Source organism: Diabrotica undecimpunctata, chromosome 7 (genome assembly GCF_040954645.1).
Source record: "Diabrotica undecimpunctata isolate CICGRU chromosome 7, icDiaUnde3, whole genome shotgun sequence".
Classification (NCBI taxonomy): domain Eukaryota; kingdom Metazoa; phylum Arthropoda; class Insecta; order Coleoptera; family Chrysomelidae; genus Diabrotica; species Diabrotica undecimpunctata.
Window position 1 is genome coordinate 142,825,832 of NC_092809.1, and position 901,356 is coordinate 143,727,187.

The window sequence follows — 901,356 nt, forward strand, 5'->3', positions numbered from 1 at the left end:
ATTTACCCATATATTTCTAAATTCTTTTTTGATTTTTTATTAAAGTTAAATTTAAATTGTCTGGATTAAAATAAGTTGCTACTATAGTATGCGGTCTACCTCGAGGGTGCGATCTACCTGAAGGATTTGCACAAAACAATGAAATGCAAGAAAACTTTTGTAGAAAAAATATTTGTTCGCAAGTAATAAACATTTGGAGCCAAATAAAGACTTAATTAATAAATAAATAAAAACTTTTGTAAATCTACCTCTTCTTCTTAAAGTGCCTATCCGTTCCGGACGTTGGCGATCATCACGGCTATCTTCACTTTGCTTATTGCAGCGCGGAACAGTTCAGTGGTAGTCGTGTTATACCACTTTCGCAAATTTTGAAGCCAGGAAATGCGTCTTCTTCCCGGTCCTCTCTTACCATTTACTTTCCCTTGGAGAATCAGCTGGAGAAGGCCGTAGAAGGCCGTAACGTTCTTGATTTCTCATTACATGTCCTAGATATTCCAACTTTTTAGTTTTGACGGTCATGAGAATTTCACATTCTTTCCCCATTCTACGCAGGACCTCCACATTAGTAATTCTGTCAACCCAGGATATACGTAAGATGCGCCTATAACACCACATTTCGAAAGCTTCGAGCCGATTCATAGATGCAACAGTCAGTGTCCATGCTTCCATTCCGTAGAGCGGAACTGTGAAAATGTAGCAGTTCAATAGGCGGCATTTTGTTTTTAATGATATGTCTCGACTGTTGAAAATAGTTCTCATTCTAACGAATGCTGCTTTTGCTTTTATTATTCGCTGTTTAATTTCTGTTGAGTGGTCCCATTGGCTATTTAAATTGGTGCCTAGATATGTATAATGCTCGACTCTTTCGATATTCTGTTGGTTGATTGTAAGTTGAGCGTTTAGTATTGGTTTTTTACTAATTGTCATAAATTTGGTTTTCTTTATGTTAAGAGCTAGTCCGTATCTGTTGCTGACTTCCAGGCCATTTTATTTGAAAAGAGGGGTTGATGTTTACGCATACCTACCCTAGAAAAAGATTACGGTGTTGTTGCCTTTCATTATTTTGTGAAAACACTTCTGAGAAATGATTATGGTAATTAGCAGCTCATGTACAAAGTACCGACAAAACAAAATGAATAAAACGCATAAGTCAGAAAAATATTATTATTTTACGTGTACAAATTAATATTTTGTCATATCAATTTACCATTTTAGTTAGGACTAAGCCACAAGATTAGCTTATTCCCAACTAGAATAGCAAATTAATATGACAAATTAATATTATTAAGTATTAGGTTAAAAAAACAATAAAAATAAAAAAAAAACCATAGATTAGTCATTTATTTTTCTTTATTGCAATACTTAATACGTAATTATACAGTGATCGTTACACACATTCCTACTGCATATTTCACAAATTTGTTTTTGTTTCCTACCCTTTTTTGTTCGGCACATGCGATACCTTTTCCTTGTTAAAACTGAAGGTTTTTCTAGTTTTTGCTTTTTATTGTGTGGTTCAACTTCCTGTAAGCATTTTTTTAATACACTGTTATGTCTCCCATTGTAGTATCCTTGATTTTCTTCTTAAAATTTGAGGCAATACTAGTTGTTCAGCTGTCGTTGTAAGAAAAAATCTTCGCTTTTTATTTTTGTTTTCGTTTCATTTTGGATGTAAATTTGTCCAAGTAATAAATGAGGCTACCCCAGCCACGAAAATATTCATAAATAATGCAAAGGGCCAATGGTTAGTTCGTCTTTTGCACATATATTTATGAACCATTTCATAGGAACCATCATATCTGGTTTTTTGTCAACATCATCTGCATAGTATGCATTGTGATGCATGGTAGACAGGACTAGGACAATTCTTTGTTTTTCAGATCGTAAGAAACAAAATATGCTTTTGGAGTTGCTTTACAACTTGAGATGCAAGACCTTTGGCTACTGTATTTCCGTTTTGTCCTATATATAATATTTCACCTAAAGGGTAATATGTTTCCGAGTCACAGGCCTACCATATTTTCATGCCATACTTATCTGGCTTTGAAGGCATATACTGCTTGAAAGCACACCTTCCTCGATACGGAACAAGTTGCTCATCTACCGTTATGTTTTTTCCTGGTAAATAGTATTTTTGAAAGTTTTGGTTGACTTGATTCCACACATCGCGTATTGCTGCTAATTTGTCGTTCCTTCTTCGTTCAGACCTCGTGTTCTTATCGTCAAATCGAAGAAATCTTAGCAAATTTTTGAATCGTTTAACCCCATGAGATGATGGAAGAGGAGATAAATAGAGTGAGAAGGAGGTCTTTAAGACAAATAGAAATGTAGATAGAATGTCAATAAAGGGAAGCGGAGTCGAAATAAAAGACGAGATGATGGAGATACTAAAACAGTTGTCCTTTGACGTGAGGGATAATAAAAGAAAGGTAAGAGTTTATTCAAAAGAGTTAAAAGAATTAATAGCAGAAAATCAAAACCTGAAGGAAGGAAATGAAGCTATTAGAAAGGAAAGTAAACGTTACGGTAGTACCAAACAAACAAGTATCAGACTTGAGTACCTAGAGAAAGAGAAGAAAAAGGATAACGTGATCGTAACAGGTTTGGCCACGGGAAAAATTATAGGGGAAACCTTACAGATACAGGTAGGGATTGAATCAGATCTAATATATGAGAGAGAACATGTCTGCTGCAGCTAGAAAACCAAGAAGAAAAAAAGCAGCTAATGTGAAATAAAAAAGAAAATTAAAGGACTTTAAAGAAGAAAAAATTTACATAAACGATGACTTGACAATAACTGAGAAAAGAATGCAAGACAAAATAAATAAAAAAAGCACAAGAGGTCCGAATTCAAGGTAAAACACCAAGCCATTTAGCAGGTAATTTTGACAATGGTGTTCTATCCATTTCTCAGGAGAATTACACTTCTCTTAATTTTTGTATTTCGCTTTTAATACTATCAATGGATTTTTGAAAAGTCTCTTAGAATACTTTAATTCTATCCAAAAGGTGATTACTTTTGGGATTAAATGCAGAACCCTCATCCGTATTTTGATCATCAATAAGTGATTTGAGTTCCTCAATGTCACCTTTCATGTCGGTTGCTAGCCTGACTTTAAAGATGTTCCTGATCCGACGTATTCGGCTTCTGTTGTCGACGGGGTTTTCTTAAATTATCATTCCCTGTGACCTAATGAAGAATAAATACCATGAATTTTAACTATTAATAAACAATTATCATATCACTATTTTTAACAACTATATAATTATAGGAGTCATTAGCACAACATATACTTAAAGCGCCATCTTTGACCTTATTAAGTAGGAAGGCTTATTCCAAGGCCTGCTCTAATTACAATTTTTCAATTTTTTTCAATGGCTCTGTATAGCTTTAAGCGAAAATGCTATTGTCAATATTTGGTGGCGAGATATAAACACTAAAGGAAAAAGAACACTAGTAAAAGAAATCTTTTTATTTTTATTTATATTTAAATCACAGTTCAGTATGAGGATGGGCTACTCGGACAGTGTACGGTGCGTTCAGATCATCCGGTAAAGTTACATTCGGGTTATATTCTTTAGCTAGCCCCCAATATCTTCGCCTTAAATGGAATGCGCTCGATTTTGGTTGTCGATTTCTAGTAAAAATTCCTTTTTTGTTGCCTCCAACTCTCGTGTAAGCTGGAAAATAAAAAAAAATTAGTAAGTAAAAAATCTGCATGGTTAGTGCGTAGATTTGATCGATGGAAGAATTCTTTTGCAAATGTTTGAGAGTTCAACCACTGAAAATTTAGTTTTCCTTTGGCGGGAGTTTATAATATTTAATGCAGTAGGACTAGCTGAGATGGATATATATATATATATATATATATATATATATATATATATATATATATATATATATATATATATATATATATATATATTCATCTCATGATATATATAATCTCGTGACCAAAATTCTGGAAATTACAAAAATTTACTTTTGTTAACACCATTCCTCTTTTTTCACGACTTTTGTTATTTACAAGATTATGTAATAATATTGCATCATTTTACTCTTCGACTTAATATTTACCGTCTTCCCCCGATCGGCAGGGAACAAACTTCACTCCATCACTTCCAAAGATTAAGATTCTGGTTTCATCACTCCTCACCTTACTCCGCGGTACTTCTGTCCACTGTCTGTGTGCCAAGACCCAATTTTTTTGGGTTTTGCCTCCGTTTTTTGTTCAGGAACGGCTTTTTTCTAGGCGTTCTTGCTCGCAATCCATTTTTACACAACTTTATTTGGATGATGCTGTCCGATATTTGTAAGCCAGTTGATTTGACAATAGCATTAAAGTTTTTTGCGGATATGCGATGATTTTCTAAAGACAGGCGGCATATTCTGCGCTCATTGACTAACTTTCGGTTTTTTGCCTATCCTTTCTGCTGATTTTATCATTCCAATGCTATGATAATGTTTACAAACTTTCATAACATCCGATTTGTGGCGCCACCAGCAAATTTGTTTGCTAGTTCTTGATATGTGTAACCTTCTTCACGAGAAGAAATTGCTTTGGCTCTCTTTCCTGGCGACCAGTCATCACGTTTTGGATTTCTGGGAGCCATTTTCGTTGAATAGCCACTGATGTGTTCCTCTCCGACCATTAAAAAAATATTACCTTAGTAACAACTACCTGAAATTACTAATGAACAATGGAAGTCGGACAAAATAAACTACTACTAAACGCTTCCAATTGGACAACTAAATCACGTCACTGTTGCCATTCACAAATCTCGAATTTTCAAAGATTTGCTTGAATCATTTTCCATATTTCATTAAATAATTATGTAAATATACATAGAGTGAGAAATACATAAACTATTAAGCAAAAATATAAAACAATAAAATACAAATGTAATTGTATTGATAAACTATATAAATCACAATCATGAGACGATTGTTGCTGGGAAAACAATAATTTTTGTAAAGTTTCCAGAATTTACATATTAAATTATTATTAAATAAATATATATTAAATTTATATATTTATATATTAAATAACCTAACAAAGAGTATTTCCTAATTCGTTGAAAAAATTGCCGGAGGCATCTCGTATTTGGTAAAAGCAATATTATATACCAAAATAAATACATTTCATACTAATAAAATTTAAAATGCTGAAATGTATTATTTTTCTTGTTATTCCGTCTATTTGTATCTACTCCTGGATAAAGGCCTTCGCATAAGTTTTCCACTCTTCTTCTCTGTTTTGTTATATTTGATCCCAGTTTCTCTCCACTTTTGCTTTGATGTGGTCGCCAGTGTACAATGTTTCTCGTCCATCTTTCGCTGTCTTGTCGTGCCACGTGTCCTACCCTGCTCCATTTCATTTGCGCAATTCGTTCAATTACATCTTACACCTTCGTCCTGCTTCGCACGTCTTCATTTCGTATATGATATCTCAGAGAAACGCCTAACATAGCTCCTTCGATGGCCTTCTGTGTTGTTTTTAATCTATTGGCTGATAACTCTGTACGTCACACGGTCTCCATTCCGTAGGTCTTAACTGGTAGGATACAACTGTTGAATAACCTTTTATTTAGATTTATTTGACCATGTTAGACCTCATCGCGGATCGTTAAAGAAAAAAACTTGACTAAAAGAAGAAGATTGTCACCTCTGTAGTATTTTTCTATAAGCACATTGACAGTAAATGGGCAAATTTATGGGCAATAGTCAGAAGAAATGAAGATCTGTAGAGGAGTTAGGCAGAAATGCGTTTTATCGCCACTTTTGTTTAACATATATTCTGAAGAAATTTTCAAAAACACGCTCATAAACATCAAAGCGTGAGTTACTGTTAAAGGAAAATTAATTAACAACTTACGATATGCGGATAACACTGTGATCTTTGCAACGAAGATAGAAGATCTACAACATATAATCGAAGCCTTAAGTATGAATAGTGCTGAGATGGGAATTAGGTACTATAAACGCTAATAAAACGAAATGCTAATTAAAAGAAGACCACAAAAATGCACCAGATATTGACAATAAATGGTAACGTGATAGAACAAATAGAAAAATATCAGTACTTTGATCAATTAAACCAATGATCATACTGCAGAAATAAACAGGAGAATAGAGATCAGCATTTATACGAATGAAGCCAATATTAACGTGCAGAAATCTTAATTTTAAAATCGGAATACGTACCATTCGATGTTATATATTTTCAATATAGTTATATGTAGCTGAGATTTGGATATTAAAAAAATGCACTTTAAAAAGAATCGAGGCTTTTGAACTCTGGTTATACCGCAGAGTATTAAAAATATGGACTGATAGAATTGAAAATAAAGAATACTGCAGGTGTTTGGTAAAGAAACAGAACTAATCACCACTATACAAACCAAAAAACTGGAATACCTAGGCCTAGTGATGAAGAAACCAAAATATGAAATTTTGAGACTCATAATAAAGGGAAAGTCCCTTCTCCCCTTTTAAATGACGTCTTATTGAACTGACATCCTCTCATCCATTTATAACATTATTTAACTTACATTCCTTATATCCTTATATTATTTATAATGTGGATTAAAAATAGATAATTATAGACATTGACGACTTCTTCTTCTTCTTGTGCCACTCCTATCGGAGATTAGAAATCATCAAGGCTATCCTGACCTTGTTTACAGCTGACCTAAAGAGTTCATTAGTGGTACAGCCAAACCACTCTCTTAAATTACGCAACCATGACATTCTTCTACGTCCTGGATTCCGTTTTCCTTCTACTTTTCTATTTCTATTTTTATTTGAGTGACGACTAGTGGATAATAGTTGAACTACAAAAATAATTTGTAAATAAATTCGGATCAAAAATGGCCAATTACTGGCGATAACGACTAGCGATTAATACCAGAGCTACAAAAATGGCTTGGCGGGCAGGGCGTGTCGGCATGACCGGCAGTACCATATAAGCAACAAAGCAGCGAAGGAGCGGCGTGATGTTAGAAGTAGCTACCTATCTACTATTTGAAGACCGTATGGAGATTTCTTGATTTAATAAAAAAATGAAGTCATTTATCAAACGATTGAATTTTGAAAAAAATATTACTCCACGCCATTCAATCCCTGGTTAATATAAATTTGTGGATAATATAATTTTTTCACATATAGTGAACTCTTGAAGGAAACGTTAAAGAAATATTACTGTACTTACTTTGAGCAGTCTTAAAATCAGCGAAATTCCATATAAATTCTCCTATGAAGAAACCCTGGCTTCTTAAATGATCGAATGCCTTAAAGTGTTCTGACATTACGTTCATTTGGTATTCTTCAGACCAAATATACGCAGGCAACTGGAATAATAATAATGTTAATTTACTTTTCATTATACAATATAAAATGTTAGAATATGCAAGAAGTAGAAACAATAGTTTTTAGCATATATATATATATATATATATATATATATATATATATATATATATATATATATATATATATATATATATATATATATATCTCTTAGTTGATTTACTACGTGATAGTCCATTAGAGTAGACTTTTGGAACGAGAATAATTAACTAAAAATAACATATACTTACGAAATGAAGACCTTCCATGGTGTCAGCCCCATATTCCTGCATAATAACAGGCTTTTTAAACCTATCATGCCAAGCTGCTGCCTCTTTTATGACGTAGTACGAAATAACGTCAATATCTCCTTCATATTGGTACCAACCGTTGTATCTATTGAAGCTGATTATATCAACAAAGCTGGACTAAAATTGAAAATATAATTAGTGTAACAAAAATAGTTATAACATCAGTAAAAAAGATTTGAAAAGTGTGGTTAACGCATATTTGTTCTTCCATTTCTGAATATGAAAATGGGAAGTGTTCTTAACATCTTTAATATATAATCTAGAGACTGATACAGAATTAAACATAATGCTTTTGAGGAAACTTAGTATGACATGGGAGTGGAAACAACTCTTTATTATCAAGACTTTCGGCAAAAATTCCTGGTGGAATTATTGCCGCAGCCTTCTAAGAGCTCTTTTGATTCGTTTATCTCAGAAGACCTTTTTCAGAAGGCATTTTCCTTTTTTGCAGGTTGTCATGTTACTTAAATATTTTTCAGTCCTTTTCAGCTTATTGATCGCTTTAATTATTTTAATAGTCCTAATAACCTTTTCCTCCTATATTTCTTAGGCCTACCTCTCCCTCTGTTTCTGTTTCCATCTTCAATCTGGTCTTCTTCTTTTTTTTCTTAAAGCATTTCGACTTTGTTAATTTGAGAGGTCAAGAGATCTTAATCTTAGTCGTAATCTTTCAATTGGTCGTAGCTAATATTTCTTTAATTTTTAATTCTGTAATCTTCTATCGTAACAGAATATGTTGTCTTTTTTCTTTTTTATTCTGTATCTTCTTTCGCTATTGACGCTTTTGATAAGTTCATCCATGATTCAAGTGATGAGCATAGGGCTTAATGAGTCTCCTTGTCGTATTTCGTTGCTCATGTTTATAGGTCCCGTAAATTGTTCATCTGTTTTGACTTCCATTTATCTTGTTGTTTTGGTAGATGGCACAACAAATTGAATTCAAACTGCTCAGAACAGAAAAGAATGTATACTTCTGAAGGAAAGTCCCGATTGAGAAGGTTGGATAATAATTACGAATACGACGCAGAGAGCGGGAGAACATAATGAAAAATTTAAAAAGAGGGTCCAAGAATAAAAGTAACACTCAGTTGAATTTAACAAAGGCATTGTTAATAATTAGAAATATTATCTAATTAAACAATTCATTACTTACCGACTCGACTACTGCAAAATTCTGGGCCTCCACGATAGTAGTCGGTCTAGATTTGTCCAAGGATTTTATGTGTTGAATAATTTCCCTAAAATTATACCAAATTAATTAAATTTGCAAATGTGTGTATGCTATTAGATAGGAAAGAAATTTATGCGTTTTGGCTTTCTATAAAATGAATTACAAAAATTTGTTTCTGGAAGATAGAGGCATTTTCAAATATTTCAGCGGGCTCTAAATATTTCAGAAATCTCTATTTTCTGTTATCTAAAACAGATGGCACTTAGAAGGAACACCATTAGATAATCGATTCTATATTCAATACAATAATCAACTCGGTAATCAATTCGATAATCGATTTGATATTTGATTCGATTCGATTCGATATTTGATTCAATTCGATAATCTATTCAATTCGATTCCATAATAGATTCGATTCGATAATCGGTTCGATTTGATATTTGATTCGATTCGATTATATTGGATTCGATCCGATTCGATTGTATTTTATTTTTTTTTTGTTTTAATTTATTTTAATGTATTTTAATTTATTTTATTTTATTAATAAACACACATGGGACTGAGTTTAGTACTCCAAGTATTGTGTTTTATGTGTCGGTTTTATTTTTTTCACATCTCTGTGTGATCTACCGCGGTGAACAGCTCCGAAATTTTCAGAACAATGAAAGACGAGTGGTTTAAACCTATTTTATTAAACTACTATTAGAGTTGCTATCAACAAGTCCTCACAGACACTTTGTCTAAGGACTAGCAACCACAGTAGAGAGCGTGTGACTAATTCCGTTTATAACCTAAACATCCTAGTTTTTTAATATCAAAGATGTAATTAAAAGTTAATCTAACTCCATTAAGTGGCTTCAAACATGTAAATCCAAATAGCACTGATGATAGAATAGTTATTCCGAAAAAGTTCTGTCATTTAGCCCGATAGGGTTTTTATATTAATGCACCTTTTATAAAGGAATTTTTTAAATAAAAATTTTTTAATAAAAATACCCTTTGATAAAGTTGAATGTAGAGTACGAATCCAGGGAGAACTACATGAACCTTTTACAACAAATAACAGGCTCCACTAGGGTGACATTCTCTCTTGTACACTGTTTAATCTGATTCTAGAAAAAGTATTACATATCACACAAATGACGACCACCGTCGGTTTAGTATTTAGCAAATCAGTGCAAATTTCTCCCTAAATATTGTTAGGAAAACGGAAAATGCAGTGCGAGAGGCGTATGTAGCATTAAAAGAAGCAGATTCAAAACTGGTCTTACTAATAAACACCAACAAAACGAAATACATGAAAATAAGCACGCAAGAACAAATTCTACGGCCACTTTTATAGAAAACGACGCCATCGAAGCAGTGAACGAATTTTTACTTCTGGAAGCGCTCGTCAACACTTAAAATAACTCTACCAAATGATTTGCACAGCCGCAAGGTGCTATTGTGGGCACAATCTCCTTTTGAAACCATTCATTATATCCAGAAATACTTCCAGTCCTAACATATGTTTAAGAGACCTGGACTCTAGTAAAAAGTAATGAGAACATGTTAGGATGTTTCGAAAGAGAAGTACTAAGGCTAATCTATGGGGCGGTGAATGACAATGAAGTGTGGAAAAGAGATTACAACTTCGAACTTTATAGAATATACCAGAAACCAGACATCTTAAAATACATTAGAATATAACGTCTAAGGCAGGTAGGACATGTAATGCGGATAAAACAAACTAACCCGGCTAGAACAACACTCCTTTGGTCAGAGAAGAAGAGAATGTCTCAAAACAAGGTTCTATGACAACATTGATGAAGACATCAAAATATATGGGACTAGCTGCTTGGCGAAGGAAGGCAATGGATAAAAACGACTGGACAGAAATTCATAAGGAGGGGTTGTAAAGCTAAAATAATGATGATGATTGAAGAGAAATTTATAAGATTAGATAACGGTAGGGGATGTAGAAAGCAGATGAGAAAAATTAGAAGAAGAAATACAATAAGCAATCATTTTAGTCGTAACAAGATATGGACAAAAAAGACAAACAGACATGTATGTAAGTTGTGCTTAGGTTAAAATTAATAGACTGGTTGAAAATGGTTGTGCTTGTCAATAGTGAAACAACATTAATAGTGGTTAAATTAACTGTACCCTAAAACTCTTAAATGTATTCTTATTTTTATAACTTCAATCTTCTGCTTCTTCTCTTTTTCTTTCACTTCTTCCTCGTCAGCTTTGTCTTTTTCAGGGGTCTTCAGAGTCGCTGTTTTTTCTTCGCCACTCATTTCTCTCCATCATGTCTTTTTCATCTAAACCTTTCTCTCTTAAGTCACCTGCCACAAAGTCCTTCCATCTTCTCCTCGGTTTTCTGCTGGCTCTCTTTCTATAAACTTCTAACAGCTCTAACCTTCATCCCACACAGTTTTCATGTCTACGTCTGACGTGACCAAACCATTACAGTCTTTAGGTCACCACGGCTATTTTCCTAATCAAATCGTTCCTGATCCTGTCCCTTCTAACATCCACCGTAACATTTTCATTTTAGCTACTCTATCTTCTTTTCCTGAATATTCTTTTAAGGCCAAACTTCACCGTCGTTCAATGCGGATCTCACCACTCACCATATGCTACAAGTTCTTAACATATTACTTATGAATACTAATTCATAAAAAAGGGAAACAATTATGATTTGGAAAATGTAATTTGATAGTATGGTACTGGTGACATTACTAGTGATATGAAATACAAAAAACGATCCCAATTTACTAAAAAATCTAACATTGTTTGAAGGCATGTATATCTGCATGAACCCAGAAATTAAATTATGTTTCCCTAAATTTTTCTCCACAGTGTTCCACAAAATTAGGAAGAAAACATCAACCGCATTATATCAGAGACCAAACATTTTTCTTCTTTGAGTACCGTGCCCAAATTAGGCGTAGGTTCCATGACTATTTGGCGATATTGTTTTCGATCCTGCGCGGCATGTAACAATGCATCTGCTAATAAGCCAGTCCATTGACGACCGTTTCGGAGCCATGAATATTTCTTCCTATCAATTTCTCTTTTTCTCTCGACCTTTCCGTTAAGTATTAACTAGAGCATCCACTATATGTTACCTCTCATTATATGTCCCAGACATTCAAGTTGTCCCTTTCTTATCATCTTCGTCAAGTCACCTTCGCCTTGACTTATTCTGTTTAAGACGTTTATATTTCATATGTGTTGACCCATGATATTTTGAGCATTCGACGATATGACCATATCTCGAAGACTTCTAATTTGTTCACCATATTAACCTTTATTATCCAGGTTTCACATCCATATGTCACAGAAGACACATAACATTTTAGGAACTTGATTCTTAGTTGTAAGTTCAGTTGAAAATTGCACAGTGTAGATCTTAGTTTCATAAATGCCCCTCTTGCAATTTCTATGTGAGTTTTAATTTCTTTACTTACATTAGAACCAAACATTAGAACATTATTACTTATTACCAACCATTAGAAAAAAATTAGATATTGTATTTTGTGAAAACTGACAAAATTGATCGCCAGTGTTATTTATGCCTGTCCAGTTCAGCTCTGCAGCATAAATAACACTGGCGATCTTTTGCATGCCGCAAAAGACAGACCTTTGGTCTTAAGATAATTCGCCAACGCACTATAGGTGCACGGCACTATAAAAAGAAGACAAAATTGATTACTTACTTGAAATAGTTTTTAGCTGCTGGTGCACCAGTTCTAGGTTCATTGGCGGCGCTCCACAAAATCACAGCTGGCCGATTTTTGTCTCTTTTTATCAATTCTGTCAACGAAATTTTATGTTTTGCCAACAATGAATTTGTAAAAAAGCTAAAAAATAGTAAAGTATATGTTAGAACTATTAAGTTGAGGACAGTAGAAATCTCAGTATAGTAAGAGATTCAGATAAACAAGGGCTTGAAATAAGAATACTATATCTCCTCGATACTATTGAATCAAATTCTGATAGAAAGGAAGATAAACAATAACATCACAAACAATAATATCACAAATTAGTTTTAAGTAATAGCATATATGTAGATGATGTGGCTATCATAGCCAAGACAAAAATGACACAAAGAGGAATTGTAAAAATAGACAAAGAAGCAAAGACAATAGGACTAGAAATAAACCAACCCAAATCAAAAGTACATGATAAAGAAAGGCGACATAGCAACACAGTCATACCTAATTACACAAAACTATAAATTTGAAGCAGTATCTACCTTCAGCTACCTGGTAGTGATGATAGAAAAATTCAAAAATACAGAGAATAATGAAAAATTTTGAAAGACAAGAAAGGATATGGAACGAATACGTATCTGCTGAAAAGCAGCATTTTAAATAAGAACACAAAAATAAACTTATAAAAGAACTGTTATTACATATGGAGTAAATAACAAATAGAAAGGAAAATAATGAGAACAATACTAGATCTGAATTTAATAAAACAATAAAAAAGAAGAATGAAAATACACGCCGAAAAAGAAGAATTCAAGGTGATAAAATTAGGAAGACAAAGTTTCTTTGCTTAAAATGGATTGGATAAGTACTGAGACGACTACATAGAGATAGGCAAAGAACACTGGACTAGATAGCTGAGCAACTTTGAAGAAGATCAAAGAATATCAAGGACATAAAAGCTCAATGCAAAGACATGAAGAAATAAAATGAGAGTAACGCCAGCAACACATAAACAAAGCAAGTTAAAAATAATAAAGAGGAATAATTCGTCTCACGCCAGACTAGAATTTTCAAAATGTGTTGGTGTTAGCCACAATTTCTACAGAGTGCAAGGCTTTGACGATGATGATACTGAGAATAGTTATAAAAATATTAGATGGTTCTATCCATAATACCTATACACACTAATACTTACTCTGTGTTAACACTTGGACATTCATCAATAATCATTATTCCAATTTCATCGGCGATGTCCATAATTTCCTCAGCGTAGGGATAATGTGACGTTCTGTAAGCATTTGCACCGATCCATTTTATTAAATTGTGATCTTTGATCACCAGTGGAAGATCCAAACCTTTACCCCTAATATCTGAATCTTCGTGTCTTCCGAATCCATGTAAATACAACGGTTTGTTATTCATCAAGAAGGAACTATTTGTCCAAGTTAGAGTTCTTATACCTACCGGTAGAAAATACTGGTCTACTGGACTGTGATCCTTGTCTAATAAATCCACCTAAAAATAAAGTGAAAGTTGAAGTTGAAAGTGACAATTTGAATGTGTGCTTGACAAACACAAACATTCCAATTTAAACATTTAGCAATAATTTGCGGAAGAGGTTGGACCAGGCTTAGTGTAGAGCAACTTGTCCTTACAGAAAACGATCAAAAGTGGTTTAATGATATTGTCATGGGTCTAGTCTACCCTGAAGAAGACAGACACGACACTGAAAGAAGAAGTGTTAAATGTACATGACGCTCTAGTACATGAACACACCTCTAGTAGTATTCGAAGTTTAGTTTCTAAGTGTTAAACAATGATCGGAGTTGGAGATGACGAGTATAGACAAGTATTGAAGAAAAGTATGATCATCATCATTCTAGCTTTAGGACACTGTGTGGGTCCTAGCCTATACAATACTTTCTCTCCGGTCGTTTCTATCCATCGCTTTCCTCCACCAAGCATATATTGCCATATTTCTTATGTCTTTATCGATGTTATCAACAAACCTTTTTCTGGTATTCTTCTTCTCCGACCAATGGGTCTATTAAGACGTCCAACCACCTCAGACGTCCTACTTAAATCTATTTTGCGATATCTGGTTCCTGGTATATTCTATCAAGTTCGCAGTATATCGTCTTCTCCATACTTCATTGTCATTCGCCATAGTACTTTTCTTTCGAAACATCCTTTCATTACCTTTTGTTTCAGGTTTCAGGCTTTTATTTTTGAGTCTAGGTTTTTTAATGATATATTAGGACTAGACATATTGGTGTTTTATAGAGTTTTACCTTTGTATTCGTCAATATAATCGAGCGTTTAAGGAGACTGAGCATATATAGCACGTTTTGGCCGTGCAAATTCTGCGATTTATCTCTGCAGTAGTGTTATTTTCGGGTATACAAGTTCTATGAAGTGCGTGCTTATTTTCATTTACTTAGTTTTGTTGGTGTTAATTATTAAACCAATTTTTGTAGCCACGTCTTTAAGTGTTACATATATCTCTCGTACAGGTCTACGTTCTCCCAATAATATTGATATCGTCAGCATACGCAAGGATTTTTGCACTGATTTGTTATAATATATTGAACCGGTGGTTTTGATTTGTGATATTTATAAAAGACGCTGTAAACAGTTGGAAGAGTCCATTTGCGCGACAAGGGAAGTCCGTTATACAACATGTAAACTTTTTATAGAGAACAGAGTCGTAGACTGTCTTGTAGTCTAGAAATATGTGATAAGTATCTATGCCATATTCCAGTGTTTTTTCTGTTTATCCTAGGTTTGAAAAAAAGTATAGCCTTTTGAAAAAACGAGAGCAAGAAACACAGAAAACGTCAGTCGGAAGAAAACCCTAGTAAAGAGATGTTATTTTAAAAAAATTATTTCGAATAAAAGTGCATGAATTATATTTTCAAAATTAAATACCTACTATGATAAAACTTTTAGTAGATATTTTTAGTGACAAAATTTTGCCAAATATAACACAAGACAAATTGTGGAAAATTTTGCACGAATTAGACTCCGTTTGGGCTGAGCACCATAGAAAATAAAATATGTTCTTAGAGGTAAAGAAAAAATAATTTGTTTGAGAAAGCGATATTTAGCAGATATTCGAAAACTGAAGGAAGCGGCACAAAATTGTTTATCTAGATCAAACATAGATTAATTTTATATGAAAAGTTGCGCAAGATAAACAGGTTACAAATGTTTGCCAGATGTTTACTAAAGGTCGTCGTTTGAATTTGGTCAAATGATATATTTCCTCCCAATCCATTATGTCGCACAATTCTTGTTACCATTCAAGATGAAAGGAACCATTATCTGACTTACTGGCATTAGCCATACATAAAAATACGTACATACTAACCTGAAAACTGTATAAATATCCAGGTTCATCATGCATAAGATAAGGCCACCATAGATTAGGATTCTCGATCTTCATAACTCCATAAAATCCACAAGTATCTTGACTGGAAAAGGCAACTGCACGGGTTTTGTCTATAAGACTCACGCGACAAATTTTAGATGACAAACTGTTGTCTCCAATGACCGTAATATTGTATTCCAGTAACGCTACAAAACATTTTACAATTAACAAAGGGCGATAATTTGAAAAATTCCCTCTTAAGGCGTTTAATTTTCTATCCACGATATTCTACCCTAATTTAATATTTTTTACTCAACCGTAAAAATAATTTGAATTTTTTAATCGACATGTCTCGTTCAAGTAACTACACAAAGATGATTAAGTTAACTAAATAAAGATCGGGTCAAAATCACCTAAACATAGTTTACGTGCCTTAATTGAAATAAAATAAAAAACTGGTCTTCTCTTTAGTATTGTCACCAGGAGAGGGTGCAGTGATCGTCGTGATATCATGTATGGTTTGTCTCCATAGATTTCTGTCACTTGTTATTTCTATTACATCATGCATAGGTCTTTTGCAACTTCCTGTGATCTGATCAATCTACCTCTTTAGAAATCTTCCTCGTGGTCTTCGGCCTTCTATCTTTCCTTGACTGATGAGTCTCTCCATCTTGTCTACGTCTGACGGCATGTCAAAATTATTTCAATTGTTGTTATTGGATTTTTCCTGAGAGTCTCTCACAGATCTTTAGTTCTTTTAGAATAGAATTATTTGTTCTACGGTTGGTCCATGGAATTTACAACATTCTTCTCCAGCAGAACATTTCAGTAGCGTCCATCTTCCTCCTTTATGAATTATGATTGCATTATTAATCAAGATTTGCATCCATATGTCAGTTCTGGAAATATTAATGGACCAAACTCATTTTTAGGGTTTTTAAAATATTGGGGTTTTTAAATATTTTGGTGATGTTTTCCATAGCGATCTTGGCTGTTATATGTAGAGGAATGTTGTGGTGCCTAATTACAAGGCCTAAGGTCTTTGTTATATTTAATTCCAGACTAAACCTTTTACTCTCATTGTTAACCAGCCAAATGAGACCAATCAGGTATTTTTGGTTGTTGGCAAGGAGGGCTATCGTCGGCAAAGCGTAGATTGTTTATGTTTCGGTCATTCATTGATATGACTTTTTCCCATCCGATTTTCTCATAATACGTTCTTCGTAGATACAACAGTTGTAGAGATATATACATTCTTGTCTGACACTTTGTTCAGGTGGAATTTTTATTTGAAAGTATGTCAAACACTTTTACTGATCCTGTAGTATGCTTGTACAACAAAGTCAAATGGCATTATTTATGGCTGATATTAAAAGAAGTGTGCATGCCCACTTGATTAGAAGGGAAATCAGGTGCTTTGGCATGCCCACTTCTTTTAATATCAGCCATAAATAATGCCATTTGACTTTGTCGAACAACTTGCAATAATCTATGGATCAGATGTATAACGGGATATTTAATTTTCTTGACTTCTCCATTATCTTATATACTAAAACGCTAAGCCCTTTTCTTGTCCACCACTTTACTCAAAAACCATATTAGATAATTAAAATATTTTTTCGGAATATTATTAGTATTACGTATGAGATTGTCAAGATATACTTTTGGTACAAAAATTCACTTCCGGTTTTGAGATGACCGGAAGTTAAAATTTACTTTAAGTTTTAGACCCCACAATGTATATATGAATCGAAAGGTCTCGTCGAGACGAATCTAAATATGTACTTCCAGTTGCGATCCGACACCGGAAGTCACCCGAAACGCGCATAAAACGTCAAGATAGAGCAAATCTGACACCGGATTCGTGATCAGCATGCAAAATTAACTGCTAAATGATATCCATGTCGACATTTGATGAACTAAAAATTGCATTCCGGTTTTGAGGTCGACTTCCGGTTTCGTTTTTATTGGTCAAATCAATAGAGAATTCAACGTAGAGTTCAAAAATGTAAGTTCACGAAATTATCATTTATAGTTTTTGAGTTATTGATAAAAATATTTTTACTTCCGGTCATTGTATATATTGTATATTTTTCTCGCAAAATAAAACTTTCATTTAAAAAACTCGATGTCGAGTTGGTCCGCTAGTTTGTCTTATTTTCAAAAGGTGCTCTCGTATACCTCTTACCTACCTAGGATATCCGAAATTGGTATGAGAAGTTTCCCCAGTGCTGTTACCGGAGTAGTATAAAACGGAGATGAGAATACTGACAACAAGTACAGATTGGAGTACAGGTACTTAGAGATATCATGTCGCTAATGAACAATCAAAATTGCTTATACAGAGGAAAAAGAAGAACACGTTTGTTTTAGAATCCCCAAAGTAAACCTCACATAATTAACGCTATAATTAAGTAACTTCAATCACTTACCAACGTTTTCTTTAACATCTACTGTAGCTATGGAAATGTCATCGATGTAAGTTTTGGGGGTTGTGTATAAAAAGACCGGTCGATCGATACCTGCATAGTTGAAAAAGTCAAAAGTGTAGGTTTGATCCAGTCTTCCGCTGAAAATTAAAGATGTTTATGTTGATTTTAAATAGATGGAGAAATAAAGGCACAAACAGCATTTAAAAAATATTAAATTCATAATAATAGACCAATCAAGTAAAAAATAAGCCGTTTTTCGTCACAACTGTACAGACGGGTTTGACAGTTGAAATTGTAGTATGACATAGTACAAAAATACTCTTATTTAGGGATTAATAAAAATTTCTATTGAAATTATTTTTAAATAATGGAAGGATATGAAAGATATGACTCATATCCACTGTAACGATATATTTTTTGCCTACCACACGGGGCATTAATACAAGGGGTAGAAAATTGGGGGAAGAAACTATGGGGGTGGAGATAGGGCAAGCAAAATAATCGCAACTTGTGCGAACGGCACTCAGGTTTTGGTAGGAGAGCTGGGGTCGTGGATAAGTAAAAGACAAGGGGGTTGGATTGGGGCAACTACAAAAAAATGAAATAAACGGTCATCAATCTCTTGGGACAAAATAAAAAGAAACAGGAAACACCTCTAGTAATTTATAAAGAGCGCCACTTCAAGGTGCCTAATTATAACTATTACAACAACTAGTTGTAACTTGAGATATAATTATTAAACATAAAAAACATATCTTTTCCAAATGGAAACTCAAAAAAAAGGGTTAGTTAAAAAAATAATAAACAAAATGTTAAGAAACAAAATTTAACATTTATTTTTGTGTCACCACAAACAGTTACAAAATAGACAGTGAAAAAATAATACAACAATAGTCGCAAAATACAAAAATACAAAAAAGACTTACATGTTTCATCTGTTTACAAATTCCAGGAGTTGGAGATACTAATATAAACTGACAAAATTTACATGTAAGTTAACCTTTCTTTTAAAGAAAACAAAACAAATCAATATCAAAAATAATAAAGCTAGCTGTCATATGTTAACATTAAATAAAAAAAATTAAAATGACAGCTAAGTTAAACCATACAATTTACAACTTATTAATTATTACAAATACTTTTTAACGTAAGACGAAGATTTTCCTGAAAAGGGACAAAAACAGAAAACTACAAATTTGACGTGAATTTGGACATGACGCTGGAGATCACCGCTCTTCACCGCGGCTCCAACGAAAAGTGACGAAATTTCGAAATTATCTTGAAAATTTGATCGCACAAGTTGGAATAAACAAAACACTTTGGGTTTAAGACACATAAACAAGACACAACGGAAATTAAGACGTAAATTCTTAATTTGTAAACGCAATATCGGGCGGTTTGAACAAAGAAATATCGAAGAAATTTGCGCCTGTGACATAAACAAACAATAAAATGATTTATTATTGACGGCGGCGACCTAAAAAGAACGAAAGATTATTTGGGTTTTAAATTGAACGATACGAACTAAGAATCATTGAAAAAATTCTTCGTTATTATAATGCATATATAAGTGGATTTCAATTAACACATATACAAGGGGATTCCAATAAATTTCAAATGCTACACCACTATACACAAAAAAGGCAGAAGGGATGAATGTGACAATTACAGAGGCATTGCCGTGACAAACTCGGTCAGTAGAATATACGGAAAAGTAATTAAAAACAGAATAGAAAGCGAATATAAAGACTTAGGGGCTGAGGAACAGGCAGGATTTAGTGCAGGTAGATCTACTGTTGCCCATTTGTTTTGTATTACACAGATTATTGAAAAGAAAATAGCTGTTAATCAAGAAGTACATTTACTGAATGTAGACCTACAAAAGGCTTATGATAGCGTACCACATTATAAATTATGGGAAGCGTTAGAGAAAACAAACATAAGCATGAATTTAATAAATGCGACGAAGGAACTGTACGCTAATGCTAACTCAAAGGTAAAGGTTGGAAATATTCTGTCAAGTGTATTCCAAATGAATAAAGGGCTTAAGCAGGGCTGCTGTCTCTCCCCGACATTATTTAAAATTTATCTAGAACATGCTCTAAAACTGTGGAAGTGCAAATGTAGAAATATGGAATGCCGATTAACAACAAGACCATATACACTTTGTCATTTGCAGATGGTCAACTAGTGATAGCACAATATCCAAAAAAACCGAGTATATGTGTATCGGCGGGAAACAACAGGACCTCATATTAACCAATTAACCTCAAGTTTTCAAACATTGCAAGACATATAAATATTTAGGTATGATCATCACAAAAGAAGGCAACGTAGACGACACAATTGAATAGAAAAACAACCAAGCAAGAAGAGCAATTTCCCTTCTCAATAGTATACTTTGGGATCAATCAAACTCTAATAATAACAAGCACAAGATATATAATACAATCACTAAAAGTATAACTACCTAAAGTAGTGAAGTATGGCAAATAAAGGAAAGATACAAGAGAAAACTGGAGGCAACGGAAATGGATTTCTGGAGACGTTCAGGTGGAAAATGTAGAAAAGAAAGAGTAACGAACAACAGAATAAGAGAAATTATAAAAGTAAAACAATAGTAGACGATATTGGTACCCAAAAACTCAGATGGTACAACCAATATTTTATGAAAAAAGTCATTTTTTGACTTTCAAGTCAAAAAAGTCACAGTCTTTAATAAAACTTTTATCAAATAAAATGTTGTAAACAAAGAGCCCTTTGCGTTGCGACTAAAGTAAAAGAAGTGAGGGTAGCCGACTGAAGGACTAGCTGCGATCTTCCAAAAACCCACACAGTTTCAAAATAGAAAACTCAGAAAAAAATGACATATCTCAGGATATGTCACTTTCTTAAGACACCTTTTTATTGTTATTTAGTTATTTATTTATTTAAAATATAATTATTATAATTCAATGTTATTTATAAACAATTTTTCCATATACTCTTATTAAATTTGAACAAATCAGTTTTTAATATTAAAAAAATTATTGTTTTTAAAACAAAAAATGGTATATATAATATAAGAAATTATAACTTCTTAAATATATTATATGTGGTTTCGACACCGTATTTATTTATATATAGCAGTTGCGGAACACGGAACTTGGCGCGAAATTTACAATTAAAACACAATGGGTCACTAAACAGTTATTGTTAAGTTTTAGGTTTAATTTGATGATTGCTAAACTTAAAAATATTTTTTTCACTGATTTATCGAGCCTTGAAAATCCGCAACTCTATCCACCAACTCTATACTGCAGCTCTGTGGTATAGAGTTGGAGGAAGATCGGTGATAAAAGAACTAAAGCAGGCCACAGAATAACTAGGCCTGAACATACAACTTTCAAAAAACAAAATACATGATTAATTTAACTCCAAATGATGTTAGAGAGTGTAGCAACGAAGTATCAGGTGTTTAGCTGTATTTACTTAAAACATAAAATTAGAATAGTAAAAGACAATCAAAACTGTGATATTTATCGCCGTATAGGTTTGGGATGGTAGCATGTTGTTAAAATGCGACATATTCTAAAAGTATAACCAATGTATAGTATCAGTAATACCATATGGTTCCAAAACATTAACACTGACTAACAAATCTACCATTAAATTAAGAGTAACCCAAAGAACAATGAAAAGAGTGGTGATCACAAGAAGAGATATGATAGCAAAGAGCATAGTAAGAGCGAGGACTAAAACAATATATCTCATATATAAGATTGCATAAGCACTTGTTTCTAAACATGTAAAAATAAACTTGTCTATTGTATGTAGTCTAGTCACCCTGCTGAATGAAATAACAATGGTACTTTGACTTTGAATGATCGTTTTTATGAATTAAAGCAATACTGACAAATAAGTCTTATATTTATTCTACAAAAGCAAACTAAAGATTTTTAACGTATTTTAGACTAGCAGAAAGACGTTTGAGATTTAATTTCAATGCAGAGCTACTACTGCCATCCGCTTATATGTATTTCGACCTTATTAGATCTCCTCAGAGCGACATATATGTGGAAGCTCTGTGTACTTTGACGAAACTTTAATTTGGGACAGAGGTGAGAAATAAAAGAAAGCGCAACCCTTAATTTGAACTCCCATGCTTTGTGTACCGATAAGAATTGGGGTATAGTTTCTAAAGGTATTATTACATATTCTAGTATTGATTTATATGTGAGACATGCTGGATCAAATGACCCAATAAAAATGTCCCGTGGGCTTAAAGTTTATAAGATGTTATTATATCCAAAAGGTGTTTAGCGGCTTTCGTTTTCCAATATAGAAGAGTCTCCCCAGAGCTCAAGATCTTTGATACTATAGGTACGTGGAATGAGTTAATTTCCCCTTAGAGGGAATATTGCTTAAATCTGAATCTAGAAGATTTTCTAATATCAAACTCGTGGGCAGTATTGAACTTGTTTATAACATGACATGTTTATAACATGATGAAAAAAGCGGCTGATTACTTAGGCTCGATAACATGAAAATAGCCCACCAGAGCCTCCCTTTTGATACTGTAATTATCTGGTATAAGTGAATGTCCTCCTTAACAGTAGTTAGATTATTTAAACCTGGATAGTTAAATAACAAAATTATTTACCTTACTAATTCTTCAACCTTTCCTTGTGGTATGGTGTCAGGTAATAACGTATTATCGCATGCTACCGTAACCAAATTCTCCTTTCCAAATTTAACAAAACTTGTAATTTCTGCAGCAAATGGCAAGTGGCCTATTTCGTGACTCATTACTAGTTCGCCATTTATCCACTGCAATAAAAAAAAGTATTTAAAAATATATTTGCGATGGAGAAAAATAAAAAGTTCAAAGAAAAGTTTCAGATGATAGCAAATCTCGAAACGTGTCTATACAAACAGTTGATCTTAAATATGTTTTGAAATTGTGGTCAAATTTTACCAGGTAAATTGTTAAGAATACAAATATCATCATTATATTTGACTTTGCTACCCTACTTATATTTCTTAATAAATTTTATCTTGGGTCATACCTATATTAGTTATCTTAACAGGCATGTTGTCGTTGTTAAGATCCCGTGGACTGACCGAGTCACAAATGAGGAGGTCCTCAGAAGAATGAATAAGAACCGAGAGGTACTGACCACCATCAAATCTCGAAAGGTACAGTTCTTCGGACATATTATGCGAAATGAATCCAGATATGCTCTCCTTCAAGCCATGCTGCAAAGAAAAATATTTGGAAAACGAGGTCCAGGAAGAAGAAGAACCTCTTGGTTAAAGAACCTCAGAATCTGGTTCAATACAACATCTGTGCAGCTTTTCTGCGTTGCTGCAGATAAGATAAAGATTGCCATGATGATGGCCAACATTCGTAACGGATATGCACATCAAGAAAAAGTCCTCTACCACACAAGCCTCAATACCAAAAACAGTAACAAAGGGGTTATAAAATGTTGTTGCATATCACTAATTCGCTTCAATTTGTATATCGATGACTTAATTGGAAAATAGGTAAAACGACTCTCCACGTGGATTTTATCTAGAGCACAATAAATCCTTAAACAGAATCCTCTATGCCGATGACACTGCTATAGTAGCGACGACTGAAGACATACTGATGACCCTACATAAACCACAGATAGCAAACCAAAACAAAAACAAAAACCAAAACCAAACAATATACTTACAAAATTTCTAAACATTGTGACATGTCGAAACGCTTTTATTGTGGGAGTGAAGGAACGAAAGGTCCGTAAAGGCTGATGATGATGATAATGATGATGATATAATAATATTAAATATACTTACTACTTGGGCTGCATAGGAAACGGATCCAAATCTTAACCACACTCTTTCCGTTTGCTCCCAACTTTTGGGAACAAAGAAATATCTGTCATACCAGACTAATCCTACGTGGTCTCTTATTCTCGAATCAGTCGTAATGTCATTATAACTAGCAGGTACTGGCATCAATTGTACATCAAAGTTGAGAACCTAAAAATTAAATGGTAAAAATTAAACTGCTTGATTTCTATAGAAAAGAAAATTAAGTCCTACTGAAGAGTACATCAAAATGTCACTGGGTTAGGTCGATAAAGTAGATGTATTAACATAATGTAACAAAACGATATGATTAATTAGGTGTTACAAACCTTGACTTTAGAGTTTTTGATTAGTTTTTTCTACTTTTTTTGGCATTCAACTGATCATTTCGGTTGTACTATTCTTATGTTATCGATGTCTTACAGATCTAGTCTTCTTCTTTGAAGTCCTTGTCCGGTCTGCCGGACGTTGGCAATCACTATAGCAAAAATTTTTTTATTTTGTGCAATACGGAAAAGCTGTTCAGCACTTCTTATGTCTATCTATTTTCGAGTGTTTCTTAGCCGTGGCCGTTGGTTTTTTTCAATTCCACCTTCGGCGTTCGATTTTACCCATAAGTATCAGCTGTAGTAAGTGGTATTTTTGTCCTCTCATCACGTGCCCCAAATATGCTATTTTCATTATTTCTTTTGTTTTCTGTCTCTAAGTAAAAACTTCTTTAGCGACATTGTACACTATTTGGATGGGGAAAAAGCATTGAATACGTGATATATTTTTGCGCCCGTCACCGCAAATTGGTCGCAAAGTCGCACAGCTCAGAAGCGGCTCGACGGATCGTGACGTATCTCGTTGTCGAGTTCTCGTTGGAAAGAGAACAGGATAAGTATTACAATAATGGAAAAAAAGCAGGACGGCATTGCCAAAAGAGTATTAAATCATATCTCCGTTATTATTAGTCCGATTCGAGCGTATGGTGCGTTAAATGAAAGGGAAGGGGATAACGATTTATTAAGATATAATATGAAACTATATCATAGGGCACTGAGGATGAAAATAGATTTACCATATGCAATATCTGACAATTTTTTTGGTACTGAAGACAAATTTTGATTTATTAACTTAAAGAAGATTTCTGGCTGAGTACAAAATAAATAACTGATCGAAAACTCACATGCGACATAGCAAATGAAAGGAGAGAATATACCGAATATACTAAGATAAAAAAAACAAACAAGGCGACTACCAAAAAGACACTACACAGTATATTCGTTATTCTTCTTCTTGTTCCTCTTTATAAGCAATTCTGCTTGTTCATTGGCGCTTTAATACCTCTGTGGAAATTTGTCACTCCATCTTTTGCGCGGTCGTCTGATACTTCTGCCGATTGGTGACTTATCTCTTGCTATTTTGACAACACGGGTCTCTTCATTCGGCTTACGTAGTAATTCCATTCTTTTTTCTATTTTGTGTCCATTTATTTATACACTGTACGTTACATTTTCTTCTGTCTTCACTTCTCTTTTGATCTCTCAGCGTATTTCCTGTAATTCTTCTCAGTACTCTCATCTCTGCCGTTTCCAGTAGCCTTTGTGTTGTGGCTGTGGCGATGTGTCTGACGAATATGTGATTATTGGTATTACACTGGCTTTATAGATCCATCTAGTGTTATTAAGGCATCCTGACAGTCTATTTGCTTTTTGTACTTGATCAAGATGAAGATCTCCAACACGATGGACAGAAAAAATGAAAACTCTGGTGGGAAAATCCCTACATAAAGCCGTCCATATGGTCCAGGATCGCAGCCAATGGGAACAGCAAGCCAATAATATTTAGAGTGTCACCACACCCTGATAAGGACTCAAGGAATGAGGAGGACGAGGTTCCTATTTTTCTTCGCCACTTATTTCTGTATATTGTGTCTTCTTTTTTTAAACCCTTCTCTCTCAAGTCCTTTGCCACATAAGCATCACGTCAAAAACAGTAACAAAGGGGTTAGGAAATGTTGTTGCCTTTCACTAATTCGTTTCAAATTGTATATTGATGACTTAATTGAAACATGGAGGCGTATGTCATTATTGGTATTACACTGGCTTTATAAATTCTTGACTTCATCTCAGTGTTAATGTGTCTGTTTCGCTATATAGTGTTATTAAGGCATCCTGCCAGTCTATTTGCTTTTTGTACTTGATCTTTCACTTTTTTGTCCAGATCTCCATAGCTGGACAGTGTAATTCCAAGGTATTTTATTTCCATTAGCTACTTATTCAATACTGATGCCATCAATTTCTATTTTGCGTCTCTCGGGTTCTTTGCTAATTACTATTGTTTTAGTTTTCTAAGATCAGATTGTCGTATTAAATTCTTTTGATCTTATGTTAAATCTGTGGACCAGTCTTTACAGACTATCTTCATCTTGGACTATCAGTATTGCTGTCAATATATTCGTTATTAATGAAGATATAGTTACATACGAAATAATAAGGATGACAACAGATTTACTATAAGACAAATTCTGATTTTGATTTGAAGAAGGCCTCTGACTGAGTACAAAATAAATAACTGATCGAGTCCTCGTATGTGACATAGCAAATGAAAGAACAACGGTTTTAATGTAAAAAGACTGATATTAATTTTATATAATCACATTTGAAATAATAAATATTTACATCTAATTAATATTTATAAACAATTATTAATTTTATTTATCTTAACTTAATACTTATAATTTCAACGAAATTTGAGATGTTTTCATTCCTGTCGGCACTCCCAAGTGTAATACCTTCTTGTTTTAGTTTTTTTTTTTCAATTACATGTTTTACTTTTGTTCCCATCTTATTCTACTTTTTAGCATTATCCCAACTAACTGAATCTTTACTTTTTAGTGAAACTAACATTTTTCGCAGGATTTTCCTTCCCCAATTTCCATCATGGTTAGACAAATAAATAAAAAAATTTATTGTTTCTTACCTCTTTAAGACTCCTTCTATACCAATGGTTCTCAAAACCGACAAAAGGGTTGGTCACATTCGGAACTAAGAAATTCCAAAGTCCATCTAATGAGATCACTTGACGAGTCTCTGTATTTCTGGGGTACAAAATACCACCCCTGTGTATTTCGGACGAGCAGAGTTGAACGAATATGGAAAATATCACAGCAATTAGCATCATTTGCACGTTATTTCAACTGAAAAGAAAGATACTGGTTAATATTGATATTCAGAAAGTACTTATTTAAAATTATTAATAATAAGTTATTTATGCTTATCCGGTGAGATTTGCACAGATATATATTTGTCCATTTATGCAAAATTTAGCTCTTATCTGTTTATAAGAGAGACTCTGATATCTAATCTTTATTTATTTAATTTTTTTATGATTTTTAAGATACATTTCCTATTTTCTTAAGTCTAGTAAACAGATTGTAGGATGCGTAGAGACAGACTTTTGCTGTGTACTTTAGACATGATAAACGATATACCATTTTCATTCCATGTTCACTTTAATTTGACACACACTTTTTAAAAGTCTTGCTGAAATAACCTCTTGGGAAACTGAAACAACTAAAAATTTTCGGTATGTGGCTTTCCCCCTATATGTGGTTTCTCGACACAGCCAGACTCGATACAGCCAGAGCACAGAGAGTACTGGAAACAGCAGAAATGAGAATGCTCAGACGAATTACAGTAAATATACTGGGAGTTCCAATAAGAAGTGACGAGTTAACAACAAAATGAAGTGTATAGGATATAAAAAAATGGATACTAAATAAAAAAAGAATGGCAGACAAAAGGGTCGAAAATATCAGCTACATTTAAACCGCCGACAAAATACATAGATCTTAATACTGCAGCGATTAAAAACTCATCAGTCTTATGCCCTGATGAATGAGCTCCTAATGAATGATATATGACCAAATTGACGAAATACGAAGAAAGCCTCGATTATACACAGTTTGGTTAATACAACGCTTTAGGAACACGAGAAATTCTATTTGAACTTAACCTACTTCTCAATCTAAATATGCATCAACAAAGAAATGCCTACCTAAATGTGTCAGTATCAGTGATCATAAGAGCGTTTGTTTTTTTTATTGCCTTGTATTTTTCTACCTGTCAATAATTGAAAATCGATATAGTTTCTATCTTTTTACATTTTAAAATATAAGACTAAACAAACTTCAAGAGTCTGTTTATATTAGTGAAGTGCCGCTTCCAGGATGTTTTAATTACTGTCGCTCTTCAATTCGTTTTCTACCTGTTCCGCCTAAGGGAGGGGGTCTGAAATCTTCAAAAGACATCTTAGTCCAGGACGCCGCCTGACTGACCTTAGTGCAAGATTCGTTCTTCGTACTTCTGGCGATAGTTCTCGAAGTACTTAAAAACGGTCTATGGTCGCCGAGTCTACGCTGAACGCCTACCTGATAAACCAGACCCTCCTCGACGATCGTGTCCTTCTGCGCCATAATCCTTCCCTCGAACAGATACTCCGCCACCAAATTTATCAGGGGTAAAAAAGGACATTTTCTTTCCTCCATTACCTCTATTATGTCGTTCCACTGCAGCGTATTGAATGCATTCCTAACATCGAACATTAGCAGGGTCGCCCAGCGGTGTTCATCCCTTCTGTTGCGCAGTGCCTCGAGTACACTCACTATTGCATCAATCGTGCTTTTCCCTTTACAAAAACCAAATTTGATGGACAGATGGAGCTAATTCTAGTTCTAGAAACCACGCAGGTTCCGTTCGTCCTAGACCCAGATGGTATCTGATCCAGTCCGGGGGACCTGCAGGTCTTGAGTGAGCCCAATGTCTCGACGACAAATTCATCCATAGTCAAGGGTACGGTCCGCTCAGCTCCCTCGTCCTTCCATACCCCTTACCATCTGCCGTCCGGAAAGATCTCTCGTGTTAACTCGAGTTTCTTATCCATAGGCAGGATAAGGAGAATACGCATGAAACTTCTTCATGGCGATCCTGTATCCCTGACCCCAGATGTGCTCATCCAGCTTTTCACATAGCTCTTTCCATAGCCTCCATTTTTCTGTACGGATTTTCCTGTAAAGTTCCCTTTTCCTTGCGCGGTACTCTTCCTCGATGACCTCAGGGTTGATCCCCGCTCTGCCCCTTGGCCTCGTTAAACGCCTTTTTATTGCTATACATTCATTTCACAGTGCCTCGATGTCCGCATTCCACCAGTATGGCATCCTCTTGACATCACGGTGAGCTATCTTGCTTCCTTCCAACGCTTCTTTATTGACTCTCTTCAAGTTTTCCACCGTCGGTGCCACAATCCTCATAACTGCATATCATGATATAATAATGACCAAGGTAATTTTGAAGTGAATACTTATTATTTAGTTCCAAGACTAAACATCCCCGTGTGTCAATTTTTACGTTACCCAAAGTTATATCCAACTTCTGGGCACCCTCACTGTCCACCCATGTCAAAAGTTTGTTACAAGACCAAACATGTTGCATAAAAGTAAACAGGAAACAATAATATCAGATATGCAGATAATAGTGTATGTAATAATCTGCAAGACATCAAGTATATGTTCAACTACATCAAAAAAGAAAATGGAAAAAATTTGGACGTGATCGAGAAAAATTTGCCATAGTAGGAAGGAAGGAAGAATATTTGATTGCAGCCACATTTAACTAATTAGTGCAGCTGTGTGCACAGTTCAAATTGCTGTGATCACTGATGACAGCCAAACTCTACTTCAAAAGGGAAAAGGAACTTGAAGGAGAAGAAATATGATATTAAATGTTAGGCTTTTCCTTAAGTTATAGATAAAAAAGATGCATAGGAGTCTTTCTAAGAATTTTGGGAAATTATAGAGATTTGTATTTAAGAAACAGGACTATTTTATGAGTTGGTTTACCAATTTTTCGATTACTGCCAAGTAAGTAGGTGAATAAGATTCAATTCTGTTTATCCACTGTTCATTCTACTATCGTGACAAGTTTCATAACGTATTTATCATTACAGAATTATTTTAAAAACAATCTAATGTGCGTTTCTTATCGAACATAGGTCATCAACATTTAAATAGTGAATGAGGTATTAATATTTCAGAAAATTTCCTTTCGATTAAAAGTAATCATTTTTGAAGAAAATTTTATGATATATTAATTAAGTTTTTAATCAACGTTAACGTGCGTCAACAAAAAGATTTGGGAAGCATAATTTTAATGGTTCTGAAACTATTTTCTTTTAGTATGCCTATATTATGTACAATATTTAATGGGTATAAACTACAATTATTTTAATTCAAAATGGCGTTTAGTAATTAACGTTTAGATTTAAACTTAGGATAAAAACGCCAAATACACATCTTTTCAAATAAAATTATGGTTTATTTCCATTAAATATAGTAGTATATACTTATATTCATATACAGTGATGAGTGTCTTACCACCCGGCAAAATAGCGGAAAGGATAGAAGACCCATTAAGTTGTGAGATAGTACGAGATAAGGCTAGTTATTAGACGTGTCTATTTGACTTCAGTCATAACTATACGGATGACCTCGAAAATATTTTATTTTAATAATTTCTGATGTTAGAATAAATGATTAAATATATTAAGATATATTATAGTAAAAAACATTAATTAGTAGCGATTTTAAATTATAAATCTTTAAGTTTATTTAATAACAAAAATAACTCAACTGAAATATTTGACTAAACTAAATAGGTATGTTCAGTCCGAAAACAATTGTTGTATGTTTAGTTGGCGTAATAGTTAGAGACGTTGTCTATTGATAAGAAGACTGGGGTTCAATTCTCGCAGAAGGGTAAAATTTTTGTTTTCGAGGAAATCCTCGTCAGATTTATGTCGCTCGTACCCAGCGTCTTCGAAAAGTAAATGTTTGGGGAGGCATAATAGGGAATCATGTCATTGGTCCATTTTTTATAAACGGTATGTTGACTGAGCGGAAATACTTGGAACTTCTGCAAAATGAAATTGTCTCAGCCCTTTGTAAATTTACCAATACCTTTCGATTCCATATGGTTTCAACACGATGGTTGTCCTGCACATAATTCTCGCATCGTCAGTGAATATCTCAGTACGACTTTTCCTAATCGATTGATTAGTGGCCACGGATATTTTTTTATTTTTGTAAAATTAGTTTTTTAGTGATTCAAAACGATCTTTGCATAAATTTAATAATTATTAAAAAAAAAAAAAAAAAAAAAAAAAAAAAAAAAAAAAAAAAAAAAAAAAAAAAAAAAACATGTGGGTTTTAAACTCTAATCGTCTGCGATGTCTGTATCGCAATGTCGAATTCTTACCACTAATCCACGAAGGATTTATAATTATTTCGTGACAAGAGTGTATGAAACTCTTCAAATCATAGTAGAAATTATTCTTGGTTAATAATTTAAAACTTTAGATTAAATAATCACTATTAATTAAATTATTTTATTCACATTTTTGCTTTATTGTGGTCAATCAGTTTTTACTTTATGCGAAATTAAAAAATGGAAATACGTCACACATTCGACGTTACTCATAATAATTATGACCGAGGTGATTTAGCTCGAATCTAACGTCTAAAGGTGTGAGACTGTCGATAGTGGTAATGTAATGTAATATAAATTATAGGTTTTTCCGATTATTTCTCACCTCTACGAGTTTCATCTCTTTTTATTTCACAAGGTAACTGTGTTTTCTATCTCTTACGTTAAAAAGCCGGGTGGTAAGACACTCATCACTGTATATATATATATATATATATATATATATATATATATATATATATATATATATATATATATATATATACATATATATATGTATATATATATATATATATATATATATATATATATATATATATATATATATATATATACATATTTATATTCTTTGTGTTAAATAAAACTGCACTTTATATAAATAATATGCATGATCATTGGTATAAAAAATTGCATATTATTAGCGTTTTTAACAATACCATTAAAACCCCAATCGTGATATCCGTAAGTCTTTTATTATGTTAATAATGTCATTTAGAATTGTGTTATTTATGTATAAATGCACAACAAAACAGATAATTAGGAAGATAGTGGTGTTTTATAAACATAATCCAAGGGATTTTAATTTATTTTAATGTTTTTTTGATAAAGTGTCTAAATAACGAGTTCCAAATACATAGGTAATTATTGTCAACTACCACAGATGCATACAAAACCATCATAAACAACATTTGAGGTACATTTTATATGGCTATAAACTTTGAATAACGTGACGAGAATAACAACTAGGAGATAAAATAAACAAGAGAAAGTGAACGCGTGATTTTATGGAAAAAACGCCAGATTTTTAATTAGTTTGTAAATAGTAAAGTCAAATCGGGAGATAATTTAATCTGTGCGGTTTTATGTAATAATATTTAGCACTATACTTAATATAGAAATTCATGATGATGATATTATAAGGGTCTTTTACAGGAATGTCTTTACAGCAGTAAAATTATAAATATAAAAATGTATAAAAATAATATGACTACACCGACAAATCTCGCGTATAATACAACATAAAATGCAAATGAGCAAGCCTCTATGGAGACCTAAACGCAAAAGTTCGTAGAGAATAGCAATTTCGACCCACAATAGGTGAGCAGAGTCTCCACTAGCAACCAAATAACAATAGCATAATAGCAATAAATAGTACTCGCATAAATAAAGTTCTTTGATAAAAAAAAATTAAGGTTTTTCACATACATATTTTCATACATTTCATTTATTGAAGTAAAAAATTTAAAACAACTAAATATTCACTTATAACTAGACTTCGGCAAATATGCATATTGCATATTTTGCATATTGTGCATATTTTATGTAAATATTTCATATTTTGGCATATTTGTATAAAAGTTTGCATAAAGTGCATAAAAGTTCAGATTTTTATACTGTATTTGAAAATTTTTAAACATACCAATTTATTTCAATTCTTGTATAAAATTTTGTAGTCATTTTAATCAAGAAATAATCTAAGTACGTAATCTCTACAGGTACAAAACATTTACAATTTCAAAGAAGATCAATTTAAGTAGCCCTCAACATTCTTAGAAAGTCTCGGTCACTGAGGCATTCAGTTATTGGATAATCGCTAAGGGTTCGCTCATTTGCATTTTATGATCTAATCCCCAAATCTATCTACAATTTATTGTATCTTAACAGCAGGTAAACGGCTAATAGTTTTGTTCCTAATTTAGGGATTTTCCAAAATCTCCCAGTTTATTGAATTAGGTACCTAAACATTTCTAATTTGATGCTCAGATTTGTAAATCATTTTTGTTTTGATATTCAAAGCGTAAACACTCGTTGTGCGTAACAAAAAGGAAGATTGTGATTTTATAATGCCTAAAACAACCAGTGCTTCAACTTGGATTAAACCTTATAAAGAGCTGTCTATGGATATGGGAAAAATCTACTGTTCAGTCTGTGGCAAAATTGTAAGTATCTAATATTTTCTATTAAATATCTAATATTTCATACATACAGAGTGTTTCCAAATGACACTTACAACGTTTGACTGTAGATACTTCTCGAAAAATTGAACAAAACGATATAGTTAATGAGGGGTCAAACTTATTTACTTTTCGAGATACAGGGTGTTAAAATTAAAAAAAATTAAATTCTTTTAGTTAATAACAACAATAACTTTAAAACCAATAAACGTATTTACTTGAAATTTAGTACTCGTAGGTTGTTTTTAAATGAAAAATAGCTTCCTTTAGTGAGAAAAAATTGTCCATGGTACAATACAATGGTGTGTACCTATTTAGAAAAAATTTTCACCTTTACTTTTTTTATGAAGTCAGCTATTCTAAAACACAATTATTTTTATTGTAATTGAATTAACAAAAAAAAAACTTTTGTTGAATTTTAAAATAATTTATATGATGTACTAATGGTTAGTAACAAAAACTAATTTGTGGATTAATACTGCATTTAAAACACTTAGCGAGTGTTTTTTTTTTCCAAACCAGTTATTTGATTAACCAAAAACACATTGTATATTTTTATATTTTAAAGGTTGGGTTAAAATAAAGGTTTTTATTTTTATTTATAGATAGCATGTGAGAAGAAATTTCAGATAGACCAACATGTGAGAACTGCTTCACACATTGCAAAAAAAGGAAAAATAGGAGGAAAACATCAAACTTCAATGGCTAAATGTTTCCAATCTACTTCAAAAAAATTAGATGATCAAGAAACTTTTAATGAAGACTTGTGTCGCGCATTAGTGTCTGCAAACATACCGCTTTCAAAATTAGCAAATGTAAATTTTAGTTCGTTTCTAAAAAAATATTGCAAACTTAATGTTCCAAGTGATCGGTTTCTAAGAAGAAATAATGTGAACGGGCTATACTCGTCGGTGTTAATTAATATTAAGGAAGAAATTGCAGATAATTATTTTTACATATCTGTAGACGAAACCACTGATTCCTCAGGAAAGTATATTGCTGATTTATTGATTGGTGTTCTTAAAGAAGATACCTTACCAAAATCTCATCTTATTTCATGCCAGCAACTTAAGAAAACAAATGCTTTAACAATTTCGCGTTTTATACAAGAAACATTAGCAATTTTTTTTCTTCCGACAACTATTCCTTCTAATAAATTACTGCTTATTTTATCGGATGCTGCTCCTTATATGGTGAAAGCAGGACAAAATTTAAAAATATTTTTCCCAGATTTAATATATGTTACTTGTGTAGCGCATGGATTAAACAGAGTTGCAGAGGAAATACGAAAAAAGTTTCCTCTTGTAAATACCATGATATCCAGTGTCAAAAAAGTATTTCTTAAATCTCCTATAAGAATTCAACTTTATAAAGAAATGCTACCTAACATTCCTCTTCCACCACAACCTATTTTAACGCGATGGGGAACATGGTTAGAAGCAGCTAATTTTTATGCAGATCATTTTGTTAAAATAAAGAACATAATTGATACGTTAACAGATGAAAGTTCCCAATCTCTTTTGGATTCTAAACAAACTTTTCAGAGTAACTTGCTTCAACAAGAACTTTTATTTATAAAATCAAATTTTAGTTTTGTTCAAAAAACAATTACTCAGTTAGAATAACCAAAACTGTCATTGTTCGAAAGTACAGCATTAATAAAAGAATTTGCGTCATGTTGTCGGAACGTTAGAGGTAATATTGGAAAAGATATTTTAAAAAAATTTGAAGCTACTATGGAAAAAAATAAAGGTTACCATATTCTTTCTGAAGTAGTCAGTGTTCTAGCTGGAAATATTTCGGAAACAATTAATTTAGAACCAAATGTTTTGGTTAGTTTGAAAAATGCTCCCGTTACATCAGTTGATGTTGAACGAAGTTTTTCCATATATAAATATATGTACTCAGACAGAAGCCACAAGTTTTTGTTAGAAAATTTTGAACACCACTTGGTCATTTATTGTTACCATAATTCTAAATAAGTTTATTCATACTTAAAAATGATGTAGTTACTTAAAATAAATGTAAATCTTAATGAATAGTAGGAAATATTTAGTTATGTACACTTTTTTTTTTAAATAAAATTGTTACTATTTTACGATTTTTTTATTTATTTGTATGCATATTTTGTAAAATATTTGCATATTTTCGGGTAAACACGTGCATATTTATGCGCATATTTTCTACATTTTTATTTGCATATTTGCCGAAGTCTACAGTTATAACACTAACTTGCACTTCAATAACAAACAGTTGAGCAAATAATCTCAATGGGAGCGTTGGCTTTGCATAGTTTTAGAAAGTTTGGATAAATCTGGCTCATAACTTGTTGTTTTAAGTTTCAAACACGACTCTAAATTTTCATTTGTTAGTTGGCTTCCTAGTTTACTTTTAATTATATTCATGCAAGAGAACGCTTGCTCGCAAGAATATGTAGTACTCCAAATGCCAACTTCTTCACCTCACTGTAGCAATCTGGAAGACTATTCCATGCGTCGAAGTCCCTCAATTCGCGGCATTTTTTTCAAAGCTGTCCACTTTTTTGCGTTACGTACATACATTTCTGGACTTCCAACTCTTCCAACTTTCTTTTCAATTCTGTAAATTTTCCACTCCATAAAGCTTAACTTTTTAAATCGATCAATTGCATTTCTAAAGATCCAGTATGAATTCCAAATGGCTCAACGTGAATTTCGTTACTATTTGTGTTGAGAGGATTTACTATGAATGTAAAATCGAATGAAAATCGAATTCGAATTCGAATGCTAAAGTAGTTTTGTTGGTTTTGAATTGTTCAAATCTGCCAGGAAATTCATCTTTAATTTTTTTGGTAACTCTGCTGAAGTAATTCGTGTCAACAGTTGCACTGGTTTTATTGCGATATTGCTTTAGAAATTGAAAATGAAGTAACTTGCCGCTCTGAATATCTTCTGCAAAAAGAATTAATTTGTCTTCAAAACAAACCAATTCTTCCACCAAAACATAGGCTGGGTTTCCCTTTCCTTGCAGTTTTAGATTCAGCTTATTTAATTTCGCTGTTTTAATATCCACCATAAGGTAAAATTTTTGCAACCATTTGTCGTTCCTTAATTCTAGGTGAATGATGCCTTTTTCATTTAGGAATGTATTTATTTCATTCAATCACAAAGCAAAACGTTTTAACACCTTACCTTTGGAAAGTCATCGCACTTTATTATGAAGAATACCATTTCGTTTAAGAATTCTTTAAACTGGTGATGGTAGAGTGCTTTTAACTAGATGCTATTAACAATCTTGATCACCAAATTCATGATCTCAACTATTTCGGCTGGAAATGTTTGGGCACAAAGCGATTCTTGGTGTATTATGCAGAGAAACGTAAGAGTTTCGTGATTTAATTTGCTTTGAAGAATTGCTATAGCCCCTTTATTTTTTCCTGTCATACTTCTGGCTCCATCAGTTGCTACTGAAACGATTTTATTTAAATCGATCTCATTGTCTTCAAGGCATTTTTGCACGGCATGCGCTATATCTTCCCGGACTTGTTAGAACGTGGTTATCATTACGCAGTCTGTACTTTTTGACGACAGTGACGTCGCGTGTCACGGTGGAGGGGTGCGGTGGGAAGCGAGTGTAAGTGACTGAGAGGATCGGTGTTTAATCATCGTTGATCGATTTAGAAGCCTTTTTAAAACTTTTTTTTGGTAAAATAAATAATATTTGCGTGTGGAACTAAAGAGCCGCAGCTTCACATCAAAAGAGCAGCATGAGAAGCAGGTTGCTGACCCCTGACCTAGCAAGATCACTTGTGATTGGTGATTGCCAGCACATACTTCGCCCTAACAGATATACATAAAGGCCTTGGAAATTACCAGACGCTTTTAAAATAAAATTGATCATAATAATGTTATTGCAGACTCAAGACACCAAAATCGAATATAATAAAAGCCCGCACCAGGAAAGGAGCAAATGCGGATTCGGATCATTAGATTGTCGAAAGCTGGGTAAGAGCCATAATTTTAAACATAAAAAGGAGAGAGGTTCTAAACATGAACACTACCAACGTAGAAGGACTCAAAGATGCGAACAAAAATGGAGTACATAAAGAAAATATAAACATCAAACTAGAAAATACACTAAAACATGAAAAAATAAATAAGGAGTGGGAAGAGTGCAGAAATATAAAAAAAAGCAGCTGAAGAAGTTCTAGGCATGGAAAGTCAACAAGAGAGAACAATAAGGAATGACTGGTTTGACGAAAAATTGCAGATTATATTAGAAAGAAAAAAAGTAGTACAGTAGCCGGTACTGTAGACTAGCGCGAAACTTCATACTATATTTTCTGTATTTTTAAAATTTAAATAAAAATAAATTAAAGTAATTATTATTTTATAGATATTGAAAAAAGGAAAAAGACAGATTTGATTTCACGTATAGTGCGTCTGTATATCCGCTTATTCGTATTTCACCCTAAAAGAGATCATCAGAACGGCTATTCATAGACGCTCTGAACGTAAAAATAAATCTTTCCTGTCTTGAGAAGCAACTCTAACATGGCTTCGTATGGACGCAAATAGCGAATTCTGATAATAAATCCGTAAACTAATTTTTCGAAACCAAATTCAGATTTCTGCTTTAATCTGTGCCTTCTAAGAATTGCAAGGCAAAACAGACTTTGATAAAGATGTTATTAGAGACATGGGGAATCTAAAATTGCCTTCCACAACATATCTCCTCAACTAAGCAAAAATCCTTAGCGAATTGGTTTCTAGTACTCATAAAAAGTATACCGGAATAAAAAAAAAGACAGTTAAGATTTGATTTTACGTATAGTGCGTCTGTATATCCGCTTATACGTATTTCACCCTAAAAGGGATCATCAGAACGGCTAGACAGGAAAGATTTATTTTCTGTGAATAGTCGTTCTGATGATCCCTTTTAGGGTGAAATATGTATAAACGGATATATAGACGCACTATACGTGAAATCAAATCTTAACTGTCTTTTTCCTCTTATTCCGGAATGCACTTTATGAGTACTAGAAACCAATTCGCTAAGGATTTTTGCTTAGTTGAGGAGATATGGTGTGGAATGCAATAATTTTAGATTCCCCATGTCTCTAATAACATCTTTATCAACGTCTGTTTTGCCTTGCAATTCTTAGAAAGCACAGATTAAAGCAAAAATCTGAATTTGGTTTCGAAAAATTAGTTTACCGATTTAAAATTGAAAAAGTTTACATGTTGTATAACAATTACCCCTCGTCACGTAAATGAACTGTTCCAATTGTTTACTGCGCCTACTATTTGGTAAAAAGCTATATTTAATATGTACTGATTTAGAAATCTCTTCCAAAGTATAAATATAGAAGTTCAACTTAAAATGTTTTACTAATAACTCTTTTTTTCACAGTTTAAGAGAATTTTTGAACTGATAATTGTAAAACTCCGACATTATATTTATACGAAATTATTAAACTAAACCTTAATTGATGTTCATTTTAGACCAAAGTATACTTTAGAGTCACAACCAGTTTCATAATATCTTAAGAAGATGAAGAAAGAAGAAGAAGAAGATGTTAGAAAAACACTTTCCAGAAGTAATATGTACGTCGTTAATGGCTAAGCATCCCAACATATATTCATCTTTTAAAGTTTCAATTTTTGAACAAAATTTCGGTAAAGCGATGGACCCAAAACTATGGCCAGTAGGCTCCTATGTAAGTAGGTTTTTTATGAAGCGTCCAACACATACGCAAATAAAGTGAATTATAAACAAATGACTTTTAAACAGGAAAAAGGAACGGATGAGTACGATCTCCTACTGTCAAATATTCAGGGACTAAATCAATTTAAAATGGATTGTTTATTTGCTGATTATAAGGAGTCTGACTTAAAATTTCTTTGTATGACTGAGACGTGGTCAGCTGATGGCGAGGTGATTCATTATAGTTTTCCAAATTTTAATATTGTAAATTCTTTTAGTAGATCCCAATATAAATGTGGTGGCGTTGCAATTTGGGCAAGGAATGATATGAAGGTTAGTTCCATTTTACTCGATCAGTACTGTGTTGAAAAAGACATTGAGGGATTTGGGCTGAAGTGGCATTATAATTTAAATCAACACACAATTTTAGTTTGCTACAGATCTCCTAAAGGTAAATTTGATGTATTTTATGAAAAACTTAATCTTATTTTAAATTCAAATTTTAAACCAAATCAATTCTTATTTTTAACAGGCGATTTTAATGTAAATTCCATGACACTAAATAATTCACACATATTTTCTGGTCTTCTAGCATCTTATGGTATGTCACCCAGAAACTTTACACCTACAAGGTCGACTTCCACATGCGGAAATATTTTGGATCAGGTATATACAAATTGTGATGATTGTATAGGTACTGTAAATGTAAATACTGAATCGGATCACGATATATTCCTATTGAGGTTGAATTTTATTAATCTAACTATGACATCAGTTCTAAATACTTTCAGAGTAACACATGAAGGCGCTATAGATGCATTCAACAATCTCTTGAGTAAAGAAACATGGCAAGATGTTTATCATGCAACTGATGTTGAGAGTAAATATAATGCCTTTCATGATAAATTACAGTTCTATTTCAATATTAGTTGTCCTATTAGAAAAACCAAACATTACCAAAACCAAATAAAAAAAACATGGGTCACACAAGAAGTAAAATCTTCTTCAGAAAGTCTGAAGGATTTGTATATTTTGAGTAAGGCATACCCTGACCTAAAAACTCTATACAGGCAAAAAAAATATCAGCACAAAGTTCTTGTTGAGGCCACAAAGGGTCAGTTTTATTTTAACAAGATCTCTGAATCCTCTAACAAAAACAAAACCACATGGGCTGTTATAAATGAACTTAATGGAAAACAAAAAAATCACAAAAATATCTGTCTAAAAATATATGATACTAGGATTACAGATTCAGATATAATATGTAACAAATTTAATGATTACTTTATAGATGCACCAATAGATATAATTAGTAAAATAATTCAATCAGATTTAAATTTTCAGCATTCCAACGATTTTAATCAAAATAGTTTGTTCATATCCTATGTAACAGAGGAAGATATCTTAGACATAATAAAATATAAAATTAAAAACAAACCATCGTGTGGTTTTGATGAAATATCAGGTATAGTAATTAAGAAAATTACGTCTCAGATTTTGACACCACTTGCTCACATTATAAATGCTTCTTTTAATGCTGGTGTTTTTCCCAGTTTGCTGAAAACTTCTATCATTTCACCGGTATTAAAACAAGGTGATCCTGAATTAATATCAAATTTTCGACCATTGTCTGTTCTATCTGTGATATCTAAGATTATTGAATATGCAATGCTAAAACAACTTTTATTATTTTTAGATATCAACCAAATTATCACAAAGCATCAACATGGATTTCGAAATAAATTTTCTACTTCCACAGCCATTAACAGTTTCTATGAGGAAGTCTTAATCTCTATTGAAAACAGTGAAAATCCAACTGCCATTTTTTGTGACCTCAGTCGTGCTTTTGATTGTGTGCAACACGATGTACTCCTCGATAGATTGTACAGATATGGTGTTAGGGGAGTTGCCCATAAGTTGGTTTGGTTCCTATCTGAAAGACCGGCATCAAATAGTTAGAGTGAAAAATAACTTCAAGATTTCAATGTCTGATCCGATTGTTAATAAAAAATGGGGTACCACAAGGCTCCATATTTGGCCCGATATTATTTATTTTGTATATTAATGAACTACCAAATGTAATGTCTGATGCATTTGTATCAGTTTATGCTGATGACTCAACAATGCTATATCGCGATAAAGACATAAATTTTTTACAAGATAAAATATCAAACTCACTGAAGACCTTCTCTGATTTATCCAGTAATCAGTCGCTCCTGTTTAATGTTCACAAAACTAAATTTTTATCATTTACATCTCGTTCAAATTCTACTAAACCAAATTTAAGTATTTACATCAATGGTGAGGGTATTTTGAGTTGTAGTGATGTGAAGTTTTTAGGAGTGACTTTCGACTCTCATTTATCTTTTAAGACTCATTGTTGGAATGTATGTAAAAAACTCAATTCTAAATGTTATCAATTGAGAAATTTGGGTAGAATACTTAGTCTGCAACACCTTCGTCTTTTTTATTTTGCTGAGGTACAATCGACAATGAGTTACGGTATAAATGTCTGGGGTGGCTCTTCTAGTATAAAGGACGTTTTTAAGGCCCAAAAGCGTATTGTCAGATGTATTGCAGGTGTTCCGTATGGTTGGTCTTGTAAAAACCTATTTAGAGATTTAAATATATTAACAGTGTATGGAATTTACATTTTGGAATTATTGATACTAATTCATAAAAATAAAAGAACTTTTTTATGTAACAGTGATATTCACTCACACAACACAGGAAATAAGAGACAGTTTGTAGTACCCTATCGACATTTAGAAATAAGTAGGAAGTCATCTACTGTCTCTGGTTTACTACTGTATAATCAACTTCCTCAAAAATTTAAAAACATTCATTCAACTACAGCTTTTAAAAACCAAGTCAAAGAGTACCTAGTGACCATGTGTCCTTATACATTAGGTGAATATTACCAGAGTGTACCTGTGAATGCCCAAGCTGCAACATAACCAAATTTAATATTATTTTAATTATATTATGATGTCCATATTGTACGTTTTATATGTATTTTAATCTTTTAAATATTTTTAGTGTATTGTTTTCATTTTTTTGTAATGACTTTATAGTGATTTATATTATACTTTGTAATTATTTAAAATTTATATTTATATCTATTATAGATATATATATTTATATATATCTATCTATCTATATCTACAGCTCTTTTCATTATTAAAAGTAAACTTTTGTGTTTCAATTAGTAGGTTAGTGATTGTGTTTCTATTATTTTGCTTTACTTTTGTCAAAATAACTTTGTTTTATTTTTCTTGTTGTATGTTAATTTCTGTGTAAAATTGTTAACAGTTCTTAATTATGTATTTATCAAAAAGAAGTAGTTTTTTAAAATTCACAAAAAGGGGAACTTTTACTTATTGAGGAAGTATCCAAATATAATTCAATTAAATATAGAAACCAAGAACAAATATTAACGAAAACTGGAAGTTATAAATGAAGAGAATGATCGATAAGAGGGCAAAGAAGAGATAGAAAGGCCAATAATAAAAGATATTACGGAACAAGAATTAAAAAGCAAAATATTAAAAATTGAATAATAATTATATAATTAATATACACAAATTTTAAGAACGCAGTACAGAAATTGCTGAGCTAATAAATTTATGGTTAATATAATGCACAATTATAAAAATGCAAATTACTGAAATATAAGCATCATAATATCCTATAAAATTTATCTTGACAAAGATGAAAGTAAGTGTAAAACTTCTTCTTTTTATATAGATATGACTCTGTCTGTTTTTCAATGTGCCTCCAGTATGTTGTCGTTCCATTGTTTTTTGCCTTTATTTGTTGTCATTCGGCTTATATGATTGGTCCATTCTACTCTACTATTTCTTACCCAGTTCTTGATGTTCTCCACCTTGCATCTACGTCGTATATCTGTACCTCTAGCTCTGTCCCATAGTGTCTTACCATGAAGTGTTTTCATCTCTGCTGTTTCTAACATCCCTTTTGTATTCTCTGTGTCAGATCTTGCTTCTGCCACGTATGTCATTATTTTTCCGATGACTGTTTTGTAAATTCTGCCTTTAGTTTCTTTCCCGATATTTTTATTTCTCCATATTGTTTCATTTAGGCAGCCTGCGGCTCTGTTTGCTCTATTCACTTGATCTTCCACTTCAGTTTCGAGCTTTCCGTAGCTAGATAATGTGATGCCTTGATATTTAAACTTCATCACTTGTTCTATTATCTAACCTTCCAGCTCCAATTTAGATCTTAGTAAATTTGCTGTTGTAACCATGCATTTTGTCTTTTTTGGGGAAACTAACATGTTTAATTTTCTGGCGGTTATATTAAATTGGTGCAGCATACGTTGTAAATCATCTTCACTTTGAGAGAGTAGTATTGAGTCGTCTGCATAGCAGATTATTGTTTTTCTCCCATTTGGTATTCGTTTTTAGTTCTTACTTTTTTTTATTATTTCATCTATAATCAGGTTGAACAATAGAGGACTCATGGAATCTCCCTGTCTTATCCCATTGCCAGCTTCAATAGGGTGTAAAACTTATACATTGTAAATTACCTCAAAAACAAAACAATTGGTTTAATAGAAAATATTTTTTTAGAAATTATGAATCTAGTTCTGCAAAATGTTGTCTAATACATAATTCACAATAATGTTCCCTCAATTTCACTTAGAAATGAAGAAAAATTGTTGAATTAGATTATGATCTACAGGAAATAAGACTCCATTTTCTATGTTGATGTTATGAAATACTGTTGTATTGCATTTCCACATCATTCCTAGTTCGTATGGGAGATTCATTATAAAGATTTTTTGCTTATGTTCTAGCATCTTGTCTAACCGTGTCATCAAATATGATTTTTAACTGTAACCACACTTAACAACTATAAAAAATAGTACAAACTCAACAAAGTCTTCAGCTAAAAATCTTTGTATGCCAATATTATTAAATGTTGTTTAATTATCTACAGAACCCAGCCATTTTGCATCAATATTTCTAATTTTTAAGCTAGCCACTTATTTTTTGGACATGCAAAAATTCTTTTTCTGAACGATATATTTCTGCATTTGCACCTCCATAAGAATTCCAATTCGTATTAAAGTACAAATAGCCACAGCTGTGTATCTTGGAAATCATAGAATGGCATAAAACTCTTCTTCAACTTTATAGTATTTTATTATTTATTTGATATATTTTTTAATTCTTGAAGCTCTTGCCCTCTATATACCCATATACTCAGCTAGTTATATTTGCATTTTTCCAGAAGCCAAAAATATTAATGTTAAAAATAACTGTTATACTAATGACTGGTGTAATAGTCTAAAAATATGTCTGATTAGTATTTTCTCTATATAAAATAGAACATTAATGTTGGTTGGCTTGACTTTTTAATGATATTTTATTACGAAGTTTTATTAAAGGTTCGATATGTTCAAATAAACACATAACTGTTTTTTTTGTGGAAGGAAACCTTTCAAAGAAATATAAATCATCATATTATTCAAAACAATTCATTCTTTCACTGTGAACTTTTGAGTGGCGTCGTTGTTGGGTCGTAGTAGGTATTACGAAAATGAAATTAATACTTAAAATGGACTTTTAATTTATTTAATGTCACTTTAAATTGATTATGATATCGGGCGTTATTAAACAGACGATTTTATATTGTTATTAATCCTCTTCCTCAGTCCTAATCCCTTTTGGGATGTGGTGACCCCATCAGGCCTTTACAGTTTTTTCACGATTTCCTTCCATACTTACCTGTCCTGGGCTAGTTGTTTGGCTTCATGTAACCCTTGGTTAATCAATATTTTTGTTTGATCTACCCAACGGCTTGGAGATCTTCCCCTAGGTCTCTTTCCTTCAACTCTATCCTCGACGATCATTTTTTCCATCGTACCTGTTCTTCTAGCAATGTGTCCAAAATACTGCAAATATCTCTGTTGTATTTAAGCAATATATTCTTTACTTTAAGTTGTTCTAATATCGATACGTAAGTGCGATGATCAATCCAGGATATTCTTAATATGCGGCGGTATACCCACATTTCAAAAGCGTCTAGTTTATTTTTATCCGTTTTCTTTAAGGTCCACGTTTCTGATGCATATGTGGCTATGGGAAAAATGAGTGCCCTTACCAGCCTTAGTTTTGTGTGCATTGTTATGCTAGAATTTTTCCAAATTGTTACCAGTTTCATCATAGCTGTTCTAGCAATAGTCAACCTTCTATGTATCTCTTTGTCACACCCTCCGTCATTTGTTTTTAATAATGTTTTACACAATTATTTAACAATTCTGTAAAACAAGTAACATTTGAAAACTGAAAAAAATGTATTGATCATACAGTATAACTAAATAATCTACTCTATATTTTAAATCTTACAATCTGTTCCAGTTTTGCATGTAAAACAAAGAAATACAATCAAATATGCGGTAATAACAGAAATTCTTATTTGCTGTTACAATTTGCCAAAGAACGTGACGGCACAAAATTATTTAGGATAACGGATTTTAATGGCAACATTAGGTATCGTGGAATGTGTGAAGCTGTAGGCACGTTCGGTATAAATTAACACTGATGTATCTGTCACACTTTCTATTTTTGCATGTTTCAAACCTTAAAATAATCAAATATTAAAATTTTTACAAGAGTATACAATGAAGGTAGGTTCATATTTTCGACAGTTATGCAGAAAAATTCTTAAGATCGAATAAATGTATGAAAGCAAAGATTACCAGTATAAAATTTATATATTTCTTTTCAGGGTCTTTTTTCAGTACCTACCCGTTTCTCGTATACATGTAGCAGATAGCAGACAATTAACTATTACAAAAAAATTGTGCTTGTAATTAATTCTCAAAAAAAAACCGACATATTGCATACAGATATTCATATTTTTATGACCAAACGGTGCAAACCAAGGTCATAAATATAAACACACACACATTCATATTTTCGGAAACTATATTTATGTAAAAATATTTCATTGATTGGCATTTAAAATACGTCAATGCCTAACCGGTCGAATAGTCTGAATATTCGAATTAAGAACTAGCGTTTCGTGGGTTCACGAAGTAATGCTATCTAGACGCCTAATGTCAAAGTCGTTCGTGACGTCATCTAGGAAAGAATTTCTTTTTCGTCTTGTTCTTGCTTTATATAAGCAGTTTTGTTTGTTCATTGGCGAGTTGTTGCCTCTACGGAAGATTGTCACTCCGTTTCTTATGCGGTCGGCCAATACTTCTACCACTTGGTGATTTGTTTCTTGCTAACTTAACGACTCCTGTATCCGCAATTCTTCTTCTTCTTCATTCAATTCTTTTTCATTTCTGTTATTTCTTATTTCCAACACTGTGTTTTGGCTTTGTCGGGTCTTGTTTCTAATGCGTACGTCATTATTGATCTCATATCATTATTGATTTTATCTCACAGTTAATGTGTCTGTTAAGTTATATAGTGTTATTAAGGCATCTTGCTAATCTATTTGCTCTCCATAGTTGGACACTGTAATCCCTAGGAAAGAAAAGGAAAAGAAGGAATTTACAGAGTGGTAATTAGAATCTAGAACAATTTATTTGCACTTATTGTATTATGTTTATTATGGTCATGTAATGACACACACACATTAACTTTTATATTTTATTAAGTATATTTACAACGTGTTCATCTTATAACCTATGTTCTGTCCTACCTAGTCAACCTGTTGACAGCTGATGTCTGACCTCCCTGCCTTCACACCTAGTGTTGCCAACCAACCAACCTAAGCTAGGTATATTATACACTTATAATATATATATATATATATATATATATATATATATATATATATATATATATATATATATGGTGGCATTGTTGCCTGTTGATAAATATCAAATTCTTGAGGATGCAGTCTATTTGACCCACAAGACAAAGAAAACTCAAATAAGTTTGACTTTACAAAACGCACAATCACACCCGACATATTAAAATTAAAAAAAAAATTGTTACTTAAAATTAGATCATTATCATATTTGGTTGATTAACATACATATATAAATAGTATACAGTTCTTTTGTGTTCAATAGTTTTTATTATTAATTTGATTGTCGATGAAAATTAAATTAGTCCAGTCAATTTATCTCAAGCATATATATGAATTTTTCTAATTGGGATGTAGATAGAAAATGAGATTATGTTATGTCAATTATTTGTAGATATGTTAATATGTAACAATAAATGTTACTTAATTTGTCGATATTCGATTTTATATTTACACATTTTTTATTTTTCTGTATATGTGTCATTTCTAAAAAAAAACGCTTCTGTTCATTTTTCTGCGTCTCTAGAATTGAAGCTTCTTGTGTAATGTACGAGAAGTGCCTCCTATATAAACCGTATCACAGTCTGAGCAAGGTTATTTATACACTACAACTGTATTTTCAACAAGCTTCTCCAATCATCTCGATTTACTGTTGTTCTTTTACATGAACGCGTTCCCAGGCAGTTCCACCGACTTCATCTTCCCATCTCTTTTTAGGTCTTCCAACATTTTTTTTTCCCTGAATTCTTGCATTTAGTAATTTTCTGGGGATTCTATTCTCATGCATGCGGACCACGTGCCCTGCCCACCGTAATCTCTGCAGTTTAGTGTATTGTGCTAGAGTTGATTCGCTATATTGGTCGTATATTTTTCTATTATACCTAATTCGTCAGTTGTTGTTTTCACTTATCGGAATCAGTATCCTACGTAATATTTTTCTTTCAAACACATGTAAGGCATTGGCAGATTTCTGTGTCACTACCCATGTTTCACAACCATAACTTACTATGGGCCTGATTATTGTTTTATAGACCCGGAGTTTTGTTTTCCGGTGTACGTCTCGCGATTTGAATATGTGGCCCATCGCGAAATAGGCTTTATTTGCCAGCATAAGCCTTCTATTTATTTCCGGTTCTTCTTCATTGCTTGCGACCAGATCCATTCCTAGGTAGGTGAATCTATTTACATGTTCTATATCGTCAATAAAGTGTTGTTGCACCGGTCTATTTGATCTTGTTTGTATGAGTAGTTTTGTTTTATTTGTATTTGTTGCTAGCCCTACTGCTTCTGCACTCTGTTTCAACTCAACGTAGGTTTCTTCCGCTGCATTTACTGTTCTGCTCATTATGTTTATATCATCTGCGTATGCTGCTAATTGGGTAGACTTGTTTGTAAGTATGTTATTTCATATTCAAGAACAAGATTAAAGTGCGTTGGAGCTAGTCCGTCGCCTTGTTTCAGTCCTTGCGTTATCGTAAACGCATCAGTGATCTGTCTCTGAATACATACCTGTGCTTCTGTTTCTGTCATTTTCGTTTGCACTAGTCGTATTAATTTTGATGGTATGCCAAATTCTTCCAATATATAAGGTAGAATTGTTCTATCTATTGAATCATAGGCTTGTTTAAAATCTACAAAGAGATTGTAAACATCCATGTCATATTCCCATGCTTTGGCTAGTATTTGTTTAACTGTAAATAGTTGGTCAATGGTAGATTTATTTTGCATAAACCCTGCTTGATATTCCCCGATGATTTTTCTGTGAGAGGTTGGAGTCTTCGATTAATGATGTTTGTGAGTATTTTGTATCCCGAACAAAGTAAAGAGTAAAAGTAAAGTTTCGGTGTTAAGAATGGAATATATGGTAAGGGTCCAAAATTTTGTGGTGTTGTTGGTACTAAGGTGTTGGGCTATTGTTTATTTTTTTGGTTGCCGTTTTTACTGTGATTTGTTTTTGTGTCTTGACAACTCTTTACAAAAATAGTTCACTCTTTACAAATATTCCTATAGATGAAACTCGTAAACATTCTACAAACAAACAAAATCAATTCTACAGACAAATAAATGGCCCCCCAATGGATTCCCCACTATCTACAGTAATTGCCAATATCTTTATGGAAGACTTCGCGACCCAAGCACTATTCACATCAACGCTTCCCACATGTTGGCTACAATATATTGACGATACATTCATCATTTGGCCCCATGGCAGGGATGTTTTGGTGTCTTTTCAAACCCATCTCAATGGTATACATCCTAGTATCCAGTTCCCGATGGTGGTGGAAACTAATTCATCCCTGCCGTTTCTCGACGTTATCATAAAGAAAAACCAATCCCAATGTTTTCATCACTCTGTTTATCGAAAACCCACCCATACCAATCGTTACTTGCATGCCAACTCTCATCATCCCCCTTCACAAATTAATTCAGTTATTAATACGCTTGTCTCCAGACCAACACGCCTTTGCGACGATGCATATATATATATATATATATATATATATATATATATATATATATATATACATATATATATATTCGAGTGATAGGTTGCCAAAATTTCTTTTGAAAGAAATGATAAGAGCAAGGTGTGACTGGTGGAAAGATTGGATGAGCATGGGAGAAAAATTTGCAATTGAGGTAAGGTGTGAATGGGAATGGAGAGAAAGCTGGCCTAGTGTGATTGAGAATATGATAGAAAAAAAGAAGGAGGAGATACAGCGTCAGGCTGAGAATAGGGCACTCGAATCAAATTTTTGTGGACACTACAAAGAACTGCGAGAAGAAGGAGTAAACATGCATTATCTACTAAAAATGGAAAGTTTTGGGGACATTCGATGGCTCTTTAAATTAAGATGTGGAGTTCTATATTTGAATGATCGACCTGGCAGAAATGATGAAAGAAGGTTTTGCTCAATGTGTAACACGAAGGAAAGGGAAGATGTGATACATTTTTTGAGAAAATGTTCAGTATTGAGACATATTAGGTTAAAGTATATCCCTCAGTTGATAATAAAAGGCAAAATAGAAGGAAAGCGAGGAATTGGAAGAAAAAAATTGTCCTGGTTACGTAATATCAGAAACTGGACAGGACTTGGATTTGAGGAACTCTTAAGAACAGCTGAAGATAGACAAACGTTTGCCACCATAACCGCTAACCTCCATTGATGGAGACGGCACTTGAAGAAGAAGAAGGTTAAAGTGATTGGGTAGACATGAACTTAGTAGAGTGGAAGTAGTTACTATGATGAAACAGGGAAAGGCTGAGTTATCAGGTTATTGTAGGGAGGCATGGGCGTATAGGTATGAGTTAGTGAGCCTATTTAATTACTAAATCTATTAGCATGGTGTTATTTCAATAGGATTAAAATATTAAAATTAATGTTAATAATTTGTTTGCGAATAGCTATTATCTTTTTATCTGTCTTGTCTATCTTGACTATCTTATTATTATTATTATTATATCAACAGCTTTCACCCCCTCTAAGGGACACATTCAATCATTTTAAATGCAATATATACCTTACTGTTATACTTTGTTATTACTGTTTAGTCTAGTGCGAAGTGCTACTTAGTAGGATATACACATTTATTTATGTAGTTTATTACTAACATTTATATGAATATTTACTTAATTTATTTTTTATTAATTTTAATGAACTTATTAGATGTGATAAGCCTTAGTGTAATTTTTTGTATATTAATTAGGGAATAATATTAGTTTGCCAACCCTCTTGATGGCATGTGCCAAGGAGAACAAATATCACTAAAAGAGAAAATTGTATTTTTTTTTAATGGGAAATAAAAAGACATTATTGATTGATTGATTGATTGATTGATTGATTATATATATATATATATATATATATATATATATATATATATATATATATATATATATATATGAAAAGCTGTGGAATACTTATAGTTTCTTTGTTTCTAAAAACATGTAACTTTCGTCATTTGCATTTATAAAGGATAATTTATAATGTACGAGTACAATAATAATTGACTACAAATAACAGTTAATAAGTCTAAATTATCTAGCATCTTCGGTAAAATGTATATTATACGCCAACAAAAAAATCTATTTGCATCAAAACAGGTAAAAAACTCAAGGTGTTTCATCTTTCATTTAATTTTTATTTTAAGGTTATTATTCAAATATTATTTATGTATAATTATGGGAAATTAATTATAATTAATCTACAAGTAAATCGATTGTTATATCAATTTTTATGCACACTTAATGCAACGAGTTAAGATTAGGCGAATTTTGAAATGTTAATAAATTTTTAATTTTTTTTTTGTTTATACGAAAGTTGATTTTATAGCATGCAACGATAAAAATTTTATTGAAATAAGCTATTATGGTAAATACTAAAAATATAATTGTGTGGTTTGCTTGTTTTATAATATTTTATATGATGAATATTACACAAGTCGCAATATAATAGTATACAGGGTGATTATTTAAATAATATAAAAAATCGGAAAGAAAGTCAATTTTGTTTTCGAGGGAGAGACTTTTAGTGAATATTTTTAGTCCCAAAGGTTCAAACCTCTAGCAAGAGTAAATATTAATTAGATTACAACCCCTCTTCTTCTTCTTCTTCTTCTTTCAGTATCCTGTCCCATTCTCGAAAGTTTGACGATCATATTGGCAATAATAACTTTGTTTAGGGCGGCTCTAAATAAATTAGCAGTGGTCTCTTGATACCATTCTCGGAGATTTCGGAGCCAGGATGTTCTTCTTCGGCCTGAGCCTCTCCTTCCGGCGATCTTACCCTGTATTATGAGGTGTAGAATGTTTTTCATTCGATGTAAAACTATTTCATTTCTTATTCGATCAACCCAACTTATCCGCAATACTCGTCGATAAATCCACATCTCAAAGGCCTCCAATTTTTTCATGAATGTCTCTGTAAGTTCCAGCTCTCCATACCATACAGCAATGTGGAGAATATATAGCAGCGTATTAATTGGATTTTAAGGTTTAACGTAATATCTCTATTGATTAGAATTTTCTTTAATTTATAGAAGGCGGCTCTGGCTTTCTCAATGCCTGTTCTTATTTCTTTATTAATATCCCAGTTATCGTTAACGTTTGCCAAATAGGTAATATTGTGGACTCTTTCTAACTCTATTCCACACGCTCTGATGTTCGTTGGTTGTAACTCCATTTTGCTGACAACCATAAGTTTTGTCTTAGAAGTATTAAGTTTTACCCATATTCATCACATCCTTCGGTTACGCTGTTTATAAGTAGTTGTAGATCTTCTTCATTTGAGGCAATATGTAAAGTGTCGTCTGCATATCTGAGATTGTTGACATTAATTCCGTTGATTTTTGCCTGTATCTTCAACTAAGACTTCTTTGAAAATAAATTCGGAGTAGATATTAAAAAGAAGAGGCGATAGAATACATACTTGCCTCACTCCACGTCGTATTTCCAGTGCTTCTGTCATGTTGTGTCCAATTCGTATGTTTGCACATTGATGCCAATACAAATTTTTGATAATACGGAGGTCTCGGTCATCAATTCCCACCTGTAGACACCTATAAGTTTGCCATGGTTTACTCAGTCAAAGGCCTTTTCGAAGTCGATAAAACACATATATACCGATTGTTCGATATCCCTACATCTTTGAACCATAACCTGCAAACTGAAGAGAGCTTCTCTGGTTCCAAGGTTCTTTTTGAAACCAAATTGTGTTTCACTTAGTTGTACTTCTATTTTGTTGTAAATTCTCGAGTGCAGTATTCTTGGGAAAATTTTTTTTTTTAAATGTCAATTTTAGGACGCCAAAAAGATGCAAAAAAGGTTACCACTTTTACTTCCGGGCTTTCCTCTTAAACCCCCCTTGTAGAAGGGGGAAAACGGAAAAAAATCGATTTACCAAGAATCTATACGCCATAGAAAAAAATGTTTTTAATAAAAAATGTAGCCAAGTTAATTTTGAACAAAAATGTTTTGGAACAAAAAAGGTAAAAAATTCGATATCTTTTGATCCAAGTGTCCTATGAACAAAAATTAAGATGCATTTTAAAGGTAACGAATGTGACTTTCGTATACTGTTTTGTATTTTACCGCAAATAAACTAAGTTTTTATAAAGGCGTTAAATAAATAAACGTAGCACAATTTTTGCCAATTTTTATGATTCTCATGAGATCAATATAATTTATCCCTTTTATTAACCGACCACTGTGGAGTTTTGACAACCAGAGCCTAATCTTTAAAACCTATAACATAAAATTTTAGTTTTGATTTTTGGCAACAAATATGAGGCCTTTGAAATATTAAAATATGCTTAAAAACGCTGAATTTAAACTTTCACATTACAAACGATTTAAAACATTTGAAACTGCTATTCTTCAATCACATTAGTACGTTTTTAAAACTACCTATCTTCTGCTACAAATTACACTTAAAACGATATTCTTGGAGGCATTTCCCGTGACGTGCGATCGTTTGTAATGTAAAAGTTTAAATTTTGCGTTTTTTAGTCATATTTCAAATACCTGTTATTTGTTGCCACAACTCCAAATTCAAATTTCATGTTAAAGCTTTTAAAGATTGGTTTCTAAAAATCGAAATTTTACTACGATCTGCGCAAGGTTTATTTACTGAACAGAAACTCATTTCGTTTGCTGCAAAATAAAAAAAATTGCACAGAAAGCTACGTTCTTCACATTTAAAAGGCATTTTGATTTTTGTTGATCGCACACTCTGATCAAGAGATATCGAATTTTTACTTTCGACTTGATATACGTTTTATTTAACATTGATTTCGCGTGCGTAACTGACATCCAAAATCGACGGTCGCTTTAAGCGCTTTTTCTAAGAGAACGGTTCATTCTACACAAGAAGTGCTAATAAACATTTTTGTTTAAAATTATCTCAGCTACATTTTTTATTTGAAACATTTTGTTCTACCGCGTACAGGTTCTTGGTAAATCGATTTTTTTGAGTTTTTACCCCTCTGCGGGGGGGGGGGGTTTAGGGGGAAGCCCGGGGGTAAAAATGGTAAACTCTTTGGCATTTTTTTTGTGGTCTCAAAATTTATATTCTCGGCAAAATTCAGCTTGTTTGTATGATTTTTAGGGGTCAAATCTCTGATGGCTGGACTATAATAGCTATGTTAATTGGACTGGATCCAAAAATTTTTTTTAATAAAGTTATAACTTATTAACAAAATTCGTTTTTTTTATAAAAATGTAAAAGCAGTGTTGTAAACAAAATAATTTAAAAAAAAACTGGTGTGGCAGTCCAGTGGGACTGCCGGTAGAAGTTACACTTCTATACACGCATTCGCCGTTACAAATTTATTTGGGAGTCAATCTGTACAATCATTACATATGTAATGCTATAGGTAAGAGATAGCAGAAAAAGAAACAGAATTAATAACAAGTTACTAACAATTAATAAACAACATTTGACCTGTAATAGGAGTATAGTAAATGAAGGATTGAATCAATATTTTGATGAAAATGTATATTTTTATTTTCATATATGTATGAAAGGAGTTGAATGCAAAAATTTTGTTACACATACTCTGCAGTAAAATTCATTGTTTATTTTGTTATTAATATAAAAATACAATACACTGCAACTGCAATTCAATATAATAATACAATACAAATTAAAATGCAATATTCATAAGTATTTAAAAATGACAATAATATAAATAACTTTTCTACTTACGCATAGGTATGTTTAATTTACCATGTAATAATATTAATAAAAAAGTCCTCCCCGACTGTTTAAAATTATTTCAAAATATTTCTATTCTATGTACAGTGCACAGATTCTAAATATGCCGGTGGGAGATGGCTTCTATGCGTTGTATTATAGTTGGTGTATGAGAGAAAAAGTTTTCGAAGTAATGAAATAACAAATTTTATATTATTATTTGTTATTTCATTATTTTGAAAACTTTCTCTCATACATCGACTATAATACAGCGAATAGAAGCCATCTCCCACCGGCACATTTAGAATCTGTGCACTGTACCTATACGTAAATTCTTAGCCCTAAGATTTATTTGTTTAGACGGCAACCCTGTCAGCCCTAGGCAAAGTCGTTACAAATTTATAAGAGTAGTATGTTTCCATATGCTGCCATAAGAGCAGACAATAAAGAACGTGTGAAGAGATTTCATTTTACAAGTTATTTCTTCACCCTATCGAACAACTATTTACCACCACGATTAACCAGCGACCAGTCCATTTAAATCAACAATTTAAACACCGACTAGGAATCGAACCCCGGTCTCTCGCGTGACAGGCGGGGATACTGACTACTATACTACCGAGGACATGACACAAACGCATTTCAAAATTGACAGTTCTGGGTCATACAGGGATTTATCGAGATTATTATTTTGAAATACAAAAGACAAATATAATTATGAACATTTAATAAATAATACAAAACATATCACATAAATAATAATATTATATGTATAATATATATAATATTAAATATATATACAAAATGAACATTTTTATATTCGAGAGAGGAAGAGAGAGAAAATATATCTTCTGTCTCTCTCTTACTCATTATCTTACATATGTAATGATTTCACAGATTCACTCCCATACAAATTTCCAACGCGAACGCGGAGCGCGCGTATAGAAGTATAACTTCAATAAAAAGATAGGGTCAATATGTTATAAATAAATGTTACTATTTTTGGCCATGACAGTTAAGTGTTAAGCAAGGATGCATCATTTTTCTAATTCTATGTCTAATCGTTGTAGACTTAAACGTAAAAATTGTAACCTATAATATGTAGAATAGGCATTAGAATGAATCTACCCTAGACAAGCACGTGAGAGAATTGGAGTGCACATATCTGCGTAGAAAGGAAACAGCAATAGCAAAGACTGGAGATAATTTGTAAAGGAAAGCCAGTTTTCCATTATTGGTGAAGACACGAAATTACACCCAATAAGTACTCCATTAGGAAGGACTTACCCAGAGAGAAGTTTTTAATTCATCAAAATACAGAAATTTGCAAAATATTATACAAAGTTGGTCTAAAGAAATATTTTAGAATATCTTGATCATAAAAATAGTTTTATAGAAAAACTAGATAACGTAATACCAAATATAAGACAAACGATTTATCGTATATTATTGAATTAATTGATAACTACTTGAAAAAAGACTCACTAACTTTTATAAGAAATTATTTAGCTACTGTATATCATTTTTTTTCACAAAACTTTCTTGTCCAATATGTAAATATTCTAATAGCAAAAACTTGTATTGGCTGAATAAATTTCAATAAGCAAACACTTAACAGTATGTTTATATTTGTTTAAATATTTAAGTTATTTATACCAACGTAAAAATACTGTAAAAGAAATGTTTAAATCAAACTTACCTTTTGTGGGGAATCTCCTTATTAAAGCCACACTACTACATCGATTCGGTCACACCGGCTAGTCTCACTCATTCGACGATCCACACAACACAAAGTTTAGGAGACAACTAACCAAACAAAATGAATAAATCTTACTACCGGCCTGGAAATCGAAAGAGAACAAGCAGAGCTATTTATCACTATAAATTTACTACTGGAAATGGCAGGACAGGCTTAAAACTGTATAATGTTCTTTCTGTCAACTAAATTATATAAATTTTTGTTTCCAATTACCATCACGGTGTTTGTTATAACAGTAGGCTTATCAGCAATTGCCAATAAATAGTTTGTATTATAAATAAATTAGTATTGTTTGTTTTTATTGTGGTATGTATAAAAAAAGCCAGAAAATTGACACGACAGGTAACACAATGTTTCACAAATAATAATCGATTGATTGACAAAAATTTGAATAAATAATTGATGGATTCGACCGTTACTTGATGGAAATTCATTTTATGTAACAATAAAACACTGAAAACTTTGTTTTCAAAACTTCCACAAAGTTTATTTTAAATTCTTATCACTACAGCTGTTTCGGCTAATTGCCTTTCTCAAGTGATCTGTTTTTGGCATGGGTTTACACTTTATAGTCTCTAATGAAATAGGTTGAGGAGGGGAGAACTGTTTGTCTCAAGCTGGTCATTTAGAATTATATCTGTGTTTTTTAGTTTGTTGATTTCCATAGATTCTAACAAAGATAGCTTAAGGCCTTTATTTTGAATGTGTAGAATTTTAAATTCGTCATTAAAAGAATAATTATGATCTAGAAGGTGAAGTGCGTATGTAGAATCTGTTTTTCTATTATTGAAAGCCCTTTTATGTTCTACTATTCGTTTATTAAAATTTCTACCTGTTTGACCAATGTAAGTTTTTGGGCAGTCGCCACATTTAAGTTTGTACACACCACTGTGTAAGTGTTTTTTATGTTGGCTCTTGTTGTTTTTAATATATTTGCCTAGGTTGTTATTTGTTCTGATGTTTCACAGGAACTAACAGGCAACTCGACCAATTTTTATCGTATATTAATTCTCTTCATAGTCATATTGAATTTACAATAGAAACAGAACAAAATCAATCCATAAATTTTTTAGATTTAAAAATTACCAGACTTAAAAACAAACATGATTTCTCCATATTTCATAAAGCTACCCATACTGACACGACTATTCACAATTCATCATCCCATCCCACACAACATAAACTGGCAGCCTATCATAGTATGTTACATAGATTAACAGCAATTCCTATGTCAAAATACAATTTTGAGACAGAATTAAATATCATTAAGCAAATAGCAGTAAACAATGGATACAACGAACAAACAATTAATAAAATGTTAAATCAAAAACTACACAAGAAAGCCCTGAACTTAGTATTTCCACCACCAGAGAAAAAACCCAGTACCTTCTGCTCGATTACATATACAGGCAAAATATCAACAAAAATAGCCAAACACATAAAAAAGAAAGGAATAACACCAGCTTTCAGAACAAATAACAACCTAGGCAAATATATTAAAAACAACAAGAGCCAACATAAAAAACACTTACACAGTGGTGTGTACAAACTTAAATGTGGCGACTGCCCAAAAACTTACATTGGTCAAACAGGTAGAAATTTTAATAAACGAATAGTAGAACATAAAAGGGCTTTCAATAATAGAAAAACAGATTCTACATACGTACTTCACCTTCTAGATCATAATCATTCTTTTAATGACGAATTTAAAATTCTACACATTCAAAATAAAGGCCTTAAGCTATCTTTGTTAGAATCTATGGAAATCAACAAATTAAAAAACACAGATATAATTCTGAATGACCAGCTTGAGACAAACAGTTCTCCCCTCCTCAACCTATTTCATTAGAGACTATAAAGTGTAAACCCATGCCAAAAACAGATCACTTGAGAAAGGCAATTAGCCGAAACAGCTGTGGTCATAAGAATTTAAAATAAATTTTGTGGAAGTTTTGAAAACAAAGTTTTCAGTGTTTTATTGTTACATTTGAATAAATACATAAAAAAACTAATTGCACCGCAAATTGTCAGATTTTTTAACAATCTCAAAAAAGCACTTGACGTAGTAACTTCAGAGTTTATCAGAGCAATTAAAAATAGTAAAATGGGAAAAGCCAGTGGTACAGATGAGGTACATACAAAGCTATTTAACTTAGTGAACGAAGAAAACATCCCTATATCAGAAGGAGACCGTTTATTGAAGTCTATAAATGCGGTAGCTGAACTTGGTATTTATTTTTATCCAAAAAAAAAACCGAAAAAATTTTAAAATTTTCAGATTAATAATCTTAATGAAACATTTTTTAACAATTCTGTGGACAATGAAGTGCCCTAGTATGTGTCAGTTCTTTCATCCATAGCTGTTGACCAACAAGTAGGGGATTACTTATACCGGTAATCTTTCGGCTAACGATTCTCTAATACGCCCAGAACCGGGTTGCCCAGAACACTTTCGCCGTGTCGAAAGTCATGTTCTTTCCGTCCGCTTTTTTTACCATTATGGTCTTCATCTGTAACCCTAGACAAGGGTCCCTTACACTCCTCTATCTCCCCCTTTTATACAAGCTTTACAAAAGGTAAATAATTTGCACTGTTGCTCCCACTTCTAGCTGACTTTTAGAGTGTCTTCATCGATATGCTTAAGCGTGTGAAATGTTTAGTGTAGACTGGTAATAGGTATCGTATACTTGTTAGTCTGATAAGTCAAAGAAAATTCTGATAAGTATATGTAAGATTTTTGATGCAGAGGATGTTTTATTATTGTTATAATATAATTTTCGATAGTACACAATGAGTAGAGGACGAATGCTTGTAGACTTAGGGCAAATTCGATATGAAGATATTCTAAGAGAAGAGATGTTGGCTAGCACCCTTGGACTCGCTAAGAACAGGGCCAAAATCAAAAAATGAGATGACGGACGAGTAGACATCGAAGACAATGCTCCCAGTGGACGCAGTGAACATACTCGTAATATGCACTCCGAACAATTCGATTAAGATGTTAAAAATTTTCATATTGAAGTTGGCGACAATCGTGCGTATGCATATCAAAACCGTTTTTACTGGTAAAAAGAGGAAAACTCACTGAATGGCTCATCCTCCACTATCAAATGTACGAATGTTTAGAAAGAATATTGTTAGTCATATTCTCGGAGTAAAAAATATTGCAAAAAATGAAAATACTTTTGATTTGACAGAGAAGATCGTGTATTACACAAATATCTTCTTCTCTTTATTTAGACATGACTGTCTGTTTTTCAATGTGCCTCTAATAAGTTGTATTTCCATTGTTTTCGTGGTCTTCTTACTGATCGTTTTCCGATTGGAGAACTGTCTCTTGCCGTCCTTACTACCCCATTTGTTGTCATTCGGCTTATATGATCGTTTCATTCTACTCCTCTATTTCGTTTAGTTCTGTCCCATAGTGTCTTACCATCAATTTTTCTAAGTGTTTTTATCTTTGCTGTTTATAACATCCTTTTTGTTTGTCCTCTCTGTATCAGGTTTTGTTTCTGCCGCGTATGTCATTTTTGGTCTGATGACTGTTTTGTAAATCCTGCCTTTCATTTCTTTCCCAATATTTTTATTTGTCCATATTGTTTCATTCAGGCAACCTGCGGCTCTCTTTGCTCTATTCACTTGATCTTCCACTTGTTTCGAGCTTTCGGTAGCTAGATAATGTGATGCCTAGATATTTAAACTCCATCACTTTTTTTATTATCTGACCTTCCAGCTCCAATTTACATCTTAGTAAATTTGTTCTTATAACCATAATTTTTGTTTTTTTTTGGGAAATTAACATGTTAAATTTTCTGGCGGCTATATTAAATTGGTGCAGCATACGTTGTAATTCATCTTAACTTTGAGATATTAGTATTGCGTCGTCTGCATAGCTGATTATTTTAAGTTGTTTTTCTTCCATTTCGTATCCTTTTTTAGTTCTTATTTTTTTATTTAATCCATAATCAAGTTGAATAATAGAGGACTCAAGGAAACTCCCGGTCTTATCTCATTACCAGCTTCAATGGGGTTAATTAGTCCTTCTTCTACTTTTACTTTCATTGTGTTGTTTTGGTAGATATTATCGATCGTTTTGATTATTCCTAGAGGTATCTCTCTTGCGTACAATAAGTGGATATCGTTCTTTTATTTGACCCAGTCAAATGCCTTATTAAGATTCAAGAAACATATATCTGCCAGTTTGTTGTATTCTAATGATTTCTCTGGCAGTTGCCTCATTATAAATATAGCGTCGGTGCATGGTCTTCCCGACCTAAAAAATTGTTGTTTTTCTGCTAGAGATAAAATTTCATTCAGTTTATTTTTTATCTTTTTTTTTTTTAATAAATTTTTATAATTTCATTCAGTTTATTTGTTTATTTAGTGTTGTGTTTAATAAATTATTTCCTTTGTAATTTTCCAGGTCCGATTTGTCTCCCTTTTTGAAAAGAGGTATTAGGCGGCTTGATCTCCATTCTTGAGGAATTCTGTTTTGTTCTATTATTTTTTGGATTAGTTTTAGTAGTTGTTTGGTCAGATTTGGTCCTCCGTACTTTAGGAATTAGTTCGGTATTCTATCCTCTACTTTTGATTTTCTATTTTTTAATTTCCTTGATGCTTCCTTTATCTCTTCCTCCCCAATATTTTTCTTCGTTTGTCTTCACCTCTGGTGTTGGTGGTCCATTGTTGTCACCTTTAGCAAATAAGGAATAAAAGTAGTCTGCACATATTTCCTTCTGAATGTGGTTTGTTTTTATTAGTTCGTTCGTATCTTTTTTTTGTCCTCTGATTATTCTCCATATTTTTTTTGTGTTCCGTAGAAGTCGTATTCCATCTGTTTTGAGAGGCTCTGCCAGTCATCCCGTTTTATTTTTCTAACTAAAAGTTAGACTCGTTTTACTTCTGATTCGTTTATAATGATTGTATGCCTGTTATGTTTGTTATGTTCTGTATTGTAAAAATGCTTTCTTCTATTCTTAACATTTTGTCTTCACTTCCTCTCTAAATCAGGACGTTTTCTTTTTTGATATGCTAGTGTTTGTTACTTTCTACTCTCCAAGTGATTCTGTTGCTGCGGTAATTATGTTATTTTTAAGTTTTTCCCAGATTTCCCTCGATGCTACCTCATTTTCTAATATCTTATTCCCAGCGATCTTCTCTGATATTCTTTTTCTGTATAAGTATATCGTGGATTCCGTATTTAGTCCTTCGATTTTGATTTTTGTTTGTATTGGCGCCGCTCTCTTGGGTGTGAAGTATTTCAGGATGATTCTTATTGTACATAATACTAGGCTATGGTCGCTTCCTACATCTATTGAGTTGAGGCGTCTAACGTCGATTATTTTCAACGTAAGATGCCTTAACTCAATACTGCAATAGAACACTGCCTGGGGTGATTGAGTACTCTGCGGTTACCACAGCCGGTTCCAAGTCCTGATAAAATGTTGAGGGTGATTGGCAAGGTACCTACCTACCTACCTACCAATTGTAAAAACGAATACTGCTCAAAGAAACAATGTACAGCCACAAATATCTATATAGCCAAAATACGAGACAATTATACTAGAGAAACAGGTTGTCAAGAGACTGACAATACAGAGATATATGCTTTTATTGGCCTATTATACATGACTGGGGTACGGAAAGCCTAATATATAAATACTACCTTTGGGAGAACTTCGGGAGAATTCTATATTTGCACCTGCTCGCTTTAGACTAACGATATCACGAGAAGCCTTTCATTTTTTAGGAATGGCACTAAGATTTGACAATGTCAGTGACAGAAACAAAAGAAAAGAGTACGATAATTTGTCTGCTATTAGAGAAATATTTGAACATTTCATGTCCAGATGTCAAGAAAATTACCAAGATATTTAGTAACCGGTACCAGTAGTTTCCAGATTTTGTTGCCGCTGGCCACTTAAATTTTTTTTACAGCTTTGGACGTTGCTGCTATTAATAATTCAAATTTAGGATATAAATCTAATACTGGTATTATTGAAGAACGTAGAATTTATCTGAATAATCTGGCCAAAGCTTTGATTTAACCCCTGTTGGTTTGTCGTTTATCGATCAGGTCTTTGTCAATTAATATACGAAGCATATTAAGGGAATATTTAAATACGTCCCTGATTAAATAATATAAAAAAGCATCTTTAGAATTTTGTGTCGAAAGGAAGAACAGCAAGTCGAAAAAACGATGTATTATCTGCAATGTTAGTATTTGCTCAGAGCATACCACCTTTACATGCTCAACGTATTCTGGCGTAAACGATAATAGCGATACTTCAAGCGATTAACTTTTCCATTAATACTATGTTTTTTATCTCATTTGATTATAAAATTCATGTTAGTTGATGTTCGGAAAAAATGTTTTATCATAAAACTCCAAAACATCTGTATCAGTCTTCAAAGTTCTTATTCTTTTACACCATATTAAATACTTTCCTGTCAGTTCTGCAAGAGAACATTAATTTATCTTAAAAAAATAGAGATAGCTACGTTAACTGGTTATCTTTATCAGGAGATGCAAAACCAGGAAGGAATATTTGAAATATAGTCAAAACGTCTTCATTGTTGATAAATATTTTCTTTATTATCATTTAAGTTCTATGACGACAGTTTTGTTGTTTAACTGGACATTTGTTGCCTATTTTTTTTTAAGATTAACTTAAAAGATTGAATTTCCTGCTAGCTTCGTCAATTTTTAAAGATTATAACTACAATATTTTTACTATGCTTATTTAAAAGATAAAAAAAGAGTTATAAGTGCTCAATGCTTATATAAAACACAATCTGAAAACTTATCAAAATATTGTCTAACACCAGTATCTGGACATTTAAAAACAGTTTAAGATACATTACTTCCTAATAAAAGGTTTTGTTGATAGAACAAAATATTACTCGATTTGCATCATTACAATAATCTTCAGAAAAATCAAAATATTTGTTAAATTTAAAATAAAATTGTCCAAGTTAATATTTTTGTTCAGCTGCCCAGCTTCTTATTATTTTTGTTAAAAAAAAAAATGAAAACAAAATTTTATAGTAAAAAATTTCCGAACCGATCCTGCTTATTATGATAGCATAAATGTTTACTCTTTTACTGTGTTGGGTCAATTCGAGTTATCGAATGGTTGCTTGTTTGTTTATGGCATTTGAAGAGAGTTATTGTACTACTGAAAATGCTTAGGTGATGGTAATTTGACACGGGACGGGCAGGTATGTGAAACAATAACTGCGGTAGACGCTGGAATTCGGTCTATAAATACTTGATCAGGTAATGATTGGACGAAGAATAACAAACAAAAATGATACCTTATAAATACAAATAAGTTTTTGATATTTTATCTTGTGTCTTGTTTGACCAAAAAGTGTTACGATAATTAACATTACTATTGAAAAACTTACAGAGAAGCATAATATGTATATTACCACAATGAAAACAAATTATAAAAGGGATAATGTCACCAAAATTAATAAAAAAAATACAAATACAGCAATAACTTCCGAAGCGACTATTATTTTTCACATTAGTGTAGTGGATTGCAGAGTAATAAACACAGATTTAACACATATTATTATATGTCCTTCACCGAAATAAAGCCAGAATAAGTAACAAGCATAAACGATATAGAAAATAAAGAAGCATATGCAGCATATGAAGCAGTGAAGAAGATATGTAAAAGATAAGCAAGATAATGTTGTTTTTGGAGCAGAAATTAAGCTATATTGAGACAAAAGACGAGAAGCGAAGGTAACATGTAGAGGAAAAAACTGTTGTTCTTGGAGCAGGAAATGAGCTGTATTGAAGAAGATTTTAAAAATAAACAAATCAAGAACTTCTGCCATAATAAAAACGTTAGCGAACCCAGTATAACACCACACCAAGATGAAGAGACAAATCTATTACATGGAATTGATATATAGCATATGCGGATACTCTTGTCTTCTTCTTCTTCTTAAAGTGCCTATCCGTTCCGGATGTTGGCGATCATCACGGCTATCTTTACTTTATTTATTGCAGCGCGGAACAGTTCAGTGGTAGTCGTGTTATACCACTTTCGTAAATTTTGAAGCCAGGAAATGCGTCTTCTTCCCGGTCCTCTCTTACCATTTACTTTCCCTTGGAGAATCAGCTGGAGAAGGCCGTAACGTTCTTGATTTCTCATTACATGTCCTAGATATTCCAACTTTTTAGTTTTGACGGTCATGAGAATTTCACATTATTTCCCCATTCTACGCAGGACCTCCACATTAGTAACTCTAACCCAGGATATACGTAAGATGCGCATATAACACCACATTTCGAAAGCTTCGAACCGATTCATAGATGCAACAGTCAGTGTCCATGCTTCCATTCCGTAGAGCAGAACTGTGAATATGTAGCAGTTCAATAGACGGCATTTTGTTTTTAATGATATGTCTCGACTGTTGAAAATGGTTCTCATTCTAACGAATGCTGCTTTTGCTTTTATTATTCGCTGTTTAATTTCTGTTGAGTGGTCCCATTGGCTATTTAAATTGGTGCCTAGATATGTATATCGCTCGACTCTTTCGATATTCTGTTGGTTGATTGTAAGATGAGCGTTTAGTATTGGTTTTTTACTAATTGTCATAAATTTGGTTTTCTTTATGTTAAGAGCTAGTCCGTATCTGTTGCTGACTTCTGTTATGCGATTTGTTAATATCTGTAAGTCATTCAGATTATCGGCAAAAACTATAGTGTCATCTGCATATCTAACGTTATTCAACCATTCACAGTTTATTACTATTCCTTTCGCACAACCGTCTAAAGCTTCCTTAAATACCCATTCAGAATAAATGTTGAACAACAATGGAGACAAAATACAGCCCTGTCGTACTCCACGTTCTATTGCAATTTTATCAGTTAACTGGTCTTCTATTTTGATTTTGGCCGTTTGATTGTAGTAAATGTTTCTTATAATTCTAAGATCTTTGTTGTCAATTCCAATTTCTTGCATTAGAGTCATTAATTTGTCATGTTCTACTCTGTCAAATGCCTTCTGGTAATCTATAAAGCATACGTATATGTCACAATTCACATCCCTGCATCTCTGAAATAGCACCTGTACAGCAAAAAGGGCCTCCCGTGTTCTCAGAGCATCACGAAATCCGAATTGTGTTCTTGTTAGTTGTTCCTCACATTTTGTATATATTCTTTTGTGAATGACCTTTAGAAATGTTTTTAGTAAATGGCTCATAAGGCTTATAATTCTATAGTCTTCGCACTTTCTCGCATTGGGTTTTTTTGGAAAATTTATAAAAGTTGACACTTACCACTCTTGGGGAACCACGCCCGTATCATATATACTGTTAAATATATTTGTCAACCATTTTATGCCATCATAGTCCATAAGTTTTAAGAATTCTAAGTGAAAATTATCAGGGCCTACGGCCTACTGCTTTACCATCTTTGGTGCTTTTGATGGCATATTTTACTTCTTCGACTGTAAATGGTGGTCCAGATTCGCAATTGGTGTTTGTTGTAATACCAGTGTTACTTCGTATATCTTCAAAAGTTTTTCTACGTATTTAATCCAAATATCTCTTTTATGCTCTATTTTCAGTACTATGTTTCTCTGATTATCTGTCAGGAATCCAGTGTTCTTGTGTTTATATAAGACTGCCGCTACTTTAATCTTTTTATGGAGGTTAAATGAATCATGTTTTTGTTGTAATGACTCTATCTCTGTACACTTCGAGCTAAACCAATTTTCTTTTGCTATTTTAAACGCCCTTTTTGTTTCGTTATTTATGTTGTTGTAGTAATTCTTATTATCTTTAGCGTTTCTTCTGTCTTCCGTCATACATAGAATCTCCTCCGTCATCTATTCCTTTTTATTTGTTCTTTCAGGTTTTAAGTATTTCTCATTTGTGCAAATTTTCTAGTTCTACATCTGTGTTATCTGTTTCTGTACGGGCCCATGGTTTTTCTGTACGAGTCCACGTTTTTTCTTTTAGGCGTTTTTGTACCTTTTCCTTTACTGTTTTATTTTTCAGTTGGTTAATATCGTACTTCATAATTTTTGGTCTTTGAACTGTCTTTAAACTAAGTTTCATTTTGGCGATAAGTGGATTGTGGTCCGAATTTATGTCGGATCCCGGGTACGCTTTAACAGATGTTATAGAGTTTCTAAATCTTTTGTTAATAAGAATATAGTCTATTTGATTTCGTACTGTGTGATCTGAAGTATCCTGGGGAGATTTCCACGTATATAGTCGTCTTGGAGGAAGATCATAAAAGGTGTTTGTCACTACGAGCTGTTCTTCAGTTGCAAATTCAATCAAACGGTCTCCGCGTTTATTTCGTTCCCCTAGACCAAAGGATCCCACTAAATTTCCACTTTGTCCTTTGCCAACTTTGGCATTAAAGTCTCCCATTATTGGTATTATTTCGTTTTTCCGAATCCTTTTGACAATATTAGTGAGGTCATTGTAAAATTCTTCTATGATTTCTTCTGGGGCGTCCGCTGTAGGAGCGTATACTTGAGCGTATACTCTTGTCTTAATCAAATAAAATCCACTGAATTAAAAGAAACTTTTAATATATTAAAGAGGAAAATGTATATGGTGAGGAGGAGAAATCCGAATAATATAATATAGTTGTTTAAGATACGTAATTAAGTTAATAAATATAATTTCTAAATTACTAAATTCTAAATTGATTACTTATAAGCAACATAAACAAATAAAAATGAAGACCAAGAAATCATGAACCAAGAAGAGGAGAACAAGAGAGAATAAACCCATAAAGAGGAGGTTTAAACAAGTAACTAACTATTACTTCCTGTAAAAAAATAACCAGTTAGGAAAACGAAACACACGCCTCGGATAAGAACGGGTCTTTTAAGAAGACAAAAACCACTACAAAGAACAATGAATATAGGAACCTGGAACGTACTAAGCCTATATCGGCTGGAACCCTAACTCAGGAGAACTTGAATCTAGAAACATGAATATAATTGCCTTACAAGAGATTAGATGGCCTGGAGAGAAGGCATACCAAAAACTAATAAATTTGTAGTATTTTTCAGCGGAAGTGAACATGAACACCAATTTGGCTCTGGCTTTATAGACAAGGAAAGTCTTGTGGGGTAAGTCTTAACCTACAAACTTGTTAACGAAAGGCTATGTTATATTAGACTAAAAGGACAACTGCATAAGGAAGAGTGAGTAAAATACATTTGACAAACTAGAGAAACTGACAAATAGACAAATAATCTCCCCAAACAGGACATGCATATTATCTTCGGAGATTTCAATGGAAAGATTGGGAAGGAAATAGCGTACAGACAAAACAAAAGGTGGTCTCCATGATATTAATAACGATAATGGAACAAGGTTAATAGACTTTGCAGCATCTCACAACCTACATAAAATACACAAAGAAACGTGGATCTCCAACGACGGCGTCACAAGAAATCAGATCGATTATGTTATGGTAGATGTCAGGAGGGGTAGTAACTGCTTAGAGCAGCCTAAGAGGGGTGGATGGATACACGGATCATTTTTTGATCCACAGAATAGCGTCTCAAAAGATCAACAAGAATACGCCAATAACATTATGAAGTACGGAAGTTCTGAGGGGTAATGAGACAGAGCAGACATTTCAAAAGGCTACACATATAGCGCTAACACAGACAGTGTAAATCATTATTTGTTAAACTGAGGTTAAGTGATGAGAAATTCGTTATATAGAGGTTTGAATTCAGCTTTAAGTGACCAAAACCAAGATGAGGGTGAGGGAGGCTTTAAACGTGGACTTGGATTTTGAAGAGTTTGTCAACTTGGATGATGACGTTGCAATCTGTGAGAGCTCACTGATACTGATATCGTATCTTCCGTAGCAAGGGAGCAAGAAACAGTAGAAGAAGCAGAAGACGACGTGGATGAAGAACTCGTTAGTCAACGAGATTTTACATCAAAGGACGCAAGAGATGCCCTCAATGTGTTAAAGTGTTATTTTCTAAAAAAAAATGCTTTAAATGATGTTGTTGTTAAATCTATCACTGTGCTGGATTGTACACTGGATAACCTAACACAACAAGCTAAACACAATCAAAAATTACTGACTTTTTCAGCGGTAATCAAGGTACTCAATAACGATGGATATAGATGGACGTAGTAAAAGTAGTTTGTTATTTGTTTAGTTTTATATTACATTTCCAACACGAATTTAACTTTGTCAAATAAATTACGTTATTCTCAAAAATATTTAGGTTTTTTCCCCCGTTTTTGGTAGCGTACTTTCTAAGTTAAGACACAGGTCTACAGTTATTCTGTAAATCATTATTTGTTAAACTGGGGTTAAGTGATGAGAAATTCGTTATATAGAGGTTTGAATTTAGCTTTAAGAACCCCTTTATAACGAATATTGGTCGCATTTAACCACGATATAACGAACCCCGTTATTGAAAAATTCCCGAATTTTTTTCCCTTAAGATTCGTAATACCGAGATTATACTGTACTTGATTGTATATGTATGTTTTCCATTATCTTATTTTAAGAGTTTATTTGGTATATTGTCGGTAGTGGAATTTTTTAGTTTTTTTTTTAAGTTACACAGGGTATCCTTAATTTCTTCTTTTGTAATGTATATTTTTCCATATCATCTCTTTTTTCTTTTTCTGTAATTATAAATGCTTTAAAATATATGCCAACAATATGAGTTAAAGATTTTGAATGGTTTTTTCGCCCACAAGAACATACATAAATACACCTGGTATCAGCACACAAGAGGTCTAAAATCGATAATAGATTATTTCATAACAAGACAACAAACTAAGTTAAGAGTACAGGACGTAAAGGTGAATAGAGGAGCAGAGTGTGGCTCGGACCACTGCCTGATAATAGGAAAAATATATACACCATTCGTAGACAGGAACCACACAGACATCAACAAAGAACACAGAAAAAATAGAAAGAACTACGTACACCTTAGATAATCTAGATAACGAGAGCACACAGTTACTTTACTCCTGGAGACTAACACAAAAACTACAGAAATCACACAGATCAACGACGGATGAATACGAATATATAAAAAACTGCATGAAAGACGCAGCGCTAGAAGCCTTAGGGCCACAGGTACGGAGAGTAGATAAACCATATTGGTGGGATAAAGAAGTGGAAGAAAAGATAAAAAGAAAGAAGGAAGTATATCTAAAGTTATTACAACAGGGAGACGAACATACAAAACAACAATATAAAAACTTGAATAAAGAAGTCAAACGAGAAGTGGTTAAAAAGAAAAATAGTACATGGGAACAATAATGCCATTACCTAGACAACCATATAGGAGGGACAAAGAGCTCTGAAGCCTGGAGAACTATAAAAACGATGAGAACAATGACAAAAAACCAAGTCATAATAAATAGAATACCAGAGAATACATGGGTAGAGCATTTTGAGAACTTATTAACAGAGAGAAGAGAAAGGTTTAAACAGACAAATGAACAAGTGGAAGTAGAAGGAAGAATCGAAATATCAATAGAACAAGTGAATGAAGCAGTTAAGGGAATGAAATTAAAAAAATCTAAAGGCCCAGGTTGAATACGTCCAGAGTTGATTAGGTATGGATCATCAAAACTGTTTGAGATGATCCGAAAATTATTCGAAAGATGCTTAAACGGAGAAGAAGTTCCAGAAGAATGGAGACAATCGTATATCTCTCCAATACACAAGAAAGGCACAAAGATGGATCCTAAAAACTATAGAGGGATCGCAGTGATTGCTACTATAGGCCGACTATACTCAAAAGTACTACGAAACCTGATAGAAAATGATATTAAAGACAAACAACCCGAAGAACAAGCGGGATTTAGGGCCGGACGATCCACTATGGATAATATTTTCACATTAAAAATTGCAATGGAAAAACGAGTGCAGAGAAATAGAGAAACTCATATAGCTTTAATAGATTTGGAAAAAGCATATGACAGTGTACCGATTTCCCAACTATGGATAGAAATGGGTAACTTGAAAATAAACCCAATTCTTATTAACGCCACTCAAAAATATTACGAACAAAACTTTGCAAGAATTAAAATGGGACAAGAAATCACCTCTCCTTTTCAAACAACAAAGGGACTAAGACAAGGCTGCTGTCTGTTACCCACCTTATTTAAAATCTATTTGGACAGATCCTTAGTGAAATGGGTAAAAAAATGTAGAAACATGGGAATAACGGTGGAAGAAAACAAGCTATATACACTTTTCTTTGCGGATGACCAGGTAGTAATTGCCGAAGACAGCTACGATCTTAGCTATATGGTAAGAAAACTGCAAGAAGAACATGAGGTGGCAGGTCTAAACATGAATATGACAAAATGTGAATATCTCTCAGTGGGAACAGATGAAATATGTGACCTAGTCTTGGAAGACGACAAAATCAAAGGCGTGCAATCCTGCAAATATTTGGGGGTCATTTTCAACAAGAAGGGAAATAGCGCAGATGAAATCAGGGAAAGAATAAACAAGGGCAGAGCAGCGACCCGTGCCTTAAACTCTCTTCTCTGGCAAAAAACAATTCGACGAGAAACCAAAAAACACATTTACGGTAGTATAGTCCAAAGTATTACACTTTACGGTTCGGAAGTATGGGACGTCACCAAAGCTAATAGAAACAAACTTATGACGACAGAAATGGATTATCTGAGACGAAGCTGCGGTAAATCGAAACTGGAGAGAGTTAGAAACGAACAAATAAGAAACGAAATGAAAATGGAGAGAAATATCAATGATGACATAGAAAGAAAACAATTAATCTGGTTCGGACATGTTAAAAGAATGCCAGAGTACAGATGGCCTAGGAGAGTACTGGAATGGATCAATCCTGAAAGAAGAAAGAGAGGACGACCACGGAGAAGTTGGCGCAACGATATTGATGAAGCAATGACGGCAAGAGACTTAGAAGAGGCAACTGCATATGACAGGAAAAGATGGAAATTGGGGGCGGAGAAGCGGCAACAGCCGTAATAAATCCGTTATTATCTATATATATATATATATATATATATATATATATATATATATATATATATATATATATATATATATATATATAATGCTTTAAATGTTTTTTTGCTTTCAGAACTACAAATAAATATTTACTTATTGAATTCACCATTTATAAATGAAGTGATCCAAACTCCATTATATTATATTTATCCTAATTAGGTTAACACTAACAAATTCTACAATCCTAAAGATAGGACAAGGCCGGATAAGTAGTTTTTCAATCAAAATTACAAATTGTCTTGTTGTCCATCTACGTTCAAGGATCTCAAAGGAAAGTTTTGGCCTTTTTACATACGTTTTAAACGGTATGACGCCAGTTATATAAAGTATTATTATAGTTATCAAATTATATTAACTATAAGTTTTATTATAATAATGCAGTGGTGTTTTGAAATATGATTTATGATTCGTATAATTTATTGTTAATGTGTGTGGGTAATTGTGAATAAATGCTTAAGATTTTATCTTACGGATTATTAGTTTTTTGTCGTACTTTGTTCTAACATTATTTATCTATTGTACATACGGAAGTGGTGATAGCAAACTGGAGGCAACAAGTAGAAATATCATCTTGCTTCTCGTTGAACTATATAGATACATAGGAAAGTCAAAGGAAATGAAAATAATGAGAACATTTGATAGAAATTAAAGAGAATAAAAAAATTTCAAAAAAGAAACGTTTAAAAAATTCACAACTGGTTTTTCGGTAGTTTTATAGACGTTTCACTTTAGTTTCATTGGATTCTTTCTATCACACAACACACCACTCGCTTCCTTCGACTTTATCTATCCCATTCTATCTCTACTGCATACAACTTCATATATTTTTCAATTACTCTCTAATACAAATCCTAGGTACTTAAAACTATTACTTTTCACAATCATTTCACTTTAAGATATTCATTACTATGACCGCACCAAAGGACCGCAGAGCACAAAGTTAAAATATCTGATTTTATGACACGGATGCGATTAACTTAAGTACTTTCAACTTGCTGGCAAATCCGCCATTCCGCCCTCTATACTGGTTACACCACTACCTAATTCACCTAAATCTAAAATTATTGATCTCAAGGGAATCGTAAAAATAGCAAAAATCGCGCAACGTTCATTTTTTTACAGCTTTATTTTCTACAAAATGCAAAAATTAAGGGCGAAAGCTGCACTCTTTACCTTTAAAATGCATTTTGGTTTTTGTCGATAAGATGCTCTGATCAAAAGTTGATACAAATTATATTTCAAAAATTTATTTCATGCGCGTAACTAACATTCAAAATCGCCGGTCGCTTTAAGCGTTGTTTCTGAGAGAACGGTTTATTTTACAGAAAAAGTGCTAATAATAATTATCTCAGCTACGTTTCTTGTTTGAAACATTTCTTTCTACGTCATGCAGATTCCTGGTCAATCGATGTTTTCCGCTCTTCCCCCCAATCCTATGAGGGGGTGTTTAGGTAAAAGCCCAGGTCGCCTATGAGGGGGTGTTAAGGGGAAAGCCCTGGGTAGGTGTGACAAACTTTTTTGCATCTTTTTTGGGGTCACAAAATTAACATTATCAGCAAAATTCAGCTTCTTTGTATGATTTTTAGGTATTCAGTGGCATTTTACGACTGAAGTAAGGCTTTCTAATCTAAATAAACTTGAAAGGTATTTCGTGAGCCAGTGTATTTTGTTATAGATATATTAGATAATGTATTTTACTAAATGTTCTCTTTTTTGTATATGATAGTTCTTACTTTTTATATACATTTATTTAGGAAATCGTTGGTGAATAATTACAGCCTCCAAAAGGATGCAATTATTCATTTTATTTATAAGTACTATATCAGAGAGAAATTTAATCTTCCTGAAACATTTGAGCTGACTGACGATGTTATCACTAGTCGATATAAAGAAGCATGTTTAAAATTTCCTAAAGTATTCCTCTCAGAAAATTACTTTCACGTCGCCTATGTCCACGAACTTTACTAAACCTATTAAAAATAACCCCTAAGCAACGAGCGATTTGTCACGCCTGCTCGCAACAACGAAATCACAGTATGTGTTCCTTTCTTTTATTATCTTTCGTTGGATAAATAGAAACTCTTCCTCTTAACAAAGAAGTTCGTTCCTATTGTCGAACAACACAGTTTATTTTCTAAGAAAAGCTGAGATGTGGCTCTTCTATGAAATGACTTTCTCAGTCAGAAGAAAGTAGGGAAGTATATGAAATAAGACCGCACCGGACTTACCAATTAAGTATCATTTTCGCTTGGCACTCTCCGGCAAATACTCCTCCTGTTTTTTATCTAGTTGGTCTAAATATGGTTGGTCTTTTAACCAGATACTTAATATAGAGGAAGAAGAAGAAAACCCGGAACACAAAAGCTGTGAGGTAAGCGGAGCAGACGAGAGGGAGGAGGATCCACCAACGATCCTGGAATTTAAAGACGTTGTAAACAAACTAGCCAGAAATAAATCACCCGGAATAGATAATCTCCCAGCGGAATTATATAAAGAAGGTGGCCACGATATCATAATAGCGCTACAGCAGCTTATAAAAGAAATATGGATACAGAAGTCCCTTCCAAGTGATTGGAATATTGGAATACTTTGCACCATACACAAAAAGGCAGATATCTTTGAATGCTCTAACCATCGAGGAATTACGCTCCTAAATGCAGCGTATAAAATATTCTCCAATATACTATGCCATCGTATGGCATCATATGCAGAGCGAATAATAGGATAATATCAGTGTGGTTTCAGAGGTGGTAAGTCAATAATTCATCAGATTTCAACCCTGAGACAAATTCTAGAGAAAACACTGGAATACGGTGTAGACACGCACCACATATTTATAGACTACAAGGCAGCCAACGACTCTGTAAATGAAAAAGAATTGAAACGTCAATAAACGTACTTTAACCTTTAATTGTGGCTTATTCCCATTTAAATAGTAATTACTTTAATAATTGGTGATTATCGCGAGATATAAATACTCCTCACTCTATATTTGTTTTGCTACAGTATTACCTTATCTTTTTCATATTATTCTCGTTGTCTTTCCATATCTGCCTCGTCTCTGTTAACTTTATCTATTCCTTATCCATAGATAGGGTGTCGCATAAAATTCTCTTCTCTTCTCTTTCTCTTCCGTACCTCACCCTTGTATCTCTTGTATTTGAGCTGCAAAGAACCCTGACCAAGAGACCTCTACCAGACTGAAGCCCGAGCCTAGTGTCGTTTCCTGGGTAACCTCCACTCTGTCCATAAAAAGGGTACAATAAAATACTAAAAAGAATTGTATTTTCAATTCACTTTACATTTAGACATCAATCTTTAACACAAATTGCAGGTTAAAATCACAAAATTTAATTTACTATTTTGATTGGGAATAAGCAACAATTTTGCTTTAAAATTCAGTTTATTTGACCTTTCATTTCCGAAGTGGAAATCGAAACGTCCAATAACCTTATTTTTAAAGTAATATATAATACATTCATGGACGTATAAACACAGATGGACTCAGTTATTTACATAAAAATGTGAAGCCAAAATTATTTGAGTAGGTTACATTCTCAGCACCTTCAAATGTTGTCACGTTTTTTTATTAAAATATTTTATTCACGTATCGCTGAAAATATTACTATATTTATTTTATACTCTACAGGTACTATCAAACCAAAATAATAATTTATTACTTATATTAATATATTTAATTGTAATTAAAACATCAAGTGTGCATATCATTTAATAATAGCGTATAAAACAGATATCAACCAATTATTTTATATGTAGAAGCACTAAAAACTATTTATTAATGGCAACGGTGTTTACATTTCTCTGTCTTGTGGCTCTACGTCAAACTTCAAATGCTGTTCCATGTCATGTCCATGTTTGTTTACTTTTTACCCAAGATGAGGAAAAGTTGTTTTTCGATATTTTGGCTGTATTTTAAGTGATATTTGTAAATGGTGAAATAAACATTTTATAATAATGGTGCTACAGTATTGCATTTGCAAAAAAACGAAATATTTACATCCCAATGTCTCATTTAATTTGTAAGTAGTGTTTGTTTACATTATTAAGATGAGGAACTGAGAAAGCCTGTTTGTTTACATTTTAAAATATGTCTTTCATAGGCGTACACATTGGGTTTATTCATATTCATTAATGTATTGAACAAGATATTAGTTCATGAAATTAGTATAGACATTTTTAAATTATAAGTAGACATCATCTGATTAAAAAGATCTGTTTAGTAGCTTTTTAATTTAATATTTCTCATGAATTCAAATAAATTAGTGAAATGAATAAAACTCATTTATTTTTCTATGTAGGTTTCCAAATAATATTGATTAATGATGAAACTTACTCCAAACTTCAACAGAGAAAACAGTATAAAAACCTTTCAAAAGCATCATTTTTGGTTATTAAAACTTGTAAGGAAGCTGAAAAATATTTCAGATATTTTAATAAAACTATAAATATCTACAACAGACGAGTTAAAAACCTTATGAATATTTTGATTAATAAAATCATACATGTCCCAAAATCAATTTATGAGCATTTTGGTGACCATATGTATGATGAAGATGCAATCGATAGTCACTCTACGCAACTTTTAAAATTGGTTCTTGAGAAATATTTTAAAATTGGAATTCATCATGAAACGAGGACTACTTTAGATGCTAACCGTGTGCGCATAAGAAGCGTTCTTACTAAGACTGTTTTATTTCGCAATCAATAAAAATTTATTTCTGTACCAACGTCTTCTATTATGTCTATTTACCATTTTTACTTTAATATTTCTGTTCGCTAAATAGCTTTCCAATAATTTATACATTTTCACGCCTACTTTTTAATAAGTAGGTATATTTGCAAATAATTTTATGTCAAATGCCAGCTTTAGAATGATCAATAAATATTTTTGTAGCAGAAACCCTTACTACGAGGAATCTATTCATATTATATTAAAACAAATTTGTCACAATTTTAAAAAATATGTTTTAATACAATTATCAATAAATATAGGTATGTACTTAAATTTGACAAATGTATATTTTTTAATTGTTTTTTTTATCGTAGGATTATTTGATACTTATTAAAAAATTAACTTGAGCTCAACTATATTTTATTGTAATAATTTTAAAGCAAATAAAATTGTATTTTATTTTTTCGATAAAAACGTGTTTTTATACATTATTACTACTTCCAATTATTAACGTCTGAATAATTATCCCCGCGAGTAAAAATTCAAGCACGCTTATGTTCATTGAGGAAGTATCACAGTCTATCGATACCCGTTTTACTCCCCTTTACCCTCTTGTCCAGGAATATCAAAGCTTCAAAACAGTGTGTGTTTAAGGTATCTTATTGCTGTGTCCATCTATGTTTATACGTCCATGAATACATTAAAATGCCACAAGAAAGTAGCTTCAGAACAATACACAAAATTTATTCAATTAAAGGTGTTTTCCATGACCTTGAAGTTCAAATATTTACTGTGTATCGGCAAACTCTGTCTAAAATTTAATATCCATAAAATAATAAAAAAAGAGTATAATAAATCAATATAAAGATTTTTGACCCCCCTATTTTAATTCAACAGTAAATAACCTTTATTTAGATTCAAAGAGCGACTTATTTTTATTTTTTAAGCTGTTTTTTATTTATAATATTTGCATAGTTTTTATAAACCGTTTAAAACTTAGGTTGTTGTACCATAAGATGTCTATTTTTGTTCATTGTTATTAGTTTTAGATTAACTTGGTTCTAACGTTTGACTTGCCATATTGCTTATTAATTTTACAAATTTGTAACATCAACTTCTAGGTTATGTACTATATTTAATGGAAATAAATTACAATTTGAATTGAAAATGTATTATTTGATGTAATAGAGATGCCACAAGAAAATAGTTGCAGAATCAAACCTCTAGGGGTTATAGTAACATATGTATGTAAATAATAATTATTAATAACCATTGAAAGAGTGATAGACATGATTCCCCAACAGCATATGCAAACATTATGGAGGGAAGACAACTTTAATGCCAAAATAAGCAAATATCCTAGTCTACAATCTACAATATGTAAGCATAGTTCCCATATAAGGATAATGGTGAAAGACTTCTACAAATAGTCGCGACCAATAACATGGTAATGAAGAGAACCATGTTGCAACATAAAAACATTCACAAACGGACTTGGGTTTTAAACGATCACTGTATCATTGTAGATCTTGGTCATGCCAACAATATTCTAAACGTAAGAAGCCTCAGAGGAACAGATGGAGATACAAAGCACTGTTTAGTCAGAGCAAAAATCAAACCCAGAATATCTACACACAAATATAATAAATGGAAAAGGAATGGAATTTCTAAAATTTGGGAAAAAAGCAGTACGTCGTAAAATACACCAGCTAATAACCCTCAAAAATATTAACAATGTCGATGGAAAACATCTTAATGGCCATCCACAAAAAGGCCACAAAACAAAATGCATTAACTGTAGAAAAATATCACTAATTAACAGCGCATACAAAACTCTCTCAAATATCCTTCTTAGTAGACTGTTCCCTTGTGCTGCAAACGATGTGTTAAAATACTAAACCAGTTTTTGGGACAAAAATATCAATCATAGATCAACTATATTAAATAAAATATATTTTTTTATTTATCAAACGATAAAACAACTCATTGAAAAACCCATAGTGTTTATAAAGTTCCACAAAGCGGTTGCACACTATCACCAAAGCTTTTTATAACTGCCCTAGAACGTTCCCTTTAAACTCTTTATTGGGATCATAAACGGATAAATGTCGACGGGGAAAGACCTGAAGCATCACCTGAATTATCCTGACGATATAGTTTTGATAGGAGATGACCTAGACGAAATCAAGACCATGTTAGAAGAACTGTAAAGAGCCTGCAGAGAAATTAGCTTAAAAATGAATATCCCCACAACAACATAGGTAAATGACAAACCTTGAAGCATGTTTAAAATTTCTTTAAATTATTTCCCTTAGAAAATTACTTTCACGCCACCTATGTCTATACATTTTCCTAAAAGTCTTAAAAATAACCCAAAAGCAACGACCGATTTGTCATGTTTTTTTTTAACAATGAAATATTTCGCCAAATGTTCTCTGCTCTTTTTATCTATCATTTGTTAAATATAAACCCTTTCTAGTAACAAAGAAATCAGCTTCTATTGTCAAATACCCAGTTTACCTTCTATGAAAAACGGAGATTATTGGTTGGTTTTCGGTGAAATTATAATTCCTGTCAAGAGAAAGTGGTTAGGTTAGAAAAACGACCAAAGTATCATTTTCACGTGGCACTCTTTGGCCAATACTCCCACTCTTTTTTTATCCGTAGCTTGTCTAAGACCAGAGTTCGAATTCATTTTTTAGTTGGTTCCTGTGGCAAACGGTTTGTCTCCATCAAACGGCGATAAGTGTATTTTCAATTCACCCTTATCTTTATATCTTCACACACTGCTTCCTATATTAACTATTTTCTCTTTTGTCAAACAGACGTCTTCCAATTCGAATAAACGAAGTCACTTCTGTTTGCCGATCATTCGTATCTACGTTTCGTCTCTACTGTTTGTCTCTACCGTTCATCTGTACTATTTATCTGCTACCTGTATTACCTGCTGCTTCTCTTTCTTCCTTTTTGCCTAAATGAAATTTGAGAGATTTCGGATTGAAGATCGTAATTCTTTACCGTACCTGACTTACCCAAGTCAAGTGCCTTTATTATTGAGACCGTTCTATGAAAGACCTCATTACCTGTGCCTACTGACTGCCGGCTAAGTACAATGCAGATTATCCAATTGCGAGTACCGACAATTTTTATATAATTCATTAGAAATTGATTTACGACTTCAGGTCAGTGACTTTGTTTGTTTACGGCTAACTCTAACCCAATGGACTGTTTTATAAATATTGACGTAGATACTATTATAATATTCCTTGCTTTTTTCCTACTCTTGAGAATACTAAATTATTCATAATTATTTTTCAGGAAAGATATTTTTTGTTATATTCAATAATAAATTGTGCAATAACTTCTTCTTCTTCTTCTGGTTCCTATCCGTTTCGGATGTTGGAAATCATATTGGCAATAATGACCTTGCTCGCTGCGGATCGAAACAGCTCCGTTGAGGTTTTCTTAAACCATGTTCTTAAATTCCGCAGCCATGATATTCTCCTTCTACCGGGTCCGCGCTTACCTTTGACTTTACCTTGCAATATAGACTGCAGCAGGGAGTAACGGTGCTGATTTCTCATAACGTGTGCAGATATTGCAATTTTATGCGTTTGATCGTAAACACAATCTCTGGTTCCTTCTTAATTTTTTCTAGAACTTCCTTGTTCGTGATCCTTGCTGTCCATGATATTCTCAGCATTCTTCTATAAAGCCACATCTCAAATGCTTCAAGTTTTTTAATAGTGGTGTCTGTAAGCGTCCATGCCTCCGCCCCGTACAACAACACAGAGAAAACGCATCTCAAATGTCTCATTTTTGTATCTAGGAATATGTTGGAATATGTGACTTTTGAAGATGGCGCTCATTTTGTTAAAGACCGTTCTTGCCTTTCCTATGCGGCACTTTATTTCCTGTACATTGCTCCACTGTTCGTTTATAATAGTTCCCAGGTAGCAATACTGTTTTACTCGCTCTATCTGCGTCCCATTAATGTATCGATGAGCCCCATTTATATTCTCCTTGCTGATAATCATTTGTTTCGTTTTGTGGGTATTAATGTTTAGTCCGTACTGTTGACTGTACTTGTTTATTCTGTCCATTAGCCTCTGAAGTCCCTCTAAACTATCTGCTATCACCATGGTGTCGTCGGCATATTTAACATTGTTTACTCTTTCACCATTTAGAAGGATGCCTTCGTCTATTCCGTAAAGGGCCTCGTTAACAATTTTCTCTGAGTACATATTAAATATTAACGGCGATAGGATACATCCCTGTCTAACTCCACGTAGTATGTTTATGTGATGTGTTTCTTCTCCGTTAATTTTCATGTATGCGGTCTGATTCCAGTAGAGTTCTGAAATTATTCTGCGGTCTTTGTCATCCAGCTCTGCTTCTTTTAAAATGTTTATCATCTTTTGATGTTGAACTCTGTCAAATGCCTTTTCATAGTCGATCAAGCATGCGTATACGTCGCAGTTAACGTCCCCGCATCTTTGAATCAGTACCTGTACTCCGAAAAGTGCCTCTCTGGTACCCACTGCGTTAATGAAGCCGAACTGTTTGTCCGATATTTGTTCCTCGCACTTCTTATAAATTCTTCCATGGATATATGTAATAAATATAACTTATTTCGTGCTAACTGTTCAGTAAAAATTTTTATATTTTTTTCATTTACTTTAACTACTATACCTCAATATAACTTTGTTGACGAACTATTTGCCATTTATTTTTTTGTTATGATATAAATTTATATTTTTGTGCATGGTGTACCACTTTCAGGCATTATTATTGATTTATATTACTATTTAATTTATCATATAAACAATGTATATGTGTCGAAATATTAAGTGTGTACTGTGTACCGCACAATCATAATACCTTGTCTCTCACGGTTTACTTTATTCTCGCGTGATTATCTTAACTGTACTTTATCTTTCTTGTTATCTTATTTTATATGTCTTAAGGTTTCCCTTTTCCTCCAAAAATAGGGTGGTGCCCAAATATTTCCCTTCTCTTATCTTCTAACCTCTCTTCTCTTTATCTTCTAACTTCTCTTTTCTTTATCTTCTAACTTCTCGTCCCTGTATCTTCAGTACTTCTCTAACTGATTCTTTATATTTGAGCTGTAATAAGAGCCCCGACCAACAAACTTCTACCAGACTGAAGCCCGAGCCTAGTACCGTTCTTTGTATAACCTCTACTCTGTCATTAAAGAGGGTACAAACTCGTGCCCAGTAACAATTTAAAAATCCAAAAATTTTAAGTAAAGTTGTTGATAAATATATATACCTTGGGAACGAAATTAGAATAGGCAAGGACATCCATACAGATGAGTTATAAAGAAGAAGGGTACATGAATGGGCAGCATATGGAGCTCTTCAAGGACAACAACATACCGATTATTCTGCAGCGGGAAGACTTCGATCAGTGTGCTCAGTCAATAATGAATTACGGAGCGGAAACTCCGTCCCTAACAAAAAACAATGCTTTAAAACTAAAAATAGCATAAAAAAGGATGAAGCTTTGAATAATAGGAGTAACAATAAAAGACAAGATCACAAAGACCTACGAGACCGAACCAGAGTTACAGGTGTTTAAAGAGCCTACAGATTCGAATGGAGATGGACTAGCCACATGGCAAGGATGAAGGATGGAAGGTGGACATGTAAGTTAACCGAATGGAGAACTATCAAATCGAATCGATTAGCAAATTGAATCATATATCGAATCAAATATCGAATAGAATCTATTATCGAATCGATTATCAATTGAATCAAATATCGAATCGAATCAAATATAGAATCGTATCAAATATCGAATCGAATCTATTATCAAATTAAATCGATTATCGAATCGAATCGTAATCAAATCGAATCGAAATCGAATCGAATCAAATATCGAATATCGAAATAAATCGATTATCTAATTAATTATCGAATCGATTAACAAATCAAATCGATTATGGAATCTAATCGATCCGGTCATCGAATCGGAATCGAATCAATTACTATTTAAATGGGAATAAGCCATAATTAAAGGTTAAAGTAAGTTTATTGACGTTTCAATTTCCACTTCGAAAATCGTTCTCAAAATACAAACATTAGAAAATTAAATATCGAATCGAATCGAATATCAAATATCAATTCAAATCGAATCAATTATTGAATTGATTATCGAATCGAATCGATTATCGAATCGAGTAGAATAAAATAAATTAAAATAAATAAATTAAAGTAAATTAAAACCATCGATGTATAGACGATAAGAAAACTATGCTCCCCTCCTCGGTCACTGCCGGAGTGCCACATCCCGTTTTTTATAAATAAAGAAATTAAGATTCAACGCAAGAACTTTGAATAAAATGGATACACCATTAAACAAAATGGATAAACATCGACTAGCGTAGCCGATACTAAATTGCGTAGCAAAAGGAAGAAGGCAAGTCTTGTTACATCAAAAGATATATGTTTGATTGCGCAACAGAAAAAAATGTTTTATTTCTTTACTTTTTCCTTAAAACTTTTGTACATATACGATGTATTTGTTATTCTTGCCTTTTGTTATATTTCATACCTACGTCACTGGACAATTCCAATTTTGTTAAAAAATTCTTCTCTAATTTCCAACTATTTCCTTTGGATAAATTCCTTCATAAAAACGATTTCCATTTAAAGAGTCATTTGCATTTAGAAAATCCAATTTTAATTCAAATCAGTAGCTATGCGTATTTACAGAAAACTTCACCTATCCAGTTAGCAAAAATAGCGCAAAAAGACTAACTTTTTTATTTTTTATCAGTTTGAAACTATCACATTATCATTTGAGAGAGCGTCGGCGTAGTATCCCTAGCAACCGGAATTCAGAGGGGATGATTTTCCGTGGGACAAACCGACCCTTTGATAAAACAATTCAGTTTGCGATCCAAATCCGGGGTTGAATCTGTATCTGTGCATGCAGCGCCACCGAACAATCGTGCCGTAAACTCTAACCTCATTAACCGAACGCACGTCATAGAACGCATTCTAAATCAAGCATTATAATTTTTGAGGGTGCTATGAAATGTTTTGACAGGCGTTCCAGACTCTTATCTAAAAGTTTTAAATCAGTCTGATAATATTGTGAAGTTCAGTTTGAAGTAGTGTTCAGTTTGAGAAAAAATCGAATTAACTGGTGTCAATTTGATCAACAATATTTAACAGAACCTGACTAACCTGAGGAATATTTAAGGTAAGTCTCTAATTTATGATATACAACTAATTTCACATTTTCCGGCTTATTGCTTATTATCAATCTAATTTTATACTGGTTGTTCACAGTTCACAGTAAAAGTTTTGTAGATATTAGAATTGAATTAATTTTACAAGTACATTCAATTTGATTATTTAGTACATTTGGGGACATGTTTTGAACTACATATATAACCTTAAATTATAATAGAAATGTTTTATTCTAATATAAAAAACAAAATAGATATTATAAACTATTGATATGCACATATAATTTGAATTTTTTATTTATTTTAAATTTTTGACGTTTAATATTTGGATAGCGTGACAGTTACTCGATATTCTGTACAATTTATTACACTTCTAAATAATATTTTTTGTCACAAAGTGATATAGATAATGTAATATATAAATAAGTAGCGATATAAATTGATTTAGCGAAGTAGAAGCAGATGAATTTAGGGAAAATAGAAGTTTAATGTGCCTATAATAATTATAATAGTAATTCAATTTATCAATCTATGTAGTTGTAAAGTAAAGATGTTGTAGTTTTATGAGTTGTAAATTGTAAAACTTTTCTTTTCTGTATTTTATTAGTTTCGAATGTGCTCTAACTTCGGTAGTAAGTAATTCTATTCCATTCCACATGTATATATCTGTGAAGCGTTGTTGATGAACATGAAAGAATGTCCTTTCGAACCAATTCGCTTCGTAGATTTAGTACTACTCTTGTCACAGGTTCAATATTATAGTGACGTTATATTTTTCTGAACTTGCCACTATACTTTCTATTCTTCATAGATAAAGCTATTCCTCATCATATAAATAGTCAATTTTGACATCTGTTTTTGTAATTGTCTTTGATATAGAGCTTTAGTTTCCTTTGATATGGTTTTCTGTGTATTTTCCATTCTTTCTTTTACTATTTTTATTTATATGATTTTTTCTCCTCTTCTTTTATCCTCTCTAGTTGCTTGTCCCGAGGATGGTTCTCATGATTTCTATCTCTGGTAATTTTATTAGATTTCTTGATACATTTCTTGCTTATTGTGCTTATTGCCATTGCAAAATATGTTATTATGGGTCTTATTAGCATATTGTGGATTTTAATTTTTGTTCATAATAAGTTTTCTTAGTTCGGTATACTCTTCTTCTTACATGATTTCGTTTTGTGCTTCGTTCTTTTAAATGAACATAGATCTTTTTAGATGTGGAGGTCTCGGAATGTCTTTCGAAATATCGCTTACATTTTGTGAAAATGAATAGTGAACACTTCTTCTCTCGTCTCTTCCCGACGCATTACAACACCATTTTATTCTTAACCTGTGTTTCTGAAACTTCTAGAAGATTTAAGTGTGTCCTTTAGTTTTTATTTATTACTACATATCAAGAAGAAGAAAGAAACAAAACAATATAAAAGAGTACCTATAGCCAGGACTGGAACTTGGAGAATTATCAGTGGGACAAAGATCAGGTTGCCGTCCCCTCCTCTTTCTCCAAGGAATAATACCTCTGTACCAGCACCAACTAAATTTAGGGAGTGAACAGAACATGAACAAAATATGCTAACTCGCTCTCCTGAAGTAGTCTGGACTGAATTCCTTTATACTTTCCGGCCATATATATTTGCCTCATTGTCATAGGATTGGCCTTTACAGTTCTCTTAGTTTAGTCCATCTTTGTCTAATTTTTTTAGGATTTCTTGACTAAGATCTTTACCTGTTTTCTCACTAACTGAGAGAAAATCAATAAAATTTTCTTCTACCTGCGATGTATTTGTTTTGACGTAACGAAGGAATACTATTTGGCATTTAAAATGTCTTATCTTTTGCCTTATGCCATTGGCAGTCATTTTAAGGAATTATCTTGTATTTTATGTGAATAATACGAGATTTGCCTTTTCTTATGCCGCTCAGTATGTTGTTGAAGAGTGACATTGTAATGCGATATAAGTTCTACAGTGTTAAACAATTTCCACTAGATGGGTCGCTGAAATCAGTCTACCTTAGTTCATCGTAATGGATTCCTTGCTTTGCTAGGAATAGAATAGCATCGATAGTGCATCTTGTTTTGGAAATCTGCATCAATACTTGCCTTTATTAAACAAGATTCGAACGCTATACACCAACAAAAACAAAGTTTGTGGTTAGTTGAATTTTCATGTATAGGCAATTTTTTATTTTCTCCAATTCGCAAGTTTTTTTCTTTAGCTAAGGAAGACACTTGGTTTGATAAATACGGATACCAGAGATGTACTAAAAATTCGGCATAAAGTACATTTAAGTGGAATGGAAAAATGGTTATAATATCTTTAATAAACGTGGAAAGACAGGAAAATATTAAGAAATAGGAAATAAACGTTTCTTAGCGATCCATAAAAGAGATGATACAACCGAATACTAATATTGTAGAGCTATCTGCCTGTTATCTGGTCTATTTGAATTAGATATCAGAGTTGTACAAAAATAAACAGCAAAATAGTGAAGAGTAGAATGGATGAAAATAAGAATTCTTCAGAGAAGCTAGGACAAAAAATAATATTCCTTAAAAAGACATAATTATACATCATCATCATCATTCACCATCATCCACCATCATCATCAGCCACCTTTACATAGTCGTTCTTCATTTCTGTCCACGATTGTCCAATATTCGCTTTTCTGTGTCATGTTGTACAGGCTTTTTACCTTATGTCATAGGCCCATCTTAAATTTGGACGTCTTTTTGGTCTCTTGACGCCTCTTGAATATCACATTGTAATTCTAGTAGACCATCTATTGTCAGTTCTTCTCGCCAAATGTCCCACTGACATTTTAAAGATTTAAATCTTTGGATTACAGCAGTGACCTGGGTTTTCTGTCTGATCCATTATATTTTTTTTGCGATCTCTCTTTGTTATGCCTAACATGTATCACTCCATTGACCTTTGAGTGACTTCGAGTTTGGTTATTATTTCTTTCTTTAGTGTCCAAGTTTCGCAGCCGTATGTCATGATTGGTAGTATACACTGATCGAATGCTTTTTTCTTCAGGTGAAGTGGCATCTTCAATTTGAATTTAATTACATTTCTACTAAAATATGCCCAAGCCAGTTTCATTCTTCTGTTGATTTCTAGGAGTAAGGAGCCGGATTTATGCATTAATTGGCCCATGTATACATACTCTGTCTACTGTCTTAGTATAGTGTTGTTTATTATTATTAAATCTTGGACATCCACTAGCTTGTTGTACATAGTTTTTGTTTTTGTCAAGTTCATTTTTAGACCAACTTTAAACTAGAGTTGCAGTAAAAGGCTTTGGTGATATTGCGTCTCCTTGTCGGACGCCTCTGGTAGTGGGAAATTCTGGAGTGTTTTCATAAATTTTTACCTTAGATTTGGCTTGTCCGTTTGTATTTTCTAAAAAGTCTATGTACGGTTTGTCAATGCCTTTGTTGGTCAAATATATATATATATATATATATATATATATATATATATATATATATATATATATATATAGATATGTATATATTTATACCGAGGCACATATTACCCACCGTCAAGATGACTATGTGTATAGTTCCATAGATAGACATGTAAGAGGACGGAGTCAGATGAATTTTTCACATGAAGAAATGAATTAAATGTAGAGATCTTCGTGCTCTTCTTTATAATATAGCACTCATTAAATGGGATAAAAACGAAAACTTTTGAATGACAAAACTAAATTCTTTTCAAACTTGTGTGGGATTCTTTCATGTTCTGTATTAAGTGGTAAGATAGATCTTATCAAAACCGATGAATCAACAATTGCGTTAATGTTATTTGTTGTTTATGTTAACAGAGCAATAATGAGCGCATTCGAAAGTAATCTAATTAATGTGCTATTTTATGTTTAAGTACTTTGACTTACACAGCAATTTCGTATATTAACGTTTTTCTGCTGAACATAATTTTTAATCTCGCTTAAATTTATTTCTCTTTTTTACTAATCACAACAAATGTTAATAATTGTAAATAAGATGCCAATATGTGAAAAGCAATAAACACTAGAAATAAAAGAATAAAAACGAAAAAGTTAGTGCCCGAGGAAGTTAATATAATATTAATAAATTAATGCGGACATACCAAGGCAGATGACTAGTCTACGATGTTCTCTTTTTCTTGTTTGAATTTTTATTTATTTTTCTTTCTCCTAGAGTTTGTTTTATTGCTGTTTTTATGTTTTTAATTTTTTTTTCAAAACTATCGTCTATATCTTCCCCTTGTGTGACCATTCGTTGACCATTTTTTGTTGTAGTTTGGACTGATATAAGAAACTTAATCTTGAGTCATCATAAAGTTATTCTATGTTGAATTTTTTTTTCGTATATTGGTGGTTTACTTTATGCAACAATACATTGGCTTATAATCCAATCCTTGCCGTGGGGATCCTGGCATATAAAGAAAAATGCAAGCGAGTGTGGGATAATACTGCAGTTTGGTTGCATTAGTGCTGTATTGGCTAAATTATGCAGGACATGATGCTGATAGAAGTCATTCGGGCCATAATAATGAAAAGACCTTCTCCAATGTAATACAAATTATAGTGAAATAATGGCATCTCCTGAGGGAAAATATTCGGAAGCAAACTGCAAATACATCGTTTGGATTTTCAAGTGAGGACTATTTTAGATTGTGAGAGACATGTATGAGCAAGTAACAACTAGTGTTAGGTTATGTGTAGGAGGAACTGATGAATTTAACGTGGAAGTAGAATTCCACCAAGGCTCGGTTCTTAGTCCTTATTTATTCTCATTAGTGTTGGATCAGATCGAAACCAGCAAAACAACAGGGTAACATTCTCTTATTCTTGATGTATGGTGATGATGGAATGTTAGTAGGAAATAGTGAAAGCGACTCAGAATAAAAACTGCAACCGTTGAGACTTGAGGAAAATATATATTTAAAACTTAGTAGGACAAAAACAGTATTTGTCATGTTCATTTAAAGATGGTGTTACTACATACTGCACGTTATGGAATGAAATGATTGTGGAAAGTAATAGTTTTAAGTAACTAGGGTCGGTATGATAGAGTAATGGGGAAATAGTTGGAGATGCGTGCTGTAGAAATAGGGATGAATGAATGATGACGCAGGAAGCGAGTCGTGTGTTGTGTGACAGAAAAATTCCAATGAAGCTGAATAGAAAATTTTATAAAACAGCCATAAGATCAGCTACGACTTACGGAACTGAATGTTGGGCGGTTAAAAAGAAACGCAAACAACGGATGCATGTGGCGGAAATGAGAATACTAGATGGATAAGTGAAGTGACAAAAAATGACAATATTACGAATGAGTATATTAGGGGAAGTCTGAGGGTGGCACCAATTGATGCTAAAATGACAGATTATAGGTTAAGATTATTTGGTTATGTTCGAGGTCAACACATTAATCCCTCAGTACGAAGAATTGGTGATCTGCGGGTTCCTAGGGAAAGTAGGAGAAGAAGACCTGGGGAGAGACGCTTGAGCAGGACATTTCGATAAAGGGGTTTGTTATTGATATGGCACAAGATAGAAACTTACAAGGAAAGGTCATAAGGGAAGCTGACCCCTCATCGAGATAAAGGCAAAGATAATGATGATGGTGGTGGTTTGTTTTCATCATCATCATCATCATCAACCTGTATGCGTCCACTGCTGGACATAGGTATCCCTCAGCTCTTTCCATCTGTCTCTGTCTTGTGCAGCTTGCATCCAGTTATTGCTAACACGCTTGAGGTCGTCAGTGTATCTAGTTGATGGGCGACCTCTGCTCCGTATTGCTTCTTGCCTTGGTCTCCACTCTAAAATACGGTTTGTTTTAAATTTAATTGAATTATAATCATTGTTTATGTTAGCTGAAGTTAGCATCGCTCCTCTAATATATAGAAGTCAAAGCCAAATGCAGACCGCTTTGCCTTTCTGATAACTTTATTAGATACTAGTGTACCACGTAAGCGAAGATATCCATTACAACATCTTTATGTATAACATTTTATTGCTCTCGTGTCCGATTAGTGTTGCTCAACAAGTTTTCGGAATAGTACGGAATATAATATTATCGTATGTATACAGCGAATCTATTAACAAACACGTTTTAATGATTTTGGTTTAATTTCTTGTGACTTATAATGTAGATTTACCAAAATACAAAAAAATATAATAAAATAAAATAAAATACAATAAAATACATTAAAATACAATAAAATAAGATCAAATTGAATCGAATAGACTATCGAGTCGATTATCGAATTAAATCGATTATTGAGTCGAATCGAATCAAATATACAATCGAATCGATTATCGAATCAAATCATATTATCGAATCAAATCTAATCAAATATCGAATCGAATATCGAATTAAATCAATTATCGATTATCGAATCGATTATAGAATCGAATAGAAATAAAATAAATTAGAAAGTATAAAAATAATTAAAGTAAATTAAAACCATCGCTCCTTGCTTAGAGAAACATTCGACAGCACAATATCAAAAACTATTTTATATATGAACGGAAAGGTATTTTCTCTGCGTCTCCTCTCGATAATTCTTTTGGCACGCCTATTATCGTCCAATCTTGCGACATATTGGTATATTATGGTAGGTATTCTTTCTATAATCTTGTAGTTTGGCTCTTCTTCGGGCCTCTGCATTTGGAATTCGATCTGGTAGAGAGAGGCCTAAGATTGACCGTTTTATTACATACTCTGAGGTTTATATTGAACAACATAAAAACGTTAACAACTGAGCTATTTATCCAGATTTCTGAGAGTGAATTATCTTCAAATTCTAGTTAATCAAGAAGTGGAAATTTCAGCAAGTGTCGCAGTTACCCATTAGCCTATTACTATTTAGTAAACGTTACTTTAGATTTTAGAAAAGCGTAACAGAGTAGGTACATTTTAAGCTTCATTTAACTTAGCCATAATAAAGACCAACCAAATTAATAAATGTCTAAAGAACAGACACCGGGTGGCATTTGAACCCACAATCTAAGCGATCCGGGCCTATCCGTTAACTAACCGAGCTATCTACCATGTCCCACGGGAGTCAATCTGTTTCTTAATAAACGTTTGCATTTAACGTTTGCATACTAAAAAAAGTAACTACTCGTTACTTTATTTTCGTTAATATCCAATACCCTAAGTATCGAATACCAAACCGAGAATTATATATCGTTACTTCATTACTTATTTCGGTATTTTGTTTACACGGTAGCCGGCATTATCTGTTATCAATTTTAATTTGCCTCGTTTCTTTTGAATATTGGCGGCGCTTTTTAAGCAAATTTTGTTTAACCGAATGATCTCATCGCAGACTCAGCAGAATAGTCTTAGGCCGATAAGATTTGTAGTATAGATTTCTCCTAAGTGAATTATCAGCTAAGGTGACATTTTTTAAGTTTTGATACGATATTATTGTCGGCGTCGCAACGTAAGAAGATTATATTATGATTAGAGGGCGGCTACTAGTATTCTCAAAATCTGGACAATTAATTTCAGAGCGAAGAAGTCGTCTGCTGGGAAAGAATGTACAAAATATTTTATTTTTACATTGTAATTTATGACCTCTGAATACATGTCAATTTTTTTAAGTGTTTTTTAATGAATATTTTGATTCGCTATGTATGTTTATGGTATTAAAAGGTAAAAGAAATAATAAATTAGACTTACTCACAATCAATTTAATTTAACTAATCAGACGACCGGTTTCGCTTTCTACAATATGCAAAGCATCTTCAGGTCACGATACAAAGTTAAATAAATGCTGAAAATAATAAACCCATATTAGGGTGTTGTCTAATAAAGATAAAACAAAGATAGGTGATATAAATTATATAAATTACAGTAATTATGCCAATATTACATGTCTGTGGTTTTTCAAAATGAATAAAATGTTTAAGCAGACAAGGTAACACCCACAAATTGGTAAATTAGTCTATTAAACTGTAATGAATTAATAAATAAACAAATAAATAAAACATTACTTACATGCCGGTACTCTATTAATTGATGGTTGAAAGAACATGGTTCAAACTATCTTGTATTGTTGATTGGAGAACTCAAGTCAACTATTGTAATTGTTTAACAGTAAACGGGGAAGTTCTTGAGGAGACAGATTTTATCCAATGAAGTAGAGATAGGTAAATGTAATTGTTTGTTTGATGAAAGTAATGTTCTATGCCATTAAGTTCTTTAAAGTTATTTATATTTATTCTGGAGATATATTTATGAAATGTGTGTTATTTATTGAGATTTTTATTTTTGGTTTGGAAGGTGTCAGTTGTGAGACAATGAATAAGAATAGATGTACAAATTGTGTGGGTGTGCAATTATATCAGCTTGTAATTATCAAATTTCTTTGATAAAGTTATGTTGCAATATATAGTAAATTATTGTAAAGTCCAATATATAAAGTTAAAAATTAAAATTGAGACACTTTAAGACACACAGAAAACACACAGAAAACACTTAAAAAACGGGGGGACGAAACAGACATTAAATTTAAAAAGGGGGAGGATTTTAAAAGGACTACATCTCTTACTTGGAGACAATGAGTTTTTTATGTTATATATAAGATTTTAGAGGTAAACTTGACAAATGTAGGTTAAAGTGTGACAGTTCTTCTTCTATTTTAAATGCTGTAAGTTAAGCTGTAAGTTAAGTTATCTAGTTTTATGAAATAAGCTGATATTAATAAATGTCTAAAAATTTTTAAGTTTAGATATCAAAGTTATTTGATGTGTTCATATTGGCATACTTTAACAAACTTTAAATAATTAGATTTCAATGTAACAATATAAATAATTGTAATACATCTTCTATGATAACTAACTCAGCTTAGTCAAAGTTACAGAACAAACTTAAGTGATTATTTGGTAATTAAATTAAATATGTACATTTGTAATTAAAATGTACATGTAATTACAAACTTTCTTTGAAATAATTGTTGGTGTGAGTTGTCTGTCATGGTGTGTATAAATATTTCAAATATTTATTCCAGTTTTTTTAACTTTTTTTAAGTTTTTTTTTAAGGGTTTTCTGTGTGTTTTCTGTGTGTCTTAAAGTGTCTCAATTTTAATTTTTAACTTTATATATTGGACTTTACAACCATTTGCCATATATTGCAATATAACTTTATCAAAGAAATTTGATAATTACAAGCTGATATAATTGCACACCCACACAATTTGTACATCTATTCTTATTCATTGTCTCACAACTGTCACCTTCCAAAACAAAAATAAAAATCTCAATAAATAACACACATTTCATAAATATATCTCCAGAATAAATATAAATAACTTTAAAGAACTTAATGGCATAGAACATTACTTTCATCAAACAAACAATTACATTTACCTATCTCTACTTCATTGGATAAAATCTGTCTCCTCAAGAACTTCCCCGTTTACTGTTAAACAATTACAATAGTTGACTTGAGTTCTCCAATCAACAATACAAGATAGTTTGAACCATGTTCTTTCAACCATCAATTAATAGAGTACCGGCATGTAAGTAATGTTTTATTTATTTGTTTATTTATTAATTCATTACAGTTTAATAGACTAATTTACCAATTTGTGGGTCTTACCTTGTCTGCTTAAACATTTTATTCATTTTGAAAAACCACAGACATGTAATATTGGCATAATTACTGTAATTTATATAATTTATATCACCTATCTTTGTTTTATCTTTATTAGACAACACCCTAATATGGGTTTATTATTTTCAGCATTTATTTAACTTTGTATCGTGACCTGAAGATGCTTTGCATATTGTAGAAAGCGAAACCGGTTGTCTGATTAGTTAAATTAAATTGATTGTAAGTCTAATTTATTATTTCTTTTGCCTTTTGAAATGGACTCACACAAGCAACACATTCATGGTTTATGGTATTGTTCGTAATGCGCATAAGTCCAATTTTCCAAATTTTTGTTACATATTTTTTTGTATCTTAAGAGTCTCTAAGCATATACCCGAACTACTATTTTCTCTAAAACGACACTCACTTCTAACTGCAAGACGCAAGAGTCTCGCAGGCTTAGTCTTGTTCTTGCTCAAATCTTGCACGGTCAGTCTTCGTCTTGGTCTTGCTAAAATTAGGCGGTTTTGGTCTTGAAGAGCGATTTTAGGCAACACTACAAAGTATGATATTAATGTTGGACATAACTCATCAAAAACATCTGGAAAATATTTTTCAAAATTTAAACCCAAGGTTAATAAAGATCATCAATCAAATTTTATTTATAAAATAAATTTTAAAGACTGCAATTCAACATTATATTGGGCAAACACACCAATACCTGCATAGAAGAGTTGTTGCACACAAACAGTGTACAGACCAATGCATTAAACACAACAGCCCTAGCCAGACATTCTTTAGAAAATAACCAGATTTTGGAAAAAGAACAAAATTACAACAAAATATTCATATTGGAGATGATTCACGTAAAAAAAGATCAAAATTCTATCAATATTAAGACTGACATCAAAGATCTTTCCAATATGTATCATAATTTAATAAATTAAGTTGTTTTTAAATGCACTATGGCAGATATTTAAGATACGACCTCGAACCACTTCTATTTTAAGATACCTGCCAGATGTCATCTGTCAATGTCAGATACCAATTTTTTAATCCATTTTAAACTTTTAAAAAGTGTAAACATGAAATATAATTTTATAGGTAATATAATGTTTATAAAACAAACTGCTTATTGAAAATGGCAAATTTGCCGAAACGTTTAAGCAATAGATAAGTAGTAGTTTTATTTACAATAGACCGACAAACCCAGGAAATAAAAAAGTTTCTATTTAAATATTCACGGTCAGGAAATATTATATATATATATATATATATATATATATATATATATATATATATATATATATATATATATATATATATATATTTAATAGTTAAATCTAATATTTTATTAGATTCTAAATTTTATGCAAGCGATTTCCAGATTTGAAATCGAAACGTCAAAATGGATATAAAATGTAGTTTTCATTGCAATTAATTGTGGTTTAATTCCATATAAATATAATATTTAACTTAAACATGGCACAAGAAAAAATTTCAGAACACATTTATATTAATAATTCAACTGTGCAAAATTGTATGGAAATATTTTTCGTCCGCAAAAACCTTTTTCAACAGACTGTACAACGTTTTATTCGAAAACAAACACCCTAGGAATTAAATTAGCAGGAGTTTTTTGACGTCGGCAATTTTCCTGCATTCACCGTCAAACATTTTGTCACTCATTTATTCCCCCAACTTAGGCAAACATTAACTTAATTTAGTTTTCTTCTTTTTTTTTTCATAATTGGCTCAAAAGTTCGTAATTTACTTCGGTAAAATATTGTAATGAATTTACTTTTGTGATCATGCCGCAGGTAATTTCGTCTGCAAATAACGTTTGAGCGGTTTTCATTTATTTAGTTAAGTGTAATTTCCTGAATATAATTATTTGATCAAGTCCGACAAAGTAATGTTGTATGTTTGAAGAAAAATCGGTATATGTATACGTGACTTCAAAAACTTATATTCATAATAGATGTATTAGATATTATGTTTATATGGGAATATAAACCAGTCTATCTGAAAAAAAATTCATTTCACGTAAAACTCAAACAGATATTTGAAGCTTCTAAAAGGTATATAATAGCCCAGGGATATAAGCCTTTTTTCATGACACTCGTCCGGCCAGGCAAACGACAGTTGTTTTGAGTAGTATGGACCTCTATAACAAGAACCTATATGTTTCCTACAGTCGATTTTTTGGACTTCATTAATTATTAACAAATCAAGTTCAAATCTTTTTTCGTCTATCAGCAAAAGGTCAAACATGTGAAACAAATTTGAAGGTAAGAAACTTAAGTCATATATGTAAAAACGTTTCTATCCCTATTTGTTTCTTAGAAAATTGCAAAATTAGTCAAAATTTTGGTTTTTATGAATATTATTTTTAAACTTTTTTAAAAATAAACATATAACCATTATATTACATACAATGTTGGGTCTTGTGGTGCTTAAAATATGATCAAAAGTTCAAGTCGATCGGTCAAATAGTTTAAAAGCTATTTAATTTGTTTAAGTATCCCAAATTAAATTTTTTTGCAACAATATAAGTCAGAAAATTATATAGTTATATTAATTATACGGGTAGCTTCTGAAAGAAGAAGATTTATTTTATTATTATTATTAAAAAAAATAGGAAAAATAATTTTAAATATTGAATTTTTTTACAAATCTAAAAGAAAAAAAAGTTGACCTAGGACACTTTGGGACGAAGTTAGTGCGTTTTTTTTATAAATTGATAGCAGCTTTGTTTAGTAACAATTAAAAGATCTTATTAGGGCCATCTGAAAGGACATACTTTAAAGTTTTAATGTGAAAAATTTGAAAAAGATTGCATTTTATAGGAATCGTTCACAAAGCATAAAAAATGTCCTCAAAATTGGCCGGCTTTGAACCTAGTGAGAGAGGTGGAGGGGGAAGGAGCTGTTAACTCATCGAGTAAGAATCTATGGAGAAGCTATGAGCATATTAAGCTGTGTATTGAAAACGGCGTCAGTAGGTGTGGCTAACGATCATACCAATATGGCGGTGGGATGATTTATTTATCCAGCGGTAAACACTAAAATCACGACATATTATACATAAAGATAAATTAATGCAGTCAAATAACAAGTTGTATCTAAAAGAGATAATAATATGAATAGTATTTAAAGGGTAAAATGAATAAACGGTATGAAATAAAAGAAATACGTTCGTTTTATAACTTATATATTTGATAACTACAAATTAACTGACACTTAAAATTTAGTTCAATTAACAAAGTTGGAAAAGTTATTATTAAAAAAACAAAACTGCCGAATATCACAATGGAAATACTGTGCAGAAATAAAAATAATTATGTTGCAGTAGTTAATAAGAAATTTTAAGATATTTAGGATAAAGATATTTGAGTATTCTCAAGAATAGCACGATATACCTTACTTATAAGATTTTTTATAAATACTATTAATTTATTCTCTGAAGGGCCATTACTTTGTTAACATATTTGTATACTAACCTGTGGAACGTTATTCCGGAAGATTTTTTATCATTGCTTCTGCTACTGCAACTACGTTGAAAACAAGAAACCATAATTATGCACTATCACAATATAATATTACAGTTTTTATAAAAGTATTATAAAACTAAAAATATTCGAAAAACAACAAACGTAAACAATCATACACGATCTGTCAAAACGATCATAACAATATGGCCGAAGTGAGGTCGTTTTTAGTCACGTGATGCCCTCTCCATAGAGTCTAACTCGATGTGTTAACTGTAACTCTGTTTCTTGTTTATAGATTTCGAAGTTTCTTTTTAATTTGTAGTTATTGTTAAATAATTGTTAAATAAACCATCTAATTTGTTTAAACATTTTTTTTTCAATTTTTAATTTTATTTAGGAATATTTGAAGTAATTTTTATCGTAAAAAATTAATAATTATGATTAATATATACTTCTTCAATAAATTCTTTTTTTTCTACAAGATTTTCCTCAATGGAAAAATCATCTCAATGAAAACATTTTTATGGCAACCTATTTATTTATTATTATTTATTTATTTAACACTTTTTAAACAAATTATATAAAAAAATGGTTTTTGCTTCAAAATTACTTTCTTTTAATAATTTTAATTATTCTAAGACGAAAGTTATTCTTGTATTTTTTCGTAAAATACTTACTTCAAATGTAAAATGCAAATAAACAATGTAAAATGCCGAAAAATGTCGATTTTAACGTTTTTCGATGCCATTTTTCAATAGGTTGGACATCGAATTTAAATAACAAAAAATATGAGGTGAAAGTTTACAAAATAGGTACAAAGTGCACAAGTTAATTTTGATTTTATATAGCAAGTCAGTTTAAAAAATCCATAAACAAATTGATATATCTTTGCGTTTCGGGATATATAGACTTGACAAACATCTAAACTTTAACGTACAAAACAAATTGTTTATTTTTTACCCTTAAGCTAAATCTTATTTTAATCGAAAGAATAAATATTATGTTACAACATTACAGTGAAAAGTTAACCCAAAATTTACCACGGGAAGCTGTTTATTTATAACAATTTTTCAACAAATAAAAAATTTCATTTTTGTGTGAACTAGTTGTTCGTTTTTTATATTAAGCAAGCTCCCGTGCTATCATCATCATGCAACCTCTTCTGTCCACTGCTGGACATAAGTCTCTCCCATTTTTCGCCACTCTTCACGGTTCTGTGCTTCCTGTTGCCATTTCTTGGATATTCGTCCAATGTCGTCCATCCAGCGTGTTGGTGGTCGTCCTCTGCTGCGTTTGTCTTCTCTTGGGCGCCAGTCAATTAGTTCTCTGGTCCATCTTGTGTCTTTCAGTCTCGCTATGTGACCTGCCCAATTCCATTTCAGCTTGGCTATACGTTCGACGACATCACTGATACCTGTTCTTTTCCTTAAGTCTTGATTCCTTATTTTGTCTTTTTTGTCACGCCGAGAATTGATCTTTCCATGCGCCTTTGTGCCACTCGCATTTTTAGTGCTGTTGTTTTTGTGAGCGTGAGGGTTTCTGCTCCGTATGTCATAATACGAAGAACGCATTGGTCAAATGTCTTCCGTTTCATAGCTATCGGGATGTTGCTCTTAAAGATGTCTCTTAGTGAACCATACGCCGCCCAAGCAAGTGTTATTCGTCGTTGAAATTCGCAGGTCTGGTTGTCCTTGCCTATTCTGATTTCATGACCAGGGTAGCGGGTAGGAACTCCTTTGGAGTCCCTTGGATTCTATTAAATAGTCCTATCAGGGAAAGTGAATCAATCCCTGCCCCCTCAGATTCCATGAGCTTCTTGACCCAGGAAGCTAGCACCTGCTAAGGATCTCTTGTCCAGAGTCACGGATGAAGTCCAGAACGGCATCCAAGGCGACGAAGAATACTTCCGGTACGGCGAAGATGGTGGAGCTGGCAACACTTGATTTTAGGGGTAGTATAAGATCACAAACCTAGAAGCGTCTGACCCGGAGCGGGCGGCTTCAAACAGCGTCGTTACTCACAATGAGCGGCTGAATTAAAAACTCACCAACCCGCCTTGCCAGCGTGGTGTTTCAAGGCAAATACCTCCCGTGGTATACTTTGGGTAAATTTTTTTCTCTAATATTGCAGCATCATATTCTTCCGATTAAAATAAGATTAAGATTGTGGTAAGAAATAAACAATGTGTTTCAAACGTTAAAGTTTGGAGGTTCGTCAAGTCTATATATTCCGAAACGCAACGGTATATCAATTTGTTTATGTATATTTTAAACTGACTCTTATATAACATCAAAATAAAATTGAGCATTTTTAAACGAATTGACTTAAGCTTTCATCTTGTATTTTTTGTTTTTTTTTCTACACCTGATTTTCAACCTATTAAAAAATGGCCTCGAAAAACGCTAAAATTTACGTTGAAAGTAAACGTTTTATATAAAAATTATAAGAATAACTTTCATCTTGAAATAACTCTCAAATTATTAAAAAAATTGTTTTACATAAATAAGTTTTTTTCATAAAATCTATTATAAATAAAATATTTACAATGTTTATATAAGAAGTATATATTAATCATAATTATTAATTTTTTACAATAAAAATTACCTCAAATGTTCCTAAAAAATTAAAAATTGAAAAAAAAATGGTTGAACAAATTAGATGTTTTATTTTACAATCTAATAATTTAAATAATAAATATTCGTAATGCACGCAAAAAGTACATTCAAATTAAAAGAAGAAACGTCGAAATCCATACCTAAACAGAAACAGAGATACAGTTTACAGCTCCTTCCGCCTCCTCCGCTCTCAATAGTTTCAAAACCGACCAATTTTGAGGACCACATTTGGAAACTCTCAAAATAAAGATTTTTTATGATCTACAACTCTTATTTTAAATATTTTTCTCTAAAATGTACGAAAAACGTTTTATAGACGAAAAACTATTTTTTCAAGTCAACAAATTAGCTGTATGTCTTCACGGATTTTTCATCAGCTACCCTTCATATATCTTTTAGAAGGTTCAAATATCTGTATAAGATTTTTTCAGCTTTTTTTCTTCCTTGTGTGGGGTAATGAGCCACAATTGATTGTAATAAAAATTACAATTTACATTTTTGTTTTTCACATTTCCACTCCGTAAATCGTCTTCAAAAAAAAATTACTTTAAAAATATAGTGAGGTTTTATTTTAACCAAAAGTTGTTAGTCATTATCACCTAACAAATTTTGGTTATAACAACATAGCGAAGGCTATTAATAATCTGTCTAATAATTTTTATTCCATCTCCAGTATCTCCAAATGCTCTTTCAAAAATTGCTTCATATTAAATATTGAATAGACGGGGGGACAAAACGTAACCCTGTCTTATGCCTTTCTCTATTATGGAAGACAGCTGGGCAAAAATTAAACCAAATATCTTAGTAAGCTCTTTTGCGAAAGAAAGATAAACAAAAATAAATTGTTCCCAGATCGAAACTCTATTGTTCGCACAAAATGTCAACCGAGCCAGTAGCGCACCTAGAATTGGCCTCTGGGGGGGTTTTGGTTGGTCACCAAAATTTTTTTTATGATGTTACCTCCATTTGAGTCCTTAAAATGTGTAAGTAACAGTGTCGGAATAGGGTCCTGGGGGGGTTTAACCCCCCAAAATCTCCCCCCCCCCTTGGGTGCGCCACTGAACCGAGCCACAACCAACGTACGCCAGTTACAAGACAATAATAAACGAAATATAAATATGTTCTTGCAGAATAAAAAACGATCACTGGCGACGTTTTTCATAAGAAATGGAGCAGATTCGCAGCAGCGCGAAAAATTCCTGTAGTATTTATATTAAACCGTCTCCTCAAATTTTTTAGCTAGGAGATTTTTCTTCTTCCAATAGCCTTTATGTCAGATTTTTTTCTTTGTATTGTTAGGTATAAAACTTTTTATCTGTGGTCATTCCTTACTGTTTATGACTATAAACTACCTATAATTAAAGTCACTAAAAAAATCGAGCAAAAAACAATTTCCAGCCCTTTATTTATGATAAATATTTAATATATGCTTTTTCCCTTTCGCGTTTTATACCATGTAACATCATCGTATCGCTCTAATGAAATCTGCTAATTACATCAGTGACAGCAACAACCAAATGTTTCACCGGTCGGAAAAGTCGGCAAAGAGAATATCCGGAAATTGGGGGTTATTGGATATGGGGAAACTTTTCGATAGTATTGGCTTTTTACACGACGCCAATTTATAGGAATTACGCTCTGACGATTTTCACTCTCGAGCTGACAGGTAGCCGCCATTCGAGAGAGTGAACTTAATTACTTAATAGTTTCAAAAATAAAAGAAATTATGATCAAATTTCTGTTGAAGATTTGTGTTTCTAATTTTTGGATTAGGTATTATTTTATTTGTGTTTGTTGATGTTTGTATATCTGCTCGTGTTGTTTTATACCCAACTCTTATGCTGATACTCTTTCTCAGCATACCCTTTGCCTATTCTAACAGATATGGTGCAGCCTCCTTTAGATAGGCGTTCTACATTTCTACCACGATTGTCTAATATTCGCTTTTGTGTGCCATGTTGTACCGGTTTGTTTTCTTATGTCATAGTCCCATCTTAAATTTTTACGTCTTCTTGGTCTTTGACGCCTCATGGATATCACAGTGTAATTTTAGTGGACCATCTTTTGTCAGTACTTCTCGCTAAATATCCTGCCCACTGCTATTTTAAAGATACAATTCTGTGGATTACAGTAGTGACCTTGGTTTTCTGTCTGATCCATTCTATTCTTATTGGATCTCTCTTTGCTATATTAGACCTGCATCACTCAATTGACCGTTAAGTGGCTTTGAGTTACGCTATTATCTCTTTCTTTAGTGTCCAAATTTCGCAGCCGCATGTCATGATTGCTAGTATACACTGATCGAATGCTTTTTTCTTTAAGTAGAGTATTATTTTGATTTTGAATAAAACTTTATAGTTAACAAAACATGCCCAAGCCAGTTTCATTCTTCCGTTAATTTCTGTGAGTAAGGGGGCACATTTACGTATTAATTGTCCCAGATCTCAAGGGCAGTGTTGTTTATTATTTAATCGTGGACATCCAGTAGCTCGTTATACATGATTTTGTTTTTGTCAAGTTCATTTTTAGACCAACTTCATTGCTAGCTGTATTCAGGTGAACTATAAGTTCTTGTTGTTCTGGATGATCATTAATAATCAGAACTATATCGCCTGCAAATCTTAGATAGCTGAGGTATTTTCCATCAATAGATAGGCATTTGTTCTGCCAGTTCATTTTGCTGAATATATTTTCTAGAGTTGCAGTGGAGAGCGGCGATCTTGCATCGCCTTCTCGGACGGCTCTGGTAGTTGGAAATTCTGGAGTGTTTTCATAAATTTTTACCTTAGCTTTTGCTTGTTTGTATATATTTGCTTAAGTCTCTATGTACGGTTTGTCAATGCCTTGGTTAGTCACAGCTTTTATTACTGAAAGACTTCTCGAAACCTATGAAGGTTAATGCTAGCGGTATTTCATATTCTTTCATATTCATATTCTCATATTGCTTTATACTTTTATTTCCCTTTGTTTTAATATTATTTTGGTTTTATTAGACAGGTTTTTATGTTCATTTTGTTGTTGCGTAGAGAGTTGTCGATTTGGTCATAAATTGTTTCATCAATTGCCTTTTTTTAGTGATCTGAGTTTTCTTTTAGATTAATAATATTTATACCAGTTACTGTTGGTTTTGTGATTAACTTAATTTTTCCTAGTTTTAGATTTAGAAAAATTTTTTCTCTGGTTAGTCTATGGTGGCTGTCTCTTATTACACTGACATCTTTTATTGTAACAATCTTGTTGGTTAGTATGAAGTTAATTTCGTTCTTAGTGGTTCAATTTGGTGCTACCAAGTCCTTTTTTATTCAATTATTTTTTAAAGAATGTATTTGCAATATGCATGTTTGGTAGTGTGCAAACTGAACCAGTCTTTCTCCCCTTTAAATTTTCTCACCGACTTTATACTTTCCCATGATTGTTCGTTGTCATTTCTTCTTCCCACTTTGGCATTAAAGTCATCAATTAAATACTCAAAACGACTTTTATTGTGTAGTTCCTCTATTTCTACGTCAGTGTGAATAATTGTTGGGGCGTATATTTGTATATTGTATATCTTTGATATCTTAGGAAGTGGACTGGTCTTACGTCAACTGATTTATTTCGAGCTGCTGTGAATAGAATAAGATGGGTCAATGTGGTCGCCTACATCTCTAGACGATAGGCACATTTAGAAGAAGGTATCTTGAATAGTTGTAAGGTTAAGCTAGCTACTCTATCCGAGATACTAGTTATTTCTACTACTCTTAGTTTCCATTTCTTGTTGATCAGTAATCCAATACAGCCGTCTTACTTCGCTGATTCCTATGGCATATTATCATATACTTTTAGTTTCTTTTTCTAGTTCTACAAGTTTGGATTGATTTGATAGCGAACAGCAGTTATATGGCGCCATATTAAGACACAAAATTTATTTGTAATACCCCCAAATTTATTGCATTTTGCTAGTACGCACTATAATATAAATATGTATTAGAAATCTACTAGGAAATCTAGTGAAAAAACTTCTTCGTTTTCTACTTTGCTAAAGCTTATTCATATATAAGCAATTTTCAATACTAATAATTTCGTTTTTGTTTAGTAACGATTTCTGAGTATTTTTGAACCAACAGCGTCGTCCAATAAAAGAACAACACGTCCACTTCTCAAAATGACCATTTCTATGGCGAATCGATGATATAGCACCGTAATATTTACAGCCATTAGTTTCCTAGTAATGGCAAATGGAAATACAGTGGACATTAATCTCTCTCCGCGAATCGTTCTTTTTTGTCCGGAAAAATCCGAAATACAAAAGGAAAAACAACTGGCTGGTGCGTTGGCGCGCCATAGGGCTTACGAACTTTTAATTACCGCTTTATTCGAGAATTTGCAGGATTTTCTCCTGCTAAAAGAGTTATTTCTACATTTGGAACACAGCAATTAATTATGGGGATGTGTGAGAATTGTAAACCAGCATTTGTAGTGAATAGAAGGACGATGCATTCGCTTTGTGTTGTCTAAATGGGGCGATTTGGGGATTTTTAGGAACATTTGTCATGGCTACCTGTGCTAACAGAGTAGTTGGAAAGTTTGTCGGAAGGTTAGACAAGAATATACGATTACACGCTGAGAATTAAATAAAATGAATCATCTTAATGGTAACAAAAATTAGTATTTGATTGATTCAATCCCTGAAATCCGATCTTCAACTGGATATTAGGATTTAGACATATGCGATATTTTTGTATGGCCCTGTTTAAAAGTTTAATTTACTTAACACCAGTTGACAATCTGGAAAAACTAACTAGAAATGTTGGGCGAGCGTTAATGGGTGTTTAGAATGTGGAGTGAGTGAATGAATGATAGTCCAGTAACTCGGGCGGAAAGGGCATTACCTCTCAATTCTGTCGGACAGTATGAATTTAGCTGATAATTTGGATTTAAGCTTGTCTTACTCTCCTTTCTAAAAGTTATTTTTGGTTGATTTTTGTTTTTAAGAGGTTTGAACTACCTCTAAGTGAGAAAAATAGGAAAACACGTATTTATGCGTTTTATGCATTAAATCCTGATTGAATTGTGTGAATAAACATATTTAATGATAATTTGTAGTTAGATACAAATTTAACCCTTACTAAGAACCGCTTATGACGTAAATAACGTTAAAAAATAATTTTTTACGATGTAAAATGCTTAACTTATAGCTAAATTAAAACCAATAAAAAATCATTCATCGCTTGTGAAATGGTGTTTTTTTGGTTTCAACTTTTTAACCCCTAAAAAGCATACCTTTGTGGAAAAAATACTTCTTCTTCTTTTTATGTAGACATGACTCTGTCTGTTGTTCAATATGCCTCCAGTAAGTTGTCATTCCATTGTTTTCGTGGTCTTCCCACTGATCGTCTTTCTATTTTAAAACTGTCTCTTGCCATCTTTACTACGCTATTTGTTGTCATTCGACTTATATGATCGTTCCTTTCTACTCTTATTTCTTACCTGGTGCTTTATGTTACTATTCTATACGAATGATAAAATAAATTATATCAAAGCGAATATATTCACCTCCCGGTTATCAGGATATATAGTTTTATGTCAATCAAGTTGCTCTTTATAAGAGAGTTTTCCCTAATAGCTTTTCATACTTCTTTCTGTTTATATTTCCATATAATATTAGTTGTTTCTAGTGTGTATCATTAAAAGCAGTTCTTTTTTTTCCGACCATTCTTTTCATATCGTTATTTCTAATTTTTCTTGCTACTTTTTACTTTCCGCCTATCTTCTGAGAAACATAATTTCAGCAAAGGTAAAGCATTTAATGAAGGTACAGATTTGTTTTATTTTTATACTGCTTACCAAACGACTGAATTTATGGTTTCTAATTTATTGCTCCTAAACACATTCAAAAGAAAATGCTTGGAAGTGGGTATACAGGAAACGGGAGTAGTCGTAAAATTAAGAATATCTAAGGCTAACCGTTACAAACCAGACAGAAAAAGATTAAGGCTTATTGAAGAAACAAGAGCAAGATAAAGTAGAACTATGACATTATTAAAGCTTTAAACCAGATGCTCAAATCCAAACTGGTTTCTGGAAAAACTAAAGAGAGAAAATATAAGACCGTAATAGAGCTTAATGTAATATACGGAAGTGAAACGTAGATTTCAACTCAACATTCTTAAATTAGAAATGTGGAAGAGGTAGGTGCTGCCTAAGATCTATGAAGATGTTAACAATAACGGAAGTGTTCTTAGTCCAGAAAATATCAGTGCAAAGAGCAAGCTGGTTTGGAAAATTTTAACGTATGGCTAGGCATAGGCATGTAAAGCAAATAAGAGAATAGCGAATAAAAGGAAAGCCAAAAAAGAAATTGTTGAAAAATAAACCATGTAACTCTCAACTTGGAATCATAGAGAGCTATCAAACAAATTATTTAGCTCGCGTTAACATATATTGTAGAACGCTTTAGATACGGCGACGTTTGATCCTTTCTTCTTTTACAACCGGCAGTCATGTCGACATAACAAAAAAGAAGAAGAAAAAGTTAACGCCTTTCTGTACGTAAAGAGTGAAAACGATAGTGTTCTCAAGGGTGAACTATAGATATATTATCGGAATAATAGGACACTCACCTAGTGCGTAGGTTGAAATAAAATACAGTGATGTGGGTAAGGATAAGGTGGAAACATCGCAATGAAATAGCTTACGTAGATCAGATCGAGTAAAAAGAAAACCAGCTAGATTTTTAGATTAAGTAAATCTATTTTAAGTTGTATAGTTATAAGTTGTAGTTTAAAGGGGTAGAAATATTGTACATAGATAAGTACCCTGACACTAGTAACCGCGAACGGAACTAGAGACACAGTCAAGGAGTTTTGACAGTTGACATGTTGGTGCTGGATCAAGATGGGTGATCCATGCCACTGGCCATATAAATTATTGTTATGGTTAGTCATCTGAAATTTAGAATAAACGCTAAAATGTCTGTGTCTGAGTATTATTACTACAATACATAACAACGGGCAATGCTTCCACGAAATGGGTATTAGGTGGAATTTGTAGCTGAAGTTGTGTCGTGTCGAAAAAGATATTTGTGTAATCAAAAAGAAGCAGTTGTAAACATTTTAGATTGTTTGTAATATGAAAGTTTAAATTTAGCCTTTTTACTACTATACAATACTATACCTACATGCCTCACATTTGTTGCTAAAACACAAAACCAAAATTTCAGGCTATATGTTTAGAAGATGTGCATCTAATAATGAAGAAATCCATAGTAAACGGTCAATGGAAGTGATAAATATTCAACACCTTTATAACAACTGACTTGATTTCAATCTGACTGACGTGATTTCACAATCTAAGATTGCATACGAAAGGTGCTCTCTTCACCTTAAAACGCATTTTTATTTTTGTCTACAGGACACTCCGATCAGAAGATATCGAAGTTTTACAGTCGAGTTTATAAATTCTTTTTAAATTTATTTCGCGCGCGTATCTGACATTGAAAATCACCGGTCGCTTCAAGCGTTGTTTCGAAGAGAACAGTTTATTCTACAGAAAATGTGCTAATTAACATTTTTGTTTAAAATTATTTCAGATACCTTTGGAACATTTTTTTCTATGGCGTACAGATTCTTAGTAAAACGATTTTTGCGTTTTTCCTCCCTTCGAAGAGGGTTTTATTGGGAAGCCAGGGGATAAAAGTGGTAAACATTTTTTGCATTTTTAAGGGTCTCGAAATTGACATTACCAGCAAAATTCAGCTTGGTCATATAATTTATAAAGGTTCAATGGCATTTTCGTCTCCTTAGCATTAGAAACCAGCGCCTTGGGGCAAAAATGCTGGTGATGAGTTTACCTATCTGTGGTGATGAATTTATTGGTCTCCAAAGGATGCCGGTGATGGGTTTGGTATATCTCGGAGGCTCTAATAATTTTATGGGGGGCTATAAATTGAGTTTTTAGAGGCTAAAAAAATTAGAGGCATTTGAACTGTGGATGTATCGCAGAATCCTGAGAATATCATGGACCGAGAGAGTCACAAATGTCGAGGTCTTGAGAAGAATGAATAAAGAAAAGGAAGTCATATTTACGATCAAAAAACGAAAACTGCAATACTTGGGACACATTATAAGAGGCGAAAGATATGAACTGCTTCGAATAATTATGCAAGGGAAAATAGCAGGAAAAAGGTCTATAGGAAGAAGACGAAACTCCTGGCTAAAGAATCTACGGAAATGGTATAGCTGTAGCAGCAACGAATTGTTTCGGTCAGCAGTATCGAAAATACGTATAGCCCTGATGATCGCCAACCTTCGGAACGAAGATGGCACTTGAAGAAGAAGAATAAATTGAGTTCGTACAAGTCCAAATATGTAATGCCATCAAACATAATTCTAAATATTTATTTGGCACAAGAAGATTTTTATGTTGCACCTGTATATGCGATGTTAGGTGCTAAAGGTTTAAAGACGGAGTAATACGAATTCAAACTGTGAATTGATGATGGCTAGAAGAAAATTTAAGACCTCTGTAGTTAATCAAATACGTTAAATCTATCACCAGTTTCTTTAACTTGAATTAAAACTTGTGTAATTCATAAACAATGAAAGTTATGTTTATTCAATTTTTTTCCTTCCGATTGTTTTGAATAAACAACAAATACTCCAACATTGCATTATCCAACTGTTTACTTTTTTTGAGGGTAACCTCTGAGAATGTTTAATTAACGAAACAGCATATAATTTGCATATACAGCACGTGCAGTTTGGTGAACTCACTGAGCCGAAACGTTATCCGAGCCCAATTGATCGGAAAGTATTAATCGTTTCAACAATCCCATCATTGTTCCTTCTACACTCTTCTTCGCGATGCTCTTCTGTTTGTATAGAGAGCGAAGAGTATAAATTACGCTGTAAAAATGTTTTTCTGTGCAAAACGATGTAACCTGATATTTTTGACCAACTCAAACATTGGTCGATTTATATTTTTTAAGAAAACTGTGATAAGCGGCTTAGGTAGTGAACGAAGAAAGATTAGTACAAATTATATTCTATTAGAATAGTCCTATATAAAATGTTGCACTACCATCATTACCAGTCTATTTTAAATTAACTGATGGAGATTAGGCCTCTTCTATTTATGTCCAAAGTTGTGTTGATCTTAACCGATTGTCCTAAATATCTTATGTTGATTTTAACCAATTTTTGCTTCTGCAATCTATCTTAGGCGATTCTGCTATTTTTTAGGTGTCTTCATCTGCTTACATCTGACCTTGATCTGAAGTAGGAATGGCCACATGGCCAGCTCATTTCCACTTCATTTTACGCATTTTGTATGACATGTAGAATAGATTCGAGATATAGGCAACTAATACATAATATATATGAAAATGCAACTATGATCGTACAACTAGACGAAAATACAAATCCCATCCCCATTAAGAGAGGAGTGAGACAAGGAGACGTAATATCGCCAAAGCTTTTCAACCTAGCCCTAGAAGACGTCTTCAAAACTACAAATTGGTCAACCTATGGCATTAACGTTAATGGCAACAAGTTAAACCACCTCAGATTCGCTGACGACGTAGTGATTATAGCGGGCACATTCGAGGAACTGCAAATTATGATGGGTAAACTAGCAGCTAGCTCCCAATACGTCGGTCTAAAAATGAATATAAAAAAAAAAACAAAAATAATGACAAACACAGATGACCCCAGACATACAACTATAAATGGCAGTGAGATAGAACAAATCCAGGAATATATCTACCTAGGCCAAATCCTGAGACTTGACAAAGAGAACCAAAGTGCGGAAATGACTAGAAGAGCAAGACTAGCGTGGGCAGGATTTGGAAAACTTAGTTGAATACTTAAGAACCTCAAAATACCCCAATACTTGAGGAGCAAAGTGTTCAACCAATGCATCCTTCCTATCATGACATATGGATGTCAAACCTGGACCCTAACCAAGGCAAACATGAATAAACTAGCCACAAAAGAAAGAGCAATGTTAGGTATACGACTGTCAGATAAAAAGAGGAACGACTGGGTAGGATCCAAAACAAAAGTCGAGGACATAGCAACAAAAATTGCCAAACTTAAATGGAGCTTCGCGGGCCACACTGCTAGACAAAAACACCAACGTTGGAATACTACAACACAATATTGGAGACCTTACGAAAGTAAACGACCAAGAGGAAGGCCACAGATGAGATGGGTTGATGATATTAAAAGAATAGCCGGAACAAATTGGAAATATGTTGCTCAGGATAGAGACCGATGGAAGGAGTTGGGAGAGGCCTATGTCCAAATATGGACGACAGAAGGCTAAGAAGAAGAAGAAGTATGACATGTGTACTCATAGTTTTAGTTAGTACATTTTCGTTTCTGATCTCGTCTTTTAACGTGACACCTATCGTTGATCTTCCATTCTTATTTGTGTTACCCTTAGTCTCGAAACGTTTTTCTTTGTGAGTGAAAGTATCTTTGCTCTTTATTCTACTTGTTCAATTTTACTTAAATATGTTTTTAAGTCAAATTGACCAATCTCGTCGGGCTGCTGATTCCTCTTTCAATTTCTTTTAGTTACTTTTCTCGTGTAACTTTATCGTATTAATGTGCTTTTAATAACACTATCCAATCAAACGCTTTGTGGAAATCTGTAATCATTTATTTAGGGATCTGTTTTATTCTGTTTTTTCTAGGAGTTGTTTCATTATTTGTGATTATTCCCCATCATTTGTTAGAAATTTTGACTGGGATCCCGCTTGCTTTCTTGTTTGGTGAAGGTCCATTTTTTATCTCATCTCATTGTTATTACTCTTGTGAAAAGTTTTTTACACGTTACTTTTTAACGAACTATTTCTAGTTCTTCAAGTTGGTTTTATCTACCATTTTAGATAGCATATATTTTTATGCCTTTATTTCATTTTAAGAGGCCCCAACAATATTTTCTTGTGACATGTTTAAGTTGAATATTATTTTATGTGGGAATAAACTACAATTGATTGTGTAATGAGAATTACATTTTACATTTGAGACATCATTATATACATATAATTACCTACATAAGTACAGAAAGAGCAGGATTTGATATCAATCCGAATGTACAACTCATCATTCAATCTTCACTTATCCACTGCTGGACATAGATCTCCCTCATAATTTTCCATCTATTTCGATCTTGTGCCTCTTGCATCCAATTCCTATGACAACGTTTAGATCGTCAGTCCAACGTGTTGGTGGACGACCTCTACTTCGGTAGGCATCATCTCTTGGTCTCCATTCCAGTATCCGCTTTGTCCATCTATTGTCTGTCATTCGAGCCACGTGACCTGCCCAGTTCCATTTTAGTATTGCTACTCTCTCTACTGCATCAACCACTCCTGTTCTTTGTCGTAGCTGGCGATTTGGGATCTTGTCTCGTAGTGAAACGCCCAACATAGCACTCTCCATCGCCCTTTGACACACACGGATCTTTTGAACTGTTCTCCTTGTCATGGTCAACGTTTCGGCACCGTAAGTTAACACTGGCAAAACACACTGATTAAACGTTTTTCTTTTAAGGCATATTGGTATATCAGACGATTTGAAAATATGGTTCAGCTTGCCGAAGGCTGCCCAAGTCAGTCTTATACGACGGAGAAGCTCAACGGTTTGGTTATCTTTTCCTATGCGAATCTCATGACTTAGGTATTTATAGGCCATTACCTGGTCTATGGATCTTGTTCCTACGCATATATCTTCGCTGACTACAAGATTTGTCATCATCTGGGTTTTAGATATATTTATTTTCAATCCCCCTTCTAGCGAGGAAAGGTAGAGCTGATTTAAAAGTTCTTTGGCCTCATCTATCCTATCAGCTATTAGTACAATATCATCTGCAAACCTTAGGTGGCTAAGCTTTTCTCCGTTTATGTTTATGCCCTTGTCGGTCAGTTTTGCCCTTTTACATATATATTCCAAAAGCGTAGTGAACAGTTTCGGCGATATGGTGTCCCCCTGGCGTACTCCACGTTGTATCGGGAATTTCTGGGTTTGACGATCACCCACTCTAACACTGGCTGTTGCGTTTTGATATATATGTTTAATTATATTTATATACCGATAGTCAATTCGGCATTCTGTCAAGGCTTCCAACATTTTTTGTTGATTTACGGTGTCGAATGCCTTTTCATAGTCGACAAATATTAAAGCTAGTGGTTTATTATATTCAGTGCATTTTTCTATAAGATTTTTTATTACCAGTAGGTGATCGTTTGTTCCATAGCCTTTTCTAAAACCCGCCTGTTCTATGGGCTGATAAAATTCCAATTTTTTTTTAGTCGTTTCGTAATTATTTTTGTAAATAGTTTATAAATATGTGAAAGTAGACTTATGGGCCGGTAATTCCTGAGGTCGGTAGCATCCCCTTTTTTATGAAGTATGATAATTTCTGCGTTATACCACTGGGTTGGTGTTATTGCTTCCTGCAAACATCTAGTGAATAGTTTGGCAAGGACCTGCCATAATCTTTTTCCAGCCACCTTCAAGGCATCTGCCACTATTTCATCGCCTTCTTATTGTTTTTCATTTCTTGCACTGACCTTCGAACTTCATTGGGTGTTACGTCCGGTAAAATTTCAGATCCCTGATTGATTATCTTTGGTAATGATCCACTCCGGTTACATTGCTGTTCTTTGTATAGTTGTCTATAAAAACTTTCTATCGTGTTCATAATTTGAACTCTATCCTCAATGATTTGCCCCTGTTCATTTCTTAATTTGTGGACGTTTTTTCTTCCAATGAACATGCTCTGTCTAGGTACTTTCAAGCTTTTGTTTTCTTCTATTACTCTAGTTATTTCCACCGTATTGTATCGTCTCAGATCTTTTCTAACTTCCTTTTTAATTTTCTTATTAAAAATTCTCAGTTCATTTTGGTTATGATCCTGATTTTCCCTAAGTTTTCTTCTTTCCACTAGAAGATGTTTTGTGTTGTGGCTTAATTTTTTGTTATTATTTTCAGGACGAGGACAGTATTTCTTTTCAGCTTCTTTCAATATTTGGGTAATATTATTGTTTATTTCATTGATGCTGATATTCTCTAAGTCGTGTGTATCCAAACTAGTCTTAATATTTTCTTCGTAAAGTGTTATATCTTCTGGGAACAGCCACCTTCCACTTTTCTTTTTGAGGATCATTTTTGTTCTTTCAACTTCAGTGTTAAAAGTGGTTTTTGCTCTAACTAGTCTATGGTTGCTCCCTGTTGAAAATGTACAACTACACCTATCAGAATTAACTCAAAATATGGCTGTTTTTTCCACAAAATCGAGGCCAACTAAGTCAACTGTCAAATTGGTTACAACCCAGCCCCAAACGTTTAAACGTATAAACGTTTACAGATTAAATCTAATAATTTCTTAATTTAAAAATTTTTCGAAAACGATTTCCGCATTGGAAATCGAAACAAATAAAATATTAAAAATATTAGAAATCCGGGGATTTTTTAGGTTTGAAATCAATTCAGGAAATTGCATAAATCAGTTCTTTCTTTAATTTTCGTAGCAAACAGACTATTAAAGAACTGTCCTTATGGAATCATCAAAGTGAACTTGTGGCAAGCCCTATGAATGAATCCAAATCTTTTTGTTATTAAAATTAACTATTTTAAAATATTTACAAACAGACGCTACAGCGACATTTATTAAAAACAATAAAAATTCGGAGATTTCTTATATCTGAAACCAATTCAGAAAATTGCCGAAATCTGTGCTTTCTACAATTTTCAAAGCAAAAAGACAATAAAAGTAATCTCCAGATTCCTATTGTTTTTAATAGATGCCGCTGTAGCATCTGTATGTAATTATTTTTAAATAATTGTTACATAATATGAGAGAAAGATTTTGGTTTCATTCATAGAGTTTACCACAAGTTCGCTCTGATGATTCTATAAGGTTAAAATACCTATAAGCGAATGATGGTGCTCTGTATTGAAATTATATCTTAACTGTCTTTCTTATTTTCATATAAAATATTATTTCATTTCGATGGTATTGGTATTGATTTTTCTCATAAATGAGAGTCTGAAAAAAACGCAGATTCTACAAATACACATAACTATCATTAACATGCAAAAGCCATAGGATACAGAGGGAATAACAAACCTGATTTGGTAGATAATGAGAAATAACTACAAGGAATCTGCATTTACTATTTTAGTGATTTTTGGTGAAGTTCCAACAAATCCTTTTTCATCACCATTACTTATTTTGTTTGTAATATTACTCATTTTTCAATAGTTTCACATATATGTACTCGTATGTAATTGTCCAGTACATCCGGACGTTTATTATTACAGCACTAGGTGACTTAAAAATCATCTTGGTAGTCGATCTTTAAAGAAGTTTAAAGAAGATCTTTAAAGAGAGAATAATTGAACTGATTTTTACTAGCGATATTTTTTTTATAAGCGTTGAATCGTTTCTAGATCCCTTGGCAATTTTCCACAGTGTAGGTGGCCAGAATTGATTGGTTTACGTTCATAAACGTTTCTCAACATCGATCTCCATTCTCCTTCTGTTTGTACACACTTGTACGGGCGCGTTCCAGTGACAAACGGCCCTTTGTCTCTCGCCTCGCACCGAATTCCGATAGAAACCTCAAACACCCCATGTGTATTTTTCACTCTGCATGATAGCGGGACATCCCGCCGTTGTAGCAAATAGAAATCGGTTAACCAACGGCAAAAAATAAAAGGGAAAAAGTACATCGCAACGATAAAACTGCTAACCTGTCAAATGTTCGGTAGTTTTTGCAGTTAACCAAAAAATCTGTACGGGTATAGTTGTAGATATGATAGCACAAACAGGGCTTTTTGTTTTATCCTTTTAAGCCAAAAACCAATAGTCTTATAAAGGAAGCTCAATGGTTGACTGCGTCTTACGCCGTTTAAATTCACTGACCTGATTTTATATATCTTTGGATTAGTGACCTATGTGGTTTTTTTCGATTATCTCGGAATCTGGTCACTAGCAAAATTGATGAATACGCACAAGTTAATGCTATAATTGAGGGCTTCCATTTAACACATACCTTGACTTAATGTTTATTTTACTATAAATGTATATTCTTTTACTATTGTTGACAGGCGTCAGGTTTTTGACCAGAAACTCAGTTTTCTTTATGTTCGTACGATCAAGAAAATCTGGGTAAACCAGACGACGAGGAATTTGTACAGTAATAAAAAATTTGGATTAACCGGAAGACGAGAAAGCCTTTACCAGCTAAGATAATTAGCCCAGTCTGGTTAAAAAAAAGGTGGAAAAATGTTTCGCAGATATCTGAAGCTTTTAAGACATAGGTGGGGGATACTAGATGATGAATAGATAAAAAGATACTCCTAGTTTTACCTTGCGTTTTTTTTAAGCAATAATTTATGGTCACAATTTGATTTTTTGTCTATAAATTTTTTCCCTTATATTTTAAATAAACAATATTTAAATCATTTTTTTATATCAAGAATATCTTTATTTTCCCGTTTTTTCAATTAAAATTGATAAATAATTTACGGAGATATTTGCAAAAAAGCAGTTTTTTTGCACTAATTTATAAATTTTATTAATTTTTTTATTAACAAAATAAAATGGTATTAATACATTTAAACATCAAGGAATTACCATCTTTTAGATTTGTGCGAAATTTCCCCCCGATCAGTCAAATATTTTATAAGTTATTTAATTTGTTTATCCCTGAGGCTAATTATTTAAACTATTGAGCTTGCCCTATGCATGATGCTAGACACATTCAGCAAATTTCATAGGATTCTTTAAGACTTAGACTATCTCAGAAGTTAAATGCATATTGAGTTTTCATCGAAATTATTTACAAAATAAATGTTTGAAAAAGGGGTATGTTTTTTTACTTATAAACAATTGTAATAACTTCTATATTTTTTAAGCTACAGACTTGTACGTACAACCATTGGATAGCTGGTAAAAAAGCTCACATTAAAAAATAAAAAACCTTCTATGACCAATAGGAACGAAGTTAGTGACTATTTTTAAAAAAATCATATCTCCATTGTTTATAAACATTAAGAAGTAAAATTTGCACAAATTTTGAATGAAAATCTAAACTTTATATTGAAACTTATAGCTATAAAATTTATCTAATTTTTCGAAACGACGGTACTTTCGAAAGATCGACATAGGAAAGTGGAGAGGGTATCTGTTTCAGCTCCGTTTTTTTTTTCGGCATCGGAACTTCAAATTGCAACACGTAGGAAAAATTTACATTATCTTGGCTTCCTTTGCAGCTGCAAGCCTCTTTTTTTATTCTGGGGTTGCTCGTCGAAATATGAATAACTACATAGTTTTCACTGGCCGGAAAATATGGGAAAACTCGGAAAAATTGAGTCCATTTGAAATTCACCCTAAATAATTACTTTTTTTTTAATTTGCTCTAATAGTCTGTCGCAGTATTAATAATGATGACATAATTTTCACCCCCCAAAAATCTCGTAAAATCCCGGAAAATCAACAAATATTTTTTCATTTTATATCAATGATGTAATAATACTTATATATTTTATAAATTAAATTTCAGGTAATTTTTTACACATTATATTATTATATTCCTTATATTAATTATAATTGTTTGTATTTTTATAATTAACAATATTGATTTTTATTCTATTTTTCTTACAAATATGATACAATATTAATTTAATCTGCCTTACCGCTTTGATAAAATAAGTCGATTATTTCATCACTTGCCTTATTAAATTTTGCAATGTTTATTGAACTTTACTTTTTTTATTTTCTTTACATACGTTGGTTTAAAAGTTAAAATTTGGTTCATTTATTCGACTTCACTGTCAGGTCTGAACTTTTTGTTGCAGGTTGTTTGTCTTCACTTATTAAGTCAGTCTTTCCATACATTAACATATTAATGGGCGATCTTAATTCCAAGGTGGGTCAAGGTAAGGTAGGAGAACAAGTAGGAAAATATGGGCTTGGAAACAGAAATGACAGAGGAGATCGATTGATTCAATTTTGCCAAAGTGAAGACTTCGTAATAACAAATACCTTTTTCAAATTACCTCCTCGACGGTTATATACATGGACATCTCCACAACTTACCAAAGAAAAAATAGTGAGAAATCAAATAGACTACATTATGATAGCAAGGAGGTATCATAATGCTGTTAAATGTACTAAGACGTACCCAGGAGCTGATATAGGCTCTGATCATAACCCGGTAGTTACTGTGATAGAGGCGAGACCAAAAAAGATTAGACCACACAGAAAGGCACTAGATTTAAATAAACTTAGAAACAAAAATATACGACAAGAAACAGGAGAAGAAATAAATGAAAACCTCCGTTCAGTGCAGCAACAAATTAATGATACTAACAACGTTAACCAAAAATTAAAGTACATAAATACAGCTATACAAACAGCAGGAAAGAAACATCTTACAAAAACAATAACAAAGAATAAGGGGTGGATGACACAAGATATACTAGACTTGATGGAACAAAGAAGAAAGATGAAGAATTACCCAGACAAATACAAAGAAATAAATAAACACATAAAAAGAGAATAAAAGAAGCCAAAGAGGAGTGGATTAAAGAACAATGTGAAGAAATGGAAACCTATGAGAAAAAGTACGATGCGTTCAATATGCACAAAAAAGTAAAAGAGATAACAGAAAACAGGAAGCATAAAGAAATGCCAAATAGGTAAACTTATAGACAAAGATGGAAATGTTATTGTAGATCTAGAGAACAAAATAAAAAGATGGGCAGAATACCTGAATGAATTATTTGAAGACGATAGAAACAACTAACTCAGATAATCAATACAACTGGGCCAGACATATTGAAAGAAGAAGGAGAATACGCAATAAGAAACGCTAAAAATGGAAAAGCAAATGGACCTGATAAAATTCCTACAGAACCGTTGAAGCTTTTGAATGATAAATCCGTAACCATAATATTAAATTTTGCAGCGAGCAGCTAAAACAGTATCCCCTCCACTTTCCTATGTCGATCTTTCGAAAGTAACTTCGTTTCGAAAGGTTTTAAGTTTTGAAAAATTGAATGAATTTTATCCCTAAAAATTCAATATAAAGTTTAGATTTTCATTCAAAATTTGTGCAAATTTTACTTCTTAATGTTTATAAACAATGGAGATATAATTAACAAAAAAATTGTCGCTAACTCCGTTCCTATTGTTCATAGAAGGTTTATTTTTTTTTGTTAAATGTGAGTTTTTTTACCAGCTATCTAATGGTTGTACGTACAAGTCTGTAGCTTAAAAAATGTAGAAGTTATTACAATTGTTTATAAGTAAAAAACATACCCCTTTTTCAAACGTTTATTTTGTAAATAATTTCGATGAAAACTCAATATTCATTTAACTTCTGAGATAGTCTAAGTCTTAAAGAATCCTATGAAATTTGCTGAATGTGTCTAGCATCATGCATAGGGCAAGCTCAATAGTTTAAATAATTAGTCCCAGGTATAAACAAATTGAATAACTTTTAAACTATTTGACCGATCGGGGGGAAATTTCGCACAAATTTAAAGGACGGTAAATCATCAATGTTGAAATGTATTAATAACATTTTATTTTGTTAATAAAAAAATTAATTAAATTTATAAATTAGTGCAAAAAACTGCTTTTTTGCAAATATCTCCGTAAATTATTTATCAATTTTAATTGAACAAACGGGAAAATAAAGATATACTTGATATAAAAAAATGGTATAATTATTGTTTATTTAAATTATAAGGGAAAAAACTTATAGATAAAAAATCAAATTCTGACCATAAATTATTGTTTAAAAAAAAACGCAAGGTAAAAATAGGAGTATCTTTTTATCTATTCGTCATCTAGTAACCCCCACCTATGTCTTAAAAGCTTCAGATATCTGCGAAACATTTTGCCGTGAAATCGATGATTTTTGTATAACCAGACTGGGCTAAATGTTGACTTGAAATCGAGATTTTCTTGGTTAAATAAGCGTGACGAAGGCTATACAAAGGGCCGGTGTAAATCGTGTAAAAATAGGTTCACTTCAGGTTATGATTGCCTAAAGCCATTAATCCACCACAGTGCGTTAAAAAAGCATGAAGACTTTGAAAGTGCTGTAGTCATTTTTCAGCGAATGAAAATTCTGTATATTGCGGTAGCGTACAAGTTTGTCATTCATTGTGTTTTAGGAAAATTTATCCTTAGGCCTGCTTGTCGCAGTGCTTCATGTAATGTTTCCAAAATTTGTGGCCAGTTTAAATCGGGTAAAAATAGATTCACTTCAGCTTATGATTGCCTAAAGACATTAATCCACCACAGTTCGTTAAAAAAGCCCGGAAACTTTGAAAGTCCTGTATTCATTTCTCAGCGAATGAGAATTCTTTATATCGCGGTAGCGCACAAGTTTGTCATTAATTGTGTTTTGAGAAAATTTATCCTTAGGTCTGCTTGTTGAGGTGCTTTATGTAATGTTTCCAGAATTCGTTAGAATTTCGCCTTTGATATTAATACATATATCATATACTGTGGTAAATAATTTAGAAGCGATAGTGTCTCCTTATCTTCTTCTTCTTTTTCTTCTTCTTCTTCTACTTCTTGGAGATCTTTCGATCTGTTTAATTCTGAAGCTGCCTCTGGTTAATTTCTTGGGAGGTAGATTGCCAACTATCCCTCCATCTTTTAGGTGGTCTTCCTGGAGGTCTTGAACCGGGCGGGTTGTTTTCTAGGGCAATTTTTGGGAGTCTATTCTTATCCATTCTAGTGTTGCCCAAATGCAAGAACAAGACGAGACTTAGACAGTCTTGGTCTTGGTCTTGCGCCAATACACCTGGTCTTGGTCTTGGTCTTGGTATTCCACTCCCGGTCTTGGTCTTGGTCTTGCAGCAAGAGTCTTGCAAGTCTTGCAGTTACTCATTAGCCTATTGCTATTTATTAAACGTTATTAGGGGAGTTTGAAGCCAGAACTAAGCGATCCGTGTCTATGCTCTAACTAACCCAGCTATCTACGATGCCCCACGAAAGTCAATCAAACATGGTTAAAACACAAAAAAAAACAAATTAATGACATAAACTTGACTGTATTTTAAAAAACATTTTCTGTCTAGACCTCCACCATATATGAAATGGAAATCTTAAAAAAGATTGGTACGTGGCAAAAATCCACATACAAGTATCAATGGCACATATTCTTTGGTGATAAGATAACAAACTATAATCTCCACTTATTAAAGCAACATAAATGTTATTAACAATCTTAGCTCTACTTTTATATAAAAAACTAACTTGAAAAAATAAAGAATATGTAAGAAAGCAATGATAATCAAAAGAAGTTATTTTAAATTAAGGAGATATCTACTTAATAAATATGTACATTAATTTACCAAAATAAAGTAGTAGGAACATTTTTTTAGGAACCAGAATTTTGGTTTTTCAGGAAGAAATTTTTGTAATTCTTTTTTGTGTAAAGATATTAGATGCTTCCTTAAATGTGAGGTGTTTCTGTTTTTCATTTTCATTTTAACCTTTCTATGTAGGCACAATTTAAACAAAGCAATTTGGGATGCATGAATTATTTCGAAAAACTCATCAAATTTGCTTTTAGGTCTTTTAGATCTATAATTCCAACGCTAACTACTCCGACTAAAACTATTTGAATCTTAGTCCCCCATGTCAAATTGTAAACTTGTCAAATGAAGTTTAGTGATGTCGAAAAAGTAACTATAAATGTGCGTTACTTTCAATACCCTAAGTAATCCAATCTAATAATAAACCGAGAATTATATATCGTAAACTTCGTTATTGTAAATATTTCGGTATTTTGTTTACACGGCAAGCGACATTATCTGTTATTAATAAACTTTTGATTAGTCGCGCTCTTTCAGCAAATTTGGTTTAACCGAATGATCTCATCGCACACTCAGCAGAAATAATGTTAGTCTTGGGCCGATAAGATTTGTTTATTTAGATTCCTTCTAACTAAATTATAATGGGAAAAAAATTGAAGTATTAAGTGGGGCGTAATAATAAGTGGTATATTTTTTATTAGCTAAGGTGACATATTTTTAAAAAATTTCGATACGATATTACTGTCGGCGTAGCAATGCAAGATTATTTTATGATTAGAAGTCGTATGCTGGAAAAGAATGTACAAAATATTTTATTTTTACATTGTAATTATGACCTCTGAGCACGTGTCAAATATGTTGTTTTTAATGAATATTTTGATTGATGATTTTGATGTATGTTTATGGTATTGTTCATAATGCGCATAAGTCCAGTTTTTCAAATTTTTATTACATATTTTTTTGCGTCTCGTAGAGTCTTTAAGCATATACCCGAACTACAATACTCGCTAAAACGACACTCCGTCCTAACTGCAAGACGCAAGAGTCTCGCAGGCTTAGTCTTGTTCTTGCGTAAATCTTGCAGGGTCAGTCTTGGTCTTGGTCTTGCTAAAATTAGGCGGTCTTGGTCTTGGTCTTGGTCTTGCGAAAACGCAAGAACAAGACCAAGACTGCAAGACCAAGACCGATTTTGGGCAACACTAATCCATTCGTCTTACGTGACTGTATTACATCCTTTTACGCTGCCTGCCATCTTACAATATCTTGAATTTTGCACTGCTCCCTAACGTTTGTATTTCTCACCCTGTCTCTTCTTGTTTTGCCCAATCAGAAAGTATACACTTTCTGTAGCATTTTCACGTATATGTTTGGTTATTTATAGTGTTAACTGCTTCCTAATTACGGTCCTGGACTTCATGAAGCGAAGATCTTTTCTTTGGAGAAAATTTTAGTCATAAGTTCTCAGTTTTCAGTATAATAGACACGCAAAATCTAGAAATTACGACCTGATTATTTAAGGCGGTCATCCAGCATTTGAAGTTTAGTTCGTATGCGATTATCAAAGTGTTTATTTTTTAAAGCGATATATGATAATTATTAATGAGATCTTTGTTATTTAGTGAGTTTTTTTGTAGTAAGTGAGGTAAATAAAATTAGTTAAACCATGTTTTTGAACAACAGTAACAGTAGTATATCGGTGGTCTATTCTACAATCTGCTGAAACATCAAGCGCGTTATGCTTGTGTCAAATGCTCATAGTCTACAAATATTAGTGCACGTGATTTTTTCCTTCATACTTTTCTCTATAAGGCTCTTTAGGCTTTGTAGATGATTATTTGGAACATATTTTGAGCTAGATTTTGCGTTTCTCGCGTGGTTGTTATCTAACTAGCTTAGAATTTACTCATTTGGTAATAATCTTCGTGAAAAGCTTGTATGCATGTGATAACAAACTTATGTGTCGGTAGTTTCCAAGGTTTATTAAATTTTGTTTTCTACGTATGACTACAATGATTGAATTATTTTGCTGATACGTTTGTCCCTTCCATAGTATTGGATATTACTTTTTATGCTTGTAGTAGTCGGTAATCCTGTAAGATATAATCTCAAACGACTGAGGGATAATGACACCAAACAAGAAATACGGGAATGTATGAAGAACAACATATCTAAGTCAGAAGTAATGTCAAAAGTAATATCAATACATGCGATTGAAAATGACAGAAAAGAGAAAATTATGGATGGCCTACAGTATATTACAGAGGATATACAGAAAAACAGAATCCAGGGGAAAGACTCTGTCCCATATCAGCGTCTAGACAGAGAGATAAGAAAAGCTTCCAGATAAGCTAAAAACAGAATTATAGATCAACGCAAAGAAATCGAATTATTAGAACATAAACACAATTTATTTAACCTTCACAAAAAGATTAAATAAGCAGCAGTCTTCTATAAATCAAAAAGGGCACTTAACAGACACTCAAGGAAATCCAATAGTTATTATTAAAGAAATAAAAACAACATGAATGAACTATGTGACAACATTTGAAGACAATACGAGTGTCAGTATCACACAAAATAAAAATGACTATATCGGACTACGTATTCTCGAATTAGAAGTAGAAGCTGCTATACACAGTATTAAGAAGGATAAAGCCACAAGGCTAAACGATTTCGACGTAGTATTATAGAAAATTATGAACAAAGACGCAGTAAAAAGACTTGATCTTCAACAATATATACCAAAGTGGAAAAATAACAGTGGCCTAGATCAAGTTTCATAAGAATACTTAAGAAACCCAATGCGAAAAAATGTCCATCTCCTGAAAAATTTTTGAAAAATTGTACATACAAGAATATATAAAAAGTGTGAAGAACACCTAACAATCATACAGTTTGACTCCAGGGATACATTGGGTACTCGAGAAGCACTTTTTGCAATACAAGTTCTTTTTCAACGATATAGAGACCTGAATTGTGATATATATGTTTGTTTTGTTGATTATCAGAAAGTCTTCGATAATATAATAAAACAAGAGGAACTGATGGAAATATTAAATTCACTTGGTCTAGACAGTAGAGATCGCCGTATAATAAACAATATCTGTTACGAACAAACTGCTGCTATTAGAGTTGGGAATCATTTAACTAGCGACATAAAGATAAAACAAGGGGTGCGACAGGGATGTATACTGTCCCCATTATTACTTAATATATATTAAGATACGATAAGATAAGAAGAACATAGACACTGATATTTTTGCAAACAGTCTGGAAAGTCTTCAGACGTTTGTCCCATGGTAGCAGAAGTAAGTAACAGATTTGGACTTGATTTTAATATAAAAAAAACAAAATACATGGTTATAAAAAAATAGGATAAAACCATGACAATTGTTAGTTAACCAACTAGTACCTATATCACAAATCGCCAACAGACACTCGTCGGAAATTAGAAAATTAAGAAAGGATCTAGAAGGCAAGGTCAAGTTTTCGTCAAAATGAAAAAAAAAAAAAAACTTTACGATATAAAACTGGAAATAAAAGTTCGTGTACTAAAATGATTCGTATTTTATAGAACACAATATTAAACCAACACGGTCTCAGCTTGCGTAACAATTTGTGTTTGTTACAATCACAATTACAACTCACATGTTGTTAAATCACAATTTGTGTTTGTACTCCCTGCTAATAACTCTCAGTAGGTAATACAATAAATATATCATTTTTCGGATTATTAAAATATTCACAAAACTCTACTCGTCTTTCATAATCTACTGGAAGCAACTTTTAAAAACAGTGCAATTTACATCTTAATATTTTTTTGAAAATGGATGTTTTCGATTCCTCCTAGTCTGCAATTTTCATCTGTTTGACTTTCTTTATAGATAATTTGTATTAAATTTTCCGTACAAATATTTATCTGCCAAAATTACTTAAAAACTTTATTGAATGGTTGTTTCTAATAATTGTACTTATTAACTTTTTTAATAATTTACCGAGATACTTAACTGCCGCAAAGTATTAATAAATTTCTAGATGTTCATGGTTTACTCCGAAGAGGAACTTGTTCAACTAGTTGGAGGCCTCTTGCGAGATAGTTGAATAGATTGCAGAATTCTGAATGCCACTCAGTTCCGCTTATTATTTCGGTCTGTGGAGCTAACGTATATATAACGTAGCACAACCCTGCTCTTTTTACGATAACACAAAACTTTCCTATTTTTAGTTTCTCTTTAGAAATACGGAATCTTATATTAGAATTATTGTCGCTATTGTTACACGGTTCTCAAGTATATTGTGCAAACTTGGGGCTGCAGTATAATTAAAAAATAATATAAATATTTCTAGTAAAATTTAGGTATATCCTTGAAAATAATTTTAAATATAATAAATATATATATAGATGATTGCATTTCTTTTCAGTTCGAGTTTCATCATTCTCCTACACGTGTTTTAAGATTTACTTCTCGTCAGGAAGAGTTGTGAGAATTTGAGCTCAAACGAAATGCGGTTGTTTAGCTGGAAATTATAGTAAAATATGTAACGATATAATTTGCCTACTGCATTGGGTATCACTTATAGGGGGTTGAAAGTGGGGACTGAGCAATTACTGGGCTGGAGATAGGGTAAGCAAACAAACCGAAACGTTTGCGAACGCCCACTCTTGTTTAGGTTGAAGAGCTGGGTCGTAAGTAAGCGAATAAAGGAGGGATTGGAAGGGGTAACTACAAAAAAAGAAATAAAAAAAATAATTACATATATTTCCTGGGTAACAAACACAAGAAGGTTCCTAAACTATTTGAAATGGACGCTGTTTAAAAGAATCCTCTTGCTGGATAGAAAGAAAGGCTTTTCTTTCCTAAAAAATATTAAAGGGTGATAATCTTTTTAAAGGAAATAATTCTACAACTCCTGGTTTAGAGAGAATCATTACATATTTATTATTACTTCACATCAACAGTTATTAAAAATAATGTTAACAAAATTTATCAACAAACCTTACAGGGCAGGTTGGAAGACAGTTGTAACTATTTAAAATATTATTAGAAATAAAAATTATCTAAATTTTTCGGAGCTTACATTTAGGAGCTTACATTTATGTTGAAATGAAATATTAAACCTTTTTGAAATATTAATTTAATTATAAAAGATAACTTTATTTAAAAGAAGACTAATATGACAATAATTAGCTAATCCATAAAACTTATAATTGTGTTTATTTATAATTTTTTAGTTTGTCATGAAAGCAAATTTTTTTATTAATGAAAAATTGTTTAATTTTACTTTGAATAATTTTAATAAAAAGTACAATACAGTAGTACAATAATGATCAAACAACCGAAATAAGAGCAAATATAGAAATAGCAAGAAATGTGTTTGTAAAAATGAAAACAATTCTCTGCAACAAAGACCTTAGATTAGAACTGAGAGTAAGAGCACTGAGATGCTACGTGTTTTCCATACTGCAATATGGGTTTGAAAGCTGGACATTAAAGCAAGAACACACAAATAAGTTACAGTCCTTTGAAATGTGGTGTTACAGGAGGATACTTAGAATAGCATGGACACAGAAGAAAACTAACACGGAAGTATTGCAAGAAATAGGCAAAGAATGCGAAATAATAAACACAATAAAAATAAGAAAGTTACAATATCTGGGACACATAATGAGGGGACAACGATATGAACTGCTAAGGCTGATAATACAGGGAAAGATAAGAGGAGGAAGGAGTATAGGAAGAAGGAGAGTGTCATGGTTGAAGAATTTAAGGGACTGGTTTAAATGCAGTTCTATAAAACTTTTCAGAGCAGCAGTAGATAGAGTAAAGATACTGATGATAATATCCAACCTCCGATCGGGAGACGACACTTAAAGAAGAAGAAGAATAAAAAGTACCTGGTATCACTGCTTGGTGTATTTTCTTTAAGAAAGTTTTTGGGATTGTAATGGAATCAAAAACGCTGCAAACAACACACTACTGCGACTCACAAGTTCTGGGAGGTAGAAAACTGATGCGGGCTTCGGATTATCCTGGATGACAACAAACTGCAATCTTCAAAACTCGGCCACTCAATTCCTTCTTAAAACCATGTGGACCTCTCAAATGGTTGGAAGCGCCGTCTTACAAATTCTTTATATAGGGCACAGCATAAACAATCGGCGATTAACTCAACAAAAACCAAATAGCATTTTGAGACCAAATTTACCTCTTAACTTAAAAAAATTGCCGGCTTTGAAGACTACACGCCGGAAGCTATCTCTTCCAAATCCAAATCTCTTCTAACTGTAACTACTAACTGCTACTACCACTTTACACTTGAATTTCCGATAACCGAAACGAATAACAAAAAAAAATAACGAATTTGAAGAAAATCCGGACTAAACAATGAAACCTACTCCTATCGCGGCTCATCGTAGGGTAACATCATTCGCCCAACTCGGTATAAATAAAGCATAAACGAAAAGATTCCTGTTTATTTGACGCGCAAAATATCCTAAAGCAGGATCACGATTAAAAGAAATACCTATCTGTGTTATACAAACTAAAAATGTTTATATTATCAATCTCAGCGACGCAAAAAGATTGATAATATTTTTCGGTGTTTTAACATATACCAGGGGAAGTAGAAATGCTACAAATAATATACCAGTATATGCAAATAACGACCTTAGACGAGGAAACATGAAGTCAGGATCGATAGAAATTAAAGTTAACTGTAAATCCAAGCTTATGTATTATATATAACAATTTTCCCATGTCCATCATTTTTGTACCATCAATTCACCATCATTTTTGTACTCTTTTCGTAGAGCAAAAACTAGTTAAAATCGAGAAGTATTGAAAAGAAATCCAATCGACTATACTAAAGTATGGAACTTGTGGTAAAGCATGGAACCAAATAAATATTTTTGAAACGAAAAAGACATTTATTAACCATTTCCGCTCCATCCTATCCTCCTATGGTTATTTTTAGGTACCGTGTGGTACCTATATATATATATATATATATATATATATATATATATATATATATATATATATATATATAAAGTTAATTAAGTAAGTTAATATAAAAAGTGAAATGTTGAGCGATACTGGTAGATCACCATAATACTTCGGTAAAAGCATAGTATTATGTGTCTTTTTCGTCTTTTTAAATAACCGAATAGACGTTCACTTAGAAATACACCAGTCTTGTTTTGCTCGCAAAGATAACAAACAGCGATATTATTTAGTTAAGGGAACTGTAACCACCTACAATAAGCCAAGGCACGTGGAATTGTGTAACCAAAACATGGGTTTAGTTGATGTAGTTTATCAAGATACACAACCATACAGCCCTCTGCGAAAATCTTATACGTGGTCCACCAAGATTGCTTTGTACTTAATTCATCAAATGCTGTTGAATCCGAAGGTTCTATACAGCAGGTCACATAATAAACTAATTTTCATGTATACATATGCATAAGCTTACTGTAGAGACATTTTTATGAAGTATAGCGCCGGCTATGAAAAATGGCAGAAAACAGCAATCAGCCGTCAACTTCCAAAACTTTGCATGTTATGGTTGATTTCCCAAAAGAAGCTGGAAAGAGAGAACTCAGACCTGTGTCGTCAAAATAGCAAGAGATAAATCATTAATCGGCAGAGGTATTGGACGACCACGATGGAGTGACAACCTTCCATAGAGGTATTAATACGCCAATGAATAAGCAGAATTGCTTATAATGAGGAAGAAGAAGAAGAACTTTGAAGTAGTAAAAGAGTTTAAATATCTGGGGACTGTAATCAGGAAGACTGTACTTGTCAATTATTCGCCCAGTTATTTACATATTGAAGTGTAACATGGACTCTACATCAGCGGGAAATAAATAAGCTGCTGGTATTTGAAAGGAAGGTTTTTAGAATGATATTTGGACTTCACAGAGATGAATTGACTGGAGAGTAGAGAAAGTGCCGTAATGTTGAATTGATGACTCTCTATGATACTGAAAACATCGTCAGACATATAAAAGCTATCCGGATAAAATGGGCAGGTCATATGGTAAGATCATATGGTAAGAACAGACCAGACGGAAGATCAGTAGGCCGTCTCAGAAAAATATGGAAGGATGATGTTGATGATTTATCTAGTATTGGGGACAACAATGGGAAATGAAAGCGCAAGATCGTAGAAGATGGAGGGATGTAGTAGATCCAGCGAAGACTCACCCCGAGTTGTAAAGCCAGTCAAGAAGAAGAACATATTATTGATTGTACCATCCTTTCTTGCTCTTTCTGCTCTTTTTCACTCCTATAATTCTATCTGCAGCTTGGCAATATTTGTTTTTTTTTATTCAATTTTTTCTGAATATTGTTGGTTGTTGTTGTTGTCTTCTTTGTTTCCATTTATTTATTTTTTAAATAATTATTTGAATTTGTGAATAAGTGCCATATAACCGAATATTTCCACTAATATTTTCAAATGTTTATCTCGTCCCATTTCAAATATTTTATGGAAGAGATAGATCGGTGCATTGTAGTCAACTTTACTGCAAATTGCCGAGTCTTTTAGAAAATAGTATCAGCGCATTCAAGCTTTTCTAACCCCTAATGGATACACCACTAGTTGCACTCTTACCCTGAAACTATCATATTGTCATATTTTATTCAAAATGCCACACATTTATTTCAAAAGAGAAAACAAGCAGTCGACAGTATAGATCACACAAAAGCTTAACAGCGTGCACTATCTGGTTGCAAGCTATATATTATAGCGCCTTTATTGCGATTCTGGCATTTATAAAAGTTATGTATGCAATCTTAGTAGCAGGAAATTACATTATGTACTTACTCTTTTATGCGGAAATACATTTCTGTTTTGGAATATACTTTAAGAAAAATAATTTTTACAAAAATTAGCTTTGTAGGTGTTTCCTTTGTGCTGCTAACTCTGTATTAATTATAATAATAGGCTAAAAAAATTTCTTAAGTTGCTTCTAGCAGAATAACACAAGGAACTTTTTTTATTCTGAGTTATGTCTTTTATTATATAATATCGTCAATATATTAGAAACAGAGGAAAATAAATAACACGACGAATGTAGGTATGATAGTTGTTTGGAAGACAGAAAATATGACAGAAACTAATTATAATGAGGAAACCAAGAAAATTGCAACAAAGGGATTATGCTACTCAATATCACTATGTCGACTATCTTAAAAAACAAGCTAGAAAAAACTGAAAACACCTTAGGAAAATACCAACAGGACTTTAGAAACGATGAACTTGCTAACTGGAGAGAAAATTGGACATCGAGGAAAACAACAAAAAAATATGTGATAGGGAAGAATAGATATCAGAGAAACTGAGAAAAGATAGAAGGAATTAAATCGAAAAGAAAAAACTGGATAGAAGGAACTAGACTCACCACAACAAAAGGGCTCCTGCAGGGTTGTTCCACATCTCCAACTCTATTAAAAATATACTTAGAGAAAGCCCTGACTACATGGAAAAGAAAATGCGAAGGCATGGGAGTACCGGTACGGAACGAATACCTATATACGTTAAGCTTTGCAGACGATCAAGTAGTGATTGCACAAGACCAAGACGACCTCAAGTAAATGATGAAGAAACTACAAGAAGAATATACCAAGGCTGGCCTAGATATTAACCTCGCGAAAACAGAGTACTTATCTACAAGTGAAGAAGGCATAGAAGATCTACAGATTGATTACAACGTAACAATCAAAGGAAAGGATAAATTCAAATACTTGGGGTTTATAATCACGAAAAAGGCAACAACAGAGGAAGAAATTACACAAAGATTAGGACAAGCAAGAACAGCAATCCGACAACTTAACTCAGTATGGTGGGATAGACACCTAAATATGAAGACAAAAACACAGATTTATAAAACATTAGTACGAAGGATTATGACATATGGGGCTGAAAATTGGATCATAAAAAAGAAAAACAGCAGTAAGATAGTAGCAACAGAGATGGAATGCCTGCGAAGATGCTGCAGAGTAACAAGAATGGATAGGAGAAGTAATGACGAAATAAAGCAAAGAACATCAATAGAAACAGACATACTAACATATATAATTTAATAAAGCGATGGCGGCTTTCGCTAAAAGATTTTATTTTTTACACATTTCGCATAGCGCAAAGGATACAGAAAACGATATTATCATATCGTTTTCGTTCACGGCCGCCAAAGCAGGTGGCGCCTTTGTAAGCTAACTACTGTTGTAGTGAAGTTTTGGGAGACATTCGTTGGACTTTCCGAGTTTGAATTTGTATCAGCCCAAAGTGTCTGATGAGGCTGGGCTAGGCCGAAATGATCATAACACTTTATTGGTACCGATTCGAGATTCGAGCACGGGAAGTTTAACGAATTTGTCCTCCTAGGCCATATATTTGGTTATTTAATATATATATATATATATATATATATATATATATATATATATATATATATATATATACAGTGCTAGTCAAAAGTCCGTTCCCCCCTCGTATCTTTTGAACAGCTTTACTTATAATAGTGAAATTTGGAGGGAGGTAATAAAGAGACGTAAGCTTCTTAACTAGTCATAACAAGTGATGTAATAGTGACAGATGACGTTATAGCGCCACTATGACAAATAATTTTAAATGGCACCTTATGGCAAGTGATACCTCGTTTGAAAGGTATTGAAAATACCTATTCAACCATACTAATTTTATTTAAGTTTAAGTTTATTTTGATGAATAAATTAAATAAATACTAAAATTGTACTTTTGCATTTAATTAATAAATATTAAAACCTCCGCCACTGGTTACTAGTCAAAAAGTTGACATTTTTCAATTCTCTAATTGTTTGTACGTCAACATTAACTTTTTTGACAATTAACTAGAGGCGAACGTTAAAATATTTATTAATTAAATGCGAACCTACAATTATTTTAATATTCCTATTCAATCATTCTAATTTTGTTTGGATTTAAGATGATTTTGACGAATAACTAAAGAAAATAAACATAAAAATTCTGGTTTGACATTTAATTAATAAAAATTCTAACGTCCGCCTATGGTTATTTGTCAAAAAATTTGACGTTTGTCAATTCTCTAGTTGTTTTTAGTTTGCAAAAGCGTTTATACCTCAATATTTGGTTTCTGTTTCTACTTAGTTTAGTCAATTCTCTAGTTATGTACTTCTAGTTTGCAAACGCATTTATACCTGAATATTTAGTTTCTGTTTCTGCCTAGTTCAGTCAATTCAAGTTTAGTCAAGTTGTTTTTAGTTAGTTGTTCTTAGTTAATATTTAGTTTAAATATTGTTTAACGAGACGTTTAAATTTTTACAAAGGCAGAATGGTACGTACTGTAGCCGACAAAGTAGCAGCTGTGTTAATAATTGGTGAATGTGGAAATAATTTCCATGCAGCGAAACGTCTTTTTAATGAGAGGTACCCCGATCAACCTACATCGAGAGCTTATTTGAGAAAGCTTCTTCGGAAGTTTAAACAAACAGGTAGTGTTCAAGGTGTCAAACGATCTGGTCGACCAATAATTAGTGACGACAAAAAAATTAACATAATTTCAGAAATGGTAGTGAACCCCACTTCTACAGACCAAGTTGCATCTTTCTATGGAATCAGTCAAAAGACAGTACACCGAGTGTTGGCTGAAAACAAATTTTATCCATACAAATTAAAAATTGTGCACCAACTTTCAGATGATGACCCCGACCGAAAACTAGAATTCTGTGAAAATATGTCCAATAAAATTAACCAACAGCCCAATTACAAAAAAAAAACAATTTGTTTTAGTGACGAAAGTACTTTTTCTCTTAATAGAAATGTTAACACACACACTGTGAGGTATTGGAGTGACACAAATCCTCACGTCTTTCGTGAAACATATATATACTCAATTTCCAAAAAAAAATAAATTTTTGGGCAGGTATTTTGGGAAACCACATAGTTGGGCCTGTTTTTCTCAATACTAACTTAACCGGTGAAGTTTATCTGGAGATGTTACAAAATGTAATTGAACCATTAATACTTGAAATTCTGGAGGATAATCCAGATGAATTCGGCAACTTGGAAATAACGTTTCAACAAGATGGTGCTCTTGCACACCATTATGGTGCAGTAAGACGTTACCTAGATGAGGAATATCGTGGTAGATGGATTGGACGACGAGGTACGATAGAATGGCCAGCTCGGTCACCGTACCTCACACCATTAGATTTTTTTCTGTGGGGATCTTAAAATCTTCGCCCGTAAAACCGACTTTACAGGCAACCGATTTTAGAAAATAAGTAAGCGATAGTTATTTTGTAGCTATTGTAGCGTGATTAAATAAAACGAGCGGTTCGAATTTATATACATACATTTATTTATAACTTTACAGTTCGGTACTCTCTTATAGACTAACTCTACTTCTAACACTGTTACCTATATATACTACAGTTACTGTATCGAGAATATTCTGGCGTTGTCCCACCTCTAATTCACCTACGTGACCGGTTATTCTCTCTCGCACTCGATACGCCGCGAACTTTCGAGAGTATTAGAGATGCAATGCAACCGTTACCTGGGCCATGCCAAAAGTATGTTCGTAACACTGCTCCCCTCTTAAATCTGATCGTCCCGATCAGCAACTCCGGTAGGCACAGCATGGCGGAATCTACAGGACTCTCCAGCTCTGCATGAACCCTTTAGAAAGAAATAACAGTCTACTGACTTTGAAGGATACGATCCCATCGGGTTAATGCAACACACAGTAATTCGTACGCCGGTGTCTCGGAAGATCACTTCAAGCATGCTTCTGACAATCTTCCAGTCCAGATTATCTAGTGCATGGCCTAACTTGGGTAAGGCCAAATTCTTGATGTCGTAATTGCACACAATTTTCTTCAAATTAGTTAGAGCACGCCATATATCCTCGTAGCTTGCCCTGTCTGTATAAGACTTCCTGGTCACCATATACAGCAAAGATCGGGAACCATCTTCTAATCTCAGTACTCTTCCAACTTTAGGCTGCTGGTTTTTTAACTCGTCCAAACGACCGAATTTCTTATAAAATACGGATGAGATTCCTTTAGTCATCTCAAGATCTTGGGCAACACAGTGGGCTAGAGAGACGTTATGCGGAACACTAAAAAGATCCTGCTGAACTTCTGTGGTCACGCCGAATCTAGCACTCTTTCTCTCTGCGTAATTTGACATAAATTCATTAAAGCTTGGTCGCCGGTCATCTTTGATCTCATGTTGAAGGGTTCGTGCTTCTTCTGTTTCATTTGAGCCAGCATATGGTGCAAGACGATTTATGTGAACTACTTTTGGTTTACCTTTCGGCAACTTCTTAATTCGGTATATTACGTCATTTATTTTCTTTTTAATTTCATATGGACCTTCCCATTGTCTTTGCAGTTTGGGAGACAAGCCTCGACGACGTTGTGGATTATAAAGCCAAACAAGATCGCCTACTTCATAGCTTTCACTCTTACATCGAGAATCATATTGATCTTTCATTCTGTCACTGGCTATCTGGATGTGTTGTCGGGCAAGTTCATGAATGTTGTTCATTCTTAACTTCAGGCGGTCGACATAATCTTCGCTTGCAACATGTTCTTCGGAAGGTCTGCAGCCAAACTCTAGGTCGCAGGGTAAACGAACTTCACGACCTAACATCAGGCAGGTTGGAGTCTGGCCTGTAGTTTCATTCACGGCCGAGCGGTAGGCCATTAGGAATAAATGAATGTGCTGGTCCCAATCTCTTTGATGTTCTGATACAACTTTGGACAGGTGTTTACCCATTGTTCGGTTCATTCTCTCGACCATTCCATCTGATTGAGGATGCAGGGGTGTCGTTCTGGTCTTATTGACACCAATCAATTTACAAACGTTTTGGAAAAGGGTTGACTCGAAATTTCGCCCTTGGTCGGAGTGGATCTCCAAAGGAACACCAAATCGGCTAAAGAATTCTTTAACAAGTACCTCTGCAACGGTAGCAGCTTCTTGATTTGGTATCGCATAGGCCTCAGTCCATTTCGTAAAATAATCCATGGCTACCAGGATATATTTATTTCCATCATTTGTCTCTGGAAGTGGACCTGCAATGTCGATTGCTACTCTTTCCATAGGACTACCAACATTGTACTGTCTCATGGGTGCCCTCTTTTTACCAGCTGGACCATTACTGGTTGCACACAGTTCACATTTCCGGCACCATCTTCTTACATCATCTTTACAGTTCACCCAATAGAACCGTTCTCGAACCTTTTGCAGAGTCTTCGTGATACCAAAGTGTCCACCTGATGCACCGTCATGCAACTGACGCAATACTTCTGACACTTTACTTGTAGGTACAATCAACTGAAGCTTAGTTTCTGTACCATCATCGTTCTCAAAGGTTCTATACAGAAGATCATCTTTCAGCACTAGGCAATTCCATTGGCTCCAGTAACACTTGACTTCTGGACTACATGCACTAATGTCTTGCCAAGAAGGTCTTCCACTTCGACGCATCCAATCCAATACTCTTTTTATACATGGATCATCTGCTTGAGCGTCTTGTAGCTGTTGAGGCTGCCATTGATCATTAATGACGGCGGTTCGTCTCACGGGGCAAAGTCGTTCTTCTAATTCAAGACAATGATTACGATTTGCACTGTATGCCCGTCTTGACTGAGCATCATCATTTGAATGACTCTTTCCAGCCCTGTGTTCCATTTGTTCTAGCTTTCTGACTGTTGTATTATTTTCTTGCAATTTACGGCGAATGTGACCTACGTCGCCATCATTCGAACATCTGGTTTCGTGTCTCTTCGGCATCATGTTGCGAACTACTTTCCGTACGATTTCCTCCAGACGTTTCTCGTTTTGTTCGTCGCTCTCTTCAGAGGTTCGTACTCGATAGCTCCGTGAAACTTGACTAGCTGTTTCATGTTCCAAGGCAATAGCGAGCGCTTCATCTAAAACTTTCGGTCTTGCTAGTCGTAAAGCTTTCTGTAGTTCAATGTCTCTTAACCCATTGACGAAGGCATCTACAGCGATTTCTTCCAAAACGTTGTCTGGTGCCTCTGGATAGGCCAACAGCGCTATACGAGCAATATTTGCTTCAAATTCTTGCAAACTCTCACTTGCTCGTTGGATTCTACTTCTTATTTGTACTTTGTAGACTGGTTGTAGATGGGCATCTCCGTAACGTTTATCTAGTCGAGTGAACAAGGTCTGGTAACATTTTTCTTGACCCTTAGGAATTGATCTTAGGATATCCGCAGCATCACCTCGTAAAGCAGCAGTCAAGGAAACAGCTTTTTCTTGTTCTGTCCAATGATTGGCTGTCGCAATAGCTTCAAATTGTCTAAGGTATATGGACCAAGAAGACTTTCCATCAAATGGTGGCAATTTGAATCTCATATTATGTGTCGTTTCGTCTCTGGGTGATTCTTCTTTCACTACCGGATCTAAGGCTATTGTATTAACTGGTGGTAGCACTTTTGTGTTAGTTATCATGGTCTCTAATTGTTTGATCTTCTCTTCTACGTCTTCTATCTTATCGTTAACATTTTTCTGTATCTTATCAAATGTTCTTGAAACTTCTTCAAATTTCTCATTGTTTTGATTACATACTTCGTCGAATCTTCTAGACATATTTTCGAATTTCTCGTCGTTTTGTCTGGCTGTTTCTTTAATAATTTGAGAAGTTTCTTCGATCATTTGAGACGTTTCATCGAATCTTTTGGAAACAGTCTCGAATTTATCATCAGTTTTTTTAGACGTTTCTTCAATTTTTTTAGAAGTTTCTTCTATCTTCATTAAAACTGCTTCTTCCGCTGACTGAAACTGGAATGTCTCTGGGTCATCTCCATTCTTGTTGAGAACAGTCTTCAGACGTTCTTGAAGTATCTTTTTGGACCCGCTGCAATCTTCATCGCGTTCTTCCAGTTGCTCACGCAACTGTTTTACTGAAAGTTGTACTAGCAGCATCTTTGGTCAGGCACACACGTACTTTTTAAATGTTCTTTCGTACAAAGGACACTACCGGATGTACTAACTACGCGGATGTTCCCGACGAACAATACTTTTCAAAAGTTCAAAAGTCTTTTTCAAAAGTCACTGCTGAATTTATTTGCAAACCCCACACCGGACACCAACTGTAACGAGATTAAATAAAACGAGCGGTTCGAATTTATATACATACATTTATTTATAACTTTACAGTTCGGTACTCTCTTATAGACTAACTCTACTTCTAACACTGTTACCTATATATACTACAGTTACTGTATCGAGAATATTCTGGCGTTGTCCCACCTCTAATTCACCTACGTGACCGGTTATTCTCTCTCGCACTCGATACGCCGCGAACTTTCGAGAGTATTAGAGATGCAATGCAACCGTTACCTGGGCCATGCCAAAAGTATGTTCGTAACACTATAATTGGCATTTTATTATCATACAATATGTTGTAAAGAGTTGATTTAATATATTCATAAGGTGTAAGCACGAGCAAATTTTTAATAGCTCAGCGACTTTATAGGAGACGAATCGTGCGCTTGCGTGAGGCTGATTCGTCCTTTAGGAAAATAGCTATGAGGGAACACAGAAGTATCAATACGGTGGTACTTTGTTGTCGGACAAGGAATCAGAAATGTCATGCACAAGGGGCGTGCCAGAAGAACTCAAGATCGTCACCTTAGGCTTTTGTCTCTGTAAGACCACTTCACGTCTCACGTCCGCAAGGACAATTGCAGACCAGTCGTTTGGAAAGCATGGAAGGTCTTTCACAATGCGGACTGTTTATCGCTGAATCAGAAGTTTTGACTTAACTTTATGCCGTCCTGACTTTGTTCTACCTCTCACTCGTAGACGAGTGATCGACTGACTGGCTTGGAACAGAGAAAGGCGCTGAATTGGGACCTCGAATCAAACACTATTGTCTTTAGTAATACATTTGTATCCTGTTTGAGTATACATGATGGTCGTGCAAGGATAAGAAGATGAGATCCCCAATTTTCTATTGAAATGCATGTACACCACACTGTTGGAACTATGATATAAGGGACTGAAATTATGATATGGCAGACAAATTTGTTAGACATAGGACTTCTCTAAATATTTACTCTTTGTAATACAGTTTATAATCACTTTATTCAGGTCCCATCTACAACGAGTTTCATGACTTCCTCTGTCTTCTTTTGATCGCCACCTTAGAGTATTTTTCGTCTATCTTTGTCTTGAATTGTACGCTACCCTTTTCTTTTTATGATATGTTCTATATTATTTTAGTCAACGTTAGCGTTTCAAGTGTTATTTAATTACCGACAGTGCGCATTTGTTAAACAAGTTATGCTACCCATCCTAATGCTAGATTTACTAGATAGTTTTGTTGTCTATACTTATTTACTTACTGTTTCTGATCTTACTGAGCTTCTTTTTTGATCGTTATTTGCTTAAACCATGTCATCTGCAAATAGAAGGTGATTCAGTTTTTTTTCATTGATTTTCAAAATTTTAAAGAGCTAAATGGAAGAGGAATGGCGAAGAGTGTGACTTGGACGAGGACTAGTAGGTGGACATAGGACAGTGGTGATTGTAAATTAAATTTTGGGAGATCGGAACGAACAAGAAATCCAAGACAGAGTTGTATAGAAGAAAGTAAGTCAATTATGCGAGCCTAAGAACAGGACTAGTGAGAGAAGGAAAGTGAATCGAAGGAATGAAGTCAGACATGTGGGAGGGAGAGGCTTAAAAGAAGCAATGGCGATTGGATGTAGCATACTAAGAAAACATGACAAGAAAGCAAGACAAGACAAGAAAAGATAAGGCCATGAAACCAAAAAGCGACGACAGTGTTTAAAGAAGGAATTACATCAAAAATACAAAAGATTGACTTTACAAAGCACCAATAAATAGATGACAGTGGTAATTGGATATTGGGCAATAAACAAATAAAAAATATAAATTGATCCTTTTAAATAACTAATAGTAAACGTCTTACAAGAATCTTTGGCTAAAATAAACAATAACGATATATTAATATAGTTAGTGACAAGTTCGTTGAAAGTCAAAGAATAATAATTAATCTCATTCGTCGTATAAAAAGCTTTTCGTCTACCAAACAAAATTCGATTATTTTGAGCTGCATTAGAATATCTAATAAAAATTCCTATCCAATTAGAGTAGCTTTCCGAGATTTAGTCTAAAAGGTCTTCCATTAAAATGGATGTGGGGTAACTTCTTGAGTTCGAGGAAACAAGAAGTTTAAAACTTGTATAATAATTAATTAGGAGGCTTACGTTAGTTAACAATATGTTCGGTGTTTGACATTAATGGCGTATAAATATCTAGAGGGGCGTAACGTATTCTTGGTTCAAAGAGGTCGTCTTCCTCGTGGTGGATTTACAGTATGTCTCCAGGGTGCGACGCTAGTAGAAATGATAAAAATGACAAATTAAAGAACTAGAACAGTAACTTGTACATTGCTTATTTCACATATAGTTGTGTCACTTTTCGAAAATAAATATGAGTGAGTAAGTCTCGTGTGTCAATTTCTTCACCGAGTTATCGCCAATCGTTCTCTTCGGTTTTGAGTTAAAGATTTACAAGATGCAACGTTATTTCTCAAGGTATTTTATAAATACAATTCTTTGTTCTTTCTTGTTCATTGTTAGGTTTAGTTTTAGATAAAATCAATCTCAATATCTCGATCGATCTTTTTAATAACAATACCATACATAACAGGATTATCAGAAAAATTAAAAAGATAGGAAATAAATTCAATACTTCAACAACATTCAAAACAACAAATACATTGAGATCTATTTTATCTAAAACTAAACCTTACAATGTACAAGAAAGAACAAATCATTGTATTTATAAAATACCTTGTGAATGCGAATACTTTTGATTTAGGCGAAACGTTAAGGCCATATTAGAATAAGTGAACATTAATCTTATATTAAAAATAAAGAATTTGATAGATCTCAAATTTGTAAACGTGAATGAGAAAGTGAACATAGGTTTCAATGGAATGATTCAAATATAGTCCTAAAAGAAACAGATGGTAAAAAGAGAAAATCAAAGAAGCGGCTCTAATTATGCTAAATGAGACCAATTGTTTCGCAAATTCCTCGACAGAATGCAGTAGGATCTGGTTACTAATATTAAAAGAGGAAGTTAATAAAAAGAAAATACCACTATTATTAAGTCAGTAATATATAGAGAATACATCGTTTATGTTTTTTAAATAACAAACGTATAAAATCAGAATTTGGTGTTTATTGAGAGTAAATTTGTAATACTAAATACTTACCATGTCGGGATAGTATTATGAGGTTTTTTCGTGGTTTTTTCCTCATGATTTACTATGGAATCACTAACAGGAGAATTTTACTGTCTTTTTAAAGACGAATTACATGTTTTGATTTTTCTGACCGATATTCTCAAAAAGTTGATTTCATGTAATCGAATGAACTATCTTACAGTGAAGTCGTCCCAGGAACGTCCCAGGAACGAAAGTTGTCTACTTTAAAATAATGTATAAATGTCTGAGTTGTCAATATAAATGTGTAAGATAAAATTAAATTATAAGAAGAATTTTTCACTAACAAAAAAACAACATTTGTTTAATTTACTAGTGTTTGTATTTTAAAATCGATTTCCGAAGTGGAAACACTGGGAGAAATTTACCAAAGATATGGAATACGACCTCTATGGATCCCAAAAAAAAGGTGTGGAAGATGATAAGGAGACAAAAAACAGAAATGAATGAATTTGTACGCATAGATAATATTACGGAGGCACAATGGACTGAGCATTTCACGAAATTATATGGAGAAGGAGAAGAAGAGAACAGAGAAATAATCATTAACAAAACTCACGATAGCGTACTAATATCAGAAGAAGAGCTACAAGAACGAATAAAAAAATTAAAAAACAGAAAAGCACCTGGTCCTGATAAGAAAAACAATGAACTGCTAAAATATGGAGGAGGAGCACTACGCAAATGGCTCCTAAAATTATTCGTCGATATAATAAATACCGGAGTAGTACCAGCGGAATGGAAGGAAAGTCTCCTGCTACCGATACTTAAAAAGGGAGACTCGAGAAATCCTGAAAATTACAGAGACATTAGTCTGATGAATAGTACATTAAAATTGTTAACGGCAGTCATAAAAGATAAAATCGAGGAAAAAGCGAACATGGCAGATGAACAACAAGGCTTCCGGAAGAACCGCAGCACAATAGACGCAATTTTTATTATCAGACAAATAATAGAGAAGTCTATTGAATATGGAAAACCAGCATACATGTGCTTTGTAGATTTAAAAAGTGCTTTTGACAGGGTGAAGCGAAATGACATCTTAAATTTATTACAAGCTGAACAAATAGACCATCAGATAATAAGGACAATTAATGAAATTAACAAGAACAACAAGACCAGAGTTATAATGCCAACAGGGGAAACAGAATGCATAGAACTAAAAGGAGGAATCCACCAAGGAGACTCGCTCATCCCATTGTTATTTAATATGGTGATGAATCAAATAATTCACGAAGTAAGAAAACGACACGGATACCACATGGGAGCGCATAAAATCACGATACTATTCTATGCCGATGATGCAGTACTAATTGCTGATAACGAAGATAACCTACAAAGGCAGCTCCACACCTTCAATGTCACAGCAAACAAACTTAATATGAGAATATCAGTAGAAGAAACTAAATGTATAGTGATCAGTAAAGAGCCGCGTAGATGCAAACTAGAAATAGACGGCAAAATTGTAGAACAAGTAATGAAATTCAATTAGCTAGGAGTAGAGATCACTAGTGACAGGGATATAAGAACAGAAACCACAAGGCAAACATCAAAAACGACAAGAGTAAGTGGTTGCTTCCGAGAAACCATATGGAGAAACAAATATCTGACCATGGAAAGCAAAATGAAAGTATACAAGACAACAGTAAGACCAATCCTAACATATGCAGCGGAGATAAGGACCGATACAAGAAAGACGAAACAACAAATCAACAATATCGAAATGAAAGTATTAAAATCAATAGCGGGCATATCATTCAGAGACAGACAAACCAACAGAAGTATACGCAAACAATGCAAAATTCAAAATATTAACAGGTGGATAAAAATAAAAAAAAAAAAACTGGAACGAACATGTAAACCGAATGGGACCAGATAGATTAGCAAACATCTGTAAAAACAACAAGCCGTATAGCAGAAGACCTGTTGGAAGTCCGCCAAAAAGGTGGAAAGATAATGTACAGTCAACAACGACTGAAACAGAATAAGAGGCAGACAAACAGGAGTAATCCTAGTCGTGCGAAGAAGAAGAACAAGAAGACTGGTCAGTTTGCTGATATTGCTGTAATGCTTGGTATTACGAGTACAGCACATACTCCTCTGACCTACTTTGATGCACTTGTGAAGATTTTACTAAGGTAGAGCTTTCCAATATTGTTTGGTAAGATATCTGGAAGGTCTGAAATGCAAGATTATATTCGCTCATAGTAGGGTTTGCTTTTGTAGTAAATGTGTTAGTAAAGAGATTTGTTTATGTTTAAAGCTGTTAACTTTGCTTGGGACATTGTTAAGCTCTAAGTGCGAAGCTCTAGAGTATCCTACACTTCTTCTACATTTCGGACTGTAATTGTTAGAATTGAAAATGCCACAAGATAATAGCTTCAGAACAAAACTAAAATAATGTTGTTCTGCAGTAGAGAACGGTGCTTTTTCTTCTTGCTTTGTTAAGCTTTCTTAGATATAATATTCTTAATATATATCTATCTAAATATTCTTTATTGTTCTTATTAAACCATTTGTATCTAATGGTTGACATTAGTTTTGTTGTTTTTTGTTTAAAAAACAAACAAGCTTTAAAATAAAATACGAGATGGAAATTTTACTTTTTTTCTTAAAATATATATATCATAAATCGATGACGTTATTCGGAATATTCCAGATAATAGAGATTCCCATACGAGAGGAATGCAGGAATCCCGGCGGGCCATCCCGTACAGTAAGAGTCGATGTTGTCCCGGGGGTAGCATATAATTAGGTGCGCTCAACGTTGGCCGTGGCGTCGCGGGCTGGCGTCTGCGGCAGACGTACGACATCGCCTTCGCCTCGACGCCACGCCGGCTCCCGTGACTTATGGCCTGTTCGCATTTCCACAAGTCCTGAGGGAGAGCATCCCCTTAGCCGCAAGTTCGAGGCCACTCCGCGTGATGCCGCAACACTTCTTACGCCACCCGACACCGTACACCCATCTTAGAAGGTGCCCCAAAGCTTTAATGCCTTTCGGTTTATGGGTAATTTGCAGCGTAAGTTTAATAAGACTTGCGATGTAATTAAGGGGAGCAAACCGCAATGTCACCGGTGGCGGATGTGTTCAAGATTGCATTCTGTCATTGGGAACCAAACAACAAGGATATAACATTTTGTTCACGGAACTTTCAGTGTGCTTCTATTTAATCTGACAAAACCAATTAAATACCAATCATATAATAATAATGAAATATGACGATGACACGATCCTAATTATTTAGCTAGTTTATAATGACTAAACAACAACAATATCAAGATATATAGACTTTCCCGGTCGGTCTTGTTTATTAATAAACCAATCTTGAAGATTATTATCGATGTGTAATTATGTCTACTTTAAGTTTCGTCTGCAAATATCTATTTTATCTGACAAAACCAATTAAAAACAAATAATCTGAGATATGTTGATGACACGGTCCTAATTATTTGTCCAGTTTAAAACGACTAAACAACACCAATATCAAGATCGCTAGCCTAACACGCTCAGTGTCGTGAATTCTTCTTCTTCTTTTTATGTAGACATGGCTCTCTGTTTTTTAATGTGCCTCCAGTAAGTTGTCGTTCCATCGTTTTCGTGGTCTTCTTACTGATCGTCTTTCTATTGGGTAACCGTCTCTTGCCGTCTTTACTACTCTATTTGTTGTCCTTCGGCTTGCATGATCGTTCCATTATACTCTTTTATTTCTTACCCAGTCCTTGATGTTCTCCACCTTGCGTAGTGTCTTGCAATCGATTTTTCATCGTTGCTGTCTCCAGCATTCTTTTTGTCCTCTCTGCGTCAGGTCGTGTTTCTGCCACGTATGTCATTATTGGTCAGATGGCTGTTTTGTAAAATTTGCCTTTTATTTCTTTTATCAGACGCATGGAGAAATAGCATAATGATACCAGTGTTTAGTAAAGGAGATAAAGAAGACTTCAACAAATATAGGGGTATAAATCTACTGAACACCTCACTTAAGCTTACCACAAAAGTCCTAACCAACAAAATCAATAAACTAACAACTTTATCAGATGATTAACAAGGATTCAGATCCGAAAGATCCTGCGTAGATGCCGTATTTGTACTAAGACAAATTACAAAAAAGACCATTGAGTAAAATAAACCAGCATATCTGTGTTTTATAGACCTGACAAAGGCTTTCGATCCATTCCAAGTCGAAGACGTCTTAAACCTACTGTATAAAAGAAACATACCAATCAATATTATACAAACCATCGAAAACATCTACTTCCATAATCGAATACAGGCAAGATAAATGGAAAACTAACACAGTGTATACGAGTACAAAGCGGAGTCAGACAGGGTGACTCGTTAAGCCTACTTCTCTTTAATATAATAATAGACAAAAAAACACAAGCAGTACGTAAAGGTCATGGTTACAAAATGGGGAACAAAAAATCCAAATATTATGATATGCAGACGATGCCGCATTAATCGCCGAGACAGAAGGAGAGCTCCAAAGATTAACACACATCTTCAATACAACAGCCAAGACATACAATATGATAATATCAGCAAAAAACCAAATGTATATTGTATCTTTCATGCAAACTGTGGCTCTTTTTAATCTATTCACTTTTGTTTCGCGTCCACTTCGGAAATCGTTCTCAAAATACAAACATTAATAAATTAAACAAATTTTGTTTTTTTTTAACTTTAACCTTTAATTGTGGCTTATTCCCATTTAAATAGTAAGTAGATAGGGTGACGCCTAGACATTTAAACTTCATCACTTGTTCTCTTATCTGACCCTTCAGCTCTAATTTACATGTTAGTAGATTTGCTGGTATAATGCATTTTGTATTTTTTGGGGAAATTAACATGTTAAATTTTTTTGGCGATTATATTAAATTGGTGCAGCATATGTTGTAAATCATCACTTTGAGATTCATCACATTGCATCGTCAGCAATACTAATCTCAATTACGTACTATATATATTGATAAATTACCAAACACCTGGAAAAGTCCGGTTTGAAAATTCACCACTCTATCACCACTCTCAAACAATTTAGAAAATGGACATAAACTACTTATATTATCGTATATATATTATATATATATATATATATATATATATATATATATATATATATATATATATATATATATATATATATATATATATATATATATATATATATATATATATATATATATATATATTAGCAGGATCTCCTTGTGTGTGTGTGTTTGTTGTGCGCGTGCGCGTGCAGGTGTGCGTGTGCGTGTGTGTGTGTGTGTGAGTGTGTGTTTGTGTGTGTGTGTGTGTGTGTGTGTGTGTGTGTGTATGTGTGTGTGTGAGAATATGGTTTGGAAGCAGCTCCGTTAGCCACAGATTTTTATTTGTTATTTTGTTTAGCAAATTTGATATTTACAGTCTGTCCCAAACCCTTCTTTCAGTGCGTCACTAATTTTGACATAATATAGGATTTTAAGAATGTCGAGAATTATTGCATGTCATTATAGTTAAATTTGACAGTTGCAGGATCGTAATCCCTCTTTTTCTAATTGAAAATAATTTAATAATTTTAATATTAGTCTTTGTTCTTTCTCGATATATCTCGACATATTTCAAATATTTTTATGACAATAAATACAAAATTAAATTTTCACTGTAAAATGTCTGATAATACTAACCTGGAATGACAATTATTTTATCAGTTGACGTTGTGAAAGTACTGTCAAGATCGAGACCTTCTGCGTCAAATTATATTTATACGCATCATTGATTGGATATCTATTTAGCGTATTCTAAACTCCAACCAATTATACATCCGTAACTAGAATTAGCTTTACGATAAATTTTCCAAGTTCTATGTATAATAATCACAGACTCACGTTTTTTTCTGTCACTTCTAGCTTAATATGTTAGAGAGAATTCGATCAACTATGACGCACTGAAAGAAGGGTTTGGGACGAACTATAGCATGATATTCCGCATCTCCTTGATGCGAAAAAAGGTGTATCTTTCATCGAGAGATATTTAAAATCTGACTTCGCTATTCGATCTTTGGTGCGAATGAAACAAAAAGAAGCTTCAGGATTTTTCAAGTTATCGCCTACCTAATCATCGTGCCCTAAATCTGCAAAGCCTAGTTCAGGAGAAAAAAAGAAAATTGGAGTTACAATTAAACCGAAAACAAACTACCTAACGTTAAGCCACTGGCGAAAAGACAAAATTTGTTAAAATCTACGAAAAAACTAAAGTCACCTAAGCCAAATTCTACCAAGGCTGTCGTAAGTTTACCAAAAGCTAGAAAAACTGCTACTTCTAAAAAGAATAAGTAGTTCTACTAAATATATTCGAAATAATAAAATAATCCTTACACAGTTTTAACGCTGCTTAAACACGAAGTTTCAGTTCATGTATTAAAATGTTTTTTGGTTAATATATTTTTTAACGGAGCCGCTATCAGATACGTTTCTATCCTTAGAGCTTTAATTCCAACAAAAAATAAGAGAGCTGATTAAACAGGCCATTCACGTTCCGATTTTTAGTCCGACTAGTGGTCCAACTTCCGCAGTTGGATCTAAAATCGGACCGTGAGTGGGCTGGTTGAATTAGTTGGACAACTAGTGGTGCGAGTCGGAACATTATCTAGAGGGACCACTTGAAGATCCGACTTCCGACTGACGACGAAGTGGGAGCGTGAATGATGAAGTTGGAAGTCGGATCACAGGTCGGATCAAAAATTTCCTCAGTCAGTTGATCTTCGGTACCTGTTACGTATGAGATTTCTCGCAAATATTTAATAGAAAATAAACTTTCAATTGCACGAAAATTACCCCTATTAAAATACAAGATTCATCATCATCATCTACTTTTTGTTAGCGTAAATCATTTTCCTTTCTGTAGATCTATTTCGGACACTCCCACACAGGTACAATTTCCAACACACCGTATTGGCTACAGAAGAATTATCATTAAACAACGAAAAGTAAATCATAGTTGTACTGAAATTAGAAGTAACTCTTTCTTTATATTGTTCTGAAGTTATTTTCTTGTGACATCTTATGCAAATTTACTATTTTAGTTGGAAATAAGTCTTAGTATTAGTTAGAAATTAAATTTATTTGACGTTTCGACTTCAATTTCGGAATATTTTGATAACGATTTCCGAAGTGGAAATCCAAACGCCAAATATATTTAATTTCTAACTCATATTGTGGCTTATTCCCAATTATCCTCCTAATTATATTTTGCGTAGTGTTTACTCGATACATTTTTTGGTTAAGCGATGTACACCGTCGGTCGTGAAAACAAACTAGAACTGAAGTTGGACCGCTAGTTGGATAGCAAGTCGGAGTGTGAGTGGAGACGAATATCCAATTAGTAGTCCTACTAAGTGGGACCGCAAGTCGGAACGTGAATGCCCAGCATTAGGTAGTATTACGCATTACGAACATCATTAATGACGACCAAAAGTAAAGAGAGAAAAAACAATTCAAATAATTAACTGTGACAGTTCAAACGAAACACCTACAAGTTAACTAACCATAACGCCAGTTTGCCAAATAATGTACTGAAATAAAAATTTATTTCCAATCGATTAGTATTCCACTTATTGCATGTTTAAAATTTAAAAAATACATTTTGGCATTAACTACAATAAAACGATACAAAGGAATAATTTACATGACTTACAAATCAGCATAACGCACATTAAAGGCCGCTTTAGAATACATTTTTAAAAAGTACCGCGTTTGAAATGTTCACTGGAAACTCCACAAAAACTCTCCAAAGTTTTTGCACGCTCTTCCGATAGAAACGTTTCCGTGGTCTCGACAAGGCAAACTCTCTCTTTTCAAAGGTAATTGATTTATTCAAAACCATGCTCCTAATGGAGATTAACACTGTTTCCTTCACGAGTTTCAGTTTTCGGCAGAGTATTAAATTTGAAATTTAAATAAATGGTAATACGATGATCCACTCTTAATATCCCCGAAAAGTGTCTGTTGTAATCGAATTTATTTACCAAAGGCCGGCGAGGCGATACGGATAGAGCCTTAACGACGATATCGTTTATGCTTTCTGCACGCCAAAGAAAATTTATTAATTTGTGGAAGCAATTAAGCCAGTATTTTTAAACTCTTTTAGGAATTGCTCAGTAAACACGTAATAGATTTTTCTCGAACATAAAACTGTCATGACTATTTATTTCTATGTGCCATTTTCCGATTTTTTTTTGTTGGAATCAATCTGCTTCGTGATTTTGTCATATTTTGCTGTCGATTATTCCGCTCTTTAAAGCATTTATTACTGTCTACGGTACCGAGTGCTTAGAGGCAAATTTTTATATGTGAAATCATACTTCCAAGGTATATTTGACGTAAAATATGTCAATGTGGCAATTTACATTAAATAGTGTCCTGAAGCGAGGATCATTTTATGAGAAATCTGACATGAAAGGTGATTTTTACATCAAATGTGGCGTGCAACGTCAAATGTGACTTGTAACGTCAAATGTGACGTGTAATATGAGATAATGTGAATATCATAACGTTATAGTTTACGTAAAACTGTGACGTGAAAGTTCAAAACTTATCTAGTACATTTTGTGTGAAGCTGACCTGAGAAGTGATAAGTAAGGGTGCGTTCATTACGGAGATTATCGCATGGTATCCTCGCCTAGAGCATAGCACTGACAGTGAACGCTCGCATTTAAAATAATGCATTTCTTTTACGTGGCGATGATAATATAATACCATCGTATGGTCCGATCGGCGCCTCGTTATGAACGCACACTAAGGTTTTTCGTCAAATCTGACGTGTAATTGACATTTTTGTGTAATATGAAGCTCGGGAATTTTGTGGAGACGTAATAAGTTACCTCAAATTTTGACACATAATGTATATATGATGTATAAGATGTATAAAGTGACTTCTTAAAAGAAATTTAAAGTGAAAAGTTACATTTTAAATATAACATTTTATGTAGAATGTGACATTTTACACAAAATATGAGGTGAAAAATGACTCTTTGCATTAAATTTTACGTTTAATGTGACATTTTACGTGAAATATAGTATGGAGCGTGCCATTTTTTCTGGAACTTGACAGTTTACGTCAAAATGTGACATGAAAAATTAAATATAATCTGAAGAGTGCCATTTACAATAATGTGACGCGTAATGTAGTATTTTATATTGTTCTGAAGCTATTTTTTGTGGTATTTTTATATTTATATTATTTATTTTCTTTAATGGCAATTAACTACAATTTTCCTCATACCACACACTTTGACATAGACTGTAGCATAAGTTGTGACATATTATCTGGAAAGTGATAATTTACTGAAATGGCAACATCACATCAAACAGAGAACATTTGTTACAAATTGTGGAATCATTCTATGAGACATTATATAGCAACCAATCGACTCTAGAGATATAGTTGAATATCAGCAGAGGAAGGTTCAAAATCAGGGTTCCGAAGATATCCCAGAAATCTCCTTGGACGAAATTTACAAGGCTCTAAAAAAGATGAAGAATAAAAAAGCTCCGGGGGAGGACGGTGTCGTCACGGAAGCGATAAAGATAGGAGGCTCAGTACTGATAACCAAAATTCAAAAGCTCTTTAATCTATGTCTATGGAATCAAAATATCCCAACAAAGTGGAATAATTCAATAACTGTACTCTTACACAAGAAGGGAGATATAGCAGACCTGGAAAGATACAGACCAATCAGTCTCCTTAACCATCTTTATAAATTATACACCCGAATAATAACGAACAGATTAGAGACAAAGCTGGATTTTTACCAACCTCGGGAACAAGCCGGTTTCCGCCCTAATTACGGCACAAATGATCACCTGCAGTGCCTAAAAACCCTGATAGAAAAAACTAACGAATATAACCGTCCCTTGGCATTGATATTTGTAGACTTTAAAAAGGCGTTTGATACAGTGGAATTACCGTCCATCTTAAGAGCACTACAAGATTGCAGGGTCGACCACAGATATTGTAATATAGTTAAAAATATATATGAAAATGCCACAACAACCATAAGTCTACATTCAGCAACTAATAAGATAAAGATAAAAAGGGGAGTCAGGCAAGGTGATACCATGTCACCAAAGTTGTTCATTACCGTTCTTGAGTATGCATTTAAAAGACTAACATGGCAACAGAAAGGAATATCCATCGATGGAGAAAGATTAAACCATCTACGTTTTGCGGACGATATCGTGCTTCTGTCAGATAATCTGGGAGAGATCAAAGACATGCTCCAAGAACTGAATTACATACTACAAGAAACTGGGCTGGAGATAAATTTCGAGAAAACCAAAATGATGACCAATATGGTTCCCAGCGAAGAGATACAGATCAATAACAACAAGGTAGAATTAATCGATAAATACACATACTTGGGTCATGAAATCAGAATAACCAGAGACAACCAAACCTGCGAGCTAAATAGACGAATCACGTTGGGATGGGCGGCATATGGAAGGATGAGAGACATTTTTAAAACAAATACTCCAATTCACCTGAAAAGGAAGGCATTTAACCAATGCATCCTACCAGTCTTGACCTACGGAGCAGAGACCCTAACTTTAACGAAAGCTACTGCCCAAAAACTGAGGGTAACACAAAGGCGAATGGAGAGATCAATGCTGGGTCTGACCTTGAAAGATCGCGTGAGAAATGAGGAGATACGCCGACGAACTGGCGTTGACGATATTATACTGCGAATCAATAAACAAAAGTGGAGGTGGGCTGGACATGTTGCTAGAATGGAAGACGGAAGATGGACGAAGAGATTATTGGAGTGGAGACCAAGAGCCGACAAGCGAAGTCGAGGCAGACCACCCACCCGATGGACCGACGACCTAAGGAGAATAGAAACAAACTGGATTGCAGCAGCTAGAGATAGAGAGAACTGGAGACGTTTGGAGGAGGCCTATATCCAACAATGGATGTGAAAACGGGGCTGGATGATGATGATGATGATGATAAGTTACCTCTAAATGTGGCTTAGAAAGTAGCGTCTTATGTAAAAGGTGACCTTTTTGGGTCAAATATATCGTGTAATGTGAGTCTTACCAGGAAACCCTTTCGCAAGCATATGAAGGAATCTTAATCAATGGAGAGGTTGTAAATAATATTCGATACGCAGACAACACTGTACTAGTTGCAAGAACAGTAGAAGAATTACAACGATTAATTACAAATATAAATATTGCAACAATTATGGCATAAGTATCAATATCAAAAAAACCAAGTATATGGTCTTTAGTAAGAACATGACACAACCAGCACATATTAGTATAAACGGCATTCAAATTGAAAAGGTATCAAGTTACAAGGACTTTCATAAACGAAACTTGAGACCAAAACAATGAAATAAAAAGACGTATCGAAATTGCCAGAGCCACCTTCATAAAGATGAGGAAATTCTTCTGCAACAGTGATATAAGCATCCCTCTACGATTAAGAATGCTAAGTAGCTACGTATTTAACACGCTATTATACGATGTAGAGGCCTGCACTCCCAAACAGAACAACATAAAAAATATTGAAAGTTTCGAGATGTGGTGCTACTGTCGAATGCTGAAGATAAGTTGGGTTGAAAGAGTCATAAACTTTGAAGTAATGCGAAGGATAGGAAAAGACCCAGAAATTTTGTCATAGCCCATTTACTTCGGAAAACACCCATAATTTGATCACGATGTCTAAGTACAATACCTTTTTTTATCTATTACTTACTTATTATGTATAGATTTGTACTTTAATTATCTTATAGAAATATCTTAATTATGATCTTTTTATTATAGATTATCTTTTAATTTAGATAAAATAATTACAAATCACAAAATTTTTTTTTTAATTTCTCAAAGAGGCTCCTTTCCCAAAACTTTATAAATAACTTTCCTCAAAATGGGAAAAGCTTATCAAATACCCTAGTACCTGACTGCGGGATTATCCAAATTAAGCGAGTAATCTGGTGTTCCAATTATCAGCTTAGCAAACTTGTTTCGTATGAGAATTCAAAATCAAATCGGGACCGAGCATTATAAAGATATAACCGAGTATTATAAAGATACAGCTCTGCTGCCACCACTGCTGGTCTTGTTGGCAACGAAAATTAAATTTTAAAGTAAATAGCAACGGGTTTAGATGAAATTTAATGAATTTTAATGGCAGACTTGTGTGGGAGTAAGCTTTAAGCTAATATTGTTAAGATGATGAAATTGGTTTTACGAATGGTATGAATTTGCACCAGAATACGCTGTTAGACAAAAGAATCCGCCCACTAGAGTTTTATAATATAAAAATATTTATTTTTAAATACATATATAGCTTATAAATTGTATAAGGAATCCAGGTAGAGTAGTATCCCTATCTCATCCAACATTGGGAGTATATAGGCGGAGTTCACTTGCCGCCACCACCACCAATTCAACACCAATTTTTTTAACCTATGAAACTACTATTAAAATAAACTTAACTTTTTTTATATATATATATATATATATATATATATATATATATATATATATTATATATCAGTTTAAAACGCTCTCCTACGTCTTCCGATACTCAGTTACCACCCCTCTCGATTCATCAATAAATCTTCTTCTATGTCTCTGTCTTTCATTTCTCTATTCATGCCTTCTCTTCAACTAAGGCGGGGTCGTCGTCTTTTTTTTTCTACCGTGAGGGGTCCACATTAAGACTTGTTTTGGCAGACGTTCTTCAGACATTCTCTATATATGGCCTTAGTTGTTGGGTACCAATATCGTTTACTATTGTATGTTTTACTTTTATAATTTCTCTTATTCTGTTGTTCGTTACTCTTTCTAGTCTAGATTTTCCAGCTGAACTTCTCCAGAAATGCATTTCCGTTGCCTCAAATTTTCTCTTAGTATCTTTCCTTTATTTGCCATCCTTCACTACAGTGGGTAATTATACTTTTAATGATTGTATTATATATCTTGTGCTTGTTATTATTATATAAAATTGTAAAAGGCGTAGACACATTTTCTGTTAGTTGTTGTCCTCTTCTCGTATATCATCTTGGGCCCAAACACTTTTATAAAAACTATGGTGGGCTTCTGGTATCATACCCGAACGGCATAAGTATACCAAATCTTTCTTTTTGGCCATTTGAATTTTTGGCTGTTCTTTGTAGGCAGGTTTAAGTAGCACTTCTCGTATATTATGTGTAGTCCGTGATGATTTTTTTAGATTAAAAGAATTCCATAGTTCGTCATCATAGTTGTACTTAAAAAAAATTGTGTGCGGACTATCTTTTCTACATTGCAGAATTTTTATATCTGTCCGCTTCACATTTTCTTATTTTGATCAATTTTATGGTTGTTTCTTAACAGAAAGAAAACATTTTTAAAATCAATGAAGTCCTTTGTTTTCATTTCCCGGACTATATAGGATGAACCACTTTTTTTGCTACAGTTCTATCAGTTTCTATCTCTGCACATGTGTCTGATAGCCACAATTCCTTCGCTTTGTAATGACAATGTCATAACAAGGTAGAAAAATTATTTGTAAAACTTTCAATATTTTTATTTAAATTCAAAACCAAAGGACTATGCAAATCAGGCTACCTTGAGTACAGTGATTAACAAAAGGATTGAAATTCACTACCTTAGTAAAAGTTGGGAATTACGGGGGGACAATATGATAAGAATATCGCCCTGGAAGGTTACATGTAGATTTAATACAATTTAGGATTTAAAATAATCAAAAAAATGTAATCATCATTATATTGGGAATTTTAATTATATTGATTAAATAACCGAAAACATTTGTTATTATTAATAATATAAATTTTATGAAATAACTCTAAGTCTAATACTCCACAAAAGTTTTTTGAGTAAGAATTTTGTTTATGTTTTGATTTCTTACACAATTTGATCATTATGTATTATATATTATATATTAATAAATTGTATTTATAAATACATATTAAATTTAGATTAATAGCTTTAAAAACTAATTATTGTTGTGTATTGTGATTGTGCTATGCCAAAACAACTAAATAGTCTGTAGAAAGCTGACAAGCTTTCATATAAGATAGATTATTTTGAACAAGAAATAATATCGGGACGTTTTTACTATTAATGCTCTAAATAAAGGTAAGTTTAAAATTTAGAATATATAATTTTGTATTAAAATGTTTTCCTATGTATTTTAGTGTGTTGCAGTAGTCTTAAAACTAAGTGTATTTACTGTTATATAATAATTTGACAAATAGTTGACATTTTAAAAATTCCTCACTTACTAACTATTCTGATGTTTTGGCAACGCTGTGGGTTCTGGCGTCGTAAATCTTTAACGACGTGCACGCATTTTTATATGAAAAATACTATAACTGTTTTTCCTTTTATAAGAATAAATACTTTTTGGATGTAAATAATTAGTCTTAATTTATGTGTTTTTAATCCAATCTAATAAATAAATGGTCAAACGACATCGCATACATTTTATGGAAAATATAATGTCACACAAAGGACATAAAACTTACATGAATAGATTGGTCTTCTAAATCTTTGTTTATTCTCTCGGCCGTTAAAGGGATTACGTAGACACGTTGTATATTAAAATTAAACACCACATATATAGATATCAAAATAACAAATATCTTAGTTTTTCATGCCTGTCATTGCTTGATATCGAAACCATTACAATGTTCCGTCCAAAACTGTTGTAACTCTGTTACATTCGAATTACAACAGTTTTGCACGGAACTTATGTACAAAAACGCAAAATAGTTAAACTGTTGTTGTAATATTTAGCCGGTTAAGCATTTGATAGTTACTAAAGTTTTACAGGGGATAGATATGCATGTTTACAATCGAATTCCATGATTACTTCATTTTCATAAAATTTTGAGTTACTGCAGTGTTGCACTGAGGGTGCGATATATAGATTGACGTTTTTTTATCTCCCTAATGCTAATAAAACATACATAAATTAATGTAATGTAAGTTGCATACATTTTACTCAAATGTTTAAGTGGATTATAAAAACAAACTACCTGTTTGTTTATAAATTATTCGGTTGTAATGATTACAAACCCTTTAAGCAGACCTAAAATTTGGTAAGTAGGTTTTCTCTGTGTTTCAGAAAGAATCCACGTGGATTTGGGAGTAATAGGTCTTCTTTACTTTATAACCGCACTTATACAAATGCCAATTTCACGTTGTAGAGCTCATTCTACACTTTAATTTTAAATATTTATTATATATCTATTACTTACAACACTTATTACTATTGGAATGAGTATATAATTTAAATTCTCAAAGTTTATTGAGAAATTTAACATAGCACCAAATAAAACGAACTCACACGGTTACGTCATAGAGAAGTCCGTCAAGTTTTTCTGCGAAATCCATTTACGAACTTGGTCAAAAGTTGTTTGAGATCCGGTAGTCCAATCTGTCAAAAGTTAGGCGAGAAAAGTCAAAGGACCGAAAGTGAGAGTATACGTCGTTTACGCTGTTTTCAATAAAGGCAAATGTTTCAGGTATCTAATATTTTAGAAAGTAGGTAAAAAAATGCCATTATGATTAAAAAAATGTTTGTCTTAATACAAACATTACCAAAAAAAGTGGCGCAGTCGAGTTGTTTAATTATATAACTTTCAAAGATTCTTGAGATTGCGGTCAAAAGCCCTGGTGATTAAAACACTAATATATGTAGACTCTTTTATTGAAAGTCGAGCTTTCGAAACTGTTTAGTTTCTTTATCAAGACAATGAATGTTGAGATTGTAATAGTTTGCAAGTGAGAAACAATAATAATAATAATAATAATACATACATACATAATTATAAAATACAACAATTCAAAAACATCGGTAAGATAGTTTCGAATTTTCATTTTAATTCAAAAACAGATTATAACATAATTTGACATAAGTCAAATAAATTTTAACGATTTCAAGAAGTACAAATAAGAATTGGACCCAAGATATCTGATAATAAAATTATATGTCGCATGGGGCAAGGTAATGACATACTTTATTGAAATGATTATTTTATTATTTTTTATGTTATACAGGGTGGTCCTAAAGTAATTGTACAAACAGAAACCATAGATTCTGCACTTTAAAATATTACGATTTAAGCCAACTTGCTTTAATAAAATGTTGATATTAAGAAAGATACAGGGTGTTAAAGTGGAAATTTAAAATTCTATTTTTCGCTATAACTTTTACGTTTGTAAATATTTTTGGACAAAAATTTATAATTGGACGCTTTTAAGTAGGATAAATTATAATTTTATATATAAATTAATGTTACTGATAGATGGCGCCACATATGCCACATGTGTGGCATAGATTTGCGCTTAACTTTTTTGCTCTTAAAGTTACCTCTATTTGTTTTAAAAAATATTAAACATACATTATTTTTACAAAGAAAAGATATACTTGTTAGTAACCTCAAAATTTAACCGTTTTCGAGATAATCGCATTTTATAAGTCAGCTGCCTCATAATTCTTAGTTGTGATATTTGTGCGGTAAAGCACTCCATACCTGTAGATAAGCATAATTCATAGTTTATTCTTATTAAAACAACTCAAAGATGATAATGTAACATTACAAAATTTTTGTTATGGCTGCTAAATGTCTTATTGGAGAAAATATTCTTCATCTTCTTCTTTAGGTGCCGTGTCCGTATTCAGACGCTGGCCGTCATCATGTATACAATTTCCCTTTTCTATCGCTTCTTAAATTTCTATACCTACTGGCGTTGTATTACTTTTTCCCTATTGTAAAATGCTGAAAAACCAAAATATATGGTTTATGTAAGATGGTACACCACCACATTCTAGAGAGAAGGCGTTGAGAACATAGTTAAATATACCTTTTCTGAACGTTGGATTGGACGTGGCAGTCATATTCCTTGGCAATGTGGTGAGATATTGATATAATTATTTAATTTATAAAAAAACCCAAAATAATACTTATTATTCATTACGTAAATTGTTGTTTACCCATTTTTATTATGACAAATGGAAACTAAAGCACAGGTATGAAATAATACACGTGTCTTGTTTCATAATACTTTTGCTACAAATCTTACCTTAAAGACTCAGCATTTTTACAAAAACATCATCGTTGGCCTAATAACCGATATTGTTATAAATATAGTAAACAAACAGGCAATTTAGTTCAGCATAATATTAGTTCGTTAGTTCATAATATTATCATCATTATCATAATAGTCCATTTGTTCGATATGTAATTATAGTTACTCGTAAGCTTATATGAGTGTATATAAGTAACCAATGAATGAGATACATCACAGTTTAATACATTATTTAACCTTTGCGACATAATATACTATAAGATTTGGATATAGATTCGTCCATTATACATTATAGCCACCACGTAGCCCAGAATTTAATCCGCTTGATTTTGGTGTATGGGGCGTATTAAAACAACGTGTCTATAAGAATGCCATAAACATTTGCAACCAAATATAAGAAGAAATAAATACTGCAACAGTTTCTTTAGAACCAATGATGCTATTTAATATGAGATGATTTTTATGGAATATATTGACAAATGAATTAATGAAAATGGTAGACATATCGAACACTTACTTTAACAAAAAGTTTAGTAATTTAGTTTAACTATTTCTTAATTTGGTTTGTAAACAAAATGTTTTGATTACGACTTTAATTTAACATAAAATATAAAATGTTTGATGAAAAATCCTATTATTCTGTTTTTTGTCATATCCTATTATTAATTATCCTGCTGATATATTTATTTTATTTAATATTTCGTTAACTATTAACTTTAGTTATTGGTATTTTATACCAAAATTTAGATTTAATTATGTTTTTGTCTATTTTTCCTTCGTTGCCTGGGGTAATTGCCTTAACTCAGAAATATGCAGCTGATTTGTAAAATGCGATTATCTCGAAAACTATTGAGTTTAAAAGTTATTAACAGGTACCTATATCTTTTTTTTGTTGAAATAATGTATCTTTAATATTTTGTATCACAAATACAGTTCACTCAAAGAGCAAAAAAGTTAAGTGCAAATTTATGCCACATATGTGGCATATGTGGCGCCCTCTATCCGCTACATCAAAGTGTGCATCAAATTATAATTTCTCATATTTAAAAGTACCCAGTTGTAAATTTTTATGCATGAATGTTTACAAACATGAAAGTTATAGCCAAAAATAAAATTTTTAATTTGCACTTTAACACCCTGTATCTTTCTTAATATCAACATTTTATTAAAGCAATTTAGCTTAAATCGTAATATTTTAAAGTGTAGAATCTACTGTTTCCTTTTGTACAATTACTTAAGGACCACCCTGTATATGTGAACGTTATGACGTCATAAACATTTTTTTAAATAAAAATTGAGCTATTATACTAGTTTCTCGAAATGGATACCAACGGATCTTAGTCGTGATGTTTTTCTTTCGTGTTACTATTTTATGCTTATTTCATGTATTTTGGGACGTGAAAGAAAATAAAGGCGTTTATTATTATTGTTATAATCATGGTATATTACAATGAGCACTGATAATAAACTAAAGCCAGAAGTGGCGTAATTTGACGAAGAATGACTAAAATCAAAGAAATAACAAAAGTGTCACGTATCGAACTATCCAAAAAACAGTCGCTGACATTTGAAGAGAACACGTGCTGCAAGAAGACGATTTTAATATTCTATACCTGTGCATAAAAAAATTTGTAATAAATTTATATTAAAATTTTCATGTTTCTTTTATGAAACCGTTTGTGAACATACCGTTTGCGTTTGAGAACCCTTTTAATTTTTGTTTATTTTTTATTTTTTTTTTATATTTTATTTCCTTTTTTCTTATTTTCCTTTTTTTATTCAGGACCACAAGTTGAAAATGTCCTTCCTAATTACTGAGGATTCTATTACCCAAAGCGATGTCGAGACTCGAGGAGACGAGGAGGATTTAGACCTAAAAATCAAATTTGAAACTGATGATACTATTCCGTCCGAAAACAGTACTTCTGGTAGGAATCATGTTGGTGAAAATCTAGTAAACAAATCAAACGTATTTTATTTTTGTTTGTAGATTCAACAAAGCTAATTATTCCAGTTGATTCCGAAGCCGCAGGAGAGGAGATCAAGGTCACCAAAGTTAATGGATCAGATTGCAATAAAGAGCGGAACAACGCCAAAGAAAACTCTATCTGGGTATCTAACCTTAACAGCAATATTAAAGCGGTTGATGTAAGGGAAGTTTTTGGCAAGATAGGAAAAGTAAAAGGTGTCAAAATTCTAACCAACAACAGCAACTATTTTGCTTATGTTACTATGAAAGATGCAGGGCAGGTTGCTCAATGTATCGAAAAGCTAAATAACACTGCGCTTAATGGAGAAAATATCTGCCTTTCCACAACAAAGCCGCGCATAAAAGAACCTGAGACTAAAGTTAAAAAGAAAGAAGATAATAAAGATTTGTTAAAGCAAGAACACAACGTAACTGGAACAACATCTAAAAGCGATAATAAAGTAAAATTGATATCAGAAGTATCTAATACAGATAGAAAATCAGATTCTATCATTGCACAGCAGAAACGAGAAATTAGCAGACTGAAACACGAATTAAAAATTGTAAATAGTAGAAATAGTAGCCTAAAACCGAATTTGAAAGATATTCAAAGAAAATACGACACAGTATATTCCAAATATAAAAACTTAAAAAACGAGATGGAAAAGATGGAGACGGAAAATCGCCAAAGACGCAGAAAGCTAATTTTGGACCAAGAAAGCTTCGAACGTTCAATAAAAATGAAAATGGAATCGGTCGATAATCTCAAACAGGAGCTGAATAGACAGCTAGAGGTAACCAAACAGTTAAAGGAAAGGTTAAATAACAAATTAAGCGATATGAATAATTGTAACACTTACAAAAGAACCAGATCACCTTCCAGATCCAGAAGAAGCACCACTTCGCGCAGAGGACAGCAGGGTAAAAAATTTAGGTATTTTGATGATTTTGAGAAGACTAAAACGCCTCCACCACCCAACCTACGTATTGAATCAGGTAAGCAGTCTGGGTATAACGCTAGCTCTTCCAGTCACGCTCCAGTTTTCTCCAGCGGAATGAAGCCTGCAACTGGCTTCAACCGCCACGGGAACGGTCCATTCCAACAGTCAATTCATCATCATTCCAATCTAGATCAAAGAAGAGCCCATACTCATGAATATGGTGCGTTTTCAGCTTCGCAACCTTTTTCAATGGCGCAACCTGTGAGGGGTAATAACAGTAACTTACCGTACTATCAGTATTAATTATTTTTTGGCACAGTTCGACAAGTGATAGCTGACGGAAAATGTTTAATAGGAAAATAAGTTGGTATTTGACACATAATTCAAGTGGTGTGTTTAATAATATTTGTTCATATAAAAGCTTACCGGCATGCAGGGGAACTTGGATAATGCGAAGCTTAAAGACCTACAAAAATAGATTTGTTTGAACATTGAATTAGGAAAAGCATTTAAACAACTGACGTAAAGATTTATAAAGTATAAGTAATGTATGAGTACCTGTATGTAAATCAAACTCGAAAATAATGAAGAGGTAAAATGAAAAAGGAAAACGACTTACTCACATTTGGTTTTAATTTACATCTAGACGACTGACTGGGCTCTACAATTTCACCCAGCATCAAGTCCACGATAAAAAGAAAGTTACTTAACCAATAACGGTACGAGGTTTAAAGTGAGCACTATTAGTTTGATTATTGCCAGGGCGATGGAACCAAATTGCTATCCACAGCAACAAGAGCAGTGCCTTAAGGAAAAATGTAAATAAATAAAGTACTGGTTTTATATCTTGCTTGTAGGCAATGGGCATATACACTGAATTTTAATGTAATTTTTTATAAAAACAAAACACGAGAAACGAGAAACACTCAAAAAATTAAAAACAACAACACTCAGGGACAACAATACCCAATATAATAAAAAACATTAAATAAGATGGAGGAAAGAGTTATTTTTTTGTTGTCCCTGTGAATTGTGGTATTTTTCATTTTTTTTTTACTGTTTTGTGTTTCTCGTTTTTTATTTCTCGTTTTTTATTTTTAAAAAATGACACCAAAAAATTTTGTGTGTGTGCATAGTGCTTATGTACCTCATCTATATACATTTTTGATTAAGGCACTGCTCTTGTTTCTATGTATATTGATTGGCTTTCATCGCTCAAACTAATATGTATGTGTGTATAGCGTTAACAGGTCTTTTTGGCCCATTGTTTAATGGCTAATTTCATCGTTTTCTGTTCTTAGCCGTCAGCTTTTAATCTCTGATTCCTACCTCTCTGACACCTTCATCACTACATCTCTCCGTTTCTGTCTTGGTCTTTCACTCTTTTTTGTATTCAGGTACTATAAAACCAATATTCTTGACTTGTCTATTACCTTGCATTATTTCTAGAAGTATTTTTCTTTCCCATGCTTCCAATCTGTTTTGTGTGGTTTTTTTCATAGTCCATGTCTCGGTAACCCAGCACATATGTTGCTCTTGGTCAATCTCAAGTTGGTTTCAGTTTCATCCTTACATGTCTGGTCAATAAGTACATAATTATATTCATCCATATTCTCAAATTCTATAACCTATCCATCCTCCATCTCTACAGATTTCCATATACTTGAATTGATTAATATTAACTTTCAGTCCCATTTTAGAGCTTTCCTGAATTAGTCTTTTTACTATACTTGCCAGTTCTTCTCCATTTCTTACAATGAGGACCACATCAGCGTACGCTAAGCATCGGTGCCCCCTGTAGAAAAGAGTCACGGATCTATTTATCCCACTAACCCTTACAATTTTTTCTAGAACTATATTGATTAGCAAGGTAGACAAAGGGTCTGCTTGGCGAACACCTTTTTTCACTTTAATTACCACCATTAATTTTGACAGCATACATGGTTTTTCTGATTGTCATATTTACCAATCTTACTATTTTTTTCTGGTACATTCTCGCTAAAGTTCTTTTAACATGTCCATTAATTTGTTTCTGTCTATTGTATCGTAGACAGCATTATAGTTAATAAAAAATACTTGAACTGAAAAGTTGTAATCATAGCAATTGATCAGGATTTATTTTAACAAAAGTTTGAGCTGTGGTTATTATTCCCTTGCATAATCCTTCTTGGTATTCTTCTACATTCTTCTCCACATATATTTTTAGTCGTTTTTTTATTGGCTGTTACTTTGTATATTAACTCTAACAAGGATATTCCTCTATGGTTTGCGAAATAATAATGGATTTGTTCCAGTCTTGGGTCATTCCTTCGGCGTCCCATAGTTCTACTATTATTGGTTTCCTAAAACCTCTCCTCCATATTTTAAGTTTGACAGCACTACTGCTCTACCCGGGGCTTTTTTGATTTTTCATATCTTCTATTATTTCTTCAATTTCTTCTCTTATGGTATTTGGTATGTCTTCTATTACTATTTGGGTTTCAGGAACATTATAATTTTCTTTAATAGTTACTCCGTCATTTAGCAACTTTTCGAAATATTCTTTCCATCTTTCACGTATTTGGTCTTCGTCCACTATCAGGTTTCCTGGCTCATCTTTTACACTCATCGTTCTTCCCCGTCCGTACCCCGTTTTAATGTATTTTACAAATTTTTTATTTCGTTTTTCTTGTAATTTTCTTCAATAAGCTTAATTTATTATTCATATACTTTCTTTTTCGGGCCCTTAGGATTTTATTTACTTTTTTTAGTTCTTCGTAATACCTTTCAAGGTTGTTTTGTTTTTTCCATCGCAAACTTTTAAATCTCCAATCTTTTTTGACTGTGATCTACATTCGTCACTGAACCAGGGTTTTTTTAATCTTCTTGTTCTTGGTATGTTCTTCGATGTTGCTTTCTTTATAGTGTTTGTCATTATACCTACTCATAGTAGGCAACACTGTATTACCAAAAATTTTTGCAGCTCTTCAAAATTAAATTCAGTTGGCACTTTCTTTTTCGGTTTATGCTTTTTAATTATTGCATCTCTTATATTAATTCTAACCAAAAGAATGATCAACCATCAAATATATTTATTTATTTCTTGACTTCCGTATGAGTAAAACTTTGATCGGGACGAACATTTGACATGCTGTGCTAATTATTGCTGTTCTTTTATTACTTAATCAGGGTCTGCTGGCTTGGTTTGAAATACGCTGGTAAGATGTTCACCGAAGACGTCCACCTTTTATTTGTTGGAACGGGCCCATTGGCCATTTAGTTCACGGATGGGAGGGATAGTTGTGTATGGTTTCTTAAGCTTCTAGTCACCGTTCAAAACGTCTGGTCATTTGCTGTAAGGTTTGTAACGTAATGGTGGAAGGTTGCGTTGTTTGCCGCTTTGGTGGCTACTTAAAGTTGCCTACGTAGCCTATTGTATATATGTTGATCTACGGTGTTTGTAGATCTTTGTCAGGTTCTTCTCACACTACGTTTTTTTAGCAATAAGTTGGCAAATGTGCAAGGGATCATTTGTGGTTGTGGACCATCTGTTGGTTTGAGTTCAGTTTATGGTGTAGATTGCCATGCCACTTTTTTCACAAGTGTGATAAAGTATGTAGTATTGAGCTTCTGTAGGTATCTATGTCATAAAGATTTTATCCGAAAATTAGCATTAGTGTTTTCTTCTAGGTAGGATTGAAAATCTGCTCAGTTGGTGTTTTTTGACGGAGTCTAGGAGGGAGTGGGTTGTTTATAGCTGTGGTACTCTTGGTCATAATAACCGATGTATGATTCAATGAGAGATAATAGCTGGATTCTATTAGGCATTTATCTCTGGACACTTCTTTCCTTATATTGTTCTGAAGCTATTTTCTTGTGGCATTTTAAATTAATTACTATTTAAATGGGAATAAGCCACAATTAAAGGTTAAAATACGTTTATTGACGTTTCAATTTCCACTTTTTTTGAGAACGATTTCCGAAGTGGAAATTGAAACGTCAATAAACTTATTTAAACCTTTAATTGTGGCTTATTCCCATTTAAATAGTAATTAATTCTTTCCTTATGTAGTAGTCCAGTAGATCTGGATGTTTTTTAGGGTCACTCGACCAGTGCGTAGGGATTCCGTTGGTGTGGATTTATCTCAGCTACATTTCTTGTTTGAGACATGTCTTTCTACGGCGTATACATTCTTGGTAAACCCATACAAGTAGGGTTTCAAAGGAAAGACCGGGGTAGGAGTTTCAATGTTTTTTTTCAAAAAAAATTCAGTTTGCTGGTATGACTTTTAGAGGTTCAGTAGCATGTTCCTCTCTGACGACTGGTATACCTATTATCTGAGAGCAGAATTGCGTTGTCTGCGTAACAATGGATTTTTATTTGTTTTATGCCCAGCTTTTTATCTCGTCCTTATCCTTTTTAATTTCTTCTATAATTTTGTAAGTCAGTATGAATTGATCAAATGTGATTGGTGATCAATAACTACAGTTATAATTCGACCAAATGCAGCATCAATTCTTTGGCACAAAATTGTCTCCAATTAAAATGATCATATCAAATACTTATCAATTCCACAATACATTTTATCAAATTAATTATATTAATTATATTAATGATGGGCAATCATTTCGTGATTTTATACTATCTTATGTATTTATGTTTTTCTTTCTGATTCTTATTTTTTTCTCGGTTGCTTTTGGTAATTCTGAAACTTTGTATCTTCGTAGCACTCGCTCCTTCTTAATTTTCATTAACAACAAAAATTAGCCCCATGTCATGCTCTTAATTTTTTGTTTAACATTTAATTATTTACAATAAACTTAGCATTGGTTGGTTCATCATTAATAAAAGCCTCATTATAAATTAAAAAAAAACATTAAATATTTGCACTAAGAGCCCTATTTCTGTTTTATTCTATTTTTTAATATTTATTTAATATTTAAATATTTCAGATAATAAAAATATATTTGTTCTATTTGACGCATTTAACTCTCTCTAGGTTTCCCAGTCGATATGTTAATCAAACACACGCACGTACACATTATAACTGTCTCTAATTTGCACTGTTGCCAAAGCCTACTTATTTCGAAAGTCCCAAGCTTCGCTTGTCGAATTGTAGATCCCCATTACTATTAATATTTTAATGTTTCTTTTAATTTGAGAACAGTTTCCCATTTTTATGTTATGTATGTTAACCGTGTTCATGTGAAAATGTTTTTTTTTGTATTTTTAGTTTTAAGAGGAAACATTCATTTATTCCGTTACCTTTAGTTTGTGTAATAAATGCTCTAAAATCTTCTTGGAATTATTTCACATTCTCGCGTGTTGAGTTTAACAACTAATTTTGTACCTAATAAAATGAAAATAAAAAATGCTGGTTTACGCTGATGACACCATTTGATGCTCTAAAAGAATTTTCACCTACTATTCAACATGCAAATCGAAAAAATCTTTGAACTTGAATCAACAATCAATACATTAAAAATTCACTAATTGAAAAGAAACGGTATCACAAGTACTTTCAAAACAAGCCCGAGGAAAACAAAGAAATGTAGAGGGATATTCAGAATAAAGTAGAAAGGATTTCAAGGAAAACACATCGGTAGTGTTGGGAATACTTTATTAGTAAAGTTAAAACGGATTTGCATGGAAGACCAACTTTTGTTTACAAAATGATAAATAAACCAAACAAATAGAAGAGAACGAGATTCTAACGACTCAGAAGTCATCAATTAATAACATTATACATAAAATTTGTTGTACAATAATTGCTTCAACAACCAGGTGTGATTGCGGAATTTGATCGGAGGTATATAAGTTGTATAAAGGCTACTTGTCTTCAGACTTAGGAGTGATATACAAAAGCTCAAGTAATAGAAGATTAGAGATAAATAAAACAGCAAATACAAGCAAAAAAGAGAGGGAAAACACTATACGTACTCAACACGTACGCACTTAACTCGATGAATAATTGCTACGTTTGTAACCTTGTTTAATGGATACAGTAAGTCTACAATACTTCTTTCACGGTGTGGTACTTATTCTGGTTTATTTTTGTAAGGTTTTTTAATGGCATAGATACTAGTCATTTAGCTAGTTGCAACAGATTCTCTAATCAGACAAATCACAATCCTATCCCTAATACAAAATTAACGGATAATTAATAGAAAATACGATAAATACATACGTGGTCACTTGCTTCTAGTCTAGGGGTCCATTAAGACATTTTTAGTAGACAAATAAAACTGGACCACGGATAAGGTGTTATAACATTTAGGGTAAACGAAGGATGCAAATCTTATAGAACCGTGTATGTGTCTGACAAGAAGTATATAATTGACATATTTGTTGTAGTTTGTAGCCAGCAGAGACTAGATATTGAATGGTTTATATTTAATTAAATTTTTGTAGAGAGAATGCTGTTAAAATTTGAAATATCGTCTTCAATCACATTTATTTTAAATAAATGACTTGGATAACACGCGTTTGTGAGGTAAAATGGATATAACACCATGGTTAACACCAGGAAGAAGAGTTATTAATGAAGGTATGATGGAGGAAACCAGTGGATGAGGAAAGAGTAGGTATCCAACAAATGACAAATTCTGAAATTTTCAGAAATTGTACCACAAAAATCGGTAGGCGTGCTATAAAGCTAACTAGAATGTTGTATGTGAGATGCTGCTCAATATGGTATGGTGTATACAAAGTTCTATTCTAGTGTCTTTTTTGTGTATAAATATCAACTACCGCATACAGTAATGTAAATAAAGATTACTTAATTAGCCCTAGAAAATATATTTGTTATCACACTGACATTAACCATAACCAGATTAAGATAGATCTCTCAACACCGTCCATGCCCTCTGCAGAGACAAAGCTCCCTTTTTTCATCTACACTATACACACTTTACAATAGCAACTTTTGTTTATCAAATATTAATGCATAACATCGAGAGTGATGGAGAGTAATCTAATCCTTGTAAAACCGAAGTCATACTCTTAAGACATTCAAATGGAAGCGGCTACCACACACAGCAAGTTGAAGAATAATTTATCTTAGGCTGTAGGGAGACCAACTCCGCTTCATCGATCAGATCATATATGCCCTCGGCATAATGTTCAGCAGAACCTTGTACTGGGATCCTGATTTAAAAACAACTCTGATAGGATAAGAAGAAAACGATTTAACAATAAACTGTATGGACCAATAGTTAGACCAGTGCTGACAGCTAAAACACTAATACACATAATTTTAAAGGATTAGACTTCTTCTCTGCCCTAATACATCAACTATCTAACATTTCTACCATATTTGAGAGGCTTTCCTCCCGGAGTCGGAGTTTCATCCTAAAAACCATCCGAAAATATATCAGCTCAAAACGTTCTCAAAACTCCTTGCTAATTTTTCAGCAATGTATTCGTCACTCCCTCATATTCCAACCAAATGTGCTAGCAACATTTCTTTTCACAACATGGGGTGCCCCTAGGACCTCCCTGGCGCCAAGAATCTCACAAATTTGTAGCCTTATAAACTACATAAGGCGGTAATATATCTCCAGTTGCCGAAACACATAACATAATTGTCACAGCACTTTTACTATAATTTATTATATTGTCTGGATATTTGACACCTTTTTGATAAATTAGTTTTTCCTCCCCGGATCATCACTTAAATTACTTTCGTCGTAATTAAATATTGCTCCAGGGTCGACACATTCACGTGTTTTGCTTAATTCCTTTAAAAAATGTTAATGTTTAAGCTTTCGCTTAAAGTTTGTTCATGTCTCTCTAGAAACCCCTTAGCCCAATCGTAGGCACGAAAATGATTTTTAAAGAGTCAGTTTTTACCAAGACGGTCTAGGTAAGCTTTTGCAGTTATACGAAGATCCAATGTATTTAATGGGAATCCCCAATTCGCACAAGTAATGACTGCATCCACAAAATCATCTTCTTTAACTTTGGTAAAAACAGTTTGACCATGTTGTTTAATGCATCGCCAATGTATTCTGTTTATTAACGTACCCTTTGGTATTTTGTATTTTTTAAATGCTGCATTAGCACTTTTTTCCATCTAAAACTTCTGTTAAACACTTTCTAGAGTTTCCGCAGTGAATGTTTAAAGAATTTTTGCACCATCCTTACGCTTATACACTATCGGCATTTTACATATTTATTGTCGATAATATAATTATCTTTAAAAATATTTTACGCGTCAGCTCCCCTCCGAGTCTCAAACTAAACTAACTAACAATGAAAAAAAGAAGCAGCGCCGATTTAATCTAGGTACGATACAAGATCCTGCAAGTTTTGACCTGATGGACATCTTCACCCCGGCGGTCAACGTCGTCCCAAATTCAAGCGAAAAGTGCATAAGTTGACAAATTTTAGGATTAAACGAACTTATTCAAAATTAGTAACTGGTATTTTTATCTACATTTAATAATTCGTTCAAATATTACCAACAGTTGCCAATAATATTTTTAGTATGTTTTTTATATTCAAGTTTAAGAATATTAATTTTCTTATTAAGTTAATAGTTTCGAGGCCGCGTTTTTAGTATACACAAGAGAAGAACTCTTAATTTTTACATAAAATATGTTCAACATACATTTACAATGAACATAATTAGCATAAAATTTACTAATAATAATAACAAAAAAACGGGTGTGGCAGTCCGGTGGGACTGCCGGTAGAAGTTATACTTCTATACACGCGTTCGCCGTTAAAAATTTATATAGGAGTCAATCTGCACAATCATTACATATGTAATGCTATAGGTAAGAGAGAGCATAAAGAGAAAAAGAATTAGTTATATAGGTATATGGTACATCGTTTGCTGTATATAAACATTTGACCTGTAATAGGAGTATAGTAAATGAAGGATTGTATCAATATTTTAATGAAAATATATATTTTTATTTTTATATATATGTATAAAAGGAGTTGAATGCAAAAAAAATTACACATACTCTGCAGTAAAATTCATTGTTTATTTTGTTATTAATATAAAAATTACAATACAATAAATACACTGCAACATAATTCAATATAATAATACAATAAATTAACATGTAATATTCATAAGTATTTAAAACTGCCAATATACATAAAACTTACTTTACGAAGATAAAAATAAAAAACCAACAACTCGGATTATGTTGTAAATTTTCATTTTATTTTAAAATTTATGTGTTTTGCATATATTACATATATTTAATAAGATTAACTTGAGGTTTTTAAATGTTTCAAAAATAAAAAAGGAAATTCATAATTGGGATTCGAACTCACAACCACCAGCGTATGAACCAAACACGTAAAGGATTTGCCAATTAGACATGACACTAACGGATTTCAAAATTGACAGTTCTCGGTAAAACAGTGATTATTTTGAAATACAAAAGCCTAAAATAATTATAAACGTTTAATTTTAAATAATACAAAACATATCACATAAATAATAATATTAATACATATTATATTATGTACTATTATATATATATATATATATATATATATATATATATATATATATATATATATATATATATATAATATTAAATATATATACAAAAGGAACATTTTTATTCTCGAGAGAGGAAGAGAGAAACAATATATATCTGCTGTCTCTTTCTTACTCATTATCTTACATATGTAATGGTTTCACAGATTCACTCTCATGCAAATTTCCAACGCCGACCGTGCGTATAGAAGTATAACTTCAAAAAGCCGTCAACTAGACTCCATTTTACGGTATCTGTTTTAGTTTTGATGTTACTTTTTAAGAAGCTTCCAAAGCTATTTTTCTTATTCAATTTTATATATAGTTTAATATTTTTCTAGAATTAGTTTTTTTCTATGAATTATTCATAGTAGATTTTATATTTGAATCTGGATTTATATTTAACGCTCTAATGGATTTTTGTAGTGCATAGAGTGCAGAATGACGTAATCTACGAAGATGATGTTAGATTTAATTTTATGTCCTTGAGTGACATCAAGATATTGGATTAGGATCGTCGATATTTCGAATTTCACAAAATTTTTATGCGATTTTATCAAGAGTTAAGTAAAATCACAGAATAAATTTATATTTTTCGATAACAAAAAAGGAATACACAAGTTTTTTTGCTTGTCTTTGAAAAAATGTCTAAAAAATATTCAACATGAACTGAAAATTCAATATTAAAAATAAATAATTCCAAAAAATAACACATATTTATATATATATATATATATATATATATATATATATATATATATATATATATATATATATATATATATATATATATATATATATATATATATATATATAGATCTAGCGGTTAATGTGAGCTCCGTACTAAAACGGTGTTATACGAACTCTAGGAGAATATACACCGAGTATATTATTATCTAAGTAGCGCTTTATGTAGACTCCGACCAACGCATAGGATCAAGTAGGCTCCGTAATACGTTAAAACATTTTTGGGATCCGTATACACCTTGTCTGGTACAAAACTAAGCTCCTGCAATGTTGCCAATAATTTTATTAGTCGTAGATTTTGAAATTTTACAGCAGGTATATTGTGTGACTTGAAATTTATATTAGGTAATATTCATCAATTTAGGCATCGAGGAATTTCATAGATACTTGGCTAACGTAGTTAAAATTTTTATAATATAAATTGTTAACCGACATATAAATTTATATTACTTTTATGTTTAATAGGCAAGGTAGTAATTTATATTACTTGCTTTAATTATTTTTAAACTTAAGTAAGCGTCTATTATAAACTTGGAAAGTTTCCATTTTTATGCATTAGTATTTTCTTTTAATGCATCGGACTGAAACATTTATCATATAAATGTACGTATATCGAGTGGAGTTTTCGTGTAACAGTTTAAGAAAGTAGTAGTACTCTAATATTTGTTACCACATAAAATTATAGAAAACTCTGTACAGCAGGGAGATCTTAGTAACTTTCTGATTACTACAGTTTATGACGTGCAATATTTGTTTCATAAATTAATAAAATTTAAATTACAATAATTTATAAATCACTTTTTAAATTGGTCACTTATGTTAATAGAGGTCATCGTGAGTGCAAAAAGTAACAACGAGTACGAAAGATATCAGAAATCAGGGGTGGTATTTGTAAATCTAAATACCGCTTACGACACCTTAAATTAAAGGGAGTTTCTCTAAAAACTATATGACATCCCCTTAGATAATAAACTCACTCATTTTAATATATTAAAACTACTGTATATAGAGATTCGCGGATAGCGGGTAGGAACTCCTTTTTGGACAGTCCTATCAGGGAAAGTGAATAAATCTCTGCCTTCCGCAGATTCCAGGTGTTTCCTGGCCCGGGAAACTAGTACGTGTTAAGGGTCCCTTCTCTAGGGTTATGGATGAAGACCACAACGGCATCCAGGGCGGAGAAGAAGGTCTTTACAACGGTCAAATTTGATATCGAAAAAAGCTGTAGAATAGGCACATGGAATGTGCGGAGTTTATATGAACCCGGAAAAACACAGAATGCCATAAATGAGATGAGAAGACTGCAAATATCAATTCTGGGTATTTAATACAGAAATATAAATTTAATACAAGTGTATGCACCGACAGCGGAAAGTGAACTGGAAGAACATAAAAATTCTACGCCGATGTAAAGACCGTCACTGACCAACTCAAGACTAGAGATCTTACTATTCTGATGGGTGACCTTAATGCTAAGATAGGAAAAGGCAGACAAAGTAACATTATTAGATGTTATGGACTGGGCGAGAAAAATGAAAGAGGAGATTATTTCTCAGATTTTGCAAAGAACATCATCATCATCATCAATCAGCCCTGAGTTGTCCATTGTTGAACATAGGCCTCCTCTAGACTTTTCCATCTGCTTCTGTTCTGCACCTCTGCTATCCAATTGGTCACGATTCTTTTGAGGTCGTCGGTCCATCGCGTTGGAGGTCTTCCTCGGCTTCGCTTGTCAGTCCGTGGTCTTTACTCAAGCAATTTTTTTGTCCAACTGTCGTCTTTCATTCTTGCAACATGTCCTGCACATCTCCATTTTTGCCTTGTAATATGTTCGATAATGTCTTCCACTCCGGTTCGTCTACGAACTTCCTCGTTTCTTATTCTATTTCTTAAGTTTATTCCAAGCATTGATCTCTCCATCTTTCGTTGTGTCCTTCTTAATTTTTCGGCTGATGTTTTTGTGAGAGTTAAGGTTTCTGCTCCGTATGTGAGGACTGGTAGAACGCACTGGTTAAAAGCTTTTCTTTTTAAATGGATCGGTATATTTGTTTTAAATACGTCTCTCATTTTTCCGAATGCAGCCCAACCCAGACTTATTCTTCTAAGTAGCTCGCATGTTTGGTTATCTCGCGTTAACCTTATTTCGTGACCCAAATACACATATTTTTCCACAAGTTCTATGGGCGACTTTTCGATTTCTATTAGCTCATTGGGGACGAGATTGGTCATCATTTTTGTTTTTCCATAGTTTATTTTTAAATCGACTTTCTGGGTTACTTGCTGTAGTTATTGTAGCATAACTCTGGCTTCTCCTAAGTTGTCTGTTATGAGAACAATATCATCGGCATATCTGAGATCATTGAATATCTTTCCATCGATGCTAATACCCTTTGATTCCCACTCTAGCCGTTTAAATGCGTACTCCACAACTGCTATAAATAGTTTTGGCGACAAGGTATCTCCCTGCCGTACCCCTCTGCCAATTTTTATCTTCTCAGTTATGCAGTGGAGGTTAACGGTTGTTGTCGAATTATCGTATATATTTCGAATAATATTTGCATACCTGTAATCTATTCTGCATTCTGATAGTGCTTTTAAAATAGCAACTGTTTCGACTGTGTCAAATCCTTTGTGGAAGTCGACAAAGATAAGAGCAAGGGGTCTGTTATATTCGATAGACTTTTCAACTAGAGTTTTAAGGCATTGCAAATGGTCGTTTGTTCCGTGTCCCGCTCTAAATCCTGCCTGTTCTTCTGATTGATAGAAATCGAATTTTGCTTCTAATCTGTTTGTCAGTGTTCGAGTAAAGAGCTTGTATAGGTGGTTAAGCAAACTAATTGGCCTATAGTTTTTGAGATCTGATTTATCCCCTTTTTTGTGGAGGAGGATTGTAACCAAATTCTTTCATGTACTTGGAATGTTTTCACTATGCAGACATAGATTAAAAAGTGTTTGGATTCGGGACATCAAAAGTGGACTTCCTAGTTTAATTGTCTGAATGACTACACCATCTTCCCCCGGAGCTCTATTATTTTTCATATTTTTGAGGGCATGTTGAATTTCCTCTCGTGATATATCTGGTATATCTTCCGATCCTACATTATATACCTTTTGTATTGGTTGTTCGATGAGCTCTGGAAGAACTTGACTTTTATATAATGTTTCATAGAAACTTTCTACTATATGTAATATGCTTGGTCTATCTGAGATAATATTTCAATTTTTGTCTTTAAGTTGGAAGATTTCTTTTTTGCCATTTTCCATTTTTCTCCTCAAGGGTTTCATGCTTTTGTTGTCTTCTATAGTTTTTATAATTTTCTTGTTGTATTTTCTAATATTCCGTCTGATGGCTTTAGAGATTTCTTTATTGATGCTGTTTATATCTTGTGAGTCAACATTTCCTTGACTTCTGAGCATTCTACGGTCTTCCATTTTTTGTTTCGTTTCTTTACTAATTTTTTGTTCTTTTCCATGTTTAAAGCCAGATTTTTCCTGAGCTTGTGTTAATGTATCTACTATTTTTTCGTTTAGGTTATTTACGTCTTCTCTTGTTGTATTGAGAAATCTCTAAATTGATTTAAGACTGTAACATCTTTGACTATATGTTTTTTGTCAGTGATGATGAAGTCGATCTCATTTTTTGTCTTACCATCGGGGCTCTTCCAAGTCCATCTTCTATGGATTCCCTTATAAAAGAAGCTATTCATTAAATATAGATTGTTTTCTAATAGGAAATTTAAGAGTATTTTGCCCCTTTCGTTTCTATCTGGTGTGCCAAAATTTCCGAGGGCATTTTCAGCTGGATCAGTGCTTATTCCTATTTTGGCATTAAAGTCGCCACATTTTACCGTAAAATGTTCTTGGTCTTCTGAAACAGCTGTGTACAAGTCATCATAGAACTGTTCTATTTCTTCGTCAGCGTGACTAGATCTTGGTGCATAGACTTGAATGATCTTTATGGAGTAACGGGTGTTTAGTTGTAATTTTGCAAGTATAACTATAACTATCGGTTTGATTTTATACCATCCCTAAAATCCAGGGATGCCACTTCCGCCATCCACGTCGCACCGAAGATCTTCTTCTCCGCCGTGCCTACCGTTGTGGTCTTCACCTGTATCCCTAGGTAGGGGTCAGTGTTATACCCCACAGAACTGGGTCCCGATCTGGACTTGGCCATGTATTCACTCCGGCCTACTGAAATGATAGAGCAAACTTAAAAGAGAGCAGTCAAAAAAAGCAACAGTGGATGAACGATGAAATTTTGAATTTGATCGAAAAAAGACGCAATTTTAAGAACCAAAACGTAGAAATGTATAAAGTAATCAATAAAGAGAAAAGGACTAAAATAAAATCTGCAAAACAAACATACTTCGAAAACAAATGTTCAGAAATTGAAGAATTACAGGGAAAACATGATTCATTTAATATGTATAAAAAAATAAAACAACTGACAGGTCAGAACAAAAAACAGGCAAATAACAACGTTGATAGAGACGGAAAACTGACTATCACTAATTCGCATAAAATAGACAGATGGAAAGAGTATATTGAGGAACTGTTTAGTGATGAAAGGCCCGAGCTTAAAATTAACGAAGTAGTTACAGGACCTGACATACCTATGGACGAAATTGAACAAGCAATACGATTAGCAAAGACCTGAAAAGCGACGGGACCAGATGAAATACCGAGTGAAATAATAAAGTGCTTCCAAAGTTCAGGTAAAATATCTCTCCTTCATCTGTTTAATAAAATTTATGAAACTGGCTATATACCAACGGATTGGCGGCTGTCGATTTTTGTGACGATACCTAAAAAAGCAAATGCAAAAAGATGTAGTGACTACCGAACCATCAGTTTGATGAGTCTCAAATCTCAAAAATCCCTCTTTTATACCACTTAAAAGAACATAGTGAAGAATGACGGTACGCTGATCTATATCAGGTGTTGAATCAATAATTAGAGAGTAAAATTTCGCTTTCTGTAATTTGTTCACTCTTATGAGTTGCAGATATTTCAATACAATAGAAATAAATTCATCACATATTGTAGGGATAAATAATTTATTATACCAATCTTGCAGTTAGATTGAACTCAATAAATATTCCAAAGCACCTATTTAATTACCATTATTTTCACACAAAATCATTTTTACCACGAAACGTTAAAGTGTAAGAAATAAATTTGATTGTCGCTACCATAGGTAAAAGTACTTCCCTTCAATATATTTTTTTCAAATATTATTTTTAAACACGTGCATAGTAAATAGGAATGGGAACAGTATATCCTCCATACATTAAATATATCAATATCGCTCAACAGTATTAGTACAGCATATTAGCACGTATGTAATATGATCCAGAATATATTACATACTAAAAAATACTATGTCTAAGTAGCCATTGTCAAGATCAATAGCGCCGATATAGGTAGTTAAAATTTTGAACACTTATTTTAACTGTTTATTATCCATATAAACGACTTGTGACTGAAATTACAAACTTATTTACTCTGCATAAAGAGATTCTTTATTACCTACAGTTATTAGTACAAAAATCTGATTCGAAATATCGTCGAATAGTAATAGGCTGTATATAAAAATTAAATTTTTTATAAAAAGGGGTCAAAAGAAGGAGGCTTCACGAAGATTAAAGTACTAATGAGACCATTGCAATCGGACGTACCCTGGAGAATGATTAACTAATTAATTGGCTAATTATTCAATCACCCGTGCAATATGATTTTGTCAAATCGAACCTTTTAGGACAACCTATTCTAATTATTAAATAATTGATGGATTCGACCGTTACTTGATGGAAATTCATTTTATGTAACAATAAAACACTGAAAACTTTGTTTTCAAACTTCCACAAAATTTATTTTAAATTATTATCACTACAGCTGTTTCGGCTGATTGCCTTTCTCAAGTGATCTGTTTTTGGCATGGGTTTACACTTTATAGTCTCTAATGAAATAGGTTAAGGAGGGGAGAACTGTTTGTCTCAAGCTGGTCATTCAGAATTATATCTGTGTTTTTTAATTTGTTGATTTCCATAGATTCTAACAAAGATAGCTTAAGGCCTTTATTTTGAATGTGTAGAATTTTAAATTCGTCATTAAAAGAATGATTGTGATCTAGAAGGTGAAGTGCGTATGTAGAATCTGTTTTTCTATTAATGAAAGCCCTTTTATGTTCTGCTATTCGTTTATTAAAATTTCTACCTGTTTGACCAATGCCCAAAAACTTACATTGGTCAAACAGGTAGAAATTTTAATAAACGAATAGCAGAACATAAAAGGGCTTTCATTAATAGAAAAACAGATTCTAGATACGCACTTCACCTTCTAGATCACAATCATTCTTTTAATGACGAATTTAAAATTCTACACATTCAAAATAAAGGCCTTAAGCTATCTTTGTTAGAATCTATGGAAATCAACAAATTAAAAAACACAGATATAATTCTGAATGACCAGCTTGAGACAAACAGTTCTCCCCTCCTTAACCTATTTCATTAGAGACTATAAAGTGTAAACCCATGCCAAAAACAGATCACTTGAGAAAGGCAATCAGCCGAAACAACTGTAGTGATAATAATTTAAAATAAATTTTGTGGAAGTTTGAAAACAAAGTTTTCAGTGTTTTATTGTTACATATTCTAATTATGTTTATAAAAATTGAGGGCATATCTAGAGATAAAGAAACTTTACTTCACTAAAACTCATAGGTAAGACATGTGTCTAACACAAATGTGACGTATTTCTAGTGCAGATAAAACAATGTGATAAATAGAAAAGTGTTATCTTTGCCGGCAAAGAAGCAAAGAAAAACTCAAAGTGAGAGAGGAAAAAACCAGTCAGCTGAGAGTACATAACATACTATTGGTCTGATAATAGTTTTGTAGACCCTGATTTGAATGTGTGTTGTTAGAGCGAAACACATGATCGAGTAAAAAATAAGCTTTGTTTCCCTTTACTATTCTTCTTTGGATTTCTGGCTCTTCTGTTCCATCCGTATTTAATGTAACTCTTAAATATATGAAACTTTCTACCGTTTCAATATCGTCCTCTAATTCAACTGTGCGTCTGTTTCCCCTAGCTCTTGCCTGTGTTAACTTTTATGTCTTTTGAATAATTTCTAGTCCGGTCTCTTTTGACTTTGATTTTAATTGTGAATATATTTCTGCCACCTCTTCTGTTCTGCAAGACATGATGCTGATAGCATCAGCATAGGGCAATCTGTATTGATTTATTTGTTAGGAGATTACCTCTTCCCATAATCAGCTGTCTTATCACATATTCCAAGTTCAGGTTGAATAGTGTCAGTGCAAGCCCGTCTCCTTGCTTTAATCCTTGGGCTATCGTAAAATTTTCAGTGAGCTAATTTTGGACTCTGACAGTTGCTATTGGCGAATCCATTGTTGTTTTTACCAGTTGGATGTATTTTTGGGGGATATTAAAGCTCTGCAATATTTGATATAACTTGTTCCAATTAATTAAGTAGTAGGCTTGTTTGAAATTTATGAATATGTTGTGAATATTTGTTTAAGATTTGTTTCACTGTGAATAGTTGGTCAGTTGTAGATCTTCCTTCTCAGAAACCGGTCGTTTGTTTAGTATGTAAGTAAAAATTTTGTACGCCGTGCACAAGAGGGTTATGCCGCGATAATTTTCGCATTTTAGTTTATCCCCTTTTTTATAAATTGGGCATATAATCCCGGTTTTCCAATCATTAGGGATCCTTTCATCATTCCAAATCTTGTTCATGAGCACATGCATTTGTCCTACTAGGTGATCGCCACCTAATTTATATAGCTCAGGTGGGACGTTGTCAATACCTGGAGCCTTATTGATCTTTCGTGCTCGTATTGCCTGTTTTACCTCTTCCATCGTTGGGGGTTCTATATTTTCGGTGTCTCCCTCATTGTGATGCATGTCATATGATCTTCATTTTCTTGTGTCCCTAAAAGAGTTTGGAAATAGGTTTTCCAAACTGATTTTATTTCTTTTGGACCACTGGTTATTTGCCCTTCTTGATTTCTGCATAGATTTGTTCAAGGTTTATATCCTTCTCTTAAATTGCGTAGATATCTGTACGCCTGTCTTATATTGTTGCTCTGAACATTTTCTTCCATTTTCTGTATATTCCGTTTTCGTATTTTCTTTTCTTTGTTTGGCATATTTTATCTGCCCTCCGTCTTGAATCTTGGTAACTTGTCCTTGTTTCTCTGGTTCTTCTTTCCATATATTTCTTGTGTTCTTCATTTCTTTTCTGTATGGCCTTATTACACTAGTCATTGAACCATTCCCTTTTTTTATTTTTCTTATTCTTGCCTATGATTTTTCTTGCTGCGTCAATAACTTTTGTTTTGATTGCTTCCCAATGTTCTTCGGTACCTAGTGCTGTCAGTGTTTGTGTTATTTCTCTTTCATAGTTCTGTGTGACATCTTGTTGTTTAAATTTTTGTATATTAAGCTGTTCTGTTCTTTGTTCCTGTCTTTCTTTCCTGTTTCTCTGAATTCTGCATTTGTATTTTATCTGTACTAGAAGATGGTCAGATCCGCAGCATGCTCCTCTTCGGCTTTTCACATCTTGTATGCTTGTTGCGGCCCGTTTGTCTATCAAGACATGATCAATTTGGTTAGCGGTTGTTCCTCCAGGCATAATCCATATCGCTATGTGTAAATAGGTGACGATAAAAGAAAAGCTTTCTATGATCAGTTAGGTGGTAGACTTAGAAATATTCCAATTAAGAAATGACTCATAATAGAAGGTAACTTCAACGCTAATATAGGCTAATTAGACAGAGGAAATGAACATATAGATGGAGGATACGGCATTGGAACTAGAAATAACGCAGCAGATAATATACTGGAATTAACAGTAGCAACAGGTATGGCCACTGTTAGTAAATGCTTTTAAAAGAGAAAAAGTCAACTTACCAACCAATAGAAATATTAGAAAATCAGTTTAAATTCACGCAAGGCAAATCAACAACGGATGCAATTTTTATCATAAGGCAAGTAATGGAAAACTAATGTTAGAACAGGTGAGGGTAAGACTGATAAATTTAATTTAAGAATAGTATTGCATCATGGGTCAGCGCTAATCCCTTTTCTCTTCTAATTAGTGTTGGAAAAATTAACGAAAACATGTCAAGGAGATATTCTATGGTGCCTGATGTATGCTAACGATGTGGTGTTAGTAAGAGATAAGGAGAGAGAATTCAATTAATGATTGAGACAATGAAGATGGCGCTTGAGCAAAAAGGTACTAAGGAAGACAAAACCAGAGTATCTAAAGTGTGCATTTAAAAATTAACTTCAACTTCACTTTAAATCAGGTTGTAATGTTGACTGGTGAAATTATTGAAAAAAAAATCGTTTTAGGTAGGAATCTAGATTTGATGTTACAAAGCAATGGGGAAATAGATGGAGATATAGTAGACTCAAATAAGGATGGATAAAATGGAAAGAAGCAAGTGATGTCTTGTGTGATAGAAAGGTTCTTACGAAACTGAAAGGTAAATTCCATAAAACGATTATAAAACCGTAATTGGACAGTTAAAAAAATAAGAACAATGAATGCATTTGAACAAAATGACAATGCTTAGATGGATGGGTGGCTTAAAAAGAAAATATTAAATTAAAAATTAAAATATTAGCAGAAGTCTAGGCGCAGAACCTCATCTATGTAAAAATGGGGAAGCATAGGTTACGATAATTAGAGCATGTTGATCGTCGACACGAGAGTCATGCAATACATAGGATTCTGGTTTTCCAGGTCCCAGAAAGTAGTAGGAGAGAAAGACCGAAAAAGAGATGACGGAAAACGAATAGGAGAAATATGTGTATGAAAGAAATTCATCTTGATATGGCGAAAGATAGAAAGATATCTCTGTATATAAGGATAAGGCGTAAAGGGATAAAGGCAAAGATAATGATGATGAAGAATCAGTAAATATAGTGAGACTTGCATATATACATAATTTTTCAAAATAAATGAATCAAATTTTTCAAAATATTATATAACAAATTGTTCATATTTGTTAAATCAGTAATGTTAAAACTATTTGAGAAACAGCTAGTTAAGAGCCACCTTAAGTTAATGAAACCAATAATAAAAGAAAAGAGCTGATTCCAAACCGATAATTTTTATTCAGAGATAAAAAATATCATATGATTAATTGAATATACAGAATTATCGATATAGGTAACTAAGTGAGAAATTGTTGAGAAACACGTTTTAGAAAAAAAAAATTGTGCTAGTCTTTTTTGACATAGCTTAGGCCTTTGCTAAAGTATAGCATGGGAGTTTAACCTGCAAATAGTATACCTACATGGTCATAGTTGGAAATGACACTGTCATACTCACAGTATTTGACAACAGCAAAGTAGCAGCAAAAAAATTATAACTGTTATTAAATAAAATTCATATGTACTTAAAATTGGAAACCTAAACTAAATGAGTCCAAATTAATGAACGTCAAGTTTATACATCTGAAAATCTAAAACATTAATTTTACAAAAAACGATGTCTAAATACCTTATGCATCTTTCACAAAAATACATGGGAACTGTACTTGCGACTTCTATAGTATCAGAAAATGTATCCGCAACTCCTATAGACATTAACTTGGTACTGATATCTCTGCTCCCCGATTTTAGCAAGCAGTCACCAAACCATTAAAACTGCTACATTCATACTTCCTATTATCCAACGATTAGCCAGTCCAGGAATATATGCAATATTATGGTACTGATATTGCTGCTGCCCCTCATAAGTAAGTAGAATATGCAAGGAAGTTTTTGGCAATTTAATAGGGTTTTTGTGTGTTACAATATAATTTCTCCGAGAAAGTAAAGAATATCTATCCGCTATCCTGATTTATTCCATAGATTAAATATTAGAATACTATAGAATAATGCTATTACCAGCAAAAAAAACGGTATAATAGTAACGAGAAAACCAAATAAATGTTCATTAACAGACAAAAGAGACGATGTAAAATAGGGCATACAACGTAACAATAGACCCATATAATTTTAAAAAATTTGAGCGTTTTAGATATCGCAGATAACGTTGTCATATAAGAGACAAAAGGGAAAATTCAGGTAGCAAACTGATATATGTATAACCTCATAACACTTTTAAATCCAGAAGTGTAATACATACTACCAGGTATTGATTACATCAGGATTGCTAGAAAGATTCCCCTTAGTCAGAAGTGTTTTACGACCGGGAACTAATGCTAAGGTCAAACAGGTATATAAAAATTGCACCGTCGTACAAGAAACTAAATCTCAACGATAAAGTTATTGTTTTGCACTTTGTATTGATTTGTGATCTGATTCATAATAGAATTATATATTTCTCTAAGAATTCTTCTTTCTGCGATGCTCAATCGGCTCTTATTTTATTTTTTCATTGTTCGTGTTTTACTTACATACGTAGAATTATATTTTTCTTACTGCGGGATGTATTTTTGGATTTAATTTTTTGCTTAAAACGTAGCAATTGCCAGCTTATTCTCTTTTGTAGTGTTTTTGTTAAAAGTGCTCTTAAATCCCAAATATTTAGACCGATGAAACATTTCAAAGTTATACTGGTCTATTGAAATATTATGTCCTATTCTGTTTCTTATGATAGTCTTCTTATGATAGCCATATATTTTTTTATTATCGTTGATTTGGAGAACCCTTTTTTGCGATTTTTTCTATTGAATGTATTAATGTTTTTTTCTCACTAATAATTATACTCACTACTATGTTAAACTCATCGTCAAAAGTCCCTATAATATGAGGACCTTAATTATTAAACTGTGAGATTTTCTGTATTTGCTTTCCGGGCAATGCTCTCAAGCATTGCAAACTAGCTTAATGTTTTTCTTATTCCCAACATTGTTAATTAAGTATATAATAGTGAATATTTGATCAACGGTTCATTGAATTTTTCTAATTTCACATTAATCTTTCCTAATTTCACATTTGTGTTTGCTGGATGTCAAAGAAGACACCATTTTCCATAGCGGGTGCTATGATTCCAATGGTGTAAAGTACAACCTACATATTTGTTGCCAAAATTACTTTGCTGCTGTCTCGAGTACCGTTTACTGGTATATGAATTTTGTTACGAATTTATGTTGTGTGCTGAACTCTATTAAATCTTTTACTGCGAATTGAAAAGCATGTTTTAACCTTTATTTGTAACATTTATCGTTATTTGTCTTATATGTATACAATCGTCCTAATATCTGCGTTATACATTGATATTTATGTGGCAATTAGCTGTAAAGTCATTAGTCTTTTCGGTCGTATCATATTTTCTTGATTTTATTTTTGTAGACAAGCGGTTTAGTTTGTGTAATATAATATCCCCAATTCGTTTCATAATATTTTGGTTTAAAACGAATAAACATTATCTACCAAGTGTTTTATTCCAGTTTCGTATGAAAGCAACAGATATTAGATATTATAAATTTCATAGGTACAAATTTGAGATAAAAACCAAATGATAGAGCATATAGTGAAATATAAATATCTTAGAATAGCTGTATCGAGCGAGGATAAGGTTATTGATGAGAAAAAAAAAGACCTATCGCTGAGGAAGTGAGAAAGTAATTGGCAAACGCAAAGAGCACTTTAATTATATTAAATGAAATATGCATTACAATCTATTATGATACACATATATTCGCACCGCAGAAACAAGACAATAAACACGTTAAGAGAATCTTAATAATAACCAAAATTTAACTTTTAATACACAGAAGAAATAATGATATACAGAAGATATATAAATTAAAAAACTTTATCCACTTATTGTATGCAAGAGAGATACCTCTAGAAAAACTCAAAACGATCGAAAATATATACCAAAACAACACAATAAAAGTAAAAATAGACGAAGAACTAACCGACCCTATTGAAACTGACAATGGGATAAGACAGGGATATTCCCTGAGTCCTTTATTGTTCAACCTGATTATGGATGAAATAATAAAAAAGTAAGAACTTAAAAAGGATACCAAATGGAAGAAAAACAAATTAAAATAATCTGCAATACTACTCTTTCAAAGTGAAGATGATTTACAACATATCCTGCACCAATTTCATATAAAATTTAACATGTTAATTTCCCCAAAAGAGACAAAATGCATGGTTACAACAGCAAATTTACTAAGATGTTAATTGGAGCTGGAAGGTCAGATAATAGAACAAGTGATGGAATTTAAATATCTAGGCATCACATTATCTAGCTACGGAAAGCTCGAAACTGAAGTGGAAGATCCAGTGAATAGAGCAAACAGAGCCCCAGGCTGCCTAAATGAAACAATACGAAGAAATAAAAATATCGGGAAAGAAACGAAAGGCAGAATTTACAAAACAGTCATCAGACCAATAATGACATACGCGGCAGAAACAAGACCTGACACAGAGAGGACAAAAAGGGTGTTAGAAACAGCAGAGATGAAAACACTTAGAAAAATTGATGGTAAAATACTATGGGAGAGTGCTAGAGAGCTAGAAGTACAGATATATACGACGTAGATGCAAGGTAAAGAACATCAAGAACTGGTTAAGAAATAGAAGAGTAGAATGGAATAATCATATAAGCCGAATGACAACAAATAGACTAGTAAAAACGGCAAGAGACGGTTAACCCATAGGAAAATGATCAGTAGGAAGATCACGAAAACGATGGAACGGCAATGTTTATTGTATTGTAACTAGGCAAAATTAAAACTATGGTGGACTGTAAAACACTGGCTTTAATGCTGTTTAAAACAAAAACATTGCCTTTTGTAAAATGAAAACTTATACGAATTTATTGTCTTTTTACCGAAACTGCCTCACTGTTTTGCTGCTTGATGTCTAGTCTCGATCTCGATCTGTCGTCTGCTGGATGCGCGCACTCCTGGTTGAAGACACGCACACTGTTGCCGGTTGTACAAAAAGTCTAAGATAATTGTTTGCGGCGCAAACATGCCCCCGGCCTTGAAAGCAAAGGGCCTTAGCTTTCAATTGGTAATGGACAAATTTTCGTAAAGCTCCGCTTAACGATTCCATCTTGGGTCTTGATTGATGCTACTCTTGCGACGTTATCAGAGCCTTTGAAAATATGAACGATGCGACCTAAACGCCATTGAGTAGGTAGAGTATTGTCCGACTTGAGTAAAACAAGAGAACCCTCAGATAGGCTGCCATGGTTGGTTTTCCATTTGGTTCTGTGTTGATGTTCGGCTATGTATTCGAGACTCCAACGTCGCCAAAAATGCTGACACAATAACTGGATGTGCTGATATCTGGTAAGACGGTTTACCCTTTCTTCAGTAATGTTGCGGTCTGGACATGCAACCAATGGTCGACCAATTAAAAAATGAGCAGGAGTTAATGGAGTATAGTCGGATGGATCGGATGATAGCGGACAGAGCGGACGGGAATTTAATATAGCCTCAATTTGATTTAACATAGTATTGAATTCCTCAAATGTAAAATGAGTGTTTTGAAGAACTCTCTTTAAATGGTGCTTACAACTCTTAACACCCGCTTCCCAGATTCCGCCCATATGTGGTGAATACGGTGGGTTGAAATGCCATGAAATAGCTTCTTGAGTATATGCTTTCTGCAAGGTTAGTTCATTATTAGAAAGAAAAGTACCTAACTCTTTAAATGCCCCAACGAAATTAGTTCCGTTGTCGGAAAATATCTTTATAGGCTTGCCCCTCCGTGCAACAAATCTACGAAGAGCAAGTAAAAATTCGTTTGCTGAAAGACTTGAAACAAGTTCCATATGCACCGCCTTTGTAGTGAAGCAGATAAACAAGCTGATGTAACCTTTAATTATAGAACCACCACGCCCCTTGTGCTTTTGATATTGAAAGGTCCAGCATAATCTACTCCGGTATAGCTAAAAGGACTAGACAAATTGAAGCGCTCCTTAGGTAAGTTACCCATCATAGGTTGTATGGTCTTTGGATTAAAGCGAAAACAAGTGAGGCACGATTTAACTGTTGACCTAGCGAGTCTTCTACCCCCGATGGGCCAGAATTGTTCTCGGATAGTGGCTAACAAACCCTGAGGACCAAGATGCATTAATCTATAGTGCTCAAATTGAAAAAGAAGCTGACAAAACTTGTGCTTTGAGTCTAAAACAATCGGATGAATTTTATTAAATTCATAGGAAGAATTGATCAGACGACCGCCTACCCGCAGAAGTCCTTTATCGTCCAAAAATGGGTTTAGACTAGCTAGTTTGCCCTTAATTATTGATTTGTTATTGGTTAAGAGTTCAATTTCATTTGAGAAAGATTCCTTTTGTGACATTCGAATTAATGAATGAAAAGCTTGATCTAATTCGTCAATGGAAATAGGAAATTTATTAAGAGATCTTTTCTCCTTATCTGAGCGCAGATAATTTGATTTGAAACGAAAACACACAGCAACCACTCTTTTTAAATGACTAAGACGTGAAAAGCGCTCAAATGGAAATAACTTTGAGGCAGTGGCCAAATGAGTGAAATTCTGTTGCTTTAATTCTGGTAGGTCTAAAATATAGTCGAACTTTGAGGTGGGCCAAGAGGATTCATTCAACTGAAGCCATGGAGGACCTGACCACCATATCTCGTGATTCAAAATATGGCTGGGAAATAGACCTCTGGACAAGATGTCACATGGATTGTCACGTGATGATACGTGTCGCCATTTGCAATTGGAAGTGAGAGATTGAATTTCGGATACTCGATTACTGACGAATGTGTTCAGTAAATTTGGACTGGTGCGAATCCAGGATAGTACTATAGTAGAATCCGACCATAAAATGGTTTCGTTTATTGTTATTCTCAAAGATTGCTTCACTTTATTGAATAAACGTGCTAACAAAAGTGCTCCGCAAAGCTCTAACCTAGGGATACTAATTGTTTTTATTGGAGCTACCTTTGACTTGGAGCAAAGTAAATGAATGTGGACCTGATTGTCATGATCTAGACTACGCAAATAAATGCACGCCCCATATGCAATACTAGAGCTATCGGCAAATCCATGAATTTCAATGTATTTGTAATTCTTGCATATGGCATGCCTAGGAAGATTGACTTGACTAAGCTGGGCTAATTCAGATTGGAATTTAATCCAACGTTCTGCTAAATCGTTTGGAATGGGTGCATCCCAAGAAATCCTCTCGAGCCAAAGTTTTTGCATTATAGTTTTGGCTAACACTGTGCATGGACCTAAAAGTCCTAATGGATCAAAAATCTTGGATATTGAAGAAAGAACAGATGGCTTCGTAGGAATTTTATTGATAGGTAGTGTTTCCACCTCAAAATGTAGTAAATCCGCATTACATGACCATGTTAGTCCAAGCGTTTTTGCCTTTTCTTCTGGATCAAACTTCAAAATACATGCATCGTTTGAATGCTGCAAGCCATCTAATACTTTATTGTCATTAGAATACCATTTTCGTAGATTAAAGCAACCTGCCTTTAAAATGTTTGAGACGGTTTGACAGATATGTTGGGTTTCTTCAATAGTGTCTGCTCCAGTAAGCATATCGTCAACGTAGAAATCGCGCAGAATAATTTCCGCTATCTCGGGAAAAGTTTTTTCATTGTCTGTGGCGAGTTGGATGAGACATCTTATTGCTAAGTAAGACGCACATGCTTGTCCGTATGTAACGGTGTTTAGAACAAATGTTTTTATTGGTTCGGAAGGATCGTCCCTCCATAATATTCTTTGTAAGTTTTTGCATTCATCGTCAACAGTAATCATGCGATACATTTTCTCGATGTCCGCTGTTACGACATATCGGTGCTGACGAAATCTAATTAGTATTGAAAATAGATCATCCTGTAAGGTAGGCCCGACGCATTGAATATGGTTCAAAGACAACCCTGATGTGGTGGGTGCTGAACAGTCAAATACTACTCGTAGTTTGGTAGTCAAACTTTGTTCACGAAGCACTCCATGATGTGGCATATAGTATACAGGATGAGGATAATCGTTTTCTTCTATCGCAGTCATGTGATTAAGCTCTTGGTATTCTTGCATGAACTGAACGTACAATTCACGGAATGATGGATTTCTTTTTAGTTTTCTTTCAAGGCTGTAGAATCTCTGTTCTGCTTGAACCTTGGATTCACCTAGTGATTCTGGTGACTGCTTTAATGGAAGACGCACAATAAATCGACCGTTCTCGTTACGACGTGTATTTTCCTTGAAGTGCTCTTCACAAAATTGCTCTTCAGTGGAGAGAATCTTCGTAGATTGGCATTCCTCCAATTCCCAAAATTTTGCTAATTGCATTTGCAAATCCAAATTAATGCTAGTGCTGAGGTGGCATCTGATATTGTTTAAACTAGAGAGGCCGACCTGACCCGATGCAACCCATCCTAGATGAGTCTCTTGGAAAACGTACTGGTTGATTTTGATTTGGTTGGGACATAATAGTTGCCAAAATAGATCTGCCCCAATTAAAATGTCAATAGGTCTAGATTCGAGAAACTTAGAATCCGCTAGGAAAATATTGCTTGGGATATTCAAGGTTTCATTATCGACAAATGTTGCAGGTAGATTGCTAGTTATTTCCTTTAGAATAAAAAATGTAACATCAGCTTTAAAATAGTGATATTGTGATTCTATACATATATTGCACTTCCTGGAAGAACAAGAAGTCTGATTGCTGATGCCAGTGATAGAAAGATTGGTAGCTTGACCCTGAAAACCTAAGAGATTGAAGAAGCGCTCGGTTATGAATGATTTCTGAGAACCTGAATCTAGAAGCGCACGCGCAATGTGATGTTTACCCCTCGAATCTGCTATTTTTACACAGGCAGTTGATAAAATTGTTTGCTGCACAGAGGGCAATGCAGTTATGGTAGTTAGAGAAGTGTTATTGTTTGCTATAGTTTCATTGTTTTCATGTTTATTACTAGAGATTTCCTCATAAATAAGAGTATTGTGCCATTGCTTACATTTTCGGCAAGGCCCTAGTTTGCATTTAGAACGAATATGGCCTTTTCTTAAGCAGTTTAGACATAATTTGGCTTTATTGACAAAATTGCGCCTCTCAAAAATAGAAAGCCTAAGAAATTGCTCACAGGAATAAATTGAATGATCGCCCTTGCAGAAAACACAACCTTTGCTAGTACCGTTAAACTCGCTTGTAGAAGTAAAACTTCGAGCATACCCTTTAGACCGTTGCTTGGCATCGAATTTACCCGATTTCTCTTGTATTGAAGGCTGCTTTTCAATCTTACCCTCTATTTTTTCTAAATAGTCTGCACGATCCCTTAGAAATCGCTTTAAATCGCTCCACGTTTCGTCTTGCATCTCTTTAGTATGTTTTTGCCAATCACGTAAAATATTGTTGTCAAATTTAGATGTAATCATATGAATCAAGAGTAGATCCCAATTGTCAGTACTTTTATTTAAATTCTCTAATGCCTGCAAATGATTAGAAACTTCATCAACCAATGCTCGTATTTTGTGTGAAGTTTCTTTGCTTATTGTTTCTATATTAAAAAGTGCTTTTACGTGCTTGTGAATTAACATTTTAGCCCTATCGTATCTTTCGCATAGTGAGTTCCAAGCACTGTTGTAATAAGAAGCCCCGAATTTAATTTCTTTAATGACTTGTGCCGCGGAACCTTCTAATGAACCTTTAAGATAATAATATTTTTTCATATCGTCCAATTTTTTATTGCTGTGTATCATGGCTATGTAAGTATCGCGGAATTCGATCCAGTCCTCGTAGTTACCGCTAAATGTTTTTAGATGCATTGGAGGCAAAGAACTCAAATTTATATTGTCATTATCAGGAATATTGCTTGAATTTGAATTATCGTATTTGCTTATCAAGTGTTTGGCTAGTGCCACAGAATCGAAATAATTATTTTCGAAAGTGAACCTTTCTTTATCCTGAGTTTGTTGTAATTCTAGTTCTCCCTCAGCACTGATATCGATATCGCTTTGAATACTATCGAATTACCCACATAATGATTCTATCTTTTCTAGTCTTAATTTTAATTTTAAAATGTCCTGTTCTGAAATATTTGCCTCATTTGCCATATTGTTAACTATGCTAGTAAAGCTTGATAGTTTAGAATTTAGCGATGTGCGGCGCGAAATGAGTTTTTTCAGTTCTGCTTTCATGTTTAATCGAGTGCAAACACCACCAAAGATCGTTTAAATATAGTGTAATGTTAGCTAGATATGTTTGAAAAGAAAGAAAATAAAAAAATATTTTAAGTTGAAAATTGATTCACCCTGTATACTGAATTTGCAGTAATTTTAACCTACTTAAAATAAATATCGTATTTGAGGTGACTGTAATATAGTTCAAACTTAAATTTATAGCTTTATTTTCAAAACAAATAAATTAAATTAATGAGGCTATAATAAAAAAATGTTATTGTTTGGAATAGATAAAACAGGATCGCTCACTCACCAATTTGCCGGTAAAAAGTGTTTGTCTTTCTTAGCGTCGACACAACCGTAGAAACTTGAATTTCAGCCTTTCTATAGTTCGTCAAGAAATGTTCCATCCGTGCTCGTTTGGACCAATAATGTTTATTGTATTGTAACTAGGCAAAATTAAAACTATGGTGGACTGTAAAACACTGGCTTTAATGCTGTTTAAAACAAAAACATTGCCTTTTGTAAAATGAAAACTTATACGAATTTATTGTCTTTTTACCGAAACTGCCTCACTGTTTTGCTGCTTGATGTCTAGTCTCGATCTCGATCTGTCGTCTGCTGGATGCGCGCACTCCTGGTTGAAGACACGCACACTGTTGCCGGTTGTACAAAAAGTCTAAGATAATTGTTTGCGGCGCAAACAGGCAACTTACTGGAGGCACATTGAAAAACAGACAGAGTCATGTCTATATAAAAAGAAGAAGAAGAAGATACACAGGATAATCATTAAAATATCTGCAAGAAAGATAAAATAAATCAATCATATTATTGTAGAATAGCAGAGGACAGAGTGTTTAGAGAAAATAATGAATCAGTCATATTAATATAGAATAGCAGAGGACAGAGGATTTGTCATAGCCTTGGACAACTGCCCATTTGAAAAAATAACACAGGTCGTTAAAAAAAGACGGAACTCTAGAAAGAAAATAGAATAGATTTAAAAAAAATAAAAGCATAAACATGTCTTTTCCTACTTTTTTAATATTGAAAATACGTAAATAGAACATTGAATTAAAATGTTACCTTTGATATCTATGATAAACCTATGACCTAAACAGTGGCGCCGATGTATGTAAATGAAATTGTTTACACTTATTTTAACTGTTTATTTTTTTATTATCTATAGATGAGTTGCGACCGATATCACAAACTTATTTATTTTCCACAAAGAGGCCCTTTAATACCTAAAATTATTACTATACAAATCTGATTCGAAATATCGTCAAAAAGTAATACACGGCATGTAAAATTTAAATTTTTAATAAAAAGTAAAAGATTAGGCATTAGTTCTGTGGTTCAAAGAACGAGCCTTTACGAAGATTGAAGTACTAATAAGGCCACCGCAATCGGGCATACCCCGGGTAATGATTAATTAATTAATCGGCTAATTGTTCAGTCACCTCTTTAATATGATTTAATCAAATTGGTCCTTTTTAGGACCAACTATTCTAATAACATATGTCTATAACTGTTAAGGGTATTTTTAAAGATCAAGAAACTTTACTTTACTTAAACTTATCAGACATATGAGCTAAACACGAATCTGACTTATTTCTAGCGCAGGAAACACATATAGGGCCTAACCTAGGGTATTTGGTATACAGCTGATCGTTAAAACCGCATTATAGATATAGACATGCTATTTCTGTCGAAAAAGAAGCAAAGAATTACTCTAAGAAGAAAGTTATTCTTATATTGTAGAGTAAGAAAGGACAAAACCAGTCAGCTGAGAGAACCTTTTAACGATGTTGAGCTTGAATCCACCATCTACATATTTAATGAAAAATAATACAACTATCGACATTGAGGATCTGAGCACAAAGCTTATTACGAAATCTGGACCAAACACTACAATGGCTGATCCGGATGATGAACAACTGTATTCAAATTATGGAGATACCCAAAGTCTAGAGACAAGCCAAAGTTGTTAACTTGCTTAAACCTGGCAAAAACTCCAACGACTACAAAAACTATCGGCCAATATCTTTATTTTGTCAGCTATTCAAAATACTTTTGCACAAGATCGTTAATATGATATCACCGATATTAGAAGAAAAACTTTAATTAAAAGGCAAAAGTGGCTATAGATAGGGAAGATTATGTACATCACAAATACTAAATCAAAGACCAGTACGAAAAATATCGGGTATCAGGGGTGGTATTTTTCACTCTAAATGCCGCTTACGACACCTTAAATTACAGAATATTTCTCCAAAAACTATATGATATCCCCTTACATAACAAAGTCACTTATATTGTCTCCATATACCTACACAAGAGAAAATTTTTTGTATCACATAATGGTAAGAATAGCAGTTGAAGAACAGTCTCGCTTGGGGTAGCATAAAGGCACCTACACTGTATAACATATTTATTTTGAGATAACCTTCTATCGAGATATCATATTTAGTACACAAATAAGAGCAGAACTAAAATAATAAAAAAGTTTTATACAAGATATTGCAGAAGATTGGATAAAATAAAAGTAGTTTTTATTAATCGGATGCTTACATAAAACGTACAAAGACATACTCACGTAAACAAAATATATTACGAAATTTCTGTAATTAAAAAAAACATCGAGTTCAGCATTGAACTAATAAAATTATATTAAATAAAAAAACAACATTATTTTTAAAATGCAGAAAAAATAAAATTTTCTATGCAAGCGAACATTCCATTAAATAATAAGCCCAAATCCTTTTGTATCTATATACCTGTTTTTTAAAGAACCAGTTACCTTTTAGTACGTAGTTATACCAGGTAATACGATATCCTCTGTTACACAGTGTAATGCGTATGACATTACACTGTCTGCAAACAGTAGATAAAAATAAGGAGCCCATATAAACCGTTCACGGTATATGTTGAAAATATACGGTATAATTGCACAGTTGCCAAACTCTCAGAGCTTACTTAAACCGATAAACGTATGGTTGAAATATACAATGAAGAAGATCTGAACGACCCCTATAATATATACACGTGAACTAAACGATATACATTTATGATACAGGGGTATTTACGGGCTCCAAAAAATTTTTACAAATTATTAAACTCTACATGTTGATGAATCGACAGAACCAATATTATGGAATGGTCAAGTGAGCTCCGTATATCGGTATCCACTTGACCACGGAGCTCAATTGAACCTGCATTTTAACATGGGCGGAGTCCACTTTATGCCGTAGATATATATATATATATATATATATATATATATATATATATATATATATATATATATATAGTGGGAAATTTTGGGTTAGGTAAGAGAAACGAAAGAGGTGATAGACTAGTCCAGTACTGCCAGGAGAAAGAATTAGTCAGAACAAATACATACTACGACCTACCCTCACGAAGATTATACACGTGGACTCCAAAAGATAACACCAACAATATAATAAGAAACCAAAGAGATTTTATAACGATTAACAAAAGGTTTCGTAATGGAGTACAAAGTGCAAAAACCTATCGAAGCGCAGATGCAGATACGGACCATAATGTATTACTAAAAAGTTAAAACCACAAAAATAAACATCAAAAGCCTAAAAAACGACAACTGCCAACAACAACTAAACGCAGAGATAAATAAATTAACTGAAGGAAGCGTGGAATGGGCAGATATGAAAAAAGCCATACTAAACGCGGTAAAGGAGGTCCTAGGCGAAGAAGAGAAAACCATTAAAAAAGACAGGATGACTTAGATGACGGTAATATAAAGAGCCTCACCCGAATTCTCAACCACATATATCTCAAGGGCAACATCCCGGAAGAATGGCTTAAATCGATATTTTTATCTCTACCAAAAACCAACAATCCCAAATCATGTAATGACTATAGATTGATAAGCCTAATGTGCCACCCTTAAAAGATTCTCTTGAAAATTGTTCAAAACCAAATTAATATGAAATGTGAGGAGCAGATAGATCAAACGCAGTTTGGCTTCAGAGGAGGCATGGGTACAAGAGAGACATTATTTGCGTTGACGGTACTCTTGCAGAAATGTCGGGAATATAACAAGAGTGCATATGTATGCTTCATAGACTTTAGGAAGGCCTTTGACCGAGTGCAGCATATAAAGTTAATAGATGAATTAAAAAACATCAATTTAGACAAAAAAGACATTGAAATTATTAAGGCTATATACTGGAACCAGAAAGCAGTAGTAAAGGTGAACGATATAGAAACAAATAATATACCGATTGCGAGAGGGGTCAGGCAAGGATGCGTCTTGTCTCCGACGCTTTTCAACGTGTACTCACAGGTCATATTCAGAAAAGCCTTATGGGAAAGAAAAGAGGGAATAATAATTGGTGGAGAAATCGTAAACAGCATGACATTTGCAGATGGCCCGGTAATTATGGCTGACCAAGAGCCATGATCCAGACCAAGAGATCAGGGTAGCTGCTAAGGCATTTGATAAAGTATGGCATGAAGGTTTACTGTATAAACTGAAATCCTTTATGCCTAGACAATATTCAGAAATTCTACAGTCATACATATCTGATAGATACTTCAGAATCAAATCATACATAGATTTAAAAGAAATTAAAGCAGGAGTCCCCCAAGGAAGTGTATTAGGTCCGGTCCTCTACCTGTTATACACATGCGACATACCTGAACTAGAAAATGATGCTATAGCCACCTTTACAGATGATACTGCCATTCTAGCAGTAGGTGATACCAGTGAAGAAGCAGCAGAAAAATTACAGTTGTCAATAGGTAAAATCCATAAGTGGACAAAAAAATGGAAAATCAAACTAAATGAGTCTAAATCAATTCACGTTAATTTTACAAACAAAAAAATCCAAAACATTCCAATTAGAATAAATTATACCCAAATACCGCACGCATCTACTGCAAAATACTTGGGTATCACACTTTACAAGAAAATGTATTGGCTGATGGGAAGAAATTCAGTTTTGTCCACACATAATAAACAACTGATATAAAAGCAAATACTGAGACCAGTATGGATGTATGGTTGCCAACTCTGGGGCTGTGCTAATAAAAGTAATATCCAGATCATCCAGAGATTCCAGAATAAAGTACTAAGGAACATCGTTGATGCTCCTTGGTACATCAGAAATGTCGACCTCCACAAGGACCTTGAGATGGAAGATGTAAATAAAATTATCAAGAAGATGGCAGGTAGTCACGAACAACTGCTCCATAAATACGTAAACATCTAGGCCATCCAGCTCCTCGATAATGCTGGGTTAGAAAGAAGGCTCAAGAACAAAACCATTTGAGTTAGTGTAAAGTGTAATTAGTGTAAAAGCAGAGCATAGTGCTGTGTTGTGAATTTGCATGTTAGGTATCAGTGCATAGCTGTTAGATAAAATAAGAGGACGCCATAGGGTAAGCTCTTAGAATGCATCCTTTAGTAAATTAAGACAGATAAAAATTGATAATTGGTCAGCTTTGACCAGATTCCAATGGTATAAACACAGTAGGTGTTTAATATAGAAAAAGATCAGGGTACGAATAGAAATGGCAAGTGCAACGTTCTTAAAATTCAAGCAATTGTTCTGTGACAAAAATTTGAATACTGCACTGAGACTGAGGCTTGTTGAATGTTACGTCTGGTCCCAACTATTGTACGGGGTAGAAACATGGAAGTTAAAAGCGCAAATAGTTAAGAAGCTTGAAGCCTTTGAACTTTGAGTATACCGGAGAATGTTGAGAATTTCATGGACTGCCAAGGTCACCAATGAGCAAATGCTGAGAAGGATGGGTCGAGACAAAAAAATTGTTGAGAACAATAAAAGTACGCAAGACTGCATACCTTGGACACATACTGAGGAATGATAAATATAGTCTTCTGCAGGTCATCATGCAGGGTAGAGTCGATGGCCAAAAGGGAATAGGTAGAAAGAGGAAGTCATGGCTGCGAAATATTTGAGACTGGACAAACATGACTGTAGACGAATTATTCCACATTGCAAAAGACAGAGAAACTTTTAGAAATGTGGTCGCCAACCTCCGTTAATGGGGACGGCATAGGCAGAAGAAGAAGACATATTTAGCACACAAGGATAACTATTACAGAGCTATTCCGCGGTACCACCAATTAATAAAGAACGCCCATGATGGTTCCAATATTCGCTGACGAAGTTTCACACACAGCAGAAGAACTTACATTACACATAAAATATATTTATTTCTACTTGTATAAAACGTATTTGAATATATAGACTTGTATATTGATAAAACCCAAACAATTGGAATAACTTGCTCCATTAAAGCAAGCCAGGCATAAAAAACTTTTCGTATAAAAATTCAGCTTGTGCCTCTTTTATTCTATTTTCACTCGACGCGATGTGCGATATCTAAAAATAATATCTATATACCTAGTCACCAGCCACCTTAAAGTTTTTAAAAGTACCCCACATTATTGGATTGAATTGAGAACTTTCTGTTGCCAGAACAGGTAAGAGGAGAATGCCCTTGGAACTTTAGAGTTGATAGAAAACATTATTGAAGGGAAAATTCGTGGAAGCTTTTTGCGTAGTTTTAAACTACCTACTTATGGAAAAAGAACGTGACAGAGATAATGAAATAGCCATTAGGGAATTACTTTGAAACTCTCGAATATATATATATATATATATATATATATATATATATATATATATATATAATTATATATATATATATATATAATTATATATATATATATATATATATATATATATATATATATATATATATATATATAGAAAAGAAATTTAATCTTTGCAGATTAGTTAAATAGTAAACTCTTAAATATTGGGGAAATCTGCAAGAAATACTCTAATGTGTATCAATTGTTTCGCCGAACGTTTTCGCCAAAGAGAATTAATTTGGCTTCTTCAGGGCTGAAAGAGAATAAATTATAATTAGCTACCATATATTATCTATTAAAACATTATTGATCTTACCGTAACTTAGAATTGTAGAGTTAGAATATTAAAAAACTTTGCTAGTAACATAGTGGTGTTTTTTGTTACTATGTGCAAAAAAAGTTTTTTATAAGGATTGAAATGTATGGTAGCTTCGAACTTGACACGTAAAGGCTTACCCAAGGTCAATCGAAAAACCCAATGCAACTACATTTAAAAGGAGGTAATTCTTTGAATTGTCGGCAATAACTAAATTTTTGATTTTTAGATAGTTAAAAGTGAGGTTCTGTTTAAGCCAGAACGCAAGCGCTGACAACTTCATTATTAGTTCGTATGAATCTTTATGTCGTTAAGGTTCATTGGTAAAAAACGAATGAATTTAAATCCCAGTAAAGGGAAATATTATTTTGATTTTCTTTATTTATTTAATTATATTATATTGTTCATGTATTATTGAATCTTATTGAGACGTATCTAAGAAAAGCAAGGGAATGTTATATATTTTTTGTTAATGAAAATTAATTATAAAGGTATGTTAGTTGTTAATGGATTACTAACTTGACTGATATATCCATTAACAACTAACATACCTTTATAATTAATTTTCATTAACAAAAAATATATAACATTCCCTTGCTTTTCTTAGATACGTCTCAATAAGATTCAATAATACATGAACAATTTAATATAATTAAATAAATAAAGAAAATCAAAATAATATTTCCCTTTACTGGGATTTAAATTCATTCGTTTTTTACCAATGAACCTTAACGACATAAAGATTCATACGAACTAATAATGAAGTTGTCAGCGCTTGCGTTCTGGCTTAAACAGAACCCCACTTTTAACTATCTAAAAATCAAAAATTTAGTTATTGCCGACAATTCAAAGAATTACCTCCTTTTAAATGTAGTTGCATTGGGTTTTTCGATTGACCTTGGGTAAGCCTTTACGTGTCAAGTTCGAAGCTACCATACATTTCAATCCTTATAAAAAACTTTTTTTGCACATAGTAACAAAAAACACCACTATGTTACTAGCAAAGTTTTTTAATATTCTAACTCTACAATTCTAAGTTACGGTAAGATCAATAATGTTTTAATAGATAATATATGGTAGCTAATTATAATTTATTCTCTTTCAGCCCTGAAGAAGCCAAATTAATTCTCTTTGGCGAAAACGTTCGGCGAAACAATTGATACACATTAGAGTATTTCTTGCAGATTTTCCCAATATTTAAGAGTTTACTATATATATATATATATATATATATATATATATATATATATATATATATATATATATATATATATATATATATATCTATATACACAACCAAACATATAGAATTACCATGTATTTTAAACCAATATTTATTTCTTTTGAAAAAAAAACTTGTTATTGTTGCAAAGAATAAAGGTTTTTATTGAAAATTAACAAACCGATAAAACAATCAGATAACACGTTATAGACTATTTGCTTTAGTTTGACATTAAATAAAAATAAACTAACTTTTGCATTCAAAAAGGAAAATATGCCTTATGTGGGGTTAACGTAGGTGCAAAGGGGAAAGATTATTAGTCTTGTAGAACAAGGAATGGCATAGGGCGTTGTGTCAAAAACTTATCAGGAACTAATAACGCTTAAGAATAGACTAACACAAAGTGACCAAAAAGTAACAATGGCTTGCCATGATCATTTCATTGGCCAATTAGCTAGAAGAGACTCAACAATTTTTCATCCATAGCTCCAAAGGCAACTTTTGGAAGCTACAGGTGTAAGTGTTTAAGTTGAAATGATTTCGTACCCAAGGACTATACAGCAGTAGACAGTTACGGGTTCCCGAGTTATCACACAGCTTAATATTCTTCTTCTTCTTCATCTTTATAAGCCATTCTACTTGTTCATTGGCGGATAAATACCTCTGTGGAAGGTTGCCACTCCATCTTTTGCGCGGTCGTCAGATACTTCTTCTGCCGATTGGTGACTTATCTCTTGCTATTTTGACGACACGGGTCTCCTCCATTCTACTTATGTGGTTATTCCATTCTTTTTTTCTATTTTGTATCCATTTATTTATACACTGTACGTTACATTTTCTTTTAATGTCTTCACTTCTTTTTCGATATCTCAGCGTATTTTCTGGAATTCTTTTCAGTACTCTTATCTCTACCGTTTTCAGTAGCCTTTGCGTTGTGGCTGTGTCAAGTCTTGTTTCAGGGGCGTATGTCATTATTGGTCTTACACTGGCTATAAATTCTTGACTTCATCTCAGTGTCAATGTGTCTGTTTCGTCACATAGTGTTATTAAGGCATCATGCCAGTCTACTTGCTTTTTGTACTTGATCTCTTACTTCTTTGTCCAGTTCTCCATAGCTAGACAGTGTAATTCCCAGGTATTTTATTTCCATTGTTCAATACTGATTCCATCAATTTCTATTTTACATCTGGCTGGTTCTTTACTGACTACTATTGTTTTAGTTTTCTGAGATGAGATTGTCATATTAAATTCTTTTGCTCTTATGTTAAATCTGTGGACCAGTCTTTGCAGACTATCTTCATTTTGAGCTATTAATATTGCGTCGTCTGCGTAACAGAGTATTTCGATTTCTTTGTTTCCCATGCAGTATCCTCTTCCTTTGTTAACGGTTTTGATGATTTCTTCCATGATCAAATTAAAGGGCATGGGGCTCAGTGAAACCCTTGTCTTATTCCGCTGCCTATTTCTATAGCTTCTGTAAGTTGTCCATCTCTTATGATTTCCATTTTGTTGTTTTCGTAGATGTTATCGATAGTTTTTATAATATTTAGGGGAACTTCTGTATTATACAGAAGATGGGTTACATCTTTGAGCCTTGTCTGTCAAACTCTTTCTTTAGGTCAATCAGACTGTCTATTGTACTCTAGTTTTCAGTAACTTGCTTTATAACGAATATTGCATCTACACAATCTTCCACTACGAAAATCCTGTTGTTTATCTGCTAAACTTATCCTCTGATTTATTAGCACTTGTAAAATTTTAGTTGTAAGTTTTAGCGTAGTATTTAACAACTTTATACCTCTGTAGTTTTCTGGCTGTTTTTATCTCTTTTTTTGAATAGTAGAATTAGTTCGCTCGTTCTCCATTCTTCCGGTATTTTATTGTGTTTTATAATTTTGTTAATTAAGTTTATAATATTAAGTTCTTCATTTGTGGTAATTTCTGCTTTTCCGGTTCTAGCGTCGTTGCTTTTTCCTCTGCATATAGCTCAATATTGATCGCTTAAATTGGTGTCTTTAACACCAAAACTGGAACATTAAAAATTGGCAAAATGTGCTATTTTCAGTTGAAACCAGGATTTACGAAAAATTAGATGATCGACTAATTCGGGTACCTAGAGATCGAAAAAGACAAAAAAAAACGGAAAATAACAGATCTTTTCACCGATATAAAGGAGGAAGTGTCATGTTATGAAGAGGCATTATGATCAATAAAAAAACTTCTTTAATTTTCATCCAACCAACTTTAACAGCTTGTAGGTATGTTAATTTAGTTCTAGAAACTGTAGTTAGGCTCTGAAGAGGTGCAATAGAAGAAAATTTAATTTTCATGCATGATAATGCGCCTCTACATACCAGCAGAGTGATTATATACTTCCTTGAAGCAGAAGATATTACTGTTCTGGAGTGACCTGCTTGCTCACCCGACCTTGAGCTCGCCGGGAGAATCCATAAAACACTGCACAGCTAGTACAAGGTGCTCTTGAAGAATGGAACAACCTGCCACAACAAAATATTGACAATTTGTTTAGGAGAATGCCCACGCATATTGAAGCTTGTATAAAGGTTAAAGGTTAAAAAAACACAAATAAATAAAAACAATCTAAACATTAGTTGTTTCACAATTAAAACAAGTCGTTTCAATTTATTACTTGAAGAGTTTACGGTTTTCTTGAATTTTTATGTATTGGTGATTATCTTCAGTAGCGCACCAAGAATTATCCTTTCGGGGGGGGGTTTGGTTAGGCACCGAAATTTTTTTTATGATCCTACCACTATTTTGAGTCCTTAAAATTTGTAACAGTGTCGGAATAGGGCCCTGGAGGGGGTTTAATCCCCAAAACCCCACCCCCGGTGCGCCACTGATTATATTGCTTTAAAATTTTTTCTTTGACATTGTTGGTTTTTTAAAATTCTCTTGAAAGAATAAGAAATACCAGATGATTTCATATAACTTTGGTTGTGCATATATATACTACTCTCCAAATTAACGCACCACATAAAATATACCATGATTTTAAAACTATATTTCTTCTGAACCCTTAATTGGATTTTAATGATTTATTTTTCTCATTGTAGGTATATTTCTATTTAATGACTATATTAATATTTTTTAAAAAATGTTAACGTTCTACCTATATACAGGGTGTAAAAATAAAGTTGTGTTTTTTCATCTAATTTTGCAACACCCTGTGAAATGTATTAGAAACAAACGCTACATGTTTTTTTATTTAAATATTTTGAGATTGCTTTATTCTTTCTCCACATTTTTGTAAAAAAATCATTACGATATCTCTATCAAAAAAGAAAAGTATGTTCAAAGCATTACGTGATTTTTTACTCTCCAAAATAAACGCACCACCACAACTCTACCATCATTTTTAAGCTATTTTTCTTGTGTATCCTTAATTGGATTTCGATAAATTTTTTCTGGAAAATCGAGGTTTTGCTTATATAGCTCAGATAGACGTGTGAGAGATATTCGACGGTCAAGAGAACGCTATGCACAATGCAACATACGACCTATGACTTTATTCAATGGAGAATCCGTAATGGTTTCGGGAGGAATATCTCTTACAGCGCGAATGGACGAAGAGGTTCCTTAACAAGTGAAAGGTATTAGAAATTTTTTTGTCAACTAGACAACCAATAACGGTAAGTAAGTAAATCAATAACTGACATCGAAGCTGACCAAGATGTACCCGTCAGGAAGTTGGGAGTTATTTATGAAAGAACTGAATCTAAAAGAGTCTCCAACATTACACTCATTATCTACATTTTATGATTTATTTAATATTTTTAATAAGAATTTAGCTAAATTACTATATATATTATAAATTCATAGAGAATCACGCAGAATCCGAGTCAGATTCTTCGCGATCCTCTATCCATCAGCTCAAGCCACAGATGCAGAGAAGACGACAAATTACCATTTTTTCGAGGAGTTTACTTTGGATATGTAAAGGCTATTGGCTTGCAAGATTAAGGATTCCTTTTCGAAAATTCAGCTGTTACTCCGGGAATTACAGTAGATTCTCTACTGCCGGAAATTTTCTATTCGGTCCAAATAATATTAAATAGTTTTTTGTAGTGGTCCTATTTCTACAAATGATATTAAAACTATCGTTCATATTTTAACTTATTGTTTCTTTTATTTTTGCCCCAAATACACTTTTTTCACCTTTTGACATTCAAGATTGGGTTTCTGATCATCTTCTATGACATTATGGTAAGTATTTTTCCTAACGAACAAATCATGACTTAAAAATAATCAAAAACACTGAACATTTTAGATAATTTATGCAATATTCTAAAGCATTGACCATTTTATGATAATTTTATTAAGTAAATGATTTAAGTTGAATGGACCACTGGTCAAATAAAAAACTAGTGTATAAAACCACCAAATGAAGTTTTTTATTGCCTATAACGTTAAAAAATCAATTAATTTAACGAATCGATAGGTCAACAACATATTTTGAACTCGTGCGATACTCGCTTGAGTCATGTTTAAAAGTAATTAATTTTGTAATTTGTAAAGCAATAATTATAAGTGTCTTAAGTTTTGATTGCGTATCAGTGAGAAGTATATAAAATTTAATTTATCTTATAAAATTTAATTATTTATTAAATAAATTTAATCCATAAAAACTGACATTATCGTTATCAATATGATTATAATATTTGCATTTACCTCTATACAGGGTCGACTTTGCTAATTTACGCCAATCAAGTCATGTCTTTGACAATTTACCCAGTTTACTTCGAGGGTAGACACTTTTTGTCTTGCTTCAGCAATCATTGTCTACCTACACTTATATTCACCCTTTGTTTGTTTTGGGTTATTCTACATGTATACTTGTATTGACAACACAACAAAGGTATAAATTTTTCTCGCTCGGGGGTAGCCTCCAAGCTTTGCACACACCAGAAATGCTACCAACGGGTAAAGTAGAAGCACCCAGGACTGAAAGAACGAATATCATAGTTTATAATTTAATATTGAAGGTAGAAATAAGTTGCATAAGGTGTTTATTATATTTTCATTAATATTTGTAAGGATTGTGCAAACATTTATGGGAGTGGGAAGTTTAGTTTTAGCTAATTCGGCACACAAGTCGAAATGTGGGTTTTGATTTAAGTGACATTCTAATAAAATATGGTTTAATCTTCCCACTTGTCCACATTTGCAATAATGATCATCTGTGACTCCAATTCTGAATAGATGAAGAGGGGATGAGCAATGACCCGTTCTCATACGGATGATTTAGAATTTCTATTGGTTCAAGTTGTAGTTTCAGTTCATATTCATGGCATGGAAGCAGTTTACTGGAGTATAGGTTCTGCAAATAAGGTTGGATTTTTCTCAGAGTTGTTATCAATATGGGTTTTTCCTTATTTCTCCAGTATTTATTGTCCATATTACAAAGTGCTTCTAATTCAACGATTGATTGAATCTTTTAGCAAAAATTTTGTTGTGAGCCATTCTCTTCTGTATTTTAATGGCAGTTCTCCAGACTCTGATAACAACTCTTGGATTGGAGTTGACTTTATGCATCCTGTAATAATCCGGATACTTTTGGTAGTGCATCTGATCTAGTTTCTTCAATATATATTTAGGACATGTGATAGGAATTGACCCCCATAGTTCAAACGACTTAGGATGAGTGTGCTTCATGGACCATTTTTAATATTTTTGGGTCACAGCCCCACCATGTTCGTCACAAGGCACGCATTACATTAAGTGCTTTACCTATTTTAATTTCCAGCTGGTTAATGTGTGCCTTCCATTTAAGGTTATTTTGAAAAATCATTCCTAGGTATTTAATTTTATCTACCCACTCTATATGTTGCCTCTTATAAATGATATTTCCGGGCGTTATTTTGGTATTACCCTTTGTAAACAAGATAGCTTTAGATTAGCCCACAGAGATGTTCAAATTATGATGATCCAGCCAGCCAGACTTCAAGATTGGTTAAATATTTGTTTATTTTTGATAATATCATATTTTTTACGTTTACTCTGACTAGAATTACAAAATCGTCAGCATACTGTATGACTTTAACATTTTTTGGGAACACATTGTGTATTGAGTAGGTATATATGTTGAATAGCATTGGACTTAATGGTGATCCTTGTGTGAGTTTAGTGCTAGTGGTATTTGGGCCATGTACTAACCCAGAGTTATCTTTGACAAACAGTTCTCTGCATTTTAAAAAGTCATATAAGAGATAAGCTAAATCATGTGGTATATCCAAATGTATTAATGTAGAGTACAGATTGTCAATACTTATATTATCATATGCTGAATGGATATCTAAAAATATTTCTATTGTACATTCATTATTATTAAATGATTTTTGGATTTCAGATGTCAAAAAGGATAGACATTCTAAACATCCTTTACCCCTTCTAAAACCTAGCTGTAATGGTCTGAGGAATTCCTTATTTTCTATAAGTCATTTTAACCTATTGTTGATCATTGATTCTAAAACTTTACCTACACAAGAGGTGAGGGCAATAGGCCGATAGTTAGTTGTAGTGAGTTTATCTTTCATATGCTTAAGAATTCTAATAATTAATTACTGTTTCCATTCAATCGGGATGGTCCTTGTACTTAAGCATTTGTTAAAAATTTGTTACAATAGTAATGATCCTGAATGAGGTAGATTTTTAATCATAGAGTATGAAATTCAGTCATGTCTCGAAGCAGACTCTTTTTTAGAATTGATAATGTATTTGTATTTATTAAATGTAAAAGGGAACTTGTATTGCTGGGCTGTATACTTTGTTGATGTAAATGGATACTGGGGGGAGCGAAGAAATTTAGTATCTCTTGTGCCATATTAGGATCAGGAAGAGAACTAATTGGGCTATTACCATATCCAGCTATTTTCCTAACTTTATCCCATATTGTCTTGATTGGCGAGTTTCTATTAAGGCCTTCTACAAATTTTCTAAAATTATTTTTCCTTTTTTCTTTAAGGAATGTTCTAGCTATAGCACATTTGTTTTTTACTATTAAATAATATTATTTGGGTGTTGATTGGAATTCCTTTGTTGCCTTTCTTCTGTCTTTAATGACTTTAACGCAAAATTCGTCCCACCATGGGATGTGATACTGTTTATTGACGTTTGATTTGTACAATGGGATGAACAACTGTGCAGCTTTATTTATTAAATCTGCAAATAATCGGTAGTTATCACCTGGAAATGATTTAAATAATAACTCTAATACTGAGGTATATTGGTCTAAATTAGCTTTTTTGAAGTTTCTTTTATTCCTTGGTGTCATGTGGATGGTAATGTTTGGACACCAATTTTGCACATGGTGTTTAGATGATCACTAAATCCTAAGTCAGGAATTATTTGCCATGATGATCTGGTAGCAATATCCTTAGATGTTATTGTTAGGTTCACTTTTAGGAATTGGCATAGGCTGTCTACAATATTATAGTTTTGTAGTGTCATAATCTTCCATGGTTTCATCAAAATGACGTGTTATTAATTGTACCAATTGTTCTGGTGTATAATTATATTCTAAATTTTGTGCATTGTTAAATAATTGAATTACATACCTTTCCTCAGAGATGCGTAATTTTTCATGGTATTTTCCATTTCGTAGCTTCTGATTATTTTCCATCCGTTTCATTTTTTCCAATAGTATTTTAAAAATTTAGTCCCAAAATCTATCTATAAGACAATATTGTTTTCTTTGCTTTTAAACCATATTGCTACTCCCTCCTTTAATTTATTTCGTATTATTTCTTTTGCAGTCTTCAAAATTTTCAATAATTTGCAATCTTTTGACGAAAGATACGGAATGTTTTTTTCTGACGTCCTGTCAAATTTGATCTTCAATTTTATTAGCAGTTTGTATGATTACTTTTCGATTTTCCCGGACACATTTTCTGTTTCCCATTTCTTCCACTTTCTTGTGGATTACTCTACTCGTTTCCTATGTGTCTTCTTGCAAAGCTTTCTCCTATTTCTATTCCATCTGTTTCATTTTTCTTTTAACATCTTCTATATCCTCTTTCTGCATTTCTAGTTTCCTATCTGTTTCTTTAAACCTATGATTTACTTTTTCTTTCATTTTCTTTAAGTAGCTCTTTACATACTCTTCATATTCTTTCATTCTGTTTTCTAGGTTCAAAAAGTGTTTTTCTTGTTTCATCATTACTCTATTTTCTTCTTGCTGTGACTAATTTTGCTAACGGAACAAATTTGTTTATTTGATATATATTAAATCTAATAATATTTAATATTCTAAATTTAACCATTTACTAATCAGTCTGTAATAAGTCCATATCACTTTTAACACATAAACAAAAATTATTTTTTCATTTTTATCTATTTATTTAGAAACATCAAATTTTTATAAGTTTGGGTTGTTCTTTCTTTTCTCTTTCTTTTTAATTTTTCTACATATGTATTGTTATTTGTTTTAGAGATATATGTATTTATTTATTTATGTTGGATTATCATCACATCCATAAAAAACAATCGATGAAGATTTCAACTTATGTTTGTGGCATGAGTTGGAATACCAGGAAAATTAACATCAACATAGCAACAACAAAAACGCTGAACAAAAACTGAGGAATACAAGAACTACTACTACTACTATCGGTTCACAGCATTCTCCGACGCCTTCCGACTCCTAACCGTCATTCTTCTCTATTTAGCCATAGGCCTGGAGGGATTTCTCTTTCCTCTAGTTCTTTTTCAATTCCCTCTCCAGCTTCTTCTCGGCCTTCCTCTTTTTCTTCTTACTTGTGGTGTCCACGTCAAAATCTGTTTCGGAATCATGTCATCTGGCATTCTCTGTACATGGCCGTACCATATTAACTGTTTTGTTTTTATGTCATCAACTATTGTATGCTTGACTCCCATCATTTCACGTATTCTCTCATTTGGTATCCGATCTCTTCTTGATTTGCCTGCTGCTCTTCTCCAGAAGTCCATTTCTGTTGCTAGTAACGGTTTCTCTGTTCTTTGTTTCATTGGCCAAACTTCACTGCCATGTGTGATTACACTTTTAAGTATGGTGTTGTATATGAGTTTTTTGTTCGCTTTAGATATTGTTTGGTCCCACAGAATGCCGTTCATCGTAGATATGTATGTTTCTGTCTTTTATAGCAGCATCGAGTGTTCCATCTTGAGTTATCTTCATACCCAGGTACTTGTATTCATCACAGTGTCTAATTTCTACCCCATCGTCTAATATAATGGACTGCTTTGTCCCTCCAATACACATGGTTTCAGTTTTCTTAATGTTGACTTCGAGACCCCATTTGTTATATTCTTCTATTAGCTTCCGAGTCATGTAACTCAAGTCGTCATGATCCTGAGCAATCAGTATTTGGTCATCAGCGAAACATAAGGTCTACAGTGTAGTCTCGTCGTTGAGAGGGATTCTCATGCCAGTACATTTTCTTTTCCACAGCTTGAGTGCTTGTTCCACATAAATTTTGAAAAAGGTAGGCGAAATACAGCAACCCTGCTTTAGTCCTTTCGTGACCGTAAATCCCTTAGATATCCTTGATCCAGGTTTAATTTTTGCAATCGTTCCATTATACAGACTTTGAACTGCTTTGATAAGACCATGCTTAGTGTTGGTTTGCTGTAGGGTTGACCATAGTTTACACTGTCATATGCTTTTTGTAAGTCTATGTACACCAGGTGAACTTCTTTATTGACGGCTGTTTTTTTGTCAATAACTTGCGTAATAGAGTACAAGTGGTCTACTGTGGATCGTCCAGCTTTAAAACCAGCTTGCTCCTCTGCTTCGTAATCTCTATAGTCATTTTCTATTTTGTTCTTAATAAGTTTCCCATACATGCTACTTTTTGCGGTGTTTACCGCAATCCCTCTGTAATTTTCACACTGATCCTTGCTGCCCTTTTTGTGGATAGTTGACATGATAGTTGACAGGAATACAAGAACTAACTGCTTAAAAGATTAATCGTGTATTTCGAATTTAACTTTTATCTTTTAATATAGGTAGATCTCGGATACATCTAATCTTAATAAACTTTTGTATTTGATATATTCTAAGGATCTTTTAAAACATTTAAGAAATTCTGTACTTATTTCTGTACGAAAGAACTATTTGTCGAATATATTACTAAAACTGTATCGTAGACAAAAATAACCCCTCTATTTTTCATATCAAACGAAAAATTAATCAGAAAAATAGCTCAAAGCAATTTCTCTAAGCGTACATCGAGCCAGAAATTCCCCATACAACGAAAAATGGAGCAATAACACACTTATGTTGGAATGTTTGTTTGTAGCAAACCTTTCTAAATAACTTTTGCTAACGATGTTTGTTTTTCGCTGTAACATCGAAAAATTATGGTAATTCGTAAACTTTTCTTTTCATTCATATCTCCAGAGCCACATTCGACATATTTATGTCTTTAAATCAACATAAAACTTCCCTAGCCTCAAGAAAAACAATATTTTTCTCCTCTTCACTGATGAAATTTGAGTTGAGGGAATCTCTCAAAGCACTGGATCAGTGCCGTGGATTCTTCTAGTCTATGTTATTTGTTTGAGTGGTGCAGTGTTCGATTATATACTTTGTATTACCATTTTGTATGGTAGAACGACAACGTGAAAGAACAAGTCACAAATTCAAAAAGATACGTACTAAAAAAATAATACATGCATCAGAAAACAAATGCCAAGAAAACTACTATTGGGCGAGTAAATAAGTAACCAAATAAGAAGGTTCAATAGCGCCGCAGTCATAATGATTATTTATTAAAAATATAATAAGGACTAAGAAGTCCGTGACATTACTCGCATCATTTTCCTATTTTTTTGTCATTTTGCTACTACATACTTGAAACCCAGCAGTGGGCAAAAACCTTCTTTAGATCAGAAAAGGCGAGGGCGATGACATCTTCAGGAAAGTTGTGCTATAATACTACTTTTGATGAAACTAAACTTAAGCATTCGTGAAAACATATCCGGCTTAAAGAAGAAAAAATCTTTTTTTATCAGAACAATGCACCTTAAAAAAATTGACTTGGTCTTCTGCTTCTTTTTTCTCCTTATAAGCAATTCTGCTTGTTCATTGGCGGATTAATACCTCTATAGAAGGTTGTCACTCCATCTTTTGCCTGGTTGTCCGATACTTCTTCTGCCGATTGGTGATTTATCTCTTGCTATTTTGACGACACAGGTCTCCTCCATTGACTTGGTAATGGGGGTAATTGAGGATATGTACTATGAAGCGCTGAAAAATACACCTTATTCATCAGATTTGAGTTCCACCTATTTACAAAACTGAAAATTTCCGTCAATGGTTCGCGCTTTTATCTCCAATCAAGTATTCACTGCTATTGTAGATAAGTAATTTGCAGTATGCCGTATCTTTACGGTGTACAGATTCTTGGTAAATCGATTTTTCCCCCTAAAACCCACCTACGAGGTGGGTTTTAGGGGAAGCCCGGAGGTAACAGTGGTAAACATTTTTCCATCTTTTTTGTTGTCCTAAAGTTGACATTCTTGGCAAAAATTTAATTCAACTACTGAAAGGTTGTTCAAAATTAAATTTCCTATCAAAATGCCTTTTGAAGTCAAAAATATTTATTTTTGACAAAAATATATTCAAAATTTTTCTTTTTTAACCCATAACTTTTTTTGACGAGGGTATAGGTATAAAAAATCTCTTATCTTTCCTCTTCAAAAAGACGTTGGATGAAAGTATTTAGGATTTGACCACCACCTCCACACCATTTTCTAACCTTTATAAAAAGGTATATAAAAACCCAGTCGGGCTATGTTAAATAGACAAAACGTTTTCGGAATAAATATTCCATCATCAGTGTCAGGTTAATACATGAATGTAGCCAATAATATGGGGGTAAAACCCTTTAAAAATTACTAATTGACATTAAGTTTACATTATGTCTTGTTTAAAATTAAGATGGTAAAGTTACCGTTGGATTGGTAACATGGCGACATATGACTCTATATTAAGTTGCAAGTCCTGAGACGGTATGTCTACGAGGACTTTATGAAAGCAACTGAGTTGCACAAAAAAGAAAGGAATGACACCAGCTTTCAGAACTAATAACAACCTAGGCAAATATATTAAAAACAACAAGAGCCAAAATAAAAAACACTTACACAATGATGTATACAAACTGAAATGTGGCGACTGCCCAAAAACTTACATCGACCAAACTGGTAGAAAATTTACTAAACGAATAGCAGAACATAAAAGGTCTTTTAATAATAGAAAAACAGATTCTACATACGTACTTCACCTTTTAGATCATAATCATTCTTTTAATGACGAATTTAAAATTCTTCACATTCAAAATAAAGGCCTTAAGCTATCTTTGTTAGAATCTATGAAAATCAACAAATTAAAAAACACAGATATAATTCTGAATGACCAACTTGAGACAAACAGTTCTCCCTTCCGCAACCTATTTCATTAGAGACTATAAAATGCAAACGCATGTCAAAAATAGATCACTTGAGAAAGACAATTAGCCGAAAGAGCTGTAGTGATAAGAGTTTAAAATAAATTTTGTGGAAGTTTTGAAAACAAAGTTTTCAGTGTTTTATGGTTACATAAAATGAATTTCCATCAAGTAAAGGTCGAATCCATCAATTAAATTGGTATCAACTCGACGGTAAACATTCTGTAGTTTACGTACAGCGTACGCAATTTTGCATTTCGGCGTAAATAGCAAAAAACGGTAAAAGTAGAAAATTTCGAAGAACCGTATCTTGCTTAAATTATTCCCAAAGCCTTCTACAGTAAACTATTTTAAAGGTAAATATTTTTTCTTTCAATTAAATGTACCATTGCATATAGCTAAAGCTGCGTAGAAAAGAGTTATAGAACAATTTTTGCGAAAAAATAGGGAAAATGGTCCAAAAATGGTGTGAGTGGCAAACTTTGAAAAATCATATCTCGGATACTGTAAATCATAAAAACTTCTCCTAATTGTCGTTTTGTAGAGAAAGAATAAAAGTTTTTTTTTCTCCAAGGCAGTACCTATACCGTCGTGGAAAAAAGTTATGGAGCATAAAAGAAAAATCGCGTGCGTTCCTGTTTTTTTTTGCTTCGTTTTTTGAATATGTTTTTGTAAAAAAATTATTATTAACTTTAAAAGGTGACATTTCGATTGAAAATTTAAATTTGAACAACTTTTTTAAATATATTAATGTACGAAAAGTGCATAGAATTCACTCAAATGCCCCTCTAAAGTACATAATTAATAGCCTATATTTCCAGGAGACCAAAATTATGTTGGATTCTTCTTCGCATATAATTGCTTGTAGAAGCAATTATATTTTTTGTCGTTTATTGACTTCAATTTCTTGTTATTGTAGACATTATGGACCCCTCCATACCTTGTATGTTACTTTTTTTTTCTGGAGTGTTCACTCCTCTTTCGGTCTCTCAGCGTATTTCCTGAAATTATTCTCAGTACTCTCATCTTCTTCATTGCCTTTGGGTTGTGGCTGTGTCAGATCCCTGTTTGTAATGCATACGTCATTATAGGTTTCATATTGGATTAGTTTCGCCATATGAGGTTATTAAGACATCCTGTGAGTCTATTTGTTTTTGGACAGTGTAATCTTAATGTATTTTACTTTTTTAATTCTGGCGCTATCGATTTCAAATTCACCTCTGGTTAGTTATTTACTGACTACTATTAAGTCTGGTTAAATATGTGGACATGACAATATGTCAAGTCGCACATTGACTAGTTTAATTAAACTTCAAAATGAGGTTATGTTTAGTTTTTCAAATTTGCAGCAGTGAGCTCTGCAAGTGATCGAATCTACGAAAGAAACCCAAAAAGGGTGTTTATAAAATGGACACTATATAGCAGAAATTATTAACAAAGCTCGTCTTACTGACGAGGCGTATGTAAACTTCAAAGTTAACATTGTTTCTCAGTGTAGACAAGGAGTTGATTGCAAGTAAGAGTTAGTTACGTATTTATTAATTATAATATTATATTTTTATTTAATATAAATTTAACTTAAAAGACAGGACTGAAAGATTCAAGAAGTTTATCTTCATATCTACATATTTATATTTACAATGTCGTACTTGAAATGTGATATAAAAGTAAATTATCCAAGAAAAGCTAAGCCACAATCTCTACCCTTAAATATTAAATATTATGTCACACTTTCCACTAAAAAAATTCATGTCTGCAAAGAAGCTTTTGTCAATTTTCATCGTATTACCAATGAACTCATATCAAGAATTTCCATACTTCTTGTTAATGGAAAAGCTCCGATAGACAATCCCAGAAAGAGCCTATCCGGCAATGCATTTCCTTCACAGATTATAGACCAGACTAAAGCTCACATTATCAGTTCCAATAAAATAGTGAACTATACGGAAAAAGATAAGTATTACTGGATGAAAAATTTATCGTACGAATCATATGTTTCGTGCAAATTTCCAGATAATAAGTATATTGAATGAACGGAACAGGCTAGGGGATCTAACCTGTGAGAGCTGATGGTAATGGTGGAACAGAATGTGATTTCTTTAATAAAAAATTGATTTTAGAAACAACACAAGTCAGTTGTTTAAAACAATGATATTTTTAGTTCAATTGGTTTGTCAGCAAAAGAATAATTTGTGACTTAAAATAATAACCGCCCATAAAAAACATCCAATTCATTACTTTTAGATTTAATTTTATGTTTTTTTTAAGTAGGTAACTCAAAACTACAATTTTCGAGTCGTGTTACTTCTGCAATGACCGACTAGTTAAAATGTTTTAAACTTGCATTATTATCTTATCCGGCACCTAATAAACTTGAATTTAAACGATACTACGCCAATGCATAGGTTTCGACATGCTTTGAAGTTAAATCCGAAGAAGTAACTTATGTATGCGTCATTTCCATTTCTGCAGGATCCGTGATATTCAAATAAAAGTGCTAGAAAGTTTAAAATTCTAATTTTGAAACTTATGTTCTACTCCTTATATTCAAATTTCTCGTGTAACAACATTATAAAGTTTGTTAGAGAAATCTAGTTCCTAAAATCGCTTCAAATCAAATATGGGATTGAATTTACGAAAAGAATTTTATAATAGACTACCTCGTTACGTTTTGTGAGGGGCACCGAATAAGACGGAATTAGATTAATTGTGTTTATGAGACAATCCAAATAGCAAACTTAGCTTAAATTTAACTAAAACTCGAGAAATGATGAAATTGTAAGAAAAATAATTTTCCCGTATAAACAGTTCGTACCTGTCAAATAGGTCAGAAATTAAATATTAAGGAAGGAAGATAGCTTAGACCAGTGGTTCCCAAACTTTTTCCCATGATCGCCCCCTTAGACAGGTTTCACCAGTTATGAATACTACAATCGTCCCCCCGCCAATTAAATTGAAACAAATAATGAATCTATACAAAAGGTAAGTATCCATATTTATTTATTTTTACATTTCGTAAAATGATAAATGGTTATATGTGTGTAAAAGAATTGTTAATAGCTTCCTTGGGCCTGGTGTCCCTCACATAATTTCTTTATGTCTGGCTCAATGTTGGTTAATAACAACCTCAAATCTCCTCTTTCTATTATGTCGAGCCTATTTCTTTGTCTGTTTTTCAATATACACACAGAACTAAAACCTTTCTCCACTAGATATGTTGTGGGGAATGCCAATAATAATAATTTGATTGCATTCCACAAGATTGGATACACTTCTTTTATCCGCGGCCAAAATCTTTCGTACCCACACTCCCGAAACAAACTTTAAATTTCAACATCATGTTTCAAATCAATTAAGTTTTCTTGAAGAGAAGAACATACCGTTGAAACTTCCACGCTGAAAGCATTGATAATAGAGATGTGTAGTTCACCATCGAAATAGTTCAAATGAACGATTCTTTCAACTGAACTAATTGAACTAGTTCATTAATTTTCATAGAACTAGTTCACTGCGAACGATTTGCATTATAAATTGTGTCTCAACTTTTAAAGAAGAAAATAATGAATGAATGAGATCATATATTTATTATTTTGTGAATGGGATGGACTGACTAGTTTAAAAAAAAAGTGCCGATTAGCCTCAGATAACAGATCATAATTCTTATGAACGTGACAATAACATAAACAGTCTTATCTTAATATCATAATGGTTCGGATCTTATGCCCATGCATTGGCTTGAACGTTGACATGCTGTGTTGTTTCTCGTATTGTAATTTTGAAATAACAATTTTAAGTTGTGGTTAAAATGATTGATGCAGCTACATAAAATATAATTTTATGTAAAAGTGAGAATGAAAATGTGTTATTTAATGTTCCTAGAAAATTCACTGATTTTTTTTGTAAGGTTCTTTTAGAAATAACCTAATATAAATACCTATGAGTTTAAATATACGTAAATATAAAAATAAATCATACGTGAACCATATTTATATTTAAAACGGTTAATAAAAAACAGATCTTAATAATTTTTTGCAAATAAAAAAAATGTTATTTGCAAAACATTTGAGAAATAAATTTAAAACATTTAAACCTAAACATACGATCGAGAGAAATAGTTCCGAACCCGAACTACTTGTACGGTAGTGAAAGAGTGAAAGACTGACTGAGTATTTGCAAAACATTTGAGAAATAAATTTAAAACATTTAAACCTAAACATACGATCGAAAGAAATAGTTCCGAACCCGAACTACTTGTACGGTAGTGAAAGAGTGAAAGACTGACTGAAAACCAAAGAAAACGCGCGGCCGGCACCGAACTTGTGTGATGATAAGACGAGACATCTGGCAACCAGTTATGTTAGGGTTGGATTTCGATCCTACAAATAGTTCTTTCGCGAACTAGTTCACTGAACTAGTTCATTTTTGTGAAATAGTTCTCTTGAACTAGTTCGTCTAAAAGAACTAATAAGCACACCTCTAATTGATAAACCAAGTTGGCACTTTCAGACTAGTCAAATCTTGGAATCGGGACTGCAGATCTTCTTGCATATTTTCTTCTCTCTCTTCTCTGCATATTTTCTTCAAAAATAGATAGTTTGTCAATGAATGCTCTGACTACTCCCTTGGCTTTGGTCATATTTATGTTCTTCCCCTGTAGTTGCAGGTTCATTTCATTTAATTTTTGGAAAAATACCTGATAAGTAAGCAATGTCATTTCGCTTCTCTTGTAGTTCTGTACTCAGTGTGGGGTCAGTAGTATTAAGAAATTCAATAACAGTATCCATGAGACTGAAGAACCGCCTTTAGCAATTGCCTTTAGAAAGCCAGCGGACTTCCGTATGTAGTAGCAATGTATTAAATATCTCATCATTTTCTTCACAAAGTGTACGAAATATTCGATCATTCTTTGGTTTTGCTTTAATTTGATTTACCGCATCTATGACAAGTCGAAGAGAATCGTGCAACCTCCCACTCAAAGTCTTGGCAGCCAAATGCTCTCTGTGAATGACGCAGTGAACACACAAAATTCCAGGTACTGCTTGTTTCAGATGTGCAATAAATCCCCAATGGCGTCCTGTCATTGCTGCTGCACCGTCAGTAGCACAGGCGATCATATATAATAAGGGAATCTCTTTTTCCTCAAAAAATCACTTAATGACCACAAATATGGAAGATCCTTTTGTATCAGTAATCAGACTTCTAACAAATAGCATTTCCTCGGCCATTTCTCCATTGTCGTCAATGAATCGGACATATGACAGCAGCAAAGCTGTGCTGTCACTCAAGGTACTCTCGTCAAGTTCCACAGTAAACTCTTTGCTTTTTAATTTGTTGCAGAGAACATCTTCGACATTCGCTCCCATTTCATCAATCCTTCTGGAGACAGTATTAGTGCTGCGAGGAACTGCATCTGTTACTTGTCTGGCCTGACTGGGTCCCAACATAGCATCAACTATCTCTTTGACAGCTGGGAAGATGAGTTCTTCTCCAATTGTGTGCGGCTTGTCACTTTTTGCTATTAAGAATGATAACTTGTAGGAAGCAAGTAAACCCTTGTCGTTTTTCTTGGTAGCTTTTGCAATCAATGACCCAACAGTAACTCGCCTTTCATACTTTGCTTTTAGCTCCTGTAAACGAAAGAAATACACATTCACTTTAATTATTATAAGTAATGGTAATAAAGTTTAAAAAAGGTTTTCTTTCAGTCTGACTTTTGGTAATAGAAAGTAAAAGGTACAGTTACGATCACTAAATAGTTTACACTTTAATTTTTACATTGTAATACTTTTGACGTAAAAGGTGCGTTTAAACGGGGTAAAAATTTAAAAAATAGGCTCCTAGATACGTAAGTCTGTAAACTATTCAATGATTGTAACTGTACATGGAAAAATTACATCCTACAAACAAAAGACTTTTACTCACCGTAAAATATTGGACGAGTCTGTCTATGAATCCTCTTCAAGTGATCCATAAGACGAGGCGACTTCATGGATTCGTTTGACAAATATTTTGCACAAATGAGACATAATGGTAGATTCTTATTTCCTGGCAATTCAATGAATCCATATTTCAAACACTCCGTTGAGTACTGCCGGCACTTTTAGAATAAAAACACTATCTCGCAATTATCAATAAATAATTATATTGCCACGCGTCGACGTCTCTGTCCGAATTCTAACATTGTGACTAATAATGATTCTAATATTATGACGCCTCGTGTTCAATAAGATCTGTAACTAGACGAGATGTTTGTGTTATTATTACCTGCATTGGTATACATATATTTACTTTTTATTATCCTATGGATATCCGATCGAAAGTATTGTATTTTTTCTCTTTTCTTATTTTTCTCAATTACCCATTTCTCGTTTTCCGGATGCTAAACGCCCCCCTTATCGCCCCCTTTTCTCTGTCGCCCCCATATCGCCCCTTCGCTCTATCGCTCCCCTAAATATCTCAAATCGACCCCCGGGGGGCGATCGCCCCCAGGTTGGGAATCACTGGCTTAGACTATGGAATATTAACAGACCCGAAGTATGCTCATTAAATTGTTTGGTCTGCTATTTACTCTTAATTTATTTTTTTATTTTCGTTTATTATCAAGACATAGGTTTTTATGTAGCTTATATATCTTTATAATAAAATTTCTGAAAGAACCATTAATATTTGACAGTAAACAAATATGTTATTCATTTGCTTTGCGATTCTATGAAAGATAATATCAGTTACAAAGAGAACAGAGCAGTTCGTCATTGAAATAATGGCCGAAATAATTCCACAATTGTAACAACAGCAAAGGATTGCATATGATCCTGATTTTCGGTCAAATAAATGCATTACTTTAAATGCGAGCGTTCACCGTCAGTGCTACGCTCTAGGCGAGGAGACGGTGCGATGGTTTCCGTTATGAACGCACCCCTTACTTAGCATAATTAAATAGAGAAAAATACAATACTTGGGTCATGTGTTAAGAGGTGAAAGATATGAATTACTCCAAATAATATTGGAAGGTAAAGTGTGGGGCAAAAGATAGGTTGGAATACTCCAGAACTCGTGGCTGAAAGACCTGAGGAGATGGTTTGACTGCTCATCCACAGAAATGTTTCGTGCAGCAGTTTCCAAAGCTACAATTGCCATTTGGATCGCCCACCTTCGAAAGAAGACGGCGCAATAAGAAGAAGATCTTTTGTTAGAAGCTGTAAATATTCTATCTAGCGGAATTTACTTCCTTGTTGCTTCGAGAAAGACAGAAAAAGCGCGTGTTCTGTAATCTGTCACATTACAGAACAGTGTTCCACAAGATCCTATCAAAGCAGGTCAGAGGATTTCCTAATGGCGACTTCAGAGTCGATAGACTAAATAAATAAGTTAGATGTTAGGTGTATAAAACATAATACATATATGTATTATGTTTTATACAAAATATCTATCTATCTATCTAATTAGCCTTCTTCGGTTTATCTTTGGACATAGGCCTCCCCAATCCTTTTATTCTTCTCTGTCTGCTGCTATAGTCATCCACCTAGAGAATACGTGCTTCTCGAGAATACGTGCCTTAATAGGATATCATCTGCCCATCTCATTTGATCAGGTATGTAAAACGCATGTGTAAACAAAAAGAATTACTAAGAATAATCAAAGAGAGGAAAATGCAATACTTGGGTCATGTGCTAAGAGGCGAAAGATATGAATTACTTCAAGTTATACTGGAAGGAAAAGTACAGGGCAAAAGATCAGTAGGAAGACGCCAGAACTCGTGGCTGAAAGACCTGAGGAGATGGTTCGACCGCTCATTCGCAGAGATCTTTCGCGCAGCAGTTTCCAAAACTACAATTGCCATTTGGATCGCCAACCTTCGAAAGGAGACGGCGCAATGAGAAGAAGATCTCATTTGGGGCCTTCCTCTGCTTCGTTTATATTCTCACGGTCTCCAACTCCAAGAATTTTGTTCCATCGGTGTTCTTTTTGTCTTATATTGTGTCCTGCAAATCTCCATTTAAATTTTGTAACTTCTTGTCTAACATCCCTCACTTTTGTTTTCTCTCTTATCTACTCGTTTCTCTTTTTATCCATTAATCTTATGTGTAACATTTATCTTTCCATTGCTGTTTGGGTTTTAATGATTTTGTCCATGTTTGCTTTTGTAACTGTCCACGTTTGGGAACCGTAAGTGAGAACAGGGAGTACGCATTGATTGTATACTAAAATATATGTAAATTTAAATGTAACTATGTTAAGTGCCATACAATAAATAAATATGTTGCTCTACAAAGACGATAGAGATATCGTATTGCGTCGGTGTGCGAGATCAACAAAAATTAAATAGAAAAACCCATTGGCGATAATATTGCTTATTTTGTGTTGCTAGTCGCTTATTATCCGGTCTGAGAGCCGCCTAAGTAACAGAATTCTTCCATTCTTATGTTGCATGTAGATATATTTAGTTGTGTGTGTATTAATCAGAGGTGTTTGTGAATGGGGATATAATTACAGTGTTATATAATTACAGTCTTCTGGTATAGCTCGTTCTTGCCATAGCTATATTAATATTTTGTAAAAAAAGTTTACAAATGTTTGACCGCTTCATTGAACTATTTCTGGGGGTAGGTTGTCTGCTCCAGGTAACTTGTTTCTGGCTATAGAGGCTCAATTGCTGTATTTACTTCTTCTAAAGTTAGTAGCCCAGTTTCGTCCTGTTCTAGTTCTATATCATCTTTGCTGTCAGTCCATCAAGTAGCGTACTAAAGGGTTTCTCCCACCTTTTCAGCATATCTACTCTCTCATTCAAAAGTATTTCATTATGAGCTTTATCTTGGATCGCTTGTGACTTGATTATCTTTATTTTTGTGTTAACTTGTTCGTAAAATTTTTTTTGTTCGTGTTCCGTCTTTGAGCTTTCCATTTCTTCAAACTCTTTATTGATTTGTTGGCGCTTTTTCCGTTTCTGCTTTTGTTTTTCCTCTCTTCTCTTCACTCGATATTTTTTTAAATTGCTCCTCTAGTCTTCGCGCCATTCTGGTTACCCGTTTGCATTTCTCATCAAACCAGTTATTCGCTGCCATTTGTGTACCTCACCCAACACTTTATTACATCTACACATATCTTTTGCGGCGTGATTTTTATAAACTACCAATTTAAGTTAAGTTCAAATACGATTCCAGATATTTATAAACTTCAATTATATAACGATATAAATAAAGATGGCAAGAAGAATGGAACAACAGGGAGAATGTGACACAGTGGACGAAACTGATCCCAAGAGATTGGGTGGACTGTGGCCAAAGGCGACTGGATTATTTCCTGATGCAGGTGCTTACAGGAGACGGATGTTTTCGGGCCTACATCAAGGTTCGGAAAGGCTGACAGAGATAAATGCCTATACTGTAGATACTCGGACACTGTGACACATACGATTTTAGATTGAAGCAGATGGATAGTAGAAAGGAACAGAATGGAGAGAGAGACAAGTGTAAATTTTGTTAAAGTGAGAGAAATGATTGAGAGAATGATTACAAATAAATCAGGTTGGACCAACATACATACACAGCTATATCCATGCAGTGATCAAGAAAAAGGAAGAGGAAGAAAGACAGCTGGATCAATAGCAAAGGTAAGAGTAAAAGATGCTGGAAGTTGAAAGTAGAGAAGTGGGTTACACTGTATGAGTTAGATAGGCGTGAGTCAGAATGTGGGAAAGAAGGAAATGCCCGTCAGGCAGCGTCCTGGACTGAGATGTCTTGAAGATTCCAGACCCCCCCGAAGACGAAAAAAAAAAGAAGTTAAATAACGATATGCTTATTTAAGCAATTCTAGTTGACAGTGTAAATTTATTATTTATTTGATTCAAAAAATCCCTAGTGCAGCTTTGTACCCATGTAATATTAATTTTACCAATATTTTTATCGCAACGATCCGTTATTTTGTCCATGTTTGCCAATTAAAATATTTTAAAGTAATTAATTCAAGTTGGCTATAAAGCCTGCATTTTCTTTCAAACTGCCTTAAATAATTTTATTATGTATCTCAAATAAACATTGGTGATAATGTTTAAATAAAATAAAATATTATAAATATAATAAAAAGCATCTCCCAATGTATAAACCAATGATCTACATAATTATTCTTGCATGTTACCGTCCCAAGTTACATCGGACACTAAACTTCTCCAAGCCGGAAATTGGTCAACACCGAACTCAATCAACGCTAACACGTTTCCTGTGTATACTTTGTAACAACTTTCTCAAAAGGCTTAAGTTACATACGAGCTAAAAGAGTCAAGCCAGCACAGAGGATCAAAATGTTGTGAAAGAGTAATAAGAAACTGCACTTAACCCATTTTCCGCGATTTTCTCCCGTGCACCTAATGGTTTTCCGATAACTTTTCCACCGAGGTCAAAGCTATTAGCTGATAGTCTTTTGTCTTGTGATTTCGACAGATCTCCTCAATCATCTAGATAGCCGGGGATTTCGGAATGGAACGCAAAGGGAATCGAGAAACATCCTTCGATTCATATGCGTACGTGTCCGAATATACTAGAGGGACGTCCCAGAAGTTTTATTTATGTATATCTTTTACCATATATCCAATAAAAAGACTTAAAAATGCTGCATTAAAATATATATGTCTTTCAAAAGTTCAAAAATGCAAGCACGATTATACAGAGTGTTTCAAAAAGGTATGTCATAAATTAAATCACGCATTCCGGGGACAAAAATAAATTGATTGAATCCAACTCACCTTAGTACAAAAGTGTACACAAAAAAGTTACAGCCCTTTGAAGTTACAAAACAAAAATTTTTTTTTCCATTATCTCCTAAACTACTTGACATTCTGTAATAAAAATGGACACGTTACTTTCTTGTTCTGAAAGCATTTTTCATAAAAAATGGAACAACAAAACCTAAACGCACAAAAAAATTTTAAGGATGGTGTGCAGCACTAAATCTCTACAAACTTTTGAGTACGTTTAAATCAAATGAATTTTGTGGCATCATTAGTTTAACACAATATTTTTAAAAAATTTGTGCCTCATCACTTATTTCAAAAAACAGTTTTAATTGAGTTACGGTCCCTTTTCATTAACCTTTACAAAATTACGTGCAAGTAAATAAACGGCTTAAATGAATTAACAAGTACAAAAAATGTCTATAACCTCTATAAATATGATATTACCATTAATGTTTAAAATGACCCCCATTTTCTTCAAACACATTCGGTATCGTTTTAATAAGGAAAACCGAATGCGCTGAAAAATCATATCATGACGAAATTGATTTGCAGCTTCAATTATTTTAACCCTCAATTGTTGTTCGTCCTCTATTGTTACATAATACACTTTCTCTTTCATAACCCCCAAAATCAAAAGTCCATGGGGTTAAGACCTGGACTTCTAAGTGGCTAAGAAATAGGTGCGTCACGACCCCTTCCAATCCACCGACCAGGATACTACCTGCAAAGGTATTCCCGGACTTCATTACTGTAATGCGGTAGAGCGCCATCTTGTAGAAACCACATATTTTGCCTTATTTTAATATTTACTTCGTCCAAATACTCTTGTAAATCGTTTGCCAAGAACTGCAAATAATTATCACCATTTAAATTGTTGGGAAGAAGTACTGAGCCTATTAGATTGTTATCCACAATTCCTGCCCAAACATTAACTGTGAAAGTCCTTTGGTGATTAGTCGTTTTTTTGGCGTGAGGATTTTCGTCGGCCCAAATGTGCTCGTGATGATGGTTTGTTATTCCATTTCTACTGAAGGTAGCTTCGTCGATAAACAAATAAAATTAACATTTCGAGTGTTTTCGAAAACATTAAAAAATTGATGACATTTTGTAGTTGAAAAACAAATTAAACAATTTGTAATAATATAACAGCCGTTGTGGATCCAAAATTTCTCATTTTGTAATATTAATGTCTATTCTAACAAAGCTATTTAATAAGAAACGATTATGGCAAATTTATATTGCCACCAACTGATTCCAAACATTCAACTGCCACGTTACTACTCAATTAATTAGGCTCTTTAATGCCGAAGCGAACAGAGAACGATCACATAGCCGTGGATAATTTTATTGTTCATTTTAAGACGCCAATAAATCGTATTTAACACTAAATTGGGTTACGTCGAAAAGTTTTTATTCGGTCTAAATGCTACATGATGACCAGCAAATTGTTTAACAATAATTGAATCGGTCATTTCAAAAACAACGTAAGGCAGAAATTATAGTTTTGAGTAAATCTCAAAAAACTGTTTTAAAGCGCTGTAAGAAAAACTACTTTAAAATTAATTGTTCAATAATATTTCACTATCCTGTACATTATGCATTACATATTTTTTGTAAAAATGGTTTGTTGTAAGTCATATTATGGTTTAAAAATGTTGTTGTAGAACAAAAATAAAAAAAATATTTTTTTTTGGAAATTTTATTGTCTGTATAAAGTATAAGCATTATTTATCATTAATTGTATCAGTAGTAGGCCACTGCATAATCTCTTCAAAAAATGATCTTCTTTCCTTTGGTATGTAATCCATGAGCTTGCGTATATCTTCAAGTTGGTAAAAATGGAATTCTATAACTTATTTTAAGTTTAAAGTTTTTAGTGATAAAACCATTAATATATTCCGATACTGTTGCAGTCTCTGGTTGGTGTGACGAATAAAAAATATGGTAGTGGTTTGAAATCTGGAAAGTGGTTTTTAATCTTTTTCTGGTCTGCCCATTCAATCTGTAGACAAGCTTGTTTTTTTGTAATGTTTAGGCCACCACTTTTTAAATTTAAAAATATTTGATGTTTCCACCATTTTAACAAGAAAATTATTGTGTCATGTAGAATTTACTATTGTTTCTGTATATTTTTTTGGGTGGTAAACACGGCCAAACTTTTTTATGACTCTTTTTATTGCCGCAAAGTTTCTATCGTTCGGCAAAAAGGAATGGCCAACGTTATGGAAAGTACTGGTTTACGGTTTAAAAACTTTCAGTACTACTAACTAGTAGAAACTACTAACGAAAGTAGAAATCTCGGTAGAAAGTCGGTTTTGACCGACACAGCTATCAGAAAACAAGTGAAGATGTTTCACAGCAGTAGTCACTTCAGACTTGATATAATCCATAAGAAATGAAGCAACTTCATTGGAACCCTTTCTGGCTTGACCCTCGTGGTAGGTTTAAAACATCCCTTGTTTTTTTTTACATATTGTGAATTCCAAAGACGTTGTAGATTAGTTGACGTAAGTAAATAGTCTCCTGTACAGGAATCAGTGGAAGTTGAAATTTTGCATATAATCAAACGTCAGGCCACGTACAGTGGCTTCTGTCTTGCATATCTCTGCAATTTCTGCTATTTTATTGCAAAAGTTCTTTGCACGCCTTTTATGTATAGATCATTCCGCAACGGCTACGCGCTTCGCTGTCTCGTTTAAAGATGGACTCTTAATTTTTATTTCTAACTGTTCACATTCAAAGCACGTGTCTACCTGTGGACGTTCAAAAGATAGAGAAAAATATTCCTGGAAAATCTTTAAATAAAATTTATACTTTACCGAATTATTATCATTATCAGGAAATTTGGCACAAATAGGCCATACATAATTCGCACATTCAATTTTTTGTCTAAGTAATGCTTTTCTTTCCTTATGAGTCTTAATCTGTTTCGTCTCTTTTTTACTTGACACTTTCCCATCTTAACCATCTTAACCTTAAAATTTACCCACAGTCTCCTGGTTTTCTTGCAGATACAACATTACCCTACCAATGAAAAAGACAGTTAGGATTTGATTTCACGTACAGTGCGTCTGTGTATATACGTATTTCGCCCTTATACGCAGTTCGCCCTAATAGGGCTTTTTAGAGGCGCCTATTCACAGTCGATCTGAACGTGAAAATAAATCTTTTCTGTCTTAGGAAGCAACTCTAACATGGCTTCGTATAGACGCAAATAGCGACATCTGATATTAAAATCCGTAAACTAATTTTCGAAACCAAATTCAGATTTTTGCTTTAATCTGTACCTGCTAAGAATTGCAAGGCAAAACAGACGTTGATAAAGATGTTATTAGAGACATGGGGAATCTAAAAATTGCATTCCACAACATATCTCCTCAACTAAGCAAAAATCCTTAACGAATTGGTTTGTAGTACTCGTACAGAGTATATCGGAATAAAAGGAAAAAGACAGTTAAGATTTGATTTCAATAAGGCGGTGTATCCGCCTTATACGTATTTCGCCCTAATAGGGCTCTTCAGAGACGGATATTCACAGTCGCTCTGAACGTGAAAATAACCTTTATAATTATATTAATACCTTTATTAATTACCTGTATAATTTTAATATTCTTCCCTACACAGTCTCACTTTTATAATAATTTCTGACTTATAATTGTCTTTTTTACCTTTTTCTTTGCTTTTTTCTAAATTCAGATAATTATTCGTACCATTTATTACAGCCATAGTTTTGTTTACAAATGACAAGTCCGCGCCGAAACAACATTAGTCAATGGTGCCAAAAATTGACTCATGTTTTTTCTGAAAAGACCGAATCAATTGTAAAATTATTTTTGTAAATTATGATTAAAATGCAATCAAACGAAACGATATCAATAAAAACAATCCAAGGACTAGTGGTTTACTGACGTGGCGTTTGGGTGGGAGTTTGTGCAAAGATTCTTCATGGCGGAAATTGGATAAGTAAACGGAGCAGACGATGTTTTATTTAGATGTATACATCTTGAAGGCAATGGGGTGCCGTTATATATGTTATTGAGACAATTTGGGCGCTTTTCAATTTCTACGTTTTCTCGGATAATTCTTGGTTTATAGAAACTTATGTGGGCTACAGTTCTGGAATTTAGACCTGTATGGAGATGATTTTCTCCTAGAGTTGAAATTAAATCAGAATTGGAATATTTATAGATCCTATTTTAGATTCTTCGATTGTTTTGGCCTATGTAAGATTCTAGGCAATTTGTACAAGGAATATTATAAACCCTTTTATTTGGAATATTGTCTATAGCGTATCGGATGAGAGATAAACAGTTTCGAGAAAAAACAGCATTGGTCAGAAAATTGGTCACTGTATATGCGAAAAATGCATGGAACAATGAAAGAACAAAACCAAAACAACGGTACAATGGTAAACATTTAAAATACAATGTCCAAACCTATTCGGCTATATCGATTTAAAAGCTAGGTACTGACGCAAAGATATAATTATAAATTTATGCTAGCGAATTGAAATGTATCAAAAGAGTTTTTTTATCATTACAAGACTTGCAAGATAAAAAATGGGGAAATGGGGATGTAAGAAAAGAACTGAATATGAAGTCTATCATTGAGGATATAAAAAATACAGGGCAACTAGGAAACATAATATATAAACAGAATTGTACTTGCAGCAGTACATGAGATGAGCTTCAAATTGAAACGAGTCTAAGAAAAGAGGATTTACGTTTTATTTTGTTATTTAACTTCACTTTAGAACATGCAGTTAGAGAAGCACAACCAGATTTAACAAATAGCTTCGATGCCTAGGGAGGGAAGGTACTGTTAGCTTTTGCTGACGATGTCGACATAACTGCACAATCCACCGGAAATGCGAAAGAAGTTTTTACTCTTTTTTCAAGCGTGCTCAGGCAAATAAGCCTTAAGGCCAACGAGGATAAGACCAAATACATGGTAGTTACCAAAAATTCAATACTACGAATTAAACAAAACATTTCGATAAATGGATTCAATTTTCAAGTTGTCAAAGAATTCAAATACTTTGGAGTAGCGATAGTGATTTCCTATCGACACTACTTAAATTCAAATTGTTCTTAGAGACAGCTAAAACTAATTTCACCGTGAATATTGAAGCAGCGTGAAACTACAAAAGTATTCATCTTTGAACAGAATATCCTCGAAACGATATTTGGACGAAGACATTGCCAGAAACTCCAAGCACTCTATGGAAAGGAAAACACTACGATACGTTAAGGCAAAACGGATAAGATGGGTAGATGTACTAAGATCGAATAATGGAAGACTACTAAATACAGGTCAGTTGGTCGCCCAAGAAAAAGATGGAAAGATTCATTAACGAGTGATCTATCTAAGATAGGGGTGCAACAATGGGATATTGCTGCACAAGATGGACAAGAGTGGAGGAAAGTAGTAAACGCGACCAAGATTCACTTGAGTTGTAGAGAAGTTGTTGCCAAGAAAAAAGAAGAATAACCAGCTCGGTGTTCTCTAGTAAGCCTAGGCATTATTAGGTCTTTTCGATTGCAAATTGATATTGCGATACACGAAACTGTCAATTTTTAATAAATCTTATAGTTAAAGAAAGAGATAAGGTTTTTAGACGTTTTGTTTATTTTCGCGTGATTTTATTTTTGATAAGTAAAGGAAAAACAAATACTTACAATTCTGCAATACAACACAATTTTAGCCCATCTTCGGTTCTTCAGATATACAAATATAGTACATGATATGTACTATATATTATATCACTCTCCTGAATACAGTGATGAGTGTCTTACCACCCGGCAAAATAGCGGAAAGGATAGAAGACAGATTAAGCTGTGAGATAGTACGAGATAAGGCTAGTATTAGAGGTGTCTGTTTGACTTCAGTCATAATTATACGGATGACCTCGAAAATATTTTATTTTAATAATTTCTGATGTTAGAATAAATGATTAAATATATTAAGATATATTATAGTAAAAAACATTAATTAGTAGCGATTTTAAATTATAAATTTTGTAAGTTTATTTAATAATAAAAATAACTCAACTGAAATATTTGACTAAACTAAAGGTAGGTATGTTTTGTCCGAAAACAATTATTGTATGTAAAATTGGAGTAATAGTTAGAGACGTTATCTATTGACAAGAAGACTGAGGTTCAATTCACACCAAGGGTAAAATTTTTGTTTTACTCAAAAATATCAAAAATAATAGAAAATATGATACGTATTAGGTAACAAGCTTTCGAAAAATTCATTATTTACAATTTATTCTTATTTCAATGTTATAAAATAGAAATACAAAATATTTCAAATTCAATTCCAGTTTTACAGTCTTTAGTTGTGAATGGAAAATAATCCATTGAAGATTGTTTAATGTCAAGTCCATCACTAAATTCTCAGTGTTAATATCAATTCCTCTGTACAGGTAATGATTTTTAAAACAATTGACGACATTGGAATGGATGCGCGCGAACAGCTTCCTGCTTTATAGCTAACCAAATCATCAAGCCTTCAAGTTATCAAATAATAGCACACCGAGAAGTGTTATTTACGGTAAACAGAAACTTTTTATTGAAAAAACAATTCGTGAAAAGGATTTTAACGGTCGAGGAAAAAGTGCAAATTGTTGTCTAGCATGTGAATGGATTATCAGACAACATGATTAGACAACAATTTGTAAATATGTTTCCAAATAGGCCTGCTCCATCACGATCAACAATTCAGTCTATTATACTTATTTTTTTTACTTATGGATCCGTGTTCGCTCCAAGAGGAGTTCGCAGACGAAGGGAGGTAAATCCAGATTTGGAACTAAGGGACACTTTGATTTGTGCAAGTATTGAGCAAAATCCTACCCAATGAACATCTCGTCTCGGAGAACAATATGGAATTCCAAGATTTAGAGTAGGTGAAATTTTTTAAAGACATCGATACCGTCCCTATAAACTTCATAAATCCAACGAACAATTCCCTGGGGATCAATATAGACGTTTAGAATTTTGTCAAACTGCAATGGAAATGTCACATCAAGATGAACATTTTTTAGAGAGCATTTTGTTCACCGATGAATGTACGTTTTCATTGCATGGCCGTCACAATTCAATCAATGCTAGGTATTGGTCTCGAGGAAGTAGGTTGACTGGGCGGAAATACTTGGAACTTCTGCAAAATGAAATTGTCCCAGCCCTTCGTAATTTACCAATAACTTTCGATTCCATATGGTTTCAACACGATGGTTGTCCTGCACATAATTCTCTCATCGTCAGTGAATATCTCAGTGCGACTTTTCCTAATCGATTGATTAGTGGCCACGGAGATATTTTTTGGCCTGCGATCTTGCACCTTGTGATTTTTTTATTTGGGGATATATCAAGTCCAAACTATATGAGAGATATAACGATAAGAACATCGTGCCTTGAACTCTGATCCATCAGACTTTTATAATTCTTTAGTGACAGTTTAGGTTATTGTTCTGCTGCCAATGAAGGCTTATTTGAACATATTGTAAATACGTTTATTTACAATATTTTTTTATTTTTGTAGAATTTTTACTTATTTAAACATTTTTTAAAAGTTCTTTTAATTTTGAAGAATTTTTACTTTTATTTTCGAAAGTACGACGATACTGTTTTGTCAATAAGATTTTTTGTTTTAACTTTAAACACTTCTAATACTAGTAACGACTGACATAAATGTTTAATGATTCAAAGCAAAGCGATCTTTGCATAATTTCAAATTATTAAAAAAAAAAAAGAAAATCACATGTGGGTTTTGAACTCTAATCGTCTGCGATGTCTGTGTCGCAATGTCGAATTCTTACCACTAATTCACGAAGGATTTATAATTATTCTGTCACAAGAGTGTATGAAACTCCTCAAATCATAGTAGAAATTATTCTTGGTTAATAATTTAAAACTTTAGATTAAATAATCACTATTAATTAAATTATTTTATTCACATTTTTGCTTTATTGTGGTCAATCAGTTTTTACTGTATGCGAAATTAAAAAAATGGAAATACGTGACACATTCGACGTTACTCATAATAATTATGACCGAGGTGATTTAGCTCGAAGCTAACGTCTAAAGGTGTGAGACTATCGCTAGTGATAATGTAATGTAATATAAATTATAGGTTTCTCCGATTATTTCTCACCTCTACGAGTTTTATCTCTTTTTATTTCACAAGGTAACTGTGTTTTCTATCTCTTACGTTAAAAAGCCGGGTGGTAAGACACTTATCACTGTATACATACAAAAAATCGTAGCTGTTACAGAAATTACAACTATTTTCATCCAAGTGAGTTTTAAACTTTAAGTTTGTTGTCAAGTGATTTGTTAAACGCTAGTCAGTTCATTTGTCAAACTCAGACACCAATTTAATCAATTGTTTTCGTTCATTCGTCAAGGATTTCTCTTTAAAGCGGCTTTCCCTTGGAAAGATGGATGCCCCACTTTCTAATATGATAAATTACTGCCCGAATCGCCTACTCCGATTCAAGCGGTTTTACTTCCATTCAAACGGTTTACGTAATTGCAAGTTGGCGGCTTTCCTATCAATAATACAAAGCATCAATCATTAGATCCTATCGTATACAGATAATCCACCAGATATCCACAACTATCCGAGAAGTGTATCCCTTTTCCATTAATTCAGGACGGAGGCTTTAATGGAAAAAAAATGAAAATTCATCAGGCAGAAAAATTGGTTTTAATAGCGGAGTTTGGATTCTGGGAAAATTGTCCGCTTGGACGCCGCAGATATATATGGTAGTGACTAATAATACGATACTTTTTTAAATGCTAAATTTTAATTAAAAGTATACATCCTGCTTCTAGTATTATGCTTATCAATTTGTGTATAGAAAGAAAACAAAAAGTTGTAAGGAGCATCAAAACTAGAGAAGAGACAAACTATGGTAGTTCATTTTGCATACACGATTTAGAAATACAGGACAGCAAAATATTTATGACAAAAGGGTACATCAGCTTTTATTCAGAACTTTTCAATACAGAAAAGTATAAATATTGACAAGTTCTTGTCTCAGTTGCCTTCTTAAGCAGGACTTAAATTCCACAAGGAAAATAAAATTCCTGTAGTTGAATGTATACCATAAATCACAAACGTTTTATTTAAAAATCCTTTATAAAAGGTATATAATTAAAAAGACCCTTTCGAGATACATCACAGAAAGCTTTCGGACTAATAAGTCCATCATCAGTGCATTTACCAGGTGTACATAAGGCAAGCCACTAATTTTGGGACAAAGACCCTTAAGATGATATAATATTTATTACATCTTTCTTAATAAGTTTTTAATAAATACCCTATAATTGGCAACGTAAGACTTGAGGATCAATTTGGGGATTACTGAGCCTAAGACTTAAATTGACCTGAAGCTGTAATAAATGACAAATTTTGTACCATCTGACGGATTTTTTTAAGGACTTAACTCAAGTAGACCTGGTAAATGCACTGATGATGGACTTGTTAGTCCGAAAATGTTCTGTAATGTAGCCCGAAACGGTCGTTTTAATATATAATATACATATATATATATATATATATATATATATATATATATATATATATATATATATATATATATATATATATATATTGTTATGATATGTAAAATCGAGAACAATATTGGGTTGATTAAAATATTTCAAAGTTCAAAAAACATTAAAATAATTCAGATAAGTAGGATAATAACCAACAAACATTTCGAAGAAGGAAAGTTATTAAATTCTTGGATTACCTGTACTAAACAAAAACTAAGCTATACATAAATTATTTCTTTGTTATACTTGAGTGACCCGCATAATTTTAAGTGAAATCCAAAGACAATTGAACCGGGTTTTTCCAAATACATTAATGCAGTGATTAAAGACAATAGAAGAGATTTTAGAAAGAGGTTTTTGTTAGTTTTTAAGAATTATAGAAAAATATTATTTGCAAAAAGTTTTAGGAAATTTTATAATTATAGGTAAAAATTTGTTTGTTATCGAAATGAAAAAATGGGGAAATTGTGACGAGTTTTGATTGGCGGAGATTGAAAAAGGTGGGATAGGTATGTAGGAATGAAAGTTTAGCTAGATTTAGGAGAGAGAAAAGATAATCAGTTGGTTTTCAAAGTCTGTAAGACGAACAGGGATTGTTCTCTGGCGGTTCCCGAGAATTAGCAAGCAGTAGTGTTGAATGTTAGTGAGTTTTTGTGGAGTTAGTGTATCTGACAGCAGCTGAAGCAGCAAAATATTGTAAGTCATATTTTTCTACTTATATTCCAAGAGTCACTGTTCAGGCCAACTAGAGATTCAGTTTATCGTAAAGAGAAGATATTCCAAGAGTCATTTTTCACTCGGGCCAACGAGAGATTCAGTTTATCGAGAGGAGAAAGGCTATCATAATTTGAATGATTTGTGCTTTTGAAGGAGATCATTAAGGACGATATACTTGCAACAATCTGTTGTAAGATTGCTGATTACATAGGGAGCGGTTGAGAGGAGATAATATAGTCTACAAGGAACAAGGATTTGGACCACTCATCATCAGAGAGAGATATTTTTGTTTTCTGCAGTTTTTTCTTTTATTGATAACACAATTTTTACACTTAATTTAGAAAGGATATAAATATTTTGATTAGGAGAGTTAGAATAGTTTGGGATTTTGAGATTTCAATTAATTTTGTTTGTACCATTAATTTTGATTGTTCACGTACGTAGAACAAAATTTTGAGAATCATTATATGAGATTTGTTTATTGAAAACTTTTGAGTGTGAATTTATTTCATTATTTTTATTTCAATATATAGTGTTAGATCATATGTGTTTTTTATTATTCCGGTATTCTTTGGACCTTACCTTTCACATGTGATAGCATAGATATTGAAGCACGAATTTAACCCTGAGATAAAAGAATTAAAAATTGTGATAGAGTCATAATCATATCATTTAAATAATTTTAATTAATAAAAAAAAATTTATTAGCTAATTATTGCTTGGCGCACCAAGACTTTAAATATCACAAAAATATATATATAATACATATAAAGGATTTTTAAATAAAACTCTTAAGACTTAACTATTATCTTGTGTGCTTGTATACTTTCTTAAGTTCTCTATTTCTCTGACTCGATGTATTTGTGCATTTTCATTAATTGTTGGGACATGTATTTTTCTTAACGCTTTCCGTTCGAAGCACCGTAATTTTTCTTCTGTGTATCGGTCTTATGACAGTTTTAGAAATATGTATCCTAGTTTTTCTAAAAGTTTTATCGTCTATTATTATTCCATCCAATTTTATGACTCTTTAATAAAGAACACTAGCAGAAAAACAACAAGGTTTTATTTCGGGAAAATCATGCACCGACGCTATATTTATAATGAGGCAAGTGCGAGAGAAATCATTAGAATACAAAAAACCGGCATATCTTTGTTTCGTGTACCTTACGAAGGCATTAGACCAGGTTAAATTAAAGGACGTTATCCACTTATTGTACGCAAGAGAGATACCCCTAGGAATAATCAAAACGATCGAAAATATCTACCAACACAACACAATAAAAGTAAAAGTGGAAGATAAACTAACTGGCATATATGACATCTATATTTATGAAAGGAGATAGAAAACGATGCGAAAACTACAGAGGAATAAGCGAATTATCATCAATAGGAAGATACTGCGAGAAAAGATAGAGCAAGCGATAAAAGGCAAAATCGGGGAGGATCAGGCAGGCTTCACGGCAGGAAGATCATGCATAGACCACATATACACACTGGAACAACTGTTGGAAAAGAAAAAACAAAAAATAGAGATATACACTTGGCATTTGTGAACCTGAGAAAGGCGTATGACTCTGTACCAAGGTCAGAACTATGGGAGGCAATGTACAAATTAGAAATACAGACGGAACTCATAGAAGCTACAAAAGCTCTGTATAAAGAAAATAAAGTGTCCATTAAAATGGGAACAAGAATCATAGGAGACTTTACCACAACAAAAGAGCTCCTGCAGGAGCTCCAACATATTCCACATCTCCAACCATATTCAAAATATACTTAGAGAAAGCCTTGACTACATGGAAAAGAAAATGCGAAGGCATGGGAGTACTGGTACGGAACGAATACCTATATACGTTAAGTTTTGCAGATGATCAAGCAGTGATTGCACAAGACCAAGACGACCTCTCTGCATGATTAAGAAACTACAAGAAGAATATACCAAGGCTGGCCTAGATATGAACCTCGCGAAAATAGAGTACCTATCGACAAGTGAAGAAGACATAGAAGATCTACAGATTGATGACAACGTAACAATCAAAGAAAAGGATAAATTCAAATACCTGGGGTTGATAATCACGAAAAAGGCAACAACAGAGGAAGAAATTACACAAAGATTAGGACAAACAAGAACAGCAATCCGACAACTTAACTCAGTATGGTGGGATAGACACCTTAATATGAAGACAAAAACGCAGATTTATAAAACATTACTGCGAAGTATTATGACATATGGGGCTAAAAATTGGATCATAAACAAGAAAAACAGCAGTAAGATAGTAGCAACAGAGATGGAATGCCTGCGAAGATGCTGCAGAGTAACAAAAATGGATAGGAGAAGTAATCACGAAATAAAGCAAAGAACATCAATAGAAACAGACATACTAACATATATAGAACAAAAAAGACTAAAGTGGTATGGACACGTAAGAAGAACTAGCGACAGCAGATGGATAAAGAGAATAACCGAATGGAGCCCCATAGGAAGGAGGAAAAGAGGATGACCCCGGAAATCCTGGAGGAACGAAGTAGACGACGCCATGAGTAAGAGAGGACTAAACGATGGAGAATGGAACAACAGAGAGAGATGGAAACGGTTGAGCGAGGGAAGGCAGTGAATACTGTAGAATCCCTAAATATATATATATATATATATATATATATATATATATATATATATATATATATATATATATATATATATAAACTAACTGGTCCTATTGTAGCTGGCAATGAGACAGGACTGGGAGGAATTTCATATTGTTCATTATGATTATGGATGAAATATTAAAGAAAGTAAGAACTAAAAAACGATACCAAATGGGAGAAAAACAACTTGACATAATCTGCTATGCAGACGGCGCAATGCTACTCTCTCAAAGTAAAGATGATTTACAACGTATGCTGCACCAATTTAATATACCCACCAGAAAATTTAACATGTTAATTTCCCAAAAAGATAAAATGCATGGTTATAACAACAAATTTACTCAGATGTAAATTGGAGCTTGAAGGTCAGATAGAACAAGCGATGAAGTTTAAATATCTTGGCATCACATTATCTAACTACGGAAAGCTCTAAACAGAAGTGGAAGATCAAGTAAATATCGCAAACAGAGCTGCAGGTTGCCTGAATGAAACAATATGAAGAAATAAAAATATCTAGAAAGATATGACAGGCAGAATTTACAAGACAGACATTCGACGAATATATGATAAATGACAAGGTCGCATACAATGGCTATATATATATATATATATATATATATATATATATATATATATATATATATATATATATATATATATATATATATATATATCAACAAGAGAAATCATAAGATTTCTTACCTGGCGAAACTGAATTCAAGTCTTTACCACTGTGCTTTCTACAACTTGCAAAGCAAACAGATTGATGAATTGGTCGGCAAAAGAATCTAAAATATGCATTCCACAAGCCGTTTATCATGGTCAAAATTCGTAGTGAATTTAGTTTCTGGTACTCCAAACAGAGTAAAGAAATAAAACATAATGACGATATTAGATTTTTATTTCGATGCAGGGTGGCGGCAAGCCGCTTATACGTATTTCAACCTCTTTAGGTCTTATGAGAGCGGCATATGCCACTGCTCTGAATCGAAACAAAATCTATCCCATCTTAGGACAATAATTATCGAAATAATTATTTATAGACGTAACAACGCCATCTAATATTAACAAGAGAAATCATAAGATTTCTGAACTTTCGAAACTACAGATAAATTTAAAACTGTTGATGTTGTCATGGTAACTTTAAAACACGCGCGTTTTTTAAAGTTTGATTTCAACACGCTACGGCGTACTTTAAATAAGCAAGATGGAGTACCAATAAAAAAAAATACAGAAAACATAGTATGAAGCTTCGCGCTAGTCTACTGTACTGCCTACTGTATCATCTTTATTATTTTGTTTAAGAAGCCAAAATATATTTCAGTTGGTCACTGAACAGTGATCAGTGGACTACATTTAATTATCAGCTATTACATCAATAATGACGAACGAATATTTACGAATATATCAGAACAGAAAATAAACCAAACAAAATATTGTACTATATAAAATAAATAAGGAAATTATAATAATTTATGTATAATATAAATCATATCGTCATACTAGGTAATGCTTTTTATTACAGGTCCAGTGGAAGATTTGAGAATACCCTTAAACAAAAAAAAAACGTGGACGGGAAACATCAAAAGAGATGACTTGGTTGTTGCAGAAAACATGTAAGTTTAATAAAATGTATTAAACAATATTATGTATAGTTCAGTCGTCAGAGATTTGACTCCTAAAAATCGTAAGAACAAGCTAAATTTTGCGCAGAATATCAATTTTGAGACCCCAAAAACGATGCAAAAAGATTACCACTTTAACCCCCCGGCTTCCCCCTCAAACCCCCCTTGTAGGGGAGTAAAAACCAAAAAAAATCGATTTCGATTTATCAAAAATCTGAACACCGTGGAAAAAATGTTTTAAATAAAAGATGTAGCTGAGATAATTTTGAACAAAAATGGTAATAAACACTTATTGCTTAGAATGAACCGTTCTCTCAGAACCATCGCTTCAAGCGACGACCGGCGATTTTGAATGTCAGTTCCGCGCGCGAAATGAATGCTCAATAAAAGTGATATCAGTTCGACGGTAAAAAATCGATATCTTTTAATCAGTGTCCTATGAACAAAAATCAAAAATGCGTTTTATAGGTGAAGAGTGTAGCTTTCGTATGCATTTTTTGTATTTTGCCGCAAGTCAGTTTCTATTTCTATTCTATTCAATAAATAAACTTTTTATTTAAAAGCGCGATTTTTGCCATTTTTTACGATTCTTCTGAGATGAATAAAATTTATTACTTTCATTGACCAGTCGTATTAAAATTTCCATTTTTGGAGAACAGTATTCAAAATCTATAACATGAAAATTCGATGTTGATTTTTGGCAACATATATGAGGCATTTGAAATATTACTAAGAACGCAGAATTTCAACTTTTGCATTACAAATGATCGCACGTCGCGCAAAATGCCTCTAAGAAGACAATTTTGGCAAACTTGTAGAGAGAGTAATACTCAGCAGACTACAAGCTGAAACAGATAGACTAGATATAATACCCGAAGCCCAATTCGGTTTTAGATCAGAACACTCCAGTGAGCTACAAGTACTCAGATTAACAGAGTACATAGCAGCTGGATTTAATGATAAACAATACACAGGAACTGCCTTCCTAGATGTAAGCAAAGCTTTCGACAGAGTCTAGCATAAGGGACTAATCTACAAAATGAGAAAATACGGCTACAGCGGAGCAATGACAAGACTAATCTCTTCGTACTTAAGCAATCGTAATTTCAGAGTTCGAATAGAACAAGTCCTATCTGAACTTGGGAACCCGGAGGCTGGAGTGCCACAGGGAGCGGTACTGTCACCTCTACTATACACGATATACACAGCAGATGTACCTAGAACACCAGGTATATTACTAAGCCTTTATGCTGACGACACAGCGGTAGCGGCCAAACACAGAAATGTAGACATAGCGGTAAACAACCTACAAATAGCGCTAGATGACATAGAAGAATGGAGTTTAAAATGGAAAATCGCTATAAACTCCGAAAAGACACAGGCTGTACTTTTTCTATGCCGTATAGATTCTTGGTAAATATGTTTTTTTTTTCGCTTTCCCCTTCTACGTAGAAGGTTTTAGGGTAAAGCCCGGGGGTAAAAGTGGTAAACTTATTTGCATCTTTTTAAGCGTCCCAAAATTGACATTTTCGGCAAAATTCAGCTTATTCTTATGATTTTTAGAGGTTCAGTGGCATTTTCGTCTTTGACGACTGGAGTAGTAGGAAAATAAGGTTTATGTTATTTTCTTTATGTTTATAAAGGCGTGCAAGAAAATGAATTAAGTCGTAGGCGCTATAATCTTGGTTTTAACCCCTATATAGTGAACCTAATATTACTAGATCCATCAACATAAACAGGCTGCAGTGGCTAGGCCACATGAAGAGAACGTACGAGATGGAGCCGCCGAAACACATTTATAACCAAAGAACGGATGGAATGAGAAGGAGAGGCAGACCAGAGCACGATTTAAGGACCAGGTGAAGTAAATTGAATTAAGATGCACGAAATTGAAAAACCAAGGCGTAGAATAGGAATGAATGCAAGCTGATCCAGGAGCAGGCCAAGACCTACTACGGGTAGTAGAGCCAATGATGATGATGACTTAATGTGCATGAATAAATAAAAAAATGTCTAATTCAAACTTGGCGTTTCGTTTCGTTGTTTTAATAACTCAATTTACTGTAGTTACGGTCTAGTAGCCAGGTCCGATCTATTTACCAGATATTTCATTTAATCAGAAGTTATAACTCAAAACGTACACATTCATCATATTGAAATCGATCCAATGGTGGTCGTTAAAAAGACTAATATCTCCGAACGATACGACATTTTTGTTGTATAAACAAGGGTGCGATATTTGCCGATGTCGTTTTTCTGGATAAAAATAACTACCAAGTGAATTAACGTTGTTATGTTTCCATCTACGAAAACTCTTTCTTAGTTATTGGGTTAATAAAAGAAAAACTAGACATATTTTGAAAATGTCACGGTCCACTTAAAATCGCCTGAAAAAATGTGGCGCCCTTTTAAAAGTGGAATATTCTATTTGGTCTGAGTTTGATTTTTTGTTGTCTTAAATATCGTAAGATAGACAAATACTAGGGGTAATTCATATTAAAAGATTCTATATTTGGAGAAATGAGTATCTTTCTGAAATTAGGCGGTATAGATTAGAAAAAAAAAACTTCGAGGAACTAAAAATTTTGACGCTTACGTAGTGACCTATAGTGCAGTAGATCAATACTAAACGCTGGTACTTACGAATAGAAGAGTAAAAACTTAAGAGTAGAAGTCCAAAAAACGCGGCGAATAGTATAATTTTCAATAAATGCGACGAAGAATATTATTTATAATTGTATGCCAGGGAAAACTATGACCCGTAATAAAGCGCCAGCGAAAAGATTTACCCTTTTACTAGTGAAATTAGCCATTTTTGTTTGTGGTTCAACGAAAACTGTTATTACTAAAAAGCTTCCGGCGAAAAGAATTACTTTTCCATAAGTATCAGCGAACATAATCACATAATTCTGTGCCCTCAAAGACTGTTATATTGCTCTGCCTAATAATGCTCGGCGAAAAAATATATTTCTAAATTGGAGGCCTTAGAAGCCAATCAGTATGTCACTAAATATGGAAACTAAGAAAATTGACTTCTGTTAAAACTTGTAATAAAACAACGACTCCCATATAAGTACTAATCATGATTTTTATTGAAATTTAACATACCGATAAACTTAAATATAAGAAAACTAAATAAAAATAAAAAGCGTTTTTCTTTTTTAATACATTTAAACAAGGAAAAATGGCTTCTGCTAGGTGTCTACTGAACTAAAAAATAAAATAACGGAAAACAATTAGTCTATCTAATTATCCGAATCGTCACTGTCATCGTTAGACTCAAGTTGGGCCGATCACTGAAGTTTAAGCTCGAGGTTTAGTCTATTCGCATCACTCATCAGGTCATTCACCTGTGATCCATATTATGTTGCACATATCCAGTATTACATCTACGCCAATTTCTCCCATTGCTGAGTCTCCGCTGGTATGCCATCAATGGGATTTGGGGTTCTTTATTTCTTCTCTGAGTGCATGTTTCTTGTGTTCTCAGACTGATGTATCTTTTGAAGTGTCTTTGTATAATTCTGAGCAGTAATTTTACCAGGTATGTATGGTCTTGAATGGCTTGAAGTTGTGGCTTGAACTCTCGGGCCAAACTTTTTTAAATAGTTCATGACTTTCATGACGGTTTGCATGTTGCTCCAATTCTTGACACACGCTATTTCTATGGTTGTTTTTATGTCTGGTGTACATACATTTTATTTTCCTGATTAGCTCCGTTGTTTCTTGAGTATTGCTTCCTGTTTTTGTGGTATGTTGTAGCACAACTCTTCTTTTTTCCACTAATTCTAAGGTTTCCCCTGACTCCAATGTTTGTTCTTGTGGGTTTTACGCGTCTTCTAAGGTCGATCGCCCACGAAGAAACTGTTTTAAAACTACGATCTGAAACCGACTGCACTCGCAATGTCGGCAGTGTAAATGCACGAGGATTTGCCTACGAGGCGATCCACCTGAGACCAGTTTCTCACTAGTTTTCAACCGTTATTTTAAAACAGTTGCTTCGTGGGTGCTCGACCTAATATTTGTTGTTTTCTTTGTTTATCATTTTCATTTGGAATTCTTCTGCATTATTTATTCTAGCTGTTTTGTCTTAGCTGATATGTTTTTCTAGTTGTGTGTGGTTTGAGCTTGCAGTTCATATTTAGATGAGACTTACAGTCAAGATTAAATCGCAATTAACTCAAAAATATTAACTTGAATCTAATCCTATTTGAAAGATTTATTTTTATTTCGTTAACAACCAAAGGTGATCATCATTTGTTAATGCAACATTGTGTAGCTGTTACTCTTCTTTTAAAACTATGTTTAAAAAGCCTTATTTGTTTGTAATAATTAAATGCAGGGCTTAACTTCTGCAGATTTCAAAGGCGTCTTTTGGACTCGACCCGTAGCCTGCTCAACACTGCGACCTGAAAGATCTTTTGTGCTTACTCTGTATCAATGTCCAGTCCAGTAGATCTAGGAGAATCCTAAGAAAACCTATTATCGCTTTAGAAGAGACATTTGTTACCTGGTTAGATTCTAAAAAGTTCCAGATACTTATGGCGTCGGCGAACAATTGCCCTGCAGTTGAAGAGTTGCGAACAATACGTTTGACCGTTTTCTCTGCATTTTCGTAGAATCTTCCTCTTGTTCTGTCCACTTTGCCCATTTTTCTGAAGTTCTGAGACTATTTTTATTTTGCGATCAGAAGGTTCTAATAACTTTTTTGGTTGCGTTTTGCTTGAAATGTTTTCTCAGTATGGTATATTAAGTTCCTTTTTCCATTTTCGGACATCTTCCACTATGCCAGTGTTAGGTACACCGCAGAATATATCTGGCCCTATAAAAGAAATATCAACTCATTCTTGGGCAAGACTATAAGCAATCTCATTACTATCCATTCCTTTATGCTATAGTATTACTGGCAAGTGTTTATAAAATTTTTGGTAGTGCGTTGCAGGTCTGCGATTTGGGTAGATTTGCTCCTGAACAATATTAAAAACTTAGGTGGTCTTCCCTTTCCGGACTTTTTTGCAATATTGATCTCGAAAAATGGAAAATCTTCTTGCAGTATTTCTTTGTAGAAAATAGATTCCGGTTAATTTTTGGAATATCTGTTTTATATTCAACCAATTAACTTTTCCCCCTATATTATTGATTTTTCTATTAATGATGCTGTTTTCCAACATTCTTGCCGAAATAAATTTTTCATGTTTCATTTCAATTAATTAAAATGAATTAGTCTTCTTATCAATAGTAACTAAATTGATCCAATCTGCAGGACCATAAGTAAACTCTTTTTTCTTTGCCTCTGACTCAATAACCGCAAAATTTGCACCATTTGGAAGATAGCTATGACCTGAGGTAAAACATTTTGGTTGATTGAAGTTGCGTTTATTTCATGGTCTTGTACGAGTTTGATCAATGATAGACTTAGTTTAATATTTCGGTTTTGGTCTGTACAACACTTCGAATACAAAATGATATCACAATTTCTTGCATTCATTTTTAAATGTTTTGCCAGGCAGGGGGCAACTTCTTGTGAACCTCTTCTCGAGATCCCTCTGTTTCGTCCCACATAAACATGTACCCCTTATTGTCGTTGAAACTATGAATTCCCAAATTGTAAACATATAAGTTCATCTTATAATAAGCAACAGATGTGCTTAGTTTGGGAAAAGATAAAACTTTTTGTAGATAGAATGTAGGAGCATACATGTTTTAATTAGCTAAATTTTTATCTTTGTTAAGCTAATTTTTCGCAAGTCTGGCTATTTTGAGGGAAATTTATTTATCGGTTTTTGCTTTCTGTATATCGTTGTCGTTATTCTAAAATCTGATGGTATTTTTCACAGAATCGCATAACTGACAGGTACCTTTAGATGAAGGTTTGAAGTGAAGATTAAAATTTGAAAATAAAACATAATAGTACATTTTTTCTTTGACTGATTCTAAACCTTTCTGTTCGTATTTCTCTTTATAAAGTTGATACATCTTTCTAATATTTAAATCTGGATTTAAATATTTTCTATCTGGAGCATCACAAAGTGTATAATGGCTCTTATAGCAAGGAAGCTATTTCATGTGTTCCTTGACTTTCGTGACGTCTATTTATTGGTTGGTTCTGTATGATCTCTTTTGTCTATGCAAAAAGCTGGCCTCGTACTACAAGACAGTTTATAGATACGCCCCTCACTTACTTGAAAGGTATTTAAAAAATTTCCTTCGCACACGATTGGACATGACTGTAGTAGTTAAGTAATACTTTATTAATTTTAATCTTGGCACTCTTGATGCATTTCTGATGCGACGTTTTTGAACAGAGCTATTATAAATCAGTCCACGAAGATAAATGTTCTACTTTGTGTTGTCAGCTAACTTGTAAATTGAGTCAAAAATGAGTTGTTCTTCGAGTGTTATATTGGAAAAACAAAGACTTTTACATTTACAATCAACGTTTTAAAACGATTTGTGAGGCATATTCTTCCGGTTTCTATTCATATAAGCTTTGACACTATACCGTCGAATTACGTTGACTGTCCGTGTCGATTTTGTTGGATTCCTTTTGCGCTTTCTTCTTCTTTTTGGAGATTGTACCATAATGCCCCTCTTATTTTCAATCACATTATTGTCTGTCCGTAGACCATCTGCAGATAAATTGAAAACATCTGAAACAAATTTCAGTGGTCAAAGGGTGTAAGTCAAAAACACTTTTTTTTTCTTTGAATATGATGTAATTTAGTCACAATAATCATAAAAAAGACTGTTTTGTGTTTATCTTTAGTAATAATTTTAAAATTTAATCTATTGTTAACAGAAAAAGCCTAAAACACATTTTCCTAAGAAATGATATTTCTGACTTTTTGGTTAACAGTTACTTACTTGAATCAGATGAATTATTTCCCCTGTTAAGCACATATTCTGATGCACTATTCGAGTAAGAATCATTTTCTTCTAGTTTTAATAGTAAATCAACTGTGCTTTCATTTTCACTAACTATTACCGATAAAAAGCGTGAAATAAAACTGAGATCCCACTGCGACACGCCGAGATGGATTACACTAATTGACTTCCGATCATTTTTCAGTTTATTTCTGACGCTTAAGAAAGTACCGTCAGGTATTGGTTTTAGTTTCAAGCATTTAACTGTAAAAAGGAATCTTTAAAAGTAACTCAATTTTTAGTGAAAAGTGACTCACACTGATTGGCTTTTGAGCCCTCCAATACGTAACCACGAAGACTATAACTTCTCATACTGCGCGGGAAAAAGAATAACTCTACAATAGGTGACGGCAAACACAATAATTTCTGTTTGTATGTCCACGAAAACTATAGTGAGGGACAAGATCTATGCGAAATTTTAAAGACCAACCTGGTGATAATCCGCTATTGGTACCTATTGTAACACAGACTTCTAGAGAGACATTATAGAGTTGTACTAACCTTTATCCAAGATTCAAATAAAATTACCGAAGCAGTGTTGAATTTTGAATTATTAGTTTGTTTAAATGTTTTTACAAATTGAACGAAACAATGGTTTTTAGCAGTAAACAATCTCGCAATATACTATTAAAAAATACTTGCGTTCATCTTTTTCTAAACTTAGGACTGGCAAAATAAAATATTTTTCAGTTACGAAAATAAGTAGACATTTTGTTTTGTGGGTTCGTCAATGAACACTAATTATTGATATACACAAAAAGAAGTAAAAATTATTTCAAATCATTTTCATTAAATATTTTTGTGAAATGTTATCAAAAATATGATGTCTTTGTTTACAACATTTAAAAATAATTAAGAGAAATTCCTTCGGTTGACCTGAATACAAATTTACAAACAATTTTATATTTCCGGTAATGGCTAAGTACTTAATAAGTACATTTTCGTAGAATAAATAAATGGGTCGGAATCATTGTCACAATATTTAAATAACGGAATTATTCATTTTTAAGCAGTATATTTTGTGGTTCTTTCAGCCAGAGTTTGTCGAAAAAAAGTGTTATATATATAGAATTTATCAAAGAAAATTTCGAGGTGTAGCACCAGATCCTGATCCTGAGAAGATCATCGAAATGGCACAATATCCTACACCACAGAACGTAAAGGAAGCAAAGATTAGCATTTGCAAATTATTACAGAAAGCACAACAATCATTTTTCAGAAATATCGGCACCACTAAACGGACTGTCGAGAAAGGATGTAAAATTCGAGTGAGCAACGTTATTAAACGGTAATGACGAATCGGTAGCATATACCAGTACAACGCCCAACAAAGCAAAAATCAATCATCCTTACGACAGAGAAGGAATTGTTAACAATAGAATGGAGTATTGCCAAATGGTGACATTACCTTTAGTCGAGAGTGTGTAAAAAACTAAAACAAACAAGTATTTTTTATCACAAAAGACTTGTTCAGAAACTATCCCTGTTCCCGATACAAGGAACGCTCGTGCAATCTCCATACGGATGATAATATCGAATGAACAAGATTCGTTTTTAATTTTTTTTAAATGGGAATAAATAATATTTACTATAATTTAATTTTTTGTACAATATGAAACTAATTCGATAAAAAACTATTCCGAAGACTGGAATTCACGTCTAACAATATAACAACTCTAAACTTTCCTCCACTGAATACTTAAACGCCATAACTATATTCCGAGGTGAAATTATTTCAGTTTGGACGCTCTTAACGAGCTCGGGGTTAGAAATTCTTCATGAAATCTATCTCAAAATGTCCGGCACGTTTTTACTGCTACAATGCTGCATAAGTAGGGCTTTATTGAAATGCAAAGCGTTGCTGACGTCCAAAATATACCCTGGACGCATCAGTAATGGCATTGCTGGGATTTAGTGAAAAAAATTGAGGTCTCTCGCGGAGAGCATCACTTTAGAAAATTAAATACGATTCTGTACTAAATTATTAGTAAAAATTAAATGTATAAAATGTCTAGAAAGTAACTAAAAGGTTTTTCTTTCTCTGCATTAAAAATATTGATAGTACTGATTTTATGACACAACTGATAATTGGAATTCCAAATACCACTTATTTTGTTTAAGTAATTGAAATTTCACTCACAGTAGTAGTAAGCATGGTCAGAATCCAGAACGATTTTTTAAGATCCCTCAATTGAAAAAATGGACTAAGACCGAATAGGGTGATTCTGTCTTTTATTTAACCTTGCACTATAAAAAGTAATTCGACAATCCCATATTAACACGAAAGGCACTTTTTCTTTTTCTAGTGTCGACTTTACTAATAAAGATTGCCTATAACAACAAGAGAAATCATAAGATTTCCTACCTGGCGAAACTGAATTCAAATCTTTACCACTGTGCTTTCTACAACTTGCAAAGCAAACAAATTGATGGATTAGTCGGCAAGGGAATCTAAAATATGCATTCCACCTGCCGTTCATCATGGTCAAAATTCGTAGTGAATTCAGTTTCTGGTACCCCAAACAGAGTAAAGAAGTTAAACATAATGACGGTATTAGATTTTTATTTCGATGCAGGGCAGCGGCAAGCCGCTTATACGTATTTCAACCTCTTTAGGTCTTATCAGAGCGGTATATGCCACTGTTCTGAATCGAAACAAAATCTATCCCGTCGTAGGACAATAATTATCGAAAGAATTATTTAAAGACGTAATAACGCCATCTAATAACAACAAGAGAAATCATAAGATTTCCTACCTGGCGAAACTGAATTTAAATCTTTATCACTGTGCTTTCTACAACTTGCAAAGCAAACAGATTGATGAATTAGTCGGCAAGGGAATTTAAAGTATGCATTCCACCTGCCGTTCATCAAGGTCAAAATTCGTAGTAACTTCAGTTTCTGGTATAATCATTGTCCTACGACGGGACAGATTTTGTTTCGATTCAGAGCAGTGGCATATGCCGCTCTGATGAGACCTAAAGAGGTTGAAATACGTATAAGCGGCTTGCCGCTACCCTGCATCGAAATAAAAATCTAATACCTTCATTATGTATGATTGTCTATAACCTTTGCAAATTTGTCTATATCTTCTGCTTTTATTATACCTTTTTCCTTCGATTTTACCCTTCATAATCAGCTGTAGCAACTCGTACTTATAATTTCCTAAATATGTGCCCGAAATATGCTGTCTTTTTCCTTTTAATGGTGGTCAAACGTTCTCTGTCTCTTTCCATTCTGTGCAACATCATTTCGTTCGTAATATGATCGGTGCCTGGTATTTTCAAAATTCTCCTAAAAATCCACATCTCAAAATTATCCAGCTTTGTGATTAAGTCAACATTATAACAGTCCAATATTTAACTTGTTTATTATACATTTTAACCATTAACAAATTGTAATTACTTATATTTTTGAAATTTGCCATGGCAAGCTTCCAACACCAGATACAAAATATGTACAAAACATCTTCCTAATATTATTTGCCGATATACCCTCTCGTATTACATTTTCTTGCGGTAAATCATCCAGACCCGTTACTGTATAAAAGTATCCTCGACCAGAAAATCATCCCTGTCACGTACATAATTATGTAATACGGTGCAAGCTTTAATAATGTCTACAGCAACAACGGAATCTACATCTAGATGTCTATAAATATGCGTTATTTGTTACTGGCGATGCGAAAAGCGCATTCAACGTACCTACCATCGAGCTCGACACAAGCGATAGTTAAATATACCTTTTTCAATATTTAAATGTGTCCTCCAAAAGGATGCACACAATATAGTCGATTACGTCTCTGTCTTTTTTTACGGCGACAAATTAAGCATAGGGCCAAAATGTTTGCCCGATTCATTCTACGCCCTGTGCTCTCTGCGACAAAAAGATGAACACTGCCATAACGTGACAAACTGCTGTACGACCTCTTGCCGTAACGACCAAAGTACACTCGCGATCATAAAATCCGGGTCACCTTGAAAATTTCAAGTGTCTGGAATATTTTTGCCTCTGTTGCAGTAATAACCTTTTTTTTAGGCTAACGTATTTTTTATTGTCATCAATGTTTGTTTTGAAAGAAAAAAAAAACGGTTTTTTATTGTTTTCATTGAAAAAGCAGAAAACAAAGCAAATTGTTGATAAAACAGGCATACGAAAAAAATGGAAAATACAGAACGTAGTAAAATGTCAGTGAAATTTCAATGACTAATATCGTGTATTGCCTCCACTTGCTCTAATGACCTCTTGCAGACGACGGGGCATACTCTCAATTTTTCTCTGGATTACATGGTTGTGGTATGTTATTCCAACCTCTCACTAACAGATCCTTAAGCTCCTGTGCGTTGTTAGGGGTTGAATACGTTTTTTCAAATCGTCCCAGATATGTTCGATGGGATTCAGGTCCGGAGACCTAGCTGGCCAGGGTAACCTCGTAATTCCAACCTCGTCCAAGTATTGCATACTGATCGTGGCAACGTGCGTTCGCACGTTGTTCTGCATAAAAACGACGTTTTCTCCAAGCCTTGCGATGGTATGCATAACATGTTCTTCCAGAATCTTCATAATGTCTCTTTGTGCAGTTAAGGACCCATTTTCGATGAAGGGTAATTCTGTGCGGAAGTCGGAAGATACACCTCCTAAAGCCATGACCGAGCCTCCACCAAATCGCATTCTTGGAACAATGCCAGCTTGTGAAAATCATTCACCGGTTCTCCTCCAAACTCTTACACGTCCATCTGATCCAGTTAGGCAGAAACGGGATTCATCTGAGAATAACTCTTTGCTCCAATCGTTAATTCCACATTGTGCGTATTGTCGAGCAAAAGCTAATCGTGCAACTCGATGCGCCAAGCGAAGTGGCGGTCCTGTAGCCATTAACCGAGAAGATACTCCAAAAGAACGGAATCTTCTCCTGACTGTTGCAATGCTAACATTGCGATTTCGTACTTCCTGTAGACGATTTCGATGCATAATCGCAGTTGAGGTCCGGTTTCGTAAAGCCTGAAACACAAGAAAACGGTTATCTCGTACCGTGGTCATTCTTTTTCGACCAGAGCCAGGTCGTCTGGATAGCAAACTCTTCTCCTGAAAGCGTTGAAGCACTCGTTGAACCGTAGAAAGGCATACGCCAAGTTATTGCGACTTGACGTTGAGTGTGACCGTCTTTCACAAACGCAACAATTTGTACCGTTTCTACAACAGCCAAGGGTATTTTTGGCAAAAAATAAACAATAATAAACACTAATAATGGCACTAATAAACACTAATGGTGGCAATAATAAACGTTTGTTCGTTGCGTTTGAACAGAAAGTCGAAGCACAAATGAGACATTTAAAACAAGCGGCAGTTACAGGTACCGTTCATTTTGGGAAGTGTGCACTTTTCCGCGAAATCGGCACTATTGAAATTCTTTGTTGCAAAGGAAACCGCTAAGCCGACAACAATTCTCAGAAACATGCATTAGTTTGTATTTTTGTTATTATTATTTACGATAAAGCTCGTTAAAAATGAAATATCGGTGATTTTCAAGGTGGCCCGGATTTTATGATCGCGAGTGTATTATGTGAAAGCCGTATTGTGTGAAAGATGCCTTAGGAATGATTAATATTGTGTTAGTTTTAGATATGAAATTAAATAATTAATAAAAGAAAATCTATCGTTAAAACTTAATTGAATGTTAAAAAAAAACAGTCTCAATTATTTTTTTAACAACACATTTAAAATCAATTAAATTTAAATTTGCCAGTGTAGGCCGCTTCGATCGAAGTCTGACCAAGCATTGGAAAAGCAATGAAAAAAAAAAATGAAGTTTTAGAGTCGCTGATAGAATAATTTTGTTTCTAGTATTTTTATAAATATTTATGTTTTATATTTTTTTTACTTTTTATGTTGCATAGTGGAACATTGGCAGTGTTGAAGTTTCTAGGGGCAGTTCAAACCAAAACAGTTACACATAATAAAATAAACAATTATGTCTGTAAATAAAACAATACCCTGTATTGCATGTTATTATTTAAAAATCCATTTCAATTCCTCTTCGTTTTATATTACCCTCGAAAAAATATTGTACACATTTTCGAAGGATATTAATGACTACCTAATGAAGTTCGGAAAAGTTGGCGAAAATTTATTTTTAAAAACCGAATTTAAAACTTCCTTGTCGGGAGTTCATTAGTAAATGGAAAACTTCAACGAGCTTATTGCGAAACTTCCACAACAATCTCGTTATATGATTTCGTATTAATTAAATCATGATGAAGACAAGTTTGACGAAAAACACACGCAAGACCTTTTTACGGCGGGTTTTTAGGTGAGTAAATAGATAGGTTACGACGGGATTTGAATCTTCCAAGTCTATTATCTTTTAGAGTTTTTTCTGTTTACACTGTGATGGATTTAGTGGTATACATAGCAACCCATTAATGGCCAAGGGATTAAATAAAAAAATCAATAGATTGGAATGCTGATATTCCTTTTTAACATAAATTAGACAAAATATACCTGTTTCAATACTGTTTATCCAGATAAAATATGTTTATTTTAAATAATAATAATATTTTAAAAGTTTATTTTAAATAATCTCAACGACTAGTAAGTTGCACTGACAAATTGTGATATTTTGTAAACATTTACACATTTTTTTATCTATATTACAGTGTCTTGAAAAAGGAATAAAACAATTCCGAAAGATTGATAAAAAGTCAAAAGAGTGTTTCTTTAACATCTCGGCCAACCTTCTGACTGGCAGCCCTAATCAACTGGTGGTTTTATTTATATCGACAGTCACGAATATCCTGTATTTCTTATATATAGATATATAGATATATATATATATATATATATATATATATATATATATATATATATATATATATATATATATATATATTGTTATGATGTATTGTTTGTTTGAATGATGAGCAATGAGTATTTTTAATAATATAGGGTTTTTATCGCGGTTCTCAAAGAATTAGTTTGTAAGTACTTTTTTAAATTATCTTTATTAGATCTACTATGAAACACACATATATATCTAAACTAGCTAATGTAAATTTAAAATAAACTATCTTTAAATTGAAATTTTTATGAAACTAATTAAATTCTATAGACAATGTAAAATTTAAACAAACTATCTTCAAAATTGAAATTGTTATGACACTAACTAAATTATATTAACAAAATTTTTGTACCTTTCTGTCACTGAATGCCTAAATGAACTGTTTTCCACTATATAGATTATAATCACTACTCAAATGTCTTCTTCTCAGCTTCGGTTATCCTTGTTTTTATGAAATTACTTTTTCCAATTATCAGCTTCCACCAATTTAAGATATTTTTCTTCACAGCATTTATAAACCACCAAGCAAACCAGCAAACAGCATTTATATTTATTCTTCTTTTCTATATACCAATATCCAATCACCAAATATATTATTTAATTTTAATATTCAATTAATACTTCTTCCATTATCCAATTATCATTTATACATAACATAATTTTTAATCTTCAATATTATTTTCTTTATACTGTTTCTTAATATTGATTTAACTCACTATATTGAACAATTGTAACTGATTGACTGCCTCTAACTAATTTTCATACTAAAAAACTCATAACTGAATGGACTTTCTTACTAAACTTTCTGACTGACTAACTTAATGGACCTTCTTACTAAATAAAAACTTTCTGACTGACTGACTGACCAAATTGCAATTCTGAATCCAAATCACCGGGTATTTATATCTTTTTTGATGTTCCAGAACCATCTGGTAAGAAATCATGTTCCATTTGTTCTATTAAATACATGTCTGAATTTTCTGGAACAAACCATTTCGCAAACAAGGTCATCTCCGGTGATCTAGAGAATTCCATACTTTTCTATTAATAATTTTGTTGACATTTAGGCTTTTCAGATCAGAATATACACTTAAATCATTAACTTAACATTCTAATTTAATAAACTACACATTTTATTATTATAACCCCACTTTATATTTACAACCATTCCTTAAATGTCACTTCAGAGTATGTATATCTGGTTGCCTAGTCACATGGCTCACTTAAATATATTTACAACATTATAATTATATAAAAAAAATACTTTTTATATGCTTTTAAATTGCTAATATGCTAATTTCTTAAAAATGCCCTCACATAAATAAATTTTATTAAATTCTCTAGTATATAACTTCTTAAAATAACCAAATACTTGTTATGTCTAATATTATCTAGTATATAACTTATAAATTATTTTCTTTAAACACTAATCATATCAATATATATATATATATATATATATATATATATATATATATATATATATATATATATATATTTCCATATCTATAAAACTTCTTATTATATTCTTAGTACACTTCTTTATTTTTCTGTGATCATTCTCTATTACCTATTGCATGGTGAATATATTATGGTCTGGTGTATTATGTCCTTTTCTCAACCTGCTGTTTACGTCCTATATTTTATTATAAATTTTATTATTTATTTTAAAGTAAAATTGTAGCATATTGTCAATAAAAGTAGTAAACCTGTTTACTTTTGCCACTTTAACTTTGAACAGCCGCAGCCGTTTTAAGTGCAACAAATAGATGCAATATAAGGAACTTGAAATATAGGGCGTAGAAAAAAGAACGAAAGCATAAATGTGCACAAATAAATGTTACATGTTTATTAAAAAATAATTTATTAAATCATAACACTTAATTATTTACAGCATTTCCAATACAGAGCCGCACCGCGAAGGCAGTTTCAATAGCATTCTGTTTGGTCTTTAGACAATTTTCAATAATATACCCTGCTTTGTCACCATATTCCCGACGTATATATTCTGAAGCTCTATCCATGTTTATCGTGTTATTATCATTAATTATATTTAGAATTTTATAAAAGCAGTGAATGAATTTTTTTGTGCTCGAATCGTGTTGTCCATTTTTAAGATTGTCCAAGAATTGCTGGTATGGCAAGTTAGTTTCTGTAGCGCATTTTAACAGTGTCTCCTTAACGGTAGCATCCGTGTTCGTCAAAGACGGCTAAAAAAACAAGTGTGTTATATTTCTGCATAATGATAATGATAATAATAATTTCAGTAATTCTCAGTTATAATTTCAGTAATAATATTATTCTATCTACTACTGGTGTTATTCCCAAAAACCTCCTAGTGAACATAAAACAGCTGGGTCTAAATGAACATCTTTATAAGGCCATGCAGAAAGCTGTACTCCTCGCGACGTCCAGGTGTGTACGAAAATTTTTGGGAGATACTCCAGCAAACCAAGTCACCTAGGGTTCGATAACACGGAAAGAGTCCCACCAGAGCTCAATCTTTTTGATACCGTAGGTATCATGGATGAGTGAATTTTCCCCTTAGAGGGAGTGTGAGTAGTATGGCTAAATCTGAATAATAATTTCAGTAATTACAGTGGGTGATTAAATTATTATGATCAGTCACAAAAGTTTAAGGTTTTCAAATGGGTTCAAAAATTTTATAATAAAAAATATAATATTTTGTCACTAATAACCTCACTTTTTTTTTGACGTTTACAGCTCTGTCAAATTACGTGACAACATACACATTGTGGTGAATTTGCGCTTGGAGTTTACAACTGAATTTGTATGTTTTTGTATTTTTTTGAAAGATTAGTATCGTTTTATCTTTGTAGTATGTTTTATTCATGTATTAGTGGTGATTGTGAGTGAAAAAAAACTATCAGTTTTAATTTTAAAGACATTTTCAAAACATTTCGATTTTTGAGAAGAAAATCATAATGGGTAAGGCTAAAGACGTCCCTGTGTGTACAATGGTGGAGATAAAAACACTTTTATTGAATACAAAGCTTTCCCAACGTCAGATAGCTCAACAATATCAAGAAAAAAATTGATACCAACAAACCCCTGACTCACCAGCGTGCCCAAAAATGTGGTCGAAAGCGTGTCACTACACCCAGAGACAAAAGAAAAATGAGGGAAATCTTCGTAAACAATAGAAAGAAGCCAAGAAGAATCATCACAGGACTTGTGATGCCAGTTTCTGACATAAAAGTCCGCAGAAGGCTTGCTGAGCAAGATTTAAAATCATGCCGTCCTGTCAAAAAACCAAAGTTGACCATCGCAATGATGAAAAAGAGACTGGAATGGGCCAAAGAACACCAAAATTGGACAATTAAGGATTGGAATAAGGTAAATCACGTCACTACTAAAGTTTAAATCCATAAAACCACTGTTTTTATCATAAAAAATATCTTATAGTTATGCCTCCGATTCGCCAAACCAAAGACTGGTTTGGCAAATCGGAGGATTTTAACTTTATGCACGATTCAGCACCGTGCCATAAGGCAAAAACAGTAACATCGTACCTGGAAAAAAAGAAAATTAAAGTACTGAAGTGGCCAGGTAATTCCCCAGACCCCAATCCGATCGAAAATCTATGGGAGCTTATGAAGAGGGGGATTGCACAGGAAACTGTCAAAAATAAGCAGCTGTTAATTGAGAGACTCATTGCCACCTGGCACCTGGAAACGATAAAATAAAAGAAGACTGCCTAAGAAACATTCAAAGCATGCTAAGGAGGATCAAAGCTGTCATCGAAGCTAAAGGAGGTCACACAAAATATTAAAAAAAATTGTTATTTAAGGTCAAAGAAAAAAATATTTTAAAATTTTGTAAAAGAACGTGTTTATTTATCTATTTTTATATTATATTCACATCACTAGACGCTTATATGCAGTTTTATTCTTTAGTAAACAGCAAAATACAAAGTTTTTTGAAGTGATCATAATAATTTGATCACCCACTGTAATATATATTGTGGGTTTGGTGGAAAAACTCATTAGGTGAAATTCGAGATAAGGCGAATCTGGCGACGGTCCACCAGAAAATTAAATTTGGAAATAATACCTAACGCGTAAATACTAAAAAACTATGATAGTCACATTAATTACAGTAAATAGGGAGCTAATTTTGTATGACCATATTCATACAATAGATGAAACACGACTTCCTGAGCAAATACCAGTTAGGTGGATACCAGTTGGAAGAAGCAAAAGAGGAAAACCAAAACACAGACATGGGTTGGGAGGCGTTCAAACGGGAATGTACAATTAAAAAAGAATTAACAATCTTTTCTTGACATGATACAATTATTTCAATTTAGAAGTAGCCCAGTCTGGTTAAAAAAAATTTTTTTCGCATCTGAAGCTTTTAAGACGTAGCTGGGGGTTACTAGATGACGAATAGATGAAAAAGTACTCGTATTTTTACCTTGCGTTTTTTTTAAACAATAATTTATGGTCACAATTTAATTTTTTGTCTATAAGTTTTTTCCCTCATATGTTACATAAACAATATTTATATTATTTTTTTATATCAAGAATATCTTAATTTTTCCGTTTTTTAAATTAAAATTGATAAACAATTTACGGAGATATTTGCAATAAAGCAGTTTTTGTGCACTAATTTATAAATTTTGTTGATTTTTTTATTAACAAAATAAAATGTTATTAATACATTTGAACATCGAAGAATTACCGTCTTTTAAATTTGTGCGAAATTTCCCCTCGATCGATCAAGTAGTTTAAAAGTTATTAAATTTATTTATCCCTGAGGCTAAATATTTAAACTATTAAACTTGCTCTATTAATGATGCTAAACACATTTAGCAAATTTTATAGGATTCTTTAAGACATAATCTATCTCAGAAGTTAAATGTATATTGCGGTTTTATCGAAATTATTTACAAAATAAACGTTTGAAAAGGGGGTATGTTTTTTACTTATAAACAATTGTAATATCTTCTATATTTTTCAAGCTCCAGACTTGTTCGTACAACCATCGGATAGCTGGTAAAAAAACTCCCATTAAAAAAAAACCTTCTATGACCAATAGGAACGAAGTTAAGGAGTATTTTGACAAAATTTCGGAGCGTGGCAGCTGCTACTCATACCGCCTTTTTTACGCATACTAAGATATATTACCGGTATTATATAGATGACCTTTATCCTATTCACATGAATACATATACAATGTAGGAACACGAGGACGGTATACTCTGTGATCTTTGGAGATATTTAGATCTAAAAACATAAATAAATGTGTTTACCGTCCTCGTACTGTACATATACCTATTCACATATATAAATATAGTTATTTATATTTCGATGAGCTATCCCGGATTTAAAAAAGCGTTCTAGCTGTAATGGAAGCCGAGATAATGTAAATTTGTCCTACGTGTTTCAATTTGAAGTTCCGATCTTGAAAAAAAAAACAGAGCTGAAACAGTTATCCCCTCCACTTTCCTATGTGGATCTTTCGAAAGTACCTTCTGTTTCGCTGTAAGTTTCGAAAAATTAGATGAATTTTGGATGAAGTTTCAATATAAAGTTTAGATTTTCATTCAAAATTTGTGCAAATTTTACTTCTTAATGTTTATAAACAATGGAGATATGATTTTTTTTAAATAGTCTTTAACTTCGTTCCTATTGGTCATAGGTTTTTTTTAATGTGAGTTTTTTATCAGGTATCCAATGGTTGTACTTACAAGTTTGTAGCTTGAAAAATATATTGAAAAGTTATTACAATTGTTTATAAGTAAAAAACATACCAATTTTTCAAACGTTTATTTTGTAAATAATTTCGATGAAAACGTAATATGCATTTAACTTCTGAGATAGTTTAAGTTTTAAAGAATCCTATGAAATTTGCTATATGTGTCTACATCATTAATAGAGCAAGTTCAATAGTTTAAATATTTAGCCTTAGGGATAAATAAATTAAATTAGCTTTTATACTATTTGACCGATCGGGGGGAAATTTCGCACAAATTTAAAAGACGGTAATTCCTCGATGATTAAATGTATTAATAACATTTTATTTTGTTAATAAAAAAATTAATAAAATTTATAAATTAGTGCAAAGAACTGCTTTTTTGCAAATATTTCGTAAATTATTTATCAATTTTAATTTAAAAAACGAGAAAATAAAGATATTTTTGATATAAAAAATGATATAAATATTGTTTATGTAAAATATAAGGGAAAAAACTTATAGACAAAAAATCAAATTGTGACAATAAATTAGTGTTAAAAAAACCCAAGTTAAAAATGCGAGTACTTTTTCATCTATTCGTCATATAGTAACCCCCACCTATGTCTTAAAAGCTTCAGATATCTCCGAAAAATTTTGCCGTAAAATCGATGATTTTTGCATAACCAGACTGGGCTAAACATCCATTAGGGCTTATCCATCTTTATTTTCTCTTTGGTGTCATTTTAAGAAAAATTCAGATTTGAAAACAAAAGATTTTATCGCAAATATATAATTTACCTTAATTTAATTTATAATTATAACAACCAATAAAAAGTATTCCCAAATTAATAAAAAAAATAAAGTCTAAAAACTCTTCGTACTTACCCCAGCATTAACTAAATATGCCGATAAAACTAGTACCACAACAATTTTAAGCATTTTAAAAGATCCAGAATGTTCAGAAACTTACGATAGGTAGGCAGGTTTTATACTGACTTAAACAACAGCAAGTGTCTTGGCTTATAAACCTGTTTTTTAATTGTGTGTTTACAAACTGGCTTCATTAAGTTTCTTCATAATATTTAATAATTAATTTTCACCTTTGATTTTTTATATTTTGTCATTCAATTAGTACAAGGTGGATAATTGTTAACGCAAATAATATTATTGTGTACTCAAACTGGATATATATATATATATATATATATATATATATATATATATATATATATATATATATATACATATATATAGATATATATATATATATATATATAATATATATATATATATAATATATATATATATATATATATATATATATATATATATATATATATATATATAGCGTGTTTACTTAAGTCAGCAATATGACAAAAAATTTTTTTATTTTTAATCGTTGGTCTAAAATCGAAGATGCAAACATCAGATATAAAATTTTATCAATCTTATACCATCTACTTAAGTCAAAAAATACGAATTTTGTTCGAGAATTAAGTACCCGAGGTGACGGTAAACGAAGAAATAAATATTGAGGAGGAAGAGGTAAAGAAATTAAGGTAATTTGATGACAGAATGCCGAATAAACTCACAAAGTTCGGAGGGCCAGATATGACCAAACAACTACTAAAACTAATCCAAAAATCAATAGAACAAAACAGAATTTCTCAAGAATGGAGATCAAGCATCCTAATACCTCTCTTCCAAAATGGAGACAAATTTGACCCGGAATATTACAGAGGAATTAACTCATTAAACACAACACTAAAATTAACAACCAAAGTGATATCAAATAAACTGGAATGAAATTATAACACTAGCAGAAGAACAACAAGGTCGGGAAGATCATTCACCGACGCTATATTTATAATAATGAGGCAAGTGCAAGAGAAATCATTAGAATACAACAAACCGGCTTCTTCTTCTTCTTCTTTAGTGCCTTATCTGGTCCGGATGTTGGCGATGATCAAGGCTATCGTGGTTTTATTGACTGATCTGCGAAACAGCTGCGCGGAGGTCATTCCAAACCATTGTTGGAGGTTTTTCAGCCACGAGATACGACGGCGTCCTGGTCCTCTCCTGCCAAATATTTTACCTTGCATAACGAGTTGAAGAATTCGATATTTTTCTTCGTTCCGCATCACGTGCCCGAGGTACTTAAGCTTACGTTGTTTCACTAAATTAATCACTTCTTTTTCTTTTGTCATGCGCTGTAGGACCTCAACGTTGGTGACATGATCCACACAAGATACTTTTAGTATCCTCCTGTAGATCCACATCTCGATGGCTTCAATCCGCTTTTCTGTGGCTTGTGTCAGTGTCCAGACTCCATATAGTAACACTTAAAGAATGTAGCACCTCACTATCCGCATCTTGGTTCCCAAACTGAGATCACTGTAGCACAGCAAGGATCTCAACTGGATAAATATAGACCGTGCCATTTCAACTCTGGATCTAATCTCTTGAGCGTAGTCCTATTGTGAGTTGAGGGTAGTTCCGTGGTAAGTGAATCTGTCAACTCTCTGGATCTCTTCGCTACCTGTGCCATTAGTGCCCCGGAAACTAAATTTGCACAGCTGACAACCATGAATTTAGTTTTCTTAATATTAAGGTCTAGTCCGTATGTTACGCTCACAGTTCTCACTCGGTCTAGTAACGCTTGTAGATCATTTAGGCTGTTTGCTAGTAACACAGTGTCATCTTAATCATAGTATCGTGGTATACTATATAGTAATATCGTAGTATACTAATCTATAATATAAAAGTAGTATACAGTATATATAATAGTTTATAGTGTATATGTATATAACGTACGTAGATGTTTTTGTGTTGATAGAATTTTTATTTTTATATTTTTTTGTGTATAGTTTATCGTGTGTGTATATATAGAATATAGTGTTACACTAGCTACAAAATAAAATATCAAAATACACAAGAACACAGGTCACCATTTACATTTACAATAAATATTGAAATGACAGTGAATTAAAGACAGCATCAAAAATGACACAAACGTTTTTTTTTCTTCTCTTTTTGTTGTTTCTGCATTAATAACGAGTCAACAATTTAATAATTTCTGACAATTTGGCAAAGTTGGTATTTCTAAGAACTTAAGTTTTTTCTTGGTTAAGCTAAGTAAAAACTTGTATGGTGGAACGCAAATTACAACTTAGAAATTTTTTTGACTAAGCAAAAGATTTTACTTAGATCACGTTGGTGGAACCGGACATAACTTACATATATATATATATATATATATATATATATATATATATATATATATATATATATATATATATATATATATATTTAGGGATTCTACAGTATTCACTGCCTTCCTTCGCTCAACCGTTTCCATCTCTCTCTGTTGTTCCATTCTCCATCGTTTAGTCCTCTCTTACTCATGGCGTCGTCTACTTCGTTCCTCCAGGATTTTCGGGGTCGTCCTCTTTTCCTCCTTCCTATGGGGCTCCATTCGGTTATTCTTTTTATCCATCTGCTGTCGCTAGCTCTTCTTACATGTCCATACCACTTTAGTCTTTTTTGTTCTATATATGTTAGTATGTCTGTTTCTATTGATGTTCTTTGCTTTATTTCGTCATTACTTCTCCTATCCATTCTTGTTACTCTGCAGCATCTTCGCAGGCATTCCATCTCTGTTGCTATTATCTTACTGCAAAACAGCAGTAACATAACTTACATCTGAGCGGATCTTTTGCTATTGTCATAGATTTAGTTTTGTTGGTAGAAATGGTCATGTTTAGTTGGCGGCTTATTTGAAAGAACTGAAAGAGCTGTCTCTGAAGATCATCTTCTGATTCGGCAATAATTGCTACATCATCTGCGTAACACACCATACAAATTCTTTTGTTGCCCATTCTGTATCCGAGATTGAGAGATGTTACTTTGTTTATAATTTTGCCCATGAGTAGTTAACAAAAAAACTACAGGATAGGTGCTTCCCTGGTGCACCAGGGAATATTATATACGTTTAATAATAGAAATACATCGAGATGCATGTAATAGAACTTAACGAATGAAATGGAAAGAGGCAACTGGTGTGTTATGTGACTTAAAGATCTCCATGAAACTAAAGGTAAAATTCTATAAAACTGTAATAAGACTAGCTATGATGTATGGAACTGAGTCTTGGTTAGTTAAAATAAAGGAACAATGAATTTATCTAACATAAATGAGAATTCTTAGACGGATGGAGTGGAATTATAAAAAGGATAAAAGTAAAAATAAGTATATGAGTGTAGGGGTGGAGCAATTGATGTCAAAATAAAAGAGCATTTGTTAAGATGGTTCGGTATATTCGAACGTCAAAACATTAATCACTTGTGATTAACGTTTTCATCAAATCATTTGTGATTTGCAAATTCATGGAAAAAATGGGAGAAGAAGCCCAAACGATATCTGGGTGGAGACGCTAGAGCAGGACATGTAAGTGGAATTAATATTGGTATTACTTAAAATATAAACTTGTGGAAAATTATTATTCGGTAAGCCGATCACGCATAGGAATATAAACAAAGAATGATAAACGATGATGCTCTTCCTATATAGCGTCATCTAATTTTGTTGAAAGAAAATAGATACCACTTTGTGTCTTAAAACTATTTAGCGTATTTATTAAATATTTGAAAACTATTTCTATCTTCCAGAAATACAATGTTTTAATTCATTTTATAGAGAGCGAACCCTACCGATGAAATAATGAAATTGAACTGTAACCTACCCTGTAAACAAGTTTAATATTTTATTTTTATTCTAAATTTCTACAAGATCATTTAAAAGAATTTACTCAACTTTTTACATAATAAAAATAAAACTTAAGGTCAATACTTATTATGGTAGCTAATTAATTAATAAAAATTGATGAAGCTGATAACAAATAACGTATTTTTCAGTCAGGTTTATTAATGTCATTGACTTATTCAAATGTGTTGATGTTCAGTAGAATCTTTTAGTTACATTAGATTGAGAAGAACTGATTTTACGTGTAAGCCAAGAACACTAATGAAAGCAAATAAAATAATGAAAATCAGACCAAAACATTGTAAGAATGCAAGAACGGTTTTAGAAGTTCGTTTGATTAAAGCGTTCTGCAAAAATATGTGCCTTCTAATCCATATTGAGAAAAATATTCTCGAAATATTGTTACAAAAATAGTAGCAGGGAGGAGGGGGCACATGTGGACAAATTTCTTCTATGTAAGATTCACATTTTTGTGAGTCTTTGTGTACATTTAAATTTGGCAGTAATTAAATTATTTAGGACACGTGCATTAAATTCCAAGTAGATGTAATTAGTCCCCATGTGCCCCTAAGGAAGGCACATGTGGACAAGACAATATTTTCTGCGGGGCACACATGAATACAGGTTTTGATGGAAATAAAATAATAACATTTTTTTATAAGTGCAATTTTTAATATTTATTTAACATAATACATTGAATTATCCCATATTATATCTAATTCCATATTATTAACCTAAAAAAGGAGCTGGATCTTAAAATTCCAATTTTTTGTTGTTGTTCGAGTTGTCTAGAATCGTAAGAGATGTGGACGTGGTTCTTTTGATCATTCTTACTTGCACATAAACAAAAGCAAAATTAAAAAGACGGAGATAATAGCTAGTAGAGCTAAACCAGAAAGATGGGATAAATAATACGAAGAAAAGCCATATATAATTTGCCAAAAAGGGCGCCATTTTGTCTTGTGAAAAAGAAAAATCAAAACTAAAATATTTGTATGTTCGCTCAGAAAACCTATTAGTAATTATATATGGTACACGAGGAAGAAAAATAAAATAATGACCAGTTGTAATATTGACCAGTTAACGGAAATATTCATCTTAATAATTATCTGCTGAGCTAGTATAAAAAAGGTAAAAGCTTAGTGTGAATTTCTTTGTTTCACTAGACTTGCTTTCACTGTATATTAGCGGGTTCTTTTAATAGAAGAAAGACTGTTTCCCAATATTAACTAAACCATAGTAGGTTTCTCAGTTATAAAAAACTTATGTTTCCACTCCCATCTTTGGCGAGTGAACTTAGATAAAAATGTTTATTACTAATGGAAAAGATAGATAATGATGCTTTTGTAAGGGAAATAGTGCATACAATAAATATAACAGAAGAGAGGAGAGAGGAATTTATAGCTTAAACTAAACCGGATAAGAAACTTCAAATAATTAGAGATTTTTGTGACAAAGGGTGGCCGTCATACGCATCGAGGGTACCTTACATATTAAAAGATTATCTTAATATTAGGCTTGACGTTTACTTATTAAATGATTTGATATTTTATAGGGACATAGTTGTTATAGTTTTGGATTATTTCCGGCATAGGATGTTAAAGTTACTCCATGAAACACACTTTGGGGTTACAAAAACAAAGCAAAGAGCGAGACAGTTGTGGTTCTGGCCAAATATTAATAAGGATTTAGTGGTTTTAGTTAGTGTTAATTGTGAGAAATATCAGAGAAATAATGTTAAAGAGCCGTTAATACTACGAGGAATTTCAGAACTGCCATTTCAAATGCTAGCGGCTGATATTTGTGAATTTGGAAAGCATTTTATATAATCGTGAGGGATTATCTCACAAAGTGGATTGAAAGTTTTCTGTTGCAGTGCAAAACATCCCGGTCAATAATAAATTCGTTTAAGATATAGATACATCCCCAGCACAAATCTTGAATAGTCGTAGAGATAGAGGCAAACTTCTAATTTTACATGCAAAATATTTACCAGGACAAGTAGACCTAAAAAGTGAAAAGAATAAATTGGATAATAAAAGAAAATTATACAAGCACTTCTATGATAGAAATATAGCTACAAAAGAAGAACTAAGTGTAGGGGATAATGTGGTTATAAGAGAAGATGGACAATGGACGCCTGCTGTGGTAAGACGATGTTTACAAGCGCCAAGGTGATATGTCGTTGAGAAAGAAAATCAGACATTGGTAAGAAGAAAAAATGTCTAACACTTGAGACCATCTAGTAATATGCCTAAACATTGTATTAACCTAGCAGCTGATTTTGATTACAATCAGAATGACAGACCTTTAACATCAACGGCATGTGACCGAGTCAGTTTCCTACCAGAAGTAAAAGATTAATTAAACTCCAATCTAGATATAATAATTTCGAGATGTACTAGTTTTGCAACCAGTATTGTTATAAATCTTTTTTTAAAATGTTTTTATTCTTCGTTCATTTTTATAAGTTCTATATTTTATTGGAAGGAAAATATGTCATTAGACTGAATAGCTCATAAATGTAAATTCCTGACAGGACGATGACATGGGACTAGCGGCACGAGGTCTTATGGCAAAAAATAGAGCTTAAGTATTTTAGAATAGATTATCATTATACAAGAAAGTAATAAAAATGTACAACAGTCAGATTTAAACATTATTATAAGCAGGGGACCTTATTGTTTTCTTAATCTTCATAAAAGGAGATATACTCGTAGAATCCCTTTCTCTCATTTTTCCATAATCTGGAGTATTTTCTTCTCCGTCTGTTTCCATCTTTTGCGAGCGGTAGAACTACGAAAAGAGTTTTTTTTTACCTCAATGGTTCAGATAAAACACTCCTATCGAAATTTCAATTTATTGTAGACCCTAAATGATATATTTTGTTGAGAATAAGTTTTTAAGGAGCTTTCAAAAATTAAAGTTTTTGGAATAATAATCTTTATTTTTAATGAAACAGAGTGTTTCGTTAAAAATAAAGATTTTGGACTATGCTAGGCTTGCGTAAATCAGCCTGTACGTTTAAATGTATGTTTAAAAAGCGTACATTTATATTTCAAAGTTGACGAGTCTCAGCGTTTTTTATAATTTTTTAAAATAAGGACACAAACAAAGGATGTTTCTAAAATAACTTATAAAGTATCTGTTGAAGCCACCAACAATTGGTTGCTACTTCAAATAATCCTAACTCACCAAATCTACCATTGAAAAACACCCCTTGGAGCGCTTAGTATTCACACCCTCGTCCATCCCCCGTATACGTGCCAGCCTTATTTTATTATTTCTGCGGGGAGAGTGACATTGTGAGCAAAAAGAAAAAAAAACACTCGACAGAATTGGGGTGCTGACTAGGCAGAAATCTTTGATTCGGCACACAAAAAGTATTCTTAATTCGTCTGAATCAAGATGAAGGGAATACTCCCGGCCCTGATGTACACTTTTGGGCTTAAATACGATTACTTTCAATTTGGAATAATTGATGGCATTGTCGGAGAACGGTCGGCATTTTTCTCAGACTGTGTGGAAGTGTAGTTTTTTTCGGTCTGGTAATTCAATTTACTTAGTAATTTAACAAGGGTTTTTTCGGATGGATGGGGGAGTCTTCATGACAGTTATAGTGAAGTGTAATCAGAAAAAAGTCTGCGAAAGCAATGATGTTCATTATTTTACTGTAAATTAATATCTTTTTTACTTTAATCAGTCGCGTTTGGAGAACACTGTCTCCGACTTACCTTGTTAGTGTTTTTAGGTACTAAATATTAACGTCTAATACAATATGCAATACAAAAGTCTTGGGATAAGTATTAAAAGTAAACAGCACCCTGACAAAATAACACCATATAAAATAACTCAATGTCTAGGGTTTACAGATAATGTAGCTATAAGAGAAAAGATCAACAAAGAAATCTCTTTAGATTGTGACAATTTTTACTTGACTAATAAAATTTAGACTATATTGGTAATTATAGAGAGGGAATTTACTCACAGAAAACCAGTTTGAATACAAAAGAAGCTTTCAAACACCAGACTTTTTTACCAACTAGTAATGTTAATGAATATTGAGGGAGTATACCAATCAGTTTAAAATAAAACTGTTTAATTTCTTGCGGATGCCAATCGTATTCGTCAAAACAATTTCCAGCTTTTATACAGAGAGGGTTATATACATCAGAGATCATACTAACAAGCTAATAGGACCTAGATATAACTATCAAGGTCTAGGTCTAGCACAAGGTTTAACTTTATCGCCAATTTTATTCAATATATACACCACTAGTATGCACAACATTCAAATAAATATAAATCATTATAAATATACGCAGACGGCTGCGTTTCAATTTAATATGATTCTTTAACCATTCTCTAACACGTCTTTCTGGGTCTACTCGTCATGAGAGAGACTTGTAAGAAGACTCAAACCAAATCAAAACGCACCGACTAGTATGGCAATTATACGAAAAATAATTACCAGAGTATGCTACTAGCGACCTCTAGTGAGGGAAGATGAAGTGAAATGTCGATAGCAATTAAAGTAAACTGTATCTTCTTCTTAACATGCCATACACCAAAGTGCGTAGGCGACTATCTCATTACTAGAATTCTGTTCTTGGCGGCGTGACACAGCTCGCCTGTATTGTGTATTCCTGTCCATTCTTTAATATTCCTTAACCAGGATAATTGTTTGCGGCCGGCTCCTCTCCTACCTTCGATCTTCCCTTGTAGGATTAACTGTGGTATTTCATATTTTGTTCCTCTCAATATGTGCCCAAGGTAACCAATCTTGCGTTTTTTAATTAATTCAAAGAGTTCTCTTTCCACGCCGGCTCTCTTAAGGACGTCATCGTTTCGAACTCTATCCACCTGTAAACTGTATACCCAAGACTAATCAAGCCATTCAAAGTGATGCTTTGAAATTCTGGATAATGCCTTGGTCCAAGCGTTGGCAATGTGAGGTAGTTTTGGGTGGAAGACAAATAAGTTTAACATTATCCAGTGCAAAGAGTGAGACGTAGCATTATCCATAAATAATACCACTTCTCTCATAATACGTGCTGCCATCTATACCTCTTTGTTTTAACCCATTTAAAAGACAACTTATCGATGTATGTGTCCTTAAAAATCAAGGATTTTTGCTTTTGCCTATTTCACCTTCCTAATTTTCACCTTCCATATTTTCACAGAACAAAATTATAATTCGTCGTTTTGCAGTTTTTCTTCCAGGACACTTGTCATTTTATAATGCATATGTTCTTGTTGGCAAAGCTCGATAGTAGAGATCCGTCTCCTCTGCATTAAACACATCTTTTGGGGCTTAATCCTTTAAAATAGAAAACAACTTTTCTTTCCAAGATTTCACATTTTTGACATTAACATCAGCGAACTCCCCACATATTGTCTTAAAAGTAATATCGTGACGATGACGATATCTTTTTAACCAACCATTTGATGTTTTGAACTCACTAAGAATTGTGCAACTTCGATGGCTTTGGCCCAGATATTGACACGTTCATGTTTCGAGCCTTCCAAAACCATTTGAACACAGCTTGATTCATAGTAAGTCCCTCGGTTTTGGGAAATTTTGCTTGAACCGTTGTATTTTATAAATCCCTGTCTCCCTTGCTTTGTTTCCTGTAGGGCTAATAGATGATCGTTATAATGTTTTTGTTGTTTACCGTTTGCTTTAACTTTGTTTCAATTAACCAATTATTTTCCTTTCCAACTCTGCTTTTTTATTGTACCTCGACCGTCCGTACCAAATTTCCAGATTTCGTGTCCCACAGTGAGACACAAAAATCCTGTTTTACATTTTAAGTCTTTGAGAAGTCCTAATTTACTCTTCTTTCCCATCACCTTATTTTTCTTCTCCATATTCACCATCTTTAACAAGCTAGTTTTATCGCTGGTTGTAGATTTTTTTGTCTTGAATTTCTGTAAAACAATTATTAATACCTAATTATCAATTAATTATCTAACTTTAATGATCAAAGTTTTCACTGGTTTCATCATTTGCATAATTTGTTATGCTAATAATTATTGTTTTTTTTTTTAATATTATGGTTGGTGAACTTTAACTTAAGTTTATTTTTAATAAACTGATTTACTGGTATTTTATTAAATTGTATTTATTCATAAATTATAGTCTAAATGCAAAAAAAATCATTAAGGCGACAAAGAGCGCGTTATGCCCTATGCTCTTTAATTTAATCATGGATGAAGTCAACGCCGTCAACAAAGAAAAGGATACAAAATGGAAACAAAGAATTAAAATACTCTTTTAGACAGACGACGCAATAGTGTTAAATCAAGATGAATATAGTCTACATAGACTAATCCACAAATTCAACACCAGAGCAAAATAATTTAATATGGCTAATCAACTCAGGAAACCAATATAATAATCACTAAAAAACCAACGAGATGTCAATAAAAAGTCAGTAGCGTTAGCACTGACCAAGAGAAGGAAATAAAATACTTTGGGATTACACTGTTCACCTATATAGACCTGGAGAGAGAAGTGAAAGATCAAGTACAAAAAGCAAATAAATATGCAGGATGTAATAACACTAGATGACGAAATATGAATACTAAGATGAAATCAAGAATTTATAAAGTTTAAAATCAATAATGACATATACATAAGGACCAAGACTCGACGCAGCTACATCACAAAGGCCTTCGGCAGAGAGCGGGACTACTCTCAACATCCAGATCCGTAAAAACTTTTTGGAAAATACCCCGGCGTAAAAGGTCAACTAGGACTTAATAACACGGACACATCCCCACCAGAGCTCAATCCTTTTGATACCGTAGGTTTCTGGGATAAAAGAATTTTCAACTTAGAGGGCCGTATGGTTTAAATCTGGATGACATCCGGTAACGAATCGCCATGAAATCCACACCAGACTACGACGAAAAACATACGAGTATTAAAAATTTTTGTAATGATTTAGACATTTTCGTATTTGCATCTACAACGAAACACGTAATAAATCGTCCTCTTCTTCTTCTTAGCCTTCTATTGTCCATTTTTGAACATAGGCCTCTCCCAACTCCTTCCATCAATCTCTATTCTGAGCAACATTCTTCCAATTTGTTCCGGCTATTCCTTTTATGTCATCTACCAGTCTCATCTGTGGTCTTCCTCTTGGTCGTCTACCTTTGTAAGGTCTTCAATGTTGTGGCGTTCCAACGTTGGTGTGTTTGTCAAGCAGTGTGACCTGCGAAGCTCCATTTAAATTAGGCAATTTTTTTTTGTAAGTTCCTCGACTTTTGTTTTTGGTCTTACTCAATCGTTCCCCTTTCTATCTGAGAGTCGTATACCAAACATTGTCCTTTCTGTTGTGGATAGTTTATTTGTATTTGCTTTGGTTGGGGTCCAGGTTTGACAGCCATATATCTTGATTAGAAAGATGGTTGAACACTTCGCTCCTCAAGTGTTGAGGTATTTTGCAGTTATGAACCCGTTTTCTGCTAGCGTAACCGTATGGTCACACTAAATGGCCCGTCTTAAATATTCAATATTTAACACATACAGCTATATATGCAACTAGTAATACGACCACGCAGACTAGAGACATCTATTTACCGAATGACATACTCAGTACCTGACCTATTCGCTGTCAAGGTCGTGTTATAGTTATTATTTGGTGGTGTTACAACGATAACGCATCAAAATGGACGTTCGCTTTGAGTAAGTAATATTTTTTAGTCTGATTTTTGAAGATATCAAAAATATTTTTGAAAAAATAGGATCTAGAGGAATTTGTTTAAGACACATTTATCCAATTTATTGCACAAGTATTGTGTCAAATGTGGCAGAGCTGGTAATATTTGTTTGTGACCGTACCGTCACATAGGGATAATATATGATAAATACTGGGTTTTTTGTTTTTTCCTTTTAGACGTGGTTTTACGCTAGAAGAAGCACTGACTATGTTATATGACAACGAAGATATAGAAAATGATGGAACATCGGTGTTTATTTGTCTTCCAGATGTTCATGAGGATACGGATAAAGATTCCGGCGACGAAGACGGTAGTGGTTTAGTTGACAATTTGTCTCATAGACAATTATTAGCGTCAGTTGAAAGTCGAACAAATCGTAACGAAAATATGGAGCAAGGAGAGGAAACCTCTATGAATGAAATAAAGACAAAAGAACCTAATGAACAGGGCAGTCAAATAAATAAAGGAACAAATAAAAAAAGGAGAATTTCAAAAAACAACTGAGATTAAGCAATGATTACAGCGAGATTTGATACATAATAATAAATTTAAAAACGTGAATGAATCTGAAAGTTATTAATTTTATGATATGAGTTCATTACAACTCTTTGAACTATTTTTTAACAAAGACATGTTTGAACATATTTTACAAGAAACAAAAAAATATGCTGCGTTCAAGAATTTTTCAGATCCAGATCTCTTCATTGACGAATTAAAATGTTTTTTTGGAATTTACATTTTATCCGGCTACCATCCCTTACTAGGCAGAACATATTTTTGGGATCAACAGGATGACATGGCAGTGCACATGGTAAAAAATTCTGTGCGCAGGAATAGATTTGATCAAATCATGAAATATATATATATATATATATATATATATATATATATATATATATATATATATATATTGCGATAACAGCAGAATTGACATAACTGATAAAATGTGGAAACTACCCTATTATAGAAAAGGTGAAAATTAAATGTCTTGAGTACTTTCAATCAACTTAGCAAGTATTTTGGAAACACAGTTGTAAATAATTTATCAAAGGTAAGCCAATACGCTTTGGCTATAAAGCTTGGTGTTTGAATTCTGAAGACAGTTCTTTAAGCAACTGAAGAAAATTATTCAAGTAGAAAGGCCTTTGATTGTTGCAAAATATAATAAATATAATATAATAAATAATGAAGATGTGGTACGATACAGAATTGGCATCACAAGTAAAAAGTGGTATTTATTGGTCTCTTTTTACTTGGCTTGTAGACGTACGCATTCATAACGCGTGGGTACTTTATAAGAAGTCCTTAAATGAAAGAAAGAAAACAGCTAATATAGTTTTCCACCGAGAAATTGCACAGATTTATATTCGAAAATATGGAGTTCCACCTAGTCGTCCTGGTCAGTCTGTCCATGAATAGAGTGTCCGACAATCTACGATATGACAACATCGATCATATTGTTGTTCGAGTTTCTAATGGTAAAAGACGTAAGTGCGCTGGAGAAGGGTGTTCATCCGTGATACGTACACAGTGTAAAAAATGTAATTTACGACTTTGCATTGAGTGTTTTGACATTTTTCATACACAGTACTAAATATATAATGTATTTATGGGTAAGTTCCCTGTGTGACCGTATGGTCACAGCGTTTTTTTCTTATGTTTATAAAAAAATATTAATATTATATATTAATATTATATACATTAATAATAAAAACATATTTTTACGTTTATTTAGATTCATTCCATTGTCATCAGTAGTTATATTTATGAAAAAATATACTTATCGACATTCTGGTAGAAAATGGGTAGTTTCCCAAATCCTGCTCATGCCAGTTTTGCTCTTCTAGCCATTTCCGCCCTTTGGTTCTCTATGTCAAGTTTCAGAACTTGGTCTAGGTAGATATATTCCTGGACTTGTTCTATCTCACTACCATTTATAGTTATACGTCTGGTGTCGAGATTTTAATGAAGATATCATAGATGATTTAAACTATCAAACACGTTGGCGACTTTCTATTTAGAGGAGCAACCAGTAATCACAAATACAGTTTTCAAACTCCCAAAGTACCACCGCCGCCTGTACATTTAGACGTAGCCAGCAGATACAACTAAACGAATGGTCCGTAACCAAATAGAGTATGTATGTATGATACAATATTTTTATAGGAAAACGCCATAAGTGGTGTACTAAATAAACGTGAATCTTACATTGTGTGTATGTGTGTAAAGAAATTCGGACTTTGTTTGTTTTCACAGATCTAATATTACACATTAAAAATAGACAATTAGGTTTTTTGTTACATATCGAAAGAAGAAGTTGTTAAAAGGAAAATAACATTTCTTATAGGTCAAATCCATACCAACTACTTATTCCGATTGTTGTTTCCGAATAATTTGAAATAATTTTAAGCAATTCAGGCACGATCCCAATCGTAATATTTAGATCGTTACCGAGTTTATTTTTGTGCTCCGTTCTAACCTCTTCGGCATAGTTAAAATCCGTATCGTTGTCTCGAGTATATAATCCCCTTGGAGACGTTCATGATCCGAGGATCCGAAGTGAGGCGACCTCAGGTAGCTGATGTGCATTGAACGATTCCCCATCATTTCCCATTCTGCGAGCATCCGACTATCGTTATTATAATTTAATAGATCGCTTTCCGATTGCGAAATCTAGTGGAATCCTGAATCGAAAAAGCTATTTGTAAGAATCGCAGGTAGAGAAATCGACAAGGAAAAAAGAATTGAATTGCCCAAAAGGCGGCAAGGACAACTTAGGGCGGAAAATTGGCAACTTTCGCTTGATTACCTTTCGCCGTTTTATTTATTTCGTGAAGGAACTCCAGAGATTCCCATAAACTTTTCAGTTTTATTAAAGCCATAATTACCCGCGGAGAATTTGATAAATGGCGCTGACTCTGCAAATGGAAATTTTAATGTAGTTCGTACACTTTTAAAAATCAAATTAAAACCCCCAACAAACGTTCGTCATTTTCTTGGTTTTCTTCATTAATTTTTTCTTTTCAGAAAACTGAATAAACCTAGCGTAACCTAACAAAACGTAACCAAAACACATCTAAACAGCTAATTACGTTTGAAGAAAACAAAAATGTACGAATATAACTGGAAATTCAGACTGCATCTAGACTTCAAATATTCTAGTAAAAAGGCTAGGTAAGGCAACAAAACAAACTCAGTTACTCCTGATCAAATAGCTACCATACCACTAAACTTATCCCGAGCCAAGAGCCTAAGCTTGTTTAAAATGGAAACCCATGGCGATGGTACACATAATGAATTTTTAATTAATAAAAAACCCTAGGCAAGAAAACGGTTGCCTAAACTGTTTTCAAAGATTCTTCATAATGATAATCTTCTCAAGGAATTCAAGAGCGCAAAGATAATCATTATTTTAAAACCTTAGAAATTAAATGACAAACCAGAGTAATTTAGACCCACACCTTTACTGAACTTTGCCCATAAAGTTTTGGAGAAACTTATTTATATACACTCTGTACAAAGTTTGAATTTGAGTCTTACAAAAATTCGAAAGAGAAACACTTAAAATCTTCAAACGAGAAGGCATATTCTAGATGTTTATTTATACAGTCTAAAGGGCATCGAATAAAAGCAATCGCGTCATTATTTTTAAATCGTTATCTCTGTAAATCTCATAAGTTACTATAAGAACTTGTTCTTGTACGCAAATCACTTGTAAGTAATTTGCGTTGTTTTAGAATTGCGTCTCAAAATTAAGCGTAATATGTTTATTGACATTTGCCGAGAAGTGAAATTAAATCAAATCGCTGATTGAGGCATTTATTTTACCGGAAAAAGATCATCAAAGCCTGACAGTAAGGAATTCAGTCGTGGCCTGGCAGCTAGCTAGTGAGGTGGTACCGGAAATTTGTCCTGGTACTGGAGACGCAAGTCCCGTACCGACATTTCGCCGCTATCACCGATGTTTGGAAGTTTAAATTACCTTTGGCGTGTATCATTAGACCGTCACGTGTATCTTTGGCGAAAATATTATGCGCTATCAAGAAATGGGATACAGAACTAAAGAATTTCAGGCCACATCAGTAGAAATTAAATGTAAAAACTATGAGGTAATCGTCACAGCGGTTTACAGTCCGCCAAAACATGCCATCAAGAAAAATCAATATGTAGATTTCCTGACCAGTCAAGGACATAGATTTATCCTTGGAGGAGACTTCAATGTAAAATATACGCATTGGGGGTCACGACTGACTACCACCAAAGGGAAAGAATTTTTAGAAGCAATGAAATATATAAAATGCGACGCAATATCAAGGGGAAAGCCAACATACTGGCCTACTGACACAAATAAAATCCCAGACCTTATTGACTTAATTACATAGAGATAGAAGAGACATTGGATATGAACTCGGACCATTCTCCAATTATTCTCACACTCAGTGACACTGTTATCAAAAAAGAAAGCCCCCCTAGACTTGTTAACAAAAATACTGACTGGAAAAGTTTCCAGATCGACCTTGAAGAGGAGATTAACCTTTCAATTCCATTAAGAACCGTTGATCAACTAGAGGCAGAAGTATAATTACTCAATAAAAATGTACAAGCTACTTGGAACAACAGCACGAACATTGTCGAAAGAATAAAAGGAAATAACTACCCGAAATAAATCAGAGAAATGATAACCAAAAAAAGAAAACTGAGACGCAACTGGCATCAGTCTAGAGCACCAGTTAAATAAAACTAGATTAAATAATGCAACACAAAAATTAAAAAGATATATTAAAAAATTAAAAACGAATCGGTTAGCATCTACCTAAGTAAACAATCAAATGATAGCGCTACTGATTACTCATTGTGGAAGGCTACCAAACGATTAACAAGGCCAATCTTACAGAATCGACCAATTAGAAATACTAATGGTAGCTGGGCACGAAGCAATATACAAAAGGCCAACCGGTTTGCTGACCAGCTAGAAAATACTTTTTAACCAAATGAAGAACAAGAAATAATTAACTGGGAGCTCCCTGATCAAGATGAAATGGAGATTAGCCCTGTAACTCTAAAAGAAGTATATTTGGAAATACAAGAAAATATAAATCCAAAGAAAGCTCCTGGATTTGATCTAATTACTTGGGAAGTGTTAAAGCAACTTCCAAGGAAAGCTATAATAAAATTAACATATCTTATAAATGCTTCCTTTAGGCTGAGGTACTTACCAAAGTTATGGAAGGTGGCAGAAATAATAATGACACTAAAACCAGGAAAACCTCCACAAGAAGCTTTTTCATATAATCCTATTTCACTGTTACCTGTCATGTCTAAATTATACGAAAAATTACTCTTGAAGAGACTAAAACCGATTATAGAGGAAAAAAATATAATTCCTAATCATCAGTTTGGGTTTAGAGCAAGCCACTCAACGATAGATCAGGTGCATAGAATAACAGATATAGTAGAAAAAGCTCTAGAATAAGGAAAAGTCTGTTCCGCAATTTTCCTCGATGTAGCGCAGGCTTTTGACAAAGTGTGGCATGTTTGATTATATCATAAAATAAGATGCTAGTTACCAAACAATATTCTGAACTACTAGAATCATATAATCCGACAGATACTTTCGAGTTAAATATGAGGAAGCATATTCAGAATTAAGAGAAGTAAAAGTTAACAATTGGACAACAATGAAAGAACAACGAAGACTAGGACTGAAAGTGAAATGAGAAAGGGTATTGTAGAATGCAAAAATAATCAGATCTATGGTCGAAGAAAATTTTTTTTCTATTTGATTTTTGTTCGAATATAGTCCTCTCCCATTTGATTCCATGCTTTTCTGTCACGTGCCAGACGTTTTCATGTTGGTTCTACAGCACCTTTAATGTCATCGCTTTACCGCATTTGGGATTTCCTCGTTTTGCTCCTAAAGGTCTCCAGCGTCCTATTTTTCTGTTCCATTCCAAGATTATTTCAGAAAGTTGTCATTAACAAAACCTTGGAACAATGTCTCTTAGCCATGAAAATGGATTTTTGGCTAAGATCACCCTAACAAAAACAATTAATTGGGTATGGTCATATGGAAAGAATGAGTAATAAAACTCATGAAAAGATGCATCACGTAGACCCACCAAAACGAGTCTTAGATGAAGGCCTAAAACGATACAAAGGGCGTTGTTGGAGAGAAATTTGCAGCCTGGAGATTGGAAAGACAGAAAAAGTTGAAAACTAGAAACCGAAAGATGTAGGAGGCATGGTACCTAAGTATATGTATATATAGGAGCGGATCTAGAACTTCAAAATGGGGGGGGGGGCTGGCTAGACTTACCGAAAATATTAATAAAAAAATTTACAAAGAAGTAAAAACTTTATAAAAAAAAATATTTAAAATTTATCCTAAAGGATTACAAATCTTTAAAACGTTTTCGGTCCAGTCGCAGTAAAATATTTTAATAGTAGTTAAAACTAGCTACGAAAACAGGTGTCAAAAAATTTGGATTACATGAAAATCTTGGTTAATTGAAATAATATAATGACACAAGGTTCATGTTATAGGATTTCCATTAAGGGGACATACATTTTCCATGTTCGAAAGGAGGATGACTTTCTCCAACATTTAGAACTCAGAGTTGGCTCGTTTTGTCTTCTGCTGGGTCTTCCAAAGTCCAAACCTCAGGTGTAGCTATTAAGTTCTTGTTTAGTTCCTAATAGGTCCAATTAGGAAATGGTAGCAGCTTGTATGATGATATCAATATTGCTTTCAGAATCGCATGAAAAATTAGGAATCAAGGACTGGAGTTTCGTTACATGATTGTGTGTATCAGAAGGACATTTTCCAGTTAAGTCGCTGAGACAGTAATTAAGAAAAGTAATAAACACATTGAGGCGGTAATGATATTTAGGAGAATTGGTAGGAATATTATAGCGATGGGTTTGTCCAGATTCAACTCGGGATATCTTCACTTCTATATCTGCAGAATGGACCAATGTGACAGCTTCATCAACAAGAGTTATTATATCGATTGATCTTTAAAATATTTAAATGGTGGTAGCATTAATATAAGTTGAGAGTTGGGCTCTTTATTTAAGTTATTCTAAATGTTTCTGCCAAAATCATAAGCGAAATTATGAGCTCGAATTTTAAAATGGAGTTAAGCATGAGATGTAATTTTGTACTAAGAGATTCAGCTTCTTTAAGAAACAATAAAATTGCTGAATAAATGTCCAAGTGTAGAAATGCATTGTGTCTGTTAATCCACCTAGTTTCACACAAAGTCTGAAGTTTAGTTTTTTTGTGTTCGGGAAATACGTCTTTAATTTTCTCTCTCATAAGGTTTGACTTTATGCTGGATTCCTTACCAAATTTTGCTACTTCAGGTATTGTGTCAAGTGTTTGTCTAATACAATAAACAGCTTGATTTTGAAATTGACAAATTCAATGCTAGAAGCTATTGTTTCAAAATGTGCGCTTGCACATCACGTAACTTTCCTAACATATTAGCTCCGCTCATGTTTCAAGACAAAACACTTCTAGAAATAATCAGTATCAATAATACCAACGAATTTTTCTAGATCGTGCTCTTTTCTGAAAAAGTCTAGGCCAAATTGAAAGCTAGAAAGATTATACAAAAACTGTGTGGGACAACTTGAAGATCTTCAGCTGCTATCTTATCTTTAAATTTCTCAGATATATACAAAAGCGAAATATTGTACTGTATGAGTAAACAGCCTTTAAATACCGTATGTCAGATACTCAATTTTACACTACCTGATGACAAATGGATCGTAAAGAGACATCTCACTCTAATTTCCCGTTCTATCAGGAATACCCTTATCTGATATCCTCAGTCATAAAGATTACTAGTTATTATAATAGTAAAAAAACATAAGATGAAAGTGAAGTAACCCTACCTTACGTATGTAACAAGATATTCCCTACCTTCTTCTTCTTCATGTGCCTTGTCCGTTCCGAACGTTGGCAATTAACATGGCTATTCTGACTTTGTTTACGGCAGATCTGAATAGTTCAGCAGATGCCACGAGTGCCTTCTCCTCCCTGGACCCCTTCTGCTGCCTATTTTCCCTTGAACGATCAGTTGTAGTACTCTATATTTATTATGTCTCATAACGTGACCCAAGTATTCCAACTTTCTTTTCTTTATACTTATTCCTACCTCTCTCTCTTTACCTATCCGGCGTAGTACCTCTTCGTTGGTCACGTGCTGAGTCCAGGATATACGTAATATACGTCGGTAAGCCCACATTTCGAAGGCCTCTACTTTTTTCATCAATGTTGCGGTCATTGTCCACGCCTCCATTCCATATAAAAAAACCGGGAATACATAACATTTCAGAAGTCGAATTTTGAGAGGTAGGGTGAGGTTTTTAGAGGTGAAAATTTGCTTCATGCTAGAGAACGATGCTCTTGCCTTTTCTACTCTTATACGTATTTCCTTCGCTTGATCCCAATTTGAGTTAACTGTTGTTCCCAAGTAGATGTACGAATCCACGTGTTCAATTCTTTCATTGTCTAATATCAGTTGCTGTGGTGGTTGTTGGGTTTTGCTTACTAACATCCATTTGGTTTTTGTGATATTTAGTCTGAGTCCGTATTGTGCACTTGTTTTTTGTATCTTACTCATTAGGCAACTCAGTTCCTCCATGCTACTTGCTAGAATCACAGTGTCATCAGCATACCTTATGTTATTGAATATTTCTCCATTTATCTTTATGCCTTCTGTGCTTTCCTCCAGCGCTGTCTTAAATACTTCTTCTGAGTATATATTAAAGACAATAGGAGACAAGATACAGCCCTGTCGTACCCCTTTCTTGATCTCAATTTTATTGGTCAATGTAGATCCTACTTTCACTTTAGCTGTTTGGCCCCAATAGAGACTCGCTATTGTTCGAATGTCTCTGTGGTCGACTCCGATCTTATGGAGAACTTCAATTATCTTTTCGTGCTTTATGTTATCGAATGCTTTTGCGTAGTCTATAAAGCATATGTACACGTTTTTGTTCATATCTCTGCAGCGCTGGATGAGTACCTGTAGACTAAAAAGTGCTTCTCTTGTCCCAAGAGAATTCCGAAACCCAAACTGCGAATCTCCAATGTTATCCTCGCATTTTTTGCTTATTCTGTTGTAAATAACCTTGGTGTATGCCTTCGAAATGTGGGTAATTAGACTTATCATCCGATGTTGATCACAAGACTTTGCTTTTGGTTTTTTCGGTATGGCAACAAAAGTTGACTCTAGCCAGTCTTCAGGAAACTCCCCGCTGTTACAAATATTGTTAAAGAGTCTGACGAGTGAGTCTAGAAATTGACTGTTTGTTTCGCACAGCATTTTCAATACTTATACGTATACGTTATCGTTGCCTGGTCTTTTGTTATTTTTAAGACCCTTTATAGCATTCTCCACTTCTGATTTTAGAATAGAAGGGCCAGTATCATCATTGCTCAGTGTATACCCACGAGGACGGTCATCATTAAACAGTTGTTCCACATAAGTTTCCCAGATTCTAACTATTTTGTCGGGGTCTAGTTGTAGATTTCCATTATCATCGCATAGCCCTTTCGATAAAATATTGTAGCTTTTCTTTGTTGTGAGTTCCTTTATCTTCTTATGCATATTGTAATAGTCGTATACCTTTTCGCACTGTTCGATTTCTTCGCATCTCTCCGAGAACCATTTCTCTTTAGTTTTTCTTATCTCAGCTCTAATTCGTCTCTATGGGTTTCGCGGTATTTGGCAGTATCTTTAGTTTTATATATCCGTCTCTCTTCCATCATGTCAAGGATTTCTGCAGTCATCCAGTCTTTCTTTTTTCTCTTATCAGGTAGTAAAAACTTAGTGCTTGAAGTCCTAATCTCTTCTTTAAATTCACTCCACTTTTCCAGCGGTTAATTGTTATTTTTAAGGATTTTTGATATTTCGGTATTTAAATTCTCCTGCATCTGTTGTTTAATATTATTGTTGGAAAGCTTCCTAATATCTAGCGTTTCGGACCTGTTCTTTACATTTGGCTTTTTTAACTTTACTTCAAACTTACATACCACCGAAATGTGGTCTGATGCTACGTCCGCACCCGGGTAAGTTTTTACGGCTTTGATGGAGTTTCTAAACCTGATTGGTGCAGCGATATAATCTATTTGATTTTTGATTATTTTACCAGGTGAGTCTGCCGGTGATTTCCAGGTATAGAGTCTACGGTGCGGGAGCTTAAAGAGAGTGTTAGTAAGTACTAGGTTGTGTTCTTGGCAAAATTGAACTAGACGATCTCCTCTTTCGTTTTTTTCACCAAGTCCGAAATTTTCCACTACCTTTCCTGTTTTGCCTTGTCCTACTTTCGCGTTGAAATCTCCCATTATAAGTGTTATTTCATTCTTTTTGGTTGCCTTCATTAAGATTTCTAGTTGTTCGTAGAAGTCTTCCATTATTGTTTCCTCTTTGTCAGCTGTAGGTGCGTATATCTGTATTATGTTCAAATCAAATGGGGACGCATACAGCTGTAAAAGAATCATTCGGTCTGATAGTGCAGTATAGGATTTTATTGACGATTTTAAACGAGGTGCAACGATTATTCCAACTCCATGATTGTGTTTAGGGGTATCGTTACCAGAGTAGTACATTGCATGGTCTACGATATTCCCTACCTAGAAAGAAAAAATAGAGAGTATAAAGCACAGAACATACATCCGTATAGTACTCCATCCTAGTCATATGGTTTCAAGTTTTGATTTGAATCATACGACATAGGTGACAATAAATAGAATCCGTACCGTATGGGGTAGATGGGCTGACATTCAAACAATGTGCGGTAAGATTTAGTCTCCTGATTATAATACATTTCTTCTGAATGCCCCCTCTTAGCATAACCAGGGCTATGGAGGCATTACTTGAAGCAACTCCTTAAACAATAAACTAGATATGTACTCTCGACATCTCGACAAGGTTTAATAAATATATTTTAATGTTATTTGTAATATTTTCAGTTACAAATAAAGTTCTCAAATGTTAGAAATAAATACTGCTAAGAAACATCTTATTTTTAAAGTGTAGACTTATAGAATATCAGAAATCTCAAATCTTACAAGTTCACATCCCTTTAATTTTTAAATTGTCGCTTGCGAATACTTTTACGGAATGGGTTAATCTCTGGTTTTATTTTCCGTTTACGATAAAAGTTAGCCTACGGCGGAAGTCTCTAAGAGGTTAGTCGTGCTGGATTCAGTTTACCAATTAAAACTTTAATGTTGTTCATCATCAACTTTGACTTAAGAGTTTTTTTTTCACAAGGAATTTATTGTAGTGTCAATTTAAGTAAATGAATCCAAATAAAGCAAGTTTGGTTTTTGGAATGCAGTGGGTACGAGAGAGGCTCTCTTTAGCATACAAGTGCTATTTCAAAGATGTAGAGACGTGAATTGCGATGTTGATCAGGAAGTTTTGTATGTAATAGTCTACTCAAAATGTGAAATGTAAAAAAATTGCATATTTTGATCTTGATATAAGAAACAGTGAGTACGATATCCGTAAGGTTATAATGAAAAAAAAATTAAAAGGAAGGATAGACCGCGAATATAGTGGATTAAAGATATAAGACTGCTGAAATATGGAGGCGCAAGGATAGTATCCTTTATATGAATGTTGTTCAATAAAATTGAAGCAGGAGAGAAGATTCCCGATGAGTGGAATTCATCATACATGTCCTCCATTTTTAAAAAAGGTGACAAAAGGTCACCAAATAACTACAGTGTAATGCCTTCAATAGCAAGAATCTTTTTATCAGTTATAAAAGAAAAACTAGAACAACACATGGACCATTATAGCGAAGAACAAGCCGGATTCCGAAAAGCCAGATCATGTTTAGATAATATATTCATTATGAGACAGGTGATTGAAAAGAACAAAGAAAAAAACATTGAAACACATATGACCTTTATCGACTTAGAGAAAGCATACGATAGCGTGCCCAGGAAACAACTATGGGAAGCAATGAGAAGAATGCGCGCTAGAAAGAAATGGGTAAATATAACACAAAGACTGTATAAAGAAACACAAGTGCAAATAAAGTTAGGTAATGAAATAACAAAAACCATCACCGCAACAAAAGGCCTCAAACAGGGATGTGGTCTCTCACCTACACTTTTTAACATATATATATATATAGATCAGGCTTTGAAAAGATCGTATAGAAAAGGCGGAACAATGGGCATACCAGTACAAGAGAATATATTACATTCACTACTTTTCGCAGATAATCAAGTCATTTTTGCACAAGACAGGGAGCATATGGAATATATGATAAGGAAATTAAAGGAAGAATATGAACTTTAGGGACTTAAGATAAATATGTGCAAGACCGAATACTTATGTATTGGACCCGAGGTTGCAGATTTGAACTTAAGTTTAGAAGAAGAGACTATTAAGAGTTGTAAGGCTTTTAAGTATTTAGGGTCAATGATTAGCCGAGATGGTACTGGTATGAAAGATATAGAAATCAAAATAGCACGGGGAAAACTAGCCACAAGAGCACTTCATGGAGTGATATGGAACAACACTCTAACCAAAGAAAACAAAAAGAGGATCTTTCAAAGCATAGTGATGAATATTACCCTATATGAAGCGGAAGTATGGCCAATGACAACAACAATACGAAATAAAATAAGAACAGTTGAACTGGACTTTATGAGAAGATGTCTACAAATCACAGGAGCGGATAGAATAAGAACGGAGGAAAGATGGAACAGAATGGAAGTGAAATGCTCAATTACAAAAAAGTTGGAAAACAGAGCCCTGCAGTGGTACGGGTATGTACAAAGAATGCCAGAGCATAGGTGGCCGAAAAGAATATTAAACTGGGACCCGCCGGGAAGAAGACAGAGAGGAAGACCTGCTACAAGATGGAAAACATACGCCAGAAATGCTATGATAGATAGAGACCTCAGAGAAGGTGACTGGGAGAATAGAGTGCTGTGGAGGACGAAAACGGCGAACTCATAATGGGAAAAGCCGAAGAAGAAGAAGAAGAAGATATAAGACGGTAAATTGTCGGTATAACATTAGAACTATTCAAAACAGCTGTAAACAAACTTATCTGGTTCAGCATGATACCCAAACTTCAATTAGTTCAATACAAATGTGGTGCTGCATTCAGAGGAAAAAAAATGACTGTAAATCATTGACATGATTTTTTACAATTTTATAAACATTAAGATTCGAGGAGAAATCAATCTCAGTACAAACCTGTAAATTTGCAGCATTTGCTTGTATAAATCAGTGTTTTATTATATGTTGTTTATTGCTGTACCTAGTTAAATCAATACCTTTCCACTAAACTAAACGTAGAACTTCACAATGACTTCCCGAGTCTACCTGCCAGAACACATTCGTTGTTATCTAACTTTCAGGAGTTTCTGCAGTGAATACGACCCGTCCGATCCTTTATCGTGACAATTTCAGTAAATTTCAACAAATGCCGGACTTGCCAAGTGATTATTATTCGACGATTAGCGCCGATTGCAGCCTGTCTAGTGCTGTTAGCACTTAATAACAATGAGAGCCTGTTGTCGGCAACTAGTTTGATAATTCCAAGTTCTTCCTTCCATTCCGAGAAAGATTTATATGACTGGGGAAGGACTAATATATTACCACCGCTTGCTAACAGAATATTTCATGTTAACGAGACAGAAACTATTCCTATAGAACTAGGAAGTGCAAATCGGTAAATAATAACTGTGGAGATAAAGGATACGTGGCACTGTTATAATTTTGGCCTTTGTCAATTTTGGTGTTTCTGAATATACAGTGTAGGTAAAAGTTTATGGTCGCTATGGACCTTACGTGAGATGGAGTGAGAAACACATGTTTAAAAAGAGAGAGGTCCGCCCTTTAAATATCGCCGAAAATACATGAAAGTGGAAATAATAAAAAAGGGCAAATTCAACGTTGCCAAACTTATTGGTTTTATTTGACCTGTTGTCTTTTTAGTATTTGAACAATGTTCTAAGATAATCAAATTTGGGCGAAATGGATTTAAATGACAGCTTACTGTTTTTTTTAAGAATATGCCACAATTATACTTTACAATAAGTGTTATTTAACATTTTGATTTCCACTTCGGAAATCGTTTTATATAAATAAAATCTATTAATGTTTCGTATTTTAAGTACGATTTCCAAATTAAAAATCTAAACATCAAAATAAGCTCATTTTAAAGTCACATTGTGCCTTATTTCAAATAAAAATAATAAACTGCATTATAACGCCAACAATAAAAACGGTTCATACAAAATTATTTGGCAACGTCGCGTTGCAACAGCAATACCATTTCAGCAACAGCTGAATCGGTATTCGACAGGCGATACCTAACAAACTTAGAGGTGGACCGTTGACATTTTTATCGTTAACGAAACTAAATCGTTTTTCGTAAACAAGTATCTAGTTGATTGTTACCAGTAGTTTCAAATAAGCGAGTACATAAACAAACATAATGGCTATTATCGTTTATGTGTATATTTATTGAAGTGAAAGAAACTAATGAAGGATATATTTATTATAACTTGAAAAATAAACTAAACAATACAAATAGTAAATCGTACTACATTTACATTACATGTTATTATTAAATCGCGAATCGTCTAAGTTGACATTTAAAAACATAAGTTTTTCTACTATACTTCTTGTTAACCGTGCTCTTCTTTTATTTAAAATTAAATCAAATTTCGAACATGTGTTCACATTTACAATATTTTATGAATATAGTGGTTTCTTTCTTTTGTTTTTTTAGCTTCATTTTTATCAGAAAATCCCTGCACTTTAAATCGTGAATCCATAAATGTACATAATGACAATGTGCCACTCTGTTCTATCCCTCTAAATCTTTTTGCTAAACCCGATATTAGTAATTGTACTACGTCGGATACTATGGATGTAAGGTTACCGTTTGCTAAAATTTTATTGCAAGATTCTTGCCATGTACCATAACAATGTACCATAACAATCACTGAACTACCCTTCAAGTATTTTTGGCCACTCATTGTACTTGTTATTTCTTTAAAAGGCCGTAAAATTTGGGAAAGTTGAGAACAAATAATCCAGTCTTCATTTTTTAGATTTGGTCTAATTCTGTATTAACTAATACCAATGTGGAACGGATTGCCTCTTCTAACTCGGCCATTCTTTTTATCATGTAATAGGTGAAGTTCTACCTAGTTTCCACGTCTTGGATTGGCCGTTTGGGAACTTTGTTATGTTGTAATTGATACTTTAAAAGCCTTTCTAAAGATAAGGTCCTTTTTTTGAAATGTGTTTTTTACCGAATTGTCGAAAAAAAGACTTTTTATTTTATCTATTTGTACACGACTGCATTTAAGTGCGTCCTCCACCAATAAATTTAACGTATGAGCAAAACAATTTAAATGTTTTCATTCCAAAACATCTTTAATAGCTTTGACCATATTTGAGGCATTATCATTTACTGCAAAATTTACTTTTCGTTTTAGACCCAACTGATTAATAATTTCACTAATTTCAAAAGCGATGTTTTCTGAATTATGGTTTCCAGAAAAATGACAGCAGCCTAATAAAACCGTTGTAAATTCTAAATTTTCGTTTAAATATTGTCCTGTTAATGCGATGTAACTCTCAGTTACTCCATATGTCCAGAGGTCAGTAGTAATACAGATATTTTCTACTTTTTTACCAACTTGTGATCTAATAATTTGCTCAGTTTTGATATAACATTCCTGAAGTAATGAACCTGACGTAATAAACAAGTTTTTCTTGTTGGCGGTTTTTTCCAGGAATCCAACCTGCAAACTTTTTAAAAGCTCGTTCTTCAACTATGGAAAACTGATGAAACGAGTCTTTGCATAGGTTTAGTAAATCCATATCTATTTGTTTCTTTTGTTCTAAACTAATATTTTTATTAATGGAAGTATCCATCACCTTTTGACGCTTGGGTGGCGGTGGCAGTATGTCAGTACTTGTAGTAGAAGTAGTCGAAACGGACATAAATGCGTCAGGAGAAGTTTCAATCATTGCAATATTCAGAAAGTGGACCATAAAAGCTGCATCTTCTACAAATGTGCATATTTTGAAAATAAAATTATTATTCTTATGCTAGGTCAATAATTTTGACTAAGAAAAATAATTCTTAATTTAATATTTATAATAAATAAATCCTTTGACGAACTATCAATAAAGATTTGAAATCAAAAATGCAGATCAATCGTAAATCGAAACTCATTCATTAATCAGAATAGCTAGTTATAAAAAACAAAAGAAAGAGTTAAGAAGCTGGTTACTTCTATAAAAAAAGAAAAAGAAGATTGTACTAGTGAAAATCAACCAGTACAAGAAAAAGAAACTGATAAAGATGACTTAAGTCCATGGTGTATTTTTGATGAACTAATTGGACATGACTCATCTAAACATACACCTGTATCGAGAGATATAAAAGAAGTCGACATGTATTTGTCTGATGATATTACCCACAAAAAATTTTAAACGGAGATTGGAACTATCCATTACAGTGGTGGAAAAACCATCGCCATGTATATCCTAATTTAACCACTATATTCATAAAATATTGTAGTATTGTAACAAAATCTGTTCCTTGTGAACACATGTTCAAAACCTGGTTTAATTTTAAATAAAAGAAGAACACGGTTAACAAGAAAAGTGGAAAAACTTATGTTTTGAAATATCAATTTAGACGATTCGCGATTTAATAATGTGTAATGTAAATGTAAGTACTATTTGTACTATTATTAAAATAAGAATGGCAAGTTGACGAGATGCGCATATTCCTTTTCGTATATTATTTATAGTATAAGATCTACCATGACATATAATGCAAATGCAGAAACATCAAAAATCAAATGACTACTGTAAACATCAGAAATGAAGATCGTTCGTAGCATACTTGCAAAGACACTCAGAAACAGAGAAATCATCGAAATAAAAAGACATATATGCAAGGTCGAACACATCAACACCTGAGTAATAAAAAGAAAAAACAATTGAAATGAACACACTAACAGAAAGAACGGTGGAGATAAATTACCAGTAGGTCTTTGGTGCGTAAACTGTCCTTCATTAAGGATTACAAATATAAACTGAATCGATTTAATTAGTCTCCATTTAATAGATTCCTATCATTTAAATTTCGTTCCCGTTAATTACCGGTCACTTCAACCTTCAATTACTGATATCATTTTGTCTTCTAATATTCGCTGTCTAATCATGGATATCAAATGCTCAATGAGCTAATCCCTACTTTGTATATCTATGCCCCTGATTAGTTTAATCTCCTCTTGATGTATATCATCCTGCAATATACATAATGAGTCAGAGAGAGAAATGGCGAAAATTGGAGATACGAGCTGGAATTAGACCAGTTGATTATTAATCTATATAAATTATTCATATCTGAGGACTTACAGTAAAAGCGGTCCATTTGAATGATTACTCTAGTAAGAAAAGTCCTATTTGTATAAAGCAGAGGGAGCTTAGCAAATGTAACTTATATAATCTGTAATATTGAAGAAGCTCTATCGAATGACATGATTTATAATAATCAACATTTTCAGCTTGCCGTTGTGTCTAAAGTTGAGCTTACATGTTAAAAGGATTTTGGTTTTAATACAAAGATTTATTTTTCTACAAGTATAAAATAAAACAAAATAAAAAAGTTTGTAGTGTATGATAGTCGTTGTTGCATTACGGACATGCGGTGTGACCTTTATATTTAATAAAATATCATTAGAAAATGGTCTGGGTATACATGGTCAGTCTAGAACGCCGCTTATGGTTCACACCCTCCGTCAAAGTAGGCGTTGTGCCTTACAAATACAAAAATCATCAAAATGGACTGTAACTAACAAATAAAAGAAAGAAATTTGCAAAATTTATTTGTATAATATAATAGGAGAGTCTTCTACAGCCAGCGCTGTTTCCGGCATCCTAATTTCCAGCGTTTTCTTTCGAAGCAATCTTCAGTTTTTAAATCTCTGGCGGTCATTGCGTCTTCGACGTCTTCTCTCCATGACCGTTCTGGTGCAAAATTTATATTTAATGTTTTCTAAAATCTAAAAATAAAATAAAATTCTAAGACACAAAAGAACAAGTCTGTAGCAACAAGAAACAAGAAATACTCTTTAGTTCTTAGTAAAATAATTGCTTTCGGTAGCTGAGTGTTGAATAAATTAACAGTATAAAACAAACAAGTAGTTTCACAGCAACATGGTCAGGCAATATAAAAATATAGGTATATAATAATATAATAGTCTCCCGTTTTATACCGCTGTCGCGGCTTTGGGAGTATAGCAGGGTAGTCTGCTATATCTAGGGCCTACGGTATACAAGGAAGGTAACATGGCCAGTGCTACGCTTCAACCGTCTATTATTACCCCTGGTTTTACCCAAGGTACTCATTTTTATTCAGGCTGAGTCGACCTGGGACCTATAGACATTTTTAAAATGTCTAGATGTTCTTGCCGGCGGTGGGATTCGAACCCCGGACCACCGGCTTGCGAGTCAAGCATCCTACCGCTTGCGCTACGCAGGCCCAAATAAAATATAGGTACATATATCAAATAAAATTAACTCAACAATAAAGTTCAGTAGACAGTATAAATACATTACAAAATTTTCAATGTAGATAACGCAAAATAAATCCCAAAACTCGAAATCCAAAGATTTCTAATTGTCGAAACCAAATTCAGATTTCTGTGCCTTCTAAGAATTGCAAGGCAAAACAGACGTTGATAAAAATGTAATTAGAGAAATGGGGAATCTAAAATTGCATTGCAATAAACATATCTCCTCAACTAAGCAAAAATCCTTGGCGAATTGGTTTTTAGTACTCATAAAGAGTATACCTAAATAAAAGGAGACAGTTAAGATTTGATTTCACGTATAGTTCCTCTGTATATCCGCTTATACGTATTTCATCCTAAAAGGAATCTTCGGAGAGACTATTTACAGATGCTTTGAACGTGAAAACAATGTTTCCTGTCGTAATATAAGCAACGCTAAAATGGCTTCGATATGGACAAAAACAAGCATATGATATGACAGCAAATGTAAAAAAAAACTTCTCCCAAAATGATGATTTTAATAAAAATTTTTAAAAATTAACATTGTAAATTTCTTTTTGCTTTCTTTATAAAACTTACAATAAAGTCCTAATTTTTAATATTCTGCATTACCACCTCTATTTTGAATTACACTCCTCATTCGACTTGGCGTTGAATTGATCAAACTCTGGATGTTGTCTTGAGGAAAAGCTTCCCATCTTCCATGAGCGCCAATCGAAGCTGCTCACGATATATTGAAGGAGCTATTCTGTTTTTTACTCTTTGTTTGAGTTGGTCCCAAACATGCTCAATGAAAATAAAGTTTTCTCATACAAATTTAGCAAAAGGCCTTGCATGCTCGTCTAGAATTTCCGTAAGGTAGCGGTGAGCATTCAACGCTCCTCTATTAATAAACACGAGATCAGTACGCTCTTCGAATGCAATGTCCGCCAATGTCTGCTCGTCGATGACAAGCAGCATATCGTTCTTCACGTCTTCTGTACGTTTAAGAACCATCTTTAATAAATATTAAAAATAAAAGATTTTTCCAATCTTCTATCGGCCAATGCTCATGGTCTTTAGCAACCTCAAGTCGGCGTTGTCGATATGCTGCTATTAACAAAGGTCCTGTTGCTGGGCAGCGAGCCCTTTAAAACGGTTTTGTAAAGAAATTCGTTGAAAAGAACGGTCGTGATTCGTTCTTTACAAGTCGTGATTCTTCTCGCGCCTGATACTGATTGTCGTTCGTGAGATCCTCTTCTTCTTTAAGTGCCGTCTCCCGATCGGAGGTTGGATATCATCATCACTATCTTTACTCCATCCATTTAAACCAGTCCCTAAAATTCTTCAACCATGACAGTTTCTTTCTTTCTATACTCCTTCCTCCTCTTATATTTCCCTGTATTATCAGCCTTAGCAGTTCATATCGCTTTCCCCTCATTACGTGTCCCAGATATTGTAACTTTCTTATTTTTATTGTGTTTATTATTTCGCATTCTTTGCCCATTTCTCGCCATACATCCGTGTTAGTTTTCTTCTGTGTCCATGCTATTCTAAGCATCCTCCTGTAACACCACATTTCAAAGGACTGTAACTTATTTATGTGTTCTTGCTTTAATGTCCAGCTTTCAAGCCCATATTGCAGTATCGAAATTCGTAGCATCTCAGTGATCTTACTCTCAGTTCTAATGTAAGGTCTTTGTTGCAGAGAATTGTTTTCATTTTTACAAACGCATTTCTTGCTATTTCGATCCTTGCTCGTATTTCGGTTGTTTGATCATTATTGTCTGAAATCCAGGTTCCTAAGTATTTGTATTTATCAACCCTTTCTATCGGTACATTTCCCAAATGTATGTTTGTTGGTATATTTGTTTTCTTTGTTATTATCATGTATTTGGTCTTTTTTATATTCATTCGTGAGATCCAGTCTCTACGAATTTTAGGTATGGCATTTTTGGACCAAACAACGATTCCATGCTTTCTGGCCACTTCTCTTTGACTTATTCCATTATCAATCAAAGTAACAATTTGAACAGATCTAGCAAATCTCTTAACCATAGTTTTAAATTTAAAAATTGCACAAGTTCACTCTTTGAACAACTATACACTAATGGAAGATTTTTCAAAAGAGAACAGCCATATTCCCAGAAAAACACCGTACAAACAACACGTGCATTTTCCGAAGTCGTAAAACTGATATCAATTTTGCGAACTTATTACCCTTAAATGGCCTATCGGACCTGTCGACAAATTTCCGCGGTTAGTACAATTAAACCTAGAGCTAAGATTAATACTATTATAAGAATTATTATTAAATTCAACAGTCTTCCGGGTTGAAAACCGCGTCGATTATTATTGTGCCGAGATTTCGACATCCTCTTTGATGTCTTCTCTGGGACTCACGAGGTCTCAGTCTCCCGATCCCCCACACTACTACACGAATCACTAACCAATGCATTATTAACGCGTTACACACACACATTCATATATATATATATATATATATATATATATATATATATATATATATATATATATAATATATAATATATATATAATATATAATATATATATTATATATATATATATATAATATATATATATATATATATATATATATATATATATATATATATATATATATATATATATATATATATACTTTATTAACGATCTCCACTTTAGAAAACTCTATGTGTATTTATAAATAACTATATGTGCAAAGAACGTGTTCGTGATTTCCAATTTATTCATGGTGGCGTGAGTTTCTCAATGGACGTTTCTTGTCATTTTTATTTAAGTATTCCTAATTTTTTTCACTACATGTTTCCGATTCTAGCATTTAGATCATCTTAATTTTTTTATTCTAAGTGACCACTTTTTATCTATTAACATATATACCCCACAGCAAGCTCTTTCGTTTTGATCTACTCCATTGTATATCACTGTGTAATCGTCCAAATTGTTATGTCCTTATAGATTGCTTTGTTTTCGTGTTGTGTTTCTCGATAGGAGAAGTGTGAAGATTATAATATGACATTAATTACTATTTAAATGGGAATAATATAATATGACATTTATTAGAATTTGAGGGCACTTTTTATATCCTTCATGTGGCAGAGGTTTTGCATATCGTAGCGACCTTTTTTTTAAGATCTATAATTATTCTGATAAAATTTAATCATTTTAAAATTAATCTGGCACAAATTTTAATTACAGAGTATTGAGTAATATAGGTTTTAGCATCTGTATAAAGCAATCGCTAGGTATACGAGATCTAATGGAAAACAAGACGGTAAATATCGCACATTACTCCCGATGTATGTACTCGCCCCATTTATTTTACTTTGAGCAGAAGTTCGTAGTAAACGTTGAAAAGCTGAAATAGCAATTCCACTACAGGTAAACATCTGAACTCAAACATCTAAAGTTGGCGAAACTAACATCCCACTCAAACCATTAGAGTTAAATAGGACAAACATTTATATTGAGCATTAAAATCTTATTATAAGAGATCAGAAGTTTTTAAAAAGAAAATATCAACTTTCGTAGGTTTCCCAACAAAAAAAGATAATATAAAATTAATAAAATACTTCATTGACCTTTTGAAGCATACAAGTATTAAGGTAGGTAAAAAAAAATCAAGTATATAAAATATACAAAACATATTCACGTGTATGAAAATAGAGGAATTCGTCACATCCGTAACTACTTAGTCGTCTTCTGCAAAAATTACTCCACGGGGTAGAACTTTTTGTCCAATAAATATTCTTTAAAGTCGATTTTAAAATTGTCTTTGATTATTGAATTTTTTTAATGACGACTGTAAATTATTATATGTATATATATATATATATATATATATATATATATATATATATATATATATATATATATATATATATATTTATATATTTATATGTGATAAAACAATGGAAAGGGTTGGAAACCTTTCACACTGTAACTCCTGAAGATCTCAGTCAGATAAGAGGAGAAAAGAAACAAATCTAGATGTTAGCGGAAACGTTTCGTTTTGGTATTACAATACAACATCTAGCTTTTTTTCTTTTCTCCTCTTATCTGATTGAGACCTTCAAGAGTTACAATGTAAAAAGTGTTTCCAATCCGATTCCAATTTCGATTATTTTTTTACTGCTTCTTGAGTTTTACAGTCGTTGCTCCTTATGGATATATATATATATATATATATATATATATATATATATATATATATATATATATATATATATATATACGCTTCTTAAAGAAATTAACGCACCACTTTGAAATATTAAAATGTATATCATTGTAATGTTTTTTGCAAGCCCCTTGTATATGCTATTCGTACATATTCTTACTATTGCAACAAAACAAAAAGAAGCAAAAAATGTACTAATTCTATAAATATACTAATTTCCAAGTGTTCATGAATTTTATTCGGCTACTGTTTAATTGTTGATTGTTGTTAATTGTGTTTATTATGGAGCGTCAATCACGTAATTTAACCCGAGGGAATTTGCCCAAGCAGTGATACTGTCGGAAAAAGGTTGGAGTTACCGAAGAATTGGTCGTCGGTTTAATGAGTCCGACACATCCGTCTCACTTGTGCTAGAAAGATTCCTCGAAATAAGGGATCATACTCGCAGACCAGGACAAGGACGAAACCGGGTAACTACCCCTATTGAAGATCTATTTTTAAGAATTTCTGCTCTTCGACAACGTTTTGTAACACATCGAAGTCTACCAATTCAACTTCGAGACGTGAATGCTATACAAATTAGTACTGAAACTGTTCGCCAGCGACTTAGGGAATACAACTTAACACCTAGGAATACGTTAATTGGTTAGAGGCTGACTGAGAACGAGTGCTATTTACTGATGAATTCCGATCTTGTTTGTGCAATATAGCGACAGACGTGATCGTGTGTTGCGACGACCCAACGAACGATATGCTCAGTGTAACTTCTCACACACCACATTTTTTGGTGGAGGATCCGTTATGGTGTGGGGTGGTATTTCTTTGACCGCACGTACGTACCTAGTGGTCATACAAAATGGAACTGTTACAGCTGAAAGGACATTTGGAGATCCTGGAACAACATGTAGTACCATTTGCTCCTTATATCGGTGAAAATTTCTTACTAATGCAAGATAATGCCAGACCTCATGCTGCACAGATCGTAAGAAATTATCTAGAAGAGGTAAAAATTAACACTATGGAATGGCCAGCACATAGTCCGGATTTAAATCCGATTAAAAATCTCTGAGAGGTCCTTGGTAGGCGATTAAGAGCGACACCGGTCCAACCAAACAACGTACAGGAAGTGGAAGAGAGGCTGATCCAGATGTGAAGAGAACTAGACCAAAATGAAATACGGCAATTAATTTTAAGTATGGGCCAACGATGTGAGGCTGTTATACGTAGTAGAGGTGGAAACACTCATTTTTAAGACTTTTTTCATATTTTAGAATTTCAGAATTTTCCGTTTTATTTTTTTCTCTCCTGTACTTCAACATTTTCTGATGATTTCACAAATTGGTATAATTACTAATAAAATTTTTTTTTATTCTTTGTCTGTTAACAGATAAAATTCATTTATTGAAGTAGTGCGTTAATTTATTGGTGAAGTATATATATATATATATATATATATATATATATATATATATATATATATATATATATATATATATATATATATATATATAAGTAAAATGTAATGGCATGTCTCGCAAAACAGAAAACCAAAAAAGGTATATCGATAGAAGACAACCGTATACGTATTAGTCGTCTTTATTATAGTGCAGCCAAGTTAGAAAAGGAGCATGTTAACTTGGGAAGGGATCACTACAGGAGCAGTGCGACCAAGAAGACCCTGATGGTTTCCAGGGCAACAACTAACAATAACCACAGAGGAAGCTACAGCTACTTGGAGAAAGGAATGTCAAACGTTCAAACGTTAACTCTAATGCCACAAATTGGTCAGACCCATACTATTCTTGAAACAAAAATTTATTATCTCGTGAAGAAGCTTGTCATCGTGCTTTTTCTATAAGTCCTCTATCTCTTCACATGTTTCTGCAAGCCACTTCTCTTTTGCTCATACTGTTTTTCTTCTTATTTGTTTGTTAATTTCTTTATAATAACAATCTTTGTGTTGCTCACACCATCTATCTGTCGAGCGCGGAAGCATCTAACCTACCTCAAGAATCAAACTGTAGTCCTAATGATTCCGACCTTGGCCGCCGCAAAATTGTAGCGTTCGTAAACTCCTCGGCATTCATCTCCTTCCCTTTCTCTCTTTTAACGTCCAACAAACAAGACGAAAATTTTGTTTGAGTCGTCTCTTGACGAGGTAAGCCGAAACATTTCCTTTCTCTTATATATTTTCGAATTAAAATTTATTTTAGACCCTTACCGGAAGCCCTAACAGTTACTAGAACTATGTTTATTGACCCGAGGTTATCCAAGTAGCTATGGATTTATGGTATGTGTTCTGAAACCAACAATTCGAAGAATATCTCGTTTGCTTAGCCGCCCAATACTATATATTTTAATGGTGGATATTATGTTTCTGCTGCCGATAGATTCAACGTTTCTGCCAACCTGAGTACCTAGAGAGTAAAAAATTGTATCCTGTCTACACGCCACATAAGCATTTGGATTTATGATGCACCCATTTTATATTCTTTTATTGAACAGTGAAGATTATCTATCAACTAAATAACAGTGAAGTGATTTATTATTGATCTTTTAATTACAATAAATATCTACATTCTACCTAATATACAAATACATTTTTTTTATATGAACAAATTTCAAAATTTGGGATAATCCATAATTTTATTTTGGTTGCTTTTGTAACCGTTGTTCTGGACTTTTGCCAAAGGAGTTAATACCTCTTTACATTCTGCTTCCAACGTCATTAAATTACAGACGATTTCATGAATTTTTGCCCTTTCAACTTATGTTTCACTAGCAGGTTAAACTCTATAATTATGGATCCTGTATTTCTGTCACAGATTAAATTAATATTAGAATAAATGATTTTTACTTTGCGAAGTTATGTTTACGAATGGTAGCTTCTCGGTACGCCGGAGTGCGTAACAGACAAAGTGAAACTTGTCAGTATTGACCTTGTGAAGAGCACAAAGTGAAATTTGCCAACCTGTACCTATCTACAAAAGCACAAACCCACCTTTAATATTAAAACCATCACGCCCGCACAATGGACTCAGAACTTGTTCTTTCTGTACCAAACATTTGTCGTCCCAATTATAATTATTTATCGTAACTATCTCTCACAGCCTTAAAAAAAATTTCTGTTTCGTAGGAGAAATGTCAAATAAAGAGTTCTCCAATTATTGGCTTTTAATTTTTAAATATAAACTTGAGCAATAAATAACAAAAAAATCCATATTTACCAATATTCAAGTCCTAAGCGATCTAAAATATATTATATAATAGAGTTCTTTAGTCCTTATTTAAAATTTTAAGGTCCATATATCACATTCTCACGCCAACTCATATTAAACTAAATAAAACTTTTCGTTCAAGTATACCCTCCGACGCCTCGACGTATCTACACATATCTCATATCGAACAATCTCGTACGTTGGGAAATCTGGCGAGAGTCCTTGTACCTGACAAATTGGAATACTTTCTTGAAGTTATAATCCACGCGAATCATCCATACCACCCTCAGTGCTCCAATCCGGTAGGATTGAAAAGTGTTTTCGGATTGGCAGATGAAAAATGGCCTCCACCTAACCGTGTTCAGAATAATTAGTTCGTACTGATTAATCGCCATGTCGACATTTTGCAGGTTTCTATGTAAACACAGAAACGATTCGGTGTTCGGTTTTCGTCCAGAGCCGTACGCTTAAAGGGAAATCTTTTAACAGGACTGAATATTCGGAAGAAATTTTATTAATTAAATTTCTTTATCCCTTTTACTTTTATTAATTCACTTATCCATCTAAGTATTTTCATTTCCGCTACGTGTTTCGTTGTTCTACTGTCCTTTTAATTGTACAACATTCAGTTTGTTTGCTGGAATCACTTCAGGATATACCTTCATCAATAATCACGATATGTGTCAGTCGCAAACCTGATGCTTTAATTTTTAATTTAACAAAATCTGAAAAAAAATCAAAATTTTTTGCTTTTTGTGCCCATATTTTCGCATATAACTCGAGAGATATTGCTTCTACAAAAAAAAAATATAAAAGGTAATAAAAATTTCGATTTTCAATTTTACATATTTATTCAATTTTACATAATATTTAACTAGCTAGAAATTGAAAATTTAATATTTTACCGATAAGCTTATTGAAGTAAATGGGCGACACATTGAACATTTGCTATAAAAGATTTAGTTAAAATGTGTTTTTTGATATTTTAGTGTTATTAAATTTTGACGTGACAACGTCTTAAATTAGGTTGTGGCTCGGAGTCATTCATGAAAAAGTGTAACGCCCGCTCACGTCTGTTACAGTGAGTCACCGAACGAGAAAGAGGCCCTCCGGACCGGCGAATGCCTTGCGTCTCTCTCCCACTCAAACATGATCGGTCCGCTGCGCGCGCAGCACTAGAGAATTAAACGCGTTGAATCGGTGCGTGCTTCCGTGCTTGTGTCTCTGTCTTTCTCGAGCGTTCTTGGCGTTCAAGACACATTACAGCAGAAACACTTCCTTTCATTTCATATTTCTCCTATCATCGTCCTATCCTCAACAAAATCACTCAAATAGAAATTAGTTAAGTTTAAGTTTACATGCACAATGTTTTAGTAAACAAAATATATTTCTATAGTTAAAATTTGTGCAATTCTTATTTTCATTCAATTCCTTGTTCCTATTGTGCAATTTAATAATATTCATATCAATAAATATTCTACCGAGAAAAAGACGTTGTCATGTAAAATTTTCGCCCGTAAAACCGACTTTACAGGCAACCGATTTTTTTTTTATTTAGATTATAACAAAATGGTACTTTTTACAACCACATTTTGTTTTTAGATGTCAAATGCAACTATTTGTTTCAAGTAATTTCAATAAATTTTAATGTTATCAAAATCCATAATATGGTCTTTATCGATTACATGCTCTGCCAAAGCACAAGATGGTTTTTTAAATTTTTTTTATGATTGCAGAATTAAAAAACCATCTTGTGCTTTGGCACAGCATGTAATCGATAAACACCATATTATGGATTTTGATAACATTAAAATTTTATGTAGTGAAAGTAATAAATTTAAAAGGACTTTTTTGGAAATGGTTTGTATTAGCAAAAGTGATAATAATTTAAACAAAAGATCAGAAGTTCAAAATCTAAGCAAAATTTATAATTATATTCTTTCTTTATGATTTATATATAAAACTTGTAAAATGTCATATTTAATTCTCCATATATCTGTTACATTTTTTCAGACATCTGTCAACGGTGAATAAATCTTTCTTCTTTTTTGCTACTAAACAAAAAAGAATGTTTAAACGAAATTTTACTTTTGGCAATATAATTGTCAAAAATAAAAATTTTATGTTGGCATTTATAACATTGAGGCTTATTTGTAATTGGTTGCTATTTTAACTTATTTATAAATTCAATTATTTTTGTATTAAAAAAATGTTTTCAAAATTATAAAAATTTTCAGAGAAACATTTATTAGATTAAAACATTTTTATATTAATTATTTTGAAGATGTATTAGCAGTAATTTTTACTTACTAAACTAATTTTTATTTGGTAAGTTAACAAAAATTGTTTTTTCTTTTTAGTTCAACCTTGTAAGATATTTTGTCTTTTTTAGCTCTTGATAATAATTGTAAACACAATTGAAAGCTCGAGATTAAAAACATAGTTAACCAATAGCCATTTTATTGACTCCAACCCATCCAAAACAGTTATATATATATATATATATATATATATATATATATATATATATATATATATATATATATATATATATATATATATATATACATATATATCAGCAACATGGGCGAATCTTTTTGTAGAGTGGTAAATGTTTAAGCCTCCATCAACAGCTCCTTTCATACCTCCAAAGACACAGGCGTCAGTACTTGTACGGTTTAATCCTATATTTAAGTAACACCTAAATGTTCCTGCAGCTTCGACATTGTGTTCATCCCCAGTAACATCAGTGGTGTATAAATTGTCAAGTCCCAATTTTTTTAAGAGCCTCCTCGCTAAAAGTAAACTAGTAGCGTAGGCAGCAGCATAGTTGGTAAGAGCAGTTCTAATTCCATATTTTGGCAATTCATGGTAGTAAGCAGCATATACAATCTTGTCTCCTTTAATACGAGAGGAAGCAATTTGACAAGAAATGTCCGTGTTGGAAATACGTACAATTAGATGGTACTTAGGAGTATTGTACTTGATCTTGTCTTAAACAATCAATCGTTTACGATCATAGTCATCATCATCAAACTGTATGCGTCCACTGCTGGACATAGGTCGCCCTCAGCTCTTTCCATCTCTCTCTGTCTTGTGCGGCATGCATCCAGTTATTGATACGTTTTGTCCATCGGTTGTTTGATAATCTGGCGACGTGTCCTGTCCAATTCCATTTTCGATATTGTCTGATGTTTTTGTTCTACGACGTATATCTTCATTTGAAATTCACTCTTTTAGAGAGACACCCAACATCTGGCGCTTCATAGCCATCTGAGTCAGGCGCCATAAGTGAGTACAGGTAACACACATTGATCAAAGATTTTCCTTTTGAGCCATATGGGTAGATCCGATTTAAATACATAGTTTATTATACCAAACGCTGCCCAGGCTAATCCTACGTGACGTGGGAGCTCACATGTCTGGTTATCTCTACCCAACCGAATTTCATGTCCTAGGTACTTATACGATGTAGTCTGCACAATATCCCTTCCATCAACAGCAATATTATGATTTAGCACCAGATTCGTCATTATTTGCCTCGTGTTCATATTAATCTTTAGTCCGACCTCCAAGGAAGCGTGATATAATTTTTCATCCATACTATCGGCTATAAGGACGATGTCATCTGCAAATCTCAAATCACTGAGCTTCTCTCCATTTATGTTGATACCATGCTCGTTCAGATGTGCCTTCTTACAAGCATGTTCTAAAAGCGCCGTGAATAGCTTTGGAGAGACTGTGTCTCCTTGCCGTACTCCTAGCTGTATACAGAATTTATTTGTTTCTTGTTCAGATAGTCTTACGTTAGCTGTGGCATTTTGGTCGATATATTTGATTATGTTAGTGTAGCGATGGTCTATTCGGCATTCTGTCAATGCTTTTAACATTTTCTTATAGCTTATGGTATGGAATGCTTTCTCGTAGTCGACAAATATCAGTGCCAATGGTTTGTACGATCATAGTACGCCTCTGGAATTTAACTCAGAACCTCTTGAAGTACCGTTTGTTTTTAACAACTTTCACAAAACTCATGTTTCAAATGTATGTACCAATTTTATTTGTCCGTAACCTACGGTTTAACCTAACCCGCGGTTCACAAGCAACAGATGGAGTCTTTAAAATCTTATTCGGATCGGAAAAAGTATCAAAGTAAGTTTATTCTCGGGGCCCGGATATACTGGCATTTAAGGAAACGAAAAAGCGTGTACGTACTTGCTAAGGGAGGCGTAAAAGAAACATTTATGGGCCCAGAACCTGTCGTTCACATAGCAAGAGACACAACCAAAAGAACAATATCACACTAGATGGAATGGATGAATGATAACTACTGGTATAAACAAATGGATCTCAAACATTCGAAGGCTTTTATACATGAACCTCCGAAGAAGAGATCCAAAGATCTGCTAGATATCAATAGGAATAATCAAAGCATCATCTGTCTACCAACAGAATACAATCACTTTAGGGGACGCATGAATAAAATTGGGCTGACGGAAAGTGCGAATTGCAGTAAGTGTTAGGATGATGACGAGATGGCGGAACAAGTTCTGTACAACTGTCCAAGGTTGGATATGATAAGGCTTAATACATTTGACCATTATAACTCAAGTGGAAGGGTGGTTAAGCGACCACTCTTATTTAACCCATAGACATATAATACGTAGACAGCGCGCTGCAATGTAAACCCGTTCCCCTGGTGCGACAGGGAAAAAAGATACGAGCAGTCCTTGCAACCCTTTCTAATGGCAGAAAATCTCCAGTGGCAAGGTCACGTGGTCGATAAACCCTGGCTAGTAGAAATAGGTGAAAGGACTGCTCCTATCTTTTCTTTGTAGCAACTAGTGGTCTATGATTAAACTTAACCTAACCTACCCTATATCATAGAAATTAAATAAAAATCAGGAAGGCTTATTGCCTTCCTCAGAAAAATTGAAATTTCTCAGAGAATAGTCCATACATTTTTATCACATATATAAATTTTTATTGAGCATAGCCATTCTTAACTTTTAAAGACAAAAGTTGACAAACTGGTTAAAAGCAAAGTGGTCGAGGGTTTTGTGAAAGTTAAATAGTGACCCAATGATAATAAATTAACTTTAAAAATATATACGTCTTTTTAAAGTAATAATGCAAACAGACCAAACACAAATTCCCTTTTTACTGCATTCTAGAAATTTACATCGATCAAGTTCTGCACTGGAAGCTTCGTTTTGCTTTCCATTAATTGATATCCCTAAGCTGTCACTGTGTCTATTCCCAATTTCAGAAGTGACAGGTATTAATTGTTTTTGGGCGATAGGTGTATTGTTCCCTTTAGAGATGTTATGAATAGCTGCAATTTATTATGGCCTTTATTACACGTTGTTTTGGTTTGCAGGGCATCATTAACCAAAGGGGTTTAATCATCTACGCTGATTTTTAAAAATTGGGGGATTGTGTTACTGTTTTGACTGTAGTGGCTTAGCTCTCGATTATTTTTATATTTAATACGGTGAGATTAATGGCTGCATTTTATTTTTTAATTTTTTTTTATTGATATAAGATAAAACGAGGTAGGGAAGAATTGTAATAAACTCGGCAAACGAATTTCCGTACCTAAAAATTACTAATATAATTTTGTGAAACAGTAGAAATGCCCAAATAATCGAAAACATGACGAATAGTTCCTATTCTCAAGGAAAGCTACCCAATAAAATGGCTAATATATAAATATAACTTCACTCATAGGCAAAGGTTTACAAAAAAACATAGTGCCTAAAATACTAGAATGTCAACATGGATTTAGAGCGGAAGATGAACAATCTACGTGACACCTATAATTTATGTTTCTGTATATATGTGTATATAATAAGCTTTCCATAAGACGATACGTAATTACTGAGGACCAATCGCAAGCACAATACAATGCTTTACCGGATTGCGATATTTTGATTTAACAATTTTCATTTCTGAAAATGCTATCTCGCACAAGTATGTTGATCCGAACATTTCTATTAACTGATCATCTATTTGTTTAAACATGGACATTTCTCCAACAAGACCGCACTTTTCAAGAATTTTCAAAAGACAGAAGTTTTATTAAGATCGAGGAAAGTCGAATGGAAGAACTGGCCAGCTTTTTTCCACAGAGAGAGAAAATATGCTTTACGCTACTTTAAATGAGACACCCGCGACTGAATTTACAAGAGAAGAAGTGAAGGAAGCTGTTAAAACGCTCAATGCAGGAAAAGCGCCTGGACCTGATAAGATAGCACCCTAGATAATAAAAATCATCATCGAGAAGAAACTGCAAGGGACACAGTATATTATGAACAACCTGCTAAAAGGGCAATAGTTTCCAGGAGATCTGAAAACGGCATATCTCATACTTAGCACATTTACCATTTTAGCAGCATTTTTTATCGATTCACCATCTAGGATGACCGCTACACATACTTTCATAGATTCGACATCGAAATTTCCTTTTGTTTTTTCTTTCTTCCTATTTTTTTTTTTTTATTTAAAAATAGAAACCCTTTTTAAATAACTAATAATAAATATATATAACTAAATAACTTTTAAGCACGTTATTTCAAAAAAGGTATCTCTATTTTTCATTGCGTTTGTCTGATATACCCTTTTGTCTGTAGGTGCCCCACTCGATGTGTCCAGAATAAATGTATAAATATAACCTAAGAGTGCCATCAGTAATAAATGTAAATAGTACAGGTTATACAGCAATAAATGGACTTAAAACTGGTAGCAATGTTAATTATCCTAAGTCTTATCTTCTAATAAAAACTCATCTTACCTTCAATCCAAAAATTTGACTTTTAACCACCAAAAACTAACTTTTCACTTTATGACATGCACCCTTTACTGCACTGTCCTAAAGACTGAACTACAATAGTGTGAGTAGTAATGGAATGTTTTGATGTCAGTGTTGCCAACCCGAGTCCTTAAATTTACCCAAAATATCAATGTCTGAAGCTGCCCCCTGTCTGAAGGACCCCTACTCCCCTACTTCTTTTTTTTCTTCAACTTTCTGTAAAACAAATGCTTTTATTTATTGTATCTTTGTTGTTAGTAGTTGATTCAGACCTCTTATAAGCAATTTACGTTAAGCCATCCATAAACATTTTATTGTTTGGTTTGTTTTTTTCAAGTAGCATTTTATGGCTTTTTCTAATTTATATAATGAATTTCATATTATTTCTTTTGTAGAAGTTCCACAGCTAATTTAACGAAAACAATATAAAACAAATGGTAATTTTCGACTAATTGGAACAAAAAACATAAAAACATTTCAACTAAACGTATTCTCAGCTACTGCCTTTTCGTGCTTTTGTTTCCTTTTTTTCTTTTCAAACCCTGCTCAGGGATTCCTTTCCACTCCACCGTCGAGATATAGTCAACTGCACTTAAGAGAACATTATGTTGTTTTTCCAAGATAATGGCAATTGTTTTTAGCCGTAAACTTTAGTGCAGTTCGGTCTTTATGACGACAAGCTCGAAAGGGGAAGTGCATTAATTTCACTAACTCATTCTTGGAAACCGGAAAAATATACCAGAAGATAAAAGTATTTAAAGTCAGAGATTTATTTTTAGCATTACGTAAGATTGGTAATGGTTTTCAAGAAATGCTAGACAAATAGTTCTAAGTGAAATTTATTCGTTATACAGTATGTATCAGTAAGTTAAATATTGTGTTTATATGTGATTGATCCCTAATTAATTGTAATGATAATTATTCGACTGTTCTAACAACCATTCAAATTTCGTCATTTTGTGTCATGTGGAACAATTTCACCCAATCATGTCAACATTAGATTGATAATTGCATTCAGTGCAATTTTCAATCCCTATGACAACACGATCGAGTTTGACAACTTCATCCAAATAAATTTCAAAATGTCACGTTTCGGCAATGAGAATGTTTAAAGTATAAATGTGCTAATCAAAGAAAAAATTCCCAGAAATACAACCTACAATCACAAATATATTTGGGGAATATTCATGGAATTTTGCTGTACTTTCACTAACTGTACTTTTAATAAATAAATGTTTCGTTATGTTGAGTTATGATTTTTTTTTCGAAAAATTATCCGCCGAATATCCCTCAGACATTGATGAATGCCTGCCTCATAATTTCATGACAAATTTCTCAAGCTCGTTTCGATTGTCATAAAATTATCTCATCTGTTATCAATGTCCTAGGGATATTACTACTGATAATTACATCTTTAACTACAAAAATTTGACGTTTCGGTCTCCACTTCTGAATATGTTCTAATATTCTCAAAAAAGATTGTTTAGAATTTTATTGAAAAAAATGTATAACCGCTAAAGTTATTTAAGAGGATATAGCATTTCACAAAATTGAAAAATAGAAAATTGGCACACTTGGCCTCGGTTTTATAGAAAACAGCTACGCTTTGGCTGAAAAGATATTATCCAATTTAACCTACGTAATATTTTTTCACCTATTTTTCACTGATTTATTACCACCCTAATAATTTTTCACCACCAAACCACACTTAATGGGAGCGATTCTGCTGGCTTAAGGTTCAAGCTAGCAGAATTAAAAAAAAATGTTTGCCAATGGCATAGTTTTTTACCCATTTTTTACTAATTTATTACCACGCTAATAATTTTTCACCAACAAACCGCCCTTAAGGGGAGCGATTCCGCTGGCTTACACTTAAAACTAGCAGAATTATAAAAAAAAGTGATATACCACAGTATTATGAGAGGTTTTTGAGAATTTATTACCACCTTAGTAATTTTTTGCCCCTCAACTACCCCTTATGAAGGCAATAATTCTGTTAGAATAAAATTTAAGGAGAAAAATCTTTCTTTTTCAAATTCACTGTCCTCTACTTATAACTGAAATAAAGTGTTTTTTAAGTATTTACTAAACTTTAAACACCCTGATAATTTTGCACCCCTAAACCAATCTTATTTGAAAACGTTCTTGCTAGCTTAATATTCGAGCCAGCAAAATTAATAAACATTATTTTTGGAATACCACAATGTTCTGCTAGGTTTTTACAAATTTATTACCACCGTAGTAATTTTTCCCTCCTTAACTACTTCTTGTGGGAAGTCAATATTAAGCTCTTAAGCGGAAGCTCAAATATTAAGCTAATTAGCTATTAGCTAATTCAAATAAAAATTTTGAAATGGGTACTACATGATTCTGCTCGATTTTTACTAATTTTTTACCTCTCATTTAACCCGTGCTAACTTAAGTTAAAGTAAAAAAGTCATTTTTAAATACCACTGTATGCTACAAAGCTTTTCCAATTAATTTATCACCTTCACAATGTTTACCCCTCTATGAGAAGCCAATAATTCTGCTAGGTTGAATTTTGAACTGACATAACAAAATTAAAAAACGTATTTTTAATAATTCTTTTGTATTGTACTTTTACTTCAACCTTTTAATATTTTTTGCTATCTTCATATTTTTCACCTAACACACTGAGAGTGAAAATCAACTATAGACATGATCGTGCATAGATGAATGGTTTTTACTATTAAAAATTACTCAAAAACTATTATACTCAGCATAAAACACACTTAGGGTCAGTACAAAGTCGCTAAATTTGCAATTTATTGCCAAAGTTGAATAATAGTGAAGAGGGCGGTATCAATCTAATATCCGATTAAGACAGCAGCCCCCACTCCTTGATTGGCGGTACACTTCGCTCAGGTCTATGGATGTACCTAATAAATACAAATCTTTTAATCTCTTAACAATAGGTGCGCAAAGTGTCCCGACCCTCCTTTACAATTAGACAATTAATGTAATAGACATAATAAAATTATTTCAATTTGAATATTTCTTACGTGGTAATTATTCTGTGAAATATAACAATTCCATTATATTTACTAAAACTCAACTTGATTTCAGTTTTTTTATATTCATAAAAGGGCCTTACGATTCGATTTCACTTGGCCATGTACTCACTACTATAATCAGAGTCAATTTTTTAAAACAGTTAAAATTTATAATTTTTGAAATAAAGTATTTTTTTATTTTCAATATTTAAATATTTAAAAAATAAATGTTAGTTAGCACAGAGTAAAATTTCAGAATGTTTTTAATTAGAGTAGTTAAGAAAACAATGACTAGACTGGTAAAAATATAGTAAAGATCTAGCAGAGCACTTTTGTATTTCCAAAAAGATTTCGGATTTAGCTAGCGTGAATGCGTAGCTTGTTGAATGTTTCCCTTTAACTGTGGCTTCTGGGGTCAAAAATTATGAGGGTGGATAAAATTCAGTAAAAACCTGGCAAGCAATTTATACTTTTAGTTACAAGAGGAGTACAGTAAGGTTATAAAAATAGATTTTTTATTACCTTAGAATAATAGTGAAAAGGGCGGTATCAATCTAATATCCGATAAGGACAGCAGCCCCCACTCCTTGATTGGCGGTACACTTTGCTTAGGTCTATGGATGTACCTAATAAATACAAATCTTTTAATCTGTTAACAATAGGTCCGCAAGGTCTCCGGATTCTCCTTTACAATTAGACAATTAATGTAATAGACATAATAAAATTATTTCAATTTGAATATTTCTTACCTGGTAATTATTCTGTGAAATATAACAATTCCATTGTATTTACTAAAACGCAACTTGATTTCAGTTACCTATTTTATATTCATAAAAGGGACTCACGATTCGATTTCGCCCATGTACTCACGACTCGAATAGTAGTCAATTTTTTAAAACAGTTAAAATTTATAATTTTTGGAATAGAGTATTTTCATATTTTCAATATTTAAACATTTAAAAAATAAATATTAGTTAGCACAAAGTAACATTTTAGAATGTTTTTAATTAGAGTAGTTGAGAAAAAAATGACTCGGTTGGTAAAAATATAGAAAAAATCTAGCAGAGCACTTTTGTATTTCCAAAAAGATTTTGTATTTAGCTAGCGTGAATGCGTAACTTGTTTTGAACAGAACTATTGACTTCTCATAAGGTGTAGTTAAGGGTTGAATAATTACTAGTGTGGTAATAAATTCGTAAAAACCTAGGAGAGCACTATGGTATACCATAAATATTTTTTTTGGAATTCTGCTAGCTTTAACCGTACGCCAGCAAAATCGCTTCCCGTAAGGGTGGTTTGATGGTAAACAAATATTAGGGTGGTAATAAATCAGTGAAAAATGAGTAAACAAAGATACCACCGGCAAAAAGTTTTTTTTCTGAATTCTGCTAGCTTGAACCTTAAGCCAGCAGAATCGCTTCCCTTAAGGATGATTTGATGGTGAATAATTATTAGGGTGGTAATAAATTAGTGAAAAATGGGTGAAAAATACTACGTTGGTTAAATTGGATTCCGCTCATTTGTACCTGCTAGCTTAAGGGTCCTCTCTAACATTGTGCTCGCGGCTGGTCCTCTGTAATTACGTGTCGTCTCACGGAAAGTTTGTCGCAGTGTGTTTTGTGTGTCGCAGTTCGCCGTGTGCGTTTTAAGAGGAAATGAGTGATTTAAGAAAATTATTAGTTTACAACTAGGTCTAGTCAGTCTGGTTGTAGTCGTCGGTATTTAATCGCGTGTCTTCTAAATATTTTCTGGTAGTTCTGTAAGCACCCATGTTGTACGCTATGTTTATCCAGGTTGATTTGGCAAAACAGACTGAATAACAGTCAATTTGACAGATGTATTGAATTGCATGTATTGAGTGACTTTATATAAAATAAGAGAGGATTTACATGTTGTTTTTTTTACAGAAGCATAATTAAGTTCTCAAATAATCTCAAAAACTCAAAATAATGAAAAATTGTGTTTCCCTGAACACCAATAAAGAAGAGAAGAAAAGGCAGATCATAAATAAGATATACAGTAAAAGAAACGTAGTATCAAAAAAATCTAGGAATGCAAAAAAAAATGAAATATATAATTTATTTATATATGTACAATAAAATTCAATTTGTAGTTATATTTGTGTAATGAAGATCTGGAATTATAAGCCCTCTTGAACTCTGTAAATAAATATGGATATCGTGAGTAAATATGTATGATGTTACATTTAATTACCAAACTAAATTTTCCTTTGAAAAAAAACTGTCTCTACGGTTATTTTCTCAAATAAAAATCTGTGTATTTTTTTCCTAATTTCTTGTTGGCTCTTATCTCTTCGAAAATGGCTGTTGGCAAAATACAATTACTTTGAGCTGCCATCAATGATCTTTTTTAAATCACCCCGGGAATGCGTAGAAAAGACTTCAAAGAAAATCGAGATTGTTTTTGAATATTAATGGCGGAGCCACCCTCTTATGCTTTGAAATATTCAATAGAGGGATTCTTTAAACAATTTTAAAATACCAATGAATGATGAAGTATACGGTGTTCTTTTCCACCAAAGAACGTTTAATAGATATTTATATATTTAGATTAAAAATACGTGATCGTATTTATGATTTTTAAGGATTATAAATATTTATAACAGATAGAACAAAAAAGTTGTAGCTGAAATTATTACTTAATAAATTTATTTTCAATTTAGGAACTGAATTAATATTATATTAGTGTAATGTATGATACCAGTGAAATTCCATCGGACTGGTTAAAATCGATCTTTATTCCTCTACCTAAGAAACCAAACGTTAAGAAATGTAGCGACTGTAGATTCATTAGTTTAATGAGCCATGCCGTTAAAATACTGTTGCATATTCTTCTAAATCGAATTAACAAGTGCGAAGAAATAATTAGTCAAGAGCAGTTCGGGTTCCGGAGATGCCTTGGAACTAGAGAAGCACTATTTTCTATGCAAACACTCCTTCAACGATGTTGGGAGGTAAAAAAACCCGTATATATGTGCTTCATTGATTTTGAAAAGGCATTTGATCGCGTTCAGCATAGAAGACTAATTACCACCTTGCAGAGCATCCAACTAGATGAGAAAGAGATCAAACTTATTGCCAAACTTTACTGGAACCAAACAGCCATTATTAATACCAACAACAGAGAATCAAAGCCAATCAGTATTGAACGAGGCGTAAGACAAGGCTGTATACTATCTCCCACCCTCTTTAACGTGTATTCTGAGAATCTATTTAGGGAAGCTTTAAAAGATCAAAAAGGAATTATCATAGGAGGAGAAATAATAAACAATATACGGTACGCCGACGATACTGTGATTCTAGCTGAAAACATAGACGATCTGCAGGAGCTAATCAATAGAGTTGACATGGAAAGCACAAATTGGGGACTGTCGATAAATATCGATAAAACTAAATACATGGTGACCAGTAAAGTGGATATCGGCGCAACCCAACTGATATTAAACCAACAACCGCTGCAGAGAGTTCAGAGATTCAAATACCTTGGATGTTGGATTATCCAAAATCTAGATCCATCCTTCGAAATTCGATGTAAAATTGAACAGGCAAGAAACTCATTTCAAAAATTCAAGCCTTTATTATCCAATAACTCATTAAATTTGGAAATCCGTGAAAAGTTTACAAGATGTTGCGTGTGGTCTGTACTTTTGTATGGATGTGAAACTTGGACTTTAAACGCCGATATCATGAATAAAATCGAGGCGTTTGAGATGTGGTTGTATCAAAGGATACTAAAAATTCCATGGACTAGCAGAACCAGAAACGAAGAAGTTCTTCGAAGAACGGGACGTCAACGAACTCTATTAAATATTATTAAGAGGCGTAAACTAGAATATCTTGGACATATAATCAGAGGACCAAGATATGAGTTCCTTCGGCTAATTCTCAACGGTAAAATCGAAGGAAAGAAATGGATAGGACGGAAGAAACTCTCTTGGTTGAGGAATTTGCGGCAGTGGACAGGTTTGACAGCGGACCAATTGCTACACATAGCGCAAGACCGAGATCAGTATAAAAATATTATAAGCATGGTAGTCGCCGACGTTCCGTAGGGATACGGCACTCTAACAAGAAGATATTAGTGTGATGATAAAACTTGTTTTAAGGTGTATCCAAATTCTTGTTTACTAGGTTCGAAGAAATTTTTAGGAATACTTCTGAAATTATATTATCTTCAAACGGCCATTGCCGATAAACTTTCTTTTTAAATCACATCATAGAGATTATGGAACATTTTCATTCTCTTTTCCTCTATTGCTATGCGGGGTCATTTCTCTAAATATATTACTCCATAAGTTTCTCTCTTGGACCATATCAATATCAACTCCCTTTACCGACTAAGCGTCTCCCCCCAGGTCTTCTTTGGTCTTCCTCCCCTACTCCTTCCTGTAACCCTTAGATCAGCAATTCTTTGTATTTAGTGATTAACGTCTCGACATAAAGCTCGGCGTTAAATATGACCAAACCACCTTAACCTATACTCTCTCATTTTGGCATCAATTGGTGCCATTACTAGACTTCTTCTAATGTACTCATTCTTAATTTTATCCTTTTTTGTCACTCTACTCATCCATCTAAGCATTTTTATTTTCACCACATCCTCTTTCTCTTTAACTGCCCAACATTCAGTATCGTACATCATAGCTGATCTTGTGGCTGTTTTTTTATAATTTTCCTTTCAGTTTCATTGGAATTTTACTGTCACACATACAACTCGCTTTCTTCCACTTTATCCACCCAACCCTAATTCTACTGCATGCATCTCCATCCGCAACAATTAGTCTTTTAAAAGAAAAAAGACAGTTAAGATTTGATTTCACGTACAGTGCGTCTGTGTATCTGCTTATACGTATTTCACCCTAATAGGGATCATCAGACACGGCTATTCACAGTCGCTGTAAAAGTAAAAATTAACCTTTTCTGTCGTAGGAAGTAACTCTAACATGGCTTCGTATAGACGCAAATAGCGACATCTGATATTAAAATCCGTAAACTATTGAATTTGGTTTCGAAAATTAGTTTACGGATTTTAATTAGTCTTTTTTTCGAATAAAGCTTCAGCCAGTAATGAACTGCTGTACCAGTTTCCTTGTAAATTTTGTGGTCATTATTCCAATATGGCTCGGTCAGTGTCATAACGATGTTTCCAGATATGCCAAGATTCTCAGAATACTGAGTTATATCTATCCACTCTCTAATCTTATCTAATATATAAGAGGTTTCACAATCAACGGCAACAAAAAACTTAATTCCAAAACGGTTTTTCGGAAGATATTGGCGAAACGACATACGTCCTTTGAATAACATAAGGCTTTCATCTATGGAAATATTTTCAGAAGTTTTTCTTGAAAATATTCCTGAAATAGTCACTTATGCTTCTAATTTTCACATAAGTCACAGTCTTATGAATAATAAGTTACAGTTATTGTTATCCGAAAAGTGGATATTCCTCAATAGCTGAAAATATCTATCTCGAGGCATACACTGTTGAAATATTGGTATTTCTAGTAAAGCATCTTTGGTCCAATAATCACGCAGTGTCTGCTTTTTTAGTTGTGTCATGAACAAAGATACGGCAATAAAAACATTCATCTCATCAATATCTGTGTTTTGCCAGTTTTTTATGTGAGAAGGGCCAGGCATTCCAGAATTGGCATTATCACCGAATATATTGGTTTGTTCAACGACTTTTTCCATTATCTCTTGTGTAAAAAAGGCTTCAAACACTTGTATGACAGATGGAGCATCCGACAATGCTTCAATATAATATCCAGAGGCATCTTATGAAAAATTATGTATTGTAGGAGCAATATTTTTTTTTTGCCACTTGAAAGGATCCGGTTCTTTTTGTTTTGTTTTTCGTCTTTTGATCTTATAGTAAAAAAAATGTGAGGAACCAGATAACTCTGTTAGGAGAAACGCTCGAATATAGACCATATTGCCCTATTTGGGAGGTTATTTTAGTAGGATTCTTAATTGGGACACATGTTTAGCTCACCCTAGACAGAGTAAGAAAAAGTGTTAATGTCTGGAGTGCGTTGTCTGGTAAGAGGTGGTACTAGCTCCAAAACTCTCTTACACACCTACAAAATATTTATTAGACCAATAATCGAATACAAGGCGTGTATCTATGCATCAATTAACAAACACAAAACAAACATCTTCACCAAAGAAAACTCCTGCGGAAATATTCTGTCGGCACTAACTCATACAGTTGCCAACATGCACATTATTGTGAGCAGAATCCATTCTTTCAGCGTATGATAAATAGTCTTAACAACCAAGCTAAACTTACTCTCAAAACTCCTTACTCCCTAATCGCTTAGGGCACATACTCACCAAAAATCTCAGAAAGAAAGTTCCCTTCCTTCCAGCCAAACTCCTAATTTTACTAGTAACGAACTTCATGATGAGTATTACGACGTCCTAGAATCAAATTTCATAAAATATCGCAGATAGAATAAGCTGCATGCCAAAAACGCTGATCTAAGAGCCGTTCCCATCGTTTATCTGGTGCCAGCGAAGGTGCATCCCTCTCGGGACGTGTTTAGGCTTTCGACTCTCCTTAAAAAAACAAAAAGGCCATCTTTGGTTTTTCCCCCTCTGCTAGCAGCATACTGCCACTCTTCCTTGCTCACATTACTATATTTCTCAAAAACTCCCTTAAAAAAAAGGACATCCTTCCTTGAAGAGGCTCATCACCTAAGTGAGGTTTATAACGTTCGACATTCAAAAAGCCAATTGAGTTCCGCCAGAGTGCTGATCTAGTAGGATCTCAACCGACCTTTGGGTGTTAACTGAAGGCCAAGTATCCGGGGTTCTATATGGGAACAACTCCACTGGCCCTAGGGTGTTGACCTAAGGCCAACCGCTTCTGTTAGAGTGCTGATCTAGTGGCAGCTCCTTACCGGTCTTAAAGCGGTGATCTGAGACAGACTTCTTCCATGTCTAAGTGTTTATTAGTCGCTTTCTGCTCCTTGCCGGCTTGAGCGTTGATCAATCCGTCGACCTCTAACCTATCATTTCTTCTCTTCAGCGTGTGTGTATTAACACACAGTGTTTTCGATTCGAGTTTTATGATATTAAATATATTTTATTTTTCTCAGGTATTAAACAGTGTGTCACCGAGAAGTGTATCAACAGCGTCATCGCTGAGAGTAACAATTGATTTTTGTAGATATTATTAAGGATATAGTTTTACTGGGGCTACTTTCCAAAAGAGTCAAGTGACAGCCACATATCGCTCGTAAATCATTTTCCTTTAATTTTTGATATATTTTCTTCCTTTTACAACAGGTTCGATCCTTTTACTTTTTTTACTTTTTGCCTTTTTCAAAGGCAGCGCTGGTCTATAACTTTTACTTCAATTTAATTTTTTTTTTAATTTTTGATAATTTTACATATTTGGTAATTATTTTTTAATTTGAAGATATGTTGTAAACAATAATACAATAGTTGCATACATAATAAAAAAAAACGTTCCAATTCTCACATTTATATTTACATACTACAAAGATTATTTCCAAAATAAGTCACCAAGGAAGTAGACACTTCCCGCGAATAATACACTCCGGTTTTTTCTTCAGATGAAAGATATTTACACGAAAGTGAGCAACTGGAACGGAAAGATTGTGATTTGTGACGGATATTCCGGTTTATCGTTCACCTGCTTATTTATTTTTGAAATAAAGAAAGCGCGAAAGAATTATGACTCGCGTTTTCCAGGAGCTTCCTGCCGAGTTGTGGTTAGTGCTGTGTTATGCTTTTCTTAGATAAAAATTTTACGGCCCTTCAACTTTCCTATATATTGGCTATCTAAGGGAAAAATGGGTTAAAGGGTATATCGTCGAGAGGTTTTATTATGTATTTTTGCGCGTTCAGCTGGAAAGTGGATATTTTAGTCTACTAACAACGATTGTGTTGATTTTTAAAATCTTTTTAAGTAAATATGTTAAAAAATCTTTTTTTTCTTCTTTACTCCAAGGTTTAGAAATTTTTTGCCTGTTTAACCAAAAACTTGCTTCTCCTTTAAAGAGATTTGTAATTTATTATTTATTTGGTTAGTCGATTTTCATCCACTCTGTTCATGTTTTTTAGTTTCTTCTGTATTCTTTTATTTTTTCATTGATTAAGTAGATATTTAGTTCTTGTTTGACGTCGTCATTACCCTGCTTTCTCAGGGTTATAAGAAAGTAGATGTGACCATTGCGTTATAAAGTTTCATCATCGTATTGTTTTTTGTCTCGATTTTTAATGTACTTTAAATTGTTTAGCATATAAACTGAGACCAATCAGTTTTGTAATCAATGTCTTTTGTTTTCTCGTAACTTGTGTAACATTGAAATACATCGCTTGTTCTAGAATACAGATTCTCAACGAAGTCTGTCTAGTCGAACTAGACGAGACTAGGTCAGCGACGTATAAGTGACATGTAAGCTTTTTTTTCTCCTTCTTCTTTATAATTAATTCTGCTTATTCATTGGCAAATTAATACCTCTATGGAAGGTTGTCACTCCATCTTTTGCGCTACCTTCCGATACTTCTTTTGCCGATTGGTAACTTATCTCTTGCTATTTTGATAACACGGGTCTCCTCCATTTTGCTTATGTGGTTATTCCATTCTTTTTTTCTATTTTGTGTCCATTGTTTTATACACTGTACGTTACATTTTCCTCTAATGTCTTCACTTCTTTTTCGATATCTCAGCGTATTTCCCGTAATTCTTATCAGTACTCTCATATCTGCCGTTTCCAGTAGCCTTTGCGTTGTGGCTGTGTCGGGTCTTGTTTCTGAGGCATATGTCATTATTGGTCTTACATTGGCTTTATAAATTCTTAACTTCATCTCGGTGTTAATGTGTCTGTTTTGTCATATAGTGTTATTAAGGCAACCTGCCACTCTATTTGCTTTTTATACTTGATCTCTCACTTCTTTGTCCAGGTCTCTACATCTAGACAGTGTAATTCCTAGGTATTTTATTTCCATTACTTGTTCAATACTGATGCCATTAATTTCCATTTTACATCTGGTTGGTTTTTTGCTGACTACTATTGTTTTAGTTTTAGTTTTGTAATGTATTTTAAATGTAATTGTTTCACGTAAGCATTCAACGAAATGTGTCAGCGACGCTTAAGTGACAAGTCAGCGTCAATAAAGCAATCAGTCAGCCACATTAAAGCGTTTAACGAAATGTGTCAGCGATGTTAAACGTCAAGTCAGTGACATGTAAGTGATCTTGGCCTTTTCCCATGTTAATTTCCATAAGAGTTGGATTCTAATAGTTTTTTATCTTAAATGGACTTAAGCACATCGATTAAATTTCGAAAAATTTGACATTATGGGTCTATTGAATCTATAGAATGCGACCTCACATAACCATTATTCAGCAGTTTTGAATTTTTCGTTGATCGAAAATCGAACGCTTTAAGTATTAAGTATGCGTTTCCAGGTCGGTTTACATTAACAACAGCACGAATAAATACGAGGCATGTTTTTTAAGTAAGTACCGTTTTGCGATTCCGCCGCCGCAGCGCTACGGTCGGCGTTCCGCGCATGAGCGCTGGTTACCTACATCTCTTGTCTACGCACTGACGCCATTACAGTCTGATTCTTCATTGTATACTTGTTTACTCCAGTGTTTAAGATGCCTCTTACAATCGTGAGTCACGCTGATTGTGAAGTACGGGCTGTTATACGATTTCTTAGTGCTAAAGGCGTAAAACCGATCGATATTCATCGTGAGATCGTTGAAGTTTACGGACAAAACATTATGAGTGATGGAATGGTAAGGAAATGGGTGAGAGCATTTAAAGATGGGCGCACATATGTGCATGATGAAGAACGGAGTGGGCGTCCTTCGGTCGTTAATGAAAATTTGGTGCAGAAAGTGGACGAAAAGGTGAGAGAAAATAGACGCTTTACAATTTCATCATTGTCCGACTGCTTTCCTCAGTATTCTCGTAGTGTTTTGTATCGCATTGTTACCGAGAACTTGAATTACCGGAAATTGTGTTCACGTTGGGTTCCAAAAATGTTGACGGATTTGCACAAAACCCAACGTTTAGGCAGTGCATTGACTTTCCTTGAGCGGTACCACAGTGAAGGTGAAGATTTTTTAGACCAAATTGTTACTGGTGACGAAACGTGGGTGGCCTACGTCACACCAGAATCGAAACAACAATCCATGGAATGGCGACATTCATCATCACCCAAAAGAATGAAGTTTAAGCAAACAATTTCCGCCCGGAAAATCATGTGCACAGTTTTTTGGGACAGAAAAGGAGTATTGCTAGTAGAGTTTCTGCCTCGTAATGAGACAATCAATGCAGCGTCTTATTGTGAGACATTGAAAAATCTGCGTCGTGCAATCCAGAACAAAAGACGTGGCAAGTTGAATAAGGGTATCGTTTTGCTGCATGACACTGCCCGTCCACATGTGGCTAATCAGACCAAAGATCTCATCAAATCATTTAAATGGGAAACTCTAGATCATCCTCCATACAGCCCTGATCTGGCGCCCAGCGACTACCATTTGTTCCAGCACTTGAAGAAACACCTGGGCGGTCAGCGTCTTCAACACGATAACGAAGTCAAAACATTTGTGATGCAGTGGTTAACAAGTCAGGCGGCAGAATTTTATCAGGAGGGTATTCAAAAACTGGTGCCAGGTTATGACAAGTGCCTCAATATTCACGGAAATTATGTAGAAAAGTAGATTAAGGTACAGGCTTTCATGTAAAAATAAAATTATTGCCATATCTTTGCACGTCTTTTTTTAATTCCAAAACGGTACTTACTTAAAAAACACGCCTCGTATAAACATGTATAGAAATTATAAAAAGAATATTACGATCTTGTTGTTGACCTGCTTCTAATTCAAAATGCAAGTAAATAATCGAATTTAAACTCTATTATGAATTATTAAATGACTTAAGGTGTTTGTTTCTCTTATGTTTTATCTCCCAGCTAAAAAAAAAATGAAAGAAATGTGTAAACGTTTTTTTTTTATTTTCCATCTGCTAATTCTTACTTTAACCACTTTTACATTTTACACTACGTTTTGTCCTTTCTTTTTTCAATCAGTATACAGTTTTAAACATTGTTCTTATGAATAAGTAAGCGTATATCATTTTTATTTCTAATAGTGTTATATGCTTTAGGTGCTTTATCTTCAATAACTTTATATGGACCCAAACATAAACGATTTAGTTTTGAAGTCTCTAACGATGTGTATCGTGCATCGTGCAGTTATCTTCGCCGGCCTACCACCGCTTTGTACACACGCACTCCCACCGCAAGTTCCACTTCCATTGATGCGCGGTGGAGATGGAGGATCGACAACGATATTAGACAGCGTACGTTAAAAGAGAAAGTCGAGTTCCGCCAGGCTGCTGAACTGGTAGGAACTTCACCGGGCCTTTGAGTTTTGAGTGAAGGCCAACCGCTTCTGCTAGAGTGTTGATCTGACAGCAGTTCCTTACCGGTCTTAAAGTGTTGATCTGAGATAAACCTATTCCGTGGCTAAGTGTTGATTAGTCACACATAGTATTACTTTCTTTCAATAGTTAAAGGCTGAGACGAGCGTCACAGAAGAAGCGCCACGAGACGGTGTCACGGGTAGCGTCACGAAATAACTGTCTTTACATCGATACACTACTCTTCCTTACTTTGTTTCTTGTCATCGTATATTTATTATAAGCAGGTTTAAATTAAAAACTGCATAAAGAATAACTAACAAAATATAGACATTAAATGAAAAGTAAAAGAATTCAAAGAATGTCTGTCTGAATAAAAATAAAATAAAAGATCGATACTAGAATTCGATTCGTAACGATTCTCGAACGGTCAAAATTTATAAATCATTATAATTGTCATCCAAATAATGTCAATACTGAATTATCTCTTTACTTTTTAATTCTAGACACTTTTAGTTTTAAAATAATTTCATAAAATACAATATCAATTTTTAAAATTATCAGTTCGATATATCTATATTTTGGAACAGATTTCTAAAGCAGCAAATATTAAATATGGCTTTTTACGAAATAGCTGTCACAGTTAACAGTTTGAAGAGTCCATTTACGCCAAGGGGTAAGTGCATTATACATCATGTCTATTTCTTCTTCTTTGAGTGCCTCTTCTATCGGAGATTGGATATCATTATGGCAATTCTAATTTTATTTACTGCTGTTTTGAATAATTCGTTAGTGGTACAGCCAAACCACTCTCTTAAATTTCTCATCCAGGAAATTTTTCTACGGCCTGGATTTCTGCGTCCTTGGATTTTTCCTTGCATTATAATTTGTAGGAATGTGTACTTTTGTCCTCTCATCAGGTGGCCTAAGTATTCAAGTTTTTTCTTTTTTATATTCAGTATAACTTCTGGATCGTTATTTATTCTGCGTATTACATCTTCATTTGTAATTTTATCCACCCAACTTATTTTTAGTATACGGCGGTAGCACCACATCTCAGAGCTTTCAAGATTTTTAATATTCCTCTGTTTAAGAATCCATGCCTCAACAGCGTAAAACAAAGTAATGAATACATAGCATTTTAACATTCTAGTTCGTAGCTGAAAACTTATATCACGATTACAAAATAATTTTTTCATTTTTATAAAGGTAGACCTGACAATTTTAATACGTCTTTTTATCTCGTGATTTTGGTCATCTGTTTCATTGATGAGGGTTCCCAAGTATTTGTATTCGCTTACTTTTTCGAGTTGGGTACCGTTTATTGCAATACTAGTGTCATGTATTGGATTCTTACTGAAGGTCATATATTTGGTTTTTTTGACGTTCATCCTTATGCTGTAGTTATTACATATGTCATTCATACTTTCAACTAGATCTTGTAGATCTTCCGCTGTTCTTGCCATTATCACAGTATCGTCAGCATATCGAATGTTATTGATAACTTCTCCATTGACTATTATCCCTTCGTTTGCATGTGAGAGAGCTTCTTGGCATATTTGTTCGCTGTAGATATTAAACAAGAGCGGTGACAATATACAACCCTGTCGTACTCCTATACGTATTTCTATTTCGTCCGATGTTTGATCTTCTATTTTTATATTAGCTCGCTGATTCCAGTACAGATTTATTATTATTTGTATGTATCTGGTGTCGATGTTCTTACCCTCCAGTATTTCTTGTGGCTTACTTTGTCAAAGGCATTTTCAAAATCTATAAAGCAGGCGTGTACCTCTTGGTTAAGATCTAGACATCTCTGTGTTAGGACGTTCAAGGCAAAGAGAGCTTCCCTTGTACCTAATCCTTTTCTGAATCCCATCTGTGTGTCGTTAATATCGATATCTAACTTTTGATAGATTCGGCTGTGGATGACTCTAAGATCTAATATTTTTTGACTCTAATATGTTAAGCAGATGACTCATCAAGGAATTTTTCGATGATTTGAACATTGCATTGCCTTAGTTTTCTTCGGTATGGTGACAAACGTAGACAGCAACCATTCCTGAGGTATTATACCAGTACTGTATATTGTATCGAATAGATGTAATACAGTATACTCCCTCTATAACGAACACGGTTATTACGAGATTTCGCTTATAACGAGATACATTAGATGTCCCGTGAAATTTCTATTGAACTATAACCGTCTATAGAGAGGCAAATTTGGTTATAACGAGAGATAATAAGATCCAAAAACGTTTTTTTTACCTTTTTAGTCCGGTCGTGGCTATAAATAAATACCCTTTCAAACAGCCCCTCAATAAACTTAACTGCAGCCCGCAATAAACTTCTTTACAATGAATAAATACAACTGTTTCACATCTTTAGAAAATATAATATGATAGAGTGATACTGGACTATTTAAAGCAGTTAAAAATAACAGAGTTCTTAAAATTGCAGAAGCAATAGTTTATGTTATCCTTGAAAATACGATTTATGCATTATGTAGTTGGAAAAAAATATAAGTACAGCTTTTCTGTTTTAACGTATATCATTGATAATAAAAGTAAACAACTCTTTTATGTTTTAATATATTTCATTGACAATAAAAGTAAATAACTTTTTTTCAAAAACGCCATTCAAACAATATTGATTAGCATCTTATATTGCTCCGAATGGCTTCACTATAGGAAGTTGATGTTTTAGAAAACTACAGATTCATATGTATGCACAGTATTATGACTGTCTGATATAACGAGATCGGCTTATAACGAGGTAATTAGTCTGTCATTTCAGTTCTCGTTATAGAGGGAGTCTACTGTATTATGGTTACGGATTTATCATTCAAAAGTTTCAACAGTTCCGTAGAAATTTCATCAGGTCCATTTGCTTTTCCATTTTTAGCGTTTCTTATTGCGTATTCTACTTCTTCTTTCAATATGTCTGGCCCAGTTGCATTGATTATATGAGTTAAGTTGTTTCTATCGTCTTCAAATAATTCATTCAGGTATTCTGTCCATCTTTTTATTTTATTCTTTAGATCTAAAATTTCCATCTTTGTCTTTAAGTTTACCTATTTGGCTTTTCTTTATGCTTCCTGTTATCTCTTTTACTTTTTTGTGCATATTGAACGCATCGTACTTTTTCTCATAGGTTTCCATTTCTTCACACTGTTCTTTAATCCACGCCTCTTTGGCTTCTTTTATTCTCTTTTTAATGTGTTTGTTTATTTCTTTGTGTTTGTCTAGGTAAGTCTTCATCTTTCTTCTTTGTTCCATCAAGTCTAGTATATCTTGTGTCATCCATCCCTTATTCTTTGTTGTTGTTTTTTGTAAGATGTCTCTTTCCTGCTATTTGTATAGCTGTATTTACGTACTTTAATTTTTGGTTAACGTTATTTGTATCGTTAATTTGTTGCTGCACTGTACGGAGGTTTTCATTTATTTCTTCTCCTGCTTCTTGTCGTCAATACATCAATAATCTTGTCGATAATACATCATGTAAATTTTATCAATTTTATAAAAATTTATAAAATGAATAAATAAATAATAAAATTATTTTATTCAATTTAAAAATATTATTTAAATTTTTAAAAATACAAAAGCATAGTATTAAACTTCGCGCTAGTCTACACTACAACCTACCGTAGATATCACCTTTTTATTTTTTTTATAAACATTTATAAACAAAGCATTTTTTTATAAACAATCTAAACGTAAACAAAATTTCTTTTGTATAAATCTGTCCATGTTTTCACTAATGACACCAACAACAGCATTATAGAGTCTAAATAGATAGATTTTAGCCTGAATCGACTCCTACCACTTCCCTTAGTTCCATATATTTACAAGTTCTCCTCTTTACAAATTATGTTGTGTCAATTTATCCCACTGTCATTAACAAAGTCGTTATTCACTTGAGAGGGTTCGACAATGAGGTTATCTGATCGGTATCTTGAAGAGATGAATTTTCATGAATAAATTTATGAAGTTGTTTAGGTATTTTAAGATAATATCTAGATAGATAAACCCCTTTAGGACATAGCGGTCCCAAAGGTAATTTCAACACTCTTGAGATAATTAGGTTTCTTTTTTGTATACTTTAGTAACAAATTAAAACTCTTCAGTAGCAAAAATTTATTTTTCTTTCTAAGTAGTGATAAAAATAAGATCGAAAAATTCTTTTTTTTTTCTGTACTATATTTAAATTACAGAATAATATGAGTGACTACACTCATTTTTTTATTTTCTGTCCCTGTCAGCAGAACTTGTTATCCTCTTATTATTTCATTTCCTCTCTTTGATTGACTCGCATTAAATTCACCACTTATTATAATTGTCTCGTCTGGTAGAATGTGCCGTCCGAAATCGCCAGTCCTTATTACCTTTCATTTTCGTATTAGCAATTATACGAACTTCATTCCTAGTGTTACTCTTCCCTACATACCACAATTTGTATCATTGACCTAGTTCTGTTCTAGATTTTCGGTCATGTCAATTACCAATCTTTAAAATTTACTTTTAATGAAATAACATATATAAGGAATATGACGCTGTTAACTCTCCTGAGATGCGATAGAAGTTAAACAAACGAGAACCAATTTTTAGGATCTAAACTCTACCTTCTGTTGTTTTTTGTTTATTTCTCCAATTTGTTGTTGATAAATATGCCCATATGTGATTCATTACATACTTAGAGCTAAGGATATACAGGGTGTTTCAAAAAAAGGTAACCCCGTCTCTAGGGTAGGTAAAAAACTGAAAAATAATTGGGGTTTGCTTAGTAAAAAATTTTTGTAACGCCATCCGTTTTCAAGATACAGGGCGTTGAAGAAAAAAAAATTTACGCATTTTTTACGATTTTGCCGAAACTACTGGCAACATTGTAATGAAATTTTATACGAATATGTTTTGGAAGCTGATACATCCCATGAATTTATTTTTATATCTGATTCTCATAGAGGGCGCTAGTTACACGGATCGTACTAAGTATTAGTCAATATAACTTTTTTAAGAGTATAATTATTAATCAAAATTTCAAGTAAAAACATCATTCAATTTTACACGAAAAAGGTACTCCTGGTAAAACTCGATACTGTGTTCCGTTTTCGGAATATTTTGATTTGAATATGAAGTAATAATTGATACTGGTACTAATGATAAAGTTCTAATAGGTATACCTCTATTTTCTCCAAGTGTGCCATGGAAATCTGACATTTATTGATTGTTATGACGATAAATCAACAATAATTAGAGTTTTGAAACCTTGTTATTTGTAAAATCAAATCAAAATGTACTCAAATGTTGAATACACTGACATGTTATTAACCTTAGGCGAATGTTTAGGATGTTCTAGTGCAGCTGTGACACGTTATGCAGAAAAGTTTCCTAGAAGAAACTTACCAAGTAAAAAAACATTTAGAGCCGTTGAACGACGTTGTCGAGAAACTGGGAATGTGAGACCAAATAAAATAAATTCTGGTAGACCAAGAACAACAAGAACAATTAATAAAGAAAATAATATTTTAAATTTACTTGATCAAGATCCAACAGTTAGCGTAAGGAATATAACAAGACAACAAATACTTCTTCTTCAAGTACTTGGCGGATACTGAAAGAACAGCAATTACATCCTTATCATTACAGAGTAAAAGAGCTCTTGCCAGATGATCTACCGGTTAGAGTGGATTTTTGTGAAACATTGCAACAAAGGACAGCCCACAATCCAAATATTTTAAAATGCATTCTTTTTACGGACGAGGCCACCTTTACGCGACAAGGTATGTTTAACTCCCATAATGCACACTACTGGTGTGATGAGAATCCACGAGTCAAAAGGGTATCACATTACCAACACTCATTTAAAGTTAATGTTTTAGCAGCAACTTTAGGTAACAAATTAATAGGTTATAATATTCTACCTGGAAATTTAAATGGTGATATGTACCTATCTTGATTTTTTAAACAATTCCTTATTCGAGATATTAGAAGATTTAACGCTAAACGAGCGAAGATCTTTATTTTTGATGGTGGTGTCGTAATTGGTTGAGTAATCATTTTCCGAATCGATGGATTGGTAGAGGTGCAGAAGCTCCGATTCATTGGCCTCCACGGTCATGCGATTTTAACCAGTTGGACTACGCAGTTTGGTCGTATTCGGACTTGTGTATTCGCGAAAACGGAAGGCATTTTGAACACTTACTGTAATTGAATTTTATTTTATGTTCTTAGTCATTAATTTAATTTTTTTTCTTATGAGTTTTGTTTAATGACTAACTATTTTATAACAGCATCAATTATTACTTCATAATTTTCAAATCAAAATATTCCGAAAACGGTACACAGTATCGAGTTTTACCAAGAGTATCTTTTTCGTGTAAAATTGAATGATGTTTAAGTTTACTTGAAATTTTGATTAATGTGTAACTAGCGCCCTCTATGAGAATCAGATATAAAAACAAATTCATGGGATGTATCAGCTTCCAAAACATATTCGTATAAAATTTCAATACTTGAAAACGGATGGCGTTACAAAAATTTTTTACTAAGCAAACCCCAATTATTTTTCAGTTTTTTACCTACCCTAGAGACGGGGTTACCTTTTTTTGAAACACCCCGTATTACGAACGATTTATATAGGAGATTTGTGAGCGACTAAGGGATAAAATTATAAGTACAGAGTCCAATGTACCATATATAATTTATGGCCGATTTATATAGGGGATATGTGAGTATTCGCTCCGTGCGTGACTGACGCAACACCTACCGCCTTCATCTGACAGTTTTGGACCTCCCAATTTGAGGTTAAACATTAAATAGATATGAAATTGACAATTAGTAATAATTAATTTTTTAATTATATTTTTTCAGTTTATGTACAAAATAAATGTTATATTAAAAACTGGATTTCTAAAAATTCATCATAATTTATCTTTTCAATCCTAAACAGAAAAGAAAGGGAACAATCTAGTACTGGCAAATCAAGTTTTTCATGTGAAAGAGCATGTAATTAAAAACAATAATAGTAAAACTGTTTATTCGGGCTGTTAGGCCGTTGTCTTCTGAGATTAGTTCTCGACGTTTCGCCAACACTAGGGGTTGGCATCTTCTGGAGATGTTACTGCTTCGCTTGTAAGCTGAAACTGAGACTACGGAGGCCATATTTATATTTTCTAGTCGCCTCTCCTCCACTGGTTTCGGCGTGAGGGGACGTGTTGTCGTTTGTAGCTTTTCTTTTTTCGTGATTTGCGGGAAGGATATTTGTGGATTTTAATATTGGTATCCATGTTTTATTAATGTTTAGTTCTTCTTCTATCCGATTAAAATTATTTGGATGCTTATATATTTCCACCGCTTCCCGATATAACCGTGGGTAGTACTGTGATGTTTTATCCAGCATTTGCGTTTCTTCAAACAGTATCCGATGTTCTCCGCTTCCTAAAGCGTGTTCGGCCACGGCAGATTTGTCGATATGTCCTAAACGACAATGGCATTTATGTTCGTTTATCCTTGTGCTTGTGTGTCTTTTCGTGGTCCCCACATATACCATTCCACATGTGCATCCTAGTCAGTATACTCCGGCCGTTGCTTACGGGTCGCGTTTGTTCTTCACCGATCTTAAACAGTCCTTCACTTTCTTTATTGGCTTGAAAATGGTCTTTAAAATAGCTTTTTTAAGTATTCGCCCAATTCTGTCTGTTACCCTCGATATATAGGGCAAGAACGCTTTGCCTATGCATGCTGTTTCTTCGTCCTTTCTTCTAGAAACGTTGTTAATCGCTTTATGTATTTCTCTTCTGGTATAACCGTTAAAGGTGAGCGCTTATTCAATATGAAGAAGTTCACTTTGCAGATGCTGTGGTTCACAAATTCTCTTCGCCCTCTGCGGCAGAGTTTTCATGATACCTTATTTTTGGCCTGGATGATGATTTGAGTTCCTGTTTAGGTATCTGTCCGTGTGTGTAGGTTTTCGATACACTTTATGTCCTAAGTAACCTTTCTTGCGATTTACTAATACATCCAGGAATGCTAGTTGTTGATCTTTCTCTGTTTCCATAGTAAATTGAATATTTGGATGTAGTGTGTGTATATAAGACAGGAAATCGTTAAGTTTTTCTACTCCGTGACCCCAAATCACAAAAGTGTCATCGACGTATCTAAACCATACCCTTGGCTTATATGCTGACTCCATTACCCTCTTCTCTAGATGCTTCATTAAAAGGTTGGCTACGACAGGGCTTAGTGGACTCCCATTACTACTTCATCTACCTGTTCATAAATATGGTCTTTCCATGAAAAGTAGGTGGTAGTGAGGCAAATACGGTATAATTCCACCATATCCTTGGAAACTAGTCCCTCAATTAAATTTAAAACGTCCTTTAGGGTAACTCTTGTAAATTGGGAAACAACATCAAAGCTAGCAAGAATGTCAGGTTCCTGTTAAGTTATTCCTTTGATCTTCTCGATGAAATGGGCGAAGTCTTTTACAAAGGCATCGTTTTTTCCTGTGTGGTTGTAAAATATTGGCCAGATATTTAGCAAGGCAGTTAGACGGAGACCCTATGGAGCTCACAATAGTGCGTAGAGGTACATCGACTTTGTGTATTTTCGGTAAGCCATACAAGCCTGGTGGAACTGCTTCGCTGTTGCATATTCTTGGCTTTGTATCCTCTGGCATGGGCGAAGTCTATTGATTTTCCATAGGGTGACTGCTGTGGGATCTTTTTTAAGTCTTTTATATACCGCAGGATCTAGAAGATTTGTATTTAGTGTTGTAGTCGATTGTCTTCATTACGACGGCGGTTTTTTCCCTTGTCTGCTGGTAAAATTACAACATCTTTGTCTGCGTTTAACGATTTTATGGCACGGATTTCTGGTGATTCAGGTTATTTTGTACCCCTACCATGGTTACGCACAGAGAGAATATAATAGTAATAATAGTAATAATATCGTATGGCGTTTTTGCCGGAGAGATCCTTTTTAATTGTTTAGGCGCCAGACTAGTCTCGATGCACACTAGTTCAGGGGGACCGACGCCTTTACGCGCCCTCCGAATCACGGTAACTGCTCGTATAATTTTTTCCAATGAAAATGTCGTTGTTGGTGTCAATTATCGAAGTCATGTGCTCTGGTTTAGAAAGCCAGTACCTTAGCTGCTGGGCTACGGCCGCCACATGTGTGATTATAGATTCATTTTTCTCATTAAGACGGAAAGTTTTTTGCTTTATTTTGGTAATCTACTCACTAATTTTACTTTATATCCTTATCATTAAAAATAATCTTTTACCATTTTATTGTGGGATATTTTTATATTTCGATTTTCATTCCAAAAGCCATTTTTAAAAGATTTTAAAATTTGACCCAGTCGAAGGCTATTTGAAAATCTATAAATAAAAATATGTACAGGAAAAATATATTACTTTACGTAGAATTAAGAATATTTGTTTATTGAGTATAAGTACCGCCTATGTTTCGGCTTATTGGAACGGCTAAACCTTCTCATCTCTGGCCCTGTATTTGTGAATAATGTCTTTGAGTTTGAGCTGAAAACAAAACACTCCATGCTAATGGGAGTAATTCTACTCGGATAAAACTATCACGCCTTGTTAGTATTGGGCGAACACAACAGGAGAGAATCGTTTTTCTTCTCCCTTTCATAAATAGAACGCTAACCTTTATCCTGCCGTTTCGTAAGTGACACGGGGATTTTCCATTTCCAGGGGTTTATTCCTGAGGGAGGCAATGCATTTTTAAAAATGACGGGAGACGCGAGTTGTTCTCTGCCGGTTTTTAAATATTTGTGGAAATTCATTGATTGCTTGCCATCTCTCTGCTTGAATTATTAAACAACTTTCTTTTTCCATTTTTCAAGTGGATAGGTACACGAAAATACTTCAAAGACCTAATAAATCATATGAATGTTATAATAAAACATTATTATTTTCATTAATCAGATGTAATATCGGATTTTATAATTATCGTTCTATCTTGGGACCATTTCTTCTTCATTTAGACCAAATTTCTCTTCATTTTTCGAAACACACTTTCCAGCCTTATTTTACATGGTAATCCTGTCAGGATCGCCATGTAAAATAAGCATGAATTGTCTCGTATCGCTAAGTAAAATATTGATGGATATATTATTATCGCCTCCATAATAATGCGTTAATTGATTGGCGATACTACATCTTGACTTCGGGAGAGGATTGGTAAACATATATTTAATTGCTTTCACATATTTATTCACTACTATTTACGCTGGATGACATTACTTAACGATTCCTATTACTTGTGCTTACATTTTGAATTACAATTAACGATTGACTACTAATGTATCGATCTAATCTAATCTAATAAATCTAGTAATGTTATTGACCTTGCTTCCTACTTTTATATCATATCAATCTGTGACGAATTGCTTCATTGTTGGGGCAGTTGTTGTTGACATTATGATGCTTAGCTTGCAAGGTTGCGCTTACTGCAACGAGTGTGTTTTTATAACCGACACGTTTTGTTATACAATTTGTGCTCTAGTTTCTAATTGTCCTAATAAAATTTGATAAACAACTATGTAATTTAATAAAGTATTCCTAAATCGTTTTATTAATCTATTATAAATATTTTATATATGACAAAGTGCCTTACCTTTGTTGCCAAAACATTTCATGCTATAGGTTTAGAAGATAAGATATGGAAATTTCATAGTGATCGGTCAATAAAAGTGATAAATTTTATTGATCTTATGAAAATAATAAAAAATGGCAAAAATTGCGCAACGTTTATTTATTTACCTTTATAAAAACTGACTTCATTTTCGGCCAATAAAAAAATTGCACACCAAAGTTGCGCTCCTTACTTTTTATAACAAACTCATTTTAATATTTGTCAATAGGATGTTCTGATTAAAAGATATCGAATTTTTACCATCGAGTTCATACAAATACATACTCTATGGTGTACAGATTCTTGGACAATCGATTTTTTTCGTTTCCTCGTCTACAAGTGGGATTTTAGGGGGAAACCGGGAAGTAGGAGTGGTATTTGTTTTGCATCATTTTTGGTGTTAAAAATTTGACATTTTCAGCAAAATTCAGCTTGTTGGTACGACTTCATACTTTCAGCGACATTTTATCTTTGACAAATATCCGCTATTCTGGTCACCAGTCTCTGAAGATTTTAAATAGTTTCAACTAAGATGACACTCTCATCTGAATATTCAATATGTATATGGGAACTCCATTTACCTTTATTTCAGTATGTATAGGTTATCTATGGACATATTATATTCCCATTATTTCTCCACAAGTTGTTTCAGTATAAATAGTTGATCTATGGACTACTTAAGCTCTGACGTCACAATGGGCGAGGTATTTTAAACATCACTCCAAACAGTTCTAATTTGTATGTATTTGTCCCATAAGAAGTTGGAAATATTGGTTTTTTTAATTGTTTGAAGAATAAATAAGAACTTTTGGTTATGAGCATTCATTCTGTGCGATTGGTATTATTTGTTGTTATCTTAAAGGTGCGTTTTCGCCAAAAAACATGTACAAACATCTACACACAAACATTAGCAAACATTTGCTAACGTTTGCCAACACATGTTTGGCATAGTTTGTCAAAAACAAGAACTCGAAAATTTGAGTAAGTTTGCAAACATTTGCCATCGTTTCGTCTTGTTTGTACAAAATGGCTCCGAGAACAGAAGTTATATGTGCGACTAGTTTTGTAATCATGTTTGAGTTAGTAAAAAACGAGAATATAAGAAAAAGAAGAAATCGTAGATTTTGGATGTCAAATTTTTTAAAAAGGAGAAGTTTAATAGAACTTCTAAATGATTCGTCCACACTATTTCTGTTGCTATTTCAGAGGGGTGTCGAATTTTTTAAATTTATTTTAGTATAGCTTATGACTGGCATTCCATATTTCTAATTTCATTTTGTAAAATTCAATTAATTTTAAACACTTCTCATTATCCCATTCCATTTTTCTGTAAAAATCAAATAAGTCTCGACTAATCGCTCACTGAAAACAAACTATTCCTTTCTACTATGACAGACTATAAAACCTAGTGTCGCCACCAAACACGCAAGAACAACGAATCCCTTTGAAGTACCGACAGCCGACGGAACCGTGCCAAACAATTGCAAACGTTTGCAATTGTTTGGGAGCGTTCTCAAATCTGTCTACACCAACCAAATAAAATTGTCTGTTGCAATCATTTGCAAACATTTTGCGCGCTTGGTGAAATCTTCAAAAGTTGTTTCAGTATAAATAGTTGATCTATGGACTACCTAATAAGCTCTGACGTCACAATGGGCGAGGTATTTTAAAAACCATTCCAAACAGTTCTAATTTGTATGTATTTGTCCCATAAGAAGTTGGAAATATTGGTTTTTTAATTGTTTGAAGAATAAATAAGGACTTTTGGTTATGGACATTCATTCTGTGCGATTGGTATTATTTGTTGTTATCTTAATACTTTGATATTCTTGCCTCACAAATTCTCGAATAACAAATAATACCAATCGCACAGAATGAATTCTCATAACCAAAAGTTCTTATTTATTCTTCAAACAATTAAAACAAACAAACATTTCCTACTTCTCATGGGACAAATGCACACAAATTAGAAATGTTTGGAAAGGTTTTTAAAATACCTCGCCCATTGTGACGTCAGACGTAGGTAGTACATTGTTAATCTTTTTGCGCCAAAACCTTCGTGGTAGTTTCTTAGAATTATTTCAGGATGAGAGGATTGTCTACGATGAAGTATATTTAAGAGGATTTTAGATGCGGCATTCCACTGTCACAAACACATTTTGTTTTATCTTCTTTTTTTGTCGATGGACACTATGGTTTTTTTTTCTTCCTTCTTGTCGATATTTTTTCTTGCCGTATTACCGTCATTATTATTAGTGTATTTGACTATGTATTGCTTGTATATTTAAGGAATTTTACTGATATTTCATCGTTCATATTAGCGTTCGCTTGTTTGTTGTAATCATCTTTTCGTTATTATTTCGTTATTGTAGTTGATTTCGACATTATCTAAACTCGACAAGTGTGTCTTCTTACTTTTACTTTTCCCTGTCTGACTTTTTTTAAAGAAAAACATAATATACGAGAGTAATAACCGCAAAAATATCATATTTTGTTAATTAGAAAAATTCAAAATAAAAACATTCACCCCAAACACCGTTTTCCCAACATACAAAATGTAGAAATACGGTGTAACCACGTAATTATTGCGCATTTTTAAACTTCCTAATTTTAAATCAACGTTGTGCAATCATAAATCACAATTTCAAAAGCGTGGACATAGAAAATGCCCGGATTTTTCTACGAAGCTCCGGAATATGTGTAATACCATTAACTGTAATTACGTTGTACTTTTAAATTTTAAAAATGCTGCTAATAAAGAAGCTTTACCTACATAGTTTCGAGAGTAAAAATACACTAATGAGAATAAAAAACGTAAAAACATCAATGTGCGTGGTTAAATTGTAATTGTTGAAAGTATAAAAGTCGAAATTTTGTTGAACATGATTGAAAATGTATTCACATCAAAAAATATAGAAGTTATTTTAACATACTAACTACAGAAAAATTTAAAAGATTAGTTGCATTTACTTTTAAAAATGGGGTTACTAATAAATGAGATAAATGTTAGTTAAGTGACCTTATTTGTACAGAAACATAACCACATGTAATTTAGATATGCGGTTGCTACCACAACAAGAAATAATTAGGGATATATATTTTGATCGCAATTTAATCTGAAGAAACAAGCAAGTACATACATAATCTTTCTATTCTACCGTTAGATATGTAGTACGTCTAGCTTTTGATAAATTTCCTCAATTCTTTTCTATCCTTCGCCATTGATGTTGCTTCCTGCTAAGATTTACCCCTATGTTGTAATACTTCTGCTATGTCGCTGTTCCACTCTTTTATTGGTGTGCCCCATCTGTTTTTTCCCTATCGGTTTAGCTTTCCACGCTTTTTTCCTTGCCCGTTACCTTCGATTCTTGTTCTATGATATAACCATGCTATTTTTTACCTTTATTGTGTCAAATAACGGTTTAATTTTCAGTATGTTTCTTATTTCTTTATTTCTATATATGTCTGTCTTTCTTACACCTATCGTTCTTGTAAAGTATTTCTTATCTGCTGCTAGTATCTGTCTTTGGTGCATTCTGCTTAAAATCCAGTATTTTCAATCCAATATATGTCAACGTTGGCCTATATCATGTTTCGTATATTCTTATCTTCGTTTTTCTTGATATTTCTTTGTTGTTGATGAATCCTTTATGTAGTGCCTGGCATAGTTTTCCTGTACTCTCTAGTTTGTTAAGATCTTCCTCGATGCTTTCTATGTTATTACTGTTTTCAGGTATTTGTATATGTTTGTTTGCTGCATTTTGTGTTGATTTATTACCACTTAGATTAGGTCTTTCATGTCTTTTTTTTTTAATATTTTTATTTTCTGTTTTCTCTTTATTTACATTTGGCTTGTATTTTTTGCTTCTGAGTTCCATTTTTCTATGGTATAATTTCACTATTTGAGAGAGTGAGTCATCGTTTAAAGGCCCAGAAATGCGGAAAGCTGTTTGGAAATCCAGTGACGTACACTTACTTTTATTTTAACGTTAATTATATTTTATTTTTCAAATATTAATGTTCGAAATAGGCCACAATATATTTATTTACAAGTTTTTAGTGACGTTTCGATCTCTATATCCAAAGACCGCTTTCAAAGATATAAATGATAGTTATATTTATTTTATTTGTTTATTATTATATATTTTTATAATCTTATATTGTTTATTTTCTTTTTTTTTTCTATCTTTAAAAACGGAATAGAGATCGAAACGTCAATGTATTAAACATGTAAATAGATATATTGTGGCTTATGTCCAACCTTCTCCCTAAAAATACAGAATGCCACAAACAAGCAGCTATAGAAAAATAAATATATCTGTTATTTGTATGTTTGAAAACGGTCTCTTTATAGAGATCGAAACGTCCGTAAATTAAACATTTGAATAAATATATTGTGGCTTATTCCCAACATCATTTCTAAAAATACAGAACGACAAGCGAAAAGCCATAAAAAATAAATAGTACTAGCATTTGTATAATTGAAAACGGTCTCTGGATATAGAGATCGAAACGTCAATAAATAAACATATGAATAAATATTTTGTGGCTCATTCCCTACATTCCCCTAAAAATACAGAATGCCACAAACAAAAAGCTATAAAAAAGAAGTAATTTTGCAGAAAGTTTACTGATACCAACCGGCTGTCGCGGAAGTTACGCTAAAACGTCTTTTGACGTGACCCGTCCTTAAAGAGTTACACAATGAAATTTTTTTAAAACAAATTTTAAGACAGTTTCCACACCACCCCAGAGGTATGTCTTGTGGCGCGATACTTTTTTTAAATGGGTGTTCGCCAAGAGCCATATTGTCTTATTAAATAAAATGAACAAAACACTTAAACAGTATAAAACAAAACAAAATAAAATCCTATAAAACAAAATAAAATTCTACAAAAACAAAATAAAAATAATGTTTGATGTGTTTAAACACAAACACTATACACACTTACTATGTTCTTCTCGTTTTTTTTTTGTTTTAGGTTTTTTTTATGCTGATGTTCTTATTAAACTATTAGAAAATATTATTCGCTGTCTAAACCTGAAGATGCAGTGCTGCTATCGCTGTCATTATCTTCACCACCTGGTGTAATTATACTTGGCTCTAGTAAAACTTTTATATAAGTGTCAAGTTCCCACATACCATGTTCTTCTTTAATTATGTGGCCTATACATTTAGCCCATTTCTCTGGAGTTACATGGAGGATTGCTTGAATCAAAAGTTTCTTAATTTCGTTTAATTTGAACGTTTTGTTATTGCGTGCTACTTCTCCTTTCACTTGCTCCCAGATAAGTTCAATGGGATTAAGTTCGCAATGATAAGGTAGAACTTTGACACCATAATCTTTTGCAGTTTCATCTACAGCATATTTAAGATATTCAATTTTCGTTAACCGTGCAATGTCAAGGAGCTAAATTTTGAGCATTGATTCTTCGTATGAAATCCCCTTTTCTGTAAGCCATTGTTGAATCCTCCCTTTCAATTTCTTTAATAATCACCTGTTTTTTTCGACTCAAATTGAAGAAAACCATAATCAAGAAACCCTGTATTACTTCCTATATGGGTGACGATTAAACGCCGTCCCTTTCCTGATGGAGCTTTTAATCCTGTATATCAGCCTTCTATAAATGCTTCGCGTTTACTTTTGACATTTAAATCTTGCCAAACTTTTCCAACTGTATGACCTTCTCCAACCTTGGTTAATCCAGGTTTCATCCAAATAACATATTTTGCGTCCAGTGCTGCGAATTTTGCGTATTTCTTCTAAATATTTTCTTCTCCGCACAATAATTTTATTTTTTTCTAATAGCATACTTTTTCTGTTGAGTTTTACATATCGAAAGTTCATTTCACGCATGGTCCTGGTTAAGACTCTACGAGATATCTTGGGTAAGGAGTTATCGTTTTCGAGCTCTTGAGAAATATTTTTCAGTGTTGGAATTTCACTCCGAAAATAAAATGAATGAATTTTCGGCGTATAATATTCCTTGTCTCGTCATCCAAAACAATGCTTTTCCTACCTCTAGTTTTACCTTTTTCTTGCTTTTTATTTTCCGATGTATTTTTATGTACACGATAAATACAGCTAACGGATACTTTTGTTAAACTGCTACAAATGTCGACCGCTTGGCTAACATTTAATTCCATTTTTCTGCCGACAATTCCTTCATAAACGTTTCGTATTATTACCTTTTCTTCGGACGTTAACATTTTCCGTCTCTTTTGCGGCATTTCATTTTTGATTACTATTTAACTGGGAATAAGCCACAATTAAAGGTTAAAATACGTTTATTGACGTTTCAATTTCCACTTCGGAAATCGTTTTCAAAATACAAACATTAGTAAATTAAACAAATTTTGTTTTTGTTACTTAGTGAAAAATTCTTCTATTAATTTAATTTTATCTGACTCATCTATATTGACAATTCAGACATACATTATACATTTTAAAGTAGACGACTTTAAAATGATATTGCCAATATTATTATTTCTAAACAAAATTTAAAACCCTCAGTATGGTGGAGATATGTAGATGATGTATTCTCAATATGGCCTCATGGATCAGAGTTGTTGGACACATTCCTAAATGATATAAACGATAAAGAAGAGACAATAACATTTACCATGGAAAAGGAATATAATAACACATTACCTTTTCTGGATGTTTTAATCTCTAAGAACGATACTGGATACGAAACTCAGGTGTATAGAAAACCAACACACACCAACAGATATTTAAATTTCAAATCAAATCACAATATTAATATTAAAAAGGGAATCATTAAATCCTTATACGATAGAGCCAAAATTACTTGTTCTAACCAAAATTCGTTCTTGGAGGAGAAACATTTGTTAACATCTGTTTTATTATTTTATTATTGCGTCCCAGGAACGCAACTCAACAATATTGGCAATATCATTTTAAAGTCGTCTATTTTAAAATGTATAATGTATGTCTGAATTGTCAATATAGATGAGTCAGATAAAATTAAATTAATAGAAGAATTTTTCACTAAGTAACAAAAACAAAATTTGTTTAATTTACTAATGTTTGTATTTTGAGAACGATTTCCGAAGTGGAAATTGAAACGTCAATAAACGTATTTTAACCTTTAATTGTGGCTTATTCCCAGTTAAACAGTAATTAATTTAAAATGCCACAAGAAAATAGCTTCAGAACAATATTTCATTTTTGGAATCAACATCAGAATTTTGCAGTCTTCTCTTGGAACAACTCGGTTTTTTGTCAAACTCCAATAAAACTCAAACCAAATAATCACAGAATATAACTAAAAATTTACTATAAAACGACAAACTATAACACTCGTATTATCAATAACACGTTATATCAATAACACAAACTTATCGCATAAAATACCCTACCCTCAGAAACGCCAATGTAAATAACCTATTGTTGATGGGCACTCGCTCGACAAAAACTAGTCTTACGGCTTTCTGTGGATCTGAATTGAAACGGAATTCCGTCGCTAATTCCAGTTGCGGAAGTGTTTGTGGATTTTCGTTAAATATAAGCTAAGAATAAACACGTGTTATAAATAAATGTTTTATTTTACGTTTCGTCTTCTATTAAAAAAACTAAATATATTTAGCACTATAAATGTTATAGAACTCCAGAATATCGTAGAGCCCTTTAGTAAAAAAATTCATCAAGGAGTCAAAAAGACTATTATTGCTACATGTCAGAAGGAAAATACAATTTCGTCAAATCACAAGTTTAAACTCGAATAAATTAAACAAAAGGAACGCGATAATCGCACAACCTTCATATTTTTTAGCATCGTCGTCGTTTTTCCTCCTACCACATCCTAATTACTTCAGAGTTCGAATGAGAAAATAACACCTGCAAGAAATAAAACGTGATATTTAATGTAGAAAGCACTCGGTGGAATGGAGGGAAATCTGATGGTAGGCCATGCATTCAGGGCACACTTCGGAAAAGCGCCCCCTCATTAGTTACGATCGTTATCGGGCTCTTATCTTTGGTTTGTTACCTGCTGGTGGAAAGTGGCGCTTTCGGAGTCTTAAGACTTTTGAGAAATTAGTCCCCTATTCATATTCTTTTTATAATTGTCCGAAGGAATTGGAGGGTTGCGAGAATTAAATCGATCTGTAAAAAGGTTTCCCTTGAGGGCCAAACATTGAATGTGTAACTAAGAAAATAAATTTAATTAAAAGCATTTTGAATAGAAATTTCAGATGTGGCTGTTTGCTTGTCTAATTACGATTTAAGTATTACATGTAATTAATTCTTGTGATATTTCGAGTGTTTGATTTGAATTGATTTAAATTGATCGCCATTTACTTTTGTTTCAGCTGAACGTGTGACATAGCAATCTCGGTAAGTACATAATAAATTTTCTTAATATGATATATATATATATATATATATATATATATATATATATATATATATATATATATATATATATATATATATATATATATATATATATATATATATATATATATATATATATATATATATATATATATATATATATATATATATATATATATATAAATACGTTCGAATTATCGGGTAAAGTGGTCTGTAATGAAAATCTTTCTTTTTTCTGAGATACTCAATATTTTATAATAAGAACACTTTAAATTATAAAACGGACACTGGACAGTTAAGTAACATATATTGTAACATATTGAACAAAATTTATAAATATTCAAAATAGCCAACATTCATCTTAATAACAACTAACCTTAATAATTCATCAAAGAAATATCATTCTTCTAAAGTTTCTTTTATTGTTATTTTTATTATTACATTTAAAATAACTTTAATTTTTTATGGTATAGCTGTAACGAACGTGCTTAAGACAATTTAATCTTGACATTCAATATTTCGAATACTTCAATGTCAGTTTTTATTTGCGAAATCTTTTAATTGCTGTGAGTGTTTTAAAATGTATTTGTACGCCATTTTTTGTAATGTTCGAATTGTTTTAGTTTACTCCTGAGGAAGCTATTAAATAAATGGCGAAATATTGAGTATCTCTATAGAAAAAAGAAAGATTTTCACTACAGACCACTTTACCCGATAATTCGAACGTATTTATAAATTATTTTTTGGTCGAAATACTCACTTCTAATATATATATATATATATATAATGGCTATACACCCCAGTGTGGGGTTAAACCGCAAATGCTTTCTAGATCCGATTTCTTAAGTGGATCAGTCTTTTTTGTTTATCTTATCTTCTTGACAATATCTCTCCATTTTTTCCTCTCTCTAGTTCTTCCTCTCCATTCTCTGACTCCTGCCCTTTGGAGGTCTTCTTCAACTTCTTGCAGCCACTTTGATCTCATGCCTCATCGCCTGCTCGCCAAATGTGACCTAACCATCTAACTCTGCATTGCTTTATTTTAGTTACGATGTCTTCCTTAAGTTCTTCCTTAATTTCTGCATTTGTTCTGCTTCTATATTCATTTGCTCTGTTCTGATTGGTCCTAGTATGGTTCTCATAATCTTTCTCTCTGCTATTCTTAAGTCTTCTTTATCTTTTTTAACCATCGTCATTGTTTCTCCTGCATATAATAATATTGGCCTAATTATGGTGTTATAAATGCTCATCTTACTTTTTTTATTCAGTGTTTTGCTTTTAAGTAATGTTTTGTTTGCAAAATAAGCTTTATTCGCTGCTAATATTTTTTCTTTTATTTCGGATTTCTTTTCTCCGGATTTACTTATTGTAACTCCTAGGTATTTGAAGTATTCTACTTCTTCAAACTCAGAACTTCCTATTTTGATTTTTTCTTTCATTGGTTTTTTCCCTAATCTTAATATTTTTGTCTTTTCTTGATTTAATCTTAGCCCCATTACCTCCCCTTTCTCTCTTATTTCTTCTAGCATTTCTTTCATTATTTTTCTGTTCTTTGCAATAATAGCAATATCGTCTGCATATGCAATTATTTGACCACCTCTTGTTCTGAGATTTCCTTTATTTATATTTCGTAGTACATATTCTAATGCTAGATTAAATAGCGTTGTTGATAAGGCATCTCCTTGTTTCATCCCTTTATTTATAATGAATTCCTCTGTCTCTCCTCTTTGTGTCTTTATGCTTATTTTTGTAGTTCTCATTGTCATTTCTATTAATTTTCTGAGTTTATGTGGAATTTTTAATTTTTTAAGTGCTATCATTAATCCTTTCCTTTTAATTGAATCAAATGCCTGTTTGAAGTCTATGAATAACATTTCCAATTCTAATTTATACTCGTTTGCTTTTTCCATTATTTGTTTTATTGTGTGTATTGCATCTATTGTAGATCTTCCTTCTGTGAATCCACATTGGTACTGTCCTACTGTCTTCTTTGTGATCTTTGATACCCTCTTTTTTATTATTGATGTCAATATTTTATATTTTGTATTTAGTAACGTTATTCCTCTATAATTTTCACAGATTTGTTGGTCCCCCTTTTTATGTACTGTTATGATCTGCCCTACCTCCCAGTCCCCTGGCATTTTCTCTTCTTTCCATATGTTTTTCAATAGTGCCAGTATTTTTCCTCTTAGTTCCCTTCCCCCGTATTTTATTAGTTCCATATTAATGCCATCTTTACCAGGGGCTTTTCCATTTTTGCTTCTCTGTATTACTTCATCCAATTCCTCTAATGTTGGTTCTTTTAAAATTTCGATATCTACTTCATCTACTTCATCTTCTTCTTCTTCATATATATATATATATATATATATATATATATATATATATATACATATATATATATATATATATATATATATATATATATATATATATATATATATACTACGCTATTTAACGAGTTATGACAATTTTTATTTCGAAATTGCTACGAAATATACACTTGATGGATGAGTGCTGACGGGAAGTGTTCTTGCTTTCTTATGATCTTTCTCAAAATCTTACGTTCAGTGGCCTTAATGACGTTACGTTGACGGTTGTTTAGTAGAGGGTAAAGAATCGCCCTGTGCTCAATAATTGGTCTGATGTAAGTGTTGTATATGTGGAGGAGAGTTCTGCTATCTGTCCCCCAAGACCTTCCAGCTATAGCTCCAAAAAGTCTAGCCCTTCTCCTCACCTTGTTAAGGGTGAGGTTGAGTTCAGTCTTCCCGTTGAGGTGCCTCTGAAATTACACACCCAAATAGTTGACTGAGCTCCAGCCGGTAACCATCCTCATCGACCCAGTTGCTTGCGGGTCTAAAGAGGATGGCTTGTGTCTTGTTGGGATTGAGCGAGACTCTCCATTTATTGCACCACTTGACTATTTTGTCAAGTTGGGCTTAAGACCTATTGAGCGCAGAGAGGTTCCTCATGGTTCCCTCTACCGTGCCTGCGGCAAGCAATGCTGTGTTGTCAGCATAAAGTAAGATGGTTTTATTTGTGTTTTGGGGGTGTGGAAGGTGGCTGTTGTATACTGTGTATAGGATTGGTGCTAGAATTGAGCCTGGTGATACTCCAGTCCAGTAGCGCACCTAGAATTTGCCTCTGGGGGGGGGGGGGTTTGGTTGGTCACCGAAATTTTTTTTATGATGTTACTTCCATTTTGAGTCCTTAAAATGTGTAAGTAACACTGTCGGAATAGGGTCCTGGTCCTAAGGGGGTTTAACCTCCAAAACCCCCCCTGGGTGCGCCACTGCTTCAGCTAGTGAAGTAACCCATCAGATTAAATAAAGACCGGTTTATGAGGTTGCAGGCTTTGCGAGATCGCACTGTAACTTGATCACATATTACAAATGGGGCTGCAAGAGACCAATCACGTGTTTGTAAGTTATAAATAGCCCGCTAAAAGCAAAATGCCAGCTATTAATTTATGTTGTTAATTGTTTTGTCATTGCTGCTAGACAATATTTCAGTAATTCGTTTGGTATCCCGTCTTTACCTTCTGCTTTTATATTCTTCAGCTTTTCAAGTATTTTACGATCTCCCTGTATATTTATATTAAGTTATACATTTGTGGTAATTTCTGGTGTTTCCGGTTCTAGCGTCAAAGAAAGTATATTTCTGTTTTAATTAAATTAATAAAGATTTTTTAGTATTACTATTTTCATTTTTAATAACATAAGCAATTCTGAAAGCGACTAACTTTTACTATGGTTTAGTAGTCTTAAAGATCCCTAGACCTTTTCTGTATTTCCGAGCGAAAGGGCGACAAACAAAACCGTATTAATAAAAGTGTACTTTATGGAACGTTGGATACGTCTTTTTGGACACGTTTACCTGAAAAATGAGGTTCATTGAACGTTATTTACGAGTCTCATAACCCAGTAAATATCAAGTTATTAGTGTACGGAAAGGGCCGTAAAGAAAAAAGCAGGCGCTGCGGAAAAATAACGTCATATCAGAAATAAATCTGGTAATGTCGACGGTTTGTAACGTTGTACCCTGCACAAATGTGAACGAGTTGCTGTATTCAATAACTCACAAAAGTACGGAGCGGAAACTAATAAGAAACAAACTCTACAAATTTAAGCTACAATTTTTTACATTCTTTCTAATTTTCTTTTTAAAAAACGTTGTATAACTATAACTTCTACTGAGGGTTAATGTTTGTAACATGCCGTGAAAATTTCAGTGAAATTTTGTACTGAAATTTAATCGTATTCCACCAAAAATTTACAACTGGAAAAATACAATATTTAATGTAAAAAATTATTTTGTTGTATTGTAAAAATTAGACTTGTAATGTAACAAGTCATTAACAATATCGTTTTATATAATTGATATTATTAAACCGCTACACTTCATTGGTTGCTAGTCAACAGTCCCACCAACTTTTTGCAAACCAATCATTTTTATTTTATAGATGAGTAAGATTCAGTCTCGTCTTCGGAATCAGACCGCATACATAAAAATTAACGGAGAAGAAACAGATCACATAAAAATACTACGTGGAGTTAGACAGGGATGTATCCTATCGCCGTTGATATTTAATATGTACTCAGAGAAAATTTTTAAAGAGGCTCTTTACGGAATAGACGAAGACATCCTTCTAAATGGTGAAAGAGTAAACAATTTTAGATATGCCGACGACACCATGGTGATAGCAGATAGTTTAGAGGGACTTCAGATGCTAATGGACAGAATAAACGAGTACAGTCAACAGTACGGACTGGGATTAATACCCACAAAACGAAACAAATGATTATCAGCAAGGAGAATATAAATGGGGCTCATCTATACATTAATGGGACGCAGATAGAGCGAGTAAAACAGTATTGCTACCTGGGAACTATTATAAACGAACAGTGGACCAATGTACAGGAAATAAAGTGCCGCATAGGAAAGGCAAGAACGGTCTTTAACAAAATGAGCGCCATCTTCAAAAGTCACAACATATCCCTAGATACAAAAATGAGACATTTGAGATGCTATGTTTTCTATGTGCTGTTGTACGGGGCGGAGGCATGGACGCTTACAAACACCACTATTAAAAAACTTGAAGTATTTGAGATGTGGCTTTATAGAAGAATGCTGAGAATATCATGGACAGCAAGGATCACGAACAAGGAAGTTCTAGAAAAAATGAAGAAGGAACCAGAGATTGTGTTTACGATCAAACGCATAAAATTGCAATATCTGGGACACGTTATGAGAAATCAGCACCGTTACTCCCTGCTGCAGTCTATATTGCAAGGTAAAGTCAAAGGTAAGTGAGGACCCGGTAGAAGGAGAATATCATGGATGCGGAATTTAAGAACATGGTTTAAGAAAACCTCAACGGAGCTGTTTCGAGCCGCAGCGAGCAAGGTCATGATTGCCAATATGATTTCCAACATCCGAAACGGATAGGAACCAGAAGAAGAAGAAGTTTCAGTATAACTTCATTTATAATTATAATACTGTAGTATATAATAATACCCACATCAAAATAATCTAGGGGACAGAAACAAAATGCGAGATTACAGAAGGATTTCAAACAATTTATTTCCAATATTTTAGTTAAAAAGTTATAAATAAGTGTCCCGAATATAAAGTAAACTGTAAGGATAAGACTACCAAAGAGAATTAAAATACTGTTATAAAATAATACCTTAATCAACCATGGGAGCTTATCGTCTAGGCTTTGCCTAGCTCAGGCTCTTAAGTGTGAATCCGTCTTGTCTTAAACTATGAATTGTAACAAATAAAACAATGATTTAACTTCTTCTTTATGTGCCGTCTTCTACCGAAGGTTGGCGACCATCAAACGATAGGTTTCTCTGTTTTGTGCCGCATGTATTATGTTCGCGGCTTCTGGTATTTGAAACCATTCTGATGACTCAAATGATTTAACTAATCATATTTATTCAACATAAAACAAAGCAAACACAACCCTGCCCAAAACTTTACAGTACACAAATTCAAATGATACTTATGGCATCGATGGGCTGCTTGCTTCTAATTAGATGTCGCCTAAATTCCATAAATTATGCCATAAAATATTCCATAGAATTTCAGAAATTATCCAATTAAATATTTCATATCCAATAAATTCTCCAATCAACCCAATAAACATCAAAGGGGTTAACTTCCTTGCCAATTATTTTACTAAAATCACAATTAAACAAATAGCAGATGGCAAGAATAAAATGAAATAGAATTATTATTCAAATTAATTAAATTTTGTAAGATTCCTACATGCATAAAATTGAAAACTTGGCTTTAAAAGAAGTGAGGTTATGAATATTGAAAATGCTGTCAGAATTAGAATTATAGAATATAGATTACAATCAAAGTACTCACCCCAAGAGATATCTGCAGAAGATAAAATAAACCTTATTCCATATTACCTTCTTTTGTAAATTTCAATTATAGACAAAAACATAACCCACTATGATTAAAAGCTGATTGAGAAACAGTGGGGAGCAACTACAATGAAGCATAGCACAGATGCCATAGAACGTCTGTCAACATAGAACAGAATACTTAGTCTACCGGAGAGAAAGAGAGAGGCCGAATATTTATTTTTCCTGACAGAAAGAGAGAGAGGGCGCCAACTACTTTTTTGAAGAAAAAATAGTAAAAAAGAAACTGAGGATAAAGGAATTAACAAATTAATAAAGAAATTAAAATAAAATAATTATTTAAATAAACAATAATAAACATGTGACGTTTATAACGTTACAATACATTAGTAGAAGCAGTTAGTTAGAAGTTAATTAGTTAGAAGTGAAAAATAGTATAGAAAAATTATAAAATTTTTTTGTTGCCCCTACCTTCCACCTAAGTAGTCTTTAGGTTAAGTTAGTATAGTGTATGACCTCCACGATTACTGTTCTACATATGTAAGGCAAACTCATGATCAGATGGTCAATGTCTTGTTGCGGTATTCTGTTCTACTCCATTAAACGGCCCTCAAACAGTTGCTATCTTGTATTAAACGCAATATTTTGTTGTAAAATGCGTTTGCCCAATATGTCTCATAAATACTTAATTGGATTTAAATCTGGCGATTGTGCAGGCCATGGTAAAACCCCAATTTTATTATCTTCGAGGAATGTTCGCACTACCCTGGCAGTATGCGGATGCGTATTGTTGTGCAATAATTAAAATTGGAGACCAGCTTGTTGTTCAAAGGTTACAACCATAGGTTTACGAATAATATCGCGGTAATATGTTGCATTTAAAAAATGTTCCAGACAAACGAGATTGGTTCATCCACCAAAAGTGATGCTACTCCTGCAAGGTGGCCAACTAGATCGTTTCAAAATTCTTGTCTGTCTTGTATCTGGTGCAAAACCAAATCGAGACTCATCTGTGAACAAAGTAGAGTCCCCCGCACGTATATTCCAATTTGCGTGTTCTTGTGCTCACTGAAGCCGATGAGCGCGATTTCCTCTGGATAACACAGCCACTCTCACAGGTCTTCAAGCATTTAACCCTACTTGATGCAATTACTGAGAAATCACTAGAGTATAATAGACCAGCATTTCTGTGACCAATTGACTTAACGAACGCATTTGACAAAGTAAGGCTCAAAAACGTAATCCATCTTCTGTGTAATAGACAATTTTATCTAAATATTATAAAAACTATTAAAAACATGTACCAAAACAGCAAAATAGTAAACAGAATAAATGAACAACATACAGAACCTATAGAAATAGGCAGCGAAATAAGACAAAGGGATTCATTGAACCCCATGCCCTTCAATTGAATCATGGATGAAATCATCAAAAACTTTAACAACGAAAGAGAATACAGAATGGGAAATAAAGAAATAAAAATACTTTGTTACGCAGACTAAGCAATATTGATAGCCCAAGATAAGGATAGTCTGCAAAGACTAGTCCACAAATTTAACATAAGAGCAAAAGAATTTAATATGACAATCTCATCTCAAAAAACTAAAACAATAGTAGTCAGCAAAGAATCAACCAGATGTAAAATAGAAATTGATGGCGTCAGTATTGAACAAGAAATAAAATACCTGGGAATTACGCTGTCTAGCTATGGAGACCTGGACGAAGAAGTGAGAGATCAAGTACAAAAAGAAAATGGACTGACAGGATGCCTTAATTACACTATATGGCGAAAAAGACACATAAACACTGAGATGAAGTCAAGAAATTATAAAACCAGTGTAAGAGAATAATGGTATATGCGTCAGAAACAAGACCCGACATAGCCACAACATAAAGGCTACTGGAAGGGCAGAGATGAAAGTAATGAGAAGAAATACAGGAGATATGCTGAAAGCTCGAAAGAGAAATGAAGACATTAGAAGAAAATGTAACCTATAGTGTATAAATGAATGGACACTAAATAGAAAAAAAGAATGGAATAACCATGGAAGTAGAATAAGGGAGACCCGTGTCGTCAAAATAGCAAGAGATAAGTCACCAATCGGCAGAAGAAATATCGGACGACCGGGCAAAAGATGGAGTGACAACCTTCCATAAAGGTATTAATCGGAAAATAAATAAGTAGGATTGCTTATAAATAGGAAGAAAAAAATGCAGATAATGAAAGAGATAAACCAGTGAAACAAAATCTCGAAAATTTTATCGTTGTTTCCTTTTATTTATTATATTGTCAATAGTCTTTTATTTACCATATAACAAAAAGATACTTAATAATATGTATAGAAAAAAAATTTAACACAGCAAATCTACGAAGGTATAATAGCAACCAGAATTGTTTTCAGAAAGATCCACATATATTATTTATGCACTCTTTTATCGTCGTGAACTCTATAAGCTAAAAAGTCGAAAAATATAGTTTATATCCCATTACCGTGAAAACACAACCGAAGAAAGACATAAAAACGTCATAAAGAAACTATAGCTTCCGAATTTGAGACTATAGAAGTCGCCGAAAAGCAGAAAAGTGAAAAATCTACAAGTAGGGCAGCCAAAACTTTATTCATAAAACGTTATATATTCAAATTCATAGGTGAGGTGAGGCGATACCGAATTATATGTTAAAATATGCCCTTCTCGCGCTCAACCAAAAAAAAATGTTGGAATCGAGAGTTATGGCTGTGAAATGAAAATCTCGGGAAATAAATCATCCTTCAGTTAACGCCTTTTTATACCAGCTATCAGATTTGCAAGAGGACACTGATGGAATAACGGGCTTTTTTGCTTTTAACGGGCATTTTTTAAGTGAGGTTTTTAATCCGAGAGCCAAATCTTTTTCGTCTTCATACTATTGACGATTTTATTTCAAACGCTGTTGTATACTGAGTGTTAAGAAACACTTCTACCATTTTAAAATTTTTTTGCAAAATAATATAGAAAACCCATCCTATTATTGTTTACAAGAACAAAATGTGTAAGCTAAAACAACTATTGATCACAGAATATGTGATCACAAACTGATGATAAACTTCTGCGCGAATAACGAACTAAGAATAAACAACACATTTTTTGAAAGACCAACACATAAGTACATACATACTGAGAAATAATAAGTACCAATATGCCCAACTTATAGTGAAAGGAAAAATCGAGGGAAAGAGAGGCCTAGGAAGGAAAAGACTATCGTGGCTCAGAAACATCCGACAATGGACAGGGCTAAATTTTGAACAGCTAATAAGAACAGCTGAAGATAAAGAAAAGTTTAAAATTGTAGAAGCCAACCTCCATTGAGGAGAGGGCACTTTAAGAAGAAGAAGAACACATAAGTATATACATTTAATAACACCCGTGGACAAAGATCTATGATAGATTATGTTACAACCAACAGAGATATACATCCTTCGAAAATAATCGACGTAAGATGCCTCAACTCAGCAGATATGTAGGTAGCGACCATAGCCTAGTATTATGTAAAATAAGAATCATCCTCAAATACTCCCCCCCCAAAGAGAGCGGCGCAAACACACGGAATACTTGTGTAAAGAATAGGAAAAGAATCAGAAAGAATCAGAAAAGAACGTTGGGAATGAAATATTAGAAAACGATAACATCGAGGAAAGCTGGGAAAAACTCAAAAATAACATAACTAACGCAGCAACAGAATCACTTGGAGAGAAGAAAGTAACGAACACTAACATATCAAAAAAGAACACCATGGTTTAGAGAGAAAGGGAAGATGAAATGTGAAGAAAAAAAAAACAAGTCTTTTTACAATACAGAACACAACAAACACAACAGATATACAATCACTATAAACAACTCAGAAATGAAACGAAGTATTCGTTAACTTATTAGTAATAAGTATTCGTTATTAGTTAGACAAATAAAAAGGAAACACTAACAGAGCTTCTCATGGAATACGACTTCTACTAAACACAAAAAGAAATATGGAGAGTGATCAGAGGACAAAGAAAAGAGTTGAACGAACTAATACAAACGAAACACATTCAGAAGGAAACATGGGTAGACTACTTTCGATTCCTATTTGCTAAAAGTGACGATAATGAAACACCAGAGGTGACGACAAACGAAGAAATAAATATTGAGGAGGAAGAGGTAAAGGAAGCATTAAGGAAATTAAAAAATAGAAAATCACCAGGATAGAACAGAATACCGAACGAACTCATAAAGTACGGAGGACCAGATCTGACCAAAGAACTAATAAAACTAATCCAAAAAATACTAGAACAAAACAGAATTCCTCAAGAATGGAGATCAAGCATCCTTACACCTTTCTTCAAAAACGCAACACTAAAATTAACAATTAAAGTGATAACAAATAAACTAAATAAAATTATAATACTAGCAGAAGAACAAGGTTTTAGGTCGGGAAGATCAGGCATCGACGCTATATTTATAATAAGGAAGGTGCAAGGGAAATCATTAGAATACAACAAACCGGCATATCTATGTTTCGTTGACCTTAAGAAGGCATTTGACCGGGTCAAATTAAAAGACGTTATCCACTTATTGTACGCAATAGAGATACCTCTAGAGATAATCAAAACGATCAAAAGTATCTACTAAAACAACACAATAAAAGTAAAAGTAGGAGAAGAACTAACCGACCCTATTGAATCTGGCAATGGGATAAGAAAGGGAGATTTTCTGAGTCCTCTATTGTTTAACCTGATTATGGATGAAATCGGACGAAAGAAACGAAAGGCAGAATTTACAAAACAGTTATTAGACCAATAATGACATACGCGGCAGAAACAAGCCCTGAAATTTTCGGAGAAACATTTATTGGATTAAAACATTTTTATATTAAATATTTTGAAGATGTATTAGCAGTAATTTTTACTTACTAAACTAATTTTTATTTGGTAAGTTAACAAAAATTGTTTTTTCTTTTTAGTTCAACCTTGTAAGTATTTTGTCTTTTTTAGCTCTTGATAATAATTGTAAACACAATTGAAAGCTCGAGAATAAAAAAATAGTTAACCAATAGCCCTTTTATTGACTCCAACCCATCCAAAACAGTTATATATATATATATATAACTGTTTATATATATATATATATATATATATATATATATATATATATATATATATATATATATATATATATATATATATATATATATATATATATATATATATATATATATATGTTGCCTTTTATGTGTCTAATCCACAAGCTCAGAAAATAAGTGTCTTCCACTTCTTTGCTGAGCCTTATTTTAAACGTAGTATTTTATTTTCAGACCTATTTATTAATATTTCCAAATATATCACGAAATTCTTCTCCACATTCCTTCCTGTATGGCATATGAAAATGAATAATTAAACTTATAGGGCCCAATGTTTGTCTATCAATTAAAAGCAAACAATCAACTATTTGTACAGTTTTTCCTTGTTGATATTGCGATTTAAAATTCAATTTTGTCCTCATAAAAAATGCAGAACGCAAATAAAAACTGAAATCACTATAATGCTACAAATGTGCACATATTAGCTAATATACACTGAAATCCGTGGTGTCATATTCTATTCAGTTTGAATGAAAAGCACACTTCGTTTGGAATTCAGCGAATGGCGGTCGAGAAATATCAAGTATTAATTGAATTGTATATTGTTAAATTGAATGCATTCGCTGATGGGGAATCGATGCTGCATACCCGTACGCGAGTTTCGAAATGAACTATTAATTAAAATGGTAATCGAACACATAAACGGTGACAGCTGACAACGTAGGTGTGGATTTTTTAGTTAAAAGTTAAATTTCGACTCGGACACAACACAGATTTTATTTGTTTTAATGAAACAGCTAATTTAATTTGATTTACGTCAACATTTTAACGTGTTGTGGTGTTAAACGCGTTTGTTTTTCATTGGAAAGCTTGCAAAAGCGGTCCTTCGCACCGGATGTTAGTGAAGAGCTGCAGATTTTCTATTTCTTATTGAAGGTTGGTTGATCTTCAATGTCACAAATTAATTCGTATTCCATGGATGTACATCCATACCTCTTTACTCTTTTATATTCTTTATATATAGTTGAGCTCAATAGGCCTTAGAGGCCCAAGGTTTCAATATTTTTCCTTCTATCCTGTACTAGGTTTTATCGTTAACAATTTCAGATCTTCTTTTACCGACTCCATGCATTTTCTTCTATGGCTTCCTCTTTTTTGTTTTTGTACCGGACTCAATGTTCTCAAAAATTTTTGGGAATTCTTCTCTCTTTTATTCTAGCTATGTGACCAAGCTATGTCAATCTTTGAATTTTAGCAAAACAGTATCGTTATTTTTAGTTTTCTATAGATTTGCATTAATTCTCGTAATTGGTACCTGTTCTGCAAACATTCTCCTCCTTTAATTCTTCGTATCTTCTTTTAGGTATCCTTCACCCCCATCAATCTAATTTTAGTTGTATATCTATCTCTATTGTGTATCCAGGTTTCTTGCTAGAGTAAAGCACCGTCGGATAGCTTTCATATTTATTCATATGCTCCGCATTTTTTCTTCGGCCTCAATATCTTTTACCAAAGCTAAAAGAGTGCTTCGACTCCAAGCACTCTTTTAGCAATATTTTATGATTATTTCATCGGTTATCGATAGAATGGGTTAAAAAATCTACGTACCTTAAAGCTACCTTAAGTAGTAAATGAGACTGTGACATAGATGTAAAAATTAGATATATGGATCTGGTCACGTAAATGACCAGAGTATGTTGTGTTTTACAATGTGATGTGAACGTTGCTGATAAAAAGAGCTGATATGTGAAGAGGGATACTAGATCTCGTTAAACATTGAAAGATTTCATGCTTGAGTCATATTCGAATAAATTACAAAAATTGACACCATGAACGCCTACATACTGCATAGCTTATGGCAGCTAAAGAAGAGAATCATGATTGCTTATTATGTAATATCCAATCTATTAAAACGCTACCCTCTTTTTGTACACAAAAATGTTTTTTCTTAATAATAAAAGCTTTTGACCAAGTTTCAAGAGAAAGTTATAAAAAATATTAAATAAAAGACGAATCAATGGTAATTAGTAACAACACTATACTTTCAGAACAGTTTTCTCAGATATTTAAATTTATAATCACTAATGTTGTTAAAGATTTGAAAATTAAAGTTTTACATAATGTCTTGATGTTAAATGGAACTTTTAAACACGGGCGAAAACAAAAAGACGTCAGGGGCAGCTTCATAACCTCAGGAAACTTAATAGAGTTAACACAGGTTAAGATAAAGATAAGGGTAAGACAACTACAATGAAAGGTCGTTATGTATTAGAAACTTCGGATAACATCGTTTTTCTTTACTAAAAATGGGAATTTGCAGAATGTTTTGCAGTCAACAATTTCAATAAAAAAATTAGTGACTAATAATGTACATTAATCATTACATATAAGCAAAATCATTATCAAATAGATTATTTTATAACAAAAAAGGAAGCTATATGTAAGTCTAAGGACCCTGACGGACGCTATTGTCATGTCACTATATGTCACTATCATGGAATAGATTATATGAACGTCGCGTCGGTGAGTCCGCGTTATCCCGACGACAAGCGTTGCTAACGCGGCTAGTCGCGTTACGGCTTTGATATACGAGCGCTAATGTAGTCGCATTAGCGTCCGCCCAATCATACAATGGCACTACTGTGGAGTTAATTATATGAACGGCAATGTCGTTCGTCCAATTTAATTCATGGTAGTGAAATTGTCCGGTTGGGCCGTCGCTAACGCGACGAAATCGGTGCTCGTATAATAGGGCCCTTAGTAGCGCGCAGTTCACGCGTTGCATATAGCGTGCACCAATGTGTACATAGTGCTGACAACGTGGACAAAGTGATCTTAATGCGACGCAATTACAGTCACATATAACTTGGAATTTTTTTTTATTTAAAGAAACAAAGTCGCATCCACCCAAAGGTTATTAGCGACATTAAGATCTTTAATGCACCTAATACCAAATTATGCAAAACCTCTGTATCGCTCCCTTTTCAGTAACAATACAGTAGAAGATGACATGACATAGCTGTCAGAGCTATGATTACTTGGGTGTGGCCTTTGACAATACAGGAACTGATACACGGGAAATAGAAAAACGAATCACTCAAGAAAAGAAAGTCTTAGGATGTCTCAATGGTATACTGTGGAGTAAAGAGATAACGAAAGGAAGAAAATTTAATATATATGAGACCATGATTAAAACTACTCTTCTTTATGGCGCTGAAATATGGAGAATTAGTGAAAAGAACAAAAAGCGAATAGAGGCAGTAGAGATGGATGCAATGAGAAGATCTTTAGGTATTTCCAGATGAGACCGAATCAGAAGCAATAAACCGTAATAAAGCAACGTATGGGAATAGAAGGAAATATAACTCAAGATATAGAGAAGAAACAATTAAGGTGGTATGGGCATGTTCAACGGATGCCAGCAACAAGACTCCCCAAAAAAGTAGTAGAATGGCAACCGATAGGTCGAAGGAAACAGGAAGACCCGGATTAGAATGGCAACACGGCGTAAACAAGTCCATGAGCGAAAGACATTTAACAACAAACGACTGCGAAGATAGGAAGAGATGGTGTTTAGGTATCGGACAACGTCGAAAGACGTTCTAAACCGATGTATATATATATATATATATATATATATATATATATATATATATATATATATATATATATATAAGATGGCATTGACGGATTTGATGGAGACTTAGACTTTGGCATACAAGATGAGTAATGTTTATTTACTATTTTAATAATATTCAGAAAATTGTACCTACTGTTAACACTGAGTTCAATTTTTTTTCTATTTTTGATTAATTTCTTAAGTAATATAAAATATTCAAAACAACGACTTTTATTGTCATACCCAAAAAGAAAAAATAGCCTCCATGTCGTTTGGTCTATTGAGATATAACACAATTACACAATGTGGCAAAAATCGTAAGTCGACCAAAAGCTTTTTATTTATTTTTTTTTGTTTTTCGTTTTTCTTCGTTTTTATTAGCAAGTTACTATTTCCCACAAAAATTACAACTATTTTAACACATACTGAATTTTAATAGAGTGAAAACTTTGAAGTCAAATATCTCAAAATCAATTTTTGGCGCTTGGTCTAGTGATGCATAACGCGGTCCAGTTGTAGTTGAGAAAAAAATCCTATAGATTTTTAAATAATTAGTTAGTTTACCCTTGAAATTATAACACGATCACTTTAGATAAGAGAATTATTATAGCAGTTACTAACAGTTCAGTTATATTTAACTTTTGTGTGTTTCTATCATACTATTAATTTTGTGCCCTCTATTCGCAAATTTGCCGAATTGTTATGTTCTCCCCAATTCTCGAAAAAGGCGTAACCGCCCGAGATACAAACCCCACATTTACTTCTTAAACTCCTCTGGACCGAACGTTCAGTATTGTTTCGTCAGATTTATAGGTCGAGATTTCTTAGTATAATCCCGCCAGGGAGAAATTTATTAATATATTAAAGGGAGTTTTATGTAAATAAACGGGGGTGTTGTGGCTCTGGCATATATTAATTCGGCTCTTGGTTTAAGCGTACCGATATGAAAATGCCTTCTGCAAAATCTAATTTTTTATTCGAACCGAGCCAGCTGAAAATTTATATTTAGGCGCGTGTGATTAAGTGGGCTTGCACTCAGTCAAAAATACTTGTCATTTCTATTTAAAAAAAATCTTTGGAATAATATTTAGATTAGATTAGATTAAGAGAGGTGGCCTTTCGGCCTATTCCACTGCGACCTTTTCAGATCTACTGTGGTCCTCTAGTCCTAGATAACATTCTCTAGCCTGACTGTATTTATAATGCCTAGTAGCTTCGAGACTGTACCTTTCATGTAGCTATTTGCCGGTGGATTTTCTTCTTCTAATGCAAAGAACCGCACATTTGCCAGACTGTCACACTGACATAAAATGAGCTCTCTTTTCAGTTTAAAGGTTTATAAGTAAATGGGTTTTTATGGGTTTTTATCAGCTTATTGTCATATTTTAGTTTTCTTTTAAATAAAATTAACCTTGATAATTAATTAATAATTCAGAAAAGTTTTGTATTTCATTTCGACTTATGACAGTTAGTATATCCATTTCTGTCATTAGCCGTTCGCAAACGTTTTAATTTATTTGCTCACCCTGACTCTAAGCCAAGTAATTGTTAAGTCCCCCCTTTTAATCCCCTATAAGTAAATTATAAATTGTTACAAGGTATGGAGTTTTTTCACAAGGAAAAAGTTAATTTCAATTTCTTGTAATGGCTGTGTATCATATATCACAAAAAATTTTATTAAACAATCCTTTATAAATGTTTATTTAAAAGAACCGTTTCGAACTAAATCCCAGAACGTTTTCGGAATAAATAATATTCCATCTTGAGTGCTGTTACTAGGTATACACGTTTAAAGCTACTCAATATATGGGTCAAACCTCTTTAAATGTTATTTAATTGGTATTAGATTTTATGGTTGCTAATAATTTTATAGAATATTAAAATTCTAAGTAGATTCATTTCATGGTAATGTAAACCAACGAGGGTTACTGGCCCGGAGATGTACTTTCTAAACAGATCATAGGTAGCAACTCCTAGTTATCGTTCTGTAATTTAGCCCGAAAGGGTTAAATAAATAAATAAATATACCTGTTATATAGATTGTTCTTTTGTATGTTTCTGAATCAACTCACTCTTCCGTATTGAGCCCTTTTTCGAGCACTTTTATTAAGGCTTTTAAGTGTATTAAAGTGATTTCTTTGAACGTCCATATTAGAGTGCTAAGTAAACATATCAGAGAACGAAACGTAACCCTAAATTTATGTTGCGTAAAGGGTTGCATAATAGATTTCTCATTTTGGTAAACGCTGATCTTGCCTATTCTATTCGAAATCTTTCATCTTAATCAGGTTCTAAGTGCGGTGTTACTTAGGGACCCAAATATTTAAATGTGTTAATATTTTTTCCATATTACCCGTATATTTTTATGTCTGGTAATGGAATATGTCTTTTAGCAATAACCATTATCTTAGTTTTTTAGTATTTGTTTTAAGATCCGCTGGATCTCAAGCCCGTCTTTTTGTTAAGCTACTCGATCTACCTCACAGCAGCAAAGGCAGGGTTGATTATTATTAATTAAGTCTGAACTATGAGTGTTTGACTAATCAAAAAACTAAGTCATTATCAATTTCGACTTAAATAATTTTGTTCCTTGTTTTCAGTAACTAACGCCAGATATTTTTAAAGCTATTGATGGTTAAAAAATCAATTTCGCAATCATGTCATGTAATTTATTTCTTTATGTCATTATATTTATTTTCCTTACACATCAAATACACCATACCCACTGAAAATTACAGATTACCGTTGTAGGTAGATAAATACAGCAGGATGAGTTGCTTTTGACATATTATAACGTTATTCGTAAGCTTATACGTTGCCAATTATTTTGACTATCTGTTAGTTTACTTTGCCTATTAATTATAGCAAAGTTCGTTGGGATGTGGAACAATGACGGAAGTGTTCGTACATAATTCAATATTAGTTTATTCTACAAATATAATGCGGGCTGGTACACCGGAGCGTTGGAAGAGCACGACGGTTTGGAAAATACCAAGTGCAAATGTATTCTGACGTTTGAATATTGTTTCAATTGTTTCAAGTATTTCTACGAGAGTTGTTTACTAAGTACGAGGCCTCATAAAGAAAACACAAATAAATAAATGAATAAAATATAAATATAATATATACACTGACAAATTTCCGAAAATATAAATTCATTGGAAGTTTTATGTACTGTTTTATATTGTTGTTTTAACATCTTTCATTTTTGAAACAAAAAATGACCATTACTGCTTGATTTCTTAGCATAATAAATGTAATTAGAAGGCTACAAAAGAAAATAGTGTAATATGGACACGAATTACAAATGTTCCAAAACGTCAGTAACCGTTTGCACACGATTCGGAAAGGAAAGGAACAAATTTTGAATAAAAACTTAAGGAAGACGTCTATATTCTTCACGAAGCATGTTCTGGCTGGTCTGGTTGACTTCTAACCCTACTATGAAGTTCATCCCAAAGATATTCGATAATATTCGGCTCAGGGTAGCAGACTGGCCATTCTAGAGTATTAATTCCTACTTCCCTTAAGTAACTTGTCACGATTCCTACAGTATGCGACCGTGCATTATCTTACATAAAGACGAAATTGTCCCCAATAAATGGACCAAATAGAACTACTGTTTTTGCCGAAACATTCTCTATATACCGGTGAGCATTCAGGGGACCATTGATGAAAATAAGTTCAGTTCGAGCTTTAAATGAGATTGCAGCTCTAACGATGACTCCACCTCCGGCAAACTTTCTTCTCTGGTACATACAAGCTTGGGCATATCTTTCATTTCTTCGTCTCCTAACCCTTTCTTGGCTATCACCAGCCTTCAAACAGAACCGCGACTCATCAGTAAAGAGAATTCAGCTCAAATCCTGTATATCCCAGTGTTAATGTTGTCGATCAAAAATTAATCAATTCCTACAGCGTCTGGGTTCTAATTCGGGAACAATAGCCATCATTCTTGCTATTAGTTTTCTTTCATAGAGACGTTTTTTAACCGTTCTCTCTTATATTCACATTTAGAACCTCCTGAAGACGATTTCTTGCAGTAATTGCAATGGAATGACGGTTTCTTAAAAGTTCCTTCACAATAAAATGATCATCTCTTTGCTAAGTAACTCTTCTACGACAGAACCTAAAGGATCTGGGAACAGTATGTACCTACTTGAAATAAAACTCACGTCAGTTTGGTCTGCGAAAATAATAATTTACTGTTTAAATCACAATAACATTTAGGACTTGATCAATAGTTTCTTTTTAAGAAATCAAGCTCACTAACCTATATGTTGACACATTTGTAACAATTTATAATATGCTTATTGGGGGTTAAAAGAACAGACTGAACAATTACTGGGCTTGGAGGTAAGGTAAGCAAATTAAAACGTTTGCGGACGGCTACTCGTGTTTTGGTTTGAGAGCTGAGTCGTGGATAAGGATTCCTTGATTTGGGGAGAACTGGGAGGACTAACTACAAAAAAGATATCAAAAAAATACCAGCAGAGATGTTTTGAGCAACACTACACAAGAAGATTCCTAAAGTATTTAAAATAGGACGCCGTTTAAAAAAATCCTCTTGCTGGTTATAAAGGAAAGATTTTCTTCTCCTAACAAATTTCAAGGATATCTTTTAAAAAAAAATAATTTTAAACTCCTGGTTTATAAGAAACAATACATATTTTTTTATTTCACATAAACAGTTATTACAAATAAAAATATCTGAATTTATTAACAAACCTTACATTGAATGGGAATAAGCCGCAATTCAAGGTTAAAGTAAGTAACTAAGTAAGTAACTTATACAAACATTGTTTGTATTTTGAGAATGATTTCCGAAGTGGAAATTGAAACGTCAGGAAACGTACTTTAACCTTTACTTTGTGGCTTATTCCCATTTAAATAATAATTACTTTAACATGCCACAAGAAAATAGCTTCAGAACAATATTACGAAACCTTACATTAAATCATTGAATTGGACCTTCTAACAAAACAGAATTAAAACTATATATATATATATATATATATATATATATATATATATATATATATATATATATATATAACAAATAATACATTGAACTTTCTAACAAAACAGACTTTAAAAGTATGGTTATGTGGTAAATGACAAAAAAGACTATACTAACTGCCACAAAGATTTTTACCATTTACTTATAAACCTTTAAACTGAAATGAGAGCAAATCTTAGTATATTAAAGATAAATGTTTATTTAGAAAAGTTTAACAAAACTAACAAACTGGCTAATTATTTCTTCTGAAATTATTTCAAAAATTTTGTTACCTTAGATTTGGATACAAAAACACTGTCCCGCACAAACTTTAAACTATCACATCTGGATTTGACCCATGGGAGACACAAAATGGAGGCTGACAAACACCAAAACTGGGCCTCAGGTTATCCTTCTTCTTCTTTCAGTGCCTATTCGTTCCGAATATTGGCAATCATTCTGGCTATAATTATTTTATTGACTGATGCTTTAAATAGATTCGTTGTTATTGTGGAGAACCATTTCCTCAGGTTCTTTAACTATGATATTCCAGGTTATCCTGGATGATAATAATATGTATTCTTTAAAATTCGTCTGCTTATTTTTCATTCAAAACGATGTTGGCCCACTTAGTCCGTTGTTATCAGATGCCTTGATACGGAATACAGCAACAAGCCGGTGATTATCTCACTTTACAAAGACTGCCGCATAGCATTTCGAGCTTAAATTACCCTCTTCTTATCAAAACTAATGGAATTAAATGAAAACTTGTAGGTTTTTAAAACTCACCGAGAACGGTATTTTCTCGTTCAGACCCTAAGCTGTTCTTATTGACTGCTACACTAACGAATTTTCGATGACAAATTCTTCATGACTTCAACAATGAAATCGACTGCTTTCGCGGCCGATCCATCGGTTTTATCTTCGTAAAAACATTCTCTTGTCAGCATACATTTTCCTACCAACCTCAGTGGAAAGATTCATATTTATTTCCAGCGTAAATATCTAGACAAAACTAAGGTCAATCGAAAAAGCAGTTATAGTTAATATAAACAGACTCGAAAATGCTTACATTACCAATCTCAGAGACGCAAACAAATTAAGAATCGTTTTCGGTGTTTTAATATATGCTATACTCGTTTTCATCGTTCTTGGCGTGTGCCTGAAATAAGCTACTACGGAATTTTTAATATTCGTCTCTCTCTGATACACAGATGCGTAATTCAATTGTGCGAGTCACGTTCGTCATGAAGTTTATTCATGACGAACTCCAGTTTATTATAAATTAACTCTCTCTCTTCCGATACCCATTGCAATAATGACTTGTGGCATTGTTCGTGAATGAGCTGGCTAATAGGTTTATAATTGTAGCAATTACCACTGATATTTTATGTTGTTTTAGTCGATTTTAGTCAGTCATTGTTGGAATTTGTTCCGAACAGTTTTACTTATTATTTTTTGTTGTGAATAACTAATTGTTCTATTTAATAAAAAAAAAAATGCCGAGAAAAACGATAACAGGAGAAATGCGACAATGTGTAGTTCATTTATTGGAGTATTTTAAAAAAGAAAAAGAAAACAACGGACCTTTGCTTTCGTTATCATCGGTACATAAACGAGTAGCGGACGCTTTGAAAATCAGTCTTCGCATAGTGACAAGAACAAAGAGTGAATACAAGGCAGGGGCAGCTCTTAGTACACCAGGAGAGTCACGTAATGTACAAAAAAAAAGACTAATGATGTCAGCGATACTATAAAAGGAGAGATTAGAAATATACTGTATGGCATGAAAGAAAAAGGAGAGCACGTTACAATTAAAGATCTAAATACACAATTAAGAAACAAGCATCTCTATGACGGTTCTGATACAAGTTTGTGGCGTCTTATGAAAAATTGTGGGTTTTCATACAAACTAGAAAATAGTAGACGAGTACTATGTGAGAAACCATGTATTGTCTCCAAACGACTGTATTTTTTGAGGCATTATATGAGAAATTTTTTAAGTCCAAGCCCACTTCAGTTCGTTTTTATATATACGCATATAAACGTACTTGGCAAGATGACTGTGTGAAAAGCATCAGAAGAGGACACGAAAATACAGGTAAACGCTTTGTTGTTTTACATGCGGGAAGTAGGCAAGGATTTGTTAAAGATGCTGGATTACTTTATTGCATCAGGTTTTGAGATTGCCTCCATATCACTGTCAATATAATCCGATTGAGTTGGTCTGGGGCATTTCTAAACAATACTATGATCGTCATATTGGAGAACATGGACGTGGAGATGAAACAGTGAAAAACGTTTGGGGTGATGCATTAGCTGAGGCAACACCTGCAGTGTGGGCGAGTTGTGTTAACCATACTGAAAAATTAATTCAGGACGACTGGGCAAAAAGGGTCACGTATGATGAAAATGAAAGTAGGATTATCATCGATTTGGCGGAAGATTCCAATGATGATGACAGTTCCAGTGAAGACGCTGACTGATTAGCTAATTAATCAAGGTCAGTACGTTGTAACAGTTCAGAATTCGCTACAGTGCTTAAAACTTAAAAAATCTGTATCATTTTTTAATTAAAGTGGGTTAAATAATTAACATTATATTGGGTATATTTCAAAATTCTTTTAAAATGTACTTTTCGTTATATCCTGTCCTATTGTAATGCAAGCTAGAAAAATTCTTCTTCGCAATTTATACGTATATTCCGTTATTAGAGATTTAATGAAAAATAATTTATAATTTTCTTTTATAACTATTATTTCGTCTGACATGCTACATTTTGCTCCGCCACTGGAGGAGGTAAACGAATCGAGCTTAGACAAGAAAAGACAAATGAAACAACTTATTGCAAGTGTTTTTACACGCACACGCCAAGAATGATAAAAACGATTATACACATTATAGTTATTTATTTATTTAAATTGGAGGAAATAGTTATTATTTTTTTTATTTATGAATTGACTATAAAATTAAATTTATCAAGAGTATTAGAAACTGAAATGAGAAATAAACGGAATGTGTGATAAAATAAGAAATAAAATGATGTATGAATGACGTAGTTTATTTTCGTTGTCAAATAGTCCACGTTATTTTTAGAGTTCTCCTGTACGTCCACATTACGCAATCTTCCAATCTACCCATTTTGGAGTGTAATAATTCATCATAACTCAATCCACTCCTGTGTCAGTATCACTTAATTACCTCGTTTGAGCCTCGCCCTAATTAAGCCCTAATGTACCCCTCACAGCTATGTCAATAGCGTCCTCAATTTTCTCTTACACTTAACTTGGATATTTCCCCGGATTTTAACACTGTGTACACCATTGTAGTCTGAATCTGAGCTTCAAACTTTAAATAACTATGCATGAACGTAACTAGAAAGAACAACAGTGTGAATTGTTAATTCTTGTGGATTCACAAATTGTTAATACCTTCGGTATGAAAATCCATATAAATACAAACGTAGTTTGACTACAAAGTAGTCTTCATTTGTGGTAACAGAAAGTGTCTAATGAGACGACGTTAATAAATGTTTATGCAATAAATGTATAGAATGTCTTTATGGGAGAACAATTAAAATCAAAATGGTTGGTAGAATTAAACGGACATTTATCCAACTAATTAAGATGGCGATCTTGCTACCATTTAGAGCGTCATGTAATTTCTTTCAACATGAAGGACCACCCATTGGCGTGGGAAATAAGAGCACAAGCAGTTTATTATAGTTCTTTTATTGAAAGTAGTATAGCACAAGTTCTTTTATTGAAACCGCCGATCACTGTCCACCTTACACTAGCGAAACACTACACGAGCACTGACATAGATTAAAATGTTACTAATAATTATCACTTCAACTAAGGATGTTTTCTTCAATATGAATACACTTGATTAAGAATGATCGTTCAGATTTTAACTATAAGCTATGTAACAATTGCCACATTGCGAGAAGAGACAATGACAACTTAGAAAGACTAATTGTCTGCGGAAACGTAGAAGGACGTAGAGGCAGAGGACGCTCACCTATCCGATGGTCAGATCAAGTACAAAAAGCCACTGGAGAGACGTTTTCCGAGTCCATGAGAGCAGCCCAAAATCGCAAGAGATGGAGAGAATTGACTGAGCCCGCATTGTAGGAAATCACGATCCTCAGCAATGAGGAAACGACAAGAGAGAGAGATGTAACAATAACTAATATGCGAGAGTTTAAACTTTAAACAAGAAGTGACCAGCTCAGCTGGGATACAATTTTATACTGACTACTTAAAATTCTGATTTTCAATGCCTTACTATTGCAAGGGATTTGCGGGGGACGGGGGACGGGGGACAACTTCGATATGTCTATACAGAGGTAGGTAAAGTCCACCTTTTGAATTCTTTTAAACAGGGAAAATTTGGGAATTGGTCGGAGAAAGTTAATCTGTGGGTAAAAATATCTTTTGAATACATTTTCGGCTTTCATGAGAATTTGCTGGAGAATTTACCTAGGTAGAATTTAAGACGTATAAGATAATTGCTACCAGTGGCGTAGTAACCCTTGGATACATTTCTTACGGAAATTTATCCAATGGTTATTTCTAATATTTTGACTTAAAAATCTTTAAAACCAGAAATTGATAACGAAATTAGATAAAAAAAGATTTGGTTAGAAATTGAAAAACTTTGTCCTATACTTCTTCCTTTATTTTTGTAATTTATTATTGTAATTTATTATTTGCTTAGTCAGTCGATCTGTTTATATCTTGTTTCTATTCTGTTGTAGGCATATTCTTTTATTTTCTCATTGATTATGCCGATCTTCAGTTCTTCTTTAACGTCTATATTCCTTTATCATCGAAGCCTCCTAAGTACCACCTTTACTATGATTAGTATTTCCATTTCGCTAGCTTTGATTATAGAGTTATCTCTTTGCATCACTACATGCAATACAAATTTCTCAACTTTATGAGAAGCTCGCGGCATTGAACATTAATCTTGGCTCTGGCGGTGCTCATCCCATCCTGCTCAAGCGTTGCAGTTTTATCCTTAAACGCCTACTCTATTTTATTTACAAAAATAATGTTCAGAATTACAAACCGCAAGTTGTCCATATCAAAAACTACACATCAGGTCAAATTGAAGTTATTTCAGGAGTACTTCAGAGGAGTTTTCACTAGAGCTCATTGTTATTTAATATATTTGTTAATGATATCATGATTTAAACTTTTTGTAATGGTCTTAAATTTGCAGATTATTTTAAGATCTATTATAAATCTTTTTAGAGTGATTGATGCTTCGAACGTACAAAATCAGCTGGATGCTGAATGCTCAGTAATTGGTGTAACGTGAATAGTATGGAGGTAATGTTAAAAAGGGTTATTTCGTACGATTTTTTCGCTTAAAACTCCCATTCTTTTTTATTATTCACTTTGTGTAAAATTTTAAAATCTAAAAATATAGTAATAAATTTTGGTATCACATTTGATGTTTCATTCTTTTGTCCTCCATATCAATGGAATTGTCAATAAAGCATTTAGATTATTGGAATTTGTTATGAGAATCACAAATGCTTTTCAAAATGTCATAATATACTGTTCATGTATGTGGTCACTTTAGTAAGTTATTTATGTATTGGGTGTCTCAAAAAGGTATGTCATAAATTAAATCACGCATTCCGGGGACAAAATATAATATAATATTATACAGTGTGTAAAAGCCAAATGGAATAAATTCATTATTTAGGTTACTGTACATATTTATAAAAAATCCCGAAACACGTCAAATTTAAATTATAACTTGACATTCTTTAACGTGAAAATGCAACCCCTACCTTCAATCCCCTTAGAATGACAGGTACAACCCCCAATTTTTAAAATAGGAAGTATAGGCTTATGATATATCGTTTGAAAGGTCTTTTCATTCTCCATTCAAAAATGTTGTCGCTTTCAAGTTTATTAAGATAAAATAAATTAAAATCATGTGGTTACCGAAATTTGCTAAAATACAATCAAAAACTAAAATGTAATGCAAAACGTAATAAAATGTAGAACACGAAAAAGAACTATGAATGTTAATGAAGTAGATGTTCAAAATGTTCACCGCGAACGTCTTGGCAACATCCTAATCTCAAATAAAACTGTCTTCTAACATTATTTAACATAACAGGCGTTATCGACCTAATCGCAAGCGTTATTCGTTCTTTTAAGTCATTTAAATCAGAAGGTTTAGTTTTGTACACATGGCTCTTCACATATCCCATAAAAAGAAATCTAATAATGTAAGATCAGGTGATCGCGCTGGCCATTCAATCGGTCCTCGCTTCCCTATCCACCGATTGGGAAATATTGTATTAAGGTACTGCCGGACATTAAGTTGGTAATGTGGTGGTGCTCCATCCTACTGAAACCTTATCGTATTCGCTGGAACTTGAGGGTTTCCTGGATCAGGATATAAATTTGCCAACGTTGGAATAACAACATTTTGAAGTAGTGCCAAATAATTGTTGCCATTCAAGTTACCCTCAATGAAAAAGGGACCAATGATATTGTTTCCTACAATCCCTGCCCAAACATTAACCTTTTGAGGGTATTGAGTGTGTTCTTCTCTCATCCAGTGAGGATTTTCCGTGGCCCAGTAGGCAATTTTGCCGATTAGTATGACCGTTAAGTGAAAAAGTACACTCATCAGAAAACATAACGTCTTCTAATTGGATAATATTGTTATCCAACATGTCCATCATTTACTCACAAAAAAAGTTCTCCTATCAAAATCGTCATACATGAGCTCCTGAGTAGGTATCATCTTATAGGGATGCAATTTATTTTCTCTTAATATGTTTACTATTGATTTATGGCTAGCATTAAATGTAGTGGATGCCTGTCTAGTCGATGTATGTGGATATTCCTGAAACTCAGGCAATACATCTAATTTGAGTTCATCACTCAGTGCATTGGCAGCTGCTTTTTTTTATCTGCCTTACATGACCAAACTCGCGAAACTGCTTCTCTATTTTACCTATTGTTCCTTGGGATATAGGCGGTAAATTAGGAAATTTCTCATGAAATAGGGGAGTTACTTCCTGTTGTGTTCGGGTGTTATCTCCGTAACCAATCATTTGTAAAACTGTTATTTTATGCATTTCCGTTAATCTAACCATTTTTCAGAATTGAATTGAACGAACTTTTTACTTAAATTAAAATACTGACAACTTAAATAAAACAATTTACTAATGCGTGGTAAAATAACGTTGCCACGGAAATTCTTTAAAGTTTTTTAATGGTTACCATCTAAAAACCACATTACTATGGTTTTTATTTTTTTTTCTCATTATCAAGACCTAAACGGGAAATAAGTTTTGAGTATATTTTAGCGAATTTCGGTAACCACATGATTTTAATTTATTTTATCTTAATTAATCTTAATAAACTTGAAAGCGACAACATTTTTGAATGGAGAATGAAAAGACCTTTCAAACGATATATCACAAGCCTATACTTCCTATTTAAAAATTGGGGGTTGTACCTGTCATTCTAAGGGGTTGAAGGTAGGGGTTGCATTTTCACATTAAAGAATGTCAAGTTATAATTTAAATTTGACGTGTTTCGGGATTTTTTATAAATATGTACATTAACCTAAATAATGAATTTAGTCCATTTGGCTTTTACACACTGTATATTGATTAAATCCAACTTATCTTAGTACAAAAGTGTACACAAAAAAAGTTTGAACAGCCCTTTGAAGTTACAAAATAAAAATTGTTTTTTTTTGCATTATTTCCTAAACTACCTGGGAGTACCTCATTATTTTGGCCGCCTTATTGGCAATTTGTATGCATCTGTACAAGTAAAAACATAATTAGAAGATAGTTTGAGCTTTAATTTATATGGGAAGTTGATAATTCGCCTCGTTGAAAAGCCTCGAATGATTTGCATGGGAGAATATGCATTGGATGGAGAAAACATCCATTCTTTTGATAGTGATGATGATGAGTTATTTAATATGTAAAAGATGAGTAATTTCATTGCTTTATCTTTATTTTAAGTTTTGTACTAAATGTTACAATTTGTTGTTGTTTGTCTTTTTACGTCTTTTAAACTTTGTATATATTTTCTTACATTTATTTAACACACTGTTAATACGATAGTCTTGAAATATTACAATTTGCTGTTGTTTGTCTTTTTACGTCTTTTAAACTTTGTATATATTTTCTTACATTTATTTAACACACTGTTAATACGATAGTCTTGAAATTTATACCTACTCCGAATCTGCAAAATCCCCAAATCCACCCCGGGATTACCCCACTTTGCTAAACACGTAAAAAATCAGTCGGAGATTGATGTTAATTTCTGACTCAGCTCCAAAATCGTGCCCCGATACGCCTGAAGGGCTTTACCTTTTCGCTTTTTCGTGAAACAACATTTCCAGTGACTTTTTCCGATTTTTTGGCCCTTTGCTTCCTTCTTTTATTCGAGCTTATGAAACCGCGGAATGGAACAAAACACTGGGTCTCGAATACTCGAAACAGAGATGATTATTTTTTCATTGTGAAGTTTTCAGGTCACTGAGAGATATTTTGTAACTGACATGATACATTTACCTAATTCCCTGAGCAGATTTTTTCTGGATTTTTATATGAAAAATGAATATTGTTCGGAAAATGGAAATATGCTGGTACAATATTAATCCAAAAGGTCGATACAGAGTATTACAGATTAGCTCGTGGAGATTTTAATAATACTCTGCCGTCAGTGATAAAATAAATATAATACGTGACTCGTTAAATAGGTCACGAAGAAAGATCTACGCTTTACTAATAGAAACAAGCTTCTAATAAAATTTGTTTAATGTATTTGATCAAAATATTCATTCGCAAATAAAATTTCTATCCTATAGATTATGATTGTCTGTCTGTCCGTTCATCCGTCTCTCTGTGCAGTCTTATATTAAAATAGATGTAATGGATCCAGCAAAACTTACGAAGGATTCCGATTAAACACCTAAGAACTTATAATGTTTTATAAAAAGTCAAAGGTATTTTATTTGGTTGATTTTTTTTACTCAAAAAAGGGAAATTTTTTTACTCAATTTAAATGTGCGTTGTACTTACAGGACAATAAAAGCCGAACCTGTGCCACTAGAATATGTTGATGCATCAGTGTAAATAGCAGTATACAATTGGTATTTGTTTAATATCTGATTGATTGGTTCATTATTAAGATATGTTAATTCAATATCCAGGTATAATTACCCGAATGTTCAACAACAAAACATCTATGTTGACTTTAATTATTGTAGGAGTGGAGTCTACTGTGTTTCTAAATTCTTCACATAATGGAGGTGAGTTTCGATGAGTCCAGTATGATCCTGTAAGATCTTAAATATTTGAGTAGAGATTCTGTGTGACTTAAGTGATGAATTTTTGACTTTATGCTTGATAATAATTTTTTAAGCAGCAACTTAAACATATGAGTTCGTAACATTTTATTGTACAATTGCAATTTATTTAAATTATGCAGTGGATTGTGTATTTTATTATCTTTTATTTTGTGATATGGACTATTTATGTAAAAATATAAATATACTTAGTAAGAATTTTGCGATACAAACCTTATTTCACAAAAGCCAAATAGCATCTTTAGTTGAACTAATTCAACTATCAACTACTAGGGTAAAGGGAGGAGAGATGGATTACCTTTTAGAAAACTTAATTTTTTTTCTTTATTAAATAAACATTAGAATAAAAAAAATTGTATAACATAATTTAACATTGGTATAAGTAAAAACTATAAATTATAATTCTTAAACATAAAAAAAATATAATGCACTGGATTTGTCATAGGCCCATCTCTCCTCAACTGTGGAGGTGAGTTGGGCCACTAGGAGTAGGAGAGATGTACCAAGCTAAACCTTTCTTTTTTAATAGCAAGAGACTTTCCGCACTTGTTACACAAATTATAGAAGCCAGTACAAGTTTCATGTAATCAGCGCTTACAAAAAATACATTGTAACCAGTCATTTTTTTTACATGTTGGGCGATAGTCCTTGTTGCACCCAACACACTCATTTTCAATATCACTAATGTTTTCATCACCACTAGGGTCGTTTAGAGTAAAATCTTCAGATAGTAACGATTCGCTTGGCTTTCTCTTACGTTTTTTATCGGTTTTGAGCTTTTTTTAATCAAGGCATCTTTCTTCATTTTAATAAAGTCTTGAGCAATAATCTCTCCATTTATTTTTTTACGGACTTTCTTTACTGCTGCTGCCAATACAGGCACAGGCGTTACCTCATCAAGAGTCTTTCCGGGAGTTATATCCTCATCAGTAATTGATGACTTATTTGGGCTACCGTGCAAGGATATTTTACCACTGATTCCAGAGGGACCTTGTTGAGGAGATTCTGATCTAACTGGAAAATTCATTGTTTCTGTTTCTGATGGGGTGTGTGTCAAAAATGCATATTCTGGGATTATTAATAAATTAAACGGATAAATTCTCGTGGATTTAAATGCAGAAGCCGCATTTTGGACAGTTGCTGAGTTTTACCATTCTCAACCTAAGAGTTTACCAAACTGAAGGCGTTTTAGAACCCTGTTTGTGTTATTCTGTACCATAAAACGGCATTCAGCATAAAAGTTGCTTTTAAGTCACTTAAAAAAAGCACGATCCAGAGGCTGTAGGTAATCTGTTGTGGGATGGCAAACAAAATAAAATTATTTTGTTTTGGTCTGCAAATTCTAGTAGATCCAGGTTGGTCGTATGGGATGTGTGGCCATCTAATATTAATAAGGTTTTATCTGAAGGCTTTCTCGACAAAAAGTCTGGTTCTTTACCCTATTTTATCCTTACAAAATCACGGAAAACTATAATTTTTTGCACGAACCTTTCATGTTGTCTGTAACTTTGACAGTTATTCGACAATTGTGTATTGGAAATATGTTGCAACTTTTAATATCTTCGGTTGATGCTTCCTTTCCCCTGTATAATTCTGTCCAGTAAAACTAGCAAAAGTATTTACTGAAGTTTTAAAAAACCGTTACGCGATAAGTCACGACAGATTAAATCTTTCGTAAAAGATAATTTCTCACATGTCACCTTTTCTGAGCCTGTCTCGGAGATTTCACCGGGGAATAAGATCTTATTCGGCAAACGTAACACATTTGGGGAGCTTGTGTACAAATTTTCCGACGGATATAAATGGGAGTTAATATTTGACGTACGTATGCAAACTTAGGGGAATAGTAATAGTTTTTAAAGAGTAGAGAAGATTAAGGGAATGTGCTTATTAAATATACGGAATTATAATATTCCGTATAATACGGAGTATTATACGGAAGTTTTTTTATTATACTGTTTTTTATTAGCTTGCATTGCAATTAAACTCGATGTTGTTGCAAGAAAAATCTTTAAACTAAAGAAAAAGAAGAACTGGATTAAATTCTGCTACTACTTGCTAAACCTACTCTTAACAGCACCAATAAAAGATATCTGGTGGAAAGTAAATTTCTTTAAAAAATAGTAAAAAAATATATAAAATACTTGTTAATCAATAAGCTCAACACTGTGAGGAAGTATTACATAAAAAATCGCTTTGACATTGGTTCCTTGTATGGTGGACAACATGTTAGCTTCAATTTCAAAATGCAATGTGCTCCAATCTTATAAATGATGCAATCCTCATAATATCGGAAAACAACTATTTTACTACAATTCATTTGAGCAACAAAATAGTTTAACCTTTGTATTGTCTCTGGGTACGCCTGAACCCAGTAGTAAAATTCAAATGTTTATATATTTATTATATCGTAAATTTGAGACGTGATGTTTCATGATATCCTTAAGATAAGGTTTATATACAATTTAATGTATTTGCGTTTTGAAGTATCAGTTTGGTTTTCTTTGAAATGAAAGAAACACATCTGTTGTTTATGGGTCCACCTGTACCCAGAAATGTTTCCAAATCTACGTGATGTTTGTTTTGTTTATTTTTCTGAGAAGGGTGATTAGATTTTATGGGTTCTATTTTCGTAAGCGTTTGTCGAGTATCTTTAGTGTTGTACCAGACTTAGACTTGATCGCTTGAAGTTTAGAGTTGATAGTTTGGTGAACGATCATTTGGAACAACAGAATAATAAGCGCTTGCTGAAAAATGAGCTCCAGGTGAGGACTCGCGGAAGAAGAATTGCGAAAAATCCTTGAAGAAGACTCAGAAAATGAAGATAAATCTACCAATTTAAAAAAATGATGACAAAGATGAAAGCGAAAATTCGGAAAATGAAATAGAAGTTCCTGAACAAGAAGATTTACAATATACTGCTCGCGATGGGACAGTTTAGAACAAATATCCACCTTCTCAGTCATATATAAGTTAAGTGGTGGCTCAAGTGCTACACATATTTTCTTACTAAATGTGTGGGTTTTACTAATTAGATCCATCAATATACTAAATCCTTTTCCAGGTCCCACCAGATATGCCACTTAACGAATTACCGATGAACCTATATATAGAGTGTAAGTAAAAGAAATATCACTGGAAGAGTTAGAAGCTTTTATATGTAAATAGTTTTATTACAGTTATAAAATAAATTAACTTGAAATTTTGCATTTTTATTCAAGGTTTACTTCTTCTGGCTGGTGTTCATAAAGGTGCCGGAGAATCTCTACAGGAACTTTGGAGCAATTCTGATGAATAGGATAGACCTATTCGACGAAGGCATGATAAGTTAGCTCCAATTGGAAGTTTTTTTGATTTATTTGTAGCACACTTTCTCAAAATGTTTGTTCCATATGAAAGCCTCACTGTCGACGAACAACTTGTACCATTTAGATGTAAGTGTCCCTTCAGACGGCATATTCCAACAGAACCACGTGGGAAATATGGAATTAAATTATGGCTTTTATCTGATGTCAAAACTGCGTATGTGTATTGTGCAGAACTGTATACAGGAAAAGCAGAAAATTAGCTCCGTAACGTACAAATCAGGGCAGAAATGTGGTTTTACGACTTATAAAAGATGTTCAGAATTCTGGGCGAAACATAACCACGGATAATTTTTTACTGACTACCATTTAGCGACTGAATTATTAAAACATAAAATAAGACTAATTGGAACATTACAAAGGAATAAAACTTTTATGCCTGGTTGCACCAACATATCTTAAGCTTAAGACGTGCCTTAAGCTCCACTTACGAAACATACGCGTTGCACCATTGAGTCTTAGTTCGATTTTCAGCTTAAACCTATCTTAATTTCAAGTCCCCGTTATTCTCAGCTTAAGCTGCTGTCTGAATTTAAGATGAGCAATCTAACCTCAAAAAATTGACAGTTTTGTTGTGAAATACAGATACACTTTTATATTAAAAATGGATATTAATTTTGTGGATTTAGTAGACAATGTCGACATAGTAGACGAAGAACGATATGTACCACTATTTGCGAATATCCCTCGTAAGGTATTTGTTCGTAATAATCCCTTTGATAAATACGGGGATGCAGAATTTTTTGTACGATTTCGTCTAACAAAAGGACGTGTCCTGCATATTTTGGAAATTGTGGAACCACAATTAGAATATATGCATAATTTGTAAGTAAAAAAATCTTTATTATAAATAAATAACAAATAAATAAAATGAAAAAAAAGAACATAAATGATATCAAGTAGAAGTACAAAAGTGAGATTGCTTTGATTGTACTTATATTTACAGGAATAATTCCCTCAGTCCCATCAATCAACTATTGGTAACTTTGAGGCTGTATGCGACAGGAACACATTTGGTCGCAATAGGAGATTTTATAGAAGCTGACAAATCTACTATGTCTAGGATTGTGAAGAAAGTTACAGGATGCTTGGCATCTTTACGGCCTAATTATATTAAGATGCCACAAACCGAACCAACCATTAATCAAAGACAACAGCAATTTTACCAAATTGCTAGATTTCCTAGAGTCATTGGGGCGATTGATGGTTGTCATGTAAAAATAATTCGTCCAGGTAAATATAAATCAAAATTTTTACTGACTCCTTTCTTAAATCCAACTACCGAAGGTGAAAGGCAATACAACATTAGCTTAGTTCAAAGCAGGGTAAAGGTAGAAAATACATTTGGTATTTGGAAGAGGAGGTTTCCTATTTTGGCATATGGTTGTCGTTTAAAACTTCAAACAACTTTAAATATTATTGTTGCAACTGCAGTTTTGCATAATATTGCACAATTAAATGGGGAACCTGAACCTCCTCTTGATAATATTAATGCAGAAGAGTTTGAAGAACTTATACAAAATGGTAATATACCTGCAGCACTAGTCCCTAATAATGTTATTAGGGATTTTCGAAGGGAGCTTGTCGACAATTATTTTAATAGAATATAAACATTATTTAGATATAAGGAACTGTAAGTTTGATTTCTCAACCTTTCCAATTTATTGCTAGTCTGTACATGGTAGTGAATCCTAGTTTTAAGTTTAATGTATATATTTATTAATAAAATGTAATCATTTTTTTTATTTTTACCTGTATCTGTTACTCTTAAATAAATACAACAAGGAGAGTTACTACTTAAGATATAATAAATATTCATTCCATAATCATTTTTTTATTTTCACCTCTATCTGTTACACTCTTAAATAAATAAAATAAGGAGAGTTACTACTTAAGATATAATTCATATTTAAATTCAGAAAAAAAACTATAATATCGTCTGATATCATAGTTTATCATCATAAAGAAAAACTCATTAAGTACACATTTCAGGAAATGACAGCTTTGCCACTGTTAAAAGTTTGTAGCATTTTTGCAAGAAAAGGTCAACAACCGCCATAATCAGCCATATAATATAGCAAAACCTATATAATATAGATTATGCTATTGGTTGATTGAGATAGGTGGTCAATTACTGTAATGTATACTTAATGACTTTTTGTTATTAACGTATGACACAGCATTCAAAAAATATACTTATTTAAATTAGCATATGAACATAAAAAAATCTTAAGACTGTTTTAATTTCTTTTCTGCGGCTTGTCTTTCTAACTTAAACATTTTTTCTTTATGTTCATATTCTAGTTGAAATAGTTTTCGCTTATTCAACATTTCTTCTCCCAGCATTTCTGCCTGTATTTTTAAAACTTCAACTTTAGCATCTTCTACAGCAGAATTCCTTTTTACTGGCCTCCTTTTTTGAACCCACTGCCGGTTTGCCCTTCTCTTCTGAATATTGCTGTCTTCTACACTGCGTTCTTCTACCACATGTTCTTCCACATCACTTATATTATGGTTTTGGTTGTATTGTGGGTGATTGTCATTTGCCATATATGTGTTTGTAGATGCTGTAATTTTTTTACAATACTTTATTATACTATTTTTAACATGATTTAATAATTACTTTTATTATTGATAATAAACTTGTACATACATTGAGACAAAACGTCACAGTCGTTCTCATTGTCGAGACCAGATATTGTTTTAGTATTCACCACTTCTAAAATAATTGTCTCATCCATATCTTTTGTCTCTGGAGCTGGAGGTCCCCCTCCCGTCTGATATAACTGCCGTCGTGATTCTGCAGCCTTCTTTCTTAGGTCCTGCTTAATATTTGACCACTGCTTCCTTAAGGAAGATTCATCTCGGTGAACATTTCTTAGCTAAAAATACATTACAATACAATTATCGAGTTACACTATTATTTCTTATTACAATTAATATATGATGCAAATTTAACATAAAATTTTCTCAAGGCTACCTTCTATTAGAATCGACTTTTATTTTTAGTGATATATATTAAATAAGTTGTTTAGTAAACACACTTATTACATATCAAATCATATATTAAAACTTACCTTTTCGTTAAATTGCATTGTGATATGATTCCACGCTTCATCCTTTTCCCTATTGCTCACAGCATTAGTGGTTTTATTTTCTATTATGTGTTTGTTTACTTGTACTAGGTGAACAAGTAAATTTTTTTCGTCAGGAGTATAATTAATTCTCTTTTTGTCCATTTTTAAAATTAAATTAAATTGAAAGTTTGTAGATACTGAAACGAAAATTGCGCGGGACAAAATAAACCTAAAAACGTCACTTAATAATTTACAATTGACAAGTTACATGGTTGCCACGTGAATTGCATCTTAAATTTCATCTTAGTTAAGACGTACTTAGATAAGAATCGAAAATTATGGTGCAACGTAAATGAGAGTTAAGGCGGCCCTAGCTATAAGCGGAGCTGGGCTAAGCTGGAGCTTAAGATCTGTTGGTGCAACCAGGAATTATTCCTGTTGAATTTCTACCAAATAAAAGTAAAGAAGCCCTGTCATCAATTTTTGGGTTTCAGAAGAATATGACGTTAGTTTCATATGGTCCTAAAAAGGGTAAATCTGTTATTTTTTTGTCCTCGATACATTTAGATGACCAGGTGTCATTGCAAGAACATAAGAAACCCGACAATATTTTAGAATACAATAGAAACAAAGGAGGTGTAGATACAACAGATAAATTAGCGTCAGCTTATACCAGCAAAAGAGGAACTAGAAGGTCACTTTGCTTATTTTATAATATTTTAGATTTGGCGGTAATTAACGCAGATGTGTTATATATGTATGTAAATCCTCAATATAATAGGAACAAACTAAATAAAAGAAGGCTTTTTATAAAAGAATATCTTTTGTAAAAGTTGCATTGATTAAATATATAATTTTAATTGAATATAAAGTTTTATTACATTTTTTATTACAAAAAAAATGTTTTTAGTTCATTCAAATATCTTTTGTAAAAGTTGCATTGAATAAATATATAATTTTAATTGAATATAATGTTTTATTATATTTTTTATTACAAAAAAATAATGTTTTTAGTTTTAATACATCGATAACATTAAACTACAAAAGCTTCTACGAATTAATAAAAAAAAATTGAAATTTAATTCACAACAGGTATGAATTATAACGTATTACATTCTAGATTGCAGATGTGTCAAGAAAATGACGAGGAATTTCATAGATTTCTTCTTCAAACTGAAGTACACTGGCTCTCAAATGAATTATGTTTGGCAAGATTTTCTTCACTTATTGGAAGTGTTTTGCGGTTTTTGATACAAAAGATTTCTATTTCTTTACCAAATTTATACAAAATTTTAATTAAAAAATACAATGAAGTAAAAATTTCTTTTTTGTAAAATGGTATAAAATTATGTATTGTATTGTGTAAATTATTCAAAATAGATTTATAAATTTTCAAAACGTTTTCGATCCTATCAGATCATCCTCAGTGAAAAATGTCTATATGGTACAGAGGTTCCCAATTAGTGTGCCGTGGCACACTTGTGTGTCCTGAAGTCCCCGTAGGTGTGCCGCGAAATTTTACCGTCTTTTTTACTAGTATTTCCTTTTTTAATATTTTTGTTTTGCTGTACTATAATGTGATCTAATTCAATGTTGTACTCTAACGATTTTGTTAAAATATATTGCTTCCTGTTATTTCGTAAAATCGAATTGTTAAACTGGCTATCTCATTTATTATGTTTTAAGTACGGAGAATTTGATTTCTTTTGTTATTTTTGTGTTGCCAATACACACAAGAGTAAAGTATCGTATTACCGTGACAATTAACTTAAATTATCGCCACTCAAAATCGCAATACAATAGAGTGATTTATTGGTATACTCTCTTGGTTTACGGACCACCACGTAACGGTTAGAAAGTTCTTTCTGACCATCTTAAGTTGGGAGACGACACTTCGACTTCAACACCGAAACAGCGAACACGGGGTGTCCTTCCTTCTGTACCTCAGCTGGCGTCGTGACGCACCGCGACCAATTCTTCTGACTGCCACGAATACATCAATATTTCAAAAGGTGAGTCTATATTCTTTGTACAGACAACAGTGTGGGTTAAGACCAGTTAATTTTGTATTTTATTCACAGTTGTATTTGCTATTTGTCACTAATTTATTTACAGTCAAAATATTGCATTTTTTCTTCATTATTATCTCTAAATTCATTTAACCAGCGACTAAGTTTTGTACAAAACAGATAGCGTTTGAAGATACTCACGTCTAAAGAGGAGCATCGGTGGAAAATCATCGATGTTTACCATCGATTAAACATCGAAACCGTACCATCGATGGCAATACAACATCGAGCCTAAACATCGATGTTTTCCAATATCATGGTTGACCTTGAACTCGATACAATAGACAACACAATTAAAATTATGTCAAAATATTATTATTTTTACAATGTTAAAATTTCTTGGACCTAACCTCGCAAAAACAAATAAATTTTGGTTTATTTATTCCTGTATTAAAATTTAGTTAGTTTTAAACTTTTTTAATAGAGGGTTGTCATCGCAGGTTAGGCAACTTTTTTTGCACACTGTCACTGTTAATCGCTACTGTTGATTGTAAAACTAACGATGCTTATCTCTACTCACATATCACACAGACAGTCGTTGGTCAAACGTTAAACTACTAAGTCCCGTATGATTGAATTTCTTTGGACGTTGTAGTCAGAGTTAGGCTACTGTTCGCTTTTAAAATGAATCGATTTCTAATTAGGAGTGAATTACCTAGTGCTAGTGCAAGTACGAGTTTAAGTGAACGCAATGAACATCTGACTGATGATAAAAACATTTGGAAGTGTATACCTGCGAAACGCAAACGGATTGCCAATAGTGATTGGGAATTGTTCTTCAGTACCATGAAAACTATTTGTTCGTCCAGTTTTATGTCATCTGGTGGTAAACAGCCTAAACCTCGATGCTTGATATGTGGCGAACAGCTGTCCAACGAAGCCATGGTGCCGAGTAAGTTAAAAAGGCACCTACTCACAAAGAAATCATTTGAGGCTAAAATGTCTTAGTAAGACTGGGTGCGAAATCCATACATCGAGTCGGCTTATGACATGGTCTTGTTCACTACTGATAAAGAGGGTGAACTGATAAATATAAAAAATGACCGTGGACTTAAACTTAAGTACAGTAAACTGGTTGAAGCAGAGAACAAAAATCGTTCACAGTTAAAATCTTTAGAGGACGACTTGAGGTTGTGCTTGTCTACAATACGCCCTTGAAAGGATTTAATAATAAAGGGTCACCAAGCATACAAATATCGCATTAGATATGGTGTCACTATTTTTAATTAGACTGACACAAAATATATGTTTGTAAGTGCATTAAAATTTTGTTTTCTTAATTTTCCTAATTAGTTTCCATATTGAGCATATCATTAACTCAGTGAATTATGTTTTAAATTATATTTTTAAATAAAATAACATAGTAAAAAAATCACATAATACATTATGATTATACTCATTATAGAGATTATTTACCCAAGTGTGCCGTGCCTGAACGAGTTTTTAAGTTAGTGTGAGCTAAAAAAGTTTGGGAACCGCTGATATAGTATTTGGAACTAGCCACATGATGAGGTCAGATGACCGTTAAATTACATAATTTCAGTAATTAACATTGAAATTAATAAGACACTAGGTCGATGATAAAGGATTACATTTTTTTAAGGGAACGTACAATTTCCCAGCAACCAAGTACCTTTCAGGACATAAAGTTTCCTTTTTCGAGCTGGGAAATTGTATGTTCCCTTAAAAAATGTAATCCTTTATCATCGATCTATACAGCGTTCTACGTTAAGAAAATAACATTAGGCTTATGGAGATCAGTGTTGCCAAAACTCTCAAGCATGCGGTTTACTAGGTTCTCTATATTTTTCGAATTTCCATTTTCAATTAACATTTAACTGTAAAGTCAGAATAACAACTGAAGAACCACAAAGCACAAAGTCTTATTATCATTATGTAATCCCAGAGAACGACATAAAATCGCTGACATACGCACACCGTATTATTTTAAGTTGCAATTAGTAATATATGCATTCCAAGCGGTCCGTTTATTTGCTTTTAAATCTTTAATAGCCGGAAAAGTGCATGATTTAACTAAGTAATATTTTCTACTGATTTCTATGATTCATGGTATATGATATTCTTACCGAAAAACAAATAAACTGTCGTTACTATAATTAAAATAAGATAAAATAAAATTATCTTTTGTAAATAGGTACTATTTATTTAATTAAAATCATTTTCCCTACTTTTCATCTCTTGTTTCGAATGGACACTTTTGGTCAATTACTTTAAAAAACATTAATTTAATTCATGTCTGTGAAAACGAAAATACAAATTATACAACCCTGAATCGCGCTTGTGTTCATCGTGGCATCGCTGCGCTTCTATCGTCCATAAGAAATACATGGCCCTATCTCCGCAATGTCATTTTCTTAACGTGAAACGCTCTATAGTGTTTTAATAATTTCAATGTTAATTACTTAAATTATGTTAGTCTATACAGACGTTTTTCACTGAGGAGGATCTGAAAGGATCGAAAACGTTTTGAAAATTTATAAATCCATTTTGAATTTTTTTTTTTAATTTTAATAACAAAATTTTATACCATTTCACAAAAAAGAACAAATAGGTACTTAAAATTTTTTAGTTTGAGAACTGGCATTTTTTGTACTGAATCAAAGTACTTAAGACTCACTTCAAGTAGTTTCGATAACCAGTACCGCAGTTCTGGTGGTAGTAAGCTTGTAATACTAGCTTCATTTGAATATTCTCGAATTACGTTCACTTTTTATACGGTATGTGCATCCGAATGCTCTCTCCTGGTTAGCACTAATTGTACTTTGAAATCAAGTACATCAATTCGAAACACTTCATAGGCTGATTCTTACCCTGATTCTAATAATTGTAACTCTAACCACGTCAACGGCACTTTAATGATTCAAAATTACTCTGGGTAAACCTGAATGCTCAATTTCCATGAAACCAATGCAAGCTGCATCCTACAATGTACACATTATTCCTATCACGTTGTCTGCGTTCCACACGCCGATGAAAATACTACATCATTCTGTTCATTTCAATTGGTTGTTTAATTTGGGGAAAAATTGTTCGCGGCTGAGGGTCTCGATGAAAGATTGTATGCAATCATTATAGGGTATTGTTTCAAATGTAAAATGTAAAGGCTCAATAAGAGAATGTTAATATAATGAGAATGTGAGGAATATATCATATATAGTCTATTTACTTGTAGCAGAAATTTAAATTGTTTGCTACATGTATATAAATTTCTGCTCTAATTATTCGATGTTTAACTTTGAATTGCATTACACATGTTTTATTGCAACAGATCTTTCAAATGTCAATCGCTTTAACGACTAAAATAACATTTTATAACAAATTTTTCTCTGTGTTTTTATAGAATATATCTTGTTCTTTTCAAATATTGTCAATAAAGTCTGAATTCCTGCTCGAAAATTATCCGAAAATTTATATACGTGTATTTCCTTTGATAAAAGGGAAAGAACCCCGAAACCGTGCTTCCGCATTGAGCGAACTACTTAATTCCCCAGTAGAATTGCCCTTTTGGTCGATCTCAAGGGTCGTTGTGTAGAACTAGCCATATTTAAACGTTAGGCGCAATGCCAATTTAAACGTTATAGTATTTGCTCGCAAATATCGGATACACGAAATCGAAGGAAAGGATGAAACACTTCCGGCTTAGCTCTTACTTGAAAAAATTCTATACAGGTTAAAATTAAGTTAAACGTGAATGGATACCTATAATTTTGAATTAAATTCTGATAATTACTAGGACGCGACGTTTTGATTATAACAAAAATATACAGTGTGACCCATTTAGATTGGAAACACCTCTATAAAATTTGAAGTTGTTAACCGATTTTAACCAATTTTTTTTTAATGTCATGTAATAAAAGGTCTATTGCGGGACAAAATATTAAATATTTAATTAAATTTTCAGGGCAGTCTACGACACTTTTTCTTCGTCGAAAATGGAGAATTTGTATTAGCGATTTTTTTATTAAAAAAATTTCTACGCCACTGGATTTAGAATGGCTTCAAATAGCTATTACAAAAATTTCATTAAAATATATTTATTAATAACGAAGATATGACAACTTAAAATTTTAAAACTCACTAAGTTACGACTCAAAAAAGAACACCCTGTATCAACAGATAACCATAAAACTAATTATTTTTTAAATAATTTTAATAATAAACCACTACTAGACAAGAAAATGTTTAAAATAGCATAAAAATTTAATGCAAGTAACGCACTTACATTATTATTAACTTTACATGCTACAACTTAAATCTGAGTTGCCATGACAACGATATTACTGTTTGACATTATTTGTGTCATTTGTGTCAAGTTTGAGAGAAAAAATTGAAATTATACGTCTTTTGGGAGATAACGATAGAAGTGCCAAGGAAGTTTGTACAATATTTAATATGACTGACATGTGGATTGTCCTAATATTAGCTGCGGTAGGGTAAACAAAATAAATAGAATATTTAATGAATATGGTGCAGTATCAAAACTAATTTTAAAAAATAACCCGTTACCAAGAAGGAGAGGAAATGATCAAATCATTTTAGATCATTTCAGAAATAACCCTGATGCCAGTTTAAGGAATGCCAGTTTATATTTGAATGTGCCTCGAGAGAGTATTCGGCGATGTCTTAAGGTAAATAATATTAAACCTTTCAAACCAAAATTCTTACACACATTACAAGAAGACGACGAAGCAAAACGTTTAGAATATTGTTTATGGGCTCAAGGGGAATATTTAAACAATATAAATTTTCTAAAAAACGTGTTGTTTACCGACGAAGCCACTTTCACTACAAATGAAGTAGTATCATCACAGAATTGTCGCTATTGGACAGCAGATAATTCCCATTGGGTAATAAACTGTAAAAGCCAGTATTCTCAAAAAATCAATGTCTGGTGTGGTATACTGAACGAGCAAGTTATTCGTCCTTTCTTTTTTGAAGAAAACTTGAACTCACAGAACTTTTTAGAATTTTTAAACACCGACTTGTGGGATGCTATTCATGAGCTCCCAATTAATGAACGATTAAATTTGTATATCCAGTTACATGGGTGTTCTGTTCATTACGCCAGAACCGTGAAGCAATGGCTAAATGAAAATTTTCCGAATCGTTGGACAGGCCGGGGTAGTGCGTTGATAGATTGGCCACCCAAATCTCCAGATCTCACAATTTTAGACTTCTTTCTCTGGGGATTGATAACTCCCCCCCTACAAAAAGTTTACCAAACCCGTGCAAGAGACGTGAACGAACTTCGTGCAAGAATTCGACAGGCATGTGCAGAAATTACTCCCCAACATTACAAGAAATGTAAGTAGAAATATTCATAAACGCTACGACAAATGTATCCAATTAGATGGTGGATTGATAGAGGCAACTAGGATTTAAACTAAAATTATATTTCCATGTTTCTGTTAATACAGAGTGTTTTTTTAACGTTAATACAGAGTGTTTTTTTCTTCGTGAGTTTTAAAATTTTAAGTTGTCATAAGTTTGTTATTAATAAATATATCTTAATGAAATTTTTGTCTTAGCGATTTGAAGCCACTCTAAGTCCAGTGGCGTAGAAATTTTTTTAATAAAAAAATCGCTAATACAAATTCTCCATTTTCGACGAAGAAAAAGTATCGTAGAATGCCCTGAAAATTTAACTAAATATTTCGTATTTTGTCCCGCAATAGACCTTTTATTACATGACATTAAAAAAAATTTGGTTAAAATCGGTTAACAACTTCAAATATTATAGAGGTGTTTCCAATCTAAATGGGTCACACTGTATATTCGCTATAATATAAAGGTCATTGCAGTTTTAGCCTTTGTTTCAACATTTACAAATCTCAAATTTCCATATTATTTTGAATTACTATTTCCTTTATGGATCAGATTTCCTAACCTTAACATTTATGAATGGGAAGCGGAATATATGCAAAGTGCATATTGATGCATATATTGCACATTTTAGCTTATTTCAAACAACATATTTAAGCTAAAAACGGTTTATTTTGTATATTTTAAAAATAAATTATAAGTTTAACATTTTCCTCAATTTGTTGGAAATTTATAACTTAAATATGAATGAGTTCATTATCTATCTGAACTTTCCCATTACTACTTGAATTTATTAATTATGGGGTATTTTTAAAAATATTATTTTATTAGAAGTCGTAGGTTACCTATCTTCTTTAAGGGTCTATTTATGTTGTCAGTTTCCGGCTAAAATTTGTTTAAAGTAAACATTGTATCATCGTGTTTAGTGCTTTTGAATTGTTTGGTATATATTAAATTTAAATATGTGCATTTACATTTAAAATTATATCATTTGAAAAAGTGCTTGGATCAAGTGTTTTTCCGAGTTACCGAGGTCCGTTTAGCAGTCGATTCATACATCGTTTCAACATGTTCAAGATCAAGATTGTAACATTTTTTTATATAATTAAAATATTAAATAATTTTTAATTCTTTTACCCCTGTTGCTGAGACGCCGATGGCCGTATTTGCAAATAATATATAGGTGGTCGTGTTTACCATTAGTTGGAATCTACCGATTATCTCAAAACACGGAAGGTTGGACTTATTAAGGACGTCGGGTTGGTTAATCCTCGGTTAATTCTTTCCGGTCAGACGGGTTCTTTCTGATAAATTTCGATAATATCGTCGAAGGTACGTTAGAGTAATTTTCTGGGAGAACCTAATCCAAAAGGATTTATCTTTCATCACGTTCCTAGCTAGAAGGGTACCGTTATTTTCGATGTCGTTAGAACCTTTTACCTTCCTAGAAATACATACGGGCTGGCCTGTCATTTTTAAGTGGGGTATATCACACCGTATTTTTGGGGAAGCTTGTCAAATTTTTAAAGAGGAACTTCACTTCTGGCAGAGCGATCTTTGAGTAAAGGAGCTTGCTTACATTACCGTCTCTGTGTTATCTTACCGTCTCTGTGAATTTTTTCTTTAAGTGTGTATACACTTAAATGTTTCAGTTTCTTAATCTAATACCATATTAGATTAAAAATTAGTATAAACTACCTTTAATTTAATTAACTTCAGTGTTTAATACAAGTAAAGTATTATAATAATTTCAGTAAAGAGTGCAGCAGTCATCAAGGTTTATCGTAAGTTGTCATAATCATATTATCTTCAACTATCTGGGCGAATCTCCATCGACTATTTCTTCTCCTGTAGTTAAGGTTAACTACTGAGTTAGCATTAAATCAAGGAACATTTAATATTTTCATACGAACTTTCAATCAGCTATTAAGAATTGCTAAATTGCGAACATTTAATTCTCAGTTAATCATTAAATAACAGTGCGAGACAGATAATTATCTTAATACGAAGTGCGGGTTGGTTTAATTTTTATAATTAAGAATTCTTAAAACCTTTTTGTATTCTTTAGAATTTAAATTTAATCATTTTGTTATTTGCTGTAATCGTTATACATTTTTAACCCGTTATCTCGAGATAAGCCCATAAACAGCAAAGAGAGATTTATATCAGCTTTAGTTGAATACTATTAAATACTATCAGGCCCTCTTCGCTGATAATTTAAACTGTGCATGATTTTATTATATTATTGTATTTATAAAGGTATTTCCTAATTATAATACTGTGTATTGTTATATGTTTACCACCATTTAATAGTTGATGGTGCATTTTTTTTACGTGTGTGTACATTCAGCTCCCTATATCATAGTGGTGTTGAATATATTGTTTGTTTTATCAATGAATTTTATTTCTCGATTCCTAATAAGTTTTTTGATATAACAATACCTCTGAATGTTTGTTTATTATATTAAATAATTATTATACCTTTGACCAGAAGAAAGATCAGGCGGATTAAGTTTGGTAGGTAAGTAGGTGAACGGAGTCCACCTAATATATTTATTATTTGTTTATGTAGTGTGTTGACCAAATTTATTTAATAATTGACTGTTAATATCTTTCCTTGGATTTAGTCTCAGAACCTAAATATCTTTCCTTATCTCTCTTTCGTTCCTAAGGTTTCCTAATTTTTCCCTTTAACCCCCAAAAGTGAAGTGGCGCCATTTTTCTATCTGATCTTATCTTTGGTAATTTTACGCATCTATCTTTTTGTTTATTTCTGTATCTTTTGTAATGTATCTTATCCTGTCCTATCTTTACTTATTTCGTCAGTTGGACCCATTCACGGTTCCAAAAGCTAGTTTCGAACCCACGACTCGCTCTCCACCAACCATCTGGTTGCTGTCCGCATGGCGTTGAAATAGTCACCTACTTAAAATATTTTGACATATTTGTCCAGATGTCCCGTGGTAGGGGCGTACACCAGAATGATCTTTAGGATATATCGTGAGCTTATTTGATGTTTAAGTAGACCACTCTCGTTGAGATTTGGTTTATCGACACGCTTTTGTCGGCAATTCTTCTGTGTTTATTAAGAAACCTACGCCCCCCACTGTCGATTTCTCTTCTTCCTTGTTTACTATAAGCGTCCTGATAGGTCCTGAAGCGTACTAAGACTCTCCTTTTTTTCTTACTTCACTGATACCCATAATATCTCAATTAACTTTTAAGAGTTCTTCCTCCATTTCTTCAAATCTTTCCTCGGTAGAAAGTGATCAAGCATGATATGTACCGACGTTGAGATTTATCTTTTTGACCCACTTTGAGTGGGATTGGTTTCCCGAGGTCGGGTTTTTATCATTTAAACACTTGCCTTGCTGGTTGGTGAGTATTCATATTTATTCCCACGAGTAGCTGGGAAAAGTTGGACGATTCCTATCGAGCCTCTCGTACAGGAACAAGGCTGATTTATATTTAAAAGTTTTTTGCCCATTATCTCAAAGGCAGCGTTAGCAGCGACATGTTGGGCGACCATTCAGTTCTTAGCGCCATAGCTTCCACCTTAAACTTAAGGAGTTTATACATCTAGTTTTCTCCATATTCTTGTTGAGTAGGATGTGAAAGGAAAAAGGTGTAGATGGGAATGTTATGAGTCATGGCATGGTTATTAGAGAGGGAAAGGTATTTGAGGGAAAACCATAAACTCGCGTGGGTAAGTTTGCTATTCCTGAAGTAGATCTGTTGTCTAACGAGATCTTCTTCTTCTTCTGGTTCCTATCCGTTTCGGATGTTGGAAATCATATTGGCAATCATGACCTTGCTCGCTGCGGCTCGAAACAGCTCCGTTGAGGTTTTCTTAAACCATGTTCTTAAATTCCGCAGCCATGATATTCTCCTTCTACCGGGTCCTCGCTTACCTTTGACTTTACCTTGCAATATAGACTGCAGCAGGGAGTAATGGTGCTGATTTCTCATAACGTGTCCCAGATATTGCAATTTTATGCGTTTGATCGTAAACACAATCTCTGGTTCCTTCTTCATTTTTTCTAGAACTTCGTTGTTCGTGATCCTTGCTGTCCATGATATTCTCAGCATTCTTCTATAAAGCCACATCTCAAATGCTTCAAGTTTTTTAATAGTGGTGTCTGTAAGCGTCCATGCCTCCGCCCCGTACAACAACACAGAGAAAACATAGCATCTCAAATGTCTCATTTTTGTATCCAGGGATATGTTGTGACTTTTGAAGATGGCGCTCATTTTGTTAAAGACCGTTCTTGCCTTTCCTATGCGGCACTTTATTTCCTGTACATTGATCGCAAAGAATTCCTTTGTGATCTCGCAAAACGAGATCACGAAGGAATATCTACTGGCTACAGTGTTGAGCGCCTTAAATAAAATTCACGACGATTCGCGACAATTCGCGATTGGCGCTTCCCCGCCTATTGCTTCGGTTGCTGTTTTATTTTACGAGACTAATTTTAGTATTGTCTTTAATCGAGGGCGGTCACAGTATTACGCCTATTTGTTTTGTACTTTCGACAGATTGCATTTCGTGCATTATTGTCGCATTGTCAGAATGAAATCTAACGATCAAATTGAAAACGACTTGAAAAAACTGTAGGTCTAGCATTTCTGGCTTACACGAACCTGTCATGCGCTTGTCACAATTTAAATTAAGATATACACTACGTTTTCGAAAGCAACAATATACTTCCAGAACTAGCAGGAGTAGTAAGTGAATCAAAATAACTGGATTTTTTAAGCGCTGCGAAATAAGTGGAAAACTCTTTAAATCTTTAAAATAGGTGCTAGGAAAATGGACAAAATCAGCAGATTAGGTAATTTAAATATTGTCACACTGAATTCTTTAACTAATTTTTAGGTCTGTTGAGAGAATTTTCTGAAAATTTAAGATCAGATTTACATCCCAACTCAAACAGAGACGTGTTATGGTAGAAAAAGCTTAACAAGTATTGCCAAGCTGAACTTAAAGATTCAGATTTGATTAAGGACTTAAAAAACCAAACAGAAATTCAGTAAAAAAGGATTTCAACCTCACGACTAACATTATGTGACTTTATTCTTGGATCCAGATTTTAAGATAATGCAATTGCTCAGTGAGAACAGATATATGAACGTAAAATTTATTAAAAAAGCGAATTTACCTTACGACTAATATTATGTGGCTTTATTCTTAGATTAAAATTTTAAGATAATGCAATTGCGCAGTGAGAACAGATAGATGAACAGATAGAGGTGTCAGTGGTCCAAACTGGAAAACTGGTCCTATACAAAATCTAGTATTATCATCATCATCATCATCATCATCATCATCAATTAGCCTATATTTACCCACTGCTGAACGTAGGCCTCCCGTAAAATTTTCCACCTATTTCTATCTTGAGCTTCTTGCATCCAGTTTGTGGTGATGCGCTTGATATCATCCGTCCATCTAGTCGGTGGTCGTCCTCTGCTTCGATATGCCTCTTGCCTTGGTCGCCATTCCAGAATCTTTCTGGTCCATCTATCATCCGTTATTCTGGCAACATGTCCGGCCCAACCCATTTAGCTATAACTATTTTTTCAACTGCATCTATGACTCCTGTTCTTCTTCTTATTTCTAGGTTTGGTACTTTATCTCTGATGGTAATACCTAATATTGATCTTTCGTATCGTAAGTTGTCATAATCATATTATCTTCAACTATCTGGGCGAATCTCCATCGACTATTTCTTATCCTGTAGTTAAGGTTAACTACTGAGTTAGCATTCAATCAAGGAACATTTAATATTTTCATACGAACTTTTAATCAGCTATTAAGAACGATTAAAAACCTTTCTTTTTAAACAAACTGGGATAATAGACTTGAAAATGTTATTCAATCTACCAAAGGCAGCCCATGTGAGACCTATTCTTCTTTGTATTTGTGGTTGATTTTCTCGGCCTAAGCGAATCTCATGTCCTAGATATTTGTAAGCTATTACTTGGTCGATTCTATGGCTCTCAATCAGAATTTTACCGCTGACTACAAGGTTGGTCATAAATTTTGTCTTTGAGGTGTTAATTTTAAGACCAATTGTTTTTGACACTTTATAGAGCGTGTGCAGCATTTTTGTAGCTTTATCAACTCTAACAGATATTAAAACGATATCATCGGCAAATCTTAGGTGGTTCAGGTCTTCCCCATTTATATTAATTCCCATATTATCCTCTCGTTCCATTTGCTTGAACATATATTCAAGAACAGCTTTAAACAATTTAGGAGAGATAGTATCACCCTGTCTAATTCCACGTTCTATTCGAAACTTCTTGGTATCTTCATGAAGGCGGACACAAGCTGTACCAGTTTCGTAAATACTTTTAATCAAGGCGGTATATCGGTAGTCAATGCGGCAGTCAGCCAATGCTCGAAGCATTTTATGACGATCTATAGTATCAAACGCCTTTTCATCATCTACGAATATAAGAAAGATAGGCTTGTTATACTCTGTACACTTTTCTATTAGCGTTTTTATAACTTGTAGATGATAATTTGTTCAGTATCTGGAGCGGAACCCAGCCTGTTCACAAGGTTGGTAACTATACAGTTTGTTCACAAGTCGTTTTGTTATTATCTTCATGAATAGTTTGTATGTATGGTAGAGCAAACTAATAGGTCTGTAGTTCTTTAGGTCTGAAATGTCACCTTTTTTGTGCATTATGGTTATTATTGCATTATGCCACTGGAAGGGGGTTACGCCTCTTGTCAAACAAGTATTGAACATCTTTTTCAACACATTTACTAACGTTCCTCATCCTTCTTTGATTTGTTCAATGACTATCCCATCTTCTCCAGGTGATTTATTGTTTTTCATCTCCGAGAGAGCTGATTTTATTTCCTCTGTTATGATATCTGGGATGTCTTCTGAGCCTACATTTTGAACTTTTGGTATTTGATTTTGATCAGGATCTGTAAGTTCTTCTCGCTTATACAATTCTAAGTAAAAATTTTGCTTAAATTGCTCAATTGCTAGTATTGTATCTAAATAGGCATTAAATTGGGAGAAATGACACTATTTTTTTCTTTTTTTTTTTGAGCGAGAGTTTAGGGGAAGATGAATGGTTGGAAGATGAAAAGTATTTCGAAGATAATGTTGTGTTGTAGGAGTTTTTAATGAGGGACATTCTATAGCTGAATCAATTAATCAAGTAAATTTATTTTTATCATTGTAATTTATGTGTTTTGTTTTGAGAGCATCCGTTAGATGTTTGAGTCGGACTTTGTCGAACGCCCTGTTGTACTCCAAGAAACAACGTACATCTCTTGGTTAACTTCAAGCAACTCTGACAAATCTTCAAGTATTTGTTGACCAAAGGAAAAGACACAATCTGAAACGAAACCTACAAAAAAGCTCTCCTGACGCTTTTCACTATTTTGTTGCCAATTTAAAATTTTCCTATCTGTACGTTGTGATTTGATTGTTATAATTGCTTATTATCGTTTTGTTATTTGTACACTATATCTTTATATTCTAACTGTGTCAATGACCAAGGTGTCGGAGCACTTTTAACTTAAACAAATAAAAAAAACTGATTTATTTTTTCCTTCATTTGCTTATCGCTACCCTTGTTAGTAAAAAAAACTTTTTAAATCTCGTTCCACCAATTATTCGAAATACTCTGTCGTTATATCATAAAAGAACTGTATCATTAAAACCGACGAAATTATTTATAAGATTTTGGTGAAAGCCAAAAGTAATAAGCGAAGTCCGTTATCGAGAGAAACTTCAAAGGTCAGATCTCCATTCATTCGGTATTCGCTCCTGATTTGTTCATCAGCGTCAGTTTTGAAGGGTTGGTGGGTATGTAGGAACAGAAAATCATTGAAGCCGAACACGTCAGATTTTCAATGCCTTTGGGGATGAAGTCGAAGGCTAAATTCGTGTGTTCCATTTTCCCCCGAACGCCTCGCCGTTCCCTTTCCTTAGAAACGCTCCTTTAAATGAGAAACAGTGTGATACAGCGTTCGCGCCCTTCGACTTCGCTTGACGGAAGTTTATATGACACGTGTTATGACTGAACTCCATATAAAAACATATTTCGATGAATTTAAGACGGTTTTTGGCGAAATACTTTTGTTTAAGGGAAAAAAGAGGGTCGTATTTTAGTCTTTATACAATTTTTCAATTACCTGCTTTTTCCTTCTAATATGATTACTAGAAGGAAAAATTCTTTTAGTTTTCTGTCATGTACATTTAAAAGAAGTCTTCATTAACCTTAAAACATGAGTACGATTATTTAATAACAATATTTATGTTTGTGAAATCATTGCTTAAACAGCAATTCCAACGTGTACAACAAAATTAAATTGATGCACTTTTAGTAACTGTTTTAATGGACCACAGAGACAGTAGTCTTTGAACTAGTTGCATAGATTCTTTAATCAGACAAATACACAATCCTATGAGACAGTAGTCAACCGCTAATGAATAGTAAGGGGGAATGTAAGGCGAGTGTTCCAAGATTAGCGAAACAAAACGCTACTTGTGACCTTTTCGAAACATTTTTTTTCATGCTCACACATGATCGTTTTTAATATCACTTAAAATATATTCACAGATACATTTATTTATTTATCGTATGGCAATTACAACACATTTAGAACAAATACACAAACACTAGTAATATAGGTATTTGACAAACTTTAAATAGTTACAAACAAACATCAAGTGTATTTATATAATCAATTGACTCTGAAGTTGCAAACAGGAAGTCTTCAGGGCTACCATTGTAGGATCTTGAGGGACACTCTTGAATATTGTGGTCGATGGTTTGGTTCTCCCCACAGTCACATTGAGGAGACGGGTTCTTTCCCCATTTATGTAGCATGTATGCACATCTGCCATGTCTGGTTCGGATCCTATTTAGAGTGGACCCTGTTTTGCGTGGAAGATCAAAACCTGGTGGCTTGTGGGTAATGCAGGGCATGTTATTTTGCCATCTGTTCCATTCTTGGGACCATGCATTCGTGATGTTGAACTCCTCACGTATCATTCTTGCCGTTTTCATTGGTGGTTTTCTAGAACGGAGACGGGTATTTCGTGCATCCTCGGTATCTTGGTGGATCGGCAGGTTTATATTGTTCATGATCTTTTTGTATTCACGTGTAAGTGCGTCGACTCGTCGTAAATGTGGAGGTGGGATGTGACTTAATACTGGAAGCCATTGGGTGGGAGTTGATTTAATTGTACCAGTTATCATCCTCATAGTGCTGTGCAGCTGATTGTCGACCTTTTTTACGTGTGGACTGTGTAGCCAGACTGGAGCACAATATTCAGCGGTCGAGAAAACAAGGGCTAAGGCAGTAGAGCGGAGAGTGGAAACAGATGCTCCCCAGGTGGTACCGCAGAGTTTCTGTATAATGATATTTCTTGTACTCAACTTTTGGGCAGTTTTTGTTAAATGCTCTTTAAATGATAGCGTTCTGTCTAGTGTTACGCCCAGGTACTTTGGTGTTTTGTTGTGGGTAAGTGTGGTATTTTCAAACCGTATGTTGAGTTCCTTTCCAGCAAGTTTATTGTTCAGGTGACAGCAACTAACTTCTGTTTTGGATGCATTTGGTTGAAGTCGCCATTTGCGAAAATATTTGCTCAATATATATAAGTCTGCCGTCAGAACTTCTTCAGACGTTTCTAGTATTCTGCATCGTGTAGCGAGGGCCCAGTCATCGGCGTATCCGAACTTTCTTGACTGTGTTTCCGGAATATCTGCTAGGTATAAGCTAAATAGTAGTGGAGAGAGCACTGACCCCTGTGGTAGGCCATTCTTAAGTTTCTTTGGTAGGCTGATATCTGTGCCCATCACTACTTGAAACATTCGGTCGTTGAGCATGCTATCTATTAGGCGTGCTATTGGTTTACAGGGGATTGCACGGAGAATTGTTTCACAGATACACCTCTTCTATCATAGTTTGTTGCCTTTGCTAGTCTCTTTGCTGTCTTGCTTTATCGATATTGTCATGCCAGTTTCGTCGTCCTCTCTTTCTTTTCTTAGGGGGAATTAATTCGAATATTCTTTTAGGTCATCTGTCTTTTGGAACGTGTCCGAACTAAATCATGCTAATTTTTTCTGTTAGTCTGTCTGTTCATCTTGTGCCTATCGTTCTTCTGAGATATTTCATCCTTGCTGCTTGTATCGTACTTCGGTGTATTCTGTTTAAGATCCATTTTCTGCTCAATATGTAAGCGTTGGCATAACTATGGCTTCATATATTGTCATCCTCGTTTTCCTTGATATTTATTTGTTTTTGAGGAATCCTCTATTTATAGCCTGGTATAGTTTTCCTGTACTCTTTAGTCCATTGTTGATATCGTTCTCAATGTCTCCTTTATGATTTATTACTGTTTCGATGTATTTGTATCTAATTTTTTCTTTTATTTTTCGTTGATCTATTACCACTTCGATTTGGTCATCCATGTCTTTTTCCTTGATATTTTCGTGTTCTGTATATTTCTTTATTTACATTTAGGTTGTATTTTTTTGGTTCTGAGTCCCACTTTTCTAAATTGTGCTTCAGTTTTTCTGCTTTTTCGGCAAACGATACAAATGTCATCTGCAAATACGCATATCTCTGCATTTATCAATTGCATTTTATTCCATCATATATAGTATTTTTTAAAGGTTTTCTTACATTCTTTCCCTATCTCATCTATTACATTATAAAAAGTACTGGGCTGAAACTACCTCATTGTCTAACTCCTTGCGTTTTTTTAAATGGTTGCAATTGTATATTTCGTGTTCTTTTTGTATTGTACTAATTTATTTATTTCATATGTATGCTTTTAGTTGTACCTATCAGGTCTTCGTTTACTTGTTTCTTTTTCAGACTCTTCGATATAGTTTTCCTTTCGATCGAATCAAATGCTTTTTCAATATCTATTAAACTTACATATACTTCTTTATTTTTCTTTAAAGCTTTCTCTATTACCTGTTGCATAGTGAATATATGGTCGTGTGTGTTATGTCCTTTTCTAAATCCGCTTTGCAGGTCCTCTAGTTTATGTTCTATTTCTATCCTGATCTTTCTTTCTATTATTATTTCATACAGTTTTGCTGCTACACATTATAGAGATATGCGTCTATAGTTCTGACGGTCTTTTGTGTTTCTGCAACCAATGCATTACTTAGTGATCAGTGTAGTAGTGTCTGGGGGCCCGGGAGACAAGATGACATCGAAGAGGATGTCGAAAGCTCGGCGCAATAATAATCGATGCGGTTCAACCCAGAAGACTGTGGAGTTTAATATTAATTCCTGTATTAGTATTGATTTTGACTCTAGGTTTAACTGTACTAACTGCGGAAATCTTTCGGAACATATTATACATATATATATATATATATATATATATATATATATATATATATATATATATATATATATATATATATATATATATATATATATATATATTAACTCTCATATATATTAACTCACATATTATATTAACAAAAGAAAATGAGGCATTTTAGGTAAAATAAAACCGCATAAATAAGAAGTCGCCGGCTGTTTTAAGTAACATTATTGCATATGCCGCCCCTCTGGAATATTTTATTACACATCCAAGATCCCATTTTCCTTTGAAAAAAACTTTCACGTTCTCAAGCAGGAAAATCAACAGATTAAGGTTATATACATGCTACTATTCAATTCAATTTTAGGGGGATATATGTGTACTGCGCCCCCAGCACCCCTTACATCACGCCTTCAACTCCGAAATCAATTCATCCTACCCTCAGGCTGTACCTCATAATTTTATTCATAACTTTATAACGCTCCCGGCACGACATATTCGCATTCCTACGTGTATACGAGAGGTGCAAGGGATGTTTCTGCAAAATTGCTTATAACGCGATGAGGGTAACTTAAGAATTTCAATTAAGTCTATTTTATTTACAAGTAAAAATTCACAACTACAAGACATACAACAAAAATAAATAGTTTAGCATCAAAAATGGATTTATTGCCTTTTCCTAAATCACTGTTCTCCCATAAATAATTGTATTTTGTTTTTACTGCCTTTTCTATTATTTTTCTTCTTTTTTTTTCTTTTAAATATTATATATGAAAAGATGATGCATAAAAGTTATAATCTCAAGTATAAAATATTGTCAAACTGAAAAACCAATCAACCTACTGTTTTTTGAATATTCTTTAAGTATTCTATAATAAATGCTCATACACCAACTGAGGACAAGCCGGATAAAGAAAAAGAAGAATTTTACGAACAACTGGAAAGCACTATACATGACTGTCCCAGAAACTACGTTAAGGTCTTAATATGAGATTTTAATACAAAGATAGGTAAGGATAGAGAATATGCGCCAACCATTGGAAATCACAGCTTACATGAAGCATCGAACAACAATGGAATTATGCAACACAAATATATACTTAAAGGAATATGGAGAGGCCTGATTGAAATACACTAACTTAAATCGACCATATAATAGTGGTGTAACCGTTTCAAAGGTTTAAAGTTACTTTTCAAAATTTCAAAAATTTATTATTATGATTTCTAGTAAATATTCAAATTAATGTTGCTCACGCCATCTATCCGCCGAGTGCGGAAGCACCTAAATTATCTCAAAGATCCAACTAATTTCATGATAGTTCTGACTTTGGTTCCAAAAGCGAGGGTTACCGAGCGCTGCTAACCTTCGCGGTGTTTATGTTTCCTTTTTCTCTTTGAACGTCCAACATAAAGGACTAAATCTTGTTTGAGTGGTATCTTGAAGAAGTAAGTCGAAAAAGTCCTTTTTTCTTTTATATTTCAAATATTTATTTTAGACCCTTACCGGGAGCACTATTAGTTGCCAGAACTATGTTTATTGGCCCAAGGTTATCTAAATAGCTATGATATGTGTTCTGAAACCAGTATGTATAGTTGGCTGTCATTACATGACACCCTCAGCAATTCGAAGAATTACCATTATTTGTATAAGTGTCTTTTGTGAAATATCCCGTTAACTTTGCTACCCCCATCCTAAAGTGGGCCATAATGATGGCCAATGTCCTTAACGGATTAGGCACATGAAGAAGAAGAACCTGGTTGTAGATTTTAGATGTGCCTATGAGTGTAGAAAATAATGCGCCATACGAAGCCATGGTAGAAGTGAATATTCCATACTCTTAGTAAAATTGTTAAAAGCAACTCCTCAAAAGTGAGTGTATACATCGGAGTATCAAGAATTTTCCAGACACACGTAGGATATCGACAAGGAAAAAAAACCTATCATGCCTTTTATGTAAGATTTCCCTACAAAGCTATAAGAGAATCGGGAATATGACAACAGGATTAACCATTATGAATAGACGTCTACAAATACTAGCATACGCCGATGATATCGACATCATAGCAAGAAGAAAGGCGGACCAGGCGCAATTGTGCACGACATTAGAAGCAGCAAAAAAAGAATAGGGCTACAAGTTAATAATATTTAAAAAAATATATGAAAGTGACGATGATACGCAAATAGCAAAATCCGAAAATCTAACAATTGGAACATATACTTTCAAAGGTGGAAGGGAGTTCATATATTTAGGCGCACAAATCAACCATAATAATGCATTAAGTGAAGAAATAACAAATGAGCATATCTGGCAAATAAATCATATTTTGGATTAAATAAAGTCTTAACCATATAATCATACAAAGATCGAAAATATTGATACACAGAACTCCCGTCAGTAACTACAACTACCCGTAGTAAGCCCGTCCTCACCTCAAAAACATCAACAATGACAAAAAGTGATGACGAACGTTTAGGCGTTTTGCACATAAAAAATGGATTCTGGTGTAGACTCTATAATTTTAACCTTTATACCTTTTTAGTGCAGCTAGTATTGGTAGGTCTATCAAAATAAACAGGCTGCGGTTGCTAAGCTACTTAGAGAGAATAACCAAGATATTATCGTCAAAACACATTTATAACCAAAGAACGGATGAAGTGAGAAGTAGAGGCAGACCCAGAGAACGATTTAAGAACCAGGTAAAGAAAGACATAATATTGTTAAGAGTACCAAAAGAAAGAAATGGAAGGATCCTGGAGTAGGACAAGATCCACTATGGATTGTAAAGCCAATGATGATGATGATGATAATTTTATTTATACAAAAGTTTTTGTATGTAAAATTTAAAAAAGAAATACAAAGAACTTAAACTTATTTTTAAAACTGTTCCTTCGATTTGAGAACAAAATTAATTCCAGATTTTTATCTAACAAGTTTAGAAACGTAAGAAAAACTTAAATTCAGATTTTCGATCGAGGGCCATGGTCACGGTAAGATCAGTTTATGGTATTTATTTTATACTTCTGCAATACTTTCACGAAATAAATTTCGCATCTGGTGTTCCAAAGGGCATTAATAGCGTCCGACAGTGGAGTTACCTCACGAAATCTATTCGCAATTTACATAGAGAATCACTTCCTCTAAGACCTCAGGTAATTTCCAGTAATATCCCGTTTTGGGCGTTTCCCATTACACATAAATTTCCCGATGTCCCGTTCATGTTAATTGGAAAGATGGAGTGTTAATGGGAAGTCACTAGTAGAATTAGAAATTGCTAGTTTTGTTTGTGTTCAATTAAATGCTCTATTTTGTACACTCGCATGAAATATTTTGCATTCAGCAGCTGATATTTGTTTTTTAACAGACGAAAACAGTGTGGTTTATTTTTTGTATCTGGAGAGTTCTCAAAAATATTTTCAGTACATTTTTTTATCGCTCATGCAATTATTTTATATAAAGAGTCTTCGATTAGGGACTTTTAAACTTTAACAGTTGGTAGCGGCCATCTTTTTAAAGCGAAATCTGGTAAATTGGTCTACGGTCACAATAATCGTCTTACAGAAAACATTCTTCGTAGTATGGTGGATAAGTTTAAGTCCACTGGTTCAGTAATCAGATAACTCCCCTACGTCAACGAAAAGCAAGATCTGTATCAGTAGTAATATCTGCATCTTCATAGTTCATCTGCATCTTTTATGGTACTGATCTGTTGGTTTTTCCTTATTATATTTATTCCTGTGTATGTGAAAGCTGTCGTATTTCCTCCATGTACTTGTTCCTTAACCCAGGCATTTTGTGCTTCTCCTATTTTGTTTTTATTTCTTTATTGTTGCATACTTATTCTTATTTTGATTTTTATATTTTCTTCTGATCTTGATTAGAGTCAATATTTCGTCTGTCATCCAATTCATTGTCACTGTTTTCTTTTTTTTTTTAATTTTCTCTGGCTGCGGATAAAACGGCTTGTTGAATTTTGTCCCAAGGTTCGTCTATATTATCGTTAGTTACGTTGATTTGTGGTTTTTTTTTTAGAAAAATGAATTGAATTTTTAATTTTTTTATTTATGATTGATATCCGGTTTTGTAGATTGTTGTACTAAATATTTATTAAAGCGTTTTTTAGCAGTATTGCAATATAATATTTTGTAAATATTCTGTTAAATTTTCATATAAATGTAAAATACACTCTGGTGTGGTGAAAAAGGCATGACATGGTCTCGGAGAACTTCTTGCACGTATACTTGGGCATTCACACTGCCTCTACCGAACACAACAAGATCAGTACGCGCTTCGTAAGAAATACCTCCCCAAATCATTATTGACCCTTCTCTGCCACTGTTTTGGTTATAGCGCATGCAGCAAACCTTTCATTTTGACGCCTATAGAGATGTTGGCGTCTATCTGGACCTTTTAAGGCTATTCTGCTCACATCTGAGAACAGTATATTCAGTATATTATAAAGCCCTCAAGTATATTTCTCACAGTCTTCTTCTAATCGTTTGTCTATTCAAACTAACGTTTCTTACCTCAAGTAGAGACCTACGAGCTTCAGGAGCGGTGCAAAAGCGATTTCTCAATTCTTTAGTGACAATGAAGCGGTCATCTCGAACTGAAGTGCATCGTTTTCGGCCTTGACCTGGCCTGCGGTTGTACGATCCTGTCTCCCGAAATCGTCTGATGGCATCTTGTACCGTAGTTCTGGGTACATCGAGTATACCAGCGATGTGACGTTGACTGTAACCAGCATCAACTAAAGCAGCCTTGGCAGCATCAGTTGGAACGAGTGGCATTTTTAAAATCACAAACAATAAATAAGCACTAAAATTTCAACTCAAACAATATTCGCTCACAATGATATAAAATTACAATTTTAATTGTTAATTTTAATTACAAATTTAATTTTAATTACAAATTGTTCAAGAATTGTTATTAACACGGAAACAGATTTGCAACAATGTCGTACAACGACTATGTATATGTCAAAAATTCTTCGATGACACAAATTTAAGAAACAAACTGTCACAAGTAATGTAAACAAAACAATAATAAAGGTGGTAGGGTTAATTTTGCTGGTGAGTTAAATCGTCTGTGTTGATGAAAAACATGGCTAGTTGTTAAACTACCTAACTTTTGTATTATCCAACACAAGCTAATGAATAAAAAAAAACAAAATGTTGAGAAAACATGAGGCTATAGTTAGGTTTTAATTTGAATACTTTATAAATGCTAGAATATTCTACAGAGTGATGCAAACTTTAAGAAAAAACACAGTTTAATTCGTACACCCAGTATACAATGAAAATTTACCTGTTTGGTAACCATACTATTATAACAATATTGTCAAGGAATAAGGCTATAACATAATAAAAAATACATCAAAAATTACCCATTTTTAAGATGGCCGGTTAATTTTAACCCAGAGTGTAGATTGATTGATTAAGCTTTTATTGTCTTGGATTACAAGTCCTGTTGACCAAATTGTAAAAGAATAAATCTGGAAAAATTACATTTATTTTCAAAATTAAACATTGTTTTTACTGTTACGTGTTTCTCGTGTATATAATACTATATTTAACAATTTTTTAATCTTTTGGATCACAGGTAACGTTACATCAATACCAGAAGCTGCCAATCACAAAACTCCATTTAATTATTTTTCAATTTGGCTAATACACGTACGTTGTATACCCCGGTCGTCTCCTGTCACTCCATGCGGTGATTTGTTCGCCTTTATTTTTAGTCGATATTCCAGTGATGGCTGCGAATCCATTATCGTCTTTAAACTGGAACTTGTGGCCGAATTTTGCTAATGCTTCCACGATGTCTTTGCCCTAGAAAAAAAAAACGTATAAATGGTGATATATTTCCATAACCGTAGACATCTTAAAATAATAAGTACCCAATACAAGGTTTTCTATCTTTCAATAATATAGTTGAATGACAAGAAGAACATGAGAGGAGAACACACAGCTTTAGCAGAAGCAAAAATAAACAAAGAGAAAAATGAAGAAGATAAAGAGAAAGATACAAATGCAGTTTTAATTAGAAGGATGAAAACAATTATGGGGAAAAATAAAGAAATGATGAACGAAATAAAGCAAGTGAGGAAGGAACAAGCCGAAAACAAAACGCAATTGTAATGGAAAGGAGGCAAGGGAATCAGAACTCGAAAAAAGAACTAAAGCAACTACAGGAAAGAATCGAACACAGAGAGAAATGCAGTAAGAAGAATAACATGATAATATCAAGATTTAAAATGGACACAAACGATGATAGAAACATAAGAGAAGGAATGGAAAATTTTATAGCTAGAGAACTATAAGTAAAAGTGAAATTAAGAAATGCCACAACGGTTAAATTAAAAGAGATATTGAAAAACAAGAATAAGTTAAAAAACACAACGACAACGAAAAATGGCAACAATAGGATACAAAAATTTAAGAGCAGACGGTAGAGAATGGTGATGAGATGAAGGGAACAAACAGGTGTCGGAATAAAAGAACGAGAAACTGCCCAATGGGCAGTAAGCAATTAGTAAAAGTAAAAAACTAATAACTAGTAAGCAACAGGAAAAATGGTAACGTCATAGCTACGATAAGGACGATGATTTTGACGGAAGGAAAAGAAAATAGCAAGAAAAGAAACAACCAAATTGAAATAGATTAAAAGTGGGAATATGGAACGTAAGATGGACTTACGAGGAAGGAGCATTCAACAATTTAAATGAAATACGTATACAATCAATATAATGGCCTTAAGAAACCAAGCAGCTGTGTAGTGAGATAGTGAAAGTTGGAAAAAGTACTCTTTTTAAAAGAGGCGGGCCAAATAGGTAACTGGGGATAGTTTTATGGTATCAAAGAAAATACGCGGCTTAGTAATATGTTCAAGCAATATCATAAAGACTGTGTTATTTAAGATTGCGCAGAAAATATGGGAAAATTATCATAATTATCGCACATGATCCTACAAAAGGAAAAGACATGGAAATAAAAATAAATTTTATGTACAACTCGGAGAACTAATTGGAGGAGTACCAAAATATGACATAAAAATAATCGTGGGAGATATGAATGCGAAAGTAGGAAGAGAAGGTGGTAAAAGCCTGCATAAGGAAAATAATGACAATGGAAAAAACTTTTCAATGGAACATAACCTTAAGATAGCGAGTACAAAATTTGATCATAAAGACGTACATAAAATAACCTGGATCTCTCCTGATGGGAAAACGAAAAACCAAATAGACCCATGTTCTAGTTAAAAGAAAACACAATAGATTAGTGACTGATTGTAGAAGCTACAGGGGAGCAGAGAGTATAAGAGAGCATAAGTGACCATCTATTGACAATAGTCACACTTAAGCAAAAAATTCCCAAACAACCAAGAAAAGGAAAACACCAGAAAAAATACCAAATAGAGCAGCTCCAAGATAAAGAGGTAGCAAAAAGAATATAGGAATAAATAAACAACAGAATGGGAACAATCACGACGCAAAACCTAGAAGAGGAAAGGAAATTAATACAAACAGTCATGATACAAGCGGCAGAACTTAGCATTGGGAAAGCAAAAAAAGAAAAGAGAGAATACTGGTTTAATGAAGACTTAAAAAATCGTAGCGCATAATAGCAACGCAAAAATGGAAAATATTAGAAGTAATGCAGTAAAGAAAAAAGTAAATTATAAAACCAAAAGATCTAGATGCTAAACGATTATGCAGACAAAAGAATAGACAATTACTGGAAAAACAACTAGAAATAATACAAGACAACTATGTTCAAAAAGAAGTTAAAAATTTTTAACAAGGAATAAAAAAGAACACAAGTGACGCAAAATAAAACTAGAATGGTTTTCATAAATAAAGGTGGTATGTTACTAGGAGAAAAGACAAAAAAATTCAACAGATGAGCAGAGTATTTCAATGGATTATTAAACGATGAAGGCCAAACAGGACCAGAAATACAACAACGAGCACAAGAAACAACACAACAACAAAAACAAGAACCGACAGAGAAGGATGTAATAGAAGTAATAAGAGACCTAAAAATAAAAGTGCAGGAAAAAGCGGAGTGCCAGCAGAAATAATAAAAGTAGGAGGAGGTATACAGCACCAATAGATAGCTCAACATCTTGTAAAAATATGGGAAACGAAAAAATGCCAGAGCAATGGAACATAGCATCCATCTGCCTAATTCACAAGAAAGGTGATAAAACTATTTGTGAAAATGACAGAAGAAATATTAGAAGTATTATAAAAAATATTCGTAATAATTATAAAAAGTAGAATAAAAACCTACGCAGCAGAAATAATAGGAGGACACCAGGCTGGTTTTAGACAGGAAAGAACAACAATCGATCTTTTAACAACAAGTTTTTATACTAAAGGTATTACAAAACAACAGTTATAAACAAAATCTAGGTTTGCATATGCTCTTTATGGATTTTAAACAGGCCTATGGCTCCATCTCACGAAACGGGCCATACGAAGCAATGAGATCACTAAGAATACGAAAGAAATTGGTACGATTTGAAAATGACGATAACAAATACAGTCAATAAAATTATGATAGAAGGAAGTCTTTTAAATCCGTTTAACGTCAAAAGACGTTTAAAATGGTGAGACCCTCTGAAAGACTTATTTAACTAAGTCCTAGAAAAAACAATTCGAGGAGCCAAGATCCAGACAAGCGGCACTATTCTTAATAAAAGACACCAGTGCATAGGTTTCGCAGATGACTTAGTATTTCTGACACGTTCAAGAATATAACTTAAAAATTGTTTACAAACTTTGAAGAAGAAGATATTATAAGAAGATAATAAGAAAATATTGCATATGAAAATGAGAGGGGAAAATATTGAAGAAAATAAATGGATCATTCTAAAAACGAATGAGAGAAAGTATAGATTTGGGAAGGTAACAGAATTTTAGTACTTTGGAGTAACAGTTACAAATAAAGGTGGCGAAGAAAGAGAAATAGATAAACGGTTTTTGAAAGGTAGTAAAGCAGTAGGATCATTAAATGTACTATTAAAGGCAAAAAACGAGTCCAGGGCAGCCAAGATTCGAACTTATGAATCAACAGTGAGACCATCAATGAATCAGAAAAAAGAAAAAGTTAGAGAGAACGAGAGGAAAACGTTGATAGAAGTTTTTGGTAGTATAAAGGAGGCAAACGGGAAATAGCGCAGAAGAACAAACCAGGAGCTATATGGAGATTTATAAAAGAACCAAAATAACACAGAAAATCGGGACACAGAGAGTTAGATGGTTGGGACATGTTATACGAATGCCAAAAAAACGTCCTAAGAGTTTTGCAAGAAGGAGAACAAGGGAAGAAAAGAAGATAGAGACCACGGTAAGTGGTTTGTTACCGTCCGGACTGACATAGAAGAAATAGGAACAAGAAACTAAAAAACACAAGTGAAAGACCGTAAAAAGTGGAAAAATATATATATAGGAAACCAGAAGAAGGTGGAAGGCCTTGTTCTGTTTTGCACCATGGTGGAAGGAGTCACCAGACTAGAAATGCAGGGATCTCTGACAGTACTGCCAAAATTGATCGCATGGCTCCTGCAAAGCCTTTCCAAAGTTAATTTGCTTCGTTTTTAACTTGGCTGGACCGTACTGATGACGACCAAATAGTTAGAAATACGTAAATACGTAGTTAGTCCTTCCACCTTCAACTATTTTCTTTTCTATTGAGTTGTGAGTTTTGCAAATGATTTTTAGGTTATCTATATTATTCTAATCTTGCATTATTTAACATCCTTTTTTTGTTTTGTAATATATATACATATATATATGTATATATATATATATATATATATATATATATATATATATATATATATATATATTAACACAGTTAATGAAAAAGAAACTGCCTTACCTCGGTTTCATATTCGGGATCATACACAATTTCCATAGGAAACAGTTGATGATGCATACGTTTTTCGTAAATAGCCGATTTTAGATCCATACCAAACCATAAATGTCGAAGAATAACCTAAAACAGAAATTATATAAAATATTTTGTAACGAAAATCATTTATAAAAATTTCTTTAGATCGTCTATGATTATTTGGTCTTTAAAATCCTCAGAAATACTATAATTGTATATAAAAAATGTTAAGATATGATTATAAATATTTTGAGACATTTATAAATACTTTAAGTAACATTCGAAATCTGAAGAAATTCTCAATTATTCTTTTGAAAAATGCTAACAGTTATGGTAATTCGAGTACTGACGGCGCAGAAGGTGAGATTTCGCAATGGTTTTACAGCGTCACCGCTAATGTTAAAAGGGAAGGGAAGCTGCGCTCTGATTTCATATCAAGCAAGCCGCCGCACCGTTTGTTCATCGGATAAATATCCACTTAAATATCAATTTATTTGTGATCAGGATGGTACAAAAATATTTTTCCAACTTCCTTCTTTGTGCTATTGGACTTTAAATTTAATATTAATTTAAGTTACAATACCGTGTCAGATAAGTTTTCATAAATGTGCTTAATAAAGGTGCGCCATCTCACCTCTGACAACGAGGATACATGGTTCACTTTTTTATGTTAAGGTGAGATGGTTCATTAATAATTTCTTTTCAGAGAAATTTCACTGGAAATTGTTCCAGACTAGTTGAACCGAACAACAGTTATCCGAAGCCATTCATGCTTTTAATGAAAATATTATATGAGTTAATAAGGCTGCTCGAAACTTTAAGGTACCGAAAACCACTATACGAAGAAGAAAATTAAGATTTAATGTGAAGAAAGGTCCTCTTGGACTTTCCCCACGTTAGGCGAAACTGCTGAAGAAAAAGTGTTCAAACATATCCTAAAACTTCAAAAAAACGGATTTTCTGTATGGCTTTTCAATTGGCCGAATAGCTGGTCATTAAACATCATTTTGATAAGGAATTGAGATTAGCTGGTTTTCCATGGTAGCAGTTATATTTACAGAGAAATTTAAGTCTGACAGTAAATAAAGCAGAAGTAGTATCCATTAATCGATCCTTGGGTATGAACAAAAAAGATATTGACACTTACGTTTAGCTGCTAGAAAATACTCTGACCGAGAACAATCTTATAAATAAACCTGGACATATCTATAATATGGATGAGACAGGTTTACAACTAAATAATAGATAAACCATTACCGTTATAGTCTGTTAAACGCGGAAGGCGTTTTTCTTCCCCCAACCTGCGTAATGAAAGGGTAAAATAAAAAAGCAAGAGTTCGAGGATGGGATGTCTTTGGGATCCTTGGTCTACATGTCGAAAAGATCGGCCTATGTCAACAGTGACATATTTTTTCAGTGGCTCAAAGATCAGTTCGTTCCCAGAAAGCCGACTTGAGTAGTTTTGTTACTGCTTCATGGTTATGTTTAACGTTGCAGTAACGTTCAGATGCTAGAATACTGTGTTATACACAAAATCATACTGCTTTGCTTACGAAGTCATACGACACAATTTTTACAACCGCTAGATATATGTATTTTCAGATCGTTAAAATTAAACTACCACTCAGTTTTCAATTTATACATTAAAAATAATCCAGGACGAAAGTTCACTAGACTATAATTTGGAAAGTTACTTGCTGAAGGATGAAATGAGTCTTTAACTGTAAATAACAGAACTTCAGCATTCAAGTCTACGGGAATTGTCCCATTTAATTCTTCTGCTATCCCAGATAACGCCTGTTTGACTGAAAATAGTATCGTACTTGAGGCTCCTGGTGCGGGAAAATATAAACAAATTCCAGACGGTAGTTCTTAAAGTTTTAGTAAAGATTTATCTGATGATGATCAACAATCAAAGTTGGCAGACTAAAGATGATGTTGTACCAGAAAAACAAAATACATCGGTTGCAAAATTAAATGCAAATGCTCCCGTAAAAAAATAGTTCTGGAAAAATGCTAGATATACTCTCAGAGATTTCTAGGTGACAAGGTGACAAGTGACAAAAAAAGGAGCAAACAGCTTGCTAAAATTTTAACTGCAGAGACAAAAATTGGCAAAAAAAAAGAATTTAGAAAATAGAGAAAGAAATTAAGACCACTAAATTAAAAAGAGTTTTGAAGAACCCCAAAGTGACCAAAAAAAAACTAAGAATGCTGTCAAAAGCTACTCATCCTCAGACAAAAATCTAGAGGCACCGACATTGGATGCCTCTTCAGATGATATGGACGACGATGACCAGACTTGCACCGGATGTGGCGAAATATATTCTCAAACCATAAAATCCGACGACTGGGTTAATTACTTACATTGATCTAAATAGTTTCACGATTCGTGTTCCAAGTTTAGGCTCCGAATTTAGTTTTAGAAGTTTTATTTTTTTATGCATTTTATTACTTAACACATCAATACAAAGATTTGTTAAAAAAATTAACAGTGATTCTAATTTAATAAGTTCTAAACATTTAGAACTTATGTCCAGAACCAGAGGTCCTTATGAATTTTTAAAAATCGTTAAAAAAACTTATGAAGAGTTCGAAATAATTATAAGTTCTTAGATATCCTAAGAAATCTTTCAAGAACCCTTTCGAATTCTTATTTATTCTCTGAAAACCACCCTTGCAGGTTCTTTCTAATACTTATAAATCATTAGGAATGTTCATAAATTCTTAAATATACTTTAAATATTGGGAAATTGGTAGGAAAGCTTAAAACCCTTAAATATTTCCCAAACATCATATGCCTATAAATACTTAGGTGCTTAGAAGCATTTAATAAATGATTAATATCAATATTTAGAATATTTAGAAATAAATATTGTTCTAAAGCCATTTTCTTGAGGAATCTTATGCAATTTGCTATTTTTATTGGAAATAAGCCACAATTTAAATTTAAAAAAAGTTTCTTTTTGACGTTTCGATTTCCAGTTCGGAAATCGATTTAAAAATGCAAAACACTGATGTTTTGTATTTTATAATTGCTTATAAATATAGAATCTAAGAACATAATAGACAAGAAATTTTCTACGTTACTATTTTTTTTTTAATTTTGACCAATTTAAACAGTGGAAAAATATAAATTTAAATAAAAGAATATATGATGCAATTTTTGCTTAAATGTGAATTGACTAAGGAAATGATTTTACCAGGAAGACTCTTACTTTATCTCTCAGATCTAGATCCAATAAAAAATTGGATAATTTTTGAATCAAAATATGTCAGCTTCAGATAAAATGATATATAGTTACAGATATATATGTGAGTTTTTTGTTTAAAAAAAAATATGTGGAATTTTTACCTACCAAAGAAACTGCAGTTGCTATTTTCGGCCCTCCTGCGCCACCTATAACCATCACCACGTTCTTGTTTTTATCTAGAACTATCGACGGGCACATCGATGAAACCGACCGTTTGCCAGGCTCAATAAAATTTGCGGGTGAGGATTCAAAACCATTTCCATTTGTTACATTTGGGGACGAAAAATCACGCATTTCATTGTTAAGTATGATGCCAGTGCTTTCAGAGGCGACACCTGACCCAAATCTATAAAAAAATCAATTTTAAGTGTTACTTTAAGAACACAGGACAAAATAAATCCTCAAAAATATATATAGAAATCCTTAGAAACCTTTAGAAATCTTTAGAAATCTTTAGAAATCTTTAAATCCTTGAAAATTTTTAGAAATCTATAAAAAAATCTTAAGAAATCTTTAAAAATATTTAGAAAACTTTAGAAAACTTTAGAAATCTTTAAAAATCTTTAAAAATCTTTAGAAATTTTTAGAAATTTTTAGAAATATATCATCATCATCATCATCATCTTGGTGCTACAGCCCTTAGAGGGCCTCGACCTTCTCAAGCTTTCTACGCCATTCTATTCTGTCCCTCGCTTGCATTTTCCAGTTGCCGACTCCGATCTTCTCGGCATCTTGTGTTACCCCGTCCATCCACCTCAGCTTTGGTCTACCCCGTCTTCTCATTCCCACGGGTTGCGCTGTTAGAATCTTTTTTATCATGTTGTAGATATTCTGCAGTTAAAAGTTATATCTACGCCTCCATATTCCGTTCTCACAGACCGCTCCGAATATCTTGCGTAGCACCTTTCTTTCAAAAATGGATAGAGCGCATTCATCTGTTTTCGTTAGCGTCCATGCCTCTGATCCATATGTGAGAACGGGGACTATCAGTGTTCTATACAGCCTTATACGAGTTTTTTGAGACAGACGTTTGTTAGCTAAGTACTTTGATAGACCATGATAACACCTGTTTGCAATTAGTATTCGCCTTTTTATTTCCTCAGATGTGTTATTATTGGGGTTAACCGATGTCCCTAGATATATATAGAAATATATAGAAATCTTTAAAATTCTTTATAAATTTTTAGAAATCTTTACAAATCTGTAGAAATCTGCAGAAATCTGTAGAAATCTTTAGAAATACTTATGAGTTTTTATAAATCCTTATTGTAGTGTCTTATTTAATGTGTTTATTAAAATTTAATAGAATATGGAAAAAGATTAACACAAAAACTATTAATATAGATTTGTCTCTATTTAAGAAAATTCCGGTAAATATACAACGGAGGCATTTAAACTTACAAAAGATTTATTGTACTTGTCACAGACACAGCATCCCCTTCTGGTGAGAGCACTGATATATGAGCAGTTCCATGATCCTCTGGCCACGTGGAATTCACATAATAATGTTTAGGATCATCATACGTTTTGTTGTCAGATATTAATCTTCGAATTCGCTCTGCGTATTGTTTTGATGTAAAGCTTTCTATTAACTGAAACAAATAACCAACATTACTTTATATTTTTTTGACAAAGATAAAAATTATTGATTAAATAGGAAAATATATTAATTCTCCTGAAACATCTCAGTTATATAATTTTCGGAATCAAAATTGTTCTTGCTATTCATACCTTCATTTATAAAAAAATAGTCAAATAGGATTAAAGATAAAAAGGAAATTCTAATTTGACTTACTTTGGTTTTTAAACAAAGGTGGCAAACGTGAACTTTGAGACTAAAATAGATAGATGACAATGGCACCACTTGATTTTTTTAACAGTGGACTGCAGGACCCCATGGTAATGTCCCAGAAATAATCACAATTTTTTCTCTTATTCAAAGACAGGTTTTATGTTACTGGCTTTCACAAAAAAATCCATCCAAGAAGCACTCCAGAATGAATATGAGAGTAATTTTTTTTAATCTGACTTAACTATCGAGAAACTAGGCATTTATCCTAAGATATCCTAAGAGAAATACACTATATTAAATTTTTTCAAATTCGTTTTATTAGGTTGGTTATTGCTCAATCGACTAACCAACCTAATAAAACGAATTTGGAAAGTTGAGAAATTACCACAAAGCTAGAAAATGCATTTATATATTTAATCCACAAAAAGAGAGATAAAAGCCAATGCCAAAATTACAGAGACATTGTTTTATTGGATGTATCATATGAGATATTGGCTTCATTTATAAGAAACCGACTAAAAAAATATGAATCTGAAATAATAGGTAAATATCAGGGAGGATTTAGATGAGGAAGGTGTACAATTGATCAGATTTTTAACGATGAAACAAATATTGCACAACAGTGTTCTGTTAAAAAAATCTACCTTGGAAAGAAGGTTATCACAGACTTTCACGGTAAGAAAGGGATTAAGACAAGGAGATCCATTGTACACAACTTTATTTAACCTGATTCCAGAAGCTATCCTACGACAAATTAGGTAGAGACAAATGGTATAATACACTACAAAAGACAGCAAATTATCGCGTTTGCAGACGATATTGCATTAATAACGAGATCAACATATAACTCATGCGAATATTAAAAAAAATGGAACCAATATTGAAAAAGTTTGGACTATGTATAAACGAAAATAAAACAGAATACTTTGAAATGAAAGCAAAGAAAATAGAGCCCGAAGATAACCTAAGAATAAGTAGCGGAAGTAGAGAATATTGTTTTGAAAAAGTGGATCAAGTCAAATACCTTGGAGTAACGTTTACAAATAGAGCTGAAGAAGATACTAAAATAGAGAAAAGAATTACTAAAGGAAGTAAAGCAGTAGGAGCACTAAACAGAATGATCAAATCCAAGTTAATATCAAGCAAAACGAAAATCAGGATTTACAAAGAAAAATATACAGAAATTGGAACGATAGGAAAGCAAGATAATACGCAAGATACATGAAAGAATAAAGGACAATGACGGCGTATGGAGAAGAAAAACAAATCAGGATATAACTGAGCTCTACAACCAACCAAGCCTCATACAAAAAGTAAAAGCACAAAGAACACATTGGATGGGACATTTTTACATGATGTCCACAAACAGGCATGAAAAAAGTATTAACCTGAGGAGCAGGTGGTAAGCGTAGACGAGGAAGACAAAAAAAGAAGTGGATAGAAAGTTAAAACCGATGTAAGAAAACTAAGAATACCGAACTGGGACGAAAAACAGAGATGAGTGGAAAAAATACTAAAGAAAATAAAAAGGTATGAAGAGCTGAATATATTAGTCCAGTCGCGATAACATTTGACAATATACGAGTGTAAATTTAACATCGTAACTAAATTCAGCTATTGCGTGAGCCGCCATCTTGATTTTAAAGGAGAACCGTTTTGCTAATACCTCCGCCATTTTCTACTTTTCGACAAAAATGGTAAGAACTGACATTATTGCAAATGCGATTTCCCACAATTTCTTTTTTACATTTTTTTTCGTGTGGTCGATATTTTCTGAGTTAAGGAAAAAAGAGTGGAAGGTGGTGGAAGCATAATAATTATCGAATTATCTCGTTTATTATTAAGTTTACGACATGAATGTCATCATTAGAATCTAGACGAATTAATGCCTCCCTAATATTCCTGTACAAGCTACTATACAATCTCATTGACTGCCCTGATATTCTTCGACAAATAAGTTTTAACGTTCCATCTTATCCAGTGAGAAATTCGATTACGTTCAGAAATACACAAGCTAGAACTAATCTTATGTTAAATTCTCTTCTATTTCTCATGTGCAACTATTATAATTCCGTAAGTGCTTACTGCGATATATTTCACTGCAGTTTAAAGCAGCTTACTAGGATGGCTGAGATCTACCTACATGATTGAGTAGTTTCTTTATGTTAAGGTAAGATACTCGAAAAATGTGTTCTTTAGTTAGTACCTATGAATTATTAATATTTCATTTAACTTTAGTATTGTATTTTGTCCTATAAATGGATTCTGTTGGACAATAAACGCTATCCAGATTTAGCCATACGGCTCACACTCCCTCTAAGGGGAAAATTCACTCATCCCAGATACCTACGGTATCAAAAGGATTGAGCTCTGGTGGGACTCTTTCCATGTTATCGAGTCCTAGGTGACTTGGTATGTCGGTGTATCTCCCAGAAATTTTCGTACGCATCTGGACGTCGAAAGTAACACAGCTTTCTGCATAATCTTATATAGATGTTCATTTAGACCCAGCTTTTTTATGTCTTCTAGGAGGCTCTTCGGGATGACTCCAGTGGTAGAAAGAATAATAGGTATCGTCTGGGTACTTTCCATCCTCCATTGTCTCCTGATTTGTATTTCTAGATCTCTGTACTTGGCGATCTTTTCGTTGTATTTAACACGTAAATTATTGGTGTTGGGTATCGCCACATCAATAAGTGTTGTTTGCCTAGTAATTTTATTAACTAGTATGAGATCGGGTCTATTATGGGCCACTGGTTGGTCTGTAAGCACAGTGCGGTCCCAGTATAGCTTGTAGTTGTCATTTTCAAGCATTCTATCAGGGACGTATTGATAATAAGGAAGATGGTCGGTTTGGAGAAGTCCCAGTTTGTCAGCTAGTTCTTGGTGGATAATCTTTCCTACTGAGTCATGACGTTCTTTATAATCACTACCGACAAATGCCTGGCAGCCACCGGTAAGATGTTGGATAGTTTCTTGGGCTTGGCATCCATATCGGCATTTGTCATTTTGGACTTGAGGATCTTTAACAATATATTTCAGGTAATTTTTAGTTGGAATAACCTGATCCTGAATGGCAAGTAGGAAACCCTCAGTCTCGGGAAACATCTTTCCTGATGTCAACCAATAGTTCGACGCTGTATTGTCGACATATTCTTGGCTGATCTCATTAAGATGTCGCCCATGCAGAGGTTTACTCATCCAGGCGCGCATTTTGTCTTGCTTAGTCAGGTGGTTTATGCGCATTTCTTGTTCCCTCAGTTTAAGCGGCGTCGTATCATCTACTGCGCAAATTGCTCGATGTAAAGTAGATGTCTCAGCCTGTACCTGAAAATAAGTTCTTAATAAACGCTATTATTATTATTATTATTATTATCATCATCATAAACAGCTATTTTATCCATCGTCGAATGTAAGCCTTCGTTAGGTGTGTCCAATTATGTCTGTTTATTATTTTTTGCATCGATTCGTGACCAGCCATTTGCTTGATGTCATCAATCCATCTGGTTTGAGGTCTGCTAATGGCGTACGTGTACCTAAACAACAATGAAGAGAATTAGATATATTTTATACAATTTTGATCTCTTTAATTGTTTTGCTAAAATCAATATTTAAAGTCGTAGGTTCGTTTCTATTTATTGCTTGCCGCTGATGATGTCACTGTCTAGCGTTCATTAGGCTTAAGACCTTAAATATTCATTTCAGCAAAAAAATGAAAGAAATCAAAATTGTATAAAATTTAATTTTCTTAATTTTTGTTTAAATACATTAATAATGGCGTAAAGTTAATATTAAACCAGATAATTCGAAAATTATGCTTCCTTCCTCCTCTTCCACTATTTTCCCCCGTAACTCGGAAAATATCGACCGCACGAAACATTTTTTTAAAAAAGTAGTCCTTATCATTTTTGTCGAAAAGTTGAAAATGGCGGAGATATTGAGCAAATATCTGAGGTTAGAATAATAAAATTTGAGACAGCTAGCCATATAAAGTTAGGCCTTTTTTGGTGTAACCCGACTGGACTATATGTATTATATATTAACTGTTAACGGTAGAAAGTTTTTCAAATTCCACCCTGTATACTATTATATTGCGATGTGTGTAAAATTACTCACATAAAATATTATAATAGAAAGAAACCACACAATTATATTTTTAGTATTTACCATAATAGCTTATTTCTGTTAAATTTTTATCGGTGCATGCTATGATTGCTTTTGTATAAACAAAAAAACTTGAAAATTTATTAACCTTTCCAAATTCGCCACATGTTAACTCGTGTACATACAAATTGGTATGACAATTGATTTAATTATAGATTAATTTTAAAATTAATTTCCATAAAATTATACATACACTCCAGTCGTCAGAAAATTGACCTCTAAAAATCATACGAACAAGCTGAATTTTGCTCAGAATGTAAATCTGGGACCTCCAAAAAGTTTGCCACTCCTACTCATGGACTTCCCTCCAAACCCCCTCGTATGGGGAAACGGAAAACACAGATTTAACAAGAATCTGTACGCTGTAGAAAAAATTAAGAAATGTAGCTGAGATAATTTTAAACAGAAATGTTGAATAAAAAAAAATATCACTTTTTTTGTAGAATGAACCAAATGAATGAACGACCGGCGATTTTAAAGAAACATGTTAAACATGCAGTATGTACTAGAAACAAATCAAGAGGACTACGAAAATTTGGATTAATGTCATATTTGGACGCAGCCACAAAACCTTTCGAAATTATTTCCATAGACACGATCGGAGGTTTTGGAGGTTCTCGATCGATATGCACCATTAAACATTGAAAACGCAAACTGCATATAATTTTGTTAAACTTGTGAAAGGGATCTGTGTAACAGATCAATACCCAGGAATAAATTCAAAAAAATTTATGAACTTTTTACATGAAAAATGTATACCAATAATCTTCACTATTACAAATACACAATTTTTTATCAGCTTGAATGAAAGATTAAATTAGACCCTAATCAATAAAATCAAATAAAAAATTAACGAAAAGACCAAACAACTGCCTGAACAACAATAGCACAAGAATGTGTGTGCAAATACAATGAAACAGAACATACTGTCACTGGTTTTACACCAGCATACTTAATGTATGAGTTGTTTTAAATAAAGGTTATTAATTATTAACAAATTAAGGTCAAAAAACGGTAAAAATTTGAGAATAAAATCTTATACGTCATATAAAAACCATTGCAAAGGCGTTTCTTAAATATTTATATCCTTATTTGTTGATTAGAAAGTTGCAAAATCAGTAAGAAATTTTGGTTTTTTATAATTGTTAATAACTTTTTTGAAAAATGAATAAGTACCTTTCTATTACATGGAATGATGGGACTTGTGGTGCTCAAATAATGATTAAAATTTCAAAGCGATCGGTCAAAGTTATTTTATGTGTTTGTCCCAAATTAAATTTTTTTGCACCAATTAAATTTAAAAATTACTGAAGGTACAGTAATTCTACGGATAGCTCAAAAAAAGAAGATTTATTCTATCAGGATTAATAAAAAAAAATGAGAAAAATAATTTTGAATATTGCAAAATCATTTTGAAACATGCCAATTTTTTGCTTATAAACAATAAGTAAACTTTTTAATCATTAAAAAAAAATCCACAAGGAAAGTAATTCCTACAGCTGGCTGTATACCACGTATCACAAAAAGAGGTTAATCTTTGTATATGGGTATATTTTATAAAAGCCCTTAAAAGGGCTACATTAAAAACACGAACGTTTTCGGAACAACAGTTCCATCATCAGGTTAAAATACCTAAAATAAGTATAAACCATTTAATTAAAGCAAACGTGGTTTAAAATTTTGACTAAGGTTAAAAAAGCAAAATGGTTATACTTACAGGTTACCATGCCTGAGCCACCAAAATATTTGGGTAAAAACCCTTTAAAATATATTATGTTACCAAAGATTGTACATGATGTTGATAATATTATTTGATGTTTAATATTTTAATTAAATTTTACTTCAGGTAACATACACCCATGCTTTAAGTGAGTTCCAGTGTCCGGAGAGTAAACCTCTTCAAACGGACTTCAGCTGGTAACTGATTGACAAGATACCCATGAACGGTGTCAAAAACAAAATGTCAATGTACCATGAAACAATATTAGTTAAACATAGCATTACTACAGCCAAAAGATTCAAAACTTTTTTTTTAATCATTGCCTGCAGGATCATTATTTTTTCATATTTGGAAAGTTTGCATTTTTTCACAAATTTAAAAAAGAAAAAGTTGTACTACGACAATTTGGGGCGAAGTTAGACCCTTTTTTTAATATTTAACAGCTGCTTTGTTTATAACAATTAAGAGATCTAAGTAGCGTCATTTGAAAAAACATACTTTAAAGTTTTAATGTGTCAAATTCGAAAAAGATTGCATTTCAACGAAATCGTCTACAAAGCTTCAAAATGTGGTCCTCACAATAGGCCGTCTTTGAAACCCGCGGGAGCGATGGAAGAGAAACGAATTGTTAACTGTAGCTCTTGTCGTTGTTTATGGATTACGACGTTTCTTCTTTAATTTGAATGTACTTCTTGCGTACATTACGAATATGCATTTTTTGAATAAATAAATTGTTAAATGAACCATCCAATTTATTTAATTTTTTTTAGTAATATTTGAGGTAATTATTATTGTAAAACATAAAAATATTTATGATTAATATATACTTCTTTAATAAACTTCGTAAATAATAGATTTTATAAAAAAACAAATTATTGTGTTCAATTATTTCTAAAAATAGTATTGGTTTATGTATTTATTTGGAAATAAAAAAATCTCGAGTAAACCAAGTTTTATTTTTTGTTAAACATGCTATTCAGTCAGTGTCACAAACAGAATATTTTTTGGCTTATTTTCCTAAACTCAATAATGTAATACTTAAATTTCAGATAATGGTTTGACAAGAAAATACGTAAGAGAAAATTTTACGAAACATAGTATTAATGATTCTAATAGTCACGATGGTTTTTTTTAACTGTTTTAATATAAAACAACTTTGCCCATGAAAACGTAAGCTCCTAATCATATTTCATTCTTAATATAAATTATATATCTTACCTGTCTTATTAATACTTATATATAATTGAATCAAAGACATGTATTCTAACAAAATAAACTAGTCATTACCTATGCACATAATTCTTGAATCTCACGATATTAGTTTAGCAATTCCATTGCGAAGCAAATATATTTCTTACCTCCGTTACATTCACGAACTTCGGATCTCCCATTTCTCCCCTTCTTGCGTAAGCGAACTTGAAACTTTCCACGATTCTCTGAGCAGCAGTAACGTTGTCAACATCCGAATTAACGAAATCACTTAAGGTATTTAAAATTAGAGCAATTTGGATTCCGCTGGCGGGCAAAGGGGAGGTGTAGAGGGTTTCGTCGTTTTTCATTGAGATTACTATTGGTTCTTCCCAGATCGGTCTAAAACATAAACGATTCAATAGATTCAATATATTATATTAAATTAGTTGGAAGATGTAAATTACACGTAAAGGAATATAATAAATAGAGTTCGGATTTAAAAGCATAAAGATACTCAAAAAAGCGCTTAAAAAACATTACGATTTTATGAAACAAACCGTTTTTTTTTAATATATTATATAATAATTTCTAAGCTTAACTTAAGAACTGGTAATAAGCACCTATGATAAATTTAAAAATAAAATAGAAAAAAAAACAAAAAAAAGATAACTAAAATAAAAATGCTTTAAAATAATTTTTATCGACATACTTTAGATAAACAAAAATAATATCATTTTTCAGCTATAATCATCTGATTTTTTCACTATACTTTTAACAAAATTACAAAAAAGAAACCTTGCCACTGGATCAACCCAAAATCTTTCTACCTTTTAATAAAGGTGTCACTGACAAGATCAATAGAACTCTTATCTCTCTAAACATCAAAACCATCTTCACTACTCACTCCAAGTTGTCCAATCTCGTCAGATCCGCAAAAAAACCAAATCCCAATAAAGACCATGGTGTCTAAGAAATAGCTTGTTCCAGTTGCTCACGTTCTTACATAGGACAGACAAACCGACGAATCCATAACCGTATTTACGAACATTCTCTATCGGTCAAAAATTCCGATAATACTTCATTCCTAGCCCAACATCATATTCAGACAGGTCACAAAATAGATTTCGAAAAAGCAAAAACCATCGCTCCCATCCGCTCCTTAAAATCGAGAATCATTCATGAAGTCATCGAAATTTAAAAACAGCCCAACAGCCTAAATACACGCGATGACGCTAAACGACTGCCTGCAACATGGCGACCGCTTCAACGACCCCCCACCCAAACCCACACCGCTCAGGCCACGTCAGCTCAGACCACGTCAGCGCATACCGTTCCCGCGCATACTGATAGCATAAAACCAGCCACATAGGGTAAGACCGGTTGTAACTCGACACTGAGGAGTACGCAGATTGAAACCTCAGTGCTGTTTGACCGTTCTTATATTTATACAGAACACGATACTGGTACGTCACGAATGAGGGGAGTAGGCAGATTGAGACCCCGAACTCGAACGAAACCGTATGACTCTTGAAAATGGCTCCAAAATGGGTACCGAAACGTCAAGCATTAAATTCTCAACGCGGTTCTTCCCGAGAACTTAGTATTCTTCTCAAGGAATTCAGGACAATGAATCGATCATCTCTCTCTGTCATTAAAAGTCGTCGAATAGAACCCGGCCGTCAACTGTAGCTATCGGTCTCCTGGTATCGACGGTAAGCCCTTAAGATTACAGACTGCGTTATAAGTAGGCGACGGGGGACAGTCCTCTGACTATCTCCCACTCAGGGTAAGGTAATAATGCAATTACCTTTCACTAGTGAAGTATCCATTTGTAAAATATTCACTTACTGCACTTCGAAGTGTATACATGTTACAATGTTTGCTGCATTGTCTATGCCATATAGAAGTAGGCAAATTTTACAACACGTTGCCAATTTGGAGGAAAACAATTATTTTTTGGAAGCTTTATAAAAGACAATATTTCATCAAGTAAGTAGTCAATTTTTCTGCTCGTAAGTATATATATATATATATATATATATATATATATATATATATATATATATATATATATATATATGTATATATAAATATATATATATATATATATATATATATATATATATATATATATATATATATATATATATTTGTTGTAGACGCGTAAAATGACCTATTTTTGAAAAATTAAAAAAAGTCGTAGATGCAAATCGTGTCAGATTAGTTATCCTAATGAAGCGATACTATGAGAAACTATTTCTAACTATAAGAAATATTTTTAGTTCAAATTTTTTCATCATTATTTTAAAGTTCAAATTTACTTGTAAACAATTTATAAATGTAAAAAAAATGTAATATAATTTAAGAAAAATCACGGATTTTTCCTTTTAATTACCCTATTATTTTTTTAATGAGTATAATAAATCTTACTCGTAAGTCCGCATATCATCCTCAGTTATTATTCCTCCTTTGTCTTGTATGTCTTTAACGAATCTTTTTGTTAACGATCCATTATGCAAAGCGTCCCCTCCCTCCTTGGCAATTATTTTTAAAGTATAGGCTAATTTAAGCAATTTTACGGACTCTCCCTCCTTGTAAGTATCGTTGGTTTGTGAATTGATATAAATCGATCTGAAACAAGAAAAGAATGTTTGAATGTTTTTATACAGCTCCGTCATATAAACTTTCAAAAAAACTGTTAGAGATTATTTTAGAACACACTAAATTTTTACCTAAATTTACCGTAAAAAATACAATAGAACTAGTTAATAGAATATAATGTTTTCAATTACCTAACAACTCAAAATTAATTTCATTTGACGTAAAAATTTTTTCCTAGTATTCCTCCTACAGAAACTTTGTTCTAGTAAAAAACCTTTTAGACTATAATATTACAAATCCAATCATTACATCTGAAATTTTACTTCTTCTTAACATTTGCATAAACCAGGCCTACTTTGAATTTAATAATCAAATATATACAAATAACAGTGCAAGCAATCCTCTAAGCCCATTTCTATCAGATATTTTTATGGATCATCTAGAGACAAGATTTCAAAACATCCCATATTCAAACAGTTTTTATATTGGTGGAGATACGTAGACGACATACTGGTATATTTCACTGGAACTAACAGGCAACTCGACCAATTTTTATCGTATATTAATTCACTTCATAGTCATATTGAATTTACAATACAAACAAAACAGAATCAATCCATACCTTTTTGTAGATTTAAAAATTATCAGACTTAAAAAAAAACATGCGTTCCCGTATTTCATAAACCTGCCCATACTGACACAACTATACATAATTCATCATCCCATCCTACACAACATAAACTGGCAGCCTATCATAGCATGTTACATAGATTAACAGAATCTGTTGTCAAAATACAACTTTGAGACAGAATTAAATACCATTAAGCAAATAGCAGTAAACAATGGATACAATGAACAAACAATTAATAAAATTTTAAATCAAAAACTACACAAGAAATTCCAGAAATTAGTATTTCCAGATAAAAAACACAGTACCTTCTGCTCGATTACATATCCAGTCAAAATATCAACAAAAATAGCCAAACACATAAAAGAGAAAGGAATAATATCAGATTTTACAAGAAACAACAACTTGGGCAAATATATTAAAAACAACAAGAGCCAAAATAAAAAGCACTTACACAGTGGTGTGTACAAACTTAAATGTGGTGACTGCTCAAAAACTTACATCGGTCAAACTGGTAAAACTTTTAACAAATGTATAGCAGAACATAAAATGGCTTTCAATAATAGAAAAACAAATTCTACATACCCACTTCACTTTCTAGATCATAATAATTCTTTTAATTACGAATTTCAAATTCTTCACATCCAAAATAAAGGCCTTAAGTTATCTTTATTAGAATCTATGGAAATTATCAAATTAAAAAAGACCGACATAATTCTAAATGACCAACTTGAGAAAAACAGTTCTCCCCTCCTCAACCTATTTCGTTAAAGACTATAAAGTGAAAACACATACCAAAAATAGATCACTTGAGAAAGGCACTCTGCCGAAACAGTTGTAGTGCTTAGATTTTATAATAAATTTTGTGGAAATTTTGTATTTTATTGTTATATAAAATAAATTTCCATCAAGTAACGGTCGAATCCATCACTTAAGAAAAGAATGCTTTTTAGAGAAACTATTTTTTTAAAAACAAAAGAAAAGTATTGTACCCTAGGGTTGTTTGTATGAAAAAATGTTTATTAAACTACTCTTAGGCAGCACATACAGGGTGGCCGAACGAAAATAAAATACAGGCGTTAATCGGAGCTGCGACAACATTTTTGATAAAAACCCCAGCGACACCTTGATTTTTATTCAAAGGGGACAGATTTTTCCGGTATCTTCGATTATTTTTTTTTAATAATCTTAAAACCAAGATAAAAATCACCCCAACATTTTTTGCATTTTTCATTTCATGCCAAATTGGGCCAAATATGATATCGTTTTAAAACACTTGTTTTACTAGAAAAATACCTACATTTTAAAATTAATATTTTTAGTTGGTTATTTCTTAGTTGACCAGATGTTCATAAATTCACGTGGACGCAACCACCGAGAAATTTAAAATCAATAATCGAATATTATATATGCAAAGAAAATAAATATCGAGAAGCAGAGTGTAGATCTGATTCCCATTTATTTCCAACGACAAAATTAAAATGACAGTTCAGTGATACTGCAGGACATTTCAACAAAGAGATATAATCTACAAAGTTTTAAAAATAAATCCATCCAGTTTCTGTATTGAATGAGGCTGAATTTGAAATTACACAATGTTTGTTACTCGTCACCAATTAAATCGTACAACGAAATCATGAAAGCTCTTACGAGCTTTTACGATTTGCATCACGAAATTACGAAACTGCAATAAAAGCTATTTAAAAAGTTGAAAGTATAAAGATTAGATATGAATGGTGGAATAAGCAAATAAAAGATCTTGTGGGAAAAAAGAAGGCTTTTGTAATAAATGGCTAGCAACAAAGTACCGTTACGATCGGCAAGAGTACAAACAGTTTAAACAAATAACTAAAAAAGAGGCAAATAAAGCCAAAAATGAGATGTGGAATAAAACCTGCCTTTACGTAGAAAATTGTGTGGGTACCGCAAGAAATAAAGAAGTCTGGAAAAGTATTAGAGGTAGTAGAACGTTTTTTTTTATAGAAAGGGACGCAATAGGTTAACGTAGGTTAACTTTATTATCCCCGGTATAGGTGGAATATTATGAATAAATTCTGGCAGAAGATCAAGCAAAATTCCAATATATTGACTAACGTTATGAAAAATGGGAAGGCTCCAGGATCAGGGGGAATACCCATATAACGGAATAAAAATAGCCCTGACAAACTATTTTAGCTCTTGGTTTATATCTTTAATTAATTCTTAAGAGGTGAAGAGCTACCTCAGAATAGAAAACTGCATGTATCAGCAATCTATACAAACATAAAGACAACAGAAAGGATTGTTAGAAGTAGAATTAGAAGAAGTAGAATGTGCGGAAAGATAATTAAAAATCGAGTTGGAGATTAATGGGAAGATGCTGAAGGTCAAATTGGCTTTTGAACTAGTCGTTCTTGTATTGGCAATGCGTTATGTCTAAAACAAACAATAGAAAAGCGCTTGGAATACAATATAGAGACACACCTAGTATTTACTGATCTTCAAATGGCGTATAATAGTGTCTCATTAGCCAAGCTGTGACAAAAGACAAGAAAATTCCACCGATTTACATTAATGCTATGAGAGAGTTGTGCGACGATCTGACGAGTTTAGTAAAGATTGGACAAAAAGTGACAAAAAAAATAAAGGTGACCAAAGGACTTCGCCAAGCCTGTTGCATTGCACCTACGCCCCTTCTAGCCCATGGCTTCTATTTTTCAGGCTGTTTTCCGTCTTTTCCTGCCAGTCCGCTATTCTTAGTTTTCTTCTAACCACCTGCGCTTTCCACCTGTTAAACCTGTTAACACTTTTTTTGCATGTTGTTTGTGGACATCCTGTAAACATTTCCCATCGAATCTGCTCTTTGTGCTTTTACTTTTTGTATGTTGCTTGGTTGGTTGTAGAGCTCCATTAATTCCTTATTTGTTCTTCTTCTTCATACGCCACCATTGTCCTTTGTCCCTTCATGTATTTTGTATAATATCTTTTTTTCCATACTTTCAATTTTTGTCTATTTTTCTGACCTAACACCCAAGTTTCGCTGCCATACATAAATGAAGGATGCACAATCGTTTTGTAAATTCTGATTTTCGAATTCCTGGATATTAGCTCTGAATTCTGAATTCGGTTTTATGAGTGGAGAATTGATCCACTTTTTCAAAACAATATTCTCTACTTCCGCTACTTATTCTTAGGTTATTATCTTCGGGCTCTATTTTCTTTGCTCTCATTTCAAAGTATTTTGTTTTATTTTCGTTTATACATAGTTCAAACTTTTTCAAAGTTTCCATTTTTTTTTAAATTTTATGAGTTCTGATTTTAATCGCGTAATCAATGTCATATCGTCTGCAAAAAGCGATAACTTGTTGTCTCTTATAGTATATTATACCATCTGTCTCTACACCACTTTGTTGTAGGATATGTTCTAGGATAAGTTTAAATAAAGTTTTGGGCAGTAGATCTCGTCTTAATCTCTTCCTTATCGTGAAAGATAATTGTCCTTCCAGGATCACTTTATTTTATGTTTTTATACTTTTTTTAAATTTATTTCCACTAACTTAATAAGCTTGATAGATATTTTTGACAGATCTATTGCTTCGTATATTTTTCTCTATCAAGTCGTATGTCTGCTTAATGTCTATAAACAGAATTTGCTGTTATAAATATTGAACCCCAGTGTGTGTGTGTTTGTGTGTGTGTGCGCGTTTCCAGTCTCCCCCGGTTACAAATTTACCGCCAAGTAATTGAAAAAAGTCTGTAGATTGCGGACAATTAAACTGTCATGGTGTTGCATTCACTTAAAGGATTGCTGCTTGAAATTGTTCCTCTGCATATTTCGGGAATTCATGATATAATATGCACCACAGATGATTGGCGACCTAGCCACCATGAGCTGTATCATCGGAGTGAGGTGTGCTGTATGTCGTGAAACCACAAGTAAAGTTAGAAACATAGTGATAAATGATTTAAAATCAGTTTTTAAAGTAAAGTTTGAACATGTATGGCAAAATCTGTGGGACGTTTTGACATCGAAACTTGTGAAGTTAACACATCAGTAAATCCGTGGAAATATCAATTTCCACATTCCCGACTTACCCCCAAGCATATAAGTGGTACTTTTAAGGGACTACTATAATGTTCCACTTAGTGTTAAACATGTACTTAGGAAATGTCCAAAACACCAGCTGAAAAATTGGCCAAGTCATCAGATCTACACGTAAAATCTTAGGAGAAAATTGTTAATGTAAACATTTAATAAAATAGACACAAATTTATTAAACAAAATATAATATTTAAATAAATGTAAATTGCCCTAGAGGTTGGTGAGAGTATGTTCGTTATATTAAAAACAAATGATGAAAGGACGTATTTATGAATTTCTAGGAGCTACCTTATCATTTCTAACACATATTCATTTTAAATAGCTCTATTTAAACAAGCCACATATTCAATTTGAGCACAGCATCGTAGCTAACAAGTTAATACTTCTACACAAACACAAACAAACGCAGCATCACCCAAATGTAAACAGTTATATTCGGTAAAACTGAATGTGAGCCAAATACTAACGTTTATTGTATACAAGGCTTTTAACTACCGAAGAGATAATACTACGAAGACCGTTAAAGTCTCCTTTGAAGCAACTTCCACGGGCGTCTTAACGCTATAAAGCACAGCTGGTTCAGTTTCCAACTTTGGTCATTGGATTATAATAATTGTAGGATATGGAGTAGAGAAAGTGGTCACTTGAATGTTTAGTTTCAAACACAAACTTTCTGGGTTATTTAGAGCGTGGGACAAATAGATAAAATATTTTCTCGAGTTCGGCACACATATAGAACAAGTAATTCTGCATCGGTCATAACAAAGGTTTAATTTTTATATATTAAAAATTGTTTACTGTCTTCTATAGATATAAGGTCTTCTTGGAAATATTCAGTCCTTTTTATTAGAGTAGTATATAGTACAGTCGTTTTGTGTTATTGTGGAAATATAAGAACTTTGTATTTAATTATATTTAACACGAAAAAAAGTAAGATTGTTATCGTAATTTCATTCTTAAGACATAAATGACGATTTTGTTTACCTCAGGGTGGGATCATTGTATAAATAATCTTTTTTTCTTTTGTAGACATCTGCTAAAAATTTAGTAACTTTCACTCCTTCAGTGCACATCTTGATGGTTGGTTCCACCAATTTTGCCCATGGGACGCCTCCGCCAAATCTTTTATACATGTGCCAATACCCGCGTAATTCGCTTGGTACAGCGACTGCTTTACCTCCTACAATAAACAAAAATTACGTTACACGTTAAACGCCAAAATGTATAGTAAAAATAGTGAGTGAGCCAAAATATTAACTACGTTTACAGTATTAGTTCATGCATATTAAAGTTATTTTTGATGGTCTACAAGCCCATGGGAGATTTTTAATCCTTAACTGGAGAGACCCTATTTTAATACACACAGAGAGACATGCCATCTGACAGACTACAATGTAGGAGAAGGGATAAGAACTAAACTTACAAACTTGTTTAATATATTTAATAGTACTCTAAAAGCTGTTTGTATTTGAAATTGAACACAGTAAAGAAACTCAAAATATTGTCAGATTATAAAAAAATATCTACGACTTTCTAACAGCTAATCATTTACAGTTCGTGACAGTCACATTTTTTACTTTTCATTACAGTGAGAAAATAAATATACATCAAGTAAGTTTTTTTATATGAAAGGCACTAACACATACTGGATTACGTAAAAATTAACTCGCGAAATTATTTTGATGTTGAAAAAAATATCCAGCAACTGTAAAAGTTACATACAATCGGTACAAATTGGTTTCGTACACTGAAGACACACAGGTTTTCTACATCGGTCACAAAGGTATTTTGTCATACGGTTCTTCTTGAGAGGGCACAAATAACATATTTTTCGCTTCTCTAGTACTAATGGCTCGTTATCATCTACTTGGTTATTCTCAGGAATTCCAAGAATACTCGCTATACTAGCACGAATTAGCCGCGGTACGTAAAAATTACCCATTCTTCTCTTCATATGATCTTCTACTAATTGTTTTGCTAATATTTTAGCAAAAGCAGATTTTTCTTGCATTTTAGAATTGTTTTTGTAACTTTGGTGCAGTATGTATGCATTTACGCTATCAGATGCTATTTATATGCTATCAGATTCCAAATAAACATCATCTTGTTCTTGATCAACATCACTAGCGTCACTATCTAATTCGTCAAACCACTTCAAAGCTGTATCTTCAAAATCAGTATCGGTAAAACGGATTTTTTTTGATGGACCGGCCATGATTGTAACAAATACGCGACGTTTTCAATGAAACAAAATGTAACCTGAACCGAGACGTGCCGTCTAATAGACTAAGTAAAACTGATTTTCGGTTATAACTTTTCCAAATATGCGTATTTATTTACCTAAGTCGGGTCACTAATAGTCAACGAATAATATAAAGAACATATGAAGTGATGTGCCGATGGGCGGAGTTATTTGTACAGGGTGTTAAAAATTCTTTATGCTGTAGTCTGTCAGACGGCATGTCTCCAGTTAAGGGTTAATGGTGATTTGACTCAGTTTGAATCACATATAAAACAATACTACAATGTAATAGCAACTTTAGAAACTATCTCGTCAATTTTGATCGGTAGAAATGAGTCTTCAAGGGGTTAGGGAAAGTTTTGGCCAAAAATATTTGTACGTCATTTATAACTTAAGTAGGTAATACAAAAATAATGACTTGCGGCATATTGGTACCATGAGCAAGGACAATTTTTTATTTTCGGAAATCTTTTTCCCCATTTGTGGTAAAATGACATAGTATAGTATTCATACACAAAGTTTCGGATTGGTATATAGGTAGATTATTTTTTTTGCAACGCCGTACATTTAGGCTGGGACAGGGGTGAGAAATCTAAGGCATAGTTTTTAAAGTTATTATTACATATTGTAGTGTTGATTTATATGTGATTCATATTGGGTCAAATGACTCCCAAAAAATGTCCTTTGGGCTTGTAGTGATCAGTTTAATTATAAAATCTTACATTATTTTGTCGAATTATTTAAATTGAGAAGCACGTATAAGACGAGAGTTATCCTCTCGTAGTTTGTTTATTTTATTCGTTGCATTCACTATATAAAGTTAGTTACTAGTAAGTTTTCTGTGAACGAGGTAAAACTAAGTGCGTCTTATCAGTTATCAATATGTCATATGAATAGGAGCAGAAGCGTTTGCAAAAGTTTTTGGAAGATTTTCAGACGAAGACAGTGATGAAAGTATTCGGTATAAAATTAAAGTGTTCCGGAAAAATACAACGTAATCTACACAATGTACCTTTAACATCAAAACTTAAGAACAGTAAACGACACCATTGAAAATTTTATCTCCCAATATCGACTGCCGGATGATGAAAATTCTTCAGAGGTGGGTGCCATTGCGACTGATCACAACACACTATAGATATGGAAGAATGTAGATGGCCATAACTTACAAAATATTACATTCAGTCATTCAGTATTCAAAACTCTGATATCAAAGCTGAGTTTTCCGGGATGTATGATAAAAAACTCCTCAATTATTTTCAACTATTTGTGAATGACGATATTATGGTTTGGATTGTGCAAGAAAACAGTCGATATACACATCAGAAGTTAAATATAGGTAGTCACTGTTAAAAAGCTAGAATTTATGAATGCGTGGATAAAAATACCGAAGAAATAAAGCCCTTTTTGGCCCGTATGGATGAAATTGAGATTAGAACAGCAGTAGACAAATTAAATAACAATAAAGCACCGGGATCGGATCAAATAGCATCGGAGTTACTGAAGGAAGGAGGAGACGCACTACAAAAAATAATACATGAATTGATAACAAAGATATGGTCGAATAAACAGCTACCAGCGAAGTGGAGTAGCAGTATTATTGTACCATTACATAAAAAAGGAAATCAGTTAGAATGTGGAAATTACCGTGGAATCACGCTGCTGAATGCAGCATACAAAATAATGTCCAACGACATTTATGAAAGAATTAGACCACACGCTGAAAAAATAGTTGGCAAATACCAAAGTGGCTTCTGTAGACAGAAGTCAACAATAGACCAGAGATTTGTTCTGCGACAGATCCTCGAAAAAACAAGTGAATATAACATCGACACACATCATCTCTTCATAGACTTTGAAAGCGCGTATGACAATATAAACCGAGAATTCTTAATAAAAGCAATGAAAGAATTTAATATACCAACACAACTAATAGAACTGATAAAAGAATCTCTAAAAGTAGAAAGTAGAATCCGGATACAAAATGAATTAACGGAAACAATAGATGTGAAAAAGGGACTACGCCAGGGAGACGCTCTATCATGCATCTTGTTCAACATCGTACTCGAGAAAATACTGAGGGACACAACACTCAATACACGAGGAACAATAATTAATAAAAGCGTGCAAATACTAGCATTTGCAGATGATGTTGACATAATCGCAAGATCAAGAAGAGAAATGATAGAGGCATACAACCAAATAGAACGAGCTGCACAAAATAGTGGTCTTAAAATCAATCAGACCAAAACAAAATATTTGCAGGTAAGTAAAAACGCAGAAATAAGGCAGCCACAAAATATAACAATAAAAGAATACAACATTGAGGGGGTAAAAAACTTTATATACTTGGGATCCCTAGTCACGTCTGATAATAACGTTACGGAGGAAGTGAAGAGACGAATATTTATTGCAAATAAATGTTACCATGGCTTAATTAGGCAACTAAGATCAGATAACGTCGCAAGAAAAATAAAATGCCAAATATATAAAACCCTAATAAGACCGGTACTCACATACGGCTCAGAAACCTGGACACTCACTACAAGAGAGGAAACGTTGTTAGCCGCCTTCGAAAGAAAAATCTTGTGACACATATAAGGGCACAAAAGAAAACGGAATATGGCGAAGAAGATACAACTATGAACTATACAAAATATACCAGGATTCGGATATTATAACATTCATTAAAATAGGACGGCTGCGTTGGATAGGACATGTAGAAAGAATGGAAGAAGGCGAAATACCAAACAAAATATTCAAACAGATGCCAGTAGGAAAAAGAATAAGAAGCTAAGATACTTAGAACAAATATAAAATGATATAACAACCTTAAAAATAAAAAACTGGAGAAAAAAAAGCACGTAACACAGAGCCAGTGATGATGATGATGATGATGATGATGATGATGATGATGATGGATGGGATTGTAAAGAATACCAAAAAAGAAGAAATTCATTGTATAAAAACTAAGTAAAGTGTCTAACGTCGCGTAATCGCTTTGAATTATTACTTGCCAATTTACACTTAAAAGACAATGAAAAGCGGGACAAAGAAGTGTGGCATAAGCTATCACCCCTTTTGAAAAAGCTGGTATCAAATTTTCAAAGCGTGGTAATACCGGAGGAAGAACTCTGCATCGACGAAACTGTAATTCCGTTTGGGGGCCGACTGTCGTTTAGTTAGTACAAACTTTCTTCTCCATTGAAGAGAGATAACAACACAACACCACAGACAATCCAGAAATACTCACAAGAAGGCACTCAAAAGATAACAATGATGCTGTATGTAAAGGGCTTATCGGAAAAACTAAAGAGGATAAGATGCAAGTACAACATCACAACAACATTTAAAACAACCAACATAATAAGGTCTATCCTGTCCAAAACCAAACACAATAACGCACAAGAAAGATAAAAAACTGTATCTATAAAATACCCTACAATTTCTAAGTAGGAGAAACTGCAAGGCCACTAAGTGACTTACCTAAGAGAAATCCCAGATATGCAAACATACCTGGGACAACGAGCACATACCACAATAGAAAGATGCATCAATAATCATGAAATAAACAGACATTAAAAAGTGAAATGCCAAAGAAGGAGCCTTCATCCTACTCAACCAAAATGTGTAGCAAACCCATCAGCAGAATGTAGCAGGCTTTGGTTGCCAATACTAAAAGAAGAAGTCATCAACAAGAATATACCATTAATAGGACGTCGAAAACATCATCCACATTCTTACTTAAAATACATATGCAACACTCAATACACATTCCATAGAGAACAATTCTATTTTTGCTCAAAACCAAAATTACGATACAGTTTTTTATACAAACATATAATCGCAGAATACACAGAATACCTAGGGTAAAAACACCACCCATTTTGTATAGCTGTTATATGCTGTTTGCCTACAAGATCGGGGTCAAGCACGTTAATTTTGAAAAGACATTACCAAAAACAAAAACAAAATCTTTTTTTGAAAACGATTTCTTGAATGGAAATCGAAACGTCAAAATATTAGTTAGTTAAAAATGTGATGTTTAAACCAATAATGGTGGATTAATCCCATATAAACATAATATTTAAATTAAACATTCCCAAGAAAATAGTTTCAGAACCTTGCTGGACTTTCCTTAATAAAACAACAAATAATGGAGAGGAAATAATGATTTCAAATATATAACTTATTGCTCAAAACTGACTTTAAGTTGACCAGAATGTTCAAATCAAACAAAAGTAATAACTAACGTAAAATTGATGACAGTTTTCTCCCATTCATAGACATATAATACAAGAGAGACTGACTGCTGCAATACAGTTTTGTTCCCCCAGTGTGACAGTGAAAACTGACGCAAAGCAGTCCCTGGATCTTTGTCTAATGGGCAGGGTGTATTAAACACGTGACCTTCTCATTGGTCATTTAGGTCATGTGGTCGATAAGACTGGCAAATACAAAGAGATGCAGAAACTGCTTTGCGTCAGTTTTCTCTGTCACACTGCGGAAACAGGCTGGTACTGCAATGATCAGTCTATCTTGTATTATATGTCTATGCTTCCATCCAACAAAATAATAAACATGTATGGTTTTCTGTTACTGTTTTAGTAACAGATGAAAAATGAGTTTATTTTGACTTTTTTATATTTTTGATAACGACTTCCAAAGTGGAAATCAAAACGTCAAAATAAACATCTTGTCATTTATATAATAATAGATATAATATTTACTTGATAAGACACCACAATCAATTTCCAGACGTATTTATGCTTACCCCATTTGGAGGAGTCAGGATCGTCCACGTACATATCACGATGCGCTCGGCCCGGTGCCGTTTCTCTGGCATTCATCGTCCACACTTCTCCTGTTGTCTTATTAAACGTTGTCAACAGAAATCCTCCTCCGAGGCCCATGCTTTGTGGCATCGAAACCCCTTCGCAAAATAGAGCTGCGATCGCTGCATCGATGGCGTTGCCGCCTTGTTGAAGAATTGATCTACAGATCAGAATAAAATTAAATTTTTGTGTATTTTTTATACATCATTTACAGTTTGGGATTATATATTTTTAATTTTATATAAAAAATATTTAATTATATATATTATTAATATTATTAATAAATTAAAGTTAATTTTAACTGAAAGAAAATAGCGACCCAGAAGGAATATTAAAGGCTGGAGGACAAGAACTCAGTCCAAGATTTGATATCTTGATCAAATATAAAATGAATTTAAAGATTTTACCAGATAAATGAAATTATTGAAAATGGCAAAATAGGTAATTAAAGTGTATGCCAAAACTAGACAGAAATGGCTCTACTAGCTATATCCTACAAGATACTAACTTATAATATGAAACATGCTATCACATACAAAAATGAAATTCTCGGTGAACATCAAGTAGATTTCTGCTTGAGTAGCTTAAGTACCTCAGTATCTGCCAGTGCCTGTCCCAAGCCCGGATAAAGGAGGGGAGTTAAGTGACAAGCTAGTAACCTAACCCCGAAAAAAAAACATTACTACGAAACCCTTAAACAAGCCTCGTAGTGGACGGATATTAAGGCAACACTTCTTTTTCTTAGAGTGCCTGTCCATTCCGAACGTTGGCGGTCATTCTGGCTATGATGACTTTGTTGGTTGCTATACGAAATAGCTGTGTTGAGGTCTTTCTCTACCATGCTCTCAGGTTAGCAAGCCAGGATATTCTTCTTCCTTTTCCTTTAATTTTACCTTGCAAAATGCATTGAAATAGGTCGTATCTGCCTTGATTTCTCATTATATGTCCCAAGTACTGCAGATTACTGCTCTTCACGATGTTGACCAAATCCGCAGTTGTGTTCATCTACCGCAGTGCTTCTTCATTGGTGACTTTGTCTGTCTATGGTATCTTCAGGATCCTTCGGTATGACCATAGCTCAAAAGCCTGAAGTTTTGATAGAGTTTTCGCCTTCAATGTCCAAGTTTCTACTCCGTACAGAAGCACTGAGTACACCTAACATTTAAGAAGCCTTATTTTTGTTTCTAGAGTGAGGTCATGGCTCTTGAACACAGAGCTCATAGTCAAGAATGCACTTTTTGCCTTTCCGATGCACACGACATTTAATCTTTTGGGTATTGTCCCAAAATTCATTGATTATAGTTCCCAAGTAGTTGTATTGTGAGGCACGTTCAATTCTCATTTGGTTCACATACAGATTTGCTCCAGTTATGTTTTCCTTGCTGATGATCATTAGCTTGGTTTTGCTGGTGTTTATATCCAGTCCATATTTTCTACTTATTTCCGTTATTTTGTTCATTAAGTTTTGCAGCCCTTCTATGGTATTGGCAACAATATGGGCAACGAAACATGAATTTCCCTTTTAAGAAACGTTAGAATAGACCCTGAGGAGCGTTGAGCTGCCTGCTAAGTAAATTGAAAAGAAACAAGATTGGTTTGCGCAGCAACTAAGGAAACAAGATGGCTAGTGAAGGGTATCTGGGACACAAAATACACACCATCTTGTCAAGTGGTTTAGAAATAAGGAATTAGGTGGCAAAGTGGTAGAATAAGGTGGCAATTATAGTCGATAATAAACTTAAACACCTCATAACAGATTTTCAAGCAGTTATTGAACGAATTTATAGTGTATGAATAAAAACTTCTTCAACTTATCCATAATAAACGTTAACTGCCCAACGAATTAACAAGATGAGGACACCAAAGTAGCGTTTTACCAATTACTAGAGATCACCTAACATGATCATGAGTTCTACAATATTTCTCCACAAAAATGCAGGCACCTAGATATCTTCTGGAGCAGATGTTATAAACCAAATAAAACACGATAGAAAAGCGATCAACTACAAGCATTCTGGACGCTGAAAAGTGCATGCTGCTGCTAAGACCACCTACTAGTTAAGGTATACTTCAGATGTAGAATCATCCGACAGACAAAAGAGAATTAAACAAGAAAGGAAATTCTAGATCTGCGAAAATTGAAAATACCTGAAACTGAAAAGAAATAAAAAAGCGGATCGAATATGAAGAAAATGAAGAGTAGAATAAGTAGAACCACATTAACTGCAGCAAAATCGATGCTGGTAGCTAAAGAAAGAAAAGATGACCAATGGTTTGATGATGAGTGTAATTCGGCAATTAAATAACAAAATGAAGGACATAGAATACATTTTACAAGACAAACTAGAGAAATAAAAATAACATTTGAAAATAAAAACGAATAGTTGATTAAATATAAACACACAATTATTGGACATGGAAATAAACTTTAGAGAAGACAAAACGCGAAATGCGTAATAAGGCTATAGCGGGATAAGATGGTAAAATCTGTACTCGGCTGGATTTTGATTTGGGGTTGGCCACTTAAAAGTACGTCTTTAGAAAACCCTTTAACCAAATTTGAAGCTCCCCAGGTGAGCATCGTAAAAAATGTGTGTTTTCAAAAAAATATTTTCCTTAACGATCCTTTACTTTAAAAAATCTAAAAAAATTTACAAATATATATATTTTAATATTCAAAAACCATGTAATTTTATTTAGATTTTTTTGATTAAAATTAAGTTCGGAAAAAATGTTGAAATTTTTTTTTAATTTTTATGTTATGTATTATTCTTATTTCTTTTTATCTATTAAGAAAAAGAACTTGTTGATGTGGGATTTCATACTACAAATAATAATGGCATCTTACAATCATTTCAAAAAGCTTGTAAATTGTGTAAAAATTGATTATCAACGCCGGTATTCGCCGGGTTACAAAGTTTTTTTGTTTACATTCTGATACTGTCTGTATCGAAAGTTCACATATAGGGATAAAAGCAAAGAAAATGGTGATAAAGTGCTATTTTGGTCTTTTATAGGATTAAGTAAATTGTATTGAAAGACTAAATAAATATTTGTAATAAGTAAATAATTTTTAATAAAAAAAACTTGATCGAAACTTACGCCCCTATTTCTGAACATCCATAACCATTTGTAACCACAGCTCCTTTTCTAACTTTTTCCCCAATTCCTGAATGGAGCATTGTTAGTAATACTACTATCACGGTATTTGTACTACAAATCTTCATGTTGAGATACTGTAATAAAAATGATTCAATGAATTAATCGTATTGCAATTATAAGAGCAGCCGTTTGCATTGATAATATTAAAGATTATAGAAAAAGATGTTAAAGAAATCCGGTCCTGAATGTAAAGATAAAAGTCGACATAATTCGATCTCTACAACTTTTATAGTTTTTTAATAGAAAAAGTATAAATTTAAATAATTAAAAGTGATTAAAGAAGTTTACAGTGATTGGTTAATTGCCGTAAGTACTTCTTCTAAAACTACTAAACATCAAGAACATAATCTCTAGTTACAAATCAACCAAAAAACTAGTTTTAACTCTTATCGTCATCTAGCTTATTTAATAAATAACAAATCGATCAACTCATATTAAAATATTCAGAGTCGGACTTCACTTAATTTAATTTATATATATTTTAGAAAGTCCTGTTAAGATCGCCTATAGAGGATTCATCATGTCGGGAACATCAGATGGAAGTTACGATGTAAAAATTTTCTATAACATTCCAATACTGCCAATTCTTATTCAAGAGTACAAACATACCCAAGCCCTGAACAAGCAATTGTATTTTCTTCAAAAGATGGATTACGTCTTCAAGATTGATTATCTCATTCCTCTTGAAGCGCTTATGTAGCCAAAAACATTTATTGTCTTCAAGGCTATCCAATAATCGAGTTTGCATGTATCTAGCGAGCAAAGAAATTTCGAATAACTTAAAGTTTAATACTAATAAATGATGAACCAGTTCAAGCTAGAAAATATATTACTGCAGCGGATAGGTTAGTTCTATCAAATGTATGGAATTCAATCCGCTATGATATTCTTATTAAATAATAAGAAAATCTAATCTAATAATTGTAAAAATCCTACGAACCCTCAAAAATCACCCACACCTTCATCTATTTCAACGTCGATAAACACTCCTTCACAAATAAACACTACAGAAAAACTTCCCAATCAGCAGACTATATCCATTACAAACAGTACAAATCCTGAACATGTCGAATCAAAGGAATCTTCTTACCGATATAATTACACCTGCAGAAAATAAAAGCGTTACATCTTCAGATATTACTCAACAGATACGCCGTAAACGTGACATTGATGAAATTCTGACACCCTCACCATCAAGTTCACCAGTTCCGTCAGAAAAAGACAACCACACTGAAATAAATTTCGAGAAACCAACACAACAAAAACCTTATTAAAAGCCAAGAAAACCAAGAAGATCAATAATCCTTAACCACGACCAATTTATACATCTGTTAGAAAATGCACAAGGTTCTCCAGATATTATTGCCACTATAACAAGTTACACACATGATTTTCCTGGACTACTATTAATGATTACTAACTTATATGCTCCCATAACAAATAGATCTCTCAACATCAAATGTACCAAACTTAAAAAAAAATGACAAAATACCTCAAGGACGAACTCACTTCTACCGAAAACGAAAGTGACCTTTTACATGACACACACCAAGAATCTCAATAAAACCAAAACTATTCTGCACATTAGAAATTAAAAATGGCGTTGTTTAAATCAATTCTTCAATGGAATATAAACGAATACTATAATAACTTACCGATGTTAAAGATTCTACAGTCAAAGTATTCACCAGATATCATTTGTTTGCAGGAAACGAATTTTAAGAACAACCAAGAATCTTGTTTGCCCAATTATCAAAGTTTTTCAAAGAAAAGGAGTAAACCAAAAAATAGCATGCGGTGGTGCGACAATTCTTGTAAAAGACAATTTAACTGCAAGTAGGCTAACCCTGAAAACACATTTAGAAGCTGTTGCCATTTCTTTAGAAGATCCATAGAAGGAATCACAAAAATAAATATTTGTTCGATTTACTAGACAGGATCTTTTTAACCTCGTGAGACAAATACCTTCTCCACGAATTTTAACAGGTAGTTTTAATGCTTATAACATTATTTGGGGTTCTACAGATGATAACAAAGAATAATTAAATGAATGATGAATTATTAAAGAATTAATAGATCAGTATAACTTATCACTAATAAATGATGGGCGCTCTACAAGATTCAATATACAAACAGGCGAATCAACACCCTTGGACTTAACGATAGCGGCTAATAACTTCTCTGCATCAATGACATGGGACAGATTTATAACAGTGACCATCATCCAATATTAATAACAAATAACATGTTAGAGCCCAACAATTAAAACACACCGCTAAATGATAAACCAATGAAGCAAATAAGACACTCTTTGAAAATATTATAGAACATGTCAAACACTGTAAAATATCTAACAATATTGATACATACAAAGTATCTTTAATCTCTTTAATCTTAATAATTAATATTTAATCATCATTTTAGTTGCAGCCGAGGTAAGCATCAAGAAAACTTCATTTATTACAAAACATAAACCAGTTCCTTGGTGGAATGAACAATGTAAGCCATCGATTGAAGCTTCCAAAAAAGCCATTCACAAATACAAAAGATCTAAAACACACAAAAAAAATCGTAGTCACAATTTGTATCCAGTATAAACAACAGGACCCCTACGTCTGAAATGTGAAAGAATATAAAAAAAAAACGGGTGTGGCAGTCCAGTGGGACTGCCGGTGGAAGTTACACTTCTATACACGCATTCGCCGTTACAAATTTATTTGAGAGTCAATCTGCACAATCATTACATATGTAATTCTATAGGTAAGACATAGCAGAAAGAGAAACATAATTAATAACAACTTACTAACAATGAAGGATTGAATCAATATTTTGATGAAAATGTATATTTTTATTTTCATATATGTATGAAATGAGTTGAATGCAAAATTTTTTTACACATACTCTGCAGTAAAATTCATTGTTTATTTTGTTATTATTATAATAATACAATACAAATTAAACTGCAATATTCATAAGTATTTAAAAATGACAATAATATACATAAAAAAATACACTACAATACAGTGCAACATAATTCCATATATAATAATACAATACAAATTAAAATGCAATATCCATAAGTATTTAAAAATGACAATAATGTAATAATATTAATAAAAAAGTCCTCCCCGACTGGGAATCGAACCTCGGTCTCCCGCGTGACGGGCGGGGATACTGACTACTACACTACCGAGGACATAACACAAATGTATTTCAAAATTGACAGTTCTGGATCATACAGTGATTTATTGAGATTATTATTTTGAAATACAAAAGAATAATATAATTATGAACATTTAATAAATAATACAAAACATATCACATAAATAAAAATATTAATAAATATTTTATTATATGTATAATATTATATGTATATCTATCTTTATATAATATATATAATATTAAATTATATATACAAAGGGAACATTTTTATATTCGAGAGAGGAAGAGAGAGAAAATATATCTTCTGTCTCTCTCTTACTCATTATCTTACATATGTAATGGTTTCACAGATTCACTCCCATACAAATTTCCAACGTGGAGCGCGCGTATAGAAGTATAACTTCAAAAATATCTGGAGTACCGGCTTTTAACAAAATTACTCAACTAAAGAAAGATAATAGAGTAATCACAGATGACCTAGAAATAGCAGAAGAATTTACAAAAACGTATAAAAATAGATCTAATACAAGTAATTGTAACAATAATTTTATCAATTTTAAACAGAACGAAGAACGCAATGTAATTATACCCTTTGCAGATGGCACAGCTGCTTTAAATTGCGGATTTATTATACCTGAATACAAAAATGCATTCGACATATTTAATGAGACTAGTGAGAGTCCAGATAATATCCCAATGGTTTCTCTCAAGCATTTATCTTAGAATGGGCACAATCATCTACTTATTATATTTAATATTATTTGGACAGAACAAAAATTTTCAATAGCTTGGGGAAAACCTATTTTAATAACAATATTAAAACCAAAATATTTCAAAGCAACAAGATCCTAAGTCTTACAAACCAATTGCACTAATATGTACTGTATGCAAACTATTAGAATAAATTGCCAACCGTCATCTTCTTTGGACACTTGAAGATCGAAGTATTATTATTACAGAACAAAATGGTTTTCGACAAAATAGATCAAATCTAGACAATATTTTAGACCTAGAAAGCAGTGTACATGAAGCCCTCTCCCTGAACCAAAAATGTATTGCAATATTCTTTGGTATTGATAGAGCCTTTGATACAGCCTGGCGCTATCGTATATCAGATTATTGTACGATTTAGAAATTGAAGGACATGCATTTATATAAAATTTGTTACATAAAAGGTATATGCAAGTTTAAGTAATTGTAACTTGTCGTCAAAAGTGGAATTAGAGAATGGGTTCTCAGTGGAATCTGAGAACAGAATAACAGATCGCTCAGCGATCTGTTATTATGTTATCTGTTAAGTCCAACGCTATTTATAAATTGCCTTAAATAATGTGTAAAGTCCCACTTAAAGGCCGATTATATGCTGACGATCTCGTATAATTTGGACAAAGCAAAACTTAACCAACCTCAGTACCTCAGTACTTAAAAAATTCGACACCATTTACAAGACACCGCACTCAGAATATGTTTGGGAGCCTTTTGTACAATATCGATTAAAAGTTTTCTTTGCGAAGTTGATGAATTCTCGTTAAATGATAGAAGAGCTTACCTTAGTCTAACGTATTCAACAAAAGTTAAGGATAATCTAATATATCCTGTCTATATAAATACTTTTACTGATAAATTTGCAAACTTGGCAGCAAATACCTGTTCTACTAAACCTTTCTATAAAAGAATGAAAGACCATTTGCATCGATTTAACATTGTCATACCTCAATGTATTCCTTATATACATGTTCATAATCCACCTTGGATTCAAGGCTTACCATCATATAACTTTGAACTTACGTCATTTGACAAAAACTCCACTAATCATGATTGAATTATTTCCCATTTTGGAAAAATCCTTAGTCACTATAAAAGTCATACCCAGATATACACTGATGGTTCAAAAACAACTGAAGGTGTAGGAGCATCTGTAGTAACTCCAGAGAAGTTGTTTAAATTCAAGCTATCTGGTGTTAGTACTATCTATACAGCCGAACTGTATGCTCTCTATCGCGCCATAAAACTAACCAATCTGACAATCAACTGCAAATATATTATCTCAACAAACTCACTTACAAATAGTACAAAGCATCCGACAACTGTTTTAAAAAACCTGCTATTAAAAAAATTAAATCTGCCCTTTATCAGGCTCATATCAATCATAATGAGATAAATGTTATCTGGTTTCTGAAGTTGCACAAAAGAAAAACGTACTTGGCACAACAAAAGTATTTGTTTAAAAACCAGATCTCAATCCTTCGTACTATTGTTGTAAATGCCTGTCAAATTTGTTCGATCATAGCTTCGGAGCTAATTGACCAAACTTAATGTTTCTTTCGCGTCTTTTGCTGAATTTTCGACGTAAGTTTAGAAAAAAAAAATGTTAATTAAGTTATTGTATTTGTTTATTAGTTTAAAAATTGCACAGTTGTTTAAAAAAAAATAACTAGGCTCTCCCGTTTAAATGATGTTAATGATTCGACTTTTATTTGGCAGCTTAAATACTATTTTATCGTAAAAAAAACTTTGATCTATTTAAATCTTTTTTAGTAGATCTGCATAAGTTTGAAAATTATTAATTTTTCTCAAAAATTTTTGTAGTTTGCAAAAAGTTTGCAAAATTATTTGGCGGAGACTACTTGACCGATTCTGCGGAAATTTTATATAGTGTTTTTTTTATATTTTATTAATTTTCTGGGTGAATTTTGAAAGTTCTATGTGGTTTTTAAATACCTGAAAAAAATATTCAAAAAACATTTATTTTAGACCCTTTTTTAATTGTTTTTGCTAATTTTGCAATAGTAATTATTATTTTTAATTTGCGATTAATTTTGTCTTCTAGGAAAATTAATTGCAAAACTGTTTTGTGGTTACAATTTGTTTTTAAATGAAAACATTGAATTTTTCTACTGTTTTTCACAAATTGTTTAATAAAAAGTTTAGCCCATCTCTTGAAGTTTACGCATAATTAAATTATCATTTCTAATAATATTTTAAAGCGATTAAAGCAAAAAAACTAGAATTATATACGATTCATCCAAGTAAGAGTGTTTTAGAACCCTGGACTATAAAGCATTATGATTGATACAAAATTTACTCTTTACAGAAATGTGGTCTATACAACGACGAGAATTGCCCTGAACTCTAATATTTTTATCTATTATAAATAGAAAATTAGGTTTATTCAATATACTTAAATACTCAGAAGACTCTGGTGCCATATTTTTGGTATTAATATTAATATCATCCAATAAAATATGATTTTTAACAAACAGAAATCTTAGTGATTTCTAAATATTTATCTAGACCAATACAAAAATGCTCTTAATTTATCGATGGTGGTCTGTAAATTACTGGTATTATTGTATTTTGATTAAAATTACCTTATATATCTAATACTTCACATACAATAATCACAATCTTAAATTCTTTTTTATGTATACAACGATACCATCGTTTTGATTTATATCTTCTTGATTATACAGGGTGGCGCACCGAAAACGAAACAGATGCATTTACTGGCAGATGATTCCTTTTTAAAAAAAACGCTTGGACCCGTCGATTTTGTTATCGAGGGGGAAACAAAATTGGCATAAAATCACTTTAACATTTGCAGCCCCCTAAGCGGGGGTGGCACCATCCCTAAAATCTTAAATGGAAAGGGGGATCGAATGATCCATCATTTAAAAGGTCTTTCAACTCCCTTTACAATGATGTAAAATTCATGTACTTCAATTCAGTAGTTTTGGAGATTTATTGATTTAAAGTTTAAATACATCATCGTAAGAGGAGATCAATACATAGCAGCAAAGTTGTTAAAAAATAAAGAATGAACTGACCTGTCAACCGAGTAAATGTTGAAAATGACCACCATTACTTTCCATGCAATAATAAAGATTTTGCTGAAAACGTTGCCGGACATTTTGCAATATTTGAGGAGTAATTTGATGGCACTCATTCACAATTCTTTGTCGTAAATCTTCTAAGGATGTTGGCTGAGTAGCATAGATTTTGCTTTTTAAGTAACCCCACAAAAAGAAATCCAAAGGTGATAAATCTGGCGATCTTGGGGGCCATTCAACGGCACCTCTTCTACCAATCCATTGACCTGGAAAGGTCTGATCTAAATAATGCCGAACTCTTAATGCGTAATGTGGTGGGGCACCATCCTGTTGGAACATCAACATATTCTCAACGTATTGACCATCATTCTGATTTTCAATTATATCTGTTAGCGTAGGATCTATGGCATTTTGCAGTAATTCCAAATACATTTCACCAGTCAAATTTCCAGGTAAGAAAAAAGGACCAACCAAATGATCGCCAAAAATGCCAGCCCAAACATTTAATTTTTATGGCTGCTGTGTGTGTATCTCATGGTAAATTCTGGGATTAGAGTCCGACCAATATCGACAATTATGACGATTTACTTCGCCATTAAAAAAAAAGGAACATTCGTCGGAAAAGCAAATGTTAAATAAAAATTGTTCATCGTTTGTAATTCGTTCACTCATAACTTCACAAAATTCTAATAGCTTATCAAAATTGTCTTCATTAGATTCTTGTACAAGGTGAATTTTATACGGATGAAAATTATGGGCCTTTAGAATCCGTTGGATAGTACGTCGACTAACACCACACGAAGTTTGCAATTTGCGGGTACTTAATGTAGGATCTACAATACCTTGCCCTAAAACCCCCACTTCTGTTGCTTCGTTCCTTATAGGATTTTCAATATTACGTTTTTTATTGGCGACTGATCCAGTTTCCCGAAATTTAGCTACAAGTTCTAGAACATATTTTCGGTGCACATTATTGTTCTCATGTCGCTCATTAAAAATTTGTACTGTTCTATTAGCGCACTGATTATTTCCGAAAAATATTTCAATAATTTCAACCCTTTCTGCCGTGGAATATACCATGGTTAATTTATGTATAAAGCAATAAATGATATTTTAACAACAAAGATTGGTCAAATCAATCGCAAACTAATGTACTATTTCCTATTTAAAATAAGTACGTGGCATTCTCTACATATCTTTCTTCAAGAAACAACTTTTTTTGTCACAAAGGACACTTCAATTGCTATTTTTATTATTAATAAACCATGGGCGTAGTAAATAAAAGCATTTACTTATCAAGAAAATGCTTTTACTCAAATTTCTTCTGAAAGAAGTACAAACTAATTTGATGTACCTATTAAAGTCTACTTTAAACTTTAAATCAATAAATCTCCAAAACTACTGAATTGAATACATGAATTTTACATCATTATAAAGGGAGTCGAAAGACCTTTCAAATAATGGATCATTCGACCCCCCTTTTCATTTAAGATTTTAGGGATGATGCCACCCCCGCTTAAGGGGCTGCAAATGTTAAAGTGATTTTATGCCAATTTTGTGTCCCCCTCGAAAACAAAATCGACGGGTCCGAGCGTTTGTTCAAAAAAGGAATCATCTGCCAGTAAACGCCTCTGTTTCGTTTTCGGTGCGCCACACTGTATACAACGTTACTATTATCTATTTGAAATAAAAATATATCGGGAATAACCCAAGTTTCCGTTAGACATATACCTACTATCAAAATGAAGTGTCATCTGTTGTATATTTAATCGTAACTAATCTAGATTTTTATTAAGGCTTCTAATATTTTGATGTAAAATGGTAAAAAAATGTATTAAAAAGAAAAAAATCTTAATAAATATATCACTTACATATCAAAAAAAGTTTATTTGTTGTCAATAAGTTTTTTGATCACGTGATGGTAAACTGTAGTAATTAGTTTTTAAAAACGAGTGTTGTAGTAAATGGTTTATCGTACAGCAAATTATGTTAAACTTACATTTAAATTCGTTGATAATATTATTTGTTGTTTTAAATATTTAACTTACTCACCAACCATTACGAAATACTACACGAGACTGACTCGTATCGCGCGCGAATCGAAGGCTTTTAATCTCTAAAATTTGCAATTAAAATTTTATCATCATGTTTTGTAATAATTTTAGTAAATACCGGATTGATTTGACTGTCTCTCTATCTTTTATTAGATGTAGTGCAAATTTGCTATTATGTAAATATATTACTATTTATAAATAAAAAGTAATTACTAATAACAAGTAATTGTAATTGCTGCAAATATTTATTAGGTATTTAAATTTTGTGGTAAAAACTGTATTTTACATTTACGTGAATTTTGTGAAACAACGAGTAGAAACCTAAGGTAATAATCTTGTCATTCATGGAGTTATTCCTCAGGTACATTTCTCCATAATATCGTCTGCTCTCTCATCAACCAGGGCATCAACCGATTTCATTACCTCTAGGATTTCCCGAATATACTTATATCTTACCCTTTTTTGTCGCTTTACTCAGTTATCTAAGCATTCTCACTTCCGCTACATGCATTCGTGATCCATCTGTCTTTTTAACAGCCCAACATTTACTTTCGTACATCAACGTTAGTCTTATGGCAGTTATATAGAATTTTCCTTTAGGATATTTATAGAGAAAAGTTTTAATGAAACTATCATTAGAACTTTTCTCCGGATTCAAATCCAGTCCAGCTTTAGAAGAGGCAGGAAGTGGGACAAATGGCAGACAAATGTAGAAGCAGTATATCAGTACCTGTTACACGGAGATAATTACTTAATATTAAAAAGGAGATAATGCACAAACCATTGAAACAAATCAACTAATGGAAACTAAAAAAAAATTAAATGAAACGAAAGCATTGACGAAGAAAAACTACGAAGAATAAATAAATAAGTATCAAAAGCTATAGGGAAAGATTTAAGAAAATTTAAGAATGAAAAGGTTCACCAAACTATAGAAGAGAATAAAAGTTTGACATTGTTTAAATGTCTAAGAAAACGGTTAAACAATGTAAAATGTGAAATACACAAACTAAAGAACAAGGCAGTAGTCCCCGTATCAAATAAAGAAGAACTACTATACATAGTTAAAGACTTCTATCAAGAACTATACACAAGTCAAAGAGAAGACCAAATGAACTTGGAAGCCGCCGCATTACGCAAAATAATCAACCAGCATTCCGAGCTCATGCCAGAGATCACTTTCACTAAGTGAAATCCAAGACGCAATGAAAAAATCGGTTGCCTGTAAAGTCGGTTTTACGGGCGAAGATTTTACGTGACAACGTCTTTTTTCGATATATCAATTAGTTGCGGAGATATCGATCATTGAAGTTATTGTTTGCTACCAGTATTTTATATATTTATTTTTTTCAGTTATAAAAAATTACTATTTCCAATTGTGTCTACCAAGTATGGTCACATGTATTTGCCTACATATTAAATAATAATAAGTACACATAATGTTATGTGACGTTCACTTCTGATTATATATATTTTAATATTTTTAATTTTAAAGAATCAATTTGAAAATCAAAACACTTATTCAGATCGAAGGTTCAAATTTTTGCTAAATAAATTTGAAATTAATTAAAATTTGTAATTGTAAATGGTAAAGTTGAAAATTAAAACATTTACTAAAATTGGAATTTGAAATTCTTGCTAAACACAGTTAAATTCCAACTCCGCGCGTGGTGATTGGTCGGTTTAGTTCGTTTGTTTGGTCGCCCTGTTTTGACAGGTTAGAGGTTATAATTTGTTATTTTAAATGTTTGACTAGCAATACGCGCTGTTTCTTCTCAATCGACTGAATTACGATTGATTGCAGAGTGATTTAAACTAATAATTTACTTAACACTATCAACATTTGTCAATAACCATAACTAACCTATAAACTCAGTTTCTCAACTTTTGTGCCAATCTAACAATTAATCAATCAATCATAGTTTACGATAATGAAATATTAGTGTACAATTATTTACCTTTATTGTTGTAGGTGTTGTAAATGACGAATCTAAGCACTCCACATTTTCACTACAGACACAGCTGACGATACTTTAACCACACGTGTGAACTTGTATTATGACGCTTTCTCGGTTTTCCAACGCCAAGAACGCTCGAGAAAGACAGAGACACAAGCACGCACCGATTCAACGCGCCTAATTCTCTAGTGCTGCGCGCGCAGCGGACCGATCATGTTTGAGTGGGAGAGAGACGCAAGGCATTCGCCGGTCCGGCGGGCCTCTCTCTCGTTCGGTGACTCATCGTAACAGATGTGAGCGGGCGTTACACTTTTTCATGAGTGACTCCGAGCCACAACCTAATTTAAGACGTTGTCACGTCAAAAGATAAAAAACAACAAAGCACCAGGAGAAGATGGAGTCGTAATAGAAGCTATAAAGATGGGCGGACGTGCCCTTCTCAACCAAATAAAAATATTTAACCTTTTCTAACAGATTGTTATATACCGGAAACATGGAACAATGCAGTAACAATTTTACTACACAAGAAAGGAGACAAGGCGCACCTAGAAAACTATACACCAATCAGCTTATTGAACCACATCTATAAAATGTTTACCCGAATAATTACGACAAGACTAGAAAAAAAGTTGGATTTCTACCAACCCCGAAAACAAGCTGCTTTCCGCTCAAAATTCGGAACAAACGATCATCTACAAACAGTAAAAACCTTAATAGAAAAATCGATAGAATGTAACAGATCACTGGTACTTATCTTCGTAGACTTTCACAAAGCCTTCGATACCGTGGAATTAGACAGCATTAGAACTGCTCTGAACAATAGTAGAATACACTACCGGCTTACAAAAATAGTACAAAGATTGTACCAAAACGCCATAATGTGTGTAAAACTACATGATACCACCGGAGAAATTCATATAAAGCGAGGTGTGAGACAGAATGACACTCTCTCACCTAAATTATTTATAATGGTCCTTGAATACGCCTTGAATAAAAAGACAGGGAAATGCTCAATCATCTGCGTTTTACCGACGATATATTACTTATTACCGAAGATCTGCGTAAAGCACACAAATGCTGCAAGAATTAGAAAACGTATCTTCAACAATAGGTCTAAAAATGAAGTACGACCAAATTTATGACAAATTTGGTTTCCAGCGAACACCTAACCATCCAAAATTAAGTGGTAGAATTGACAAAAAAGTACATATTTCTCGGTTATGAAATCAGAATAAGTAAGGATAATCAGACCTTTGAATTTTAATGACGAATAACACTTGCTTGGGCGGCATATGGTTTACTAAGAGACATTTTTAAGAGCAACCTACATCCCGATAACTATGAAACGGAAGACCTAAAATTGCGAGTGACACAAAGGCGCATGAAAAAATTGATTCTCGGAGTGACAAAAAAGACAAAATAAGGAACCAAGACGCAAGGAAAAGAACAGGTATCACTGATGTCGATCCTATAGCCAAGCTGAAATGGAATTGGACACAATGGAGACTAAAAGACTCAAGATGGATCAGAAAACTAATTGACTGGCACCCAAGAGAAGACAAACGCCGCAGAGGATGACCACCAATACGCTGGTTGGACGACATTAAACGTATATCCAAGAGATGACAACAAGACGTACAGAACCGTGAAGAGTGGCGAAAAATGGGACAGACTTATATCCAGCAGTGGACAGAAGAGTTTGCATGGTGATGATGAACGCACAAACTGCATGACCATAAAAATACTAGTCATACACTAATATATGGGAGGGGGTAATGGGTAGAGCAAATACGTTCTTCTTCTTTATGTACCATTCGTCCTTTCAAGTTACCATCATAGCTATCTTAATTTTATTTACTATCACCCTAAATAGCATGCTTGTATCAACACCATATCAATCTTTCAAGTTCTTCAACCGTGACTGCGTTCTGGTTCTTCTTCGTCCTGGATTGCGTTTGCCTGCTATTTTTCCTTGTATGATATTTTGTAGCAACCTATATTTGGGACCTCCCATTACATGTCCGAAATACTCCAGCTTTCTCTGCTTGATGCTTTTTATGATCTCAGTAGTCTTGCTGAGACAGTCTAGTATTGTGGAGTCTCGAATCTTCTCCACCCAGGAAACTTTTAAAATTCTTCTATAGCACCATATTTCGAAATCCTCAAGGTGATTTAGGTCGATTTTATTTACAGTCCAGGACTCGACACCATATAGAAAAAGACCGAGAACACGTAGCAGCGAAGTAGGCGGATCCTCAATGCCAATTTGAGGTCTCTGTTACATAACACCTTGGACATCCTTCTAAAAGCCGCTCTAGCCTGCTCTATCCTAGATCTAATTTCGCCGTGACTTTCAGCGTTACAATTTACATAGCAAGTTACATAGCAAGGTAGATAGCAGATGCCTTTTTCATTATAAGACAACTTATAAAAAAATACAAGAATAGGGAAACATACGCTCATATGGTATTTATTGATTTAATCATGAGATAAAGTTCATCGAGAGATTCTGTGGTGAGGGAAGATTGTAAGGGAAGAACAACTAGTGTTAGGACAGGTATGGGAGATATTGACAAATTTCATGTGAGAGATTATTTTAAATTTTCCCTTGTTTTTTCTTTTACTGCGTAAATGATACTCTATTATTTACGGTTCTTATCGTAGATGTTACAGTTATTCAATTGACTTTACTTTTGTATTTTGTGTATCATTAATAAGAATTTGGAAAAAAAAAATTATGACCTGAGTTAAGTTTGCTTACCTTTCTTTTTAATAACAGTTTTTACGGATCCCTTCTATTATTTCCACAAGTTTTTCTTAAATCTTACCATCACCAAGGACAAAGATATATCCGAAAACAATACGATTTAGTGGTTTATATATTCTTAAATCCCGCCTAAAATATAATATTTACATACAATTTTTTATGTTTTAACGTGGACATTATTTTAATAAACCGTCAATGTCATGTCAAATAATAGTTGTCATGACGATCGAGCAGCAGATTTATGAATATTAGAAAATTCCATCGAGTTAGATTCTAACTCGATGGAAAATTCGTATATACGTATATTTAAATTCTAACCGCATACTGTGATCGTGTGATCACCAAAGATAATAGTAAAACAATCATAATAAAATAGGAATATATTATAAACTTAACCGCAAAAGTTTTGCACCACCAAAAATTATGCTCAATTTAATTTTTTTTAATATTTTAGATTTTTTCGTTGGTATTTACACTGTTGGGCAAATGTTTACTCAAATATTTGGGCTTATACCGGGTGGAAGGAAAAATGTTTATCTTGTGTTAAGTTTTGGACGCCGTGTAGGGATTATATAAAGGTGAGTTTACATCAAAAACATGTTGTAGTCTCTTGTTTTGTGAATATTGTGTTTATTTATATTCGTTTATTCATTTTCCTGATATCTCTAAAAACAAAGAAAATAAACGGTTTTATTTTTTAAAGTTTGTTTTATCTGAAACAATACGAAATTACCAATAAAAAAACAACGGTTAACAAAACTTTAAAAACAGAAAGAAACATAACGTAATCTTATATCGCCTGTTTCCCCCTCTACTTCTAATAATGGTTCTGTTATTGAGAAATAAGAGTTATTCGTCGACCAGGTGAGCGGTATGTACATATGTATGCTCTATGATGTTTTATCAAAAAGTTGACATTACAACAAAAAAAATGAGAATTTATTGTGAGTTAAAATCGGTCTACTGGGTTTAGAGATGTAGCTCGGTAAATATAGGGAAAAGGGCTATTTTTGACCCTTTCGAAGGCATATCTTAGGCCCAGGAGCACCTATAGGGCCAAAAATATAGCTGTAGACAACTTTTTTAAGGTACAATGATATACTAAAATTTGATAAAAATCCGCAAACCCCCCACCCCCTACAGTGTAAATTATGGTCGAAAAGTAAAAATTTTGGCATATGTATATAATATAATATTTACGAATTTACTGCAATTAGTGTCATGTTTCATATATACATTTCTTTTTTAAAATGATTGAAATTTTTAACTAAACTAGCAGCCAAAAGTAATTTAAACGTAATGAGGAATATTATATCTTGTAAGTGTATTATTCTACCTTTTAGTTATTATTATTGATTCTAACTATGTGTTCTCAGTCAAGTTGGAGTCATTTAAACTCCGGAGTCAGGTATATTTCTTGTATATGATCTGAGTAAGAGTATCTATCACGCAGATTCTTAGTATCGCCTTTAACATTGATAGAGAAATCATTAAGGAAAATGTAGGACATTTCAATAAATTCCATGTTGAGTTTGTTATTTCCATGATAAAGAAGAACGGCATCAAAGACCATGGAATAACCTCTAGAATAAACATGTTTAGCTAATGCACGATCTGAATAAAGGCATGAATCACTTATACGGAGAGTTATCCTAGAATTGAGTAGTTTAGAAGTTTGACCGATGTACGACTTATTACATGAAGAACGGGGAATGCTGTAGACAATATTACTAAGATTATCTTTTGCTATTTTGTCCTTAATTAAAAGAAAGTTGAAATGAAAAAGACAGTAAAGATTCCATTTCACGTACAAATCGTCTATGTATCTGTTTATACGTATTTCGCTTTAATAAAGCTCATCAGAACAGTTATTCATAGGCGTTCTCAACGTGAAAAATAGATATTTTCTGTCTTTGGGAAGCAACGATAAAATGGCTTCGAAACGGACGCAATAGCGACATCTGATATTAAATCCGTCAAATAGTTTCGAAACACAATTCAGATTTCTGCTTTAATCTGAACCTTCTATAAATGCAAGGTATAACAGACGTTGATATTATCTATTAACATCTTTATCAACGTCTGTTATACCTTGCATTTATAGAAGGTTCAGATTAAAGCAGAAATCTGAATTGTGTTTCGAAACTATTTTACGGATAAAAGAAAGTTATTAGTTTAAGCTGTTCTGTGAGCCACATTGATTTTAGTGACAATTCTCATTGTCACTATTGTAATCTTCTAAATTATTCAGTATCCTGGTCAACCCCGGAGTAATACGTTTCATAAAAGGAATTAAGAAATATATATTTAAACTTGGAATATTAGAGACCCTGTCATTGCTTGAGACATCAGGATCAACAGTGTTAGTCGCGGAGGAAGTTGTTGGGAAACATTATGGACTGTGTTAAATAAGGTGTTAATAATTAATGTGTTTGGGTAAGAATTTTATAAACAATTTATTAATACTTAAATGTCTTTGTTATGGAATGAAATACCTGGTAATTTGATGATTTTGCTTTTCATTTATTTACCACTATGTTGACTTTGGTGGAAAGATTGTGGTATGAATGGTAGTTTAAATACCTTCCTGAATGAGTAGTTTTCTAAATATCAATTGCAGTACATTCATTAATAATATATATATATATATATATATATATATATATATATATATATATATATATATATATATATATATATATATACAAACTTTACAAACTTAACATGTTAATGTCTTGAAAAAAGACAAAATGCATGGTTACAACAGCAAATTTACTAAAATGTAAATTGGAGCTGGAAGGTTAGATAATATTTAAATTAATATGAAGAATGATAATATTGACAACTAGAGCAAAATGAAATATATTAACAACAGAACAGTTCCTAAACTGTTTTTTAATTTGTCACAGTTATATATTAAACACTTCTTTCACAATTAACCACATATTTGTAAAAACAACGTTTTATTTTTTAGGATTAAGATCGGAAATTGCTAAATTGGTAAATACATTATATAAATATAAACTTACCTTGCACCTACACACAAACGTTTGCCGTCAGAGACAATTTCAAAACTGAATCAATTTCATTTCTATCCATTCTATCGAAATATTTCATGAAAACTCCGTCGACAACGAATAAATATATTAAAGACAATATGATACAATACAGGATAGCTATTAAGTTTAATTGCTGAGGACATTTATTGATTTTACAATTTAAATTATTGAAGGTTACTATGCTACTCGCACCACAAACTAGTATGTCATTTATATCCAAATAAAGAAGTTATCTATATATAGTGTAATATTATATTACACCTCATGTAGAAAGTTTTTGATAAGTAAGTTTTATATAGGAATATGCTTTCTTAAGAGATTTCTTGCTGAAAGCAGAGGGTTACACTTATATCTAAACCAAAATTGAAATAAAAAACCGTCAATATCAGAAAAATAAAAAACGCAAAGTTGCTTACATTACGAAGCATTTGTAAAAGTAATATTTTGAAATGCAATTCGGATTCTATCTTTCATAGTATCCCTTGTTGTGTTAGATGTTTTATACACTTTATTTTTATATAATATATATATATATATATATATTGTTGTGGTATTCAAAATTGAAGAGTAAAAATATTAAATGTACGATGAAATCAATATTTCAGAGATTATAGAAAATAAAAAATACTCCGAGCTGCCTGGAATTAACCAAAGGTAATCTTAGTCATAAATAATCTTTTGTTTAAATATAACAAGTGAATAGTGCGGGTACAATGAATAGAAGTTAACGATGGTTTTTCCCCATAAGCCATAAAGTGTTCAGTAATCCGGGTTTGCGCCATGAACAAGACAATAAAAATAGTTAATAAATAAATGATTTTTAGGAATATGTAAATAACCAGTAGAAATTAAGTGTCCTTGTAGAAATAATATGAATTAGGAAAGTTTGTAGGTATTTCTGATTTTATGTGAGGAGTGGTATGCAAATTTCTGATTGGCCGAGAATTGGGAAAGTGGTGAAATGGATGGATAGAAGAAATGAGAGAGTTAGTTAGTTCCAGTTTCTTAAAGTGAATGGTTGGTTTTCGAGGTGGTCTCCAGGGGTAGTAAGTGATAAAGAATAAGTTGTGAGTTGGTGAAGTAAGTGTGTCCGACGATAGTTGATCTGGTAGAAATTTGTAAGTAAACTTTTCCTACTTGTATTCTACGTATCACTGTTTATTTCGGAATGAGAGATTAAGTTAGGCGAGAGGAAAAGAGGCTGACATCATTGGAAAGGTACGTGCATTCGAAGGAGAGCATTGAAGACACTAAATTGCAATATCTTGTTTAATATTGCAAATTACATAGGAGGCTGCTGAGAACTGATAGTTAATTTTGCATAGAACGAGGAATTGGACAACTCAAGGCAGAGGAAGCGTTTCAACGGGAGAAACATTCATAATATATTTAATTTTGAGAATTTTTGGTCAAATAATATTAGATCATATTAGTAACGTGTGAATAAGTTGTCGATAGTCGAAGGAGATCAAATTTGTTCTGAGAGGGGACACGGACCTGTGGAGAGCATTGAATAATTCATACAAATTTTTCTTGGTACAATCGATATACGAGTATCAAAATTGCATTAGGAAGGACACTGAATATTATTTGATTTGTTTATGTAGAATAATAAGCTGAATTTTAGATTGTAATTGTATTATATTATCCATGCATTATTGAAGGTTCACGTACGTAGAACGAATTTTGTTTGATAAACATTGTATGCTAATAATTTTTGGAGGTATTTTAATCAGTTTATTTTATTACATTATTTTCATGTCATATTATGTTGTTTTATTCCGTTATTCTTTGGACCTAACCCATCAGCTGTAAAGTATAGATATTGAAGCACGAGTAAAACCTGAGATAACAAAATTGAAAGGTGTGATATAAATCATAAATCAAAAATTTTAATAATGTTTGATATATATTTTTTGTAAAGTTTTAAAATTAAAATTCTTGATATTACATTAATATATATATATATATATATATATATATATATATATATTGTTATGATTGTTTATTTTGAGTTCAAACTTAGTTTATTGAGCCAATAAAAAAGAATTTTAACTTATTTGTTATCAAAAGTAAAATAATCCTTATATTACCTGTGTTCGATGGATTCAAAAGATTTTCTAGTTGTCTTTTATCGGGAGAGAAGAAAAGGATAAGAATACAAATATATTATATTACAAAGATTTACGTTTCTTAATTTTATATGAACGAATAAAACAATTATTAAATTCTGTCGTTATCTTATCTATCAGCATACAAGAAAATAAATAAAATTATTATGATAATAGGATTATAAAGCTACATACATTTATATTACGTGAAAAACTAATTTTACTTAAAATTTTCTTTACTTGAAAAAAGAAACCACAAAACTTTAAACTTTTGATTAGCCTAACAAAACCTCAGTTCTTAAATTTTAATGCTAATGACCATGCTGTCGAAACGATCCTTCACAGATATAAAATTCAATTGTACAAACACTTACAGTTTATTTTCTTCTTGAGTTGTATGTTGGAACATACCCAGAAAAGTCCAGTCTCCTCAAAGATGTGATCTCCCCTCTTTGGCACCTCGGCTCCTTCTTTACGTCTCTGCAAACCTCCTTCAGACTACACAAAAAACACCTGATTCACTTCTCCAAACTCCGCTACTTATTTATGACACCAGGACCTCCTTTTGTCAACTTGATGCCGTAAGAATACTTTCACATATACTTTATAAAATGCCCACGGTAGATACAAGGACCTCTTTTAATCTACTTGTGATCTCCTTCTTCAAACTATTCACTTCTTTTCGTTACGCCGGTATCCAAACTCACGAACCACACCCTATCTTGAGAAAAACGACTGTTTCCTTTCGATGACCAAAATATGACTGACTTCTCCTGTCTCATCATCGACTCCCAAATTCCCATTTAAAAACGACCGTCCAATCAAAAAGCTTAAATTGTGTTTACTATGGTATTGGAAAAGCCTAATTTCGGTTTCAGAGAAAACTAAATAGCTTACTTTAAAATTGGTTTTTTTCAATACATCATTTATACAAATTTCAAAAGATTAGAATATGGTCATTTAATACTCGACTCTACAAACAATGAAAAGATTAACTTACAGGTAAAATGTCTTCTAATTCTAAACAAAGGTTTTTTGATAATTTTGTTTGCAACGGAAAATTTCTATTCTTATCTACACTAAATCTTATCTTAAATTAATATATACATTTTTGTTTATAATGATTTCTTAAAATTTTATTCCGATGGATATTGTATTTATTTTTCTTTGGTTGGGAAAGAAAAAGTATGACAATATATATATATATATATATATATATATATATATATATATATATATATATATATATATATATAATATATATTTGTATACTGGTGCATAAATATCTAAAATGTATGCCACAAACTTTACCACTGGTTTATTGGCACACCTATTATAGTTTTAAATCATTTTTACATTATTTATACTCCTCCTGCCACCGTCAGTTGGATTTATAATATTACGGCTATAGCAGGTTTGTCCAGCAACATGTTAGAACTTAAATAATATATATAAATATATAAATATGTTACTGTTGCGTCATCTATTGTTTAGCTATTCATTTTTCACATCAGCATATGCTGTATTAATTTAAATTTAATCTCATGCCTATAATTACACTATTTATTCTAAAAATATACATGTTTAACCCATATGTTCGTGATATAGCCGTCCTAAACTTGCCTTTTTTCAAAATTAAATTCCAGATTTCATTTTTCGTATACTCTAAACTCAACTTAATCGCACTTATACACATTTGCTAGAAGTTGTGTTCCCGAAATTCAGCCAGTTCTTTATTTATCCATTCCTGCTTAAAATCTTAATCCCAGCCGCGTAGCAATTTCATTAGTTAATTTGGTACACCTGCTTATTCGGGAGTTACATTATGCTGGAAGTTCTCTTTTAAGCTTCTTAGTTACTGCAGATTTCGATTAGGAGACAGCAGAAGCGATTTAAAAGAGACTAAGAAGTCTGTAATACGGGCCTTGATACTTAATCGTTGAGACAGGCAAGTAAAAAGAAAAATTTATGATTTAAAAAGAGATTAATTGTTTTTCAAAATGTTTTTCATAAATATCAAGACATTCTCCAGTCATTTAAACCAACTTTTGAAGCATTTTATTTGCTTCTTGCGACATCCAGAAAGTTTAAACTTAGTGGAAAGTCGAATAAAATAGTCCCCCTGGGTAATGGAAATATAGCAAGGAAATAAAGAAGGAAAAATTAAGGGACAATTAGCCTAGTAAAGAGAAACAATTATTTAAGAAATTATTACATATTCCAAATTGATTAAAGAACAAATAAATTCATAGCTAGTAGGTAACATATTTACGTAAACATTTTACATTAAACAAGGATTGAAAACTCGACCCAGTTAAATGTATTACACGAGTCTCAAATATCAGGCCACCAAGGTTGTTTAAATCACGTTTCAAAACATAGACCTCCGCCGATATACAACACGAGGATCAGTCAGCAAAAAAAACAATAACGCGACCTTGGTACTACGACTGGAAATTGAGAACACGGACTGATAAAAAAGGCAAACAAGGGGGCCAGCGGCGTTAGTGGGAAGTGGTCAAGCCAGACGCTCCACGCCATAGTGTGGAGATCGGACGATACGCAGACAGTGGACGCGTTATTTAACTCGACGGGATAGTGTGACGTACAAGTGTCGGCAACTGGAGATTCGAAGGTTCGCAATCTCAGATCCCGGTAGACTGGAGGCGTATTCCCTAGCTAGAGCCTAGATACGCGGAGGTAACTAAGATCTATATACTAACCCAGGTATATCTAATGATACGGAATTGTACGACCTTTAATTCCTTGCTTGTCTCTTCTCGTCTCCCTTCGCGCCTGATCGAACATTTTGGTCATAACTGATATTTTGTAGTGTACAGTCTAGTTAATACATTGTAAACTCGAAATTTGTTTTTGTTATTCCTAGCCGTTACAGGTCGAGACTAGAAGAGATACACATTTCGCTTATGCAGTGCTCCGGCTTCTAACGTAAGCCCATAGCCTCTCACTCTTTGCAGGACCTGAGACCGAGAAGTCCTTATTCCCTTCCCTTTCTGAAGGTTTTCCTACCCTCTTGTAAATCCGCGAGGGCGAAACCAGTCAGTCCAGACTAGTGGAGCCAGTAAGCCTTGCCCCGCTCGCAGGGATAAGTATCTCCAAAAAAATTGTAGAGGCATTGATAAGGACATTGAGACAGACGTCTTCTACAATGGTGACAGCCTTATCAGAGTGGAGACATTTCATTTGAGGGGTTTAGTCGTTTTATCTACAGCTTCAATCCTAAATTATCACGCTTAACCCCCCCCCCCCCCAATATTATTAGAACGGGGACAGCGGTGTCTTCACCCCCAATATATTTATAATTATTATTACACCTGGGTAAAATGGCCCCCAACATATTTCTCGTAATTTTTATAAAACCGCCGTTTAGCGTTCTTAATTATATTTAGTACTACTAGCGCCACTTATGTACAAAGCCGTGAAGATGTGCGAGCATAATAGGCTAGTTTTAAAATAACCTCTAAAAACACATGTAATATTGCTAATTTCGCGTACGCGAAAGTTGTGATTTTAGGCGTTTTAATTACAGTACGTAGATTTTTTTAATGGAGTATAAACAGGGATTATTTCTGTTTATTTCATATCTGCAGCAATTTCCCTAATAATCAGAAGTCATTCACGTAAATTAGTGAATTAAAGTTTAAAATTAAGTTAAAAAAAAGTTTTGCACATAGTAACAAAAAACACCACTATGTTACTAGCAAAGTTTTTTAATATTCTAACTCTACAATTCTAAGTTACGGTAAGATCAATATTGTTTTAATAGATAATATATGGTAGCTAATTATAATTTATTCTCTTTCAGCCCTGAAGAAGCCAAATTAATTCTCTTTGGCGAAAACGTTCGGCGAAACAATTGATACACATTAGAGTATTTCTTGAAGATTTCCCCAATATTTAATAGTTTACTATTTAACTAATCTGCAAAGATTAAATTTCTTTTCTCTATATATATATATATATATATATATATACCGGTATTTAGGCGCTACGCCCTTCCGGTAGGGATCTATGGAGGAGTATCACCGAGCCGCAAGCCCTTATCTCTTACCGTACTGCTCCACCATAGGCCGATCAGACACCAGCATATTCTAGTCTAAGCCGCAGATTCATTTAGAATTTTAAACTGCTGCGTTAGCCTTTTTTTATTTTTCTGTACACCGAGCTGGGGCTCGAACCCACATCCACTGAACCATTCGACAGTGAAGCGAATGAGAATCGGCCGCCTAGCCCGCTTGGCTGTCTGACCGACTGACATGTTAGTGTAAAATTGATAAATATATACTTTTTGATAACTGCCCCAATAAAGCATGTTGTGTAGAGGTCAGGGTTTAAGTTAATTTTGTCCACCAGTGTTGCCGGTAAAAAATTAAGTAATTTATACAATAATAAAAAATCTAACAACTTTGTGAGACCACGTTATAGTAAAATTATCACTACACAGACCGTACTTGTCACTAGTCACGTCGAAAGGTTTGATGGAGTAAGTGCGTGCTATAAATCATCTTACAAATTCCTTTGAACAGTGTTAATTTACCGAAAAACGGCAGTCGAAGCGCTGACTATAAATAGTCAGTTTTGCCCCATCCTAGGGATCATAAACCATAAATATTGTTAAATATTGTGGGTAAAAACGGTATTTCAGGTTGGTTTGGTTCCCGTTTTTATATTTTATCTTTTTCTAGTATGTATTTTTTATGTCTCTCAAATCTCACGTTTAACTGTAGTAACTGCTAACCTTATCTCTATACTTTACATGTGTACATTACCTTAATGAAGGTAAATTTATAAAAAAACCGGTTTTAAAACCTGACTCTATTTTATTACCGCTCCTCATTTTGATAGCATCAGCAAATTAGACATAAAATCCCTTCAGCGTACTCAAATATATTTCACTCCTTATTACAGTCGATATCTTCGACATTCCCAGAAATGTCTACCACGGAGCTGTAAAGGAAACCGAGTAATCCCGTAAATAGGACATTTCCTTCTTTTACTCTCTTGGTACGGCTGTATTAGGGCACAAAAGGGGTTTTTCACAATCGACATAAAGTCGTTATCTTCTCTCTTAAATAGCCGTCGGCTAAATGGTTTTGGTCAGGATAGTTGAACTAAATCAGGGCCGTAACGTTTAAAAACTTGCTCAAAAGGATAAATAGTAGATAAGAGTAATATTAAATAAAAAACTTTATCGATTATAGTATAGCATGTAAAACTTATTGTTTTTAATTCGAGGCTATAGCTATAACTACTTTGTTAGTGTAGCTTCGAGTACAGGCAGAAACCGTCTTGCAATTTTTCCCCAGGATCGACCCAGTTATAACTCTCTCGTTCAAGCTTTAGAGACAAGATATAGCCAACAGCATCTAAAGCAGGTTTTTCAAAGTCAGCTGAAAGTTCGATACCAACAACACAACGAAAGCCTGAAAGAATTTGCATTTAGCGTACCATTAGGCACAAGATATTCTGGAACAAACTGCTATTCGGGCATTTATAGATGGACTACAGAATGTCGAAATGGAACAAACTCTTAGATTACAATATCACAAAACGCTAGATGGAGCACTGATCTGAGCCCATGCATAGGACGCGAAAAGCATTTCCGGATCTCGTTCAAAATTAAAAGAAATAATATTTCGAGAAACTGAAGAAGTTACTATTTTATTTCAGATGTTAAGCATACTGCAAAATCTCCAACAAACATCTCAAAATTCAAACAGTAGATGTTTTAACTGTGGAAGAATAGGACATTTATAGAATAATTGCGTAAGTCGGTCTCAGCCAAGGGTAGAACAACCAAAGCACGAGGTCAGTGGGTAGTCTAGATGGTGGGAAGAATAGGACATTTATAGAATAATTGCGTAAGTCGGTCTCAGCCAAGGGTAGAACAACCAAAGCACTAGGTCAGTGGGTAGCCTAGATCGACATTTAGAAATATACCATCACATAGTCCTACTAGAAATAATAGTAGATATAGATGCCTAAGAAATCGATTTTTCACAACTAAAGACAGAAAAGAAAAAGATGTTCTGGGATCAGAAATTACTTATTTAAAGGAGCAACTAACGATTAGTAAAAATGAAATGGAAAAGAAGACATCAGGCTTTTATTTTGTAGAATGTGTTAAATGAACCATTACATGAATTCCAAGATACTTTCAACGAATCGTATGTTTAAAGCCAGTTACATCAGTAATAGATATCTCGTGCTTCAACACAGACGTGTGAATGAATGCATGTGGCGGAAATGATATTACTTAGATGGATGAGTAGAGTGACAAAAAGGGTTACAATTAAGGAGTATATTAGGGGAAATCTAGGTTTGGCCCCAATTGTGCGAAAATAAAAGAGCATAGGTTAAGATGGTTCGGACATGTCGAGACTTTATTCACACAATACGAATAGTTGCTAATTTGACCGTTCCTGGTAGGAGTAGAAGAACATGTCAAAGAAAGCCTAGAGAAGATGCTTAGGTAGGACAGGTCGGTGAAGAGGATTGATATTGGTATGAGCCAAGATAAAAAGTTATGAAAAAGTATAATAAAACGATAACAAGATGTGGTATAAATTTGGTAGAAATTTTTGTGCTGTATGTTAAATAAACCGGCTATACTAACATATTATTAGAAAAAGTCTTTTTAGTAAGAAAAATTAGAAAATCTCTCTGAAGACTTGAGATCCATGTTATAAAGGATGTGCTGGTTAAAACTAAAAAGATAATGTAGCAAATTATGCGTAGTAAATAGATTAAGAACTAGAAGATTTTATATGTGATCAACATCGGATGATAAGTCTAATTAACCACATTTCGAAGGCATACACCAAGGTTATTTACAACAGAATAAGCAAAAAATGCGAGGATAACATTGGAGATTCGCAGTTTGGGTTTCGGAATTCTCTTGGGACAAGAGAAGCACTTTTTAGTCTACAGGTACTTATCCAGCGCTGCAGAGATATGAACAAAGACGTGTACATAAGCTTTATAGACTACGCAAAAGCATTCGATAACGTAAAGCACGAAAAGATAATTGAAGTTCTCCATAAGATCGGAGTCGACTACAGAGACATTCGAACAATAGCGAGTCTCTATTGGGGTCAAACAGCTAAAGTGAAAGTAGGATCTACATTGACCTATAAAATTGAGATCCAGAAAGGGGTACGACAGGGCTGTATCTTGTCTCCTATTCTCTTTAATATATACTCAGAAGAAGTATTTAAGACAGCGCTGGAGGAAAGCACAGAAGGCATAAAGATAAATGGAGAAATAATTAATAACATAAGGTATGCTGATGACACTGTGATTCTAGCAAGTAGCATGGAGGAACTGAGTTGCCTAATGAGTAAGATACAAAAAACAAGTGCACAATACGGACTCAGACTAAATATCACAAAAACCAAATGGATGTTAGTAAGCAAAACCCAACAACCACCACAGCAACTGATATTAGACAATGAAAGAATTGAACACGTGGATTCGTACATCTACTTGGGAACAACAGTAACTCAAATTGGGATCAAGCGAAGGAAATACGTATAAGAGTAGAAAAGGCAAGAGCATCGTTCACTAGCATGAAGCAAATTTTCTACGTATATCCTGGAGTGAGCACGTTACCAACGAAGAGGTACTACGCCGGATAGGTAAAGAGAGAGAGAGGTAGGAATAAGTATAAAGAAAAGAAAGTTGGAATACTTGGGTCACGTTATAAGACATAATAAATATAGAGTACTACAGCTGATCGTTCAAGGGAAAATAGACAGCAGAAGGGGTCCAGGGAGGAGAAGACACTCGTGGCTCCAAAACTTGCGGCAATGGTTCGGATTATCATCTGCTGAACTATTCAGATCTGCCGTAAACAAAGTCAGAATAGCCATGTTGATTGTCAACGTTCGGAACGGACAAGGCACATGAAGAAGAAGATTTTATAAATCGTTTCCTTTTGTCATCCCATCTAATTACTAAATATAATACAGTAACTAACATTCTTATGTTAATATATGGGAGATAATGATACTATATTAGCAGTATGTATAGTATAGTATCTCGTTATTTATAACGACGTATTGGTAAGAATTCGCGTTCTTTACTATAGATAAGTCTGAATGTAGTTAAACGTACCTTCAATTATTTGAAACAATTTTATAAAGACTATATGATCCAGTAAATAGCGGTATCGAGGCTTTGACTTCCACCCGTATTTTTCGATTTATTTCGATTTTTAATTTAGTAAAATTTTCCAAACTTAATTCCCTGCGATTACGTACATACAGATTTGTCCCACATTTTTACAAATATCTTGCTTAAACAACAGGGCAACACGTTCCAGCCCCTATTAATCTCCTCCATCCACCTCTGCGTCCACAATAGCACATCGGTTGTGGCTGATGTGGGCTGACAGCAAGGACAAAAGGGAAATGAATTTTTCAGGAATTTCAGCTTGCCTGATCCTGCTATACGATATTTTCGTGTTATGGCTTGTTTCCGACCCATAACGAAGAGGTCATGCTCTGATTAATACAAAAAATAAAATAATAAATTACCCCAGGTTGACGTAAATATATTTTTAATTACTTTTTTAAGGCAGAGGGATGACAATATACTTTTTTTACAGAACCGCCGTTTGGCCCTGCTGAACTGCGAAATACATTTATCATTTGGTGAGTGCTTAACATATTGATTATTATCATCTATTTACTTATTGTATAATTGAAAATCTTATTCAAAATAAGATTTTTATAAAACCCATTTCTTGAGTACCTTGTACAAAAATGAATTTGATAATCCTTAACTTTTATCCTGGTGCTACTGTTTAGAGATATGAGTGTATTACTTTAACAAAGAAGACTGATAGTCCAACATTCAGCTGAGTCTTTAGTAGTTCGAAGTACCATGTTTGGCGGCCAAAGACTTTCTGAACCTTAAGAAAAGTGCCTAGTAGAGGTTTTTTTATTTAAATTTTGTGTAATGGGTATAAAGATTTCCGTCAATACTACTGTTTTGTAATGAGCTAAGATACAGATGGTATACTCATAACAGATTTACAACAAAAAATGAATCGATGGACAGAATACATATCACAACTTTTTGATGACAAAGATAGACAAGAAATCTCAAACGAATATACAGATGATACAGGGCCTGATATAATCAGAGAAGAAATAGATTATGCAATCAAACAAGCGAAAAGTGGTAAGGCCCCCGGTCCTGATGAAATTCCCGTAGAACTGCTCAAACTTATGGACGATGAATCTATTAAAATACTCCTAGATCTATTTAACACAATATATAGAACTGGAATAATACCTAGGGAATGGCTCCGTTCGACCTTTATACTACTGCCAAAAAAGGCAAATACAAGGGAATGCAGCGAATATCGTATGATAGCTTTGATGAGTCATGCTCTAAAACTATTCTTGAAGATAATCCATAATAGGATCTATAGGAAATTAGACGTAGACATCAGTAACACTCAGATGGGATTCAGAAAAGGGCTAGGTACAAGGGAGGCTCTGTTTGCAATGAACGTTCTCTCACAGAGATGCTTAGACATGAACCAAGAAATTTACACCTGCTTTATTGATTTCGAAAAGGCCTTTGACAAAGTACAACATGAACCACTAAGACAAATTCTAATAAAGAAAAATATAGATAGCCGAGATATTCGAATTATATGTAACCTATATTGGAATCAAACAGCAAATGTGAAGGTTGAGGGTAGGCTATCTTCTGTTAGCCTACCCATTCAAATCCGTCGAGGAGTCCGGCAGGGATGCATCTTGTCGCCACTTTTATTTAATCTGTATAGTGAAACTATCTGTGAACAAGCACTCGAGGAAGAAGATCTTGGTCTGATAATAAATGGTGAGACGATCAACAATATAAGGTATGCTGACGATACGGTTCTCCTAACGGGAACGCTAGTAGAACTACAACATCTCGTTCAAAGTCTCAATATATACTGTAACAGTTACGGCTTGAAAATTAATTTGAAAAAAACTAAATTTATGGTAATCACGAAATCAAAGAACATCAGAGCTAATCTTGTAATAGACAATACAACGATTGAGCGTGTGTCCTGTTATAAATATCTAGGTGCTTGGATCACAGACGATACTGATCAGACAAAAGAGATTAGATGTAGAATAGAAATCGCTAGATCAGTCTTTAATAGAATGCGCAAACTCTTTTGCAATCTTGATATCAATATAAAGTTACGAATACGAATGCTGCGGTGTTATGTCTTTTCTACCCTGTTGTATGGAGTAGAGGCTTGGACACTAAAACAGTTGACCACAAAAAACATCGAAGCTTTCGAGATGTGATGCTATGGGCGCATTCTCAGAATATCATGGATGGACCGAGTCACTAACACGCAAATACTCCAAACTTTAGACAAAAGATGCGAAATTCTAAATGAGATAAAAACTAGAAAGATGGAATACTTGGGGCACATTGTGAGAGGTGAAAAGTACGAACTTTTAAGAAATATCATGCAGGGCAAAATTAAGGGCAAAGGAAGTGTGGGAAGAAGAAAAATATCGTGGCTTCGTAATCTACGTGAATGGTTCGGGTGTAGTTCGATTGAACTTTTTAGGCGCGCTGCTAACAAAGTCGCAGTGGCCATGATGATTTCCAATCTCCGCTAGGGAGAGTGGCACGAGAAGAAGAAGAAGTAATGTGCTAACAATATTAAGTAGATAATGGGGCAATTATCAGCGAGAAAAAGGAAATAATGAAAAGGTGGAACATTTTCAAGAACTGTTAAACCCAGAAAAAGAACAACACGAAGATGAAGAAACAATTCACCACACAGCAGAACAACTAGTTGAACAACCAACATTGGAAGAAACGATAAACGTCATAAAACATTTAAAAAATAACAAAGCACCTGGCACAGATGGAATAACTGCAGAACTGATAAAGAATGGTGGACATGCGCTATGGAGGCGTCCGACCGCATATGGACACTAGAAGTCATCCCAGAAGATTGAAAAATAGGAATCATACTTCCTATGTACAAAGGGGGAGACAAGCGACTCTGCAAAAATTATAGGGGCATAACAGTTTTAAATGTCATCTACAAGATATTATCAGGAATTATATACAGCCGCCTGAAATCGTTTTCGGAGGAGATTATTGGTGAATACCAATGTGGCTTCAGACCAAAGAGGTCAACTAAAGACCCAATACATATGTTAAGAGGTATACATGAAAAATGTGTTGAATATAACATACCTATTTACAACTTGAATATCGATTTTAAACAGGCGTTTGATGGAGTAGATCGACAAAAGATGTTAAAGCAACTATCTATGTTAGAGATACCGAATAAGTTGGTTAAACTTATACGAATGACTCTGGAGGGTTCCAAAGCTATGGTGAGAATAGATGGAGATATGACGCAGGCCTTTTATATTGAAAATGGAGTTAGACAAGGGGATGCCTTATCAACAACACTTTTTAATCTAACTTTAGAAGATCAATGCAAATATGCGCATATGCGGATGATGTTGCCATAATAAGCCGCAACAAAAGGGTATTAAGCGAAAAAGTTATAGAACTGAAAGGAGAAGCTGCTACGTTTGGTCTATATATATAAATGAGTGCACAAAATCGAATGAACATGAGAATCTGAAGGTAGACAATCATACCTACAAATATGCCTCCACTTTTCCCTACCTAGGCTCAATAATAAATGACAACAACAACATTAGTCAAGAAATACAAGCACGGATTCTTAGCGGTAATAAGTGCTTTTATGCATACAAAGACTTAATGAAAAGTAAGTTACTGAATCGTGAGTCAAAGCTGACAATCTACAAAACAGTAATTAGACCAGTGGTCACATATGGATGTGAAACGTGGACCCTCTCAACCACTGATGAAAATCAACTGAGAATATTTGAGCGCAAAATACTAAGGAAGATATTTGGACCAACCCAAGGCAGCGATGGTTCGTGGAGAATTAAAATGAACCACGAGCTGGATGAACTAATGCAGAGCGCAGATATTGTCTGATTTGTGAAGTCACAAAGACTAAACTGGCTTGGTCACCTAGAAAGAATGCCAGATAATCGAGCTGTAAAATTAGTTCAGAGATATAAGCCCCATGGAAACAGAACAAGAGGAAGGCCCCGTAAAAGATGGATAGACGACGTAGAGAGGGATCTTAAAACCATTAACATCAGGCAGTGGCGAAGGAAAGTATCCGACGGGGCAGAATGGAAGAACATTGTTAAGCAGGCCAAGACTCACAAAGGGTTGTAGCGCCATTAGAAGAAGAAGATTAAGTAGATAAATCAGTTCGTAGGGATCAATATTGGTTAGAGGTTTGTCCTATTTGGGGACTTGATGCCCTCTTAGTATGTAAATGTATTTCTGTCAGGTTGTTGGTGATGCTTTGTGGGAGCTGTTTTATGAAGATGTTGTCAAGACCTGTTGTTGTCCCACAAGATTTTCGAGCACATCAAATTGATTTCTCATATTGCGGTTGCGTTGCAAAGTAGGATCATATCTTTGGAGTAACGAAGATTTTGGAGGTGCATTTGAAGGATTCTACCTTTGGATATTCAAGTTATCTGAGAGGCCGTCTTATTTTTGTTGGATTTTTGCAATGATGTGTTGTGGAAAAGTGGATTTAACGTAATTGATTTCAGCATTACGGTTGGATAAGTCAATTGCTTGATTTACCAGATACCTATGTTGACGTCGATTTAAGATTCGAAAATATCTAACTGTGGATAATTGGTTGCTAAAAATTATTTATAAAGTTTCTAGTCGATGTTTTTATAATGTCTTATTATTTTGGTAGCATTCATAGGTATTTCGTTAGATGTGATTGAGTCGCAAATGAGACATTTAAATCATCGAGTTTACAACTAATGCTTATAATGCATGTGGCGTGGTCTTCTATTTTCGATGGAATTCTATTAAAGAATGCTATATGACTTTCATAGCAGATCCAAAACAAGCATCCCTAGAAACAGAACTGGAAATGTACGGAAAACAATCATTACAATTTATGTAAAAGTCGGAACATGCTTGAAACGATAAAAAATGTGCACAAATATACTTACTTGGCACAAACTGTCGGGAGAAATAAAAGTAACCAAGCTAGAGATATAAATGGAGGAGGAAGGAGGTGGACGGTATTTGGATATTTGGAACACATTTATACATAATTAAAACCCATTCCAATTTAAAATCCAAGATATTTAATGCATATATTTTAGTTATTTTCAAAGGTTTAGACGTGGTTTTGTACTATGAATATCTCGGACAGAATCAAGGAAATACAATGTTGACGTCTCTAATTGAATACGGAGCGATATCAAAACAAAAGACGCTGTGAAATGGACAGAATGGACATAACGAAACATATCAAGATGGAATATGAAACAAATAGGTTGAGGTTGGAGATGATATTAGATAGCGGCTATATTGTTAAAGCTACAGCTGTCAATTTGTGTGTTAAACTCTAATTTCACTATTTGGGAGAGTGAGTCATCGTTTGAAGGCGTAGAAGTGGGGAAAGACATATGAAAATCCAGTGGCGTACACTCACTTTTATTTCAACGTTAATTATATTATATTGTTTAAATATTATTGTTCAAAATAGGCCACAATATATTTATCTGCAGGTTTTTACTGAAGTTTCCATCTCTATATCCAAAGACCGTTTTCAAAGATATAAATTATAGTTATATTTATTTTATTTGTTTATTATTATATATTTATATATTCTTATATTATTTTCTTTTTTTTTTTTTCTTAACTTTAAAAACGGTCTCTGTACTAGAGATCGAAACGTTAGTAAAATAAACATGTAAATAGATGTATTGTGGCTTATTTCCAACATTCTCCCTAAAAATACGGAATGCCACAAGCAAAAAGCCACAGAAAAATAAATATTGCTATCATTTGTATATTTGAAAACGATCTCTTCATATAGAGATCGAAAAGTCAGTAAATTAAACATTTCAATTAAATATATTGTTACTTATTCCCAACATTATTTCTAAATATACAGAACGGCAAGCAAAACGCCATAGAAAAATAAATATTACTATCACTTGTATATTTGAAAACGATGTCTTTATATAGAGATCGAAAAATCAGTAAATTAAACCTATAAATAAATATTTTGTGGCTTATTCCATACAGTCTTCTAAAAATACAGAATGCCACAAACAAAAAGCTATAAAAAACAAGTAATTTTGCAGAAAGCTTACTGATGCCACCAGGCTGTCGCGGCTTCTCGTTTTTTTTTTGTTTTTGGTTTTTTTATGCTGATGCCTACTAAACTATTAGAAAATATTATTCGCTGTCTAAATCTGAAGATGCAGTGCTGCTATCGCTGTTATTATCTTCACCTGGTGTAATTATAATTGGCTCTAGTAAAACTTTGACATGAGTGTCAAATTCCCACATACGATATTCTTCTTTAATTATGTGGCCTATACATTTAGCCCATTTCTCTGGAGTTACATGGAGGATTGCTTGAATCAAAAGTTCCTTAACTTCGTTTAATTTGAGCGTTTTGTTATTGCGTGCTACTTTTCCTTTCACTTGCGCCCAGATAAGTTCAATGGGATTAAGTTCGCAATGATAAGGTGGTAGACGTAGAACTTTGACACCATAATCTTTTGCATTTTCATCCACAACATACTTAAGAAATTCACTTTTCCTTAACCGTGCAATGTCAAGTAGTTGAATTTTGAGTATTGATTCTTCGTATGCAATCCCCTTTTCTGTAAGCCATTCTTGAATTCTCCCTTTCCGCCATGCCGTCGTCGGTAATTGTTCTAGTCTGCGGCTATGATATGGCGCATTGTCCATAACAACCACAGACCCAGATTCCAATTTTGGTAAGATTCTGTTAAACCAGCGCTCAAATACTTCGGAAGTCATTTCTTTATGATAATCACCTGTTTTTTTCGACTCAAATTGAAGCAAACCATCATTAAAGAACCCTGTATCACTTCCTATATGGGTGATGATTAAACGCCATCCCGTTCCTGATGGAGCTTTTAATCCTGTAGACCAGCCTTTTATAAATGCTTCGCGTTTACTTTTGACATTTAAATCTTGCCAAACTTTTCCAACTGTATGACCTTCGTTAATCCAGGTTTCATCCAAATAATATATTTTGCATCCAGTGCTGCGAATTTTTCGTATTTCATCTAAATATTTTCTTCTCCACAGAATAATTTCATTTTTTTCTAATAGCATACTTATTCTGTTGCGTTTTACATATCGAAAGTTCATTTCGCGCATGGTTCTGATTAAGACCGTATGAGATATCTTGAGTAAAGAGTCATCGTTTTTGAGCTCTTGAGAAATTTTTTTCAGTGTTGGAATTTCACTCCGAAAATAAAATGAATGAATTTTTCGACGTATAATATTCCTTGTCTCGTCATCGAAAACAATGCTTTTCCTACCTCTAGTTTTACCTTTTTCTTGCTTTTTATTTTCCGATGTATTTTTATGTACACGATAAATACAGCTAACGGATACTTTTGTTAAACTGCTACAAATGTCGACCGCTTGGCTAACATTTAATGCCATTTTTCTGCCGATAATTCCTTCATAAACGTTTCGTATCATTACCTTCTCTTCGGACGTTAACATTTTCCGTCTCTTTTGCGGCTTTTCATTTTTGGTATCAAAATCAGAATTTTGCTGTCTTCTCTTGAAACAACTCGGTTTTTCGTCCATTGTATTTCAATAATCTGTGTATATGCTATATATACAATAATTTCAACAATTTTGTATAAGAATATAACTAAAAATTTACTATAAAACGACAAACTATAACACTCCTATTATCAATAACACGTTTTATCAATACTACAATACAGTATTGTTAAAACAGTATTGACAACAATAAGTTTACAAACTTATCACATAAAATATACTCACAAACTACACTACCGATAGAAACGCCAATTTAAAAGAACCATTTCTTCGGCGAAAAAATAATAAAAACTAGTTTTACCGCATGTCTGGGTCCGAATTGTAAAACGGAATTTCCTCGCTAATTCCAACATTGCCAAACGATTAAAAAATAATGTTTTAAAATATCGATTTTTATTTTATAAATTTAAATATGTAACGAAACGGAACATATAAATAAAATTTATTTCATTACAATTTTGTGCTTAATTTTTACTATTGAAAAAATCATGTTTTTTGTATTTTTATGACGGTAATAATCGCTGCGAGGAAGAATACAGGTTTTGTATGACCATAATTACTACTTGTGAACAAGAATTGGCTACACTGTACGACAACTTCTGGTCAAGTCTACTATCTTTTTCTTAAAGTGCCATCTCCGCGGCGGAGGTCGGCAATCATCATAGCTATTCGGACTTTTGAGACGGCTGCTCTGAAAAGTTCATTTGATGTACATCCGTACCACTCTCTCAGGTTGCGCAGCCATGACATTCTACGCCTCCCTATGTCTAAGTCTACTATAGAGAAGCACAAATAAATATACTACTTTATATATTCTGTAATTTCTTATGAGGAAACGCAAATTGCAATCGAGAAAACAGGCAGTTTTCGAGGGCCGCTGTGTACATTTAAATTTGAGGATATTCGGCGTTTAAACTATAAAATCACTGTTCTGAATTGAGGGTTTCTACTATAGATGTGTAAATAATAAAATTGTTTTATTAAAATGGGTGTTCCGTTCCAGCAACATTGGCGAAAAGTGGCCATAATCTCCTACTGAGAGGATTATTCGCAGTATAATGGATCAATTTAAGTCCACTGGTTTCAGTAAACAATCAACCAACATCCACATCTCGACGATGCGTAAGATCTACCAAAACATCGCCGCTGTCCGTAAAAATGTGCAGTAGAATCAGAGGAAGTTGATTTTTCGTCACTTAGAAGAACTCGGTTTTTGACAGGCCACAACTTGGGCGAATTTTGCATCGTGTCTAGGGCTTGCACCCTTAAAAAATTCAACTCACTTAGAAACAGAAGGGGAAGAAGAAGTGAACGAGAGAACGATGTGTGTTTGCTGAATAGGCTCTGGAGTAGCAGTTGTAAACTGGCCCTAATTTTCATCGAAAAATCATCTTCAGCAATGAGGCCAATTTTTGGATGAATGGGTACGACAAAACAGAATTATCTGATATTGGGCTGTAGTTATCAATCCAGATGAGGTCCAATAACGTCAAATGCATCCCCAAAAAGTCACTGTTTGCTGTAGATTTTGAGCTATTGTATTGAGATTTTGTATTTTTTATAGAGTCTAATGCAAATTTTGAAGCCGTTAATTTTACTCCTTCGTGTATTTTATTGGATGTTAACCAGGTAACAATGTTTATAAAAGTAGGTATGTTTATTCCATGATATAGCTAGTGCAGAACAATAAAGAAACTGAATTTTACAGCCTGCGTCACTTTGAGTTTCTCACATTATTTCATTTAAACCACCATATATGGAACTGAGTTTTCTCAGATTTAATTTTAACTACTTTTTATCTACAATTTTTATGAAATATATCCGGTATACTTCTTTAAAAATTTACGAAAATCACTTCACCAACAATTCGTTTACTCCACCACTGCCCACATCTCTGTGGTCGTCAACTCTATATTTTATTTAATCAGCTTTTTATCCAGGCATTTAAAATTTACTACGTTCTGGGGCGCAACACTCCTTTAATGCTTTTGCGAAAATCTGATTTTTGCCCTTCTGGCCAGTAACGTAACGGAAACCGTCGAACACCACACAGAGATGAACTTTTTTCGCTTATTTTCGACCAGTAAAGAAAGGAATGAAAATAAAGGGATCGGAAATGATTCATTTGAAACATATTATTACGCATGTGACGTCTGAACTGTAGTTTAAGTTCTCATATTTAAATGTAGATAGAAACTTACCGAGGATAAAATAATATTATTTCGACTGGATTGTACGTGAACCAGAAAAGCTGCCAGGAAATCAGAGGAAGAATTAAATAAAGTATGTAAAAACTTTCAGAAACAGACAAAAATAGATAGAAATAAATAGACCAGACAAAAAATAAAAGAGACCAAGTCGAAATACATGGCGCTCAGTATACGATTTTACTATGGTCCAGCAAATAAATAATCATATGAATCATTTAAAATCACGCAGTCGAAATGTGCAAAAACGCCCAGAATCACGTTTTATTCACACAAGAGCTACAGTATATTCAACCAACTTGTCATTATCCCCTTGTTCATAGTTTTGCATATTTTGTTACATTTTTTTTAATAAATAGTATTCTTGCATAATGTTATTTAACGTAAATTTCTTTCACCTACTTTTGTAATAATTTTTTTCTGAAACAAATACTACTGTGCTAAGGATAATTTATATTCAGAGTAGATATACAAGGAACTAAAATATCACTTTTAATTTTTGTTAAAAAATACTTCGGAGTAAACTGAAACATTTTGTCAATTTAAATAGTGGTGGTTAGATTGACCATATTTATGTCTGTTAGAGTGTACCGTTTTTGAGACATCTGCGATTACGGGTTAAAGTAAGGGCTTTGGTAAATATATTTAACTTTTTATTTTCAAATGAAAATTCTTCTTCTTTAGGTGCCATCTCCGCTACGGAGGTTGGCAATCATCATAGCTATTTTAATTTTTAAGGCAGTAGCTCTAAATAGTTGTTTTGAGCTGCATCCAAACCATTCTCTCAGGTTCTTGAGCCACGAAATTCGTCTTCTTCCGATGCTTCTTCTGCCATATATCTTTCCTTGCATTATGAGTAGCAGGATGCCATACTTCTCGCTCCGCATCACATGTCCGAGATACTGTAGCTTTCTTTCTTTAATTGTAAGTTCAACTTCCTTCTCTTTACCTATTCTTCTCAGTACTTCATTGTTCTTAACTCTATCTACCCAGGAAACCCTCATAATTGTTCTATAGGTCCACATTTCAAAGGCGTTAAGTCGTCTCATTGTGTCTAGATTTAACGTCCATGATTCCACTCCATAGTATAGTACACTATATACGTAACATTTTGTTAGGCGTACTTTAAGAGCTAATGTTAAATCTTTGCCACATAGGACCTTTTTCATTTTCATAAAATTAGAACGTTCTTTTTCGATTCTGACTTTGATTTCTGCAGTGTAGTCATTATTTTCTGTTATAAGTGTTCCTAGGTAAGTGTACTTTTTTATTCTTTCGATCTGCTGGAATTCTACTGTCAAGATTTCGTTAGTATTATGGTTGTTTTTACAAATTTTCATAAACTTCGTCTTTTTGATATTGAGCGAGAGTCCGTACTCCCTACTACACATTACTATTTTACTTATGAGTCTTTCCAGGTCTTGTAAACTATCGGCTATTATTACTGTATCATCTGCATATCTGATGTTAACTAAGACTCCATTTACTCTTATGCCGACTGTTTCATCTTCCAGAGTTTCTCGAATTACCTCTTCAGAATAAGCGCTTATATAACGCTTATTCTGAAGAGAAATGAAAATACTCGTACTAAAAATAAAATAATTGTGGGAAACATTTTAATTTGTTTATGTACGGTTTGCAACTATTTCTAAACTTTTTATCAAACATGATTACATTACAATCAACATTCCTAATGACCATTAGGCTAATTTGCTTATTGTGTTTGGGATCGTTGTAAGCGGTTATATTATATTTTACCTCTCAAGCACGACAGCTAGAAAGTTTCTGTCATATTGATCTAAACTCAGTATATTGTAATTCAAACGTGTAGTTTCAAGTGACCGTCATGCCTAGACGTAAGTTGGATATTGATGAATTAATTGCAAATGTGCATAAATATTATACCATGAAAAGAGATAATGGTGGACCTTTAAAGTTATTAGTATGTATAAATCAACGCATTTGTGACGCACTCGGGATAAGTGAAAGTAAGCTAAAAACTGCAATATGATGTGCGCCATAACCCTTTGTTTGTGCTCAGATTAGCTTAATCAGGTTCAAATCGCAGTGATATGATGGAAGTCTTGACATGTATGATTAAGGCGATGTTGTTTGATTAAACACATCAACTCTACCTTAAGTGCATTCTAATATTACGAAATATTTTTTTCCGGAGCCATTTTTGCATTTCGGGATATCGGTGTTTGATGTGGGAATTTGTTCAGTCTGGTAACTATGCTGCATTATGCGGCGACTATGAAGGTGTTAAATAAATAAACATTGCGCGATTTTTGCCATTTTTTATGATTCTCATGAAATCAATAAAATGTATTACTTTCATTGGCCGATCACTATGTAATTTCCGTTGGTAAATCCTAGTCTTCAAAACCTATAGCATGAAATTTCGGTTTGGAGTTTTGGCAATAGGTAAATCTAAGACACTTGAAATATGCCTTAAAAGGGCTGAATTTAAACATTTAAAAACAAACGAACTAAAACATTTAAAACTGCTTCTTTTTGATTGCACATGTACATTTTTTGAGCCTACATAACTTCAACTACAAATTTTACCCAATATCGCCTTTGTGGGTGCTTTTTCAGTGACGTGTGGTAGTTTGTACTTTAAAAGTTTAAATTCTTCGTTTTTTAGGTATATTTTAAATGCCTTTAGTTGTTACCAAAACTAAAAATCAAAATTTTCTTTAAATTTCTTTCTTTTAAATAAGTTTTGAAGATTAATTAGGCTCTCACAATTGAATTTCCACTACGATCGGTCAATAAAAGTGATCAATTGTATTGATTTTATGAGATTTCATGAGAAAATGGCAAAAATCGCTCAACGTTTATTTATTTACCACGTTTACAGAAGCCGCCTTCATTTGCGGCAAAATACAAAGATTGCATAATCGCATAAAATCTGCAACCCAATGCAGCGATGGTTTCGTGGAGAATTAAAATAAACCACGAGCTGGATGAACTAATGCAGAGCGCAGATATTGCTAGATTTGTAAATTTGGTCACCTAGAAAGAATGCCAGATCGAGCTTTAAAAGTAGTCCAGAGATGAAGCCCCAAGGAAACAGAACAAGAGGAAGGTCGCGTAAAAGATAGATAGACGACGTAGAGAGGGATCTTAAAACCATGAACATCAGACAGTGGCGAAGGAAAGTATCAGACAGGGCAGAATGGAAGAACATTATTAAGCAGGCCAAGACTCACAAAGGGTTGTAGCGCCATTAGAAAAAGAAGAAGAAGAATCACATAAAAAGTACTAATAAACATTTTTGTTCAAAGTTATCTAAGCTATATTTTGATTTAAAACGTTTCTTCCTACGGCGTACAGATTCTTGGTTTATCGATTTTTTCCGTTTTCCCCTTAGGTGGGGCGTTTAGGCGGAAACCAGGGGGTAAAAGTAGTAAACTTTTTTGTATATTTTGTGTAATTACTTTTTAGACGGGAATAAGCCACAATTAAAGGTTAAATTACGTTTATTGACGTTTCAATTTCCACTTCGGAAATCGTTCTCAAAATACAAACATTAGTAAATTGACCTTTAATTGTGGCTTATTCCCATTTAAATAGTAATTACCTTAAAATGTCACAAGAAAATAGCTTCAGAACAGTATATTTTGTGTTCCCAAAATGATATTATCAGCAAAATTCAGCTTGTTCGTATGATAGTCAGCTTGTGCATAGATTCGATACTTAGACGGTATTTACAATAAACGATATTTACATACGAAAAACCTAAAGTACTTAAATTCCATACGCTTGTACTCAATCCATAACCAAATTTAATGCACGCTGGTAATAGATTCAAACAACAACTTTTTTTTAATGCATTACAACTACTAAAGCACTGGGATGAAATTTTAGGATATTCCGTTCATATTTAATGGCACGCCAAATAGGTCTGACACCGATCTTTAAAATTATGAAGCCATCTGTAAAAAATCAAAGGGGACTAAAGGGATCTAAAGGGAAAAGGTGTAAAAGAAGACGCGAAACTAAGTCATACAATAACCAAATATAAAACAAATAAAACAAAAGATTTTAATCAGATTAGATTTATCCTAGACCCAAATAATAAAATACTAGTACACGAAAATTATGTCAAAAAGTGATGAAAAAAATACTTTGACAGTTCACTTAATGCAGAATTTTACAGATCAGTTAAGCGAACAGAGACAGTACTCGTAACAGCAATAGTTACCAAAATAACAAACGGTGAAGTTGCTTCACCACAAAAAATAAAGAGAGGTTAAGCATTTGGACCAGATAATATCATTAGAAAAGTGTGGATAGCATTAGAAGAAACAAGAATAAATTGAATAATTGGTTTGTCCAATAGGATTATTGAAGTGGGACAAATGTCAGACGAATGGAGAAGCCGTAAATGTACCCATCAAGCAGAACAACGACAGGAGAAAGTTTCATTATAAGGCACTTTATGGAATATATAGAAACAAAGAGACAAAGGTGATATGGTATTAATTGAACTTAACAAACCGTATGATAGGATTCCCCGAAAGTGGAATTATGTGAATATTGTAAGAGTTATGTATGATGGAGTAACAGATACAATCCACAACCAGCTACCTAAGGTAAAACACACACTCTTGATTGATAAGTTATCTCTACTTTGAATAACTATTTACCTGTACGTAAAATTGTCAAGATTTTTACACCGTCACACATACAGAAAAAAAAAGACCAAAAAAAATCTGGTGAGAGGCGCTTCGACAAGAAATTATGTGAATGAGAAGGTATTAGTATCGTACAAGATATAAACTTCTGGGAAAATGCAATTAGGAAAGTTGACGTATAGGAATAAAGTCAAAAAAAAAATGATAATAATAGCATAGGTAAAATGTATTACCTACTTTGTTCTATTGCTTTCATTATCAACATATTCAGAAAAAAACGTCTTTTTTATTTAGCGTATCTAAAACAAAGTATCCACACATGCTTTAATTTTATTTCGTTTAACATAGAATCCAAAAAGACCAAAGAATGTATGTGAATACTAAGACGCAAAAATTATTTAAACTTTTTTAGTATTATAGGTTTCAAACTTTTGTCAATAAAGAGTAAATGAATACTTACTATTTTAGGTAAAGAAGTAGAATAATTATACTGGTAGAGCCAACTAATCACTGAACTAATACCTGATTAACTGATTAACTATTAACTGATTAAAATGACAATTTATTTGAAATAGTATAAATAAAGGACGTCAAAATTGTAGTTTTTTGTATCAACCGTTAAACCGTGTATGAATAATTTTGATGAAATAAACAAAGCTTTTTGCTGTACTCAAAATCATTTGAAATAATACAAGTTTTTGTAGTCCTATCCATGTTTTAGTACCAATAAATTCGCTATGAAACTCATTTTTGTTTGGTTTTGTAATAGACCGTCGGGCTTCAATACGACGTTCAACCATGATTTTATTCCTTATGTCTTTTTGTGTTCTGAAAATGTCATATGAGATAAGCAAAAAAAAATAAATTTAGAGTTAAACCGGGTTCGTTTTTCTGAAACTAGAATTTTTCTTATTTTCGCAAATTTTCAAAGGTAAATTTTTTCGTTTTCGCCATCTGCCTTTATGCCTTTTTTTACAGGTCCTTTATCGTGAAAACTAACAGACTTTCCAGTGGGATGAAGGAAAAAATCACGGTCGCTGACCTATTGACATTACATGTTAAGGTCATAATTAACAGGGTATACAGAGTGTTACATCTCGAGTTTTCATAATTTTTTGCAAAGACGGACCTCAATTTTGATATAGGTTAGTTGGTTGTCCTTTTAAAGTAAAAGACATGTTTTGACTGATCTAATTGTACTCGCTTTTTTAAATAAGAAACAATTTTCCTCAATAACTAAATTTTGACAATGACAACAACAAACTAACCAAATTTATAGACGGAGACAAAACTTCCCTATTACCTTTTTATGGCTTGGTCACATATAATCTTAAAATAATATTAAATATTTCCATAGCTGAAATGAATGGGTCCGTTGAGAGTGTTTTTCACTGAAAGTAAAACTTAGGAGTTTTACATATGAGTTTAAATTTAAGATACATTTCCTATAACAATTAAATGACTATATTGTACAGTTTCCATCAGACTGGTTACCACCAAGTCCATAAATGTCTCAATGTATTTTATAGTACGTCAATTCTTTCACCATTCCACTTTGTATTATGTGTTTATTCTTTGATTCATGTTGTTGTCCTCTTAGCTTTTAGTTTTTGTTAAAAACAAAGACCTATGTACTGAGGCGTGATAATGAGGTACATATTGAAAGCCTCAAAACCGGTAGCCTACAAATTCTACTATAATAAAAAAACTTATCTAAGATTGTAAGGATTGACTTATCTCCTATACATTAGTATTATGGACTCCCATTGGCAACCTTTTTATCATTTGTAATAAATTCGTTATTATATATGGGAGATGCTTGATGACCTTTCGTCAAGACATTTCCACGAAAGAAGTATAGACATGTCCAATGTGATTTTGACAAAGATTCAATTTACCATATTATACTGATTCTGAAGAAGAGAGGGTTAGAGGAGAAAAGAGGGAAAGAAATTGTAGTCAAACATCTTTATATTTAGATTTCACACCAATAACAGTAATAACATTATGGAAAGTTATATTTCCAGAGCTTTCTAATAAAAACAGTAACTCTTTAGCTATTCATAAAAAGTAGTTGCACAGTAAACGCGGAAAAATAAAATAAATGAACATTTTAATTTTGGTTTTCATTAAATTTTGACATGGCGTGGCAGTGTGACTGTGTAGATGTTATAAATTAAATATAAATTATACTGCGAAATTCGGGATGAAACTGGCATTTCCGTAACTTGCACGTTTCAATTAAAATTAATTTTTATTGCTGCATTGCCGTACCGAAACGAATTTTGTTAAGCGGTAAATTATGTTTTTTAATCTGCAATAACAATGCAATGCCAACTTTATCATCCGTAAAATTCAACGGTAATAAATTAATTATTAATGGCATACTGGAAATTTAATTTAGATAAATTTAGCTGCCGCCTCTTCATAGGATCAGGCCAAGATTTTCCTAGATTCTAAACTAATGTTTTAAAAACTTACCAAAGGGAGAACAATTACAAGTAAGATGCAGCCTGCCCTTCCTAAACCCAACCTTTGCAGAAAGTTTATAAGCATTTATAAAACAAAAAGCTAAAAGAATTTTACGTTAAAAAAACAAAATTGTGAGAAGCATACAAAGTTTATTTAATACAATATAATCTTACAACATTGATGTTTTAGTGACACTCTTGAACCAAATTTATAGTTCAAGCGTATTACCCAAAGAGTGGTTAACGTCGATTTTTATTTGTCTCCACAAAAAGAAAAACGCAAGAGAATGCAGCGATTACCGCACCATCATGTGCTAAAGTTACTACTAAAAGTCATCTATAACCTAATATATGACAAACTGGACATAGACGTTAATGATACACAATTTGGTTTTCGCAAAGACCTAGGAACGCGTGAAGCTCTTTTTTCACTTAATATACCGATACAAAGATGCCTGGACGTCAATCAAGATATATACGAATGTTTTATTGACTATAATAAAGCATTCGATAAAGTACGACATAAACAATTAATTAATGTCCTGAAATCAAAGATGATTGACTACAACTACCTCAGGATCATATCAAATTTATACTATACACAGCGAGCAAAAGTACGTGTTAAAAATAGCTGTCAAAAGAAATTGAAATTAGATGTGGAGTGAGACAGGGATGCGTATTGTCGCCAATTATTTTTAATGCCTCCTCCGAAGAGATCCTGAAAAACGCTCTTGAGGGTGAAACAGCTGGAATAAAGGTAAATGGAGTTCCCATTAACAACATTAGATATGCGGACGACACTGTAATCTTAGCCGAAAATATTGAAGATCTTCAGAGATTGGTGACCAGAATAGCGGAGTATGGAAAAGAGTATGGTCTAACAATGAATGTGAAAAACGTCAAGGTCGGAACCAACGTCGAACAAATGGACAAATATGCATATCTGGGAACAATGATCAACTCCACAAATGATTACATTCAGGAGATTAAAATCAGAAAAGAAAAGGCTAGAGTGCTGTATACAAGGGATTTAAAATTGGAACTAAGAGTTAGGTTGGCGAGGTGCTATGTTTTTTCGACTTTATTTTATGGAATGTAATCTTGGACCTTGAATGCGACATCAACGAAAAAACTGGAATCATTTGAGCTGTGGGTGTATAGAAGAATTCTGAAAATATCATATACATCAATTGAACTTTTCAGAGCAGCCGTCTCAAAAGTCCGAATAGCTATGATGGTTGCCGACCTCCGCCGCGGAGATGACACTTAAAGAATAAAAACAACTTTTAAGAAGAATTTACAACTTTAAAAGAATAAATACCTAAATATAAATATTAGACAGAACAATATTATACAGTAAACTTTGCATTTCTGGCCTTTTTTAAGGCGAGTGTTTTAACAATGTCAGACACATTTACATTTTCTGAAATATTCTTTTCAATACAAATCATGGATAAGTCTGAAAAAAAAATTGTTTAAAAATTCCTTTATAAAAGGTGTAATAATAAAAACCCTATCGGGCTACATCACAGAACGTTTTCGGAAATAATATTCCATCATCAGTGCTATCTGGATGTACATGTTTTGAGCCACTAAATACTTGGGTAAAAATTCTTTAAATATTATAAAATTAACTTTAAGTTACATTATTTAACTTTATAAACTAGAATGTTTTAAGTTACAACAGGAATAGATGACATTAATATATAATGGATGCGAGGTATGGGTGATGACAGAAGACAAAGCGAAAGCTGGAAGTCTTTGAAAGGAAAGTGCAAAGAAAGATATTTGGATTTATTAACGAAAAGGGATTATGAAGATCCAGGTACATCCACGAACTTTATCAACTGTTCAAAGAGGCACCGATCTCAGAATTTATTAACCTTCAGAGATTTCGATGGGTTGGTCATGTAGTGAGAATGGAGACTGAAAGATTGCCAAAAAGAGCCCTAGATAGTAAATTGCAGGGCGCAACACCAAATGGAAGGCCACGGAAAAGGTGGGAGGAAGAAGTGATAGCGGACGCGCAAAATTTGCTAGATGTGAGAACCTGGAGAAGATCGGCGCATGACCGGCAAAGTTGAAGGCATAGTTCAGAAGAGGCCAATGCTCGATTTGGGCTGTAGCACCCTTGAGGAGAGATTTAGTTGATTACATTTAATGCTTTTATTTTAGGAGAAATATAGGGTACACAATTTAATTTTTATTATATAAATCTTGACCTACAATATCTTTTTCATTTACACTGGATCACATAAAATATTTTTAAGAACCTTTTATATTGCAGACCAATCCTATAGGTCGTTGAAAAAATTAAACAATGGATTATGCTGCTTTATTTGTTCAAACCTATTTTTTAATTTTGATAAGGCAATGTTTAATATAACAAAGGAAAAATTAATTTTAAATTGGTCAAATGTTATTTTTGAGTTTTATTTTTACACTCGTAGTCAAATAAACGCTTTTTCTTTTGGGGACTAATTAAATTAGTCGGTGGAAACGAAGGGTCGCAATCGATATCTTGAGCAACTTTTTTGGCCTCTTCCAAAATAATTTTACTGGGCACCTGTCTTTAGAAAATACTTGTTCGTCCACAATGAGGTTAATTCACGGTTTGTAACATGCACAACTTTTTTATATAAATCCATTTAAAGCCGCAGATGCTAGATCAAATTTGTCTGTTTTCAATTGTTCAGATCTCGTTTGCTTTACGTCAAATCTGAGATATTTTATAATATCTTTGAATTTGTCTCCTAGCATAGTTTGCCTAAAAATCTGAGGACCCCATACTATTGACCACGACCTGCTGGTTGGGAAGCAAATTTTCTTCCAAAGTTATAGTCCATGTGTCCATGTGTCATTTTTCAAACATCGATGTACTTCTGTAATAGTGCATTTTTGTATATGACAGAACTTACCAAAAAATTATTCTTTACATTCCTTTTTGCATACGAAGTAGGACCTGATTGCTCTCTATAAATATTGTGCTAAGCGCGGCGTCATATAATTATAGTAAACATTCAACGAATACGAAGAAACTAAAAATCTTACCACCTACTGATCTAGAACCAATTATTTTCCATGTTGGTCCGTCTTTCGATTGTTCTCTGTCTCCGATCGAAATAGCTTTTGATTGTTGACCTCTGTTTCTCTTGCGATTTGGCTTAGATGCACGTGGATTTACAATAACATTAGCTGAATACAGCTAATATTATTGTGAATTCATAATATTAGCTGAGTAGAAGCAGTGTTTACATAAATTGATGACTTTTGTACAATGAAACGTTCTAACTGATCGGAAGCAAAGTTACTTTTCTTCAAGAAGTTCAAGTTCTGATAGTCCACATCGAGACATCTTTACAGTCTTCTTGAATTTTGACAAATGAACGAATGTTCTAATATTCCAGAAACGAGAATCAGTAGAATCTATTAAATGCACGATAAACCAAAAACTTTTTTATAGAACAAACACGATATAACCAAAGACCTTATAGGATCAAACGTACATAAATATAATTTTACTCATCCGACAGGAAGTTGAAAGAAAGAATCGTCCAATTTCCGAGTACACGATAATAACTAGCACAGGGCCAGTTTGTCCCCTTTAGACTTCTTGGTAAGCTTCTAGAAAAATCATTGAATAAATTTCGTAAATGATATTTTTTTGTGTTAAATAAGGTTTTGTTTCAAAATATTAAGTCATAAATTATGAAATTATTATTACCTCAAATAAAAAAAAAAAACTGCAATAACTTCAAATCGCAACAGGGGCCAAGTTGGTCCCTCCGACATTCTAGAGTTAATGCGGATTGACACGAGTCAAGTGTACTTGGTTATAGTCTGCTTGGACATTGCGCTCGCAACAATAGATACTTTGATTGTGTCACCTGTTTATCCAAGTACACTTTTATCAACAGGTTCTATCCAAGTTTAGTAGGACGTTGGCCAACTGTCTTGGATCCAAGTAGTGTAGTATTATAAAATTAAAATGGTGTCAAAAATCTAAAACAAGAAGTAAATACAAAAAGAACATGGTCTGAAAGGAGGAGTGTTAGATTCATGGAGTTATACGAAACTGAGGAAGCATTATGGAATGTGCGGATAGAGGAATATAAAAATAGGGATGCTAGAAGTGCAGCATTTTTTCTTTTTTATTTCTTTTTTCTGGATTTCAAGCTTAAGCTCTTTACAATGGTTATTTGACATCCAATTCATTTAACCGTGGCAACCAACTTGGTACAAGTCCACTTGGTCCAAGTCGGAATCCAAACATTCTTGGATCGTGTCAACCCGCCTTTAAGGGCATCTATTGTGCTTTCCGATCTGGTACTAGAAAGCGGTTTTAGTGTCAAAGTTGGAATTTCATGTTTTAATTCTTGCTAGAGTTAAGTCGAGACGGAAATAAAACGTAAAGTTCCTGCACAACAGCACTAAAACTTGTAATTTCTAAAGACCCTTTTGCAGCATTATTAGTTCCTAAATTTAAGCTATGGGCTCTGCACCAAAAGGCACAGAGGAGGCTATAAAGTTTAATTTAAAAACCTTTTTGTGTAAACCATTATTGCGACTTTTCATATTCAGACCATTATTGTAGACCTGTATAAATGGGAATAAGACACAATTAAAGGTTAAAATACGTTTATTGACGTTTCAATTTCCACTTCGGAAATCGTTCTCAAAATTTCCGAAGTGGAAATTGAAACGTCAATAAACGTATTTTAACCTTTAATTGTGGCTTATTTCCATTTAAATAGTATTTAATTTAAAATGCCACAAGAAAATAGCTGCAAAACAATATGTAGACCTATACTCTTAAATCCACTAAACAAATATTGTGAGTCTGCAAAAATCTAATAAAACATTGATTCAACCTTGTCTTGTCAAGTCTGATATTAAAAGGAATCATAAGAAATGCTCTCTAATTTCGATTTGCTTTGATTTATTATTTAATAAAACAAACCCTACTATAACGGTAAATTAGTTTTTCTGACTTCCTCATGACTGTTATTTTCTATTCTAAGCGGGAAATTAGTTCATTTTGAATATGAACACCCAAATAATGAGGCATGTTTGATGGAGTCCTTTTAATCCTATTAATGTGGTCGGATATCGTATCATTAAAGTTTGCAATAGTTTCAGTTCATTTTAAAAAGTTTGAATTTTGTTGCTGATATATATTATTATTATTTTCTCTAAACTATAAACTCTCTAAACTCAAATTTTGGCTGGCTATAAAGCATATACCTATAACCTGATTTAAATGTCTCCTATCATTATAACCCTCAACAGAACAATTAGCTAGGAAAAATTTAAAATATTTTTCTAGAAAACACACATTCTTTTGATTTAGATTATACCTGCCAGTATCTCATGTCTCTCTTACGCTTGGTCTCAATGTATACCTTACACTTCTAAATAAAGAAATAAAACTTATTAAAAACATAACATTTGAACATTAATCGTAGACAACACACGGTTTTTTGTATTAACGGTTGCCTATAATACAGGACCAAAATATGAAACCATATAAAAATATCTATTCTGTGTAAAAAAATTCTTTGATATGTAATACTGTTGAAACAAAAAATAAATAATTTTATCAGTGATTTCTAAACTTTACAATAGAAAAAACATAATAGAGCATAGTAGAGCATCAAAGTAAACTGGAATTATATTAATCTGGCATGAAATACTAAAAATCTTGGTGTGTTAATGCCACTTATTTTTTTTGCTTGTTTAATCTTTTCCCAATTGTACCTAACTATTGTAATAAGTTGTTTATTCCTTCTTCAGACTTTCCAGTTTTTTACTTGTTTTATATGGTTCTGGTGTGAATGATTTCGTATAGATAATCACATAACACCGTAAAAAGAAACTCTTAAAAACATTTTAACATTAATTGTAGGCAACACACGTTTCTTTTTGTGTTAACCGTTGCCTATAATACAGGACTAAAATGTTAATAAAACCATATAAAAAAGTAAGTTTTGTGATATTTAATACTGTGGAAACAAAAGATAATTAATTTTATCAGTAATTTTTAAATTATACAACCAAAAACCATAATGTGTATAGATTGGTAGAGCATCAAAGTGGGCTGTAAAAGGTACTTCTAAAATACCTTGAACTTTAAGTTATAGTGAACGCTTTCGCTATTATTGAAATCATCTCACATAGCTTCTAATGTATGTAATGTTTCAGACATGTCTACTCCTTTTGTTGTTGGTCTAAATGAAAATATTGGATCAGACATTTAGCATGTAATAATAAAACTAAGACCCACATGCACACGCAATTAGAAAATGTATTGGCGTGTGCTACATTTTATAATTTATCTATAATAAATATCAAAGTGGATATTGTGGTTGCATTTGCTCTGTCTGATACGTTAGTGAATACAAATAAAGGAACTGGGGGCTGCTGTCCAAGGTATTTGTGAAACTCGTTGGGTTGAAAGGTATAAAGGTACTTCAGTTCCAGGGCGAATTAATGATCAACGCTCTTAAAGCAATTTCTACGTGGAAGGACAGTAAAATGTCAGCTGATGCATTTTCACTGTAAACTATTAGGAGCCCAGACTTTCTCATTTCAGTAGTTTGTCTTAGTGATGTTTTCGGTACAACTGTATCAGTTAGTCGTATTCTTTAGTCACTAAAATTAGATTCGAAGAAGGCTACTGAGACCATAGAGGACACTAAATGCATTCTTTAAAATAAAAGATCAAATTCTGAATCTATTTTTGGCAAACTTTATTATGAAGTAAAGGAAATAACTGAACAAACAAACCTGTCGTCAAAATCAACCTGCTAACTCTTTAGAAGAATATTTCCGAAGATCTATTTATTTATCCCTTTTAGACAATATTTTAACTGATATAGAAGAACGACTTTCACCGAAAGTTATGAATCTATTTAATCTTCGAGTTGGTTTAGCTAAAACTGAACACACCAGAAGATAAAGTTACATTCAAAAAAATTGCCGACACCTTGTAGGATATTATTGGACCATCTACTCCATATTCCACAGTAGAACAAGAGTTTTCACTGTGGATTCAAAAGTGGAAAAGAGTCGTGCAAAATAATGGAAAGCTTCTTGATTCTATTTTAGAAGTATTAGAAAACTGCGATATTCATATGCATCCAAATATCCGAATATTTCTGCAAATATTAATTACACTGCCAGTCAGTGCAGCAACAGCAGAGCGTAGTTTTTCTACGCTTAAGCGTCTTAATACTTGGCTTAGAAATAGAACTTTGGAGGAAAGGTTAACTGGTTTAGCACTCATCAATGTGCATCCTGAAATTTCTCTAGATGTTGATGTAACCATAGAGCGATTTGCTAAATCGGATAGGCGAATTATTTATTATTTAAATGGGAATAAGCCACAATTAAAGGTTAAAGTACGTTTATTGACGTTTCAATTTCCACTTCGGAAACCGTTCTCAAAATACAAACATTAGTAAATTTACCATTGTTTAATTGTTATGGCAATAAAGATTAAATAGGATATTTATTTGATAGTAGAGTTGAGCGCCAACTATTTTTAGAATAAAAATAGTAAAATAAAAGAGAAATTTAATAAATGAATAAAACCAGAAGAAATTGAAATAAAAATAATTATTTGACAAAAATAAGAAACATGTGACGTTTATAACGCGTTACGTAAACATTTTTCTTCTTTGAATAAATTATAGCATAAATCCAGCAGGAATCTAATACCAAAATATTAACAGCTTTGAAATTTCCGCTGTAAACCCAAATAAAACTTTAGCTATTTATATTTTTTGTCAATTTCTAGGACGGAGCTTATTGCCTGAACACTAGAGTAGTTACATCTATTTGCAAACAAACAATTTGTCTGTCTCAAATATTCTAGCGCGCTATCTCAGCCGCCGCCGTCCACGGAATAATATTTTACACCGCAACAATGCTTCGCCTCATTCGCCGCTACATATTTCGCTGAAAACTGAGAAACGTTGAGCACAATGTATTTTACAAGTGTACAAGAACGGCCATCCAGAAGGAAAGAAGTATTTATTCATAGCGCCTACGCTCTGGTAACTCGCGAACTATTCCTAGCTGAATTTTGAAATATTAAATCATAGTGGGATACTAACGAGAAATAAAAAAACACTATAGAATATACAAAATAGGAAAATCAACTACACAAGCAAATAGAAAACTCTTGGAAATAGTCGTTTGGGCATAAAAGCAGATTATTTTTAAGAAATTAGTGTTAAGAGCACTTTCATGAATTTTATTTTTAATTATTCCTATACGGAGTCAGTTTTCTGATAGTTTCTTTTTGTCTTATTGATTACACAACAATTATGTTCTAAACCAAACTAATAAAAGACATAATTTTAGATTACCTTCGCATCTTGTACAGTCTGTCTCCTTTGTTGAACATTTTTCTGGATTCCAGATTTCTTAACTTCTCAATTGATTTATGATCTGTAATATAGTTTCTGGGTAAGATCAAAACAAGGGTCGAGGATATCACAACAAAAATTGCTAAACTCAAATGGAGCTTCGCAGGCCACATTGCTAGGCAAAAAGACCAACGTTGGAACGCCACAACATAACATTGGAAACCCTACAAAGGTAGAAAACCGGGATGAAGACCACAGATAAGATGGGTAGATGACATAAAAAAACATCCTGAACAAATTGGAAGTATGTTGCTCAGGATAGACGGAAGAAGTTGCGGGAGGTCTATGTCCAAAAATGAACGACAGAAGGCTAAGAAGAAGAAGTACTATAATTTCTAATAAGTAAATAATTTATTTATCTACAGGTAACTTACAGGAAAGTTTCATATGACACTGTGTTGTTGTTTTATGATTTTAACAATTTGTGTTTCAAGCACATTTGTGTGCTTGGGATGTACAAAAAAATAGAATAAGTACCTCTAAGTAAAATAAAATAAATAAATACATAAATAAATTACTAAATAACTCATTATCATCATTAGCTAGATAACCCTTTGTGGTTTTACGATATACCGTCATTCTGATCTGTTCCTCTGTTTGTTTTTCCAATTGGTAATCTTGTTCTGCTTGTTTCATATATCTAAGTCTAGGACTTCCTTTTGATCTTCTCCTTACTGGCGTCTGTCTTATTATTTTTTTGGTATTCCATTCCACGAGTTCAGAATTATAACTATTTAGAGGCAAACATTAATGAAACAAACGAGTATACCAAAGTTTTAGAGTTAGAATAGAAAAGGCTAGAAGTGCATTCAATAATATGAAACAAATATTATGTTGTAGAGACCTCAACCTAAATCTTAGAAAACGAGTATTAAAGTGTTATGTATTTTTTGTTCTTTTGTATGGATCGAGATATGGACTTTAAATAAACAATGTCTCAATAAATTGAAAGCATTTGAAATGTGGACATAGTGAAGAATGCTGAGAATCTCCTGGATAGACAGAATAACCAATGAAGAAGTACTAAGAAGAATAGAAAACAGCAGGGAGATACCGGATTCCATCAAAATAGGAAAACTACAATATCTGGGTCATATAATACGTGGTGACAGATATGAATTCCTAAAACTAATAATGCAGGGAAAGATTCAAGGAAAGCGCAGCATAGGTAGAAGAAGAATGTCCTGGCTGAGAAACCTCAGAGAATGGTTTGGATGCAGCTCAACTGAACTCTTTCAGGCTGCAGTGTCAAAAGTTAGAATAGCTGTGATGATTGCCAACCTTCGTCGCAGAGATGGCACGTAAAGAAGAAGAAGGTATTCCATTCACTTGCCTCATTTCCACATGTCCCATCCAGCTTAAACGTTATACTGCCACGTTCTAGGCCATCCAATATTCTTTTTCACATCTAGACTAGTCTTCATTCTGTTCTGTTTCTTCTTCTGATCTCTAGTATCCCTAAGTCGGTCTCAACTCCATCTAACCACCTAATTCGTGGTCGGAATCTGCTTCTTCTTCCTACAGGTGTTCCTATCGTTAGCTTTTTAGCAATCATGTTGTCAGGCCTTCGTATTATGTGTCCGGTCCATCTAAGTCGCTGTGTTTTAATGAATGTTACGACATCTGGTTTATTAAAGAGTTGGTATAATTCGAAAATAAATTATTTACTATCTTAATGGGAATAAGCCACAATTAAAGGCTAAATTAAGTTTATTGACGTTTCAATTTCCACTTCGGAAATCGTTCTCAAAATTCGAAATTAAATCTTTTGCGCTATTGCCCTTGATCGTTTATAGCTCCAAATATTTTGCGAAGTATCTTACGCTCGAATATTCCCAGAAGTTTTTCATCGTAGGACCGGCCTCAGCAGCGTTTTTTATATAATAATTTTAGATTTTCTTTGGATATTTTTTTATTGAAATTGTTTTTGGAGTCAATAGTATGCCCTATTTGTAAGTTTTATTCCTCTTTTAATTTTTTCGCTTGTTTTATTGGTAGTAGTGACTAGCGAGCCAAGATATGACTTGCAAATGCTGTTTTTCGTTCCTCATTTGCTATAGGATTCTTAGTAACCAACATGCACTTGATTTTGTCTTTGTTAATGAATAGACCGAGTTCTTTTGCCACCTTTTCCAATTCTAGGAAATACTCCTCAACATCGCGCTTGCTACGCCATATTATGTCAATATTATCAGCGTTTGCTAAGATTTGTATCCATCTATTGTAAATAGTATCGCCATCGCCGTCTCTAATTCGTGAATATTGGACTGCCTTTACCAAGAAAATGATAAATAGGAGTCAAGCCAGGGCATCCCTGTCTGAGTCCATCCTTTATCTCAAAGGATCGAGAATTTTCTCCCTGTATCCTAACGCAGGCTTTTAAGTTAGACGTTGTCATTCTCCTTAATCGGATAAGTTTTTCTGGTATACCAAACTCACGCATTGATTGATATAATATTGTTCTTTTGACACTGTCTTGAATGGCCAATGAATCTGGTCAATTGTTGATTTTTCTGGAGTAAATCCCGCCTGCTATTAAACAATAGCAGGGCTTACCCCGCCTTACTACAAATTTGATCAGCTCGTGGTGCTTTATAATTTCTAAGCTTTTTAATGGCTTGGGCAACCTCTTCAGTGGTAGGTGGTTTTTCGTTTGGGTTAAATAGATTTCAATCATTTTGATCTACTACTGTGTTATCTGCTTCTTCGATATAATGGTCGTTAAATTTTGCGTCGAAAAATTCAACCCATCGGTTCAAGATGGAGGCCGTATCACTTAGGATATTTCCTTCTGCACCCTTACAGCTCCCTATTCTTGGTTTAAATACTTTATTCATTTTGTTAACATTTCTGTAGAACTTTCGAGTTTCGTTTTGATTTCTTAGCCATTAACAGCGATATTTTTGATTTTGACGTTGTCATCTTTTACTGCGGACTGCGAAACTGTCGGCAATGCGGTGTTGTGAAGCCAAATTCCTAATCCCCGCATGAACATTTCCGCTGGTGACCCCAATGTTCAAAACTTTAAGGTCGGAGACCCCTATGTCTGTCAGAATTACGTGACAATCGGGAGATGACGTTTCATGCACAAGCGCAGATTTCTCCACATTTCCCGCCGGCTTTTTAGGGGATAGTGGTTTTCTAACCTTACTTCTTGCGATTTGTGGAATTGCGAATATGTGAAACTGCCTAGTGTTTTAGTGCGAGATTCTGATTGTTTTCTAAGCTACATACTTTGTCGCGATAGTTTAATTTGTTTTTTAGCAGGTTGTAATACCACATGCATAATAAACATGTAAACAAGAGTTTCAACAAGAGTTTCAACAAGTTTCCAAAGTGCGACGGAGGAAACTGACGCAAAACAGTCCCTGCTGCATCTTTTAATAATTTGCGAGGTTTATCGACCACGTGCCTAAATGACCAATGAGAACGTGATCGACAAATCCGGCTCATTAGACAGAGATGCAGGGATTGTTTTGCGTCAATTTTCTCTGTCACACTGAACTGCATTTCAGCAGTCAGTCTATCTTGTATTATATGTCTATGGTACCTAGCACCTTATACGTTATCAATGAACCAAATTAGGTTGACATTTCGGTCATAGATGTGCTGGTGTTCTGTCTGATCCCTTACACCCAAAGAAGATAACATATGTAGTAAAAAATTTAACATATTCTAGTGTCGGTAATTCGTAAAGTTCTATTTTATTTACGTTTTTTTACTATAAATATTAGCTATGAGTACGTGTGCTTGGTTGCATAGTAATTTCGAGCCAGTTCTACTCTGTCAAAAAGTAACTAACTTCGCAAAAAAATAATTACTAAATTCAATAGACAGTTCGGACTGGGAATAGCGAACCGAGTATAGTATTTTTCTTATAGGACTTAAAATTATAACTTATTATAGATAAAATTGTTGAGAAAGTTTATAAATCTTTTATTTGATCAGAATTTAAAAAATGCTGCTCCCTACTACTAATCTTTCTAATTTGTTCGTATAAAATATGCCTTAAAGATTTATTATTAACTCTATTCTTTTTTTTGCAGATGGAACTATCATATAGTCACCACCATCCAATCTAACATGACGGTATAATGGCAACTTTCCACCAAAACCCAGAAGAGGGTCGCCCACCCGATTCTCCTTCGTCCGCCACGGCACTGAAACTGTTAAACCGGAAGTCATGCTCCAAGTCTCCATGGCACACTAACCCGAGCGACAAACATCCCCCGTATCGTTGTTCCAACTCCAATCCAGTGCCCCGAAACTTCGATAACAACGCATTCTTTGAAGTGGAGACGAGGCTCGTGGAGGATCTGAACAAGAATGTTCATGTTACTGTAAAGAAGTGTAATAGAATGGAAAAAAGTAGTTTAAAACAAAGTTTTCCGAAATTACTTTGTTTGAAAAGGTCGCCTGTGCTTTTTAGCCGAAGGTGAGTGAATGTATAAGATTTAAATCTGTTTTAACTTTAGCTTGTTTACTTAAACAAAAATATCTTACTATGTTAAAACTAGTACATCAACTATTGACCAGTCGTCAAAAAGTTGACCTCTAAAAATCATACGAACAATGTGAATTTTTCTGAGAATGACAATTTGGGACCCCAAAAAACGTGCAAAAAAGTTTACCACTCATAGATAAAAATATTTTAAATAAAAAATGTAGTTGATGTAGTTTTGAATAAAAATGTCCATTATCACTTTTTGTGTAGAATGAACCGTTCTCTCAGAAACAACGCTTGAAGCGACTGGCAATTTTGAATGTTAGTTACGCGCGCGAAATCAATTTTAAATAAAATTTGTATCAACTCGAAGGTGAAATTTCGCACCTCCGCTAAAAGAGTCGCAATTCAGAAAACGTTGTTTTGAAAAATTTTAGTTCAGTTGAACATGTATTTGTCAGTTCCATGACTAAATGCAAGCTAATAAGCTATTTTATTGTAAACTGGAATATATTATTAGCTTAGTATTATTGGTGCATTATTTTTCTCAGAAAATTCAATTTTTGCAGTTAATAGTAAAAAATAGAGACATGCCGATATTGTGACACTTTTTTAGAACAAGATATTATCATCTTAAAAATCAGGTTGTTAGAGTATAATAAAGCAAACACAAAGAAAAACAGAAAAAAAAATTTATTTATTGTTACAAAGAGTTATAGAATGCTGAATAACAACTGGAAATGTGATTATTCTTTACTAAATCCAAGAGATCTTTTTTATTGTCTTTAATAATAAGTACACTTTTGTAGGTCTGTTGTAAGGTACTTGAAATGGTATTGTTTTTTCTTCGGCAGAGATCTACTTGCTTGAACTATTCATTTTTATAGGAGGTTTTATAATAGAGGGAGGTAGGATGTCCTTGATTTAACTTAAAAACCTTTACTTCAGTAATCTTTAAAGATTTGATGCCTATCATGCCTATATCGTCACACAATTTTTTAAGCGAATAAAAATCCAAATAACCGAATTCATTTACATGGTAAGGTTCTTTCTTTTTTTTGCCAAACGAATGATTTATGCATACTGACTTGGCACATAGATAGGACCAGGTTTTAAACTTTTTTTTTCTAACAGAGTCGCCTTCATTCTGACTATATCCACTTCACACTATCAAATATGTATGGGTTATTGAACTTAGTTTAGGGTATTTATCCAAAGCATAAATATACATAACAATTAAAAATCTATTTTTTTGTTGGCCACAACAATTATCTGAAAAGAAAACGAAAACAAGTCCAGCTTTGTTATTAGAAGTGTCCAGTTTTTTTTCTATGAAATTAAGTACACATGAACCTATTTCATCACTCCCCCTATTTCCATGCCCTTCATGCCAAAATAAGCATTCCGTTGAACCAGTTTTCAAATCAGACACCGTGAAGTTCTAGCAATTCAACTTTGATTTATAATAAAAAAACAGATACAGTTCCTTGCGGCGTAGGAAGAACTGCTTGCAAGTCATAGACTGATACAATGTAATTAGGATTGGCTTCGCCTTTTCTTTTCTCGATAAATCTTTTTCTTCCAAATGTTCCTATATTAGAAGCTGTATTAGTAGCTATATTAGAAGTCTCTACTGGAATCAGACAGCAAATCTCAGAGTTGAAGGTGAACACACTGACTTGTGAAAATCATGCGTGGAGTAAGGCAAGGCTGTATTTTGTCTCCTCTTATCTTCAATCTGTACTCTGAAAGAATATTTATCGAAGCTTTGCACGAAACTGAAAAAGGTATGCTACTAAATGGTTACCGGCTAAACAACATCAGGTATGCAGATGACACCATAGTATTTGCGGACAAGTTAGAAGACCTACAAGTTCTTGTGAAAAAAATCGCGTATTATAGTGAACAATATGGACTCAATATACCTAAACGTTAAGAAGACCAAGCTTATGATAATTAGCAAGAAAAGAATAACAGAAGGTCAACTCTACGTCAACCAATTCCCTGCTGAAAGAGTGATGCACTAAAACTACCTCGGCACCATAATAAATGAAGAATGGACCAACAACCAGGAGATTAGAGCACGCATCGGAAAAGCTAGATCCACCTTCAATCGGATGGAGGCCGTCAATGCTGCGATGCTACGTCTTCTTTGTCCTTTTTTATGGTGCTGAATCGTGGACCTTGAACGAAGATATGTGCAGAAAACTGGAAGCATCTGAGATGTGGCTATATCGGAAAATGCTTAAGATCCCGTGGACTGACCGAGTCACAAATAAGGAGGTCCGCAGAAGAATGAATAAGAACCAAGAAGTACTGACCACCATCAAATCTTGAAAGTTACAGTTCTTTGGATATATTATGCGAAATGAATCCAGATATGCTCTCCTTCAAGCCATCCTGCAAGGAAAAATATTTGGAAAACGAGGTCCAGGAAGAAGAAGAACATCTTGGTTAAAGAACCTCAGAATCTGGTTCAATACAACATATGTGCAGCTTTTCCGCGCTGCTGCAGATAAAATAAAGTTTGCCATGATGATCGCCAACATTCGTAACGGATAGGCACATCAAGAAGAAGAATGTAGTACCTAATAACCTATGGTTGATACGACATTCTTTTTTGAATAAAAAAAAAGCATTTTAATATTTTTGTCAATAATGTATCGCGGCAATTAGAACATGAGAAGAACAAATTGTATTCTGAAAGAGCAGATCGACTACGGATGAAGTATTAACACTACTGATTCGGTTGATATATTTATTTAATATTTATATACATTAGATATTTAAGTTCAATAGAAGTCATCATCATCATCATCCAACCTTTATTTATCACATCTACTGCTGGACATAGGCCTTCCTTAAACTCATCCATTCTTTACGATTTTGTGGCCCCATCTTCTCCTGGGGCTTTGTTATTTTTTATTTTTCTTAATGCTTGTCGAATCTCATCTACCTTTATCTCTGGCATTAGTTCGGAACCTTGATTCATGATCTTCTTCGAAATGGCTGCTTGTATTCCTGTTTGATCTTTTCGTCTACTTCCATATAATTGCTCGTAAAACTCTTCGACGGCCTGTATTAACTCGTCTCTACGTGATATTATTTCATTTGATTGTTTCTTAATTTATGAATTTCGCATTTCCCATTCATTAGCTTTCTACGTAGAACTTTTAGGCTGTTATTTTCCTCTATAGTGCGTTTAGTATTATCGGTTTTAAATTTCTTTAAATCTCTCCTGATTACTTTCGGAACAGCTTTATTTATTTCTCTTAGAATGTGGCTGTCTGCGTTCTTATCGCTTCTCATTTGTCTTCTTTGGTCCACCAGCGTTTCAGTATATGGACTTATTTTACTATCTGATTTTCTTTTTAGGACAGTGCACTCGGTGACTTTCTTGTAAGGCATTTATGATGCAAGTATTCAAGTCGTTAAGATCGTTCTCGGAGGTTTCATGCAGTAGTAGCTTATTATTGATATGTCCAAATACCATGAGATTTATTTTTAATCACTATGTTCCTTTCTCTTCTTATGTTGATTTGGACTGGTTGAATACTGTTACATCTTTAATTATTTCTTTTTTGTCACTTATGATGTAGTCGATTTCGTTCCTTGTTCTACTGTTAGGACTTTCCTAGGTCTATCTACGATGCATCTTTTTGCGAAAGAAGCTGTTCATGTTAAATAAATTATTCTGAAGTAGGAATCCTAGTAGCGTTTCTCCTTGGTCATTTCTTTGTGTGAAACCGAATTTCCACAAGAATGTTTCTAGCTCTTCTTCTTTTACACCTATTTTTGCGATGAAATCGCCACATTAAATTGTGAATTGAGTAGGAAACTCATTTAGCGCAGTAGATATATCGTCATAAAAAATTTTGATTTCTTCGTCTGTATGGTCTGATGTTGGAGCGTATAGTTTCATAATTTTAAGTTGATATCTACGGTTCAGCTTTAGATTAAGATATGCCACCCCAGATGATATACTTTTGATGTTTATTATCTTGTCCGCGTGATTTTTATGGACAAAGAAACCGATGCCCCCAACTGATGTAGTTTCAGGGCCAATCGGATAGAATATATGCCCTGATTTCAGTTTTTTTAAAGTTTCACCTATCTTTATAACTTCGCTGATATATACCTATGACATCCCATTTAATTTTATACATTTCAGTTTCCATTTCTGTGAATCTCTCCTCGGACAGTAGAGTTATGTATCTTTTAATGAACAAGCAAATTCGTTTATATACAGGAAGAAGATGACCAGACATACTAGAAACTTCTAGGAAAGAATAGAAATTCGTAGACCATCGGTGACTCAAAGAAGCTTTGGAAAGGTAGAACTGTTCTAGAGAGCGTTACAGGTCCGGCTTTACACTGTTTATAAGAAGGATATTTGTTTTGTTTGGAGGAGTTGTAGTTTGTTGGCTAGCTTCTGATGCAGTTTTGTTCCTAGTTAGTCATGACGATCCTTAAACTGCCAGTCGTCCTGTTGCTGTACATGTCTGGCAGTCCTCGGTAAGTTGTTGATTAGTTTCTTGGACGTATATCCGCTTCCATATTAGTCTTTGTCATTTACAGCTCTTTTTTCTTCGATACGTTTTTAAATGGTCAGTGTTCTATTTCCTAATAGCAAATCATAACTTAGCGCAGTATTGTTTTGGTTAACTTTATTTGTGATGTTACCAATGCAGAGATTAACACTTGTTTCTTCCTATTTATATCATTACTTGCATTATGATTCCTGTATATATTTTTAGATTTAACTATTTAATATGTTTCTTTGTGTGTTTTATTAATGAATACAATTTTAAAAAGTTCTTTTATATTTTCAGGGACAACGAGAACAGAAATCCCTTAAAGACCTTAAACGTTAACACCTTAAGAACCGACAACATAAACTACGATCAATATTTGGAAAAAAGTGCCTGCAGTTATCTGAATAGCTCGAATTCAGAAAACGCTCAATGTGATAATTCAACAAATATATCGTCCCCTACTCACGGTAATAGTAGATTAGAAAATCGAAAGAAAAATAGAAGCAGTTTTCATCAGAACGTCGAAGAAGCTTTAAATTCCTTGTTGTGGCAACCGTACGAATATCAGGAGACTACTAGGGCTTCCCCGTCTACGTCACCTTTCAGGTAAGTAATTGGGAATATATAGATAGAAAAGAGCACTGGATATTTTTCAGTACAAGTCAACTTTAGTTCATTGGTCAAAAAACTATAGTTTATAATAGTATAGGTGTATGTTTTCAAAAAAAGTTGATAGTGTGTAAATTTTTTAACTAAAATCAGGTAAGTACTCTCAGCATGTCACATGCCATCTTCAGAGCTTCCTCACAAGGCATGACAACTTGTTGACAGAGATCCCTTAGGTTTGCTTCCGCCTCCATGACATTTCAATGCACAGCTATTCTCTTGGTTTAACCAGTCAGCCATTGGTCCAATAAGCACTCTCAAATATGATGTTTCATAGATGGTGACGTTTAGACAGGGCCCCTCTTCAAGGTGTGGGCATCCTTGCCAGGGAGAGAAATGGTAAGAGCAGACCTCAGTCTGCGATTGCTGTTAGTGTTTGTAGAGATCGGAAGACCAGTGGCTTGCTAAGAAACATTTTTGGCTTGTAGATCGTTAAAATCTGCTATATGTTATTGGCGTCGCTTCTAGAGTGTTGAACTACTCATTAAGAAGTTCGTTTCCAGCCAAATTAAGAAGTTTGACTAGGAGAAAGGGAACTTTCCTAGCGGGGTATCTGATGAGTATGTGTCCTAGGCGGTGGCAAGATGTTTTAAGGACCTCCTTTGCTCTGATCTTGGAGCTTGTTACGGTGCTAAGGACATATATCTTGCCGAGAGCTCGGATTCTACTCTCTATTGTTGGTATGTTCGCGAGTTGGTGGATTAATGCCGACGGATAGCCAGCACGCTTTCTCATGATCTATCTCAAGATCTTGCGTTCCGTGGCCATGATGGCGTTTATTTGGCGGTTGTTCGGTGAGCCCTTTATTGAATAATAGGTCTGATATTATCAGACGACACACTGTGATCAGGTATAAGTGTATAGGAGAGGTATATAAGTGTATGGGTATAAGTGTGTAGGAGAGTCTTGCTCTGTATACCCCAAGTTTTGCCTGATAGGGCTTCCAGGAGTCCAGCTCTTCTTCTCACTCTGTTTAGGGTGAGATTTAGTTCAGTGTCCCAATTGAGGTTCCTCTGAAATTGAACACCCAACTAGCTGACCGATTTTTGAAACGGGAGCTACATTATTAGATTACGCTCGTCTTTAAATCGAGAGGTTCCCGGATATCTGAAGAAGATGGCTTGTGTCTTGGTTGGGTTGCGAGTGACTCTTCATTTTTTGCATCATTTAACAATTTTGCAAAGTTGAGCCTGAGACCTGCTGAATACAAAGCGGTTCCTTATCGTTTCATCTACTGTTGTGAGACGAGCAGTGCTGTATCGTCGGCATACAGGAGGGTGGTTTCATTTTAATCGGGGGCGGGGAAGTCACTGTTATAAACTGTGTATAAGTGCTAAAATTGAGCCTTGAGGCACTCCAGCATGTGGAGTAAATGGTGTATTTATCGTTAATTCTAACTCTTATTGTACGATTATAGAGATATGAGTGTATTGTTTTTAAGAATTTGGTTGGCAGTCCAGAACGGTGGAGTGTTTCGATCAGACCTTCGTGCCAGACCTGATCGAAGGCCTTCTGAACATGTAGGAATACTCCAATGGCTATTTTGTCTTTTTCACTGATTGAACGTAAAATGAAGGTTGCTGCTTCTGTCAATGCTTTTTAAGAAGAGTGTTCAGCTCTGAATCCCAATTGAAATTTTGGGAGGATATGGTTTTCGTCCAGGAATTCTACGAGTTATTCCTTAAGGATGCTCTCGTAGACTTTACCTAGAATGTTCAGTAGAAATATTGGTCTGCATAATTCAGTGCTGGTTAGGGGTTTCCCTGGTTTAGGAATCATGATTGTACTGGCCACTTTCCAAGGTGTAGGAAAGTAACACAGTAAAAGACATGCATTGATGATGTTGGTAAATAGCAGAATTATACTCTCTGGTTTGGGAGTTTTTTAAGGTATGCCATCTGGGTCAGGCGATGTGTTTTCTGTCATGTCCCTACAGCATGTAGATAGAAGAGAGTGCACCGAAGTTAAAATTCAACGTATTTTAGATCAAGAGATCCTTTTTGACGTGACAACGTCTTAAATTAGGTTGTGGCTCGGAGTCATTCATGAAAAAGTGTAACGCCCGCTCACGTCTGTTACAGTGAGTCACCGAACGAGAGAGAGGCCCGCCGGACCGGCGAATGCCTTGCGTCTCTCTCCCACTCAAACATGATCGGTCCGCTGCGCGCGCAACACTAGAGAATTAGAGTCTTTCAACATTATTGGAAACTGCTATTGTTCAAGCAGTTTATTTAGCAATATCAGGAAAACCTGCGGATATCTTAGTGCGTCGAGTCTTATTGTCGCACTGAGTTATCTTCATCCGTCCAACAGCCTCGTCGAGTATCCACTCAGTAATAGGTTCGGTCTCTACGAAACCAGTAACCTTTTAACGTCTATCCTCTACCCGAGGAAAGAGTTCCCGTATTAAACGAAGTTTCTCCTCCTCAGGCAGTGGGTAGGGTGTCTTTTTCCCCTTTAATTCGGTACAGACAATCTTGAAGCCCTTTCCCCATATATCCCTTTCGAGATCTTGAAGCAGGTCACTTATCAAAAAGAGCTAGTAAGGTTTTTATATTCGTACCACGGATCAAAACCGAAATCTGTCCGTATTTAGAGTCGCGAAATAGGCAACGAAGCATTAATCACCTATTTGCCTGCATTCTGTCTATTTATTAAAATATTAGACATTGCAGACGACGTTTGGAAAGCGCCTGTATTAATTCTCAATGAATTTGAGAATTTTTAATTACTCGATTTGTTTAAATATGACTCTTCTTTTTCTTGTGTCCTGGTCAATTTTGTTGACGACAGCTCGGAAAAGGGATGCAGAGGATCTGTTAATATGACTAGCTGATCTATATACAATGAAGCCGTCGATTTCTATTCTGACCAGTAACTTATATATGTTTATAAATGATGTTGAATCTGTCCCACAATTGTAACTGGCTCTTTTTGGAATAAATTCACACCAGTGATAACTAACTTTATATCTTGAACAGTATTCTTCCATGTTAGTATTTTGAAATATTATTCCTAAAAACTTTTAATTATCTACGAAATCTAAGGAATATCCGTTATGGTGTAGCACCTGTGTAGGAAGGTTATATTTTCTTGAAAACAATGTGCACTTTGTTTTAGATTCAGAAAATTTCAATCCTTTTAATGTTTAACTATGAAAAATATGTTTCGAAGTTGATATAATGTTTTTATCTTTTGTATAGCACCAAGTCGTCTCCATATTAATTATTTTCAAAACGAATTTCCCTATTAATTATAAATATGTATGTAAAATATTAAAATATTCTTCTATCTAATCGAACCGTTATGAAAAAGTCTGCATAAATATATCACGTTTTCTTTAAGCAAGAATTTCTACATTTTACAATTACGTGTTACAAAACTGCGACCATTACATCATTTAGATTTTCTATAAATTGTATATTAAGGCCTTGAATCAATTAAGCAGTGCGGTTACCGTTATTAAGTATAGTGTTAAATAATATGTGTAATATAAATTAAGTATTGTGCGATGGACGCGACATGCCTTGCATTTTAAATAACCACTCAGTTGCATTTGTTATTTCATGGTTATGACATTAATAATAATACAAACCATAAGGCGAAGTATATAGGAATGCTCTACATAAGTTTTTATGCAGAATGGAGAAGATCGGTTTTTTTGTTTTGCCAATAAACTTAACGATTTTTATTTTTCTAAATTTTTGACAGAGTATCAAATCAAATATACTTGTCAATTAAGTGACAGTAGGCGTTGTTCTTATAAAACCAAATTGAGATAAACTAATTCTAAGTCACACTGAGTTGTAAATCATATCATGTATTATAATTATTTCCAGTAGTTTTGCAAAGTTGCAAATACCCTGATTAGTCTAACCAGAAAGCTAGAAATATGATCACATCTGGAAGTTAACTTGTCTTTGAGCTTTTTGGAGGCTATGATGATGATTTCTTGCGTTATGTAGATAATTTCTATATGGTTATTGAAAGTGTCTCTAATTTATCGATGTTAGTAGTTTTAGAAGTTAAATACGGAAGAAAAAAGAGAAATGTAAATTTTTTGCTATCAGCTCTGATATAGAACCTGGGTTATTAATAATTTTCAATCGAAACATAAACCCCAAAATCAAACTACAAGAATAGCATAAACAGTCATAAGCAAAGTAACAAATTAATGGCTAAGCAAATAAGAATAGCGTCCTATTCCCTTATTAGTTTTAGAGAGCCATTCAGCTGATAGAACAGTTGTCAACATTTCATTATACCCACCATCCTGACGGAACAGCCCATGCAGGATCGGCAATCATAGTCAGATTATCTGTTAAACATTTTACAAAGTTATTTCACACTTAAAATTCAGAGCACTTCAATCAGAATAGAAACTTTCTCGTGACCATTGATAGGCAGCTATTTATTCACCTATTAGACATAATATCCTAGTTGAAGAATACGACAGCTTCTTCCAAGCCCTTGGCTCGCATTTCCTGATAGCAGGTTATTGGAATGCCAAAAATACTCTATGGTGATCACGACTAACTACAGTGAAAGGTAGAAACCTACATCATTACAAAAAAACCATTTCATTCTTCTTATCCATCCACAGGACAACCAACATACTGGCCAGCAGATAACAACAAAATTCCGGATCTTCCAGATTTTGCAATATTTAAAGGTTTACGTAACAAGCATTCAAAATAGAGCCTAGTTTTGACCAAAGTTCGGACCATAGCGTCATTAAGCACAACTATAATAATACAATTAACAGCCATTAAGACTATCTAACACAAAAAAAAACAAACTGGGAACAATTTAAAAACACCATTAATCAGAATATAACATTACATCACCGAATAAAAGAATCTGATGAATCTACTTCTATAAGTAAAAAGGGTAATCCTGAAGACAACAATGTGTCATTACATATCAAACAAATTTTAACCAAAAAGGTAGAGCGCGTGCAAAAAGGCACAAGTCCCGAAATCTTCTCGATAAGACACAGCTAAATAGACTATCACATCAGCTAAAGTCAGCGCTAGATCAAACTCCTAATGGCATCTTTAATTTGTATATTAACAATCTCTCTCCAGATGATCAATCTATATGGACAGCAACTAAAAAATTCAAGAAACCGACACTACCGATTCCTCCAATAAGAAAACCTGATAGCAGTTGGGCACAGACTGACAATGAAAAAGCTAATGTATTTGGAGAATATTTAGAAAATATATTTACTCCAAATTTAGGACAAAACATAAATGATGATGTACTTAGCGAATATCTAGATGCACCCTTCCAACTATCACCTCCAATAAAAGCATTCTCCCCATTCGAGTTTCGCAGAATAATAATGAGTACCAACTTTCACAAAGCCCCAGGATACGATTTAATCTATGGGGGAATCCTAAAAAATCTACTTAGGAAAGCAGTTCCCATGCTTACTATTATCTATAATAGAATGCTGCAGTTAAGCCATTTTCCAATCCAATGGAAATATTAAGAGATCAACGTTAAGATATCTTTGGCATTTTTATCGATTATGAAAAGACATTCGATACAGTACATCCTGACGTCATTAAAACATTAAGAGATAATAAAGGAGTTGAGACACGCCATGTCAGGATCATTGAAAAATTATATTGGAGTTAACGACCATATGAACGGGAAATCTACAGAAGAGTGTAGGATTCTAAAGGAAGTCAAGGTTATGTGTTGTCCTCAGTGTTTTTTAATTTATATTCAGATAGAATTTTTAGACATAGTTTGCACAACTTGGAATATGGTGTAGAAATTACTGAAAAATTGATGAATATCAACAGATATGTAGATGATACAGTTATAAAATCGTATAAAACGTGTTAAATTTTTTTTTCAGCACCCTTTATCTTTAAAATGGAGGGCATTACAGAAATTTTTGCGAAACAAACCCCAATTATTTTCAGTTTTTTACCTATCCTAGAGGCGGTGTTACCTTTTTTGAAACATCTTGACAATATAAGAATTATTTACATTCATTCCATGCATGTATTCCAAAAAATCAAATGCAAAAGAATGTCTAAATCATAGAACAATTAATTTATTGAGTCTTACGGTCAAAATAGTTATTTCTTTTTGGAAATTCTAATGGCGCACAGGAAATGGAAATGAATAAACAAAATAAAAAAAAATAACGACAGTATACAGGAAAGGATAACAATTTTAACCTAGAATTTAACCTCACTAAGAGAGAAAGAAGTGAAGTGAACAGAAGGAGTGGACCGTTATAACATCCAAGTATTAGGAATCCGTGAATCCAAAAAAAAAGAAGACAAAATTAACAAATGTTTTTCATGGAAGCTGTCTATTGTAAATTTGTCGTATTGCATCCAGTTGGCTTGCTGAACATTTCCCATTTACTCATGATACCCATTACAGGATTCTAGTACCTTGTACCAGCTTATACAGGTCTAGGGGGAGGGTACAATATGTTTTGAGAGTCACTCACTAGTCTCCCAAAAGATTTTGCTGCCCGAGATCTAATGACTCGCAATCATGCAAGATTAGGTTTACTGTGTCAGGTCTTCTGCTACATACTCTCTATGAAACCATTCCATTGTATGCAGGTGTCCACTGATTGGCCCATTTTTATTAATGAAGTCTGTTGTGTGTCCGCAAACGATACTTTTTAGCACTCTTGGGCCGAAATATTTTGTAGCTGATGCTCTTCTGACAAGTCATCAGCTTTTTAATTGCCGTGTATTGGCGGTTAACCTGGAAGCCATAACAGTGTACACTAGTATATTTCTCCCGTCTGTCGAGTACTTCTTGGCATTCTTACATTAGCGTAGAGTTCCTTATCTTAGGACTTATAAGAGCCCCCATGGCTGCGTGGTTATCTGTGCCAACTAACATATAGTCGCACACTACAATAATATTGTAGAAAAGCATCACAGGGGCAAAGAAAAGAGTCAGGTAACTCGAGAATAATAAACATAGAATTACAGTTGGAAAGAAAGATGTATGTATGCATCATAGAAGGGAACGGGAAATATATTAAAAAACTGCTGAAAAAAAATGGACAGATACAAAAATGCAGAAATTAGACAACAGATAAAATTAAGAGGAAAACAGTTGGGCTGGCACAAGCATCTAATGAGAAACAACCAAAACAAATGAACTAAAAAGATAATAGAAACAAAAAGAACAAAAAAGCAGTAAAGGCAAACCAACGAAAAATGGATATATAAAATAAACGAAATTGAACAAAAAAGAGGAAAGGTAATTCAAGAAACGAGAGCAATGAAATGAATCTAGCAAAAACTGGAAGAAAAGAATAAGTAATAAACAATAAACAAAGGCATAAACATTCACGCGAAAAAGAAGTTCTCGTTGTCTTACGGTAAGAAACATTAGATTTACTGACTCCTTTTATTATGGCACATGTTGAAACTATATTTCTAACAGTACCGAACGATATTTGACATAAAATCAAACTAAAATACTAAAATTACAATAATTTTCTTTCAGATTTAACAGTTGTGACCGTTTAGCGTGCTGTCAAATATTAATAAATACATTATAATTCTGTAAATTTCTGAAAGTCCATATGGATAGTAAAATATTATTTCGTGTGTATATTTTTTATTACCCAGGTCAGTTAATAATGTAAAAGATAAACTAATTCCCTATATTTTAAAACAAAAATTCCGTCTTAATTTAAAATGCAAATTAGTCGTTTCTATTCTAATCTGAACAAATTTTCTTTTCATTTATTAATATAATACAATTCTCTTTCAGTTCCTACAGTAGTCCATCTTCATCCTATAACGACCTTGAAGAAATCACAAAGAATGATGGTAGTTCATGCAGTTTTAGAGACCTACATCTTCAATCCTCGACTTCGGTTTCAGAAATGGTTATTAACCTGCAAGAACTCAACCTGACGGACCAATCGGAGGTTCCGTTTACGTCACATGACCCCCGTACAATTCGTTCAACAACTTGGCTCAGCGAGGTATTCAGTCTAACGGAGTCCGCGAGGCAGCGCGTGTCGTGCGATAGCGTTTGCAGTGTTAGTGATGTAAACTGTTGTGATATGCAAGTTAGTGCACCGTTAAACACGTCCAGTGCGGCCCAGACAAACGTGCTACACATTCACGCAAACGATAATGGGGTGAATAATACTAGTGTTAATATTAATCAACAAACTGTGTTTCAAAACATTAACGAAACTAACTTAAGTACCGCTAATGTCGTTGGATTACCGAACCATGCAAGATATTTATCTGTTCCCGTGAGTAATATTCAAAGTAGAGCTACAAACAATAACAATTTAGTACCGAAACATTCGAGAAATGTGTCAGAACCATCCAATCACTTTTTTAAGTGTCAAAATAACAACATTTTAACTCCACAACCAGGAAGTTCTGTACCGATCCAATACAGACACAGTGCACAATTAGATCATTCAAATGTGCAACAAATTAATAATTTTCGAGGTACTTCAGTGCCCAAAAATGTGCCAATTGTTCCTCGACACGACATTACCACAGTAACCACTACCACTACAGCTCCTAGCACTCATGTAAACAATTCAAGACTAACTCAAAAGGTTAATACACAGGTACCAAACGATATAAGTAATATTAACGTCAATTTTTACAGAGCAGTGCCTGTCAATGTCATTTCTTCAGTACCTACAATTCATTGTTTAAATACTTTGAGCAATGTGCAAGGTAATGAGGTATCTAACGTACAGGTACTTCCTTTAGGAAATCCAACGAACGTAGTAACTAGTAGTTCTTTGGTGGTAGGTACTACCCAAGTGATACTCCATAATACTCAAGCGAGTATTAATAATACCAACGATAGACCTACTTTTGTAAACACATCGACTTCTGTTTTACCATCTCATACATTTTCTACTAGTACTGGTACTAACACTGCATCCCACTTTCCTACTCAGGCTTCCACAAGTCAAGTTTTTATACAGAACCACAGACCTACTAATACTAGTACCGTACCTTTTGTAAACATACAGCCTGTTTTGAGAACAAACGTCCAAGTGGAAAGTAGTACACATAACTCCCAAACAAGACCAGTCAACACTCCTAGAACCTTCACGAGCACTGAAGCTCAAACAGATGAAATATCTATTCTTCCAGCAACGAATGAACAAACCACAACTGATAGGGAACAAAGAAGAAAAGAACGAAGGGAAAGAAGGCACCAAAGGAGATTAAATAACAGATATTCCGTGGATAATGGTACTCAAGTTAACAACCAAAATGATCGGTTGCCGGATTTGCTCAGCAACCATCTACCACCCCCTTATTCACCTATTACTAGTGCTTCTGGACCAAACGTCGGATCGGTCAGTCCTATGTCACCGTTGATGACAAATTCCGGAATTTTGCCGCACCCTCACGGTACAGTACTCCAAACGGTTGTTCCTAATAATATAGTGCCTCCCAGTGGATTTGTTTTCCAAGGACCGCCTCCAGTGGCACAAGTGCCTCTAGTGCAAGGACCGGCGCAAGTGGCAGTTCCTGTGCCGCCTCCTACTGGATTTAGGTTCCCGTTTCCTGCTACAGGCTTTAGAAGGTAAGACTTTCACATTTATTTTATTATATAAATTAGTTCGAGAGGTCTTGCAAACTTTGGACTTGAAACTTACAGCAATTTCTCTGCATTGTTTGGCAAGTTTTGCCTTTCTTCTTATTTTTCTTTTGATTTCGTCTCATTTCTTTATTATTTCGTGTTTTTTGTCTGCGATTAGACTTCCCTTATGCTCTATAAAAGTCGTCAGTGCTACTTTATTTTTTCAGTCTTTACATTGTTTCCTGTTCCTTGATAAATGTTTCATTTCTTTTTTATCGATGTTTTTCTTTTCGATCTCGTATATCTGCGGTTCCCAAATTTTCCTTGGTCTCCACTTTCTCCTTGTCTTTTACCTCAGCAACTCTTGCCATACCACATTTATTGTTTTCTTTCCATAACTTTTATTACGGGTCTGGGTGTAAGTTCCCTCTGATTTATTGTTCTGAAGCTATTTTCTTGTGGCATCTTAAAGTAATTACTATTTTAATGGTAATAAGCCATAATTGAAGATTAAAATAAGTTTATTAACGTTTCAATTTCCACTTCGGAAATTGAAACAACGACTTCCATTTCATTTCATTTTAATATTATCATTTTTTCATCGGTTATAGCTAACTTTGCAGTATTTCTTACCATTATTAACAAAAGTAGCGTTTTCATCAGAATTAACATTATTATCATGTTCATTATTGTTAATATTGTTTGGACAAGCCTTTTCATGCTTGGTATTATTAGTTTTCATTATGAATCTTCATTTTAAAGTATAGTTATTTTTTCCGTTATACGAGTCGTGTCTGTTTTTTATTTATATTTTTTGGGAATTAGTGTCTATTTGCCATCCATAATATATTTTATATATTAGTCCGTTTCTTCTTGACATTGTCTATGTTAATACTCCCTTTTTTTTCACTACTTCTCTTACGTTAATACTTTCCCTAATTTTATATGACTCACAGTTAACTTTTTTTTAAGTTTTTATTGTATTTGTTGCTTTTGCTCCTAGCATTATCATCAACTTCAGCTATTCCATCCATCATAGGATGTAAACCTCCCTTAAGTGCGTCCATTCGTTTCTATTTTTTGTTTTTTGTATTCATTCTTGGCTAACTATTCTTCGGATGTCATCAGTACATCTGGTTTGAGGTATGCCTCTGGTTCTCTTGGTAACCATTCGACAAGTCGCTTCATCCATCGGTTCCCTTCTTTTCTACTACGTGACCCGACCAGTTCGATTTTAACGAGCAATTTTTTGGATTGCGTCTCTTACCTTTGATTTGTCTCTTATTTCGTCATTAGGAATACGATGGCTGAGCGTTTTACAGTCCGTAGCTCTTTGAGTTACTTGCAGTTTGTAAATTATTCTGTTGTTCAATCCAACGATGATTTTTTATTTTTTTTTATTTTTGAGATTTTTAATTCTATTTGCCTTCCTGCTTTTATGATCAAGGTTAACATATCAGCTCCAAAGTATGTATCCTATTATTCTAGTTTTTATTAGTATTACTATTATTTAAATAAGTTTAATTATATATTTTAGTATATATTTAAATGGGACTGTTCAGTTAAACCTATTGCAGGGAAATAAATATTCCAGAAAATTGTCAGCTTGTTTGTTTATGTTTGTTGATATGCTCACTGTCAACATCTGTTAAGAAGATAATAAATCAGTCAAGTGTGTATAATAAACAAATATGGCAAATGTAGCTACTGGTTGTCTACGTTGATACACAACTGTAAACATTTAGAAACTATAATTTTACCACAGTGATATGTTTATATACAATAGGAAACCTTTTTCATTCTAATATTATACACCTTTAGTATATATTATACAACAGTTAGATTATGTGGAATATTAAGGAATAAGTGGGGCTTGTCTTAAAGAAATAAAGTTTTAGATTACCTCACAGTGAACTATCAATTTCTCTAAGCGTTTCCCACCTGGTTTTCAAAAGCCATTCGAATTTAGCAATGTTTTACATTGGATGATCATCATTTTGAAATTGATCGTGGCCTAATCATCTTAACCTATGCTGTCCCATTTTAGCAACGATTGGTGCTACAATGGGACAGCATAGGTTTCTGTTAAAATATCTATTCTTAATTTTATCTTTATAACATTCGGTTCCGTACATCGCAGCTTGTCTTATGGCAGTATAAAAAATTTTTTAGTTTCATTGGAATTTTTCTTACACACAACACACTGCTTGCTTTCTATTTCATCCTTCTCGCTCTAATACTGTATGCATATCCGTCTTGGTTACCCGTTATTCTGTAATATCGGTCCTAGGTGCTTAAAATTTACTTTTCAAAATAATTTCACCATCTTTAAGTGCCATCTCCGCGACGAAAGTTATTCATCATGGCTATTCTGACCTTCGAGGCAGCTGCTCTGAACAATTGCCTTGAGCTGCAACCAAACCACTCTCTCAGGTTTTTCAACCAGGAAACGCGTCTTCCTCCTACGCTTCTCCTACCTGCTACTTTTCCTTTCATTATGAGTCTCAAGATGTTGTATCTTTCGCCTCTCATCACATGTCCGAGATATTGCAATTTCCTTTCTTTTATTGTATTTTCCATTTGTATTTTCCATATTTCCATAATTTACCATACAAAGTTATTATTGTATTTGTAGTCGTAATTCCATATTAAACAAACCTATTTGCCAACTTGTTCTTGCCTCTCCTGAAGCTGTCCAAATTTCTCCACGGATATCATCTGGTCCAACTGCTTTACCTTTCTCTATTGTTTTCTTCGTTTAATAAACTATCATTGTACTTTTTAGATAGCTTTTCGACATCCTTTGTATTTTTTTTATCTTCGATACATCTGATTTCTATGTTTGGGTATTTTATATACCATTCCTCCGCTGCGTTTAATGCAAAATTCATTTTTTTTAATGTCTCTATGCTTTTGTTTTTTGTTTTAGGTAATTAAAACTTATTTTTGGAAAGTCAATAATTGTTTCGTTAATTTTTGTTGGGACCTTTAATTATCTATTAGCCACATCATAATCAATCAGCCCTGATTTGTCCACTGTTGAACATAGGCCTCCTCTAGATATTTACTTCTATTTCTGTTCTGCGCCTGTGCTATCCAGTTGGTTGCGATTCTTTTGAGTTCGTCGGTCTATGGTTTTCCCCGACTTCGCTTGTTGGCCGATGGTCTCCGCTCAAGCAGTTTTTCTGTCCACCTGCGTTCTTTCATTTTTGCAACATGTCCCGCACATCTCCATTTTTACCTTGCAATCTGTTAATGTTTTTCATGATAATGAAATCTTGATAATGTTTTTCACTCCGGTTCGTCTACGAACTTCCTTGTTTCTTAGGCTATTTCTCAAGCTCGTCCAAGCCTTGATTTCTCCGTTTTACGTTGTGACCTTTTCAATTTTTATGTTTTTGTGAGAGTTAAGGTTTCTGGTCCGTATATGAGGACTAGTAGAAAACATTGGTTGAAAGCTTTCCTTTTTAAATGGATTGGAACATTTGTTTTAAACAAAGCTCTCATTTTTCCGAAAGCAGCCCAACCTAAACTTCGTGGCCCAAATACACATATCTTTCCACAACTTATATTTCCGATTTCTCGATTCCTATTAGCTCATTGGGACGAAATATGTCATCATTTTTGTTTTACTATAGTTTATCTTTAAACCAACTCTCTCTTTTACTTGCTGTAGTTGTTGTAGCATAACTGGCTTCTCTTGAGTCGTCTGTTATGAGAACAATGTCATTGTCATATCAGAAGATGATTTAATTTGTCCATCGATGTTAATACCCTTTCTCCATGTAATAAGTTAACTCCATGAGTAATAAACTCCATGACTGTTATAAATAGTTTTGGCGAAAGTATTTCCCTGCCGCACCCCTCTGCCAATTTTTATCTTCTCAGTCATGCAATAAAGGTTTACAGTTCGCATATCTGTGGTCTATTCTGCTTTCTTATAGTGCTTTTAGGATAGTGACTATTTCCACTGTGTCAAATGCTTTGGAAAGTCGAGAAAAATAAGAACCAGCGGTCTCTTATATTCGATAAACTTTTCGACTAGAGTTTTAAGTCACTGCAGATCTAGGTTGCAGATTGCAGGTTTAGTAATCTAATGAGTCTATAGTTTTCAAGATCCTATTTTTCTCCTTTTTTATGCAAGAGGATTGTTAATGAATAAACCATCTTCCCCTGGAGCTCTATTATTTTTCGTATTTTTGAGAGCATGTTGAGTTTCCTTTTTGTATTGGCTGTCGAAGTGCTCTGGAGTAAATTGACTTTGATATAATGATTTATAGAAACTTTCCACTATATGTAATATGCCAGATTTATCTGAGAATATATTACCATTTTTGTCTTTAAGTTGGAAGATTTCTTTTTTGTCATTTTCGATCTTTCTTCTCAATGCTTGTATGCATGTGTTTTCCTCTAAAGTTTTTATAATTTTCTCATTCTTGTAGCTTAAGAGATTTCTTTATTTATGGTGCTTATTTCTTGTGGGACAACATTTCTCTGACTTTTTACTACTCATGATGTTTAATATTGTGTCTAGTTTCTTTAGTAACTTTTTTCTTTTTTTTTCATGTTTGGGGCCGCACTTTTCGTGGGTTTCTGTTATTCAATCTATAGTTTCTTTGTTATGATTGTTTATCTCCCTTGTTGTTGTGTTTCTGCATAAAGTACCTTTGATCTATTTGTTAGTGTCAAGGTGTCTTTGTGTCTAGTGTCTTGAGTCTTTCTTGCTTAATATTAATTTCTACAGTTACTCATACATATTGTGCACATACCTTGAGACAAATCTATGTATTTTTTAAACAAATGAATACTTGGTAAAAATAAACTTAAATGTTTTTCATTGCATCTAAATTTAACTTTTTAAATGACATAAAACACTTAAATAAAAACCAACAGTGAAAGCTTTTGGAGGTCAGTATTCACTATGATTATAAAGTAGTAATTTTTGCAACATTTAATTGTTTTGTAATTTTTAGCTACCAGCATTAAATTTATGATATTTACATTCCGCAAAAGATGTAGGTGGAGGTCAAAGATCGTAACATCAGATTAACACACCAAGCAAATCCATCTGTGTCAAAAAATTTGTTTCCAATCATTTATAAATCGTGTCTGCTTTGATAGACCGAACCCTTCTGTATACCGAAATACTTTTGCTATGACTACTTATTTTTTGTTAGGTGCAGCTGTTAGGAACATCAAAACAAATATGACTCATTATTACTTTTTCTAAATCCAAAAGACGTTTGCTATATCACACGTATGTAAGTCGTCCATTTATGAGTTATCTTTGATCTTACTGCAAACGTCAACAGTCTACATCTATTAAGAATCAGTTGTAATGAACTGTCCACAGGTGCATTTTGGTAGGTATCTACTTTGGTAACTAGTGGGCAAACAGTCACGTAAACAGTAATAAAAATTCTAGTCAGTAAAAAGTTTCGTGGACATTTTTTATTTAGTATATTTAAAATATCCTTTATTATCAATTTCTATGAACAAAATGTTTCTTTAATTGTTCAATGAAATAAAGTGAAAAATTATTAAAAAAAAGTATCAAACAGTTAACTGGTGTTGATTATTTCATAGTCAGAGGTCCAAGAGTAGAGTTACCTCGCTACAATTACTATGCTTTATTATCTTCATCAGCAGTAACTGTCGTTAATTGACCACGGTCTCCACCTACGATGTGTCTCCATCACTTTGCATTTGTCTCGCTAATTTGGCTCGCTCAAGAAGATAGGGTAAACTGCTGTTTTTCATTTCTCACTATTGTCACACATTTTCTTGTGTCATTTAATAATTCGATAATAATTATATTATATACTTGTATACTACAGGCCATATTGGAAAAAGGTCAAAAGGATATCTTCTTATTTCAATACTTTTGACGTGACAACGTCTTAAATTAGGTTGTGGCTCGGAGTCACTTTTGAAAAAGTGTAACGCCCGCTCACGTCTGTTACGATGAGTCACCGAACGAGAGAGAGGCCCGCCGGACCGGCGAATGCCTTGCGTCTCTCTCCCACTCAAACATGATCGGTCCGCTGCGCGCGCAGCACTACAGAATTAGGCGCGTTGAATCGGTGCGTGCTTGTGTCTCTGTCTTTCTCGATCGTTCTTGGCGTTGGAAAACCGAGAAAGCGTCATAATACAAGTTCACACGTGTGGTTAAAGTATCGTCAGCTGTGTCTGTAGTGAAAATGTGGAGTGCTTAGATTCGTCATTTACAACAACTACAACAATAAAGGTAAATAATTGTACACTAATATTTCATTATCGTAAACTATGATTGATTGATTAATTGTTAGATTAACACAAAAGTTGAGAAACTGAGTTTATAGGTTATGTCATACTATTGACAAATGTTGATAGTGTTAAGTAAATTATTAGTTTAAATCACTCTGCAATCAATCGTAATTCAGTCGATTGAGAAGAAACAGCGCGTATTGCTAGTCAAACATTTAAAATAACAAATTATAACTGTTAGGACATTTTTAGAAAATTAGTTTAGTGCGGCAACATAGAGCCTGTCATATGTCTGTGCGTTTTATGTTCAAGATCAAACAATCTGACGGGATCAAGTCGGCAATTGACAATTTGACATTAATCAAATAATTTCCTAGAAGACGCCACGTTTTTTCTAGTAATTCACAAATTCACATGTTCTACTAATTAGTTTGTACAAAAAGTTAATAAATAATTCTATTTACTCACACAAAAGATAATTTACAGTCCACACCTATAATTAATATCATCTACCATAAGATAATCCAACAATAACCTCTAACCTGTCAAAACAGGGCGACCAAACAAACGAACTAAACCGACCAATCACCACGCGCGGAGTTAGAATTTAACTGTGTTTAGCAAGAATTTCAAATTCCAATTTTAGTAAATGTTTTAATTTTCAACTTTACCATTTACAATTACAAATTTTAATTAATTTCAAATTTATTTAGCAAAAATTTGAACCTTCGATCTGAATAAGTGTTTTGATTTTCAAATTGATTCTTTAAAATTAAAAAGACGTTGTCACGTAAAATTTTCGCCCGTAAAACCGACTTTACAGACTTATTCTTTATTTTTTTTTCTGATATCGATACTTTGTATTATATGCTCTATTTAGCTTGGTTGTTTAAATCGTATTTTCTGTATGACCTAACGGTTTCTTATACGTTATTTATTGATTATTTCTTCGTCCTCATTTATAGACCACTATACCAGTCTTACCATCGTCCATTTTTCAGAGGGTGTTCAGTGTTCTCAGATTGAAATATTTTTCCTATGACTTTGTTTTCTACTAGTTTCTTTATTTCGTTTTCTTTCTTAAATTTAATTTTTTTTATGTTGTTTGTTCTTCCTTTGTGTTTTTGTTCAATTAATATTTGAAATTCTTGATCATACATTCTTTTTTTTTCTTAACCTCTGTACTTTTACTTTTAATTCTTCTGTTGCTTTTAGTATTGTTCTTGTACAATATTTTTGGTGTTCGATCGGTTATACTGCTGTGTTTATTATTTTTCCTATTTTACTTTGCTCTCATTTCGGTATAAAATCTGGTAAAAACAAGATGTAGAAGAGCTGATTCGCTCAGACGAAATAATTGTACTTAAAATAGGTTGACGCATAAACGAAAGATAACAAAGACGTCTACTTGGCAATAAAAATAATTACAAGAAGAACTATTCAGAATGCAGAAAAAGAAATGTGGGAAAATAGCCAGGAAGTTAATAGGCACCTAACCTCTAACTTCACCTAGTTGAGAGGAAATGTTGGAAATTCATAAAGAGAATCCGATCTACTGAAAATAATTATGGAGGAATTCTTCGAGATTTAATTGAGCTTGAATATAGAAAAAAGGAAGAAAACGAGCAGCTATTCTTCAGGGCTGAAAGTGCTTGTACAGATAACCTCTTTTGCTTGAAATAGCTAAATATAAAAGCTGTCAAATGCAAATATGGAAATTCGTCTTATGTTCTTAGATCTACGCAAGGTGTATAATAAATTTCTGCGTAACTGCTCTATAAGACACTCCGAGAACTCAATATTTGTCACACTCTAGTAAAAGCTCTTTAAAATCTCTATAATGAAGCAATTTGGGAATAGAAATTGGTAACATCATATCGAAGATATTCTCTGTAAAGAAAAGTCTTAACAAGGGCGCTTTACCTCCCTAACACTGTTTAAAGTATATATGTTGCACGAGCTTTAAATAATTGGAAGCAAAAATCAGCGGAATAGGGATCGAACTTATAGACTGGTGTACATATACGTGGCAGCATATAACATTGAATATATTTCAAGACAACTACATGAAGAATACAAAAAATGGGATTGGAAATAAACATATCTTTCAATGAGGACTGAACCAGAACTCTCTCTCTCTCTCTTTTCGTTTCTCCATTACTGAAAATCGTGATTTCTTCCTATATTCTTACCAATTTTTTTTTAATCACAGCCTTTTATACAGCCTTTTTTTAATCTCGAGTCGGTTTAGAATGGAAATGTTTGTCCTATGAGTTGTCCAAGTCTCTGCTCCGTATAGAAATATTAAAAATACAAGGGCTTTCGCCAGTCTCATCTTGATCTGTCTTTCCAAACTTTAGTTAGGCGACTCATCGCATTTTTGCCATTCCAGTACGTCTCCGAACTTCTGCTTCACAGTTACGATCGTTAGTGATACTAGACCCGAATTAGACCAAACTGTCTACTATCTGGTATTCCTGTAACATGTTGGTCAGTTGACTGGCTTTCACCAGAACACATGCTGCTATACTTGATTTAGAAATGTATGATAGCACAGTTTTTATGGCAGAAGATTACAACAGTCTTGATACAGGACTTTTAAGAGCAGAAAAATTATAAATGTCGGTACCTTCTTGTGATAGTTGTATACAAGAATTTACAAAAATATTCGAATACTGTACAACATAAAATGCAAATGAGAAATTATCCTTTCGAGTTTCCAGAATGTTTCTTTCTTCTATGTCATGTACTTTAGCTTTTTACCAACGTCAATTTTGTGATATTGAGTCATTTAGTAGTTGACGAATAAAACGTGGTTTTGTTTCTCGCGACAATATCTTTTATTTGAGCCCAGATTAGATTTTTTTGGCCTTTGGGATCTACGCTCATTTAGCCAGCAACATTTCTAATAATTAACGCCTAACTAAACTTAACAGATACCAAGACTATTACGAAAACCTAATCGAACAATCATGGGTAAGGAAGGGAAGCAACTTTTTACACCCATGGTTCGTTCAGTGTGAGTAACCATAGACTACGTAGACCACGAGATAAGGGGTATTAATACCAGGGTATTACTACGGGGATAAATGTTGAAGGTGAATATTAATAATATTTTTTTGTATCACATACTTTGTCACGTGCAAAAAGATATAAGTTACTTACTATATTGCAATTTTTGCACAAATCCGACTGTATTTGATTTCAAATAAATGTGCGTGATAACAGGCGTGGTCTAATTTTAGCCGAGAGGTAGTAAGAATATCTTATCTTGAAAAATCTAAATTTTTATGCCAATAATCCTTGGGGATTTTCGGATACAAAAGGGTGTACCTTGTCGGACGATTTAGACAGTATTGATTCCACTGAAGTTCCCAGTTATCATGTAGCTGGGCTTTACTTATCTTATGGTTATGATTTCTTGTCCAATATCATTTAATACTTCCCCGCCACTAAAAATGCCAACTGATCTACTTTTTCATTATGTCCAAGACAAATAGAAGCTTTTATTCACGTAAACACTACATTAAACTGCATAGTTGCTAAATTAGATAATAGTATTTTTAATTCTTTGATGTATGGATTTACGTTAATAGAATTTACGTCTAGTTGGCTAGAGTAACTTTTTAGAACGGATAATGAGTCGAATAATAGGTTTATTTGTTTGAGATTTTGTTTTTCGGTGTATTGATATGCTTTTCTGATAGCTGTAGTTAAAAAATTGATGTGTTAGAATCAAGTTTAAATTTATTTTAACGTTTAATGGTGGTATATAAAAGGTACAGCTCACACCATCATTTTGAAGCATCAATATACATTTGTAGGTAATTAGGATATTTGGCAGTATCGTAATTAAGAGTAGTTGTGCTAAGTGTGAACTTCGGAATATGGGTGGGTTTGAATTATCGATGTTTCTAGCTTGAAAGAAATCCGATTGAATTGTATTTTTAATCATTTTGCTAGTATTGCAAAAAGATGTACATAAGGCAGGGGAAGATTTTTTAAACCAATATTTTATTGTTAAATCGAAGCAGTTTAATAATGAAATTTTATTACGTATAATGGAATCTTTTATATATAATGTCAGAATAAACTTTTCAGATAAAAATTGTCTTCGCAGATATAAGGGAAGTCCTAAAGCTTCCACACGCACAGGGGGTAGAGCACATTGCTTAAAAACATAGTCTTTAAGTAGCGTTTTGTATCACTTTTAACGTCGTCTTAAATGTAATTACTGGCCGAACCATAAAAAATACTCTAATAAGCTATTACCGATCGGATTAAAGCTTTATAAAACAAAACAGGGTGTCAGATCCTCAACAAGTTTTCCAATTAAGTTTTAGAACATTTAATCCTTTATAACATGTAGTTTCTATTTTATGGATGAATGGTCTCCAACTAAGTTTTTTCTCCAGCGTTATGCAAGGATCCCAACATTAAACAACAAGTACAGGAATCCTTAAGAAGAAACATTGGAAACTTGAGTGAACCCGCACAAGACGCAGTTGCTAAATGGGAAGAAATAAAAAGAGCTGTTGAAATGACAAACAAGACACTTCTGTTACAGGAGCGCGTAAAGAAGAAAGAATGGATGACGGATGAAATCCTTGATATGATGGAAGAAAGAAGACAACACAAATGCAAAAATCAAGTGAAGTATAAAGAAACAAGTCACAATATAAAAACAAAGATAAAGGAAGCGAAGGAACGCTGGCTGAAGGAGAGCTGAATGAAATCGAAGAGTACGACAGAAGATATGACCACCACAACATGCACAAAAAGATCAAAGAATTAACAACTAAAAAGAAAACCAATAATCCCCACCCGACACTAATAGACGCAGACGGTAACCTTATATCAGACGACTTGAAGCTCATTGACACATGGAAAGATTACGTAGAACGACTTTTTAACGATAATCGCAGAGCGCAGATATACAAGATGACGACATGACTGGACCCGAAATACTAAGGTCTGAAGTGGAAAAAGCCATTTCATCGCTAAAAAACGACAAAACACCAGGTCCCGACAACATACAGGACGAGATCATAAAACTCCTATGCGAAACGGATGACCACTTCCTCGATTTTCTGACAGGCCTTTTTAACACCTTTTACGATAAAGGGGAGATTCCGGAGGAATGGCTTCGATCGACCTTTGTAGCCATACCTAAAACACCAAGTGCAAAACACTGTGATAAAAACATAGTCTTAAAGCAGCGTTTTGTATTTCTTCTAACTGTGAAAGCTTCCACAACCCTTCCAGGGGTAAAGCACATTGCTTAAAAACATAGTCTTAAAGCAGCGTTTTGTATCACTTTTAACGTCGTCTTAAATGTAATTACTGGCCGAACCATAAAAAAATACTCTAATAATCTATTACCGATCGGATTAAAGCTTCATAAAACATTAAACAGGGTGTCAGATCCTCAACAAGTTTTCCAATTAAGTTTTAGAACATTATTTAATCCTTTATAACATGTAGTTTCTATTTTATGGATGAATGGTCTCCAACTAAGTTTTTTCTCCAGCGTTATGCAAGGATCCCAACATTAAACAACAAGTACAGGAATCCTTAAGAAGAAACATTGGAAACTTGAGTGAACCCGTACAAGACGCAGTTGCTAAATGGGAAGAAATAAAAAGACCTGTTGAAATGACAAACAAGACACTTCTGTTACAGGAGCGCGTAAAGAAGAAAGAATGTATGACGGATGAAATCCTTGATATGATGGAAGAAAGAAGACAACACAAATGCAAAAATCAAGTGAAGTATCAAGAAACAAGTCACAATATAAAAAGAAAGATAAAGGAAGCGAAGGAACGCTGGCTGAAGGAGAGCTGAATGAAATCGAAGAGTGCGACAGAAGATATGACTACCACAACATGCACAAAAAGATCAAAGAATTAACAACTAAAAAGAAAACCAATAATCCCCACCCGACACTAATAGACGCAGACGGTAACCTTATATCAGACGACTTGAAGCTCATTGACACATGGAAAGATTACGTAGAACGACTTTTTAACGATAATCGCAGAGCGCAGATATACAAGATGACGACATGACTGGACCCGAAATACTAAGGTCTGAAGTGGAAAAAGCCATTTCATCGCTAAAAAACGACAAAACACCAGGTCCCGACAACATACAGGACGAGATCATAAAACTCCTATGCGAAACGGATGACCACTTCCTCGATTTTCTGACAGGCCTTTTTAACACCTTTTACGATAAAGGGGAGATTCCGGAGGAATGGCTTCGATCGACCTTTGTAGCCATACCTAAAACACCAAGTGCAAAACACTGTGATCAACACCGCTTAATAAGCTTGATAAATCACATTACCAAAGTTTTCACCAAAATCATACACAATAGAATATATAACAAATGCGAAGCAAATATATCGGAGTCACAGTTCGGATTCCGAAGCGCATTGGGCACAAGAGAGGCGATCTTCAGTCTGCAAGTTTTAATTCAAAGATGCAGAGACATGCACAAGGACGTCCACTTGTGCTTCATCGACTTCTCCAAGGCGTTTGACAAGGTCAAACATGATAAACTCATGGAAATGCTCAGGAAGATGCATATTGATGGCAAGGATCTGCGCATAATAACCAGTCTCTATTGGAACCAAAGTGCTGAGATAAAGATGGGCAACTTACACAGTGGGAAGATAGATATTAAAAAGGGTGTACGACAGGGATGCGTCCTCTCGCCGCTCCTGTTTAATATATACTGTGAACAAATCTTCAGAGAAGCACTGGGAGAAGTTTCGGAGGGTATCAAAGTAAACGGAGAGGTAATCAATAATATTAGATATACTGACGACACAGTTATTATCTCAAATGACTGCAACGAGCTTCAAAGACTCATGCAAAGCATACACACAGCAAGTCAAGAATATGGTTTGAAACTAAATATAACCAAAACTAAATGCATGCTCATCAGCAGAACACAACAACCTCCGATGCAACTGACATTAAACAACCGAAAAATAGAACAAGTGGAGACATACACATACCTTGGAACCACAGTCAACACAAAATGGGACCAGTCAACAGAAATAAGATCACGAATTGAAAAAGCGCGAAACGCGTTCAACAATATGAAAAAGTGGTTCACAAGCAAAATCTCAATGGAACTAAAATTAAGACTGGTCAAGTGTTATGTCTTCCCGGTCTTGTTCTATGGAGCAGAGGCATGGACCACAACGGAAGCTACCCTGAAGAAACTAGAATCCTTTGAGCTGTGGATATATCGCCGTATTCTTCGGATATCCTGGACAGACCACATCACTAACGTGGAAGTAATGCAGAGAATAGGCAAAAGCAAAGAAATAATCTTCACCGTAAAGAAACGGAAGCTTGAGTACTTCGGACATGTCATGAGGCATACTAAGTACCGGCTGCTACAGTTAATAGTCCAAGGAAGAATCGACAGTAGGAGGGGACCGGGAAGAAGACGACACTCATGGATGCATAACCTGCGACAATGGTTCGGACTAACATCGACCGAACTGTTCAGAGGTGCCGTAAACAAAGTCAAAATAGCCTTATTAATAGCCAACGTCCGAAACGGATAGGGCAAAGGAAGAAGAAGAAGATGGTGTATGATACCAGATTAGTTCAGTAGGGTTAAATTAACAATATAAAGGTGGTAATCACAACACGGTAACTCCCAAGTTTTTTTGCTACTTCATTTACAGCATATTTCTTAAATTTTGCACTGTCATAGTCCTTTTTTAAGTATTGCTTCTTCTAGCTTTATTTCTTTACGTATTAACCAATATAATAGGTTTTTTCTAGTTACTGTTAGTAAATGGATCATTGAATGTAATTACTATTTAAATGGGAATAAGCTACAATTAAAGGTTAAAGTAAGTTTATTGACGTTTCAATTTCCACTTCGGAAATCGTTCTCAAAATACAAACATTGGTAAATTAAACAAATTTTGTTTTTTTTTTTAATTTTTTTAATTTACTAATGTTTGTATTTTGAGAACGATTTCCGAAGTGGAAATTGAAACGTCAATAAACTTACTTTAACCTTTAATTGTGGCTTATTCTCATTTAAATAGTAATTACTTTAAAATGACACAAGAAAATAGCTTCAGAACAATATTAAGGATCATTTAATCCTTAATGGTAACTGACATTATCCACAACTACGACAGAATTGATCGATAGGAAATGTATCATTGAATGTGCTATCAATAATTTTCAAACGCAGTAAAAGAAACAGTATTTAGTGTTTTCTTTATAAACTGAACAATGCTACTATTTAAATTAACATTACTCGATATCTTTTATCTTTCTATCATAATCTAAACATTCTTCCAAACGCATAAACATTCACGATATTTATATAATTAAACTTAATTCCTCAAGTCTTTGAACTCGTCCGCAACAATAGCTCGTTAATGCCTCCGAGGAATTCATATACCTACACAAGAACAAGAGAAGCATCAAGCATCATTGACTGAGCTCATGAAATGATAAATCATCATTTATTTTTGTTGTGCCGATGCTGATAACCAACTGACGGGGTACAGCTATACATACATATACCATAATACCGTTTCTGAAGAACGTGTTGATGTACCTACAGTGATGCCAGGTGCTCAACAGGTTCAAAAGAGTTGTATATTCGTTTTAATATAGAGAGAAATCTGGGTTAAAATAATAGACTCAGATTCTTTACTTATCAATCGTTTCTTTCGTAGTATATATATATATATATATATATATATATATATATATATATATATACAGAGTGATCATCTCTCTATTAACTTTATTTTTTAATGTTGCGATTTGAGATGAGCTACAGAAACAAAACATACAATTACAACATCGATGACTTAACTTTTGACATTATGATGATATGATTACATTGATTAGCAGAAATTTAAATAGTTAACGAGGGCAATTATTGAAGTTATGCAACAAAGCATCCAAGAGAAGCTTAGATTATTCTTCCTAGTGAACCTCATCCCTTAAAGACATTGAAGATAATCACGGAACATTTTACTCTGTCTTGCACAGGTCTGAAGAGTTCTATTGTCGTTTTTCCACTCCACTGTTTTTCCAACTAGGACGTCTCCTTGGACCAGTTTTTCCATCCACCTTCCCTTGTATAACTAATCGCAACAACTCCTATTTTTCATTGTAGCACAAAAAAGAATCAGCTAGGTACATTCACAAAACAACTCATTTCCCTCTAAAAAAACTCACGATAATTTAACGAATTTTCGGATTGATTCAATACATTCTTCTAAATTACACGGCAAACCGACTGCGATTAGAAAATTTTCGCTTTGATCCGAGCTGTGCCTTTGAACACAATTGATAAAAGAAAAACCTCCTAAGTATTTAGTTAATTAAAGTTTACTCGATCGTTCGTCAAAGGATTAAAACTCTTTCAGTTGGATTCTGGAATGAATACATTGTATTAAAACATTCACGAGAGCAATTGCTGAAAGAAAATGTATAGCGTTAGTTTCCGATATGTTTCCTCGTTTTGCTTCTTTGTTTCGTTCTCAAAGTCTGTATCAGAAAATGTTGTCTGGTTAAAACACAGGTCCAACTGGCATCAATAAAATATACTGGAAATAAAGAGTAAAAAATAATAATACATCTATCGTATCATCAAAGAACATCTATGTTTGGATATGGGACTCTTACTCTTTCCTCCATCATTTTATATCCTGAAATAGATCCAGCATGTTATTTTATGTCAGCTGATTATTTAAATTATGGTCCTTTTTGTTGCTTGCAAATCTATGGTTTTCAATATATAAGTAATTTGTTCCATCTGTAGCTTTTTCTCATTTGGTATTTCTACATATGTTGAAATATCTTTTATTTTGATTTTATTAACCAACCTAGCTATTTTTTGTACCCAGCACAACTCAAAGTAAATGAAAAAAATCATAATATCTTTGGCTATATGACGAGATAAACGGATTAATAAAAGAAAAGATCATTTTTACAGGAGGGGACTGACAACTAATAGTAAAATATCTCGCGGCAGCTTCACTTGGTGCATGATGTAGTTAATCAAAGTCACATTTTTTACATACGTTTAAAATTAGGAGAATATATTGATAATAGGTTGCCGGTCAAAAAGTGGCCGCAAATATTTTTAATTCAATTAATAATAATTATAATAGAGTTAGTGCTCAACGACACTGGTTTGACAAGTAATAATATGTATAGTATATTTGTCGACGCATGTCTTAAAAACTTACAATTGATACTTCAAATCAGTACCATTGCCCGTTAGCTGTCTTTTAATTTGTCTTTGATACCTCGCGTTATTAACAGCTGGCAACCCTAATTGGCGACCATTTTTTCTTAAGCAACCTTATATCATCATATTAGGAAAAAAATTAGCATTAATTTGATATAAAAAATGCATATACATCATGAACAGCGAATTATATTTAAAAATAAATGAACAAAAAAAATTTTTGTTAAAAAATTAATTACTATTAATTGAATTAAAAATATTTGTGGTCAATTTTTGGCTGGCAATCTATTGTCAATGTATTCTCCTAATTTTAAATCTTCTTCTTCTTTTCCTTTATAAGCAATTCTGCTTGTTCATTGGCGGATTAATACCTCTATGGAAGGTTGTCACTCCATCTTTTGCGCGGTTGTTCGATATTTCTTCTGCCGATTAGTGACTTATCTCTTGCTATTTTGACGACGCGGGTCTCCTCCATTCTGCTTATGTGGTTATTCCATTCTTTTTTTTCTATTTTGTGTCCATTCATTTATACATTGCACGCTACATTTTCTTTTAATGTCTTTACTTCACTTTCGATCTCTCGACGTATTTCCTGTAATTTTTCTCAGTACTCCATATCTGCCGTTTCCAGTAGCCTTTACATTGTGGCTGTGTCAGGTCTTGTTTCTGAGTTATATGTCATTATTGGTCTTACACTAGCTTTATAAATTCTTGATTTCATCTCAGTATTAATGTGCCTGTTTCTCTACATAGTGTTATTAAGACATCCTGCCTAGTCTATTTGCTTTTTGTACTTGATCTCTCACTTCTTTGTCCAGGCCTCCATAGCTGGACAGTGTAATTCCCAGGTATTTCATTTCCATTATTTGTTCAATACTGATGCCCTCAATTTCTATTTTACATGTGGTTGGTTCTTTGCTGACTAGTATTGTTTTAGTTTTCTGAGATGAGATTGTCATGTTAAATTCTTTTGCTCTTATATTAAATCTGTGGACTACTCTTTGCAGACTATCTTCATCTTGGGCTATCATTATTGCGTCGCCTGCATAACAAAGTATTTTTATGTCTTTGTTTCCCATTCTGTATCCTTTTCCTTTGTTAACGCTTTTGATGATTTCATCCATAACTAATTTTAAATGAATGATAAAATGTGAGTTGAAATAACTACGTTATGGACGTTGTGTTTCTGTAGTGGGATCTTAGACCATAAGTTAGCTCAATATGGAGAAGAATACCAGATAAAAAGTAGCTAGCAACGGAAATCAATAAAAAGAGAAAAGAACAGTTTCTGGGAATAAAAATGTATTCATATTGAAAATCTGCCAGTCACCAGTCATTGATTCGATTCTTTTGCCAGAATGGAAGATACACAAAGTGCACAAGATGCACTAATTAATAACGAAGGAGAGATTACTGAACTGAGTTTATTAGTATAATTTATTAACTTTATTTAATATAAAAATCTTCCAACACTTGGTTTATTTAATCTTTATTTCCTTCTTCTTCAAGTGCCCTGTCCGTTGCGAACGTTGGCTATCAACACGGCAATTCTGATCTTGTTTGCGGCGCTTCTGAATAGTTCGACCGATGTGAGCCCGAACCACTTCCGCAGATTTTGGCCTGTGTCTTGGCCTGTGACCGTGTCTTCTCCTGCCTGGCCCTCACTTACTGTCTACTTTCCCCTGGACAATCAATTGCAGTAGACGGTACTTCTTCTTCTTCTTCTCGTGCCACTCCTAGCGGAGATTGGAAATCATCATGGCCACTGCGACTTTGTTAGCAGCGCGCCTAAAAAGTTCAATCGAACTACACCCGAACCATTCACGTAGATTACGAAGACGGTACTTATCGTATCTCAATATGTGGCCTAGATATTCAAGCTTTCTTTGTTTGATTGTGCTCACGATTTCTTTATCCTTTCCGATTCTTTGGAATATTTATTCTTCATTTCCACTTATTCTAATTTATTACAGTCTTCTACACTTATTCTAATTCACTAAAAACACAATAATTTATATTAATTTATTATACAAGTTATTCGATACAACAATTTATTTTAGACTAACTTCAACAATTAAAATTTCTCTATATATATCAAATAGCCGTTATTCTGGAATACCATCGACGACCTGTGTTGACCCTTCTCGAATACCGTGGAACCCAGACTAATTTTATAGCGGCTCGCAGCTGTGTTGACCTTTCCCGAGAAGGGAGCGCCAGACAGGTTTCTAGCGGGTCGGAGAAAATACTAGAAATACTGGAAATATTCTTGTCGAGTTACTAAAGGCATGAGGCCCTTGTCTATGGAACAAAATAAGAAAGTCAATGCAAAACTGCTGCCAAGAAATGATTTTTAGTTTGTTTTTTAGGTGATCTTAGTAATAGTGTTTCTTTTGGTATTCTTTTTTATTTTTTTGTGGTTTTAGTGTTATCAGTTCATCTTTAATCCCATTTGCATTGCTTCCGTATTATTTAAATCTTTATTATTGTTTTATAATCCTTTTGTAACTACTGTAGATCTTTACTGGATAAAAATACAATATTGTCAGCATGTTCGAAGTGTTTTAGATATCGTCCATAGGAAGTAGACCAGGCAGTACTTGTTTTCGGTTGGGCAAATCTTGTATGATCCTATTATTGTGCTTTGATCGCCTCGAAATAGAAGAATTTGTGAAAAAAATTTAAAAAATTCAAATCAAAGTTTACAATATTAATGTTAACTTATTATTTTTATGAATTTATCTGAATACATTTATTTGTAAATATTAATTTTAATTTAATAATAATTTTAGAAATAAGCTCAGAAAAAATCATACAATAAAAAAAACGAGTGTGGCAGTCCAGTGGGACTGCCGCTAGAAGTTATACTTCTATACACGCGTTCGCCGTTACAAATTTATATGGGAGTCAATCTGCCATTACATATTTAATGCTATAGGTAAGAGATAGCAGAAAGAGAAAAAGAATTAGGTATATAGGTATATGGTGCATCGTTTGCTGTATATAAACATTTGACCTGTAATAGGAGTATAGTAAATGAAGGATTGTATCAATATTTTAATGAAAATATATATTTTTATTTTCATATATGTATAAAAGGAGTTGAATGCAACAAAAAATTTTTACGCATACTCTGCAGTAAAATTCATTGTTTATTTTGTTATTAATATAAAAATTACAATACAATACACTGCAACATAATTCAATATAATAATACAATACAAATTAAAATGCAATATTCATAAGTATTTAAAACTGCCAATATACATAACTTACTTTACGAAGATAAAAATAAAAAACCAACAACTCGAATTATGTTGTAAATTTTCATTTTATTTTAAAATTTAGCATTTTTGCGTATATTACATATATTTAATAACATTAACGTGAGGTTTTTAAATACTTCAAAAATAAAAAAGGAAATTCTTATTGGGATTCGAACTCACGTACATCAGCGTATGAACCAAACACGTACAAGATTTGCCAATTAGACATGATACTAACGGATTTCAAAATTGACAGTTGTCTGTCATACAGTGATTATTTTGAAATACAAAAGCCTAAAATAATTATGAACATTTAATAAATAATACAAAACATATCACATAAATAATAATATTAATATATATTATATTATATATATATATATATATATATATATATATATATATATATATATATATATATATATATATAATATTATATATAATATAATATATTTATAATATTAAATATATATACAAAAGGAACATTTTTATTCTCGAGAGAGGAAGAGAGAGAAAATATATCTTATGTCTCTCTCTTACTCATTATCTTACATATGTAATGGTTTCACAGATTCACTCCCGTGCAAATTTCCAACGCCGACCGTGCGTATAGAAGTATAACTTCAAAAATTAATTTAATAAATCCCGGATCGATTACTCATGCATTTCATATAAACTATTCAAAAAAAAATATTTATATAATTTTATCTATATGTTAAATTAAAAAGAGAAGAAAAATTTTACAGTTGTTTAAAAAATTCCCTAGACCCTATTCAACGAATTTCAATGATGCGAATTTTATGTGAACACTTGAATGCACTTTTTCCAGGATTTACCTTTTTACCTTACCTTTTTTACCTTTTTTTTATAACTTTTTTTGTTGACTCTGCACATGGACGTATAAACACAGATACGTCCATGACTCTGCATAATTTTAAAAATTAATAACTTTTTTTCAAAAATTTAGATTACAGCATTATTTTGCGAATACTACTTAATCAATTGTGCTGAAATTTTTTGTAGTTTTTTTTTATATTAAACAGATTTTCTGGGTAAATTTTGAAGGGTCTATGTGGTTCTTAAATACCTGAACACGATTGAAAAAACATTAATTTTTGATCATTTTTTAATAATTTTTGGTAATTTTGCAATAATTATAATTAATTTTTTAATCACTTGCTCCTTTGCTTAGTCAATATCTAGTTCCATATTATTATATTTGTTAAGATTTTAGTTAATAACTTTCTTAGTTAGTTTTGCATTAATTTTACTCTGTATACCGAAATCATTACACATGTTACGTAAATTACAAGTCTCTTGTTTGGGGCTTTAAAATACAATGTAATAATTCGCCACCCCTATATGTATTTATCGGCAGCACTAATGCAATGCATGAGATTGGATAAAGATTATGACTGATAAATCCATTTTTATTACTTTCTTAATGCGTTCACCATACCCGAAATGGAAAATAAACCCGAGGGGTGTGTTGTGTAAGCAAAGAGGGAGATTTTATTGGTCTACCAAAAAGAGATAAATTGTAAAGATCAACAACGTGATTTATATAAGCTAAGAATTAGATTAGTGCATTTTGTTCTTGATTTTTACAATTGATTTAACGTTGTAAAATTTAACAGTTACACAATCCTTCTAAAAGTACTGTCAACAATTTGAATTTGCCTCTAACTCTTCGAGATAACAGTGGCCATTGTTTAATAAAGTGTAATCATTTTTTTCAATCATAAAATGTTCTTCAATATTATCTGAATCGTTTCGTATGTTACGGGTGAACCCCGAAATTGGATAGAACTATAGTGTATTTTTATGTATGAGAGAGTAATAAAACAATAAATTATGTATGCAAATCCCTAAACTGTTGATACGGGTGACTCAATGAAAAACAGATATTTGTCAACAAGTTTACAGAAGTATATAGGAAAACAATTTTAAATTGAGTATGACCACCAGGTATAAAGGTTGGAGCAGAATAGAATACAATAGTTGTGAGAGTTACTAATCCCTAAATAAGGTTGCCAGTGTCGGAGTGATAGAGGTTAACAGGTACTAATGAATTTGCAAGAAATGTAAGATGTTTATTTTATTGGTTATATATAACCAATAAAAGTTTAATAAGTACCTACATATTTGCAAAATAAAGTTTAATTCTTTAGATAAAATAAAACGTTTTATTTTATCTATTTGCAAAATAAAGTTTAATTCTTTGCCTATTTGCAAAATAAAGTTTAATTCTTTAGATAAAATAAAACGTTTTATTTTATCTGAAATGAGTGCATTCCACGAAGTAAGGGTTTCAACAATCAAACATTTAATTCTTTAATTCCAGGAATCTACGACAGTAATTGACTAGATAATTACCTTCTAAACTTATTCCACAGAAAATGTAATAGTGGGTTTTTCCATTTTGTAGGAAGGTCCAAGTGGCGTATTCAAAATTCTTAACAGTTCACTAAAAGTAGGTACTTCAGTTGCAAGGTGCAGTTTATTGTGTATACTAGTGTTATGGAAAATTTGGAAGTGCCGTGTAAACGCCGAAAAATTGGTCCTTTAACAGTTAATGAAAAAACATTAATATTTAATTGTTTTAAATCATTTACAGACAAACGTTTATGTGAAAGTGTTGATGAGACCGTTGAGTTAGTTAGCAGTACACTTGGTGTTGGGAAATCTACGATTTACAGAGTTATTAAAGAAGAGAAATGTGGTAGTTTTCAAATGCCACGTAATGCTCCAGGGAAACCAAAATTTCAAATAGAATATCATTTTAAAGAAGGACTTCGACGGAAAGTGCATGAATGCTTCTTTAGACAAGAATTTCCAACATTGGATAAAGTTCTTGTCTCAGTTCGAGATGATAAGGATTACCCAGAAATGAGTCGAAGTACGTTATGGAAACTTTTAAAAGAAATAGGCTTCCGCTGGAAAAAGAATCCCAGAAAGTCTATTTTATTAGAAAGAAGCGATATTGTCATATGGAGAAGACATTTTCTAAGAACCATAAAGGAAATGAGAAACCAAAAAAGAAAAATATTTTATCTTGATGAAACATGGATCAACGAGGGTCATACACCAACTAAATTTTGGCAGGATGAAACTGTTACAAGTCAAAGGCACGCTTTTTTAAATAACTTATCTACTGGTTTAAACCCACCATCAGGAAAGGGACGCAGGCTGATAATAGTACACATTGGCAGTTCAGACGGTTTTGTTGAAGGTGGTTTATTAACTTTTGAATCAACTCGTACCGGTGACTACCATGAAGACATGAACGCTGATGTCTTTCAAGAATGGTTCGAACAAATGATAGATCTTCTTCCTAAGAACTGTGTAATAGTAATGGATAATGCAAGTTATCACTCCAGACTTATAGAAGGACTGCCCACAACCAAGTGGTTAAAAAAAGACTTGCAGAATTGGCTGAGTTCAAAAAATATTACGTACCATCCCGGATCTATAAGAAAGGAACTTTATTCGTTGTGTGCCCTTCATAAAGAAAAATTTAAAAAATACGAAATTGATGAAATTGCCAAAAATCGTGGAATGACAGTACTTAGATCCCCACCATATCATTGTGAATTAAACCCGATTGAACTGGTATGGGCACAGATAAAGAGTGAAGTTTCAAGAAAAAATACCACTTTTAAAATTCATGATGTTAAACAGTTGTTTTTGGAGGCCGTAAATAATGTAAAACCTGAAAACTGGGAAAAGGCAGTAAATCACACTATTAAAGAAGAGGAAAAAATGTGGAAGCTGGACAATATTACTGATAAAATGATCGAGCCAGTTATTATAAATCTTGGTTCTAACAGTTCATCTTCTGAATCTGATTTGGATTTGTAACAAGTAGCTGTAAGTTTTATATTAATATTTTTATTCATCTATTTAACATACCTTAGACGGTTTTAAAAACTCTTTTTCTCTTTTGTAATTTTTAAAAATTAAAAAAAATGTGAATTTTTTAAAACCCTTTTTAATGTAGGCCAGTCAGTTCTAATATAGTGTGTGATAAAAGAGGTCACTTTTGTTTACATACACATACCACTTTATAACACTGAAATAATTCATTTATTTTTTACAATTATTCAAAGTAATTTTTCAATTAATCTTGAGCACGCCCATGGAGTGGTCGGAGCTACCAGTTAAAATTATGCTAATTACTCTCTCGTTCATAAAAATAAACTATAGTTTTATCGAGATACTTTGTGTATTATCCAAATTACCTGGATAAAAGTCAAAGGAGAATGACAACTTCTTGATTTATCCGGGCCATTCTAGAAATATCCTAACGTCAAATGGATATGGCAGTAAATTTTAAACTTACCTAAATATCTATTTACGTTTAAATTTAATTTGCTTTATTTTCTTTATTAAAAACCTACTACAGAATTATTGATTATAGATACCGTAAAACATATTAAGATAGGACGTCTGAGGTGGATAGGGCATTTAATGCGGATAGAACAAATTGACCCAGCTAGAAAAACGCATTGATAAACCCATTGGTCAGAGAAGAAGAGGAAGACACAAAACAAGTTTCCTTGATAACATCGATAAATACATGAGAAATATGGGAATACGTGCTCGGTGAAGGAAGGCGATGGATAAGGATGACTGGAGAGAAAATCTTGAGGAGGCTAGGACCCACGCAGAGTTGTAAAGCCGGAATGATCTTCTTCTTTAAGTTCCATCTTCTATCGAAGGTTGTAAATCATCATGGCTATACGGACTCTGTTGACTGAAGCTCTAAAAAGCTCTGCACTACTGCATTCAAACCATTCTCTTAAGTTTTTAAGCCAGGATATTCTTCGTCTTCCCACATTTCGCTTTCCTCGGATTTTGCCTTGCATAATAAGTTGTAATAATGTGTATTTTTGCCCTCTCATCACATGTCCGAAGTACTCAAGTTTTCGTCTTTTGATAGTTAATATTATTTCCGCCCCATTTCCTATCATTCTAGTTACTCCCACGTTTGACATTCTTTGAATCCATCATATTCGTAGGATTCTTCTGTAACACCAAAATTCAAAGGCGGTCAACTTATTCAGATGGACTTGTTTAAGTGTCCACTCTTCTAAGCCATAAAGAAGAGTTGAGAACACGTAACATCGAAGCATTCTCAGGCGTAGTTCTAACCTTATATCCCGACAACAAAGAAACTTTTTAAGTTTAAAAAATGATTCACGTGCTATTTTAATGCGTGTCCTAATTTCTTTGGTTTGGTCTACATCTGATCCATGTTCCTAAGTATTTATAGTTATTAACACTCTCAATTTGCAGTATCTTCAATAGTCAATGGGATATTTGCAGGTGCAGATTTAGTCATGATCATGCATTTAGTTTTCTTTAAATTTATCTTCAGTCCGTACTCATGACAGCGTTCATTAAGGCGTTGCATTACGTTCTGTAAATCATTGTTGTTATCCGTCATTATTACTGTATCGTCTGCAAAACGTAAGTTATTCAAAACCAGAATGATAATACATAATTGTTGTCCAAAAGATATAACTTGCATTGAACTTTGTCCAAAAGATATAAGCATTGTGAACTTGCTATTCGTATTTTAACTGTAACATATTGAAAACTGTAAATTTTTTGTTTAATTTGTCATTACCTTTTCTACACTTTGATGTTCTGATCGGATCCATAAGTTCTTGAATTGTTACGTGATCAATTCTATATGAAGTTGCTCTTCTAAGTCATGTTCCATCAAACTGCTAGCGCTATACCACAGATTCCTCTTGTGAAAATTTTGAAATTTGAAATTATTGATAACCATCATTTTTTGTCCGCGTGGGCTCAAAACGTAATCAATGAGCAGTTTATTATCCATGTTAAAGAAACAAGAGCAAATGAAGATAAATTTTTCTTTTCGCATAGTTTTAGGTAGTTATCAATAGAATTTTGTGGAATTCCCAAATAAAAACCAATGAATTGCATTTGCATTTAAGACATCTAGATTTGGATTATTCTAGCAATTTACCAAACCTTAACGGTTTGCAAGAGTTTTATGGTCTATACCTGCCACTGGGTGCAGGTAGGCCAGTGATGAGTGTGCAAATCTCTCTGGGTCTATTTTAAAATCCCTAGTTTTATAGCGTTGATGAGTTTGTACGATGTACGAGGGCATTTATGCTAATTGGTGATGATTTTGGTAGTTATTATTTTATCTGTGTCACTTTCTCCACTACTAACAAAAGCTGTAATTGAAAAAACGAGACAGACATTCGTTGATATGACTTCTGATGTGTTTACTGTGAAATCGTTTTTGTTTCGTTGCGAGCTTCCCTGTATATTTCTTTGTTTTGTTCTGTGATATTTGGCATGTACGTGTTATATATCTGTTGTTTTCAATTGCTGCATTTTTCAATTGTCCACTTTCACTTTCCATTTTCATAATCCTTTTCTGCTTATTATTTTTTCTTTATGCCTAGGGTCTGATAAACTGCTTTTTCAATACTGTTATGTTTCTTCTTTCCCAACCAAAGAAAAATAAATAAAAAAATCCATCGAAACAAAATTTTAAGATATCAATATAAACAAATTGTATATAGTAATTTAAGATAAGATTTAGTGTAGATAAGAATAGAAATTTGTTTGGCAAACGACCTTTTTCCGTTTCAAACAAAATTATCAAAAAACCTTTGTTTAGAATTAGAAGACATTTTACCTGTAAGTTAATCTTTTCATTGTTTGTATAATCGAGTATTAAATGACCATATTCTAATCTTTTGAAATATGTATAAATTGTGTATTGACAAAACCAATTTTAAAGTAAGCTATTTAGTTTTTCTCTGAAACCGAAATTAGGCTTTTCCAAAATCATGGTAAACACAATTTGAGCTTTTGATTGGACGGTCGTTTTTAAATGGGAATTTGTGAGACGATCATGAGAACCGGAGAAGTCAGATATAATTTGGTCATCGAAGGAAACAGTCGTTTGTCTCAAGATAGGGTGTGGTTCGTGAGTTGGATACCGGCATTGTGAAAAGAATTGAATAGTTTTTGCAGAAGGAGATAGCAAGTAGATTGAAAGAGGTCCTTGTATCTACCGTTGGCATTTTGTGAAGATTTGTGAAAGTAGTTTTATGGCATCAAGTTGACAAAAGGAGGTCCTTGTGTCATTAATAAGTTGTTGAGTTTTTGGAGAAGTGCATCAGGTGTTTTTGGTAAGTGCAGCAGGTTTGCAGAGACGTTAGGAAGGAGCCTAGGTGCCAAAAAGGAGAGATCACATCGTTGAGGAGACTGGATTTTTCTGGGTATGTTCCAACATACAATTCAATAAGAAAATAAGCTGTAAGTGTTTTGTACAATTGAATTTTATATCTGTGAAGGATCGGTTTGACATCATGGTCATTAGCATTCAAATTTAAGAACTGAGGTTTTGTTAGGCTAATCAAAAGTTTAAAGTTTTGTTGTTTCTTGTTTCAAGTAAAGAAAAATTGAAGTAAAATAGGTTTTCACTTAATATAAATGTATGTAGATTTAAAATCTTATTATTATAAAAATTTGATTTATTTTCTTGTATGCTGATTGATAAGATAACGACAGAATTTGATAATTGTTTTATTCGTTCATATAAAATAAAGAAACGTGAATTTTTGTGATATAATATATTTTTTATTCTTATCCTTTCTTCCCCCTCCCGATAAAAGACAACTAGAAAATCTTTGAATCCATCGAACACAGGTAATATAAGGAGTTTATTTTAGTTTTGATAACAAATAAGTTACAAAATACATATTATCGAATTCTTGCATTCATCTTTTGTACTTTTTGTTCCATATATTGATTAAAGCGCCTATACTTAAATATAATTCTGTCTGAGTGATATTAAATTATTTGTATTCTTCCATTGACTAATAATATTTCATTTAATAAATAAATATTTGAATTATTCTAACTTTTATATAATGTAATCGAGGAAAAGCCCGTGGTTCTTCCCTTAGTGTCCATAGTAAACTATTTTGTTTTAAGGAAAATTAAAAATTTTAGTTCCTCAAAGACTACTTGTGCAGTTCAGTCAAGAAACATTCTATCGATCCACAGATTTTAAAATTTTTACGTATTTTCCAAGACAGTCAAAAGAAACTTTATGGTAATAAATAGCGAGGGTGTCTTTTTGCCCGTAGTGTACACATGGCCGAGGGATACCTTTCTATTCCACCCTCCCAATTCTCTACCTTTCCGTCTATTCAGGCTAGTCTAGTCGAACCATTTACGGTTCTTTAGAATTTTGGTATCAGCGTGTAGCGTCTGGCAGATGGTCAGACCATCGAGAATAAAATTGCACCATGTATAGTAATTATATTGAACGAGAGAGTCAGATGTTCTCACTTTGTACAATTTTAAGTGGTTTATTTATGTTTTTTTTTTATTTTTGAAATTGTACTGTTAACTAAACGTTCACCAAGAAATAGAATTACTGTACTTTGCAGTACGTGGTGGGTTTATTATAAAAAATGTTAGTTTCTTTTTGTTTAATTTTTTTTGTTCGAAAACTTTAATACGTATTTCAGACAGTATTTAAACAAGTTTGAGGAAAGACATTAACTCTCGCTTAATCTTTCGTTATTAGATAACTTTAAAATTATATTAGATTCTACTTCTGATTCATCGGAACTAAAATTTTCATTATTGCACTTTCAAAGGCGTTTGGTCCTCAATAAATCCTGTTTTAAATAATCATCTAAATGCCAACCACAGTTTTCAGGCTGGTGTTTTGTACATTCCGACTCAGTTGCATTAAGCCCCAGGTATTAACAAAAATAGTTCAGCTTCTATTAACTTGTTTCATCAAAAATAAAAACGGAACAAAAAAAAACATATAACTTACAGTTTGTTCTGCTTTCACCAAAAAATTTAAAGACTGCAAAAACATCGCATTTTTATTGGCATTACTGTACCGCAGATCATTGGAAAAGAACTTGCTGGTACTATTACATTTAATACTTACTATGACCAACAAAAAAAAACAATCGTCCATACGGCGAAAAGCCGGTAGTGACTATCGAAAGAGCTGAACTTACTCCTCTATAGTCGGTTCGCTATATTTACGAGGGTTTCGGATTAACAAAATTATGCTAATGACTCATTGATAACCAGTTGCAGTAAACGACTTCCCAGAAAATTAGGTAAAAACTGCATTAATGGTCATATTTTAAAATACAATAAAATAACATTAGGGTAGGTATAAATTTGTTACAATATTGCAGTTGAATTGATTCTTTGCCAGTGTTGACATTGTATGTTTGGTGGAAATATTTAAAAATGCCTAGACGTTTGTTAGATGTAGATAGTCTAATTTGTAGTGTACTAAAGTATTTTACGGATGAAAAAGAAAATGGCGGTCCTTTAAAATCGGTAATGTCTGTTCAACAACGCGTATGTGATGCTCTAGGAATTAGTGAAACCAAACTAAGAGGAGTATTACAAAATCGCAATAATGAACGGCCGAAAGAAGATCACCGAAAAACTCGCCTATCATTGAAAACGAAAGATATTCCAGATGGAAAAAAATTTGAAATTCGTGATACCATTTATCGAATGCAAGCCTACAACGAACATGTGACCTTAAATACAATTCTCTCAGAATTAAAAGATAGAAAATTTGACGAAATTGGCAGAACAAATCTATGGCAAGTGATACATAATTTGGGTTTCAAATTTCAAAAGGAGGATAACAGAAAAGCCCTTTGTAAAAGAAGTTCTGTTGTGCATAAAAGAATTAACTTTCTAAGAAAATATTCTAAATTAAAAGAAGAAAGGGCAAATTTTATATATTTAGACGAAACATGGATATTTTCTAGGGGTGCAACCAAGAGAATATGGCAAGATGATAAAGTAAAGTCTATCAAACATACTGATGGAGAAGGGAAGCGACACATAATTTTACATGCAGGAGGGAAATCGGGTTTTATAGAAGGTGCTGATTTAATATTTTCATCTAAATCAAAATCAAGTGACTATCACGATAATATGAACACAGAAATGTTTGTAAAATGGTTACATGAAAAACTTCTCCCAGGTTTAAGTGAGCCCAGCGTAATTATTTTAGACAATGCGCCTTACCATTCTGAAGTATTAAACAAAAGTCCAACGAATTCTTGGACTGTTAATAAAATTAAAGAATGGTTGACAAAGGAACATATACCATTTACACAACATATTGTTACGAACATACTTTTGGCATGGCCCAGGTAACGGTTGCATTGCATCTCTAATACTCTCGAAAGTTCGCGGCGTATCGAGTGCGAGAGAGAATAACCGGTCACGTAGGTGAATTAGAGGTGGGACAACGCCAGAATATTCTCGAAACCAGTAACTATAGTATATATAGGTAACAATGTTAGAAGTAGAGTGAGTTGATAATAGAGTACCGAACTGTAAAGTTATAAATAAATATATGTATATAAATTCGAACCGCTCGTTTTATTTAATCACGCTACAGTTGGTGTTACGGTGTGAGTAAAAGAGAAATAAATTCAGCAGTGACTTTTAAAAAAGACTTTTGAACTTTTGAAAAGTATTGTTCGTCGGGAACATCCGCGTAGATCGGTAGTGATCTTTGTACGAAAGAACATTTAAAAAGTACGTGTGTGCCTGACCAAAGATGCTGCTAGTACAACTCTCAGTAAAACAGTTGCGAGAGCAACTAGAAGAACGCGATGAAGATTGCAGCGGGTCCAAGAAGATCCTCCAAGAACGACTGAAGAATGTTCTTAACAAGAATGGAGATGACCCAGAGACATTCCAGTTTCAGTCAGCGGAAGAAGCAGTTTTAATGAAGATAGAAGAAACTTCTAAAAAAATTGAAGAAACTTCTAACAAAATTGAAGAATCTTCTAAAAAAAATGATGATAAATTTGAGACTGTTTCCAAAAGATTCGATGAAACGTCTCAAATGATAGAAGAATCTTCTCGAAAGAATGATGAAAGATTCAATGAAACGTCTCAAATGATTGAAGAATCTTCTCGAAAGAATGATGAAAGATTCAATGAAACGTCTCAAACTATTAAAGAAATAGCTAGACAAAACGACGAGAAATTCGAAAATATGTCTAGAAGATTCGACGAAGTATGTAATCAAAACAATGACAAATTTGAAGAAGTCACAAAAACATTCGATAAAGTAGAAGAGAAGATCAAACAGTTAGAGAGCATGATAACTAATACAAAAGTGCTACCACCAGTTAATACAATAGCCTTAGATCCGGTAGTGAAAGAAGAATCACCTAGAGACGAAACGACACATAATATGAGATTCAAATTGCCACCATTTGATGGAAAGTCCTCTTGGTCCATATACCTTAGACAATTTGAAGCTATTTCGACAGCCAATCATTGGACAGAACAAGAAAAAGCTGTTTCCTTGACTGCTGCTTTACGAGGTGATGCTGCAGATATCCTAAGATCGATTCCTAAGGGTCAAGAAAAATGTTACCAGACCTTGTTCACTCGACTAGACAAACGTTATGGAGATGCCCATCTACAACAAGTCTACAAGGCGCAACTAAGAAGTAGAATTCAACGAGCAAGTGAAAATTTGCAAGAGTTTGAAGCAGATGTTGCTCGTATAGTGCGGTTGGCTTATCCGGAGGTACCAGACATTATTTTAGAAGAAATTGCTGTAGATACCTTCGTCAATGGGTTAAAAGAAAGTGAATTACAGAAAGCTTTACGACTAGCAAGACCGAAAGTTCTAGATGAAGCGCTCGCTATTGCCTTGGAACATGAAACAGCTAGTCAAACTTCACGGAGTCATCGGGTAAGAACCATTGAAGAAGGCGACGAACCAAACGATGAACGTCTGGAAGAAATGGTACGAAAAGTAGTTCGTAACACGATGCCGAAGAGACGCGAGCCCAGATGTTGGAATTGCGGTGACGTAGGTCATATTCGCCGTAATTGCAAGAAAATGATACAACAGTCGGAAAACTAGAACGGGTCGACAACAAGGGGCAACTGCCGACCTCGAGAAACACAGCCCCCACAGTAACTGTGAACATTACGTCCTCAGGTGGAATTCATAGCTTGTACATAGAGGGTCGTATCAATAATAAATGTAGATCGTTTTTGGTAGATACAGGTGCAACGAGAACTATTGCACGGCCAGAAGTAGTACGAGGCCATCTCAAATTATCGCCTGCAACAGTAAAGCTTAGAACAGCAACTGGTGAGATAATTAATACATATGGCGAGGCTAATATGTCAGTATCCATTGGCCAGACCACAGTGAAACATACAGTATTAATTGCAGAGATCTCCGATGAGTTCATATTGGGAATGGATTTACTAAGGAAAGTTGGGGCTGTATTGAATGTCAAAGATGGAGTTCTCGAGATCAGTGGTGAAGAGTTGCCGTTTCATGAAGACAAAGAAGATGTTATCAGCTTAATAACTACTTGTGACGTAACAATACCCGGTAATAGTGAGAAAATTTTGATGACCAGACCTGATGGTTACTGCCGAGAGGGAAGTTTAAGGATGGTCGAAGATGTGAATAATGCCGAGTTCCTAACGGCAAAAGCTTTGGTGAGAATTCGAGATGTCGTTCCTGTAAGAGTTATGAATTTAAAGGGAACTGCTATTAAGTTAAGTAAAAGAACTTTGATCGGACAGTGTGTTCCCGTGGCTTCGATTTGTTCCATGAATACTAATGAGAAACCGTCGAAATCTAAGTATCCAAAGGAGCTTGTTGAGACGATGATTAAAACGTGCCAAGATCTTGATGATGAACGAACTAAAAAAGTGAAGTCTATGCTGATAGAATTTCAAGATGTTTTTGCCATGGATAAGAAGGATAATGGCAAAACAAGCATAGTAAAGCATAAAATTAATACCGGAGACGCTCAGCCAATCAGACAACAACCTAGACGACTTCCATTTGCGAAAAGAGATGAAGCCGAAGACATCATCAAAGATATGAACAAACAAGGGGTAATTGAACCATCAAACAGTCCATGGACATCACCAGTAGTGCTAGTAAAGAAGAAAGATGGTTCAACACGTTTTTGTATTGACTACCGACAGCTCAATGCAGTAACTAAAAAAGATAGTTATCCTTTGCCCAGAATAGACGATACTTTGGATACACTTTCCGGTTCTCGTTGGTTCTCCACACTCGATCTGAAAAGTGGATATTGGCAAGTAGACATGGAGCCAGCTGATCGTGAAAAAACCGCATTCTCGATAGGATCAGGGCTTTGGCAGTTCACAGTTATGCCCTTTGGTTTATGTAATGCCCCGGCCACATTTGAAAGATTAATGGAGGCAGTTTTAAGAGGTCTAACATGGAAAACATGCCTGGTTTATTTGGATGATGTAATTGTAGTTGGAAGATCCTTCGATGAACATGCCAATAATCTGACAGAAGTCTTTCAACGATTGCGGGCAGCGAATTTAAAGTTAAGTCCAAAGAAATGTCACTTGTTTCGACGAGAAGTGAAGTACTTGGGACATATTGTAGCAAGTAATGGTGTAACAGCTGATCCTGAAAAACTTGCAGCAATTAAGGAGTGGCCAGTACCAAGAGATAAACACGAAATTAGAAGTTTTCTTGGCCTATGTACGTATTACCGACGTTTTGTCAAAGGATTTGCCAACATCTCCAAGCCATTAACAAATTTGACAGAAGAAGGCAAAGAATATACATGGAGCGAAGAGTGTCAAAGAGCTTTCGAACACTTACAAATGGCTCTGATCAGCGCACCGATTTTAAGCTACCCTAGACAGACAGGAAAATTTGTGTTGGACACCGATGCAAGCAACAGTGCAATAGGAGCTGTTCTTTCCCAAATCCAAGATGGGCAGGAGAAAGTCATCGCTTACTTTAGCAAAGTCTTATCAAAACCAGAAAGAAACTATTGCGTTACCAGGAGAGAATTGCTTGGCGTAGTGAAGGCTTGTGAGCATTTCCATAAATACTTGTATGGCAGAAAGTTTCTTCTTCGCACGGATCACGCTGCTCTAAAATGGCTCCTACAATTTCGTAATCCAGAGGGCCAGATGGCAAGATGGTTAGAACGATTACAAGAATATGATTACGAGATCGAACACAGGGCTGGCAGAGTTCATTCAAATGCTGATGCCCTTTCGAGACGGCCGTGCAGTGCAAATTGTAATCACTGTCTTAAATTAGAAGAACGACTTTGCCCCGTGAGACGAACCACCGTCATTAATGAGCAATGGCAGCCTCAACAGCTACAAGACGCTCAAGCAGATGATCCATGTATAAAAAGAGTATTGGATTGGATGCGTCGAAGTGAGAGACCTTCTTGGCAAGACATTAGTGCATGTAGTCCAGAAGTCAAGTGTTACTGGAGCCAATGGAATTGCCTAGTGCTGAAAGATGATCTTCTGTATAGAACCTTTGAGAACGATGATGGTACAGAAACTAAGCTTCAGTTGATTGTACCTAAAAGTAAAGTGTCAGAAGTATTGCGTCAGTTGCATGACGGTGCATCAGGTGGACACTTCGGTATCACGAAGACTCTGCAAAAGGTTCGAGAACGGTTCTATTGGGTGAACTGTAAAGATGATGTAAGAAGATGGTGCCGGAAATGTGAACTGTGTGCAACCAGTAATGGTCCAGCTGGTAAAAAGAGGGCACCCATGAGACAGTACAATGTTGGTAGTCCTATGGAAAGAGTAGCAATCGACATTGCAGGTCCACTTCCAGAGACAAATGATGGAAATAAATATATCCTGGTAGCCATGGATTATTTTACGAAATGGACTGAGGCCTATGCGATACCAAATCAAGAAGCTGCTACCGTTGCAGAGGTACTTGTTAAAGAATTCTTTAGCCGATTTGGTGTTCCTTTGGAGATCCACTCCGACCAAGGGCGAAATTTCGAGTCAACCCTTTTCCAAAACGTTTGTAAATTGATTGGTGTCAATAAGACCAGAACGACACCCCTGCATCCTCAATCAGATGGAATGGTCGAGAGAATGAACCGAACAATGGGTAAACACCTGTCCAAAGTTGTATCAGAACATCAAAGAGATTGGGACCAGCACATTCATTTATTCCTAATGGCCTACCGCTCGGCCGTGAATGAAACTACAGGCCAGACTCCAACCTGCCTGATGTTAGGTCGTGAAGTTCGTTTACCCTGCGACCTAGAGTTTGGCTGCAGACCTTCCGAAGAACATGTTGCAAGCGAAGATTATGTCGACCGCCTGAAGTTAAGAATGAACAACATTCATGAACTTGCCCGACAACACATCCAGATAGCCAGTGACAGAATGAAAGATCAATATGATTCTCGATGTAAGAGTGAAAGCTATGAAGTAGGTGATCTTGTTTGGCTTTATAATCCACAACGTCGTCGAGGCTTGTCTCCCAAACTGCAAAGACAATGGGAAGGTCCATATGAAATTAAAAAGAAAATAAATGACGTAATATACCGAATTAAGAAGTTGCCGAAAGGTAAACCAAAAGTAGTTCACATAAATCGTCTTGCACCATATGCTGGCTCAAATGAAACAGAAGAAGCACGAACCCTTCAACATGAGATCAAAGATGACCGGCGACCAAGCTTTAATGAATTTATGTCAAATTACGCAGAGAGAAAGAGTGCTAGATTCGGCGTGACCACAGAAGTTCAGCAGGATCTTTTTAGCGTTCCGCATAACGTCTCTCTAGCCCACTGTGTTGCCCAAGATCTTGAGATGACTAAAGGAATCTCATCCGTATTTTATAAGAAATTCGGTCGTTTGGACGAGTTAAAAAACCAGCAGCCTAAAGTTGGAAGAGTACTGAGATTAGAAGATGGTTCCCGATCTTTGCTGTATATGGTGACCAGGAAGTCTTATACAGACAGGGCAAGCTACGAGGATATATGGCGTGCTCTAACTAATTTGAAGAAAATTGTGTGCAATTACGACATCAAGAATTTGGCCTTACCTAAGATAGGCCATGCACTAGATAATCTGGACTGGAAAATTGTCAGAAGCATGCTTGAAGTGATCTTCCGAGACACCGGCGTACGAATTACTGTGTGTTGCATTAACCCGATGGGATCGTATCCTTCAAAGTCAGTAGACTGTTATTTCTTTCTAAAGGGTTCATGCAGAGCTGGAGAGTCCTGTAGATTCCGCCATGCTGTGCCTACCGGAGTTGCTGATCGGGACGATCAGATTTAAGAGGGGAGCAGTGTTACGAACATACTTTTGGCATGGCCCAGGTAACGGTTGCATTGCATCTCTAATACTCTCGAAAGTTCGCGGCGTATCGAGTGCGAGAGAGAATAACCGGTCACGTAGGTGAATTAGAGGTGGGACAACGCCAGAATATTCTCGAAACCAGTAACTATAGTATATATAGGTAACAATGTTAGAAGTAGAGTGAGTTGATAATAGAGTACCGAACTGTAAAGTTATAAATAAATATATGTATATAAATTCGAACCGCTCGTTTTATTTAATCACGCTACAATATTTTAAAATCAGAATTATTACGCTTGGCAAATATCCACGCAAAACCAAAAACCTTTGTTGTGGATCAGATTATTGAAAGTTACGGTCATCAAGTTTTACGTCTGCCACCGTATCATTGCCAGTTTAATCCCATCGAATATATATGGGGAATAGCAAAACAATATTATGACAACCATATTGGGCCTAACGGTTATAGCGACGACGCAGTTCGGGAAACTTGGCGAAAGGCACTTTCAATTGTAACTCCAGAAGTGTGGTGCAACTGTATATTCAAGTGCGAAAAGACTCGTGAAAATAAAATAAACGAAATAAGTCCAATCATAATAACAATTAATGGTGATGACAGTGATGATGATGACGATTATGATATTTTTGATGATAATGACTGATTTTCATTTTTGTTGGCAAGTTAAATTTTTTTATTTTTCATTAGAAATTCTCTCCATGGAACAAATATACATAGACCATATATTCTGTGTGAAGTGTAATATAAAATTATTATTAGGTTTATATTAGCCACATTAGACTCCATTAATGAAGTAATTCTCCTTATTATACTGTCAATTATATAAAAGATTTTCCATTATTATTTAATTAAAAAAAGTTATGGATTATTTTTTATTTCATTTGACCAGTTGATATTTCCCCAAAGAGCAGGTAATTAAAACTGGGTACTTACAATAAAATTTTTAATCCGAAACCCGCGTAAATATAGCGAACCGACTATAGCTCTAATTCGGTAATGTTGCACGCTTGTTGAAAATCTTACCCGCTCCCTTGTTGAAATTACGCGGCAGTTTAACCAATCAAGAACGGAAGTTTTAGAAACAACCATATGTGTTTATTCCACTCATGAGGTTCGAAGAGTAAGCGTTGTACTCAAAGTAATTTGAAGATGCACACTCAAAATTTGTTTTTCCTATTTGAAATGTTTAAACACAATAATTTAAGTACTTATTAGGAACTGTATAGATGATTAAGATATATAGGGTCGCATAAAAGTTACTGGTTTCTGAATTAAATTTATTTTGTAATACGTGAATTAAAACTTTTTTAATCGTTACAATGGGTAACTGTATCGAAACCTTTTTGCAAATCCAATAGTACCAATTCACAGCTTAACCAATTGTCTATTTTGCTGTATATGTCTATATTTAAGCCAGTATCAGCAGAAACTGCTTGAGTTAACTACATTTTCTGTTTAAAATATCCTTCATAAACTTGCTATTTTGAAACTTTATATGCCTTTTATAATGGAAATCTTGTTTTTGTGTCTTGTAATGTTAAACCAAAGTGGATTTAGTCATACAAGAAATTGGTTTCATTCCAGATTTCATTTCACATAGAGTTTATTTGCCTTCTAAATTATTCTCCGTTTGTTTTTGTTTTTCTAAATGCCTTTTACAAATATTGGCACTGATATTTATGGACTTATCTTCCTAATTATCTTCCTATTCTATCTAAGTAATGTGGAGAAACCATTTAATACCATAAGCCAGCAGAAAATGTTAAAAGCATTGGCAGAATGCCGAGTAGACCATTGCAATACTAACATAATTATATATATCTACCAAAATGCCGAAGCTAGCGTAAGACTAATTTAACAAGGAACAACAAAGCTATTCACGATGATTTTAGAACATACTTGTAAGAAGGCAGATCTCAATGAGTATTATTAACATAAATGGGGAAAAGTTCAGTCATTTGAGATTCGCAGATGACATTGTCCTTATAGCCGATCGTATGGATGATGTAATAATAATGTGGGAAAAAATTATCACACTTCCTTGGAGGTCGGACTAAAAATAAGCAGAGATAACTAGATGTGTGAGCTACCACGTCGCAAAGGATTAGAATATCGTAAAACCATTGGAAGTGATTGTTTGAGTTATCTTTTTTGTGATAAACTTTCTCGGATTAGGTCTATATCAAAGTCATCAATTATGCAGATTATTCATAACCACGTTTAATGTCATATTCACTACTCCCAAAAGATCGTTGTAATGGCAATCAAGAGGTCTGCATATTCCACCCACTATCAAATTCCTATCAATCTGTAAGAATAGAACTGAACACTTTGTATTATATCTACAGACTTCCGAATAATCAATTCATCTTACCATAATTGTCACTGATCTGTATTAGTTTCTTTATTATGTCCCCATTCTGGATATAGGTACATTGACTCTGAATCCTCAGATTTTCTCAAATAGAAAATTTAAACAAACATTAATGTTTTTAATGAAAAAGCAATTTTTTCACTTCTAAACAAACAGCTTTCCGTATTACACTCGTGTGTAATAAAGTTTTAAAGTTAAAATAACGAGGAAATGTTTTCGAATAACATTTTGCTTGCACTTTGAAGATCTGGACTTTATTTTAAGTAGTTAAACTTAAAAATAGCACAAACTTTATCAAATAGGGTTGTCAAAACTTCTGGATGTCGAAATCGAGACCAACAGTAACTGAGCAATCGGTGTATTTATTCATTAACTACCGAGGAAAGTTTCCAGTTTTCAGAAACTATCTAAAATTTGAGATACTTTAATACTCTTTTTACTTGATTACACTTCATTTGATATCGATAGACAGTTTAAAGAACAATTATAATATATGCAAAACTTTTACACAGTGACCTTTATTCTCTTCTGTTACACCTCCTTCTACAAATTTAATTTTTTTCTTTCCTAGCACGTTCCTTCAATCCTTAATTTCATTTAGTTCTTCTTTTGTTAACTGATGTCTCTATCCCTTTATTTGTGATCTTTAATTGTTTGGTTAAATTTACTTTTTGCGTAGTTGCTGCTTGTTTTGGGTCATAGATGGGCTTTATGAACATTTTTAGTGATGTAATTATGTAGTTATTTCATCTCTTGATTGTTATCTCTACCTTTGTTCAAAAGTGATTCATTTAAAATATTTTTTATTTGTCTTTGTTTTCAAGTATCCTCCTATTTTTCTCTCTTTGGTGCCTGCTTCTTTCATGCCTATTGATACGTATTTGCATTGTACTCCTTTCTCATTATCGCCGGCATCAAATAACTGCGTTTAAAAAATACCTTATCATGCAACAATTTTTATCTGAGAGAAACTTCAAGATCACCAAGTGTTAGGATAAGTGTGTATAAGCCAATATGCCTGGGATAACAAACACATAGTAAAATAAAAAGATGCGTCAATAGTGATCAAAGAAACAGACAGCAAAGAGAGAACAATAAAAAAAGCAGCACTCCTCTTACTAAATGAAGAAAAATGTGTAGCAAACCCATCTATAGAATGTTACAGACTTTGATTGCCAATACTGCAAGAAGAACTCCACTCAAAATATGGCTATTTGCCTACAAGATCGAGGCCAGACAGTCAACTGTCAAATTGGTTTACAGGTTAAATCTATAATTTCTTAATTTATAAAAAGAGTTATGAAAACGATTTCTGGATTCGAAATCGAAACCTCAAAACAAATGTAAAATGTAGTTCTCAATCCATCATATGACTCTCAGCCTAATTCGAGCCCTGGCCTTCCTCAGCAAACCTCTCCGTTCGTTAAGCTCTGTAGTCATTCTATTATAAGAAAAACTGTTTCTATTCATAAAACCGATAACTTTTCAAAACACCTAGGTATCTCTCTATGACTGCCTTTTGAAAATTTTAAAATCAAAATATATTCTGCAAATTGACAGGGCTTCCTCTTCTTTTAAAATTCTGCTTCTCCTAGTTCAAAGTACTCTCCTCCAGGGTCAATCATTGCCCAAAGAAATTATCTCTTATCGAAATAAAATATTGACAATCAAATGCTGCTTTAAACTCTCCAAAAAGTGGTGGCGTCTCAAAAAGACATCGACAGCCTCGCCTCAGATAATTTGTTGTATTTAAAAAAATAAACTTAAAATTGTTTGAAAATATCTGCTTTACACTTCTAGGCTGCCACCACAAAAACTTCACGACTTTTCCCACTGTTCATTTTTTATCGATCCGGCAAAAACACTAACATTTATTTTTCTGTAATAATTTTACAAAGACCATCAAAACAACCCTTTCCCTTCCAAATCTCAAATCGAACTCTTATTTAAAATTCTTTTCTTTTCAAACCACACCTCTCGTTTTCTTTTATACCATTTCCTAGAATCTCCTCGTTGACCAATCAACATACACAAAATCTACGCTAAACAATTATTTGGAATGCCCCATTTATGTTCGCTAAAGTTTTGACGTATCATAGGCCTTCTTCTTAGTTAACGAACACTAAATGAGCAGGTAAATTTCTGGCTGTTCTTTTCTCTATAATTATTTGTTGTAGTACAAATGTATTGTCAACACAAGACCTGCCAGCACGGAATCCACTCTGATCTCCTATTTCTTCATATTGGTTTTCGATAAGTTCTTTTATCAATCGACCGTAAAATCTTCCCAATGAGCTAATAACACTTATATCTCTTTAATTTTTGAATTTCTTTTTGTCTCCTTTTTTGTGGATAAAGCATATACACGCCAAGCTCCAATCTTATGGAATATTTTCTTATTCAATTAGACATTTATTAAAGATCTCCGTCAAACCAACAATTCTATTAGTATTGACGGTCCGAGCTTTATTAATTCGATGGGGATGTTTCCAGGTCGTGTGGCTTTTCCGTTTTCATTTGCTTTAAGGTTCATCTTTCGTCCACACTGATTGGTTGTATTTGGTCTTCGTCTATTTTATCTGTTTTGAAGTATGTGTAATTTATTTCGCAATGTGCTCTTGCTTCCGTCAATAGGAATTTGTATTGTTCTTCCCACTTTGACATATTGATGAGGTTTAACTGTTCCTTTGTGATCTTTTTTGAGATTTCTTATAAAGTCCCCGCTTCAGGTACTCGAGTTCCACCATATATCTGTTTATTTCTTCACATTTGTACAACGATACATTTTTTCTTTTGGTGACAGTTTTCTCAATTTGTCTATTCCAGTAAGTGTGTGTTTTCCAGTCTCCTGGATTTTGTGTTTGTAGCCACATTTAATAGGCTTTCTTTTTTGTATCTACCAACTCCCTTAATTCTTGTGACCACCACTCCGGATCTTGGTTTCGCACATTTTTCGTATACTATATACTATATATTATGCATAACTTGCCCCAGGTATTGTAGCTTTCGTGTCTTGATGGTTTCCAAAATTTCCATTCTTTTATTGACTCTTCTCATGACTTCGTTCTTCGTTGTTTGTTACATGAATGATATTGATAATGATACCTTCAAGATTCTTCCATACACCCACAGTTCAAATGCTTCCAACTTTTTAGTAGTCGACTCGTTAAGTGTCCATGCTTCTATCCCGTAAAGCAGAGCCGAGAAAATATAGCAATTTGCCAGCCTAACTCTCAAGTCTAATTTCAGTTCTCTTGCACAAAGTACCTTTCTAATTTTATTGAAGTTTGTTCATGCTTTCTCTATTCGAACTTTGATTTCTTTGGAGTAATGGTTTGTGTGATTAATTATTGTGCCAAGATAATACAATATCAGTTAGTGCAAATGAATACTTATTTCTTTTCTACTATCTTAGTAAATTTAGTCTATTCTTCCGATGTGGGGCGATAAAACAGTATATTTCACTGTTAAGGTGATATATTTCCCAGAAGATATTCAGAAAACCAGATTGCCCCATATTATTAACTGCTTTTCGAATAAAAAGTATATAGACTTTATTTTGAACGTCGAGTTTCTTTTCCTTTTAAGAGCTGTGCCCTACTTGAAAGCTTTGATTTTTATTTCTGTTTATTTTTAATCCGTTTACAGACGCCTCGATCCTATTCCTTTGCTATCTACTTTTTTTCCCGAGCTTGATATTCAGCGAACATAATGCACCGGCAGCGCAAAATAAAAACGAAACGAAACGGGGAGAATCGTTGAAACTATTCGGGACCCAGCAAGTTAGATTTTCTCGGTAAAAGCAAACGAAACAGGGTTAAATAAATGCGGGTTTGGCCGCCGGTTTTCGTGGCTCTAGGCACCCTAGGCCTGCAAAGCATAAATCACACCCTCTTTCTTTGGTGTCAAGCGCACACAGATGCACTTTTTCAAAATGCGGTAGTCGTCATAGTCCAGTCCAAGTAATCCTTTATCGGGAAGCTGCTTGGATCAGGTACAGGTGGCTTATATTTTCATGATTTTATGACAGTAATTTTCTTTTTTGTCCGTTCGTTCAAATTCTGATCTTTTGTCTTTGCAAATCTCTTTAACAGCCTCCGTGCAGGCACATTAATTCACCGATAATTCTTGGTTTATAGAAAAGGATAGGGGCTATAGTTCTAGAATTTTCGTACTCAATTTTGTGGCCCGTATGGAGATGATATTGGCCTAGGGTTGAAACTGAATCGAAATTGCGAACGGAAATGAAATGTTCATAGATTCTATATTGTCAGTGACACCTTTGCTGTAAGGAAGAAAAGCTTTACTATGGTAAGTATGTGATTCTCTGGATTGAGATTAATGCCCGTGGATGCTCCGATTGATACGATTTTTGCGGTAATCATTTTGGACTAGGGCTTGTTTTAAAGAAGAGAGTTAGGTGGATCTACTTGAACCATCGCAAGGGCGTATTGATCTGGAAACAAGGATATTCATGACCAAATTAATTTGTGAAGGTGGGTGATGAGAGTTGGCGCATGCAACTACGGTTAGTTTTTGGTAAACCCAGTAATGGAAACTTTGGAATTGATTTTTCTTTATGAGAACGTCGAGGAACGGTATTTATACGTCTTGTTTTCGCCAATCCCTTTTCTTCATAGCATGCTTTGTCCTTCTGCTTCAGTGTTTTCACAAAAGTACTATTCTAAATCTTTTCAGATTTTCCTCTTCCTCTCTTTTCTCTCTTGATTTTATGAATATCAACTGTTTCTACATTACGATACCCTATATCTAATAGTTTCGATAGCTTCTTAACGTTCTTGATTATTTTGTTTTTAAATATTATGAACATCAAGGGACTTAGATCTCCTCCTTGTCTCACTCCTTCATAAAGGAGTTTTTGCCCTTTTATAAAGGCGTTGTCTGGATCTTATTAGTTCTAACTAAACCACATTTAGTATTCTAACTAAACCATTTTGTACTCTGGTAATAATTTCCTTTATAATAAATATATAATATGATTCAGTGTATACTAATTAGATTCAGGTATTATAATATACCTGTCAAAAGCCTCTCTGTAATTTTCTTAGTTCTCGCTCAACAACAATTCTATATCATCTTCTTCTTCTTTTTATGTAGACATGACTCTGTCTATTTTTCAATGTGCCTCCATGTATGTTGTCGTGCCATCGTTTTCGTGGTCTTCCTACTGATCGTCTTCCTATTGGGGAACCGTCTCTTGCCGTCTTTACTACTCTATTTTTTGTCATTGAGATGTATTTCATGTTGCATATATACAGTGTTACATCTATGCCAATCTCAGTGGCGCACCGAGGGGGGGTTTTGGGGGTTAAACCCCCCCCCCCTCCCCGGACCCTATTCCGACACTGTTACTTACACATTTTAAGAACTCAAAATGGAGGTAACCTCATAAAAAAAATTTTGGTGACCAACCAAAACCCCCCCAGAGACAAATTCTAGGTGCGCCACTGGCCAATCTCGTCTATTGCTTTTGGAGGATCGAATTGGGATACTTCACTATAAGGAAAATATTGAAAATCATGAACACTTCTTTAAACATAAAAACATTCATAAACATAGGTACATATAGTAAAGTGTGACAAGAGACTCATTATTATCTCTAATAACTCTGTATGAAAGACTCAATAATATTCAGCTCAGCGTGGAGCTATTATTAGAGGTGTAAAATTACATAACCAAGGGATCATTTCATAAAACACGTAGATCCCTTGTTCATGCAATTTCACACCCCAAAACAATAGCATCTACGTGTTTTATGATCCCTTGGTTATGTAATTTCATACCCCGGAACAATATCATCCCGCTAAGCTGAATATTCATGATTCTCTTAGATATCTGGTTAGACCTGGTTCTCAATCTCAATCGATGGCATACTATCTAATAGAAAATGAAAAATTACAAAGTCAGTAGAAGGTACTCGAGTATACTGCATAAGTAACATATTGAAGAAAATAAGAAGCAAGAAAGGATTATGAGAATCGAATTAGCAGGTGAAAATGCACTAATTGAACATAAACGGTTATATCAGCAATACGGGCAGAATAAGAAATACATAAGGTAGCTGATGAACCCAATAAATTATGTGAAATGGAGAAAGTAAGGAAAGAAAATATATCATATCTAAAACTTGATCTCTTTATATTCTATATTTTGAGGACATTTTTGTCTTTTTCCTTGTCCTATACTTTTTTTTTCGAGGCTTCAATTGTACGATAAGATTATTAAAAACTAATATTGGAAAAAACATACAAGAATCATTGAAAAACAGCATTTTTATGGATATCTCTTTCATTTCAGAACTAGTTTTCCTGTACTAACAGCCATATCTTTATACAGAACTTCTTTATTCCTTGGCTTGTTGGGCTCGATGGCAAAAGCAAAGCAGGGAAGTGACCGTCCCTCGTGACGTAGTTTCTGTGTAATTTACTACCTGAATTTCTTTTATATTCTGTAAAAATCTCCAAAATAATACGTTTGGTGACTAAAATGATTGATCTTTGTTTGAGTTTTATAATAGAAAATGTCTTAGGTGCTGTAATTCATATGGGGATTGACTGAAGAGTTTAAGAAAATATCAAAGATTAGAAATTAACCTATTATAAATGTAGTATCAAGCAGGTGGGTGTTTTTAATGTATAATTATTAGATTTTATCGTAATTCTCAATACAAAATATATGTTTTACGTATATCTCTATATACAGGATGACTTCTTTTGTATTCTTATTTATTTCTCTACTTATGCTTCGTTTCTATAGGTTCTGTAAGCTGCACATACATTTTATCTTTCATCTTGTCCTTTTAATAAATGTTTTTATGGATGTTCAGGAGAATTTCTGTATTTTACAAACGAGGAATTGCATACATAAGTGTTGCTATGTAAAAAGCTTTCTTTAAGTAGATAAAAAAAATATAAATACTGCTCTTCTTGTGAATTTTTAGACGATCTTCAGTATTTAAACATACTATTATGTTACACTTTAATTTTACATGAATTAAAATAAACGTTCGTGCCATTTTATTTGCACGAATTCATTTAGTATTGCTTTTTGTCGCTATTAATACAAAACTAAGAATTCTGCTTTTGTTTAAAGGTCTAAACAGACAGAAATCTAAATCTTTACTTATCTAAAACGGAGTATTATAGCTCGCCTGGATTTCAGCTCCAAAAATTAACGTGGAACAAAAATTTCAAAATATAAATAACCAAAAGAAAGCAAAGAAGCGAAGAAGAAGCAGTTCCTGAATAATATAAAAAGTAGATAGATATGAAAACCTATAAGACATGTCTTAGAATGTCCGTTTTTTTTTGTTGATCAGTTTTTTTCCTTTACTAAAACAAAAGTGTAATAATATTAATATGCTTCTTCTTTTTCAGGTAAGGTCAAAGCCAGTCGAGTTTCGTAAGTAATTATAAGATTTTATATCGTTCTTAAATTGTTTTCTTGTGGCATGTCTTTAAATATTGTGTTTATATGGGATTGAGCTAGTATAGCTCAAAATTGACGTTTCGAATTCCACTCTGGAAACCGTTTTCAAATAAATTATTTAAGGAACCTCAATTTTTGCGATGTTACACTCTCAATAAAATTCTTAAATAGTCTTTTTAAAAACAAATTCCAGAGTGGAAATCAAAACGTCAAATTTTAGCTAGTTAAAAATGTAATTTTAATTACAATCATTTGTGGCTTAATTCCATATACACAAGTCAATATTTAACTAAGATTTTATATGATTATACTGAGTTTAAAATTTGTGTATAATAATATGTCCATACAAGGTTTTTAAATGTAAGTCACCGCATCAGCCATGGACGTGTTCGAACTCATCCCTTTATAGCCCCCCATAAAATTATTAGACCCTCCGAGATATAGTAAACTGATCACCGGCATCCTTTGGAGATAGGTAAACTCATCATCGCATATAGGTAAACTTATCACCAGTATTTTTGTTCCAAGGCGCAGGTTTCTAATGCGGAAGATTGCCAGTTAAAAAAGAGTTAAAATTCACGTAAAGGCAGACAGGTTCTATTGTAAACCAAATTTCGACTACTGCGCCGTGGTCATGATTATTTGCACTATCTCTACCTGTTACATTTCTCGTTTACGTGGTAATTTATTAAATTCAGAAATTATTTTAAGCAAATTACTTTAAAATAGATATTAATATCGATTTTTTACGGTGTGGCCTATTCGACGTATCTGCTGATCTAAACTGTTTTGAGATCCGAAAATTCAGTTGCATAGGTTTTCGATAGTGACTTTATAATGAAAATATTTATGAGTATGTGCTGTTTCCATTTATATCGGAAATAGTCCGTAAATTTTTAACTAATTAGAAATCTATTTATTATGACAGAATGAATCAAAATGCTTAAGTACAGTCTCCTGGCTTTTATAAACGGTTAAAGCCTACTTAAAGAAACATTATCCTGTGAAAACAGGACAGGTACATGTAAACTGCATTTTTTTGTACACCATTGTTTAGTACTGTAGAAGCGTAGATTCAAAAGTGATGATATTGAGATGAGAATGGTAAAAATGGTTGGAAAAATGGGAATGAAAGGATTCGCATGAATTTGTGGTGAAATGTATATGGATAGACTGCGATGCCCAAACAGTTAGAGGGAAAAGAGACTTATTACTTACGTAGTTCTCTACCATATAATCGGCCATTTTCATAAATGAAGGCAGGTTAGGGATATCCGCATGAAATCTTTGGCAAAACAATCGTTGACTCGTTTTGGGTCCAAAAATGGCCAGCCAACCGTTGGAATCTCCCCTCTTGTAAGGGATTACCAAACCAAGTTTTTGGATTTTGCGAAACCAATTTTGAGTCAAGTGAAATAAACACCCAATTCGGTTCACAGATAATCGAACGGCAATTACGAAATCAGACACAAGTCCTAATGAACTTAAAACTACACCAACTTCTTCGGAGCAACGAATTAATTGAGTAATGCCCATTTAATAAGCTATGGATGGTAAATAATTGCAAGAAAAATTTTGGAGCGTATTGAAACATACCATTCAAGTAATATGACTCTGCTTTCGCCAAGTATCGTAAATTCTCAAGAATGACAAAAATAATATTATTTTGTTGCGAATCGTTATCAAACACAAAACATTTATCGCGGTCCGTCTTTAGATTCATCTGTTTGATTGCTTGAGGCGCTTTCCCATTGTCTTAGGAACATGTGACATCAAACAAAAACGATCATTGCTCATATTCCTCCGAATACAAGCGATGTCCGTTGTTGTCATGGGTTCTTTAAAAGAAGAAGTTGCAATCTTTTGGTGAATGATTTTTGATGGCCTCTCTTAAGCTTTCATCTTGCAGGAGTTGCTGATGACTTAACGGTTTAGTTTTCGAAGGTCGCTTACGTGATTGTGTCCCAAGACGCAGTGCAGAGAAGTATTTTCCGTAACTAAAATAATTATAGAAATATAAACACATACTGGTCATTTTCAGAAAACTGGACTTTATTACATAAAATAAAGTCTTCTTTAGTTTTAAAATTTTAATAAGTTTTTTGCATATTTTTACGTTTCATGTGAAAAATTACTTGATTGAATTATAAAAAATGATCCATTTATGGTCAAGTCAAAAAAATATTTGGATCTTTAGCTGGTATTGCAAAACTTATTATAAGAGTACAATTATTGCAATTCTACACAGAAATTGGTTATTTATAGTAAATGATTTTCCAATCTTGGCACTTTGAATTTTGATTAAAAATATCTAACAAGAGAAATGTAAGGTATTTCTTAACAAACTTTAAAGAAAAATATTGACATACATATTATGTGTTTAGATTTAAACTTCTAAGTATGTAGAGTGTTTCACTCTACCACCGTCCACGAAACATGGAAATTGTGTCAAGTAAGAAAAATAGCGAAGTTCTCTAGAATTAAGTGGTCGATCACCAAATATTATTTTCGGCTATACGAGATGTTGCATGATGCATGATTTAGGTAGTTTTTAATAAACACCATCTTCAATATTACACCGATTCACACTTATTATTATTACCGTACTTTTCTGAAATGGATAATGCATTAAGTAACATACATATTTTATACACATGCTTTGGTTTGTATCTAACAGTTTTGTAAATATTAATTTTCTTATTCTTATTGCAATTGTGCACAATAGCAATTCGAGGCAGTCCGCGTTGGCCAAAAACGTAATGAGCAGCTCACTATCCATGTTAAAGGAACAAGGGCAAATGAAGATAAATTTTTCTAGCCGTATAGTTTTAGGTAGCTATCAATAGAATTTTGCGGAATTCCCAAATAAAAACCAATGAATTACATTTGCGTTTAATACATCTATTTTAGATTTATTCTGTCAAACTACCAAATCTTAGCGGTTTGCAAGGAGTTTATGGTATATACCTACCACGCTTGCGGGTAGGCCAATGATGAATTTACCAATCTCTCGGGGTCTATTTGAAAATACTTACTTTTATGGCGGGGTACGAGGGTAGTTATGGTAATTGTTGATGAGTTTACGTGTACCCTTAGCCATAAGGGCTAATAGCTGTAGAACATGACACACTGAATAATATATTACAATGATACAATAGAATTAATATACATACAGTTCTCTTGTGCTGCGTAAAAAGATAATTAAATTATCACTGATATAGTTATTGAATAGTTCTTGTATAAAATTAGTAGAAATCCGAAAATTTCTTTCTTAGCTAAATTAAAATTAAAATATTTGTCTACTACGGTTTTTACAATATATAAAGCAGACAGATTGACGAATTTACCAACAAGCAAAATCTACAATTTTCATTCCACGACCTGTTGTTCACCACGGTAGATTTCCTTCGCGAATGAGTTTCTAACATGAGTAAATGAATAAAGCAGAAAGACGTTGGAGATTTAATTTTAATGCAGGGCCACTGCCATCCGCTTAACCGTATTTCGACCTTCTTAGGTCTCCTCAGAGCGACATCTGTAGATCTTTTCCATATGTCTGCATCGGATTGGTGCATTGTTAATTTAGTAAATCATACAAAGAAACAAATCATATCTAAATCGAGTATGATATTTATTATCCATTGCTTTTATAATATTTAATCTTGTACGTCACTGAGCTTTTCGTTAATTTATTTCTCTATATCTTATCTGATGTTCGCAGTTCTTAGTTTATTTGATTTATTAATTTTACCAGTTAATCCATCCCCTATGATTAAAAATGTTTAGATATTTATATTATTCCAAATCAGCATTTTTTTTAGTTGTTATTAACTAACTCTCTTTTTCTTTGATCTGCTTTTAGTTATGCATTATATCACAGTATTACTGCAACGATTTTTAAAAAATATGGGAAAAACATCATATCTAATGATTTTTTAACAAGTATCATCAGTTGAATGGTTTACTTCTTTAACTACTTTTTTTATTTAATAACTACTTCATCGAATGACCCTACGCGGAATAATACAATAGCAAAATGATATTTTGAAAAGCTTAATGGATTCAACGACCTACTTTTCCTTTTCTAACAAAATCATTGTATAACACACTTAATGAATATGCGTGTCGCATCCGAACTGCAGGTCATGTCTCATGTTCAAATGTTCATAGTTTATTACATGTTTCTAACATCGTTGAGTGACATTGTTCATTCGGATATTAGGTTAAATGATAATTTGTATTCTGTCCAGTTACTTTGTGCTATTAAGTGTTTTACAACAATACAACCATTATTGGAAATCATTTTTTTATGAGTATGAGTGTGATCATAACGCCCATTTCGAGTAGGCTTTAGTATACAGAAAGTATTGCTAGGACATGTACAAGCTATAAACGAAATAGAAAAGAATTGGGCCTTACTAAAAATGCAAGAATAACTATAATAATGATAAATAATGATTTCTCTCCTATAACAAAATATGACTTTCTGTTAAATGAAGCCTTTTTTGAGTTTTCATTGGTTTATAACAAGAATCTTATACTATACATTCTTTGCATTTATAGATCACCTGATTCTTCCACGGAACTATTTTTTCAGAACCTGCTAAATTTTTTAGACGACCTGCCCAATAAAAGCAGAAAAATTCTATGCAGTGACTTGAATATTAATTACGTTGTTGCTTGTATTACCCAATTATCCTTGATCAATATTTTAGAATCATAGGATTTTACATTGCAAATTAATTCTTCTACAAGAATTACTAAAACAACATCTACCATAATGGATTATATTGTCTCAGATTTCTCATCCCTTGATGTACGCTCTTCAATTATTAATGCAGGACTATCTGGTCATGAAGCAGTATATACCAAGTTTAACACTCTTAAGAAACTATCCTCGAAAACCCAACGTGTAGGTGGGATTTTTTCCGCTCAGAACTTTCGTAAATTCCAAAATTTGTGCTTGACTTCTGGGTGACACTCTCCCTCTGTGGACGTGGACTATAATTTCAGTGATTTTTTAGATAGGCTTGCCTGTATCTTCAATAAGGCATTTCGTTTAATTACAATTAAGTCAAAACGTCACAAACCCTGGACTACCAAAGGTATCCACATATCAGGTCATTTTACTTTATCGTTTTTTGTATTTGTTTTATATATAACTTGAGCATTCACTCCAGCTGTATTAAAAACGAAGAAACGAAAAATATAGTGTCAAAGTCCAACGACGACTATTTCTTGATACGCTGTAATTAGGAGATAGCTCATCCAATATGTCTACACCGCCTTTGGTTGAATTGTAAAAGTCGATAATTTCAGGTAATTTCTTTTCATCAGTTTCTTCAATTATAGTATCATCATGATGCAATGTAGAAAAGAGGATTGCATTTTTTGACTTTTTTGGCACATATGAGACAGCCGTTATATCTTCTTTAAAGGTAAATTTTGAACTGCGAATTTCTTTTCCTCGTGTGTTCAGAAGTGCTGTTGAAATTTGTCTTTTGTTCTTCCTGACTGTCCCAACCGATATAAGATGATAAGTCTGAAGTAGATTGATGATGAACGGATAACTGGTAAACCAGTTATCGAAAGTAATATTACGTTTAGTACCAGAAACTGGGTCAATCAAACGTTCAACTATGTTTTGCGGATTGGTACTTTGTCGGAAAGGTCCTTCTGGCTGTGTGCCGACGTAAACTTCCATGTTACTTACTTACGTTCTTAACTTACAGCAGTAAGTTTTGGCATCCACTAGCGCAAATACTTTTAAGCCATACTTCGCTGGCTTATTCGGTATGTATTGAAGAAATGACACACGTCCCTTGAATGATTCCAGTTTTTCGTCTATTGTAAGATGTTGACTTGGTATGTATTGTGTCTTACAGTTGACAACGAGTTAATCAAATATACCTCTAATTGCTGCCAATTTGTCGATCTGTTTCCGTTCTACTCTATTTTGCACATTGTTTGACTTGTAAAGTCCCGTCAAATAGACAAGGCCTATAACAGCTTTGATTTCTATTTTGTCAGTCTCTTTGACTAAATACTGATGTTGTGCATCGTACCGTGGGGCTTTCGTCGCTAATTTTACATTTGTATAGTCAACAATGTCATCTAACATTTCTTCTGTAAAAAATAACTACCAACAATTAAGAACACTTTGCTTTTCTCGTGCTATTCCTTTTACACCAGGTAAATATGTAATTAGATTGTCCCACCTTGTTCTCACTTGTTTTTGGAAGCTTGAACCAATTTGATTAGTCTTTATCCAAAAAGTATCTATTATTCTCACTACCACTTTCTAAACCACTTGAAAATTCACTTTCTTCTTCAACCTCCACTTCTTCAGAATCCCCCCTTTTCTGTGCTATTTTTCCTTGAGCCCCTTCTTCCAATGTGATTGCCTCTTGACTTTCTAATGCGGTTTGTTCTTCCTCAGATTCACTATCAATGAACGATTTATCATCGTCAGAAATACTGCCAAACTCCGCCCATAAACGTTTTAACCTTTCCTGCTCTTGTTCGTAAGACATAATTATTCTATAATTCCGTATCGCTGAAAGAAAAATAAAAATCATAGTACATCTCGAAAAAATATCATGTAAATTTACCTCTAGAACACAAAACTTCTATTCTATTATATTCTATAAAAGTAATTCAATTGTATGCTCCCACAACTGTATATGACGATAGTATGGAAAAATTAACTGTTACCGAAAACTGACGAATTCTACTGCTATTTATCGATCTATCAGCAACTTAAATATCATTCTCTTTGCTATTGTTGGGTCATATTAAGATCAATCCCCATCATAGATATCTTTTGCCAAACACAAAAGGACTCGAGGACAATAAGGTAAAACATAAAAAACACGATGATGATAACTAAATTTAGCCAACTAAATAATTTTATATATCGTATATCCACCAGCTATATAAATTGAAGTATAGAAAAGTAAGCGGGTAATAAAATCCATTGGATACGCAAATGCAGCATCTACATTATAATAAATAGTGACACCGTTTCTAAAACGGCTCATTTGCCATCTCTCAGTCTACTTGGCGCCAACACGGCGTATAGATTTATAACATATTTGTATTTATTTAAGTTCAGCCACATGGAAGAGGCAAGTGAAAGTTAATAATATGCTTATAAACCAGATAAAACAAAACTTTGGGCTCAGTTGTACACTTTCACGAGATTTTTTTTTATTATAATCGGGGCTTTCAAGAAACCATGTCAACCGAATGAAAAAATGGCGTATTTAAATCAGCTACAGGTTCTCAACAGATACGCGGATGTTAAAAAGTGTCTTTGGTTTGGAATAATTGGCAATTTCCTTTGAAAAATCCGTTTCGTCTCTTATTCAAGATTTTGTTATGAAAATTGTCAATCGCCAAAACTTTGTGGCATTATTGATATAAATAAGTTGTTGAGTAGAGTTTGTTATTTATTTATTTTTTTTTTCAATTGTCTTTTCCTTCACTATCTACGCGTTGGAAACATTCGAATTTTTCCAATTGATTTTTTTACTTAAAACAAGTATATACGGGTTTGACGGTTGAAATGTGGAGTATGAGATATTACAAAAAGACTCTCATCTAGGGATTTATCAATTGTTTAGGGGAACCCTTTTTAAATAAACAATCAAAACGTCAAACTCATTATTTTGTACATAACATAAAAACTTATTTATTTATAGATTTGACGTCAACAGACAACTTTTTCAGAAAAAAAAATACACAAAATGAGAAATACTAAATTAAAATCGGTTAATAAACAAAAAGTTATTGCAAAATGAACAACAAAATCGCTGTTTCTAAATATTGTTAATTTTTTTATTATTTAATAAAAGTTGTTTACATGTACCTGAACTTGAATATTATCGTGTTTAAATTGTGTACAAAAGATGGGCCATATCGGTAGAATACTTTTTGCGAAATTTAATTTGTTTATAAGATTTTTTGAAAAATGAGCTAAAATATTTAAGGCTGGTCCAGATGATTTGACTGAATCAATAATCTGGGGCTCATTTTCTTTCTTAAGGCGTATACTACTAACCTATGAATTTTTTTTAATAACATTTTTGTGCACCCAATAATTTAATAATAAAGAGCACTTTTTAAGCATATAAACATTTACAATAAATCCGCAGAATTTAGTTCAAATTAAATGGCAAAAAAATATTCGCAAAACTGGTTAAAAACACAACAGTTTGTTAGAAAAATGCATTACTACCCTTAGGAGCCAATATAGCCCCTTTTTCTTAATCACTATTACGTTCATTTACAACATTAAGTGCTGAAAGTAACCAATCTTTTATAAGAAAAGTCAAAGTTTTAGCATAACTATTAACAAAAAAAAATTATTCAAACTTTTTTAAATAGGAGTGTTGTAAATAAAGCGTACTTTGTCTTTCTTAAGTCGCTTTTTATTGTTTTTTTTTTATTTATTAATTTAAAATATAATTATCTTAAATATATGTTATTTGTAAATATTATTAAATTGTTATTTATAAACAATTTTTACATATACTTTTATTAAATTTGAACACATCAGTTTTTCAGTATCAAGAAAATTATTTTTAGAACACAAAATCGTATATATAATATATTATAAGAAATTATAACTTCTTAGATATCTTATTATATATTATATGTGGTCTTTGATATAATTATATGTGGTTTCGACACCGTATATTAGGTACCTATATATAGCGATCGCTAAACTCCGTGCGGTGCGGCGTCAAATTAACACTTAAAAAACAAGGATTGCTATAAAGGTATTGTTAAAAACTCTTAGCGAGATTTTTACTCGATGCATTTAAGAGAAAAGTTACTATAGTCAGTTCGCTATATTTACGCGGGTTTCGGATTAAAAATTTTATTGTAAGTACCCAGTTTTAATTACCTGCTCTTTGGGGAAATATCAACTGGTCAAATGAAATGAAAAATAATCCATAACTTTTTTTAATTAAATAATAATGGAAAATCTTTTATATAATTGACAGTATAATAAGGAGAATTACTTCATTAATGGAGTCTAATGTGGCTAATATAAACCTAATAATAATTTTATATTACACTTCCCACAGAAAATATGGTCTATGTATATTTGTTCCATGGAGAGAATTTCTAATGAAAAATAAAAAAATTTAACTTGCCAACAAAAATGAAAATCAGTCATTATCATCAAAAATATCATAATCGTCATCATCATCACTGTCATCACCATTAATTGTTATTATGATTGGACTTATTTCGTTTATTTTATTTTCACGAGTCCACCAATCTTCTATTAGTTTCTCGCACTTGAATATACAGTTGCACCACACTTCTGGAGTTACAATTGAAAGTGCCTTTCGCCAAGTTTCCCGAACTGCGTCGTCGCTATAACCGTTAGGCCCAATATGGTTGTCATAATATTGTTTTACTATTCCCCATATATATTCGATGGGATTAAACTGGCAATGATACGGTGGCAGACGTAAAACTTGATGACCGTAACTTTCAATAATCTGATCCACAACAAAGGTTTTTGGTTTTTGGATATTTGCCAAGCGTAATAATTCTGATTTTAAAATATGTTGTGTAAATGGTATATGTTCCTTGGTCAACCATTCTTTCATTTTATTAACAGTCCAAGAATTCGTTGGACTTTTGTTTAATACCTCAGAATGGTAAGGTGCATTGTCTAAAATAATTACGCTGGGCTCACTTAAACCTGGAAGAAGTTTTTCATGTAACCATTTTACAAACATTTCTGTGTTCATATTATCGTGATAGTTACTTGATTTTGATTTAGATGAAAATATTAAATCAGCACCTTCTATAAAACCCGATTTCCCTCCTGCATGTAAAATTATGTGTCGCTTCCCTTCTCCATCAGTATGTTTGATAGACTTTACGTTATCATCTTGCCATATTCTCTTGGTTGCACCCCTAGAAAATATCCATGTTTCGTCTAAATATATAAAATTTGCCCTTTCTTCTTTTAATTTAGAATATTTTCTTAGAAAGTTAATTCTTTTATGCACAACAGAACTTCTTTCACAAAGGGCTTTTCTGTTATCCTCCTTTTGAAATTTGAAACCCAAATTATGTATCACTTGCCATAGACTTGTTCTGCCAATTTCGTAAAATTTTCTATCTCTTAATTCCGAGAGAATTGTATTTAAGGTCACATGTTCCTTGTTGGCTTGCATTCGATAAATGGTATCACGAATTTCAAATTATTTTCCATCTGGAATATCTTTCGTTTTCAATGATAGGCAAGTTTTTCGGTGATCTTCTTTCGGCCGTTCATTATTGCGATTTTGTAATACTCCTCTTAGTTTGGTTTCACTAATTCCTAGAGCATCACATATGCGTTGTTGAACAGACATTACCGATTTTAAAGGACCGCCATTTTCTTTTTCATCCGTAAAATACTTATGTACACTACAAATTAGACTAGGTACATCTAACACACGTCTAGGCATTTTTAAATATTTCCACCAAACATACAATGTCAACACTGGCAAAGAATCAATTCAACTGCAATATTGTAACAAATTTATACCTACCCTAATGTTAATTTAATGTATATTAAAATATGACCATTAATTCAGTTTTTACCTAATTTTCTGGGAAGTCGTTTACTGCAACTGGTTATCAATGAGTCATTAGCATAATTTTGTTAATCCGAAACCCGCGTAAATATAGCAAACCGACTATAAGAACATTTTTTGCTTAGAATGAGCGAATTATGAAATGAAAATGGATCACTATGATGGTGGAGGGCTCTCGGTCAACAGTTGGAGTTCTCGGTCAATATTTACAAAAAATCTGCACATGGTTTACCCATAACATAATTATCAGGAAGAGAAGAAACTACTAGAGAAGAAAGAACTAAGTCTGTAAAAGTTAAAAAAATGTTCAAAGAACAAAAAACTTTAGTGTAAGTAACAAAGCAAAAAATTATCGAAGATGGAACGCAAACAAAGTTCCAAACTTCAAATTAGCATTAATATTACTAAATAATAGACATTATTATAGTTTATATTTAACTTTAGATAGCATTATTTAATCGGGTTGTTATAAGAAATAAGTGACAAACTAAAATTACCAGCAAAGCACCATGCGAACACTTCAAAGACTGTTGATGAAGAGATTCGAGAATTCAACAGGTATTTGTTTGAAAGATATATAAACTACTTATGAGTAGAATTCTTCTTCTTAAAGTTCCATCTCCTATCGAAGGTTGGATATCATAACGGCTATGGTCACTTTGTTGGCTGCTGCTCTGAAAAGTTGTAGTGAACTACAGTTAAACCATTCTCTAAGGTTCCTCAGCCAGGAGATGCGTCTTCTTCCTATGCTTCTTCTTCCTTGGATTCTTCCTGGCATAATAATTCTCAGCAGCTCATATTTTTCTCCTTTGGTTATGTGACCCAAATACTCTAGTTTTCTTCTTTTTATGCTGTTCATAATTTCTAACTCCTTATTTAGACGTCGTAGTACCTCAGCATTGGTAATCCTTTGAACCCACTGAATTTTTAATAGTCTTCTGTAACACCACATTTCGAACGCTTCTATTTTTCTTATGTGTTGTTTCTTCAATGTCCAAGCTTCCATTCCGTATAGTAAGATAGAAAATATGTAACATCTTAGAGGCCTCAATCTGAGATGCAACTGAAGGTCTCTGTTGGTAAGCATTGTCTTCATTTTCACAAATGCTTGCCTTGCAGTTTCAATTCGGACTTTGATTTCTCTGCTTTGGTCATTTTTGTCATCAACCCAGATTCCCAGATATTTGTATGTCTCTACTTTTTCTATTGAAGTAGAATAGTTTTACCCATTGTTTATAGTATGAGTTCGATATGATTATGAGTTCATTATAGTTTATCTTTTATTATTTCAGGACATTGATTAATTGTTTATGTACTTTATCAAATGCTTTATTGTGGTCAATAAAACATGCATATATCTTGATTGACATCCAGATACCTTTTAATCAATACATTGACCGAAGAAAGAACCTCACACGTTCCTAGGCTTTTGCGAAACTCAAATTGTGCTTCATTAAATGTCTATGTCCAGTTTATGCTAAAATATATTCGGTTACTAATGACTTTTAGTAGTAACTTTAGCATACATCAAGTTCTGTTTTACAGCAGCACTATCAAATATACAAATTGCCATGATGACTGCCAAATTTTTGGAGGAGATTAGACATAAAAAAGAAAGGTTTTGTTTTGTGATTTGTTGTGCTCTTTATATGCTGATGTAATTTCATTATCTACCATGTGAACAGTTTTTTTCGTAAACTAAGCTAAGCTTTACAGCTGCAGTATCAAAAATACAAATTGTCATGATGACTGCCAAATTTTTTCGAGATGTGACATAAAAAAATGTTTGGTTTTGTAATTTGTCGTGCTTTTTATATGTCGATGTAATTTCATTATCTACCATACGAACAGTTTTTTTCATAATCTATTTATATAAATTCCTTCATATGCATAAAAACTAATTTAGAAATTCAATTCAAATCTGACAAACACAGTAGTTTTTAATAGCCAACAATTATAAAATAAATAATCAATTGTTTGCCGTAGGACATTGGCTTAAATGTCATCCGCAGTTCAACTGTGTCCTTCTTACGTCATAAACATGTGAATGTATGACATCGATTCAGTTGTTTTCTCTTACAATGACTTATAAACCGCCCACATGGATAATGTGTGAGTGATTTGGTACAGTTATATTTGCCTTTACATATTAAACAGGTAACTAAGCTGTCTCTAATCCCATACATTATGCGAAATGTGCTTTGGTAATTGAATTGGTATGTATACAGGGACAATACGGCTAATATTCCTTAATCGATTTCTTCTGCTGCTTATCTCTTCTTTATAATACGCAACCTAATTGTTTTCATTACATACGAAAATGGTTGCGTTTCGATTTAATTTGAGTTTCTTACCACTCCCTGACATGTGTTTCTGGGTCTTCCCGTCATCAGAGAGAGCTTGTAAGAAAACTCAAACTAAACCAAAACGCACCGACTACTCTAGCAATTATAGAAAAAATAATTACCAGAGTATGCTACTAGAGACATCTAGTGATGAAAGATGAAGTTAAATGTGTCGATAGCAATTAAAGTAAATTGTATACTCACGCTTAATCAAGCCATTAAGAGCGATGCTGGAAATATTTATATTCCACTATGCATCAACAATTTACTCATATAAATTACCATCTTTCTTGTACTCATTGCGTCGAGTAAGAACGATAAATATACGAAAATGGTTGCGTTTCGATTTATTATTTTATGTAATTATTTTTTCTATAATTGCTAGAGTAGTCGGTGCGTTTTGGTTTAGTTTGAGTTTTCTTACAAGCTCTCTCTGATGACGGGAAGACCCAGAAACACGTGTCAGGGAGTGGTAAGAAACTCAAATTAAATCGAAACGCAACCATTTTCGTATATTTATCGTTCTTACTCGACGCAATGAGTACAAGAAAGATGGTAATTTATATGAGTAAATTGTTGATGCATAGTGGAATATAAATATTTCCAGCATCGCTCTTAATGGCTTGATTAAGCGTGAGTATACAGTTTACTTTAATTGCTATCGACACATTTAACTTCATCTTTCATCACTAGATGTCTCTAGTAGCATACTCTGGTAATTATTTTTTCTATAATTGCTAGAGTAGTCGGTGCGTTTTGGTTTAGTTTGAGTTTTCTTACAAGCTCTCTCTGATGACGGGAAGACCCAGAAACACGTGTCAGGGAGTGGTAAGAAACTCAAATTAAATCGAAACGCAACCATTTTCGTATATTTATCGTTCTTACTCGACGCAATGAGTACAAGAAAGATGGTAATTTATATGAGTAAATTGTTGATGCATAGTGGAATATAAATATTTCCAGCATCGCTCTTAATGGCTTGATTAAGCGTGAGTATACAGTTTACTTTAATTGCTATCGACACATTTAACTTCATCTTTCATCACTAGATGTCTCTAGTAGCATACTCTGGTAATTATTTTTTCTATAATTGCTAGAGTAGTCGGTGCGTTTTGGTTTAGTTTGAGTTTTCTTACAAGCTCTCTCTGATGACGGGAAGACCCAGAAACACGTGTCAGGGAGTGGTAAGAAACTCAAATTAAATCGAAACGCAACCATTTTCGTATATTTATCGTTCTTACTCGACGCAATGAGTACAAGAAAGATGGTAATTTATATGAGTAAATTGTTGATGCATAGTGGAATATAAATATTTCCAGCATCGCTCTTAATGGCTTGATTAAGCGTGAGTATACAGTTTACTTTAATTGCTATCGACACATTTAACTTCAGTTTTCATTACAGGTTTTAGGACTTAATGCGTGTTTCGGCAACAAGATTATACTATATAATATTATATAATTCCTGGGTTTGTCAGTCTGTTATTATTAAAACACTTAATTATTGCTTAAACGTTTCTGATACTTGCCATTTTCAATAAGCATTTTAATTATTAAACATTACATAATACTCAATTATATTTTACGTCTGCTCATTTTAATAGTTTAACATGGAATGAAAAAGTGATAGTGGGAAAAAAGTTTACTAACTACAATAAAAGATGCATATTGGACATGATTCACATAAAAAAAGATCAAAAGTCTATCAATAATAAGACTGATATTAAAGATCTTTCCAATATGTATCATAATTTAATAAATTGAGTTGTTTTTTAAATGCACGTTAGGCATGATATTTAAAATAATTTTTGAAGTACATACCAGATGTATTTAGGATCAGATACCACTTTTTCATTCCTTGTTAAACTTCCTTGTGAATTTTTAAATAGAATCTTTTTTAATTCCTGTGTCTTGGACTATGGCACAACGATTTTTCTTTATATTGTCACTTTTGTGACTATAAACCGTTGTTTCAGCCACTGATCTAATCAGCTACGGAGCCAATATATGAACCATCACATTCACTGCATTGTATTTTGTAAACAACTTTAGACATAAATCTTTGGGTATTCTTGAAATGTTAAATTATTATACAAATTTTTTGTGTTCTTTAATGTTTATAAATAAAGCTGTATCGGATTAAAGAATGGTTAACTTGGTTCCAAAGGATTGCAGTAACAACTTAAATTCGCGTTAAAATACCAGCTTCTTGAATAAAAGTTTATTTATTAGCTTAAAAATACTAAAATTTTGCTACGAAGCATCAGTAACTTAAACATTGATCAAAGTTAATTTTACATTATTTCCGATGTTGTTTGATCGAAAAAATTTTCTTCATTCAAGAGTCTTAGAATCCAATTTTATTATTTTCGTTCTTACAGCGTTGCAAAAACTTGTTAATTTTCGAAAATTTGCGATAAACAAATTGTTTAAAAACTATTTAATAAACCATTTTGAAATTTTTATTACTTATTGTCCACTACAAAAATCTCCTTTTGACGTAAAATGTTGTAAAAGCATTTTTGCAAAATTTATTAACAATTTATTCCATTTTAAATTGTTTACCTCTTTTTAACGTTAATTAATAAATAAGCGCAACAAAAGACGTTTATTACAAAACAGTTAAAAAACAATAACTGTTGGATAATAGTTACAGCGTCTGTCCTGATAAATTGTCATTTGCCTGGTCTAATATGGATACAATAGCGAACACAATGAACAGTGGAAGATAGAACCAAGAAGAAATATCTATCTAAGAAACATCACAGTAAAGTTGAAAACTTATTGATAAGCGAAAAATAAGATCAGATTTGATATGATTGGATGATCCAAAAATCAACTTTAAAGAAATAGGCGAGGCAACGAAGCACAAAGCCTACCAATTTTCCCCAGCAAGATAAATCGCTATGCAACTTTTTTCATTAATTTCGGAAAAGTGTTACGAAAGTTTGTGTACAAAATTTGTAACTCGGAAAATATAGAAAATATAGAAATGAGTTCAATTTGTTACTCGGGAGTTTTCGGGGTCGCTGAACACGAATATGATAACGACGATGGTCCACCAGCTGACTGGTACCCAGCATGGGCCCCGTCTCCTAAAGTATTATGATGTTTTTATTCAAAATCATTTAAAAGTCATTACTGGGGAATTGTGGGGTTGCTGAACACGAATATTATGACAGCGATGGTCTCCAATATATCTGGTGTCCTGAGTGCACCTCGTCTCCTGGAATTTTATTTTAATTACACTCTAAACCAGTCGACAGTCATTATTCGAGCGTTTTCGAGATCACAAGAGGTGAACAGGAATATGATAACAACGATGCTCCTCGAGCTACTTGGTGCCCAGGGTGGATCTCGTCTCTAAAAAAGGGGATTAATAAATAATCGTATCATTCAAATTTATTTCTTTCTGATCTTCTTCTGTATCAGATAATTGATTTTCTTCATAGTTCTCCATATTCATGCAATTGAACCCAGCACAATTTTTATATCCCAAATTGCAAACTAAGCCATTCTTTCTACATCCACATTTTTTTGTATAAATTACACTCATAACACTTGGTGGACCAGGAGGCTGTGTCATCTTCGCTGGGTGATAGAAATTTTCTTTGAGCTCCCATCCGCAGTCTGTTACATTCAAAACTCCTTCTCGATACAAGTAAATACACTCTTTTAGACGCTGTATGAATGCATCTACCATTTGCAGAATTTTACTAATCGACATTTTATTTTTGGAACTAGCCATGAGATACATCCTATTTCGATACGTTTCAGCCAACTGAATATTTGATGGGTTATATTCATTCAGTATATTAGGCCCTCTGAAATTGAATGTTGCACCATATATGGCTAAAAATTATTGTGAGCAATAGTTTTTCCATGGCTCACAATGCTAACTATTTTCTCAACAGACAGACCCAATTCTTTGAAATGTTGTGCTTCCTAGATCAGGTCGGGATTATTTTGAAAAGTTTTAAAAAATTTAATTTTTCTTTGAAGGAAGCTGGCAGAAACTGTATCGCAACCTGTAAAGGCATGTGAAAATCAAATATTCTCCAAAAATATGAGATATGATTCAAACTTTTCGAACAATATACTTCTTAGTCTTTGTTTGGTCAAACCGGTTTCAAAAAGAAAATTTCAGAATTAGTAAAGATATATTTTCATTAAAATAAACTTCTTATCCATCAAAAATTACACTACAATTGTTTCCCTAATTATTTTAAATATTTGTTATGCAGTTTTTCATTATTGACGAAAAAAGTTGACCAAAAAACGTCAATTTATAACAAAATAGGTCGATACTGATAGGTTAAGGAATAATAGGTTAAGTCTGATTTGGTATTTTTTTGCATTCCAAATGTATTGAAATAAGCTTGAGGGAAGAGTGATAATTTTCATTTTACATAATCTGTCATTTATTAATTTTTTTTGACGGCATCAGGATCAATTTCTATAGTGGTTTTGTCAATTGTAATTGTTAAGATAGACGAAGGCTATGGTTTTTACCAGAAGACGTGGTCTACCTTGGGCACCAAGTAGCTCGACGTTCATCATCTTTATCATATCATATTCTTGTTCAACGACCTCGAAAACTCCGAGTAACAAAATTGAACTAATTCCTGTCGATATTTTCTTAGTTGTAAATTTTTCATTTTCTATGCACTTTGGAAATGCATTTTCCTTTTACCACCAACCTACCTTTTATCATAAACTTTCCTGGCACTTTCCCGATCCGAATGCAAAAAGTTGCATAGCGTTCATCTTGCTGTGGAAAATTGGTAGGTTTAGTGCTTTAGTGCTTCATTGCCTCGTCCGAAAGCAAACACTCCAAATCGATGAGACTCCATTCATATGTAAGGCCAGAAAATTTTTAGGTAATGTGGTATTGGAGATTTTATTTTAAATATAATTTGTATTCATTTATATTATAGCACTATAGTTGATTACCTTATTAGGGTAACTAGAACAAATATCAGAATGGAACGGAATAAATAAAACATCTGTCCCACACGTTACTGACGAAAACTAGAGCAGCTTAGAATCACATAACATAAAATACACACGAAATGTGATATATGCTACTTTTTCTGCTTTTCTTGATATGACCCACAAGAAAAAAAATATATTTCTACAACCGAAATCAACCTAAATTTGCATAACTACTAAATCGTACTATTAAAACCAGCACAAACAAATATTTGATCCCATATGTTCTCAGAGCGACATCGTATTTATTAATTTAATCATCATTATGTTATTGTAACACAAAAAAAACTTGTTTCGAAACAGGTTTTAAGCGACTAGTCGGAGATTTACCTTTACCTGCGTGTAGTACTTCTACGAGGAATGTTGCCGTGTCTCTTAGAAATTCTTGATGTATAATTTCTCTATAAAAGAAAGAATGGTTTCCTATGGTTGGTGGTATATGTTTAAGTATTGATATAGGATAAAAATAGAAGAAACTAGTAGTTAAGTGCAGAAAATATTTCTAAATATATTATTGTCTTAATTTTCAATTTACGGTTACGGTTTAATTAGCAAATGATGTTTAATAGTGATGAATATGACAGTAGAGAGCAGTGATTTTCCAATTTGGCTTCGGTTTTTTGACGGAGCAAAAAGTTCATTTCGTTTCAGGCTGTCAATAATGGAACAAATGTAGTCGAGAACAGTGATAAGAAACTTTTATCTTAACTAGACGGAGGTGGATTTAATACAGTTGATATCGTTACTTTCTTTTTTATTTGTAAAAAAAAAATTGATTGATGGCATTAAACGTCTTTGTTCCTATTCGTCCCCCTTCCTATAACTCCTATGTCTTTCTATTTAATCCTCTTACGTTCATAATTTTAAGGTAGTCCTCCACTCCATGCAGACATCTCGTTCTGGGTCTTCTTGTCTGTTGTTGTTCCTATCGGTTTCAATTGGAAGTTTTTATTTGTTGTTTTTGTGTCGCCTAGTCTCTTAATGTGTAATTCAATTCATTAATAAAGAGTTTCTTCGTTTCTCTAAGTACCTTATTTTTCAAGATTATCATCTGGTACCGTACCATATACCTTTCTCAATATCCTTCTTCATCTACTTCTCGCTTTGATTTGTTGTGTCCTATATAAGGACACAAACAAATAGAGGAGAAAGATCGATAATAGACTACATAGTAATGCAGCAGAATAGATCTGTTCAAGCGATGGATGTAACGGTTTATAGAGAAGCCTAATGTGCATCGGATCAGTCAAAGTCAAATTATACTTTTTATCACTTTAAGAATCAAGAAAAAGAGTTTGTTGAAAAAGTTAATTATAACATAGAAAGCCTCAACGAAGAGAGCGGAAGAAGATTCTATCAAAAAAGACTACATGAAAAGTTACCAGAAAACCGATACGAAGATGTAGAAGAAGCATATAGACACATTAAAGATACACTCGGTTTTCGGCGAGGCCTTGGGAAAAAGGCGGAGGAAAGAGGACAGGTAAACATATATGGTGGACGAAGGAAATAGAGAGTTTTACCTTAAATGGATACGTACGAAAACCCACGAAGACACAATTATCTAAGGAACAGAAACGCTAGAAAAGTCTAGTAAAAGACAAACATATTTAGGGGGTGCGGGCGGTGCACAGAAGTATGTAAATTCATAGAAGCTGTTATAAGCAGTATTAGAAGGGACAACCAAACATCTGGTCTTGAGAAGGACAATGGGAAACACACTATAAAGACCTTCTGCAAGAAAATCGAAATGAGTATCACAGCCGAGAAGAAATACAGAATATAGAAATACAGGGAGAATTAATAGAATTAATAACAGATATAGTAAAGAGGGCAATTAGCGAATTCAAAAATAGAAGAGCCAGTGGATCAGGAAATATCTCAGAGAAAATAATAAAATTCGGATCTAAAAAGTTGACGAGAATTATAACTCACCTATTTGATAAGTACATTAACATGCAAAAAACAGCAGATGAGTGGAAAATAGGATATCTAACATAAATTTGTAAGAAGAGAGATCGAACAATACGTGATAACTACAGGAGAGTTACAGTATCGGCAACAGATAATACGCCAAAGTGATCAAAGCCTAGGAACATTCCGAAGAGGACTTTCGTATGTAGATAATTTATTTACATTAAATCAGAATGGCTTAGAAATCAAAACGAAACTCGAAAGTTCTACAGAAATGTAAACAAAATGAATAAAGAGTTTAAGCCAAGAATAGGGAGCTGTAAGGATGGAGAAGGAAATATCCTAAGTGATACGGCCTCAATCTTAAACCGATGGGTTGAATATTTCGACGCAAAATTTAAAGGCCACAATATCGAAGAAGCAGAAAATACCGTAGCAGATCGAATGAAAGACCACCTACCACTGAAGAGGTTACCCAAGCTATTAAAAAGCTTGAAAATAATAAAGCACCAGGAACTGATCAAATTTGTAGTGAGCTCTACAAGAATGGTGGCGACGCCCTGCTACAAGCACTGCATAAACTTTTACTTCTTGTCTGGCAAAATGAGACCATGCCCTGTGAATGGTTTCAAGGCGTGATATACCTTATACATAAAAAAGGCGATCAGCTACAGTGTGACCACTACAGAGGTATAAAAAATAACCATGATAACAAACAACTGCCTACAAAATCCTAGTAGATATTCTCTACGAAAGGCTACACGTTTACACAGTTGGCATACTTGGAAAATATTAACGATTGACCAGATTCATTCAATAAGACAGATCCTCGAGAAAACATTAGAATTTATCATTGAAACCCATCAACTATTCGTCGACTTCAAGGCCGCATACGACAGTGTACAAAAAAACTTATCCAATTGACGAGAATTACAATGTTTAACTTAAAAGCCAGCGTTAGGATACAGGGAGAAAATTCTCGATCCTTTAAGATAAAGGATGGACCCATACAAGAGGATGTCCTGGCTTGCCTCCTACTTAACATTGCTTTAGAAAAGGCAGTCCGAGACACACCAATTAGAGGCGGCGGTACTATTTACAATAGATCGATATAAATCTTAGCATAACATTGACATAATAGGGCGTAGATATACATACGCTAATGACATTGACATAATAGGGCGTAGCAAGCGAAATGTTGAGCAATATTTCCTAGAATTGGAAACGGCGGCGAAACAGATCGGTCTAGTCATCAACGAAGACAAAACCAAGTATATATTGGTAATTAAGGATCCTATAACAAATAAGGAACAGGAAACAGTCTTTGGAAGTCATAGCTTCGACAGGTTTACTTACTTTGGCACGCTAGTGACTACTACCAATAAACAAGCGCAAATTTAAAGACGAATAAACCTTACAGGTAGGGCATACTGTGGACTCTAAAACAATTTCACTCAAGCAATATCCAAAGAAAAACTAAAATTATTATATACAAAACAAGATATCTCGCAAAATATTTGGAGTTATAAACGATCAAGGGTAGTGGCGCAAAAGATATAATTTCGAATTATTCCAACTCATTAAAGAACCAGATGTCGTAATGTTCATTAATACACAGCGACATACAGATGGACTGGATACATAATACAAATGCCCGGTAATATGATTGCTAAACAGCTAACGACAGGAACACCTATGGGAAGAAGTAGAGGCCGGCCACGAATTAGGTGGTTAGATGGAGTTAACACCGATTTAGAGATACTAGAGACCAGAAAATGGTAACACATTGCCAGAAAGCGTTCAAAATGGCGACGAATCTTAGAGCAGGCCAGGATCTACAGAGGATTTCGAGCCAAAGATGATGACGATGATAACGCGAAAAGCGTGAATATTTCGTCGTATTCTCGATTTATCTGGTTAGGGAACATCCATGAAATACGTCATAGAGTAGGGGTAGGGTTACTTTGCTTATTACGATGGAATACGACAGGAGGGTAGGGTGGCATTTGGTGTATTTCAATTGCTCGCTATTGTCTCTATAAATATAATGTTTTACTAGCGCTTCTGATACATTCGTAAATATATTTTTATAGTTAATTTTAAAAAATCCAGAAATAACATTGAATTTTTTAAAAAAATACTGAAACGGGGGATCATGAGTTGTAATTGCGACAACTACATGAGGGACCGCCTACACTGTAATCGAAGCGTTATGAGGAAGAGGTATTAAAAGTCAACATTTTTTACGACGTAGTTTATGGATGTTCCCTTAGTACTTACTATAACTATATTATCCTGTTCAAATAAATAACCCTTTCTAAATTGCAGTAAAAATGAATATGATTTTTATCGCTGTTCTAGTTATATCAAGTCTCAATGCTTAGTTATATCTTTTGTACAATCATTCTGTAGTAGGTTCTTAATTAAAGAAAAGAAAGCAAATACAATGTAGACGTAAGTAGGGTTATTTATATCAAAGTTGTTTCCAGTGAGATTAAAGTTCATTCAGGAGTACCCCAGGGTTCTCATTTGGGCTGTGGCGCACCCAGGGGGGGGTTTTGGGGGTTAAACCCCCCCCCCCAGGACATATAGAGTAAACAATATATAAAGAATAGTAGGAAAATGTAACTTGTCTTTCACACATAATACAAAAAATCCAAAACGCTGATTGAATAATTAAATTACCACTTTAAATATGTAGAACAAAATAATTATTGTATTATTGTATAAATACACAATAATTAATACACAATAATTAATAATATTTTTTATTATATTTAGATATCGATACCTAATATTAGGCTTATGAAAAAGTAGACAGAACGAGTCTGTTGCGAGTAGCATGCGCCTACAGGACTGTATCTGCGGCGGCCTTGTGGACTATCACGGGTTGTGTTCCTCTGCATGTGTTAGCAGTAGAAAAGGGACATCTCTATGGGAGAAGAAGCATTTGATAACAGCTATAAAAAAAAGAAGAGAGGGAAAGATCAATGGAAAGATGGCAAGAAGATTGGAACAACAAGGAAGATGTTGCTCAGTGGACAAAGATGCTGATCCCGAGCCTAGCGGATTGGGTAGATTGTCTGTTTTCGGGCGTATCTTCATAGGTTTAGAAAGCTAGATACAGATAAATGCCTATACTGCGAATATTCCGACATTGTTACTCACACAATGCTTGAGTGTAATAGATGTACAGTGGAGAGAAAGATAATGTATAAAGAAATAGGTATGAACCCTGTGACTGTAAGAGAGATGATCGTGAAGATGACGGGAAATACGGAGGGAAGAAAGTGTTCACAATTACATCCGAGCAGTCATTAAAAAGGAAGAAGAAGAAGAGAAACACCAACCGAGCTAACGACAGAGATAAGATCTAATTACTATTTTAATGGGAATAAGTGGCAATTGAAGGTTAAAATAAGTTTATTGACGTTTGAATTTTTGATCTTTGTTTATACTCCAAAAATTATTAGAAAAAAGAATAGCGGTTAGTACCGAAGTACATCTAGCCTTTATCGACCTAGAAAAGGCGTATGATACAGTTCCAAGACTTAAATTGTGGCAAGCTTAACAACAATTTGACATTAGTCCATACCTTTTTGGAATAATCACAGAAGTATACAGGGATAACACTACTTACCTAAAAATCGGATATAGACTATCAGAGCCAATAAAAGTAACTAGAGGACTAAAACAAGGATGCAGTATGTTACCCTAACTGTTTAATTTATATATTGAGGCAGCCCTCCAAAATTGGAAAAATCCCTGCCAGGGAATGGGAATCCCCATAGAAAATGACGTACTGTTCTCCCTGAACTTTGCGTATGACCAAGTCATCCTAGCTCAAGATTCTTATGATCTAGAATTTATGATAAAGCGTCTATAGAGAGGATATTTAAATTGGGGGTTACAAGTCAGCATGAAGAAAACAGAATATTTACTTAGTTATCAATTCAGATGCAGGGTTTGAAGTGTTGATAGACGAGGACGTGGAAATCAAACAAGTGAAAAATTTTAAATATTTAGGTCCACTCATTGCTAAGAACGGCTTGGAAGAAACCGAAATTAAACACGAATTAATCAGGGACGTAAAATTGTAACTGAACTCCTTATGATGGGATCACAACATTTCCAAAAGGAACAAAAAAAGAACAGGGCAAACCATGGTTGAATCACTTCTTTGTTATGGCTCTGAAGTATGGACAATTAATGCAGACCTGAAGAGAAGATTGTTGGCAGTTGAAATGGATTATTTGAGAAGAAGTGCTAGAACATCAAGGCAAGAAAGGAAGACCAACGAATCTATAAGAAATAACATGAATGCTACAGGAACGGTCATTGACAGAATAGAAAGAAGAGGTTCAAAATGGTTTGGACATCTATTGAGAATGCCTGACGAACGTTGGCCCCAAAAACTTCACAAATGGAGGCCCCCTGGAAGAACAAAAGAGGTAGACCTCGACGCTCATGGAATGAAAGAATTAGAAGAGCGATGGAATCGAGAGGTTTGGAGGAAAAGCATGCCTTGGACCACGAGGATTGGCGGAGGAGAACAGGAATACGGCGATAGCCGTCTCCAAAATGTATCGTATTTACAAGTTGGATTAATGTCAAACGTCAATAACCTTATTTTAACCTTCAATTGTGGCTTATTCCCATTAAAATAGTGATTACTTTAAAATGCCATAAGAAAATAGCTTCAGAACAATAGATAAGATCTAGATACAAGAAGGGAGTGTTCCAAAAATGTCGTCAGCCTTACAGTGGCCACCCCACTTTCGGAGTACGGTACGTGCGACAGTCAACTGCGCACAAGTAAGAGAGGGTGGTTTTAGTTAGTAGGCAGGATAATAGATACCTAAATCTTTGGCACCGCTATCTTTAGTACTTTAAATTAAACTAAAACTCAAATTTTAGGGACTCAAAATAGAGGTAGCATAAAAAAATTTTAAAACCCCCCCCTAAGACAAATTCTGGGTGCGCCACTGCATTTGGGACCTCTGTTATTTCACATATTCATCAAGAATATACACCACTGCTTCCAGCACAGTTCGCCTCTTCTTTTTGCGGATGATTTAAAGTTCTACACAATTATCAATAATACAGAAGATTGTGTTAATCTTCAACACGATCTCGATCTGTTGAGTGAGTGGTGTGTGTTAAATGACATGGCCCTGAACGCATCCAAGTGTCATGCTGTTTCTTTTGGACGATCGAGAGACCCAATGGAATATAATTATAATATACAGAACTTTCTTGTTGACTGGGTTACCGAAATTCGTGATCTGGGAATTAATTTAGACTCTATTGAATCGCATTATATGTCAATAAGTATTTACAAATGCGTGGCTTTATAAAAAGATTCACTAGAGACTTTCAGAATATTGAAGCAATTAAATTAGTATATTGTTCTTTAGTCAGACCTAGAGTATTGTTCTTGTGTATGGTCTCCATCTTATAATATTTACATATCAAAAATTGAGACAGTTCAAGACAAGTTCTTAAAATATGTAGCATATTAACAGGGTATACCTTTTGAATTAAATCAAGTAAATTATGATCAAATTGAAACCCAACTTGGTATTATCTCATTGTACGACCGATGATTAATTAAATATACAAAGATGCTTTATGGCATAATTAATTCTACAGTCTTGCGTCTTTAGTTACTTGAGCAGGTTGGTTTGCATGTGACTCTACGTAGAACATGATTAAACCAAACTTTTTATGTTGCATATAATAATTTATAGAACATGATTAAACCAAACTATGCATATAATAATTTTTTATCTCCAGCACTAAGATGGGCAAATATTCACCCAGATCTAGATTTTTTTGCTCCGAAGGCCGAATTGATGTCTGATCTCAGGCATGTGTTTATTTGAGTGGCTTTGGAATAGGTAATTATCATTTTGATGTGTAAAGCTAAATTACTTGATTAAATTTGTGATATTTATACTTTTATTATTGTGATACTTATACCTCTATTTTTTTGTTTTATTGTACACATTGTAAACATTTTTAATCTTATTGGGCATCAGCCCGTTGAAAATAAATAAATAAAAGTTCAAAATGTACTGCTTTGTCCATTTGACATTGGATATATCGCAAAGTATCCAGGTAAAACATCAAATTTCTGTAACTATATAAATGTGTGTGTATGTGTTTTGTTCGTTTTGTTGACCTAAGAATCTTAAGTGCATCATTCCCAAGCATCTTTTGTCTCACCAAAATATGACGCACTGATTGAAACTCACGTGCTTTTTATGCCTTTAAAGATTTTTCAGATTATACACACGTGTTATCTACTTGTTGGCGTTTCCCACGGTTGGCAACACTGCGGCGTAGTTGTATTCATTCAAAATCACTCCATGAGTCACAGTCGTATGTAAACCGATGTGGATGAGCCCCACAAACTGGTTTTGTAGACTACGAGCATTCTGTACAGGAATTCTTGTTTGTACTTGTAGGTATATATCGGCATCTTTCATTTCGGATCGAGAATAGCCGTTATTAGACTCTTATTTCATTTGAAGAGGTCAGATTGAATGTGTTCTTTGTCTACTTTCTAGTAGCTAAAACTGTTATTGCTATTTCTATACACTTGATCATATTTGCCTTTTTAGTTAAATTTTAAATACTGCTATTATACTGCTAATACTATGGAGAAAAAGGTTGAGTTTACCGAAAGTACAAGCTAATTATTGCCGCAAATGTCAACCATGGAACAAAAAAATTCGGTTTCGCAGTGTTGGCATGTTTTTATAATGTAGATGCTGTATGCATCAAATATAAAAAAGATAAAGCTTTAGAAAAGTACATTTTGTATATATTATGTTATGAATTCTGCAATTTTTGATTTATATAAAACAAGAATGAGTAAATATTTGGTTCTTTGGAGATTAATTGCAGTTACTTATTAGACATTTTTATTTTGGCAATTGCCCTTTGATAGATTAGGGGATAAATTTGGCAATCGTCAAGTCAGCAGTTGCCAGATTGCAACAGAGGTTTGCAATTAATCTCCAAAGAGAGAAATATGCACTCTTATTGTTTCATTTATATTAAAAATTGCAGAATTCATCAAATAGTGTAATCAAAATGTTCTTTTTAATACCTTTCTCTCTTTAAATTTGAAGCATACAACATATGCATTATAAAATCACCCCAACACTATAGTTTATTTTTATGAACGAGAGAGTAATTAGCATAATTTTAACTGGTAGCTCCGACCACTCCACGGGCGTGCTCAAGATTAATTGAAAAATTACTTTGAATAATTGTAAAAAATAAATGAATTATTTCAGTGTTATAAAGTGTTATGTGTATGTAAACAAAAGTGACCTCTTTTATCACACACTATATTAGAACTGACTGGCCTACATTAAAAAGGGTTTTAAAAAATTCACATTTTTTTTTAATTTTTAAAAATTACAAAAGAGAAAAAGAGTTTTTAAATCCGTCTAAGGTATGTTAAATAGATGAATAAAAATATTAATATAAAACTTACAGCTACTTGTTACAAATCCAAATCAGATTCAGAAGATGAACTTTCAGAACCAAGATTTATAATAACTGGCTCGATCATTTTATCAGTAATATTGTCCAGCTTCCACATTTTTTCCTCTTCTTTAATAGTGTGATTTACTGCCTTTTCCCAGTTTTCAGGTTTTACATTATTTACGGCCTCCAAAAACAACTGTTTAACATCATGAATTTTAAAAGTGGTATTTTTTCTTGAAACTTCACTCTTTATCTGTGCCCATACCAGTTCAATCGGGTTTAATTCACAATGATATGGTGGGGATCTAAGTACTGTCATTCCACGATTTTTGGCAATTTCATCAATTTCGTATTTTTTAAATTTTTCTTTATGAAGGGCACATAACGAATAAAGTTCCTTTCTTATAGATCCGGGATGGTACGTAATATTTTTTGAACTCAGCCAATTCTGCAAGTCTTTTTTTAACCACTTGGTTGTGGGCAGTCCTTCTATAAGTCTGGAGTGATAACTTGCATTATCCATTACTATTACACAGTTCTTAGGAAGAAGATCTATCATTTGTTCGAACCATTCTTGAAAGACATCAGCGTTCATGTCTTCATGGTAGTCACCGGTACGAGTTGATTCAAAAGTTAATAAACCACCTTCAACAAAACCGTCTGAACTGCCAATGTGTACTATTATCAGCCTGCGTCCCTTTCCTGATGGTGGGTTTAAACCAGTAGATAAGTTATTTACAAAAGCGTGCCTTTGACTTGTAACAGTTTCATCCTGCCAAAATTTATTTGGTGTATAACCCTCGTTGATCCATGTTTCATCAAGATAAAATATTTTTCTTTTTTGGTTTCTCATTTCCTTTATGGTTCTTAGAAAATGTCTTCTCCATATGACAATATCGCTTCTTTCTAATAAAATAGACTTTCTGGGATTCTTTTTCCAGCGGAAGCCTATTTCTTTTAAAAGTTTCCATAACGTACTTCGACTCATTTCTGGGTAATCCTTATCATCTCGAACTGAGACAAGAACTTTATCCAATGTTGGAAATTCTTGTCTAAAGAAGAATTCATGCACTTTCCGTCGAAGTCCTTCTTTAAAATGATATTCTATTTGAAATTTTGGTTTCCCTGGAGCATTACGTGGCATTTGAAAACTACCACATTTCTCTTCTTTAATAACTCTGTAAATCGTAGATTTCCCAACACCAAGTGTACTGCTAACTAACTCAACGGTCTTATCAACACTTTCACATAAACGTTTGTCTGTAAATGATTTAAAACAATTAAATATTAATGTTTTTTCATTAACTGTTAGAGGACCAATTTTTCGGCGTTTACACGGCACTTCCAAATTTTCCATAACACTAGTATACACAATAAACTGCACCTTGCAACTGAAGTACCTACTTTTAGTGAACTGTTAAGAATTTCGAATACGCCACTTGGACCTTCCTATATACAAAATGGAAAAACCCACTATCACATTTTCTGTGGAATAAGTTTAGAAGGTAATTATCTAGTCAATTACTGTCGTAGATTCCTGGAATTAAAGAATTAAATGTTTGATTGTTGAAACCCTTACTTCGTGGAATGCACTCATTTCAGATAAAATAAAACGTTTTATTTTATCTAAAGAATTAAACTTTATTTTGCAAATAGGCAAAGAATTAAACTTTATTTTGCAAATAGATAAAATAAAACGTTTTATTTTATCTAAAGAAATAAACTTTATTTTGCAAATAGGTAGGTACTTATTAAACTTTTATTGGTTATATATAACCAATAAAATAAACATCTTACATTTTTTGCAAATTCATTAGTACCTGTTAACCTCCATCACTCCGACACTGGTAACCTTATTTAGGGATTAGTAACCCTCACAACTATTGTATTCTATTCTGCTCCAACCTTTATACCTGGTGGTCATACTCAATTTAAAATTGTTTTCCTATATACTTCTGTAAACTTGTTGACAAATATCTGTTTTTCATTGAGTCACCCGTATCAACAGTTTAGGGATTTGCATACATAATTTATTGTTTTATTACTCTCTCATACATAAAAATACACTACACCAAACCGAAATATTTTATTTCATAGTTGACATTTGCGGTTATATTCAACTTGTAATTACTTTAGGTAACCTCAACCGAGAAAAATACTATATTTAAACGATCCTGCAATAATCTTAATATTTTTGTAACTAAAAACCAGTGTTTTAAGTTACAATATTTTAGAGAGATTTCGTAATGTACAATATGTCAACACTCGTTAGATTATGTATACTCCATTGTCGGAAACCTACAACACAACAATTCCTACTTCTCAGTATTAATAGCTCAAGTATCCTACTTTTGCAGACTTCTTTCTTAAAAGAAAAGAAGAATTATTCTAAATAGCGGAAGTGTATACTAAACCCATCAAATTTTGGGTAGTATATATTTAAAAAATATATTTTAGTTGTTATAATTTAACATAACTATTTATTATATGGTGCAGATAAATAAATATTGATTGTCGGTAATTCGGTATAGTAATTTCCAGCCACTTTTAGTCTGTCAAAAAGAAACTAACTTCGCAAAAAAATAATTACTAAATTCACTAGACAGTTCGGACTGGGAATAGCGAACCGAGTATAGCTCATTAGATTTTCTTCTTCGTTTTGTGTGTCAGTAACGATTGTCTGTTACGATATAGGTAATTCGTTTTATAGGGAGTCTACATCATTAAAAATTTCCGAATTAATAGAAAAAATATTCCCAAACTAATATATAAAAACGTTAACGTTAGTTTTCAAAGAAATGCAATGTTTTTGATCTTGTTTTTAAAGGTTTGACAATTGCTGTCTTATACAAACAGATAAAATTTTTATTAGATATTATTGCACATACGAGGGTAATTTGAAAAGATCTAATCCATAATAGAATATTTGTTTTTCCAGAAAAAAATATTCCCAAACTAATATAAAACCGCCAACTTTGTTTTTCAAAGGAATTCAAGGGTTTTGGTCTTTTTTGTTTAAAAGGTGTGGTCGTTGCTATCTTGCACAAATAAAAAATCTCACCAGGAATTTCTGCACATACGAGAGTAATTTAAAAAGAACTCGATAACAGGCCATAAATGATCATATCTAAAACTTTGTTCAAAATTGATAGAAAATATTCTCAAACTAATATAAAAACACTAACAGTGATTTTACAAATGATCTTTTTTGTTTAAAAGGAGTAACAATTATTGGTTGCACAAATAAAACATATCCCACTAGGGATTGCTATATATAGGAGGTTAATTTAAAAAGATCTAGCCCATAATACTGCCCTATTAAGAAAGAATCCCGTATCTCCACCATAGCGAGTTTTGAGAAAACGCGATTAAAGATTTTTGTTTAATCCCTTGTGCTTTTGGTACAATAATAACATAAAATCATTTAGGGTAGAGTGTGTTACATCGTAGTTAGCTTTTTTCAAAAAAGAAAATTGCAAAATTACCATATGGTCATTAGTTATGCGACATACGGGCTAACAAAGTAAAGAATTATGTCAAGTTTACTTAGCTAAAACCACGTATTATCCAAATTTGTCTTAAGCTTGGTTTTAACTATGTAATTATTATAAAATTTATATAACTCCCTCGAAAGGCAAAACATTTAAATATTTTAATAATATTTTTTATGAACATTTGTTGAATAAAGCATAGGTATTTACGAAAAACGTTTATTTAAAAATACAAAATGAAAATTATTATTAATCGTAAGTTGGCAATTCTTGCCAAAATTGATGGCGGTTCGCCGGTATAATTTGACCCAAGTTTTTAAATATTTGTTTTTCTCTCTTCTTATCAATCCCAGAAGTTTTCGTCACAGGTCTGGGGTCCTTTATCCCAGATTTTAACACTCTGTGCTGCAAAAAGTCCATCTCTATCAACTCCTCGCTATCATCAATCTTAACGTGTAAAATCTTGCTATCTCTCTTCACAATTACTTTAACAATTTGTGATAGGTAAATACGTGACTCTGTTTTCTTTAATTTTGACTGTTATAAGTCTTTCCAGATAAGAAAATCGGAAACTCCCATTTCTTTCACCACCACACGATTCAAATTACACGTTTTAACGGCTTCGACGAAATCATGATAATCATAAACTTTCTTCTTTTTCTTTAACGATAGTTCCACTTGGTAGTGGAAACTATTAGCGGTGTTGCCCTATTCCTTATATCGCTTATCGCATATCGTTTTATCCTACGTTAAAAACCCGTATCTGCTGAGCATATACCAGGTTTTTACTATGAAGCGTTAAATGCCAGGTTTATACTAAGCATAATAGTAATTTTTTGGCGTTTACGGGGAAACTATTCTCTTTCATAAAATATTTAGAAATGTAAAATACGGGTTTTTCTCTATGTGAATATGTTATATAAATCATAATTATTCATATGGTGCAAATATCCCAATTTTTCAAATTTTGGAGATACGCGGTTCTTTCTTAGTAGAGCAGAATAGGCCACAAATAAAGTCATCTTTAACACAGATTTTTTTAAAGTTGATATAAAAAATATTCCCAAACTAATGTAAAAACTTTAACGGTAATGTTACAAAGGGAAACAAAGTTTTTAACCTTTTTTACATTTTTCTGCATGGTTCAAATTTTTATCTATATAATCCAGTCGTCAGAGATTTGACCTCTAAAAATCATACGAACAAGCTGATTTTTTTCTGAGAATGTCAATTTTAAGACTCCAAAAAATATGCAAAAAAGTATACCACTTTTATCCTAAGGCTTACCCCTAAAGCCCCTCTTCGTAGGTGGGAAAAAATGGAAAAATTAATGTGTTGATTCACCGACATTTACGACAACTGTCCTCATCTATAGTTTATTTTTATGAACGAGAGAGTAATTAGCATAATTTTAACTGGTACCTCCGACCACTCCATGGGCGTGCTCAAGATTAATTGAAAAATTACTTTGAATAATTGTAAAAAATAAATGAATTATTTCAGTGTTATAAAGTGTTATGTGTATGTAAACAAAAGTGACCTCTTTTATCACACACTATATTAGAACTGACTGGCCTACATTAAAAAGGGTTTTAAAAAATTCACATTTTTTTTAATTTTTAAAAATTACAAAAGAGAAAAAATGTTTTTAAAACCGTCTAAGGTATGTTAAATAGATGAATAAAAATATTAATATAAAACTTACAGCTACTTGTTACAAATCCAAATCAGATTCAGAAGATGAACTTTCAGAACCAAGATTTATAATAACTGGCTCGATCATTTTATCAGTAATATTGTCCAGCTTTCACATTTTTCCTCTTTAATAGTGTGATTTACTGCCTTTTCCCAGTTTTCAGGTTTTACATTATTTACGGCCTCCAAAAACAACTGTTTAACATCATGAATTTTAAAAGTGGTATTTTTTCTTGAAACTTCATTCTTTATCTGTCCCCATACCAGTTCAATCGGGTTTAATTCACAATGATATGGTGGGGATCTAAGTACTGTCATTCCACGATTTTTGGCAATTTCATCAATTTCGTATTTTTTAAATTTTTCTTTATGAAGAGCACACAACGAATAAAGTTCCTTTCTTATAGATCCGGGATGGTACGTAATATTTTTTGAACTCAGCCAATTCTGCAAGTCTTTTTTTAACCACTTGGTTGTGGGCAGTCCTTCTATAAGACTGGAGTGATAACTTGCATTATCCATTACTATTACACAGTTCTTAGGAAGAAGATCTATCATTTGTTCGAACCATTCTTGAAAGACATCAGCGTTCATGTCTTTATGGTAGTCACCGGTACGAGTTGATTCAAAAGTTAATAAACCACCTTCAACAAAACCGTCTGAACTGCCAATGTGTACTATTATCAGCCTGCGTCCCTTTCCTGATGGTGGGTTTAAACCAGTAGATAAGTTATTTACAAAAGCGTGCCTTTGACTTGTAACAGTTTCATCCTGCCAAAATTTATTTGGTGTATGACCCTCGTTGATCCATGTTTCATCAAGATAAAATATTTTTCTTTTTTGGTTTCTCATTTCCTTTATGGTTCTTAGAAAATGTCTTCTCCATATGACAATATCGCTTCTTTCTAATAAAATAGACTTTCTGGGATTCTTTTTCCAGCGGAAGCCTATTTCTTTTAAAAGTTTCCATAACGTACTTCGACTCATTTCTGGGTAATCCTTATCATCTCGAACTGAGACAAGAACTTTATCCAATGTTGGAAATTCTTGTCTAAAGAAGAATTCATGCACTTTCCGTCGAAGTCCTTCTTTAAAATGATATTCTATTTGAAATTTTGGTTTTCCTGGAGCATTACGTGGCATTTGAAAACTACCACATTTCTCTTCTTTAATAACTCTGTAAATCGTAGATTTCCCAACACCAAGTGTACTGCTAACTAACTCAACGGTCTCATCAACACTTTCACATAAACGTTTGTCTGTAAATGATTTAAAACAATTAAATATTAATGTTTTTTCATTAACTGTTAAAGGACCAATTTTTCGGCGTTTACACGGTACTTCCAAATTTTCCATAACACTAGTATACACAATAAACTGCACCTTGCAACTGAAGTACCTACTTTTAGTGAACTGTTAAGAATTTTGAATACGCCACTTGGACCTTCCTACAAAATGGAAAAACCCACTATCACATTTTCTGTGGAATAAGTTTAGAAGGTAATTATCTAGTCAATTACTGTCGTAGATTCCTGGAATTAAAGAATTAAATGTTTGATTGTTGAAACCCTTACTTCGTGGAATGCACTCATTTCAGATAAAATAAAACGTTTTATTTTATCTAAAGAATTAAACTTTATTTTGCAAATAGGTAGGTACTTATTAAACTTTTATTGGTTATATATAACCAATAAAATAAACATCTTACATTTCTTGCAAATTCATTAGTACCTGTTAACCTCCATCACTCCGACACTGGCAACCTTATTTAGGGATTAGTAAACCTCACAACTATTGTATTCTATTCTGCTCCAACCTTTATACCTGGTGGTCATACTCAATTTAAAATTGTTTTCCTATATACTTCTATAAACTTGTTGACAAATATCTGTTTTTCATTGAGTCACCCGTATCAACAGTTTAGGGATTTGCATACATAATTTATTGTTTTATTACTCTCTTATACATAAAAATACAGTATAACAACTTTTGATGTACTGAGTATATTTGTGTTTGTAACTCCTACAGTAAACGAAAAACTCAACCACAAGAAAATATAGCTGTCATATCTCAGACGTTATTTACCAATTATACAGAAATATATAAACAATTACTCAATACAATTGGTTTTTTGAAATATAATCTAAAATTAATTTTACAATAGAACAAATGTAATTGTTGAAATAATCTTCTTAGATGAAACAAAATTACGAATAATCGACCTCAATAGTCATCATATAACGTTTGTTTGTTGTTACAATGAGTTGCATGCATCTAGAGCAATATTCGGTTCATATTGTGTATGTACCCGGCGAATATATATGCTGCTGAATACTGATACCGTGCAATTTATTCCTCCAACAGAGTCTAAATGTGATTATAAATCCATTCCGCAGCGTCGGATGGTTGGTAAATACCGTTTTCACCTGACCCGTTCTCCTAGAATCACTATTCGTCGTACAGTGTGTTCCACATTTAACGAGATGTTTGCTCTAAGTGAGTTATTTGAAGTATTTGCTTTAAAACTGTAGAAGAAATCTACAAAAGTTCCGTAGAGGATTTATATTATATAAAATGGGCAAAGAGAAAGGATTTTCTAATAAAATTCAGAGCAATTTTTCGGTAATCTAAATTACTAAGAAACAACAAGGAACATTCATTATACCTGATTTGATAATGCATAATTTACAACGATTTTTCTACAACACTCTCCAAAGCAGAAAAACTCAAAATATCGATACCTTCTTGTTTTATAGTGTATTTTTATGTATGAGAGAGTAATAAAACAATAAATTATGTATGCAAATCCCTAAACTGTTGATACGGGTGACTCAATGAAAAACAGATATTTGTCAACAAGTTTACAGAAGTATATAGGAAAACAATTTTAAATTGAGTATGACCACCAGGTATAAAGGTTGGAGCAGAATAGAATACAATAGTTGTGAGGAATACTAATCCCTAAATAAGGTTGCCAGTGTCGGAGTGATGGAGGTTAACAGGTACTAATGAATTTGCAAGAAATGTAAGATGTTTATTTTATTGGTTATATATAACCAATAAAAGCTTAATAAGTACCTACCTATTTGCAAAATAAAGTTTAATTCTTTAGATAAAATAAAACGTTTTATTTTATCTATTTGCAAAATAAAGTTTAATTCTTTAGATAAAATAAAACGTTTTATTTTATCTGAAATGAGTGCATTCCACGAAGTAAGGGTTTCAACAATCAAACATTTAATTCTTTAATTCCAGGAATCTACGACAGTAATTGACTAGATAATTACCTTCTAAACTTATTCCACAGAAAATGTGATAGTGGGTTTTTCCATTTTGTATATAGGAAGGTCCAAGTGGCGTATTCAAAATTCTTAACAGTTCACTAAAAGTAGGTACTTCAGTTGCAAGGTGCAGTTTATTGTGTATACTAGTGTTATGGAAAATTTGGAAGTGCCGTGTAAACGCCGAAAAATTGGTCCTCTAACAGTTAATGAAAAAACATTAATATTTAATTGTTTTAAATCATTTACAGACAAACGTTTATGTGAAAGTGTTGATGAGACCGTTGAGTTAGTTAGCAGTACACTTGGTGTTGGGAAATCTACGATTTACCGAGTTATTAAAGAAGAGAAATGTGGTAGTTTTCAAATGCCACGTAATGCTCCAGGGAAACCAAAATTTCAAATAGAATATCATTTTAAAGAAGGACTTCGACGGAAAGTGCATGAATTCTTCTTTAGACAAGAATTTCCAACATTGGATAAAGTTCTTGTCTCAGTTCGAGATGATAAGGATTACCCAGAAATGAGTCGAAGTACGTTATGGAAACTTTTAAAAGAAATAGGCTTCCGCTGGAAAAAGAATCCCAGAAAGTCTATTTTATTAGAAAGAAGCGATATTGTCATATGGAGAAGACATTTTCTAAGAACCATAAAGGAAATGAGAAACCAAAAAAGAAAAATATTTTATCTTGATGAAACATGGATCAACGAGGGTCATACACCAAATAAATTTTGGCAGGTTGAAACTGTTACAAGTCAAAGGCACGCTTTTGTAAATAACTTATCTACTGGTTTAAACCCACCATCAGGAAAGGGACGCAGGCTGATAATAGTACACATTGGCAGTTCAGACGGTTTTGTTGAAGGTGGTTTATTAACTTTTGAATCAACTCGTACCGGTGACTACCATGAAGACATGAACGCTGATGTCTTTCAAGAATGGTTCGAACAAATGATAGATCTTCTTCCTAAGAACTGTGTAATAGTAATGGATAATGCAAGTTATCACTCCAGACTTATAGAAGGACTGCCCACAACCAAGTGGTTGTACCATCCCGGATCTATAAGAAAGGAACTTTATTCGTTGTGTGCCCTTCATAAAGAAAAATTTAAAAAAATACGAAATTGATGAAATTGCCAAAAATCGTGGAATGACAGTACTTAGATCCCCACCATATCATTGTGAATTAAACCCGATTGAACTGGTATGGGCACAGATAAAGAGTGAAGTTTCAAGAAAAAATACCACTTTTAAAATTCATGATGTTAAACAGTTGTTTTTGGAGGCCGTAAATAATGTAAAACCTGAAAACTGGGAAAATGCAGTAAATCACACTATTAAAGAAGAGGAAAAAATGTGGAAGCTGGACAATATTACTGATAAAATGATCGAGCCAGTTATTATAAATCTTGGTTCTGAAAGTTCATCTTCTGAATCTGATTTGGATTTGTAACAAGTTTTATATTAATATTTTTATTCATCTATTTAACATACCTTAGACGGTTTTAAAAACTCTTTTTCTCTTTTGTAATTTTTAAAAATTAAAAAAAATGTGAATTTTTTAAATCCCTTTTTAATGTAGGCCAGTCAGTTCTAATATAGTGTGTGATAAAAGAGGTCACTTTTGTTTACATACACATAACACTTTATAACACTGAAATAATTCATTTATTTTTTACAATTATTCAAAGTAATTTTTCAATTAATCTTGAGCACGCCCATGGAGTGGTCGGAGCTACCAGTTAAAATTATGCTAATTACTTTCTCGTTCATAAAAATAAACTATAGTTTTGTACAAGAATTTATGAAAATAACAAACCCCTCCGACATACTTCGAATACAATAGAACATAAAATGCAGGCGTCAGTGGCGAATAACATGGGTTTTCTTTACCATATGGAGAAATTACAATAAATGATGTTTTTAGTAAACGTTCCATTATAGATTTAGCTGAATAGACGTTTTAATCTCGAATCCCATAGTTTTTTTGCACAAACCCCACGCAAAATTATGTTAGACAAAGTTTCAAGTAGATAAAAAATATATTTTGAAGAAAATTTTCAGTCTTTATCGTTTCGATTATTTTTGGGTCTTTTTTAAACTATGACCTGCAAACTAAAGAGTTCTGGAGCCTTGAAATAGGGTACATTGTAACAAACTATAAGCTAAATCCTTAAGTTTTAATTATTAATTTAATTATTATTAAATTAATAATTTAACTATTATTGTGGCTATAGGTACAAAAAATAAATATCGAACAAAATAAGACTACCTATATAGAGACTAGAGACTTCTCTGGAAGTAGGTAAGAACGCATAAGGATGACTCAAACTAGTCTGGCCTAGTATAAGTTATTCTCAGTGGAATTTAGGAATAAGGCTAATAATGGGCGCTATGCAAGATATGTTGAGTTATAAATAAATTTGTATAATTAAAAACAAAACATAGGTATATTGTTAAATGAAATTGACAAAATCAATATGGCACCAACATTAATAAATTTTAATGACTTATAATGACAAGGTAGTTTATACAGAGGAACTACGTTTTCGCAATGTCAACTTAATAATATATTTTACATATTAAACTTTGAATAGAACAATAAAAAGAAATTGTCATAAACAGTAATGTATACAAAAAATAATAATTTTACTAATCATATTTGTACTTTACTGCTAGGTCAAAAATTTCGGAATAAAACTTTACAGTCTTCTACTTTTTCATTTTTTACGTAAGGCTTAAACTTTCGTAAATTTATCATTTTCTTGTCTTTATTACAAATTTTTTGGTCAGGGTAAGCTTTCTCTACAGGAAAACCAGAAACAGGATCTGTTATTGAAAGTTTAAACGAATGTTGTGTAAAACCATCTATGAAGTCACGTGCGATCACATATCCTTTTGTTGTATTAGAGTAAGAAAAGTGATTGAACGATGCAATGGTGAATGCTTGCTTTTGATCTTTTGGTACATCTCTGCTAGAAGTTTCCACGGATAAGCACGTTTTTTTATAATATTTAGGCCACCAATCGTTTAAAATCCTTTATGAGGCTGTTATTTTCAATCAAAAATACGGTAAAATTATTTTTCTGACTCGATGACAATACTAGTTCTACTAGACAATACTGAAATGGTGTATAAATTCGGTCAAATTTCTTTAATTTTCGCTTAATAACAGCAAAATCGCGGTTAAATGGCATATATGAATGTCGACGAACAGGAAAGTATTGATCCACGGTGTGAAATATACCAAGTTGAACAAAAGCAGAACACATTCTTACCATAGTGTGGTTTTTGTTTTGACCCGGACATCCATCCATGAAAATATGAAGATGTTTTACCTCTGCAAATAGAATTTTCTGTTTGATAATGAAATCGACAATAAAACAACAAACCTCATTAGGACATTTCCTTCCTACCCCTTCATGATATAGGTACAAGAAAGATTTTCCAGTTTTCATATCATGTATATTAAATACGTTGATAGTTAATTTTTGCAGGTAAAAAGTTTCCTGTACTGGAATGCACGGGAGCATCAGATTTTGCATATAATCTACACAAATACCTCCAACAGAACGATGATTTTGACATAGTTCTGTGATTTCTTTCATTTTATTATAAAATTTTTTTGCTCTACGCAAATGGACCATTTTTGCTGCTATAGCTACACGTTTTGCAGTATCATTGAGGGTTTTTGATTTGAGTTTTAAGTCTAACTCTTCACATTTACAGCAGGTATCTACTTGTGGCCTTCCAAATGAAAAATTATAATTCTGCTTGAACCCTTTTAAGTAAAATTTATATTTAACTGTCAAGTCAGAATATAGCGCCACAAACATTTCATGCATGATTTTCACATTTAATTTTTCATGTAAATATTCATATTCTCCACTGGTATAATACCCTTTTTTTCTGGGAAAAGACTGAATGTGTTCTCGAATTTTTATAATAGTAGAAACAGGTTTGGCAATAGCTGGCGTTCTTTTACCACGTAAATCTTTTGGCGATTTACCAATAACTAATAAGTTACAAATACGACGTACTCTGTTGTCTGTTATCCCGTGTAATTTCACAACAGCTTCTTTACACACATATTTTCTGCCAGAAGAAAACAATATTGAATATGTATATGAGGAGCGGTGAGGTTTTCTTTTTACATTTTCTCCCTGTACTGGACGCCTCCGAACAACAGTTTTAGGTGTAATTAGCAATACATTTCTTCCTGCATCTAAAAGTAACATTTTATAATCAACTGTTTGAGGTTATGAAATAAGAAATACTTACTTGTAACTTTTGCCTTGTTCAATTTTGGGAACCCTATTTCCTTTATATTTTATATACACTATACCTTGCACCCGAGCTTTTTTAACTATTTCACACTTGAAGGTAATAGTTTTTACACCCTTTTTACGTCTTTCTTTTGATTCACGTACGTCCGTATCCATTTTCACAGAATTATTGTTGCTTTTAAATAGTAATGTCAACATTACGATGAGCGCGCTTCCTAACGGGTCATTTAAAAAACAACATATATCTTGGATATATGTGGTTTTCAAATAAACTGAATATTTTTGGAATGCTTATATCACTAACCAAGGATGGGATTTGTTCACGAAATGATAGAGGCTGGTACAAACTACATGATAAGGTTGAAAAGTTATTTTTGATAAAATGTGGATATATGTGGGTTTTAAAATGACCGATTCAACTATTAACACATTCGCTGCTGACTTTTTTCGAGAGGCGTTACCCAGAAGCGGCAATAACTTTTTTCTAAAATATTATTGTAATTGATATTAGAATATATAATAATATTAAATTAATCCAATAAAGTGTATACATGCGCACCTGGCTAAGAATTTCTAGTGTATCGCTGACTGTCTCCGATCGGCACACAAGGCAAATTAGAACGTTTTTCTAGAAAAATAAATATATAACGTAATTTTAGAAAAAATAAGTATATTTATTCTATAAAATACAGAAAGGGTCACATATTGATTTGATTTTGATTCACATATGATCAATTTCAAAGCATTCAACACAACATCCGGGTTGATCAGTACATTTTTTGCAATTTTGCAACGCTTTCTCTTTGTTCGTCCCTTATTAACCATAGGAATTTTTTAATTACTATGTCTGGAGGCAGGCATATTTCTTGTTTTTCACACTTTGAAGAACCCGGCATACCTTCCGCCATTTTAAATCACGAAACTAATACAGCAAAGAACTGGTAAAAAAATTTTGACACTTTAAGTCCTCATTCACACTCTGATAAACATTAACTAACGTCGGCGTCGTATAAAGTAAAATATACTGTCTTAAAAATCAACGGGTTACTGTCCCCGATCGGAGTCATGCCCACCTAGCGAAGGACCACTTTGACTCCGATCGGAGTCATGCGCAGCGAAAGTGTCAATATAAAATATGATGGAAAGGGAGATATTATATTTTATATATAATATTGGAGTATATTCCATGTAATTAGAAAGTATCTCGAAACTATCCTAGAGATCTAAATCCAAGAGCTGGTAGAGTTAAAACTTCCGTATACAAACAGGTATTCCCTATTATAAGATAAGAAGCTACACTATCTATCTGGCTAATTCCCGAAGTATATTTCAAACGCCGACATAAAACAAGCATAAATGGATCTCTCTGGGACTTAACAAGCCATGACCTGTCAATTCGCAGAACTAAAATCGTTACATTAGTGAAACCTTAAACAGGTCTAATAGCCATGCAACTACATATACATGGATATATAGACATTTAAAATACTTTAAGGCTTTAATCCTTTTAAAATGTAACAACATACATGAAAGCATCCTACTGAATTTTCGGTTCGTAGGTCAGCCAAAATCTCCAAAAGGGGGACGTAAAAAAGTCTCCAAACTTAGACATAGGTCTGTATAGAGTGGAAGTAGACTTGAAACTTGGTATATTGTATTTAGTTTATACTATTTTCTTATAAATTTTCGATCGTGTTAAGAATAATTTCAGTATATGGATCTTTAGACAGATCCTGAAAATTCTTCTTGAAATTGTATCGGGTTTTTTTTTACTTCTTTGTGATAATTCTCGTAGGAAAAGTCCTAGAGCAGGAGTTGGTAACCTTGGTTGTCCTCTTTTAGGATTTGAATAACTTTATTACCGAAACAGTGAATAAAAGCCTTCTGCAACTGAAAAAACCAAAAACAACATACAATGAATTAGACAAAGAAATATTACAACAAATAAAAAGAAGAAAGATCTTAAATAAATCTAACAAAAGGGAAACCGACGAATATAGAGAACTTAATAGGCAGATTAGAAAAGGAATCAGACAACAAAAAAGAAAAGAAAACGAAAAATTAATAACAACAACTATTGAAAAAAATAAGAGTATGAAATGCCTCAGACCGACACTAGGACGACGTCAGATGATATCATTAATGGGAAAAGACGAAAATGAAATCACAACTAGAGAAAACATACTGACACGAATAGAAGAATTTTACACAGAACTTTACAGAACACATCAACAAGATGATGGGATGAGACCAGCACGGAAACTAATAAAAAATGTTGGATCAGAAATAATGCCAAAAGTAACAATTTCAGAGGTAACTAGAGCATTGGAAAACATGAAGAGAAATAAAGCTGCAGGAGAAGATAATATTACCACAGATATGATATTAGAAGGAGGTAAGGAACTAATTGCAATTGTAACTAAGCTTGTGGACTGTTGTTTACATCAGGGCAAAGTCCCTAAGAGCTGGAACAACTCTAAAGTAATCTTATTACACAAGAAAGGTGATAGTCGAAAATTGGACAACTACAGACCCATCAGCCTACTGTCATACCTGTTTAAAATACTCACCAAAGTCATAATTACTCGACTAACAAGGAAATTAGACGAATACCAACCATATGAACAGGCAGGTTTTAGAAAAGGTTATTCAACTTCCGATCACCTGTTAACCACAAAAATATTAATAGAAAAATGTAACGAATACAAGTTTCCAGTTTTCCTAGCATTTGTAGACTACGAAAAAGCTTTCGATACCATAGAACACACGGCCGTAATAAACGCAATGCAAAATTGTAGAATAGACAGCAGATATATCAACTTAATAAAAGAAACTATGAACCAAGCTACAGCTACATACTACCTAAATGAAAATGAACACACGAACCCTGTACCATTAAACAGGGGAGTCAAACAGGGAGATACTTTATCACCCAAACTGTTCACCTTAGTTTTGGAGGACGTTTTTAAAAACCTAAATTGGAAATATAAGGGAATAAATATCAATGGCCGCTACCTCAGTAATCTACGATTTGCAGATGATATAATCCTGATAGCTACTGACCTACAAGAAATGCAAACCATGCTTTTAGAACTACATACCGAATCTTCTAAAATAGGACTGAAAATTAATTTAAACAAAACAAAAGTCATGCACTCCGAAGACACCGTGACAATAATAAACGATAAAATTATAGAAAAAGTGGAAGAATATATATACTTAAGACAAAAAATAATACTAAATAGGGAAATTCAAACTGAAGAAATAAAAAGAAGAAGAAAGTTAGCTTGGGCAAAATTCGGTAAACTGAACTATATACTCAGAAATCAACAAATTCAATTACATCTTAGATCTAAAGTTTTTGATGCATGCATTATTCCGATATTAACTTATACGGCACAAACATGGACAGTCACAAAAAAGAATATGAATATAAGAGTCACTCAACACGCGATGGAAAGAGCAATGCTAGGTATATCACTTAAGGACAAGAAAACAAACACATGGATAAGACAGAAAACCAAAGTCACCGATGTGGTGCAAAAATCATTAAATCATTAAAGGGAATACGCTGGACATGTAGCTAGGAGCGATCTAAACAAATGGCACAGATCAATTTTAACCTGGAGACCATACCAACACAAAAGACCCAGAGGCAAGCCTCTTATGAGATGGACAGATGATCTGAAAAGGACTGCCGGGAAAAATTGGCTACAAGTAGCGTACAATAAAAAACAATGGAAAGGAAGACTTGAAAAGGCTTATGTTCAGATGTGGACGTGAATGGCTAGACGAAGAAGAAGAAGAAGAAGGACAGTGTACCACTATCTGTTTAATTAAAGTTATTGACATAAGTAACACATGCAACAACGCAATTGGATATGAATAAAGATGTGTACTTATGTCTACTTTATATATTTGGAAAGCCCCATTTGATGATGTTATCAATACTGGGTCTTTAAGAAATCAAATAGATGTATACTGATAAGCGAGTGCTTCCCAAATGCCGCCAAAAAAGTTACTAAATTTCAAGGAGCAGATATTGGATCTGATCACCAACCCCTTGTGGCAGATATTAAACTACGGTTAAAACGAATCTAGCGACAATTACTAATATACCTAACCTTGACCATATAAGCACAGAAGATAACATTAAGAAAGAAGTTAACAATAGAATAAAGAACATCGGAGAACAACTGGAAGATCCAGAGGAACTATGAAATGAATTGTTTCATTGATAAACAATGAACAAAATTGTCCATTGTTTACTGAGACCAATTATTTAAAAAGGCAATTGAGAGACAGCCATATGAAATAAAAATTAACGGGGAACTACTTAATATCATAATTAGATACGCAAACAGTAATTCTGTCAAACAATATTAAAGATCTCCAAATTCTGCTTAATCGTATTCACGAAGTAAGAGAGGAAATGGGCATTAAAATAAATTCAAACTAGATTTAGACCAAAGTGTGTGTTACCTGTACTCACTTATGAACCGGCAAAATTAACACTTACAAAGGAGGTAATGAACAAGATTTGCGTGATTCCGAGGGCTATGGAGCGCCAGATGTTGGGTGTCTCTATGAGAGACCGAATTACAAACAAAGAAATACGTCGCAAAACAAAAACAACAGAGGCTATCGAAAAAATCGCGTCGCTAAAATGGAGTTGGATAGGACACGTAGCCAGATTATCAGACAACCGAATGACAAAACGTATTGTCGAGTAGAAGCTAAGACAAGAAGCAGTACGGAGCAGAGGATGCTCACCAAACAAATAAATTGATGATGAATAGTAATTGGTATTGGAAATTTTGTTTTTTTTTGTTGTAAATTTGTGGTTTTATGAAACAGATGAGCTGCGACACAAACTGTTTGTGAATGCACATAGAAAATCTCACTGTAAAAAACTGCTGGTTTCATCAAGAGCGCTACACTCAAAAGTAACATGATCAAGTAATACCAGAGACAGCTAGTGTCCTGTCTTAGTTGACTAAAAGAAGAGAACAAGAAAAACTTTTGTGTCACTAGGTATTTGGTTTATTTTTATTCCCAAAGCTTTCAAATGGTAGAGCCTTTTACAAAAAAATATGTTGTAACTAAACGCCATTGTGAATAGTAATTATAAAGTATTGTAATATTTATTTTGTTTTTCAATATCTGTACAATCGATATTTTTATAATCCATTGTTAATATAGAAGTTAATCAATGAAACAAATTTCCCTAATAAATAATCCGCTTCGGAATACAACTGTTCAATTACGTTTATTCCAGCAAATAAAAATAATTTACCACAAAATTGTTTCCGTATCATTTTACATATTTCATTTACTATAATAATTAATTTGTTTGAAAGTTTAATATAATGTACTCAATGAAGACGAATTTGTTTTCTCTCTGTAATCAATTTGGAATCTTTCACACAACGTTCAACACATGCTGGTCTATTCAACAGCACAAAGAAACAAGTGTTTCTACTTTCACAAAGAATAAAATATGTTTCCATTATAATGTGAAGATTATTCTACGAGAAGTTGACGGTTAAGTTTGCGTAAAAATAATATATTTATTATTAAAATGGATTTAACGCTTTTCAAGTTATGGTCGATTAAGGTTAATAGGGAAATAAAAAAGAATACAATCCGTAAACTAATTTTCGAAAAAAAAGAATACATTTAAGAATACAAAATCAACAGGATAATCAGGAAAAAAACAGGAGGAACAGGAAAAAAATAATTTTTCCAACATTATTATTGCATCATTCATACGATCGTCTACAAGGACGATGTCATTTTCGAATCTACAATGAATGAGCTTCTCCCCATTTATGATGATACCATTCTCGTTCAGATCTGCCTTTTTACAAATTTGTTCTAAAAGCGACGTGAATAGCTTTGGAGGAACGGTGTCTCCTTTTGTAGCGATACATCATACAACTTTTACTGATATCCTTAGATTATTGAAGGCCTGAAGATGTAATTTTAGTAGACAGGGTTACCAACCATTGCTAGCCCTTACGCAAGATTCGATTCGCGTGGGCAGGCTCCTAATCAAATTGTCAACATTTTGTTGTGGTAGGTTATTCCATTCTTCAAAAGCAGGTTGTACTAGATGTACGGAGTTTCTTTGAAGCTATAATTCTTCTTTTAAGCATATACCCCAAATGCTCTATAGGGTTAATGGGATGAGCAAGCAGAAGACTCCAGAACAGTGATATCTTCTGCTTCAAAGAAGTATGTACTCACTGTGGTGGTATGTGGAGGTGCATTATCATACATGCAAATTGAATTTTCTCCCATTGTACCTTTTTCGTTCCTAACTACAGGTTCTAGATCCAAATTAATATACCTGCGAGCTGTTAAAGTTGGTCGGATGGAAATTAAAGCAGTTTTTTCACCCATCATAATGCCTCCCCAGAACCATGCCAGTTTTTGCTTGTCTTTCTCGCCCTCTAAGTTCATGAATTCGTCGGTCATCTGATTTTACACAAATCCTGGTTTCGTTTGAAAATAGCACATTTTGCCAATTTCCAAGCCCTAACTGTCTATTGAAGTATTGTTCTTAAAACACTAACATCTGTAGCTTCCAATTGCTGCCTTGGAAGCTATGGGTGAGAAACTGTTGGGTCTCTTTAAGCTACTTGGACAATGAAACGATCGTGACGATGCGTTTTTACTTTTTGGTGACATTGTGTTGGTCTATTCTTAAGCGTTCCTAATTTCTGATAACTAGCATAAGTTTTTGGTACATACCAGTGTAGATATGTCTTTCTGTGACATTTCTTGCTGCTCAAGACCAATAATATATCCCCTTTTAACATTACATTTGTTAACCCCACATAAGGCATATATTCGTTTCTGAACGCAAAAGTTGGTTTATTAATTTTCGATTCATTTACAACTAAAGCAAATAATCTATAATATATCGAGCTGCGTTATTTGATTGTTTTATCGGTTTATTTATTTTCAATATAAACCTTTTATTCTTTGAAACAATTTAAAAAAAAATAAATATTGGTCTGAAATACATTGTGATCTCATATAAGTTTGATTGTGTGTAAGATATAATTATGTGTTTGTTGTATATTGAACTTATTTTACTATTTTGTTTCAGGTAAATATCAAAAGTTATGCATTCTTCAGTTCCTTTTGTAAGTACTTCATTTAAATTTATTATTGAAATACATTATTATTAAAATTTTTTTAAGGTAACCAAAAATTGTTTCTTAACCGTTGAGGTGATGTTTATGCTGGTTTTTATTTCAGTTTGTTAATTTAACAATACATAGTACACACATTTAAGTATAAATTATTAGTGAAATGTGAGCCATTGATTTATTTGTTTTATAAGTACAGTCATCTCTCATTTATCCGTGGGGTTTCTTGGCACGGTAGATGCGAATAACGAAAATCTCGAATAAGCTGTTAACTGGTTGAAAGCACCATTAGCTTGATATCTCATGTGCTAAAGTTACTACTAAAAGTCATTCATAACCGAATATATCACAAACTGGACATAGACGTTAATGATACACAATTTGGTTTTTGCAAAGGCCTAAGAACCCGTGAAGCTCTTTTCTCACTTAATATACTGATACAAAGATGCCTGGAGTGCCTGGACGTCAATCAAGATATATGCGCATGTTTTATTGACTATAATAAAGCACATAAAGTACGATATGAACAGTTAATAAATGTCCTGAAATCAAAGAAGATTGACTACAAACGACCTCAGGATCATATCAAATTTATACTTTAAACAGCGAGCAAAAGTACGTGTTAACGAACAGCCGTCAGAAGAAATTGAAATTAGACGTGGACTGAGATAGGGATGCGAATTGTCGCCAATTCTTTTTAATGCCTACGCCGAAGAGATCCTAAAAACTTGACGATAAAACAGCTGGAATAAAGGTAAATAGAATTCCCATTAACAACATTAGATATGCGGATAACACTGTGATCTTAGTCGAAAAAATTGAAGATCATCAGAGACTGGTGACCAGAATAGCAGAGTATGGAAAAGAGTACGGTTTAACAATGAACATCAAGAAGACGAAATTTATGAGAATATCGAAAACTCAAAGAAATAACGAGATTCTTCTAATAAACGAAACTAACGTCGAACAAGTGGACAAAAGGCTAGAGCAAATTTCAACAAAATGAGAAGAGGGCTGGGTACAAGAGATTTAAAATTGGAACTAAGAGTTAGGTTGGCGAGGTGCTATGTTTTTCGACTTTGTTTTATGGAATGGAATCCTTGACCTTGAATGCGACATCAATGAAAAAACTGGAATCATTCGAGCTGTGGATCTATAGAAGAATTCTGAAACTATCACAGTGGACAGAACACGTCACAAACAAAGAGGTTCTGAGAAGGATGAATAAAGAAATAGAAATTTTAAATACAATTAAAACAAGAAAATTGGAATATCTCGGACATATTACACGTGGAGAGAAATACACCTTGATTATGCAGGGAAAGATCCTAGGAAAGATAAGCATAGGGAGGCGTAGAATGTCATGACTGCGCAACCTGAGAGAGTGGTACGGATGTACATCAAATGAACCTTTCAGAGCAGCCGTCTCAAAAGTCCGAATAGTTATGTTGATTACCGACCTCCGTCGCGGAGATGGCACTTGAAGAAGAAGAAGGTTGAAGGAAGTCAAATAAAAGCAAAAATAAAAATTTAGTTTCACCTAAGGCTTTAATTTACAATTTACAATTATACTTACATTTTTTACACTTTTGAAAGTAGTCTGTCACTTGTTTAGTAGTAGTATGTTTCTTTGGTTGGAATACGTGTTTCTTAATTCTACACTTTACGCAGTGTAACGGGTCATTCTGGTCTTCAAGATATTCTAGAAGTTCATTCACGTTACACAAGGCCGCTTCATGAGTTCCTCGTCATCCAGGTGTAAACTTCTCTTTATCTTCGTCTTTACAATTTTCGATCTTTGCTAGCAGTTTGCTCCATAACTTCACAATTTTTGTGAGACTTTACAGAGTCTCACAATATATGGTGGTATATCCAAATAATGAAGGAAAAAACTCTTTGTTAGTTATATCCTTAATATTGTTCTGAAGCTATTGTCTTGTGGCATGTTAAAGTAATTATTACTTAAATGGGAATAAGCCACAATTAAAGGTTAAAGTACGTTTATTGACGTTTCAATTTTGAAAAATAAAAAAAAAATTTAAACTTCAATAAAAGTACTTTAATCTTTAATTGTGGCTTATTCCCATTTAAATAGTAATTAGTTATATCCTTCTTTAATTTTTGAGCGAAGTGACTTTGTTCTGTAGTTTATTTTCATACTCTCCTGATCCATAGGCTAATATAACGTAGTCGTGTTTAGGGGCAAAAATTTTTCCAAAGCGGCGTTGTCAATCATCAACACAGCTTTTTATGACAAATTGTTTGTTTTTAAATAATCTTTGACTTTTGGTACAAATTTTAAACCACTAAGCAAATATATTTTTAACCATCTACCCATTCTTTCGGTTAAAGTAATCAACAGGTAGTTTCTTTGCTGTAGTCCTCTAGTCCTCTAAAAGATTTAGTTTTTTTTGCCTTATCAATGCCATTGCCACATAATTGTAATCCGTTCTATGCTGGATTTATGGTCTGCTTTACATTCACTTGCAAAAGCGTCCGAGTTAAAAGACATTTTCAGAAGTGCCCCCTTTCATCTGCATTATAAATTTGTTCGTACCTCAGATCATTTAAAGAAGGGAACTCTTCTAACTCACTTTTTAATTCTTCAGGTTCCTGTTGGTCACCGCTGAACTTCTCTACATGAAGTCCTATCTCATTCATCACAAGACGTTTCTTAAAGCGAGTCAACCACCCAGATCATGCATCAAGCTCACCTCCTAAGTTTAGTGCGTCAAAAAAAAACTGTTTTTCTCTATAGTAAAATTCTGGGGCGAGCGTTACTGAACAGTGCCACGATAAGACGTCACAGGTAGCGTCACGAATGTTGTCGCGAAGTCATGCCATTAAATTGAAGTAAAAAATTAAAATAATATATGTCAATAAAAGATTCGATTCGTAATGATTGTCAATATATATATATATATATATATATATATATATATATATATATATATATATATATATATATATACATATACATATACAATTACTATTATTTTATAAGTCTTATTTAGTTTATAATAATTATAGTGATTAAATTTACCAGCAAATGCTATTTATTTATATTTTATTGTTACGAACATGCATTCGACGTAGCTCATATAACGGTTGCACCTCGAGAGACGACGAGAAGCTTCCAGAGATGTATCGAGCGCGGGAGAGATCGACCCGTCGAACAAACGAATTAGAGGTGGACTAATCCAGAATATTCTAGTACATAATAACTTTTATATATAAGAAGCTCCGATATTAGCTATGCTTAGTTGATAAGATATAATCGTGCTGTAAACTTATAAATAAATATATTTGTATAAATTAGAACCGCTCGTTTTATTTAAAAACGGTACATTATTATTAATTTAATATTTCGTCTAAATTTATATTAATTCTATTTTAAAACATTTTTTTTTATTTTTACTAAAAACAACACTTTTTTGTAACCCTCTACTCAAAATTTTTTCAAAACGTTGGTTTATAATTATGACAGTAATAATATAATAAACATAAATAATAATTTCAAAATATGCGATTCTGTTTTTCATTCATCCTATTCCTCAAGTTTAGCTCCTAGCGATTACGTAGTTGGAAGTAGTTTATTGGGTGATATGAGACTACATTCAAAAATTAAATAGATTTTGTTGAAAAGAACCTACAGTTCTTTGTTACGTCACTTAGCTTTAGAAAAATCCTCTTATGTTGTATATCAATGCGACGTCCTGGTTAAACACCACAGTAACTGTACAGTGTAATAGCAATCACGTGACGTCCTACAAGCTTTATTTATAAATACTTTTTCTTTATGTCGCTTTACAACCGCTCCCGATTACTTTGATACATACAAAGTTTAGATCTAATTTTAGAAACGCTAAGTCTATTCCCCTTGCTCTAAAAGCACGTCTAGTTTTAGACACGAAATTAATCTTGGGATATTAAAAGTGTTGACAATGAGAAACACCGAGAAGACTGAAGTTGGTAGATGGCGGCTTTTGGATTTGAATAGAACTATTTTAGTTTTGGGACTAGCGCGTTACCCAGTTCTGTGATTCATTTATCATAGAATTAAAGAAGTCACTTCATGCTGACATGTATGTATTTATGCCCGAATTGCGTCTTAAGGAGTGAAGCGACAAATAATTAATATAATTTTTAGGATATTGTGATTTGGTTATGGATTATAAAATAAAACACACACTTCTTGTTAAATTGTCACCATATTCGACTTTTGGAAATCCCTTTGATTGTTTCTAGGGAATTATTCTGAATGATTCGTTTCTCGATATGATTGTATTCAAAGTGAGTAAACATATCCATTAAATACTTTTTATGGGTTTGAACAAAGCAAAAAGCAATTATCGTAACTGGATATTGTGATCTAAAATAATTTAATGATTATTAAAATAATTTAAAGTAATACACTTAGTCTTATTAATTAATAAACTTTTGTGTGTATATCTAACAGAAATAATTTATTTGCAAATTATGAAACAAACTCTTTATTAAACAATTTTAAAATACAATTTTTTAATTAAAAAACGTACCTACTTTGTTATTTTACGTTGCCAATAAAACTAATTAATTCTTCTAGTATTTAATTTGCCTTATAATCATTCGTAATAGAACAAATCTTTATCAAACTGGTGTGCACACACAAAGTAAAAAATAATCTTAGAAACCTCATCAAAGAAATAAACCGTACATACAAGCTGACAAACAGCAATATTACAACAATATGTGCAAGGAAAGCCATCATCAAAACAATCAGACGAGAAACGTATTCAGAAAAATAAGGGAGTGTTGCAGTTTCGCAACTTGCTAATATTAATAGTTAAATATTCAATAGAAATTATTGCGGCAACCCCATCTAATTGCGGGTAGTACAAATCAAATTAGCAAAGCTCACCAATAGTTGCAAGTATTAGGCAACATCAGCGCTAACCTCAGCGCTCCATCCAATCTTAAATGAAAAGGGGGGTCGAATGATCCATTATTTGAAAGGTCTTTCAACTCTCTTTATAATGATGTAAAATTCATCTATTCATATTCAGTAGTTTTGGAGATTTATTGATTTAAAGTTTAAAGTAGACTTTAATAGGTACATCAAATTAGTTTGTGCTTCTTTCAGAAGAAATTTGAGTAAAAGCATTTTCTTGATAAGTGTCCTTTGTGACAAAAAAAGTTGTTTCTTGAAGAAAGATAAGTAGAGAATGCCACGTACTTATTTTAAATAGGAAATAGTACATTAGTTTGCGATTGATTTGACCAATCTTTGTTGTTAAAATATCATTTATTGCTTTATACATAAATTAACCATGGTATATTCCACGGCAGAAAGGGTTGAAATTATTGAAATATTTTTCGGAAATAATCAGTGCGCTAATAGAACAGCACAAATTTTTAATGAGCGACATGAGAACAATAATGTGCACCGAAAATATGTTCTAGAACTTGTAGCTAAATTTCGGGAAACTGGATCAGTCGCCAATAAAAAACGTATTATTGAAAATCCTATAAGGAACGAAGCAACAGAAGTAGGGGTTTTAGGGCAAGTTATTGTAGATCCTACATTAAGTACCCGCAAATTGCAAACTTCGTGTGGTGTTAGTCGACGTACTATTCAACGGATTCTAAAGGCCCATCATTTTCATCCGTATAAAATTCACCTTGTACAAGAACTTAATGAAGACGATTTTGATAAGCGATTAGAATTTTGTGAAGTTATGAGTGAACGAATTACAAACGATGAACAATTTTTATTTAACATTTGCTTTTCCGACGAATGTTCCTTTTTTTAAATGGCGAAGTAAATCGTCATAATTGTCGATATTGGTCGGACTCTAATCCCAGAATTTACCATGAGGTACACACACAGCAGCCACAAAAATTAAATGTTTGGGCTGGCATTTTTGGCGATCATTTGGTTGGTCCTTTTTTCTTACCTGGAAATTTGACTGGTGAAATGTATTTGGAATTACTGCAAAATGACTGCAAAAGTGATTGAAAATCAGAATGATGGTCGATACGTTGAGAATATGTTGATGTTCCAACAGGATGGCGCCCCACCACATTACGCATTAAGAGTTCGGCATTATTTAGATCAGACCTTTCCAGGTCAATGGATTGGTAGAAGAGGTGCCGTTGAATGGCCCCCAAGATCGCCAGATTTATCACCTTTGGATTTCTTTTTGTGGGGTTACTTAAAAAGCAAAATCTATGCTACTCAGCCAACATCCTTAGAAGATTTACGACAAAGAATTGTGAATGAGTGCCATCAAATTACTCCTCAAATATTGCAAAATGTCCGGCAACGTTTTCAGCAAAATCTTTATTATTGCATGGAAAGTAATGGTGGTCATTTTCAACATTTACTCTGCTGACAGGTCAGTTCATTCTTTATTTTTTAACAACTTTGCTGCTATGTATTGATCTCCTCTTACGATGATGTATTTAAACTTTAAATCAATAAATCTCCAAAACTACTGAATTGAAGTACATGAATTTTACATCATTGTAAAGGGAGTTGAAAGACCTTTTAAATGATGGATCATTCGACCCCCCTTTCCATTTAAGATTTCAGGGATGGTGACACCCCCGCTTAGGGGGCTGCAAATGTTAATGTGATTTTATGCCAATTTTGTGTCCCCCTCGATACCAAAATCGACGGGTCCAAGCGTTTTTTTTTTAAAGGAATCATCTGCCAGTAAATGCATTTGTTTCGTTTTCGGTGCGCCACCCTGTATACATTTGTTGAGAATTTATATTGTTGTGCTGAACTATTTCCTATTTCACGTTGTGCCGCAGATTGAGAACATTTTACGTTTGCTTAAAGTTTTTTTTTGTATTATTGATTTTATATTGATTTTACTAAATTGTATTAAGTGACAACAAAAGAAATATACGATTTCCTACCTGGCGAAACTGAAGCAGACTCTCAGACACTCTCAGAGCAGTGGCATATACCGCTCTGATGAGACCTAAAGAGGGCGAAATACGTATAAGCGGCTTGCCGCTGCCCTGTATCGAAACAAAAATCTAATACCGTCATTATGTTGTATTAAGTAAGTGTATTTGTATTTTATTGCGAATTTTATTTTAAATTGCATTTATCAATATTCATATTAAGTCCAATATAAATTCATGTCTTTTGTGTTCGATTGAATATTGTGCGTTAATTCATTTTACCTTTAATTAATTGTATTATTATATTTATGGATGTTTTTTACCATTTTAAACACGTACACTATTAGTTTAAGTCGTCATTTGCCGAATTCTCAAATTCCTTGCCCATTAATGTGTTTTTCACACCTACAAGCCTAGGTAGCGTACCTTCAGCGTATCATAAGAGACCGCATCTATTATTTATTGAATCACGCACATAGACACGACGTATGGCGTAACGCTGTAAGTGGCATACGGCGTTTATTGGAGACCACCGCCTTAGTCATTTATTGGAGAACACCGCCTTAGTCATTTTGTTGACTGTTCCGGCATAAAACTTTGCTTCATCTAGTCAAGAGTTCTTCTTCACAATTCTACCTTTCGTTTTGTGATTCTTGGTTTGTTTTTATTGGTTTTATACTTTTTAAAGAAAAGGATAATCAAAATAATTACACATTATAGACAAACGACAAAAGATAAAGATTACACTTTAGATATGAATGATACTCGTATGATTAAAAAAACGGAACTAGCTCAAGATAAAGAGAGATGGAGGAATGAGGGAGAGACATATATATTATATATTAAAGGATGTATGCTATAGCCAGTTTAAATAAAAAATAACCCAGTATAAAATCTGAAAAATCGTTTATTTGTATTTTATTTCCAATAATAAATAAATTCCTTGATAAAAATGTCCTACAAGTAGTTTCTTTCAATTACCAAAAGAATTTGACCTACTACTTAAAATTACTTCAATAAGATACTTGTAATGTGTGTTAGTTATTTTGTACTTGAATATTCATTAGTCAGAATTGATTACGTGAACATACGAATACATAGACAAATCGAACCTCAAAGTACCAATACAGTGCGAACCATAAATTGATGCATTAACTCCATAGATCAGTTTTAATTAGATTTGAATCACATTAGGCATTCATAATGAGCCATTCTTCATGTTAATTCTATCAAAATTATGTAACGTTGTGCCGTTTTCGCTGGTAAGTATGCAAATCGAGCATACATTGGAAGCTTTTGTATTTAAATTTCCGTAATGAAGTCGAATAAGTGTTTTTATTGCCGTTATAACTGAAGCAGTTTAAATGAGTTGATGATGTTCGTTTAATTAAAGTTTAAAATAGAACAGAAAATTGGGACTTCAGTGCGCCAAAACGCTTTACGGTTTTGTTATATGTTTTAGACACATATCACTTCGAATCTTTATCCGTGCTTCATTAATACTTGACGAGATAGAATATACTTTTATCCTAGCCTCGGTATCTACTACATGTAAAAATAAAGACAAAATTTGCCAGTAGATTTTAAATAGATCCAGGCAGATAATTAAATACGTCAGTTGCAGGATCTTGTTGGGATTTTAAATATACTAGTGGCCAAAATTCTGGAAACTTTACAAAAATTATCGTTTTTTAGCAAGACTCGTCTTATGATCATGATTTATATAGTTTACCATTACAATTACATTTTTATTTTATTGTTTTATATTCCTGCATAATATTTTATGTATTTCTCACTCTTTTTTTATTAACATCATTATTTAATAAAATATGGAACCAGATTTAAGCGAAACGCCGAAAATCCGAGATTTGTGAATGGCAACATTGGCAATACTGTATTGCGTCAGGGTTTTGCTAGTCAGTCAACAACCCAACTGGAAGCGGTTAGGTGGCCTTTAGTACAGTTTCGTGCGGCTTCCAGTGTTTATGAGTGACATCAGGTAGTTGTTACTAAGGTGATATTGTTTAATTGTCGGAGAGGAATTTATCAACGTCGATTCAACGAAAATGGCAACCAGAAACCCAAAACGTGTTGACTGGTCGCCAGGAAAGAGAGCCAAAGCAATTATCCTTCGAGAAGAAGGTTACACTTATCAAGAAATAGCAAACAAATTGGGTGGTGGCGTCACAAAATCAGGTGTAATGAAAGTTTGCAAACGTGGAACGACAAAATCAGCAAAATGTTCTGGCAGAAAACCCAAAATTAGTCCCTACTATGTGCGTAGAATAAGCCGACTTTCTTTAGAAGATCGTCGCAGATCCGCAAAAGATATTAACGGTATTGTCAAATCAACTGGATTACAAATATCGGACCGCACTATCAGAAGAAAGTTGTGTGAAAATGGATTGCGAGCACGAGTTCCTAGAAAGAAGCCGTTCCTGAACAAAAAACAGGCAAAAACGCATTGATTGGGCTTTGGCACACAGAGGGTTGACAGAAGAACAATGGAGTAAAGTAATTTGGAGTGATGAAACCAAAATCTCGATCTTTGGGAGTGACGGAGTGAAGTTTGTTCGCCGCCGACCGGGAGAAGACCTTTTGCCCCAGTGTACTACGGTCACTATGAAGCATCCTGTGAGTGTCATGGTATGGGCTTGCATGATCACTAATGGAGTTGGACGTTTAGCAGTAATAGAGGGCAATATTAATGCAAAAAAATATCAGGAAGAGATACTGCAAGCCAAACTGCTGCCGACTATCAGAGATTTGTTCGAAGGGGATGCCCAACAATGCATCTTCCAGCAGGATGGAGCGCCTTGTCATACGGCTAAGACTTCCATGGTATGGTTGAGAAATCATGATGTTACTGTTCTGCCTTGGCCTGGAAATAGTCCCGATCTAAATCCAATAGAAAATTTATGGTCAAGGCTGAAAGTCTTAATATCACGCCAAATCCCAAGCAACAAGAGAGAACTGATAAAAGCCATTATTCAAAACTGGTTTAGAGTTATTACACCAGAAGATTTGGCTCGTCTCGTCAACTCCATGCCTCGCAGAATTGAGTCTGTCCTAAAAAACAAAGAGGTTATCCTACCAAATACTAATTTTGTTGATAATAATCATTGTACCATTTTTTTTTAAATATATCTACTAATTGCTAACGGCTGTTGTTTTATTTATTTTTAAATTTTTAGAGTATTTTCCCCCTTAAAATAGATGTTAAATATTAAGTAGAAGCATAAAACGATGTAATAAAATTATAGATAAACTTATAAAATAACATAAGTCTTGTGAAAAAGAGGAATGCTGATAACAAAACTAAAATTTTTGAAAAGTTTATACTAACATTAAACAAAACACAAACAACACACATGAAGATGTAAGAAAAAGATATCTACTCGATCAGTACATAAATAAAAGAATCGCTTAAATAAATAAATACGAACTTACTTCCTGGAATAAAATATTTGAAAAAAATCAGAAAATGAATATATTCATATTATTTTTTTGATTATTTTTTATACAAAGTTCACTTTTACATACACAGACCAATAGTAGAAAACGTGTTGAATCATTTTACTTATTTTTTTTATTTTTGGGGGTGTCAGGTTCGAAAATAATAATAAAAAAATCGTATCACGTACATTTAGGACCACAGTTGTTTACTTTTCCACAAATTGAATTAAATGGCTTAATATGGGATTTGGGTTTAATTAAGGAAAAAACGTAATTTCTCGATTCTGAGCTGAACAAAAAGTAATTTACGGGAAACATAGTCAATAATTCCTAAAAATAATTAAGTTATATCACGAGTACCAAACGCACTAAACAATATCAGGTATAAGATACACAATAATTGAGTAAAATTATTTTACTCACTAATCAACACTACATATAAAATATTGGCTTCGATATTATTAAAAAGATTAGTATCATACGCCGAAGAAATAGTTGGTGACTACCAGTGTGGTTTCAGGCCTGGCAGATCGACTATTGATCAAATATTTACAATAAGACAAATGCTTGAAAAGTATTGGTAATATAATCACGACATGCATCAGATTTTTATAGACTTCAAACAGACAAACAACAAAGTAACTCTTTTACACAAGTAAGAATAGGGGGAAAAATATCAAATGCTTTCTGCGTAAATTCTGGACTGAGACAGGGAGATCCGTTGTCCCCATTGTTGTTTAACCTGGCCTTAGAATATGTCATGCGAAAAATATATCCAAAAATCAAACCAGACATAACTGCTCGTCGAGCAAAAATCATACTCACCTTTGCCGATGACGTAGACGCAGTAGCACAATCAACATTAGAAATTAAGGATATTTTCTCAAGCTTTAAAGAAGTTGCATTAAACACCGGTCTAAAAATAAATGAAGACAAAACAAAATACATGGTCATCTCAAAACAAGAACGACGGCGAATAAGGCAAAACATTACTATAAATGATCACAACTTCGAAGTGGTTAAAGAATTTAAATATCTAGGAGCAACAATCACAAATGACAATAAATTAGAGCGAGAAGTTGAAACGAGAATAATGGCAGGAAACAGATCTTTCTTTGCAATGCAACATCTAATGAAGTCAAAACTTCTTTCACGAGATACAAAAATCCGGATATATAAGACCATAATACGACCAGCAGTCGCGTATGGAAGCGAAACATGGACGCTAACAAAAAGAGAAATAAATAAATTGCTGGTGTGGGAACGTAAAATTCTTCGAATGATATATGGCCCTTGCAGAGACAGCGTAACAAACGAATGGAGGGGCAGATACAATAACGAGCTAGAGTCTCTATTCGGAAAAGAAAATCTAGTTAGATATATAAAGGCCAATAGACTCAGATGGGCAGGGCAACGACAATCGCCTTATAAACAATGTGTTCTGGGAAAGGGCAGAGGGAAGAAGGTCTGTAGGGCGGCCTAGAAAAAGGTGGAAAGATGCAGTCAAAGAAGATCTAGAGAAAATGGAACGGTACTGGCACAGGACCGACAAACATGGAAGGCAATAGTAAACGCGGCAAAGACTCACGAAGAGTTGTAGCGCCATTGATTATGATGATATACAATTTTAGTGACCCGATAGTATTATAGTAGTAACAGAATTGGTTAAGACAGTTTTGGAGAATATTTGCCATTATCTCATTTATTTCACTTCTTTTTGCGCCTAAGTGATAGAATGTGTATATACATGTATATATATATATATATATATATATATATATATATATATATATATATATATATATATATATATATATAAATAATTTCGCAGTAGTTGAGCACTATGAAAACACTGGTCATATGCTAGACTATAACAAAGCTCACATTTGGGCACAGACTGATAACTACAAAAGTAGATTATTTCTTGAGATGTATTACATTAACAAAAATAAAAACACTTTAAATTATAGAACGGACACCGGACAGTTAAGTAACATATATTGTAACATATTGAACAAAATTTATAAATATTCAAAATAGCCAACATTCATCTTAATAATAACTAACCTTAATAATTCATTAAAGAAATATTATTCTTCTAACTTTTCTTTTATTGTTATTTTTATTTTTACATTTGAAATAATTTTAATTTTTTATCGTATAGCTGTAACGAACGTGCTTAAGACAATTTAATCTTGACATTCCATATTTCAAATACTTCAATGTCATTTTTTATTTGCGAAATCTTTTAAATTCTGTAAGTGTTTTAAAATGTATTTGTACGCCATTTTTTGTAATGTTCAAATTGTTTTAGTTTACTCCTGAAGAAGCTGTTAAATAAATGGCGAAATATTGAGTAATTAAGAAAGAAGAAAGATTTTTATTACAGACCACTTTACCCGATAATTTGAACGTATTTATATATATATATATATATATATATATATATATATATATATATATATATATATATATATATATATAAAATCCTATTTTCTTTTGCGTTGCATAAGTATACAACGAAGATAGTTTTCAGACACGCGAATAATTGTCCATGCGCGAAACAAGTTAATTCCGCAAACTTCCAACGGTTGGCTTTGTGACTTGTTTATTGTCATTGCAAAAGCCAAAACCACGAGAAATTGTAAACGTTTAAAATAAAATGTTACAAGTTTGTTGGAATCATCATTATACGCAGGATCAAGGCATCCCCTCTGTGTATTTTTCCTTTTACAACGGACCACACGCCTACACGCCTAACTCTGATCAAGCAAATATTGAGAAGGGAAAGAAATTACAACAAAAGACGTTACTAGAAATAAGTTTATATAAAACTACACAAAACACCTTAAACAAAAGAGAAGACATTGAAAATCTTACTGCTATATACAGTAATCTTCTTTTAATGAAAAAAAAACAACAACTATAGTTCGAATGAAACAAAATATTTTTTTTATTTGTGTTTGGTTTTTCCCTTCTTAATTACTTAACTTAAGATAAACTACGTAAAATAAACTCAATTGCTTGTTTAGTAAGTGCAAACGAAACATTTTTACATATTATGTCAAAATGTGCTATAAAGGTTTGCATAAGCATAGGCACTTCCTTTGTCAAACTAACCTAAAATGCATATAAAAATAGAAGAGACATGGAAACCATAGTAATAAAATTTGAATGAAAGAAAAAAGAAAAGCAAACTAATAAAATGTCGTCAAATGTTCAAGTAATTCTGTTCTTAAATTTATATTCTGTTTTAAATTCAAACTTTCTAGTACAATCCTCACAAGGGTAAGCCTGTCTGAAGATACAACAACTTCATTGTCTCATGTAGTTTTTTGTTTTCATTTTTAGGATGTTTTTGACGCAATTTTCTTTATTGTCTTGTCACTGTTTTTACGTTTATAATCTACGAGCTGTTAATTTGAACCATCTATTCAACAATCATGTTCTGTTCTTGACATAACTGAAGTAGTCTCTCACCTCTTTTATTCCTTAGTCCAAGCCAATTTTCACCAATGATCTTTTTAACTCTGGTTTTTCCCACTTTTGCATTGAAATCTACTCGTATTTTGAGAAATGTATGGTCATTTTTCCTAAATCAAACTATCCCATCTCGATGTGTCTCTATCTGTTCCACTATCCTTTAATAGATTACTGATCCTCTTTTAACTGTCGAGCTTGTATTTCGAGATATTGAAATTGTTGCAGAATGTAGCGTGGCATTGTTCCACATCATTACTCTCTTCCCGTTGGGAGATTTCTGAATGGATTGGCCGAATGGTAGCAATTGAATAGCCTTCGAGATCCCCCGAGTTAAATCAGGTAGATTTTTTTAGGAAATCGTAAATCTGTTGTTTACAGAACACAACACGTCAGTATTAAAATATTAGTAGAAACAAGTAGATACATATTTTATATGTTCTATGATCTTCTGTATTCGGCTTGATAAAAATAAAAAAAATATATTAAAAGAGTAGATTTTCATTTAAATAATGCTCAGTTTGTTGACACAAAAAATAAATTTCATATACTATCCCTTAAGTGCATTTCTCGAATACAAATGACTAGTCATAAATAAATTCACTGGAGTATTAAGTAGAAAACGTAAAGTATGGTAGAAAAAGTATCATCAATTTCCTCTAAGTGCTTACACCACATACCAACAATCCAGCCAAGCGATTAGGTTTTCTAGAGGCACAATTATTAAAAGTCGTTTCGGAAACTTCTGCTTTGTACACCCACCCACCCTTTTAAACGTTTAATGTCATGACATATGCATGCACAGGACGCACCCAAATACCTGTTTAACCTTAAAGTTGATTAATAGGTCGACGGTGGTCGCATCCGCCAAGATAAAAGTGTAAGATTAATTTTTCTTTGAAGGATTTCATGTTGGCTTTGTTTGTAAATATTGATTATGTTTAGTTTTTGGACTAAACGTGTCTCTATAATAGTTTGTGTCATAATTTTTAACTGTAGGAAAAAAAGAAAACATGACATGACGGCACAATAAGGCTAATGGAGTATAAACATCACTTAAAGGGAATAAAAATATTGGTTAAATAATTAATAATTGCAGTGGCGTACTAAACCTAAAGCGGGCCCTAAGCAACATTGTAATCCCGGGCCTATTTTTCAGTAATGACACATACTTTGCGTTTGGTTTCAAAGCATATAGTATGTAGTTCTATTTAATTATTGGATTCCAAAAAAAAGGAAAAAATAATATACATGTACAAAAATTAATAAAAATATTTTATTAGAACAAACAATCTTATATACTAAAACGCTAAGCCTTTTTCTTGTCCACCACTTTACTCAAAAACAATATTAGATAATTAAAATATTTTTTCGGAATATTATTAGTATTACGTATGAGATTGTTAAGATATACTTTTGGTACAAAAATTCACTTCCGGTTTTGAGATGACCGGAAGTTAAAATTTACTTTAAGTTTTAGACCCCACAATGTATATATGGATCGAAAGGTCTCGTCGAGACGAATCTAAATATGTACTTCCGGTTGCGATTCGACACCGGAAGTGACCCGAAACGCGCATAAAACGTCAAGATAGAGCAAATCTGACACCGGATTCGTGATCAGCATGCAAAATTAACTGCTAAATGATAACATTGTAACAAAAAACATTGTTTTCGACGAAATATTTCGTGATATTTAATACACTTTTTAGTTGCATTATTATTGATGAATGTTATGTATATTCTTGCTTATATTATATACTAAAACGCTAAGCCCTTTTCTTGTCCACCACTTTACTCAAAAACCATATTAGATAATTAAAATATTTTTTCGGGATATTATTAGTATTACGTATGAGATTGTCAAGATATACTTTTGGTACAAAAATTCACTTCCGGTTTTGAGATGACCGGAAGTTAAAATTTACTTTAAGTTTTAGACCCCACAATGTATATATGGATCGAAAGGTCTCGTCGAGACGAATCTAAATATGTACTTCCGGTTGCGATTCGACACCGGAAGTGACCCGAAACGCGCATAAAACGTCAAGATAGAGCAAATCTGACACCGGATTCGTGATCAGCATGCAAAATTAACTGCTAAATGATAACATTGTAACAAAAAACATTGTTTTCGACGAAATATTTCGTGATATTTAATACACTTTTTACTTGCATTATTATTGATGAATGTTATGTATATTCTTGCTTATATTGTTTGTATTGATCTCTTAATTTTTCTCGCAAAATAAAAATTTCATTTAAAAAACTCGATGTCGAGTTGGTCCGCTAGTAATACTTAAACAAATATACCCAGATTAATTAGTTATATTGCCGTTTTTCTCACTTTTAGTCAATTAGTTTGTCAAAAGAAATAGATTTATGTATTCAATAACTCTTTCTATATAAAATAATTATAAACTATTAAATTTTTGTTGGCCTAATGTAATCTTAATTTTGTTTTATTCTGGCCATTACTGAGAATGATCTTTCACTGCTTATTGGAAAATTGAAATAAATTAACAGACTAGTGTTTGGGATAATTGCAATAATATTATTTTCCTGAATTTTCATCTTTGTTTGAGGAAAAATGACGTAAACAATGGTTAATTTCTTCATAATTTTCTTTTTAAGATTTCACAGTATCGGAACGAGCAGACCCCGTGGTAATACTCAAGTGTTTGAACCTACAAAATTTTTGTAATGCATTCCACCTATGTGTAGAGCTTAAAAAAAAATACGTAAAATTCCTAAATGATATTGAAAAAGGTGCAAATTTTCATTTTCGATGACAGTAGCGTTTCCAATTAAATTTATTGAATGATTTGCGCATAGTATGAAATGGACAGAAAAACTATGTTGTTTTATTCTGGATTGGAGTCTTGGTTAAAGAACCTCGGAATCTGGTTCAATACAACATCTGTGCAGCTTTTCCTCGCTGCTGCAGATAAGATAAAGATTGCCATGATGATCGCCAACATTCGTAACGGATAGGCACATCAAAAAGAAAAAGAATGTAATAACAAATTATTTAAAATAACGTTGATATCTACCTATTTTCATTTTTTGTCAACAAAAATAAAATTTCCGATGTAGACAATACTTTTATGTTGCCGTCATAGAACGCCACTGAGAAATCTAAAGAATTAAGAATTCGAATAATTTATGCTGACCAAATTTTAATTTACTAAAATGCATCGTGAATAGGTCTGTTATTATTGCTGGCTCACTGTTTAGGACCGCATATTACCCATTAAAATGTACGAAGAGCTATTCAATTTTTGTGAACCTATATTATTTTGATTGTGTTATTAGTAAACGACGTATTTGATTTGCACCTCGTACAATTAGTAGATCAAGTTACATTTATGAGTCACCCTCTCCAGTTTCTTGTCGAGGTATAGTATGGTTCAGAGTATAGTTTCTAAGCATTTAACCTCAGGACCAGAGTTGGTGTAGTTACCGTTTATATACTTTTGAAAGAACGAAAGCAAGGAACTATTACAGAGACACCGCAAACTGTGAAAAACCTAATACAAAATGCTTTATTTACGCGTATTAAATTTTATTTTATAGGCTGTATTTGGACATAGAGTATAGATACCTGGATTATTCCAATGTTCTAAATGTGTGGTCTTTTTTTTACTAATTTTCCTATTTGAGGAAACAGAATAGAGAAAAAAGTAGAATTTAACATTCAGCATTTTATGCCTGTTAATTTTCATTATATATTATTTGATCACTTATCTACTTAGTTTTCTTGTGTTCTTTCTAAACACTCATTTATAAGATATTAATTAAAACATTCATTGTTATGAACCCCATAATTTGATTAAGATTAAAAACTCACTAAATCGAATTAATTATTAAGCCCAATGTAATTAATGATTTAATTATGAGAAAGCAGTTATGATCGCCCACTACTCTATTATCATAATACTTAAACGTCTTATCTTCTCTACAGTGCCGTAGATATCAGTAATAAAAATTCTACTCTTTCAGTTCTCTATTGTAAAATCGTTTCCCGGAAAATTAAAATTAAAATGAAAATTATACTTATTTAAAACCATTGTTGATTTAATCGTGTTAAAATAAGAATCAAAGTAACAGAACATCCCAAAACATGTCTCCTCTATTCATTGGCTGATTGATACCTGTATCGGAGGTCGTCATTTCATCTTTTACGCAGTCAGGCGATACGTCTTCTACCGTTTGATGATCTTCGATATGTCATTTTGACCACTCTGGTTCCCTTCATTCTACTTAAATGACGATTCCATTGTTTTTCTGATCTCACTTCTCTTTTGGTTTCTTAGTGTAGTTCCTGTAATTCTTCTCAGTATTCTCATCTCTACCGCTCCAATAGCTTTTGTGTTGAGACTGGTTCTGACGTATGTCATTAATGGTTTTATTCTGGTTGAAATTCTTGATTTTATCTCAGTGCTAATATGTCGGTTTCGCTATATAGTGTTATTAAGACATCCTCCCAGTCTGTTTGGTTTTTGTCTTTATTATCTCACGACTCTGTACAAGTCTTCATAGCTGGATAGTCTGATCTTAGGATATTTTACTTCCGTTACTCTCAAACCAAAACAATCAGTATTGTTTTGGTTTTCTGAGTTGAGATCGTCTCATTAAATACTTTTGCTGATGTATTGAATCTGTGGAGTAGTCTTTGGAGATATGTAGCATTTTTACTTCTTTGTTTCCCATTCTGTATCTACTTCCTATATTGACACTGTTTATGATTTATTCCATAATTATTGAAGAGCATAGGACTTAATGAGATTATCTGTCTTATTCCATTGCCTATGTCTATAAGTTTTCTATCTATTCTGACTTATCTTATTTTCTCATTCTTTCTTGCAAAATTTTAGTTGTAAGCTTCAGAGTGATATTAAACAAATTGATACCTCTGTAGTTTGCTGGTTTTTTTATCACCTATTTTCTGCTTCTCTTATTCTCTTATATTTTATTCTCATTCAGGATTAGTTCGCTAATTTTTCGGTACTTTATTGTGTTTCTGTTGGTGTACTGTTGGCTATTCGATCATTGCTACTTCATAAAATTTCAGCAGTTCGTTTGGTATCATATTCATATCATATATATGTGTTTTCATTCGAATTTTGCACAGCAACAATTTATGATCGCTGCTAAAATTCTCGAATCAAATTAACGCCACATTATCTTACATCATAATCATTTCCCAATATCTCAAGTGTCATTTTCCTGGGAATATGCCTCTCCAAGAACTTTCCAAGTGTTGTTCTTGTATTTGCTCCATATTTCAACCTTTTCTTCCATTATTTTCTTCATATAATATTGCATGAAAGTCTATTTTCCACTACTCCTTAATATTTTACTCATTATTCTTTATAAATTTCCTACCTAAACTACCAGCTATTATTACGGTATCATCAGCATACCTAACATTGTTAACAAAAACCCATTCACTTTTATCGCTGCTGTTTGTGATTCAATAGTTTCCTAATATTGTTTTGAAGCTATTTTCTTATGAGATTTTAAAGTAATTACTATTTTAATGGGAATAAGCCACAATTGAAGGTTAAAGTAAGTTTATTGACGTTTCAATGTCCACTTCGGAAATCGTTCTTATTTTGAAAATAAGTTTTTGTGAGAAAATGGAGTTAAAGCACTGTGTGTGGTCCCTTTAACAGAAGATTTACGAATAATTACAAATCTATACTGACATCAAGTGGCAAGAATAAAAGTTGAACAAGAACTGTCGGATGAAATAAATATAAAAAGAGGAGTGAGACAAGGCTGTATACTATCGCCTTTACTCTTTAATTTGTATTCAGAAGAAATATTTAAGGAAGCCCTAATGGAGACAACAGAAGGTATTATTGTTAATGGTGTAACTGTAAACAATATTAGATATGCCGACGATACCTTGATGCTGGCTAATTGCGAAGAAAACCTTCAAAATCTGGCATATAGTGTTAGTTTATATTTGACCACTTATTTTGCCAATTTGAAGTATTCAAATCTTCTCTTGGGTAAGTGAATAGTGCCAGAAATAACGACTTTCAATGTCTACCACGTCTTTTTTTTAATCGAATATGTGTCTTATTTACACCAAAATTTTCCACTGTCAGATAAGTTGAAAGCAAAATTTGTAACGAAAAATATCGTTTTTATGAAATCTATTGTGCTGCTCATCCATGATCACCATTATAGATCAGACCTCACAAAAGAATTAAAACCAAATCTATCAATATTCTGTTTCAATACTCGTATAAAAGATATTTTCATTCTTTTCACTGCCAACATTTTTATATTAACTAACAAATCACAGATACTTACTGTCTCCTTCAAGTTACAAATAATAGTGATGTTTGTCCACTGAATAGGTTACTCAGAAGTCAGCTCTCGGACTAAAACAAAATCCCGAACACGACTCATTGACACATACAAGTCTTTATAATAATATGAATCTTGTATTCACAAAGAATTGTAAGTTACGAAAGTTAAGAAATAAGATTAAATAAGCACGCCAATGATAATAATCTGATGTTAATAGAGTACCAGCAAGTGCAAAAGCGCTTTCTAGACTGAAAGGGAGCCTTAATAAATTAGAAAGTTCCATCATTTAATATAGACTAGTACAGACTTAACTCATAATTGCACTAAAATTATATCAACACGCAGACTTGCACACTTGCACTCCACTCGTTATCGATTAATAATTAAGTATATAGCACTCGTTTTGTTCTTGATTATTTGTGTCTAACTAGGAAGTTGAGCATTAATGAATGCGTCGTGTGCACCTCGACGTAATTACGTTAATATTCTGCACTTATGCACAATTTTTCCTTTGTACGAAGCAAATTATCGTTAGCTAGTCGATATTTAAATTTAAAATTGAATTCTTTAGAAAATGGTAAATGTAATGACGAGAAATCTGAAGGATGAATCGATTTGTAAGGCTTGGAATGATAGACAACACATTATAATTAGCCGTCAGTCATTACACAAGAGTTTTACAACATAATTTACTAATATACCTATTTTCTTTTGGTCATTATGGTTCGTCTAGTACTTAAAGTGTCAATCGCGTATATTACGTTATGCAAATCGATTCCATCAATCTTTGGTTTCTTTGGTCTTTCGACAAGCATAGACTTTTCTATGTAATCCCCAAAACGTATCCTTAACGAACGCGAACTTTATGTTGGCATAGTTGGTTACTAAAAAGAAAGAACTAACATGTACAGATGACTGGAATTACTTGCAACTAAAACATTGAGCTGTCAAGACCAAAACTTCAGAAAATTCTATTTCGAGAAAGGTTCATTATTCTGAAATCATATATATATATATATATATATATATATATATATATATATATATATATATATATATATATATATATATATATATATATATATATATAAAGTGCACTCGTAAGTGAATGGGATGTTTTTGGTCAATTTGGAGATAAAAAAGACAAGAGTTGTGCTACTTTATCTATTTAATGAAGAAAAAATTAAGTAAACGATCTTACCTTTAAAAGATCTGTAGCATTAAAATGGTATTAACGTGAAGAAACATCAAAAATTAATCTAATAAATACATCAGCAAAAACACAGAAACACAGAACGCCGGAATTTGCGTAATTTTATATTAATTTTTTTTTTAATTACGCAAATTCTCATATTAGATGTATCGCTAATAACACTCTTTTAGATGAACTGATGATGCTCATTAAACAGGGCGAAACGTCTTCATTAAATAGATAAAGTAGCACAACTCTTGTCTAAATAAAAGAAGTTTTCATTTTCAAAATATCATGAGATTGTTCTGAATTGTCAATATAGATGAGATGTCAATATAGATAAAATTAAATTATTAGAAGAATTTTTCACTAAGTAACAAAAAACAAAATTTGTTTAATTTACTAATGTTTGTATTTTGAGAACGATTTCCGAAGTGGAAATTGAAACGTCAATAAACGTTTTTTAACCTTTAATTGTGGCTTATTCCCATTTAAATAGTAATTAATATCATGAGATGATAAATATTCAAGACCCTGTATAGGTTAAAAATTTATAAATATAATGTTTTATTTGTAATAAGTGTTTTGGGAAAACAGTGGATTAAAACAGTGAATAGTTTCTAAGAACCTGTGTATAGAAAAACAATTCAGGATTATTTAGAAAGTAAGAAAGTATTGTTTAAAATTTTACAAATAATTATACATGGTTTTGTAGCAGATAAGAATTAAAAATTAATGTTAGATATATAATGGGTTGTATATTATTTTCTTCGAAGGTAATCCTATGAATAGATGTTATCTTTTACAAAGAGGCATTTGCCTGTAACAAAACAAAAGAAAGCTTAGTCGATATCATATCCTGTTAATTGGGGGAAAAACCAATTACAGTAAACACGCTTGATTTCTTGAAATTTAAAATTAGGAAAATTTGAAGTTTGATAGTGGGATGAATTTGTATGAATGAATGTTGATTGGCTAGAAAGTACTAGGAGAGGAGAATAAGACAGTCGACTTAAAATTGAACCAGGAGATTTGAATCATTGTGTTTTTAAAATCGAGAACTAGAAGTCCACTTTAATAACAATGTATGGAATCAATATTGTGTTTTTAACAACCAGAACAAGAAATCCAGTTAGAGAACAGTGTGTGAAAAAGAAGTATAAGTTTTTGTGTGTGAGTTTAAGTTGGTGAGCAGAATAGTTGTAGACGAATCTAGACCCAGGTCGAGAATCTCAAACTCCTTGTGTCCGAAGAGACTCCCAAATCTGTAAGAAAAGGAAAAAAGTTATATAAAGTTTGTACAGGATAAACATTAGAGGCGGGAGACGCAATTTGCGGAAAAATTCCCATTATTATTATTGTGAAACGAGTCGGAGGTGATATTTTTTTTAATTTGGAGAGAAACTGAACGAGTGCTGTTTTTTGTGTAACAGTTTTTGGAGGGAGGAAGCGGAGCCACACGTGTTTTGAAAAATTGGACAGTATTTCGGGAACACAATCCGGTGACTAAGTCAGTATCCGTTGGGAGACATCGCGGAAAGAAGTTAAAAAATGTCAGTCAATTTGTTTGTGAAATAAGCGTTGTATGTACACCATATATTTTATTTAAACTCATATCATAAAGCAATTGATAAAAAAGAATTGAATTCATAAGTCAGAAAATTTGCATATAATAAATTTTGTTTGTTTTTTAAGAAAGGCATAGCTCGCAACAAAGGAAAACAATATAATAAATATGTGTATAAGATGGAAGGCAACCATATATACGTATTACTGACTATTGGTCGTCTCCAGTACGGTGCAGCTAATTTAGAAAATGAGCATGATAACTTTAAAAAGGATCGATAAGGATCAACGCGACCAGTTTGGGGCAATAATGTTTTCATTGCTCTTTATTCTTTATCCCCTTCTTTTCCCGTTGATCTTACTGCTCATATTTGCTTAATAGGTATTTTGATGCTCAGTCTGTGCAAATGCCCTAACTAACCAAATTGTTTGCTATCTATAAATTGTGTTGTTAATTCAGTATTCATATGTGTTTTAATTTTTTCGTTTCTCACTTTGTCTATTTCTGAAACACCTCTCACTCTCAATTGACAACAAGAAATTTTATGTCTATTGGATATTTTAATCCTTTTTAAGAAACTGTGTGCTTTATCTTAGTGCTAATATTTTATATCTGAAAAGATTGTGTAGTTAAATTATTGATTTGTTAAAATTACTGCATCATTTAAGACAAAATTTCGAAATGATTTTGAAATGCTTTATTAGTTTGTGGCATTACGTTGGTGATTATCAGCTGGGTCATAAAAACTGTTCTATCAATCATTGTCAAACGGTGTATAACAACAATCATCCAATAAATCATATATATTGCACCATCATATTCCGAATTTCACTTCTTGTGACAAACGGACCTGTGGTCTCATTTCCTGACTCTATTTCAAATTAGCAACCGCACCAACACGTTTTGTTTATTAAATCTTTCAAAACTTCTCATGGATGTGGTTTCTTCAATTTGTGTACCGTTCACACTAAGGAAAACAAATTGGCAACTGAATAAAAATAATAAAAAGATGATGTGATATTAGAAGCTGTTTAGGTTTTTTTTTTCTAATTTGAAATTAAGTAACTCTATGAGAAACTGCTACTGGTGTGCATGTGAGCGTAACGCCAGAACAAAATAACGGGTTTAAATGCAGAAATTGGCGAAAAACGGAAAATTTAAATAAGAATGATTGTTTCATTAAAAAAATTGCAGCTTCCTAGTCAACTACTGTAGGAATCTCTTGACATTATATTTGCTTTTCTTATTTTGTTGGTTTTTGTACATTTTAATTGCCTAACATTTTGTAACGTACATCTTAGCTGGATTTATTATGTTACGTTATAAATTGAAATAGGTGTCCCCTTTTGTTTTATTATCTCCAGAATGTCCCTCGATTTATTAGTTACGATAACGGGCCACTACGAACTCCCCCACGCTACCTAGATTTTAATGGGTTCAGTTTTATAGTAGGATTAAAAGCGACTACGAACTGCTCCACGCTACCTAGGTACTTAGATAATATTTTTGGGAACATATATAGTTTTTATTTTACTTTATTGTATTCAAAAAGGAACCCAATTCCCAAAGCATGAGCGAAAATTTTAAATGATTAAATAATGAAACTATAACAATATAATCGAATAAAGTTTATTTATAAATCTACATTAACTTATATACAATAACAAAAACTACAGTTATACAATGACAATGCTTAATTCTAATGTCTAATTAGTGATTAAAATAAGTAAGAGTAAACATTATATTTTAAAGTTTAAAAGTTAGCTGCATAATAATTGCAAACTGACTTAATTAAGTCTAATTTAGTAATGTTTTGATTAACGTAATATTCATTTAGCCTATTTTCAATAAAATCAACTTTTCTTTTTGCCGTTTTATCAAGTTTTTTTTTGAATCTATGTGTAGATCTAATTTTCACATATACTTCTGCTTAAAAATTTAACAAAATGTCTGTAAATTTAAATATGCCAGAATGTGATTTATAAAAACATTCGTTAAATTTCGAGTGAAATGATTCACATGCGTTTGTAGTAAATATAAGAGATGATGAATTTGAAGCCCACATGTAAGGTGAAAATGTTGAATCTTCCGTTAAATAATTATCAACTAGGTAATCACAAAATTGCAAAACTCTGTCATCTTCTGGCATAATATTAAAAAGTTCATCAGAAAAAAAGTCACCAACATTAAGGAATGCTGAAAAATAATTTTAAATTTCCAATAACAGTTTGATTTTTATATTCCGAGGACAAACCTAAATTTTGAATTTTTCGGTACCAATTTTGTGTTAAATGAAATTTGCAACAAAAAATAATAATGTCGGGCCACACTAACTTGGCTTCATTTTGAATTGCTATTTCAAAATCAGAAATTATTCGCTTCGGTTTGAAATTTAAATTCAAATCTGTACATATTGTTATTAATGTATCAAAAGTCTTTTTGTTCGATTGCTGTGATTTAGTTGTTAACAAAAAAAAATACTAGAGGAACATAAAAACCATTTTTGTAACCATGTATAGTAAACATCTGACAAAAATATTTAGAACAGTTTTGAAAAGTTCCATCTACATACAAAGAATCTGCATTACACAAAAAGTAAAGATTTGTGAAACAATTGCGGAATTATTTTTCGTAGATAATAAAAAGTTTTCACGTGTATTTGTTTTTAAATTTAAGTTCACTAACACTTGTAGAACTTCTTCCTGTGACTTGAGCAATGATGGTGTGGTTTTCGTCTTGCAGCATAGATATTTCTTCGAACGCAAGAAATGTCTTTCGTCGTCAGCGGTAAATTGCTGAAATTTTCTTTCCTCGATTCATTGTGGACAATCTTTAAAGGTCTTTCACATATATCTTCTACAACTTTCCTCTCTGTAGAATTACTAAAAATTTGCCGGTTAAGTTCGATACCTGGAGCATGTTTATGCTCCACCGATGCTTTTTGAAGAATAACGTAATTTTCATCACCTTCCTTTGTGTACACTTTTTGTTGACACCCTTTTTTCATGCATCGCCATCTAACTTTTCCATCTTTGGAGACATGGGCCTTTGAATATTTATATTTATTAATTATTAATAAAAGTTCTCCACTTTGACTAAACATAGTCGTTGGATTTGCCATTTAAAAGTTAAACACTAACGGACAAAACTATACCATAAGTTGCAACCACTTGCAACTGAAGTGAATAACTGAAAATATTTATATTCTTACTTTCAGATATAATCAAATTTGGAATTTCCAGTCACCTGGTGAGTACCTTTGGAGAGGTACTTGGTTTTAATGGGCTCAGGTAGTTCGTGGGGCGGTTAGATAACGCCGACGATAACTGATAATGATATGAATAACTGTGTCATTTTTCTGCATCCTTTTCCACTTCAATGTACCGGACAAATCCAATTTAAGCCAAATTCCTAGTAAATGTTCTATGCTTTCTATCATCGTTATCTTAACTGAACCTTAATCAAATATGACGCAATATTTTTAAGTGCTCAAACAATTACCTCTATCTAATGGGCCTAATTGTTTAGCGTTTACCATTATTAGTTATTATCTTCGTTAACAATATTTTTATTTTCGACCGTGGCATGGTATGCGATATGTACATTGTTGCGATGCCGAAATTACTTCCGTGTGCTTAGCCGATATATTTTGGTGCGGTGAAATTCGACAGCAAAATAGTAATTTTACTCAAAAATTATTGCTTTACTTATAAAAATTATTCAACCAGTTTTGTCCAACCATGAATACTGTATAAAATGGTTCTGAAAACTGTTTTCTTGTGACATGTTTGAGTTAAATATTATGTTTTTCAATGGGATTAATCCACAATTGATTGTAATGCAAATAAAATTTTATAATTGTTTGACGTTTCGATTTCCAATCCGGAATTGGTTTTTAAAAAGATTATTTTATATTAGGGAGTTGTAGTAATAATATTTCATTGTGTTCAATACATTTATTTAAACATATTTTTTAACAAATGTCTGCAAGAATCAACAATATCCAAATTCCCATGTTATAACAATGATCGCTCTGCCAAGTAGTGACAACTGACAATGAGTCCCCATCCATTGTGCCTAGAGCCCCGTGACCATAATCATAACCTACTGATATGACATCTTTCCCCTTTTTTTACATTTGATAGTAATTAAGTAATTAAGCCCTTTTGAGTCTAGCGCTAGTTCCATTTCCAGCATTTATCTGGGAGGTTGAAGGTTCCTCTACTCCAAGACTTTGATTCCGATGATCTATTAATTTGTGGTGACTCCATAGAAGAGCATAATAATACACTAAATAAGGTGTTAGATAGAGCAAAAAAATAAATGTGAAATTTAACCCAAACAAAATACAATATTACGTTGAAAGTGTTAGATACTTGGGTCATATCTTTGATAAAGATGAGATGAGGGCTGACAACAAAAAAGTGAAAGCGATAAGAAAATTGAAGGATCCGGAAAATAAAAAGAAATTACAACAAATTTTGGGAATGGTAAATTATTTAAGAGCATTCATTCCAAACTTGTCAGAGATTTCCATGCCCTTAAGAGAACTCTTAAAACAAAGGAATGCATGGGTATGGACATATAGACATTCTGATGCACTAAATAAATTAAAAGAAGTAATTATGTCGAGTAGTGTGCTTTCCAATTTCAATGAGAAGTTACCAACCATGATACAGACTGACAGTAGGAGTAATGGATTGGGGTGCTGTCTCTTACAGAATAACAGACCGGTAGCATGCTAACGACAGTAGAGTCAAATATGAGTCAAATTGAAAAGGAGTTCATGGCAATTCTACTGACTGCGCCAAGTAATAATATTTCATAGTGTCCAATACATTTATTTAAAAAGCTCCGAAAACACCAACAGCAAGAAACCTCAACAAATAGAAGTTATTGTAAAACAAATGGTTCGAGGACAGTGCGTTGATTAAATAAGACAACTACTATTAACAAACTTCTAACATATATAATAGTAATGAAACTTTTACAAATTTAAACATTTTGAACGAAGTAGACTTAATTTCAAAATCGGTTATTTATCCAAAAAAATACATTACAGTGTAGTTTTTTGAAAAAATCTTTCAGCAAACAGTTGAACTATTTTGGAGAATTGTTTGGAGAGAGAAAAATAAAGATGATAAAGATCACTTTTATTAAATTGTGGAATGCCAATGTTTGATGTCAATACTGTTTACAGTATTTGACATGTTATTCTTTACTAATTGTAATTGTAAAACGTATTCCAATGGCCTTTAACGATTATAATACAATATAGAAATTTACAGTTAGAAGTAGGATTCTTCTTTCTATATCCTTGCCCTTGTATACATTATTTACTTTAATTTGTAGTTCACATTGTCCATACATTTACGTTCCTTTGTCAAATGTTTTATTTCATCTAAACTTTGACTTTATTTTACCTTTTAGTCTATTTTCCCAGCATTCCTTTGATCTGTCTCTTTTCTTTTGTCTATCTTGTTAGCTTCTGCTACTTTGGTGATTATATTAAAATTTATTATACCAGTTCTACATGCGAATTTTTCGTTTTAAAATTTATTTTGTGGTGTTAATCTTTGCTTCAGTATTCTTGTATAGAGATGTATATTGTTGAAATGAAAATAGCTATGTAGTTTTCTAGATCGGTTCCATCTTATTTTTTTATAAATCGGTAATATGTTCGTTTCCATTATGTATTTTGGTTTTGTCCCTGTTTACTACGCCTCTTGCAGTATTTCCAAGAACTGTTCTTTTCCATCAGGGCCTATAAATTTTATTATTTCAGATTTAATCCGAGCTATTCTCGTGCATTTTCTATACTTATTTCATCTTTATAAGTAAATAAGTTCTTTCTTACAATATTTTTATGATTATTATACTACAAATGTTTATTCCCAAAAATACCTAAGTTATGAAATCTTCTGCTGCTGATGAAAATATACCGTCAGTTCTGTTCGTCGAAAGATCCATGTTTATTTTATATGGGATATCTCGTTGCTACTAATTACAGGGTGTTAATTTCGACCGCTACTCTGCAGTTTCGCTGCCGATAATGCTATTTCGACTGGTACTCTGCTAATCTTCGACTCCAACAATATTCTTTATTTCCACAATAAAAAGTGTTTTTACTTCTGAGTACGGAACTTATTCACCTATAAACCTATTCACCTTCTGATTGAAGGTGAATAGGTTTAACTAATGATTAATTTCGTACGACTGATAAAAAACAGTCATACGCCCCGTAGTGATATATGGTAGAGAAACGTAGACGATAACAAAGCAACTACGTGTTTGAGAAAGAAAAATTCCAAAAAAGATCTTTGGCCTGTGCTTGATGGAGCAGCAGTACAATATATAATAAAAACCAACATAGAGCTTAAAGAACTATAACCAAACGCTAACATAATAAAATAAATAAAGTCCAGAAGACACCAGTGGGCAGAACACATCAGAAGACATTCTGATGAAAAAATAGTATGGCTGGTATGGGAAGAACCCCCAACTGGAAGAATACCACCTGCATAACCTTGACTCCGGTAGAAAGATAATATAGCACATGCCCTTAAAGCTATGGACGTGGAGTATTTGATGGAGATTGTTCAAGACAAAGATGAATGGAGGCATGTTGTCAAGTCGGCTAAATCCCACGAAGAGTTTTAATGCCACGAAGAATTTATTGATATTTATTAAATATACTTTTTTTTATTTAGCAGAATATTTATATTTTTTATTATTCTTTGCAAATAGATGCTCACAGTTCAGATTAATTAGCCTAATGAGCCATTTTCTGAAAATTTTACTCAAAATTGTACATCAACGAATATACAGAGAATGCGAAAGAAACCTGTGCGACAATCAATTTGGATTTCGTATGGGGCTCGGTACAAGGAAGGCATTATTTGGCCTCCAGATATTACTACAAAAATGCCAAGATCAGCGAAAAGACGTGTTTCTCTGTTTTATCGACTACGAAAAAGCGTTTGATAGAGTAAAACACACAGAACTTATAGAAACCCTAACACAACATGGTATAGACCATAACACTGTGGCACTTAAAAACTATATTGGGATCTTAATATTGTTCTGAAGCTATTTTCTTGTGGCATTTTAAATTAATTAATATTTAAATGGGAATAAGCCACAATTAAGGTTAAAATACATTTATTGACGTTTCAATTTCCACTTCGGAAATCGTTCTCTAAAAACTAATGTTTGTATTTTGAGAACGATTTCCGAAGTGGAAATTGAAACGTCAATAAATGTATTTTAACCTTTAATTGTGGCTTATTCCCATTTAAATATTAATTAATTTTATATTGGGATCAAATGGCGTCGATCAAAATAGACAATCGTCTGACAGCAGAATTGCCAATAAAAAAAAGAGTTCGTCAGGGCTGTGTACTTTCTCCACTGGTATTCAATATATATTTCGAAAAGATCTTTCAACATGCCCTCGAAAATATTGAAGAAGGAATAAAAATCAACGGAGAATACGTAAACAACTTAAGATACGCAGACGACACCGTCATTATTGCGGACAGTGCTGAGGGTTTACAACGACTTTTGAATGTCATAACCAGAGCTTGGGCAGCATTCGGTAAACTGAACTATATACTCAGAAATCAACAAATTCAATTACATCTTAGATCTAAAGTTTTTGATGCATGCATTATTCCGATATTAACTTATGCGGCACAAACATGGACAATCACAAAAAAGAATATGAATATACTTAGAGTCACTCAACACGCGATGGGAAGAGCGTATATCACTTAAGGACAAGAAAACAAACACATGGATAAGACAGAAAACCAAAGTCACCGATGTGGTGCAAAAATCATTAAAGTTGAAATGGGAATATGCTGGACATGTAACTAGGAGCGATCTAAACAAATGGCACAGATCAATTTTAACCTGAAGACCATACCAACACAAAAAACCCAGAGGCAGACCTCCTATGAGATGGACAGATGATCTGAAAAGGACTGCCGGGAAAAATTGGCTACAAGTAGCGTACAATAAAAAACAATGGAAAGGAAGACTTGAAGAGGCTTATGTTCCGATGTGGACGTGAATGGCTAGACGAAGAAGAAGAAGAAGAACCAGAGAGGGGATAGCTTGGGACTAAATATAATCACAAATAAATCAAAAGTAATGGCTGTTACACGTGCACCAAATGTTGACATTAATATTTGTATCTATAACAAACATATAGAACCAGTACAAAGATTCCAGTATCTTGGTTACTGGATAACAAACGATTTTGACCACGAGGTCGAAATACGTGCTCGTATAGAATATGCTAGGTACGCATTTCAACGGATGAAAAAATTCCTAATAAACTCTACGTTATCGTTGGATATCCGATACCAATTTGTAAAAACGTTTATTTATTCCATATTGCTATACGAAGTGGAAACATGGACTCTCGGAATTACAAGTATGAGGCGTATAGAAGCCTTTGAGATGTGGGTTTTTCGAAGGATGCTGAAGATCTCTTGGACAGAGCACGTGACCAACAACGAGGTGCTAAGAAGAATTGGTACTGAGAGAGAACTCCTAAATATTGTAAAAAAAAAAACAGAAAAACTAGTTATCTAGGACATATTTACAGAGGAGAAAAATACAACTTCCTACGACTTATAATGGAAGGGAAAGTGGAAGGAAGAAGAGGTCCAGGCAGAAAGAAGAAAATGCTCCTGGTTGAAAAATGTAAGAGACTGGACAGGCATGAACACAGATTTGATACTAAGAACAGCTCAAGATAGAGAGCAATTTGCTGTAGTTATAGCCAACCTTCAGTAATGGAGAAGGTACCTTAAGAAGAAGATTATTCTTTGTCCTATTTTACACCTGTTATAGGTTTATTTAGAGCTGGCTATATATTGAATATATCTTCGTTTCATTTTTTGACATTTGGAATTAAAATATTTAAAAACTGGCGCCCATTTTTTATGCGAAAATTTGTTCTTTCTCTTTTTTTTCTGTTTGTATATATTTTTCGTGTATTCCTTACCTGCCTAAACGACCCCGCCCATTATCTACAACGACTGAGCGATGGTGTCCTTCGAGACACAAAGTGTATAATTGTCCTGAGCCTACTTTCGAGTAGTTCGATTCACTTTATGTTACAAGACGTAGGATTAAACAAAACGAATAAATACAAACTTTTAATTCAAAACACCGACACAAATTTAACTTAAAGGGTCTTAATTGTGTTTCACTAGTCGAAAAGATCCAAAGAAAAGAAAAATTCAGTATCAGTTCAATTTTTCTAATGAAACCGCAAACTTCACCGTACTATTTTATATTTTACCTTCGAAAATAAGATAGGAATATGCATATTTCAATGCTTAAACAAATTCAAATATTTACTTGGAGCTTCACCAAACATCAAAGGAGTATCAGGGCATAGATAATGTGAAAAACCTTGGCATAAAGAGAAAATTTTGATTATTTTGTTGATACAGAAGAGGAGAGTTCAATAGATATATTTGTGTTTGTTTAAATACTGTAAAGGGAGTTATAATTTATTTAAGTGAGTTAGAATGTGAACTTTTGAATACAGTAAATATTTTTTTATTAGACATTCTTTGAGGATGTTACTTAATACTACAGATAGATCAGTTAAATTAAAAAGTGTTGTTTTATTTTGATTTAACCTACTACGGACGTACGAGGATGTACTGAAAAATCTTAGCCCAATATAGAAGTAAACAGAATTTTAAATTCAACGTCTTTCATTATTCAACATCTCCCCCTCTTCAGTCCTAAACCCCGGAGGGAGTGTAGGGGTCATCGTGATAATGATTTTCCACGTGATCTTCGGCCTTGTACCTTCCTTGGATAATAATTCTTTTCATGTTTTCTGTGTCTGCTCTCATGTCCAAAGCATTTTGATTGTCGGATATGGACTTTGCTGGTGAGCCGTTTGCTGACCTTTACCTCATTTAAAATTGAATTATTTGGTCCACGGAATTCGTAACTTTCTTCTCCAACGAACATTTAAGTGGCGTCTATCTTTCTTCTTTCCGCTTGTCTTAGGTTCAAGATTTACATCCGTATGTCAGTATCGGGAATATTAAGCTGATTACTGGGAATATTATTTAATAGACCTTCTCTCTTCCTCTTCCTTGAGCCCTTGTCATGGCGTGGTAACACTCGAAATATTACTAGCTTGCTGTAATTGGCTGCGATTCTATCCACGGATGTCTTCATGTAAGGCTTTTCCCATCAGAGTCTTCATTTGGTCTCCTATCGTGTTGGAGATCTTCCTCTTGATCTTCGGCTGTCTATCTTTCCTTCTACTACCAATAGTTCCATGGTCTCCGTTCTTCTAGCCATGTGGCCGAAGTAAATTAGGTATTCTCGGTTTACTTGTTTTAATAACCTGTCTTTTATATGAAGCTCTTCCAGAATTGACAGGTTTAGATCTATGTTCTTCTATAGACCCACATTTCGAATGTGGGTCTATAGAAGACCCTAGTTCCTTTCTTTGTTTTGAACACATCTGAATATATTCTGTTTATTTTAACTATGGCTGTATTTTTGTTATGCATCCATGTAATTGATCTTTTATCACATGGGTCTCAGTCCATCACTGCAACAATTTGTAAAATCATAGTTCCTCGTCTATGCGTTTTAGTTTGGTTAGTATAATTCCACTTCCAGTACCTTTACGTGAATTTTAACGCCGCATTTGCGCAGATCTATGGTCGACAATGAATACAAGTATTCTACCTCTACCAAAAAATAACAATTACAGAATGTGTAATTACAATAACTATTGATTGATAAGCCTTGTAAGAAATGTAATTCTTGCATCTACTATTTTCATAGATTATTTATATATTTATAACCGTATGTGATAATATTATAACGAATTTCTCTTATTTGTGCTTTGTTTTCTCCAAAAACGCAACACACCGTTACTTTTACGCAATAACCTAAAAAATAACTATATTTATACATATTACAAAACAAGATATACCTCCATGGTTATAACTTTCATTTACTACCTAGCACCAAAAAAACGCATCAGATGTACCATTATTATATTAATGAAATTCAATTTATCAAAAAAGCGCTAACATAGCATGAAAGAAGAACAGTTTAATGCTTATCATAATTTCAATTCGTACAAAAGAATGGTACGTTCATACTAGAAATTAGAAATCATGTAGATCCTTCTTTTAATTGAAGTGACTACCCACCGAGTGCTAGTCAGTACCTTGAACTTTTCATTCTATTTTTGTTGCTAGTTCAGCAGATTGGAAAGTGAATGTATAGGGAGGCCATAGAACCTGATCATGCCGCATTCTACAGAGTGATTGGGTATATTGTTATTATTCTTAGACACTATTGTTAAACATCATTAATTTTTATTATGCAGTCTTTCAATGTAAAATCTATGGGTGTATTATAAAGGTATTTTTAGGAAACAATGGTAGATCCGCTTGATATTTATCAAAATACCTGTTTTAGTCTATTATATTCCGTTAATTTTATTAGCCAAGAAATGCTGTAGACATGAAGGTGTGATAATAGACAGAAAAATCTATTATTTATTATAACATAAGGTACGCCCTTAAATACATAAATCTTGTCTTGAAAATGCAATAATCCCATCTCAACTAAAACATTGAAAGATCCACTTGAAATCTGGAAATAGTTTTTTAACATATTTCATCTAATTTACTTACCGTTGCACGTCATCCGCGTCATAGCCCGTGAGGTCACATGATACCAACACGAAATATTTAGGCGGTAGGTGTGTTCTTTTTTAGAATCACTTTGCCGAGTACACTGGCATTACAGCCACTTTTTTTTTCTTTTTTTCGTCTTTATAGAGGGGGGGTCTGGAATCTTCAAAAGACATCTCAGTCCAGGGCGCCGCCTGACTAACTTTAGTGCAGGATTCGTTCTTCGTACTCCCGGCGATAGTTCCCGAGGTACTTTAAAATGCCCTCTCGTCGCCGAGTCTACGCCGAACGCCTACCTGCTAAACCAGACCCTCCTCTGTCATCCAGCAATCCGGAAGCGGAATGGCCGCTGTAAGGCCGGCATCACTTCCGAATCACTACCTTTATTCATTCATTCTCCATTCATACACATCCACACTCTATTCATCAGCAAGGAGGTTCCCTGTCTCGTTTAGCGTTGGTTTAGCAGTCTTTCTTCCTCTTCCTTTTTCTTGATCACTGCACGGATATAGCTGTGTATGTTAGTCCAAACTAATTTATTTTCAATCATTCTCTCAATCATTTCTCTCACTGTAACAAAATTCACACCTGTCTCTCTCTACATTCTGTTCCTTTTCACTATCCATCTGCTGCAATCTAACATCGTATGTGTCACAGTGTCCGAGTATCCACAGTATAGGCATTCATCTGTATCAGCCTTTCCGATCCTATAGAGGTAGGCCCTAAAACACCCGTGTCCTGTGAGCACCTGCGTCAGGAAATAATCCAGTCGCCTGTGGCCACAGTCCACCCAATCTCTTATGTTCGGGATCAGCATTTTCGTCCACTGTGCCACATCTTCCGTGTTGTTCCATTCTTCTTGCCATCTTTCAACTGACCTTTCCCTTTCCTGTCTTTTCTCGGCCACAGTAAGGTTTGGACCTTTTCTCTCATAAAGCTCTTTTCTTTCCACCGCCAAAATATGCAACGGAACACATCCAGTGATGGTCCATAAGGCTGCCGCAGACACAGTCCTGTAGGCGCATGCCACTCGCAACAGACTTGTTCTGTCTACTCGTGTCATGAGACTCCTACAGGCAGTTATCTCTACCGCCTCGCTCCAGACTGGTGCCGCGTAGAGGACGATGGATTGTACAACACCGTGTAAGACCCTCCTCCTTTCGGATTTGGGTCCTCCAATGTTCGGCATCACCCTCCCCAACGCAGCCGTACTATTCGCAGCCTTCCGGACCACCTCCCGCACGTGCTCTCCCCATTTTCCATTCTGGTGCAATGTCACTCCTAGATACTTTACATGTTTCTTAGGTGTTAGACATGCTCCCGCACATTTTAATTCAATATTTTGCCTATTCCTTGTCCCCTTCAGAATGATGGCTTCAGTTTTCTCTGTCGCAAGTTTCAGTCCGTGCTGCGTCATCCATTTCTTTACGACGCCGCCTGCGTTTCTAACCCGGTATTTGAGATCTGGCTCATCCCGAGCCACTACCAGTACAGCGAGGTCATCCGCGAATGCGAAGGGGGTTGTACCCTCTCCGTATTCACAGTGCATAACCCCGTCATATGCCAGATTCCATAGCGTCGGGCCCAAGACAGATCCCTGGGGTACCCCGGCCGTCACGTCCACGATCGTGCCCTTTTCCACCATAATCCTTCTCTCGGACAGATACTCCGCCACCACATTCATCAGGTAACCAGGACATTCTCTCTCCTCCATTGCCTTCATTACCTCGTTCCACTGCAACGTATTGAATGCATTCTTAACATCAAACAACAGCAGAGCCGCCCAGCGATGTTCATCCCCTCTGTTGCGCAATGCTTCGAGTACACTCATGACTGCATCAATCGTGCTTTTCCCTTTGCAAAAACCAAATTGCCTCCTTGATAAACAACCTGACCTCTCAATCATGTCGTCTATGCGTACTCGCAGAATCCTTTCATACAGCTTACTGATGCATGGAAGCAGACAGATGGGGCGATACTTTTCCCTAGCTTTGGGAAGCAGTATTAACCTCGATGTCCTCCAAGGCTCAGGAAAAGTTTGTGCTTCCAGCAGTGCATTCATATGTTCCAGAAGCCACGCAGGTTCCACCCGTCCTAGACCCTTCACCGCCTCAGGTGGTATCTGATCTAGTCCTGGGGACCTACGAGACTTCAGTGAACCCAATGCCTCGATAAGTTCATCCATGGTAAAGGGTACAGCTCGCTCAGATCCTTCATCCCTCCATACACCATGACATCTGCCGTCCGGAAAGAGCTCTCTTGTTACCTCAAGCTTCTTATCCATAGGCATTTCGTAAGGAGAATACGCATGGAACTTCTTCATGACGATCTTGTACCCCTGACCCCAGATGTCCTCATCCAGCTGTTCACACAACTCTTTCCAGTGCCTTCTTTTTTCTGTACGGATTTTCCTGTACAGTTCCCTCTTCCTTGCGCGGTACTCTTCCTCGATCTCCTCGATGATCTCAGGGTTGATTCCTGCTCTACCTCTTGCTCTTGTTAACCTTCTTCTCATTGCTATACACACATTTCTTAGTGCCTCGATGTCCGCATTCCACCAATATGGCATCCTGTTGACATCTTGGCGACCAATCTTGCTTCCCTCCATCGCTTCTTTAACGACTCTCTCCAGGCTTTCCACTGTCGGTGATTGACCCTGCATTATGCTCACTCTCCATTTAATTAGTTCCTCGTATACTTTCCAGTTATTCCCATCGCCGCATCTGCCCACCGACGTCCCGGATGCACGGACCGTGTTAGTGGTCCCCTTTCCAGTTATCGAGAACTCAATGTATTGATGTTCAGTTCCAGTGTAGTCTAGCAAAACCTTCCAACCTACTGCTTTCGCCGCTATTTCTTGTGTCGCCATGGTCACGTCGATGTACGTACCTGTACCTCTCCTAACAAACGTAGGTTCCAGACCTGTGTTCAGAACCACTAGGTCTAGAGCACCCACCCAGTCAGTTAGTATCCTGCCGCGAGCATCGGTGATGGGAGATCCCCAGTCCGCTGCTTTTGCGTTAAAATCTCCCAGCACTACGTATTCTTCTCCTGTGTTTCCCACTTCCTGCATGATCTCGTCTATCTTCATCTCGTACTCGCCCACCGTCACGTTTGGAGAAATATAACAGCAGACCAGTCGTACCCCCTCCATCCGAACAATCACATATCCTTCTTTCGGCTTAATTTCATACACTCGCAGTTTCCTATTGTAGATTCGTACAGCAGCTCTCCCGGTCGTATCTACAAACCATCCTCTTCTTTTCACCGCTGTTGGATTTGGTTCCGCCGTCACCAGCACATCGATGTTCTTTTCAACTGCGGCAGTCTCAGCAAGATCATGTGCTAGTCTTGCCGTTCCCACATTAGTTTGGAGCACTCTTAGCTCTCGAGTCATGTTTTCTTTGTTTGCCATTTCTAAACCGATAACTGGTTCACAAGTATGGATCTGTTAGAGTCGTTGTACGCAAAAAAGCTGATGTTAGTTGGTAAAATTCGTAAAAACAAAACAGAATTACCACCTGAGTTAGTCAATCCCTTAAAGTCACGGCTAGTCAACAGTAGTTTATTTGGTTTTCGACAAAATGCTCCATATGCAGCCTACGCTAAAGCGATTCTTAGTTGCAGTTCAACGTTTTGAATGCAATTTGGATTTCATGACCTAGATTAGATTAGATTAAGAGAGGTGGCCTTTCGGACTATTCCACTGCGACCTTTTCAGATCTATTGTAGTCCTCTAGTCCTAGATAACATTCTCTAGCCTGACCCTTTTTATAAAGTCTAGTAGCTTCGAGACTGTACCTTCCATGTAGCTATTTACCGGTGGATTTTCTTCTCCCAATGCAAAGAACCGCACATTTGCCAGACTATCACACTGACATAAAATGTGCTCTGCTGTTTCTTCTTCGAGGTGACAGAATCTGCAAAGGTCATCATCTGATAATCCCATCATTTCGTATTTATATTTATGCATTAATGCTATTTTGTTACAGTCAACGTTTGTATTTTCGCTTGGTACCAGATTTATCATGTATCGTGTCTTTTCAAAATTTATGTTCAAACAAACTTTCTGACAGGTGGCATCTAACTCAGTAAGCATAGCTCCAATCCCTTTGAAGTTACCTGTTATCAGAACTATGTCGTGGGCAATTCGTAGGTGTAAGAACATTTAGCCGTCGACATTGATTCATTTGTCGTCCCACTTTAATTGTTTGAAAGCGTGTTCCAGAACTGTCGTAAAGAGTTTGGGAGATAACGTGTCTCCTCGTCTGATTCCTCTTTTGATTTTTACACATCTTGTATCTCTGTGTAATCTTATGGTCATGGTTGCATTATTGTATTTATTTCCGATCAGTTTGGAGTACGCTTTCATTACGCTATTAATTGTGTGTTAATAGGTCTTTAAACACAGGCTTATTATGGGTCGGTATCTCTTAAGGTGTGTTTGATAGCCTTTCGTGTGTTTTTAAATTGGTAAGTGCACTATACCATGTAGTAAGTGTTGTGTTTTGGTACAGCCGTGTACCTAACCTAACCTAACCTAACCTAACATAAAAAGTTTTTCTAAGATTACTCTATTCCACGCTTCATTCAGTTGCTTTATTTGTCTTTGCGTGAGGAGTAGATGGATAAAATGCAGTTTGGTTCAGGTGGGTACAAGAGAGGCATTATTTACAATGACAGTGCTTCCTCACAAATATTTAGAGTATAGCAAGAGTGCATTTGCGTGATTCATAGTGCTTCACAATACTTTTCAACGTTTATTCATACGCCTTCTTCATAAAAGTCTGCAAAAAGGGAACTAAAAGAGAAAATAAGAATTGACAGCAAAATAATAAACACCATAAGATTTGTTGACCATACGGTAATTAGGTAACAAGGTATTATTATGACAAGGTTTTTATATGGGCAGTTCGTTGATGTCGCCTGTGAGTTGTTGGGTTTGGTTTTGGAAAGAATAGATCTCAGTGTGTTGATTGTTTTAAATGCTGTTGTGATGTATTTGTTTCCTCTCCTTATTAATTTTTCTGATAAGTCTTTTACATAATATGGTGTTGTTTTTATCTTATAAATAATATTTGTAATGTGTAACGTTCACTAGACTAGACTAACGGTCAACTATGTATGTTCATTTGTATTTTCGTCTAGTTGACTAACGTTCAACTAGACGAAAATACAAATCCCATCCCCATTAAGAGAGGGGTGAGACAAGGAGACGTAATATCGCCAAAGCTTTTCAACCTAGCCCTAGAAGACGTCTTCAAAACTACAAATTGGTCAACCTATGGCATTAACGTTAATGGCAACAAGTTAAACCACCTCAGATTCGCTGACGATATAGTGATTATAGCGAGCACATTTGATGAACTGCAAATTATGATGGGGGAACTAGCAGCCAGCTCCCAATACGTCGGCCTAAAAACGAATATGAAAAAAACAAAAATAATGACAAACACAGATGACCCCAGACGTATAACTTTAAATGGCAGTGAGATAGAACAAATCCAGGAATATATCTACCTAGGCCAAATCCTGAGACTTGACAAAGAGAACCAAAGTGCGGAAATTACTAGAAGAGCAAGACTAGCATGGGCAGGATTTGGAAAACTTAGTTGGATACTTAAGAACCGCAAAATACCCCAATACTTGAGGAGCAAAGTGTTCAACCAATGCATCCGTCCTATCATGACATATGGATGTCAAACCTGGACCCTAACCAGGGCAAACATGAATAAACTAGCTACAACAGAAAGAACAATGGAAAAAGCAATGTTAGGTATACGACTGTCAGATAAAAAGAGGAACGACTGGGTAAGATCCAAAACAAAAGTCGAGAACATAGCCACAAAAATTGCCAAACTTAAATGGAGCTTCGCGGGCCACACTGCTAGACAAAAAGACCAACGTTGGAATACTACAATACAACATTGGAGACCTTACGAAAGTAAACGACCAAGAGGAAGACCAGAGATGAGATGGGTTGATGACATTAAAAGAATAGCCGGATCAAATTGGAAATATGTTGCTCAGGATAGAGACCGATGGAAGGAGTTGGGAGAGGCCTATGTCAAAACATGGACGACAGAAGGCTAAGAAGAAGAAGAAGAAGAAGAAGAACGTTCACGAAAATTAAGAAAACCATTAAGAAAAGCCTAAATGCCAACAGAAGAAAAATTTAGAAAGCTAAACCGGAAACGTTAATTGGTAATAAAAATAAGATTTATTTAAAAGAAAAGTCCTTTATTACATTTACCTTCAACGGTAGAATTTTTAATTAAAAGAGTCATACATTTATTAAAAAATAAATAAGCCGAAGGACTCGTTTCTGTGCAAATTCTTCTCGTAATTTTTCACCACAACAATTTTGTTTCTTTCGTATCATATTTGACAGGAATTTCTCCGCAAATCCAGGGGAAAACGCAAAATGTTAATATTTAAAATATTTTCCGGTTTGAATAGCGAAATTCTTGAACGTCCGCCTGCTCATTTTGCTTAATTTCTGTACACTTTTTTTAATTAAAAACGAACTTAATTAAGCGAAAGTCAAGAATCGATTAGAGTTTGAAAAATTGAAGGAGTGGAAGTAACTCAGCGGAACGAATTTGATGGCTTATCTCAAAGCAGTCCACACACTAAGTATAATCTTTATTTATGTAGAAAAGGCAAAGGAAAATCTGATACGAGAAATATAAGAGAAATCTTAAAACATTTTTCGAAAGATCGTCAAGCACGAAGAATATTGATTACACCTGCAACACGTTTAATGATAATTGAAAAATAATAAGTTTTTAATTTTATGTATATTATTAACAATATTATCAATATAAAATTGGTTAATTAAATATTTGCCCGCCCTTTGATATGTAAGGTTAATAAATTACTTTATAAAAAGGCACTTTTCCTTGAAGTAACATCCTGAAACCTACATTTTCCTGTTAAAGATAGTTAAATTGCCGCCCTTGATGGATGTTACCTCAAGTTTGACATCAATTTTTCGCCTATTTACCACTTCTTTTGAGATCCACACCCTCGGCGCCGTTGTAAACAAATTTTTGTCTATTTCACCAGAAGCTGTCACCCTCTCTCTAATCCATCCTCTAAAAATACCACGAAGCGAAAGGGATATTTAAAGTTAAACGAAATTTAGGCCAGTCAAGACAGTTTTACTCAAAATTCGTATTCTAAATAAATTATTCTTAATAGATGGATTATTTTTCTGTATAACTGCAATTAAAAATGTCTTATTATTAATTAGTTATTTTAAATCTGAAAAAAGTTTTAAATCTAAACTAATACTTAAAATTCCTTAAATGTATCTGCTGATATGCAAATTAGAAAGTACCTCATTATCTGGCAAACGTTGCAAACCGACTAAAATTGGGGTCCAATATTAAGTAAATGAAAAAACTGAATACCTGCTCCTCGATTTACCGGATATAATAACCTTGAAGGTTTCAGCTAATTGTGTCAAGCTATAACGAGTTTATGTATTTGGGTATCATACTTCTCCTCTCTCTCTCACCAATAGCGCTATAGCCCAAGTCTGGGAGTTTACTTGGCCTTTCTCGTCTAGCTATCCACCCTCAATATCTCCCTGGCATCTATTATCGCTTCCTCTATCCACTTCTTGCGTCTTCCTACTGGCTGACGTCCCATCGTAGTTCCACTTAGCGTTCTCCATTATTATCCATTATTATAAGGTGACCTATCCAGCATAATCTTTGTCTTTTTGCATAACTTGCTATAGAGAATTCTTTGTACTTTGTTCAACTCGTGGTTGAACTTTATTCTTCAGATACCATTGTCGTAAATGGGTCCCAATATCCTTCTTAACACCTTTTTTTTTAAGTACTAATAAGGTTTTATTATTTTTTGCTTCACCATATTTTTTCTTCCCTGCTGTCGTCCTTAGTTATCTGTACTTCTAGGTATGCGAGCTGTTTTACAACTTCATAATTTTCGTCATATAAATATTTTCAAATTTTGCAAGGTTCGTTATTTTCTGGTTTGTATTAGGGCTTTAGTTTTATCTACGTTGACTACTAGATTTTCCTCTTTCGCATTTTAGTTCCACATATAGTTCCGTGATGTCTTTTAGTTTTCAACTCATCAAGTTTACATCATCTGCTTGCATCAGAATTTATTTAGACTTGTTAAACAATATATTTCTTATAACATATTTCATGAATCTATTAAATAGAGACGGAGCCGGTCCATGTCTCTGTTTTAACCTTTTAGTTATCTGGAAAGGGTCTATCAGTTAGTTTTGGACTTATTCTTTCGCTTCTGTGTGAGTCACGATGTCTTGAACCAATTTTACCAATTTCCTAGGAATACCAAATTCTCGCCTAAGTAAATATATTTTATCCCTGTTTATGTTGTCACAGGCTTGTCAGAAAATATACCAAGAGTTGATAGATATCGTACTATCGTACTAGAAACATATTTCTGCTTCTTCGACTACTCGAAAGCGTTCGATAATGTAAAATGGCATAAAATGTAGAGAATACTGAGAGAAATGGGTACCCCCGAACATCTAATATACTTACTGAAACAACTGTATATCAACAACACAGCAAACGTAAGAGTCAACAACATATACTCCGATAAATTTTAAACTAAAAGCCGGTGTTCGTCAAGGATGTATTATCTCTCCCACGTTATTCAATATATACAGCGAACACATCATGCGCATTGTATTTGACGGGTGGCAAGAAGAAATATCAGTCGAAGGCCGAAAAATCAGCAATCTCCGCTATGCTGACGACACTTTAGTACTAGCATCATCAGCAAATTACCTTAGATACATCATGAACAGACTAGATACTATTAGTCGTGAATATGGACTTAAATTAATGTACAGAAGACCAAGGTAATGATAATCGATCGAATTAGAAATAACCAGCCGGAAATACGAAGCGTAGCGGCGTTTGAAGTGGTAAGCCGTTTTAATTACTAAGGTTCTGTTATCACAAACAATGGTGGATGCGAAGAAGAGATACGTCGACGCCTTACAATGGCCAGATCAGCAACGGTCAAACTTACTAAAATCTGGAAAGATACGGACATAACCAGGAACACGAAACTGCACCTAGTACGTACGCTTACCTTTCCTATCGCTACCTATGCGTCAGAAACTTGGACCATTAAAAAGTCCGACTCACGCCTTTGAAATGTGGGTATATCGTAGAATGATGCGCATACCCTGGACAGCACATCGCACAAATGTCTCAATATTGACAGAACTCGACATCAATACTAGGCTTACCACAATCATCAACCAAAATATATTGAGGTACTTTGAACACATTACCAGACGAAATGCAAGGCATGGAGAGGTTGGTGGTTGAAGGCAAGGTAGATAAAAAAAAAGAACTCGAGGAAGATCGCCACTCCGATGGTCAGACCAAGTAAAGTGCGCTACCGGTTACTGTCTGTCTGAAGCAGCACACCGCGCCCAGGAGAGAGAAGAATGGATAGCAACCATTCGTCAAATACCATAAGGTCACCACATCCTTACGAAGGATAAAGGATAGAGGAGGATGATATCGTACTTCCATGCTTTAGCTAATATTTTTTTTATGTTGAATAGCTGGTAAAAGTAGGTCGTCCTGCTCTGACTCTGGCCTGGTATTATCCTATGATTTGCTATGTGAAGTGACTCAGTCTCCTGTTTATAACCATGTAAATACCTTATAATTCACCCAAAGTAAATATATGACTGTGTAGTTTTAACAGATGAGTTTGTCTTTTTTTGTGGATTGGACATATAATTCCGTTTTTCGAGTCTTCTGGAATTTCTTCTGTATTAATCACGTCTGTTATTCGTTTATGAAATCTATAAATCAGGTTGTGTCCTCCAAATTTGAAAATCTTAATTGGTATGTTGTCAATACCAAGGGCTTTATTTTTCTTCCATTGAATTTGCATTCATAACTATTATCCCAAAAATATCTGTCAAAAAATATAGTATCTAAAAGCTTGTTATTTACGTTAGCTAGTTAGCTAACTAATCCCGTTTCTGATTAAGAATAACAAGTTTGCATGAATTGAAAAATTTTCCAGCGTTATTAATAAGAACATTTTTTTTTTGAAAAATAATCATTTTAGCAATATTTTCAGTTTTAATTAATTCTATTATTCTAATTATTTATTTTTTGTTTCAGGTAAGAGCAGTTTAAAAGAAGAAGCTGTAACGTAAGTTTTATGCAGTTATTTATTTTTTTTTTGTTATTTGTTCCTCTTATGTGCTAAGGATGGTTTGTAATGGCAGCTTGTGAATTTGTTTCTCAAGCTGTCAAGATTATATCGAGTCGTCTTTCTCTTACATATTGTTAAAGTTTCCCTCTATTTAGTAATGTCTTCCAGTACTTATTTGAAGATTTTGAGCGAAATCGTACCTCCTTGTCTAATTCATTGTTTTTTAATATGCCAGAAGTATTTTGTTAATATTATGGATATGTAAAATACAATCTACACTTAGGCAAATGACACACGTAGCGGTTTAACCGAAGTGTTTATCGAGGCGGTTTTCTAGATCAGTGGCACACGTAACGATTTAACCGAAGCTGTTTTCCTCCTAATTTAACCAGTTTGTTTACTCAAGACGGGAGTTTTCAGCTATTTCAGAAAGAAAAAGAAAGATTTTACTTTTAAAATTATTGTCATTTATTGAAATGAGTGATGAAGAAGACGAAGTATTGATGTTGCCTCTTCTGTACTACCGATGGAAAAGAAAAAGAAAAAATCGGAGGATGTGGACACAGTTAATGATTCAAAGAAGAAAAGACAAAGGACACTTCAATAATTTGTTCTTTTAGTTAAGAAGTCATGAGGAGCAATTATTTAATTTTACTGCTTTCGTTATCCCTTCAGAGGCAAACATGCTGCAAATTTCCTTCCAGCATCCAGCATTTTATCACTGTATTCTGATGTTTTTATGACCCACAAAACAGGACGCTTTTCTTTCTTCCCAATCAAGTTATCCAAACCTCGATTTTTGGCATTTTTAGTCAAAAATATTGAATAAAAAACAAACAAAAATCCAACAATTGTTAGCAAATCGTTTTCAGAAAACCTGTGGCATGGGTAATGCAATAAAACGCAACTACTACTAGTCAGGCATTTTTAAAAAACGAGCCGGGGAGTCGTCCTAACCATCAACCAAATCGGTTTCAAAATCGCCAGACGGCACGGATCGCTCGGTCTGTCACTAATGATTCACTCGGCATAGACAACTTTCCGATTCGATTTTACTTTCGGTAAACGCCTCGGTCAAAACCGCCGCGTGTATCATGGCATTTAACCACTAACCACTTGCCGCATTCCCATTATCCTTAGCCAAACTTCTATATCTAAAGCATCCTTTTCTCTAAAAATTGGCCATCCATTGTTTTTAAATTGATCTGACGTTCTCATTCTATGTCAGGCATTCTTAATAAATATTCAAACAATTTCAATGGCCGTTTTTCTGGTGAAATCATCACCGTTTTTTTCAATTTTCATTCGAGTTTTTACTTTCTCAGTGAATGAATGCTTTGTTGGTGTGGTTTCTTTTCAAGTGTTGCCACCGTTTTCCATGCCTCTGTTAACTGAGCTCCTACTCTCAGATTGTCAATGTCAATACATTTTCCTATTTTAGTATCTTAGTTCATATCTTTTGCTTGGTATTCTTGTCTATGTTGCACTAGCTTAGTTTTCAGCCACCTCTTGTAAAATTGATTTTTTTTCTTTATTAATTCCTTTATCTTGTCAGACTGCCAAGGTGGTTCTGTTTTTTTCTTTCATTTTCTGTTTCTAGTACTATCTTTCTTCTTCTACTTTCTTTATGAAATTCATATTAATTATTCTAGCATCAAGATTTTTTGTTATAGTAAATTCTTCAGACTGTCGTGAAAAATTGGTTGAATCTCAGTTGCTTGTAGCTCTAATAAGAATTTAATTTATCTCTATGAGTTTAACATATTCTCTAAACGGACTTTCTCTAGTATGAGTTACATGTTGACTGGCCTAACCCTCCAAAACAAAAAATCTGGCCGATCTCACGCTAAAGTAATAGAATGTGGTTTCTAGATCGCTCGTCTCTTTCTAATGCATGTCAGAACGCTGTGTCTCGTATCTTGTGCCTTCCGGCTACGTTGACCTGACCACAGTGATTCGTTTAAGAGTCAGCAACAGAACTTGAGAAGATGAATATTATCCGTCTGCTTTTAACTATATTTTAGGTGGTTGAACGATTCGATCGGTCTTTAGAGGGAGTTATTTTGAAGAATGAAACTCATAAATGTGTACTGTACTGTTAAATACAATATAAACGGTTCTATATGGGAAGCACTGTTCTCTAAAGTACCATAAAATTTACTAAACAACGTACATGAACAAAAAACCTATGCAACACACCATAAAAAAGTATTAAGAGAGTTGTAGGCAGTACTTAGCGAAACAAAGAATAATAGGCAAGAGACAATAGATAATTATAATCTATGATTGGAATATACTTCTTCTTAGAGTACCGTCTTCCTACGGAGGTTGGCAATCATAATGGCTATTTTTATTTTTGAACTTGCTGCTCTAAACAAATCAATCGATCTGTATTGATACCAATCACGTAGATTCTTCAACCATGAGTTCTGCCTTCGTCCAACAGATCTTCTTCCTTGAATCTTTACCTGTATTATAAGTCTCACAAATTTCATTTTTTGGTCCCCTCATGACGTGGCCTAGGTATTCCAGTTTTCTGGTTTGTATAGTGGCGATTAGTTCTATTTCTTTACCAACCCATTCCAGTACTTCTTTATTTGTAATTTTATCAGCCCATGATATTTTTAATACTCTGTGGAATATCCTACAGCATTTTAAATGTGGCAAAGGTAGCAATGAAAGCTACAGTGCCATGATTCTCCATCATCCCTTTTCCAGAAATACAGCTGGTTCCTAAAAAAACTTATACGACTCTTAGTAAGATTTGATCATTTTGAGCAGTGTATTTGATTGGTCTGACATTATATTATATTTATTATGACAGACAAACAATTGATTACATATGTTAATTCATCTTTTTGTCAACCATTTTCCATCCATTCCTGAATGTAGGTCTCTCCCAATGACTTCCATCTTTCTCTATCTCGCGCCAATTTAACCACTGTTTGCCTTCCACTGCTCTTATGTCATCCACCCATCTTTTTTGAGGTCTTTACATGCTTCTTGTTGTCGTCCTTGGTCTCCATTCTAGAATTCTCCTTGTCCACCTGTTGTCATTATATCGGGCTACGTGACCTGCCCAGCGCCATTTCATTTTTGTACTTTCTTCCACAATATCCCTAATCTTCGTTCTACGTCTTATCTCGGTGTTTCTAATCTTGTTTCTCAGTGATATTCCAAGCATGATTCGTTCCCTCTTTGCGTTGTTTCTAATTTTTTAGCAGATTTTTTGGTAAGGGCTGCTGTCTCCAAACCGTAGGTACAAACTGCTAGTATGCATGTGTTATACACCTTTTTCTTTAAGTTTACAGGAATGGAAACTCCATTCTGTATAACACAGAATGGAGAAAACACCTCCATTCTGTGTTATACAGAATGGAGGTGTTTTTCAATATACACTTCTCAACAATTGAAGTGGATATTATGAAAATGTGTATTTTATTGTTTGTTCATAAGGTCAAATAGAAAAATGGAGTCATATAAATAAAGATTTATTTTTACTTCGTATTTTCATACAGATGAACCGAAAGAAAGAATTTCTTTAAGAAAAAAAAATAGAAAATAAACAAAAATTGTAAAATTAACAAGCTAAAATTTCTATTCCTGCTCAATTTCTAATATCCCGAAAAGAAAAATGAATAGTGTGTGGGTCCACCTCTGTGTCGCCTTAGTGCTCTAACTCTATTTGGAAGACCTCCTATTAAATTATTGATGAACTGCTGCGGTATACGTTCCCAAATCGCGCGTAATGTATTGGCCAACTGATCTAAGGTTTGGGGCGGTTGAAGGAGCCTCTTTTGTTGCCTAGACATTTCGGCCCAAACATGTTCAATGCAATTCATATCAGGTGAACATGGTGGCCACTCCACTCTTGTATTGCCATAAGCTTCTATACACTCGTTGACAATTCTCGCACGGTGAGGGCGAGCATTATCATCAATCAGAACAAATTGTTCGCCTATTGCACCAAAAAATGGAACAACTATTGATACTATGAGTCTGTCTCGATATCATGTAGCAGTCATTGTCTCATTAATTAAGACGACTAAGTCCGTGCGACCGTCAAAACATATGCCTCCCCTCACGCAAACGGATCCACCTTCAAAAAGAGTGGTAGGGACTCTCAGATTTTCATTGTAACGCTGTCCTCTTTCCCTCCACACCAATATTCGGCCATCATTCGTACACAAACGAAATCTGGACTCGTCAGTAAAGAGACAATTTCTCCAATTTTTGAAATTCCACTGATAGTGTTCCATCGCCCAGCGATATCTGCATACACTCTGCTCCCTAGTTAGTCTTGGATGGGTAGCGCGCCGTATAGTTCTTAAATTGGATGTATGTAACCGTCTTCTGACAGTTTGACTGGAAATAGCTCGTCCAGTAGCATGCCTGAAGGTACTGTTAATTCTGGAAGCCGTGAATGTTGGGTTTCTTTTTGCCGTCAGAACTAGAAAACGGTCTTGCCGACGAGTTGTAGATCGTTCTCTTCCTCCTCCATGCCTGTATGTTGCAGATCCAGTTGCTATATACCGATTCCATGTACGACTTATCACACTTTGCGACACATTTAGCCTCAGCAACCTCTTGTTGAGTTATGCCCTGTTGGATCCAACGAACTAATTGCTCGAGCTGCACTAGTTCTAAACGTCTTTGCGGCATAATGTTTTTTTTTTAAATAGATTTCTTGACTTATATATACTTGACTTGACTACATATAATATATAAATTTATAATATAAAAATAGTTTTATATGTTAATTTTAGGAATTTTAAAATTATCCACTTCAATTGTTGAGTAGTGTATATGCTAGTTTGCCGAAAGCGTTCCATGCCAGTTGTGTTCTTTTAATTTCAGCATCTTGATTTGGTTTTCCTAGTTTGATGACATGATCTAGATATACATAATGTTCAACATTTTCTATGGTATGATTTTGTATTGTTATATTTGTCTGGTCTCAGCTTAGTATTTTTGTTTTACTGTAGTTCATTTTTAAGCCTACCGCTCCTAAAACTGCATTTAATTGTTGTAACATATCATTTAGTTCTTGGATATTATCGGCTATTAAAACTATGTCATCTGCGAATCTCAAGCGGTTTAAGTATGATCCTTCGACGTTGATACCCTTGTTGTTCCATTCTAGTTTCTTAAAAATGTCTTCTAGAGTAAGGGTAAATAGTTTGGGAGAGTTTGTTAATTCATAAATTGTAATAATTATTAAGGTCTAAATTTTGATATTATTTTGAATTCCTGCATTTAATAAAGAGTATAGAAATGATAGTTTTTACATAAAATATGGTTGTTGTTATTATTTTTATTATTATTAAGGAATAAAACAAACGATTTAACTCAACATCATATTAAAGCAAGAATTGTAACCAAATTAAAAGATGACTTGGCACTATCAGAGGCAGCAAAACATTTTAATATAAGCAGAACCACAGTTTTTCTATTAATAAAAAATGAAGGGAACAAGAAACTCTCGAAAGAAAGCGAGGGTCTCGAAGACCAAAACTATACTAAATTTAGGTATGTAAAAATAAAATTATTATTTTGTAATATCTCCATCAGCATTGATAACAGCTTGTAGTCTTCGCTCCATGTGCGAAAAAGGAACTATGAAATTGTCTTCTTCAGAGAGCTCTTCCCAAAACCTGTTGTATACCGTGCCAAAGCTCTTCAGCATTTTGAGGTATAAAATTACGCCGATACAACCATTTTATAATAACCCCTCACACATTCTCGATTGGGTTTAAATCTGGACTGTAGCTGGGCCATGATAAGGTTTTGATGTTGTTATTCTGGAGCCACTGGTTTATTATATTTGCAGTGTGAACAGGACAATTATCTTTTTAAAGGATAAAATTATTTTATGAATACTGTTCTACACTGGGAAACATGATGTTTTCTACAATATTAAATTTATATTTATATTAAAATAACCAGCTGCTCGATATCTATCAACATATAGAGAATTAAATCTATTATTATCTATACATTCCAATTTTGCCTTTTTTAGAAGATTGACAAAATTTTGTAGCTGATGGTTTAAAGCAATTATAAGTCTTGATTGCTTTTATTGTGGTGTAAGAGCTTGTTCTTTTGCTACAGTTAGGTAGCTAAGACGGGATGCTTTAATTCTGCGCCAAGTTGTTGTCTTTCTTCCCGGAAAATGTGACATAATTCTTGCAATTTTCGCATATTCAAAAGGATTATCTTTTAATCTCTCCAAAAGCTTACGATCTTCATGAGCGGTAGATATTTTTGGTCTTCCAGAACCTTGCTTTCTTTCGAGAGTTTCTTGTTATCTCCATCTTTAATTAATATTAAAAACTGTTGTTCTGCTTACGTTGAAATGGTTCGCTACGGCCGATAGTGACCAACCATCTTCTAATTTCGTTACAATTCTTGCATTTAGTTCTTTATAATAAGTTATCTGTAACAGTATGTAAATAATATGTATTTATCCTTCAAAATACACTGCTCAATTTTCTACAAAATACGCTTTAAGAGTCGTATCAGTTTTTTTAGGACTATCTGTACATCTCAGTGTCAGTTAACATTTTTTTGGGATCTCCCTATTCTTTGCCATGGTTTTAATAATTGTTACGATGCCATGATTCTAAAACTACTTTCTTGTGTTATGTCTAAGTTAAATATCATGTTTTTATGGGATTAAGCCACAATTATTGGTTGTGATTGTGATAATAATCAAATTTTTAAATAACTAATGATTGACGTTTCGATTTCAACTGCAGAAATCGTTTTTAAAAAAGGTTTTTAAAATTTAAAATAAAAAGGTCCTTTAACTAGGGCCCGCAAAAAAAATTGTAAATTTGCAAAACCATGCTGGGCTTAAAATAAGCAGTTTACATGCTTGACAATTTTTTTACATATAAAGAAAGGCTCAAGCTTTCAAAGGCACTTTGAAAAACTGAAATTGGTCAACCACGATATCCTAAGGAATTTTTTAAAGCTTAAATAATTTTTTTTAATTATACGTTATTTTCAAATAAAAATACATTTTCAAATTTAATAAATTAATAAATATTATGAAACTGCCTAAATAAATTAATTTTAATTTAAATAAAATTTAAATAATTTAAATTAATAAAAATCTATCAAATCGTATTATTTCCCACAAGAGTGAATGTAGAATAAAAAAAACATATTGTGCTTTGGCAGAGCATGTAATTGACAAAGATAGTATCATGGATTTTGATAACATTAAAATTTTATGTAATGAAGATAATAAATTTAAAAGGACCTTTTTAGAAATGGGTTGTATTAGCAAAAGTGATAATAATTTAAACAAAAGATCAGAAATTCAAAGTCTAAATAAAATTTATAATTACATTATTTCTTTATAATTCATTCATAACACCATCAAAACGTCACATTTGTGTTTTTATTTTCCATATACTTGTTACGAGTTTTCGGGTATCTGTGCATAATAAATACATTTTCTTTTTTCTTATTAAAAATTGTTAAACAAAATTTTCATGTTGGCACTATAATTGTCAAAAACAAATTAAACTACAAACTAACATTCTCTCGAAGTTGGTATTCATGACATTAAGGGTTGTTTGTACTTTTCTATTGTGTGTCGAAATTTAGTACAAGTTTCAGTAGTACATATAATAAAGTTTTTATATGCGGAATATAAAGGATGTACATAAGTTATGTTAAGGGGTCGAAAAAATTTATTCACTAAGTGCAAAAAAATCTATTTTTTGCACTTATTTTCCCAATGACTGCCATTTTTTAAACAAAAATAAAATTTTTAATTTCTAGCTAGTCAAATATTATGTAAAATTAAAACCTTTTATATTACCTTTTATAATTTTTTTGTAGAGCAATATCTCTCAATCTACGCGACAATATGGGCGCAAAAAGCAAAAAAAATTGTTTCCATTTTACATGCGAAAAATGCAATCAAATTTGACTTTGCTAAAATAATATGTTGGTCCTTGTTTATGGACAAAAATGTAAACGCAAAACTTCATTTCTCGGGATATTAGCCACTATATCAAACATAACACGAACATTTAATTACAAATCCAATTGAAGCAATAATGACGTTTCTGTTTAATAGCAGAGGCATATAGAAGGCTTTGTGAATTAATGTTATTTGCGTTTCACTGATTTGTAGTCTGGTCTCTGATCTACCGTAAGCATTACTGTATAACTGAACTATATGTATTTTAGGGTAGTACATATTCTTTTTTTTATATCAAGATCACTGTAAATTATTCAAGAATCTCTATTGCACTTTACGTTGGTTATTTTATTATTATAATCTATTATCTCTATTAGTATTCACGAAACTATCAAATTCTATGTTTCAGCTAGATCTCATTAGCCATTCATAAATCAGATTACTTCCTCTTCTTATCGATGCTCCAAGAGGACTGACCAGATTTTGTTGGAAATACGGAGACATATTGCTCGTCCATTTTCTCCAAGAATGCCGTATAGTTAATGCTGCGTACTACTGCTAACTGCTGTATGAAGTGAAATTTGCCTATCGAAGAAAAAGGCGACAATGCTTTGTCACACGCAGCTCCATTAATTCAAGAAAAATTTGACAAAATTCATTAGAAACTACTAGAATGTCCATTCTATAACACCCACCTGATGCCGTGTGACTACATGTTTGGGCCACTCGAGGATACATAACTCTACGAGCAAAAGAGGATGGAATCGAAAAACTTTCGTTGGAAAACCGACATTTAAGATACCCTAGATAGGGTGAGAAGGAGGTTTAAATTCCTGGCAGTGTTAGCCGGTAAACTGGGCAAGACGTCATCCAAAACATTATTCTACAAAACATTCATTAAACCCATCATCGAATACAAGGCATACATCTACGCTTCTCTTAAGACCTACGAAATCAATGCCATCATGGCAACCGAAAGAAAAATCCTAAAGACTCCTTGCAATCGCCGAGGGCAAATACTCACCAGGCTTCCTCAAAGAAAAGTTCCGTTCCCTCCAGCTAAACTTCTTCACAACACTGGACATGAACTTTCTGATGAGTATTTTGAAATTTTAGAATCAACCCCCATCAAATATCGCAGCGAACTACTGCACGCCAAAAATGCTGATCAAGAGCCGTTCTATTGTATGGCTGGTAAACCCTGAAGTACCTCCTTCGGCATGCTTGGCACAATCACCCTATTCCTCTTGCGCGCTTCTAACACCGCAAACACGCCACCTTCTGAACCCCAGCTCCTTAGTAGTCCACTACTTCTCCACACGAACATCATTCATCACGTTTGTTTCATCACTACTACTCCACAAAAAAAAGGAGTACCCCTTCCTTGAAGAAGCGTAAAGCTTAAACAAGGTTAAAACTCTGGAACCAAGAGCGGCGGTCGGAAACCATCCTGGAACTCCAAATAACATAAAGGATGAACCGCCGTTCAACAGTATTTCCTCCTCTAGATATATTTTCACTTTAGCTCGTACCATTCGATGATCACTACGTGTACAGAATTTGTTTAGTCACAGTCTCTCATCTCCTCTTTTGTTGCTAGTTATATAGTCTATTTTGTTTTGGGTTTTATTATCCGGGCTTTGCAAAGTCCATCTTGTTAGTTGTTTTTGTCAAAAAAGTTGTTCGTTTGGTATAAGTTAGTCTGAAGAAGAAAACCAACCAGAGTTTCTCCTCTTTCATTACAGTGGTCTGGCACGAATTTTCCTATTATTTTATTTTTGGTTTTATTATCCGGCATTTGCTAAGTCCATATTTTTAGTTGTTTTTGTCAAAAAGCTGTTCGTTTGGAATAAGTTATCCTGAAGAAGAAAACCAACCAGAGTTTCGTCTCTTTCATTACAGTGGTCTGGCCCGAATTTTCCTATAGTTGTTTCTTCAACAAATGTTCTGCTGTCAATTTTAGCATTTAAATCGCCACAAATTATGACATATTGTGTAGATGTCTCGCTTAGCTCTATTGATATTTCGTCGTAAACTTTTTCGTGTGAATGAGATGAGGTTGGGGCATAAACATAAATAATCTAAAATAATAATAATTAAATACACTTCTCCAAGAAATTAACGCACCACTTCAATAAATCGGTTTTATTTGTAAACAGGCAAAGAATAAAAAATAAAACTTCACCAGATTTATTCTACATTTTATTAGTAATTATAACAATAACAGAAAATATTGAAGTACATGAGAAAAAAAATAAAACGGAAAATTCTAAAAAAATAATGATAAAAAAAGTAAACTAAAATATGAAAAAAAGTCTTAATAACGAGTGTTTCCACCTCTACTACGTATAACAGCCTCACATCGTTGGCCCATACTTAAAATTAATTGTATTTCATTTTGGTCTAGTTCTCTCCAAATCTGGATCAACCTCTCTACCACTTCCTGTAAGTTGTTTGGTTGGATCGGTGTCGCCCTTAATCGCCTACCCAGGATATCCCCGAGATTTTCAATCGGATTTAAATCCGGACTATGTGCTGGCCATTCCATAGTGTTAATTTCTGACGATCTGTGCAGCGTGAGGTCTGGCATTATCTTGCATTAGTAAGAAATTTTCACCGATATAAGGAGCGAATGGTACTACATGTTGCTCCAGGATCTCCAATATGTACCTTTCAGCTGTAACAGTTCCATTTTGTATGACCACTAGATCCGTACGTGCGTTCAAAGAAATACCACCCCACACCATAACGGATCCTCCACCAAAAAATTTAGTGTGTGAGAAGTTACACTGAGCATATCGTTCGTTGGGTCGTCGCAACACACGAACACGTCTGTCGTTATTGTACAAACAAAATCGGGATTCATCAGTAAATAGCACTCGTCCCCAGTCAGCCTCTAACTAATTAACGTGTTCTCTGGCAAAATGTAGTCGCCCCCTTCGATGCTCTGCAGTTAATAGAGGACCTCGGGCGGCAATCCTAGGTGTTAAGTTGTATTCCTGGTCGCTGGCGAACAGTTTCAGTACTAATTTGTATAGCATGCACGTCTCGAAGCTGAATTTGTAGACTTAGATGTGTTGCAAAACGTTGTTGAAGAGCAGAAATTCTTAAAAATCGATCTTGAATAGGGGTAGTTACCCGGTTTCGTCCTTGCCCTGGTCTGCGAGTACTGTTTCGAGGAATCTTTCTAAGACCCGTGAGACGGATGTGTGGGACACATTAAACCGACGACCAATTCTTCGGTAACTCACAACTTTCTTCCGATATTATCACTGCTTGGGCACATTCATCTCGGGTTAAATTACGTGATTGATGCTCCATAATAAACACAATTAACAATAATCAACAATTAAACAGTACCCAAATAAAATTCGTGAACACTTGGAAATTAGTAAATTTATAGAATTAGTACATTTTTTGCTTCTTTCTGGTTTTTGGCAAAAAAAACTATAGCGATAAAACACAGTCAATAAATATAGAGTGTACGAATAGCATATACAAGGGGCTTGCAAAATATAACATTACAATGGAAATTTTTATTAACGCTAATAAAATATTTTAATATTTTAATGTGGTGCGTTAATTTGTTGGAGAAGTGTATAAATAAATAATTTAAAACTCACGAGGGGTTATATTATGCTCTTTTAACGAATAAAATACAAATATCAAAGATAACCCTTAGCCTGTGGAGACTTGTAAAAAAGAAACACTGGTAGTTTCAATAGCAATATTGGTTTACATCAATTATTATCCTACAGTTTAAAGAACTTGTCGTTCAAAATAGATTAATTAATTTTTTGTCCAATCTAGTACCACTACACCATACAACCAAACCCAGATTAGGCACACCAGTAAATTAATTGTTGTGAAATAGTGGATATTGCATAGCAAATACGGTTGTAATAAAAAATACGTTCTTAGAATTAGATGAGTAGAAGGTGTAATCATAACATCGTTACTATTATTATATAACAAAAGACACGCCTTGTTGTTTGTCAAGGATTTAATACATATTTTTTATGACGGACAATTTTGTTTTAGACGCATTTCAAAACTGTCTTAATTGAAAAATGTTGGTTTTACAAAGTAAATTAAGTGCATTACGTAAACGGATAATTTCATTAATTGAGAAATAGCGAGCATGTAATTTTTTTATAGTAATCTCGTTTATTATCTCAAGGTAGAAATTAAATAAATCGATCAAAGATGATTATGTTGGTTCCTGTCGGTAGAAAGTATAAGTTTTGTAACATTTATTAGCCAACGAGAGGAAGTACGAAAAAGCATCTTATCAGACCTGTTACTAATGATTTAATTATATGCAAATTCAGACCACTTTCTGTTAATTTTCTTCTTTAAGTATTATCTTCTTGAATGTCGACAATTAACTGCATGCTCCCTTCCTTTAAGATTATTGATGCTAGGGGGAGTAATTTATTTCTGAAAATATTTACTTGTGACATGTTCTCGTGAATATTTTAGATATGGGAATAAACCACAATGAATTGTATATACATATACAGCTCAACAGACCCTAGATGCCCATGGTTTGGAATTTTTCAATTGTTTTCCTTCATTTTCTTCTGTCCGTGGCCTCAGTTCTCCAATTTGTTACTCCGATTGTTTGTAGGTCTTCCTTACATGCTTCCAGTTACCTTTTTCTTGGTCGTCCTCTTCTCTTCTTTCCTTCTCCTCTCATCAGCGAGTCCTTTGCCCATTTTCCGTCTGCCATTCTCGCAAGATAGTCTAACCATCTAAGTCTCTTTGTCCTGACGATCTGTCTAATTTCTTGTTTTCCGTACAACTCTCCGATCTCTGCATTTGTTCGTCTTCTCCAAACGTCTTTTACTCCCCCATTCATTATTCATTAATTGATTTCATTATCTTTCTTAAAACACTTCATTCCCTGATTTTCAGCATATTTTCTTGATTTTTGTTCATAACCTATGTTTCACTTCCGTACAGGACCTTGGATTGGATCACCGTTCGGACTAGTCTCAATTTTGCTTCTCTGGAGATGTTTTTTGCTCGTAGTAGTTTGTGTAGAGCGCCAACCGTCTTTCTTTTTCTCAAAATCCGCTTCTCAATTTCTTGGCTTTCTTCCTCTTTACTTGTTAAGGTTACTCCTAGATACTCAAACTCAAACGAGCTTAAAGAATTGAAAAGAAAAATTTAAAACAAAGTTAACCTTTATTATTTTATAAGGAACATGAAGTAAAAGATTCTACGTTAAAAAGCTACGTCATCCAAAAAAAAACTAAACAACTTTTTTTTACAATATTCAATTACACATGAGAAGTGTTTATACGAAACTACAATCTAAATACTACTACTTTATCCTAAATTTCAAATTCGTTCACATAGAAATACATTTGTGTATTAGGCAGAATACCTATTATAATTAAAAGATCAATAATAAATCACTTCACTGTTATTTAGTTCATAGATATTCTTCACTGTTCAATAAAAAAATATAAAATAGGTACAACCTGAAATATCCAAAAGCTGGTGAGCGTGAAGAAAGGATATAATTTTTTCAGCCAAGTACCCTCTAGGTACTTGGCTGACAGAAACCTTGGATCTATCTAGCAGGAACATATTATACACCATGAAAATGTTTCAGAACACATACCATAAATCCATATCTATTTATACAACCTCGGGCCAATCAACACAGTTGTAGTAACTATCAGGGCTCCTGGTAAGGGTATAACATAAATATTTATTTGAAAATATATAAGAGAAAGTAATTTTTTGGCTTACCTCAAGAGCCCAGTCAAACAAAATAAAATCTTGACTGTGACGTTCAAAAAGATAAAGATGTAGGAATATGAATTTCGCTCGCGACTCAAGATGAGTTAACGAACGCTCTCATCTATCGGAGATATTAGGAACTACAGTAGGGTTCTTGAGGTAATTTAAATGCACTCGGTGGATAGATGGCGTGAGCATTATTATTTTGAATATTTTTTTCTCATTTTATTTCTGTTGTCCTTAATCATACTTTTCGTTCGTATTTTACTCTCCCTCATTATTGCCTCCAGCAAGAAATTGTCGACAACGCATCTTCCTGCTTTAGTTCCCTTCTCACTTCTTCTGTTAGGCTTCCTTCTATGCTTACTCTATTATCGGTCTACATTAAGGTCATTTTTACTAGCCTGATCATCTTTTCCGGAATTCTAAGTACTCTTATGACATGGTACAGACGCTTTGTTATCAAATCCTAAGCTTGTTTGAAATCTATAAAGATAATGTTTAGCCCCAACTGCTGCTCATACCTACTGCTCTGAATCATTTTTATCACGAATATTTAATCTATGGTGGATCTGCGCTTTTTGAATCCTCCTTGGTATTTACCAACCTGCTCTTTTAAGTGCCTTTTTAGTCTACTTCTTATGATTCTGGCGAGTACCTTATATGTTACATCTAGAAGAGAGATACTCCTATAGTTTTCACACACTGCTTTATCTCCCTTCTTATGAATGGACCTCTCTCCATACTTTCGGCGATTTCTCTCGCTTCCAGATTTTCGCCATCAGGCTACAAAGCCGCGATATTAGGGCTTCTCCTCCATGCTTGATTATTTCTACGAGAATACCACTGCTGCCTACACTTTTATTGTTTTTGATGCTATATATGATTTATCTTATTTCTTCCACGGTGGAGTTTTCATTTTCACTTGCTTCTCATTATTTCTATCCGGTTCTTCATTAAGTAGCTCTTTAAAATACTCCTGCCATCTATCCAGCTTCCCCTGCTTATCCCCTATTAGATATCAGTTTAGTGAAACGCTGTATTTTTCCGTATATATTTAGATGGGAAATTGCACAAGCTTATACTAATACTCCATTGCGTTTGTCTCAGACAGCGCATACCGAATCCCAGCAAAGGCAATCGGGGATCCCGAGACTAGTCCGCCAGCCTGCAGCAACTTTGATTGACAAGCACCCACTTTCACATCGACCAGCATGTTACACACTAATTCTAAAAGTACATTCATTTAGCAAATTCCCATCTGTAAATATGAGGACGTGTTGATATTCGCCGTCTCATTCGTCAAGAGGCTATTAAATATAATTTATTACCTTAAGCCAGACAGATTCTCATGTTACAGATCCAAACTCACCAGCATTTTAAATTCAAATTGTATCGTGTTGATTTTTAAGTTAATATATTGTGTTATCTTTATGTTATAGTTATTGTTAAGTTATTTACTGGTCGTGTTATTTTTTAGAGTTTAGTTTAATTGTGATATAATGATTAAATTTCAAGAAATTCTTACACTAACAGTTTCAAAAGTAAATATTTTTAAGAATCATATGATACACATCAGTACGACCCTGTTTGTCTTTCACGTGCTTCTATTCTTCTTCTTCTTCAGTGCCTTATCCGGTCCGGATGTTGGCGATCATCAAGGCTATCATGGTTTTGTTGACTGCTCTGCGAAACAGCTCCGCTGAGGTCATCCCAAACCATTATCGGAGATTTTTCAACCACGAGATACGACGGCGTCCCGGTCCTCTTCTGCCAAATACTTTACCCTGCATAACAAGTTGAAGAATTCGATATTTTTCTTCGTTCCGCATCACGTGACCGAGGTACTCAAGCTTGCGTTGTTTAATTAAATTAAGCACTTCTTTTTCTTTTGTCATGCGCTGTAGGACCTCAACGTTGGTGACATGGTCCACATAAGATATTTTTAGTATCCTTCTGTATATCCACATCTCGAAGGCTTCGATTCGTTTTTCAGTGGCTTGCGTCAGTGTCCAGGCTTCAACTCCATACAGTAACACTGGAAGAACGTAGCACCTCACTATTCGCATCTTGGTTCCCAAACTGAGATCACTGCAGCACAGCAAGGATCTCAACTTAATAAATGTAGACCGTGCCATTTCAATTCTGGATCTAATCTCTTGAGCGTAGTCCCATTGTACGTTGAGGGTAGTTCCGAGGTAAGTGAATCTGTCGACTCTGTGCTTCTATTGACAATTGGGAATTTGTAAAATGAATACGGTTTAAGGTAATGTTTTGTTTAGTAATGTCTTCTATTATATTTTGCGTAGGTACTGTATTATAATAATTTGTCATTTTCGAAGCGAAGCTTCTATACTGGTGTTGCATTACGTTTTCTCTATAGTAAAATGTTAAGGCGAGTCGCTAGTCTACAGTACCGCCTACTGTACCATTTTTTTAAAAATGGAATAAATCGTTTTTTTTTTATTCGTATTGATTTCAACTAGCCTTACGTATAGTAATAGAAACAAAAACGGTACACATTTAGTTATCATCCACAGTTGTATTGATATAAAATCAGTTCCAGCGATTCTAAAAGCAAAAATATATAATAAATGTCTCCGATAATATAGAAAACGTCCTTAGTGTCAAACGATATAGCACATGTCCTTAGGGTCAGCGAGTTTCGTCACAAGTAGAAAAAAATTTACAAAATCTTTACTGTGTTCGGTCGAGCATAGTTAATCCGTCGTATTGCAAAATGCCAACAATGTAAAAGGCTCAAGCAGAATATCGGCATCTATACAAGTGGGTGTGTGCATCTAAAGGAGAATATTGTATCGTCAGACAATTCCTTTCTAATTTCTTAAGGTTCCATAGACGTACATACTTGATTAGTATTGGGTGGGATAGTCTCAGCGTGAAGGCAATCAATATCGGCTGTAAAATGAGAAATTAATAGTTTGAATTTTGCTTGAGAAAAGAATTAAAGGAAAATTTATGTATAAAAATGATAAATAAAAGCATTCAATTGTGTATTGGAAATATTAGAAATTGGCGACTATAACTTTAGTGTTAACATGCACAACATGTCATGCTTATAGGCTTTAGAACCGGGAGTTTTGTCTTCTTCTTATTCTCCTTTTGTTTTTCTTGTAAAATCAACTGAAGCCCTGTGTACCGTTTTTCAGTTTTTTGTAATATAACCCAGAAATTGGAACTTGTTTTTATAATTATATTCAAGATTCCATTCTTCTAAGGACTTCTAAGGTTTTGTGATGTGCACAAAAAAAAATTGAATGCATTTGTAATTCACATTTTAAATACAGCCGTTTTGTTAATTGATGATTAAGAAATGTCTTCATTCGCAAACGGGACAAAAAATACATAATAATGTAATATATGGTGGTTTGTTTTCCAAATATGCTTTTGCAGATGGTACCTATCCTAATAAATGTTACCATCTTCCTTACGGAGGTTGGCAATCATCATTGTAACTTATTTTGGCTGGGATTATGAGGCACCGTATTTTTCTCCTCGCATATGTTCAAGTACGTATACTTTTTGACTCCTTGGAAATGCTGGCAGTGGGGCTTCGTTAGTATTGTTTCATTGTTTTTGTTATAAGATCCAATCCACAGTGAGTATAGTCGGTTCGCTATATTTACGCGGGTTTCGGATTAACAAAATTATGCTAATGACTCATTGATAACCAGTTGCAGTAAACGACTTCCCAGAAAATTAGGAAAAAACTGCATTAATGGTCATATTTTAAAATACATTAAAATAACATTAGGGTAGGTATAAATTTGTTACAATATTGCAGTTGAATTGATTCTTTGCCAGTGTTGACATTGTATGTTTGGTGGAAATATTTAAAAATACCTAGACGTGTGTTAGATGTAGATAGTCTAATTTGTAGTGTACATAAGTATTTTACGGATGAAAAAGAAAATGGCGCTCCTTTAAAATCGGTAATGTCTGTTCAACAACGCGTATGTGATGCCCTAGGAATTAGTGAAACCAAACTAAGAGGAATATTACAAAATCGCAATAATGAACGGCCGAAAGAAGATCACCGAAAAACTCGCCTATCATTGAAAACGAAAGATATTCCAGATGGAAAAAAATTTGAAATTCGTGATACCATTTATCGAATGCGAGCCAACAAGGAACATGTGACCTTAAATACAATTCTCTCGGAATTAAAAGATAGAAAATTTGACGAAATTGGCAGAACAAGTCTATGGCAAGTGATACATAATTTGGGTTTGAAATTTCAAAAGGAGGATAACAGAAAAGCCCTTTGTGAAAGAAGTTCTGTTGTGCATAAAAGAATTAACTTTCTAAGAAAATATTCTAAATTAAAAGAAGAAAGGGCAAATTTTATATATTTAGACGAAACATGGATATTTTCTAGTGGTGCAACCAAGAGAATATGGCAAGATGATAACGTAAAGTCTATCAAACATACTGATGGAGAAGGGAAGCGACACATAATTTTACATGCAGAAGGGAAATCGGATTTTATAGAAGGTGCTGATTTAATATTTTCATCTAAATCAAAATCAAGTGACTATCACGATAATATGAACACAGAAATGTTTGTAAAATGGTTACATGAAAAACTTCTCCCAGGTTTAAGTGAGCCCAGCGTAATTATTTTAGACAATGCACTTTACCATTCTGAAGTATTAAACAAAAGTCCAACGAATTCTTTGACTGTTAATAAAATTAAAGAATGGTTGGCAAAGGAACATATACCATTTACACAACATATTTTAAAATCAGAATTATTACGCTTGGCAAATATCCACGCAAAACCAAAAACCTATGTTGTGGATCAGATTATTGAAAGTTACGGTCATCAAGTTTTACGTCTGCCACCGTATCATTGCCAGTTTAATCCCATCGAATATATATGGGGAATAGCAAAACAATATTATGACAACCATATTGGGCCTAACGGTTATAGCGACGACGCAGTTCGGGAAACTTGGCGAAAGGCACTTTCAATTGTAACTCCAGAAGTGTGGTGCAACTGTATATTCAAGTGCGAGAAACTAATAGAAGATCGGTGGACTCGTGAAAATAAAATAAACGAAATAAGTCCAATCATAATAACAATTAATGGTGATGACAGTGATGATGATGACGATTATGATATTTTTGATGATAATGACTTATTTTCATTTTTGTTGGCAAGTTAAATTTTTTTATTTTTCATTAGAAATTCTCTCCATGGAACAAATATACATAGACCATATTTTCTGTGTGAAGTGTAATATAAAATTATTATTAGGTTTATATTAGCCACATTAGACTCCATTAATGAAGTAATTCTCCTTATTATACTGTCAATTATATAAAAGATTTTCCATTATTATTTAATTAAAAAAAGTTATGGATTATTTTTCATTTCATTTGACCAGTTGATATTTCCCCAAAGAGCAGGTAATTAAAACTGGGTACTTACAATAAAATTTTTAATCCGAAACCCGCGTAAATATAGCGAACCGACTTTACTGATTTATAATGTGTGCCTTATTATTAATTATAGTTATTCTAAGTTGTCTGGAAGAACTGCATTATATTCATATCTGATATCATGAAGATTGATATCTTCTCACAGAATTTGATTAAAAGGATGCTGATGATTTTATTAAAAAAGTAACTTTACGATCTATATCTTCTGAGGTGTTTTTTTATATACATACATATAAAATGTGCACAAAAGGTCTGTATTTACACACAAACATGTTATACATAAAAACAACACAAAAATTTTATGCATGAATCAATTTAATACTTTCTGATAAAATTATTTTTTATTTTTTTTTGCGTTAAATAAATATACAACGACGACACGCAAATCATTGCTCATGCGCGAAATATAGAAACTCTAAGTTACTTCCACAAACTTCCAACGGTTGGCTTTGTGATTTGTTTATTGTCATTGCAGAAGCCAAAAGCACTGGCAAATGTAAACGTTTAAAATCAAATGGTACGTTCGTTGTAAAATCAAAATGTACTTCGAAATTATTATTATATGCAGGATCAAGACATCCTTTGTATTTTCCCTAAATGATCGTTGTTACAATGATATTATTCATTAGCTTTTTCACAGTCAGTATTTTTCCATTGTACAGTCGAGTTTGACTATTGTTAAGCAGCGTTATGACAACTGATCCTACCTTTAATTGTAAATTGGTAGGTGGACATCCAGGAAATTTCAGTGAATTCAAAAACTCTGTAGGATAGTTGACTACGTCATTCTGATTTATAACTGCGTCAACTGATTTGAATGAAAACAACATTCCTGAAAGAAACTTTAGTAGTATATTCAACCGAATATACACATAAAATTTCATAAAAATCGGTCAAGCCGTTTCGAAGGTGTCTGGCAAGTAACTTCGTATCACACTAAGTAATTTCGTTATTTAAAATTGGCGTAGGTGATAGAAGAGTGAAAATTAAGGGTTGTATGTATTATTTAATGCCACATCATAAAAAAATTAAAGTAAAAAAAATTTGTCCGAAAAATAAGAAAAAAAAAATTTTGGGATAAACCAATTTACCCCTTAGGAGTATGAAAAATAGATTACGACCGATTTTTATACCTACCGAATATAAATATAAAATTTCGTCAAAATCGGTGAAGCGGATTCCGAGAAGTATGTCAACTAACTCTGTGACAGTAATATGGCTATTAAAAAATAGAGATTAGTAATAGAGGGGTGAAAATTAAGGGCTGTATGTATTTTTTAATGCTACATCATAAAAACATAAAAATAAAAAAATTATTCAAAAAATAAAAAAAAATGTTTTGAGTGAACCACCCTTACCCCTTAGTGGTATGAAAAATAGATTTTCAGATCAGACAGAATACACATGTAAAATTTTATAAAAAAAACTTCACTACTTGGTATTACCTGTTTACTTACAAATTTACATTTATAAAAGATAATACATAATAGCTGAAGAGGTAGTTAGTTATACAAGATGAATCGTTGATAAGAGATTCGTAGAATCCAAATAATAGGTATCATTATTACCTAATACCTAATAAAATAGGTTGTCGAATCAATGATGATGATGATATACATAACAAGAGAAGATAAAAATAGATGGTATGAAACCCTAGTTGAAACCGTTGTAATGTATAAATTACGGAATAGTTTTCTTGTGACTTTATGGAATTTTGTTTTCAATCTAAAAATCCACGAAATACCGTTGTATAAAAGCTACACTCAAATCTGGGAGTCAATTATGTAATCTACTTTGACTTATTTGATTTTATCACTTACCTCTGATTTTATTCTTTTACTTGCTTCCTGACCGTAGTACAGTTCTGATATTGTAATGTTGTATACTATAGAAGGCTTTATGCATTTACATCTGTACCTCTGAAAAGTTACCTGCACATAAAAATGGTTTCTCTCGTACCCATTGTATCTTTTCCGTAATACTATGAACGTTATTTGAAGCCAAGTTTGCATTTGCATGGTACATGTCTCATTAATTATTGTTAACCGTTTAATTCCCTCATCATCAAATAGTTTAAGGAATTCTTGAGTGGAAAGAGTCCGGTCCTGTTGCTTTCTCATTTTTCATCAAATGAATAGAATGTTTTATTTCTGCCTAGTAAAGGATGGTGCAGTTTTATTTGGGTGGTGTGGTCTGTCATCATCATTAAACAATCAATATATAAACTTTGTTTTATTATTCAACTGGTTTTTCATCATAGGTATATTTGATGTTTATGTATACACCTTTCAAACAGAATTTTTATGGTTTCCTATAGGTTTGGTAGCCCATTCCTAGTATTCGTTATATATTGTTATTTCATTTCACAATAATTGTTAAAAATCGATCTCCCCTCAAAATATTTCCGGTAATGCCTCTGTCTATTACCTTGTTTATATTGTTGCCGACTGAATTCTTAAAAGGCTTACCTGAAAATACAATTACGAGATGCTGTCGTTTACAATATTAATATTACCTTGCTCATTATGAGATTCGTGATAACAGTATGAGTAATACACTAATTATATTTCTTTGGAATAATGCTAAGTATTGTCTTTATTTAGGTGATAATGAATAAGTTCCTAGAAAATAAAGCATCAGACCTTGAACTAAACTCGAAGTAGTAATAATTAAATAATTTTTGCATGAATTACTTTGAAGATACGCCTTTAAAGAAGAATCGAAAGGATTTACAATATTATGCTATTTGATATAGTGCATGATAAGCACAACTAAAATATTCGAAACAAAAATAGTAAAGCCAAAGATAACAAATAAAAATGAAACGTAAAACGAAAGAATGGATAATAAATGAAAATCTAGAACTACAATTTTCAAAACTGTTTTAAAAAAAGTAAATTTTTAAACTAAAAAAAAAACAGTTGTATGTTTACTGTTTATTGATAAATCATACAAATAAAAGTACACCAGTCTATCTGTGGTTGTCATTGCTTTGGATTTTGCTCTACCGTTTAGAATCTTCAAATATCTGTATAAGATTTTTTAGCTTTTTTTCTTCCTTGACTAAAGGTAGATAATAAGATTTACTGAGTAAGTAGTTAGTAAACTGATGATAAAACTAAATTCATTTAATTGGAGGTATGAAATTGTTTTTTATTCCTCATTAACTGTGTAATGTCAGGCTTAATAGAAGGAAGTTGAATTCTAATGTCTGGTTCGACATCCAGCATATTACGGTATTTTGGTTTTGTAGCTGTATATATGCTTAAAATCCCGTTTCACATAGGTACGCTGTTGGGAACGGCACAACATTCAAAGCCTCATAGCGAGTCGTAGATATTCATCACGAACCTTGCACCAAAATTCATTCAGTGAAATTGTTTTCAAAATTACTTGCGTTTTAATTCATGAGTTTATTTTCAGTTTCGTAATATGTTGTTCAGGAAACTAACGTTCAAAATCATGAATGTGTTGCTTGTGTGAGTCCATTTCAAAAGGTAAAAGAAATAATAAATTAGACTTACTCACAATCAATTTAATTTAACTATCCAGACGACCGGTTTCGCTTTCTACAATATGCAAAGCATCTTCAGGTCTCGTCACAAAGTTAAATAAATGCTGAAATAATAAACCCATATTAGGGTGTTGTTTAATAAAGATAAACAAAGATAGATGATATAAATTATATAAATTACAGTAATTATGCCAATATTACATGTCTGTGGTTTTTCAAAATGAATAAAATGTTTAAGCAGACAAGGTAAGACCCACAAATTGGTAAAATAGTCTATTAAACTGTAATAAATTAATAAATGAACAAATAAATAAAACATTACTTACATGCCGGTACTCTATTAATTGATGGTTGAAAGAACATGGTTCAAACTATCCTCTATTGTTGATTGGAGAACTTAAGTCTGCTATTGTAATTGTTTGACAGTAAACTGGGAAGTTCTTGAGGAGACAGATTTTATCCAATGAAGTAGAGATAGGTGTAATGTAATTGTTTGTTTGATGAAAGTAATGTTCTATACCATTGAGTTATTTAAAAGTTATTTATATTTATTCTAGAGATATATTTATGAAATGTGTGTTATTTATTGAGATTTTAAATCTCAATAAATAACACACATTTCATAAAAACACGTAGGTACATTAATTTATAGTCGGTTCACAATTTGTTGATAGCTCACTACAAGTTTAACCCTAATTAGAAAACTGAAATACAGAGAGGATAGGTAATACGATATAATAGTAAAAACCAACCTAAAACTGACGGTTTAAGACGTTTTCGACTAACCCACCTTATATCTGAAGGAATACAATACCTTATAATCCTATTACGGGGGTATTCTGAATGGTTAGAGATAAACGACCAGTGTCGTAGAGTATATGATTGAAACATTTATTTGAACTAAATAAATATATTTTTTAAATTGTACTTATGTAAATTGTATTTTTTAATAAAACTTATTTATTTTATTCAAAAATAAAAAGTTTCTTGCCATTTGTAAAAGATACATTTATTTAATTAAAGAAAAAAGGCGCCAAATGTCGCCTGGCAAAATTTCCAATGTGTTTTAAATGTATCGATTATTTTCGAATCCGGAGAAAACTAATAAATATTTTTGAAAAATTTAAACGCAGAATGAAAGATTACATTATTACTCAGGGCAGAAAGTCCCTGAAAACTTCTACAATGTTTATTTTAATATGTTGTGTAACAGGGGTGAAAATAAAAGAGAAAATATAGTATAATTTTTAATTGAAAATATTGCATGCAAAAGAAACTTTTTAATTATTCTAAAAAATATTTCATTCTGCCTTTAAATTTTTCAAAAATGCTTTTTAGTTTTCTCAGGATTTGAAAAAAAATGGATACATTTAAAACACATTGAACATTTTGACAGGCGACATTTTGCGCCTTTCCCCTTTAATACCTTACGATTACAACTACTATTACTTACCTTATATAATTACGATTAGAAAACTATTCAAATTCAAAATAAATAGGATCAACTTCGGAATCCGAGTCGTCTTGAGGGTTAATAATTAGGTTAATAATCTCTACGGTCGCATCAATTATGTTATCAAGATCCCACATTTTTTGTTCTTCTTCTATTACATGTCTTACTGCATCTTTCCAGTTTTGTTTTGTAATATGTTATAAAGACTCGTATAACAATTCACGTACAGCTTGTATTTTATATGACTTATTTTTTCTAGCCACATAACTTTTCATTTGTGCCCAAATGAGTTCAATTGGATTTATTTCGCAGTGGTAGGGTGGAAGTCTAAAGACTGTGATGTTTCGCCTTTCCGCCATTTTGTAAACTACGTATTTCTTGAACTTAGATTTGTGTTGCCGGGCAATTTTTAAAAGTTCTGCTTTTACCATTCCATCTTCGTAAGGCAGATACTTATTCCGCAGCCAGTCAAGAATGTCCTGTTTCTTCAACGCATTCGTTAGAAGTCTTTCTACTAGTCGTGAATGATAAGGTGCATTATCTAATACTATAATTGAATTTGGTGGTATGTGTTCATGTATAGGTATATGGAATAAAAAATCACTCACGCACTGCATATAATTCGCAAAAGAAATATTCGAGACGCTAATTACTGCCGTAGACGAGGAAACACCGACGAGCCGTAAATTACATGCGATCAAAAACGTACTAAACAAAAAAATTGTTTTCGTTCGTAATAACTTCACCCTTTCAAGTTAAGTTTCGAATATAATTATATTATTAAAAATCTGGGAAACTCCATCTTAATTATCTTGCAACGAATAGTACCGTCGGATATGAATTCCAGGTTTTCTAGTAAAGTGATTAAACGCGAAGATTAGTATTGAAATATCCAAAGAGATAAGGTATTCTTATTTACAAAATTGTTAATGGTTAAATTCTTATTTTTATTAATATAATATAATAACCAACATTAGTCGTGAAATTTTTAATTGTTTTTTTGCTAAATATACATATTAGTTTTAAAATATTATCAATATTATATATAACAGTATTAAAACATTATATTATTATTTAATAAATAAACACCTTAGGAACGCCTATGATTTACGACCGTTTTATGAGTTTGAGGCATATTTCGTGCTCTCAACAATTTGTGAACGAAGAATAATCACTAATACTAAACTTTTAAATAGGATATTGTTTTTCATGCCTTTTATTATTTTGCCCTACTTTTGTTCCGCATGTTATACGATTATTTTCTTCTAAATAATCTCTGCATTTGCTACTTGTGTTCCAAGAAATTTTATAACCAGAAATAACCAACTCTAAACAGTTGTTGCGCGATAAGAACTTTTTAAATATCTTCGTTAAAAGTTTTATCTACTGAACACTAAAACGGTATTATACATTATGGGGCCGATAAAACTAAGAACATCATAGTAAAAAGGCTCTTCTTAGAAATGCTATAAAGTTGAGAGATTTTACGGATATGAAGTTGTACTAAATACATTCTTCTATACAAATTGTACTTTCAGATAAATTATTCGTTGTGTTTAATTTGTTGTAGTTGCGGTAAATTTTCCGTTATTTTGTTGCATTGTTTAAGTATTTCTCCATTGATTAATTACTCTCCCCAATATTTTTAAAGTATAGGTAAGTAGTTTTGTTGTATGAAAATAGTTTTTCAACAATCAAATTTAACTATGCCCAGAATTTTATTCGAATACAATCAAACGAGGTCACAAATAGCTAGTAAAAGATTCTTTTATAAGAATCTTGATGTAATACTTCTATATTACTGTTCATAAATATTGTATAGTAGAATGTAGAATGTTATGAGGAAAATTACGAAAACGTTTGTTGTTATCTTTACCTATGTTTTACCTTTTCTTCGCTAAAAATTTCTTTTCTTTGACTGGATCTTCGAATCTTAGGAAATACCCAGAATTATTAACAAACGTATCCATGGTGTCAATATTCATGAAAAAAAATACTTTTAGATGATATTGTGGGGGTGCTACTAAAAAAAGTCAAAAATAGAATTAAACCAGATCTGGATTCTTTGCCAAATAAGAATATGAGAAATATTAATACGAAAATTTCTAACTCGCACAAAACAATCTGGTGAAAATAAAAAACGTACAGAACAAGCAAATAGTGGGTCAAATTGAAAAAATGACAGATTACATAAAAATACGCACAAATTAACATCAAATATCGTTCAGATATGGACATTGTAACAAAACAGCGAACCGAACTACTAATCCTTTAGTAGTCTTGTGGCCTCATAGAAATTCTCGAAATCTGAACTTACTGTAAGTCCTCTTTGGAACGGATTAATTGTGTTCCAAATAAAAAAGGGTCCAATAAAAAAAATGCAAAGTTTTATATGCACCTAAAAAAGAATGTAAAATTATTGTTTAGTTAATCCTATTCACCTTTAATCATGATTAAACTTTAGAGAGTACAAGGAAAATATCAATAATATTATAAAAATATAAGATATTTACCGCCTAAATTAAATGCCTTGTAAATCTATTGGATATAAAAACTGAATTTGACGTAAATCTACACTCACCAACACGAAAAACGGGCACCCTTATAATTTCTGACGCAAATGCCCTGAACTTTTGATGTTTTTTTTTCGGCTCTTTTTACAAGTTGGCAAACAATGAACACGGTTAGCAGAAATTTCTACAGATAGTTTTGAAAGAGACATGCCTGTTAAATTGAAATTTTACAGATATTATTAGAAACTATTAACAATGTTGAAGTTATCATCTTACACTTACTTCAATGTTACAAGAAGTTTGTAACTTTCAATTGTTCTTACTATGTCATTTCTCTTTATTAATGTCAAAAGTATTTATTATTTTCTTGATTTGATTGTGTGAACTATTGACAATTTCAAGATGTCTTTGAGTGCAGAAGTTGTTGCATCTGTTGTTGCTCTTATTCAGGATGGAAGAAGTTAAGTTTACGTAGCTGACAGATACGGCATTTCATGCAGTACAGTGTAACGTACCTTTACTCATTTTTTAGAGACAGGATTTTTTTTTTTTCAGTACTAAGATATCGTCATTCAACGGCTATAGAGGTTATAAGGAGTCTTCAACATGTCAGAAATGTCAGAAACATGTTTAGTGAACGAACTGTTAGCAGACGGTTAAATGAGGCTAATCTGAAGGCTCGAACATCCCCTACAGGACCCGAATTTTGCAGGGAAAATCGTGTAGCCAGATGTACATTTTGCTAAGGAGCATCGAGATTGGAATGCAGATGAATGGAGAAATGTTTACCAATTAATCCAGATTTTGTCTACGTTCCCCGGATTGTCGCGGTGGAGTCTGGAGAAGAGATGTGAACGATATGCCGAGTGTATTTTTAGCCCTAGAGTAAGTTTTTAAGGCGGTTCAGTTATAGTGTGGGCTGATGTATCTTGGGAGAATACAGTGTTCCTGGGGGGTCTTTGACCGCTGATAGGTACATAAATGAGATACTGCAAAATTATGTTGTTCTATATGCAGTATTTATTGGAGAAAACTTAACACTGAGGCAGTCCTGATTTAAATCTCATCGAACATGTTTGGGACAGGCTGGGTAAAAGTATTCAAAGCGGTACCTGCTCCTTTTATCTTATATAATCTCAAAGTGGTTTTTTTAGAGGAATGGAAAACAATTCCACAGAATGTTAAGTTTTAAACTTAATTAACAGTATGCCCAGAAAAATGAATGCCGATATACAGGCTCGTGTAGGTAATTCGAGATGTTAATTAAATCGCTTAAATTTGTATACTATTTCTTGTTACTTTTATTTTGTTTCTGAAGGTAATTAAATAGATACCAATTGGTTTTATTTTATTTTTTTTTATTAATTTGTAAATTTGTATAGTTCTCTTTAAATAAAAGTGTTTTGATCGCATTTGGTGTCCAAAACATACCTTAAAAACCCTTCTCAGAGCATGCCAATCGTCGATAAAAGTGACCATAAAAATAAAGTGTGTTTCGACAATTTTATCAAAAATTCAAGGGATGCCCGTTTTTCGTGCCGGTGGATGTATTAATTGTTATGTAAGTAATTGTTTCCAGTTTTGCAGTCGATAACAATTCAGCCTCACATACAAATGGCTACCTCCGTAATAGGATTAGCGTAGACTGAAATTTAATCAGAATTTGGCAGGGTACCAGTCGAAATTAAGATTATTTAGGTAGGTTACAGGTGAAAATTCGAAATCAAAATCAAAATACTGTAATATAGTAACAATGAGAATCGCACTTAAATAAAGAAGGAAGCAATGAAGTAAAGAAGCGAGAAATACAAAAATAAAAAAGAGATATTTAAGATAATGATTACATATCTTACTCCATTAAAAAATAGGCCATTCGACAAATAGGGATGGTGACAAAAATGTTACTTTTTCTTCAACACCAGACCGAAAATGACTAGAATTGAGAACTTAGGTATGTTTATATTGGCAAAAAACTACATACATAGCTTGAACTAACGGTTTAAGGAATTAAGGTTGAATTTAGACCGAAGTGGTCAGAAGATAACGGCGCTCTTTACGGGAAGTAAGGAGGCACTTAAGACGGCATGCACAGTGGTCATAAAAATAATATTGTGAGGAAGGACTTCGAAAAAAAGGTGACTATACAGAAAAAATTGTTAAATTGAAAAACAAGCATTAGAAGGAGCTTACAATAATGGCATCTTCATGAGTACACGTTAAATGAAAAGTCTAAAAACGTAGTAGTAAAAAAACATCTGTGTTTTATTGATTTGGACGACCTCATCTACATGATGAAGAAACTACAAGAAGAATATACCAAGGCTGGCCTAGATATTAACCTCGCGAAAACAGAGTACCTATCTACAAGTGAAGAAGACATAGAAGATCTACAGATTGATGACAACGTAACAATCAAAGGAAAGGATAAATTCAAATACCTGGGGTTTATAATCACGAAAAAGGCAACAACAGAGGAAGAAATTACACAAAGATTAGGACAAACAAGAACAGCAATCCGACAAATTAACTCAGTATGGTGGGATAGACACCTAAATATGAAGACAAAAACGCAGATTTGTAAAACATTAGTGCGAAGTATTATGACATACGGGGCTGAAAATTGGATCATAAACAAGAAAAACAGCAGTAAGATAGTAGCAACAGAGATGGAATGCCTGCGAAGATGCTGCAGAGTAACAAGAATGGATAGGAGAAGTAATGACGAAATAAAGCAAAGAACATCAATAGAAACAGACATACTAACATATATAGAACAAAAAAGATTAAAGTGGTATGGACATGTAAGAAGAACTAGCGATAGCAGATGGATAAAGAGAATAACCGAATGGAGCCCCATAGGAAGGAGGAAAAGAGGAAACCCCGAAAATCCTGGAGGAACGAAGTAGACGACGCCATGAGTAAGAAAGGCCTAAACGATGGAGAATGGAACAACAGAGAGAGATGGAAACGGTTGAGCGAGGGAAGGCAATGAATACTGTAGAATCCCTAAATATATATATATATATATATATATATATATATATATATATATATATATATATATATATATATATATATATATATATATTGATTCGGAAACACCTTCTGGTAGGGCTAAACTTCATAAATCATCTGGAAGTTTGTAATCTTCGAGATCTACTCTTTAGGTGTTGTACGCTAATGTGTAACCATCAAACGACCCATCAGAAACGGTGAGTACCAATAGGTAACAATATAACTACCTCCGAAAGTTGGAAGCCAATGTAGAACAATAAAACTCACAACTTTCTATGGGAACCAATTGTTAGGACTCATCTAGCTCAGTCTCTCAGATCTGAGTACGTCTTATCGTAGAAGTAAATCTGAAAAAAAGTTTGGCTAGGACAAATAAACTAAGATATTATTTAATCATGTTTATTATACATAAAAAAATAAAATTGAAACTTTAATATTAAATTAAAATCAAAGCAAATCTTGCCTACAGCTTTACAAAAAAGATTTTTAAATGATTCTGATGTTCTCGTCGAGTAGTTAGACAGGACTGCAGAAGTTCCCATAGCAGCTTCCACCTACTGCAGTATTTTACTTCCAATAGTAGACAATGTGGTTCGGGAAGTCGTCACGTTAAAAGTTGGACAAAAATTGAATTAGACTGAAAAACCCAGAAAAAGATTTAATAATATAAATAAATTTTGAATCGGACATCCAGCTTAAATAAGTAAAAAACAATATGAAAAAAATATAATTCACCTCTACAAAATACATTCATGTGACATGACTGAGCAGAGTTGATAACTGCTAGATATACTCTGTCTATTGAAGTGAGGCATAGAAATTTATATACGTTGTATCACATAGAACATAATAGGGTCTGAATAAAGGAATTAGAATATTTAGTAAATAGAAAGTTGATCGAAGGATTGAGCGCCAACTATGTTTAGAATAAAAATAGTGAAATGAAAGAAAACATTAATAAATGAATAAAATTGAAATAAAATAATTATTTAAAGATAAATAACAAACATGTGATGTTTATAACGTTACATACTTCTACCATCTATCAGAAAAATTTCGAACACAACTGAGAAATTATTCTCAAAAAAAAACAAGAACATAATGTTCTACCCAGGAAAATGCAGTAGCAATCTGTTAATAATATAAATTCTTAATGAAAAAAATTTAGAGTATAACTCAGGGAATTATTTCCCAACGAATTTTAGTATTCGTCAAACTGAAATTGTTTAAACTTTATTTAAACAAAAAAAAGTTTCAGACGTTACTCTGGGGAAAATAAAAGGTATTACCCAATGAATTTTAGTATTTATTAAACTAAAATTATAAAATTATTAATTTATCATTAATAAATTATAAATATATAAATCACTTCAGAGAATATCTCCTAAAAATTAAAAATTACTGAATGAATTTTAGTATTCATTAAACTAAAAACTAACTAAGGTACTGTTATAAGGTAACCAATAAAGTGGTATGGCATAAGGTTTTTGGAGGGAAACGCTCTGAGGAATCGTAGATTACCCAACGGATTCTAGTATCCGTCAGACTGAAATATGAACGCCCCACGTTGGGCGCCAATGTGTACCCTTCGAGATCTAAGCTTTAGGCTCTGGACGCCAATGTCCAGGACTATCGAACGACTTATCAGAAAGGGTGGGTACCAATGGGTAACAATATAAATACCTCAGAAACTTAGGAGCCAATGTAGAACAATAAAACTCTCAACTTTCTTTGGGAGCCAATTGTTATTCCTCGTCTAGCTCAGTCTCTCAGGTGTATGAACGTCTTAGCTTATAAGTAAATCTGAAAAATGAGTTTGGTAGGAGAAATAACCAAGATGTTAATTAATCATATTTATTATACATAAAAAATACATAAAATTTAATATTTAATATTAAATTAAAATGAAAGGACATCTTGCCTACAGCTTTACAAAAAAGATCTTTAAATGATACTTATGGGTTCTGACGTTGTCTTTAAGTAGGTAGACAGGATTGCAGAATGTAGTTGTTGGTTGCTAGTTCCAGTTGTTTATATTGGTATTAAACTCCAAGGATATATTGAGTTCCCATAGCAGCGGCCACCTACTGCAGTATTTTACTTCCAATGGTCGACCATGTGGTTCGGGAAGTTTTCACCCAAAAGGGTGAATTAGGTCAGAAAACCCAGAAAAATCAATCTTTAGTTCAGCTTAAATAAGAGAATATGAAAAAATAATCCATCTCTACAGAATTGAAGTGACCTGACAAAGCAGAGTTGCTAAATGACAGATATACTTTATCTATTGAATTGATGCATCATAATTTATATACATTCTATCTCATAAAACGTAATAGGATCTGAATAAAGGAATTAGAATATTTAGTAAATAGAAAGTTGATCGAAAATTTGAGCGCTAACTATTTTTAGAATAAAAATAGGAAAATGAAAGAGACAAGTTAATAAATTAATAAAAGCGAAAGAAATTGAAAGAAAATAATTATTAAAAGAAAAATAACAAACATGTGAAGTTTATAACGTTACAAGTTACGGGAGCGGGTATATAAATTTTAGAGATATAACGAATATGATTTTCTACTAAATATTCTCTTCTATACAGATTGTAGGTTCAAATTTATTATTCAATGTCTTTAATTTGTTATTTTTTGTGATAAATTGATCGATATTTGGCCATATTTTACAGGTTGCGTTCACCGAGTACTTATCCCGTGAACATTTACTCCCCTCCACCCATATTGTCAAAGTAGCTAAGAAGTTTTCTTGCTCTATAGTAGTTAACCATCGTATTTTTTACTAGATCCTGCCTGTCAGAGTGATATTTTTTTACCTTTTCTTATTTTTAACATCATACTTCGAACAATCTTTTTAAATCTCGACTTATGATTCAAAAACACTCTTCCTAATTATGTTTAAATCATTAGCGTTTCGTCAAGCGCTAATGCTGCTGTAACAAAATTAGCAGATCTCTTTTAATCTCAGAAAGTGTATTCTACCATTAAATAATTTATGAAACATTTCTCTGTCGATGTTCCGCATTTTGACATAAATCTAAAGCGGCTCCGTTACCTACCTCCACTTTCTCTCTCTCCCTCTCGCCAGCAAAAGACGTGAATTATTAAATGTGAAGCGAAATCATAGCAGGAACTCTTGTTAAGGTGACAAATGACGAACGTCTCCAGCTGGAATCCCACGTACATCCGTTTCATTCATTTTAACCAAGTCGTCTAATTTGTCTTCGAGGATTTCGGACTTGGCTTTGGCTATTTTCGAATTATGTGTAATGTATGTAAATTATTTAATGATATACCTCCAAATTCTTGTTTACGTATTTCTTTATGATATATTTATTCGTTTTTAATACTGTAGACAACAAACAAATTATCTTAACAATCTGGAAGAGCTCTCTTCCAGATTGGAATCTCTGAATATCTGAATTTGATAACATCATAATTATTGTTTTATTACCTGCAAATTGGTTTTTTTATAATGGCAGTAAATAAATTCTTGACAATTTTGACACCCACTTGATAGCTCTCATACTACAGCTCAAGTCGCCCAGTCAATATGAATATAATACTAGTTTATACTATGCTCCAAATGTAGATAAGAATGAAAACGAAATAAAAAAGTTTTATATAGAATAAAAAGAACTCTTTTATCCTACTTTAAAATGCACTAGGAAAAAGTAGCCAACTGTATATAATGTTAGGTCATTGTAACGTTAACATTTGAAAAGGCAGAATCAAAAATATTGTTGATAAGTATGGGTTGAGGGAACACAATGATCAAAGCGGTACATTAATACACTATTAAGAAGAAAAGTTCATCGTGGATGTGAACCAAGATATGTACGTCTGTTTCATAGACTACAACAAAGCTTTCGACAAAGTCCGCCACAAAGAGCTAATGGACATCCTCAAAGCAATACAAGTACAACACAATGACCTTCGAATTATAACAAATCTATATTATAAACAGCAGGCACACGTACGCATTAATGAACATACATCAGAAGAGTTCGAAGTTAAAAGAGGAGTGCGACAGGGGTGTGTATTGTCACCACTACTATTCAATGCATACTCTGAAGAAATTATGAAAAGAGCTCTTGAGGGAGAAATAGCAGGAATCAAGGTCAATGGAACACCAATTAACAACATTAGATATGCGGACGATACTATCATAATAACAGACAACCTCCGAGACCTCCAAAAGCTAATGAACAAGATAGTTGAGTATGGAGAGGAATATGGATTATCAATAAACACCAAGAAAACCAAATTTATGAGGATATCAAAAACCCAAAATAATGGTGAAAGCCTGACAATTGACGGTAGTGCTTTAGAACAAGTTGAAAACTACCACTATCTTGGCACAATAATTAATCACACAAACGATTACTCCAAAGAAATCAAAGTTCGAATAGAGAAAGCACGTACAAACTTCAATAAAATGAGAAAGGTACTTTGTGCAAGACAACTAAAATTGGACTTGAGAGTTAGGCTGGCAAGGTGCTATATTTTCTCGACTCTGCTTTATGGGATAGAAGCATGGACACTTAACGCGTCGACTGCTAAAAAGTTGGAAGCATTTGAAATGTGGGTGTATAGAAGAATCCTGAAGATATCATGAACCGAGCATGTAACAAACAACGAAGTCATGAGAAGAATCAACAAAAGAATGGAAGTATTGGAAACCATCAAGACACGAAAGCTGCAATACCTGGGGCATGTTATGCGTAATGAGAGATACGACCTACTTCAATTGATTATACAAGGGAAAATCCAGGGCAAGAGAAGTGTAGGAAGAAGAAGAATCTCATGGTTGCGTAACTTGAGGGAATGGTACGGATGCACATCAATTGAACTATTCAGAGCAGCAGCATCTAAGATCAGAATAGCCATGATGATTGCCAACCTCCGTCGCGGAGATGGCACGTGAAGAAGAAGAAAAAGAAAAGTTCATCGTAACTAACACTTCCACCCGTAGGATCTCGTCAGAAACCAAATAGATTTTATTCTCAACCGATACAGATTTAGAAATGGAATTCATAATGTTAAGACATTCCGGTATTGAAGTTGACTAGGACCACAAACCTGCCGCGATAAAAAATCTTCTTCTTCTTTTTATGTAGACATGACTCTGTCTGTTTCTCAATGTGCCTCCAGTAAGTTGTCGTTCCATCATTTTCGTGGTCTTCCTACTGATCATCTTCCTATTGGGGAACCGTCTCCTGCCATCGTTACTCTATTTGTTGTTATTCGGCGTATATGATCGTTCCATTATACTCTTTTATTTCTTACCCAGTTCTTGATGTTCTCCATCTTGCATCTACGTATACGTAGATGCAAGACTACGAAGTACAGGTGGTATACCACCTGTACTTCTAGCTTTGCCCCACAGTGTCTTTTCCTTCTCTCTCTCATCCGTTTTGTCCTCTCTGTGTAAGGTCGTGTTTCTGCCGCGTATGTCATTATTGGCCTGATGACTGTTTTGTAAATTCTGCGTCTCATTTCTTTTCCCGATATTTCTATTTCTCTTTCATTCAGGCAGCCTGCGGTTCTGTTAGCTCTATTCCCTTGATCTTACACTTCAGTTTTGAGCTTTCCGTTGCTAGATAATGTGATGACTAGATATTTAAACTCCATCACTTGTTCTATTATCTGACCTTCCAGCTCCAGTTTACATCTTAGCATATTTGCTGTTGTAACCATGCATTTAGTCTTTTGGGGAAAATTAACATGTTAAATTTTCTGGCGGTTATATTAAATTGGTGTGGCATACGTTGTAAATCATCTTCACTTTGAGAGAGTAGTATTGCGTCGTGTGCATAGCAGATTATTTTAAGTTGTTTTTCTCCCATTTGGTATCCTTTTTTAGTTCTTACTTTTTTCATTATTTCATCCATAATCAGGTTGAACAATAGAGGACTCAGGGAATCTCCCTGTCTTATCCCATTGCCAGCTTCAATAGGGTCGGTTAGTTCTTCTTCTACTTTTACTTTTATTGTGTTGTTTGGTAGATATTCTCGATCGTTTTGATTATTCCTAGAGGTATCTCTCTTGCGTACAGTAAGTGGATAACGTCTTTTAATTTGAACCGGTCAAATGCATTCTTAAGGTCCACGAAACATAGATATGCCGGTTTGTTGTATTCTAATGATTTCTCTTGCACTTGCCTCATTATAAATATAGCGTCGGTGCATGATCTTTCCAACCTAAAACCTTGTTGTTCTGCTAGTGTTATAATTTCATTCAATTTATTTGTTATCACTTTGGTTGTTAATTTTAGTGTTGTGTTTAATAAATTAATTCCTCTGTAATTTTCCGGGTCCGATTTGTCTTTGTTTTTGAAGAGAGGTATTAGGATGCTTGATCTCCATTCTTGAGGAATTCTGTTTTGTTCTATTATTTTTTGGATTAGTCCATAATACAATTATGTATACTAAAAACACTGTTTTAGAGGCTTGCGTCAGCTTTGAAATTTAGTATTTCTACTGTCAGCATAGTTTCTCAACTGGCAAAAAAGAATGAACCTTTATGTTCTCCACCTAAAAAAGGACCGAGACCGAGTAAAACCCATTACTAATTGCAATAATGCACCACTAATTCGTAACTGTACCACTGTAATATATATTTGTATTGTCTTCACATTGTTTGTAATATAACTTTGATTTTTATTTTTTAGCATTTTTATATAAAGTAAAATATATTTTATTTAATTGTATTTAAAAAGAAGGTAAAGAGGTCTTAATTCAACATTTCATTTTGCTCCCATAGTTTCAATATTACTGGTTTTATGTTCACACATTTACACTGTCATCTTAATAACACAGATCACAAACTAGTTAAAAAACTGCGTAAGAAATAAATGTCTAAAATATATCTGTATTTCGTCTTCCCAGATTATAGTTTGAAAATAATATTTTCACATTATATTTAACAAAGATTAGATCCATAGAAATATCAGAAATATCAGTGTATCATGTTTTACCTAGAAATTGATTACAATATTATGACAGACGCCAGTTACAATTTTCAATCTCACCAAATCTACTAATGACGTCATATAAACTCGTCATTAGTTCTAGCCAATGAATTACCCACTGTAACAGAAATCGCATGTCTAATAAATCTGAATATTCCCTATACATTTTTTTTAATTTAAAATATGGCAACAAGGAAAAAATTGCATACAACCTTTATTGTTTGACTTTTCCTTTATTCTTTGTTTTATTTTACTTGCTTTAAATAGAGCGTACTATAGTCTTCTTGCTTATTATTTGTCTGTCGTAATATACACACTCAGGGCAAAGTGGAGAAACCAGCGGGTTCTAGATTAAACGTATATATCCACACTCCCTTGCTGATGTCCTTATATGTTATATAGATGCAGAAAGCAACAACACCCATGACTTGGTCTATAGAAACGTCTTGAACATACCATGGAGAGATTACGTACGCAACAAGGAAGTTTTTTCAAAGTCAATAAAGAAAGAGATTATTTCTTGTTTAAAAAAAAACTAAAAATTTTGGCTATGATATAAGAAACAGTAGAGCAAATCCTTTGAAAACATTTTTAGGAGAGAAAGGAGAAGGCAAAATGAGACTAGGTAGGTGCATACATGTGTGGTTGACAAATATAAGAGATTGGATTGGTTTGGAGCCACAATCATTGTGTTGAGCTACATAGGATGGACATTACTTTGCTGCCAACTTTCAATGAATATGGTACGATAAGAAGATAAATAATGTTTTTTATGTTATTACGTCATTAGTGTTAATATTTTCTTGTTGCAAACTTCTTTCAATATCAGAAAGCAGGTCCTGCTGGTCAAATACAACGTTTTTCACTTAGAATTTGAGGTTTATTCGTCTTAAATACAGTACATATTCTGAAAATACAAGAAAATAGCTTTAGAATTCTATTGACGAATTTGCTAAGTAATTTACTTCATTCAGTGAGGTGAGTGCTACTTCCTAACTTTTAGGATCTCTGTCGTTCAAAACTGTTTTTTTGTCTTGTCTTTGAAGCACTCATTATCGTGTGACATAAAAACACAGAAATCTTAAAAATTCAAATTAAACTCATTATTTATGTGTTCGATTTGAATTTAGATCAATATCAAACATGTAATTTTTATCGTAATTAAATAGAAGATGAAGAGATTGGACATTGGAGACCATCGATGCAGTAATAATAAAAAGTATGTGTAATGTAGAAATAATAAATGGAAGACAAATATAAATAAAGTCAATAGTGAGTGTTTCATACCAAATTCATGGTGAAATGTATTTTTATATGGCATAGCCTTGTTCATTTGCATTTTACGTTTATACTGGATTTTATTCGCGGTTTACCGGACTGGTTATATTATTTTTATAAATTTTTGTACATTCCTAACACGAGAAGACATCGATATTTAGTCATGTGATAAACACCGTAATAATATTTTGTTTGCCATATTTTTTTGGACATGTGATGAGAAATAATTAAATAATACATTCAATAGAGGTTCTGAATGGACCTCTATTGAGTGTTTTATCGGTGGTTTAATCCTATAAAATAAAATAATATTCACATTCTATATTGAATTGAATCTATCGCTATTGAATCTCGTGGCTGAGACACTAAACTGAGAAAACATTAGTAGAAACATTCAAAGCCGCTGTAAACAGACTATGTATGTGCTTCCATTCTCTATGATTTTTAGAATTACAAACGATTAAATAAAATAGCAAAAAACTTATTCTACAATGAGCAGTTAAAACACAAAAACCAACTTTTAATTCCTGCATTTTTGCAGTGATTACCATAAGAATAACTTGCTAATAAGTTGGGAGTTTTGTGGAACGTCCGACAGACCTACTTTCCGAACTTATATTAAAATAGGGATGAATTCAGGATAAACTTTTATGAAAACACGTCGCAAGCGGTTAAACAGCTTCTAGCAAGAAGTTTGAGTCAGTTGTTGGAGCAAGGTATTACCCGGAGTTGAAATAAAGAAAAATGTAGTTTCCGAACTGTTTTGCTGATGTAGTAACTAAAATCCACGTAGTTATTTTATATCAAAATATAGATTAGTAGTCGAATTTTGATCGTAAGGTATTCTAAGGGGAATATAGTTATATTCCAACTCTGATATGTAATTTGCTGATGGTTTATCGCTTTTTGATCAGTTTTCAACTATCGCTCGTAATGAGTTATTCCGTAATTTGTATAAATTTTGAATTTTGTGTATCCCATATACGAGTTAAAATCAGGCAAATCAGTTCATTTATTTGGGAAATATCGGCCAATGCGATCATTTATATAGTGGCGTGAGAAAAAAAGCCCAACAAAGAGTATGATTATTGATCTCATTGCAATGAGGTTATCGATTAAGGAAAAAAAGGAAATATATTTCAATATTTTAATAGAAAACGTTTCGTGCACTTCGATAGAGCTTTGTGAAGTGAAATTATAACTTCAAATTGGTTGTGACGTCTCGAAAACTATTCAACATAAAGGGATGTTTTTTTTTAATTTATATTAACTTTTCATTTACTGATGAAAAGGTTGCCAATGTGAGTCCATAATACTAGTGTATAGGAGATAAGTCAATCCTCACAACTTAAGTAAGTTTTATATTGTAAGGCTAGAAATTCTACAACAATAAAAAACTTACTTAAGATTGTGAGGATTAACTTATCTCCTATATAGTAGTAATTTTCATATACTATTCAAATATGTAATTATTTTTTATTTAAATTACAAATTAACTAATTAATTTGTTTAAAGTTTTCAGTTTTCTGATAAAATATAATGGTTTTAACTTACCGACGAAAATTCCAAAAATCAGCCATTTTTTTAATTGAATTTGTTACAATAGGGAGGTTAGCTTTTTCACAAGAAATAACTCAATATCAGCTCCCTAGGTGCTCCATCGAACTTGGAAATGAATCATAAAATTACATTAGTGCAATACAAGAAATATAACCCTAAACAAAAGTTTATGCAAAAGTTGAAAATATTCGTAAAAAGTTAATATAAAAAAATCGAAGATAATGTGGCGTACAAAACCGAATCTATATAAAAAAATTACAAAATGTACCAAATATAAATCAGACGTACACCCGGAAAGAAAAGTACTATACGGTGACAGTCTGGGAATGGCTCGCGGCTAGACAAAACAGTGGAGATGGTCGTGCGGTCCACAAAACAAAAAAAAATCCGAAGTTATATCAGGGGCGCCAGGTAAATTGGCCCACAGCCTTCCCTACGTTACTATTCCATAAACCACCAACTTACCAATAGGTTTACTACTAAAATACTAAGTAACAGTATACAATCTGAATAAATAAAAAAATAAATGAAATTGTCAGATTAGAATTTAGTCAATTTTAATAAATAGATTCCCAAGATAGTTGAAAATAAATACATATTACAATATTATTTAACTTTACCATAGGCTTAATAAAAAAATAATATAAAAATGCGGCTTCTACTTGCCTAACAAAAATTCATAAGTTATTTCTATTTAACAGAACAAAATGAAAGGTAAGACGTATCAAAAGTACCGGACGCTAAGGGGTGTGCGGTTCAATACCAACCAAAAAAAATAATTACCGCAAATAGGACACCACGTGAGCTCAAGTGCGTGCGCAGAAAATAATATAAAAAAAATAAATCTCAAATATATAACCCCCCCCTTAGACGCAGTTTACAAAATTAAAATAGGTATGTGTAAATATTGAATTAATAAAATAAACCGCAAATTATCTTTAAAAAAAAAATCAGTAAAGTATTTGTAAATATGAAAATAAAAACTAACAGCAAATAATCTTTTAAAAAAAAACTATTGTATTCCGCAAACCAAATTAGACGGCGCTTAAATCTTCCGTTGAAAATTAATTATCGATCCATACCTCGAATTTTCATATACTTCACCGCGTGGAATTCCAGTTATAGTTCAGCGTGTCTTCAATCCAAAATCCCATACGATTGCCGATGTACATAGACTTGTGTGACAATGTTGAAAAGTTGAAAATTACAGCCAGATGGAAAAATACGAAGAAGAAGAAGCAGAAAAAAACAAACAAACCAACCAACCCCTTCTTAGCCAGATTAGGGGTTTGAAATATCCCAAATTGGACCGAAGCGTAGCCGGCTATTTGGACTCGTGATTAAGGCTAATTTCTTGATCTAAATACGACTCCCGGTATTCACGTGTACTGTAGATCCGCTTTTTTTAGCGAAATTGTGGATATTCCAAAAAAAAACCCTTCCACGAAGGCAGCAAATCCCCTTGAATATCCACACGGTTCGGACTAGTCCAGATCCCACATGGAACAGCAGCAAAAGCAAAAAACAAAATGCCGTTTTTAATCTAGCCCAACCTTTCAGTTACACCGTCAAACCTGGAATCACTTTCTTTCCGTCGTCTTTCCGAACACTTGACAACTTGACACACGGAGGTCACCGAATAATACCGAGATTCAAAAATTTCAATTTTATGATCCCAATTCTTCCAAGATAACTCTAGAAAGAACGATCTAAATTAGTTTCTTCACAAAAAAGAGGACGTGTTCCCTTAACTTCAGCACAATTTGCCAGACATTACCCCTATTTGAAAATTACTAATTTTATTTTCGCCACCTTGCTTATAATATATTATAGGCAACCGCTCTTACACGTCCTGAATTATTTAAATTTTAATAAAATAGAGGTGGGACTTTTTTACTTTAAATTTGGAACGTAACAACACCTCCCTTTCCCAGAGGAAAATTTACGAGGAAAAACTAGACGAAGAAAATTTTCCCTCGCGCTAGCGACACACTACCTAAACTCCGAGCGAAGTCCACAACACAATCATCATCCACACCGTCTTCACCATGCGCAAGTACTTGGACAACGAAAGACATACCAATCTCAAACCACACGCACAAAGCAACAACTTACTTACAACACTTACTCCACTTCCACACAACAGTCATCTCTCATCGTATGAGATCAAGTAGAATAGTTTCAAATTCCAACGTCAATCTGACAACACTGATTAGGTCGGTTACTGGATGTTGCCCTTATTCGCGACCTCCCAGCTCTGGGGCATCGCTAGTACTTCACTATACCTCGCATAACATGAGTCCATAAGAAACTCTTCACCATTCCACTCTTACTGATACTGCGAGAAACATCTACCGAAACAGTAGTGTAATTCCAATTGTTCATTAAAATAAAAATGAGATAGGTCTTCCAGAATTTAAATCCGTATACAACGAAATTTAGTGAATCATCCAAAACTAAGCTATTATCCAACAAGATTCACCAAAACATAATTATGTGGCTTCGAAAAAATCCCAATTAAATAGAATGGCTTACTAACATCAAAACAAATCCCAACGCCATATCATCGAAGACAACATATTTCTGACCAAACCTAAGTGACATTCAATTCCATAAATCAAAAGAAATTAAGGCTACCGCAACCCTACAACTTCGTATTGGCTACCTAACACAAAAAAAAACGAATCGGTTGACCATCCAAATACATCCTAAGAACCGATCATAGCCAACACTCAGTCATCCTTCACGGACACAACAAAAAAAAATAAATACAACCAATTTCAGAAGACTAACTAAATTTACTTAGACTAGACAAAACTTTGCTAGTCCGTTCTACTCCGACCTAAATCCTATCGGGATCACCAGTCGGGTTACTAATCCTTAAATCCTTAATATTCCAAATACCTTGATCCTGGCCATTTTCATCCTCTAAACTATATGTCCAGGGGGAAACTTTCTTCTTCACGAAGTAGGGTCCTATCCATCTAGGAGCTAACTTTTTCGTGAAATATTTAGCGGCATCTGACAACACAAAATTTCTCCGCCATACTGACTGATGGGGCTGAAATTCCTCTGGACGTCTCCGTAGATTATAGGTCTTCTCACACTTAGCCGAAGCTTTATCTAAACGTTTTCTAACATCAACAAATAATTCCTGGAGTCCACGCGATCGATTATATCCCATTTTAGCTACTTCGTCCTCCTGGTCTCCGAGTTTGTCCTTTCGGGAAAAATCTCGTCCATCCACTACCATCTTCCGACCGAAATTTATGAAGTAGGGATCTTGACCAGTCGACTCGTGGTATGCAGTGCGCGTAGCACATGCTAGTTTGGCCAAATTTTCATCCCACTTCCTATGGTTGTCAGCTATATAAGTTGCCATCATTGTTTTAAGGGTTCGGTTATAGCGTTCAGATGGATTGCACTGTGGATGATACAACGCATTATAACGAACTGAGACACCATAGGTTTCCATCATTTTCTTGAAAATACCCGAAGTATACTGGACACCATTATCACATAGTAACAGACGTGGAACTCCAAATACGAGGAAAACTTCTTCTTCTATTTTCTTAACGACATGCACGGCTTTTGAGGATCGCAACGGAAATACCAAAGAAAATTTACTAAACACATCCATTACCACTAAGATAAACTTATAGCCTTGAGTTGATCTTGGGAAAGGTCCCATAAGATCGGTTGCTACTATCTCCCATGGTTGAGTAGCTTTAGGTTGAGGAGTCATAAAGCCTTTGGGCTTACCTTGTTCCACCTTATGCATGGCACACAGTGAGCAACGTCCAACGTAACGAGACACATCACTCCGCAGTTTCGGCCAAAAATACTTCTCGTTAATACGCTTATAAGTTTTCAGGATCCCCATATGACCTGCTAAAGGACTATCATGACACAACTTCAGCACTTCCAATCGTTGACCCTTAGGAACGACTTCCTTCCAATTGTCCACTTCCTCGACCAAAAATCCATGACTGGGACGGATGTATTTATAAAGTTTGCCACCAGACATTCTCCACTGAGGATACTTCAAGGGATTAGACTCGATTTTTCTACAAAGTTTATCATACCAACTATCACCACTAGGAAGCGGTACAACCTCTTCAACCATATCAAGCACGGGAACTGACCGAGATAACAAATCGGGGACAACATGTTCTTTTCCTTTCCGATGCACAATCCTAAAGTCATATTGTTGCAATCTTACCGCCCATCGAGCTAATCTTCCAGTAGGATCCTTCAAATTTTGAAGCCATACGAGGGATGCGTGATCAGTCACGACCGTAAACGGAACACCCTCCAAATAAGGACGCAGTTTTTCGACTGCCCATAACACAGCTAAACATTCCCGTTCCGTCGTGGAAAAATTCCTTTCTTGACGCGTTAGTGATCTGCTCAGGAAACTAATTACTTCGTCACCATCCGGGCCTGGCTGCAATAACACGGCGCCCACTCCATATCCTGAGGCATCACATTGGACAACAAAAGGCAAATTGTAGTCAGGACAATTAAGTATCGGAGCAGAAACTAGACATTCTTTTATTTTCTGAAAAGATTCTTCACAACTCGGGGTCCAATTGAATTTTCTTCCTTTCTTCAATATCGCTGTAATTGGAGCTAGTAGTGTCGCAAAGGAAGGAATAAATCTTCGATACCAGGAAAATGTGCCTATGATGCTACGAACTTCCTTGACGGATGTGGGTGTTGGGATACGTAGCATAGCCTTGACCTTATCACCATCAACATGTAGTCCATTCCTATCAACCACATGACCCAAATACTTTAGTTCCGGTCTACAAAATTGACATTTATCCCAGCTAACGGTTAACTTAGCTTCTCTCAAGCGTCTAAAGACTTCCTCTAAGATCCTTACATGTTCTTCAATAGACTTTGTCACGATGACCACGTCATCCAAGTAAGTAAAAACATAGGGTTCCAACTCCGGACCGAGGACACGATCTATCAACCTCTGCCATGTAGCCGGGGCATTATGTAATCCAAAAGGCATTCTGCAAAACTGAAAAAGACCTCGACCAGGAACCGTAAAAGCAGTATAAGGCCTGGAAGCCTTAGCAACAGGTACCTGCCAATACGCCGACTTAATGTCTATGGTGGAAAGATAATGCGCGTTCTTTAATTTATTTAAAATATTAGAGATGTACGGTAATGGGTAGCCATCCCTCTCTGTTGCGGCATTAAGCTTTCGATAGTCTACGCAGAACCTCCATTTTGGTTCTTCACCTTCTGGAACCTTTTTCTTCACCAAGAGAATCGGGGACGACCAAGCACTATTCGATCGCTCCACTACTCCTTTCGCCAACATATCTTCTAGCTCTTTATCAATATGGCTTTGGATTACTGGGGATACAGGATAGTAACGTTGTTTTATGGGTGCAGATTTACAAACAATCACATGCTCAGTGACATCAGTACAACCAAGAGAAGTGCCCATTAGTTCACGACTTCTATTAATAACTTCATCCAATTGCGACTTCTCTGCATCGGTCAAAATAGTTTGACCTCGGAGATGATCCACTGAACCTACCATTGCTGGAGCGTCCGAAAAATACCATTCGTTATGCCTCAAATCTGGAACGATACCCATAACACGCCAAAAATCAGATCCTAAAATCAGAATGTGCGGTACGTCCAAAATAACTAATACTGGCAAGACACGCAAGCGATCCCTAACCATGAAAGGTACTAAACATTCCCCCAACGATTCACACATCTGACCATTCGCCACTCTACAAACGGTCTTCTTCGAAGTATCCAACTCTAAACCCAAGTTTTGTAAAAATTTCCAACCAGTTCTTCCTACAATGGTCTTTGAAGCACCAGAATCCAATAATCCCAAAATTTCCTTTCCTAAGACTTTAACTTTCAAATATGGACGTTCATCTCCTTCGGAATGATGTAAAATAAAGTCTAAAATAGGACGTAGGTTGGTCGAGTCAACGTCGGCAACACCTCTTCGACCAGTTAGGTGCGCTTCCTTCCGTTTCCCGAATTACACGAAGGACAAGTTCTGACTGTAAACCCTTCTTTCTTACACTTAAAACAGTGAACAGCCTCCTTCTTCATTAGACACCCTACTGCCTTATGGCCTGACTGATTACAACGATAACAGATTAAAGTCCTAAACTTTCCTCTAGCCGACTCCGATTCGGATGAAGCAACAGGACCCTCACTAACACTACTACAACTTTCAGCATCCACACTAATATAAGCTAGGTCCTTTTCCAAAGTATTCATTTTCCTACTATTCGGTTCAACATAGTTCCTAATACAATCACGTCTTTCCTCCATACTGCGACATAGAACACGAAGTTCCTCCAAGGTAGCTGGCAAAGGATCACGTAATCTATCTTGATAGAACGGATGCAAATTCCTAATAACTATAGACAATTTAACTTCCTCTGGAACATGACAACGCAAGCGATTAAAGTAACTATTCATTATTGCCAAGTAAACTCCAATAGTCTCAGACGAATGCTGAGTTCTCCTCCGAAGCTCTTCAAAAAGCGCTTCCCCATGGTGAGCTGACAGGTACTCCCTACGAAACTCTTCAACTAATTCAGCCCAACTCCCTACACGTAGACGAACATCTTTATAAAACTGATAGGCTTTATCCGAAAATAAATCTATACCTGATTCCAAAAGTATACTATCTGGTACATGACGAGCGAGACTCAATTCATTCACCATCTCAAAAAATGCAGAAATAGACATACCCCTAGCAGAACCTGAAAACTTTTCTATTCCCCATTTATGAGGAAGTATCATCCCAGAAGAAAAACTAGAGACAGACCCTGAAAAAACATTATTACCAGCTTGTGACATCGCTCCAGGAGAAGAAGCATGAACTTGTCCTACCCCTGCCTGAAAAGACTGATTTAAAACCGAAATCACATCGAGCGCTACTGGTACCGAACCAGATCCGATTGGATGCTGCTTATCATGTAAATCCTGTGACAACTTCAAAATCTCAGCAAGAAAGTCTGACTTAACAACCTGGGCTGCGTCTGCATCATCACCTGTTGGCAATGCCATAAGATCAATTCTCCCCAAGACATGGTTAATCTGTGTCCGCAATCTCAAGGACTCAGCACAAGTAGGAGTTCCGGCAAACTTTCCAACAGCCGTATTCAGCTCCGCAAGTTTAGTCTCGATTGCAGTTTTATCCTGTGAAAAGGTGAATGGGTGCTCAGGATATCTAAAGCTTTCATTTGCTGCCTCACGACTAAGTGCATCAGACAGACTAGACCTCATAGACTCAACAGTGCCAGTAGACACTCCACGAATTTTGAGTTCATATTCCAGTTCCTCTTTCCTTAAGTAGTTGGGTACAAGTTTTCGCACCATCTTGCCAAAGTTCAAAATTTAAAAAAATGTATCAACCGAAAGGAGCAAATATTCAAACAAAATCAAGATATAAGTAAAAATATTAACACACAGGTACAGTTTACTTTATTAATGGGAGCAAACCAAAAGCAAAATAAAAGTAATAGTCGCTTTATTCAATCTATAAAATTTCACAAAAGATTTTCAAAATTTCATTGTTTCAGAACAAATTACAAGTCACAACATAATCTCAAAAAAAGATTTTACATTCCCTAACATAAGTAAGTTAAACCACAATGTAGAATTTCGAAGTCCAACTTCCCAAACAAATAAATTTGAACTCCAACTGAAATAGAAATATTTCAAAGTCCTAATATATCCATAATTCTTCTAAGTTCCACAACACCACTTCAAAGTATCTTCTTTTAAGTTCCATTTTTGGCTTCTTCCAACTTCACGTCACACAAAAAAAAAACTAGTAAGCACTTCTTGGCATACACTTCCACTAAACACGAAGTTCTAAGACTACTACTAAGTGCAAAACCAGTGGTAAAGTAAATAAATCAAAGTTAGTCAATTAAAGCCCAAACACGTTAGGTTAACTAATTAAAAGGAATCTACACAAGGGGTTGACAAAAAAAGGTTAATTAATTAAGGGCCCCACGTTGGGCGCCAAAATATGTGGCGTACAAAACCGAATCTATATAAAAAAATTACAAAATGTACCAAATATAAATCAGACGTACACCCGGAAAGAAAAGTACTATACGGTGACAGTCTGGGAATGGCTCGCGGCTAGACAAAACAGTGGAGATGGTCGTGCGGTCCACAAAACAAAAAAAAATCCGAAGTTATATCAGGGGCGCCAGGTAAATTGGCCCACAGCCTTCCCTACGTTACTATTCCATAAACCACCAACTTACCAATAGGTTTACTACTAAAATACTAAGTAACAGTATACAATCTGAATAAATAAAAAAATAAATGAAATTGTCAGATTAGAATTTAGTCAATTTTAATAAATAGATTCCCAAGATAGTTGAAAATAAATACATATTACAATATTATTTAACTTTACCATAGGCTTAATAAAAAAATAATATAAAAATGCGGCTTCTACTTGCCTAACAAAAATTCATAAGTTATTTCTATTTAACAGAACAAAATGAAAGGTAAGACGTATCAAAAGTACCGGACGCTAAGGGGTGTGCGGTTCAATACCAACCAAAAAAAATAATTACCGCAAATAGGACACCACGTGAGCTCAAGTGCGTGCGCAGAAAATAATATAAAAAAAATAAATCTCAAATATATAACCCCCCCCTTAGACGCAGTTTACAAAATTAAAATAGGTATGTGTAAATATTGAATTAATAAAATAAACCGCAAATTATCTTTAAAAAAAAAAATCAGTAAAGTATTTGTAAATATGAAAATAAAAACTAACAGCAAATAATCTTTTAAAAAAAAACTATTGTATTCCGCAAACCAAATTAGACGGCGCTTAAATCTTCCGTTGAAAATTAATTATCGATCCATACCTCGAATTTTCATATACTTCACCGCGTGGAATTCCAGTTATAGTTCAGCGTGTCTTCAATCCAAAATCCCATACGATTGCCGATGTACATAGACTTGTGTGACAATGTTGAAAAGTTGAAAATTACAGCCAGATGGAAAAATACGAAGAAGAAGAAGCAGAAAAAAACAAACAAACCAACCAACCCCTTCTTAGCCAGATTAGGGGTTTGAAATATCCCAAATTGGACCGAAGCGTAGCCGGCTATTTGGACTCGTGATTAAGGCTAATTTCTTGATCTAAATACGACTCCCGGTATTCACGTGTACTGTAGATCCGCTTTTTTTAGCGAAATTGTGGATATTCCAAAAAAAAACCCTTCCACGAAGGCAGCAAATCCCCTTGAATATCCACACGGTTCGGACTAGTCCAGATCCCACATGGAACAGCAGCAAAAGCAAAAAACAAAATGCCGTTTTTAATCTAGCCCAACCTTTCAGTTACACCGTCAAACCTGGAATCACTTTCTTTCCGTCGTCTTTCCGAACACTTGACAACTTGACACACGGAGGTCACCGAATAATACCGAGATTCAAAAATTTCAATTTTATGATCCCAATTCTTCCAAGATAACTCTAGAAAGAACGATCTAAATTAGTTTCTTCACAAAAAAGAGGACGTGTTCCCTTAACTTCAGCACAATTTGCCAGACATTACCCCTATTTGAAAATTACTAATTTTATTTTCGCCACCTTGCTTATAATATATTATAGGCAACCGCTCTTACACGTCCTGAATTATTTAAATTTTAATAAAATAGAGGTGGGACTTTTTTACTTTAAATTTGGAACGTAACAATAAAGTCAGTACCTAATTCACTACACAGCACAGTAGCTTCCGGTGGCCATCGTATTTTTCTGCAGATACTGTCTTCCATCACAGCACCTTCAACTTCAACGACTTCGTCCTCCTCTAGGCCATCAGTAACCCAAAATAATTTGTCAGCCGGTTTCTCAGTAGGGGGTATGCCTGTGCCTACGTGGTTACTAAGCACCACCTGCGGTAGGGTAGTAAGTGACTCCGCGGCTACTCCGGAGCCTCATTAGCTTCTGGTGCTGGTGGCTTCGGTGACTTCTCGATCGCTGAAACTTCCGACACTGGACAGTGTCAGGAACTGCAGAATCGGTCAGTTGATACCATTAGCTGCTGGTGTGGAGCTTTTAGCTGAGCTCAGTGGGAACCTGGGTACTAGGCTCGTGTTTTTGTAGTTGGGCGCCATGTTACCATAGGGAGGTTAGCGTTTTCACAAGAAATAACTCCATATCAGCTCCCTAGGTGCTCTTCAGAAAACTTCGGCTATTCAATCAGAAGTTGCCTTTTTATACACTGAAAGGCGGGGCGATGAGCATCGACGTGCTCATTGGTCCACAGACTAAGACACGCGATGACAAATTGTTAATAATTAAAAATATATGAAAAAAATTCAAATGAATTTTCCTAACTTTTGTTATTCTACCCATCAGCATTATTTTTGCATTTATCCCTATGCGGAGCCCCTATTGCTTCCCTAATTAGATTTTTTCATAAGTTTCTATCTTGGGTCATACCAATATCAACCCGATGTACTGACGTGTCCTGCTTAAGCGTCTCCCCTCAGGTCTTCTTTGGTCTTCCTCTCCCACTGCTTCCAGGAAGCCACAGATAGCAATTTTTTATATTAGGTGATTAACTTCTCCACGTTAAACATGATCAAACCGTATTAACCTAAGCTCTCTCATTTTATCATCAATTGTTGCCTCACCTAGATTTCATCTTTATTTTTAGAAGTATATCCTTTTTTGTCACTCCACTCATGCATCTAATCATTGTCATTTCCGTCACATGCTTCGTTGTTCTTCATTCTTTTAGTTACATTATAAGTGGTCTTATGGCTGTTTTATACAATTTTCCGTTCCGCCTCATCACACAACACACCATTTGCTTCATTAATTATTTCATCATCCAAAGATATCATTTTATTTGTAGTAACTTCATCTTTATATGAACAATATAAATGCTCTGTTTTTGTCCTACTAAGTTTTAAAACTTTTTCCTCAAGAGCTTATCGCCACTGTTCCAGTTTTTGTTTTCCATCGCTTTCACTATTTCCTACTAACACTACATCATCAGTATACACTAAGCACCAGGGAATATTACCCTGTAGTTCCTGCATCCCTGTAGGATGTATACTATTTAAATGGGTTTTAAAAAACACCAAAGAATCCCTGCCATGAGGCCAAATGACGAATGTATCGTCCACATATCGTAGCCAACATGTAGGTTTGAGCAGTGATGTGGATAGTGCTCGGGTCTCGAAGTCTTCCATAAAGATATTGGTAATAACTGGAGATAGTGGGGAGTCCATTGGGGCAACATTTATTTGTCTGTAGAATTTATTTTGGAAGATGAAATGTGTTGGACATACACTGTTTAATGAGAGATAAGTGGTTTTGCTGGATACTGTATTTAGTTTTCAGAATGTTAAGACTTGTTTACACGAGTAGAGTTGTGAGGAGAGTAGAGTAGCGAGTAGAGTCGACTCTACTCGCTACTCTACCAAAAATGGCTTGATACCGTTCACACGAGGAGAGTTACAAGTATAGTACTTATACTAAAAAGAAAATTGATTCAAAATTGTTTAGCTACTGTTGCAAATGCATTTGTAACTGAGGTCGCTTTGTAACAAAGAAAATAGTGGATGAGAGAGTGGCTTAAAAGAAGGAATACACACGGGGCCTCAGCTCTTTTATCTTGATAAGAATACATTTTTTATTTCTTATTGTATTTTTTATTAACTAGTAATAAAAACCTGTAACTTGCCCGTGAGCCTTCAGTTTTCTTGTTTCTTTTTGCACCTTTCATGATTGCTTCCATAGGAGTGAACCATTTTACGTTCGGAACGTATACATCGGCTGAACCTGAACCCCATTTTTTTGATTCTTGTATTTTTAAACACTCTTGATTATAAGTGCACCTTATATTCTTAATTTTTTGCTTGAGCTCGTTTACTCCAAAGCCCCCTTTTGCCATTGTTTCGACGATTTCATCCTCCGCAGCTTGCCTCATACTTTTATTTCTGTAGTGTACACTACCTAAATTCCATAAACACTGGTATTCGCCATACATTTCTACAAGTTTTAAAGTGAAAGTGAAATGAAGTTCATCTTCGGTGAACTTCATTTTCACTATTTACACAAAACACAACTCCAGACGGAATGACAGCGTCTCTATGCACTCTCCTACCTACTCTACTCTACCAGAATTGACAGCGTTCCATGGGTAGAGTGCGCAGGCGAGTGGATATTTTGGCGGTGGTGGTGGTGGTAGTAGAGTAGAGTTACTTTGCCACATGTCGCTAGTCACTCTACTCTACTACGTACTATGCACTCTACTTGCTACTCTACTGCGCTGAGCGTTTTTACGGGTAGAGTTACTCTACTCTACCAAGTACTTGCATCATTACTCTACCCGTGTAAACGGGTCTTTAGAGTTTCGACTATAGGAATGTTTGTAAAGAGTGAAACGATATCGAAACTTACTAGAATGTCTGACGGTGAGATAGGATATTGTTTAAGAAGTTCGATGAAATGAAAAGAATTTTTGAAGGATTTTCCGCGGGAGATTGAAGAGTTTTAGCCAAGTACTTGGCCAATAGTTGTGTAGGGTAGTTGTATGCACTGACAATGGGACGTAGAGGAATATCGGGTTTGTGAATTTTGGTTTGGCCATATATTCGAGGTGTTCTGGAAGACTTTTTACGAGTGATTAGAGATTATTTTATGTCAACTGAAAGAGAGGTTGTTGGATTATTAGGAACTGATGTGTATTCTGGAGTTTTAATGAGATTTAAGCGTTTATTAAGACAAGGAGTGTTTAATATGACGTTGCCTTTATGGCGGAAAGAATGATTGATTTGGATTTGACTGAAGTTTTTTCAGGGTTTTTTTCTCGGATTAGCTAATGTTCGGAGTAGGAGACTTTGAGTTTCTAAGAAAGCAGAGAAAGTAGAAACGTTTCTAACTATTTCAGAATTGTCGGAAGGTAAACTGGAGATGGCTTCTTCAGTTAGTTTGACAGATGATTTTCTCAATTGGATATATATATATATATATATATATATATATATATATATATATATATATATATATATATATATATATATATATATATACATACAGGAGAGAACAGATAATAAATCGCAGTATCAAAGATTGCACACAGTTGCCCTTATGATTTTAAAAGCTAATGTAGGCTTCAATATTGTAAATTTGTAAATTAATACCAATTTTGGGTAAATGTCAATATAACTTGATAAGTATAATTTTATTAGTTTATTAGCTAGTCCCTGTTTTTAAATTACGTCAATGTTTATAGCGTGTTATTAGAGATCGAAATTTTTCATTAAAATAAAATACCAAAACGAAAAGGTCAACATTTTCATATTTAATTTTAATTTAATTGTCATTTTTGAATATAATCTATATATATATATATATATATATATATATATATATATATATATATATATATATATATCTTTAGGGAAATTATTTCAATTACTGTTCGTATCAGAACTGCTTTGACAATGACAACAGTGCCTCTACCGTGGGGTTTTGTACTGCTCAATATTGCGAATTAATTAATCCTATAATTATTTTTGACATCCTTTTGTGGATTAGTCGGTGAAAGTAGTGAATAACAATTTTTAGTTTTTTAAAATCTATTCATCTTGAATTTTTTTATATATGTATGATTTGGCTATTTGTTAAATGTTAACATCAAACAAAAAACGTGACATTTAACTATAAAAAAGATTTTATTCGCTCAGAAGATTGCAATCTATATCAAAATTTGAGAGTCTGTAATCATACCTACCTCGTCCAAGATCTTTGTTCGAATAGTTTTGGGTCTATAAAATCTATCATTCAATTCATACTCTAAAACACTATAATCAGCACGAAGATACAAATGGCAGTTGTCGAAATATCGATATTGATAGTTAATAACATAAAATTTATAATTAATTAACAGTCCGAATGTTGCGCAAGAACATCAACAATCGACAATCGCAAGAACATCGACAATTTTGTATTTTTTAATTTAAAAATATATTTATAAACACTTTTATAAAGTGATACTTGTAAGTACCATTGTGGTCAACAAAGGCCTATAGGCAAATTAGATAGACAACAGGTGCCTTTAATGGTGATTTAGATAAATTTCTATTATGAACCAAAGTATTTTCGAAAGTATTATCATCCAGTTATTCCCAAAAAATAAAGAAAACCAAACACCAAAGAAAACAGAATACAAATCAAAATAAAAACAATATGTAAACAAATGGGCGAACATAGAGAAATAAACAAAATGTAAATAACAAAGAGGAAGGACAAAGTGTTGGGTACCCCTTGGAAAGATAAACAGAAGTTTAATGCTAGAACACACAATAAAAGTCTTATCTCTGGAATGAAAAAGAATCACCCTTCGATATGGACACTAAACACTAAAAGTTTACGCATTTGATTAAAATTTAAACAAAATATTTAAACTAGCTTTCTGTTTCTGTTTAATATTTATTTACTTTTCCTCCAAAAAACTGGTCTTTTCTTTAGTGATTGAGTCATTCAAGCCTCCGCACACTCCACAAATAGTAATTTTTTGTTGTAGTATATTTAGTATTTAAATAATATTAAATTCTTTAGGTAAAATACGCCTGGTGTTGCTTGTCTTACCCCATTATATTTCACAACCGTTAACAAATCTTTGACAAAGCGATATCGTGTTATAAAGAAAATTACAAGGATCAAACCGAATCTCCCAACATGGAGCACGATTTTAATAAAAGTGTCTTTAAAAGATATTGAATATTGTTATTTAGACTGAAGAGAATGGAGACCATAAATTACACGCATTCTTTTGTGGGATATAATTTAAGACCTACGCATTGTGTTCCGGCTTGAAGGTATTTTTAGACCAAATTTTGTATTAAAAAAAAAGGAAAAAAAGGCAATTATTCAATTTTTTAAATATTAAAAAAAATGTACACTTAGGTTATAACACATTTCCCAAAGAAATTTTAATTGAGATTATTGTTTCTTCTATTATTTTCTCGCAACATAAAATGTATTATAAAAATAAAACGATATAATAATTTTAGAAACAAACACTTGATCTGAGTTTCAATCCCAGGTTTGTAAGTACAATACGAGGGTTGTCTTTTTAGTTTTGCATATAACCATAAAGACAAAAAATATATACACTTAAAGTACCTAGGTACTTTATTGCTTTCTTTTCAAAATGTGTCCCACCAAGATCGAAATACTTTTGTTTACATTCAAACCAACTGGTAAAACAGTTATTCCAGTCTTCAGTTGACACCTTCAAAATCGCTTTTTTTAAGGCATCGATGCCTTCCGGCGACTGGAATCGCGTTCAACGCATTCAATTCTTGATATTTGTGATCTTGAAGAAGTCGTTGGGACTTAGGTCGGGGCTATACGGTGGATGGTTTAACAATTCGATGTTTTGAAGATCCAAAACGTCTATTGTCTCTTGGACAGTGTGAGCACTTGTATTCTCACTTCCTGATGTAGGAAGATTCGCTGTTGGGTGTTGCTTTTTCGGAGTTTCTCGATAACTTCTGGTAAACAAACGGTTATATACCAATCAGAAGTATCCGTTCTTCGATCTTTTGAAGCAATTGTTGCCACGTGACCAGAATTTTACACAAAAGTTTCGACCATTTTCTTTGACACACTTGCAGAATGGATCACTTTTGCTGGTTTTTCCTCATCGTGAAACACCCACACAGCGGATTGGTGTTTATTTTCCGGTTCGTAGGAGTAAATCCAACATTAATCGCCACTAACAATACTATAAACGTTTTTTGAGCTTCCTTTGTTGAACCGTTCCAATGTTTTTCGACATCAATACACGCGAATCTCTTTTTGCTCTTCTGTGAGCAAATGAGGGATCCAACGGGAAACCAACTTTGTAACACCGACCCGTTCTTTATGTAGGATCTTGATCTAGGTCCTTGAAATGCCTAAACATGCCTCTATCTCCCGGTAAGTATGTTACAGGCGGTCATCCTTAATTAGCTGACGAACCGCATGAATGTTTTGCCGTGTGACTGCTGTTTTGGGTGGACCTGGCCTGGATTCGCCGCTAAGACTGGAGCCACCACATTGAAATCCGCAATACCAGCGGAAATAGTTGACTGGTATGACGCTTAATTCCCAAATACAAAAACCATTTCAGCGAGACATTGCTGTTGGATATTCCTCTATGAAAATTGTAAAAAATTGCTTGAAAATGTTCTTAGCTAAGATCAATTTTTCGACCGACTTGTTAATTTCAAAAATTCACTGTATCTACACGGCTTGTTGTATTGCAATGAAACTCTCGATTTATGTCAACAAAAGAGTGATGTTATATTTGAGTTGGAAGGTTTTATTCGTGGCGTCCTCTAAGTGGCTATATGTAAAACTAAAAAGACAAACATCGTATCCGCATGCTTTACATGAAGTTTATATGAATTATTCAAACATTTTGATTATCGGCGTCTCTATCGAGTGGGTTACAAGCCTTTTTATTTACATTTAAAGCGGATGATATTGTCCGCATAAATGGTAACCTTCTATGAGTATATATATTCGTTGGTATTATTCTACCGACTTGGAATCTAATCTAGATTCCAAATGAAAAATAAAAAGACAGGTCAATTATGTTTTCTTCTTCTTCTTCTTCTTCTTCTTCCTCTTTATAAGCAATTCTGCTTGTTCATTGGCGGATTAATACCTCCATTGAAGGTTGTGACTCCATCTTTTGCGCGGTTGTCAGATACTTCTTCTGCCGATTGGTGACTTATCTCTTGCTATTTTGACGACACAAGTCTTCTCCATTCTGCTTATGAGGTTGTTCCATTCTTTTTTTTTTCTATTTTCTGTCGATTCATTTATACATTTTCTTCTAATGTCTTTACTTCTCTTTTGATCTTTCGGCGTATTTCCTGTAATTTTTCTCAATACTCCATCTCTGCCGTTTCCAGTAGCCTTTGCGTTATAGCTGTGTCGCGTCTTGTTTCTAAGGCATATGTTATTATTGGTCTTACACTGGCTTTATAAATTCTTGATTTCATCTCAGTGGTAAATGTGTCTGTTTCGCCATAGGGTATTATTAAGGCATCCTGCCAGTCTATCTGCTTTTTGTACTTGATCTCTCTATTCTTTGTCCAGGTCTAGATAGCTAGACAATGTAATTCTATTACTTGTTCAATACTGATGCCATCAATTTCTATTTTACATCTGTGGTCCTTTGCTGACTACTATTGTTTTAGTTTTCTGAGATGAGATTGTCATATTAAATTCTTTTGCTCTTATGTTAAATTTGTGGACCAGTCTTTGCAAACTATCTTTATCTTGGGCTATTAATATTGCGTCATCTGCGTAACGGAGTATTTTAATTTCTTTGTTTCCCATTCTGTATCCTCTTCGTTTGTTAACGCTTTTGATGATTTGATCCATGATCAAATTGAAGAGCATGGGGCTAAATCTCAACAAATCCCCTTGTCTTATTCTGCTGCCTATTTCTATAGATTCTGTAAGTTGTCCCTCTATTCTGACTTCAATTTTGTTGTTTTGGTAGATGTTTTCGATAGTTTTTATAATATTTAGGGGAGCTTCTCTACCATACAGAAGATGGATTACATTTTTGAGTCTTACTCTGTCAAACGCTTTCTTTAGGTCAATCAGACACAGAAATGCTGGTCTATTATACTATAGTGATTTGTCAGTAATTTGCTTTATAACGAATATTGCATCTGTACACGATCTTCCTCTAAGAAAACCCTCTTGTTCATCTGCTAAACTTACCCTCTGATTTATTAGCACTTGTAAAATTTTAGTTGTAAGTTTCAGCGTAGTATTTAACAAGTTTATACCTCTGTAGTTTTCTGGCTGTTTTTTATCTCCTTTTTTGAATAGTAGAATTAGTTCGCTCGTTCTCCATTTTTCCGGTTCGCTCGTTCTACAAATTTTGTTTTCAAGAGGGGAGAATTTCAGTCTATATTTTTAGCTCTCAAGGTTTTAACCTCCTAGATAAGGTAAATGGTACCCACACCAATACAAGTTTACATAGAAAGGGAGTTGAAGTAGCATATCATTTAAAAAGGACTTTAATTTTCTCTCCAAAGGTAGTTTAATATTTTTATTACTTGCCTGCATTGAGAGTCGTGGGGAGTTCGTACGTAAATAAAAATTATTTTATTGATGCAGTTATCGTAGAGACAACATTAGTAATAATTGGAATACTTTTAATTCCTATTTTTGTGATACAATGACCATGTTTGTACTGTTTTTAGTCCTTTTTAATTATATCTAGTAATTTACTTACTTTTTTTTTCAGGTAAGAGAGCATCCCAAAAAAGCTCTAGCGTAAGTAATATATTTAGTTTATATTTTTTATGATTTAAAAACTCATTTTATATAATAAATATATTTAAATGTAAAAATTATCTAGGAAAGGCACATAAAAAAACTTTGTTTTAAAGCATAAGGTAATGACATAGTCGCCGATTATAGAGTAAACTAAAACCAACCCCTTGGATGACTTTTGCTTCTCTTATTGTTTTGGTATTATTTCTCTATTTGTTATTTTGTAATCTATCGTTAACTGTTGGTATTGTGGATTCTGTCATGTGCACCAGTGCTGGGGTTTGTCGAGGGTGGGACCTTTTTATTCTTAAAATATTACGACCAAAAAATTCATAGATACGATTTTGCGACACGATTTATTTTGTCTTCGTTAAATCGTTAATTTATATTTTCTATGTTGTTTTTGCAAGCAAAACATCTATACTGGCGTTGTATTACATTTTTTGTATAGTATAATGCTGATGCATACGTCAAGAAACTAGCGCCACGAGGTGACGACGTCACGGATAACGTCACAAATTTGCGGTTATTCCCATCGATTCACTACTCTCGATCAATTCGTTTCTAGTCAGCATAAATTTATTCTAAGCAGGTTTAAGTTACTAACTGCATGAAAAATAACTAACAAAATAGGATCATTAAATGATAAGTAAAAAATTAAAATAATATTTGTCAATAAAAGATTCGATTTGCAATCATTGTCAAAATTTAAAAGTCATAAATGTCATCCGATTAGTAACAATTTTAAATCATCTTTTTAAAAATTTTCATCACACTTTTCGTTCTAAAATAATTTCTTATAAATAAAATTATTATTTTTAAACATATTCATTAGTTTAATAAATAATTAAATTTACTATCAAATGATATTTATTTATATTTTATTATAATTTAATATTTAGTTTGAAATTGACAGGTCTGTCACAACGTCAGAAGTAAACAATGTATGCTTTGTTAATACGTCAACAGGTGGCGTTAGGTACAAACATAATAATTCATAATATATAATGTAATTTGTTTAAAACGTAATAGTAAAAAATGACGTAGATAAAGAAAATTCTTGATCGAAGTCTCTTGTTGGATAATCTTATCGAAAATTACTTAGAACTCATATAACAGTACAAGTTCCTTTTAGTATGACATTTGTTAATTTTTTCACATTTCTCGTACACGTAAGGTATTAATTCTGTATTTTCAAGTATTTAGCGAGTAATTAAGTCTTATAATTATGTGCTTCCTACAAAAGCCTTTTGGTATCTTATCATATGCGTTATCAAACTGAAAGATACTATGATGGCAAACCACTATTACTCATCTATATTTTTTATCATCACTATTACTCATCTATAGTTTTTACACACACCTAAAAGGCTACAGTAGATGTCGTATCCCATCCAGATTAATCAACCTTACTGTATATCAGAGTTGAGACCACGACTAAATTGGGATATTGCTATCGAATCGAAATCTATTGTTATCGCAAGTTTACTCCCGCTTAAGAACGATCAAGACCCACATACACAATAGATATTTCTTCTACCTGACAAAACACAGACTATTTTTGAATCTAGTGTTTAAACTTGTATGTATAAAAAGGGGACATCTGCCGTTCGAACCTATCAAAAACCACCAAATAATATGTAGAACAGAATATTACTTTATCAAAAAAAAAATATTATAAAATATTTTTGTAGTTATATATTCCGTTCTGAGAAGAAACAACTATTCTGATTTTCGGAAGCGGCAAAAAGGGATAATTTATAAGTTGTTAAATCCATAAATCGGAGCAATCCTAAATAAAGAAGAAACAGTAGATAGGAAATCAAGAAGAGAATATCAATAGCAAGATTAAATAATAAGTGGTGGTACGTAAATATAAGAAAAGAAGGAAAAACAATCATTTACAGTACAATCAATCCTAAAGTGAACTGAATTCTGTAATGCTGGAGATGGACAGATTACAACAACAAAAAAAAAGTTCAGCACTATAAGAATGACCGTATGGAGAAGATCATCTAGACTCTAGACTATCAAGAGGAAGTAGAATTTAAAACGAACCGACAAAAGAAATTATCGAAGCTGAAAAGACAATTATACAGGAAACAAAGACAGCAGATGATATGGTACAAATGGAGAAGTGACTGCTAGGAGCAAGTTTGTATGCGAAATTCATGGAAAAATCCGTTTATATTTTTGATTTTATAATATATATTATTATATCTTCTGTTTATAACAATTGCTGGGTTCTGCGTAATTGAATTGAATGTTTTCAGCTTCCACTGTTCTGGAAGTTTCATCTCGCCTCACAATCGAATGTCATTGTATAGTTACAAAGCACCAATTAACCTAAAAATGAGTTCTTCAAGTTGTAATTATTGAATAACCCCTTTTATATTGTTAATGAAGACACATGTGGCTATAATTGAGGAAATATCAACGCTGAAGAGAATTACATGATTTGGTGAGAACTCATTGTGATGAGTAATGATAATACCTTTTATCATTATCCACCCTCAAAAGTCCACTGCTGAACATAGGACTCTTTCTCGTGTATTCAACCCCGTCTATTTTACGCCACTCTCATCCAATTGTTATTTTTTCTTCTTAAATCGTCAGCTGATTGTGTAGGTGGTCGGGCGTCGTACCTCTTGTCTTTCCTTGGTCTCCATTCCAATAACCTCTTTGTCCATCGCCCATCCGTCATTCTAGCTATGCGTCGAGCCCATCCCCATTTTAGTTGAGATAATACCTTTATGTTGAGGGTACTTGGGTATTGTCAACTATTTTATTGAAACAAAGGCTATTGGATCTCAGTCGCTTTTCGGGAAATTTATAGTTTCGAAAATTTCACATGTGTAGGACAGAAATGGAGTTGAAGTTTTTAAGTCGAAATATTTGTACATTCGACCTTAAAATTCTCGTGACCTATATAACATCATCGACAATTAAATCAGCATATGAAATTTCATAAAGAATATGTTGTCTATTTTTTTTACCAATCGGAATAAGATTGATTTTGATTCATAATATGATTTATTCTAAGGAAAAAAGTTGTAGACGAAAATAGTATGTATATTACATGTTTCTTTAAACTGAAAGAGAATAAGAACAAGATGTTCTAGATGTAACTTAGTATGGCGATTATTTCTACTGTTTTGAATCTTTAGGAAGAGGTTTACTCTCCGGACACTGGAACTCACTTAAAGCATGGGTGTATGTTACCTGAAGTAAAATTTAATTAAAATATTAAACATCAAATAATATTATCAACATCATGTAGAATCTTTGGTAACATAATATATTTTAAAGGGTTTTTACCCAAATATTTTGGTGGCTCAGGCATGGTAACCTGTATTTCAACCTGATGATGGAACTGTTGTTCCGAAAACGTTCGTGTTTTTAATGTAGCCCTTTTAAGGGTTTTTATAAAATATACCCATATACAAAGATTAACCTCTTTTTGTGATACGTGGTATACAGCCAGCTGCAGGAATTATTTTCCTTGTGGATTTTGTTTTGAATCTATATTATCTGTTTCAGAAGAAGTAGTACCTTTGGATTTGTTTATATTATCGATGATAGAAAAAGATATCGATGGTAGAAAAAGCATTCACCATTGAATTAATTTGTGAAGGTGGCTGCTGAAGCGATGGACACTGTTGTGAAGATGGATGAGTTAAATACCAATTAAAAATAACATTTCACTGTTATTTAATTGTTAAAATCACCTATTCTATTTAGCTATTACACATTACTTCAATGTTACTCGCTGAGAACCATGGTTGATTCTCTGGTAATCATTAACTTTTAATATAGGTAGAAACTTGAAATTCTTTAGCTTGTTTTTATATCAATAATATACACTTATAGAACAATTTCATCGTTTAGTTAAAACTTAAACACCCTGTATACAGATACTACGCGATCACTATCTACCTGCTGAAAAGTATCCCACGGTACGATTTTATATTAGTTCCGCCCACATGTATCTCATGTAGACGACACCCACCAGAAAGTAAATTAAAGGAGATTCCTAACGATTCAGGGTCTATAAATAGGGTAATATTTTGTACCTTAAGTACAAACAAGTGATGAAAAAATGTTTTTATTATATATTAAATGCATTTTTCATCCATTAACTAATACATTTTATAAATTTGTTTGATAGCTTCCTAATTATTTATTTTTTAACTTTTTTATTACCAATTTTATTAATTTGTCTCCTCATATTGATCGATTTTTAAAAACAGGCGAGAGATACAAAAAGTCTCTTCGACAATATTATAAAATTTCCTTCTTGATGATTTGATTCTAATAAGATTTCATATCCAATACTTATCATGTCATCGTTTCTCAACAATTTTCCACGCACTTATTTTTACTAGAAATATTTCTGTTAATTATATACGTAGGGTCATGAACTTACACCTCTCTCTCATCCTTCTCATGGTGAGCGATATTAATATTCGAAATTAGCCTTTTTGCTTCGTTTCGAGACTTACCAAATATTTCTTTATATTCTTCTATATTCGTCTTAAAGTTAAGTCTTCTATCAAAAAATTGGATATCAACATCGCAATTTTCACTTAATTTATGGCTGCTTCAAAAAGTTATATGGAGCTGAAGTTAAACCTTTCCCTCAGATTTAACAACCAAGAGCCATTTCGCCTTCTTCCTCTGTTGTTTTTACTTTTAATTTTAACTTCCATAATTAATTGTAGTAGTCTGTATATCGATCCACATGACATGTCCAAACTATTAAGGTCGTCGCGTTTGCGTTGCTTGCATAAAAAAATGCCTCTAATTTTTTGATCTCTGATTGTTTCGGCGTCCAGGCCTAAGCGCGGTTGAGTAAGTAGCATTGTAAAGACATCTTAGTGCAGTAATCTTACACTTAAGTCCATCTTCAGATTTTTATTGCAGAATCCTTTCTTCATATTGTTGTATTATTATTAATCAAATTTATTGTTTTTATTTATTATCAAAGGTTCTACACTTATAACACTTACAAGTTTATTTAAAGTCTTTCTTTGTACAATATTACTAATTTATTTCACACTAATAATTATATAATTTATCTACAATACGTGCGTTACATTTTAAAAACTCGACGCGATGTTCAAAACTAACTGTCCTCAACCAAATTCCCTCTTTAAATATAAAATGCCGTTACTCGAGAATTCCGGTGATTCCCTTCGAATAGACGAGAAGATCACTCCGGACTGGTCTTTCAGCTGAGCGGCGAATTTAGTAAAATTCGGTCGACGACCCTTGCTGAATGATCTCGAACGCCATGGAACTGGTTTTAGCGTAGGGGTCCCTTGGATATTGCCTACTAGAAAAATACTTATTAGAAAAACATGTTTACAGTTTTGAGTCATATTATGCGTCATTATTTATCGTAACAATATTATATCTACAAATTTGGCTCTAACGATTTTAATATGACTTTTCATTCTTAAATTTGCTCCCCATTATAAGATAATTATGTTCCCAAGTACTTGTACTCTTTTTGTTTGAATATTGTTCATATGTATTGTTTCGTTGTTTTGCGGATATTTTGTGGTAACCATGAATTTTGCCTTTCTTCCGTTTATTGTAATGCAATATTTGTGACAGTTTTCGTTTAGTCGTTGTAAAGTCAAAGTAAATATGATCGTGTCATCCACATACGTCAAGTTGCTAATAATTTCTCTATTTATAATCATGTCATATTTACAATCTTCTAGAATCTCTTTGAAGATGGCTTTACTGTATATGTTAAATATAAGATAAAATACAATACCTCTGTCTTATCTCCCCCCCCCCTGCCCCTAAGAATATCTAAGATTAAACTATCTTCTGACAGTTCATTTTCGATTTTTATTTTGATTTTCTGATTCCAGATATTTTAGTTTTTATAAACCCTGTTATGGATTATTATGCTTCATAGGAATGTTTATGAATGTCGATAATAACCATTCTTTTGGTGTGGTGCCTGTGCTATAAATATTATCGTACTGATCTACCAAAATGTCTACCATTTTCTCATCGACAAGTTTAGGAAATTCAATTGGGATGTCATCTGGGCCCGTTACTTTCCTTACTTTTGTTTGTTTTAGTGCATATTCTACGTCTTGTCCTATAATTTTTGGACCTTTTTCTTCCGATCGCTCATCTACTACTAATTGCCTCTCATCTGTGAAGAATCCTTTGACATAATCCGATCATCGATTTAGTTGATGTTTTGTCCCTGTGAGAATTTTAATATTATACATTTGATTCGAGTCTCATTGTCATTTCATTTCCTTCACTTTTCGATGAACATTAAAGCTGTCATATTTCTTTTCGTATTCCTTAATTTCCAGACGTTGCTCATTTAGCTAACTTTCTTTCGCTGCTTTTATTTCTTTTCTAATCCTTCAATTTAAGAGCTTATACTGTTACTGATATAACTAGTTACGGTAATATTGCAGAAGAAGTACCACAACAAAGCTTAAAAGCAAGTAAAGCGGCGGTATCTCTTAATGACACAATCTGGAAGAACAAACGCCTAAGACAAGACACAAAAACAAGAATCTATAAAGCAGCAATTAGACCTATATTAACATACACGGCGTAAACAAGACCCGACACATCTAAAACGAGACGACAACTAGAAACAACGGACATGAAAATACTCCGACGAATATCAGGGAAAAGTCTGTTGGATAGGAAGAGAAGCGAAAACATAAGAAGAGCATGCAATATAGAAGACATAAATGGATGGGTGACAAAACGGAAACAGGAGTGGAACGAACACATTAGTAGAATGGCAGAGGATAGCATAGTACGAATAGCATAAGATAAGTCACCAATTGGACGAAGAAGTATTGGCAGACCAAGAAAAAGATGGTAATTTAAACAATTTAGGAGGCTAATATTGAAGAAGAAACATGCTTTAAAGTCTACGTAAAAGAAGAAAGAAGAGGAAGAAAATAGTGTCCACTTATACTGTCCACTATTGTTTTTATATCTACTTTCGATCATGAGGTCTAATATTTCATCAGTCATCCAGATTTGATTTCATTGACTTTTGGCTCTTGGCCACTCCCCAGCTACAGGTCAAATTTCACGCCAAACGATCCCATCCGAAAAAATTGGAAGCCAAATGCTTGAGTGACTGTACTCTTTTTGTGCATTCACTTAAATCATCAAATTAAAGAAAATTCATCCTTTTTTGCTAGCTGTGTGTTAAGCAATGTAAATAAAGTCAACCAATGATTTTAATAACTTCAACAAACTAGTAGTAGAGTAATGCAAATCTTGTGTATGTACGCTAAGGCTTGCTAAGCCGCTAATGTCCTACAATGTCAAAAAAAACAGTAAAGTTATTATTGTTCTGAAGCTATTTTCTTGTGGCATTTTAAAGTAATTACTATTTAAATGGGAATAAGCCACAATTAAAGGTTAAAGTAAGTTTATTGACGTTTCAATGTTGAAACGTCAATAAACGTACTTTAACCTTTAATTGTGGCTTATTCCCATTTAAATAGTAATTACAGTAAGTTATTGATAGCGTCAAAAGGGAAATAATATCAATTCAATTAAATTTGTATTTCTTCGTGCATTACTTCACATTTCCACACTTTCAAAACCCAATTTAACTTCAAATACAAATTGTTTCAATCGCAATTTGTTCCGATTGAATATAAAGTCGTATCGTCGGGCATTTGATCAAATCTTAAAAAGCACGTTAGTCGAAGAAATGGTTTTAATCTCGTAAAAGAATAATCCGGTGTGAGAATCGTGAGTAAGAAACCAACAGAAAAACGGATTTTAATCAAAGACTTCAATTTTCAGTGACATTTTTCTTTGTTTCCAAGCCGAGACCCAAATTGGATTTTTTATGGGTTTGTAATTGTGTACGGCTCGCAGATACTTCATCGAGGTTTATGTCCGCAATCACGACTGACTTTTTGCCACTTTATTACAAACGCAACAATTTATCTAAAAGTGGAGCGCGTTGAAACTTTAAACAAAATTTACAAAAGAAAAAATAAACACTTGAATATACTTATTTTGAATATTATATTAATCTAAAAGTTGGTGAATTAGATATCTACCGTTTTCTTTTATTCAGTATTTTATTTACATAATTTATCTTTTAATATTAACTTCCTCTAGCTATTTCCCTGATGCATCTCGGTTGACTCAGACTCTGTTGTGGAATTTTGCGGTTTGTTAGCCCAACTGATTCTCCATGTTTCACTTTCCAAAAAAATACAGATGATACTTTTTTAAATTTATTGGATAACTTAACAATCACAATTGACCCAGGTTGGATTAAATTATTGTAAACAAAGTTGAGTTCTACATTACGACGTGTCAGCAATAATAATTGATTTCCACTGTCTATTTACATTTCGCTTTAAATAGATGAATGGTATTGTTTACACAAGGTCACTTATACGTAAATATGCACTATATCTTTCACTGTTATGCCCACGTTGGGCGCCATTTTGTAACGTAAGCAAACTATTTAAAAATAATCTAGGTCCTTTTGCTCGTGTCGGGAAGAGTTTTGGTGTGGTCAGGATATTCCACAAAAGGCACTTAGATAACATAACTAAAATGACATCGGGTCAATAAACATAGTTCTGGAAACTATTAGGGTTCCCCGTAAAGGGTCTAAAATAAATATTTATTTGAAATATAAAAGAGACAAGGAATTTTTCGGCTTACCTTGTCAAGAGACCACTCAAAAAAATAATTACTATTTAAATGGGAATAAGCCACAATTAAAGGTTAAAGTACGTTTATTGACGTTTCAATTTCCACTTCGGAAATCCTTTTCCGATTTGAACTAAATTCAAATCAAACACATGTAAAACTAATTTAACGTGATTCTTTAAAATCGTTCTGAAGCTTGTGGCATCTTAATGCAATTACTACTTTTAATGGGAATAGCCACAATTTAAGTTTAAAATAAGTTTATTTTTGACGTTTCGATTTCCACTTCGGAAATCGTTCCCAAAATACAAAACATAAATAAAACAAATTTTGTTTTTGTTACTTGGTGAAAAATGCTTCTAATACTTTAATTTAATCTGACTTATGCATATTGACAATTCAGACATATGTTATACATTTTAAAGTAAACACTTTAAAATGATATTGCCAATATTGCTGAGTTTCGTCCCTGCGACGAGTTTATTGTAAGATAGTTCATTCGATTACATGAAATCAACTTAAGCTTGACCTCCGTGTGTCATAGGTCACAGTATTCATACATTTTTTGTCAGCTTTTTCTAATATGATTATACCATCTAGTCATTAGTCGACCTTGTGTTCTTTTTTCTACCTACTGCTACCATTGAGTTGCTTTCTTAGCTTATCTTTTTTTTACATCTTTAAAGAGAAGAAGAAAAATCTGCATACAGATACCTGTGACTCACACAGGTAGTGTTGGGTTCCTAATACCCTAACGAAGTTGTGCCAGGACGAGATGCCCGAGGGAGTTAGACCTTTGACACCTCGTCCCGTCACCACTCCGAGACGGTCGGCGTCCTACTAAAAACCTCTCCTCTGTCACTCCAGATATCAGGATGGAAAGGCTGGTTAAGGTAAAACATCTCTCCTGATGCCCTGCTATCACCCGATTCCCATTCTTTCTCCCGCACATTCATCGGGAAAACCACACCCACACGAACCACCAAAGACTTTCAGCCCATTGCCTTAGCCAGGCTGCCATCTCTCTCGCGTCTTCTTTTTCTCATTCACTCCTATTTCCGCCTGCGACAGTCCGAACCCCACCGAGATGCTACTCGCTGGTTTTAAAATTTTGTTGCGAGCTCCCTCTCCTCTCGTTCTTTTGAAGAGAGCAGCTCCCTGATAAATTTGTGGATCTGTGTCCACCACCATTCTTCCCTCATCATTTTCTCTACCATTTCTCTTACGGAATCAAACATTCTGCGGTTACACTCTCTTTGAAACTTCTCTCTTTCATCGGCCCAATGCTCACACTCCAAAATGGTGTGTGTCACAGTATCCGAGAGACCACAGTAAAGGCACTGATCGGACTGAGCCCTCCTAAACCTGAAAAGGTAGCTGCTGAAGCCATGGTCTGTGAGCATTTGCGTCAGATAATAATCCAGCTACCTATGCCCATAGTCGACCCAGCTTTGAAGGTTCGGGATTAGTGACTTCGTCCACTCCGCCAGACCACGTGTTGCCTCCCACTCTTACTGCCACTGACCGATTGAAACCTATTGAAATCTTTCAGCTAAACTAATTCTTAGTTCATCTAATATTGTCCTTTCCTTCTACATGTACGACCCGTCTCCATTTTGTTTTTCATTATTATTATACTAAAACCTTCCGTTTTGGTTCCTTTCTGATCCAACTTATACATTCCTTATATTTTCGGGCAATTAGAAAATTCAGTAACATATACGGTGTTTAATAAGGAAATAATAACTTTGGGATACAGCATTGGACATCTTATGTATACATCAAAATCATTAGACAATGTAGTCTTTATTGATTCATCTTGTATAAACAGTTCATATTATTTAGGATAACTAAAGATGAAATTCTTTCAAAATTAAACATTAACTTCATAAATTTAAAAAAGTCGAAGTTCTTACTAAACTCTTTATGTTTTTTAACTATTAAAAACATTGTAACAAGTTCCGTTGTCTCTTTTACTTTAAACTTAAAAAGTCACGTCTTCCAAGATTACTTTTTCGACCAAAATGAAAATAACAGTCCCTCGAGAAAACCCAAAAGTTCCGCCGTTGTAGTATCCCTAGGCGGCAATGTATTAATAATTACATATATGTCGGTATATTGTACGTGAGAGATAACTAAAATTTGTATGTACAGAGGGAGCACTCGCAGCCCTTTTACCCTTAAATACAATTTGTTGTTGACCCAAACAAAGTCAAGACAATTAGTCTGCGGAATATAATAGAGTTACTACAATACATTAATTCGTTTGCGCTTCTGAAGGCAATTAAGAACTTTCAACAGGTGTCGGCCAAAGAAAGTTAACAATGCTGTGAAATTTTTACATGGATTTTGCATCTTATTCAATTTGTTTTGTAATGTTTTAATTTTGAACTTTTTCGACTTGCAAAAAGTTCGTTAAATGGACGGAGTAATAACGAAAATGTATTTTTCATTGATATTCCTTATGGACTGATTCGACTTTTAATGGATCAAGCACATGGTAATCAAATAGTGATAAGTCCTAACTTTAAAGCAAATGTCTTAACCCTTTCGATACTGTTATCGTAAAAGTACGATTTTCATTTTCAGCTTTGATGAGCGAGCGCCGTACTATTACGCAAATTAATCTCCATCGTTCAAATTCTGTCACATTCAGATTCTGTACATTTTTAAGTATTTACATCTTTGAAGAGCTATAATCGTAATAGTACGTTCTACATTGTCCATCTTGCTTACTAGTATCGTTCATGTACATTACGATCCACAAATACACCATACAGATGCCGTACATACGCGGCAGCACATCACCCATCCCAGCGCCGTACTTTCTGAATACCGTTTTTTTGAAGTTTTACGAAAACAAATTCCATTACTTCGATAAAACGAATATAAACAAACTGCCGACAAACGAGAAATGATTCAACCACTTCAATATAAAGAATGTAAACTACTGAGTGGCCGTCTCGATCGCGAAGTGCACAATTTTCCCGGCGCAGTATATGAGCAACGCGTAACCGATACTTGGACCGTAGCGAAAGGGTTAAACTTCTTACTTTGTTCGTCGAAACATATCTTGAACTGTATGAACCACAGGGAGTCTAGTATTGTAATGAAGAGGAATGAAATAATTTGTAGGCTTTTGTTTTGTAAGGATCCAAGAGGTTTTTCTCAATATGGTGTCGTTGTGTGCCCGTGTGTGCAATAACTATTGACGGTAAAGTCTTGCAATCTGGTACATAGGTTCCTCTTGTTCCAGTGAAAAACCCTGTTGAATTTGGGGTAAGTGGGTCAAAGGTCACCAAAGTTACATGAAGTTCCTTTCGTACGTATTATATGGACGAGTGTAGAGAAAAGCAATTTTATACTAAATAGGTTATCTCTTATTCGAAGACCTTTTATAAAACAAATTATGTTGTGTTTTTCATTGATTATGATAGTTATTTCTTTCTTGAAATATTCATCGAAGAGTTTCATGATCTTCGACTGCACGTGATCTGGACCAAAAGCGTTTCCATATTTTAGAGAACATATTACTGCCTCAAATTTATTTAAAAGAATATCCGTCTCTGTTTTATTATTCAATATTTATGGTTCTACTTTTAGGTCTTAAAACATTCTTTTACGCGATTTTTATGTGAATATTGTACGTTTGATGTGTAGAATTGATTTTCCTTGGCTATTTTCCATTTTTTCTACTGATTTCTTCGTTTATTTTCTTACCAAATATATAAACCAAATGTATTTCTTTTATACTGTGGGTTTTAACCGTTCCATGTTTTTGATAGCGTTTTCCTCAAATATTGCAATGCTTTCTGTCGATGTCAGAAATTTGTTCACTTTCGTTCCCAAACAAGAAACAATTCGTCTGGTAAATAAATATATGAATTCTCCCCTCCCATTGTTTCTGTGTATCTCAAGATTTATCCACTTATATTATATCCACAAGAGAATTCATTTATATTATAAAAAATCCTGAAATTTTACACTGGTTCCGATCTTTCTTGTAACTATGATATATACCAGTATTTTGGGGCTAACCTACTTCCCCATTACCTGAAAGTTTGCATAAATTATCCTTATCGAAAAACTGGTAAAACTACCAGAATTACCAAGCTCCTATCGTGCCGTAAGTGTTTTACCACTATTGGCCAAAATATTTGAAAAAATGTATTTTAAAAAGACTTTCGACTAGATTTCTTCTATACAACAGTGTTTAAAGTAGGACGTATTGAAATTAGCTGGTTAATTAATTAAAATAGCAAACGATAAAATAAAAGATATACATATATGAGTTTGCTAGTTTTACAGAGAGGAATTTAAAAATTTGAAAGTAACTCTTAAATAAGAGACTATATAATTAAATAGGATCATATATTATGGTAAACATATTAAGAATATTAAAAGCAAAATATTTAGGTAAATGCTAAATAGTCTTCCAAACATATAATCCAAGCATAGAATCGTATAGAAAAGTATGCACTGCAGTATTTTTGGGCGTAAAAAAACCTAAAAAATCTCCAATACCTACCAATTACTACCTATAATAGTATACTACCTATTATAGTACTACCTATTATAGTCTTCAATTCACACCTCAGTAATCGTTTTTTTTTTTCAAACTAAGTATAATCTGAAAACACCCATGGAACATCCACCCATCGCCCAATCAAATCTGGTGTACCACAGGATAGTGTGTTTAACCTATTCTTATATCTAAAAAATACTCCGTAAGATACTCCAAACATTTACTTATTGCTATTGTAATTTGAGCAGAATTATCCCATACTTCATTTCCTGTTTATAACTATCAGTTAGCTGTTGTTCCTCTTGTCAGACGCACTATTTTTCGCCATTTTCAGTGAACGGTTCAAGATGTTTTCTTTTAGATATTATGCCATCATTTTTTATATATTCTATACTCCATGAAATGTTATTCATAGACTTCAAACAGGCATTTGATTCAATTAAAAGGAACGGATTAATGATAGCACTTAAAAAATTAAAAATTCCACATAAACTCAGAAAATTAATAGAAATGACAATGAGAACTACAAAAATAAGCATAAAGACACAAAGAGGAGAGACAGAGGAATTCATTATAAATAAAGGGATGAAACAAGGAGAAGCCTTATCAACAACGCTATTTAATCTAGCATTAGAATATGTACTACGAAATATAAATAAAGGAAATCTCAGAACAAGAGGTGGTCAAATAATTGCATATGCAGACGATATTGCTATTATTGCAAAGAACAGAAAAATAATGAAAGAAATGCTAGAAGAAATAAGAGAGAAAGGGGAGGTAATGGGGCTAAGATTAAATCAAGAAAAGACAAAAATATTAAGATTAGGGAAAAAACCAATGAAAGAAATAATCAAAATAGGAAGTTCTGAGTTTGAAGAAGTAGAATACTTCAAATACCTAGGAGTTACAATAAGTAAATCCGGAGAAAGGAAATCCGAAATAAAAGAAAAAATATTAGCAGCGAATAAAGCTTATTTTGCAAACAAAACATTACTTAAAAGCAAAACACTGACTAAAAAAAGTAAGATGGACATTTATAACACCATAATTAGGCCAATATTATTATATGCAGGAGAAACAATGACGATGGTTAAAAAAGATGAAGAAGACTTAAGAATAGCAGAGAGAAAGATTATGAGAACCATACTAGGACCAATCAGAACAGAGCAAAATGAATATAGAAGCAGAACAAATGCAGAAATTAAGGAAGAACTTAAGGAAGACATCGTAACTAAAATAAAGCAATGCAGAGTTAGATGGTTAGGTCACATTTGGCGAGCAGGCGATGAGGCAGTGACATACGCAATGATAGAATGGAATCCAGGAGGAAAAAAGAGAAGGGGAAGACCGAGATCAAAGTGGCTGCAAGAAGTTGAAGAAGACCTCCAAAGGGCAGGAGTCAGAGAATGGAGAGGAAGAACTAGAGACAGGAAAAAATGGAGAGATATTGTCAAGAAGATAAGATAAACAAAAAAGACTGATCCACTTAAGAAATCGGATCTAGAAAGCATTTGCGGTTTAACCCCACACTGGGGTGTATAGCCATTATATATATATATATATATATATATATATACTCCATGAAGAGAAAATCTTCTTGTAGTGTCTAACCATTTCGGATGTTGTCGACCATCTTGGCCATCGGTATTTTGCACACTGCCGTTCTAAAAAGATTTGTGGTTGTTGTGTTGAACCACATACGTAGATTTTTCAGACAGGAAATCCTTCACCTTTCTGGGCTCCGTTTCTCTCTACTTTTCCCTGTAAAATTATTTGCAACAATCTATATCTTTCGCTGTTTCTAATGATGTGACCGAGGTATTCGATTTTGGCTGCTTTTATTGCGGTTAACAGCTCTATTGGCCATAATAGCTGTAGTAGAAATGTTATCAGGGACTTGTAATGCAGTTGTTTCCCATTGCCTTCTGCATTCTGATGCCGTTGATCACTTTCTTGGTTCTTCCCTTTTCGAGACCAATTTCTCAATCTCAGGACAACAGAGCGCCTTCCACCTACCAGCTCATCCGCCCGAAGCCGTTGTCCAGTAAATGGTGGATTGCTTATTCCGGCAAACACTCGGACGTCAAAGCCTTGTTAGTTATCTAGCAGCATGTACCAGATGGCCATGATCTAGCAGATCATCATTCGGGCACGTGAGGTTGATTTGAGTAGGAGAGGCTATATATTGCGCATCTCTATCCCATGACATCCCTAAGAGAGAAAATAAGTCCACATATCCTTAAGATAAGCCTCTTACTTGGGAAAAACAGTCACATTGGTTTTTCGAGTCATGAATATTTTTATGAAGTGCATTATTTGTTCCCTCAAATTTTGGAACTGACTTGGACGAGTAACAAACTCAGCGCTTACAGCCTACTATAGACGCCTAATATTCGGATTAAGAATACAACCTCCTATTATACCTGTTGCTCTCTCAAAGTTAATTCCTAATTGACTTTTTTTCTTATGTGAATAACGATTCATGAAATGTGTAATAGGTGAAACAAATCATGAACTGTCTTCGAACTTATTACTGGTGAGATTTTAAAGCAGTTGCAGTTTTAAATAAGAGTAACATAAGGTTTTGTCCGTTTAAAAGATTATTGTCTTTTGATTATTGAATCATTATAATAATTAAATTTAAAATATATATATTTGTAAATGTGATATTTACCACATATTTTTTACAGTTAAAACTTCACTCTTTTGTAATAAATTAAATTAGGAATTACGTACTTTCATGATGTTTTAACTAATCCTTTTTGGATAATTTTAAAATATAAATAAACCAATTACAAAAAAGAAGTTTTTATACTTCCTTCCAATCTTTAATAGAAATGTTTACATGTTCATATTCCATTTTTATTGTATATTTTGAACCGCAATCGCCGAAATCAAGATCATTGACCGTCGTTCTAAAAATACAACTCCCTTCTTTTCATTTTTAATTATTCCTCTTGAAGTAAGCGACAGATTTACACTGTTGATATTTTCCTTAATTTAACCCCTTAATATCTCATTTACCGCAAGAATAGAATGCTCGAGCACAAGAAGTTTGTTGTTTTGTCTCTCGTTTTATTTTGTCGCTTCCTGGGTATTTTTAGATGGCTCTAAATTTAGGTCCGTCTGGCAAATACGCAGGAATCTATCTCACGTACAAATTTATTTGGGAAGTTCTTTATAGATAAAGAATGAAAAATGTGATCAGTTATATGCTTCTTCCACTTATGATTAACGCCCAAGTCTTTCTTTAGATTTATTGAAAACAATGATGTCAGAAATGATGCGTTGCGAGAACAGTCCAATTATACGATAAATGTCCCACTGTGGTTTAATTACAACGAGTTGTTGAAAAAAAAATGTAATTAAAGCATACCTTGAAATAAGCCTTCCTCCTTATTTTGGGAGTACACAATGAAGATTATCATATTAATTTCTTGATATATTTGTTTCAAATATGATCCAAAGATGATACACCAAAAAAGAAACATAATTATTTTCACATTAAAATTTTATTTAAACAAAACACAAAATTACAAAAATTGTTGAAAATTTTTTCTATTCGTCTAAACACACGCTAACTCTGTTCTGCAATAAACAAAACACTTTTTGTAACAATTTTCGAGTATTTTTATGTCGTAAATTGGTGATGAATAAACGAAACTGTTCATAAACGGTCATACAAAAACATTACATATGTTTAAATCATAATTAAATAGTTAGTTGGAGATGGAATTTAAGTGCTTCTGATTTTTATTCTGTCACCAGAAAAGATATTAAATCGATTCCCTGGTTGTATGTTGTTAAAAAGCAAGACCAATCCATATCAATATGATTCAAATGTATGCACCTTCAACAGAAGAAACAGAAGAAGAGGTAGAAGAACAATACCAAAGTATTAATCAAGTCGTGAAAAGGTTGAAAAAGCAAGACCTAACAATTGTCATGGGTGACTTCAACGACAAAGTTGGGGCCAGTAAAACATCATCTGCAGTTGAACCATTTGGACTAGGAAACCGGAACGATCGGGGAGATACATTGGAGATTTTTGCGGAAGCAAATTAATAAGTTATTCAATAATGAACACCTGGTTTAAGCTACACCCAAGGAAATTGCACACCTGGAAATCTCCACAGGATTGTGTGAGAAGGATTGTAAGAAATCAAATTGATTACATACTAGTAAATAAGAGGTATATGAACAGCTGTACATCTGTCAAAACATATCTAGGGGCAGACATAAACTCTGATGATGTACCAGTTATAGGTAATTTCAAAGTCAGAATGAAGAAGGTTACAAGTAAGTCGATGGAGAAGTATGATGTTAGAAAACTGAAAGAATCCAATGTTCGACTGAAGGTGAGTAAAAACCTCAATATAAAGGTGTTAAAATGCAAAAATGCAGGATATATAGAGGAAAGTCTGACCATCATACAAGAAACAATGAGAGAAATAAAAGAACAACACCCGAAGAAAGATACAGAGAAACGGAAATCGTGGATTACCGATGAAATACTTGAACTTATGGATCAGAGAAAAAAAACAAAGAAAATCTCCAAGAATATAAGAGAATACATATCATCGTCAGAAGAAAGATAAGAGAAGCCAAAGAGAAACAAAAACAGAACAATGTCAAAAAATAGAGGAGTATCAGAGTCGATATAATAACTTTAATGTCCATCGAAAGGTGAAGGAAATAGCTGGAAGGTTCCGAAAATACAACAGTGATAAAACAACAAATGATGAAGGCAATCTTGCCATAACCAAAGAACATAAAAAAAAGAAAATATGGGAAGATTACTTGGAAAACGAAATAATGGCAGCCGTCAGACAAATGAAGGATGGAAAGGCACCGAAACTTGATGAAATTCCTGCAGAACTGCTGAAGCTATTAGATGCAGAACAAATAAAAATAAACGAAATATTTATTGAAATATACAAAGCAGGAAAAATATCAGTAGAGTGGCTCAAATCGGAGTTCGTACCATTGCTCAAAAAACCAGGAGCAAAAGTTTGTGAAGACTATAGGACCATAAGCCTAATAAGCCATCTGCTGAAGCTGTTTTTAAAAGTCATCCACAAAAGAATTTACCAGAAATGCGAGGAACAAATTGCGCCCAATCAGTTTGGATTTGTGAACGCCTTTGGTACGAGGAAAGTTTTATTTGGCATGCAGGTATTGTTTCAGATATGTAGAGATGTCAGCTGTGATGTTTTTGCATGCCTGATTGACTACAAGAAGGCTTTCGATAGATTCAGGCATGAACAAATGATGGAAGTGCTGAAGAGGACAAGGATTGACGGAAGAGACCTAAAAACAATAGCTAATCTGTCTTGGAATCAATCAGCGGTGCTCCGAATAGATGGAGAATGTACAGTTCAGGTCACAATCTTAAGGGGGGTGAGACAGGGGTGCATAATTTTACTACTGATATTCAATCTGTACTCGGAGCACATTTTTGAAGAGGCTCTAAAAGATATTGATAAAGGCATCTCAATAAATGGAGTCAAGCTCAATAACCTGCATGGACTGGATATAAACACCAGCAAAACCAAGCCAATGATTATCAGCAAGGAAAACATAACTGGAGGAAATCTGTATGTGAACCAAATGAGAATTGAACGTTTCGCAAAGTACAACTACTTGGGAACTATAATCAATGAGTCGTGGGACAATACCCAAGAGATTAAATGTCGCATCGGACAGCCAAAAAGTGCAGTTTTGACTATGAGCTTTGTATTCAAGAGCCATGACCTTACCTTAGAAACAAAAATAAGGCTCCTGAAATGTTACGTGTACTCAGTGCTTCTGTACGGAGTAGAAACGTGGACATTGAAGGCGAAAACTCTATCAAAACTTCAGACTTTTGAGCTATGGTTATACAGAAGGATCCTGAAACTACCATGGACAGACAAAGTCACCAATGAAGAAGTACTGCGGAGGATGAACACAACCGCGGATTTGATCAACATCGCGAAGGGCCGTAAGCTGCAGTACGTGAGACATATAATGAGAAATCAAGGCAGATATGAGCTACTCCAATACAGTTTGCAAGGTAAAATTAAAGGAAAAAGGACCCTAGAACGAAGAAGAATATCCTGGCTTGCTAACCTGAGAGCATGGTATAGAAAGACCTCAACACAGTTTTTTCGTATAGCCACCAACAAAGACAGGCACCCTAAGAAGAAGAATGTTGTTAAATCATAATTAGTAATGACCAAATTGATTTATGAATGAATTAAGTAAGTATATCATCGTGATATCCTGAAGCAGGGAAAGTACCTTCAAAAAAATTGTACCAGTTTAATTTTACATGTATAATACATGTGTTGAGTACCATTTTCACTGAATTTTCGCCAAAATATTTGGTGAAATAGAGGCCTAACCAAGCTTTACATTTACAATCGCATACTAAACACTTTGCCAGAAGATTTAGAACTTAAAGAGGTCCATGAAGCGAGCACGTCTGTAAAGTTTACTGTGGGAAAGAATCAGAAACGACAAGGTTAGATTCAGAACTAAAGTCACAGAAGTAGTAAAAGAAGCGATAAAAAAAAATTGCGTTGACAGGGCACGTAGCAAGGCGATCTGAAAATAGAATGACATGCAGAATAACAGAGTGGAGACAATCGAAAAGAGCTAGTGTAGGTCTAGAAAAGATACGTAGATAAACTCCGGACTACAAGAGAAAAAGAATTGGTGTAATTGATCACGAAATTGTCACGAAATGTGAAAATGAAAGAATGCAGAACAAAATGGAAACAGCTTATGAACAGAATGGATGAAAATCGTCTTCTTGTTCTTCGAGTGCCTTCTATATCTTTTGAGCCCAAGTCTATTAAATCTCATATGACCCTATGCCAGAAGCACTGTTGGCTAGAAATTGACTAATTAAACAAATAATAAATTACAAGCTGAAAGGAAAAAGAACAGTAGGACGCCCCCTCAGAAGATGGAGTAAAGTTGTACATCTTTTTTTATTTTAATTATTTCTTTTTATATTTTCGTAAATATAATTCCCTCACATACTAATACGCTGTCGAGTCCACGCGTTTCCAATTTTTAAAATGATTTGAGAATACATGACATTTTGAAATCTCTTTACGGTTTTTCGGATATCAAAACATAACATATTTCTATTGAGAGTAAGATCTATTGAAACCTGCAACACTTAGACAAACTAAACATTCTAACTGCTGACCCTAAATTGGTCACACTACTTTCTTTTTAAAAACCCTTTCGCTACAAAAATAACACATCTAAATAAGGAGGAAGTTGCGTAAGTCATACAATCTTCTAATTTTAGGAATTGGAAAAAATTGGACATATGTCGTAGTATTTCAAGGGTAGCTATGAATCTCCAGAAGGAAAAAAAAGTTACTTAGGGTATGGTGCTTCAGGGTTAAAGAACTATCTCCTCTCCCAATTTTTTTGTTCGATTTTGTCCAGTAATATCACTACAGAAATATATAGTTTTTCTATTTAGAGATATCTAGCTATAGTCTAGGCGGGATCTGTTTTGGATTGGACATTTTCCATAGGAAGCTATTTTTTTGCTGTAATCCCTTCAGGATGTGCCCAATATCGATAATCACGATATGCGCCAGTCGCAAACCCTGTGCTAAATTTTTTATTTAAAAAAATCTGAAAACAATTGAAAATTTCTCATTTTTTTGCTCGTATTTTCGTTTATAATTCGGAAAATATTGATCCTAGAGAAAAAATTATAAGAAGTTAAAAGTTTCGTTATTCAATTTTACACAATATTTCGTTAGCTAGAAATTGAAAATTTAATGTTTATTTTTTAAATGTTTTTTAAATGTTTTCGACTTTCTAAACTTGACTTACAAGCTCCATATTCCGCCTAGAAAAACCTTTTAATATGTTTAAAACGTGTGCTAAATTTTGTTAAGATCGGTCGGATAGGTTTTTGCATAATAATTTTGCAATCCAGCCTACTGGAAAAAAATCGCAAATTTTCAAATTTATAGTAGGCCCTAGATAAGGCCCTCAGATAGTTGCAAATTTTTTTACACATAAAGGAAGGCTCAAACTTTCAAACGCTTTTTGTAAAATTCAAATCGGTTCACTGGGAGAGCCTAAAATTTTTTTTAAAGTTTTAAACATTTTTTATATATATTAGGCTTATAAACAAATTGAATTACTTTACGAGCTTTAAACATATCAATTTCAAAATTTATACACTTAAAGAACATGAAAAGACGCTTCTTTAAAAAAAAAAGATACATTCGGCTTACTGGTTGCCGAGATATTGAAGGTCAAAGTTGGCATACATTTGCCGTGTAACCATAAGTGATAGAGGGCTCGTTTTTAAACAAGTACCCTCGTCTTGTCAAGTACTTTTTATATGAAAAGTTTTACGTAATGCGTTTCATGCCAACATTCATAAAAAAGACAAATAAAAAACTGTTTTCGCGTAAACTGTCGCTCGGAATGCATGAGTGGTGGTGGTGGGGGACATTCACTCGAAATGTGAATCGGCGAGTTCAAAATCATAGCGCGCACTAAAAATTGCATTATCTTGGCTTCTTGTTAACCAATTTTGCTCTTTTTTTTTGAATCGATGTCTCGGACGACAAGGATTTCAAATATCATATTTTCAAATAACATTTTTAATTGCAAATTGGGAAATTTGCAATAAACAATTGTATGTTAAACAAGTAATTGCATTTTTTCTTCATGCATTTTTTTTTGAGCTTGCAATTTATACATTGAAGTAAATTGTTACTTTTAGTAAACACATATGTATTTATAAATTGTTAATAAATAATTTAAATTATTAAAACAAAGGCGAACGAAAAAAAAAAATAAAAAATAAAAAAATTTTTTTTTCATAAATAAACTTTATTTTGACTCAATCTTCAATAATTTTTTTTAAAGTCTTTTTCTTTTTTTGGAAGGATATGTTTAAAGCTCGTAAAGTTATTCAATTTGTTTATAAGTCTAAAAAATGTTTAAAACTTTAAAAAAATTTCTAGGCTCTCCTAGTGAACCGATTTGAATTTTATAAAAAGCGTTTGAAAGTTTAAGCCTTCCTTTATATGTAAAAAAAATTGCAACTATCTGAGTGCCCTATTTAGGGCCTACTATAAATTTTTTTAAATTTGCGATTTTTTCCAGTTTGCTGGATTACAAAATTATTATGCAAAATCTATCCGACAGATCTTAACAAATTTTAGCACACGTTTTAAACATATTAAAAAGTTTTTCTAGGCGGAATATGGGGCTTGTAAGTCAAGTTTAGAAAGTCGAAAACATTTAAAGGATTAACTTTATTTTTTTGTACTTTTTTTTCCAATTATTGCTATTTTTTCAACAATAAACATTAAATTTTCAATTTCTAGCTAACGAAATATTGTGTAAAATTGAATAACGAAACTTTTAACTTCTTATAATTTTTTCTCTAGGATCAATATTTTCCGAATTATAAACGAAAATAGGAGCAAAAAAATGAGAAATTTTCAATTGTTTTCAGATTTTGTTAAATAAAAAATTTAGCACAGGGTTTGCGACTGGCGCATATCGTGATTATCGATATTGGGCACATCCTGAAGAGATTTCGGCAAAAAAATAGCTTCCTATGAAAAATGTCCATTATGGTCTGAATTTCTACAGATCCCGCCTAGTCTACTATACTAATATCCGACCCCTCACTAAGATAAATACATTTTTATTCTTAGTAATACTAATACAGTTGAATTAGTTATCAGTTTACTAGAGTCAGTGAATTTTCAACGAGCAGACAGGCGACAAATTACCTCTAACTGTAAGTCATCTAATTTTACACCTGTAAATTTCAAAAAAGGAATAATCATTGCTATAATGTTGATGGCGAAACAAGCAGCAAATCACTGTAATGAAGAAGAACAATGAGAGGAGGATATAAGATCAAACTATGACAGACGGAAAACTTATAAGAAATTAACAAATGCATTTAGATCCATCAGAATTATGCTAAATACTAAGCTGTATGGACATTGTCCTGCACTACTACATAAAAAAGTACAAAGTTCCATAGTTATTGATTCCAATTTACTGAATGTACTTATTTAATCATAAAACTCCTCAGATTCCAACCATATGTTGCACATCACAAAAATAATAAGCTCTTCTCGAGGGAAATTTTTACCCTTCGCTACCAGACGCACGCCCATATTCGTATATAATTATTAATAAACGACCATCCGGGGAAAGGGCTCGATGTAGGCCGCAAATTTCCCCGATATGTTCACTATTCGCGCCCAACTTGACCTGTATCATGTCATAATTTAGTGAAATGTCCCCCACGAGGAAAATGTTTCATTTGCCGAAGCACGGTTGTTATACGGTTGACAGCAGCAGCTACGCCGCCTCCCTGAGGGGCCTGTTAACGCAACCCCCGAGCAACGTCGGCCTATGATTAACTCAAAAAAATTCAATACGTTGAAACCGTTCCAGCGAAAAAAAAACACCGCAAGAGTGAGAGGTTTTATTGAATTTTTAGTTCGTCGAAGATTTATGGGATCGATTCAAGGATATTTCGAAAAATAAGTGAGCTAAAGTTTTTCAATACAAAATTATATTTTTCCAAATTTTCGATGCATCAAGCTAATTTTTTCGTTTTCTTTGGTAACAAAAAACCTGCCAATATGCATTGACGAGAGGGCAATATACGCGTAAAATAATAAACGCAACAAAGAAAAGAGGAATTTAGATGCTAAAAGCTAAAACGTTGAATAATAAGAATGCAGAGAAAATATTTTTTTTTATTACTAAACGCATTATTTTCCTTAAGCATGCGGCTATTACGTTGCTGTCTTCAGCATTTGTCTATATAGGATGAAAACATGTGTGAAAGACTTGAAGCATTTGAGATGTGGACGTACCGCCGAATCTTTTGGTGGATGGACGGAGTGAATGAAGCAGTTTCGCAGCGTCTAAACAAAGATTGAGGAGTTCTAAATACCATACAAAGGAGGACAATTGCTCGAGTACTTTGTCTACGTGATCAGAAATCTTAAATATGAATTACTACATGTAATAGAAATCAGAAAAATAGAAGGGAAACGTGGACCTGGACGACGAAGAATATCCTGGCTTAAAAACCTCCGCCAGTGGTAAGTAGTCAGCTCCACATTTAGGTCCGCTGCGGAAAAAGTAAAGATCATGCGACTGGTCGCCAATATTCTTGGAGGATAAGGCACTTAAAAGAGAAATATAAACATAAATAATATACTTTGAACATTACAATTTTTTTACCAAAATTATTACTAAAAACTTACGCCAAAGGTAAAAAATTACCACAAATATTAATGTGCACCTGCACTATACTCTTCTTTGCACTTAAATAACTCAAAGGGATTCTTACTCTTGAGTCTTCTAAGCAGATCCACGTTGTCAAGTAATGGGGTGGCTTCAATATATCAAGTTCAAGAAGTCGTTGTTCGTGATTACAGGAAGTTTTTTAATGGTCTTATGAATAGTATCGTATAGTCAGAGCGTTGACTATCCTTAACGCTTTAGTTTGGAATTGCTAGATGATTACTCTCACTGCACAACACCAGAGCTAGACGTCATATGTCCATGTAGGTTTTAGTATCTGTAAATACTGCATTTTGTTGTAGTACAATTTGCCTCTATCTTCTTCAGTTCATCATATATCTTTACTCAAATTTTTCTGTTCCCATAGCATTTAAATCTTCTAAGACATTATCCCTCTATCTAAGCCTGAATCGGTTTAAGAGTCTCTTGCAGACTGGGTTCTCCTCTCTCATCCATTTAATGAGCTGTTCATCCAGGGATCTCTGCACATGTCCTGCCCACCTGAACCTTTGATTTTTATGTCGTTGATTATTATATTATATGCTTTGAAATTCCTCATTTGTTCTAATTTATATTCCCCAGTTGTGCTACCACTTAGGACCATATATTTTTCTCATTATTTTCCGTTTAAAACGCCTTAGTAATGGTTCGTTTTGTTTTGTGGTTTCCAGGTTTCTAAGCCGTTTGTCATATTCAAGTATTTGCTTTTTTATATTTGAGCCTCTATTTTTCTGCTCAAATCATTGTGATTTATGGTTGTATCTTTTAATAGTGGAATTCTTTTACACATTTTTTTCCTATTCTCTCTCTGCCTGGCCTACGGTTAATGTGCAAATATTTCGTGTTTCCTTCATTGATGTCTAGATTTTTTTTCTATTGCTTCCTAGATTACATTACATTGTTGTAAATATAGCATAAAACTACTTTTAGAATTCCAACTAAAACCCATCGCTTTATCAACATTTGGACGATAAAATATAATTGTTAAAGTGTGGGTTTATTTTGTTTACTACTTAAAGTTTTTTCGATTTATTTCACCAACAAGTTCGACACATCCAACAAGTTGTTCTCATTCATTTTAAAGCAGTATAAAAACTTTCGATATGTTTGTAAATGGAAGTAACTTAACTTCAGTGCCACTTGATCCACCTTTTCGTTTAAGATTCTTGAAGGAGATGTTACCAGGCTTAGAGTGATGACCGTATATCGACTAAAACATGTATACAGGGTAACAATTTTTGAAAACTTCCCACTGTTAATATCTTCAATTCATTTAATAACATGAAAAATCTTTTAGTGATTATTCTCTTAAAGCCGATGCTTTCGTCTAAAATCCTATACAGAGAATATTTCACGTATAACATAATAAAAATAGATATGTGTTAATGTGTAAATTAAATAAGATTTGATAGAATGGAAAAAATAAAATATTCCAACAGCGTCAACTAATCGACCAGCTTATTCATGTATCTATTTACTTGCGCGCACTTGTTTCATGCACCTAATGCGATCATTACCCGTATGCTTGCCAATGATAAAAATATAAAATTCCTAATTGTATGTCAAAAATGCGCAATGACAAACTCTTAAACACCACCAAATTTTATTTGTTTCCAACCAGTTTCAGGGCAATAAATATTAAATAAACTGTCATTATTTTTCCATGCAGAATCACTCTCTGAAGTTTCTTGAACTTATTTAGTTACTCCCTATATATTATACAAATATGTTTTGTTCAAATGGATTAAAAACTGACACTTTTAATCTCTGTAACTCAGAAACAATTGATTTCGGAGTCTTGGGGCAATAATAACTTTTGATCAGCATAACCAAAGTTACAGTTCTGCAAAGTTTCAGCTAATTTCATTGAAATCACTTACATAAGAAAGGTACCGTGGTCTTTATTGTAAATTATCAAGACCGTATAATGGGTTCTTGTCGAAAAGAGAAAAACTTGGCAATTTAATATTTTAATATACAAATAGCGAAGTTCAAAAAGTATATTGTGGATTCACTCACTATTGCAAAACGATAAATTCGAGTTATGCGTGATGTGGCTTGACATTTTAGTTACTAGATGGCGCGAATGCCTAGATGTGGTTTAAATCATTTTTGCTAATTATAGAACGGCATTTTGCGAGTTCAAAAAGTGGATTAACTCAATTTCTGTAAAAATGTGGTTTGACTCTTTATTGCATAATTGTCAAAATAAGTTCAAATTTTCTATTTGTGTGCAGCTGTTAGAAAAACATGGACCATGTAAAAAGTTATGGCGACTCAAAGTTAGGCTAAATCTTCGATTTCTTGACTTAAAATTGTTAATAACTTTTAAATTGTTAACTTTTTATCTACAACGTGTAATTTTTAATGTATTTTTAGCCGTAATTTACGATGAACTCCGATGTAAATAAAATAAAATAAAATACCGACCAATATAACAAAGATAGTCCATAACCTAAATAACAACAATGTAACCAAAGTTAGAGCAGCAGAACAATTCACTGAAAATATTCCAACACCAAGAGGAATTAGACAAGGCGACAGTTTAGGTCCACTCTTGTTTAACCTACTCATGGGCAAAATTATAAACAAAGTAACATCTCTCAATCCAGTATATAGAATGGGCAAAAAAAGAATTGATATGGTGTGTTACACAGATGATGCAGCAATTATTGCCGAATTAGAAGATAATCTTTAGAGACAGCTCTTTCCGTTCTTTCAAATAAGCCGCCAACTAAATATGACCATTTCTACCAACAAAACTAAATGTATGACAATAGCAAAAGATCCGCTCAGATGTAAGTTAGTGGTTGAGAACAATCCCATAGAACAGGTGATGCAATTCAGATATCTGGGCATATATATATCAAGCACACACGACCCAGTAAAGGACCTAAGGAGTCAGATCAACAAAACATCCGCATTGTCGGGATGTCTGCGGGAGATAGTCTGGTCAAATCCGTATATGCGCACAGATAGTAAAATTAGAATCTACAAGACTTGCATACGACCGATCATGACATATGGCATAGAAGTGCGCGGAGATACCAACAAAACGAAACAGATGGCAGGGTTGTCGAAATGAAAACCCTAAGAACAGTAGTGGGCAAAACAAGAAGAGACAGGGTGAGAAATATATACGTCAAAGAGCAGTGCAAAATTCAAGATTTGTAAGATGGGGAAGGCAGCGTAAGAGGATGTGGTACAATCTTGTAAGACGAGTGGATGAGAATAGACTCCCAAAAATTGAATGGATAGTTGGCAATCTACCTCCCAGGAAATTAACCAGAGGCAGCTTCAGAATTAAACAGACGAAAAATCTCCAAGAAGTAGAAGAAGAAGAAGAAGAATTTACGATGGGACTGGTTATTAATCAAAATATTTAAATGTGAAAATTTAGTTGTAAAAAAATTGTTTATAATAATTTACCACTTTTTGAGATGGGAGATACCTATATATTCGTATTCAACGAAAAATTTTACATAAAATAGAACAGTTTTCAACTATCCACCTTTTAATCTATACAGAAAGGTACCCAGCTGCCGAACTATATGGGATGTACTCTCGTTAAACGTTTTATAATACTACTTATATTATTATTATTACATCCTTTGAGAAGGCAAAGTTGTGCCGGTTCATGGCAGACTACTAAAATTTCCGGCGTTTTGTTTTATCGTATCTATATAATTATGAACCAATATCTTCACCTCGGGCATATAAACTATTTGGGATGTGGTGTAGATACAAGGTTACCTCGATTTTAAATATTTTAACAATTATTCAGTACAACCTTCAAATCGTAAAGTAATATCGTAAAACTGCTGGTTCGGGCCTTTATTTTTTTGGCCTCTGCGTAAATTAATGTTTCATAGTAAAGTTTGTTTTGGTGTTTTTAGGTACCAGCAACCTTCACGTACGATTAGCTAATTGATTACTTACGACAAATACAACTTTTTTGCCCAATACATCGTCCTCGATGTCTAGTTTTCTTTTTGGATGTACGTACTAGCTTTTTACAATTGCAATCGCATAAATCCAAGGTTGAACTCAAGTGAGGAACTCACCTATAAACTTGTAGGGAAAAATAGCGCAGTTGTTTACTTTATTTGATCTTTTAATTTATTTCATATTTACGGGATCAACCCCGTTACAAAATAAAATAGTTAAAAAAGTGATACGATATTTAATATTATAACTATCAACAAATAATAAAACAAACAAACATGAATACATTTTCATTACAGAAGTTCAAACGTGTTTTATTTGTCTCTTAAATCTAGAAAATGCCCAAAATTTAAATTCACAACTTTTAATTTTCTTTCAATAGAGCGTTTCTAAGGTTTCTAGAGGTAGACCAGGCGGTATCTGTTTTTGGTTGGGTAAATCGTACATGATCCATTTTTTTAATCGTTTCGAAATATTATTAAAAATCATAATTTCACTATGTAGACACTTCAAAAGGGGAGCAATTTGTGAATAAAATTTGAAAAATACAATTTTTTTTCTTTTGTAGCTATATCTCGGTAGCTATGTATTTTAGAAAAATTTTGTAAAGACAAAATAGGTTTACAATTAAATTTCCTACAAGATACACTCACCGGTACGAAAAAGGGAGCACTTGCATTTTTAAAATAAAAACTTAAAATTTTAATTCTCTAATAGTAATTCAATTCTCTTTAAACTTTTATTATTATAATAACGTAAACATAAACGAAACAAACTGTTTTAAGTCATTTCTAATAAAAATTTAACTTTTGAGCCAAAAACTGTTTCAGTAGATAACAATTTAAAAATTAAGGAAAAAAACGTAAGTAAATGTTGTAACAAAATTAGGCTCAATTAATGAAAACTTAAATCATGTGTCCGGACAAACTGATTTTAATAAGGAATGCTTCCTCCACGTGCTCGAATTATTGCCTGAATTCTCCTTGGCATGCCTAAAATCATATGAGAAATGTCATGTTGAGAAATCAGTTCTCACTACTTTAAAAGGGCTTCTTGTAACTGATCTAACGTTAAAGGGACAGGAACACCACTTCGTATCCTTTGAAAAATCATATCCCAAACATGTTCGATTGGGTTTGCGTCTGGACTTAATGCTGGCCAATCCATTACAGGAATGTTTACTTCATTTAAAACTGTTAAGTGATTCTCGCACTATGAGACTTGGCATTATCATGCATCAGAACAAAGTCATTTCCAACAAAACCTGCATAAGCACGATAAAATCTTGGAGAATTTGATCAACGTACCTGGCAGCTGTTATGGAGCCTCTCGGAACGATGTACAATTCTGTACGTGCCTCTAGAGAAATTCCAGCCCGCACCATAATTGATCCCCCTTGATAGCCTACACTAGAACTGAAGGTACATTCTGCAAAACGCTCATGTGGTCTTCGCCATACTCTTTTACGGCCATCTCGAAACCGCAAGGTAAACCTGGACTTATCGGTAAATAAAGCGTGCCTAAAATTATTTACAATAAAACAAGCATGGTTTCGTGGCACGACGATCTCGTAGACTTTGTAAGACGATGAAGCGATCATCACGGACACTAGTTGTTCGTTGGGGATTGGTTCCAGGTCATCTAGTGTAAGCTTCGGTTGCCAAGAAACGTATAAAATACGGTGCACAGTACTATTGGATATTTGATAATTTTGAGCAACATATCGCTCTCTTCTTCCGTCTTGAAGCAACGTATTAAAATTTAACAGTAGCAGTCGCTATTTCGGGATTTACAACCGTAACTCTTGAGATTAAATTGTGTACACTTGATTTGACTTGACAGTTTACTCACATCAACCAGCACAAAAGAATAATAGAATACCAACAGCTGCTATTGCACTTTTAAAAGTGATAAGAATAGTATATTGTTTATTTCTGATTATTCATTTTTTTTTTCGGATAAGCACTCAAGTTTTCATTCAAAATAATGGCTTTAAGCTATCATTATTAGAATCTATAGATATAGAAAAATACAGATATAATTCTGAATAACCAACTTGAGACAAACAGTTCTCCGCTACTTAACTTATTTAGTTTAAGACTATAAAGTGTAAAGACGCATAACAAAAATAGCTGACTTGAGAAAAGCTCTGCCAAAACAGCTGTAGTGATAGTAAATTATAATAAAATTTGTGGAAGTGTTAATAACAAAAGTTTTCAGTGTTTTATTGCTTGATAAAATGTCTTATTCTTTTTGAAAAAGATGCCCAACTCTTTCCTACTCGCCGATGCCTATTCTTAATAATATATTCATCAGGAAACTTTCACTGGAATTGTGTTTTATTTGTGAGTCCGAATAATACACCTTCATTAGTTATTAAATAAGGTTGATTATTCATTTTTGCGGAAGTCTTTTGAAAAAGTGTATACTTTTTGTGGCAATATCGCGGTAATATTACGCAAATTATCATTTGAATTGTTCACCTCAGTGGGTACTGTTTTTTTTTTCTTCATATGTAGGTAGGTATGTTTTTATGGATTCGTTTTTTATGTAATTGAATGTTATATAAAACTGCCTACATGGATAATTTTTATGGTCGTAGTAATTTGAGTTTAATATCAATAGTAGGATTGGATTACAAGCAATTTATACGTGGATGGACATACATACACTAATTGAGTGATTAATTGGACATTCAGATAAGCTAGTGGAGTATTATAATATGTTTCTTGATGTTTGATAGCGTGCTAAAGTGTCGAGAGTGCTAATCAGATAGTAAACGATAATATAGTGTATATAGTGTAAATATAACAATACTAACGAGAATCAAACATCCTCTTTCCTCAGTTGAAAATTTCGGTACGCGCCTTACGACCATTTGTAACCGATTTATCTTGCCAAACTTTCTCACAAAATCTCATTCATTAATTCATCTTTCATTCATCTAAAAAATAATAATTTGATAGTAAAATGCAGGGCGCAAGACCAAAAGGAAGGCCACCGAAACGGTAGAAGGATGAAGTGGTAGCAGACGCACAAAATTTGCTAGACCTGAGACCCTGAAGAAGCTCGACGCGGGATCCTCAAGATTGAAGGCATAAATTGGAGGAGGACAAGGCTCGATTTGGGCTGTAGCGCAATTGGAGAGAGAGAAAAAATAATAGTACCTCCTCTTCTCAGTTTTCGAATTCCTCTCAAATATTGCTACCTCCACCTCCAACTAATTATTTCTCTTTCTCTATAAGGAAATATTTTATGTTGTGTTTCTCCTAAACGAAGTCCGATTCGTGCAAAATTTTCCATAATCCTTTGATACTAGATCGAAACTTCAGATTTATAATGGAGTAGACGGGTCATTCGCATAGTCAATTCTAGTTATTTCCGTTATGCGGATCTTACAGCCGCTCTACATAATAGTCGCTACTTAGATTCTTCTTCCCAATTTCACAATTCGCTTTCATATAAATTTGCCTTAAATGATTTTAATAAGAGTATTTTTGCCTAAGTCGTCCAGGTTGCTAGCGGTTAGCACTGCGTCAACGGCGTTCCTTATATTATTGATTAATATGCCATTTACAGAATTCCTCACATTACATGTGATTTAAGCTTTGTTGAAAATATACACATGAGCAGAGTATACGCCAGTAAATGAACTACTCTATAAGCCAGAGGGGTGTTGAGTATGTACTTTTATATCCCCTTGGTACCTTGACGTTTTTTGGTACCAGGTTGAAAACGTGTCAGATAATTTGTTATTAACAATTTAATTGTTTTAATGATTGTATCTCTTAAACTATTAGAGATATTTAATTTTACCAAAATGACAGTGGTTGCTTTTGAACAAATGAACAAAATGGCGTTTGGTAAACTTAGATCTTATTGTTAGAACCGGAGTTATTCGTGAAAAACAATTTCAAAATAGGCATTCGATGGGGCTTTTCCAAGTATAATTCAGCTTTAATAGGTGCGATTAGATTCCAAAACCCCCTCATTTTAAAGGTACGCTAAGTCAGGTTAAGTGCGAACGCATTTTTCTAGAGATGATGTTTATACCACTATTAAAACTGAAGTATGCATTCTTGAATAATGACAATTAATATATAAAGCCAGTAGAAGTTTCTAATAAGTACTGAGTTAGTAACTCGTGTTATTTATGCAAACATTATCAAATACAATTTTTTTTGTTTTCTGATCGAATATTCTCACTTACCCCAGACTGTGGGATAAATGGGAATAACTTGTGGCATTAATATGTGTTGCGTATTACACTATGTACGGGAAACTTCGAACAAGAAACATAAAATTTCCAGTCCAATCATCAAAAAAAAAGTCCATTATTTTTTTGATGAGAATAAAATATAAAACTAGATTTCCTAGCCTACGAAATTCAGTCCGTCAAATATTAACTGAACCGGAACGATTTCCCTTTTCTATTTTCTACAGGATCTGGTAGTATCATGACCATATTTTCCCTGGAAACAGTGTCAGTGTCCTCATTATCTGGCCAGTAAAATGTGTCATTGTTATTTTTCTTTTTCGCGAATTTAACAGTTAGATTGTTGTTTTCTTTGTCAAATCCTATTAGGGTTCCAATATAGTGTTTCACAAGATTTCTTTCCGGTATACTTCACCATAAGCCACTGTCCAGAGTTAAAATATTCCTTTATATTTTCAATATTGTTGCCCATATCGTCAACTAGGATGTCCTATACCAAATCTTCTAACGAATCATTATCTAAAGAATCATCATATAACGGTGGATCTATATCAGACAACTCGTCAAAAGAACTGGACTCTGGTCTTTTCGTCTTCTAGATTTGATTTTCCGCTGATACTTTACCCAATTGATACTGGGCACTGTTACAATACTATTGTTTGCTTTCCCTTGTAATTTTTGGTAAGAATCGTTATTGGTTATAACCTCGGCACCAGGAGTTACTCGTGTTTTCTTTACCGGTAACAAACGAGGTATTGGGGTTGACTGTTTTCAAAAGCAAGTCTTCAATCGAAACCAATGGTGGTAAATCTTCTGAGTTGCTTCTATATTTTCGTCATCTTGATTCGCATTTTTGTTATTCATCTCCTCTTAACGTTTATAGGCGTCGGGGTGAAATTTATCTTGTCCTATAAGGTCAGTTTTTTATTTGAATATTCCCGCTGTCCGAAATCCGCTTTGGATGATTTCTGGCTGTGTACTATGCCACACATCACGAACAAGCTCAGAAAATGTTCGCTTCGGCAGTTTTATTCCTTGGTGTTTGCCAAGTCACCAATATTTTGTCCCACTCAGTCTTAAAGGATTTAAACACTGTGTGTGACGGCAACTTGAGGATGGTAATCTTATTTTTACGAACTAATTCAATGACTTTTGTATTTATGTGAGTGCTGTGACGATCATATATCAACAATATTGGCCTTTGTTGACCCCCCCGCATTCAAAAGTGTTTTTTAAGAAATTGACGAAAACGTCCGTTTCTATCCAGCTGTTTGGAGTAGCTGCATATGCTATGTTAAGATGATCTGGGTCGTGTGTTGCAATTTACTTATCCCATACGAGCTTTCCTTGAAATATAATACAAGGTGATGCTTTGTCTCCAAATGCCTTTGCCGCAGATAATATTGTTAGATTCTCCTTGCCCGGACTGCTGGTAGTTCGCGAACACGGTGTACCTTTGGCTCTTAGCACCTTAACTGAGAATGGGTCAACCCATAAGCTGGTTTCATCCATATTCCATATTTCCTTAGGCTTATCATTAAGATCTAATTCAACAAAAATTCGGATTCAATTTTTTTCAAAAATAATAAGCACTTTGAACCGACTAAACTTACAGATTATGTAAACAATACATAAATAAAGTAAATTGTAAAGCAATAACGATTAATTTTATTTGAGGTGCTAATTGGGGGGTGATTTTCAAGATGTTTTTATCAAAAAAAGGGACCAACTTATTTTGAGAGTAACTCGCTTTGTTTTGATGCTAAAAAGTAAAAAAAAACAAAAATAAAGCTTCTTTTAAACACTTCCAAAAAGTTATAAGTCATGAGCTACAACTCTGCTTCTACTGGGTCAACAGACTTCAGAAGTACACATTTTTTTTTGTTTTTTTATAAACTACATTTTTTCTGAAATTATTTTTTCGATAAATACTTACTTTTGGAGTTATTTGTGAAAAACCGTCTGAAATCGTGGTTATTATTTTGAAAAATGTAGATTTTTACTCGCGATTAACTCAAAAAGTATTGACTTAGAATAAAAGTTGCTTAGAATGAATCAATTTATTTATTTCTGGACTTATTTTGAACTTACATATGTTGTTTCACCCCCCAAGTAAAATCAACTCTGAACTCAAGTCGAAAAGTGAAGTAGATGATAAGAGGAATCTAAATTAAAATATTTAAGCTAATCCTTCATTTCGTGGCGAGGAAACTTACACCCCAAAACGGTCATTTACTGGAGTATAACAATTGTTATATCTAAAGGCCGGTTTTCACGCTACGTCTTATTGTACGTTTTGTTGGATAGGACAAATCCTATACAATAAAACGTGGCGTGTAAACAGCAAAACGTACGTCTTGTCGAATCGAAATGAAATCCAAGGTCAGATCGTAGAAATGATGGGAGAAGCATAGTTTTGCGAGAACTGATAGGATAAAACGTTACGTGAAAATACATGTTCAGACAAGTCGTCCGATCTTGACCTTTTTGACGACTAGTTCCACTGCAGTTCCTTTCATTTTTCCCAAAAAAAGCCTAATAATGTCAGATTTGCGGCAATGCACCCACGATTTTCTGGGGGAAATTATTAAATTGTATAAAAGTTTTTAAGTAGTTATGTTTTAAAACCAAGTAGATTGCATTACAGGTTTCAGGAATTATTTGGCCTAACGCTGGTTTGGATATTATGATTGTGAACTCCAAGTCCTTGACGCTGCGTCCTGTTGTAAGATATCTGAGAGTTGCTGTGAGTCTTTCATAGGGTGTAATGGCTTTTCTCATGAGGTGTCTTATTTCAATATGTATGGTGTTACCAACTCTAGCAATTGACAATAGGCTGAGGTGTCCATTCGCAAATAATTGCGCCAGTCATCTGGTTCGCCTCTTTTAGTAACGAGACGTGGGAATACTGGCTTCTTTTTAGAAGCCCAATCTCTTGACCATCTTGTCTTTTCCCTCTTCATCTCCTTTTCCCTCAGTCGTAGTATCTTTATAGTTGAAAAAATAAAAGAAAGCAGCCGTGTTTCCTCCATAATAAAAAAAAACACTAAACAAACTTCACACAACTCAAGACTCTGAATTAGAAATGAGGTAGATAACGGAAGGAAAAACGTAGTGTGTATACACTGGACAAAACGTACATTTTGTCGTACGTTTTATATGACCCACAAAACGTACAATAAGACGTAGTGTGAAAACGGGCCTTAATGCTGCTACTAATTCCAGCATATCACTTTTCTCTTCATTTCTAGTTTCAAAGCCTAATCCGCTATGTATTGCTTCATATCCTCTATTGGATTGGTCCACATGTACATTAAAATCACTTTCTAATATGATGGAATACCACTTTGATGGAAGATCAGTATGTCTCCTAATTGCTCATAGAATGCTTTTCTTTTATTCTTACCCAGACCAGTTTGAGGAGCATAAAGACACAATAAATTACAATTTACACCAAGATTAGATTTAACGATATAAATGAATTTTGGGACTAAAATATCAGTTTACATAGATGAATAATGTTAAAAAAGGATTCTCACTTCTATATCTTGAAGCGAAACTGACATGACAGAAGTCAATATTTTGTATGGACTTTGGAGTATAGCATAGACTCATAGACACTTTTTATATGTCTATGGCGTAGATTGGAGTCTGAATACGGAAAAAAGAACTGAAATAAGGGAAAATTTGAAACGAAGAATAAAGAATAGACAGAATGTTTAGTAGATAGACGAGTTAACTGCTAACTATTTTTAGAAGAAAAATAGTAAAACAAAAGAGGAAGTTGACAAATGAATAAAATCAACAAAAATTGGAATAAAATAATTATTTGAAGAAAAATAACAAACATATACGTCTAAGTATTGATCAATTGACAATGATTTATTATGTTTACTATATGTCTCTCTTTTTCATCTTTCTCTAAAAATACCAACGTTTGTTCTGCACTAAAAAATAGTTGTCTCTTTTTCCAATTTATTGGTTTCTATACAATGTAAACGATTTATTTGAAATAAACGTCGAATTTGAATAGAAGCCTAAACATTAATTTATAAGCGGATATAATACGAAAACAATTCGCTCCACTAAACTTTGTAAATCATTAGTTTACAGCGTATTTCAGTTCCTCAATATTAAAACATAACTATGATAAATTCCACCATAAACACAATACCCTTAATTACGGAAACAACTGAAACTAGCCCAATACCTCACAATATTTACTAAAGTTGGAAAACTAATCTGATAACAACAAAACGGGTGAATAGCTACAACTCGAGAGTGGATTCTACATTACGAACTTGGTTATTTCGTTTCGAAAACATTTTCTAGCAGAAGCATAAGAGTTATTCAAACTTTCGGCTCGGATGAGCTAAATTTTCAACGACTTGACGAAATATGTGGGGCGTTTCATATCACAACTTTCTTATTTAATTTCGACGAAATTCGGAAAATATAGACGGTTTCGCGGAGATGTTTTAATTAAAATGATGTTGTTTCCTGCAAAATGTACAAATTAATGAACGAGATTTCAGGTTCAAGACATATAAATCCTTGTTACCGATATTACTCAAGTTTTGGAAATTAAGTTTACTTTATATGATCATGCTTATAATATTTAATATCGATCGTGTCAATAATTCAAGAATATGGCCTTCAGAACGTCGGCGTCGTTTCCACTGATCTATTGCGATAATATTCAAACGTCAAGTGTCTTTTTCCTCTTTGTTTAGATGCTTATTTTGTATGATACTTGTTCAATGTTTTTATTTTATTCACATTTTCTCTAATGGTATTCCATTCATCTTTACTCTTTTCACTTATTATTATTTAGGTAAGCAGATTGGTTAACCATTGGTAAAGATATCTGTTAAAAGGACCTTTGAGTAGATATACTTTTATTTTGTAGGTTTTAGCTGTTTTTGGTATTCGTTAAATTTTCATCCACGGTTTAGAAATAATAAGTTTAAAGTTGCCTCCATCTATCTATCATCCGTCGGCAAATTCAAACAAATAATACCTTTAGTCCAGACAAATTTGCGATTTTTGAAATGGTGCCTTTACATCTATGTAGCAGTTGCGGCATTCTGAATTTTTTTCAAATCGTTTATTTTACAAATTAATGCTGGTTTTTGGGAAGTCAGTAAAGTAACAGGTCCCAAAGTTGTGTGTAGCATTAAGTTTAGCCCTGGCAAATTTGTTACCAATTTACAAAAGATTGCCTGAAGGTGCTAAAATCAATGAAGTAAGGCAACATTTGTAAAATATTGCACGTTTTCCTAGATGCATAGATGCCATTGATTGTACACGTACAATTCAGTCAGCAGGAGAGGCTAATTCAGAAATATATAGGATCCGAATGATTGATTTTTTTCCAAACTATGTCCAAAATATTTTAGATACAAAGCTAAAAATACGGAATATTGTTAATGCCATACCATGTCCATTAATTATTGCTGTATCGCTATTTCCTTAACTTTTATAATATCCAATGTTAGTTTATTTTGTCGTCTTTTAATTTTTTCATAATGTTTAACATATGCTTCGGGGTATGCCCTTACGGTTTTAATTAAGTTTTTTACTTATTTTTATTTAAAATTTAGTCGATCCAGTTTCTCAATATATGATCTTTGCTGTCAGTAGATGACTTGCAGGTTTACAATCGGCTGTCACTTAATTGAAACACTATGTCCCTAAATACAATTTTTTTTTACTTTGACAGAAATCTACAATTCTATCCCCGTTTTCATTTTTCTCATCCGGGCCAAATTCCCCAACCCATTTGTTGACTTTTCCTATCCCCCAATCTTTAATTAATCTTAACATTAATTCATCCCCCATTACTATCATAATATTCGTTTTTAATCGACTCTTCCACCCTTAATATGAAGTTTCTTTTCTTTTTCAGGTAAGATGTTGTTCAATTTTTATAAATTTATAAATAGTATAAATAATTTGTAAAACACATAAAGATAGGACGTCTGAGGTGGGTAGGCCATGTTATGCGGATGGAGCAAACCGACCCAGCTAGAAAAACGCTCCTTGATAGACCTATTGGTCAAAAAAGAAGAGGAAGACCCAGAACAAGATTCCTAGATAACATCGATGAAGACATGAGAAATATGGAAATACGTGCTTGGCGGAGGAAGGCGATGGACAGGGACGACTGGAGAAAAATTCTTGGGGAGGCTAGAACCCACACAGGGTTGTAAAGCCAAAATGATGATGATGATAAATAATTTGTAGAGGAACTCATATATAAATAATGTCTCAGTAGTGTCTTCCCTTGTAAAATGTACCTACCATACCTAGTGATTGTGATGAATTAATCTTGAGAATACCGGTACAAAATAGGTTAGAAGGACCGTTGCTCAGTCCGGGTAGATTATGGGCGTCGTTGTTCATAGAGGTGAGAAACGTAAGGACTAAAGTACTAAACACAAAAATGAAATTAAGAAGGAAGAGAACAATCCTTCAAAAAAGAAAGGGTGCCACTGTTTTTAAATATTTGAATCCAAAAAAGGTAGAAATGGGATATACACAAATCAAAGACAAAAAAGACCTATATCATTAAAATAAAAAAGTTAAAATTTACTGTCAGCTATATTCAAAAGCATTAAAATCCTAAATATCACAAAATAGACATATAAATATCCAGGTCAAATATTAGCGCCTTCAAAACTCACCTGCAAAATACCTTAATTACCCCCAATAATCCTAGATTTGACAATGCGTTCCGTGTAAGGATCGAGAGAGACATAACACTACGACTCGCCACCCCCTTCGACCCACAGGAACCACATGATCATCCTATCATGGCACCTGTATATCAACAAACTCCCGAAAATTTTTGCCAAATCATTTTTCACCAGGACCTGACAATATTGCCAGGAACTGCGTAAAACACCTCCCACCGAGCGTCACTCTCTACCTGACGAATATAGTCAATGCCACTCTCAAACTCTGCTACTTTCCATCTCCATGGAAAGTAGCCAACACAATCATGCTCTTAAAAAAGAGCAAAACCCGTACCGATCTACACTCATTACAGGCCGATTTCACTTCTAAACGTTGTAGCTAAAGTCTTCGAGATTATCCTCAAGGAGAGACTGGTTGACTTTACCACCGAACACAATATCTTTCCATAATTCCAATTCGTCTTTAGAGACATTATCTCCACCAAAACGGCATTGACAGAAATCGTCACACGCCTTACACAAAGTCTAAACGACGGAAAAGTATCCTTAGGCATCTTCCTCGATGTTCAAAAAGCCTTTGACCAAGTCTGGTACGCTGGACTGACCAAGAAACTGTTGAACATCGGCCTGCCCCTCGATTCGTTAAACTTATCCATTCATATGTCTCTCAACGTCTAATCACCGTGAAAGTGCGAGGTCACTTCTCTGATTCTTTTACTCCTACAGCAGAAGTACCACAAGGTTCAGTGTTGGCTCCCATATTATACACAATTTACAATAGTGACTTTCCCAATCCACAATACACTAACACAACCACTTTGCTTTACGCAGACGATACAGCTCTCGTAACAACATCACGAGACGCAGATTCAGTACTTAGGTTTGCTCAAAATCACCTTAACCTGGTCGACAGGTGGTGTGGGAGATGGAGAGTAATACCTAACCTAAATAAAACACAAATGATTCGCTTTAGACACCCCAGTCTCAGCAGATACATCACACCCATCATATTCGAAAGACACAATCTTAGACTTTGAGGGGACCGACTATAGCTCCGCGACCGGATCGAGTATCTCGGTGTAGTCTTTACACAAACACTAAACTGGAGGACCGATCTGGACATAGCCTGTAACAAGGCTAGGAGCAGACTCGGTCTACTCAATGCTCTTTGTGTCAAATTCAGAAGAACACATCCACGATCACTCATACATACATATCAAACATTTATCAGGCTGGTCATCGAGTATAAATCCAACATCTATATGACGATGCGCGGCCATCTCACACAAAAACTGCTGGTACTGGAGATGAGAATCGTGCGTAGAGTGAACAGCAAATACCGCGACTACCCCTCCGCCCTTATTCACCACCTGTCGAATATCCAGCCCATCTATGAGAGGCTCCCCTCTCTGAGCGGGAGTTACACAATCAAAACAATCCGAGGCCAAAACTTTAGAGCCCAAAACTTACTGAAAACTACCTGCTCATCCATCGGCACTCCTTAACCTAAAATCCCTTTTCTACCCACAATACTACTTGCCCTTGCTAGCAACGAACTCCCTGATGAATACATTGACATCCAGGAGGTAACTCCCCTCTACTATCGTTCTAATAACTAGTAAATGCTCACTTCGAGCTTGCCTAGACAGGAAGGGATCGGTTTTCTGTGGTTTCCCGATCCCATTGCACAATGATACCTGTCTATAGCAGAGGATACAGCCACAGCTGCCCTCACGCGAATCGCGATTGAACACATTTACTATTTATCAAATTGTATACATATAAATTCACATATTAACAAATATTTTTTAGCATAATAACTTCTGAAAAGGACCGTTAACCAGTACCCCTTTCGCCGCTGATTGTCTAGTACGCTCCTCCGACGACAAGTCTAAGAAGCAAACCACCAGTAGAACCCACAAAGCCAGCAAAAGAAAAAACACCACCCAAACAAAAAAACACCCCACGTCCTGAAGAGGTGAAAAACCTATAACAGGACACCAAAACGCCAGACAAAGAAATCCATCCCACAGAAAAGAGAGAGTCGCTCTCGGCCTCAGTCTGGTCTCGGCTCCCAAATAGGGTCTCTGCACCCTGTGAGTCCGATGTCGGGGCTCTGCTCCACTCTATGATCTTAGACTCGTGGCTGGATTGTTTTTCCACCCTCAAAAAGTGTTTTATTTTACTTCCTTATTTTACGTTATTTGTGTGAGAAACACCACTAATCCATCGACAATTGAATTTACGCAGAGGGTTCTTCGAGTTGACTGGTCGAAGTCCCTCTATAAGGCACCGTGGGAGTGTTTAAGTGGCAGTGATTTTTCAAGCCCTTACGTCCCATCTGGTGATACAAATCTTGTTCTACAAAATCCCCTTTGTTGAAGTGTGGTTCCCCATGTTCCAAAGAAGAATCCTATTAAATTTGGTATCAATAATTCAAAGATCACCAAAGTTACAGATAAAAGTAACTGTATAGACAGAATTTAAATTTTACAACTTTGCATTTGGTTCTGGCAGAACTTTAAGGTAATGGAGAATATAACGGTGGAAGAGAGAAATACAAATATTAAGGTGAGACAAAAACCACCGGATATTGAGAACAGTAACACATTCTGCATGGTCTTATAGAGATCTTTACTAAAACCCATCCGTTTAATGTTCTCTAGGGGGTTCTTCGAAATGACTCAAATAGTAGAGAGAATAATAGATAACGGTTGGAAACGTTATGTCTCAAAGATGTCTTGACATAAATCAAGATGTATTCATTCATTCATAGATTACAACAAGGCCTTTGATAAAGTGCGGCATGATCACCTAATCAGACTCCTAACAGAAAAGAATTTAGATAAACGAGACATCCGACTAATAGCCAATATGTACTACAATCAGAAAGCAGTAGTGAGAGTAGAGAATAATACCACTGAAGAAATTGAAATAAAGCGAGGTGTGAGACAAGGGTGTATACTGTCACCAACCCTGTTTAATCTCTATTCCGAAGACGTAATGAATAGAACACTCTCTGTGCAATCCGTAGGTATTAAAATAAATGGTGTTAGATTAAACAATCTGAGATTTGCCGACGACACCGTTCTGATCGCAGAAACACTTGAAGAGCTACATACATTGGTGAATAAGATAGCAAACTGCAGCGAAGAATATGGACTATCTTTGAATATAAAGAAAACTAAATTTATGGTAATATCGAAATCAACACAAAATGTCCAAAATTTATATTTACACAATGAAATTATCGATCGAGTTAGCAAATACAAATATTTAGGCACTTTTATAAATGAAGACAACGATAGCTCAGCAGAAATCAAAATAAGAATAGAAAAAGCCAGATCCATATTCCTTGAAATAAAGCCTTGAAATGAAACTTCGCCTGATGAGATGTTACGTACTTTCTGTGCTGTTCTACGGAATGGAGTTATGGACGTTGAAAAAGATTGATACCAAAAAATTAGAGGCATTTGAACTGTGGATGTATCGCAGAATCCTGAGAATATCATGGACCGAGAGAGTCACAAATGTCGAGGTCTTGAGAAGAATGAATAAAGAAAAGGAAGTCATATTTACGATCAAAAAACGAAAACTGCAATACTTGGGACACATTACAAGAGACGAAAGATATGAACTGCTTCGAATAATTATGCAAGGGCAAATAGCAGGAAAAAGGTCCATAGGAAGAAGACGAAACTCCTGGCTAAAGAATCTACGGGAATGGTATAGCTGTAGCAACAACGAATTGTTTCGGTCAGCAGTTTCGAAAATACGTATAGCCCTGATGATCGCCAACCTTCGGAACGAAGATGGCACTTGAAGAAGAAGAAGTTGGATACTTGACATTTTCCATTATCTACTTATTTGTATCTCCAGATCTCTATAGGTGGTATGTCATTAAGGAACAAAACAGAGTATTATTATTATTATGAATGTGACAAATTTTCCTTGTTCTATATCAAATTTTCTAATAATAATATACTTCCTTTACAATACTGTGCTTTATAAAATGCCATAAACAAGTCCTAAAGGTGTAAAATGTTAGTTATTCGTGGACATTCCATGATGTTTCGAAACCAATGTATGATTTCTGCGACTAAACTTTTTTGGGACGATATTTGTAGTACATTTTACAGAATGACTGTACTACGTTTGGAATATTTATACAAGTACATATAAAGTGTTGGAATAGAAAACCTTTCGTCGTGTAACAATGTTATTACAGTACATTAGTCTACAAAGGAAGTTAGACATAAAAACTCAATTTTCTACTTTGCAAACCCGCCTCTGTACCGAATTTGTGCTCAAAAGCTAGGTACGGTATTTTATTTGGAGAACAGCCAACGAAATTTATCAGAATTTGCGTTTCAGCGGTCAAAACTAGTGACCATTTGGCCGTAACAGACTCTTGGTAAATATTTGGAAACGACTTTTCATCATATTCCTTCTATGGAAATTCGAACTTCACCGTCTAGTGCACAAATTTCGACTCGAACGTGGACTTTCATTCAAATTTATTGACAACCTGACTAACGAATTTGCTTGAGGTTTTAGTTATGCGCGCTCCAGAGGACCGCCAGAGCATTTTGCTTAGACAAACGGTTCGGGTTTGTCTTGTAAGCGTATGTGGAGCACTTTGGGAAAGTTTACATTTTACGGCCATTCAGTGAGCGTGTGCATAGATGAGTGTATGTAGGTGAACTCTAAAAATTGTTCGATTACGGTTTTATGAGGATACATACGAGGATCTTTTTATAATTATTTCTTTTTTGAGTTTCTCTTTATACATTATAAAATAATATATCTGAAAGTCTCTTGCTAGACTTAGAATGCAACAGCTTATAAATCAATGATGATTGGAATTCCAAGTACTTGAAACGTGAAAAGTGGAAGTTATATCACTGTTAAAAAAAAGCGACCGTAAAAATTGCGAAATCTTCAGAAATGTCAGTTTGTTTAATGTAGTTTATAAAATGTATATTCTTAAAAAGATTGGATCGCGTAACTGGCCCTCCCATCTGATCACTTCAACGATCCTTTCAAAAGTGACTATCTAACCCAAAGCAACATGTCAACTCTTTTAAACCGTGTCGCCGCAAGTCACATTCTTCAAATTTTAAAAATTTCCGAGTGCCCAAGTGGATAATATGAATTGCCTAACTATTAGTAATAATAAATTACTATTTATTTATTTTTAAGTTATAATTATAAACCTTTTATTGATTTATTATGTGACAAAACGTTACACACACTTCCCCAGGAATATCTCTGGTCCAACTTTACCTTCTCTTTTTTTAAGTACTTCAACATCTTCCTCGTTATTTATTTTGGCGACCATTGCTGTCAAATTCGTTATTTAATTAACCGTCAAATTATCTCTTCCATCACTTTTTTACATGATTTTCATGAACTAGTATTTCATTATTTTTATTTTGGATATATATGTCTGAATAAAATAATTTGCTTTATGTGCATTATGTTCTTCTATTTTATATATCTTTGTTTCACCTTCCCTGGCAACAAGTTAATCGTATAGATTTGTATACGTTTCTGCTTTAGCTTTTGCTAATAATACTGTCGGTTTCTTTTTGGCCACCGTATAGTTTTGAAGATCTGTCACCGACCTATTTTCTTGCAACTGTTTATATATATATATATATATATATATATATATATATATATATATATATATATATATATATATATATATATATATATATGTTCTCGTCTCCTTTTTTTTCTTGAACCTCGTTTGACCACCACCAGGTCTCGTTATTCCCAAATTTCGTTCCTAAGGTTTTCCAAGTATTTCAATAGCAATATCTTTATTAATACTGTCCATATACCAGCAAATAGTATTAGGACTTCCTTTCACGTTCCAGCACATTGCTTCTACTAGTTTTGCCCCGAATAGAACTTCTTTCTCATTTTTGAACACTCATGACTTGATTTTTTCTGGTATTCTCCGGAATTTTGGTATAGTTTCGCTTTTTTACTCCGATATCCAGCATGAGTATGTTGTTGGCTCACAGTCTCACTATTACCTTGCTGTCATTAATTTCAGGTATATCTTCTTTTCTCGTCATGAAAAAATCTGTTTGGGAGCGATTTTGTCAACTTCTGATTATCAAAGATGTAACTAACATTAAATTGTAAGGTGATATACGTTTATTGACATGCCTTAAGTGAGACAAACTGTATATACCCCAAGATTACTTACCACTCTTATTGCAGTATAAATTACAATTACTCTCGTAATAAAAAAGCAGCACTTGAAAAAAATCTAATTATTTTCTTTTACTTTTCAACTACCTTTCGCTTTGCCTTCGGCGTTCATGCAAATCCTGAAATTGAACCTGATTTTTTCTAATTTTTCATTTCGTAGTGATTACGCAAAGCTCTTCTTTTCTCTAAGAAATTACAATATTTAGTTGATTGTTGAGGTGTGTTTCAGTAATGCTAAAAGCTTTGAACGGTTTGGAAAAAAGAATACGATGGTAAATGCCTCATTTCGAATTAATCGTTTGAATTGAAAATAGAGCGAATTTAAATAATTCAGCACCCAATAATGAAAATTTTTAATAAAAAATAGAAGGAAAGTGGGGACTGTTATTAGGTACGTATTTTGGGTTGGAATTATTTTTTTTGTTTTTCTTATATGGGTTCATGTATATTAAATAGACTAGAGCTGAAAAAATGTCCCTTAAATTTTAGGATGCACATTCTGGGACAAATGGCCTTTAAATTGCTTATGTCTTTCTCTATCTTATTTTTTCAGAAAGAACAAAAAACTCTTCATTCTAATGTCTGAATAATATTTCTGTTTTTGAAACAAATACTTCTGTGTATTTCATCTTCTTTTTCCACGTCAAATGTGACACTTGACGTAGAACAAGACATTTGGCATGAAATATAATTCCTCTTAAGCATTATTGGGCCCTTTTACAAGACTTGAAGTCCAGTTTTTCTTTATTTCAAAAGAATTGTTCACGTACTTTTCGTCAAGTGCGATGGATTTATTTGATTAATTAACTGTGTTAACATATGGAAAACATGAAACAAAGATAACATATGAACAGCCACTTTATACATAAAAGGCAATATAAATATAGTACACACGACATAGAAAATAGCTTTTCTTTTATATCATACAGAAACGCAGAAGAACGCCTCTGATATCGATCAAAATACACAATGTACATGTTGGCTGCTTGGCTGACATTTGATATCTACTTTAGAAAACGTGCTGCACTTTGCATTGTTCACTGAAGCATTTTAAAGTATATCCTTTCAACAAGTTGGCAATTGTGAAAAAGTTTAAACGGCCCAAATTTCAAGATTTCGTAAGAGAATATATAGAATTTGTATCTGGCAAAACGAAACGATATTATAACAGTTAAACGAAACAAATATTTGTTTTGAAAAACGTATTTTTTTCATTCTTTCTGTAATTTTTTGCTTTGAAATTCGCTTGATAGTCCAGATGAGTATTGACACAGACACAATAAAACAGATATCGCAGCTGCAAAAAACAACAAAAATAAATTTTTAACATTAATTAAGGAGATAAGTGCAGTATGAGGTTTTGGAACTAGAAAATATGTATACTATATCATATGGAATTCACAGAAGAACGAAATTTCAACAGTTTGAAGTGAGTATACAAAACAACACACAAAAGTGGACAAAATCATTCTCTAAGAGACTATTGTCTGTATAGTGAGTTACACTGTAAGCCAATAACATACAGGGTGTCACAAACCATTGGCCATAAAATATACACGATTTTTAGCGATGAAAATAGGTTCATTTGGCCTGACTTACGTATATGCAAATGTACGTCCAGAAAAATTTACGGGCTGTTAAATTTAACAAATAAATTTCGAAACCAAATTCAAATTGTTGCTTTAATCTGTGCCTTCTAAAAATTGCAAGGCAAAACAGACGTTGATAAAGATGTTAATAGAGACATGGGGAATTTAAAAATTGCATTCCACGACGTGTCTCCTCAACTAAGCAAGAATGCTTAGCGAATTTGGTTTCTAGTACTCGTACAGAGTATATCGGAATAAAAGTAAAAGACAGTTAAGATTTGATTTCACGTACAGTTCGTCTGTGTATCCGCTTATACGTATTTCACTCTAATAGGGATCATCAGAGACGGATTTTCACTGTCTCTCTGAAAGTGAAAATAAATATTTTCTGTCTTAGGAAGCAACTCTAATATGGCTTCGTATAGACGCAAATAGCGACATCTGATATTAAAATCCGTAAACTAATTTTCGAAACCAAATTCAGATTTTTGCTTTAATCTGTGCCTTCTAAGAATGTTAGAGATTATTTTCACTTTTAGAGCGACTGTGAAGAGCCGTCTCTGATGATCCCTATTAGGGTGAAATACGTATAAGCGGATACAAAGACGCACTGTACGTGAAATCAAATCTTAACTGTCTTTTCCTTTTAACAAATCAAATTGATTTTTTAATATTGCTCTAAAACGGTTTAAAACTTTTTTATGAAAATTTATATTATGTATTAGCATGCCATGGCCAATAAAACCGAAGTAACGAAAATATTTTTTCTAGATTTTTTTAGATGTTTAGAAGGGAGTCTCTGAATCTTTGTTGGGAATAAGCCACAATTTTACTTTAAAATTAAGTTTATTTGACGCTTCGATTTACACTTCGGAAATCATTCTCAAAATACAAAACATTAATATATTAAACAATTTTTTTTTATTTTTTTTTAACAAAATTTGTACCTGGCTTCCTCGTGGCGCTAGTTCCGTGACGCTCGTCTCAGCATTTTACTATAGAGAAAAAAGTAATACAACGTCAGTATAGAAGCTTCTCTTCAAAAATAGCTTACCCTATATCAGGTGTCTGGAGACTTGTCGAACGTTAACCACGAGTATAGATTGATATTAAACTAGCCTTTGATAGATGGCGCTACTTGATACCGAATTGGTTTCGGTGTTGACATTTGCCATTCATGACATGACGTCTGTCAAAATTTTAAGTTTTAAAAACAATTAGTTTTGTTTTTACAGCCATCAAAAGCAAGCAAATTTTGTGTTTTCGGAGAAATGGAAAAAGTCGAGTATCGTTCGGTGATTAAGTTCCTCCACAACAAGGGTAAAACGAATGTACAAATCAAAGCCGTCCTGGGCGAAGTTTATGGTGAGGTTACACCTTCGTTAGCCAATTTTGGAATGCTGAATTTGTTCGTGGTCGTACGAGTGTTTTTGATGTTGAGCGTCCCAGGAGGCTAAATGAAGTCACCACGCCGGAAATGATCAACAAAGTCCATGATATGATTATGGCAGATCGTCGAATTAAGCTCCGCGACTTAATAGAGCTCCTAAACATTTAAACGCGTACACAACATCATTCACCATCATTTGGACATGAAACAGCTATCCGCGCGATGGGTGCCGCATTTGCTGACAATCAATCAAATGCAAAAACTTGTGACCACTTCGGAGACGCTTTTGGCGATGATACGGCTAGATCCGAAGGATTTTTTTCACCGATTTATCACCGTTGATGAAACCTGGGTGCATTATTATACACCGAAAACCAAAGAACACTCGAAACAATGGCACAAACGCGGCGAAGGGCCGCCGAAGAAGGCAAAGAGTGCACATTTGGCCGGCAAAGTGATGGCGACTGTTTTCTGGGATGCGAAGGGCACCATCCACATCGACTACTTGACAAAAGGAAAAACAATCAATGGTGAGTACTACGTGAGCATCATTCTTGGATCGATTCGATGCCGATTTACGTCCAAAACGCCCCGGTTTGGAACGCAAAAAAGTGCTCTTTCATCAAGACATTGCACCGATCGGTCGTCGCCATTGCAAAATTACACGAATTGGGCTATAAATTGGTTGAACACCCACCGTATTCCCCAGATCTTGCCGCCAGCAATTTTTTTTTTCCTGTTTCCAAACCTAAAAAAATGGCTCGGAGGACGCAGTTTCGCAACAAATGATGAAGTCGTCGCTGAAACTTCGGCCTATTGTGAAGATCTCGAGCAAAAGTACTATTCGGATGGGATAAAAAAAATTGGAACACCATTGGGTGTAGCCTTAAATCAGACGAAAATGTTGTCATCATCATCATAATTCTGGCTATACAATTCTGCGTCGGTCCTAGCCACCTCAAGAATTTCTCTCCAGTCGTCCCTATCCATCGCGTTCCTCCACGAAGCACGTGGAAAGTGTAGTGAAGTATCCCATATCACAGTGTTTTCGGACAACTATTAGAAATTTCTATTTAATCTTAACAAATATGTTAGTGTGTAATCTATTTTTCATTCCAGCCCTTGGCTGGTGGTCCTTCGTCCTTCAATTCTTAAATGAGTTATTGTTCAACCAATGATCTAAAAAACATAAAATAAGAATTAAAACCAGCTAAATCTTGTGCCATAGATCTTGTTTCTCTCTCTTATACACGCCGCAGCCCGAGCTCCCGTCCTGTCATAAGCGCTTAAATAACGATTAAAAAACAATGTTTTAAAATTAAGTAAGCCCAAAAATACTTATAGGGAAATGATAGAACAAGGTTTGAATTTAAGCTTATATCCTTAGTGAATTCAAAAATAATATTTTTAGTTGTGTTTTTGGGCCTTGAAAATCGTAATTTTCCGTTTTGGTTTTTTTTATTTTAAATCAGTTAAAAATTTAAACAACTTTTCGCAACTGGTAAGTATGGATACCCACAGCAACTATCAGTTTGCTGTTAATTTTGGTGTTTGACTCTGACGTCGTTGACATGTTAAATGTAGATACAGTTTCGCTAGTTCTTCATTGTAAGTTTTTTTAAACTATCATATACAACCAACCATTGGGAAATTTCTTTTTATAAGTTCCTAAGTTTTCTGATCTGTACGAATAAAATATACTAATCTATCATCTCAAGTTCTTCTAGCGAAAGTTTTAAGACGTTATGTAAAAAAAATCAATAAATACACTTTCAGAAATGAAACTATAGATTCAGAAAATCGTGCACGCTTTACTACCTTGGTCGTTCTCTCCAACAATATCAATAACCAACTCGACATAGTTAACGAGTCACAGGTTTGCAATTATTCGAATTTCGGTTGGATCTAGTGTCACGTTTTAGACTTTCAGTCTTTCACGTTTCGGTAAAATGCGCAAAGTACCGTTAAGATAATTCTCTATTACACAACTTTATAAACTTGCGAAATATATTGGCAGTTTTTACTGGGTGCGTCCTTAAATACACTATGTTTATTATATATTTTGATTCATAACCTAAAAGAAAGCACTTCATGTAGTAGTAAACATCTGACAACTGGACAGATATTATAAAATGATTTTTGAGACCCTTGAAAAGGGAAAAGCTGAGAAAGAAGAAGACGATAACAAAACTGAGTAAACGTAGCAGTGTACGAAACTAAAGCGTAAATTGGTGTTGTGTTTGTTGGAATTTTGTGAAATCCCATCAGATTTGTAGATTTCATTGACCACTGGCTTTTCCCATTGTACTATTTTTTATTGCTCTGATGACTTCTGAAGAAAGTCTATTAATTGCTTTGTCCAGATGTTTCTTGTTGTTGAAATATTAAGAATTATGTGGTGAAAACAGTTCTTCTTCATCGTTTTTGAGTATAGGTCGTTTATTGTTATCCACTATCTTATTTGTCGGACATTGTCTTTCCTGTTCTGTCAATTCTTCCACCTTTTTAAACATGGTAAAATAATCGTGCCTTTGTTCTAGATTCTTCATCTCTAGGTACCTAGTTGTCAAACATTATTCTTTTGAATTTTTAATCACCTTTTTTATTAGTTTGGCCACTGTTTTATACGCTAAGCCTAATTAAATCATCTTTCTGTAGTCGTTTCCTCATTACTGAGTGTTGTGATTTCCAACCAAACGAGCAACTGTCTCTGTCCATCGGTTTCTATCCTGATCTGCTTTCATGGACTCTTGCCACTGGCTTTCTGTACTTGTTCTGTCCATCGAGTAGGTGAGCGACCTCTGCCTCAGGGTGAGCTTCAACGTTTTCCGAAATTATAATATGTCCGAAAAATTTTTAGACACCTGCGAGACAAATAGAGCAGAGTTGAGTCTGAATGTTTACTCTTGGAGAATTGACTGGATAACTTATGTGGGATGGTAGATAATTGAATCCATTGACCATTTCAAACTGGTCCAAGGGTCTCGTTGTTTACATTGAATTTAAATAATCGACTATTATAATTTTTATTTATTGATCTTGAGACCACATCTAATCCTTTCTGTTTCCACTAATTGTAGTGAGATTGAAATTTCTTCTTCGGGTGCAGTTATTAGATTCATACCACTATTCCGTTTGTCAAAATTTTTCTCATTATATATTCCCCATAGAAGTTGAAGAGACTTAGAGACTTCCATACTGACTTTGAAAGGGTTGGACTGAATTCTTATTCTGGTTTCATCATTCATAGAGGTTTTTTACCAGAGTTGACAGATGATCAGGAACTCCTCGTGTAGAATGTTAGGGAGAAAAGTCTTCTACTTACAATCCGTATTAGGTTTTATTAAACTTGAAAAAAGAGAATGGGCTACCGGTTTCTCTGTTTAAAAACTTTTACGACATCTTCAGGCCCTCAAAAAACTAAGGCTAAAATACATAGTGTATATAAATAAATGTATATATGAGTAGTAGAATTATTTGAGTAGTACAGAGGACTTAATCAATAGTTAGTCAATCATGACGAGTAGATAAAATACAATATTTTATTTTATCGACGTTTTCACCACGATAGATGATAAGCTAATATCAGAGCAGGCGGGATTTAGAGCTGGTAAGTCTTGCACGACAATATCGAGAATGGCTTTGAGGAAAAGACAATAACATGTGTCACTTACATCGACTTAACCATCAAAAACTGCTAATAAGAGTGTACGAAATGACCAATGCCTTCAGACTGATATGCCTGTTAAGGTGCATCCTTCAGAATCGTTGGTTTTATGTTACGTTACAACCCAGGAAAGGCCGCTGAGGAATTCAGAGGAATGGACTGCCTCAAGGACTGCTTGCACCTCTTCTCTATAATATTTGCAATAATGACTTGCCAGATCACTTTGATACGAGGAGCTTTATTTATGTTGATGATACCGCTGATTACACAGGGTAGAGATTTTGAAGACGTAGAAACTACATATTACTACAGTACTGTATAGGGCTATAAATACAGAAGATGACAAGTGCGGCTAAGGTAAAGTGCAAAATTCCGAACATCTATTGGTTTGCATGTACTTGACACAGTCATGTACTCACCTTGACCTAACGAATGCTAATGGTAGGGCCATACTAGTGACGAAACATTGACCTTATTAAATTTAAAGAAGCAATCTGAACACGAAAAGTAAAGTAAGTACCACCACATCGTATCGAACAATACAAACATTAATTTGCAACATTTGTAAAAATTATACTTCTTGGGTAAAAAAACACTATTTTAAATTTAACAGTTCGTTCATTACAAACCTATCAACTTTCGTAAAACCTCCAATGCATAAAAATATATTTTTATAACAAAAACAGAGGAATTCACTCTGATAATTGAATTGCGTGCTTCACCTAAGGTCGTTTCTATAAAAACGGTTTTAAACGAAAGAACAGAGTGCATTAAAGGTCACGTTAGTATTATTGTACCTATAGTTAAATTGGTATTGCCTAATCGGGCAGATTACGAATAATGACCTTTTTGGAGGAAACGTAGATTTCTCGTTAAAAATTATAAAAACCTCGTCCAAAAACTAGTATATTACTTTATAATGACCTCCGTTTGAAAGTTTTTACTTCATTTGTACTACGATAATAGTATTATTCACGCTACGAATATTCCAAATTCTCTGTACAGAGTGGTATGTTAAACATTAGACAAGTAAAAGTAACATGTAAAGTATCTTTTTTATTTCCATTTATAATTACTTCTATCTAAATTCCGGATAAGTAATTTTTTTAGTTTGATGATTATCTTCTTTTCTTTTTTTAATCGGCTAAAAATTTAACAATATACACACGGTTACAGTTAAATTGACGTTGTGGTAAGATGATTTAGACCTTAACTGAAAACAATGCAGTAACAAATAAACGTTTATTTATATAAATGTATCGTGAATAATACTTGTCATATGCTTAAAAGTGAAATACCACTAAAAAATAGAAAATAAGAACTTACGTATATATTTTAAGCCACAACATATTCCTTAACAAAACGACAAATAAAGATCTCGTATATGCTGACGATTTGGTCTTATATTCAAACGGGGAAAATATATATATATATTGTAGCATACAAAACTTGGACAGTTTTTGAAGTACACAAAATGAACTAGATATAAAATAAAAATAAAAAATAAAAACGTTTATTGCCATACTAAAATATATACATGTCAAAAACTTAAGATATTTTTGCCTTCTTTCTTCTTCGGCGTCCCGCTCTTGCACCGCCAGCGCTTGTAGAATTTTCCTTTCGGCTTCTGGATTTTCCTGGGTGGTGTCCTCGTCTGCTTCTGTAGGTACTTGAATCGGCAAACGTACCTACTTCCCTGAATGAACTAGAACACCTTGCTCAAAAACGGAAGAGATATAGGAGTGGTTCTTTAGACAGTTCCACTAGGATACTAATTGAAGTAGAATTGGGAGAACGAAAAAAAAAAAAATACAGGATAATAAGTATTAGAGCTAACCAAGAAATATTAAATGAACAGACAAGGAAACAAATGACAATCTAATTGCCAAGAAGGCGCAATCATATTTTTGTCTTTATAGCTACTAAAAATTGGAAAAAAAGAAGACGAGATATAGAAGAAAACAAAATTTTAATCTAATAATAAAGTGTGATAAATTTACTATGACTAAACAGACAATCATGTGTATAAAAATTATAGGATATTCTGTATATCAAATTCTAAAAATTATATGAATATATTTTTAAATAAAAGTAAATAAACTTCTAAATTGCGTTAATTCTCTTATTTCAGTAATAATTTCTGACCTACTTTTACCAAGGTATAGTGTATATGATAAGATAAGATTCAATTAATTAAATTTTTCTTTATCTGCCAGCATCCAAAGAACAATTCTTACATACTTTCATAAATATGAAAATGTAAAAAAATTATGTAAGGTTTTTACACTTATTTACCTAGCTACAACTACTCTTAAAATGTTCCATTGATGCTTTTCCGACTGGACCGAAAACGTTTTGAAATATTGTAATCTTTTTGGATAAATTTTAATTTTTTTAATAAAATATACACATTACAAGTCTTTACTTCTATGTAAGTTTTTTTTTATAAAAAAATATGCGACTTTGTAGACCTTATCTTACTGATGCTGGTGTTGTCAACAAATTAAATACGAAACGAAGTTACTTATCTGGATGGTTCATTGGTACATCTGCCGAAAAGAACAAAAATGTTTACTGCATCTGCATCCTAACTGCTACGTGACATGAAGTAAAGTGAAGTACGGAAATAAATATGTATAACCATAAATCCATGCATTTATTTATCCATAACTCCATCAGAAGGAATAATAGCGAAGATAAAGACAGATGGTATATATTTAGAGATGTAATTTTTCCTTCTGTAATCAGGTAGAAAGAAAGGGATGGTAGTGTTTTTCTTACAATAAAAATTGTTACAAATAAAGAAACATCTTATACAGGGTTTCATAAAAGTTGCTGCTTTAAGAATTAAATTAAATTTAAAAAATTAAAGGATTCTAAAGCGTTATAATATTCCATACAACAAAACCTGCAATGTGCATTAAACCAACTAGAAAATTGGTCTAAATCTGTGGGGTTACGACTTTAAACCAAGACGAAAGTGTGTATTATTATCAAAATATGGGCATTCTCCAAACCCAGATCTGCAAATATATGGAAACAGTTTAAAGAATTTTGATCATATAAAATTTTTAGGAATGTTTTTTAATACAAAGCTATCGTGGAAAATGTGGCTATGTGGCTGTGTCGGGTCTTGTTTCTGAGGCATAAGTCATCATTGGTCTTACACTGGCTTTATAATTTCTTGACTTCATCTCAATCTTAATGTGTCTGTTTCGCCATATAGTATTATTAAGGCATCTTGCCAGTCTATTTGCTTTTGTATTTGATCTCTCACTTCTTTGTCCAGGTCTCCATAGCTAGACAGTGTAATTCCCAGGTATTTTATATCCATTACTTGTTCAATACTGATGCCATCATTTTCTATTTTACATCTGGTTGGTTCGTTGCTGACTACTATTGTTTTAGTTTTATGAGATGAGTTTGTGGACCAGTCTTTGCAGACTATCTTGATCTTGGGCTATCAATATTGCGTCGTCTCCGTAACAGAGATTTTTATTTCTTTGATTTTCATTCTGTATCCTCTTCCTTTGTTAACGCTTTTGATGATTTCATCCATGATCAAATTAAAGAGCATGGGGTCAATGAATCCCATTGTCTTATTCCGCTGCCTATTTCTATAGGTTCTGTAAGTTGTCCATCTATTCTGACTTCCATTTTGTTTTTTTTTTTCGTAGATGTTTCCGATAGTTTTTATAATATTTAGGGGAACTTCTCTATTATACAGAAGATGGATTACATCTTTGAGTCTTACTCTGTCAAACGCTTTCTTTAGGTCAATCAGACACAGAAATGCCGGTCTATTATAATCTAGTGATGTCTCAGTAATTTGCTTTACAACGAATATTGCATCTGTACACGATCTTCCTCTACGAAAACCCTGTTGTTCATATGCTAAACTTATCCTATGATTTATTAGCACCTGTAAAATTTTTATTGTAAGTTTTAGCGTAGTATTTAACAAGTTTATAACTCTGTAGTTTTCTGGCTATTTTTTTATTTCCTTTTTTGAATGTTTATGAGTAGAATTAGTTCGCTGGTTCTCCATTCGTCTGGTATTTTATTGTGTTTTATAATTTTATTAATTAATAATGTTAATTGTTCTGTCATATTTCAGTAGTTCGTTTGGTATCCCGTCTATACCTGCTGCTTTTCTGTTCTTCAGGTTTTCAAGTATTTTCCGAACTTCTAGCGTCGTTTGTTCTTCCTCTGCATATAGCTTTTTTATGTAGTCAATCCACGTATCCTTTTCTATGTGTTTTGGTCCTATTAGTTCCTTTACCTTCGTTCTTTGACCTCTTATGAAGCGCAATATTTCCTTTTACAGACCGTAAAAATCATGTTACATTTCTTTCGAAAAGCGTTCCCAGTGATCATTTTTTATTTTTCTTAAAAGTGCATGTGTTTCGTTTCTAATTGTGTTTTAATTATGGTATTCCTCTTGTGTTTTGGTTGACATGTATTTCAGGTAAGCTTTTTTCTTTTTTTACATTTGTCCAATCCACAAATTAGAAAATAGTACAAAAAATTTCATCCAAAACTATATTGTTAAGATATACAAAATACCACCTACTTATATCGTTTTATAAAACACCATTAATGTAAATTAACTCCACTTTTCCCGACTTTACCTCCAAGCAACAATAAATTATCACAACAAACAGATTGTTAGAGCACAAATTAGAATGTGAATAAATAAACTGTATGATATCATCACGACTGAATTAAGAAGGGAACGTACAAAAAATTAATGAAGTGTGTTACTAGGACAGAGCTACAAGAGGATGCTAATAAACAACGTTTTCAAGATTGTTTTGAGTTATTAATAGCAAAAAAGTATTTTTTTTATTATTTCTATTAAGTGTTTGACACTTTTTATTTATTTTTAGGAGCGTTTGCTATCTTTAAATATATTTTTTAAAAATGCTCACAAAAATTCTACAAGCAATACAAAATAAAATAAAATTTTTGCTCACAAAAATCTACAAGCAATACAAAATAAAATAAAAACGTTTATTGCTCTAACAATATGCATAATTTAAATCATTTCGCGTCTGCACATATTGCTGTCCCCCCTTAAAACACCTTGTTCTACTGCTGCTTGACTCCTGGACGTTATCTTAAGTAGGTATTATTTTCGGCGCTGTACCTACATATTTGCTTGGCGGCTGTGCCACATATTTGCGCTACAAATTTGACACATCTTTTGACTATATAAACACTGTAGTTACCCTAACACATTTATTCGCTCTTTGATTTTTGATAAAAAGGTCAAAATGCCATGCCAGACCAAACAAACTAAATTATCGGACGAAAAGCGTTTTGAAATTATTTTTCACTATAAAAACGACAAATCTAGTCGCGAAATAACATCCGCAGTAAACTGTAATCAATCTTCAGTAATTAGAGTCATTAAGAAGTATGCTCAACAAGGAAAAATCGACGACAGACCGCGTAGTTGCCGAACAAAGCCGAAAACTTCTGTTCGGGATCACGCTGCGTTAAGAAGAACAAGCATGGCAGACAGAAGCCTTAATTACACCCAATTGACGAAGCTGTGATCTGAATCTACAGGTGTAAGCGTGTGCACTTCCACTGTGAGAAAAAGACTGCTTAGTTTTGGTCTTAGAGGATGTAAGGAGCGGAAGAAACCACTGCTTTCAGAAAAGCAAAGATTGCAAAGTTTAAAATGGGCCAAGGAACATCGAATCTGGACAGCAGAGCAGTGGCAGAGGGTAGTGTTGAGTGATCCACTTTCAATATTAATAATCATGCTGAAAATGCCTACGTCAGGAGATTACCTGGTGAAGAATTTTCTCCAAAATGTGTTCTTCCCACAATTAAACAACCAACCTCCGTTATGATATGGGTTGCATGTTGTATCTGGGATGAGGAATGCTACCAAATACATTGAGGTACTACAGAATAAGATGCTGCGTAGTGGAAAAGACCTGTTTGGCGAAGAAAAATTTATTTTTCAGGATGATAATGCTCCTTGCCATAGAGCAAAATTGGTTAAAGCTTAGATGGAGAGCAATGAAATTGATAGGGTGGACTGGCCAGCGCAAGCCCCGGACCTCAATCCCATCGATAATTTGTGGCAAAGTATATCAAACATCATTTACAAAAGGAAACCCACAAATAATACGTAATTAAACGAGTCTCTAATCCACGCTTGGCATCACTGTACTTCCATGGAGGAACTGCAAAAATTAATAAATTCCATGCCCAAAAGATGTGAATTAGTTATTAAAAACAAGAGCTGGCCAATTAATTATTAAAATTAGTTTAAATTACTTCAATGTGATGTACAATATCGTCGTGATGTAAATAGCATAATTTTTGTAATATTAAATAAAAAATTTTCCGAACTACATTTTTTTATTAATTTTTGCTGTGTTTCCATTTTGTAATATTGTGTTTAAGTGCTTGTTTGATGTACATAGTAAATGGTTAAATAATATTTAAGGTAAATGCCTTAAACTTCTATTTTCATATATTTGGTAAGGTGATGCAGGACTTTTAAATATATATATATATATATATATATATATATATATATATATATATATATATATACCTGTCAAACATTCCGATACTACTTCAGCCCTAGCCCAACATCATGTTCAAACAGGCCACAAAATAGATTTCGAAAAAGCAAAAACCATCGCCCTCATCCGCTCCTTAAAATCGAGAATCATTCGTGAAGCTATCGAAATCGAAAAACGGCCTAACAGCTTGAACACGCGCGATGACGCGAAACGATTGCCGGCAACATGGCGACCCCTGCTTCAGCGACCTCCCGCCCACACCGCTCAGGCCACTTCAGTTCAGACCACGTCAGCGCATACCGTTCCCGTGCATACAGCGAGTATAAAAGCAGCCACAGAGGGTAAGACCGGTTGTCACTCGACACTGAGGAGTAGGCAGATTGAGACCTCAGTGTCGAGAGACAGTTCTTGCAATATAGAACACGATACTGGTACGTCTTGAGTGAGGGGAGTAGGCAGATTGAGACCCCAACTCGAACCGAACCGTATCACTCTTGATAATGGCTCCAAAATGGGTGCCGAAACGTCGAGTAATAAATTCTCAACGCGGTTCTTCCCGGGAACTAAGTAATTTTCATTCATCTGACCGCGGAAATGTATCCGAACATATATATATATATATATATATATATATATATATATATATATATATATATGTATTGTTATGATGTATTGTTTGTTTGAATGATGAGCAATGAGTATTTTTACTAATAGGGTTTTTATCGCGGTTCTCAAAGAATTAGTTTGTAAGTACTTTTTTAAATTATCTTTATTATAACTACTATGAAACACACATATATATCTAACCTAGCCAATGTAAATTTAAAATAAACTATCTTTAAATTGAAATTCTTATGAAACTAATTAAATTCTATAGACAATGTAAAATTTAAACAAACTATCTTCAAAATTGAAATTGTTATGACACTAACTAAATTATATTAACAAAATTTTGTACCTTTCTTTCACTGAATGCCTAAATGAACTGTTTTCCACTATATAGATTCTAATCACCACTGAATGTCTTCGTACTTTGGTTATCCTTGTTTTTGTGAAATTACTTTTTCCAATTATCAGCTTCTACCAATTTAAGATATATTTTTCTTCACCAGCATTTATAAACCACCAAGCAAACCAGCAAACAGCATTTATATTTACTCTTCTTTTCAATATACCAATATCCAATTATTATAAGTTGATTTATACTAATCTCCAATCATAATATAATTTTAATTTCTTCCAATATCCAACCAATATTCTTCTAATATACTTTTTTAATCTTCAATAATTATTTGTGTATAATTATAAATGTGCATTAAAAATATATGCATAATTTTTAATCTTCATTTAACTCACTATATTAAACAATTGGACTATTTGTAACTGATTGACTAACTGAATGCACTGGACCTACTTTCTTACTAAACTTTCTGACTGACTTTCTTACTAAAAACTGTCCTCTTGAATCCAAATCACGGGTATTTATATCTTTTTGGATGTTCCAGAATCATCTGGTAAGAGATCATGTTCCATTTGTTCTATTACTTCTATATGGATGTTCTCGAAAAAAGTATATGTTCGTTCCACAGACATAACCATTATTTCGAGAATGTTCGACCGTAAACAATGGTCAAATTCTGCATTCTGGAGAATTCGTTAATTTTCTATTGATAATTTTGTTGACATTTAGGCTTTTCAGATCAGAATAAACACTTAAATCAGTAAATATATATAAATTAAACAATTTAAACTAACATTATTATTATAACCCCACTTTATATTCCTAATTATTTAAAATGTCACTTGGAGAGTAAGTATATCTGTCTGTCACTCACATATGTATAGTTGGTTGACTAGTCACATGGCTCACTTAAATATATCTACCACATTATAATTACTAAAATACAACTTTTTACAATTATTATATGCTAATTTCTTAAAAATGCCCTCACATAAATATATTTTTATAAAATTCTCTAGTATATAACTTATTAAAATAACCAAATATCTAATATTATCTAATGTGTAACTTATAAATTAATTTCTAATCACTATTTTTCTTTCTCCTATATCATATCAATATATATATATATATATATATATATATATATATATATATATATATATATATACATATATATATATATATATATATATATATATATATATATATATATATATATATATATATATATATGTATGTATATATGTAATAAAAAGTTAAGTCCAGTTTTGAGAACTCACACATATGCCAATTATGATTCCTAGTGCTATTTGGAAGCCATTTATGCAAAAACTGTGTTTTATATCTTACACATATTCCATCTAATCTACTGTGCGTACGCGTAGGATGCGTTGGTATTGTTTTTGTATAAAAACTTGTAAAAAACTTACAACTGAATATACCAAGTAAAATTTCGGATCAACTAAATGAACTAAATTAAAGTGTCACCAGAGCAACATTATACATATAGTTTAATTAAATATGTGTTTTATTTAATCAAGTAATAATTATTACATAAATATTGTACTTTTTCTTTTTTGTATCCCTTTAGTCATTTTTCTGATATCTACCTGTATATAAAGAATTTCGCCTTCGTCTTTTCTGCGTACCCGTAAAACGTTTTGCGTGGAAATCAACATACAATTTATATTTATCAGTGTCAGCGTATATCTGAGCTACAAAATTTTGATTGTTATTTCTGTATTCTATAGGAACCATATATCATTTTTATGAGAAAGGCACCGAAATTATGTCTTTTCATATTACCATGCTGTATTGTATACCGGAGTAAATATTGGAATTCGAGGTTTCTCCCTAGGGATCCAAATATGGGATAATTATGGAGCCGATTTATGAGTTTTCTCTGTTGTTGTTGTTGTTGTTGTCTGTATTTAAATATATTTGAGAGACGTTGGCGGTCTGGTAAGACAGTGGATTATACTCTATGAGCATCAAGACGATGTAGTTGGATACTGTACTCTGTTTGAAAATTATTAATAGCACAGTTTTTATCATAAAACTGATAATCTTAACCTAATGTAATTTGTAATTTTAACAAACCAATAATGTGGGTAACTATAGTTTATTTTTATGAACGAGAGAGTAATTAGTATAATTTTAACTGGTAGCTCCGACCACTCCATGGGCGTGCTCAAGATTAATTAAAAAATTACTTTGAATAATTGTAAAAAATAAATGAATTATTTCAGTGTTATAAAGTGTTATGTGTATGTAAACAAAAGTGACCTCTTTTATCACACACTATATTAGAACTGACTGGCCTACATTAAAAAGGGTTTTAAAAAATTCACATTTTTTTTTATTTTTAAAAATTACAAAAGAGAAAAAGAGTTTTTAAAACCGTCTAAGGTATGTTAAATAGATGAATAAAAATATTAATATAAAACTTACAGCTACTTGTTACAAATCCAAATCAGATTCAGAAGATGAACTTTCAGAACCAAGATTTATAATAACTGGCTCGATCATTTTATCAGTAATATTGTCCAGCTTCCACATTTTTTCCTCTTCCTTAATAGTGTGATTTACTGCCTTTTCCCAGTTTTCAGGTTTTACATTATTTACGGCCTCCAAAAACAACTGTTTAACATCATGAATTTTAAAAGTGGTATTTTTTCTTGAAACTTCACTCTTTATCTGTGCCCATACCAGTTCAATCGGGTTTAATTCACAATGATATGGTGGGGATCTAAGTACTGTCATTCCACGATTTTTGGCAATTTCATCAATTTCGTATTTTTTAAATTTTTCTTTATGAAGGGCACACAACGAATAAAGTTCCTTTCTTATAGATCCGGGATGGTACGTAATATTTTTTGAACTCAGCCAATTCTGCAAGTCTTTTTTTAACCACTTGGTTGTGGGCAGTCCTTCTATAAGTCTGGAGTGATAACTTGCATTATCCATTACTATTACACAGTTCTTAGGAAGAACTGTGTAGTCACCGGTACGAGTTGATTCAAAAGTTAATAAACCACCTTCAACAAAACCGTCTGAACTGCCAATGTGTACTATTATCAGCCTGCGTCCCTTTCCTGATGGTGGGTTTAAACCAGTAGATAAGTTATTTACAAAAGCGTGCCTTTGACTTGTAACAGTTTCATCCTGCCAAAATTTATTTGGTGTATGACCCTCGTTGATCCATGTTTCATCAAGATAAAATATTTTTCTTTTTTGGTTTCTCATTTCCTTTATGGTTCTTAGAAAATGTCTTCTCCATATGACAATATCGCTTCTTTCTAATAAAATAGACTTTCTGGGATTCTTTTTCCAGCGGAAGCCTATTTCTTTTAAAAGTTTCCATAACGTACTTCGACTCATTTCTGGGTAATCCTTATCATCTCGAACTGAGACAAGAACTTTATCCAATGTTGGAAATTCTTGTCTAAAGAAGAATTCATGCACTTTCCGTCGAAGTCCTTCTTTAAAATGATATTCTATTTGAAATTTTGGTTTCCCTGGAGCATTACGTGGCATTTGAAAACTACCACATTTACTCTTCTTTAATAACTCTGTAAATCGTAGATTTCCCAACACCAAGTGTACTGCTAACTAACTCAACGGTCTCTTCAACACTTTCACATAAACGTTTGTCTGTAAATGATTTAAAACAATTAAATATTAATGTTTTTTCATTAACTGTTAGAGGACCAATTTTTCGGCGTTTACACGGCACTTCCAAATTTTCCATAACACTAGTAAACACAATAAACTGCACCTTGCAACTGAAGTACCTACTTTTAGTGAACTGTTAAGAATTTTGAATACGCCACTTGGACCTTCCTACAAAATGGAAAAACCCACTATCACATTTTCTGTGTAATAAGTTTAGAAGGTAATTATCTAGTCAATTACTGTCGTAGATTCCTGGAATTAAAGAATTAAATGTTTGATTGTTGAAACCCTTACTTCGTGGAATGCACTCATTTCTCAAAAACGTTTTATTTTATCTAAAGAATTAAACTTTATTTTGCAAATAGGTAGGTACTCATTAAACTTTTATTGGTTATATATAACCAATAAAATAAACATCTTACATTTCTTGCAAATTCATTAGTACCTGTTAACCTCCATCACTCCGACACTGGCAACCTTACTTAGGGATTAGTAACTCTCACAACTATTGTATTCTATTCTGCTCCAACCTTTATACCTGGTGGTCATACTCAATTTAAAATTGTTTTCCTATATACTTCTGTAAACTTGTTGACAAATATCTGTTTTTCATTGAGTCACCCGTATCAACAGTTTAGGGATTTGCATACATAATTTATTGTTTTATTACTCTCTCATACATAAAAATACACTATACATAATCTATTCAAGTATAAAACTTATCATCAAAAGACTTTTATTAGAGAAGATTACAATTTTCAATCAACATAAAAGTTTTCATTGTCAATTATTTTAGTTAATATTTACATTTGCATCTGTTCAGACTTTTAAACATAATGAGCAGAACTGCTAGTTTTGTACTAATCGCAATAAAAAGTAGTAATAAGCGAACTATTGTAATAAATATGCCAGAAACTCCTGTGAAATTAATAGTCCGGTCAATGACAATTTTTCCTAATAATTTTCTGAGCCTGCACCGATTTGCACCAAAATTTGGTTATAGGTTCTACTTACCTTCAACTTCAAAGTTGTGTTCAAAGACCCTGTGCCGTAGGGTGCTTTTATCCGGGGCTCTTCTGGGGGGTAAAATGCTTTTTATTAAAAATCACACCGTGAATAAATATATTAACGAATTTTAAGCAACTTTTGTTCTATACATTTTTTTCTGAGAGTCAATACTTTTCGACTTATACTCAAGTGAAAATACCAATTTAAAAAAAAATAATTTTCAAACGGTTTTTTGGGAATTACTGAAAAAGTATGTATTTTATCAAAAAAATAATTCTTATAGAAAAAACATAAAGGATGGTGGTTTTACGGTGTCTGTAAGCTCAAATACAAGTGGAAAAATAGCTTATTGAAAGTTTATTCTTGTTCGTCAAACGCCAAAATGCAATGTTTCATCGTGAAATATGAAAAAAAAAACCGATGCATTTTCGTGCAAAACTCTTATAACCTTTTTTTGTAGTACTGAGAGTAGCTCTAGAGTTATGACAAAAATAAGGAAGGTTTTTTTTCTGAGTTAAAAAAAGTGAAAATCACCCCCTAATTACCACCCTAAGTAAAAATAATCGTTACTCCTTTATTAGTTCTCTTTGGTAGTGTACTATAATATGCTCTAGAAGTTTGGTTGGTTTAAAATGCTTAGTTTTTAAAAAAAATGAGTTTCAAGTGAGAGGAGGACTTTTGTATTTCTACAAAAAAAATCCATTTTTTTTAAATAAATCAAAAAATATTAGATAAGCAAACTTTTTGTACAGTACAAAATTGTAGGTTTAGCTTTTCTATTTGTTGTTCTATATGTATTTCGCAAAAAAACCGTATAAAAAAGTGTTTTTTTTTTTGTTAAAAACTTGATTTTTACTGGCGAATATGTCGAAAAGTATTGACTTTCAGAAATAAACTATAAGATATAAGTTGTTTAAAATTGGCTAATATATTCATTCCCGGTGTTATTTTTAATACAAAAGAAATACCCTCGAGAAGGGATGGCAAGAGGCACAGGGTCAACTTTGAAGTAGCGGATAAGTAGAACCTGTTGCCAAATTTTGGTACAAATTGGTGCAGGCTCAAAACATTATATAGGTACGCTGTTTTTTACCTTCATTGAGTGGAGTGTAAAGCATCATTTAACAGTGCATTTTGAAGACTTTAGTATTAAATGTACATTCATGTTCTGGAGTTGAAGTACCACATACAAGTACCACAGATAGTCAAGCGGCAATGGGGGCTCTTATAAACCCTAAGGTGAACAATAAACTATGGAGAGAATATTGAAAACTGTACAGACTGACGGAACATAACAAAATCACACTAGCATGGGTTTCTGGTCACAAGGAAAATATTAGGCAATAAAAGAGTTAAGGAACTAACCAGGTGTCCCTTCGGGGCACACAGGGGATGCCTGCATACAATGCCGGCTTTGAACCAAAGTATTTTGTACCTGATACTCTTCTGGTTAATTCCTTAACTTTTTCATTAAAGTATGTTCGGAAGTGGGTCCACAGTTCTCTAAATGGGAGATACTGAAGTCAGAAAGTAAACAAGTGAATCGTACCAGCTGAAAGAAAAGTAAAATAAATAAAATAAAGAAATAAAAAGAAAAAAGGGCACCACCACCTTACCTTTTCTCTGAGTGACAAGGAAAACTCAAGGATCCTGCATTATATTGGATTCATATACAAATGAAAAAAAAAAAAGTATAAAAACAATAGAAGAAATAGGTTAATCTTTTCCTAAACTGTTCAAAGCAAAAAGAAACGGTCACACTTTTGTTGTACCTTATTAGAAATTATTAGAGCCTGCACTGCCTGACTGACCGACAGCCAAATTTAAAATTCGACTTACTCCCCTGACAATGCAAATAGGAATCCTCTCTTATTTTTTCTCGCGACGATCCAAGCTGCCTCAACCTTCGACCTTCTCTCTTCCGGTTACGCAAAACTCACTTTTTAGATGCATTTCACAGAGGCGTATTCCTAGCACTTAGTTTCTGCTAACGGCATTTTTCAATGTAAAGTAATAATTGGATTTTATTTATACTACTCGAACAGACACAAAAGTGTTTTTTTTTTCGAAGATTTTGAGACGCAATTCAAAGGTGTTTTTTTTTCGAAGATTTTGAGACGCAATTCAAAGGTGTTTTTTTTTTTCGAATATTTGTAAGACGCAAATTAAAACTTTATATAAAATGAAAGAAAAAAATTCTACAGTATTATTAACTTTTGTTACACTCCAATTTTGCTTCATTTGACTTCTTATTATTTTATAATATAGTACAGTAATATCGTAGTATAGTTGTAAGACCTAAGAAGCAATATATCTAATAAACGTTTTTTTTTTCAGGTACGGTTTTGTTCAATTTGTTCCCATTATCGTAAGTATATATCAATTTTTTTATTGAATTATATCGAATACAAGACAACGTGTATAAATGAGGAGTTGGTAACAGAAATCCATTTAATCGTTTCTAATTATTTCGTATTTATTTTCATGTTTTTTTATTTGTTCATAAATGCTGCTTTACAATCTAAAACATATAACTTTTGGCTTACTGGCAAGAAGTTTTCTTCCCTTGTTTGAGTTTTTCTAATTTTTTGTTGTCGTTGTACTGACGCATTATCTTCAACGTCAGGGTTAAAAAAATGCTATCCATGAAGATGTTCATTAGAATTATGACTGCAAAACATATTTGGAATTCTCTTTAAATGTCATTATAAACGATGATCAGTTGACACAAAACTATAGAGCTGAAATTAAAAGTAGTACTCTCAATTATTATATTGATAATTCAAAACATATTGTAACGAGATTAAATCAAACGAGCGATTCGAATTTATATAAATATATTTATTTATAAGTTTACAGTTCGGTAATACCTTATCAACTAAACTAACTCATAACATCGTTACATATATATACCAAAAAATATATTCTCAAATCTTCTGGGATAGTCCCACGTCTAATTCGTTGTTTGACAAATAGGCTGGGTTGTACAGCGCTCGATACATCGCGAAGGTTCTCGATGTCATTTCGAGATGCAACCGTTACATAGGCCATGCCGAAAGCATGTTCGTAACAATATGTAAGAATAGAATTTTTATGCGTAAGAGGACCTGAAACACACCCAATTCAGCCAAAATATTGACTAATGTTGACAACTATGCTGCTCTAAAGTCTCTGCAAGTTGTCATTAAGTACCAGTTGGAAGTGCAATTAGTCAACTGGCTAAGTACAACAAAGTAAGTGTGTTATAGGTGCCGGAGTACATAAGAATTGCTGAAAAAGAGATTGCTGGTAGTCTTGCTAAATAAGGAGCTAGTACTTGTTTTATCGCACCAGAATTATTCTTCTTCTAAATGTGCCTATCTTCTAGAGATGTTGCCGACCACATTGACCCATCTTATTCTATTCACAGTAGCTCGAAATAGATAAGTTGACGTTAGACCAGTTCACTTCCTAAGATTAGCCAGCCAGGATATAAGCCTACGTCCAGGATCTCTCTTACGCTCAATCTTGCTTTGCAGAATCAACGTTAAAAGTCGGTATTAATTATCATTCTGGCAATTATAATTTTGTTGGTTATGCGCCTGAATAGTTCAATTGAACTGCATCCAAACCATTCACGGAGATTGCGTAGCTACGAGATTTTACGTCTTCCTACGCTTCTTCTGCCTTTTGCTACTTACAGAGTATAATTAAAAGAATTGGCTAGGTTGTCAACGCCATAAGGAATAATTATTAAAATAGACTCCAAAAGTCAAATGGCTCTCTTCTGGGTACCATTTTAGAGAGAGAAAGCCAGAGAGACAGAGAGAGAGAGAGAAAGAGAAAGAAAGAGAATGGGATTATAATTTGTGACATCAGTATTGTCGTACCTACTGTCAATCGGCATCGAAAATATTCGGCGATACAATCGGTAATTATGATCTTTAAAGGGATAACGAAATTTATATAAAATCTAATGGATGTTAACGATATGTAAGATAAATACAACAGCTGGTAAAAACAGAAGTGCAGAGCAATGGTTTTCGAAAGAGAATTTAGTTGTAAACTTAGATAGGCAACCAACATTACTTTTGAATTTAATAAGAGACTGGTAAAGTGACAATGGCAGCAATTATTGGAAGTCTTTTTTCTAAAGGTTAAATGGAGTCATGTAAGGTGTGTGCCTAGATGGATATCGTACGGGGAAGAAGGTTAATTCCTTCCATATCATCGGAAAATGTTGCAAAGTGTTTGTTTATTGCTTGTTGGTAAGTCAGCCGTATATATCAGATACATGATTGGTCCGAGCACACTACTGTAAAGTACACCAGATAGAGATAGGGTAAAGTTTTGTCTAGGATTCATATAATTTACCAGATATCTCCTTTCTGTAGATTTAATCAGCTGGAAGTAAGGGTAAAATAGGTTTTTTTTTAATTGTCGACGTCCTGTGTGGTACACTGTCAAAAGCTTGAAAGGTGTTTTAAAACACTGAAGCACAGTAATATGTAGACACAGCATAGAGACTGTTTTATTGTAAATCAACAATCTACAAATAATAAATTTCTAACTTTTGAAAAATATTTCTATATTATTTGTATTATATTGTAGTATTTTTAAATAATCCTGGGTTCAATAGAGAGATAGATAACTCACTTCTTTTTTTCTTTTTGTAAAACAATAAACTACTAACAACATAAATTTTAGGAATGTCCAAAAACATGGAAAACCACATAAAAATTCAAATATTTCCTGCACCAAAAGTCATTTATTAAACCTACAAACAAAATACAACAAATTTGACTGAAAAATAGAGTCTGCTTTATTCTGTTTATTTTGTAAACGGTTCTGTAGCATGATAATGGTTGGAACTATATTTGAGCACATTTCATTCGAACCCCAGAAAACTCCATTTTTTACTTTATTACACGGCAATCCCGTTGAATATCGTTTATTTACACGCACTTTTCATGATAGTTAGTGAAATATAGTGTTTGGATGATGACAGTTGGCAATTTACAATTTGTACTGTGAAATTTCGCAAAATGTTAAATGAAACAACAAAAAAAAAACAGTAAAAGTATTAATACGCTAATTTTTATTTTATGTAAACTAGATTTCCAAAAATTAAACGCAATTTAAACTCCGCCAATAATGGCCTTAACGCCTTTAGAAGTAGCCTAGTTTGCAGAATTAAAGTAATAAGAAAACGTACTGACGATCCTTAAAAAATATTAAGGCACTTGTACTGATACAATAACAGTTGAATTATTAAAAAATGGAGGACCAGTACTAGGGAAACGGATAAGTTCTTTTAGTCACCAAAATCTGGGAAGATAAAACAATCTCTGGAAATTGGGAAAATGGAAATTGAGCCATTTATACATCTCATTCACAAGAAAGGAAATGAGCAAAAGTTCTTGCAACTATAAAGGAATTATATTATTAAACATATCATACATAGTGTTCTATGTGTTCTAGTCTATTTATTTAGTTGAAACAAGCCTTTGACACTATAAATAGAAAAAAATGTATGGAAGAAGCCTGTGCTTATGGTTATATCCAAAAAGCTCGCTCAGATTGGTACAACTTACTCTCATTGATACCAGGGTAACTGCATTAATTCAAAATATAAAAACTGACAACTTTGAGACAGATAATGGTGTAAGACAAGGAGACTCAGCGTTATTGTTTAACTTTTTGCTACATGCAGCAATATAAAATGTTGACATCCACGGGAGCAATATAACCAAGAGCAAACAAATACCTGCATATATGCCGATGATGTCATGATAGTTAGTCGTAATCACTAATGACACAGCATTAAAGGAGACTTTCAAAGATCTTGAGAAAGCGACTTAAGTATGTAGAATTGAGGATAAATCAAAATAAAACCAAATATATATTTATACGTAAAGGGCAAAACGAAACAATAGAATCTTTTTCCAAATAGGTCTCCACAGTTTTGAAAAGGTAGCAGAATTTACGTACTTAGGTTCTCTAGTAACGAAAATGTAATGATGTAAGTGCCCAAATAAAGAAGAGAATAAGCAATGGCAAACTGAGCATATTACTCAAACTAATAACTGCTTACTTCAAAAATATAAGGCAGAATTCGAAGATTCAATTTGGTAAAACACTAATAAGACCCATTGTGACTTATGGTTGTGAAATATGGATCTTGCGAAAGTAAAACGAAAATGCCCTGAAAAGTTCTGAAAGGAAAGTGCTCAGAAAGATTTTTGACCTGTCCAGGAGCAGTTGTGGGTTACAGAATCCGCATGAACTTTGAGCTCGACAGTAAAGTTTGTTAAATCTCATAGATTTCGTCGGCTTCAAAGAAATTCAAAAAGTATCACCGAATGGATGTCGGTCGAAAATAGACGACTAGGCCGCCCTAGAAAGTGTTGGTTAGAGAGTGTCGAGAATTATCTGGATGAAGGATGGGAGTTCTGAATTGAATAAGAGTCGACAATGGCAGAACGAGATGGAATGTAGCTGTTGAACAGGTCAAAAGTCACAGATAGACAGTTGTAGCACTAGAGAAGGAAGAAGAAGATTTATGTTAACACTTGTCACTAAATTATGCAGTACGAATTTCAACAAATTATCTAAATCATGTACAGTCAGAAACTTTCAAATTTCAATTTACCAACCACTATACAAATTAATCTATACATGCTACCATTTTATGAAAGAATAAAATACATTGGCTGCGTTATTCGCCAGACTAACCTAGTAGTATTAAAAGAAGCAGGAATTAACAACCATAATCTAAAAATAATTAGAAACCTTTATTAGAATAAGACAGCAAATCTAAGTATTGTTCTGAAGCTATTTTCTTGTGGCATTTTAAATTAATTAATATTTAAATGGGAATAAGCCACAATTAAAGGTTAAAATACATTTATTGACGTTTCAATTTCCACTTCGGAAATCGTTCTCAAAATACAAACATTAGTAAATTAAACAAATTTTGTTTTTGTTACTTAGTGAAAAATTCTTCTAATAATTTAATTTTATCTGACTCATCTATATTGACAATTCAGACATACATTATACATTTTAAAGTAGACGACTTTAAAATGACATTGCCAATATTGTTGAGTTGCGTTCCTGGGACGACTTTACTTATAAGATAGTTCGTTCGATTACATGAAATCAACTTTAACGTGAGAATATCCGTCAGAAAAAATCATAACATGTAATTCGTCTTTAAAAAGACAAATACATGCCATGATGACAGTAAAATTCTCCCGTTAGTGATTCCATAGTAAATTATGAGGGAAAAACCAGGAAAAAACCTCATAATACTATCCCGACATGGTAAGTATTTGATCTTGCATTTAGTTTACCTTCAATAAATACCAAATTCCGATTTTATATGTTTGTTATTTAAAAAATATAAATGATGTATTCTCCATATGTTACTGACTTACCAATACTGGTATTTTCCTTTTAATAACTTCCTCTTTCAATATGGGTAACCAGATCCTACTACATTCTGCCGAGGAATTCGCGACGCAATTGGTCTCATTTAGCATAATTAGAGCCGCTTCTTTGATTTTTCTCTTTTTACCATCAGTTTCTTTTAGGACTATATTTGAATCATTCCATTGAACCCTATGTTCATTATCCCATGCATGTTTACATATTTGAGATCTATCAAATTCTCTATTTTTAATATAGGATTGATGTTCACTTATTCGAACATTTAATGGCCTTGATGTTTCACCTAAATAAAACTGATCGCATTCACATAACAAAAACAAAATTTGTTTAATTTACTAATGTTTGTATTTTGAGAACGATTTCCGAAGTGGAAATTGAAACGTCAATAAATGTATTTTAACCTTTAATTGTGGCTTATTCCCATTTAAATATTAATTAAGCAAATCTAAGAATGAAACGTGAACGCACGTGAAAATCATACGTGAGGTGAGGCAAGGCTGTGTTTTATCTCCTTTAATCTTCAATATTTACTCTAAAAGAATTTTATGGAAGCTTTGCACGAAACTGAAAAGGTCATTCTTCTAAATGGGTACCGGCTAAACAACATCAGATATGCAGATGACACCATAGTATGTGCGGACAATCTAGAAGACCTACAAGTCCTTATGAACAAAATCACGTATTACAGTCAACAATATGTACTCAATATAAACGTAAAGAAGACCAAGCTCATGATAATTAGCAAGAAAAAGATAACAGAAGGTTAACTCTACGTCAACCAAACCCCAGTAGAAAGAGTGACGCACTACAAATACCTCGCCACAATAATAAATAAAGAAAGGACAAACAACCAGGAGATAAGTGCGCGCATTGGAAAAGCTAGATCCACCTTCAACTGGATAGGGGCCTTCTTCAAGGGCCACAACCTTTTTCCTGCTATAAAAGTAAGAATGCTGCGATGCTATGCCTTCTCTGTCGTTTTTTAACGTGTTGAATATAGATCTTGAATGAAGATAGGTGCAGAAGATTGAAAGCATTTGAGAAGTGGCTATATCGGAGAATACTTAATAGTCCCCGGACCGGGTTACAAATAAGGAGATCCTCAGAAAGTACTGACCACCATGTAATCTTGAAAGTTACAATACTTCGGACACATTATACAAAATGAATCCAGATATGCCCTCCTACAAGCCATATTGCAGGAAAAAATATTTGGAAAGCGAGATCCAGGAAGAAGAAGAACATCCTGGTTAAAGAACCTCAGAACGGATAAAGAAGATCTCAGAAAATAAAGATTGCCATGATCATCGCCAACATTCGTCACGGATAGGCACATCAAGAAGAAGAACGTAGTAGTAAAAAATTTAAATGGATTTGTTACTTAGACTAGAATACGCTGGTAAATTGGATCGCTCTGTGGATCAGCAGTATGACAAGAAGTGGGGGCTTGCGTCCCGTTGTTACTCAATTCATAGATCCCCCGCTGTAGATTAGGTTCCTCCTCCTCCTCATTCCTTGAGCCCCCGTGAGGGCGTGGTGATACTCTAAATATTATTAGCTTGCTGTCTCCGTTAGTTGCGATCCTGTGCCATATGGACGGCTTCATGTAGAGATGTTCCCACCAGAGTCTTCATTTGGTCTGCTCATCGTGTTGGAAACCTTCCTCTTGGTATTTGGCCTTCTACCTTTCCTTCTACTACCAATAGTTCCATGGTTTACTTTTTTTAATGGCCTGTCTTTTATATGAAGGTTTTACAGAATTGATAGGTTGGTTTTATGTCTAGGACACGCGTAGAATTCTTCTATAGACTCACATTTCAAAGTCCATGTTTCAGCTGCGTGTATGTGTCAATTGGAAACATAAAAGCATTGACCAACGTGAGCTTACTATTCCTTGTTATTGCTCGCTCTTTCCATATTTTAAGTCCGAATTCTTTGCTTATCCGGCTTAGCCGTTCATTGATGGTATCATTTGGACTTCATTCGCTGCTATTATGTGTCATCTGCGTATCGCAGGTTGCTGATTTTTCTGCCTCCTATCGTCATTCCTCCATCTCATTCTTTTAGTACTTTTCTTATTAGACTTATCATTTAGATTAGGTTAGGTGTATTTTAATTTTAGTTTTCCAGAGGTACATGAAAAAAAAATTGTGAAAAAATATCGGCGCTTTTAATTGTTATTCCATCGTCTTTTAACAGTTCATTTAATATTCAATGGGTTCCTGGAGCCTTTCTGTTTTTTAATATACATAGACTATCCCTAATTTCTTCTATTGTGATTTAGATCTTGTCTTCTCATCACTTTCTTTTCCTTCTACTTCTGTAGGTCTAATATCGTCTCCATTGCTAAGTTCTTTTGTATAAGATCCGTTGTTCTGCTTTTTTATTTCGTTTGAATTTTTATATTCATTTTTTTTATCTTTTTTTCTACATCTTGTTTACATTTTCTACCTTTGTTACTGAGTTAGCAACGCCGAAAATTAGTTTTTAATCTGACCATATATTTGGCCATGTTAATGCTCTTGTGTCACGAATTTGTTGTAGTATTATTTCTCTATTTCTTATTAGGTAGTCTATCGTTGACTGTTTTATATTAGGACAAGTGTACCTGTGTTGAGGTTAGTGGGGGAAGAAGGTATTGTTTATTTTCAAAGTATTGGGAGCGCAAAATTCAATGAGATTTGTATTACGATTTATTGTGTCTTTGTTAAATCGCTATTTTATATTGTCTAGTGTTGTTGTTGTTTTCTACTTTTTCAATAAGATCTTCAAGAATTAATTTTTTTTAACTATATGTTTTTAAATTAAATTTAACGTAAACTGATATAATATCCAGTTAACTAATTTCCCTAATCCAGGTCATTTTCAGGATTCTATGGGTGATATATTTTGTCGTTGCTTGTGCAGTGAAAGACCCACTCCCAAGCTAGCATAATTTCCTTTGCCTTTTCCGCTGTAAATGAGTAGGAGATTTCGGTATTTTGATGTTTTTTACATCACTTCTTGTAATTCTCTTGTATCTCTTGATTTCTTTTTGTCCATGATTAAGATTCCAGCATGCTAATCGTAATTTTCGTAATTTGGTATTTTTTCTCGTAGTGTTTTTCTTTGATAAAGTCGTTTTCAAATATTTCTGTTTTGTATTAGAGGCTCTCTAATCCGTTATGTGAGCATTTTTTTACCGAGGCAGGTTGCAGGCCTCACATTCGAACCCTCCTCTTTTGTCTGGGTTTGGGACCGGTTATTAAGCTACCAGATCCGACTAACAGCAGCACAGAGAAAGTTTATTGCAGATTGTACGGCAAAGATTATAAGGAATATCACAAATTTCTTCAAATATCGATAAAATATCTGTGGAGACCAAGAAAAGAAATAATTAAATACATAAAGAAATATTACAGGAGGCGTATGTTCAGCAGTTTACCAAAGAGACATTTATACGATTTCGAGAAAGAACATTATTGAATTTCGAGAAGACGACCTTATTCGACAATATATCCTTTTATACGGACATTGTGACACATCAAACGTAGCAAATAAAAATAATATACAGACTACTCGCTGTATCTTCAAAACGAAACGAAATTTTTCAATAAAAATATATACACTTCCATCGTTTTTGACGTGAAATTTTTATCAAAATGTAGGACGCAAATTCGGAATTGGCAATGCCACTTTCCTAGGCACGGTATTCATCTCGTGATCATGTAAAGCGTCGGCAAATAAATGATGTGTAGCGACGATGTAATGCAATAAACTAAAAACTGCATTTTTCTGATGGAATTTAAATGAAAATGGACACACATTTGTTGCCAAATATTAGAGCTACACAGGGCCGGTACTTCAAATATATTCACATGAAATATACAGGAAATTTTAGAGGAAGTTAAGTTTACGCAGACTCTACAACATCTCCCGTGAATGCCGAATTAAATAGATATAATGAAAAAGACAGTAAAGATTCCATTTCACGTACAAATCGTCTATGTATCTGTTTATTATTTTATACGTATTTCGCTTTAGTAAAGCTCATCAGAACAGTTATTCATAGGCGTTCTCAACATGAAAAATAGATCTTTCCTGTCTTAAGAAGCAACAATAAAATGGCTTCGAAACGGACGCAATAGCGACATCTGATATTAAATCCGTAAAATAGTTTCGAAACACAATTCAGATAACTGCCTTAATCTGAGCCTTCTATTAATTGTAAGGCATAGCCAGACGTTTATAAAGATGTTAATAGAGACATGGGGAATCTAAAATTTGCATTCCACATGTCTCCTCAACTAAGCAGAAATCGTTAGCGAATTGGTTTCTTGTACTCATACAGAGTAGATCCGAATAAAATGAAAAAGACAGTGAAGATTCCATTTCACGTACAAATCGTCTATGTATCTATTTATACGTATTTCGCTTTAATAAAGCTCATCAGAACAGTTATTCATAGGCGTTCTCAACGTGAAAAATAGATCTTTCCGTTCTTAAGAAGCAACAATAAAATGGCTTCGAAACGGACGCAATAGCGACATCTGATATTAAATCCGTAAAATAGTTTTGAAACACAATTCAGATAACTGCCTTAATCTGAGCCTTCTATAAATTGCAAGGCATAGCCAGACGTTGATAAAGATGTTAATAGAGACATGGGGAATCTAAAATTTGCATTCCACGACATGTCTCCTCAACTAAGCAGATCTACTGATCTACTCTGTATAAGTACAAGAAACCAATTCGCTAACGATTTCTGCTTAGTTGAGGAGACATGTCGTGGAATGCAAATTTTAGATTCCCCATGTCTCTATTAACATCTTTATCAACGTCTGGCTATGCCTTGCAATTTATAGAAGGCTCAGATTAAGGCAGTTATCTGAATTGTGTTTCGAAACTATTTTACGGATTTAATATTAGATGTCGCTATTGCGTCCGTTTCGAAGCCATTTTATTGTTGCTTCTTAAGACAGGAAAGATCTATTTTTCACGTTGAGAACGCCTATGAATAACTGTTCTGATGAGCTTTATTAAAGCGAAATACGTATAAACAGATACATAGACGATTTGTACGTGAAATGGATCCTTTACTGTCTTTTTCATTTTATTCGGATCTACTCTGTATGAGTACAAGAAACCAATTCGCTAACGATTTCTGCTTAGTTGAGGAGACATGTCGTGGAATGCAAATTTTAGATTCCCCATGTCTATATTAACATCTTTATCAACGTCTGGCTGTGCCTTGCAATTTATAGAAGGCTCACATTAAGGCAGTTATCTGAATTGTGTTTCGAAACTATTTTACGGATTAAATAGATATATTACAACGGACCTGCAAACTTTTCAAAGGACTTTTAAAAAGGTTTTATTTGGCTCTGTAAAGCACGTCTCCACAATTTCAATTGCCCCTTCTTTAGAAGAAAATGTATGAAATTTTAGATTTTTTTTAGTCGAGAAACGATATAATAGGCAGAAGAAATATTAGTCGACCACGCAAAAGATTGAGTTAAAACCTTGATAAACCTCGTATTAGGCTTTGTTTGATTTCCTTGGTTTTAAACTTCACCCGCATAAATTTTCTGCGTGTGTATTCCTAGATTTCTAACTACTAAAAGCCACTAAACGTTCTATCCATATTTCAACAACCTAAAAGATTAAAACCAACGTTTCGCCAGTAAATTCCTGTCGCCACTTTCCACCGATAAATATTACAAAAAGACCGTGTTCGGAAAAAAAGTTCGAGGGAACTTGTTTGCCATTTTATTTATGTCACCTGCGGGAATGACAAACACAACCAGAAGTACTTAAATTAATTGAATCTTGTGTCAAATAACTACGCGGAAAGCCATAAAGTTGTCGTTTTATAGTTCCCCGTTTGGACCAGAAATCGGTGAGCTTTAAACAAAAAGTTTAAAATAAAAATGTACAGTTGTGCAGTTTGGCCGACATAAAGAAAAGTCTCAAGGAAGTTGGACGTGTTTCCTTTCTGGACGAGACTTTGTCAGTTTATGAATTAAGTTTGCACATAGTGAATAATATTGAAATTTTTCTTATTTAAATATGAAAGTAGCTTTATACTTTAGCTCAAGAGACTGAAGGAGTTGGGAAATACGTTGGGAAAAGACTAGGAATATAAATTTGGTATTGATAATACAGAGTTTTCAAAAAATCGTAATTGTAATAGGTCTTTCAATAATCTTTCCTTCGACTGGAAGGTTAGTAACTCCCACATAGGGAATTCAAAACCGTTAATAACCTAAGCTAACTTGTATATAAAATTCTGTTTTCTGTTGAACACAAATTTACAAAAAATAAGATAATCTAAAACATTTTTGAGTATTTTCGTCACTTGTGTAAGATATAGACGAGAGTTGTTTGTCAGGAATATAATAAAAGTCATAAACACCATTTTTGATCCAAAATTTGTTGATGGCAGCAGTAGTGCAATTTGCAAATCTCTGCTTTAAATTTCACAACATGCCTATATACATATAGCACATATATCAAGTACCTTATTAGCAAACTGTATCAAGAAAACCTGGCATATATTCGAATGAACGAATGCCTATCTGACGAATACACTTCAGAGAAGGGAGTATGTCAAGGATGCGGTTTGTCCCCCTTAGTTAACATTTACACAGAGTTCAAAATGCGCAGAGCTTTGGATGATTGGAATGGACGAGTAAACCTAGGCGGTGTCTATCCAAGATATCTACCTTAACTACAACAAAACCAAAATCATGGTTATTGATTGCCAAAAATATTTTCCTGAAATCCGAACTATTGCGGGGTGCGAGTTAGTCTCCACTATGATATATTTTGTAGCTCTTGTTAACAACACAGGCAGTATTAAACCCGAAATTTGAAGACGCATACAACTAACAAGAGGAGCAATGACTAGATTAAACGGGGTATGGCGTGATCGTCACATAACTATGACAAACAAAAAAAGACTCGTTTTTAATCTGATCTTTTCCCTATTTTTGTACGCATGCGAGACCTGGTAAGTCAAACAATCAGATAAACGACGCACAGACGCTTTTGGAATATGGGCATGGAGGTGACTGCTTCGAAAACCATGGACTGCTCGCCGCACGAATAAATTCTTTGCAAACTAGTCTAATTATCAATAAAAACCACAGAGGATACCGGACCACCAATATTACGGAAAGACGTCATCTATGCCATCAAAACACAAAAGAGGGCAAAGCTACTGGACCAGATGATGTGCCCATCGAATTATTAAAACTCATTGATGAAGGCAGTCTGCCACAATTCCCAGACAATGGCTGCAATCGACCTTTGTGGCAATACCCAAAAAGTCAAGTGCAATATCTTGCTCAGATCACAGAACAATGGCTTTATTGAGTCACACACTTAAAACATTTTTGAAAATAATACACAGCAGAATTGTTAAAACTCTTGAATATGAAATTAGTGACACACAATTTGGCTTTAGAAATGATATGGGCACAAGAGGTGCTTTGTTCGACTTAAATGTACTGGCCCAGAGATGCATAGATATGAATCAGGACATGTATTTATGTTTTGTAGATTTTGAAAAGGCATTTGATAAGGTTCAACGTAAAAAGCTTGTAGATATATTAAAAAGCAAAAATATTGACAGTCGTAATATGGAGGAGTCCGCCAGGGTTGCGTGCTGTCACCACTACTCTTTAATGTCTACAGTGAAGCGGTATTTACAGAAGCGCTCTCAGATTCAATAGAAGGTATATCTATCAATAGAGAAGTTTTGAATAACTTGCCTTTTGCAGACGATACAGTAATAATGACGGAATAATGATTTACAGAACGTACTGCAACGACCTAATGAATGCTGTCATGAATATGGACTAAGAGTGAATTTGAAAAATACTAAATGCATGATCATGACTAAATCAGCAGATGCAAACATCCAATTGATTGTTGAGGATAGTGTAATTGAGAGTGTAGATACCTACAAATACTTAGCAACGTGGACAACATCAAATGTGGACCAAATCAAAGAAATTAAGACACGTATTGAAATAGCACGTGCATCATTCGTTAAACAGTTTCTTTGTTGTCGTAATATAAGGTTAGGACTATTCCCAAGAATTCTTCGCTGTTACGTATTTACTACTCCTCCTTATGGCTTGAAAGCATGGACATTAAAACGAGGGAATCTAAATAAGTTGGCCGCTTTTGAATTTTGGTGTTACAGAACAATCCTGCGAATATCATGGACTCAAAAAATGTCAAACGCAACAGTTACTAGAAGAATATGAAATGAAGCTAAAATAATATTGACTATCAATAGAAGAAGACTTGAGTACTTAAACCATGTTATGAGACGGCAAAGATACTCATTATTGCAGAGCTTATTATGTAAGTCAAAATTCGAGGAAATCGAAATATGGAAAGACGAAGAATATCATGGCTTAAGAACTTAAGGGAATGGTTTGAATGCAGTAGTGCAGAACTATTTAGAGCGGCAGTCAACAGGGTCTGCATTGGTAACCATGATGATTTCCAACCTTCGATAGAAGATGGAACTTAAAGAAGAAGAAATGCAGCAGATCTCCACAGGGATGTGCAGATATTATGACAAAGCTTCTAAAGAAACAGTATACTTAGGCAGTAATCAAACTATCCTAGCTGCTGAAGCTCAATGATGAACTACCACACTGTATCATCATCATAATCATTAACAATGTTAATGATTATCATGATATGGTATTTTACATTGAGAAGTGCATCAGTTCTTAGCATCCACAGATGTTCTCACTTTTTTAGTAATTTCTGACAATTACGAGACATCATTTTTCACTAATTACAATACTACTTTCTTTCAGATTTTTCTTTTAATTGAACACAGTTATTATTAGTTAACTTAGATAGATATCACGGAATCATAGATTCCTAATATCGTAGTATTAAATGACTTTGTTGTAATGTATTTATTGAATGTTGCCATAAATTATGTTATTTTAACCTGTATTTATAGGTATTGTGACTGGCCATGACCTGTATATTGTAAATTATATGTAAAAAAATTACAGAAAGTAAACAAAAAATAAAAAATTTATTTTTAAAAATATATAGTTTTCAATGAAAAGTACATTAGGTAACCTTAAAGCAAAACTTTAATACCTAATAATAATACTTTAATACCTATAACCTAATCGGCAAATATGGCTTTATCCCAGATCCTAAGAAAAAATATTACTATGAACAACAGCTCTTAATATACCTCTCAATAAAAAATACTAATGCAATCTTATATTTTTGGATATAATCTTATTATGTACAGAGCAACTCATAAATAAATTCCAATTTTAATTACTAATTGGCTATGCCAAAGCCATTATACAATAAAAAAAAATTACTACGCATATGAAATACTTCAAAGCGTGGACCATTGCACAAGGCTGATCCTTCTTTAACAGGTTTTGCACATGTACTTTTTTCATCTTCTTTGGCTTCTTTTCATCTTTTCTGATATAGATAATGCTGTCATCTCATATGCTGACTTTTATTTGAATCCTGTTTATTTGGAATTTTTCCAGGAAAGAGCTTAACTTCAGGCCGATGAACATCTGCTTCAGACACTTGATCTACGCGCTGCCTTTTTCATTCTTAAATCGGACCTGACCTACATCTAGCACTTTCACTGTTGGGAGTACTTCAAGGTGTGTAGTTGTTGCCTCACTAAATATTCTTGAGTTTATCATTAGTCTTCTCGTCTAAAACTTTCCTTCCTTATTCTCTTTATATGTTCCTCTTAATTTTTTATCTCTTCCATTGTTACGTCCCTCCACATATTCTCAGTTTTTAGTAATAATTTTATTATTTTATTTTATATTTTAATTATTTACTTAACGTGTGTGTATGCCTTGTCATCGTAAATTAATACGGACCTGTACAGCCCCCCCCCTAGTCTTAAGGGAGCAAGCTACGGGCGACACGCATATTTTTGAATCTTAGTTTAGAGATAGTCCTGTATAAATCGTCGCGCTAAACACTCCAGTAGTTTAACCTGACAACGTGACCTTGTGAGATTTTGTTCCCGAATCAGTGCACTGAGGAAGAAGAAGAAGTATCCATCAACATCACAGGTACCGTAATTTGATTGCATACACACATAGTATTTATATTAATTGATAAATTTACATATAACTTATTTTCATATTAAAATTGAGCCAGCACCTAAATAAACATTATGAGTGAATGTCTCTTATAGAACTTAATATTCATTCATTTGGTCCTTCTATCCGCATTAAAATTAGTTTAAATAATTTATTCAATTAAAAACGTGATCAAATTATATAAATTTTTAAATATTTGGGCAAAGTTTCTTATCAAAGGTCGTTTAAAATCACTGAAAAAATTCCACTAGCCGTACACATCTTGCAACAGATGCGATAATCCCAAACGAGGGTCTCTACCTGACTTATTGTTAAATCGAAGTACAGCCGTTGAAACTTTCCAAAAACGTTCAATTTCTGTTACAATCTACAATTTAGAATTCTTTAAATACAAGGGGTTTATATGATTATATATTTATTTTATATAACTTAGGAAATTAAAAAAAACGCAATATTAATTGAACTACTGGTTTTAAAAATATTTTATGCGTATATTTCTAGTTACAATTAAATAAATATATATTGATTTTGTTTAAATAATACTTGGAGTGTTTTTTTGTTTGCTCGATTATACATACTCATATATAATAAATATTTATTCTTACTGATACTTATTGAGTTTCATAACTTTAAAAGTATTACATATACGAGTACATATTGAATTTATTGAGATCATTCTTTAAAGGTTCTTTGTGTTACATAAATTTCTTTTTCTATATCTACAATAATGTCTTCTAGAAATTCAAATAGAATTGTTCGTTTGCGTGCATTGAGAAACGTTGACATTTGTAAGATTAAACAAATGGAAAAGCTGGCAGAGGAAGTGTTGGTTGATGGTTCATTAATTCCAGGGTTTCTCTTTGCTGCAAAAGATTATGAAGCTATCAATACTAGCTTCAATAATCAGCATACTGAATTAATTAATTTAATTGCTGTCGAGGAAGACGCAAATTTGGATACGGAAGAAATAATTAGGTTTGAATTTGCCAATAGTATTAATAAAATAGCTTCTCTTTATTTTAAACATAATTCTTTATTAAATAATACAACTAGTGGAACTCAAAATATGTCCGCTGATCCACAAATCAAATCAAAACGTAACGTAAATCTTCCTAAACTAAATTTAAGTATATTTGCGGGCGAGATTACAGATTTCCCCACTTTTATAGACTTATATAATGCTCTTGTACATAATAATTCTGATCTTTCTAATATAGAAAAGTTTAGTTATCTTCTGCAATCACTTAAGGGAGTACCTTACAATTTAATTAAAAGCATTAAGCTGCAAGATTCTAATTATATAATTGCTTACAACACCTTAATTGATCGCTATGAAGGTAAACGAGACTTATCTAGAGCATTATGGAAAAATATTCAAAATGCCAGTGTGGTTAAAACTGATGATCCTGTTTCACTTAGAAAATTATTAGATATTTTCAATGAAAACCTAGCCTCTTTAGAAAAATTACTTTTTTCTCCCGCTCAATGGGACTTTATTCTAATGAATTTACTGATGGACAAATTGGATGTAGAAACAGTTAGAGCTTTCGAATTACACTTTGCTTCAAAAAATGTACCTTCCTATGAGGAAGTTTATAAGTTCGCATTGCAGCGTTGCACTTCATTGGAGTCATATAAAAGACAAGTCAGCAAAAATGTTAAATCTATTAATTCCGATACTTCTAATAACGTAAGGTATTCATCTCGTCAAACTTCTACATTTTTCACCAGTTCTGTCAAAAATAAGTGTCTATTTTGTGGTTCAGATCATGCTTTATTTAAATGCAATCAATTTCTTGCTGAATCACCTCAAAAACGTTTTGACTTTGCTAAACAGAATAAATGTTGTATAAACTGCTTGTCTAAAACTCATGTTACGATCAAATGCCCTTCATCCAAAAGATGTACACATTGTAATAAAAAACATCATACTTCTCTTCACTTTGATAATCTCAATGCGAATGATTCTTCTTCTTCTTCTCACAACGAGGTTGCTAGTTCATCTAACGATCCTATGCCTTCTGTATCCGCCTTATCAAATACTTTGACAAATAATGTCTTGCTAGCTACAGCTACAATCTATGTTCTCGATCGTTTTGGTAAAGCCTTGGAAGTTAGAGCCTTATTAGACAGTGCGTCTCAAGCTAACTTCATTAGTAAAGAATGTGCAGACAAATTAAGTCTCCCTAAATTCAATGCGGCTTTATCGATACAAGGTCTTGATAGAATGTGCACCCCAGCCAAATCAGGCGTAAAATTGAACATTTCTTCGTCTTATGACATAAACTTTCATTGCGAGATAGATGCAATAATTCTTCCTCAAATCTGTCAAAATATGCCAACTGTTCCAATTTCTTTAGACAACTTGCCGTATCTTCAACATTTAAGGTTGGCTGATAAAATGGCAAATATTCCAGGTAAAGTTGATGTTCTATTAGGAGCAAATATCTTTCCTTACATCTTAACAGGAGGAATTATTAAAACCCGTAATGATCAGCTTTCAGCACTTGAAACAAGTTTCGGTTATGTTTTGATGGGAAATATTCCACCTACAAATATAACAAATATTCATTCCTTTTTCACGTCATTTTCTGCTAATGATTCTGAGCAATTAGATGCGACATTAAAACAATTCTGGGCCATTGAGGAAGTACCAGAAGTTAAATCTTATTCTCCGGAAGACTCATTCTGTGAGAAGCTGTATACTCAAACCACTTGTCGAAATTCCGAGGGCAGATTTGTAGTAAAGCTGCCTTTCAAAAACGAAATACCTTCTTTTGGCGACACAAAACGTTTAGCCTTACAAAGATTTAGTTCTTTAGAGCGCAGATTTGCCAAAAATGAATCACTTAAGATTCAATATTCAAGCTTTATCAAAAGTTTCATAGATAATCATTATTTAAATCTTATTCAGCCAAGTACGGCAATAAATAATGCTTATTATCTACCACACCATTGTATTTACAAGGAGTCCAGTACTACTCCATTGCGCGTTGTGTTTGATGCTTCCACACACGCCCCTAACTTTCCGTCTTTAAACGATACGTTATATTCAGGTCCAAAATTACAAAATGATCTTGTAAATTTATTGCTTAAATTCAGGTTTCATAAATATGTCTTTACTGCAGATATTAAATCCATGTTTACTCAGATTCTTATCGCTCCTGAGCAACAAAGATTTCAAAGAATACTTTGGCGTTTTTCGGAACAGGAATCTATTGCTGAATACGAACTTACTCGGGTTACTTTCGGTGTGTCTAGCTCACCATATCTTGCAATTCGTACTCTACAGCAGCTAGCACTCGACGAACCGGACTTATCTGTGGCCTCATCTATACTCCTAAAAGATACTTACGTAGACGATGTGGTGACAGGAAAGGATTCTTTAGAGAATAATGTTCTTGCTATAAAAGAATTAATATCTTTATTGAAACGTGGTGGATTTGAGTTACGAAAATGGGCAAGTAATGCCCCTCAGTTATTCTCTCTCGCTAATATTCCTTTGGATCATATTCTGCAACAGTCTTTTTCATTTGACTTAGATCAATCTTCGTTAAAGGTATTAGGACTTGGATGGAATCCATCATCTGATGATTTCTTTTACAAAATTTTACCTCTTCAAGCTTCCTGCGCAAAGCGAAATCTCTTATCCCAAATAGCTCGCATATTCGATCCTTACGGTATTCTTAATCCTGTCACTTTGATAGTGAAGACTATTATTCAACGTCTTTGGCTACTTAATTTAGATTGGGATGCAACTCCACCTTTGGAAATTACTTCAAGGTGGGAACAATTTAAAATTGAACTGCCTATACTATCTAAGTTTACTATACCTCGTCATATTTCTTTAAATGCAATTATTTCCTGTGAGCTTCATGGCTTTTGCGACGCTTCTTTACGTGGATCTTCTGCTGTTACATACCTTCGTGTGTGTTATGATACAGGAGTCATCAAAACTTATTTTCTTTTAGCCCGAACAAAGGTATCTCCTACCAGGGTACAAACTATTCCTCGTCTCGAGCTCAATGCAGCAGTAATTCTTAGTAAATTATTATCTTATATACTGCAGACTCTCACTATACAGTTTAGTAGAATTTACGCATGGTCAGATTCGACTGTTGTTCTTCATTGGATTAATTCACAGCCATATAAATGGAAAACCTTCGTCAGTAACAGAATTTCTTATATTCAAGACAGGATAGCTTCAAAACACTGGCGATATATTCCTTCTTCATTAAATAGTGCAGATCACGGGTCCCGTGGACTTTTCCCCGAGGATTTCTTAAATACTCCTGCTTGGTGGGTGGGTCCGGAATTTCTTCGCACTACTGAAGATAACTGGTCATTCTCTTTGACCGATTCTATTGAACATAACTTAGAATTGAAACAGAAAAGTTGTCTTTTGTCTTTTCCATCTGATGAATTTGTCGATAATCTCTGTAATCGATTTTCTTCCTTTTCAAAATTAAAACGTATCTTTTCCTATGTTCTTAGATTTGTTGGTAACCTAAAATCAGCCAATCAACGAACAGTTGGAAAGCTTTCTATTCAGGAACAAAGTAACGCCACTAATCAACTAATTAGATTAGTGCAACAAAGATATTTGAAGGAGGAAATAGAACAGGTTAAAGGTGAACTTAGGCGACCTTTGGTTAAGCTATGCCCTTTGCCTTATATTGACCAAAAATGCAAATATGCATTTTGGTGGGTGGGAATGTTACGTCCCTCCACATATTCTCAGTTTTTAGTAATAATTTTATTATTTTATTTTATATTTTAATTATTTACTTAACGTGTGTGTATGCCTTGTCATCGTAAATTAATACGGACCTGTACAGCCCCCCCCCCTAGTCTTAAGGGAGCAAGCTACGGGCGACACGCATATTTTTGAATCTTAGTTTAGAGATAGTCCTGTATAAATCGTCGCGCTAAACACTCCAGTATTTTAACCTGACAACGTGACCTTGTGAGATTTTGTTCCCGAATCAGTGCACTGAGGAAGAAGAAGAAGTATCCATCAACATCACAGGTACCGTAATTTGATTGCATACACACATAGTATTTATATTAATTGATAAATTTACATATAACTTATTTTCATATTAAAATTGAGCCAGCACCTAAATAAACATTATGAGTGAATGTCTCTTATAGAACTTAATATTCATTCATCCATATTTCCAGTCCTTGTTCTTTTGCCACTTATACTTCATTTACATAGACAATTGTTGGTTTCTATGGGACCGTCGTTATCACCATCTAGTATAATATTGGCACTAAAAGACTTCATGCCCAGACTATTAACATCCATCCTTATCCCGTATTTTTGCTCATAATTCATGTTTGATACATGTCAACTTGCTTCATCTGCAATTTGATTTTAAATACCTACTGTTAATTTTTTTTTGTTATTAATGTAATAGCTTTTTAGTTATCTAACATAGATGTACGTGTATGATAATGATGTGTATCCTAGAAACGAAAATTACCGATTTTTAATTTTTATATTTATTAAATTTTAATGATCTACTGTTGGCTGAAATTATAATTTTAAAATTTACATCGAAATCAGATCACATCGAAAAGCTCATTAAAATGGAAAATAATATAATATAAAGGTCAACTTCCGTTCAATATAACATAATAAAATATTTTGTTAGGTTTAATTATATTTTGTTGTGCATAAAAGAGTATTTATTAATGGGACTGTATAAATAATACTGTTGATCGTTTTGACCGGAAAAACATATTTACAAAATCTATTTAAAAATTAACAACATTATTTGCCTGGACTTGTACCCTGTTTATGTTTTTACCGTTAGGTATTTTCTTCTTCTATTACCATTTATTTCAACAGAACATAACTATATATATAAAAAACGATGGCAAAAATATATATCAGAATTGGTCACCCACGACAGAAAGAATGAAATTTTCGTTTTCATAGATCATGAAATTAGAGGTAGACCATGCATTAAAAATTCAAAAACTAGAAAAGTTGTTGGCCCAGAAGAAACACCAACTGAGTTGTTGCAACTAGTAGACTAAGAAAATATAAAAGTAACAGAAAACTTTTAATGCAGTATGCAACACCGGGTGATATCCTCAGACAAACATCTACATTTATTGTAATCTCTAAAAGAACGATGTTAGAAAATGCTTAGAATATCGATTAATTAGCCTAATCAGCTCCAATTTACCAACCTTAAGGTTTTTTTAAAGAAACTTCGCAGTTAATACAGTTTGCTTTTAGAAATGCACTCGGGACCAGAGAAGAACTATTTGATCATGTTTTTACGTGGGTTTTGAATTTCGAAAAAGCATTTTATGCAGTCCAACATCTAAAATTAATGGATATACTATAAAATATAGGAACTGATGACAAAAATATTCGGAATCATTTAAAATTTGTACTGTAATCAACCGGTAATGTTAAAATTGGAATTAGAAAAACTGACCACGTATCTATATAACGAGAAGTTAGACAGCGTTGAATTATATCCCCAGCATTATCCAAGTGTTACTCAGATTAGCTATTCAAAAAATCACTTTAAGGACGAAAGAAAACCAAATTCGTGGAATAAAAATAAATATGGAATTATTTGTGCAATTAGATACACGGGTGATAAAGTAATTCCATCAGACAGCGTTGAAATCTTTTCAGATTCTGCTGAATCGTATCCACATAGTAGTCTGTAGCTATATGCACAACTCGAAATAAATGGATCCACTTGCAAAGCGTAGCATTGCAATGATTAAAAAAACTCTTTTAAAAATGAGTTTTCTTTCTTTGTAATATCCATTTCAGTTTAGAACTAAGACAAATGGATGCTAAGATGGACAAGAAGCATGGATGCTAAGAGTACCAACGATAAACCAAATTGAATCATTCCGAATATGAATACCTAGATGAATGTTAAAGATTCGTTGTACAGCACACACAAGAAGGCATTATCATCTTCATGTACCATGTCCGTTCTAAACGTTAGTTACCATTATAGCTATCTTACATCTATCTCATAGCTAAACATCATGCTTATATCAATACCATACCAATCTCGCAAGTTTTTTTTTGGTCTTGGACTACGTGTGCCTGCTATTTTTCCTTGCATAATATTTTGTAGCAAAAGAAAGCTTAAGTACTCCAGCTTTTTCTTCTTGATGCTTTTTATAATCTCACTAGTCTTGCTGAGACGTTCTAGTATTGCGTAGCGAAGTAGGCGGATCCGCAATGCCAACTTTAGGTCTATGTTACATAATACCTTGGACATACCTTTGATCAACTTGCTTAAGGCTAGGCACACACATCGAATTTGGATGGTCGATAAAAGTTCGATCGAACTTTTGTCGACAATGCTTTGCACGCACACTACACGACATTTATTCGATGACGTTTATTAATCTACAAAAGTTTGTTAGGTGAAGTACACAAAATCACAATGAACAACAAAATCACAATGAACAACACAGAAATGCGGAGCGACGTAGTTTGACCGTTAAGCTGTGTTCAAAAAACGCAACTAGTCCTCTGGTTGGTCGACAAAGATCCATGTGTATGCACGCTTTCATTTGGTACCGTCGTACCGTTCGCGTTGAAAGGACGGCAACTATCACGGCACCCGTCCACGTAGCATGTAGTGGCAGTAATCAAACGTCACTCGGCATGACAGCATTTGACGCCGTTTGGCGATCACGCTCACATTGTTTTTTCGCGCCACCAAAGGAATTTGTTCGATCGAATTTTTATCGACGGTCCACATTCGATGTGTGTGCGCCTAGCGTAAGAGCTAGTAAAGAGTTAAATGTAGATAAATATCTCATTTGAGGCATATATTGACAAAAAGTAAATATGAAATACTGCAATTTATTTTCAAGGGAAAAATAGAACGCCTAGGAGGTTTAGGAAGAAAACAAGCTTCTTGCCAGAGAAACGTAGTTATTCGAAGTTGGACCGAAACGCAGGCCAACTTTTTCATATGGCAATGAAGCCTTTGCTATGATGATCGCCTACGTTGGATAATTTTGATATGGAACAAAAAGAAGGACAATATTTCGGATTAATTTAATGTGGTTACCTTTAGTGATCAAATTACAGCACTATATAATAGTACGGACTAGACAAAAATATGTAATGTTTAGTAATGGTAAGTCTAAAAGCATGTTGCCGCATTACTTTTCTAAATATGGCAATCGTTGTTTTAGTCATACCAAGCCGAATTTTGATATCACTAGCATTCTCATTTCTTTTTGTTCTTTATTCCATTCACTCCGTTCTTAATTTTTTTTACATAGCTGTGAATTTTATCATCAATTTTTTAATAATCTTAGAGTCTAGATAATTTAACTGTGAAACATTTTCTACTGTTTCGGTTTTAGTTCAAGATGTCTGATTTTTTTTTTTAGATTTATTATATAATCCAAAAAGATTTTTTCACTGTTCTTGATATTCTTTTGGAGTTCGTTATGAATGTACAATTCCTTGTTTATACCTTTATAAATTAGAAGTGTTCTAGAGTTGGTGCTACCGTAGAATGTTACGTATACCATGGATAGAATAGTAATGAAGAAGTGTTGCATAGAATGACCAAAGCACAATAACTAATGTAAACGGCGAAAAATAAAACACTTAAAGAAATTTGGTCATATAATAAGAATGAGGTTATTTCGTTTATTATGAAGTTACATATAATTATGAAGTTCATTTATTTATTGGGTATATTACGTGTATAGTTTACGAATCAAAAAGCTTTTTCGGTTGAAAAATTGTGGTCCACGCCACACAACCATTTAAACTCTGGTTAAAATTTATTGGCGCTCATTTATCTTTGGCGTTTCGTAGCGTTGCGTGGTTATTTGTTTTTTTTTTTGTCAAGGGGGTATTTTTTTAATATTCATATTATATACATATCCACTTCCGAAGACGCTGCTGATAATGAGCAACGAGGGCTTCATGTTGTTCTTGTATTACGACCGTCTTGTTATCGCCTAAAATCAATTTTTGTCCTTTTTATTAGTACGTTAAGAATTTTTCAATACATTATTTCAATAATAATTTCCTATAATATCATAAAACTGCGAATAAAATCTAATCTAATTATCGAACTTAACTTATCTGTCCACTTCCTAAATTGAATATTGTCATAACTATTCAAAGTAATTCACGTTGAAATATTAAGCAATACGATATGCCTGTGGTTTAAAAATACAAAATTTGTCTTGTTTTATTATACTTACTTCGCTTATGTCAGGAATATGGTATTTTATCTCGATATATTAAAAAAAATCAAAATTATATTTAAATTTTAATCTCAAAATACCGAGACCAACTCAATCGACAGAGGAGACTTAAATTACTTCTTGAACTTTTCGTCCGAATCGAAAAAGAACAAATTCAAGGGAAATCGTTTTATTAAGAATAGAGTCCTCCCGGACCTTTGTAGTGGATCACTCAACTGCCATTCTACACACGTTTTCTCTGCAGTTGTAAACAAAGAAATTTTCGACTGTGGAGCGACAATTGAGTTTAAATAAAATGTGCTTAACTAACGAGTCTTAATCCATAATTCATGGTGGTCGGCATCTTAGTTGCTTAATGGGGTAATTAGGATCACCCAATTGATTTTACAGTGTCAGAACAGTCATAATTAGGAGAAATAGTAAAATTTAATGTTTTGGGGGTGGATCATTTAGTAAATTCTGTAAAGTATTGGACTTCTTCGTTATAAATAAACTTTATAAATTCCTATTATTGTAATATTATGTAGCTACGCGTTTCGCGAATCTAAACAATAAATTTAGAATAATTTAATTATTCTAAGTATTTTACTGTACGCTCCGGGCATAGCTTTTACATTTATTACTGAGGTTTTCCATCTTTTTCTATCGAGTATGTCGTTGATTTGATCTTTTTTTGTTCTTTATTTGAACTAGTGCATGTTAACAGCTCTTTCGGATGGTATTTGTAAAGTGTGTTTGTTATTACTATATTTTGTTCTCAATTAGAAATCGTTCTCAAAATACAAAACAATAATACATTAAACAAATTTTGTTTTTGTTACTTGGTAAAAAAAACATTGTAACTCTACTTACAATGTTTTTCAACTATGGATTAAATAATATTTATAAAGGATAACCTTTGTTTTGGTCTAATAACTTTTATCCTGTCTTATGTAAATATAAAGTTATTTAACAAATTGTCAACATTGTAAGTGCAATTTTGAATCACGTGGAATATTACTATAAATAACATTCAGGTCAATTTACCAGGATCTTCTAATCTTTAAGATGGCAGACAAGAAGTAAATTCTTTATTATTAACTGCTGAGCATAGTGAGCATGTCTTAAATCTTAAAAACTCACGTGAAAATACTAGTTAAGAATTTCAAACAAAAATAATAACACCTATATCATTTACGACCGAACTTACTTCTACTAATAAAAATAAGGTACCAAATGTTCACAGTGCATTACGTACTCAAGATACATCTACAGCGGAAACTTATACATGCACCAAAGGTACAAGTTCATTATTAAATAAGTCTGTTAAGAAAAAACAATACCCAAAGAAGAAAAATCTGGGAAGGGATAGACAAAAGGATCCAAGGTTTTGGAAAATGAATGTCTTGAAGAAACTGTGAAACTTTGGTCAAGAATATACTAGGAAAACTGGAAAATTAACGAAAATGAGAGAATTGGGATCTGGATAATATACCCATAAATGTAACAGTTTATTTAAATTGATTGAATATTTTTTGGAAAATGGCTGATCATGACAAATAGAGCGAATATTTATGTAGATTTGTTCTCAGACAAGAGAAAAAGGTTGCAAAGTTAAAAAAGTCCAGAGGAAACTGGACATATAAATATAATTTGCAGTTAGCAGAACACCGACTCTTAAGTTTGTAAAAAAATATTTTTGGGCACTTTTAACATAACAGATATTTGGTTAACTACGCTATTCAAAAAAATTGATAGTCAGGAAGGTGGATGCTTTATACCTGGAGATGTGCGTGGTCGCCATAAGAACAGAGCAAATGCTGTAGATGAAAATATTAAAAATTCCATTCGTGCTTATATAAACTCTATTCCAGCAAAAGAATCCCACTACACAAGAAAACAACAACTAAGATGTATTGATGAGTCTCTAACGTTTCCCAAATTGTATTCACTGTATAATAAATGGATGTCAGAGAATTGCCAGATAAGCCAGCTACCAAAAGTCTAAGATAAGTGTTTATTATCAAAAATCAGTGTCTCATTTGTAATCTACATAACACTAAAGCAGAAAAAGGCCGAATAGAAAAGAAATATGCTTTACACATTGCAAACATACGGATGTAAATCTTGGACGCTTCGACAAGCGGAAAGAAGAAAGATAGACGCCACGGAAATCTTGTGTTAAGAAGAATGTTACGAATTCCGTGGATCTACCACAGGACAAATGTTTTAATTTTAAATGAGCTAAAAGTCATCAAACGGCTATCCAGCAAAGTCCATCTCCAACAATTAAAATACTTTGGACATATTATGAGAGCACACTGAAAACATGGAAAGACTTATTATCCAGGAAAAGATAGAAGGCCGAAGATTACGAGAAAGAATAAGATTACAAGATTAATCGATCAAACTACAGGCATATGCAAAAGACTTATGCATGAGTTAAAAGAAATGACCCGAGACATAGATCTTTGGAGACGGACACTACACAACATCACGATGACCACTACATTCCCACCGGGAAGTCATGATTGAAGAGAGAGAGGGAGGGAGAGAGAGAGAGAAAGAGACAGAGAAAAAGAGAGAGAGAAAGAGACAGAGAAAAAGAGAGAGAGAAAGAGACAGAGAGAGAGAGAGAGAGAGATTGCAAACAAATGTGTTGCACGTCAAGCCAAAAATCGTGATAAAGAGGTTTCTAAGAAGACAGCAACAGTTGTAACTGCCTACTTTGATTTGCAAAAAATATTAACTACACCCTAATCAGAGGTATCATTGTTTTAATATAAAAGGAAGTTTAAAGGGAATATTATTACTATTACAGATCCAATATCTTTGATATTGGATCTGCGAAAGGTGATTGTTATGCAAATATTATAAACTGTATTATAATTTGTAAATGCTCATTTTGTTATAAATTAATCGAACAGATATTATTTTATTTACTTCTTGTTAGTATGTATGAAGTGAATTCTTAGATACATACTTGTTTGAGTAAAAAAAAATCACGTTAAGGTAAAATCAATAAAAAAACTAATAATAATCTCTTTATTTTTATATAAACTCATTAGTTACCATTTATATGTACTTATTCAAAGAAACATACTTTGTTGAAATATCATTGTATAAACCACTTACAATGATCTTCACCTAAAATTTTTGAAATACTTGGTATTGTAACTCGACCTAAATCAGGTCCAGCTAATTTTAAAAACAATGCGGTACGTGAAAATGAAAAGCTGAGGAAAAGTTTTAAAGTATGGATTAAGAAAACTACAAAAAATATTAAGACTGACGAAGTAAAAAAATAAAATGTTGCGCAATTTTTTTTTGACTCTCTCCTCTAAACTAAGGAAAAGTGAGTTACAATGTTTTTCATATCAGGTGTCGAAATCAGTTTTAATTTAAGAATACCCGTGAGAAAAATCATAGCATCTGATTTGGCTTTTAAAAGACAACCACAGGCAACGATGTAAGTAAGATTTTCCTGTTAGTGATCTCATAGTAAATCATGAGGGCAAAACTAGGAAAAAATCTTATGATACTATCCCGACATGGCAAGTGTTTGATCTTACATCTAGTTTACTCTCGGTAATAACTCCAAACTTTGATTTTATATGTATTTTAATTAAACATAATAAGTTTCTTTCATTGAAACTTTCCATTGACCTGTATTGTTCATTTTCCCATGCGCGTTTGCATATTTGAGATGTATTAAATTCTCTATTTTTGATATAAGATTGATGTTCATATATTCTAACATTTAATATGCTTGATGTTTCATGTCAATAAAAATATTCTCATTCGCAAGGTATTTTATAAATACAATTTTTTGTTCTTTCTTGTTCATTGTTAGGTTTAGTTTTAGATAAAATAAATCTTAATGTGTTTGTTGTTTTGAATGCTGTTGAAATGTTGAGTTTATTTCTTAATGTTTTAAGTTTTTCCGATAATGCTTTTATGTACTTATGTCATTGTTATTTTCCTCGTATTATTTCTTGGAACGTTGTAGGATCCCGTTTAACGTTGTTTAGCCATTGTGTAATCGCCACTGTCACTGTCATTTAGTCCCACTTTTTTTAGGGTTTTTTTTTTCTATCAGAGAGTTATCAGTTTTAGTTAATGAATTTTTTTTATTTCTTCTTGGTCTGAACCCAATCCTCTAAAATTCAAAGCAGCTATATGGTATTACAGCCTAATCTATACGTTACATTGACTTGCCTTGTTCGTCGTGATTTTGATCTGACCGGCCTTTGAGTTAGAAGCTTGTGAGTATTTTTTATATAAATCTAAATAAACACATACAGCAGCCCTTTTAATCATTCAGTATTGTTGTTTTGTTGCCCTCCCCCAAAATACACCTTAGTCCATGGCGTTTTTTATGACTAACTGCAGTGTTAGCAGATATGTTAAACACCAATGTATACATTAACAACTGCAAAATAATACATAATTGAACATAAGCCAGGATAATGGGATAAATGAATATAAATTTAAATTGTTTAGACACACCACACAACTACATTAGCACACTTCACAGCCGAATAAACAGGGCAGTCAAATAGAAAGTGGCGCGAACAATTTCCGGCTTATTGCACACGCAGATACGGCAGCAAATTTCATCGGGGGTGATATCGGTCGCCAATATTTGGCGGACGAAAAGTTATGGTTGGATTAAAAGTGTACGATGAAACTGGAACACTGTACGGAAAATTGTGGATTTATAATTAGCATAAAGGTCTACGTGCCGATTGTTAGATTCGTCATATGTGAAATTCGGCTTCACCTACATTCATGATATTGATCATTTGCAAAGGAAATCCCCTTCATGCGAGATATGCGTTTTTTTTATTAAAATTTCATCGTTTTTACGTACACTATGATAATTTCTGTAAAGGTTTCAATTATCCAGTAGAACATCACTGTTTTATGTGCTGAGTTCTTCATATCGATTAGATAAGATTGATTGAGTTGCATAGTTATGTGAAGCGGTATTTAAAAATATTGCATTTTATATTAGTATTCAGCAATATAAAGAAAGTAATTCTGGTTTAAATCAAGGATCTGAAATTCTGTATATATCTCTTCGTCAACCATTTTCCATCCACTCCTTAATGTAGGTTTTTCTCAATTGCTACCATCTTCTATCTTGCGTCAATCTCTACTGTTTGCCTGATGCTACTCTTATATCATCTACCCATATCTTTTGAGGTCTTCCCATAATTCTTAACATCCCCCTGAGTCTCCATTCTCGGTATCCACTGGTTATCATTATATTTGACTATGTGATCGGCCAGCGCTATTTCATTTTTGTAATTTCTTTCAGGATATCCTTGACCTTCGTTCTACACCTGATCTCGGTGCTTGTAATCTTGTCTCTTAGTGATACTCCAAGCATGTTTCGTTCCCTTGCCCTATGCGTTGTTTATAGATTTTTAGCAGATTTCTTGGTAAGGGCTATGGTCTCCAACCCGTAGCTACAAACTGGTATTATTGGCATGGTCAAAGTATACAAAATATTCAACATTTGGTTTTCTTCTTCCTCTTCTTCTTTTTATATACTCTCTGTTTTTCAATGTGCCTCCAGTAAATTGTCGTTCCATCGGTTTCGTGGTCTTCTTACTGATCGTTTTCCTATTGGAGAACTGTCTCTTGCCGTCTTTACTACCCCATTTGTTGTCATTCGGCTTATATGATCATTTCATTCTTCTCTTCTATTTTTTACCCTCTTCTTGATGCTCTCCACCTATCATCTGCGTCTTATAATATGTACTTCTAGCTCTGTCACATAGTGTTTTACTCCCAATTTTTCCAAGTGTTTTCATCTCTGCTGTTTCTAACATCCTTTTTGTCCTCTCTGTGTCAGGTCGTGCTTCTGCCTATTATGACTATTTTGTAAATTCTGCCTTTCATTTCTTTCCCGATGTTTTTATTTCTCCATATTTTTTCATTCAGGCAACGTCCGGCTCTGTTTGCTCTATTTACTTGATCTTCCACTTTTGTTTCGAACGTTCCGTAGCTAGATAAGGTGATGCCTAGTGCGAGTGGTACCTCGGATGCAGTCAGGATGATTCGCAGTTCCAGCGTTCTATGTTGTAGTCGGATGAAGCAACCTTCAAGCTGAACGGTATAACTGCGTGTACTGGAACTACCAGAATCCTCACGTCTTCATTGAAGAAGAATTAAACCTGCCTGAAGTGTGTGTGTGGGCAGGTCTCCATGCGGGAAGTCCCGTGGGTCCGTATCTTTTTGAGGGTAACGTGACAGGCCAAAGTTATCTGGAAATGATCGAAGATTTACGTGGGCAAATGAACAACGATCCTACACCTGCAGCCGTCATTTCATGCAGGATGGAGCTTCGCCGCACTACGCAGTATGTGTGCTGGAGTACCTTAATGTTTATTTTGGAGAATGGATAGGCAGACGAAGAATCGTTAAGTGGCCCGCACGGTCATGTGAACTGACACTCTGTGATTTCTTTGTGTGGTGCCTTATCAAGGACCGAGTTTTTGCAAGTGGACCACGCACCCTTTTCGACCGTCAAACGGCAATTGAAGATTAATTTGAAAATCTTCGCGGGCAGCTTGATGTGCTTCGCCGGGCCTGCCTCTACTTTGCGAAACATTGCAGCAAATACATTGATCAAGATAGGCATCAATTTGAACACTTACAATAACACTTTTTCGAATACCTTTTGTAATTTATTTGAATAAATTCATTTGGTCGCTGCATTTTTCTCTAAATGCAAATTTGTTGCCTTACTTATGCCGACCCCTGTAGATATTACGAAAAAATTTCATAATACAATTGAAATAAATATATTTATTTAAATAATAAAGATCATTATATATATATATATATATATATATATATATATATTTTTGCAAATAGAACATTAATTATGCAATCAATAATAAGTACACTGTAAGCACCACTCACTCCTTCATCATTTTAACTTTTATACAATTTATAATTAATGTGATCTTTGGAATTGTATTTAACAATAAATTTGTATAAGATCTTGATTCCTTCGATGCTTGTTGTTTATTCAGTAGTAACGTAGTAATACAACAAAATGAAATTATACGCTATTGTTATGGACCAGAAATCATATTAAAATAATAATTACTTGCGGTTAGGTGTGAGTCTTGCGACAAAAATAAGACACAGCTTGAATCATTCCCAAATGACTAGCTGCACCTGTTCTATTTAATCAACACTTAACATTGTCTAAAACTGATAATTTAACACAAAAGTTTCATTGTTCTAGAAACTTGTGCCACAGTTTTGATCTATTTTTGTGAACATCAATTTTTACATCCCAAAATGAGATCGGCCAAACAAATACGTTGTATTTACATTATTAAGTACAAAAAACTATTTTAAAAGTAATTTATTCAGTTGTTTATTAGTAAATTTTATTTATGAAAGTGATAAAATTATCTAGCATAATAAAACTTTACCAACCCAGATATAAAACATATGAATGATCCAGGTTACTCTGTATTGACTACCACCCTACTACTCGTACTTAAATCCAATTGAATTAGTGTGGTCTGCTCTAAAACCATATGTGGCAGATAAAAATGTCGACTTTAAATTTTAAAATGTTGATAAATATTGTGATGAATTTTTCTCCAAATTTTCCCAAGTAAGTGGAGTGGAAAATATTGGGAACAGGCTATTTCTACAGAGCTTTATTTTATGGAAAAGGAACCAGCTCTAGATTTAATTGTAGATGAATTTATAATACATTTGCAGAATGGTAGTGACAACGACGCTAGCGTGGATTCTCTGGAAAATAGTACTTCCGGGACAGAAGATGTACCTTTTGAACTTTAACTTTAAAAGAAAAATAACTATACCACACGTTTTACATTTAGAAAAATATATATCACCTCAAATTTATACGATAACTTTATTGTTAAACAAGAATTATTAAAATTTTTTCGTCACAACACATTCTACAGATACATACTTTTTTTCCTGCAACAAATACTTGAAACTGGAAGATTGGTTCCATTTAAGAAGTTCCTTTACAAATTAAGCTCACACTCTGTAAACTTGTTGCACAGAGTCTACCAACAAGGTGAGGAGGGATAGCTCAATATGCATCTCTTTGCTTCCGAATGCGTTCTCACTTAATTTTCTAATCAGATGGCAAAATCGCTAAGTCTCAAGCTATATTTGACGAGTAGTGCTTTCTTTAGACGTATAATAATGACCTTATTTATATAGACACTAACTATTCAAAAATTTTACTATCTCTGTGAATCAATAATGACCTCTTCTTTTTTTTTTCAGGTAAGATTTATTCAATTTGTGTCCATTATCGTAAGTATGTATATAATTTTTATACAATTACTAGCTGACCCGGCCACGCTTTGCTGTCGCTTGATACGACTAATATTACGTTCAATTTATTTACCTGAATTAAGATAAAATCATGAAATCCGTGATGGTATCCCCGTATATCCAGAGAATTTAAAAATTCTTTTGGATAATTTACAGCTTCGTCTTCATTAACAATACTGTCGATTGATTTAAAAGAAACCAGATCACCTGGTAATCGCTGTTGAATCTGTAAGTTAATTAATTTCGTTAACATTAACATTTTTCGCAGCCAAAATTGCGCGCTCACTGAGCCAATTATGATTCAAGTAATTATTAAGTATAGCCGGAAAAACACTTACAATCAATTCACGTTTGGTCTCAACTAAATTACAGAAATTGTCTAGGAAGTTTAATGCATTGTGCATTTAAATCTTCCTTAAAATATCTAAAAAGTTATCTTCTGTTACTGGTCTATATTGTTGTTATTTTAATTTAGTGCTTTCGACAGTCTACTTACAAATATGTAATATGCAATTTTTTATCCCTTTTCCTTGAAAACTATGTTCCTAAATATTCTTAAATATTCATCATAATGTAAAGACGAACTCTATTGAGTTTTGGGTAATAGATCATTTTCTTTTTAATGATGGAAAAATTCTAGAATCTTGAAATTCGGTACGTGGGTTCTTCTTGGTGTAAGAAGGAACCCTATTGAATTTGTGACAATAGGACTTCTTTGTCTTGTCATGTTTATAGGTATGTCTTTTCTTTTTATTGAAGGAAAAGTCCTAATCTTAAAGATTCGTCGGTTTGTCTTAATGAGAGGAAGAACAGTATTGAATTTGGAGTCAATGAGTCTTCTTTATTTCTTATTCGTGTCTTTTCTTTCGTTGAAGGAAGTTCTGAGTCACAAAACTTGGTACGAGATTCCTCATAATCCAAGGATAAATCTTATTGAATTTGGACTCATTTTGTTGATAAATAAATTTAATAGACTTCTGAAATGTATTAACAGTGGAATTTGAAGAAAAAAGATCAGTATCGATAGTTCCTTTAACCGAGTCAGTAGTTAATTTCGTTAAAGGCCGAGCCGGTTCCTAATTACTTGGTGTTTGGATTTAACTTTTTACATATAAGACAATAATTAAAAAGTGTAAACTGATAATTAAGACGAAATAATATCGGTCCCCGATGGGGGACAAAAAAATACAAGGGACGTCTTTTATGACGACAGATACTGACATGAATAACAGTGATTTAAGTGTTAGTAATATTAATAATAAATCTAGTGAGGATAGTGATGTCCAGAAAACAGCGAAGCAGTTGGAACCGAAAACATTCAATCTCCTCTCAGATAAGTACAACGTGCAAAATATTTGGGTATATATAGAAAGTACCGACAATAACAATTTAGGTAGATTGCATCCAATGACTGTTGGTCATATTCTTTTTAAAAAATTTAATCTTAAAAGCATTCTTGAAATTAAAAGTATAGGCCGAAACCGGATTAAAGTGTTATTAAAATCACTTCTAGAGGCAAATAATTTAGTAAAACATCCACTACTGAAATCAGAAAATTTAAGAGCATTTATACCGAACCATTTACTAGAAATTAAAGGGTTAATAAGAGACGTGGATACTCGTTATGATATCAACTATCTTATGGAAAATATCGAATCAGACTCACGCGTTACTAACATATATAGGTTAAATAGAAAAGTCCAAAAAGAAGACAAAACAGTCGAATTTGTACCTAAAAAATCTATTGTCGTTACTTTTGAGGGGAATATTTTACCAAATCGCGTAGCTTTTAATCGAGTTTTTTTTTCGGTTGAACAATTTGTAGGTAGAATAACCCAGTGTTACAAATGTTTGAGATATGGGCATGTATCTAAACAATGTAACAGTACTCAGGAAAGGTGTATAAATTGCGGTGAGATTAAAGATGATAAACACAATTGTGATAAAAATTTGACTTTTTGTATACACTGTAAAAGCAGAGATCACGTATCTATCTCAAAAAAGTGTCCCTCTTATGACAATCAAAAAAAAATTAAAAATATAATGATAGAGCAAAAAACCTCATTTAAGGAAGCCAAAGAAATATCTGAGAATTCCTTATCCAGTTTAGTAAGTCACAATTCCTTTTCACCGCTAACAAATTATGACAAACATTTTCCAGAACTTCCTAACAACGATCGTATATCGTTATCTCATCCAAATCGTAATCAAATCTCTACAAATTTCAATGGCAATCAAAATAATTCCTTTTCCCAACAAACTCATGCGAGGGATAGACCTCCAACCAAAAAAAAGAGAAAATCAAACTCTCCCACTATCCAATCACCTGTTCAAAAACCATTATTTCCATTCACCTTTGGACCTTCACAACCTTTGACAATAAATTCAAATAAACCAAACTACTCTAGTTTGGAAATCAAAAAAAGTAGTATAGCTAGCAATTTATCAATTTTTATCATGGACTTTATTAATAAAATAATTTCAAGTAACAACAGACAACCTGTTGATATTAACGTAATTACAAGTAGTATAGAACAAGTATTGGAGGATACTTTGAAAAACCAATAAAATTTAATCGTAAAACACGCAATTTAAATATAATGCAATGGAATGCACGTTCTGCTATAGCTAACAAAAATAGTCTGGTACAATTTCTTTTTGATAAAAATATCGACATTGCGCTTATAAGCGAAACTTGGTTTAAAAAAAATCAACAATATAGTTTTAGTGGTTACAATATAATACGCAATGACAGAAACGATGGCTATGCTGGTGTGGCAATTTTAGTACACAAATCTCTTCAATTTGTGGAACATAAGATCAATATAAATTACAATGAAAATATTTTAGTGTGTGCTGTACAAGTTAAATATGGAACTTTGTCTTTAAATTTTGTATCTATTTATAAACCTCCAAAAATACAAACAATATATGAAGATTGGGTAAAAATTTTTGAACAGTTTGATGGGCCTTTAATTATAGGTGGTGATTTTAATGCACACCACTCTATATGGGGCTGTCATAATAATGATACCACAGGATCACAACTAATAAATGTCGCAGATGATTTAAATTTAACTGTTTTAAACAATGGAGAACCTACGATTTTAAGACGTCCTGATCAACGGGATTCAGCTATTGATGTAACCTTTTGTTCACCTGAACTAGTTAACAAAACATCTTGGAATGTCATCTCTGATACCCTAGGATCAAATCACTATGTTATTTCTATGGAATTAATTTTTGCAATTAATGAAAATGAAATATCTCCTAAAAATAAATGGAATATTAAAAAAGCCAATTGGGCGTTATATACCTCGACGATTCAGATTTTGCACGATACGAACAACAGTCACTCGGATAATCTAACTGAACAGTACTCCTCCTTCATTAATAATATAAATACGGCCGCAGAAGCAGCTATACCCCAATATAAACCTTATAAATGTAAACGGCACCCACCCCCTTGGTGGAATATTGATTGTGACAATATTATCAAACAACGAAAATTGGCTTTAATAAATTACAAAAAAAACACTAATTTTGAAAATTACGTTCAATACCAGGAGATCTCGGCTAGAACCAAAAAAACATTAAAAAATATAGCAAAGAAACATTGGATTGAATGGGTCTCTTCCCTGAATAAAAATACACCAGCTACAACTCTTTGGAATCAAGCTAGAAAAATTTACAGAAAACCAATATCAAAAATAAAATCTTTCGATCAAAAATGGATTGATGACTTTCTTATTAAAGTTGCACCACCAACTGCGAACCCTCAAAAATCCAGCTACATAGATTCAACCCCATCTGAAAAAAATCATTTTCTACTAAAACCTTTCACTTATAATGAACTAATTTTCGCTATAAATGATCGTAAAGATAATTGTCCAGGATACGATCATATCAAATACTCCATGCTTATTAACCTCCCAGAAGTAGCAAAACATTTTCTATTAGACTTTTTAAATCGAATCATTCAAGACAATTCTGAGGTAGATTTTTTTAAAGACATCATTGTTATTCCGATTCTAAAGCCTGCAAAAGATCCAAATTCAGCAGAATCTTATCGACCGATTTCTCTCTTTTCTTGTGTATTTAAAACTTTGGAACGAATGTTAAAACATAGACTAGAATGGTGGGTCCATACCAAAAAATTACTACCAAATAATCAGTTTGGATACAAACGAGGATGTGGAACTTTAGATGCACTAGCTACACTTGTAACGGACATACAGAGTAACTTTTCTAGAAATAACTATTTGCCTACTTTATCTCTAGATATAGAAGGTGCTTATGACAGTGTGTGTTTACCTCGATTAAAAGACAAAATGATCAATCAATTTCAAATACCCACAAATCTGGCACAAACCATAATTAATTTCTACACTAATAGACGCTTATACGTTAGAAACTATAAAAATGAATTTCTTGGACCACGTCATAATAGTTGGGGATTACCTCAGGGATCAGTCTTAAGCCCTTTTCTTTTTAATCTGTATACTGCCGATTTTCATAGTCTTAATATACCAAGTATCACTTACAAAACAATCCAATATGCTGATGACTTCCTAGTCTATACAGAAAGGAGTAAATATGAACCTTCCCTTACAATTTTAAGAAAATTACATGCACATTTCTCAAACTGGTTTTGTAAAAATGGTTTTAATTTATCCACTAATAAATCAAACGTGTGCATTTTTTCACGACATAATATTCCAAACACAAATACTATTTTATTAAATGGCCAAAGTTTAAATTTCTGTAAGTCAATAAAATATCTAGGTATGTTTCTAGATCAAAAGTTAACATGGAAAGTACACATCGAGTATATGCTTGACAAAAGCAATAAAGGTCTCAATTTTTTAAAATCAATTTCTAAAACTTGGTGGGGTGCTGACGTAGAAACAGCTTTGCTTTTTTACAAATCTTATATCAGATCCATTCTGGACTATGGATGTATACTTTATGGATCAGCAAGCAAACAAATTTTAAATAAAATTGATGTATTTCAACGGACTGTTCTACGTACTTGTATGGGAGCAATGAAGTCTACTCCAATAGCTCCATTGCATGTTGAAGCTTTAGAACCTCCTTTAAATTTTAGACGAGATTATCTAAGTGAAAAATTTGTAGTGAAAATTTCATATATCAACAATTCTTTATATTCTGGCATAAGCTCGCTAAATACCGAGGATCTAACAAACAGTTACTGGATTCATAAAAATTCACCAACCCTTTGCACGGCCTTTAGAGCCATGTGTAACAATAAGTATACCAACAGTATTAGCAACCTTGAGATTAACGACTATTTCGCATTTTTTAATGAAGCTTATATACACATACCAACATATTATAGTATTCCATCATTAGATTCATGCATCTTAAATTCTTACATAAAAAAATGGCCCATGGCAACTGTAATCTATACAGATGCATCCAAAACATCGGAAGGGACCGGATGTGCTTTCTACATTCCATCCAAGTCAATAGAAAAAATGTTCAAACTACCTCTCAATTGCTCAATTTTTAGTGCTGAAGCTCTTGCAATTCTTGAAGCCTTGAAATATTTCGACAGTTTAAACAATAATGCAGTTTTAATAATATCCGATTCATTATCAGTCTTATTATCTCTCAAAAATACAAAATTACCCAATTATAATTCTAATCCTTTTATTTACCAAATTAAGAACATACTTGTTAACCTTAAAAATAAAAATAAAACTACGAATTTTATTTGGGTAAAGGCTCATGTTGGTATAAAACATAATGAGCATGTTGATTACATTGCAAAAGCTGCAATAACCTCGACAGCTGAAATTTTACCAGATGAGAGAATTTGTGTTCCTGATGCTTTTCTCATCTCTAAAAGAAATCAAAGAGATCGTTGGAATACCGCTTGGCAAACTTTTTGCGACCACTCAACAACACAATACGTGCATATACAACCACACATCCCTAATTCCAGATGGTTCAAGAATTTCAATACCGCTCGTAAATATACAACAACTTTAATAAGATTGAGATTTGGCCACGCTTGTTATCCTGTTCACCTTGCTCAAATCAAAATATATAATTCAGACTTATGCGAAACTTGTCAAGAACAAGGAGATCTTAACCACATCTTTTTTAAGTGTTCCAAATATCTTCAGCATTCAGGAACTCTTTTAAACAACTTGCAAACTCTGAAAATATTCCCTCCATATCAAATAAATAACCTGTTGGCTACTAATAATAAAAAAGTTTATGATTGTTTGATTAAATTTATACATAGTGCAAATGTGTGTCTGTAGTCAATCTCAGCTAAGCTCGTTAACCTTTGTTCTAACCCAATTGTTTATTTACCTTTCTTTCCGTGACCTATTGCTAGTAATGTCTTAAACAAATGTCCTGATGGGTCCCTGGACGAGAAGTGAGTATCCCTGTTGTTCCTTATATTTGTTTTTTCTTGATATAATTTTCTCTTTTTGTTTGATTTAGTTATAGGGATTTTATGAGGTTTTTTGACTCGAATAGATACACTTTTTGCACTAGCAATTAATAGTATAGATTATACACTTATGTATGTATACACTGTATAATGTACACTTATGTATGCACTTATGTGTATATGCATACACTTTTTTTTTCCCTTAGTATTAATTATATTTTTCTTTTATTATATCTCAATATGTAATTGGCTAAATAGCTAAGTGCTAAAGCCACAAAAAAAAAAAAAAAAAAAAAAAAAAAAAAAAAAAAAAAAAAAAAAAAAAAAAAAAAAAAAAGATGTTTAATATCACAAACAAAAACTTCACCAACCTGAATAGTTTTACCAAAATCAAGTAAAATTATTGTTTTATTCGAAATTTTGTTGCAATAAACGGAGTTGGACGATGTCAGTCATCTATTTTAAAGCAAATATTCTAGCCGTTCTTGACATACAATACTTTTATACTAATAACTTTATCTCTAATCCACTTATCTCTAATCTGCTGTACAGCGTAATAAAAAATTACTTGTTCGTTAAACAAAACGTGAAATTTTCATAATAAACCATATACATAACTTTATATTCATATTCTTAATAGTTCCCTCTCAGCTGCAGCAACTCGCAGTTGGTACTTAATATTTTTTGCTAAAATTCTCGTTCGCGGTCTTCTTTTTGTGTCCTCTGTGAGAGTCGTGTAATTAAACCAATTTAAATGACAAAGAAAGACGAAGAAATTCTAACAAGTGCCTGTTGGTGCAGCGTAAAAGCTAAAACACTTTAAAAACTTCCTTTTATGCTTTTTAACTACACGGTTCTAATTTTAACATAACCGCTTAATTAGTATATAAAAGACTTCTTTAGGTGTTATATAGTCGGCGTAAAGTAAAAATCGTTACACGTCATAATTTTGTCTTCTAGGATGGGCGTAGAATTCCTGATTGCGTGCTTAATTGATTTCGTTTTATTGTTATTTATTATTAGGACTGTTTTTATGGCTTTTTCTTTTAGTGCTACATATGCTTCTCGTACATCGATTTTCATTCTTTCCTTAGAGAGCAATTTATGTATTCTTTTTTCTTTTATAAGTCATTGTGACGTCATTATTATGGTGGTTCTTCCCTATCAGCCGTTTCCTTTTTTTCGATTTCGAGGCTTTCTGTTTCTTCCTCTATATTAAGTCAAGTGGCTTTTAACAAAAGAATTAGACGCAAATGCGAAGAAGATGTCGAAGATAGCAAATTTGTCATTAGAAATGCTATGGGAGGCACTTTTTGCGCTAAATATCCTATCACAAAAATGCAATGATCAAAGAAAAGTTGTATTTACATGCTTCGTGGACTAAGAAATGGCATTCGATAAATTTCAGCATGTAAAATTATTGTATATGATAAACAATATAGGAATAGATGACAATAATATTCGTTTCATTAAAAATCTGTACTGGAATCAAACTGCTACCGTAAAAATTGAATATAACGACAATCATGAGATCTCCATACAGCGAGTAATTAGACAAGGCATTTTGTCCCCAACATTTTTGAATGTTTACTCGGACCAGTTATTATCAGACCATATGGAATAAAAATCAATGGGAGAACTGCTAATTTCCTTTCTACTTACTCAAAAGGTTTTTCCTGGACAACCAACACTGTATCATGAGTATATATAAATCGTCTCGTTCGATGGTGTCAGTGCAGTTGCAGGGATAAGTCATTTGAATAGATATTATTTTACTCTACACGCTTAACACGGTAGATACCGTGTTAAGCACCAGTTTAATTCGTTGTACCCCAGTTTTGATATGTTGTACAAGGTAAATATTTGACCACGAGATTTTCTAACTCTAAATCCAGCTCGTTCAGGTTTCATCAGGTTCTCATCAATGGTGACTGAGATTCGATTGAGTACCATTTGTTTAAAAACTTCGAAAAGGTGGCACAATAAAGAAACTGGACGAAAGTTTTTGGTTTCAGTTGGCACTTCGCCTGCCTTCAATAGTACTTAGTGCATAATCCTGCGAGTACTCTGGATTTGCGTCGATTTTTCTTTCCCATTCTTTTGATTTCTTTCGTCCTAATGTCATCCAAGCAGGTTGCTTTACCAGATTCCATTAAAAAGATTGCTGCTTTAAGCTGTACAAAAGTAAAAAGGTGGTTATAAACATTACTTTCTTGGATTACTAAGATGTTTTAACAGTTTCCACGCACGGCGGCTATTCTTCACCATGTATATTTCTTCCAAAAAATTGCTTCATCCTGTACTAGAAAAGTTAGAGAATTCAAAGAATAGCTAGCGTACGTGGAAACTGTTAAAAAATCTTAACAATAATTTCTGGGTAAATAAGATGAAAGAAATCTTATGAATAAAGCTTCAGGAGAAACCCAATGGCCAATAGGGAACGTTCCATAGGTATATAGGACCGAAGGACAATGTCGCTCCGCAATCTCGAGGTATAACACTATCGCGTCCATAGTGTGCATGGCACAAGGGAGAAAATGTTGCTAAGCGATGCCCCAGAGAGCAGACGAACTTTGGAATACTTAACACGGTATGGATGTGTTGCCATGACTGACAGTACTTAGCCCTAACTCCTGGGAATAAAATAGATACGAGACAAAAAGAGATGACCCTACAGAAGGCTTAGCAATTAGTAACTGGTGTTCAATTTTTCAAATGCAAAAAATCATGTCATTTTTTCGCTATATTACTTTCTATCATTCTTCACCTCAGTTATAAAATTATTACCCTACTCCAACCCTTTCCTGCTTCTATTTTAACCCCACCCCTGTAGAAATACAGACAGTTTGAAAATAGCAAATGAAAAGACTCGCTCTCGCCTGCTGAGTTTCGCTAGCAGCAGACGTACCCTCTCTTCCCTATTGACTATCGTTGGCAGCAGACGTATGCTCTCTTGCCTGTTGACTGCCGCTAACAACAGACATTCTCTCTTTCTCCCGTTTATAGTTACGCTAAAAATACCGCGAATACTCTTTTAAATCGTATACAGACCCAAAGGTGCTTTATCTCGTGATCTCAGTGTTAGTACCGCGAGACACGTATTCAGAAACCAAACTTGATTTGCTATAATCTGTATAACCCTTTACTACTTATCCTAATTTATTTGAACCAGCCCTGTTTATTACAGTCCTCATACACTGAAATTATATTCATAATTTCACATATGTAACACCATTTTTTGTACAACCGATATATAATAGACCAGCGGTCGGGGAACTTTTTTACTCATTACCCCAAAATATTTTTGTGTAAGTTGATATTACCCCATGGCGAAGAGCAAAAAAACGAAATTGCCTCTTTTTAGCATCTTTCATATTATAGCCCCCATGATAATTTTGAAAAGAAAACAATAACTAAAAATTTAAGTTAAACATCATTTATTCAATTTATCAATGTAATACCTAGTAATACATAACGGTAATAATAGTATTATATGTAATATATAGTTGAGGAAAAAAAATCGCCCAACAGAAATTTTAAGTAAATGATAATTTCTTGTTATTTTGTAATTCATATGATATTTTTAATATATTAGACTCTAATAAGACAAGAAAAATATCATACGAAATACAAAATAACAAGAAATTATCATTTACTTACTTATGTTTTCTGTGGAGGCGAATTTTTTTTCCTCAACTCTATATAACAAATTAAAAACCATTGGCTTAAAATCGAGGGTTTAAAATTTGGGGTACTGTAACAAATTTTGATAATAATAATGGGGGTACAAACAGAGATTAGAATTGAAAATATTAGAAAAAAAAGAATAATTGAAAACACGTTTTAGAGAAATGATGTTTCATATTCGATACAATTACTTAAAAATTGAGACTTTTTGATGTAACAGCGATTTGAATACAGTCTTCGGCGTTTAATCGATTTCTGTTCTTCGTTTTTATGTTCATTAGAGTGGAAAAGCCTTGTTCGTACAAATATGTTGTTCCAAATGGCAACAATTTTCTCTTCATGTCTCTTCATGTGCAATTTTAAAAGCCTGTGCAGCATTTGACGTCCAAAAAAACGACAGATTTGGTTTACTCTCGAATTGAATATGTGCTTCGGTATAAGATGGAAGTTTAAGAATTGCTTCTGGCAAACCTAAAGGTCCTTCTGGTATCATAGCAATTTCACATTTAAAAGGATCTACAATCCAACTGACAGTACGTGTATTAAGATCTGGAAAGTAATCTCAAAACCACTTTCTGAGTTTGATAAGATGTCTTACAATTGTATCCTTGATGTCAGCAAAAGTAATATTTTCGCAATCTTCCAAAAACAAAACTAACCTTGAAAAAGAAGCTATCTTGTTCTGTTCCACTTTCAGTCTCCAATATTGCAGCTTTAATCCAAACGCTGACAGTATTTCTCTCGCTGAAATGATATTAATATTATTTCCTTGCAATTGTTTGTTTAATATATTTATACTCTTAAAAATATCCGCTAAATATGTGAGATATGCAACACAGGAAGAGTTTTTAAACTTATCTGCGAGAATATTTTTTTGATCAACTATAAAAATTTCGACTTCAGTTTTGAGAGTCCATACTCGATTTAGTACATTTCCGCGAAAGAGCCACCTTACTTCTATATAATAAACTAGGTCCGTATATTCAGCTTCAGCGTCCTGACATATTTCACGAAATAATGCGTGTTTAGTGCATGTTCCTTCATAAAATTTACAATCTTGATAACATCATGCATGACGGCTTCCAGTGTTGGTTCTAAATTATTTACCATAAGGACCTGGCGACTGATCATACAGTGAGTAACTCCAATATTTGGTTTATTTTTTTTACGAAAGCCGAATAACCATTAATATGACCCAGCATATCTGGAGCTCCATCCAAAGATACAGAAATACAGTTTTCCCATTTTAAACTTTGCGCATTGAAGTATTCATTTACGTTATTGTAGACATCAATTCCACGAGATCTCAATTCGAGAGGTGAACAAAACAGCAATTCCTCTTCAAAATTATCTGCACCTTTGTAGCGAACATATACCATTAGCTGTGAATTGCTACTAAAATCAGTTTTATCATCAAGCTGAATAGCAAAATATTTAGCCTGTTTTAATGCGAAAATACCCTGTTCCTTCACATTTTCTGCTAATATAAAAATTCGTTCTTATAACAATTCTCGCTGACAAGGGCAATGAATTCAGTTTCTTCGCTTCTTTTTGACCACACAATTTCTAGCAATCAACTAGGCTACTTTAAAGGTAGTCCTTGATGCTGAACCATGATTAAACATACCAAACAAGTTGCTATTCAATCTTTGTCTTTTAACAGATATTTCTAAATTTGCAAAGTATTCTCGCTGTTTGGAAGACAGGTATGAACGCAAATTTTCTAAATGTTTCTTCAATTGACTTTTTTTGAAAGATTCTGAAGTCAGTATCTTCATACATGCAACATACTATGGTTTCATTGTACCATTATCTTTTATTTGTGTAAAACCATAATTAAGGAATTCGCCTTGGTATGCTCTTTTTCTATTTGCTGCCATTTTAAGGAAGACATAAAATAATAGTTGTAAAATATTTGAATTAAATTTTCAAATTGCACCTTACCTTGATCGATGTATCGATGATTAATGATAAAATGGTAGTCTTGTCAGCAACTAACTTGTAAAAACTCGTTCTCTGACTCGTCAATGTATTTGTATCTTGTCGGTATGGCACGGACTGAGCAGATAGCCGGGGCCCGGGGCTGTGTTTTACTGCGCAAAGACTTTTATATAGTTTTTTTTATAACTTAAAGACTTTTTATAACCCTAGAACACTCTAGTGGTGGGGAGTAAGATGGCGTGGCCTGCATATGTCTCCAAATTTTTAAAGTATTTTAAAAAGAACTACGAAAAAAAAATACTCCCCCTTTTAAATTAAATGTCTGTTTCGTCCCCCGTTTTTTAAGTGTTTTCTGTGTGTTTCTGTGTGTGTAAAAGTGTCTTAATTTAATTTTAACATAAAAATTTTTGGACTTTACAAAATTTGCCAGATATTGCAACAACTTTATCAAAGAAATTTGATAACTACAAGCTTATATAATTGCACACCCACACAATTTGTACATCCATTCTTATTCATTGTCTTACAACTGTCACCTTCCAAAACAAAACATAAAATCTCAATAAATAACACACATTTCATAAATATATCTCCAGAATAAATATAAATAACTTTAAAGAACTTAATAGTATAGAACATTACTTTCATCAAACAAACAATTACATTTCACCTATCTCTACTTCATTGGATAAAATCTGTCTCCTCAAGAACTTCCCTGTTTACTGTTAAACAATTACAATAGTTGACTTGTGTTCTCCAATCAACAATACAAGATAGTTTGAACCATATTTTTTCAACCATCAATGAATAGAGTACCGGCATCATTTTAACTTTGTATCGTGACCTGAAGATGCTTTGCATATTATAGAAAGCGAAACCGGTCGTCCGATTAGTTAAATTAAATTGATTGTGAGTAAGTCTAACTTATTATTTCTTTTACCTTTTGAAATGGACTCACACAAGCAACACATTCATGATTTAAAAATATATACTTTTTACTTACAAGAGTTTAATTTTTACCCCCAAAAATTTAATTTTTACCCCATTTGGGGTAATTTACCCCGGTTCCCCGACCGCTGTAATAGACCGATATAATTTGGAACAGTTAAAGAACAATCCTTCTAGGTGGATGACGAAGAAAAACTGTTTCATTTGTCTATTGTGAACTTTAACCTAAAGATTCTGAGAATATGGTTCACGTTTCACATGGATTTTCGTTCATCCCACCATGCTAGTTATTTTTCATGTTACATTAAAATATAGCCGGTCCTGTAGTTACTGTAAAAAATTTAACATTTCTCATCGGAATAAAAAACAATTTCAGTACGTACATTTCCGTTAACAACTATATAATTTCGTTATATTCGAATCGTGTCTCGTTAGAAGCAACTGTCGTGTATTGTGTAAAAAATGCGTGTTGTAAATATTTTCGTCAAACCTTACTCTTTTCCGGGCAGATGTCGTTTCCCACACAAACATTCCCATGTACGCATTGCCCGACAAAACAAAACGGGTGATAGGTACGCGTTGTTCTATACAGGTGAGCCTTAAGTGATTCTTAACATCGGTCAAGGTCACCTACCTAGTATGACCTTGTCTTCATATGTACAATTGTTTTGAACCGATTTCAGAGGCGTGCAAATTATACAGATGTCACAAAGAGTGTTATAACTTATAAACGAAGTTTACATAATAATTTGTGAATATCTGCAAATCCTGTGGAATTAATTCTACTAAAATGCTATATTGCCCGTTTTGTAAAAACGAAATTATTCATACTTACATACTTTTAGACCATAATACAGACTATACTACGATGCCATGTTTAATCCAAATTTTAAATGATATTCAGTAAGGTATTGATAATTTGCTATATTTGTGGAAAAACTTTATTTGATGAGTTAATAATTTTATTTAAAGTCAATTCATTTTTTCTCATAACAATTAATAATCAACAGAGGATATAAAATAATTATATTCTCGATGATAATAATCACGTACTTATTACAAATTTGACGTAACTTGGGTCAGATTCTTCTTTTTTGTTACAGAATTGCGAACAGAAAACCGCACAAGCCATCGGGAAACCTTGATTCTTTTTTAGTAGGATTACAACTGCATTTTCTACTTAAAATAAGACTTCTTCGTTGAATTGTAGTACTAGTCCCTCCCTTACCCATTTCATCAATTTGTATTGATATGCTTTCTGTTAATGTCTCTATATTTCTTGGGATGGCATTGGACAAGCTTTAGCAAAAGTAATTGTTGAAGACAGGAGCTTACGACAGACCTCACGGGAATACATAATATTCTATGGAACCTTGATTCAACGCCAATTTGAAAAATGTTGGATAGACAATATTCACAGTTGCTGAAGGAAGGGCCTTTCTTTCTGCTGTTAGTGTTTTTGGTGATTTAGGTTTCACTTTAAACGTAAGACAGTTTGATAAAAATTAATTAAATAGCCAGGGTTGCAATGTAGCTGCTTTCGAAAATATTACCTTAGAAGCACCAGACACTGCAAGATATTTCAATGATGAAACAAACTTGCATGACCATGGGAATAAAAAAATATATTACGGCGTGATTTCAAATAGCATGAGAGGTTTTGCGATTTTACAGTTTTCTTTTTGGCATCAGTTATTTTGTTACCTCCATATTATTTATAAATCAGAAAAAATGTGGGTCCGATCGACCAAAAATGACTCAAAGGAAAATTCATGTTATCATGTTGTTTATTAGTTGAAGCAATATACAGTGTAGGTAAAAGTTTATGGTCGTTATGGTAAAATTTAACAGGATATCTAACACAGATATAAAATCATATTTTCAGCGAATAGACAAAGGTAACAATCATATTTCCCCTTGGTCTCCCCTCCATATTTCTTATTGACGCCCATTAGTGAGACGATTAGTTCCGATCAGAGTATTTTACATATTTCTGGTTCCGATCCTAATATACATGAGAAACTAGAGGTGGGTCGTTGACATTTTTATCGCAACCGTTTTTCGTAAACTAGTAACTCGTTGATTGTTTACCAGTAGTTTCAAATAAGCAAGTACACAAACAAACATATTGGCTATTATCGTTTATGTGTATAAGTATTGAAGTGAAAGAAACTAACGAAGGATATATTTATTATAACTTGAAAAATAAATTAAACAATACAAATAGTAAATAGTACTCACATTTACATTACACATTATTAAATTGCAAATCGTCTAAATTGACATTTAAAAACATAAGTTTTTCCACTTTTCTTGTTAACCGTGTTCTTTTTTTATTTAAAATTAAACCAGATTTTGAACATGTGTTCACAAGGAACAGATTTTGTTACAATACTACAATATTTTATGAATATAGTGGTTAAGTTAGGATATACATGTCGATGTTATCCACCACTGTAATGGACAGTTCCAATCTCCGTTCGAAATTTTTTGTGGGTAATTTATCATCAAACAAATACATGTCGATTTCTTTTATATCTCTCGATACAGGTGTATATTTAGATGAGTCATGTCCAATTAATTCATCAAAAATACACCATGGACTTAAGTCATCTCTATCAGTTTCTTTTTCTTGTACTGGTTGTTTTTCAATAGTACAATCTTCTTTTTCTTTTTTTATAGAAGTAACCAGCTTCTTGACTCTTTCTTTTGTTTTTTTTACCTTCATTTTTATCAGGAAATCCCTGCATTTTAAATCATTATTTGTCATTTGGTTGACGTTGACAATAAAATAACTAGTTATTTTGATTAATGAATGAGTTTTGATTTACGATTAATCTGCATTTTAGATTTCAAATCTTTATTGATAGTTGGTCAAAGGATTTATTGTAAATATTCAATTAAGAATTCTTTTTCTTAGTCAATGGCTCGTTACGACGTCTAGAAAGCTTTGAGACCTGGATATTTCGCAGCATTCTAAAAGTTCCATGGATTGACCATGTTAGACATGAATAAATTTTATAACCAGTCTGCGTAACTTCAAGGATTGGACAGAACTACGTCTTCAAACCTTAATACGAAAAGCACAGGATAGAGGTGAATTTGCAAAACTCATTGTGAATATCTATTAGAGACCTAAAAAAAGGCACCTAAAAAATATATAAAACATATTGGTACGTTCAATTATATCTTTTGATGCATACTTGTGTGTGGTTGGGATATTGACTACCAAATTAATGCATACTTTTCTATTACTACATTCCTTTCTGCTACGCAATTGTATACACCTTATTAAATTACTCATAATTATCATTGAACAACCCCGCAAATTAACACCGACCGACCCGAACAAAAATCTAAAGAAAAATAAAAAAGGGTATTATACCAAACAATGTCCATTGAAAAAATCCTCGCCTTATTATGATGAGAAAAGAACGACCAGCAACGGAATGCTTTTGTTTCGTTTACAGAACAAATGAATTCTTAATTATTTATAGCGTGTTTTTAGCGTTTCCACAGAAACGTTTCGCATTTGTATGCCTAGTTATAATTATAGGGTATAAATATGATGATACAACTGTCGTTTATGGAATAGATACGCCGCGTTCAATTAACTAAGACAAAGATGTGCGTGTGTCATGAGCGTACTACTCTATTGTTGTGGTTTATTGGTATGTATTTGTACGTAAATCGTTAAACCATCGAAAAAAAATTAATTGAGATTGAGATAGGCCATGGAATATGCATTTCTTATAACACAGATTCATACATTGTGGTAGTTTACTCTATATTTATAGATATTATGACTGGCCAAGAAGCTGTATAATTAAAATTGGATATAAAAAAGGTTAATACAAAAAGTAGCACAAGTGTTAAATTTATAATTTTTATGTCCGTTTTATCAAAAATTTGCCATACGTTAATCAAATTTAAAGCAAGTCTCTCAAATATCTAATAATTTATAGCTAGAATTAGAATTCGAAAGTACACGAATTGATATTTTTTTATCAATTTTCTTATTTTTGGAATCCTGTATTCAAAACGGAGATAAAATACGCATAATTTGTTGTTTTAAAAATGCCCGTCAGCCTGAGTTTCCAAAGGGTTTTTTTATATTTTTACTTTTATTGCATTTACAATATTTTGTCTAAAAAAATTATGGACTTTGGGAATAGTTTTTTTAGGTGCTTTGGGGCTCTCACTCCTAAGAGAAAAATTCATTCATTTTAGAGACCTAGTAGTTAGTTCCCGTCGGCAAAATAGTTTATGATAGGCACTCGCTTCATTAGGCCAAGTCTGACACGGTTTTCTTTCATACACCAATTCTCTATATAATGGAAGGCATATCGCATCTGATCCGTAACAGTACTGCTAAATTTTCGCCCAGTCTCTATTACAATATCGTCTTGAAAGCCCTGGACGTATATTCCTTCGCTGCTAAGCCTACGAGCAGGTCATCAACAAATAAATTCTATAATATTGGTGGCAACACATCCCCTTGAGGGCATCTCTTAGTTGCCCTCGGGTTTATGGCAACTTCATATGTATCTGTGGATATTATTCTGATCTAAAGCTTCTGAATAATCCGCTTAAATGTTTGGCTTATCAGTATTGACTCGATAGAGGTATTATTCAATGCACCTTCGATGTCTAAAGATGCAGCAAGGGCGACTTCTTTCTGGTATAATATGTTTTCGAGTTCCGATTGTTCATGGTAGCGTCACCTGATTTCCCTGCTTGATACGCCCATTGCCGCTGCTACATTGAGTTTTTATTAAGATTGTTTTTCTTGATGTGTTCATTCAAGATTTTTTCCATACACTCCAGTATGTGGCTAGCTCTAAATATTTGGATCAGGGGACCCATAATTATTTCCAGTCTTTCTTGGAGTAACCTGAGAAATATACCATCTCGTTCAGCAGTTGTATGTAGTTCAAAAGTTTCCATAGCCTATCTGACACTGTGAGAACCAAAACCACTTTGATCTCTTTGGAGGTCAGCCAGTCAACTCTGGTTGGGCTAAAGTTTGATTGTTGATTATTTCCACTAGTCAATAAAGATACTCTACAGCCTCGTTTGGAGTGTCCGTATACTTCTCATTAGACAACTGACTTGGATTTATTAGTGCTAAGTCTTTAAAGAATTCTGTTAACCCTGGCATTGTCAGGTGCACTTTCACAGAATTCTTTCCAGGATGTTTCCTTAGTGGATAGAATTGTCAATTACAGGTTTTCTGTTTCGCCTTATATGCTTCCCAATCACCTGATTTGTTTGCCATATTAAATAGCCGTCTTGTTTCACTTTTCAAATCAGGCAGCTTATTATTCCACCAAGCTGCTTGTCTTGGCGGGCGACTTTCTTTTAACAGGCAGTTATCTAATATGAGGCGACTAGTCTACTGCCAGCTCAACCTCAACGTTGTTTTTTGACATTTTAGGATAATTTCTTACCCTTTTTTAAGATCCCCCTTAAAGGATTCCTATTCGGCTACCTTAAGGTTTCTATAATCAACCCATTGAAATTCAGTTTTATTGTGGCGGCTGTCGTACCGAGCTCCATAACTGGTACCAGTTTAGGGTAAGACTTACAATAGTTTTTATTGAGTCATTGAGTCTCCGTATCTTAACTTCGCACCATGAATAAGCACCATGTCAATAGTTTTCTCAGCTACTTTTTGCCACAATATTTTCGATGCTATTTTTTGTGCTTCAAATTTATCTGTACGCTCTTGATGTTACAGTTTATTCATTATTGGGGCCTCCAACAGGCTCTTTGGTAATTTCTTCCTCCTGCACAGATTCCTCTTCGACCTCCTGTGGTTTGGATATAGTGGTTGCAGGCTTTGGTTCCTCGATGCTTCCCGCCTTTTCTGTTTTGCCTTCCTTCAACGAGATAATGAAAAGTACTCACTGGAAAAGTAAGGCTTCCATTGAAGTCTTTTGAGCTTCTCTTCCTACTCCTTATCAACCCGAAGACTAACAAGCAGTCCTCCGTCAGCGGTGGATTTGAAGCCGAGAATCGGCTAACGGTTGGTCCTGAGTCCAGAATTTTGTCTTCCAAGTCACGCCAATGATGCCTTGAGATCCTCATTTTTATTCGCTGGAAAGTACATCAGCACGCGCATGAATGTTGGGAGTTCTTTAGCCTTAACGACCATGCACTTCATTTTTTCTTTCAAAAAGTCCTTTGTAATTTTAAGGGACTTCTCTTTAGCACATACCAATCCATAGTACCTACCCATGGGTCAGTTTCTATTCATAACGAGAAGCGCAAGGAGATTTGTCGATAAGGTTAGTATGGCATCTTTTATTGCCCTAACATCATTTTCATAAACAGATTTGGCTGGGTATTCTTTGAGAATAACTGACGTTTTAATCACAGTAAGAGTAGTATTCTAGTTGCCGCTAAGTCCTTTATAAGAGCAGCAGCAGTTTTGCTTTTTTTTGTTCATTTTTTCCTCGGGAGTGTTTCTATTAGTCTTCTATCTTCTATCAGATACAGTCCGATTAACAGCCTGCGTGATTTCAGCTTTTCCTAGAAAATTATTTTGAGGTCTAGGAGGTCTATTAGGACCTTAGAAGTATCAATTTTCTATTTCATAATTTTCAGGAGCATCCTCTTCTGTGCTTCAAATATTTTTGACCGAGAAACCTCAAGCCTCTCGATATCTTTCAAAAAAATTCCACATAACGTCCTCAGTATTTTTATTTACAGTCTCTTCCAAAGTCTGCCGACCAACCTAAATTGAAGTATTAGAGTTAGTTGGGTTTTCCTGTGAGTCCTCCGTGGACAAGTTTTTTGTTTTCTATAGGATTCCATATTGATCCCACGAGTATGAGCAAAATAATCGGTTATAGCTGCAACGTGCCCTATAGAGCTATAAGGCCTAAAGTGAAAGGAGGTGCTAAATGCCATGCAGATCTGGGCACGGTACATTTACACCTTTACCTTGTGTCTTGGGGGATTTAGGTATAGTGAGGAGAGAGCGCAGGAAGGAAAACCCTCTTTTTCATGCGTTGGGGATGTAAGTATTACCATAGACTGGAGATATGACAGTGAAGGCCAGAGGTTCTTCTATTTGTATTTCCGCCAGGGTTGGTGGTACAATCAGATATGGAAAGGAGGTATATTTTGTGCGGTTTCTGAGATGTTCTTGGGAACTAGTTCATCCAAACAAAGGAAACCTCGTATGAAATGACCCCGCATCCGTCATTTTGTATGTTATTTAGTACCTATCCAGCAGGTGTACATAATGAACTCTGCGTTCAAGAAAGTCCCTTCAACTCCTAGATCTCAATCGCACACTACCCCACCCTCTGGAATTGCTCACCCTATCACCTATTCGGACGCGTCTTGTTTGGTGTGGACCACCCGTTAGTCGAATCTCTTCGTGATGAGATTTGGATTGTGCCAAGTCCTGTCTCCCACCAGGAAAAGTCCCGGTTCACGAGTGACATAGTACAAAACTTACTTCAAAGTAGTAAAATCAACAATTTCTCTCTGATGGTATATGATCACAGCGTTATTTGTAATTGTGAGCTTAAGGTGTACCAGATGCTTTAAAACTAACATTTTATGTTACCTTTGAAGCATCTGAAAAACAAAAACGTATTTTTATCATCATCCATAACCGTTTGGCTTATTTCAATTACTTATTGGCCTCCATGTACTACCGAAAAAGATTATTAAAAATAACCACGTAATAACATTTATCTATTAGAAGTTTCCCAGCTTCACCAAATTAAATCAAAGTTGTTAAAATAAACTTTATTAAAAGCAAAGTTCATTTCTCTTATGCGCTTTAATGGAATATCGTTATATAATCTAAAACCTAATAATGTGAATGGATTCCCAACTTTAGATAGTAGACCAGTCGCCTAGCGGACCACTAAACTTTGTTAAAACAAACGCAGTATTGAAAGTCGCTGTTTAAAAGTTAGTTTTATTAAATTTGGTGTAGTTAATGGGGGAAATAAGTAAAGGACTATTGTTCTCTCGCTGAAACGTTTATTGGTTCGCTATTAGTATTATTCACAGGAAACATTAAGTGGATTTGTATAGCGGGTAGTTGTCTTTTCTTTGCTGTTATGTTTCGGTTGCCTTAAGCTACTCTTCCCATGATCTAGTCTTCTCTTATAGTTGTGTACGACATTGCACAATCTAAATAAATTTTGCTCATTTCCCGGTGTATTGCTTATATTTAAAGGGTAAATGATGGCCAACGATGAAAAAACTTTTTCACTAAAATTACTTTCTTAAGTCCTTTAGTACGTCGAATCCAAATATGATACTTACAGTATTGCCCAAAATAAACAGTACTGAAACTGAAATATATATATATATATATATATATATATATATATATATATATATATATCTCTTTGTCCGCGCTGTCATATTCAAATTAACTAGTATAGACCAGTTAAGTAATCCTCAAACAATTAATTATTAAGGCCTAATTGTTAAAAATGGTGTAGCGATGTGACGAGTCGGATCTTTTCTGACTCGAGTTGATCGAGTTCATATATCGATCAACTCGAGTTGCAACTCGAGTTGACTCGACTTGGAGTCGTAGCAGCGACCATTAGTAGGCACAAGACTAGTTGATATTTTTAAACAATTAGAAAACCAATAGGATAAATGTAATATTGTTATTAATAAAAAATAGTATTTTCAATCAAATGTTTATTAACAATAAACTTGCTATATTTATATGTATTACGTACGAGTATGTATACCTTACATACTCTTAATAATACTAATTCTAATACTAATTGGAAAACATTTAAAAAAATAACGAAAAAATAAAAGGAACCGCGAATGCGTCTCAAATAGTAAAATTTAGTTGATTGTGGTACACTTAATGATTTAAAGGTACTAATGTGCATCACTTTGCAGTTTTTAGATAACATTTATTATCTGTTGAATGTGTAAATAATATTCTAAAACTAATCAATATTGCACTCTTAAACAACAGCTATTAACTACAAACATTTTAAAGAAATCTTTGATATATACTTAAGACCAGCAAAGTTAAGTAACTGTAAAGTACAACAAAACAAAACTTAAATAATTATCTCCTTAGATAACAAAATAACTGCTTTTTCTTATTTATAAAAAGAATACTTACAGAAAATAAAATATTTTTTCTTTAAATAAAATTACAATAAAAAAATATATACATATAAATAACAAATTACTTCAATATGTCCTCTTTTCAGTACAGAAAGAGTTTAAAAATAATAGTTCGTCCACTTTTTTTGGCATGAGTCTGTTCCTTCTTTGATTAGTAAGTAATCCAGCTTTAGAAAAAAGGCGTTCTGATGGCACAGAGGTAGCAGGAATGCATAAATATTTATATGCCATTCGACATAGGGAAGGAAATATGTGTTCCCTTTGCTTCCAAAAATGTAGTGGGTCTTGCTTTCTATCTAGATATGGCAAATCTAGATATTGTGTTAAAACAATGGTATCAGAGGAGATTGTTGTCTGTTGCATGTCAGTGTCACCTATTTTCTTGTCAAAATCCTCCCATATATCGTCGTCATCGGCTTTAGCTGAAGTTCCAGATGTCGACACTACGGCTGGTTCTGGTATTTGCTCATGAACTTGTTTAAATTGTGCCAGTTCATCCAATACATATTTAATCGCATTTTCTGCAGCAATGTCCGTTCCAAATGCCTTTTTTTTAAAACGTTGATCTAGAATGGTTGCCATTGATGCAGTCCGGTTAACTTCATAAACACCTAATCTTTTGTCTACATTTTCCAGTAACGATCGCTGTAGGTGTTTCCCAGGTTCAGTCAATGGAGTTTTCTTCATTAAAGAACTTTGTAGTCCTCTAACTAGAGGGATAATGCATGATAGCGTCGGATATGATTCCCCAGATAATGCGGTGGTGATTTTTTCTACTGGCTGTAAAATTACCACACAATCTTCTAGAATTAACCATTCAGCTGATGTCAAGCCTGATGGGGGCGAGTCAAGCAGTGGTAAAGTCGCGGATAGAGGAACTTTGACTCTCAATAATCTATCAAACATTAAATACGTCGAATTCCACCTTGTTTGTACGTCTTGTTTAAGTTTGATAATATCTAAGTTCATTTGTCTCTGCATGTCTCTCAGTGTATTAGACGATTTTATGCTCTGTTTAAAGTGGGTCACTATTGCACGACTTTTTAATATAACATCCAGCACTGCGGCATTTTTTAAATCAGAATTTCGGTCATTTTCATTATTTTTGCTAATGCAGTCTTTTACGACGAGATTTAATGTGTGAGCAACACAAAAGTGATTTCTTTTGTTTAGGAAATCCTTGACTGCTTTTTTCATATTAGAAGCATTATCAGTTACAATGGTTACTATTTTATCAAAAATTTCCCAATCTAATAATATTGATCGCAAAGCATTTGCAATATTTAATGATGTATGATGTTCAGACAGTTCAGTCGTTGAAATTACTATAGAATGCAATTTTACGTCTTTTATAAAATGTGCAGTTACACTTATAAAGCTTTTTTGACTATCTGAACTCCATATATCTGTTGTCAGAGCTATATACTCTACACCTTGTAACTTCTCTTTTACTTCTAAACTGCATATTTTGTATTTGTCTTCCAGCATCTGAGCTATTTTTTTTCGCGATGGCAATATATAATCTGGGTTTAATTTGTTTGTATATTTTTTAAAACCTTCATTTTCAACTATTTGCAGTGGTTGCATATCTACCACAATCATGTCCAATAATGCATCGTCACCAATTTTTTGGTTCATTTTTGTAGATACAGTTAAACGCATTTGTTTTGGGCGCTTCGGAACGGGTTCATTGAATGCTCTGACATTATGTATATGCGATGGTGCTAAAATGGTATTGTTTTGATGAGAATCTGTTCTATTCATCAAGGAGGTTCTAGAACTCTGTTCGGGTGCATTATTCTCTATTCTCTCACTTGTTAAATTTTGTCCAATCACTTCACTGTACTGAACTATATGTTTTTTCTTTATATGATTAATTAATGACGTAGTGTTCCCTATGTATTTATATTCACAAGAGCATAATTTGCATACTACTTTGGTTTTATCGTCGTTTTTTACAAAGAACTCCCACGCCACACTTTTTCTATTTCTAAGTGACATTATATATAAAAATAATATTCTTGCAATTTCGATACTGTCTAGTGTCTAAACCGAACTGATGCTGTTAACGTGAGTGGGGTTGATGAGTTGATCGACGCGAACACACGGTTTCACTCAATGACCGTCATAGAAAACACACAATCTCACTGTTGCACTCAACGCCGACGACTCGACTAGGACTAGGACTAGACGACTAGACTATGAATTCGTCGCGTCGGCTCGGGTACACGTCATCGGTGGTATGGTGATCGCAGACCGAGTTAGCTCGAGTTGATAAAAATTGACGTCGAGTCGACTCGTTTACGATTTGACTCGAATTACTCGAGTTGGATAACTCGACTCGCCCATCTCTAAAATGGTGTTAAGCACAGACGAGAAAGTGTTTCTTGTGGAGCATTATTTTCGCCCATACGGAATCGGTCGACGTAATAGTGCAAGTCTGCAATACGTGTGTGATCAATTCACACAACGGTTTAATAAAAGTAAGTAATGTTGTAATTTTGAAGGTTGTTGTTGAAGTTTAGACATACGTGTAATGTATTGTGCCAACGAAAAGGAAACTGAGGGCGTCCCAGGACAGTTAACAACAACGATAACCATGAACGTGTTTTTGAGCGAATCTTGGAAAATCCGAAAGCCAGGCGGACAAGAATAGGGTTGTATCTTGGCTTAAAACGAACTTCCTTCCAAAGAATCCTGAAGGAGCTGGGTGAATTTTCGTATCTGATTCAGGTACATCAACAATTACATCCCAGGGATTATCACAGTAGAGTGGAATATTGTGCCAGAATTATTGCATTACAGTATGAAAATCCTGAATTTTTGAAAAACGTATGGTTTTCAGACTAAGCACATTTTCATTTGTCAGGCCATGTAAATCGTCGCACAAATCGATTTCTGGGCTTCGCCAGACCAGATGAAGTTCAAGAAGTTCCCTTACATATCGAAAAAGTGGGTGTCTGGTGTGCAGTGTCAATTTTTCCAGCAGGATGGGGCAACTTGCCATACTGCTGTCGCAGTTCGTCAATTTCTTCAGGGACATTTTTCAAACAAATTCATTTCACGATTTCCTGACTTCCCATATCCTGCAAATTCTCCAGACTTAACATCTCCAGACGCATACATTTGGATCATGGCTAAAACTGCCGTTTTTAAACGGGCACCGCAAACCATCAATGAGTTAAAGGATGCCTTCTTCGTGGACTTGAGTCAACCTTTATTCCGTAACATTTCAAGGAATCTGGAATATCGGTATGAAGTCTGTGTTAAGTGAGGAGGAACACATTTAGAACATGTAATAAAGTGTCAATAATATGTATTTTTTAAAGCAATAAAATAATTACAAGTTCAGTACTGTTTATTTTGGGCTATACTATTACTAAACTGTATTTCGTACAATTTCCTAACATTTTATAATTAAATTTATTTAACCGATGCTTTTGTAACGAACGCAACAGCTTTTAGCTTTTGTATACAATAAATTTGAAAAATCGGGTGTAGATGATGGAGAATTCCTGTGTACGACAGAATTGGTTAAATAAAAATAGGTTATTCAAACAAACAACAAACAAAAACAGCACAAAAATACATTTGTGCTGTTTTTTTAAATGTCCATGTTTCTTGGCTGAATCGGAAAGTAGGATTAGGAATCAATATTGGTGCAGAAAGAACTGGACTCTGAAGGAGTTCTTGAATTTTGATGAGAATATTTTACGCAAGAACCATTAGGATTTAGAAAACTTGCACCTATCACCTCTACATATAAAGTTAGGAGTTATGAAACAGTTTATAAAGGCTTTGCTAAAATATGGACCTTATTTTACGCATCAGTGCCAAAAGTTTGATCTGAGGATAAGAGCTTTAAGATACTACGTGTTCTCGACTTTGTTGTATGGAATGAAAAGCTGGACACTAAAAATGGATAATATAAAGAAGTTGGAATCATTTGAGATGTGGTGCTATAGAAGGATTTTGAAAATACCATGGACCCAACGAGTTACAAACGCAGAAGTGTCAAGAAGGCTACAAAAGGATTGCGAGGTCATAAAGCACATAAAAACAAGAAAGCTGGAATATTTAGGCCACATTACCAGAGGTGCAAAATATGAGATATTAAGGCTCATAATGCAAGGTAAAATCAAGGGTAAAAGATCCATAGGAAGACGAAGAATTTCCTGGCTGAGAAACCTAAGAGAGTGGTATAGTTGCAGCTCAGTAGATCTTTTTAGAGCAGTCGCCAGTAAGGTACGGATAGCTGTGATGATAGCCAACCTCCGATAGGAGAAGGAACTACAAGAAGAAGAAGCCAAAAGTTTTCAGGTCTTTCACAAGTTTAACTAAAACAATTAATTTTGACGTTAATTTGACGCAGTGAGAAGGAAGCACAGGTATCATTTAAGGAAGTCGTTAAAAAGTTCTTGACAAATAAAAAAGCCCCATAATATGTTTCTATTGTAAATAACGTGTTCAAGAAGTTTCAAAAATTAAGATGTTTGATGAGCCTGAAAGTTCACTGTTTAAACAGTCACTTTGACGACTCCCTGGATAGTCTAAGAGATGTTAGTGAAAAGCAAGGTGAACGTTTTCACCAGGGCATTAAGTTGGTGACAAACCGTTATCAGAGTCGCGGAAACACTAAGATGATGCAGGACTGCTCCTTCCTTCACAGGGAAGTTCTGTAAGCGAGTCATCGTAGGAAAAACTATATAAGAAGCTTTAAAGAAAAAGAGAAAGAAATTATAAACTAATAAAATCAAACGTTGACTTTTTCTGGATGAATTGGATGCTCATCAATCTTATTCGGATTGATATCGTTCTAAATTCGACAATTCTGTTTGTTGACACACATTTATCCAAAAATAGGCCTCATCGCTAAAGATCGTTAATCGATGAAATTAGGGGAAGTTTCCAATCTATAAAAATCATTGTTTAGGTAAACAAAGTTTTCAAAAAAAATTGTTGGCCTATACTATTTATCATCTGTTCATCAGTAATAAATGTTCAATTATATTATACCTTAAAACTGTTATTTCCTGCATTGGTTTGTCTTGGAATTTGTTTTATAGCACATAGTATATATCTCGAAATAAATTTTTTGGTAAGATTTTCTTGCATGTCGATTATTCAGGATGTTTTTCTGGTGGATTTTACTGTGATGTTGGTGCTTGAGTGATTTAGCCATCGTGCAGCAGGTAGGACAAGAGATCTCCTTATTTTCCTATTTGACAAATTTAACATATTGTTTAAATGAAAAACGTTTATTAATAACTTTAACTACATTATCGTGGCTGAATGGATCAAGTTATCCAAAGCCATTAATTAAACAAAAAAAAAAACTTTAACTACGTGATAATTATACAATAGTTACGATAAGATGATACACACACCTCAGTTATAAATAATCATCTTGTTTCTCATGCACATTCCGATTTTATAATATATTATGTAGGTCATTGTTATACAAACATTTTCTGCGTCATCATTATATTTGAGGTTCTAATAAACATTAGTCAAACGTGTATATAATAACTAAAATAAACATTTTTATTTTTATGACAAAGGACTTGTTTAAAACTATCCTTGTTTCCGCTACAAGTAAAACGCCTGCATCCACATTACCACATTATAAAACTGGAGGCATCGATCGTGGATAACAACCATAAGTCTCTTAGTCTCAGATGACATTTCTTTACTAACCAAGTGTCTTTTGGAGTCCTTTGTCTATATGTGAGTATGTAATCTGTAAATTCTTTTGGTTAAATTCGATGTTATAACACAACGTTACCAGCGAGGTTTAATAGTGACTGATTTCTTTTGTAAAAAAATTTTTTTTGTTCAATAATCATCAGTACGATGATCATTATTACATTTACAATCTGGTCATAAATGACCAATGGACAATTTCAATTTAACCTAGATTTCTTACCTAAGGATACAGTTCCTTAACATTAAGAGCTTACCTCATAGCGTCTCTTATCTAAACTAATAAAATAGTGCACTATTCTAACATGCACAAGCGCACAAGCTCTATTCTCTGCTTTTCACTATCACTCAAACTAGTTCAATCTTCTAGGTTGCCCAGTAGTATCGAGGAGCTGGATTGCCTCAATATTCTCGTTCCTATGAAGTCGGTGCTCGTGACTTCCTGCCATCTTCTAGACTATTCTATTCACAGTTTCCCATGGATTATATCCACAGTTTCCATTCTTGGGTCCTTATGAAGGTCACTGTTTGCACTTACCAAGGAGCATCCTATAATTTCTTAGTATTTTGTTCTGGAATCTTTGTATTATTGTTATATTGCTTCGTCTAGCACACCCCCATCGATAAGTCCATACAAATTTCCATATTTGTTTGTAAAGTAATAACTTTTACAACAATATGGTGCAATGAAGTTCAGATAACTGCCCCTTTTCCACAATAAACTCTCAGATCAACCACTCTTTCTGTAGGCAGATTGTTGACGTTAGTACATTCGCGTCAACATTCTGTCCGTCTGCCCATCTTTATTATTACCAACTTTTCTAGTTCATTCCAGGGATTAGGCATTTGTTGACTATTGTGGGATCAAAATTCACATAGAAGAAGAAGATGACCTAAAAAAAACTACTTAGTATGACGCGGCTAGATAAAGAAGAAAGAGGAATTCTGTGAAGAAAGATCTCGGTACGACACAAGGCAGACAGATGTAGAGAAAACTAATAAGAAAAGTTTGGGAATAATAAATATAATGATGACTCTGGATATTCAACTTAAAATTGCAACTAGTTTGTGTTTATTACTATTATTCTTCTAGTATAACTATTCCATTAAAATATTTCCGGAACCAGATTTGCAAAATATCCGGATAGCTTGTCTGTTTTATACTTTAGTAGTCCATTTAGGTATTTTTTCAAAGCTCTTTATTCCTTTTTCTATACTTCCTAACGTGGTAATTGTTTCTAACAGATTTCATCCACTTTAATTTCTGCAACTGGCGTGATATAGGAAGTTCATCTGAAATTAAATAAAGCCCTAAACGTGCCAGTATTGCCAGTAAAATTTGCCCATAAAATGTGAAAATGAAAGAAGTAACTGAACCGAGTTGTCTGATGGTTTCCTAAATTGAAAAACAACAATAATAGAACACATAAACGATACAGTGGTGGCGATAAAAATGAGGTAAAGTACTTATAGTTTATTACTTACGGTTTTTCAACAGGCTTTGAAGACATCCTTATGTCTGATGGGGATGCCATCTCGGGGCTTTTCCACATGCCTGGTTTTCTGTATGAGTTTATCATTCCTTAGTTAGTAGATTAATTAATCGAGTGAATAATGTCTTATAATATTCTTCTTATAATTATACATTATCTCATATACAGAGAATGTGCGCAAAGATAAGTGATAATCAGCTTGAGACTAGATTGTCGTCAAATACTATTTTAAAAATGTGACCAATATAAAGACATATTTCTGTACTTAATCGGTTACAAAAAGCTGCCTGGCTGAGCGAAACACAAAAATCTGATAGAAATACTTACGAAATGAAATATACCAAAAATAGAATTATAGAAACAATAAAATTGTATAGATAATGACCATAAGTGTAAAGAATCTGAAGATTAAACATATAAAATCGTTCAACTTGGTGATGTTTTGAGCCCGCTAAAACAAAATGTTTTACAACATCAAAGATACCTGTAAGATGTAAACTCGAGCTTAAACTGATCGATTGTCCAGCAAGAGATGAAGTTTAAATACTTAGGCATGGAATTATCGATGTTTAAGCAGAAGTAAGAGAACAAAACAACGAGAGCAACAGCAATAACTGATTGTCTAAACAATACAATATGGCGTAAAAAAACATTGACATTCAGGCTAAATCGAGAATATACAAAGTTGCTATAAGGTCTATAATGACATACGCCGCAGAAACTAGACCAGAAACAACAAAAACCAAAAGATTGCTTGAAACAACAGATATTATTGTGATTTTTTGGATAGCTGGAAAGGCTCTTCTAGACAGGGAAACAAAAGAAAATATAATGAACATAAAAATGCATGTGGGATAGACGATATTAACGGTTGGGTGTTAAACAGGAAAAAAACTGGAATGAACATATTAGCATAATGAAAGAAAGAAGAATGGTAAGAATCGACGGAGAACGGGACGAAGAAGTGTAGTGTAGACCGACCCCGAGAAAGGCAATCTGAACATTGATGCAGGTGGATGAAGTTTGAACAGGCGATTTGCCTACGATGAAGAAGGAAGCGTTGCTACAGAAATATTAAGATCAACGCAAATATGTCTTTGCCCATTTTATTGATTATGAAAGGGCATTTGATCGAGTATAACACAAATTAATTAAAATATTAAGAGATAAAGAATTGATAGTGGTGGCGTGAAGATTATAGAAACTTTATCTTCTTCTTTAAGTGCCGTCTCCCGATCGGAGGTTGGATATCGTCATCACTATCTTTACTCTATCTACAGCTGCTCTGAAGAGTTCTATAGAACTGCATTTAAACCAGTCCCTTAAATTCTTCAACCATGACACTCTCCTTCTTCCTCCTTCTTCCTATACTCCTTCCTCCTCTTATCTTTTCCTGTATTATCAGCCTTAGCAGTTCATATCGCTGTCCCCTCATTACGTGTCCCAGATATTGTAACTTTCTTATTTTTATTGTGTTTATTATTTCGCATTCTTTGTCCATTTCTCGCAATACTTCCGTGTTAGTTTTCTTCTGTGTCCATGCTATTCTAGGACAAATTATACTGGCATCAAACAATATCCAATCGTATTATTGAAAAGTTCACAGAGGAATATATGATCTTAAAAGGAATCAGACAACGTTGCATATTGCCCCTACTGTTATTTAATCTATATTTTAATAGAATCTTTAAAAAAGCTCAAATAAAAAACATATACACACATTAGATTTATTTTCTTCTCTTCTGTTCAATCTAAATATTTTCAACGTAAATTGTTGAGACTTTGAATGTACGTAGAAGGTAATTAAAATCAAACGGAATTTATATAAAATAAACGACTTAGTACTCAGACGAGATAGTATTTTTTAACTGAAGTTATTAAAAGTTTGCAAACAATACTGAACGTTATAGCAAGCCAAAGGGATATTTTCCTAATTCTGTTTTATTGGGAATCTATTAAAAAAATATACTCATTCTGTCGGTGTAATATAAGGTCCCCCTAACGCTGGCAATTAGATTGACGAGTTGATGATGATGATAGTGTGTTTGGCATGGAAACTAGTTCTTTTGCCACAGATTTTTAAATGACTTATGTTATGTTTATCAATTAAAAAACTTGATTGTACTTATATTATATATCCGGATGCATATAAGTGATTACATATGAGTTCGTATATAGATTTCTGATTCAATGACAGTAGGTGGGTTATGTTTACTGGAAGTTGCACATTACTTTTAACCAGGTTTTCATAAAACGTAGATGAGAGTGCTTTATTTTTAATACATCCAAACAGGATGTGATTAACATCACACTGGGAAATATTATCGCATAAACACTTTCCTGATTCTATAATGTTTAATCTAGCCAGGTGAGCAGGAACAGCACCGTGACTAGTTTTTAATCTTGTAATAGTTGCTGCTGATCGTTTAGATATATTATAATGGAATATGTGTGGTAATTCTGTTAGGGATGGTAACGTAGGATGGATCTTGTAATAATGATTATTTGAAGTATTTGCCAATATTTTCCATCTGTCTTGCCAGTTAAAATTAATTTTTTTATTATAAAAATTAATTAGGTCTGATACTGTGTAAATATGTTCTTGTATACCTGAATGAGTAGAATCTTTAGCGAGCTCGTCTACTATTTCATTACCTTTTATCCCGGAGTAACTTTTTGCCCAAATAAATGTTATATCTTTGTTTCTCATTTTTTGTTTAATGTCACATATCAGCTCACATGTTTTATGTTTTAACTCAGTATTATTAAGTCCACTAAGAATTGACTTAGAGTCTGAGATGATCACAGCATCTTGCAAATTTGCGTGCTCTAGCCAATCCAGAGCTTTACTAATAGCTACCGCTTCTGCAGTGTAAATAGATCAATGTGGAGGAAGCTTTATTTTAAGTGATTTGTTTTTGGAAGGAATATACACTGCAAACCCTACTTTCTCATCGTTCAGTTTAGAGCCATCTGTGTAAATTATAGTTTTATTAGTATATTCACTCAATATGGAGTTCAACAGCTTGTTATTTATTTGATGTGAATCTGAATATTTCGGAAATATAATATTTAATTTTTTGAAGATTGTATTAAATTCTAATTTATAAGATGGTTTAGTATAATTTGTTGAAAGTGTAACCGGTAAATCATTGGTTTCCAGAAAGACATCTGCTAATGGTGGTGAATTTTTTATTCTCCAATAATTGTTTACTAGATTTTGTATGGATAATTCATACAGCATACTTAGTAGGCCACTTGTTCTAGCCCTTAATTTTAATACATATTTTGTAGCTAATAAATTTCTACGATTTTCTAATGGCATTTCATTACTTTCAGCAAGTAACAGGGGGCATGGTGTTGATTTCATAGCACCCAAAGTTAATCTCAAACTTTTAAACTGAATACGATCTATTTTTAGTAAATGTGTTTTGCTTGCTGATCCGTATAACACACATCCGTAATCCAAAATTGATCGCACGTAGGTCCTGTAAAACATCAATGCAACTTTGGGATCAGCACCCCATTTCCTTCAAGTGACACATTTAAGGAGATTAATGCCTTTCTCACATCTTTTTTTTACATATTGGACATGTTTAGACCATAGTAATTTGGGGTCTAGGATTATACCAAGATATTTATACTCAGTGACAACGGGTATATCATATCCTGACAGGTGTAGACTATCAGGCGTACGTAACCTATGTCTTGTAAATATCATAATGGCAGATTTTTTTTGACGAGTTGTACACGGTATTCAACTAATCGAAATAGTTGTTTGGCATTGCGTATTCCTGTCCAACTGCGAATATTTTTGATCCATGACATCTGCTTCCCTCCAATTCCTCTGCTGCCCTCGATTTTATCTTTCATGATAAGCTGCAGAATTCTGTACCGGCCTCCTCTAAGAACATGCCCTAGGTATGAAATTTTTCTTATTTTAATAGTTCTTACTAACTCTCAAACGGCTCTATTTGATATAGCTTCGTTAATAGGCCTCGCTGTCCAGAGTATTCGGAGCATTCTTCTATGAAACCATATTTCAAATGCGTCTAGGCGATTAATCATGTCAGTCTTCAGATTCCAGGTCTCGGTGGCATGTAACAACACTGACCAAATATAACATTTGATCAGTCTTTGACGTAATTTTAAGTTTAAGCTGTGGTTACAGAAGAACGATTTCCTTTTTAGAAACGTTGTGCGAGTTGCTTTATTTCTGCATTTGATTTTTTTGCTTGGATCTGCTTGGTCTGTAATGTAGCATCCCCGATATTTAAAGTAACTCTCTCAATGTTTTGCTGACCTATCTGTAGGAAAACACAGTGTCGTAACCGTAGGTATCTAAGATTATTAATCAGTTCACTATTGATTTTCACCCCAAAGTCTTTATTTTGCAAAGTCTATTTGAAAATTGTATCCCAGTAGATATTAAAATGATTAGAATTAGGGGACAGAATGCATCCCTGTCGTGGCGCTGCTTTGAATGTAACATTCTTCGGTTAATCTTTTATTTACTCGTACGACTGCTTTCTGCTTCCAGTGATACACAGGTCTCTACTATAAATGCCTTTGGTTGTTAAAATTTTCAAAAAGCATTCCGTGTAAAGGCATTTCGTAATAGATGCAAAAACTATACACTAATCAGCAAATGGTTTGATTACAATTTAATTACCGTAAGTCTGTGCATCACATTATGTCTGGATGTAAGGTTGCAAGTGAATACTATACACGTTTTTTATATATTATACATAATTTTTTATTTCTGATTTAGAATATTTTATATAAAAGTCACGGTCAATGATAAAGTTGTTCACAAAAAAATATCTTAAATTGAAAGCGTACTAAAATCTATATCTTTTTCTTCTGGTGTACGCCATTATTGGAGGTTTACGATCATTACATCAAAATGTTCTCTATTCTACGCCACTAATATTGATTGTTGAACGTTCATGTCCGTCCAAGTTCTGATATTGCGAAGCCATGACGTGGCTCTTCTGCATACTCCTCGTCGGCCGTCTATCTTCCTTTCAATTATTATTTAAAGCAGGTTATATTTGTCATTTCTCATTATGTGGCCTAGGAACGAGGTATTTCTTTTCTTAATCGTTGTTATAAGTTCTAACTCTCTATTTATGGTGTTTAATATTGTTCGATTCGTAATGTGTTGTGTCTATGATATTCTGAGCATTCTGCGACAAAGCCCCATTTCAAAGCCTTCTAGCCGTCCCATGGTATTTAATTTTAATGTCCAAGCTTCAACTTCATACAGGAGTGACCAAGTGTAGAGCATTAAATAATTCTAATTCGGATGTCTAAGCTTAGTACATAGCCTGTTTTATTCGAGTTCTTAATTCTATATCTGGATCCCACTTGTTATTTAGTACTATTCCTAAGTATCTTAATTTGAGAAATTTTTCTAATTGAGCGTTATTTAGGTCAAGGAGACAATTTTAATCGGTTTTGCTAATCACCATTACTTTAGTTTTTTGAAGATTTATTGTCAGTCCCATTGCTTCATTTGCATTCTATATATTGGATACGAATGCTATTCCTTACCAGGTAACACCATTGTATATCATAAAAGAATAAACTTTTATTATAAATAAATAAATTTAAATATAAATTAAGAATAAACTTTGTATCCAAAATAGCTGCTGGATAACAATTGATCTTAAACATGAGGTTGAAATACGAAAGCGAACAGATAATGCTACATCAGTCTTCTAACAAATGAAAAACTCACAAGTATGGCATCGAAATATGGACTATATGAGTAAATATTATGAGAAAAATGTGTTCCGTCCCTCCACACATATTTTTCTTATTATTTCTTATTAAATATTTTGTTAATTATTTCTTCTCATATTTAGTTTAATTAACCTGTGTGTGTGTGTGTGTGTGTGTGTGTGTGTGTGTGTGTGTGTGTGTGTGTGTGTGTGTGTGTGTGTGTGTGTGTGTGTGTGTGTGTGTGTGTGTGTGTGTGTGTGTGTGTGTGTGTGTGTGTGTGTGTGTGTGTGTGTGTGTGTGTGTGTTTACATTATGCAACTAATACGGTCCTGTATATACTGTCCTAGCATACTTAAGGGACGCGAAGCCATTTCGGCGCACTCACACTCAGTATTTGTATAAACACTGTGCGTGAAACACTTCAGTTTTGTGTAACCATCCACCTCCAGTGTAATTCGGCGTATTCCAACCCGAAACTTTACAGTCCAGAGCACTGGACAAGAAAATGATGCATTAATCATCAAAATGTAGCCTTCTCTATAATTTACATACACACACACATTATCCAATTTAATTGATAAATTTGTATTTAACTTATTTCGTCATAAAAAATAACACCAGTACCTTTAAAATAAACATTTAATAGATGTAAACTCTTATAGTTAATTATTACATTTATCCAAAATGGTAAATGTGGTGTACAGGTGCCCACAAGATCTTCTTCTTTGAGTACCGTGCCCAAATTATGCGTGGGTAGCTTCCATAACTATTTGCCAATATTGCCGATATTGTTCTCGATCTTGAGCGGCATGTAACAATTCATCTGCTGATAAGCCAGTCCATTGACGAAGGTTTTTGGAGCTATGAATATTTCTTCTCACATGATGAGAAACAATAAACACCATCTAAACAGTATTAAAACACATAAATCAGTTTATCTACTGCATATTTACCGACGATATAAATGAATATATAAAAAATGGATTCCCTTTATGAATATTTCTCCAACCCTTTTTCTTTATAAACATACCCGCCGATGTGCTAGAACACATATAACTGGCAACTTTATTTATTTCCCATCTACTTTTAACCTAAATATGTAGGTATACCTGAAACTCTCTGTAATAAGCTTTAAAAAAGTTATTGCCGAGGAGGAAATTGTTTTTCCGGCCAATAAAGAGAAAGCACGTTATATTGAAATCAAGAATGCTGGCAAAAATGTGCATATTATAGGGTCTTGTGGGAATGACGTGGGCTTAAATTGAATTTGCTTTTGAAGGTAACCGTCTTGTCGTGGATTTTTTTTCTGTCGTTTGAGAGGTATAAATAAGATTTTTTATGAATCAAGTTGAGTATAGCTGTACGATAAATCAACAACAAAATATTTTGTTATGACGTCGTCATCATTAGGTTGACGGGTACTCTTGACGGTACGTGGACTTCTTTGTGGGTATTTTCCAGTTGGTAATTTTTAAAGTTTTCACATCATTTATGCAGGTACTAAGATGCTGCTTCTTCATTTTCCCACTTCTATAATTCTATTAAATAAAACTGTTAATCAACTTGTTTCTATCTCCCTTAAATCTGTCCACATTTTTCCAGGAATATCATCTGGCTAAACTGCTTTTATCATCATCATAATTGGCTTCCGATGATAAAATAATTTCAACCCTATTTCTATGTTGTAGGTCGCCATTATCATTCCCGCTATAAAACAATATACCATCTTTGTGTCTGCATGTGCCTGATGTAGGCCATCGTAATTCGCTTACACCAATAACTGACAATTTTAAGTATTTGGCCTGTGGATCTTGGTCTGCTCGCTTATACAGAATCACTTCTGTATATTTATAGCAACTTTTCTCCATCTTCTGAGTTTTATAATTTTAAAGTCTTCTTCCACATGAACAATCCATCCTCTACGCGGTCGTCCTCTACTTCTTTTGCCCTCCGGGTTTAAGAATGTCAATTTCTTCGTGTAATCGGTATTTGACATCCTGGCAATATGTCCAGACCATCTTAGTCTCTATCATTAAAAGTTATATCTTCGATGCCATAGACCATTTTTGTTTACTGCCCCAAAAATATTTCGAAGTATTTTTCTATCAAATAGTCTTTTGTTGTTTACGATTTGCATTGTTAGTTTTGTCAATTTAACTAACTTAGGTGGGGTCCCATAGTCTTCTTCTTCTTAGTAAAGTACCCGCTCCTCAATGGAGGTTGGCTACTACAATTGCGAACCCTTTCCTAAAATTTAGCCGTGACCATTGTCGGATGTTTCTTAGCCAAGATAGTATTTTCCTTCGTAGTCATGTACCTTTCATCGTCCTTTTTTTCTTGGGTTGGTGCGTGAATACTTCTAATGCTAACATTAGGAAACTTTACTTTAAGTCTTATTCGACATATTCTGTGATCAATAGCCTTGAAGCAAATTACGACTTGTTTATTCCTACTACTCACAATAAATCCTGTACCAAATTCGTGATGGACCGCTGTAGTTGATATCGTAATTCTTTTTTTTTTTTCGGGATTCCTGAGCCAGTGTATCTCATGTTCTGTAAAGCAATAATGTTGCTTTGGCTTTATATATTTCTTGTATAAGTAGCGCTGTAGCTCCAGATTGATAAAGTCTTCTTACATTCCACGTGCAAATTGTCAAATAACTACTGCTATAACTGCTTTATCTTACTTTTTTGAACTGCGAGACAACTTCCTCGTTTGTTATTTTGGTGACCTTGCTGTCACTGCTTCTGTTAGTTCAACTGATTTTCTGTCAATTTTTTCATTAAATAAACTGTCAAGGTTTAATAGCAGGAATAAGCGTAATATCATCAATAGGAAGATTATATGGGAAGATACTGCGAGAAAAAATAGAGCAAGCGATAAAAGGCAAAATCGGGGATGATCAGGCAGGCTTCACGGCAGGAAGATCATGCATACACCACATATGCACACTGGAACAACTGTTGGAAAAGAAAAAGCAAAAAATAGAGATATACATTTGGCATTTGTGGACCTGTGAAAGGCAATGTACAAATTAGAAATACAGACGGAACTCATAGAAGCTACAAAAGCTCTGTATAAAGAAAATAATAAAGTGTCCAAATGGGAACAAGAATCATAGGAGACTTCATTACAACAAAATCGCTCCTGTAGGAGCGATAATATCTCCAACCCTATTCAAAATATACTTAAAGAAAGCCTTGACTACATGGAAAAGAAAATGCGAAGGCATGGGAGGACCGGTACGGAACGAATACCTATATACGTTAAGCTTTGCAGACGATGAAGTAGTGATTGCACAAGACAAAGACGACCTCAGCTACATGATGAAAAAACTACAAGAAGAATATACCAAGGCTGGCCTAGATATTAACCTCGCGAAAACAGAGTACCTATCTACGAGTGATGAAGACATAGAAGATCTACAGATTGATGACAACGTAACAATCAAAGGAAAGGATAAATTCAAATACTTGGGGTTTATAATCACGAAAAAGGCAAGAAGAGGGGAAGAAATTACACAAAGATTAGGACAAACAAGAACAGCAATCCGACAACTTAACTCAGCATGGTGGGATAGACATCTAAATATGAAGACAAAAACACAGATTTATAAAACAGTACGAAGTGTTATGACATATGGGCTGAAAATTGGATCATAAACAAGAAAAACAGCAGTAACATAGTAGCAACAGAGATCAAATGCCTGCGAAGATGCTGCAGAGTAACAAGAATGGATAGGAGAAGTAATGACGAAATAAAGCAAAGAACATCAATAGAAACAGACATACTAACATATATAGAACAAAAAGGACTAAAGTGGTATGGACATGTAAAAAGAACTAGCAACAGCAGATGGATAAAGAGAATAACCGAATGGAGCCCCATAGGAAGGAGAAAAAGAGAACGACCCCGAAAATCCTGGAGGAACGAAGTAGACGACGGCATGAGTAAGAGAGGCCTAAACGATGGAGAATGGGATAACAGAGAAAGATGGAAACGGTTGAGCGAGGGAAGGCAGTAAATACTGTATAATCCCTGAATATATATATTGTTTCAACTTCTAATCTTTGGTATCCTATAGATTTTTATACGCTTCTGCTTTAACTTTTTCTAGTACTAATTTCGCTTATTTTTTGGCGACCGTATAGTTTTGAAAATCTTTGTCCGACGTAATTTCTTGTTGCTGTTTATATAATTTTCTCTTTTTATGTATTTTTTCTTGAACTTCGTTTGATCAACATTACAAAATATTCCTTAAAATATATGAAGCAAATATTCTTTAAAAACATCATTTTCATCATTTTGCATATCCTGCAGTAATAAACATACTTCTTGTTCCTATAAAACCAACGTCATATATACCTAATAAATGTAATCAATTAATAATCACATACAATTAATTAAACCCAATCAATTACATCGACCTATTAATAGCCCTTTTGATGGTGCCGTTTTTGTCCTGCAATTAAACCAACCTGACACGTTCCAAATGGACGTAGCGTCTTGCAGAACTGATTTCCATAATTTCCTAATAGATTCATTTGTTTTTGCAAGCTTATCTACTCTCCTAAAGGCGAGTAAAGTTAGGTTAAATCCAATTAATGGACCGGGTTATAACATTAAAACCAGAGAAGTACTCAGGAAGTTTGTAGATTTGACGACGGTAAAAATGTTCAATGTTTGCTCAACTGTGGTATATTATTTATTAGAAGATCTTAAATGACAAATAATATACTACTAAAGGTCATGGATCAAATAAGTATAGTCGGAATTTAGGATGTATTTGATTTATTTAGCATGTGGCTACATCACAGTTGAGTTTTGTGTATATACAAAGGAGACAATACATTACAAACAGTCTTCTTCTTCTTCTTCAGCCTTCATTCATCCATTGTTGGACATAGGCCTCCTCCAATTGTTTCCACGCTTCCCTATCTTTTGCAATTCTCATCCACTGCTTTCCAGCTACAGCTGTTATATCGTGTATCCATCTCTTTTTGGGTCTTCCCACGCTTCTTTTTGTTTCTCGAGGTCTCCAGAATGTCACTTTATGAGACCATCTGTTGGTGTCTTGTCTTGCTACATGTGCTACCCATTGCCATCTCAATGTCGCTATTTTTTCCATGATGTCGGTTACTTTAGTTCTTCGACGTATTTCGGTGTTAGGAATTTTGTCTCTGAGGCTTATATTTAACATGGCCCTCTCCACGGCCCGCTGAGTTACTCTTAATTGTTCTGCCATTTTTCTTGTTATTGCCATAGTTTCCAATCCATAAGTTGCAACTGGTAGTATACAAGTGTCATAGGTTTTTCGTTTTAAGTGTATTGGGATTTTTCTGTCTTTTAAAATGAAGCTCAACTTCCCAAAAGCAGCCCATGATAATTGTGTCCTTCTTTTAATTTCTAGGGTTTGATTTTCCTTTTCGTTTTTAATTGCATGTCCTAGATATATATATTGTTCTATCTTTTCTACATTGATGTTATCTATCGTGATGTTTTCTAGGCTGTTGCTTAATATCTTTGTTTTGTCGAGATTCATTTTTAATCCTATTTGATTCGATTTGTGATTTAAATCTTGTAGCATTGATTTTAGTTCATGGATATCTGTGCTTATTAGTACTATGTCGTCTGCGAAACGCAAATGGTTAAGATATACTCCATCTATTTTTAATCCCTTTTCGACCCAATTTAGTTTTTTGAAGACATTTTCTAATGCCAAAGTAAATAACTTGGGTAAGATGGTGTCACCCTATCTCACGCCTTTGCCAAGGTCTATTTTCATAGTTTCCAGATCATCATCTATTTTTACGTGAAAAGTAGCATCATCGTATATATTCTTAAGGAGGGCGGCATATCTTGAGTCTACTCTGGCGTCGTCCAGTGCTGTTAAGAAAGCCCATTTCTCGATACTGTCGAATGCTTTGTGATAGACGACAAATGCCAGATGTAGTGGTATGTTGTACTCTATTGTTTTTTCAATAACTGTCCGGATTGTTTGCAAGTGATCGATAGTGCTAAAACGCTTACGAAAGCCTGCTTGCTCCACCGGTTGGTATGCATCTAGCTTAGCTGTCAATCTATTTATTATTATTCGGGTTAGCAGTTTGTAAAGGTGTGACAACAAGCTTATTGGTCGGTAGTTTTCTATATTTGCGGCGTCTCCTTTTTTATGGAGTAGAATGACTTCCGCATTTTTCCATGCTTTTGGTATTTGTCCTTCCAATAGGCATTTATTCAGTAATGCTGTCATTGCCTCTTCTAATGCAGTGCCTCCCATTTTTAGCATCTCTGAAGTAATTTTATCTTCTCCTGGTGTTTTCCCATTTTTCATTTGTTTTAGGGCGGCTCTAATTTCTGATGTTATTATTTCAGGGAGATCCTCTGAGCCCACATTTAAGATATGTTTTGTTGGTATCCCGGGGTTCGGAATAGTAGAAGTATACAGCTTCCCGTAAAATTTTCGGATTTCTCTAACGATCTCTTCCTTATGCGAGCACAATGTTCCACGGTCATCTTTTATCTTTATGATTTTATTCCTGCCAGCGGATTTACATGTTTTTAGTACTTTCATGTTCGTATTGTTCTCTATGGTTTCAAGAATCTGGTTTGTTCTATAAGCTCTGAGGTCTTTTCGAATATTTTTCTTAACACTTCTGTTGAGCGCTTTATAGTTCGGGTTATCTCTGTTCGTTCTTCTTCTTTTCTCTATCTGTTTTAGAGTCTCGGGTTTTAGTTTAGCTTCTTTTTGTTTTCTTATTCTGCAACAAAGTTTCTTAGTGACTGTTTGTATGTCTTTAGTTATTTTCTCAGCTAGTTCATCTATATTCTTGTGCTCAAAGGTATTTGCTACTAGTTTCCGTGCTAATTCCTCTTGATATTTCTCTTTATTACTGGCTAGGATGTCTGCCGTCGGTAAAGGGTTTGTTGTTAATAGTTTTCGTCTTTCTCTCTTTACGTTAATATGTATATCGGCACGAACTAGTCTATGGTCACTGCCAGTATTAAATTTGTTCAGCACCTCGATGTTTTTACATATTGATCTATCACTGGAAAGGATAAAATCTATTTCATTCTTAACCTGGCCGTTCGGGCTACGCCATGTCCACTTTCTTTGTGTTTGTTTTTTATAGAACGTGTTCAGGCAAAACATTTTTTCGGTTCTTATGAAATTTGCTAATGTCTCTCCTCTGGTGTTTCTGTTGCCTAGACCGAAGTTTCCTATGTAGTCTGAGTCGCCTGGTATTCGCCGCCCTATTTTTGCATTAAAATCTCCGGTGATGATAACATAATGTGTTTTTTCTAGGTCTTTAGCTCGCGTTATATCTTCGTAGAGTTGTTCTATTGACTCGTCATCCGCAGTGGAAGTTGGAGCATAGCAGTGTATTATTTGTAAGCTATATCGTTTATTCAGTTCTAATACAAGATATATCACTCTTTCCGACACTGCTGAGTATTTTACAAACAGTTATTTACAAACAGTAAATAACAATAATTCATTTTTGCAAGCAAACATTGAGTTGACAAATACATACATTCAATTGATCTTTGGTCGCAATTAAGAAACGGATTGTCACTGTAGGATCTGATTCGGCATTCCTCCAGTAGATGTTTAACGGTTTGCCTTGCAACGTCGTAATCGCAATTTGAAAACACTATTTTTCCTCAACTAAAAAGAGACTTAGAGTTTGCTGCTGAAACCTGCGACAGTTGTCTCCTATTCTGTTCAGTGTGGCCCACATTCGTCTTGGGTTAGTCGAAACCCTCTGGCATACTTGTGATACATGGCATATTCCGGGTGGCAGGCAGTGCATTGCTCCCATTGTTTTCGCTAACGATCGGTTATATTGAAATTCCTTTCAATAAGAATTCTTGCAGAGTCTAGAGGGTTATTTCTTGATCGAAGCCTACTATATCTCTTACTCTGCCGATGATACTGGCAGAGTAGGAGACATAAGTAGGCTTCGCTCGTACCAGTAGTGCTGGTAGCCAGGTCGTTGCGTGGTCTTGATTGTGCCTGAAATAGTACTCAAAGCCTGGTTTAGTTGGTCGTCAACATGTTTGGTGTGCGGGCTGTTGAGCCACATCGGTGCAAAGTACTCTGCAACGCTATACACGAGTCCCAGTGCTGTCATTTCAGAAGTGTAGTCGCTGAGGAAACCCATGTGGTACCGCAGAACTTTTGCATAATATGATTTCGTGTTCTAAGTTTTGCAGCCATCTTTGTAAGTTATTGTTTAAAGCGTAGTGTTCTGTCAGGTGTCACACCTAGATATTTTGAATGTTTTGTGTGACTGAGGAGTCTATCTTTAAAGTGGAATTTTAATTGGTAGTAGGCCAATCTGTTGTCTAAACGAAAGCACTATACTTATGTCTCGGTACGGTGACGGAAATATATTTAAGGTAACCAGGTCATTTGTTAATATTTGCTCAGTAGTCTTCAATTTTTTATGGTTCGCAGCAAGCACAAAGTTGTCTGCATATCCGAACTTCTTTTTCCCTCTTTTGCCAAATACTTTATCCTCCATAACATTTCTTACGTTCAAGCTTAGATACGTTCTTTTACCAAGTTAAGCACTTAAATCCACATACGATAACTTCAATATACATAATGAAAAATATCTCTCTAGTGAGGTAATAACGATTACTAGTTAGTCTCTAAGTGAAAACACAAATTGTAAAAATAAAATTTATTTAATAAAATCCAGGACGCGTTTCGACATTACTGTCATCATCAGCTTTATAAATTCAATTCAAAAGATGTTGAAATACATCGTTCCAGTAGCTTTTAATTCTAATGTGAATATTGGATTACTAATCAATACAAAAGATGTGGTTCCTATGTTACACAAGTCTGGGGTTCATAAGCTTTGTTGTGCTTCTTGTAAAGAAGCTTATATCGGTCAAAGTTACAGTAGAATAGATATCCGTATTTGAGAACATTTAAAATTAAATAATAAATACGAAGACAGAGATATTTGCAATACTAACTCTGCTTTCTCCAACCATAATCTTTTGACAACCACTCATATTCCCTGTCTAGATGTTAAATTCTTACACACTTGCAAAATGAGGAATATATTGGATAGTTTAAAATTTTATGAAATTAATAAAACTAAATCAAATGATATTGATATAGTTTTGAATGAACAGCTTCTACCATCTGAGCCTTACATTTCTATCATCTTAAACTTTTAATTTAGTTTAATGCGGTAGTTCAACTGAACTTACCTTATTATTCTCGACCCCAAGTGTGATGTCATTAGTCATGAGTTTAACTTTTAATGTGGGATGCGCAGGAGTACATAATAATTTGAAAGAATGTTTTTACCACATCAATCATGGCATAGACTTTTACAGTACCTTATTACCCTTTACAAGGGAGACTTCGAAAAATAGAGGCCGCCCCTTTTTGTCTCTTGTTAAACTTAAAAGTAATGTTGGTTGCGTACATAAGATAATTTTTATAACTAAATTCCAAATCACTCAACTGCACATTTGTTTTTAACAGCTTTTCTGATTGTCTCACATATGAAGAATATCCATTAATTTTTTTTCATAAATTCCATACCCTTTTAAAGATTATACTTACTAATGTATTGCCCAATAGTTTTGATGCCAACTGACAGTACGACAATGCTGATACATGTCACTAGCTCTGGTCCCATCCTTTCTCTTTAAAATGGTGTCCATAGGAGAACAATTGGACTTTTTGGGTCTTTTTGGGTGTAGTTTGTGATGTTCCCTATGGCGTTAGTAACCCAGCCACTAGAATGAACACAAGAAGTCAATTGGTACAATAATTTTTTAATAAAACATTTTTTTTTGGATATAAATACTCTATTTTCTGCTGTAGTGTTCCGTAAAATCAACAGGCCCAGTCCAGCACTGACCATTGGTCCAAATTAAATTATTGTAAACGAATTAGTTCAGCAAAGGGGTTAATATATATTATACGGGGCGCTCGCCTGATCAATTCTAATTTGCAAACTAATTTCCTAATAATACTGGGCGCTAAATTTCACTAAATTCGGTTTACTTTGCCATTAGATTCTCATTATTAGATTCAGATGATTAAATCGTGGTAGGCTTTGGTTTAAATCACGCCCGGGTAATGTAGATTAGAAGGGCCGTTGGTAAGTACGAACAACGAGACTTTATTGAAAAGCACACTGGGTTTATGACGCTTTTAAACAAAGGAGTGGATGATATGATCGATAATAAACATTGATAAAGTTAGACAACGAAATCCTGAGAGAATTTTTTTTATTTACCGTTTATAATGCGAAATAGTTGCTAAAAATCTCACTAAATACTTTTTCTTTTAACCGAACTTTTACTTTGTCACTAGATACTTTAGTAGTTTTTTAACAACGGCAAAATCAGGTATTTTATTCGACTTTTATTAATTTTTTTACTAACACTAAAACAAGTCAGTCATTTCAATTAACTTTTGTGCTGTATAAGTTTTGAGAAGGATACAATATGATTAATATTTTAAAAGGTTCTGAAACTACTCTCTTGTGGCATGGTTAAGTTAAATATATGTTTTTATGGAATAAAGCCACAATTACTGGTTATGATTGTGATGAAAATCACATTTTTAATTAACTAGTATTTGACGTTTCAATTTCCACTTCGGAAATCGTTCTCAAAAAAAAAAAACGGGTGTGGCAGTCCAGGGACTGCCGGTAGAAGTTACACTTCTATACACGCATTCGCCGTTACAAATTTATTTGGGAGTCAATATGCACGATCATTACATATGTAATGCTATAGGTAAGACATAGTCGAAAGAGAAACATAATTAATAACAACTTACTAACAATTAATAAACAACATTTGACCTGTAATAGGAGTATAGTAAATGAAGGATTGAATCAATATTTTGATGAAAATGTATATTTTTACTTTTATATATATATATATATATATATATATATATATATATATATATATATATATATATATATATATATGAAAGGAGTTGAATGCAAAAATTTTTTTACACATACTCTGCAGTAAAATTCATTGTTTATTTTGTTATTAATATAAAAATACAATACAATACACTGCAACATAATTCAATATAATAATACAATACAAATTAAAATGCGATATTCATAAGTATTTAAAAATGACAATAATATACATAAAAAAAACTAGAATACAGTGCAACATAATTCAATATAATAATACAATACAAATTAAAATGCCATATTCATAAGTATTTAAAAATGACAATAATATATATAACTTTTCTACTTACGCATGTGTTTAATTTACCATGTAATAATATTAATAAAAAAGTCCTCCCCGACTGGAAATTGAACCCCGGTCTCCCGCGTGACAGGCTGGGATACTGACTACTATACTACCGAGGACATGACACAAACGTATTTCAAAATTGACAGTTCTGGGTCATACAGTGATTTATTGAGATTATTATTTTGAAATACAAAAGACTAATATAATTATGAACATTTAATAAATAATACAAAACATATCACATACATAATAATATTAATAAATATTTTATTATATATATATATAATATTATATGTATATATATAATATATATAATATTAAATATATATACAAAAGGAACATTTTTATATTCGAGAGAGGAGGAGAGAGAAAATAGATCTTCTGTCTCTCTCTTTCTCATTATCTTACATATGTAATGATTTCACAGATTCACTCCCATACAAATTTCTAACGTGGAGCGCGCGTATAGAAGTATAACTTCTTTGGTATAGCTTCAAAAGTTTTTTTTGTACAATTATATAAAAATGTGTTTAACCAAAGATGTTATTGGTTATGTCATTTCAAAGTTGACATTCCTGACCTGGATCTTGTAGGCCAATAGCTCCTGGTAGCTACAACACAGTTTGAGGGTGGTGTTATTACCCTGGGAATATCAAATTCTGACTGATTTTGTGTGTTTCATGTTTTGTTTTTGTAAACGTAAATTTCATGTGTTTCATGTTATATTTTTGGTGGTGTAACGTAAATTGAGCAAAAATTGATTTTTTGTATGTGTGTATTATGTGTTACATATGTGTTGTGTGTTAGATTGTAGATGGTGTGTTTGACCTCCTATTACTCAGCTATTGTGGGTATATTCTTGTTGTTGACTTCTTCTTTTAGTATTGGCAATCAAAGACGGCAGCAGAATGTAGCCGCCTTTATAGTTTTTAGCTGCTTATTCGGACGCTTTTTTGTTTGCAAATATAGAATATGATCTCTCAAATAAATGCCGTCGGTCCGCTTGATTTTTTTATTGTCTCTTACGAGGACTTAGCGAAAGATGGTCCGTTAGATAAAGTCTATGTTAGACCACACAAGTCAACGGTATTTAATAGTTTGGATATTTTTCTATAAAAAGGCGTATTCGTTCTATTATATTCATTTTCCACTAAGCAGTTGAAGTTTGATATTGTGTAGTTCCAGATCCCTGTCAATGGTAAGCTATTTTTTGACACTTTTCGTATTTCTTTATATTTTTATCTTTTGTTTTACTTTTCCTATTTTTACATTGTTATTTTCTTATTTAATTAGGGTCCAATGTGAGTCCGAAATTAATTTTAATGTGAGTCGTAAGTATAATTATCCAATATCCGAGTGTAATCCAAGTTTAGTCCCACGTTATGCCCCCCAAATCTATTTCTATCCTGACTAGGAGTTTATTTCTCCCCATCTGAATATGGAGGCCGCCTGTATAGTCAACTCCTGAATACAACGTCCAGTTAATCTAGTTTGCAGCTCAAATATTGTGAGTACGTTTTTTATATGAATTTGTTAGCTGATTCAACTGGTGGCAAGTTACATAAAATATGAGAGACTGGATAAAGATATTTTGTTAATTGCCTAAAGCTTATATGATTTAAGACGTGCGTTAGAGTTGTTATCACATGAACAAAGAGAGTTAATACGCATTCCGACTATTTTATTTGATTCATTATATATGCCATATGTGTGATATGAATCTGACCATGCTTTATGTAATGATATTGGCTTTTCTCTTTATTGTAAATATACCATTTCTATTTTTTTGGGATTCAAACATTTAAACAAAGTGGCGCCCTTTTTCTATTGAAGAGTTGTTCTTTTCCCTGTTTCGTTTTTTGTTCTATTTGTTTTGCAGCTATTCTTGTCTGTTTGTGTCTAAATTTTCTTGAGTTTCTCACCTCTAAACACAACCCAGCTTATAATCTACCAGTACTGAGCAACGACTCCTTCGAGAAGATTGCGTACCGATGGCGGTGTTCTAAAATTAATTCTTCGAAATCTAGATCACCACGTATAGTACAATCCTTACAAGCTCCTTATTTGTCGGTATTCTTTCCCCATTTCATTATTTTTTTATTCTACTTTGTTTCTAGTTTGACTATATTCTGTCTATCTTCTATCAAATGAGCAATTTTGCAGTTATTGTTTATTTCCAACAATATAAATGAAATATCTGCAATATTTTAAACATTAAGGTAAATTAAAACTTTTATTAAAATCTCAAAATTTTCATCCACCGTATTTTAACAAAATACTTGCCGTGAATACTTGATTGATTAATATCATAAACACTCTATGTTAATCTCTTCTCGAGCGTGTCAAATTGATACGGTTTGCTGGAAGTCATATCGATTTTTGGGCACCGAACTTTCACTGATCTTCACTGTGATTACTATAATTTTACTAATTGTTCTAATCAGCACATAATTTCGGATTAATAGAGAGTAATTCGGAGAGAAATTATTTATTTGAAAGTTACTTGGATTTCGCAATACAAGTACGGGGTTTTTAATAAAAAATGGCATATATTTTTATTATTAATTTTAATATAGTGTTGTGAATTTATTAAAAGGTTCAATATTTATAACACTTACGGATTTAATTTATTTCTTTATTTATATTAACTTATCTGACAATAATTTATTATATCCGTACGTACAAATTCGCGAGCGCGGGTCTTGAGTATTAACTGGCCCTCCATATAAAAATGTTGTATTTATATACGAAATCCTGATATACTAGAACAGCATCGAAAGATCGCATTGTCTTGCATCGAAAAATCGAGAAGCATCTAGTTTTGGAGGATTCACCATAATTTGAACCTAGATCCTTCGCCAAATTTCTACAACAAAACAGAATTATTAGTCATCATATATTTAGGCCAGTATATATTTATCGTAACATTGCCCCCCTCTTAAAAGATGGTTCCTCCTGGAACCTTGTCGGGACTGGAACCGGAACTGTATGCTGGTATCGGCAACTGGACCCTCTTTTACAACTTCCTTCGGATAACCCTCCAATCTAATTGGCGGCACTCCAACTTTGGCATGGCTAACTTTTGCACGTCGGACTCTAGTACGTGCTCTCTCAATTGAAGTAAGGCTTCCCATACATCTCGGTAGGTAGGTTGGTCACGGGCAGTGTCTTTTGTTACCAGGTAGAAAAGGTAACGTGATGCATCTTGGAGTTTCAAGGTTTTACCGGGAGCTGGCACCTGGCATTGCAGTTCTGCAACTCGACCAAACTTCCTTCGAAAGACGGATGCCAACCCTGGTGCGTCTTTGATACTGGCCGGGATGGTAAGGGCCAGCGAGTAGTCATCGGGGAGCGCGAGTAGATCTTGCTTTTCTTCAGTGGTAACACCATGTCTTGCTTTACCAGTACCTCCATAGGCACCCATGAATTCCTCAAACGTGAGGTTAAACACATCTTGGACTTGGTTTACTTCCACTTCTTCATCTACGTCGTGGTCACCTTCGAAAGATGCCAACCGGTTATGGTGTACTATCATCGGCTTTCCCCTCGGAATCTTGCTTATTCGGTAGATGACATCGTTGATCTTCTCCATGATGAGGTATGGACCTTCCCAAAACTGCTGCAATTTGGGAGAACAACCTTTTCGCTTCTTGGGATTATACAGCCATACTTTGTCGTTCTTCTTAAAGCAACCCTTTTCGGCTTGTGTATCGTACCGTTTCTTCATTCGGTCGCTAGCGATCTGAAGGTGGGAACGGACCAACTCATGTACATCGTCCATTCTTCTTCGTAATTCGATCACATAATCTTCACCTGCTACATCTTCTCCAGGTCGACACCCAAATTCTAGATCACAGGGTAGTCGCATTTCGCGTCCGAATAGGACTCTGGCTGGTGTCTGGCCCGTTGATTCGTTAACAGCAGATCTGTAGGCCATTGTGAAGAACGGAAGGTATTGGTCCCAGTCTCGCTGATGATCGGACACCATCTTTGTCAAATATTTGCCAACTGTCCTATTCATCCGTTCTACCATACCATCAGATTGCGGATGATATGCTGTAGTTCTTGTTTTCTTCATGCCTAGTCTATCACATATTCCTTGGAATAGATCGCTTTCGAAGTTCCTGCCTTGGTCACTATGGATCTCCAAAGGCACTCCAAATCGGCTGATATATTCTTGGATCAACTTATCTGCAACGGTGGCGGCCTTCTGGTCTGGAAGTGCGTAAATCTCGACCCACTTAGTGAAGTAATCCATTACTACCAGCATGTACTTGCCTCCATTTTCACTTTCTGGAAATGGCCCAGCGATGTCCAAAGCTATTCTTTCAAACGGGCTTCCAACATTATATTGTCTCATAGGAGCTCTCCTTTTTCGGTAAGGCCCGTTACTCGTGGCACAAATAGTACATTTCTTACACCAGTCTTTTACATCGTCGGAACTGTTCATCCAATAAAACCGTTCCCGAATTCGCTGAAGGGTTTTCCTTACACCAAAATGCCCTCCCGATGGACTGTCGTGTAACTGACGAAGTACTTCGGCTATTCTGCTCTTTGGGATCACCAACTGTCTTCTCTTCTCTGAACCGTCATCATTTTCCAGGACTCGTTTAAGCAAGCCATCTTCGATGATAAATGAGTCCCACTGGGCCCAATACGTCTTAACTACTGAGCATAGGTTTGATATTTCCTGCCAAGGTGGTCGACGGTTTTCCTCTTTCCATTTTCGGATTTTCTGTATAACTGGATCTCTCTCTTGTTCTTCCCTGATCTTAGTAGGCGTCCAGTCGTCGTTGACAATCGTCGTTCTTAGCACTGCTGCTTCCTTGGATTCCGTTTTGTTGCAGTGGGAACACTCTGCTGAGCATGGCCTTCTGGAAAGAGAATCAGCGTTTCTGTGGCTAACTCCGGCCCGGTGCTCAATCTTAAAATCGTATTCTTGGAGTCGTTCGATCCACCTGGCTATCTGACCCTCTGGATTCTTAAACTGCATCAACCACTTAAGGGCGGCATGGTCGGTTCGGATTAGAAACTTTCTTCCATAGAGGTATTGATAGAAGTGCTCTACTGATTTCACTACTGCCAGAAGTTCTCTTCTCGTGACGCAATAATTCCGCTCAGGTTTTGAAAGAACTTTACTAAAATATCCGAGGACTCGTTCCTGTCCTCCTTGAATCTGAGACAGCACTCCTCCAATTCCCACATTACTTGCATCTGTATCTAAGATGAACTCTCCTTCTGGCAGTGGATACCCTAAAATTGGTGCTGTTATTAAATGCTTTTTCAAGGTCTCAAAGGCATTTTGGCAGTCTGTATCCCAGCGGTAATCTCTTGCTTCCTCCGTAAGTCGCGTTAATGGCTTAGCGATATCTGCAAACTTCTTAATAAACCTCCGGTAGTAAGTACATAGTCCAAGAAAACTTCTCACTTGATGTTTGTCAGTTGGTTTTGGCCATTCCTTAATGGAATCGATTTTTCCCTTATCCACGGCCACTCCTTCTTTACTGACTATATGACCCAGATCGTTTCGCTGACTTTACCTTGAAATAGCTGGCACTTCTTGGGGTTTAACATCAATTGGGCAGCTTTAAGTCGATTAAAAACGTTTTCTAAATTCTTCAGATGTTCTTCGAATGTCTCCCCCAAGACGATTATGTCATCCAAATAAACCAGGCATGTTTTCCAAGATAACCCTCTCAACACATTTTCCATAAGCCTCTCAAATGTCGCAGGAGCATTACAGAGTCCAAATGGCATAACGTTGAATTGCCACAATCCAGATCCTGTGGTGAAGGCTGTCTTTTCTTTATCTACTGGGTCCATTTCTACCTGCCAGTATCCAGACTTCAAATCCAAAGTAGAAAACAATTTACTTCCAGCCAATGTGTCCAATGTGTCATCGATCCGAGGCAGAGGATAACTATCTTTCTTGGTAACGTTGTTCAGCAAACGGTAATCCACACAGAACCTCGTCGTTCCGTCTTTCTTCTTAACCAGGACCACCGGAGAGACCCATGGGCTCGTAGAAGGTTCTATCACCCCGTCTTTCTTCATTTCCTGAACAATCGTTTCAGCTTCCTCTCTCTTCGCCTGTGGTAATCGTCGAGCTGTTTGACGAATTGGCTTAGCATTACCAGTATCAATTTTATGCTTAACAACGGTAGTTCTTCCCGTCTTTCCTCCTTTCGGTACGAAAATATCACGATACTGCCGAAGAAATTCCCTTAATTTCCTTTTCTCCATCTGATTTAGAGACTGTCCTGCAACTGCAACCATTTGGTCGAATTTGTCGTTGGAATTATCAGATGTTGTCGCCTGACGGATTATGGATGTCACAGGTACACAAGTTCCTACCTTTGTCTCTTTCTTGATGGTCACTGGGTAGTCGTTGACATTGATAAGTCTCACAGGAATTTCTTTGGCCGAAGTCACCAATTCCTTTCCAATTATGATTCCACGGCCAACCTCATCGTCGTGGTTCCAAGGCTCCATCATAACAGGTGTCCCTTCGTCTACAATTCCCTGTAGTCGCGCTACTATGATCGTTTCGCTTCTCGCAGGCACGACTGTATCTTCTGTAATGGCTGCTTGCACAGTGTTGTCATTATGTGGATGGAGAAATACCTCTTCGTTGCCAACTTTGATTACCTTATTCTTAAAATCCAATTGGAATCCATGCATATTCATTACGTCCATTCCTAATATAACATCCTCTTCGATGTCAGCAACTATAACAGTATGGACGAACTTTTCTGCTCCAATTCCCAATTGTACCTGGATTTCTCCATGAATGTTAGCATTTTCACCTGTAGCGGTCCGAAGTCGCAACCTCGTTGGTAACAGTTTCTTTCGGCTGTTTATAACTGTCGGGCGTATAATGGTTCTGGTCGCTCCGGTATCCACCAACAACGTATGCTTTTTACCATTTATGTCTCCATCTACATATACACTATCTTCACGACATTTCAAAGAAGCTATTAGTATGAGAGGGTCTTTGGAAAAGTTCTGGGTCGAAGCTGCCCCCCTAAGGCTGACCCGTTCTAGTTTTCCTGATGGTGAGTTTCTTGATTTGCGTCGTACCTAGGGTGCTTACAGGAGCTTCGCACGTGTCCTATTTCGCCACAATTCCAGCATCTGATGGTCTTCGTTTTCTTATATGTCATGCTTTTCATCATATTAACGAGCTGGTCAAGTTTATCTTCATCTCCTTCCTCTTTTACAGTCCTAACTTTACTGTACCCACCAGAGGCCTGCGTAGCTGACTCGTATTCGAGGGCGGCGGATAAGACATCAACCAGCGTCTTGTGACGAGCTAATCGTAGTGTTCTCTGCATTTCATGATCACGAAGACCATCAATAAACGTTTGAACGGCCAATTTTTCCATCATGTCTTCGGGAGCTGTTGGATAAGCATATCGTACTAATCTGGCAATATCTACCTCATATTCTTGAAGAGCCTCATCTTTCTTCTGTCTACGATTTTTAAGCTGCGACTGATATACATGCTCCAAATGTTCGTGGCCATATCGCATATTTAACCTCTTCTTCAGTTGTTCGAAATCATCGGTCTCCTCTACTGCTATGGTCTGAAGCACATCTAAGGCATCTCCTCGAAGAGCGATAGTCAGGTTTACCGCCTTTTCTTTTTCAGACCATCCATTTGCTCTTGCGGCTGATTCGAACTGTTTCATGTAGTTGTTCCATGATGATTTTCCGTCGAAAGTTGGGACTTTAACATGAATAGAACCTCCACTTCCTTCAAATTTCGGCCGTGTCTCCAACTTACATTTCGTCTCGTCTTCTTTTATCTCCACTGTAATTGGATTGTTTCCTCTCTCTGCTGTCCCGGTTTCCTCCATCTTCTTTTCCATCTCTTTCCATATCTTTTCTTCGAAGGCCAACATATCGGCAGCAACTTGGTTTTTTAACGAAGATATTCTATCGTCCAGGGCAGACATCTCAGAAGTGACTTTAGAGATTTCCGAAGAGATGTTAGCAGAGACTTTGCTTTCCAGAGAAGAAATCTCGTTAGAAACTTTGCTTTCTAAAGAAGCGATGTCGCCGGATACTTTGTTCTCCAATGATGCGATGTCGCCGGAAACTTTGGCTACATCAGAAGAAACTTTCGAAATATCGTCAGAAACTTTGTTCTCCAATTTCGAAATCGACGAGATGACAGCGTCATGTTTGTCTTCAAATATATAAGTTTCTGGATCTAGTCCTTCTTCTAGCAAAGCGTTCTTTAGTCGTTGGACTAACTCAGCCTTTTTTCCGGTGGAAGATAATTCTCTGTCTTCAAGATGTCTTCTTAAATTAGTCACTGTCAGCTCATAAATCTTAGCCATTTTCACAATTTATTTTATATTCACTTGTATTATTATTATAAGTCTAATTTATGTTCGATCTCACTCTGACACCATTTGTTGTGAATTTATTAAAAGGTTCAATATTTATAACACTTACGGATTTAATTTATTTCTTTATTTATATTAACTTATCTGACAATAATTTATTATATCCGTACGTACAAATTCGCGAGCGCGGGTCTTGAGTATTAACTGGCCCTCCATATAAAAATGTTGTATTTATATACGAAATCCTGATATACTAGAACAGCATCGAAAGATCGCATTGTCTTGCATCGAAAAATCGAGAAGCATCTAGTTTTGGAGGATTCACCATAATTTGAACCTAGATCCTTCGCCAAATTTCTACAACAAAACAGAATTATTAGTCATCATATATTTAGGCCAGTATATATTTATCGTAACAATAGCTATTTATTATTTTAAGTAAACTACCTCTTAATAACAATATCAACTAACATGATACAAATAACAATAGTGTGAGCGTACCTACATAAATTATTATTCAGAATTAAAAATTTATATTGTCTTTTCTCGAAAACAGTAAGAGATTTCAAACAAGATCACATAATCGCTAGAGAATACTTTATCTTATAAAAAAAAAAGAGGTTAATCTTTGTATGTGGGTATATTTTATTTTATAAAAACCCTTAAAAGGGCAACATTAAAAACACGAACGTTTTCGGAACAACTGTTCCATCATCAGGTTAAAATACAGGTTACCATGCCTAAGCCACCAAAATATTTGGGTAAAAACCCTTTAAAATGTAATGTGTTACCAAAGATTGTACATGATGTTGATAATATTATATGATGTTTAATATTTTAATTAAATTTTACTTCATTGAAGTAAAATGAAGTAAAATTTAATTAAAATATTAAACATCATATAATATTATCAACATCATGTACAATCTTTGGTAACACAATACATTTTAAAGGGTTTTTACCCAAATATTTTGGTGGCTCAGGCATGGTAACCTGTATTTTAACCTGATGATGGAACAGTTGTTCCGAAAACGTTCGTGTTTTTAATGTTGCCCTTTTAAGGGTTTTTATAAAATAAAATATACCCACATACAAAGATTAACCTCTTTTTGTTATACGTGGTATACAGCCAGCTGCAGGAATTATTTTCCTTGTGGATTTTACTTTGTCTTATATTTTGTAACCCCTAAGGCCTAGGTTTTAGGCGTTGGATGTCAATGTGTAACTGTCAAACGACCCATGGGAAACGGTGTTTGTCAATGGGTAACAATATAACTACCATTGGGAGCCAAGTAGAACAATAAAACTCACAACTTTCTTTGGGGGCCAATTATTAGGCCTCGTCTAGCTTATGTAGTCTCTCAGATATGAGAACGTATTATCTTCATCATCATCAATCAGCCAATCGCGTCCACTGCTGGACATAGGCCTCCCTCAGTTCTTTCCAGTATTCTCTACACTGGGCCGCTTGTAACCAGTTTCCCGCTACACGTTTTATGTCATCGGTCCATCTAGTCGGTCGTCGTCCTCGGCTTCTTTTATAGTTTCTAGGTCTCCATTCCATAATACGTCTTGTCCAACGTCCATCTTGTGTTCTGGTCAAGTGCCCTGACCAGTTCCACTTAGCGTTGTGTTTCTTTCGATGACATCTTGAATTCCTGATCTTTACCTGATTTGTGGGTTTGTTATGTGGCCTTGAAGGCTCACGTTCAGCATTGCACGTTCCATGGCTCGTTGTGTAACTCTGAGTTTATTCGCAGATTTTTGCGTGAGTGTTAAAGTCTCTGCTCCATAAGTTTGTACAGGCAAAACACATTGGTTATAAACCTTTCACTTGAGAGAAATAGGAATTGAACTTTTTAGAATATGGCTTAATTTGCCAAATGCTGCCCATGTCAGGCCTATTCGCCTCTGTATTTCATGTGTTTGATTGTCTCTGCTTATTTTGATCTCCTGTCCCAGATATTTGTAAGTGTCTGTTTGTTGTATGATATTATTGTCCATAGTTATTCTCCACTCATTACGAGATTTGTCATAAGTTTAGTTTTTTCAAAGTTTATCTTTAATTCTGCTCTTTCAGACAGACTTTTAAGCGAATATATCATAGAAACTGTATCCTGTAAGTTATCTGCGATTAATACAACATCATCTGCAAACCTTAGATGATTGAATCTTTCTCCATCTATATTGATGCCCATATCTTGCCATTGAGTGTTCTTAAATATTGACTCTAGAGCTTCCGTAAACAATTTTGGTGAAATATTGTCTCCTTGTCTAACTCCTCGACCTAAGCTGAATTTTTCTGTGTCTTCGTGTAGTTGTATATTTGATGTAGCGTTCTCGTAGATGTTTTTGATTAGTGTCGTGTACCTGTAATCTATTCGGCTTTGATTTAGGGCTTCCAGTACTGTTTCAAACTCTACAGAATCAAAAGCCTTCTCGTAATCGACAAATGCAAGAACCAGTCGTATGTTGTAGTCGATGCACTTTTCTGCAAAGATGCACGATGCAAAGATATTTATGGTATGCAAATGGTCATTTGTGCCATATCCTGCCCTGAAGCCTGCCTGTTCCTTGGGCTGATAGAAATCAAGTTTAAGTGTTAGCCTCTTTGTTAAGATTTTCGTAAAGAGTTTGTACTATGTCAAGAGGCTGATGGGTCTATAATTTTCTAATTTAGTAATATCGCCTTTTTGTGTAACAAGACTATCACTGCACTGTTCCAGTCTTTTGAAATCGTACCCGCATGTAAGCATTTATTAAACAGTTCGCTTACTGATTTTAATAGAATTTCTCATCCTGCTTTTATTGAATCAATAACGAGTCCATCATCACCAGGCGATCGATGGTTTTTCATTTCCCTTAAAGCTGCTCTTACTTCTGACACAGTAATGGGTAAAAGTATTTCCGATCCCTGATTTATGAGAGTCTTTACTCGTGTCGGGAAATTGTCTTGTGGTCTTTGGCTGGTATAGAGGTCTTTATAAAACTCTCTGGATATTTTCAGAATGTTTTGTTTATCTGTTGTTGTCTTTCCGTCTTTATCTCTCAGCTTGTATATTTCTTTTTTACTTTGTGTGAGTTTTCTTTTCATTATCTTTAAACCTTTGTTCTCTTCTACTGTTTGAGTAATTACATTAGTATTATATCTTCTTACATCTTTTCCAATTTTATTATCTTAGTAAATCTGAAAATGAGTTTGGATGTGACAAATAAACTACAATATTAACTAATGGACTTTTGGGTGGACTTTTGTCCACCCAAAAAGGTGGACAAAAATTAGGACAAAAAAATAGAATAATGAACCTTGTGTTAGCAATTGCATATGTTTTAAAATATTTGCTAGCCATATGAAAATTGAAAATAATTACAATATTAAATAGCAAATAGCAAATTGGCAAGGATAAAATGAATATAATAATTATTAAACAAATTAGTTAAATTATATTAAAGATACTCATAGCATATCGGAACAATACAATAAAAAATAAAACGTAGTGTGTAGTTTGAGGTTTAGTCAAATACTAAACTATAAAAAGACAGATATATAAAAAAATTAATCAACTAGAAATTTAAGTACTCGCCCCAGAGAAAGATTTAATATATAAATGAATTTTTAACAAAAGCATAGATGAAGGATATCTAAAAAAAATATTTCCCTTTCTATTTTGAAATACATCTGACATGACAGAAGTCAAAGAGAAGCCAACCGACAGATGACAGATGATTTTTCGACTCAAATGTGGTATAGAAATTTAAACGTTCTATGTCTGCGACATAAAGTAGACTGAAGTCAAATACAGAAAACATAACTGAAATAAATGAAGATTGAAGATGAAAAATAAAGATTAAGTAGGATATTTAGTTGATTGAAGAGTTGAGCGTCAAATATTTTTTAAATAAAAATGATAAAATGAAAAAAACAAATTAATAAATGATCAAGATCGAGAGAAATTGAAATAAAATAATTATTTAAAGAAAAATAACAAACATATGATGTTTATAACGTTACAATTTTTATAATCTGACCTAAAACATATCCTTAATTTAAAAATAAAAGAAATTAAATAAAAATTCACCCTTCTTAAAAAGTTGCCCTCCCCACCCCTCCCAGGTAGAAAGTATGGAGCAATTCTATATTGTTTAGAATTGTGAAATCATCTATTGCATCATCTCGTTTTCAGATAAATCTTACCTCTTGTCAAATTACTAGTTTAAAACTATTTCAAATTGCACAAAAGAAATAGTCAAACAAAATTAAACGTCATTGAATGCTTGGGTCGAATTTCAATAGTAAATTTTTGTACAATTTTATAAGAAATATCTGACATGTAATAAGTAGGCATTTTGCGAAATAATACTTATTATAGTTTGCAGCTCTTTCTCACTCCCTCTCTCTACCACCCTCCCTCTCTCTCTCTCTCTCTCTCTCTCTCTCTCTCTCTCTCTCTCTTTCTCTCTCTCTCTCTATCTATCTACTTAACAGAATTTCTGATTAATTTCAAAGAATATAATAAAAACTAAAATACTTACCAACACAAAATAGCTTCTCAGAATCCATTATGGGAGTTTATAATGGCAATCGATCTAAAATTATAGATGAAATATTTGTCGACAATATAAATGGATCTTTTAATATGCACACACATATTTTTTGTGAAAAATTGATATTTATTTCAGTTTTTCGAGTTCAAAGACTTAATTCAGTTTGAGAGGAAATAAGGAAGTTGAAAAAACTCCGACTGCCAAAATATTTATAGATAAAACGACGGAAAATATTTATTTATAAGTTTGTTTTGAATATGATAGTTCATTTTTAACGTATTTCATTCAGTTTTGTCACAGATACTTTTAATATATAGAGATAGACGAGCTCAAGTTGTTTCTTTGTGTAATTTTTTGCCGAGAGATTTATTTGTTCGGTCGGTATTTATAATTTCTTTTTATTTTTATTTTATTGCTACTGTATTCTACTTTTTTATGAACAGTGGTAAAATGAAATAATGTATTATTACTTTGTTCTGTGGGTTCAAAAATTAAGTGAAATACAACGAGGTTTAGCTTCATTTGGTCAGAAATATTACAATTACTAATTACATTAATAATTATCGCTTAGAAAACAATTAGCACTGATACGTAGACTCTTCTTCTTCTTTTTATGTAGACATGACTATCTGTTCAATGTGCCTCTAGTAAGTTGTCGTTCCATCGTTTACGTGATCTTCCTACTGATCGTCTTCCTATTGGAAACCGTCTCTTGCCGTCTTTACTACTCTATTTGTTGTCATTTGGCATATATGATCATTCCATTCTACTCTTCTATTTCTTACCCAGTCCTTGATGTTCTCCACCTTGCATGTACGTCGTATATCTGTACTTCTAGCTCTGTCCCATAGTGTCTTACCATCAATTTTTCTAAGTGTTTTCATCTCTGCTGTTTCTGTTTATCTCATTTTGATATTGATTGATAACCTCTAAAAACACGAATATATTCGGATGGTATGTATTAAAAGATTTATGTAAATCAGAATGGAAAGATTCACATGCATTGGTTGTTCTCGTATCATCGTTTCTGATGATTTTGTAGCCCAGAGTATCGGTGGAAATGTTGAGTTTTCATCAACATATGGCTCAACCAAATTATCAACAAAAACATTTAGTTCGACACTCACGGTCATATTTTCAATCAGATCAACTAAATCAATCAATCAACTAAACAATCACCGACTTCCTTGTCATCTAGAAAAAGAACACCAAAGCAATGACCAATCCATTTTCCCACTTCAGTTCTGTTTTTGTAATCATTTGTTAAGCCAAGTTCTTGAATTTTACGCCACCAATCCTGCGAAAGATGGAATCTACATCCGATTATTTTGGATTGACCCCAAACTGATTTAACAGCCTTATAAATTGATTTTTCAAAATCAATGACAATATCTTTTGGAAAAAAATTTAAAGTTAGCTCTGAACATTTGGTCCTTATCAAATTGAAACATGTTTCATATGTAGATGATAATTTATCTAGCAATAAACAAAATACTAGTGGAATGTAGTGGCCATTGTAGTATCCATGAATTGTAAACGTTTGATAATAAAATTTTGGGCAATATTTAAATGTACCATCCATATATATTCTAGAACACTTACATAAATGTCTGAGATTTGTCTCACAAAATATAATAGTTAATTTTGCACTCTTAACATTTACCAATAAAAAGTTTTCATTTCTAGACGTGATGATAGGGTCCTCTAATTTTTCCAATGATTCCAGTATTTCTTCTAACGTTTTTGGTAAAACTGGGAGTAATTTTCTTCTTACATTATAAATTCCCCCTTAACTTTTGAACGGAACAATACATAAATAAAATGTTTCTTTATATTTTAGTTTTATTTTATTCCGTTTTATTTAAATCTATAAACAAATGGTTTGTATCGCTAGCACATACTGTAGAATTAAAAACAAACTGCTTGTGGACATAAATAAAAGGCATTTCTTAATTTCTATTTTATTTTAATTTAACTCAAGTATGTTGTAGCAAATATTATTTATGTTTGAGAACCACTGACAGAAGGAATCCAGGCAGGGTCGTTAGTGGGCATTAGTACTTAAGCTACCCTCAACACAAAAGATGGATTAAGCTAAGTAAGAAATGACGTTTCTTTTAATACAAGTTTGCAAAGAAGTATGTCATCGATGTTGTGCATTTACCCTGTACAGACTAGTCACTTTGAGACAATCTATACCTTCTTTTATGACACTCATTATTTTGGACGAAAGTGTAATCGCCGGTAGAATAATATGTTTGGCCGTAGCTGCTATATGAGGTGGAAACTTGGACATTAAAATCAAAAAGTATTAAAATACATTGGACACAATAGAAAACTTCTGAAGACAATTAAAATTAAAAAAAATCACACATGGGACATATATAAATACTCTTTCTTACTGCAATCATGCAAGATAAATGGAACAAAAGGCATGGGAAGAAAAATCTTGGTTGAGTAATCAGATATTGGACAGATATTTCACGTTGCAAAAGATAGGGAAGCGTTCAAAGAAATTATTGCCAACCTTCGTTAGAAGACGGCTCGAGAAGAAAAAAAATTATTTAATCATTTTCACCATATCGCTTTTTTACGAATCTTCAGAGGCCATATCGTATTAAAAGTAATACAAAACAGTCGAATTCATTATAGAAACATAAATCTCACAGAGGAGATATAAAGAAATCCGTTAAAACCATTTAAAAACAAAACACACATAATAGTCATGTTTCTAACCATGTTAATTATTTCCTTCCTCTAATTAAAAACTTACGAATAATTACACACTTTCCCAAATATAATTAGTTTTCATATTTCCTTTACCGATTTTATTACCCAACGGCTAATTCTATTGATAATCAGCGATTGAGCGTTCAGACAATCGAAATAATAGTCATTTTTTATGCGGCAATAACTACTAATTGGAAAAAGTGTGAAAGTGGAAAGCGTTCTACGGTATCGCTGCAAAAATTGTCACAGCTTTATGCTCGGTGGTTTGGTAAAATAGCACTGTTAAGGTGCAATGAATACTGTTTGTTTTTGGGGCCATCGAGTGTCGTTTTAAACAATTGTTTTTTATGATTTATAGTAAAGCGAAAAGAAAAATTGAAGTCACAGCTAATGTGAAAAATATGGCAACTCAGTTTTAATTATACTCTGTTTGAAAATGTAAATTAAAAGATGCACATTTTTTTATTCAATCATTTTAGAATCGACTGATTTAATTTTACATTTCTAAAAAAAACCTTTTACCTCGTCACCGTCTATTGTCTATTTTTGGACATAGGCCTCTCCCAACTCCTTCCATCGATTTCTATCATGTGCAACATACTTCCAATTTGTTCCGGCTATTCTTTTGATGTCGTCCACTCATCTCATTTGTGGTCTTCCTCTTGGTCGTTTACCTTTGTAAGGTCTCAGATGTTGTATTCTGGCGTTCCAAGCTTCCAACGTGGGTCTGACAGTGTGATCTGTGAAGCTCCATTTGAATTTGGCAATTTTTGTTGTGATGTCCTCGACTTTTGTTTTTGATCTTATTCTTCATTCCTCTTTCTATCTGACTGTCGTATACCTAACATTGCTGTCTTTATTGCTCTTTCTATGGTTGCTAGGTTGTTCATATTTGTCTTGGTTAGGGTCCAGATTTCACATCCATATATCATGATGAGAACGATTCACTAGTTAAATTCTTTGTTCCTTAAGTATTAAGGTATTTTGCGATCTCTGTAAATCTCTGGCGGTCATTGCATCTTCGACATCTTCTCTCCATGACCGTCTTGGTCTACCTCGTTTTCTTCTAGTGGGCGGAGTCTTTTTTTATCTTTTTTTGGCACCTATTTTGAGGCATTCTCTCCAGGTGTCCATACCAGTTTAGTCTTTTGGCTTCGATACTATATATTATGTCTAGGCCAATTTCCATTTCTCTTCTAATGTCTACGTTCCTCACCCTATAAAGTTCAGCGTGTCGGCAACATTGTCCTTAATAGTCCATTTCCATGGTTTTCATTTTTGATTTGTTTCTTTGATTAACTGTCCAAAATTCTGCGCAGTATTCTGCAAATAATTTCTATTATTGTTTTACAAATTATTCTTTTATTTTCTATTGTTTTTTAAGGCCCATTCGCACCCATTCTCTGTTTATTTTAAGGCCCATCGTTAAGTTTACGTCTTCTATCCGTTGTAGCAGGTGAATCAATTCAGCTTTAGAACTAGCGAGGATAGTAGTATCATCTGCATATCTCAAGTTGCAAATCTTCTTACCGCCAATGGTGATGCCACCGTTCCAGTCCTCAGTAGCTTTCCACATTATCCATTCACCATAGATGTTTAATAGAATTGGGCTTAGTATGTAGCCTTGTCTCACGCACTTTGTGACCCTGAAACTATCGGTTAGTTCCCCATTTATTCTAACTCTGGCATAATTGTTATTGTACAGGCTTTTAATTAGCAGTATCAGATGATTGGGGACTCCCATTTCAGACAAAACTTGCCACATTTTGTAGAGAAAACTCACACTTTAGGTCCACTCGTACACCACCTCATACACGACAACCTTCAGTCCCATGAAAATGGTATATTCTATTTCTAATGAACTTTTTATCGGAGTTGCTCAAGTCTGTCACAGTTACTTTTCATTTAGCAGATGTTATAGCAGGTAATTCTTCTAAATTATTTGAATCTGCGTTTGTTAACATATTCTCACGTTAAATTATACTTTCTACATTCCGTACAGATACTCCAGTATCTTCGCTCACCTATTGTCTAATATTGGTTCGACTATCTTCAGGAAAAGAACTTGAGGAAGATCGGCACGGCGATTATCAGACCAAGCAAAGAGCAACATAGGTTACTCTCTGCCTGAAGCAGCACACCACGCCCAGGAGAGAGTAGAGTAGATAGCAACAATAAGTCGAATACCAAACGTCACCACATCCTTACGAAGGATAAAGGATAGAGGAGAAGGAGATGCATGACTGTGCTTTTATTTGTAAAAATTTAATAATTATTTAAGGACCTATCGATTAAAGGTCTAAAAATGCATAAAACAGCGATTTTTTCGGAAGTCAGTTTTGATTATTTAACATAGAATGAATCCTGGCGTATAAGGTTAATTTGACAGCATAATTTGGGTTTTACCTTTTGTAACCCAAAAGATAGAAATCGTGAAACATCAACAATAGTCAGAAAGCAACAAGAGATAACAGCATTCCTGTATAAAGTCTATTGCAGTCTTCTGCCGCAAAAAACTGTGCTATTATGCATTTTCAAATCGAGTATAAACAATTGAACTATATATTTATAAAACATCCTCTGTTTATGTATGTTTAGATGTCTTTACTTTAGTGATTATCGATTATCTATGAGTAGTTTACAGAATATGTGGTGAAAGGTCTTCAAAATCTAAAGATCATAGATCTAGAGAGAAAAACCACTAATTAGTGTTCTGAAGAACGCTCTTGAAAGATATTGTAGTAAATAGAATAAAGCATGTTATAAAATAAGTCATAACGTATAAAAGAGCTTATTTAAAAACGAAGAAAAATCGAACAGAAAGATAGCAGAAAATAGACAATAGACAAATAAGTAATGAAATACCAAAATATCTACAAGTATTGGTGGTTATGCTCAAAACGAAGATAAAAGGAAGATACAGTAGATCTATATAAATCGCAGCAAGAAGTACTTAGCAAATGCGAAAAAACAAATCAGGAGGTAACTTAAATGCTAGAATTGGGGGATTGTTAGCAACCTCCAATAAAAGTTTTAATGTACCAAGATCGTCTTCACAAAGATTCTTGAGAGTTCAGAAAACTAGAGGCTCAAATGAAGAGGAAATAATTTCAACTCTACTTGAAAGAACAACACTATTGAACAAAGATATGGAAGTGCGATTGGTTTAGTATATTCTAGCAATGTAAGCTGCATATTATGGTCTAACATGAAAAGACATTTGCAAAATGGCATGCAGATTAGCTACGAAAAATTGGTTAACTAATCAATTTAAAAATAACATTACAGGAAGAAGCTGACAGAAACTTCCTTTTCCAGAGCTCTGGGCTTCAACAAAAAAACATTCAGTTTTTTGACACCATATACTTTTTGACAACAATACACGAAACATAATTTTTCTCCGCATAGAGTTTTCAATGTGGATGAAATTGGATTGTCAATTATTCAGAACAAAGTTGAAAAGTCATAGGAAGAAAACGAAAACGAAAAATTGCGTCCCTAACATCTGCTGAACGTGGTTCCCTTGTAACCTTGTTTATAGCAATAAGTGCTACTGGTCAATTCGTTCCGCTTACGTTGATTTTTTCCCCAAAAAAACCAAAATAATATCAATCGGGTCAATATATGTGGTTAATCTAAGCGGTTGAATACAACAAAATTTGTTTACAGAATGGATGAAACATTTTATAAATTTGAAAGTGATTAATTAGGATTTTTTGTTTATATAATTTCCCTACCTTTTCATGCCACACATAAGCTTCAACCTCACCTAACCTAAAACCTAACCTAACCTAACCTCTTGATAAAACCTAGATAGGCAGCTGTAAAGCGTACTACAGCGAGGTAATAAGAAATTGGATTCGTGTAAATCAATGCGCTCTCATACAATTTCACATAGCCGAATTGTTAGGAAAGCCATTTTTAAAGCCACAGTCGGGAGAAATTGCCATAATATTAACCGTAATATTTTTCTGACGATGAAAATAAGAAGCCTCTGTACCTCTGTAGTTTTCTGGTTGTTTCTTATAATTCTTTTTTTGTCCTTTGTAAGCCTTTTAAATAAGATTAGCTCGTTTGTCCTCCATTCTTCTGGTATTTTATTGTGTCTTTTAATTAATGTCAGTTGCCGCTCTCATAAATTTCAACAATTCATTTGGTATCTCATCATTACCTGCATCTTTTCTGCTGTTTTGTTTTAAAACTAAATAATACGTACCGTAAATAACCATCATTTTATAATCCAAAGTTTTTATTTTCTTTTGGTCCACTAAGTTTTTTTTACCTCTTTTGTTAAAACATCAGATCGTCAGCATAATTAAAGACCCTCTGTTATCTGATACATCTGTATTAAAAATACACGAGGGCTTCGCAGTAAGTCCTGAACTATTCAAGTGTTCAGGTGTTAAGATCAACGTTAAATCCACATCTAAACCCTATTTTTATCTATTCTACTCGTAACACATCCCAAAATTCATCACATTGTACAGAATTTCGTCTTCAGAGAGTGTTTTTTAAAAAATAAAACTGATGCTTTACAGCAAAATCGTTAGAGCCCATGAAATGAAACGATAATAAACGAATTTCCAGTTGGTTGGAAAACTTAAGTTGAGTTATTAATTTTCCGAACCGAAAATCTCATTTTCAGCGATGTGAACTCAAGTATGATGGCAGAAAACAAGAAGGAGTAGTTTCCACAATATAAATTTATCAAAGCGTAAAGCTGTGACAACTCGTTCAGTTTTTTATTTTTAAAGGATTTTATCTAGTAAGTGTTCACTTTTTAGTTAAAATATTTATAAGCAATTGTCGCTTTTGCGGCATTGCAGTGGACGTGTTCGTGATTTTTAATAAAAAAAATAAATGACACTAGCGGACCAACTCGACATCGAGTTTTTTAAATGAAATTTTTATTTTGCGAGAAAAATATACAATATATACAATGACCGGAAGTAAAAATATTTTTATCAATAACTCAAAAACTATAAATGATAATTTCGTGAACTTACATTTTTGAACTCTACGTTGAATTCTCTATTGATTTGACTAATAAAAACGAAACCAGAAGTCGACCTCAAAACCGGAATGCAATTTTTAGTTCATCAAATGTCGACATGGATATCATTCAGCAGTTAATTTTGCATGCTGATCACGAATCCGGTGTCAGATTTGCTCTATCTTAACGTTTTATGCGCGTTTGGGGTCACTTCCGGTTTCGGATCGCAACCGGAAGTACATATTTAGATTTGTCTCGACGAGACCTTTCGATCCATATATACATTGTGGGGTCTAAAACTTAAAGTAAATTTTAACTTCCGGTCATCTCAAAACCGGAAGTGAATTTTTGTACCAAAAGTACAAAACTTGACAATCTCATACGTAATACTAATAATATTCCGAAAAAATATTTTAATTATCTAATATGGTTTTTGAGTAAAGTGGTGGACAAGAAAAGGGCTTAGCGTTTTAGTATATAAGATATCCATACATGGTTTAAAGAGGAAAAAGTTGATAATATAAAATATACAGTCCATCTAATTTACTTACCGTTGCACGTCATTATCATTGACCGAGATCGAAGGTGACATAGTTGCCAAAGTATAAAAAAATCCTGAATCCATTTTAAATCAAATGGGTCACATATTATTGCAAAAGTGGATTATACAACAAAACGAATTAATATTTAATGTAAATAAATAGAAACAAAAGAGTTAAAAAATAATCTTGTTAAAGACAATTTGAGCCGCTTGTATGCGTCGTATAAAGATGTAAAATGGAATACATAGATATTTATTTTATGTAAAATGTAAAATAAAAAGTATCAACACCGCAAGGGTCAAATAAGTGTTACCAATTTACGCCAAAATACCACCTTCGTTCGATTGCAGTTACAGTGTGTTCCGAACAAATGTTCTTCATAAAAACGGTTTATAATGCATTTATACAAATTAAATGAATCATATTATTGTGTATTTCTTTAAGTTAACATTAATAGAAATCTTTAAATATTATTTCTACGCGTATATAATAAAATATGTCTAAATATAGTTCGTCCCAAACCCTTCTTTCAGTGCGTCATGTTTGATCGAATTCTCTCTAACACATTAAGCTAGAGGTGACAGAAAAAAACGTGAGTCTGTGATTATTATACATAGAACTTAGAAAATTATTTATTGTAAAGCTAATTCTACTTACGGATGTATAATTGGTTGGAGTTTAGAATACGCTGAATAGATATCCAATCAATGATGCGCATAAATATAATTTGACGCAGATTGTCTCGATCGTGACAGTAGTTTCACAATGTCAACTGATAAAATGATAATTGTCATTCCAGGTTAGTATTATCAGACATTTTACAGTGAACATTTAATTTTGTATTTATTGTCATAAAAATATTTTAAATATGCCGAGATAGGTATATCGAGAAAGAACAAAGACTAATATTAAAATTATTAAATTATTTTCAATTAGAAAAAGAGAGATTACAATTCTGCAACTGTCAAATTTAACTAAAATGTCATGCAATAATTCTCGACATTCTTAAAATCCCATATGACGTCAAAATTAGTGACGCACTGAAAGAAGGGTTTGGGACAGACTGTATGTCTTTAGTGGCTGTAATGCCAGTGTACTCGGTAAAGTGATTCTAAAAAAGAACACACCTACCGCCTAAATATTTCGTGTTGCTATCATGTGACCTCACGGGCTATGACGCGGATGACGTGCAACGGTTAGTAAATTAGATGAAGTATAAGTTGGTAATAAATAAGTTTCATGTAGATTAAGTTATATAAATCACAGGCATTGTAACAAGAAATATTTGAATGGGCTGGTGAAAAGAGGGAAGGTGAACAGTATCTCAAAACTGCATAATAGGTGTTTTAATTTTCCAGTATCGAGGATTACGTTGCTTTTCGTATTGTTTTTTGCTGAGAAAAAGTTATAAATTAGTTAAATATTTGAATATATTGGGCGTCACTGAACTAGCGAACTTACTGGTTATAATCGAGAGAAATAAGCAAAAATACAGTGTTTTGAATTCTATATGGGTAAAATAACAAAAGATATGCAAATTCATCAACATTTTGTTCGTTTTTTAACAATTTAAGTGAAAAATGAGCTGTGGTAAAAGTGGTTGGTGCATTTATTTATTAATAAACGTTAAAAAGAGGTAAAAGTTTTAAAATGGAATAAATTGTTTTGCAAAAATGATTTTGTAACTTTCAATTTTGCGTCAAAATGAGTTCTTTGTGGTGGATATGTGATAAAAAATTTTAAACAATAAAATAAAAATAGTTTTTAAACAATTCAATTTGTTTATCCCAAATTTTTTTTTAGAAAATTATTTTCGCAATGCTATAAAACAGAATATAATAAAACTAGAAGGATTATGTGACACATAAATGAAAAAAGGAGAGTTGTTCTATTAGACACAATCGTGAAAATAACGTAAAATTAAAATCACCTTTTTGTATTGACAGTTTCAATTTTTTTATTTAAAAAGCTTTGTTTGGATCGTTGGAAAGTTTGAAAAGAAGTTTATAATATATCGTGGTGGGCAGTACATGGCTCTTATTATTAATGGCCCTTCCAAGTGTTTAGTGGATGTGTAGGTGGCTTGCAAATAGTCTTTAGTGGTTTTGCTATGCTCTTGGTGCTTAATTGATTTCTTGATTATGACTGCAGATCCGACGTGTGCCGTAACGTCTGGATGATTGGTGCTGTATATTACATAATAAGGACATTTGAAATAACTGCAGCGTTAACCCGGTAAAGTGGGTTTCAGATATCAGCATTATGTCAATGTTGTTTTTGATTATGTAGGCATGTGGGGCTAGTCCATTGGCATTCTAGAGCACCACTTTGACAAACTTGGTCATTTGGACAGTGTAGCGATCACTCTAGTCAAATGGTTTAACATTGTACTCATTTGTTCAATGAGTCTCATTTGTTTCAGTTCGACCATATCGCCTTTGGTTTCGTGTAATGTCTGGTTTTGGTGTTGCTGCACACTTGTGCTTCTTCTTCTTCTCGTGCCACTCCTAACGGAGATTGGAAATCATCATGGCCACTGCGACTTTGTTAGCAGCACACTTGTGCTAGGTAGTTTCATTTATTTGTTAGATATTACCTGAAGATATGTGGTGTTTCTTCTTCTTATTGTGTCGTCTTCTAACGAAGGTTGGCGATCACTTCTTTAAACCCTTTCCTATCTTTTGCAACGTGAAATATCTACTAAAGTTAGTCCAATCTCTGATATTCCTCAGCCAAGATTTCTTCTTTCTTCTCAAGCCTTTTCTTCCCTCTACTCTTCCTTGCATGATGGCGTGCAGAAGAGAGTATTTACCGTTTCGAAGTATGTGGCCCAGATACGATGTTTTTCTTATTTTAATTGTATTCATAAGCTTTCTGCCATGTACAACTCGTCTCAACACTTTTTCGTTTGAGATTTTTGCAGTCCAAGGAATTTTTAGAATACGCCTATATAGCCACATTTCGAATGCCACTAATTTTTTACGGATGGGGCTTTTAGAGTCCAAGCTTCTACCCCATATATCAGTTGTGACCATACATAACATTTGACGATCCTCAATCTGATAACTATACTCAATTTCTTATTTGTAAACATTGACTTTTATTTTAAAAATCCTTTTCGAGCTATTTCAATTCTGACCTTTATCTCCTCATCTTGATCTAACTGTAAGTTTATAATTGTTCCGAGGTATTTATACTTGTCGATCCTCTCTAACGGTTTACCCTCCAATGTCAGATGTATGTTGTCAACAGAGCTTTTCGAGATCACCATGTATATGTGATGCTAGATTGTATATATTATTCAGATTTAATATTGGTAGAGTTAACTTACTTTGGACAAAAGTGGCGGGCTTCTTTCTCATTCGTGTCTGCGACAGGCTTCATTTCTAGTGTGAACATAAACCCAAAATTATTTTTATTTACATTTATTCCCAGAAGAAAGTTGCAACACTAGCAGTTACATAAACGTAAACGAAGCCAAAATGATCGATCGAAATCTATCCGACAGGTCACAGGTTAATAGGACAGTCCATGCACCAACTGCACGTATCATTCAACGACAGGTCGGGCGTTTATCTTTGTTTCTACTTGCCCCACTTTCGTTTCTTCTGCGAGCACCAGAAAGAACCAGCTAGCGTCGTTTCAAATCGCAGACGTGCTCCATAAATGGACTGTCTCTCTCGGTAAAGTGTGACTGATGTAAAAGTAGTTTAGAACAACTGTTATTCCAACAAATGCTTTATCGCTCGTTACACATACTGCATCGGTAGATTAGGTACTCTTTCAGTACAGTAAATTTTAATTAAAACATTATTTATTTAGCTCAAGAGAACTTGGAGGGGACAAAAAGGTGTAAAATTTATCAATTTGTATAACTAAATACGAAATACCAATATCCTTTATCACAAAATTACAAAGTATATAATTATAACAAAGTTCTTCTCTACAGTTTTGGGACACAATATTTATTTCCATTGCCTTCCATTGTTTGCGTTATTCAAATCAGCTACCTTTATCAGTTTTAAATATTTTTTATATGTCTTTTGAAATGCATAATATGCTTAGAAATCGAAAGAAACCGGTCAATAAATACATACTATTCACAAAAATATCGACAAATATTTTGGGGAAAGATATTTTGAAAATCAAACACCTAATCTATATAAAATCTAAAAAAACTGCAAATAACTGACAACTTTTATGAAGATCAAAGGTAAATCGTATATTTTACAGGATTCTTGATCATGACTTTCGAAGTTTCAGTCTCTTGAGCCCCCAGTTCACTTCACTTATACACCGTTCACTGCACTACTACTATACCATACCTAATGATCTAGATTATGAAGAATGAATCCTAGAACAACAGTACAAAATTGGCTCGAAGGATCCGTTGCTCAGTACTGGTAGATTATGGGCGGGGTGATTCTTAGAGGTAAAAAACTCAAGAAGCAAAAAGCTGCAAAACAAAATAAAAAAAATATTCAAGGAAGAGAACAACTCTTGAAAAGAAAAGGGCGCCACTTTTTTTAAATGTTTGAATCCCAAAAAATCGGAAATGGGATATTTACAACACAAAGAGAAAACAAAAATCATTAAAATAAGAGATGGAAAAATTCACCAAATCAATAGATATTCAAAAATATTAAATATTACACGTACCACAAAAGAATCAAGTAACGTAATCAAATAAAATAGTTATCATACCAATAGATATCATACCAATTAAGTAAATTAGGTAGTCAAATATCATATCAATGATATCAAGCATCATAACTATATCTAATAATCAAATAAAATATATCAGATACCATATTGTAACAATTTATTATTTGCTTATTGGGGGTTAAAGGAGTGGACTGAACAATTAATGTGCTTGAGGATAGGGTAAGCAAATAAATTGAAACGTTTGCGAACGGCTACTCGTGTTTTGGTTGGAGAGCGGATAAGGATTCCTTTATTTGGAGAGGACTGGACAAAAAAGAAATAAAAAACACACGAAGATTCCTAAACTATTGAATATTAGGACGCCATTTAAAAGAATAATCTTGTTGGTTAGAAAGAAAAGTTGTTCTTTCCTAAAAAATTTCAAGGGTGAATATTTTTTACGTGAAACATTACATAGTTATTTTTTTTCCAAATTTATTAACAAAACTTACATTGAGTTTAACCTACTAACAAAACAGAATCTAACAAAACAGACTTTAAAATTTTGGTTATGTACCAAATGACAAAAAGGATATACTGACTATCATGTTGAAATGCAATACCAAACTTTTCTGAATTATTAATTAATTATCAAAAGTTAAGTTTATTTAAAAGAAAACTAAAATATGACAATAAGCTGATCCATAAAATTTATATTTATTTAAAAACCTTTCAACTACCATGAACGCAAAGTATATTAACGAAAAATTTTTATTTAGAAAAATTTAACAAAACTACTTTCTTCACTGGCTAATTATTTCTTTTTAAATTATTAAAGGAAGTTTGTTACCTTGGGATTAGATACAAAAATACATGGGAGATACAAAATGGAGGCTGACAAACACCAAAACTGGGCCTCAGGTTATCTTGATGATAACTATATGATTCTTCAAAGATCAGCTGGTTATTTTTCACTCAAAACCATGTAGGCCCGCTTATCCCTCACAAACGCTGTTATCAGATCCCGTAACACGGAATACGGCAACAAACTGGTGATTATCTCGTTTCACAAAGATTGCCACATAGCATTTGAGATTAAATCACCTTTTTCTAACCAAAACTCATCGAATTAAATAAAAATTTGCCGGTTTTTAAAACTTCAAATCTGCGATGTTTCACCACTCAAACCCAAATTTGTTCTCTTTGACTGCTACACTAACGAATTTCCCATGACAAAATTCGTCATGACTTCAACAATGAAATCGACTGCTCTCGCAGTCGATTCACCGAGTAGTGATATCATCCTCCAAAAATCATCCCCTTGTCAACATACACTTTCCCACTAACCTAAGCGGAAATATTCATATTTATTTCCAGCGTAAATATCTAGGCGGAACCAAGATCAATCGAAAGAGCAATTATAATTATTATAAGCAGACTCGAAAATGTTTACATTATCAATCTCAGAGACGCAAAAAGATTAAGAATCTTTTTCGGTGTTTTATTATATAAGGGGTGAAACTAAAATGTGATCATATCAAATATAGCACATCTCATTAAATTTATTATGAAACATAAGAACTAATCTACGTCCTCTATGCAATGGATTAACTATGCATATCCAACAAAACATAATATTAAATAATAGGTACGCAAAAGAAAGATTAAAAAGTTTACTATTTCGTTGATCCATTTCGATTAAACATGTTTAATAGAGTCTAAAATTAATAATTCAAATTAAATAAGCAACAATAAATCATAGTATAACTATCACCACCTATAACAGGCAATTTAAAACAATGTCTTTATCCAGTTTCTTTTATTTTTTCAACTTTCTTATCCAGATCCTTATCTAGATCGAGACCATGAGATCCGGGTACGAATAGAAATGGCAAGGGCAGCGTTCTTAAAATTCAAACAATTATTCTGTGACAAAAATCTGAATACTGCGCTGAGACTGAGGTTTGTTGAACGTTACGTCTGGTCGCAACTATTGTACGGGGTAGAAACATGGACACTAAAAGCGCAAATAGTTAAAAAGATTGAAGCCTTTGAACTTTGGATATACCGGAGAATGTTGAGAATTCCATGGACTGCCAGGGTCACCAATGAGGAAGTGCTGAGAAGGATGGGTCGAGACAAAAAATTGTTGAGAACGATAAAAGTACGCAAGACTGCATACCTTGGACACATACTAAGAAATAATAAATATAGTCTTCTGCAGGTCATCATGCAGGGTAGAGTCGATGGCAAAAAGCGAATAGGTAGAAAGAGAAAGTCATGGCTGCGAAATATTCGAGACTGGACAAACATGACTGTAGACGAATTATTCCACGTTGCAAAAGACAGAGAAGCTTTTAAAAATGTGGTCGCCAACCTCCGTTAATGGGGACGGCACAGGAAGAAGAAGAAAAACTTTCTTAGCTTAAAAGTTCCACCACTTGAATAGGATGATAAAACCTATAAGGAAAAACTACTCACTATCTTTGAGCTGGAAAGTAGATTAACTGGACGTTGGCCTCCTGTACAGTCAACCCCTGAATACACGGGGGGCTCCATACTCAACTAGGTAGAAACTTTGGATTGACTCGGTACTCCCAACAGGATCACTAGAGATAGACTTAGTACTTAACTTTAAAATTACGTTTGGTGCTAAAGTTGAAATTAACATTGGATATATACATGGATTATACTTGGATTATATTTGGACATTGGGTTTACATTTTCATTGCCTTCGGACCAACCTTGGGCCTTAATTAAATGAGAAAAAAAAACAAAATCAAATAGGCGAAATAACAGAAAATAAAAATGTAAAGAAATACGAAAAAAATATCTTACCCTTGACGGGGGTCTCCCAATACACAATATCGAACTTCATTACACACTGGCTTAGCGGAAAATGAATTTAGATTATGAAGATATTCCGTTTTATAGAAAAAAAATTAAAAGGAGATACCATTACTTTGATGTGTGATCTGAACAGCCTCCGGGAATATTTGCAAACGGGATGTGATGGAATTGAAATTGACCCAACTAACAAGACACCTTTCGGCGCTTTCTTTGAGGGATTATCTTTTATATTTTCAAACAAGAAAGTGTCAGGGCTAAATTGATGGATTTAACAACTACATAAAGGATAATAAAAATCGAACAAACCGTTCGGTACTTGAAGTATTAGAGCAGTAATTTTATAAAAATGATTATTACGGTATTACAGTACGTATGGATGGACCTAACTATAAGTCAAAATAGATAAGTGGGTGGACGAAAACGAACTCGTGGTAAAATGTTTACTGAAATTTAAAATGATGTACGGGATGATTTAAAATTTAATAAAATAGCGGCATTTGGAATGGAATGTTATGTATCAAAATGTTGACACTTTACAAGTCAAGAAGAGACCAGTTACTACAAGAACACGGATACTAACAAATGGCTAATAACAACCGTAATAATTGAAACCACGCTATCCAAACTAAAAAACCGAAAAGCGCCGGAATTGGACGGGATAACAAACGAAATACTTAAGTACGGTGGAGAAAAGTTGACTGAGGAACTAAATTTTTTCTTTGAGAAAATACCGAATATCTGGCGAGAAAGTATACCCATCCCAATATTAAAAAAGGTGTAAAAGAAGATCCTAAAAACTAAAAATTTTTTGTTAAAATCCTTTATAAAAGGTATATAAATTAAAAAACCCAAACGGGCTATGTCATGAAAACAAAACGTTTTCGGAATCCATATTCCATCATCAGTGTCTAGGTGTACATGTTTTGAGCCTAATTTATATACCTTTTATAAAGGATTTTAACAAAAAATTTTTGTGATACATGGTATACAGCCAGCTACAGGAACTTAGTTTCCTTGTGGATCCTAAAAACTATTACCGGATAAGTCTCTTAAGCGCTGTAATGTTTAAAATCTGCTTAAAATCTGGAATATCTGCGAGGTAATAGAAAAAGCAATTAAATTTAACAAAACTGTTTGCATGTGCTTCGTGGACCTTACGAAGGTATTTGAGTCAGAGTAAGACTTGCAGATGTCCTTAAGCTATAAAGATCTAGAAATCTATACTCCGGGATTTGAGCACTCATCAAAGAAATGGACACCAATGGTACATTTGCAGAGAACTACGAACACAGAGAAGCGACACTTCTTTGAAGTTTCGTGGGTAAACCGCCAATGACAGTTAAACAACCAGAAAACTAATAGTCAATGGGCACATCACACAATATAAATTCTTAAATAAAATTTAGCATTTATGTTGACTTTCAATAAATATGAAATATTGCACTGAAAAGATAGTTACATGCAGGGCCGGCTTTTGTTGACATTCTTAATGGTGTAATTATTTTTGATTTACAAAAGGTTTCAAATACATCGCACAACGCAAAGTAATGGTGAAAATCGTATTGATGGAACCATAGATGAAAATACTTTTTTGTTTGTTCTGATGTTGGCATTGATAGACCAATAATACATCGATTCTTTCTGGCTTGTGTTGATATATATATATATATATATATATATATATATATATATATATATATATATATATATATATATATATATAGGGATTCTACAGTATTCACTGCCTTCCCTCGCTCAACCGTTTCCATCTCTCTCTGTTGTTCCATTCTCCATCGTTCAGTCCTCTCTTACTCATGGCGTCGTCTACTTCGTTCCTCCAGGATTTTCGGGGTCGTCCTCTTTTCCTCCTTCCTATGGGGCTCCATTCGGTTATTCTTTTTATCCATCTGCTGTCGCTAGCTCTTCTTACATGTCCATACCACTTTAGTCTTTTTTGTTCTATATATGTTAGTATGTCTGTTTCTATTGATGTTCTTTGCTTTATTTCGTCATTACTTCTCCTATCCATTCTTGTTACTCTGCAGCATCTTCGCAGGCATTCCATCTCTGTTGCTATTATCTTACTGCTGTTTTTCTTGTTTATGATCCAATTTTCGGCCCCATATGTCATAATACTTCGCACTAATGTTTTATAAATCTGCGTTTTTGTCTTCATATTTAGGTGTCTATCCCACCATACTGAGTTAAGTTGTCGGATTGCTGTTCTTGTTTGTCCTAATCTTTGTGTAATTTCTTCCTCTTTTGTTGCCTTTTTCGTGATTATAAACCCCAGGTATTTGAATTTATCCTTTCCTTTGATTGTTACGTTGTCATCAATCTGTAGATCTTCTATGTCTTCTTCACTTGTAGATAGGTACTCTGTTTTCGCGAGGTTAATATCTAGGCCAGCCTTGGTATATTCTTCTTGTAGTTTTTTCATCATGTAGCTGAGGTCGTCTTGGTCTTGTGCAATCACTACTTGATCGTCTGCAAAACTTAACTTAATGTATATGTTGTGTTGATACAAGATATAATTTGTTCGTCGTGGAATTTCCTAATAAATTATCTTTCGTAATATTTTCGAAAAATATCAAAGCCATTGTCTGCCACGGAAATTTCACAAACTCTGAAAATTCCAATTCTCTTTGGGTGACAAATGTTTGTGATCGACAACAAGAAACTTTATGTTGAAATCGATTGTTAATGTCTTGGAAACCTATTAAAATCATATTTTTCCTTTAAAGTCGAATATCGCAGTAAACGATATTCGACTAAAACGAATAAAAAACCAAGAAGTATTGTACGAGTATATTTCTATAAATATAAAAATGTAATAACCTAAAAAATAATCAAAAAAGAATTACGAATCATTACAAGAGAGCATTAGGAAGATAAAAAGAATATATATTATTGTCATTACACCATGATTCGGATATACATAGTAAATCCAGACTTTTAGTTTTAAGTAATATTTCGATACAATTTATTTTGTTTACTTTACAATAGATTCAGAGTTAATACATACGATTTTTAGTTGATTGGTATTGCCTTTAAAATTATTTGTAGTATCTAGTTTGCCTAAGCCGGATTTGTAACAATTATTTCTGGTTTTGTTGTTAATTGCGGTTAGTACAATTATTGTACTTGAAGTCAAAACGACGAACCATTGAACCTTCAGGCCCGATGCTGGGATTGAGAACTTTATTTTTATAATCCAATGGATATGAAACTTTAAAGCTTGCTTGGTACTCCGTAACCTTTAACTTCTTGCAGTAGAAATGTATATTTGGAACATTTACCTTTAAATAATTGGTCAAATCTTCCGTTGTCTGTTGTGTAATTATATTATGGTGTAAATAAATAATTATTGATTGGAGTAAGATTTATGTTTGTTTACTCTTAATATTGGCTATGAGCATGTGTGCTTGGTTGTAAATATAGTAATTGTCATCCACTTCTAGTCTGTTAAAATGTAACTAACTTAAAAAAATAATTACTGAAATACTAGATAATTGTGTCTGAGATTAGCGAACCGACTATACATACATTCAGTATCATTGCATATCCAAGATGGACGCCGCTACAAAATAACAGATTACATATTTGTTCACAACTACTTCAATATGGGTATCAAATGAAATGGCTTGACTAGTAGAAAAGAGTTCATTATAGAAAATCCAAAATGGCCGCCAACAAAATGGCGGATTACATATTTTCGTTGGGCGTACTGTTGTACGCTCATGATTTTTTTTATTTTTATTGGCTTCCGAAAGGCATTTGATCGTAATAAGTACCCTATATTGATCGAAGTTCTAAGAAACTTTGGTTTGGATGGCAGAGACGTTCGCATAATTGCAAATTTGTATTGGAATCAAACATAAGTTTTAGTAGACGGTTTGAAATCACATCGCCGTTTACTCCAAAAGAATGTTCAGAAATGCACTTTCTGAAAAACAGGTTTTTCTTTTTAAATATAAATTAATCATATCAATTAATTAATATAATAAATCAAGACATTTTAAATATAAATTAAACTTTTAACTATAAGCTTTAACTATAAACTTATATATTTTAACTATAACTATAAACTTTTAACCACTAAATAAATTAGATAAATGGTCAAATGCACTTGTTGAGTCGAGTATTTACCACAGGCGCCTACGGACTATCTTAAAACAACCAGTGTTAAAGAATAAGCACGTGTTGATGACAGTTAAGCAACCAGAATCGGGCATGCGTATACAAAAACGGTACACGTTTTAGAACGGTCGTGTTGCTTCTCTGTGTTCGTAGTTCTCTGACATTTGTAAGAAAATCAGTTAACTAATAAAATACCTATACAAAATAATAAAAGAGATGAGTAATAAATGTATTTTATGTAATTCCAAATAAAAAGCAAAATGAAATTATTTAGAAAACATCCCATATGTGTGTATATATAATTACAAATATTTCCTCTACCCTTTCTATGAAAAACACATTTTATCTCACATCTGCTTCCAGGTCCAACTTAAATTTAATAACATCATACGTTTTTTTCAGGGGCAGATTCTCCGAGGACCCTCCCAAAGGCTGCTGCGGAATTTTGTCGTGGAAGCCGGGCTCGCTGAGATGGTTCATAGCCCTCATAGCTCTAGTCGCCGTCTGCTGCGTTTTAGTGGGTACAGCTCTGGGCGCCATGAGGCCTTCCGGAAGGGACCATCTCACGGTTTCTCTACTAATGATAGGTGAGTTAATTACACACCCCTTTGTTGAAGGGAATGACGGAAATATAGATATGCTTTCAAAGGTGTTTCAAAGGGAAATTTAAAGGTTGTGTTGTTATATATAAATCATTTCGTCTTTATCGCAACAATTTTAATTTACGGAATAATTTTTCTTTTACATTTTTTTCTTGTCTTTCCTTTTTTTATATTCTGTAGTTTTACTGTTATCTTATCCAACACTAATTCGGAATAATGAATACTTTTCTTAATTTAACGTTTTCGACAATTATCGATAGTTTCCCAAATAATGATTACTGATTGTCCTTCAAAATGTATTATGTTGAATCCATCAGTTTAGATTAATCGAATATTTAATTTTTTGTATTCATTAGAAAATCACGCTGTATTCACTGTTACTGGTGAGAAATCTCATAAAACGAAGAGATAATGAGGAAACTAATTTCTATAGATGAAAAAATAATAATACATTCGAATTAAAAATTATATTTTGAGGATTTCAATTTTACAATAGCAGTTATAATAAAAACAGGATTATAAAAAGCACAAGTAGCGAACTATGAATGCAAGTTAGAATAGAATATATATATATATATATATATATATATATATATATATATATATATATATATATATATATATATATATATTTCCACAATCACAACTTGAAATGTTTGAAACTATAATGAAATGAAAAAATGTCATATAGCCTAAAGATTCCACTGTAGGATCACTACGTTCACAACGTAGTTAGTTAAACTCATATTTTGACATACATTTACAATTGGGAGAATCTATTGATATAAAAGGCTAGGATGTCACACTGTTTGTCCAGTAAGGTAACTACGCCACCTAGGAAAGAAATCTGAACTACCAACATCTACCAAAATTAAATATAATTAAATAAAAGCTGTAAAAATGCTGTTGAGACAGAAAAAATACACATTTCGGCATTGGAGCGTGTGATGCGTTAAATGAAAGGGCACTACACAGTATTTTCCATATTAATGAACGTATAGCGACATACAAGATACGATAGGGTACTATGGATAAAAATAGATTTACCATAACACAAATTTTGATTTTTTGACTTAAAGAATGCCTCAGGTTGAGTACAAAATAAACAACTGATTGAATCCTAACATGCGACATAGCATATGAAAGGGGAGAATATAACGAATATATTCAGATAGAAAAAATAAACAAGGCGACTACTAAAAGGGTAGATAGGGAATATACACAGTATCTTTTAAGAAGCACGGCAGTAGTTTCTTCTTGCTTTCTACATACTGATGTCGTTAACCTTACTGGTTCTTCTGCCTTTAGTTGATTTCTCCACTCAATGGCAACAGAGCCCCTACTTCAGACTACTTTTCCACCTTCTCAAGGAAGCTGTTGGTAGATTTAAAGGGAACCGATGGTCGTTCGGTGATTTCATCATATCTGGCTACCCCCGGCTATATGGATGTGGCACGTGGAGCCATAAGTGAGAGTTTGGTGTCTGATCAGGGCAAGTTATAAAAAACTATCTCTCGTCTATGGCGCTCGATGCGGCTGTTCTGATAAAAGGTACTACCTCTATAAGACAACCATATACCTCAAACCAAAACTGAAAGCAAACTGATGATTGGATATTTCGGTTTAACATATCCGTCTATCAGTTATTCTAGAAATCAGTTATTCTCTCATCTCTCTTATTTTTGTTAACAAGTAGGTACTAATATACTGCTTCTCTATCTGGCATTTGTCTCACTTCCATGATTCTATTAATTAAGCCTGTTTGCCAACGTATTCCTGTCTCTCTCAAAGCTGTCCACACTTTCCCACAAATATTATCTGGTCCAACTACTTTACTTTTCTTTATTTTTTAAAATGCTTTAACAAGTTTCTCGTTTATTATTTTGGTATCGATTGCGATTGTCTCCGTTAGCTCAATTGATTTTCTGGCAAATTCTTTATTTAATAAACTGTCAAAGTACTTTTTCCATCGCTTTTTGATATCCTTTTCGTGGACTAGTATGTTATTATTTTTATTTCGGATACATCTAATCTGATTAAAATCTTTAGCTTTCTTTGCTCGATGTTTGGCTATTTTCTATATCTTTATTTCATCATTCCCGGTATCAATTTGGCCTAAAAATTTTTATACCTAGTTTGGTCCTATGTTTCTGCTTTAGCTTTTGCTATTGCTACTTTAGCTGTCTGTTTGGCGACTATATATAGTTTTGTGTATAGTTTTTAAGATCTATGTCCGACGTATTTTCTTGCCACTGTTTATAAAATTTTCTACATTTTTTCTTAAATTTCGTTTGAACACCATAAGTTTCTTTATTCTCGAACTTCTATCATGAGGTTTTTTCTAGAGTATTCTATGAGCATCTCTAATAATACTGGCCATATTCCTCCAAATTATTATAATTCGCTTTTTACTTCCATGTCCAGCACAAGCAACTTATGCTGTTGGCTCACAGTCTCCTCAGTATGTATCCTAATTGCTCATAGAAAACCTTTTTTTTATTTTTTACCCAGGCCGATTTGAGGATCATACATTCAATACTTACCTTACCACAATAAATATAAATATACTTGGTATACAAATAATTAGCTACAAGTATAAATATCAGATTCCCAACAAACGTGAAATTTAATGTGACTACATACAAATTTCAGACCAGCCTAATCTAATTCTGATATAGGAGAAGCGACATCCTGAATACGAAACCGTCCTGCTCCCAAATTTTCTCTTTTTTCTCATAATTACTTATTCCCAAAGGTAAAGCGATACGACGGAAAGATAATTGTGACATACGGTATGCATGCAAGTTCTGAATTTTAATTTTTATCTTTATGACACATCTAGGAGACGCTCTCACACGAAAATTATACCTGGTTTTGCCAAAGTTGTTGAAATTTTGGCAGTAAACGCCAACTGGGCATATTAAGATAAACGTTATGCATTGCCCTTGTTTTTTTTTTCTACCTTCATAACTGAGTTGTTAAAAAGTTAGGTTTTATTGTGTAATAAGCACGTCACCAGCGGACATATTTAGAAGAAACAACTTTGTTGATAAGTTATAATGTAAGAACTTTCAAACATTTAAAAATATTTTTCGAGTAAATTTACTCAATCAGAAATATAACAGATGCAGAATTACTTCAAAATAACTTAAAAATACAGGGTAACAATTTAAAAATTTCTCTGAAACAGAAAAGGGAATTTTAAACAGTAATACTTTCTCTATTACTAAAATCTATTTTTACCAATTCGAAGCACTACACATTTTTCCGTATTTAAGGCTAGTGTAATAAATAATGCTTCACTTATCGTCTCGTATGGTAGATTTATTTAAAAGACACTAGATACTCATGATTTAGTTTATTAGTTATCTAAGTACAATACTAGATAGTACTCAGTTGACGTCGACAATACTAACTTAGACCGTTCTCTTGATTCTTCATTCTTAACAATAATGATAATGCCCTAATCCCGTGATTTCCAGCTATTTAACTCGCGTGGGTTTGTTGATATATTATTGTTTTTTACTTGTTTAATTTGTACACATTATTTAATAAGCTTTTGATTACATTGCAAATTTCACTAGGTCAGAGTGTGTCCTCGTTACAACGATATTTTCAATGTCGTAAACAAATAATATATTTTCGCAAATGTGTCACGTTATTAAAAAGATTACTTAAATCTGATGCTTAATTAAATCCCTTACACTAGTAACCACTGGGAATACCAAGTTAAAATATAGTCAAAGTCCATTTGAAGGGTTAGCTGGTTTGTGATTGGATTGGCATATATTTTTGTGTCATCAGCGTAGAACGATATTTTACTTGAGACATAATAAGGAACATCGCTGGTATAAACCGTAAAAAGCAGAGGTCCAAGGACAGAACCCTGAGGCACTCCACTTTCCACTAACCTGCCCTGTGAGAAAGATTCGCCAACTCTAACTTTGTAATGTCGATCTGTCAGGAAATCATCTATTCAACGAAGTAAAGTACCGTGAACTCCGAAATGTTCTAGCTTAACAACGTCGACCGGCTGTTTTCGTTATCGCTGATCGCGATTTTCGTTATCCGCGTCAACCGTGCCACTTAACCCCACGGATAAACAGAGTATTGACATACTGCTGTACAGGATACAGCATGACTGTATGTATACAGATTGGAAGGGAAGAAATATAGGGGAATAGGAAAATTCAACAAACACGAAACTTTCCACACAAAGATAATGATCAACGATTAATCAACTTGGAAAGAGTAGAAGGACGGTCAATTATAAGCACAATATTTGCACATAAAGATATACTGTAAACGGGGACATCAAAAAAGGAATAAAGAATCATGTCATCATGATTTTTATTTACTTTTAGTATCTTACAAACATTTCTTAAAACCGATCAATTAAGTCCAATCCAAATTTTCGTCGGTTTAAAATAAATGTAGCGAAAAATAACAGATTAAAACATAAATTGCGATAACGCTTAAGTAGATACACATAAAAGTATGCCGCGTCGGAAAAAATGGCGCCAAAGGCGTCGTAGCGACGCTTTCAGCGGATAAATGAACATCGAGTAAAAAGGGACGACTAAAGAGTTATTTAAAAGTTGCTAGCATTCCATGCATTTTGTACTATAAGGAAAAAATACTTTGACAGAAATACAGAGAAAGCAATCACTAACTAAATGAGTTTCAGTTTAAAAAAGTGAAGTTATGTGAAAATATTTGCATGTAAACTATTTGCTTTCCAGTGGCTGTCAGTTACACGTTATCGTTTATATAAAGGTAGAGGGATTATTGTTATTCCACTCTTTCATACTTAACCCCTGTTAGTCAAGTTTCTAGATCATTATGTTTTAACGAATCTATTTTTTAATTTATTTGAAAAATGTGCTGAAGTAATTCAATGGAACAAAAAATAGAGCTATACAAATAATGTCAAAAACTACCTACTTAGCTTTTAGTTTCAATTGCAGTGGCGACAATTTCTGATAACACTAGTAACTAAGTTAACGTAGCAGTGGCGTTTTAAAAATACTTATAATTTATAATAGGTAAAATTATTGAAAATATGTACAAATGATAGCCAATTTATTAAAAAGTACCTAATATTAGATTATTTGGTATATTTGAAACAATTACTCATTACTCGTTGTTAAGAACTGTTTAAACTTTAAACCCGGTATTATTTATAGTACCTATTATTACTTCAACAGCTTATGGATAATAGATAAAAGAAACATTTGTGAGTACATCGTATCCTAATGTTTTATTATGTTATTCACTTTCACAATAAGATCCAATCTCGTCGCTAGAATCATTTAAATCAATCATTAACGTTTCAGGTATTACACCTATGCGACAAACCTTTTTTAAGTACTTATTTTTGACCTTCACAGCAGACACTCTCTTCCAGTTGTTTATAGTTACTTTGACAACATACATTTTCATGCCCAAAAACACTCTGATTTTTTTCAGATTGTTTTGGAGCAAAATATTTGAATTTTCAACGAATTTTTAGGTTATGTAGGTACTTTTTGGCAAATTTCTAAATAATTATTTTTCGTGTATTTTTTTTTCGTCCTAAAGATTTAAAAAACCGATTTTTTTATGATGATCCCATGTTTTTAGTAGTTAACCTTAACAGCATGTGAATCAACTATTTTGGATTAAGGATTTTTCAACTATTTTTTCCGTTTTTTTTTTAATAACAGTGTCATGTTGGTCATTTTTACACCAAAATATTGTTGTGATCTGCTTTATGATGTTTTATTATTAATTAACACTAATTTAATTAATCCAATTATTTAATTAATTAATTCACTAATTTATGCAGAGTCATACAATTACTATTAAAAATTCTCAGGGTGCCTTCTTAATTTTACTTTAATCAGTTTACTTTATATATCTCTTCTAGAGGGTTCAGTATCTCCTAGTTGCTCATAATCGGGATAGAACAGGAAACGGAACTAACATTAAAACAACATAAATATGCACACAAATTATTATTTATTTTCAATAAGCAATACGATGAATATTAATAAATAACTTTTGTGGGCAATTATCTTTCCCAACAAACTCCTATACTCTAAATTTAATTTTAATTACAAACTATCTATTGATCTGTTTTATAATAATATCTACTAAAAATTGACCATATAAAATATAATTTATTCACAAAAAATAACTCTTTGAAACTTGGAATCTTAGTTCGTATGCTTATATTTGATTTTATCTTTAGAATATCTTTTTTCTAAAATAAGTTTTCTTTCATTCAAATTATTTGACTGACCTTTATTTTTTTACACCAATGATGTCTCCTCTCGATCAAACCACAGTTCCTTCCTTGATTGAGTATGTCCGGCTACCATCAAATCTTTCCCGTTCTCAGCATCGATCCAAACCGCATACCAGCAAACTACTCCTCCGAAAACACAAGCCCAAGCCTCTTTTGACCGGTACTCTTTATTCACAAATTCTCCTTTCTTTCTCAATTATATATTATCTCGTGGACTATGCAGACTCAAAAAGAGGTATTAATCTTCTCGATTTTGATCTGCTCTCAGCTTCCACCTTTTTCACTAACAAACGAAAACACTGGTACTCAGATTGACTACACGAAAACACGTCTTCTCTTCTGGTCTGCCGGTAACATAATAAAAAGTTTTCAATCTCCCCAGACAACCTTCTCAACTCTCTCATTCCCCATCATTCCTTTTTAACCAATCATAAGCATTCATCTTTCCCACTTATTTTCGATTTAGAAAATTTCCAACATAATATTTAAAACAAATAAACTACTTTCACTCAAATTACTTTTCAGAAACCATTAACAATTTTGCCTTTTTCAACAGAAATAAGTTTCCAAATTCTTGTTATCTCATATCTAAATCTAATTCTTATTTACTTTCGAAAAATGCCCACCGCAAAATACAATTACAAGTTTATTCTTAAATCGATAATTACGGGTTCCATTGACCTTTCACTATTCACTCAGTCTTTCAAGGAAAAACTCGTCCGGGTCCAGTCACGGAACAATGTCTTCTCTTATTCTAACTATTACAAATAAGTACAGGGTTGTATTTTAACTTATATGCCCGCGGTATATTAAAATAATAAAAAAACTCTTTATTCTATTTTTGATCGATAAACTGATCCATAACAATATATATACTCTAAATTCGAAAAAACTGCATTTTTCTGTAATTTTTTTCATATTTTAAGCACATTACCTCATTTTAAATGTGGCAAATAACCATTTTAGTTCCCTCCCTTTATTTGAGTGGTAATAATCATTTAAATATTGTCATTTATGGATTTTTAATCAATAATGAGTTTTTATAAAACTACAAAATAGTAAAAAAATTTCAATTACATTAATTTAAATTCAATTACATTAACTTAATTTATAAATACGAAAAAGGTAATATGAAAATGGTAATTCCGATTAAGAAATCTGAAGAAACAATTAAGATGAAGAAATATCTTCTTATAAATAAAAATCTATTAAATAAAAACTTTTTTGGATATATTTAGTTAAGGTTATGTGCTAAAACGTGGGAAAATATAAAAAGAGGGTTTTGTGGTAGTTTGAGCATGTTCTGATCTGAAAATAACGAACCTGATCCCGCTATTAATAATAACGAAAAAACATATCAAAAATCGTTATTTATTGACATGCAGTTGAGTTTATGTGCTAAAAACACAAAAAAATGTTTTTTTTTTAAGTTTGAGGATGTTCCGGAGAGAAAATAGAAACAACGAAAGAACTATTCAAAAGAACGGAAAAAATACACGAAAAATAATTGTTTAAAAAAAAATATTAGTAACAATTCATTTGCTACCTAGAGCCCGTAACATCTCAGAGTCAGCCCAGCACCTCTTTTTTTTGGTCGAATCTGATCGAACTATTCAAGCTGTTTCGTAATTCTGACAGAGATAAGCTTGCTTCGTAGGAAACAGCCCGTCATTCCATTTCTGATCGCAAAGTGGGTCACTTGTGTTGTGTTTTGCCGAAAATGTCCATCAGAAGGAAAAACCCAATCTTTCATTCCAAATATTTAACTGCTTTGTTTGTCTTCATGTACTATTGGTCGTTCAGTTTTAATTTTTTATCTGTCCCGAAATAAATACAAGTAGTCATATCTGGTTGACGTTTCTTCTGATGGACTTTAAAGGACCGATGGAATTAAGTAGGCCACTAGCAGGGACTTGATAGGGCCGAGGCGGTCTGGTCCAAAATCACCATAATCGATGATGATTAGAGCCCTTTGACGGGGAATACGTAACTACATATATATAATTTTGTTTCATACGCTATGTTTTTGCTTTTATTTCACGAAGAAAGAATTCTAAACAAAATAAGAATTTGGGTTAACTTAATTTAAATTGTTTTAATTTTATTTTGATTATTTTGAAAGAAAGTAATATGTTTTTTTATTATTTACCACAATTTATTTATATTTTTACATATTTATTTAATTTTTACAATAAATATGTAAAAATGTTTTGGTTTGCCGGCAAACGAATCATTTGAAAATTTAAAATTAACCGTATGCATTTTACAATAATATAGGTCAAATATTTCTCTTTAGATAAATTTGTCAACACATTCAGTAAATGATATGTATTTAAGATTATCTGGTAGACTCTCTAATCCTTAATTTATATTGAATCATTTTGAATCATTCGCAGACAAGGTGTATGCGTATATATATATACATATATATATATATATATATATATATATATATATATATATATATATATATATATATATATATATATATATATATATATATATATATATATATATAACATATTTCTTTGGTAGATAACTGTCGGGAAAGCGTCAGGTAAAGGATTGGCTAAAGATGGTATAAGCCAGTTTGGTGAAGAACTTTATTGGAAATGTGAAAATTTCGGTGGTAGGCTGTCACCTTCATCAGCACCTAAATGGAAAACTTATTTAGCTCGAATGATGGAAGTTAGCATCTAAAACTTACATTGAAAATGTTCAGTTAGTCCTTGTAGCGAAAATTGTCATAAAATATGTTGAAAAATAATTTAAATTTTAAATAAAAACATAAAAGGGTATTTTTACAAATACAACACAAAAATATCTAAAAACAACCAAAAACTACAACATCATGTCAAAGGAACATCAAAATGAGGAAGTAGAATAGAAGAATTCTTCTTCTCATTTGTGGAAAATCTTCCTATCTGCTGTCAATATTTCGATGTCATATGTAACAAGGTTATGTTTATATTTACACCTCGTGCAATAACATGGAACCACCAGTTGGAACAAAACTTTAAAAAAATTAATAAAAATTACAATCAGCTGGTAAATGAAATCTGTACTCAAGTGCAGGTAGGTCATCTGTGTATGTTATGATAAGTTGCCTCCATATTCCAATCTGTTACGTCTTGTCAAGACTTGTTGAAGCAAAAATGAGTAAATACAACCGTTGATTGAATAACCCAATTCAATGGGTTATTCAATCAACGATACAACTCAAGTTTTATACATCTTTCTTATAGTTCATAGAAGAGCTACAGTAATGGATGTAGCACATTTCTATGAAATTTCTCTTGAATTGGTTGTCAACCTTTTTTAATACTTCCACATATAAATAGTTGTCATAGTTGGCAATGTGTCCAGTATTCTTAATATGTTTGCTAAAAGCTGTACTTGTATGTTTTATTTATTCAATCATAATATTTTTTCTTGTCTTCAATTCGTTCATTTTGAGTGCCTCAAACACTATGTATCATTTGTTGTGTTACAAATTGTCTCGGTTCATTTTAGTAAACGCTTGGAAGTTAGCTGTGGCTAGGTCCCCACCTAGAACAGGTGCAATAACATTGAAATTCACAACACTTCAACAACAGAAAAACACTCCCCGTCCTTTGAACATGAGAAACATAGGTAAGAAGAACTTAGAGACTTAAAACAAAAACTTGATGTCTACTCGATCAATGCCAAAAATGAAATACGAAACGAAATATGAACATATTGGATCAAAATTGACTCAACAAATGCTACATTACAAACCGAAAGAAATTAGTGTGGGAGGTCCCTTAAAAAGATAATGCCAGAACTTATGCAAAATGCCTAAATTGTAATTGTAATCTTAAAAATTTCTAGCATCTCCCTTTTTATTTTTTCCGTTTGTTTTAAATAGATTTCCAGTCCTCTTGTCACCTTCAATAATAAATCAAATTTATTGTCTTTATGCTCTTTTATTAGGGATTCTTCATGTACCTTTGGATCTTTTAAACATCTCTTCTTTTCTGTTACTTCATATATAAACATATTGACATTCCTATTATTTTGTTAAAATTTTATTTTCTTCTTATCTTATTTCCTTTTTTCCAATTTGTTGTTAGAAGAAGCTTTAGAGAAAAAAAATCTGTGGCGCCCTTTCCGCAATAAGGTTTTCATTTGGTTCTTTATTCTGTTCATATAATATTTCTGGTTTAGCTCTAGTAACTACTCGTATTATCTTCTATACTTTTCTTTTCTTTCTCCCCAATTTTACTTTAGTTTATGTATCAAAGGAAATATCCAAAAAACCACGCCCACATCTCTTTAGATTTTAAACAATACGGCCTCGTTCCTTTAGTATGCCTTAAACATTACCAACGTTATGCTACAAGATGATTATATTTTTACAACTATGATCCACTATAATCATTAAAGAGTCATTATAATGTATGTTTATATAATGTAATGTGTATAGTATAGTATTGAGTATCGGTAATAATGTAAAAATTCGTTCTAAAAGAATATAAAGCTAAAGCTATAAAAAACTACATCTTGTCTATAGTATTCATGTTTATTTTTAACTGCAAATACCCAATTAACCTACAGCGTGATAGCTTACCTATAATCTATTCACATTTGTTTTAAAAACTATCAGCTATCCTACGAAAAAAATTCTATACTTGATTTGGAAATGCCTGGCAGGACATTACAAAAAAATTTTAACGAGCACATACATAAACGTCCACCATAAAACCTTACTTCCTTCAAAAAATAAACGGCAAGTTACTTTTTATCATTCCTGAATTTTAATGTCGTTCAAATGCACTTCGCGTTTGCCCAGATGGACGCCGCTGGACCTCGTAGACGTTCGTCAGAAATATATAGTGAGGAAACAGGTGACCCTCGGGGGCTGAACTTAATTATCACATTATTAAAGTAGGAGATTGCAGGGATGTGGTCTCCATGACTACAGATACGAATTTAGTCAACAACGCTTTATCAGGGGAATCATAATGGTGCATGATATGCCGCGAAATTAGTCCGGATTTTCCGCGGCAAATGAAAGTTGTCCCTCTCTCGTCGTCGCAGCGTCCCTTTAAAGTAATTAGGGAAATATGGATGAATTTGAATGGCAGGGGTCGTTGACAGCTACAGGGGAGTGGATGCATTTGGGTTAGCCAAAAAATGTAAATGGATTGCCGCTGAAGTGCTACGGCTTGTACAAGTCTGTCACTAATTGTGTCATTGAAGGGGAAGGTTAAGTACTAAGGGGGAAATCCAAAAAGTTAATATGATACAAATTTTTTTCACTGGGTATAAATCTTTTTTATAGTAGAACTTGCTTTGTTGATCTAAAATCTGATTGTGAAATCTTGGGTCACACAAAAATATCTTTTTTGGCCTTTCTCTTTTGCTCCTTCAAGAACTTCGTTACTCAGCGATCGTTATACTGCTTTGTCAGGCAAATACCTATATAATAACTGATGCTTGATACATAATAACTAATGGATGCTTGATGACGATTGTCTTATAGAACTGAGCTTACACATTTTATCGGAACTTACTGCTCTTCTTCATTGCTTTGTACTTCAGAATTATATTTTTGTATTCCGTTTTCTCTTACGCTTTTGACCTCTTGTAGTTTGTTTCTTCTTCCTTGTTTTCTCTTCATTTTCTTCGTTTTTAATTTGCACATTTAGCCACTCTCCCTTCCAATAATCTACCTACAAATTCCAACAATAATACTCAGTCCGTAGGTTCTCTGCACAATTTATACCAATTAAATTAAAACGTTTTTCAAACATAGATTCTAGATTTAAAAACTCTTCTTAAGGTGCTGTGTCCGTATTTACACGTTGACATGTTTACAATTTCCCGAAAGGTTTCTTTATTGGCTGTTGCCCGAATTAATTCTTCCACCGCAAAAAAACACCACTGGTATTACGCAACCATGAAAGTTTCTTCCGGCGTCTCCATATTTATCAGACTTTTCGCCGTCTTTACTATTATTATCAATTTATATTTATATATTAATATATATATATATATATATATATATATATATATATATATATATATATATATATATATATATATATACATAAATCAAAATACAATTGCAAAAAGAACCAGCTAACAGACTATATCCTGGTGGTAAATTAAAAAAAAATAATACCCCTAAAACTAATTCTTTTGTTGACTACGTTTTTACTGTTACCATCGAACAAATACAATTTTCGTTATTTCTTGACGGAATGCTTCATTGTTAATAAAAACTGTTTGTTTTTGGAAAAGCATTAATTGGTGCGACGCCTTGGGCATTTAAGTTACGATGGCCTTGTAATGTAATTCTAATGACGATCATTGTTACGCCTCTGAAATCGTAAGACTCATCTCCGTCGTCGCGTACAGCGACTGCACTTCCTTTTAATTTAGATAAAAGAGAGAAGAACCTAGATCAAAAATAACACAGCCCGTTATAACACCAATACTTAGATTATCTTTCCTGAATTGACGCAGAGCCGGCGTAAACAGACTGGGTCGTAAAAAATGCAGAAAATACAAACAATTGAGGACCCGAAAATGAAAAATTTTGTGTAAGTGTGATTATCGAATTCTGGATTTATCGAATATAAATACAGAACCTACCGTTCTTGCGTCTCATTATACTAAAGAAAAAAGTCAATATCTCCAATATTTTTTAAAATTATCCTCTGCAAACAAAGACTAACGTGTCTGAAACTATTTTCTTGTGGCATCAAGTTAAATATTATGTTTATTTATAATCCCATATAAATATAATATTTAACAAAGACTAATGTGTGTGACAAATTAAAAAATCAAATAGTGGTTACTAAAGAAGAGGAAAGGGAAAGAGGAAAATTACATGTCTTCCTCAAGGTCTCTTTCTCGTTCCTCTTCTTTATTAATATATGAATATATATGTATATATATATATATATATATATATATATATATATATATATATATATACATTATCTAAAACTAAACCTAACAATGAACAAGAAAGAACAAAGAATTGTAGTACGTAGTAGCGCACCTAGAATTTGCCTTTGGGGGGGGGGGGTTTGGTATATATTTATATATATATGGTGGCCCAAAAAGGCAACAACCTTTTAAAGTAAAAACACAAACTCCAAAACTTAAAAACAATCACATGTTGTTTACGAGATACCATGTATTAACTGTGAAGGTGTCTATATCGGGCAAACCAGTCAACTGCTTCAATCCAGAATTCGTTATCACAAATATGACAAGAACAACGTCATTGCGCGCTCACAAAACATGAAAGTGAGAAGAAGCATAAATTTGATTTTGATAACATCAAATTTTAAAAACCAAACAAAACAAAAAGAAGATGGAGATATACGTGTCAATAGAAATTAAAGAAAATACCAACGCAATAAATGACAAAAAGATACACAAAACCGAAATAAAATATATTTCAATCTGATTTAAATAATACTAAATATAACACCATAAAAAGCTCTTAAGTTATAACATATCTCCACTTTACCTTTTTCGAAAACATCAATGATACGCTCATATAAAAATAATTATATACTAATGACAGTAAACCATGAGATATCAGATATCAACTTTTATTTGTCAGTTCATTAATGTCTGTGTCCCGTTTTACGTTTTGGTAAGTCTTATATATACATATTTTACAATAACTTTTTTGTTCTTATACATGTATATTTTAGAACCTTGACAAAGGCAAGGGTTTCCTGCCGAAACGTTGATTGCGATGGAAAATAGAATCTAGTTCCACATGTAATAAATATTTTATTGAACCTAAACCCATATATATATATATATATATATATATATATATTGTAAAGCGTATGTATAAAAAAACCCTGTTTCAGTTCGGGGTTTGTTTTTATTGGTTTTGTTTTATTTGACGCTTTCATTGTAATGTAATCTAATTTTTTCTATGCAACTGCTACAAGGGTTTTACCAGACAGATTCTGATAGTGTTGTATCGATTGTTGTTTGTTAATGACTTCTGAGTGAGACTAAATACTTTTTGAATTCATTGATTAGTTCTTTAAAAATATTTTGTAAATAGGCAAACATTTTAAAGCCGGTCCTGACCGTATTCGAGCAAGTGCAGCAACATCTGCACGCAGTTGTTGATCTACGTTTTTTTTTAAGCTGTTGTCGGTCGCAAGAAACGAACTCGGGACACAATGAGTAAAGATCTTCGCTTTGATTGAACCGAGTCAATTGAAGTTACTAAGTCTAGTAACTAGTATCTAGTATTAGAACTTCAATTGTGATGGAAATTGTCTACAGATCAGTGTCGCGTGGAAATGGATTTTGCGATCCTAAATTACGTAGTTGTACTTTGTGTCTTTTGTTTTGTATATGTATGAGAGGATTCATGGAGGTCTACGTTACTTTGAGGCTCAAATGGCTTGGAGAAAATTTGTGTATTAAAAGAATTATAAAAACTTTTTGTGAAAATTTGTCTTCGAGGTCTTTACCTATGAATATTGAAAATTTTCTCTATTTTAAGCTTCTCTCTTTTAGGTTTGAATGACTAATGTTGTCTATTCTTTGATGTTACATAGCCAGCTCATTTGTCTTTTACCAGGACAATGTCTGCATTATATATTTTTTGACAATTTTTGTAACATGTTCTTTTAGCGACAAATGTAATTGATGATATGTTGTCAGTATGTAAACTTTCATGCACTTTACATTGTGTTTTAGAAATTAGACAATTAGGTAGATATAAATTAGATATTAATTCTACGAAAAATGGCTTACAACAACAGAATATACAGTGTGGAAACCACTTATGGAATAAAATTGTTTGTGTCCTTATTTTAGAAAATAATAAAACACGTTGAGATACCTTAACTTTTAAATTTAAATGTGCGCTTTTTAAATATAAATTTGAATGTACAGGGTGATCCACGCAAATCTGGCATAGTCCATAATCCTTAAGAGCACAAACAAGGCGACTATTCAGAACTAAAAAGAGGAGCTACCTAGAACAACAAATCCGGGAAATGGACAGAAGTGGCGAGAGGAATCAAATAAAGAAATTCTTTAGTGAAGTGAATTCAGTCAGAAAAGGTGCAAGTGTTGGAGTAACACAGCCTACGAGAAATGAAGCAGGTGAACTTATAATGATAGTAACCTAAATCGTCGAACGACGGCAGGAATACTTTCGGAATTTACTAAATATTGAAAGTGAGACAGAGGAAGCAGATATTACGTTTCATTCTGCAGATATCGAAATACTATATGCATGTTGCTGTTCAATTTTGCTTTAGAATATGCAATACGTAAAATATCCTCTGAGCTGACAGGAGGATTTGCTGATCAAGGATCAAAACTGTTGCTGGCCTTTGCTGATGATATAGATACAGTCACGCATTCTACAAGAGACGTGAGAGAGGTGTTTTCACAGTTCGAGGAGGAAATAGGTAGTCTGGGTCTCCGAATAAATGAAGAAAAGACGAAATACATGGTAGTGACCAAAAATCCAAGACCAAGAGTTACGCAGAACATCAGTATTATGATCACAACTTCAAAGTAGTAAAGGAGTTTAAATACCTGGGGGCGATAATCACAGCGGACAACCAAATAGAAAAAGAGGTCTTAGCAAGGATAGCTGCAGGAAATAGAGCATTATACTCCGTTTCAACATTATTAAGATCGAAGTTGCTAAAAAGAAAATCTAAATTAACACTACAAGTCGATTATTCGCCCAATTATTACATATGTCAGTGAAACATAGACTCTCAACCAGCGGGAAATCAATAAGATTCTAGTATTTGAAAGAAAGGTTCTCAGAATGATATTTGGCCCTCAAAGAGATGAATTCACAGGGGATTGGAGAAGACGCCGCAATGCTGAATTGGTGACTGTATGGAACTGAAAACATAGTTAGACATATCAAGGCAAACCGAATAAATGGGCAGGTCACGTGGTACGATCAGAGGATGACAGAGTGTTAAAGGCAGTGTTTTTTGAAAGATTAGATGGTAGAAGATCAGTAAACCGACCGAGAAAAAGATGGAAGGATGATGTTGAAGCCGATTTATCTAGAATTGGGGTACAACAATGGGAAATAGAAACGCAAGATCGTAGAGGATGGAGGGCGATAGTGGATGTGGCGAAGACTCACCCTAAGTTGTAAAGCCAGTGAATAAGAAGGAGAAGAACCTATTGAAAGTCTTTAACCAACTTAATAATGCTTGAAGAAAGTTTGTGTTAGAGATTAACGAGAAAAAAAACTAAGATAATATTAATCCAAAACAATCTCCCTTTACCTATAGTAAGTATAAACATTTCAAGATTCTGGAACCCTATAATAGCTTATACAGTCTGTCTGCATATCCAATGCCTCGCAGTCTTGCAAAATATGGTTGACTCTTTCAGGTTCTCTGTTACAGAGTCTGTAGCTCAAGTCTCCATAAAGCAGTCCCATTGTATGCAGGCGTCCCTTAACTGGCGCATGTCTAGCAAGGAATGTTATGACTCTGAGCTGATTTCTGCTTGTTTTCCGCAGAACTTCAATCCTATTAGCACCTGTATATCTTAACTTTTGTTTTTGATCTTATTCAGTCATTCCTCTTTTTATTTGACAGTCGTATATCTAACATTTCTCTTTTCATTGCCCTTTCTGTTGTGGCTAGTTTATTCATTATTTGCCTTGGTTAGGGTCCAGGTTTGATATCCATGTCATGATAGGAAGGATGCCCTGGTTAACCACTTAGCTTCTCAAGTATTGAGGTATTTTATAGTTCTTCAGTATCCAACTGAGCTTATCAAATTCTGGCGTACTTTGGTTGTCTTTGTCAAGTTTTAGAATTTTTCCTAGGTAGATATATTCTTGGTCTGGGATCGTCTGTGTACGTGAAAATTTTAATCACACTTTCATACTAAATGCTATGTTGCCAAATCAATATTTTCAAATGAAAATCGAAACGGCAAAAAAAATGTAATTTTAAATACAATATGTAATTTATGTTCTTGACCTATAGTCCGAGTAACTTTTACCTTGAAGTTATGTAATTTTTTTTATCAAAGAATAATTCAGTCTTATTTCGCCTTTGTCTAAAACATTATTACAAGTGAAGTATCTCTCATAAACTAATAATTACCTGCCACTTTAAATAATAATTCTCGATATTGTTCTATGCAAACTTGCAGCTCGTTTACATTCAGCTGACAAGTTGTGAGCGGTTGTATACATTGGCGCGACGCTGTATTGGGGTAAATTAAACTCCCTAAAATATTCAACTAAACTTCCTGTTAAAACTTTTCAAACTAAATCAATCTGTCAACGACGCCGAAGAGCGGCGAAGATACTTCAGATCTTTCGAAATAATCGAAAAATAAACAAACTTTTGAAAGTTTTTGGGAGATGCTGTTTGAGTATACCGGAAACGGTCTAAGGCGATAAGGAAAAACTCGATACTAGGTGAATTTAAATTCAGTTTGTTTTAGTCAGCAGTGATGATAAAAGGAGAAATTGCGACGAACGAAATTGAGGCTATCAAAACATGCAAATGGCGCAAGGAACACCAGCGAGAGATATCTTCACAGAATGAAAATATATTGGTGGACTTTTAATAAAATTCAATACAGAATCTTAGCTATATGTTTACTTTACTATTGTTGTGCAGCTAGATTCATATTTTATAAAATAATGTACAACCTAAAATGTACCAAGGATATATCCAAAGAAGCTCTGGTGTAGTTAAGTTCTGGTATAGGGGCACAATTAGATTATGTAATTAGACTAAATGTTAAATTTTCAAGTTATGATATTATTGTTATCACAGAAAGTTGGTTGGACAAAGACATCTTTTCTGAGGTACTTAACTGCAGTAATTACAATATATTTCGTGTTGATATAAATGTGTACATTACGATAAAAAATATAGGAAGTGGTGTGCTGATATTGTTAAGAAGTCACACTACAAGCTTCGATCATCAAGAAGACCAAAGCTCACATTGAACAAATGTTTTTATTATGTAAATGTTCAGGATCAAATTTAGATTTATCTATTTAAGATAGATCAGAAGACTTAAGATATATATATATATATATATATATATATATATATATATATATATATATATATATATAGATCTCTCTCCAATATTGTGTTTTAGATTCCATTAAGCCGTGTTGTTTTCGGTATTCCTCGTTTTTTTTTGCCCAGGTGGCTGCCAATCCAATATTATCTTCTGTAGGCGATGGTCTGTCAGTCTCTTTGCATGTCCGTACCCTGTTTTTGCTCTATTTCTTCTATGGTGGTGGTTGTTTTCTCCATGATTTGTCTTATTCTTTTACTTGTTACATGCATTATTCTCGATATACCTGCTGATTTGCGTTAAAAATATATTTTCAGGACAAGGAGTGTTTGTTCCATTCTCTTATTGAGTTACCAGGTTTAGCATCCATACAGTACAACGCTTTTAAAAGTCCTGTTATATAGCTGTATCGTTTTCTGTTTAGCGATAGTTTTTGACCAGAGTAGTGAGTTTAGTGCGTATATTATTTTTTTTCCTTATGCTTCGTTCTTCAATTTCTGTTGGCATCTGTCCATCTGTTTTCATCTTTGCCACCAAATAGATATATTCGGAACATGACGAAATTACATTTCCATCTTCTAAGTTTAGTACATCGTGTTCAACTCCTCATATGCACATGTATTTCGTTTTTGTTAAGTTAACATTTAGCTTTGTCTGAATTGGAAATCTTTCTGGTCTTGTGCGATGACTACTTTAATGGTGTAACTATTCCAGAACATAATCTCCATTTCTTCAGTACTTCACTCAAATAGATTTTGAAGAGTATTGGAAATAGACTGCAGCCTTTCCTTAGCCTATTATTTATGCTAAAATTCTCGGAGAACTGGTTCTTAATCTTTATTTTTGATCGAAGTATAATATCGAACTTCTACAAGTATAATGTTATTAGATGAGCTTTCCAGCATTGTCATAGTCTACATAGGGGTGGGGTATTGTATCATAAGCTTTCTTCAAGTCCACAAATAATAAATAAGTTGGTCTATCTATTAGCCATTCTTTGTTTATTTAGTTGGGTTAAAGTGTAGATGTGGTTTATGAAAGATCTCCAGCTCGGGTAATTTTTTCTTACGGTGTTCCTCCCATCTACCGATTGTCTTTCAGGACTTCAGGATCGGCCTTTCCTTTAAAATTCTTTCGTGTTCAGGACCATTGAATAGAACCTTATTGGCTCCATCCGCCGTTGATTTTCGTCTCTAACGGGGCTCACAGAGGGCTATCAGCCAGGCCAGCTGAACTCTGATTTTTTATAGAGGTGTTATTTCTCTATCTTTCCTCTTTTTTCCGGGCTTGGGATCGATTCTAGAGCTACTCAGTTCACTCCACAACTAACACAGACAGAGTTAGAAAGTGATTTAGATTTGATAAATAATCATTGTCTCCTTAAAATGCTAATTCCAAGAATTTCCTGACTTTAAAAAACGTACATAACAATTTTTTCTTTTAAAATATAGGGTTAAATATAATGGCATTGAAAAATAAGATAAATAAATTTGTAATGGTCAGACACCGAAGGTTTTACGTCATTCAAATTACTTTCTATTAACGTTAAAATTAATTTTAAACATATAATACTACATTATTCAATAAAAATAACTAATATTAAAATTTTTTGTATTAAACTGATTTTAATTGCCTAGCGAAATGACTACATATAAACACTTAATAATGGGATGAAAATATTTTAATTTTTATTCATAATGAAAATATAAACATTTGATCAAAAAATAAAAACACCTCTCAATAGAGTGGCAGTAAATTTAATAACAGGTATCTAATTGATATATTTGTTGTAGGCGTTGGAATAGTTCTGGTCACTGTAAGCGGAGTAGCATGGAGGCTCACCTCGCACGACTCCTCAACGTGCCGATCTATGTTAGGCTTAGGTAGTACCGAATCTGTGGAAGTTTGTACACGACGTTTCGTTCCCAGGCTTCCACCGGCCTACGGCCGTCCACACCATCCGTACGCCGCTATGATGTACCCCGAGTTCCAGTATAGGCCTCCTCCGCCCAGTTATCAGGCTTCCATGCAGGAATATAGGTTAAGGCTTTTGTTGCTGGAAAGAGGAAACACACCGCAGATACAAAGTGGGATTCAAAACGCCGTGTCGCCTCCTCCGACGTATAGGAGTCAGTCCGGTAGTTTGTTAAGGTAAGATCCAATTGAATCAGTCCATGTAAAGTTCTATTTTTGTCATTTTCTATTCATTAAACGTCTATTTTTTACGCAGTTAAATTCATTCAGACCACGACAGTTCAAAATGGCAGCGTAACAGGTTTTAAAAAATCAAACATTGCATCACTGATCTACACCGAGAAAACTAATATCTATTTAAATAAATGCAGAAATATGGTAAACGTAATGCAAGATTACAAAAATCAAATTATAATCTTACATTACTGAAAGACTTTTTAATTTTTAGGTTTAGAAGGAGTAATTCAGCGTTAGTAAAACCTGAGCCAGCACTACGACCGGTTAAAACAATAAACTACTTCCGAAAAAAAAAAAATAATAATGAAAACGTTCAAAAAAACCCTCGCATCTTGAGATAGTGATCTGAGAGAGCCCGATTAAAATGATAAACTGTTTAAAATTGTCTGTCGAGACCTATGATTTTCTGAATATAACCTGAATATCGCTGATATAATTTTCTGAGTATGCCCTGTATATCAACTTTGTCACTTGCACACTGTCAAGCCTTTACATACATGCGTATCTGCACATTTGGGCGGCAAAGATCAAAGAATGCTGCTTTTTCTCACTGTAAGCAAAATTTTCCCAGGCTCAAGCGACCCACCCTTTGCTGTGATATAGATCTAAACGTACAACAATAGCGCAATTGGATGGATAGTTGAAGTTTAAGTTAAGTTTAAGAGCAACAGTTTACAATTGTCTGTCGCGACCTATGACTTTTTGAATACAACTTGTATGTCGTTATTATAATTTTCTGACTACATCTTGTATATCCACTTTGTCTCCTGAACACGCACGGTCTCTGTTAAGCTATAGATGGAAACTGATAATAAGAATGCGACTGCATTGACTATAAACTACATGTGCATTGCAAACATTTATCATGGCTTTTGCATATTTTCTTCCAAATTTTAATACAATTCTCAAAAATTCCTTTTTTGTAGGGCTCCAACCGCTGGTCGGCGAGACGCACAATCGGAATACAGTTGTCCACCGTCTTACAGATCTCAGAGTACCAGGCCGGGTACTTTACAACCCAACTCAGTACTTCATAGTAGGGAGCAATCTTTAAGCCTTTCAGAGTCGAATCACGGAGGATCGATGGTCAACGTAGTCAATATTCTAGGTGAGTAATATAAATTAATCGTTAAATCGTTAAATTTTAGAGACTTCGATGGGCTGGCCATGTAGTGAGAATAGAGACTAAAAGATTACCAAAAAGTGCCCTAAATAGTAAAATGCAGGGCACAAGACCAAAAGGAAGGCCACGGAAAAGGTGGGAGGATCAAGTGGCAGCGGACGCGCAAAATTTGCTAGACGAGAGAACATGGAGAAGATCGGCGCAGGACCGGCAAGGTTGGAGGCATAGTTTGAAGGAGACCAAGGCCCGATTTGGCTGTAGCACCATTGGCGAGAGAGGATATACATTAATATTTATGTTTATTTAATTCCTCTAACTGGTCTGTTTCTTACAGTATAATTTTACAGCGTATTTATTTGCCACATTTTATTATGTTTGCGTTTTATCTAATACCAGGTCTTAAAAGATTTTTGACTGGAAAAATTTTGCACCTCATCTAAAGTTGGAGTTTCTTTTAAAATTGAAAAAATGTACTTTTATTCTTATATTTTTCCTTCTATCTTTCTTATGTGTGGTTTTGTTTCATTCTTCACGTATACACCGGAAAATCTCCAATTACAGCACATTTTATTGAATTTCTCGATGAGGCACATGGGAATGAATCACGAAAGATTTTTAATGCTACAAACGAAACGGTGTATACGGTTTTTATTTACTGACAGGAAGTAGTTTGTTTTCTTGAGAAGAAAGCAAACTAGGCTGTTATTTAGAAAATATTCTCGGGTGCGCTGCGTGGCAGAGTCATCATTAGATAATTACAGGGTAGATAAGGAACGAATACTCAAATTATCTTAGTATCAGCGTTATATCCACAATAGCTTTATCTATCAGATGAACGAATTGTCTTTGAGACAGTGTACTTATTCGGACAATACAGCCCTGATGGTAGAGGATGAGGACGACATACAAAAACAACTTCGTAGATTCTACCAAGCATGTCATTGGCTTAACATGAACATATCCACGCAGAAAATGAATAGCATTATTATAGTTAAAGATTCAATTAAATGTAGCCTTGTAGTAGAGAACGAACCCAAAGAACAGCTCAACCAATTCAAATTCCTCGATGTAGATTTAAGTGGGCAGATAAATAGGGCCGCAGTCGTGTTTGGATGTTTAAGAGTTGTTGTCTGTATTGAGACAGAAGACATTTTTTGAATAAAAAACTTTTTTCTTTTTCATTTCTTGTCGATCATTGAGCATAAAGTTCACATGAAACTTTGATTTATGTTATTCGATCCCCTCAACCCTTTAGTCGGTTTTTTTAAAGCAAGTTTTTTATTGCTTTGTCGAAAGAACTACAAAAGACTACAAAAACTGAAGATCTTATTCATCTTTATTTTATTATTTTTGTGTTTTCGAGCATGGTGTGGGCTGTCGCCAGCCATGTTCAATGTGTAGTCTGCAATTGATATTTTTTTGACAAAATCCTAACTAATGCGCTGAAAACGTATTCTAAATTTTGAGATAATAAAATTTATTTTTTTTTCTCTATTTATAAATAAAAATGATGCCAAAAGCAGAAACTTTAACGTTAATAAATTTTTAGGTAGCACTGAGGAAGATATAGCCCTAGACAACATCACGTTAGACTCATTGAAGATGGAGCCCGAGCATGACCTGAACCCTATTAAGATGCTGCTAAAAGGCAGCTCCAATGAACTAGAAGGCAGCAAAGACGGCAATCTCGTCACTATTGTACAAACCAGTGATCAGAGCCCAGTGATAGTGACAGTTAGCGGTAGTTCGCAGATAGATAATAGTAGTAATGTTCAAATTACCGAAATACCTTCAGAAATGGAAATACTAGCACATTTATAGTGTATATAATGACAGAATTTAAATTTTAAATACATAGTTTTTTGAAATTAGTCATGTTGTTGAAGAATATAAGATCTGTTGAATAACGCTAATTGGTAAGAAATATATTTACTGATATTTTGTGACACATAAGACTATTTATCCTAAATGAAACTATTTGATATCAAAAAAATTCTAACTTCGAACTATTTCTCTTAGGACTCAAAAGATGTTTCAGTTTACAGAAGAGCCTCGTTAATTGGGTCTAAATTTATATCCCTGGAGCATTCTTTTGATAAATGTAATGAGCCAATACAGTTTTATCTTCTTTGCAATTGAGTGGTGGTACTCGTTGACAAGTTCATACAAAATGGTGAACACGCTAGCTTCTGTTTTTTGCTGGGGAGTAAAGGGAGAATGAATGGTGTGTGTTTCTTCCTTATTTCCCGCAGTCACTAGAACGGGTCTGTAGCTCGATAGCGAGTTTGGTCACCTACCATTCTATGTTTCTTTACAATATTAACTCAAAAATCATCTAAGACGGACACTACTTACGGAGAATTTAATACGAAGATATTTAGTAAATACACCGGATACATATAGTATCCGTTAGTGTTCGGACTTCGAAGGGGAGATGGCAGGGATGCGTGACCGAACTATCTATCTCATTCAATTTTAATTTAGACCAAAAGAAAGTTGTGAGTACAATTGTGAAATTTGGACAACCACAACGTTCAGCATTATTTGTGCTTTTAGGACCGCGTTTTAAATCTGCGTACCAGTGTAACGTGTTTTCCTTACTGTAAAATACGTGTTACTGTATTTTGGATGTCTATTTTCTTCCTATAAAATCTTCTTCTTCTTATAAATAACATCCGTTATGCTGACGATACAGTCATTATCGCTGAAAGTGAGACAGAGCTGCAGACGTTACTAAACACAATTTGTGATACTGGGGAACAGTTTGGTTTAACAATAAACATAAAGAAAACAAAAACTATGGTTATCAGTAAGAGGGGCAAAGTCATTACAAGGATCCAGATAAAAAATGAAGATATTGAGTAAGTGGACAAAATAAAATACTTAGGAGTCTGGATTACGGAAGATCTGAATCCAAAATCAGAAATTCGCTCAAGAATAGAGCAATCAAGAGCAGTCTTTTTGAAGATAAGGAAATTTCTGAATAACCAAAGACTCAATCTGCAAATCCGATATCGGATGGTAAAATGTTATATCCACTCTATTCTTCTTTATGGTGTCGAAGCCTGGACTGTTAATGTTGACTTAATGAGAAAACTTGAAGCTTTTGAGATGTGGCTTTTCAGGAGAATTTTAAAGATACCATGGATCGATCATATTACGAACGAAATGGTGTTGCACACAATGGGAAGAGACAGATAACTTTTGACCACCATTAAAAGGAGAAAGACAGCATATTTGGGGTACATACTTAGAAATGATAAGTACGAGTTGTTGCAACTGATTATGAAGGGTAAAATCAAAGGAAAAAGGGGTCCTGGTAGACGACAAATGTCCTGGCTGAAAAACATTCGCGACTGGACCGGGTTAAACACACAGACGCTCTTAAGAAAAGCAGAAGATAGAGACGAATTTGCAATGGTTATACACAACCTTCATTAGTGGAGATGGCACTAGAAGAAGAAGAAGATGTTCTTCCTCTCTGTTGTGGGTTCGTGTGTGTATGTGTGTGGGAAAAATGAAAAGGGCGGAGAATCTAGTTAACAATTTGCATATCCGCTTCAGAATCCTAAAACGGTCGGAGCAAGGTGAACACGTTGAACGACTTCGTCTGCGGACTCTGGCGGCGGTCTAGGTATCTGGTAGTTGCTGGTAGTTCAGCATACTATAAGCTTCTTCTCTTGCGACTGTCAATAGAGCAAGGAGTTTAATTAAACCCAGCCTGTTAGACATGTTCACCCCCAAGAATTACGTTCGGGTGTAACAATTCATTGGAGCGAGGTGTATTAACTCGAGTAAAAAACAGGAGTCACTCCACCGCGCTTCAATGCTCCAGACCATCCCTTTCCCCTTAGAGCACAGCCAAATGCTCTTAATGTGGGAGTCCTGGGTAATAGAACTCCAACATGGTTCCCTTATCGATTCAATTTCAGGACAGCGTAAGTCGCTTTATTCCTGTTATCCTCATGACTATCAATAGAGACTCTTACTCCTTATTTATACTCTTGGTTAATCTGTAGTAGTAGGAGGGGAAGTGAGAAGAAGAAATTGTGTACGCGTTAGCCACTTTTGACGCAGTAGCTATTGAAACATTGATTCGTTACTGTGACGAATAGAGTCCGAAGAATACATTCTGCTTTACTTATGCAGTATTTTTCTCAACACAAAGCATATTTGATTAACATACTATAAAAATCAAGATTACTTTATTATTTTGAAAACTGCATAACGCCGTCACTTAAACGACTGTAAATTATAAACTAATCATGCGATTTAGCTCAAATGTTGACAGATGACGTTTGAAAGTTTGTCCGATGTTATTTTATTTTAGTGACGCCGTATATGTGTACGGCCTGAGACTTATTGAGTGGTATGGTAGATAAAAATAAATTTTCAGCAAGTGTGTTACAAAAATTCAGTAAATATGTTATGTACAGAAAATATCTATAGAGATACCTCATCTCATTGTTAATTATATGCCACGTTTTACTTTTTATTTGACAGTTGGTAGTTCATACGGAAACAATAAATAAAAGTTATGTGGAAAACGTCAATCATATGAAGACATCAACAGACAATCAATTTATTTTTATTTTATGTTTCTACAGAGTAACTTGTTTGAATCCAGTAACTTTCGTCTAGTTTCTTCACGTTTTCGTACGTATTTAATTCATCGTTGATCCTCTAATATTTATTTTTCTTTTTCCTAATATTTCAAGGTCTAATAACAAAAAACTCTGTCCTTTCCTCTTAAATCAATATAATAAAATAATATTGCCTCATTTTTGCCCAATTACGATTAAGAAACTCAGTTCTTTGCATCTATATAAATTAAAATATGCAGACAGTGTCTAACTACAATGGGCAGTAGGTCTCCCCACAAGGTTGATCATCTCCTTCTTGATCAGAATGCATTCTATTCTCTCTCCTATATTAATTTTTTTCTGAAGTATTAATTAGCCAAACTTTTTGTCACAATATCGTTAATATATTCGCTTAGGCGAACCAGAGGTTTTCGTATCCAATGTATACAAATTTTTGGTCGGTACAACCAATATTGGCAGCTTTAAATAGTCGGTCAAGGATTTAAAGCAAGGTGAACACGGGATTTTTCTATCAAAACAAATTCTCGTGTCCTTTGGGTCGGTACTCGCTCGGGGAGTGTCGGTCATAAGGGCATCGACTTTACAAAACCTAATCAATAGGTACACTACAAATAATACAAAACGCAACGCTTAAAAATTCATGCATGATTGAGAAAGAAGTAGAAACCGACTTTGATTTAATAGAAAATGAGTTTCTGCAAATATGTTTTTTGTTCATACTATATTTTGTTCTATATTTGAGCCAAATCAGACGGTTTCAGAACCTAAATCACACAAGGAGAAAAAAAAAAGAGAATTCTTAACCAAATTTCCCACATAACGAAGTAGATATGCTACCCAACGACACCTTCAATGTCTGTGTGACTCAGAATAATGGTTTTTAACGGTTTTTACGTATTTAAGGGTCTGGGAAATTTGATTAGGAATACTACCTTTTTACCTCCGAGTCTGTCTTCGTTTCTACAACAACTTGATGAGGCCCAACTAACAGCTGTCACAGTGTGAGCAAAGAAAAGACTTTCAGAGGAAAAATACAGCCTTTTGCCCTCTGATTCTATACGCCACCATCTATAAACTGAGTTTTCTTTGTTTCTTCTTAAGTTTACACTTTGTGCTTTTAAGATTGTCTCTATCTTGTATGTTTTAAATTATAGTCGTAAGCTCCTTTGTCGGAGAAGAGTATTGGACATTTTTATTAATAAAAAGTTACCAAAGAAGAATTAACTAAATTCCTAAATGATCGGTCTTCAATGTTGAGATCCTCCTGAATATTTTTATGTAATAATTATCTTTTTATTGAGTAGTAAGAAGACATAACAAGTTTATTTTTTCCGTATGAGATATTTGGTTTATAAATAAAATATTTCTGAAGTAGTAACGATGTGATGAAGATAACTAGAAAAAATAAAATATTGATAAAATTCTTATAAAAAACTACATTTAAAAGAGCAAAGTGTTTATATGCTTAAGTTTTTTGTTGAACAAGATTAATAATATTGATACGTTTCTGATTTTTCATAGTTTGTTTTTGGGATTTATTGTCAAATGCTTTTCTGGAGTCGACAAAGAGTATTTTAGTATAATTATTGATCCCCAGGTCACATGTAGAATGATTAAAACTGAGCATTTATTTCGCTTTTTTTTTTAATTTATCGTGTCTATCGACAATTATTCTACTATTCTTGTGTATTTTCACAGCGATTTTGGACAGAGATACCGTTCTTTCTATCATATAGATTAAATATCCCATAATTATTTCTTTAAGAAC

General features: G+C 33.5%; 5 protein-coding genes, 1 long non-coding RNA gene and 1 pseudogene across 13 annotated transcripts; 2 read left to right on the forward strand and 5 right to left on the reverse strand.

Moving 5' to 3' along the window:
- Window positions 1-3,477: 3,477 nt before the first annotated feature.
- Window positions 3,478-56,764, reverse strand: LOC140445953 (beta-glucuronidase-like). Its single transcript, XM_072538409.1, has 12 exons — window positions 56,531-56,764; window positions 27,145-27,361; window positions 24,163-24,348; window positions 22,979-23,145; window positions 18,337-18,473; window positions 15,905-16,110; window positions 13,730-14,049; window positions 12,538-12,681; window positions 8,813-8,897; window positions 7,600-7,776; window positions 7,212-7,350; window positions 3,478-3,681 (listed from the first exon to the last, which is right to left on the reverse strand). The coding sequence occupies exons 2-12, from the start codon at window positions 27,343-27,345 to the stop codon at window positions 3,494-3,496; spliced, it is 1,950 nt and encodes a 649-aa protein (XP_072394510.1). The 5' UTR covers window positions 27,346-27,361; window positions 56,531-56,764; the 3' UTR covers window positions 3,478-3,493.
- A 26,498-nt stretch (window positions 56,765-83,262) lies between these two features.
- LOC140445955 (uncharacterized) lies at window positions 83,263-332,419 on the forward strand. 2 transcript variants are annotated; one of them, XM_072538413.1, is made up of 5 exons: window positions 83,263-83,556; window positions 157,769-157,913; window positions 157,976-158,950; window positions 234,099-234,189; window positions 332,395-332,419. In XM_072538413.1, exons 2-5 carry the CDS (start codon window positions 157,784-157,786, stop codon window positions 332,396-332,398), a joined length of 1,200 nt encoding a protein of 399 aa, XP_072394514.1. In that variant the 5' UTR covers window positions 83,263-83,556; window positions 157,769-157,783; the 3' UTR covers window positions 332,399-332,419. The 2 variants fall into 2 exon arrangements, with proteins under 2 accessions (XP_072394514.1, XP_072394513.1); XM_072538412.1 differs by lacking the exons at window positions 234,099-234,189; window positions 332,395-332,419 and having other exon boundaries at window positions 157,976-164,157.
- On the reverse strand, window positions 249,795-254,787 carry LOC140447007 (uncharacterized). The gene is made up of 2 exons (XR_011951556.1): window positions 254,546-254,787; window positions 249,795-250,170 (listed from the first exon to the last, which is right to left on the reverse strand). It is a non-coding gene; the product is annotated as an uncharacterized lncRNA (long non-coding RNA).
- LOC140446134 (uncharacterized) lies at window positions 271,276-296,174 on the reverse strand (annotated as a pseudogene).
- Window positions 332,420-367,098: 34,679 nt separating the features above from the next.
- Window positions 367,099-368,719, reverse strand: LOC140447008 (uncharacterized). Its single transcript, XM_072539596.1, has 3 exons — window positions 368,327-368,719; window positions 367,903-368,131; window positions 367,099-367,816 (listed from the first exon to the last, which is right to left on the reverse strand). Exons 1-3 carry the CDS (start codon window positions 368,486-368,488, stop codon window positions 367,479-367,481), a joined length of 729 nt encoding a protein of 242 aa, XP_072395697.1. The 5' UTR covers window positions 368,489-368,719; the 3' UTR covers window positions 367,099-367,478.
- Window positions 368,720-392,554: 23,835 nt separating this feature from the next.
- LOC140445956 (glutathione hydrolase 1 proenzyme-like) lies at window positions 392,555-468,714 on the reverse strand. Of its 7 annotated transcripts, XM_072538416.1 has the most exons (11): window positions 443,431-443,522; window positions 440,396-440,530; window positions 426,571-426,704; window positions 423,408-423,628; window positions 417,376-417,571; window positions 411,512-411,712; window positions 409,249-409,480; window positions 401,616-401,806; window positions 400,320-400,560; window positions 396,949-397,065; window positions 392,555-392,892 (listed from the first exon to the last, which is right to left on the reverse strand). In XM_072538416.1, the coding sequence occupies exons 3-11, from the start codon at window positions 426,693-426,695 to the stop codon at window positions 392,728-392,730; spliced, it is 1,689 nt and encodes a 562-aa protein (XP_072394517.1). In that variant the 5' UTR covers window positions 426,696-426,704; window positions 440,396-440,530; window positions 443,431-443,522; the 3' UTR covers window positions 392,555-392,727. The 7 variants fall into 7 exon arrangements, with proteins under 7 accessions (XP_072394517.1, XP_072394520.1, XP_072394519.1 ...); XM_072538419.1 differs by lacking the exons at window positions 440,396-440,530; window positions 443,431-443,522 and adding an exon at window positions 468,599-468,714; XM_072538418.1 differs by lacking the exon at window positions 440,396-440,530 and having other exon boundaries at window positions 443,431-443,534.
- Window positions 468,715-483,095: 14,381 nt separating this feature from the next.
- LOC140445958 (uncharacterized) lies at window positions 483,096-900,254 on the forward strand. The gene is made up of 7 exons (XM_072538421.1): window positions 483,096-483,476; window positions 488,318-488,626; window positions 496,460-498,265; window positions 873,102-873,286; window positions 893,444-893,801; window positions 894,788-894,969; window positions 896,534-900,254. The coding sequence occupies exons 1-7, from the start codon at window positions 483,136-483,138 to the stop codon at window positions 896,803-896,805; spliced, it is 3,453 nt and encodes a 1,150-aa protein (XP_072394522.1). The 5' UTR covers window positions 483,096-483,135; the 3' UTR covers window positions 896,806-900,254.
- The last annotated feature ends 1,102 nt before the right edge of the window (window positions 900,255-901,356 follow it).

Excerpts from the sequence above, each read along its gene's own strand:
- LOC140445953 (XM_072538409.1), bottom strand. The coding sequence starts at position 27,345 with ATGATGCTAATTGCTGTGATATTTTCCATATTCGTTCAACTCTGCTCG. Across the intron at positions 16,111-18,336 it reads AGATGTTAAAGAAAACGTTG|CGTTACTGGAATACAATATT; the intron begins GTAAGTGATTGA and ends AATGTTTTGTAG. Across the intron at positions 7,351-7,599 it reads CCATGGAAGGTCTTCATTTC|TTGCCTGCGTATATTTGGTC; the intron begins GTAAGTATATGT and ends TTATTATTCCAG.
- LOC140445955 (XM_072538412.1), top strand. The coding sequence starts at position 157,784 with ATGTCCTTCCTAATTACTGAGGATTCTATTACCCAAAGCGATGTCGAG. Across the intron at positions 157,914-157,975 it reads GTCCGAAAACAGTACTTCTG|ATTCAACAAAGCTAATTATT; the intron begins GTAGGAATCATG and ends TTTTGTTTGTAG.
- LOC140447008 (XM_072539596.1), bottom strand. The coding sequence starts at position 368,488 with ATGGACAAAAAGAGAATTAATTATACTCCTGACGAAAAAAATTTACTT. Across the intron at positions 368,132-368,326 it reads CAATGCAATTTAACGAAAAG|CTAAGAAATGTTCACCGAGA; the intron begins GTAAGTTTTAAT and ends ATGTATTTTTAG. Across the intron at positions 367,817-367,902 it reads CTGTGACGTTTTGTCTCAAT|CATCTACAAACACATATATG; the intron begins GTATGTACAAGT and ends AAAAAATTACAG.
- LOC140445956 (XM_072538419.1), bottom strand. The coding sequence starts at position 426,695 with ATGAAGATTTGTAGTACAAATACCGTGATAGTAGTATTACTAACAATG. Across the intron at positions 411,713-417,375 it reads TACAATGATCCCACCCTGAG|ATCGATTTATATCAATTCAC; the intron begins GTAAACAAAATC and ends TTCTTGTTTCAG. Across the intron at positions 401,807-409,248 it reads AGTTCGTGAATGTAACGGAG|TTAATAGAAAGCTTTACATC; the intron begins GTAAGAAATATA and ends TATTTGTTTCAG.
- LOC140445958 (XM_072538421.1), top strand. The coding sequence starts at position 483,136 with ATGGCAACTTTCCACCAAAACCCAGAAGAGGGTCGCCCACCCGATTCT. Across the intron at positions 488,627-496,459 it reads CCGTCTACGTCACCTTTCAG|TTCCTACAGTAGTCCATCTT; the intron begins GTAAGTAATTGG and ends ATTCTCTTTCAG. Across the intron at positions 893,802-894,787 it reads CAGTCCGGTAGTTTGTTAAG|GGCTCCAACCGCTGGTCGGC; the intron begins GTAAGATCCAAT and ends CCTTTTTTGTAG.